The sequence below is a fragment of the Falco rusticolus genome, chromosome 1, assembly GCF_015220075.1.
Source record: "Falco rusticolus isolate bFalRus1 chromosome 1, bFalRus1.pri, whole genome shotgun sequence".
Taxonomy (NCBI): Eukaryota; Metazoa; Chordata; class Aves; order Falconiformes; family Falconidae; genus Falco; species Falco rusticolus.
The window spans coordinates 123,922,911-125,076,343 of record NC_051187.1 but is presented as its reverse complement, the minus strand read 5'-3'; the positions used below and the strand labels follow the sequence as shown (position 1 = coordinate 125,076,343).

At 36.0% G+C, this 1,153,433-nt stretch overlaps 1 long non-coding RNA gene across 1 annotated transcript; it reads left to right on the top strand.

The window, feature by feature from the left end:
• Positions 1 to 381,125: 381,125 nt before the first annotated feature.
• On the top strand, positions 381,126 to 941,058 carry LOC119153207. The gene is made up of 6 exons (XR_005106089.1): positions 381,126 to 381,191; positions 441,064 to 441,180; positions 585,499 to 585,551; positions 737,183 to 737,248; positions 920,261 to 920,426; positions 940,983 to 941,058. It is a non-coding gene; the product is annotated as an uncharacterized LOC119153207 (long non-coding RNA).
• Positions 941,059 to 1,153,433: the final 212,375 nt, after the last annotated feature.

The window sequence follows — 1,153,433 nt, the reverse complement described above, 5'->3', positions numbered from 1 at the left end:
ACAATAAAGTTGTGCAGTTTGATCAAAACGTAACCCCTTGGCATGGTCGCCTTGATTTTTGCACTTTGAGATCATAGTAAATGAACCATCACGAGTCCACTGAGTGGACCGTGACAGATGGGACAGAAGAAATTTAGCATCTGGAATTATTTTTCTCTTTTGTATGAAAACACAACTGCACATGGTGGCTGACACTTTTGAAAGAATCCCACTCCTTTCAGTGAGGGTCGGTGAGCTTTGTGGCTGCTTAACCAGTATCAAAATGCCATAACTCTCTTGGGGGCAGCTAAAGACAGGGACACGCCACTCCTGACTCAGCGCAGTGTTGGCCTGAGCTGGCCACTCCACCTTCTGTGCCTGCCAGAATAGATTCAACTCAGTTCTGCATAAGCATGATGTGTCACTGGGGTGGAAAGAGTCCTGTCGTCTGCAAAGACATTTAAATCACATTTAAATGTAACAGGATAATGTATGCTGTATGGAGCTTTACAAAACTCCTTCACTCCTCATTCATATGTATTGATATTTTTGCACATTAAAATACATTAAGAAGAAACACTTTACCTTATTGTGTAATCCTGGAGTGGGGAGAGCCAAAACCATATTATCATTATCTTGCAGGTATTTCAGTCAATTTAAATACAATGCGTAGCACTTAGCCTAAAGTAGCTGGTTCTACCAGAGAACAGCTACATTTCAATCCTATACTCTCTGCTGAGAAAGTTTTCCTGTAAATTGAAAGTTTCAGAAGCAAACAGAAAAGGAAAACTAGTGGTTCCTGCCTGAGAGTAGGGAATCATTGATTCCTGCTACTGGGTTACCTCCCCAAAGCCCCTTAAATTGTATTGTATAAAGTTATGCAGCAGTTTAGTAGCTGTGCATTTGTTTCATGATTCAGTTGATTATGTTTCCACTTCTGGATCTCATTATCATTTGGGTGATCTTTACCATTTCTAGCTTGTTTCCATTTTTTCCATCATAATAAATTATTAAATATCCCCTCTGTGTCTTCATTAAACAGCTTCTATTCAAATTGGCCTCTATAGATTAATGAGGGCTCTAAATACGCTTCAAATGGACCTAGAGTTCATAGGTTGTTGATTTATTATTTTCCCATGACAGAACACTGCACTAAAAGCTATTTCCTTTCATTTATCTGATGTACTATGTTCACAGCCATTATGCAAAATACAGCAAGATGTAGTCTCTGAAATTAGAGATATTTCTTCATTTCCAACTACGCATGAATGTGCACATGTATTAAGAACACTATGGGATTCTATGGGATTAATTTTGAAGGTCTTAGAATCATGATGTATAGTGCTGAAACAGTCTGCAATCCCACAAGCTATTATTTCCATCGGAGATAAAGGCTTACAGCCATGAAAATTCTTGGGGCAAAAACTGACTATGGAAGTGAAATTTAAATTGTGCCACGATGGCATGTGCTGCACCTAAATGTCTGGACATCTTCAGTATAGTAGACAAAAAGATTATTAATTCAACAGGGAATAAAGTCTGCCAAAGCTTCTCTCTGCATTCATTGATTAAGACACAATCAATAAATTACATGTACCCCCTTTTAGAATGTATATTGGACTCTTTCTAAAAATAAGGTGTGCTCACCATTTCCCTCCAGAAGTATGACACAATTAAGGAGCTGAGACTGAAAGAAAAGATTTCTGAAATCTTAGATAGTTTAATTATAATATGCTATGGTTGTAATATTTTTTTACATTTAACAAACCACTCTTTATATTTTAGAGCTATTATTTGGATTTCCAATTACTAATCTTTCTTATCTTAAGCTTATATAATCTTACATAAGTATAACTTCTAGAGCCATCCATCTCTCTGTCTTTCCAAAATTGTTCTTCAAACTTTTCTATGTAAAATTTTGATATTTGTTTTCAGCAGCTTCAAGGCATTACGTACAGTCCTTGCTAAGGCTTTTCATGTCTGGTATGAGTGAAAATTTATTTGGTTGTGTGGGTTTGGGGTTTTTTTTGTTTTTTTTTTTTTTTTCTGTTATTGACTGTCTAACGTTTAGCTCTGGTTCTATAAGGGATCTGTAAGAGTATGTTTATATTTGCTTATACCCTTACAGTAACGAAAGGGACTAGTATTCTAACAAAATAAGCCAACTGAGAGGTCACTGGAACAAAATGAAACTATTTTAAGTTTCTGTTCAACATTTTCAGGGCAATCAGTATCTCCTTGCATATTGTAGATATATCCTAAAGATTCTGAAATCATAGCTGCTGCTGACATGTGTCGACAGACTTGGCTATAAGGGTTTGTAGGGCTTTTTTTTTTTTTTTTTAATTATTTATTTAAATGGGTGGTTAGGTTTTTTAGAACACACCAGTATTCCCAGCCTTAGTGATGACTCTACTTAAAACTGCAGCACAAACTCCTTTTTCATGTGTATCTGATTACCTCATATAAACTTTTTGGCACGAGTCATTCAAAGAAATATATTTTGTTCTACTGCTAAAGCAAAGAGTCTACATAGATGCACTTATTTCATGTGTTTACATGTTAAATTCTTAAATCACTTAAGAACTGAGGCTGAATGCTCTCTTAATGTCTGCATTTCAAATAATTTTCCTTAAGTATGCTTTTTCTCCAATACTCAGCGGAAAGAAGCCCAACTTTACAAAACAGCATAAGCCTGTACAGAATATCTAGATGTCTTCAGAGTACTTACAGCATGTAAGGCTTGAGACTTGCAAGCTATGAACGGTATTGGGGCAGAAGGATCCCCCCATATGAAGAGTTTCCTTCTCTTTTTCTTCTTTGCTTCATAATTTTCTTCTCAATTTTCGTCTGTTTCTGGAACAGCCACCCAATCCCTCATGCCAAGTGACTTTATTTTATTCTGGATCTCTCTTCTTTTCACTGTGTTCCTTTTCACTGATCTCCTTACCTCAATATCTGTAGCACGGGCTTGAGTATTCTGTACATCACATTTAGGGACATTTTCTTTGTCTGAACTCAGTGTACACATTTCTCACTGGTGGTAACTAGAAATAATGTTCCAGAAATAGGAAACAATGTTTTAGATGACCAAAAAAAAAAAAAAAAAAAAAAAGAGGACATGTATCAAGGAAAATAGGAAATTGATAAGTGTACTTCCTGTAAACTGCATCAATATGTTGATGCTAAGTAAGATAAAATATATGTGAAAAATAAAATTAAGAAATGAAAAGAGTGTTATTTCATGTATAGTGTCATATCTGGAGTCAAAGGTAACTTAGAAGGAGATAATACATAAAATTATTGCAATGTCATACATCTTTCCTCTTTTAAGCTTATCAGAAGATGGTGGGGTACCCAAGTGCAACTGAAAGAGTGTCTACTTGCTTTCTCAGCTTTAATTCTGCAAAGAGCTTGTCAAAGCCAAGCAAAAAGAAAAAAAAGGTTTGATAAGTAGCGGTCTTTTAGAATCTTCTAACTGTATTTTTTTTTTTCATCTGTATTATTTGTTCATGTCGTCATTCTGGTAATACAGCAACAATTTCAATTCACTTTCATAACCCATACAGTAGCAATATTTACGTGAACAATACTTTGCAAGAACTTAAACCCAGTTTTACATTCAATGCTGGATTTGTTTTTAATCAGGCACAGAAAAAACCCTGCATATTCACAATTAGGTTCAGACAGTTTGCAGAGCAAGATGTTGTTTATTCTTGACTGGTATTAACTCAAAGTTTCTTGAAAAATAAATTGTAGATTAAATGTAACAACCTTCTTAATCCTGGTCTCATTAGCAGACAAAAATTTTAAGAAGTCACCCTTTTTGTTTGTACTGCTCCTGCACAGCAAACCCTCACAGTAAGAAATCACCAAGTGTTTGAGGCAACCCTTTAAAATGATCTAATCTCTTCTCATTAGAGAGTGCTTTGATTTTTAAAGATGGCATTTTGTGCTAACGAAATTAGTGACCAGCTGTCATGCAGAGTGCAAAAACCAAATCAAACATTGTAATAGATAAATAATAGTATTTTTTTTTCATTAAAAACAATAAAATTCCTGGGTGTTGAGACAGAAATAGTGGACATATAAAAAAGGAATAACAACAACAACAAAAAAATCATGCACTTTTTGGTTGATCTGTATCTTTGTTACACTTCAAAGAAGCTTAAGGACAAAAATGTGTACTTGGTCCAGTAGAAACATTAATTTAAAAACTGTCACTGACTGTGATTTGGGTTTGGGTGGGTTTTTTGGTTTTGTTTTTGTGTTGGTTTTGCTTGTTTGGGGTTTTTTTCAGACAAAACTGCCTTTTATTTTTGCTATCAGTATTTTCCACCTCTTTTTAAGGAACAGATGCAGCAGTAGTTATAGCATTGTCTGTCAAGGCAACAGATGAATGATCTGTGTGAAACAGAACAAACTAATTTTGGTATGACAATGTTCAAAACAGTTAATAGCAAGCTGGATTTTAGGTGCAAAGTTGTTTCTATTCTCTAAAAGATTGGTTGGGGCTGGCAGGCAAGATACTTAAAGAAAGCCTGGCAAAAGATTGTTTTACTGGCAAGATCCAAGACCACACTTTCAAACAGCAACTCTGCTACTCTTTGTTCAAATGTATGATGTATTCCCTGTTTGTGATGGGCTAGCAGAAAAGTAGAAGGAAACCATGCAGTATTTCATTTTGCATAAAATTTACTTCATGCAGTTATCCTTTCCCTTCCCTGAACCTTATCTCGCCAATGAAGATGGTGGGTCAGAACACTCGTGCACTGCACAGGACATCTGTAACTGCACCTCGTCTCTCAGGAGGACAAAGCAAAATGATCGGGATAAAAAAAAACCTAAATAGGGCATAAGGAATTAGAGCTGCCAGTTAGAAAACAATTTGCACTAATGAAATCTTGCCCCTAAATCAGGGTTGCAGACAGATGTCTCTGCTCATCCAGCATTCAGAGCCTGTGTCCAATAGTGCCACTTTGGACCTGTGGTCTGCTTCCATCTTAAATGTCTAACACACTCATTTACAACCCAAATTATTGTTCAAGGTCCCTTTTCACTTAAGAGTACTACTGCTTCTTTTCTGTGAGGAGTCTTGACAGGACTTTCTGGCAGGCCGTGTGTGAGCCCTTCTTGCATATATATAAGCATCTTCTTCAGGACTGAGCCTACTGCTCCAGTTTTTCAGTAGTCTTCCACTGAAACTGTCAAAGCTGCAAGTGTTTGGTTTAGATTAGCTGTGTTTGGCTTTGACATATCCATATTCACCTACCACAGCTGGAAACCCTTGGAGGTAAAGAATACCCATACAGCCTTCTCCATACATTGAGTTTTGGTCTGTCTTTTTCAAAAACAGAAAACAGTAAGCAGTTTGGACCTTCACAGCAAACAGCAAGGACCAGTATGTGTTAAACAGAGAAGCTAATGAGAGCGGAAAGCTGCCAAAAAGACATCCACTTAACAGCTTTCTTAGCTGAGCTAACTTTGGTGAGGCAGCATACTAGGGAATTTTTTTTGCAGCAGAAGCAGCCTGCACAATGTGAGTCATGGCTTCCTGTTTGTCTGAATTTTCGTTTGCTAAATATACGTTCCCTAAATTGTTTTGATTACATTCCAAATTTATTTCTCATCTGAATAAGTTTATAGAAAAAAGTGTAAAATGCACATATTACCTCATCATACTAATTTTTATTTTTGCCATAAAAACAGATAGGAACCATACAGCAAAGTACCCCAGGAAACACTGTTACAATACAGAAGAAACTCATGTTTTGGACCACAGCCTATGATATAGCAAAGATAAATTGATTGAAACAGTACTTTTCAGGAAGATTAAATATTTCTGAGGTTGGTGCAGGTTTTTTAGCCAAGAATCTTCATACCACATGATTTCAGAAATTTAGATTCCAATAACCAAATTAAATGTTGATCGACACATCATTCACTGAGGCAGGTTTTACTAGGTTGTGTAAATATGGATATAAATAGTTTTTTTCTCATGGTGACTTGGTGATTTAGCCATCCCTGTTAATTTGGGGTTCATTTGCTGTTCTGTAATAGCTTCTAGTTTCATTACGTTTTCTTTAATAATAGATTTACAACAACATTTTGCAACACTGTCAGAGCAGACGCTTATTTGTTTTGACGTGACCCACAGTTTTTTCCAACTACAATATATGTAAATATGTTGTACAGTTTGCTTTTGCCATCATTACTGCTCTAATTTCTTTTCTGGAGTTAGCCAAAATTGTTTGGAAACCCCTAGGAGGACTCATCAGTCCTTGCATTACACATATAGTGCGTTGACACTTTCTCTGACAGCACAAGGAGCTGTCTGCAGTCGATGCATGGTTACTAGCCTCAGGCGAATATTATCCGCTTGTTGCTAATCTCCTAATTTGTGTTTTGCTGAGAAGGAGATGCTAAAGATTTTCATTAGTTGGATCCATGCTTAGGCATCACACTTCTCTGCTCTTAGCTGTTCACAGCTCCTGGAACTACAGATCCATTGTGATCCACTGAAAAAACCTGCCTCCTCCCCCACAGCTCAACTGCCTGGCTGTCTGTAGGACAATATGTTTCTGGTAATATTCCCCGCATTTTGCCTTTTTTTGAGAAATATTTACATCTAAAGAACTATGCGTTTGCCACACCTTTCACAGTGTCTGTATTTTCTTATGTTGGAATTCTTGGATCCTCTAACACTCAGAATCTTTTTTATGGGCAAGAGAAGTCCACCTTACAAGTAAAAATGAAGCCAAAGATTTATTGTTACCATAATGGAAATCTTAGCAGTCTACTTCAGGAATCATCACTAGTCTAGATATAATTGTTACAGAAAAACAAAGAATAATAATGCAGATAGAGTATTTATGTACAGAAAATTATTGCAATAATATCAATAATACAATTAAAATAGTAGCACATGAACTTACTTTCCCTTTTCTTGGTGTTATGCTTAGCCTTCCACTGCTCCTCTAGGTATGAAGGTCAGTGGCTTCATGCTGATGTTGCTGGTGGGGTGGGGTTATGAGAAGTCAGCATCTGGAGTCCCTTGCCAGGAAGAATATGATGTTCTTGTTAATGATTTCTTCACCTTTTTCCCCCCTTTCCACTTCATGTCATTTATATGTTTGCTAGCATGCAAACACATTACTCTTTCTTCAATGGCCCAGAGCTCCAAGTTGAACCTGAATTTATTATAAATGGTATGCTTTGCATACATTAGATACTATTTCTTTGTTCTCTTTCTCACCCCTAGAACCAGTTATGTCCAGCTCCATTTCTTTTGCACTGACCACTAGTGAGTCTAGTGGTCTCCAGCATCAAGCCTGTGTCCCACCTCTTACCAACCCCACATCTTTACTCATTCACACCACACCCTGGTCTTCTCAAGGCTCCCAGCATCATGCATTTCTACACTACATGGTAGTAAATATCCCACTCTACCTACAACAACCTTTGTTACTGCCATCTGTATAAAGTTACAGCTGTACCATACACAACTAAACAAGAGTAAAATAGATTAACCTTAGACACATGGTCAAGTAGAGAAATTGCTGTAACAGCTAAGCCAAGGAAAACGAAGCTCTGGGCAGGTCAAGAGAAGTTCAAACAGAACAAGCCCGACTAAAAAGAAAAGTCGTTTGCTTCTCATATTTCCTTATTTTTTATCCTCCACCCTGGTCTCCTGTAAAGGTGGATAAACAGTTCAGTTTGCAACCTCTGCCAAAGACCTTGATTCCGCACCAAGGAAAATTCTACAGGGCATTTCTTCTTTGCCTTTTTTTTCCTTTTTGTAAGAGAAATAAAATAGCTGCCCCAAAGATCATGAGAGTCACTGTTGAGCTACTCTACCCCCCCATCCCAAAGACATATGTTAAACATGCGTGACAGCCTGCATTTAAACTGACAATAGTGTTCAGGTTCTGCTCATAATATCAATTGACACCAGCCCAAACTCCTTTAAACTACCAAACACCCTTGTCTAATTTACTTACCAGTAATCGCAGTATGTTCCACATTATTAAATATTACAGGGTCAGTGGAAAACAGTTTCTGAAACAAGTCTAGATTTGTTTACTTCTTTATGATACACCACATTACAGCCACCAACCTCACTGGACATTTTAAATATTCAATATGTATATTTGTCAGCTAAGTTACCTTTGTGTGTTCTATCTTTATTTATCTTTTGAAGTGTAAACCAACATCTGAAGATTGACGTGACATTTTCATACCTCAGTATACTTTTGTTCCCTAGTATATATCAAAACAAAAACAACATTAAAAGAATGTCTGAATTACAAGTATGATTGCATCAGTCTTTGGAGCAATGTAGAATTTGCCACCAAACCCAGCTAACAGTATGGCACCTCTAATGAAATAGAAATAATTAGATAGTACCTTTGACAGTGAGCAATATACTTTTATGTTGAACTTCTGGTTTGAAAATTAAAAGCAGTAATATTAATAAATGTTATATAATTTAAAATTTATGTATAAAGTTTGTTTCCCTTCTCTTTTGTGTAAATGCAGCCTTCATAGGCATATTTAGATTTTAGTAATCTTAGAATCATGTGATCTAAAACCTGCATTACTGGTATGAAGCCAGGTTTTAAAACCAAAGTTCATGGCAAACTCCTGTTCAGGAAATATTTGCTAGTGTCTATAAAACATTAACTGTATTTTATTGCTCTGCTGTCTAGTTTACAATCAGGATCAAGTAAATTGTGTAAAGACAACCATATTTTCAGTAAACAAAATCAGATTGCTAATAGGTATTCAGTATTTGAATGTAAAGAAATGTAATCCATGGCACTGTTCCCATTAACTTTTGAATTGCCAGTAACAAGTTCACTTGCTGGTTAGGATATCAGTGATGCCATCCTATACATCAGGGCAGCCGCTTGCTTCTGCTCAAGCCTTCCTACTTGCATGATGATCTGATGAGTTCTCTGCTTTTTCAATACTTCTGTGATCAGATCCACCTGGAATTAAAGAGAACCATCTGACAAGTTTTACACAAATATTGTTATAATGAAGTATTCTTATGAATTCCAGTCTTACAATAGCATTGTTAGTCAATCATCTTGCATTATTTTTGGGAGGCTTGCTGCATTGTTCTTAGACCAGTAAGAAAGGCTACTTTGACAGATAATTTGCCACTTATCGAAAAGATAAGTTTCAGTCTTTTTAAACTAATTTATGGAACAAATTAGACCTTATCCTATACTAGTAGGTTTTGTAATTCAAAACATATTTTTATTTTAAAAATGTACAAACAAAGGTAAAATAAGCTTTAGGAAAAATACTTTGAAAAAGAATTTGTGCTTTTTGTGATTCATGACAAAATCACTTTTGGAATGCTTCTAATCCTGTTTTTCATTTGTCTTAAGGAAACAAGACAATAATATACCTCAGTGGTGTAAGGTGGGATGAAATATTAGTCATAGGAAATTGAGCATAGCATTATAAACTGCTCTTGTGGCTGATCAAAAAGCTGCTATTTTTTTTTGAAGTATTACAGAGAAACAGAGGATACAGATTGGGTTTTAGATGCACAGATTTTTCTTTCTAATTCATGCTCTGTAAAGAAATGAGTCTAGTGATAGTGACTGATATGATTGACAGATGTCTATAGAATATGCTGGGGTAGGAACAGTCCATTAAACTCTCACAGAATGGCTGTCTTTAAAGATGAAAAGATATTGGTAAACCTCAAAGCTCATTTAGTCTTTTGTTTTCGGCCCTGATCCCTCATTCTGTGAAATCAATGAACGTAACTCCACTGTATTTAACAGGCATGAATATTCTGTGAGCAATTAGCAACAACAAGCAATGGTGTGGCACGAGCCTTGTCAAGAGGAAGGCTGGAAACTCCTGTCCAACCATCTAATTCTTTTCCTAACTCACATCTGTAACTTATGTCACAGCACTAGCAAAACAGCCAACTGCAACAAGGCTTTTACCATCACATACCAGGTTAATTTCAACAAATAGATCCCACACCTTGCCCCAGCACAGCCACCAATCCCGCACAAGGTCTCAAAAGTTCATCTACCATATATGCTGTTTCTTCACCCTCCTCAGGCCAGTCCACCCTGTTTCTTGCCTCTCCTACATCCAGGGCACACTCTCTCTCTCTCTCCCCTCCCTTTGCTTCTTCCAGGTCTCTCTTCATCCAAAGCTCCTCCTCTGCCCCCTTAGAGCTATTTAACAACTTAGCAGGAACCAGCCACAGCTGCACCTCGACATCAGCCAACCCACCGCCCCTGAAGCCAGCCCACAGCTGTGTATTATCAATGTTAATTAACCTGCCTTCATTCCTCTACAATTCCTCTACAACCTGCTCATTCTGCTTCTTGAAGTCCTCAATACACACGTAAGAGCTTTTATCTTGCTGGTGCATATTTAGTGCAGTTATGATACACAATCAGTTACGCTTAAACTAAAACAAGTGAAAACCCAACACAACAAAAACACTTGTAAGTTACTTTCAACTTGGGAAAGATTTCAAAGCAGCATTTGTAAAGTGCTTAGTCTCTTGTTGGACCCTCTAAACTTTAATATAGATTTCTTCCCTGAATACCTTTTGTATCATTAATAGATCTTTTCCTGTATACTTTTTATATTGTTTACATTACTTTTCAATGCAGTTTAATATTGGAACCATCACATTTTATAGCCCCATAAAGTTATAAATGCTATACCAATTTCTAACATAATATTTTATATGGAAATAGCAAAGATTTTCTGTGAAGTCAGCCTTCCAAAAAGGCCTGTAGTGCTGCTCTCCACAGACAGTAATAATAGCAATGATATTTATTTAGCACTTTTCTTCTTAGATTGGCAAATACTTTGCATGAAGTCCTAAGTCTATCTTTCCCTCAGACTATGCCACTGCGTTTTGGCTCAGCAGGAGTATGAATGGTAAATAACAGCACTGCTTTTATAGATGCTATACCCATTACAAGAATAGAAATACTGCCCCCTTTGCCGAGTTTTAGTCATCAGTGGTATCAGGCATCTTCCCTCTCTCATTAAAAATAAAAGGGGAAAAAAAAAAAAAAAAAAGAGGGGAATGGCACTGAATACTGACAAACCACCCTTTACCTACAGTTCTTTTGGGACCCACATACATTTTCCCCCCAGTCATTTAAGTCTCCATTGTGCTGTAAGATAAATAGATATTTTTCTACTTTTCTGAGGAGAAACCGAATTACAAGAATTAAAGCGATCATGCAGGTTCATATAAGCAGTGAGGGAGGGTTTGAGGTAGAATATATTGTTCCAAATGAATATTCTTCATTTTAGTGATTTGATCAGTATCTCTAGAGTGTGAGTAATTTAACTTTGGTTCATATTGGAAAAGCATACATTCACCCAATTTGGTAACACTACATATAGTGTAATTTTTTTCTGTATGTAACAAGGAACTTGAAATAACCCTGTTATGAGAAAAAACAATTGACAAACACAAATAGCCTATCTTCTCTTAGAATGGCTTTCTAAAATGTCTCCACTGCCAGTTATTTGTTTATTTTTTTTTTCTCTTCCAATCAAATGAAAATGATTTACTTGTCAGGGACAACCCAATACTATCAGGTTTTTTGTGTTATGTTGGAATGCTTTGGTCAGAAGAGGTTATATTTTAGCAGCTTTAATTCTAGTGAGCCTTGATGATGTCCAATGTTTTTAGGATATAAAAGTGGAAAGAAATCTCACACAGTATTTGCAATTTCATTTTTTCCAGATAGCCCCAGCTTTTCTTGCAAGCCAAAAGCTTTAGATCTCCTGAACACAGTAAGAATGTTGTTACTGCCTTGCTATTGAGAGAATGTAATCCTTTTGTAGTGTGCAAATAGGAATGCAGTGCTGAAATATCCAGAAGAACCACTTCAAGCTGTTGTATTAGTAACATCAACTTATTACCACGGAAATGTCACTCTTCTGTGATTTAACTTTGAATATTAGAAATTATGGTCTGTTTTGTTAAAGAAAGCTGCTTTTTTAAGATTACTATTTTATATACTTAATATAGGTTAATTACAAATAAAACCAAAGACCAGTAAAATGATTGATGCGGTTCCAAATATATATTTGAGTTTTCCCCTCTCACTTAGTGTTTTCTTAGAAAATTGTACAGAATTTCTTTGAAAGGCATTTTTATTACTAGGGCTATTGTGTGAATACTTAGAAAATATTCAGTTTATTTCACTGAATGTCACAACTAGAGTGTGGTTGGTTTGGTTGTTGTTTTTTTATTTTTTTCTTTTAGTAAGAAAGCTAAAGATATGATTTGGACTCTTGCCAGCCTTCATTCAATAAATTGGTACCATCTCTTCACCATAGCAGCCAAGACCATTTTCCTCTTTACCTGATGTATCACTGCTTCATATTTTAGCCTCTGCTCGCTTGTTTGTTCTCCCACTGCAGCCTCGTAGCCTGGCAACTATAGCATTACCATCATTCGTAACTGGCCACTGGCTTTGTGCCAAGTTAACACTGCAGACTTCAAACCTGTCTGGACCTCCCTGGATAGTCTTTTAGCTTGTAATACCAGTTACTTAATGACCTATTATCTGTTCTGGTTTTGCTTTAGCTTAGTTTGGCACAGTTGTGCATCTACCGTTATGGATACTGTAGGTAATACAGTTATAACAAGTTACTAGCTGGAATCTATGGCCCTGGTATAAAAATCAGTGTAGAGAACTGTATGCATGGGAAGACAAATAAGGCCTTGAAAGTGCATGAACAGACGGATCATAGAGTCCACAGGGCTATAAACAACTCAGCTACGGTCAGTTACTGGTCATAAAATGACCACAACCTTGGGAGCTTGGTAAAATCACTGTTAGGGAGACTGAATGAAGGATAAGTATCCAACATTTGTAACACACATCTTATATAGTAAATTCAGACATAATGTGGACTTGTAGGAAAAGGAGGAAAACCAAAGTATAAAGCATGCTAGAAAACATAAGAAAATAGGGCCAAGAGGATCCTGGAGTCAGGACAAAGAAATGGTAAACATTAATACTTTACTTGTCTCACTGAAGGACTTGGTATGCTGATGGCTTGCTGTAAACCTCCCTCCTCATTTTGAAGGTGTTATCTTTAGGACCCAGAAGGCCAGTGGAAGGTTGACCATACCACCAGAGAAAGGGGTAGGTACTAGAAAGTTTGGGTATATGTAATTTTAAATGTATATAACCTGAACTAATAATAATTCTTCCATTGGACTGGTAGGGCTTTAATTAGAGTAACAGTAAAATACTGATGTTGCATATATGTTGTGTTCTTGTTTGTAATAAGTTCCTGATTGTAACAAACAAAGGAGAACTCAAGCAACCCAAGCAATGAATTGGTAATACCCGTCAGTGTAGTATTTCTACCCTTAAACTCCATCATTCCCTACTGTTCCTCCTTCTGTTCTCCTGTGTTGCCTTAGGCCTTTGAAATCCTACCATCTTATCACTCTCATCCACTTTTCAGGTTTTCTTTTGGACCACAAAACTCCTGATATAAACTCCCTCAGGTATTTATTATCACTTATTAATCTCTCTTCCTTAAAATCCTTCCTTATAAGCCATAGAAGATAGAACAGAATTAGCGGTGAGGTGGTAAGCAGTGGGAATCTGATCTTCTGGGTTTGTTTTCTAATTGCAAATAAATCAATTAAAATGATACTTTTTATGCCTTTCTACTTTCTGGATTGCCTGACAGTTAGTTATAAGAAAGGATACTACATTTGTCAGGGGATTCCTGCCAAAGCCTGCCGTGACGTTGCAATAACTGGAATGGCATCCTTCTACGTGCCATTGTGCATATAGACTCAGAGTTGTCCAGGCTTTTCTTGCCTGCTTTGTGCTCTCCTTTACAATGCCATGCAAGCTACTATACTTTTCACATTTCCATAATTACAAGAGTGTTTTTTCAGGCAGAAAATTCTAAATACATACAGAAATAAAGTGGGAAATCAGTTTGTGCCTTTGCCAGTCTACCTATTATAATGTACGTTTTTCAATAAAGGACTAAATCTGCATTATTGTACAGCAGTATGAGGACATAATCCTGATGGAAGCTTCTATTCTCTACAGTCTTTATGATTCGGACTTAAAGAACTAAACAGCTTTTACTCTTTTGCACTATTTTTTGACAATACATATAATTAAAAATATAAAGAAAAAAGAGAAAACCAGGAAAAAAAGGATTAATGCTCCTCTAAGATCATGGGACAGAAAGTGAATAAGAGTAAGTTCAGATTTATGGCATTGTTATACATTGGACTTTTTGCAGCTAAATATTGGTTGATCAGCTTGTGCATTTTCCATGTCTTTGCTTTGTATTATTCTTATTTGCTTTTGTCTTATAAATAGCTGTCTATTGCTTAAAAAAATTAAGATTTAATAAAGTTTAATGATACTACAATTTAAATAGCTGTGCATTTTTCTGTAAGGCTGCAGGCTACTGGCTAGACTAGCCTGTAGACTAGCAGCCACATTTTTTGTCGAATGTCTACGCACTTCACTACACAGCTATTACCTTTGATTTACGTTTGTTCAGTGGTGAAGTAGTTCCCATTACATTTCCTCATATCTCTGCAAGGTATTAGATTTCTGAAAATCCAGCCTCTATGTAGTAGTTTTATTGATTTAAGAAATGGCATCTGTTAATTCAAACCCAGAGGCTACAGTTGGTTGCTGAGCCTTCACAGAGATCTGGAGGAGAGCAGCAAGTAGTAAATACTCTGAATAGTTCATTGTCCATATGCTATCCCTTTCTAGGATAATACTATATATGCCCTTTAGAAAAAGAGGGACGCAGAGAGAAAGGATGTTTGTGTGGCTGAGGCACCGTGCAGGCTACAGAGATTCTGCATCCTCAGATCTGGGGTTCTTGTGCAAACCCCAGTGGGGAGAAAAGGTAGAAAAGAGTAATTGCTCCTTAGGGCAATCATAGAACCGTAGAATCATTTAGGTTGGAAAAGACCTTTGAGATCATCAAGTCCAGCTGTTAAGCCATGACTGCCAAGTCCATCACTAAACCATGTCCCTAAGCACCACGTCTATGCATTTTTTAAACACCTCAGGGATGGTGATTCCACCCCCTCCTTGGGCAGCCTGTTCCAATGCTACAACACCTTTTCAGCAAATAATTTTTCCCAATGTCCCCTGGCATAACTTAAGGCTATTTCCTCTTGTTCTGTCACTTGTTGTCTGGGAGAAGACACCCACCCCCACCTGTCTTCAGCCTCCTTTCAGGTAGTTCTAGAGGGCAATAAGGTCCCCTGTGAGTGTCCTCCTCTCCAGACTAAATAACTGGGGTTCCCTCAGCTGCTCCTCATAAGACTTGTGCTCCAGACCCTTCACCAACTTTGTTGCTCTTACTGGACATGCTCCAGCACCTCAACGTCCCTCTTGAAGTGAGGGGCCCAAAACTGAACACGGTGTTTGAGGTGCAGCCTCACCAGTGCCAAGTACAGGGGGATGATCACTGCCCTTGTCCTGCTGGCCACACTGTTTCTGACACAAGCCAGGATGCTGTTGGCCTTCCTGGCCACCTGGGCACACAGCTGGCTCATGCCCAGCCGGCTGCTGACCAGCGCCCCAGGCCCTTTCCCACCAGGCCCTTCCCAGCCGCTCTCCCCCAGCCTGTAGCGCTGTGTGGGGTTGCTGTGACCCAAGGGCAGGACCCAGCACTTCTCCTTGTTGAAACTCTTAAAGCTGGCCTTAGCCCATCAATACAGCCTGTCCAGATCCCACCACAAATCTTTCCTACCCTCAAGCAGATTAATGCTCCCCGGTCCTTGGTGTGATCTGTAAACTTACAATCATGGACACAACTTTGCAACTGACCGTTGTCGGGCTCATGCAACCTACAGTGACTCCAGCTGTGTTGAGTTGGTCTTGTCACCAACGAACAAAATAAACAAAATTTCTGATTTTGAACAGTCACGCTCTTCTGCAGTGGAGATGCCCCCTTCGAACTCTCGTTGCATGTGTGCCTGCAAATACCTATGTAGCTTCTGCCATTGCTTCAAAAAAGTCTTTCTCTCGTAACACATCTGAGCTTTAAACACTCTATGACATTCTGCACATTTAAACTTGCAATTCAGCCTTTATAATTAGCCCTGGTTTTTGAATAGGTGAAACTATCTTAAGTAATCTGCTTCAGGTGAATGTGTTAGTCTCATGAGAAATAGAAGAAGAGGAAGAGCTGAGAAGCAAATTATGGAAAAAATAAATCATATCATGCCACAGTGTCATCATCCTGCTCCTCAGCCATTTTTCACTATCTTCTAGTGTCATTGTAACCTTCCACACAAGGTTAAATGTCACAGTGTGGTTGTATTGCAATTGCAACATTTCTCACGTGAAAAATGTTACACCGTTGACTATACCGTATTTCCTGGAGGAAGATGTTACAAAGACATGCTAGCACAATAAAAAGAAAAACCGGACTGATTTCTACATTTGAATTAAGATGCGTCAATCATATGAAATTGCATAAATGTCAATGCACAGGCCAGAAATTATTTCCGTCAGTTTCCCAGGTTTCTTTGGGTTTTGCGTATGCTCCTGTACATAAATTTTTATCTTTTAAATGCCATCAAATTTAGTGTAGCAAGCCAAAAAATTAGAAATCAGATGATTTCACTTTGATTGACCTCAAAACAATACATATAAACAACAAAATAACTGCAGAGCTGATTAGTATGGAGAGCAGAGGGGACGAACGTCTCCAGGAAATGAGAATTGAAGGAGATGCTCAGAACGCGCAAGCAGATTGAATTGTTCAAAACAGCTAACAATATTTCCTAACAAACAAAGTAGTATTAATACCGGAAAGAGCTCGGGCATGTCTCAGATGTCAGTGAAGGTGCTCCCAAGCAGTCTTGCAAGACATGTCATACCAGACAGTGAAATGCAGGTAACATTGCCCTGTTTAACATCAGTATGTTACATACTTGCCTCCACACAGTCTTATTTCATGCCTGCTCTCTTTCTTTCTTACACAGAGCTGGCATTTTTTGTCACCATTATTTGCCTGATTTCTCTTCATAATCTTCTGTAACTCAGTACAGAAGCATCTAGACCTAGAAAAATCTTGAGTTTTTCATTTAATTTCCCTGGATGATGTGTCTTTAATCCATCTCTTTAGAGATTTTTATTTTAATGAAAACCTTCATTTTTTAATATTTTTTTTTCCAAATTTCTTTTCTTAGACCACCATGTTAGGATTTGATAGCAATATATATTTCTAGTATAGAAACTTCCAGGATAGTTTCAAAAACAGTTAAAAAGTGTGTTTTCTCTACTAAAATTTATACTTATTTGAAGCTATTTTAGAGACAAAGATACTAATAAAGTATACATCTTTCTTTAACAAATTTTATGTCCGGATAGGGAAGAGCTCTTCTTTGGAAATCCCACATTCTCAGCTGGGGCTAAAATTCTCTTTTCACAAGAGTGTTTTGCGCTTTTTCTCTTGTTCTCCCTGCTACAGTGCAGGAGTGAATACAGCTTTTCTCCTTCACTACCCCTCTAGCCAGTGTGGCCTTTCTCTGCCTGTATTTCTGGTTATTGAGTGCTCTATTCATCCGTTCTGTTATTTTTGTCCTTCATATATCTGTCCAGTTATTGATTTTAGCTAATACTTGCATGGATTGTTAAAACATGGAGAGCTGATTTATTTAGCCCTTTATAAAATGTTCCAGACAATGCAACCTGTACCACTTTTCCTCCAGATTATACCGGAATTGAGTTTTAGTCAGCAATCAAGAAAATAACAAAAAGCATGTTTTACTAGGAAATTCCATACTGCACAATTAATACAATTGTTTTCTGAATCTCCATTTTCATAGAATAACTCTTCTAACCAAAAGCATGCATAAAATCTACTAAACCTGAGACCTGTTTCCTGGTACCTAGTTTTCCAGTTTTTTCTTCTAATTTATTTGCTAAGTTGACCCAACTAAATTTATTGCTACCATTTCCTTCCTTCCTAAATCCTTTTTTGCCTTTGGAGTTTACAATCTGCTGTCATTTGGCCAAGGTGTACAGGAAGACATTTGTCTTACATTTGCTCTTCCTAAAATGTTTTTCCTCCTCTTTTTTTTTTTCTTCTTTTTTTTTTTTAAATGATTTTTTGCTGCTTTTTTATGAAACTCATCTCATTTGCTCATTTTCTTTTTTAGTAAACTAGTGCCCAGAACTGAATGCAATATTCCAGGCTTAGTTGCACGAGTGTTATGCTGTGAATGATTATTATTTCCTTGTTCTTTGACATCTCTTTGTATGAAACCCAAAAGCTCATTGGCCTCCCTTAATGCCATATCGCTCTATAGATTCATGCCTAATTTTCTACCCATTACCACCTCCATGGTTCTTTAAGCATTACTGCTTCCCAGGTTTCTCTCTCCTACTCCATAGCTATGTTTTGGACTATTTTTCTTCATATCTTATTAGATAGCCTTGTTCCAAATTGAATCTCATTTTGCCATTATGTCCATGTTTCTAATATTGCGTGGTCCCTTCCTATTATTTTTGTGCCATCACTGGTGTTTGCATCACCTCCCAATTTAGTATAATATGTGAATTTCATTAACTTGCTGTTTACTCCCACTTTCAAATCATTAATGAGTATGTCAAAAAACCCTGGAACTAACACTAGTCCCTTCAGTGCTACTAGACACCTCCCCCACAACTTGATACATTGCTGTGTATCGTTATCCCTTGTTAATGCCCCTTCAGTCACTTTTCAGTTCGTATGCCAGTGTCCTTATCCAAATGACTTTTAATTAATTTTGAGAGAGGGATTTTGACAGCTAATATGAAATTATATATATATATTTATTGTTTTGTTTTGTTTTGTTTAGTGCCTGAGACAAGATTCATGCAAAAATAGATTTTCCTTTTTTGTACTAAAATTAAAATTCTATCATCAACAACAAACCCATCTCTTTTTTTCCTGGCAAGTTCATGCTGCTCAGTCCTTATGATTCCATTATCTGCTAGCTATTCAGTGGACATTTTGCTCCTGATATTTATTTTCTTGCTTCATTCAAGTTGAATTTTAAGCCTGATATGTTCTGGATACATTCAGGATTGTTCATAATTCTACTGCTTGTTTGCTGTTTTATGAGTATTTCAGGAACTCTCAAGCTCTCCCTGAATCTGACAGCAAAATAATTATCAATCAGGCATTTTTTTTTCTCTGTTGTCTTTCTTCAAAATGCATACCTGCTACAATCAAGTTGCCTATTGCAATATTTCCAAGGTTTCCCTTACTGTCCCCCTTGTGGGTAACTTTGTGTACAAGTTATTTTGAAACTGCCCAGCTTCTTTTCTTTCTTAGTGGAAAAAAAAAATACATCTTTAATTTGTGTCACAGATTTCCCCAGCTATGTACTCAGAACCCTTATTGGGAGGGATGGTGGGGGGTGGCTTCTCCCAATCATTTTTGATTGCTTTCTCTGTAACCAATGTTTTTAAGCAGATTTCTTAGCACTTACAATTCCCTAGGAGTATAGATTCATAGATTATAAAGCTACAAGGGACCATTGTGATCATCTACTTTGACCTTCTGCACAGTACATAACAGCAGTGGTTAGGAGAACATTCAAAACACCTACTGTGAAAACAAAATGATACGTAAAATGTTTAGAGTAAAAATGTGCTCTTTCATCTCTGCTCTATTCAGGTTCCCCTATTATACTCATCACAGAAACATCTCCTGCAAGATTCAATGGAATGTCTGGTGGAACACTTCTAATATGATATATGCCTCTCTTTGGATCAGCTTAGTGGGGGTCATGGTTTATTAGAGCACTGCACCTATGCCCTTAGCTCTTAGAAAAAACACCACAAAAACCTACAAAAACATGGTGAGTTTACAGGAACATTTATAAAGATCAGGAAAACACTTCACTCTGGGGATCAAGAGGCTAAAAAGTTCTTTCTTTTTTTTTGCCAGCATAGAAATCATGTAATAGCTTGTGTTCTGTTTCAATGCTGAGTTCACACTGAGCTCCATCAAATATGTACAAAATTCCCTAGTTCTTTTAGGGTAAGCAAATATCAGCTAATGACAGTTAGAGATGAGAATGATGAAAGATCCAATTAAATTACTGATGCACTGCAAGATCTCACATCAGATCCTAAATTATATTTCCACTGGCAGTTTGGGTACTGGCTGTGGTGGTATGCCATAAAACCAGCACATTATGTCCTGATAACAGCACCATAAAAGAGATTCACTACTACTCTTACCCTCACTATTCACCAGAGTACATTTGTGGCAACCTTCCAACAAGATTGCAAACTTTTCTGCTTCTTTGCCAGTTTATGATGTTCATTTCAGGATTTTTTAAAATCATTGTTGTATAAATACATAAAATACTACAGATATATGGTGTCTACAGCTAGCTGCTTCTGTATCTGTATTTGTATGGGCAATCCAACAATTTACATTGGCCATGTTTTATTCCTTCTGTCTTAGAAGCTAAAGACCTAGGAAATAACCAACTGAAAGTAAAAAAAAATAATAAAAAAAATATATATCTTGCTATATATATATTACACTGCATTCTCATACACTGCTTGGGAAAGCAAAGGAAAAATAGAGAATATCCACATCTTGGCATTTTTTTCATGACTTGTTACAGTCAAAAAAAAGTTTTTGAATGATAATCAGGGCTGGAGCACAGTTTTCTGTGAAGTGTTTTTTATTGCTGTTTCAAAAAAAAAAAGTTGTATCCTCAGTATCTACAAAGCACAGACTTTCGAAGTTTTCAGGGAATATCCAGGGACCTAGCTGCTTCCCAAAAGAGTTTGACTGCACTTCTCACCGCATTTTTTGACTCAGTTAGGGAATCATCACTTGTCTCAGTACACCTTAGACTATGTCTCCCAACAATGCTGCCAAAATTTAGAAACTTAAAAATGACAAAAACACACACATCAAAAGAATTAGCTAAGACCTGTAACATATATATAAAATAAAATTTTTAAAAAATGTGGTTTCGTATCTATAGTCCATCATGTGTTACGCGTTTAGTGAAGAACATACATTCAATAAGACCACTATTCATCCAGCTGTCAATACCTTGTTTTGTTATATGCAGAGATGTATAGCATCTCTACAAAACTATTAAAATTATTTTTAAAAATTAGACTGCTCATAATAATAATACATTATTATATGGTGATCTTGGATGAACACTAGGTAAATAAATACCGATATAAACCAATTGAGATAGTATGTTTTCCTCGTTTTACCTTCCCTGCTTACTGAAAACATCAAACTGAATGAATCGCATAACTGTCAGCATGAAGATTGCCTGTTGTCTTTAATTTGGGATTAGAATACTAAATCCAATCACAGAAAGAAACTTGAAGAATATGTAGGAAACAATGAATAGTCACTTGGCATGAGACAACATTTCTGCCAGACAGGGATGAACTAGGAACAGGTCAGAGAATAAGTACTGGCAAACTAATATCAATCACCCAAAACCCTCCAAACATTTGAACCTGAAATAAAAGGAGGTTTGCATACATGCAGAGTGAGAAATCAAGTGATTAAAACAATTTAGTCCTATGTTCCCAGAGATGCCTCTCTGTCCTGAAAAAATACAGAGTAATCCACAGTGAGAGGAAAATGACACGGTACCTTTGAGTTGGAACAGCATCAAGATTATTACAACAGCTTTTAAATTCACTTGGAACCACAAACATTCCAAATAACCAATAAAAATGGAGCAGGAACAGTTGGATCTTGTGAGGAAAAGCCCCAAAATTTGAAGAGGAATCGTGCTTCTTTTTTCATACTGGTGAAGTGTGCATGCACCCAGAAGCCTGTCTGATTTTTGTGTCTGTAATATTTTGGCAAATACAAGTTACTATCTCTCCACGTCAACCCCTCCACCTTTAAGTATCTGTAAAAGTTTCAGATTAAATTCCAGTGAATCTGAGAAACTGTAATTATGGGTAGACATACTCAACATCACTTCATGATTACTTGGGTTAAAAATTTATATGTGTCTTGATATGGACTCCCAACCTTTACAGCAGCACCTGATCTTTTCTTGAACTTGGTTTTACTCTGGATTTATAGACCTATAATGAAGGACAGGAAAGGATTCAAAATCCAACTTTGAAACACACAAGTTCTAACTTGATGTCCTGTGATAAGATATCTTACTAAAATAACCTTAACATTATCAAAATGCTTATTAGATAAAAAATGCATTATAATGGGAACGAGCAGGCTAGTTGCCAAGAACCAATTAATAAAACACAGCAGATATTTCTAGTGGACTAAACTGAATCACAGTAGTGATAAAAAAAATAGTTAAAATGTTTCATGATTGAGATATTTATCCTTTCTTTGAACTGGAGAGGAAAAAATTGAAGAAATTACACTTTTGCAGTGACATGTATTAACAAATACAGCAGATTAAATTAAATAGGATTGGAATTGGGAAGGCATCGCAAGGAAGTAAGAGGGAAAGTAAATTTTAATCCCTTCAGCAGAAACTCTCACTCCCTAGCTTGCAGTCCTTATGCTTAAAGTGAATGCTAACTTAGCACTTGCATTGACCAGAACCTGGAAATGAAAAAGGAAACCACAACTGATCTTTTTCTAAGACAATCTTAACAACCTAGAGTTGCTGTGGTGTGTGGGGCTGCAGTACACTGCCTGGGGAGCTGCAGAATCTAGATGTCAAGTTTTTTAAAACTATTTGAAAACTAAGGTTTTTAAAGACTAGTTGATGGCTGTTCTGATGTATGGGTGATAGTTGTGCTTTAAGTAAGAGAGGGAGCTTGATGATCCCTGGTGGTCCCTTCCAAGCAGCAGTCCTATGATTGTGTCAAATTGCAGCATCTGACTTTATTATAGTTTCTTACATTATGTAAGTAGATAGAACATGAGAGTTTCAGAAGAGAAAAGGTAGTAAAAAAGCCATCTTGCTTTCTTCAGACTAAGTGGAGCAGATACCAGCATCATCTTCAAAAGGCAATTTTCCAAGGGATTTTACTTGTCACACTCAAAAGTCTCAGCCATAATACAGCTCTAACTACTCATTGCTTTCAACCGTGGTAGATTGCCAGATTCATGTAAAATCCCTTTGACTTAGGCAGATTCCACCCAGCTACAATCAAAGAAGTTTCAAATTTTCTGGGTGCCTGGGAGCAGCACATTGAGGAGACAGGACAGTCACATTGCAGTGCGCAGAGCAGCTCTCACTGAGCATCAGCGAACGGACAAGTGGTGAGTGTACGCAGTACACCTGGCCTCCTGTTGCGTACATGTGCTGCATTTTCACCTTCCCAGCAACTGCTTTTCCACATATCTAACAGCCCTAGACAAATGGTTTGGAAAAGAAAGGAAATGCCCTGTTTCATGGTTTTCCTCATGGACATAGGGCTGACTCATATGACACAGAAAAGCTCATGTGATATGGGAAGATGGTGACACCTGCGGTGACGGATCTTCAGGGGTTCTTATGAGCCTTGCCTGGTGGACTGAAGCCTCACTGCAGAATTGCCCATACACCAACACGGGTCCAGGACCAAGGGTTTGATGGTGATGGTAGCATGACTCCAAACCTTGCATTAATTCACAGTACTTTTTCAGAACTGACTGAACCAAGAAAGTAAAATCCTTACATTTTTCTGGGAAAAAAGAGGCTAAAAACAGCTCTTCAGGAGGGAAGACAAGCAGCTACAGATTTGGGGTTGCCTGGCATTCTGGACAAAACAGCAGACTAGAGATGCTAAAATTTGTTATGTCAGCTTTGGGATATCTAAATGACAATGGAGACGGCAGAGCAGCCCAGGGTTAAGAGAGAGCAAAACTCGCTTCCCTGTCTCTGGACTGAAAGTCCTCCCTCATACTACCAGTATCCCAAATATTTATCTCAAATCCAAGTGTTTAGAAACATGGAGCTGAAAGGTGAGTTCTGACATAAGCGCGTGCAGCAGTCACACATATGCGTATGTGTTATGGTACACACTATGCAACACAATTCTTAATGATCACTGCACAGTCATATTAGTCCCTTCATTTTCATTTCTCTGCCATCACACATCTTCCACACAATATTTTTGTGCTATGAACATTCAGTTTTCTTTCTTCGTTTGCTGCACATATTTTTCAGCTATAGTTTAGACACTGATGCTTTATGTGTGTCCTTTTGCCTTATTTCTCCCACCTTCATCTCTATTGCATCCAGCTTCATCAACCCAGTATAAAAAGGAAGGAAAATGTGCCAAATACTGCATGTTTGATATCTGAAGTGTACCTATTGACCTTTGACTGGGATGGATATTTTAATCCCACACTCGAAAATTACCCTTCAAAAGACTTAAATTCAAATTGCCAACATGATATGTCATCTTCTAATCTGATGTGACTGGAATGATAACATTTACTTTGATGTGCAATGTAATCCAGTGTGACTGATCAGATGCAACCTGCCATAACACTGCAAAGGGCAATGCAACATGCTCAGAAATTAAAACCATCTTATTTTCTGGAAGTTGTAGTAAAAAGATTCTACCTGAATTTTATATATAATGGTATTTTTCAGGAGCTTTTTAACCCAACAGTGACAAGTGCCTTAGCTAAATTATTAATTTTCAGTGTGTCTTGAGTCTGACTCTAGTTACTCTATAACATCTGCATTTTGGCTACTTTTCTGTCAAGAAATAGGCAAATTTCAAAACACTGAAGGATGTCTAATTGGATTTAAATTGTATTAGAATATTCTGCTTGGAAAAAATGCAGTTTGCAGCTTTTAAACTCACTGCCTCTCTAGCTGCTTGCAATAGTTGCTTCCATTACCAATGCAGAAAATACTTTTTTGGTCTGACGTGCAGCTCCAAGTGCAGGAGAAAGTAGCACCCAGCAGCACCAGAAATCAGCATTGAAATCAGCATGTTTATCTTTCCCCATCCATCATTTCAGATTAGAGCACTTTGCGGGAAGGTTTTACAGGATCCAGTGTCTCCCCACGTTATCTTGTCAGTTACTTGCAATCTGCAAGGCAAGTCTCAACCACACAATCAGGACAACTCTTTCTAGTCCTCTGAAAATGCCAGAAAACTCAAGTTATAAAGCAATGGAGGAACAGGTAAAACTTGTGAGATGATTACTTGGGTGAAGGAGGTGGAGCAAAACAAAAAGGGATCACCTTACTCATTAGCAACAGTCACAACCAATGAGTCTATGACATGTAATTTTTTGCATAATTAAAATGCTGTTGGAGTATTAACAGTTTCCTCTACCAACAGATTTGCAGTAAAGATCTGATGATATACAGAACAGTAATACTCAGTATTGCTCAAGATGCATCCAGCAGGCCAGGACATTGAGCAGAGGGAAGTAATACTGCGTAACCATGGAGGTAAAGGTGTGACACACTTATGTGTCCACTTGTAACATTTACCCACAGAGGTGAGTACCTCACACAAGAAGGATATTTCTTTCACTAATATATGGACACTTCATGTCAGCCCTTTTCTTGTTTTATTTTACTTAAGTCAAATAGGCTACCAAACATGGTTTCTTCTCTCTGAGTAGGAGGGCAATGTAGACAATCTGAAATAGAAAATGGCGAGTTTTAAAAATAGATGGCAATCAGAGACTTCTATTTCCATTACAGACTCAAATATTTAAACCTACTTCTTTGCTATCTGATGCAAGAGCCTTAAAGGAACATGCCAGTAGTTTTCCCATGTCCAGTTTGCTTCTTCTCCATTGGGGATAGAAATTCGGGAAGGGGAGTGTAGGGGTTATGCAAACACAATATTCTTGATATTGCAGAGCCAGGTGTTTAAAAGCATTTAAAATATTACTGTGGCTTTTGACACAATAGGAAATGCAACTGTATTTTCTGATGGGAGTGGTATGCAAAAAGATAATGAAATTATGGACAAAATAGTTCTGGTTTAAAGATTTTTATTAGAAAACTGAATTAAAACAAACAAACAAACAAACAAAACAACCCACAAACCAAAAAAACATTAAAAAAAAAAAGAAAGGAAAAAAAAAATCCAACCCTCATTTGATGACAGTCCCCTGACAGGCAAGTAATTCTGCAGCTTTTTAGAGTTAAAGGCATCATGCTGATACTAGACCACACGCAGAAAAAGTAGTCCGATTTGACAACTCACTTCCTATAAATGTAATCTCTAAAAATGGTCCTCCTTTTGATTCAAATTTCCAACATCATATGTCATTTTCTAATGTGAGGTGACTAGAAGAACACACGCACCGTGATGTGAAACACAGGCTTGTGTGATTGATCATATGCAATACGCCATAACATAGCACAGGGCAATGCATTTCTCTTGAAATTTTAACCTAAGCAGTTTTTCTGGGAAAACTGAAATGAAAGAGAAAACCTATATCTCACCTTGCTGAATTGCTGAAGGTTTTAGAGCTATTTTTTTTTCTATCACTTTTTTGGCAGAGCCTGCTGATGGGATAGGCACCTGTCTACCCATACCTCCAAGGAGGAAGCTATGTTCCTTTGTCCTAACATGTACAGAAAACCAAATTACAAATCTTTTTCCTCAGATGCCCTTTCCACAAAGTCATCCTTATAGGTGTATCCTTGCAGGATGGCATGCAACCTGCCTTCCCTCTTCAGTTCACTGTAATGCATCAATATTTTTCCTGACCATGTTGTACCTGCAACTGCAAGTGCAGTCACAATGCTGTGATTGTCACTGGACCAAGCAGTGGACACCGCAGTTGACCATGTGCATATGGAATGAGCATATTCTCACATCTATGTTGCACCCAGAATTTGGAACTGGCACTAATACTATCAGTGTTAATACAAAAACTCCAACATGTCAAACCACTTTCTACAAACATGTATTAATACCAGATGTCGAGGAACGGGAATTAAGAAGTTTACTCCATAATTCTCACTAGATTTCTGACAACTTTACCTTTCCACTTCTGTAGATCAGAAAAAAAGTATGAACAAAACCCCCACATACTTTGAGCCATTTCTACACATCCGATAAGATTTTGCTAAGAATATGTCTTCAAATTATCATTAACTTCTCCCCTTTTTTTCACAGAAAGGTCCATGCCTTCACATCTCTTTTGTATAGTGGGGAATAGAGAACACAGCCTACATGCCTTTTTTTTCATGAAATCTAAGCACTCCATGCATAATCCTCCACACTTTTCCCCAAAAAATATATATGTTTAGGAACTTTTCCAAAGCCTGTGAAAGGCCTTTAAATAATTCTCATTTTAATGACGTTGCAGTGGAACGTACTACAAACAATGCTAAAAGAAGAGCAACTACAGGATTTGAATGAACAGAGAATTTCTGAAATAAAGAAAATATAGGAAAAACAGGTGAAGTGTTCTGGAGTAGAAGAACCAGACTGAATTTCAACCTGGACTAAACTTGAAAGAATCTTTGAGTCAAAGAGAAGGCAGCTGTTTTGAGAAACAGAACTGACTGGAGTGGAATGAAAGCATAATATTATACAGCATGGTTTCTTACACATAGGTAAATGAAATTTTTGGAATAACCCCTTGCTTAGAAACCATACATAATAAATACAAATTTAGTGTAGAGAAGCAGTTTTAAATTCCTGTTGATTTGCTGAGCTGTGAACTTAGAAAAAATACTGTTCTAAAGAAATAAAAGATCTATTTTAATTTAAAAGCATCATTGAATTTAAAAATCTATCAATTTAGTTAAAGAAAAAAAAAGGTTTACGTCGTTTTAACAGAAGAATAAAAATGAAATAAATTACATGTTAATCCAAAACATTCTTTTCCTTTTTTTTTTAATTTTTATTTGACCAACAAACAGAAGAGGCTGTTAGTTGTCCAACCTTACTCATACAGACTGAAACTCAAAAAGCAAAAACAAGGAACAAAAAACAAATAGTTTTGCACTTTTCCACAAAATTACACACATTTATATTTCAAAAGAATCGCTGCCTTCTAATAATTCAAAGCACTGTTACAACTTTTCACTCTGCTGTAGATTGCTTCCCCTTAACGGCAAGCCTCATTTATCAATATTTTATTTTTTTTACTGTAGCAATACTACAGAATCTAAAAGAAGAAAGTCAAAGAAAAAGAGAAAGAAGAATAGACTGAGAGAGAATGAAAATCCTGACAACTGTATAATGGAAAGGAACATAATAGAAACAAATGGTGGACTGTTACACTGAAGTTGAAAATTCTTTTTTATTTTGAAGAATGATAAAAATATCAGCTAGCTTATTAAGGAATACAGTAAGATTTTTGTTTCCTTGGTTTGTACCTTATTAACTACCTATTTTGTGAAGAGTGATGGTGGAATTTAAATGCTAATAAAATCTTAGCTGAACTAATGCCATCACAACAGAAGTGATTTCATATCAGTACATGTAACTGGAAATGTAAGAAGTAATAATACTAACACAAGGCACCATGGTGCTAGGAACACCATACAAGCCTGTACAGAAGGAGGTCTTTTGTCACAGCAGTGACCTGTTGGCAAGAAGACGGGAAGAAAAGGACTTGTCCAGTTTTGAGCTTCTTTATAATCTTCCTGCTCCTAAAGGAACAAATGTTTTCTGAAGAAGTTCAAAGGAGAAATAATAGTAAATTGCTTTGCAATTTTGCCCAGTTTACTTTTTTTACGAGAGGAGTCTTGTTCCAAAACAGGAGTCCATGGCACAGAGCAAAAAAATTTCCATCCTGTTTAGTAGCACATAACAGTACTTACATGCACTATCAGTTATTTTCCTGAACATTCAGATTTTTTTTCAGCAAAATATGTTTCCTTACAAACTTTGGTTATGACACGAAATAGTTTCAACCATTCCCAGTGAAACGGGAAGCAGCCAAACAGACAAGAGGTGCTCTTAATATTGCAAATCTTCAATAGCTGGCAGGAAGAAGTTTTGTCAGACGTTCCTGCAAATACCTGTTTTATAAAAACTAAACAAAACAACAAGTTAGTTTGTTAGAAATGATATATTTTAAAAGCCCATCATATTTTTATAATGCTGCTTATTTTAAACTCTTACCATATGTGCTGCAAGTGCTGCAGGCATATGGTTCACATAACAATACCATATGTCTGATAATATTTTGCTGTATATTACAGCAACAACAAACATTTTTAATTTGTAGAGGGACTCAATTTAAATTATGTTTTCTCTTCATTTTTTCCATTTATAAATATTTCTGATGACATTTCTGAAGAAGCCTACAAACTCCCCAAATACCTTAATATTAAAACCTAAAGATTTAGGGAGTATCTTTTAGCTAAAACTATGCATTCAACACTGTTAAAAAGACTACTGTCCTTTGATAAAACGAGGAGAAAAAAACATGTAAAATAAAAGCAAAGATTCAAATTATAATGTACTTAAGCAGCTCTTTCTTTTTTAATACATATTTGCCACTCTTTCACCCCAAATACTGAGTTTCTAAAGTGTTTAGGGTGTTTTCATTTATTTTTTTCTATGATGCTTAGTTGTCTATTGAATCGACAAGAACATGAGAAATGAAATACAAACAAATGTGTTAAAGACTCATCTTCCTTGAGACAAGATTGCATCTGAAGAGACAAAAGGAGAATAATTTTTTATCTTCCTTTTTTTTTGCTTCTGCTATTGTACAGGGATCCTGGTCAGAGTCAAATACCACCATATTAAACATTCCCTCCTATGGGGTGCTGACCCTACATGCAGAAGTGAAAGTTGGAAGAATGGTTTAAAATAAATTCCTCAACACAAGCTTATGGAAGGAAAGAAAATGCAGTGGGTTTTTGGTTTGTTTTTTTGTTTTGGTTTGTTTTTTTTTCTTTGTAGTGGCATACTTGATGGCCAAACACTAGCAAAAAGATGGATGAATCTGCCCTCATTATTACAACAGAAAACCCAGTGACTTTGACAAGTACATGTGACATGATAAGAAATAAGGAAGAAAACCAGCTGTGTCTGTAAGGGCCTTTAACCATGGTAGATACAAAGAGGTTAGTCCTCCAAGACAGAACTGATGAAGCCTTTGCTGAGAAAGTTTTTGGCTTGTGCACAGCTAGAAGGTGATGAAGTAAGAAGAATTCATAAATGTGGTGATAAGTAGAATGTCCAATTATTCCAATAGACTCAGAAAATGAAAATGTAACTGATAACAAACTTAAATACCTCAGTGACACGGATAGTCATGTGGCTGTCAGTAGCCACTGTGATCTGAAATACACAAAAAGATTAAAAAGGGAGGATCAAGAATTCCTTTTTTTTTTTTTTTTTAAGGTACTTACAAAACATCCAGAAGAAAAAGGTGAAAAAATTGGTGTTCACAGAACAGAAGATGAACTGAAGCTGCCAGAAGTCTGAAAGCTCCATCTCTTTTTGCTGTGGAAAATGTTACTCTCCTCCTTCTCCTTCTGGAGCTCAGATGCTCCAGTTAACTCCTGCAGGAAGACTTCTTGTAGTCTCCTACTGTGATGACACAGCTCCTTGCACTTCCTACTGAGCATGCTATTTATCAAGTGCCATGTACTTCTAGCAAATGAAAAGAACAGCCTAGCTATTATAGAAGCAGTATGATCTAGATTAAAAAGGCACACCCCCCCATAAACCCCCAACCTCCTGTAACTTCAAGAAAGAAGCTGCATATAAAAAAGTGTTAACCGTTTCATTTACATGGGCAAATTAAAAACAAAACAAACAAACATCAACAACAAAACCCCACAAACCACAGCTAGCTGCATAGAGAAACTAAATGTTACTCTACTTACAGCTGCTTAATTGCAGTCAAACTAATTTCATGCCCCACCATCAAAGGGCAGGAGAATTTCACAGCAGTGAAAAGAAAATTCCCCCTTTCCATACATCTACTGCTTATTCTGTAGCTCTTATTCTTTCAACATCCTTTAAGTAAAATCAAAGCAGTGGAAAGCAAAATGGGTCCTTGATGCTGCAATTGTTTACATTAGCTGATAAATAACACTAATACTACCCAGTTCTTCAGGCTGGTGCTTAAACTGGTAATTGTCCCCTAAAAGCATCAGCATCAGTTTTGACATACAGCTATGCCTGCAGTCTGGGCAACTAGCCAATTTGGTGACTGAAGAGTGATAGAGATCTCCTTTTAAATCTTTTCGAGGTCACTGTGTTTTCAGTGGAACTCATAATCAAGATACAAAGGATGCAAAATTGAAATCTAGTGGCATCCTCAAGATATCTGACAAATTTCAGTGAGAATAGGCTGCAAAGCTCTGACTTCTGTGTGGCAGAGCACCACATGTGTAATATGACTCGTGAAATTATGATGTATTGTAAAGTGGTATTGTGGAAAATTGTCAGTAATAATACCTTTTCAGACGAGTCTTTTAAAAATTAACTTGTTTATAATGATTTTTAAGGCACATACACGTTTGTATTACCAGTGTGTTAGCTATAGCTGACTTTCTTGAAGGTTAGTGAAGTAGGCAAAATGTGGATACATAGGTTCCTGATCCAAATGACCTACGCTTTAAGACAGTGAGTATCTATTGCCACCAACCTGCACACAGAGCCCTTGATTTGAATGGTGTTGGGCCCCAGCATAAGTCTTTATTTTCATAGCACTGGCTAATACTATCTTAACATTTCTGTCCATAGATATTTTTGTGTGTGTGTGTTTTAAGTCTCTGCCAGTTTCTCTTGTTTTTCCCACTACATCCTGGGATTGATGTAACGAAAAGAAAATATTCTGTCTTGAGAAAAGACAAGGGTGCATTATGTCCCACAGCCAATAACCATAGCTAGGAAATCATCTCACAAATAACAAGCCAAGAAAAAAGCCAGTTGTCCCTTACAGATTTGTTATGCCCATAGATAAATTAAAACACAGCTTAGGAGTTCACAGAAATATAGTAAGCAATGCAATGTTTCTGAAGGAAGAAGAAGAACTTAACTCCTTAGTTTAAAACTCATTTTAATTGGGGACACTGCCTGTATCACAAGTAGATGAATAACTTATGTGGTAAACAAATACACTTTTCTCTTTTCCTTCACTTCCTTGAAAGACAGCTTAGATCATATTGCTCCCTTTCCTAGGCAGTTTTTATTCTTGGCCAGAAGTCAAAAAACTCCCCTCTCTCTCTTAGAGCAGTTCATGTTGAGATAAGATGGGAAAGTTGATATTCTAGCATTTCCTAGCATTTTCTCTGATCAGGACTTTCTCCATAGCCCTCTTGTTAAAGGAAAACTTCACATTTTCTTCTCTTCTTGAAAGGCTGATCACTTTCAGCAGGCTTTCTCATCTCTGATGAGACTAGATAGAACTGGATTCACATTCTTTTCACTCTGAGGCACAATGTACATGTCAGACATTGGTCAGCACCTATTATATCCCAAAGAAATGGGTGCAATTAGCTCACTGGAATAGTTTAAGAAATATTGGAAAACCTTATGAGTGCTTTCAGTAATCTTAACTAAATTTTCAGGTTTAACTCACACTTGCTCTGAAGGATAATCGAAGCCTTGTGCTTTTTCCTTGTCAGAACTGAACATATTACATATATATTCTAAAAAACAGTGCTGAAAAACATATTTCTGAATTGATCAGACTGAAAGAAGTTTTGTTTAAAATTTTCTAGAATGGGCAAGAGAAGTCAGAAAGGTCCTTGACTTTCTGAAATATTCATGGCAGTTATACAAAAGTAATGTGGCTTAAAAACATACACAGAAAGCGATGCTAATGCTGTGGTGGTTGTTTTTATCCTATATTGGCAATTGTTGCATAAGGCCATAAGACCTTTTCAGTGCTACGTAACACAGCGGAATCAGTCAACTTAGAACCCCTACAAATGGGGTTCTGAAGCAAAATGGAGAGGAATAAATGTGAGAAAATCTGTTTAATTCTTAGGCATCATGATTATTTACCTTCTTGTAGGAGACGTGCTATGATTTCTTTGACCTTTTCATTATTGTTATTTTTCTAAGTAACACCATAAAAATGACTGGTAGAATCCTTATCCAGGTAATTTTTTTATTAACTTCATACCCTTTTCCTTGAGTAACGAGTTCAGGCTGAAGACCAAAGAGTTCAAGTTATGTTGTTAAAAAGATGGCTTTGATCTGAAGAGACAGACTACTTAGTCATTGTCCGATTCATTAGCAGCAGTATTTTCATTCTAATACCCTACTTCAAGGTAGTAGTAAACCTTGCAAGGTTTATGTAATGTAATGTAACTTTTAAATGCTCAGTAATAGTGTGTCATCAGCTTTCAGTAACAGTCTGTAGCTCACACATCTACTAGTGACTTTTGCCATTTTAGTATTAAACTTATGTGTGTTTTCACAGATAAAGTACCTTGTTACTAAACATATTTAGAATAACTTTGCTGATCTTTAGTGATATAGCCTGCCTGGTTTTACATGCATTCGTGTTGAAAACGGTTTGCAGCAGCAAGAGATGTTTAATCATTAAGTTCAAAGTTTAATATAGTGACAGTATATGGAAACCTTTCCTAAGGATGCATTTTTAAAAGCCAGAAAATCCATCCAAAGTCACTAGAAGGGAAAACAAATACTGCTCTGCTTGCTTTTCAGGTTTCTGCTGGGCTAGTGTCTCTAACAGAGGATGCAGCTTGCTCTGAGGGTCCTTTGACTTGAACGGTTGAACTCCCTGAGCAACCGTGTTCACGTTCATGATCTACATTGAAGCTGCTTGGCCTTGAAGCAAACGTCCAGGAGAAATGTTTCCCTACAAATACGGAGAGCTGGTTATATTATTTCAGGGATGTTTTGTAATAAGTCATTTGATAAGTTTGTTGTTGATCTACTTTCTATAGCTTCTGTAGATGTTCATGACTGACTTTGCCATACCAAAATTTATGAACTTCCCACTAGAGAAGTTTGAGCACAACATACATACTGGGGTCATTGTTGCTTCAGGTGATTTTCCTGTTGGTCATAAGCTCTATATTCTCTGAGGCTGCTGGCTTCATAAGAACAACAATAAGATTTACTTTCAGCAAAGGATTTCCACAGTTCTGCGGAGGAACCTGTAATTCATACAGAATAATCTCTTGTGTTTAATACAATATTGATGATGAAGAACATAGACTGTTCTGGCTACTGCCCTTTACATTAGTGTTTCCTCTCATAAGTAAATGCTGTAGTCACTTCTGCAACAGATTTGCAACTACATTGCACCCCACACCCTCTCACCCTCTCGTCTCCTTAACATTTACAAGCTGCAAGTGAATGACCAGATTTGGGGGAGGGGAAAGAGCACATAGGTACACTGAACTTACTTCCTATGCACGTGGGAATATTGCTCTATAAGATGTGCCAGCCTCACTGAAATTTCTGCTGAATGTATCTGTACACTTACAATAAAAGGAATCCTACATTTTTAACAAAACATTAAGTACTACAAATTTCATACACAGTCAGCTTTCCTACAGCATGGACTTTCTGTTGGCTGTTTTATGGGTTTATTTTTTTTCAATAATTCAGTTGATGTTACTGTAAAATATGACTTAAAGGCAGATTTATGGTTTTAAACTATTGTGATGGGTTGATCTTGGCTGGCTACCAGACACCCATCCAGCTGCTCTCTCATCAGCCTCCATCCCCTCCAGGACAGGCTGAAAAAGCTAGTGCGTCAAGACAGAGACAGGGAGATTGCTTATCAGCTACTGTCACAGACAAAACAGACTTAATGTGGGGAAAATTAATTTAATTTATTGCCATTTAGAAATAGAGAAGGATGGTGAGAAACAAAGACAAAATTGGAAACACCTTTCCCCAACCTCTCCCTTCTTCCCAAGTTCAACTTCCTTCTTCACTCCCAACTTTTCTAACTCTTCCCTCCCCAAGCAGCTCAGGGTGGTTGTGGAGTCAGAGTCTGTGGCCAGTTCATAACACTTCGGCTTTGCTGCTTCTCCCTCCCTCACACTTTTCCCTTTCTCCGGTGTATGGTCTCTTCCATGCGATACAGACCCAAACTGTTCCGTGGTGGGTCCTTCCCATGGGTTGCATTTTTTCAAGATCTGCTTCAGCGTGGGTCCTCTCCACAAGGTACAGTCCATCAGGAAAAGGCTGTTCCAGTGTGGGTCTTCTACAGGCCACAGTTCCTGTGGCTCTCCATGGGCTGCAGCTTCCTTCAGAGCACATCCACATGTTCCATCATGGTGTCCTCCACAGGCTGCAGCGTGGGTATCTGCTCCATGGGCCACAGGGGAATAACTTCTCCATGATCTTCTCCACAGGATGCAGGGGAATTTCTGCTCTGGCACCTGAAGCACCTCATCCCCCTCCTTCTTCACTGACCTTGATGTCTGTATCACGTCTGCATGCATCTCACATTTCTCTCTCACAGCTGCTGCCTGGTGTTTTTTGTCCTTTCTTAAATATACCGTCACAGAAGTTCTACCAGCATCACTGACAGCCTCAGCTGTGCCTTGCGTGAGCTTGCTTTGGAGCCAGGTGGAACAGGTTGTGTCCAACACGGGGCAACCCTTGGTCTCTCCTTATGGGGGTCAGCTCTGCAGCCCTCCCTTGCTACCAAAACCTCACCATGTAAAATCCAACATGACTACTTTTGATTTTTACAGAAATTTCAAAATAATATAAATAAGCAAATAAATCTGAAAATGATTGTTCTATGGTCATCCAAATTACACAGGAAGCCAACGTACATTCACATGTATGGACAATGTACTTACAATTACCCTTTTTACCCCTCTGTCCTGTTAGGCGTCTTTTTTTCTACAATTCACCTCTTAACTAACCTTCATAAATACCTTCATAATTTACTCTATTTATTCAGAAATTTCGAATATTTTCTGGTTTTCATAACTATTCTGTTAAATTGAGATTTTTAGTTTGAAATTGGCCTTATCCTTTAGAGGTGTTGACATTCAAAGTATTTTAGTGCCAGCTACTTCATGAATAGTTTAGCTTGATGGTGGTGTAAAAGTGTATGCATATTTGCTTGTAAAAGTGTATGCATGTCTGCTCGTAAAACTGATTACTTATACATTCTTATTAATGACATATTAGGAAAGTAAAAAATCACTATATCCAGTGCCTATCTACAAAAGTTCAGTGATAAACTTATTCTCAACATTACACTTTCATTCTTGTCAACTATTATAAAAATATAGCTTCTCCATAAGAACGTTGACGAATTATAGATTATTTGCTGAAATTGTAGACAGAAATTTATTATTTTCTGAAAAATAAACCAGCAAGCAAAGTATCATGCTGATACTTTTTTTCAGTCAGTTGGGAAACATGTTTCTCTAAACCAAAAGGAATTTTAAAGGCAATATAACTGCAAAATCAAGAACCAAAATACTATACATTTTTCATACTTTCAGCTTTCATACCTAAGTCCTTTTAAGAGGAGTATTTTATTTAGTGCAGTTTGTACAGTTTGGAGCTGCTCCTCAGTTAGGATCATAACAAATTTTGCATGTGACTCATCCCCTCAATTCCAAAAATAAATCTTCCTTTTTCCTGCAATTTTGCATAATTGGTCTGTGGTAAGAGTAGAAGAATTATGCAAACATTTGATATACATTAAGGCAGCTGTTTAAGACACATGTGATTTCAAAAAATTACTTGGTTTTCACTTTTTAAAGAATTGTCATGATGTTTTTTTTAAAGGAAGGCTGAGCCTAGAAGCTCAGAACTTACTGTATTTAAAAGATATTACACAAAAATTGGTGTTGGGTACTGATACACTGTGTATTGAAAAAGAGAAATATTTCATTGAAGAGTTTTGGATTAAACTATATCTAAATAGAGTTATACTGAACTGTGTCAGAGGTACAAAAATGTAACTGCTTTGAAAAACAAAGATTTCCATCAAAACAGATACAAAGACTTCCACCAAAATTGCAAAGGATAGCACAGAAAAGAAATTTCAGTGCCAGACCAAAATAAAAAATATCCTTTCTTAAGGGGTTATAATATTACAGTGGGCAAAAATGCTTCATTTTGAAACTGCATTTTACTTGTATAGTTTCTCCAATTTAATTTAAATGTTAAAAAGCCAACAATAACATCAAATGTTTTGTTTCCTTTGATCCATTACATGTATTTATTCATTGTTTGGGCCAACAAACCGAAAAATCAATCTTTTGCACAGCTCTAGTTAATATAATATGCCTGCCCTGACCTTCCAAGGAAGCTGTGCATAAACAGGAAATACAAATTCAATTTATAACCACAATGATGAGATGAAAGAAGGCAATTCTTTAAAATGGACCTAAATAATTGTCCCTTGACCTCCTCTCACACTTCATACAACAGAAAGAGATAAAAAGCAACTTGTCTGATTACTTATTGCTAAACTCAGTGTGGATACAGAAGCAATCAGTAAAAAGCTGCTTCCCAATTTCAGCACTTCCGTAGTATTTGAATTGACATACATGTATGAGTTTTCAGTAATGTATATACGTGAAGAATTAAAGAATTCATGTCATACAAGACACACTTTATTAAAGCTTCCCAGAAACATTAGGATTTTTCTTAGAATTTTTTTCTTCCCTTCATATATAGTATGACTCAGACAGACCACACTATGTATAAATGACACTGTAGCATTTTGGGGGTTCCAGGGGTGTGTGTTTGCAATCACAGAATCATAGAATGGTTTGGGCTGGAAGGGACCTTAAAGGCCATCTAGCTCCAGCCCTGCTGCCACGGGCAGGGGCACCTTCCACCAGACCAGGCTGCTCCCAGCCCCATCCAGCCTGGCCTTCAACACTTCCAGGGATGGGGCACCCACAGCTTCCCTGGGCCGCCCATGCCAGTGTCTCACCATGCTCACAGTAAAGAATTTCTTCCTAATATCTGACCTAAATCTACCCTTTTAAAATTTAAAACCATTACCCCTTGCCCTGTTGCTACAGGCCCTGCTCAGAAGTCTGTCCCCATCTTTCTTATGAGCCCCCTTTAAGTATTGAAAGGCCACTATAAGGTCTCTCCAGGACCTTCTCTTCTCCAGGCTGAACAACCCCAACTCTCTCAGTCTTGCTTCACAGGAGAAGTGCTCCAGCCCTCTGATCATCTTCATGGCCCTTCTGTGGACTTGTTCCAACAGGTCCATGTACTTTTTATGTTTGAGGCTCCATAGCTGAGCACAGTGCTCCAGGTGGGGTCCAGAAAAGCAGAGCAAAGCGGGAGAATCACCTCTCTTTACCTGCTTACTGGCTTCCTCTGATACAGCCCAGGATATGGTTGGCTTTCTGGTCTCAAGCACATGCTGTTGAGCCATGTTGAGCTTTTCACCCACCAGCACCCCCAAGTCATTTTCCTCAGGGCTGCTCTCAATCCACTCTCTTCCCAGCCTGTATTGATACCGGGGGTTGCCCCAACCCACATGCAGGACCTTGCACTTGGCCTGATTGAACTTCATGAGGTTTGCATGGCCCCACCTCTCAAGCCTGTCAAGGTCCCTCAAGATGACATCCCTTACCTCCAGTGTGTCTACCACACCACACAGCTTGGTGTCATCAGCAAACTTGCTGAGGATGCACTCATTCCCACTGTCTATGTCACTGACAAAGATGTTGAACAGCATTTCTCCCAGTACAGACCCCTGAGGAATGCCACTCATTACTAGTCTCCAATAGGACACTGAGCCATTGACAGCTCTTTAAGTGTGACTGTCCAGCCAATCCCTTATCCACTTAGTGGTCCATCTATAAAATCCATGTCTCTCCAGATTAGAACAAGGTTGTCGTGGGACAGAATCAAAAGCTTTGCACAAGTCCAGGTAGATGGTATCAGTCGCTCTTCCCTCATCTGTCAACATAGTAACCCCATCATAGAAAGCCACCAAATTTGTCAGGCACAATTTGCCCTTAGTGAAGCCATGCTGGCTGTCACAAATCACCTCCTTATTTTCCATGTGCCTTAGCATAGTTTCCAGGAGGATCTGCTCCATGATCTTGCTGGGCATCAAGGTGAGACTGACTGGCCTGTAGTTTCCTGTGCCTTCCTTTTGTTGCCTTTTAAAAAAATGAGGGTTATGTTTCCCTTTCTGCAGTCCATGGGAGCTTCAGTGGACTGCCACAACTTCTCAAAAAATATGAGGGATGTTGGCTTAGCCACTTCATCCTCCAGTTCCCTCAGGACCCATGGATGCATGTCACCAGGTCCCATTGACTTACGCACCTTCAGGTTCTTTAGATGGTCTCAAACCCGATCTTCTCTTACAGCAGGCAGTTCTTCAGTATCCCAGTCCCGCCCTTTGCCTTCTTCAACTTGGGTTGTGTAGCTGGAGCACTTGTTGTAATAGTTCACCAGTTATCAAGTTCAAAGCATGAGTTTACCTAAAGATGGTCAAAGAAAAGGTCATTAACTTTTTTTCAGTGTGGGACAGCCAACAGATTTTTTTACTGGTATCATTCTTGGAAAGAGCTAAGCCATTATTATTTTGGCTGGCAAAATCCGAACAAATTCACTTTGCAACAAGCATTCAGCATGAAAAATTCCAGTCTGACTGGTTAGCTTGGCAAAGTCTTAGGTGCCTGAACACGGCTCCTTGATGACATACAGTCTCACAGAGTGTGACAGGAATAGACTCTCCATCTTTTTGATTTCATTTGCTTTTCCTCTAACTCTTCTGTTATTTTTAAATGCTGTTCCAAATAACACATTTTCTCTTTCCTTGAAGATATTGCCAGTCTAAAGAAGAGAAAAACCCAAATATATACCAGAACATATGTTGAATTTTAAATTATTTTGGTTTTTTTCTATTTTCAACCCAGTTTTCTCATACAGACTAATGGGCAGCCTATACAAAGAAACTTCACTTACTGATTTCACTTACTGAAGCATAATTTTACAAATGTTTATAAATTCTGTTAGGATTTTCCTTTTATTTATACTGAGAAAGGAAATACATTTTCCCCCTTTCTTCTCTCTTCCCCTTTCTTGTTGAAAATCCTTGCTAGAACTGTTCAAATGGATAAATACATATAGCAGCAGTAGGCAAAAATCTGCTGCTATCAAGTTCTCTATTACATGTCCTAGGTGTTCAAACTAACCTAGATTTGCATGTCTAGTAAAATAAATTACTCTTCTGGATGTGCATTCAGAATGCTTGAATTCTCAGATAATTCTTACTATTTATACTCCTAAGTTTCTAAATCCACATTTGCATTTGGCATTCAGGGCCCATTTATCCTATATGGTACAGACACATGCCATATTCAAAAAAGATTCAGAAGAGGAAACACTGTGCGCATGGTTGCAGATGGATAGCAGAAGGATGTTTCCCCCATATAGAAAGCCCCTGACTGTCCTGCAGCTGAGGAATCTGAACACTGTCCACTCCCTCCTCAACTCCATCAAACACCTGCACCCCCAAAACACTTAAGATATTACCTGTTGCAATATCCTGCCTGATCTGTTCCAAAGCATATGAGTGGAAGCTTTTAATTGAGCTTAAAACTGAATGTGAAAAAGCTCAGAACAGTCACCTTCTAATAAACGGCCTGACAAATCTCTAGAGACACAGCAGTGTTGCACTAGAAAATATATTTTCTTTTTGATGAAGTCCAAAATAGACTTCTCTTCTGTTGAACTTATCTACACTATAATATACTGAAGAATGTGTTTCTGTCATATCACTTCCCCATCACAAAAATATTACAAAAAGCACAAGCTGCTCATGGCAGCTTAGCATATTTCTTTTAGGAGTTTCACTTTTCAAACATGTCATGTAAATGGGAATGAAAAGAATACCTGCAAATTAGCAAGAATCAAGAGATGTCCCTGGTAATGGTTGTAGGAAACCCTTAAAACAGTCCTCAGGGACAAAATAATTGCCTTCACTTCAGGCTGAAGAAGTAATGGCCAGAGAAATATTAAACCCCTTCAGAATATACTTGAACGTGTTGAAAAGAAAACAGTGAGAGACCTGGCAAAAGTTTGCTAAAACCTTTAGAAAGGAAGAAGAGTTCATTAATTAAATTAAAGTACTCGATAGAGAAGCAAAGTAGTAAAACTGTAAATGTTATGAGCATCTGTATAGAAAAACAAGTGCAGTTTCAGTTGAGAAAATACCAGTTTACAAAAGAGTAGCCTATAACATAAGATCAAAACACATAAATAAAATAGAAAAAAAGCATCATCTTTGCATATAATTTAACAATAGTTTAAAAACTAGCTAAAAGAAACCAGATGCTAATGACAGAACTACACTGTTGATTTTTTTTCATGACTAACCTTATTAAGAAGTATTTGGGTGTGTTCATAGTACCCTTGGAAGCAAGATCATATTAAATCCCTTGGAAGACCCAAGATACTTCAGTCTGATTAGCCTGCGGTGTCAGCGTTGATGAACCCCTCTTTGGAAACACACATTTTGGACATGTGTGCCCTAAAACCAGGGATTGCGTACACATTCTGTGTATGAGAAAAGACTGATGACAACACAAGCTAATTTCAGCTCTTTTACAAGATCTTCTGAAGCCTGACATAAACAGCTTATACCTTGAAGTGGACTCTGTGCTATACTGTGACAGTCATATATGCATTGCAGAACCTCAAGATAAATATTATCACCAAATGCATTATCACAAGCCTGTTTAGATATTGTAACCTTATCTCAAATTTGCAATTATAAGAAGTAATTTTACTGGTGAAATGAATAAATTATTTCTCCCATGTGCCATTTTTTCTCTCCTTCCTAGAGGTACTTTTAGCATAGCCTTTAAAAAGAACTGTCCATTGATAACCATTCATAAATGCCCGTAACGTAAAATTTGTTTTAAGTGTGGTTAGATGACCATAACTGTCCAAGCTATCAGAGAGCTATCAGTTATAAACTTTGAGTCATGAAACAAGATGAAATTTGGCAGTGCCAATATAAGATTAAGTTTGGCAGAGTGTTATATAGCAAAGATAAATTTTGCGAGTTTTTCTAGGACACAAGGTAATGCCAGAATTGACTTAATTGGAATGAAAAAATGGTAATTAAGGTGACTGTACAGGTATAAATCAATTAATATCATCAGTGTTTAAACATACAATTGCTGTGGTTATGTGCTGGAGTTATTTCAGACTTCTGTGGCATACATACGTTTACATCTGCAATGAAAGCTTGCAGATATTTATTACCATATGAGCCCTATTATTAAATTCAAACGGGACCCAGATGTCTTCCATTTTCCTGAACAATTTTAATTGACTTTTTAGAAAAAAAAGTAACCCTGTCTCAATTTTCTTCTAGCGGTTTTATAAACAATTCAGTAAGAAAAATGAGTTTAACTGTTTTATGGAGGATAAACAGCCTGTTGCAGGAGTAGCTGTAATTAAAAGTAGCAATAGAAAAAGAGAGGCAAACACAGGAATCTGCTGTGGTGATATATACAAAAACTGTGGTGATACAACAAATTCTCTGTAAGTCCCCGGCCAAGTTAGACAGAGATAGCAATGAATGTGAAAGTGAAAACTATCATGACGAGGTAGATAAAGAGAGGCAAGCATCTGTTTCAAATAAAAATGTCTTCATCAGGGGGATGTCAGATGGAACAGGAACAGAATCCATCAACTCTGAACCTGAAGATCGAGATTGAGAAAGGCAGTTTCTGTTTGTTCAATTATACTCACCATTGGACTTCTTCGGGATTTCTTTTGTGTTGCTGAAAATGTTGAAGGCTGTATTAACCTTCATAGTATAAGGCTTTGTCTGGCAAGTAGGATGGTCAAAGAAGCTGCTTGATAATCTGTTGGTAGAAATAAAGGTTAGGAGAAATCATTCAGGGAGATCTATGGTCACATTTGGTTGCTTACACAGCCTGAATAACGATTACTGCCCACAGAGGGAGGAAAAGTATCCTAGTTTGGTTCAGAATTCTGGGGTTCATTCAACACGTATTGCTTGTATTTACAAAGATACAAGAAAAATCTGAAAGCCCACATTGGAAGCCCCACTTTTTTCTTCAAAAATCTTCATGTACATAACAAAGCAGTGTCGTTTGGGCTTTGGAGTCCCCATTCCTCAGAAATGTTTCTATGTTTTGCCATACCCAGCAGTTTGCTTTTCAGAAGTCTGTCTTAGAATCACGTTGCCCATAAACTGCTGAAGTTATAACGTAATATACCACCTCTAGGCATCTGTCCAGTACAGACCTAGGTTTGGAAAAAACTTACCTGTGGGATCTAAATAATCCAAACCCATATTTCTAGTTCAGGTACAGGAAAACAGACTCTATCTAGCGATTTAGGCTTAGAATGAACTCTGAAAGTTCATTCTAGGATAGCAACTGGTGCAAGCAATAGTTAGAAAATCTATTGTTCAATAAGCTGAGCATGTATAAAGCTGAATCTTTCACGGGCTTACTACAAACCAGAGGGAGGCAGGGTGGGTTTGAGTCTTTCTGTTCTAAGGGAAAAACCCCAACAATCTGAGATGTTAGAAAAGGCACAAAAAGGGGTCTCATATGACAACATTTTACACTGAAAATTTCATACCTCACATAATACCCCCTAAAAGACTGCATACTGTATTTCCTAATCTCTGCATCAAAAATATTTATATCAGTTTTTAATATGACTGAGCTTTATTTTTCTATCATCGTCCTAAACCAAATATTACAAGAAGGTTATGAAGAAACGTAGGCACCTTCTTCTTTATTTTCAGTGTTAAATATACCATTATTGCACAGCACAACTAGAAATAGATCTCAGCTTAGAGATTCCTGCACAAACATGCCTAATATATTATCTTCAAGAAGAAACTACTCTCTCGCCCAAGCACACTTAAACACCTGAAAGACCTGAAGCTGTGTAAAAACTAGCCTTGCTGATTGCTGTATATTAGTGCCTAATTAAATGAGGGAGAAACATTTCAAAATGAAGACATTAATATTCAAGAACAAGCAAAAGCCTGAAAAAAAGTGTGTTTACAAAATTCACTGAAAGCTTTTCTTACTTCTAGTAGAAAAAAATAATAAATTCCATATTTTGACTACTTACACTATTTCCCTTGTTATCAAATTCTGGCATATTGCTATTTTAAAATAGTGACTTCTTAATTTCCTTTATTCATCAACTTTAATTTTTGAGATCTGTGAGCTCTAAGAAGCTGTCATGATCCTCCTTATATTTGGCAGAAGGAAAGCTGATAAATGAATTTTGCCATATCTGTCTCTGAGATAAAGTTGTCATCATGTTCTCATTAGGTATCTTTGTACATCATAAAGAAAATTCAAAATATATGAAATTAGTGTTAATATTTCTTTTCAGGGGCAGCTTGCTTAATGCTCATAAATGAAGATGTAGTCCTTAATCACGGATAACCAGCATTTGTAGTTTATTTAGAATGGTGGTCTCAAACCTTGGCTGTCTAATGTGATAGGAAAAAAATGTTTTCCAGTTATTTCCTTTTTTTTTATTATTTTCCATTATAACACCAGAGCTTTAACCATTTTACAATTCCACAATACAGTGCATAATCTCCAGTTCCTTTGCAATATCAGATACAAACAAATTACCCACTTGTGTGTACCATCTACGGGATACGCAGTGAGGAGAACTGTAGGGAATTTTGAATGGCACCAGTATTGCAGAGTTTGATGGGACAAGGTCTAAGGTGCAGCAAACTACTAATACTAATACCAATACCAATAAATATTAATACTATTGTGAATGTGAATATGAATAATAGTGATAATATTTATGATAGTTATAATAGTGGTAATGATAATAGTGATAATAGTATTGATAGTAATAATATTTGTAATAGTGATGAAATGATAATAATGAAAAATAATAATAAAATAATTATAGCAATAATAATAATAATAATAATATATCAAATGTAATGATATTAGAATCACAATAGATCATGACTCTGACTAATCCCTGCTGAATCAAGGGACTACCATGCACCCTCAGTAGGCAACTTTCTTTCTTATGCAGTAGAGAAAACAGGTGCTGGTTAGCCACCAGGTGTATTCTGGACAAGAAATGGATTTATCAGGGAAATGAGCATGCCCTCCTCTTGTCAGACCCTGACTTCAGAGCCCTGCTTCCTGCACTCTCAATCTGACACCAGCAAGCTGGCTGCCATGCAGTGCCATGTTCCAACAATGCATAGTGACAAAGAAAAAGGTAAGTCCCATTGCTCCCTTTCGCATTCCACCCCATGACATGATGGCAACCTCACATGGTTGTAAGTGGTGTCGTTCAGTTTAGGGGGAAAATGTTTCTTCTCCCAGCTAAAGTGGGATTAGTATAAAGAAGAGTGCAGCTTTACATTGTTCATACTGTTACATATCTGTTAAAAATCTACATATATTAGAAATCCAGTTCAGATTTTAATATATTTGACATGTTTCATTTCTGGATTTCATTCAGCATGGACAATCAGGCTGACTGTATAGAACCTCTCTTGCTATTGTATACATGACACAATCCTGCAGCTGAATGCTTAAATAAATCAACACAAGAGTTTAAGTAAAAATAAGCATTTTCTAGTCACCTGACCACACACTGTGTTTTCTTCCTCTTTGAATACTCCTTTCATTTTTCTTACATACTTTTCAACAGTATATGAAAATACTTGATTATCAACTTCATGTGTAACATGATTACCAGTCAGCTCCCAGACTGTACTTTTTGGCAGCCAATTCAGAAGCTGAGCAGCCCTATGCATCCTAAAAACAACAACAACAAACAACAACAAACCCCCAAAAACCACAAAACCAAAAAAAACCCCAAACCCCCAAAACCTAAAATATCCTCTTCTCTCTTTATATTTTCTTTGCTCTTAAAAGTGGCTATCCCTCCCATTTTTTTAAGTCCACCTTTTTGAGGGACTCCGTGATGTAAATGGCTTGATCGAATCTTAAAGAATCTCCATATCTCACAGAACTGCTGAAATGCTGCCTGCCATAAAAACAATCATGAGGAGAGAAGAAAAAAGTGAGGAAGTTCCACAGACATCCTAATTATATCAATCTGCTATGATAATGCAGTTTTGTATAAAGATACTTATTTATCTGCTTCTTGTAGATTGAACTGCACTGTCTTGCCTAGATCCATAGCCTGTGGTCTTCGTTTGTATACTGGTTTTGTCACATGAATCGATCCTTGTTACACAGGCTTTTTTTTAATGATTTTTTTTCCACACATTATTTCAAGTATGAACAGACAAATAGGCAAATGTTGTTAATAGATTTAAGAGTAGAGATGCTACAATGAGCAGTTAGGAAAAAGATATATAATCAGGGAAAAAAAAAAAAAAAAATATTAAGCTTTTCCCCAGAAAAGAAAGCGTTAATAATGGCTTTCCAAACATATTCCCTCTTAATAGGGTCAAGTTATATGTTGCAGTGCATTCACAAAACCATCAAAGACTTGGAAAATAATGATCCACGCAGGTGAAAGGGATTTTTTTGCAAAATGAGGATTTTGAAAACAATGGTCTTCCTGAGGAAGAGGGGGCAGGTCAAAATAAGCATATTCATAAAGGAAGGTTGAGAGGATCTTACTAGTTATCTTCTTTAGTACTATTGTCACTTAATAGGAAAAGCAGCATAGAGGACATAATTCTGCCACTTTTTTTTTTTTTTTCTCAGACAAATTCCCTGATGAAAACAATCATAGTTTCATTAATTAAAAGTTTGCATTTAAGAAGAGAGGTTAAATATCTCTGGAAGAACAAATTTCAGGATGGATTTCAATCATGTAGACTACCTACCTATGATTATTTCTAGATAAAAAAGGTATATTGGGTGAGACAGTTTCACACCAGTCATATCCCAGTTTCTTTGTCTTGTTCTTAGGCACTAAAACTTAAATCAAAACATCATTTAGCTTAGAGCTCTTCCCTCCTCCTCCCACTTATTTCTTCCTTTCAGTTCTCTATTTTGACTGGAATGCTCTAAGAGCAGCACTTAAACTAATTGTAATTTTTGGTTTTGCTTCACCCACCCTTTTCACTTCATCACTTTGAATCTTCACATAAAAGGAAGGGTGACCTGCTTCCTCTGAAGGTGATGCTAATGCAGTTCAATAAACGGCAGAGAGAACAGGGTGACCTGAAACGGTGCAAGCCATATCAGAAAGGCATTTCATTTTTTTCTATTATGAAAACAAGATTTTCCTTTAAGTGTGTTTATTGAGCTGCAGTAACATAATGTAACATAGACTTAAGCAAGCTGACCTCATTCATCATCCTGGGGTCAGCTAAAGATGTTGGAAGCATTCTGAGCACTGCTTAAAGAAACACAATTTTTCATGGAAGAAATTTCATAATCCCTTTGGGATTGACTTTTTAAACTACAGCGTGCTGCTGAAGGAAGAGCAGAGACCATGTTGGCTCTCAGCATCCAGCCTTTGCGCAGCACCTGTGCAGGGAGACAGTTGTAGCCTGAAGAAATGTTAACCATGTTCAGCAGTATGAAGTGAGGCTTTACACCTGCTCTGCTCTCATCACTGGTAAGGAGGAGTAAAAGCAGGCATTGCGGCAGGCAGAAGAGGGGTTTAACCAGGCTTTGGATCAGGTCCATACGTTTTTGACTGGAGCACAGCTGCTTGGCTGCAATTCACTACATGCAAGTAATTTGAACGGCCTGAATTTTTACTTCTGCTATCCAAAATTATTCAAATGTCCTTAAGAATTGTGTTTAGAAGAAACTGATGGAGGGGAGGGGGGAATAGACGAGACAGCCAGTCGCTAACACGGAAACGTGCCCATGGGTTCAGAGCAAACAGTGCCTCTCACAACTGCTCCCTGCCTCCGACCATATGTTGTTCATCTGTTCATCTCCCCAACTATTCATTTGGACTAGGATGTTGAACTGTGCCAAATAAGCTTCCCAGGGAGTTTTCCCTCAAATCTACAGGGGTGAAGGCTTGTACTGTCTGAGCTGAGCCAACCCAACCTCTCCCCTCCAGGTGTTTTTGAGTAAAAACAGGATGAAAAACTTCAGCAAACGTCCTGTCTCAATCACCACCTCATCCAACCCCACCCCTCACCCAGACAGTTGTCTTCTACAGTCCCTTTAATTTTCTTCTCAAGGCTATTGTTTAACTACCCAAATACCTGAGTGCCGTTTCTCTTCGCAAATTTCCAGTTAGACAAAATTTTCCTGGTCTCCTCTAGTCCTGGAAAACCTGTTGGTCTGGGGCAGTCAGTTCATGGCTCCCTTCCATTGTATCAGACCAGACAGAGTTTTGTAGTTGTTACTCAGACAAAGATATCATTTCTAACAATAGTTCATAGTCAATTCTTTTTGGGAAGTTTCCAGATGTTGCTTTAATTCATTTTGTGGAGTCTCCTGGCTCGGTTTTAAGTCTTGTTTTAATTCCTTTTGGTCTTCTATCAATTCCTTTTGGCTATTTTTATATCTATAAGCATCTCCATTATTTATTGCATATTGATTCGACAGCAATATGAACACACAGTCTGCTTCGTTGGAAAAAAGGATCTCACTGCTAACACCAGTTTCATTGCTTCCTGTCCCAAGAAACTGAGTATTTTTGATCTAATGGATTGTCTTTCTTAGCTGGGAAAATTGATTCTGTTAGTGAAGTACGTCTTTGATGAAGTCTTAATAAAACAAAGAGTGAAAAGAGTTTGTACCCTTAACCGAAGGCACAAAAACCAGGAGGCATTTCTTGATATAAAGATCACTTTCTTTCTTTCTTTCTTCCCTTAGTTCAGTATCCCAAAGCAACTCCTTTTCTGCCCCAGCCTTTCCCCCTAAGGCCCAGCTCAGCACAGACAAGGAGAGCTCAGCGACCACGGGCCGCTGGCCGCAGGGCAGCCGGCTCATTCCTGGCCGCTGGCTCTCCGCAGTCTTTCCTCAGGCACCAGCTGCTGAGCCAGTGTCCAAAAAAAAAGATTTTAGTTTTTCCCTCCAGTGCTGAGACAAAGGCAGTTTCTTGGTTTCACGGCTTGGACTCTTTTTTCCTGTAGTACCAAAAGTAACGTATTAGCTTTATTTTGGGCCTTTGTACACTACTGCCTGACCTCAGTTTACACCATTTTACTGGCTGACGAGTAAAATTGTCTGCTGGACTAGTCCATTGCTTCTTCCTCACAGCTCATCTCCATACATTTCTTACTCTGAACAGTTTATTGTTATTATTGCTGTCAATATATTTATTATTTGAATGGAAATGTACTAACTAGTAGCAAAGTATCAAAAACCAGTTTGTCTTTTAGCACAGCCAGCTGAAAATCTTAGTGAAGAAAATGAGCAAGGGAAAAAAACCCAAAACACACAAAAAACCCCAACACACACCCCTCTCCCCAACCCACTCCCCCAAATAAAACAGGAAAAAGTAATTGGCATGTTCACAATCACAAGTGATGTTGTAGTCCTGATTTTCACCCAGCTGCACCTTTGCAAGGAACAGTAAAGAATCAACGAAGCTTAACAACCTCCAGGTTCAAATGGCAGGGGCTTTTTTTTTTTTTTTTTTTCTCTTTCAGGAATGAGTTGCACTTAAAACACCTGGAATGGCATAACCTCTGATTTTGTTTGCTAACTTCCACCATCCTGATTTTATTACCTTTCACTGACTTCCAGCTGATAGAAGAAACACAATGAAAATATAAGTAATTTCACTATATGAACTGCCACAATCAAAGATGCAGTTCTCCATGATAAATATATTTCAGGAACATAAGGACACAATCTCATTCTGAAATTTGAAATAGAAGAATTTTACATGGGTTTTGTTGAACTTCTTTTTTTTTTTTTTCCAAAGGAAATTAGTTTTGGTCCAAGAAGAGCTACAGCTAATCCCATATTATTTGACTTTATGGTCTTAAACACTAAGGAAAGTTTCTTTTTATTCCTTTTGGGGTTGTGCAAAGGGTATGAGAATTATTTTTGCCCCAGACATTAACAGTGGCACGTCCTTTAATACCAAAGCCTGCATATCTTTCCTTCTCTCCTTGTCTGTTTCTACCACATACTTTGTATCACAAGTCTAGCATCGCGTATCAGCTGGCAAGCCTGATGTGGGAAGCCAAACATGAAAAACTGGAAACCTTCCTCAGCCATTCTAGCTTTGCCCTGTGCCTTTCACGCCTGCCTTTTACCCCCACCCATGTGAAGTCCCATGTCCTGCCACCTCCCAGCTTTACTGACCACTGCTCTTGCATGACTGTTGCCAATGAGGACTGTGTTACAAGAAACACATCTCAAAGGATTTGTTTTCAAAACTGTGTAAATCCGTTACAATCAAATCCTTATCTTTCTTATATCTAAACATGGCAATTCTTCTCTTTTTCAGCCTATTCTAATTGCAAATGGTTTCACTTAACAATTGCAATATATATTCTGCTCCAGATCTGAATGCTGTCAAATGAAATTGTTCTGAATTTAAATGATATTATAACATTGTAGCATTTCAAATTTTAGTAGTTTAACATCTCTCTTATATTCTTAAATCTTCAATGGTTGGATCACTTGTTGAACATATTTTTCACATCTGCACACTTGGATGGAATTTAATGCATTTAACTATGACTCTTGTGCTGCAGAATGGAATATTAGCAGTAATATTTATTATTTATATTTATGTTACTGTCTACAAGTAAAATCAGGCTAAAGGCCTGACTGCATAAGTCAATATAAAAGTAGTTCCAGCTTGAACTCCAGAAACAGAATCATGTGTGTGCTTAACTAGACACATCGATACTTGATAAGGCCGATTATCAAACTCTATTTGATATCTTCCTTCTGTATCCATGTATTCCATTATGCACCCAGGCAAAACAGGGGAAGCGGAAGGAATTTTCTTTCAGTTTTGTCTTTTTAGAATATAAAGCCACTTTCTGCCTGCTGGCCAAGAAAACTTAGCAGGTTTTTCTGAATGTGTTTTTAATAGAGACTCAGCAGGAAGGCAGAATATGGTTTGGATGACACCAGCAGCCACGGTAGCAGAAATGAGCAAGGGACCACAGACTCTTGAGTGTGCTTAGTGCTGGCCCAAATTTGTCTTTCACTGTCCCTTCTCTTGCCTGACTCACAGAAACCTATAAAGAGCCCAGGTACCTTCCAGACGCTGTGGGAGATGAGCTCCCCAATGCACCCTGCAATCACCTGGAAACACCTCCACGCTTTTTCTTCCCCTCTCCCAGCCACATCCAAAAACTCAACTGCTCTCAGGTAGACTCTGGCTCTCCTTCAGCTGTCACTGATCCAAGAGCCTCTGGATCTCTCCTACCACCACCTATTCCATAAGCAGAGAATTCCTTTTATCAGAACAAGAGGTTTTCAGCACATACTCAGATAGATATTCAGTGTTCTCATTAACCTAAACATGCTACTGTCAAGCAAGCTAAGAGAATTTCCAAAAATCCCAAGCTATTTACCTCCCCTGCAAAATACTACCCTCACATAGGAACCTCATGCAGGTTTCAATATTCTTGGTGTTACCCTTGACTCTGCTTGAGGCAGACCATAAATGGAAGTTATATAAAATGATTTGCAGCTGTGCAAATTACTTCACTGCATAATTTTCATAAAGAATCATCCATGACATTCATTGAATATCACAGTAATAGTCATGTGAAGGTGAACACCCATATGCTTTCAGGATCTAGGCCTAAAAATACAGGTCTTGGCAAGGTATGGAGTCTCCAGGGGATTTGCAATCTAATTAAAACTGACAAAAGATTTCTGATCCTAAAACTGAATTAATTTTTGGTAAGATTTATTGAAAGCTACAATTGAGAAGGTGATATTTTTTTCCCTTTCCCTTTTCCCTTTCCCCTTTCCCTTTTCCCTTTTCCCTTTTCCTTTCCCTTCTTTTCTTTTCTTTTCTTTTCTTTTCTTTTCTTTTCTTTTCTTTTCTTTTCTTTTCTTTTCTTTTCTTTTCTTTTCTTTTCTTTTCTTTTCTTTTCTTTTCTTTTCTTTTCTTTTCTTTTCTTTTCTTTTCTTTTCTTTTCTTTTCTTTTCTTTTCCTTCTTTTCTTTACCATATTGCTTATACCTATTTGGGTGTCATCTGAAAGCAGCTAATTGTAACAAGACCAAGGTTTTCCCTTTCTTTCTGTCTCAAAAAAAATTTGTCACATACCTTATCTCTATCTTTACCATGAAGATTTCATACCATGTATATCAAAGGTATATGTATAGCTGCCATTGGACCACAATAAATCCCCATTTTTGTTCTGTTTTCTTAGATATGATTCCCCAAATTGCCCCTTTTCTGACTGATAAAATGCTTTTCTCTTATCATCACCCTTTCTATGATTTAAATAGAGCTTTTTCATTCATTCTTCAGAGCTATGTTGTATCACTAGTCATGAAGTGTCTTGGTGAGATGGAAAAACAAAACCAAGAGCCCAGTGCATAAAGTTAATAGTTATTTCTTAAATCTCTGAGCTTCATTTACGACTAGAAAGGCATAGACAGAGTCTCTGAATATTTATGCTGAACATTAGCCAGCTTCACATAAACAATAGGAAAAAAATCTTATATGACAGCTATTGATATGCAATGCATTCATAAGAAGATGATGTTTGTCCACAAGCCCACCTACTCTCACAGTGCCAGCCTCCATGCTCAGCTTTGCAAAATTGTCATCCACCTTTTCTGGCATATGATGTACAGTGAGCAAAAGTTCAATACACTTCAGGTTTGAAAGGGAGTATGAAGAAGTTAGGGGACAAATAGAAGTATCAGAATGCAGAATAAATATTGCTACATGTCACCAACCAAACAAGCAAGTGTACAGCAAGAAATTTATGACAACTCTGGAAGAAAGAGAATTTGTTGCCCCAACTGGAAATAAATCACTCAACAATATGAAGAAATCAGAAAAATAAGAATCAGGAAGCCGGATACAGCAGAACTCACCTTGTATCTACCGGGCATCGTGAAAAGCAGAGCTCCCAAAAGCCAGAGACAGCAGGAGGTGATGATTACTGTGACTCTACTTCACTAACAATATCTACCACAAATTGCTTGTTATGTATCCTTCCATACCAGCAAATGAAAAGTAAGATCTTCTGTTTGAAAACTCATGTGAGAATAGTGCAGGAACAGCTAACTGATATGGTGACAGCGTTCATGTTTTCTGTTTGTTCTTGTTGCAGGGGAACTGAGGTGGGGTGGCCACAAGAACAGAACCCCACCACCCAAGGACATGTTATCTCAAACCCACTCACAGAGCAGAATGGGCTCAGTGGGGGACAGCAATTGCAATTCTCTCATTTCTAGTCTGCCACACACGCACCACACTTTCATGGGAACAAGGTTCCTGCTACTCCACACCAGCTCAGGCAGGCACAGTAAGCCAGAGGACTGGGACCAGGACTGGGACCCTTGCTCCAGCCACTCCCTCCGCTCCAGCCATTGGGTCCCATCTGGTGGTCTGGCCGCAATGGGTCTTGGCTCCATTTTGGGCCCAACCTTCTGCATCCTCTTGGAGGACCACTGGTGTGTTCTCCACCCTCTCTGATCTAATAAAGAGGGCTACTATCTTATTTATTAATTTTGTTATAAAATGTTAGACATTAACAGCAGCAGTAGAACAAAATTAATCTATTCCTGCTTGGCTTTTTAGGTCATTATTAACCCAGTTAGCTAGAGCTGGGCAGATGCAGTCAACATCTCATTTGTCTGGGCTGTGCTTTCAGGTAGGCTTCACCCTGTGACAATTCTGTGTTATACACTGAGCTTCATGTAAAGATTTCTAGGATTTTTTTTTTACATTAATGTCAATATACCGGTGGGTACCATAAGGAGATTATCCAGCTAAATTTTCAGATGCCAATTTTTCCCATTGTCTGGTTTTTTTGGGGGGATGTGGGGGTGGTTTGTGTGTTTTACTTTCTCCAGTTATGCGATACCAAGGCTTGCTTATGGACTTCACCTCATGAAAAATGATACCAGCACTGACACTTTTACTTCTTTGGTGTACCCTCCTTTATATTAAAGTGATTGTAATTCCTACTAAGTGTAGGCAAGCTCTTTAAAAGCTTTAGCAAAGTGGCACCTGTGTAATCCTAAGTAATTAAAACAAACATTACCCGGTAACTTACTGGTACATACGCACAGACTGCATATATTTTTATATTACATGATAAATAAAACCCTTGTGTATCACAAAAACTCTCTGTGAATTCATCATAGAAGTAACAAATAGATTGTCCTCTTCATGAGGTTATTAATTATCTCAGTGGAACTGTTCTAATGAGAAAGGAGAGGCAGTTCATGAGTTGCACAGCATGACACCATGCTGATGGGTATGTAGCCATGTTACAGCTCTGCATTGGGTCCTTAGTTTAAATTGGTAGAGCTTCACTAAAGTCATTGGAAGTATGCCAGTTTATATTTGCTGTTGATTTGGCCTTCTGCTCATATGGTGAGATTAAACTTAAATAACTTGTCTTCCACTTTTTATGCAAGCTTATACAAGGTCAAGTTTCTAGTAAAGTCTGCCAAATTCTCCCTCAAGGTGCAGAACTATTGCAGTTTGCAGTTGATAAACAGATACTTTTAAAAACACTTTTTTTCTGAGCTATTAGTAAGTACAGGTAGATAAATTCATCTGATTTGATTTCAGATCCATAAAAGCGTCATAAGTTCAAGAAGTTAACTGAAGCACGGAAGTTAACAGATTCACATTGACTTGAAGACATCCATAGAAGAAAGCATAAAAAGAGGAGAGGAAGGAAAAACAGGATATATAAAACACAGAAATAAATGAAAATTACATAGAAGCAGAGAAGAAGAGACCAAAACAAAAATTGTTTTCTGTATTTGAAATTTATTTTGATTTTTTAAAATGGGCTTCTCTTCCAAATTATGTGAGATCAAATTGTCATCTATGTTAGTATTTCTTCAAGGTGCTGTGATATTAAAGATATTCTATAAGCTTTTAAAGGTTTTATTAGTGAAAGTGGGTTTTCACAATATGCTGGTAGACCTTAGGGTGATGGCAGCCCAGTTTATTTCTTCTTGGGCCAAAAGTATTGTGGGGAAGAAAAGGAAGTTGTGATTTATAATTCTGGCCGTTCATTTGCAATGCTTTTGTTAAAAGCCTGTATAGGAATCTAAAAACTCAAAATAATTTTGTATTACTGCCAAATATTCACATATGTTTTTCCTAATTCCAGGTAAATGGGTGTTCACATTCCCTCTACTTACAATTACGATCTTAAAGACTGAATAAAATGAAAAATAAAATGCTCTTTATGTTATGACTAGTGTTTGCATTTCATTCATCTCAGACAACTGCTATTTCACACTCCATGCTTAGCTTCAAATTGTATTCTCAGATGCTAACCCAACGCGGCATTTTCAGCCTGGCATTTCTCTGTTTGGATTTTTTCCCCCAAGTTTCACAGGGTTTGTCATTACCTTGGCTTCTGAAAGTCAGGCAGTTTACGTTCTTGCACTTCTCAGGCTTCTCGACACACAGGTCACTAGCACCCTTGCAAACACTCCCTGCTCTCCTGCTCTTCCTTCTGGCTATCTGACATAACCTGATGGCTTTGGCTGCTTCATGCTTTCCTTTTCATCACCTCAGATGCTTTGGATATTCTGCCATAAACCTTGACTACGCCACACACTCTTTGTTTAATTAGGCTGTGTTTTAAAAAGAAAAATCAATCTGGTTTAGCTTGCAACTGTGAATACTTTTTCTCAGTTTGTGGTTACACATAACCATCGATCACAATACTGTGCTACCTTGCCTCAAAGCAGCTATCCTCATTTTAGTCATAAAGCAACTGTTCCTGGTAACTATTCAAATCATGGGCTAATAACGTTTTAAGAAGGAATTCCCACAGATTTTCCTTTAACCAGAGATTAAACCTGTATCCAGAAGTGCATGAGTTTGGGGGCATGAAAGAACGAAGGCATGTGTCTGTTATAACTTCATTTAATGAAATTATAAGAAACTTTCTGTTCCCTTCTGGAAAGGAGAGGTGGGGGAGAAAAAAAGGAATAATCACTGAAACCCTTCTGTGATAAAAAACCTAAAGCAAACTAAAAAACTTAAAAAAAAAAAAACCCAAAAAACCCCAACGGTAGAAATCTGCCACACATGCTGCCATCATATCATTTGGCATCTGAGGGATTTTTCGCAGAACGATCCTTGCAGGAACAGAGGCAGGATGCTGAGCCGGATTCACTCGGCTTGGCTGCTATATTCTGGGTCGAACCGAGTGCCACATCTCATATCTGAGGTAAAGGATGAATCCAAGTCTCACACAGTCATAACCACTGGCATAATAAATGCCATCTCCTACCTTTGCAGCTTGGAGAGACCTGTCTTGAGGATTTTGTTTGTTGATTTCATTGCCCTCACAGGTGACACTATTCCATAGATTCAACATGAAGTGATTACTGCATTTGGAAGAACAAAACTGTATTTTCAAACAAATATGCCATTCATTTAAAAGAGAACCTTCAAATCTGGCTGCAAGGCTTACATTACATTTAGACTATCAGAACCCTTGAATTTCATGGGTTTTTGTTTACCTAAAAGCTATTTTTCCTTATTAAAGTGTATGATAAGACTTAGAAGAAGAAGGAATAGGTGACTTAGGTATAAGAAAACAAGGAAATCAAAGGAAAAAGACCTTACCAGAAAACTTTCAATCTATCTCTACTTTTTTTTCAGCATCTACTGGTGTTTCTCACTGTTAATTCATATTGCAAGGTGTAAGTCAATACACTGAATAAGAAAACAAAGAATCAAAATTAAATACTCCACTACTATAATAAAAACTCAGGAAATTGAAAGAACGGCAAAATGGTAATCTCTCAGAACAGCCATTTTAGCTTCAGCAGCATAGACATCTCTTGCTAATTGACCTTTTCTGATAAGGAAAAAGCTACATTGCTTTACTAAAATGACACTTTGGAGCATTTTGCAATGGGTAATTACAAGAATCCAGGCATCACTTCAATGAGGCTGACAATCTGTGACAAGGAGATGAAGACTTTTTTTTTTTTTTTTTTTTTAAGCTAGAAATCAAAATTCAAATGCTTGATTGATACATATGATACCTTTACAAAAGTAGATTAATTGAATTTTGATCACAGTGCAGATTAACAGTCCAGATGAATGATATCAGATGAACATCAAACATTTTTAGATCACTTATAGGAAAAAAGTTTCAGAAGAGACTAAGAAGGGTTTTTTTCTGCCATACACTTACAAAATATCATTTAATTCTTAAGGCTAAAGACAGCCTTGCTGTTTCAGTGACAAGGTATAACACTGGGCTTGCAGCAAATGATTGTCAAGCTGCTTCTAGTGTTTACTGTCAAATTCTGTAAAACACAAGTACATTGTGTCTTACAAGTCTTGAAAAGAAACAACTGTGAAATGTCCAGAAAAGGAAGAGGTTTTCCTTCTAGACTTACTAAACATCATCACTATGTGAAATTTTGTACTGAAACATACACATACTAAATTTCTCCATCTTCCCGCTAGATGTTAGGCTAAATAATTACAATAGTATGCTAAAATCCTTATTTAAGCTTTCCAGAACTGGCCAGAATTTTCAAGAGAAAAACATATAATGTATTTACAGACTATATAGATGCCCAAAGATGAAAAAGAGTATGTTTATTACTTTCCTATATATACTTCTAAATTTTATTACATAGTGACAATTGTTTTGAGTCCTTTCTTATAGAAATCTTTTGCATGTTCAAGCATAGCACAAGATGGATATCAAATATGAGTAGCTAAAAATATAGATACTTAAGGCCAGACTAAGTCTGAAGGTTTTCAGAGCAAGCAAAAGAAACCTATTTCCCTTTCCATTCTGGAAGAGCCAAAAAACCCAAACCAAACCAAACCAAAACTCACTTCTTTAAATTTCCTAGGTGTTATACACCTGGAATCTACATTTATTTCATCTAACTCATGTGTATAATTTCATAGTTATGGGATAAATATTGGTGAAAAAAATGCTATTGTCATTCAAAGTGAACAAAGTGACTTCACTGTATTATTGTTTGGGAAATAACAGCATCACATACTCGTTTTAACAGTATGATGCAAAATAAGATTTATTGCTTTGTTTTCTGGTAAGAGTAACTGCCCATATTTTTACTGAAATCACTGTAAATCTAGATGTTAAGGAAGCAACAGAAATCTGGGCAAAGGTAGAATTTAGTTAAGGGACTGTTATGGTGCCAAGTTCTCAAAGACAAAAATGTGGCAGCCACAGAGATTTTTTTTTTCATTCTTGAAGATAATTGAGGGAAATAATACAGCTCGTAAGAAGCTACAATAAACTCTAAAGTTCCATTTGTAACAATTATCTTGGTATCAAAGAAAATCTTGGAAGCTGTCATTCACTCTTTCTTTTCCTGCTCTTTCTGATGAAAAAAAAGTGTTAGAAAAAATAGTGCAAACATGCAGAAAATAACTACATTTCTTTTTTTACTGACAATCAATTGCACAGAAGATACTTATTTTCAAGGGGTATTTTTTTAAGGAATGTTTAGAAAACACATCTCAAACAGCAAAGGAAGGTGGTTTTTTCTTTTTCTAGTTATTAATGGATTTTGAGTATCACTAAGAGTGAGTCAACAGAAATATCACATTTCCAAGTGGCAAATTAATCTCATCTTTACAGAATAAATATAAAGCATCCATAAAAACTGTACATATAACACAATTCCATGAGAAAAAAGGAATACTAGATCCTCTTATGTTGTTAGAGATCAGATTAAACTTTGTTCTATCTGAAAATGTAACCTCTATGTGTCACACAAAATAACTGAAATAAATCAGTAAACTGAATGAAGATGAAGCCTCCACCACAAAGATAGGCTGACATCTTTGGTGAAACAACAGCAGGAAGGAATTTAACATAGAATTTCAATAAAAAAACCTTCCTTAACTAATCTTTTCCTAGCTTTGTATATTTAACAGAGTCAAACACAGTAAACAGGTTAATAGATAAATCTGTGGAAGCGCTAGCTAGTACTTTTGACCAAGTGGTAGTATTGCTTACACAATGTTAAAGACAAAGACATTTAAAAAGCAAAGACTTTTGCAAATTAAGCTATATAGAAAAAGCTTGGCAACAGCTGGCCTGGATCCACAGTTAGTATTAGCTAATGTGCCTATTCTAATTTACAGAAGCTGAAACTGGCTGATATTAAATTTACCTGTGCAGTGATTCTAAGGGCAACCTGATGTCTTGGTTTCCAAATGCAGAAGGCTGGATACTATGAAACACCCTTTTCATCCAGGAAAATTCCTATTCAGTCTATAGACCCGGACCTGGGACCTCAGAGGCTGTTTGGAAATATCCTCTCTATTCTGAACTACAGAAATCTCAGAATATTGTTACTTTTTGGACAAGGACCACATATATCATTTATGGCTGCCTTTTTAATATTTTACTTTTATGCCCAACACTTCAGAGGAATCTGCTACCAGTAAGTTTTCCTTAGTTTGTTACAGGCGATGTCATTGCCTTCCTTTAAATAATTTTTTTTTTTTAATCTTATCCTCAAAGTGTATTTTTGCACAAGCTAGAAATGTGTTATTAAGCTTGTTGATCCTTTAAAAAGTCATTATCCTGATGGTCTTTATCACAAATGAGAAATCTCACTCTGAAGTCTCCCTATAAAGTTTTAAAATACTGGATATGACAACAGCCTTATTTATTAAAATTTCTTCCCCTCTTCAGTGGGGCTCTGGGTGGATTCATGAACTAATCCACTCAAAATCAATTGCATAGCTAAAGCATAAGACAACACACAGTAAGAATGGAGGGAAATATTAAAATATAGACATACTTTACAGAAACAATATCTGTGTAGTAGATATAAATTATGATTCACAGGAACATTTTTTGGTTATTTCATGTATAATTTACAGGAGACAGACCAGATGAAAGGAAGTATTGAAAGTATCTTATCCAAGTTTCAGGCTCATGGATAAGAATGGGAAAAAAGTATTGTCTTTTGGTTTATCACTAATGAAACAGAAGAGTTGCAGCATACAATAATGAGTGTCAGAATCAGAGAAGTCAGAAGAGCAGATTTCTGAGGGATTAAAGCTTTTCATTGTTTATGTATAAAGTAAGCGATTTATTAAAAAGAGTTGCTGAAGAACAAAAGCATAAAAGACCCATTCTTTTGAAATGCATTTTCCCTAGCCTTCCTAAAAACATATTTGTAGACCTGTACAATAAATAGAAAGCTAAGCAAAGAATAACATTAGTATGTGCACTTATAAAAAAGAAAAGAAGTGCAAAAAAATCTGGCCAGCTGGTAAAAAAGTAGAATTAATGTGCCTTTGTGTATCAGATTTGCAAGAATGCAAATATTGCAGCTTTTGGTCAGCTGGTTTAAAGATTAATTTCAAACAAGTAATTTTTTTTTCCTTAAGGAAATGGACTAATAATAGACAGGTCATAAGTATGCAAACAGGGCTGACTCTGCCATAAAAGCAGAATAGGTTGCCAACTTGAGCAGCAAAATATTGAGGCCAGCAAAATTAATTGTGAACATGGTTTGTGTGTCTTCAGGTCTTTTTCTGCATTATCTTAAACAGCAAGACTTTTGTATTTGTACATAATTTTATCGGTCAACCAGTAGATCCAGTGAATTCTATTCAATTGGTGTTTTAAAACTATCGAAGTATACCTAAAAGCCCTTAGTATTATTATAAAATTTATTACAAGCAATGTAATCTTATTTTAAAATGCATCCTTACCTAACATACTACAGTTTTCTTTCACATTTCCCTAAATTTTTGCCTAAAAGAAGTGTTAAATACAAAACTGTCTATCTTCTTTTTTAAAAGAAGACTTCAGATGAAAAGAAAAGAAAGCAAAAACAAAGTAACACACACACACACACACACCCCCCAAAGAAGCAAACCAGATGATTTATCTTTGGATGCCTGCCTTCAAACATCTTAAAGGACTCAAGCTATCAGAGTTTTGATTGACAATATCTTGTCTTGATCAAAGTGCATTAGTTTATATCTGCCATTTACCACTTAGTATTGAGTTTGTTCTGCAACTCTTTGTAATTATTTTTACTTTTAATTTGATATCCTCAATAAACTTTCTTATCTCTAACTTGTCCCCTTTCTAGAATGTATCTCTTGAACCTTAAACCGATATGTGCTCCAATAGCTCAGCGTAAGTCTGAGTAGTATAAAACTTTATTTATGATGCAAGACTTGGAGTAAGAATCTCAGTGTAGGAAATACTGCAGCGGTATAGTTCAGACCATCAAAAGAAGTGTAAAAAGCAAAGTGATATAGAAAAGTGCAATACGTTCCGAGTTAAGGTAGTGGCACCCAGATTCCCGTTGTCTAAACTGAGGATGGAGCAGAAGGGCAAGCTTGGACTAGAAATGGACTCCAGATCTATGCATAAACAGCACTGTGGTTTAGCCATAGAAATAACTCCCTTTCCTTGTAGTTACAATATTTCATTTTCATCTGTTGCCATGAGTTAGTGACAAAAAGCCAGCACTAACCCAGATTTCCCAAGCTTTCTTGCTCTTTTTAGGTCTACGACCTTGAATTTTTCAGCTTTCATAATGGAAATACATCCTTTGATATCTCAAACGAGATGCTACTTTTGTCTGGCAACAAATTCAAATAAATTAACTGGACTTGAAATTAAAAGCTACTGTATTACAAATTAATCACTAGAAACTTTAAAATCACTATCAGCTCACATCATGAACCTTTTCTATTTCCATGTGTTATGACTCAGCCTTTCATAGGATGAGCCGTATCTACAACTTTGCAAACTGACCTGAAAAGCTTAAGGTTTACATGATTTAAAGACACACATTCTACTAAACACTAGGAGCTAAAAATCTTTGGAAAGAACATATATGGGATGTGAAGGAGAACAGTTGTATGCACATGCATTATTATTTGAGAAAACCAAAAGATGAAAGGGAGGAAGGAGGGAGGCAAAAAGTGGAGGGAAGGAAGGAAGGAAGGAAGGAAGGGAGGAAGGAAGGAAGGAAGGGAGGAAGGGAGGAAGGAAGGGAGGGAGGCAGGAAGGGAGGAAGGAAGGAAGGAAGGGAGGAAGGAAGGGAGGAAGGAAGGGAGGAAGGAAGGGAGGGAGGGAGGGAGAGAGGGAGGAAGGGAGAAAGGAAGGAAGGAAGGAAGGAAGGAAGGAAGGAAGGAAGGGAGGAAGGGAGGAAGGAAGGAAGGAAGGAAGGAAGGAAGGAAGGAAGGAAGGAAGGGAGGAAGGAAGGAAGGAAGGGAGGAAGGAAGGAAGGAAGGGAGGAAGGAAGGGAGGGAGGGAGGGAGGGAGGGAGGGAGGGAGGAAGGAAGGAAGGAAGGAAGGGAGGAAGGAAGGAAGGGAGGAAGGAAGGGAGGGAGGGAGGGAGGGAGGGAGGGAGGGAGGAAGGAAGGAAGGAAGGAAGGGAGGAAGGAAGGAAGGGAGGAAGGAAGGAAGGAAGGAAGGGAGGAAGGGAGGAAGGGAGGAAGGGAGGAAGGGAGGAAGGGAGGGAGGAAGTGATTTAATTTTGTATAGAAGGGGTCATATCATACACAAGGTATGAAACAGAAAATGATGCCTGGCTTAAGAAAGAAACTTCCCTACCTGCCAGAGAGAAATGATGACGAAAGGACTGCAGAATGAAAGCAAAAGCAACTGCAGAGCTGTGTTTTTTAAAAAAAATCTAGTGTTTACAGTTGTTACTGTGTGGTTTAAGTTGGCAGTGACATATTATTTTGGCACATTGTCATTTTTACTTTCATTATGGTTAAGACTCAGCAGAGATGTTATATCAGTGCTGTAAGGGACTATGTTTATTAAAGGAGCTCCAAGAGCACATTGTAGTGCTGCTGTATAACATGATTTATAAATGCTTTTACATCCATCAGTGTCATCTGGGGTTAGTATAAAACACAGGTTCTGGGATTTGGACAGTTTGGCATTGTACAGACAGTACACCATGACATGACAATACTAATTTGCTAATTAAATCAACTTTATCTGCTTTAGGTTGTAATCACCTTTCCAGACAATGTAGTTAGATGCACATTGTATTTCCAGTTCTATATGTAAATAAAATAAACAACTTCTGCATTTTCAAAGCCCATTTCATCTTTACATATCCACATACAATTTTCAGTGTCACACAGCATGAGTATTCAAAATAATAGAGACTCATAAAATCCATGTGAATATACATTTAGAGTGGCTACACAATCAAAGGTACTTTTAACTGCTAGCCTTCTTTTATAAGATGTAAACCACAATATTTATAAAGAAGGATATTTGAAGATTTATTCCTGGCTTTGATCAACTTGCAGCAGAGTACTTTTGTCTGTGAAGAGCCACAGCGGTACACATGTCAATACAACTAATGGTTATTAATACACATGACTTAGTTATTTCACTTGATGTCAATATAACTATGTATGTGTGTGTATAAAAGAATATATATTTATCTATAGATAAAAAAATCCTCACACCTGATCTGTATTTTACTATGTGAAGACTACATCTTTCTAATAACAGAAGAATTTATGATTTATTTTTTTTTAAATTAAAAAGTGGGTCTTTTTTTCCCCTGTTGTTTTTAATTATCCTATAAGCTAGCTTTTACTTTCCTCATCCAAAACTGGAAGTAAAATTGCTGGTAAAATTACTGCAGGAAAGAAATTTTCCAAAGTTTCTAACACAATTTTGATCTTTTGTCCCACAGGAAAAACAATTCACTTGATAGATGAAGCACATGACTGATACCAGTAAATAAATGTCAATAGAGTGTTCAGACCCTTCAGGAGTTGTTACTAACAAACATGAGTAAAATATATATGTTAAAACATCAGCTTCTAAGAGCAAGTAAAAATATTACTCCTGTGGCATGTTTTATTTCCTGATGCTTTTCCATGAGAAGAAGTTGTTGTAGTCCATCAAATTATTGCCAATCATTATATCTCTACTTTCATACTAACAACTTCATGCCTTGCCTATGAACAGGACGTGTATCCACTTCCCTCACTCTGCACAATTTGGACAAAAGTTATCCAATTATTATGGGCCCCAATGAAATGCATCCCCAAGTGCTGAGGGAGCTGCAGATGTTACTGCCAAGCTACTCTCCATCCTCTTGGAAAGGCCACAGAGAACAGAAAGGTGCCTGAGGGCTGGAGGAAAGCCAGTGTCACTCCAGTCTTCAAAAAAGGTAGGAAGGAGGACCAAGGAAACTACAGGCTGGTCAGCCTCACCTCCATCACTGGAAAGGTGATGGAACAGCTCATCCTGGAGGTCATCTCGAAGCTGGTGGTGGAAAAGAAGGTCACCAGGAACAGTCAAAATAGATTCGCGGAGGGGAGTTCATGCCTGACCAACCTGATAGCCTTCTATGATGGAATGACTGGACAGATAGACAAGGGGAGAGCAGTGGATGTTGTCTACTTTGACCTCAGCAAGGCTTTTGGCACCATCTCCCATAACACGCTCACAGGTAAGCTCAGGCAGCACGGGTTAGATGAGGGGACAGTGGGGTCATTGAGAACTGGCTGAACAGCAGGGCTCAGAGGGCCGTGATCAGGGGCACAGAGCCCAGCTGGGGGCCTGTAGCCAGCGGTGCTCCCCAGGGTCAGTGCTGGGTCCAGTCCTGGTCAGTCTACTCATCAGTGACCTGGATGAAGGGACAGAGTGTCCCCTCAGCCACTTTGAAGATGGTACAAAACTGGGAGAAGCGGCTGATACACCAGCCGGCTGCACTGCCGTTCAGCAAGACCTGGACAGGCCAGAGAGTTGGGTGGAGAGGAACCTCATGAAGTTCAACAAAGGAAAAGGTAAGGCCCTGCACTGGGAGGGACAACCTCACGCACCAGTACAGGCTGGGGCTGACCTGCTGGGAGGCAGCTCTGCAGAGAAGGACCTGGGGGTTCTGGTGGACAGCAAGTTGCCCATGAGCCAGCAGTGTGCCCTGGTGGCCAAGAAAGCCAAGGGGACCTGGGAGTGCATTTGGAGGAATGTGGCCAGTAGGTTGAGGGAGGGTATCCTCCCCCTCTACTCTGCCCTGCTGAGGCCACGTTTGGAGTGCTGTGACCAGTTCACGAGAGAGATAGGGAACTGCAGTAGAGGGTCCAGCAGAGGGCTATGAAGACGACAAGGAGACTGGAGCACATCCCTTATGAGTAAAGGCTGAGAGAGCTGGACCTGTTTAACCTGGAAAAGAGAAGACTGAGAGGGGATCTTACCAATATCTACAAATACCTTAAGGGTGAGTGCCAAGATGTTGGGGCCAGGTTCTTGTCCGTGGTGCCCAGCAGCAGGACCAAGAGGCAATGGGCACCAATGGCAACACAGTAAGTTCCATCTGAAAAGGTAAAAAAAACTTTTTTACATTAAGGGTGGCATATCACTGGGACAGGCTGCCCAGGGAGCTTGTGGAGTATCCTTCTCCCGAGGATATGACTCTGTGCAACCTGCTGTAAGTGAATCTCCTTTAGCAGGGGGTTGGACTAGACGATCTCCAGGGGGCCCATCCCACCCTGACCATTCTTTGATTCGGGCTTGTTCCCTGGCTGATCATTGTGTTTCTTGGGACTGAGCTGTTACTTCATGGTCTCTGATGCCTATTTTAGATTTCTGTGAGCTATACAAAAACTTGTCTTCCAAATCAGAGAAGAAATTTTTGCAAGATAGTTGCTTTGTATAGCTGTTGGGAGCAGTGCGCAGCTAAGCTTACAGCAGTGCGAAATGGCCACCCAAGTGCCAGAGGAGTTCATCACAACAGTGACTCAAGTCTTACTGTAGTGGGACAGCTCCCAGAGCCCATGTGTGATTTAGAGAGACGTAGAAGGTGAAAGAACAAAAGTTCACTGCTCTGGGGAAAAAAAAAAAAAAAAAAGAAAACAATCAGTGTGGAAGCAGATATTATTGATTTGGATGACATGATGCATGCTGCGATTTATTGCCCTGTACTGAGGGCAGAATGGCAGCCCAAGTTCTGTAATTGAAAACCAAGTGGTGGGAAAATTGCAGGGGTTTCTTCAGTGCAGAAGTGGTTGCTATCACTTTGGGAACTGACTGTCCCAGGCTTTTATAGTTTTATGTTCCAGTTTAACTGTCAAGACAACTGGTGAGATTCTTATGATGCTGCTTATCTCAATATCTCAAATGCATCTAAACTTGTAGCCGATTTTCATTGATTTGAGTTTTCAAATTGTGTTAAAAACAGTGACTTCTATAAGCTGACCTTCAGTCCTTTGTTGCTGAAAACCTTACAGAAAAATAGCACATACGGAAAGCAAGTGATATAAGAACTATTTTTCCCTACCAGTGTGTGAAATGACTAATGAAAAAAACCTTTTCTTTCACATAACATTGTAATGACAATGATGTGCATCACATGATTATCAATCAGTGCTGATATACATGATGTACATGGATGCACACAGATGTAAAGTGATCAATCAGGTGTGAATTTCATCGTGATCTTCTACATGAAACATTTAAGGACAAAATGGAGCAACATTACTAGATCCCATGAGTTTTGCACAAAATGTTTTGCAGGACGCTCCATAACACTGGTCTTTTGATCATTCAGATCAGGCACAGGACTAGAATATATTTTTCCTCCTTTCACTGATGAGCACAACCACTTTTCCTTAGTGAGAAAAGTGGAAAAAAATGCAGGGCAGGAGACGAGTCTAAGATGTATGGAAACAAGTCACTGACCCATGACTGGAAAGCTTGTCTGTATCCCACAGGTTAGACATAGTCATAGAAATTTGTCATCATTTTTAAAGAACAATCTTTCTGAATATGGATTGCCTTCTCCTTTGTTGCAGCTGCACAGACTTTAAAACCAGGTTCAACCACTGGAGAACTTTATCAAACTTGCAAACATGAAAAATTATTAACAAGAATGTGGTCAGATCTGCAGGCTGTAACCAATAAATAAATGAGAGGTTTTTAACAGAAGAACAGTGTGCCAGCCAAAGCCCTTCGTCAGACTATAATTACAACCTACTTTTAAAAAATCCAAATATGTGAAGTTAGAATGCAATTAGACCGGGGATAGGAACACCTGCTGATTAGCTCACTTGTCTTATCTTTTCAGTTCTATCACGCATGGTGTTACACAACAGTGATCTTGAGTGAGACACCTGGTTGGCACCCAGCATTCTGTAAACTTCTCAGCTTTTTCTGCTGTCTGCTTTGCAGCTCTCTGCAGAATTCAGGAGATGCTGGAGGAGCTGAGAAGTTACTCCCTTACTAAAGGAGGATGGATTTACATGTGCTGGACCTTTGCAATATACTACTTCGCAATGTTTGCATAAGCATTATAAGTATTTTCTGACTGCCCAAGGGCATCCCTCTACCTAGCCCTTTCTACAGGCACTTGCATTGCTGCCTGCCTGAACTCATAGTGGTTTCTGATCTTGATCCTCCCAGCTACGTGTTCGATGCAGCAAGAATTGAGTACAGTATATCTAGGTGCTTTAAATGTTATTTTTGTGCTTTTCACTGATCTGGGCATATGTAGGGGGGGTGAGGAGAAATTCAGTCTGCAATGGCATTCTTTGTTGTACTCTATAAAAACTCTCCCTGTTACGGACTGTAATCTTTCTTCAGGTGCAAGATGGAGGTATTGTGACTGGTCTTCTGATGGACCTCGCAGCAATATGTAAACACCTGTCTATTACACAGGTATGAAAAAATGGAAATGATGGGAAATGATAGAAGGTGTGGCTGTAAAACTCCTGAGGAAAAAACTGATCAACCTTTTCACAAACTGGTATTGGTCAATGGGATTGGTTTACCTCAGGAATGAATAATTACAGTCAACTTAGGCTTTCAGAACCTTCCCATATTAGTAGATGTCAGATGGCAGAACAGCCCAAATAATTTGTAAACGAATTAATAATCTTATTTTATTGAAACACTTCATTTACTTTTCTAATTCAAAGTGATCACATGGATCATAAAAATGTGTAAGGAAAAACATTTCAGTTTTGTGTAACTGAGGGATTCATATGATTATCTGATGCCAATCAAGATTGCAAAGACAAAATTACACAAAGTTTATTAAAGAATTTGAGATGCAAGAAATATTTTCAAAATGCCTTTTAGTTGGTGACCTTTATTTAAGAATGGGTCATGAGTAAGGGAGTAAGGAAAAGTAGTAAGGAAGAGGTTGGTGTGAGGCTCTGAAGCTGAAGTAATATTGAGAGAAAGGTAAAACCCTAATGTCATCCTCCACACCTGTTCCAATGGAGCAAGTCTGAGCTGTCCTGTTTCACACATAACAGCCACTTTAAATGCACCCCCTATCAGCTCTGTCTCGTGTTCTTCCACTTCTCTGTATGTCACATAGCGGCAGCGACACTCACTTCAGAAAAGCTGTTTGAGTTCCCCCAATGAAAACTCATGTGCATCGTGAATATCTGCGGTATAATCCACTTGCGTCCTATTTAATATTCCCTCAGTCTGTTCTCACCAATACAGTGGAAAGATAAGCGAGACAGCTATGCACAATTTCTCTGTAATATCTTCCAACATAATACGTTACATTTGTTTTGAATTTTACTACTGTGTTACATTAATTTTTCAAACCTTATGTTCCTCTTTTTCCTCTCTGCTTCCTTTTTGTCCTTATCCACAGCACCCCAAGAATGAAATTTTCATACCCATGTAATTTGGAAGTGCCATCTACAAAAAACAGTGCACATTAACTTTCTTACTTTACTTCTCAGTGGAAAAAAGAATTAGGAACCAATAGGAAATTCATACCAGGTTTACTATTTCCAAAATGTTTCTCTCTGATTTAACCATCTGTAGAAATAATAGTGTCCCTCTAGGTAGACCCAACAGGTTTTAAAGTTTCTTTCAAATCTTCATGCTGTAGAAAAACCATGATGAGATTACAAAGAGAAGTTCCACACAGAAGAACTTTGGTGCTGCCACTGTTCTTGCAATGCAGGAGTGGACTTATCTCAGGAATTGCTCTAATCTGTCCTTTATATACATACACAATATAAAAAATACGTTGATCTTTGTAAAGGATTTTGTGTTTAATACTTTTTCCCATTATTGTATCATCCATTCATTCACAATAGGTTGCCTTATTCATGTACTGGATTAAAGTGTGTGATGGCATAATTGTTATGCAGAAATAAAATACCAGTTTTTACTACAGTTGACAGCTTTCAGCTAGAATGATGCTTCACTGAATAAATTAAATCATTCAGGATGAATTAATCTTATCATAGTTTGCCTCGTTTCCTCTTTGGTGACCATAAATAGATATATCTACATGCATAAAAAAAAAAAGAAGAAACTACAACATACATACAATCTATGTGCAAAACATGAAGAGGTGCACAAGAAGCATTTTTTCCTTACACCTTCCACACAACTAATTAGTACACCAAACCCCAACTTTTCCTCTTTGCAATTAAGAAGACATTTAGATTAATCACCTCACTCTTTCCTGCTTGAGTAGGAACACAGAGAAAACAACAGTTGTGAAACAATCTTAGAAGATCTTTGCTAAATAGTTTCTTTGCAGTTTTTTTAAGGTCTCCACTTTAACGGCATAGAATAAAAATGATCCAATTGTATTTGTCTATTTAGAGAGGGACGATGAAGTTTAATTTTTCTCCAGGTCACTCATATAGGAAAATGGGTGGCTTACATTCTGACCTGAAGTGGGATAGATATACATTCAAATAGTTGAGTGATATCAACTAAAACTGCACTGAATCACAATTATTTTTGTCTTCCTGCCCATAGGAAATAAGTTTTCACCCTGAAAAGCCAGAGGAAAATCAAACATGAATGTTCAAATTTTTTGATGGTACCAATTTGGGGATATGCTTGATGTGATGTACAGAGACATACATCCTTTTACCCTCACAGGAACTTAAGATACCACCATATGACCGAAGCACAACATTCTTGTCTGTCTTGCTGAGCCACACTTAGACATTTGACTCAATTCAAAAACTGAATGGAAAGTAGTTCAGTGATAGCCAGGGGATTTCTGAGGAACTTAGGGCTTACTGAGGGCTTAGGTTTTGTTTTTGGGTTTTTTTTCGGGTTTTTTTCTTCTTTTACATTTTCTGAAGTTATATGTTATCAGTGAAAATAACAAACGAAAATGTGATTTCGCATGTTAAATTCCACAGTGTCCTTTGCTTCAAAATTTAAAATATGAGAGAGATTTAATTACTGTTAAGGGACATTTGTAACTTCTGTTGAGTATGTGGAGGAAAACAATAAAAAAGGTCTACAGATGAAGAAATCAAGAATAAAACCTACAGAAAACAGCTTTATATGTGCTAAATATATCTTGATCAAACAAGGGTGACCAGAACTGTCTTACTTCTTTGTCTTGTGATTAAGGTGTCAAAGACACATGTGGTAAAGGAGGCTATAAAGCAGTTAGATACTCTTGTTATCAAAGCAAAATGTTAAATAATAGTTTCATATATTGCACTGCAAAATAATAATTCTGATTCTATTGATCTAGTAAAAAACATTGTTAGTTTGCATTTTTCAAGCATATTTCAAAGTTACCAGCTTGTCATAAATTGTGAGGACTGATGGTGTACCTCAGAATCCTACAATGAACTCAATGTATGTGTTGCACTTCGTCATATTTTTGGACTGGTAAAGAAGTTTTTAGAGTTTGAAGACAAACACAGTGGACAGAAATTTGGGGAAGACATGGAAATGGCTGTAAGATGGAAGAATGAGAACAAAGATCCCTGCAAATACATGAGGTCTGGTGTCTATTTCTGCTTTACTCACAACTCTGCTTTCTTCAATTTTATGCACCTGTTTGTAGATACTTGAAAAAGAGTTAATTCTAAGCAAAAAAATCCAAAGGAAATCAAAGTATAAAAAATTTAAAAAAATTAATAATTTATATTAAAACCTGTTACAACTCATCAAAATGTTAACATTTATACCCACTTTGCATAGATACAGTTCAGATAAATATACAAAGCATTATGTATGTTGACATTTTTTATCTACTAAACAGTTATTTCTTCACTTATCAGAAACATGACCTGTACTTGTTTTTGGTAATAAATAAATAAATATTGTTTCAATTAATGCACTGTAGTGCCAGGCTTAACCTTTTTCAACAACTCCTTTTAGCAGTATTCTGCTCTCTCCCCCTTTACTTCCTCCGTGCTCTGGCCTCTGAAATCCTTAGATATTTTAAATCTCTACAACCCTAACTCATAACCTTGAAATAAAACTTCTCCCCTCCCCATCAAAAAAAGACAGAGATGGACACACCCACCCACCCTGTGCACCCTCCCACCCCCCAAAAAAACCCTGTTTGGTTAAACCCTTTCCCAGATCCTGATGAGACCCAGCAGCACACATCCACTCAAACTTTTGAACTCTGGATTTCAGCAAGGACCCCTTCCTCGTTCCTGCTCTTCCCCCGTTTCAACAGCACTGGCTCCAAGGAGCCCCCATGCCCCCAGACGCCCCCATCCACCCTCCGGTCTGCCCCCACCCTGCTCACCTGCCCTGCTCTAGCCGAGAGCTTCACACCATATCAAAGACACAGCTTAGACAGCTGCCCTGACGTGTGCCCCTTGCACAGCCCAGCTTGCTCTGCAGGCATAGAGAAGGTTTGAGGGGGAGGCGGACCACTTCCCAACATGTTGTGTGTGTGAAGCCCTCAGCAGCCTGTGCCTTTGGTCGCCCTGCCTCTGTCACCCACAGCTTCAAGAAAATGTCTTCTGGAATGCCAAAGCAGCTGGAACTTCCAGAGAGGTCAGACACAGGGGAAACAGAGAGGAAAGGTGGGGAGGGAGAAGGCAAAAGCTTTGCCTGGTTTTCTTTCAGGCTCTGCAGATTCATTCTGTATTTCCCAGAGGGCTCAACCTTCATTTGAAAATGGCTGTGTAATAGTATGTCTGCTGCTTTCTACAGGTCAGTGACACAGTATTAGCACTCAGATTAAAAAAAAAAATAATCCAAACCGATAGCTTTTTTCAAATTGCAAACAAGAGTTGTAGGAACCCAATGAGACCTGGTAGATTTCTTACTTTTAAACAAAAGCAATTTTAATTGAGACAGGAAAAATTCCAAACCTGTTTGAGTCACAACCTTACAATAAACATATTATAACAGCAAAGTGACAGCTGTTTTGTCAGCATTTATACTTAATACACTTTTTAATGTTTCTGTTAAAAGATTGCTATTTTAACAAAATTGCCACAGAATGAACATATGGTACCGCTCTGTATTCTGACCAAAATTGTTAGCCAAAACTTGGGGCCACATAGACGTAAATGTTAAAAAAGTGGCAGTTTCCTCAAAGGACAAATCAGAAAGGAAAAAAAAAATAATGTTTTCTTCTGCTCAGAGTTCCATTTGCTATTAGGAAAAAACTCAATCAACAGCTCACCTAAATCTCTTCTTTGCCTTTTTTCTGGTATGTTACCAATGGTTCCTCGTGTTACACCTGGTGCTCTCTCTTCAGTTTTGATCTACTCTACAGTTTGCAGTTCCATAGGATTTCCCCAAAAGAACTGGTGAAATAATTTCCCCCACATGTGCCTTGCCTTTACTTAAGCCCTGTTTTTTTCCAAATCATGGTGTCATGGTTTAATGCAAACTGGCAACTAAGCCCTACACAGCCCCTCGCTCGCTCCCCCCATAGAAGGATGGGGGAGAGAATTGGAAGAATAAAAGTGACAAATCTCGTGGGTTGAGATAAAGACAGTTTACTGGTAAAGCAAAAGCCGTGCACACAAGCAAAGCAAAGCGAGGAATTCACTCACCACGTCCCATGGGCAGGCAGGTGCTCAGCCATCCCCAGGGCAGCCGGGCTCCATCACACGTAACAGTGACTTGGGAAGAAAAACATCATCACTCCAAACATCCCCCCTCTTCCTCCCCCTTCCCCCAGTTTTATATGCTAAGCATATATAAAACACCGCTTCACCAAACCCCAGATTTCTCATTTTCAACAGCCTTTTCATGAGTTGGCCAGAAATTTAATGTCGTTACCAGGCTTCCTCCTCTACAGCTCAGGGGTAGGCTTTCTGGGATGTCACAGCTCCAAAGCAAGCCCCATAATCCATTAAAGATTCTATAATTTCCAGAACCTCAATACAATTGATGGTTCCTCTGAGTCAGACCCCTGACACCACACACCTAGCAAAGCTGCTAAAGAACTGCAAACCCCAGAGATACAACAATTGCTTCATACAACTGCCTTACCAAATTTCATCAGCAGATCCCCTTCCTACTTTCCCATTAACTTTTCTGTGACTATGAGAAAGGTTTCACCAGTCTAATAGCATAACCTTCAAATAAAAGCAGGTTAGCCTAAATATTGCCACTGCAGATGCCAGTGTAAATCCAAATTTGATTATGTCAGTAGATACCTTTTATGTGCACTCCTGTGCTAGTGAAGATTAGGGTTGAACTCTCTCTAACAAAGACAATCCATTTGTGCTTTTGAACATTTTCATTTCTAAATCCTTGCCATATTGCCTAATTCTAATTCTTCTGTGGACATGCATGTTGCACTTCTGCCACCCAGCTTTGATTGCAATTTTTCTTATCATTTGCCAAGTACAGCTCTGATTTCCACGTACAACCTTGCTTGGTCAGGACATTCAAGCCTGTTATTATTTCCATTTCAAAGCACCTTCAGCAAAGTAGCAGCAGCAGCAGCAATTCATCTCTGCACAGGATGCCATCTCTGTCTGTAATGACTGTTTCATCAATGTCCAGGACAGAACATCTATAACCCCGATCAGTGTTTTTCTTTCCTTCTTCCTTCACATTCTCCTGATCCCGAATTTTTACTTCCCACCTGAATTCATATTAAAGATACGGTTTTATTCTAAAGGTCTTCGCTTTGCTAAGATACAGAAACTTGCTTGTTTTAATTCAGCTTTCAATCAAATAGGGATGTTACACGTGATGTTTGGTACCAGTATGATATTTTTTAATCTGCTAAATGTCCAAACAAATGTTACTGCTTCAGTATATTTTTTCCCTGCGAAAGGTATGAACTCTGACACACCGTGCTGCTAATACAAAACAGGTACAAGCAAAAATTTCAGGTTCACTAAATGTAATATATATTTTTTTTGCTTTATTAGCTTGATGGCTTTCCTTGTAATACACTTTATTAAAATATTATCATGTTGTGATGATATTATATTTCGATAGCACACATTAATCATAAGAGGTTTTATTTATATCTATATTTACACGTATAATTTCTAATTTAATCAATAGGTGTTTTGCATATTATACACATACACTAACATATTATTTTAAATGCTATCATCACCACTGATTTGTACTTAGCTGGGGAAAATGCATTCACTGGTTCTGTCTTGCAAAAGTGATCTAACAGTTGAAATATTTTAAAAGATGTTCCACTGAATATGAATATCTAAAAGTGAAAGTACAATGACTGTGAATATATCCTATGATACAGTGGATACAGCAGTGAGGATTAGATCAACAAACTGTCTTTTATATTCTAAATCTAAATGCCTAAATATATTCTAGACAGGAAGATTCTTTATCAGGCGCTTGAGTTTAATGAAGTAAACACATCAATGACAATACCATAACAGTGTCAAGGGTCAGTTGTATGCTTATTGTCTTTTCTGAAACAGAAATGTTTCCTGCTACTTTGTTGGGGTGGGGTGGGGGGTGGGGGTGTTGGTGGTGGGGGAGGGACAGGATGGGACAGCTAGTTTCTAAGGATTTACAAGGTGCTGCGCTGGAAAGAATGAGAAAACAAGATTTAAGGAGACAAAGTGGGAGGGTCTCAGTCTGGTGAGGGTACAGATAAACCATGTTCACAAATATTTGTTCAGGGCAGCTATTTGATGCTAAAGGTACTACTTACAAACCACTTTCCTCATCAAATTGTCAGGCCTGCATTTGCAGATGTCACCTTGTGAGAATATCATGGTGTAGAATTCTTATGGGATAGTTAATCAACACATTTCAATGTAATTAGTCATTGTAATATGACATATTAATGTATATTTATAATTGAAGCACTTGAACTACTGTCAGGTCAATGCATGTCATCTACTATTTCTCAAACCATTCATAAGTCTCAAAAATGACAATAGAAAAATGTTACTGCCTAGTAGAAAAATTATGTTAATCAAGAAAAACTTTGTAAAGATCCAGAAAAAGTATAATATAATGTGATTTTTCAGGCTTTAAAACTATTCAGCAGCAGGTTTAAGTATTCATTGTCACAAATTTAATTGACTCTCCAAATTAAAGCATAACCAGAAGTTTTTCCCCGTGTGCTGGTTCTGGCTGGGACAGAGTTAATTTTTTTCACAGTAGCTAGTGTGGGGCTCTGGGTTCGGTTTGTGCTGGAAACAGAGCTGGTAACACAGGGATGTTCCCCTTATCGCTGATCAGCGCTTACCCCGAGCCGAGGCCGTTTCTGCCCCTCACCCCCCACCAGCGAGCAGGGGGGGGCACAAGGAGCTGGGGGGGCACAGCTGGACACAGCTGGCCCAAGGGGCAGCCGATGCTCAGCAGATACACCTGGGGCAGGAGAAGGAAGGAGATGGAAGGGGGGGATGTTTGGAGGTGATGGTATTTGTCCTCCCAAGTCACCAGGATGCATGGTGGAGCACCTGCCTGCCCATGGGCTTGGTGAGTTAATTCCTTGTTTTGCTTTCTTTGCAGAAGCAGTTTTTGCTTTACTATTAAACTCTCTTTACCTTAACCCACCAGTTTTGTCACTTTTGTTCTTCTGATTCTCTCCCGCACCGTGCTGTGGGGGGAGTGAGCAAGGGGCTGTGTAGGGCTTAGTTGCCAGCTGGTGCTAAGCCATGACACCCAGTCATTGCTGAAAAGGATAAAATAGTTAAGTAAAGAATCCATGCATGTAGTATTTTAGCATATTCATTGTAGGAGTTACTAATAAAACATCAGCATTTGCCAACAATTTTCACAGTTACCAAAGATACTTCAGTTATTTGTCATTCTAAATTAAATTAAATTAAATTAAATTAAAATAAAATAAAATAAAATAAAATAAAAGTCTTATAAGTGTTAGGAAATATTGACATCTTTATTGATGACTATGGACAAAATCTTACCCCTCTGAAGGTCAATAGAAATTACTCCTGTTAAGTTCAGTGAGGCCAGATTTTCACGCCACGTATGTGACATTTCATACAACAGACAAAATAAATTACTTCAGACTATAAAGTCTAAAACCTGAATAATATTTTTTGTGTGATGAATGAAACTTACAAACACATGAAATAGAAAATTGTTGACTAAAAAAAAAAATAAATAAAAAAATCACCAGTTTTAATATAGTACAACTACAAGGGAAGATTAGTACGTTGTGGGTAGTGAGAATTTACCATTAAACAGCCTCCAGGAAAGTAAGTACCCAGAAACTCATTTGATGATTCTGTAAACAAAACAAATCTTACTAGAATCACATGCTTGGGAATCTTTGAAGGAAAGATACAGGCATCATTTTTTGGAATTGTATCTTTTGATCAAGATACTATTTCTGTGTATCTCCTTGTTCTGTAGAGAAGAATAATATTTCACTCTATTTTTAACAATATTAGCATAAATTATACAGTCTGAATGTTTTTCAGTCATGCAACTGATCATAAAAAAACCTTTTTATTGGAATTTTTTTCTCTTTTACAGTTGTCTGTTTTTCTTTCTTGACTCCTTCTATTCAGAGCTATGTTGCTGGGACATACTTTCACTCAGTTTTTATGAAAATAAATATTGCTAATGTAATCTGTCCCTCAGAAAGAAAAAAAAAATCAGCATTATTTCCGTACAAGTCTCACTTGAACTTGGGGACTTGTATTACACACTTGGCAGCAGAACCGTAACAGATGCCATCTGTAAGGTCTTGAACCTCAAATTTTGGAATTTATGCCTTTCCAAAACAATAAAACATTTGGTTTGTCACTACAGTTTCATACGGACACTCTTTTTAGCCAGTTTTTCAAGCAATAAACTAGATATTCTTTTTTACTCTGACATCCATCATCTTCATGTAAATCCTCTGCAGTCTGTTCTTAAGTAGCTCTGTGCCGTAAATTTGAATCCACTTCAAGTTTGTATTGATCTTTTTACACATTTATTCCCCGGAACAATATTGAAACTCATGCTGGAACTTCATGCTACAGCACATAATAAATGTTTGAAAGGCCTCAGATCTCCTATCAATTCTTCAGTTTTAGGTCTACATGTTACTAACCTGCATTCTAGTGTGCTTCCTACTTTATGTGAACTTTGGAGATAGGCCACAGCACTAATTGAAACTGTAGTTTTACCATCTGGACATGATTTGTTTAGAAGTTTAGGCAAAATTAAGCTGTTAGGAGTATGAGACACAATCTCAAAGGTTAACCTGTGCCAAGCAGTAGAGGTTTGTCAAAGAGCTCACCAGCTGGAGCTGCCACTTCCCTACCTGTTTCATCCCTCTACCTCCAAGACCTAGTCTCAAATTCATTCACAGAGATAGAAATTTGCACAAGGTTAAAACACCCCTTTCATGACTTCTTCCCCCTATCTCCCGACAGTTTTATGGAAAATAGATGTCAAGTGTGTGGTCAGCTCTTATTCTGGAGTCCTCTACTATTAACAAATCATTTCTATTTCAGATCAAGCTGCTTGTTACCCAAGTCAAAATATAGCTATGCATATCTCAGGTTATGGTTCCAAACTCAGCAGACACACCATTAGAAATTTGTAAATCTGGTATTCAGTTTTTATCCTGTAAAGGCTGTATTTCAGGGCACAAGGTAATCTGTCATGAGTCCCAAGTAGTGGTGAGATTCCTCTAATTATGTTTCACTGGAACAGCTCAGCAAGCAGATGGTAGATCCTTACTGAGTCAGTAATGAAACACTCATTGACCTCAGTGGTGCAAGTAATGCACTAAATTAACTTTTAAAATCTATATATCCCTTGTAAGATTCTGCATCTTATGCAAAAAATGGTCCCAGTTTTGCAACATATTTTAGGACCCACAGATGTTCAATACTGATTATAGAACTGAAATGTATTCTGACAGCCAAGGGATTGCCATACAATGCATTTAGAAATACTACCAGCTCATGAACGTTGTCTATATCTGTAACTTTCCGAGGAGGTAAGGAATGTTTTCAGTGCAGAAGAACACTTGTGTAATGTAAAAAACCCTCTGTGTACTAGGTCATACTTAAATTATTCTATGTCTGCATCTAAGTGAAGGAGGGATCTATTTCTCTAAACAGACAAATGGCATGCTTTCTTTCATGGTTTCTGGAGCTACAGTGTTACAAAAGTGCTTTTGTTTTCACTTTTAAAAAATTCCTTTAAATGAAAAGGATCTACCTGATATCTGGCAAGATGGGTTTAATATCAGCATTTACTCCCAAGGGAACAGGTGAAGTAGAGAGATCATAATAGCCAATGTCTTTGTAGAAAGTGTAGCTTGAGCAATATTAACACAACCACTACTGTTCAGAGTGTATTTGATCTTGGCCTGTTATCCATCACGTGTTTCTGCTGTTTCAGCATCTAGTCTCAAACATATTGTAAGCAGAGTTTGAATGAATTGGATATATTTGCTTGAAGAGTAGTTTTGCCAGCTCATTTTCATACTGCAGCTGGGTCAAAATGTTTTGGCTTTCAAATAAGGGCTGAAGTATCAACAGATTCTTCAAACCACATCCAACACAAAGCAACAGCTGCTGAGTTTATCTACTAAACCATGGAGCAAGTGGCAATTAAACTACCAAATTCCTGCCATTCAGCTGGAAAGTTAATGCACCAAAACTATGTTAGTATCCAAGCAAAAGAGAATTATACTGGAAAGGACATTGATAACCTTGGCATGTTGAGTTTATCTGAAAGCAAAAAAAAATCACAAGAGGCTTCATATTTCAACAAGGGTGGTTTTACAAATAGGAAACACTGGTTGTTCATAGCTCTGCATATTTTCAGCTACATTATCCCTTTTATTATTCTCAATCACTAGTATTTTAAAAAGAACTCAGCATCAATATTCTCAGCCAGAATTTTCCTGGAATTTGTGTCTCCTTTTTAGCATCAGAATAAGTGGTCTTCAGCAAACTGGATGTCTAGCAATTTTGAGAAATCAGACCATAAAAATCTAGCCTATAATAGCATTGAATCATTTCAAAATATTTTCTCAGAGGATAAATCCAAGTAATTGAAAATCTGTCCCAACCATTTCAGAAGATACTTCTAACTATCTGGTGCTGACTTCTAGCATTACACTTCTACAATTAGGGTAATAGTACAGTAAAGGATGGAAGTGAAAAACCTAGGCGACCAAGATGTTTAGCTATTTTCTTAGTAGCTGGAGAAAAAAAAAAAAAAAAAAGAAAGATTGGAAATAAATATCTTTTAAGTTTGCCATACAGCTACTGAAGATGAGATTCATATCACTTAACTTTGTCTACCTTAGGGATACATATCTGGCTCCAGCTATAGGTGGTGAAGGGAGATCCACCATAGTATAAGTGCCTAACATAGAAAGGTGGTATAATGTATCTCTGAAAGTATTTTTTTCCCTGTCTTGATTATAGAAGGGTCCTAGACTCTGAGCTTCTATTTGACATTTAATTTTTGGATAGATGATGTCAGAGAAAATAAACTTGTATACACTGGTGAGCAGGTTGCCCCTGTGTTTTGTTCTTGTCTGTTCACAAAAGTGTCACGGATTTTTTTTAATTAATGTTTTTAAATGACTTAAGATTTTTACATGAAAGTTGTTAAATAGATTAGGAGGAGGAGGAGGAGGAGTACACAGCTATTACATAGTGTTGGTATTATTACACTAAATTTACATTAATGCAATGTTTTGCATCCCGCATTACACAAACAGGTCTGAGTTGCCTAGAGAAAGTCACTGAATTTGGGATACTATAATATGTGATAATGTACAGAGCTGAAAGACAAAAACCTGACGGCATTCTGCAGACATGTTTGTCCTCTGTCAAGTGAGATGGCTGCTGACCTTTCTGTACTACTGATTTTTTTCCTACTATGCTCTTTTGTAGGAAGTAGTTGCATATATATGAGCACTAATGAAAAATGGTGCCATTTCTGCTATTCTCTTTTCCTAATCCTCATTTGACAAATTCAGAGTCCTCCCATTCATTTTTTTCCCAAAGCTCAAACACAACGAGAAAATTATGGAGATTGGGGTATTTGAGTGGAATAGGTTCTAGTGGTGGTTAACAGAGAATAATGTGGAAATATAAGAGAAACTTTCTACATTTATACTCAATTTCTGAATATCTGTACTGACTTAAAATATATATATATTTTTTTACTTGTATCTTCTCCTTAAGATTCACTGTGCGTTGAAAACAGCATTGCTCTCACATCATTGCAACACCTCCACAGTCATGACTTAACACATTAAAAATTAAATGGAAAAGGGAAACTGGAAGTAAATGAGAGGAGTGCATTGTATACGTTCCCATTTCTTAGGGAAAATTTTAGCTAAGCCTTTTCAAGAAATCACATCCTCTTCTTAAAATGGAGGACTTTTCTATGCAAAGGAATCATTCTGCCAGAGGGAGATGTGCAATATTATACAACCTTTAGCTTCACTTGCTATGGTCAGCTGAAACTAAAAATTGCAAAAAGATAAAGTGCTCCATTAAATCCCTGTTTTATTGTGTAAGTGCCCTTATGAAATTGTATGACTATACAATAGCATTATATCAGGCTAGAATTAAGGCTTACAACAGACGTTAAACCACAGCATTACAGTGACCAGATGTAAGGCTTATTTAAACCTGATTTTAGAGTGAAATATTTATGAACTGATTTAAATACTAATGAACAGACACTCCTACAGCTGTCACAGTACCAGAATGATAAATGTGTTACATAGGAATCTCTATGTCATATAGCTGGCCGTTTTTCAATAGTCGTGGACACATGTTTCTTAATAATACAGACAGAAGACAGGCAATGAACTAGGCAAAAGGAAAAACAGTTAATCAATTGGAAAGTTTCCTTCCCTTTTCCTCAGTGATGTGGTAGGCTTTCTGAGGATTTTTCCACTGCTTTCTTATTCCACTCCTCTTTTTTGGCCTCTTTCAGAAACTCACAGTTCCATCTGCGGAGCTGTCAATATCGTCAATAGGACTTATCCCTGGGTTTGGTCAAGGCTGAAGTTTCCTTATCCACAGCGCATGTTAGTTCACTCACCATCTCCACTGGGACTTCTTCCCTCCAAGAGGAAACTGGCGCAGTGGACAGGAGAGCTGTCTACTAACTGCTACCATGATTTTTTGGTATTTCCAAGAGGGATAGTCCTCCGAAATCCCAGAAAATCTTGCACTTCTCCAGCAACATCATAACCCTTCATAGCACGCCCCACACTTCTCTATACATACCTAAGATTTCACCCTAAAAGCATTTCTCTGGACCGCCTCAATCCTACCTTACGGTTATTGCTGGCATTTAGTTCTAAGCCACTTGTAGACTAGTAATTATGCCTCAGGGTCCAGGGCAAGTCACCTGGGACACAGAACAGTCTCCAGTCTACATTTTATAAAGTTTTCAGGCAGCCAGTTTATGCTAGAGAGTGTTAGGGAATGAGACAGCCTGCCCCAGTTTTCCGTCAGACGCAGTGCACAAAGACAATATTGACATAGCAGTAGACCAGCAAGAACAGAAAGTCTAGTACAGCTGATCCAGCGGCTCTACTGTAAATCTCATCTTTGATTATGTTCCACTGTGGTAGGGGTAGGTCAATAAGGCCAAGTCTCCTTTGTCTTTTACTGGTTTTACTCTTAATCTTACTACTCTAAGTAAATATTAAGGTGATTTCTTTTCAGTTGTAAAAGTAAGCAAATACATAAAATGTAGTGTAAAGGATAACCTCTATGTGCTAAATTATTCAGGGAAAAATTTCAATTAAACTTATCATTTTTTCTGCTGTCACCTCTTCAACATTACCCATCTTCGCATCAAAGATCATTATTCTTGAATTATAAAATTAAAGTTTTTTCTTTCAAAATAATGGAATATAATTAAGGAATCAGCTAAATATTACAGCTGCTATTAAATGCTTCTTCAATTCTACGATGCATTCCACTAACAGAAACTAATGAATTGCTAAAAATAGCAAAGTAAGCAAAGAGTTTACAAAACATATGCATGATCTGTCAAAAGTGCTAGCAGACTAATTTAAAAATTTTAAGTCACACCTGGTGTCAATGACAATATACTTATGATTCAGAATAATTTATTTGTCATGTCCAGATCATTTCCATCGTAAAAATAGCTACTTTATTAAATAATGAATATATGTAGTTAAGAACATCATCATGAGGATAATTCTTAGTGATAGATATACTGGATAAAGACTGTTAAGGAACCCAAGTGCCTTCCTAAGAGGAAGGTAATATCCCTGCTTAAAGAAGGGTATAAAAATGTTTTAATTACTGGATTTGAAATATTGAGCAAGGTATTTTTATATTGATCGTCACAGAGATTTTGAAACAGATTTCCATAGTGCACAGCACTGCACGCAGACTGTGTGCAGGCTGAGAGCAATGTGACCTTTGAGCAGATGTAATACTAAAGTCAAAATCTCTAACAGGATGGTTTGTCTTCAGCACTCTCACTTATTAATCTTATGAAATTCAGTTTTATTGTTTAATAGAAGAGAGTGGCCTATGATCAATAAAGTGCTTGTTTCACTTTAATTGTTGAGTTTTCCAGGTTCCTATTAACTCAGCTAACAATCTCAGGACGAGTTTGACATGCCTTACCATTCTGCTAATAGCATAGGTTACATCAGTACCCTTACAACATACTTTGTTTAGACATTGCGGAAATGCTGCATTCTGTTGTCTCTCCTGAATATGGTATGAATGCACTTTCTTTATGCTAATGTTTTGCCTTTAACAGTTTTTTATCAGTCAGTAAGCAAACACATCTTTGCGCAATGCGCAAATGTCCATATGCAAACACTTTAATGGCATCGTGCAACCATTTGCATGGTTGCAAAATGGATGTGAAATAATATTGTTTAATATTATTTTGGCTATTCTGTTTACAGGTGTGAATGAGTATGCAAGGGGCTTAGAAACTCACAGACATAGAAATACCTACTTTTATAAATCTTGATTTTACAAACCAGGTTTATTTAATCTTTCTGATACCTGCATATTTAGTGAGTTCTTATTAATTTCAGGTTAACTTCTTTGATCTCATGAAGTGTTCTTGTAACCATTTCAAATCAAAACTGCACACAGACTTCTCTGAGCAAGTCAGTCCCTATCTCCTCTGCTAACTGCTAGAGTGAAAATAAATGTAGTGTTGGGAAGGAGACTTGTGAGTTTCTTTGCTTTTTAGGAAGAATGGTGATGCTTCCTTAAGTACTGTTATAGAGGAAGGGGATAAAGTACAGTGCACCTGTGTGAAATGGGTCTATCTGAACAACAAAGATGAGAGGATCCATCAGGAAGCTGAATGTCTCATCTAAAGGAATATGGGAAGGAGGAACCAGATCTTAGGATTGGAAAAGTTTGAAGGATGTAAGAAAGGACTAAAGGTAGAGAAATACGAGGAAAAATAGAAGTCACTACTGAAGAACTAGTTAACAGGACACTGAAGAAGCATGGAAAAAAGAAATGAGACATCCAGCTCCTGAAAGGTCAAGGGATGCTTCAGTGGAAGCCACTCAGGCTGAAGTGCTCCGTTGTATTTATATTGCTTTATCTGCAAAGTATCCCAAAGCTACTCATAGTGCGTGCTGAACAGTACATGTTTTGGCACTGACCCCCGTCAAAAACACCCATTTAGCACCCTCAAGGAAAACACCTCCTCTTGTACATGGGACATTGACATGCCTGTTTCTTTACCAGTCTTTGAGAAGAGCTGCCGTCCATCACCCACTTTGTCCCACAATGGATGTCAAGCTCATGTATGTGGTTGTGGTACAGCAAGAGGGACTTCGAGGAGCTTTCAACAGAGGAATGGGAAAACTTGTCACCGCTGAAGCAGGGTCTTGATGCTCACAGCAGAACTATCAGGCTGCCTTACATATTTTGCTGTACTCAGCCTCATGGCAGTCAATCAACAGCAGGCTGTGAATAAAGTGGAACTGCAGGCACAATCCTTTCCAAGATCAGGCACACTGCCACAATGGATTCGTATCACCATCCAGTGGTGGAATTACATTGTCATTCCATGTAGGGTGGCCAGCAGCTGGCCTACTTATTTCATGGCAGAAATGGGTATTTTTAGTTACGTGAGACCTACGTGGATGTTGGACACTTCAGGTAACCAGAGAAATGCAGCAAGTTTTCCGTTAACAAATCCGTGTTAGCCACTGGCTGTGAGAAGACACGAAGGGCTACATGTTAGCTGGCTCACTTGAGTCTGGTTGTCACCTAGGATGTCTGAACAACTTTCGCTGCTTTCCACAGAAATATTGCACCAAGCTGTGCAGAAATCATCGAAGTACACACACAGCATCCACTAGAGAGGTCCAGAACTGTTACAGGTTTAAGGGGCATGTAAGTTACCGGCAGTTATGAATGGGCAATTTATAGAGAGCAGCATTAACCCTGTGGCTTTTTCAAAGAATGAGATATGTTCTGAAAATTTATTCAGTTCCTTGTTCCATGCTGTCACCTAATTCTGATGCAGTGATAGATGGCTGTCAAGGCAATTCAGTGGAAGTGGATCTTGTAAAGGAACTGTCATATGTAAGGCCATCTGCAGCTACACTGTTACTATAACCTCCCTCTCCAGATCCAAAGCTATTTTCACCTATTCATGCTTATTAATGTGAATCTCAAATCCTCTTTACCACCTTTTTTACATCTCTTTCCCTCCCATTTCTATATACTACTCTGGTGTTCTATCTTCCTCTCCTTTCTAAATTTATTCTGCTTCTATAACTGTATGTCACAGTTTGGCCATTACGGCTCCTTTTGTCTGTCTTAAAGGTCTAATGTACACTCCATAGCTTAAGTGTCTGCATGGCCTAAAATCAAGTCCTACCGTGCTATTTCACTTACACACACACACACACACACACACACCCCTCCCAGCTTTGGGACATATGTTCAGTTGTTATTTTCTTTTCTGTAGGGACCAGGGGCAAATTTCAGATTTTGCAGCTGCTCCTTATCCAGGGAAAAAGACCTAGGCAAATCAAAATTCACATTCCAATAGAAAAGCTATTGCACTGCAGCAAGTTCTGCTGGTCAGGTGCTTCATATCTAGCCGTTTAACTATTTATCTGCTAAGCATATAAAAGTGTTGTAAGCATGTACAGGATTATGTCCAGGTCACTGGGGGATAAATCTTTATCTTTCACTAAGTTACTGCAACTGGCTTAGGATCACATTGCAGGGACGGCATATGCTGAAGTAATGCAAACAAGGAAGAAGTCAAAACATGCTGCCGCCTTATCTTAGCTGTAGTTCAATCTATCGCAGCCCAATATAATTAAAAGAAGTCTCCCATAAGCAGTTAAATATTTATGAACAAATTCTGGGAGCGTTACATTCTTGTTTTATTTGTGAATATTTCCAGACTTGAATTCATTGAGTAATTATCTTTATTAAAAAAACAAATATGTTTTGTTCATTATCTGTTTTTCTGGAAGTATACCTAAAGCTTAGAAAAGAAATTGTGTAAGTAATATACTATTATAAAATGGAAACATTGTAGTTTCCTTGCAAATCTTCTGTTATAAGTCAAACTAAGGTTCTCACTTAATTTTTCTGTCAGTGTCACACTATTTTTCTCACCTTATAACTTCTGGTATTTTTGAATGATGAATGCATCAAAACAAATCTGTGTTGGATAGAAATGAAATAATTTTCATAATTTTATGTGTCAATAGGTTTAAGGGCAAATGTCCTTTCTCATTTTTTTTTCAATTCCTAAATGCTAGTTCTTAAAGAATATTATTTAACTCAGCTTCTCTTATTACAGTTATTCCACTATTAACTGACTCCTTGAATTTAACACAAATTTAGCTCACTGCACAGCAGATCTGACAGTATCTAACTTGATCCCAGCTGAATTCAGTTCCATTTTTCTTCTCTGCTTCAGAAGAATTAGAATAACAGCTACTGCAACTTCTTTAGCATCTAAGATTTCTGTGAGTTAACAAAAACCTGACTCTGGAATCAACTCCATCAAAGAGAAATACATTGAGTACTTCACTGTTTCTCAGCTACTTGGTGAGCTGCCTCACCCATGAATACAAAAGGCTGTGGGACAGAAGACATACACTTCATGAAACAGAGATTACTAGGAATATCTAGTGAAAGGGAGAAATAAGTGACTTATTTAGTTTTCCAGATTAAGTTTTCAAAGATTATCGCAATGCTGAGTTGTATATCAATCACTTGATTATTTTTCAAGGAATGCATTTTAAAATGCGTTCTTTGACGTCTTGTTCACTGAATGTATATATCTCAAATATTCATGAATATATATGGCCTTTGGAAATATGTCATAAACTATCTATTTTTTTTCCCTCCATTTTATTCATTGACTACAAGCTGCTCTGCAATGTCATTGGAAATCTTATGATCGCCAAAAAATGACAGGTCATAATCTTTGAGTCTGAATTACATTCAGCAAAGGACTAGAAGATTGAAAGAGGCGAAGATCAGCAAAAATAACAGAACTCTCTAGGTCCCCCAAGCTACCAAGGAGTCTGTCACTCCTGCACAAAGCAGGGGAACCTCTGAAGCTGCTCTAGTTTTAGAAATCTGTAATCATTGGTTGTTGGGAGTCCACGGGGAATGCGGTGCTTCTGACACAGTATGCCCTCTTTACTAGGGAACCGTAAGGCACGGGTAGCGTGCAGCCCGTTGAAGATTTCAGCAGAGACACTGTTCCAGCACAGATGCCTTTTCTGGTCCTTTTGGGTTGGACTGCATCCTTTTACAGCAGTGCAAAAGAATCCTATCAGGATTAAAGACCTGCTTCATTCACTTTAGTGTGTCTTTATAGTTTACCACATTTCATCCTTCCCAAGCTAGTACAGGTGCCTAGGGCAGAAACTATATCTTTCTGCTCCATTATGTCATTTTCCTGTGCTTTCAGCTGTTCTGTGTTGTTGATATTGATTGCTGCCCCTGCCAGCTAATACTCTTTTTCTAGTTCTCTTAAATGGCTTTTTCTGTATACTAGTTGGTTTCCATTGACAGCTTAATTGAGAGTGGGTATCCTAGTTCTGTAGTGCCCATCCCAAATGTTTTGTTTCTGTTGTAGACACGGTGGTAATTTTTTAAAACTCTTCATTAGTGACTGGTATTTTCTATATGATGCTCAAAAAACTTTATTGATGCTTCTACCTGCAGTTGTCTCCTTTTGTCCTGAAACAGAAAACTTGCAAACATTGCACATCTCATACATTGGCACTGAGATAATATTTAGGGCATGTAATTTTTTTTTTTTTCCATTCCTAAAATCTCCATTGGCTAGCATGCTGCAGAACAGGTAGGTGAACTCTTCTGCTTTCTCTACTTTTTTTTTTTTCCTTCCACTGGGATATTGGTGCTTAATCTGCAAGTTGCAAGATCTGTTTCAACTTAAATGATTTAGAGCTTGCTTGGTCTGTTAGTCGTGTCAGATTGTCTTTGTTTACAACTTTTCAGGGATGTCACTTACTGGCGTAACGTTTTCTAGGCACTTGCCTTTGGCTTTGCCTTTCCTTTCTTCTTTGTTCTTCTTGTTTTTTAAAAGCCTACACTCATCTTCATTAGTCACTCTGACGGTTAAGGGTGACATAGTCCTATTAAAGATTTCTTTGTAACAATCTTACCAAATTTTTGTTGCTGTTATGGTTATGTCTACCTCAATTCTAGGTATTTGTTTTCAGTTTTAGGGTTTTAGTCACCTGATCCATGGTTTCCAGTACTGAAAATACACTGGTTTAATTGTGAAGGCCATAATTTTTTTTTTATATTTAGTTTTTTCTTATCACGTAGTTTTGTTTTCTTACTCCCTATATGCTTTCTCTAGTATTCACTTATTTTTTTTAACATTTGAAAGGCTTCCTTTTAGAAGAGAAGCATCTTTTCATATTTTGCACATTTACAGCTTAGCCTATTTTAATACACGTTGTTTTTCCTGTAGCCTGACTCCTATCAAGATACATGTTAAAAGTTATGTGTGTAATAACAGGATAATTGTTGGCTTTTCCTTAGCACCTTCTCCACTCCATAAAACACCTGCCTGTCTAATTAAGAAATTAACTAGAGCACAAGCGCAAAACAGAGTCTCTAAATAGTTTTCTGACCAGAGGTAGCATATATATTGCTTTATTTTTGGGTCTGGATGGAGTTAGCTGCCACCCTGTACAAGGTATCATGGGTTGGGTCTCTGAGGAGTATTTTGGCTTGTTTTTTTTTTTTTCTAATTTTAAACCAAGTTTCACCTTTATTGCTAAATAAAAAGAGAACACCCACCCCTGGTGGATGCTTACCATATCTATTTTGAGAAAAACACTGCAGTAAGTTGCTTAAAAGGTTATGACTACATAGTGATTTTACTGTGACTGCAGAATTTCATATGAAGAGCAGTAGACAATGGAAAAGTTTCACATACAATAAACGAGCTTTGGATCTACTCTTCAAATGGACTGAGTAAAATTATACTGACTTACTAAGAAGCTAAGGAATATAGCAATAAAATTAAGTACAATGTCCAGTTAAAAATTCATTAGGTACAATTTCTCACTTTTAAAAATTAAATTCTCTAAATTATCTGTGTTAAAGCTGGGGGTATGCCATAAACTGTATTTATGTAGATAGTAATAAAATTAGAATTATCAGTTTTCAAATGAAAGTAAAAAAACCCAAAACACCCAAACATCATTCAAAATATAAAACTTTCATTAAAGAACTCAGCAGGCTGGGCCTCTTTCATGTACAAGAAATCACATAAAGAAGCTTCTAACCATCCCAGTTATTTAATCTCACAAAAACACCTCAAATATTAAAAATTGGTTTTGATAAAAACACTTCTATGAGTAAATGCTTGTCCCTACGGGTTATACTTTGCTAGGGACGGGTTCAAAAAAATGGTTTTTTATTAAAGAACTTGTGACAAATACAAACTTTACATTGTTTTGTCTTTCTTACTGCTTTGCAAAGTGGAACTGATTAATTTGACTTTTACAAGCAGTTAAAAATAAAAAAAATAAATAGAATTTGTTGCAAAGCAGTAAACTGTTCATAACATAAAACTGCATTTAAAGAGCTTACAATAAGAATATCTTGAGTAATTCATTAAAAACAATATATCCTTTGAAATTGGCCTCTGAGTATGGTTGCAAATTTTTTACATATGAATATATTTATGCATATAATTTATTTGTGAACTCCCTGATGTATCAATTTATTCAAATGTTCATGATGCAGATTTTTTTTTTTCCCTTTGGTCATTTACAAACACCATTTCCTGTTGTCTTTTATTATTGTTGAACAGCATTATAATTTGACGTGCATTTTGGAAGATTCAGAATCAAACTGAATGAATCCATAAACCTCCTGTCTTATACATCAAGGAAATTACTTACCTTGTCTGGTTTGCTTATTTGCTTCTGTATTTTAAAATTAAAGATAATAAAACTTCTTTACTACGCAAGGTTTACTTATGACAGTGACAGAATGCCTGTATTATTTTTTAAAGAATAAAAATACTTTAACTATAGTTGGAGTGAAGATGCCAAAGAAATATGCTGCAGTCTTTTCTCTTTCATGAGAAGATGGGAAGTAATATAAAAAGATAGCTGTAATATGGCAAAAAATATACACACAAACATAAAAAAAAATAAATATCCTCAAACCCACAAGTGATGGGATTTCCTGGTATGTTTGCCATCAACGTTTACTTGTTGTTTGGAAATTGAAGGCTGTAAGAAAGAAAAAAGTATATACATGTCTTATGTATTCTATTTCTGTGAAACTTTCTTTCAGTTTCTTTTTGTAAGAGCAATACAGATTTGCACCACTTATGTGGCAGACAGCCGTTTGCTTTTGTTTCCATTTGTCCATTAATGTGAATATACAGTCTCGTGGCCAAGACGATAATGGAGCTACAGACTTTATTTTTTCTTACAAACTTCATGAATAGAAATGAATTTGATTTTTTTTTTCATTTTTTATACTTTCACTAACCTTTTGCCACAGTCATTCATCACATAAAGTTAAAGCATTACTGTTTGTGAAAGCTGTGCTTTCCTAGCCTTCTGAACATCCTTGACTGTCATACTACCAGCAAACAGGGAACTGGGACCTCGCTATGCTGTGTTGAGCAGTGACCAAACAGGATTTCAGATGCTGAGCATTCACTGAACTTCTGAAATTCTACTTTCTGTCAGTATTCTCTGTATTTTCTGTGAGTTACAAATTTTGGTTGTGTTACGGGTCTTAGTTGAAGAGTAATGTAATTCTTTGTTAAAAGCTGTCATCTAAGCATTCGAATTCATTATTTTCATATTTTCTAACATGGTATAGTCATGACATTGTGTGTCTCATTAAGCAATTAAGTTTCCAGGTTTATAAGAAACTTCTGATAAACATCATGTGTGACATATTTCATATTTCTACAAAACAACATTTCTTTAACCAATTTATCTTTGCATTTGCCAACATCGGTCAGTATTATGTCAAATTATCAACACAGTGGCTTCGTCTGTTTGTCCATTTGTTTTGTAGAACCATTGGATTTATAACACAATTAGCCTCTTTTAAGGGGTTCTGTCCCAGTTTTCACGATCATTCACAATGCAGGTATGCACTTGCTGCTGGATCATATACATTGTCCTGTTATTTGCAAGTCATCAGAGGAAAGACAAGAATAAAAAACTATTTATTTATGCCCTCGATAGACACTGTCAAGTCTCTGTGTTGCTGTGTGAGTACTGTATATATTGATGTTTATATTGTTTATATAATACTGCAGTTAACTAGATAATATTTTAAGAATTCAGGTCTTTCTTAGTACAAAAACTGAGTACAGAATGAATCCCAGTAAAAACCACTACTTAGTCTATACAATTGCTCTAGTCACTTTAGTGGAATCAGTCCCTCCAGAGATGGCCATATGGATGTCTCTGGTATGTGCATTGAATGAGCACTCTTTCCCTCCCTCATCATAAGTACATGGCTGAAATAGAGGTGAGATATACAACATACGTAAGATTTTGTGTATACTTTCATTATATCATACTACAACAGTTGCAATTTATTTCTGCCTGGCCTCTCTAACAAATGTGTGGTCTCCTCACCTTCTGTTCAGTACACTGCCGCCGCAACAGGTAACGAGAGCTCCCTGCCCTCCATGGTTAAAACTGCTGAACTCAAAAGAAATAACAGAATGTCATTTCCCAGCCACCACCTTTAAATTTTTGCTAGTGCTGGGATGTTTACAAGATATTCTTTGGGTTTTGGTTTGTTTCTATTTTATTGTATATTTTCCAAGATATTTGAAAAGTACTGTGTTCTTATCAGAGGATCTTGGGTCAGGTTAGAATTACCTACATTATGCTGATTTTAGGAATTGGAGCAGGCATAATGATTCCTGCATTCCTTCTTTATCTACACTTCCATTTATCTGATTTTAGTTTGCCTTCCTCCCTCCCCACTCTAACATGTTCACAATGACCTGGTGTCACAGTCACTCCAATCTAAATATTTAGATTTGTCCACAGTGTTTTCTAGCAACTGAACTGTATTCCTTACTGATGCACTTACTCTGCACAGGCATAAAATAAAATTTATAAAGTGTTTGGGTTTTTTTTTTTTTCTGTGAAAATAGCAATTTGAATCTTTTTCTATCTAGCAGTTTTTACTTAAAAGCAGAAAATAAATTTGGGAAATTAAACTACCCGGTGCTTCATGGAAGACTTTGATTTTATGGCCATCTAGCATTTTTTAACCTTTTTTGTTTGTTTGTTTGTTTTTCTTGCCAAGTCTTTCCCTGAGCCACAGATGCCATTTTCTATTCAGCTGTTGCTCTGTTTCTTGCAGACACCCTGCAGATCATATGGGTAACATTCCAAACCAAATTGGATCATTTGAGTAAGAAATAGCTTCTCAAAATCTGTTACTGTTTCCTTTGCATTCTTTACTTTATTCAGTTTGTTAGCTGTTTTGTTGGTTTTAGGGTTTTTTAACCTATAGTTCAGATCCTTAATACACACTAATAAATAAGTTTGATTTTAAAACTGTAGACTCAAAAATGTTGATGCATCTAAAATGATAACCAATATCCAGCCCAGCCCAGGCATTTCTGACTTTTATTGTTTCACGCATGATGCTATTGGAGTTGCTTATTGCTTTTGTTCATTGAAAATAAATAAATAAATAAGTAGAAATCTCAATATATTACTTCAGTGGTGATTTTTCCTTCTTAAACAAACTGAATATTACCACTGTAATGTTCATTGTAAAGGAAAATCTTTGAGCTTTTCCCCTTCACAGTACCTAGAATTTAGAATCAATAGCACCTTCTCATGTGGCCTGAAGACAATTTATTGGAACCTTTTAAAACTCTCAATGCTTTTTTCAATGCAAATAAATAATTCAGTGTGGTAGAAAGGAAGCGATTGAAATATTGCTGGCCAAGGGCTTCCAATTATCTTAGGGCAGGCTTGAAAACTGGACTTGTGCATACTACTTTATCAATGAATCTTTAAACCCAGCAAAGGTTGACGTAAATAAAAACACCTTAGGTCTTCATGATTTTGTTCATTTTACAGTGTTAAACAAGTTAGGAAAGAGATCTCCCGCAGTACACAATAAGGCCAAACATGGTGGTTTTGTCATTGTCTTTCACAAAAGCTGCTCCTTCCCCATCATGCACACATACTTTTTCACACATCGTTATTAGAAATATTCCCAGTGCTAGGTTGTATACTTAAACTTTAAACAAACATAAGCATATTTCTTATCTTATAAAAAAAAAGGTTTTTTTCTAGCCTCCCCTTCGATGATTTTGAGCCTGCCCACTTTTGTTGTCGGCTAGAAACCCTAGAGGGCCTCTAAAAGAGAACACGACAGAACTTTGGGGACCTGAGCAATCTGAAGATTTGTTTTCCCTTATTTTCTTGACTTTCCAAGAGCTTCTAAAGCAGTGAAGTTGTTCAAAGGCCCTACAGAAAATGCTGCATCTCAGAAGATTCCTGCTGTGCTTTAATGGCTTAAATTTACCACAACAGTGTCTGCAATTAGTGAACACAATCTAAAATGACCTAATTCCATAAAACTGTCTGATATATATAAATATTTTTCTAACAAACTGACCTCTGATCTGCAAAAATCATATTGCACTCCAGTATGACACATAATAAATGTTGTTTATACTCCTCGTTAGACTTTTAAGTACAGTATTTTAACTTGTGCACTTTTTACTTGTATGGACATGCACTTTAGATGAATGAATCCTTGTAGGTCATTTCAGCTTTCTGGTCACTGCTCTGTCACGTAGTATCCCTGGATTTCACCTATTTTCTATATCCTCCTTCTGGCTAGGGTTTTGTAAACTGGAGAATCCTTACTCTCATCTGCTCATTTCTTTGCTGTCATAACAATCCCACTTTATTTTGAAAATTGATCTACTCTGAAGCTTAAATATTGTTTTATGCTTTTTATGGTTTCTATATTCCAGGTGAAAACCAAGATTTATGATGCCCCGGAGAGACCACTTGGTTTCAGTCCTTCAAAGAGAAATGTTACATTAAAGACAGTGTTGGTACCCCTGCAGCGTATCAGGAATTTATTATGGAATATAAACTGCACAAGAAACAAGAGATAAGAGTGAACAGGGGCAAGAAACTGACATAGTGTATTTATTTTTTGTTTTAATGTGGAGTTATGAATATTTATTGCATTTGTGGAAATTGCCGTTTCTGAGCATAAAACTATTTTTAATAGTTGAGCTACTTTTGCCAAAAAGTAACCCTCCAACTCACATCAAGTTCTCGAAGCATCCTGTGTATATCACCATTCAGGAAGTTGCTAAATACCTCCAGGGTGTTCATCAGCTGTCTTGCAACAGAAAGATTTATCTTTTTTTTTTTATATATATAATGCTTTAATAAATTCCACTTAATAAAATGCAGCACATTTTTTAGCATCACTGTAAGCAAAAGCAGCAAAGATTTTAAATCAGTTGATACTGTGCAGTTTATCTTTCTCCAGCAAAGACAGCTGCTCATGAGCATTCTTTGATTAATATGAGAAATCCCTGATAGGGAGCTTTCATCTCTGGTATCTATTAAATTACAGGCCATGTAGTTGGAATTGTGTCTCGTCATCTGACGCTCAAATCTGGGCTCTCGGCACTGCATCTACAGATGGACAGTCAACAGGTGCACAAATAGAAAATATCAAAGCAAATGGAAAACAACGGCCAGGCCAGATCAAATTGGCAAGTGCATCTGAAAAGTAACATGTTAAAGTTTAGAGAACAGGACGGCTAGGCATCAGCAGAACAGCCACAAAGAGAACAATTGGACACATCCGTGTAACATTTTGGAAAGATCCGACATGGCACAGTCACAGCAAGAATCGCAGCTCAAAAATGTTGATGAGGACAGTCGGTGAAAATAGATGACTGACAAGAATAGGCCAAACTGTGTCTTTTATAATTATGTGAAATACTGATTCAGGCATATATGTAGGAAGATAACTGTCAATGAATTATGAAAATGAGCAATCTTTAAAAAAATACCACAACAGCAGTCTAGACAGCAGAGGATGTTGAAAGCCAGTGCTACAAGAAATAAAAAAAAGACATAAGGTAAACAGACATTGTTTTTAATAGTATGGGAAAGAATAAGAGGGGACTGTTTTGTAGATATAAGATTTTAAAAATCTTATTACACTACTAGCTCTGATTATAGTAAATTACTGTATTCAACTAAACCTGCGTCAGCACCGAAATACCCAAAAAGCTTTCTGGAATGTAATCATTGCAAGCTGGGTCTGTAAACTTCAGCACCCCCTGAGGCAGTCTTACAAAAAAAAGGGTGTGCGTAGTTTTGATCATCACTAAGAAAAGGTTATTTGTATATTTGACAATTGTTTCTTACATTTCATAGATATGTTTATGAAGTAATGATGACTTTCACATAAAAAAAGCTGAATAATGTAGCCTAATATGATGTGACCAAATAGTACCAGTCTGCCAGGATTCTTCACCTGTTATCCCCTTGCTATGCAGCTATAAAATGTATCTTAAATCAACATCACTTTTAACTAAGACATGGTTTTCCTACTAGCGTTATTTTATTTCTTTATTATAAGATTAGAACTCCACTGCTTTCAGATTCAGTCATAATGCTGTGAAGATGCTATACAAACAAACAATCGTTTGCCACAGTATGAAGAGATCCTCTGGCCTAAAGGGGTCCTCCAAAACCCACAATGAACTTTTCTGGTTGAACACTGATTAGGGCCTTTATATAAATGCAGTTATGCTCAGTGAATCAGAGTTCAATTAAAATAGCAGACAAAGGATTACTTTGCTACAGGAAGAATCTAAAGAGAGTGCCTTTTTTTTTTTTTTTTTTTTTTTTTTTTTTAGTCTGGTTTCTTCCAAAAGTATCTTTGTAAACCTGGACAAAATGGAGTGATGCTAAAGAATCTCAGTTCTGTTAAAATACCTCTGATTAGCAGCCTTACAAATCCCTTGCATAATGATAAACTTTCCCAAGATAATAACAAAATACCCTGATGGCATCTGGTCAGTCAGCTTTTACTCCCCGGATCTGTTCTGACTCACAGAGGCACTGTGAAAGTCTTCCTTTCTGCACTGGAGTGCAATTCTGGAACATGTTTCCATTATTGCAGAACGAATTCTGCACACACAGTGCCTGTAGCCAGGCTAATATTAGTATTTGTAGCAATTAATCACCATGATATTTAATGTCTCAAAATAAAGTGTTATTTAGTATCACCATCAAAAATACAAAAGGCAAAAATGAAGAAACCAGGCAAGATTGTCACAAGACTGTCCCCACACAACCTTGTATGGCTGCAACACGAAAGTGTTTTCTCACAAGAAAAAAACAGGACAGGACCTGGGTCAGGGTAATTCCCCTTTTTCCAAATGCTGGAAGCAATCCCCTGAAAAACTGACGTGGCCCTAGGACTTTCCTGTTTGTGTCCCTTCTGAGAAGATGCAGTACCTGAAGGGCGCAACAAAATCTCTAGAACTGGTTGAAACAAAGGTGCAGAGTAACAGTAGGAAATTTCAGTGGTTTTGCCACCTGCTGTCAATCAATAAAGCAAGCAGTAACACTTTCTTGTTTGAGTGATTACATGCCTCAGAATTCACCTTAAAATGTTCTGCTACTTTCGCGAACATGCTATTTGTTTCAGAGAATTTTAAAAAGCTGTATTTTTTTTGTTGTTGTTGCATGTTTGCAGAGTTTCCTTTAATTTCTCATCATGTTTAAATTCAGATACTACAGCAAGCACAGACATTTTGCTGTTTTGTATTATTCATATAGCCATTCAACTGTTTGAGATGATGCTATTTTGTATGACCTTACTACATCTCATGACTCAATACTGTCTTAAAAGCAGTTACAGGAATTTTCATTTAGTGAAGAAGTGCAGACTGTATTTCTTTTATTTGACTAAGCTGTTTCCTATTACTTATTGCACTCTCTTGACAGTAATAAATTTCATAATGGTTGCTAGATCTCAAATCAACTATTACACTATCTAGATGGAACAGTAAATCAATAATGGATGATTGATATACAAATCATATCTAATAGCTGGAACGGGGGGGGGGGGGTGGGGTGTTGCCTTAAGGTGTCACACTCAGTAATCACTAATATTTATTTTAAAATAGCAAAATGTTATAAAATCAATAATAAATTGGCTTGAATATATGAAGATATTTTCGTAAACAAAGAGAACAGATCTGGGAGGAGAAAATGTACTGTTGTTATGCATGCACTTACAGATCCTCTTGTTGAAAACCAGATTAATTATTGTGCTTTATCACAATTGTTTTCTACATTTCTTTTAAAGCTCCCACTTTTGAAACCAGATAAAACTGGATTACAACTTGGTGAAAATACTTCAACAATAGATGTCAACATTTGTGTTTCAATAGATCTGGCTTCTTCATAGTTTTGCTTAGGAGAAGTCTCTAATGTGATAATTTCTCATGTATTCATTTTTATATACGCAAAGAGAAATAACTGAACAGTAAACCTTGACATTATGGTCAACAAGACTAGAAAAATAAATATTGGCATAGACACAATAAAAAATAAAGCTCAATTCTGATTCTGTGCTTCATGCTGTGTTTCTTGTTCTCATTGGGTAAATAGCAGATTGGAATTTAAAAGTCTTGCATAATTAAGCCCTAGATTGCTTAATGAAAGATGATACCTAAGTATAACCCATTTTCACAAGTTCGTATAACCCTAGCTTGAATTTTACTGAAAAGTATTGAAAATGCAGCAACATCCTATGAGGTTCTGTAGTTAATTGAAGTTTTAGTAGTCAAATGTGTATCTTTTCTTTCCCTTTTTCTTTTCTTTTCTTATTTTCTTTTTAAAGGAATAATAGGTAGAGGTATAATACTTATTGCTTCATTTTCCACACATTTTGATCAAATAAATTTGGTAACAAAACCCACAAATCAATCAATCAGAAGTTAGTTGAGGTATCCATGAGGTATCCAGGGAATGAACAGAGAAATTTTTCATGTCCTTGAAATGTTTTCTTCTCATCTGGCTAAGGTTCTCCCAGCCTCCCAGATTAGTTAGCTGAACAAAATGAAATTAGGATGGATATAAAGCCTCAACAGCTTTCTGCTACTCTTCAAATCCCTGTTTCTCCACAAAGAAAGAAGGAAGAGGTGTGATGCGTATGTTTCTTTTTGTGTCTGGTCAGAAACGCCATAGAAGTCAATGAAAATCTCTCAGCACAACCTACAAGTTTGTTTTCTAAGTCACAGAAAAAAGGAGGGGATGTAATTTTTGCAAATCATGAACTGAAACATTTTCATTGGTATGTGTCTTGGAGAGGTATTGGTCTGTTTCAAGGAACCATCATTCTACCCTTGCTATTCTGTTCTAGAAGCCAGTGACTATTATCACATACTAGCATCAGGGAAATTAAAGCAGAAAAAGGCACCTGTGACTAAGCAAAGAGCAGAAAAAGTCTAATTGTGCATTAAATTGATTAAAATATATCTAATTTCCTCAAATATGAAATATGTGCAGAAATTTAGAAGTTCAATGACCAGTGATGACTTTGTGGGGTTTTTTTCTCCTTTAGGGAAAGTAGAATAAGTAGCTGCTAAATTGATTTTTAAAATTATACACCTATTATTGCACAAGATAAACAAATACCATTTCAAAGAGTTCTTACATCATTTGATTATTACCTTGTTAGTCCTTTCAAAATATTTTATATTGAAAAAATGTATGCAAAGTTCTGTGTATCATATTATACTTGATAAAGTCTCGGAAGTCTTTTTCTTTGAATAATCTTCTTTAGATTGCACAAATGAAAGCTGCGTCTCACCTGGCAAAGGAAGCTTTGAATCCTTAAGTATACATTTCTGTCCTACAAGTATCATAAAAAGAATCTGCTTTTGTAAATTGTTTGCTTCATGATATAATGTACCAAATGGCTTGCTGAAAAAATTGGACACATTCCAGTTGAACAGCCACTATTCAAACTGATAGTGACAGCTCATTCTGAAAAAAACCCCACGTTATTTTCAAATGATTGATATGAACTCAAAGGGGTGTGAAGAACTGTGGTGTTCATATTGCTCATGAGCTGTTGACAGTTTGGCACATCTCTAGCGCTGATTAGAAACAAGCCAGGACACCACAGTTTGCATTCCCATTAAGCTTACAGACCACATTAAATTATTTGATTCACAAGAACACTCAATATACTAAAATATGCCAAAAAATTCAAAATCAAAGGACCTTTGTATCGAGAATCGTAGTATCCATGAGGACAGTATTGAGTGATAAAAAGTTAGGAGAATATTAACAGATATTAATTAAACTCAGAAAGTAACTTGGTGATGATATTCAGTTCTAGTGAACTGCAGACATTTTCAGAGATACAATATGTTGAAAAATGCGTTTGAAAATGGAGTTTCCAAAAGCTTGTCTACATTCTTCACATCTGACCTGTAAATAGAGGAATTGGTACTTGAGAATGCTTTTCTGATGTTTATGTATTCCTTATTTCACCTGTGCAAATGTTAATGCTACTAGGATTATTTTTTTAAAAGCCCCTTGTCTGTCACCATCTCTCTGTGACAGTGCTGGCATAGGCAACGAAAAGGAAGTGTTAATGTAACTTCTTCATCAGGCCATTATTTCTCACGTGGGCTCTGCAAAATGTCATCGTCAGGAAAGGCAGCTCTCGCATCCACCCTACAAAAACTTCTAGGATTTCTGTGGCTGAAGGCCACTGTGACATATTCCTGTAAGATACCCGCTAGTTATTAACAGATCACTACCATTATTTCACATTGCCCATGCACCCCCCGAACTATGATGATCGCTTCCAACCTGCATCTGAATTCCAGGCTATTCCACTACTAACTCCATACCAAGAGAGGTTCAAAAATATTTATTTTTCTAGATGCCAGTTTTTCTAGTTCTCAGTCATACAGGAAAAGAAATACAGAGAAAATGAGATGTTTCCCTAGGCTGAGAAAGAGAAGAGAAGCAATCAGTAGATAGAAACTAGTCCCCAGGAGTTAGATGACAAGCACAGGACCCTGTTACCAGATGTTGATAAGAGTTCAGGAAGAGTATCTCTGTCTTGTCTTCTTAGATGCCAGGTGGTGAAGGTAGCCATCTTTCCATCTGTCAAACCTTCCAAAAAACCCCAAGTGTACTTCTGTGTCCAGAGAGACAATGAATGGAGTATACACTACAGGACAGCAAGCTTGCACACTTTCATTAAGTAACAAAAGTCAGTCTGATGCAGGAGAATGCAAGGGAAAGTGGACTTCCCTGCTTGAACAAGCCAGTATCACAACCATGTTCTGAATGTCCCCAGTGCAAAATGTGCACTGTATTCATTATCAGCTTCACATTTACCAGTAAAGGAAGGTTTGGTTTTGTTTGGTTGGTTTTACTTGTGTTATGGAGCATGAAACATGGACTGATCTCAGCGCTGGCAGACAAGGTTCAAGTTGAAACTGGCTCACAGATTCACCAAAAGGGGAAACTATTACAGAATAGGAATGCTCACTCACAGGTCAAAATCCAGAACTAACATTAAAAGGATAGCAGGCATGTTACATTGACCCAGGAGAAAGTTTAACCTGCATTTCCAGTTTTTATGCAGCAGGTAGCTCAAGCTCTCACTGACCCCGGCAGAATTACATGGGCGCTATGGGCACTAGGGTGAAGAGCCAGAGAGTATTTTTCAAAGTATGGTATTGTGGTTTCCTTTTCAACATTAGCTGTTCTATTGCTTCTCTGAATATTGTATAATTGAGTGAATTTATACATTTTGCCACTGCATACACAATGCGTGCACACACAATCATATCTTGGCTGAATTCCTTGACATAATGTCCCTCAGGTAGAATATAAAAGCAGTGGTGAGACACCGCAATTCCAGATCTTATTAGTACCCCTCTGTACTCCACTAGCAAAGAGGAGCTTTGAGTGTAAAGTGACCTTCTACACCAATACTTCTGTCTTGAAAGCTGACTTTATTAACTTTATTACATTAAGATTCAAAGTACATAGCGCTCTCTGCCACTTCAGTCTGAACAGTAGCTCCAGCTTTCAAGGATAGGTGAGTAGCAGTGCAGCTTTTGTGAATTTTGTGGTGCAATATCTTGAGAAGCAGGAACAAACTGTTAGGACAGGAGCAAAGAAATGGTAAGGCCAGACTGTTCCTATTTGATTCAGTGCCAACCACAATAAAGTCCATCAGAAAGATCTCACAGTAAGCATTACAAAATCATAGATTTATTTGTAAAGTGTTATCACTTCACAAGATGAGATCTAAATATTAAAAAAAAAAAGGTAGCTAAAGCCAATTTAAAATTCTCTCTTTTTCCTTCATTTAATAATTGCTATCATCTCTTTATGGCAACGGAAGATAAGTAGTGGTAACAGGCAGGTTACTTCTCTGAGAACGCCTTTGTGTTAGATCCAGGTGCCTAAATAAATGTTTGGCTCTCAGGTCCCACTGAACCTTCAGTTTAATAGGTGATCTGCGTGTGATGACATTCTGTAGCTATTGTCCACCTAGGCTGACCAGTGTATGTGGTGTACCACAATGCGTATGGTGGTCCTAAGTTGTGTAAACAAACTACTTTTGATACAAATTAACATCTAACATCTGCAACAAACTGCGACAGACTGCAACAAACTGACATCTGATATTGACGATTGGACATCTGATATTGATGATTGTTGTCATTTATGGCTCAATCAGATTTATGAGGGTAAGTTCCAAGAATAATTTATATAAGGCTTCTTGTGTATACAGAGAGTAAATGTACATTTGTATTTCAGCCTATTGCATCCTGAAAAAAATGTTACTTTTCCAATCAGGTGTGCTTATTCAAAAAAAAAATAAAATAATCCAGTTAACTTACACTTTGCAGGTAATACGAATTTATTTATTTATTTATTTATTTTGCCTCCTGCAGATTCTTTCATTTTTCAGTAAGAAATCACTCTACAGCTTTTTTCAAAACTGAATGAAAACACACAGAAGCTGTAAACACAGACTACAAGAATGGCTGATAGCTAAATATACCACAGCTGCTTTTATTTGTTGCTAAAAAAAAAAGAAAATAACAGAAGTCTTTTGACTGCCTTGAAGATATCTGATGTGTAAAAAAGCAAAATAGGTCATAAAAATGTGAGGTTTATGTTTTCTAATATTTTTCTCTCTTATTTCATAGGTAGTGGGAATATTTTCCACAATATTTTGTGCTGAAGAGTCCTCAGATAATATTTCATTCTAGTTTTTCTTTTTTTGCAATTTTTAATTACTTTTACTTATTATCAAAATATTTTTGGAGTGGCTGGGGAAAATAAGTATAGAAAAACACATATTCACAACTTTTTAATGTTTCTCAAGTTTTCCTAAAAAGAACACACCAAGAAACCTTGACATAACTTTTCCCTACTTTGGTTGTTTACTCCCTGCTTTCTACAGGTTAAAAAAAGAACAAACAATTTTTTTTAAAAAAAATAAAAATCAATCCCCCATACCTATTCCCTTAATTAAGGAGAATGACAATTTTTATTTCTGGTGGTTGTGTTTTTTTGTTTTTGTTTTTTTTTAGAAGTGTTTATTTATTTTATCATATTTCCTGGTAAGGGTTTTTATTTGTATTTTGTTTGTTTGTTTTGTCTGGTAATAAATTGTATTAACATTTTTTTTTAATTCGTGTTGAAAAACTAGTTGTTTCTTTTCAAAAAAGTGAAAAAAATAAGGCTTTCTATATTTATTTATATTTTTAACACAAAAGTAGATATAATTTTAATACAAAAAGAAAAATGGATTTCTTTTGCTGAAAAGAAAGCGGTTTTGCTGGAGAGAAGTATTTCAGTGGAGACTAGTTGTCTCCAGCTGACAGATTAAGATTGTTTCTGTGTTTGATTACTGTGGTGGTTTGACCTTGGCTGAGCGCCAGGTGCCCACCAAAGCCGCTCTGTCCTTCCCTTCAGCCAGCCCCTCGGGGGAGAGAAAATGTAACAAAAAACTCCTGGGTCAAGATAAGGAGAGGGAGATCACTCAGCAATTGCTGTCATGGGCAAAGCAGACTCAACTTGGGGAAATAATTAGTTTAATTTTTTACCATTCAAATCAGAGTAGGATAATGGGAAATGAAAGCAAACGTTAAAACACCTTCCCCCACCTCTCCCTTCTCACCAGGCCTCAGCTTCACCCCCAGTGTCTCTACCTCCTCCCTCCAGCAGCGCAGGGGATGGGGACGGGGCTGCCATCAGTCCCTCACACGCGGTCTCTGCCGCTCCTGCCCCCTCACGGGAGGGCTCCTCACACCCTGTCCCTGCTCCAGCGTGGGGTCTCTCCCACGGACACAGTTCTCCATGAACTTCTACAACACGAGTCCTTCCCATGGGCTGCAGTTCCTCACACACTGCTCCCGCCTGGGTGCCCCACAGGGACACAAGCCCTGACAGCAAACATGCTCCAGCGTGGGCTCCTCTCTCCATGGGGCCACAGGCCCTGCCAGGATCCTGCTCCAGCAGGGGCTTCCCACAGGGTCACAGCTTTCTTTGGGTGCATCCACCTGCTTTGCGGTCAAGGTCCTCCCCTGGCTGCAGGTGGGTACCTGCTCCAGCATTAACCCCCCCGGGCTGCAGGGGCACAGCCTGCCTCACCGTGGGCTTCACCACAGGCTGCGGGGGAATCTCTGCTCCGGCGCCTGGACACCTCCTGCCCCTCCTTCCTCACTGACCTGGCGGTCTGCAGGGCTGTGGCTCTCACACACGCTCACTCCTCTCCTCTGCTGCAATTTGTTTAGCAGATTTTTTTTCCCCCTTCTCAAATATGTTACCCCAGAGGTGCTACCGCTGTTGCTGATGGGCCCAGCCCTGGCCAGCAGCAGGTCCATCTCAGAGCCAGCTGGCATTGGCTCCATCAGACACAGGGGAAGCTTCTAGCAGCTTCTAACAGAAGCCACCCCTGTAGCCCAGTATAATGACATACAGTACATGGCAATATAATATTCCTTTAAATTATCACAAAATATTTATTGCAATCTGAATGCTTTTATACCCTGTTATTTCATCCAGAACTATCACAACTAAACATCTTAATTGTACATTTTTCTAGGAAGTTAAAACAAAAGAGTTTATAAATGATGACCAAAAAAAAAGTATGTTTGTAGATCAGATAAGAAAATTAATTTTTATAACACAACATGCAATTTCCTAAAAAGTTATCAAAAGATAGCCAGCTATACAGTGACTCTTCTGTGGTTCAGCATTTCATAGGAAAAAGAAGTGTAGCAGCTTTAAGGCAATATGAAACATTTTCTTTTCATTGTAATTCAGTTATGTATTACCTAGCACCTTACTCAAGCACTACTCTGCAGTGGCACTACTCTGCAGTGGGCGAAATGAAGAGGCAAATTGAGATGTCACTAATAGTTCCAATCACTGTTCTTTATGCTCTTCATTGTTGGGTTTATGTCTTGAAGTGTGTCTTTAAAGCTGGACTTATAATAATATGGGGGAGATATGCGTTTTCATTAACTAGAAGTCCAAACAGATTTACAAATATATTGCTACTTTTTTTTGAATTTACTGTACTTCAGAGTTCTCTATGCTTTAGAGTTTGTGTATATGATTTCAGGTGCTTTTATTTTGGGGATTCCAGCTTTAGACAATTTACCAATACATTAAAAAAAAAAAAGGAACATTCAAAATAGCAAGTTTGTTAGTATAAATGAATATATTAGCGCCATACTGTGCCTAGTGGTACCTGATCGAAACTCATGTCTTGAAATAATTGTAGTGGCAGATTTCTGGAGTGAAGGAAGATCCTCTCTTTTGTTGATGTCTTTCAGTCTGGAGACAGACAGAAATTCTTGGAGTCTCCAGAGCATGGGCTGCCCTAATTTCTGTACTTGTGGCAGAAACCATAAAACTCTAAAATACAGTAACAGCATTTTAACTTTTGTTGTAGGATGTACTATAGTCTTGACACAGAAGGATCCTCACTTCCTGAATCATGATTTCCCATCTTACATTTGGCTGTTGCTTTTAAAACTCCTCAGATGGAAGAAGATTTTTTTGATTGACTTCACCTTAATAACCAAAATTTTGACACCACTGGTGACTTTGAGCCAAGAATACGTGTACAAAAATAAGGACTAAATAAGATAGGCATAGTAACTGCTTCTCAATGGTGGTTACAACTAAGGGAAAAAAAAATAAAAATAAAAAAAAATGTAGTGGGACTTACCTAAATATGTATGGCAATAAAACATTGCTATTACATCAGTTTCAGAATTTTTCACTTTTATTTATTAATAGCTGGGATCATACTATGCATAAGACCTATCTTTCTTCATGATGGAGAAAAACTTATTATTTCTAATTTAATGCAGAATGAACCACTTTCTGCTTTCCACATTGTTCTTTCCCCTAGTTAATTATTTCCCAGGCACAATGAAATTACATCACCAAGCAAGATTTTTCTCACAGAAGTTGTGTCTAAATGACAGCTTGTCAGTTTTTCTGAGAAGGGTCAGACCACACCTTTGATGATAAGGTTTATAAAAAGTTTTCTAAACAGGTTTAGTATAAACTTATTGTATATAGGGTATCTAAGGTTACTTGACTGCTTCTGTAGTGCATCCTTAGTATGTTGTTAATGCCTCTACTCATTGCTTGTTCACTTCATCCACCCTCCTACCGAGAAACTCAGGCATAGCTTGGAAGGAAGCTGTTGCATTCTGCAGATGTGAGCTATGTGCGGCTATAGTTACTGAATGGTCTAAAGTGGAAAATGGAATTATTCAAATATTGTGAAAGCTAATATGCTTAATTGCAGTCATGTTACTTATTTACAAATAAATAAGAAATTTATAAAGAAATCTCAGCATACCCCTGCTACTGATTACCACACTACTATTAAGAAGTAGTTGGGACAAACTCTTGCTTTTTTAAATGTCCTTGAATACTGCTGAAGTCAAAGGGAATTAGGTATGTAACCCAATACCCCCAGAAAGGAGTTTACGTATGTTAAGAGCACTTTAACAAGAAAAGTTTATGGTCTTTAGGTTCACAAGGTCTGTAGTAGTTTCAAGCTTTGTCTAGTAATGCTTCTGAAGGACAGTATACAATGATCCCTTCCCTGTCTTAAAAGCACAGGTTTTGGAGAACTATGATTTCCAAAGTAGGCAGTCTTCTTTCTTTCCCTCTAAAAGTTTGATCTGTTAGACTGCTCTGAGAACAAATACAACATCCTAAAAGCACTGAACTCTGGACAAAACATGCAGCTAAAGATACTTGTACTGAAAAAAAAAAACATCCTAGGAGTAACTATGTGATTTCCCTCTTCTGGTTAGAGAATTTGACCTGGTAGGAGACAACCTAGATTCACTGTTTTCCTCAGCTTTGGACAGTACAGACTAACAGCTGCCATCTCCCCAGCTGCAATGCCTTCAGCTGCTCAGCCGTGGGGAACGTAGCTAACCTGCCTTCATCTAGCAGGGAGATCCTTGGCCCCAAACTCTAAGAGTCTCAGCTTTTGATTCTTCAAACAAATGTATTTTGGTCTTTTATCAAATGTATATTTGATGAAAAATCTCACAAACTAGCTTTGGGGAGAAATCCCAATCTAAATCTATCCTTCTCGCAGGTAAGCGTCCTACTCACTGAGCTAGAAAGTTATGGTCTGATGAGTCTTAAATTATTTCTGCACAGTGGCACATCTTTCAGAGGAAAATCACCTGAAGTCTAATCATTAAGTACTCTCCTAGGAATTGACAGACTGGTTTTTTAACATCCTAACACAGAGAAGGGCACTGAAGTGCATGTGAGAATGGCCTGACACGGTGTTCTGCAGAAGGGTAAGTTACACTACCATCCCTCAAAATCTTTGAAACAGTGACTTTCTGCTTTCCTGTGGAAGAAACAGATTTACATCAAGCCCCATGAAGCTGTATGAACTCTGAGCTAATCTAACAACTCTTTACAAGGTCTTGCAAGGCAATAAAGTCAGCCACAGGAAAGTGAAATTGAAAGCCTCCTCTGCCTAACACCTGTTCATATTTCCAGATAAGATAGCTTAGACTTTTAATGCACTGGATCTGAATAAGAATTGCCTTGTGAGGTCTCACAGTTCTCTGCATGAAGGTCTAGGACATTTGGAAACTTAACCTGGATGTAGAGATTCCTTTTTGGATAATGTTTGACTGAGAGTCAGCTGTATGCAGTGCTGAAGTAGGTAATTTAAAAATGTTGAGAGATGCTAATCTCAGATGACTCCTTTTTACAAAATCTGGTTCTTCATTTTCTAGGAAATATTTCCACTTGTTTTTGTAGTTCTTCTACCTTGAGTGGGACATGGTGTTTATTTAAACAAAAAATAATTTCAAGATAATGCTATTATATAATATTTTATTAGGCATCTTAGGTACTTACAATAGGTAAATGAATGTGTCCATAGATACATTTCAATTTCCTCTGACTATAAAGTACCAGGATGAAATTAGAGGCAGGAAGAGATCAAGTCTTTGATCTAGTAATGATTTAAGTGCTGTACTTTCAAATCACCGTGTGAGTTTTCTCATTTTTTTCCAAAGGTTACTGTGCATTTTATGTCTTGTTAAAGTAGGAGTATATTTCAAGGGAAACAGAATGTGAGTTAAAAATGTGCTTTTGGGAGAAGAAAATAAAGATCATTAACTACTGTATCGTTTGTTCTATCATATTTCCAGAATCTATTGCAACTAGGGAATTCATTTCTAGGAGGACAAAATCCTGCAAGAGGGTTGCCATATTGCTATATACTTGCAAAATATACATTTTGCCTTTTCCTTAGAAATAATGCATATTAATGTTCCTGATTATATGCATATGCAAAGACACACAGATCTATACAAAGAAAGAGACATTTCCTGAATAAAGGTTAAAACAAGGAAAACAAGATCAGAGTTCATTAGAGATAAACTGCTGCTGCCTGATTTAGGTCTTACTTTTATAGTTACAGCAATTGGATTATTTTAAAGCCTAAAATGGACCCACAACTTCTTTTTGCAGATTTCTTTAGTATTTATGCTCTTTGCATTTTCTTTTCTACTAAGAACCCTTCCCGGCTAAAGCCGGCAAAAAGATACTTTCTCACATACTCTATCATATGGGTATGGCCTCACACTTGCCCATGCCTCTAACATGAGTGTTATCTTGTTGCCTTTCACACCTCTTCAAAATAATATATAGTTGTACTGTTTGGAAAGTGTTCCTGCATTCAACTTTAAGAATGCTACATAAAGTGATGAAGTTCTCTCTTAATCATTTACCCTGAAAACTTTTTCATACAAAAGCTAACAAATAAAAAGCATTTTAAAATGTAAATTTACAAATTAGGAAATAGTTAGCCAGACCTAAGCCACACCAAAAAAAACAAAAACCAAAACCAAAAAGCAAAAAACGAACAAACGAAAGCAAACAAAAAACCCCAAAAAAAACAAACTAAAAACAAGGAAAAAGAAAACTGGTTTTATTCTGCTTACATCAAGATTTAATTTGAAAATATTTATTTTTCTTTCCTTTTTTTGTACCTTGCTGACAAACTGCACATGCTTGCCAAATGTAGAAGATAAGGTTTAGGTCTGGTGTATGTTCAAATTGTCCTCTATGTCAGATTCCATTTAAAGGAGGTAATTTTAGGCTAAACCCATATTTTAGACTGAAAACCACAGTAGGAAAGGCACTGCTGATTTTGTTCTTTTAATATAGTTACAACTTTGTATAATGGTTTCTGGTGATTCACTTAAATGCAAACACCTTCCTCCAGGATCATTAATCCTAACTTATCCAAGAAGCAGTTTTGACCTTTTCTTCTTGGTCTAGACATTATTGCGTTTACTACAATGTCTTTCCAGCTATGTGAAGTTATTTCTTGAGAGTCATTTAAATATTATGAAATTGTTAATCTGTTAAAATTTCAATATCATTTCATAACTATTAAGGCAACAGTCAGCTCTTAGCATGAAAACTTTCCCTATAATAAGTTTTAATTTTGAATAAACATAAATGGCTAGCAAACACATGAAATGTGCCTGCTGCTCATTACTGATTTGCAAATGATACAAGGTACAATGTCATAAACATCAACACAGATATCAGTCCTTTGTGGTAATGAAAGTCTAGAAGTCCCTGGAGATGTTCTGAACTGCAATAACTTTTCTTTGTAGTAAACATTTTTAATAAAGAGCAAGAGGATTTTACACCTGAGGAAATCAGATGCTATGCAAACATAAGTTAGACTATTACATATTTTTCAAAAGTCAATTTGAAAGAACATTGAAAGACAGAACAGAAAAAAAAAAAAAAAAAAAAAAGAGTTTAAATCTGTTTCCTTCCAGGGAGGGCCTATTTTTCAAGGCCTGGTTTTGGTTAACTTGTTGACTTTCTGAGTTTCAGAAAACTCCACAGAATCCTCCCTTGTTCTTAGGCACTTTTCTTTCCATCATAACTGAGGTCACTCTCTGACACAGTCTTCTCTTGGCAAGGATGCTGCATAAACTTCTGCTTCCAGCTCTGTACTCTGCCATCCTCACACCTATCAGTATTTTGAACCTTTTCTTTCCAAGAATATGCAGCTGCTCACGGCTGGAATTTCTCCCTCTTTCCACTTGACCTAATCAGTCTTCCTACTTTTCTTTTTCTATGTTCCCATAAGGGAAAAAAGAAATAAATACTGGTAGCAACCATCACAACAATACAGGGATACCATGAAATTGCCAAATCTGAAATCTAATCTAAGATCCATGTATTCTGTGACTAGAGAAATACAGATTGTGTTGCAGTAATAGAAAGTTAAATTTTTATTCTATGCTAAACCAATTTTTTTCACCATTTTTGTAGCTAAACACATGAAATTATACATTGCTTAGAAGATACATCTTAGGAAGTGTGTTATATTTTAATTTTGTTAATAAAATTTGCCTTAATACAATTCAGAGAATGTTTAAGTAACACATGTAGAGACAGAAGTAGTGAATATTATGGCACAGAGGAGGTGATACAAAAAAATTTTGGAACGAGGTGGTTTTGGTATCACCAAAACAATGTATGTTGTTTGCCTAGTGCAAGAATCCCCCTGAAAATATCTGATCCACTAGAAATATAGTGCTATAACAATTCTGTATTATAACACAAGAAGAAGACAGTATGTATTGTTCTTAGAAATGCCTATTCATCTTTGTATTTCCTTCTTACAACAGTCTTAGCTACATTTTATATACTCGAAAAGGAAAAAAAGAATAATTTCTTTATTCTCTGGTAAATGTTCAATCTGTAGTGTCACCCACTGTGTACAATGACTGGTAATTTCATGCGCTATTATTTGTAACAGTGTGGTGGCATAACAGTACAAAAAGTTTTTCAGCCAGTAGAACATCCTTAACACAAAATCCAAAACTTACTGTGAAGAATTCTTCTGTCTGTTTAGAATTCCATATTTCAGACCATACTAAAGTTTTACACAGCCTTCTAACACACTTATACTCATTTTCAGAGATACCTCTCCTGTGAACTTGCTACTGAAATGTTCCTGTGTATCTCATCCTTGACAAACTCCTGGCAAGCTTTCTGGAATGAGTATAAAACCATAGGAGTTGGGTAGATATAGGCAATATAAAACTGGGGTTTGAAGATACCTTGTGCAAATGTAGCTGCTTTGTCAAGGCAGCTAACACACAGATCATATACAGAGGTTACATGTCATTGCCAACCTTTTCCAGTAACATCTCCTCCCAGGAAATCCCAAATGGTGCCATTATTCAACTATAAAGACAACATAGGTACTGTTGGCTAACACAACTATTTTAATGATTATCTGAACATAATTTCATAACACTTTTAGGCACAATTACAGTTGAGAAGCCAGGAAGCACAAAACGCGTGCTTGTAGTAATGAATTAGGAAATACATCATCAGACTGTCTTCTGCTGCTCTGACAGGTGTCATGTAAGCTAAGAAACAGGCTATTTTGTAATATCTTACAAACAGCACATTTAAAGTGTATGGCATAGACAAGGTTGTAGTAGCATGGAAGGGGGGAATTGTAGTAGCATAAGGATATGGCAATGTGGAAGATCACGTGTTGTGACGGAAACATAGGAACTAAGCAGAAAACCGCCCACGAAGGGGCTGGCTCTGTTACTAGTATGGAAGTGCCTGTGTCTTTCAATAAACTGCCATTTTGCCTTCCTCTACCTGAGAGTCTGAGTGCTGATGGTCCCTCAGGTGCTGTGCTGAGGTTTGGACACGTCTTGAGCTACAACAAGTGGTGACCCCAACGTGAGCCTGGGAGGCAGCACGCTGGATGACGCTGGGCCTCCGGAGGGGTGATGAAGCCCGAAAAAAGATGTCGATGTTGATTTCGTGGTACAGGTATTGAAAAAATGGGTGAAGGAGGCGGGGGAAAAATGCCTGCAGAAAGATATAACAGAAATCATCCTATGGATGAGGGGCAGAGGGCTGATTGTTAACCTGCAAGATATTATGCGTTGTGAACTGTGGGAAAATTTTGAACAAGAAATTTGGGAATCTGAGAAAACGGGCACGATGGCATGGGGTTCAACCTGGGGTAAGATATGTCGTGTTATGAACAAAAAACGTGAAGGGGCTCAAATATGGGCTGCGGTGGGAGCATCTATGTTTGGTACAGAGTGTCTTTGGCTTCTGGGAATAAATCAGGAAGTACAGGTGGGCACTTCATTAGCAGGGGACTCTAAACCTTTTAGTCCTCCTCCTAGTCCACCGGGTAATTTACCAGACAGCCCACCGTCAGAAACAAAGGCGGAATGCTATCTGGTAGAAGATAAGAATGCAAAGCGGGATCAAAAGAACTTATACCTGACAGATGACCTGGCAAATTTACTGCGGAGATTAAAAGTTGAGGAACAAGAACTGCAGGAAAGGGATAAGGCAAAAGAAAGTAGTGTGAGGGAGGCTGTTAGGCAAGGTGAAGACAGATTGCACAGAATAGACAAAGCAGGGGACAACACCCAAACATGGCGCTGGCGAGAACAGCTGCCGAGTTATTCGGACGTGGCAACCCCCCCTTCATCTAGTTCAGATGAAGAGGAGGATTCAAAAAACTGTGATAACGCAGCCAGCAATGAACTACCTGACACAAACTGGTTGCCTAAATACATCAGCCCAAGGGGGGGAGGAAATTGTAGAACTGTACGGAACAGAGACAGTGGGTTGTTTTGACATTGATGTGCAGTTTTGGCCTTGCTTTGACGATGTGCAGCTGAGATCCTGCAGCAAAGAGTTAAATAACTTTAAGGGAGTGTGAGAAGAAACTAGGATGAGACAGAAACAAAGGAGGAATGTGATCTCACCTCTAGAAGATAAGGAAACAGCATGAACAGTAGAGAGTAGCCTAGAGTGAACAGCACTAAGGAAAGCATATGAATTTGACTGATCACTCAAACTGTATTCATAAGCAGCTTGCTGAGTCAAGAAAAAATGTACAGGCCATAAAGACTGCGAACGGGTTAACGGACTGGCTACAGAGTTTTGGAATTACTGGATGGTTAAAAGATTTGTTTCTGCACGGGATAACGGTACTAATTGCCATTGTAATCTTTTTAATGATATTGGGCTGTGTGTGGAATTGCTTTATGAGAATTATGAACAGAATAATAAAAGGGGTCTGGATCGCTCAAAAACAAAAAGGGGGATTTGTGGAATGGCTGGAAGTCAATGGGCATATTTTGAGCAATTCAGACCAAGTAACTTTGTTGTAATAGCAGGCTGAGCAGGCCAAAGGTGTAACAAGCTGCAGCTGTTATGAAGGACATATGCAAGGCCAAGGGAGACAAAGAAACTGTATTCGCAGAGAGATAAGAGAGTTGGACAGAAAGATGAGAAAAAACAGGATGCCTGCACAAGGGGGGAGCAGCGTGTGGGCACCACACCGGGACCAAGCACAGGGGAGGTGGAAGCGTGTGAATGAGTAGTTTTAACCTATCACCTTTTACATAACAAAGCCTGCATAGCGTGTGTATTTTTAGCTGGGGGTATAAATTGGTGTGAGTCTATTAATAAAGTGGCCCTAACTTGGGAAAAAAAAAAAAGGGAATGAAGGGAATGACCCCAGAGGCACGATTAAAGAAAGCATGTTATGTTTTGAACTTTCTGAAAATCTCTGCCGACCATGTGGTGCCTTCCATTGTGTGACATTTTGTGTCAATTGGTAACAAGGTGTCTTAGTACGCATGAAAGACCCTCATACTGGACATTGGCCGGGACCACATGAGTTGTTAACTTGGGGGAGAGGTTATGCTTATGTTTCTACAGATGAAGGTCCGCGATGGATGCCTGCTCGCTGTGTACGGCCTGAGCTTAGCGTCCCGGACCGTGGGAGCGCTGCTGCCAGCAGTCAACCCAACAACTAATGTGAGGCCTCCTTGCTGAACCAGTCCTTGTTTGGTGTGCCCTTCCTTGAAACTGACTTGCAGACATTGTCGCAAAAAAGTGAATGTATGCGGGGAATGAAGAATCTTACCGAAAGTCTTGATATTTTCGATAATTGATTACCTCTGTATAATGTTAACCCAAAAGAAGTCAATATTGTTTGCACTTTGAATGTCGATACCTTGTTTGTTAGGCAGTTAAGAATGTGAGTCAAATTTGCCACCATTATATACAAAACAGAACAACTATTGGTTTTTATTGTTGGCTCAAGAACATGGCTGTGAGAATTTTGATGGTATGTGCTGCATGGATTTTAGGCCCCCCATTGTGGCAACATGTTACCAAAATCTGAGAAAATGTCGGCCTTTTGGGGATCAATTCACTCAATTGGCAGTATTGCTTGTTTGCTATTGCCTTGGTTGCTGTCATGTTTGCAAGGGCCCTGCAGAACATGACAAACCTGGTACTAGCTGTTCAAAAAACAAAAAGGGGGAATTGTTGGGGTCTGCAGCGGGTCTGCAGACAAATTAGTTGACTTCAAAGAGCTTAGGAAAAACTACAGGGATATAATTTTCAAAAGCTCGAGAAATTGTGGCAATGTGTCCACACTGTCAAACATCACCACTCTGGCAAATGGGAGTCAACCCACGGGGATTGGCTCCACCAGCGGCTTGGCAAACAGATGTTACAGTCTATGAACCTTTTAAACGTAATTCTAATCTGTTTGTAACTATTGATACCTATAGTGGTGTCTTAGTTGTTACATCTAAGAGGAGAGCCCGTGCGAAAGAAACGATAACACATTGGCAGACAGCTATGATGTGGCTAGGAAAACCAGATAACGTCAAAACGGACAATGGACCAAATTTTGTGGCCCAATCTGTAAAAGAATGGGCAGATCGTTGGAATATCACTATCACACATGGTATCCCCTATAACACAACAGGTCAGGCGATTGTAGAGCGTGCTCACCGTACATTGAAAGAATCTTTAAATCGCATTATAGAAAAGAAAACACATGTCCCTTTAGATCAACAGGATGTTGTCTTAATGAAAGCGCTGTATCTCTGGACTCAATTTGATAGGCATGGAACAGATTGTACACCCATGAGAAAACACTATAATCTTCCCATGACTGATGTAAAAACAAAAGTGTTAGTGCGTTTTCCGGAAACAGATACATGGTTGCCTGGGTGGTCACTGGTAGTTTTTGGTCGGGGATACACAGCTGTATCTCATCCTGATGAGCCAGAAGTTAGGTGGGTCCCCGCGAAATGTATCAAACCTGACCTTAACCGTGATAATAATGCATGATTTTAGATCCTTTTACAGGGAGAAGGAAGTTTTTAGCACTGCTACTGGTTTTGGTGTCCTTGGTCAACACTGATTGCCCGTACAACGGGACACTGATACAACTTCAAGAATTGCGAATACCACAATCTATAGTGACTCTGGGTGCTCCCTCCTTCAATGTCATGGTCTGTCAGCTGATGGGCCCAGATCTACTGGACGGTTGGCGAGCCCTGAATTGTGCTGGTAACAGTAGCAGATGGGACACTGGGGGTGGGAATACATATAGATGCCCAAGTTCGAATCCCGGTAGAAGTTATTGTAATTCCCCTGGTTATTTTATTGTGCCTACTGGGGCTGCAAAACTATTGCCATAGCGTGGACCCCAAGTCAACCTGATAGATTTCTTATGGTAGCGTGGGGTCCCTTTGGCTGTAAGACCCCTTCTAAAACTGATGGTGGGACGGTACGGCACCGTGGGACTTGTAGGTACCTCTAGATAAACGTCACTAACCCGTCCGATCCAGCTTGGTTTATTGGCAAAACTTGGGAAGTAATGCTTGGGACATCAGGTACTGATAGGGGCACCCTTATTAAAATAATAAAAGAACGCCCACGGTACACTCCTCAACCTCAGCCCCTAGGCCCCAATGTAGTAATCTCAGGGCTTCTACCCCCACAGACCCACACCCCTGAAACAACTCCCGAAGCGACTAAAGGTACAATTCATGTCCCTCAAAGGACTCATACCAAAAGCCCTGACCCTTATCCCCTTTGGTCCGTAATGCAGATGATGTATTTGACCTTGAATGAATCTAATCCGAACTCACTAACCCCTGTTGGTTATGCTATGGCATCAAACCCCCGTTTTATGAAGGTATTGCTTGGAATGGCACCTATAATTTCTCTATGGTGGATAACCCCGGTTCATGTAAGTGGGAGAAGTCTAATATTGGCCTCACGATGTTAATGATCGGGGGCGGGGGGGCAAATGAGTCTGGGCCGGGTGAAAAGGAGCTGGGTCTCATTGTGTGCTTATAACGTCTCTCAACAGCCCTTTAGTGGAAATGTCAAATGGGTTATTCCCAAAGAATGAGGGTGATGGATTTGTTCCAGGAAGGGCCTCATACCGTGTGTATCACTTGAACCTTTTAATAACATCACTGATTTTTGTATCCAAGTCTTAGTTATGCCAAGGATTCTGTATCGTCCTTCGGAGGACATATATGCACACTGGGAAAAACAACCACCACCTGCCTGGGTCAAGAGGGAGCCGATAACGGCCATAACGGTCACAACCCTCATGGCACTTGGAATCACTGGAATGGCGACTGGCGTCACCTCCCTAGTTCGACAACGGAACGGCTGGACCTCTTTGCGCGCAGCAGTTGATGAGGATTTAGAAAGTCTTGAACGATCTATCTTGGCCCTAGAGAAATCCCTATCCTTGTTATCGGAGGTGGTCCTACAGAATAGGCAGGGCCTAGACCTTCTTTTCTTACAACAAGGAGGCCTCTGTGCAGCCCTGCAGGAAGAGTGCTGTTTTTATGCGGACCACATGGGCATAGTTAGAGATTCACTAACAAAATTGCATGAGGGTTTGTTACAGCATAAATGAGAACATGAGGCACAGCAAGCATGGTATGAATCCTGGTTTAACCAATCACCCTAGCTAACCACTTTATTATCTAGTCTTGCTGGTCCTCTTCTTATTCTAATGTTTCTTTTAGCTTTTGGACCTTGCATTTTTAATAGATTAGTAGCATTTATTAAGTCTCGCTTAGGCACAGTAGAGGGATAATATGTTTTGTTAGCTCACAGGACTGACCATCATCACCAATGCACTTAATGTTGTATCTTTCTTAGCATGGAAAGGGGGAATTGTAGTAGCATAGGGATGTGGTGATGCGGAAGATCACGTGTTGTGACAGAAACGTAGGAACTAAGTAGAAAACCACCCACGAAGGGGCTGGCTCTGTTACTAGTATGGAAGTGCCTGTGTCTTTCAATAGACTGCCATTTTGCCTTCCTCTACCTGAGAGTCTGAGTGCTGATGGTCCCTCAGGTGCTGTGCTGAGGTTTGGACATGTCATGAGCTACAACACAAGGTGCTGTATTCATTAATGATTATTAATCTAGTAAATGAAAATCTAATCTTTAGACAGTTCTATCATGGTAGATGCAACGTGCCTTGTCTCCTCTTGACTACTAAGATTGTTTCCCCTTTTAGATTTTTGTCCCTCTGTATCTTCAAAGCCAACAAAGCCCAAACATCTGAGTCTGTCTTGGGGTTAGAAGCTTTTACTTAAACCCCATGCTCGGAGTCATAGCTTACGAGAAAATAATTTTATTTGTCTCATCCTTCCTTAGTCGTGGGTTGTCTTCTGACCTGAAATAATTCTTCTTTTCAAACGGCTACCATATTGTCAGACTAACCTTCTCTGAGGAGCATGAACATACATGTATTTCATGTTTACAGTGTAGAGGTTTTCAGATACACAATATCAGAAGTTGCCTAATATTACATACATACTTAGAAAAATGAGATCTTATTACCTTTAAAAAAGAATCAAAGAATGAAAACATATTAAGGGATATGCTGATAAAATTAGGGAGTTCTGAAATATTTTTAAAATAATCAGAATTTTGCACAAAGTAGCATCCTCATGGTTAATATCTCTTCGTAGTGCATTACAGTGCTTGGATTTTAAGGCCACAGACTGAGCAAGCTGATGACTGACAGGGGAAAAGGAAACAAGTACACTATGTCATGTTCTGTGATAGCTGTCCACATGAACTTGTATACGTACATCAAAAATTCCTTAAAGGAGAAAAAAAAAAACATTTTAAAAGTTACTTTTATTCCCTAATGCCATCTCCTTTACTCAAAAATTTCAGTCTTTAAGAGTACCTATAAAGAAATGTGATCAAAAGACAGAAAACACAGATTTACTGGGTCTAGGAAAAGTAATAAATATAAAAAATGTGAAAAGAATAAATATACAATAGGTAGAAACTCAAGATGCAGTGAGCTCAGCTATGATGGATAGACTTTTTTGGAAGTCTTTTCCATCTGAAAAAAGCAGCTTTTTTTTTTTTTTTTAATAGGAGCATGCCAGATGGTTTAGCAGAACATCTATTAGTCAATCTGATAGCAGACTGTAATTTACTGCCTGTGATGCTAATGATAGTGCCTAGATCTATGAAAAAGGTCTGAATCATTTTTATGCAGAAGCTTGGTGGGCACTGATTCCAACACAAAGAGAGGAAGAAGTCTTGAGATTGATCGTGTGTACCATTCTGTTCTTTCAAGAGATAATATGACCAGTGTGGTCCCATTGTACTAGACTTAATAAACCAATTTATGAATTAAAAAGTTGAAGTGTGAAGAAGCAGTTATTAAATACAGTATGTGTTAATCAATGATTTAAGAAAACAGTTGTGCATGTGTAGAGTTCCATTCATAAAGAGCAAATCATTGAGGTTGAGTTGTCTGAAGGAAGAGATAAGTATCTTTACATCTGAGTATTCATCTTTTCTAAGATGCAGGAAGAAAATGCAAATGAATGTAGGTACACTCTGTCAAGCAAGTGATATTCAAATACCAAAATAAAGCGTGGTCTTGTTCTAGGAACTCCACAGTGTGGCATGGTAAAGTTGCCTACATGGTAATTGTTATGAAAGCTTCAGCCCCCATCTCCTCACTTTGATCAGTCTAACCTCAGGGCCAAAAAGCGAGGGAAGGTATAGATGCTGTCCCACCCCCGCTCGCAAAGGCCCATGACAGTGTCGGTTGGGGATTTGGTTAGACCCTTGTCTGTTTTAACAGCTGTACAGTAATAGCTATAAGAATACCTGCTGCGGAAAAAAAAAAAAAAAAAAAAAAAAAAAAAAATGGATAATTCTATTGAGTAATTATGAGAGTGGGAGACTTATCATATGACATACACCTTCCGCTACTCCCTAGGAAATGAAGGAATCTGTCCTGCCTTAAACATCACAAATAATATAATATAAACAAAGATCAGCTGTGCTTTAAAATATTTCAGTTCTTTGCAAAATTGGCAAATCATTGCAAAAAATCACAAATATTTTCTCCTACTCATCAGTATTAAGTCAAAGCTCTTTTTTTCTCAAAAGCTTAGTTCAACATTAAAGATAGCCATAAAGTGAAAAATAAAAATTAAAATCCCATGTCATCCATCTATTTCTACATATATGACTTCTGCTGAAGTGAATAAGCACTGTACTTACATAACTGATAAGGTAATTAAAATTCTGCGTGCTTTTTTTCTGCCTTTTCCCCCCCCCCCTCTGTCTGCTGGTTTATTCTAAGGTTAGTGTTCAGTTTCATTTTGAGCTTCGCACAGCATTCATGCTGTAGAGAAATTGTTGGAGTCCTAAACATTAAATCAATAGGTCTTCTGTCTTGTTCAAATAATCAAGTTTCCTTGGCGAGACCCATGCTGATCCCCAGTGTGAAAGCCATTATGTTTCCTTTGGACTAAAATATGACATGTTATCTAATAAATTATTAATATCACATATCATAAATACAAAGGCGTTTACTTAATGAAAGAACAGTTCAATTTTTTACTCCCTTAGAATCCAGTTATAGGTAAATATTAACTTAGGACAATGAAAGACATTTGTATTAAAAAAATAAAATAAAGTAAAAAATTAGAAAGACCAGATTGGATAATGGAAAGTGGCTTACAAGAAATATATGTAGAATTTAGATGTGAAGATAGTGGTTGTGCATGCAGATTAAAATATTCCTGTATGGAAAGCAGGTAGAAGAGAGAGAGGAATGGAAAAAATTACAGCTAGAGGCAAGCTCTCATGCTGAACTCCAAATCTGGCACAGACTGTCATGAGTAGTGCTTACTGCAATCAATAAATTTTGAAGAATCAGGCCCTAGCAGAGTAAATTATTACTTCAATTATGATTAAAATAGTACTCTAGGGAGAACAGACTAGATTCTTCACATTATTGCTCCAAGTTGGAATCCATTTGAAAGCCTGAATTTTGTCAGTACTGCTTGCTCTGAACTCTACTAAAACTGCACTATCACCCCTCAAGTTTTGACTTGAATATATTTATTTCTTCAAAGTGTGAAGTGAATAAGATAGTTTCATGGAGAGTTGAGGGTATAGAAGAGAAACTACCCACTAAAAATTGGGAAGATGGTTCAAGAAGAGAAGCCCTGCAGAGAGGTGATTATCAATCAGAAAATACATAACTGAAAAGTAAAGAAGCTTTGTGATGATATTTGGTATGGAAAGAAACCTTTTTTTTAGAGACTGCTCATAATGAAAATCTGTGTGAAACACTTCTACATCTTTTTCTGCTCTATTTAAGTAAATTGCAAAACAGAGAAAATTATCCATAGGGAACTATCAATTCCCTATGGAAAGAGAATCCTTTCCACAGGAAAGGATGTGCATCCTTAGCAAAGACTAAGGATAAAAGGAAATAGCTCACAGGAATCAGTGGGAGGTAAGGTCTTATCCTTTTACCGAAATCACTCAGATTTCTCATGCACCTTACAAAGTCTACAAGAATTCCTGCCCATGCTCGATTCTTAAATGTGTTACATATTCAAAACATCCAAGGAATTATATGCATATTTATCATTCCATCAAGGTAAAGTATATGAAAGGACAACAAAATATTGTTTTAGTTAAAATCAAAACTGTTAAGAGGCTGGATATTGTCAGTGAAGATCACCTTAAACAGCCACATATATGAACAGATTCCTCCAATGTTTTTCCATGTCTCCACCTACTAAGTACTAGCCCAACAGCTATGCCCTTCATTGTAGTCTCTGACATCCCTTCTAAATTAGTGACCACTCATTTTCATCCAAGAAGCCATTGTGAATGGATTTAAACTGTACTGTATATTTTCTAGTAGACACAAGTCTCACAGCCTTTTTCGTCCCCTTGTTTCCCTCCTCTTAAGTTAAAGACAATGATGGACAATTCAAAGTTGGGACTGATTTTCCAATTAAATGGAATTATTTTGTCTGAGTTTCAAAAAGAGAGTTGTTTGGTACAATATTAAGTGTGATACATGGTCTGTGATTTCTTTTGCACTTTATTTTTGTTTACCTTTAAAACAAAAATGAATGTAGTGTACAGTGTTTTGCTCTCACAGGAATGACTATAACATTTTCCGTATTACATAATGCCTAATGAATCCTGGGTTACATTGCAGATTTGATAATAAAACCCAGTTCTGCCAATTGCATGCATGAACAACCCTATTAAAGTCAATAAAATTATTTAGATTGAATTTATACAGAAATATTTGGAGAATGACAGCCATAGACTGCAAATCTTATTGAACAGAAATTTCACAAAGGTTTCCTTTTGCTTCTACCTTAATTGACTGCTGTCATCTTAAAAGTCAAGCTGGTAATACATACTACTGTATTTCAAATAATAAACAAAAGTCTTTGATGTTTTTACTTCTCCTCCATGAGCAAACCTCTAAAAAAGAAACAGTTCTGTCATAAGTTTTCCACTTTTCATTTAAAAAGAAACAGAAATTGTCTGAGATCAACATGAAGGTTGTATTTGCAAGCTGATACAGGTCTTTAAAGACCCAAATGATGTTGCCTATGCCAAGTCAAAATGCTGCCTTCAGCTTCTTGCAATTAAATCGTTATGATTCTTCCTCCCTGCTGATGTGTGACTTCTAATTGTTTTCTGTCCATTCTATGAAATACTATATTGGTATATGGAGATGCTGGTGATCATAATCGGACGTCAACCCAGTAAAGGCAGATGCTGGGTCCATAAGCTGCTTTTCGCCCACTCTGCTGACAGTGAAGGAATTGTTACTCCAATAAGATCTTGTGTGCATTCTCATAGCTTACTGCCTACAGGTCCTTGATGAAGTAGCAAAGGTAGTTGGTGTTAAAAAAAACAAACAACAAAAACAAAAAAACAAACCACCAAACAAAACAACAACAAAGATAAAACCAACTCTATAGTCACAGAGTCCCTTTAGAATATCTGTTGGTACCAAGCAGTAAGAAGGGGATAATTTATGGCCAGAACAGAAGAAAAACTATTTTCCTTTATATTGAAAGCTTTACTTCACTGTAATATTTTAGACCTTTTTTCCATACAATGAAAACTTGCCTTATCTCAAAATGGCAGTATTTCTTCATACCTTGATAAATATTTACAACTTTTACTATGATTTAATAGAGTGATTGGACTGGGATTACAGCTAGACTCTGATCAGGATTACATAGGATCAATAGTTCCATGTTGCAAAATAAAACATATTTCAGAATTCTACTCCATAACCTGATGAAATACTTCAGAAAGAATCACCTGTTCACTTTGATCTTTATTTTTTATTGTTTACATTAATTAAATTTCTTCACAGAAGCCATCTTTTAATATCAAGGCATTTTTAATTGGCTTTGAAAGTGTATTCTAATGGAATTTTCTCAGATAACCTTTAACAGTTTAAACAGGTTAAATTTTAATGTCATTTATGTTGGGAAGGTGTTCAAAATATTATACTATTAAATATTTAATGATATCATTACAGAAAATTTAGCTATTTCTAAACTAGACTCAGGAGGCCAGAGGTATCATTCCACACTAGTTCTTGAATTGTTAAACAGGTCTACTGAGATTTTCAAAATTTAATAATACGTTATATGTTGCTGCTAACTTTGCAAAATATAGTATTCTTGCACAGATGCAACTGTTAATTAAAAAGTCTCTTGTGAGTGTGAATGAGTTTCAGGGTGGTGTTTTTGTTCCTGTTTATATCATTCAGGAAAATTTTGAGTATTCAAGTATTTGTGTATTCATAAACATAATGTACATGAAAGACTACAGCCAGCTCTAAGTACTGCACAGAACTATAAGAAAATCATATTTACATGTAAGTGCCTTCAGTGGCTTATATCTACAATGTTGCCGTCACTAAAAAAATTAAACTGTGATTTGTGTCAATCAATTCAGTAATAACAGTTGTACTGTAACTCCAGTGAAGTACTCATTTTTTGAAATAGCTTCAGACTGTATCGGGTATCCCAAAGGGGGGGGGGGGGGGGGGGGGGGGGGGAAGTAGTTTATTTTGTGAGTGATCAAGAGTACTTTAAACAAACCTTCCCATTTTCAAAAGGGGGTGGAAATTGACACGCTGTTAGCAGAAATCAAAAGAACACAGCTATGTTATAAGCAACCCTCCATTTCCTTTGAAGTGAAGCAATATTAAGATATTTAAAATCATAATATAGGAATGTGAGTTAAACATGCATTGCCACCTTAAGTAATTATTGTAGAATACAGAAACACGTTTTATATGTTACAGTGATTGCTAAAGCAGAAGAGAGAGATGACACTAGTTTCTTACCTCATCACAATGTACTCTGAATTTTCCTCAAAATTTACTTCAAAAGAACAATTCATTCTCTAGGTCCCACACTACTATGTTGAAGCATAAATCAAATGTAATAATTGTAAGGCACATTCTAGTTTACTCCTTTCAGATTTCTCCCTTCAAAATTTATAGACAAAAGCACCGTAATAATAATACACTGTTTAAACTCATCTAGGTAAGTTCTCCAATGTATTGATCCTTTTAACTTGATCCACTGCCAAAAGATGTGATTTTCATTCCACTACTCTAAAAATAAAAATCCCCAAACACTATTTTAATCACTATTTAGGGAAGTATTGAAGTAATATAATGAAAACTATATAGAAGAAAATATAGAACTCATGGGACTAGGGAAATTTTAGCTATTTACAAACTCTCTTTTCCCCCTTTTGTATTTCTTCTTCTCTAAGTTGAACTGTAGATTTTAGAACAATTACACATAAACCAAGTTTGTAGATTTATATAAATAGTTAAATCAATAAAACATCTGTGCTTAATATGCTGCCAAGTAATATACACTAAATAATAATATATTATCAACTGCAAATACAAACAGAAGCCTGAGCAGTCTCTGAAAAAGTCAATTTATATCTGACAAATACTGGAACAAGGGAAATGAAAATTTTTCTGTAAGTTTTCTGTTAACCACCAGACTGATATTCCTATTGCTTATACTTTAGCATCACTTAGATTACTATTTTAAAAATATTTTTTATTATTTCCCCCACATAACCTTTGTGAGTCCAGAAATGAAACAACTTAACCTCGTCAGAAGAAAACATAATTGGAGATGTATTACTGATACTCGTTTTACTTTGATAACCACCATTGTGTCTACATATGTGGGAATATGTATAATTCAGGAATTGATGACATGGGCAAAAAATGCACATACCTGTCTGTAAAATTAGTGCACTATTTTCAGTGATGGAAATCTGATAATCCCATACCAATGGCCAAGATCAAAGAAAGAATATGCCATATACAAAAGGATGAAGTCTATCATCACAACCAATAAATTTATCAGATACATGTCTCAGCTAAAGCTGCAGTCCTGTGTTATAGAACCGATAAGCTGATGACAATCTGCAAAATTTTCTCATCTTTTTAGATTACCTTGCAAGGATTCCATCTGCAACACAGCTTCCTCTTCCTTGCTTCAGGACAATGATGTGTAGATCAGTACTTTTGCCTGAAAGATTTAGTTACAGGCCACAAAAAATTAAAACATTAGATATCTTACTACAGCCGTCAGATCCGAAAATCTGGTTCTGTTAGAATGTGTTACCAGTGGCAAAAGTTTTTCTTCTTGCATATATTTATATATATAATATATTTGATAAATTAATAGAAATCCCCAAAACAGAATAATTTGCAAGTAAAATATGCAATCATCCCTTCTTCAAGGACAAAAAATTAACAAAGACAATATTCCTGTGGGTTTATCAGTAATTAAGGTGTATTTGTTTGGCCTTTTGTTGCTTTTTTCTTTATATAAGTAACCAACACAAATGTCCATGCTAACTCATATATTTTATACCAAAATTATACCAGAGAGTAAATGAGAAATTTGGGGATTAACACAGAAAGAACATTTACCTTAGAAGCCTCAGTATCCTTTAATGTGTTAGGTGTCAGTTGTATAACTACATTAACAGTTTGATAAAATACATTTTAAAAAATTACCCTGAACAAGATGCTGGCAAAAGATAAAGCAGTCTTATTAGCCACAATGATTTGTTAGTCTTAGATTCATTAGACTCTTTAGAAGTACAGAAAATAGAAAAGACTAGAAATATCTTTCACTCTGATGTGCTTTCATATAATATTTTAAAATTTATTTTATTTTTAATCTATTTATCCACAATAGAGCTCTAATCTCCATTGAAAAGTGTTGATTTATGTCTCCCAAAGTGTTAAATCCAAGGCTGTATAAGCATTTGGTGGTGACAGTTCAAGATTTGACTATTCCTTTTTCTCTAATTCAGTTGATCACAAAATAACGGAATGAAAAAGATGAATAACCAATATTGCAATTGATCAGGAATACATGAAAAGTGTGGAACAATTTTGAAGTCTAGTGATAGTAAGAATACGGAATTGTAAGTTGGGGCAATCGATCAATAAATAAAGCAACCATACTATTTCAGACAAAATTAGCCAATGCAGACAACTACAAAACCACATGAGAACTAAAAGATGACGTTACTGATGTATAAAGCAGAAATATAGCTTTTGATTTGTAGTGCCTACAAAGGCAATTAAATGCTAAATGAGTGATCAAGGTTATACTTATGGAAATATGAGGGCAGATGTTAGACTGTTATTTACTATGCAAAAAAATACAATGTTTGCATGAAGCAGACCCAGAAATATGTAGGATTCCAGTTCATGTAGCACATTGAAAACTGCTGAAGAAAACTAAGCCATAGTCTCCGGAAAATAAAATTAAAGGTATAACTGAACTGGGGAAAACCTGGGAAGAAGTTTAAGACTGGGCAGGAGACTAGCTTCTAAAGAAACTCTCTCTGCCTTTTTGCCCTACTGCCCAAGAAGAAACACAGCAAGATAAAAATTTCTGCAGAGCAGTGTAAACAGAGTGTGTTAGACTGAGCCCACTGCATGATAACATTAAAATTTCAGTACTCTGCTACAGATTGTTTTATTTATAAAAAATATTTCTGAGATTTAAATTATTAAAAGCAGTAGAAACAAATTCAAAGGTATTTCCTTTTGACATTTTGGATAGATAGGAAAATTCTGCGGTTGCAAAGAAAGGTAATACAGTTTTTTGGATAGTGATTCTCAATTTTTTATCAAGTCTGCAGGGAAAACTACAATTGTTCCCAACCTATTCTTCAGATGTTGATATACACTGTAATGACTGCACAACTCTGGGCTAAAAGATAGGAAATGTATCAAAAGACTATCTCATCAGAACCCTTAAGCAAACAATTTCACCAAACTTTCACAATAACATTACCCAGTCCTAAAAAATTACTGACTAAATTTATGAGTTCGTTTGGACTTTTTTTTTTTTTTTTTTTTTTTTTTTGTTTAGTGAACTGGGTAATTCCATTTTCTATAAGTAACCATCGAGTAAAACAGTGCAATTTCTGCTATGTTCCAAATGTGTAACATTTTTTTAGCAATGGTGTTCCCAGGTGGTGAGGGTGAATGAAAGGACCAAAAGTCCTAACCCCAGTCCTTTCAGATAAAAGAACTGAAAGCTCTATCAGGACATAAAAGGCCAGTGTTAATACATTTTACTCAACACTGTACTAGAAGGAATAGCTCTAATGAGTTGACCAAAAACAGAGCAACAGAAATGTGCCATTTGTCCCTTGGCCGTCCTGTGTCGATGGTATTTCCCCACAACACACTTACTACATCTCATGGAGTGGCTAATACTTCACTGTGTGTCTGCACAGCTCCTCTAGTAAGTGCTAAGGGTTTTTTTTTCTGCCTCTGTCTTACTAGTTCAAGAGGCATTTTTTCTTCCAGGGTCAACCATCATCTCAAAAGGGCTAAAAGTCACTACCCCTGACATAGCTCGGTAAGAAGTCTCGCTTCCTGACCCTAAGTCTTTTTGATGTAACACTTCTCATTAACACTATCATAATTAAAGCCTAACTGTATTTCTCTTGTAAACCTTATTTCAATAATTTTATATAAATCTCCATTTACCATAATTATTTCTCTGAAGTAAGGTAATTTTCATTTCCTGTACCATCCAACAACTTGACTTTCCAACTTTCTCATATATTTCAGATAAAGTTCCAGCACTGTGTGCTAAAGCCGAGTATGTAATTTTAAGCCTAATTGAGTGAATTGTATATTAAAATCTATAGATCTTACTCCCTCATAACAGAAATTGGTTATATATAGCTAGCATATATTAGAAGGTACAATTACAGAGCAAGCTAAGATGCATTGCCACATATCAAGAGGCAAACGTTCTTAATCTGCTCTTGAATGTGGGCATAGATTTCCCCAAGAACTGTGAGAAAAAAAACATTGCCTCCACCTCACTATCCATCCAGGTATAGAGATACATAGTGGTCATTGGCTTAAATAAATGTTTATCACACATTTTTACCATTTTACAGACAACACCTTACCATTTTAAATCAGTTAGTTGAAAGAAAATTGGGAGGGAAATTCTTTTAGAATTTTAAATTATAGTTCCACACTGCTCCTCCCTTTAAGACAGATGTTAATTTCAACAATACTGCTTTTGTGGAGTTCATCTGCCATCAGTCAGTGGTGTATGATTATTTCTGCTTTTAGGTCATGCTCTTTTACTCGGCTCTCTCTACAGCTCAGTAAGACATTACAGACTTTCTGTTGCCATTCTTGCATCAAGGTTGTAAGACTGCATTGTAAATCCACACAGAGTCTAAAATTGGAGGTGAAGACATCCAACGTTTTAAACAGCTTCACACCATGTCACATTCATTTCTTAAATTACCACAGGGGTTTTTTTGTGAACATTGAGTATTTAGTATAGATTTAGGATGCTGTTAGGAGCTACACAAGTGTATATGTTTTGAGAGTTGCCTCTCTGAGACCTGTGTCTTTACCAGCATGATGCTTCTGGAGCTAACATCAGCAGAGTTGTCTAGAATAATCTGGGCAGAAAAGGCGTCTTACTAAGCCATTTGTTGGTAAAATCTTTATGCATAACACCATGCCACAAAACAGATTAAGAAAGTGAGTTCTGGGGACTACGTGTTACAAATTTCAAGTACCAGCATCACTGGCTAAAATATTCTACAAGGATAGTTTCTGCTGCCCTGTATTCACACTCCTCTGGAAAGACTGGATAAACTCCAGCATCCTAGCTTCAAATTCTACCATGTCCCATTACTTGGGCCCTGCCAAGAATTGGCAAAATAACAAACATAAATAACATGAAACAAAGCCAGCTTCCAGAACACAGCAATGTCTCCCAGCCAACCAGAACTGATAGAAAGCATTACTTTGGAGTGCTGCTTTGCCTTATGTAAACCTTAAATGAAATTAATGAGCTGCTCCTTGTGCTTTCCAAACAGGGTTTTAGGCCATTTCTGTAATTTTTCTTTCCTTTGTTTCCACTATAATCACTGTCTTGCTGGGTCAGTGCTTCAGTCTGCCATTCTTCATCAAGAAGAGCTTTTCAAGCACTTTTAACCATTCTTGTGATAGTGGCAGTCTTCTTGTGAGATAAAGACAAAGCAGAGTTATATGTTATCATTATAATGTGGGCACTTGACTGAATGTCACTTGAATAGTTCTTCTACTGCCTGCATGTAGACATTCAATACAACAGCCTAAAATCATCAGCCTAAAATCAGATCTCACTTCAGAGTCCTACAGAAGAGTCTAGTGGTAGTTTTGCAATTTCTCATACCTGCACTCTCCTCCCTCTAGGGAGGCAAAACTCACAGCACTCTGTAATATTTCCCAGGGTCTTGGACAGGGTCTGAGTCTTTCAATTACATCACAAGTACAGCTTGAACAAAATTGTAAAGCATAAATCATCTATGATCATCTAATATTGTGATATTATAGCATCTTGTATGCTTTAATAGAAATTTGTTATATATATAAATACATATATATTGAAATATATATAGAAAATATATATTTCAATAGAAATAAAAAGTTGATATTTTGTGGCAATTAGCCAAAACCAAATACCACATCCTTAATGTGCATATCAGTTTGTACTGGAAAGAAGGGTCAGAGGAAGAGGAAAACCACCATCCCTTTGGGTTGAACGAACAACTCTAAAAGAGGGAACGAAGCCGGTCTATTTGGTTTCCAGTTTAGGGAACTGAAACAGATCTTTGTCAAATCTTTTCCATTCTGTTCAGTGAAGTAGAAAGATCAGCACCAAAGATTCACTCAGCACCAAAAACTAGTAGTACAGTTTAACCCTATAGTTCACTGGCAGGTTTACTGAATGGCGAGGGAAATATTTGTAAGGTCTCAAGAAAAGTCATAGGAAAGGAATGTGCATGATTTCTTCACATTTCGCTACGTCTGTATCAACCTTTTTCCATTAGCTTGAATCCAAATATTACCCTTCTTTGTTCTGGAAGGCATAGCCAGCTGGCTTCTTGCATTTAAAAACCCAGTGTACAGAAAACAGAATAACGGCATAAAAATAATTTCTTGATTTGCAGTGTCACAATTCTGAAACGGCTCATCGTTTTACATAACAGTTCCTTCCTCACCACATGTTTTCGAATAGAAATCTGTTCCTCCTACAATAAACTGAGGGTCACTTCTTTTGTTTGAATTTATCTTTCTACAATCAGGAATAAGAATGGCTAATTTTAAATCCTCTCAAAATCAATTCAAATTGTCTGTTACTTGTTTCAGCTAGTCTGTATTAGCTACTTGCAGCAATATAAAAAGTGGATGAAAAACCAAGTCTGAGCAACAACATCTAAAATAATTTTTAAATATGAATGACATTTTATGTGATATACAGCATAATTACAGTATATGGTTACACAGTATTTTAAACCCCTACTTGCATTTACATTTTTTAAAATTTTACTGGAAACATCTATATTTACAAATTACAAAACCTACGGTACTAAACATGTGTTTAACACACATCATACAGAACACTTGTCAGTTTAAGGTTTGAAGCCAATTTAAAGCATGTAATGAATTTATATCTGGGGTACAAAATAGATATCTAAAGTGACATCCTGAGGCACAGTTAATGAGATTGTTTTATGTAAGGATATCTGGTAATATGATCATCTCTAATGACATTACTCTGAAGTAATCCCTTTACAAATTAAATTAATGAATGATACACTTTCACAGTGCAAGAATACAGAACTGAAATGTGCTCACAACATTTTAAGGTTAATATCAAAGGCTTTCTCTAACCATCTTAGGGCCAACTTACGTATGTAATAATGTATGTTGTTAAATCAGAGGAGGAAAAACCAAGAAGACACACAGAAAATTATTGCCAAGAATGATACACTATTTTTGTGCTTATGCATGTCTTTTGAAAATGATAACCAAATATCAAACAGAAAACAGCTCCTGCCTGGGTCCCAGTACTGGATACTGCAGGTACGAGAATCAACAGGAATACTAAAATTTAGTATTGAAACTGCTGAGCTGGAGAGGAAGGGCTAGGGAAAACGATTTCCCAGCCTGCTGAAAGGCAGGCACGCAAGTGCAAGAGAAAGCCTCAAGTAAGTACATTGTAATGAGAGGCTGCATTCAGCTCTATAAATCAGAAATGGAGGTAGGTGGGACCCTTAAAATGGAAGGTTAAATTGGAGGTAAGGGGAAATAGACGTAGGTTATTACTGATTTAAACCTTTTATCTACATGCTGTTTGCTGTTATGAAAAATAAGCCTGGCTATAAGTAGCTCCTTTCAGCCACTTGATTGTTGTGCTATTAGAAACTGTAGAAGATACCAGGCACGCCATGATAGGGATTTTGTGAAGATCTTGTGTTTATGTCATTGATAAACCCAAACAATCATTAGGGCACATAGCACAAAGCTTATCTCTTGTATGTTTTCTGTAATAGCATTCAGTGATGCATTTAATTGCCATAAAGGCAGAAGCCAGCACACTGTGAATAACCTGACTTGCCTCCAGTTTTGCCTTACTGGGACATGTTTGGTAGCAGTGTTGTTTTTCCATGAAGTAACTGCACAAGAGCATTTCTGCCTTGTTGGATAATGTTTATTCTCTGCCTGTTTCTCTCAGACTGATCCAAAAGTGCTTGGTACTAGAAAATGTTTTCCCCTAATGCTAGAGGCATTTACCCAGTGAGTAAATTAATTTTCCCTGAACTTGAATCATTTGAAATATCATTTAATCTGGCTTTGAAGAACTTAAACCTGAAGTGTTGAAGTGACCTGTATCATATAGCCAGATTCAGACATCTAACAATGTTTTGCTTCCTAGGGTACAGATCCCTCTTTCTTCTCCTCGTCTTCCTCCCGGCTACTGCAGAACCCGTGTTCTTCCCAATGCAGGTAGGAGCACCGATGACAAGCAGAAAGCCTTTTTTGCATCCCACTCAAGATGCATCCAAAAAGGATGATATTTTGCATCCCACTCAAGAGCCTCTATGTAGGTGTCATTGCCCTGCCTTTGAAATAACTTTATCTTACATCCTCTGGTGACTGCTTGATCAGAGAACATTGTTTGGTACTACAAAAAAATGGAACGTTTTAAAAATCTCCAAGTGAAAGAAAAAGTAGTTAATAAAAGCAGCCCAGGGTGACAGCAGAAAAGAATATATGGGGGATAGTACCTTTTTTACGTGCCAACTTCTATAGAATTTGATATGTTTAATCAGTCTAAAGGGCAGACAGAAAAGGCTAAAAGCAACACTGCAATTTGGGAAGCTGAAGATACTGTTCTCCACATGAAGTGAGAGATTACATGGAAGGAAAGTTGTGAAATCTGATGGTGACTCTGAGATGTAACTTATCCAATTGGGCAAGAGACTTTAAAGCCTTTGTCATTGTGGAATACCATCTGAAACCAGGCAGTAGGCAAAGAACATTGCTTTTTCACACATTGGCATTTGGTAAAAAGGATTCTAAAAGAATACTAAAAGCATCAGATTTTACCATGTAACTATGACACCAGAGAGGAAGCATTAAAGCCAGTAAAAGCATTATAGTGAAAATGGACTCAAATTAAATCAAACTAATGCCTGGCTGGTCCTGTGGATGGACTGCCTGTCAAAGCACATTAGATGTGCTCCTGAAACATTTCCTCAAGTCCAGTTTCTTCCCAGAAGAGTCTGGTGCATGTGCTCTCCGGCTTCTGGGTAAGGTGAGACAAAACACAGTACATGGGATGGTGGGGACAATTGCTTCGTAACTGCACTCCTAGTCTCAGCTAAAACATGAACAACCAGTTAGGTTACCTCCTTTTCTGATTTCAGTGTATTAGTAGAAAAGAAAAAAAGCACAGCATTACTCCTAGGAAGGGGAAGTGACTGACTATACTCCCCTGCAATTACAGAACTATTCTGAAGTCAGTTGTGCCTAAATGCTACATTAAGCAATTTTCAGACCTCTAAAGCTGACTCATAAACCAATTTTGTATATGATTTTTTTTTAAAAAAGAATCAGTCAACAGTATTAATTTCAATTAAAGAAGAAAGATTATAAGAACCAAGGCAGAATTTTTCATGCTTTTAAAAGGATGTTTAATATGACAGGGTGGAAACATCTCCCTGAATAGCAGGGGAAAGGACTAGGCACACGCTCTGTGTGTCTGCAGCCTATTAATAGTACTTGTCAGTCATGAGTCTGCAGATGATATTTGTATCAAGTGAACTCAGTAGTCAGTAGATTTTGTTCTTATTCAGTCCTAGGCAATAAGATACTGAGTAACGGATTCTGAAGGATGTGTTAGAAAATGATATGACCTCTCTGCTCAGCTTCCTTATTTACTGCCCATTCTATAACAGTAAAATCATGGCAGGCATGTAACAAGACTTCTTGTCTGAGAGCTTTCTCTATCCAAACTATTTCAGCTTGCCACAAAGCAGTTGCCCAAAACAATTATATTTTACTTCATTTATTTCCCCTTGCAACTACACAAAAAAATCTAATGAAAAGTGACTGTAAAACAAAAAATATCTGTGAATGGCAAAACAATAGATAAATGGCTCTAGGTAATAATCAAGAATCATCTACTTCTCTGAGAAAATCCAGGTCAAATCTGCATTACTGGGAACCACAAAAAATGTGGTCCATCCTGGTATCATACTGGGTTAAATAATTACAGATACCTTTGGTCATATTTATGGCTACTGACCATTGACGTAAGGATTCCTGCACTTAGAGAGTGGCCAGAAACAGGGCTGTATCTCAGTTCTCATTGACTGTTACAATAAAGCAGGCGTGATTAGAGAGCAAATGCACGTCCTATAGCAACTGGAGAGCCATTCAACAAGTTGGGCATCTTTTGAATAAACAGAAAGCAAATGGCATGCCTATGTTTCTTTAGAATGAACTAATGTTACACATTATAGGGGTTTAATCCCACTTGCAGACGTTTCTTCTCAGTAGAAACTGAAATCAGGAAAGAAGGGGTTTATTTCAGTGTGCAACTTGATGACTGGTGTCCCCAAATTTCTTGAATGTTCAAATGGTACAGCAGTCATCTAAACAAACACTTTACTGGCTCGTATATACCACTAGAAATTTGTATATCTGATAAATTTTCCATTGTTGTGCATACCAAAAACATTTACACTCATGGTTCTGCCCAAAACATCACTTGCCAATAATATTGGAATCATGGATGGAGTGATCAAAAAATATGACACTCAAAAATACAAGTTACATTAAAAGCAAAATGGAATAATATTGTTTTCTGCTATAGTTACAGGTAGCATTCATGCCTTTAATACATATTTGCTAGGTGTTCACCACTGTATGATGAATTTTGTCTCATTCTTGTGCCCACCGCTTTGGACAGGAACTTGCAAGCTGGTTTTGAATTGCTGTCCCCAGGAGGTGTCTGAGAATGCCATCATCAGACACAACAGAAACAGAAGGATTACGAGTACCCTCAACAGACTGAAGGTTGCAAAGCCTTTCTGTAGGATGTTGGTCATGCAGTGTGTTACCCAAAAAGGAAACCCCACTACAATTCTCCTTGCTCTCTAAATTTCCAGACCACTTCCATGCTGGATTATTGCCACAGCACTCTCCAAACTATCAAGCTGAAACAAGGTCTTCTACCACCACATACCAACATACTCTTCATACCAGTCCCTCTACTACCTTCTCCTCACCTCATCCAGGGCACATGTTCCCTCTTGTCTTGCTTCTTCCTCAGCTGCTCTCTCTTATTGGCTCTCAACCACTTAACTTAACCAGCCACAGCTGCACCTTATCTACATCGACCAACCCGCTGCCTCTGAAGCCAGCCCGCAGCTGTATATTATCAATGCTAATTAACCCAGCTTCATTCCTTTACAGATTATTCTCTTCAGTACTCTTGGAGAAGACTCTGTCTTCCAATGTCACAAGATTAAGCTCATTCTATAACTGTCTGGACACTATGTTGGGATCTTGGCTAGCTTCCTGCCATCCTGAAAGCAAGGTGAAAGCATCTGCTGTGCCATTACCCAGTCTTGGCATATGCATCGCTTAAGAAAGGATATTGTGACATAATCAGTGGAGCACAAAAGCCCTTACTGACTTAAGGACCCACAGGGTTATTGCCATCTGTTTATTAATTAGGTGCACTAGGTTGTGATCGTTACATATGGAATGAACAAAGCTGTTGGTGGCACAGTCCACCAGAATGCTGTGGTTAGAAGGAAAGGGTTTTCAAGAAATAGGAAATGAGTGTACTTCCTGAATACCATGTCTCCCAGTGTTTTAAATCCAAAAAGTTATTCCAATCCCTCTACTAAATACAGAGGGCTCAAATAAGCCCTCTGTTCCTGTCTTGCTGTAAAATCTATATTACATAAGGGACCACCACTATAAGGTAGATTGATAGGTTTCAACATTCTTCCTCATATTTTCATGTTTTTATTCACCATGACATGTTCATGGTTTTATTTTGTTTTAATCGGTTGAGGCCATCATTACTCCCTGTGCGGAATCTCCTATGAAAGCAATCATTCAGCAAGCGAAACATAAAAACTCCCTAAGAGCATCATTGGATATTTTAGTATATATCATTATATATTCTTTGTTTGTTGGAAAGACATGCCCAGCAAAGCCACAAACAATCTCTGTGTCTCTCCTGGAACACTGTAAAACTGGCAGTGTGATTATTGTTAGGCTGATTATTATCAAATTTTAATTCATTATATAAGAATATAATTCCCACAGTTCATAATATAGCCCCTTGGAATCTTACATCTTCTATCCTTTAGAAGAGGTGATCCTCTATTGAAAAGCATGTATCTTGACTTTTGAGTCTTTTTAGGAGCACCTTTTAGTACAACAAGCAGGTAGTGGGAATTTCCAGTTTGCTCTTCCTCTCCACCCCGCCAGATCAGACAAAACTTCCATGTTGCCAGAAGATAGATCATAGAATCATAAAAACATGGAATGCTTTTGGCTGTAAGGGACTTTGAAACACAATGTAGTCTGACCCCTGTGCCATGGACAAGGACATCTCTAGCTAGCTATTGAGTATACCTCTATTCTACAGCATAAACCTAAGAAATACCACATTTTTTTTAATACTTTAAATAGTACTTCCTTAACACACTTCACTAGATCATAAATAGATATGATCCTCAACTACAGTTGTTTAATTCCCAGGCATCAGCTTTTCCAGGAAAAATATTTCTACATCTGAAAAAATATAAGTAATATGTCAAATATCACAGAAAACATACATGTTACTGTAGAAATCCCTAGACAATTCCTTCAGAATGAAGGCAATTTTAACTATTTCAATGTAAAAGCATTCTGTCCTCTAAAAATGGGGTGGTTGATGACTCTTAAAGGTGTTTCTTAACTACCCCACTATATTATTTCAGGTAGGACAGGTTATTGAACAAACTGAACCATACTGCTACCTACAAAGGGGTTATTTTTTTTCAAGATCTAAAATAGTTCCATGGACCCTGGAGCAAAACAAAAGGAATTTTGCAATGCAGCAGGCTTGAACTTTTAAACCTCTATGGAAATGAATTATGCATATGGATTGTATGTACAGTTTAAAGCTTCAGAAATAGTCTTGTATACTGCTATTTATGATAGAGACACTGCTCCAAATCATTAATGTGAGTCAATATGAGTCTAAGGGAGTTAACATTGCTAAGGAAAAGGATGAGACAAATAACGGAAAACTGGTAATAGACAGGCATAAGTTTTATTCCTTGTAATTGGAATAGGAGATACGTGAAAATAAGGAGCTTTAAACAACATATCCTGCTCATTCATCAGCTGCTCAACATGAGCAGGGAAAAGTCTGAACTATCCAGTCAAAAGAAACAGTCAACATGCACTCTAATTTCGAAAAAATTATATTACCAATAAAGAAATAAAATACATGGGGTTTTTTTTCTGGAGATTTTTGCAGTGAGGGAGATAAAAGTATCCTCAACAGATTTGAATAATGCCTTTTGCTGTAAAATGGATGGAACTGAAATTTTTACTTTCTAGTAAAATATGAAAGCTTGTGTATTGTTGTCAGTACATTGAAATTTGAATAATAAATCCTTTCAGGATTAACTGTCAGCCTCTCATTGCTCTATTTAGCAGGTGAAAAGGATTTTTGTGCAGAGAAAGGTTGTTGTACAAACTGCTTGTTCAACAACTTCCTTGTCCTAGTATACATTTAGAAAAAAATACAAATGTTTGGTTTTTTGAATGTGAATCAATGCCTCTTTTAATCAATGTGAGACTTTTTATTTTGTAAAATAACTTTTGTTCAGGGACCAGGAGTGATTTTGTGCAAGGAATAAAGGCTAGGTGCCCACAGCGTACAAAAACAGTTGTCTCAGGACTGTGCATGTCAGTAAGAATGTGGCACTGATTTATTTTGTTATGATGTACCTGTAGATGTACCTGTAGACGATGTTTTCACTAGTCATACTTGATCATATACTTCCTATCTGTAACCTAACTACAAAAATCCATTAGTGCTCAAGATTTGTCCCCTGCCTTAGACCTTTTCCCAGACAACTGAAGATTGTTCTGTGTCAAAGAAACTTTCCATCTTCAAAGTACTTTTAAAGAAACATTCTTAATATCCAGCAATGATTACTAATTAAACAAAAAAGCCTTATATGGCCATGTCATGATATGTTTGAGTATAATGTTGTAAATTTAAAGGCATATTCTACACCATTGAATGCTTTAGGAAGACTTAAATTATTAATTTTACTTGTAACTATTTATGCATTTACACACATATATATATATGACCCCTTGCAGTTTTAAAGTAGATTATTTATAAAATGTTGCCACCTTAACACAAACTAATGATTCCAGAAAAGTACATTTGCAAACCTTCTGAATAAGGAAAGCAGTTTTAAAAAGTGTATTGATTTGTCTAAAGTGTTAAATGACATAATAACCATGCACTAAAGCATTGAATAATTTAAGTAAATCAATGTTTTCTGAATTTCATACAAGTACAAACTGTCTTGGGTGATAAAATAAATCAATATAATAAAAAAATTGAGTAGTATATAATGATGAATGTATGTGCTGATAATAACCAGAGGTAAAAACTAATTTTATCATTGTAACAAACAACTTCCAGTCATCTTTTCTCTATTATTCCCATCAGAAAATATGATACTTTATAGTCAATTGATTTTAGCTCTTTAAATAACTTTTCATTTGAAAGACACCTTACCGAAGTATAACTTTTTTCAAATTATCATCCTGGACATGGAAGAGTTATGCAGATTTACTGCTGTTAAAGTTATTACATACAGTTTATGGTTCCTAAACAATGGCTCATTCTGTAGACCTAAAAGAAGCATTGCTTCCATTCTTGAACGACTTTTTTTTATTATTGTTTTAAAGAAAATAACATTTTCTTTAACTAATGCCTGCAGGGCAGAAGGAAACTGTTTCAGATGTTATGACTTTTTAAAAGTTATAATTTTTTTTCCTTTTTTTTTTAATTAACAATACTTCTGGCTACCTTTCAGAAAGTTGAGTTACAAAACAAAGCATTAAAGCATACATTCTAAAACTGTTCATGACATTTAACATAAAAAGGTGCAATTAATTTCTAAAGTGAACAGAGATAGTATAACTGTAGAATACAGTTCACGGTGTTCGTTATAGCCGTAGTTATGAAACCTATTCTTGTTCAGTGGTAAAAACACTTAAAGGAAACTTCTAATTATAAATTGCATAATACTGTATTCACTCAGAGATTTGTGGATTCAAAAGTCTTCCAGAAATGTTATGATGAACGTATACACCTCTGAATACAGGTGGGCATGTTACCAGGATAAGCAGAGTATCTTGCCTTTAAGACCCACATCTGAAACCATGAGAAAAACTGAATATCTTATTCTGGGAAACCATATGAAGGAGAACGTTTAGTTCATTTGTTGGTTGTTTTTTTTAAAAACAGACTAAATAAAGAAATCTTCAGTATTAATAGTAGAAGTAAATATAATAGCTAATCAGCCGTATTTTATATATTTGCATCCCAAGCTGTATAGATGATATAAGAGGAATAGGTGGGGTTTTTTCCCCCAGTAAATTTTATTTTACAAAATTCTGATTCAAAATTGGTTTTACAAAAATCTAACTCATTCACAATAATTGAACATTACTTCTAAATACGGATCATACTTTCTGCATCTTCTGTCTGTTAATCTTACAGGATTCAGCAGTAGCTAGTCACATCAGTTTGAGGAAAGAGCTCAGTTTTGGCTTTGTTTGAAAGGAGGGGAAGAAGTACTATATAAACACGAGGTCTCTGCATTCAGAGAGAAGTTACATCAGTAAAGATGTTATGTAAGAGGCAAGATAATGATTCCGCTTGAAGGGCTTTGAAGTTTATGTTATATGAAATGCACTACCTATAAAAACACAATACCTGTATCTACCATTACTTTTATTAAAAAACACTTTTAAACAAAATACCAAAAAAGATAATGCTAACCATGTATGGCAAAGTGTTTTAATCTATAATCAACTTTCTATGAAGTATTATACAAAATTTTTATTGCCTTCTGAATAAGGAAATAACTCTATTTTTGAAGTTGAGGATAGTCAAAACACTGTTACAACCTTTCTGCTGAGAAAGATGAACAAAGTAGTATTAGTTACTTCTTGGTTTAAATTCTTCCTTTAGCTAAGTACATTATGCTATGTATGGCTTTGAGAGGTAGATGAACTTTTCCTATAGATACGTAATTGCAAACATATTGCTGAAGGATCCTATTATCTATTTTCCCTGAATGTCATCATATTTACTTGTAACTCTATAATATGATAAATTGTGAAAAGCATTTCTTGTTAGTTTTGGATTATTGCCAGCAAATTGCCATTCTTCCATTTTCTTAGCTAATTCTGTAGCCAAGTTCATGTAATTATATGGTGAATTTCATGCAGTTACCTCACAAGGATTTAACATATGTATGCAAATATGGAACTCCATTGAAGAAAAGGTAGAAAGTCTGTTCATTGGACCCAATTGGCAGCAGAATCAATATTACAATTGTCAAAAAAGTTACGTACTTCTTCTAAAAAGGCAGCAGAAAATCAAGGTGTTTCAGAAGTGACAGATTATAGATCCTACTTGCTTTACCTCATCATGTAATCCTTCATAATCTAGTGTTTCAAAATCAGTTTTTAACATGGATCTAACTGAAATTCGCTGTTTAAAATAAAATTTTAAAAATCTGTAAAAATCAAAACATCAGCATTTCCAAATTAGCACAGACAAATGGCTTCCCTGGAGACCCACTATTGTAGTCTTCAAAATATGTTTGTCCTCAACAATAGTGGGGCCAAACATTAAGATTAGTGACAGGACAGAAAAATGTGAACAGTAAAGATTGTTTCAAAGAAAAAATGAGCCATATTTCTTTGTCACTAATTTCCATACATTCTAATGTATATAGTTTATGGCTTTTTTTTTACTTTGCATGTATTTGTATTACAGCCTTAAAATGGAATTTAAGTTTACCTTTGTTAGAGAAATATCTAGATTAAGCAGCCGCAAATAGTAAGAAAGTCCATCAAAAACATCAGTTTGAAATAACCTAGAAGGACTCCATGCAAAGCAGAAATGTACTTGAGTTATTTGCTGAGAAATTCCCTTTTCAAGTGAAAGTACTTGGTAGTAGTAAATGAGTTAACATGGAAAAGCAATGTTAATAAGAGAACATAAAACCATTATATCTATTTTATATGCCTTAGATCTATTTTTATATGCCCAACTGCACAGATAAGAGTCAAATCTGTAAATATTTTTTATGAATATGACACAAATTGGACTAATAAATTTTACATTTATGATGTATGGGTAAAAAACAGGGATGCGAACTTTACCATTCTAAATGAAAGTGGCTACACAGGAGGTCTTGTCTTCATTGTCCGGCCTGTTCTACAGCTACTGACGAAGGCTGTGTATGCCTTGGACAGAACAGGGGAAGTACATTCTGACACAGATCATCTTTGGAATATTCTGCCTTGTTCTTTAATTAAACCAGCATAAAATTACCAGACTACTATATAAGATCTTCTTCACACTGAATGAAAGACATTCTGACTGGAGATATGCAAATGATGCTGGTGACAAAAATTCCTCTGAACATTCAGGGCAAAATTTTCAATGCACTATAAAAAGGAAGTGTGCAAACAGAAGTGAACCTTTCTGTGAGGTCACTTTCACTTAATGGAGTATCTAAATGCACAGAATGGTAGCCCTAATTTATTGCGTTAATGCAATTGCTTGATTTCATGAATACACCTCTTCACTCAAGGAGTAAACCTGTAGAGGTCAGTTAGTGTTTCCTATACTTAACTTTCTGTGCACAGGCTGAAAATTAGCACACCGTGTATATGTTCCTGCTCTGTGTTAGGGAAAATTTCCCCTTTGCATTTTCCTTCCACTTCCTAGGGCAAATGCCTTTCCTCCATGTTTCTCCTCAGCTTCACCAATATGTCCTAGTTCCCTGCATTTCGGTCCTGAACTAATCAGTGTAGAAACTGTTACCTTAGTAAGGGGATGCTGCTTTAATTCTGTCTCATTTCAGCCTCTTTCCTTGGTTCATGCTGGTACCTACTGGAACACAGTCTGTGTAAAGGACAGTCAAAACCATCCAGAATAAAAGGAACAAGCAGTACATGGCTGGCTTAGAAATACTCTGGAACTACGAGCGTAACTACAATAACATGAGTAAAGTTCTCAGTTCATATAAAGTTGTCTGAGTCCAGAGTCTTCCCACTAGGAATGCAAGTTCCGAAAGGATACTTTGAAAAAAATGAGATGTGGGCATATTTTAAAATGTAACCCCTAATAAGTATTCATTGACAGGCTTTGGTGAAAACACTGCCATATGTAATGATCTATAATTGCCAAATTTTTACTACTTTGTCATTTAGTTACCCTAACACTGAATTTTAGCATTTTCCTCTGATTGGCATGTAGACTTCCACCAGGAAAATCCAAATTATTTTGGTACCTTTTGATGTTTGACCCATAATTTTGGTATATGCTGTATGATACTAAAGTACTGTGCAACAATATTCCTTCAGTCTTCAGCTATATGTCGTTCTTCTATTAATGCTAGAGTTATTTTTGAAGTGGTACTTTGAATTTGAAACTTCTAAGTGGGGAACTCATAAGCCTCTGTTTCATGAAATTCCGAGTTTTGGAATCTTCAGTTTACCACGTCAATAATAAAATGTGTGCTAATTTGTGATTAGACCCTAAAATGACCACAGTGATTAAACCCTAAAATATTTTAAAATATTTCATTTTTCCTTTCTCATTTTTTTCTCCCAAGGTTAACCCAGTTCTCATATCCTGGGTTTGGGTCTCATAGTAGAACTACACTGAGTTACGGTCATGAATTTTCTCTAGAAGAAATCTATTGATTATTATATTCATTCATTACATGTTCAGGTGTGTCTAACCGAGGTGGTCTACGAACATGTGTTCACACAGCTCAAAATTGATCTAGGGAATAATTAAGTTGACTTCCCAGAGGCACCGGTGACATTGGGGGCTGACAATAAAAGTGGTGCTCAGTAGCAGCTTTGAATCTTTTAGTAGTTATTAAAACAGATGAACTATCAAAAGCTGCACTAATAGACAAAAAATTCTAAACCATATAAAACTAGGAATGGGCACAGTTGTAATTTTTTTTTTTTTAAATATACCAGTCCATGGATGAAAGAGGGATTTGTTGCCTGCAAAATGGAGATTTGCTTTTTTTTTTTTTTTTTCCTAGCCTTTTCCTAGTCCCTGATTGTCAATGAAGGTTGAGTATATAGGATATTAAAGCTACTGGAGGTTCAGGAGGGTGAGAATTGTTAAAAAGGAGTGACATAAAATTCAACCTTTGTAAATAAACCCAAGCCATAAGCAGCTGACAATGACAACAGGACAAATAGACCATGTTAGTGTTAAATATTCAAGAGGAAGTGTAAAGGAAATTCATATCCAAAATTGTAAATATATGCTCAATAGATCACAGCTATAAATCAACATTTGCTTACTCAAATGTCTTTTTTCTGTCACAGATTATAACCAACCATATCATTTACCATAAGTTTCTTTTCTTAGGAGTGGTAATGGCACGAGCAGTTGTCACATAGAAATGAGGAAATCCTGAACTGAAACTTGTATGAAAAGAAGTAAGGAGGTATGCAGGAAACAAAAGGAGTTCTCTCAAGAAAGCATAACAGTTATGGCCTGTTGCCAGTGGGAGTGTTGCCCATATTGTTCTGGTACTTTGATTAGGTTTAAAGAAAGACTGTAGAGAAATAGATGAATATTAAATTATCTAAGCACATTCATATCATTCAATTAAGGGAGACTTCTAATGATTCCCAAGCGAGCAATGAAGGAAATAAGTATACTTACGATTTTTCTTCAGTGAATAAAAGAAGACCAGTTTAGGGCAGGAACTTTTGTTGCTGCCTTAATCTTCAAAGAAATCCTTCAAAATATTCTCTGAATTTACCAGGTAGAAAAAATGCATATGGGGCATACCAAGAACACATTCAGTCCATAAAATGGCTTATATGAACATACACAGAGGTTAAACTATTTTTTTCTGGTTGTACTCAATGATATTATTACAATCCTCAAGAAAGGGATTCTGATTTTATTTTTTGGTGCCAGATTTTCATGAGAAAAAATAATTTATTTTACAATACATATAATTCCTAGTTTTTTTATAACCAAATCTATCAATATCATTTAAGGTAGGTTAAATATTTGGCAATATTACATCACAGAAGAAAATACACGCAATATTTTCCTGCACTGCCACAAAAAAACTTTAAAATTTGCATCGTTTAAAATATGATTACCAAATTGTTTGTAACATAACACAGCAAATTGAATCCCTGATGTCTGTCTCAAACTTTGCTGGAAAAGAGAGGTCAACGTCTTCTTTGGAAATATTGAAAAGATGCTAAGACATACTTAATTTTTCTGTCTTGCTTGGATTTTTAAGAACATTTGTCATTTGGCAAAAATTCTTTGATGACTAAGTTCTGAAAAGGTTAACATTTAATTAGCTCATTTAGTTTAAGAATAATAATATGTCATTAACAATATTGATTTCTTTCTCATTTTTCCATTTTTTTCACGTGGCACATACATTATGTTTTTCTAAAGAATTATGTAGGTACCACTGACTTTGTTATATGAGCTCTACAGTTATTGGATTCTTCAGATGCAAAATTACAGTGTTCCTTTATCTATACTAGATAAACTTGATAGCAATTCTGTCACAAAATTCCTGCATTCAAACCTAGACATACTTTCCTATAACTAGTCATCCATGTGACTTTGAAAGTTTGTTTCGGGCAGTACTCATGGATCTTGATCTGGTTGCACTGAAAGGTAAGATGTGATCATTTTATGATAATGAAACCAATTACAAAAATAATCATAGGACAATGTGAACAATGATGTAACATTTCATATAGAAATAAGAGAAAATATTTATGAGCCTTTATGCACCTGTGATGAACCCAGTATCTATTGCCTTTTAGAGAGTTTGCCATTTATTTTTCACAATCCCTTTTCTGGTACTTTTAAGTACAGAATCATTCATCAACTGATTTGACTTCTTATTATCTTGGATTTTCAATTCAGTCGCACATTCAAATATGTTATCCTAATATTTTTTTTTTTTTTAAACAGCCATTTTAACACAAATACTACCAAAATCTTTCGGCTTTGTTTTCCAAATTTAATCCCCTTAAATGCTTATCACATCTTCTTGTGCATATCTAAACTTTTTCTGCAGATGAACATGGAAACAAAAAAGGCTGCATGTTATGACCATAAAAGCTTTCTGGCTCCCTTTTTGTTTATTCTGTTATGCCTTCCCTACTTATTCTTTGACTCTTTACTGGGGTATTTTATGACTTAACATTATGAATATATATTATGAGTTAGAAAAAGGATTGTAAATTATGTTATTTACTTAATAGTTTTTCACTTCTCAGTTTTTTACATGAAAAGTTGAATGTGTCCTTTATGACTTTCTTTCCACAGATATTATTGTCAAGAGGATAAATATGCAAGAGCATACCTGGGTGCTTTTTAGGTGCCTTTTATGTTTATAGATTCCTATCTGTTGGTAGTCAAATGATAAAGACAAGCTAGGTGATTAATTTTTCCACTGTGGTAATCACATTGATTTAGTTCATATTCATGACATTTCATATTGTTAACAGTCAATGACCCCAAATTAATATAGCAACAGTTTTGGCAAACCAAAGCACAATCTGACAATGCATTTACAACTGTGATTGTGTTCTCACTGTGCTGAGACTGAGATGTCAATTATACTGGGAAAGAGGGAATAGTGCATGTATAAGAGAAAAAAAATTAACATATGTGATTATACCTGAAAGTTAAACTACTGTCACTGACAATCAGCCTTCTAATCATAGTGCATACAACCACTGAGAAGAACAAATAAATACTAAACACAGGTATTTTAGGAAAAGAGAGAGAGCATAGCACAAGTACAGAACACCTATCAAAAGCTGTAAAATTAACCTTAAAGAACTAATGAAGCAGGGTGCCATCACTTATCTGATGATTTGCAACCATAAATCACACTAATGATGGTGATAGTTCCACTGTTCAGAAATAATCTTTCTGTTGAAAGTTTTTGGAAGTTGAAAACTGAAATATTCAGTTTAGAAGTTTGGTTTTAGAGCAATGAGTCAATCCCTTTGCAACCAGCAACTGTAGAGCAGCTACACCTGATTTTTGTACATTCCACTGTGGCTGCTGGTTGAAGGCTGAAATAATGTACTTAGGTTTTGTGTGCATTACACACCCATCTGTTCCTCCATCTGGCAAAGAAGGAAAAAAAAAAGCAAGAAAAGAAAAAAAAAAGCATAGAAGTGCTTTATAAACTCTTTTCACCAATACACCAGTTGTTAGCTTCCTTCTGGTAGCCCTGGTATAGGCTTCATTGGGTAATTATTTCAAGCAGGAAACAACCAACCCACATGTTTAAAAGTAATTACTAGTTCAATTACTATCCATAAGCAGGTAAATTTTTTTCCTAGTATGCAGAAACAGAAGTATTATAATATTTGTTTATCTTTAATGTAAGTGTTAACATCTGTGCAATTTTATACCTGCACATATTTTTGTAGTTGAAACAAAAATTTGCTAATAGAAATGCTTTATAATAGATAATAAATCATGAATAATCACATGAACTTTCCTAGGTTCTTTTTATGTTGGGTCTAAGACTAGGTCATTGTTATTTAGCATTTTCATTAATGATTTGAAGATAAGCAAACATCAGAAATAAATTCACATAGGGAAGTACTGTATACTCAACTGAGGACAACAGCAGGGACACAAGCAGTCTGAGAGGCCCAGGCAGAAAATAACAAAATAGACATAGAAGAGCACAGGCTAATACATCTGGGGAAAAATAAACCAGAACCAGGACAGCTTGCTGGGGAGGAACTGTGAAAGCTGGCACACTGAAAGAGATTTAGGGGTAGTAGCGGACAGCAAACATGAAAACAAATCTGAGTCAGAGACAGAACTAATAAAGATGCACCTTATGAAGGGCTGCAGTAATCTACTTTCCTTCTTTGAACAGTTAATTCCCAGAAGATGCCAAGTTTCTCTCCATCTACTTATTTCTATTTTTTGCATATTACTCTGAAGGATAAAGTAGCATTATTAGCAGAATATATGTACCCATAAGGCCTTGTCTTGACTGATTCACACCATTTTAAATGGTGCAAGCTTCAGTTTGTGGAGTCTGCCCCAAACAGCAGGAGAATGAGCCAGATAATTGTACGGGGTCTGGCCGAGCCCCACAGCAGCCCTCCCAGTGCTGTGCTGGTGCTGGTGGCTAGAAAGGCGGTGACAACACAGCAGCGTTGCGATGCCGCTGAGCAGCGCTGGCACAGCATCACGGCTCTTTCCAACCTGCCCCCCCCTCACCTGTAGGCTGGGGGTGGGCAAGGTCTTGGCAGGGGACACAGCCAGGGCAGCTGACCCAGACTGACCGATGGGATGTTCCATACCGTATGGCATCTGCTCAGGTAGAGAAGCTGCGAGAACGGAGGAGGAAGGGGGGGGGGGGGGGGGGGCATTTGTTATTCACCATGTTTGTCTTCTGGAGCAAGCACTATGCATATGGAAGCCCTGCTTCCCGGGAATTGGCCAAACATCACCTGCTGATGGGAAGCAGAGAATAACATCTTTTGTTTTCCTTCATTTCTGCATGCCTGACTTTTGCTATTGCTTCATTAGACCGCCTTTATCTTGACCCACAAGTGGGTTTTTTCAACTTTTCTTCTTCCCCTGCTCCTGTTCTGCTGAGGAAGGGAGTAATAGAGCAGCTTGGTGGGCACCTGACACCCAGCCAAGGAAAACCCACCACAATAATTCATTCTAAGGAACAATGCGCTATCAATAGAGATGGTCTTATTAGCCTATCTCTGAAATCTACAGGTCTTCATTCAGCACTTCCCCGCTTCAGAAACCTGAAAATACTGTTCAAATTCATTTGCTTTGCTCAGATTTAAAATTACTTTCAGATTCTCAATCTCAGAAAAAAAACTTTTCTAACTTCTAATATATTATTTGGTTGAATAAATATAGAAAGACACTCCGATGTGATGCTGTATGTGGCACAGAGTCGAAAAAGTTTTGATCCTTGAGAGAATTTCCCTTTTCAAAGCTGTTTCTTTCTAATTACTATACAATTATTTAAGCCTTCCTATTCTGCACTTCAGCCAGCGAGCAGTCAGCACTTCAAAACACAGTTCCATGTCTTGGTATTTTTTGAACATTTAATTTCTGTGTGATTATATGTAATATATTCATTGACCTTACCTTCCTAATACTGTGTAAGATAGAAAGCAGCTGCTCCAGTTACAATATGCTTTTATGGTGCTCTATGCTGTCTATCAGGTAAACAGATTTAACAGTTGATACACACCAAACCAAACAGTATCCCATAGAACAACCTATTTTTTATTTTAATAGGTGAGCCAAAATATAGCTATGGGACATGATTTCAATGAGATTTGTTCTATGACATTAGGAGAAAGGAGTTTCTTCATACGTCTTCTAGTAATAGAGAAAGCTAGTAAATGTCTGAATAACAGATCTGGTGCAAGCTACCACAATCATCCTATATATTCTAAACCCTCTGAATGCAAGCAGCCTCTCATGCAGGAGGTGATTAGATTACAAGTATGTAACTGTGCCCATAATGGTAGATCATGTCTCCCTATAAATGATGAGAGATAGCTTACTATGGACTAAAATTCACTTCCTAGACATTTATAAGACTTGATTCACACCTTTCTCATGTGAACAAAGAATTTTATAGATAATTACACTAATGCTTCTATGAGCTGAACAAGTAAGTATCTGAAATCTCACTGCAGACATGCCTAAATGTTTGGCTGCAACATAATGTAGGAAAGTCCAAGTGGCTTCTAGTGTAGCAATTTAACTAATTTGGTTACTAGATGAAGTTTAGCTATAGGACTGCACAGATTCATGTGAGATATTCTAGTGAGAAAGAACAGAATTTCAGCTGTAACATCAATAGCTTATAACCCACAAGAAAAAAGATGAAGGTGAAAATGTCTTCTCAATTAATAAAAAAGTCCATGGTGGAATGAGAAGATGAAATTGTCATTATTAATTGGTATTTTAAAATTTGATTTTTAGCTCAGATATAAAATCTGAAATGGACCTTCTGGACTAATATCGATCCTGAATCAGAAAAAGAACCCTTTAATTTACTGATGCACCTTTCTTGCATTCTGAACCTTTCTAGAATGTGTATGCATGTGCGCATATGTGTTTAGAAAGACATGGGTTTACTTATATATTCATGTCCCTATTTTTCCATATATTTCTTACTCTGGGAAAAAGAAGTATGAATAAGAAAGGTGAAAACTAAAAAAAAAAAAATATCTTTCAGATAATAAGAGTTTCAAAGGGATTTTGAGAAGGTAGGCTTGGAGAGAGGGAACATTTGGAAACCAAATGCTAACCAAACACTTGCAATGGCTTTAAAACAGATCTAAGCTAAGGTTCCATTCTCTTGCTTTCCTTTCTCCACATACAGATTAAAAAACATTTTCATGTACGAGGAGAAGCAATACAATTTTTTGGTACATCCATCTTTATTTCTGGCTGAGGTATGCTACTACATCCTAATGTGAATTCTCATTTGAGAGGTGTGCTGTTCCAAGAACCTCTCTGTTTTTGCAGATTCATTTGTTTTTCCATAAATACTTCCCTTCTCATCATAAAAGCTTCCTTTAGAAATGGAATCTCTGATCTTAGGACTGAAGGTTTTTTTCTATTCTGTTCATTACTGAAACTAGGTTGTTAATAAAACATCTTTTGTTACTACTTTCACTGTCAATTTCTTTGCAAGACTTCACTATGGATTTATCTTTCCTGATGAGAAAAAATACTTTGTAAAAAATCTCACGTTGCAAGCCACAATCTAGCATGGGTTTTTTAGCTGATGAAGCCAAATTTGAATCTAAGTTACCATCTGATGCTTTTAGTGTTTTTTAATAATCTGTAGGTATAGCCCTGCTTTTTGCCCTGCTTTTCCAGTGGATCTGAAGACATAATTACTGATATTTCCAAAGTTGCATAGAATATGTATGTGTCTGTGTGTGCATGAGAGTGAGAGAGAGAGTGTGCATGTTTAATTTCAAGTTCATCCATTCATTTTTTGTTTCACTTGAAACAGGCAGGTCTTTGCAGAAATACAGAAGAAGGTAATGCTAGAGAAACCATTTTCATCATAATTCCTCCAAGAACAGACAATAAGGACAGCAAGTATATCCTGCTAATCTGTTCAATTAATCCAGGTTGAGATTTAGTTATTGTATAATAAAAATGGCAGCCACAGTGAGACATCATCCTTGGTTTAATAGGCTGGTTATGGCATGCACCACATTTTGGGGCCTGAATAAGCAGACTTGCTTTGCTCTGTTTCTTCTGAACTGCATATTGGGTTTCTCTGGCTGGTTTTGTCTGAGTCACCATGTATCTTGCAGCAGCAGACAGAACATATCCCTGCCATGATCTGTGCCCTGGGAAGAATTCAGTGTGACTGGACTAGATGCCATCTCCTGTCAGAGAACAGTTAGCTCTTGCCTGAGCATCAGCTTTTCCTCTCCTGTCCTTTCCCTTCACACCCAACTGGCTGTTCCGTTGCCAATTGATGATCAGATACAACATGAACCGGTGGCCAAATTCCGGTCTTCATATACAGGGCCCACAGGGTGAAATCTATAGCTTTGTAGAGGAACCTGAATGAGACCCTTGTGAACAACCTCAAAGAAAAGGCCCAAGACCAATTGGACTCAGAGGTTAGTCTTCCCTCTGCAGAGAAATTGGCCTCAGCTCTGGCTGAGGAGGGAGAAGGTTTCATTGTTAGTGCTATTGGACTTTATTTCTTACAATGTCATTCTTCTGACTTCAAGGAATTGATCTGAAGCTCATAGTGCCTTTTCAGAGTCAAGATTCTATGCATGGATTGAAACATGAAGAGGTTTAAAGTATAAAATAGTAACAATATGAAGAAGGAAAAGATACTTAACTTTTGAAAAGTGCCAATTACCTTCAGCTTCCTCTCATTTCACAGGGAACCTTGGGTCCCTGAGAAATTTCATCAAGGAGGCTTTGGCTTTGGTGCAGGAGATAACTGGTCAAAATAGACAATATTTTTAAATTTAAAGAAAAAAGGAAACGTATGCTCCCTATCAGTTGGTATCACTACAGTATCTGTTCAGTACTTCAGTTGCAATGCTCTTCCCTTTGCCAAATGCTACATATCATATGGTCCATCTTGATGAGGTCGAAACAGAACATCATAAAGAAAGTTTAGAATAGTGCACTGAAAAAAAGCATAACATTGTATAATTATGAAATTGCTTAAAAATTTGATTGTGTAATTGAGTAATTGAAATTTTATTTGTGACAAATTTCAAAGCATAAGTAGTGAAATTCATTGGCTTTTTATAAGGAAATTTATGAATGGTTGTTATTATATATGCTTTGTTGTGATGCCTGAAGTGTTAAATATTGCAGCTGGCAAGAACAGAATGTTTAAGAAGGCATTTAGAGAAGACTAAGTGCATTTAAAGTACTGTTTTAGCTTGACACTACTAGGAAGATGGCTTAACTGGAAAAAATTTTTTCCACTTTACAAAGCGTTTACAAATTCTATTCAATTGTACTGCTTTCTGTGCCTATCTTGCACAGAAAGATTACATTCTTTCTCACAGGCTTACAATTATTAGTGATATGTGAGTGAACTGCCAATGTGGTGAATATTCTAAAGGACACAGCTCCTGTTCCAAAGGACAAAAAATCTCAACATTGTATTGCACCTTTTAAATAAGCTCTCCGTGGAAAAATGTCTGAGTGCACACAGAAGCAAAGCAAACTGAGATGACAATGAGGGTCTGTGGAAGCAGCTCAGCTGGACCACAGTCCCTCAGCTGGAAAGATCATGCTTCAGATTTCTTCAGATCATGTGGAATGTTTCAAAGGAGCAACTGAGGACAATACTGCAGTCAGTTCTTCCACTGTTAAGGTGAATTTAAATAGTTTCTATAGTGCAGTCTGCTGTAAAACAATACATGTCTTGATCTTAGCTCACCGTTAGGAATGTACTTTTCACATCAAGGGTACTGCAGCAATGTCCAGGTTGCCCAAAGTCTGTGGAACCTCTGCACCTAGGAATTTTTCAACACTCATGTGCACAAAGGTCCAGTTGACCTGCCTGGTGTTGACAGTGCTCCCACTTCAGGAGTTAGTCTAGAATAGGAGACCCCAAAATGCGCCTTCCAAACATTTATGGGATACCATAATCCTTAAATACCTGCCTTCAGGGTAGGTGTGCTATTCCAAGAAGACTGAAATACATGAACCATTCTTTTTTTTTATTTCCTTTTAAGTAGGGGGAAAAGAGAAAAAAAAAAAAAAGAAAAGAAAAAAAGAAAAAAGTAGAACTATGTATTTGTCAAAAAATATAAAAATACAGATTGCTTTTACTTCAGTGTCTTTAGGAAAGTCCAAAATAGCATCCAAAGGAGAATTCTGACAAAAAATGTTGAATCAAAACAATATCTATTTTACAATCACAAAACAATTAACTCTTTCATTAGTGTTAGTAGTGCTTTATGATTTATTACAGTGAGACAGATACCTATTTTAATAATATTTCCTCTTTCTAACACCACTATTGTGGGAGTAAAAAAAGAGTCATACTTCTTCTGCCTACAAAGATTTTTTTTGAACACAGATAAATGCAATGTCTCCCTGACTGGACAGATGAACACACTGAAACTATAGTTCAAATGACTCTTTGAGCTATCTGAAAGGATTATCAAGTCTATTACTCTAAACCCTTGGACATAGCCATCTTAACTTGCATTGGCTGAAGTACATTTAATTGTGGAGAAAACAGGTGCAGATCCTATGAATCTGCCACTGTGCTAACTATGTGATCCATCCACTCTTTACTTTATGGAAAGGAAAAATATAATTTGACAACAAAGATTATAGCTACAACTGTAATTTCATTCTATATCAAAAGAGTAACCTTAAGGCCAGATTCTTCCTCCTACTCTCATACTCAAAATAAATAGATGTATACCCAATGGCATGCACAGTGATCTACATCTAGATGACACCCTTTACAGCATTACGTTAATGACAGCCTTAAGCAACTTTTTAAAAAGCAACTGTCAAATATATGATTTAAAAATAAAAGTATTTCTTTTTCTTCTTGTGTTTTTTTTTTTTTTATTTTTTAATTGTAGATTGATGGATCCATCTGGGTATATTAGAAGTTCACTGGACAAATAAAAGAAACTCTTTTAGATGAAGCTGAAAGTTTTGCATAATGTTACAAATTTCATTGGCAACGTGCAAGTTAGGGAAATAATTAACTCTACCTCTAGCCTAGTCTGGCAAATAATAATTTTATTCTTTGTAGTGTACTAATTTTATTTTAACTAATTAATTAGATTTAATATGAAATTTAGGACAGTAACATTCATGCACATGATCCACTGAATCTGGTAAGATTAACTATTTCTAATTTAAAATGCCTTCAAAAATCATGCTACCAACATGTCACTTTACTCTTTATTGCTCAGTAATAACAGACTGAAGAAACACCTTTTCATTTATAATTCTAAGGAGGCAACATTTAAAATTAGTATATTATTTGAAAGAATAAATTACAATTGAGAACACCTGGTAAATTAATGCAGGTGGATGTGATATGATAATAAGGTCAAAGTTATAGATTTTGCCATAAGTCCTTTATATCAAATAAATATAGCATTTATTTATATATAGTTTACGTATAGTTTAACCTATGACTAAAATTTACTGTATGTTAATACCTTTTGAACTTTGCAAGAAGGCTACCATGGTACAGGAGCAACTTTGAAAATAGTTATGCCAAACTTTGCATAACATTACAGACTGTATGATTTATCATGTACTATTGTAACTTGTCTTTCTATGCAACAAGTATAAACATTTAAAAAAGAAATCACTGGTCATCTCCATTTTTATCCAGAATTATTAGAATTCATAAAATGACTAACCAATAAGCTTAATTTATTATGATCCAATAATATGAACATTTGGCATACACTAGTAAGCTTTATAAATAAAACTTTGGGAATTAGCAGGAAAAATTGGTAATTAATTCTCAAACCTCAATATATTTTTTGTGCTAAACAAGAGCTGGTATTTGGTTGATTATGAGATCAAAACCACAGTTTTATGACAGCACAGGTGACCACGTTATGACCATACTTCACTGATGAAATTTTAGCATTAAATAAGAGGGGAAAAAACCCAAACACTTCATTACCACCTGCTGTTATTAATGTTTACCTAACAAAAAAACAGCCGTAGCTAAAAATAACTTTTACCTATCCAAAGCTATGTTATTTTTAAAGGTTAATTTTCATGGAAAAAAATCAATAAGTAGAAATATATTCAGCTGTGCTTGTTAGGTTCATGCTGTCACTTTTTGAGCAAACTGCTCAATAGGAAGTCCCTTCTTACAGAGATCATTATCAGCATGAGCTACATGTTGTTAGTGTTGTTAGCAAAAGGTTAAAGTAATCCTTAACCTTTTTGGTTATTTAAGTAAAAGTAAATATTTCATACAAAGACAAGGTTTCCACCAAAAAAAGTAAATCAACATACTTATACCAAAACCTAAAAAATATGCCATTCTGTTAAAATTCTATCCATTTACAAGATACCTAGGGGTTTCAATATTTTCAATGTACTGTTATGAGTAACGGTAAAGCATATGATTTTTAAATGATTTAGTAGGAATCCAGAGAGACAGGAAAAACAAAGGATGCAATTAGAGGTGGCAACTATTGATTAAAAATCTTTATCCAGTTCATTTAAGGAATGAAAAATGATAAATGACATGATCGTATCATTGGACAGAATGGCAAAAAAAGTTGTTGTTTCTCATATATCTCCAGTGCGAACTTCTCTGAAGAAGCTCGATAGGCTTTTTGATGTTTGAGAAGGAGGATAAATAATACCATTAGTGTTTCATAATGGAGGTGTGCAACAGTAATGTGAGATATAAAAAGAGAGGAAACTAAAGGCACAGTGAAAAATCCATCTGATTCTATGACCTTCTCTGTTGCGGCCCCTTAAATAATATTTAAAGAAATATAGTGGTGAAAAGATGGATTTTGCAAAGTTATTGCTAAATATTCATTATTTTATTCTATTTTACAATTTTACTAAGAAAGGTGTACAGTTCCAAGAACACAAATCTTAATAATTTATTTTCCTTGCCAAAATAAGAACTCAGGAGGCCAAATTAATCTCTGGCACAGCACTAATGAACACAGTGAAATCACACGAGGGGTGATTTTAGCTCATAATGTTTGATGGATTTCAAATTCTGGCAAAATAATTTCTCCCAAACCTCATTATTTAAACTGCAAAGTGGAAAAAAACCAAAAAACAGAACAACAACAATAAAAAACCAACCTCCAAAACCCCCACAAAAACAAGGGAATTAGGAAATGAACCAAACCTTTATTTTTTTGACTACATTAAAGCAAAACAAACAGAACAAAACACGAAGCAGACAAACTCCCCAATTCTAGCTTCTAAACAACAACAAAATGGTAAAAGAAAAGAAAATAAGGAAAAAAAATCAGGTAACTTTAAATAGAAGTCTCGATACAGTGATTCTCTACTCTAGACTACTGTTAATCATGAGCAACTGCTTTGCAGCCAAGCAATAAAACCAGTGTAGTGGGGCAATAATCCATAAAAGAGGTGAACTGTAAATCTCTTATGCATAAGTGAATCAGCTCCAGATTAAGACTGTCAAAATATTTCTCCATGTCTAGCTTATTAATAGTGAAGCAACCTTTTTCTGGTTTTTTTACGTACCTCTTCTGCATGACAAGGAACAATGCCAGAGTTAAAGCATAACCTGCTTCATTTCCACCTCATCTAGTGCCAAAAACCAGGCAGTCACTGGAACATACAACAATCCACTCTTCCTTGAAACCTCGGTTTGAAAAAACACAAAATAATATAAAAATAATCGTGGTCAAGACTTACGTAGAATGAAATAAGGTTTGTTGAGTGGATCAGCATTGGGTTGGAAACTAGATTTTGTATTTGCAGAGCAGCAGAGGAACCAGTTTTTCCATACTGTGCATCATTCTTTACATAGTTTATATCTACTTTCTTTTTTTTTTTTTCCTGATCCGGACCTTGATTCTGGAGACAATGTAATCTGACACCACAATCAATGCAACTCAGCACACTGATTTGAAAAATAGTTGTTAGTGGCACTGAAAAAGCTAATGGAGGACTCAAAAAATCTAATTTTAGTTTTATATTCTAGCAGGGGCTTATGTATCATTTCAGCAAAGTGTTGGTGTTTCTGTTATCCAATTGTAAAATGGAGATAATAATACTTCTTTGTGTCCTTAGAACATTATGCAAAATTCTGAAGTGCTACTACACTAAGGAAAGATATGTTAAACCAGTTGGGATTCCTGTTTTCAACAGGCATTGCTGTTAAGCAAATAATATGGGAGTCTGAATATTACTCAGCTGGGGCCAAACTTTTATCCTCCTTCCATCAGAATTCAGGAAAAGATAGAAACATCGATTTTCACCTGCTTTATATTTGCCCTTAAGAGATGTACCACTTCTTATACCCAAATCTGCTAAAACAGCCTCCTGGCATCTCTGTCTAAAATCAAGGCCTCAATATCCATGAAGTACAGTGACCACCAGAAGAGGAGTGAAATTTAGAAATCTTTCGTGTATACAATGTCAAAATGCATTATGTCCTTTTAACTCATGCCTAAACTACCCCTTTCCCCACTGACAGGGAGCAGAAAATCATCATAGCCCCTGTATTCAGGGATAAAATTGTGTGGCACTGTAACAGGCCCTAGAAAGAGAGCATATTAGGAACCAGTGTTCGTTGTACTTTCCAGAAGAATTTTCAACATGATCTAGTCAATGTTTTTAAGTGTATGAAAGTAGGTTTAAATGCATATAAGTGAAATGCTTATGGTAGAGTGAAAGTCAGTTTTGATCTTGCGTTTACCAAATTTAAAGTATTCGTAGTGCTTTTCAGGGAGAGGCTTCAACAAGAATAGGAATGAAATGGAAATATTTCAAAAAGGAGTAAGTTGCTATATTGAAACCTTGAAAAATATTTCCTCCTCGTTGTTATCTTTAGTACTTAACTAGGATCAGGAAGAGTTTTCAATGACTTAGAACAGAATAAAATTAAACTACTTTCATTATAGTTAGAAAAAAATATTTACAATATTTGGTACCTCTAAAAATATTTTTTTAAGTACTAGGCTATTTATTATAATAATCTATAAAATATGCCATGTGTGATGTAGTCATATAGTTACTACACCAGTTATGCTGCTCAGTAGGTTTTACAGTCAGATCCTTAAACCTCAAAACGTTGTCCACAGGCAAAGAAGCAGCACACTCTCTATGCGAGTAAAGGCCAAAATTTAGTTAGAATAACTGAAACCTGAAAAGTCTAATCATTATTAGCACAGATATAGTTGTAACAAGAAAGAATAATAATGCAGTTAAAATTGTTGTATGCATTTTTTTGAGTTTCTAGTCTTTTTCTTGGTGTTATGGACCCTGTGACTGTGCTCCTTCGTGCCAAGCCCTTGGACTCCTCAAGGCAACCGATATCGTACCAGGTCTGTTTGTCTCTACACTACATCGTTGCGTTAGAGCAGTAAATCCTTTGTTCTGCCTGCCACAACCGCTTGTTACTGCTGCCTGCACAAAACTAACTGCATACGCTGTTAACCATATAAAACCATGTACGGCTGTAACATACACAGCTAAAAAGTAAAGGAAATTAGCCTTGGACACCTGGCCAATTAGCGGAATTGCTGTCACAGCTAAACCAAGTAAAATGAAGCTGCAGGCAGGTCAAGAAAAGTTCACATGGAGCAAGACTAACAAATGCAGTCCTGAGGGCTTGCAAACTCCACAAAAACCTTACAAAAAACTTACCTTACATAGCTTATACCAAGCCATGGCAGCACTGTGTTACGTACGGCATCACATGGTTACACATTGCATATTTTTTCAGGGGCTATGTCTCTCTCTGTTCTTTACACTAGTTTATTAGAGAACTTCCATCACATCTCAAATGGTAAATTGATTTTTTAATTTTTTTTTTATTGTGTCCCCAAATACTGCAAAGTTGATTTGGGTTGGTTGTTGTTGATTTGGGTTGCTGATTGTTTTATTTAAAACATCAAAAGGAATGTATACACTTGTCTGTACACTTGCCTTTCGTGCCTATACAAGAAATCTTTATCCTCAGTCTCTGCTGATTTTAAGGCCCAGGCCAATAAGTTTAAAAGAGTCAAACAATCTTAAGAGTACCAGAGGCATCTTTGCTGAATCTAAAAAATAGCATGACCAGCACTGGAACATAAATGCTACTTAATTAAACTTTGAAAGGAAATTTTGCTGCCAGCAAGACTATTAACTGTTAATAAGAAAGGTGAAGGAGGAAGGCAGCCGTGAAATACTTCACAAAGATCTGCAAAATAATGTCCACTTTTGGAAAATTCAGGTTTTCTTAACTTGAATTAAATCTGCTTCATTAGTAACAATTCTTACTTGCAATGTGTAGGCTAGACAGTCATGCTGCTCTGTATTTCAGAAAGAGAAAAAACAGTCACAAATCATAAAACTCTGGAAAATTTGGTGAGTGCTTAAGTTCTAAAGAAAGCAGTTTCACCACACAGAATCAGAAAGATCTCTGCTAAACTGTCAATACAAAATGCAACCAAAAAAGTAACTTTTTCCTCTTTCTTCGCATAATTTCTTTTTTAAAATGAATTTATGATAAATAATCATTTAGTTTTGACTAATTTTTATGTGGGATCTTTATGCCCTATTATGTCACAAAAGAAATTATCTACCTGTAGTTTAACATGCCAGCCTTTCCCCTGCAATCAAAATTCTTTTTTGTTCTCATTCTTCTTCAAGCCTAGAAGACCAAGCAGAACATTGACGGCCATCCTTTTTTCCTGTCTAAAAAACTTATCTTTGAATTTCCTGTAGCACCTAATAAATTTTATTTTGGGCACCTTCCTCTTTCCCAATCTATCATCTGGTTATCACCTCTATTGCTAGCAGTTTATTTCAGAAAAACAAGCTAAAGAAAAGGACATATCTGCTAGTAAATTGAACATATTTTCTAATTTCAAAATATATACACAAGGTAATCTCAATATATGCTTTACTTCATCCAAGGATAAGAAGCAAAAACCATCTTGGAATAAGGAAATTAGCCTGGGAATATGTGCTAATATTGAGTCTTATTATATGTTTTTATTATTTCTATTCTCCCAGGTGTGCACTGCCTCTTTCAGATAGAAAAAAACTGACAGACCTCTGTCATTCAGAAGTTAGACTTTAAATTAAACATGGCAAAGTTTATACTGCATACTAGTGTTGAGAGAATCTATGGGGAAAAGGAACATGAAGGTTAAAGCAGTGATAAATTATGAGCTAAGAACTTAAAAATCATTCTCAGGAGTATATTGAAAAAAAATGGAAAAAGAGAGATCCTTTTTACTTCTATCATAATATAGTAAAATGTCCTAGGCATTAAAGAAGAGTAGAGGTTTCAAAGGACATATTGTAAATGTCGTATTCATAGGTTTTTAATAGTAATAACATTAATTTCTTAGTCTGGCTACTCGAAGATTCTCTGACAATGCAGTAAGGAAAAGGCTGGCAAAACTGGGTGGGCTCAGGTACAGCAGGCTGAAACTGAGGAATGCAGTGTCATGACACCTTCTGGTTTCTGATAGAGAATCCTCCCCAAGTCAAACAGATTTTCTATCAGGAATACTCCTTTCAGCTTATACAAAGTTTCTAAAGAACAGAAATCCAGATCAGCATGCACAGGATCTGAACACTGCTGTGCCGATCAAACTGAGCAGCCAATTTACAGAGGACGTCATGGCAATATAATAGGATCTCCTACAACAGGGCATCATTAAAGGTTATAAACTGGTATCTGCAACATTTGACTGCCTTTTTAGAACTCTCCAAGTAATTAATAAGAAGTAGTTTAATTAATGTGGTTCAGTGTTAGCAATTTATGTGTTTGCATTAAGGAATAATCTAAGATAATATATTAATGGTCCAAATTATCTTCTCAGGAGTATGTGTGGTTATGCTGGCATAAACCTGGAAGACCTTGATTGACCTGACAATTTAATAACTAATACTTGCTGAAGTATATTAAGTGCAGTTATAATTTTTGTTAATGTTTTCCTATGTCTACTTAGAGAATTCTCATGCATTCAGTCTTAGCTCTCTTTCACATAAAATCAAATGTCCCCAGTGTGACCAAAGGACGGGGGAAGAGGCCCCAGCTGAATACGAACTGGAAAGAATACAGCTACTCCATGCAAGTGTTTCTTCCATTGTGATGGCTTTGAGAAATTGTAAGAGAGCTTTTCACAAGAACACTTTAGGCCTCATTTTTATTGTCAAAGTTTATTATTGTCTTTTATTATTGTCTTAATTTGGAACTAATGTTACAGTGAAAGAGAAATTATGTATTTATGTCTAGAGATAGAAGTTGCTTTGGCCTATGCTTATTCTGGAAGGTACAACTCCACGTATCTATTCCTCTGTCTCATTCAGCATCTTTTTTTAATAACACTTAGCAAGCATCATGCAAACAGTCCGTCATCTGTATTGACTATAAACTAAATGAGTTTATTAACTAAATATAACACAACAGAATTTTAAAAAGGCATTAATGCCTCAGTGTTACCTGGAGCCCATTTGACAAGTAGCTTCATAAACAAAAGCCTCAGCTGTATTGATCTGAAACTCAGAAGAGGGGAAAAGAAAGGTAAACTTATAGGAGATTTCCGGTAAAAAGATGAAAAAGAAAGGCTAGCTAACCATTGGACAAGTATTAGTTAGATACATACAGCCTGAGCCTTTCCACAAACAGAGTTGTAACCTTTTCCAACCTTGACTGTAACAGAAGAGAAACAGAACGCTGGATCATCCTGCAGAGCAGCTTGCCATCCTTGGAAACGGGAGCACCCATTCTTTCAGTTTTAATAATACCTCCAGTACAAACTCCTCCGCTTTCCAAAGGCGACTTAAAAGGCTCCTAAAAGCTTGACTAGCTTGACTTCTTGCTATTAAATTTCTGTCTAGCTTGAATTTAAAAACTTGCAAACTAAATTATAACCTGAATAAATCTAGAGTATGAAAAATGTTTTGGTCAAATCCCTTTTTCAGAAGAAAGAAAAAGGTTTACAATGCTGAAAAATTATCTTATTTTGTTCTGATTTTCAGTTGTGTTTTATACGGGATTGATCAAGGAAAAGGAAAGAAAAAAGAAGAAAAAAATATGTTAGTGTCATTTAGGTTTTTTGGTTTAAAAAACATTTAAATGGGAAAATAATATATTTGGAGATTATTATCACACTAATAATTAAGTTAAATTATACAATTATACAATAAAACAAGAAGAATAAAATATAAATTGAAAATAATTAGATTAAAATATTATCATCAAAATTATCTAATGATTCTAAATATGAAAAAGTAAATGGGCTCTATAAAATATTTCATTCAGCTGCAGTCTATTTTACTAAGGAAAAAAAAAAATAAAGAAAATACTTTGGATTAGCCTGAAATGAATGTTTAAAAAGATTTGGAGCTATATTGAATGGAGTTCCACAAAAAACAGTAATAAAAATCTATATTTATGGAAGGTACTCCTCTAATCTGAAACATGAGAGCTATAGGAGGTACTGCTTCTGCACGTACTCTAATATAAAATCAACTATACTCTCAATCAAACTCTAAATTTGTCTTTGCATGTGTGTGGCTTCATCTGCCTGCCAGCTGTCTCTGTTATGCCTTTTCCTGCTAAATTAATGAATCTTATATTTCCTTTTATTATCACCTCTGAAAATATGTATGGATTGTAATTAAATAATTTCTTCACTTTGACAAGATAGATAACATGCTTTCAGTATCTCCAGATCCACCAAATTAATGTCTGTATGTCTTCTTATTTACCTCCATTTATTCTTTTAATGGTAATCATCACAAATACTTTTCAATATTGGCCTGATCAATACTATATAAATGTAGTAAGCCAATATATAGTAAATATTTATATATATAAAACCAGCTAACTGCCTTCCTGTTTATACACCCCAAGATTGTGTTAGGCCATACCTATGCAATGTGACACACAAACTGTTCTATGTCCTGGCTGACCCTTAATTTAAATTTATGTTATCTTCACCTCTAAAGTAGGACCACCATTTCTGTGCATCACAGCAGCTGTGCATTCATCTGCTTTAGACGTGCACTTGGGTTTGTTTGGTTCTTTAATCAAAAAGATGTCACATGAGAAGGCCCCTGACATTGCTGTGAATGTCATGTCCCAAATAAGGTTTTTGTCAACAAGCAGTCACAGCCCAAAAAATGGCAAACTGAAAAATTTCACAAACTGCTGCCTGACCAATTCTCCTCAGATTCTGAGAACAGAGTGTTAATCCCTGAAATGCCATGGTTGATAATCCAAAGGAGTTACAGACAAATACTTACACATCATCTGATTTGCAGGAAATTCACCATTACCAACGCAAACTCCCTTCTGAAGATTGCTTACTGACATAATTTGCTGACATTTAAAATTACAAGCATAATACAGAATTGTCACTCTTTTTCACCAAAAGATTTCAATTAGAAAATGCAGTAGGAGGGAGAGTGGAATCTCAGTACGAAGAGATAATATGTGCTGCAATGTCTCAGAACAATAGAATTCAGTCTGAATAGTCTTTATTTAGAACATTCTCCCTTTTGTGTGAGTGTCTTAAGAATGTTATTTAAATGTTCCTCCAAAAAAAAAATAATTAAAGAAAGCTAGATTGGGCCAAAGCCTATTTATTCTATTCACACAAGGATAGCTGTTCCTCTGGAAGCCAAGAAAACTCCTCAGATATGAATGCCGAATACAACATAGTCCATAATTAATTGATTTGTTTTATTATGGTCACCTTAGTGTGCAAAGAAGTATGTTTTGGATTTAAAAAAAAACAACAAACAAACCCCACAAAATTCAGTGTTGTTGCATAGCTGTAAATGCAGAAACCGCACTGAAGTCAAGGGTCTCCTCTGGGTTTTACTTAATGTAGTTCTGGACTGGTGTAACTGGCCTTCCATTTCCAAAAATGTTTGGTGGAAAATGGAAAGCATCAATGATAGAACTAGTGGAAGAAACAAAGAGAGCAACTGAGTAAACTTAATCCAGTAAATTGAAATTTCATTAAAATCTCTTTTTCATTACCTGAACACATAAAAAGTTCAATTTTCATTATTTTTTTTTTTTTTTTTAGGGAAATACTGGTACCTCTTTTATGGAGAAGCAGTTAAGTGACATCTACCTACGTAGGTAAAGCACCATTAACTGGAAATTATTGGCAGAACAAAACTTTCAGCCTGTTTCTCTAAAGCTGTGTCTCCAAGACCACTGGATGGTCACTGCAATACTGACAATTAGCTCTGTCTATATGGAGAGGGAGAAATAAATGTTGGGAACTGTGGCCTTTGTTTTTATTGAAACAATCTTTACTTCAAAACATTTCAAACTGTTCTAAAATATGGTAATTCACCTATTTAAATATGTAACTTCAGTAGGCCCTTCCACATTCTGTGTTCAGATTCTTCTTCATTTTTCTCTTTCCAGTGATAAATAAAACTATGTAACTTTGTATGTCAAAACTACGCTCTTTGTTATGTTTCTGTTTTTTCTCACAAATATTTTGCTATTTTATTCAGGAAGGACCTGTTGTCTCATGCTTGTTTCTTCAGAAGAAAAACCAGAATGAAGTTATGATGAAGGTGAGGCATGAGACCAAGAAGCATGGGACTAAATCTCACAACTGTTTCGCTGGAGAAATACTTTCTGAGCTTATGTGAATGGAATGTAACTGGGGAGGCAATGCAACACTTCAAAAAGTTTACATGATTTTGGCTGACTGTCTTTAAATAAAATTAGCAAGGAGTTATTTGATGCTTTTTAAAGTTTTATGAGCTTTTTCTGGGGAGAGGTGCAGTTATGGTTTTTTGGAAGGGTGTATAGAGTCCACTGAATCTATTTTAGCTGAATTTTTCAAACAGGTAAGATCCTGCAGAAAATCAGTTAAAAGCTCAACGGCTGACTTCTCTTTTTAAAGACTTTTGCAGATTTTTCATCACATGCTGATACTCACTGTTCTGCAAACACTTCAGCAAGTGATAATTACATCTTTGTTAGGTAGATCCTTTAAATATAGAAAAATAGGAATGCCCGCATCAGAGCAGAAGTTTACATGACCCATAATATTATGTTAGCCAATGGGTAATGCCTAGGAAAATGTGCAACAGGACAAGCATATAATTATATTCCCTCAGAATATTCTCTCAGCCTCCAGAAATTCACAGTTCATTGATTCCAAACAATGTCATCCTTTTTTTTTTCCTTGAGAGATTCTTCTTCCATAATTTTAAGCTCTGTAGACTGCTAGCATCCACATTGAGCAGCTTTACATTTCAATCACATGTTGTGTGAAGAACTCCCTCCTGTTGTTTATTTTGAACTTCTCCCTTGCTATTTGCATTGCCACATAGCTCCTGTATTGAAGAGTCAATAAACAGTACATCCCTGTTCTCTTTCTCCACAGCTTTCACGAGTTTCTAGCTTTCTATCACGCCCTCCCGTTAATCATCTTTCTCCATACTGAAGAGTCTAAACCTATCTATTCACTCCTCACAGAAAGGTCTCCACATTTGATCATTTTTATCTATTTCAGCACCTTTTTTTTTTTAAACTATTATTTCTGTTTTGTCTTTCTATATGGCACACATTAGTCAAGCTGCAAATGTACTATGAATTTATTCAGTGATATAATCTGTTTTCCTGTACTGCTCTCTATTTCCTTCAAGCCTTAATATTACATCAGCTTTTCAGCTACTATTAAAAGCCAAGCCTATGTTTTCAGCTTTGAATTGTATATTATTCTTCTGTCATGAAGCAGTTAGTGTTTTCTCACTTTTCTAATATTTGCTTCTCTTTCTCCATAATAAATTTAAATTAATCTCAAAAAAACAGAGGCTAAAATTTAGCTAAATGAAATCACAAAAATTGTCTCTTGTTAACCCTGAATAATCCTCATTTTAAAAAAGCCCTAAAATATAGTACTGAGCTAGAAAGTGCTACTTTAAAATTATGCATTTGGATTATTAGAAGAACACACCATGGTAATAGGTTTACTAAGTATGAAATTTTTTTTCTCATTAAGTTTGCTTTCAGATGTAAATGTCCAGAAGTTATGCAAATGGTTATTTATTGAAGATACTTCGTACAAACTTAGTTGAAAATACTTTTAGAAAGCCTTTTAAATTTTCAACATTATTTAATCACTACAAAAAGAAATGACAGTCTGTTTTATTTGATATGACAGTTATGGCACCTTAACTTAAAATTGTTGGTTTATTCCCAAGTGCGATCATTGTAAAGAAGGACAGAAGAAAATCCCACACAGAGAATAAACCACAGGCAAAACGTTTAATCTGATACCACTGGCTTCATCGTTAATTACCTCTCAAGGGGCTAGGATGTCAATAGATAGTGATCTGGTATCTTGGAGTCTTTGCTGTTAAATGCATGATCAATACTAAATAGAATTTTAACTGCCCATGATTTAATTAGAAGTGGTTCCTTTTATCCTGCATACAATACCAGAATCTCATTCAAAAAAGTACGAAGGAAAATTGCCACACTGGTTGTGTATGGATTCACTACAGTCTGGGACTTTGCAAAGAAATTGGGAAAGGAGACTGTGTTGTTACGAATTAGCAATTGGCCTATAAAACAGGAGGAGTCAGTCTTCCCTTCGATCTAAATTAATCTCGACTTTTGAAAGTACAAAAGACTGAGACCTACAGTTTTATATCCTTAATACTTTGCAGCCCCAAGGGAAAAAAAAGTAAATCAAGTGGTATTTTAGATGGTGATGAATTTTAAATGGAGATTAGATGCATTTTTAACTGGAAATAGCAGATGCCCTTGAATATCCACCCTGTTCCTCTGCCCAAATGGGCACTGGAAAAATAAAACCATATTACTAACTGTGGAACATCTTGTCTTCTACCCTGAGTAATACAAATACATCTAAATAAGTCATTTCTCTCATCCTGCCATATGACTTACCTAAATACCTAGACTGTTTCTGTATAAGGTAAATGCTACAACCAAGCAAAAAAGAAATGAACAAGAGTTACAAAAGGGAATGTTGTTATCACTTCAGAAAATTGATTAAGGGAGCACATGCTACCAAAAAGAAATCTATGGACTGGAGGACCATGGAAAACAGAGAGAAGTGTGTGAAGAATATGACAGCAAAAACATACTAACAAAGACTAATTGCTAGAACGTGATGGTAATGCAGTTAATGATGGAAGAAAATAGAAGAGTTCAATATATGTTTCTATTCTTTAATCAGAGGGAAACAGCGTGATGAATCCTCTTATCACACAAGGAAGATAAAGTACTTTCTAGTTCATTAGTAAGTAAAGAGGTATAAAACAATATCTAAAAATTGTAAAACATTTAATGACAATATAAATTTTTAATAAATCTTGGAATACCATGGAATTTCCCGCAAAGACCTATGGTATTATACAACAACTTAAAAAAGAAGGCAAGTGACCCAAGTAACTGCAGGCTGTTACTCTTCCATCAAGTCTAAGGTAAAATGATGAAAAAAATGGATCTGAGATTCAATTAACAAAGATTTAAGAATAATAACATTATTAATCTTATTCAACAATGATTTTTTTGGAAAACAGCTGAAGTGAAACAAAGCTAAATATGCAATAGACTGAGAATGCCACAATGCACCTAAAAACATTCTGATTTAAAAATAAGTACTGTATAGCATTTCCAGAACATTAAAAATGTAAAATCTGTTAAGAGCTTCTGACAAAACTTAACAATTTTTCACAGTTATTTCAATGAATTTATATCCTAAATCTTTTAAAATAAAATATAAAAAATCTAAACTGACTAAAACTATATTTTTTTTTTCATAAAAGTACCCACAATGTATTTTATTTTGAACAGAACAAAGAAAAATAATTTCTAAGAATCTAAATTTTTTTAGGTCTGGGGGTTTTTCTTAAGCTTTTAAGGTTTGAAAACTTTTCAGTATTTCGTGTTCTGTCAGTGAAGGTGGTACACAAGCAGCCGGGAGGGAGCAGAGCCAGGACAGCTGACCCAAACTAGCCAAAGGGATATTCCATACCATAGAATGTCATGCTCAGCATATACATTGGGGGCAATTAGTTGGAAAGTGTGGATTGCTACTTGGGGACTGGTTGGACATCAGTGAGCAAGTGTATTTTGCATCACAAGTTTTTCTTGAGTTTTATTCCTGTCTTTCTGTTTGTCAACTCCTTTTCCATTACTATTACTATTATTATTACTATTATTATTATTACTACTATTATTACTATTATTACTATTATTATTTTAGTTTACTTCAGTTCTTAAGCTGTTCTTGTCTCAACCCATGGATTTTACCTTTTTTGCCAATTCTTCTCCCCAGCCCACCAGGGGATGGGGGAGTGAGCAGCTGCGTGATTCTTAGTTGCCATCTGGGGTTAAACCAGTATGTTAGAACTTTATGTTAGAATAACTTCTGGAGGTTAAACAAAAAGTAAGAAAACAACAAACTTTGAGCTACAATGTGGCTCATGATTGATTAATGTTTTCTATACCTTTTCTGAACTACTGGAAAGCTTTTATTTTTGTATGATCCCTCAATGGAACGGCAATAGTTGAAACCTCTAGTTACAGTACACATGGAATATATTGTAGGGCTGCTATGAAGTTACACTTAACAGGATTAAGTTATACATAAAGGAAATTACTTTTTCAGATATCATTTTGATGCATACAGGAAAATCTGCAAACCTTTTAAAGGAGTACTGAATTTCTTGACACCTTGCAAAAATGAGAGATACAAAAATCACGAGTACTGTTTTTCTGCTACTCATCCTTTTACAGTTATGAGATAATTACTTCTGTAGTACAAGCAATTTTAAATACCTATTTCAGAATCAGATAAGTCACTTGGGATGTCTATTTTTTTCAATTAACTATAATGGAAGCCTAAGATAATTTAGTATCTGCAGAGGTCAAAAGAGAGTTAAGAGGACCCCTACCTGCTCTGCCTGCCTGAGGTGTAACCATTAGTGCTCCCTTATAATAGTACAGGAGTACACTGACTGTTAGAGACATACACTGCTCTTAAATTCTGCATACTGTCTCTCCATGTAAAATCCTGAAGTTATTTTTATTGGATGCTATTGAATATTAATAGGAAACAGCTGGTCTAATTCTATTGAGATTTTTCATGAGATTGTGTTCCTCACTTCATCTGTCACGTTCCCCACGGAGCCAAAACGCTACCAGCAAGCACTGAGCTCCACCTTGGTGGTTCTGGAGCACTAGGCACTATATTAATATTATTATTATGGTTTTAATAATATGAAGCACCTGGGAGTCCTAGTTATCACCACGTACTTCAAAACAGGAGAAGGAACTCCGTATTTCCAGCAGACAACTGCAGAGTTACTTCTTAGCTTTTTCCTAATTTGTCAGGGATCTGTGTGACCGCTGCCTACAAATTCTTATACATTTTCTAATTTCTTTGCAAACATTATAGAAACAAAAAACAAATCAAACCAAAATGACAACAACAACAACAGTGTCCTATGCTCTTTAGCATATTTTGAATTAAAATAAATAAATGATAATTTTAAAGAAATCACTAGCATTGTACACTTTTAAGAGAAGACAATGAAATTCTACTGTTTATCACCAAGACCTATAATCTTGTAAATTGGTTGATTCCAATATTAGGGACTGAATGAGAAAAAGGATGTAGATTGCTGCAATCTCTTCATGTGAAAACATGTTATTTCTGTGTAGGTCCTGGTATTTATCGTTTTTAGCAAAGCGTATTTGTTATTAATAAAAGGAAAATTTCTTTTTAATAAAGACTTTGAGAGGAGCTTGAGCCTGGAAATCACCATTATTGTTGCAAAATGATGCTATCTACTTCCAGAAGGTCACACCAGACCATTTTCTTTACAGATACATTAGCTGTCGGCCAGAAATATTATTCCTGTTAAGAAAGCAACACTGCATCCACATTAACAGCCTGCCCTCCAGATCACAGATACCAGACCAAACTCATGGACAATTTTAAACAAAGTCAAGAATTTACTGTTAGTCCAAGTCTAAACATTCTAATCATAGTTATTAGCAGTCTTGTTACAATTACATTAACATTTATACTTCGGATTGCCCAACTATTTGGCTCATTGCCAGTAGTGGCACAATGAAATGCACAGACTTTCTAACATTACCCCTTTCTCCAAGGTTTTCACCGTTCCTGCACTCCCGGGTCCCAGGAATGCTAGAAGGAAGGGCAACAAATCAAAGTCCCAAGTTCTTCTTTGAGGAGTTTGCAGTGAAATATGCTATGGCTCAGGTGGCCTCTTTGCCAGGAGGAATACGCTTTAATGTTAATGGTTTCTTCCTTCTCGCTCTTGAAGTCGGTGTCACTCAGTCTCATCTTTTGACAATGGCTACACAGATGGCATAATTGCTTTGACTTCATTAGTACATAATTCCATGTTGTATCTGAATTTTGTGTGGCATGGTTTACATTTCCTTCCTCTTTACATTATAAAAGACCCCAGCACTAACACCCCCACCCCTACTTCCCCTCCCAAAACAACCCAACCCCCCCAAACCCCCAACAAATCCAACAAACAAGCCAGCCTCCAGGGTTTTATTTCTGTAATGACACAGTACTGACCATTTTTGAGCTACTTATATCCTTGGGGCCCCTGACACTACCATGTGCTTGCACTTTTGTTTTGTGCTATCATTTAATGTTTGTACTTTTGGAGATCCTATTTGCAATGGCCTGGTTTTCTTCAACACCTTTTCAATCTGTGGTTTTCCAACAGCATAAATATTATTTTTTACTAGCACAGCCTCATCATACATGCATCCTTTCTCTGAAGCCATTAATAGCTCCCTCTACCAGAAATGGTGCACTACAAGACACCCATACATAAAACGAGCACATACAGACAAACTCACAGTGCTATCAGCATTTACTACCAAAATGTCCTGTTCTCAGTTATGTCTGTTATATGACCAAAATGGCTCGACACCGGTAATTATGACTATACACCCAATACTTATGACTCTATATCTAACGTGCAGAGCATAATGTTCAAGGCACTTTAAATGTTTCTCGGGTTTCATAGCTTTAAAGAAGATGCATACGGGAGGATGCTGACTACATCAATATAGAAGATCATACAAGATTCATAGCTATATATCTTTTACTGGCAGTCACCTCGAACCAACATACTGAAGTAAATCACATTTTCCATTGGTGGGGAAATTGTAAGTAGATTGTGAAGACTATTTGAGAAAACCTTATCAAATGAACAGTTTTAATGAAATGTACAAACTTCGTTTCTCATAGGAGATAAAATTAACTGCAACGTTACTCTTGCTGATTGCCAGAAATAAATTCTATATACTATAAGGACTGGCATTTCTCAGAGGAGGGCCTACTCAAAATGAACTCTCTCCATGGCAAATACAGTGCCAAACCCATTATAAATTTTATTATTTTATTATGGTCACACTCTTGAGTGAAAAAAAAAGTTTTGAAAAATAAAAATAATTTGAATTGACAACAGACTCATATGAAACAGAAAGAATTGCATACCAGTAATTTAAAAGCATGCATCATAGTGGGTTGTTGTTTTGGTTTTTATTTCAAAAGAAGTAGGATTATGTTTAAGAAAGTGAGAAAGAACAGAACAAAGTCCAGGAAGGAAATGCATGAGAACATAAGTTGAAGGTGAGAAAAAGAAAGCACAAGTGAAAAGCAAAACTTTGTGATTTGTCACATTTTGTTATTGAAAGTTTCGAAAACCGCTTCTGAGTACCAGATTAGCAAATTCTGTATGTAGCCTTGTGAAAAGACAAAGAGAAACCTGTAACTCTGTTTAAACTCTTATTTCTTCTGGGCGAAAAGAAAGAAAGAAGAAGCAAACAAAATTATTTATATTGAGGCATGGCTTGAAGGCTGAATGATTTTATCAGAGGAAAGTTATGATAAGATTTAACTAAAATAGAGATGAAGTATATACTGGAAGAAATAAATACAAGTTAAATAGAAGAAATCTTTATTGCTGATGTATATATGACTGTTTTTATAGTAATAAAACAATAAGTGCTCTGTAATAAGTGCTAAAGAAGCTTTAAAAAATACATTTTGAATGATGGTAAAAATTTCAATGATTTTTCCATTAAATTTGAAAGACCTTGGTGTTCTTAATGCCATTCATGATATTTGATGAAAATGACTCATCCTGCACACAGCATTTTGTAATATCATTATGCAGTAACCTCATTACACCTTTGTAGGGAAAAAAAAGCCTGTTAATTAATTAGGTAAGAGAAGTTGGAAATTTAAAGTGGAAACTATGGAGAATTTAATGAGCTTAATCTATTTGGGAATTCCATTGCAGCAGAAGCAAAAATCTGCTGAATAACTTCCACCTAAACAAACCTGATCAGGAAGAAGTCAATATATAATATGGCAACTTGGCTTTGAGAAAGTAGTGCTTATTATGGCAGCTAGCATAGTTTTTCTTTACCTATTCTCAAAATCTTCTTGGAAGATCTGTTATTAATACTTAAATTTGCAATAGATAGAACACATAAAACTATATATGCCTGCTTCCCAAGATTCTAACAGACTCTACTGATATTCCAGAATTTTCCCCTGGCTCTATATCTTAAGAACTAATTATGACTTTTATCTGTTTAATTAGTTCCCATCTTTATTACAAAATGAAATACCCACTTGAATTATTTTGTTCCATTCTCAATATATTTTCCAGTTCAGGATATCACAACTTCACTTTGCAATTTTGTTACTAATCAAAAGTCTAACAAGCCAAAATTCCAACTTCAGAAAAATATCCTCTGTTTAATTTCAGTCAACAGAAAAGATAATAACTTTTCTGGGTAATAGACTTACGTTTCAGTCTACCAATATCTCAATTCACTTAGCTCAAGGAAGCTTTTCAGAAATAGCAGCAGTGAATTGTGAAGGTTCAAAGTCAGTAGAACTCAGCAGCCTAAACATACTAACAATATTTATGCCCGTAGATGTGCTTACTTCCATTTTTCAGTACAGCCTGTTTTGTTAGCAAAACTTTCAAACACTGCTGCTGTTTAGAAAATGCATCTTCTGCTTGAAAGTACATGGAAAGGCAGCTTTCACTATCCTTCATAAGTTTTGGCTGGAAAGAAAGTTTTCTTAACTGCAGCTGGTTTTGAAAAACACTGATAATAAAAGCTTGCTTTACTTTTAATGGATTGTGCATCTGGTTTAACAGTCTGCCAGTCCCTTAATTCTTCAAGACAGAAGTGGTTTCAGTTTTTCCTCTAATTAGAATTCTCGCATTTTGCTGGTTTTACTGTGATGACAATGAAAGAAATACAAAGAATTCTTTGGAATAGGATCTACCCTGGCATAATATCTGTTATTCTATGAGTGTATTTCATCCAAAATTGAATTATAATAAATTAACCAAAGTTTAAGAATTATACTCTGGGAAAAAAAGTATAAAGTATGAAAATTTTTGTCAAGAATTACAGCCATGCCTATAGTGTCAAAAAATACCTCATTCATACTAAAAATTAACACATCTGTTAATGAACACAGTACAAGCAACTGACCGCTCTCTTACTGCACAAATAAGCCTGTAAACCCACTTCATTGTACAGTTTACAAAACAGATAGAAATAAACACACAAAATAAAAGTGGGAGAGAACATCATTAAACAGTACATTTAAGAAGTATGCATCACATCAGTATGTCACCTACTGTCTCACCTAACTTTATTTTTTAATACAGGCCAGTATTTGTGTAATTGCACAAGTAGAAGAATTCATGAAAAAAAGTGAGTTTACAGCGAGTTTAAGTGACAGTCCTCAAGAGGTTAAAGGGCAATTTAGTTACAGGGTTCACTGCTAGAGGTCTCTGTAGATGACAGGAAGGTGAGAATGGGTAAAAAGCTACAAAGATTACACAGACAAGTAAGAACCATACCGTAGAGCAGTGTACAACTTAGTGATTTTGAGAGCCTGAGGGTATTAGTATTTAACAGAAATTCAAGATGGTAAATATATTAAATGAGGCATGAGAAACCGGGTAGAATTCCCAAGAAAAAACACTGTTGTTTTCAACACCTACACCTATCATCACCAAAGCAGGAGCCTGTGACTGCTCTTTTTGCAGATGCAGAGAACAGAGCATATAGAACACAGGGGGTGACTGGACTGTCTCAGAGGGGTATGTAACAAAATTGGGAGAGGAATGCCTACAACAAAATGGAAAGCTTTTACTTTCAGGCCATCCAAAATACCAGGTTTATGTAAAAAGTTGTGTTTGACTGATTTACATATTTTCTAATAATTCCTTTTTTTGGTCAGTGTACATTTTGCAAGAGAAGTGCGCGCTACATCACAAAGCATATTGATGTGATGGGAATGGGAAAGACTGATGTAATGACAGGACACATTCTAAAAATGTTTTGTTCTTAAAAAAAGATTTTAATTCCCACAGCTTGTACCACATATAGATAGATAAATAGTATCATGATATATGGTAAGATATTTCAGAAATACGGAGAGAAAGGAAGATTTAAAGTACCTTAATTGCTTTATGCTCTTGTGTTTGAATACCTTCCATACAAAGGAAATAATTTACACAGTCATTTTCATGTGTAGAGTCTGAACTATACCCACAAAGTCTAAAAGTCCAAACACAAATCTACAGAAAGCATTATTTCTGCAGCCAATGATTTTTAGAGATAGCCAAATTTCCAGGAAAGCCTTTGCAAGTATTAAATCATAGAGGAAAAAAAGTTCCTGAAAGATATGAAAGACATTCTCTACAAATGAAATGCTTTTTCAAGATAGAATGACAGCTATTTAAGGAAAAAGAAATTAGTCTGAATGAGAAAGCAAATGAGGCTGTGCTATTTTAACAGAAGCTCAAACAGAAGTTGAAAATACAAAGAAAAATCAGATCTCTAAACTCAGTAAAGAATAGCTTCAATAGAATGGTAAATAGAAAGCTTCAAACTTCAAGAAAACAGTCTGGAAATACTGTGAAATGAAAACATTTAATGGAATGAGCTAATTCACTTCATATTAATGTATATATAGAAGATATTTCAAGATACATAAAAAGGTATGAAATCCCTGTGTAGATTTCTATGATGTTTTGCTCATCCTTCCAGACCTGTTTTCTGGACTTTCAGACCTACTTTCTGGTTCTAAAAGTTGATGGTCTAGGAAGGGGTTGTACAGTGAACTGTGAACATCCCAAGTCCTTCACCAAAGGAGTATCATGTCAATGGTATCTTCTTCCTCACTTTAGGACTACTTGGAGTTACTTTCATATTTTCGCTGATATGCTCTATGGCTTGCTTTTTTCCGTTTGTAAGTCTTTGTTGTATCCAAATTTATGTATGATGTATATGTATGTGTATGGTTGGGGGTGGTGGTGGTAATTTTTTTTTTTTTTTCTGACCTTACACAGCTCTTAACACTGCATCTCTTGGACGACTAGTAATGTCCATTGGTGAGGTCTTGGGTCCTCTGGTATTTTAAAGTTCCAGCAAAATCCCACCATGCCTGTACTACTCAATGCTGTATGGTACTCTAGCTTACACAGGTAAATACTTGCTATTACTGTCTGTTCATTACAAAATATATGTAACGAGTCATTACATCACAAAGTTATACCAAAGTAAGCAAAAGCTAAAAGCAAGTCTGCACTAATCACTTGGTCATTAGCTCATTGCTATTACAAGCTAAAACACAGCTCCAAGCTCGCCAAGACCAGTCCTGATGCATTTGAAGCCTGTGGTCTCAGTTCAACACAATCCTCTACGCTTGTTACAACTGTACCTCAATATTCCCTGGGTTACAAGGCCATGCCTGTGCTCTTGTCAAAATAGCAAAGGTCACTAACAGCAAAGGAGATAACAGGAACAAGAAGAGAAACATCAGCAAGCCTGCTTTCCTCAGGAATTAGCTCTCAGTAACAAAAGTCTCACCTAATGCTATACTGCATTACACTCAGAAACACGACTGCAACTGAACATGAAGAAATTTATTTCAGAAAAATAAAGGGAAAAATTCTGATAAAGTTGTTTCTCAGGCCAGCAAAACCTATAAACCAACAGGCAATATTTTTTTAAAAAATAAATTCACTGTCATATAGGCAAAACTATACCAGATGACTGACTGATAATAATGTTGCTACTTCATATATATATATATATATATATATATGCCTGAATTTTTTTTGGCTTTACGACACCATCACAGTAAACCTACTAAACTGACTTTTCAGTTGAAGTCATTTAAGACTTGCTTAAATCTAAAGTGGATCAAAACTTTGCGGTGAAAGTGAATAAATCATTACAAAGGTGCGTTGGAAGGATTTAGCCAGAAACTTAGAATTCCTAGAAAAAAAAAAATCTTAGAAAACTGGTTGAGTTTTTTGAACTCTGAGATAATTAATCTAACAGCAAAGACTGTATTATAATCTTAGTCTTACAAAGATAATTTACCTTTGAGAGTTTTATTACATCATCTAAAGAATACTAATCTCTCATATATTTACTCTCAAGATTATTTTTTTTTTGTCTGAGAATTTCAAAAGTGACCCTTCTGTTCATAGAAAAAGCATTTCCCACATATCCACTCAGTGTCTGTTCCATTCTGAACACACTTCCCTTTAGTCAGCTCACCAACCAACTCCTTTTAAGGTTAAATTTAATTTCATAAGAATGAACACCTTTCTTTGAAACTTTAATAATAACATTAGCTAAACACAGCTCCTTTCAGTGCTTTCTAGAAATGTATACAACTTTGCAAAGAACTGTCAACTTTGACATGTGAGTTTCCTTTCACTCCAACCAGTTTTAGGATGATTGGGAGTATTTTTTACAAAAATACTGCCCTTAGGTAAAAGCGTATTCTCCAAACCTTGTCGGTCATATTTTTCAAAGAGGCTGGGTGCCAGTGCCTTTCCCTGTATGCAGCATCTTCTGACTCTTCATATCAGAGTTGTGGGCAATGCTTCAGTGCTCTAGATACCCATAAACACTGTTCACAGTTCATAAGCCTGAAACAAGGCCACACTGGGAAATGACACAGTAGGGCTTTTCCATCTTTTACCTGTGCAGTTCATCACTTTTCTATCTGTCTTGTGTTGCTGTCTTAAGTCTAGTTTTGCCTTCTGCCTCATCTTAAGCCTCCTGAGTCTTTACTGGTGTTCAACTTAAATTTTAAAAGCCTGAATTTGTTAACACCGGAAACATATATAATTTCTTCAAATTTCTATACAATATTATCATATTTCCATACTCTAGGACATACAATGCCCCCATCATCCTCAACTGTATAACGCTGATCTTTCAAAGTTATTTCAAATGTATGTGTAATAATTTTCCTCTTACCCTAATAACTTGGTTATTCATACAATACCAAACCTTCAAAGACATACAGGCTGATTGAATGTATTGTGAATCATTTATAAATCCAAAGTGAAGCCAGAGTTGCAATGCAATACATATGAATGTTATCTCTGTGTGCACAGGACTCAAGCAATACATAAAAGCAAGAAACACCAAAGAAACAAAGACCTACAGTACGAAATAACATGGAGTTTCTGCCATAGCAACATTGACGATGTTGCTTTGTCAGAGCTGCCAACAGTTTAATGATAAAATGGTGACATTTCTGGTGGCAAACCTTTCCCCTCAAAACTCAGTTTTGTTGACTGCAGGACCACAGTCATGGTTAAGGGGAGGACAGACCAAAGTTAAAAGACAATAACAGCAACAGTAATTAAAATACACAAACACAATCCAGGGTAACTTTTGAAATAACAGTCAAAGGTTAAAAACCCCCATCAATATAAATGTTGAACTAAATGCAGCTTTAGCTCTGATAAAAAAATGTATTCACATGAGTATAAATTGAGCTTTATCTGACTCTAGCTAAACAGGATGCCTTGAATTTGGTGGGGTTCTCCACTAAATCAGAGTTCACTGTTGCATGATTTCACAAAAATATTTTCTACTGCTGAATTGTATCAACAGGAACTCAGAGGCATTCTTATCTCTAAAATCTGCTATCTTGCAACCACAGATGATGAAGTATGTTATAAGAATTTATAGAAGAATTCTATGAATCTAGAAATTAAATGCACAACTAGTATAAAATTGAAATTTGATAATAGCTGATGGGTTTATATTGCCTCTTTGGATTTTGATAAATACACTAACAACTTGAAAGACCTGTGATGTCTCTACACTCAGTGAGGAAATGAGCAGGAATCGCATTGCCTGAAGGGAAGTATCAGGAGTTATACTGCTGTAGCAAAGGGTATAGTTCCTAGGCCCTAAGAAAGTATGATGAGTTAGTGAGTTTTCTACTCTTTTTTAAAGAATATACTCAGGTCTTGCTATTTTAAAATAAGCCTTCCTCAATGCCCTTATTTCAACTTTCTAAAGCGTTACTTTGGAAACAATATACCTTGTAACACAGTTGGCCGGACATTTTTTCTTCTAGTCCTGTTCTCCTTTTGTCTCTACCTTGAATTCAGTTACAGCTCTTTCCTTCATGGGTGGGTGGAACACCAAGTACTTAAAAAATATCTAGACCTCTGCTTTGCACATATACACACACATAGACTCGTACACACATGTATACATAAGATGGGTTACACTAAGAAGCAACAAAGAATCATCCTTAAGTTGTATTAACAAAATGAGGAAAACCACAGGGTGCTTAAAACTGAACGGAACTGAAAATAAAGGTCTCAGCTGAAAAAGAGTGTCCATTGGAATGTATACTATTACAGGTTGTGCACCTGCTATATTATTTCAGTGATAAGCAAATGGCTATAACAACATCCCAGATGAACTTCAAATCTGGATCAAAGCTTTGACAAGGAAAACGTACAGTGTGGCACTTCATGTACTGCAAAAAGTTAGTCCCACCAACACAGAGGATTGTCCTTTGGCAAAACAGTAACATGTATGTCGCATGTATTTTCTGAAGAAAGGCAACAGAATTTGTCCATATAGGAATAAGCAACTGTCAAGCTGGCTATGTAAATTATGACTTTCATATTGTCTACCACCACATGAAAATAAATGCTGGTGGTTTTGGGGGGTTTTTTTGTTGTTGGGTAGGTTTTGTCATTTGCTTTTTTTTTTTTTTTTTTTTTTTTAATACTGTCATTAAAAAACCTTACCAGTCAGAACTTACATTTGATTTATAAAAGATCCCTGCTGGATAATAATTTGGTATCAACAGTACAAGAGAAAAAAAAATGAATGATGAATTCTGAAGTGTTTTGGGTGCTGAAAATGGATCCTCTTTTATGGTATTCAAAGATATAACTCATTTTTCTTTGAAATATTTGATTACAGCTTTTGCTTTTTGGCATTTTTTTTTCATAATGGTATATTTATGTGAAATTAATAACATGAGTTGTCATGGATAAACAAGCACCATCACATACGCTAAATGAACCAAGCTGCTCAAACGGATGGTAAATGAAAGTAAACGATGAATGAAAGGGAGAATCTTTGCAGGAGTTAAAAACAGATGATGTGAAAGCCTTTGGAAAGCAGTATAGCTCATATTTAGCAACCTGAAAATACTTTTGATCAAAAAGACCAGCACTAAGATATAGTCTATTATTAGGTGTTCTAAACTAGTTTCAGAATCGGATAGAAATTCAACATTCTGCTTATCTGTTTCTGGAGCATCTTCTTTCTTCATAAAAAAATGCTTTTAATCATTTGGCACACTTATCTCGAGTACCCAGTAAATGCAGAACAGAATGCAACTCAGACATATATCCTGTGCATGTGCTTGCACTACAATTCCACTTAAGTAAGTAAGATTAGTTCCATGATTTAGACCACATGTCTCAATAAAGGAGCAAAGCGGTTTGAAGCAAAGGACCATGATTCTTGAGTATCTAAACAGTATCCATTATGGAAGCTTTCGAAATATGTATAATGAGGCTAAAACATTTTTGGTGCAGTAGGTTACCATATAATTCAGACAAAGTCATCATTCTGTCATTCTGCAAGACATAAGCAGAAAAATACTGAAGGGAATTAATTGTATAGAAGATGTGTACATAATATACATTATACATTATGTACATAATATATATATATGTACATATATATGTATATATGTGTATATATATGCACATAATACATTATGTACATATAGTACATAATGAAGACACAAAAATATCTAATTTATTTACTTTTCAATACAGTAAGTTGTGCCCTATTTTATTTTAGAAAAAAACATAAACTAGCCCCAGCAAAAGAAAACAACCACCCATAGAGGCACAGAGGAAAAAGTCAGTGTTAGTGGAGCTTGACTCACAATGCTAGCAATGAAATTTGATATTAAAAAAACCATATGCATGTGAGATAAAAAATTCATCTAATGTGAAAAACCAACTCAAGTCTTTCAGGTTACCTACAGAAATATTAATCATAAATGGCTCAAAACGATTTTCAAAAAAGCCTATAATTTTTCATTAACTCTACAGCCATCATTTTTCCCCAAGGTCAGTCGTTCTTATGTTAATAATTTATTGTCAACCTCTAACCATGGAAACCAGAATTAGTGCTACTTAGTTATTTTTTCATGAGGGTAAAATAATAATAATAAAATAATATAACAACAACAATAATAATAATAATGTCCATTTGCTTTCAGTATAAACCAAGGCTCAAATATGAGTTTCTGAAAAAGGAAATGAATGTGCAGTAAGCAACATGATACCTATAAACTATTTATGAAAAGAAATTTAACCCACAAATGAAAAGCTAATGGGTCAAACATTGCTAAGCTTAGTCAGGTGAGTAATGTCATCTATTTCAGTATAACTCATATAAGTAGAGCTATACAATTTGCCTAAAATGAAATCTTAAGCAACATCCGTAACAGCACTAATGTGTGATAGATGCTCACCACAAGAGCAATTAAATACTCTGCAGATAATCTAGTACTCTGAATATCTGCTTTATGACTAGAAAACAAATGCGTTCATTTTTGTGGTCCATCTACTTTTTTTTTCCCCAATTGCTGACTCAATTGTAAAGGCTGCACTAGTGTGGTTAATTTGAGTACAAGTCATTTTCCCACTCTCTTCACCTCTGTAATTACTTTTCAGGATAGAAACCTTTTTGTGTGGCTCTAACATCAGTCCCGAATGGTTGCATGTTTGCCATCTTGTCCATGTTAGACGTGAGGTGTTAATTACAGACAGTTACCACTAGCACGTTTCTAGATATAAATCCAATCCTATTTTTGCCTAAAAAAACCCACCCTCCTTTGCTACTTTTCCCAGAGATTTTTCTGTGATTTAATTTTTTAGTGTCATTATAATTTCATTGTATTGTTTGATAAAAAATAGTATCAAGCACCTGACCAATAAACCTGTAGTCAAGCTTCTTCCTCTATCTGCTTTTGCTTAAAAATACAGGATAAAAACCTAATTTTGTTGCCAGTGTCACTCTTTTTACTGCTGAGTTAGACCCACTTTCCTGTTGAGCTCCTTATCTAATGGTTCTATTATACTTACTTAATTTCATTTTTGTTTATGTACAGTTCAGGAGTGTTTTGAGAAATATCGTGCTGGTTTAGTTTCAGTGAAATTAGTGGTTGAGGATTTTGAGAGCTCAACTGAAATTCTGGAAAAAAAGTTTTTAAAATAACTGCTAATTTCAAGTTTGCTTTTTTAGGAATCTTCAGGTCCGTGTACAATATTAGTTTAAAGATTGCCATCAAACTGTTCAGACGATATTATCCGGTCACTTTAAACCACAAGAACTGTTCTGCCCAGTCAGTTTCAACTGGATTTGTCATTAGTGAAGGTCCTCAGAACCTAACTGGCTACAATAATATTCTGATATGACAATTACTGTCCTTGATACATGACAAGTTTAAAGCAGTCACTCCTGTAAAAAAATGTGTAAAAGCAGATTGGAACTTCAGGCAGCGTGCACTAAATTTTGTAAACAAAACATAGGCTTGTAGCATGAGAGGTTGCATTGGTTGTCTAAAGGTTAGACGGACACATCTACATGGTTGTTCGTTGCCTCGATAAGCTGAATGTATCTATTACTACCCAAAGGTATAGTGTTTGAATAATCATCCTTTTTCTTTAGAGAAGCAAGAATCACATTCTATATATAAAACCAACAGCAATAATAATAATAGAAAAGATAACCACAAAAAAACCACCACAAACCCCCCAAACCCTAACAACACCACCCCCAACAAACAAACAAACAAACAAAACAAACAAACAACCCCAAACCACAAACCAAACCAAACCAAACCAAAAAAAAAAAAACAAACAAAACCCAAAAAAACCCCCCAGAAGCAAAATACCAAACTGTTAGTTTCTAATATATTTGGAGAATCAGCACTCCAGGACATATTTCACTTTTAACTGACCTTAGTGCTCACAGTGTCTCTTAAATAGCTTAAATATTACAGCGTCTAGCGCATCTTCTTTTCTTTATTTTCCTCATGGCTTTTATTTTCCTGATGACTTTTATCAAAACTATTCATTACTGCAATACAAACCAGAAATCTATACATAATAGCAAGTCAGACTCTCACATTAATGCAACAGCAAGATTTCAAGTGCTCTTGCTTGTGAATATTTTAAGATGTCTTTATTGTTTCCTCACTTTTTTGATAGTTTTTCACAGGTGGAAGGTACAACCTACAGTACACCACCATTTGTGCGTAAAACAAAACTTAAAAGATGAAACCCCCTGTAACAAGCCTAGATAGTTCTCTTTTTAAGTAAAGCTGTGACCTCTGAGAGATAAACATTAGTTCTACGAAGCAATTATTTCCTGACACCTCAGCCTGAGTGTTTTCAATTCCCTCTTCAGCCTGCATCTTTGTCAGTGCCAAGGTGTCTGCTGCAAAGCCAACTAAAAGTATGAGGTTTGTTCAGTTTCATGAAACTATATTGTCCTCTTATACAAACATTTTTTTAAATTGCATGTATTAAGACAATGCTGCCCTTTTCTTCATTTTAACAGATGCAACATTGTAGCCGATATCTAATATATACACATAACTACACATTCTGTGAAGTTTGATGGCTGTATTTCCCTAATATTGAAGTCAAATAGACAATTTTACTGCAATGAAAAATTATGACTTCTTGTTGTGAATTCAAAATATTGGCATCTTCTGCATTTGGTTTATCCATGCATGACTGTTTTTGATAAGATGGCTGTGGATATCAAGCTGACAGGTGCATAAATCTCAAAGTGCTGATTGAGACCACTCAGACACAGAGTAATTCAGAGGCAGCTTGCCCCCAGCTCACACGCAGTAAGAAGTCTGGGAACACAGGACATTGCAGGGAGAGGACTCAGAATTCTTTTTTCTGCACTTCTGCCTTAGACTTGTTCATCAGTGACACACCAGGTTTGTGCTGAGCTAAGCCTTTGAGACCTGGAGACACAATTACCCAAGTAAGACATCCCACAAGCATGTGATGCCCAAATATTTCCATTTAGTGGGCTTTAAAAAATTATTCAGAAATAACTTTATCAAGTAAGAGATTATGGAAACTACTTTGAGTTGCATTTCCGATCTTCCTACCTCAGGGCTCAGATACTTTTTGTTTAATAATGCAGTAAGAGTCTTCATGATCAAAGAATCAAAGAACGTCTAACTGCAATGAACAAAAAGGTTTTCAGTCTGATAACACTGAGTCATTTACAGTTTGGGATTCTAGAGGATCAGGAACTTAATGTCTGAACCAAAATTTTTGAGAAAACAGATTTCATGCGTCATCCAGATTCTTATACTTTTTTTTTTATTATTTTGTAAAACTAAGAAATACTTTTCAAAAATTTTCAATGTTGACTTACAGTGAGGCTTATTTATTTATTTATTTATAATCAGATTTTTAGGGTGGTGTTTTATTAGAACTTTTAGAGAAACAAGCATTTATTAGACTGTGGTATCCTGTTTAGTAGGCATAACTGATTTCCCAAGGTCAGAACATGTAATAACCACAGGCAGTATTCAGTGATGTCAAGAAATTGTCCTTTTAAAATGAATACTTATCACAAAGGATTAAAATTACCAAGATAAAACCTTCCTGCATAAACTAGAATGCTCTCCTTACACGTCAGTTGCTGCATTTTGTGTAATTCAACACAGAAGCGTTTTCTTACGCCGTGTCCCATAAACAAGAAAACGAGGAATAAGCAACAGGTAGTCACGGAGAGGGGGAAGGTTTGGGCAAAGTACAAAAAGATTCTAGTGGGACTTGAACCACAGGAAAAAACTTGGAGGGAAAAAGAAACCTATAATATTCAGAATATGAAAAATCTACTGCTATCGAGTTTACATAACAGTATAATAATTATGAGTAATCCTCTATAGATCGATATCAACATAATGCATTTATTTCATACCTACATTTCTGCAAGGCGAAAATAAATTTTTCTGGTGTTGCTGAGCTGCAGCTCTCCTTGGACCATAATTGGATTATTAAATGTATTCATTCATGAATGATTCGTCACAAGCTGAAATCACAGAGCTGAAACCCAGCTCCACAGCCACATGTAAAACCATTCTTATATTATTACTTTCAGACAAAACATTCAAAAGGTGTCAAGTGGTTGTAAATTTATATTTTATAGATATACATCTTATCACATATTTATGTTCCCCTTTGTACAAGATCTCACCATCTGAAGAAAAAAATAGATTAATATAAATATGATACATACGATAATGCTGTGCTTTTCACCATGAATTTTGGCCACTGGAGTTATTTCTGTTTCATGGAAAAAAGCCAGCCCTTTACTTCCTCTTCCTCATTTACTCTGTGTGTCTGTGAAAAATTTCAAAAGTCTTGTATTAATTTTTTTGTTTGTCATAACAGAATTTTATTACTTTAGCAGGACAGAATCTGAGAAGAGTAAACATAGAAAGGTTACTGTCACTCTTTTCAGAGAGATTCATAAATCTAATGTTGGTCTTTTAAATGAGTAATGAAAACTGCTTCTGAATGCAAATCGAGGTTCTTCTTTTCATTAGGAAAATGATTTAAAAATAGTGGTGAAATGTGTTGCTTTTCTTTGTATATAGTTTCATTATAGAAACAGTATCAGCATAGGATTTTTGTTTTATTAGTTTTACAAGGCATTTTACTCAAAATGATTTATTAAAATCTACAGTACAAAAAAAAGAAAAAAAAAAAAAAAGAAAAAGAGTGCAAGCTGTGACTTAAAGAGATAGAACGGAATGTGTCCTAATCTTTTCATTAGATGCTCAGAAAGTAGTTACTGAATGACTACAGCAGTCAGGAAGTTCAGTGTGAGCATTGTTAATGGAATCAATCTTCAAAGTATTCATGAACAAGTTAATTTAGGTGTCTGACAAATGAACAGACAGCCCCAAATCAGAGGTGGAATTTTATAGAGAGATCTGATCAGAAGGTATCTGAATTAACAGCATCACAAAATCTGATGCATGTTTGTGGTCATGGGTTACCAGTACTGAGTTCATGGTTTGCTCTTTTGGGCTTAGGTCAGGACTCACGCCCCTGCCACTACTAGGCACTACATTGTTGATTAGCGTCGCTTCTTGCACCGCAGCCACTGCAGTTCAGCTCATGAACTGTGACAAAAGGAAGTTAGGTCAGTCTTCTTGAAGACAAACAGAATTTCATTCCTGCTGTTTTCTTAATCTAGACAACAATTTCAGCTACCCAAGGAAACTGGCCCTTTAGAGGCTTGGGCTGAATTGAAATAAAGTGTTTTGACTGAGACACGGTTCATTGGTATGTGATGGAAGTGTGAGACTCTATACATCAAGTTGTGCAGACCAATGACAGTGGCTCTGTTGAGACAAACACAGTGCACATTTCAGGATTTTGTTTGCTTGTTGCTGGGCTTCATTTGTTTTAAATGAGCTATACTCATTGACTGCCTGCCCATTTGCAACCAGCGTGCAATGCGCCTTCTGGAGCACAACCCAGTTAAGTTTCACACAAGACATATCCAGTTCATATGTTTCAAGACTGTGCCATAACGTGTATCAAAGCACAGAAAGTGAGAAAAATCAGGAAATCTACTTGAAAAGTGCTCTCTGAACAGTAAAGACGCATCCTTCCCATTTAATGCAGACATCCTTCCTCCTTCACAAAGACATTTCTTTGCTGTATGCTAGGTTTACATTATATGACTAGAATGAGTTAGTAAGTACCAGCCCACAGTTCTCATTGCTAACTGCCTAAAACCAATACTGAGTTCATTACGGAAACAAAAGGAAAAGTCTATTCAGAAAGGAATCTGGCACTCTTATTTTTCAAAATACTTTTAGCATTATTTTCCAACTTTCTCAGCCCATAAAACATCCCTAAATGCCTGGCGCATTCAGATGTGTAAGAACTGGGCACATGAATTCTTTTGCCAAGGGCTGAAATGGAAATCTGTGCAGACTGTTACGACAGAATGGATACAAGTGCCAGAGTTGCACCAGTATCATAGAGACTGGTTTATTTTCAGATTAAAACAAAAACTTTGGCTGGAAGTTTGGTGCTCACTGAAAACAAACAAACATATGTAATCACTCCCTGACACATGCTAAATCCCACTGAAGAGTTTTGTCACCAAACTGCCTTTTAACCACAGAGAAAAAAGTGTCTCAAGACAATGGTTTAGGTCCAATGTTTTGGAGTGATATAAATACTTACAGCTTTTCTGGTTCTGGAAAGTAGCATGTTCTCATTGCATAAATTCTTACTGTTGCTGTTCTAGTGCTGCCTTTCACATCGTGCCTAAAGCTGATCTCTCTCTCCATTCTACTTTTCACCCTCCAGCACACGCTATTGCCCTTGCCCAAATCTCTCTCTGTTCAAATGTATTCCAAAATCTAGCTGTCTTCTCTTTTGTTCTCTGTATATTTTCTCTCAAGCACTTGTTTTTTAAACCCATCCACTGACCTCAAGGGTATAAAACAGCTGGTTCCCTCCCCAGACTTTTATTAGGAACTTTCCCCCTCCTCTTATAAGAAAGAGATTTGACATCAGGTCTAGTAATCAATATTAAGAAAAGCAAGTATGGTGAAGAACTGCAACATGCTCATTGTGCCTTCCCACCCCGCTCAATGAGACTCAAAATGCTTAGGAAATACGGGAATTGTACTGTACTCTAACACCTACTCCCAAAATCATAAAACATGCTTACATTTAAGTTGTGTTCCTAGCATGTTCTTTTCTGTTGCAGCGGGTGCCAAGAGAAAATACTGGTAAGTACTGAATCCCTCCTCCAAAATCTGAAGCTGCATGCTTTCAAAGAAAGATTTGCATACATACATACATACATACATACATACGCACACATATATTCCATTCATCATAACAATTTCCCTCTACCTCTTTCCCAGAGACAGAATAATCATTCAATACTATATCCTGTAAATAAAATGATTTATCCTACTTGGTAAAGACTACAGAATGAAATATTTACAGAAGTTTTAATGTTTGACAGCTAATTTACAAGATATATATATTTTTTTTTTTTTTATAATGCAGCAGTTGGATAACTTACACTACAGACAGAGCATAACCCCCAGCCCCTCTCAACCCCAGCGCCACTTCAGTGCAGCGCAGCCGGATGACCTTGGCCCAGCCTTAGCGAGAAGGTTGTTGTTAGCTTTGAGAACGCGCAAATGGGAGCCGCATGAAATAAGTAATAACACAGGCAGAAGAGAAATTGTTGCAATGACGATAGCTGGCAGCTCAGGGAATCACAAGAAAAAAACACAGACATTGAAAATGCAACACCTTACAGAAAAAGCAGGCAACTTGAACACGAGAAATCAGCAATATCAAAGGTCAGGCATTTCCACGATTATGGGAGGTGACGCTTTGCAGCTGACTGACCACTTACTGGCCAGCACAGATTGTTCAGGAGTCTCAGAACTGATAACTACATTAATGCTTAACCTGGTATCGTGTCTATCTACTATACGTATTAGACACACACACAACTGCTGTGTGTTTTTAAGCTGTGCATATCCTCCTTGCACAGGGCCTCTTTGGATGCAGTGGACAAAAGCTCATGAAGGCCTAGAGGAAAGTGTCTCAATGTGAAGGGCTACGGAACTGGTAGAGAAGGATTACAACTGCTTTGGGCTGAAAGCTCGAAAGTTCAGAAGTAGAATAATGCAACTTTAAGGAAATTCATGTTTTGGCAGCCTTCCTGCGCTTGTGCAGCATTATACAGCAATTTGCCTCTGTGAAATTACCAATCTCTATTGTCTTAAATCAAGACTTATTGGAGAAAGGGTACAAAGAAAAAAAAAATCAATGTAAATACAAGCTAAGCAGATTAAAACACGTCTGCTAGATGCTATAAGGATTTTTGCTAGAGAGGAAAAATAGCATAATCCTCCTGTGTTGACTAAAGCACAGTTTAAATTCTTGAATTTCAAACACCCTTTATCACATTCATGAAAGTGAGTCCCTCCAGATGCCAACAAGTCATTAGGCTGCCATGTTTTACCCTCTTGGATTAAGTATGGAAATTGCTGAACACTAATCCTCCTTTAATTTAAGTATCACTCACACAAATTATGCTCAAAAAATACTGAGTTTGATTTGTCACCATTCTTTTCAATCCTAATAGAGATTATCTTGCAATATTGTATTCTGTTCTTTGTACCAAGCTTTTTGCTGAGACATAGCCTTGCTTTGATAAGTGGTTATGGTTTCAACAAGACTGTTCTATCATTTTTGAAATGTCTAATCACTTCTGAAACACTAGTATACACAGTTACTTTAAAGAAAAAAACCAAAACCAAGCCTTTTTCTTCTTGTCTCCAAAAAGAATTGTGTTCCCCAGATTGCTGAAATAAGATATGCCTAGGCTAAATGGTTCATCAAACCCTGCCAGATCTTATACTCAGGGAACACTAATTAAGTTTTCACTGGGTATCTGCAGGTGAGAAAGAAAGATTCCTGTCCATCTAAGAATTCCCATTCTAACTTCTTCACCCTAAAAGTAAAAGTGCTTGTTATACAGGAATACTGGATAAACAGTTGGGAAATTAACCATTTAAGGCATATCTTTTCATGCATTTACAAACTGATTGCAGATTTTGCAATATCTGACACCAAGGTAGAAGTAATGAATTCAATAACAAAAAAGAGTTAGACATATTTTGTATTCTTTTTTTGATTAGGAAGTGAAATTTGGGAAACAAAAAAACCACCACAAGAGGTTGTTTTGTTTTGTTTTGTGGTTTTTTTAGCCTTTCTTAGAAAAGATAGGAGTTCCTTTGTTACAGAAACATAATTCTGTCCAACAGAATACACGGAGCCTCAGAATTTTACAGTTTCCACATAAAGTTTTACTAACTAGTGAAATAAAAATATGCACAAAAGTTCATTGTTTCTGTGCTAAACAAAACAAGGCTTTAAGAAAATTGCTTTCTGGCTTTACTAAATGAGAAGTCATTTACTTAAAGTTGTATAGGAAAAGGAAGTCTTATTGACTCCAATTTCTAGACTCTCCTACATGTTTTTCATGCTTCGGTTAGGAGATTTGTTAGTATAAAAGACATATTCAGTCTGGAAGCACGTTGGTAGTGCTTCTTACTGAAGAAAGCTGCAATACTATTAACAGTTACATAATAAAAATTCCCAATAATTAGTCCAAAACAATTAGGAGGCACTTAAGATTAACACTTACCTGGTCTGTATCTCCTCTTTTTAAATTTGGCTTTCTACCAGAACTAATGTGTTTGACAAACATGGACTAATTATTTAAATGGAGAAGTCCCCTACATAATGTGCCCTTTGGAAGTCAATTTAATTAATGCCAATTAAAACTCCTGACTGAAAGCTATAATAGTCCGCTTATTTTATTCCACCCTAATCACTAAAGCTTATGGCAGAAAATAAGCTGATGTTAAGCAGCTGCCTAATGCTTCTTGGCAAGTGCAGAACTATGGAAAGGACACAAGACCATTTCAGTATGTGTGTATCTGAAGTTTGTGTGGGTGCTTACATGTGTATGCACACATGTGCGTAACTGTGTATGAATGTATATATACATATACATGCACAAATATAAAGCATTTTGTCAGACTGAGAGTTCCTGTAAACCAGGACACTTGAAAGTACACAGTTCTTAAATCAAAGAGATCTTCATCATGCATACTTTCTTTCTTATTTTGTTAATATCATATTTTAACTATAAATGAATGATATTTGTCAGGAAGAATCACTATGTATCTGCTTTTGAATATTGTTCTTTTAGAGTGTTAAAAGGTTTAAACACCAGAAAGAAACTGTGGCAACATCGTTAGTTATAACCTTGTTTCCTCTGACCCAACTGACATTTACACAAGGTGAAGTGAGTTGAATGAGAGAGCTTATACGCAAAAATAAGGGTTTGAATCTCTGCTTTTTCACATCCCAGGTGAGACCTAACTATTAAACCATTGGCTGTTACCCAACAATTTAATGTTTACCAGGAAAAAAAATAAATACCTGGATAACCTTATTCTTCAATGATATTCAATAACCATCTATATAGTATATATAGAAACCTCACTGCTCTTAGCTATATATTATTCCATAAAAAAATTTCTTCTAACTCGTCATCCTTATTCTTGTTTATACAAATGCCACTTCAATTATTTTGGCTATTTAAAGCATACATGGAAATGCTTATATATTAAGCTTGTTCCATTTTAAAAATATCTTTTCCTTATAAGAGCTGTATAATTGTCCTTAATGGTGATGAGAAGTCAATCCCTATAAAAATGAATAGAATGAGAACTGGTTTAGCACAGACCCATAGACTGCAGGTTCATCACTAATTCATACAATTACTAAATACCTGATTTCCATAGTGCTTAATATTAAGCCACTTTAACTTTTTTCACTAGGTTATCCGGAGGTGGGGAGAGTGGGAGCCTATATTCATAAGAAAGATGATTGTGTATATTGACCCTCCAAACAGAGCTTTAGAGACACTGAGAACAAGTATCAAACATCAGCCAGCAAAAGTATCAGAAAATTTGTCCATGAGCTTAAATAATATTTGTCCATGGATTTAAATAATTGCATTTCTGCTTGATGTGGTAGCTATGTGTATCCACTGACAGGTGGGTGCCTTTAGCTCAGGTCTAACTTTTTGCTTGTCTTGAAAGCAAAGGAGTGAGTCAGCCATCCTGCCTACACAATTATCCAAGGCATCTAAATTAGGAAGAAAAGATACCATCAGCTCCATCCCCCTCTTTATTGGAAATAGATAAATATCTCTAATAGTTAGTAGAGATCTTAAATGGGCCTCGTTGTTCATGTATATATTCCATCCTTTTTCCATTAATTATACAAGAAGTAGGCTCTTAATTTAGGTTAGCTACATCAGAGTCCTAAAACTGAATGTAATGAATGAGGACCTAAGAGTCCCTTCACTACAGTGGAAGGAGTGACAAGCAGTTTCCTTAAAAACAAATCCATCTTGTAAAACACTTATAAACAAATGTGCTTCTTCTCAGTCTTGGTTTGCTCAGTGCCTTACATATATAGACATAAAAATGTCTACATGCATACATAACAATGTCTATGCTTTGTATCAAGTTATTAAACTTAAAGAAAAAAATATATAGGCAAAAATATACCTATTTCTTGTTCTAATTGGGGTGTTCCATTGTTTATGTTTTTATTTGAACATTACTTTTCTCTCAAATAAGACAAGTCTGAGATGTAAGAATATGGAAGTAAAGTTTTCTTCCCCACTCAGCACAAACATTAATGAGTTTGTCAAGTATTAGAAAGTAGGCAATTTTTTTCTGTAACAATGGTGTCTACTACATTTTTCTGTACAACCAAAAGAGGAAGCAATTATGCTTCATAATATGAAAAGCGTAATAAAAGCAGGTGAATGGATTCAATCTTAGGTCAAATAATATTATAAGCTTACATTGCTATTCCTGCTGCTATCTATTCAGTAGGACCTGATAAATTTTATAAATGTGCCCTTTTTTGTTCATCCTGTTCATTCTGTTAGGGTGGCCACTTTCTCTTCCCTTTCAATCCTTCGAGCGTTTCATTCTTGAATGTATTGGTTTTCAAGGCTCCCCTTCACTCATGCTCCCACTATTTCTCTGCTCCTTGAAACCCTGTTTGTCACCCAGTGTAGGGCTTAACGAGAACTCAAAGCAGTGCTGACGGGCAGGCCTCAAAACAATAATGGTGGCCAAGAGGTCACTGACTTCCTCTTTGTCTTCAAATTGTAAGGCCTGCTTAAACTTTAACTTATATCTAAGCAAGTGAACAAAATTAAATCACCATTTCCTACCTTTAAACTGCTTCTGAAGTGCAACATTTCAAAATGGAATAATTTAAAAGTAGAATTATAAATATATGATGATGTACAGAAATGCCTTACCCATAATTTTAAATGCAGTGATCAACTGATATTTTCTATCTTATGCTTTCTACCCAACACAGGAACAACACAAGGTTTGTCCTAACACAAAAGATGTTCCTTTTTGTTTCTATTTTTTAACTTAAAAAGTATTTTTTATAAGTGATCAGATATCTAAAGAACAAAAAGATTAATAATTAAAACATAAGAAGTTAATTAATTAAAAGACTTAAGACAAGCATGACTTAAAACGGTTTAATAAAGCTCAGCTTTTTGTAGATTGTCTGACACAAGGAAAATATAAGCCACAAGAAATAATATAATTGAAGTGATGGATTTCTTTTTATATGCACACTTCTGCAACACAACTATTACTGTTCTTGACTCTTCATGCCCTGCATTCTCTTATAACAGCATTAGTCATAGGCTTAGCTGCTCTCCTATTTTTTCCTTGACCTTCAAGCTGAACAAGCACTGTTGTCATTTCTTTATTACTGTCTGCTCCTAACTTTATCCCCTTGGCCAAGCCCTGGACAGCTTGCTCATTTTTATCACTGGCTTGTTTTCTTTCCTGGCTTTGGACACATCATTATAAATGGGATAATTCTATTTACACTCAATATGTAAGGAATTAAAAAAAGGTGGCAAAGCCCTCTAGATTCAGCTATAGGTAGTTCTTTCTTCATTTCCCTTCCTGTCCCTCAAAACACATGGATAAGAAACAAACACCTTAGCATCAGCTTGTAACAAGGATTGAATTCCAATCATCTTCTAGATAAAGCCAAGGCTGTGGTAAAAGAATAAAACTGTGGCTTCAACAAACAGAATTCTGAACAGTGCCATATCTTTCTTGGACAACATCCTGCATTCATGTTCCTCTGTAAAATGGAGATGACTTTTGTGTCTGGATCTTGTGACTTATTTCTGTAAATTAGTTCATGAGGTAGAAAGTGACAGCACCACATATGGTATGGAAAAGGCTTTATGAATGCCTGACGCAAAAACTGTGAATAATTCAAGAGTGGGCACTGGAACATGATAGGCAAATTTGGCTGGCAAGGACACCAGCAAATGAACATTTTTTCATTGGAAGGCAATAGAAACAGCATGAATAAGACCACACCAAAGCATCTGTGGCTGTGGTTATGCCTGTGCCACAGCAGGTATACCTGTGGAAGGACTGTGGCCCAAGAATAAGTCCACAGTGCAGAAGGTACATCATAATTTGAGTTGCATGTTATAGGAATTCCTATAGCAGGAACCCCTGGTTACTAGCCAGACTAGGAGCAAGGGGAGGGCTTCATTGCAATGTTAAACCCTATCATCTGGCCCAAAGGTCCCAGGGGTGGAGATTGTGATGGATACACCTTTAAATTGTTGTAACCTATGGTTTGAGTTGCATGTTGTGGGAATTCCTATCCCAGGAACCACCTGACCCAATGCAGGAGAAGACTTACAAGAAGCAGTGCAAGCGCAGCAGTGACCTGACCTGAGATGGCTTCGGTGCCCAGTAACTCTATAGAACACACCACCTGTCCTGTCCTGAGTGACCACCGTAACAGATGGACCCCAAAGTCATGGACCAAATGAACTCAGTGGACATTTTGTGGAGATTTGTGGGCATTTTACAGACATTTTACAAGGCCAGTCTGTAGACTAAGGGATTGATATCTGTGTATCATGTTAAATAATGGGAAGAGGGGGATGGTTAATCAGGTTGTATTGGATAGCGTGGTACCTGAGCATGACGTAAATGGCATGGAAAAAGGGTGGAAAATGTGCTGGGTTTGGCTGGGATAGAGCTAATTTCCTTCATAGTAGCTTGTATGGGGCTACGTTTTGGATTTGTGCTGGAAACAGTGTTGATAATGCGAAGATGTTTTTGTCATTTCTGAGCAGTGCTTACACATAGCCAAGGCTGCTTCTGCTCCTCATGCTACCCCACCAGTGAGTAGGCTGGTGATGCATGAGAAGTTAGGAGGAGACAGAGCTGGCATAGCTGACCCCAATTGACCAAAGGGATATTGCATACTATATGATGTCATGCTCAATGTATAAAGCTGGGTGAAGGAGAAATGGGGGGACAATTAGAGTGATGGCATTTGTCTTCCCAAGTAACTGTTATGTGTGATGGGACCCTCCTTTCCTGGGGATGGCTGAGCACCTGCCTGCCCATGGGAAGTGGTGAACGAAGTCCTCAGTTTGCTATGCTTGCATGCACAGCTTTTGCTTCACCTATTAAACTGTCTTTATCTCAACCCACGAGTTTTCTGTTTTACTCTTCCAATTCTCTCCTCTACACTACTAGGGATGGGAGGGAGTGAGCAGCTGTGTGGAATTTAGTTGCCAGCTGGGGCTAAACCACACCGATAAGGTAGAATGGATTTTCTGGCCTGTTTTCCAAGCATGAGTGTGGAAAAGGCCAATTAAGACCTAGATGAAGGAAGGGAAGAACACCTGAAGACTGAGATTGCCTGGTATGTTTCACAGTATACTACCCTGATTATTTGGACAATAAACTTTGGGCGCTTTTTTCCCCAAACTCCATCCTTTCTTTTTGACTTAGATGCAGCTGATGAAGATAGTCTACTAATGACAGCAGTATAGTGTCTCAGACACTAAATAATTAGAAAAATATTTTTTAGAAAAGTAGTAGAAGAAAAGCTTGACCCTAGATTGTAGCAATCAGGTATGCAAAACCTGGAATAATGAAGCAGGCATTCTTTATTAACATCTTAGCTTTCACCATCATAGAGATATGAATAATAATGACAAGCTATTTGACTTATTCCCTATGTAGGAACCATTTTTATATTGTAGGTGATGACCTCTGCAATGGATGTTACATTCTATGAAATTTCAGACATTCCAGGATGTGAAAAGTCTTTGTTCATGTCCTTGAAAGAGTATGGTAAATGAAGGCCGAAAAGATATAGGAATCTAACTGTCACTGAAAATTACTGATACTTTTTTTTTTTTTTTTCCTAATTCCTCATCATCATCACCTATGGTCTTATCTTTACTTTGCATAGCTGCATTCTTGATCTTTCCATGCAATAGTGTCTTCTTCGTTGTTTTAGAGAAGACAGACTTTTTTCTAGCCATATACTTTTTACTATGAAGTAAAATCCCAGAAACGGGGACCTGGCATCTCATCAGCAACATGTGATCTCTTGTTCAGACAGCACCAAAAACTACCAGCATGTCCACTGACTTTGCCATCTTTCTGCTCGATAGAATTCACTGTGGTGCTACTGGAATAGTTTTATTTATGTTTTATGCACAGCACCAAGCGATGCTTTCTTGCTACAGCAGAGGCTAGCCATTTATCAAATGTCAAGCTTGGTCTATGTCAATACTCCCCGAGTCTGCTGTTCCTGCAATTGTCAATAGGGTAAGTTTTGACAACCTCATTTTGCAAAAGTGCCATAACACAGTAGCGTTTCTGAGTGTGCTACAGTTGATTTTTTTATGAAAGAATATATAGATTTTGACTCCAACTGTCTTGCCTACAAAAAACAGAGTTTCTCAAACACTGCTGTGTTTTCGAATGTAAAATAGCGATATAGATGGTCCGTGGTAACTTTCAGGTAAGAAATTGTGTCTCTATTTTCAATGTTTTGGAAATCTCTTGGACATCTGATTCAGCAAGCTACAACAGCAGAGAGTCCTGCTGGCTATCATTTGTCACTTCTATTGCTTCTGTGAAGTTTAAAATTGGCTTTTACTACTTTTCTGCATGTTCCTTCTGATGACAGAGCTTTTGTGACTATACGAAGTCACCAGAAAACTTCATCACGTGTCTGTTTTCCATGGTATTTATAGTTTGCACTTTATGTATCAAATGGCTAATTTTATACACACACTAAGGTACATTTTTTTTTAATTATTTATTATTATTATTATTATTATTATTTAAACTAATTAAGAGCAAAGTTTGCTGAAATTTAATGAACACTCCCTTCTGTGACCTATTGTTGTCTACCAGAATTTGAGTTAGAATTAGTTAGAATTCATTTTGCCTTTATTTTACATGTCATTATTTAGGTTTCCACCTTCTACAGTGACACTAACCTCTGGAGCACTGTGCTTGCCTTAACTCCCTTTCAATTATTCAGGCAACAGCTGATTAACCAAGCCTCTGAAAGTACATCTTCCATAACACTGTGTCTACTTTGAGCTTAAGTTACATATCTATATCTAAAAACTCCACTAGCTAAATAGATATAACAACTATGTTTCTTATAGGAACTTACTTACCAGTTATAGCTCCTAAGCTCTTTCTTTTAGGTGACTTAAATCTGTTTCTGTCAGTTTAAATCAAATTAGAATTGTGCTACTTCAGCACTGAGCTAGAGCATCCAGGCTAACTTCTGCAGTGGTTTAAATAAACAGTTTACTTTCAATTCTTCATGGAAATGGGTGCAAATATTCTCATAGTCTTCAAGACAACTCAATAGATAAAGCTTTCAGGAGTTCAGGGCTCTAACAGCAGTCATGAGGAAGATTAAAAAACTCTGCTTTATATATTCCATAATTACTTCTTCCTTTTATATATATTATACCTTTTCCCTAATACTGCTTCCAAGGATTCCCAACTCATATTTTGAGCTTGATGCTGTTTGTCTATTAACTCCTGATGGATCTTGCTTGAACCCAGGTAAATATTTTGCAAGCTTACCGCACTTTGGCAAGAAGGTCTGTACGGCTATCACCTACTTGATGATAAACCACCTCCTTTTTCTAGTTTTGTGTATTATTATGATGGCACCTAGTTTTAGTGAATGGTTGCTCTGTAGCCTCTAACTCCACTAAAGCCCTGTTTTGTAAACAGCCATGATACCCTGTAAGTCATATCTGTTCCACATGGCAGAGTCTTAGCTTACTTTGTCAGCCCCTGTATGAAAACTCTTCCATTATTTTGTAGCCTCCCTTGGATCATTACTCTTTTCCAGATCTGTTATATATTCCCCAAGATAAGAGGAAAGAATAGTACAGAGTCCTAAAAGTGTAAGCAAGTCAAGAATCTGTGAGGAGGTGACATAAATACAGTTTGAATATGATTCAATAACATTAGGTATGTTGAGCCTTTATATTCTAAAAGCCTATTCTAAAGCCCCGTGAAAAAGTTATGACCAAAATGGTGACGCTGGTCATCTTCCTGTTAGTTTATCCCTGTTAATTTATAACAAAGGTATAAGTCAAACTTTACATTTCAGTATTTTATTTGTATTCCTCAATTTTCCTCATATGCCAGGAAGCTCAGGGTAGCATTTATATTTGTTGAATTTCATAAGCCCATTCCTCCAGCTCACCAAGGTTCTTGTTATGGATTGACTCCAGCTAGCACCTGCACAGCCATTCATCCACTTCTCCATCCCCAGAGGGATAGGGTAGAGAACAGGAAGACCAAAAGTAAGAAACCTCATAGGTGAAGAGAAAGACGGTTTAATAAGTGAAACAAAGAGGGAAAAAAGACCAAAACAAGCAAAACAAATAAAATGCCAACAAGACAAACAAACAGTAAAATCAAGCGATGCAAAAGCAAACACTCACTGTTTCCCACAAGCAGAATAATGGCCAGCCAGCCTCTGATCAATAGCTGCCCTGGAAGAAAGATCCTCCTTTACACATCTTCTTCCTCTACCCCCAGTTTTTATTAATCTACTTAATATCCTAAACAAACATCTAACCACTAGTCAGCCATTAAACTGTTGTTCAGTCCCTAAGCCCAGACACATAGCTAGCCTACACCCTACAGTCAAACCATCCAAGTCATCTCCCTAGTCTGTTATGTTTTGTATGTCCAGTATAACCCCCTAGTTACTGGAATGGTTTCAGCTATATGGCTAAACTCAAAGTAACATCCATCGCTCACCCTTTGCTTACAGGGCCAGTCATCCCAGGGACTGAAAAGCTGACACAGGCTATAGTTCCCTAGATAATCTTTCTTTCCCTTTTTCAAGAGGGGTGTGACATTTATGCCTTTTACTCTCAGTGACATTACAGATCCCTTTGATCTTTCAAAGTTAATATATTGAGAACAGCCTTACAATGACATCAACCATCTCCAACAGTCCCATTCCATCTGTTGTCTTGTGTATGTCCAGTTTGTTTAAGCTGTCCCTGAATCAATCTTTGCCTCTTTCCAACAGGTACTAAACCCAAAGTATTAGCATATTTCAACATGTTATTCCTCTGACTTTTGAAATGCTTCCTCCATCTCCAAGTAGTTTTGGAATTATTAATTGAGCAAAGTATAAAAACATTTTATACACCACAAATACACAAAAATCTTCCTGTAAGAAAATATTATATGGAACATCTCCATCATTCACTTCTAAATTGTATCAAGAACAATCTGTAGATGAAAACAGTTTTGTAAAACGAGAGCCCACTTGAAAATCAAATATAAACAAATGCTGATAACAGTACTAAATTCTTAGCTTCAAAACATATTTTCTTAGAGTAACTATGGTTTACAAATACAGTTCTGTTTACATTTAGGGAAACTTTACATTTTAATCTGTTTAAAAGCAAATAAAGATTCTAGCTGTGGACACCATTCTGAGAGCTACATGATTAGTCACTATATTGATTGCTAGAAATGGACACAGCATGGCAGCCTTTTTTTTCCCCTAAAAGCAGTTTATTAGACTTATGTTGCAGTAATGTACTATTGATAATTGTTGTCCAATCCAATTTTTCTTCTTTATTTCCTTTAAGTCAATAATTTTCATGATGTTTAAGAGTACAGTATATTTATCTTCACATGCAATCTTATTAACCAAAGTGCTAAACCTAATCATCATTACTTCTGTAGATCTCATTATAAATCTGTTTTGAACTTTTCAGCACCATTGCAGCCTGCAGCTACATCAGTGATATTTCACATCACAGCTTCCCCACTTCAAAGTAAACACTTGTAAGTGTAGGTAAAAATCCTCTATGAGAGCGCAAAGATCACTCTTTGGAAGAACATCATTACTTGGCAAATTGTCAGCGGACAAATTAAAAACTCAGAAGATGGAAAGCTAGGACACTGCTGACACTGAAGAGGAAGATGAAAAGTAAGGAGGATAACACAAAATTGTCACTTGGTAAAAGATGCCGGTAAGAAGCCTCAACATTGTTTAAACTGACTAGTTGGACTTCAGGAGCATACCTGTTGTGTCCATACGATTCCTGCGGCTAAGATGTCACAGGAAAAGCATGGACTATCTACATCCAGAGCACTAGATATGGAAAAATTTTTTTGATCTGTAAAAAGACTGAATCAGAAAAAAACACACAAAAAAACTTCCAAAACCAAAGCACTGCTTTCTAGTCTGCAGCACGGTATTTGTCCCTGACATAAAGAAAAAGGGGAAAGTTCATCTCTCTTTCAATTTGCATTCTGCCATCCTATTCTGCCTATATTTACTACAATCTTTTCTGTGAAGACTAGCAAGTAGAGATAAAACCATTGATAGATAGATAAATACATAAGTAGGAAGACAGAGAGAGAATGAGTAGCAAATACTGCAGAGTCAGGCGTGTGGTGCTTTTTGTCAATGCACAACTCCTGATATAGTTCCTCAGGAGTTCCAGAACAAAAGAACAAAACATCTTCACAAATCTTACTTTTGATGGAAACATCAGCGAAGGAGATGAGGAATGAAGTAATTTCACCCATCCTCCCCTCCCCCCCTTTTTTTTTTGGTTGGGGGGTGAGGGGGTGGGCGAGAACAGGAGGTAGAGGTAGGTGGTAGAGACCAGCTGTTCTGAGCTGGTTTGTATGGGATATCACTATATTACTCTTTTTGTGCTAAATCTATAGACAGGCAAGTTCTTGTCTTCTAGTCCTATGAGTGCAGCACAACTATGATGAACTGTATGCTCACATTTCATTTTGTAAAGCAGCATATAGAAAAGGATATGCACTACTTGTGTAAGGCGTATGTGACTCGAATTACGTTGGCCTGAAAAATCTAGACTGACTGATACCAGTGTTCACTTCTGTGTTTGCAGTTCCAACACCATATAGTAGGGTTATGCAAATAGTTCAGTTGGGACTGGTGCTAATAAAGGAGTAATCTTAATTCATGTTAGACTCAAGACACCTGTAATGCCACTGGAATTCCTGATTATGGAAATACCATTAAAACCTTTAGTAAACTCTATGTGAAACTTAGTTGCTTTATTTCTGAATGTACCTAATCCACATTTTAGGTCAAGTCAGGATTTTCGTTTTGATCATGTCCAAATGCCACATTGGCTGTGATTTTGCAGCACAGAAACAGATCTCTGGAATCTACACTGAAAGCTGTGCTCCAGGAGCTCTTAATATGCTTCAACTTGTGGAACTAAAATACAATTTAACCTGCAGAACTGAAATAGAACGAGCCCCAAGTATAGCTTCCCTTCTCTCCTCCAAAATACAGATATTGTGAATGGGAGTTCCTTGTCACCAAATTCTCTCTCCATAGATTTCATCCTGCTGCACTACCCTACATGCTAATGTAGATACAACCTCACTTGAAACAACTAACCAAAACCTTTCTGCCCTGATGTTTTAGGTTGTTCTTTCGCTGCTTTATCTTCCCACTGTCTGACTCCTTCTCTTGTGGTGCCCGGGGTTTGCCAGATAATGCTTTTTTCCAAGATTTTAGATGCTGATTGATATACGAACTAACTTCAAATATGCTGTCAGAACTCATAAAAAAAAATAGACACTACCTCCCCACTCCTGGCAACAGCAGAACCAGAAAAAGCTTTTTCACATATCAGCAAGTAATTTGAAAAAAAGACTCATGTTCATGTTTAAAACCAAGGAGATTATTAAAGATCCAAAACATTATAAACAATACGAATACACCAACTTTTGGAAAAATATGACAGCAGTGAAAAGGTAAAACATTTTCTTGTAGTTGATTGCAGTAAACTTAGTACATGATCAACTCCATTATGGCAGATGAAAGATGGTAACTTTCTGTTGAAACATCCATTATATTATGAAACAAAAAGATGAATCATATATTTAAAAATTCCAAGACAAATAGGAATGCCATACAATTTTTAAATGGAAGGAAAAGAAAGTAAGCATTATAAACTATCTACAGAAGCAGGAGTACCTGTGGAAAGCCTAAACTTCTGACAGAAATAAATGTTGCCAACATTATTCTGTAAGAGAATAAAACACTGTTTCTTGTGGCTTACGGTCAAATTACAACACTTACAAGGTATCAGCATTGCTTGGATTCTTTAAGTACTTAATTGTATAATTGTTCATAAATTACATAATTGCACATAAATTATCTTTAGGAAATGATAAGCAGATTTAGAATGTGGCAGGAGCAGTATAAAGGTAGCATCCATGAAGTGAGAGGGTAGGATCAGCAGAATTTTAATTTTGACACCCAGCAGGCCCTTATTCCATCAAAGCGTTTGTAAATTATATCAGTAACTTAAGCATGAGCCATACCTCTAAAAATCGATAGAACTATGCATGATCTTAAAAGTAAAGCTACTTAATTTTTTTACTGTGGATTATCCTAAACCTGAACTTTTCCATATCGAAGTTATTAATGCTAACCTTCTCTAAAACTCCTCTGAAACTGGGAGTGTAGTGGACCCACCAGGTAGTCTTGAAAATAGGTTTTAGCCTGTAATGACTTCAGCAGGAGGTGCTGAGTTCACAGAAGGCCCTGTGCAGCCCTTGCTAGCCCAGGTTATCACTGGAAAACTCTGAACTTCCATTGTGTAAATTCCCATGGGATGCATAAAAATACAGATGTGGGGGACAGGAAACGATCCGGCTATATACTCTGAGTGCCTTTCAGTACTCTTTCTACTTGACGATTATAGAGATTTGCAGCTATCAATTCTTGGACAAGAAAGGCTCCTGGAAGCGGTACACAAAGAATTTCCTCCCAAACTGAACACTGAATAAGCTTTTAGGATGTTTTTTGCTCCTGTTGAAGTTTTTTATTTGTTTTTCTCAATTTCTTCCCATATTGTCTAAACAGTCTAGCATTTAACCCTTTGTACTTTGTAACAGAATCAAGAGAATAACGTTTCTTAACCTGAACATTAGCCCCTCTATTTTTTTCTTATTGTAATTAAATAGAGAAATATTTTGCAGCCTGTAATTCTGAAGTAATTTGGTACTTTACATGCCAAAATCCAGTAAGAGTATTCCTTGATTTTGAATTGCTAACTTCCTTTTTCTTACATCCCTGTGATGGTTTTTGTGGAACCCTATTTTATGTTGAAAGTTACTGTAATTAAAAACAGATATTGTAAGATTTTTTTTTGATGCATTTATCCTACTGTTCCTGCATGCCTAAAAATTTGTAAATACTTATCAATTTATGTTAAGAAAAATAGGAAAAACTAATTATTTACAGTTACAGTTAAAACTGTGGGAATTAAATAATGGAATATAACAGCTTTGTACAGACTGGCCCCAGCAAGTAGAAAAAAACCCTGAGATACTACAGACATGAAGATTCACTTCATGTCATATGGCAGGATATCTCAGCAATCTAAAGATTAAATTATAGTTATGGAAAAAAATCCATAAGAAGACTCAAGAGTGTTATGCCGTACTTATAATGAATATATATGTACTACTAAAAATTAAGCCTCAAACCTCATGAAAGGAAATAAAGTTGTAGCTTTGACAAAGATTTAGCTCACATTATAAGGTGATACAGATCCATTGGTAACTAAGTTCTTTTTCATTGTATTTATGACTTTATGCAAGTTTGAGATCTACTGATTAGCTGCATATCTAACCACACTGAAAGAATAAATTTAACAAAATAATACAAGTTTGAAGGTAGTCAGAGAGACAGAATTAAAAAAAAAGATGCTGACTAAGAAAGGTTGAAGGTAAGGATAGCAACCAATAGTACACAGTGTCTAACCCAACCCAAATCTCTGACACCAAAATAGATCTAGGTGTAAGTGTGATGATACTTTTAGAGTCATTGAATATTAGGCATAGAAATGTAATAAGTTTTAAAGACTTTCAAAAAAATTACCCTATACCAATAGTAGAAACAATCTTGTTACTTAAACACATTTTAAAATATATATTGGCCTTTTTCTCCTAAAAGATGCAGCTCTCTAGGCAAACTTTCACCTGAGGATTTTATATTTTAAGAAGCAATGCAAGGAGCAGAAGACTTCCAGTGCCAGAAATCTATACAAAAATAGTTCTAAATCATTGATTTTCATTCAGAGATGCAACACTATTAAAAAAAAAATAAACAAAAAAACCCAAACAAACAAACAAAAAGTGTATGTATGTGTATATATATATATATATGTGTGTGTGTGTGTGTGATTTACCAAAACAGAGAGACTAGATTACTTTTTGCATCAGTATACATCAATGGTACACTGAGATCATGATAAAAGTTATTTTATGTCAATAATAGAGTGCTACCAGAATTGTCTACCAAACATGAAATCATGAGTAAGAAGGCGAAAAAACAGATTCCAAACATTGCACATTTTCCAGCTGTTTTTGATTTGACATACCCTGTCCCACGCTTTGTACACTGCAGATACCCTTTTATGAGGCATATAGCTTCTTATTAAATTTCTTCTCTCCTTTTTACTTGCTCCTTGTTTTCTTACACAATTCTTATTGCAAGAAAATTGCTCATTCGTGTTTAGATATAGTTGGATGCAACGTGTTCAGACATGTTCTGAACATACCTGTATAATTTTTCTCCCCTCCTCACCATTTTTTTAAAGGATTAGACCATGGTCAGCAGCATGAGCATGATGAAGGGCATGATGAAGGGCCTAGGTACAGTTTTCTTGCTGCTCAGAATTTTGTTTGGGGAAAAAAAAAAAAAAAAAAAGTAGAAGAGGTTCTGTGAAACCTGTCATTGGTAGAAGTCCAGTGAAGGAGATTTCAGGAAAGAATAATGCAGACAAAGTTTCTTTATTTTCCCATTGGGATGTTTGTTCTTTGTGATTCTCAGGATTATGATTCTGAAGATGTAGTTTGCTATTTGCATACCTAAAAGCTACACATATGACTTCTGAATGCTGAATAATTGAATGCTGAATAATAAAAAGTCTAGACACTAAATGGGGGATGGGATGGGATGGGATGGGATGGGAATCACTGTTCCAAAAAGACCAAAAAAAAACCCCCTTATCTTTATTGGATATTTGTGTAATGGGTTGTCATCTAAAGGTTTATTTGAAGATGCCTAAAACAGTCAGTTGTTGCTTGCTTTTCTCAGCAAGAAGAGCAGCAAAATCAGCAAAGAAGGTGAATTCATATTTGTGTAAGTGCAAGCAGCTTAGTCAGCTGAGATATCTATATTTTTTAGAATGGTGAACTTTGCCTAGTATCGTGCTATGGATCTTTTGGTAAAATACACTGCAGCACTGCAGCAGTAATGGCCAGCTATGAGTGGGAATATTATGACACTGAAGTGGTCTGAAGAAAAGTGGCAACACTAAAACAAATCCTTCAATGCAGTGTGAAGTAGTAATTGACAATCATCTCATTTGGGTGTTTCTTCTGCCACTGAGGTTATCTGTGTTTGTATTTCCCTCCCAAGACTAGAAAACCAAAAATGTTTTTATTTAAAGCTGTTTATGCCTCCAGTGTTTCATGCTTTAATCTTCTTGTCCAAAAGCTCACTCAGTGACAACATCTCTCCCACCCATGCTACTTCTTCACTACCCTTTCACAAGTCCTGTTTTTGTTAGCCTTTTTACACATGATTTTTCCATACATCGAACTGTTATATCAGTAAAATTTGATAATACTGATCATCAAGGTAGCTTTTTCCTTTGGGCTACAGCCTGAAAATTTGCTTGCAGAAATGCTGAGCTATTTGACATGCATTTGATCATGAACTCAAGGACAAAGAATTTCCAGGCGTACATCCAAAGTACATCCTGTTTGCAAGCAAACCGCATTTTGCTGCATGTCCTGTCATGGTCAACTGGAATTGATAGTCCACCTCTGATGCAAATATACTCAGCTTCTCAAACTGCCACTCAACATATTCAGTGAGATTATATTCTTGCACAATATGCACACAACTGCATGGCTAAGGCTATCCAAATGGCACACAGGTGGCATTGAAATATCTCACATTGAAATTTTGTTATGTTTTAAAATACTGATAAGTATACCATTTTCCTGAAAGATACTACAGATTATTTATTACTTTGTGTAAGCATCTTGCTTTCAAGGTCCCTCAAAATGTAGTGATTTCCACTGCCAGTAAAATCCCGACTGTTCTACAAAAGATGTATTGTGACTTTTTTTTTTCTTGATTTGTTAAATTATGAAATAATACAGGCAGATTAATGAGTCCTTTCCTAAACAAAGCCTAATGAAATATTCAAATCCTTCCTCAGTGCTTGGACTGGGACTGGTGATCAATAGAACTAATGCCTTGGGTGAGTTTTATCATGAAGATTACTGACAAATTGATTGTTAATCTACTGTTCTTATGCAAAAAGGAGACAAACACAAAAATATCTGGAAGCTAACTGCAGGAGATTATCTATCCCACCTATTATGCAGAATCAAATATATTTCTCAAAGATGTTTGCTAAATTCCAGCAAAAAATCATTGTTGAAAGACATTTCTCCACCTCCTTTGAAAGTCATAATGAATTGATCTCTTTTCTTATCAGACCTAACCATTTTTTTACTTTAAAAAACCCAAACCCAAATTCCAACATAAAACACACCCTTGCCCCAAAACACCCAACAAACTGACTTCCTCTTATTTCATTTTTAGGAAAAACAGTTAATCAGCCTCTCCAGAACTCTGAAGGAGTTATCACAGATCCTTCCCCAGACCTAACATTTAAAGAGAAAAAAAAAAAAAAATAATCCATTCTTTCTTCACACCTCATGGTTTAAAACGTTAAAATTAATTTCACACTTCTCTGGTGGAATCTCTGCAGCCTGTCTGCCTTACACCTCCAAACCAGGCAGTATTTCAGTAAAGGTCTAGCTCGCTCAATGAGTGGAATCTCCTCTGTCTTCTACACTAAACCCACCTTTCAGTGTGAAATGTCTCTCTCATGCAACTGCAAAATAACATTGACTCAAATTAAATGGCTTGCTATATTACCTCGCCTGCTGCCTTTTTAGCTTTTACTCATTTTACACCTGTGATTTTCATTATTTATATCTTTGGGGGATGTAGCATTTTGCATTTGTCCTTGCTGAGTTGTTGGGGTTTTTTAGCAAATTCTCCAGGTTCATTAAAACCACTTTAGTCAAATCACTTAATATTCTGTTCCACAGTGTTTGCCATTCATCCTTCTTTAGTGCAAGGACAGGTTTTATAAGCACAGTATCTATTCCATCTAGTTTTCCCTGTCCCAAGGTTTAGAAGTTGAAATATTTAAGATAAGGGCACCCAAGAAGAGTATGCTGAGGGGGTGTCATAGTGTCATGTAAATTATCTAACAGGAGCTATAATGTTGAGTCACTAAATCTATTGCTTTGCATTACTTAGCTCTCTTATGTGACGTTCCAAGGAAAGCTAGCTTTAAGCAACATTTATAAACTTCAGTATATGCTGAAGTTAAAGCAGTCCTTCGTTACAAGTCACTGCCAAAGCAGAAGCCAGCAGTCCTCTACCTTATATCAGTCACCCAGAATGCATTCATTTTCACTGAGTGAATCCAGATTCCATTTTTATTTCTGCTTAAGAGAATTTTAATGCTTTTTCCCAATCCACAAAGAGTTTCCTACCCAGTAGGTATGCTTTCAGAGTGCCAGAGGTAAAATAGTTGGGGAAATACTTGACAGGATTAGAGATGAGATCCAAAGTTCCTGGCCACACTATATCTGATGCACTTGTGGGCGTAATGAGGGGAAGATCATCAAAGCATCAAGATTTAATGTGGAACTCCAGACATCCAACGACTGACAATCTAAATTTTGCCTCTTATGAGGTCAAATTTCTGCAATGATCTGTTGACATATGCGTGTTTGGGTACCTGCTGCCTGGGATCCAAAGTCTATGTACCATTCTGTGTTACATGACCAACTGACATTATAGGTTCCTCCAATCATTCTGTGATCATGCCCATTAAATCGCATAAAACATAACTGGAATCCAAACTTCCAGGTGCTGAATATGCGCCTTATTAAGTAAGTAGTCAATATTCTCTTAGGGGAAGTGAATTTTGTTTGCAAGTTGCAATCCTTTCTAATTAGCTCTGAATCTAGGTCTCTAACAAATCTTTTGGCTTTTATTTGTGACTAAACTCAGTCAATACATGTAACAGGTTTTTGTTAGCTTATAGCGTACATTTTTTTAGCTTAGTATTATTATTAAAAATAGCAGTTCTTTAGAATGGATGCAGGCTTGCTTTGGGTTACTTTTAAAAAAATATAGTCATCTACATTTATTCAAATACAAAATAGAAGTTTCATTGAAATTAAAGATCACTCTAAGTGATCTTAAATGAAGATCACTGCAAGTCTGGTGTGTTCCTCTTTTCAGATGGCAGTGTTCTTTGATGAGTAAATAAAAATTTTCATATTTGAAATAAGAAAAATAATAATAATAATACATCTCATCACTAGAATACTAGGAAACCTGTCAGAGATCTTTAGGCAGACAAATGGTGTACAGAGAAAAGATAATTATATACATCTTATTCAGGATGGGAAACAAATCGTCTTCCCAACCCCCTGTATAGGTTCTTTTCCTTGCATCTCCAAAATGATGGAAAAGACATATGAGACCACAATGCAAAATAAATTCTATGTGATACAGTCCTTAGGCATATGTGGTCCTTCAATATGAAAAGATATATTGTCTAAAATGAAGAGCTTGCCATACTGCAAATATAATAAAGGAAAGGGATGCTGATGCAATATGATAGATTATTACATTTCCTTTTTCCCTAGAATTTCATCTTAAGTTTTTACTGATACACATACAAGTACCCTTGTAATGAAAAGGCATTACAGAAACTCAAGGTTCATCTTTTGCAATGTCCAAATAGAATGGACTCAGAGGTTCTCATATACTTTTTGGAAACAGAATGCCACACTGTTTATTATCAGAACAATAATATTTAATACACATAAAACACTAAAGTAGTGTTTGACATTCTCCAAGGAAGAGTAAAAAGAAAAGCTGTTAATCTGAAAGTCTGCTGACAGTGACATGGAAACTTCCCACTTTATTGCTGCTACTTAAAGCTCGCAAAGCACACTGAGTTATAACATAAAACACTGAGTTACAACATAAAACACCTTTGAACTTCAATGCAAACGTAGATACTTCCCCTCTTGCTCACCTCTAGCAATTTTTGTTTAGAGATAGGAGCTCAGCCTTTATGATGTTATACTTCAAAACAGTATGTCATTTAGCATCTTTGAACTTTCAGAAAAACTGGAATATACTCCAGAGCTCACAGTTACTTGTGAAAAAGCAACCCAAAACTTCTGTGTGAAATCATTCATACTGGCATCGGTATTTAAAATAAAAAGATAAATACAGTCTCAGGATCTCCATACAACACTGTCCCACCGCACTCCATGGGACGAAGGAAAGGGTATTTTTAATTCTTCATGCAGTAACAAGGAATAACTACAGTTACTCAGAGACTTAGTGTAATGCAATGACTTTTATGGGTCATTTTGCTTATTGCAATTGGTACACGGCAAAGAAGAGATTTGCAAACATGAATTCTTAAACATGGTATGAGAAAACAGAGTAACCAATAAACTTTAATTCTTTAACTGCAGACATAGGTATCTGTAAATTGAAATAAAATTGAAATTTTATATCTATTGTATGAGAAAATAGAGGGAGGGAGGGAGGGAGGGAGGGAGGGAAGAAAAAGTGTTCAGCACCTTTAGGTCCTGTGTTGTCTTGATTCACAGTCTTCTATGGATCATAGGGAGTGCTCTGATAAGGGACAAGCACCTGCGTCTACATGGGGTGTATTTGTATACCCTCGGTCCCTGCCCAGCTCCTCCTCTGAGGCAGGCCTGTGCGTATTGATGCACATGCACATTAGGCCTTGTGGAAAGTTCTCTAAATGAGTCAGGGGGTGATATTGGATCCAGGGTGGCTCCAAACCAGTGCCAGAAGACACCTTTGATTGACCTTGCCTTCAGAGCTCAGGCACTTTGCCTCTTAGCCGACATGACCCCTAGGCTAGGTTGTGGGCACAGAAAAGTGCCACCCCACCTACACAGTTACCTCAATGTACTTCTAAATTCTTAGTATGCTCAGGCAAGGCGGATATTTAAGACATTCTGAGAACTTTACCATGGTCAATTCTGAAGAGTCCCTCATAAACACTCCCTGTATCCAAGCACCACCTCTTCCTTTTACTCAATTTGATCTCTGATTTCTCTTTCGCAGAAACAAAATCCCCCTTTAAATCAGTCAGCTAACTACTTTCCTGAGTTTTTATGAAAACATAACACTTAACAGTTTCTTCCTTCTTGCACATAAAAACACAGTGGTCTACCAAATAGTCTCTTCATGGAAAGTAACTAAAGCTTTAATAGCAGTTCCCTTTGAGGAGAATGCTGTAGTTCTTGGAAGCAATCTGTTGATGCTACATAAATCAGTTACGATTCCTCTTTTTGTAATTTGCCCTCGGTTCTGATTGACTCAGATCTTAGAAGGTGGCTGAATGTAACTTGTTAGATAATTTCCTCACACTGAGGTTTTTTGTACAGTGTCAACTGTAGTTGAGCTATACTACTTCTAGGTGACTTGAGGTGTACACATGAATTGCTGTTCTGTACTCTATGCAAGTAAAAATACAGAGTAACTGCAATAAAACTAATATCCTGTTTTTTCACATGTTCCTTTGACTCAAATTCACACACTGTTTAGAAAGCATGTAGATCACAGGATGAATAAGATATTATTAGCCAGCCATTACTAAATGTTCATCTTTTTTAGATGCTTTTACAACTCTCAGGGTGCTCAGGTTTTGCCAATAAATTAAAGGCTTCCTAAACTCATTTTATTTTTCACAACTTCTGTTAGTAAAAATGGAAGAAGCAGTGGTTTCTGTTTACTTGCCCGTGAAGAAGATGTTCACCTACTTGTTTGGTTTTTGCCACCCACTATGTCAGACATTCCAAATTCAACATTACCAAAACAGCTGAGAATGTAAATTTGAGGAAAGGATGCAAGATTAATTTTTAAATACATTTACAATTTATTTAATTTGTCTACTGTGATATCTTCTATTTTAAAATTTTGATTAACTGAATGTGAGTTGGTAAATTCAGCCTTACTTACAATGTTTAGACTAGAAGCACATGGGAAGATAATTAGTAACCAAACCCAACCAGTTAGAAAGTTGTTCAGAATGAATTAGAACTTAAAATTCATATACTAAAGTTTGGTAATGATTTTTTACCATGTTTATACTTTAGTTTGCATACCATGAAGAAGTTTCAGAAATATTTCACAAGTAGTGCTTAAGTTGTTTTTTATTTTAAAAAATCATTTTGTTCTTAATTTTATAGGCTGAACTACAGATGTAGAGGTGGTTTTGCCTTCAAAGTTTTGGTTTTATACACTCCTTCACTGATAGAAACCAATGGGAGAATATTTTCATATTTTTCAATGTGGTAGAAGTCAGATTTCCTAAGGTTGCATATAATTGTGATTTCACTGATTCTCACTAGAGCAGAAAATATGAAGCCAACTTTTAAATATGTTTTCTTTTAACATGTACAGAACAACAACAGGAAAAAAAAAGGAAAATATCGATGAATTCTGGAAAAGAGGCTATGGACCTATAGAATGAGAAGTTATTTAAGGAAATCTGAAAGAGTAAAAAGGTGAAAAATGGAAAAACAGTTCTAGAAAAGGTCATATATATAATCCACAGGGCAGTGGTGTAGCATTTGTCTCCATTTACTTTGACAAGACTAATTAATTGGCTAAGTGTTAGGGGGATTATACTAAGGGAACGGTTCATCTCAACACTTAAAATGAGGCTAAACAGTGTCAATAATTGTTAGGGTTTGATAGTATTGTCTAAAATTAGAAATAGCTATATAGATTTCCACAAAAATATTGAGTCTGTATTTGATCAACAAGAGAATTAGTAAAGGAGATAACTGTTTTCTTCTTTTAGTAATTTACATTGCTCCTAAAAATAGTAAAGCCTGATTCATGTTTCAAAAATTTGAACATGAGCATTTCCTACTTTAAATTTAATCAAGTACTTGAAGAGTTGAGTTTAAAATTGCTACAAATTCAGTGAAATTCTACAAGAAGAATGCTGAGTACATATCTTACTCCAGTTATTGCAATCACCTATAAATGTTGAGGATTTAACTCAGATTATTTATGTACCAGATCATTACGGACCTAAAGCGTGAACAATTTCTGTGCAGTATGGTTTTCTGTGCTATTGTACTTCATTAGTGGAGTCTAAGCACTGATGTAAATTGTAGCTTTTAGCTTTTTACTTTGTAAAATCATTCACATTTTCTTACTATATGTGCTATCAAAAGGGTATGCAATAAAAAAAAAAAAAAAAAAAAAAAAAAAAAGGTATTCATACAGGCTACTCGGCAAGGATTTTATTTTCTGAAATCTTCCCAACATCTTGGTAAGATAACCAAATTAAAACCCAATAAATTTTGAAACTTTTGAAATGTGTTTCTTGCAGTCTCAACATTTCTATTTTACCTTACTTCACATTTATTCATACCATTTTGACACTAAACAAATGTACTACTGAAAAGCACTGCCAGTGAAAGGATAACGAAGTAAGCTGCTGTAGCAAAAGGTGGATTTCTCTGTTGGTTTTGGTTTGTATCCAAGTAACCTTTACAACGGTTTACTGTTTTGTGTTTGTTCCACAAAGTTGCCAGAAAGAGAAAAAAATCCAATACCAATGCCAAATCCTCCACTTCAGTCCAATGCTTCATATAAAATTTTTGCGGGTGGTCACTTGTGTCCCTTAAACTACCATAAAGAGAATCTGAGATATTTTCATTAAGTATGTCCTGGTAAAAAATGAAAGAAAGGATAAAAAACATACATGGATAAGAGTAGAAAGAAAAGAACACAAAATAATTTGATTAATTTACAATGCTATATGACTACACAAAACTGAAGCTTTTATTCATGGAATTATTCCCTTTAGCTTTTTTCTGTTTCTGCCCTTTCTAATATAATTAAGGACATTCATTTGAAGTTATGCTTATTGGACTATTTGTTTAAAAATCAATACCCTTTGAAAATAATATCTCTAGTTTCTGCATAGGTTTCTTTTGAATGAGCATTGCTATTTGTAATAGGAAGAATGAGGAATGGTCAAAAGGCTTACGTCAAATAATGGACACTTCTGTTTTTACAGACAGAAATGGCCAACCAAAAGAAAGGCGGTAGACAGTTTAAATGAGTGATTAAATGCTTCTTTATTTATCTTAATCCATAGTTTTGTTTGAACATGTTAACTCCAGAACATTTCTTTTAAAAATGCATTTTCCCTGCTACCTAGTATGTCTCAGTTTAAATTAAATGAGCTTACTCTATTTGATAAATTTATGTTTACAAGTGAAAACAAATATGCAGAATTTCATAAACCTAAGCAATTGATGATTTTTTTTAAGCTACTGTGTTAGAAAAGAACTATTTGGGGATGGTACAATTAATATAATCTTTCAAGTGAAGCATGTATTGATATTTGTACCTCCTAAAGAACACATAAATTTTTCTTAGTGTTATTCATTATTTCATACTCAAACAGGACTATTTACTCCCCAGGAATCATAAGATTACCTTTAAAATCCATGAGTCACAACCACAGAATAAAGAAGTAATTTATTCTTTGGTTTATTTCTGGTTTAGGACTGGTATCTAGTCTTCTCATTCTTGACATATTCCACTTAATTCAGACCACTTTATAAAGCTTTCCCAATCTATGTTACAAGTATTCATGTCTTTAATTTAGTTTTCAGAAAGAATAAAAAAAATGTATTCATTTTTCACCTAATTTTATGATTTCTGGAGAGGTGATTGGAAGATCATTTATGGAATCAGCTGTGGGTCTATTGAAGCAGTTCCCCTTCCCCAACAATTCCATACCTGTTAAGGTTTTATCCAGTTTTGAGACTCTGGATTGAAAATTGTGTTTTTAATATTTTTTCAGACTTTTTTTTTCTCATACTGACTTGTATGTATTAGGAAGTTCAATAATAGGTTTCCTGCCTCTTATAACAGCATCTTATTCCAATAAAAAAATGTAACTACAGGGTTTTCAGTACCAGTTTTTGAAATGTATTGAACATTGTAATTAATGATAAATAACAATATAATATTCAGTAAATAGAGCGTGTGTTCTGTCTTGTTTACTTGCACAGTTACACAACCTTCAAGCTAAATCATGGTCCTGAATAGAATTATCTATAGATATTGTAATGTGATATCAGTAGTTTAATAGCTTTCAATCGTTCTTGAGAAAAACACATTCCTAGCTGCAATCTCTAACTTTTAAATACTATGTGTCTGCAATTCAGTTACAGAAAACCTGTGACTGAAAGCAATAAGTAAACTACTGTAATACCTACTTTTTTAAAAGCAAAATCTGTTTCAGGTTTATAAGTACTTATCTTACTATCATAAGAATTACCAGGATAAAGATATTAAGAATTGGTAATATTTTAAAACAGTTTTCATTTTCAATATAAAATGTGTAGGTGTTTGGTTCTGAATGAAATGTATGGGGTGTAAGTCTGTATCATGAAGGTACTTACCCAAAATCATTGAAATACTGTGAAGTTTTTGGGCCAGCCAGGGCTAGCTTTTTTAAGTAGGTAGTTTTGTTTTTAAGAGAAAAACTGTATTAGACTTAATTAGAACAAGAAATACAACTTATAACTGTTAACGAACTATACATGAGTCAAATACTTCTGTTTGTAAATACTTCATTTTCTAGGTATTAATTTTAAGTCATCTTGAGGTGGACTTGTGGATGTTCAGAAATATTTGAAATATACAGTTTAGGGTTTTGAAAGTCTCTCTTACTAAGGCCTATCTCATTCAAAAGTGGCGTTCCAAAACCAAATATGGCCATTTTTTGACAGCTATAAATTTGAGGCAGAAATTCCAGGTTCTGTCATGTAACAAGAAGTCGTCTATTGAAATGTTTCTGTGATCTGAAGTCACTGAGGCTAAAATTCACTAGTACTGATTTGAATTACTTCTGAATAAAGTGATTTGTGCTCATAAGTGAGATATTTTGTCATGATTTTTATAGCATAAATGGTTTTACTGAAAATTATAGTAAATTGCCTGTTGTAAGTCTGCCTGTTGCTAATACAATGTCTTTTATTGGTTTGGAGGTTACTTAGGCTGGTCAGACAGTTGCATTACATCTTTTGCTCAAGGGATATGCTGAGTACGTCTTATTTCATAGATTATCACAAGCATGGGGTTATTATGAAGATGGCCTGTGGAAAGTTTAGCTACATTTGACTTCTGAAGCTATTTCATTTGTTGTTTAAGCAGGGCCATTTGCTGAGATCGTGCATCACAATCAGAGAAGGAAAGCATATATAAGACCACTTGACTTCTAGCTGAACAATTAATCTAAAAGAAAGTGAAAGAAAGTTGGAAGAGATGTCTGGTCTTGTCTTCTGCCAGTCAAAATAGAAATTATCACAGCTAATTTAAAGTGTCTTATTCATTTTTGATTTACAATCAATGGAAGAGCCAGACAATGACAACTCCATCCTAGTAACAATGGAAATATTCCTTCAACAGGAAATAAAAAAAAAAAAAAAACAGAGTAAAGGAGCACATCCAATTCTTCCCTTTGGGAGGAATTGGTTGTAGTTACAAGGCACCAGCAAATTGCTACTGCCTACTCCAGTCTGCTTACTACCGTTATTAACTCTATTTTTTAGCATCATGCTTCAGAATAGCATCCTGAGCTACGAAGACAACCTGCAGAACTCCAGATACAGTTACAATCCTCTCTCTGCTGTCCTCCATCACACTCTTCAACTAGAAACCTTTTTATCACAGAAGTCAGGGAAAATCTGTAAAGAACCTATCTGTTTTAAGTTGCAAGTATTTCTTACTACCATCAATGCAAGATTCCATCTGATCCTCTAGTTCCAGTCTTTGCGATACACATTGTAGTTATTTTGCTATTCTTATGAGTCTAGATTAAAAACCAACCAACCAAACAAACTTTTTCAAATTATTTTTCTATCAATACACTTCATAAACCAGTGGGGCCAAGGATAAGACGGGTCTTTCAGAAGGACCAGACATATGGGAACATCATCAAAGAAAAGATCACCACAGAAAGGAATCGGAGAAAATCAGTCCTTTTTGAGCTCGTCATAAAAAATGAAGTTTCTGCAGTACTGGAAGAGGTTTACCAACACCAGGAGAATATATCCTATTTAAGCCAGTGCTTCTCAAGATAATGAGAGGAACTGGATTATCTGGAGAACCAAGTGGCCCCCAAATCTATGGGGAATATTTAGTAATAAGCCTTAGTTACTTGTCCATCTTTATGACTCAAGAGAGGATTTGGAAAAGACTGTACATTATTGCTACAATGTACATTTCTCTCAGGTTCATAAATTTATTTATTGATCTGTATTGATTTTGGGTTCTCGCTATGTATTGCAGAAGTTGGCTTTGAGTTTCTGTTGTCATTATTTTTCTCAATACTTTTTCATGGTGGACTGAGCCTAAATGCATTAGTACATAAAAATATGTAATTTTAGTACTAAATTATAATCATAGTAGTGTTATTTTTAATGACTCTTTCACCAGAGTCTAATATGGAAAATTATACAAAACACAAAGTGACAAGATACTTTCTTTAAAAAAAAACCCCACAACTATACATTTTTTCTACAATTTCTCCTGTAACTTTTTTTATTTCTGCTGTCAGACTTTCTGAAGATTGCTCCACAGATCATGCCACTGTCTCATATGTTCTCTCTGTGGAATGAAGAATGCCTTATGTTAGTTTATAGACAGTTGCTTGATTACAAAAAACCTTAGTCCAGACAATGGGCAACTGTATTCCTTAAAATTCACAATAGACTTCCATAAATCAGTAACTTCCTTATAATCTTCCTGTAAGAAAATATACACAGAAATTATTTTATTGACATGTGAAATTAAAATCCTTTACACTTCTTAAAATCTCAAGAAAAAACAGATTCAATGTGTGGAATCTTGTTTGTTTTCAGAAATGTTGACTCATTAGCTGTCTAGGTATTCTGCTCAGGCACCCACAAGCCTGTATGAGGTCCCTCATTATTCATAAAAAAAAATAAGACAATCAGGCAGTTTTAGCAGCATGCAATCATCAGAAACCTAATTTCAAAAAGAATATTGATAGATAATTAATTGGAAATTATTTCTTTATTCTTCTCCCTTTAAAAAAAAATAATCAGAAGGGGAAGGTTAGATTGATTACTAATGAAAGTGACTGTGATTGATATATATACATCAATCATTTAACACAACTGTAAAGAACAATCATGTTTGACAGCTGAAGAAACATCAGCCAGAAAAACTTTTCCAAAATAACTTAAACCAATTGGTTTATGTTAAGAAATTCAAGGTGGGAAAATATAATCACTGACATTTAATATAAGTTTTATTAGTCATCTTAGAGCATATGGATTCTGACTAACTTCCAATAAATTGCAGTAATGGTAGTATATTGCCCTGTATCTGAATGGTATGAATCATATTTCCCTCCTTGTAATTATCACAATGGCATGTTACTGCTTTTCTTAATTTCAGCAAAAAACAACCTTCAAAATTGTTATGAATTTATAAAAGATCAGGTGGTACCTGCTACAAAAGGAAAAAGACAGTGTAAAATTTAAAAAGACAAAGAAAGAACACAGCTCAGCAAAATGTGGTAGTTTCATTTCCAAGAGGCCCTTGTAAAATTAAGCCAGATATACTAGTATTGCTGTATGCTCCAATAGTTCTTGAAAATTCTAGTGAAGGTTGATTTATCTGGCCAAAGTATACTAGAAAGTTACTATCATTTACTTTGGATTATAGCTTCATGAGTTTGTTAGCCCTGAATTTTCCTGACTTGGAGTTCAGAAGTTGAGAGAGTAGTTCACAATGGCCAAGTTCCATTCTGTTTGAGTCAAAGTACCTTTTACATAATTTAAATGAGAAACTATAAATCAGTGTTAGTGTACTAAGAAAATGGACCCAGAGTAACTATAAAGATTCCTGAAGCATAGAAAATGTTTTGAGTATGGTCCAGAGGGCCTTTACTAATGGCTCAAAGTGAATAGGCTACTCTGCTAACTTCAATTTGGTGTTGGGAAGGCCAAAGTCATTATATGGGTTTATCACACTAAACATCCTAGACCTGAAAATGCCACCTTGAAGATGATTGAATATTTGTCTGATAGGATTCAGGACACTGTTCAAATACTATGCACAACCTTTTTTTTCAGGACAAACCCAAGCGTGTTGGTGCCCCAAAGTTAACATTATTGTTGGAGCTAGGTTGCATTAGAGACTCACAGCTGCATCTCATTTATCTGCTTCTTAAAGTCAGGCATCAAGTAGAGTCATACATATAGGAAGTTCTGAACCAAAGAATTTTCAAAGATAAAAAGAGAAATCAGTGGAACAAATGACTACCATGAGATACTTATTTACTAACTAGCCTGGGTGATAGATATTTAGACACTTATAGCTGTGTAAGAGTAATATATTGTATAGATCCAACTAGTGACCACACGTTTGCCTTTCTTTTTCCAGCATGCAAAAAAAATCACTTAGCCTTTCTTTGTCTCCTTTCCAAACTTGTAAAATGGATATAATGATACTTCCCCTCTTTACAAGAGCTAAAAAATATGCAATATTGTGGCCATGGGACATTTATAACATTGATAAAAGTAACATAAAACTCATTAAAATATCTGTACTAGTATCTTTAGCCATAATCTTTCAAACGATTTATATGTTATGAAAAGTACTTCAGTATTTAACTTAGAATCATACTTGGAAAATGGCTTGCATGGGAAATGTTGTATAAAACTTTTTCTTTTTTTTTTTTTAATAATAAAAATGTGTTTCTGCTCAGTGTTCATTTTTTTCCTAATGTTCCATTTTTATAATGTTTCCACATTTTGAATTTCTGATCTCTGATGATTTCCAGCAGGAGAAGCAGGGATTTTTGGTTAAGAAGAACTGAAATATAATCATCAGAAAAAGCCCACAGTTTGCCTTGAAGTCTGTTCTCAGGTTTGTCTTTTGGTCTACATTTGAAATTCAAATTACTGTCAAAATGACCTCATGTTCTTATTTAGCAAAATCGTTTGTGCTAAGAAAGTGCTTCCTCTGCTTTACTGTAGGTTGCTAAAGCAACTGTTTCACAAGATATGGTATAACCATATTGGTTAATGGATGAAGATTAGGTTGTGACTGTTCTTTTCTTCCTTTTCATTGTTTTATTATTGAAAATCTGTCATGGCATTTAAATTTCCCATCTTCCTTGGCATGGAAAAGTTTGTGCTAATTAGTTTGTATAGGTAAGAGTCTTGGGTCCAATGGGTACTGTGTGATTCACACAGAAGAATGAGGGAGCAGAGACACATCCCTGACCACAAAGAGCCTTGGAATGCTAGTGATACTAGCGGACAGATTGCCAGAGCACAGAAGAGTCCCCTGTGACACACATTATTACATTTGGGGCCAAAAAATCTCCATACACCATTTGTAGAGCTGCAGTGATACAAAAAAGGCTGAAGCAAGGAGCAGGACAAGCGTTCAGGAAGCCTATAACATTCCTCAAAATGCTAGTAGATGGTATGTGAGAGCTTTAACATTCAGGTCATCAAAATACCTTTTGTGGTTATCACATGTACTCAAAATATAAATGTGCCTCCCCTGGCCTCTGTGTTCTTTGCTTTCCAACTGTTTTATGTGTTCTATGGAGGCACGTGGCATTATTCTTTTAACACAGTGAACAAGGGAATCAAGCATCCAATAATGATCCCTTGTCTACTTCTAATGATCTCCACAGACACAGTTGTGAAATTTCTGTTTTCCAGGTGAGAAGTCAGAGATAACTTGCTCACTAGACAGGATTTAAAGATCATAATATGTTTAGCAAGAAGCCCAGCTTCCTGGTAACAGGACTGTTACCAAACTAAAATGCAAAACACATTAGAATTATATATAACAATAAAAATCTTCACCTTTTTTGGTATGTCAGCTAACCTCTACTTCTCTTTTAGGTTAAGTTGGAATCTTTCTCTAGCAACTTAAGAAATGCCTTCCTCCACTGATTCTGTTGGCTAAAATGGTCATTGACTTTCCTCTTCCCGTCTTTTATAAGAGCAAAAGGTCGAACAGATCTGAGACTTTTCCTGTATCTAGCAAAATGTAGCTTCCTTCCTGGTGTGAAGACTTTCTTCCTTGATCCCTGTTTAGTTACTATGAGGCATCGTGGACTTCCAGGGAATTACATTTTACCTTTCACATCCACTGCTTTTATTGTATAACATGTTATAGTCCTGACTTTGAATTGCTTACCCCATTGCATTATCCCTACAATCCCTACTATCAGTACAGATGTATCGATAAAACATTTTATTTGACTTCTTGGATTCTTCCTCTCTGCTCGTCAAATAAAGAGAACACATGATTAACATATACACTGAAACCAGCAATAGGATAATAGCTTACTACTTCCTGGTGTAATCTTCACTTCACAGATTTGTTTGTTGTAGAAAACTGAAAGAAAAAAAACTCCTAACCTTGAAAACTGTTGGTAGAAATGTAACATGCACTAAATAAGTGCATATAGTTGTTTCAACTTTTTCCCCTACTAGAAAAAACTAGTGTGTGGTTTTCAGTTAACACCATCACCGATTTTAAAAACAAAATAAGAACACTTCTCAACTCCAAAGAATATACAGGCACTTTCATGACACTGATTTTCAAAAGTGATGTTAATGATCATTACTGGCTACAGTACTTTAAGTCAATGACAAGTGAAGAAGCATCAATGCTAAAAAACCAAGTCCTTAAATGTACAAGGAACATATTTTCAACAGCTTTATGCTAGACCAAAAAAATATTTTCCCAGTCTCCACTTTCTGAACATGCTGCTTCCAACTTTTTTTTTCGAAATCAGAAGTTAACAGAAGTATTATCCCATAAGAAAAAAGAATAAAAGTCCAGAAAAAGTCTAACAGCAGAACTTTGAACAATCTCAAGTTCAATTAACCAGGAAAAAAAGCAGGAAAGTAATAATTCCTTGTTTCACTTAAAAGGTAAACATAGCAGCTGAACATTTAATGCTAACAGCCAAGCGCTAGGCTGCCACCCCTCCATCCTCCTCCAGGATATAAATTCTCCCTATCTCAAAATTTAAGAACAATGAAACATTCAAATGAATAATTCCAAAGGAATTATAGCTTTGTGATCATAATTGGTAATTAATCTATGTCAAGTTTTGGCACTGAAACCTGTTAAGGCAAAGAAATATGAAAAAAAAAATAATGTTAAGATACTTATTTAGCATATCCAGAATAGTCAGATATGACATTTCCTGTAGTATTTTTGAAACAGATATTAAGCTACATATATAACTGGTAGATTAATATATAAGCATTTAATCCTGTCGGCCAATTTTACCCAAGTTATTCTCTGAAATAGCAGCTTCTGGTCATTATTAAAGATACGGAACTAGACAAGCTTCTAATCTGCTCAAGCATGGCACTAATCCTGTTCTTTTTTCTCATTGACTTAAAGATGGTATAAGATTCAAAAGAACTAATTGAAAAATCCTTTTAAACTACTCTCTCGAGTTAAACTTTCCAAAATTGTGTGGAGTATTACTCTTTCATACTAATCTACAATGATGTCAGTTTGCTTACATCTTCAAAGCCTATGCTTGCTTTTTTTGTTTTTGCCCTTTTCAAGGGCTTTCTTCTTTTAAGAGATATACGGTGAGAAGATCTGTCAATGTATCAAACACAATAAGTCTATGCAGAAAAATGTGTTTGAGCCTTAGTTCTCTGTGGTCTACATTGTTTATAAGGAAAGACAGCTCATATATTGCTTGTTATTAATATCCAAGAATGCTGAATAGCAAAGAAGGAAACTTTCCACTCACAGAAACCTTTTATCTTGACTCAGCTGAAAGTTAATATACTATAGTCTCAGTTAATAGATGATCAAAGACATAACCTAGTGCGAGGATTAAAGAGAGTTCTGCTGTGACCATCTTCATATATTCTGCACAGCAAGATATTAATGCAAGCAAAGATAAGTCCAAAAAGCCAATATTGATTTTTAAAATGAAACCATCTTTTCATCTAAAATAGGTGAATATGACCAAAATGTCACCATGCACTTGAGAAACAACAATGAAAAGATAACAGCAGGAAATTAATTAGTTTACAGAAAAACTGAGAATTTATTATATCTCAGGTTCTGATTTAGGAAGCCATTCCTAGTCAGCAAAATGCTTTAGTGTATGTTTAACTAGAAATATATTCATAAGTTCCATGAACTTTGATGGGCTATAACACATTCTTAAAGTTTAATATTAATCAGTGATTAATACACAATATTGTCCTTGCTAAACTCATATTTTTTGTTATGAACTTCAGAGAAAAAAGAATTATACTGCTTGATTCTTGCTTATTATTTCCTTTAGAAAGCTAGTGTGTTTCTACTGTTTATGCTTAGTCTTATTCTGTTATTATTTCTGTTATCTGGATAGGAAAATAAAGTATTACTGCAGTATTTTTTTATCTTTATTTATCTCTAGATATTAAGTTTCAAAAAATAAGAGCTGACAGGCATGTATGTAATCTTGAATGTGGAATGTATATATGGCTTGTTAGAAGATCCATGTTTTTAAATAACAGCCTAAAATTCTTCTAGTTCTAAGAATTATTTCCTCCTTTAGGTGTTTTGTAAAGTTTTCTTACCACTTTATTAATAAAACCAGGGAGGGGTGTTGGAATTAATTAGGCTATCAAATACTTTTGATGCACATATCAAGGACATATATTTGAATATGTATATTTTAGAGTAGTTGTACTGTGGATGTAATTATTGTAGAGAAACACTGCTGTGTATGGAAAGCAGAGAAGTCAGATTAGAATATTGAGGGCACAGCGCTATGAAAAAGTTCACATGAAGAAGTTAAACTGTGGATGGATTTACAAGTAGCACTGACTGTGCGTAATTATGTCATGGTGAATGAGACGTTCTTTGAGGCAGTGAATTCCTCACTGTAAGTGTAGTGTGCTGTCTTTCATTACTGAAGAAGATGAGCATATGGAAAGACAACTATTCTGAAGTAGCCAGTGTGCTGGAAATACTTACAAATATCAATCATATTTTCAATGACTTTGTCACAAACCCATCATCTAAGTATTGTATGTCAAAGATTAATACTCTAAAGAATGCAGGTCTTCCAGTCATATTCACGTGACTAATAAAAGTGTTCTGAACAAGTAGAACTTTGTAATTTTTTTCTTTTAATTTTAATGTTTATGCACATTGCATATACATATGTGTAGATATGTATTATGTAAATATTTATGGCTTATGTTGTATCATGATATTACAAAACATGAGTTTAAGCAAGTAGGAAAATCAAATAAAAACTGTAGAGGTACTTCTATTTGTGACTATATGTGTAATGGGCATTTCAGCATCAATATACAGCAGTGATAGATGGAATACACTAATCAAATAGACAAATTGAGTACACTGAAGAACACAGCCACAAAACAGCTATATCTTGGACCGCCTTTCTTTTTAAAAGCAAGAGAGGCTCAGATTGGTAGTAATATACTTTAAATTAATCATCCTTTGTACTTTGAATTTCTCAGTGATGTGGCAAAGCTTCAGAGAAGTGTAAAAGTTGCTGGAATTTTGCCAGAGAACAGCTATTGGAACAAGTTTAATGTGTATGAATTTCTTCCTCCACAAGACAGTGCAGTTGCTGGAGACTGCCAAAGGAAAGCAGTGTACAGAACACGCAAGGCTGCTTACAGACCTAAACCAGGACACCTGCTGACAGGAAAAGCACAGTATCTTTTAATTCCATCGGCATCCATACTGCTTTTGAATACAAAGGTACCTGGTAAAATTTTTTGCAAGAATTGATTCCTAACAAATACGACTAATTTTTCATTTGATATTGTCCCAGTTGGTTACTTTATTGTAGCCTCCATTTTCTATATCAAGCTTTGTGATTTCTATTATTTCTTTTCAGTTTTTCATTTCCCTTCTTTTACACACATTTACACAAATCATAACATGAATTAATGGGCTTAGATAATCACAGCAAGAAAATTAAGTATTCAGAAACATTTTTTGTCTTCTCTTTAGATAAATATTTGAGCTGTAAAATGCTAGGCCTCATATGTATTTCATCCTTTGTTCATTCTTCTGTTTTGATTGGAGACATGGGTTAAGATGATGAAGATTACGTGAGATATTTTAGTAAAATCATAGTAAAGCTGACTTCTGTTGCATATATGTTGACTGAGTCTTCCTAGGAGTCTCACAAAATTCACATCGTATAGAGAGGCTCTAGTATATGGTGTAATAAGCCTATTCTCTTATAAGACATGTTAAATCTATAATATACTATGTTATCATTCCAAGGAAAACTTACAGTTTTTACTCAGTTACTCAGTTTTGACTTGTTTTCTAATAAAGATTCATACACAGATGTTTGTTCTAGATTTAAATGGGGCAGCTTAAAAAGGATGGAGTCCAACTGCTAGTTGACCTGGAGAAAGCCCAAATTTAGTTAATTTTTACACTGAAATTGATAGAGATTATTCAAATAATTGGTTACTGTGGCTCAGCTGCTGAGAAAGAAATCTTGAATTTAAGTCATTACAGGTATTATCAAAATGATCTGCATCATATCTTAGATTTAAATTATTAAACATTGAAAATATTTTAAATACAGGTTTGTTCCTATACATATGTATATACACATACATATATATACACATATGCTGCTTGATTTTACTCATGAAACATTTTCACAATTCCCTACTAATTGTAGCTCTGGCCAATAAGATCCTTTCTGCATCAGAAAAATACGTTTAACATATCAGCAATGGAAATCCTGAAAGTTCTTCTATCTAACCTGGTAAGGTAACATATTGACAGCTTTTTCAGAAAAGTTAGATAATTGAACCCATCATATTCTGCCTGTGGAAATCGCCAAAGCACTAGGGAACTTCTTATAAGAAGAACTTACTTCAACCCAAGTTACACCATATGTGGTACTTAGTCTTTTACTGTAATTCTTCAACATAGTTTTCATGTTCCGATTAGAAGTCACAGACCACAAGGGCTTTTCATTTAGTAAATCTGTGAGAAAATAGCTGATGATATCAACACAAACATTGGGAGCCTATTCCCTTTTGTGTGCCATGACCCATGCCAAGCCTTATATAAATGAGATTTACTATAGAAGTCACAAAACTATCAAACTCAAGACAAGGAAAAGAACTATCTGTCATATTCCTTTAAAAACAGTATTGTCCCGCATGAACTACCACTTACTTAATATAATTCTGAAAGTGTGATTTCCATGCGAATAGCATGTCACAGACTATTTTCACAGCTTTTTAGTTAGGGTGCTTTTCTCTAAAAAAAAATCACCTGAAATTGCCCTTCTTTCCAACCAAGACTGTGAAACCTCCATTTAAAGTAATTGAATATAAAGGTTTCGTTTGTCATTTATGATACAATTAAATCACTGTATTGATACTGCGTACTGCCTTTCCATATTTCTAGGTACTTGCGATGTTCACAGAGTTCTGCAGACATTTTGGACCAACTTCTCTGTTGGCTGTGTACTAATGAAAATTAGAAGCAAAACCTGACCTCTCGGAATTATTGTGCTTCATAATCTACTGTCTATTCTGAAAATTACTGCAAAAATGAAAAGAATGAAGCTAAAGTTGTCAGAGTGTAATCAAGACTGTATGTGTGTTCTCTTGCACAGAATTTCTTTTTTGTTCCCCTTGTTTTCTTATTCTTTTGCCCTAAAATATGATTCTGACTAAGCCTGTTTCCTCTTTGTGTATATAAGAGCAAAGAAACATCAGCATGTGGCTGCATAATAGAGGTACTATAAAATAAAGAAATCCCATAAATAGTGTCAGAATAAAGAACTAATTGTTTGGATTCAAACAGAAAGAAAAATATCAGGTGACTATTTGCGGGAAATATGAACAACTAAAAATCAAAAAAATATGGCTATATGGGAGCTTTGGATTTTAAATGAATAATCCACCTCCTCAAAGCAGGCCTAGTAATTCCTAGATGACTACCAAGGAAGTTTAGCTAGTATGTAATTGAAAATTCTAATTATGTGATTTCAACAACAACGATAGCCTATCTAGTTCAGTGCTTAGAAGCATTTTCCCAATGTCCAGCCTGAATCTCTTTACAGGAATGCAAGATCATCATTTAATGTTCTTCCTATTTTGAATTAAAAATAAAGTTTTTTGCTTTCTCTTTGAAGACTGCTATCACATCTCTTCCCAATCTTCTCTTCTAGCCTAATATAGCTACAGAAAATTATAATTTTGCACAAATTATTTCAGAGATTCAGAGATTACAGGAAATATGCCTTTTTCAACCGTGATGCAAAAATCATACAGAATTTCAGGACTTAAATCCAAGCATATGCATAAAAGAACTTTGATAAAGATAGGCATTTTGAAAAGTCCCTGTATTGTGCTTGATATTAAGCAAACGCATAGATCTTTATATTACATAAACTGTATGACGGTAAATACAGAAAGAAAAAAGATTAAGTAACAACTTGTTGTTGAAATTAAAGATTATTATTAAGAATATAAAAGGGACTTCAACGTTTTCCATAAGCACACCAATGAAAATTATTGTATTTCTGTATATATTTTTATATTTTATTTAATAATGCCTATTTATTGATAAGTATTTACTTTTTTAACACTAAATGCAGTGTTGACAAGTTGTGCAAATAGGGGACAAGAAGACAAGTAATAAAAGCAGTCATACAAGACTGAGTCAAGGGTTATACGTATTTTATTTTCTACAAAGTGCCTTGGATTATCTCTCTCTATTTTATTGCATTTAGGTAATTTATGAAGATTGGGTTGGTGCTAGACTGCAACCTTCTTAGAGCAAATAACTTCTTTATAAGGCTGTTATTTCTCAGTCCTAGTCTTGCAGTACATTTTCCTTACTACTATGCATTATATTAAACACATGCATTTACCTTCACTTTGAATAACCATACATGTAAGTATTAATATATTAAAAATGTCTGCATAACTGTTCACCAGGTTTTATCTTCTGTTATCTTACTATGAGAACAATGATTTGTGTTCAGCTAGTCAAATACTACCTCATTCAGCCCCCATGTTCTCCAGGAGGCCCCTGAACTGAGTTATTGTAAATTAATCCTGTTATTTCACTTCAGGGTTTTTTTTTTATAATAAATAAAGCTTTTTAAAAATCACATACCAATAGTTCTTTAAAACAGTTCTTAAAGCAAGACATTAGAATAGCCAACTTAAAACATTCTTCCAATGCAAATTAGGAGCTTCATTTAAAAATTTTGGGCTTAAAATACTTAACATCTTTATTTGCTACCTAAGTTCTACTGTCATATTGCTATTGCAATATGTTGCTAAATAATAGGCATGGATACATTTTTATAAATTATTCACTGCCAATACAGAGTTATCAGATCTTATAATATTATGAACCAATAATTTTGCAGATATGAAATACAAGAAGAAAATATTCTGGCACATACTGTTGACAAATATTACTTCTCTGGAAAGGTGCTCACAAAAATTAGTATTAACTGACATAATTTTGGCTGATATTCAAAAGCTAATATTAAAAACTGAAACTTATATTTTTAAAATCTTAAATCCAGATACTAAATGTATACTAAATGAAACACATACTAAATGAAAATTTCTGTTGTAAAGACTGCATTGAGCGACTAAGAGTGAAATGATTTTCAATAATTTGGAGGTTATATATCTTGCCAGTTGCAAGAGATACCAATTCACTTGAGTCTTCTCTAGATTATGAGGGTACAACTGACTACCTCAAAATACTATTTGAATGTCCTCTCCATGACTGTAGATACTGATCATTTAGAAGCCTGCTGTATTTTCATAACTTGCACTAAAGTACCCATGGAATGATAAAAACAATTCCTGTTTTCTAGACACCTAACAAAGAAAGATATTTTCCACGTAATAACGAGTTTTAATTTAGGGATGAAAATGAGGTTAGAATTCAGACTACTGTTTTGCATTATCAACATAATTCCAAGATTGAGAGCATAGGGTGGACTTACACTGACATGTGACTGATGAGGTGGAAGTATGAGTGTGAGAGACATTGAACACCACAAATTTTCATAATATATCATCATTATGAAAACACCTGTGCTGAAGGACATTGTGCTGATACACAGAAAATCTCTTTTCTTTGGTTGTCAGAATTTTCATTTTGCCCCACAATGGTTAGAAAGAAGGACAGTAACATCTGTTATATAGAGTATTTGTAGACTACGTAAAAGCCTTCTACACTGATAAATCATTGCAGATTTTTCTGGCAAAAATGAAGCTGGAGGAAATCTTCCCCTTCTTTCAAGTCATTGAACTGAAAAAGAGCCACTTCAGCAGCTATTTTTGAATGACTTTGCAGTTCTAATCTTCTGCCTTTCTGAGAGATAAAAGGAGTGTAGGCATTAAAAAAAAGCTATTAATGATCTAGACGGGACAAAGTACATCCTGAGGAAGTTTGCAGATGATACAAAGCTGCAAAGGATAGTTGTGCTACCATTTGGAAGGACCTCAACAGGCTGGAGAGATGGCCACTAGGAACCTCGAAGTTTAACAAAGGGAAATTTGAAGCCTTGCATCAGGCTGGTAATAACCCCGTATGTGCACGGAGGCCACCTGACTGGAAAGCAGCTTTGTAGAAAAAGACCTGCTGGTACACTTGGACACCAAGTTAAACATGAGACAAATGTGCTCTTGCAGCAAACAAAACCAAGACAATCACCAGCAAGTTGATCCTTCCCCTGTACTCATCCCTGGTAGATCCAAATCTGAAGTGGCTTGTCTACTGCTGGGCTCCCCAGTACATGAAAGGCATGGACATATTAGAGCAAGTCTAGTGAAGGGCCACAAGTACGATTAAGGGATTGGAGCATCTCTGATACGGGGACAGGCTGAAAGCAGGGGAAAAGAAGGCTCTGGGAGGACTTTATCAACATATATAAGTTCCTGACGGGGGGGTAAAGACGACAGAGCCAGACCCTGGCTGTCCAATGACAGGACAAGAGGCAATAGGCAAAAACAGAAATAAAAGAAATTCAAACATAAGAAAAAACTTTTCTGTTTTCAGGGTGGTGGAGACACTGCAGCAGGTTGCCCAGAGAATTTGTGGATGCCCCCTCCATGGAAGCGTTCAAGGTCAGGCTGGACAGGGCTCTGAGTAACCTGATCTAGTTGAAGATGCCCTGCTCATTGTGGGGGGGGATTGGAACTATATGATCTTTAAGGTCTCTTCCAACCCAAACCATTCTATGATTCTGTGATTCTATGAAACACTGGCACATAATCCTGGGAAACCTTTTGTACCTGGCGCTGGTTTGAGCAGGTATATGGAGCTATAAAATCTCCAGAGGTCCCATCCAACTTCAATTATTTTATGATTCTGTGAAAAATAGCCTCACAGGCCAGCATTGACTGGTGCCATTGCCCTGTTTGGGTTCAATGCAGTACTTATGTGGACTTAAACAAACATTATCTACAGCTGTACATGTTGAGCCCTCTGTGTTGAAAAGACGACTATGAAGTATTCCGTTTTCTTCCAAAGTACATTCAACAAAAGGATCACAATTTAGGAAGCCAGGAAGAAAAGTAGAGACAGCAATATAAACACACATATCCATTCTTCAGTTTATGGCTGAACGTGCAAATCTATTCCCTATTTGGGTACTACAGTGATCAAGAAACTACATAGCTTCTTGGATATTCTGTTATTTGTAGTCCAGTATCTGTAGAGAGCACTGTAGTGAAGATCACCCACTGCTTTGACACTGTCATTGCTGGATACAATTATGTATTAAGTGAAAATATTGTCCTTTAGACTGAAAAAGTTGTGCTGGTGCTTCATAGAAGGCATCTCCTTTATCAGTCATCAGTAAAAAAGACATATCTTACTTTTGAGGTGTTCAGCAAATACTTTCCAAAAATAATTTCTTTCACAGACTGTGAAACGGATATAGAACACCCTATCCTGGATATCACAGTTTTATAGACCAGGAACTCCCAGCCATAGTACAAAAAGGACACTAGTTTAATTGCTGTTCTATTTTGTGTACCTACTATATTCAAGCAGTTTTGATTGATGAACTGGTCAGGAAAACACCAGAGTTATAAGGACAACAGAACAAAAATCCTCAAACAATTTCATATTTCATCACTGATAGTGCTTAGCTGTTAAGGATAGCTATAAAACTGGACTGAGGGGAATTAAAAGATTGCCTAGTTTAGCACTGCATGTGTATGCTGAAAGCAAGACAGTAATTGTATACAAGCTCAAAATATATTATGGGTACTTATCAAAAATATTAAAGGATTATAAAGCTTTGCAGTCTAGAATTTAAATGCCAACAGAGATACAGATGACTGTAAATATTCACCACAGTCCAGTACTTAATTAGACAGTGACAGACTTTTTATTGTTTCACCCAGTGCATAGCATGACTGGCTCTAGTTCTAGCAACAAGTATTTCATAGTTTTGCTTCTTTATGTTCAAGGTATAGCCCTATCAATGACAGATAGCTTAATTATTTGTTTCACTTAACTTGTTATGAATATAGAATTATTCACTTTTCGTGGTTTTTTTATCATGTCCATTGTCAAAGAACCCAATATTTCTTAAACTTCCCACCAGCTTGAGCTGACTATATAAAATTATCCCATCCTCAAAGCATAGATGTATTGAGGTTGTCTCTATAGAAGCAGGATCCTCATGTAAGACACCATAGATAATTTGTAAAATACTTAGCCATTTTGCTGTTCACAGCTTCCATATTTGCATCATAAGGAGAGGGAGGGGCACACTTCATTGCTATTTCTGACATACTTAGTGACATACGGACACTTTCAGAGGCAGCAATAAATTGCAGTTTCCTGCCAACAATCGGTACGAAGGTGAGAAACTGCCCCTGTTCAGTTTGTTCCATAGCTTGGTAAGTCCAAATACACAATTCCTCCTGGAAAGTCAGCCAGGTGTATTTGACTCCTTTCAATTTAAAATGGGCTTAGCAACCAGGTCCTTCCCTTCCCAGCTTAGTGCTCTAATGACTGAATGCTTGACAAAAGCTAGATTCTGGACTGCAGGAGCCTGCACCCTTGGTGGAAAGAGGTGCCTACTATTTTAACTGTGAGTCAAAAGTTTGTCCTTCAGGGGCTGTTTATAGGCCACCTGTACTTCTACATAGCTGCCAAATTAATATGGATACCTGAGGATCTTCCTCCTGATTGGTAGAGCTCCTTTAATTCACTGTAAATTACTCTATTGGGGCACTTTCTTCCCAGTTTGACTATTTAGGAAATTTAACCTCTTTCCTTTATTTGTCCTACTGGCATAAGTCATTGTGCCCCACGATTTACAAATGCCAGCAAAGTAATTCTGTAATTTTGTGTAAGCCAGTCCTTAATTGTACTACCTGGAACTTCTCTGAAATCAACATTCTGCTAAAGCAGAATCCATTGCTTTAGACAAACATATAGCATCATTCTTCCTGAAACATGGTCAGGAGTGAAGTTATTTTAAAAATAAAAGTTGTCAACATAACTGTATTTGGTGCTACCTGTTTTGCTGAAGCCATGCTGATTGATAGTTCCCCAATTGTGGTTTTTACAATTTAAATACCTCATTCACTCAGAATAGGTTTATAGGTTTAAGTGAAATGACTTTTTTTCCTGTGGCAGAGATCCAGCATATTTTACAACCAATTCACAATAAAAGCTCAGAACGCAGCTCACCCACATGCCACATTTCACAGTGTTTACCTCATTAGTGCCAGCAGACAAAGCCCAAGAGCCAAGGCATTTTCAATATACTACTTTTCAGTAACTTTACACAAACAGATATTTGACTAGTATAACATGTAGAATTAATGCATGTTGATAGCCAAAATATATCATTAATGATTTCCTAACTGTTCCTTCCTTATTATCCTAATGAGCTAACTTCTAGGTAGGTTGCTGACTTTCCTTGCCATCACACAAGCAATTCTAGCATCACAGATTTATATGATTCTCCAGCATGACAAGCTGATTCCATTGATAGGAAGAGAGAAGAAAGATCAATCATGTACCAAAAGATGTTGACAGAATCATTCCCACTTGGTATGAAGGTTATTTGAAAAATAGAATTATTTCTTGGCTGAGTCAACCTACTTCTTTTCAGTTTGTATCTGTAACAGTCAAGCCCAGCCCTGCTAAACACATGTTTTACTTCTCCTGACTTCAATGTTCAGCATGTTTCAGGATCAAAACACCAGGTAATAGAATTAAAGATTCAATCCAACACAAAGTTGCCTTTTTTCCCCCTTTTTCTATTTTGGGCTTTCAACAAGGATTTAAATCTGCTTGAACCCATTATTCATGTCATATTTTATATATTGGTATCTCTATCTAAATTAACCCCAGAGTGACATTTCTTAAACATGCATAGATAATAATGTAGATAAGTCCTTGCTGGCTAATACATTGAAATTGCAGTAGCTGAGGAGACCAAGCAAGAACACAAGTCACTCCTGATTTAGACAAATAGTTAAACAGTCATTCAGACAAAAGAAGACTTTTCATTGAAAAGGACTGTAATCTTCTAAATCATATCCATTGTGATAGTCTCAACCCAATTTCTCCTTTCAGCTATTTCAACCTTGTCAGCTGACTGAATTAAGCATGTGTCTCCAGGTAATTGACAATAATGACAATAAAAACTGGATAAAACTGCTAAAAACACAAAGAAATATGGATTTTTTTTCTGCCTGACATTAAATAATACCATATATATACTGAACACCTGCTTTATAGAATAATACTTTTAGCATATTACCTTTTACAGATAATTGAGTTTCCTTAGGTCCATGCTTTCTTAACTGAGGCCTCTGAAAATATAAATGATCACATTAATACAAAAATTCATGATTTTTTTAATTTAAACTACAAATCATTGTTAGCCATGTATCTTTTCATTTTTAAGGGAACTTTTTTATACTACACAGAGTCACTACAGAAAGTAGCATGGTATGCAATAAGAGCATCTTTGGGTGGTCTGGTTTTTATGCCACATCAGTAAAACAAAGAAAATGGAAAAAAACACACAATACCCTCCAGAATAATTGTTGTCAGTCATGAATAAATTAAAAAACTTTAACACTGTCCAGGGGAATATGAAAAAAAAAATAAAATAGAGCACTGAAGAGTATTTGGGGTTGTTCTACATGAAATCATACCTGAACAGTTAGTCATGTCTAGTCAACAAACTGGCAACATATCTCAGAGCTTATAAAGTCAGCAGAGAAAAATGTTTCTTTAAGCAGTTTTCATGATAGAGGAGACCCAGACTTCCTCTGTCTCTTTCTATCCTTTTTCACTTTTTATCTTCTAGTTTCAACATTTTCTTAACACACTTACTTTCTCTTTCTTCATCCTTTCCATAAAATCTGCAAAGAAATTTGAAATGGTTGAATATGACTCCGGTTTGTTGAGAATGTCTTTGAATTGCATCTTCAAAGATTAAATTTTCAAGTAAGGGATGCTGACTGCAGAGAATACTTAGTTCCATCAGATCTATGCTCCGTATAAAACCTCAGTGATGGAGGGCAGGGGCAAAGTTCTTCCATGAGCAAGCAAGATATTTTCAGAAGAGTTCATTCCATCTTCAGAAATAGCCACTGTCAGACTTCATAGATCACCAATATTAGTCAAGTTAGAAAGTCCTGAATTACACTTATGTGAATCAGTGTGCAAAACAAATGCAAAAATACTTTTGCTCAAGACCAGTCTCAATACATTATAAAAAAGGAATGTACATTCTAGCTCATGTACTATTTCTACTAACGCTAATTCAAGACTACGTGAATTTAAATGGCATCTCGTAGTGTTCTCTGAATTATTTAACAACACTGTTTGGCTGCAGAATGGCATGATTATTTAAGTAATATTGAAATAATGAAGAAATAAATAGCAACTTATTACATTTGGACCAATTAACTTAAATATGCATTCTTCTGTTATAGACTTCTGAATATTTTTTTTTCCGAGTGGTAATTTTCCTAATAATATATAAAATGCTGAAATAATTATGACTTCTTAGAGAAGCCAGACATAAATTTTCTTTCAATTTTTATTGCAATGTATAGAAATAATAGATTTCTAACAGCACTTAAGTATCAGTTACTTCTAAGGATACATAAAATTTCTCATAAGAACAGCAGCCAAATAGCAGTCATTAAGACAATTTTAAAAAGATGGGTTTGATAAAAGAATTTTAAAAAAAAGAAATTAAAGAGATTGTTTGTATAACTGTTAAACTCTGTTTTCAAAATATATATCCTCTCTGCAAAGCTCTTCAGATAGTGTATCATATGGGTCTGAGAACTTATCCACACAATTGCATTGTCGGACAAGGCCTCAAGGACAAGAGTCCAAGTACTGATAGCCCGATAAATAGAGACTTGTTAGAACTTGTAGGGCACAAGCCCTGGGAGCAAAGGAACAAGCTAACTGCAGACCCCTGAGCCGTTACAGTTGAGGAGGCAACCAGACGGACAGAGAAACAAGTAGCCAGATAAGGGAACGGATAGCGCTGATATGTAATTAAGAAAGCCGCGTAGAAAGAAACTCCCTAACCTTGGAATAGAAATTATTGCTAGGTCAAGATAAACTAGTAAGTATCTATTGTTCTAACGGTGTGCCTTAAAAATTAACCAATTAGTGTTTTTTACGCTTAAGATTTAACCAATCAGTGTGTAATATGTAGAAGGTAGAAACATATATAATTGTAAGAAAATCACTAATAAATGGACACTTGCTTGCATCAAGCTGCGTCCCGTCTCTTCATTCACCGCATTGCATGAAGCTGGGGAACTTTTATGAGAGAGCTACAAATATTATCTGTATTCTTGTGGACTTTACTGTATTGACTGTAGCATTTAATTAAAAAAAAAAAAATGCTGCTAAAAACCTGACTATATTTTCTAACAAAGGTTGCAATTTTTTAGAATAAATCAACCATGAGGTTTATTCTTTTCTCTTTTTGTTCAGATATTTTTTCCCTCTAGTTTACATGGCTAAGGAAGTATAGTCTTCTACTTCAAATGTAAGGTACAGTCCCTAAAAATGTAATACATCAAAGTAAATAATGTTTGGAATTTTCCCAGTACTCTACTAGCAGCATAGCTGTTGGAAGAAACCTAGAAAATTTGATAAAAATCATTCCATCTTTTCTCTTAATACTCAATCTTATGAAATCTTTCTTCTTTCTGGAAATAAAAATCATGCTAGTATTTTCCTTTTGTAGAATCCATTTTAAGCCTATAAATTTAATTTATTCCCTTTCTTCTCCCCAATATATTTCTATGGATACTGAAGCTAATCTGGAAGGAAATTATCTTTGCTTCAGAATTTTTATGGTTCCTAATACAGGTGCTATACAAGTAAGACAACCATTAAAATGAAGAAAACATTTACAATGCCTGTTGCACTTTTAGCATTATTTTTTTTTTAAACAGATGGGAGGGGACTCCTATGGATGTCCTGAAAGACATTATTTTCCAGTTTCCTAAAGCTCACACTCAAGTGCAGCCACAGAAGTAGCTCCTTGTCAATGTCATTCCATTGAAGATCTGATATTTGAGATTTCTTTATCTACCCATCTTTTTAACATTCCTTGTGGAAGCTACGAGCCATAAAACAGGTGTTCTAAGATTTGTCTGTGTTTGGACTTAAATGCTAGCATGATGCTATATGCATTATATTCTACTTGAAATCCTTCAGGCCTTGAGTATGGACTCTCAGCCCTGTAGAAGGGAGGAGAAACCTATCTGGATCTGTGAAATTATTACACAGATGCATGCAAATGTACACAGATTACATGTAAATAGCAGAACTTTATCTATAACTTCATGAGAAAGTTTGATTCTGATGTGATTGTGGTTTTGCAGAGCCAGGAGTTAGAGAAGGATTTTGTTCTGCTCAATAAAAATTTGGAATGGATTGTATATCAAGACCTTATTAAAGTCAAGAATCCTCATGTGGGTTTTGTTGATATCATTACTCTTCAGAGACTTACGAGTCAGTGACAGCGCAATCTCACTGTACCAAAACTCTGCTGCCTTTTCTGTGGGACTGGTGAATTAAACATTATATTCATCTCCTATAACAGTCTGGTTAGGTTAAGTCCAACAGCATTTCAGTAAATCACACTACAAACAAATTCACCTGGAATATTTGTGACTTTCCTTTGAATAGATGTTTGCACTGGAAGCAGAATAGCAGTAAGTTTCCAGTCTGACAACTGATCCACATCATTTTTGCTATCTTAATGGCACTGGTTATGGCTGAAACTTAATTTTATGCAAGCAGCATTTCAGTCTCTAATATATTACTAGTAAAATAAAAAATACTGTGCCTTAACAAATAAAAAGATATATCTACTAAATAATGGGTTTAAAACTGTGTATTAAGCTAAATATTAAAACTGGAGCGTATTACTACTCCAGATCTATCACTTTGTATACTGAATAAAACCAAAGAAAAAGAAAATATAAATTATGAAAAAAATTCAATAATAATTGGTTCGTTCATTTTTTGAAATCTGTGCAGGCTTGACAGATTAGTTCTCCAGTCCCAATTGCTGACGCTATGGAAAAGTTTTAACTGTTGGCTTTGCCTCAGGAAAAATACTTTAACAGATAAGGCTGTCGCAAAATTCATTTTTTTTCAGTTACCACTGACTATATATTTTTATAGTCATATAGGTAACACCAAAAAAAGGTTCAGACATTTAATGGTTAAAAGTTACTTTATAGCAGTAAATGAGCAGGAAGGTTCTTAAGCAGTGTTTACGCTAATAGAGCTCCTGGAAAGGTTGCAGTATGGTTCTTGCTGAAGAGGAATAAACACTGGAACCTATCTCTGCAGACTTAATGCTATTCCTTAGTATAAAACCCCACAGTGAGTTTCTCTAAACTTCTAATTAACTGTAATGAAACAGGATCAAGTTTCCTTACATTTGAATACAAAATACATTTGAATGTATTTTGAAAATTTTTAAGAAATACTACATTTTCAATGAGGACCATTTTTTTGGAGGTGTTCACTTTTCTCTTGTGCTTTTGGTTTGGGATTTTTTTTGTTTGCCCAAATGACTTTTTCATACAATTAAAACATACATTGGTCCCACTGCATAGGAAAAGTACTGAGTAATTCCTGATTTATTAAACAAATGCTATGAATTAAAGGGGTTTTATTTTTGCATTTTCATGCAACATCTGCACCATCTACTGCCCTATACTTAACCCTGAGTCATATGAATATGCCTATTAAGTTGTACAAAATTTTTCAGAAGTAGCAATTTAAGATTACAAAAGCACTTAAGATAATTCTTCCTGAAAATAGTTTAAAAAGGAAAAAACAATATTAAGAGACTAACATGTATATGTAGTTCTATTTATTCACTTCATAATTTTTGGACACTTTGCATAAGGCCAGTTTGTTTTTCTAAAAGCCTCAAGGCCACTATAATATGCACCTTAAATATTATTTCTGCTATGATACCTATCAACCACTTCATAACAATAAAATTATAAGCACACCAAGCCTTACTGAAAATTTATTTTTGCACTTTACACTCATCCTTCTACAATTTCTTCCCCTTCATTTTGCACCTCTCATGATATATTTAGATACAAGACCACCCACATACAGACAGTCTTTATTTTTTAATCCATATAACCAGTACAATGGAGTCAGCAGGACTAACTGAAATAATATAGGTAAACCAATAATCATCCCTTGCTGGTCCGTTGATTGCTTTCTTCTTTGAGAGAAAGTCATGTCTGTTTTGTAGGTGGTTGTTTGTTTTGTTCTGTTTTTTTTTAATCAAGCCCTTATTAGTTTTGCCTACTCTTAATAAATTTGCTATGTTTTAATCTGGGAATTTGAAAATTATAGAAACTGAAAATTGTCCCTTGAACTGATATGTTTGATTTTCTTTCTAAAGACTTATTTCCCACACTGCTTTTTACTGTTTTCACTGTCAAAAACTATATCACTGAGTTTGGCCCAGGAAACACAGAGGGTTTTGTCCCACTTTGTTGTCACTGCTGGAAAAAAGTCTTCATCTCTTGCCTGCTACAGCAATGCCAAAGCAACGGTAACAGCTTGGGAAAGACAGTGGCCATGTCACCAACACAGCAAACTCTTTCAGTGTAACTCTGGCAAGACACACACTCAGATTTCTTCTAGGCTTTCCAAGCTTAAAGCTTGCATTAGGAAACCCGCCTGATCAAAACTGGTGGTGAACAGTACCAGTGCCGGTCCTGGAAGCATACATACTCAGGCAGCACAAAGGTAATTATAACCATCTGCCTTGGAAATGTATCTCCATGCATGTACAGCTGCGGGACTGTGTTCAACAAAATTTGGAAAAAAAAAATAATATTTAAACGGGTTCAAGTTTTATGCAGCTACAGAATCCATTGAATTGTATTCATAAAACTTTCATTTTTCTAGGTATCTAAACTTCTACTGCTAGAGAAGCACCTTGGGGTCAATCTCAATGTTTCCTAAATCTGTAATGCAAGCATTTTTCCCCATTCTTAAAAGCAATGTGGAGGAATAGTCCTCCACCTCCTTCATATTCTTTCCATTCAGCGCTTCAAGTGGGTCTTACAATGACATTCGCTGATTCTGAGTCACAGCTAGATTGCTCACTTTCACACTGTTAGATAAGGCATATAGAAAGGATTAGATATAGATGGGTACCTCTAGGCTCCTCCATAGGTGACATTCACCTTTTCTTCAGTAGATGAATAAAGAACCAGGGTTCAGAAGAATGTGAACATCTTAGCAGATCTGTACTTTCTCCGCAAACAGGATCCATAGTAGCAGTTTTGGTCAACTCTCTTCTGAGACTGGTTTTTTTTTTTTTTTCTTCTCTTTTTTGGGTTTGGTGGTTGTCTTTTTTTTTCTGGTATGCTTCATTATGGACCAATAGCCTATGGAAGAAAATGAAAAACTGAAAACTCATGGAGCTATGACAGTTATATAAGTAAAGCAGTACTGAGTCCTTAATGTTTACATTCACTTGTATTTTTTCACAACATGAAATCATTAAAAAAGGATAAAAGCCTGCAAATAAATTTGTATTGTAAAATAGATTTAAATAATAAAATTTAACTGCATCTTTAAATTAGAAATAGATTTAGACTATAACATTTACATCATAAAAAAAATTGTGCTAGATCCTCAGTAGCTCTAATCCAGTGTAATTTCAGTACACTATAAGGGGACTATACTTAGATGATAAACAAATGACAGCTCTTAATTTCTTTAGTTAAGCACTTTCCACACTAAAACAGTAATAAGCATCATGGTACATACTGTCTTAAGAGGTGAGGATTTGTAATTAAAACTATGCAAGATGAATAGATCCACCTCTTCTTCAAGTGAGCACAAGTTTTACGTGTCCTTCCTATTACATGGTAATATGAGGATCCAGGTGCTAAGTCACAGAAATATTCTTCCAGCATCCACATCGCAACATCCAAAGGTTTCTAATGTACAGCCAGAGGGTACAGCAAAGAGCAATAATAGTTTATTTAGCTGTCCTTCTGTCATGTTAAGAGTCTGATGAAAGGCCAGATGGGGGCACAGACAGTTCCCTCATTAAGTCACGAAGTTTAGAGAGGATTGCCTTGCTTTCTAAACTCCTCAGAGAGCAGTCTATGTGTGGCTAGATCCATTCCTACTCTCAGACCTGGACAATGGGTTTAAGTCTAAAGGAGTATGTGTAATAGTTGCCTGTCAGAACCTAGTTTAAGGACTTACACTGAAACAGTTTCGCAAAGTTAAAAAAACAGATTATTTGTTAAGTTGACAGATAAAAATTCAGAATTGCCATTGATATGACTTACTGCAAAGATTGAACTTGAGTTAACAGTGCAGCACTTTTGTTAGTAATATTGTCCCAGGCAACAACCAATGTAGTTGGAGGTGCAAATCTTATCAAAGAGGCATCCCTGCATGGGGGGAGAGAGGTCCAGGCCCACTGAACCATCCTGTAGTTAGAATTTTTGCCCTTCGAGAGAAAAAAAAAAAATTCAAAAATACCAGATTTTATACTCTTGGCAAGGTGGGACTAAGTCAATTATGTGCTGATCAGGTGTTAACAAGGTGTCAGTTTGGGAAGGTCAGTTGGGCCTGATGGCTTAGCACAGAGTGAGGAGGACTTAGTACAGATACAGATTTACAGTTACAGATGTGAAGAAGCCTTCCTGGCCTTCACTGAAACAACATAAGTCTGTGAGCCCCCCCCACCTCGCCCCAGGCATCACTCAGTTGGTTTGCTTGTTAGACTACATCCATTACCTATTCTGTGAGATAGACATGCTGCTGAAGTCAAACCTCCAACTCCACTTTGAGCTGAAAACAGTTGTTCCTTGTTAGGTCAGGGTAGCAGGGGGAGGGTGGAGCACACCACCACACCTTCCTGACAATGATTCCATAGGTATACTTTTCTTCAATTTCAGAAAATTATCATAGAATCATAGAATGGTTTGAGTTGGAAGAAACCTTTCAAGATCATCTAGTCCAACTCCCAATTTCCTATTTTTACCTTCATCAATGAGAATAACATTTTGTTTCAGGTTATAGTAACATATACTAAAACCAGAACTGCAATTTTGTCTTTCTACCTGAATAAAATGTAGAGACATTCCTTTAGTACATCTCTAGATGAATATATTTCAGTACAACATATGAGAAATCCAAAGAAGAAAGATGTTCAGTGTTATGTTTTCTTTTTAAAGTTCATGCAATACTCCTTGAGACAGAGATAAAAATACTGTTTGTATCATTATGGGACAACACTCATTGTTTGCACCATAGCTGGCTAGGAAGAGAGATGTTTTCAATTTATCACAACTTTTAGGGTTTTATTCATATAGGAGAACATGAGGAATTATTTGTAAAATTAAAAAATATGCATAAAAATAAGGTAAGAATTTTTATATCCTCAGGTTATCTTCTGAATTAGAGAGAGAGAGAGAGAAATAACCGTAGCAGTTAACAAAAGGCTTTAGGAAATGAACAAAAGAAAGAAAAGATGAAGGAAGAGGTGAGAACAGAGTCTGAGAAGTGAAGAAATTAAGCAGTTAGTGCAATCAAAAAGGAAAAACTTAGCTGACTGAAATCCAGAAGTGGTGCATGAAACAGAAAACAAACACTTTCAAATGTACCTGCTTAGGTATCTCAACAGACAAAGAGTAGGATGATTAAAATACTGTGCCCCAAGCAGATGTCTTCCAAGATACAGCTCATTCTCTCTTTTCTCCCTCTTATCTATCCATCATCCATACACAAACATATCTCTATTCATCCCTATACAGCATTTTTCAAATTACTATGTGAATATTTTTTGCTTGTCTTTTGAAGTTAAAGTAATTAAATAATAGAGACTATAGTTTTAGAACGCCTTAGCATTCAGGAAGGGGTTAAAAGGGCAGAATCTGGTGCTATTTCTGGGAAGGTAAAAGAAGAGGGAGGAGACTTTGTCATCATTAGGAAACTGGGTGAGAATATTCTAAAGCATAGAATACCTGGAGAATTACACTGAAAAAAAAGTAAAATAATTTGGCAGAAAGTGAAACTACTAACATCTGCTTGGCAGTGTAGCCATAGTCTACTTCTAGTCCTTTAATTATTTAATTCTAAGCTTTATTCTATGAAAAAACCCACAAAACAAAAAAACCCACCAAAACAAAACAACTGTCTCAGTTTTTATTGAGACCAGCTAATACCTGGTCAAGGCAAGATTTCTTGTTAAATGTTATATTATTACACCTGCTTAGCACTAGAATTAGAATTTTTAAGGACTATTCTGTGGATGCTCTGCAGAACAGAATTATCACATCTGTATATTAAAAACACTGAAAATTCTGCAACCCTTATCTTGCAACCAGATAAAACCTATTTTACCACAGTATGTTTAGTGATGTATGGTATAGCTCAGTATAATCTCTTTTTGGTATAATATGTACTATTTTTATTTGCAGAGGTAATTATGTCAGAAACACAGTATCAGAGGGAAAGATATGACTTGGAGACCATCACAGTCCTGACAGACAAGACATGACAGGAAATCTACAAAGTAGATAAATTTCATAGTTCTTTGGTCTGTCTTTCTTAATGCTGACAAATTTCTTTGCAACATTTATTGTTTTCAGGGGATTAAGAACTCTACAAAGATGCAGACTCCACTTCATTGCATGCTGCTGCTAGGACTCCATAATGACATGAAATAATTAGCCATTGCTATACACACATTTTTGTATGTTTTGCTTCAGAACACCTGTTGCAGGCTACAGTACTGTACAGACATTAGACATTTAGAAATAGAATAAATGATAATAGCAATCCAAAAAAGGCTTTCCATATAACTGGATGATGCATGTTCTTTCCAAGAGTAGATAATACAGTAACACAGAATAGTTATACCCTTTTGAGGCAATGTCCTCTCAAGAAGCCCAAGGAATAAGCTCTGAAGCACCAATAAGCTTTGTGAAGTTAAGCAATCTAGATGACAGTCCGTAAGGGATCACATCACGGTGAAGACCCCTCCTGAAAGCACCCTGCTAGCATTCATTTGTCATTTAAGAAGACAAAGTAAATGGCTTGAAGTCACTCCATGGCATTTAGGAAAAACTAGTTTTATTTTTGCATTTATTTTAAATAATGCTTTTTAAAACCCTCAAACAACAACCCCTCCTATTTTTAATTCTCTAATAGGAAGCAAAGAAACCCCAAAACAAGATCATTTAGGCTTCCTGAATAAATACTCACTACTCATTGGGGGTGGGGTACATGACACAGCAACAAACAATACACAAAATTCACTTTCTGGAACACAGTCTAAGAGCTATTGCCGACTCCCTGTTCTGCATCTGTTTCAGAGCATGTCACAGACCAACAGTCATGGAGCTCCCACAGATCCTGCTGAAGGAAGGGATTTCAAGGCGTCTAGACTCCTTCCTGTCCTAGGCCAAGTCCTACAACCTGCAGGCTGTCAGGGAAGCAAAAATTTTGAAAGCTTGTTAATAGCATTAGCTACTTGTTTTAGTAGTATAAATAATAAAACGCTATAATTTCTAGTAGCATTAGTACCAGTGTACTGGTGAAGCTCACCTAAGTCTTGTTGAAAACTCCCTACAACCTATGAACATCTTATTGGCATTGTTTTCCCAAGCTTGACACAGGAATGAAAACCTGCTTTATCATTACTTTTTCTTGGCCAGTCTAGATGGTAGAGAAGAACGGAACCAAAAATCATTGTATTTCCAAATCATGCAAGAGAATTTTACAATATGTGATCCCTTGGATGCGAGTAGCTTAGAGTGCACTATGCAAAGAAGTGGCTTCAGATCTTAAAAATAGTATACTTACATTCATTCATATAGATTAGGACTTTCTGCATGTCAAAAGCATGTTAAAAACATCAAAAGCTACACATCAAAGGATGTTATTGTTACATAGAAGTAGGAGGAGACAGATTTAATCTAATGTTTATTAGTTTTAATTTGGACTGAGTTTATGTAACCTTTTTTTTAACCATTACAAAATATTAAGGTATTAAAAAAATGCTTCTGGTTCATCACTATTGGTACTAATTTTATAAAACATGTCATTGCTAATGTGTCTGCAAAATTCTGTGGAGGCTGTGAGTGACCAATAAACTGCTAAAATAGAAGAAGGCTCAGCTGAGATGGGCAAGGGTGACATGCCCCGTGGAGTTCAGAGAATAATGCAGTGTGACTGACCACAGCTGCTGCAAAGAGCTGACTATCTCAACACAGAGGGGACAGGAGGGTGGCCTTTGTTTTAGATAAACAGCTATGTCAGTCAAGTGGAGTAACTGACTATCTCATATCTGAGTGGATCAGCTCATGGTGTAAACACTTCTCCTTGAGTGAGGCCAGCTTATGGGGATAGGGGTGGTGAACGCATGGCTCAGCTGAACATAAGAGTATAAAATGTAAACAGCTAACAAGAATTTTGAAGAGAGCAACTGTCTTGAGCTTACTTCAACCCACATTATTTCTTCCTGGCAACTGTGCTGTGGCAGTTATCACATTAGAGACACCTGTAATGGGAATCATGTTGGTATTGTGATTAAACTGTGTATTGCAACTGCTGTATTTTGCTGTGTAACTTATATTTGCATTGCATTGTATTTTCAGTGTATTTTATATCTCTGCTAAATTGGAAATCCTATGTAACATCATCTATCACCAAATAAGTACAGAATCATAATACATATGATATGAAATATTATACCTTTCACACATAGAATATCTAGAAGAAGCTGGTCAGAGTATTAGACTGACAGAGGCATGTATCTATAGGCTTCTTTCAGAAATGCACCTACTGGCTACATCCAACCATTTGAAAACTACTGTGAAATTTCAAGTTATGTCATTCCTTGAGTGGCTATATTAACCAGACAAGGGAATGCCTACACTTTATCATGTTGCTCTATAGTCATGTTACTAAATAACATAGCACCACTCTATTTTCCTTCCAGAAAAAGCGGTTAAAGTAGCATGCATGTTTAGTGCCTTTTCATGGCTTGATACTATGGAGGAATATGAAGCTCTGCATGTAATCTTATTTTTATATTCTGAAACCAAGAAAGTGAAGTGAAAGCTGTATCACAAAGTTATAAATGGAGCTTCAGAATGATAGATCTCTCAAATCAAGAAAGAGTTCCATGCTCTTATTTATTGCAAAGGAATATAAAAAGCAAGATAAGTAAAAGGGGGTACTGAAGTTAAGAAATAGTTATTATTATTAGGCACACATTCACATATTATCAGACAAAGATAATCCTGTTAATTCACTTAATGATGTAATATTTTATTCTCATATTTTTGCCTCTTTTTATATTAATTATAGCAGAGCATCAGAAACAATATAATATTTATGCTTGGAATATTTATGAACAGTAGAGGTTGCCAGACAGTATGCAAAACCACTTCCTACAACTAATGATTTAAAGTGATGGAGAATGGATGTTAATGTAAAAATATTTCTCAGTTGCAGCTATGTTTCCTAAGGAAAGAAAAGAAGACTTAATTTTCTGTTTGCTATCTTTTAAATCTCTACAGCCAGCAAGTAAAACCGTCAGATTTTTAGGACATAGATTTCAGACATTTTTGGTGGCTGCATCACCACCTTTTTTTCCAGACATGTTATAGCATGACTGCTTTCTCTATTCTGTTGTAACACTAAGTACAGAAGTTACTAGGAACACATAATAATCTTACAACAATGGTTTGTTTCTGTGGAGAAAATACTGGATTCTATGAGAATTGCACTGTAGTCCCAACTGAGATTCTATTTATCTTGCTGTTCTTCCTGGAGATTTTTAAGTCATAAACCCCAATTTTAATACAGAGTTCAAATAGTGTGTGGAATAACTTTTTCTTCTGGAATTTTTAGCCATGCTGAAATCTCCAGGAATCAAGAAACAGAGACCTCTAGGTATTCTGAACTCAAAGCTTTTGGGACCCAAGCTATCCTAAGGGTAATGACTCAGCCTGTTCTAAATATGAACCCATGACCCATTCTAAATTTTTAAGCAATTCATATTATACAGGAGGAGTTCAAGTCAATTTGTAAGATTAAGTCCCACACTTCTCTCTGGCAGAGTAAATTTAGGATTCAAGTAACCTGTGCTGCATGAGAGATATTCAGACACTGTCAATGATACTCCCACAAAATAATTTCTTATTTGCTACGTATGCTGTATCTTTGCCTTTCCTACAACCACTCCTACTCAGTAATTTTATTTTTACAAGACCTACAGACAACTGCTGTATCTCAGCTCTCTACTTAAAATTTGAACATTAAAGGACATTTATTTCTGATTACATATAAACCTTACTTCTGAAGTAATAGTATGGATCCCTCTGTGTTGCTATATCACATGGAATGGAAAAACAGCATCCACATCTGCTTATTTTACAACCACAGCTATGACTATCTTTTCTAACAATCCTTCACCTTTCAGTGTAATTACACTTTACATGAAAGGTATAGGTGTAGAGGGTGCAGAAAACTGCTGGTGACTATTCCCAGAGTGAAATAGGTGAAAGAAGAAGGCAGGGTTAATTTTGTATTGCTATATATTTTAGCTCTAAATAATACAAATTAGATTCTCCATATTTGCCACACATTTTAGAAGAGAAAGGTCTGGAGGAGGACATAAAGAAAACATTGATTTGCAAAAAATTATCAGACTAGCTTAATGCACACAAATATACTATAGCAAATTTCTAAACAATCTGTAAGCATCTAGCAGACAATGAGATGATAAGAATCATTCAACAAACTTTAAAATTGTATTGACCTAATTTCTCTTTTTGTGAGGTTATTGGCTTATGGGAGCAGAGGAATAACAAATCTGATTAAAACAGCTTTGTTAACATCAGTGTAATACAATCTGACATAGAATTGCCATAAGAATGAATAAAAATGTGATCTAGATCAAATAACTTTTAAAAGGTTGAATGACTACATAAGAGCTGAAAATGCATTATTAGTAAATGTGTCTCAAACTATTAATAAATCAGTGGGACTACCACAAACTTTAGCCTTGGATTTGTAATATCCAAAATTATTTAATACATTTATAACAACGAAGTTGAAACCTGCATTTATAACATCAACAGATTCTGCTAAGCAATTTGGAGAGCAGTGTTTAATTCAGTTTCTTAATGAGCTTGTGAAATCATCAGAAAGAAAACTATATTATATAAAAAAACCACATCCTACTAAAATGCATTCTCTCAGAAACAAAAAATTTTTGGAGTAAAAAATGGGAAGTAACAGTTCAGTAGAAAGGTATCTAAGGGCACAGTTATACTGGATCACATATATTAAGAGTTGTATTACGCTAAAAGAAAAAACCCCAAAAAACAACAGATCATGGATTCTGCATCTTTATATACATGAAGATTAACATTTGAGTTTACTTTCCACATGAGGCTTTGGCAAAAGTATGTTGCAAACCTTCAGCCATAATTTAGAAATATACAGGCAATGTAAGGAAAATCCAGAGGAGAAAGAAAAAGCCAGTTAATCTGATCAGATTGATTCATCAGAAAATACACTTTTGAAAAGCAATTAATTTCTCTGAAGCACTGTAAACAATTATTGTTCTATGAAACTGTATGTAATTAACATAACTTCATTGAGAATTATTCAGAATAAAATGTTTAGATTTTACTTTAATGAATTGGTTTCTAAAAGGAATTTTCATAAATGGGTGAAACAATTTATTTCCCCGTTCCAATATCCATTTTTTGTCAATCATACAGCTGATGGAACTCTTGCAATGCAAATTCAGCTTCTTGTTCCCAGACATTCTGCAATAGTGAATAAGCTGTTGGAGGATTTTTTTAACTTTGTTCAACATTTATCATTATTGACTAATATTTTACTGAGACAAATGTCGGTCTACAATTGACACAGCTTCTGACTGATCTCAAGAACTATTCACTTTTAGGAGTAATTGAATATTTATTATGCATTATTTAGTTTAACAGTTTATTCTTCTAAAAACCTAGAAGTTTATTCTTCTCACTGGCTAGTTTTAATTTTAGTTCCAATAACTTTTTCTTTGCATATTTATTCATGAAATATACTTGCATACACAAATAAGTATGTCCTTTCATGTGTGAGTGACCTCCAAATATTTATGTAAATTAAGTCAAATTGAATTCAAATACTTGGAACCTAAATTTATTTTTAACTGATCTTTATTCTTCTTCTTGCCTTAAATATTTGTCATTATGTATTATTCCTATTGTTAACATGAATTAATGACAACTCCCTGCTATTCAACAAAATTTCATAGATAAGTGTCTATGCACATAAATGTACTTTAAAAGGTTAAAATAATTATAAGGATGGCCAGTTCTGTTATTTATCATATTGGAAACTGAGAATTATCATTTTCACTCTTACTGTTTGAGTTTACCTGTGCCTACTGTGATGGTAAAAGTACACTAAAAAAACCTGAAGCATACTGAAAGTATGCACATTTTTGCTGCATAATTGGCAGGCACAATATCACATTACTAGTACCACATGAATTTTGTACTTGCAAATTAGCTAGATACTATTTCTCACCACAGACATAGAACTATGCTACCAGTTACCCAAAGATCAGGGCAAAAGTCAGGGCAAATGTACGCTGCTTCTAACATGTTCTTTTGATTGCCATGCAGTCAGTCGTTACTTGTTTGAAGCCCATTATCCAAAGTTCATTCACACACACGCAGCCGTTCTCCCAAATGTTAGGAAAACGTGCTGTTACAACAACCCTGCTCCAGGTCTTATATTGATTCACATTCTTTCTATACACATTCACCTTTGTGAAAATCTCCACCCCCACCCCCTCCTACTTTTTTGACAAGTAAAGGGCTTAAAGGTAGAGAGGTAGCTCTCACAGCACGTACAGAAATGTGTACATGCTTGCAGCACAGTGTAAACCAAAAGGATTTAAGCCAGACACTTCTGCAGGAAGTTGTTTCTTCTGCAGGTGATGCATACTCCCAACCTCCATTATAATACAGGAACTGCATACATGCACTGATTAGTCTCCTATGAACTGGATGAGACAAGGAAATTAAACTCAAAAAATCTATACTTTTTTTTCCCCTCATTAATTCTAAAAATAATTGGGAGGCACTACAGTTAGCATTCTGTGCTCACCTGATTTGCTAGGGGTAGCCAAGACTGGAAAGAGACTTTTCCGAAGAGGTTTGGTTTTGTTATATTTAATCTGTTCCTTCAAGGAAAACTTCAAGAAAGGAAAATGACAAGAAACTCAAAGCTCTCTCCATAAAATTCAAGCAGTTCAGTCAAGCTTCAAAGTGTCAGCATGTTGACTATGCCAGCTGCATACCGGTGCAAATGAAGCTTGAAACCAGAAGTAAACATTCAAGGTGATAAACACAGCATCCTGGTTCATTGGCAAGTACACAAAGAGTGTACCACCTATGAGTGCTATTTTAACACTTAAGCACAATTCCTTTCTGATATGTAAAGACACCCTCTCTAGCATGGCTGATAAATCCCATGGAAGGCTTTCTTTTCTGAATGGAGAGACATTAAATTTACAAATGTATTAGAAATTTCTGTGATGAGATAATGCAAAAAAACCAGGGTGTACGGTTGCATCGTCTATTCTTACTTATCAATTTGAAGGTAACATGGATTTTTGCAATGCCTTTAATGAAACCTTACTCTTTAATCTTTGCTGGGGTTCTACAAATAGAAAGACCTGAAAAAATATGAAGACAAGTATTGAAATTATGAGAGCTTCTGTGTAAAAATAATTTGATACAGGGCAAGAGCTTGTACCATTTAAACTCATAATTACCCTTAACACAACAGTATGAATTGAACGCTATGTTCCGGAAGTAATGATAGATTTATTGCTACTTTAGTAAGCATTTTATCTGAGAAAGTTTACCTTCCCAAGCCTCCGCCCACACAGAAGTGCTGCCTTGCTTTTTAGTTCCTTCCAGACCAACATATTACATATTTAGTGAATAACTGGATTAAAATTTGCATCAGGGCATAATGACTGTAGTCATTTTGATATACTAAAACAATGAAGAGAGGAAAATGTCTGTTATTTGAACAATAACAAAATACTTGTTACGATTCTTTAGGAAGGTACTGCAGGAGAGGTGAGCTCAAACCAAAAATTCAGACTCTGATTCAGATATGTACCAGAACTTCTTCCAGTTATGGTAGCAGCTGAGCCTAAGATTGAGTTTGTCATCTTTACCAAAGATACACAAAAAATCCCAACAATATTCTTTAGACTAGAATGCTTTGTTGCCAGATTTTTGTTCCAGATATTTAAAAAGATCAGAAACCCCTCTTTACTGATATATTGACCAAAGAACAGCAGTTGGTGAGGAAGAGATATTTGGCAACTGTCTCAGCTTAGGGACTGAAAGGCCGTGTTTAAAAATTATCTCTGGAGACTTAAGCATTACCCATCAAAAAGGGCACATTTAAAGGTAATTCCTCTGACATTAGAAAAAGCTTAGCAAGAAACTGTATTATAAAGCTTTTCTGTACATTAACAGAAATCTAAAATTCCATGTATAGGACAGGAAAAAGAAAATGCTCCTTCTCTATAACCTTGTGCCAGTTTCAAGCTTTCAACTGAACAGTCTCAATATCTTTCCTGTCATTTGCTGAAGCTATGAATGAAAAAAGCTAATTAGTTAGGATATAATTACATTACTCCTGGGCTTTTGGAGGAGTTTCTTCTGTTTTGGATACAAAGTGGGATTAAAGACTACCTCCCTCCCTCCACCCAACTGCTTTTTTGGGAAGTACAAATGGACAATCTAATAAGTACTTTCTGTGGAAAATCTCTCTCACAATTCAGTTTTCATATGACTTCATTTCAGTGCTGAACAATGTGGACTTCTGGACTGAAGTCAATGGCATTATCTTTCAAGTTACATAATAGAGCAACAAGAAGTGCTGATGACTTATGTTCTCAACATACTGACCAGGATGTACTAGGTTTGGTGTGTGGCAGTGTACCCAAGCAGTCTAGAAAAATTGTTTAGCACCACAGCTGAAGAAACATACATAAATAATTCTAAAACTCTGGTTAATATATGGGTGATTTGAGACAGTCCGTTACAACCTACACTGAACTATTTTAACCAGGCAGAATAATAATTACTATTTTTAAAGTCAGATATGCCTGCATAGCATTGCAATGTATATAACATGCAAGATTTTTTTCTTAGTTGAAGTATGGAAGATATATTTTACTGAATTTGTGACTTTTATAAAAAGTTTTAATGATGAAATAGCGACATTAGCAGACAGCAATAAATTATATACAGTAGCGTTTTAAACGTTTCCTTCTATAGCAGCAGTAATTCAGATTACAGTGATTGTGCTTGTAATCAATTATTTAGAAATGTCTGCAAGGAAATTAGAACCTTTTGCTTTTGAAAGTCAAATCTTTGTGACACATTAGAGTATAGCATGGAAGTACTACCCTTTCTTGAGGAGGGAACAATGAAAGGTCCTGAATTAACAGGAGGAACAAGTAGAGATAGTGTGTAATACAGTTATCAGTTTCAAGAAAATATGTAGACTTTGCTAAACTACTTTGTGGAATTTATATTGTTTCCTATTTATGTAACATTGGATGACATATTTCCTATGTAGAGCGTAAATGTCAGCTTTTGTTTACTATTCATGTTTATAAAAAGCCTTTCATCACCCATTCACAAAAAAGTAATATCATGTGAATCAACTGATGCTAGTGCTGGTGTCTGCTATGTTCTTTTATCCCTCAGTCAATGACGGGGCATCAATTAATGTATCCTCAACAGATGCAGAACTTCTGAATGCTATTGAAAATTAAAACAGTTATCACTGTCTACACACTACATGCTGCTTTTATCTAGCTTTAACAAATCATTAAGATATTAGTATAATCACATGGCTTATTCAAATTATATGGCTTCCATATATTCTAGAATGCAGCTGTAAAAGTGTTTCTTCAGATTAAATTGTCACATTGGATAAATACATACACCAGATATAGTAACAAGCATCCAAAACATGGATATTTAAGTCAGTGAGTAGCAGTGTGCTAAAATCCGGTATGAGATCTGAATTTAGCGTCTCCAAATCATCATAATAATAAAAATGCTATTAGACCTGAATGGTTGTTAAGAAATTCTCATTGTTCAAGTTGAGAGAAATACGGAAGTTAAACAATCTTTAACTTACCTTTTAGAATACTTTCTTATTTACCATTGAGTAATATTTACAAGTTAGAAAAAACTATTACTAATGATGTTGCTTTTAAGAGTGCACAGTTATAAAAGTAACAGTATCCCTCACAGCAGGATAATTGTGAGCAGCAAAAATTCAGTTGACTTACACAGACCTATTCCATATCTTATTTAAAAAATACTGAAATTATACAACATCTCCTGGGTGGAATATCATTACATATCAGTGTTATTTCCAATTTTTTCATTTTCTTTACCTAGGAATATGTGATTAATCAACTATTTAGATTTAGCTTCTGTTATCCAAGTATAAAGCACAACAGAATGTGATGACCCTGATGTGTTTGCCATTTATTTGTCCATATTTGTTGTCCAAACCAGTGTCAGATTTGTTTTCCAGTGGGGTCTAGTTTTACACAATTGCTTTTATCAATTTCACAGCTGGGCTGGCTGAAGAACAAGGAGGTCAAACATCTTGTCAAAGCTTACAGTCTGTGGCTCAGTTAGGATTATAATTTGCTCCAGGCAACTGGTGCCTCTGTGGTTTGTACTAAATGTTAGATAATGGGCACCCAGATATTTTGAGATGCCTGGATATATTTCTGGATTGTAACAGGATACTTTTATGCTAACTACTTGCTACTATTGTACAGTAAGCAACTTTGTAGTTGGTCTAACTCCATTCCTACTGAGCTGTAATTTGTGCATACATGCATTGTTCACTGTGACTAAGATTCATGTCAGAACTTCAGTGTCTTCCAGACCAAATAAAAATGAAATTATTCTAGAAAAACATGTCATTTAATAAGAGATTAAAATCCTGCATAGACTACCCTTAGGGGAATAATTAGAAGAACTTATTTTTTCAGAATGTTAGTTTTTATTCCATGTTTGAGAAGTTTCTCAAATATTCAAATAAAAACATACTGCTGCTCAATCAATATTTATAGTTTGAAAACATTATTGTTACTTTTTTTTTTTAGGTCAATGAAAAATACCCACTTACAAAGGGAGTACATAATCAAGGGAAACAGAATGATACAATTTATTTCTACCACCAACTGAACTGTCCATAAGTAAGTAGTGTTAAGGTCATATCTCTCTACATAAGAAAAAGCTAGATTTGCCTGGACCATTGTTTCCTGTTGTGTATTTCATACACTGAAGTTTTTTTAAAACTGTCATTCTTGTGCATTTCTGTATTACACAAGTCCTAAACCTGGAACATGTATGTGAAGACTACTGCACAGACTTTATTACTCAAGTGGAATTGCATTCTGCAATTCCACTGAGTCTGCAGTTATGTATTGTATAAAAAGGTATTTATTCTGTTCTAAACCAGCTACTTTTCATATTACCTAATATCCTAGTTCTAGCAGTCTGAAAAATAGCAAATAATTATTCTCTATTTGGTCTCGTCATGCATTTCATGATTTTACAGATTTCTGTCACATCTTCTCTTAAAAGTACTATTGTATTTTTTCCAATAATGTAAATTAAAAGAGAAATGAAAAAATATTTTCTATTAAATTTAGCAGTTCCTTATACTGACACATGATTTTGGGAAAAAATCCTCAGACATATCTTTCATCAGTGGTTGAAACACCTTTTATCTCCTCTCATTAAGTCACAGAATTAATCTAACTTTTCTGGAATGACCTTACCGTTCTTGGATGAACTTTTTATGACACATTGAGACCTATTCACCACTCAGGCCAGCATTCAGCTTTCATAAATATTGCTAATATTTGAAATCTTAGCAAGCAACTCAACTCCTTTTTGATGTGCCCTGCTGAGACTAATTTTATCTTGCTTTATATTCCTTCTTCTCTTGTGCATATGTATCACAACACAGTCTTAAATAGCCACAAACTATTTTCCTCAGAAGGTCTCTACTTCATTCAGTTCGTCCTTCAGCCAGGCCAGTACCTATTCCTCTATACCACCTACAACAGCACGTGTAGTGATCAGCAGAAACTGCTTCTCAGTCCTCAATATATCTTTTGAACTTTTACTTGACTCTAAAGCAGCCAGAAAATGTCAAAAACCTGTTCAGTCCTTGACTGGAGTCATCCAGAGAAGAGCTGTTTCTTAGTTTGACAACTTCAAAGCAGTAAAGTCCAGAAACTCTACTAAGTAACATAATTTGACAAAACAAATGAACAGCAAAACTCGCACCCTTGGTAAACACACTTAATTTTTATTCAGTCCCTGAATGCCAAGTTTCAAATCCTTAATTTATAGTACCATGGCAGCAGTGTCTTTTAAAAAATGATTGCAAGGATTTAAGGTGGACTAAAAAATATTTTCTCTCATCAGGCTTTTCCTGAAAAAATAATATTTTGGTCAAACTTTGATAAAATGTATCTATCCAAATGATTAAATATCTGAAAATGTAAAAGCTGTTGAAAGCAGTTTCCTAAACTGGAAATACCAGACTAAATTTGTTACAGACCATAAAATAGTTTATACCTTGAACTGACATAAAATCATGTGTCCTTCATTCACAGACACAATAATCACCATTAAAAATAGAATAATCATGTACCTCTAACTGTGCTTTTATTGATTCACTTTGTCACTCACACTAACTGGATGAAGGCTAGGCTCTAGCTTCTTTGCTCAGTGATGTCAAAGTAGCAACAAATCTAAACAAAGAAGTGAAAGATAGCACAGAACTGCCACCATCTTCAAAATATACACTTTTTAACCCCCAAATTTTGCAGTATTGTAATTGGGAAAACTGAACTTTTCCTAGACTTTTAGGACAAATTCCGATGCTTGTTTATATCACATGGGGTATTTTGTTCTGTTTGGTTGGGTTTTTTTTTTTCTAATTTATTTTATTACTTACAGTGGATAATTCTTTCCTTTCTTGGGAGCTTCATCTGTGCTGAAATAGAACTTAAAATTCATATAGCTCTTTATGACTAATACCATTTGATGAAAGAGTACATAAGGAAAAAGGAGTATAGTTAAGCAGAGAATGGCATGGAAATAAACATATCAAAAGCTAGCTTTATTTAAGCTCATCTTCCAAAGTATTTGCTTTGTTGGAGTTATACCCAGAGAAGAGGGATCTGTTGTCTCATAAATCACTGATGAAATGCCAGAAAGACCAATGATATGCTGCATTAATATTGCAATATTAATCAACTCACTAGATTTGTATTTTTGAGTGTAATATGAATAAGTATTCTGTATGAGATGCAAATCAAGTGGATATTAAAGTTGCAGAAAAAAATAATCAGTACTTCTGAAAACAATTTGGAGATTTGCTTCAGGAATTCCATGAGCAAGATTTAATACATTATCAAGAATGGCTATTATAAATAGTTTAATTCCCTACAATTCTGTATATCAACATACAATTATCTATCAGAAATCCACTGTTCAATCATTTTGATTGAATACAGTCCCATTAAAAACTAAGGATCTGAATGCAGAGGTTGTATAAATCATCTCAATTCATCCTTTGCATAATTTAAGAGCTTTGAAAAGCTAAATATTGGATATTTACATAAGAATGAATCCCCCTACTCATCCCAGGAACAGTGATACCCTTCATGATGTTCAAATATTTCCTTACTTATTTTCTGATGTTTTGTTAAATTCCTTATTTCTGTAGGAAAAAAATTAGACTGGCAATGCAGTCAGCAACTCAAATCCCAAAAAATCATTGAAGGAAGTATCCTTGACTATTTGTTCTTTAAATTCAGTTTATCTTTTTATGATCACTTTCTGAAAGTACTCAATTGTTCATAGTTAACTGCATATACTTTTGGCTTGATTGCTGGAGTATTTGCTGAAAGTAAATTTTAAACTGAACATCTGATTATCAAATTTGTATTTTGCCTTCATGCTGGGTTGGTTAGTTACCATGAGTCATGTGATATCTGGATTTTGATTGCCTGGCATACATCGCTAACACCTATTATAATCAAACACAGTTGGAAATTCAAACTGAATTGCTTAAGTTAGTCAAAAACATGTGTTGCTGCACAGAAGTTAGAGCACAAACTGATTGTAATATTCATAATTCACAATTAAATGACACACCAAGATTTATTTGCTAAAGGAATTACTGAATCACTCTGAATAATGAATAAATTTGAGAAATGAATCACTCAGAGAAAGGTGGAATTCATCAAATTGTTTGCTCTGAATTGCTTTTAATTTTCAGTATTAAAACTTCATGATAATGATATAGGCCAATCAAATAAAGGGTAAAGGATTCGCTATACACTATGAAGATAATACTTTGAATACTCCAAAGTGCAAGAGCAGAAGGCAGGGGTTGACAGCAGAACCACAGCAAACCATAAACATGATTCCCTGAGCTACAATGTAGATGTTTCAGTAATTATCTATCCTGTAGTGGTACTTTTCAGTGGGGGATGGATGACATTTTGTAGTCTTGTATGCTTCCAAAAAAAAAGTATCCGGTGTGTAACTAGTTAGAAATACATGCGTTATGTAGTTTTACTTGATAACCTATAATGAGTGTGTAAATACTCCTTTTCCAGAATTGTCTCATGGAATAGACTAAAAACATGGTAAATACAATCATCAACTACTCGTTGTCTCATGTAATACACTACGTAGATACTTCATGCTATGTAAATATGTTTCAAAAGTATGTAATGGAGGACACAAGATCAGTTATGAATCTCATCATCCTTAATAAACTTTTTCTCAGTCGAACAGACTATCCTAAATTAGATTCCTTCTCTCCACTGCCTAACAGTCACCTACAAATCACTACTGAACTAAAAACCAGCAAATCTGCCATTCCTGTCTTCAACAGAACTGGATAAACTTTTATGATAGAGCATCTGAACAACTGGCAACTTGGCCAGAATCCATAGAAACCTGTGGGTCTGTCTTTCAAGTTTACAGATAGAGCCAATAGAAAGAAAAAATAATTCAGTCTGAATCCAACTGTTAGCTGACAATTTGATGGTTAATCAAAAATATAACACTTTAAAGCAATCCATGCCCATTCAACTTTATACTGAGGCTACACAGATGACAACTTCCTCATCAATAAAAATGATGTACAACATTCTGTGGAGTTATTCAATCAACAATTCCCAGAGATCATCTTTGCTATAAAGTAGGAAAGATCTGGGAATCCTTTTCCAGGATGTTAGGTTTTATGGAGCAGCACCAGCATATTTGTAAGTACTTGATATGAAAATGGTATTCCTTCAGACACGTCAGGGAGCATTTTCAGTGCAACACACTGAGATTTAGTTGCTTGATTCTCAGTAATGTTAATAGGAGTTGCATGGCTGCATCCCAGTGGACTTAACTAAAACGTTGCCCCTTCCAGTTCACATCTGCATACCACATGCCTATTCAGTGCAGTCTGACTATTCAACTAGTTCTTCACAGAAGATACAATACCAGGACCTTGCACTGCATTAAGTAATTGAACTGAGATAGAGCTCCCATGAAATGAAACGTTAAAAAAATCATTTAGCACATAAACCAAGAATAATGAAATGTAATAGAGACTTCTCCAAAAGATGTAGATAGTTGTACTTTAAACAAAAGTCATTATGTGACTCAGTGATTATGAGTGTATCTTGGCCACTGTGTACAGCAACACACTAGGGCTATTCCTAAGTCTGTGTGACTTGGGATAAATTGTTTCATTTTCTCTGCCCTGGTTTCCCAGTAGTGAAACAGGAACAGTGAAACTCACCTCTATTACATCGCTCATCAGACAACTCTGTAAAACAAGAATTGTTTATCCCTAACTTAACTGAATGGTTGTGTTCACTGATGTGGTAACCTATGACAAAAATTTAGATATATTTAACATTAAATATACAGAGTCATTGAAACCAAACTGCTTTCAAGTAAAATTCATACACAGTGGACACAAAGTTAGGTTTAAATACATGCTTTTAGCATATCAAACAATTTCTATTTTTAACACAGCACAAAATGAATGTCTCTACTAAAGTTGCACACATTCCTTAATTAAACTGTTTAAGGAGAGGCGAAGCACTTAAAAAGCTTAATTTGGCAAAAGTAATCTGGAAAAATCTAAAAATTGGAGAATTCAGAAACAGCACTAAGTATGTACAGTTCATGGTCTTGAACATATCAATGCCATGTTTGAATTTTTGTAACATTAGCAATGTTGTGTCAAGAATGAGTGCAAATGAACTTTAGACCACTGTCTATTCTTCACCATGTGACTTGAGCCTGCTCTGCAGTTACATCTTTCATTACACATGACCTATTATTTTGACTAAGAAACTACTGTCGGTTCTGTTGGGACTTCAGACTTTCAGCTGCAGCGTATTCTAATTCCTGTTGTCTGTAATAAGTGCCAATCACCATGCACAGTCTGATTCTTGAATATTAATTATTAATTTTTCAGCTTCAGGGAAATTAGGTATTTAGACAGCAATTCAAAATTACATTTATGGACTTACAGCAAGTCCTTCTAAAATAAGTACTGATTGTTCAAACACAGGTCTACCAAAACAAACGATCAAACAATTAAATCATTCATCATTAATCAAATCAATAATTCTGGAAAATACTTTGGGGTCCCTTCCCCCATTTTCTTGGAATACATGGGAAATCTTACAGGTTCTAGTTTATATTAATTTTGAATTAGTCATAGCTTACCATAAAAAAGCATTACCCAATTTGTTGTAACATGATTTTAATACTGGTGTTACCAAGCTTACTAAATCCTGCAGGAAACAGCTGAACTTGAACAGCTACACAATGAACAAACAGTGGGAGGCAGGTATACTTCTGATTAATGAAGAGAACAGAAGTGCCCCAGGAGTCTTTATGAAATGCTCTAAATCTACTGTAAAAAAAACTTCATGGGTTGAATAGGACTTTGACCTATCAGATCTCATTATTCCTCCTCAGTTAAACTGTTCTGACTTCTAACTTAATTTGCATCGATTTTCAACTGCTTTTGAACCTGTGCTGATGACCATAGCTGTTCCTCACATGAGAAATTTACAATAAGGATGCAACTATACTAAAATTATTCACAAAAAGCCATGTTTGCTAAATATGCTTTTTTTCCTCAAAAATAGGCAGATTCAGAAATTTAATTTTTCATTCATGCTGGTGTCACATACATAATATGCATTGTATGATATTTTTCCCTTTGCTGACTTGCTGCCTAGAATTCATTGATGAAGCTAAGCAACTATGATCTTCTTTTAGGAACAGAAGAATTTACTCCTGTCCAACTGTACAGGAAGCTCCTCCATCTCATATATCCCCAATTTCCATACACACACCACTTCATTAGTTCAATGGCAAGAGTTATTGTCCAGCATTTAGGTCTCCATTCAATTTCTTCCACTGCATGGGTTCATCCTCCCCTAGAATGCTACCTTGAGGCTGTTATTGTAGGGGCAGCTGCCGTAGTATTATATTTCCTTTTTCTTGTCTTCCACTTGCATTCTGCTTGTATTCATTGCATCTTGTTCATGCTCCCAAAACACCCATCAGCTGAAGCCTTCCATGTTCATGTGAATAAAGTAATACCTGCTTTTCTGATCAAACTTTGGCCTGAATGTAAAATAAAACTGCTCAGCTCAGCAATATCATTTCAGGACTGAAATGATTCTCACTTCTTGCCCAAAGAGGACATTAGACTCCTGTAGAATTCTAAATTTGAAAAATAGCACAGAATTACACCCTAGATTTAGTTGCCTGCATTCCACTATTTTTTGGGGGGGTTGGGTTGTTTTGGGTTTTTTTGTTTGGTTTTGGGTGGGTTTTTTTTGGGGGGGGGGTGCTTTTTGTTTGTGGGTTTTTTTTAATTTGGTATTATTTATCAGAGTAAGGTATCATTAGGATAGTTAGGATACGCTAAACCTTTCCTATTCCTTCTTGAAACCTCATTGCAAGGAAACGCAATCTATTTTAATACCTTACTTGATATTCAGGATAAAGTCTGGCTTATTGTGCCCATCCTTTAATTGTGCATGGAATGTATATGCTTTATAAAACAAACCTCAAAAAAGTTCTGTCTTGACAATAATCTGCCCATCACAGTCACCTTAATACAGTAAGGTGTTAAATAAAATTTTGCCTTTTAATATTGATGTGGACCTCCTACTGTCACATTAGCCCAAAAGACAATGAAGATTTTTGATCTGAAAAATCAAGATACAAAATCATGTGACATATTAACATGTACTCAACATTTAGAGACCTAAACTATTACCAAAATAGAAGTTACTTTTTCCAAATCATTGCTTTGGGAAGAGCATGACTGTTTTCATCAAGTTCAGGTGAATCAAGATATACCAAGAATTCTCCAAAGGATAGGTAAATGTCATATCAAAATATCTCTTCTATTTAATTTAAATGAAAACTATGAACACTAGATCTATAAGACAGTATGTTGGGGAACAGCAAACTATTTTGGCCCTGAGCTTGTACATATCATGCTGTGATGTCACTATAGTATTTTCCCTCCTCAATTTCCTCCTAGTTTAAAGATCTGATTACATTTTGGAGCAGTGTATTCATTTAAGGTCAAGAAAAGCCTTTTAACATGTTAATCAAAGTGCATACTTATTGTCACATCTAAATTCTGACATTTAGAGAAACTTCATGTAAATGAGATACATGACTGAATCACTAGAAAAAAACCTGTCAAATACTGAACACAGAAACACAATCAACCCCACTGTATTGACTGAAGTCCTTCATGTGCCTCCTCTAAAGTGCAAATTAGACTTAGATTTGTGAATTTTGAAGTTTAGGGACCCTTGGATATACATTCCTTTGTGCATACTGATGTCTATACTAAATCAAAATTTAAAGTGTATCATTAAACAAAATTTCCTGCTGTTGCAAGTCCTTTGCTTGTAGATTTGGAACTGAAGAGCTGGTAAGTTGAATGGAGTTGCTGATAACCCCAAAGATTGTCTTTTAAAAAAGAAAACATTATTTTGTGGTGGTTTCCTTTTTAATATTTGGCTTTACTACTTTCTTCTTATCTGATTTTGTTGAAAAATAACATTATTTAATTCACAGACCACTTTTTTCTATTATTGAAATAAATATTTTATCAAATATGGCAGCTAGCCTTCTCATTTCAGGAATGACTATGTACTGAAAATGTAAAAATAATATTTGTAGTAGCTAACAACGGGTGACATTAGTGGAGACATGTAGCGTTATACATTAATGAGCTAACTTTACACAATTTTCTTATTTTTAAACTCCAAGAAATTTGAAAGGCAGATGCAATTTGAATTTAGATGGACAACAAATATTACAACACACTCATATTGATTAGTTGCCAACAGCTGACCTCTCACTGTGTCTATCACGGGTTGCAGGCTTTCCCACTTGTCTTGGCTACGTTGGGTGCCAGTTGTTGTAGTCAGAGCCCAACTCAGGCAGCCTCACATGGGGCACCCATTGTTGCAGCACAAACTAGAGGCTGCAACAAGGCTTTTACTGTTGGTCAGATTCTACTGCCCATGCTGTTTCTCCTTCCTCAGAACACACTGCTCCCCCTCCATCCAACCACCCCTCCCACACTCCTTAGGTCTATTTAACTACTTAGCGGAAGGAGCTCCAGCTGCACATCATCCATGTCAATCAACCCACCGCCTTCGTGGCAAGGCCACAGCTGCATGTTATCAATGCTAATCAACCCACTGCCTGCATTCCTCTACAAAAGGCCATTCTAAATAGATGGAACTTTCAATTTTGATCCCATAGATATTTCATTTGTACAGATCAAATCTGCTGGATTTTTACAGATGCAATCAATCAGTTGACAAAGGGAGAGCTGTGTTTAGCGTCTACCTTAACTTCAATAAGGTTTTTGATGCTCTCTGCCATAGAGCCTTATAAAGAAGCTGAAAAAGTATGGCTTGGATGAGTGGATGAGCAGACAGTGAGGTGGATTTAAAACTGGCTAAATGACTGGGCCCAGATGATTATAATCAGTAGCATGATGTCTAGTTTGAGGCCAACCAGGTGCGGGGTACCACAGGGGTCAATACTGGGTCTAATCCTATTCAGCATCTTCATTACTGATGGGGTAAAGTGTACCCTCAGCAAGTTTGTGGAAGACACAAAACTGGGAGGACTGGCTGATACACCAGAGGGTCATGCTGCCATACAAAGCAACCTTGACAGACTGGATAAATTATCTGACAGGAACCTCGTGAGTTTCTAGGGCAAATGCAAAGACCTGCATCTCAGGAGGAATAACCCTATACACTAGTGCATGCTGGGGGCCAACCACCCAGAAACCAACCATGCAGAAAAGGACCTGATGCTCCTGGGGGACACAATTTGAACATTAGCCAGCAATGTGCCCTTGGGACAGAAAGGGTTAATGTTATCCTGGGCCGCATTAGGAGAAATGCTGTCAGCAGGATGAGGAAGGTGATCCTTCCCCTATACTCAGCACTGGTGAGGCCACACCTGGACACAGAGCTACTAGACAGAGTCCAACGAAAGACCACTAAGTTGGTTAAGGGACTGGAGCATGCCACAGATTAGGAGAGGCTGAGAGAGATGGGAAAGCTCAGTCTAGAGAAGAGAAGGCTCCAGGAGTTCTCATCAATGTGTATAAATACCTGAAGGGAGGGTGTAAAGAAGATGAAGCCAGGCCCTTTCCAGTGGTGTGTACTGACAGGAGAAAAGGCTATGGATGCAAAGGAAGGTTCCATCTGAACATCAGGAAACACTTTTTTGTTCGGAATAGGTTGCCCAGAAAGGTTGTGGAAGCTCCACCTTTGGAAATATTTAAAAGCTATCTAGACATGGTCCTGGAAACTTGCTCTGGGTGGTCCTGCTTGAACTAGATGAACTCCAGGGGTCCCTTCCAACCTCATCCATTCTGTGAGTGTGCGTGATTCTGTAACTGTGATCCTGTAATTCTGTTTTACACCACAACTAATGAAAGTAACAGCAATTAAGAACTACCTTGTAATGAACTACAAGTTAAACATAGTATGGTCTGAGACGTGGACAGTCAATTTAATGTCAAAGCCACATGCAGATTTGGTTCTAGATCAGGGAGCAGAGGAATCTAAGCCTGCATTTTGCAAGTCCTAGGTGAATTCTTTAAATTCTGGATTTAGGGTAAAAAGGTGGCAGTGACATTGCATTTGTCAGGTAAAAAGGCAGCAGTGACATTGTATTTGCTCTTTGATAAGATAAGACTGACCAAATTTCTGCTGTTAAAAGCTTACAAACTCCTGAATTGTCAGCAGGATTATTAATGATAATATTCCTGTATCTCCCTTTCTGTCATCTAATCTTGCAGAGTGCAGAAGACCTTGTGCTGAACGTTCCTGCCTTTCACAGGTGCCAGTGGTAGCTGATAGCTGCAGCAGTTCACAGACATGCACAGCGGCAGAAATACTTCACAGGTCCGGCTTCCAAGCCAATTTCAGACAAAACAGAAAAAAATACAAATCAAATAGTTACATATAATTATTTAGGCACCTACTGGAACATTTTCATAAATTAAAGATCCTTAATGCTACTAATGCTCAGGCCAATATATTCAAAGATCTACATTCCTTTGATATATAGACCCTTCTTTTTTGTGCTGCGTATGGACCAAAGAACTATACTGAAGACTTCCACATCAAACAGTTAATTTAACTGAGAACTAATAACTAAGTTCAAGTTTTCTTCAATCGTTACCTCTAATTAATTACATAAATTATTTACTTGTTCTGAAGGTTTTATTAACAGGTAATAATGAATGCCACTCTTTTCCTTAATTAAATTATGCTTTAATATACTTCAATATCAATTGTTGTTAACTATGGTCATATTACCAGTAGTAAATTAATTACAGCTAGGTTTTTGATAATAGTTTAACTTATTTACAAACAGTAGAAAATATCCAATAAAATTAGTGTCAGTTACATAAGAGTGTTTACTATAAAAATAGTTTTCTTTTTCCTTGAGGAATCACAGCTTTTAAATAGAAGACTTCTACTCCTTCAGGATTATAAAAACTTATTTATTAACAATATGGTTGTGACAGAATTAGAGCTAGCACACAAACAGAAGCAGACAGAAGTGAACCTGTAGGGCTAACAGAGGTCTCTGACTTAAAAGCTAACTCTTTCTTCAGTACACACTCACAATCTACACAGTTCAAGATTGTGAATGTGTATACACTGGGTTTTATCCTAAGTGAGTTATCCATATTTAATAGTTGTTGTTGAACCAAAGGAATTTATTTCTATTAAGATTTACACAAAAGTAATCTATTGTAAATTACAAAACCTATTTCACCAGTAAACACTTGAATTTCAACATGAAATAAATTAGGTTAACAAAGAAGGTTTTGGAAAAGCATTGCACTGAACACATAACCAACAGGAAAGTCATCAAAAACAGAGCTCCAGTATCATTAATAACAGATCTTTCTAGTAAAGCAAGCAAAAATATTTTTTAATATATTCAAAGAACACTAAAGCAATCTAATTTCTTACCAGTTTTACATAATCTAAGAGCAACAAGTATTATTATAGTCCTAATTGTAAAGGGGAAAAGATTTGTATAAGACGAGAGAAAAAGGCCATCACACACACACACAAAAAGTGAGAACATTCCCATGAGTCACTAATCTGCTTGCTTTTGATGAATCTGATTTGCTCATTTGTACATTTACAATACAAAAATGCTTCATATAAATTCATTAAAATATGGCTAGCAAGTTCCTAGTGTGGTTATCTTTTTTTCCATTCTTTTCAGCCAATAGTTTCAGGAACAGATAAAAGAATTGCAGAGGTGATGGGGGAAGTTAATTTAGAAGACAGAATCACTGGCAGAGACAGACTGAGACTTTAAGGCAATATTACACAGATGGCTGAACATTGCACCAGTATAGACATGTTCTCACCAACTCTGCAAATTGATAAACATGTTCATCACATAAAGATGATAGAAATCTGGGCCAGTATGCCTATTTCACTCAATATCTAGAATGACATAAAATCCTGGCTTTAATTAAGTATCTGAAGCATTCCATTACTAGCACCTTTTTCCTTTTGACTGCCAAGAGCCTCACATAACCTTAGTCATCATGATTTACAATTATAAGAGCTTTTTTTTGTAGATCATTCTGTGATTCTGTAAAAAGTATACATCTACAAAATGTAACATCATGATGTTTCTTGTAATAAAGGCAGAAAAAATCTAATGGTTTTAACTGGGTGTACTAGTTTTGGCTGACGCAGTTAATTTCCTTCATAGTAGCTTGTATGCTGCTGTGTTTTGGATTTAGGCTGAAAACAGTGTTGATAACTCAGGGATGCTTTAGCTGTTGCTGAGCAGTGTTTACACAGTGTCAAGGTCTTTTCTGCTTTTCACCCCACCCCACCAGCAAGCAGTCTGGGGGTGCCCAAGAAACTGGGACAGGACACAGCTGGGACAGCTGACCCTAACTGATCAAAGGGTTATTCCATACCATATGACATCACGCTCAACAATAAAAGCTGCAGGGAAAAAGGAGGAAGGGGACAGGGACATTTGCAGTTATGGAATTTGTTTTGCCAAGTAAACATTACATATGATGGAGCCCTGCTTTCCTGGAGATGGCTAAACATCTGCCCAGGAAACAGTGAAAGAATTCCTTATTTTGGTTTGCTTGCATTCACAGTTTTTGCTTTACCTATTAAACATTTTTTTTCTCAACTCAAGAGTTTTTGAACTTCTGCCCTTCTGATTCTCTCTGCCATCCCAATGGTAGGGAGTGAGTAAGCAGCTGTGTGGTGTTTAGTTGCTGGCTGAGGTTAAACCAGAACACCATAATAATTCTGGAGTTGTGGGTTATATATGTTTACATTTTTGTATGTGAAAGGTAATACAAGTTACGTTGGCAATAATCAGAAATATTCATAGCCTTCAAAATAGGAGGAAGGTCAGATTTGGTTCTACCAAACAGAAAAATTCTCATTTTTCATTAAATACTTTTAAAAAGTGAAGTCTATAAGAAGGAAAGCAATAATGAGCCAGATCACTAGTCATAAAACTGTATTCTCCATGCACACAGCTACCTGTGAAAATGACATATTGAAATGTTTTATAGTTCCACCTTTTAAAGTTAGGTATAGAACCTATATATATTTATATGTGAACAACTGTTTCATATAAACACTGGATAAATCAAAGACAATCTTACTAGATCCATTCAAGAAGAGGGGTGAAGTAAATGGCTTGCCAAAAAAAGCCCAGCTCCTGTTGCAGAGGGCTTTTAGTGTCTAGTAAACTGATCATTTAAAAAGAACTGAATTACCTTGGGAGTAACTGTTGACAAGGCAAGATTTAGCAGAAAGAGCATCATCTTTGAACTTGTGTTTCTTCATATTTCTGTTCCTCTGCAAAAGAAAATGATACTTCATCTAAGTAACAGATCTGATATCAGTACAATTTTACATCAATGATGAAAAACATTGCTGCCTCAGGAACCAAAGATACTTTTCTTAATTGCTACAAGGGACATGTGATATTCACCTCAAACATTTTCACATATTCCAAGATACTTAGGGGAACTTAGAACTGATTCAGCTGTTTCACTGCAAACACAAAGAATCAGCATTTTAGTCTAGAATATTTTTTCAGTACTAACTAGCAGCTGCCCTTCATGATTTAATAAAAAAAAACAACAAGTAAAAATGACAGAATCTATTATGTTTAATTAGTTGTGCACCATTGCTACTGTCATGTCATAATACAATTTTTGACAATTTATAGTATGACATGATTGTGGAAGAACACCATCAGCTAGATCAAATGCACTGCACAGAAAAATAAAGACAAAACAGCATCACATAATTCTTTAAATTTTTAAGACATAGTGTTATAGAAAGCAAAAAGCCATGATTTAAAAAAGAAATGCTTTCTGCGCAAATTTCAAAATAAAATGCATGGATTTTAAAATGTTGAACATTTTAATGGAAACAGAATTTTTCATGGGGAAAATCTCTAACTTTCTGACACACAAAACCCCCAAACTGCTCCATGAGAACCTCTTTAGGGTTGATATGTTGACTGCAATCAACAGAGTACATGTTGTTTTACACACAAGGTAACATGCATTAATTAGCTGATGTAATATTATGACTAACAGATGGGCTGCATAAAACAGTGCCAACAACACTTCAGCAGTTCTTATTTAATACATTCACCTTTAGGAAAGTCATGAAGATTCAAGGATAATGTCATTACCTTTTGCTTTTATGTCTTCAAATGCCCTGCTTTGATACTGATGTTTAACTCTGAGAATGATGTTATTCAGGACATTGCCTTCATTTCTTCAGTCTAGTTGGTAAATTATGCCTGCAGTATAAAAATATCAGTTATTCGGAACAAAAATAAGTGTGTTAATGTAATGCACTAATTTAAATTTATATCTTTCTAAGAACATTGCTTTCCTCTTCATTTCAATCATCAATGTCAGTATAGACTTCATATACAGAAAGGAGCCTGAACTGTGGAACTTTAATAGATGTCTGTGCTTAGTCTACTGCTCCTTGAAGAAGTTTCTGATATTTTTGAATCGAAAAATGCCATGTTTTTACTGGCAGCTATTGTTGCCTTACAGATGGTCAAGGACATGTGTGGGTAACAGAGAATGAAGTGAATTAACAGAAGAGATTAAAAGCTACAAATAAGTACTTTTCTCAAAAGCTGTAGGTAACAAGTAAGCTCCATGGATGATTTCCAAACGTGTTTATCACATAAAATATTTATTAAAATGGTTCATACAAACATTTGGATTTTAGAGAAGTAGAATTCTGAGAAAGTCTGCAAAATCTTGCAAACTATGATCTTACCCAGTGACTACTGGGAAAATCAAGCATATAAAATAAAACCTGGGAATGGAGATCAGATGTTTCCCTTCCAAACTGCAGCCCACAGACTAAATGCACGTTCTGACTGGGCTCCGTGTTCCAGCCCCAGTTTGCACATTGACAGAGCAGGGTGAATGGAATGCTCCTTTGTTTTCTTTTTGCTAACTGAGAAACTATGATAGTATCACCAGCCTCTTGTACCCGAATTACAGAATAGGCTGCTTGAGTTACCACTGACACGTTACATGCAGTCTTGCTTTCAATAGAAGGAATGCACATTTACCTGCAAAGGCACAAATTTATTGTCAGTCTAATTAAAGTCCTGGTAGCCTAATCAAAGAATTCTTATTAATTCTCTTGTAAGAATACTGACATTGATACTTTAAATTACACAGAGTTAAAATGACACAAACATAAACTATCTAGTGTCTACCCCTTCCTCTGATTATATCTTCTATCCCTACAGTATCCCGTTGGATTTTAAAGTAAATGACCAGTCTAGGGGAAACGGCTGTATAGCTTGTCATCAGCATCCTGATTCTACGAGATTACGTTATGAAAGATGGAACAATCTCTATTTCTTTTTAATAAGGTATTTTCTGCATCTAGATATCTTTGTTTCGGGAATCTACTCACATTTAGGTTTGAGCTAGGCACCTGTAACAGCTGTGGATATGCAAAAACGTTTCCAGGACACACAGAAATCTAATTACAAACAAGGATGAAGATATTTTCAGCAGCTGTCGAGTTTTGACTATTTCTTAAATCTTGTTTTAGGCAACTTTGCTTTTGTTGGATCTACTCACCAATAATTTCCTGTCCAAGATAGGGGTGTTAGATGCTGTATAAATGTGTTTAACTCATCCTGCATTTGAATAACAAGCTATAATCAATTGTAAAGATATTCTTAGAATGATAAAGCTTATTTTTTTATTGGTATCAACCGGTACTGCATCCATTTCCCTGGATTACTGCAATCCACAACCAACATTGTTCTACAAAGTTCTGCATGTTTCACTCTGATGTCCTTTTAACATGACAAAGCTATGTTCATTTAAAGATTTATGTGCTTTAGAAAATGTTTTTTCATAAAGACATGCCATAGAACTTCATGCATAAACTAGTTCCATTAAGCTGGTCTTGCACATCGACTTATTTTTTTAAAAACAAAAAGGTAAGGAAACAAACATTTGAGGTGATCAGTATAGTTTACAAATGTTCATTAAATTCTTAGCTTTTTGTAAACCAGCTTTTTGAGCATTTCACATTGTTTTTCAAATAGAGGCAAATTATTTCAACATAAGTACTGTATGAATGTTAGAATCAGTACTCCATTTCACTGAACAGCCTCTTGAAATACCATTTAGGAACTTTAAATTAGGTAGAATGTAATGAATTACATCATTTATATTGAGTTAAATAACTGCTTTATGTATACATTTGGTTTTTTATCCCTTTAATGCTTATCACATTAGTGAGGATAAAATAGCAGATCATTGGGAAAAAAAAAGAGAGGGAAGGTGTTATTTGTCCCTCTTAATGCTGAAGAATGTATGTATTTTAAAGTATAAACCATACTGTACAGCCATAATTTTGATTAATGATTTAGACAGTCTTGAGCAAGTTGAAAAAGTAAGTCAGATGATTAAAACATTTATTTAAGGCATATTTTATGCCTTTTTCTTAATTAAAAAATATATAATTGGATTAGAATGGAAGACAATACAAATCAATAGCTATCATATATTTCATGCAAGTCCCAGTTCAATTTTCTGTTATAACCTGAATCCTTATTTTAAAGGTCTGAGGTCACAGATCATTCCAATTAACCGCAATGTGCAGGACATTTCCCAGTTCTGGCTAAAATTTGCTTGTATCTTTGCAGGTTAAGCTTCTAGCACTGGTTCTATATGAGGGCAGCATTTGGCAATTTCATTGATTAATATGTGAAAAATAGGTCTGCACTTTCTATATACACTTCCTATATACAGGAAGAGAGCTTCAGATGGATGAAACCAATGGAGTTCACAATACGAACTTATAAACAACAAAGTCGGTGTTCTCTGTGCTATTACCAGTGAATACCTTGTTATCTAAAAATTTTATTTACATTCAAAATTATCACTTCTCAGAATTTACTTTAATGCCAATATCTTGCAAGGATTTCTGGATTCTGGTTGATAACTTCTTATTTTGTGCATTTGATTCCTTTCAGTTGTTATGATATCTAAAAAATAAACATATACTTCAGACACCTGAGATACAAAAGTATTTTCATTTTATAGATGCAAGAATGATGCACAGGGAAATTAATGACATGTCTAAAGACACATGGGAAGTATTTGCCAGACATCTGGGAAGCATTTCCCAGACTTCCTGAGCATCCTGCCACCAAAGTAAAATGGTTACTAAAAAATACAAAACAGCCTAGGAGAAGTCACCAGTAGCCTCAAGACCTGAACTTCAGTCCATGGAAAATGCAAGCTTTAGGACTATGTGTTTAGACCACATCATTCATGAAGTTCAGATCCAAAAAGATATAATTCTTTAAAACTGAATTTGAAGTTTTTAACATGCACCACTCCCCAAACAAGTTAAAAGTCTTTAAGGAGCTCTATTTTTGAAATGTGGTAAATACCTCAATGTTTGCTTCATCAGATACATCGATTTGCCACGTGAGACCTACTACGGGACCGAGATCCCAGAATCACATCTTCTTCGACCTTGAGAAAGGAGAGCCGGATCTGAGGGAGCATCAGTGAATGTGGCCCTGCACAAGCATGGCAGCTTCCAGGACACTTCCCCTCAGGAGGATGCCCTGAGGGAGTCCATTTTTTTTCTAACCCAGTTCATTTCCCCATAAATGCCCTCAGTTCTCTTGCTTGCCCAATGAATCTTCCTTATATTTATTTGTGTGGGGTTGTGGGTTTGTTTTGTTTGGGTTTTGTGGCACTGTGAGAATTAATGCAGGCCAGGGGTGAGTGAGAGCTAGTCAGCTCCCTTTGCTACTGGCCGCACAAGCACACACTTGATCTTTTTTTGCAAAGTCAACTACAGCACTTAAAAGATATTTTTTTTTTACCTCAGGAGATGCCTGAGACTTGGGAGTATCCAGGCAGAGTAGTGGGGCATGAAGCCAGGGGCAGCAGAAGCAGCGCTGCTCTCCGGGGCAGGTGTCCCTGAGGCAGCCAGGCCACCGCCTCCCCCTCAGGCAGGGTCCCGCAGCAGAGGCAGGCAGGCCGGGCACATGGCTGCTGGCAGCAGGGCCGATGAGCCTTGGGAAGGGCGGGAAGAGGCTACATCCATGATCAGTGCAGGAAATCAAACTGCCCAAGGACATGACTAGGGGCAGGCAGGCCTGAGGCACTGCTGGGAAGGAGCTGAAGGCCCTGTCTGGCCCAAGCTGGCGTCCTGGGCCTGCGGGTTTCAGAGCAGGCGCTGAGGGAGGCCATCCAATGCCATGGAGGCTGATTACTGCACTGAGGGTCCTGAGGCAAGAACAAAAGTCTTGCATGTTTATCTCTGCTGGTCCTACCAGAGAATTTATAAAAAGATACAAGGTCGAAGCATCATGGAGCCCATTTGCTCAGCTGGTAGGATTTCTCCTTTAGGTATATGTCTTTTTAACACAGATATTGTCAGTCAGACAATACAGCTTTTCTTCTTTTTTGTCACTCAAAAGATCATTTGCTGAAATAGGGACTTGCCTTACTTGCAAACAAAAACCTTAATTATTTTGAGAGAAATCTTCATTAGAAGTACATTAATGTATTTCCTTCAAAAAAGACTTTTAACAGTCTTACTATTACTTATCATTATCTTTAACTTCTTCGTTTAGTTTTTAGTTTAACAAGCCTATCTTGAAATATTTGTTTCCCAAGGAGTGTTAAGACTAAAATATTTGGCCATGAAAAGTAGCAGGATGAAAATGTTTGCATTTTTTTCACCAATAGAAATAACAAAATCACTGGAATGGAGACATGCAAATTTCACATCTGCTTTACTTTTATTTGAGTTCAGAGATATAGTGCAAATTTGAAGATCTTTAAGAATGCATGATTTTTAACTGTATATGTATTAGTGAGTTACTTGTAGATAAGATAAATTTGTAATATTTATTGCTTGTGTATGAAGATGACAAAGCAAATAAACTCCAATGAAATATTAGACCAAAATAAAAGCCATGTATTTTATCAGCCATAAAGAACAGAGCACAGGCAATATCCCATAGCACTGCAGAAAGGGGAAGGGTTAAAGTGTGGTTCTTAATTACACCACACTTCTGTTTTGAAAATCAACATATCAGTCTTTTGCAGAAGGGCCTGTATTCAAGAGTGCTTCTAAGAATTAGACAAGAACTATCATCACAGAGAGAGCTGCCAAAAGGGCTTGCTTGGGGTCTGTTGACTGAAGATACAAGTTGCAGAGGTTCCTGATTCATAGCTTTTGCTGAGGCTCCTGAAGAAAGCAGAATTTATATTCGCTACTGAACTTACTTAAACTGCTATCCTTACATTTCCACCCACCCACCACCACCCCAAATGCCAAGAAAAGGAGGTTTTAGAGCAGGATTTCAGGAAAGAAGACAAGTTTCTTGTTAATTAAACAGGCAGGTTTTGAAATACCATTTCCATGAGGGAATGTTTTAAATTAACAACACTGATTTTACTGGAACTCAGAACATCACCATGTCTTCACATTCCTATTTAAAATGATAAGTGGCTAATTGTATTTCTCTTTGACAAGGAAAACCTTTAAACATATGTATCTGAAGAAAAATATAATGAGTTAGAAAAATCAGTTACTCTAATTGGAAACATATTATTGGTACTTACTCAAATACAATTTTTCTTAATTGCCATATTTGTATTGTAATTTCAACTATTAAATCAGTCATCCAGATTTACAAACATCCCTTTCTGTGTTTGGTATATCCATAATTTATAGTCTCACTTGCTTCTGTCTTTATGCTATGCAATGCTTCTGTCTTTTTTTTTATAGCCTGAATCAAATGGGCTGACTCAACTATTAATCTAAGACATCCCACTCACCTGCAGAAGATGAATAGCTGTCGAAGCTTCTCCACATATTAAGGTTTAAACTTTGATCCTGGTTTAACAGCTCAACAACCAAACCAAGCCAAAAAAGCCTTGTGCACCAGTCTAGGAGGTATGACCCTATCTGTCAACAATTAATGATTATCCTAAATTCCTTCCTTTATCTTCCTAGCTTCAATATGTTCATATTCAGACCGTATGATGAACACTCTTGTCCCAGTTGTTTTACTTTACATGAAAAGTACTGCCTTACTAGTAGCCAGGAAAAATTCTGCACTGTGACATACAGTATACTTCTAAAAATGAAGATGTTACATACAAATTCTGTAATAAAATTGATTGCCAGTATTTTCATCTTCACACCTGAAGTACTGTGTTATATCTGGAATAATATGTCCAGTTCTGGACTCCCCGGTACAAAAAAAGATATGGAGAAAGAATTCAGCGAAAGACCGGTAATATAAGTAAGGGACTGGAGCCTCTGCCATAATCAGAGATAAATATATTGTACTAGTCTCTCACTTTGACAACTCTACAGTTAAGTGTCTCTCAGTGCCCTTCATTCTGAACACTGATGTGAGAAAACTATAATTCACATTAGGTTAAAAATCTAGCATTAAATTATTTCTACAAGAGATAAATTATTAAAAATATTATACAAACTACTGTATACTTTTAACAACAGGGAGGATAGCAAGGTGGCACCAATGTATTTTGACTCTAAACTATTAAGAAAATCTTGCAAGAACATGTATTTTATATATAATGTACTGTTTATATTAGCAATATATGCTATTAGACAAGTTCCTTTTGATTTTCTTAATGCTTCAGGGTCAAAGAGTTGGCAGGGTGCAATAGAGCTGCAGATCTAATTGTGTATTTTATCTACTAAAGGTACAGAATTGTTTTTACGTATCTGAGATTGATTTTTTTAAAAAATTCTAATTCTGTGGTAATTGTTCTTCATATACAGTATAAGTGTGTATGTACTGATAACTGCCCATTAAAATCTTCATTATCATGTTACAGTCTTTATCCGAGTGGCTTATTCTATACGACCAGTGTAGACAACCTTATGAAAACAGACAGATGTTTATCTGTATATGTATCGTCCAACTGCTTTTAAAGAGGACAATTAATTTGCATATATTCAAGAAAAATAGTAAGTGTGACAGAGAAATCAAGATAATTAACATTCTCTATCAAAGGAATAGAAAACCTTATGAGGCCTGGGAGTCTGGATTTCTTTTCTTTTTCTTTTTGTTTTTTTTAAGCAAAATTCAGACTGAGAGGGGCTATGACTGCTTTTTTAAATACATCATTGGGTAACCACTTAGGAGGAAAAAGAGCTGTAGAAGACAAAGCATATTGTTGGCATGAAAACAAATGTGTAAGCACTAACTAAGAATAAATTTATGCTGGAAATAAGGGAAAAAAATCTTTACTCATCAAGGAAGTGATTCTCTGGAACATTCCAAGAACAATACCTGGTGACCCAGCAGATCACTCCTCATCCTCAGTCTTCAGTTTTCATATGTTTAAAATGTTGTGGGCTGTGGTCTCCCAGCCCTCCCAAACAGCTGTGACTTCTTGCTACATTAGCTAAATGTCACTTTAAAGACTACAGAGAAAGACAAAGGGAAAAGAATTCATGCAGTACAAAAGCAAAATATATTTTTAAAATAACACTAAAGCTGAAAACTTCATTTTTATGGATTTCCAACTACAGTTTTTCAAGCTTTTTAAGTATTTTGCCAGTTTGTCAAAGGTAATGTTGTCCTTGAGGATTTGCCCTGCAGTTTTATAGCTACTAGCTTTTCTTATTTACAACTGCATTAAGCAGGTCACCTGATAGTAGCATAAATGGGTATGAAGCAGTGGTGATATTTAGTCATTCCTAATAAGAATGCTGGCTAGGAGATATGTGTTCCAAGGGGCCAAGAGAATACCGATGAATTACGTTATGGAATACAAAGCATGGAAAACCCAAGCTATCAATTAAATTCTCACCATTTCAGTGGAAAGAACTGTAGATTATCAACAGGATTAATTATTCTGAAATGCTAATGGTGAAGTCTCTGGTAGACTATTAGCTCTTGTCTGTGTTACAGACAAATTTACTGGGACAAGGAATATGTTTGTGGGAAAAGGAGATGTTTATCCTACACTAGGACTGGCTTTTAACAGGGATGCATAGCTGTTTATGCCTATGTATCAGTAGCTGACACACCAGTCTCCTCTTTATAAATAAGCATTACTGTTATTGTAATCACTACTATTTCTTTTCCGTGGTTTGGTTGCATATTTCTACATAAGAGGACACTTGAGCTCCAACAGGATGCTGAGAAGCAAAAAACCTGAAGATTGCCTGAGCTAAGGCAGCTGCACTGTAAGGGCACTGCAATGTCTCGGTCATTCCATCTGTCTAGGAAAACACCCACAAAAAATGACAGGAGTGGAGTTACAGAGCAACTCAGTGCAAATCCAAGAAGGACAAAGGCTGTGTGAAAGCACTTTTATGTTCCACCTACATACATTTCTGGCAAGAAACTCAAAAGGATGTTAGCATCACTAGCTTGTTCTAATGTACAGCATCCACAAATTTGACTCCCTGGGGTCATTGTCTTAAAGAATAGTTTCCCCACCACCCACCATGTACTTGTATTTTCAGATATAGAAATGTGCAATAAGCACTGTAGTTGCAATTCTTAATTGGCAGTCTTTCAAGTGCAATTATATCTAAAAGATTGGCCTTTAGTCTTGCTACACTGCTACTTAAAATGCCTGATTTTTTTTTAATACACTGACCATATTCACTCATTTTAAATATCACTCTGACAGCTCTATACAACAAAAATCACTGGGTTTGAGAAGTTCATTCAATAAATGATTTTAACATTTAGAGTAATACAAAGTAGATATTTTCCCTGTAAAAACTTAAATTATTTGGTTCTTTCACCTAATTAGCATGAAGTCAAGGAAAATAAAGAACTGAAAATATACTTTGTCCTTTATCTAGCTGACTTTTGAAAATAGCTATTTTATTTATTTTCAACTAACTTTATCATGATTACCTATTTCAGAGAAGACAGTTGCTGGAAAGATATCTCCTGTGTTTTTTTTTCCACTTGAGGGCAAGACAGATAAAATATGGCTGCTAGTCACAGTCTTGCAGTTGCTAGAAGATCTGTATCTTGGCCAGATAAATCATAAATACACTATCTCTATGTTTCTTGAGTAATATTTACATTGGACTTTCAGTTTTCTTTAAAAGGAAAAAGGACACCTGCAGCCCTGAGTTTGAAGATTTGTTTTCCACCCTAGAAAACATATTTGAAGTAAACAGCTGATTTCAACTGGAAGACAATAGCTTTAATGAAACCAAAATATTCACTTCCAATATTAAAAAAAAATAAGACTATAAATTGGGAAAAGAAAGCATTGCTACAGATCCAAAATACCCTTTAAACATTTTTCAAGTCAGGAGAAACAGTCTTATTTGGGTTTATTCATGAAAATATAAACAATTAAAATATTGCTGAAATTTCTAAAAAAATACAATTTCATTTTCTTTAACAGCTCAAAATAGTTTACATGACTAATGCTCGGCTATGTTTACAGAAAGATAAACCCCAGCAATTCTGCAAAGTGCAAACTGGCACACTTATGAGTATGTTAATTCCTTAACATATCAGAATTCTTCAACTTATTACAATGTATTACAGGCCTCCATAAAATTCCAATAAACAACCCAATAATGATAAAAAGAATAAAATGAAGACGAGTGACCTCCTTAAACAGCATGTTCATACCTCTCTGCCTTTGCAGGGTAGAGACAAACATGTACACCAGCAGCTGAGAAGAAAACTGGAAGTTCTTCAGAGATAGACAGATGCATGTCTGTGCAAGTAGTATGGTAAGTTTAATTTAACATTTCCAAATCTTCAGAAACTGAAAGAGAATTTATCTATTATCCACAAAGTTGTTGTGGTTTTGTGTTATCACCTTCGGTTCATTTTCTCTTTTCAGAGGCTTTATTCTGGCATTTTTGTCACACTATGCCCAGTGCAAGATTATTGTGACACCTGTGTTATTTTTAAGCATAGGGGGAATGATAATTTTAATGGACAGTATGCATGAAATAAGGGATCAGCAATGGTGGTTTGGTTTTGTGCTGGTTATTCTGCATAATCCAGGAAGTACTAAGAAATTCAGATTTAAAATGAAGAACCCTAACAGGGAATGGGGGAGAGAAGAAGAAAATAAATTCTATATTTTGAAAGAGCAGGATTATATAAGAATGAAAAGGAAAATACTCTTAATTTGGTAAAAGTGATTTATGAAGTTTTATGAGAATCATTAACAGCCTCCTAACATACTAATTTTGCCTTCCAAATAATGTGTACAATGATGAGCAAGATATGTGGAACCACTGGTTTTACTCCACATATTACCATTCTGTTTCTTCTTAAATCAAATTGTTTAGGGACATAATGAAACTGTGCTAATGGAGTGCCACAATTAAAAATGAAAATGCCACTTTGCAGTTCTACTTCACACATTATATTTTCTATGAAAGTCTTAAACTCTTACTTCTTGTAATCTTATTTATTTCTTTTCTGTGTTGCTTAAAATAATTTCTCCCAAGGCAGACTCTAGTCTGTTTCAAGAAGTCTGCTGTTAGAGATTTTGACAGGAAAGTGGGAAAACTTAAGAAATAATAAGAATCATTAAGCCTATCTGTTCATCTGAGAACTGGCAATACATGATTTTCCTGTGATCACGTATGCTTGTTCTCAGGAATTATGTCTCTCTTGAAAAGCCATAGTCTTTATTAAAAGCACTCGTCACTCTGTATTCTACAATTTAACCATATTTAGCCATATATTAGATATACAGAAACATTTCCTCATAATGATTCCAAATGTAATGCCATGTAATGCTATTATGATATCCTCTTGATCAAAGAATGAATTAGCCAAGAAGACAGGCTAGCTGACTTGTAAATATCTCCAGCTAAGTTTAATATAGAAGCTGTTCTTGAATAGTTTCCTAGAAAGTATCAAAATGTCCTTCTTTTAGAGAGTTAACCAGTCTAATACTGTTTTACTCTTTTTAATTGTCTTTCATTCTTTACTGTTCTTGTTGACATATCAGTAAGAACAGACCTCACATCCTGGATGACATGATGCAAGTAGTATGACATAATGCCTTCAAGGCTTTAAGTGCTCTTAGAGTTCATAAACTCAGGAACAGCAGCTTAAACTTGTCAATGGTGAACTGATTCAGAGAAAACAGAAAGGGTTTTATTTATCTGCAGTACAAAGAGTAAGATGTAAAATGTAATATTTTTATCTTCCTTTAAAAACAAGCAAACTGCACACTGTGATAACAAAAATCAATAAATGATTATAAGATGAAAAAGCATGCTGAGAACCAAAATAACTGGGCAATGTTGTCAGTCTGGGGCATTTCATTTCAAGTTTTCCAGTATTTGACATGTTTCATAAATGTTCGAATCCTGGAATCATGCTGTCATAAGAGTCTCTGTTCTTAAACTTTTTATTTATTGTAAAATAAGCTCTGAAGTTCTAATGATTGTGAAAACAAGCTTGAAAATAGGACCATGAAGGATTAATAATAGAAACTGCTTTGAAAAGAGATGGTAAATAAAAAAGATCTGGACTTTTTTATTGTTTTCAGTGCCATGAGAAGTAAAATGTTTTCAAGAATGCAGGGACTTGCCTTATGTGTTGAGCAACAAGTCAGTGATGTGAATACTAGTAAACTTCTTCCTACGTACCTCTTACAGATGGATAGGTTGGAGGTTCTGTTGAGCTTTTAGGAAACAAGACTGTCTGAAATATGTGGGTATATAAACAATCTCCCACCTCATCCCAGAGCTTCCTGGTCCGATATTTTGCTTCCCTCTTCATCTGTTCAGGAGGTAAATTCAGTAAACCCAGGGAAAGCTCAGAGGATGAGGCTCTACATAGGTTTTTCTAATCCTTCTCCATTTCATTAAACTTCTGAATGTAACAGCATCTAGAATATTGAAGAGACGTTAAAGTTGACTGTACTGAAGCTAACAGCAAAACCGATTGTTTACTGCAGAAGTGATTTCTCCTTGCTTTGCAATTATTAAGTAAGAAAAAGGGTATTTCACAGATTAAAAGATACTGTGATCACTTCACATATTATATTTTCCTGGACAGTGATGATGATGATGATAAAATGGCCTTAAATAGAGGATTTGCTTAGTATTATTTACAGAATACATTATTTAGATAGTACTGCAATTTGTCATAGAATAAGACATTCGCTTCTAATTAAAAAAAGTGTGGTCAGCTTGGAAACTGTTTGAGCACTTTTAATCTAATGGTGTATTTAAGAACAAGAGAAGGCACCACTGAATATTTTTATTGTCAAAGTATTCAACCTGTCACATTTAAAAACACTCAGACTCCAGAGAGCATTTTACATATGCAATAACTGCTGTCGTTGCTTCTGTTACCTTTTGATTTTTTTATCAATAATCCAACACAATATTTAGCTAGAATGTGAGTCCAAAGGTTACCCATAAAGAAACACAAGATTTTTGTAATAATTACTCACCAATTCAACAGAAGAGAAGAAATAATAAGTCTTTTAAAACCCTGAAAATTTCAATGATGTAATAAACCCAAGTTTATTAACAGTATACTTAATATGTTTTCTTCTATAGCTGCCAAAATTTCTTTTAGAAGTCACAGTACAGTATACTCTTAAAAAGTAAACCACCTGACCATAATCATACCTTTCTTGTCTTGGGAGATTCTTTTAATTAATTAATAATTACAATAATCCATGCTTCAATATTACTTTCCCTCTATGATTAATGAAGTGTTTCTTAGGCATTATTAAATTAAGTCTCCTAATACCCTGAGAGATGAGTAAATACTATTATTTCAGCTACAACATACAGAAGAGAAGTTAGGTATGGAAAGGTTAAATAACTTGCCTAGCACAGTGTGAATAAGGATAAACAGTAAGAAATTGGGAGTAATTCCCACCCCTAGAATTATGAAATGGGTTTAAAATCATGTGGATCATATTTCTTAATGTTATTTTTTAATTTGCTTTTGTTCTCCTGGATTTTAGCCTTCAGTTGTTTTTCTAATAGTTCTTTTTAAAGGTTCCTCCCTACAACCAAAGTCTAGAGACTTTTTTTTTCTTAAACTAGACAGAGAAAGAGATAGATAAAATTCTCACATAAAACTCATCCCCAGGGGCTTAGATTTCAAGCAGAGCAACAAATAATTTAAGATTGAAAGAAAAAAAAAGCAAACAAGAAAAAAATCCCAAGAATCCAGTGCAGCAGAACTGAAAACAAATAATTTCTTAATTTATTTTTTTTCTTGGATAGGTCCTAAAGGTGAGCTTTTATATCCACACTCAGGTGCCTACAGGAGCAACATCACTTTTGCCAGCTAATTATACACACAATAGTTTTCCTTGAGTTAATTAGAATTTAATTAAGGCTTAGAACAATTGCACACCCAGGCCATTTTTAGGTGTATAATTGAAGGGTTCTGGGCTGAACTTTAGGTTCCAGTTTCAAAAAAATCTTAACCTGTATCTACTGACTTTTACTCTTATCTTAATGGAACATTTTCCTTCCTCATATTTTTATTTATATTGCACTTGTCACCATAGCAGATTAGGGCAAATTAAATTCCACAATAATTCACCAAAAGCTGTGTGTTCTATTTTAAGATTAAGAGCAGTTGGTTCATTATAATACAATATTTCCATGTTAACTGCATAGTGTAGGAAATGATGAAATTATTTTACAACAAAATTAACACTTTTGACACCTATATCACAGAAACCATAAGTAAATGTGAAGTTAAATAATAAATGTTCTTCCTGAAGCTGTAGATTCTTTTTTATTTATTGCTTTTTCAGAATGTTCTCTAATTAAATTCACGGTTGTCTTCTGCAGTGTAAACAAAACACATGTAAATTCAGCAGGTTCATAATACCACCTTTGGCAGAATTGCTCAGCATGATGATGTCCTTTAGCCTCAGTATTCCCTTCAGCCATTCTAAGTTCTTGTGAAATGAGGAGCAGATAGCCTAATATTTTCGACCTCCAGCAAAAGTTTGAGTGGAAACTACATGAGCTCAGGCACAATTAAGGACTAATATAATTGTCTTCATATAGGAGAAATAAAGTGTCCTTTCATTGCAATACTTTTGTTTTATACTTGAGAGAAAGGCCAAAAGGAGATAAGGAATGATTGCTTCAATGGCCATATAGATCAAATATGAACTTTAGCATATAAGTAAGCACATATCTAAAGGATTGTGCTCTTTGATTTACTCCCGAACCTAGCACTGTCATAAATATAAGGTCAGTCTCCTTTTCAGTGTCTGAACCAGCCATTACTTCTTACTTTATGAACTGTATACTCCATCTCTGTACTGTACAGGACTAAACCTCATTTTTCTCTCTTTCCTAAATAATTGATACACAACCATTATCACAACAGAACTGTTCCACGAAAGTGTTTTCCAGTGTAGCCTCTCCACAAGCAATTTCACCTGCCCTTGCAAAATAGTGAGTGTAATCTACTGGGGCCCTTTTAAACTAAAATTACTTAAAGACAACATAATCCAGATGAAAAGCAGCAACATCTGGTGGTTAAAAAAAAAAAAAGTACATTATAAATACTTATAATTTCTTGAAATATATATATCTTAACTTGATTTCATTTGGGAAAACATGCTGTACATAATGACTGTAGAAATCAGAGCTGAATTCTTTTAATCACGATTTAAACAAACTTTATTTAGGGATATCATGATTATCTTCTAGAGTTTGGGGGGTGGGGGGAAAGGTTTGCATTTCAGGAACTTTTTGCAACTGGTTGATATTCCTAAACCATCTATTTGTTTCTTGAATGTATTTGTCAGTGGGGTTGAAGATCTTGCATTATTATAATTTTTTTTTGGTAGGGACTATGTGGCAGTGAATAGCAAACTGTAGGGGTAAACTCCACTGAAATCAAAAAGATTGCCAGCAGGCAACCTTTCAAATAAATAGGAAGACAATACACTTGAGTGAGTGGCACACATAGCACTCTCTTCTGATCTTTTCCCCTTCCCATGCAGTAACTATTGATTGTTTCTTCCTTTTTTTCTTCTTTCTCCACCTCTTTCCCGCATTGCTGTTGTTCCTTTGGTCATGCATTTCTTCCTCTGCATCATTCTGCAGAATTGTCTACTTCCTCCAAGCTTGGTGATTTACCAAAAGGAATAGTGAAATATCATTATACCTCCATTTTAGAAATTATTCTAATTTCACTGCATAAAGCTCAAACAGGCCTTCCTGTGATATTATAACATCACCATACAACTTGCAAAATCACCTACTACACTGGCATGCACATGTAAGCACAAAATATCTTTCCAAGATACAGAGATGCATGCTGCATAATGACCTCAGACAACAGAGTTAAACACTGTAACTTTAAGTTCTGTGAGTGCTACCATAAGGGAAATTTAAAAAGTGAAATATTTAAGTGTCTTTAAAAGTCCCTAAACCATGTTCTTACTATCCTGCTAAGAATTCAAATAATTATTCAGCTTTTAGCCATATATACATATATTTGGGTTTCTTGTTTATGTTAAAGTTTCTGCAGTAAAAATCCATGTGTGGAATGGTAATACATGTACAGCATCAATAACAATAACTCTTGCATTCTGCTAAAGGCCAAACCACTGTCAAAATGAGATTTCAAATTATGCTTTCGTCTTCTTTCAGATAAAAAAAATATCCATTTCATTTCTGTAGCACATTTATTGTCATTCGTTACAGCTCTACTGTATGTGCTACTGGTGCTGTTTAAGCATCATCTTTTACCTCATCAGCTAGAATGGGATATATGTACATATGCTCATAAACTATTTTACTGTGATTTAGCTATAATTTATTTCACCCAGCATAAGAGGAAAAGGTAGAATGTAGGACAATCTTATAGATGTATCAAAAGTCTGAACTAGATTTGAAGCTTATATATTTCTAAGGCTTTTCCTTAAAAACAAAAAAACCCAAAACTTTATATATAGCCCGATCTTCTCTACAGAGGGTAATATCTATTATTAACCATCAGTGTTTTTAGCATGGAGTTATGCACAGATGATTCAATCAAATTAGCAACCTCACTGTCTTGGATGTTGTGCAAATATACAGCGAAGATATACTTCAGTCCTATATAACATAAAACTGATCGTCTATAAACAGAAGGTGGAGAACAGGCAGTTTAGTTAAGCAAAACAGTTGGGATATAATGAATACAACCGGGATGTAATTAATAATTTTCAATGCATTTGTTTTCTTCTTTGCATAATTTATCCATTTATTTTGTTAACCCTTGATCAAGACTGATGGAGGAAAACTGGTAATTGTAATAACAGATGAGCACAGCAACAGCAGATACTGTGAAAAGAGGAAGGAGAGAACCAAGTCTGGCAGCTGGAACTGGTCTGTTGCTGTATATCATTCGAGTTGTAGTTTATATGCAGAGTAAATTTTTCTATTTTTATTATCATTGCTTTTCAGTGTTGCTAGATAAACTCAAATTCTTTGAGATTCTGCTTTAGTAATGTGGATAAAGACAAAATCTATTCCTAGGTTAACCAGCTTTTACCTTTCCCACAGTCTTAGTACACAGACAAATAAAGTTACCCTCCACAGTGTCTAGACAGCAAGGAAATGCTTTTCATGACTACCTACTGTCATTATGGAAGAAATCTGAGATACTTAAGACTTCATATAAACTACAAAGAGTGGTTTCAATGTGGTTTTTGCGGACAATGCAATTATTTCTTATTTTGACCAACTGTTGACATTAAGAGAAATAGCCCTCATCCTTTTCCATGTTATTAATATAAAAAAATTGCTATTTCTTTCTATGACCTACAGCAGATGCTCCTCACTTCGCAAACTTAATTAAGCTTCTTTCTAGTACCAGCATGCAACAAAAGCCATTCTGTGCAGCTCTTACAGTATACCAAGACAATGGCATAAAGGGATTATTTCAGAAGCACCAAACACAGCAATACTGGTCAGTTTAAATAAAATTATTAATCATCATATAAAGCCAGAAATGATATATAATCTGATGAGTCCTCATGGATTACATTAATTGTTTAAAACAAGAGGGGAAAAAAAACCCTCAAACTGAGAAGCAACACACAAATAAAAGCTAAAAAGCTTTGATGTGTATAGGTAAAGGTACATATAGGTGTGTATAGGTATAGGTACGTACAGGTGTGTATTGTCTTACTTTAAAAATATGCTTGAATTCACAGTGATAACTCAATCAGCCCATTCGGTGTCACAGAAACCAAGATAGACCAGGCAATCAAAGACCACATTTCATTATTAAAGCATGAACTGTAAAAATTAAAATAGGTTAGTTAGAATGTCTGCTTTTACATGTTGACTTTTATGTAGTGGACATCTTGGAAAATTGTTGGAAGGATATTAATGAGAGAATGTGATTCAAGGGAGAGAATTATGTAACAATAACAGACCATTTCACAGGAGTGTTAGACTAACACTGTCATCTAAAGATTTTTCTGAATTACTCCTATATAGTTTAACAGCATTTACCAGTCACGCAGAGAAATTAGATTGTTCAGTTGAAAACGGATCCAGAAGCAAGAAAACAATGGCAGCCTTGTAATTTTCTACCACAGCATTTTCAGAACATCTATCATGTTCACAAAAAACTTGTATCTCTTAACAATTCTAAGCTTTTCCAAGACATGGTGGATGTCTTGCACAAATCTATAACATCTGTCAATACTCTCTGTCAATATGGATAATATAATTTCCATATTAATATCTGACATCATGGCAGCATCATTACCTGTCTGAAATACTTGCAAAAGTAAGACCAACCCAACCTTCAGATTTTCAATCCAAACATACTGAAGCCAGTAGTCCAAAATTAACTCACAAATGTGCCATCACCAAGCAGTATTTTCTCTAAACAATCACAGCCGTGAACATAAAGATCGATTCATAATGTGACAGTATCTTCATGAGTTCCCTCAATAATTCCATATACCTCAGTACCAAAATTATTCTGTATGTAAGACACTTAGATGACATTTTCATGATCTGAACTTAAAATCTGGAATTTCTCAGTCCAGTAGAAGTTCAGTAATTATGATTTCCCTATGTAACTGTCTCTGGAGCACTCTTAAAATAATGTGACCTTTCAAAATATCCTAAGTCATATCAAAATGGGAACCTAAAAACTTAAATATATAGCAAAAGTATAAAATCATAGGCCAATAGACGAAATGCAAGATGAACAATGTCAGGAAAAAGAGTACTGTATACAGAAAACATACATCAAAATTGACTCTAAAGTAACTTTTTTGTCTGTGAAAACGTATTTTGGGATCACTGTGGACAGTTCTTTGAAAATGTCTCCTAAATAATCCAATTTGATATCTAATTTGATTGGTAAACTCCAATTTGAAGTGATGACAAAACCACCACCACCAAAACATCCACAAACGAAAGCTGTCTAGATTTGCTTAGCTGGTTTGTTTGATACTCTAGCTAAGAGCTTGCCATGAGTATTTCACAGAACATTTAGTGACATGGTTTTGCAGTTTAAGCATGACAATTTTCAGTTTGTATAATTTCTGTCACTCAGTAAGGTTTGTCCTGCCTTTGACATATATGAAGGAACTAGAATTTCTGCTGTAGTAATAGGCTGTCTTAATAGCTGACATTTAGTTTAGTTTTGTTCAGAATTCATGTCACCTTTTGTCACGACCCTGTCTACACACATATAGCTTACTGGTTCTGGCCCTGGCCAGCCTCCACCGTGGCTGCACCCACACCTTCTGTCCATGTACCCCGTGCCCCATTTCAGCTCAGCCCAGGGAAGGGCTGTCTCTGGTCTTGCCTCCTCAGTGGACCTCAGCCCTGTATTGTAGGTACTTGTCTCCTGGATGTTCTTGTCAGAAGTACATGGTAGCCTTGTCTCCAGCTCTGTCCTTGGCCCCATCTCCTTTTCCTCCTGGCAGGGAGCCCTGGACGTCCCATGGAGCTGTTTCACCACTTGCCATATCAAGGCCTGGGTCAACCTCAGCTCTTGGCTCACCTTCCTTGGAGAGCAGCCAGCCCTCAGGGCTCCCTGGCAGTGTCGGAAGACTGTCGACCAACTTGTATAGATGCCAGGATTCTTTTTCTAGGTGTAGAACCCAGGTATTGAAGAAAGATTTAACACAGTCTAAGAAGTATTTGTATTTATATTTTCAGTTTCATTCTAGTTCAGCTTATTAAACTAATCCTGGATTTATTCAACTTCTCTCTTGAAGCTGAAAAAATAAATCACTATCAAATAAATGGCCACTGAATCAGCAGCAGATTTATGTTCACCTGTATTTGTTTATTTTCAGTACAAATTCTCCAGAAGTCACTATGTTGACCTGAATGTATGCACTAATCATATGTACTTAATAATGCACAATATTTATATGTACTTAGTGTACTCTTATATGTGAATATTAAACTATCTAAAATTTCTGAGGAAAATGTTAAGCATGTAGATGAGTCTTTAGAGTGTTTCCTTGTGGACCATGATAAACCTAGAAGATTAATTACTTTAGTGTGCCCATATCCTAGAAAATCTTAATGTCAGCATTTTTCCCCCCGAGAATATTCCTTTTAAATTGTTATTGCATTTTTTATTCTGTCCTTTCTCCAAGATCCTTTAAAGTCTGCTTTTGTTTTACCAGTCTCTACTATTTCATCATCTTCTCTGCAGTTGATACTGACCCTTACAATTCTACACCTTGTAAGCAATATAAAATTTGTTTTATACAGATAATTGAGCTAAAGCTGAATGTACAGTTACACCTTTACACAGTTGGAAAAGCTGAGAGCAGGGAGGTGGAAAAATAGCTCTTCCATCATAGTTTTTCGTATCTCATGCCCTTCTCCAAAATATAATGTATTTCAATATTTTCAAAGTCAAATGTAAGCAAAGCCCTTTTGCAGTATCTTTCATGTAATTCAGTTTGTAGTGTGTTGCTAGGCAGGTAAATCAGTTTCCTCAGCCTTTACTTGGTCTAGTCCAACAGTAACAGCAGAATATTTTACCTCACCATCTTCATTACACATACCCTGAATTTAGTCCATTGTTCATCTTCCTAGTCTTTGTATATAATATACTTATCCCCATTAATATGTCCAGAAAGATTTCCTGTGCTTACAAAACATAAATTGAGCAAATTTCTCTCCATCCTCCAGATAATGCCATGAACCCAATTAACCCTCTGAGCAAAAAGGAGGGGGGAAAGAAATCTATCTGAACATTAAATATTATTTGAATTTGTTTCTGACTGGACACACTATTCTCATTAGTTTTCAACTGAAAGGCTTTGTTTAGTTTTAATTATGTAGATATCCAGTTCTACTAACAGCTACTGTATGAATGTTAAAAAAAATATATTTCATTTCACATTTTTATAGGTATTGTACTAATTCTCTTCATAGAAGAATGTTCCAGATTGCACCATTCTCTAAAGATGAGTCTTTTTCCTTTTAGTCTCCTTCCCACTCATTTTTCTATTCACCAGTCAGATGTCATATAATCTACTGCCAGGTTCTGGGGAGGGAAAAAAAAGTGGACTAATCTTTTGTTTGAATCATACTGGGAAATCATTATTGATACTAACAAATTTAATTATCTCTTCCCCAAATAGAATAATAGAAACATATTAAAAATTAGTTGCATACCAGTTATGATTGGAAACAAAGGAACACCAACAGGCCTATAGGCAGATATAATATAAATTATAAATATACTTCTGTAATTAAGGGATGGTCATGAGGTTACAGTTACTGGTCAGGTGGAAAACATGTGCCTTTCACACATCAGGGGAAATGGCTAGATGAATGGAATGCCTGTGCATGATCTACCACACAGCCTTCTTACTGCCTGCTGCCATCACTGACAACTTGGAAAAAGTCATCTTATTCTGTTTCTTCCTATCTTCTGTGACAGAATTTTATGTATTTCTGCAGACATTTTCAAGAATGCAATAGGAATATTTGATCTGCAGTTTTAAAATTAACAAAGCTTATGTTAAAATAAAAATACAGGGAAAAGGGAATGGTGGGCACAAAAAGAAAGTATAGAAAGACTTTTCACAGAGTAGCAGGGGAATGCCTAGAGCAGAAACAACGGACTGGGAAATGGACACAAGTCTGGCATATGTGACTACATCTGTGAATAAGGATGTTGTCTACACAGAATTCTGAAGGCCTTTGAAACAGTCCCCCACAATATCCTTCTCTCTAAATTAGAGAGCGATGGATTTGATGGGGGAACTGTTTGGTGGATGAGGATTTGATTGGATGGTCACATCCAGGGGGTAGTGGTAGCACGATTTCCAGATGGAGACTGGGGAGAAGTGGTGTCCCTGAGGGGTCCATACTGGGACCAATACTATTTAATATCTTCATCAATGAAATAGACAGTGGGATCGAGTGCACCCTCAACAAGTTTGCAGACATCAAGCTGAGTGGCGCAGTTGACATATCTGAGGGATAGGATACCATCCAGAGGGACCTGGACAAGCTCAAGAAGTGGACCCATGTGAACGTCATGCGGTTCAACAAGGGCAAAGAACAAGGTCCAGCATGTGGGTTGGGGCAACCTCTGTTACCAGTGCAGGCTGGGAGATGAAGGGATTGAAAGCAGCCCTGAGGAGAAGGACCTGGGGATACTGGTGGATGAAAAGCTGGACATGAGCTAGCAACGTACGCTCACAGCCCAGAAAGCCAATCATATCCTGGGCTCCATCAAAAGAAGTGCGGCCAGCATATCGAAAGAGGCGATTCTGCCCCTCTGCTCTGTTCTGGTGAGACTCCACCTGGAGCACTGCGTCCAGCTCTGGAGTGCTCAGTACAGGAAAGACATGGACATATTGAAGTGGGTCCAGAGGAGGGCCACAAAAATGGTTAGAGGCATGGAGCACCTTTGCTATGAAGAAAGACTGAGAGATGTGTCACTGTTCAGCCTGGACAATAAGGAAAACCTGATTGCGGCCTTTCATTACTTAAAGGGGGCTTATAGGAAAGATGGTGATAAAATTTTTAGCAGGGCCTGTTGCAGTAGGACAAGGGGTAATGACTTTAAGTTAAAAGACAGTAGATTTAGACTAGATATAAGGAAGTGTTTTAGAATGAGACTGGTGAAACGCTGCAACAGGCTGCCCAGAGGGGTGGTAGATGCCTCATCCCTGAGCAACCTGATCTAGTTGAAGACACCCCTGTTCACTGCAGGGGGCTTGGACTAGATGACCTTTAAAGGTCCCTTCCAACCCAAACCATTCTATGATTCTATGATTCTAAATGTTAGAGACCCCAAATGAATTGCCATCAGTATTATAGGTCCTGTTGAAATGCATCTAGCAGCTAGCATATCTAACAGCATTCACATTTAAATGGAATTACTTGCCTGAATGCTTAAGAACCTGGTTTTACTTGCATAAATGAGTAGAAGAAGTTTAAATTCTTTAGAAGCCTGGGCTTTTATATTTGTAAAAATGTATTCTAGTAATTATCAATGACTCAGACCTTATGAATAATAACCACTTCAGTTCAATGAAACCATTAATTATGTTTTAAAATTTGAAACAGTTTCATGGATTTGAATACTCCTATACTTTACCTAAAACTTTAAACTTTTGTTAAATTAAGCCACAAATTAAAAAAATCCTTAAAGTCAAACAAGCAAAGAATTGTTTTTAAAATATTTTTTCCAATTGATACAAATTTCTGATATTAATTGAAAAGTCACTTCCCTTAAAATCAGATTCACTTTCTAACAGCACTGCAACTGAGAATTGGTGACATTCCAGACTAAGATGTGTTTGCTGCTTTTTCTCAGCTCACTGTCTTTTGACAGGTTTTTGGTGTAGTTTCTTGCCTTATTTTCACTCACAATACATCGTACCAAATAAAGAGGGTTTTTTTGGTAAAGAGATCACCAGTACACTCCCACTAGAATTGTGCAGGGACATATGCTGTTTAGCATATTCATAAATTATCTAGGGAAGGAGATGAATTGCAAAGTAAGTTTGCTGATGCTAGAAAGTTACTGCAGGTAGTGAAAATGAAACCTGACTGAAATACTGCAGAGCATCTCATGCTATTGAGTGACCAAGCAAGAAATCCAGAGTTGATAAGTGATGAGCATGTGGAAGTAGCTGAAGCCCCCAGTTCTATATGCATAGAATCATAGAACTGTTGAGGTTGGAAGGGACCTTGGGAGGCACGTAGTTCAACCTCATGCTCAGAGCAAGGTCTGCTGTGGGATCAGAGGTCAGCTACAAGATCAGTCACTCAGAGTCACTACCCAGATCATCCAATCATTTGTCTTGCCTGTTAGATATTCAAGACAGGAATCACAGTTCTGTTGCTCCTCTTGGGATTCTAGGAGTGTGCTTCTTTTGTCGAACAATGTTGTGTTATTTGAAACTATTGTGTATGTTCTGTTGTCAAAAGGGTCTGACACAACATTGTAGGTTTAAAGTAGGTACATTGAAACTTTTCCAAATCTTAAATAGGATGTGTAGAATTTCCTGTAACTTTTTTCACATTTCCATTTGGATATTAGGGGGGTTGTCTCCCTTTTTTTAAAATTTCATCATGTATTCCATAGCATAAAGCACAATTTGCTACTCATTTATTTCAGTGAAACACTGACTACTAGTGCAAGCATTTCTTTTGAAAGCACATTTGAACCCAGTATGCACAGTGCCTAAATTCCTGTCAGGTCTCAAAAGTCAAAGTATTTTTTAGGAAATCTAACCACTTTAAATATCTGTAACTTAATATTCATAAAAACAGAAAACGTGACAAGGAGCTTCAATATGACACAAAGTGAAACTTCACTCATGTTGTTTCTGCTTTCACCAAACATCTTTTAGTTTCCAGCATCAATGCAATCTATGCCAGTCAATGCCATTGATAATCAGTTGTATTAAAATGTAAAAATGAAGGTCACATCAGTCTGTTTAAGAAAATAACTGAGTGATGTATGTCAAATGGAACGAACACTTCAAAACGTGGACTAAATGTTGCTTGGCAACAAAATGCTTGACTAATGCTGGGTGTCTATGAGACTTATGCAGTAGTTGAAACAGTGCTACTTAAAAACAGGAGGTAAAGCATGATAGTAACAGTAATGAACGCTTCAATAATTATTTAAACATCCCATACCTACCCATTACTACTGAAAAAACACAATAATTATGAAATTACAGCAACTTTAAATCACAGTCTATTTTCATTAAGATAGCAGCTGCATTCTTGGCAAGTATTAAGGTGGACATAATAAGAATTCTATTTTCTTTTATGTTTTAGATTAATTTGATTATTCAGTTTACAAAAATAACTCAAATAACCCACAAACATGAGCTCCATTCAGGTGCAATACAGGTAACTCACTTCTTATCCAAATGATCTAAAGATAAGAAACCTGTGAATAAATACAATATTCTGTCCAGCATTTTACATAAGATACATTTTTAGAGCACACACCCACAAGTTACATTTAATTTCCAGGCAGAGAAAAGAAATCAGGTCATTTTTAATGTCTTGAGCTGTTGGTATATTTGCTGAGAAGGTGCTGGGTCACCCATAACCAAAATGAACACTGAGTGAAGTTCTCCTGCAGGTCCAAATCCAAAGGAAAACATTTTTAATGGACAATTTAATTAATTTTAAATTGACTTAGCTCAAGAGATCAGAAAGAATTCACTACAATTTTTTGTAAGACATTTTATCTACCTTGCCTTCTAGAATTTAAGATAAAACTCTAGCCCTAGGGCACTGGGATAGCTGCCTGTGTAGAAATGCTAAAATTAGAATAGTTCTCCTAAAATGTATAATCTAAATTTATCTCCACAATAGTGAGTTTGTGTATCTCTAGCTGCCTGTCTTGAGATAACAAATTATGATCCAATTTAATAAGCTAAGAACATATTGAACAATTTCCCTCTTTAGAGTATTTTAATTTGGGTTAAAAAAAATCGAAGTTGCTTTTGAAATGAGATTGTGTGTGACTTCAGAGTAATGCTGTTCTATGGAGTCGTAAAATATATCAAAACACAATGTGTTCCTATAGATGGTAAAAATACGCTTTGTATACTGTGACACAAATTTCAGGGGGGTTACAGCCCCTGAGTTTATTTAGGGAAAATTGTTTTGCACTTCTTAATATCTCTTTAATATTTCTTCATACTTCTTTTATGTATGTCTTAATTAAGGAGAAAAAAAGCATCCAAATGCATTTCTGGAGAACCTAGCAATTCAGGGCTAAAATGGAAAAGCCATTCTTATCTAACGCTACATCATAAACTCTTCTACAGTGATACTTACCTTAGGTGAAGTATTGCAATACCTAGACACAGCAAGATCACTAAAACCTTAAATTTTGGTTTCAGCTCTGAACTTCTTACCTGTTATAGGTTTGTATTAGCCAGGGTTCAGAATTACTTTGATGTATTGTAGGTATTTTTGGTCCTTCAGTTGTTAAGTGACCATATGTAAGTGCATGTATATACAGCAGAACTATCCAGTCACAAATTACACACATCAGTCACTCCAACAGCTTCACTTCCAACATCAGTAGGGAAATGGAATCATCACAGGGAAAAGCAATAATCTGAGGTTACAGCAAATGTTCTACTCTAAATACAGAACTTTCTTGTCATACACACTAATCTCTTCTTTCATAGGAGAAGGAACGTTTTGCCTAGGTGTGTTACCCTCCTTGCTTGGGTCATTTTTCAGGCATTTCTAGCCCTGCACAAAGAGCATCTGCCAGCAAGATATATATAGCTTGAAAGTATAATGCACTTATTTATTGGCTGATGCACACAGAGATATCTAGGATTAAACAAGCTACTAGACTAAGTATTAATATACACTCTGGCATGATAAGACACTCAGAGCCTCCGCTGGCCAGGCAGGCACCAGCCTGGAGAGGAAGAGCCAGCTTCCATTGCCCCTGAAACAGATACTTTTTCACTGACTCTAGTTTTTTCCTTCAGGATTTTATACCATTTCATGCTGATGTTCTTCCTCTTGAAACCCTGAGCTACTAATGATCCAGTCCCCACAATCCTACTCTCTCTGCAGTTTTACCTTTCTTATCTTGCATACCTCTACTCTGCAGACTTCCTCGCAACTTAGCAGTTTCCTCAGAGGTCTGAGCCAAGGTTATGAAGCTGAGCCATATCCAATCTCGGTCGTCACAGGCAGCTGCACCCTGTGGAGAGTGTGGCCGCGGTTACAGAAGGGGTCACAGAGAAAGATGGGTATAGGTGCAATTCAGTTCATGACCAAAAACAGCAGGAAAAGTGGGCCTGACCTCAAAAAGCTGTTAAAACCACACAGTTTTCCAAAGCCTTCTGACTCCACTTTTATACCCTCCAAATCCTCAAAACAATCAATGCTATACAGCACTCCCCAACCTTGGTGTCATTTACCCCTGCACACACACTGAATCTCTTTCAAATGTGAGGAAACACCTTGCCCACAAGCCCAAACCTCAGGTTTCGGCATAGCTGATCTCTTACTGGATTATTGGATTCTATTATTTCTGTTTCAAATAGTGCTATGTGCACTACAGTACCAGAGATTAAAGTCCGTATGGGAAAACATGGTTTCATTCCTTTCCATTTAGAGAAGAAAAAGAGAAAATAATTATTTTTTTTTTCTCTACCCTCCATATGGCAAAGAAAGACAGTTTGGAAGTAATAAGATCTTTCATCCTTTCACCTTTTTCACCTCTTTCACCTTTAATAGGAGGCAGGGATAAGAACAAAAGGAAATTCTTTTTCTTTTGGCAGAGATGTCAGTCATCTCTGAGACGACTGCCTATGTGGAGTTGCTGCAAGCAGCATAAACATATCACTGTATTTCTTGCTAAAAATTTCTAGCTAGTGAAGGCCTGTCCAGCAGTTTATTTTCTCCTATTAAGTTCTGCAGTGCCCACCTTTGAAAACTCATAAGAGCTTGACCGTGAGGAGTTTAGCAGAGGGGAGGTAAGTTGATCGCATTCCCCAAAATACAGAGTTTAAAACAATCATATGAATTCCATCAGGTAGTTTTCATGCTGATTCACTGTAGTCAGTTCCGGTGCAAACAGAACACTGTGTCCCAGGTATACATGCCTGTCTGGGTTTGAGAGTCAGAATACAGTTTGGAGACTGAAGGAACTTTGTGCAGCTATTGTGCAGTTAAATTACCTTCATTAGATAGGAAGCAATTTTGCTTGTTTGTAGGAATATCTAAGACCACAAAAGAACTACAAAACAGACCAATTAATTTTCCATACCTTATCCCTTCCCAGTTTTAGCAAATGCCAGACACTTCAGACAAAGATAGTTGTACAGACAGTACTTTCCCAGAGGAAAACAGCAACTTTAGTTCATGTGTTTAGCTATTCTTATAGGCAATCAAATAATTATTGTATTACACTTTATTTTATGTCCATCCAATTAGGGTTGGTTTGGACATGAGTAAGTGTTTATTGACTAAATCAATAGTTTTAGCTATGTTACAGTGCACATAAAATAGTTACAAGACTAAAATCAGTTGTTACATTAACCACTTGCAAAAAATAGTCAGGCTAAGCTTTGAACTTAGATTGCTTCATTAGGTTATATTCAAATTAAGAAGTAGACAGGAACAAAAGGAAGTAATTTTTTTAAAAAAATTAGTCTTCCATTTCCTTTCCACACTTTAGATTAATTAGAAGTTGCCACTAAAAGAGCCAGACAGTACAATTAAGTTTTACAGCAACCATATTAAAGTTTTTAAAAATTGAGCTTCGACTTCCCCATAAATCCCAGGGGTACTTACAATTAAATTAGGCTTTGTCATTTGAAATAACAGAATGAGATACATAATATGCCACACACTCTCTGGTACGTGAACCCAGCTGATCAACAGAGCAACCTAGCATATTGCTACTTAAAAAATATAGCAGCAGAACAGCACTAGTCGTATATCTGGAATCACCACTCTACAGAGAATGTATGAATGTACAAGTTATTTCTTGTTCCTTCTCCCTGACACAGCACTGATCTACAGCAGAATGAATGATGTATGACAAATAAGTTATCAAACAGATTTTGCCTCTTTTCCTCTTCCAGTTGTGGCATATCAATGAAAGGATCCAGTTTCTTCCACAGGTATTAGGTGCTAAACAGAATGTGAACAAAACTCATTGCCAAAAGCCTGCATCGTATTTTTAGTTGACAGCTCTTCTCTTTATGGACACAACTGTTAGAATAATACTGTATTTCACAGACAATATCCACATTAATAACTTGTTAATGGAATCACTTTAGAAACTTGGTATGTCATTTGAGAATCTTTTGGGTCATTGACCAGACCAGAAGAGACAAATCTTCTTGCATCTGCTTTATACATAGTGGGCTATAACCTCTCTGAAATAAATTCATATGGATGCTGGAGTATATCTTGGCCTCTACAGCAGAAAATTAGTTATAGGAAAGGATCAAGCCAAAATGATGAGCCCAAGGAAACCAACACAAAGCACTCTAAATTCACATCAAATCCCACTCCCCTCTGGGAATTAGGTGACTTCACCTAGTGGTAGGAATCTTTGCATTTTCCTTCATAAAGACAGCAAGAAACATCAGATATTTCTTTCAAAATATGACCAGAAGATGACTGTGGGGATAGTGAAGCCCCAAATAGTATTTGTTGTTTCCAAAGGTTAAAGCTAGAGCTGCTTCTTTGTCTGATGAGATATTTCATACCTCACAGGAAAGTAATCTACCTTTCAGGCTAAATTATTCAGAAGTAAAGAGGTCTGAGATTAATACGCTCCTGTTATTCAATTAATGTTCTATTGATTAAGCTATTCAGTTAATATTAACTTAGGCATAGAGAGATATGAATGAGAGTTAAGCATGATATACCTGTGGTGACCTGATCATCACAAGCAAATCTAAGGTATGTCTCAGTGTGCCCAGAAATAAACCTTTAAGCTTCTGGACAAATGTAAAGAAATTGCACAGTGACTTCTGCAGTAAATTCTACAAACTTGAAACAAAGCAACAGTTCTGGATTTGAGAAAAGTAAACAGGACTTAGGAGAGACAATCTCCATCTTGAACAATTTCTAAGAAATCAGGAACTGGAAGTGCTAATTAGGTACTGTTTAAATACATTCTGATCTGGTTAGTTGGTTGGTCTTGGGTTGCTGGGGGTTTTGGGGGGTTTTGTTTGTTTGGGTTTGGTTGGGGTTTTTTTGGTGAGGGGAATGATTTTTGTTTGTCTGTGATGTTGTTTTGGTTGGTTTTTTTTTCTGAATCACTAACATTTATGCTTGTGATATTGGTCACGGAATATTTCTAGTGAATCATTTCCAAACTTTTGGCACTATGTAATTGCACATGTCGAGTGCTCATGTCCACAACCTCCACTCAGCTGCCTTTCTAGGCACTTTCCTTTTGTCTCCAGGTTATCAGGAAATAAGCACTCAAATCATGCATTCCTTGAGCATCACTCTGTTATGCATGCTTCAGAAACAACTATTTCCTGAAGTTGCTTTTGCTGCTAATGCAAAATAAATAACAACAGGGCACAGCAAAGGTAAGTTAGCTGCCTATGAGCTGTTAATATAAATTTCCCAAAAAGTTCTTACAAAAGGACATTTGCTTGCAATTTAGATGCTAAACATTTTAAAGACAGACGGTTGCAAAGAAAGTTTTCCAAAGCTGGCAGTGGGTGAGTGAAATGATAGCTAAAGACAGCAGAGATTCAGTGTGTTTGGTTCCTCACAATGGCATTATAGTCCACACAGATGCAGATACCTGATTGTTTTAAGTGGAAAATGAGAGATTTATTGCTATGTTACATATTTTTCCAATTCCATAACTTGGAGCACAAACAGTTTGACCTAGGCAGCTCTCATTCCCACAAAATATCAGCAGAAATCACTGATTATTGGTATTAAAATTTAAAGAAAAAAGTTATTGTGATCCCTTCTTCAACAAGAAAAATATAGAATATATGCATCTTTGTTTTCATTCATTTCAGTATGAATACTTGACACGTCACAGATTATGGATTTTTTAAAAACAGTTAATATCTATCACCCTTGAAATTATATTTATCTTATGGCATCTGACACATCTCTCATGCTTTTCAGTAGCTATTTTAATTTCTGTAGTCTCTGCGATGGATGGCAATATACGATCAGTAATACGGCACTTTCAAAAGAACCATAAACAGGCACTTAGGAACTCAATGAAAGATTATACCATTTTCTAGTGGACAGAGTGCTTAACTCCATTAGTGTCATAGGTTGATTAAATCATCCTACATCACATTTCAAATGCACTGCAACCAGTTAAGTCAGCCTCTGGTAGCTCACTACACCCTTACATTTGTATGGTCCTAAAGATGTGAAAAATTTTCTGAGCTAGCTAGCCTGTAAGTGAAATGAGTTATTGTGCTACAGTTATGCCTAACACAATTTGCTTAACACAATCTTCAATCAGGTGGACTTTGTATAGAAAATAACTGTGAAACAAGTCTTAATTGCACACTTCAGAGGGTTTTTCTGAACTATAGCAAGAAAGTAAAGGACTATGTGAACCAGCCAACTGGAACAGAGAAAGAAACAGGCTACACTCATTTTCATTCAGGTCTCTATTGTGGCCACATCTCCTTGTAACTTTAATATTTCACCCAAATGATAATATTGCCAAGAAGACACTGAAAAGGGTGAATTTGACCCCTAGTGTAACATCCAACTCAATCAATCTAGCCAGAACATTTCAAAAGCATTTCTGATTATTTGGTTGTTTGGTTTATTGCCACATTTCTAACACCACACAGATGCCACACTAGTATCAGAGAAATTACTGAATGCTTTCAGCAGTATCTCCAGGATTCAGCACATGCTCACAATGGCTGTTATTTATCACAGGTTCCTGACTGAAATAAAAAAGCAGGTCACATCTGTACACCCCAGACAGCAAAGATAGAAAGTTTGGCACTAAGAAATGTTAATTTTTCTGACAAAAAACCCCACCCAATTCTTACACTCAATAACCAAATTTTTATGTGGGCTAGAAATGTTTGGTCTCTCCACTCTCTCACCTCTTGCCATTTTGCAAGAATCTGTGAAGAATCAGCATCTAAGGCATATCAGGACACTATACCTCCCCTGCTCAAAACAGAAATAGAATAAATCCTGTCATTCCCCAGTCTGACTTGCATTTTCTTATCAGTCTTCCACCATTATCCCATTATTTTTTGAGGTCTTTGCAGTAGGATCGCTGGAATATACTGTATGCAGGCTTTTCATTCACAAAGTTCTTTAATCTTATTTTGACAGAAACTGGATGTTGCGATGGTTAAAATGCCATTGCTTGATTCACATAAATGCTTTTGTTACACCTTTGCTTTTTATAAGTAAAAGTTTGATAGATGCCAAGCATACTGGGTCTGGCTGGGATAGAGTTCATTTTCTTCATAGTAATCCATATGGTGCTTTTTATTTTACATTTGTGGCTATAACAGCACTGATAATACCCCAATGTCTTAACTGTTGCTGAACAGCACTCACACAGCATCAAGACCTCTGTTTCTCACTGTGCCCCCCCAGCAAGCAGGCTGCTGATGTGGAAGAGTTTGGGTGGGGACACATCTGGGAGAGCTGAGCTGAACTGGGCAAAGAGCTAGCCCATGCCATATAACATCTCTCCTAGGAATAAAACAGGGAGGGAGTGAGCAGCTCACAGGGGCTTAGCTGCAGACTGGGGTCAAACCAACTGCAAAACTCCTTAATCTTTGCACCATATTACATAGTTCTGTATTTTAGCAGAGATGTTTACTAGGAAGATCTTATCCTTGGATTACATCATACCCTACCCAAACCCATCACATTCTCAATTACATTGTGGTAGACATATCGTTTTACACATTAACAGCAGAAATGAAAAGGATGAGGAAATATACAGGAAAGTGAAATATGCATGGATTAGATCCCTGATACCGTCAAAGTGAAATGCTATCATCCTTAAAGTTAATGACAACATTCAAATGGAGTTGAATGAAGCCAATATTTCAGCTATGAAATTTCCCATCATTCCTATAATTCTATTCAAATATTATTAGAAGCAGACAAATAGGGGGAAATGTCATGTCTACTGATGCTAATTCCTGTGTCCTGGGTGAGAACAAGTAATCATCTCAATTTCCGAGATGCACAGTAGCTTGGGCAATATTGGGATTTAGTAATATGATATTGCCTGACACATTAGTGGACACAAAAAAGTATCCGATCAAAGTATCAGTAGTCAAGCAGAACTATCATCAGGAAAGGACATTTTCATGTTTTATTTAAGTACTATTGTGTCAGTAGTGTATAAGGAGGTCTTGGTGGAAGCTAAGAATTCTGGAAAGTGTGTTCTTTGTGGAGAAAGGGCTTTATTCAGCCTGCCCATTTTCCCCATGATTTTTCTGGTTTTATGACTGGATGTGCACAAATGAATGTGCTGCAAAGGTAGTGACAGTTTCAGGGCAAGACTTTTTTAGTTTATTATTTACAGTTTGCACTGTGGGCCAGGAGAGAGAAGGAAAGAGAACTTGCATACCAAAATCAATACAAATAATAATAGCCTCTTACAAGAGAAGCCTCAGGGGCTGAATATCTCTGGGTTCCTTTTTTTACATAAATGATCTCAGTGGATTATTGTTTCAATGTTTTGTGCTGTCAGTCACAGTCAGCTACGAGCTCTCTTTTTGTCCCATGGAAATCTTCTCACTTCTGTACGCCAAAATAAAACAAAATTACATAGCAGCAGGTAGCCCATGATGGCTTTCCTGAATGTCTTCAGCAGAAGAGTGTTACAACAGAAGCAGTAACCCATGGTGTTCATAGGCTCTTTTTCAGGCACACACTCTGTCAGTCAATGCTGAAGCGGCCAAATGTGTCCCTACATTATGTCTGAACTTTCTCATTCCAGAGCAATTTGGGATTGTAGCTAAATTATATGTCTCTCTTTTTTTCACTTATTTTTAGCAAGCAAAACAGATGGAAAAACCAAAAAGATATTAATTTGGGCCATAAGAACATTCATATTTAATAACATTACTGTCAGTTTAATAGGCATGTGCATTAGGATTCTAAATACCTTGATATTAGGTAAACCAAAGACATTCAGATATCTCTGTATTTTTAGCGTGTGCATATAATAACAATACTTAGTGCCTATATTTTTCCACAGACATTTTTTTTTTTGCCTGAGCAAACCACTTACTTTTGTTATTCTACTTACTATTGTACTATGTACAGAGGAATGACAATTTTTCATATTTTTTGGCGTTATCATAATAGTTTTTTCCTATTAGTCATCTTCATTTGTCTACAAAAATATCCAGTGAATATACAATAAATTAATTTAAATGTTTATAATTTTTATAATTGTACAATTTATTTAGAGGGTACAAAATCTTGCATAAAATAAATTACATCTTTTTTTAAAAAAATAGATTACCATAACCCTGTTTACTGATTTATTCAGTGCTTATAGAGAACATGTTACAGTCTCTGCATTTTTGCATTTTTATTTTACTATTTTACTAAAACAATAACAGTATTTTGCAAGTAGAAGCATATTTTCGTTGAATTCCTTTTGATTTTTTTGTTCCCTTTCATACTCAAATAATTTAGGAACATAGAAGGGAAATTAGTTATGATGTCTGCACTTTCTGGATCCTGAAAGAAGCTGAGAACTTGGCATTTTGACTCATTTTTGACAAGTAAAAAGGTGTTTTCTCTCCAGGGATCTTTTCATAATAACTATTCTGCTTATTGTGCAAGTTGTGGGTCATATGCAACAATGGCAGTCTTACAAACCTACCTTAACAGAAAACGGACAGAAGAATAGAGCTTTTGACAAAATCCAGAAATGTTGCTGCGAGACAATAAAATAAATAAAACAACGACTCTTACTGTATCACCCACCTGTACATACTCACACAGTGTTACTTCTTTAAGATCACATCAGCTGCAGAAACGAGGAGTTTACTGCCAGCAGCTACACAATCAAACTAAAAAGTAGGGAACAGACCAGCACATCAAAGAAATTTTGGTACTTTTGCCTAGCTCCTCAAAGCTATTTTAATACCTAATTTCCATTGCAAGCAGTACCTTAAAAACAAACCCAAAAATCTTAAAGCAACAGAGGTCCTGAATGTGTTTCAAGAACAAAGGTAGGAAACCAAAAGTTCTAGCCCTTAATGTTGCAGTGTTTAAAGATGAGTATTTTCCTTTCTTCCTTAAAAGGATCCTTGCTTAGTTCTAGGAAAAGAAAAAAACCCAAACCTTCTTATCATTGCTATGTGACAGACTATACTGATTGATGTTTACGTCAGTGTCTGCTTTGGCAGAACTGCACAGGACTTTTGAAACACATGATGCTTTTTCTGTCTACATTATCATTGTAGCTAATTACGGAAAATCTATTTTTTCTTGATATTCAATTCCTCTTCCACTTACTGAAATCTTTTTTGCATGCAGTGTATTTTGTGCTACATTCAGGAGTCATGACAGACTTTCTGTATTGTTTATAGTAATCAAAATTACTAATGTTGTCACAAACTTTTCCTCTGCAGCACAGTTTGTATTTTATGATTATATACTATTTCAAATTATTGATACTTATGTATTTGTTTACATTTATGAGAAATCCAGTTTGTCATGCTTTGTACAATATTATGGAAGTTGTATGTACAAATCAGTAAAAGGTAAATGTTTTTTTCTGACTTAATGACAATATTAAAAGTAGGAAGAATAGCATTAATTTAGAGACATGATTTTAGCCAAGCTAAAACTAATGACTGTTACTGTAACTTAATTGAAATATGAGCTAATGGCTTTACATTTAAAGCCTTTAGTTACATATTTAACACAATAAACACAATTTTCTTCCAGCACTTTAATTTTTAAACAAGAAGTGATACTAATTTACCTTATCCCAAGATCAGAATACAGAATGCCAAAACCTTATTTATTACAGTAATATTGCTTTTAAAATTTTTGTACTCTTACCAGTAAGTTAGTATAACTAGGTCATCTCATTTCCTAAATCTGTAACACTTCAGGTTTGTCAGATGGGAATTTAGGAGTAAGAGAGGCACAAGAACAGAACCACACCACTTACTGAGAAGTCGTTTTCGGATGCTGTAGCTGAAGTCCAGTTTCTAATGTATCACATGCACACACATATGATCTGTACAGAAACACACACTAGTCAAGGCCTCCACTATGTGACTGGCCCCATGAACTTCAGGGACATCTGCAGATGCATCTCAGCCCACTCAGGGTTATTGTTTTCATTACTTATTGTTTACAACTGAGATGGTTGCAATGAACTGCCAATAGCTTTGTCAGCCCTATCACCCCAGGACAGTACTATGATGTTTTCCACATTTCAAGCCAATTTACCTGTTGTTAAACTTAAATTAATATCACCTTCTGGCTTCCTGCCTCAAATGCATTATAGGGATGTACTTGTCAGAAGTTCATCTGTACTTCTTTGGTTTTCCCTGTGCATAACTAAACCAATAGAAATGAGCAGATGTAGTTGAGAGCTTTTGGACAATCCTCTACCATAACCACTGTATTTGGTTTGTTTTCCCAGTCCATCCTAGAATCACCTGATGAGTGAAGAGGTGGGCAGATGTAGTCAAGATACCACTTACCTGGTAGAAATTTTAGCTGGAGTTTGCCCCCTGCAAAGCCTTTGCCAAATCAAGGAACAATCTGAGTAGTTTGAACTTATAAAACTATTGGCCTTGGAATTTGAAATTTTTTGCTAATAATTTCTTTAGAAAGTTCTTTTTGTCTTAATTGTGGGTGTCCCAATCTGCACCTTTGAAAAATTAATCTTTACTCAAAGGTCTAGATCTAGACCAGGTCATATTTTATATACCTATGAAAGAAATAGTTATAACAAAGCATCACGGTTTATCAACTCTTAACCTCAAATATTTTGCAACACAGCTGAGTGTGGCACAGCCATCCTCCCTGGTGGCTGCGTGACTACACGCCAGGTTTCAGCTGTTATTTTGCATCTTCAGTCAGGGCTTTCTATGGGTGAAGAAACAGCTGCTCAGGAGATTATTTCAGTGAAGGTCACTTGTGCGGACTCTTCCTCCTGTTTTGCCTGATTTTGAGGTACCTGTGAAGCAAGATTTCCAGGGGAGGTCTCACCCGCAGACACTGACCAGAGATATCTACAAGGCACAGACTCTTCCTACAGCTCACTTCAACTAATACATTTTGTATTCAGCTGTGCTTAGCAGACAGATGCCTTTTGCTGCAAAGGCTCAACAAGTGGCCTGACACAGCTTGTTAAACGTATGAAGTAAAATGGAAACAGGTACCATGCTAATTACACTGACTGATGGCATTAGGCTTTTCTGAGTTCTGGGCTATTTAGGATACAGTCCGCCCTGTGTGGGCTCCGCCATCAGCACGTACACACTGACCTGCTGGCAGCTGGGGGTTCTGGGCCTGGTGTCCCCAAAGGCGACACACAAAGTCAGAGCTGCTGCCTAACAGTTACTGATGAAGTATGCACACACCAACGTTTGGGGGGAGGAAATGGGACGGACACAATATAATTGAAATTTTATATATTTTCTGCATCAACAACCTTTACTTTTCCATTTTCAGCACTCAATGAATGTAAAATACTTGTCGCTTAGGACCTTTCATACTCTTGGTGACAACACAAAAGCTAATAGTGTACCAATTTACACTCTACCAGAAGAAAGACTTCAGAAAGAGCACATTTTAATCTAAAGTAGGAAGAAAACCTTTTTTTCTGTCTCTTCAAGACTTTGAGGTTTATGTATTTGCATTTTTGACAAAGAAAGATAAACACAATGACTGGAACACTTTAAGAACAAGGCTACTTGGTAACCTCATGCAGCTAGTTCTCTGCTAAAGGTTTTAACTTTTAACATTTTTTGTGCAGTTTATACATGAATGGAACTGAAGATGGTAGCTGTCTCCTCAGCTCCCACTTGTTTCCTGATGTCTAAGAGATACTGAGTTCCTTACCACTAATAAAGTGGGTAACATTCTTATTTAGTCAATACCACGTATTTAGAAAGGTAAATAAATATTAGACAAACTGCCTCTATTAAGTTGTGTCTCTTAAGTAGCCTGCCTGCATGTTTTCCTCTTGGCTTACTGTCTGTCCTACTTTTACTCAGAGAGTTATTTCAGATAAGATTATAAACCCTTAGAGAAAACGTCTTCATTTCCACAAAACTAATACAATGAATCTCTAATCCTAACTACAGTTGTTTATTTATATATAACACAACAGTTTTAAGCTGAAACATGCAATTCAGCCACGGATGGCTTAGCACTATCTGTATATAGTATCTCTTTATTTTCACTCATTATTCTTAATTCTTAAAAGAGGTCTCGTGACATGTGGAAGCAAAGGTAAACAAGGAGAAAAAGTAAGGAAAGAAGCCTCACCTGAGCTATCCTAAGTTGACATTTATTATGATAGTTACATGTGATTACAGCCAGCCACCTGTAAATAGATACTTTGGTGTTATTATAATGTTTATTGTGGATGTACAATTCCAACTTAGTATTTGGGTACTCTTTGCTGGAGGAAATACTCTGTGCCTCAGAGATGACAGTGTCTGGCCCCAAACATGGGACAGATTCATACTTCCGTGTTGTGGCATACAAGAAGTTTAAGAAGTTTGTACACTTCACCCTTTCTTTTTTTTTTAAACACCATCCCTCCTAAACATTTTTTCTTTAAGATTTCCTCAGGATTTCCCATCAATTATCTACTGTTTTGTAATTTTCACTTTCATATTAAAATTTTCTTTCCAAACTTTAAAAGGGGTAATTAAAATTGCATAAATAACGAACACCTTTGTCTAAACATGATCTGTTATGGATGATTTAATACAAAAATATATTTAACAATAAAAAGTAAAATTAAAACTGAACAAATATGCTCTTCTGAGCAGAATAATAAGAAAACTGAACCTATAGAAATATGGTTGTAAGGTGGAATGACTGGATGTTTCTCCTTAAGGACATTGCAATGGGCTTGCCGTTTTTTGAATTACAAACAATTAACATATTATAGAAAGCAGTTTTCTTGCTGCACCACCTTATCTCCAAGTGTCAATAGGATCCATATCTAATTTGAACCAGTCTGTAAAGTTATACAGCGAATTCTTTCTAAATGATAAAATGTCACTTCTCATGACATTGGAAGGCTGCTAACAAAGAAACTGCATAACAGTTCTTTCTTATGCAGTTCTCAGCCTTTGTGGGTTGCTGAATTCAGAGGAAGATGAGTTCTAGAAGCAGGCACTGGAATTTGCAGATCTTTAAAAAAATAAATCAGCAATTCAAACAGTTGTTTAGATTTCTATACAATCTGCTGGCTCAGCCTTGCAAAGTTTGAAGTTCACCCAGGCTCCTGTTAGAAAGCTGCAGATATGCTATTGACAATTGCTTTTTTAAACCCCTACCAAGACATCATCAACACACTTTCATGATATCCTTCGTAACATTTTGAACTTAGAGAAAATATAATGAGAATAATAAACTATTTTATTTCCTGAATGCATTTTTTTCCTGTACTGTTATTTTTTCTTTAGCACAGTGTACTTGGTGTAAGTGCTACTCTTATTAGAGCATAAACTAAGTCACACAAAGCATATTCTTTTTTACAGGATAAAAATTCAAACTCAGTCATTTGTTGGAAAAAGTCTTGTAATGTATTTACTATTACCTCATTGTGACCATTTATAAACTGTGATCTAAAGTATTTCTTTCCATTTTAATTCAGACTATAATCGTAAGCATGAAAAGCATTGTAATACATCTCATTTAGCACAATCTTTACAGTGTATTAAGTCGCACTCTTAAGTCTAACAATCTTTTTTGGCTAACTCATTTGTGAGTATGGTTTCTGTAATCCCTACCCTTTCTGCCACTCAAATTACAGCAGGCAATATTTAGGTGTGTATAGATTTTCTTGAGAATTAAAGCATTGTGAAGTTCTAAGAAAATGCTCAAGCGTAATTAGCAGAGTTATATTTACCCCTAATAAAGACAATTTTAATTAAAAAGAAAACAGAATATTTGAAAAAAAAAAAAAAAAAAGAATAAATTATTAGAATGCAGTGGATATTGTACTTGAAAAGGCAAAAAAATAATTCCGTAGAATTTTTCACTATTTGTAACCATTTACCTTGAAGACAGGATGTCTACATTTCAAATGAAGATAGAATATCATTTTTTAAATGATTGTTTAAAAACAAGCATTTTTAAGTTCTGTGTTGTGTCCCTTCAAGCTCTCATCATAAAGGCTTCTGGTTCCTCTTTCAAAAATACCAGCACTAATGAATTAAGGAAAATTTTTGCTTAGGAAGCAGAGAGCTGGGCTAATAAATTGATATACTAGCTCATGTCCACAAGTCTTCTATGAGATCAGAAGCAGCACCTACGCAGCTTAAACATCTATCCTACTGTCAGATAAAACCCCCATTTTTCTCAAACCCATCTTCCCCACCACCTTTCCCACCACCTTTCTCAGGAAAACTAGAATTATATCACCAGTGATTACAAAAACAATTTCCTTGACTTTAAGAAGAAACTTTATTAAAATATCCAAACAATTTAAAAAAAAGTGGCTTTAAACACAGACTAATATTTTTTTTTATATTTTAGATTGAATATTGAATGAGTAGTCAGTATGAATACTGAATATTTAAATTACAAAACACTGTTGACAAGAAGGTGCCAAAAACATCTATTTTTTTTTTTAACTATTGTTTCTGAAAAGCTTCTTTCCTGATGAAATGGGAATTTTCAGGAAACCGGTTACCCATCCACAGTAAATCTGCTAAATCTCAACCGTGTCCACATATGGCATCTGTAATTACTAAGGCAACTCATTTCTTTATCACTTCATATGCAATGCCAAGAGTCCAAAATGCATCTGATATACAAGTAACTACATTTGTCAGATACGCTTTCAAATGAGCGTATTCACTACATACTAAGTATAAATTCAGTTTATCTATGCCCAAATTAAGTGAAAACAAAACATGCAATAGGTTACACACAGTACTAACTAGACTGCAAATGTGAAACTCAGAGATTGGGCATCATTGCAGATAAAACTGGAAACCTATGGGAAAAAGAGGATGATTGAACTATACCTGAATTTTAACCTTCTGTAATTCATACAGAAGCAAATTCAACATGTGCAAACTTCCACCCAAAAGAAAAAACAAGTGGAGGGTAGTGCAGATATCCGGCAAATGACTGTTGTTCTCAGCTTTCAGATGTATCACACGTTAGTTGTCTTTCTTACTTTCTCCCCAGAGCCATTTCTTTCCTATTCCCCCAGACCTAATCTTCCTTCAATTTTTACTCTTGTTATTTTCCTCAAATATTAATTCTGTACAATTAATTTAAAAGTAAATTTTGTCTGCTCTCTGTACTAAAAGTAGTTACAATTAACCTTTTTTCTGAAATACCTCCTTTTCCTTCACAAATTAAAGATGCAACATTCATCTACTTCAAATATATTAATGAACAAAACCTTATCCATTATGCCTGCCTGTATTTTATTATTTTTAAACTTGTAGTTATTTACGAAAGTACATTACTCAGGCAAAATGAAGGTAAGAGAAGGAAAGCTTGAATGCAGGCTGGGAAGAACTTTGGAAGAATGGTTGGTTAAAGTGATCTCATACAAGGTAAAGGTGACACCCAGAAGTTTCCCCACAAGACAAGAAATTAAATCCATCTTATATTTCTCATATTACAATAGTGTTCAACCTCTTGCACTCAGTTTTATGAATAAATGAATAGAGTACTTACAGATTCATATAGACATGGTGATTGGTTGAGAAAAAAGTTTCCGCACAATGCTTATGTAGCTTTCTTCCACAGTTCTGCTTATGTTCAGGAAGTGTCTCCACTGAGTGCTTACATACAACTGAAATGCGAAATATATCAATTCATGCAATTATTTCAAAGAAGTGAAGTTTTCCTAATTAATTCTGAAGATAATAAGTGTTCAGATATTGGAAATTTGTATTTTTAAAAATAATTTCCTATTTTAATCAATCTTTGCTACCAGAGGTTAAGATTTAGAATTCCAAATTCGCGGGGGACAGTTTAGAGAAAAGTAAGGGAACCAGAGAGTCTAGATCACCTTGATATAATAATGATTCAGTGGACAAATCATATTCTGAATTGCAATAGGAAAGAGTTTCTTGTTAGTCTCAGTTTTTCCATACATGTCTACTAGCAATATCAGACATTCTACCTGTTGCAAGAAAAGTTACAGTTAAATTTCATTGAGGAGCTGCAGTTCAAGAAAGATTTTAGATCAGAGACAAAAAGAATATAAAAGCATTACAAAATTTTTGGACTAATTATTTTATGTTCACAAAAAGGAATTTAATTTTTACTCAAAATGGAACAGGTGTTTTGTTTTAGACTCACTAGAAGAATTAAACAATAACTATGCATCATAGATATAATATATGGTTAATGTCATAATGCAGATTAAATATGAAATCAGAATGAGAAATTACTACAGCTGAAGCTTTGGCTACATTTGGAAAAAAAATCTTAGTTGTAAGGAAAGGAAGGCAGAGACCATATGAGGACACAGAGCCTTCATCTGCTGCAAGGGCAAGTCTCAGTACCTGTATCTGGAGTAAAATGAAAGCCAGACTTACACATTTCACATGATGAATCCTCTCATAAAGAGAAATTAGTAAGGCTACCCTTTTCTCAGCTCTTTTTAGTTTATCTAGGCTTACTAGATGTAGTAGTATCTTTTTTTCTTGACAAAATATGTTCCAAAGAGAAAGTATTTAATCCTTGCTGTTAACATTTAAAAAAATAAACGTTAAATCATACACATTTTCACATGATAAAGCTCAGGCTCGTGAAAATCTGTAAGACATACTAAAAGCCAAGGATCTTAACAGGTCAATAGTTTGATTTTGGTAAGTCATAAGCACCTAATTTTTTAGCCAGATATTTATACGTAAAATAATTTTATCCAATTGTATCCATCACCAAAAGATGACAAACTCTAAAGTAAAAGACAGCAGCTACTGCTCAGGATAACAGTGTATGAGATTTCAGAAAGGAAAAATCTTTTTTAAAAAATAGCCAAATGACAAACAATCAAATTTGCGTATAAACCACACTAATGAGGATAATATAAAAATTATACGAGACAAGTTAAATATAGGCCAAAAATATGTCATTTTTCAAATGCAACATTAATCAGGATTTCATGGCTAGAACTTCCAGTTTTTATTAAATGTTTCAAGTACTCTTACAACAAGAGGTCTTCTTGATTTCAGCTGGATAATCAAGCAGAAATCATCTTTAAGACCGTGTAATAGCATGCAAGCATAGTAACTCAGAAACGTTATTTTCTCATTGAAATTTCATTTCTTGAGACATTGTTCTTCTCTTGATTTTCTCTTGGTTTATTATGTTCTGTAAGCCTCTATTTGTATTTCCTTAATCAGTTTCTAGTTTGCAGAACAAAAGCCATTGTCAATACTAGATTTTTCTATACATTGTGCCATTTCTGTCTACTACTTAGATAAGCAAAATGAAGATAAATTGTCCCCATCTCAGGATAGCCTGAGATATAAGAAATTATCTTCTTTTTTTCTGGAATTTAGCTTTTGTTCATTTATTATTAATAAAATTCTCTGAACATTCTACAAATTATAAATGTGATCAATAAACCTTTACCGGTATTTTAGGAGAAAAGGTTAACTTTCCTTTATAGGCGTAAAACTTTAGGACATTGTTTGTAGCCTGTATTGGCAAAGGTAGCACAGGAGCCCGAGAGGACAAATGTAGCTTGGAGCATTGATGATGATTTTCAATGGTATTTTACTAAAAAGTTAGTGCATTAAAAGTTTATGGCAAGTAAGATTGCTTAGCGTATCAGGATACTGTATTATCCTTAATACATTCACGGAGGCTACTTGAAGGGCACTTTCAGTGCATGGACCTGTATACATAATACAGCTTTTTATTGTTGACAGAGTATAGAGCCCTGTGAGTATTTTTACAGTACATTATTTTTTAGAACCAATAAATTACTCATCTGAACTATCAAAGTATAAACATGATGACTTTTTGTCAGGCTTGACTATGATACTATTACAATGAATTATGGATTTTAGCGGTTATCTGGTTTTGATGTGGTGCAATAAATCATGATCACTTATGATTGGTTCTAAACTTCATATCAGTTTTTCATATAGTCTGTCCTGAATTTGTAAGGTTCCTCAGAGTTATAGTTTTAAAGATGTCAGACAATTTCAAGATAGCGTTGGACCAATTTACAATTTTTTGAAAAGCATAGACGATAAATAAATTTAAACATATTTTCAGACTTTCTTTCTATTCCATATACAATTATAAGAAACTCACAAATAGTGAACTCAAAATTTATACATTTTTGTTAAAGGACAGGAGAAAGTGAAATTTAAAAAATGAAGAAATAAAAATTGGCCTATATGCTTCAGTTACAGAGTAAATTGGCAGCTACTGGCGGATGATTAATCTAACAGCAGCCTCCAGAATTTTTAAAAAAAAACAACCAAAAAAACCCCCAAAACAAACCCAAAACAAATAAAAAAAAACACCACCAAAAAAAAAGGCTAGACATCTTTAGGCCATACGTGAGTATACCTATACTTCATATCACAAACATACCCCAGAGGGAAAAAAAATAAAAATCTCTTTATCTCACCTTCTTTACATCCAGTCTGTCGTCTTTTCCTATATCCTCTGTATTATGCAGAAATGGCATCACTGGATAAGGAGTTGAGCCAGTCCCCCAGTGGAACTAAGATTTTACCCTAATTCTCTTTCATCCTAATTAATTATTCTCCTGTTCTATTATCTACCACTGAATTTCTGGGGTTTTTTTTCTCTCCTGACCTTTTACATAACTTCTGTTTGGCAGGATGTATCTTTTTTTCTTTGCAATTCTTCTTCCTCATTTATCTGTCTTCTCTTGTGTTATACTGTACTTTGTTATGAATTGCTGCTGAGGCTAGGCCCTTCCTTCTCCACAGCGCTGAAGTTAGATTTAAGGGATACATCTGGTCACTACACTTGATGAAAGATTTTTTAAAAAAAATCTTATTTTAACAGTTAATTATTCATAATAAAAATAATTACTTAAAACCTTTTAAGAACAAAAATTGTAAAATTTTTCCCGCCCCACCCAAGGCTGAGATTGTATGTATTTAAAATCTTGTATGATAATCTTGTATAAACTTGTCCATATTTAAAGTTATACTGGACACATAGGACACAAAAAGAGTGACTTCTTTCCCTTAGGGAAGCATTTGTGCAGGCACAAAACAAAATAGTTGTCTGCTTGTCTGGCATCTCAGAATTTGCAAGAAAACTTGTGTTTTTACCAGCACCAGTAGTATCCATCTCAGGTGTTTTGATGCTTTTCTTTTCAAAGAGTACTGGCTGACTCAGTCACCATGACAGTCTCATTGCACGCATCTGTTCAACACAGCTAAATGCATTGAATGCAGATTAGCAGCTTCTCAGTTACAGTTTATTCCTGCTTTACTTCTACTGTACATTAGCATAAGCTATCCATGGAAACGTGTTACCTACAGGTTCTGCAAAGCACAATTCTTTAAGGAACTAAAAAAATAGGATTGAAGGAAACCAAGTAAAGGCCTAACTCAGTGAATAAGCCTCTTTCCTGTTTCCTTAATGTGATTGCTCTAATAATCAGAGATACGTTCTACACTCCAGAGAATGTGTAGGCTGTAGATATGCCTGGATCCTACATCAAAGGGAAAGGAGGGAAATAAAATTCTTCTTAATGCTTCTAATACACGTACAGGGTGGGGTTTTTCTACTGCTAAGTTTGAGTAGAAAGTTGTGTGTTGGTAACCTTTTGAATTTTGTTTCATGCATTTTGTTTCACAGTAACAGAATGACAGATCTGCAGTTTTCACTTCTCTTTAGTCATATATTTCAATAACCCTTATGAAAGAAGGGTTTAGTTTATTGAAGAATCTCAGGAAGAATCCTCTCTAAACAAGGCATTACATTAAAATTTACCCCAAGGATCCAACTAGGTCAGAAATAGATATTAACCAACAAATGCTTAATCTCCTTAGTTACGCATTAAATCTTATTTGTTAATATTCCATCATTACAATAGGAATGCTTCTCTGTGTTGTGTCTTACCTTAGTCTTCCTTACCTTTGTAAGGTAGTAACACTCCTTGCTTGACCACTGCCCTCCCTGCCCCTCACCCACCAAAAAACCCCACAACAAACACCCAAAAAACCAACCAGTCAAGCAAAGGACCACAGTCACAAGCAAGGAGAGGAATAGCACCGGTACCGGGAGAGGAACAGCACCAGTACCGTTATGTACCATTCTCAGCTGGGAGTTAGAGACAGTGCAAGAAGAAAAAACAACTAGTTTCTACCTGGAGCCTGTTTCCTGGCAGGATCAAGCATAGCAAAAGGACTAGCGCAGTTAAGCACATTCCCCGTTCTAACTCATTCCACTGTTGAATACTTAGCACAAAACCACTGAGAAAACAAAACATAGCAAAAGGAAAACTCATCCAAGCAGACCCCTGCCTCAGCAGAAAGCCAGTCCATATGACCATTGCCTCCAGCCTGCAACTGATACCCAACTACAATGTTAAGCTAAACCATCTGGCTGCAGGGAATAATCTCTGCCGAGAAATGGCTGAGGCTATGAGCTTCTGCCTCCTAGTGAGCCTGGTGTTTGCTCCTTCCCAGCTGGAACACGAGCCCTGCCAGAGACCCAGCTGCTGTATGTCAGGCACAGGCTAAGAAGGCAAGTCAAATGCTCAGTGGGAGTGGATGAGGCTACTGTAATTATTGGCAAGCTATTCAACCTCTCACCTGTGTAGGCTTGAAGTCTGTTAGTGGTTCAACAGCCCGAGATTCCAGCCTGAGGAATGCAATGATTCTTTTAAAGTGGTAAGTGCCTGAACAGTCATTGAGCACTTTGGTTGTGGTTTAGATTATTCTACAGTATTTTCTCACACAGAATCTGCAAAATATTGTTTTACCAGCTTGAATGGAACCAAGTAGGACCATTTGTTAACCGATAGCCCTTCTCAGTGTTTCCTTAATATGATTTAGCTCTGTCAATACTAATTTTAGCAGTCTCCAGGATTTAACTCTGCATTGTCAGGCAGATATATGTAGATGATTAGAAATGTATGTGATACTTACAAAGCATAATAAGCACTTTTTTATTCTCTTCACGATGCCATCAGACTTATTGCAATTTCTTGTAGTGAACTGATGGGTTTGCAAAGCATTAATTTCACAAAAATCTGAAGCTAGAAAGATAGTGGAATCCAAATTTAATTTTAAAAATCCTGTAAAACTGTTTACAGTACCCCTGTTTCTTCATCCATATAAAACAGACACTGCAACAATTTCCCCAAAGTAGCACTCAAACATGTGACTTGCTTTGGCTCATGATTTTATTAGATTAAATATTTAAAGCTGACAATAAGCTACTGTCAGTAATTCCTTAGAAAGCTCAGATTTTATATTATGGTTTGTATTACCAGGACCTCTGATTCCCAGCCTGAGCCTTCCTGACATCCATTGCCAAATAAACAGCACCTGTACCTCTAATAGCCTCCAACAAAGGTTACCAGCAAAAATTGCTTGCAGCTCACATCTAAGATCCAGTGTGAGTTAAGAAAAGAGCTGAAAGATTCTTTAGCATTCTGTTGGCACTTGCAAAATATAACACATCTAAATCGCTATATTCCCTTTGGAAGAAAACATGTAGATTATTTCACAGTTTTCAGTGGCTATTGCAATATCTCAAATTCGAGTATAAAACTAGGAAATCTCATGGCCATGGGCATTGTCACTTCACACACTGTTAAAAGATGTTTACTAGCTCTTAAATAAATACAAATAATGAGATTTGTATTATACATAACTTTTGTATGCTGCTCTGAATTTTGTTCTTATTTGCTAGCAGGTAGCCTAAGGAATGTGAGTGTGCCAAATCTACTTCATCTCCAGCTGATGGATGCTTCTACCAGCTTTTCTTTTTCTCTGACTGGAAATAAGTAAAAAAAAAAAAACCAAACAACGCAACAACAACACCCAAAACCAACCAACCAACCAAACAAAAAAACCAACCAAGCAAAGAAACAAACACATCAACATCTGAATCCCATATGGGGGCACAGAAAACATCACGATGATTACATAGTTATGGCACATATGGAAACAAATTTAATAATCCATGACTAAATTAACTACTGGGTCAACGTATCTTACGGCCATTAGGGGCCCTCTATGGCACTACAGACTCACATTAAGAGCCTGGGCCAAGATTTTAGTTCCTTTATGTGTCTGCAAAACTGATGCAGATGGGAAAGGTTGTTTTTCCTCCCCTTACAAAAGAGCTGCTCCTGCTTTTGGAAAAATGTCAAAACCTGAAAGCACACCTAATAAATATGAGCCAGAACAGCAGCAGCCTTGTCTTCTAAGAATCTATCAAATGTCAGTTTAGGCCTGTAATGTATGGCTACTTCTTCAACAGGTCCTGCTGATTTCAGAGATGTGCATACATTCCCAATTGTACCTGTTGTGGAAGCTTAATTTTTTCAGACTGCGGCCTGAAAATAAGCTTATTCTGTGTGCGGTAAAAAGATTATATCAGGCACATCCTGGAAATCATAGGGTGAAAAATATGCAATGCATATAGATAATAAAATCCACTCTTTTGTGTTGCTTTTATATATATTAAAAAAGTCAAGAGTGATACTATTTCTTTATATTGTGTATCCACATGTACAAAAGGTTAATAACTGAACAAGCTCTAAACTATTCTAGAACTGTAGATATAATAAACAAACTTTATTATAACTCTATAAGGACTTCAAAAGAAGTTTGGAAGCTCAAAGACATTGCAGAATGCATTAATCTCAGTTGTCAAAGGCATAAACATGAGTTTCCTGGCAAAGTATTTCCGACTCACTCATCAACACTTGCCACTACACAGACAAACAGCTTCTTGATGCTAAATTCAGCAGTGCTAAAGCTAAGAATAGATAGACTATGCTCTTTCCAAACCATCAGTGCTCAGAAGTTCTTGCTCAATTTGTACTCATCACCTCTCCTAGTCGTTTACATGGAAATTATTTCAAGTAGGGTGAGTAAAGACCCAACAACAAGTTCAGAATAATTAACATTTCTCCATACTGAATGGCAATGATACATTATGAAGAAGAGGAAATGCTCCTTCTCCATGAGTCCTTCACGGACTCATTAAATAGAAAATGTTTTGCAGATAAGCAGAGAACAATAATGCATGCAAGCACAGGAAGCAACAAGAAAGTACTGCATTAGAAAGTTTGAGAAAGGTTGCAGCATACCAGCAGCACAGCAAGCGAGGTTACAGTAATTCTGCTTTTTTTCTGTTACCAAAACCATGTTCTATCAGAACAGGATTCCATCTCCAAGCTATTCTTCATAAACAGAAAGCATTTCAGGACTTTTAGGGTTACAGTTATGGCAATGTGGACTGAAATCCTAGAGATATTAGACACACTGAATTCTCAGGGGTCAAGGTACATGCCTACCTAGCAATTTAGTACCTTAAACAATTTGCATCCAAGTTCATACAGGAGAAAACCAACAATGGCTTCCACATTTGTGGCCTTTTTCCTTCAGGAAATACATTGTAAAACCCCAAAAACAAACAACAAAAAAAACAACAAACCACCCCAAAAGCCCACCTCATAGAATAAGTAGGTAAATAAGACAGTACATTAACCATTAGTCATTTACAGGGTTTTTTTTAACTTGTCCTTTACACACACACCAGGAATCCACTGTGTTCTACTAACCATACATTTTAGCTGACAGCTGTTACATTTAGTCAAACTTGCTTGTGATTTATTAGTCATGTTCTCAAACACCCTCAGAGAAGCTCAAAGATTCATCTGAATGGTTGCTGAAATGACATTTGATAGTATAAGGAGTGTGTTGAACATATATAGATAAATCGGATGCTATGTTATTATAATGCTCTTACAAAACTTGTAAGATATTTTATTACTAGTAAGATGCATTTTATGCAGACAGTCATCAAACATAATTATCTTCGGAGGAAAAGGTAAAGGCCAAAGTATGACAGAGCAAGCTGATTTGCTGCAAAATCTGACTTAAAACATATTGCCCATGGAGGACTGGCAAGATGTTCTACAGCCCAAAGTCATAGGAAGCTGTCTTATCAATCAGAGTTAGTAAGTGATAGGGAAGGAAGCAACTCATATGAAACAAAACAAGCTGTTTATATTCAGTGCTTATAGTGTGAAGTGGTATGAAAAAGTTAATGTCATTTCTTTACTTGCTCTCCCTCTTTCAAGGCTTTTCTCTCTTTCTGTGAAATGTTTGTCTCTAGCCAGTAACTTCCATGGGTAGAATCTGTAAGAGTATCATGCATGTACAGAGTTGTATCTCATGTTTCTGTCCATACAAGCCTGTACAGAAGTGTAAGTCTGTATCATGCTTAAAGGGTAGGAATTGAAAATCTCTCTAAAAGACTGCAGAATTTTTTTAACTTTCACAGGCCTCAGGTCTCTAATATGTTCAATTTCTTCAATGCCCAGGATAATCTCTGTGTGTCCTCTTCCAAACATGCATGTCTGACCTTACTTATACATATAAAAGCCTTATTTCCTGTTAACATAGATATGGATAAGCATATGATTCAGTTCAATCTTTGAACAATTGTTCTCGTTATTACTTCCTGCATCTGCGGATGAATCATGGCCCTTGCTATTCCCTTGCATTGGACAATGAAGACTGGGAAGAGCTTTTAGTGTGGTTAATGGTCTAAGAATACAGAAAGAAGATAGAACTTCTGCATATTTGTGGATTTGAAATTTGCTGAATCATCACCTCGAATATGGCAAGGAAACGTGAGCAGTGAATACGATGGCAACCTAGGGGGTGCAGCATGAGAAATCACAGCATGCATTTTATGTAGATCTATTTCTTTAATTACATAGATTTAATAGTATTGCAAGATAATTATATATCAGCAAAGTAATAATGGTAAATTATATAAAATTGGCCTTTTTAATGTTATTGGCATGACATAACTGTAAGATTCAAGAAGACAAACTCTTCTTCAGCTACATATTTCAGTAACTTCATACTTGAAATTCTTTTTATTTTAGAAATTATTTTGGAAATATTCTAATTTTGAAGTTTAATGGGCAGCTGGGGTTTGGACTACATTTAGTTGGACTCAGCCTCCTTCTGAAGTTTGATCTGCTATAGCAGAACTGTTTTTAGCACTTTATAGACCCAACCTTTTCAAGCAGTTACCCAATAGATAACTGCATGAGGAGTATTTGCATGTATAATTATATATGCCTATCTACAATTGTATTTCTGTTTTGAGCACCAGTGTAGAAAAATTTAAAAAAAAAAAAAGTTTCTAAATACTTCAGGGAGAATTGTGCTCTTCTCCTATTGGAAATCTGTTCCGTGTAATTTCTTTACTCCCTGCTACCTCTTATATATCTCCATGTTCTCTGCTTGCAGCACAGGAAAGCTATTTTCATTTAGTTTAAAATTCATCTGTTAGCAGATAATCTTAATTCCCAGCAATATGGCTTACAGAAGCACTGTTGGATGTATACTTCTGTCAAGTCACGACCAGTTCTGCCCTGCTTCAGATCCCACCATTCAGAGCCAAAAAAGAAAAATAAGAAAATCTATGGTTCATGTGGATTCATAAATAAACCATCTTCAAAATAGTTTGGAAATCATCCTGTTCAAAATCAATTTAAATTTTAGTGTACAGAGCAAGGCTGCTAAACCCAGCTCTCCAAGATCAATATATCACTATTAATCAGCACTAGAACACATGCTCCAGAGGATGGAACATGTTTTGAGTGGTGCAATGTCTGCTGAGTAATGGTGAAACTGTAGGTGGATAATAGTAACTAGGTATCTTGGGACAATCCCTCCTCTTTATATTGTTAAAAGGAGAAAGGTGCAATAGAGTCATTAATCTGCACTAGCTATGGAGTCTCGCAATACCCGATCCATTACCAGAAAGGGTTTTTTTTTCACAACAATGATCTCTAATGCTACTAGCAACACTTCATTGTGTATCTCCAGACAAATGAATTATGAGCATACCATAATTGCACTAGTAATAAGAAACTCAACTGATAATCATACAATAGTCAAAATTACTTCTAAAGAAGCTTCATTTTAATTCAAAATTCATTAAGCTGACATAGATGGGCACTTTGTGTAAAGTACTTCTGCTTAATAATGAAAACAACTCCTGATTTTGACCAAGTCTTTTGCCAAGAGGGTTTTTTTTTTCAGAAATTACTGGTTTTCTTATACTGAACATGTTATTCAACAAGATGTTGTTAGTAAAGTGGTAGATATTTAGAACCTCAGATAGACATTTACAGAAAAAATCCTTGGAATTTTGCCAGAAAAATATTTATCTGAGAGAGGAGGATGGAAAACAGAAAAAATCTAGATTCTCTTTGGTCACACTCCATGCTAAACAGCATCCTAACAGAAAAACAATCATTAAAGGCACATAATTAAAAACAGTTTTGATATTACATTATGTTATGTTACATTACATTATGTTATGTTACATGTTTGCCTATGCAACCTATGCTACGTGCCCAGTAGAATAGAATTTATTTTTTTTAAGCTTGAGCTAAAAGCATAATCTTTAAAATAAGGAAACTATCTATAAACACATCTGGTTTTGCTGGCACAGGTATATTCCTTAATGGAAATATCTGCTCGCGAAAGGAGCGGCAGCAGTGAAAAATATATTACAAAGAGAGTTACTAGCCAAACAAATAATTTAGTAATCAAAATATCTAAACAAGTTAACTCTGACACATTGAATATAATTAATGATTCTGAAACTAGATAGGCAAATGTACAGATTATGTCTGGTTAGAAATTAAATTGCCTGAAACCCTTCTGGAAGCTAACAAGTCGTAAAGTGTTGCACACTTTTTGGTTTAATCAAGCAAGTAGAAGTAGCTGTCTGTAAGTATTTATGGAGAATATTATTACAATTTGCTCCGGAGACAGACTGAAAGTACAAGGATCAATTCTGTATTGATGCATTCAAACTATATCTAGTAACTACCCTTTCAATGGCAATATAACTATCTGCTTCTGTTGATAATAGTGTTTCTTTTAACCTTATAATGAAACTCAGCCTAAGCATGAGATTATAAACCTGGTTGCATCTGACTGTACTGTGTAAATTAAGCTTAGGAAATTATAATATCTTATATAAATGCAGAGGTGGAAATGTTTAAGCTTAGGCAGAAGCCTTCATGGTTAGCAGATTTTGGGCAGGGACGGATTTTTCCTGTTCCTGAGAAGTTCTGGAGGTAAAAAAGTCTTCTGAAAGTCAGGCTGACAAGACAAAGAAATATTTTATTAGGAATAGTAAAATAAAAAGAAAGTTTAAAAAATGGATAAAAACTAACTCTTTCCCACAAAACACTGTTTTTATTAATTTAAATCTCAATGTAAAAAATTCTGGACAGTTAGCACAAAATAGGCATTAAACTGTAAAACTTAAAACATTAACTTGTCTCTAGGTTCTTTTCTTAGAAAATATATTGGATTTACTTTGAACTTGTACTTAAGTCACTAATAATAGAAGTAAAATGTAATGGTAGCTGGGATATGAGAATGAACTGAAGACTGAAAAGTCAAACACCAGTGCAGTTAGTGGTTTATCATTTTGTACGGGGTCTGGCCGAGCCCCACAGCAGCCCTCCCAGTGCTGTGCTGGTGCTGGTGGCTAGAAAGGCGGTGACAACACAGCAGCGTTGCGATGCCGCTGAGCAGCGCTGGCACAGCATCACGGCTCTTTCCAACCTGCCCCCGCCTCACCTGTAGGCTGGGGGTGGGCAAGGTCTTGGCAGGGGACACAGCCAGGGCAGCTGACCCAGACTGACCGATGGGATGTTCCATACCGTATGGCATCTGCTCAGGTAGAGAAGCTGCAAGAACGGAGGAGGAAGGGGGGGGGGCATTTGTTATTCACCATGTTTGTCTTCTGGAGCAACTGCTACTTGTTCCGAAGCCCTGCTTCCCGGGAAGTGGCCAAACATCACCTGCTGATGGGAAGCAAAGAATAACATCTTTTGTTTTCCTTTGCTTCTGCATGCCTGACTTTTGCTATTGCTTCATTAGACTGCCTGTATCTTGACACACAAGTGTTTTTTTCCATCTTACTCTCTCCTCCGAATTCTGCTGAGTAGGGGAGTGATAGAGTGGTATGGTGGGCACCTGGTATCCAGCCAAGGTTAACCCACCACACATTTCTTTTTTCTAGATTTGTGAGGGAGTGATAGAGTGGTATGGTGGGCACCTGGTATCCAGCCAAGGTTAACCCACCACACATTTCTTTTTTCTAGATTTGTGATGATCTTTTTTTTTTACTGAAAACACTGTTGCCTAAATGAGATCCTTTGTTCACAGAATCACAGAATGGTTGAGGATGGGAGGGACCTCTGGAAGTTTTCTCGTCCAGCCCCTTGTTCAAGCAGAGTCATTTAGGACTAGTTGCCCAGGACCATGTCCAGTTGCTTTTTTAATATCTCCAAGGATGGAGACTCAACAACCTCTCTGGACAACCTGGTGCCAGTACTCTATTACCCTCACAATAAAAAGTGTTAGCTGATATTCAGGCAGACTCTCCGGTGTCTCAGTCTGTGCCCATTGCCTCTGGCCCTGTCACTTGGCACCATTAGTAAGATCCTGGCTCCATCTTTTGTATACCCTCTGTTCAGGTATTTGTACATATTGATGAGGTCCTCCCATAGCCTTCTTTTCTCCAGGCTGAACAGTCCCAGGTCTCTGAGCCTTTCCTCATAGGAGAGATGCTCCAGTCCCTTAATTATCTTACTGGCCTTTCACTGGATTCTCTCTTGTACTGAAGAGCCCAGAACTGGACATAGTAGTCCAGGTGTGGAGTTATTAATAGCAGTTTCATGAGATTTGACAACTTTCACAGGCATAAATGCTTCACAATATTATCTGATCATTGAGAAGATTCAGGCTTTTTACCATCAGTAGCTTACCCAGCAGTTGCAGATTTGTACCATTCCACCTTTTCCTGTTCAGAAATAAAATAGAAATGAACCAGTGCAGCAGTAGAGCTGAAGCATCTAGTGTTGGGCATGGATGCCAGAGGTGCAGTGCCAGAGTTGGTACAGCAGTGGTCTCATCACCTGCCTGACCAGCACAGCATATCTTATCTGCTCCTGAGGCTAGCTGACTGTACAACCAGATCTGAAAATATTTTTATGTTGGAAAGGTCACAAAGACACTTTCAGAGTCTATTGCATCAACCTGAAAAATCTGGAAGTATATTGATGGAGGCAGTCAAGGACACTAATCCTTTAAACTGGGAAGGTTTAAGTGTCTTTGGTTTACTATGGCAAGGAAACAAGAAGGCTTTCTTCCATATTATTTGGGGAAAAAAAAGGGGAAAAAATATTCAGGAGCAATGGAAATATACAGGAATTAGGATCACCAAACCTAGCTCCTGTTCCTGTTTGCAACCATGAAAAACATTTATTTCAGAAACTTAGCACTTTCTAAGATTAAACCTCATAAGTTTCTTCCCCTGGAAGATTACCGTAGAATGATTTTCAACTCATTTGTCATTAGTTTTAACTATTGCTTCACAGAAAGAAACTCCTTATACATTTTCTCAGGGTTCCTTAACTTGAAGAGTTGCCTCATCCCCAATGGATTATAAAAGATACCCTTCTGAACTCCTACCCTTTACTTTGTGAATGTAGTTGTGTTCTATTAGACCCTTCATATAAGATATATTTTCTATTCCTCTTGTCATCGTAGCAGCATCTATTGAAATTTGAACTTGAACATCAGTAATCACAATTTCTACTTGATATTGTAATTATCAGAATAGATAGGCCTGAAACTAGAGTGTTTGGGTAAGAAAATCTGAATTAAGCTTTTAATATGCATATAAGAATAGATGAACTATTCTGAAAAAAATCCGAAGCACCAGCTTTACAAACTGTGGATTACATTATTAGTTGTTCTCTCTTCAGCTATAGACAGCGTATGGAAAAGCTGTGACTAAGACCTAAGTAATTAGTGAGAGACAAATTAGATGGCAAAATGGTATCAAAGGAAAATCATGGCTGTAATAAAATCAACTTCCATAGGTTCAATAGTGCATAAATGTATCACATGATCATAAGAACAGTGAGGGCATCAGCACAGGATGGCACAAAATCTGTCAATAGCGCTAATGAGCTCAGCACAGGTGCTGTTAAGTTGCATATTGTTAAAGTGAAAAAAGGATAGTTAAAACTATTTAACTTTTTGACATTCAAGCTGTTAAAGATGATTAAATGTAATGTAGCAATAGATATAGGGCATGTAAAGATCATAAAAAGATGAAAGAGACATGGCGTGATAACCCAACAGTGCATCAGCAGTAATGGCAGAACAGTATTAGTCTACATATTCTTCATACAGCTCTCTTGCTGCTCAAAATCCTCTCTGTCATGGACTAGATTGATGAAACTGAGAAGAACTTTATAAAGGTAGCACTTTGCTGCTAAAAACTGTTAACTATTTAATCTTTCTGTGACACTAATCCTACTTTTTTACACTGTAAATTCTTGCCTGGAAAAATTCTTCATTTTCTGTGTACCTAGAGACCTTGGTTGTTATACATTGCTTATGCTGTTTACTTGGTAATTTTGTTTAATCCGAGCTACTTATTAATCTTTCAGTTGACATGAACATGAACACCTGCCCCACAAAAAAAAAAAACCAAAAACAACCACCAACCCCCCACAAAAGCAATGAACAACAACAAAAAAGCCACCATGAAACCAAAAACAACTGAAAAAAGACCATGCAAAGGAAAAGACACATAGGGCTGGATTCAGACATCTTTTTCCCTTTTAACCAGAAAGTTGCAGCCTGTTTCTGTGCACTGATTTGAATTTTCTGGACATCTATTTCCTCCTTAGAATTTATATTTGATTGAAAACACTATGTCCCTATTGAATTGCTTGAAACCGGTCCCCCAACATTTCTGCAAAAACTTAAAAACTTTAATGTTAGAAAATTATTTGCTCACAAAAGTTTAGTGGATGGCATACGTGAATTTCATAGATTTCTCCAAAATTAACCAGATCTTCTTTAAACATTATTAATTCTAATATGCCACTGTGGTAAACAGGTATTTTATAAATCTGTTAAAAGTCCTGTAATACTTCCTCAAAATCTATATATGTTCATGGACTCTGACATGAGTAGTCCATTTGACAACAACGGAATTAGTAGTGTAAAGGCACTCTCAAGAATCCAAGTTTTGCAGTGCCAGCCATAAATTCTTGTAATACTAAATCTCACTAAATACAGAAGGCATTTAAAGGATTGACCTTAAGAATAAAAATAGAGAACCAGAATTGTCTTCCATGAAGAACTGAATGTCAGCATTTTGTTTTCACTTAATTCTCTCTTAAAGCCAGAATCTTTTCTACCATTTTTTCTCTATGAAGATTATATCTGTTAGAAGCTTCTTCATTTCTTGTGTCCTGTTCAACCTCCTCTACCCCAGTATTTGACTTTCCTGTAAAAGCCCTGGTTACATACATATTTTCTTAGGGAAGCATGTCTGTTGTTTCCTCGTAAGGACTTGGCTGTACTGTAAATCACTGCCAATTTCAGCAAGTATTGTGATTCAGAGGGCACACTGCTGAAGGCTTGAAGGAACTCTGGTCTTCCACTAATTTGTCTGTGAGTCCTTGCCACATCTTCTTTCATCCACAATATTATTTTTCAGTACCTAATGGTACTATGCATGAAAGTGCTTTATTTTGCCAAGTCTAAGCAATGCATTACATCAGTGCTACCGGAACAAGAGACTGTCTTGTAGTTTCTGAGTTACCTATCCAGTTTAGCATGATAAACATAGATTACTGAGGGTTTCATTCAGGTTTTAGAAACAATGAATATTTTGAGTTCACAAATATATAGTAAATACATTCCCAAAATATGTTCTTAGAATTTCTTCTCAGAGGCCAGGGCCACTAAGACAAATCCTCCATTGCTGCCTGCACTTACAAGTCTTGAGACTGATAGAAATATCTACACAAAGAGGAAAAAAAGTCCCCAAGGAATATAGCAACATAGGAACAAGGACATGAAAATAGCTGTATGATACTTTGCACAATGATACACTGCATAAGGATTAAATAAACGTACAAAATTTAAGAGTATCCCTTTGGATAAAAATTCCAAGTTATTTACTTAGTCAATCTTACAGAAAAAAAGTCATTATAGGAACACTATTTCCATCATTTTTTGTTTCAGAAATTTATTACTGAGTACCACGCCTTTACTGTAGCTAAAGCAATAAGAGAGGGTTCTGGGAAATGGAAATGTATAAAACCATTACAGAAACATGGCCAAAGCATCTGGTCAGATAGGCCCTCTGATTGAGTCATGTCAGTCAACAGTGGTACAAAGGGTAAGTTATCTGAAAATCACAGCATTTACTCTAAAGTCAGTATGTATGAATAGCAAATGCATTTTACATTCCAGACCTAATTGTGTACACAACCATACAACTGTAAACACAAAAATGTAATTTCAAACTTAGAGTGGTTATTGATGTTTGCTTTTTATGAGAAATTAAATTTTCCACAAATGTTTAAATGTGTTGTACATGTTTGATTAGGTGAGTTTTATAGCTCCTGGGTGAAATTTCTGGATAAGAAATAATAGTACAACAGTATGATGTTTTAGCACACGAAATGCAGGAAATCCAAGTTTAAGTCTTTGTTCCAGATCCTGTAAACTCGGGACTCTTTCATATCTCAGAAAAGGTGTCTTTACCCAATAGGCTACTGCAGAATGGATTATGGTTTTGAGGGTGTAAAGGTATAACTATTTTGGAAAGATCTTGGATTTCACTTTGCTTTAAAATAAAAACAACCCCCCAAAAAAAATCTGAGGGCAAGTTTCACACACACAAAAAAAAAAATAATGCTTTTTTTCCCGAAAACACCTTCTTCCCACCACTACCCCATTCCAGCCAGTATTATTTACAATTCAGAAGAAATTAGTTTTGAAACACACGTGAGGGCAAGGTGCATATGCACAATTCTAAGAGATTAATCATTATTCATGCAAGTGAAGTTGGCATAATTACTTTCAGACTTGATTACTGCTCCTAGAAATCCACCGTTTGATACAGAAAAGGGTGGGAGGTTCATTAGTTTTCGTCCATTCCTAAAACTGTAGGAGTGCTTTGGGGTTGGCATAATATCCTTTCAATAGGCCATGATTAAAATATTACAGAAGCACAATACATGGGTAATTCTATATTTAAGATTGAGATGAGGTTTATGCTCAAGAAAGTATACAAGGACTTTCTTTAGTTATGAATGAAGCATATCCTTCCAAACATTGCATCTTTTATACTACAGTACACAACAATCTTTTTCCTGAGAAGTTACAAAATAAACCAGATAATTACTCTGAGTTAATAGAATTTAAAGAGATTCAGTACTATTTTGAATCATTTGTGGGTCCTACTGGTATTTATAATAGAATAACTCGATCTTTAAAAATAAATGTTTACTGAAAGTCTGTGCTATGGCAACCCCTTTCTCTTCCACTCCCCCATCCCCCATTCTCCCCATCTCTCTGCATTTATATTAAAATGACTGCTATTCCAAGCTTTACTTGGAATGAATGAAAGTTTTTTAAAGAATAGAGAGCAAACTGTAAAAAACAAACAAAAAAATAATTACAATTTTGCATCATTTTTAGAAAGTTATCAATAAAAACAGAAGGTTAGGAATTCACAGAGATCTTTTCTTCCTTCCAGAGATAACTATTTACAATCATTTGGAAATGAAGTAATGCTTTTCATCTGAGACTGAAACCTGAACTTCTGAAAATATCAGTATTTTAAATCAGTTTATTTTTGCCTTCTATTCTATATTCCATGTAATAAATTTCATTGTGAAGTAAACTGCAAAATGAACTTCTAGTTTAGTAAAAATCATATCTGAGCTTGCCAAGGTAAAGGCTATCAGCTGCAGAACGTGGAGGCTGGCCAGAACTAAATAGTAACTATCACTTTCATAATTTTTTCATGTTTCACAGGCTGTAATGCCACTGTTTTGCTTACAGCTCCAAAGTTACCACTTTGGTTACACTTTACTTTTTAGATTTACATTCTTATTAACTTTTAACATGAAAACCTGTAGTTTATGGTCTTTTCTAAGAACAATTCAAACAGTAGGTTAACAAACTAAAGGGATAAACAGAAGCTTGTTTGGACAGGGAAACTTACTATTGCTGTTGTGCTACATTTGCTTTGTTGCATTTTAACGTTAGGTGGCTAACAATGTGTAGCCATGAGATACTGTCCTGCATTTCAATTACATATGCTGAGCGGTATGAATCTGGATTATGTTTAGAAAGCCAGCCTCTAAGACTGGACCTACTTTCAGGCTTTATGTTTGAGAACAAATGTGCATATCATATGAAAAATTCAGAGCAGACCGTTACTATTTCATCAGCTGCCACAACAGTAAAGTATTACAGATATTTTACACGGGAGGACATGCTGCTGTTGTGCGCAAAGTGCTGAGTACAGTGAATTCTCCGTTTGTTTTATTTTGAGCGAAACCCATTTTTTGGTGTCAAAGTAGCCGTGTACGTGTTCACCTGAGGTGTTGGTTAGGCATTTCCATGCAAGAGTAAAACTACATTGTTACTACACATTCTAGGAGGGGGGAATTAAAATGCCATGAAATGTAAAGAGCTTGAAGAGTATGTGTTCCAGCTTCATTTGACAAGGGAGATTTGTCAAGCTGTCGATTGTACTGATTAACCGAATGACCACACAGTATCACTTTTTACCTTTGCTTTTGTAGACTTTTTTTTTCAGTAGTATTTTAAACCAATACTCACTGTTAAAGAGTTTGCACTGAAGTACATGAAAAAAACCCTCCAGATATTACTCAAGAACTGTTTACATGTATTTCTTGATGTTATTTTCCTTCAGAAATAAGAACTGTTTCACTTTGCACTTAAACTGCAGCAAGTGCACTCAGGGTAGCATACTGCGCAATTTAAGTATGAGATGCAGGAAGATAGAGAAAGGTGGTGTTTTCAAAATGGAAAACAGATAACACAGAGTTTATTTATATTAGGTAATTATGCTTCTTATTATCTCTTCCTTTTGGTGCCAGATTGGCTGTTACTCCACAGAGAATATAGGTAAGCACTGTATTTTCAGAATTACCAGTTTGTTATCAGGTTGAACGTCAAGATATGCAGAGCCTAAGCAAGGAATGTTATATTTCCATTGCTTAATAAATGAAATATCTTATTCCCGTTAGTCCTCCACACATTTATGCAAAAAAAAAATCGCTCTTTATTCCATAGCTATGGCTGCTGTCAGTTACCTCGGTGTTTAAGACTTTAGGAAAATTACAATTGCAATGAGCCAGCGGCTACCCAGAAGCTGTCTTCTAACAACCAGCTAACACACTTATGCCCGTATTAGCTAGTCATCCCACAGACCTAGCCGAGTACCCTTTTTAAGAATTTCTAATACCTATTTTTAGAGACGTAGCAGTGACAGACAATATAGGTCATTTCAGAATCCACGTCTGAAGTCATGTTGCTAGTGTTTTCAAATTTGATGACCTCAAAGCTGGTGGATGTTTCTGAACTAAAGTCAGCATTTCTTTTCCTTCTGGCCTTGCTTTCGTGCTGATACTCAGGCACGTTTCCTGCACGCTGGGAAACCTGCACTAAGACAAATTTTATAAATCTCTATAGCGGGTCATCATAGTTGTTACAGCCATAATGTGCAGCCACTCTTTGGTAACCCATGCACCCTTCAGCAATTAGAACAGTAATAATAAACAGAAAGGATTCACTTTTCTAAAGTCCCCAAAAGTTTTGACTTCTAGCATCATTAAATGGCTCAAAAAGATGGAAGAGGTCTGTAAAATAGAAGCTACAGGTCAGGAGCATCCAACCAGTGTACAGGTGTCTAACTAGTGTTCATTTCAAATTGAGTTAATTGCCTAAAGTGTTTTACAAGCATCTGGGAAAATTTTAGTTTCTTGCTGTTGTAGGCTACTTGATCTATGCTAGTTTATGAAGAGTCACTTGAGAGACACATCAGGTATGTGGATTAGAGAAATGAGAATTAGCTCAATTCTAATCAGTTCCAGTTTATCCCATCTCAAACTTAGTCAAAGTTTTAATAATATATTTTCATCCAGCACACTACAGAAGAAAACAATCATATAATTACTTAAAAGGTTATAGCTTCAAGGGGTCTCTCAGCCTCAAGGCCCCTTTGTGTCAGAGGCAACAAAATGCCTTCTAGTAAATATTTTACTAGCATGCTACGTGCAGTCTTATTTTTTGTCATGAACAAAGCACAACCTTAATTTCTCAAAAGGAATCATAATTCTCTTGTTTACATTTCTGTCACTCAAAGAAAAAGTTTTATCTTCCTGCTCTATTTTGTGTTAAGAACAAATTATAATAACAAATACAATTCCCCACTGACTTTTGCCCTCACTTTTTCCTCAATTCTTTCTTGCTTAAAATGCCTGTCAGTACTTTTAACAGTTCCTTCTATCTCCAACAAGACTGGCCTTAGGCTGTAGCTTGACAAAGGCACCCAGGATACCTCCATCACTTCATAGGTGGCAGCTGTCACCTTCCCAATGCTCCTTTTGTTAGGAAAGTGTGTTGCTATTTGGCCTCTTCTAGCTGTTGTAAAGTTGTATAACCAGGATGCTTCAACATGTTAGTATTAGATCATGCAGCCCTTTCACAGCTTAGAAATAACGTCAAGAGATGCTCTTAATATTATGTCAACTTTGTTACTTAGGTTTCTGGCACTTTTTATAAAAATGTTGAGTTTTAACTACACAATCATTAACGCAGGGTAAAATAAAAAAAGGTGCAAGATGTAGTGTTTAAAAGGAAATTATAAATGCCACTTATACCAATACTACCTCATTTTCCTCACAGCCACCCTTACCGTATATTTGCATTCTTGGAATGACTCACTATGTCATCAAACTTAAAAATAAACAACTCGAGGTCTTCCTGAAGATAAATTTAGTCTAACCACCTAATCCAGCATTAAGAATTCCAAAAACCCCATCCTAAATTATTGCAATTTCTCTAAGACAATGATCAATAATGCCTCATCAATGTTTTAAAAAAGAAATCTCAAAAAAAAAAAAAAAAAAAAAAAATTTGTGGAAAATATAATCATCCTTAGTAAAACAGTTTTCTAAATTAAAATAAGGCAGGTAATTTGAAAAAAGAATATATCCTTGTTTACATTTTTTTCCACTACTTGTGAGACAACCAAAGCTGGCAATGGTTGGAGACAGGATGTTGCCCTTAAAATAGTAGCACATAAGAAATCTCTATTTTCTCACTTTCCCACAGATACACTTAATTATGGGGATATTTAGCAGTATAATTCTTTGAGATACACTTCAGACTTCAAAACGTGATTAAGTTAATGATCCTTAGACTCCATCCAGAGCTGTTTTGTGGAAGAAGGTTCCTGTTATTTATACTTTTAATACTAGAAGCAGATTTATGGCTGCTTATGTTTTAAGGCCAGACAATTTTGTTTTATTATTTTATTGCAGATGTTTGTATTTGTCAACACAAACCTTAAAGGCAACCATATTATTGACAAATAGATGGCTTAAGCTCCTTGAGATCCATTCCATGAGGGTCTACAGACCAACCAAATGACTGTTTTGCCCATGCTACTCTAAACTACAAAAATCCTTACTGTTTCAGTTTAACTTTGAGTTCCACATTCTAATCACTTCCCCCCAAATTATTATTTTAATTGAAAATTAAAGCTGAAGCCCAGTCCTGTAAATCCTTCTGAGAGAATTCTGGCTACAAAGGCTCCTGCCTCCACTCCAGCTCCTCTGTATTCCAGATACAGTCAACTTATACCACTGTTTCTTCATTTAGTAACACTAAGGCATTACTCAAAAGTCAATAAAATCCACAAGGAGAAATCCATATTTGCCCATCTGTGCATTTGGTAAGCATGATGACAAACTTGTTGATTTGATACCATGGGGCAGGAGTGAAATCGGACTTGCCAGTGCAGTCTTTGTACATAACAGACTATGCTAATTATCTTGTAGGACCAAATTTAAATGTGAAGTAATAACTCTTCTTCATCCTAGGTGGGAAAGATGAAACCTTTTTGTAAAAAAAAGAAGCATAAATGAGTAGGTTCCACAGAACAGAAGCACTGGATTTGTAACACTTATTATGTGCTTACAGCTGTGCATCCTCAAGGGGCTGTATACGCCCACCTAACTGAAATAATTGTTTGATGACATCATTCTATAGGAAATGGTTTTCAATAGACACACTGTACTTCTGTGGATGTCATTATGGTATGATGCCATCAACACTGTGTGTTGCTGCAAAATCATACCCTCAGCTGTAATAAAAGCCTTAGAGAACCCCTCATTGCACAGCTTCAGGGTCTTTTTTCCCCCTTTCCAAACCATAATGAGTTACATGCCACATACAAGCTAAAAAATTCAATTCCCCTATTTCAAAAGCATAGGACACTATTACCTGAACTACCACATATTCTCATTTCCATCATGCTACTGGGATTTTAAACACAGAAAGTAGACACGATAGCAGGCACAATCTCTGGACCAGATCTTTGGCCTTCAGCTGTACGGGAGAGTTATTAAACTCACAGCAGTCTAGAACACCTCAAGCTTTGGCACATTGACATTTTCAGAGTCAGGAGATGAAAAGTAATGCCTTGTGGCTTCTGTCTTCTTTCTCCAGATCCTGTGTTTGCCAAATACTTGGATCATCTTAATTTACTGTCTTGTTTCTGTTAGCTTCTCCATTTAAGCCTTTCATTGGCTTTGGTCTTGAAACCCTGAAAAGCTCTTTAAAATCTGTTGTATCAGCCCTCTTTTTAGGTGTTTGGGGAAAAAAAAGAAAAAGAGGCTTAATTTGCTAGGCTCGTGAAGTATCTTGAGTGATTGAATGTGGCTTGATTTGTGGCAATACCTGTAGAATGGAAATAGCAAGGAGGAGAACAATGAGGGAAGGAAAAAGGAATATTCCTAAATTAAGTAATCAACTAAAAGACAAAGCTCTAGCTGTAAGGATGAGGGATTTTATGTGGTGTAGAAAAAGGGGACGTATCTTTACGGACTTGCAAAATTATGCATCAATATACTCCTCATTTACAAAACTTCTTTCAGCTGGCCTTGCTGACCTGCCCTATGGCTTTCATTTCTCATGCCATCTGTATAATATCTTTAATTAGATACACTGAGGCCAAAGCCTTACGCTTTTAAAGGATTAGACATTTATATAGATAATGACAACAACTGTAGTTGCATTAGGTAAGATTAAACACTTTTTCTGAAGAGACATAAGCTTCACATTTTATGGAACAAGAGAAGTTCAACTGACAGAAGGAAGAAAACTTCCCAAAAGGCAAATTATTCCATAATTGTTCACTAAGGGGATTCTCCTGCCTTCTTTAAAGTACGACGCTAGACTGCATCACAGATAAAATACCAGACTCCATGGATCTGTCTAAGTCTTTGATCCTATATTCCAAACACAAACAAGGACTATTTTAACTAACACTAACTTATTTCAGTACTTGATCTCTCAAAACTTTATGACTCTTCTTTTTTCTGCATTGCAGCTAATTAAGGCTGTAAGATCCATTGCCTGAAGCCTATTACTATTTCATTGCCTAACAGTGTTACACTGGTAGTAATAATTAAAAAGTATAATCATGATACTAAAGCCCCATAGATGGTATTTCTACCCATAAACACAGGTGCATAATTTGAGTTTTTAAATATATTTACCATAATAAAAGGTATTAGTAGTAATTGTAGTGCATTTAAAGTGGGATTAATGTAAATGTTAATTATGTTAGTCATGTTAATTTTTGGAAAAAATGGTAAAGGTCACCTCATTTTTCTCTTTCCACCTCTTCCTAAAAACTTTCTTTTGCCAGCATGTCATCAGCTGTTAGGTAGTTGCTTACTGCACTGATCAGGTGTAATTATTATATAGTGCTTACCTCTGTGGCTTTCTCACCTAGTATGTTCAGACTGGATCGGTATTATGAAGCACAGGACAGATCAGTTTACGGATCTGTAATCTGTACTGATCAGGGTTCCAGTACACGTTTTTTTTCTCCCAAATTTCAGGCACGTGGCCATGAAAACAATAAGAAAGCAATGTCTTACTGAGATCTACTTTTGATCTGAGATGCCAGATTGCATACAAGAGAGAAAATGATACATTTCTTGTCTTCAACAACAGGGAAATACATACATCTTGTTAAGTAAGCAAGTATTGGTTACCTGGACTCCAATTTCTCTTTATTTTAAAAAGTTCTGAACTCAAGAAAAAAAAAAAATATTGATAGAAATAGATCCTGCTTTCCAGGAAGAGAGATGTAGGAGGCTACAACATCCTTAAAAGACCAACTTTCCAAAATTTATGTGGAAATAAGCTGTCATGGTTTAGCCCCAGCTAGCAACGAAGTACCATGCTGTCACTTGCTCACTCCTCCTCCACTCCCACAGTGGGATGGGGAGGAGAACTGGGAAAAAGGCAAAACTTCTGGGCTGAGATAACAACAATTTAATAATTGAAATAAAATAATGATGATACAATAGTAACGATAATGATAAAAATAACAATAATGATGAAAAAGAGGGAGGAATAAAGCCCAAAGGGAAAAACAGTAACACAAGTGGTGCACAATACAACTGCTCACCACCCACTGACTGATGCCCAGCCAGTCCCTGAGCAGTGATCAGCATGCCCTGGCCAGTTCCCTCCCAGTTTATATACTGAGCATGACAACCTATGGTATGGAATATCCCTTTGGCTAGTTCAGGTCAGCTGTCCTGGCTCTGCTCCCTCCCGGCTGCTTGTGCCCCTGCTCACTGGCAGAGCATGGGAACCGAAACCCCTTGACTCAGAGTAAGCTCTACTTAGCAACAACTACACCAGAAGTGTGTAATCAACATTGTTCTCATACTAAATCCAAAGCACAGCGCTGTACGAGCTACTAGGAAGAAATTTAATTCTACCCCAGCTGAAACCAAGACATACGCTCACTGATAATCTTTTAAACTGAGTTCATCATGCTTTTTCGTGTACTGTTAAATTTAAGAACAGTGTTAGTGCCCAGAAAGATCCAGGGTTGGAACAATTCTCTGTAAGTTTTGTTCAAGGGGCGCAGCTGATTTTAACCGCCCAAGATGGGAGGTGAGCCTTCCCTTACACAGGCCTGAGAAGACAGATGGAGCGTAACTCAGTGGCAAACAGTTAGAGGCATAGCTGAGCTTTCACAAGATGGAGCCTTTAAAAATAACAGATACAAGTTAAGGTCTATGAACACAGTAGTTTTCAGCTTAGTTAAAGTAGAATATAAAAGTGTGGTTTTCATTTTATACAGTATTTATTTCCGTTCCAAGCTATACCATCTTTGTGGTAAAACCTGCTGCATTCAGGTTAACAGTTTCCAAGATCAAGGATACCAGACCAAATACCACATGCAATTTATTTCATCTGAAGAAACACACCTTCTACTCAAAGCCAATATTTCAGTTTCGGTCTTATTAAAATCTGAGCAATCTAACATTCATAATCCAAACTATCTAATTATTACAACTCATCACCAAAAATCGTACAGGCAAAACAGATATACACAAACTTGCTAGTATTTCTTCCCCTTTTTCTGGAGTTAATACTCACCCTTCCTGTGCTGCCTGGGTACTGAAATGGAGGGGAGAAAAGGGCATGTGTTGTGGATGGAGTCATGCATATCACTCATAGAATAGAAGCAGCAACCTACTTTATTGATATTAAAAAGTGAGTTAACAAAGTTTAATGGTAAACGCGACAGTGGTTTAACAAGATTCAATAGCAAGGTAAACTTGATTATTTACTGTGTGGAGGACGGGGTCAGACAAAACTGTCAGTGAGAGCCTCCCTGAGTCATGAGGTTCAGAAAGAACGCCCTTGCTTTCCAAACTCCTTCTCAGAGAGGAGTCTAGGTAAGGCTGGATCCAGTCCTACTCCCAGACATGGTCAACGCTTTATGTCTAAACGATTATACATGTGCAATCAATCCCTTAAGTCACTTAGCTAAGATGTCAAGTAGCATGCATTTAATCACTTAGCAAGAACCTGTTGTGGCAAGGAATCTCTCAGTCTCAAGCAGTAACCTGGAGAGGTGTCCCTACTCATGGGGGTATCGTGGCGTGCAGCAACCGGCCCTGGGCTACCCACTGTTTATGGAGTAAAATGATTGCCTTGTAGTCATATCTGCATACTAGCAAGACATCTGGGTCACCGTTTCAGACAGCCGATGGCTACCATGTTGCCACCCGTCCCCCAAAGTCCAGAGTAAGCTGGGTGCTGCAATAACAACCCCCACAAAGGGCAGGGGAGCACGAGGGAAGCGCACTGCCAGAGCATGACAAGTCACCAGCATCTCCAGTTCTTTGCAGGATGAGTACGATGATGTCATTGGTTTCTTCCTCCCACGTACTGGAATAATTCTTGTACATATCCTAACAGGCAGCGTACCCTGCTCTTTCTTCATAGGTTTACAACTCCACATTATAGTAGTGGGTGTAGGGGGACCTGTTGCAATGTCCTGTTAATTCTTCACTAGCCTTCAAGTTGTGGTTTTCTGATAACATAAGTAGTGTTTAAATAAATAGAACATCACATCCATGCATACATCCTTGTTCTAGGTCATTTAAATTTCAATGTACAAAACCAATAATCTCACAGAGGTATTAAGGCAACCTCTTGCCACCAATATCAGCTAGCTAAGCAGTATCAGTTACCAATATTATTTTGCAGAAGGACATTTTTTTATATAGAGAGAGTGGTCTAAAATAAGTGGAATACGGAGATAGCGACCTGGTTATGTTTCGATGCTCTCACAGAAATCTAGTGTCAGGGCACTGAGAGCATTTCTGTGTCACTGGGGAGGTTTGGCTGGCAGATCTCAGGCCCAACATGGAGATAAGTGAAGCCAGCAGCCTTGAAAGAAAGAGAAGCTTCAGTGGAGACTCCCCATGAACAGCGCTGCTAATAGCTGCTGTTAACTTAGGCTTTTGGGCTTGCTCCTTGCCTGAATGACATTGGAAGTGCACTGCAACCATGCCCATGCCTGGCCGCATATCCTGACTCAAACCTTAGAACTGATCCCCCAGCTTCACCTCAGAGCTGCGTTATCACTATGAACTTCCTCAGAAATCCGATCTTTTGGCTGAGCCTGAATACTTTTGCTTGATCCTGCTCTTCTCACGTTGCTCAGGTACCATCACCTCTGCTGATAAGACAACTGCCTCTGCCTACCTTGCTATGCTCAGCTCCCAGCACCCCTTACCTTTGGAGCAGCCTGCCCTTGCTGCCCCTTGGCAGCTAGGTGTGAAAAAAAACCCACAAGATTGCACAGTCTGATGTGTTTGGGGCACCTGCTTAATGAGCAATTTAGCAGATCCCTCTCCCAGCCCAATCTAACGCTTAAACTAAAATCTGCAAATCTTAACTGAAGGACTAAAACTTAGGTTCCCTTTTTATGCAACCGTACTTACCACAAGCTAGCAAGTTCATCCTTCTCCCCTTTCTCTCCTGTATCTCAGTACATCTTTAATTATTCTCTGTAAAGTAAAATGGTTGCAGAGAGCAAGGTTAAGACAGTCCTATAACGTTATTATAGGAGTTAGAATTGGCGTACAAGATAGGATTGGCAAATTCAGATCCCTTTAGGCAGGTATAAGAAACTACAAGTGAATTATCTACCTTTAGCTAAAATGGGAAGGCATTTATTCTGTCTCTTGGGATTAGTCTATTAGATGGTCTTTAAAAATACCTATTGGATTTGAGTTTGCAGGCAGGAAGCCCAGAGCTCTACTTCTATCTTCTTATATTCCTAGTAAGATGTGTTTTAATAGAGCCTGACAATGTTTCAGATTTACGTACTCATGGGCATGCATAGGACCAGAATTTCACTGGTTAGGCAACTTTATCAGTAAAAGAATACACAATAATGGGCTTACAGCATCTCCAGGGTTAGATAGTAACTGAAGAGGACTTGTGGATATTTCATACGTGGATTTTATTTTGCTAGGGAAATTGCTAGGGAAGGACAGAAATTAATTAATACACTTTATTTCTCATATACTTCGCAAAATTGCCCCGGATGACTGCTGAGATTTAAAAGACGTCTGCAGAAAGTAACTTTGTAACTGTAGAACTGTTTCAGGGTCTTACGAATTTTCTTGCCAATACCAAGTATTGAAAAAATATCAAGTTATGTCCTGCAAATCACAAGATTAAATTAAAATAATCAAAATTATACTATACCATTAGCTATTATAATGAGAATTCCTTTATTTCTTTCTTACCGTCTTTAAACTTTTCTGTGTATTTTTGTTATTTTATAGAGATACGAGGACAAAAAAGTTACTTTTTTCAAAAATAACCACTTTTTGAAAAGTGGCAAAACTAACAATGCAAGACTTCTGATTAAAAAAAAAAAACAACAACAATGAGTTGGAGAAATAAAACTATATTCATAAAAAATAATCACATTTCTAAAATGTGGGATATAAAAGTGTTTTATTTATTTTTGGTGACTAAGATGAAAGGTAGTACTACTGACAGAAATAGCACATGATATTTTTAGGTAGAATTTTATTACTGAAGCTGAGGTTTTGTCAGTTGAGCATACTTAGCACTAGTACAACTGCTAGTTACACAGCAAAGCTTCTTAACCAATTATGTTGCACTACACAACCCTATTTGCTTCTGCCAGAAGATCTCTGGTCCTTCAGGGCATGTGCTTTGAACAGCACAAACTAGATGTTTCTGTTCACAGTGGGAAAAAAGAGGTTTTAAGCAACTAGGTTGGGTTCTTGTTTTTTGGTTTTTTGGGGTTTTTTTTTTGGTTTTTTGTTTTTGGTTTTTTTTTTTAATAAAAGCAAAATAGAAGGATATCTCTCTATGGCCTTTTCAGCCCCTGGGAACTCTACAATCCTTGGATAGGTTCAGCCGAGTTTTGTCTTTGTATGGCAGTACACTGTTCCTGCTCCTTTTCCTTTCCTTGTTGCCTGTTATCCTGCACACCCACTCCAGCAACATGTATGGAGTTTTCTGTAACTCATAACGCTGGGTTTCTAAAAGGAAGAGGAATGGGGCTGAGGAGGAAGGTGCTTAAGTGCATTGAGTTTTGCTGAATTTTGGCTTGCTTCAGCACAAAAAGCTAGGTTTGAGGTTCGAAGAGATTACATACAATCAATCTCAAATTAAGGCCGTAAGGGTGCTAGGCAGAAAGCTGGAAGATTGGCAGGCTGAATGAAAGGGGGAATTAAATCAGCTTCTCAGTAAAAGTGAATTGCTACTTTGTGTTGAATAGTTAAGTAATAGAGAAGTGTGAAAGAAGATGAGGAAAAAGGTGAGCCCAGAGTTCAAAGATCATCCAGAGCTAGGGTCTCTCTTTCTCTCAGCTGATAGAAATACGTTGTCTCTGGTAGGCAGAGACTTCAGGCTCCTACCAGTCATCAATACAGTCCAAACTGGGAAACAAAAGCTGGCTTTTCTCACAGGTGAAAGATCAAAGCTCTGTCAGAGACAGGTTTCCCATTTTCCAAATAACTGACTTCCCCAGAAGATTAAATAAAGGGAAACTAGAAATTGAAAGGAACATATCAGATTCCCAGGCAAATACTTTTCACCCCTTCCTGCTCCATACCATGCAATATCCTAGGGTTTCCCTGTGAAAAAAAAGAGCTGTTCGTCCTTTACACTTCTCCCATCACAGTCTTTTTATGCTTAGTAGAACATTTTTCTGATTATACGTCTGCCTTTCATAGTGATCACAACACAGCAAATAGAGAACAGGTTTCTATTAGCAACTTCAAACACACACACACATCTTTTGTGGCAGAATCCAGGAGCCCTTCAAATACACTGCTAAAGACAAACCAACCCAAATTTCAGGGGAGTCTGATCTGTAATTCTGTTTTGGATTTCATATGAAACCAAAGCTTTTAGCAAGTCTTTGCATGTTAGCCTGTCAAGGGACCTGGTTTACAGTACTTTCAAGAATAATTTGCATCTATGAAGTCAGTACTATTTTCTTCAGCTGCAGGAATTGCCTTGGAGATTCCCCATCCAACTAGCAAGCAGATCCACATATTCAGTGTGTCTGAAACAGTAAAAGAATCTGTGTCAGCCAGCAGGGTCAGCCTCTCTTAACAAACAGCTAACCAATTTTAGCTAACCAACCTTTTGCAGTCCCATCTTTCCGAAGGCAGATACTGCCGTGATCAGCAATGTTCTATTGACCAGCTACAAGTGATGCTCCCTTTCATTTATGGAAGCTCACTGAAGAAAACTGCAGCACAGAAGTAAGTAGGAAGTGTTTAGAGACCGACATGGATTCTAGGGCGACTTTATAACTGAAATAGTGACATAACCCAGGAGGGACAAAATCAGCATCCCACAGTTCATGACTTTTCAGGTGACATTTGATAGAGCCTTCAATAAATGCTGCATATGTATATTAAAAAAACAAGGCCACTGTATTATTTTTACATCTAGTTTTATAAAAAAACCTCTTTTTAACATCCCTACCAAGCATTCTCCACATGCTCTTCCCGAAGAAGTGTCTTACATGAGTGAGTTAAATGCACTGAGCTATGCTGCTGTTAAACTCAGTGTTATAATTAGCCATTTAAAAATCGCTACTGTGTATGCATGTTTGGTCGTGATATACTTCTTTGTAAATATGTGCGCACACACATACAAAACCGATAATTATAAATAAAAAAGAGATAGAATCCTTTTTTTATGACATGCTGGAGAAAAGTAGACTGTGTGAATGACAAAGAAAAAGAAGAAAGAGAGAAGATAACTCTATTTTGGTATTTATTAAAACAGTTGTGCCTTTTAGTTGCCCCCTTGCACTTTACAAAACCGACATCCTTCTGTTTAGAAAAAAGAACACCAAAACCTGATTTGTGCTTGTTACCTGAGCTAGCCAAAATACATAACAAACTGAGATCACTGCTGTTCAAAGGAGATTAGGATAATAAATTCCAAATTCAAGATTGGAGTTTTGCTGATAAAATTCTGGGTTTTTTTTCTTTGAACGACCTGCCGGTCTCTGAACTGGTGTGCACTGGCAAGGTATTAGGGTGGTTCTGTGAGTCATCCTATTCCTTAAGGAAATCTTTCTGGCATGAATATAGAGGATCCAATTATCTTTCACCAAACATATATGTTATTACATCCAGAAAAGAGCAATTGTGATAAAAACCTAGAAACACTGTAGAGCCAAGTCAAAATAGTCACGCAGTGACAAGAATAAAGCTTTTGGTTAAAGCTGTATTTGTTCCCATTTAATGCACGCCATGTGACAAGGTTTTATGTTCACACACTGGTTATTCTGAACTGTCACAATGATCATGGGAGCTGGACCCCAGCCAGGAACACAGCACCATGACATAGCCTACATGTAACCACACTGGTGGTTTTTTCCCCACAAGATAACTGTTTCAGTGGGTTTTTTTATCCTGCCCTTTCCCTTGCTGATAATTTCGTATTTCTTTTAATGCCTAAGTCACTTAAAACCTCTTGTATTTGGTTTGTGTGGCAAGGTTTTGGTAGTGGGGGGGGCTACAGGGGTGGTTTCTGTGAGAAGCTGCTTGAAGTTTCACCTATTGTCCAATGGAGCCGATGCCAGCTGGCTCCGAGACAGACCCACCGCTGGCTGAAGCTGAGCCCATCAGCAATGGTGGTAGCACCTCTGGGATAACCTTTATTGGATGTGGCAGGCAACGTTGCCACAAGGGATGAGGAAAAGGCCGAGGTAATTAATGATTTCTTTGCCTCAGTCTTAAATAGCAAGACCAGCTTCTCTCTGGGTACTCAGCACCCTGAGCTGGAAGACAGGGACAAGGAGCAGAATGAAGTCTTCACAGTCCAGGAGGAAATGGTCAGGGACCTGCTGCTCCACTTAGACATGCACAGGTTTATGGGGCTGGATGGGATCCACCAGAAGGTACTGAGAGAGCTGGTGGAGGAGCTCGCTAAGCCACTTTCCATCATTTATCTGCAGTCCTGGCTAACTGGGGAGGTCCCAGAAGACTGAAGGTTGGCCAGTGTGACACATAACTACAACAAGGGCAGGAAGAAGGATCCAGGGAACTACAGGCCTGTCAGCCTGACCTCGGTGCTGGGGAAGGTTATGGAGCAGATCATCCTGAGCGCCATCACATGGCACGTGCAGGACAACTGGGAGATGACGCCCAGCCAACATGAGCATGGTAGTAAATGGAGTTACATCTGGCAGGCAACTGGTCACAAGTGCTGTTTCCCAGGGCTCAGTACTGGGCTCAGTCCTGTTTAATATCTTTATTGACTATTTGGATAAGGGGATCGAGCGCAACCTCAGTAAGCTTGCAGATAACATCTAGTTGTAGGAGGAGTGTTGATCTGCTTGAGGGCAGGAAGGCTCTACAGAGGGATCTGGACAGGCTGGATCAATGGGCCAAAGCCAATTGTATGAGGTTCAACAAGGAGAAGCGCTGGGTCCTGCACGTGGGTCACAACAATCCCATGCAACACTACAGGCTTGGGCAAGAAGAGTGGCTGGAAAGCTGCCTGGAGGAAAAGGAACTTCGCATGCTCATGGTCAGCTGAACATGAGCCAGCAGTGTACCCAGGTGACCAAGGTGGCCAACAGCATCCTGGCTTGTACCTGAAACAGTGTAGTCAGCAGGAAAAGGGGAGCGATCGTCCCCCTGTACTGGGCACTGGTGAGGCTGCACCTTGAATACTGTGTTCAGTTTTGGGGCCCTCACTTCAAGAGGGATGTTGAGGTGCTGGAGTGTGTCCAGCAAGGGCAACGCAGCTGGTGAGGGGTCTGGAGCACAAGTCTTATGAGGAGCAGCTGAAGGAACTGGGGTTGTTCAGCCTGCAGAGGAAGAGACTTAGAGAGGACCTTCTTGTTCTCTACAACTACCTGAAAGAAGGCTGTAGGCAGGCATGAGTAGGTCCCTTCTGCCAGATAACTAGCAACAGTACAACAGGAAACAGCCTCGAGTTATGGCAGGGGAGATTTAGATTGGATATTTTGGGAAAAAAATAATTTAAGGGGTGTTGAACCATTGGAACAGGCTGCCCAGGGAGATGGTGGAATCACCATCCCTTAAGGTATCTAAAAAATGGATAGATGCAGTGCTTAGCAACATGGTTTAGTGATGGACTTGGCAGTCCTGGGTTAACAGTTGGACTTGTTGATCTCAAAGGTCTTTTCCAACCTAAATGATTCTATGATAAGATATTTAAGAAGGAGAAAAAAACCCACCCTGCTGCACAACAAGAATAGCAGTAAGAGGAGTGAGAATGTGGGAAAGCAATCACTCTGCAGACACCAATGTCAGTGAAGGAGGAGGGGGAGGGGGAGGAGGTTTCCCTGCAGAGATTCCCGCACAGCCTGTGGTGAAGCCCATGGTGAGGCAGGCTGTGCCCTGCAGCCCGGGGGGGTTAATGGTGGAGCAGGTACCCGCCTGCAGCCAGGGGAGGACCCCACACCAGAGCAGGTGGATGCACCCAAAGAAAGCTGTGACCCTGTGGGAAGCCCCTGCTGGAGCAGGATCCTGGCAGAGAGGAGCCCACACCAGAGCAAGCTTGCTGTCAGGGCTTGTGAGCCCGTGGGAGACCCAGGCTGGAGCAGTGTGTTAAGAACTGCAGCCCATGGGAAGGACTCTTGTTGGAGAAGTCTGTGGAAGACTGTCTGCGGGAGGGACCCTATTTTGGAGCAGAGGAAGAGTGTGAGGAGCCTCGTCACCAAGGAGGAAGGAGCAGCAAAGACAGCATGTGATGAACTGACCACAGCTCCCGTTCCCTGTCCCCCTGTGCCACTGGGAGAGAGGAGGTAGAGAAAATCAGGAGTAAAGTTAAGTCCAGGAAAAATGGAGGGGGTGGGCGAAGGAGTTTTTAAAATTTGGTTTTATTTCTCATTATCCTACTCTGATTGTTTTGGTAATAAATTAATCTTTCCCCAAGTCGAGTCTGTTTTGTGCATAACAGTAACTGCTGAGTGATCTCCCCCTGTCCTTACCTGGACCCACATGCCTTTTGTTACGTTTTCTTTCCTCTGTCCAGCTCACGAAGAGGAGTGATAGAGCAGCTTTGGTGGGCACCTGACATCCAGCCAGGGTCAACCCACCACATCTCCCCTTCCTTTTCTGTTCCAAGAGTTGCCTTCATCATCTCTTCCTGTTGGACCCATGTATTTTTTTCGCAGTTTCCTCTTTTATCTACTGATACCCTTAGCTTTCACTCCTTGCTGCCCTCCTTTCACATAGCAGGAGAAGCCTTATAAACACAACTGGAACTATGCACCTCATTTTAGTCCCAACTTTGGTGCCAAAATGGTCTCCCAGTAGCAAGCAGATGGAGTGGGTTTTTACTTCTTTCCCTTTTTGTGGCTTCCTACTTGCATATGTTTGTTTGGTACAGAGAGAATCCTAACTGACTTCAGCGCGTCAGAGTCCTATTACTCTCCTTTGATGCACCGAGATTCAGGCAAGGGCATGTTTTCACAACAGTGGCAAAAGACATCATATGTGATTCAAAACCTGCAGACAATGGAGACGGTAAAGGTTCACAGCAAAACAGTTCTCAAATTTCATTACTATTTGATGTCTAGTTAAAGCAGTATTTCCCTATGATCCCTGGAAGCAAACAATGAGTCATTTTGGCAAATGAGGATGGTCTATATGGAATTTCCACGTAATTTCACCTTCATAGATTTTCATCTTCACTTTCTGAATGTTTCAGACCAAAGGTGTCAGGTAATGCAGAAAAACAACCAACTGAAAACATATTCTTATAAGGCTACGTTAACAAGCAACCTTGAAAGTAATCAATCAGTGCTTCTCCAGTCACCTTTGGTATCCCATATGTGCGGAGAATTTCCATGCAGAAGACAGCTTGGACCATCTGTCCTGATGTCCTTCTCTAATCCATCATTACTTTGCCGCTTATGTATAGTTTACAATATTATTTTCATGCCAATAAAATCTGTAGACCACATCATAAAGCTTTATTCTCTATATATTGATAGAGAAAGTGATAGCCGCTGGCAGACTTAAGCATTTTCATGATAATAATCCTTATTTCAGTCATAAACCTTTAACAAATTTTTTCATCCACTTTTCCTAGTGTAAACTAATAATCCTGAAAAATTCTCTCTACATTTTACTATTCATGAGCACGGAAGAATCTGAAACAATGGGCCCCTTCACTTCCAGAAAAAGTGAATTGCTGTCGACATGCAGAAGCCCAGCGAACAAGACTCTGTCTTGGTTCTGCTTAGTTAAAAACAGCTACTTGTGTTAACAGAATAGTCAAAATAGAACTAATGTTTACTTTTCACCAGACAACTATTGACCTTCCACAATATTTGATCTCTGATTACACATGTCTTCAATAGTAGAAAAGATAGCTAATAAAAAACCCATATATTGAAAACTGCTTGCCTGAAAAATATTTGCAAATTCCTACTGATGGAATAAAAAGTTAATTTAATTACTATATTACTCACTTTTATCCATGGTTCCACTTTTCGTTGTAATTTTCACTTCCATGGGTACTAAAACAATGCAAGAACACAGAAAAACAAAGTTAAATTATTTTTTTGTATTGATTAGAAGTCCTTTCCTGTCCCTTTCACTCTCTTAGTATTTATCTAATAATGAATCAATGAAATATTATGTAGTAGGGACTGTGATATTTATCAGTACGTTGCACATAAATAATTGAAATGAGGCTTCACGGGTTGTATTGGAAACAGCCTTCAGAAGTCAACAGCAAAACTTCTGTTGATTTTGATGGGAGCAAAACGGATCCCACGCTCAGCAACTTGCATCAGAAAGTTATCAAGATTGTACCACAACACTGCTACCTTGTGGCGTGACATAGAGCAAAATCATTATTGCTTTTGTGACACTCTTCTCACTTCAGGAACGGGGATGTCATATGTCACAAAATGCTAATGCCTCATCTTACACCTGAATGTATGATTCCCTTTCCATTGCAAGCCTTTACACGATAATTAGTGGAAAGCTATGCCCATTTTACTCATGTTAAGACTACAGAGTTTTAAAAAAGATGCCAAATTACTTTTCCGTTACCGTTCCAATTCATAATGTATTCATTCTTAGAGATGCTAATCATCTGGCAAAATTGTGTAATGCTGATGTTAGGAAAATGGATATAGTTTTCCATTAACGACCTGAACAAGTTTGGAACTAGTTTGTATACCGCAGATAAAAATACCCTTCCCTACTCCGTTATATTTATGTCTCATTAGTTTATGGACCTAAAGCCCTCCAGGGATTGTCACTCACAAATCCACCTAATGTTTATGAGCTCTAGATTTTGCATTTGGATCTCTAATTTAGCCAACAGATATGGAAAATCATATAGATAGAAAACTCCCTAGTGACGACAAAGCTCTAGGTTTTAATAGAGAGGGCAGAAATAGTATAAGCATAATGTTTAATATAAGCCTAATGCTTAGCACATTAGTGGTAAGCTAAACGTATCACCTAGGAGGAAAGACATTCACTGTATTTCTGATAAGTGCAACACTATTCCTTCCAGGACTGTTGGCTTCCAATGATACAGAGTTTAATATGGTTGTGTGTTGATCCCAGCCAGTCCCTGTTGAAGGTTTTTTAATGGAACATTTTCAACAAAAGCAAATGAGGATCAGCTATTTTCTAAAGTGGTAGCCCTAAACTTTGGGGACCAATGGGCCACTGTCATTTCTCCAAATTCTTAGAGGCCATCACACATTCTTTACCAACACTCTCTTTTTTTGCAAACCCTGTACAAAGAGCTCTACCATAAATTACAATAGGAGTGAAGCACACTACTCCAAAATTGAAAGCTGTGTAGGAGAGTGAAAATGCTGTACAGTTATTACTACTCTAGTCTCTGAAACTTCTATTAAACATACATAAATTTAACCGTTTCACTTTTCCACAGCATAACACATGGTGCAGTTGATGGATCCTAACACACGTAGAGAACTATCATCTTTCCTACTGGTACATATATAGCTTCAAAACAACTATTGAGGTACCTATGAAGTAAAATATAAAATCGGGTTTTTTCATCCGAAAAGAGAGCTATGTCCTAAAAGAATGCACATGCCTACAAAGTACAGTTTGGGAAACTGAACGGGAAACATGGGATTTTCCTAAGAGAAAAGATTTAGGAATGGGTAAAAAGATAAAAGACAGATATTTAGCAAGACTTTTTAAAACGATGGATAGTCAGCAGCATTATCATAACAGTAAATGCTAAATAAAAACCTCCCAATATATGCTACAATTCTGAAATTTGGCTAAACTAATAATGCAGTTTTATACTTAAATCAGCCTGTCCTGGCACGAGGAATTTAGTGAGATGGTACTGTCTCTACCTCATGATTACTTTGGCTTTAACTGTATATCAGATGTTTTTTCATGTCAAATAAAAAATTCAAACTAAATGGGAGGACCTCATAGAAACTGTTCTTTTAAGAGAGTATTATTTACTACAAAGGTGATATATGTTATGTTTGTATTCAGTAGTATTTAAAGATATTTTCCCAACTAAGGTCTCCTCTTCTTTGCTTAAGACCATAATGCCTTATTACCATCTCTTTACCCACCAAGACATAACTGAGTAGATATTTCCTGAGTGATTAAAGTTCATATTTTTAAAGGGCTTGAATTTTTACAGGGATTATTTTATTCACCTAGAAATTTTGAGGTAAAAAATGACATGCCTGGTAAACTGAAACGTATCACTTGTACTCTCACTTGAGGTCTGTGAACCAGTAAATAGATACTTACATTATTGTTCTGCCTGCTCTGTGTTAACAGGAACTCAAATATAGTATTACGACCATGATAAATATATTCTGAGTTGCATAACGTGCATAATATACACATCTGTACCATAATTCTTTGAACTAATACCAAAGCTATTGGATTAGGTATTTTATAAAAGTAGTATTTGTAATAAAACTTGCTGGCACTAGCAACCTAACAGCAGATGGGGTTTTATAGAGAGCACATAATGATGATTCATTGCAGTAAGTACTCATGGATCCCTCGGATCTTCTTTCAGTTTAGTTCTTCCTTTGGTTTGTACAGTGATTACCTGGCTACGTAATTATTTTAAAAAGCGAGTAAAAGTGATGTCAGCATTCTGCTAAATTATTAGTAGATATAAGCAAGCTTTATCTTTCGGAAGCAGAATTTTTCCTGTAATGCCACTTACTGATGTGAAATTAAATACCCACAGTTAAAATGTTTCACCAGATATGCTCTCTATTGTGAAGTCAGCAAGTGATCCTTGACTGATAAAATATATTTCAGAAATGTATCAGTGGGGAATAGAGGAAGACAATTTAATGATTAAAATACTGAATGGAGTTTGAAAATCTGGGACTGGTATTCACAAACTCCCTATGTGTCCCTAAGCATGCATATCTCTCTCTGTCTCAGTTGCTCCAACGAGGAGGTAAGTCCCATACAGCTCGATGTCACAGAAGTACTGTGAAAAAAAACACCAAAACAACCCAACATAAATAATTGATACTTTAACCTTCAATAAATTCTACTTCACTGTGTTGATCCCACTCCATCGCCTGATACAAATAAGTAAATCAGTTCCCTCTAATTAAATGCAATCACTTATCTCTAGAGGGGAAAAGTAGGAGGATTATATGAAAATGTTACAGTAAGCAAAAGTTCACTTGCACTCTGCATCCAGACCCTCTCATCCTTGAGACTCGCTTTTAACTTCTGAAGCAATGGAAAGTTTCCTGTTGAGCCTCGGCTCCATGAGTTCTGCGGTGGATGCTCTTCCAGACTGCTCCTCATCTACCCGAGTGCTCATCAGTTTTCAGCTCAATCAAACAGGCAGTTTCCCAAGGCAGCTTATACATCCCCAAAACATCTGAAGAAGTCACCTATACAAGACAAACTGTAACGGGAAGGACCGTCTCAAGCATATGTTGTTTTTCTGAAAGAAGTGGAAGACCTTAAATGTGGGGGGTTTGCAGATGCTTGTTTCACTTCAACAGATTTGTGTGCTACCTCTTGTGGGGCAGCGTTCATGGCATCTGTTTCTAGAGTGAAAATGTTCATAAACATATCTTTTTTTCCTCCAGATTAAACACCAGTACATTCTTTCTCTACTTCATTTTTACAAGCAGTTTTAATAGCATGTTTGAATTTATTAAACAGATCTTCCAGACTAAGCTTGTTTTACGTGTGAAAATAAACAATGGCAAGTATGAATAGCGCTTACCATTTTTCACATTTTATACACAAGGCATTAATCAAATTAAATGAAAAGGATTAAACTCGTTGCTAGCTTAAGAACACTGATGTCACCAGATTTAGAGGAAAAGGAGATTGCTCCCAAATTACTACAGTGGTATACTTTTCTGCTTCTGATTGATTCCCTGTATCTCGCTCTGTTTATCTCAGTATAGGAGCATATCACTGAATGAAATGGTAAGTCAATCACAGATTAAAGATTTTATCTGAAGACACAAGGAATGTTTGTGACTTTACCGTGAGAGTAATGTGTAAGAAGGAATACATCTATCCGGAGTCAAATACAAGAGGTTTACATAAATTTGCTCAAAATCATGACAGGTGTCATCCATATAAGATTCTTCAAGTTACAAACTTCTATCTGACTAAGAAAAGATTTTTATGAAATATATATATATTTAAGAAGTATTACAAGTTTAAGAAATAATGTTTTTTTTACTAACCAGCATCCTGCTCAGGTCAATAGGACCATCCATCTGAGGCATACGAAGCAACAGATAGGAGAACTGGAGCCAAAGTTAGATCAGGTTTGAGGGTTTAACATTATAGTTTTAAATCTGCAGGAAATCAGACATAAAAATAATTAAATTAAATATCTTCTGCTACTATCATACCTGAAAAAGCTTTTGAAATTCAACTGAAACCCCCTAAAAGAAAGATTTTCATCAAGAAGTAAGTCTGAGAAAAGAAGCCTATTAAAATTCTATCTACACCAACAGTTACTTCCCAAATATTCTAGATACAGCTGGTAGCGTTTCTTATTTTGAATCATAATTTTTCCTCCTGACTGATAAACAAACATAGTGTGATCACACGCTTCTGCTACCAAAGATTTTGCCACAAAGATTATCCCAACATCCCCATTTCATTTAATTCTTGATCTCACAATATATCCCCTTTTATTACAGCGTAACGAGCTCACTTAAGCTAGAAGTATTGCCAGTTTTCCAATGCAAAATAAACAGGGATGCACACATAATATCTACACCCCTAAATTACTTGCAGTTCAATGTACAGGATGCCCATAAAATGGTGCAGTACAAATCCCAACTAAAAGACTGTTCCTGTCTCACTTGAAAACTTCACAATCAAACCCACGTATACAGAGCTAACACAAAACCAGAGCTCACAAAGTGATTCCAGCACGACGGCTAAATCATCACGTTAATACCATATTAAAATATTCATATGTTTATTTTTGCATGAGTCCATTTCAGGAGGAACAGGAAAAGAAGTTAAGCTGAGGAGGGAGGAGAATAAATGATGAAGGCGGAGGATGAAACAGAAGTACATTATCTGTGGGGAGGGGAATGGGAGGCAACGGATCTGAGAAAGCAGCATCAGCTGGCACAGGGCACAGAAAATCTACTTAAAGCTGCTGAGAACTCTGAGCAAATCCTTCATAGGGTCCTCAGGACTGCTGCCTCCAGCTGACAGACCAGTTTCTGCTCAGAAGACTAAGTATCAACTGGCTCTAAAGCTCTTAAAACCTCTCCTATATATCTCTGGATCCGTAAACAGTGTGGCCAAGTGGAGAAAACATGGACCTGGAATACAAAGAGCAGCACTGTTATAGGTCACTGACTGCGTAAAGACTTTGACACGGCTCTTGGTAATAGCTCTCACTTACCTGCCTGTAAAGAGATCTGGTACTATGACTGGACTCATACAGGAAAAAGAAATAGAGTTAAATGTTATTACTATATATCAATAGGCAAAAGAAAAGGCAAAACAGTGCCTGAATTAAAAGGGAGAGACTAACGCAAAGAGGCTTTTTAGTGTTCTACATTAGAAAAAGGAAAAATAAAAAGTTGACCAGGTCGGATTAATTTACACAGTAATCTTCCAGGCACAGCTTCAGAACTCTTCTGCCTCATGGACTGAGCTTTAGGCCACAAGAGACTGACAAATATACAGCTGTGCTGCCAGAACACTGAGCATTCAAGGCATTAAAATTCTGAGGCTGACTTAAAAAAAATACTGGAATTAAAAAAAAAAAAAAAGTAAACCAGATACTTATGGGGAAAGGGGTTTAACTTACTTATTTTTAAGCAAGTATCTCACGTCCCTACAGAAATCCACATTAACTTCATTTGCTGATTGACTTCCTAAATACCTGGCAGCCACAAAGTCACAGAGAACTCAGTGCAGGCATGGGACTTACATTCCTGTAGGAACACAAATTATATCCAGCATGGGGTTGTGAGTAGTTGTCTATAAAAACAGTGTTCCGCTATTGTCATTAAAAAGTGCACAAATTAATTCTTCTTCCATGGTAAAGAAATTTTTGGAGTAGCGGCTCTATGGAGACAATCTACATCCTGGAACCTTTTTGCATCGATTCCCTATACATGAAAGATCCTGCATATGTGTTTGCAGAACTGCTTGCAAACAAGCATTAGCAGAATGTGGTTGTGATTTGTTTCTACCCTCTTAAGAGAAACCAGTGACAATATTACCAGAAGAGGAACAGGCCACCACACGTAAGTCCATGTGCTCTAGTGCACAAGTCTCAGCTGCCCACCCTCAGCCGGACAGTCCAGAGTGAATGGGTAATGTTCCTTAGAGAGGAATGCCAAAAGTGTGATGTTTTAAAATTCTCCAGGGAAATTCAGAACAATGCACATTTTTGCTCTCCAAAACAACTATGACTCCTATAATATTTTTTACAGATTATGTCTATTACACAGCTTTAATCTCCACCACCTTCAACTACAAGTTTTGCCTAAACCATCTCTCAATAAGTCTAATTAAAAAACATGAAGCTATGCAGTTAGAAAATGTATCTACAAGCAACCAGAGAAAAAGGGATTTCCCCATAAATGCATGGCATCATCTTTGTAACTAGTGTGAAAAGGCATTTGTTTCAGCAGCTCTGTAAGCTCCAGCAAAGTAATGGTTAAAGATCAAAGTCCGCATCACATGAAGTGATTGTATATTTAACATTATGTCTTACAATGTTTTACTTTGTGTTTTGGCATGGACTTGACACTTTATTTTCCTATAAGTGTTTTCTGTGAGGTAAGCCTATGGTAGTCTAGCTGTACACTACTATTTGTAGGAGCATTCCATTCTACCCTTACCTTAGAAAAACATAAGCACAGAGTATATGAAGTTTGATAATCAAATAGTAAACCCATAAGTTTCTTAAAACAAAAATGTGCGTAATTGCTTTTTATCAATTGCTATTTTGTTTCCAGATTGAAAATATAAAATGTAGAGTACACATACTTTTTATTCATATCATAAAATCTACAGAAACTACTTAAAAATTTTGCTTTCAATAAAATGTCTCTTTGTAGTAATAAACTTAAACCCCTTCTTTGTTCAGGCTACTTTGACTATTTTTAGTAGTAGGCCTTTTTTATTTACTAATAAGAAAATTTCCCGTACAAAGTACTAGTAGACTGATTACAGCTAAACACAGATTAAAAGTTTTACATGTAGAAGTATTTCAGGATGTAATAACAGCTTCTTTAAAACTGCCTCTGTATTTGGGAGTGATAAAAATGTTCCCATTTCCAGTTCTCCTGCACTTCATGGTAAGAAACTGGTGATGCATTCTGACTTGCTGCTTTGGACAATTCATGTGTACTGAGCACAATCCATCACTGCAGAGGGATATGGGAGGTTTTACATCCCTTTCAAACACCGAGTTTTGTGGTGTTCTGAGTAGCAATTGCAGCGCTCTCACTCTGTTTGGCTAATAGAGATGTGTTCTTTGCTGTACATAACAGCTGAGTTTAGAAACTGAAATATGAAATTTCAGTTTATGAGGAGATATGTTACAATTTCTGGCAGAAAAGTCAATGGTAGCAAAAAGATACCATCCTATTTCAAAAATTTATGTGTGTGGTATATAGAAGTCCATTAGAATGTTTGATTCTTCCTTTTTTTCGTTTTGACAGATGCAATTTTCATAGAGAAAATAATCCTCTGAAGAAAAGAGATGGAGATGAATCTAGTGATTCAAGAATGTTTAGGAAATGTCTTGTGCAATGGGAGTAATTCATATAGATAGGTCCTTAAGGAGAAATCCTTAGAAACATCCATATGTTTAGAAAGACGTTATAAACACCTGTTATAAGAAAAGTTGGAAACAGGATTTTTTTTTAAAGCTACAGCTTATATTCTTGTAAAGAGAATTCCAGATTGTTTCAGGTCAACTGCTGTCCTCTGTTGCCACATGTTTAGTGTCCACTCTCAGCCAGGCAATATGAGCAGGGAAATCTCTTTCTGCAGTTAAAGGAGAAAGCCTGATCTCCACAGGAGGGAATATTAGTGCACTTCAGTTTGGTGCTTTCCCCCCTTCATCTTAATGTGTAACCTTAGTCCCAGTTCAGTTAAGCTGTAAGGTCCAGATCAATCCCCTTGTGAATACAGATACACTATCTTACATATTTCAAAGCATCCGGTAGCTGAGATCCACAAGTGAGAAATACAGTATATGCTTGCATGGAACCTATGATTCAGGAGGAATCTAACTCCCACAGAGACCAATAAAAGTGAAGAATTTAAGTACTTTCTTTGCTTCAGATCCTGTGAGTTAAATCATGACTTAGCTGAAATCTTCAGGAATTTCAGCAAAAATGTTCTCTATCTAAGTAAAAGATAACCACTAACTTCTCCACTGAAAGCTAACCTGCTCTGCAGCAGCTTTCCTTCCTGAAATCATCTATATCAGGATATTTTAATGTCTGTTTTTAAGCAGAACATGAAATCAGGAGTGTTATACAGCTGAAAAACCAATGGACATGCAGACATTTCTTCAGCATGTTACGATTTTAACTTTTGTTTTATTATTACTCTTGCAAGAAAGTACTAGAGTACACTGTCTGTAAAGCAGAAAGAATTTTAGACACTGTAGTTCTTGTAAAAAAAGCCAAGTAAGACAAACATCTGTCAGGAACAAATTGGGTATGACTGACCTTGATTTGGAGGAGGATGAGAGATGCATCGACTGAATAGCCACTTGATGTCTCTACTCATTGTATTTTTCTATGATTTCTATGAGGAAAGAAAGTGAAGCAAACTTTAAGCAACTGCTTGCAGTCATAATAATACTTCTCTACATCTAAAAAGCAGCTGTTGTAGTATTTGAATTACCATCATAAGGCACATGGTTTCAAGAAAATGTAATAAAAAAGTCATCAAAAGTCACCCATAACACAAAGGTTTTCTCTGGGAAAACCTGTTCCCATTACTTAAGATGTATTACTCTTTAGTGTGTGTATATTAAGCTGTTTATATTCACTGAATGTGAAATCTTTTCTAATTCTGGGCCCAAAATACATTAAGAGAATGCTAGGCTTGCAAATACAACATAACTCTGCTTTCTTGAATACCTGCACACAAATATAGGACAAAGTTTGAATTTCTTACAAAGGGACATTCTTCTAATTTCCACAGAGACAGAGTAAGCCACTCAAGCAGAGACTGTAGGCAACTGTTCTGCATCCTTTATTATGTGTCATGTAGGGAAGAATAAAGCAATAGATAAATACCTATTATCTCTCAAAGTATTTCTAATGAATATTCACTTATAACAGCTTACTCACTGGAATGTTCTATTCTGTTTATAAGAGATGCTCACAATGTGATTTATCCCATTACACAATGAGTTTTCTTACCCAAACCCACAATTAAACCGTCAGTGGTGGTCTTGGACTGAAAGGTCTTGTTTGAAAAGTACGGCTAATGTTTGTCAGACTCTGAAAACCCCGTCTAGTAGTGAGGGATATTCAGGTTTTGAAGTTAATACCGAGTTTTTCAGCCACTCCATTTCTGGAGCAGTCTAGAAGTCGATATAAAATGCCAGTAAATGGTCAGAAGCTTTAAATCCGTGACCCCAGAGAATTAAGAACCTTGGGAGGAAAGAGACTGTGCTCACAGTACCCTTTTCTGTCCCTGGGGGATTCACGGGAAATAAAGGAGAAAGATCTCACCAGCTCTGCTCCGTGTGCCGAGGACTTTCAGCGCAGGTTAAACTCTAAGCAAATCAGTTCTCTGCCCAATTTCAAGCTTTTTATTTCTTCCAGAATCAGCAGTAGCCTGAGGGGATCTCACAAAAAGAAAATTAGAAGGCAGTGTCTTGTCAAGCATGCAGGACAGGAAGGGGGAAGAGGGAAAAGAGAAGGAGGAAAAGAAAAAGGTGAAGGGTGAAGGAAAAATGTTACCAACTAGCTCTGTGAATTGTACACTACATGATCAATGTGAAGTACGCAAATGCTTCGGGAAGATACATTTATCAATGCATTTTTAAGGCATTTTTTATTTTTATATTATAGCATAATTTATATTTTTCATACACATAATTTTATGGACTAGGTTTGCCTGTCTTAAACAGTTTATAAACAGAAATAAATTACCTAATATAAACTGAGATAAAATACTTGATCATAAAGTTGAAAATTGCCTGATAATTTCAGTGGAGAACAAAGTAATATATACCTTAACTTCCCATTTCTGCACTTTATACTCACCTTTCTATCAATATAGTTCTTAAACAGAAAGTCAGATTTTGCTTTAACTATTAGAGTAAATCACATAGTATGTCAGAGTAAATAAAAATCTCTATTTTTCTTTTATTACTAAAGTACACAAACAAAATTATATATGAACTATGAAATAAATGCTTACCAAAATACCAAAAAGGTGTAATTTAAAGGGACAAGCTATAAGGAAAAAGCTAAAGAAGACTAAAAACGGGTTCAGCATCTTTTGTGTTCCAGGATTTTCCAAAGCATACAGAAAATGGCTGCAATAGCTCTTTATAGTTTTTATAACTGTTCTGTATCTTGATAGACAGACTCAGCAACATGGACAGTAGTACAAAATGAAAAAAAAGTTTTGGGGTTTTTTTTTCACTATGTGAAACACTACATCTATGCTGTATATAGCATGAAACACCTTTCTTAGGATCTTTTTGGATCTTCCTTAGATTTCACTGCCTTCCTGCTGTCTAACATGCAGTTACCTTGCTAATATTCACTTTATTGTGCAGAAAACTTTCTAACATACAACACACTACAAAACATTAAAAAAATCACCATTGATAAACAGGTCTGAGTAAAATGTTTCACCTTGCCAGTAGACACTGTAAGAAGCTCTGCTGTTATAGATGTGGTAAGCAGTTCATGTTACAAAGACCGTAAAACCAGTAAGAGGTTCCCTTGGTTTAAATTTACTCCACAAAGATTTGATCTTTCATAATGCACTATAGTGAATGGCTATCTTAGTCATAAAAATAAATATATAAATAAGTAACATAGACTTCATTTGTCAAATGAATTGAAAACTGATCAATGAACAATAAGTAGAGTTGCTCTGGATTTTTCCCACATTATCCTGCAAACTTTTGGAAAACTTGGTAAAACGATAAGGTATCTCATGGTTGCTGTCCCATAGTGCTTGAAACTTTTCTATTCCTTCCATGGGCCCTGAAACACTCAGCGTGCCTCTAAGTAGGCACAAATGCAAACTTTGCAGATCACTAAGCAAGATTTTGTTACCATTGCCCTTGAAGATCATCACAAAATAAGACAGAGGTCTCTTGGCAGGCATTTACACCTCTGTGAACGCTACTAGTAATTTTCATTATAGCTTAAGTTAAATGTGCATTTACAAAAATAAAAGCTCAGTGAGGCTTACTACTTGACAAATACTAGCTTTTTACTTCAAGTTCTTTTTGGTGGTGTAGACTAAAAAAAAAAAAAAAAAGAAAAATGCTGCAAAACCTGTGTTACACTGTGAAAAGTCTTTTCCTTCACCTACATTGAACTGGAAATCATAAGAACTGCTGTTATGTCAAACGGCACCAGGGAGGGACAACAAACATCTTAATTTCTGAGCAAATGAGAGACAGACACAAATATTCCTAAAGATCAAATAATGGGACTAAAAACATGGACTTGAAAGTACCTTCTTTGGCAATGATGTGGTTTCAGATCTGATTTACAATACATCTTTTGATTATATTAAAATTCTTACTGAATGAAATTAGACGCTGCAGAGCACTGCATTATAGCAAAGTGATATACTTTATTTTATATATGTTAAATGAACGGAGCTCTGTTTTTGTAAGGAAGAATGAGTTCCATTCAGTTGTGCAGTATTTCAGGCTAATCCTCAGAAGCACTGATTAAGTAATTGCACTGTAAAAGAACTCATGTTCTGCTTCTGACTCCAAATGAAATTTTCTTCCTAGACTGAGAGAAAGTTTTTCGAAGAGCCTGAAACCTCTCCTAATCATTTTTTCCTCAGAGGTCATTTGAAAAGTTTTTGTCCTTGAAAAGTAACAAAGCCAATATTTTTCTTATTTAAAAAAAAATTGATTGTGCTCTCCAGCACTTTAGCTATCACTGGTTTTTGTGTCATGTTAAAAGGCTTTCATGGAAATTCTAATCCATCCAGTACAATATCACATAAGAATCGCATATAATCTATTATTTTTTTTGCCAAAGGGTATTTTGATTCTACTGAATGATGATGGTAGTCTTTTAAACATTTAGTGTCTTTCTGTATATATTTCACCACAAAGTGTAGACGGCGATTATAGAGAAGCTTAAAAATAGCACATAAATGAAATGGCAAAAAAAAACCCCCTCCATTAAATTCTTTTGTATGATTTTGAGGATAATGGGGAAAGCTAAAAGCCATAGCTATGTTTATGTTTTCCATACAGCCACAGGAAATGGCAGAAAGTCACACAGTCTCACTGAAGATTCCGAACAAAAGTGCCGAAATGGGGAGAAAGGAGCAGAGGAAACAATTTTGAAAGGCACAACACTCTAGATAACAATCACGGTAAAGTTAAGCAACTGTGAACCCCATTTTCAGGTGTTAGAACAGCTGAAAGCAACTATTGTTGCACCCCTGGTAAAGGCACTTCCATATATAGGCTCTTAATGCTTAATGGCAATTATTAGGATGGTAGATAGAGGAAAAGAAAGAACAAAAAATAATCAGTCCTTCAGCTACCTGCCCTTTAAGAAGCCACTGTTCTTCGGTGTGTTGATAATCAGAACGGCATTGCAGGGACATATTCCAACACAACAGGGCAGTCACCGCTAGAAGAAAAGTAATCAGAAACTGATTTGACTCAATAGACCAAATCCTTGCCCGATGTTCCTTCAAACCACTGGTCTTTTCAAAAAAACCCTCATTCGCTAGAAATGCATGTTCCCTCTGTCAAGTGAACATGGCCTACCTGCAGAAAGAATTTTCACAGGCTTATCTCAAAAATAATGAGGTACAAACATTTTGTTTTCCCAGAACAGAATTTTAGACGACTCTTTTCCCAGATGAAAAGAAATAAATGTCGTATAAAACGCGGGATGGGGAGGGAGGCGAAACCGCTGATAGGATTGCAAATGCTGTAATGAAGGGAACAGGACTTCTCTAAACTCAGACCAGAATCCTATTTAATCCCACAAGGCACTAACTAGGAACTAACTACCTGTGAGCTCTAACTTGTATTTTTACCTGCTAAACTGAACGTAAAGTTCTAATCCTTACATAATGGAAAATAACAGGGCAAGTGCAAACACCTGAGCCAGAGTAACTTGTCCGTTGCATGGATGGACAGAACTCATGCTTACATGTGAGCGTACACCGTAGCACCAGCCGGAATGAGACATGAGGAAGCGCTGCGTGTTTACTGGAAGATGACTTGAGTGCTCTAAGTCCGTGGGAGAAACAATCGATCCAAGTACTGCCAGATACTGCTCATGTTTTGCAATACATCAAAACTCTTCAGCTTCATTTAAAAAAAAAACAAGCAATGAGGAAAAAGCCAGTGCAGTCACAAAGCAGCACACTATTAACAGGATATAGAATATGTGGAACGTAAAGGCAGTTCTAGAGATTTCCAGTAACAAGGAAGGAAAGGGTTCTTTTAGATACACAGATGAAATACTTCATGCTCTTTAGCATTCTTCCTCTTAAAAAAAAAATATTAAATATATATATGCTATTTATTAATTTAGTTATATATTTAAAGCATACCTCTACGCTGTCTCTAAAAGCACGTATATATGTAAATACATATAGCTCTGTATGTGCAAATATATAAATGCATATGTATATATGTATATCAATTTAGTTATATATTCATATCCACCTTCATTTTGAATCCTCTGGGTTTTAACAGGTTTTTGCTTATTATTTCTTCTTATCCTTAAGTTACTGATATTCTTCACTAATTATAAAACTAGTTTAATCTAATCACTTGTGAATGGCAGGGGCTGGAGAATTTGAGAAAATTTTTCCTTGATAAATGATCTGCTCACAATGAATGCAGAACACAGTCAAAAGCATTACATTAGATAAAATATATATGCAAACAATGTATTCTTTTTTATGATGGATCAAATCTTACTTCAAATCATTGACCTATACCAGGATATTGTTCTAAATAGAAATGATTTAATAGAACATTCAGCTTAAGATTGAAAAATACTAGTGTGTTCATAATTACCATCATATAGAAAATCACCCATAAACCAAATTGTGACCATAAATACTATGAACATATAAAAAAAATCTTGCCATTCTCTGTATTTGTACACATGAAAGATTCTAATAAGATTTATTATACAAATTATTCTGCATACATTGTACACATCGTGTGGGAAAATATATTCAAGCTATTTACAGAAATCAGAGATTGATTTAGGCCATTGTGATTTTCCAAGGAAAATGTCTTCATTTAAATACATATATACATACATACATACACATATATATATATGAATAGTAGATTGCGAAACTGAATAATTCAGTCAAGTATTATTGTTCAGAGACAAATTCAGAGCTCTCTAAATGGTCTATATTATCAGCTGGCTGCTGACTGTTAATGCACTCCATCCACAAGGCAGCTTGTTTTTAAACTTAAATAATTTATTAAACTTATTGGTATTAAACATTTTTTTATAAAAAGACATGATAAAATTCATCATGAAAAGACCCCTTATAATACATTATATTTTACAGGAAAAAATAATTTTTCAATATTTTTTCAGCTGGTTGTAAGATTTATAAATAGGACAAATAGATGTGTGAAATATTTTGCTTCTGTCTTGCAGTTTTCTTGTGCAAAGTTCTAAACACAAAAGATTTGAATGACAGTAAGCAAATTCTGACCTATAACATTATCCAAGAATCTGAAAATTATGTAGAGGAATAAATGTCTTGAAAAGTATTGCATACTCAGTGTTTTAATTTACATCTTCAATTTTTGCCTATTTTATTCTCACCAAAAAAAGACAATGGTGATGATGCAATAAATAAGGAAAAATCTTACTCCCTTCTTGACTGAAAAAAAAAAAAAAAAAAAAAAAAAAAAGGTGAGTGATAAGAGGAAAAAACTGTCCTTTCCCAGCCCTTTGCCACATGTGGGTGTGCTCAGGGTTTTAGCTGGAGTTGACAAGTCACCATTCACTTTCCCTATCTCACTTCAAGACATCTCTGTTGGGGCAGACAAGCTTTGAAGCTTCTTTATTTTCCCAAGACGTGGTAGTCCAGGTTTGAAACAGGCTACTCCTGTCAAATTTTAAGCTTGCCACCCCTTGACTGGTAGCTATAATATTATGATAAGATACTAAAATAAATGTTTCATCTTTCTGTATTTAGTTAAAAGTAATACAGATTTTAATTTTTATTCAATTTTCAGACTTTAGCTTACTAGTAAGAGCAAATTTATCTCATGTTTCTTCCTGAAGTTATTATCACTTACTTATTTTGGACCCTTATTCATTAAGAACTGTCAAATGTAACTTATATTTTACAGACTGGTTCCTGGTTTTGATAGTCATTATTGATCCATTCCATCCATTATGAATTATTTTCCACCTCGTACTACAAATGTTTTCTGTGTGTTTTCATCATTTGCAATCCAAGAATTAACCATCATCTGCTTAGCTGAAGTATTCACCATTCATGGTTTGCAACTGGTCACTTAAGTTGCAGGGATTTGAACACCTTTCAGAATGAGTGAAACCTTTAAAACAAGACTAATGAAAAGGGAATAACAACAAATCAAACATTTGTGTTTACATGGAATATTATGTTTTAAGATCATTTGGTATATAGCCAAGGGAAAGATCACTGGCACCAAAGGTCACAGAAAGCTCGGTTAATATGCTGGACAAGTACCAGTATATTTTTTTCCTACTATGATATTTTCCCCTAGACCCTATCAGAAACAGGAGACTAGACTAAGTGGATTTGTGCTTTGCCTTTACAGGTATTTTTGTGTTACAATTATACCACCACCCGTTCCCAAATCTTTGTGTTGAACAAATGCCTATGAGATAAAATCTCTAAGTATTGCTGAATAGCAAGTAATGAGTAAACAAAGTAAAACTAAGCAACAGGTAAAAAATGAGTAATTAAAAAGCAAAATTTCTCTATGATTTTAAAGAGTTTTATCTCCTCCTTTGAATGTGAATTATTGTGGTACAAATTAAATAATGCTGTGATGTTCACGTGCTAGTTCACATGAACTATCCATGGAAGAAGAAGTGGAAAATATACTGATTTCAAATTATTAAAGATGCTAATTTAATAAGCTAGAAAACTGAATTTTCATATTGCAATGAGTTTTGTCTTTTTCTTAGATAAAATGTTTGTTATTATCCTCTGGGTGGCATTTCTGTAGCTTCTGTTTTGATATTGAAGTTATTAAACTTGCCTTTTCTATTCTCATTACCAGAATATTTTATGGGTAAATCCACTTAAGGAACCTATTGTGCTTTCTGATCAAAGTGGAAAACGAAGCCAGGTTATAATAAGCAATTTAATTTTTAATGAGCTGATTGAGGCCCAAGGTCATAACAAAGAGCACAAAACCAAAAAAATACAAACAGCAACAAAATTTCTAGCACAGAACACTAATGATAGCACCCTACACATGACCTGGGCAAAATAGTATTTGGCAGAGTGTATCTAAAAGCTATCCCAGTTGTATTTTTTATTTTCTTTCAGAACTCTGACTAAGTCTAAGTAAGGTGTAGCATATTAAATAATAGAGAAGCACATAAAAATGCATGAGACTTGTTTTCTGAAAAGAACTTAGCTAGGATGTTTACTGAATTTAAATTTCCCAAGCTCAAGTTTAAATGCTACAGCTACAAGCTGAGCATTTAACCCTCTAATATCTCTTATAAGAGCTCAGAAGGTAGTTAACTACCATTCTGGAGTGTAATTCTGCCAGAATCCTGCACGTAACTTCCACTGAAGTCCTTGGGATTTGGCCTTTCAGTCTTCAGAAACAATAAATCATATGTAAGTAGAATCTTTACATAAACATGGTGTCCTTGCTTTCTTTGCAGTTTGTAAATTAAGTCATGAAACTTTATTATTTTGGAATACAGCCTTGTTTAAGATCTTATTTAGCATATTCTTCCATTTTTACTGAGGGACTTTCTTACAGCTTTCTCTAGCAGCAGAAATATTTATGCCACTAAGCCCTCTAGGAAGCGCTTTATGTCCAAGACACACATCATTTTACCCTGACAAAACTGCTACATGCATTGCAAGTAATGCCCTTATGAAACACACTCTGTCTCATTAAAGGAATATAAAATTTAAAATTAAATTAGATATACCTTTATATCTAGCAGAATATAAGCAATAGAGGAGATGTTAATGAGTTCTGCAGGTTCTACAGGTAGTCCGTGGATCAAGTCCAGCCCACAGGATGCTTTCATCTGCTTTACTAGCTTTTCTCTAGGGAACAGAAGCAACTGTTTGAGCAGTTAATTGCTGCTGGCATAGCCAAACACTCCATCATGGTACTGTCACTGCCTCTACTCTCCCAATGAGAGAGGAAAGAAGCAAAGACGGCAGACGTACCTTTTGCGTTGTGCCAGCCAAAAGTGGTTGGCAGAATGCAAGCCTGACCCCATTCAAAGAGGAGAAAGGGTATTCCTGCAGAGCTCCAAAATAGCGGTTCTTCCTAAGTGGTGACATCATCAAACACAGAAGGAAGCACATGCTTATGCCGGTACCACCTCGCAGAGCTGTGAGTGGCAATTTTTACGACAGTCAGAGAGTCTGAATGCAAAAACTGAAGTCCAGCTCCCATGGGTGCTGCACAGACAGTGACCCTGCTTAGAGGTTTTGCATACATCCTCAAAACACTTATATGTGACAATAAAATGTATTCTAATCCCTCCCTTTCTTCCCATTAATAACAACATATGCCATTTCAGTTCCACCAATAATTGGAAAATACAACAAATATAAGAGCTGGCTACCTGGTAAAGTCTTATTAGACAAGTATCTAACGCGTCTCAGCTGCCCTTAGGTTAGGATTGGAGGGCAGGGGGACAGCACCGTTACGTGATAAAGAGGCTTTCTATGGACCCATGAAAAAACTGAGAACCACTGACTTGTGTGGTCACATCTCAATCATGTAAACACACGCTAATGTGGAAAGCATGAAAATAAACGTCATGTTGTATCCCATTTTTGTATTATGTCATCCATTTCAGGTGTGTTGCAGAAGTGCAATCCCACTTGTTAACTGTCCAGGAGCTAGACATGGCCCTTCTCTCTCCTGGTAACAAGAACAGCTTGTCATAGCGAGTGCGTACTCTGAATTTTATCAAAAGATGTTGTTTGCTATTTCTTTGGATGTTCCCCAACCCCCCGCCTCTCACCCCCCAGTTTCCTTTAAAAAAAACCTTGTGGGTCGGTGCCCCTGAGATTTTGTCTACAAAATTTCTTATTTCCACTAAAATTGAAGAAGTAGGAAAAAGAAGAAGGAGGAGGAGAAGGAGAAGGAGGAAGAAAGAAAGAGGAAAGGAAAAGGAGAGAGGGAAGATGAGAGAGAGATTGATTCTCAGTGAGGGTGCTTGGTCTGTGGAATCCAAAACAATGAGGGAAGTGGAAATGATAGAAAATATAAAAAGTAGATAACAGAAGACTGAGGACTCAGAGCATCTGGAGATAATAGCAAGTTAACCTATGCCTTTCTATGTTGTTTCACTAGGAAAGGTATTGCGCAAAGAGGTGTTGGGATATGATTTCAATATGATAAACATGCAGACTATCCATTACCTGCACAGTGCAAGCTTCTTTACTGTATTCTATCTATATGTTATTGTCATAATGTGTTACTCTGCTGCATCGGGAAGGGGCATCATCAGTAACTCACCAGCAATCCAATAACTGGATTGGAAGACTGCTTCAATTTCATTCTTCTGAAAGTGCACAGAGATGGACACTTTGCTTTATACCTTTTGGGGGAAAATAATATAGATCAGACGACTCCAATATAAAGCACAAATGCATTTGTTTTTGCCGAAGTGCTGTAAGAAAAGCTTTACAACAGCTTTACGCTTGCTGTTGCAAAAGCTTTGAAAAACTTTAAGAAAATCAGAACTGATCAGTTTTGAATTGATTAATATTTGAATCAACATATATGGATGATATGTATTTTTATTTACTTTTAATTTGTGCTACATATACTCTGATTTTTCGTTTGTTCATTTCAGCCTGAATTACATTTTGCTTTATTTTGGGGGACTTCAAAAGAAACTCCTTTCCCATTTTGTTTGGGTAGTTATGTAATTGTGGTAAAAGAACCCAGGCGGCTTCCTTAGTCTACAAACCTAAAAAGCAGTACACTGCTAGCTGATATTTTCCCCTCCGATACCTTTAACTTATCCTGAACACTGGTCAGTTTTCAGGAACTGTACCTCTCTTTTCAAGCCCTGTCATGAATTTTGGATTGTCAGCTGAAAACACAAGCAAAACCAGCAGCTGCAGGTAATAAGATTTGATAGTAGCACAAATTACGAACAGGACAGCTGCCCAAGACAGTACTGGACATGATGGAAGTAGATGTCCATTAACATAGAATGTAGTCACAAAATGGTATAAATACACTTTAAATTAACATAAAGACAACATAACTCCTGAAAGAACTCTGGAATGGCATTGAATCTAGAGAAATCAATACCATTTACTAGAGATAAGAAACTCAAAGCTCAACCTATATTTGTCATTATCAGCCTACTCAATGTAGTCTCTGTACACCATTATATACTTCTTGCATGAACAAGAGAGTGACAGCATGCATACCTCTCCACCTATTACAGCACGTAAACTCAATAAACTCAATAAAATATTTTGGCAAGAGAAGTGTAGAGAAAAAAATCCTTAGACACAGTCCTGGGAGTGACAGGTATCTGTCATAGCCTGAAATTTGTAGTCTCCTGTGTTCAAAATGCGAGAGGTGACTTGTTTAATTTTTCAGTTCAGAATGTTCATTCTTTTACAAAGTCTTGACATTGAATCAGTACACTCAGTGATGTACTGCCTTTGTACAATACAGGTATGGAAAAGATCTGATGGCAAATCACATTCAAAAAAGCAACACGAACACCACGTGCTTTTTTCAGACTATCTGAAAGCAAGAGTCAATTTCACAGCAATTCAGACACCAACGATATCTATTACAAATCATCATGATGCAAACTGTGATAATTATTGTGGCATTTCTCTTCTCTTATGCTAGGAAAACCCTAGCATACCTAAACTGAACAACTCAATTTCTGTTTTCTGTAATGTGTTTTACCAAAACTTCAGTGTGGAGTTATTAAGTAACACTACAGACATGACCCTTTACAAATAGTGTCAAGTCAAATTACAGTCTTTGCTTGCTGACCGTTGACCTAACTAAAGGTTTTGACAATGTAAATTATAAGGAACCCTTGAAGCTTTTGCAGACTTGTGAATGCCCTGCAAATTTTATTTCTGACATATTTAAGTCTTCTGTAATAAGATGATGGTTAGAGAGGTGGAAAATAGCAAGATCTCTTTCATATCATAAACGGTTCCCATACCCCTTTCCATTTTGTCTCTGTTGTTCAGATGGAAGCACTCTGTGCCATTGGCAGAGCTATATTTATTCAGTTTCTTACTGATGCAAGTTGTTCAGTCTGCAGACACGTGTGGCTGATTTCTTCATTAGTGAGCTTCTTTTTGCTGATGACTGTGAGTTGGTAGCTCAGTCAGTCAATAACATTCAATTTACTATTGATGACTTTCCTTGTGCATACTATCCCTTTACTTTTTCTGTGAACTTAAAAGACAATGGAAGCACCAAACCAACCAACACAGAGGCATGAGCACGTGTCACGTTTTTGCACTCATAAAAATTTTCGCAAGCCTTTTTTCGCAAGAATGCTTTTCTAGCTAGACATTCAGATACAGACATATCGTGAAACTGCTGCCACATTGCCAATTTTAACTCTTAATTTGAAATATTAGCATATAGACCATGTAGCCACAAGAAGATCAGTCCCCAAACATGCACTGGGCACTTGTTCTCAGAACACTCCAGCATGTTCGTAAGACACAGACAATTTACTCTTTCCACATGGGAAACTCCGTTTCAGAGGCAGTGCCTCTAGTGTGTCTGGAAAATTAAATGACTACATACTTCTAACAGCAGAATCCTTAAATAACAACAAATGTTGAAACCGATGTTCTGATCCCAAGAACTGGCCTAGGGCAACGATTAGACAATATGGCCCGACTCTCAAGTAGTCGTGATTACCTGCTGGTGCTGACTTCTGAGACAGTCAATGCAAACTGCAATATCCTTTGAAAGGTAACGAGAGCATGCGATGCAAAACCAAGCACAAGAAAGCAGTTTACCAAGCAAGAGATTCAGTATATTCTGGCTAAATCTAAGAGCCTATGCTGCCCTTCTGAAGTTTCATAATGATATTTTGTATCACAATGCCATAGACCTTCCCTTTTCCTCGAGTGGAATTGAATAAATTTTCCGTGCTCAGTGGGGTGACCAGAGCAAGGCAAGATCTTGCTGGCCTTTAGACAGCCTGGAGAAAAGTCCAATAATTCTTCCAAATGAAAAAGCTGCACAGAAGCCTGGACTGTGTCCTACTCCTGCAAGTACTTTCTCCTGCTATGATATCTTTCCCGTGACACTGATATGACTTGCAGACCAGGCCGTGGGGTTTTGTTTGGAAGTTCTGGGGTAGCCCAAAGGCTCCTAGTGACCAGCAGCCAGATGCCAAATCATATGTGAAAGTTCTAAGCCATACAGAAACGCAACACAATGTTCAGTAATTCCCTTGCAGCTTTTCTCCCTCCACAGATCAACCCCTAAGTAATAAACCTTTCTGCTAAGAACAACAGAGCTAATGAGCTTTACTACACCATATGTCCATCAGCTAGGCCGTAACTACCTCCCCTGTCTACTGCTATTAGTGGCTACAAAGCAAGAAGGAACATTATATTTTTTACAAGCTTGAAGATTTCATTTCCCCTGGAATAACTCAGCTAAAATCCATACACATCCTTCTGAGGTCTGTGAGAAAACTCCCATAGTTTAAATGAATAAAGTAATTGTTTTATAAGATCAGACCATTGACATTTCATGAGAAAGGATTTTTATCCAGGTTTATTTCCTAACACTTTTCCGAGTGATGTAATAACATCCATGTCTGATGGATCTCCTTTTTTTTTAAATTTTAAATAAGTTCCCTTTTATTAAATGACTTGTCACACCAACTTAGTGACTGACCGAAAAGCTAGATTTTTCTAGTAAGGAATCAGTTTGTCTGGCAGTACTTTTAACTATAACTTTACCCATTATTTTCAGTGAAGTAGAGCCACTTAGGAAAGCAATATTCCTTCACAGAAGATATTTCAGATGCCTGGAAATTCCTAAACAGAAATACATAGAGAAGTTGAAATTCCGAACATTAACATTGCCACATTTAGTACTGTATATTTCATCAACACCTGTTTGTTCAGACTTCAAGATCCAGTACTTGCTGGATACTTCTTAAGTCATTGCAATACCTTTGAATACTGTTTTATAACACTTGAAAATTTGCAAAACGCTACAAAAAATGAAATACCGTTAATGACGGAATTTATATCTTTCAAAAATTAGAAAGACTACAGCTTTCATTTCACAAACAGTCAATACAACCAGACGAGGAGCAGGTAAGGAGCAGGGCTGTACTCGCTGCAGAACAGAAGCATTATTCATGCGAAAACATGCAGGAAATCAATAGAAAATTCAGAAACAGAATTCTTAGTTCCTAGTTTCATGTCAGTGTTAAACACATTTTTGCAGTACGTTGAATAAAAGATAATTGTTACATTCTTTAACTTGTATTGACTTGTGTTGACCAGCTAAATAAGTGGACTACAAAAACATGTCAACTGATGGAAAAATAATTTATAAAAAAATTTCCTCCTATAAATCAACTTACTTTTTGCATTAAACAATGAAGAGAAAGACATTATTTAAGTTGTAATTTATAATATCCGTTTTTAGAACAGGCATTTTTCACTTTAATCGCTCTATTCTGTTAAAGACTGGTCAACACTTCTTGTCTGATCAGATTTATGACAGATCTTACTGATAGCAAAGATTTGAGTGTGTATTCATTATGACATGATTTATAAAAATGGCATGTTACTTAAAAGTGTTTATAGTAATATATATTCATATATTTCCTGTTTTGAAAAGAGATAACTATTTGGACTTCAAATGTACTGAGAAAATGCTTTCTGAATCTGAAGCTACACTTTGGGAAAAATTACTTACATGAGTTGAAACTGGTGTTTGTTAAGTATAAATGATCTTCAGAGGAAGCATAATCCTCATTTTTTTTGTGCACTAGAGAGTGTCACACAGACAATAAAAAATTGTAAAATATATACCAAAAAGAAAACGGAAGATATCTAAGGAGATGTTTTAGATGAACCTTTGGAAACAACATTCATTTTCCAGTTCTACTGTAATCATATTATTCCATCAACTCTCCAGAAGCAAACCCTAATATTTTCCCTAGTTTTTTGGAATATACTCCCACTTGGAAGCAGAAGAGAAAAAGCAAGGGAGAGGGAATTCCTTACTATGATTCCATTTCATAAACAGAAACTAAAACCAACAAGAGAAACTTCATAATTCTTCCTTTTGAACTCAGACACATGGTGAAATAATAGATTCACACAGATTTTCTTTTGTATTAATTTATATCTTTTCTTTAGAATTTTGTCCTCTGGCAATGTATTTTGGATTGGGGAAAATGTTTTCTTTTGCTAAAATATTCACTTTTTGCTTATTGTTCTTGCAGTCAAGACGTGACATTCCATTGAAGGAAAAACCAAATGACAAAAAAAAAAAAAAAAAAGAAGAAGAAATCAGGGAAAAATTCATTCCATCCCCAAGGTTAGTTTTCTTGTCCCCTTTAGCTTTATCAAAGGCATTTTCATTACAATTGAACATGCGATAAACATTTATTTCTGGATGACTCCCAGCCACAGCCAGATTCTCTGAAGATTTTTGAAATTTTATTTAAATTAACAGCTGTCTGTAAATTTCTGTGAAGATCTCTTTTTATAAGGAACAAAAGTTCAATCGGTAGTGCTTTGGAATGTTCTACCACTGCCTAGGGATGTTCAGAGAAAAAAAAAATCCTTCTGATTCTTTGATATTTTTCAGTAAGGAAGGAAGGGAATCAAATTGCGCAGGGGAATTTTTAAACAGACACTTGATAGTCAGGGACAAAAAAGAAAAAAAAAAAAACACCCCAAAACAACAAAAAACAAACAAAACCCAACACAAACTCCAAACCACATTAAAAAAAGAAAGCACTGAAAAAAGAATCCTACTGAATCAGAAACATAGAATCGAATAGTCTTTCTTACAATCTGCAAAGTGATGACATCAGAAAGCAGACAAGCAGTTAAAGAAACATAATCCTTCACATTGTGATGTAGAGATCTAAACCCAGCAGACAGTCTACAAGAAATTATCTGCTTCTAAAACATATATGTATATAGTAACTACTGCACCTTGAATAATCCCTCAAATCTAAGCACAGTTGTCTATTTTTTTTAAATTTTTTTCTATTTCATAAGTTACTGTATAACCTCTTTAATATTCTTCCCTTTTGGTAGGTGCTCCAAGATTTGAACTTTGAAAATGTCTTCTTTTCATTTCTTTCTGTTTTAATCAAACTGTTCTAAAGAATCTTTTATTCTTAGTCATTAAGAAAAACAAACAAACAAACAAACAAGGGCTCACTGAAAACGATATGGAGAAAGTAAGACATATATTAAATGTTAATAAAGAATTATAAACCTCTTTCTAATGAGCTCACATGCAGCTCTGTAGCTCCCCCTAGAGGCGGAGCTCCACCTAGGAGGAGGAGCAGTAAAAGAGGAGGAAGATGAAGGTGTCTTAACACCTGTAAGAACTTGCTTTAGATTGTCTTTTTTTTTTCTTCTTAGTGCGTGATACACTCTGTAGTGTTCCCTATTCTGTGAAGGGAAGAAATACGCTGAAAAACATCAATTCCAGTGGAGACAAAAAAAATAATCCCAGAAATCTTAAGTATGGTTTCTAAATTCTTAAATGTTCTTAATTATACGATACTTTGATACATTTTGAAAGACAAGTGTTGCAAATTTCGGTCTAAAATCTTATGTAAAAGTAAATTAAAAAGGTTTTAGTCAATAGCACTTTATCTGTTGATTTAGATTTGTATATGACTTTGCCCTTTAGCCACTTCTAAAATGGAAAATGTAATATGTAAAATATATACACTTGTTTTGACATGAAGATAAATTATCTTATTTCTGTAATCTATCTCAGCCTTGGACAGATGCAGAAAAAATTCCTGGGAGGCAGACACTGGGTCTTTGAGGCAATGTGCAACATTTTGAAAGTCAGAACACAAATAACCTTGATATAAGGAACAATAATGGTCTCTGCCAATTTATTAAATTGCATCCCTTTTCTACTCACATAACTTCATTGGTCTGGGTTAAGCTTGAAGTGGCTCTTCCCTCAAGTTCTCAATTCATTAGCACATTTGGTCATTTAGTGACAGCTTTGTCTCTTCTTTACAAGAAACACAGAGCTGGGTGTCAATATATACATTTAATATGAACCTCTTATTTTTGTTATCTTGGAGATGTCTGAAGGGTATTTTGAATTGGAAAATAGACAGGTTCAATCACCATGTGACAGCTTTTGAAAGGACTCACACTTCTTTTACCACCTTTAAAAAACAAAACAGAGAGCAATGAAAAAAAAAAAAGTGCATATGAAATATACTGAAAAGCAGTTATTTGAAGGACCAATGTGTAGGACAACGACCAACAACTAATGAATGTGGTAGCTTGAAAATGCTTATACATGTAATGATTTGAGAAAAATCTTGGGGTAAGCAAGAGTGTTTCATTATACTCTGCATGATCATCTGCAATAGTACATTTTTCAATATGTTTTTTTGATATATTTGAGTCGTCTTAACAATATGCCATACAGTACTCAGCAGCGCAATACTCCCATTGTTTCAGAGTACATCTCAGCTTTCAATTTTAATTTTTTGTTTCTCTTGCTGATGACAGATTTTTTCAGAGGCTTCAACACAGTGGAAAGGTGGCAAGGGAAGAAGGGGATAAAAGCAATTAACTTGCTGAAATAATATAATCAACATAATACCGAACCGCAAGGGGTTTCTTATGTAGCTGCGGCATTACCCGTACCTGAGTGAGGAACCTCTAAGCTATCTGTTGCCACATCGCCAAAGTACTGATTGTATTAAAGATGCATCCCAGATGCTTCGTGCTCCACTGATGCAAAGCAGTCAGATGGAACAGTGTACAGCAACTGGGAAAGACACATGAAAAGAGATCCCTCCGAGTGTATATATAAATTCCTGACCTGATAATAGCGGTAGGTGTAGAACAATCACAGCCATTGTAATTACTCCTAAATCCGAGCCTGCTCTTTTATTTCCATTACTGCCAGGATTTTGTTATATACTCATCGCAGTATATTTAGGTATTACCACAGGGCCTGCTTCTGTAGAACAATAGGAAGCAACAGGCATTGCCAGTGCACTGAAATTTTCGACTAGCTGATCTCAACAGCTTGTATGAATGTTAATAGGGGAAAAGCTTAACAATGTTGTGGGTGATGTACATGTGACACTCCTGCAATTTAAATATGACATATTTGTCTGATGGGTTTTGTAGTGAGACTGAGAAACCTGAACTGCATGTGGAGACTCGTAGTATAAATTTATTTGCACGTTAATACACTTTTATCCTATATGTTTGTTTCAATAGCAATACTATCGCATTGGATCCAGCCAAAAGCTTGGGTACATTTTAGATGAATTTTCTGCTTTGATCTCATTTGAAGTTCATTGCAAGAAAACAAATCAAAAAATCATCAGAAATATAAATATACATATACATATGTATTTCTACATGCATAAAAATATAAACATACATTTTAGAAAACCTTAAATCATTCTCATTCATAGAAAGATCTTACTGTACGAGTACAAACATTTCTGCAGAAAAATGATAGTACGTACCTAGAAAACGTAATTTGTATAAGCAAGTTCTGAATTACAAAATGCAATAAAATTAATTTACGCACAGATAATATCCATAAATAGTGCCAGCTTCTTGCACTTCTCTATGACTATTGAATGTTTGCCTTGGTATGAAAATATATATATTTTAAGCGGTTCATTAATTCAATTTAATATATCATATTCTATTCTATATGTTATGTTTCTTGATTCTAAAGAATATTTATCTATCTATCTATCTATCTATCTATCTATCTATCAATCTATCTATCTAAAGAATACATATTTCGTAAGGTCTACATGGCATAATACTTAAGTATGGACTAAACAATGTTGATATTTTCTAGAGCTAACATGATCATTAGCAGAATTTCCACTTTTCTCTGAACTTTACCAAAATGTTCTTTAATCCCTATTTTGCTGCACATCAAGCACTGTTCTACAGATGGAGATCAGCTCAATGGAAAAGACATATGTGCACAGGATTATAAAGAAATTGACCAAGGGGAGATGAAAAAGAAATTATTTCTATCCCACAAATGAGGAAAAGTTGTGATACTGCTGACTTTCAGGTGGTTTTCCTCACAAATAGGAGACCTACCTGAAACCCAACTTGCTATTGAAATAGCAAATATCTCACAAGATGTTCTTGTAACTGGCAGACATTTTTCATTTTAGGTTTTTTGAAGTTCTCTTAAAAAACTTTAAAATGTCAGTCCATATAATCTAAGGACAGTTGTGGAAGGATTAGATTTGCACACAAGCTCTTAGGGTACATTACAAACTTTAGAATAATGATACTATATGAATAATATGATTTTCTTAATGCAAGTAAAGATGAATTTACCACATTTTTACTCTTTTTCCAGTACAAAAATCCTGAAGTGAAGCTGACTTAACAAAGTGGGTGAAATCTGAAACAAAAATTCCTCTGATACCTCCTGGAAAAGTCATTTTAATAAGGATGTTCCACAGCCAGATACACACACACACATCTTAATCTAAAGTAAGTTTAGAAAATCACTGGATTTTTGGCAAGAATACCTTATTATTATAAATCAATGAATAAATATGCTGATCCATATGCTATAAGGCATAAATATACTATTTTCCTCTCTCAGTGACAGATACAATCTTTCTTCTGTATTATTCAATCCTTCTTCTCTAGGAAGGAGCATAATTTCTGGCAGGTTAAAAATGTAAGATGTAAATTAGAAGGACTCCAAAGCACACCATGAAAAGTGAGTAGCCAAAGACATAAACAGTTCTTGAAAACCTAAATAAAGGATAAAGGAAAGTTAAGAAAGAACTGGTGGAATGGCTGGATTTTAAAAGACCACAACATTCCCAGAAGCAGGTAAATGCTTTATTGTGTCACTTTTCTCCAGAAGACGGAAAAAGTAATGTACAAAGTTTCTGAACATTAGTGGTAAGAAAATACTGGAACAAACAGATAAATTGAAAAGCTGTACTTCATTAGGCCTGCATACGGTTATTCACGAGTTCTGCTGAAGCCTCGGAGTCATCTGGCTGAACTGCGAGCTCTAATGCAGTAGTTAACGGAAAAAGAAAAAGGCTGCAGGGTAGGAAGTCTAGTTATCCTGTGCTAGCTATGACTCCAAATTCATGGATACCAGCAGTCAGAAATGATTGCTTTAAAAGAAGATGATACAGAAAAATGTTAAAAACCATTTATGAATTTCTGTCTCGTTTGTACATGGTTAGTGCAACAGGAATATCTTCTACTAAGGAGAGCTAAAATACATACTTTCATAATATAAAATACAAAAATATATTATATTAAAATGTAATTGTTTATTTTCAAAATTTCTTAACAGTAAAACCTGGGAATGCTCATGGGACAAGAGGAAAAAACGTATCATGGAATAAGCCTTGGTTAACTGAAGAGTAGGAATAGAGAAATCAAATAAACTGTTTTAATTCTCTCCAGTGGTTAGCGCGTTAATTAGCATGTTATTTACTATATATTTAATCCTGTAAAGGGTCAAGCAGATACTGAAATTTGCAGGGGACATAGATTTGTACAAGCTGTAATGTCAGGATGGTAGGTGAGTGGAGAAAACAAAACCCAACAACTTACAATGCTCTTTGATGTCATTCTTCCCTCAGCACATGAACTTCAGAACTCATTATCCCATCTTGAAAAAGGTAGGCAACGAACAGAAGGGGATTAGAACTGAAGGTTGCATATTGAAACATTTTTCTTCAAGGAGACACGATAAAGACTGTTAGTACGAGGGCATACAATGAAACCCTACAGAATGACAGACACCACGCAGGCAGAGCAGCATTTCCAAAGACTGTAACCTTTTAAGTTTCATTTTCAAGTATCTAAGGAATTTCAAATGCAAGATTTAAGACTTCTAATTTTTTTTAGGTTCTCTGGCAAGTTATACACAAGAAATCAGGTGTTCTTTTCCAGAAAGAACATGGAAAGATTCACTGACATTTAAGGGCAACAAAATGAAAACACACAGAGCCATTTATATAAATACATTTATATTTACATACGTATGTGTCTAAACAAAATGCATAATTGACTTACGTGACTCAGTGTGTTAGAAATTCATGGTAGAAGAGTAGGAATATACATAAAAGAACAGGATAAACCCAGTAAGATGTAACTATGGATAATGATATTTGTCACAGTTACCGTAAGAAAGGAAAAATATTGCGTGTCAGCCTTGTAATCTATTTAGTGGTGAGCTTGCACAAGCAAGCTGAATCCTCTGGCAAGTAATACAGGCAGAAACTCAGCAGACGACAAAATCCTGTACGCTCAGGGAAGGAGAAAAGGCACCTTCCTCCCTCCTCAGCAAAACAGCTTGTTTCCCCTCAGAGGTCACTACCAGGAATTCCTTCAACCAAATGACACACTATTTCACATGGAACAAATTGGTGACATAACATTTAACATGGCAAGGGTTTCTTTTTGGTAGCAAAACCTCAGATTGCTAAGATTCATGGAAAATGTAAGTGGAAAATTAATGTTTAAGGCTTGGAAATTGACTATGTTGGATTAGAAAATGAAAAATAAAAATTCGAAGCATTGCAGGTTAGCCATGGGGGCTGGACGTCAGGGGTTATCTAGTTCAGTCAAGAAGACCGTCTAGGTAGAAACTCATTTTTTGCTGGTTATCTTAGACTGATTAGGACAGGTACAGTGCCCAGCTGGGTGGTATGAAGAGCAGAAATTTAGAAAATGCAGGGCAAAGATATATTAATAGGAATAAGAAAGAAATACAACTGAGGCAAAGCAAACCACAATTTCACACAGGGCTATGGGGGATCCTTGGCTGTTCATTAGTGAGGGCGAGGTATCAGCAGAATAAATAATGACCTTTATGGGGAACTTACTATGCAACTATCCAGTATGATATTTCTCACTAATGGAAAACGAGAGTGAAAAAAAATCTTATGATGATGATGATGATCTGATCTAATACTCTAATTTTTACTTTCATATTATTAAAAGGGAAATTATAATCCTCTAATACAAGTCCTTGCTCTAAAATTCCAAAATGTAATAAAGTACCTCTCAATTTAAAACTTTAACATATCTATAAAACAATTTAGTATCTATTCTAATGCAGAATATTTAGTACCTCTTTTAGTGTAATATTAGAATATATGGACATAACTTTGACCAGTTTTATACATACGAAAGGTTTAGAATCTTCTAAAATCTTTAACAATTAGGTAAGGGAATATTAGAAGCTGAAAGGAGAACATGAGGTGAAAATACTGGTAACATGCATATCAGTACAGGAAAAGTGTGTTACATGCAAATTTGGTGATAAATACCATGAGTTAACACCTTGTTCTACAAATCTGACTCACACAGCCTTATTCTAAAACAAATAAAATTGTTTACTTAAAAATCACATTGATCAAGGTACTTAGGGACAGAAAGAAAGAGGTATATCTTAAATCTATTATTTGGGTAAAGCATAATCTGCACCTCTTTTTATTTGAGTACCTGAGAGAATGCAGAATTTCTCATTTTTGGGGGGAGTTTGTTCTTACAGTTGATCTCATCATGAAAAATACATACTGTATTTACATTTTAAACAGTTCTGATGGCTATCTCCAGGAAGAAAGACTACAAAGTCTTCCTTCATTAGACTGGAAAATTCACCAGTATATAGTATTTTCCTCTCTTACCAGATAACTAATCTGTTTAAATACCCATTCTTAGACATTTTTTCCAGTTTCCAAGCACTTAGGGATCTTTTCTCTAAGCTTTCTACTTTTCAGTTTCATTTTATTGTCTGGGCACAAGAAGCTGATATAACATTCTCCTATCAGCTTTATCTGTACCGTACATGTGAGAAGTTAATCTCTTGTCTCCGTACCACTACTCATTTCTACATATAACAAATGAAGAGAAAAACCCTTTTACATGGAACATCGGGGCAGGGGGTGGGGGGGACAGGACAGGACAGGGACTTAACTATCTGTTATATGACCACTTAATTATTTTCAGCATAATTATTTTCAAGTGTACAATCCCAATTTTGAAAGTCTCACTTATGTATCTAATTTCTCAGCATACAACCATCCAGGCAGCTGTACAAAAGCACTTACTTTTATCAGCCAAACTTTTAACATTCTGAAAGAAAGAATTCACATTTGTTTGACAGGACTTTATCTTCCAAAAACCTTCTGCCTTGAATTCTAGCAGTAATGCTCTGTATTCAAAGCTTTTGATCAGTTATGTATAGAAACCCACCTCACCATTCTATTAGCTTCTCTTTTGCAGCATGGGTCACGTTGCTTGCTTTTTTTTTTTTTTTTTTAAGCTTTAATACTACATTCACTGCTTCCAGGAGTTTCTAGAGAATTCCAGGATTCCTCTAAAATGAATAAAGTATGTATCTACTTCTGAATTCAGTCCATATGAATCAGCTGCTTTCAAATATTCACCATAAAAATACTGCTTAATGTTTTCCTTAGAAACTAATTGCTTGGAAAATACTTCACCATCATTATGGAATATGAGTTTGGTCTCTTACTTCTTTCCAGAAAGAGAAAAGAAACAGATATTGAACATTTTATTTTCTGTCATTACTAGCAATTTGATTTTTTTAAACTTTTAATGGTGCCATTTATATATGTAAGGAGATATTCCTTTTCCCCCCTAATATAATGTAATACATGTTCTATTGTCCTTTGCTAAGCCAAGGATTGTTCCTTGGTCTCACTTCCACTGTACTTCACAGCTTCTAGTCCATATCAAATTATATTTGCCTTCCCACTTTTCACACTGTGATAGTATATATATATTTTTTTTCTAACTGGTGTCCTCATATTGTCTACGAAACAAAGCTGGGTTTTTAGATGCTGCTTTTTCCAATCGTGGTACAGTGGTTATGTGGCTAGTTACTAAGCTTCCTCTTCTTTAACTTACCTTTCGGTCACAATCTCATATCTATTTACACTATTATCTCCAAAGAACGTAATCCAGAACATGTTTAACTTTGAGAAATTAGCCTTTTTGAGGTATCAGCTCTCCATGTTGTTGCTAAGGTCCTTCCTCTGTTCACCAACAGTAAGTACAAGCAACGTAAAACCACTGGTCCCTAGGCAACTTTAAACTTCCATTACAATGATTAATTCATCTTTATCTAGCCCAATAAAGTACAAAATGGAATGAGTGCATGTAGAATATCTAGCTATCTATTTCCTAAATTGAATTCCCAGATAGCAATTCCACTTTTCTGAAAAAGGAAAGAAGTGAAGCAAGTAAATAAATAAATATTCTAACCATCTTTTTTCCCCCCATAGCTATAAATGAATTGTCTAAATATAAAATTTGAGGTTTAAAAGTTGAACATGTGCATAAATGTTTGCGGAGTGGGAAGTTCATGAGCAAGGGATTACTAGCAACTGAAAAACAAAGTTGTTCTGAATATCAGCATTATGCACATTACAGAATGTAGTTCCTCTCTGTGGTATTCCAGTTTTTTTAAAACTTCACTATATACATGGCTCCTGTGTGTATATATATATAATTCTGCAAACAGTTCATTTTAGCAGCTATTTGCCTACATACACTGGAGTAATACAGATACAGACCACAACTCTGTAAAACTTAGTAGTTTCATATCAAGAGTGCTGAATGTAAAAAGTGTAACAAGTGGTTCAATTCCTTGATACGAAGCCAACAGGTACAATAATTTCAGAAGGCAAACCAAAATAAACTCAAATGAAAATTATAACATCTACTTGAAAAGCAGTAGAAACCCAAATATTTTCTTTTCCACCTATAAATATCAAATATCTATCATTATATCAAAACTCCAGTTGTGACATATATTAATTCAGACAAATAATATTAGTAAAGCTCTCTTTCAGATATCTCTATTATATATGAGCTTTCATCTTTAAATTTTGCTTGTTAACATCAGTTCTTACTATTACAGTGACATTTTCCATTGCAACTTCTTGATTTCATAAGTTCATAACCCTATGAAGCCTTAAAGCTAACTTTTTATATTTATTTTTTTTCCTGAAGTGCGTATATTATTACAAAACACTCAGTAGGACCATTACAATGAAATAGTATCATTTACTCCAGTATGAGCTGTAGAAGAGGTTCCAACACCACGTAAGAGCAGACAGACTGGACCAAATCAAAGATGCCTCTCACCCAGTACCCCTCCCTGTCAGAAAGCTGTTGTCCATGTAATGGGATCTCTAAGCATATGCAAGTGCACAGTAATGATTTCCTTGAAAACTCTCCCAACACCTGGCACTACATGGCTGAAAAGAGCTCAAGTCAAAGATGTTGTCTATGTTTTTATACCCTTCACTGTATTCTTCTCCCTAAAAACATTTAAGCACCCTTAAGCTGTCGACATTCACCATGTCCTATTGCATTATATCGACTAAACTGGAACTTATAGCAAATGTCTTTCGCTTTTGGTTATTTCCCTATTCCAGAGAGTTAAAAAGGTTAACTTCATCTTCCCTTAGACCTTTATACCAATTAATCTTTCCAGGTGTGAGACGGTTTTTGTGCCTTGCTTAATAGAGTGTGAACCTTTATGTCAATATTTACATGGCCAGCAGGAAGTACCTGGGTGCCGATTAAAAAGTACCACCAGAAGAAGGCATGGTTGTTTGAACATCTATGGTACCAAATATTTTTAAAAAACAATGTATGGTGGAAAAGACTCAACTGGCAAGACACTGTATAAATATCTGCCCGCCATGCAGGACTGCCAAATCAGAGTCAAGTCATGACAGAAACTGCTGTTCTATTACAGAGAGGATTATAAGCATTAATTCACTCCAAATCAGGAAAAGCACGCTGCTCGGGATCAGCTGAACTTTTCTAATCCGGCTCACATCAGTTTCAGCTTCAGCACTTCAGACATGTTTTGCAGCATTAGACCACTCATCAACACGCTCATAAACACATCACTTTGGAAGTTTTTTGGTTCAGCTAAATAGCTCTGACCCAGGCAGCTGGACAAGTGCCAGAGAATCATGACAAATACAATGTATTGCCACAGTGAATGGTATTCAAGCATCCTCCACATATACATAAATGACTCTTTTCAAATCCCTTTATGAAATACAGCAAAATTTACCAATGCCTTTGACACAGATGAAGAAACTCTTCATGGCTGCTGAGGGACACAGGTGACATGGGGCCAGATGTGAATGTTTTAGTGTTGCAGTAATGATATATCTTCATGTTACATCTCTATCTTTCATAGAATAGAATCACAGACTATCTCAAGTTGGAAGGGACCCATAACGATCATCAAATCCCTGCTCCTCACAGGAGTACCTAAAAGCACATCGTATGACTAAGAGCATCATCCAGACACTCCTCGACCTCTGACAAGCTTGCTGCTGTGACCACTTCCCAGGGCAGCCTGTTCCAGTGACCGACCGCCTTCTTAGTGAATAACCTTTTCCTAATGTCCAACCTGAAACTCCCCTGATGCAGCTTCATTCCATTTCCCAGTGTCCTGTCGCTGGTCACCAGAGAGAGGAGATCAGCACCTCCCTCTCTGCTGCCCGCCTTGAGGAAGCTGTAGATTGCAATGAGTAGAAATAAGACTGTAAACAACTCCCACAGCCAAAGGCAGCTGCTCTTTCTCATTTTCTAGAAGCCACTGAACTCACCTGTGGTTGGATGTTTCCTTAGAAGAAATCATTTTCCCCTAACCAAATAGGAAAAGTAAGCAGTGGTCAGACCCAGACCTTACTATTACAATATATTCACATCACTTCAACTTAAGGGTTTAATTTAGGGGGAAGCAAATCATCTCTACTCCAACACAGTAGCCTGAGGGTATCAATATTTTCTTAAAAGGCTACAAAGTTTATTTCTATTTTCCAGTCTTTGTGATGGTTTTCCCCTCTTCCAGATCTGTTTATTGACATGCACTTCTTTTAAAATATGCAACATTAGCACACTTCTCCTAATCAGTTAAATATATTCACCTTTGGTTACAGAAACTAAAGAACAAGCCAAAGACTGAATTCTCTAGAAGCCCTTGGACCGGCTAAGGTAAATTCAGTGCTTTGTCTGTTGTGTCTGAAAAAGGGAAAATCCCTACCTTTTCTTGCTTTTGAAATGCTCACAGTAGTAAAATATTCCCAATTCTGGCTAGCTGAAAAACCTATTCATTAAATCTTCATAAGATTGTAATAATTAGGTAAGATTTCATAACATATTAAATGTTATCCACCCATAAATTTAACATGCCCTCATGGAGAACTCTTGATTCTTCATAATATTACACCAGCATATGATTTTTGACACAATTTAAAAACTCAAACTGCCTGATATATTCTTGCTAGTATACTCAGAGCTTTGCCTGACATATTTATAAATTGTGATCAAAAGCATTTCAGCTACCTGAAAAGAAATTGAAAAAGGACTGGAAACTTGCCTGTTCAGCTGTGGAAGAAAAATCCATCTTTTTTTTGTAAAAAGCCTCCTGCACAGATAAAATAGCTAGGGGTAGAAAACAATGTTTGTTTTGGAGAAACTTCTTACTGATGAGCTGTCTCTCTTGATACTTAAACAGAACTTGCTCAGGTTTGACTGATGCGAATATTTGAAAATATTAACACATGCATTTAATTTTCTGCTGAGATCATTAGATGCATTTCTGAAATACAACATACTGCACATGACGCGTATTAGCAGCTCCATGTAATATTAGCAGCTCTTTAAGCCCTTAGAAGCAGGATTTTAAGTGTGCAGGAAGAAAACGGGATGTTATATTAGAATAAAGCAAGCCAGTTGTAAGGTTGTATCGGTGTTGGTGGGTGGCAGTGGGGGCTGCATTTTTTTTTATTATTTATTTAGCAATCTCAATTTGAAACATTTAAAAACACCGAAATGCCAAGTGTGAGGTCACAGGGACTTAAGTTGCTGAAAGAAGCCAAATGAAGGCAAGTCAACAGTACCAGATGAAATTTTAGAAGACGTAGCTTTGCTTTTTCTTTCTTTTTCCTTTCTGTTTTTATGCCTTTTTTTACTCCTGATATTCTTAATTTCAGCTATTTATTTGTAGCTTTCTTGTATATTTTTCAGCTATGACTCCAGAACACGGAATGCTATTCTGCTTGCGTAACTATGGTGAACAGTCAATATACTAAGCAGCCACTAAATTCATTATTAGCTTGACGTAGTCATGTCCAAGTCCTGTTGAGGTGGATCCACTTGCCTAAGGTATTAATTTTGATGGTATGTGATCAGTTTTGTTAGGGGTTTTGCCTTTTTTAGGTAGAGCTTCCTTCTCTTAAAAATCCATATAGATAGATAGATAGATAGATAGATAAAAGAGAGTCTTAGTTTACTCATAAATATATTGCTTTTTAAGATCTGTGAAACAGTTGAGATTTCAAATTGTGTATTACAGTGTGTCAAAGTATTTTTAACTGAAAACGCTGAGGGTCTTCTCACTGCCTTTGACAAGTGGTTATAGGCCCATCATTAGTAAAGCAGTATCTTCATTAATCTTCCATATTTTGAAAATACAGTAGTTCATTCCAGTGGAAGACACTCTGTGCTCTTCTGAACAAATACTTGCCAAACACTCAAGAGTTTACAGATTAAAATAAGTCAGACAGTCAACTTTTAAATATTGCTCACAAAATGTTACTTCAAGTTGGCGGCACTCTTTCAGTCATGGAACACATCTGCCATTTGCATTTCATTGACCTTGAAGCTTACTGGTTAAAGATGAAACTTCACCTATTCAAAGTAAGCTGTTTAAAACATTAAAATAGATTTTTTTTAAAAAATATATTCCATTTTTAAATTTCCTACTGTTCTTCTTCCATTGAGAAAGCACTGTCTGAACCCAAAGGGATTTCCACATCTAGCTTTCATGCTTTTTGTTGCTCCATGGTAGTGACCGCTAGATTGGCAAATAAAATAATTGCCTTTGAGAGATTTCTTTAAGGACATTACGAGCATGAACTTCATTCTTTTTAAGTAGCTTCTTAAATAAATGCCTCAAAACAAAGTCAACTATTGATCCAATTCTTTGAATAAAAAGTTCTCCCCATTTGACAACAGGATTTACTACTGAAGACAAAACGTACATTAATCTTTCTAGTTTATCGTCTTCAGTTGACAAAGGTAGAATTACAGAGTTGCTGCACAAAGAGAGATTTGTGCCCTCTGTTTGAAATGACAAATCTACATAAATTCATTGACTGTCCTAGGATAAAAGCAATCTTTACATCTCTACGTCTTGTCACCTGAAGAGAAGTAAGGATATAATTTATGCTTTATTGCCCAGTAATATTGTTGAATAACTGTTTATTCTCTGAGCACATTTGTGATTTCCTTGTTTGTTTATTGTAGTGCTGTATTTTTTTCCCCCCTGGAAGCGAAAAAATTACCCAGAATGTCTATTTACTGTCAGGGTAGAAGGGTGGGAATTTTATCCAGGAAACAAACAAACAAACAAAGAAACAACACCCCCACCCCCCACCAGAGCATCTGGAAGAGTTGGTACCAACTTTACTGATTTTACGCTTCTGCCTTCTACCGCTGGGACATCTAATTCGAACCCTAATTTCTAAAGGGAGAAGGATGGGAGAGAAGACAGGAATGTCAATATTCTGTCTGTCACGTGTGTGTACAGCGGGATAAAAACAGCCACTGTGGGACAGAAACGTTTTTTTCCACTGACAGCTGCAGGGAGAAGCTGAGCTAGGACGGATACTGCAGGCACAGGGAAAGGGATCCTTCATGCAGGCTCACCTCCGCAGCTCGCACCTTACATTCCCTTTCCTTACGATAATGGTAGCGGTGTACTTGGCCCTAAGGAACGGACAGGTGAGACCTACTGTGTTGCTCGAGTTGCATGTGGATTTGGGGGACGGGGGACGAAACGGTCAATAAAAGCAGCAAACAAAGGTTCAGCGGCCGTTAAGACAGGTGAAATAAAGCTTGCTCTGCACCGCTCAAGCATAAGCTACACCGAAACGTAAAAGCGCTGCACACAAAGTACACTGCGGCTGGCGAGCCGGGAGTCTCCTTGAAAACATGCTCCGCGCAGCGTTACGGGAGACACACGTACGTAAACACGCATCACAGCGGCACTTACACACACCCGACCGTGCCCGGAGGCGCCCGCGGCCACAGCCGTACCCCCGGGGCGCGCCCCCCCGCCGCTGCCGGGCGCACCTTCCCGGCGCCGCCGCACCGCGGCCGCCAGGCTCCCCACGGGCGGGGGCCGCAGCCTCGCCGCAGCCGCCCGGTACGCGCCGGCCGCCCTCCGTCCCGGCCGCGGTCCCCGGGCGCCCCCCGCCCGGCTGCCCCGTCCCTGCGGCGGCCGGGGGCGAGGCGGGGGTTGCCCTCCCTGCCGCTCCCGCAGCCCGGCGCGGCGTCCGAGGCGTCCGGGGCCACCTCCGCCCGCTCCCCGCCTTCGCCCGCCCGCGGCGCGGCGGCTGCCCCGCTCCCGCCCGCCCCCGCTCCCGCCTCCCCGCGGCGCGCCCGCCCCTCGCCCGGCACCCGGCGCTGCCGCCGGCCGCAGAGCAGCCGCGGCCACGCTGCGCGGCGCGGAGGGACCGGGGCTGGCGGAGCGGCGTGCGGGCGGGGAGGGGAGGCCGGGGAGGGGGGAGGGAATGGGAAGTAGAAGGGAAGGGAAGGGGGGGGGTGCGTGCGGAGGGGGAGGGGGGGGAAATCAAATAAATAAATAACCTCCGCACCAATAAGAGAGGCAGCGGCTGCCGAGCAGGCTGGGATCGAATGGGAGAGGTCTTCCCTGGGCTGTATTTGTTTGTTTGTGACTGGAGCCGCAAAGTTCAGAGCCAAACGTGTTGCTTTCCGGCGGCGGCGGCGGCGACCGCCCCGCTTCACCTGCTCCGCTGACGGGGCGCCCGCCCGGCCGGGGCCGCCCCGCCGCTCTGCGGGCCCGCAGCCCGCCCGCCTCCCCCGCCGCCGCGGCCGCAGGACGGGAGAGCAGCGCGGGGCTGCGCCTCTCGCCCACCCGCCCGCCTTCCCCCCGCGGCTGCCGGGGGGCAACGGACAGGTGAGTCCCGCGTCCCGCACTCCTGCCTCACGCGGCGCGGAGGGTGCCCCCGCACCGGAGTCACCTGTCGCTGCGGGAGCCGCTCGTCTGTCAAACTTTGCCTCCCGTCGGCTCCCGCAGCCCGCGCCGCCGCCTTGCCTTCCGCGGGAAGGGAGCGCTCGGGGTGCATCGGTTTTGCGCAGCGGGATGCGGCGGGGGAGGCGGGGGGTCCCGCTCTGCGGAGCGCCGCTCAGCCCGTAGCGGGAGAGCGGGGTCACCGAGCCCCGTGTCCCCCCACCCCCCCGAGCCGCAGCGCGGCCGCGGAGGCGCCAAGTTCGGGTTCGCCCTGGTGGGAGGGGGCCCGTGGGGCCCGCGCAACAGGCGCCGTCCGGCGGGGGGCGGGCGGCGGGGGGCGCGTCGCCCGCCGGCGCGGGGGTCCCGGGCCCCCCCGTCGGACCGCTGCCCCTGCAGGTAACCCCGCTTGGTTCCCAGCGCCCCCGGGGGCGCGCCGGGCTGGGGACCGGTGTCGCGGCTGCTCGGGAGCGCCGGGCGGCGCGCTCCTCCTGCGGCGGAGAGAAACTTGCCGATCGGCGCGGGCGGCGGGCGAGGGGCTGCTGTCAGCCCCCTGCGCGGAAGGGGCGCGCCGGGGCGGCTGTGCGCGCGGCGGGGGCGCCCCCCGGGCGGGCGGCGGGGAGCGGGCTGCGCGGCGGGGCGCGGGCGCCCGGCAGGTGGAGCCGTGCGGAGCGGCGGCGGCGGCGGCCCCGGGTCTGTCTCGCCCCCGCGGCGCTGGCGGCCGAGCCCCGTGGGCGCGGTGCGAGGCGGCCCCGGTGTCCCCCCGCCGTGTCCCCCCGCCGCCGGAGCGGGGCCCCGGTGGGATGCGGCGGGCGGGTGCGGGAGCGGGCGGGGACGGCGGGCTGCCGTGTTGACATTGTCCCTGGTCACGCGTATTTTTCTGCCGGTGATCGTCTGCCCGTTCGTCACTCCGTGCCGGGAAACTGATGAGATTCTAGGGGTAGTCTGTCTTAATTATCACAGAATGTATAAAAGCGTAATTGCTAAAATTATTCAATAGCGGTTAACAATTAAAAGATTATCCCGGTACTCGGCAGCTAGCGAGGAGCAGACTGTACTAATTGGATAGTTAATGACATTTAAATAGGCAGGCTTTCTCAAAATAGGAAGTTCCACTCTTCCAGGGAACTGAACAGGGTGTATAGAATATTTAATAATTAGACGGCAAGGGTTGGAACGCTTCGGAAAGGGTTGTGGTAATTAAGTTGTTAGCTTGGCCGGCAGCACTGGGACAGACTTTGCACGGTTCTAGAGCGCTGGCTGAGGGAAGGCTGGATTTTCCTCACTTTTCCTTGGATAGGCACATTCAGCTTACACACCGGAGAAATTTGTGTGAAGCCAGATCGAAGGGGAGGCAACATTTTACATACCATCTGCTGAAATCTCCTTCTATCTCCTGCTGACGTAACTTGACCGAATTGATAACGGAACCTGAGTTTTAAGTCACTTTACCGCTGGCTACTCGAGTTTTATGTCACTTCATGCCACTTTACACTGGCTGGAAATAGTTACTGTTTAATATTGTGAAGGCTGCATCAGGGATGGTGTAACAACAAAGTCCTCCTTTAAAAAATAAACAGCTGAAGTAGTGCTTTATTTTATTTATTTTTTCTCCCAATAATAACATGCCGGTATAAACACTACTTCAATAACAGAAGTGATAAATAAATAAACTTCTGCAGGGTTTATTTTATAAACTTATTCTCCACACCTATCATGTTCCTCCCATAACTTGAAAACATTCTATGAGAAACTCAGGCGGTAACTGCATAAACTTGTTGCGTTTTGCTTTAGAAGTTTTCTCAGTGTTATGTGTAGTAAAGTTGACATAAGAGGCAGCACAATGTGATCTTCTGCTTGCTGTGTTTTTTTTTTTCCCAGTGAAGAATTGTTTCCCACTAGCTTAATCAAAGATGTATACTTAAGGAAAACGCCAGAGTTGGAATTAAATAAGAGAGTACATTAACAAATTAAATGGGATATTCCATTTTAAGACCTACTGTAAAGAATAACACATAATTAAAATTGCAAAGTGTGCATGGGCTCTTACATACCTATGCTTTACTCAATCAGTGTTAAGTTTTGTCATCAACATAGTTTTGTCTTCCTTTGAGGTAAAAAAAAAAAATTCCAGAAAGAAATAATCTGTAACACTGGTCTGCATACTGAAAGGGCTAGGAGCGTGTGTCTCCCAAGTCAAGTCAATGAAAATGCTGAGCTTCACAAAAGTTATATCCACAATTGTAAAACCGGTCTGTTTTCTTCTTGTGCTGGATGCCACAGTTCAAAATCTTTTTGTGTTATACCCCAGTCTTGCTCTTTTCACTATTACAGATATCTTTCTCCAACACTTCCTTTATTCTTGCATGCCAGATTATTCAAATGTTTATGAGCATTGCTGCTGACTTCTGAACCTGAATTCCATGCTAGGCTTTCCCAAATGAGGGTTTCTAAAAATCAGAATAATGGAGCTTATTTTTTTTTTCTCTGTATAATAAAAAAAAATCTGTATAAATAAAATCCTATGTCATGTAAAAATGTCAGCTTGAGTGAAGATGGAGTTTAATATTAAGGTTGGGTTTCCTCCAAAACAAAGTATGACTTTCCACACGGCTGATAAATAGATAGCTGAATGTGTTATCAAAGATTTACAAAACACTGATGTCTTGACATCTGGATTTGTGGAGTGTCTTTGATAAAAAATGGAGTGTGAGAAAATGCTGTAGAGGGTTTTTTGAGAAGAAAAAAACCCCAACCCCCAAATAGAAGTAATATTAAAAAAATGTTTTGCATGACATACTGGATTGTATAAAGCTGTTTTGGGGAGTTGTGTTTGTATATATTTTATTATAATGATACCAGCACAAGTTTTCCAATGAAATGAACTCTGCTTGAAAAATCCTTCTAATGAAATACAGATAACTTTTTTTCTGTAACATATACGTATTTTTTTTCCCGATCTTTCCTAACTCTTTAGTGGTAAATCTATGCAACAAGATTCCCCAGCATTAGGAAGCATACTCTTCTGTATTGCTTCCAAACTGTACTGCTTGAAGTCTTTCTTTCACCCTAACATTTGCAATACTAACGTTAAACTTAAATGTCCTTGCTGGGTTGAAAGTACCTTTCTGCTCTTCTGACATTTCCAAAAGATACATACCAATGTTTTACATGTCATCTATCTAGAAACGTTGTATTTACTAAACTCACAGCTCCATATGGATAAACTTAAAAACTTTCATCTCGGAAAATACAGTTGTAGTATTGGGGGTGGGGGGTGGGGCAGGGAGGGAAAGGAGTTTTAAAATCCTGTGTAATTACCATACTCATATTGCTTGTTAACTAAGGGAATGTCAACTTCTGGGCACATGCCTCGGTCATAACAGTAAAATACCCTATGGCTGACTTTGAGGCTTCAGCGTACATTGCAACTCATTTCAGGTAAAACAAATATTTAAGAAACGGATGCAAAATATTTGTTAAATCATTGAAGTGAACAGGCTATAAAATTCAGTATCTGAGAATATTTCCAGTGTAGCTAATAATAATTATGACCTGTGATAGATACCGGAATAAGACTTCTGGAAGCCAGTACTTCTGCTTTTTAAAAAATATGTTGGCTTCATAGAGGCTGAGGGATTTTTTGATGTTATAGTAGCATTTTACTGTATGAAAGATAGCAATTGAAGTTATAAAACAATGAATCCTATAGGCTTAGCAGAATCATGGTCTGCAAATTATCAGAATGACTAAAGCATTAAATTACACTTTTATTTGTGCAATAAAGATAATTTCATACAAGACTTGACTTGCAGTTCTGTTATGTTATGAATATGTTCTTTCTCCTGAAATTGCGTTCTTTCATTCTGCAGAGAAACTAAGTTTTGCTTGTGGACCTGTTACTTCTGAACTATGATGGATACTCTAGGACTAGGGTTTCTTGAGGACTAACATTTTATCAGACAGAGAAGACTGTTGTTGGTTTAGCACACACGCTGGCGCTGTTACGTATCCAAATGTGCCTATTTCCGTGTGAGAAGCAGTCTTTCATTTAACAAATCTTAGCAAGAGAGAGAATCTGTCTGCTTTACAAACTACTTAATTAAATTAACCAAGATTATCGAGATTTAATTTACCTAGTGCCTGGTATCCCAAACAATACATCTATTATGAAGTGAGATGGAATTTGCGAAGATTCTTTTAAAGCATGGACCTTGTTTTAACTGTAGCACGTAGAAAGATCAGCTTGAAGTATTTGCAAATACTTTTCCTCTGGATACAGCAACGAGTCAAAGATGATGTTAGTTTTGTTAATTCAAATTGCATCTGTGATCTTAAACTGTTGCACTAGAGGCAGTCTGCCTGTGAGCTCTGCTGAAATCTAGAACTCTTGAAAATGTCTCTTCTAATCACTGCTAAACGTTCCACTGTTAATTAAGAGGTAATGTAAGTGGAATCAAATGTTACAACAGTGTAATGGTGTCCTGTTGAATATAAGTTCCATGGCTAAGCTGACACACTTTCAGAAAACAAGCATATTTCAGCATTGTCTGTTCGATAGGAAGTGTTTCTGCAAAAGCCTTAAATAATCCCTCACAGATGAATCTGTTCATCATGTTTCTATTGTGGCAGTCTAATGAGAGCGGCATCACTTTCCTTTCATTAGTTGAATACGGGGATAGCTCACAGAAACCTGTAGGGTCACACACACGGTGGTTGTCTACTCCGGTTCTTGCCTGCATCAATACCCAAGACTTCTGCCAGCTGAAGCTTTTACTTGCTCTGAGGGGAAGAGAAAGCAGAAGTCAGCTGTATTCCAGGATGCGCCATCACGACCCATGGCTGTTCAACCGCTCAGATCTGCGGAGGGCAGCTCCCGGCCATCCCTTGTGTGCGATCCTGACCCGCAGGGAATATTTGGAGTAGGAGCATTGTGAACATAAAAAGGGATGAAGTCAAGCTGCTCTTCCCTTCTGATAGACACCTATGAAGTGACAGTTCTATTTATTCAGGAGTCATTCCATCTTTCAAGTAGTGTAAAAAAATCACATTGATTTAATCTCTGAAAAAATACGTGATAAATCATTCTGGCTGAATCACTGTTCCCACACTGGTCTCTACCTTTTTATTGTAAACCTGTTCTCCCTTGGGACAGGGTAACATCGCGATGTAGTCATAATGATGTTCAAAAGAACATGGGCCATTTCCAAGGGCCAGGGAGCAGGGCACCATCGGGGGAGGGCAGGCAGCCAGCAAGGATGGAGCTTGTATTTAGCCCCTTTCAGAGCAAGTGGGGTGAGGGAAGAAAGAAGGATGAAGCATGTGCTAATTGACAGTGCCCCTAGGTCACAGCAAGGGTGAAGCTTGTTGAAGTTTGGACTGAAATACCTCCAGTTTAGCTCTTGAGAGATGGTATTTTGGCAGCTACTTTCACTTTATGGTAGACTGGCCGTTATATGTAGAATTTCAGATGAAAGCATTTGAACTCTTAACAAAATTATCTGAAATTGCGCTGATTTATGCAGTGACAACCAGCTAATATTATGAGTGATAAAACCCATTTAAGCACTGTTCCTGCGGACACTACATACGTGTTTAATCTGACGACAAGTCCTGCTTGTATTTTTAGGACTACAACTTGATATAACAAGAGATATGAAGCATAAGCTTTTAACGGGAGCCAAGTCTGTTTAATACTTTTCTTTTTGGAAACTAAAAACTTTAATTTTGATGGATCTCTGGCAAAGCATCATACCTCAGCAAGTGTACTTAGTACTGTTGCAGTTATATGCTAACACCTGTAAATCATCAGAGTATAACTTGTTCTTGGACAGCAGAGATTGCTAAACCTATTCTTATGTTACACTGAAGTAAAAAACTACACTCAAAGAACATACAAGTCTTGCCACGGTGGTTTTTAAGTATTTCTGTTAGCTGCAGTGAAGGGGATAAACTACAGGGATGAGAATCAAAATGGACTAGCTGGTGGTCTAAGGGGAAATCAAGCTTTGGAGAGAAGAGGTGATAGTTAATACATTCATCTTTTTTTTTTATAATATATTAAATTTCAGTAAATACGCTGCTAATTTAGGGTATGGCACAGGATAGCTTGTGAATTAGATACCATGGGTAAGAAGGTACTGTCCAATGACTTAAAAGTGCCTATTAATTTAATTGGATTTTTAGCTGCGTTTCAGATTAAACTGCACATGTATTCCTAGTCCATTGCCGTAGGAAGTAAAATATGTGCCTTTGCAAATGCAAGACTAATTAATTTTGCTTCACTTTGCAGAAGATTTATTGTGGCTTATGTGTCCCCAGGAAAAGGAATTGTGGATTGTTGTAAAGTGCTCTAGAATGGAGATTTTATTTTTTTTTTCTTTTTTAATAAAGATTGACTAGTTAAGGCTTATTTCAGTGAAAGCTAGGATTAGCAACACTAAGGCACAGGTAGAATAAGGGTTAGATTTTACCACCATTCCTTAGACTCACTGCTAAATACTTCTAACTTAGTCTTTGCTCAGATACGCTTTTTGATTTCTCATGCTAAAAATGGGGAAGGAACTACAAAAAATGAGAGGAGACTGCATTGGACTGACTGGAAAACCAGCAACAGCTGTTACAGCAATCAAGGGGGGTGGCAAGTAGTTACTCTTTAGTAGGAACCAAAGGAGTGAGGAATGGATTTAACATAAAGAAGAAAAAGGGGTGATGAGAAGAGAGAACAGCTACAGGAAGCCTTAAAATACTGTCTTGTCAGAAGTTCCTGGGACAAAGAGGTTAGTCAACAAGGGGGGGAAATGATTTTTTTTTTTTTTTTTTGTAATTAAAAAAAGCCTTACTCTTTTTCTGGGTAAGAAGTTTGTCTCTTGAAGAGCTTGTAAGGTGCTGTAGGGGATATGGAGTGAGTGAACCTCAAACAGCACACAGATTCTTTGGGTTTAAGCCAGATGGGGAAGAACTATTCTCTATATGCACAGAGTTTACTCCATGCTGTGTGGACTCATGTTCTTGGAGGACAGGAAGAGCTTTCAGCAATTTCTAAAATTTTCTGCCCTTGTTTCCTTTATAATAGACTCTCATCCTACTGACTTTTCCTCTGTCTTTGTTTTCTTTACTTCTGTGATTGAAGAACATGAGGATCTGAAGATAAAATTGACCTAAACTGAAAACTTCCTGAACCAGTAGAATTGACTGGGGCTGTGATCACACTCAATTTCACACTGCTACTAGTGTCACGTAGAGTAATACTGTGAAGGATTCTGTCAATTTTTGGTTCAGCTGCTAGTTGTCATAATGGTAAAGAATCACAGAGAGAGCCACTATCGTCAGTCAGTGAATGAGAAACTTTATTAGAGAAAGGAAAACTGGTATTTTTTCTGAAGCTTTCTTTTTTTTTTTTTCCCCCTTATTATAAAGCTTCACATAGAATCTTTTCATTTCCTGACTGAATATCTGCAGCTGATTTTCAAAAACTGTACATGACATTTGAAGCCTTGGTTCCATACATATTTGTCCTGTTGGAAAAGTTAAATTGTTCCAACTCTTTGGCTATTCATTTCTATTCTCTAACAACCTTCTCGGCTGAATTATTTAGAGGGCTGCACACACAACCAATCTAAACTGAGTAATTCTGTGGTGCAAAGGGAAAAAAAAACCAAAGCAAAACCCCCAAGATTTCTTTAACCATATTGAGTCACCACGCTGCCCCCAAATAGTTTTGCTGGTGCCCATGTGGGTGCGGAGTAAGGACAGGATTTTCTCCTCGAGGGAGGAGGAGGAGGTGGGATCAGCTTTAGCCAGCATTGTCACAAGAAGGATTTGTAGAACTTCTGCCTTATGCTTGATATCCCCTATACTCTGTAATTAGAAGGTTTTGCAATGATTTCATTATCATCTTTAATATTCTGTGTTCTGCCATAACAACTACAGACCTACTTGAGATTGCAGGACAGGACTCTCTCATGCTAGGTGGCATGTGCATTTAATGAGTAGAGATTCTGTTCTGTCCTTGTAATGGGCATAAGGTTCCACTGTTTGTCAAGATATATGCACTTGTGTATGCAGCATATCTAATAAAACGTGTAAGAATATTTGTTCCTATTTAGGACTTAAGAAAATGTATCTAAACTTTAAGCTTACTCATGTTTGGTTTTGGTGGTGGGGTTTTTTTTGTTTGTTTTTCGCTAACTCATGGAACGTTCTGCCATCTGTTCTTCATGGGCAATTTATTGGCTTTCAGATCACAGACTGAAAGTGCTGTTTTCTATTTATGTATTAATAACTCCTGGTATAGCATAAGTAGTGTGCAGCTATCGATTGTAAATAATTCTTTGCTAAGGAAATCTTTTATTGCTGCTTTTCCTTAGTCAACTACAATGACAGTCTCCACCCACCCAGCAAGTCTTCCTTTTTGCTCTTCTATTTTGCCTCATCTGTTTCTCTGGTGTGCCTGCATTTCTGCTGTCATTGTAGTTACCTGCGTTTACAACTAGTCATTGAATTCGCTGTGCGCAGCCCTGAGTGCTGTATCCTGAGCTTTGTGAGCGGCTCTCCTTTCCTTTCAGTCTTTGACTGTCTCATTGCCCTTCACCTCCCCACAGAAATGCTGCGAAATTGATGCTTCGGAAGCCGAGTCTGAGTCTCAGAAAATCCTTTTTGTGAATAACCTGTAAGCCTGGAAAAAGATCGGTTGTGAAATCTGGGTATCGGCCCTTCTGCCGTATCTTTCTTGTAGAAAGAGGAAAGCATGAGGGAAAGATGCGGTAACGCGATGGTATTTTTAAGAATAAAAATACGATCTATTGCCCAAAATTATACCTTCATTAGTGCAGGTATTATGATCCACTTAAGAGTGCTCAGCGGTCACACCTGCTCAGAACAACACAAGGAGCATATCGCTTGGGTTTTTCTGAAGGCAGGTTGAAGCCAGCGAAAGGGAAGTGAAAAGCTTGCCAACTTACCCAGTGAAAAGCCATGCACTGGGTGCATTGCTATAAGGCTCGATTTGGGTCACTATTGTGGTAATCCATCTCAGTCTTGCTTTTGGGAGGCCGCTTCTGAGTTTAATGTCAATTTACATTTCAGTGAATACCTGGTTTCAATTCAGTTTCTTCGCTGCAGTGAAGGTAGCCTTACTTATTACATGACAGCGTTTCTGAAAATGCCTATCATGGTTGTAAAATGCTTGCAGTGACAAAACACACAGTAAAATATAAACTGTAGAAAATAATATTGCTCACTGAACTGCCAGTACATTCAGCCTCAGTAAAACAAAAGACGCTCCTGAAGTGATCCTACATTTCCCTAACACTCCTTCAGTACTCCAAGATGATGAATGAATGTCTCTATATGTTTAAAGCCTCCGGAGTCTAGACTCTGAGGGGACCCTCAGTAGAAGTTTAAATGTCAGTAGGAATTTTTTTGTTTAAATGCCCTCAATAACCTCAGTAGAAATGTTGCTTCATGGGGAGAAAAATGCATCTCATAAGCAAGATATTTCAGGAATTATGCATTCAAACCACTATCGTGAACTTCATTTTTACAAACCATAATTATTATTATAGTATTATACCTGCAGTTCCTTGAAATCAATAATCATTATGTTATCTAATATAATTTTTGCAAGGAAATATACAAGGACAGCGTGTGACACACTGCAAAGTAAAAATTGTACATACTTTGTTCTCTGCAATTTTGCTACTGCAGCTTGCTCTCTGTTCCTCAGAACTCTGACAAATGCTACCAAATATACTGCATATTATAAGTACAACAGTGATAGGTCCTCAATATTTTATTGTTATCACTGCTGTGGAAATAACTAAACACAAGTATGTTTTATGATAATTTTAGATCACTGATAACTTAAAGGTTTACATAATTCAAGGCTTTTCAGTGTGTACAATGTATGTACTTTGACTCTGGCTATGCCTGCTGATGGAAAAACTGTTGAAAACATCCTTTTCTTCACGTTTGACACGATTATCACATGCCCTGCTCTTCTCAGTTTCTTTCGCAGAACTACTCTTCATGAAACCATCTCTAGCTAAAAGAAACATCACATTTACTCCAGGTATATAATCCTTCCCTTCTAACGGTAGTTCATAATTAAACCAAAACAAACCCAGAAAACAAAAAAAGTCCATTTGTCTCTTAAAAAATTGTTTTTATCTGTATGTAAATATTTTCTTAGCATATTGGACCTGAAATCCACTATGAAAATGCTGAATACTAAACTACATCAGACTGGAAGCTAAAGTTTTAGTTTTCTGCTGGACCAGTATTTTTTCTTGGTTATTTTAATCTTGTCAACTTCTAGTTTTTCACATTTTTATCTGAAGTTATTCAAATGTAATTAAATAAAAGACTTGAAGATGTTCTTTAAGTGGAAGATTGCTAGAGATTTAATGCTTTCTTGTTGAAATTCACATAAGCTTTTCTGCACAGTTCTGTAAACTGTAATGTTTTTGTAAAATCAACTCCTAGTTGAACTGTATTAATTTAAAAATTAGCAACTGTGCAATACATCAGTTTCTTGCACATAAAGAATACTATTTTTGAAACAAAAATCTGCTGTTTCTAATTTTGTGGTTTACAAAATGGGCATTCTTCAATTCTACTTATTTATTTTGTATCACTTGTCAGTTTCAAGCTGGTTTAAAAAAAATACCCTAGGACCCAGTCTTGCTAATATTCGTGCATATTCAAGCTAGAGTTAAAAACATATAAATGAGAGTGTGCATAAAATAACTTTCAATGCTGTAGCTCCAATCTAAATCTAAAAATGCATAACTTTCAGACATCTGAAAAGATCAGGTATTTGAAAAAAATGGCATGATGCTAACACTTGTTTTCTTTTACATAGTACATTCTCACCTCTTTTGATAGTACCCATAATTTTGCTGTTAAAACTAAGATTATCATGTGGTTCCTTTGCATTGCAAAATATTTCTTACGACGCATTTGAATAAGTTTAGTTTTAAATCCTTCGTATTTATTTCTGGCTTTGAGTCTTATTGTGTCCATGCAGAATCACAGAAAGGCTTGAGTTGGAAGGGACTTTAAGGATCATCTAGTTCTAAGCCCCCTGGTATGTGCGGGGACACCTCCCACCAGACCAGGTTGCTCCCAGCCCCATCCAGCCTGGACTTGAACACTGCCAGGGATGGGGCATCCACAGCTGCTCTGGGCAACCTGTGCCCGTGTCTCACCACCCTCACAGTACAGAATTTCTTCCTCATATCTAGTAGAAATCTGCCCTTTTTCAGTTTAAAAATGGTAACTTGTTCTGTATCTGCAAGCAAATGAGGCAAACATTTTAAAATATTAGCTGGCAAATTGGAAAAAGTGTAAATTGCTCTCTACCTGAAGACCCTTTATATAAAGAGCAACATGGAAAAAAGTAATACTCTAGTTTTCCATTGAGAATTAGCTCTAAGGTGTGCACTACTAAGTAGATAATATAACCTGCTGAATACTAAAGGGTTATATCTCCATTCATTGCAACTAGAAAAAAATTATAAAATATATATGAGAACTTAAAATGCAGGAATAGCTGGTAAAACACTTAACTGAATTTCCTCATTTGTTAGCATGTGTTTTCTTAAATACTGAAGAGCTCGTTATTCTTATAAAATAACTTTGACATCTTAGCCTTGTCTGGTTCTTGTGAAGCATGTCTAGGTCCGATTTGGATTTAAATTCAAAACCTTTGTATAGTTTCAAGGTGATAAGTACATTGAAACCCGTTTTTTTGACTCAGTTGTGATTGTCTTATTGTCCCATTTATCCTCCATATTTTAATTTCCTATAATAAAGTTGGTAAAATTTTCAAGTAAATAATATATAACAGTCTTTAAATTGGGGAAGGATCTCTTTTTTTTTTTTTTTACTTTTATTTGAAATAATTTTATTTCTGATTTATTTTTGCAGTCAACTTAGCAGAAATTAGTGTATTAATTTCTTATTACTTCATTGAATTTTGCATTTACATTAACATTAAATCTTCATGCTTTAAAGTACATGTGGAGCTGATGAGAAACTTAATACTGTCAGTGAATTCCAGATTCAACTAATTTTATTTCCAGTGCACTTTTTTTTTTTTCTTTTAATTATCTTTTGGACAGAATGTGAAAAGCTATGGAAAAAGTTTTATCGTTACTTAATTTTCTTGCCATTGTTTGATTATCTGATATACAGGAGGCCAGTGGAAGCCTCATTCTCTTTTACTGTGGATTAAAAGAGCTAAATATAACCTTTGTCACTGGCTCTGGAGAGCTCTTGCACAAAGTAATATTCTACTAAATTGAAAGCTTCTCATAGTCAATAATCACTTTATGTAATAGGCATATATCTTATCTCCTAGCTCAATTATCATATAAAGGTGCTTTATTGGGAGGAATTTGCTTAGGTAGGCCGGTTATTTGGTTGAAATCCAGCAATGTGGTGAATTAATTTCTTGATAGCCACGTGCAAAGCTTGTAGACTGTAGTGACTGGCTCTGTAGCCCTCTCGGTCTGTCAATGATACTTACCTATGGATTAATGGTAAAAGCATTACTCCGTTGGTTTGGGAAGCTAATTTAACTTTGCAATCTGAATGGCTAGCCTAAACAAGGTCTCTTGTTTGCTAGGTACCCTTTATCCCTTTATAGTGCCACTTAATGCTGATTTATAACATATTTTTCTTCCTGTTTGTCTCTGCTGTCGGATACTATGCTGAATTCAACGTACAAATGAGCTGAAGATGCTCTTTCCTAATAAATACGTACTTGTCACTGGCTACCTTTGCTGTATATGGTCTGGATTGTTCTAGATATAGCAGGTACGGTCAGGCGCACAATTTAATTCAGGGAACTTTAACAGAATGATCTAGTCTGCCTGGTTAGAGCGCTTTGGCTCTCTGTGCTTCATGGAGAAACTGCCTTTTGAGGTACGGTCAGAGGAGTGCCTGCTCAGTGAGGGGCTGCGGTCAGCCGGCCAGTAGAAAATGCCAGGTGTCCAGTGCTTTGTGTGAAATCTCACATCTCTTCAGGGCTCGAAAGGCTGAAGCAGGGCTGTACATCAGGAGCCAGAAATCTGGAGTTCTTTTTATGGGAGTAAACACCTGAGTGCGAGGAACTTACTCGCTCTAGGAGGACAGCAACAGCCACCGCAGGCAGCTCTTGGTGCTTAGGGCACTTGCACAGACAGCGAGAACGCCAGTTCTTCGGGCTGCCTGCCATCTTTTGAAGGGACTTCAGTTAATAACTCCTGTGTCCTCCAGAAAACAGCAGGTTAGTTTATTACTGCGCAACAAGTAGTTCTGAGAGGAGTGGGAATAACCAAAGAACATTACTCTGAAATGCAGTGAGTGTGAGAGGAGAGAGGAGGTCTTGAGTGTGCCATTAGATTGCTTTTGCTTTTTTTTTTTTTTTTTTTTTTTCCATTACATAGTTATTGGGTAAACAGATGAAATCCTGTGAGCAGGAACTAGAATCTGGGTCTCAACTCTAAAGTTTTAAAGCTGCTGATTGCTAAGGTCATCGACGCACAGACATTCAGTGTCAGAACTGGATATAAAAGATCTGGCATTTAGGCATTGTTAGCGAATGTCAGCTATTGTAGATGGAGAATGAATAGCTTTAGAAGTAAGTTTACTGAAGTATATAAGCCACCTTTCTACTATCACAATATTCTTATGTGCTTTACAAAAGCAGAATGTCTTTTTTTATTTAATGTGTTAGAGGGTGTCACAGTTAAAATTTCAGCTAGCAGGGAACTTGAATGGAATTCCAGGATTCAAACTATGTAGATCAGATAACTGTATTGTACCAGATAAAACACTGGGGAAACATTTCTCTACTGTTTTACTGTCAAGCGATAATGTTTAGCAATTTGCTAACAAAAAGAAAATTAAGACTGTGTTTGGGAGCCTGTACAGTGGCAGTCCTAGCAAAGGCTTCTAAGTATTCAACAAAATCACTTTAAAGAAAAAACGCTGAAAAGAAGATGTAAGTCTAAACTCCATACCGCTAATATGTGTCCCCCCTACTAATGAACGCCTTCTGTATTTTGAAAATGTATATTTGGGGGTGAAAATATATCTCCAGTTAACTCTCAGTCATGGTGCATACAGTAGAGTGTCTTACCTGATTTAATATGATCATTTGTTCTGTTACTGCTCATATATTTTTATTAATCTTTAAAGTATTTAGGTCTTAAAAGCTCCTTGGCTTTCTGCATCTGTATACTGATTTTTCTTGTAGTGCCAACATAGTTGTTCTCAATATTATCCCAGTGATGAACAGATTAAATTAAATGGCCAGCTGTCGTCTTCTGTACATTTTTCCTTATTTAATATTCTTATGAATATTCATAGAACTCCTAGATTCATTCTTTATCCAACTGTTTAACCTGAAACTAAGAGTTCTTTAGTTCACTAAAAACTTATTTGTGTTTGTTATTTGATGAGAGAGGTGGTATGGCTAAAGATTGGAATGCTAATTGTGCTGCATTTCTTTGTGGTATAAATATCTAGACATTTCTATATGCTTAAGCTTCAGATATAAAGCAAGATGATCTAATTACGAAAACAAGAAAGAGGTTCAGCTCATAAGCCATAACAAAAATGCTAAGTACTGTTTATTTTTCTTTGTAACAATAACAGGCTGTATGCTGCTTTTAAGATGAAGGAGTGTAGTCTTCATAAAATTCATCTGTCATGCTACAGCTGAATGTGTGTAAAGTAAAATGACGACTTGTATTTGTGTAGGGTATTGTGTATTAAAGAAGGCTTTTGAGGCATCACTATGCTATAACCAGAATTATTAGTATTCGTAAGGACAGTGGAATCAGATTTGGAAGTCTAGAAAAGGGTTAGTGTTTCAGATCATGCTTTTTTCTTACATGAACATTACTCTTTGCATAAGGGTTTAGTTAAATGGGGGAAAAAAAAATACCCTGAAACACAGCCAGCCTTAAAGTGTTGCCACCAGAAGTGTGCCAGCCAGTTTACTAGAAGCTTATGTATGTTTTGCAAATGATGAGTGAGGACTGAAAATACAGTGATTATCGCTTATAATCAATAAAAGGATCAAATACAAAGTGTCCTGGGTATTAATGAGACTGTTTACTATCCAAAGCTCCCTGCTTCACGTATTTTTAAAAGTGGCTTTTTCAGGAGCATTTGGAGAGCGGTCCCTAGGTACTTCTGCTTCTGTCACGGGTTAGTTGTGGAATTTAATAAACAGGGAATATAAGGAAAATTCTGTTACGCTCTGTGAGGAAAACATCCAGTCTGTTGTAGGGTGGAATCCAAGTAACAGACTTATAGTTATGGGAAATTCTGATGTATTTGTAGGTACCTACTTTGGAATAGCCAGTGCATGTTCATGTGGAAAATCCACCATTATATTAAGTTCATCTTTCACAAAAATTTGTACCTCATGTAACTATTTGCAGTAAATAACTGAGGACATGAGGATCTAGAGCAAGAAAGTTTGTTGGTTCAATTGGAACTAAAAATATTTTACACTATCAGTTCTGTGTGTGGTGTTCAAGTGCATCTAAAAATATTTTACGCTATCAGTTCCATGTGTGGTGTTCAAGTGCCTAAATATAATAATATGTAATATTAATAGTTATAATTAATAACACATAGTATTATTGTGTATTGCATAGTTGGCATTTTGCATTTAAAATAGTTGAACATGGGCAGTTTTTTTTCTGAAAAGGTACGTTAGGATTGTTGGGTCAGGATTACGATATGGCACTTAAGCCTCCGGCTGTTTTGTTGCTTTGTAAAAGTATCCTAATAGCATTTATTGTGGATTTCTACTTTATTAGCAGAATCCCCAATGATGTTGGTATGTGCATTTGATTTTACTGTTTGGATGCAAGCTACTCGCAGTACCTCTGTAAATTGGTATAGTGTAAATACCTGCTTTATCTAGCGTCATGTGTATCATTTTGGGATCCTGTTCAGTACAGTGGTCTACAGCTCAGCAGATCTCAAGGAAATGACAAGCTGGGGCAGAAGAAGAAAGGACTGCACTTTCACTTGTTACGTTTTATGGTTCTAGGACAGCATATCTACATTCCATTTTGTGCGTCAGAGGTGAGCTTGTGTGTACTGCAGAACTGCAAGGCAAGATGAACTTGTACTAAAAAAATGTGCTAACTTGGTAATACAGGTGTACGAGAGGATCACCCTGTCCTTACACAGCTGGTAATGCTAAAAGATCAGGAAGACTGGAGAAGGAAACCTTGATGGATACCACTGGCTCCACTGACTCTCAAAGTGGTTTTGGGTGGGGAAATTGGCTGAAAATTTAGTGGTTCTGACTCAAGCATGTAGAATGAAACAAGGCTGGAGCATGCCGTGTTTCAACAGAGCTGAAAACTCAACATCCAAAGAAAGTGTTGCCAGATGATGATTATTATTTTTTTTAATCCAGCCTAGAGAAGAGGCTTAGATCCCAACAAAGGGGAGCTAGACACAGTCTTCCAATACCTGAAAGGTAAAGAGAATGGAGGCACTCTCCTGATGACGATGCATAGTTACAGGACAAGGCAACAGGTATCTAGTGCTTCAGGAAAAATTCTGTCTGGATACAAGACCATGAGAACAAACTCGGTAATAGGTTGCCCAGAGAATTGGTGGGATCCTTCTTACTGGATATGAAATCCAAGACTCAGCTCCGACCTTGGTAGGATTCTGCATAACCTAATCTAGGTTCTGCTTTCAACAGAAGGTTGCACCAGATGATCTCCAGAGGTCCTGTCCAACACCAGATTTTCTGGGATTCAAGACTGCAGTGAAAGCCTTATGTGTTCCTTCCAGATTTCTGCCTAAGGTGAATGAGGAAATTCCCTCCTTTCTCTAAGACAGAAAACACTGAACAGTAGCTAGAGTGTTGAATATTTTGTTTGCTGTTTGCAGTAATTCACGCTCATCTTTGACAAATCTAGATGTGACACAATGTTGGATCACGGTGAGCTCTAAAATAGATGTTGTGTGTAGTCGATCGTTCTGCAGTATATGCCAGTATCCTATCACATACACTTTATCATTATTTGGATACTCTTTATATGAGTATATTGAGGGGTGGGGGGAAAGGAGACAACCTTGATCACGTCATGTCCAGTTGCAGAACAGGAAGTGGAGACAGCAAATAGGCTTATAATCGGGTATTTTCTTATCCATAGAGCAAACTGTATATATTTATTTTATCCTATATCTCTGTTGCGGTTTACCCCCACCCAGCAACCAAGCACTATGCAGCCACCCACTGGTTCCCTGCCCCCCACAGAGGAAGGAATGTAAAACTGAATGGTTGAGATAAGAACAGTGTAATAATTGAAGTAAAATCAAAACCTGTAATAATTATAATGAAAAGGAGGAAGAGGGGGAAAGGAACAAAATCCAAAGGGAAGGGAGAAAAGTAAATAAGTGATGTGCAGTACAGTTACTCGGAACCCACTGACCGATGCCCAGCCAGTCCCTGAGCGACATAAGCGAGTATCGGTGGGCTCTGGCCAATTCATGTGTGTGTCCCTCCCCCAGCCCCCCCCCCCCCCCCCCCATGTATATAGTGAGCATGGTGTCCTATGGTATAGAATACCTTTTGGCCAGCTTGGGTCACCTGTCCTGGCCGTGCCTCCTCCCAATTTCCCATGCCCCACCCCAGCCCTCTCGCTGGCAGGGTCTGAGGAACTGGAAGGTCCTTGATTTAGCATAAACATCACCCAGCAGCAACCAAACCCCTCAGTGTGCCATCAACATTGTTCTCACACCAGATCCAAAAGACAGCACTGCACCAGCTACTATGAAGAAAATTAACTCTGTCCCAGCTGAAACCAGGACAATCTGGAAGAATTAAGCAACTGCATGTAGTGACTCGGAGTCAGTATATATAACATTTGGTCCAGGACTGATGGGTAACTCTCAGTTTAAAAGAAATGTATTCTGTATAGTTGTAAAGAGTACTGTTTACACAGTGTACTACTCTAAGGAAGGAACAAGGTCCCTGAGCAGACTGGTGTGTACTCATGTTCCTGTGACACAAGAAAAACATGATTTTTGGTGGGGGGTGGGTTGGTTTGTTTTGAGTAGCTCTGAGCTGTGGTTTTATGAGTGGGTTGTGGTATTTTGGGGAGTTTGGGTTGGTGTTTTTTGTTTGGTGGTTGTTCTGAAAAAGTGTCTGAGGGTGTTTGAAGGTGAAAGGACTGCAGAGACGGGCAGGATTCCATCTTGTGCTGGCTGCCTGGGGTGGTGTAGGCTCTGCTTGTGTGGTGTGCATAGTCACCGCCTGTCTACAGCGGACTTTGGAGGGATCTTTGTAATGGTGACTGCATTTCCTCTTAGAAGAGGCTAGAATAACCGGATTACCCTAAAATGAACTCCATATGAACATGAAGGTCATTTTCCCACACCTTATCATCACAGCAGACTTTTCCTTTGGCATCCTAAATTTCAAACGTACTAAAACTGTTATAGGTGCATGTTGCGTACTGTGGGAAGTAAACCCGGACTAACTGTTGAGGTCCAAGCGGTGTGAAGCTATGTGTGAACATCTGAAGAATTAGAGTAGGCCTGGTAAGTTATTTGTAGAAATGGTTTTTGGTTTTGTTATGTGTGTGGTTTTTGTTTTTTTTTTTTTTTTAAAAGAAACAGTATGTGTCGTTGCAAGGAATTAAAAATGAATGCGCTGATGAAACAAGCAAAAGATGGCTTCAAAATTATTGCTAGAATTAATCAAAGATCTTTTAAAGATCAGTACATTTATCTTTTAGGGGTTCAGATGATCAGCAATTCAATTTCCTTTTATCTGGTCTTTATTTCTTTTAATGAATGTTTTTTCTGAATTGGGGCACTTGGTTTTCTTTGTTTTCAGCCTCTGGAGAACTAGTGAAAGTGTGATTTATCCACTGTTTCTTGAATGGGTTAACTTAGGATGTGATTATGCATGATAATGTTCAGATGCATTATATGAGAAGGTATGGTCCTTTCATTTCCTTCCTCTGAAATTATTACCAAGTGGTTGACTGATATTATTAATGCATCTGCTGGTTATTTCTTATGTAAATGTCTTAGATCATCTTATATTAAGAAAGGCTTTAATATTTACTAGCCATGTTAATCTTGCTGCCTACTACAGCAGCGTTATATATGTACGCTTGTGTGTGTATATATATATACGCTAAAACTAAACCTACTATATACAGTTTTATATAATTTGTGATTATTCCTAAAAGATGTCAACAGTTTCTGCCAGCAGTCAAAACTAGTAAAATCATGCCATATGCTTTCAACAGCCTGTTCATAAATTCTGCCATTGAGAGCCTTTAGTCAGTAACAAGTGATATACTTCATGAACATATAATCAATGAGCATTGAATGGTTCTTGCATAAAGCCAACTTGAGTGATTCATGTGAAGAACTACCACTGTACGTGCCTGCATCAGAAGTCCGTTTTCTTCTGCTGCCTCTTACAATTTATTATCGTATATCTGTAAAGCAGAGTGGAGTGATCCGATGTCTTTTGTCTGATACCATGCAGCTTTGCTGGTCAAATTCAGGAGGATGATACTATAATTTCTTTCTGACAGAAACATCCTGAGGGTGCACACTTAATCCATTGCAGTGAGAAATTGGAGTAACTTTTTCCTGAGAGATTGTAATCTGTTTGGACTGCATTAATGTTCCTCAGTTCCTCCTTTTCTATGTCTTCGGGAACTCAGATATCTGTCAGGATTTTGACAGAGCTGTGTATTATGGTCATTGGAGGAAAGCCTGAAGAGGATAGGCTGCTCATCCAGTCCTGATTGACTTAGCAATTAAGAAGAAAAAAAAAATGTTCTTAAATAAATGAGGTAGATGCTTAGCTATGGTGGGATCCAAATTAATGGTAATTTCCCAGCTAGTTATTTAAAAGAAGGCGGTTGTAAATCTGCTGCTGTTTAGTGGTTGATAGTGTTGTAAGTTGTAGAAGAAGATGGTTTATAGGAAGGGTTGCTTATCTGGGGTAAAATAGAAACCCAAAAAAGTTAATTATGCATGAGAAGTATTTTTTTTTTAAACAAATAACCCTGAAACCCCAGAGACCAGTTTGAAAATATCCTTCTGAAGATACAGATTTTATGTTTCTTATAATATAATATGGAGGTATCATATGAAAAGGGAGACGAATTTGACCCCACTAGCTGTGGACATGCATTGATTTATTTAGCGATGGAAAATAATTGAAAATTTTGTTTAAACAATACTGTTTGAAATACAAAATAAGAACATAGCTTGGCAAATATACATGTGACTTGCTTCAATAATTTTACTGATCTTAGTTGGAATTCTGAAAAGCTTATCTGCTTGGTTATCTTTTCCTTTTAAATGTAGAAATTAGAAAAAGTGTAGTGTTGTTTTTGAGGGGACTTGTTGCCGGTTTTATTTTTTAAGCAAACAGGAGAAATTCTATAAGTACATCAGGAGCAATCTAGACTGGCAGGCAGATCTGAAGGGCTACTTCAAAGTTGATTGAAACACTACCTTCTTTGAAGAGTAACAGATAGTTACTGTTTATCTGTAACATCCGAGGGCTTGAAATGAAAAAAACTAGTGATACTTTTACGTAATTCTGGATTTAAATATAAGGAAGTTCTATTAAAAAAAAAAAAAAAAAAAAAAAAAGGTTTGCAACAGTACTGAAGAGACTACTCAATAAATCAGTTAATATAATAATTCTTTAGAATTGCTAATGTGACGTTTCTAGGTAACTGTGTGTGGAATTACTGCTTGATGAATCAACCAGATAGAACTCTAGTTAGGACTTGGCACCTGCGGTTCGTCCCACTGAATGTGGTGGTGGCTTCTAGCATCGTAGATAAAAGCAGTACATAAATATTTATAGAATAATCAGACACTTGTACAAAAGCTTTTTGATTATTAGCTTACTCTTACATGCAGAAGCTCTCTGAGAACTCTAAAACTTGCTCTCAGTTAAACTGCTCAGATGTCTGGTAGCCTGCACTGGAAAAAAAACCAGTTTAAACTTTGGCATATGCTAACAGTACTTATGCTTCAGTAACTCAGAAATTGCCAAGGATATGACTGTACTGACCTGGGTATCAGTTTAGTCGTTAGTGATCACTAATACCTTTTTTTTTTATTACTGCTCATAATGTCATGTGCCAGGATTTCAGGAAAAATGGTTAAATGTATGTGCAAGATTCTAGCCCCACTGAATTCCACAGGAAAATTCATAATAACTTCTTTGAAGTTGGACCCATGTATTAACTGTTTTTTCTCATATCTATTGTACTTTCACAAAGAATTCTCAAAATATGAAGATAGAAAATGCTGCAGTTACATAATGGACTTAATGTGGAGCACAGCTGGACTATTTTGATCTATTCATATTTAAGTTACAGCTGACTGCTAAATTGTAGGATGTTTGACTGTGGTAAGCTAAGTGGCAGTTACAGTGAATAATGTGCCTCTATCCTCCAAGTTCTCGTAGTTTCCTTCATCCTCTCTAGTTCTTCCTTTCCTTCCTTCCTTTTTCTTTACCAGAGGCTTGGCTTGCTCAAACAAATGACAATAATGTTAGGACAAATCAAAGGAAGTAATGTTGTCTGTTCATTAAATAATGTCAATCCAGACATCTGGGATAATTTTTCATGCTTTCAGGCAGAAAGATCAATCAGTAGTTGCAAGTTTTTGCTGCCATAGTTTTTCATTTCCCCTCCAGATTCTATTCTGCTAATAGCACAAATGTGTGTTATTGTTTTCCTTCTTTTGTTTGTAGGAAGAATAAAGTGTTTGGATTGCCATTGTAAGTTTCCTGAGAACTTGGAATTTTATTTTTTTTTTTTCCAAACAGAAGAGGTCTTTTGCCTAAACTTATTTATTATTTTTTGTACAAGTTAGCTGAGTAGGAAGATGTCTTATCCGTTTATCCATTAAAGTAGAAAAGATGACACTTATGACAAATGATGGATATTTTTGTCTAATAAAAGAGTTTAGGAAGCATACTGCAGTATTTTATATATATATATATCTTCTAGGACTAAATTTTTTCTCATTGAAGGAGAAAGACGGGTGACAAATTTGATCAGTCTTTTGTAGCTTTTTGTTCTGTAGAAAAGCACGGAAGGTGCCTAATGTTTTCAGTTTTTGATCTGAAGAGAGATGTTTGAGTTGTGAATTGACATCACTATTACAAGTATTCATCCTAGAATTGTCTGATACAAAATCAAGATTCAAATCCTATGAAGGGCCAGTGCTATCCAAAAAAAAAAAGACTGAAGAATGCAAAAATATGTAGTAGAAGAAACAACTGGAAAAACTAAATATTTTGTAAAATGTTACTCTAGGAAGCAAAATACTGAAGCCTTAATTGACTGTAAGGTCTGTCTCAAAGTTTGTATTGTTGCTTGTCAACAAAGCCAGACCTGCTGGGCGGATGGAATCCTCATTATCATGTACTAGTGACACCCCCACTTTTTTCCTATGTTCTGATTTTTTCACCTTTCCTGTACCTCTCTTCCTCACCCACACCCATTCTGTTACTAAATTCAGAAAACAGGAAGGAAAGGTAGAACTTTGCTATGAACATATTTATCGATTGTAATTGTAACAGTCATTCCTCCAGTAAGGCGTATCAAATACGCTTTCTCCCCCACTCAAAAAGCCAGCAATTGATGCACAAATACTTTGTTGTGGGTTTTTTGGTTTTTTTTTTTTTTTTCCTTCTGGTTTACCCTCGTGCAATTTTTTTTTATGATAGAGGCTTTAAACAAAACAAAAAGGCGGGGAAGAAATGTTCCTTGTATTCGTCTTTCTAACATTAAAGATAGGATTCTTTTCAGACTTGAACAAAACTTTAAACTCAAATACAGATATATCTGATTAGTCAATATTTACAGGATTAGAGATGAGTAAAGTGTGTGTGTGGGGGGAGTTGGGGGGAATTGATGGTAAATGCAAGTTTGACAATAATGAAACCCTTTCATGTTGCCTACATGAAACATGGTTGATAACACCAAATTAAATCTTCCTCGCAGGACAAATATGATAAGTCCAAAGTCTGAATTACTTTTGGGCAGCTTTGGTTTTATACCTGTTTTGTCTTGAATGTATTGCCCATGATTGTGATATATTTCTTTAGTGAATTGGGTTTTTTGCTTATTAATTGTACACAAAGGAACTTTGCTTAGTATTCACTTAATCTATTATACAAGATTATGTTGCTCATAAATGCAATCTTGTCTCTATGGAATTTTTACAAAATACATGCTGTGTAGTTTAGGAAGCTTTGTTCTTCTGCCTTTGGGAGTAAATTGGAGAGTTCAGCCAGCAGAGGTTACTTTCTCAGAGGACGTAACAGGCATTGATAAGGTACTGTAAACTGTAATTCTGTAGTGACATCAGACTGCAGACTGACAGCAGTCTCTTGGGTGCAAGTGCCAAGGTTGTAATGCTTTCTCAGTGCAGTGATGGATGTCTTTAGAAGGTGTGTTTGATTTCAAAGGACATTTTATGTTTCTTTAAAGATGAAAGCACTTTTTACTTTTCTAATTCAAAGTTACGGCTGTATAATAACCGTGAATAAAATTACTACTCTTTTATGAGATTTATTGTTTGAATGTAAAGTCCATCTTGATTTCAACCTAATTACTACATAATTAAATTGGGGTTTTGTAAAAGGAGGCTGCCTGTTTTCTATTAATAAGAATTGAGAGCAAAATTATAAAAATTTGTGTTAAAATATTCTTTTTATTGGGATTTTTTAATAAGCTTAAACTATTCTATAGGCAGCCTTTATTAAGAATTGAAAGACAAGTAAAATTTCAGTTAATGATTCATTATTATTTTAATTATTCTCTAAATGTAAGGGCTCTTGTATGTGGTACACACAAGGAAACATATTTAGTCACAAATACTGTTCTTGACTGTTACAATACACAACTGTTAATAACTAAACGATTCCAGAAATAGTTTCACAAGTAATTTTATTTGCAACTTGAAAAAAAAAATGCAGTGAATGACACGATTGGACTCATAGAAACTACATGATCAGATCTTAGTATTTGAGAAACCAAGGCCTTTTTTTAGTCCAGCTGAGACAAAGCAAAAGGTAAATGGGTTTTTCATAAACTTTCCAAGTATTTATTTGACCTTTACTGCCATAGTTCATGTTAGCACATTACAATAGCATTTCCTGTTTACAGAATGTTTGTTTTCAAGGGGAAAAAACCCCAAACCCAACACCTAGATTTCATTATCACTTCTTCTTAAACGACATTCTTCTTTATTTGGTACCTAGTTTCTATCATACTTGTTGAGTAATGTGACAGTTTGTGGGTTTGTCTGAGCAGCATCAGGCTTTATACCAGGTCTTGAGCAACTTTAGTTAGTCTTTGCTTAATATTAAATAAGTATTTGTTAAGATGTTTTAGAAAGTTGTTTTTCTTCCATAAGAAAATATCTGCATGTTCTGACTGCTTCAAAATTTTTCTTTTGTTTCCATATCTATTCTTCTCTATGGGGCTAAAAGACTTCAAAATGGACATCTGTTGGAATACATTAATCTCAGTTCTCTATACCCTTTCTCAACTGTTTTTTGACATTCATCATCAAGCTGAAGACAAAGCTTCTGTGTATCCCTTTGATATTTTCATCTCCACAGAGAAGAATAACCTGTGTCAGACCTATATATCCTCCTAGCTTTTTGTATTTCTGTGGTGGTTTTGGTTTTTTGTTTTTTTTTTTTTGTTTTTTTTTTTTTTTTTAAATAATTAAAATGATGAAAATCTGTGTGTTCTGGCTCGGTTTGTCCAAAGCTTGGTCATAAACTAATTTTTGTAATATTTACTGTAAACTTCTGCATGGCAACTGCTCAAAAAATGAATAGCAAAGCATAAAAGGAAAGCAGATGAAGAGAACAGATGAAAGATTTATTGAATAAACATTCATTGAAAGAAATCAGTGAATGTAGACTAGTAAGTACTGGTTGCAGTGTAAACAGCTAGAATGTAATACATTCAAATCTGAGGATGAGAAATCTATTTTCTGGTATTAATAACATTTGTCCTAATCTTCTAGAACCAGCTAGTCAATTAGTGTTACGTTTCTTTTTGCTACCCTGGAAATCAAAAATTCCTTGTTACAAATATATTGAGCTTCTCTGTTTCTCTGTATGTGAAAATCTTAAACAGAAATTATAGGGGCACAAGTGCTCTCTCTATGTAAAAGTCTTTAATCTAATTTTAAGATGGAGATATTTCTAGAACCAGAGAAGAAATCAAAAGATGTCTTCACTCTCTACATTTAAGGTGTTGTCCCTTTTTGTCTTAAAAGATGATTTTTCTTGACGGGCAGCTAAATGGGAATGTATACTATCTCCTCAGAAAGAAGAAAGCAATAGGGTCTTAATTTAAATACAAAAACACAGGGAAAAAATAATATGCTCAGACATTTAGGCTGACTGGTTTTCATGGTACAGATTGCTTTTCAGTGCTAGGAAAAATCTGAAGCTTACCAGTGACCAACATAATTGTTAATTGCTTATTTTTAAATAGAGGTGGATATTTTTTTGTTCCTGTCACTTGTCACTAAGTTTATTACTCTGTTATAAGAATAGAAGATCTTACTTTGGGCTCTAATCTTCAAGTTGATTGATTGTAGGTGCTTTGATTGATTTGCTGTCCATCCCTTAAAATTGTCTGTTTTCAATTAAAATGCCACTTTTCCTCCAGAAATTACAGAGAAAGCATTAAGAATACTCTGAAGTTCAGACTGGGCTGCTTTTCAGATCTCAGTGGTTCCACTACCAGAGTTAACTAACGTTTCTGGAGAGGGAAGAGCCAGTCGGTCCTGGAAGCTGCACCAGTGTACGTAATTGCACTGGTGGCAAACATTGTATTCTGGCAAGATTGTTTCTTCTGTCCCAGTCAAGTATCCTTCTGTTTTGCTTTGTAACTACAAGAAATGCATTAAAGGCAAGTTTCAGTAGTGTAGAAATCGGGACAAGTAAAAGGAAAGGTGCTTACTGATACTTCTCTGCAACAGTATTTGTAGTAAACTATTTCTATAATCTAGATCAGTTACCAGCAAGCAACTTTCCTTTTGCCTATCTTAATTCTTCATTCACTCTCCTCTTCTGCAGTTATAAAGAAGTTGTAATAGTTTCTCCTTCCATTCACAAAGATTATTTTTTTTCTCTAGGCATACATGTTGATTTATAGCCATCCTGTACTTAAATACACGCCCTGAACAATATTCCATATGCTTAGATTTTCAGAGATGCAGAGGTCCTTCTTCTGCTTTAGTTTTCATTTATTTCACTGATCTGCAATCATTTATCTCTGCAAGTTTATACAGACCATGTCAGCATTAGTCATTTCCAGAAGATTTGTACAGCAGTGTAATAAATACATGGAAGTTCAATAGTTTTCATCTAATTTGTTGAACATGGTGTTTTTTTCCTTCAGTTACTATGTTCAGAGCTGTATTTTCACTCTCAGCATCTCTAACATGTTTTTCAGAGGGAGGGGAAAAACTGAAACAGTGCCTGACTGTTTGAAACTAAAAAATCGTTAATGAATTGCAATCATGCACTTCAGAATTTTTTGAAGGAGGAGTGACATCCAAAACAGAATAAAAAGCTTAACATTTTTAATAGTAGGAAGCTATAAAACAGAAACCTATGCCGGAGAGGATATAGGAGATGCTCATTAAAAATAGGTAATTTATCTGTAAAGTTTATAGGGATCATGTTTTCTTGGTTTAAAAACTTGTATGTTTCTTAAATCTCCACATGGTAAGGTGTATAGAACATAGAGGCAGCTTTCAGGATATTAAGTACAGTCATAATGTATTAATGGGCTGTCATAGCTGGAGAGAAAAGTTTTTTCATCATAAGGTAAATGAGAAATCAGTTAAAATTTGTTTTATTGTTCCATGAAAGAGTAATCTATCAAGTCAATTTGCACTGCTTGTTGCATAACTTGACAGTAATTAGGATGATAAAGTAAAAATATCTTTGCGTTCTGCCAGTGATTATTAAATCATCTTACATTTTTTACTTTAAATGATTTAGGTTTGTTTACAGATGTATAATAAACATAATATAAACTCCAAGCAATTTTATACATGTGTGGCAATTTGGCAGCTTGAAAATGACTGTAGTTCTTAATGAGAGGTACGCTTGAAATTTCTTTTGAAGATAAAGAATTTGCAAAAGAGTTTGAGAATCTCAGGTGGAATAACCATAAAGATGCATTTCCTAATAGTATTTTAATTGATTCCTGAAGACTGGAAGAATCACTTTTTTGTAAGATTTCGAAGAAGGTCTGTAGTATAGCTACATCCGTTGGGATTTGTGCCAATTTTAGCATAATCTTGCCTCTCGGGGGACTTCTAAGGAGGGCTTTGAATGAAAAAATAGAGCAATCTTTGTCAGCTGGTGGGAGCACCTCAAACGAAAAGGGCAGCCTGGAAGGCTGCAGTACCTGGTCAATGCAAGGCGTGACTTTACTTTTCAAAATATGGAAGTGTGGGTTGATTATGAAAATGAAGTTTCTGTTAGATGCACTAGAGAGCCTGGCTGGAACGTTGGAGGGGATAACCATAAGCAAATGTAGAATAAAACAGAGCAGAATCGAGAGTTTTAGGAGATCTGATTTCCAACAAAAGTTTGTCAGGATATTTGAAAGAACCTAATAGCAAAGATATATGGAGACTGAGTAGTGGATTTTTTAAACATTCATAATAAATAGATCACTGAAGATGGTGAATAGAATGTTTTCAATAAATTGCATGGGACAGAAGACAAATCAGAAGTAGCTGAGGATCAGAATAAAGCCCTCTCTATAGTAATTGTAAACCTAATAATTTTAGCTATGAGAGGTAGATGGATTATTAAAATGGAAAGTAATTGAGATTAGGATTGCTTTTATTTTTTTTTTAAAGGCGATTTTACCTTTATGTGAATGGTGAGAAGAAGAATAAAAGGAAGGGCTAATTAAGGAAGACAAAGACAAGGTTTCTCACATAAATGACTGTAACTGTGTTTATAGCTTTTACTGGGACCTTTGAAATGGGGTATGTCTTGATCAAAAATCTTAACCAGTCACCATCTGATGGGTGTTAATGGGAGGAGTACCCTCCACAAGCATCCTCATGGAGGCTTTGTAAGATGAGTCAAGTGGTGTGAATCAGAGGTAATTGCTGAATAACAGACAGAACTTAGAGAAAATTCAAATAAATCTGTAAGTTGTTATGAATATTTGCCAGCAGTTAGTGATAATGGAGGAAATCTGATAGCTGAACTTAATTTCAGTATCTAAGTAAGTCACACTGTAGTGCTTCATCTTTAAAATTAACAGTGGCTCTCTGCTAGTGTTGGTGCACATGAACATTGTCTCTTTACACTTCTGGAAAATAAGCAAGTAGACTTGGTGAGGGACTTTGAACTTCAGTCACAGTTGAAGTGCCTTCAAGACGCTAAGTTTTGTTCCTTGGGTAGTCTGTGTTAGATCTCTTTTTATTTTTTTATTTTATTTTATTTTTGGATCCTGGACTTGGAAGGATGAGGTGAATTCCAGAAGCCTGGAATGATAAGTGTGAATGAATCTCAAATTATCACACGTCTGATTTTGAGCAGAAAGTGGTTCCTTAAGACTTGAAGTGAGCCCTCCTCTGCTAAATCCAGAAACCATTTTTACTAGCTGCTTCTCTAATGTGTTTAGAAATTTTAAGATCTTTTCTGAAGACAGTTGATGTACAGGAGGTCTAGGAATATAATTTAAATAGTATAATTGCATTAATACTTGTCCTTATATTTTAAATAATATATAATATTACACAAAGGAAGAGAAAAGGTGTACTATAAACAGTATAAACTGCCTCACATGCACAAATTGAGCTGAAAGATTCATGATGAAATGCTTGAGGGAATATTCATTTTCTCTGCATGCTTCTGTAAAACTCCCATTTTTCACTGGCAGTTCCATATAAACAGAATGGCACTTAACAGGATGGCACTTTTAGCCACTCTCCGTGCCTCCTCTCCCTGGCTCTTCTGGCTTTTGCAAATAAAAGGATTGCATCTGAGCCAGGCAGTTTGTAACACTGGGGCAAATGGAACCTGCAGAATTGGAGATAATGAATCAATAAATATACCAAGTAACAAAACTGTTGTCCTGCCAGTATTTTCATTGCTGTTTGCTTTCTGCCTGACAAGTGGCCACTTGGGTCCATTCCTGCTACATGATAGGGAATAATAAAAGTATCTCTAGAGGTATTAATGTGACAAATCCCAATACTGGATAAATAATGAGACACCCATATTAATCCTTTATGACCTTTTGTAATAAAGCTTCAGTGTATATCAATTGGCATTTTATGGTGTTTTCTCAGAAGATAAAGATCTTTTCTCACTGTGGCATTTTACAGCAGTGACAGAATCCAACCCATTCAGCACAGAATAAACATGTAGTAGTTTACACTATTAGAGCTTTGTTGGCAATTTTAATAGCACATACTAGATTGAAACACTTGCAAATAACTTCCAAGAAAAGGAATAACCTTGTACTGGTTCAGTCTGTATAACATAGGTCTCATGAAAATCAGGGAGTATCTAACATCTGGTTTTACATAGTATCTAACACAGCTGTAAGGTCAACCACTTTCTTTGCTCATTTGTTGACTCTTTAAATGGATGTCAGCCTTAGTACAAGTCTGGGGGGCATACTGGTCTTCCGCAATCCCTTTAGAGGAGAGCTAGAAGAAAATACGTAAAGATTATGACAGAGGAAAAGTGAGAAATGTTGTGTCCTGCCGTGACTTTCTGTTCTGAAATACAAAAAAGGCAGCCTGGCTGTGCTGCGTTGCTGTCCAGCAGGTGACTGTTTGCTGTTATATGTGTTTGCTTGTATGTGGTGAGTCATATTTGGTCTGTATCTCTCCCTGCCCTCCTTTCCCACTATGCTTAAGATGTGATGAAAATGGCAAGTGATGTTGTTTTTGAGCATATAAATACACTTACTAATAATAATAATAAAGAAGCGCCAATGAGGCATTCTGATATATTCTGACATAGTAGGATGTAGTGATTTGTACACCAGGACCTCTGAACAGTGTAACAGTGTAAAACTGTATATTCTTCAAGAATAATATTTCTTGAAGATGTAGTAACTTGATTTTTTTCTGGAGTAAGTTATGAGGACTGAATCAAATGTGTGGTATTTCATAGAGTATAAGTAACAATGTCTTCCCATATCATTTAAGGTTTTTTTAAGAGGGAGGGAGGCAAGAAAAGCTTTTAAAGAGTGATGATTCTTTTGTCACATGGTGACATGCCCAAGGACTCCGAATCTTACTGATTCTGTAGATTGTATTGGTTTATCTTTTTAAATATTTGTAATCTTTAAATGCTCTATATCAGAGAAGACACCAGTTTCAGACACTGTTATATTAGGCACACAAGAGTGTAGTGGGAATTATTGACTCTGTGATAGTGATCAAAATTTGTGAAAGTAATTTGCTGCTTTCACAACTGAAATGTAAATATATTTCAGGCACGACAACTGCTCTTAGTACACTTACTTGGTACACTGCAAAGATGATTGGGGGACTGGAGCATCTCTCTTATGAGGAAAGGCTGAGAGAGCTGGGCCTGTTCAGCCTGGAGAAGATAAGACTGTGATGGGATCTTATCCATGTATATAAGTATCTTAAAGGCAAGTGTCAAGAGGATGGGGCCAGGCTCTTGTCAGTGGTACCCAGCGACAGGACAAGGGTACTTGTCAGGACTGCAACACAGTAAGTTCCTTCTGAATATGAGGAAGAACTTCTTTACCCTGAGGGTGGCAGAACACTGGGACAGGCTGCCCAGGGTGTGGAGTCTCCTCTGGAAATGTTTAAAACCTGCCTTGATGTGACTCTTGTGCAACCTGCTGTAGGTGAACCTGCTTTAGCAGGGGCTTGGACTAGATGATCTCCAGAGGTCCCTTCCAGCACCAACCATTCTGTGATTATGTAGTGAAATACACATTTACCAATATATAAGGCCATCATGAAATGATGTAATCAATAATTAAAAAAAAAAATACAGTTTTGGGAGTTTCTGGAAGCTGTTGGGTTCCCTCAAATTTCAAAAATAATCTACAACATTAGTACTGCATGTTGATGTTAAGGCAATAAAATAGTTTAGTGAGGCACCTGCTGTATTTGGGAGTCTATTTCTGTTGAATGGAGGATACTGAATGTTCTAAATATCTTAATGCTTTTCTAGTGTTCCTGAAACGCTGTTTGTGTTGTGTTGTGCACAGTAAGGGGGGGGTTTCAAACTGAGGCTATTGAAACAAGCAGTTCCTGCAATAAAGAATCATAAAATGGTTTGGGCTGGAAGGGACCTTCAAAGGTCATCTAGTCCACCCCCCCTGCCATGGGCAGGGACACCTTCCACTAGATCAGGTTGCTCAGAGCTGCATCAAATCTGCCCTGGGGGCAGCTGCCACCTCTCTGGGCAACCTGTTCCAGTGATTCACCACCCTCACCGCAAAAAAAAAAAATGTTCCTTCTATCTAGACTAGATCTACCCTCTCTTAGTTTAAAACCATTATGCTTTGCCTTGCCACAACAGGCCCTACTAAAGTCTGTCTGCATCATTCTTACAAGCACCTTTTAAGTACTGAAAGGCTACAATAAATTCTCCCCGGAGCCTTCTCTTCTCTAGGCTGAACTACCCCAGCTCTCTCAGCCTTTTTTTCACAGGAGTGGTGTTACAGCCCTCTGGTCATTTTTGTGACCCTTCTCTGGACCATCCCTAACAGGTCCATGTCTTTCATGTGCTGAGCACTCCAGAGCTGGAAGCAGTGCTCCAGGTGGGGTCTCGCAAGAGCAGAGCTAGGGGGGCAGAATTACCTCCCTCAACCTGCTGGCCACGCTTCTTTTGATGGAGCCCAGGATACAGGTGGCTTTCTGGGCTGTGAGCACAGCTAGCTATGTCCAGCTTTTCATCCACTAGTATCCCCAAGTCCTATCTCTGCAGGGTTGTTCTTCACCTGAATCTCTTCACCTCCCAGGCTGTATTGATACCATGGATTGCCCCAACCTACATGCAGGACCTTGCCCTTGGCCTTGTTGAACCACCTGAGGTTCACATGGACTCACTTCTTGAGCTTGTCCAGGTCCCTCTGGATGGCATCCCATCCCTGGCATGTGTCAACTGCACCACTCAGCTTGGTGTTGTCTGCAAACTTGCTGCGGGTGCACTTGATCCCACTGTCTATGTCATTGATAAAAATATTAAACAATACTGGTACCAGTACGGACCACTGAGGGACACTGCTCATTACTGATTTCCATCTGGACATTGCACTGTTGACCACTACCCTCTAGATGTGACCATCCAACCAATTCCTTATCCATCAGAGGGTCCATCTATCAAATCCATAGCTCTGTAATTGAGAGGGAAGGATGTTGTGGGGGACTGTGTCGGAGCCCTCACAGAAGTCCAGATAGATGACATCTGTACCTCTTCCCGTATGCACAACAATATAGCTTTGTTTGCTCTCGTTCCAATAAATACTTAACAAATCTCATATAACGCATCCTATATAATACTTTATAGAAGTAAAACGGGGGGGGGGGGGGGGGCGGGGGGGAAGCTATCTAGTTAATTCTGTACTTGGTATTCAGAAGAAATTTAGATTTGACTGAAAATATGCCTACAAAGAATTGAAGACTTTCTGATGTTTATTTTAGTAGGTGGAATGATCCCAGTTGCAGTGTGATTGCCTTCCTAACCTCTTGCATGTTAAGGTTTTATAATAGCTAAACATAATGATCAACACAGGACAGAGATAGCGACCTGGAAATGAGTCTGGGGGACACACGCTGCAGTAGGGGATGAAACACAAAGATCTCCCTTCTCATGCTTAATATTACTGCAATTGCCAGGGTTTTGGTATAGATAGTCCTGTCATATTTCTGACTGTATCCAACTGCAGACTCCAAGACCATTTGGTTTGCAAACTTTATCTCTATTCCTATGTAATAAAATATATAGGAGAACGGAATACTTAGAAGTCAGATTTTTACCTTACCTTATTAAAGACATGTGTAGCAAAGATAGTAGCTGCTACACAAGTTAATATTTCATATGTCTTGGAACTCTAGCTAAAATTTCAGACAGCTCGGATATCTCATATTCAGCAGCAAAAGTATGCTTCTTACTGTACAAAACAAACAAATTCAACAGAACTGAGGTTTACCAGAGAGATCTTGAACTCTACCAAGACATCAATCTTTAGCAAAACCGGCACTACAGGTAATACAAAATTAAGTGAATAACCCCACAACACTCATTCTGCTGTCTTTGAAGGAGACTTACTGCACACAGAGCACATCTCTATTTGTCTTTAGCCTGTACAGAATAAAAGCAACATATAAATGATATATTGTCAAATTATAGTCTGCTAAGTTTCATAACCATTATGTTGTGTACTGTGTAAAGTCTTTCGTTTCTGCACATTTAGCATCATCCAAGGTTATTTATTTTATTATTATTTGGTGATAAACCTCAGGGCAAGCTGTGTCTCACTGATGACATGTACAGTGCAACGTTGAATACTCTAGTATTCTTGAAGCATGTTTGGTTCTGTCTGGTGATCAGACTCATAGGAATCTGGTAAAGGAATTAACCCAACTTAAACAGTCTGATCTGTTCAGGCTTTATAATACAATCTTCATGAAGTTGCTTGAGCAATTCTTCCAGGACGCACTTACAAGCAGGTTATGTTTTCTGTTTGTAAATAGTTCCCATGGTATTTTATAAGCCTGAATTCCAGGAATTTGATCTCGAAATACTCTAGTTCTTCATCTTTCTGATTTTCATAGATCTGAATCCAGACTTAAATTTTTCTGAAGTTAGCTAAACTTGTAGAGAAGTTGGAAAGGCATAATACACTACAGAGAAAATGTAAGCCTGAGGTCTGGGTTGTTTTTTTAAGAGTGGTGGTGGTGGTGGAGAGTTTTTGGTTTTTTTTTTAAGTACTACCAGTACTTAAAGAAGTACTTTTTACTTTAAGTGAGGTTTTGTCCACTGCTGTGTACCTATGTTGAATATGTTTGTTGCAAACAGAAACCAGAAAAGTCCATGTGAACCAATAAAATGCCAGTATCTAGGAAACTTTGATCATCCAAGACCTCTAATGAAATTTATAAATGTCAGTGGAAAGACTGCTTATTGACCCCTGTAGATTTTTATTGTTTGGGTTGAACAGTTTTCAAAATTGTACTATTTGATAAACAGTAACTGGTTTTATATGTCATAATATATAATTCCAGAATATTGTGCTGATATTCCAAATAGAACAATTATCTTCTTGGGTTTTGTTTAATGCTTCTGAGAATTGATATTTTTAGCTTCTTTATTTTCTTCTCATATTTTTTTTAGGTTGCTTTCTAATCTTTAATGAAATGTGCTTTATTATACATTCAACCTAAATGTTTATTCAAACAGATGTACATAATTATAAGTGAGAGCAAACAGCGGCATTTTGCTATGTTCTGACCCATTTGTGCTTTCAAATATAAGCTTTCTGTTGCATTTAGTTGATTGTTGATTTAAATATTGAAAGACATTAAAGTTTATTCACTATAGAGTACCGGTACTTTTAGTATAATAAACATTAAATAGTGTTCCCTGAATTTTTTAAGAGACAAACTGTAACACTGACAACTTTTTATTATTGCTTCTTGCCTAAAAAACCTCCCAGTTTATCCGATGTAGTTGATACATAAATACCCATACATTGCAATGTATTAAATGAAACATGATATTGCAATATACTTTCTGCTATTTACCATCTTGAAAAAAGCCCAACCCAACCCAAATGTATATAATATGCCTATCATCTACTGATAACGTTACTGGTTTATCTATTTCATTTCAGTTGTAGTTGTGGAAACATCTCAAAGAATGAGGTAGGGAAATAATTAGTGGGAAAAGAAGTATTTTGGACAGAATATGTAAAACTCCATAATGATTTTTGGGCCTAGGGGAGTGATCAGAAGTCCAGGAAAGTACATCAGTATAAAAAGAAAAACTGTTAGGGCATGGAAAGCAATTAGGAACTTGGATACAAATGTTGCAGCCTGGGGAAGAACATTTGTCTTTCATGGTGGATTAAAACAGCTTGAGCCATTCACGTACTTCCATGTTGTGTTCACGAGTGTGGAAAGTGACTGCATCTAACTCACGAAAAAAAATACCATGTTACTGAAATTAAATATTTAGGGTAGGCAGAAACAGAAATAATAGTAGTACACAGTATAATATAAAATATGAGATTCTTATAGTTGTTTTTGAGTGCCTTCTAATTTTTTTCTCCTATATCTACATTGTGAGAGTACACTTGCCTTTGTTACATTTATTCTGCAGGTAAAATAAGTCTTCCTTTATGGTATTATCTGTTTTTAAGTGCCTATTTTCAGCTTAGGTGGGTTTTTTGTTGTTGTTGTTTTGGGGGTTTTGTTGCTTGTTGTTTGTTTTTTTTTTTGGGGGGGTGTGTGTGTGTGTGTGTGTTGGTGATTAATCATAAAGTTCTTTTAAAATACCACCATGTGAATTGTGAGCATTTGTGCTTGCCAATTGGCATGCTTTGTCGAGTTTATTCAACTTCTTAAAAGAATTAACAATTTATTTTTTAAATTATGAAAATCTGTATAAAGTTGTGTCCTACAGTCGAAAACAAAACAAAAAAAAGGCCATAGAATTTTGTTAAAGAATTAGCATTAAGTTGCTTTAATACTTTGCTTTAAGGTCTGTTCCTAGAGACCCCATCCTGTTCCAAGGCACTGTCTGAACAAACAAAACAGATTTCAAAAGATATTTCCTCATTTGTGGACAGTGAATCTAACAGTGCAGTTGAAAGAATTCAGGTAATGGTTATGCTGTACTTCTAAGTATCATGAGTAAGACTCTAAGAAAATTGATACTAATAAAAAATTACAGCATTCTAAACTGATTTGCAGTGGAGAACTCTTATAGTCTGCTTCCTGAAAATTTTGTCTGCGTTATTTCAGCTTGAAACCAAAATCGATAATCAGTTTTAGAAACCATGCCTAAAGTTAAAAAAGAAAACCAAGATTTCAAGGCTCACAATACAGTTGGGGTTTAGGCAGAACTTTAGTGACATATCTTTCTCAATTTAGTAATGCTTCTGAAATTTGGAATTATATGTATATGCTAAATCCAAATGAGAACACTGTCTTAAAATGTAAATCTGATTTTATTACAGCATTTTGAGTGCAGTTGAGTCAAAACATAGCTGAAGTTATTTACTAGCAATGCTGTTATGCTGAAGTTGTTTTAAAAGCTGAATTATTTAATTATTTTAATACCCTAAATAAGCCACAGACTGATACAGGGAATGTGATTGTGTCTCCTTGTATTCTGTTATGTCACTTTGTTTTAATTTCTGCCATTACAGCATGCTAATAAACAATATCAAGAAGAATGCATTTAGTATTTTGTGACATTTTTTCAGATGTACCAGTAACGGAGTCTTTAAGACCTTTAGCTAAGACACTGAGACTTTTTTCTGCAGTATTTGTCAGTGTTTGTAATCTGAAGTGGAGAAAATGTTAAAAAAAATAAGAAGCATTAGAAATAGTGTAGTATGTGGGTAGTAAAACCACTTTTCTTCTGAAAAATAAAGTTAAAAATTTACTGATGCATCAGTACAGTGTTGTCTAGGTTAACATTCATCTCGGCTGCCTTAGTCATCTTAAGCTTGCATATCTAACAAGTTCTTCAATGGAAGGAGGCAGACACTTCTGAAAAGGCTATTTTTCTTACCTCGAGAAACAGTCGAAGGAATTCCAAAGTCACTTATCATTTGATGTTGGAGCTGTTGTTGGGAGTCTTAAGTTCTCCCCCAAGGTCTACACATGCCCTGAGGTCCAGTGGCGAGACTCTGGCCAGCTCCAGCATGGGTACAGCTGCCCATGAGCTGGCACAGCTGGCTTGGGTTAGGCAGTGTGAAACAGCTGTGTGGTGAGACAGCTGGGAGCTCAGACCCTCACCCTCCATCTTTTCCTAAGTTACGCTGTAGGTAGGACTGTGCGTAAGCCTTTGCCTTGCTCATCCTGACCTCACCTTGCTGACTTGATGTTAGATATGCCTCATTACTGCAGACTTGTCTACTGATCACAGGGCTGTGATTTTTATTCTGAATCCTTGCAATTTGGGATCACGATATACAAATGTCTGTTTGATTAATATCTTCTTATCTGCAATTCTGTACCTGATTAATGGATATTAAAATACTTGGTTTCTAGTCAAGATTAAGTTGGCCCCCGTCGTTATTACAAAACTATATGATTGTGCATTATAACACGCTATTTATTATTTTTTTTCTTAAATACTGAGACTAATACTAGTGTTGAGCTTAATGTCAAAAAACCCTATGAGTTTGCAACATACAGATCTTTAGTTTAAGTTCACTGGTATTTTTCAGATTCTTAAAGGAATGAATGAATAGTAAAGTGCTTTCTGGAACTTAAGCACCGCTATACAACTTTTTTATGTAACCATGGAAAGCTAGCAACCACAGATCCTTAATATCTTTATTCCTTCGGTGCAGTTGCTCTGTCTTGCACTGAGGATAAGTGATGGATGTCTGGTATGGTTATCTTCTGGTATGGTTATTGTCCCTTACGAGGGTGCTGTGTAGCAGAGTGCGTTCTTTTCTTTCTGTTGTGTATTTCTCGGAGGGAGGGGGAGGAGGCCTGTTCCTCTTAATTAGCAAGAACAGACAATACTTTCTATATACTATAACTTGGGAACAGAAAGAATCCATTTCATGTGAATGCTTTTTTTTTTTTTTAAGTGCTTTAGCTACCTTCAGTTATGTCAGGGTTTCTGCCAAAATTGCTATAGAGGAAGAAGGCTTTGAAATGCTGTAAGAATTCTGGTACTGCTTTTAATAAATGAAAATAGCTATCAGTAATGCATTATAGGACTTTCAAATCACTGCACCCAGGCTGTGATGAATCACAGTATGAAGTGAGGATAAATGTGCTGAAAAACACAGTGAGAGTCTGTTTGCTCCTGCCTTGTTAACTTCAATTGAAAATAGTGTTTTAGAAACTTGAAGTTCTTACCTTAATTTTCAAGATATACTATTGAAAGGGGGTTGTAAGTCACCTAATATAAAGCTTCATTGTAATGAGCAACTATATCCTCTGATACTGTTAAAAAATTCCCTTTATAGCTTTAATCCTGAAACCTTTGTGTTATGTGTACATGTATAAAGTGTCTTTCCACCTATAGATTAACTGTATGTACTACATATCTTTGTAGTTACAATATAGTAACGAGAGTGCTAGGAATTAATTCCTTTAGGTTGCAATGGCAATCAGCAAAGAGAGGAACTATGGAAGAGGATGCTTCCCTGTTGATGCTGGAATCCTATTACCTTTCAAGTTCATGGCAAACTCCATAGAAACAGAATTATGATATATTTTCTTCTTCATTTTAAGTCATTCATCTGAAGGGATTTGATTGATGCAGATTTGCGCATATTGAAATAAGCTCTCATATGGACAAAACACTTTATTTTGGACACTTGTGAAAAGAACTTGCCTGCAGAACACACTGCACACAAACTGTTATACATACCTGATTTTTCTGATATCAGAAGCCTGCTTAAATACTTGAAGTAGTAATTAAGAGGCATGATTGATAAATAACCAATAGCTTTGTGTCATCTATTGATATAACATACTACAGTACAGAAACATATTCATAGTGATTTCACTATGTCATGTTAGTGACCAGACCCTAAAAAAATAATTGTTCTATCCAGAATAACTAAAAATAAAATTACAAACTTAAAGTGGAATGTACATCCTGAAGTATAACTGATTATCTTCCTATTTCTCTGATTATTTAATGGAGGAAAGCCTTTTACTGAATTTGCTAAAGTAATTTATTAAAAGCAGACAAACTGCATTTTTTTAGGAATGCTGTCTCAATGATAATGTAGAGAGATCTGTACTAGCCCTAAGACTATGTCCGTGAAACAAAATATTCCACACTGAGCATATCATTAAACCTGGCTTGATCTTGTAGCCTGACTTGGACAATTTTTTTATTTGTGGACCAATTCATTCTAAACACAGAAGGTTAATACAATGAAGGGTGACATTAAAAGCAGTTCCATTGTTCTTGGCTTAATCATTATTGATTATACAAAAAGCAATCACAAGAAAGAAAAATAAAATCACTCTAGAAATTACTGGAGTTTAGATTATCAAAAGCTATGGTAACCCAAAGACATTCTTCTCAAACCCGAAGGGAAGGAAAAAAAACCCACAAACAAACAAATAGAGAAGCTGACAAGAAATTAAGGGTATGAAACCATTGTAAGGAATATGAATGTTGCAGATTACCCTGGGTTGTACCACTCTGTAAAACTGATTTTCATCTCCTTATCTCTAAGGATTTCAGGGGAAAAAAAAAAACAACCAAACCCAAAGAACAAACAACAACAAAGACTCCTGAGTTGTTTCTTTACTCTGAGGAATATAAAAATCCCTCTGACTGGGTAGTACCTTTTTTCCCAAACCCATACATTACAATCCCATCAGAAGAGTTAGACATCTGGTGTGCAAAATGTTCTTTCCTACTTAACCTGCCAACAGTGGCACATACTGTAGAAACGACTTGATTATGATGTCAAAGCAAAACCACTTTGATGTAAAGAACATTCAATTTATAATCTCCTTTTTCATTTTGCAAGATCTGCCAACTCTAAAAAAAAAAAAAAATAAATAAAAAATGCCTTTTTCAAAAAGGTTTGCTAATACTAGAAATATGAAATCTTGTAGTAACTCATTTTCTCTGTTAATGCAAATCAGTCCTCTTCCCAGGATATTTATGGTGCCATTCTTAGCTCAACATTGGTCTGACCAAAAGTACATGGGCTATTTTAGGTGCTGAAAGACGGACTGAGGGCAGAGAGATTTATTGCAGGTTCAAAGGTAGAAGACCAGGAAGTAACTTTAGAACAGATGAAATACCTGTTAAGTACAGCCAGTTCTCTGGCTTCAAACATCAATTAGCAATCTAATGTTTTCCCGAGAGATTGATGTAATCTTATTTCAGATGCATTGATCTACTGCAACTTTATATGATTAACTAATATTTGATTTGTAAACAGTTAAATATAGATATCTTTTATAATTTGTTCTATCTTCAGCAAATAAATAGGAAACACAGGTAAACATGACCTGTTAATTTAATATTTAGATTAATAAACAGTATAAAAATTAAAACAGTAAAATTTAGTTTTGAATGTTTAATATTTAGATTTCTAGTTTATCAAGAAGAAATAAATATGCTGGAACAAATATAAATACACCAAAAATGTGGACTAAGAAAGAAGTCATTAAAAATGTTTTTTAAAAAATTAGATTAAATTTTCCTAATGTTATAATTTTAAAAGTTATGATTCCCACAGAAAGTTAAGCTTCATTACAGAAAATAGTAAGTATTATCACGTGTGGGTCTTTTGTTTTTCAGAATGGAAATAAAATTCATACAAGTATCATCCAGCACTTTAGAATCAAATGTAAAATATGTGTGTCAGGCAATTGTATCTTTTTTGGCACTTGGGATCGTAACTAAAAATTTTCTATGTTTTAGGATTTGAGATGGAAGATTTGTAGTTGACATGGGATTTTTTCTTTAAAAATAATTTGTCACCATGTTCATACAATATTTATGCTTTAATTTGTTTTATATTTAATGTAGTGAAGTTCTCTAATAAAATGCATGTATGAATGTGTGTACTCTGAACTAAGGGGTTTTTTTTTAATATTGAGCAAATTGGTGGCTTATTAGTCTATCCTTTTAATTGCACATTGCTAAGAAGAAAGCCATTATCATATACCTAAGTTGCTTATCAATATGTTCACGCATTTACAGTCAGCTCATATACGTAGCTGTTTAATAAAATGATCCTAAATAAGAAATTATTGTATATAGATGAAAAAGATACAAGAAACATGCCATAGCTCCTCATTAAATGTATTCAAATGTTTCTTAAATAGATGTGAAATAGGAATTTATTATTGTGAATGACTGATTTTGGAGTAAGAATGAAGGATATAATTTCATCAAAGATTAGTTTCAGATCAATGAAATAACTTCAGTCTGAAATTTTCATTGTGCTATGACTATACTGTTTTCTTTACATGGATTGATTTACTTTACAGCTCCTAATGTTCATGCTGTGCACTGGCAAGAAGACTTAGACTTATCATTTCATATGAAGGAGTTGGACTATGAAGATTCTTTCCACAGCTTCTCCCAGCAGTCTGTTCTATTTTCACTTATAAGTAGGTTGTTGAGGTAGTGGTTTTCTTGGACCAATGTTTTGAAGATTTCTCTCTTGCACAAACTCATTTGAACACTGGCTTACTATCATGAGGAAGAGAACTCAGGGAACTGTACTGTTCAAGAAAATAGTTTATAATAATGCTGTTTGCCTTGGTAGAAAAAAATGCTTAAAGGAACTTACAAAATAGATTTGTTTAAAAATTACTTTAAGTTCCTTCAGTGCTCATCCTTGTACTATTAAGGACTGAAAAATTAAATTATTTCACTCGGGGATTTCATAAAACTTTGTTTTTCATTCAGCTTCTTGGAATCTTTATTTCAGTCTCACTGCTTTCTTTTTAATTAGAGAAGATACAGGGGGAAAATATTTTTAAAAGGTAGTCAGGCAATCAGTGTTTACACTGGTTAAGGCAAGATTCAGTTGTGATCTTCTCTATAGCTCTTGCAGATCAGCTTTTCTTATTTTTGCATGGATACTGTTAGTGGCACTGTCATAGGGGACTGTGACTATGGTTGCTAGTCACGGACAGAGATTTGCTGTATGCTCTGCTGTACTGATAGCTCTAAAGACTAAGGGGTCGGAATCTGGAAGAAAGGGTGTTAGACTTTTCACATTAAGATATTCTGTATGGCATCAGTATTTGTCTCAATTATGTTTGTTCACTTGAAAATCTTGTTTCCTGCAAAGCATTTTATCCCCTAACTGTGTGCGTGTGTTTACACTGGATAAAGTTCCTTCATGGAAAGGGCTGTCTAGCATTGGGACAGGCTGCCCAGGGAAGTGGTTGAGTCATCATCCCTGGGGTTATTGAAAAGATGTGTAGATGTGGTGCTTAGGGACATGGTTTAGTGGTGAACTTGGTCATGTTAGCTTTACAGTTGGACTCGATGACCTTAAGCATTTTTTCCCAACTGGATTGATTCTATGATTTTATGATTAAACTCCTGATTGAAATATAAGATCCCTCACTGAGAAAGAATGACTGTTGAAATCATAGAGCAATTAGACCAAAAACAGTCTGCAAAAAATAATGCTGCCAGTATTTTAATAAGTATACTGCCAAAAAAGTTATCCACAAATGCAACGAGAGCCTTGGTTCTTGGAGAAGTTACATTCTGTGAGATAAGCGATTGAAAGATATGTATGTGGTACTCATCAGTTGTAGTTGCACATTTCAGAAGAACAAAGGCTGTATTGTGATGTGACAGAGAAACCTGCATACTAAAAGGATTTTTTTTGGAACATTAATATTTTGCCTTTAGAAGACTATATTCAGCAGAAAGAGAAGTTGTGATCTGACAGCATGAAGTATCAATCAGCTTGAATACTTTGTGAGAAGTATTAGAAGTATCATACTAAGAAAGTACTCTGAACCACCTGAAATCTCATCATTTCCTGGGGCATTCCTTTAAGGACTGTATTAACAGATAGGAAATGAGTGTTTATTAAGGGAAGACATATATATATATATATATGGCTCATCTTTTTGAAGTATAAATAAGAATTTGTAATGTGTGTGTATACTGCTGTGTAAAAAATGTGTATATATGTTGGCAATGAGTACTTTTGGTACCCAAATCACAGGAAAGATATCAGAGGTGCTTGAGAGAATGAATGCAGAGAGCAGATAATGCCAGTAATGCCATACTATTCTCTTCTCTCCCCAACTCCTGTTCCAAGTGATTAAGTGCCAGGTTCTTAAGTACTCTTACATGGCTGAATAATGACAGAGAGAAAAACAACTTTATTTCTTGCATTTGAAAACCCATTGTGGTGAGAGGACACTCCAATATATTTACTCAAGTCACCACATGGGTAGAGACAAAGCTATTTCAGGTCGACAGGCACAGGAATCCGTTTTAGTAGACGGTGTATATGTCCTGGCAAAACATAGATTTTTCCCTGCCTACCTTTTCTAGTAATGCAGATTAATAGGATTAGACAATACATTTTTTAAAAGGAAATTATTTATTTAATCTTCAATTTATAAATTTATGGCTTTTTCCCATCAATTGTTTTATACTATCATAGAGTAAAAGACAAGGAAGAACTGATTCTCGTTTTGATGCTTAATAACCTGACTGGAGTGGACTGCTATGTTTCATATTAAGCAAAATTTACACCAAGTATGCATTATTTGGCTATCATCTGGGTATCTTTACTAGAAAATGTAAGGTTGCCTCAAATGTAGTTTTGATGCCGAATCCAGTTATCATAAATTCATGGTTGCCTCCTTTAAACTTTTAAGACTGGATGCTTTTATTATCGACATTAATGTTAAATTCTCTTGGGTTTTTTTCCCCCTCTAAACTACCTGCAAGTGCTACAGATTAAATAATTAAACTTGTAATTTCTCCTTTCTGTACTTTTTCTAACTCTGGTGTATTTTAGTGGAGGTAATAAATACTGTGTAGCAGATTCCAGAGAGGGTTGTATCCATGATCCGTAAGTGTGACACTTATGACATTATCTGTGTAATTTTTAATGTCATTCTTCATGCATTCTAATATGCTCATTGCTTTCTTAATCATATCCAAATACAGGAGAATTAACAGAACAATTTATATTATTGTCAGTTAATTTAGATGCCTTTTAAGTGTGTTAGTAGTCTAAACTTTTCCTGCATTAATTTTCGATAGACTTTGATTCAGTGTCTATGATTTTATCACAAAATATTCTTGAACTGGCATGATCAGATTGGGGGGAAATTCCAAAATCAGCATGCTGCCAAGCACGTGTTTGTCTTTCATATTGTATGATAAAATCCATTTAGGTTTTTAGCTTTTAAAATAAATAACATCCCTATTAAAAAAGAAGTATTGATATTCTTTCTTGGAATAATGAACTCATCTTGAGATCACTGTTGGTAAAATAATATGGTGCTAAATGTTCATTATTGCTTTTCATGTGGATTACCTATCTAAAACACACATAGCTATTGCATCATTTGGAAGTAATCACAGCCATCTGGCTTTTGTAGACCAATATATGGCATGTTTTTAAGATGTTAATGCTAGGACACCTGGGATCCATGTTAATAAGTAAAGATTTTTACATTTAGGTCTATTACACTATTTATTTTTCCTTCAGCAACAATGGTTCAGTTTTTTGGTACTAAGTCTTTCTCTTTTGTTCCCCGTCCCCCCATCCATGTCTGTCCCGTCCCCGTCCCCCCCCCCCCGCCCCAAAGTATTCAGTTAGCTGGTCTTCAAAAAGGGAATACTTACGAAAACAGTTTCTGCTGAACTATTTGTACAGTCAGTGTTCTTGCAGTGTTCCTGTATACAAGCCAATTGACTCCCTAATGTGAAACTGCATGAACTTGGATACATCTACTTCTTAGACAGTGAAAACATAAAAATAAAAACGTACATATAGAACTCTTAGTTATTTCAGCGTTACTTGCACATGAATTCAGTTTTATTGTGATTTCTGTTTTCTTTCCAGTGTTTATGTACCTGTATTTTTCCTCAGATTAATATGAAGATACCAATACAAAAAGTGTGAGCTTATGACTCAACAAATGATAATATTTTAGGCAAGAAGGCAATGCCTTGAGTAAAGATAGGGATTTTGTCATGGTATTAAACACTAATTGCCAAAATATATTTATTTTTAATTTTAGATTGATTGTGCATATTCAGACTTCCCTTGTGGCTATATATAGCCCAGTGTACATACGTTCCCTGCAGAATCCTGATTAGGCAACTAATATTTTAAAGGCAAAAATGGCCTGTCCTTAAAGAAGACTCTACCATTGAGACAACCAATTTTGCAGCTAATGTAAAAACTTCATAGGGATAGATTATAAAAAGAACAAAAATTCTTGCACTAATATATCACACTTGAAACTAATGATTAACTCCATACTTTATTGGATAATTTTAATGAATTTTAGTATAGCTTCAAGACATAACACATACAGTCATTTTCAGATTTCTCATTTTTATAGCCATCAGCAGACTATATCTTAATGGCATTTTGAAAAAGAATGATAAAGGAGTTATAAGAGTGGCTAAAATGGATTTCCTCATCCACATACTGTGGTATATGTGACTGGGAAATCTAAAGAACGTATAAAGCACAAACCAGGGTAAGTCAAACATCCATGAGTTAGTAATGCCCTATGTGATACAAGAACTCACATAATAAGATGGAATTGTACAGATACATGAGTTTGGCTATATAATGCCATTTAGCCTCAACAGGTTTTATTAACTGTAACAGATTATTTTGATTAGTAAAATATGAATAAACATGAGTATTTTTCTTCCAGTTGTGGAACTAGCATGGGTGTTCAAAGCATGTGCAGGTGACACCCACGTTCCATTGACCAGCCTTTAGCCTTTCTTTCTTCTTCTCACTGTAATATCTCCTCATCAGAATCTTGTAGACTTTCATCATCTGATCTTTACCTCTTACCACATCACAGTTTCAACTCTGAGCACAATGAGTCTGTGGGTTGGTTTTTTTGTTTGCTTGTTTGGGGGTTTTGTTTGTTTCTTGGTTTTTTCCCCACAGCAATTGAATTTTAGATTTTGGTAGAGATAATAAGCTGTCCTTCCCATTCTCATAATAGAGTATTAACGTGTTAATTTGTCACAATGAAAAAATTTAATTTGGTGCATTTCAATCATGTTTTAAAAAGCCTTATATGTGTATGCTGAGCTATTAAAATTAAGATAACTATTTAGAATGAACACTCATCTAAAAACTACCAAAACACTGGTCTGGTTCCCCCAAATTAACTGTGTTGGTAATTTTTAAAATAGATAAAACTTGGTAGTATGGGCATTTGAAGTAATGTTATTTATCACTCGGGAATAACATCTGTATTCTGCCTCTGATTCAATTTCTAGATTCAGTTTATGCAAGGGAGCTCAAAGAGTTTATGTCAACACAAACACAGCAGTGTATCTCTATTGGTACTTGGCCAAAACTGTCTGTTATGTTTTAATAAAAAAAGAAAACAACCTTTCTTTCATACACCACTAAAAGAAGTGATATTGATGGAGAAATATAATAATAACTAGAAGAAAATCTGTTATATTATTATTGATGTATTCTTTGAAGTAGAATAGACAAATCAGTGGGAAACAATTCACAGAAAGTTCATGTTGTGAATGATAAAGTGTGATTGAATAAATCAATTTTGCATTTTAAATAGAGTTGGGACAAAGGATTTTATATTCAGGTGGCTTTATATCCACCTGTTTTGATGTTATTCAAATGGTGCAAGGCTGCTAACTAAATTACTTCCTATCTTCCCCTCTAGTCTTACTACACCTTTTAAGTCTAAAAGAAAATGAGCTTGGGTGTTGCTCTTGGACAGCTGCAGTAGTATTGAACCATTCTACCCTGTTTTAATGTACTGGTCAATAAAACCTCACATTTTTGAATTAAGCTCTGTGAAACAGCTGGCATTGAGAGCAAGCTTGACTTGATTATGTTCTGAATTGAACAATGTTCAGGAAAATCTGCATTAGTTGTGTGACTTCTTTGTCCATCAAGGGAATAGCCACCATCCACTTTCTTACAGCTACTCTCAAAGATGGAAAAGAGAGAAGAGAAACATCCTCCTACCCTTTTTAAAAATGTATGAATATAAACTTGGTAGGAACTGGAAACTGAACAGGAAATCCCTGTTCTCTTCCCAGGCTGAGATCACCATAATGGGCACAGGGATAGTTTAAGAGTTCTACATTCTTTTCACAATATGAGGAGGTTATTCTTTTCTACTGTTCTCCTTGTTCAAAAGATTAGAGTGGTCTTCATGAGCTGGATTCAGAAACTAACCATTGCTGCCAAAAAGAGGTTAAGAACAGGCATTTTGCCAGCCTTCGTGAGACTACTTTCCTCATAGAAATCAATTTTTCTTCTTAATTCACAACTTTCACATTAGTGTATAAATGAAATTACATCAACATTTAGGAAAATTTAGGAAATATTGATATTATGAATTAGCATATGATTCCTCTATTACACATTGTATTTATTAGAATTAGAAATTAATTTAGTAATGGTTGTTTACTTGGTATCAACTTGTGTTAATATAGAAAAGCTGAAAAATGGATCAGGTGATTCCAAGTGAATGTGTGATAAAATGGTAGTTGAAATTAAAAAAAAAAAAATATAGGACAATAATTGAACTGGGGAGAAACAAACTATAATTTCAAATGCATAGTAAGAGGCTTTAAAGGTATTGACTGTTAGGAAGGTATCTTATAGTCTTTGTGAATAGATTTCTGACAATAGTAATTGAATGTTTAAGGTAGTTGTAGCCAGGCAGATAAAAAGTTCTGACTCATGGAAAAATGGAAAAATATCATCAACTACATATGCCAAGTATGGAATAGCATGTGCATTCCTGGTCACCCAATGTACAAACTGCAGTTCCCTTAGTACAAAAGAACGAAGGGAACTGCAGAGACTGTTCAATTAATTAAGACTGAAGTAGCAAAAGAGCTACATAACACATTTCTATTTACCTAAATGCAGCACTATCTGGATATCTTTTCTACATTTCTAAAAGCTTGGTTTATATTTGAACATCAGCTAAAAATTAACTATCAGTAAGGTGATGCTGAAGGATAGAGGAGGCAAGTGGACAACTCTTGTGTTGGTGAAATAATCTAAGAATACGGGAATAAATAAGGACAGAAACTATGTGGAAGCTTTACGTTATTTATGATAGACTGTTTCGTTACAGTATTGCAAAATTGGCTTTTTTCCTGTGTGTACACTAACTGCTGTGTGATCTTTGCTCTTTCATTTGGATTTTTTGCCGTATGTACGTGTGTGTGTGTGTGTATCCCATTGCAAAGGTCACATTCCTGCCATATTTGACAAATTGTTCGTAAAGAACTACATGACCTTAGCACATGATCCTTAAAAAAGCCCTATTTACCAGCTGCATGTGCGTGACATATCTGCACCTTTGCATAGCCTACAATAACTCTTTTTACAAAAAATGTATTTTTTTACATAGCTTGAATTGTGGCTAACCAGACCTCTCATAAACAATTATGATTAAATCTATGTTGTGCTTTTATAAAGCCAACATCTGTCTGTATCTTATTATTATGTATAAACTGGGGATATGCAATCAACCAGGATGACCTGTCTGTGAAGTATAGCTGAGCTGTGAGTTCAGAGGGCCAGGAGAAAATCCTGCTGTATATCTTCCCTGATGGACCACTGAAAGCAAACAGGTGTAGAACTTAAATTACAATTCTGCTTTCTTCCTGTGGTCTTAGAACACTTGATCTAGATACCTAAGAACCTGCCCCCCAGTTTGCACTCAGTTCTGGGATCCTGTTTCTGAACAGCATGAAGGATGAATACTCTCAGTGAGTTTACTGCTTGACTAATTCTCAGTTTAGCCTGGAGTGAAAAGGCCTTCTTTAAACAATGTTCTAACAGAATATCCTTGCCATATCTTCAAATGACCTTTGCCTACCTGTGAACTGCTCCTACCTTGCCATTCACTTACACCTTACACCCATCTCTACGCTCAATGGTGCCTATAATTTTGTAAGCACTGTCCCACTGTATTTCCAACAGTGGAAATCTCTGCTGCCACTTGATGCCTCTGCTGCTTTGTATGGTTGCTAGACATTTCCACTGCTGTCCTGTCTATCCTGTGTATGCATTTCTGGATATGTGCATGGGAGAAAGAAAGATGGTTATGGAAAGCAACTGTTGATTCAGCCTTAGCAATGCAGATCTTCAAGATACAAAAAGTGTGTCCAAGGAGGATGTGGCTAATTTGTGGCAGCTGCACAGTAGGGAGTGCCTTGTCACAGGCATCCCTAAAGTAAATTAATGTGAAGGATCTGTGGAGAAAAAACAGTGAAGATCAGTGACCCAAATGACCCTTCATACTTGCTTTCTATGCTTTACTCTGCCTGTTTCCACACATCCTCCAAGTTTCCTTTGCTGCCAATAGAAGTCAGTAATTTTTGAAATTTTGGGGTGTATTAAGATTAATGAAAGGGCAGAAGATCCAAGTGTGAAAATCGGTTGCTTACCCTGTTTATTCATAAGAAGTATGATAAGGGAGGAATTAGTTCCTTTGACCTCTTACAGTTTTGCTTCCCTTTGACCAGTATATCTCTATATCAGTCCTGTTGTCTGAAGGGCAAGAATCATATGTTTTGCCCTTACTTCACGCTTCATGCCATATTCATGACAGAAGACTTTCACAGCCTTCTATAATTTAATTGCATGGTACTTTCAATTTACATATATACACATGTAGGCCAAAAACTATAGTTCTGATCATCTAGATAACACAAGCTATAGAATCTTTCTGTTTGCACTAAATTCTTGATATTAACATTTGAACATGAACATTTGGGAAAATCTTAAATCAGAGAATCACAGAGTATCTCAAGTTGGAAGGGACCCCTAAGGATCATTGAGTCCAACTCCCCATCTTGACCTAAATCTTGATCTAAAAAATGGCAATACTGGATATGCTACCAGGTAGATTTGTATGCACCTGTCACTGTCTCTATCACTGTTCTCATTTATTTTTACACTATCTTGGATGCCATCCTCCCCATCTTAAACGGTCCAGTCCCTGTTTTCCTTATTTGGAACCAAGTACTTCTTTTGGTAATCCCTATTCTAGAATACTTATTGTCCAGTCTGAGTTGCCATAATCTCTTCAACACACTTGAAAACAGTCTTTTAAAATTGTTGGTGTACTTGTTTTATGGAGATGACACACACATTTTTTTTCCCTTTGCAAATAGTATATGATAAAAAAAATAAATTGAATAATATTTATTTTTCTTAGAAGTCAAAGCTGGATCTATGTGGAAAAAACAAACAGCAAACAATCCCGCCCCCTGTTTTTCCAGTTGTCTAAAGGGAGAATTTTTCTGTGCATCTCGTTTTGTAACTTCAAAATGGGTACATTCAACTGATGGGAAAATATAATTACTGTCCTTAAGATAATTTATCACCAAACTACATTTGTGACATCAGTCATTATGAGGTCTAATGCATGTAATTGGCAAATGTGTTTGCATCTCATACTTTATTCTAATTGACATCTACCATATTGCTGCTGACAGCTTTTCAGCCCAGATGAATGCTGTTTGCCAAGAGCTATTACTACTTTGCTGAGGTAGTCATACATGGATACGTTATAGTGAAGATACAGAGAAAAAAAAAAAAATCACTATGCTTTTTTACTGCTCAGGTGTCTAGGTTCACTAGTTCTGAATAGCAAGACTTTGACATGCATCGAGTAGATTCTTGACAGTTTGACGATGTGTCACTTCTGAGTCTTTGTACAGTACACCAAAAAGGACCATTGAAATACTGAAAGGTTACTATGTGCTTTGGAGCACTGAATATAATTCATGCAAGATGAAACTTTATAAATTAAATCACTGAAGAAAAAATGTTTTACTAAAGAAACTATCATTAGACATTTTCTCTCTTGTAATAGGATTACATTTTGTCATCAGTACTCATGCAAAAGGACAATGAAAGTTAATTTTATGAGTTAGTGAAGGCCATAAGAGACCTTGTAGAGACATTAAATAGTCAGCATATCTACTACAGTGACATCCTGTCAAATTATAAATAGTGGCCTGTCACTTCGTGGACTAAATCGCAATTGCTGTTGTTTGTATGTAAAGGACTTGGGTAATAAAGATAAAATAATTGTAGCTCTAGTGAGATCAAAATGTTTCTGTTTGGTATCTTGGCTGTAATTATTAACCCAAAAATTTTTAGAGGAAAAAAAAAAGTTAATGAAACACAGTATTACTGTATTAAAGTTGTTGCACAGTTCAGATATAATAAGTATATTGAAAGTGTAAATAACATTCAGTTGACACAATATAATCAACATTAAAACGTGAAAACTACATGTTTAGCCAGTTTATGTAGACATTTGTACCTAAAAACCAAATCTTTTGGTATGAACATTTGCAGTAATTCTTTTTTATTGTATATTAAGGCATATTTTTCCCTCTGCCAGAGGTCCTTAGAATTTCTTGAATATGAAAGACTACATATGGTACAATTGGACCAAATTTTAAAGTTAGATTAAAGCAAAGTCTGATTTCAGAATTTGAAGTGCTATTAGATTCAAGTGTATTTTAAGTTGCTGCTTTCTGTGTTCTTTGCTACTTCCAATAATCGAGAGCTTCACTTCTAAAAAATAAAATTTAATTTCATTTTAATACACCTTATACGTTCAGTAGCTAAAAGCCAGCCAAGAGCACTGTACTTGAAATATGTTGTTCACAGTAGATAAACTATTCTGAGTTCATGCAGATATATCTGGATTTTATTAAAAACCCTACAGTTTACAAGGGCATGAAATAACTAGAAACCTTCCAGCTTTTTTTCATAAAAGAAGAAATAATTTAGAATAACATTTTTAGTTGTAGTAAGCTTTAAGTGTTTACAAGTAAGTATTGTTCAAACTTCTTGGAGTGTTGGGTAGCAAGCCTTTTTTGCACATTCTTTTCTGATACCATGCTTATAATAAGATACTGATTAAATTGCTATTGCTTTAACTCATTCCCTTCCTAGACAGCATGAATTGCATTGTGAACTCTTCATGGCTTCATGACAGCTTACAACGTAATTATTGTTTAAAGAATTATCTATATAATACTTTCATAGTATCCAAGTGTGAGGTGTGTAGGCTTTCACAGATTACATGTAACTTATTAATAACATAAATATAAAACCTGGTGAAATTTCTTTCTTCCTTTTGGCAATTTCAAAGTCAAGTTTTTAAAACTTCTTGCTATCAAATCCACATTTTCAGGAAGCGTGACATCTAATTATGCAGCAGTGAAGACTTATGATTAAATTCTTCATAAATAAAGTGGTTTGATATTTTCAAACAATAAGCTTACACACTACTCTTCATCTCAAGCTGACTATTTTTTTCAATTTGATGCTTCTTCACTGTCATTTTCTCAAAGATCTTATTGGAAATAAGCTTCATATTTTTAAGATAGTAGTTGGACATAATTTTTCTACAAACTCTGTGTTTTCTGTAACATACACTTTACAAGAGATCTGTAATTATACTTATAGGAATTGAAATCATATCTTCCATACTTTAAAAGGCAAAAAATTATGCCAACAATAAATATGACAATCTCATTTATATAAAATTTTGAAAATGTGTTACTTACACTGTAAATAATAAATCCATAACCGAAGGGAATGCATTGAAGGTTGCTGTAATTATCTGCGTGGAAGATAACTGAAAAAAATGTGAGAAACCATCAAAGCAGATATTTCTAAGAAATCTAGGCAAATTTTTTTTTAGCATTGTGCTAGACAATATTTAGCAACCATTCTCGAACTTTAAATGACACATTTTCTTATACTTTGCACCATTCATCTATACCCTCTATGTGTCTGTTTCAAATAGCAATACCTATTTTTGAAAAGGAATTTAACTTTCCATATATTTTAAATACATGGTAAATAATCATGTTATATCATTTATTTATTTAAAAAAATCAGGTTTTCAAAAACTAACTCAGTAAACACACTGCAATTTTAGGTTTCATCAAAGAATTATTTTTTGTGTCAGGAAGGACATCTGGAGGCCATCTAGTCCAACATCCTGCTCAAAACAGGTATAATGACATCAGGATGGTTGTCAAGTCTTGAACATCCCCTTAATGGGTTCCACCACCTCTCTTGACAGCCTGTTGACTTATTTAAAAATCATCATGGTTATCACCCCTTCTCCCTGAGTATCTAATTGAAATTTCTCCTCTTCCCATTTGCGTCTGCTGCCTCTTTTCCTATCACTGTGCACTGCTGCTGGGAGTCTGGCATCATCTTCTCTGTCTCTTCGGATGAAGTAGCTGTACATAGCAATGGAGTCTCCCCTTAGCTTTCTGTTCCCCAAGCCCAGTTCTCTCAGCATCTCCTTGTGTACCATGCTTTCCAATACTCTGATCTTCTTGTTGGCCTTTTTCTGGAATCACTCTGTGTGCTGATATCCTTCATGTACTTGGGAGCCCAAACCTGGGCATAGTACTCCAGATGCGGTGTTACAAGTGTCAATAAAAGGGGAAGGATCACTTTTCTGGACGTGCTGCCTATACTCTGTCATACGTACTAGGGTGCAGTTGGCCTGCACTGCACAGGCACAACCACTGGTTTAGGTTAAACTTGTCCACCAGCACCCCTAGGGCCTTCTTTGTAGAGCTGCTTGCCAGAGAGGTGGCCCCCAGCCTGCTGCCCCTTGCTGCATAGGGTGTTTCTATCCCAGATGCAAGGCCTTGGCTCTTGCTCTTGTTGCACTCCATGAGCTGCTTCTGGTCAGCCCGTTTACCTGGCCTGTTCAGGTTCCTCTAACCTGCAGCCCTGCCATCCAGTATATTGACTCCCTCCTTCATTTCATGTCATCTGCAGGCTTGCTGAGAGCGCTCTCTGTCATCCAGGTTGTTGATGAAGACATTAAACTCAACTGGCTGCCAGCTGGACTTTGCAGCACTTATCACAGCCCTCTAAGCCTTGGTGGTCCAGCCAATTTTCCATCCACCTTTTGATCCACTTGTCCAGCCTGTTTCTCACCAGTTTCATGGTAAGGAGACTGTGCCAGAGGCCTTGCTACAAGGAAGATGCACAATATCCACTGCCTTCCCCGTGTCCACAGCGGCCAGTCACCTCACCACAGAGAGCGATGAGGTTGGTCAAGCTTGATCTGCTCAGGCAAGAAACCACTTCTAAGATCTGGTCCACAACTTTTCCAGGGACAGGGTTAAAGCTGACCAGCCTGTAGTTCCCTGGATCCTGCTTCTTGCTTGTATCGAAGAGGAGTGTGACAGCAACACCCTTCCAAGTCATCACAAACGTTTCAAAAAGGACAGGCAGCAGCCTCTCAGGTACCTCTGCCCGCCTCATGAACACCTCTGGGGATGTCTCCCACCTGGGCCCATGGACTTGGATATGTGCAAGTGGATTAAGTGATCCACTCCCCCTTCCTCTCCTTCATGCCCGCAGACTCTCTTAGGAGGCTCGGGGGCCTAGGAGGCTTGAGGAGAAGCCTTTACAGTGAAAACCAAAGGGAAGAAATGCATGGAGTACCTCAGCTTTTTGCCAGTTGCTTGTCGCTGGGCTGCCTGCCCCACAGAGCAGCGGTGACAGCCTCCCCAGAGCCACCTCCCTTGTCTGGCAGCAGCACTGGCAGCCTCCCCTCAGTAGCCTCCCCAGCGAGGACCGCAGCCCCGCCGCTTCTCGTGGGGCCAGGGGCCCGCCAAAACAGCGGGGGTGGCGGGCAGCCGCAGGCGGGCAGCGCGGCCTCCCAGCACCTGCCTGCTGGCAGAGCGCTGAGGACGCAGTGGCCCTATAAGTCCTGTGAAAAGTCTTGCCCTGGTTCCCCTCCAAGCAGAGGTTGGTGTCGCACACTGGGTGCCGCTGAGACCCGGAGCATCGACTGCTGTTAGTGCGCTTCATTTTATTTTCTTGCTGAGGTGTAGAGTGCTCTGAAGAAGTAGGGATGTTTTCAGAAGCATTTTATAGGCCCTGGAGCTGTTCTTTTTGCCCTTTAAAGGCTTTTTCTTTTCAGCCTTAAGCTGCATAGTTGTAAGAGAGGCAGCCGGTGGTTAGGCATAAATTGTGCATAAGGAATGAGAAGTTCATGAGGGCGCATGCGGAGGCAGCTGCCACCGTCGGGAGGAAGAGGAACCAGGCCGAGGGAGGCTGCAGAGCAAGATTAAGCTGATGTGAGAGGCGAGCCTTCAGCTTTCTCGCTGAAAGGGTTTTAGGAAATGTGTCTAGGCAGGTTACCATTTTGTCGTGGGAAGAGAAATAACAGAGTTTAAAAAGCCCAGCTTTGGAAAGGGAAAAGGGTGGGGCTTTATTTTGTTTTCAGCTTGTTTGTTTGTTGTTTTTTGCGTTAAGATTCTTTTATATATAATTTTATTTATTTATTTTATTTATCTATTATCTTTGTGAAGAATGTAGGGTAGAAGCCCAGGCACATGCTGCTTGAAGATAAGAAAAATAAGTGAAAAAGGAGACCAGAATGAACAGATGAATTTCTGGCACTGTTTTGATTGGTATTCCTCATCTGGGATGCTATTATTACAGAAGCAGTAGAATTACGGGGCTGAATGTTTTTTCTTTGAGTCATTTTATATGTTAAGGGTGGGATATTGAAGAATGGATAGGCCAAAGAAAATCTTATGAAAAAATTTAATCTAGTACTTAAAATGAGGTGCAGATGTTAACATAGTCTTCTTGCCAGGGATAGCTGATATTTGTCATTGTTTTTATATGCCAAAGAGATGACTATTCCAAAGCCTTGTTTAAGCAGGGTGCTGTGTGTGGGTTGGGGAGATGGACTTCGGTGCATTAGTGTTAGGCTTACCTTCTTGTGTGAAACTTGCCTTATGCAACGTGCTACACTTTTGCTCATAATCCTGCACTAGGTTTATATGGCACATATTAAGCTTTGTGGAAAGTTGTAGTCCCTAATTTCCATCCTGATATTAAAGAAAGCAAATTAAGCTGATAGACCAGAGAGGACCAAGTGTTGAGAAGGAAAAAGAAGGGTGAAACTGAGCCAGAGTACCAGAGAAGCTGAAAAAATACAGGTGAGAAAGGCATATAAAATCATTCATTTCTATGAACATGCAGTTCAATAATTTACTGAGAGGTAGCCAGATCAATGTCCACATCCTTCACCAGTTTCTGTGACAGCATAAAGGAACACTAAACAATGTGACACTCACTATTAAGCTCAATTTGTTAAGAAGATCAAGTGAGGGATAGGCTGTCAGGGAGATTTTTGTGCACACATGTACAAATGTGGTTAACTGAGACCTGCTTCTGTTAGCTCCCCTGGGAGCTGGCACAGGTGAACCTGGGGAAATGAGACACTTGCTGTGAGTGGTCTTGGTTTCATCTGGTTTTGTCTTTGTGCGAGGTAAGTAGTGTACAGGAAACAGTAAAAAATTCAGGGGGCAGTATTGGAATCTAGGACGAGCAACACCTTAGAATGCAATGATTTAGCTACTAAAAACAAATTAATTACACAGAAAGTTATGCCTTCTCATAGAAAAAAAAATCAGTACAAATTATCTAACTGCAAGGCTATCTATCTCAACTAGAAGCAAAGAACTGTCTTCGCTGAGGTCTTGATTTTGTGCAGAGACCACTGCCTATATGTCTGGTGGTTTGACCCTGGCTGAATGCCAGGTGCCCACCAAAACCGCTCTATCACCCCATCCTCAACTGAACAGGGGAGAGAAAATATAACAAAAGGCTCATGGTTCAAGATAAGGACAGGGAGATCACTCAGCAATTACTGTCATGGGCAAAACAGACTTGACTTTGGAAAAATTAGTTTAATTTATTAGTATTCAAATCAGAAAAACAACTTTCCCCCTCCTCTCCCCTGTCTTATTACTGGGTTTAGCTTAATTCCTGCTTTCTCTATGTCCTCCCCCTGAGCAGCCCAGGGGAATGGGAAATGAGCATTATGCTCAGTTGACCACATGTAATTTCTGGTGCTCCTTCCTCCTCCCCCTCTTACCCTGCTCCAGCGTGGGGTCCCTCCCACGGGAAACAGTTCTCTGTGAACTTCTCAAATGTGAGTCCCTCCCATGGGCTGCAGTTCCTCACAAACTGCTCCAGCTTGTGTCCCTTCCACAGGGTGCAATCCTTCAGGCACAGGCTGCTCCAGCCTGGGTCCCCCACGGGGTCACAAGCCCTGCCAGCAAACCTGCTCCAGCACAGGCTTCCCACAGGGTCACAGCCTCCTTCAGGTGCATCCACGTGCTCTGGCATGGGGTCCTCTCCAGGCTGCAGGTGGATATCTGCTCCAGTGTTACATCTCCCTGGGCTGCAGGGGCACAGCCTGCCTTACAAAGGTCTTCACAGGCTGCAGGGGAATCTGCAGGGAAACCTCCTCTCCCTCCTTCTTCACTGACGTTGGTGTCTGCAGAGTCCCCCCCGGCTACCGAAACCCACTACAAAACCATATGGAAACCCACTACAGTGTGATTTGTAAAACTGGAAGATATGCATGCATAGATAAACCCAAATATTTATGTGATGCATAGTAGCAATATATTTCAGAACTTAGGAACGATGAAATTTCAAAAGCTTAGAAAGTGACTGACAGTAAGACCTGAAGAAAGATCCAAAGAATTGTAGATAGTTCTCCTGACTGAATTTCCGTGAGGGGTCTTAAATTATCAAACAGTCCTTTCTAAGCATCTGTAAGAGATGGTTAGAATGAACAGCTAGCATAGATTCATAAAGAACAATTCAGACCTACCCTATCTCTTGAAAAAATACTGCAGCAGGCCTTAAGGGGAAGAAGAGTTACAATATAACTTGAATTTACTAAACTGCAGTTTTGGTATCTCACATAGCATTCTCTTAAGCAAGCTAGGGAACTGTGGTGTAGATAAGACTGGTCTAAAGTTAGCATACAACATTTTTGGGGAAGAAAAAAAGTTTTTTATTTATTCACAGTCCTTCTTTTCCTTAGTAACTAGGGGTGCAGGAGGACTGTAATACCATAAGAGTCTGTACTGGGTCTAAGGTTATTCCATAACTTTGTTGGTAGTTTCAGTCTTAGGTTAGATGGCACTCTTGCTGCAGTCATATTAGAAGGCAGAACTCAAGTTCAAAATAATCACAATAAATTCCAGAAACAATAGAAAATAATAGACATACAGTTTGGTAAGAACAAGTACAGACACTAAGCAGGAGTAATTAACTGTACAAATACAAGATGAGGAATCCCCTCTAATGCTTCAGGAAATAATATAGGGACAGTATATTCACCGTGCCATACCGTTATATGTGTAGTTGGTTCCGGATTTTTTGCTTTCTTACTGAAGTGTTTGCCCTCTCTTCGTATTGGTGATAGCAGAGCTCAAGGAATGTTGAAATGCCTGGTAGGTGTCCTTTGGCAGATCTGAAAACATGTAATGCCTCTATCACCCTTTATGAATTTGAGGCATGGCATACTACTTTCTACCTACCCGTTTACAGGGTTGATAGTCCGTGGCAAAGTAACAAAGGGTAGAATATCTGAAACTTCTAAACCACGATCAAGTAGAGCTCTTTCTCCACAGATCTTTCGGAGTGTAATGTGTAAGCATCCAGTAAAAAACCCCAAACTTGTAGGATCAAGTTATCTTAAATTTTCAAAAAGGACAAACAATACAATGTATCTAATTATTGATAGTTCATGAAATGATTAAAGAAGACTTAGAATTGGGTTTAATTAACCTAGGAAATGAGAAGAATGAGGATAGGTGTAGTGGAATGAAGCTGGGTGAATTACCATTGATAATATACAACTGTGGGCTGGCTTCAGGGGCAGCGAGTTGGCCGATATAGATAAGGTGCAGGTGTGGCTGGTTCTGTTAAGATGTTGGGCAGCCAATGAAAAGACAGCAGCTGAGGAAGAGAGGGGAGGAAGAAGCAGAGAGAAGAGAAAGAGTGAACCCTGGATGAGGAGAGACTAGGAGAAGGCAGCAGAGGGACTGGCATGAAGGGTATGCTGGTATGTGATGGTAAAAGACCTTGTTGCAGCTTGATAGTTTGGAGAGTGCTGTGACAGATATGTATATATAAAACTGAAAAAGGACATCAGCATAAACTGCTGTCTCTGGTTTAGATATGACAAGAAGTAGCAGGGTTTAATTTGCAGCAAAGCCTAGATGCAAAAGTTAAGAAAAAAAGGTATTAGAAAAGTGAAAATGGTTAACTCCTGGGGTAGATTTTTTTTATCTGGAGAATAGTCCAGCTTTGACTTAAGAGAAATTAAACTGGCACTTGTCAGTACTGTTTTAACTGTGAAGCAAGATACAGTTGAACCCTTCTTCCTATAAGTAACCTTATAAAGATCCTCTTTATGCCTTATTCCTATCACTTCAAAAGTCACTTTCTGCAGAGTATGCAAAATAGGAACCAGGAGAAGAAATAGAAGTGGCAGCTTCTATTTCTACTGAAAGAACAAATAAAGATTATTAATTAATTATACTGTTAAAGTAAACATATCTCTTTATTTCATGTATTCTGTATGGTACAGTTGTTCTGCATGCTGAATGGAAACCTGGTTGTGCTGTTTTGGAAGGCTGGACTGGTTCCCTCAGTGGTTGTTATGTTTCTTCTCTCAGGCCACCAGATGGCTGTTTAGGTGTAATGGTAACAGCTGTTTGATTCTACTTGCCAGCCTTGAAACTGAAGAACTCTGGAATCACTTGGGTACTACAGGATTAAACAAAGACAAAATTTAAGTGTTTGTCTTCTATAATGTGGTAATTGCATGATGATGACTAATGGTACAGATTTTGCAGTAAATTATCTCTCAACATATTCTTACTACTTATTTCTAATAATTTGGTTTATTTTCTATAGGTATTTGTACTTACTCTGTACTGGTCATTTCCTAGGTGTATCTACAGAAAGACAGAAAATTAATCAGAGGAACAGAACACTCTCTGGATTTTCTTCCGATGTGCAGACTACACTGATTGAAGTATTGAATCCATTTCCAGCACCGCCTTCCTGTAAGTAGGCTCAATCAGTGTGAAACACATGGTATAAAATTTTGTTGGGTTCCAGGGTGATTCAGTACTCTACAAGGAAATTTGCTAATTTAGTATTCTGTCAGAGAATCACTGCCATATATTTATGTCCACACATAAGAAAGAACAGTGGAGGCATATCTGTCAGAGGATGCTTAAAGCCATCACATTGTCTTTTCTGAAATTCAGGTTGAAAAAGGAAAGTCAAGAGTCACAGACACTATTATCCAGTTTTCAGAGATGATAACTCTGTACCCTATGGGAAATGTAGCAATGAATTTATAAGGCAGGAAATGCAAGAAATAGAGTTGCAATATGAAGGGGCTATAAGTGTAGCTGTATTTGCTTTGTTCTTATCACCACCTCTCTATGTTACTAACAACCAATCATAATATCTTCAAGCTTTTAGATTAGTATTATTTGGTAGCACAGCTTTACAACCTCAGCACTAACAGACATAGCATACACTTATTGCCCATGGTTACTCCTGGTTATGTGCCTCACAGTTAATATTGAGGGACACAGAAAGATAATTCTGAGATAGTCAGAATGACAGTCAATGAGTTTGTTATGATTAGTACATATTGCATATTTGTTCAGTTGCATTTTATCACACTGCTACAACCTGAGATATAAACCTCCTTATTGTTATGGGAGTTAATGGCTATTTTGAATTCACAAAGCATCCAGGTGTATAAATTTAGGTCTTCAGTTATTTGTAGCAAGTATTTGAGTCGGCATACTAGTTTTCTGGATTCAGAGTTATTAGATTTTACATACAAAATAACACCATGAAGGTTTTGTGATTAACTGGGGGGTGGGGGAAGAGAGAGACTGTTGTAATGGCTTATTTGATAGGTTGTCATTTTCTATGGCTGAGATGCATAGACTTGCAAATTCTTCTAGATGACAAAAACATACTGTATTGATTAGGGGATAATATACATATAATCTTTGTAAATTTGACTCCTTGAAATAATTGCAATGCAGACATTGATGCTAACTGGAATATTCAGTGCAAAGGAACTAAAATATGGGTCCAAAGTTATGAAACGAGAATTTTTATTGTATTGAGCATGTAACACTGTCAGGATCAAACAGCATAATTCCTGCAGTTTATTTTCTGTCGTATAATGATATCTGCATCTACTGAAAGGCTATTAAATATGCAGTAGTATTGTAAGTTGTTTTGTATGATTTTTTTGCTTGAAGTTGACTTTTTGCAGGGATCTAGGGATTGTAGCTTGCCATCTGTTGCTTAAATCTCTACATTTCCATTGCACTGAATGGATAGTCTTTTTAGCCTGGCTTCATGATTTAGCGATAGGAAGTGATGCTTATGATATCAGGCAGTGTAAGGTTATATTAGCGCTCATTTGTTTGTAACTGCACTCATTACGTTTGAACCTTCTGTGTGTGGCATTTTAAAAGATGGAAAGGTCTCGATACTATGTTTTCTAAAACTTACATGGAAATGCATGGCTGAGCAGAGGAGAGGGAGTCATGTCCTGACTGTCTATACTGTGAGTTCAAACATTACCTTTGTTGTGGGTGAAACTTCAGACAGAGTTTAACGCTTACAGACTAAAAGCATTCAAATACAGGTTGAAAATTTGTCAGAAACAAAGTATCGCATGTTTTCTTAGTGAAATTCCTTGCTTCCAACAGCTATGATAAGCAGTGTTTACAGAACTTTCAGCTTGGATACTCAAAACCTGATGCCCCCTGCAGAAGGCTGACGTTATTTATAAACACATGGAGATGTAGCTGAAGGAACTGAGCTCCATATAATGCCAGAGTACAGTCAAGTGAATTAAATGGTTACCTCTTGTTCTCAGCTTTCTGTTTGGTGTTTTAGGTATGTTTGTAATACTTCAGCATGCTTTTAATGGCAGAGCTGTTTTCCGGTGGTAACCATTTATGTATGCAATAATTGAAGTTCATACAAAAAAGCATAGTTCAATTTACCTGAACATGTAAATTGGCTCGTATTAGTTGCTTGTGTGTGACTGGTACAGCAGTATTCAACATGATAAGTTAGGAAGTGTACAGTAATTGACACATAATAATATTGAAACAAATTGTCTAATACATTAATTTCTTGGACAAAACTGGATCGATTTTAATTTGTCAAATTCTGTACTGCGCTCTCATTGAAGTGAAAGTATATTTATTAAAACAGCAGTGACTGTGAAGTCTGGTGTGTTAAAATTTGATAATTTCTTTTGTCAAAGAATCAAATCATGAGATTAACTCAGAAGTTGTTAAATTTAAAGTGCAAGGTAGTGGGAACACAAAAATGCTTTACGATGAGTTTTTGTCAATCTGTATAATTTTTCAGTTAAGCAGTCATAAATCAAGGAATATTGTATTTTTTGAGGCTCATTAAAGAGACATTATACATTAGAATAGTGAAGCAGTCAGCATAATGAAATGATGAATGCCTATAACTATCTGTATGTAAATGATGTGAGACAGATTTGCTGGTGCTACAGAGGAGAATAACAATCTATTTGACAGTTCCCTGTAGGTGCTACTTCTGGATACAAGTGACAGATGTTGAATGTAAACCTCTTCAACAGCAAGCACTTATTAGCACTCAGTGGGGAAAAAATGGCAATATAGAATAAGACAAATAGCAGATAATGCCATTTAAATAACTTTGTTCTTACAAAGCTTTATTGCCAATGCATTAAAATCTGGGAGGTCGGTTTTGTTGTTTGTTTTTCATTGACTGAGATTAGGTAAGAGAACATTTTGGAATTTAGAAATTTGTAATTTGAAACATTTAAGAAAATTAACTCAATATTATGGGAACTCTTGATGGAAAATATATGTATGTGCCCTTTCATCACCAAACTTTTTAATGAAAAGTTATTTGGTAAATATTTATCAAATCATTATTATCTGTGATAAATGTCAGTACTGTGTGTGTGCTGCCATTACTCGATTTACTAAATTACTTTTAACTGTTTCCTTCCCCCCCCCCCCCCTCTTTTCCCATGACAGAATGGAAAACTGTTTGTCTCTCAGATTTGTAACTTTAATGGATAAAGGGCAGAAGTAATTAATGAAACAAGGTTAACAATAGCAAATACTTTTTAGGATATCTTATGGTTTTATTTCTAGGCCGTTTGTCACAGTCCTAGCCTGAGATGCTACTCCTAGAAGTATAAAATATGTGAAATTCACAATTGGTAATAATCCAACTCTTCAACTGAGATCAGCATTAAAGTAGTTTAGAAGACTATAAAAAAACCCCACTTGATTTATTTCTTATCCTACTTTGTAATAGATTAGGTTAGGGATTTATATTTCTTTAAAGTATGAATCTAGACACATGGATTGATTTTTCAAATTGTCAAAGCTTACTTTAAAGCTTTTTCTTTTTTTGAGATAGCCTATCCTTAATATTTTATTTTCAATCTGCCAGCCAAACTACTGCTTGAAAGGTAGAGATCGCACCAATGCTGAGTGATGCAGTATCTACATGTTTAGATTTCATATGGCCTTATGTCTTCTAGTATGATGAAATCTGTGACACTATTTGTGCTTTTTCTTTGTTATCTCTTGTCAACTGTTAAAGCTACCTTGTGTTGCTTGCACTAAATCTCTTGGGAACTTGGTGTTTCATTGCACCACTGCAGATTTGTAATCCCCTTTCATGGTGTTAAATTATCAGTCACATATGCATTGTGTCTGACTTACTGGACATGTTTATTGTTCCCCTGGCTACTGTGCTTGCTAATTTGTTTCTTTATTGCTTTGCCTTGAGTTAGGGAATACTCACCCTCTGTCCTGTGAATTCTTAAAAAGAATAGCTAAAGTTCATTCCTATGTATTTTTTGCTATTAGTTCTCACTGTTGCAATTCAAATCCAGGTGATTTTCCTCATGTAGCTCTTGATCTATGTTCATGTAGAACAGCTGAGGTTCAATAATGTAGAATGTGAGTATCATCTCAATGGGGAGAGTAAAGACAGATTTTATGAGATGATATAAGCCATAATCTGTGATTGTAACATATTTCACACATAGAAGGACTTTTTTTGGAAGTAAAGAGAAGTTCATAAGTCCAGGAAATGTATTTTGATCCTATTAACCTAGCCTCTTTAAATGATCACAGGGCTTAAAACTATTGGTGAATTTTATCTCCTCTTTGCAACACAAGAGTTATAAATGGGAGGTACTTAGTCACATTTAGATAGAAGAGCTTCCTGTGCATCTACTGGCTCAACATTTACTCAGTTTCCTTCTATTCCTCTTCTGTTCTCAGCTGCCCTATAATCTCTCTTATGTGAGATACCACAAATTTTTTAAAAACTGTTTTGCCTATCTGGTTGAGCAGACCTCTGAAATATGTTGAAGAAAGTGAAAACATCTAACATCTATCTTTACATGACAAATCAACAGAATTGGTCCATGTGCTGTACCTTAAAAAAACCCATAAATCAGCAACAAGTGTTCTATAGAAACTTCCTAAAATTATTTTTAGTAATAGTATATTTTTAAATATTTGTAATTTAATAATTTAAAATAGTGTATATTTATGTAATATAAATACATAAAATACAAATTGTCTATAATTTAAAGAATAATAATAGCAAAAACTATAAACGTTAATAATAGTTTGAATATTCTTATAACCCAAAACAGAAGAACGAAAACGGCCTTTTTCTTTCAACAATTTAGAGCTTTCATGATGCCAAACACAGCAACTGGGTTCAGAGATCACTGCATCTGAAATTAAATTCTGTCTGTCCCTCTGAGATTGGTACTATATGATCCTGTACGTTCCTATATGACACAGTATACATTGTGAGAAATTATTCTTTTACTGGCATTTCTGGTGACAACATTTATTTGATGAGTCAATGCTTAAAAGTTATTAATCTGTTAACTATATTTTGGTATAAAATGTATTACTTATAGACTGTATAGACTATGCATAGTGTCTAAATATATGTAGGTATACACAGTATATACATACCTATAAATATAGACTGCAGAAATATTTATTATATTTTGATTTTTAGGAAAATAACTAAAGGTTAATTTACAGTATAATGTAACTGCTTGTAGTACTTTGACAAAATTACTTTGAAATTATTCATTGAACTTCTTTGGCTAATCAGAAAGCATACTGAAACATAAATGTTTCATTACCTCATTACCTTTGCTTAGTGTAAATAATAAATATAATACAATGACATTTATGTAAACTGCTGAAGAATGATGCATTTTTTTTTTTTCAAATGTAAGTCAAATCACCAAGGAAAAACCATAATAAAGAAAATTAAAATGAAAATACATGTATATGTTAGATTAAGACTTACTGCACTGCCATTGCATTTTAAAATTGATTTACTTCTCAGTTAAACTAGACTACTTGAGTAATTATTAACTAAGCTTAACATTAGATCTCATCAGCATTATTTCTTTTTATATTGGTTAAATCAGACTGGTAATCTACAAATAGTTAGAATTATAATTTCAAATCTAATGTCTTTGTCAGTTATATTTATCTGAATGTATGACTTCATTAATTGCAAAAAAATGAAAATCTCTTGGGTATTGTTTCCCTTGCTTAAAGAAATCCCTTTGCAGAATGTAATAAGGAAGTGCTACGATGCTCATCCAACTATTCAGCTATTTTTTGTTTGAGCTGGATAATAAATTTAAATGATATTGAATGATAGCTGTACGAGCTGAGTTCTGCTGTGTAAATGTGCCAGAAGAGTACAAAATTAAAATATAAACCCATGATACAATAATGTTTCATTAATGCCTACTTCAAGTAATCAAATAGTTAAACTATTTTTTGTAATCTGTAATTTTTGCTAGTGGCAATATTTTTACACAATAATACTTGGGGTTAACAGAACTGCTACAAACAAAGGGATTGTGGATTTGTCAAACATGAAAACAAAGAGGTTTCATGAGCCCATTCCAGAAGGCCTGGCCTCTCTTCAGGTTTTACAGAAAACGTGTAGAATTTTGCTTGGATAAGGGCATTCTGTTTGAACTGAAACCTCAATCTTCACAAGTGGTGTCAAAATAAAGAATAACAGTGCTCAAATGGGAAAAAGGGTGAGGGAAGGGGAAACCTGTCTTCAGGCAACCTGTTAAACAGTTGTATTGGATACATTTTCTTTATTTAATTGGTTCTATTACATATCATTACAATCCACAAATACAGACCTATGTATGGATCTGCTCATACATAGTGTCTGTGTTTGGGTTTTAATTTTTAGTTTTGAGATCAAACTGAAAAGAAAATCATACATATTCAGCAATAGATCCCAGTCATGCAGTGCTGTCCGGCTGCAGGGGGCCTACACATCAATCTAGACGAGAGTTCTCCTTGGACAGAAAGCTGAAAACTGTTCTTTGGTTGTCCCAACGTACAAGCTTAATTTTAGGGTAAAAATGAAAGGAGACTCATAGGGATTGGTTTGTTCACTGATGATTTCAAGATTTGATACCCCAGCAGCAGGAGTCACTGTAAATTGCCATTCTCTCCCATTTGTCAGTCTGTGCTTTGTCTTTTTAATGTGGGACACACTTTTAGAACTTCATTGCGATAGATGAAAGTTAGGAGAAGACTATGGAAAATAAGGATATGGAAATGAGTGTTAGTTTTATCTTAAGGCTTTTGGAGATTTCAAGAGTACAATGTATCTTTAGTAGTCCCAAAACAGTCTTTTGTTTTTCCATTTTGATATGTAGAAGAATTTTTGCCATAGTGGCTTTTTGTGGAGAGAAAATAGAAAGACAAAAAGATTTATGACTGTTACTGAAGATGCTGTGGGCTGAGCAATTGGATTGCAACATATTCTAGTTTCCTCTTTAGCCATTGTAAAAATTTTGACATTCAAAACTGAGGCTGAAGGTGAAGGACTGTGGGGAAGGCAAGAACTACAATTATAAGGAAATGCAAGAAAACAGTAGAAAAGAATAAACAATGGAGAAAGTATGACTTTGGACACCATTGAAGAGGATGAGATGAAAGGATGCTTGAAAGGGAGAAAGATAATGAGAGAGAACTTATTTTTTCCATCTTAATTTTAGAGGCTGCCATAACCTAAGGCAAACTGTTTGACATTGCAAAGCAGAAGCAATTATCTGTTTTACTGAAATGATTTTCACCTGAAAGGGATGGAAATTAGAAAATGAAAAGGTGAAAAAACTGGCATAAGAATACTGTACTAGAGAGTATATATTTAAGTGAATCCAAATGAGATACATAATTTGGTAGCAACAGTAGCAAAACTGACATAAATACTATTTTTCTAAAAATATCTTCAAATATAATTAATGATATAGATGTATCTATTTTATGTCCTTCTATATTTACCTGTCTATACATCCATTTTTATAGATTGGTGTGTACACATTAGTAACAGAGTTTCATTACCCTCATTCATCTTTCTCTGGGGAAAAAAAATCCAAAACTTTAACAAAGTTTTTTCTCTTCACAATTGCATTTTATCATTATATCTGAGTGATAAACCTGTCATAGTCCCCTTTGATGCCAAAACGGCACAGAGTAAGTGCTCAGAAACGAATTTTGTCTTTAAGCATCAAAGGTATTTATTTCGTGCAACGTTGGGGAGCTAGCTGGTTCGCATCAGACAAACTAGCTCCAAAGTTTTCAGTGAAAAGTTAGGTAATTTACACAGATTTCCTGAGATGTTATGACATCTTTATGTACATACTCATTTGATTTTGACACCTAATCATTCTGTTCACAATAGGTGCGATCTAGGTGGAGTAAACCTTTCAACCTTCTTTGTTCAACGATTTCCTGACTCTTGGTCTCCTTGTCTCCTTCAGGTGCCCACCTTATCTTTTCTAATTATGCAGAGCACCTTCCTTTAACATTGTCAGTGGTACATTCCTTTAACATCATCAGTGGAACCTTTTCTTATTCAAAGACCTATTCTTGTCATTCAGAGTATGTACCTTTAACATCATCAGTGGAACCTTTCCTAATTATTCAGAGTACATTCCTTTCTCAATACAGAGCATTGCCCAGAGCATTGTCCCAAACTCATCCTGACCAATCTTTTTAAGACCTTGTTCTGTTTCACCTTGCCACATGTTCCTGTAGTAGCCTAAATACCTCACTTTTCCTCCCTCTTATCTACTGCCCCAGACAAAGCTAGGTTGAATAAATACAGACTTTTAGATGTTTTGAAAATAATTTGAGAGGGTAGACAAGAAGACAAAATTAGCTTAAATTAAAATGAAAAATATAACCTTTTTATTTTTAAGAGGAGTAGAATTAGCCTCTTCGACTTATTGGAACATTAAAGAGTTTGCACAAATTATTTTAAGAAAAAGTAGTTTTAGATGACACAAGATTCTGGAGTGAGTAGTTTACATAAACTCCCTGCTAGCTATTTTTTATTGTAGTAGATTTATTTCTATAGTAATTGGCTGAAGAAAACTTCTGTTTTGTGTTTGAGAGGATTTAATTCTTCATTTTCCTCTAGAGTAACCATGTGGCTGCACTTTTTTTTCTGGATGAGGGTAGTAAAATTTTCCTAAATCCTGTATGTTTGCTACTCTATGGTTAAAGCTTAATTTTTTAATGGAGTATAATCAATAATAAATATTAATGCTGCTAGTAGTTAGTGTCCATATGTTATAATATCTCTATGTTAGTATCTACCAATTTTTGAAAGTGAAGACAAAAGCTTGGGAACAAAAACTGAATAGACTTTCCTAGGATGCCATTAGTTTAAAATGAAAGGTTAATTTCTGACCTTTCTTGGATTGTGTCTATTGAGGATAGAAGAACTGATAGGTCTTTGTTCCTCCTGCTGTGTAAAGCAATACAAACAGAATGAAAACACGACTCAGCATCATAAGTAACTACAAAAAAAAAAGAAAAAAAAAAAAACACACAAAAGATCTATTTCCTGATCTCCACCCTCATTCATTTAAGTCTTGAAAAATAATTTAACAGTGTGGTGATGGTCTTCCAAGGATAACAATAATCCTAGATAAATTTTCTCTCTGTCACTGCATTTCTCTATCTTTTCAGATCACTATTGTGTCATTTTTATTGCTAAGCGGATAATATATAAATATTTGAACAGGCTGCTCAGACCTACTGACTAAAAACCAGAGCTGAATATTTCTAGTTGTGGCAAAGGTTCCTTAGTCTCTTGTCCTGTTTCCTTACAGACAGGTTATAAGCATTATTACTATTTCAGTTTCACAAGTTCATTCGTGGAACTTCCTTTCCTAAACGTTCTGTTCCTTCTAAATATATATTTGCTTATAGGAAAGCTAGTAGAAAATGGAGATTTCTGCCTTACGGCCAACAAAATCTTGGATTAAATGGTTGGTAAAGGTATCTGTCAGAAATTGCTACTATCTACAGTCTGCTATATGAAGATTCTAAAGAAGAAGTCAGTATAATAAAAATGTATGACAGCTCTAATGATGTCTATCACTTGGGTTTCAGTAAAGACTTTACACCATAAAAGATCTGCAAGAGAGAAGGGAAAAGCAGTTAATATGACTAACATATTCATAAATGATTTTAAGAGCAAAACTTATTTCTTAACAGAGTTGGAAACATAAGAGGTAAGATCATGATAAGGAATAATTTGAAGTTTTATAAAGTAAACAAAAATACAAAAAGCTGTTAGGACCAATGGAATTTTGTGGATGTTAAAGTTGAGAACGCTGTGTTTTATAACATGGTATAGGTTAAACACTAATACAAACATTAATTTCATACTGTATATAGCGTGTATGTGTGTCCATATAGATTTAAAATCACTTTCTCTGTGGTGAGATTTGTTTTATGAGATAGGAAATAACACCAATCATGCAAGAAAATATTGAGGTAGTGAGTTGTATTACTGTTACTGCAACAGACAAAACCAGGAATAATTCAACCCCACAAGCTTCCCATAATTGATTTGATATCTTGAAGATAAAAATAAAATTTTTGAAAGTTCATTATCAGAAACTACATTAAAGAAAAAATTGGTTGGTTTTTGTTTTGATTTTCTGTTCTCCATATGTGCCTATCATTTTAATGAAAGACTTAGCTTAAGTTCCACAATCCTGTAGGGACATGGAAACTTATCAATATTTCTGATTTCACTTTGTATTATAACTGTTTTGTATAAACTACTTTGACATCTGACACTACCACTTCTCGAGCAGTTTTTCCAGTTGTTAGCAGCAAGATAGGAGCTCTCATCCTGTGTTAATGCTAAGCCATTTAATAAACAAAGTAGGTTCTCCTCTTGCATAGTCCTGTATGTTTCACTAGAAGGATAATTATTACTTTCATATTACTTTTTGGTGATGTAAGGATGAACACATATGTGTAGCGACATTGAGGCATGACAGTATGTATATGCACATGTGTACATGTAGGTACTGTTTCATTTGTTTTTCATTTAGAATGTAAATAGGGCATGAACAAAAAATAACATTATATCTCCAGCTAATTATGCCGTAAGTGGTGGAATCAGATTTTTTTCTTGTATGTATTTTGGGTTTTTTTTGTATTTTACTGCATTTTTTAACACATCTAATTAAAATCTAACTCTGATTTCATTGGGACCTGTTCACTTGAAAGTGTAAATCACACTGATTCATATGTACCTGTTTACATAACATAGTATGTATAATACTGTTTCTTAGAATTCAGTAAGACACTGTTATCTTGAACAATAATCAATTAACAGAGCTATACAACATGTATCACACATTGGCTCATCATGAGAGATATTGCTACAGCTTCTCACTACGCTTGGCTTAGTGCACCCATACAGTTTTTGTAAATTCTGTTAGTTTACAATTGTGTGTTTTAAGAGTCAGACCTAAGGCACTCTTACTATTTTCCCTTGATCATTGCACTTGAAAAACTGGTCTTGGTGAAGTCCTTGTCAAAATTAACTGTTTATAGACAGTTGTTTCTTAGTTCTTCAAAACAATTCCTTTTCTCCTCTTTCTCCTGCACTTCAAATTTGTGATGTTTTGAAGTTTTTAAATTTCTCAAGCATTAAGTTATTAAAATGCCTGTAAATGTTACATATTTCAAGTTGTAACAGAAAACTTCAAATGACTGCAGAATCTGTGGACAGTTATCAAATTTATTTGAATATAAAAAAATCACTATAATTGGCACTGCAAAATTTTTCTGGTAGTGCTGGCCTACTGGGATATACTACATAGCTTTCTCTTCTGCCTGATGATTGTCTGGGCAGGATAATGGACCAAATTAATTACTAAGATTTCCTCCAGACCCATTTTCTATGGTTCATTTTCATGGTCTTTTCAGGCAAGAATATAACCATTCAGAAAGTACCACTGAGTTGCAAAATCTAAAACTGACTATAAAATGGTTGATTTAATATAGATGGATAAAGCATTTGCATTTTATTAAAGAATAAATACTGCTGTAGTGCCATTTACTTTATAGTGTATACATTATTATCTATATTATATTAGTCAAACCAAAAATACCACATGCTTTAGGTCCTATTAGACCTCTTGGGAACAGGATAAGGGTTTTTGTCCAAATCAATGATTTGGAATTGTCAGTAAACTGAAGGGTAATAGCATTAGAATGCTAAGGAATAAGGAGGTGGTTAGATGGTACTGGCAGCCATTACTTCGGTGGCTTATTATTTGTAATTAAACACCACTTGCTCAGAAATTTGGAATTTTCAATCATTTCTTTCCCTTCAAGATTTGTTTTTTATGATAACAAGTGTTATTGTCTATTAAATTGTCAGCATTAATTATTAATCTGGTGACCTATAGATGCAACTTGTCAAAGTAGGAGATTGGAAAGACTGTATATAATTAAGTTACACATAATGTATTTCTACTTTTTTAATGTATTTGAGAGATTTCACACTTTTTTTTCTTCCTAATATTTTGTCAAAATAAGTCAATCACAATCTCATCCACACTCAGAACTGCCTGTACACAATGGTAGCAGAACAAATCTTAAAACCCACTCTCCATGGTTGTAACCCTTGCAAAATTTGGTTATCAGCCACTTATAGTGATTCTTTCTTGATGTATTTATACAAATTTTATACATAAATATATTATATAACTGTTCCAAAATGTGCTCATATAATACAGTCATATTTTCATGACATCATAAGGACTCTGATCCATCAAAAACCCCAACAGTATGTGTGGAATCAAGGCTTTAAAAATGAATCACCAGACAGGATATTTTAGTATACAAAAAATAGAGCATGGTAATAGTAGTAGCTGACCTACTGTTTTCTGTTTACATGCAGATCATAAGAATAAAATCAAATTGCATTGACAAGACATACATTTTACTTTTTCATGAGCTGAAAGTTCAAGTTTGTTTTCATTTTTGAGCATTTCAAATATTATCTATTTCTTCCTCAAATTAAATGTTCTTTGAAAGATGAGTTTAAATTTAAAAGATCTACATGTCTTGCTTTAAGTTTTTCCCAATATTTTATGACTAGAATTAAGATTTCAGATACTTTGGTAGAAGAGGCACAAAAGGAATCAATTAGCAGTATTAGACACAATTTCATAAAATTTTTTTCTTTATCCTTCTGTAACGCTAACCTTTATGTCCCAGTAGGGTACAATATGTTGTGTTTTCTAACCTGTCAGGATTAAACCATGCAGTCTACTTTTTGGAGAGAATTAGAAGTAGCTAAAGAACTGGGGGGGGGGGGGGGGCAGTTTGGTATAGACCAACAGAGTTTGTCCTTTTCGAGTGCTTCCCTGGCAAGTACCTACATTGAAAATTTTGAATTTTCATATTTTTGCAAGTGACATGCATTAAAATATACGTGCTCTAGGATATTAATCACTGCAGTGGTGATGTAAGGGTAGAACAAGCATTAGTGGGAAGAGGGAGTAATTAAAATCAGTCTTCTGTACTGGCATTTCATTACAAATAATCCACACATTTCTAATTTCAAAATTAGGATCTTCATCATTGTTTTGGACCTGTATGATAATGATGATACTGAAGTTGGCATTACCTACAACCTGTAGGAAAAGTTGTTAATCACAGTAGTATTTATAGACTTCCCTGCAACCGATATTTTACTTCCTATGGCATGGTATGTATGAGTCAAGTTCTGGGGCCTATCTGTGATGGCTCCCAATACAGCAAATAAGGATCAACAAAATAAAGTGTGTTACCCTCCCTGGAAAATTCAACAGACCTCTTTAAACCCTGTACAGCTTCTAAAGGGAGTTCCTCTTGTCTTATTGCTCAGGCTCCATTTTTTAGTTGAAACATATAACATATCTCTGTGTATGTATAAGATGAGGTAACTGTCTCTTTAGGGAGATTCTTCCAGCACAATGGAGTCTTACGATCTTCTCAAAGTGTGTCTGAGGAGGAAATGCAGGTTTAATGACAAGCAATTGCATCTTCAGGCTGTGCTTCATTATCTGTCACTTTTTCATCACTTCACATTAGATGATGACAGTTTGGGTGCAGTGCTATTATTGAAGGAGTTTCTTGGAGAGAATGTTTGATATTTGAATAATCAAAGAACTATACTGCAGCACCTTTTTTCTGAGAGATTGTGTGATTTTCATGTGAGGTGACCCAGTCCTTGATACTATGTTAGATCAAAATACATAATTTTTTTGATCTTTAAGATGAAAAAAGGCAATATTGTTTTGACGTTAGTATGTACTTATCCAATATCTTAAGTAAACATTGGTTATGATTATTTAGAAGCTGATAGCTCTAAGAAGAGAAATTAAATGTGAGATGTTTATAACTATATTTATACTGTATGGGGTTAATTAAATGAGAGGCAAAAAAGCCTTAAACTCAAGAATTTTAATACCTTAAAACTGGTCGTATTATGCTGTATATGCCATTTTAATCATGGAAAGCACATTATCATTTCATATGATTTGTATGTGCATATGCAATTTGTATAATTTCATGTGTGTACCTGTTTTTCACAGGCAGGATTAGACATAAAGTTTTAGCCTAGACACTGCTTCTTAAAAAGCAGAACCGTAGTTGACCTGACTGTACCTAACTAATGAGGTTAGGTGGTGATAGAACTTTCAGATACGTAGGCTGGCCCACGTATATCTTCACTTTACCTCTCTTGCTTGGTCAGAGGGGTCTAACTCATCTTGTCTCTAAAGAATTTATTTATGTTTCTTCTTTTTCTTTCAACTGTAAGTTTTAGTGTAAATACAGTTTTCTATGTGTATTTTAATAATGCAGCTTTATGTTTTCTACCACTAGGATTTGGTGATTTACAATAAAATATAACTAAATCTAAGTTAATGTTACCTAATGCTGCATCATCATGCTATTTAAAGTAGCACATATGACTATGGTAGAATTGGATGTTACTCCAGTTGGAATCTAATTGGAATAATAATTTTTGTAATTTGGAGGCTTGAGGAGTGAGGAGTAAAATTCCTGTTGTTGACCATCAGCCCTTACATGAGAGGTACAAGCATCATATTAACTACAGAAAATGTCTGGTTCTTTTCAGTGCTTCTAGGGTTATTTTTGGATCCTGCTTACGCAACATTCATATACATTGATGTTAAATATCAATTCCATTTGTCTTCTTTCAGTAACTATGTGTACTTCAAATATGGAAAGATTTGAAAGAAAATAAAGCATACAAATAAAATACTTATATTTCTGTCTTGGAAAAGAACACCATTCTGATCACACTAACATACTTAGCTGTTAAAGGCAGGGAATCAGCTCCAAGAGAAATGGGAATTCAAAACTGTAGTAAGTTCTGGGCTGTGTAGCTAGTATGTATGTATTTGGTGTACTTCAGCCTATTGTCTTTTTTTTTTTTTTTCCTTGTATCTGATTCGTCATACTTAATCATGTCTGGTAGCTTTCAGTGAAAATATGTCACTGTAGAAAACAACATTTCTGTTGCAGGATTGACTCAAAATTTATTATCAAATAAAAATACATATTTTTTCTTGACCTAAACCGTCTTACAATGCACGCAGTAAATGTAACAGTAGACTGTTATCAGAATAATTATAAAAGTGTCTCTTGTCCTAGTAACTTTCCTTAGTGATTGAAAGATTATCTTCTGCTTGACATGGCCCACTTGCACACAACAGTTGTGTGAGTGAAGGAAATATGTACAGCATGTGAAGCCTTTGATTTTAAACAAGTAAAAACTGCAAGTTGTTTTCCTCGTAATGTCATCTATACTACACCTTGTATATTGATATATAGATACATTGATCTATATAGTCAAATACAGTTAGATATATTTAATTTTTGATTTGCATTTCCAATTATGTAATCTTTCCAACATTTTCTTTCATTAGTATTCCAGGAAGTCCCACATCTGTCTCTATGACTTACCTTCCCTTTATACTTAACCTTCTTTAATCGTATTGATGCACTTCCTAGTAAAAAAAAAAAAAAAAAAAGAGGAGGATGGTTAGTGTCTTCTGTATGTTAATGCTTAGCTCTTTTTATTCTGATGACTTTTCACATGTTTTTGGGCCCATATGCCATCAGAATTTCCTTGCATCTTCTGCAGGCTGAGAAAAGTTTACTGACAGCATTCAGATTCTGGTTATACACCTGCTGCGAGCAGTATTTGCTGTCAGCTTGTGGTGTTGGTTATAGTATGACCAAGAGTTACGAGGTTTGAATAGTAACGACCTGCCACTGACTGTGTAGCTGTAGAGTTTTCTTGCTCATTTTCAGGAAACATGTACACTCCCCCTGATGTTTAGAGGTAGAGTAGCATTTTATATTTCATGGTTCAGCATGTAGCAGTTAGTCTTTGACTGTTTAAGCAGCACCACACCTCTTGAGATTCAGACTGCAATTCAGTCCCGGTGTTGTCAGTCAGAGAATGTGTTTCAAATATATCCTTAGCCCAGGGAGCTATATTCAGAAGATATCTGGATGAAATTCAAGAAATACAAGCAGGCCAGGAAAAATACCCACAACTGCAGTGCTATTTTAAGAGTTTCTTTACCTGACCATGAATTGTACTGGCAGGAAAGTAAATTACACTGATTATTTCTGTGTGCCACAAACTGGACTTCTCACTGTATTCAAATTAAAGGTAGCTAAGATGTCTGTATACTACATATGGGATATACATATGTACGCATGCTATTTGGTCATCTGGAGTCATTATAAAATTGAAGAATTAACAAAATATTTTTGTTGTAGTGCCATGAACGTTGTTCAGAGATAATACTGTGCAAAATCTTAATAAATGCAGTTTGAAGCAGAAAATATTATGGATACACTAAATGTGTGTATTCTATGCTTCAGTAGGGTAACAATACTGCACGGTTAACACTGCAGAATATTAAACCAACTGGTACTTAGACAATCCAGAAATGCAAATGTTCTTGTTGTTATTATGTATTTAATGGTTCCACAAAAAGATGAGTTTTCTAGTACTTTCAAATTTCTGAATAGTAATCAAGAAACATCCAGGAGACAGAAATTCCAGAAGAAGATACAAAACACAAAAGGAAATAGAAAGGTCCTGACACAGTTCACAGATCATAGGATGTATAAGTTATGTACCTGTACAGCTTTATAATCCTGTACTGTTACAAATACAGATTATATTTAAAAAGAAATTGCTTACATACAGAGCAAACCTGAAATTTGCTTAATTGTTCAGATTTTTGCATGTAGTAATTCCAAAATAGTCAAGAATTGATTTTACCTTTTTTTACCAGAACTACACTGTATTTTGTAATGATTACTGAGGTTCTGATTTAAAAGTAATTTTGAAGTAATAGACAAATCCTCTAGCTCCAAGGATAAACAGCAAACAATAATAATAGCAATAATATCAATAACAATAATGTAATTTGAAGCCCAGACAGATAATAACCTGTTGCCAGAAACTTTTAAAATACGTATCAGTCATCCTCAAGTATTAATGTGAACTAATCTATTTGAAATATCAGTGGATATTTATATTTGGTCTCAATTTTGTGGAGTTTGGTACATCTCACAGTATTGTAATAGTAACCTAGGCTATTTTTAGTTGGGCTGAGTAAAGTAATTAGACCAATATATCTTCTTGTCATTCTATGTTTGTTTTCTAATACCAAGTTCTAGTCAAATACTTACTTTTGTCACATGGAAGTATGATACATCTAGGTATCAATTTTTGTCCTGTCCCTGAACACCACTGGGCTGAAAGGAGCCTGAATTTGGTTTTTTGTACCTTCCCTTGAGATATTTGTGTTGAGTCTTCTGATTTTTCCTTTGTATTGTATAATGCTACGTATTGTAGAATATATTGTCAAATTTCATAAAGAATTTTCTAATCACAAAGAACATAGGAAAACTATATCTGTCTTTAATACTGAATTGGTCTCAATTTTGTTACAAGTGCTTTCTTGGCTTTTTTACATGTTTCAGGTGTTCTTGCTCATGATAATAAAACTGGAATTTATACTCAAATAATTAAAGGCAAGTAATAATTTCCTAAGTATAGTTAGTCATATCAGGATTCTAAGTCACTCATATACTGTTAAAAGACTTACTATGGCTCTCTTCATTTTAAGTACTTGTTAAAATAGATAGGAAATACATTTTAATTTAAAATAAGATTGGCTAATGATTCATTTCTAAATCTATTTTAAAGCTATCAAGGTAATTTAATTTTTTCATAACAATTCATTCAAATATAGACTGTGAATCAGGTGTTGTTTATGGTTCTGTTATTCAGGATTTTCATTATCTCATTATCATGGTGGCTCAAGTACTTAGATGCTTCAGAGACTACTTAAAATTCTAATCTTGCTGCAGTCCTGTCAGACATATGTCAAGGTCAAGATTCTATCCAAGCTAAGGTGATTGATCAGGCTTGTATGTTTAATAAATACCATAAGACAATGGAATAACTGGCATCATAACCAGTTGCACTTGATTACCCAGTGTTGATGACCAGCCTCAAGTTACAGCTGAGCAGAACCACAATCATCATTGGGAGGGAGGAAAGGTGTAGCCTGAGACTATGAGCTTTGATTTAGAACTGATCTGTTCTTATAACCCTTCAAAAAATAGGTAACCCCAGGATTTTTAGTCTGGCTCTTAAGGAAGCAGGGTTGATAAAACATGTTTCCTATTTTGTCTAGTAATTTTTGAACCCATTCAACCACATGTCAAAGTGAATCAGAAGTCTTAGTTATATTCCTTCAGGTTTCAAAAAGTTAATGGCTGCGCAGAAAGATTGGTCAGACATTTGGATCTGCCTGCCACACCACCTGCAGTCCAGTTTTACTCCAGAGCAGCTTGGTCTGAATACCTGGTAGCACTTGGAATGCATTTAGTGCTCTTCTCAAGGACACTTCCTGGTTTAATTTCATCCTGAAGGATTTGCATGCACCAAGACTTTTCTCTAAAGGAAGCCAAAGTGTAAGTAGTAGCTGTGATCAGGAGATGAGCTTCAAAAATGCACTCCTGATCAAAATTAAAATGCCAGTGTGGATGCACGTTAAATACGCTAGATGCCTGTGAGGCAATTTATTTATGTACATGAGAAACTAAAGGCTGGGAGCATAGGAAGATAAAAGTCATGAGCAGGAACTGACAGATTCTGGGGTAACAAGGAGATACAGAGGACCTCAGTATTTTGTGCACAATCTGAAGGAAAGAACAGAGTGTTAAAATAGAAGAGAAGGATGCTTGGAACGCAGGAATTCATAGAGCAAGCTATACATAGGGCAGTTATTTTCTCATAGAGTTTGTAGTGACATTTTCCTTTATACTTTCTCAGCTTCAGACAGCATTCCTTAACTTACCTGTTTGAACAAAGTTTTTCCAAGCTGGTCTTTGCCCAGGTTCAGTCATGCTTGCTTCCTGCTATCCTGAATGACTCTGCTTTTATTTTTTTATACACATTTATACATGCTCCTTCTATCTGAGGAATCTGTCTGACTGTAAAAGATGAAACGCTGACAATCTCGTTACCATTATGAGGTGGATAAAACTTGGATGTGGCCTTTCTTTCCTGTTAGTGTGAATGCTCTGCGGCACCTGCACGGTACAGAAGACGCAGTAGCTGTGAAAATTCTTTCCTGGTTTTAGTTATTAGTGTTGAAAAACGTGTGCATTTTATTTTGGAAAATACTGATGAAACTGAACTGTAGGTATTACTGATTCTGCCTCTAATATAGGATAAATCCAAGTTGTCTTAGTTAAGACTGAAAAAAAAAAAAAAGGAAAACCATCTGCTTTTTAAAAATAGATGTTTCCTGAGGTTAATTTCTTGTGTACACTTCAATTCTACTCATATTAATTGTCAGGCATTCCAAGGCAATGTCAAACGGTAGCGTTAGGAAAGTAGCAAATTCTGTATATTTTCCTTTAAGGCTGAAAATTGAATCGCAGTACTACAATGATTTCTAAATCTTTTGACTTGTCTGTCATGCTTTTATTGACTCTAAATATGCAAATGATCCAAATGTGTGGTGGCTTAACTTTATCACCTATTTATGTAGGTTCCTACCTGTGTTTGTTTAGAAATAGAGGTATAAATGTGTACATATACTATCAGTTTCTATATAAGAATTAATATCCAATTCATCTTTTAAGTTCTTCAGATAAAGCCTGTGATTTTTTTGAACCTAAACTTTCTTGTTGTTGTGGGTTTACTGATTACAAAATGGAGGCATAACTTTCTTGATTTGTTGGTATCAGCAAATGTTCCCACTGAGTTAAAGAACAGGTTTTAGGGTACATGAAAACTACATGAACGCTTTGTTTTTTCCCCTAATATTGAATTATTGTCAAGATCCAATAATGCAGTCATGTTCTTCTGTAGATATGGTGACTTGTGTATCTTACTGTATCACATCACATGTTTTTTTGTTTGTTTTTTTTTAAACTGATGTGGTTCTCTTTCTTTTTTCTTTCCCATAAGGGTTGTGAGGAGTTTTTGAAACACATTCAACACAGATTTTCCTGTTTATTTTATTCATGCAAGTATGTTTCCATGGAGACAATTCTGGGGTTCATTTCTGCTGCAGCTCTAGACAGTCATTTATCTGTAGAACACCACCACAAATCAACTTTTCTGCATGTTGTGACAGTCCTAAGGCGATTAGTTCACAGGCTATATCTAAAGTTGATTTCCATGTTTGCATTTACACACACAGGCATAGTGTGCTTCTCCTGGAAGAATAGTACAAAACCACCATTTGCTTCTGGCAAATTTAGACACAAGATTTGGGTGCAGTTACAGGTAGATCAATATTAGGGCATGTTGGAGTACTTCTGGTGAACAATCCTGGTCCCATGTTGTCACAGAGACCCAAGAGCCTAGGTTTTTCCTTCAATTCCTTGCTCCTTCCCTGACATCACAGCAAAAAGAAAACTGCAGCACTCCCAGCAGGTTCCATGCTATGGACCAATACTGTGAAGTTTGCTGCTGAGGGAACTTTGCCTCTGGCTGTAAGTACATCACTTTAGATTTTCAGCACAGATAGTGACTCATGGCCCTCGGGCAAAGTGGGGAAAAGTGGCCCAGGCTGCTTAGTCTTATCAAGAACAGATTGACCATATCCAATTTCACTATAGTTTTATCAATATTGTGTTTTGTAGTGTGCTGCTGAGAATATGTATTACTTGACATAAGCCATGTAGAGCATGTTTGAGGATATAAAGCTGGCTGAAGTAATATTGGTGTGCTGTACAGAATGCTACAAGTGGGTTCAGTAAAATGATCTGACAGGCACCCTCATATACCTTAGGTTAGGAACCTAAAGATTCCTGTGTGTTCAGTATAGTTCTGTAAACTCCATGGAGGGATTTATGTCCCCTGTTTTATCAGTATATTTTAATATAGTTACGATGTTTTGACTAAGTAACTTTTTTTAAAAAAGTATTGACTATTCACAGTTAAGTATACTTAATGGAACTGTGGATGTAATTTTGCTTGAACTAAGAAAAAAGAGTATTTCAGAAAAATTAAAGCTAAACATCAGAAGACCAAACACAGAACTGTAAAAGCGCAAGGAACTCTACCCGTTTGCATTTCTTTCTTCCAAATTAATTGAAATTCAGCAGAGATTAAAAAGTCATCCCTAGTAAAAGCCAGGGAGATAGCCAGAGCAATCACACTCTCAAACTTCCCTAAGAAATACCAAGTCAAAAAAAGACAAAACATTTTTGTTACACTTATTCATCAAATATTTTGCAAAATGAAGATATTTGCCAAAAACAGTAAATAGAAACCTAGACGGTAAATGAAACATCACAAAAAAGGAAAATAAAAAATTAATAAGGTGAATGCTGGTTATGAGATTGTTTCTTACCAGTGTTATTTAAGTATATTCTGGAAAACTTTTTGATGGGCAGATTTTAGTGGAACTCCTGTATACTGCTCGGCAACAATGAAAGCGTTGGGTTTTTTCACTTGTCGTTTCACTAACCAGCTGCTCCATGATTATTTTTAAGAGTGTAGTTTCCAAGCACTCTGGGAAGTGTGTTGTAAACTACAGAAAGAAATGATAAAGTTCTAAGAAAAATAGTTTTATTATCTTGCACTATTTGAAAATAAAATTTACACATGTGTAGTAAAAAAATAAGCTGCAAAGCTGAAGTGATATCTTTATGCTTACATTTTGTCTTCTGGATTTTCTGAATGTCTTATTTACTTTGTGAAATTTATGCTCATGCTACCTTGTAGCAGGAATAAAATACTTCATTTTGATTTTCTTAACCTGTCTCCAGTAAGCTTAGTTTGCAGATTTTTTTTTTTGGCTTCATCCATTAGTTTTTAGGCATTTTATAACTAAAACGTGTTATCTTTCTTTCCAATTTAAATGCTGAAAAGAAACTAGAAGGGTTTTGCAATCCATCTGTCTGTATAATTATTCTATGATTTAAATTGCTTGGTAATAGCAGTATTAGTAGTCTGCATTCCTTGAGGCACTGATAGAAAGCATAACCTGTCTTACTTGTGTAAAGTTGACCATATGTCATCATAATACATGTCACATTTTCCTTATAGTCTTTGGGAAATTGTTTTGAAGAAAGTAGAGATACTTGTGTTGCTTATTTTGTAAGGTTTAAATGAATATTCAGTATAGAATACCAAGTATTTTAATCCATTTTCAGATATTTGCTGTTTCTCTTAAAGTGTAATAATTGAATTCCATGCTTCATGGTTACAATTTTTCACTTTCTTTCTTGTTAATTCTCTCCAGACTGACAATGATCTTTGCACTTGTTAAAATGCAACACAAAATATATTTGGTATAAAATTAAGAGGAACAAAACATTTTATTCATTAATATATTTTACATTTGCATTATATTACTAGGATTACTTTTTTAAAACATAATTGGATAGTCCTGAGCTATTCATAAAGGTGATTCTTGCCTTACTTTAACTCTATGAAGATGAAAGGGTCTTACTGAAAAGGATGGTCATTGTTTTGTCATTAAAGCCTGAAGATGGAAAATTATTAGGTTATTCTAGACCAGTCTAGATGGGAGAAAACCAGGCCACAGTTTGCTAAACCCTGTGTCCTGGGAGCCCTAACAACGAATGATAATTGGGTAACTAAATTGGAAATAGATCGGGTTTGTAAGCTTACACAGTATCACAATATTTTCCGACTCATATGCATGGTCTTAACAGAACTAAAAAGATTTTACCATCTTTATAAGAGTTCTAAATATTTATACAGCTTACACTAGGAGGCACTTACAAGCGTTAAGAATTTTTAATTGGTTAGTATAATTTACAGAACAAACGACTGTTACATTGGTATCACTTGCTAAAAAAACCCACAATTTTTTGTTAGTTAGTATACAAACTTTGATTCTTCAACTAAAAGTTAATAATTGTTTTAGGCTTTATTGGAAGAAAGACGTATCACATGGCAAAAGGGAAGAGTATGGCGTATTTCCAAATACATATGTATTTAAAATTTAAAAAAAGGGAAATGAAACATAACACTGAAAGGCTATAGATTTAGTGGATTCTTTCTGATTTGTCACATTCTAAACATTCAGATTCCTGCAGTTTTGTGAAAGAAAGCAGTGATATATTGTTGGGTATAAATTACATATGGTTAATACTCTTATGAATTATGAGGTTTGTAAAGAAACTCAGTTATTAAGCATTTTTTCATAATCATGAAGTTAGACTGTACTAGAGTACTAAATTCTCTTGAAGGTAAAAGCTAAAGTAGAAAACCATAGACTAGCATACGAGACTGAAGTAGCTGATGTGAGTGTTGTAAATGCTGTGGTGGATGTGTAGAGAAGTGGTAGACACAGTATTGTCCTCTTTTCATTTTCTGTGCCTTTCACATGAGCTAAAAGCAGGTAAAATTTCACTGTCCACAAGCCACACTGAGACTTTCTTTACTATTGAATGCCATCTTACCATTTTTATACATTTAAACCTCCTCCAAAACAGTGATTTTTTTTCTTAAAGTATTTTTGACTGGGAATATATATTTTAACAAGGTTTTTTATAGATTGTTCTCAATAATTTTCTAGTATTGATGAGTATATTTACTAAAATTTGTGGACTAGCTTTGCCATTTAATATAGATAGCTCCAGTTTTGTATAATATTTTATTTCCATTTGGAGTAAAAAACAATTTTTTTTCTAATTAAGTGCTTATGGCGGTGGGGGAGCACTTTAACAGTGAGGACCTAGGCATAACACTGTCAAGAATTTCAGAATACAGTCTTAAGATAAAATGTCTGAGCAATGTATTGCAAGAGAGAACAGATTGAACTCATACTCGTTCAAGCCATTTCTTCAAGAATATTGAACACTGAGTAGGAGATCTAATGTATCTCGGTGTCTCATTACAATTCTTAAACAGATGTGTCATTTAGTCAGATCACTTTTAATGAGTGGATGTGGAAGTTTTCTAAAAAATTCCCTGCAGGGTGGTTTCATGGGTGTGCTGTTACTACTGGACCAAGTGAGACAAAATTCTGATTTTTTTTGCTGCAAGTATGTCATATTTTCATCACAAAACTAAACACAAACTATGAAGATAATGCCTAGTGACAGTTCATCCTGAAATTTCTTGAAGATGTCAAAGAGGTAGAAGCTAGATAACCAAGGAAGGAGTGAAAAATCAATGATAAAGCTTTTTTGTATCTGTGCTGTTAGAGTGGATGTTGCACCTGTGGCAACAAAGTGAGCATTATAATTTCATGCCATTGAAAAAAAATAAAATCTCACTGAAAGTCACTTACTGACTTTCATTTGCTTTATGAATTTTGGAAATGGGTATGTATCATGTGGGTACCCATTGTATTAATGTTAAAACAGGAAAAATGGTTGGGGTTTGGTAACATATTTTGAAAAATTATTAATGTCTTTTTGAGGAAGTAGGGAAAGGTATTGTTTTGAGATTAGGGGCAAACTGTTCATTTTTCTAACAGAGATGTTATTATTAACTGAGTGACATAATTCCAGAGAGCTCTTGTTATCTGCTTTTCTAGCTGTCATGAATCTGTATGGACTATCATGAATCTATGTAGGACTGCTGCTCACCCAGGGACAGCCAGGGCCTTGAGGGCATCAGAAAAGAATGGGTTTTCTATAGCATTGATGTTGTAGGTCAGCAGTATGGAACAGCAATCACTGTTCAGGTCTGGGCTCCGTGGGGCATTCCCTTCACAAGGAGAAGCCCCGAGTGAGAAATCAAGCCAGCCTCAGAATTGCCTTGCAGTCAGAATAGTTTAAAACACCTAAAGCACGATTTTTAATTGTACTTTCCGTTTTGTTATGTGCATGTCTAAGCAACAAATCACCGGTGCTACAGTGTCAGTGATGGCCTTGCATGTGTTGCTGACATGAGTGTACTAAGTGGGGTCAACTGATTAACTCAACGAGGGGTTCAAATCACATTTCTTCTGAATGCTGAAAACGGGTGGTTGCTCTGACAGTCTGAACCAAGCCTTCCTCTGTGTGTCAGAAAATGTCTCCATGGAAAGGGTATTAATTCTGTTAACTTTAATTGTGAAAGGGAAGACAAATTATCCAATTACTAAAGACAGACTTCCAGGCAATACGAAGTAACATGTTGATTAATCTAACCATATAGGGAGAAAACTTTTTTTTTATACTTCAGGAGACTGTTTTGAGAGAAGATGATCGAATCTGTCTAAATCACAGATTTTTTAAGCTAGCAATAAAGTAATAATGAAAAGTTACCTGCAATAAACTCAACTAGCTAACATACATTCAGCTTTAATATAGTATAAAAATAAAGTAACTCTTTTAAAAGCAATTTTTAAAGGAGCTTTCTTCTCATGTGTCTTGAGTCCACTTTTTCTTAAATCATCATTATGAACACAGCTTTTGATATACAGAAGGAAGGGAAATATGTTGCATAAAAATATATCAATCGCCAGAAGCAGATTTTGTAGTGTCAGGACCACACTGTTGTTTTTGAAAGTTCACATTGACTGTAAAAACTTCCCAGTGAGTGGAAAAAGGCAGATGTCAATCCCATCATCGTGAAGGGCAGGAAGGAGTATGGGAGAACTACAGGCTGGTCAGCCTCTCCTTGATTCCAGGAAGATAATGAAGGATGCCTGGGGTGATCACAAATTCTCTGGGAAGACATTTTCAGATACATCAAAGACAAGAAGATACCTGGAAACAAGCAGCAAAGATTCAGGAAGGGCAAATTATGCTTCAGCAATCTGACTGAATTTTGTGATTAGGAGGTAGGCACAGTGGACAAGGAGGATGAGGGAGCAATGGATGCCACTTACCTTGACTTAAACAGGCCTTTTGATATGGTATGCCATAGCTGTGGTTCCTTTTAGGCAAATGGGAAAGAGATGGAGTGGTTGGGTAAACTACACAAGATGTTGCTGCAAGGTGTGTGGCAATCAAGGTGTTTTCCAGTGCATTGCTCAGAGCTGTCTGCTGCAGCCAGTGTTATTTAACATCTTCATCAACAACCTTAAAGCTGGGATGCGCTGCAGCTGGAAGAACAGTGACAGATGATGCCAAACTGGGGGGGGGGGGGGGCTGCCATTCAAAACGATCTCATGAAGCTGGAGAAATGAATTGAGCTGCTGGAAACATTGTGAAGTCTGATAAGGGCAAATGGGAAATTAGGTACTTGGAATTAAATAATCTTATGCAACAGCACAGCCTGGGTTTGGACTGACAGGTTTGCAGAAACAGACCTGAGTATCCTCATGGACAACAGGTGTGAGTCGGCAGTGCACCTTTGTGCTTAGCTGCATACTGGTCTGCTGTGGGCGAGTGTAGCCAACAGATCCAGAGAACTGATGATTCTTATTGATTCTGCACTTGTGAGGCTGCATCTGGAGGAGTGTGCCCAGCTTTGGTCTCCCAGATGCCAAAAAGTGAGTCCTAATAAACTCCCATCAAGCAGTAGGAGATACATGGTATGCCATATATAATTCATTAAAAATTTAAAATTTTAATTTTTAGTGTCAAAATGCATCAGGTGGGTATATTACTGACAACACATTAAATGCAAAAATCTTACATCTTTGATACCTTTTTGATACATCTGTGACTTAGAATCTAAATGCAGGAAGATACACAGCTTTTTAAAGTTATAGGATTTTTCTCTCAACGTTGTGATACATTCTTATAGAAAAGTAACTTAGAATCAATTAAATAGAAATATATATAATTTTCTAACTAAATCCCTTGAAGTTAATTTTGAAATGCATTATAATTCCTTTTTTAATGAACACATTATGTCCTATTTTAGTAATACAGGTGTCTCTCACTTTACGTCTAACAATGCAATGTTAATATACAGATTTCAGAATTTACAAGTTCAAATAATTTAAAAGAATATTGTTGTATCTCCTTCTGGAAGGTGCTCAAAGAGTACATTGGATGGGTAGAGTAGGCTCTGAAGAAAAGAAAAATCTGTTGTTTTTTAATTAAATGTCTACTGCCAGATAATAGACGATCTCTCTATAGTACAACCACAGTTAAGAATACAAATTTCACTGGCTGTTTTTCATACTTTTCAGAAAGCAGTATTTGTAATTTGGTTGTATCTGTATACATCTTCTAGGTCAGTCTTTGTTATGTCTCCACTACATCAGTAGTTTCATATAGAGCTTGATTCTGGGTAGGAGCTAGTGATGAAGGACTTCATTGTTTTGGAGAATAAAGTAATGCAAGAAAAAACCGCAACTGTTTTCAGGGCATTTTTGTGCACTTTTGGCCTTGTTGAATGTGTATCGGAACACACATGACAAGAATTTTCTAATAATCTGTTTGTACTCTTGAACAGATACCTGTTACGAGCATGGACAAACAAATGTGCCTACCGTATGCAAGTAGAACAACAGTTTGGGGGCTCTACTAAAACAAGAGCATGTTTTTTATGTGATTTTATCAGTGTATGTTATGGTAAATGCAAGGCTACTTACCCACCTTTAGATATTAATTATGGGATCGTTCTGTTTGATGGCTATGGGCAGTTATTCCAAGTTGGTGGGCTTTGTTTTAGCTTCCAGTACTCAGTGTTATGTACTACTTTGTGTTGGGAGGTGTTCTGAAGAAGGCATATACATTACATCTAAAATTACATAGCACCCAAAGTGATGGAATAGTCTTTGGGAGAGCTGCATAGCATGCCAAATTAAAACCTGGAGATTGTGCTATCTAGATGCATGCTTATCTCCAGTGCGGATGGGTCAAGCCTGCTGACTTAAATAGTATAGTTACAGATTTGATTTCATAATGCCTTGTGGAGTTATCACATGACTAGCATTGGAAATAAATTTGGTTTTTGAAAAGGTCTAGAATCATGGAATACAAGGGACTCTGCCATTGCTAGGTGGCCCCAGCTTGAGAAATAGGGTTGCCACAAGCAAGCAGAGGCTATGGTCAGGAAATATGTTGTGTGTTAGCTTAGTCTTGGGCTAGTACTTCTGAACTCAGCCTAGAGGTCCAAAGCTGTACAGAACACAAGAATTCAGAGTCAAGATGTAGTTGTGTCCATGCTAATATGTAAACTTGCAGTATGTCTGAAACTCCATTGCTTTAAGTGTAATGTTCTGAATTTTACTGCTAGAACCTCTTCTTTTATTGTCATTTTATTCCTCTATTCCTTTTATAAATATTACTGAGTAGTGTCAGGCTTTACAAATGCTTCTAATGTTCACAAAGTAACCAGACTTCAAACTTTTCAGAATTTCTTATTTTGTAGGTTTTGTTATTAAATCGTATCTTGTTATCGTTATTTATTCACTCTTTGCAATTGTGATAGTGTGGAGATTGTCACTACAATTTTCTACGTAGTGAATTTCTATTTCAATAATTTCTATTTCTCCTCAAAGATACCTTTGCTTATAACCCTTTCTTGTATTAAGTTCCAAAACATACATAAGTTTTCATGTTTTAAGAAACAAGGGACTAAACTATTTACTGTGAAAAAAAAATTGTGGGAAACAGTCCAGACCTGGAAGAACACAATTAGATAGTACACTCTGAATTTATATTAGGAAAAATATAGAAAATATAGAAAAGATGAAAAACTACTCGTGCAAAATAGTTTGTCATAGTAATAATTACCATATTAGTTAGTATTTAAGGAATGTTCTTTCAATCCAGGTTGTGGCAACAATGACCTTCTTTGGAATGATTTGATGATGAAGCAGCATTTTTTAAAATATATATATATGCACTAGGATATGTCACAGGAATATTAAATGCTTATTCATGCTGACTGGGTTATTTAATCTGGGGATATTGTCTTCCTCTCCTGTTACTAGTGAGCTCTGGTGTGATGTTGCCACTTTGTTATCATTTTATCTTATTCCTGCTTTCAGTCACTGAAAATTGGCCTCTTTCCTTATGCAGCATCAGCATATCCTTTGTATGACCTTTGGAAAAAGGGTTTGCAGCTCAGCTAGCTAAAATAATGTGAAATGCAATGATAAAAAGAAAAAAAATAGGAAATAATATTATCTCACTCCTTAAACCTATAGCCTTTATTTTAAGTCTTTTGGCTTGCTTCCTTGAATGTAGTTACCAATAAATTCAAGAAGCAAGGATTTGTACAAATTAGGTACAAGTATATTCAAGTGCACAGTATATAATTTTAAGTGTTGTCTCTTATGTTATAACATAATATACCGGAAATAATTTTACAATTTTTGTGTTAGTATCTGAAAAGAACACAAACATTTTTATGTGTGCGTATTAAAACTTACATTTAGAAAATGAAATTATATATGAAATTTATGTAGGTACAGTCTGTTTTATGCCTTGTACACTCAAATGTGTTTATGTGCCTGTATGGAAGGTCTTATATGAAAGTTACCGTTATGCAAAGCACAAAATTGCAGTGGAGGAGCAAGAATGGTGCCCTGGTTATGTAGGTAAATTATCTTTTGAAAATTTTGCCCAGTTGAATGCTCCAGCTCCACTACTGTAGAGAAGTGCATACGTAACAGTTTTGTGCCATAAGCCTATTATATTCCAGTGATGGATTAGTGCTATGTTAGATTTTTGTTTGTGATTTTGAGTTTGTAGTGTGATTTTTCAAAATTGTGTGTGCTGTTTCACTTGAGAAATACCTAGGCTAGTGTTTCTGTAACATGAAAGTCTTAGAAATTGTTGCTCACTTGGAATTTATTTGGGATTGGATCCTTGTTTAACTGTTGAATTCCTAAAGCCAAATACATGTTAGAAATCATTGAGGAGAGGACAGGCAACAAACCACAAATCTGGGACAAAGATGGCAACACCACATTCACTAGATTGCAAGGCTGCAATTGTTTTGCTTACCCTGTTAAACCAATTACTTTGCTTGGGCTGTTAATCCTTTTCCTCACCTGACTTGTTCAGAGATCTTTTGAGCATTGGTTCCTAATACTGCACTGCATACATAGACAACAGAATAGTTACTCACTCCCTTCTAGGAAGTTTCAGATTGAAGGGGGTCAGGAGAAGACATCCTTGTGACTTCTGCAGTAACTGTCACTAAAGTAAGTACTGCTCAAGAGAGGATAAATGATCCTGTGACACCTTCGACACTTAAACTAATTTAAAGAGGAAAAAAAGTACACAGAAACCTTGATTGTTTAGAGAAAATTATTGCTACTTAGCTAAGAAAAAAAACCCCGCACCCTGTAATGAATTATAATGGCCTCAGTTGGGTGCGAACAGTGGTGTGCTAAAGTCTGTCACTTCCATCAATCTATGAAGCAATTTATTTCCAAGAGCATTAACTGTAGTATGTGCAAAGCATAACAAGTACCGTAAACTTTTGAAACGTATTATGAGATTCCATTTAGTTCAACACAACTGGACCTTGAGTAAGGCAGCAGTCACTCAAGTGTCATTAGATCACCTAATATGTAAGAGAAAAGCCATCGAAGAACTCTTTTGCTGTAATGTTTCTTTATGAAGTTTTTGTTAAAAATTTAGAATTATTTCATGGAACGCTTACTGAAATAGTGGTTTTGCTCCATGATCCCCAAATGATCTCAGCGAGGTTCTGTTATTTTGAAAAAAAATGAGTGCAGAAAGATCGCACTGAGAAAGAACACCAAACATCTGAACTTCTGGTTGTGCAATGCTGTTATTTGAAATTAACCGTCCATCTTTAAAATCATGCCTCATTTAAAGCCAGCATGGTCTAAACTGCCTTCATTCACAAAGTATTAAATATATTTATTATTGGAAAAATCCTAATGTACTGAGAATACAAGTTTCATAGGTACACTTATGAAAATTTTGAGGACATTACATACACAGTAGCAGGTATTTTGTAGTAGAAGTTTTTCTCTTCTGTTGGATGCATACCAATATAGTCTGGCCATTCAAATAATCTGTAGTACTCAAAAGAGTTTAGAAAAGTTCTACAAGTATGCAAGAAAAACAAGCTATGGAAGCAACAGTGAAGATCCACAGCACAAACCCAGAAAGTGGCACAGTCCTGGGTGGTGTCTGACAAAGAACTGTATCCAGAAGAGGAAATTTTATTTAACCACCATTGTTACTGATCTGTATAGATTGTTTTGTGCACATATGTACTTAAATGAAATAGGATTTTGAGAATCTGTATTGGTACTTATTATAGGGATTTTTGATTTTTTATTTATTTATCCTGTAACACTTCAGGACTGGACTTCATGTTTTGAATGTAAGTAACATCGTAAAATCATATATTTACTTGATAGTGAAATTGAATAGGAAATAGCTGTACTGAAACTGAAAATTCCACTGTTATTTAAGTTCATAATTTACTTTCTAATTCAAACAGAATTCTAGTTGTATATGCTTGTAATTATACTAAGAAATTTGGTAAAGGTAAGTAAGGCTAAAATTGCTTAGTGTGCAACGGATAATCATCCTGTAATACAGAACAGTTTTTAACTAGGAAAAGAAGAAAACTCAGTTGTGATTTTGATAGACTTTCAGTGATATTTCCTTTTAGCTTTTCTGTGCTTAGTGCTTAAGTTCATTGTAGACATTGCATCTCAGAGAGTGATAATTCAATGCAAAGTTTGCATTTTACTCTCCCAGTTGAGCTGACCTTCACTAACTGCTTGTATTGCACTTGCGTGGTTCATATCATAGTGTCAGCAGAATCCTTTGACTGAAATACAGACCTTAATTCAATTGAGGTCATCTGTGATCTTATATACTCATTTTCCTCTGTTGACTGCATATTATCAGGTGAAATCAATATTAATTGCAAATGAAACAATCAGAATTCAACTATATAAAAATGTGTGTATATGTTGGATATTAAAATTATCAAAAATTGTTTTAGTCTCAACATCATAGACACAACTTCAATTTAATTTTTTTTGACGAATGTTTTACACTCAAGTTTTTACATGCCCAAATTCTATGAATAAATTTGGTTTAATTGTTTAGGGCTTAATCCAAACTGCATTGTGGTAACAGTTTGTTGGTAACAGAGTTGATGAGGATAACGACTCAATATTTTTCCACATAAAATGTGTATATTTTCAGAATGTAAATACATGTACACCTGATAACTTTAACATTTGAGCAATATTTGCAGTTTAAGCCAGTTCAATGACCTTAGCCAATGAGGTCAAATATCAGCTTACACTTTATAGTAGTGCAATGTGCATATTCAGGTAGCTAAGTGGAAATGAACCAACCCAAAACCAAGGCTAAAATAATTTTATGCATATGTCACTGAATTAAATCTTTGCACGTAGGGTTTAGGTATATGAGGAGGCTAAGATGGTTGATTATCACATTTTCAAGTTTTGGTGTATGATATAATTGCTTAAGGGAAAAAGTTATCTACTAGTGTACAGTTAAGTTGCTTAGCAGAGGACAAAATTTCACATTGAAGTGTGGTTTCATAGATGTGTTATGATACAGTATAAAAACCAGATATTGACTGTGATCTTTCTTACTGTATATTTCTCCGTAATGATGATGATAAGAATAAAACCTTCAGTAGCTGCAAATACAAAATAGGTAACAAGTTCAAGATGTATACTAATAAAAATGCATGTGTATTTTGGTTCTTTTTCTAAGTTCTTAGGTAAAATCTTTTGCCACAGGGTCTGTATTTAGTTAGTACGCTCTGCTGTTGAATGGAAAAGATCTTTTTTAAAAGCACAGGCATTTTAATATTGCTAAGATACTTTCTTTAATAAAGAGTATGCCTATATCTTTTGGTTAGTTACTTCAGCTGCAGAGGACATCATGCAACTCTTTTTATCATACATATATACTATCAACAAAGGCTTAAGCTTGAGACTGACCTTTCTAGAGGCAGATCTTCAGGGGCGTCCCTCTACTTTGTGCATTTAAATACCAGATACTAATTCCGTCGTTTCCTTTTGTAATTTTCATAGTACCTTACCTTGTGGCTGAAAGCTTGTATTCAATTAGCTTTGAAACTACTGTTCTCATTGGCATAGTTGAATATACAGTATTAATACGTATTTCTTCTTGATAAAGTAACTTTCACTATTATGCTGTATTGAAACACTGCTGAAAATTTTATCTGTATTGGTTTTTTTAGCTGCTAAGCATATCTGATGATTTAACTACAAATCTGTCCTACAAAATCTTGGTTTTATTCCTCCTATGGGGACAAAAATTAGTATGTATGCAGTTCTAGATAATAAGCAATTCAGCCTTGTACAGTGATCTCTTCTTTTCTAGAAGCTGACCATTGCACTATGATGATTCATGGTTTATTCTAAGTAGTTACAGGATATGATACTGCTTTATCATGCATTCAAAGGACATGGAATGGAATAGAATAATTCACCATATGTAAATGCAGAGGATGTGTGAAGTCTAGTGTGACTATTGAGGCATGGATATACGCTTTTACAAACTTGAAAATTACATTCTGTCTCTCTGTCAGTGCTCAAATTTTAGGAAGCTGCAAATCTATCATCTTACATGCTCTTTGTTTACATAGTTCCCATTGGTTCTTTTTTATTTTGGTGGAGTTTTTTCTGTTTTCTTTCAGCCATGCATCATCTGCTCCTAAATTTTATGGGGAAAAGTAATAGTAACTAAAGAATACTGTGGGTTTTCATCATTGTTTATTACTGTTAATTCCTTATTGCAGCTTGCAGAATAAAACCATAGAATATTGTACAATCATCACTGAAGTACATCTCTTAAGTACTGCAGTGCATCATTTCTTACGTGTTCATCTCAGTTCCTCAGGAGATGAATGAAAATACAACTCTCTATTTGTTTTCTTGGGTTGGAGTACTTTTTGATACAAAATCCCAGTAGTAAAAGAAATTTGAAATTTACTGTCTCCTTTGCAGTTCACCTTCTCTTTTCCCAGTTGTGTGTTACCTTGGTCTTTGATTTTTAAACATTCATGGTAAAGCTGAAATTACATTAATCTTTTCATAGTTTATCTCTTGAAATCCATTCTGAAGTATAACATTATTTTCCTATACTAAAAGAATTCCAGGCAAAACAAATAAAACTTTTCACTAAGTTGCAATTTAGCTGTTGGTATATGCCAATAGGTTACGGGAAGTTATACTAAAGATAATATCCACTTCACCTTTGTGGCTAACAAGCTCTTAATTGCAGCAAACCTACTGCAATTTTTGAAGAAATTAATTGATTTTGTGCAAAACCTACTTTTGGAGTAGATTTCAAAGACAGAAGATTTTGATGCCACTAAGCATGGGACATGCATAGGAAAAGTATGCTTTCACGACAGCTGCTCAGTATATGGACTTTATTGTTATTATGCTTTTGTTCTTTTATCTTACTAATAGTATGTAAAGCTTTAATTTAAAATTAAATTTTCATTAAATTTTATTTTATTTTAAAAGGAAGCTAGAATCTATATTGAAAACAGATTTTTAAAGCTATTAGATGTGATGCATTGTTAAAATTGAATTTATGAGAAATACTAATAGCAAATAGCTTCATATTCAGCATTGCAGAACATGTGCTTTGCTTGTATCACCTGAATGCAGACATATAAGACTTCTGTATTTAAAATTATGCTACAGAGCTACAAAAAAAGTTGCTGACTTGAAAGCTTGCATGGAAGGAAGAACAGTAATTAAATCTGTTATCCTCCAGAAAAAGTTAAGAGGTAAGATGTGCATAATCCTTCTATTGTATATGGAATGGAGAAACATGGGCTTAAAGGAGATTAGAGAGTGAATGATGGGTAAATGGAATAACTAAAAGCAACAAGTACTATACTATAAGTGATAGTTTCTGTGCAAAAATGCACATACATTTGCATTTGAAAGTTGAGCTTGGAATTCTTTTACTTAGAAGAACATTGTGGGTTTTTAAGCATTCACATAGATGAAACTTTGAAAATTAAATGTTTATACTGCTTTTATGTAGAAAGGCGTCTTTGCATCTTTCCAGTTTTTAGCATATTTCTAGACCCGTTGTTTCATCTATTATTCATATTTAGTATTCATAATTACTATTATGAATTCATGTCTTTTTTGACTGTGAGATTTTGAATCACAGTAAAGGAAGGGTGTTTTTTATATTGATAACCATGTTTATGCTCTTATAAAACCAAATTGTCACTGCTGAAGGGAAAAGCTTTTGGTTTTGTTTTATAAACCAAAATAGCTTAAATAGCTTTATAGCTTAATCTTTAAACTATCGACCTTTTAATTTGAGCACATATAAGAAGGGTAGTACCAGATTTGACAACACATTTCATATAATGAAGAATATTGATATCTAATTCTTTTCAGAAAATTTCAAAGTTAATGTATTACGGTCCTTAGAAATACCTTGACGTAAACTGTAAATGCTGACTTTTCAAAAATGTTAAGATACATTTTAAAGGTATATAAGCCCATTCTACATGACTGTTATAGAAGTACAGTTAAAATAATTGAATAATTACTTAATGAAGGTTCTTTTATTCATTTCTGTAAAAATTGTTACATGTGAGTTCTGCATGCTAGAGGCTCAACATAATATTTGTTCTAAATCAGATTTGTCATCACAGGGACATTGCAACTGACTAGTTACTTGAGATTTTCCAAAAAGTGCATAAATACAGACAAGATGAGCAGTAGTTCTACCCTCTGTGGTATAGCAGATGTTGAGATGATCCTAGCTTGGCAGGTTGGGACACTTCACTGGAACACTGTTGGGTCCTCCAATTTGTCCATCGCCAGGCCAGGTTTAGGTGTAAGAGATGTAAACCTGTAGCTGAATGAATCTCCTTGAAGTTATCAAATGCATAGATCAGAGTTAAATGGGTCCTAGGTATACTGGAATTGCAGCATGTGTAGATTACCGATGTAGCCTGTGTGCAGGTCTGAAACATCTGACATGCCTAGGAACAGTGCCTGGTCTGTAATGCAAAGTAAAAATATATAAAATTGCAGTGAGTCTTTTCCAAAGTCCTCTATGCTAAAATTAAACCAGCACCCTAGTGACTCACAAATTCCAAAGAGATGTTCAAAATCTGGCATGCATTGTCTTGCTTTGAATGACTTTAGGACATGGTAAACAAAGCACTTTTCCTAGCAATTTCTTTAAATGCACTTTACCCCACTTTGGAGAAGAATACTAATGTTGGTTATGATGTATAATATACTGAAACAGCGTTTGTAAATGAAGGTGATTTGATAGTGTCCTGAGCCTCCGCCATCAAACAATCCAGAAAATCTTTCCAAACCAGTCTTTGAGATGATGTTGTATGGATGCTGAGATTAGTAATGTAAAGTGTTTATTTTTACTTTTGCTTGGTAGCATGAGTGCTTTATAGAAATATAAATACTAACATTTAAGACATATTTAATGCTGTCTCTCTCCTCTTAATGGAAAGGATGTCTTCTGTACTCTGATTTTTTGGTGCAAATATTTCTCCTTGAAGAAATTTTGAATTTTTTGAAATTTTTCTCCTTGAAGATTGCCTGCAGTTGTAGCATAATTTATATCATTTCCTATTTACCTGTGTAACATAATTGTATAAAGTCATTTCCTTATTACACTTCATACAGATATTCCCAGTGTACACCTAATGCTTAATTATCAGTATTAACACTGCTTTTTGACACACTTTCTCCATCTCTCGGTGCCTTTTCTATATGCAGATATGCAACATTCTCTTTAATACTTGTATGTTACATATGTCATTGTTTTCCCCGCCCCCACTCTTTCAAATGAGTATGTGAGTTCTACATCTTAATTTTTTTTTTGTATGAGATGAATACTGCTTCTGATAACTTCTGTTTGCACCTCAGGCATTCAGTACCCTCTGGCTAGTCTAGATATTTTTTTTTCCCTAGTGTCTAACTGTCTATCACATGTAATTTTGTATTTCTTTGCATTTGATGCCTTAAGAATGAATTCTTTGGCATGCACCCATGGTGGTGAGTTACTCACCATTTGTTACGCACATGTTCTCCACTTGTAGATAGATAATTAAGCTCTTAATTTTTTCTCACCAGAGCTTTTTTTCATAAAGAAGTCTCATCTCTCAAAAAAAGTAAACAGAACCCAACCTGCAAGCAGACACCTTCTCCTAGTTTTGATGTCAGAATTTTCTTTTCCAATAAGATTTTTGCTAATATTCTTTGGAAAAGAAAACTTGATTACACATTGAAAATTAGCTACACCATTCAGCTTAATCTAATTTTCTGCTATTTTTATTCCAGAATCTATTGGCATTGTATTCCTTGTATTTTTTTGCTCAAACACTGCATGGTTCATTTATCCTGCTTGATATTACTTTGGTGTTGATTTCAGTTGTTGATGGGAAGAGGGAACCACATAAAACAGTCAGTTAAACAGGTTTAGGTATTCAGACTTCTAAAATACACTTGATTCTCAGTAATTTGGCTCAGTACACATACCTGAATATACCCAGAGAAAGCCACAAAGAAATATATGTTCTTGAATTACTCCCAGTATCTCTATTAGAAAAACGGAGAAGAAATTACCCAGATGTATCATTCAGTGTAATGCAAAGGCTGACATGAACTCAAGTAACAGAATGTAACTGTAAATGTTTTTTTAGAAAAGGATAGAGGAAAGTCTTATTTCCTTTAAGGAACTGATGTTCTTAGAAGGTGGTAAGAAAAAATGGCATTCTGTATTGCAGGTGATGTGTGAGATAGACTGAGAGCATCTGGAAGGCAACGGACAACAATAAAAAAACATTTTAGATTGCAAATGTATTAATAAGGTACCGAGCATCTAGACAAAGTCAGGATGTGGCAAAGAGACCAGGTAGAAATATGGACAGAAGTAAATAAACTGCCATATTTAGATGCTGTAGGAGTCTGAATGCAGTGAGTATTTTCTAAACACAGTTTTCTTAATTTGTGTTCAGTCTGGTGTTAGCCAAAGCCCGCTGTGTTGAGAACCTTCAGAAAGGTTAATTACTTACATATAAATAAGCAGTACTACTGACATATTTTAACTTAGGTTTATTTTATGAAAGGAAAATATGTTAATGCGTATTTTTAATCTTATTTGAAAAACTGGAGGTACAGTTTTGAGTCTTAAAAAAAAAAGCTGAATTCAATTAATTGTAGAGTTATGCTGAAAATACTTAAGAAATTATCATTTTATCTGCACTAGAAGTTTGGCCGACTGGCAAGTAAGTAGTAGTTAGTTGATGTTAAAGTTTAAAAAATACATAGATATTAATTTTTCAGTTTTCTGGTGATACGTAATTAATTAATGTTAACATTATTTTAATTAAAAATTTTTTAAAAAATACTTCATTCATTAAAGATCCAAGGTTTTTCATAATAATTTTGAAATACATTGTAAATTTTGGTATGTTTGCAGTTTATCTTTTCTACAATACTTTAAGTAGATTATAAGATTAGAATTGCAAATTTGGAGAAAAAACACATAAATGAAAAAACTTTCTGATCCTAGATTTCTGATTAATTTTAATGTATTTAAGTAAATAATTTGGTACTCTGGTCATACATGTTTCTGTATACAAAAAAATATGATTTCAAGGGTCTTGATAACTTAGTAGATTTGAAAAATAAAATCTTCTGGAAAAATACTTTTATGTGGGATTACATTTTTGCAGCAGTATTTTATGTGAAGTAAATCTGCTTGCTATAAGCATAGAGGAATACAGCTGAATTCTGTGTCTATTGAATTAAAATGTGAATTTTAATATAAAGAATATTTTAAGACTTCCATTTGAAGCTAAAAAGTAAATAAATTTAAAAAACAAACCAACCACCAAAACCGTAACCAGATTGAATTACTGAATATTGCACTGATCTAATTTAAATCATTAAGAAACTGGAAAAAGTAACCTAGAAGGAGAAGAACAGTGAAAATAAGATCAGACGTTTAACAATTTTTAATGTAAAAAGTTGACACTGTTTATATAGTGTATGAGAACAAATACAGATTTTACAGAAATGATAGTGCATAAATACAGCTTTCTGAAAAAAGGATAGGCTTGTATTTTTTCTGCTATAGACTTCACATAACTTAAATATTCATGAAGCACAATAGTTTCACAACAAATCAAATTTAATTAAATGATGCATTTTCAGCACTTACAAAAGGTTTATTAAAGGTTTACTTGTTCATGCAAATTAAAGTGTTAGAGTAAAAATCCACATGAAACTTGGCCCTAACAATTAAAAAAAAAATAAAAAAATGGAAGATTTCTTGCCTCACTGCAGTACCTTGCCATGTTTAAACTGCTCAGCTTGTCATTTAGAATCTTTAATGAAACCAGGGAGGAGGCTATTTATTTGCATAATAGGACATAATTTGCTGTGGTGAGGTTTTAATTATTTATAGGCTGTCTAAAATATTTAAAATGGCATCACTAAGGAGCATGAAATGTTGGATAATGCTTTCATTTCAGGTTTCCTGCCGATTCTTTTATGGGTCAAGCATTTTATTTGTGATTAGCATATAAGCATAGTAGCTTTAGAAACACAAGGAAAACAAATTTGTTTGGGTATGTTTGCAACCCGAGCAATTCAAATCTGGCAAAGGTCGTTGGGAGCAATCAAAGGTACAGCACATGATAGAAAGGTGCAGCTAGAAGGGAAAAGATTGATCAGATGGGCAAAATAGACCTAATGTATAGTTCTACTGAAATACATCTTTATCACTACATGTTTACCTCTCCTCCTTTGTATTTAATTTTCTTCAGTATTTACCTCTGTTTCCTCATCATTTAGATGCAGTGTATTATTCCTGTAATGGATATAGCAAAGAAATATTTTTAAAAAAATAAGTTCTGTGTTGTTCCCGTTTGTAGCTTGTTTTAAATCACTCCAAAATATTGATGCATTTTGAGGGATTTCACTCATATAATACAGAAAACTGCCTGCTGTTGGAGTCGTCGTTATAAATTGTTGAAAGCAAGGACAAGAGGGAGGAATGGGAATTTCTGCTTTCAGGGAGATTAAATCATAATAGAGTTGATTTTCCCTGTGGTTTGAACATTCATGGAGATACATATAGACTATCAGGTGAAATTTAATCCAGTTTTAAAAAGTAACTGGACATGTTTCTCCATCAGAGATACATGCAGGAGGACATGAAGCCGGTATCCCAGACTGTGGGATAAATTGCATGGCTCAGAATTCTTCAAGAGAATTCAAGAGTTCTGTCCTTGGTATATATCATATGTTATAGTTGGCCCTTTCCTTTAGCCAGGTTAGAACCTTCTGGATGGTACCTTTGCCCTCAACCATATTGGTTGCTCCCCCAGTTTGGTGTTCTCTGTAAGCTTTTTGAGCAGACACTCTGTTGCCGCCTCTGCTAATAAAGATGTTAAGGAGGAGGTCCTACAATAACACTTGCTATATGCCACTCTTTGCTGTCCTCCAAGTAGTCTGACTCATGAAGCACCCTTTGAGCATGATCAGCCAGCCAGTATCATAACCACCTGCTTGTCATCCATCCAGACTTTAATGTTGTAACTTGGATACAACAATTTATTTAATCCTCCATAATTTAACCTCACCAGACATGCAGGGAATCCTGAGACTACAATTAAGACATTAATAATAGTTGCAAAAACCATAAAATTTTTCTTCAGAGAGCTACTTCAGGAAAAATAATTCAATACTTCCAATCTAATATATATATCTATATAAGATGAGAAAACTGTGAGGAGAACAGGTACACACTTATTTTGTGGAACTACTAACTATATGACATCATACAAGAATAAAATTAACATTTATGGAAGTATCATACAAGTGACTCAATTAGAGACAATCTATTATTAGAATGTTTATTTTCAAAGAAATTCTCTTGTTCTTCTGCAACTGCAGTCTCCAAGCAACTCCAGATTTTAAAATCTGAAACAAAGTTTTGATGTTTTCTGCCTTTATGTTTGAAGCCTTGTAGCGTGGCTTCCTGAATATCACATTTGGATCTTAAATTGTTTCACCTGAAAACTGTTCTTCTCCTTCTAGGTTACTTTTTCCAGTTTCTTAATGATTTAAATTAGATCAGTGCAATATTCAGTAATTCAATCTGGTTATGGTTTTGGTGGTTGGTTTGTTTTTTAAATTTATTTACTTTTTAGCTTCAAATGGAAGTCTTAAAATATTCTTTATATTAAAAGTTTTGTTTTCACATGTTATATGATCCTTTCAAGCTTATCAGCTTCAAGCTATTTTCTGATGGTTTTCTGCCATCTTATTAAAGTAGAAGCAGAAAACCATCTTTGAGTCAGCATCAATTTTATGTGAAGCTCTTTCAAAGTTCAGTTAAAGTTGTTACGTATTTAACAGACACCTCAGCAATTTTTGTAAGAGCTTCCGGGCTTTCTTTAATTACAGACTTGTCCTCAAAAATCCAGTTGTTTTATAGTTTAAGGTATGTGAACTTTTGATATTGGATTGCTCTAAGTATATGTACTCTCCTGTAGAAAAATGTGAGGCATATGTAAAAGTAACTTGTTGGGAGTCCATTTTCACCATTTTTTGAGAGGGTGTCGTCTGCTGAAGGAAGATGAGCTACTTGTGTAATTTCAAGGAAATTTTTGTCTGTCTTCATCCACAACCTCTCAGGTTGCCCAGAGAAGTTGTGGATACTCCATCACTGGAAATGTTCAAGGTCAGGTTGGAAGGAGCAACCTGATCTAGTGAAATGGTTGGACTAAATGACCCTTAAAGGTTCCTTCCAACCTGAACTATACTACGATTCTGCATCTGTGACTCTTTGGTGAGTTTTCTGGAAAAAAATGTGAGCAATTCTGTTAATTTTCATTATAAAGCTATACAATTCAATCTTGATCTCTCTAAAAGCTTAAAAAAAGCTTTTTTGAAAGAATTTTAAATGTTTAATTTTATTCATAATACACTCTTCCTTCAAAGACAGAATTTAGAATCGCAATAACCACAGATATGCAGCAAAAGTCAGATTTGGTTGTCCTGATTTCGAGAATTTTTTCTCTACAGAGTAACAAATTTTTCTCTGGGAAGGTCAAAGAACACAATAATTTCTGAAAAAATCTGGCATATAAATTTCCCTAGTTTGTTACTGGGTTTTATGTTTTGGTTTGGGTTTGGTTTATTGTTTTTAGTTAGCCATGAGAAACATGTCAGTTGTGGCAGATCATGGACAAAATAGCAACAGTAGGAAACCAGCTGTCTTACAGGAGATGAGAGACTCTTTGTTGTAGCTGGGCAACTGACCCCAGCTTCTAACTCCAGATCCTCCCCAGCAGTCAAGAAATGTTTCAGGGCCAATTTCATTCTTAACTTAATGGCAGCAGTAGTTTTGGCTAAATAATTACACAAATTTAAGAAAAAAGAATGTACCAGGCATCAAGTTTATTGCTATGTATTTTTATTCTCTTTAAGCATACTGATACATACCCCAAGTACTTTGAATATTTTTATCATTAGTCATAATTAAGGAAGTTGTGATTACCCTGTTAACAGATTTTTTTTTTTTATTTCAGCTCTGCCAACTTCTTTCTAATATTTACTTCTTTACAATAAATATGATTATTCCAACAGACTTCTATACAAACCATTGTTGTTGTGTTTCCTGGCAGAGGAACTCCTCTGATGGTTGGTTGTCTCTCCTTAACATGCTTTTTTGGCTTAAAGACCAACCTTTTTCCCACTCTAGAGAAAATGGAATATATCTATGGCAAATTTGGCATCACTCAAAAAAACCCCAAACAACCATAGCATATTGGCAATTAAAAAAAAAAAGTTTGGAGGCAGGAAATATTAGAATGCACATTTTCATTGTTATAAGTTTATTAAAAATTGCTATTGCTTAACTGAAGCCACTCTGAAACAATGTAGATGTTACTTAATATATTATGAAATTTTACCTTATTATTGTATCTACACTTTCTCTTGAAAACCGTTAGTACTTTCCATATGACTTTTCCTTTCTTTGTCATTACTCTGCTGTGGGCTGTCCCATTTTTTTTCTTTTTTTTTTGGTGTTTGCATTCCCATTCTAACTTTGAAATTACCCATATAAAATTCTGGAACATGTACCATTAATAGGTAAGTTATATCTCCCCTTTCCCCTTTTTTTCCTTTTCCAGTGAAGAGATAAACCTATTTTCTCCAGATCTGATAGGGAAAAAAAGTATTCTTTTGAAATGAGAATCTCAGTGAATAACTGTTTTTTTTCCTGGATACTTTTGCAAACAGATACAAACCCTTGCCATAGTAATAACTAACTAGGCACTTACAAATACTGTTGATCAATAAGAACCTTTCTTACTAAAGATTTTTTTTTTTTTTACTTCTATAGTTTGTCAAAGCGTAAGTTTTACATTTCTCATAAAGTGTAGAGGAATGCAGGCAGTGGGTTGATTAGCATTGATAACATGCAGCTGTGGCCTTGCCGCAAAGGCAGTGGATTGATTGACATGGATGATGTGCAGCTGGAGCTCCTTCCGCTAAGTAGTTAAATAGACTGTAAGGACTGTGGGAGAGGTGGTTGGATTGAGAAGGAGCAGTGTGGTTTGACCTCTGGAGGAAGGAGAAACAGTATGGACAGTAGAATCTGACTGATGGTGAAAGCCTTGTTGCAGCCTACTAGTTAGTGCTGCAACAATAAAGGATGTTGTCTTTTTTCTTATTCCAGTTATCACACAAAAATATTGTGTAGAATAGTTTTGACCAGCAGTATTATTGAATTTATGTAGTGTGAAATGGGTTGAATACCTTACACCTTACAGGAATAACAGAGCTTTGCACAATTTATTTTGCATTGCAGAAGTTGACAGTCATTCCATATTTGAAAATGCGAATGCTAACCCACACAGTTTAACTCTGTTGACACGGTGATGGTAACTTGCAGAAAAATTGAGCAGAATGGATACTTAGAAATATAAAAAATTCTAGGTTTAGTTCCAAAATTAGTTCACCTTACTTGACCAAAAACGTCTTCTCAAGTTGTATGGGAAGTGGAGCAAGAATTTTCAATGTGCTATTGCGCTATTTGCTTAACATTTAGGAAATCAGAGAACCAGGATGATAAACTGATATTCATTAACATATTCAGTATGAACGTAGCAAACATTTGCCTGCCTGGATTATTGTGACAGCACTTTCTCATTTATATTCCTGATTCATGTGACTTTTTTTTTCTTTATGGATTTAGAGATTTGTTACTATAAAGTGTCACCGTAATTAATATCTGATTAGGTGAATGTAAATCAGACACCTATGACAATTACAGTTTTCTGAAACCTTAGAGCATATGCCAAAATCAAGATCATGATGGCACAAACTAATACTATGGCTGTATAGAAAAGCATTAAAACACCAGCACTAGATAGTTATAAACTTACAATTAAGATAAATATTAAGGTTTTGTACTGTTAATTAAATGGAAGACATTATGCAGCTTTTAACTTCGTGGATTGATGTTCACAGGACTTTAAGTCCAGTGCATTTTTTCTTTTGAGATACATATCCAAAAAATTCACTCCTCTTTTCATTCTGTTATCACTTTGTTCAGAAGCACTATGTTGCTTTCCATTTGAGCCTTTGCAACAAGCTTTATTGTATTCTCTTTCCATTAAGGTAGCTTCATTTATATCAATTACTTCTTCTAAAAAAAAGGAAAAATGACATTTCATTCCTTTAGTTTTTCAGCTTATTCTGAAGACCAATTACTGCTCCTCCTTAAAACTTTGTCTGGAAAAAAACTTTCAAATGCGCTCATTTTTTATGCAAACCTCAAAATTGATATGTTAAAACTGTGTTTGTTCTGATCACATTTTGAGGTTAAACTTTTGCAAATGTAGGATTTTGTTTTATCTGAGCAGTACCATTAAAAAATCTGTTCTGTGTGAAAGTCCAGAAAGAGGGATTAACTACATCCTGAATTGTTTTGTTTTGATGAATCATAATTTGCCACATGTGAGAGGATTATAGATTAAAGGCTTTCTCTGTCTGGAGCTATTTCTGTTACTTGGTGAGGAAACAAATTACAGAAACAAAACCAATATGATATTACTTTGCATTCATATCCTTACTGAACATTGTACAGGGGCATAGAGATATCAACGATTAATTTTGATCGTATTTTGTAAGCAAGCTGCCTTTTGAATTACATAATTGCCAATTTAAAGAGCTTTCTGCAGTTCTTTCCCCTTATCTTCACTGTTTATATCAGTCATATGTAATCTGGTGATTCTGGGAGTTTTTCTCATTTTTAAATTGTTATATTTATCTCACCAATTCAGAAATTGTCTCTTCCTCTTCAAAGAAGAAAAGCAGGTAACTGTTGCAGAAGATTCACTAACCTACACTGATCCCATAGTGTAACATTTGATTGCAGAAAATATTTTATTAGAACTCAGTGAAGGAAATTTAACAGCAGCTTTTTTCCTGCCAAGAAATACACTCTATTGTCAAGGTAATACACTTATAAAGCGATCTATACCTATCTCACACTTCCAGTACAGTGTCAATATGCTTGTCCAAATGTTATGAACTATTTTTCCATTATTGTCTAAACATCTTTTAAGTAATGTTCTTTCCCTAAATTATTTAAAACAAGTTTCAATTTAGGGTTCTTAAAAAAATTAAATCCTTTCTAGTCTCTAATGATCGTATTTATTATAAAGGTCTAAAACTTGTTTCTGATGGCTTTATTACTATTTTATATTGTCATCTTTTCCCTGCCTCTTCAATTTTGTTTATCTAAAATTGTTTTGATTTGAATTTCTCTTCAAAGATTATTATAGCTTTGCTGTTCTGTGCTCACTGAACAGTAGTCATTGCTCCTCTGTGAAATCTCTGTGGACTTAATGTTGTAGGCAGATTTCCTACAGCAAGTCTTATCTTCTGTAGTTTCTTAATTATTTAAAGGCAATAACAGCAATGAAGAATACCATGAAGAAAGGAGATTACAGACACTGCACAGCGTTACTCTTAGTGGCTCTTTTGAAAGAAAGGTGGTACCCAAAATAATTGTACCTCCTGAATAAATCATAGAAATTAACTGTAAATAACACCAAGAAAAATACATGACTGCCAGTGTGACACATTCAGAAATCATGAGTCCACTCTAAATTTATTTTAATTTTGAAATTTAGTGTTATACATATATATGTATCTGTGTCTATATATATACAGGTAGTCTATATATACATACATATTTGTGTGCCTCTGTGTGAGACGGAGTATCTTTAGTTTATGCAAATTTTTATTTCCATTCTACTATTGAGAAAAAGAGGTACAGTTGATCCATGCTAGCAAGTATTTTTAATGAAAAGCTAATTTATATATCTTTATGGCTCTAAGGGTCTAGTCTTATCACAAATACGTTATCGGTATAGATATGTTTATCATTATCTGCTATCACTGTTACATGAACGAGAGGTTATTTTCTCATCTCTGTGTGGAGGAGAGTTTATTTGAATATTCTCTAGCAAAATCTACACTGTGTATCATTATTCTAAAGTTTCCTGGGCAGTGGAAGCACCTTACCGATTTATAAACTTATTTCTATAACCTGAATTCATATACCTCTGCTCCAGCGGTACAATGAAATATCAATTTAACTTTCCTGCAACAGGAAGGTGTTATACATCTGAGAGGAATTACTGTTCAGGGAAGGTGGCTTTTGGAGTTGGAGAAAGCCTCTGGCTGAAATGAATTCTAGTCTAAGTAGGTACTCCTGGTTGTACAGCGTGCATAGTGGATATAGTTGACATACCTTGTAGCCATCTTGTCATGTTCAGCTAGCAGCTAGCCCGTTGTTCTCTGCAGTGGATAAGCCCTTGTGGCTATTTATAGAAAATCTGTAGCATCTTTCTGTTGTTGTGGCTTTCACATGCCATCCTGATTTTGGCAAGCTGTGTCATGGGTATAGACAGGCATCAACTAACAGTGAGCAAGGAATGTAGGTGAGCTGGCTGTGTATCCCTGGTGGGCCATGCATGGTGGTTTTCCTTGGCTTTGGTGGGGCTCTTGTCCTTTAATTCACACCATTGCTGAACCTGGCCCTGGGTATAGAAGCTTAGTCCCTTTAATGCACCCTTGCAGTAGGTTTTGGTTACCCATGCTTCAGTGGTTTATAGCTACAGCTATAGATAAATACTGTCGTCCACTGGTGAGATGCGTACTGCTAACTTACCCGCTTGGAAGGCATAATTCTGCAGCCATAGTGTCACGGTCCATTTGGATCTCTCAAATTTACATAATGTACACTGTGAATTAAGCTTTATTTTATGAGCTTATTAAGAAATATAACAAACAATAGCAAACAAGGGCTTAATTCCCTTTACCCAGAGTAGTATCTCACACAAATTCACTTCCTGACCAATTAGCAAGGCTGTGTAACTTATAACCCATAACTCTTAATTCACGCACCTATGAGCGATAATTAGTTACCTAGCTGATGGTGAGTGTTCATCTTTCCTCCTCTGTCACGATGTGGGTGTCCCCTGTATCACACTGGGAAGCTGGAAAGCCTCAGCAGTCCAGCTACTGCTGGATCTGCTTCAAAAGCTTATTTGGGTAAAGCAATGCTTGACGCCTTCTGGCTGGGGAGTTTGGATTATACCATTTCTGTAAGTTAACAGATTCTGAGGAAACTGCCAGACAATCTATGCAAAGATGATTGCTTCAGGTGACAGCAACCTGCAGGTGAGAATGGCTCTTTCTGGCCGTGTGTCCTGCGTACACGCTGCTCTCACTTTGACGTAGTGGTGCTGCTCCCAGCATACATCAGGTCTTAGCACGAGCTGTGTTAGCAAGAATGCGAGCAGGTGTTGGAGTGAGCACTCGCTCAGTCATAGTTCCTTTTTCACTGATGTCAATGAAACAAAGCAATTCGGTGTCTTCAGCTCTTTGAATCAAGCATATAGTATCATTTCAGACACCTGGAATACCAAAGGAACCACACAGGGGTGGGGGAAGTGATGCCAGTTTATGGGAAATTAATACATTTCTGTGATCATCGTCATAAAAGGGTTCTACAGTAGAGTTTTAGTTAGGTTTTAGTTTACATTTTTTCTTCTGAAAAAGTGCTTTTAATTTTTCTTTGCCTTCAATTTCACTGATTAAAGCACTTAAACATGAGCCTACCTTTAAACATAGTTAAATACAGTGCTGCAGAAAATGTTAGCAACAAAATCTAGCAGTTTCTGTAACAATAGGAATCACAAAAACACTAAACTGAGAATTCCATATGCCAATTTGTTATTACTCAGTTCCTCTCCAAATCCCTTAAGCTGTTTCTGAGTACCTGAACTTTACTCCTTAGTTTCAATGTGCCCTATACGCACATAGCTGTAAAGCTTATACACCCATATGATATATATCATAAAAGCAAGAGGTATAGCTGTTAATCTAAATTTCTTTAAGGCTTCTTTTAAACAATGATTCTGTTTTTCTTATTTGCTAAATTTATATCCTGGCAAGCAAAGATATTTTGTCAAAATGTTAGTGCACTGCATCTTTCCAGTTAGATTGTTACGAAGTACAAAGTCTTTTTTTTTTCTACTGAAATGGAACTTGTTGCCATTTTTAATCTCATAAGATTGCATTAGTTATGTCAAAATAGCTCACACTTGGAACAAAATAAAGACTTAAATAAAAAGGTCTTTATGATCCATGGCACAGCTAAAGTGGTGGCATAAAAACACAGTCATGGTTCTCATAATCTCTGGAAAGTTTAATAAACATTAGAACTGCTGGAGTATAAATTAATGTAACAGCAAAGAGTGTGCATATATATGTATGTAAGTTTACAGAAAAAGAATTTACAGGATTAGTGTGACTAAATGAAATGGTGAATAAAATACTTGCATTCTTATTCTATTCAACTTTTACATATTTATCTTAATGCTCTCTCTGTGAAAGTGTAAAGAGATGTGGATGGCAATATTATGAGAAAGATCAAATTATCTTTATGTGTAAATGATTAAGGTCTTTTTATTTTACAGTTATTCAATTTGTATTATTCTGTGTCTTTTCAAATAGTCTTTGTTCTCAGTATTAGCTGATAATGTTTTTGCACTATGCTTAGAGGATAATGACGTATGGAAGCTTATTCAGAGTTCACTGGCTGATTTGTCAGAGAATTGTGGCTTATATGCCGACCTGTTAGAGTGGGTTTAGAGTGCTTAGCTAACTAAACAAAACATAAGTGACTTGCATTTATTTGAATTAAAGCTCCTTATCAGTGTAACTACTGCTGTGTAAGATCTTTATGTGATCATGACTAAAAGAAAAGCAAGAAAATGTGTGTTTTAACAATAATTAAACGAATAGGCAGATTTATATTTTCTATTACTTACTCACTGGAACAGTTACAGTGCAAAATTAAGCTTGCATTTAAGCTTATATATAATTAACCCTCTTGTCATTTCTTAGTGGTGGTTGTAAGGATTTAATTTAGATGCAATCCTGAGAAAATATTATTTTGACATAAAACTCTATCGTAATTTTCTTTGTGAAACGTGCAGAAACATGCAGGTAGTCCTTTCAAGTGTTAAAATCTTTCAAAGAAAAAATGCCAAATATTTTATATTTGTGGGGAAATTGCTAAGTCAGACAAGGAAATATAGGTGAAAACAGGTATTTTATACCTTTTTCAGGAATATGTACTGCTTTTGGGTAAGGGTCCGTTTTGGTTTTTTTCAATTACCTGTTACTTTTAAGCAGTATAACTTAAATGCATGGAAAACCCATTTTAGTGCCACCTTATTGACTGGGCTGAACATTCACTGTCATGGACTTAACAGTTCAGTGCCACAGCGTCAGCCCACGTAGGATGAAGAGTCTCAGGAAATGGGGCTCTAAAATCAATTTAGTAGGTAGACCTTTGGATAGATCACTCAATGTTTCATCCTTATTTTAGAACCTGAGTGGATCCGTACACTGTTATTGATATTAAAAATCAAAATGCTCTTGTTACTCAAGGTCAGGTTTTTGCTCCATTCTTACTTTCTTCCACAAATACAGTTTTGACAATAATGCTAAAATTTATAAAACCAGAACGTAGAAAGACTACTTATAGCAATAAAGTACAATATGAGAAGCGATGAATAGATAACTTTATAATTCATGAGCTGAGGTAAGAAAATCTGGTTTTCTGCTCTTTCCCTTGAAAAATTCCACGTTTTTAAGCCATTTATCTCTGGAGACTACAGCAGCTATGCAATAGAGATCTCTCTGTTCCAAAAGTTAGAAATGCTTTTCCTTTAGGTTTTGCAAGAGACCACTCCCCTAACAAGTTTTTGAAAATTCATTTTGTATGAGCAATGTTCACATTTTTAGTAAGTCAATACTGCTCATTGTAATTACCATTATGAAGAAAATAGGTATTTATTAATGCTTGCCATGATGTAATCTGTTAGATACTTTCTACTCTTTAAATATTGTAACAAGTTACTGAAGTTATTGAATAACAGAGAGATATATATACGATTCACACAAAGATTTCTAAATTCCATTCCTTACATGGGCAATATTGTACAGTTGGATAACATGACATAAAGCTGTGTTAATGTTAACATAATCTGAAACTGGTTTTGCCAGGTTTATTAATGCTTATTTTGACAGTTAGAATATGTTGCCCCCTTATCAAAGATGCCTCCAGAAATATTACTATCCTCTGTATAAATAGTTTTATTAAAATTTAGCTGGGCTGGGAAACTGCTAGAATTAAACTTATGAATACAATTATTTCAGCTCCTCTGTGCATGTGCATTAGGAAAGTTTTTAAATGCAATTTCTCTTTTTTTTTTTTTAAAACCAGGCATAAAACTTAATTTATGTATAAAATTACAATGTTTACTTCAGGAAAAAATATTCATTATTCAACTTTTGGTTTCCTTCATTGCTTACTCTGTGTCAACCTGTCATATTTATTGTGCATTATGTAAAGACTGCTCTGAATATGAAATGGTTGATTCCTTAATAGGGTAAGCGTGGCAGTTGTCATGCAAGTGCTGCAGTACTTCATGAACATTAATAACTCTGTAATACAGATAAACATTAATAAACACATTAGTTATGAGGCTAAGGTCTATTTTACGAATAAGGAACAAAGAAACAGGGAAATTAAATGCAAAACCATCCTCCAAATTTAGTTAATGAATTTGAACTGAACAGAATTTGCTTTTTTACATTACTTCATATATGTTTTCATTTGGTCATAGTGAAGCTTCTGTTGATTCTAGTTGTTCTTCTGTTGCATTGCTGTTTCTCAGAAATCAAAATCCCAAGTATCAAGTGCACTCTATGTGCCCTGAAGACAGGAAGTAATAAAAGAAATAATGGTATATATTAAGTCTTCACTGGTACAAACTGTGCCAATGAGGAGATGACTGTAGAGCTCACTGGTAATCATTTTCCCTGTCATGGGCAGCTATTGATAAAACTCATAACATCTCACTGATAGTTAATTTATTCAGTTAGCTAATGCTGTGAAAGAGGTGAAATTTCTAGTGAAAGATCTGGAAATGTTCGCTAGCAGGGAGAGACCAGGACTTTATTATGTGTGACTTCTTTTCTTCAATATTTTCTGTCTGGCACGTGATTTCAGCTACCATTAATGGCTGTGGTATCACACGCAGATAATCCAGTTCTCAAAAGTCAGTAGCTCAATGCTTATACTTGAGGACCCTCTCAAAACTGAATACAGTTGACAGTTATGACTGTGCGCAGTGGAGTTTTTGTATAATCCTGGAAAACACAAAAATTTGCTAAAGTCTTGGGATAATTCGAGCAGCTCAGTTTTAATCTTGCCAGTCTTGAAACTGTCATAAACTGTCTTGGAAACTGCCTTAGAATCCTCACTTTGAGCAGGGTATTAAAAATTAGGTGTTTTCCTATACCTTATGTTGCTTTGTATGTATTGGAAAAGTGTCACTAGACTTCAGTTTTTATTAACCCTGAACTTTATCTGTGGATTAAATTTTGATCTAAGAATATGACATATGACTTGTATTAAAAACAATTGAATTACACTTGCTTTCTTTGCTCAGAAATAAAACACTCTTTTAAATATGAATAAGAGATTGGATAAGAATTATGGTGATTGCTGTGTTTTGCATTGCCATGTAGGTGACTATATCCCCTCAATCAGTTTAATCAGAACTTAACACTAATGAATTTTCTTATGCTTTGTTTGTGGTTTTTATAACAGACTTTCAGAAAATACTGACTCTAAAGTGCCAGTAGAGTGCTACGATACATAATGATCTGCCACAGGCAAATAAAGAGTAATATTTATCTATCCTGAAGTTCAAAACTAAAAAAAGTAATAAAATAAAAAAAGATATAAAAATCATGTGCTATGTATATTTTAACAAGGATATTATGTCTTTTTTAGTGATTAGATAACCACTGAGGCATTTAAACTTAATTTTCCTTCCTTAGTTGATAAAACTTTTGATACAATTTTTAAAACATGTTCTATCACAGGATCTTCAGCCTCTTTATTTTTGTGTGCTTTATTCCAGAAGCTTTTTTTTTTGTCTGACTCTCTTAGAGTAGTTATTCTAGATCGCTCCTGTTCTACTCTTTACCATTTGTAGCCCTACGAAGAAAAGTCAGGCAAGAACTAAAAGATCAGACAACTGCTTAAAGGTGCTTAATTTTTATAACGTTTATGGTGTTTTACAAATTCCTTAATGGTTGCATTGCTCTGAAAGTGTATAATAATGCTAGTATTTATAAAGTACAATGTTACAAGCATCATATTCCTGATGCATGGCTATGACATTTGTGGTAACGAAACTTCAGTGCAGATACCTGCAAGAAATTACATGGGGTAAGCCAAAGCAGAGTTTTTTACATTGCAGTTAAGAGTATCGATTTTCATGCTACTGCATTAGGGAAAGAGTAAAAATATGTGTAGAGTTTTGAAATCTGAGATTTTGAAATATAAAGCCCATTCATACAGGAAACAGGAAATCTTTAGAACTAAATTGATTTCACTCTTCCAAACAGGAAGATTATATCAGATACTATGTGATAAGAGTATAATTTATGGTGAATAAAGTTATATTAGTTAAACCCAACAAATTGATGATAGTAACATGTACAAAACTATTTTAAGTGTTCTTATTTGTGTCACAAATTGTTTTTAAATAGTTTACTCAGCCAAATGTCCAAACTTTACATTTAGTTTCACTTCTGTGTTAATGGCTTCTTGAAAATCTGCAATATCAAGACATATTGTGCATTAATCATGTTAGTAATTTATAGTGCCATATTTATAATTTGCTGTGTAACATAATGTAAATCATTTAAAAAGCTCTGATGAGTGATTTATAGATAGTATCTTGGTCTTTGTGGCATAAATAGGTAGTTACATTAAAAAAAAAAGTTAAAAGAGCGTCAAACCCTCAAGTCAACCGTTTCAAAATTAGAAGATACTAAGACTGGAGCTGTTTTAGCAACTGTAGTTCAGCTTTCTGTGCTTCTCGGTTAGGGAGCATCTGTTGCTTTAGGAGATTCTCTACTTGTGAAGAGTGAAGGCTGGAGGGAAACGTACAGACCACTGAAAATCTAGTGAGAGCTGCCACCCATAGCAATCTGAGGTCATCTCAGCGACTGAGGCTGAGCATTTCAGTGCTGAAGAAAATAGACTAGCTTGACTAAATGCAGCAGTTATTAAAGATAATCTGTCAGAAACAGTGCCTCAACTGCAGAAGTGTGAAGTATTAGTGGGGGGCAGAAATGAACATGTATGTTCACATCATTTTTCAACATCTGTCTTTTAGCTCCTCAGGGAATGTAAGTTTTCATGTTAATTCACCCTTTACAAGATCCTTTCCTGAATAAAAAATAAGTTTCAAATAGACCATTTTAAGATGCCTGTATTACGCAATCTGACTGTTATTTTACAATGGTAATATTATTTCCAAAATGTATAGAGGCATTGCAGTGAAAATTACCAAGCGTCCATTCACTGTGGAAGTTCATATTTAAAGGATTAGAACATTATTTTTTTTAGTTATTCCTAATTTTATAGCACTTCATATTCAAAGCATCTTTTTAGGTGCAGTTGTAAATACTGAGAAAATGTAAACGCGCAATCCAAAAATCTTTTCAATGCATCTGCTCAGGTTCTACTCTTTTCCTCCTCAGTGCCTGTTCTTTCCATCTACCCCTGCTCTTTGGCCTTGTACTCTGCGTGTACTTTCAGCATTCCTTTAAGTCCTGTGAATCTAGCAAAGCATTGTCATCCACACCCCCAATGACCTGGTGGGTTTTGCCTTTCCTTATCCCTTCTCTAACATACTGCTTAGTTGCCAGAACACACAGGATTTTATGTTTCTGGTTTTAATCCCAGAGTCCAATGCCTTCTGAGTCACAAGAAGAAATGTCAGAAAAAGCGAGAGCTTTCCGTGCACATGTAGAAAGTAGCATGCTTACCTCTTTCATGAAGAAAGAGTGTATTTCATCCGCAGCAGGATCTGTAGAGAGTTTGACTGACTTCCCAATGGATAAAGTAATTGAAGAATGTAAGAACTTAGCCATAAGACTAACTTCAGCTGCCAGCTAGCACCTATGTAAACTGTGTCCTTGGTATCACCGCAACAATTGCATGCTCCAAAGCACTAGTGCTTCTCAGGTGAACAATTTGTTTGTTTGGTTGGTTTGTTTGGTTTTTTTTTATTTTTTCCTCCAGACATTGGAGAAAAACATTCTTTTCCCTTGGATGAACTGAATTTTCTGAATAATGCCAGCCTTTTCTAATGTCTTAGAAATTAATACAGTTACAGCAGTTCAGATAATGATTAATGAAAATTGAAGCTTGTAAAGAATCTTTTACACAAGGACAAGTAGTTTAAATAAATTCTCAGCAAAAGGAGATAGTTTCTTATGTTGCTAACATCATTTTATTCTCAGAACAACTGCTTGTATTCAGAATCTACCAAAAGGCATTATATTTTAACTAAACTTCAACAGGTTGTCAAATAACTTACAGTAATTAAGACTCCTAAAGTAATTTAAAATCAAATGGATCACTCAACAGTATTGGTTAGTCCCAACATAGAACTCCTTTGTCATGTCAGTCTCTGATATGTCTAATGGTTTTTAATCAGAGTGGTCCTCTACTTGGTCCTTGCACATCTGTTAAGCTCCTCTGATACAACTTGGTTCCCTACTTTTCCTATGACCTGTTGTGTATATAATTGAGATCTTTTCACCTTCTTTTTATGTTAAGTTTTAACAGTCTTGTTTACGCTGCCCACAAATCTGTTACTGTAGGACTGCAAGCACAGCCCACCCTTGGCAACCAGAGATGTTAAGACAAGGATGTGAGTGTTGAAGGGTATGTGTGAAGGGAACACCCAAAACTGTCTGAGGAGGTGTTTGCCTGAAACTGGTGATGTTAGAGTAAAACAAGCCTCAGATTGCTTAAATGGCAACCAGGGAACCATAACGATGTTTTTGAAATAAACAAGTCCACTTTAAAAGACATTTGTAAAAGGTGTAGCAGGTGGGAAGATACCTTGCAGTGGAAACAGTGGCAGTCAAACCTCTTCTGACACTGCTGGAAGTTTCCCATCACCGCAGTATGGGGTGTGACAAGTAGGGGCTCACACCTCGGGGGTGGGGGGTGAGGGGGTGGGGGGACTGACATGGGGTGCTTTTGCACTGGCATGTGGGTAAGCGACCTGTAGGGAGAGGCACAGCTTCACACAAAGCTAGAGCACTGCTCAGGCAGGGTTTGTGTGGGTAGGTAACCTGCCCTCCCAGGGGAGGGGGTTGTGCTTGTAACCCTGCCTGTGTCTGCAGTCCTGGAACTGCGGGTGTGGGTGCCCTTGGAACTCTGTGGGAGTGTTTAGAGAAGGGTATTTAAAAATTAGGTGGTGTTTATCAACATTTATGAAGTGTCTATTATTGTAGTTTATCTGTTGTATTGTTAATAATGAATATAAAATTCACTGATTGCTAGTTAATTATTTCTCATTAATAAATCAGAAAGCTGCTGATTTGCTCCTTTGAGCTATTATCAGCTATAAGCTGATTAGACCTATGTAAATTGAAGGGTTTTTCCTGCAACAGTTAGCGATTATTTTTTTTTTGCATTGAAATTACATCCTAGCAGTGGTTGCAATATGATTTGCTGTTTACGTCAGTCAAAGAAGCAAATCTTACTTGTCAAATGAAAACTTCTTAGTCAGTCTTAGCAGTCTAATCGGAGAATTATTAGCCCAGTTAAGTGATGTAACTTACAGTAAAAAATTACTCCATTTTTACAGCTTATTTTTGATAAAGCCAATTAACAATTTTCCAGTGTCTGCCCCATTTTTTGGGTTGTGCTTAGCATTCCACTGCCTTTTTAGGTCCTGAGGGCAGTGGCCCCGGGAGGTGGAGAGAGGGAAGAGAGTTGTTTACAAGGAGTCATTAACATTCTATAACTTTTAATTGTGATTGTTCTGGGGGATGTTGAAGTTTGTGTATTCTTCCTGTTCATTCTTCAATACACTTGGGGTCATTTTAATATGCTTAGTAACAATCTGGTTACTTGTTCTTTCGTTGTTGGTTGGTTCTTCGAGGTTATATCCAGAGTCACTGCATGCGGTATGTTTTATCTAAACTGGATACTTGCTTTTTATCTTTGTTGTCCTTAACACTGGCTTTGCCCAGCTCACGAGATTATCCTCCTTTGAGTGTAACTGACCACTGGCAAGTTGCTCATAGCCTTGGGGGGTGTGGTATATCATCCTGTGCTCACACATTTGTACACTGCACTTTTTTTCCCCAGCATCATAGATTATTCGCTGAATACAGAATAACTGCTCTTTATTACTTTCTGTTGGAAAACAGATGTGTTGGAATCAGCATTACAACACAATTGTTCTTATTTGTAGAAAATTGCTATAATAAGTAAAAAAAATGTCTAGGTGGGCCAAGACAAGTCTAAAATTCTTGAAGCTTCAGTTTTTCCCACAATACAAAGCCTTGTTAGAAGTGATGGTGACACCATACAGAAGAAACTGGACAGCGATCCTATATTGTCTTATGTGATTATCTTGTCATCGCTTTTGTAAAGAGTGAGGCAGAACTTCACAAAGTACTGTTATCGTTTGTGTCCAAACTTTTAAGCTGTAAATTTACACTATTTTTCACTTCGGCAGAAGGTTTATCCATGTAGCATTTGTTTAACATTTGTTTTTTTCTTCATGGTGTCTAAGAGGTTTCTGATAGTGATAGGATCAGCATTAATGGAGACATAGTCAGATAGCCTGATTCTGAACATTCTATGTCAACAAGCAATACTTCCATTTTTAAATGTCTTGTTCTGTGAGTTGCTACTGTCAAATAGGGATCTAAATCTGATCATTAATATTTTTCACCATTGATTAAATAATTTTGATACCATTTCCACAAAATTTGATTTGAAACATAGAATCAAATTATGCTTTCTTGGGGGGGAAAAATCAACTCATAAAAATAAAAGTTTTATAGTGTAGTCATATCATTAGCATAGCCAATGAAAGATTTTTATAGAGCAGCTACATAGTATTCTTCAGAAATGCCATGTCTGGACAATCAGAATAATCAATGACTAGCTGCTTCTCCTGAGTATATGCAAGCAGAACTATGTCAGTATCAGTCCATGTACGCATCGGTGCAACGGTTCCTTGAGCACACTTGTACTACAATAGAATGTGTATTACATTAGAACAGTCTTTTTTTCTAGCTTTTTTTACCTCTGTGTGTGGAGCCTTCTCTGGTTTTCTTCACACAGTTGTAGGCTATCAAACTACTTTATTATGCATGACTCTGTGATATTAAGTAAAATACAGCTATATTTTTTCAAATTCTTTTTCTAGCAGCTGCACTTGCCTCCATCAAAAAATAAAAATCTTTGAGCTTCTTCAAATAGATATTACATTTTCAGAGACTGGGCAGTGTCAAAATCTTCAGCAGCTCTCATGTTCTCCACCTTACTGTCCATTCCTATGCTCTTTTGTTGGGCATACTCCTGGTTTTACTTAGCATCTAGTATTGTGGAATATGTTTGGTGATATTTAGTGATAAATCTAGAGTGAAAGGTACATCGAAGTTGATTTTTTTTTTATTTTTTTTTTTTACCGCAACAACAGGCTGTTAGGAAAGAAAACTAGAATGTATGAAATTGAGAGATTCACACACCTTCCTCTGAGTTGGTAATAGCAAATGTTATGGTTTAACCCCAGCCGGCAACGAAGTCCCACACAGCTGCTGGCTCACTCCCCCTGCAGTGGCATGGGCGAGGAGAACTAGAAGGGTAAAGGTGAGAAAACCTGTGGGCTGAGACGAAGACAGTTTAAAAATTGAAATAAAATAAGAATTTTTATTACTATGTTATTATATATACATTACTAATAAAAAGGTAGTAAATTTTTCATTAAAAGGAAAATGCCTTGGATTTTATTTCTCTCAGTTAGGTGATGGAAATTAAAACAATTGCTCACCACCAACTGACCAGTGCCGCCAGTCCTGTGCAGCGGTCCCCTGGCCTCTTCTTCCTAGTTTTATTGCTGAGCAGATGTCATATGGTACGGAATACCTCTTGGTCAGTTGGGTTCAGCTGTCCCAGCTCCTTGTGCAGCCCCAGCCTACTCGCTGGTGGGGTGAGAAGCAGAAAAGGCCTTGACTCAGTGTAAGCGCTGCTCAGCAATAGCTAAAACATCCCTGCATTGTCAACACTGTTTCCAGCACAAATCCAGAACTTTGCCCCGTACGAGCGCCTATGAAGAACATTAACTCTACCCGACCCAAAATCAACACAGCAATTTAGTGTTGTGGTAGAACAGTCACTTCACCAGAATGTTTTTGAGAGCATTACCTTCATGCTGAACACCACTCAAGAGCAGCTAATCTACAAAATGAAACTGGAATTCAAACTCACAACAACAAACTACTAAAAAATCACATTCTCGCAGATTGTGAGGATCCATTCTCCCAGAAAACCATCTTCATAAAGAATTTTTGAATATTTGTTAATAGATATGTATTTTCTTGGCACTTTCTCAATCTGTTTGCCCGCTTAAAGTTTTTTTAGAATTGTCTAGCATTAAAATAGATTAGTAATAATATTACATATATGGCATATGCAAAACCAAAATATTAAATACAAAAATATAGTAATATTTTTTTTTTAGGCTCAGCTTGCAGGTACTTCCATTTTCAATTAATTTTATGTTATATTCTTTGAAAGGGAAATTTCTTGTGGGGTCTCTGCCATGTTTTTTATACCAACTCACTCAAAAATAAGAAAAATATAAAAATGTGTGCTTCTTGATTTTTGTCTAACACACTAGAAAGAATGAAATCATATTTCAGGCCTTCCAGTTACTTTTAAGAAAAGAACAGTTCAGATGAGTGGATTCACAAGGGAAAAGATTTTAGTATTTCCTTGACTCATTCAGCAAGACTCATAGTTGAATCCTAAATCTTTCTGAAAGATGACTTTCCACCATTTAGTGCTTTTTATTTCCTACTTAAGAACTGCTCAACTAAAAATTGCTCCAAGCACTAATAAAGCTGTATTAGAAAATGTGTTACGTATTTATTTATGAGAAACATGTTAATTTGGTTTGTATAACCTGGAATTGCAGCCAATTCTTTTATTCCTAAAAAATTTAAGGAGCTAGTAACAACTACAAGGACTAATAGGCAAATAAGCTAGCATAGAGAAGATGAATATGAGGTAGATTTCCACTGCTATATTTAGTTAATAAAAGGAGTAGTAACAAAATTTTCCAAATCTAACAGTCAATAATTACATTGGATCTCTGGCTTTATAACATAGTTGACAGTCTTCATCAATGTAGTATTGTCACATCATACATTTAATCTGTGAGCAGTAGCTGGCTGAAGTAATTAAATATTTTTTTTAGTAATGCATTTTTTATTAATTCCCTGTAAATACATAAGTCGTATAGTTCAGAAAGTTTGAGAATAACTGCCTAGGCAGTTGTGTTTTCTGAACTTCACTTTAAAGTTGTCAGTACCCTATGACTTGGGTAACTTATTTCACATCATAAGTTTATTTTCTGAATAGTTTGCCCTCACTAGGCTATAATTTGTCATCAACATGGGGTCATAACAAAGTCTGACATAATTTCAACACATCTTCTCAGATTGTCACATCATACAGATTTAAGAACTTTTTTTTTTTTTCCTGAGAATTTTACAGCAGCAACAGAAATACTCGGCTACTTAACCTGGACAGAGATAGATGTTGCCAAGTATATTTATTTATTTTTCCTTTAATTCAGATATGATCTTAATGGGTTTGGGTGTGTGGAAGTTGCTCAGCCTTCTTTGTCTTACCTTTCACAACATTGTTTTCTCTGTTTCACTCTTTCCTTTGAGCTTCCATGGGAAGAAGCTGCCACTCTCTGGGATATGCCCACACAGATATTTTCAAGTTCACTTGTCTAATACTTTGGGCAGAGAGTTCATTCTGCTTGTGCGCTGAGCCATGAAACCACATGGCTGCAATTAACCCAGCACTGAAATGAAGTATGGTATCTTAGGCTCTGCTATGGGATAACGCCATGTGGTTTCCTTTGGCTCAGAATACACTAGAAAAACTTTGTAAACGTTCCCTTAGATGAACTGTGTGGTGTAAGGTACTTAAATCCTCCACACCTGCTGGCCATGCAGAAATCAAAAGTACCCTGAAGGGGGAAAAAAATCAGAGCTGTACAGGACTGCATAACTGAAAACGGAGACGTTTTGGAAGCCCAGCAGATTGAACTGAACCAAACCGAACAAAAAGGAGGGGCAAGTTATCTAGATGCCTATAATCCATCTGCTTCTGGCAAAGAGGTAATAGGTGAATGGTAAAGAAAATAAATTTTCTTTAAACTTTCCGGTGCTGTTCTCTCTACTTTGTTTCTTGCTCTTTATATTCAGGGATTTGAAATAAATCCAACATCACTGCTCTCTATTGAAGGCAGTCATCTTTTACAGACTAATTATTTTTAGAAGCTATCCAAATATTTTATATGATTATGGAGTTTGTTATTTTGCTTTCAATTCAAAACAAAAAGGCTAACTTTGTCCTTTACCCAACTTGAATTAGTTTTATGATAAAAAAGATTTCTGTCAGTAAGTAAATACAAAACCCCATTCATTACCGAATATGTATTTCCTCTGTGCCCTCCTTTTGGTAGTAGAAATTGCCATCTTGAAGGCAACAATTTATTTAAAAAAGCATCTGGGATTTAGGTTTTAACTACTGATGAGAAAAAATACCTAGTAAAAGTATCACACATAGAAACCTATCTTTGCTGGGTACGCTACTGAGGTGTTTAGTAAACAGCTTCTATTAGAGATCAAAAGACAAATATGGTATTTTATTTGGTGGAGGGTGCATTCAGGTGTCTGATTACTTACCTGTTACTTACCTATATAGTTTCATGTTGTTATGACTACATAAAACGTGAAGCTTTTTGTCTTGTTTTATATGAGATTAAATAAAGCCACAGTTGATTACAGTTTATAAATTGACCACACACCAGTTATACTGAAGGTTTACAAAAGGTAATGAATAGCTCATTGACTGTGTCTGTTTACTGTGCACTCTGCATTGATTTCTGGTTTGTTAGAACATTTCACACATCAGCACTGGAACCACTAGACATAGTGTTCTCAGAGGAACCAGAGAGTGCTATGGGTCAATAACTGAGCCATATACCATACATACCCTACTTAGTTCAAATTAATCACTATGGACCAATTTCAGTCCTAGCATAAGTGGGTAGAACAGCAGGACTTGTTTTTGATAGAGCTTTATTGACATACTAGGATATCTTTTTAGAAATTGGTATCATATTTTTGTTTGAGTTTCTGAAAAATACAAAGCCTTTTTCTGTATTCCTTACATTCCAATATTAGTTGGGTCCTTCATTTCAATTGATAATTGGTGATTTTGCATTTACTGTCGGGTTCTAATGTCAAAATTTTGATGTACTGAAAGCTTCCTGGAGATTTTTGTACATGAAAGGCCACAAAAGTCTCTCATAGTCTGGAGTTCAAGTGTTAAAAGCCAAACCGATCACGCTGACCAAACTGGAACATAAAATATGACAAAAAACCCCGTTTCCTTCATACCATTGATAGGAGTTAATTCCTTGAGCTATTCAGCTGATTGTCAGGATTTCCTAATACTAAGCCTCTGTTTCTTTGGTCAGAATATGCACATCTGATACTGTTTTGATATATTCTTCTCATTCACACCTTTGTCGACTGTTATGCCGGTCACTTCCCTTATTTATGTATCCAGGGACAAATTTACTAATGGGAGGTAAAGCATTTTCACTTAGTGTCCCTCTGTTTCTGTCACATCCTCCCATTTAGGTAGGAACTGTATCTGTCTCCCTCGCTGGTAGGGTTTTGGATGCGTCCTTAATAGTGCTGGCTTTGTGCATTCCTACTATGTGTATATGTGCAAGTCTCTTACTGAATTCTTCTTAAAATCTTTCAGTGTGATCTTGCTTAGCTTTCCATCAGCCTGATTTGCAATAATATTTCCATTAGTAGTTATAGTATATTTTCCTAAGAAGTAATCTTTTTTTATTTTTTTTTTTTCTTGGAGGAGAAGAAAGGACTGTTTACTTTCTCAACTTTTTCACATGCAGTCACCCTAATTTCTTTTTTAATAGTAAAATAATAATCAAATCAAGTAAGTAAAGATATGTATAAGGTTGTTATCGCCAGCTTAAGAAAAGGCCTGAATTAATTAAGCTTTCTAAAGTTCCTGTGCAAAACTGAGGGTGTCAGAGGATATTCTTTATACCGATAACAAACCATACAACAAAGAGATACAGCCTCTTACAACTTTCAGCCTTTAAGTTTCAGAAGTTTGTTGAAAGCACTGATTGACTAGATTGTCATTCTTTCTGTTCCAGTTTGTAGTATGCTCATTTGGCGTTGAAAATGTCTGAAAGCTTTTTGTTTCTGTCATTTATTTTTGTGAGGCACATTCATAGCCTTCATTCAGTTTGGAGTTTACACTGGCAAGCCTCTGTTAGCATGTGGAGTTGCTGCGGTTGGCAGTAGTATTTTCATGCACTATGGAAGATTCCAGTCGGGTTTTTTGCCAAGTGAAGTGCCAAGTGAATCAGCAAGTGCGGGTGGCCATCACTCACCAGTAAGCTGGTCCTCATTCATGACGGGGGAGAGCTTTTAAATGACTCACTCGTTGTTCTTAAAGGAGGAGGCCAAGGGAATCCCTCTGCTGAGGGCAAGTAGTTTTTTTTATCACCATGGTGGTACAAAGGAAAGACAGAATAAGATGTCATGTCACAGAAAAAGCGATTGTAATACAAATTAGCTCTATAAATTTAACAAAAGGCAGAACGGTGTTTAGGTAAGATTTAAACAGACTTTATGTAGGTCCATGGGAAGGTCCTTCCCATATTTTTCTTGTGGAAGTCCTCATGATATTCCTTGATTTTATGCTGTTCCCTGATGATGTTAGGTGAGGACATTGTTTTTGGTGGTTGTTTGGGTTTCCTCCCCTCCCCCCCCCCCCCCACTTTCTTACTCTTTCCATCACTCTTAAAAATCTTAGGCACACTGCAGAAATAATTTCTTCTGTATAATGTAGGTCTTTGTGACATTTGTCACAGACAGACCCTCACTTCACCTTCCCTCCTACTTCTTGTAGTCTTCCAACTGCCAAAAACTATTTTCTACTGAGTTAAGTTTAATGCCAATAACGTATTTTATGTTACAGTGACAACTTTTCTCAATTTCTTGTTTACCAATTTATTTTGTCAAATGAGAATCAGGGTTTATAATACTACCTGAATAACAGAGTCTCTCACTGAATATGCAAAATGAATTTGTAATTTATGATGTGCTGCAAAACATGTTGAGGGATCTGCACTTACAGCATAATGGCATTCTAGTTGGGAACTTGGATTAATATGTTAATGTTTTCTTAGTTACTGATTGTACTTTTAAATTAACACTGACAATATGGAATGTACAGAAAAACAGAAATCTGGAAGATCTTCCTGGAATTGAAACTGAGAATTTTCTAACTCTTAGACATAGTCTAGAAAACATATGTAAAACACAAGGGTTTTTTCTGCTTTTTTGACCCAAGTCCACTTGATTTACTTGTAGATAATTTTTCTTCAGAGATTTTTCTTTCCATTTCTTACCCATAGAATATCACACCCATGTTGTAGCAGACCATACATTCTACAGAAGTGAGAACTGAGACATAAAGCTCAGGTATTTCCACTGTACAATACAGAATTGGACTGGCTATATGACAGACAAGTAAATAGACCAAGTAGTCTTGAAATACATTGTTGTGATTTAACCACTCATAATTTCTATCTTAGCTTGTTACCGTGTCTGTATGCAGCAAAGGATGGTGTTTTTAAGGCATCCCAACTTTCCCTCCTTAATCAGATATTTTATTTCTTCTTTTATATCTTGTTTCTTCAGGATCTTGATCTTTTTGTCTTTGAGTAGGTGAAAACTTGTATTTATAGACAGCATTTTGGACAATAATATTCCCAGTTAATCAGAGAGGTTTACATCTAGTTTTCGTCAGTATCTCTTAACAAACAATTTTCAGAAGGTAAGAATTATATGGAAGTGGGAAGAACACTGAGATAATCCTGCCTGTCTGTTAGTATAAAAATGGCTCATTCTCTTATTTCAAGAACAGCTCAGTGCAAATGCGGATGTAGTTCTGCCCTGTAGCTTCTCCTTTGGAGAAATAGTTGTTTCCTGCTCTATGCTTAGATCTGAGCCCAAAAACTTACTTTAATGCGATGAAAATATTAGTATTACATTATTTCCATGTAATTTCTCTTTTAATATAAATTTTCACATGAATTCCCCATATCAAATAGCAGTAGAAGTTTTTCTGAAATTACACATATGAAAAATATCACATGAAAAATCTGATCTCTTTAATTACCAATGAATGTTACTACAACATTTTATTCGGTGAAATTTATGAGGGAATCCAGGTGCATTTTCCTTAAATATTGCCATAACATCAGGTAACACAATATAAAAATTAAACAGCTTCCAATTTGGTCATTCATTGGGTATTTCTCTTCTAGTCAAGCCATTCTCATTTGTTGAAATGCCAGTTCCTAATGTATCTCATAATGTCTGCTGGAGGATGAAATTACTCACAAGAGAGGGCCCTCAGAGAAGGATCAATGTATTTCTATTAATGTAAATTACCACTGATTAATGAATGTTCTAACCAATAAGGAATTAAATCCTTACTGTAACCCTTTTCTGGCACCTAACCTTCCTGTCAATTTTGCAAGTTAGTAGTAAGATTAATTTATCAAGTACAGAAAGCAGGAATAGTAAAAGCCTAATCAATAGTCTCTTCTCCATAAAAAGAAGTACTATTTTGGAGCAGAAAGTAAAATGGAAGTTAAGGAATATACTTTAGTTTTTACAGAAGAATGCATGTAATAGTGCTTATCCAAATCAGTGGAATAAATAAGTATTTGTATTTATGAATGATTAGACTTCATATAAGATTTTCATCGGTACCTGTATATGAAACATTTATTGTGATGTTAGAACAGTGTGAGCTCATGGAAATAGTCATATAGTGTTTGACTGCTATGTGTACAATTTCAAAACCATAGAAAACTACAATTGTAGACACTGAAATAAAATGGTAAAAAACCCTCCACGTCTATATGTACCTGTGTGTCAGTTTGGTTTTCACAGAATTCTTCACCACCTGAACAAAGAAAAAACATGCGGGTGTTGGTGTGAGTATATGTGTACACCACTGCACTGACAAATGTGGTTGATGCTTGTGTACTTGGATTGAAATCACTTGGAAAATGCACAAGAACATATACTTCAGGAAGAACAAAGATGACAGAAACAAGTTGCAATACTGTGAAAAAGCATGGGAGAACAAAGACTTAGTGTCTGTCATGAAAGAAATAGTTTGACAACTGCTTTTTAGCCATCAGACTAGGAACGAAGTCCCAAAGCTTCAGAATGGAAATAACTCCTACTCATACTGTGGGTTTGGCAGAAGAGAGAATATGCAATGCACTCTCCTAAGGGTGTATTTCTGGGCCAAATGCAATATTATTCTGAAACCCTCAAAGTAACCCAGATAATGATCTCCTTATCTGATGTTTTTTTTCTTGATTAAAGCAGAGGAAGAGAACTGAGGTCTGTAGTGTTGAAACCATGATTATCTGAGTAAAATTCTGCATTTGAGGGTTCAAAAAATGCATATCCTTTGAGGGTCAGGCATGTATTCTGTAATACATACTCATCCATCATTTTCATTAACAAATTATTTTTGTCAGAATACTAAGTAGGTATGCATCGTGAAACACAGATAGGTAAAACTTCCTTTATCACGCTGTATAATATGGTGTATGTCAACAGTAAGTACCTTGGCAAAACACATTGCTTAATTCATCATAGGCATCATAGTCATTCTTTTCAGTTTATCAGTTTGAGAAACAGTATCTATTTGTTCATAAATACTCTGAGAAGACTTTCCTGTACAGCTTTTTGACTAGTTTTTATGTCAAGAGGGAATTTCACACATACACGTCTGAATTGTTCTGTTTGGTGTTGACAAAACCAATGCAAGTGGTGTGTGGTTTGAGCGTATATGGAAGTCAGATGCCTGCTTGGTATACTGGATTTCACTCATTTCAAAATGATTTTTGTGGAGATATAACCACGTGACTGTTTTGCACCCACAGTACATATGTGGGTGAATAAACACATTTATAAAGCTAAAAACTATAGAAACAATGAGAATTGTTTTAGCTTTCTGGGCTGTTACGTTATTATATACTATTAAAAAAACTTCCTGTGCACATGGCTGAGAGAACCCAGAAATCGGGAAATATCCCCAACAGATGCAAATAAAACTAATGGAATATAGCTGTAGTGTGATCTTTTCTACATATTCTTGTCTCAATTTAACAGTTGAATATATGATGCTTAGTTTGTATATAAATTTCACAGTATAATTAATGTGTCTAATAATGCAAATAAAATACTATTTCTTTTAAGGTGAAGGTTTGATCTTTATCTTACTGATACAACTTCTTGTCTTTTAGCCATTGAGCATCTAATGATACTTAAAACTTTCAGAACAATTGCAAAAATGTAAAATGTGGAAATGTTAAAAGATCGGTTTTATTAGTATGTGAATGAAAACCAGAGTGACACTTTTTTATTATTTTATTGATTAGACTGCTACAATTTCTGTCTAATCACATATTTAGCAAAATTATGAAATGGCCAACACTCTAGATAGCTAAAGGGCATTAGTTCGTACACGTGTTACGCATCTTACTAATTATGTGAACTGAGAAACATAAATAAGGAAGCAGAAGCTAAGATTTTTTGATGCCTTTCAAACGTACTAGGAAAGAGTCTGTAAGTAAGAAAAGCTCTGATCCTCAGTCACCCAGGGAAAAAGAAGCCATCTGACAAGGGAACTGATGAGCCATACGTTTTCCTTTCGGTAGTTACGATACTGCTTGCCAAAAATCTCATTAATGTTTTGTTAAATAAACCTTTGAATTTGCAGATGAGATCAATTCTGGTGTCTGGAAGCTGATTGGACTGAAATAAGGTGCAAAGGTGTTCAGAAATTCAGCTTTATTAATAGCTTAAGGCAAAGCCTCTTTTCCCATTTCATGTTTCAGTTGACTTCTCAGTAAAGGTCAGAGAAAGGCATTTTGAACCTTCTACTTCTTTTTGACACTTACATGGACTTGTTTTACTCCTGCTATTTCTTTATGTATTTATTAGTAGTATTGTCTGTGTCATTTAAACATGCTGCAGTGCCAGATTAGAAATTACTAAAGCAATACTCCCAGTGAAGACACAATTGTATTTTCTAATTTTTCATGGGAACACTTTCCTCTTTATTAGCCACAAACTGCATTTAAAATTTGCTTTATATTTGTTTAAACACTGCCAGATACTTTGACTGTTTTTTATTAAAGTTGTTAAGTTTGACTACTATCCCTGGCCTTAGGAACAGAAGGTGATTCTTAAAATTTCTGGAGCAATATTCCATATCCTTACCTGATAACTGTAACTGCAATGCACAGGGCATTAGCTTCTGGTGATGAGTGGTAAATGCAGCTTCAATTTGATGAGTTCGTAAAATTTCTGTTTACATTAGAGTCTCAGCCTTCATCACACGTTCACACCATGCATATGTGTAAAAGAAAATAAGCATACCCTGCAAGGCAAGCATTGAAATGGTTGATGGAGGAGAAACGGTTTAGTCTGTTGGTTCTTTCTGTGCGCACATCTCACCTGACTGAGACTGTGACTGACTCAAAATGAATTTTTCAGGTAATGTCCACTACAGTGCCTTTGACTTAATTTTCATCTACTGAAGGAATATAATTTCTCATGTCTTATATTATGCATTATTAATTTTTTTACCACTTTTTTCTCATACTTTCTCAAAGTAAAATCTATAGGAGTTAACATTTTAATAAGAAAAGAGCTTTTTGGGAAGCAAAACATTTTGACTCTTAATGAGCCTTCCACTTCTGTTTTTAGCTGTATAGTGATGAGTAGGTATAACACACATAATTTGTAATGCCAGGGATTCCAAATTACAATAGTCACTTTGGAAGCAATTCTTTCTGAAAGTGTGAAAAACAGGGAAGGCATCAAACACATGAAAATACATGTGTTATGTATTGCCCAAGAAACAAAGATACACTTATGTCTGTTTTCCATAAGAGGAATGTAACAAGGTTTAAGAATTTAAAGGTATATGTTTTGTGTGATATGTTAAGTCTGCAAACTACAGTGTAAGTTCCGATTTTGTACCTTTTATACTGCTAAATTCATTTTTTCATTTCTTATTGTAAAAATTTACTTTTGTCTGAACAGTGGGGTTTTTTTTGTCCATGTAGACAGAATCATTGAAAGCTGTAGTTCTTCAAGGGCATGAGAAGTAACCTATCACATCCAACAGCAAAATCAGTGGACCAAGGCAGTAGAAAGAAGTTCAAATTCATTCTATAGCTGAAATGAATGCCTCTTAAATATGAAAAGTGTCACTGTTTCATATGTCATTTTGACTAGAAGACCAAAAATCTTATAATCAGAAGTGCTGAGCATTTATAACTTAAACTACGTAATTAAATATGCAAACTGTCTAATTTAGTGATGATCAGTCTTTCTTTCTTTCTTTCTTTCTTTCTTTCGTTCTATGGTATTTTGGTTCTTCCGTTACCTGATGGATGGTTTTATCTGTAGTTAAAATCACAAGTATTAACTTAAGCCAGCGCTAGCCTGTTTTCTCATGTATGTCCGGATCTAAACTGACACAGATTCATAGGCTGTAACAGTATTTTTGCTCTGGGTAACACAACTCTCACAAGCCAATAAAATATACAAATCTACATGGAGAACTAGAATGGGTTGCCCAGAAAAGTGGTGAAATCTCCATCCTTGGAGATGCTCAAAAGCAGCCTGGATGTGGTCCTGGGCAACCTTCTCTAAGTGTCCCTCACTGAGTAGGGCTGTTGGACAGTAATGACCTCCAGAAGTCCCTCCTCAGTTACTCTGTGATTCTGTGGTTAAATATTTGTATCTGCTTAGCACTATTTTCTTTAACCACAGTAGTGAGGGTGAACCTATACCTCTAGTATGTTATCGTTTGATTTCAGAATCTTGTATCGTTTTATGAACTCCTTCAATATTTAGCACTCAGCCGCCTGTGCTTTATCTCACTGCCCCTTCTCCAGACTCACAGTCATGAAGTTTCCTGTGTGGTATGAAGGAATTTTTTAGGACAAAGCTGGGAGTTTCTCTCACTGGAGGAATTTGTCAACATTGCTGTGCTGCTCCACTATTTGACTGCTGTAAGCACCAAGCCTCAGTTGTGAGATTGGAAGTTAATCAAGAAGTTTTCACAGTGCTGATATTACTAGAAAAATATATATGATTCATATCCCAAATGGCTTAAAAGTTCCTGGGACGAGGCACAGGAACAAGAAAAAATAAAATTATGTAGAAATGGTATTTTAGATGTAGTACTAGAAAACCTTCAGTTTGTGCAAAATATGTGATCTACATCTGGGCCCTGAACTACTTGTTTACAGAGCAAGTCCTCTGCTTCAGCTCCTGGTCGTCTGAACATAAGTTTCTAAGCAAGCAAACTTCATAATTTTTTAAGCAACAGATTTCAATTTCTCCCCTACACGTGAAATTTTCTTGGGTTGTACAAATCTGGTATTGCACATGCAAGACAGTGTTTAAAAACAAGAAGAGTTGACATATCTCTTCGATCAAGAATGTAGGTTGGCTACTTGAAATCACCCCACTGCTGGGAGACGGCAGCTTCTGCTATGAAAGAGCCTAGTTATTGCTACACAACAATATGTCAATATCTATTCTAGCTATGTTTATTTAATGCCTGTAGTGGGAATATTTAGAGAAACCTTAAGCAGTCTATAAACATAAAGTGTACTTGCAAACTGAGGTTCTGCTGCAACAGTTACAAATAACTAAAAATTTATGGGATTTAGTGGAGCTACACACCCAGCCTTCTGCAGGTCCTTTGGTAGTGTGAAGACCCACAAATATTCTTATTTTCATTATTAAATAAAATCCAAGGGATTAAGGGTCTGAACCCAGTGCAGCTAGAGACTCTGGTAGTCCCTGGGAAAACAAACAGAACAAACAGCCGAGTATAGACAACATTTTAAGTTCAGATGAATGGCCTGACATTTTCTCGTAGACTTTGAGACAGTAGCTGGGCTTGAGTACTGGAGACTACATCCCATTCTAGAACGGAGACATCCAAAAGCACAGAGTTTGCATGTTCTGTTCTGCTTTCGTGTAACTTATGTATAGATTGATGTAATTTAGTTTCACATTAATTAATTTTGCCTATCATTCATCATTACAATACAAGAATTGTCATTATGTAGTAAAAGTCTAAAGATGACCGACATGCTTGTTCCAGGAATCTGAGCAAGCATATATAATTTTATTAGGTTGTATTTGTTATCCTGGGAAGTTGTTGGGCTGGCAAGAGGGGTGACAACAGTAAAACCTGTTTGAGCTCTCTGTACATGTAGCCTGTTATTTCAGTGCATTGACAGCGTCATTACTGGTTTTGTGTGTAATCTATGAAGGGTTTTCAGATACTATCAAGGAAGTCTGTTCTGTCTTGTAAGGTAGTATATCATTTTCTCCTGTTGCTCATACAGTTAATGAAGAAATCCATCCTTCCTCCAGTGAAAGTAATTTATCTTTTTTACATCCTAGTATAACTCATTTAGCTCATATCAAGCTAACTTCATTCAAGATTCCAGTCTCACTGGCATTGTGTCTCACCATAAATACTTTACATATTTTTATTTTTTTGTCTGTCATTACTAATTTCTGAGATTGTTTGCCAAGTTAAGTTCAGTACATGTATCAGATCCTAAACATCTTCCTCCTTTCCTCAAATTACTGGATAAAATCTACTGGCTTATCACTGTATACCAAGTCATGGAGAAAAAAAGGAGTAACAACACTACAAAAGACAGTACATTTTAATTGGCAATGTAGATTTTGTATAACTTTATAGCATAGAAATCTACCTTTCCTTCAGAGCAGGACATTAAATAAGCAGGAAATATTGAAGATTAAAAATAAAATAGCTAATATTATTTTTTAATAAATACTGCAATGGTCAAATTCCATGACAAGTAGCTAGTGTTGTATTAATAAAATAGAGATATAAGCTGAACTGTTAACTATATTGCTATGTGTAATGGTATGCATTTATTCTTACAGAATTACCAAGTGGGAAAATTTATTTTATTATTCACAAAAGAAATAGATTCAGTTTTCCAGAAGAAATGGCTGCTAAGCATCAGCATGTTACCAGTAAACATACTATCAATGTGAAGCTCTTGATTACCTATCACGGACATAAATCTGTTTCCAAAGACAAATGCTGAGGACTCTGAATGACTAAATAGTGAACACAGGTTGTCTAAAACATTGGATGTCTTTGTGCCAAAGGACATTTTGTCACTCTCCTAAGTACATATAATTGTATGTACTTTATTTCTGGAGGCCACATTTCTGGCACACTAATTAAAATACCCATTAATACTTCTTTTCATAAAGAATGGGTTATTATAAAGTCAGTTACAGAAATCCATCCAGACACCTCCAGATTTCAGAATTAATTTCAAAAATGCTTTTCATTTTGTGTAGATTTTTTTAAAAGAAGTCTTCCCCTCAAATATAAATAGAACACATTTCTCGTGTGTGTCTCTGTTAAAGCACTGCTTTAATTACTATGCACAAGTTAATAAACAAACCTACCATATGCTGCCAAATTAGTCAAATGCCAGGAAAAGCTAAATAAAAACAGGGAGACAAACTTTTAATTACACTCTCTGAAAACCTTTGGCAGTAAGTAATATTCTTTACTTGGCATTCTGCTTCAGTGTGAAAGGGCAGAAAATATGACCCAAGCTAATATATCAAATGGTAATCAGAGAACTTTCTAAGAATGAAGGAAAAAAATATTGAGATAGAGGGAAATTTGGAGCACAGAATGTTGTTTTTTATTTATCCTCAATTAAACATCTTTATAAATATGCAAATGAAATGGTTAGACTTTGAATGGTGTTTGCTGAGAAGACATTAATTCAGAACCTAAATGTAATAAAATCACTTTTTAATAAAAAAAACTATGAAACAAACCCCACACACAATTAAGCTGAAAAAAGTTTAGCTAATGTAAGTATTGGACTCAACGGAGCATCCAGCAGTGTGGGTACATTCATTGAGGGGGGGAAAAATCATGAAAAAAATAAAACATGGTAAAAGCATAGTTTCTTCTCCTCTCTTATGGCAGTAGAGGATACTCCTACACTATAAATAGTGTCAGTGAATTGAAGAGGACTGACCTAAGCCCACTGCTGCCTTCCTACTGAATCTGATTCCACAAGAAAAATGGACTATATACTTATTCCATAATGTCACTGTACCAGTAGTTAGGGTGGTCTTACAGCTGAAAGGAATGAAGTTCTGTCAGGTAAATGAAAGAACTGAAAGATTTCCCACAGTTGCTAGGTATTTGGACGATTATTGTATTACAGAGGATGTTGTGTCACTTTCTCATCTTTTTCCACATATCTAGAGGAAGACTCAATCCAGTATTAGCTAAATGTTTAAATCAGTCATCAGTGGGAATGATCTGCTTAACAGCCTACTCCCTTTTATTGTATTTATTTTTCATTTAATGTAAATGTCCTCCAAATGAAATTGACATTTAGAAAGAATATATGTTATATTGCATCCTATTCTACATCTAATGCAGTATTTTTCACTGCACAACATTGCTGTTTTAAACTAGTAAAATTTAAAGGCTGTTTATGCAATGAGAATGATGGGGGGAAAGCAACTGATATTATTCTGTTAGAAGGTAGCTGCATGCAGACTGTCTGTTGGGAATGGTTTTGAACCCATGTGACCCAGAACCATTCCCAGGAGTCAGTGGGAGAGTGGCTGTGTTTTTTTCAGAGTTCCAGTGCCTAGGAAAATTTACAGATGTAGCCTATGTGTTCATGAGTGTTGCTCATTATGTTAAAATTAGACTAAGAATGACATTCTTGATGTATTTACATCAATGACTTTATTCCTCTTGCATCAATAAAGCAAATATTTCAGACCACAAAGACAAACTGCAAAAAAAAAAAAAAGAAAAACAAGTCTCCTGATATAACAGGTTAATACAATTGCATGTGTTATCTTAGAAGTATTGCTTTGTACAGATACATAAGCTGCCTGCCAACACGATATTTAACAACTTAACACCTTTGAAAAATTCTCCCATGTAGAAATAACATCAGCTGTGAATTCTTAGTCCTTTAGAATACTTGGAGCCAAGTTCTGAAAAAAAATATTTTTATAATTTGTCCTAATACTAGTATTATGCAGAATCACTGAATGGTCAGAGTTGGAAGAGACCTGTGGAGATCATCTAGTCCAACCCCCTGCTAAAGCAGGTTCACCTACAGCAGGTTGCACAGAGTCATGTCCAGGCAGGTTTGGAATGTCTCCAGAGAAGGAGACTCCAGAGCCTGTCTGGGCAGCCTGTCCCAGTGCTCTGCCACCCTCAAGGTAAAGAAGTTCTTCCTCATATTCAGATGGAACTGCCTGTGCTGCAGGTGGTGCCTGTTCTCCTCGTCCTGTTGCTGGGCACCACTGACAAGATCCTGGTGTCCCATTCTTTTGGCACTCACCCTTAAGGTATTTGTAGACATTGACATGATCCGCTCTCAGTCTTCTCTTCTCCAGGCTACACAGCCCCAGCTCTCTCAGCCCCTCCTCATAAGGGAGATGCTCCAGGCCCCTCATCATCTCTGTAGCCCTGCACTGGACCCTGTCCAGTAGTTCCCAGTCTGTCTGGAACTGGGGAGCCCAGAACTGGACACAGAACTCCAGGTGTGACTTCACCAGGGCAGAGTAGAGGGGGAGGATCACCTCCCTGGACCTGCTGGCCACCCCTGGGTTCCATTGGCCTTCTTGGCCACCAGGGCACACTGCTGGCTCATGGGCAATTTGCTGTCCACCAGAACTCCCAGGTCCTTCTCTGCAGAGCTGCCTCCCAGCAGGTCAGCCCCGGCCTGTACTGGTGCATGGGGTTGTGCCTCCCTCCGTGCAGGGCCTTACACTTGCCTTGGTTGAACTTCATGAGGTTCCTCCCTGCCCAACTCTGCCCAACTGGCTGAATGGCAGTGCAGCCAGCTGCTGTTATCAGCCGCTTCTCCCAGTTTTGTACCATCTTCAAAGTGGCTGAGGGGACACTCCGTCCCTTCATCCAGGTCCCTGATGAATAGGCTGACCAGGACTGGACCCAGCACTGACCCTGGGGAGCACCGCTGGCTACAGGCCCCCAGCTGGGCTCTGCGCCCCTGATCACGGCCCTCTGAGCCCTGCTGTTCAGCCAGTTCTCAGTGACCCCACTGTCCCCTCATCTAACCCGTGCTGCCTGAGCTTACCTGTGAGGGTGTTGTGGGGGATGGTGTCAGGCTTGCTGAGGTCAAAGTACACAACATCCGCTGCTTTCCCCTTATCTATCTGGTCAGTCATTCCATCATAGACAACTATTAGGTTGGCCAGGCACGATTTCCCCTTGGTCAATCCATGTTGACCACTCCTGATAACCTTTTCCTCCACATGCTTTGAGATGACCTCCAGGATGAGCTGTTCCATCACATTCCCAGGGATGGAGGTGAGGCTGACCGGCCTGTAGTTTCCTGAGTGCTCCTTCTTGCCCTTTTTGAAGACTGGAGTGACACTGGCTTTCCTCCAGCCCTCAAGCACCTCTTCTGTTCTCCATGACCTTTCCAAGAGGATGGAGAGTAGCTTGGCAATATCTGCAGCTCCCTCAGCACTTGGGGATGCATCTCCTTGGGGCCATGAATTTGTGGGTGTCAAGTTTCCTTAAGTGATCTCTAACCCAGTCCTTCCCAACTAAGGGAAAGTAATCCTTTCTCCAGACTTTCTCTCTTGCCTCCAGGATTTGGGATACCTGAGGTCTGGCCTTGGCAGTAAAGTCGGAAGCAAGAAAGGCATTCAGTAACTCCACCTTCTCTGTATCTTTGGGCACCGGGGCACCTGGACACCAAGGACATGTCACTCCAACAAAAATTTGCATAGTTTTAAAGCTGAACTTTTTCCATGAAGAAAATGCTGTATTGAAAATCCTGTGGTTCTTACAAGTTATGCTTTGTTTATTCAGACAGATAATCAGTGAAAGAAGCACTCAGTTCAGTCTTGATTGCATTGTCAATAGAAACAGAAGTGGAATATTTCTCAAAATACTACCTAGGAAATGTGATTTGGTTACTCCACATAGATGTAACTTTAAGCTCTCAAATAATGGAGGAACTGTATTGTAAATAAACATCACTAGAAAAGTTAACACTTAAGACTGTGTTTTTAACATTATTTGATGAAACAAATACATGCAATGTCATCATTGTAATCTGAGATCTGTAAAAAAAGAATAACAGAATTGTAGTTTCCTTGAATGCAGTTCAGTTATTTCAATGCTACACTGTCTGAAATGGAACTAAATTATTGCTCCTTCATCGCTGTCTAAAAAACATTAAGATTATAAACAATACTGCAGCTGACTGGGCTATTATCTTAATAGGGTATTCATCAAAGTCTTTGCAGCTTCACAGTGTAATGTTTCTCAAACTGAAATCAGAGTACTATTATGTAAAATTTTAATTTAAATCATGTTTTATAAGAACTTTATTGAAAGCTGTGATGGTTTAACCCCAGCCAGTAACTAATTACCATGCAGCCAGTCATTCACTCCTCCCCTGCCTCGCCCCATAGGGATGCTGGGTAGAACCAGAAAAAGGTAAAATCCATGGGCTGAGATAACAGTTTAATGTAAAGTAAAAGATTATAATAATAACAGCACAGCAACAACAGCAAACAACAGAAAAAAAAAAAAAAACAAACCCAAAAAAGAGAGATAGAAAAGAATAATAGGAAAAAGAAAAGAAACTCAGGTGATGCACACTACAGTTGCTCACCACTGACTGATGCCCAGCCAGTCCCCAGGCAACGATACAGCTGCCCAGCCAGCTCTCCCCAGTTTATATATAAGCATGACAACCTATGGTATGGAATATCCCTTTGGCTAGTTCAGGTCAGCTGTCCTGGCTCTGCTCCCTCCCGGCTGCTTGTGCCCCTGCTCACTGGCAGAGCATGGGAACCGAAACCCCTTGACTCAGAGTAAGCTCTACTTAGCAACAACTACACCAGAAGTGTGTAATCAACATTGTTCTCATACTAAATCCAAAGCACAGCGCTGTACTGGCTAGTAGGAAGAAAATTAACTCTATCCCAACCAAAACCAGGACAAAAGCAGATCGTTACATTGATTTTTTTATTTGCTTTGTCAGGCTGATGACTTGGAGACACAACATACATGCGCTATATGCCTTTCCTGTGTATAATGTTACACACAGATGGAAATTATTGTGTATTTTTTCAACCGATGGAGAACATTTCATGTGACTGTAATATCCACAGATTGGTGGTTGCTATACATCCAGAGTTCTCTCTATTATGGTTTGATTACCGACTTCATTAGATTTACACTTAACATTTGTTTGGACTATGAGGAGATACCTTGAAATTATTTTCCAGTTGCAGATGTGAAAAGCTAAAAAAAAAAATACTTTATTCCCTAAGTGTATGGGATTTTGTAGGGGAGTCTGAAGTACTTGATCTATATATAGTTTATAAAAATGGATCAATCAAATTTGTGGGCAAAATTTCCTTGCTACATATATGTGTGTGATTCTTACTGATGACCAGGACAATTATTTACACAGGGAGAAGACTACCCTGAATCTGGAGTTTTCATAACACTTTTTTAATTATCACAGATGTATTTTATTATTTTTTTTTACATCATAAATGTTTTTGCTTTGGGGCAGATTTCCGCTTCAGCACAGTGTCTTAGAAAAACTTTTCCACATGCTGAAATTAATGACTTTTTTTTCTGACCAGTAGATTTTAGTGTTTTCTTAGCTATTATATGCAGAATAGATTTGAATGATACTAATTTATTTTGCATAAGATGTTTCTGATATCATATAGTCAGTAGTCACTAAGCAAAGAATATTGGCATAGTTTAGGCCCACTTAAAACAGCTTTACTGATCTACTTAGGAACAGAATCAAATCTGGGAGTCTCATTGTTCAGATCAATGTTTTTGCTTTCCTGTAGTTTAGTAGTCTATGGTTACAGTGTACTGTTTCTCTATGACAGCTATATTTATCTAATTTTTTTCTCAAATGACAGTTTTAAATGCAGGCTATGAATACTTTTGTTACCATTCTTAGCCTTATGAACAGTCTTTGTATCAGTGATACATTTGATACTATTATTAGGTTTCTGCTCCTATCCTATGTGTATTCATCTGTAAAGTATCATTTTTGCATCCTAAATTCTGCAAATCAGAATTCTCTAACTGGTAGTATGTAGAAGAGTTTTAGCAAACCTACATTGTCACACATAGTTTACTATTGTGCACATAAAGGTTTGAGATTATCTATTCAGATCTGAATATCTGAATTACAAAATGCAAAAATATCAATATAAAATTTTATATATAAATATATCTGAATATTTTTAATATATAAAATATCTGAATATCTGAATTATAAAATATAAAATATCTGAATCTGAAAAAGAACAGTTATTTTTTAGACATGTATGAAGTTTTGGTTTGTTGTTTTTTTTTTTTATTGGATAATTTAGAAAACCTATTCCTACATAATTGTGGTTAATATCCATTGCATGTATGTGCATGCCATATTGCACTATAGTGTTAACTGGAACCCTATGTCGCACAGCCGTGGAACAGGATCATAAACCCAAGTATATTCTGCACTGATACTGGCTTTTCACTGGTTGAAACTCTTTTACTAAACTCAACATGATTGTGTGTTTTCTTAGTATGACAATGTAAAACCAGGGTTTTGAATTTAACCACCCAACTTTTTGTTGTGGTGATGAACAATTCTCTCATCACTTTTTTGAAAACATAATACAAGCTTGATCCAAAAAAATCCTTTTCTAAGATTTCAAGTTGTTTACTCTCACTCCTACATAATCAAATCTTATGTACATAGCTAAATGATTAGTTGCTTTAACAAAAAAATGGCTGTGCTTATATGACAGTATAAGGAATATGTTTTAATATGTAATATTAATATGTAATATTGAAAAACTACAAAACCTCCTGCATGTAATTTAGCAGTTGCTTAAAATTATGAAACAGTTAGGACAGTAAGCAGATTAGTTTCAGTCATTCATAATTATTGTTCAGTATAAAGTGAAACGCATAATAAATACAAAACAAAAATGAATGCTGATCTGTGCTTTTAGATTTATAATATGTAAAATAGTTTGGACTCAATAAAAAAAATTCAGTACAGGTAGATGCTTTCAAGGGTGAAAATAGCTATATCTATTTCAGGACAGCTGCTTTATCCATATTTTAGGAAATTTTTATATTACATTTCTGAGAGGAATGTGGCTTGTAAAACTTCTTCAGACTTCTCAAGAAACTCCTTTCAATAAAAACGAATTTTAAAAATTCTCCTCTATGTTAAAGGCTCACCTTTTCCCAAGAATTGGTAGGTACGATTCAAGGTCACAATTGCATATGTGCAATTGTGTGTAAGAATCTATAGTTTATATGACATAGTAATATTAAGATTCTGATTTTTTTTTTTTTTAGTTTGTATTTAATTTTACTGTTCCTGTGCCAATGTTACAATTTTGGCTTGCTTAGCAATGCTAAGATGTTTCTTTTTGTCTGGGAGGCTGTGAGTTGCTATAAAAGTAAGGTTTTAAATATATATTGAAAAATGGCTCGATATTTAATAACCAGAAATCACTTATCTCACCTCTACACCGTGTAAAACCATCTGGTTATCAACTGTGCTTAGGGGTTCATAGTGTGAACACATAGAATAAAACTAGTTTCTATAGGAGGACAAGTATCCTTGTTGATTATCCTTATTCCTTATATCCTTATTCTGTGTTGAGGACAAGTATCTTTTTTTTTTTTCTCTCAAAGTGGGTATATTTTAAATCTTATCAAAGATTAATATTAGCCAGACAGATTACTTTTGATTTCTTTCCTGCCCCTTAATGAAAACAAGCTGGGTTGCTTTTTCCTGTGATGCATAAAGGAAGATTGTTTTCCCTACATACAATCACAATAAATACATTTAAACTGAATTTTATCATTTAACTTTTTGTTCATATTTTTAGCCCAGCACATCATTGCAATTTAATTTAAAATAAATTATAATTTTATTTAAATAATCTCTGTAAAATGAATGAATAACAACAATTATATATTACAGAATATCCAATTATTATTTCTTTCAGTATTAACTATGTTGCAAAATAAACTGATTGCATTAGCAATTCTTTAATGCAGAACAGGGTCAATGTGCTTCTTTTAATGCTGAAAAAACCATGTCAAAAATCACATATTAAAAAATCATTCAATACCTTCTCTGACTTGTAATTGCAGGAATCAATGATTTACTTCAAGCTGGAAAATATATGTATTATTCATCAGCATTCTATCTCTCCATCTTTGTTGAAAGATCTACCCTCATCAGGAAACTGGAATTAAAATTAATATGCTTACATTGATTTCTCTGTATTCGTTTTTCTTTTTTAAGACTGTGATACTGTATTAGACATAGAGGCTGGTTTTATTTCTAGATGGTAAGAACCAGTGACTTCCTAAGATGGATATAATATTAGACAAATATTTTAAGTACAATATCCATTTACTTTTTCTTAATTCTTTTGTTGTTCTGATACTGTGTATTTTGTATGATTTTTACAACAGGTCATGAGATCAGAGTGGAGCACTTCCGGTTTTTCTGTCATGTCTCTTATCCAGTTTTCTCCTTATATATTTTGATAAATCTTTTTTTTCTTCTTCATTTTTAACTTTTGTAAAAGAGGAGTGTCACTGTCTTTATCTTTTTGTCTTTAACACATTGGCTTACCAAGATACCCTGATAACGGTCATTGATTATTCCCATACACTGTAATTTGCAACAGGGCGACAAAACCTATTTTATTAGGAGAGCACTGGAAGGTAAATAGGGTGTCTTGGAATGAAACATACTGTGACATGTGACATGATATATAGTGTACCCAGGATGTACATGAACAGTAACGTTAGTGGCTTCATTCCAGAGCCATGGGAAGTCTAGCTGCAGCCTGCCTTTTGGTGTTGGAGCAGGGCGAGGGTAATGACCAAGTTTGTTTCTTTTTTCCTCCCCCTCTTTTCTTTTTTCTTTTTTTTTTTTTAGCTTTTTATAGCAGTCAGTGATACCAGTTCTCAGACTAACTTTTGCAGCCTCTAATATCTGGCGTCCTTGAGGTTTGTCATTTCCAGTGCAACTTGGATGGTCTATTGCAAGGAAGCCCTAGGTCTGTGAGATTAACGCAAGTCCGTATTACACTGGTGTGAACTGCAAATACATTTATTCTAGTAAACTGAACAGGAGAAGTTTGCGGCTGTAAAACTGGAGAGAGTGCTGTGAGAGAAAACCTTAAGTAAGAGGTTACAGACTTAAAATTTAGCTGACACTTGCTCTTAGCCCTGTCTGTCACTTGAGGGGTAATCCTCAGGCTCAATTGTTACTAAAGGAGCCAGAGGTTGGACTGCTTCAATGTGGGTGAGTCCTTAAACAGCAAACTGATCACTTTTATTCTAATTAGACATAAGGTTTGTCAGAATCTGTCTAGAGCATATTTAATCTTTAAAGCTCTACCAAAACTGCTTTGAACTACTTATGTTTGTAAAATTTAATTGTTGCCATGGATTGCATTTCGGCTATGTAAAAAGGCAAGTGAAATACTGTTCTTGATTGTTTGTAAAGCTCATCAAATGTACAGATCCTGTGATAGTTTGACCTGTCTCAGTAGAATTTTCTGTCCTTCATATGATACTAAATTGCTTACTTTTTTATGTTGGACAGTGTGACTAACATTGCAACATATTTTCTGGCTCGATTACAATTTACCGATTGCATATCACTTACAGTATTTCCTATGGTTTTAGTGAGAAGATGTATGAAAAGCAATTTTTTAGTCACTGAATTTACAGTGACTTTATAGCACTTAGACCACAGAGCAAAAACTATGCCAGTACTGCAAAAGAACGCACTCTGAACAGTTCAAAGGCATTTAAGAACAGTCTTTCTGGTTTTCCTTTGTTTGAGTGGTCTCTATATTATTATGACCACGAGTCATAATAATTTTACAAAACAAAATAATATTTTTTTTCATTTCAGCAGTACAAGAAGTGGATATGTTTTGTTCTGTGGGTCATATTAGAAATAGGACTTCTGTCCTTTGTAAACCAGGAGACAGTAATTTCTATTGGGCGTCCTCAAAAACCTCTGAATTGCATCAGTCTTACATGCCGTAAACCGCATTTAAGATCAGTGTCAACTGATTTTATTGATAAGACTACTTTTACGTTTTTCTCTTTTCTGGCAGAGAAGTTAGACAACTGGCAGCTATGTTAAATGAAAAAGAAGAATTAAGAGTACTTTTATTTCTGTACGTGTGATCTCTTTGAACTTCTGAAAGTGATTTCTGAGGTTAAGCAGTTCCCACAGATGATTGTTGCCGTGAGCTTTAAATATCCTCTGTTGAACAGATCGTGTTTTAAAGCAGAACTGGGCTGACAAAATATGTCAGTTTTGAAGAGCAGACATCAGAGTTCTTTTATTGTGAAACACTTAACCATTAAACTTTTTAAAGTAATTTTAAGTGAAAAGCAAAGATTGCCCCCCAAAAGTGCATCAGTAAAGGTTTCTCATACAAGGGGATTTTGTTAATTTCCAAACACTATATGCCAATAACACAAAGGTAAATTTGACATGCCGAAGCATTTAATGACGTCGCCTACACCTGTTTTCTGAACTGCATGTTTTCAGTTTTGCTTTCTCAAGCTTCCTCAACACAGTGCACACTTCTGCCAACCTTAGCAGGAGTTCTGACTTCACCTCAGCCAGCTTTCCCATTGTCTCTGCTAAAGATAGGGACAAACATCACAGTTCTGAACATTTCACCATGTAACCACAATCACTGAAGTGCAGCATTGTCATTAATGACACCTTATTTTTTGCAAACAGTGGTGTTTCACAGCTGGTTTTGAGATTTGAGAGGTGTATCATTAATACCTTTCTGCTCTGGCAATTCTTTGGTGGCTTCTGTCAACTCTGAACCACACCTTCTTTTTACATTTTTGAATCTGATCTTTTTTCTCAGTCATACAAGACTGCCTAGTAATCAAGGTCGCTGCTGCTGTGGTAGGTGTAGTTTTTCTGAGAAAACTGGATGGCAAAGGGGGTTGACTATTAGCAGCTGTAATGTGGAGTACTCAGGCATAGTCAAGGGATTTGAGATGTTATGGAAAACATGGTTAAGCAGCTTGTTTGGAGGACAGAAAGAGTTTTAAGAATTTCTGCTGCTTGTAGATGACAAGTGTGTGCTTTTCTAAAAAATTGTTTATCGTGCAATAAAATTTTATGGTAAGAAGTACGAATTTCCCCCTGAGTACTAATGCTGTTCTGGCACTACCTTCATATTCTTCCTAGATGCTTATGAAGTGTGCATATCAGAGAAGTAAATCCCAAAACCTTAATTTCCACACATTTAGCAACAATGTTGATTTGTATTTTTCTTTCATACTTAAACAAAATTAACTATAATTTATGTATGATAAACCTGGAACTAAGATTCTTGACAGAACATACATTTTTAGAATGAAGTTGCATGTACAAACAGCGTAGGCACCAGAAGAAAGGATGTGATTTCTGTAGTCCTTTGTGAATATGGAAAAGGTAACTGGTTAGGCATTATAGTACTACTGCTGCAATAATATTTTAGTGGTTTGTGGTAGTAGAACATTTGTTCTTGAGTTCCAGATAAGAAGCCTAGCTGGCTATCAGTGTCAGAATAATTGTATCGTTTGACTATGACTGCTGTTTTGCATAGTTTGCTAGGTATTAGTTTTGGTTTTTTTGTTGTTGTTGACTATATTCGTGTCAGCATTTTTAATGTTTGCTTTTGATGATACATGTTATGATCTATTACACAAGGTGTAAAATCTCAGTAGCATTTTTGATCCATTTTTTGGCTTCAGATTTCTGCTTTTCTGTGTATTTGTTGATTATAGGTTTGAGACAAAATAGTTTTGTCCTAATTGCCATCCTCTGTTGTTTTAAAATGCCTGGTAGCTACAAAGAACTCTTTGTTTAGTAAATAAAACCTTGAGATACAGACTTTTAAAGAGCACATGTTTGTTTACTTATATCATCCTTAGTGAATGTCCTTGGAATCTGGTGTATGTTTTTTTTCTTCTTTTTCCTGTTTGCTATCTGGTAAAGTCCTGACAGCCTCACATGCATTATCATTCTTTTTCCAACTCCTTGTAAATACTGAATTTCAGAAAGACATAAAAGCTTATTGTCTGTTTATTATGTTTTGAATCTGATGGGAGGGGAATGCACAGCTAACAATCTCTAGCAGAAGCCAGTTGTCACACCAGATTACATGAGAGGTCCAGCTCTGCAATGCTAATCATTATTAGTAAACAAGAACAAAATTATTGTCCAGCACTAGATTTTACATGGCTGATTGTGAAGCAGAATTTGATGTTTCATACAGAATCTTGTCAAGCTGAGGAGGCATGTTGCTTTTCTCATGAAAATTCATTCATTTTGTCCTAGTTATAAGCTGAAGAAAATCACAGGGACAGTTAGACTGATTTATACCCTGAAAATAACATAAAATAAGGAAAACATGCATGGAGTTGACCAGTTGTTCAACAGTAATAATAAGTGTTACCTTCTTGCCTCTTGATGAATGAGGTTTTATGCCCTTAGTAGAGAGGCAAATAGAAAATGTATATCCATTTTATGGAAGACTGTACAAAAGACAAGTTTCTTCAGGGCCTCTATTATGTATTGCTTTTATGTCCTACTGATAATTTCAATAGTATTAATAGCTCCATTTAACAATTATTTTTAATAACAAACTGAAACATGCATCTAGAAAGACAATTCTCCAGCCAAACAGTAGTGTATTAAGTAAAAAAAAAAAAAAAAAAAAAAAGCTACACTGCAGACGTAATGCTACTCTTTCCAGAGAGAAAATCTGCATATGTAAATTCAGGTTGTCAACAATAAATAGCACATTACTAAAATATTGAAGAAATTCTGCTAAGGGAAGCTTTTATAGAACACTATACCTAGGCCACAAAAACTACAGAACAATAATATGAAATCTATTCTACTGTACAGAAAAAATATATTCATAATACTAATTAGTATTAGTGCTTACAAAATATTCCTGATATCTCTTTTTTTCCCCCTCAAGTATTTCTTAGAGTATCTACTTTATTAGAATGTTAAAGAAATAGATAAATCAAGCAGTAATACATTAAGGAGCAATGCCAGAGGAACAAAATAAAAGATAAAAATAAACCCAACCACTATAATATTATGCCTATATTTCATTATAGTGGGCTTGGTATGACTTCAGAGTATTTAAGGTGTCTGCATGTATATTAGATTCCAGTTACTAACTGATTTCCTTCACCCTTACCTTTACAATTGCTTTCTGAATGTAAAGTTAGTTTGAAGTGTATTTCTTATGTAGTAGCGGTTTATAACAATTAAGTCTGTAAACTTGTTACTTTCTATTGTGTGTTAATGCCTTGATCAGATTTGCATACTAAGCTAGTCAATGAGCCTCAGCAATGGCTCCATTTTTTGTATTTCACCCCACTTACCTTAAAAGCATAATTGAGATATGTTTGGAATAAATACTCAGTTTTCCAATTTAGATATATTCACTAGAAAGATGATGTTTAAATTGGGAAAAAATAATTTTATAAACATGCAGTCCTGGAAGCACACCATGTAATTGTTTTTTATTTTTTAAATATTCTTAGCTTTGAATTTTGTGGAAATTGTCAATTTGAAGTGAGATTTTAAATTATTTTCACTTCAATTGCACTTTATGTATGAGCTCTAGACTAGTGTTTTCTTATTTTCCAAAAGAAAGTGGACTTCTATCGCTCCTTTATGTAGGATATATGCCAGTGGGAGAGAATTAAATTATTACATGTTCCTGTCATATTCCAAGCACAGCTGCCACTTTTATATTCATATTAAAAGTTTGTTCTGTGTGTGTTGTCTGAAAATTTATTTTCCATGAGCTTTCTACCTGTATTTATGTAGCCTTAAGTTTAAGGTGGATTAGATCTGAGGGGCACTAACTTAAGAAAGCACATGACAAATAAAGGCAAAGTTGCAAATAGTGATCAGATACCAAGAAATAGTTTGGGACTGTAAATGAATGAAAGAAATGTGCAAAGATTAGTAGACTAGAACAAGTGAAATGCAAAAATAAAATTAACCAAAAAGAAGCAGAGAAAGGAAGAAAGCGTTGTGCCTGCACAGAATATGTCAGCAGCATTATACAGTCTGGAGCACAGAAATTAAATCCAGCTGACATTACTCAAATCATAACTTCTCTCACTGCAGAAATGGAAAAGGGTGAGAAGGCTGTTGGGGAGTGAAATACAGAACCAACCTCATGTGACTAGGACCTGCAATTTTGCCAGCAGGTTAAAAACAGTCAAGAAGACTTATAATGAGAAGGTGGAATTTGTTGTCTTTACATACCTCTACAATTCTAATTTATTTGAATTAATACTGAACTTGCTTTTCCTTCTTTTTCCCTAGATAATAACTTCTCCAAAACCTGCTCAAATTCTTTTTTTCCCTCCAGATGTCAGAATTAGGTTCAGTCCTCTGCACAAAAATGCTCCTCACCTTTTCCCTGAACATTCCTTGGAAGCGTATCCTTAAGGGTTGATAATTTTATACCTTTTTTTTCATTCTCGCCTGTTTGTTGCTTTTTTTCGTACTGAACTCTGTCAATATAATCACACATAAATAATCTAGTAACCAGTTTATTAGACTCATAAATTGTAGAACAGGTGAAATCCTTCAGAACAGATTTTTTTTTCATTGAAAATAAGGTACTTAATCATTACAAAGTAAACCTTTATTCTAGTATTTAATCACTGGGCTGAGGCAGAAATTTTTAGAAGCTGTCTATCTGAAGTTTGTGAATAGCTTTTTCCTAGGGCCAGCTTTTCAAAACCATCAAACATACACGGTTGTAACTGATTCAACAAAAATTTTGATGTTGCCAATTACCAAACCTGGATACCCCAAAGCATATTACACAGAAATATAGACCAAACTGTTCCTTTAAATACCTTTAGTAATATTAGAAAACAGTGTATATATTTAAATTTTAAAAAGTCTTCAAGGTTGAAACTATTGTTTCTTGTGATTCTGTGATTATGTAGTGATTCTAGAAATGTCTGCTTCACTTGTGGTAAAAGTTCATAGTAAGAGACTGGTCAGTTGTGAGCTGTTCTTTGAAGTTTTATGTTTTAATAAACTCTGCTCAACAGTTTGTTCCCTAACAGTAGGAAATCAGTTGTGGAGGAGCCTTATTCACAATAACTGGATTGATGCAGAAGTGTTCTGCGGTTGTAATGTACATTGATGTGGTTTGAGTTAGCTGTATCAAGTGTAGTCCCTTTCCTGACGATCTGTTGCAAGTAATTTCAATTCTGTCCACCATTGCCTTAGTTTGACCCGGTGCACTTTGATATTCAGAAGATTCCTTTTGGACTTACTGAGCTATCTTCACAGCAGCAGTGGTTACGTCTCCTGAGAAGAGAGAGTGTCACTGAGAAAACCCCTGTGTTAGTTACCAGTGTACTTTAGAGATACTGTAGCCAATTTCAATGAAAAGATACGGAAAGGAGCACTCACTACTTACGTCTTGCATTACCTGCTCTTCTTACTATGAATTCCAATGCTTCAAATAATAGAGGTGACTGAAGAAATCTTTTTCATCGTGATTTTCTTCAGCTAAAGTTTGTGAAAAGTTCAAGATCATTTGTTGTGGTCAGTTGTGTGTGGAGGTACTAAGAAGCCAAAGTTTGGCTTTCTGAATGTAACAATGAGGCTGTCATGGAAGGACATCAAGAGAAGAGACTCTTGGTGTTCAGCTCTGATTCACACTGCAAGTTCTCATAGGTCTGATGACAAGGCTAATAGGCTGGGACTAGGGCCCTGCAAGTATAGTATAACATACAGTTCACATAAAGTCTTTGGCCTGTTACTACTAGTAATGGCAATACTATTTTTACTTAGGCCGTGAGGTACAAAAGCGCTTATTTTGGTTTCAAAATAATAATAAAGTTTATAGCGTAAAAGCTCAAATCTGAAAGTACTGCCACAGCAAGTGGCATAGAAAGTTCTGTCAGAAGTGGAATGGAGATGAGAAGGGCGAACGTTTACACCAAAATGGTAAGGACGAGATTCTGCTGAGAGGGGTGTGTGATACAGCCACTGAAGATGCAGCCAACATGTTGCAGTTAGCATCGGCAGCACAGACTGCTGTTACTATTGCTCTAGGTTTATTGCTGTATGGAAGTGTACTCATACACTTGGTTTCTTGGACACTTTATTATCTTTCAATACTGTTTTTTTTCTGGTTGTGAGCATCATACAGATTCAGCCAGGTTGTTGATAGCCTCTTCTCTGAATGTGTCCAAGACCTTCACAGAATCATCTGAGTAAGAAGGCAGACATCTTCATTTTATAAACGTAGACCTTACAGGGTGTACAAGGGTGACAGTGGGCAGTTGGGGTTGAAGGAAACATGTGGCTGACTGGAGGAGGTCAGTGGAGCCAGATGTGAGATACGCTGTGTTCCTACTGTGCATTATGTTCTAGTGCATTCCTAGGCTGTACGCGAAAGTCTTTATTTTGTTCATTCCAGAGAAAATTCCTCATCATACTAGTATTTTTCTAGTTGTGGCATTAGGATTCTGGTGTCAACCAAGAGACAGAGAAACAAGGTGCATGAGGCCTTAATGTAGTACTTTAGGGTTTAGCCCTCCTAATTTAACTTCTAACTACCTTTATGGTTACTGAATACATATACTATCTAAACCCAGAGTTTAGCAGGTAGCAAAAGAATACTTTATAAAGTCTACTATGGACGTCCAGTTTACAGAGAAACCATTTTAATACTATTGGGATGAATACTATATACATTTCTAAAAAAAGCTTTTTTACAATTAAAGTCCTTGATAATATGTTAATATGTCAATGTTAAACGGCTCTGCAGGAGCTGACAGGGAATATCATTTCGGAATAAACTTCAGTGATTGCTGTCCTAATCATTAAGAAAGAGAAAGGTATTTATTTTTAAGTTTAGTCACTGCAACTTGCATGTAGTATAACATTCTAACTAGATGCCTATCATAAATAAGTAATAAATATCATAATTTAAAGGACAATATTAAACAGAACCAATTAGTACTGAAATGTCTACCCTCTCATCTTAATATATAGTTCTTTATGTGACATTTAAAGTTTCTGTAACTTGATTCTCAATTATAATATGTTATGACCATTCTCATTAAAACCAGCTTTTCTTATAGCACTTACAAAGTTGGACTCCTACGGATAACCTAATGAGGGTAGAATGCATTTTGATTGAGTTACCACTAGGGAGAAATTTAATTTAATTAAACTGGTCTTCATTAAAGTATTAACGTTGAAGTAAAGTAATTATAAAGGCATGTACAGTATTAGAGAAATCGTGCTGTTTAAAAGATAGAGAAGGCTCATTTTAGAATGATCATAATTTTTTTTAAAAAAACCCCTTTGTTCCAAAAATTATCTCAAGACTTCTAAAGCATTCATACCCTGTAAAATCTGGTGATACATATATGCCATTTAAAGCTAATGCTATTCCATCTAGTTGTAATTTCTGCCAATCTGCCTTTGAAAACAAACTTCTGTAGCACCGTTCTGTTTTGTACAAATATCTTCTAAAACTTCAACATAAAAACGTGGATGTTGAATATATTTACATTTTGAAAAATAGATAAAAGCACAAGGAGATCTCAGGTTTTTGAAAGTGAATTAGTTTAGTCTTTGAAAATATACTGCAACACAAGTTCTCATAGGACACATTTTCTCTTATGCTTTCATTTTCCATAAATATAACACCCTATGCAGTTGTCAACCAACTAATGCATGCTCAAGGTACAAAGACAGCACATCTGTTTCCAGAAGTCCATAAGGAGGTTAGGGCAGTTTTCAGGTAAAGTGCAATGACATTCTTGCTCTTTTATTTTTATTTTTATTTTTATTTTCATTTTCTTAACCCCATTCACTGCTGTTGCTTTTTTGTTTCAGGGTAAATTTTCCCATTTGGTTGATTTCACTTTGTTTTGGCATTGTGGCTGTCAAATACATGGGCAACAGCATGGGCTGGATTTTGGACGGAGCATCTGCTCTGAGAGATAGCAATGACTTTCCCAAGCAGCTGTCTTAGCTTCTCATCATGGTGAAGGCAAGCTGAAGGTTATGGAGCAAAGTTCTGGTTGCTGGTGCAAACAAATTTGCCCACCAGCTCAGGTATCTCAGCTGTCACTTACTTCAGCGCAGAGTCCAGGTACGGTAGGCACCAATTGCAACTTTTGAGTGGTTACTTTTGCCCGAAAAAGGGTGATTATGGTCCACAGGAAACAGATTTGAGTTAGCTTGGGAAGAATTTGCTCTGGCCTTGCTGCCCTGCCTTACAATGCCTATCCTTGTGACCTGTTTGCATTGATTGATTTGATTTGCCTTTCTGTGTATGACTGTATGTATTGAGTTTGTGTGGCAAGGGATTGCTAGCTGGGGTACTAAGGGGTGGCTTATGTGAGAAGCTCCTAGAAGCTTTCATGTGCCTGATAGAGGTGATGCCCAGCCAGCTCCAAGATGGACCTGCTGCTGGCCAAGGCTGGGCCCATCAGCAACAGTGGTAGCACCTCTGGGGTAACATATTTAATAAAGGGAAAAAGCCCCACAAACCTGCACAAACAGATTGTAGCTGGAAGAAAGGGGTGAGTGTGTGAGAACAACAACCCTGCGGACACCAACATCAGCGAAGAAGGAAGGGGAGTAGGTGCTACAGGTGCTGGAGCAGAGATTCCCCTACAGCCCATAGTGAAGCCGATGGTGAGGCAGGCTGTGCCCCTGCAGCCCGTGGGGAGGTTAACGGTGGAGCAGGTACCCGCCTGCGGCCCAGGGGGGTTAATGGTGGAGCAGGTACCCGCCTGCAGCCCAGGGAGGACCCCAGGCCAGAGCAGGTGGGTGCCCTAAGGAGCCTGTGCTGAAATAGGCTTGCTGGGAAGACTTGTGTCCCTGTGGGGCACCCAGGCGGGAGCAGTGTGTGAGGAACTGCAGCCCATGGGAAGGACTCGTGTTGTAGAAGTTCATGGAGAACTGTGTCCCGTGGGAGAGACCCCACGCTGGAGCAGGGACAGGGTGTGAGGAGCCCTCCCGTGAGGGGGCAGGAGCGGCAGAGACCGCGTGTGAGGGACTGATGGCAGCCCCGTCCCCATCCCCTGCGCTGCTGGAGGGAGGAGGTAGAGACACTGGGGGTGAAGCTGAGGCCTGGTGAGAAGGGAGAGGTGGGGGAAGGTGTTTTAACGTTTGCTTTTATTTCCCATTATCCTACTCTGATTTGAATGGTAATAAGTTAAACTAATTATTTCCCCAAGTTGAGTCTGCTTTGCCTGTGACCATAATCACTGAGTGATCTATCCCTGTCCTTATCTCAACCCACAAGATTTTTGTCATATTTTCTGCCCTCTGTCCAATTGAAGATGGGTGTAATAAAGGAGCTTTGGTGGGCACTTGGCGTCCAGCCAGGGTCAAACCACCGCAATATAATATAGCCTTTAAATTCTTTGTCACCTGATACTGTCATTCTATTCAATTCAGACTTCTATGTTTTTCTTCAATACGTGGAATTTGAATAGAAGTGTATGTGTTTCTGAAGTGGAACCTCTTCTGTTCCATTTCCCTGAAGTCTTTATCTCATTTTGGCAATTAGATGTCCAACTGAATCAGCCTTCAACAATTAAAAAAAAAAAAATCATTAAATCCTCTTTGACAGATAGCTCCTGCATAGATATATGAGGTCTCCATAGAACACACATTAATACAAAAAATGAACAATATTCCTTTAGTCTTAAAAAAAAGATTAGGTCTCATTAGTATCTTTTGGTTTCCATTTTTTAATTATTCCTGTTACTCACTTTTTCCTTTACTTTTGTTTAACTTCTTTGCTTTCATTTTTTTATTTCCCTTTCTACTGAAATAGCATAGTAATTCCAAAATGCAAAAAATAGATAAGAAATTTTTCATACTTGGACCATGTAATAACATTTATTTCAACATGTAAGGTTTTTTTTTCCAGCATCCTGATATAAAAATCTGTTGAACACGATAAATCATATAAAGAGTGGCGTGGGTGGTAATTTGTCAACAAATCAGAGTTAGGTCCTACATCAGATGCTATCCTCTTAATGTGAAAGATGTGTAGCTGATATTTTTTCTACCTTATAAATTAAAGAAGATATAATTTAGAGTGGTTTTAATGTATATCTAGTTAAATGACCAGACTAACTTGACACTTCTTTCCCTTAGCATTTGAGGCAATTTTGCTTATTAGAAAAGTGCTGGCTCTGTAGCCTATTTTCAGAGAGAGATGAAACCTATTCCTTTACCTTTTCACAATGGCATTTTCAGCAAAATTGGAAATTAGGTGTCAAGATTGTTACAAATTTTGAGTCTTCAGGGTGATCTACAGGGGCTTTAATGAAGATTGAACTTTTGTTTATGAATTCCCCAAACAGAGAACTATATCAGTACTAAAACACAGGTTTGAAATGATGATTCAAAAGGTTATAAGCTAATGTCTCTCTCTACTGCGGTGACTGTTCCCTGTTTACATATATGTGTATGTGTATGCCTACTTGTGTTTATGTTTTTGCATGTGTTGGAAGAATTAATTTTAGAACTTGCTTTCTACCACTTTGGAATTTCTACTTTCTGCTAAATTTCTCATGATACTACTTTTAAAAAAAAAAAAAAAATAAAAAATTCCCATTCTTTTACAGTTTTAAGAAAATAAAACTTATGTGAAATTTTCCAAAAACCCCCTTAAAAAATGCTATTTAAAAAAAAAATAAGATCTTTGTACTCATTCATGTTAATTCAATACTAACATTTATCCTGTGGTGTCTGAATTTATCTTTTCAGTCAAATTTGGATTAATATAATCAGTTTCTCCCCGAAGATTAAAATGTGAATGCAAATCTGCACAATACTGATGTTTTAAATTATCAACTACTGAACTAACTTCTTTTGCTTATCTCAAAGTACATGCAGGTCAATTACACTAAATCCCTCTTTTAACTATTTGAACTATTTTAGCAAACCAGGGGCATGAAGGATGATAGAGAAGGTCCCTCTGGGCATAATGGATGTGCATTTGAGTGTAGTGTGGTTTCTTCTTCAGGGGAATGGAAAGCAGAGGCAAAGTTAGAAAACCCTGAGGAGAGCTTGCCAGAATATTTGGAATATGAAAATCCCTTAAAACTGCATTGTCTCTCATTTCACATCCATTCAACCCCAGCTGAAAGTGCAGGGACAAGCATGATGGTTCAATTAAGCACTTCTGTTGCCTTGTGGTATAATACAGGCCTGACCAGGTTTTTATTCTTTCAGAACATGGCCTTTAAATAAAAACAGACCTTGAAATATACAACCGTAGGCCTTTCCCTGGATTTTATTTTTAATGGAAGCTCCATTTTAACGTATTACATGAGCTGTCCAATACAGCGTATTGTATGTTTATTCCAACTATTTATATATAGGTCTGAGAATTTTTGTTCTCTTTTTTATTTGTTGTAACACCTCCTGCTTTTTGCACATCTTAAATATAATCCAGACTTCACAAAATTAAAGATAGAATTGGTACTACTGATCCTTGTCACATATTTGATCTTCCTGCTTAGCCTAATAGGATGGAGCTGGAGATTTTACTGTATAGTGATCATTCAAAATAACATATTTTGTCCTTTTGGCAATTTCTTGTATTTTATAGTCTACATAACTCTCAAATTGCCTGAAGGATTCACTGAATTCCTTAAATAAGGTAGTTTTAAAATATTTCCTGATTATGGATTTAGAGTCTGATTCTTCATTGTCTTACAGTCTCTGTAGTAATATTAAACACCCTGTGTAATTTTGTGAAGACAGGCTAGATATACAGTGTGATCAAGTCAGAATATGACCATAAGCTGTGGGCAATGAGACTGTGCCTGTATATAGCTGCTAAATTCTGACAACAGGGAGGCTACTGCTGAGCTGCTACCGGGGGTCCTCACAGCGACCCCTACTTCATCTTTGAAATTTCCTCTGTGTGATTATGTCTTTGTTAGTAAATTAAATAGTTCCAAGGAACGTTCCTGGGCACTGGAACTGTATCACATGTACTGCTGAAATGTTATTACGGCCTCTGAAGTATTTTGGGATTGTGGCCTTCATCTTGCACCCTCGCATTTGCTCCAGGTGCTGCATCACAGACGTACGGCTCTGACCCCTGGTTCTACCCAAGGGCTGGTGCTTGGTATCACTCAGGTCTGCCTGGTCACTGGCGCCCAGGATCTTGTGCTTCTGTTCTCTGGGCATGGATATAGGCCTTTGAAGGACGGATGGCTCCTCTGGTAGGCCTGGGAGGAGCCCAGCAGGGCATTATTTGGGCTGCCTCGACTTGTCATTGTCTCCCTGGGCTCATTTGTGGGCATGCAGCCTAGCTTTTACCACATAACCTAATGATATTCTTGAATGGTACATAGTTTTTGTTGTGTAAATTGCTTTGGACCAATACATGTTTGCAGTATATAATAGGTTGAAGGGACACACAAATTTATGTGAGCTTTTCATGAGTGTGAAAAGTAATCATTTTGAATCTAAGTAATCATACAAATTCATGTGACAGTCATTTGAGTGAAACGTGAACTAATTTATCAGTTTATTGTATCAATGGCTGACAACTTTACTAGATTCAAGATATAAACTCTTACATGCTGTGAATTTTTCTACTGAAAGTAGAAAATGACCTTCTGAACCCAGAGCTCTACAGCAGGCTTTCACACAGTCTAAAAAACCTCATGTCACACTTCTGCCAGTGGCAGATTCACAGTGGGGATTTGGTTAGAGTCTGAAAGTCCTACATCTGAACTATATACCCTGTTGGCTTCTCTGTAATAAGAACCTTTTCTTTTTGCTTTGTTATTAGAACCAGAGAAAAAAATACCCTGTTGCATGCACACTAATACACATACACAAACATTCATTCTCTCTGTCATACTAAAACTGCAAATTCCTTCTGAACTTTAAAAACCTTTCCTTTACTTATCCTTTTTTTTTTTTTTCCTTTCCTACAAGACTTTCTGGCAGTTTCACTTCTAGTGCGTATTTCCAAATATCTCTGCTGGTCAATATGAGTTGTATTTATGCTGACAGAAGCATAATTTTAGAGTCACAGATAGCACATGATGTTGAAGTCAGAGTTAAAATCATTGTGGTGGGTTGACTTGGCTGGATACCAGGTGCCCACCAAGCCGCTCTACCACTCCTCTACTCAGCAGAACAGGGGGGAGGAAATAAGATGAAAAAACTCACTTGCAGGTCAAGATAAAGTCAGATTAATTAAGAAATAGCAAAAGACAGGCATGCAGAAATGAAGGAAAACAAAAGATGTTATTCTCTGCTTCCCATCAGCAGGTGATGTTTGGCCAATTCCCGGGAAGCAGGGCTTCCATATGCATAGTGCTTGCTCCAGAAGACAAACATGGTGAATAACAAATGCCCCCCCCCCCCCCCCCTTCCTCCTCCGTTCTCGCAGCTTCTCTACCTGAGCAGATGCCATACGGTATGGAACATCCCATCGGTCAGTCTGGGTCAGCTGCCCTGGCTGTGTCCCCTGCCAAGACCTTGCCCACCCCCAGCCTACAGGTGAGGCGGGGGCAGGTTGGAAAGAGCCGTGATGCTGTGCCAGCGCTGCTCAGCGGCATCGCAACGCTGCTGTGTTGTCACCGCCTTTCTAGCCACCAGCACCAGCACAGCACTGGGAGGGCCAGACTCCGTACAATCGTTGAACTGACTAATAGAAACTCTTACAGAAGTTGTTTTAAGATCCCACTGTGATCACATAGTTAGTGTATGAACTTCATGGCTGAAAAAAAGTTAGCTCACATGATACAACTTTTAAATACAAACCAAAACAATGCGGGTGTAAGTGTAGGATCCTCTGAAGAAAAGTGCATACTACAAGCTTTTCTAGATGGAGATACGTGTGGGTCCTTGCCTTAGTACATTCCTGCTTTAGGGGAAGATGTTGCCATCTTCAGATGTAGGCATTCCTGAGAATTCTCAGTCCCTTTACACCAAAAATTCCATATTTTCACTTTTTCCTCTGATACTTGTGTTATCTGTGTTCAAACTAAACGCTGTTGGGAACATACTGAAACAAGCTGGAAAGGATATAGTGGTATCATTTTGCTAATACATAAAATTTGGCTGCCATCAAAGAACTGCTGATGCCTTGAATGGCTTCATTTAATGAACGTTTTCAGATGAGCATCTACTGGTTCCAGTGGAAGAAGCACTGTGTGACTTGTTGCCACTCTTGTGATTTGGTTTTTTGGTATTTTGTTGAAATCAAGTAGCATTTTGCCTATAGATAGCACATTTGCTGAAAGTTTAGATCTGATCTACTGTGGGTTTCTAAAATGATCAGATTATAGCTGAAAAGCACAACTAGACATATCTTAACTGAAATTTGATGCAAAATTGGTAAAATATTTTATATAAGAGATGCAAATTATTTCTGTGTGTGAGATGCACAAACTTGTAAGATTTTTGTAAAAATACACTATCTATATGGATTTGTTCAGGATCAGACAGGTGTCTGATATCCTACAACAAATTCATTAAAAATACAGATGTACCCCTACATTTCATACATAATTTAAAATTATAATTTTTGTTAAAGAAGGCTTATTTTCATTTTTAGTTTTTATGTAAAGAACCTTGAGACAGCTATCTTTTCTTAAAGTAGATTGGTGAAACAATAGTAATATGATTACTTCAATCACCTCAAATTACATGCTAGAAGATAATATAAGAAAGCATACAGAGTACTACACTATCGTTAGTACAACTTTACAGTTCTTAGTTGTTACTTATGCTGCAGCCTGCTTGTTCTCCAGGCAAAACAGAGCCATGGCCCTTCGTTCTTCCTGTTTCCAGAAAAGTAAAGGTCTCCCTGTGTCATACTGTTGTCTCTCATGCTAGCGAATGCAGGGATTACTTAATCCTTATTTATAACACTTCTGAAAATGTCGTACAACAAACCAAGCAAAGTACCAAAGTACAAAATAAGCACTGAATCTAAGAAAGATACTTCTGTAGTGCTTGGATCTAGCATATTAAGCCTACAGAGAAGAAGCAATTTTAAGGCTCGGTCTGGTCTCGAGTGGTTTAAACTATTGTTTCAGCTTGTTTCAGGGTATTGACCCTTTGTCATTTTGCATTGGACTTTCATGTCTGGCAACCTCCTGTTACTTGGTTGGGTTTGGGTTTGGATTTGGTTTTTCTGAGTGGCACCATGTTTTTCATTGGGTGCCTCAGTGGCTGCTTGGTTTTTTGTTTTGTTTTTGTTGTTGTTGTTTTTGTTTTGTTTTTTGTTTGGTTTTTTTTTTTTTTTTCCCATGCTGATGCAATCCAACTTGCATGTCTCTCAGCTTGTTGCTTCAATTAACTTCTCAGTGGACCCCCTGGCAACTTGCATTGTCTCCCACTGCTGTTTCCTATCTCCCCACTGCTTTTTATCACTTTGCTTGTATTTTAGTGATCACTAACCAGCTGCTTAGACTATTGTTTGAAGCACTAGTGATTCCCTGCTGCTTTTACCACTTATTCCCTAGAGATCTTCTCTTAAACTTAGATTTTGTTCTCTATCCGATTTTGATACTAGATTCTGGCTGTGGGACTGTATAACCCAAGTCCAAGGTACCTTTCCCAGAAACATTCAATCTGTTTAGAAGATAACTTATTTTTATTTGAATTTCAAATGTTAAAAGTGGTTTAAAAATCCAATTAAAAGAAATATGACTGACAACTATTCTTTTATTCTATGACTCTATTTTTTCTGTAGTTCATTTTTGTATTTAATTGCCTGTTGCTTGTAAATTATAACAATTTAAAAGTAAACAAGTAGATAGCACTGTATCACTTCTCTGTTTTACATTCAAGACACGTTAAGTATATGTCCCTGCTTGCAAACTTCACTTAATCCTTTACGACATTAATACCTTATTTTTTAGAGTATTTCGTATTTTCAAAAGTTTGCAGGAAACTTACGGTCTTAAGGGAAGGTCGGAATAATGCTATGCATAAGTCAGGAACCGGAATTGAATTGTATAGATCACAAATATTTTAACATTATTTATTTAAAACATTATTATAATTACTTTTTTTTAAATTAGTTTCAGCTGCTCTTCATCATAATGTACACGTTTTTGAAGCAGCTCCAACAAAGAATTCCTCAAACAAACAAAATATAGTGCCTGGTAAAATCTGTTAATTGAGCCATTGGAGGTCTTTTTTTCTTTGTGTTTTTAATAAGATTCAGCTTCCAGGTGATGTCTGGACAATGGCTAAGGAGGTACTTCTCGTGTAATCTAACAATAGATTGATGCAGCCAGTTTTCATCCAACCCTAACAGGATTGTATGTGAAGTTGTGCTCAGTTTAACAGGTTTACTGTCAGCTTAGGCTTCCATTAGCGCATTTAGCGCATTTATGTGGAGATACTCATACATCAGTAATGGTCCCTGATCTAAAACAGGTAGATGTCAATGTGTTTAAGACAGTATTTTTGAACATCTAGTTCTATCAACTATTCTTGTTGTTACTTACTTCTTACACTTCATTTTGATTTGAGTTTGTTTGAGAGTGGACTCTACAGTGGAGTATGCATATCCACAGCACTAAGGAGACTCGTAATTCAGACTCACAAAATTTCTCAGAACTTTGTTCAATTAAACCTTTTTTCCTACCTACATCCTATTTCTACCAGTGAAATATACTCCTTTGTGTAACTGAAGTTAATTCCCCATCATATCTAAGTGTTTCCTGCTTCATTTCTTCTCCTTGTTCCTCTCTGAACTTCTCTCAACATCCATATCGTTATTGGATGTTGGAAGAGAAGACATAAGTGGAGAACACTTGAAAGAAACAGAAGGCTCAAATAATGGGGGCTCAAAAAGTCTTGCACTTACGACCACTTGTTTAGTTAGAGGAGTGTTTGAGGTTTTATTGTTTGTATGTTTTCCTTGGAGCTGTGAAAACAGATATGACTTTAGCGTGAACTTCAGCGTGGGCTGAGTGTGTTAACACAGCTACAGCGATAATGGTTCTGATTTTGATTTCAAAATAATGACATATCTGGAGTGAATCCACTGAAACAAGTGAAATTAATATTGGTTTACACCATTGCTGAAGGTGAAGTTAGAATACTGATTCTATTATCAGTCAGGCTGCACATTAAATAAGAAGAATGTGGACGGAGAATTACTGATTTTCTCATTAGCTTAAATATGTCAACAGATATGTGATAGGACTTTCTTACCAATTACACTAATGCAATTGGTGTATCTTACATTGTACCTTGACTGTAACAAACAAACTTAAATTTCTGTATGTTTTTCTTTAAGATTAGCCATACAAGTATATACTTTATAGTAGTAATATTTGCATTAAAACGTGCTGGTTGCATATAGCAAGTCTCACTCATCATAAATAAGGCTTAACAGAATTCTGATACAGAACATCATATAGAACACAAATTATACCTTACATTGTACATCACATTTTTATGGCATGGTTTATAATGAACTGGGAGTAGGAAAGGGTTGTAATAGATACCTGTTTCAGCATGGATCCATTGAACTGTTGCACTGAATGCATTTTTTTTTTTAATTATGTAGTTTACATATATTAGTTAGACTGAACAAATGTTCATAAAGCAGCTTTTAAGAAGACATTCCAAAAAACAGATGTCATTATTCACTTCCTTATACTGAAGTATAGGAAAGAATTAAAAACCATAGTGATCATACATATAAACACTGTCTAGGCATGACAATGTGACTTGAAAACAATATGTTTATATATGTAAGGATAAGTAAATTGAATACTATGAATTAATTTTGAAATGGCTATAATTGCAGAAATAAATTGGTAATTCAATAAAAATGGGAAAGTTCCAGTTTGGAAGAAATAGAGGGCATATTTAGTCTTTCAATGTTGCTATTATTATATAAATGTTGCAGAGCTGCTGCCAGGAATGATAAGCTACAGCCACATTTTTATCATGGTTCTTCTGTCTTGCCCTAGAAAATACAGTTTTGTCATATAATAGCCATGCACTGCAGAACTGCAGATTATCCCCTATAGTTGCAAAACAAAAAACTAGGATTCTTACTCTGGTTTTCCAGAATAAGAATTTATCTGTTTTTTTCAGCAGAAGTATAGCTTATGCTGCAGGAAGAGGAACAGAAAGTGCAGACAGGTGCCACTCCTCTAAAGGAAAATAGAACCAAGCCATCCGGTCTCAAGTAAAATCACAAAAATCAGAACTTTTTTTTTTTTTTTTTCTTCTTTTTTTCCTTGTAGAATAAATGGAAAAAGAAACCTGCAGAACAAAGGCATGATAGTCAAGTTGTTACTTTGTTACTTTATTGCAGCAAGAGCAGATATTTGGATAACCCTAAGGAAAACTTACTTAGTCACTTTAAGAATTCTTTTGTCTGTGAAAGGGAACATGCAGAGAAGTTTTTGGTTCTCTCCTCCTTGAGCTTCAACTTCTGTCAATGTATCTCCATACATTAAGATAAAACTCAGCTCCCAACCAGTAAGAAACTTGTCTAGCTCAACAGCTAGGATTTTCCCTTTTTTTTTATTGAAAAGTGTTTTCTTGAGCACCATCTACTTTCCCAGTGTCATTACTCTGGAAAAAAACTCTACTGAATGAACATGGTACAAATGCCTCATCAGGACCAAGCTGAGCTGAAGATGCATGCAGCCTGCAACAGCCGAATTCTTTGTACTTATAAAGCAACAACCATTTCAAAGGATCTGTTTTTTGAAGATAGATGTATTTCTGGCTCAAATAAATTAGCTGAAAAAGAGCATATAAGAAAATCTGTATCAAATTACATACCTTTGCAGTTTCACGCAGATAGTGCTTTGATGGATGCTGTAGAAATATCTTTGAGTTTCATCAGAATAAAGTTGAGATAATGTATTTCATCTACACAAATTTTCATGATCAAAATTTTCTGTGGAACTGCATGATTCTTTTAGGTATGTGATTGCACAGTTATTTTCTATGTAAACGGTACTACAACATTCAGTTTAATGATTTTAATAGAATGCTATTTCCTTCTCAGTTTTGTATCTAGAAATTAAATAATCATAAACACTTCAGTATTTCATTTCACAGACATAGGTAGGGCATCAGCTTTAGATCTTTTCCTTTTTGTCATTCAGGTCACTCTGTCCAAAAGATGCTTCTCATTCCTACAGCTTGTATATGGACAGAAATAATCTTATGATCCTAAACTTTTAATAGCATACAGAGCATAACTGGTATTCTCTAAAACTTCGGGTCTAATGGTGGAATTTGCTAAGGGCAGATATCAGAAGATTCCAGCTGTTATTACAGAGAGTATTACCATACAAACAAGCCCTCCACCACTAGCAGCAACAGAAACAATTAAGAGACTGTTCCAAGGATGGATCAGGCTGCCATGTAGGCCTGGTGCATATTTCTACAGCTTTGATAGGTAAAATAAACCAATGTATTAGTGCTGTTCCTCTGTGGCAGCAGTCATGGAAGATAATCTAAGGATATAAGGGGAATCAAGAACTCAGACATGCATATTTTTACTCATATTTAATATGTTCTGAGAGTATATTTTACTAGAGTGGTTTCACATTTGTCTTGTGCACTTGTCTACTCTGTCCTCCAAGGTTTGGTGTTCCCTTTACAAAAGCTTGTGTTCCTGAACCCTAGCTAGCACATAGATAGGTTTATATAGCTGATGAAGGTGTTCATATGCTTAGGAAATGTAAATTTTATTTAAATTTCTTATAGATGATGGCTGAGACAACTTAGTGTGTTGGTGTATCTGTTTGACCCCTTGTCCTGGTTTCAGCTGGGACAGAGTTAATTTTCTTCTTAGCAGCTGGTGTAGTCCTGTGTTTTGGATTTGGGGTGAGAACAATGTTAATGGCACACTGATGGTTGTTGCACACTTTGGTTGTTGCTAAGTAGCATTTATACTAAGTCAAGGACTTTTCAGTTTCTCAGGCCCTGCCAGTGAGAGGGCTGGAGGGGCACAAGAAATTGGGAGGGGACACAGCTGGGACAGCTGACCCCAGCTGGTCAAAGTGATACTCCATATCATATGACAACATGCTAAGTATATATAAGCTGGGGGAAGAAAAGGAAGGTGGGGGACACATTTGGCATTATGGCGTTTGTCTTCCCAAGTAACCATCATGCGTGACGGAGCCCGGCTTTCCTGGGGATGGCTGAGCACCCACCTGCCCGTGGGAAGTAGTGAATGAATCTTTGTTTTGCTTTGCTTGCATGTGTGGCTTTTGTTTTACCTATTAAACTGTCTTTATCTCAACCCACAAGTTTTCTCACTTTTACTCTTCTGATTCTCTCCCCCATCCCATTGTGGGAGTAGTGAGCGAGAGGCTGCATGGGGCTTAGTCACCAGCTGGGGTTAAACCACGACACCTATACGTGTTTGAGAGTAAAGTAGCAAATTGCAGTAGTGGAGTACGTGGCACAGAAAATTCTCACATTCACCAAGATTCAACAAGTCATTTCATCAAAACTATTTTTCCAGCTTTTTGCCTTTTTTACCTTTGGCATGTTATGTGTGAAATGCTTTGACATTATCTGATAGAAATCATCATACTTTCATTGGAATCATTGTGGCTTTTAAATACTAAAGATTCAGTTTTTATTGTAATTAATGCTCAATAATTAGTTGTATAAGAACCAGTGCATGACTGACATCCTGGCTTAAGAAGAAAACAAAGACAACCTGTACAATTGACCAAGGAATCTTTTTACCACAAGTGGTTATAAACTGGCTGATGTGAATTATTAAATGTGAAGCTTAAAGACATTTTAAACCCCAGAGTGAGGAGTATAAATGTAGTAATATATTAGGAGCAACATTCATGGTTTGCTTTAGCCAATGACTAATTTGCAAGTCTCTGTCTCTTTTACTAGGTTCTTACAAATGTGTTAAAATGGAATCTGATTTTCTATCCATCTCATGAGGTCCTGTGGCTGGATGATTTCAAGTCCTACAGTCAAGTCATAGTAAAGATAAAGGCCAAATTAGTCATAAGAACAGAGAGGGAGAGAGGGAGTTCTGCATCAGAGAATGGTAATGAACAGTGTCGAGGTCCCTACTAACTTGTGAAGGGACAGCTCAGTTTATCTCCAGTAATTTGGTCATGGGAAAGTCTCTAGTCCCCACAGAAAACCCTCTCTTTGTTCTGAGTCTTAGTGGACCCAGTGAACATAAATCATACTTTTTATCTGTGTGTGTGAAAAAACAGTCACTGGGTCCACAACTCGGAAGAGAGACCAATTTTAAATTGAAGGAGAGTTGAAAGATAAAAAAACCCCACATATTTGATACATACGATAAAACCACTCCTGTCCTACTGTAGAGTGAAAATGACATATTGATAATAGCGAACTTGAAAGGTGGCCCTTCTAACAGGAGAGAAATGAATACCTCTTTTTAAGAGTTGGGAAAAATGCTCGGAGCGTGCAGATGTAATAAAATGCAAAGACTGAGGGAGATGATCAAAAGTAAATGGAATCTGTCACCTGGCTATTATTATTGTATAGTTAACACCATGTTAATCCTTTCACATGAAGTTTTATGAACAAAGTGTAATCCTAGTTACTAGTTGAATATATCCTTTAAAACATCTGGCAGATCATTGCTTTGATGAACAAAACCACAAATCATCTTTATTTAAACAACACAGTAGTAATAAGAACTTTTATTAGTATTTATCACAAATAAATATTATGTTTATTATTAGATAACCTTAAAATCATTGCAAATCATATAGATAGCTCACAGCAACCTACTGATGTTATTACAAATCCATTTGGCTTGTAGGTCTTTCCTGTGGTTCTAAATACAGATCTGGTGTAAACTTTATTAGGATCTTTGGAGAAGAATTAATGAAGAGGAGTGAGACCTGCCCCTGTGCATAGGGGCAGTTAGAAAACTCAATTAGGTGTTATTAGTTACGGAAAAAATAGAGAGCTGCTAGGGAGAGGAGAAAGAACTGGCTGCTCCAGGGACTGCTGTTCTACTTACACAGATCTCTGCTTTCGTTGAGAAAGGCAGTCACTGTTTTCTGCCTCTAAGTCTACCTCCAGTGGCAGGATTGGGCTGTCCGACCTGGTGGTCGTTCAGTCGGGTTTTCTAGCCAGGCTCTGCCCTTTTCCAGTTTGCTGATGTACCTAAAGCAGAAGCCTGGTGGTAGGGATGTGCCAAGTACGGAAGGGAAGAGAGTGGGAAGCTGAAGGAAGCACTGTGGCTTTGTGAGTACTGGGGAGGAATAGGCGAGGTATGATGGAACAATAGTAGGTGTGGACGGGAAAAGAGGAGTCCTCCAAAAGCTTCCCACATCCCCCATCATAATTACAGTTCCCAGTGTAATCAGCTTGATCTCCCTTAAGCCCCATTGTTCTGGAGTCCTCTCTCTACTTCCCTGGTTGCCCTTGTACCCTTTCTACATCTCTTAAACACCTCTTCTGTCACCCAGCTCCTCAACATGTGTTTTGAGGCTACTGTCAACCCAGGTTTCTCAAGATCTGGACGAATCACTCCTTTCAGCTGTCTTTCTTTTCCTTTACTCCTAGTAGTTATCCGTGCTTATTCTAATATATTGATTTTTGACTGCATGGGGCATGACCACAGAGATAAATCTGAGGCATTACTGGACCTGGCCGTCTTCTAAGTGCAGTCTGAAAAAAAAAAAAAAAAGAAGGCTTGTTAAAGCACTGATCAGATTTTCCCTTGTGACTTCCCAGATTTGCCCAGATTTGTACTTTTATTCTGTTGCTTTGTTGTTTTGCTTAAAATTGAAGTTTGTATCTGTAGGGTCATATGGTCATTTATCTGATTAGACTCAAAATCAAGTTTAAACAACAACAAAGAAATTTTCTTTCCTGGGAGCAGCTAAAAATTCACAGTGAAGGAAAGAAGGAAGACCGTTTTAAACACAGATACTATATTCATTGTTGTAAGAAAATGAGTATGATTCCAGTTCAGGCCCAACAGTTTATTCTAGCCTTGATGTTACACTGCAAGAAATTATGCATAGTAAAATGAAGAGTCTGTAACTCTCACAGGGCTCCTAGCAAAAATATTTGGTAAATAAATCAAGCATTCTGTCATCTCTAAAGGAGCACACACAGGATTCTAACGTTTTTAATGTAGAGGAGTGTAACTATTTTTACTAAGTTCACTTTCCTTGAGGAAGCTTGTAAAGAGAGCAGTTGTACCACTAGAAAAGTTAATTTTCCTAACTTCCTAGAGAAAGTTTTACAGTTGTTGAAAGTAATTTTTGCTGAATTGTTGCTGCCCATTAAGAAATACAACCAGGTTGTGAAAAATCTGCTTTCTAGATCTGTTATCTAGAGTCCAACAGAATGATAAACCAATTTTACAGGAATACACTATGTGATTCCAGAATAAGTACATTTGTGTTGCAACATAATTCACGGAGTATCAACAGAAAAGCTTGTAAGACTAATGTGTTAATGTCATATCTTCAGCAATAAACCTAAGTGTCAACATGAAAGACTATTCTAAAAATAATGATCTAAGTAACACATAATTGGTGTCTTAGCGCTACTGGCAATTGAAAATGATGCAGGAAAACAGTTTTCTGACAAACCTGGTTACATTTTTTGCATAGCATAGAATAATTCTTCCATATTTAGCAACAGGAACTCAAATTAATCTTAGCAATTATATTGTCTATGTACGTGCTGGTCTTCCATGTCACGGTTTTGGTAGTGGGGAGGAGATAAGGGGTGGCTTCTGCAATAATATGCCAGAAACTTCTAATATGTACAATGGAGCCATACCAGCTGGCTCCAAGATGGATGGACCAACTGCTGGTCAAGGCTGGGCCCATCAGCAAAGGTGGTAGCACCACTTGGGTAACATGTTTAAGAACTGGTGAAAAGAAACTGTGGCAGAACAGCAGCAGTGGATGAGAGGCGTGAGACTGTGTGAGAGCAGCAGCCCCGCAGACCCCCAGGTCAGTGAGGAAGGAGGGGCAGGAGGTGTCCAGGCGCCGGAGCAGAGATTCCCCCGCAGCCTGTGGTGAAGCCCACGGTGAGGCAGGCTGTGCCCCTGCAGCCCGGGGGGGTTAATGGTGGAGCAGGTACCCGCCTGCAGCCTGGGGAGAACCTTGATGGCGAAGCAGGTAGATGCACCCAAAGAAAGCTGTGACCCTGTGGGAAGCCCCTGCTGGAGCAGGATCCTGGCAGGGCCTGTGGCCCCATGGAGAGAGGAGCCCACGCTGGAGCATGTTTGCTGTCAGGGCTTGTGTCCCTGTGGGGCACCCAGGTGGGAGCAGTGTGTGAGGAACTGCAGCCCATGGGAAGGACTCGTGTTGTAGAAGTTCATGGAGAACTGTGTCCCGTAGGAGGGACCCCACGCTGGAGCAGGGACAGGGTGTGAGGAGCCCTCCCGTGAGGGGGCAGGAGCGGCAGAGACCGCGTGTGAGGGACTGATGGCAGCCCCGTCCCCATCCCCTGCGCTGCTGGAGGGAGGAGGTAGAGACACTGGGGGTGAAGCTGAGGCCTGGTGAGAAGGGAGAGGTGGGGGAAGGTGTTTTAACGTTTGCTTTCATTTCCCATTATCCTACTCTGATTTGAATGGTAATAAGTTAAACTAATTTCCTCAAGTCGAGTCTGTTTTGCCTGTGACCATAATTGCAGAGTCCTTACCTCAAACTACAAGCTTTTTGATCTGTTTTCCCTCCCCCGCATAGCTGAGAAGGGCAGTGACAGAGCAGCTTTGGTGGGCACCTGGCATCCTGCCAGGGTCAACCCACCACGATGTTTCTATACTGTTTATACGGCAGGAAACAAATGTGCATGTTTTGCTGAAGGAACATATTTTGTGTTGCTGAAATTCATGTTAAGATTCTTAACCTACCTGGTTTTTAAATTAGTTGAGATGTGTTTATGGTATTGGAGTTAAAATGATGCAGTTTATAGTTTGAAAGTGGATTTGTAATTTGAGTGTGTCACCTGCGATGCAGATTTGATTTGGAAAATGCTCTTTCTAGTTTGAAATTCTGCCCAGAAATTCACTTTTTGCTTTCATTTCTGGTCTTATACTTAACCTGTGTAACTATACAACCCACTCCTGATATCTGTGCTCTAATTCTCTGAATCCACATTTTTTTTCTGAATTTGCATTCAGGTCTGGAGAATAATGATTTTCTCTGTGAAGAGCACAGATTTTCCTTGTGCTTGAAAGGCTTTTTTTCAAAATGCGTTGTCAAGCTGTTTCTTCAAACTTTTCCTATGCCCTCAGCTTTTGTAGTTTTATACCTTCAGTTGCCATTTGTCTTGCATGCTTTGTCTTCAAATACGTTGCTTAGAGAGCCACAACCAATGTTAGTCGGATTCTACTGACTAAAATTTTACTTCTGTATTTTGATATATAATACAGTGGGATGTTAGTATGATTTTGTTGGAGTGTAGAAGGGAGGTGCAGAAACCTCTGTCAAATTATAATATTCATACTGTAATGGGCAACTAAAGATTTTAGGAAGCTGGAAAAGGGTGATGTAAAGCTCAAGATACAGCAACTGCAATGTTCAAGAAAGATTTCAAATCATCACTGGAACAATGTGATACATTTTAGAGCTTGAAAAAACTGTATGTTACAAAAAAATATATCAGAAATATATTTACATGTTGGTAGGATATAAGAAACTTATAATTGTCTTTAGATGATCTATGTCCAGAAATACTCTGTGAGCAGAACTAGAATCAGTCTTGATTGTGTATAAGCTATTTTAGTATCTCTGTTAATGAAATTTCAAATTTGTTAAATACATCAGGATGATTCCTCTCATTTCCATTTCTATTCCACTCAATACAGACATTATCAGATGCTTTATCAGACCCATTAGTTTTGAATTGAAATATGAATCAGCAGTTTTTATCAGTATGTCAAACTTTATTATCAAGACTGGTAATTATATCTTACCAATATCCGTCATGTCACCTATTAATGCTCTTAGTCATCCCTCAGATTACTTAATTTCTGTCTTGATTCCCCACCCCCACCCCCAGTGTGAGGAGTCCAATGAATTATCTTACTGCCTTATGTGAAAAGGTAGTGTTCGTGTTTTTTGGTTTTGCCTACAAAATTGTATACGGTAGCAATATACTTAAAAATCTGTATGGTTCATCTGTGACACTGTGTCTGCTGTAAAACTGGATGCAAATACTATGGAGCTCATTCTCAGAAGCATCTGAATATTTCAAGTTTACGTAACACGTATCTCTTGGCTGAGAAAGTATGGAGATATAGGTACTTTAATAGAATTTTAAAGCGTTGATGTGCAATTATGGTTTTGTCTTTTCACTTTCTTTTTGTAGTTTGTGTTTTTTTACACCATACTGCTTTCTTTTCAATAATTTCATCACTCCCTATGTGATAGATATTTATCAAAGTACAAAATTAATGTTACAAGTTGTGAGAACAACAAAAATGGATCATGACTATTATGTGTTTAACATTCTATTCTATTCTAAATTCAAACTTGTTTGCAAGCCCTTGCTGAGGAGAATAATTGTGTATCATTTCCAGGCCATCCACTCAACATACAGTTAACAACTATCAAGACCGGGGGGGGGGGGGCGGGAAAAAAGCACTTTGATTTTCAGTAATGGTCTTGCATTCTATAAGGGTACATGCTCTGACAGAAACGGTACAGGAAAGTAACTGTTCTCATGGAGTTTGACACCTTCTCTTAGCTAGGTCTATTAGATCCTGCTTTTCTAAATGCTGTGTACAAAGCAACAACACAGTAAACGTGTTAGAAATAGAAATGCTGCTTATTTTTCTCCACGGTCAATTCAGACATAGTAGTAAGTTACAGAAGTACAAAGTCAAAATGCAATAAAATTACCTCATTAGTTCTAGGCAAATATTTTTCAGTGAGTAACGTTTTGTTTGTTTTCACTAATGCTGTTGGTGAGATTGTTTTTACAAATACACATTTGTAAAGTTCTTTGTTCTTTTTTTGTTGTTGGAAATTTGATTTACTCATTTTTTCATATTTGAAATATATGTTGAATACAGACATTTTTAAGTTTTGATTTTTTTAAGGGGAGTTTTGGGTGGAGGAGAAATTAATTGTCCATTGTTTAAACATCATCATTTTCACCAGATTTTTTTAAATAATGCTGTAAACACTGAATGTTGATGCAAATACACCAAAAAATAGAAAAGAATGCACATGAACATGTGACACCACTTTTATTAAAAACGTTTGCTGTTTTTAAATCATCACTTTGCTAGCATGAGAATGAGATCTGTAACTCTTTGCCGCATTAGAGGTCAGGCATAGTGTTTCAGGGAAACAAAAAAAGGGGTTTTTTTATGATCCTTCTCATTTTATACTTGTAGAGAAGAACTGCTGTAATTTTTCTGGCATTAATATATAAAGCTAAACTGAAAGAAAATTTATGATTGAGAGAATCTTTGTACATGGATGTCTTCATCCATTCATCCATCCATTTTGTATTATTTTTATCCTTTCATTCTGTTTCTCACAAGTAGAACTACATAGCTTCTTGAGTTATGGTTTAACCCCAGCTGGCAGCTAAGTACCAGCCAGCTGCTTGCTTGCTGCCCACACCCCCAGTAGGATGGGGAGGAGAATCAGAAAAAGGTAAAACCCATGGATGAAGACAACAGTGGTTTAATAATTGAAATAAAATATAATAATGATAATTTTAATGAAAAGGGAGATAACAAAAAAAAAAAAAAAGGGAGGGGGGTGCTGGGGAGGTGAGGGGAAGTGATGTACAATATAATTGCTCACTACTTGCTGGCTAATACCCGGTCAGCCCCTGAGAAACAATCCACCCTCTGGCCAGTTTGCCCCAGTTTATATGCTGAGCATGATGTCATATGGTACGGAATGTTGCTTTGTCCAGCTGGGGTCAGCTGCCCCGCCTGTGTCCCAGCTGTGTCCCCTCCCAAGTTCTTATGCCCCCCCAGCCCTCTGGCTAGCAGGGCCTGAGAAGCTGAAAAGTCCTTGCCTAGTATAAATGCTACTTAGCAACAACTAAAATTACCAGTGTGTTATCAAATTTATACTGATATTAAATCCAGAACACAGCACCATACTAGCTACTAAGAAGAAAATGAACCCTATCCCAGCCAAACCAGGACAGCGAGTTCACACTTCACTGATTAAGTGTTGTCTATGACAATAATGTCCTTGTGGGTCCATATATATTCACGTAGTAGACAAATTAATTTCCTTAGATGAAATTTCATTACAGCAGTGGTTGTTGCCATATGAGAACCCCATGTTTATCTATGAATTTTCTGAACTTCGGTAACATGAATAAACTTTATGTTGGTATTTTGTATTTACTATGAGTTCTAAAGGTTGAGTGAGAGAGATCAATTGAGCAGGACGTTTCAAATGTTTAATCTATATTTATTCTTCCTGAACATTCTTTCTGCAGAGCTTTTTTTAAACTTAGTTCTGAGTTTTCTGTGAAGAATTGAAACACGTATGCAGGAAGAGTTTGGGTATCTAATGTTTTCCTAATGACTATTTAGAAATGCAGATAGTTAGATTTCAATTTCTGCTCAGTTTTGTGGCTACAAAAGAAGCGATCTTTTGTGCATTTATCTGTCATATCTCCATCACACCCAAACCTTCCTCTTGAGTAATTTTGACAGAGCAACTTTGGCTTTATAAATAGCTAAGATTCAATGTGCGTCAGCAGGGAAGTGATGACAGAAGTCTCATTTTCAGCAAGTATAGCCTTCACTTGGCAGCATGCTGAAAGGAGGTGAAGGAAGTTGCTGCTTCATCTTCATACATGTCTATCTACTCCTTCAAAGTGACCAAACCCAATAGCAAATTATTACAGGCATGTCTGAACGGCTAAAGAGCTTGATCAAGCTGGGAAATAGATCTATTCTTGCCCAAAACAGCTTTCTTCTAATTTGTTTTAAAATTAGATTGATAGACACAGAAGGCATTTTAAAAGTGCATTAGAGACTGATACTGTATACAGTGTCTGTTAATTGTTAGTCAGACCACCTTGCTGAACTGGCAATTAGTGTTTTTCTTCTGAGGTATCTGAATGTTTTATAGCAGCTGAAGTTGTATATAAACAACATAGCTGTATGTGAATTGCAGATATCTACAATAGTTTTGCCCAAATAAAGAATCATATAAGGGAAAATATGTTGGCTTTTCTTTTTCCACTACTAGGCTGTGAGGCAGCTCTTGTGCTATGAAGCTGAGATGGAATAACAAAACTGTCACTTGGAAAGGAAGCTTCTTTTGAACATGAAAGTGCTTCTGAGAACAATAATTGCAATTCTGGCCTTAAATCAGAATGCACTTACAGTAACTGCATTGAAACACAGTGTTTACCATGAAGGATTGGTTGAGCTGGGGCTTCAGCAGGTGGCACTATTCATTCAGGATAGTTTAGTAGGAAAGGGCACGCTTTTGAACCTTGTTTTCATTCAGCAAAACCACATATTGAAGTTCAATGCAGATTCTCAGCTGGTGAAGCCAGCACAGTGCCACTGACCAGGGCGGTGACACAAGGCAGACTGGTTAAGGGTCTGCTTGATATTTAAGTTTGGAAAATGGCTGAATTCCACACTAAAAAAAGTGCCAGTTCCTGTACTCCCCTCATGTTGAAACACCCTTCTTTCTTAGTGATAAGGAGAAAAAGGCATTTTAAGAAGAGAGAAATTTCTCTTAATAATGCACAGAATTTTTAAGTGTATGTCAATAGAAGAATTATTTTAGTTATCATTGAGTTTTCCACTGAAAATAGCATTAACTCCAAACATTTGAGGTTTTCTTCAGGAACTGCTGTTACAGCTACTATGTTTCTTTTCAAAGCATATGTCTTTTTAATAGTTAAATATTTTTATATGTATACATATTATAAGCATGTCTCTACACATCCCTTAGATATATATACATGTACACTGCAATTTTGAAGAGTCAGTGTTCATATACAGCCTGCTTTCACTGGTAAAAAAATAAATGAAATTATACAAGTTTGCCTACACGTAACAAAAAAGTGTGAAAATAGCATTTGCTTTATTCAAAAGGCCTTATTTTTTTATTTTTTAAAATAAATATAAAAGACTGGCTTTGGTGTGTGCTGTTGCACTTCCTGTATTTGTGCATCATGTCATAAAAAGATCTCTGCATACACTTAGTAACTTGTCTGAAGAAGAAGCTTAAAATACATTTCATTTTAGCTAAATCAACATGTATCAAAATAGAGGCATTTAGTACATTGACCTAATATTGAAATTTTGCAAGAGTGCTTCCCAAGTTAATATTTGCAATCTCTTTGTAATACATATGGCACTGTATTGATTCAGATCCCATCACTTGCGTCGTCAGGCACCTGAGCCTGCTATATAACAACACTGACATCTGCAGCAGGTAAAAACCATACGGAATGTGTTTCCTTCTAGCATCTCACTTCTTGATCACTAGTTGAGTTGTGTGCATTTCTGTATTGTCTTGGGACACCAAGGAATGTTTCAGCTGCAAAGTAGTTTTTGGAAACATGCTTTATTTGTATATATATATTAGTATTTATTCAGTCTGCTAGACGGAAGTGGTACTAAATACAGAAGTGGGTATTTTTTATTTAAGATACACTACGGAGAATAACTACTGAATTGTATTTAGTGCTTAAAATGCTGTATTATAGCATAAACAGTAAAATAGCCTAATCGTATTGTAAGGATTTTATGCATATCCAGTTCAGCTTTGCAATTAATTATATCAGGTGAAAAATTCACATTTATTAGTGTTTTAAAAGCTTTTTATCATTTTTATTACTTCCTTAGCACAATTAGATTCATGTTATCATTCTCACATGAAATTGTATTTTAATTGTATACAGTATATAGAATTATGATAGGGAGTTCAACATCACTTTGGCAACAAACTCTACTTATAAACGGGTAAAATATTTCTTTTTATGCCATGTTTTGTAGAACGCCAATGAAATAATTTTAAAGAAATACCTGGATTTGTGCCAGTGAATATTAGGGAAAATATGTTTATGTATCTAGAATCTAGAACATTCTGATAGAGATCCTATAGAAATTGAAGGAAAATAAAAATTGATGAGTTACTGCAGAACCTTTGAGTGGCATGCACTAGCACTCTTGTTGTTCAGTTCACTATCAGATATCATATGGTTAGGTTTAGTCAACTAGGTCTTCTATGGCACTTGATAAGGATCCTTCCAATGTGTTTGAAAAGTTTCTCAAGAACAGTTTGTAAAGTAATCTGAGCTGTATTGACCTGTGCAGATCCTATTTTGTTGCTCTTCTTTTTTTCTGAACTTCACTTACTGTAGCCAAATCAATAGTGAAAGAACTCAGTAATTTAGAATATATTTTAGAGAATAGGATGGTACTATAGCTGAAATTTTAAAATATGGGCAAAATTCTTTCCTTAACATTAAAATCTACCCAAATGTCAGAAGCTTATAAATAGATCTGTCTGTTTAGTGTCTGTTGAAGTATGTCTTAAAAGTAGCTTTTGAATATTTTTCAGCACAGTTGGATTTTCAGTCCAAAGTTGTCTTAAGTCAGTAAGAACTTTCATTCATAACATTCATTCCATTTACATGTTTATGATCAGTATTTTGTATCAACTTAGTTTACGGCCTTATGTGAACTATACTTAGTGAACACAGATTCTTCATGCTGAAATGTATGCAGAAAGTTCAGAGTCAAGAAATCACAGCTGAGTACAGTAAATGGCACCTGGTCTTCAACACTTCCACCTCCAGAGAAAAGATGATTATCCACAGTTAGGTGCGGAGAGTGCCAGAACTCAGGAAGGAATTAGGTTTGAGGAGACGGCATGAATCTTAACTGCCTCGGGTTTGAAGGAAACAAAAAGGAGTCTAGGAGAGAGTTGGCTACTTTGGGTAGAAATGGGAAACTTATGGGAAAATAGTCTTTGAGAGTGTGAGTCAGGAATTCAAGTAGGCTGGCCATATACTGGAGCAAGAGATAGCTGATCCTAAAATAAGTGTTGTAATGTATGGTCTTCTTTCATCACTGCATATTAACATCTGCTGTTACCCTTTTTGCAAGTTGTAAACAAACACCTGAATTTGCATTTGTGTTAAAAACAGTATCACGATAAATGGGCATTCGTTTCCCAGAGATCAGGGATCAGGAGTAAAACTGTCTGGAAAGTGGCTTGGGAGCACATATGAAACAAAGATCCTGAAGGAACGCTTACACTTCATGGAATACTGAAACTTCCCCTGATACATGGAGAATTTCTGCATCTTACTGCCATTCTTTTCATGGCAGCATGGTTATCCTGGGAGCTGTGATCACCCTGGGCTTTCTGCTGACAGATTGTCATGAAAATCTCCGTGACAGCAGTGCTCCATGGTAGGGAAAGGGATTACAGGAAAATTCCACCCAGTCTGAAATAGGAGGTGCCTTTCTGCTGGACTGAAAGTCTCTTCTTCCCAGGCTCTGTTTCTTAAAAAATGATGCAGACTTTGTCTTGTTAAATATGCTTCTTTATTTAAAAGCACTGGTATTTCAAGCTACTGTCGCTGCATGTATCAGCCATACATTATACTATAACTAATCAGATATTTTATAATAGGTTTTACAGTTGTCTGTAGTTAGCCAGCATATTCCCAAAAGCTGTTGCATTATTCTTATTGCCCTGAGAATATAAAATGTAACTCCTGAATATGTCTTTGGACTACAAATAGAGTCATAAAAGTAAGACTACGAAATAGTTAAAATAGCCTATGTAGGCTTGTTTACCTATCTTTCTTTCCTTCTTTGGTCCTTTTTCTCTTGCTTTCATACCAGTTGTAAGAGACAGGTAAACATGAGCTTTATGCTTAAGGATAACAGAAAAAACAGATGGCAGTTTAATATAGGATGATAAGAAATCTGAAGTTTTGATTCTTATTCCTTCCTTTCTCTTGGTCAACAGCATGCCAAGAACAAGTCATGGTTTCCCTGTGTCACACCTTACTGGGAACTCATATTATAGCTAGAATGTCTGCCTACTTAGCTAAATAAGTAGTATAAGTAATAACTACTGCCAAATAAGACACTTTTAAACTACTTAGAGATATGTAGAAAAAATGTATCAAAGTATGTTTTCATTTGCTTTTTTTTTCTGGACAAGTGATGAATTAAATTGATTTAATACGAAATACATTTTAAGTAATGCTAAATAATTATGGCTGAAGAAGAATGTAATAGTGTACATGCACAATCTTTAGGTATACGTTTACTGCAACAACAATTTCTATTGTCCTGTCACTCACAGAATGCGAATCAGGATCAAGACCTTAGAACTCATTAACTGCTATAAATAAACATGTTACCATTGCGTACTTTTCTTTTAAGGATGCAACTGCTTCCACCTGCTATAGGACAGAGACCTAAGGTCAGAAACCACATTCCTTTCCTTCTAATATAACTGACAGTCCTCTACTATACAATATCAATGTTTCCTGAAAACATAAGAGTATTGAAACTTTTGTGAAAATGAGCAGCTTGCCCCCCCAATAATCTGCTTTTTTTTTTTTTAGATTTTTACTAGTGTGATTTTTCCCTATATTTTATAAAGCTAGACACATATTCTAAAAAACCCTACTACTGCAGTTCACTTTAGATAGTATGAATCACAACACTGTTTTCTTCACTTATATTTAATAGATCAGTGTATTTAAAACAGCCTTCACTAATTATTTCCATGCAAATAATTTAAAAAAAAAATAAATAAACAACCTCAACAGGGACTGTACCCAAACATTTAGAATACAGTTCCCGCTCTCTACTGTTTTCCTTTTTTCTAAGCATTCAGAAAAGTAATATTCCTTCAGCCTTGTTAGATTCCCCCATTCTCTGCCCTCATATTAGGTAGTGGAAAAAAGCAAAATATTTTCCTCTGAGCTGTCAGTGTCTTTGGCACTGTTTGATATTCCTCTTCTTAGTCATGTTCTTTAGAAGGACTTTTGGAGCAAATAGGTTTTCTATCCTCTTTAAGAAATCCACTAAACCTGCTATACTGGGAAGACTTTATGAGATTTCTCTTTAGCCTTGATGGTTCTTCAGCTTTGAAGTGTGACATATACAATTGATTGTCTCTTCACTACTTTCAGCTGTATCTGGAATAGAACTGAAGTAAGAATAATTGAGGAGTCAAAGTGGGAGAAAACTGGGAAGAGAGAATTTTGTCTCAACCACCCTCCATAATCTTCTTTTGCCCCTCTAACCTTCGTGACACAAACCAGCTCTTCCCTCTCAGTCTTCCCAACCACCTAAATCTATGCAATTTCTCCAGTCTTCCTTTTGAAATATCTTCCTTCTTAAAATACTAATCTTATCTAACAGCTTTCACCTGAAAAGTTACGTATTGAGGATTTACTACAGGATCCTAACCATGTATCTTTATTGGGTCGACATTCTGCTAATACTTGTCCTGTAGTCTTAGTACTAGGTATTTGGAAGTAGTATTAACCCATAGTCCACTTCAAGGAAGCAAGACTCATTTCTTGTCATTTTCATACACTTTTTTTGGTAAATGCTCTGAAAATGTACTGTATGTCTGATCCTGTAAAGTCAGTCTTCTATCTAGATAATGTAAAAGTCATGTCTGCTAAAAAATTTAAAATAGGAATACATAGAATTGTGCATTTTGCGTGCTGTCAAAACCAAATCTTTTATGCAATAATTCATGTCATATCAATGCATTGCAGTACTACTATCATTTTAAAACACATAGTATTTGAAGAAGTATCACAATTTAAACTGGAGAGACAAACTGCTTGCTGCAAAACTGATTTATGGGGTAAGCGTATACTTTAAAATACTATTTTAAAAATAAATTTTATTGCTAACTTCAGTAGCTAACATTCCCAATAGCATAGCAATTCAATTTAATTAATGACTGACCCATATATTGCTCACATTTAGTTTGTGGGACATTACAATGACATCATATCCCTATATTTTACTATTGTTGATATCTCTGTATCTATTGAGTGCAAAGATATATCAATACTAAGTACTTGTATTAGACAACTTTTCCACAAGAACTAAACACAAAAGATACAAACAGCAGCTGTATTTAGCAAATGTATAATATTTATCTGAAAATAGTATTTTTACTTTCATGTAATCAATTAAGCTTATTCAAATTAATCAAAAAGAATGGATAACATTTTAAAAAGAGGTCACACCCTATGTATAACAGTAATCTACTCCTTTTGAAAGTATCATTTGCTGTTTCTGCTACAGAATTTATAAAACACTTGCTTTGTAAATATATTTGCAACACTTCACCTTGTGCCCTTCTGTGTCTTTAGAGAGAACGTTATGATATACGTCATAGTGGACGACAATTAAGTGTGCATGACACACATCCTTTCAGGTCAGCAGTTTCATGTTAGTCCATTTAGAGTATAAAGGTGAAGCTGAAGAATAAACATGGAGTGCTGTCCTCTCCAAGAAAGCAACACAGCTTTTCAGGTGGCACTACAAGATGAATAGAAATTAATACTTTCAAGGAAGAGCAACTGCTGATGTTAATAAAAATAACAGCAATGAAATTGCCAAATGAAATTAGTATGATCACAAATAAAGTATACAGAAGCCTAAATGACAAACATGTTTTGGTTTTTATTCATGTTAGAAAGCCAGAAGTCTCATGGTTTTATGCAGAGGTATTTGTCAATCTTTTATCATTCACTGAAGAATTTTTAAATTGCCTAGGGAATTAGCTCCATCATTTCAATTGCTTGGAATGCTGCTCTGCAGCACTTTAAATCAGTGGCATGTCTAAAGTATTATTTCTTTGAACTGTGTGTAATATACAAGAATTCCTGCCCACCCACCCCCAACCCCTTACCCCCACTGCAGTTTACTGTTTTATTAAGTAGGAGAAGTGTAAAAGGAATGGAGACATGGGATCAATTTAGTAAGTCACATCTATGGTAACACTGATGTGCTTCCTCATTCATACACTTTGGAGATGACAGCAAAATTTGGTACAGGATTCTCACCATATTATCAAACCAATTCAAGATATTGTTGCCCTGCTCTACTGCTCAAATTGAGTTCAGTAGCAAAACTTCACTATTCTGAGGAGCCCCAAGTGATCTTGCTGCCACAGAAGAGTCAGTTGACTAACTTTCCTGCTCCCTAATTTAAGTTATGAATAGAAGACCTGAGCAGAGGAGAAAGTTCTTGTCCTATACATAGTTTCTGATGTGTTCATTGCTAAGGATTCCTCAATTCCAATGTGTATAGCAGAAGATAGGTCTTTGACATCCTCTGTTATTAATAAAATTATGTATAACATCTATGTTAATTGGTAACAGAATCTTATTCAAACCCAAACCTATAAATCTGCCAGTGGTACACAAAAGGAGAAACTAGACAGTGACTGGGATGTGTTAAGCTTAGACTATGTTTCTTAGTCTTGCCACTTATTCCTTCTGAAATAAATAATGCAACAAGACATCAACTTTTGAATTTAACTCAACCATTTGCCTTTTCTCCTTGTGTACTTATTTTTGTCATGTCACATCAATTTTGATTTGAAACTAAGCCTGAGATGCTGAAAATACTAGAAAAGTGTTTGTTCCCTTTGGAGATCTCAGTTAAGTGTAGAAATTGAGGTCTGTACAGCAAGAATACCTTTTGTGTCTTCTAAAGTAAATACTAAAGCCATTAAAGTTGTGGACTTACTTTTTTGTTTGCTTGTTTTTTCATGGTACCTATATCGGTCTGATTAGGAGAAGAATGAATTCCCAACCGCCTGCAACCTATTTTTTTTTCCAGTTGTATTCATTTCAAACTGTCCTAACTATAGGAAAGAAAGAAACTGATGGTTTGAATTATATTAATTAATTAAATACCTACACTAAAATATGTCTTAAAAAGTATGTGTATGTGTGTTTCACACAGACCTGTAATCCCATAAGTATATTTTTCAGCAATCTTCCTTTTTAAAGCTTCTGGTTTGCTGAGAGGAGAAACTTGTAGCAATTAACAGTTTTGGGAAGAAACTGCAATCTGCTTTCGTTTCTCACAGCCCAGGACAAAACTGGCAAACTGGACCCTTTTTGTTACACTTCCTGGGAAACTGATGTTCTGCAGCAAGGCATTTCATCATCATAGCTTAAAATTAAAACAAACCACGATCTTGTGGATTTTACACTCTGTAAACTTGAATTCATTTTGGAATTGCACTGGGCTATTAAAGCAGTGCAAGTCACTCTTCTTTCTCTGATCATTGCAATTGTAGTGTAAGCTGCTACCTATCCTGCCCCAGTTTGTTAATAGGGCTCCAGACTACTACATCTTGCTTATGGGAAATGTATACAACAAAAAATTGTGACATAACCTGTAAACATTCCCATCTCAGGTAAAGCTTAAGTGGATATGAGCAAAGGGAGTCTTCTTCACTATCAACTGGCAGAAAACCAGACAAATTATTCCCAGCTTTCTTCAGAGCTTCCCTTTACTCCATTTGTAACTCTAGGTTATTAAGGAACAGGTTTCTCTGGGAAAAGTACTAGCAATGAACACCTGCCAGAAGGACAATCCCAAATTACCTTGTTAGACTCTAATTTCAACCTAAAATTAATTTAGAACTTAGACACTTAATAAATCTCTCTTTCAAACCATCTGTTTGTTGTTCCCAAACAACTAGGGGTATGCCTGCACTGCAAAAACAGAAGTCCCAAACTGTTTAACCTAGCACAGCTTTAGCCAGGAAGGTTTAGACAGAGCTATTCAGTTCTTTTCCTCCAAAGGTGGCAGCGGAATTCACTGAAAACTCTGGCTCACTGATATCGATCCTGAAACCAGTTGAAAATAAGGAGAGAAGAATGACTCGTATTTTCAAATATTTCAGTTCATATCTCAAATAATTCCTGTTTTCCGTTCCTTCTGCACTGCCCCACATCATGGAAGACTAGCTTATTTTTGGATACCACCATTACAGTTTCTGATTGCTGGGCAAACTTTCCTTTCTGTGTGAGTTTTAATCACCAGTGCTTTTCTAAACCTTTACCATCACCGATTTTTAAATTACGCTTTGAAGTGACTTACGTTGTCACCTTTAGGCCAGTATTTCAGGTATCACATTCCTTAACCCTGCCTTTGACAAGAATAGAGCACTTATTATTCCCTATGTATGTATACATATAAATGCACATATTTGAAGTATTTACATATCTATTCAAATATTTCAGATAGGAGTACGTGTGCAAAAATGTATGTTAAAATTGTATATGTATATGTACACTTTTTTTCACTCTTCCTTGTTGAAAGCTACTTTATCTAAATGGTCTGACCTCTTCCTTTATGGAGAGCAGAAATTGCAGCCAGAAAGTACCCTGTCATAAATCTCATCTGAGTACTCAATTCTCCTCTGCAGAAGAGAGCAATACATAACTTGGAACTGAGCATCCTCAGGGACTGCTGACATTTTTCCCAGGAGACAGATTGCTATATGACCTAGTGTTGTTTAGAACACAGCCTCAGCTTTCTTTTTGCAGCCAGATGTATGCATTTTTAATGTGAAGTTTCTTTGCCATTAAATAGCATAGTTCATAATTTTGCATCCCGTCCCTCATATTCTGTGAGAACCATAAGCAAATGTGATTCACTCTGAATTTCTTGTGCCCTAGCTGTTACATCTTGATTGTCGTTAGTCTTTTTGCAGCTCCTGACACTCAATTTTTTTAATCTGTGGTTCAAGCTACATGTGATTCCTTGTAAATATACCAGTTTTTGTTTCTTTCTTCTGTGCCTAACACTTACCTGCATCCTGATAGTATTTTTTTGCTGTACTAGAATAACATGCAGGTTTTAACTCAAAAACAAATGTTAATACTGGGCAACTGTACTGATGCTTATATCAGTACAACTTCACTGAAGTGAATAGATTTATACCAGATAACACAGCTGAAGTATGGTTCTATTTTTATTGCAATTAAGTAATGATTAGCAAGAACTCATCTAGGAAATAATTGAAGAATATTAGGTTGGATACAAAGCTGAAATAGTTGTTTCTTTGATGACTAGTTTGAAAATGCCTACATGTACTGTTCCAGTAATCTCAAAGCTTTGTTCTAATACTGTCTTTTTATAATAGAGAAAGGTGCAAGTTAATTGTAGCTGAAAGATTTACTGTTATTGTTATAGCAAAAGCTGAAAAATGAAAAGCTATCATTAAAAGGTGTCATTCCCCTTTATAGAAGCAGCCTGTAATATAATTAGGTTTTAGATTCTGTTAAAGGCTGAGAGCAAAAGTCAAAACATGTGCCTGCCCACTCTTGGCCTGGTAGTTCATGATACCTGTTTCATGTGAAGTGGAGCAGTTTCAAACTAAATAATGTTTTCACCTCTGGCTGTGGGAGTTCAGCTCAAGGTCTAAATATTTTATTAGACATTAACTGAACATTTTAAATCTGTTTTTAGGTAGGTTTTTTGCAAGATAAATTACTGCTTTCAATACTTCTTACTATGAAAATAAGTAATTTAATATTGAAAGAAGGCTTATTTCAGTATCAGGAAAAAATTGTCAGAAAACATTGCATAAAGATTTTTTTTTTCCCTCCATGGAAAGAAGAGGTGATAGTTTAAACTAAATAAACATTTTACATTTTGTTATTAATGTGGTTGTTTTTTAAACCACTAAATACTTTCAATTATGGTGCATCTGAAATGAATGTTTTAAGAGTAAAACATGAAAACTACAAGCAATAAAAATAATAAATGCAATCATAAAGCAATTTCCTTGAATCTAACTAACCTGCACTTCAGATTAGATTGGACTTCCTTGGGCCAATCATGTATACAAAAGTTATTTTTTCCTTTGTCAAATGTGTTTTAAAAATGTGGATGTTGGCAATCTTTGCATCCTCGTTCAGCATATCTATTTGACATAGATAATAACATACTAGGCCAAACCCAAAAAATCCGCCATGACTGGCAGATGTTAGTTTTCAGCACTGTCCATTTTGGAAAAGAGACTTGGTTTTAAAAAGGTTACCTGGGTGGAACCTGAATTGATTTCAAGTTGATAATGCTCTAAAGCACTTCATTTGATTTTGCCTTTCATCAACTTGTGAAACCTGTTTAGAATACAGCAGCAAATTGGGGAATGCTATAAATGTGGAAACAGCAACCTTTGAATAGTAAGTACTTAAACCCATAGTTGCAACAAAGAGTTTCTAAGTAGTACAGAGGTGAAATGGATTTGAATGAATTGTTTGCCAAGTCATTTTGAACAGGGTACACATTTGGGAATATCAAACATTTAGTGGTCAATTGATAAACAAAATAAAGAGACACATTCTAACAATTTGAATTCTGAGATGAAATTCTGAGCCATGAAAAATTTATGTTTGGCATCCTTGTTGAAAAAGTATCTTTTAAGTAAGAATTTCTAATGTTCAGAAACATATAAGTATGTGCTTTTCTAGTATACAGAACTTCTCTTACCAAGGATTTGTCTTAAAGTAATGTTTGCTAGCTTTTCTATAGCAGTGCTTGTGCATCATTCATTGTGTACATTAACCACATTTATATTTTACTTTTGTTTCACTTGCACTTTTTGACAGCATGAAATTTTTTACGGTATCTTGGAGTTTCATTAGGAAATGCCTGCAGGCTACAGACTGATAGTCATAAATAAGGGAATATCATTCTGACCTTATCAGACTGCTGTGGACAAATTTTCTTCTACAGCAGTACTTGATACCTTTAATCTGATGTCTTTTATATTGAAAATTAGAATATCTCCTGGAAAAAGCAAAGCTGTCTTGAAATAAGAAATGTTAAACTAAATAAAAATTTCTGTGTATTGTATGGTATGTGTTTAAGGGCTAGCAAGATAATAATTGAGATATCCTGAGTTGCCTTGCAAGTACTCTTTAACATTTTTAAGTTACTGATATACATTTTTTACTCTGGTAACCAACCATAATACCTGCAGTAGAAATGAGTCCTTTTCACAATGTTGTATGGCAATGCCTCAGTAGAAGGAAATGTATAAAACGTAACACGCTATGAACAGAAGGAAAACTGTATGGGAATGACTGTTACGAGGTGTACGGTTGCGAGAGCAAAGAAGTGGTTTTGTTTTACTAAAATTCTTTAAATAACTATGCAAGGGTTTGGGATTTTTTATTTAAAAAAACCCCACACACATGTAAGACCATTTAAGCTAATTTAAAGCTAATAGTAGTAATACATGGGTTTCTTTATGCTCATAATTCACTGTTGTTTCCTTTAAATTCACCACAATCAAATTAATTTCTAAGCTCTGCTGTTCAATTTTTTTTTGGTAACATTTATTAATATTCAAGCAGCAAATGCTTTGGAGGCAGTACACTGATTGTAATCATTCTGGTAGCAGTCTTGATAACAGGTACCTGGTTCAAGGCCATAGATATTTTAGATTTAATTGAGTAAGAAGCATGGAGCTTCTATAACTCATCCTATGTGTCATTTCCTTTATGCAACATCCCTTTCCCCCCGCTTCCTCCATGGTCATTAGGAAAAATTGCCAATAAATATTGTCATTACATAAACTAGGACTAGAAAGAGGAAGAAAAATATCATGTTACTGCTGCAGTTTTTAATGTGTAATTCTAGCCAAAATCTAAGATGCGAGTTGTACATTTGATTCTTTTTTTATGACTGGGCAAAATTTTGTGCATATAAGAAGCTTGAAAATGCATTTTATAGTCAGTGCAATGCCACTGGTTTCAGAAATACTGTACTGGTATGAAAGAGTGGTCTAAAACATTATTTGAGATAATAGATTTAACCTTTGATTAACTTTGGTGATGTCATAAAGATTAGTTTGTCATGACCAGTTCAGAATATCATATCTGTGATAAAATATATACCATATCTATATTTAAATGTCCATGGAGCTGATTCCAATTAAATTAAACCCCTGAAATATACAGGCAAACTATACAAAAGTTTTAAAAATAATCTTCAGTATTTTGGGTGACTTATGCCATGTTTTCCTAGGAAAATACTAAAAATTTAAAATCTTTAGCACTGCAAAACCAACAGTGGGCATAATCAAATTTCTCAGATTACTGTGAATTCCTTCCTTCAAATCTATAGTGAATGAATCTCATTTAATTATGTGCTGCATCACTATTACTTGGTGAAATGAAAGCATTTTTAATATCAAAATGTGCCATCTTCCTTGTAGGAATTTGATTTTCTTTGCAGTTTCCATGTGCTAGGGACAGTGAACAGAAAACTAAGTAGAAAATCTCAAAATATGATTCCACAAATATGATGTTTTAATAAATCTTTACCCAAGAATAAACTGTTATGTTTTTATCTATCACAATGAGTACCACAGTGTTTTGATGAAAAATATAAAAAGAATATAATTTACTTCATGTGTTATTAAACAAACATGGAAACTTATATAGGGCAGCATTAATTCAAAACAAAACTGAAAATGTAATAAAACAGGCTGATACAGGACAAAAAATAATGCAATGTGGCATTTACAATTTTTTTTTTTTTGTTTCTCCTGTACTGAAGAAAAAGAAGTCATTGATTCTTTTTGTACTTGTAATGAGCTTTTAAATTTTCCTTGGTTTTGGCACACTATCTGTATGTGACATATATAATGCCTTAGTTCTTCTAACACTGACAGCTTCTAAGACTAGTTTTGTGATATTCTGAAAGTCATGTTGCTGCAACAAGCTATGTGAAAGTGGATTATACTATAAAAAATAGTTCCATAACATATCTGTAATTAGCATAAAAGTACTTCAGTACTCCTTCAGTTCAGGAGACTTCTGCTTGTAAATCAGTTCAGTCCTGAATCTGTTGTATATACCTGATTTTCTAAGTTTTTTACTAGACAAATAGTATTTAGTCATACAAAACTGAAAATTAGTAGGAAAACTATCTCTGTTTGTTATCCCATATGAGTTACAATTTTTAGAAACTGTTTACATAAAAAGATTTTGAGTAAGGGAATTCAGGACAAAGAAACATTGTGCTGTGTTGCTGATGTAGTAGTGCATATGTATATAATGTGTATGGGCAAGTGTTTGTAGAACATGTCAATGCAAATGATGTATTTTGTCCAGTAGTCCACCATACGGCTGATCTATTTTGTATAAGTACATTCAAAAAAGAAGGGTAGTTGGTAACATTCATAAAAAATACAGGAAGCACATCAAAACTCTGTCACTCACATTGATCTTGATATTTGAATGGTGATGTCAGGCCACACACACAGAAGTTATGTTTTAAATACAGGTTATCATTTTTTAAAATAACTAATACCCATACTAGTAAGGAAAGAACTGTGAACCTTTTTAACATAATTATAGCAACCTGTGTTATAGCGTGATCTCTTAAATATATGTGGCTGGTCTGTAGTTTATTTTCCTGAGTAAAATTTTTACTTTTATTATTGTAATTATTGCCTCAGAATACTATCCATGAGAAAGTACAGCATTCTGAATTGATTAGCTTACAGGAAGACAGTGGTGCAGTTATATATACAAGGGACAGAGAGCAATCCTACAGCAACACATATCACAAGCAATACCATGTTTACCTTACCGTATTATATATTATCTTAAATTGATCTGTTTATCTTAAACTGCTAAGGATATGCTGTATCAGAAAAATTATGAATGAAATTGCATTACAGTGATGACTCCAGTGTTCTGTAGGGCGGTATTAACTTAAAAAATGCCTCTCCTCCAATACCTACCCTTTATTAACAAACCCCTTATTTTTCAATATATGATTTTGAAATAAAATATTTAGGCATTTTCTCTATCCAACATTCTCAGTGCCAGAACTTTAGTCTTTATAGTTTATTTCAACACTTCCACTGGATCTTTTTTCCATATTTCACGCACCACATTATATCTTTTCATGTCTCAACAGCTTTTTTACAAGTGCCAATTTTTAATTTAGGTTAGAATCATTCAGCTGCAGTACTGAAGATTTAAGTTCAAGACTTATCATTAGGCTAACTTTACATTAATATTTCTAATAATATTTCTGTCATTCAGAAATATATCAGGTCACCATTATCTGCTGCCACACAGGCATAAATTTTACATATTTTACATAAACTTCACAAAAAATGAAGTTAGAGGAAAGTCATTCTGCTGTGTGGAACTGTAACATTACACTCAATGTGCTATGTGAACTTCTAACAATGGTATTTCTCGTAATTATTAATAACACCTTTAAAAAACAGATGAAATGCTAAGGTGTTGAGATTGCATACATATTTTTCATGTCTTGTATCTGTAGTTATCTCCAAATAGCAGAATAACATAGATTAACTACAGAAGTTATAGAAGAAATTGGTTGCACTTAATGCATCTGTTGCTGTGTTGTTACTCTACACACAAATGTAAGAAGAGCAGCTAGCTCCAGTCGTACATCTTCGTCTCTCTGCTCACTGCCTTCCCTATATGCATTATAAATATTATCATCTATCCATGCTTTGTGTTGGTTTCTTCTCTAATCTTTCAATGCTCTAGTTAGCTAGTAACCCAATGAGGCTGAAGGGGAGCTCCGAAGGGTGATAGTTAGGGACTGTGTGTGTTTCTGTGTTTCTGTGGGGAATGCTTCCCTACTGGGGATGACATTCTAAGTCATCTGCACTAGAGCTGTAAAGGAAGGGAGTAATAATGCAGCCAGCCAGAGAGCAACAGCACTGTGGAAACTGTAACTACTGGTCCCATCCCTGAAAATAGAGGCTACATTTCCCATAGATTATATTTCAAAAGGTTTGTGTCTGCAAAAACTATCTGCTAGATTTAAGCTTCTTAGAAAACCTCATCCCTGGAGAAAAAGACAAACTTCATTGTTCGTGCATTTGATAGAACTAATATATCTTGTCAGGCTTATTCTTTTTAAACATTCTTTATCAGTCACCACCTGATTCCACTGATTCAACCAGATCAACACTATGAGAAGGGCAATGCAACCTTATTATCAGGAGACGAAGAACATTCATATGGTAGAAGCAGCAATTCTGGATCATCTGCTTAATGCTAGGCAGCCTCAGGTGCGGTATTGCCTATTTTTGTGTACTTTTTGTGATATTTGAAGATACACAGAAAAATTTATACTCTAGAGTATCCATAGATATTTTCCCATGTAATTGCTTTTGGGGTAGTTTTCATCAGTTTTGTAAGGTGATTTAAGACATGCATAGAATAACTGCACAGAGTGGAATAACAGCAGTTTAATAGCAATGAGATTATGACTACAAATATGGTTCTTAGAGTAATAGACTATTCTTGTTATCAGTTATGAATGAAAACTTGAGACCATCGTTGTTTGCACCATCTCCTTGCATAGCATCTCTCAAGGCAAACCTTATGATTAGGGAAGTCATGCTGCTGATTATGGCATTGGCAATTGTCTTTCATAACTGTGGGTAAGGAAGACTATATATATGTACGTTCCAATGACAGCATGAATCAATCATTCTGAAAATGTCCTTTCAGAAAGAGACACTTAGAACAACCAAATCAGCTCATCTCTGGGTGGTTTTGCTTTTTTTTTTGTGTGTGTGTTTTTTTTTAATTCAAATAATATGTTAATTTCCTAACCTTTTTTTTTGTTGTTGTTGTTAATGAGAAATTTAAGCTGAAAGATGCAGCTTTACTGTTGTGAAGTTGTGGTGCCTTAACCCTGGCCTGCCATTGAGCACCCACCAGCTGCTCGCTCACTCCAGCAATTTGGGGGAAAGAATTGGAAAGGGAGAAGTGTGAAAAAATTGTGGATCAAAATAGATACAGTTTAATAAGTGAAGGGAAAAAAAGAAAGTGATGCGAGGGCAGTTGCTCAATACTTCTGACCAGCAGACTGATGCTCATTTCTGTATCCTCTGCAAATAGTATAATATGTTAATCAACATGGCATCTTTCAGGATCTGCACTTTTAAAATGAACTCTGTGCCAACTTTCTCATTACATTTTAAGCTATTTATGTAAACCTTGTCTCATAAAATAACAGGTATTTAATTCCGGGCTCCACTGAACTACAGGGTGCTTGTATATGGTTTTGTTGCTTCTGGCTGATGTACTCAGACCTATCACTTCTAAATATCTAGTCTATACTAGATATAGTATAGACTCCCATGCTGCCTTTGTACTCTGCCTTAAATATCTTGCTTCTTAGTAAATTCAACATTTAAGTTATCAGTAAATTTCCTTCAGTCTGTTAGGCCACTTTTTATTTGAGCTCCATAGTAAGCTGAAAGCAAATAGTTGCCAATATGGAGATCATATGTGGAAAACTTTAAAATTCTTCAGTATCTGAAAAAAGGTACAATAGATGACTTCAATACAATATTTTCTCAGTTTTTGAATCAGGAGACTGTGATTTTGCACTTTTATTTCCACATATTCATTGTAAATTTTTTTGTTTGGTTGTTGTTGGTTTGTTTTGGTTTTTTTTTTTAAGGGAGATCTTGCAATCCAAACAAATGAATTAATAAACATCTGCATAACATTTACTGCCTTGTTAGTGCTGCTCTGCTTATCACCCTTTTACATATAATGACTGTTGTGAACTAGATATGAAATATTTCTTAGGTGCTTTTACACTTACTCTACTTTGCCTTCTCTAGCCATTCAAACAATGTCAGAGCACACGGTGAAGATTACACGGAGCCATAAGAAAGAGTGTGAAATCACATTGGCTCAAATTAGTTGAAGCATGAATAGGGTGAGAATAATTAGCTTGGTACCCTAGCTGTATTTTAAGAATCATATTAAAGCTGGCTTGTACTACCACACTAAATCTTTCCAGTGCAGAATTGCACTGTGCAAGAAAATTTCTTGGTAGAATAGGATGCTGTACTGCCTCTTAAACCTCCTGAATCCAGGCGTGTAAAGAAGAGTCTTGAATGAAGTTGTCTCAGCAGATCAAAATTTTAAGGATGCTAGATTGTCTATTTAAGGTAAAGAGCATTGTAAAAGATATTTCCAAAGCTACTTTACCAGCCAGTTCAAGCCTCTCTTACATTTAATTAGAATCCTACCCAACAATTTCAAAAGAACCAATTTCACCAGGTGGAAGCCAGGCATTTGATAATAACTCAGCAGGAATAGCAAAGGTCTCACAGCCATGGCAGAGCAACTGTCTTTGTTACCTTGCTTCAAAACACAGCCTAAGAATGATTTACTGACCTCATCATCTGTAAAAACTAATTGAGAGAAATAGGATTTTCTAATTTTTTTCCCCAAGATCAATAACAGTATTAAAACCAAGTATGTGATATGTGTCTAGATGCAGAACAGTTGCTCAGCTGATAATAGTTTCCAATAATAAAAATCCTTTTGTTTGAATTGTTTCAAAATTTATTTTAAGAAAGAAGTTTCCATTGTCAAATGCTGTAAAAAATAACCTGCTTAGTTTTGGCCTTTTTGGTTTTGCTGAATAGCAAGTTCCTGCGGCCTTTCGAAAAAAGTATGGAAAAGTGTTGAAAAAAACCATTTTCTACTACTTTATGAGAATAATAAGTGTGCAATAGGATGCATATTATTTTACAATGGTCAGAAGAAAAGCCCCACATCAGGTATCCATATCAAGACATTTCTAGAAATTTCCATCCTCAAAATTTGACATAAAAAGGTAATATTTAGAAAGCTAATGCAACCTTAAACTGTTCTGCTGCTAATAGAGCTGATATAGTCAGATCTTGGCCTAAATGGGATTAGAAGTGAGGTGATCTCAAAACTGTGATGGTAAATGGATCTGTGAATTTCCCAAGACCCTTCCCAGCTTTTAAAACTCTGTGGGCTTGGCTTTCTAAACTCTGTGAACGTCAGGAATTCTCCTTGTTCTGGGCACTTTTCAATCCATAATTCTTGGCTCTAATGATGTATTTTACATAGGAAGGAAAATCTAGTATAGGAAACTGAGGAAAACCACAGCACTGACAACTGGCTGATTCTTGAAGCCCATAGGTGGGGTCCTGGGCTTTGAATGCAGCTGGTGAATCTGATATTTCCATTAATTCCACTGATGCTGTGGAGATCACTTTTACAAATTCTCAATACCAAATAATGAAATAGTAGTTATTCTATGCTTACTTTCGTTGTGAGACAATGCATTTTAGACTTTATTCACCAGTTTCCACTTGAAACGAATACTTCATTCTTCTTATTTCATGTCTTGGATATCCTATTAGTTGATATCTGTAATTCCTGAGCACAAGTATATGCTCCAAAATTCGAAAGATTCATTTTCTGTTCAGGCTGATCACCTGCAGCTGTTGAACTAGATGATCTGTTTTGAGTCCTGATACGAGCAGTAGGGAGGGAATAACCATAATATAGCTGTAGCAAGGTTTGGGTTTGGGTTTGGTTTTTTTTAGATTTCCTTTAAATTTGAAGGCTCCCAATTAGAGCTTGCTGATATATTGCCAAGATGATTATTCAAGGTTGTTTTTTTTTTTTCTGAAATGTTTATGATAAACAGTATCAACTGTGGAGAATCCTTAGTGAATAAAAATGAGTTCCTGTGCTTAAAAAAACACAAAACATTCTTGTAAGACAGGAATAATTCTAAGGATCATAAAGTTTTAGTTTGGATGCTTTGGTTTTATTTGTTAGATGGCACCAGACATTTTCTATGTTCTGGTAAATTGTCAGCTCCAATTGTATTGGGTTTGCATGGCAAATTTCTGGTAGCAGGGGGCTACAGGGGTGGCTCCTGTGAGAAGCTGCTAGAAGCTTCCCCCATGTCGCATGGAGCCAATGCCAGCCGGCTCCAAGATGGACCCAGTGCTTGCCAAGGCTGGGCCCATGAGCAATGGTGGCAGTGTCTCTGGGATAGTACATTAATAAATAATTAAGAAGGAAAAAATAATCTGCACCAGCAAGAGAGTAAGAGCAGCAGCCCTGCAGACCGCCAGGTCAGTGAGGAAGGAGGGGCAGGAGGTGTCCAGGTGCTGGAGCAGAGATTCCCCCGCAGCCTGTGGTGAAGCCCACGGTGAGGGGCCCCTGCAGCCCGGGGGGGTTATTGGTGGAGCAGGTACCGGCCTGCAGCCTGGGGAGAACCTTGATGGCGAAGCAGGTAGATGCACCCGAAGAAAGCTGTGACCCTGGCAGGGCCTGTGGCCCCATGGAGAGAGGAGCCCACGCTGGAGCATGTTTGCTGTCAGGGCTTGTGTCCCTGTGGGGCACCCAGGCGGGAGCAGTGTGTGAGGAACTGCAGCCCATGGGAAGGACTCGTGTTGTAGAAGTTCATGGAGAACTGTGTCCCGTGGGAGAGACCCCACGCTGGAGCAGGGACAGGGTGTGAGGAGCCCTCCCGTGAGGGGGCAGGAGCGGCAGAGACCGCGTGTGAGGGACTGATGGCAGCCCCGTCCCCATCCCCTGCGCTGCTGGAGGGAGGAGGTAGAGACACTGGGGGTGAAGCTGAGGCCTGGTGAGAAGGGAGAGGTGGGGGAAGGTGTTTTAACGTTTGCTTTCATTTCCCATTATCCTACTCTGATTTGAATGGTAATAAGTTAAACTAATTTCCTCAAGTCGAGTCTGTTTTGCCCGTGACAGTAATTGTTGGGTGATCCCTCCCTGTCCTTACGTCAACCCACGGGCCTTTGGTTAAATTTTCTGTCCCTCACCCAGCCAAGGAGGGCAGTGACAGCATCCTGCCAGGGTTAACTCACTACAGTAGCTTTATATAATTCAAAAAATGTTGTTTAAATGATTTTACCTAAAACCCTTTTGTTTGTTAGGTAAATTGTTAATCTTCCTGTTATTTACAGCTATTTTAAGATTTCACCGAGTCTCAAAAGTGTAATTTTATTTTTTACACAGTCAAGTTTGCTAATAAACTAGCACCAGAATTAGTGTACTAGAAAATTCTAGTGCAAAAAATGCTATACCCTCATCAAGGAAAGATTAAAAATATTTCCTAGATTAGGAATATCCATCAGTGAATTATTTCAGAATAAGATAAAGAGTGATCAAATGTCTAATATATATATATACCTTGTAAAGCAGGAACCATATTTTAGTAACTAGGTATGTAACTGACTGGCGTGGTTCCAATGAGTGGCTTCACCAAGTTATTAGACTTTCATCAAAGCCATGGAAATCATGACTCTATTCCCAAGGTGATCACCAGTGACAGGATTACAACTGTGCTCTGTAAATTCCTCTCTGACACTTTAAGCAGTACACCAATGTTGGAAAGCTTCTACATAAAGGAGCCAAAGAACATAATTCCAAAATCCCCAGAATCTGATGCTTGGGATGTTAAAAAAATATTGGATTCATGTCTACTTCTTTCATGCAAGGCCCTGAAATCAGTTTCCCTTTCCTGGATTTTCCAAATAGCTGGGATTTCAGTGAGTTTCATATGTGTTTGGGCTGTAGTCCAGCCCGGACTAATAAAAATCCAATTATGTGGCAGGTGGAGCCAGCTTTTACTCTGGAATATCAGGTCGTGTCTGCCTGATTGTGACGGGAATATCCTGAGCTGTTTGTCGTGCCCTTGTGTTTAACCTACTGGTCTCGGGAATTGATTTGTCCGATGCTTCCAGGGTCGCTTTTTGTTCAGCCTCAGAAGAAATTGTATCAGCATTGTATCTTTTTCTCAGTCTTTAGGAAGATCTGAATAGAGTCTTCCTTCACACCACTGAAATTACACGTTAGTAGTCAGGTCTGGCTAGTAGTCAGGTCTGGCTATAGCTAGCTCTGAAGTCTACCATATCCTTAAGGTGCCTGCAGATCATGGGTTGAGTGCTTGAAAACTATGAACTGAAACAGCTTGTGGCAATGAAGCTTAACTGAAAGCAGGCATGCCCCTGCTGAGAAGCCCTAAGGGGTGTTTGTTTAAGACTATTTTTGGTGTTATCTTTTGACAAAGGTTAAGCAGCTCCCTGCTAAGAGTGTTGGCTATTACAGACCATAGTTTAGGCATTTTATTCTTTCTTTGCTAACATGACTGAAGAAGAGAACCACCTAGCTGCCTAAATTGGACATAATTATCTTGCCAGAGAGACAACAGAAAAATTAATACTCCTAGACAATCAGTGAACAGCAATTAAATCCAAAGTTTTAAGTTTTTAAATATGAGAGATTTTTCAGCACGCTTAGAAAGCTGCAGAGAACTTTCTGGTGATTAATATGAATGATATTTTAATTATCTTTATGGATATATCTATTTTTTAAATACAGCAGATGATGTTTTAACTATACAGTTAGCAGGAATGCTGCTCAATTTTTATAAAGCATTCTAATATTAGAAAAGCATTAAAAATCGCTAGCAATGTTGGTGAATTTAGATGCATCCCTAATGAGTTAATTAAAATGACAGTGTTTCAATTTTAGTAAGAATTCTGTTTCTGTGAAAGAGATGAAAGTATTTGGGCAGATTTTTAGCATCTTACCTCAATGCCCAGTGGACATAACAACAGAAATTAAGCCTAACTAGTTAATACTAACAGAAAAAAAAAAAAAAAATTGTTAAAAGCAATAATTGCCATCTGTTCTTGTCAGTATTATTAATGTGCATAGAATGGCCTTTATTACAAAATAGCTTACAACTGTAGTGTTGACAAAACTTGTTTCTTTCAAAGTAGCTGGACTTGCATTAAAGAAGTTAAGGTGGGCAAACAAATTCAAAATGTTAACACAGCCTAATAGCATTGGTGTATCAGCCAATTTATAATTAGTTGTAGTTTGCAAGGAATGCAGATCTCACTGGAATAAAACCACAGTATCTGATCCTTGTGGATAAGGTTCTGAACCATTTATGTATTATACTTCCATATTCTTTAACTGGTATTCTTAAGCTGGCAATGTAAATTTGATTTCTTGTATTTTGAGGGAAAATTATTTCTTGTTTCAGTTCCCATCCTATGTAAATGTTAGGTCTTATTAGGTTTGTAAATTTAGTATACTCTATATTGCAAGATTTTTGACTCATTTTTCTAGGCCTAGAAGGACCAATTTAATGCTGTTAACCAACGTGATATTTTAGAGTTAGCTATTATCACTTTATTTTTTTAATGTAGTTTCCTAAGGCTCATTTGTTTTCTCAGGTTATCGCTAGATCCCTGCTTCTCCTGAGTTGCTTTCAAACCCTAATTTATGCAAATCTGGCAGAGGAGTAGAGGTCTTTAAAACATTAGATTCTTACCAGATTCATAAAGATTGGGGTTTAGATAAAAAAAGAGGGATTTCGCCCATTATTCTTTGTAATAGAGAGGGAGGGTGTTCTGTGATCTGAGGCAGGACTTGTGTTTGGCAGCAGAGCGAGCGAGTTGCATATGGCCAGTGCTTGTAGCTCATGGTCCATCTCTTGTCCCGCCATAGAGAAACAAATGCTGTTAGTTCTGGGGCTCACTGAAGAATGTGTGCTGGAACATTTTTATTAGCACAAGATTTAAATAGACATCCCTATTCAGGATAGTATTTAGACAAATGTATAGCTTTAGGCAAATGTTTATACTGAGATTTTTCCCTTGCTGAAAAACGTTTGCAATACTTTCTGAATTGGGGCAATAGAAATTTGCCTCTTGAGGCAGTGAGCTCTGCAGCTTACCAAATTCATAGAGAGGTTCACAAAGCTATCGGTTTTGGCAATGAGATGGAGAGCCTTGGTGCTACGTCTGAACAAATAACAAAATCAGCCTTGTTGCTAGCTCTGCCCATTAACAACTTCTGTTTCAAATGTAAGGGAGTTTGGTCTGATTTGTATTTTTAGTGTGTGTCTGACTTGACTTCTATATGCCTGTTTTATTATCCTGGTCATACATTGCCATCAGTAATTAAAAGTTTCTTTTTTCAGCCTAAATTTTGTTTTAATGCCAACAGCTTAAAATAAATGCTTTTCAACAGTTAGATCTGTAACAGATCACCAAATGTGTCTTGAAATAAACTGCTCCTATACTCTCTTATATGTTTTCCTGTCTTAAACTTTTGGTTTTCTCATAGTACATTTAATATTAAATCCTTCAAATTGTTGAGCTTTGGGAGATTACCAACCACTTCAATACTTAGATAATAGATAATACTTCTTTTTTTCTATGATGATTCTCACAGGGCTATTCAATTGCTGTTCCTAAGGAGCAGTTTCAGGAACATTAAGTAGAACTATGGGATGTTCTTAGGTTTAATTCATCTCAAAAGTATTCCGGATTTAAGAACATATAGTTCAATATACAGAGAGACTGATGAGCACAGATGCTCCATGCTTCTATAAATACTTTCTCTTTGTATACCAATTTCAGCCAAACAAATAGAATTTCAAATTTCGTGACAGAAATAGCGATGTTTCTCTGTTCAGCATTCAGAATCTGTGGACATAAATATTTTCCTGATGACGACACAGAATTTATATATTCCTTTTGTATTTGTCATCTTGAAAGGCAGCACTAATCACTCACAGCAAAGTTTATAATTCTTAAAGCTCTGGTCTTAAAACTCTAACCAAGAACATTTATGTGATAAAAGATCTTAGAAAACTTTAGCTTATTGCACTGTTCTGTCTCCTTGCACTGGAATAAGAGGCTTTTCTTTTATTTGTGGTATCGAAATAGCAACTTAAGTTGTTTGATGTGGCTCTGTTGTATGTGTCTTGTAATTTCCATCTCACATAGTTCTTTTAAAACAAATAAGGTGCTTATTGGTCTTATTTATGATCTGTTTGGTTTTGATTATTTCCCATTCTGCATATAGTTGCCATACATAGGGTTTTGTGGGTTTTCTTTGACATGATTGACTTTCAGAAGGATTCCAGGACTTTGGGGGCTTTATTTGTGCCCTTTGAAGATTGTTACATTTTGTTACAGCTAAATTCATGATATAATTTATTTTCTGTGGGATCTTAATATTCTTATTGTCATCCTTTCTATAGAAGGTATGCATAAGTGTCAGGAAACAGCTGCTGACAAAGATGTTTTCAACACTCTTGTATTTGAATAGGGTTATTCAATTGCATATCAAGTTTTAAATGATGCTACCTCATCACAATTAACTGCTTGGAAACCAAAGACTAAGATACAAATAATAAGAATGCTCTTGTATACCTCAATAGTATTTAATATTTCATCTATCACAAATGAATGATTTTTATATTATTCTCAAGTATAAAAAAGTAATGGTTTATGACAAAAATGCTTGCTATGCCATCTTCGGGAGATTCACTTACACATTTTTGTGTCAATATACTTATATAGCTCATGGTTCTTGTCAACATTGATAAGAATCTGAAATAACAGAGATGCATTTTTAAGTAATTGTAAAATAATAATAATTAGAACATAGGAGTGTAATAAGAACAATATAATCCTGTTTTATGAACAGAATAGATGCTGAAACAAGATGCTATGTTTTACTTTTTAAGGACCTTCAGCCCCTGTTATGTATAAAATCCCAGAAACAACATGGTTGTCCTTGCCTGTAAAAGCTGACCAACCATTCTTCATTAGTAAATCACCATATTGACTTTCAAAAATTAATAGGGAAATAAAAAACCCTAAACAACTCCACACCCAAGAAAAGTGAAATGAAGAACAAATGCACTACTTTAACCACAAAATAGATGCTGATGGCATATTTGTTACGAAGTTACACACAGAGTAGATGTCAGTGTAGACTGATGGGTGTAACTGATCCTAATTATAATAGCATGTACGCAGGTTGTGCCCTCTACCTTAGGATAAAGCTTACCCCCACAGTAATTCTGTGCAGTAATTCTGTAATATGGTGCTATATTATTTTCTTAAAACCTACGGCATTTCTAAGTAGCTAGGCTTTATATGTTCATAAACCCATGTACTAAAACCAGCACAACTAAGAAGTCATGTGAGTTTAAGGCATACCCTGACTAGGGTCTTCCAAATAAGTGAAGATGTCTGTAAATGGAAATGCCCAGGTTTTCAGCTTGGAATTCCATTATAAAGTTCTTTGCCTAAAAGCTTTGTTCTCATGGTAAGTGTGACACAGAACCTTGGTTCTTTAGAGCAAAATTCTCTGCTTCTGTCTTGAAGACTAGGAATATCACTGGATGATCGCTAGATCTTGTAAGATCATCTTAGTTTTGATGCTCTTACAAGATGATCTAGTTTTTCTGGAAAGAAGTATGTCTGTAGAAGAAGTTTTTATCACTGGGCCAAATTCAAAATTAAGAGAGAAATATTGAATGTTTAACTTCTTAATGAATAACACATGTTAGACTAGATTTGTAAAAAATTATTATGCCATTTGTTGTCAGACCATACTTTTTGTTTCTTATACTTAGTATAAGTACAAAAATAATAAAAACACTTGCTTTTGTAACCTAAGCAGTCCCTTGTCTTCCCCAGGAAGCTCTCTGGTTGCTGGATGTTACTGACAAAAGTGAAAGAAAAATGATCAAGCTTTTTCTATTTAATAGGACATTAAAAAATAATTTAAAGTTTCTGTTTGGGCTTTTTTGTTCCTGCTGTCCTGAACTGGTCGATGGGGAAACACCCAGGAGGAGTCATCTCTGAAGACCAGAACAATTTTGTGTATTTTTAACTTATGCAGTTGTCCATTTAACATTAATTTTCTTTGTTATTCAAGTAACTTTCAAATTAATGTAATCAATAACATTAATGGCCTTTAAAACCCAAAGCAAGTAATGGCAATGGAAAATAAATATAGAAACCTTCTGTGTTTGGTATCAAGCTATCAAACTACAACTTTTTTGAAAAAGGTGGCCTCTAAGAGAGATATTAAATTCTTTAACCAAATATTGAAAAACTGTGTGTGGCAATAAAATAGAATTAATATTAATTTCCCTCTCTTACTTCCTTTTTGTTTCTCCCTATATACAAATTTATTTTCCCCTATTTTTTGTTGTGTATACAGATACAAACAACCCTTGATCATAATTTCTTGTGTAGTGTATGAAAATATTTGGCAGGTCCTGGACTTAAAATTATCACGTCAGCTGCCATTCAGACAGGCACAGGAATGCAATTTCATCAACACTATAAACCCTAATGCTTCCATTGTCTTTATGCAGCTGTCTTGAGCATCATATGTATGTGTAATTATAAATCTGGACTGAACATAAGAAATAGATCTTGGAGCAATTCCCGTATTTTTTGTTTTCTTCTTTTGAGTGTTGCAGTCACTTCATTTTTTCCCTGATAACTCTTTGTACAAACTAAAGTCAAGTAATATGACTTTTAGAGGGAGACATGGATGGAGGCATGATGTGATACTGAACCAAGACTGGAATATCGGTTACAAAAAAAACCCCAACAAAACCAAACACCACCCCCCCAAAAAAAAAAAAAAAAAACACACCGAAACCCAAAACATGTATTTACCTGTATATTTAGGTTTTTAAAACTATCCTTATTGTCTTATATTTCAATCATATGAGTAACAGTTTTAAAGGCTTCAGAAGGATACAAATAATAAAATTACAACACTTGCTGTAGCATAGAGAATGTGTCAAATTGTAGTGACCTGGCTTCCTACGAGATACCACCTTTACTCATTCCTCATCTCTAAGATATATTTTCTAGCTGCTAAAGTTTTCCATGCATTTTGACTAGGTTATAATATTTATCACTTGGCTGTCATATTTGTGCTATCAGTAATGTATAGATATATGTTCTTCTGTAAGTCTGATCCTCAGCATTTACATACTACTTTGTGTAATCTAAAAAACAAACAAAAAATCCCAAACAAACAAAACCAAAAAAACCACACCAAAACAACAAACCAAAGATGAAAAACCAGCATGACATTCAGAAAGGTTATTTTTCATTGTGTTGAGTAATGTTTTCTTTTTCCTGGTTTCTGTTGGAACTTGATGATTTTAAGTTTTATTTGAGATGAAAAATTAGGAGATGGGGAAAATGGCAAGAATTACTTCAATGGAAACCTTTTCAATTTACTGGTAAATTTATGGTAGTGTTAGTGTAAGGAGGGGTGGCTTTTTGTGTTTCCTTTGTTTTGAGACTTCTAACAGAAAGGGATTGAATATTAGTTATTGTATAATAGTGATGCAACTGCAAGTGTTATGATCATAAGGTTGGGTTTTTTCCGGAATTGCTATTTTTTTACCCTAAAGCTGCAGTATAAAGAAATTGTTTCCCATTATCTTAGCTTTTCAATAATTTAGACAGGTTCAGAAAACTTTGTATGATAGTATTTGCAAGTAGGCTTCTTGTAGTTTTTTTAAGGAAAAGCAGGGAATGGTTTATATGGTGTATTTATCATTCTTAAATTTTGTTTTCCATTTAATATGTAAACCATTTTCCAGGGGGAATTATAATTTAATTCCTTTGCTTTACACTTACTTCTTCATTTCAGTTGTAAGTCATCAGTGCATTTGGCAATTCTACAGCTAGTTTCTCTGTCTTGGTAATTTATGTAGATTAGAAGCAATAAAGATCTGAGAACTGACTCCCTTGTGACCCTTTTCAACACTTTACTTTCTAATCACTTTACTTTAATCAGTTCTTTATTTGTTCCCATGTTTAACCTGAATCTTTCCTGCTTTCAGCTTAAGATGAAGACTATCATTTGAGACATTATCAAAGGCTTTATGTAAATCCAAATTATGGTGCTTGTACTATCATTATCAATTTTATTCCTAATCTTCTCATAAATAAAAAATGGCTGGCTGTCAAGATCTTATTTTCTTTAAATGTCTTATGATGGTAAACTGTATTTGTTTAAAATTATTGACAGTTATTTAATGTTCATCATCTTTAAAAAAGTTATATGCTATTGTGTAAACTGAAATTTTAAGGTCAGTTCTCTCTGCTTGGTTCCTTTCTGTGCCACAATGTGTCATGCAGTGTGTGTGTATGTTCACACACATATATTGGCTGTAATGGGGCAAGCACAGCCATCAGTAGCAATTCTTCTGCAGTTTCAGTATATACAAAGCAAATTACCATAGAACTATTGAAGGTTGCAAGGGAGTTGTGTGGCTTTGGTCCTGACAGATCAGATGAGACTGATTATTTAGAAAGTTATAGAAAGAACTACAAAGCTTTTCTCCTCTGCTCACTGCATTTTAGGAAATGCATTTTTAAAAGCATGAACAAAACAAAACAAAAAACCCTGTCAGGTTTGGTTTTTTTGGTTGTTTTTGTTTGTGTTTTTTTTAAATTGCAGTACTTTTGCAGAAACTAAGGTAGCCCAAGAATAAAAATATTATTTTGTGTAGAATGGCCACTCTAGTAAGACTCTGTAAGAACTGAACAACTGTATCTACCAGTAGGAGACAGTTCTAGAGAGTGACCAATAGAATTCCTCTTCTTTCCTCCTGATTGAGGCATATGCATTTTATTTTTTTCTTAGGAAGATAATATTTTGAGATATTACTTATATTTACATGTATCATTTAATGACTGAAAAATTCTTTTTGCAACTACCACTGTATTTATTTGCCACTCTTCATTTTACAGAGGTATTAAGGTCATGCCAGATGTCCAATTTTTAGACTTTTTTAAATGAAAAAATCAATACCCTACTGAACTTTGAATATGAGTGATCTTCGGCTAAGCCTAAAACTGTTGCTAAAAGATATTAATATAATATGACCTATCGCTATTCATTTTTTTTCATTTCCAAATCATATTCTAGACAGTCATGTTTACAATAATATCTTTCTTACAGAATACCTGCATTTTTCATTTATAACTCAGAAAATTTAAGACAAAAAAATTAGAAAGCTAATGCAAAACCAGACAAAAAATTAAGAACTGAAATTAAATAGATATTCATAGTTTTCAGCCTAATGGTTAGTGTCTGATCTATCAGAAAAGATCCTTCTGTTGGCAGCTACTGAAACGGGTTGATTCTGATTAGTTCTGTCAGAAAGATTTGCCTCTTTAATCTCACCGTAAATATAAAAGAACTAGAATTAATATTCATCAAAATGCTGAAGAAGCTATGGATAAAATTTAAGATAATGGTTATTTTCTTATTTTGATTATGAGAAAATTAAATGCATGAATAGATATGTGTTAGATTCAGGATAGTCATGGAAGTCAGGATATTGTGCCACTTGTTTAAATGATTCTGATGAATCCAAAGCAAAAGAAAATGTAAAATGCAATAAAACGAATACAAGTTTATTCAAGCTCTAGGAATCATTAAGGAAACTATTAGCATTGTGGTATATACAATGTAAAGGCCAATATAGTTAGATACATGTGGACTTGAGGACACTGGCAGCATTCAAATTCTACTGTCTCACAGTCACCTTCCCTTACAGATCCTGTGATGCACTCTAACTATTAAATTAAATACTATTTAAATTGTTAAAGACTAACAATTAAAGAAATCCCACCAAACTGCATATTTAGTGGAGCTGTAGTTCAAAAACTGCCATTAAACAGAACAGATTCTTTCACATGTAGAGGTGCCTGATTTCCTGGTGTTTTAGTATGTCATCATAGAAAATCTGCATTCTGAAATACATTAGTATACTTTGCATTTCACAGTATGTAGAATGAATGCATTTGAGAAGAATAACATAGATTAACGGATTCTGAAATAACACTTCAAAAACTCATCAAAATATCTAAAGATGGAAGAACTTGGCAATGCTTTGGAAATGTCCTCTTGTCTACTCAGCTCTGATCTAGTTTATAGTGAGCAGCTATCATAGTAACATATCTAATTTAGCAATTTTCAGATCTACGCTGGCCCTCAATTCTATGAACATATTTTTCAATAGACCAATGTTAGAATAGGAACTTTGCTGCCCATCATTATACCTATTAATTGCCTTAGATAATACAAGGATGTGTTAAATTACTCTTTATTTACCTAGTAGCACACATTTGTATAATACATGTGCTCAAGTCTGGAACAGTCATATTTCCTTACAGTGAGAATGACAAAAGATTAGTCATCATTTACAATAAAAATATCCTTTCCTTTTGCTATAAAATAAACCCAAATAATACCCCAAAATGGAAGGACATCAATGACAGTACCAAATAGTAAAAGACACAGCAGGCAAAAAGTTAAAAAAATAAATGGAATTGACAGTGCTTTCAGTATGCCATTGAGCAAAAAGAGAATGTAGCTTTTATTAAAAAGACTTTCTTCCTTTTTAATAAATGCCCCAAAAAAGTGTTAATTTCCCAGGCTGTCTATTTTTCACCATATGCTTACATGATTTTCTATTTATTATCCTTCAGATTACAGTGTATTACTTTAGCATTCACTCTTTGTTTCCAACTGGGAGTATATGTAACTATCTATTCTGTGATCCCGTAAATAAGCAATTATCTACTCAGAAGCCATTTCAGATGATCATTGCTTGCACAAAAGGACTTGTAAGGCTAAAGGCAGACTGATTTTAATCAACAAACAAATGTATAGTATTTTTAAAAGTAATTTTTTTAAAATTCATGAAAAATGCGTGATCACTACATTTCCCATTGCTGTGTCAGAAAACATTTATTTTTGAAGGTTTGCAGGCAACAGAATACTTGTTGATCTAGAAGTACTTGCATGGTTGGCTTTTTGTTTCTTGATTGGCCTGGGATGACTGTGGAAATCTGCTTCGGAATGATGCCTCTAGAGCAAACTAAAATCTAACACTTGACTTCACTGTTTGTGCATATTTGAAGATTCAGCCCAATGTTTTCTTGTTATATTGGAGTGTTCAGTACCAGGTAAGTATGTTATGCCATGAATACTCCAAAGATAAGGAACAAAACCTATTTTAGGTAATGGGGAGGTATAATACTGAATGTCTTTCTGCCAAAATATGGTTCTTACGCTTTCTGAACCTTTCTCCCACCTGTCTGAGGTGGGAATTTGGGACATTTTTTTTTTCATGTCATTCCAATTAGTAATACAGTTTTTTATGTGAAACTAAATGGGTGTGTGTGTGTGTGTCATATTTTTCCTATATTTCTCAGCCTTTCCCATTATCAAGGCTGACATATTGACACAGAATAGTTTTGTAAATCTATCCCATTTTTACTACATTATAATTCCTGTATTAAAACGTTACTAACTTAATTTTAAAAGAAATTTTAAACATAAAATGTATTTAACTGCAATTTTCTTTGTTTTGTATGTATTTCTGAAGGCATCATGGTTTTTACAAGTAGTTTTAAATACTGTAGGGAAGAGTGAAAACCTTTACCTTATCTTTTCAAATAAGAATTTTTTTTCCTCACCTGTCCTTGTACTTTCCCTCTCAAGAACTTAGTGTTTTTTTCTGCAATGACACTTTGGGAACACTTTCAGTAAAAACTTTGTTAGTGGCAGAAATGAAACCAGCCTACTTTTTACCAACAGACTCCTGAAAATTATGCTTTCAGGACAGAGTGAAACATTGCTATCATAGACATATGCAATCTTGGGGGTATTAGTTCACATTTTCCAATCAAAGACAAAAGAAAGCTTCAGTTATCATTCCTGTACTTTTGCAGTGATGAAAATAAATGAAATACAATAGAAGCAGTGAAGTGAGACAGTAAATTTGATGTGCTCCTATCAAAAAGCTGCATTTATGAGACTTCCACTCTATCGGGATATACCTCCAAATGCTACAGCCTAACAGGAAATAAGGCGAGATTTCAAAGAAATATGTATTCTGTGATTATTTGAGTCATGAAAAGAATGAGAAATAAGTTGATTTTAGTCCTACAACTCTGGAAACTGTGTGGGTGGGGGTGGGGGTGGTGGTGGTGGTGGGTGTTTCCTGAGTTTGTAAATTAAACTTATTTGATGCAGACTTAATCTTTGTATGCACCAAACCATACTACCATATACTAAGTGGTATACAGTATTTATTTTGTCTGTTTATTGCCATAACACTGCCAAGTCAGAATTCGGTTGTCCAAGATATTGTTCAATTGGAGAAATAATAAGTGGCCTTGGAACTTAAAACATAAGTGCTAAACAAGAGGGAGTGCATGAATAGAAAAGGAATGAGATACGAGAAAATGCTGGACAATTTTCTTTGTAGGCATAGTCACTTGGATCCCAGAGGTTGTAGAAAAATCTGTAGGTACATACGTAAAACAAGTACTGATATATGCTCAGACTAATAAAGGTGGTTTGCCTATAAATACAAAAATAAGTAGATCAGCACTTAAGATCTACTTGAATCACATCGAGCATAATTATTTTAATTTTTTTGCAATTCTAAGAGCATATCACATTTTTCAAACCCTGAAGTTTCCTTGATAAAAATTATAGAAATACACTGAGGGGAACATAATTAACATTAATCTCTATATATTTAACCAATTAAGGTGATTTACTTTATCTGTGGATTCTGAGATATCACTAATAATACCTTACTTTCTTTACAACAGGTAAATATTCCATTTCAATAAATTGCCAAAAGGAACTGCAAAATACTTCAAAGGTAAGGACCTCCTTAAAAATAATGCTTCAAATGATCATTCTTTCTGGTTTATCAGTTAGAAAAGAAAATGGAGAATGTTAATTCTTTCTGACTATCTGGCTAATAGCAGAGAATTACAGATAGCATTAATTGGCATAAGCCTTGACTTCCTGTTTTTCTTTATACATTATATATATTATTATGTCTTTTATATATAAAAGAAAAAAAATCACTTTTCTTAGAAAGGATAAATATAATTATTTTGATAACTGTAGAAAAATGGTTTCATTTCTGGAAATAAAATAAATTAAAAATAAAATAAAAATAAATAAAAGGTTTACTTCAGTTCCAAACAAATAATTTTGAGAGCTCTTTTGTTTAGGAATACTTTTTGGTTTTACTTTCAGTTGGGGAGAATAACTCAGTGTCATACCATGCCCAGACTGTTCTTTGTGGTACTTCATTGTTCTTTAGCTACCTTTCCTGTAGCAATAGTTGATTTTTAAACTCTACTGTCCACCCTTATGGAGAATATTCTTTTCTTCCAAGGACACAGGTAATAGGATACAAGGTTTCACTGAAATTGTTATTTTTAAGTCATCAAGTTAGAGTGGGTAATACTGACATTGTGGTCTGACCTAAACTTGGATTTGGTAACCAAAAAGAAAGCAAGAGCAATAATTTATTTTTCTAGTCATTGTGTATGTGCCCACTTCATTTTAAAATGCTGGGGACTTTAAGAGCCTACCATGTGTCATTTATACATATGCTTTAATGCATACACTGACAAGGACAGGAGATCCTGTATTAAATAATAATTAGCCATACATTGCAATATTGTCTTAAAAAAAATTAAAATGTTCCAAAATTGCTTCAGCCTTCCAAAAGATAACTTCTGAATTACAGGATTTATTTCATATAGTTTTATTCCTGTGTGCTCATGGAAGAGAGGGAGAAGTTTTGAAAAAGTTCCACAAGTTTCTGGGAATTAGGCCAGATGTGATCCGAGTACTGGACTTTTTATGGAACAAAAACATGTAGGTGGAGATTTTCACAAGACAAAATCCTAGGGTTCAGGGTGGAGTATCTATTCTGAGTGCAAAAGTCAGAGGCTCGTCTCAGAACATGATGTATTCCTAGAAAGGGCTCTGATAGACCAAGGACTTTAAGCCTGGTCTTAGGTCCCAGAAGAATGCCTTGAAATAGTCAGCCTTTCGCTATTCTGGTTCTCGTAGTCTTATTATTTTTTTATGTTTTTTTTTTTTTTACTTTCTTTCAAAAACTCTTTTAGAAATCTATTTTTATTTCTTGGGTGAAATCCCAGAGTCTTGTGGGACGTGGGAAGCCATTCTTATTATACCTCAGTGTGCTACCTAACCTTCTCTGTGTTATTGCAATGCACCCGCAATCCTCAGATTCAGCAAAAACCCTCCAAATTTTCAGTGGTCTATTATACTTTGGAAATTATGAAGGAAATAATAATATTACAAAAAGCTGACTTTTTTGTGTGTGCAGATGTGTTGCCAAGTTTGTTCCATTTTTCACTTTTCCTTCTTAGGTCTTGTCTTTATATAGTAATATAATTGATGAAGTAATTTGTTACTTTTCCAAGTACCTCAGATAGACTTTGATCATGCCAAGGTTTAAATAGTGTTGCATAAGTGAAAATATTTCAGTGAAAGTAGAAAAAAAGAAAGAAGTAAAAAATATGGGACAGTTAGCAAAAAAAAATGTACTCAAGGAAAAAAAAAAAAAAAAAAAAAGACAACCAAAACTCTTAAAAGAGAAAAAAGAGAAGTTGCTGTACTCCATGGCCCTATTTGAATGCCGCAGAGGATGCCTAGGAGAAATATTACTAAAGGACATAAAGTTTCAGGATAAGAAAATACATGCCACATTTCTGACAGGTACAGCTAACTATAAAAAAAAGCAAACAAATCCTATTCAGCACAGGAGGTGAAGAGAAGAATAAAACTAATGACATTACAATCCTCTTGAGAAGTCTTGTTTTGTTTATTAAATAAGCCAGTCTAGTAAGATAAGTAAGAAGAACTGCTTAGTCTGGCAGTGTTAATTGATGCTGCCCTGGGAGTTTATTGTTATGTATTACTCTTTTTGTCCTTTTGGGCAAAGATGTCAGCACATTGTACCTGACAGGATGTATTGTATGTTACAAATTATTCTAAAAGGGATAGAAAAATTGCCATCAATTCTTGTCAGCCTGTATATCTAAGCATGACTGTAATTTATACATAACATTGATTCCCAAGTATCATGTTTATTGTAGGGTATACTTTAAATTAGTACTGTTTCTATGAAGCGGCCTCAGATGAAAAGTAGTTTTATTCCATCCAGTTAAGTTCTGACCCATATGGGTATATTTCTCCACACAAATACAGTGAAAAACGTGGATACAACATGTATGTAACAGGAAACAAGGACAAGAGATAAAAGGAATGGAGCATTTCAAGACTGACATGAGGTACTTAAAAAAAGAGTTAAGCACAATCTTGCACTCCTCCTTGAGCAGGACTAGTATTGACAGCAGTCCTATAAACCAAAGACAGGGACAGGAAAGGGCAAGTATCACTTTATTCTCTCTTCCCTATTATCTCCTGAGTGCATGGAATGCAAGGACAGGCACACTACACCTTGTAAATGTGGTTACAGCAACCTGGGTTTTACCCTTTCTTCTGTAATTCTGGGGCATGCAAAGTTTTGCAGAAATTTTAAAGCAAAATGAATAAATTTCATTGCAGTGAATTATTTCAGTGATGCTATTTTAATCCTAAGAGCAATTACTTCCAAAGAAGATAGCTCTCTATGCTTCTGAATTCCATTTGCATAGTGAGGCAATTTGTAGCCATTTCAGTGTATGAAACAGTTTGCAAAAGTTTGGTTGGTTTTTTGTTGGTTTTTTTTTCCTACTTTTTAAAAAATAATACTGGTAGAGAATTTTTCTGAATTTCAGAAAAGAACTGAAAAATAAAAATAAATACTATTTTTAATCCTGTTGTCTGTAGCACAACTGAGTAATCAAGTGTGTTCTGTTTTGGGTCAAACTGCTCTATATGGAACACTTCAAATACTGCTCTTCCTGGTAAAATGGGATGGAAGTGCTTTGAGGGCAAATATACTAAATATTTATTTATGACATGGCTTATTGCCTAAGTTTTTTCTCCCTAAAGGCACGTATATTAAGTACTACACCATTTCAGTTACTTGTTATTTACGGTCTATGCAATAGGAAGAATTATGATTTCAAGCAAGCGCCATCCATTTTGTTTAAAACCTCATTTGCCAAGCAGGTATGTTTGTATTTGGAAAAAAAAACAAACAAAACAAACTATGCTTCCCACCACTGCCATTTTCAGTTATGCGACTAATTCTCTTTCTTTAAGACAGAGATAGCTGTTGTGATGGGAAAGAGATAACGGGTCTGTGGTTTAGCGAATAATCTCTTGCCAGCCTTATATTGCGGTTTTCAAAGGACTGAAGTGACTTGGGAGCCTAGTTTCAAGAAAAATCAATGTGACTTAGGAGATGATGTCATTTAGCAGGCAAAATGACTTTGGGCAAGATCCATAAACACACTTAGGCATTGCAATGCCTAATATTCAAAACCAGCTGTAGGCACCTACATTCCTTATATATAGTGCACAATAAGAGTAAGCACCTGGGAATGACATCCACAGTCCAGAATGTATGGAGCAGAGGTTTACCTCTACTTAGTTGTTAGGAAATCCTGGGGTATAGTGAAAATGATAGTGAAATTACAGGACTTCTAATCCTCTCAGGGTTCAGGCTTAATGCTACGAAGAGATTCAGGTCACTAAACCTTGCTCTTGTTTCTTTTTTTATGAAATGGAACTCATTACCTTTTTAAAAATGTAATAGGTAATTTTTCCCTGAAGGACACAATTAATATGGATTCTATTTACTGTACTCCAGAATCTTATAACTGTCTGTATCAGGACCCTTGCAAGTTGTTTTAGTAACTCTCATATGTTTTTAAAATATTACAAAAGAAGATTCCTTTTTATATATTCCTTCATGAGCAGAGTATGTTATCTAATCAGGAATGTTGTAGGATTCAAGTTTGATTCCCTTTCTGTGTCCAAGAAAAGTAAATTCTTACTTTCTATCTAGTGAGAGCCATAATCATTAGCAGTGAATTATACTGGGCATCAGTAATTTTCTCCTGTCCTGTTGAATCAGAATTCCAGACTCAATAACTCAAAGAGAAAGGTCTGGTTTGGGCTCAGTGGTTAAATCTGGAGATTAGAGTTCGTTTTTACTGCCATGTGTATGAACCCAATATGTAGTTTACATGAAATATGCGCTAAAATACATAAACATTTACTGGTTAAAAGAGTCATATGGGACTTATTTTGACCTGCCTTTGAACACTCAATCCTGTTCTAAAAATCTAGATTTACAAAAGATCAATTACTTTCTGGTTTTGATGTCCTTACATGCAGACATTACTTGATTCAGAGTCATTAGTTCAAAATATTTACACTTAAATTGTTTTATCTTGACTCATGCAGAGAGGAGAAATACTCTGGTTTTGTTTGCTTTTGTTTTCTGAACTTCACACAGTCTAGCATCGTGCTAACACTGAGGACTGTATAAAAATTTGCAAATATTGTTTCATACCTTATCTATGAAATAAGGCTTCTTGGTGTGAAAATGACTTCTTCTTCTGAAATTTTATAAAATAAGAATAAATTCCAAATCTTCTCCTACGTTTCCTTTGGGGGGATTTCAGACTGTTTTTTTCAAGTGTAAACAGCTGCTTCTGACATGTTAAACTCCGCAGCTGGATTTACATGAACAAACCCTCTAATAGTCTCCTGCTACCCACAGTTGCCCAACAGCAAGAAAAGACAGGAATCTATCCTGCCTTTTCCCGTTAGCATTTGGCATGCCAGTTGAGAGATTAAAATTTAAGTTGCTACAATACATTGGGAGAAAACTAGTAGCAGTCTCTGTCAGTACACAACAATACATTACTGGTCTTTTCTTCTTGAGTTTTCCCATATTTCATCTCTCTCTGTATATTTATCACTACCAACCCTCCTGTCTTTGGGATTCAGGATGTATGCATTTGTACATAGTCTTGTCTGCATCTGGTTGTGCACCTGAGATCCAACAAGCATTATGGAGCAGACTGGTTTGGCAGTGGCTGTATGCTTCAGGGGAAAAAAAACAACCATGTGTAAGTCTCCTGGCCCTTCAGTTCTTTCTTAAGGGTTATCAAGCTCTGGAACAGGCTGCACAGGGAAGTGGTTGAGTCAGCGCCCCTGGAAGTATTTAAAAAGATGTGTAGATGTAGCACTTAGGGACATGGTTTAGTGGTGGACTTGGTAGCGTTAGGTTTACGGTTGGACTCAATGATCTTAAAAGTCTTTTCCAACCAAAGTGATTCTGTGATTCCTATTGGGTCCCACTGAAGCAGGAAACTCGGAAGAGAGCCTCTCCCAGAGGAACTGTACTCTAACCGCTCTCCGTTCTGCCCTCATCCCACCTCTTCTTTCCTCCCCAGTTGGAGGTAAAAGTTTTCAAATTTATTTGTCAGTACAGATTTCCCTCCCCTTCGCTCTTCTTTATCTTGTGCAGTGAGGGTTCCTCTTTGAAATGCTGTGCTATACTCAGGTATGGGCACGTCTTGGAGCTTTCTATTATTTCACAATTCAACCTTCTGGTACATAATTTTAAGATGCCATATAATAATTGCTAGCACAAAAGACTTGAGAAAATGACTGTCATATGTTTCAAATTATTACATGATTTGCAGACTGTAGCTGTCGGTAACCTAAGAACACACTCAAGAATATATCAGGAGTAAATGACAAGCCGTGCTTATTTTATGGCACATAATTTAACAGTTTAACTGTAGACTCATTTAAAGGTATTGCATCATTCTACCTGGAAAAAAAAGAGCAGTATTTATATTATTGCCAAATGCTGTGATCTAGTAAAAGTAATTTAAGGAGATAGAATAATATACCTAATTGGCAATGTTTAATTCTGGCACACTCAAAGATGGAGATCAGATTTCTTATTGCCAAAACAGCACTCTATGTAACTGGATGCTGCTTAATAACACAGGTAATGAAGCACCTGAAACTTAGCTGCATTTCAACACCTCTATATTTTCCAGTTTATTTCTTAAACGTCTTTTTGCAGAAGTGAACTCTTCCTTGCAGCCCCAGTTTTACTTTGGTAAACCAGCCAAGGGAAGTTTAATACGCATGCCTGAGCTCTTTTGTTGCAGGTTCTTGACTTATGCCTCGACTACCTTTCCTTATTCATTCTATCATGTATTTCAATTGAGCAAAACAAATTAAAGCTGAAAACAAGTTTGCTTTTCCCTCTCTTGTTGTTAGTACCTGGAGGTCCTCTTTTCAGAGTTGTGTGTCAGTTTCAGTTCACTGATTGTAGTAAGAACAACTTCAGGTTTTGCATACACACTGTGTAAGCTGTCAGGAGCATCTGTCAAGAAGAAGTGGAGCCATAGTGCATATCTAAACAGGAAATATAAAGCAAAGCAAAGCAAAACTTGGTTTTCTCTCTGAAGGGAGTTGCTTATTCCATACATAGGGTGGGATGAAAGTCCTCAACGTATTGCCTAAATATGAGGCTTAGGCTAGCATGGTCATGTGTCGTGTGCCCCCCCCTTCCCAGGATTCTAATTCTGTAACACACACACACAAAATAGTAATATCAATCATTCTAGCTTCTGAAGCAGTCTTTCATGCCTCCTGGTATCCCAGGCATATTGCTTTGAATCAATACTGGGGTTTGAGATTTGGTCATCAAAGTGTCTATTAATTTCTCATTTCATTATAATTTACTTCTGCCAAGAACTGCTTTCTGTTGATACATTGCATTGTGTTTCCTTCTAGTAACTAATGGAAAATGTTGTACAGAACATCAAAATTTTTGTGGTCTTGATATTTTAACAAGCATATTTTCATCTTATAATCATCGGGCTCTGCTAGCTTTTTATTAGTTTTTATAAAATTCTATTTTCATTGATATAATCTGATTATATCGCATGCATTGCATGCATAGCCTAAAGATCACTTCCTCTCAGCAGTCTGTAAAGGCACAGTTCACATTTTTTTGGTGATTGGTTTACTTCAGATTTTTTGTCATTTATGTTCTTGCCTCTTTAGCATTAAAAGCATGAGCCTCTCACAGCTGACACACTTCGCAGTTAGGTGGACACTTTTTCCCTCACTTCTATACTCAAGCTTTGTCCACAAGCTGATACTTCTTTCCTTCTAAAATGTGTCTTTGACGTCACAAGCAATTCGTCGTCTCCCAAGACTAGGCTGTGTGACTTCTCCATCAGACTTCTGCCCTATAAATGCTGCAGTTTGTGTGAGGCTGAAGGAGTACAACCTCTATGAAAAGCAGAGAATTTATTATCTGTTCAAGTTTTAATTTTTTTTCAAAGAATTGTTATTAGTCCATTTATGATGATAGCAATGGTTTTAGTATTAATTAATTTGCTTAAGACTAATAAACAAAACCTTTCTATTATCTACCTCTTTCTCGGTGCTACATTCACCCTTGCAGGGCTGCCCTGGCTCCTGAGCCCAGTGGCTTCAGGCTGAAAGGAAGAGGTTATGATGAGCTGTCATCATCCAAAGTCCTCCAGGAGGAGAAGGCTGATTTTCATATGGGGAAGTTCCTTCCCTGAAGGTGTTACAATTTATAGATTCTTCTCTTCATGGTCAGCTTGGGGGCATTATGTTTTCGTTAGCATACTCTGCACCTTGCTCTTTTGGCATGAGTTTGCAATATCCACTGAATGTATGTGCTGTGATTTAGATCCTTGGGCTCTTGCTCTTTCTTCTCCTTGTTACCCTTGAAACTGTTTTTCCTCTTTCCCAAGGTTTTGTTTCCTCGATAACCATTAATTGACTGTGGCTGAGTTGTCTGTAACCCTCTGGTATCAATCTGTGCCTCTACTTCAAGGCTTCTGCTAGTATCCTGTGTCTTGTACTCCTCAAGCTAACATTTTAATGAGGGGCCATAAACAGCTCTACACAGAACAAGTATTTGATATTATGATCTGTTAGTCACAAAACATAGCACCCTACTCACGTAACGCTAGGCATTGTGTGTTGCAATTGTGCAAAGCAAAGCAAAAGCTCAATCAAAGTAGGTAGCAGCCACTTGGTCATTAGATAATTTTGATTACAGCTAACAAGCTAACACAAGGTTATAGGCAGGCCAGGACAAGTCCAGGCAAAGCCTGACAAGGCCATGTGGTCAGCATATTGCAAAGCTTGCAGCCTGTTGTCAGAGCACTGTGTTTGTGGGACTACAAGATGACACTTTCTTACCTTATGCTTTGGTTGATGAGTATTTAATATATTGACCATAGTCCTTTTCTTTTTTTTTTTGTTTTTTTTTCTTTGTGTGTGTGATTTTATTGCATGTTATGTTCTGGTTTTACATTAGGGATTGAAAAATGTTTTCAAAGCATAATAATACAATTTCCCTGTTGTAGGATCTATGCAATTCTGCTGTGGCTAAATTTGATAGGCTGAACTGCTTCATAAAACTGGCATTTCCTCCGACCCTTTAGTTATGCGATTTTGACATTTTTTTTTTCTTTTACTGACACTTTTACACATTTCTAAATTATCATTTCTTTGAAACATGTTGCTGAGAAATGCAATTAAATAAAATCTGGTCATGCTTGTCTGGAAAATTCATGCTATCACAAGGCATTTAAGTTCTGTGTTAACAAAGGGATAATCTTTCCAGTTAAAAGTACATGACAGTTTATTACGGAAGCACTGCTGGGAGGGGAACGTGCTATTTTTTGCACTGTGGTAATTGCACTGTGAGATTTGGATTAGGCAGGATTCACTTTAAAAAAATGTTGCTTCAAACCGAATTCCTACATCTATATGGTGTGCCAGAATAACTGCACTTATATTTGGAACTGTTAAGAACTTGGTATCTCCTGCTGCAATCGGTGAAGGCTGCTGAATGTATTCTAGTAGTAACAGCAGCACTATTGCGATATGGAAGAATAACAGCATAGTGGTCTGGGCTTTAATCATTATTTAGACAGATATTTATAAGCATTAAAGAAATCACTGGTTTTTACCAATATCCTACTTTTAAAATAGAATCAATATTTACTACTCCCACCTTTAAATAGAAAGTCTGGAGAAGAAAAAATTTGAGAAAAAGAACTGTGTTTTGGCACAGGAACATATAGTACCTTTTTGGCTTCAGGACTCCATAAGGAATCAATGCTCTTTTTCTCAAATTTTAGTTCTCAAATTTACTTCTGATCAGGTTAGTTGGGTTTGGTTTCATTTTATTCCTTCCTTTCTCTTCCTTCCTCCCCTCCACTCATGTCTGTAATATTCTTTAATGGACCACAGTTCAATTATACCAGAAGATCAGCTAATTATGATGAGGGGATGGTGGTGGGTTTTTTTTCCACTCTAACAGGAATTTTAACATTTCAACTGTTCAGCTGTAGAAAAGAACATCTATGACTGAATGCTGTTTATAAAATGTTTTTAAAGAAATCTGATGTGTGTGTACTGAAAGTGATGATGATAAAGAAAAGTCACTTTGGTGAGTGCAAATTTTAAAAAAGTAAACTTGACTCTTAAAATTCAGTGTACAATGTTGATTCTCTTGGCATTTATCAAAATACTCTAATTTGTGAGTCTTTATCAGCATCATTTACCACCATCATCTGCAGCATAATTTTACTTTTAACCCTTTATCTGCACGCACTTTTGCCAGAGTTTTTTGACAGCTTGCCTGTTACGCAGCCTTTGAAATATATTTCACAGTGTAACTTACTTTTCAATAGAAACCATCATACAAAATTATTGATTGCCAACTTTGAAGTATAGTATTTTTTAGGTTTTACAATAGGAGCTGGAATCCATTATTGTAGATGTTTGAAGTCCTGAAGATAAGGGCCAAGAACTTGCTCTGGCTAGTTGAATGCCCTCAAGATCAGGTTAAAGAATCATGCCCTTTCTTGGGCTCTCTTTCTGGCCGACCATAAATTGAACACTGACAGCACTTCAAAAGCACAGGTATGTGAGATAAGCCTTAAAAATGCCTCTTATACTAATTCAGGAGAGACACAATTGTTTTCTGGACTTCCACAACATATCTAAGTGTATTTCTCCTCAGCCTCTGTAGTATCTTAGAAAATCAGCATTGCTATGGAATGATGTGTTTGAGGAACCATAACATTAAACAGAGGAGCGCTTTGGAGTCAATTGAAAACTGAAGTGTGATTTTTCAGGACACACCTACTAGGAAATATTGTTAAAGCTCTGTAGAATTCTTGTTTGGCTTTGGCCTTCCTTCTTTTTGGAGTCTTCATTCTGATTGATTGCATCTGGAAGCATTTGGCAAAAATAAAAAATGATAATCTGAGACACAAAATTGATTTGCTATTGTTTTGTGGTGGTCTTTGGGGGTTTTGTTTTGTGTTTGTTTGTGGGTTTTTTGTTGTGCGTTTTTTGGTTTTTTTTTTCGTTCAGGTGCACCTTTGTAAAAGGGCACCTTTGTAAAATGTTTGAGTATATACATGAAGGAAATGTCCTCCTGATTTTGCTTTTAAATTCCTGACTTGCCATTCTTTTTTCCTGCCCTTTCAAGGATTGTGTTGAGTTAATGTTTAAAAACTATTACATCACCGTATAAGGAAACTACCTACAGATGGGGATGTCTTCCCCCATCTGATGACTATTTTTAATTCAGGAAAGCTGCTATAATGCAGCTGAAGTTGAAAGTAGGGGGAAAAAGACCATCACTATTTTCTATCCAGTGCAATGGGAGGGAATGTAAAGCCTAGTATAACATTACTTTCTATGTTATTCTAAAGTACTGGAGAAGTTTAGCCTTTCTTCTTTTTGTTTAAATTTTAACCCATGCAGATGTAAGGGTCCATCATGTGCACCATAATACAGGTATGCTTTTAATGAGACAAAAGGTATCACGTCCAGATTTTCTACCAATTCACAGAATTAAAACATCACAGAACAATTGAGGTAAGAAGGGACCTCTTGAGATTGCCTACTCCAACCTCCTTCCTCAGAGGATCAACTAGAGCAGGTTGCTCAGGGTCATGTCTAGTCAGGTTTTAGATATTCCTGAGGATGGAAACTCCACAACTTCTCTTGGCAACCAATTCCAGTGTTTGATCAGCCGTCCAGTGAAAAAGCTTTTTGTTCTGTTTACATGGAATTTTCCGTGTTTCCATTTTTTACCGTTGTCTCCTGTATCAGGAGACAGTGTGGAAAGACTTGCTGAAGCATTGCTCAAGTTAAGACATCCACTGCTCCCCCCTTGCCTACTGAGCCACTAATGACATTGTAGCAAACTATCATGTTAATCAAAAGTGATTTCTTCTTCTTAAATACATGCTGGCTTGGATTTATTACTTTCATGTCCTTAATGTTTATGGTTCTAAGTGTTATTTCTTCCAAGACCACCTCATGAACTGAATTGAAGCTTACTAGTCCATGCTTCCCTGGATCATCCTTCTTGTCGTCCTTAAAGACAGGAGCGACATTTCTTTTCTCCCAGTCCTTGGGAACACCCTCCAATTGCCACGACTTTTCAAAGGTAATTGAAATTGCCCTTGCTGTGACATCAGCCAGATCTCTGCACACTGGTGGTAGCACACTGATAGAATCCATGGACTTGTGTATGCCCAGTAGTTTAAGTGTTCTCTAACATGATACTTCTCCTCTGGGAGTGAGTTGTCGTTACTCCAGACTTTCCCACTGGTCTCAGAAATTCATCCAAAGAACGTCCTTACCAGTAAATTCCAGAAAGAACATCTTGACCTTTTCCATGTCCTTTGTCAGCATCCTAATCTTTCAACAGTAATCCACATTTTCTTTAGTCTTTCTTTTGCTGCTGATATACCTGCAGAAGCCCAAATAGTTGCATTTCTTGTCCCTCACCAATTTCAACTCTAGGTGGGTTTTGGCTTTCCTGAGCCTATCCCTGCATGCTTGGACGGTGTTTCATCATTGCTCCTGGGTCACCTATCCCTTCTTCCAACTCTTGCATGCTGTTTTGAGTTTACTCAGAAGTTACTTGTTCATTCATGCAGGCTTTCTGCCACCATTGTTTGATTTCCTGCTCATCAGGATGAGCCATTCTTGAGCTGGGAGAAGGTGATACTTGAAAATCAACCAGCTCTCCTGGACTCCTCTCCAGGACTGTATCCCATGACATCCTCCCAAGTGGGTCCCTGAACAGGTCAAAGTCACCTGGAGTCCTGGGTTGCAATCCTACATTTTACCTTGTTCCCTTTTCTCAGGATCCTGAACTCCACCATCTGATGGTAACTGCAGGCAAGGCTGCACCTGACCATCATGTTCCTAACCACCTCTTCTATGTTTGTAATTATGAGGTCCAGCAGGATGCTTCCAATGTGGGTTATATGCATCAAGCTGAAATACAGAATTTTGGAGCCGATAAAGGTCTAAAATTCGAGATTCCAGACAATTTTATGGACATTTATGGTAAATCCTATTGAAAATAAAGTCAGATGAGAAAGGATTTAAGTACATGCCTTTTCTAGGAAATATTAATGGAGATAGAAATGTATTTTGATCATAGATCTGTAAGAGCAAAGCAGAGACCAAAGTATGGACTTATGAAAATTAAGAGATTTTGGTATAATAAATTCATATATAGATACTTACATCTGTTGGAAATGAGTATATATGAGTGGGTATGTATCTGAAAAAGATAAATTCACACGCTTAACAATAAAATCCTATGTGGTACTTTTTGAGTAAGCCAAAACCTTTTTTTACATTGTCTTGCAAGTGTATCACATTTTAAAATGATGGATGGTATTGTAAATTAAAGTTGTTCTTTTCTTATGGTGAAAGTCTGCCAAATTCTAAATATATTTTTTTAATCTGTCACTCGACCTCTAATAATTTTCTTCAAAAAAGCGGACAAACAAAGCCATACGTTTTTCAGACACTAATAAAATACACAATGCTTGATACTCGTCATGTTGGCTTTGCAGCAGCAGTTAATTAACAAATGCTATTCCCATGGCAAGTCTGCTATGTTTGATCTTCATGTGCTAAGATATTTGACAAGATAGGTGCTATACCTACATTGAAATATTTTTTTTTAATCAAAAACATCAATTTTAATGTCAGCTTACTCAAAACAAGGGTTGAGGAGAGTCTAATATTTGCTAAGTGGAAAAAGACAAAAAGGGTATTGGGAAAATGATTATTTTCACGCTTCTAGTTATATACTGCAATCAATGGAGGTTTAAAAAAAAATAAACAAGAGAGCTACTGAGACATCTGTGTCGAAATACACTAATGCTCCAAATTGGTATGGATTTCGCTAGGAAAATTTGTAAAGCTATTTCATACTCAGCTATGGTAAGTAAACTAGATCTGCTCCTCCCCCTTCCCCCAACACAAGCCTGAATATTCACTGCTGTGAGAGAATATTAGCTAGGAATGGAAGGACGATATGTCCGTGTATTTCCTCTGTTTCCAAATGGACCATTTAATTATGTTCTAATCCTCAGAAATTAGGTGGTCAGATAGTTGATTGGTACATAATAAGTGCTATCAGTTTTCAGGATGGAACATTTTGACCAGTGTTAAAGGTAAACTAGATGGGAAACATTTCAAGGAAATAGGTTGCTCCTTTTTATTTGAATTGTGATGTCTTCAGGCAAAAATGTATTTAGAGAAATTTTGCCATAATCTTTTACAATAGCAGCAAATAACATTGATAAGGGTATTACCCCTCAGCTTAACTTTAATATTTGCACTTAATATGATGGAAAGGATAACACCTGTTGCAAGAAGATCTTTCATGAGCAGAATTTACAACAGTAACCAAAAATTGTGAGCTCAACAATGGCCTAAAAAGCCAGTTTATTCATGCTGTTTCTGTATTCCTAGTTCATATTCCATTCTTTGGTTTTATGCTTTTAAGTTATTAATCTCTTTTTTCTTATGCAGCACTTACTAGTTACAGTAATAAGAAATATAGGAAGAAGTAGTCATGTTTGCATCTGTGTGTAATTTCAGAACATCGTTTGTAGGATCTGGGAATATTTTCAGTTACCCCGAGAAATTTTGGTTGGCTGGTCGGTTTTGGTTTTGTTTTAAACTCCAGTACTTGGATAAAAGAGCAAGATTCCTCAAATCTTATTCCTGTGAGGTATTTATTTATATGTCAGTCTAGATGCAAAATACATGTTTGTTTTTTAATTCACAAAAAGAATTCTGATTATTTTACAGATCTATTTACAAATATAAAACCATCACGGGCATGGTTAGAATATACAGGTCAGAGAGGTAATTCAAAATCATCTGCTGTGTAATGTCCAACATATTTAATTTATATCTTCAAAGGCGCACACCACAATTCTTGTTCCCTGGTTATCCAGGTTAGGACACCAATGATAACCACTCCCTCTGTCCTTGCTCCATGAGATAGATCTTGGTTCTTAATTTTTTGCAAGACATACCCTAAACCAGGTCTATCATAGGAATGCAGATTAGTAAATCTGCAAATGCAGATTAGTAAAAGGAGTTGTAATTGATTCAAACTGAAAGAAACCCAAAGAGGTACTCCCAACATTATCTTCTCTGTGTACCCATATCCTCAGAAACTAAGGAATATTTCTGGGAAGGAAATGGAGTGCACTTTGAATTTTATGGTCGAGACTGAGAAAGTTGATCATTTAAGTAGAATTGCTCAACAAATCCCCAATACATTACACAAAACAGTACACGGCCAAGGCCTTTTATCAGCCTGTTTTCCTAATGGAATGCCCTGACTATATTGATTCAACCAAACCCAAATGAACTGAAAGTAAGTCTGCCAAACTGCCCATTTAACATCGCACTCTTCTACATACTGAACAGCAAAATACAGTAAATATCTAAGAGAGACACCTAGTCTTTTTACTTTGACGTTTAAATGGATCTGCAGGCTTGTCAGCCTTTCAGCAGTTGTTTTGTGGGAGCTTAATGCCATAGCTGAGGAAGTGTCTCACATCTATATGATCTTCCAAATGGGCTATTGAAGTGAGTAAAAGCAACTGGGACCCAGGGCATTCTACACCTGTGAGTTTCACTTTCTATTTAAATATTCATGAATTTGATGAGCTACTATGTCTACAACTATTAGGTGGGGCATAGAAAATGCTTTGCTTGGAACAGGTCTGAATATCAGAGAATGGGGTGCACATTATTCTTACTTATCCCCTGTTTTAATCAAAATTGTTCACCAGGTAGCCAATATTTTGAGTAAATCACATTCCTATTTTTGTATTTATACTCACCAAATTTTCTTGCAGAAAGAAAATAATGTGTATATAAAGAAGTTAGCTTTGAAAGTGTCAGTAGTGTGTTAGTATGACAGGTAATGAGGCAATTTGGCAGAACATTAGAAACTAATTGAGCTCAGCTCACATCAATGCAGCTTTTTCAGCTGAGGCTGTCTTCTAAAATGAACAGTAGAATTACATAAGACAATACAACATGTACAATTTTAATTGGAAGCTCTAATTTAAAATATTTAAAGCATGTTTAGAATAATTTGTGAATCTACACAGACATATTCTTATCCAATTAATTAAGTCTCTTCAGTGGGTCATATAATGACTTAGTGTCAAACGTATAAATTATGAAAGTGTCTGCACATATAAATATTCAAGCAACTTTTAAAGAGAAGGGATTTAGCTTTAGAAAGAAGGTCTCACAACTGCATACTGGTATGTAAAATTAACATGGAATTTTCTAAGATAGCCATTAAAATCTTTTACTACTGTTAAAAATACTTTAATTTAGAAAGAGCTTGATTGTCACACAATAAAGGAAGATTGTAACACATAATTTCAAAACATTTCAAAGATCATTAAATGATTTTGTTAAGACTGATTTTTTAAATATTTAATATTAATCTCTGGGTGTATGGTGTGGTGTTAGCAGAACATTGCCATGCATGGTGTTTTTCTTTTAAACTAGGGTTGAAATTGAGAATCAGTTAAGATGAAGTTATAAAGCATAACTCTTTTTGATAAAATGGAATACTAAAAAAAAAAATCGACATAAAATTGTTGTTTAAATAATTTCCATTACGGTTCACTTGTGCTATTTTTAAGTTCCATATTCATTGATGAGTTGCTTTTTTGGAAACATATACATATAATAACATTTCCTTTCTGCCAAATTGTTCAAATTACAAATGAAAGTATGGATATACTTAAGAATATGTAGCATAATATATTAAAACACTGTAGTAAGAAGGCAAAATATTTTCTCTGGTTTTATGGGTAGCAAAGCAGTTGCTTAATAGACTGAATTGATTTTGCATCGAAGTCACCAGCAATGTCAGTGGTAACAATGGGAGCAGAAACAGGACTTCCTGACTTACAGGGTAGCATCCTCTTCAGTGCCTCAGATTCTTTCTCTCATTCTCCTTTTTCTTTTTTTTTACCATCTCTTTTAGGAGATAGGAATGACAAAATGTTTTTATTCTACTGTACAAGTGGTCTGAAGCAATAGGATTACTCGTGAAAAGCACCATGCTTCCCTAATACAAAAATAAGTCTTTCTTGGTAGTCTTTTGTATTTTGTAACATGACCGGTTTTGAAACAATGCTATTTCTTTAGTTCATTAAGGTAAAATGTCTGGGTTTCAAACAGTATGAGTTATTTCACAGATTTTTGTTTCTAAATGTAAATAAATACATTGTTTCCAAAGTAAAGGCATTTTAACAAATTGAATATCATGCAATAATTAGCTTAATCCCTTATTGGTATTACTAAACCTGCAGTATTTAAAATATTAACTCCATCCTAACTGGTATCTGCTGAAAATAAGTTCTTGATATCTATATGGAATCCTGGGTGCTTATGATATAAACTATGATATGTCAAGCTTATTCTTATAATTAATAATTCTGAAGTACAGAATAATCTTGTCTCACAACCGCACAACATTTTGAAACTGGGAAACCATAAGTGACTTTTTAATTACAGTTTCTGAATAGACTCAATTTAGAATGAAATTCAAAGGGAGTTGTCAGATATTTTTAACATTTTTGTACACTTCTTCATAATACCAGAGGAGTGCATCATTAATTATGTCTGGGTTTGATATTACCAACTTTTTCCCAAAAAAGAAGCATATATTTTAGCAAATTCAGGATATATAAAAGAAATTTATGACCACCTATTCACAGCACAGAGAATTGTGCTTTACTTGTTTTGATTAGCTTCTTTGACAATTTTTCAATAACTGTTTACTAGTGACTGCTGCTATGAATATCAATCCTCCTTTCACAAACCGACTCCAGCTAATTTCCATGATTGACTATGAGGGCTTGAATGGCATGGAAACTGGAAACCTGCCTAAAAACATTGACAACTTGAATGATTATCTTGCATCATTCATAGTAACTCTGTCAGGTTGTCTGAGAATAATTGTGAAAGAAACGCAGGTCATTACAGAATGAACATGATGTGTCCATAATGGTTCCCTTGAAGCTGTTGGAGTTTACTTGGTCAATAATCTGTCATGAAAAAAGTGATTCAATATATTTCACTGAAAGGCTGGATGAATAAAGTCTACTGTACTCCAGTATATTTTCAGAAATAGTATCTAGCTTCTTCTTTAAAATTCATTAAATTATTAAAAATTTAATAAAATTATGACATTCTGAGTTGATATTACTACTCTTCTGAATTGCCTTTTATCTTAAATGGACATACAATGATATATAAAGATGTTAAACATAACATTGTGTGATAATTTTTTTTACTTCCTGGTATGAGATTATTTGTCTTGATCCAGAATTTCATTTATTGTAATAAATGTATTCAGTGTCCCAGTGTTATTTACAAATGGAGTTTTGTCCATTGATTCTAAGAAGTGAATTTTTCAGCTTATTCTCTTTAGAAAATTTTCCCATGTTCTGGATCTAGTATTTGTAATTTTGTTTTTATTTTAAAGCTCTTTTTAAATTAGCAGTAATTTTAATAAAGAAATATTTTTCTCAACTCAAGACATACGTAATGATGACTGTCACCTCTTTGGCTTATTTTAGCTTACATATTGCTAAATATGTAGAGAAAACTTGTTATTGTTGCATTTTTTGATACTGCTTATCCATTTCACTACTAAATCTGAAAAGGCCTGTATATTTTTGACTTCTAAAATTAATTTGTATTAAGGAGAAATGTAATATTTTAAGTCAAACTACTCTCTAAATCCAATGCACCTGACACAAAGTAGCAAATAAGATGTGCTGAACTGTTAGAGTTCTGGTGATTCCAGTGTGATTTTATGATTTTAACTAAAGCATTTTAACTAGATAAGCACAATCTTATCATAAATGCTTAAAAATTTGTAGACCAGTACTGCAGATTAATGATACTTTGTAATATGAAAGCACTGGCTTTGCAGCTAAGTGATTTAATGTTAGAAACCATAAACTGTGTCCAGTGAAAGATGATTTGTGTCAGCTAAAATTGTAGCCTGAAGCAAAACTTGGTGGGTTATTACTTTAATCTAGTTATTGCAGCCTTGAACTGTATGTTAGTAAGCTGAGGGTAAAAATGTCAAAAGCACAGTTGAGACTGATCACTAACAGTTTCTCAGAACAACAGAAAATTGTCCCATGTATTATTCTTCTGAAGTTGGTCAACAGAAATTGAAGTCATGTTGACTGTGGGTTATTTTAAAATTATCAGTTATTTCTAGAAAATAATGCTTTTCTTACATGAAAACTTCCACAACCAGGAATTCACATGTAAAAAAGTTTATTGACATTCAAAGAATTGAAATGATGAAAAGTAAAATTTGCCACTGCCATCTGTTTATCAAATGAATGACAGTGTGCTGTGTTTATGGACTGGTAGTACAGCATATTATTAATTCTTTAGTACATTACTAATATATTAAACTATACTTAACGGGGGGTGGGGAAGGTAATTTTTTCAAAAGAGGTAATCACATCTCTGATTACTAATACCTGCACTGAACTGAACAAATTGATTTATACGACTTACACTATACAATGCTTGTCATTTAGAATGTATTACTTGCAATATGCTAAAAATAGGTGAAGTCTAGGTTTCCTTTATTTCACTTAACTGGAAATTGTAAAGAAGTTACCTCTGAAAGTATATTGATATATTCAGTGTTATCTTTATTTTCATTTTAGAAAAGTAAAAAAAAAACAACAATGGGGATTGGACTGAAATAAATGTTAAAGGTTTAGGAGGTAAAACTGAACATATAGGTATGTATATTTCTTAGATATGAAGGGTTTTCTAGTCTTGATTGCAGTGCCATTACAGACAATTTGTGGGAGGGGGTTTGTTATGGCTTTTAGAAGCTATTGTATCTAATAGCATATGTAAAGAGATAACATAATGTGAGAATTTTCAGTTTGAATTACTATAATAAGATACTGGATTTAATATGTTTCATGGGCTGCAATAATTCTATCTCATTCATATTTCAAAATAGTTATGTCAGTCTGCATAAATATCTATGTATTCTTCACATGTATGTTTATTCTAGACATGGTAATTATTCTGGCTAAATTGAAAACCTTTAGCTGTGTTCAAAATTCATAAGTACCTACTAATTTACTATATTTCATTGCTCTCTTTTTTAAAGGTAGTTGCAGCACTTTTTGCACATGTAGCCTGTGTTATTTTCTCACATGTATTTTTAAAAGGGGAAAAGAATGCATGTTTGCCTTGAACTGTCAGTGTCTCTTTTCTCCTGCTTTACATTTGAGATGTCTTCCTTCCTTCCATGGGTGAAGAACACTGTTGTGCTCCAAGAGATGATGCTTACTTAATCTGAACTTTCTACCACTAAATGTTGTGAGGCTGTAGTGGAACCTGGAAAATTTTATATTGCTCTATTGGTACTTCTAGTGACACATTTTTTAAATGGCATTCTTTCTGCATGATACTTCCTTAAAAGTATGAGGTGGAACCACAAATCCATTACATTTCCCGATAACTCACTGTTAATTGCCATGAAAGTCATTGCACTGCACGGTTCACGGAACTTACTGAATGTGGACATAAGCTTCTGGAATAGAACCTGAAAAGCACAAGCAGCAAATTATCAACAAACTGATTTTTTTTTCAGAATTTGGTGCTGAAAAAGCGCTCACACTACTGGAATATCTTTTCCACCCCGGAACACTGACCCTGATTTCAGAAGCGGTTGTACAATTTACTTGATGTGGCTCCATAAATTAATGAGTTCTTTATTGCATATGCTGTGAGATAGCTTGTCTAGAAATCTAAAAGCTGCTGATTGATATTGAATGTAGTATAGAAAAGTGAAATAGTACTTTATTCATGATACAAACAGTATGCCTTCTTCTACAGGCACATGCAAGCATCTTGTAAGGTTTGGTATTGTTGCTGTAAAATTTTTCTGGTTTAAAGTAGTAATACTGTAAAATAAAAATCTTAAATTGCACCATGTTATTAAATTTAAAAAGCAGAGCATGCACATGTCAGAGGATATTCCAGCCATGTAGATAATCCAGCCATGCTTCTTCAAAAAAAAATAAATATCTTGATTCACATAATTTTAAGCAACTTCTTACATACAGATTCATAATATGTTTTCATGAACATACAGATTCATGAATTAGTATTTATACAGTACATAAACTTCTTGTATGGCTTTGTATATCCTAAAAAAGAAATGCAAACTTTGAAGCACGTGGTTTGGTAGTGAGCACTTGGTGTTCTGCTGCTTATAACATTTGTGAACTTTTTTATCACATTCATAGTGATACTACAAGTTCATGGTATTACCGTTTCCTTCAGGCTCCAGTTACTGTTCTTTTTAGTTTCAATAATTGCATAGAAACATGAAATGTGATAGGTCACCTTCTAGCCAAGATTTCTAAATCTGCTATAAATATATATAGCTTGCAGAAATTACAGTTAAACTTCAGAAACTACTGTAAGATCAGGTGAAAATAAAAAGTGAAACTTGTGAAGGCTATATGAATGAATGAATGTAATAAAAGCAAGACGGTTCCAAAATCCATGGAAGGAAACTGAAAGATTTATATTGCTTTCTTGGGACTTTGCATTAGGATTCCTTTTCATCGTTATCAAGGTTGCCCTTACGTATTTCGTCTGTTACAGTTCCTAAGTTTAATTCCTTTCAATATCACAGACATGTAAACAGTACAGTCTCAACTGCAAAGTTACTTTATATACTGGACGGTTGAAGAATGTCTTTACAGCAATGGCAGTTTATTTCTCTGATTATCCTATAGTTCTTTTTCCCCAGGAGAAAAGAATATAAACTATTTTCATGTCATCCTTTTTCCCTCAGACCAAATAAATATGTATAATCCTCATGCATTTCCTCTCCTGGTGACCAGAAGAAAAGATGAGCCCTAATATGTAGACGTTCTAGGTCCACAGAAGGGGCAAGCCTAAAATGGAACTTCAGCTTTAACCTTTGTTCAGTACTCAACATCAAGTTAGGTGAGGACAGATTTTATTTTTTTTAAAGACAGGAGGGGCCATTTTGAGGGCGAGAAGTGGACATGATTGAGAGTGAACTTCTCTTTACTATTTCTAATACATAGGAGCTTTATAGGTTTGACATGTTTTGACAGTGGTCTGGAACTGAACATTGGAAACAGACCAGGACTCAGGTGAAGTAGTTCAAACCAAGCCCTTCTGGGGTTTTTTTGAATTCTGAAAAACATGCAGTTGTGAAAGATTACTGCTACAAAATAACGGTAGGGAGCATTTTTGGCAATGCATAATAAAAGGTAAATAAAAAAATGAAATGCATGTATTTCAGAATGACACGCAAAGTTTGTTTTTTTTTTTTTAGCTTGTAGCGGGAGAATTTAGTTATGAAGCAGTAATGGGTAGTAAGACATAAGGGAAAGCCTTACCATAACATGACCAAGATTATATGAAGGTCACCCTCAACTGAAAAAGCAACACGTACTTTAATGAAGTGCAGTAGAAACTGGCCACAGCTTTATTAGCTATAGCAAAACAAATTAAATAATTGAACAACTCCCTGAGATTCAAGTAACTAATTTTGTTATTTGAGTTCATCTGAGTGTCACCTTGGCGCAATCTTTTTTTCAGCACCACATCAACCTCCGTGAAATCTCATCATGCTAGCTACTGCTCAACTGGGAATTTTCAATTCCAGCTGAAAACCAGATAAAGCATCCTTAACAGGAATATTTCTTCTTCTTAAATAAATTTCACAATTAATTCTACAGCTAGAGTGTAAACAGCTTCATTTTGCCACTTGAATTATGGCATTAGAAGTAATCAACACTGGCACTGAACTACTGCACATAGAGACTGTGAAATAAAAGTCAAGTCCTCTTTTAAAATAGGTATGATGGTTTCTCATTCGTAGGTCTGAAACTGACCACACAATATTGTTAATAACTGAAGGCTGCCAAATAGGAGTGTGAGGATGAAAAGCAATGTTGGTAAATTCTTCTACAACCTCTCCAACGTGGTGATTCACTGTAATTCACACCTGCTCTTCATTTTTGCAAGTGGGGACTTCATCAAAAGTTGAGGATGACTTTACATTAGGGATAATTCCAGTTCATGAAGGTGAATAGTCATTATATATTTCAAAGTTTAAATTTTTAAAGTTTTAAAACTGATCATCAAAAATTAATCATTTTGGGTTGGATTTTTAGTTTATTAAGAACTATTACTTTCACAATAGTTCCAGTAGTATTTTTCATACTTCAATAACAGGAAAAAGGTTAAATCCACATTAGCATAGCCCACCTTCAAATGCAGAAAGATCCTTACCCACACATTTCAGTAAGGGTCTAAAGATCTTGAAAACAACATGAGAGAGTCAGCTGGTCAGCTGTAGAATGTTCAGGTAACTCTCATGAGGAGAGTTTTATTGCTCTGCCCAGTAATATGTTTCAAAAGGGAGACAGAATTTTCATCTGAAGGGGAGAAATCACCATTTATGCTAACATGGTATTCCCTAAATTTTCTGTTGCACTTTGTCCACTTTTATGAATAACTAAACTCCTAAAGTCATTTGTGAATCTCTGACAATATTATTCTTGGTCCTCGTACCCATTAACAGTGTTTTCTTTTTTGACTTCACAAGTGTGAAATTGTGTCCACAACAAAAATGTATCAAGGAATGCTTACTTCTGTGAGAAGTGGTTTGGAGATTTGTGATAAATTCAATATAATAAATATATTTCAAGTATGTAGTAATAGAATTTTGTTAGTATTCATACTGTTAAACAGATGGTGTGGAAGAAAATATTTAATTGGTCATCGTTTGTGTCATAATGAGTATTAAAACTAAATGGTTCGTGAGAACACTCAGAGTTATTAGATGTTGATAATAATCTGACAATCGTCCTCTTGTTCACTACTCTTTGGAGTTGTATTTTATAGAGTTCTAGCTTTCCTTTTTGAAGTCTAAAAGCTATTGTAAGTTACAACTATTTTATGTATGAATACATATTGTACATTAGTTTCCTTAAAGTACACAAAATCGGGGCGGGGAGGAAGGAGCACTATATTGTAAGGAGAGTTAACAATTGATTTTGAATGATAACTCTGGCAACCTGAGTCAAATAAGTCTGGAAGATTCCAGCCCTTCCCTCCCTATTTGTAATAAAGCAAAAACAATCCCAAAAGTTCTTGCGAAGCACAGCAGGTAAGCCTCCCCTCCAAAGCCAAGCAGAAGCAGCCCACTATGGCAAGGAGAGAGCACTAGAACCCCAGCATCAGTGGTTGTGTGTGCAAGGTGCATTTTAAGACTTTGTGGTGTGAGGAACCAAGTTTCAGAAGTGCCATGTAGTTTGTGAACTACATTTGGAAGACTGCCAACAGCTGCTCTGCAGAAACTAAAAGCCCCCAAATATCTGAAATATTTATCTGAATGAGAATCTGTCAAAGGCAGAACAAGACTGTTTACAACTGCAGCATTCATTCAGCCAAATTACATTTCCAAATTAGTGTTTTGAAGCTCTAGACCTAAAAATAAAATAAGTTAATGGATTGAAATAATTTTTACTAAGGAAAAATGTATCTATGCCAGCAGCTTGTATATGAAGTTACAGCCTGTTTCAGCCCAATGCGTTTTGAAATGACCGAGATATTAAACTCGCAAACAAGGTTGTCAGACAACAAATCAAGCTGCAAATTAGCCTTCTAATCTCATAATCTGGTTACAGCTGCCAAAGTACAACTGACAATTGATTTGCTGTTGGCTGTCCAGCACAAAATGTCATATATTCTTTTTGATGAGAGTCAATGAGTGCATTAAGTGTATAGCCCATGTCCTCCTGACTCCGTTGCAAATAGTCCTAAATTACTAGGGTTAATATCTGTATGAATGAACCTACTACTAGCAAAGTGCAAAGCAGGATTTATATGTGACTCCTCTGCACTTCTTCACTTGCACAAAATGTGTATTCCTTTTTCAGCTGGTATACAAAGTAGGTCTGCTTGAGGTCATTCAATGTGCTAGCTTTCATGACTGTTATTAAAGTACGTATTTTCGGTTATCTACTTTGGTAGAGTATCATGAATTATTAGAGTGGTGTGTTTACTTGTAGCATTACCTTTGGTAGTTATCCTTAATTTTCTATGCAGTACCTCTGGTATGAATTAAATTAAGTTTTCATAGAGGATATATGATTTTTTACTTGTTACAGACTATAAAACTTCTCGCTTAGAAGAGTCAGGACATTTACTTGTGTTGCGTGGAGCTTTTAAAAAAAGCAAGGAGGAAAAAATATGGAAGGAAAACATTTGCTGGTATAGTGACTGAAATGAAAGAATAGCACTAAAAACCTTAACACTTCAGTTAATGAAAATAATGTTATGTGTGGGAGTAGTTTGTCCTTCCTGTCCTGGAAAAAGGCTATTAGGAAAATACTTCTGGGTAGGACTGTGATAAACCTCTATCTACGCACAAAAGAAATGTTCTCAGCTGATGACAGTACAAATAGAGGAAAACATTTTTATTTTGTACTGTATGGGGACATTGGATAATTAGCTCTAGGGAGACTAGGTAGAAACCTGTGAAAATTCAGTATCTCACTGAACTTCTACCTTACTGACTTTTCTTTGAAATTTGACAGAATGTTCCTAATGGGAAAATTGTCAACAGAAGAATGTCTGTTAATAGAAACCTGATTAGAAAAAAATGAAATTGAAGCACAGTTGAAGTGTATGATTTATCAAAACAAAAAGGAGAAGACATAATAAATAGAAGAGCATTAAGAAATGTTGCCTGGATAAATCACTTAAAAAAAAATAAAATAATTGTTTTCTTTTCAAATATTCTAAGAATAAATTAATACTGCCAGACTAAATTCTTAGACTCTCTGTAGCTAGTTAACCATGGAATTTTGCTTGTTTCACTGGTTTTGTGGTTTTCTTTTATTTTTATTTAAAGTTATAAAACCTTAAAGGCAATGGTTTATGAAATGCTGACATAATTTTAGCTACTGCAGCATAAACGCTGTCACTATATTAATGGATTGCAGAACAACCAACTGTCTGACTAAGGAGATTTGGAAGGAATGGTATGGTATCAAATATAGTGTAGGAATAGAAACACATTCATCTATACACAGAAATATTTGCCTATTGTTTTTGCACCACTTTTTCCATATAAATGTATATAAATATTTAATTTCAAAGAAAAAGAGTAGCACACACTGTATATTCTCTAAAATATAATTGTTTCTTTGTTACTACTTTTCTACCAATACTCATGAATAATAAATATGTTCTGTTGGTGTTTGTAACTGCTTGCATCACTACTTGGCCATAAAGACTTTAAGACAGGTAAATACTTATGTTACTTTTAGAATAATTAGGGCATGAGTGAACGTATGGTCTGTTTGGTGGACAATTTTATAAGACTTTTACTAAGAATAAGAGCAAAGAAAAACAATTGCTCGTAAACTGAGCATCGGAGATTACATGCATTCTTCGATGCAGATAGACTTTTAGAAATACTTAGGAGAAAGGCTGCCAAAGGTCTAGAAGATAATCCAGATGGAAGATAAGAAACTGTACTTGGCATATGAAAAGCAAATAGTTGGAATCTAGTGGAGTAATAGAACAGAGATCACGGCAGTGAAATTCAAAAGAAATAGTAATATTAGGGCACAGTAAGTGGCAGAAAAGGAGTCGTGCTCATATGTGTAACCTTAATGCAATCATATGCTGCTTCAGTTAGCTCTAAACAAAAGATCACGGGAGAAAGAAATTTATATTTGCCCTTGAAATTTACAGCTCAGGCATATCTCTGGCTAATATTCACCAGTGTTAACAATGAAGTTAGGTTAGGGTCTATTCTTAATGCGCTCTATAATAGGATCTATGGTAGATCTGGCAAAAACTCATGATATACTGAAAAAGTTTTAAACTGCTAAGAACAGCAACTTGATTCTGAAGTATGTTAGTAGCTGGTTTTGTTTGCAGAGTGGTGTATAAAGAGCATTGTATCAAAGCTTGTGTGAAGTCTAGAGTTCCTTGTGAATCTATGTTCCCGGGAAACATTTCCTCTACTTTCACCTTCCCCTCAACAGGATTCCGAGGTTTTCTTTTTGATAGTAACATGGAAAGCTCAGTGGGCTTCTCTCTTCCTGCAGTTCTTTCTAGAGCTAATTTTTATTCTCATCTGTTGTACTTCAGAACACTACATTGTTTAAAAAGTCATTTTCATTTTTTTCTCCTCCCATTTATAACACTGAAAGTACAATAAAACAATGTTCATTGTTTTGAACTCTGACCCTCAATCATTAATTTACTATTCTCTGCATGAATACAGGCATTTTGCCTACATATAGAATGCATATGATCTTCGACATAAAGAAAGTAGTATTTTCTGTATTATTTTGTCTCTACCTCCTGTAAAGACTTAATTGAAGCCAGTCAGCCCAGGTTCTGCTTTCAAATTGAGAATAAATATGTACATATTTTACAAAATATCATTTCAAAACAATGTGATATATTTCCTTCTTCTAAACAATAGTAGCACAACCATTAATAAGAAGCTGTGGGATTATATTATGCTTTTTCTTTTTCTTTTTCTTTTTTCTTTTTCTTTTTCTTTTTTCTTTTTCTTTTTCTTTTTCTTTTTCTTTTTCTTTTTCTTTTTCTTTTTCTTTTTCTTTTTTTCTTTTTTTTTAAGAATCATCAAATTAATGTCACCTGCCACAGCAGAAAATTGTGACATATTTCTAGTAAAGAAATCTATCTAAAACAATAAAAGAAAAATTAAATAAGAAAAGGACCCTCTGTATTCAAGCGGCAAAATAAGTGTTTAATTGTATATACTGTATGATGTCGATGGTGGAAATTATGTCAATGTTTTGACTTATTTCAGTAAAGCCAGAATTTCACTGAATAGCATGACAGTCCTTTGACATAAAACCATCTTCCAGTTACTAGGTAATCAGTATAAGTAAAAAATCCTTTGTTTTGACTGATCAGTAGGAGTACTTAGCATTTACGTAGCAGTTCCAGTGTTCACAATGAAAGATTAGAGGTCAGAAAGTATGTCTTCCAATAAAGACATGAAAGACAATCTTACTTTAGGTAAGAGAAGATGTAAGGGACACAAATAGTTGTCAGATACCTGAAGACTTCCTTTAAGAAAAATAATAAATTTTTCTTTGTATTAGCGGTGAGATGAGAAATAATAATATAGAATTTAATTACAATTTTATCTAGGTAATAAAGAAAACCTTCTCTTTTTGTGGACTAACAAGGTCTGGAATAGTTTAGAATCGACAGTGTGGGATCTTTGAATGAAAAGTTCAGCTAAATATTCCTCTGAAGTATTTTAAGTTTGGCCAAATGGTGTGGTAATGGCAAAAAAAAAAAAAAATCAAGATACATTAAGACACATACAAATCCAAGTTCTTTTACTGCAGAAACTTTTCAGTCTCAATGACAAACAGGTGGATAAAAAGAAGCGGTAACAGGAATGGTGAAGGTATGATTAACCTTCTCTTTTTCTGTATTATTTCTCCATATTATTTTTTTTCCCTTTCACAGTCATGTCTAATGTCCCAACCTGAGTGTAAACCCAGTTCTCAGATCACTTTATTAAGGAGGGCACCGTGGTGTCAGTCATCTAACAGTCCTGCATCCAGTGACACCATTTGGTAGGGTGGTGGTGCATCCTACAAGCTTTGAACTTATGCACAGTTGATCTCACGAGAAAAATTGTTGAGAACCTCTGGTTTAACAGCAGTGACACAATGAGGAATAGCATCCAATAAAATGTGCATTTATCATGAAGTAATGTGTTTCAAGGAACAATGCAACAGAGCTGAAAAACAACAGATGTTGGCCCTTTTTATGTTTGATTTTTTATTAGAAACTTTACAACTCAGACTAATAAGGAAGGTAGGATAGTTTAAATGTACAGTACCATAAATAACAGGACCAAATATAATATATCGAAAAAATCTTTCTGCAATATGGATAGTATATTAATTTCTATAATCAGGCTTTTTGTTATTAAGAACTCTGTTCCTTTGACAGAATTATAACTGTATAAAAGAAAGGTTTCTTGAAAATATCTTGAAAGCAAAATTAGCTAGTAGTCCACAGCAAGAAAACACTGAAAATTGTTTGCAGTATTTATATTTCCATCTATTAAAATAGGTGTGAACAGCAAAATTTGAATACTGTCTTTTGAATAATAATTTTTAAAAGTTTGACCTTCACAGATAAAGATTACAAATTTCATAACCTGATGGTCCTCTCTATCTTTTTGTTACTGCTTGCAATACTGAGCAAGGCATAAAAAGAATTGTGATTAAACCATTTTTGTTGCCTTGGCATAATCTAGAAAGTGCCTACTGCTCTTGAACCTTCATGTCTGCTTCTCTTATGTTCGCTTTTTGCCTTCTAGAATAATTTTGAGTGAAGTGTTCATTGGAAACCGTACCACTCTTGTTTGTTTGTTTGGGTGTTTTGGGGTTTTTTTTTGTTGCTTTCCCACTTAGTTTATTTGCATTTTTAATTTAATTTTTGGCTACACTAGTGCTTGTGTTGTAATAGCAGCCTTATTCTGATGTAACAGCCTAGAAATATCAATGTACAAAAATGTTTCTTCTATGCTAAAAAGTTTTTTTAGTTCGGTACTCTAGTACAAACGTACACAACATAAGAGTAGAAAGCCATTGCATGTAGGCCAGAGGAAATGTCCAAAAAACCCTAAAACTTAAGGTGCTTTTTATGAATATAATCTATCAAACTATTTTATTCCTAGTTCTTTATCTTAAGCTCGCTGCACACTTTGCAGTCTGAGTCAAAAAAAACTTCTGAAGGGCTTGACATCTTTTTGTTTAGACCTTGGGTGTATTATAGCACTGCGTCTGTCCTGAAGCAGGCTGCACACACACACACACACGTACATTATATATATATATATATATATATGTATATATTTTCTAGGCTTGTAAGATGAATTGCCAATGAAACTCAAAGAAGGTATAAACATCTATACCTTTATAAAATACATTTTTTAACAAACTATGCAATATTTTCCATGGGAGATTTAAATGAAAGGTATTAAGCTAGTAACTTCTCCCGTACTGTTAGTTATGACAAAGTATTTTGAGATGGGCCTAGCAATGACCAAAGTGCTGTTTTCTGGAGGGAAAGGAAAAGGAGTAAAGACTGTTCTTAGAAGTACCAACCTGTGCTTCTCTTTGTCCTTCATCCTTTGCATTTCTCAGTAGGAATATGCCTTTCAAGAGAAAAGGAGAACTTTCCCTGATTGCATACCAAGTTTCAAAGGCAGGCTTAAGGACTTTAACAGCTTCAGATTCCCAACCTAAAAGAAGCCAGAATGCATACCTGAAGTTCTAGTAGCCAATTTTGTCATTGCTTTTCTGACCTGAATGTAGTTTTTGTTGAACCATCCAAACCCTCAAAAATTCAGGACTATACTATTTACTTAAATAAAACTGAGGAAAGGGATTACAAAAAACCAACCAACCAAAACAAAACAAAACAAAACAGTAAAGGATGATGAGATAGAGCATATATTTCTAGTTTAGATTGTTTTTCAATGAATGAAGGTTCTGTGACTGTTTTTGTCAATGGACTTTTTATTCAGCACTTTTAAGTTCAGATTTACATTCTGTAATTTATGACAGAATGTTGCCCAAGGAATGGGTGCGTTCCCTCAAACATAAATTTTGTTTCAGCCCAGTGAATAAGAATGATCTCACTCTCTATACTGTCTCAAACTTAAAGAGCTGGTAATGTTCTACTTATCGTAAAGGTTGATAATTATCCACGATGATTACTGAATACAGTAAATATGGATCTTCATAACATTAAGTAAGTCAACCTACTGAACAAAACTTGTCAGGCTTCCAATAACCATTTCAATTCAGACTGAGTAGTGGCTGCACTCTTATTTTTCAGGTGAATTTGATCTTGCATTTTAGTTTCAGCAGTATCAAGTAAGTATTGTCCTTACTCAATTTTTAATTTTATTGGTGTGCATATACAAATAAAAACAATCTTTGCAAAATTGCAGTCACTGTTTCATTTAGTGTCTTATGAATAGAGTGCTTTCTGCAATTTGTCATGTATTTGAATAATTAAAATGTAGTATAATGTGTGAATAGTTAATTTGAGAAATATGTAATATTTTATGGACAGTGCCATTACTTCTGTGCTATGATAGATCCCCTGCTTTTGCTATCTCTTGCTTGCAGTTTATCATGTGACCATAAATTTTATGCTGGGGGAACAAAACAGAAACTAAAGCTGAGGAAGAGGGAAAAATAAGTATGTGACCTGAAGCACCATCATTAGAAAGGATGCTGCTTTATAAACAGTGTTATTAAGAGGAAAATGTTATGAGTTTCAAAAATTGTATTAATAATCCATGGTATTAATGAAATATTATTTAACTTCTGGATATATTTTTTTTTATTAGTATGAAAATAAGGTAACCATATCCAGTATTCAATTTCTGGTTAAATGTTTGTCAAGATCTATAATTCCTCACAGAAAAAGTCCTTTTGAGGGTTTCAAGCCTGCTTTTAAAATGTGTTCCTGTTTTCAATGGTATTTCTAGAAAACTGTTCACCAAAATTTTCTGTTATCAACATTTCAAAATACAAATGCCGCTTTCAGAGGACAATTGGCCTTCCAAAGTCTTTGTTCTGCTCAGTCAGCTGTAGCTAAAATATCTGCCTTAGAGTACATCTTTTCTACTTGCTAAATGTGCATATTTACATGCAGAAATAAAGTAATTCTTAACAGTATATAGCAAAAGCATGCAAGTAATTATTTATTAGCTGAACCAGTCTCAAACTAGTTGTCTACAATGTTTCTTTCTTGTTTCTACTTGTTTTCAGGCTATGCCTGGGACTAAGGAGGTGGAACATTAGTGTTACATCATAGATAAATCTTAATGAGAATATTAGTAGTTATTGCCCACTTTTTCAAATAATGGGGTAGCTATTCTCGTCCAAGACATCTTCCTGCACTACAGTATTGGTTTGTTTCCCTCTTCTGGGGTCAATTCCAGAAACATTCAGCCTGCAGATGTGTGAGCATGAGTGTTTAGTTAGTTTTAATTTGGCTAGCACTTTTTACTGTTATATGACAGATAAATGGCATATTTTTAAACTACTCCCTTTCTAAGATAGACAACCTTGTAGTAACTTTCCAGAAAAAATAGTGGTTTTATTCCTAGGTGAATAAAATCACTTTTTTTTTTTTTTTTACTGCTATAGGTGGACAGAGACAGGGAGAATGGGAGACAATAGAGAAGAAGCTGGCTTCCTCTGCCATATGCAAGAAACCTGTTGTCTTTAATTCAGTATCTGTCCATGGTATATGGCTATTCAGCTTTTCACCTTTTTGTCCTACCAAGTCTGTGGGAAATAAGAAAGAAATAAGAGAAAACTGATATATTGACATAAATCGCACAGCATCAAAAGCATAGAGAGCTGGACTTTATTTCTACTGGTTTTGCAAACAGCTTCATAGTAATAATAATTACAATTAAATAATTCACCAAAGCCTGGCTCCATTTCCAGCTCTGCCAATGGACTTTGCATAATGAATGTTGCAGGACTTTTATCTCAGCTATTCCATCTATAATACCAGATAATGATATTCATCTTTTTACACTTCTTGAGTTGCTTAAAGTAGGAATTGTATAAATTCCTGAACATTATTATTTTATTTTATGTCATTATGCCTTATATAGATTTAAAACCAAAGTTGAAATCTTCCTTTGTTCAGCAAATGCAAAATTTCTTATCACTTGGTCACCATAAATCCTTAAATGCCAATTTTGTAGAATCACATTTCTGATCATTATCACTTCCAATGCATATGTTAAATTGTCTATCATGTAGAGCAGGAATAATTTAATTCATCCCAACATTGCTTTATGGTACTCAGAGTTCTCCAGCAGTATTGTTGGAATTTTTATTGCTTTAATTTCTACGTGTTTGGGGTTTTTTGGGTGTTGGGTTTTTTTGTTTTGTTGGGTTTTGGTTTTTTTTTTTTTTAGATAATGTATATTTACCACTTACTGACATGTCACAAGAAGAAAATGTAATTTTAAGTCAGTTCTTGTGGAAGTCTGGATAAAACTTGGACGCTTAATGTTAGGTTTTGGTGCACTTCGGTAGTTTCCTATACATAAATTCTAATAGCATAAAATTAAAGGTGAGCAAACAAGATGTTTTATGTGAAGCTACTGTTGTGACGTCTGAGCTGTCTCTTTTTAACTGCTTTGAACAAAATAAGTATTTTCTGTTCTGTTTAGAAAATTTATGGTAGCTTTTCCTTGAGTAGTACAGTCCTCTGCTCTTGAAGATGTGGTTAAGATTCCTGCCTTTTGATGGTTTTGTATCCTGTTACGTGAACCATTTGAAGTAAATTCTACCCATTCTTAGTGAAGGAGATAAAGTGTAGACTATCCGCTTTTTTAAAACTCTTCCTTGACAAAGAATCTGTTCCACTTGAGCAATCAATGATTGTACTACACACTGGATAGAAATAAGAACTCCACTACCCAGGAAGCATTAAGTAAAATTAAACCAAATAAAGGAAGGGTAACTGCAAAATAACAGTAGGCAGAAAGAGAATGGGATTGAAGTCGTTCTTGTCCATCTAAACCAAGTCCTATTGCAGATGCCCTGCAAGGTCATCCTCGCTAATACAGAACAGCAGCACCAACATGTTCTTGTGGATAGTATATCACACACAGAAGCAACAGGTGAGCCATAAGGTCTGAGTTTAGTTTTAATGGAATCGCTACCAAAGCAACAACTCAAACACACGATGGGATTCCTCTAAGTGAAGAGCTATATATATCTTCTCGCAAACACTTACGAAATGTCTAAAGAAGCATGTTTTTAATGGAGGAAAGAAAAATCTTGTAAGAGAAATGAATAGGAAAATAACAACTGATTTTTGAACTACAACAGTTGTACAGTTTTTTTTCCTAGGAAGAGGGTTTTAGTTCATCTGTAGTGAACTCCCTTGAGAACCTTCATTCACATGTTAAGACTTTCCAGGTAGCTACATCAGGTTTAATGTAATTTTTTGTGGTTAGCTGGCCTCACTTTGTCAAACAGCTGATTCTTTACCATCAGCTGTATCACCTACTTCATCACCTGCTTCCTGGCTGATAAATAAGTGTTTTGATACAAGATGTGTATCTTACTGCTTAACCTAGCTGCAATTATGGCAAATGGTCATGCAATCTAAGTAGCTTCGTGACAAATAGAACTTGTGTTGGCAGTGCTTGTGTAGCAGGGGCCCAAGCATGTACATGTGGTTTGTACTCAACTCCTGCAAGCCATTCTGTGTGACTTGGTTTTCGGTTGTTCATGGTGCTTTGGTTGTGTGGCTCCAACTTTAAAACCCTTTCACTTCTTCCTTCTGTCTTACTTTCTCATCTTTATTTATTATTATTTTTTAAATATTGTTTCTGCTGTGGTCATCCCAGTTTTCTAGGGCTAAACTTGTAATTTAATTTTAGAGGTTAAAAAAAAAGTTACCTTCATATGTCAGCCTTCCTAAAGATGTTTCTCCTCTCCAGAAAAGTATAACTCAGAATACTTGTGTTTTAAGCGACTTTGCTTTGCTGTCTATGAAGATTTACTGGACTCTATTTTAGTCTGTGAACTATAAATTCATATATTGCTGTTCCAAAGCTGCTTTCTTTTGTGATTTTGCTGAACTTTCTCATCTACCCTTAGAATCTGGCTTCAGGGAGGCTGTTTCTAACGTTTGCTTTGTTGTCATGAGAGCAAGTTTAAAGCCATTGTCACTAAGCTGAAGAGTAACTCTCCTAAGATGCTGTTCTTGATTTTCTTTCCCATTTCTCACTGTTTTTTTTTTTCTTGTTCAAATAAGCCAATACACTGATTTAACACTATCTGTGTATCTGTGTTACGTTTTCATGCTGTATTCCAATGTTTTACTCCTCCAGTATCACCTGTTTATGATCGTATGTTTCACGCATAACTGGATAGTAACAGTTGCTCTCCGTAGCACTGCATTTGTGTTTTCTACACCTCGTTGTCACTCCTGATCTTATGGTCACACCTTTAGTAACATTATTGCCTTGTCCCAGTAGAGTAGTGACAAGAAAGTCAGACAAATCTCAGCAATATTTATACAAGCAAACCTACCCTTTGACATTATGATAAAAAGCTGGACTGGCAAATGGAAAGATAAGGTATCTATTTCCATTACATGGTAGTCTTAAAATTACATTTCTAAATGTAGAATGTTATTCGTTAGTTAAATTATGGACAGCATCCATTATTAAATATTGATTTTTTTTTCTTGCAATTTCAGATTACTACGGGTAGTAAATTGTGGATGGTTTTTTTGGATTGGCTTATTGCTGCTGGCAGATGCCTTCTCTGTGTTCTTATCAACATTTAATTCTCACTTTTTAATGCAAAGTCATTGTTGGGCACTAATTATTTTTGCTAATGATGGATGTGCAATGATTTACTTTCAGAAATATTTTATTGGTGAATATGGACGCTTTTCCTTTTTACCCTTTCTTATAACTGACCCCTGAACCTTACACAATTTGAAGGTGGACATTTCTTAAGGCCCTTAAATGCAAAATGATCACACCAGAAGTCCATACACGGCAGAAAAGGTGACAATACAGGATATATAAGTACCTTTATAGCGTCTCATTACTTTTGCAACTCTGTTTTAATGCTTTGTTAAAGACAGGTTAATAGATGAAGATATCGCAAAACTGAAAATCACAGTTTTGGCAGAAATGATCAAACAACATCCTCTGGAATCAGCTGTATATTTGCCTGTCCAAAACAATCAGGAGTCCATTTTTTATGTATAAGAAAATCTATGTTGCAGTCAGAACTGACCACGCAGTACAAAAAGTATTGTGTAGGAAGAAACTCAGACCAAAAAAAAAATTCTGTGCTGTTTGTATTGTCCTTTCTGTGGAATCTAGGCAAATACAGGACGTTGGAAAGCACAGTAAGGAAGTTGTCTTAGCTCCACTGGTGACTTCGTTATTTGTCAGGTGATTAGCTTCTGGGCAGACGTGAGATTCACACCCATGCACATCTCTAATCTTACTGGGGAAGTACCATGGCTGTGACCATAGCCTGTGACATAAGAATGAATGGGGTTGTTGGCAATAGATTACTTATATTTAATGTACAGTGTTGTAAGGGCAGGTGGTATAGTTGCTTTCATAATTTCATTCATGCCAAACACTGAACGGAGCATAATAGCTTATTTTTGATGAAAGCATAACATGTTTGCCCTGATGTATTTTTCAGAGGGCTATCCCGTCGTGTTTTAAGTCCATGAAGAGGCAGAGAATCCAAGGGTTTTGGTAGTTTGATCCAATGGTCAAATATTCTACTTCTGAAATTCGTGCCTTACATTCATCTTTCAGCTGTCTGTAACTACATACCTTGGTTAGAATTATTTCTGCTTAAGCCTGGAAAGCTTTATTATTACAGGCACAGAGCCAGATAATCACAGTTTTGTTGCTTCCTAAACGAACTGGTATCTTTGAATATCGTTCAAAGAAGTGGAATTAGTGGCCAGCACTGTACAGAAACACATCAGCAGTTCCTGGGGGACATCATGTGGGCTCCTCTCTGACACGCAGACTCCAAGCTGGTGTCCCCAGAAGTTATCACATCTGCACCCCTTTCTTCTCTTCCAGTGAAGTCAGAACAGGACAGCAGTCACATCCCAACTGAAAAATTGTTCCCCCAAGAGCATTTGGAAGTGGCACTCTCTTACAGAAACTATTTTGGTTCTGATCACGCTGCTATTACAGCTAGCTGTATCTGTGCTTTCTGTGCAGGGTTCTCTAAGTGACTGAGGCTCTGCGTTATCAGGGCTTATGTTTCCAAGAAGACAATTTTACCTTAATTAGGTTAAAATGCTCTTTGGCATACAGGCGGTGTTTGTTTATGGGGGAAAAGCACCTCTGTGTTTCTTAATAAGCTGAGTTAGTCAGCCATTTAATGTTTCCTTTCTCTCACCCTAAAGCAGGTTTTTTCCATCCTTCAATTGCTTTTGTGAGTATTTTTACAGGTTATCTAGGTTTAAAATACTAATATTAAGTATGCATACAGCATTTCTGATTTACTGTCACAAATTTGTTATTTATTGATTAAGTCTAAGCATATCCGCTTTTTATATATTTTTTTAGGAAATAAACCTTTTACCTGCAGTTTTATGTACACTGATTTGCCTTTTGTCTGAGTCGAAAAAGATCACAGCCTTTCCAGAGCATGGGCATTTATACATAATACATATTCTTTCTGTTCTTTGGTAATCGTTTCTTCTTCATCATTCATTATTTCTTTTCTAGTCTGCTTCAAACATTGTATTTTACAACAAATTATTGATGATAAATGCATATAGCACTGCCTAGATCTGGTGGTTTAGTGAGGATTTAATCCCATGAAAGTGTGCTAAAGATGTTGCTCTTGGTGATGACGCCTCTGATTTGACATCTGTCGGTTCTGAATTCATTCCATGCTCACTGCTCAGTGTTGGTTTGTTTTCATGATTAATGTTATTAAGCTCTATCCCTACAAAGACCTATTGTATATAAATGGTTAGCTTCATCAGAAAGATCTGTAATTTTATTAAACAATTTGAAATAATCTTATTATATAATTATCTAATTAGGGATTATCTATAGAAAACCTTCTGTAGGCTGTCTCAGGACTTTGTGTAATGTGGGGAGCATTTATGAAATACAGCTTCGAGGACCATGAGACTGAGTATGATTTTCCTACTTTTAATTTTGTTTTTATCTGAGTTGCTTTTAAAAAATCAACATAACTTTAAAGAAAGGAAATAGAATTCAGATTTTGGAGTTTCTTTGATGCTCTTACTGGTGTATTGGTCTTATCTGCAGTATACAGTGAACCATTGATTCTTCCAAAACAGAAAGTTCACAGAAGATGAACTACAATGTTATTTCCATAAAAATATGTTCAAAATAAAATTGAAATCCACGGATATATTTTTGCTAGAAGTGCTTAAGCACTCATCCATGGGTGAGGTATCTTACACACAAAAAAAATAAATAAAAAAATAAATAAAAAAGCATCTTCTGCGCATAGGTCTTGAGGAGTTCCCTTCACGATCAATTTACAAGTTACAAGTATCACATACAGGAATTTGGCAAATGGTTCCAGCTAATGACTAAATCAGGGAAAATCATGATCTGCTTGTATATATTGTGAAAGTAGAAAAACTGGCTCAATTTTCTCAATAAATTATTCAAGTTACTCATTCATCACTAAAAAATGCTGTCTTCAAATTTTTCAACTATTTGGTGTTTCATATGCAAGAGAAAACTGATTTTACAATCTGTCATTCCTTCTGCTGTTCTAGAGAAAGACTCTAAAGAAAAGCCCTTATTCTCACAGGAAAAGGAATCCTCTGTCCTTCTATCCAACAAATAAAGAAAAATTATTCTAAATTTAATATACCCCAGATTTTTTTTTCGGAGGAAAAAGCAAATCCAGTGCAAAATCTGGCAATGGAAGACTAGAAACCAGGAAAGTATTTTGTAGCATACAGAAAATACTGGGGTGAGCATGTTGTCTCTCCCTGGTGTTTCAGCATATTTGTTCTCATTTAGTAACTCTTTGAAAATGCTGTTAGCTCTAGGAAAAGGATTTTGGAGCAGTTAACATATCTTCCTTACTGTGTGAATTTTCCCAACGTGGCTTTGAACAATATTTGAAGAAAAGTAGCAGGGAGAACTAGCAATTAAAGGACTGTCAGTGTTATCAGAGCCAGTTGAATGTTTGGAGCAGAGTGACAGTAAGGGCAATATAACTTTCATCAGAAGACAACTTCCAGGCTCAAGAAATCTGGAACTTCTCCAAAGGGATCAAATATAACTGAAAAAGTAGTTCACAGGAGCTGGTACATGTTATGTGTGCCACAGCCTCTGGGTGACTTACTAAACTGAGGGGGGAAAAGCCCACACATAATAAAACAGAGAGAAATAAACTCTTACTTGGAGCAGTTTACACATCTAACTGTGGAGACTGAACTGCTACAGGAAGCTAGTATGGTGGACAAGAAGTCCAGGAAAACATAATGTTGGCATAATTTTTTCTAGCATTCAGAAATAATCCAAGAACATTTTCTTAAAGCAAAAGAATTTACACGAAAACTTTTTCAAGGGTTGTTCTGTAACTAATGCTTGAACTGCAGAGGTATACTACGTGCAAATAGAGAACCTATGAATATTGCATAAATTAATCTCCTCAGTACTAAATAGCATGTGTGCTTTCATGCTGTCATTATGAAGCTTCCTGTGTTCATTTTGTTATGTCAAATTACTAATAAATCAGTGACAATTTTATGTGTCTCACAATAAAAAGGGACATTTATTTCTTTAAAATATACCACATTTCTAATTAAGATGATGTTTAAATGAGGCAACACAATGCATATCTTAATTCTAACTTGCGACAACAAAAATATCAAAGAAATTAAACAGTCCATTCCACATCTGAGTATGCCAATGGTAACATTTACCACTACCTGTTTTGCTAAATCAATAAAATTATTTAATTATTTCATACTATCTATTTGCTTATATGGATTTTTCTATTAAATACAAGAATCATCCCCCCCCCCCCCCCAACAAATAAATGGACTACTTTAATGAACATGGTATTCATTGGTTGGTGGTTTTTTTTACATTTTGGACATGTAGTGGTCCATTAAAACCTTGAACAACATCAGGGAGTTAAAGACTTCACAAGGTAAATAATTTAAAAACTAAAGATGTCTTCCCATTTACTGCCTAGAAAGATCATACTTACTGAGTGCCCTGCCAGTTCTTATTTGAACTAGGAAAATATTAAAATACCTTCATTTTCATAGTGGGACAGTTACTTTGAAGTAAGGATGTCTCAAGTTCCATATGATTTGAATATTAGTTTGGGTATTATATAGTCTAAGGCACATGTTAAGGATATAAATGGTAGAGAATCAGAAGGAAAACTGTTGCGTTGTTGTGTACAATGCAATGTTATTGCTTTATGGAAAAGTTTTAAGCTCTTTAAAAACTAGTAAAAAATGCTTCCATCATTAGCTTTCATGCATTTATTCTTTTTCCTACGCAGAGATAAGCTTGACTGATAGCTGCGTCCTTTTATGCATTATTTTTAAGTCTCAAGGTCAAAGCGAAGCAGTTAGGCTGAAATAAAAATTGGAAAGTTAGCTAGTAATAACTTTCAGGAACCTATATATTACAATAGAAGAAGATTGGAGTAGTTATGAGATACTGAAAGTAGTAACTGAAGGGCTTCATCTGAAGACTCATGAAACTGTATTCACAGTGTCAGAACCTGGGAATTTAGAAGATGTTTCTTCTCCATGGAAGGAGGGTAAGATGGTTCTGATTCCAAGTTTACACGTCTTTCCAAAATAGTCATAGAGCATAAATCATAGCTGAGTGGGACTAATGAGAGGAGAAGAGCTTATTATTCCGATTGTTCACCTGTCACTGCCCACCACTGCCTGATCATAGCAAGCACTGTAAAGGAGTAATTTCCTTAGGACGGTTTCTCCTTTTTCCTTCTGTTGTCTGTGTAGATATTGTTATGCTAAAGCTTTAATAATTTAAGATTTTATTGAAAAAGGAAGCTAAAATTAAAGTATATTAAAACTCTTGAAAAATTAATAACTAATGTTTTCTGATATAGTTTTTCATATCATCTGATACAAATTTGGTATAATCATTCAGATAAAATGTATCTCAGTTTATACTGAATATTTGGGAAATATTATTTTTTTGCCTAATTGTATATTCCTGTTTTGCTATGTAATAAATTAATTGATTTTGATCACCATATAATAATGATTTAGTCATAATGTTCTGCAATTTTTTGGAAAAAAAAAAAAAAAAAGACTAGTAACTTAAGTAACTTAGAAGTTACATGTCAAATAAAAGTCTTATTTTGGTCAGCTTTTCAAATCTAAAATATATGTAGCAATAAATATCTTAAGAGTGTCCAGCTTTGGAGATGTTCAAAACACAACTGCACAGAGCCCTGAGCATCCTGCTTCTGCTGACCTTACTTTGAGCAGGGAGGCTGGGCTGCTCAGATTTCAGCCCTTCCAGTCTCAATGATTCTGTGAATGTATGATTTAATATTTACATTTAATACTCAAAATGTTTGCTTTTAAAGATTTAAATAATTTTTAAACTATTTTCAAATATAGTTCAGTTTCCCTAATAACAGAATTTTAAAGAAACAGGGGAAAAAAAAGAGTTATTAAGCTTATTTTTTCCCCTCCAGAAATACAGTGACATGACAACGTGAGGTTGAGGACTGCTTTAAAGAAAAGCTATTTCTCAGATTTAGAATCAAATCCGTAACATTGTAATAATTAATGTGGTAATAATAGTGTGGTAATACAACCTTACACAAAATGCATGCTTATAATATCCTGACTGAAGTAAAAAAGTCTGCTTTTAATAACTGTAGTTTTTGCTTAAAGTGTAAAATATTGGGATTACTCTTAGTTATTTCATATTAAAAAGAAATATTTTGCACATCTGTGATTTCCCTCGATTTCCCTCTATCATTTCAAATATTTGCTATTGCTGTACTTCTAGAATTTCTTTCAGAATAACACTATAAATGCAAATCTTATTAGCATATAATATTAAATGACTATTAGGATGTAGTCACAGAAAAGCAATGGCCCTGTGCTGCATGATAAAGTGTGTGACTACAAATAGTTTCAGTTAGAGAAAAGCAACTGGAGAAAAGTACATTAGGAGCCTGAATAAAATAGCTGCTCACAATCAGTTACAGCTGAGTGCAACAAAAATTACTTTCTAGGGATCAAAGGAAATTAATGACTGACCAGTGTAACCAGAACATCCCACAGCATGTTAAATATTTAAAACCATGCTACTTGTGCCCAAAACAATCTGAGGTTTGGCATATATCCACCAAAATAACTCATCACTAATTAATTTGGCATGACATTTTGCATAAAATTAGTAATTAATACTAGTCAGCATGTACAATAGTGAACTTTTTTGAGTTAAAGATTCAATCTCAGTAGTTTCAAAAGCTTGATGAAATGGTCATTTTTCATTATTCTTAGAAGAGAACTTGCACACTGAAAAAGGTATTGCAGTCAGAAGGAAGGATATATCAAAGTTTATAGACCAAATTTATTTGAGGTTGTTCAAGGTCAATGAATTTTTTCTCTTCACTTCCTTGAAATTATGACTAATAGAATATGAATAACTGGTACTCCAGCTGAAATGAACTACAGTGATGTGTAACGCTATATTTAGCTGTCTTTTAAATAGTTGCAGTCTCATTTAACAGGCTCCAAATCGAACCTGCATTCTCCAGTGTTTTAGAGGCAACATTTACCCCGAGGTTTTGCAAATTGATTTGAAGAATCTCCAGTAATTATTACTCAAGATGCAGAAATAATGTGATCTTTGAAGAAGCACTTAGGTTAACCACTCTAAGCAGTAGTTTTGAATGATCAAAAAAGTTTGCTTTGTGAAATAAAAGATTGTTATATGAAAAAAGTGGGGATTTGAGGTAATTTTCCTAATATGTTTATTCCCCAAAAAATGAAGTTTTTACTGTAGTAAAATACAATTTATTCTGAGCAATTCTGCAGTCCCAAACCCCAGGCATTGAAATCCTATAGTTAAAAAGCCCAAATAATCATTGAAAGCTAACATTACTCTGTGAAGGTCCGCAATGAGCAGGAACAGCCTTGCAGCAGAGAAGTCAGAGACTGGAAGATCACTAGTAATTAAATTAATAGCAGTGAGCCCAAGGCCGTCTTTCTTCATCTTCTGTTTCTCATATTGCCTCTCATTTTTTCTGTGATACTCTTTTCATCTTTCTTATTCCTAATTAACCCTTGTTAACAGCTTTGGGTTTTGTTGGGTTTTTTTGTTTGTTTGTTTGTTTTTTGGTGTGTGTGTGTCCCCCTCCCCCCCCCCCCCCTTGTTGTCTTTGATTTTTTTAATTCTTTCATATAGTTTTGTTTTCATTCGTCTTTGTATGTGTGATTTTCCTCTTGTCTTACCTCTCTGTTCTTTTTCTCTGGTCCTTTCTTCTATTACCTTCCTCCCTTCACTGTTACCTTGTCTGTCTCCTTTTGCTTTCTGGTTCTTTTCATTCATTGTGCCACATGTCTAGCTTCTCCTTCCTTATTTGTATTGGTTTTCTGTCAAAAAGGACTCTTCCAGCACTTCTGATAATGTTTCTGTGTTCCATGTGACTCATTTTAGCAGTGGTATTCAAAGGAATGGGTTTTTTTTCTATCCTACCAAATATTTTCATATCCTTTTCAAAACTGTGTAGTTCAGTCTGCTCTAAGCACATTTCAGGATTGTAGCTGCAGTATAATGTCACAGCAGCAGCTTAAACGATGACAATAGTACCATATAAAATGTGACTGTTATACAGTGGATCTAAATCTCTTAGCGTAATTTAAGATCTTTTTACTAACTAGTCATCCACATGTGCATTCATCTGTGCTGAATTCTCCTCTTTAGAGGGGTTGATGCAATGTCATATAGTGATATGCAACAGTTTTACCAATTTAAATGTGTTACCATGGAAGCTCCCAATCTAATTTATTGGAGGTGGAATTGTTGTGGGTTTTTTTTCCGTGTTATCCCTCCAAGACAGGCAGCGCAGGCCAATGTGCTGAAAACTGGGTCTTCTCACAGAGACTGAGCTTACAGGACAAGGTTATCAGTCTGCCTTTGGATCATTCCTTTAAAAAAGACTAAGCAGACTCAGTCTTCTAGGGTTTCCCCACTCAAGGGAAATGTTGGCATGAGTAGGTCTCAACTTCTGCAAATAGTGACTGTAGCAGGAACTTTTCTGATGGGAAATTGGCATGTAGATGTTGTTCTGAGTGCTGGATGTGATTCTCAGGGTGTGAGTAAGCAGGATAGCCTGGTTTGAGAGCCATGGGGTAACATAACTTCTCTTACAGCTTTAATTTCAAGCAGATGGTTTTTTAAGGGAAAGTAAACTGTGATTCTCTAGGTTTACATATCAAGATTTGGACAGCAAGCAACGGAGGGAACATTTAATATTTCTTTCATTACGCTATTGTCAAATGTTTTGCACTGGAATTATGGTATGTAGTGGGTTTGCATGGCAAGGTTTTGTTAGTGGGGGGGCTACAGGGGGTGGCTTCTGTGAGAAGGTGCCAGAAGGTTCCCCCATGCCCAATGGAGCCAATGCCAGCCGGCTCCGAGATGAACCCAGCGCTGGCCAAGCCCAAGCCCACCAGCAACAGTGGTAGAACATCTGGGATAGCATGTGAACAAGGGGAAGTTGGGGTGGAAATCTGTGCCAGTGAAAGAGGGGAGTGAGAGTGTGTGAGAGCAGCAGCCCTGCAGACCCCCAGGTCAGTGAGGAAGGAGGGGCAGGAGGTGTCCAGGTGCCAGAGCAGAGATTCCCCCGCAGCCTGTGGTGAAGCCCACGGTGAGGCAGGCTGTGCCCCTGCAGCCCGTGGGGAGGTTAACGGTGGAGCAGGTACCCGCCTGCAGCCCGGGGGGGTTAATGGTGGAGCAGGTACCCGCCTGCAGCCCAGGGAGGACCCCAGGCCAGAGCAGGTGGGTGCCCTAAGGAGCCTGTGCTGAAATAGGCTTGCTGGGAAGACTTGTGTCCCTGTGGGGCACCCAGGCGGGAGCAGTGTGTGAGGAACTGCAGCCCATGGGAAGGACTCGTGTTGTAGAAGTTCATGGAGAACTGTGTCCCGTAGGAGGGACCCCACGCTGGAGCAGGGGAAGAGTGTGAGGAGGAAGAAGTGGCAGAAACAGCATGTGATGAACTGACCATAATGGCCATTCCCCATCCCTCTGTGCTGCTCGTGGGGAGGAAGTAGACAAATTGGGAATTAAGTTAAGCCCAGGAAGAAGGGAGGGGTGGGGGGAAGGTGGTTTTCTCATTTAAATGGTAAAAAGTTAAACTAATTTTCCCCATGTCAAGTATGTTTTGCCCATGATGGTAATTACTGAGTGATCTCCTTTTCCTTATCCTGACCCACAAGCCTTTCATTGTATTTTCTCTCCCCATCCAGTTTAGGAAGGGAGTGATAGAGTGGTTTTGGTGGGCATCTGGGATTCAGCCAGGGCCAAACCTCTACAGATACTGTGAACTGCAATGTTACACATTGAGGGATTAAGGAATTTCTGCTAGAACTTGTAATAAGCTTTATATTGTGAACTGCAATGTTACACATTGAGGGATTAAGGAATTTCTGCTAGAACTTGTAATAAGCTTTATATTTTGGGAATATAAAAGAAGAAAAGAAAGAAGAACCTGTCTTTATGAGTCAGAGGATATCAATAAACAGCTACAAAACAAAAAACAAAAAAAAAAAAAAGAAAAAGAGGAAAGAAAAATAATCACTGCATGAATTGAGAAGGTATTTCCATTAACAACAGAAAGAAATCCGTGCAATGAAGAGGAATATTTTTTTTAAAAAAATAAATTATTTTCAGTTTGAGAACAGAAATAAGTTTCTAATTTCTGAGGAGAGGGTTTAGAACTGCTTTCCATGAAGGCAGGGTAGCTAGAAATGAAGATGAACACATGAGTTCCATTTCTAAGCAAAGGTTGCTTATCACAGGCAATAAGCTAGTGATCTCTTCAGTGCTTCCTGTGGAACTAGTGTAGAGGTGGCCACTTACTAAGAAATATTCATATTTCCATCCTCATTATTCCCTGTTATTCACATTTTAGCTTACTTTTTAGAGTTCACATTTGGAGAAGGTCTCAGCTCTCTCCATTTTCTTGAAATCCCTGATACCCTGACATAAAATCAATGGACATAGATTCCCTTTAAACTTAATAGCACTCTTTACGACTTGGATAAGGTTAGTAAGAAGCAGTGTATTTTGTCCTGCTGCATCACTGAATGGTTTGTAACATTGCCTCCTAGTTCCTGATACTGCAGGGAAATAAAAAGCCAAATTCTCATATCTGTGTAATGTAGAGTTCACTCTACCACAGCTTGAATTGCCAGGACATGGGTGGTTTTTTTTCTTTGCAAAAGGAGACATTTTATTTTTTGAACTTTAGGTGATTAATTATATCATAGTACATTAAGACAGTGCTTTATTCCTGACTAAGCTTCATTTTCACTGAGGCGTTGTGATACACAGACAAGCTTGTCTTGACATAAAGTATGATTTAGATACTGTGACAATGTAACTATAGAAGGGAAAATACTTTCTGTAGCCTAAAAGTCAGTTTTCAAAAATTCATCAAGAAATAAACTTTTAAAGTCAACTTTACAAGTGAACAAATGCAGATATGGATTTATGCTGAGCTAGCAGAACAGTTTGCAATTTGGGATTAATTTAAATACTAGTAATAGTACTAAATGAATTTTTTTTTAATCCAAAGAAATAAACTCAATCAACTACTAATATAGATGCCACATAAACATGTTAATGAAAAGATATGAAAAAATGCCCATGTTAATTATTCACACACAATTGCTTTATAGAATTATAGATTCATGGAATCATTTAGGTTGGAAAAGACCTTTAAGATCTCTGAGTCCAACTGTAAACCTAACACTGCCAAGTCCACCACTAAACCATGTCCCTAAGTGCCACATCCACACATCTTTTTAAATACTTCCAGGGATGGTGACTCAACCACTTCCCTGGGCAGCCTGTTCCGATGCTTGACAAGCCTTTTGGTGAAGAGCCTTTTTCCTAATATCCAATATAAACCTCCCCTGGCGCAACTTGAGGCTGTTTCCTTCCATCCTGTCACTTGTTACTTGGGAGAAGAGACCAACACCCACCTCGCTACAACCTCCTTGCAGGTAGTTCTAGAGGGCAATTATCCCTGCCCCCACCCCACCCCCACCCCCCCTCTGCCTTGAGGCTCCTTTTCTCCAGCCTAAACAACCTCCATTCCCTCAACTGCTCTTGATAAGACTTGTTCTCTAGACCCTTCATGAGCTTTGTTGTTCCTCTTTGGACTTGCTCCAGCAACTTGATGCCTTTCTGGTAGGGAGGGGCCCAAAACTGAACACAGGATTCAAGATGTGGCCTCACCAGCGCTGAGTACAGGGGACAATCACTTCCCTTGTCCTGCTGGCCACACTGTTTCTGACACAAGCCAGGATGCTGTTGGCCTTCTTGGCCACCTGGGCACACTGCTGGCTCATGCCCAGCCGGCTGCTGACCAGCGCCCCAGGCCCTTTCCCACCAGGCCCTTCCCAGCCGCTCTCCCCCAGCCCATAGCACTGCGGGGGGTTGCTGTGACCCAAGGGCAGGACCCGGCACTGAGCCTTGTTGAATCACATACAGCTGGCCTCGACCCATCGGTCCAGACCCCTCTGCAGAGCCTTCCTGACCTCAGGCAGATCAACACTCCCCCCAAATTGGTGTTGCCTGCAAACTTTCGGAGGGTGCACTTGATCCCCTTGTCCAGATAGCCAATAAAGATATCCTGCAAGAGTGGGCCCAATACAGAGCCCTGGGGTGACACCACTTGTGACCAGCTACCATGTGTAATTAACTCCAGTCACTACAGCTCCTTGGCCCCAGGCATCCAGCCAGCTTTTTACCCAGCACAGATGCAGCCATCCAAGCCATGAGCAGCCCCTTTCCCCAGGACAACGCTGTGGGAGGTGGTGTCAAAGGCTTTACTAAGGTCCAGGCAGTAACATCCACAGCCTTTCCCTCATCCGCCAGGCAGATCATCTTTGCACAGAAGGAGCTCAGGTTAGTCAAGCAGGACCTGCCCTTCATGAACCCCTGCTGGCTGGGCCTGATCCCCTGGTTGTCCTGCACGTGCCATGTGAGGGCACTCAGGATGATCTGCTCCATAACCTTCCCCGGCACCGAGGTCAGGCTGACAGGCCTGTAGTTCCCTGGATCCTCCTTCCCGCTCTTCTTGTAGATGGGTGTTTAAATAGGTAGATAAGTGAAGATAAGAGAACGTTTGGGGCAAAATATTTTCCCAAATGTGTAAGTAAAAATTTCTAGAGAAAATATTGAAGAAACATTTATAAACATCTAATTCCAAAAGGTTATCATTCTTCAGAAAATTATTAGGATTTTAAAGCAGAATGTAATTGATCTGGTGAAACATGGTTATATTCCTTACCAGTCATTACAGGCTTTTTTTTTTTTTTTTTACTAAGTTCTGGAATGCTTGATAGGAATGACTCAAGATTAGAGCACCTGTCATGGCTATGAATCTTATATCCACTACTTCACCTTAATTTTATTATTGATGTACTAAACCCTGTTACTGTAGAAGTGTAGCATTTTCTTGTTTTTGGAGTAAGCTGATTGGTGTCCGTTTACTTAGAGTCTAAGGGGGCATTTTAAAATCACAACTGGATTTTCAGGTACCAAAATGCAATTATAGATTAAAATTCTATCTTTAAAATTCATTTTCATATTCACACTGATTCTTTTTTTTTCTTTTTTTTTTTTAAGAAAATTATCTTATTCTAATTATTGTATTCTCTTAGAAAGGAAGTGGAATATATCCATTCAAGAGCCCTGTCTTTTGCAACTTTAAAAGCAATCGAAATAAAAAACTAGGAAGCTATGACCAGAAATTAACTCTACTTCAATACTAAAAGGCTCTCTGATGTCTGACATGTCCTACGGTGTAATCCTGAAATATTTAAGTATACATACATGCAAAGTCATCTTCATATATAGAAAAAAAAACATAATTAGGGAAGTAGATTTTCTTCTATCATATTCTATTCTCCTAAAAAAAAATATGCATCCAATATTTTAAAAAAGCTCTTTGCCTGTATTAGTTCCACATGTTTCTTACTTTTCTTACCTTCCCTTGTATTCCAAATCAAACATACTCACATACTTCATTTGGTCTGCAGAATAATTTTGAAACAGGTATTAACGTAGCGAGAGACAAAACATACCAATTTTCCCAGCTTCTGTCTATAAGGTGGATCATACTTTTTGGTTTCTATTTTATTACTAATACAATAAAATCAACCATTAAGAATCCATGATACCATGAAAGTAACAGCATTATATAAAACCAACAAACTTTTTATTAGGAGGAGTTTTTCTTCCTGCACCTGAGTCTCTGGAGTATATTCAGTTTGTCTTTTCAGTCTTTTTCTTACAAGCATCTTTACTTGTTTATATTTTTGTAAAAATCAAGGTGACAGCTAGATCAAGGAGTGGTACTTGTGAGAAAGTAAGGCATTAGTACTTTTCTGATAAAATACGAAAGTTTACCACAGCGTTATAGCTTGTCATAATCAAATAACAAACAAAGAAGCAGCTATGAATAATATAATCAAAATATATTGGTTTGGCCTTAGATATTAATTGTGACAAAATATTTGGTGTCCTTTGCGTATGAGCGTGGAAGTAATAGATGACAAAACATTTCTGACCTCACTGCATCTGCTATTTCCACCAAGAAATTGGTGTTCTGAGGAATTAACTAGTAGGGAAAACATGCTTTGGCTCCTAATTTTGCTAACCTTTTCATAAATATTTTATTCTGTTAAATTTTAAGTGTAAGATAATTTATAGACAATAATTTAGTATCTTTCTCCATTTAGAGCCAAGATACAGCCTCATTGAATATGCAGTGTGAATCTTGGAATACATAAAAACATTATACACCAAGTATGTTATTTACTGTACTTTATAACAGAAGAACATTAATGAGTTTACTTCAGAGTATACTCACAGATAGTAAAAGTTTCACTCATGACTACTCTTCATCAAGGCAGTATAGACCAATTCACAAGCTTTTATTTTAGGAAGGAAGTCACATCAAAATGAAGGCACAAAAGCATAAAATAGGATTAATCAACACAGGCTCAACATAAAGGTCAAAAAACAAATAAAACCATGCACTGTACTGTTCTGTAAGGACAGAAATAGAGAAATTACAACAGAAGCATAATATAGGCATTATCAAGGTGTTTAAATGTTGTATATGTATTTGTATACGTATCTTTAAAGTTGTACATCCATACATATCTTTAAATCTTCTTAAAAGTCTGGCCCCTTTAAGAGCCAGTTTACAACCAGGCCTGCACACAAGAGAAGAGAGAACATTGTGTCCTTAATAATTCTCAGCACTGACACTTCCACTGGAAGAAGTTGAAGATTGTGCAAAACAGTCTCCTCTAGTGCGTTTACAGATCTTCTTCAGTGGCCTTGGCATGTGGAGAAGGTAGATGCTTTCCCTCCCCGTAGGTGTTTAATAGCACAGTTTATAAGCATGGTTTCCAAGAGAACTGTCTTGGGAAGTGTGTTGTACTGAACATTTTTACCTGAGACTAAAAAGGACAGCTAAATGGAGATTATAACTTTTGCACCATTCTTCTGCTATGCTATCAGGTTAGCAGGTGTTGCCTTTGCTTGTCTTTACTCCAAAGCAGTCTGCAGATTTAAAGCAATATTAACTAGTGTAAAAAACTAATTCTCCTTTCTTAGAGAAGGAAGACACAAAATAGATGCCCAATAATTGTGTTTTTTTATACAGTGCTCGAAATGGAAGACAAAATAATGAAAAATGAGCCTGTAGATAACTACAGCTAAACATAAGTAAGAATCTTGCTGAGCTCAGCGGGGGCACTAAGATAGGGACTCTTGCCTCACATCTACCATTTAGTTCGGAAACCTTCCCTCACCTGAGAGGCAGCAGTTTCCTCCCATAATTGCAAGTTTTCACTTAAAAACTCAGCAATATCTTGCTGCTATGACAGGAAAGACCTCTCAGCTTCCACATCTTGCTGAGTTGTGGGAGTTGGATGACCCTGGGAGATCAATCTTTCCTGAATGGCATGACCTCCAGGCTCCCCATGAGCTCAGAACTCAGACTGATCTTGCATTGTGCAATATTTTGCACTGGCAGTGGCAGCTGGATCACAGGTCAAGGAGGAAGATTTCTTCCTTTTTTGTTCTTCTTGGCTCCCATCTGCTGTTAGCAAGAAACGGTCAACTAATTTGAAGTAGCTTTCTCTTACTTCTGCGGCAAGCTTCAAAGCCATGCATGGCTCTTAGAGCGGTTGAGTGGAAGCAGAAATGCGGGAGAACAGAGTATGAGAGCACTTCTGCTTTTCGTGGAACTGGCATTTGTAGAATGTAGTGATATGGTGCAAAATAAGCAAGTGAAGCCCCAATTTTAATAGCGTGTATGTATGTATAATAAATCTCTTATTTTCCTCAGAGTCTCAGCTGTCCAAGACTTAAATCTGAATTATGGTGTTATTGTCTATATGCTAAATTTTGTAAAAAAAATGACAGTAAATGTTTAACAGACTGTTCATGGGGCCTTGATAACACCAAATTTGTTAACAAACCCATTTTTTGTGTTGTTCAAATGCAAACTCTCCATTAGGATTCCATGAGGGTTGTCTGTCTTACATTAAATTTCAATATTTGATCAAGAATTTAAAAGTTATTTCCTTCAAGGTACTGAATGTACATCACCTTAAATAGCAAAATTCTTTAACGTGCTAAAACTGACACATGCATTTACGCTTTTGGCTTTAATGGTGTGTTTCAATAACCTAAATCCAATATGCTATTGCCAGAGAACAATGAAGGGACACGTTGCAGTCATACTTTACGTCTAACTGAAGACTCATGAACATTGTTACCGTGCAATGAAAACAGCACGGCATAAGCAAAATTCAATACCAGATGTGTGTGGAGCTGGATTATCAGCTCGAATGCATCTCTCTAACTCTACTGACTTCAGAATAGTTTCGTAAGACAAATTAGTAAAAGATGCTTGATACATTGATACAGAAATAACTGTTCTCCAGTTTTAATCTGAAATAACATGATTTTTCTTTAAGGTTTTGTAGGTTGTTATTTTTAGTAAGTGTATTACATCACTGCAAGATAAATTCCTTTTCTCTTTATTTACTCTTTTTAAAGTGAGGCACCTTCCCTGAGAAATCACTAGTAAGAAAGAATTCTGTGTGCATTCTGAGTTCTTATATCACAAGAAATACATGGAATTAGTGGTAAATGACTTGTGCAATTTCCTTAGGATTTTTGTTGTAAAGATAGGACTTGAATACTCAGTCTTACTGCATGATTTCAATAAACGGATTAAAGTGTTTTACTAGTGTTATGTAATGGTGAAAAAACTAAAAACATGCTGAACTTGTTTCCTTTTTGCCTTTGATGTGCTTGAAATCAGACATTTTGGATAATTTGTGTAAGGCTTTTTTCTTTGTAGTTTTTAAGCGTGAGCTTGTAAAAGGGGGAAAAAAAATAAAAATTAAAAAAAAAAAAAGAAAGAAAGAAAGAAAAAGAAATCCCATTTTAATGGTTTCATGTAGGGTTCCGTGAATCAAAAGTAGGATGTTGAATGAAAAAAGAGAATTTGGTAGCACCTTAGCTCCTACCATGCTGTGCTATCCTTTAAAGCCAGGCAGAAAAACCTCCTCCCCCTTCTGTGTGCCACAATCAGGAAAGCCTTTCAGCCACCTAGGAGGAATTTGAATTTCTTTTAGGTTTACAATAAACATCTTTATTGTAAAGAGCTTTTCAGTGTTTGCTTAATATAAATTGTCTCAACATTTCTTTCAGAACTAAGGCTGTAAAACAGAGAAGATTTTGAATTGTGCTTTCAGAGTCATGAGAGGACTGGGTGTAATCTCTTAGGGAGAAAGAGCACGTAACATAAGAGGGATATGGATGAGAGCATGAGCCAACTAGAATGTGGTACGTCAGGAGTAAAGCTGTAAGGAAGATTTTAGATGTAAATATTGGCTGCAGATAAATGCATGTCCAAAACTGAGCATTAAGGCTCCTGAAGGGATATTGCCAATTTATTCCAAAGAAGGAAATCTGTTCTTAATTTATAACTTATTTTAATTTCTGTGTGCTTACTAAAGGAAACAAAAAATGAAAACATTCCTTCAAAATAACCAGTTGTTAATTAAAGCTCATATTTTATCTTCATACAAAAAACCCCTTTACATTACATGCTTGAGTTTCCCAGCATGCATGTTTCCTCTTTTTGATATTATCCTTAAAGTGCATTTTCATTATTCCATCCATTTTGTACAACATCAGAATTAACTAATTAGACTTAAGAAATTCCACAGAATATCTGAATTGCTGTTTAGGAAGCGTCTTTCAGAAGGTAGCCCTCTCTGGTCTTTTTTTCTTTTGAAACCTACCTGTTGCTGAAGAAGTCTGGTTTTAATTGAAATGAATACATGTATATGACATTTATTGAAATTATTCAGGTTTTCAAATACAGTATGAGAAATCCCATATTTGGTTATTATTATTATTAATTGATACCAGCCTCCCAGTTACTTGCTGTTTGTGAAATTGGGTTACTTTTTCCCTCCTCAAACATATAGTGTTGTAATACAGAAGTGCATGTTTATAACAAACTTCATTTAAAATTCTGGATTGCTTTATGCAATTAGTAAGGTACTGTTAAAAATTATCTTTGTCTCTTGTCTGCTAGTTTGAAGTGTTTTCAAGTCCATTGCACTTCTGTGAGACTTATTTTTCATGGTTACATACTTAGTATTTTTACAAGGTGTAGATTTTTGTTGCAGGGATTTATGTTTCATATTTATTTTGAGATGTTGTGTTTTACTACTTGCTCCACAGGAATTAGCATAAATAGCAGGGCTAACAGCCTGAAGTCATGGCAGAGAGTGTTCTTTGTTGGAGTTCCCTGTTTTCTCCGTGGCATACATCCAACTATCCTAACTTTTTTTTTTCTTTGCTTTTAGATCTCTTTTAGGACTAAAATTAGTAGTCTCCTAGAGTTGGTTTGTAAATGACAGAAATATAAGGAAATTATGTAGTTGTATCTGAAGTTTTTAGGGTATAACACTCACTTGAGATAAACACACTGAAGTTGTGTATCATGGAGGGCTTTTCATTGTTGCTCTGTGTCTTGGGTGTATTTGTACTTTCAATGAAAATAAAATTTTCAGCTTCCAGGAACTTTCCTACATCATTAGATGTAGATAAGCTACTTTCTCCAATAGGACTTGTATCTATGCATCAGTAAATAGTCAAGAACTGTATATATCTGAACAGCTTACAGCATCCTATGTGAATTAACTATTGGTGGAAAATATCATTCACATTCTGATTTGAATTTTCTTTGTTTTCTGTCAAAGCTGTAAATTATATTTCAGAAGAAAAAAATATATTACCGATTATGCCAGGATATTGTAGGCTAAAACCTTGTGGAACCCCACTGGCTTCAAACAATGTAGCTACTATTTGTTCAAGTTGTTAGAATTAAGAATTTGTATCTTAGGTATATGTCAGGCCTCCTATAGACCTATGACATTTAGAAGAAGTGTCTCGATGTAATGACTGCTAAAATAAAACCTGCGAGTGATAAATGAACAGATTGCTACTGTAAAAGTGTTTAAAGGTTTAGAACTCCTACTGATAAAACCACCAGAGAGAGTTTGTAGAAAATTACTCTTTTCTCACCTTTAATTGCATTATTTAAGTTGAACATTTTCTCTGCTGAATGGAGTGCAAATAATAAAAAAAAAATTCATTTATTATGCAAAGTCCTTCACAATCGAAGTATAGAGACTATAGGAGTTAGGCTTGCTTTCTTGCACTAAATAACTGACTATCTGAATATCTGCATAGAAGTTCATGGTAGAATGGAAAATTGCGAATTAACTAAACCAATGATATATTAGGACTTGATCAAATGGAGATGTTGCAAATATCTTCAGGAAGGTATTATTAACAAATTCCTTGTAATGCCAAAATAAGCATTTCCAGTGGAGAAGCAAAAGTCTGTCTTACAAAATGAATTGTCTAGAAATACTAGAAGATAGTTCGGCTGATGAAAAGACTGATATTCTTTAAGTCTTCTTTTCTACCTCGTGCTATTTCTCTCCAACAACTTTTTTAAAAAAAAGGTCAGCTTTTTGAGTTATAGAAACAACTTTTGACAGGAAAGATTGATTATGGAAAAATGTAAAATATTGTCAAGGAGAGCCGCACAGCAAAAGAAAAAGTATCATTCCTATACACTTATAACTTGCTAATAAACATAAACTGAGGGATACTTTCTAATTGATTCCAATTACTTCAGAAAAATAAGATTCAGTAATGACACTTTTAAATGTAGAGGAAACACATAAATTAACTTGGTTGTACATTGCATTTTTCAGATTTGCTCATATGTGAAACTCGTTCCATGAAAAACACTTGGGCACAGAAAAATAATAAGCCATGGATGGAAGGATGAAATATACCTTATATGTACAAATGTAGAAGTTCCTCTGAGATAAGGTCTATGAAAACACTCGTCACACACCTAGTCACAATAATGCTGTATATAGTCCAGAACATGGCTTACTTTTTTTTTTTCTTCCACCCATGGGTTCTGCCTATTTTGGTTTATTAACTTTGTTTAATCACTATTCAAGCTTAAGGTAAAACAAAATGGGGAAAAAATCAGAAACATTCTATTTGTTGGCTTTTTCTTTACTTTTTGTCAGTACTGTTTTTTGAATCTTGCAGGAGAAACTGATAGGAGAATACTTTGTGAGGAAACAGAAATTCTTATAGGACACAGAGGGGAGAAAACGATTGCAAATTGTAACAATATATCAAAAATTCTCCATAAATTGATTAGTCACACTTTTATGTGCCATATCTTGCACAGCACAGATTCAGTTTCATTGATTTCTCTGTAATTGACGTAAAATGGTACACTTATTCTTTCAAGTTATTGCTTCTCAACGTCACCATTTTTTTCCATTATGTGACGTACAATCGGTTCCATTTCATGACCAGATATTCTTTTTCTGATCATAAAAATAGGAGGAGATGATATTTTTGGAGTGAGATATGTTTTGCCATCTAGATAAATGAGGATAGTGTGAAAGTAGAGAATGCTGCAGAATTAAATATACTCAAAGAGAAATGTAGCATCAATCTCTTCTTACTATGAATAACAGCAGAAAAGGCCAATAACCCTGAAATCAAATGGGCAAGATCACATAGCTGTGAAGTGTAACCATTTTGTCTCTGATTTAGAAAATGGTTTAACATGGACTTTCTTGTCATATACTTGTTTTCTTTAGTTGAGAACTTGGTGCCTCCTCTCTTCAGCTACTAGCCCAGATCCTGGGGTCCTAAAAGTACTTAAAGTTACTAGGCTTTCTCAGAATTAAAAGCGTGCCGAATAGAACACTGCTTATTTTCAAAACTTGTGAGAAATCTATCTTCTAACAGAGCATGTATGATTTAGTTTCATTTTATTGTGCTATGTGATTTCACAACCTGGTATATATATTCCATTTATCAGTGAGCTGTGTCTGTCTCAGTATATCAAAATTACCCATTCCGTGTAAATTTGTCAGATACAGGTAGGAAGGGAACTCTGTGGTTTGGTTATAATTATATAACGGGATCAGCAGAATTAAAGGACTTGCATTTTGATGGTTTTCATTAGATTTTTTTCTTAGGACATGCAAAGATTTATGTTTTACATTCATTGAGAAAGGTGATGCTTCCTATATAGGAGTCATTGCATTCTAGCACACTAACAGTCATCTTGCTATATTTCTTCATTAGCCAACCAGGCACGACACTTGGGGCAGTCCGATGTATTTCTTGTGCCAGTAGGTGAATTTTATTTTCGCCTTTAGAAAGTTTACTCTGAAGACAGCTTGCCTCATAAGCCAAGATCCCAGGCGAAGGTACAAGTTCAGTAACAAGGCGGGTGGTGTGCCCTCTTCCCCCTGATCTCATCACCAGCTGATGAGCCAGATCATCTCAGATGATGGAGCTGTGTTAGTGGAAGCCTTGACTAAGAGTAAGCTTATTAATGCATGATACACATAGGTTGTTAGTTGTAGTTGAGGGTGGGTGTCTAAATATGCTGGCAAACCCTAATAGGTTTTATTTTCATTTTAATGTGATATTTCAATCTTGTAGTAAGTTAGTAATGCAACTGATATACTGATACGATTTTTCCTCCCACGCAAAGGTGGAATCACTGGTTATATACCAGTAGTAACTACGGAGTACCCAGAGCTACCAAGAGCAGTTCCTCATTTTCCAGGCTTCTGTGTGTGTTTACAGAATAAATAGCTACTTTTGTCATTGAAAGTTCCTGACAGAATGAACTATTTTTAACAAAGGTTCAAGATCTATCCAGCCAATAGTGTACAATGTATGAAGAAAGTAATCTTCCCCAGATGCATACGTTCTATGAAAGAAACACCCATTTATTTTATTCAGTAGTCTATTTTCAAAGAAGGCCATTTAAGCAAGTTATTGTACAACTAGAGGCTAAAGAATGGAAAGAGCCTGTAAATCTTCTCTAGTCACACAACTGTGGATTTTTCCTACTAAATTGGATAATATAAACAACCCCTTGAAAGCCGTCAAGGTTTCTGAACTTTTGCTGCTTGTGTCATGTCTGAATAAGGTAACTGGTCACCAGGATCCAAGATCTGAAGCTACCAATACTTTAATGCACAAGAAGTCACTGATAGCACATCATTCATTTCTTTCCATCACCTGCATTTACTTTCTCTTTCGGTATGACCTTTTGAGGCTCTCAGTAAGATAGTGAGTGCAGATAGCAAAGCTTCCAATCAGTGAGGGACGAAACTTATCTTAGCTTTAAGTTGTTCTGCTCCTTTACATTATGAAATTTTCTCTCATGAGGGAACCAGAAGGAATGTAAGACCATTTTATGCATGCTGATGTTATCACTCACGGGGGCTCTAACAAATCGTGTGATTTCTATAACTGAGTATTTCTGTATGATTCAGTGTAATTGACAGTGCCAGAAACTAGCCCTAAGCAAATGAAATGCAGCACAAAATCTGCTGTAAGCAAATTAATCACAGTCTAAGTGATAGAAAACCTAAACTTCATTTCTTTTCCAGGATACATTTGTAACGGAGAAATAATTCCTTTTTCTTTCAAAAGACTAGGAAGGCTGTCAGGCACTCTGGGGCAATGGAAATAAGTAGTTTATGCCTCCCATAAATAAAGATATGAAATGTTTGTATTTGTGAACAAAGGCCAGAGTAACCTCATAAATTTGATGTTCTAGGCTTTGACTCATGGGCTTAGACCACTGACAAATGGGTTACTGCCCCACCTGTCTGCCCCTGCGCTTCTCGCACAGGCACTTACCTTAATACCCTGTGCTATAATTTAAGGCTACCTCACTAGTAGCATTTTTGAAGACATCTGCTTAAAAGGTTGTTCCCTTCTTATTGCCTGGAAGCATATCTGCTTAATTAATTATCTGTGTTTCCCAAGATTTTTATTAAGAATGCAGTCTCTTGGACTTCGTACAGCAGTGCCCCTGGCCTTCTTGTTCAAGAAAGGAGTTTAGACATGTTTTTTTCTGGATATTTTACCAACCTCTGGATAGATATTTCATATCCTCATCAGTCCTTATTTAGTTGTCTTCTTCTAGTGCATCCTACAGATACACTTTGCACTTTAAATACCTTCCTTTAAATGATTGCAAAGGCAAATAATGGTTTTGTTAGCCTAATTTTATCCTGATGCTTTTTATCACAAAGCTGTTCAACACCTCTGGTCACTTTGATTGTTGGCTTGCTCTTTTCCTTCAGATAGAAACTTCATCTAAGGAGGTCATAAAAAATGTGGTTTCCAGTGAAAAACTCAGTAATCAGGCATGTGACAAATGGAAGTCTATGAAAACCATACTTTCCAAAAGTAATATTGACACTGCATACACCATGCATATCTTGCTAAGGATGCTGGTGGTAATCCCAAGAAGCATGTGACTTAAAAACAAAATAAAACAAAAAAACCCTTTGCAAACAGCCTATATTATCATATATTCCTCTTTGTAAGACAAGCAGCTTTTTCTGAGCGGCAAGCTCAGTTGAACTGTCATGCAAAGTCCAAGAGATTTTGTTCTTAGTTAAAAGCTTGAAACTTAGCTTTTCTAAAGGACATAGAAACTAGGATGGTTTTATATTTTTGCATTTTCCACAGCAAGTGTTCTCAGGCTCTTCTTCACTCAGATTAATTCCCTTCCTCTGCAACGACTTCATTTTTTGGATTAAACCAGTGGCTGGATAGACTTTAAATCAACATGGGTACACTTTTTCATTATACCATTACAAATCTTATCTTTTCCCATTCTCTGTTATCTAATTATTGTATGTCTTCAGAGGAGGTAAGGTCATAGTCCTAACTGTTTGCCTTTTAATATCTATTGCTTTCATTTGCAGGCTCTAATGTTGTTTCTGGTACCATAGCAGCTCAGGCACTAGTATCCAATGAAAAACCAGTAGATATAGCATTAGCTTTAAGACTGCTAGTATAAACACCTTTTATTGTGACCTCATCCTTTGCTCTCATGAGAAATTAATAAGAACTAGTCAAGCTGGTCGTCATGCCCCCCAGCCCCGCCCCCCACCCCCACCCCACCGTATTTGCAAACTGTTTACTGCCATTGTTTTATATCCAGAAGTGCAGCGTTGTTTTTCAGAGCAGATCTGTCATAAACTTCTGGATAGTTTCACATTTTTTTTCTGTATGTCCTCATCAAAAACATATTTTTCCTCTTTCTTGCTTGTGTAGGATACAGTAGTTCTCAAAAAATTATTCTTTGGTTTCATGTTTGACTCTGTGTCTAAGCTAATCAAATTACTTAGAACTATAAATGCATCAGAATCACTTGTTATAAAAAAGCAACTTTCTAAAGCATATCTTTCCTGATTGGTACACATTGCATGCAATTTTAAATCGAGGCATAGTTTGGATTTCATCCAGCTGTTTAGAGTGTTTAACCCTTTGGAGCGAAAAGCTTTTCCATTGTGCTACTCCTTACTTTTCTTATTCTTATTTCTTAATTAATTGTAGTGTGCTAATGCCTAGTATTCAGCGATTACTCCACAATTACAGAAAAATGGAGACCTGCTCCTTTCAGTGTCCCAGTTCCAATTTTTCCATTGCATGACTGACGGTTCATGTACATGCAGCCCTGGTCAGCCCTGTGCTGCGTGTACTCTGCAAGTCCGAGCAACCACAACAGGGGCTACAGGCTTGTCTTCAAGAATTGCTACAGAGCAGCAGTGCTACAGAGTGGCAAAAGTTCATTTGGACATTTGGTTTACTGTTATAGTATTTATTTTGATGTGGTTTCAGAGCTTTATTTTTAATGCTTTTCATTTGAAGTAATTTTTATGTCAGACTTGCCATAGTTGTTAGATAAAATATAGGTTTAATGATCAAGCTGTATGTATGTGTTCACCATGAGCCTCTTGAAATTGCTGATAGGAATCCACTAATTTCAGTTCTGGAGGAGTGTTTCTTTTTTAAACCCAGAAACAATCTCATATAATTGTAAAACCAAATTCACTAATCTTACTTTCCTTTTAAAACTGGAGTATGTATCAAATGGCAGAAGATTACAAATCAATGGGATATTCCAAACCAAAAGTTGGGAGATTGCTGCATTTATTTCTGAAGGTAGATCAGAATTCATGTTTTAATCAACTTCAAGATATAAGACAATAATAAAAGAAGCTGAAAGACTGGTATTTCCCAGTCCGCTGTCACACCCTGAATGAGGAGCTAATTAAATGTAGTATTTAACTCCTTCTTATCAGTTCAGGGATGGTCAGCAGGGTTTTTTTCATTGTATAAACACAATAAATCCTGCCTCTGCACTTTGGTAGCAGAAGAGCTTTGTAGGCAGCCCTGTGCAGGGTTCAGTGAGTAATCCAATCTCAGAGTGATAAAGGCAGAGCACTCAATCTGCAGGTCAGCACGCAACAGGAAAGGCTGGAGTTTAGCAAAAGTCTATAAATGATAAAAGCTCTCCTTGACCACAGGCTACTTCCATTGACCAAAATTCACTGTAGTCCCAGATATGTTAAAATAGTATAAAGATACAGTTTATTTGTAAACAAATTGAAGTATTACAAGTGATTAACTTTGTATATTAGATTTTTTTTAATAATTATTTTTATTTCTACAGCTTTGTCTCCTCTTTTTAACAAGGTGCTTTAATGTGAAGAAAGCGCCATAATTTGGGAACGGTCAGACAAAACAGAACTCAGATTTTTCTCTGAACAGTTGCTTCATCTTTCCTCTACCACCCCCCCACCCCCCCCGACCCCCCCACCCCCCCAAAGAGATAAAAAAAGGTAGGGGCAGGTTTTGCTACTGTACTGCCTTTTTACTCAAACCTTTTATTTGAAAGCTATTTTTAACCCTTTGGATTTCATATTTGGTATTTTTCCCAGTAATCTGGGATTAGTGGATGCTGTAATAAACTCATCAAAAAATAATTCCTTGAGGGAGACAGCAATAGTTCTTTTGCCTAGAGGTACCATAAAGAAAAAATTGATGCCATGATTGAATACTTTCACCGTTGCCCTTTAAAATTACCTTAATCTTAAAACATAATTTGACATCCTGACTACCTGAAATGAAGCTAACAATGGAATACTATATTCATTAAAAAAAAATAAAAAATATCCATGACTGATAGGAAATCATGATTCCTTTACTGAAATGATGTTGACAGATCTTGAAAGAGGCTCAGAAAAGTTTTCTTGCGGTTCTTGGAAGCAGTAAAGAAAAAGGCAGGTAGTAAATACAGGCTAAATCGGATCAAAACAGTAAACAGCAGTAAACGGAAAAAAAAACCAACCCACACACAACCCCTGTAACTTCAAACGTGATGTTGCAGCTGATATCTCCCTGCTATTATCCTTTTCCTCTGTCTAGCTATTTATTGCTCCTAGAACATAGTGTTGAAATACTTAAAATCTCTTGATAATGTCTTGAATTAGGGAGGCAGAGGAAAGGGGTGATGGGGATATGTATCGCATGAGGAAATCCAATATAGTTTTATTTTTTAAAACTTTCTTAACAGTTACTAACTTGCTCTGGATTGACATTAGTTTATTTTGCTAAAGTATTTTCTGTACCTGAGAATATGAACATCACAAAAGCCTCATGAAAATAGATTCATAGAACTGTATACAAGAAGTTGTATGTTTAAATCTTTATTACCTTCACTGTAGGTAAAGACGCATATTACAGAAATTCACAGGCAAAGAACAGAATCACAGCTATAAATGGCTGAGAGCACATAACCATAGTTACCAGTTCTTATTAAACATGGAGAAAAAATTGCTTTTATGAACTGTTACAGATGCTTAATCCTATCCATATAAACGGCAACTATTTGTCTATAGAATGAGCATAGACAAGAAAGAAGCTAACTGGATCACTAATACTGCAGCACGTAATTCAGTCTGCTGCACTCCTAAGGCTGAAATCAATGGCAGTCATGGCAGCCATACAAAGTCAAGCTTAGCATATGTAGAAAGCTGTTATTAATATACTGTGCTCCAGTGTGTTCACAAAATCTACAATTTCCCTTCTGGCATCATGCAACACAAACAGAGGAATTAGGCATTACTCATTCTCCAATATTTAACCATTGCATACGGATATCGCACTAACATTGCCAGAGCTATCTTCCCACCTTTGGAAGTTAGAGTAGTACAATCCTCTCCCACTTACTACTAACTTAGAGAAATATTCTACGTGTGTGCTCCGTTCAGGGTTACCCCCAAAGCTTGGCCCCAGACGGGCAGGCTGTCATGGTCAGCTCCTAAGCTCCGTTTGGTGGGCCCTGGGATACATATATGGTATATGCAATCCAGGCACACACAAGGTTCTTTTCCACAAATGGGGCAGTATGTACACCTAGGAGACTGCGGGTGTACTGGCAGGTAAACCTTACAGACACTTGTAACTAGGACTCAAGTAGGATATCTTGGTGTGGCCATATGGATGAGTTTGTAAAGATGAGAAGATGCTCACCTCCCTCTCCTAATACAAGATGGCTGTGGAGTAGGCAGAGGGAATTTAGTAAATTGTAAAAGGTTAACCATGTCAAGGTAAGAGGCAAAGTAACTTTCAGAGTGACTGGGAAGCAGAGAGAATTGTAAGTTAGCCACATCTTAGCCTCTTCCCAGGGAAATGAGCTAACATACCGTATTTCATCCTGGGCAGACTGAATAATCTGTGTAGTCATTGGCATGAAACAATAATATAATAGTAGACATCGCAGTAAGTCCTGCCTGAAAATTTCAAAGTATCTTCTATTGAGGATATAAATCTAAAGTAGCTATCTTTCTTTTCTAATGCCTTAGGTCTAAATATATTCTGTTTTCCATAGAGAGCATCTATAATTTAAATGATTTACTCTGTGCATAAAGAGTGTGAATTCTCCAAGTGTTCCTGCTTTTATTTCTCAAAGAAAGCCCTTGGAAAAAAAAACCTTAAATATACAATCATTCAAGATGTGAATTCAATCTCTGAAGTACTGCTTCACCTTAAAACTATCAACATAGAAACACATTTTGAAAACAACAAAGTGACTGCTGAGTATATGAACAATATTGAGATGGCAGCATAAGATCAGTCACTTTTCCCAGATCTTTAATATCAAACCAAAGACAGAGTTTGACTGAGATTAAGGTTACCACAAATAACAAGATACAAACATTTGTATTTGCAAGTGGTGACTAAATCAGCGTGTAAGGGTTATATTTTATATCCACACCATGTTGGAGCAGTATTTCCTTCTGGCATTGCACTGCACTCATTTCTCTTGTGACACAAGCTTTTTGGGGTATGTGCAAATGCCTCCCGTTATCTATGAATTCATAGAAAATCATAGAATTATCTATGAACAGAACATCACTAAGTGATGCAAAATATGTAGATGCTGTAAATTACTGACTTCCAGCAATAATTTCACTAGTAACTGGGGGGAGGGCTGGAATAAGGGAGCTAGAAGTAGAACTCTGCTAAATGCTTTTCATTGTATTGCATTTGCTTTTGTTCAAGTGGCTGTTGAGCTTTCCCCTCTCTCTTCTCTTTTCCCCTCTAAAATGGGACTGCAGTTTTCTGAGAGTGAATTACAACACTCCCATAAAAGAAAGATTGTTGCATCACTAATTACATACTAGGGTAACTTACTTTACAAAATGCATTTTTTTGTTATTTCTCCCATTCTTTTGGCTACACATTCATATCTTATTTGAATAGAATGTTCTGAGAATAAGCAGCTAAATATTTCAAAGCATTTTGGAAGAAGAGTCCTAAGGATATTGGATTAAAATGAACAGTGGCAGTAATTAAACCGTTAGGGCTTTCAGTAAAAGTGAAGACCAACTCCTCTCATGCTGGAAGTTTCAAACAGAATTCAGTGTGATCCAGACAAAACCTGCCCTAAACTGGAGACAGATTAACTCAAACGTAATTTAACCAAATCATTAAATCTAACCTAAGAGCCTTAGTATTATGAGAGAAGTCTATGTCCTTTTCCTCCTCGTTTACACCACCATGTAAAAAGGAACAGCTTGATTTCTAATGCCCAATGTTTCAATGGACTCGGTATTATTGTCCAAGTAAATTCTCATGTGTTTACCTGCTAGCTGTCAAGAGTTCCCTAGCATTTAGGGAACTTCCATTAACCACGATATAGCTGTTGCAATGCTCTTTTTAACTTCCCAAGAGGTAGCCCACTGTATGCACACTCTGTAGTGGATGTGTTGTTTTCTTCATCCCCTGTGGATCTCATATGTACAGGAAATCCATTCCTACTCAAATTGTTTCTAGAAAATTTCCTAAAAATCTGTGAATAGAGAAAACTATGCAGCTATGCATTCTGTATGTAGGTCTACATCTATGCAGTAGATGCGTTCTGTATTGAATGGAGTTCTATCTTTTGTCTCATTTCTTTTCTAATGGTGCACATGGGAATGCTTACCTTTGGACAGATTTACTCTCCATTTCTTGTACATATGGTATATAAATGAGCAAATGTGATAAAACTTATTTTCCGGTTTCTTTGTACCAAGCAGGGCTTGTAATTGGCTTTCTTTTAAGAGTAAAGTATCCAAAGCATACATTTGAAATGTACATGTACACTTTGCATTTGAACATGCAAAACAGAATATTGCTCAGGACACTATGGGAGCAACCAATGGCCTCAGGCAGGTATTTGAATTAATTAGCTATTTTTTATTTTTATTTTAACTTCTGAGGCTAAAATATATTTGCGTTATCTTTTTATTTAAAAGTAATCTGCATTTATTTTGTAGTTTTCCCAAGAGGTGATCTGTTAGAGTTATTTAAATAAAAATGAAGGCAATTAGGTGATATCCTAATGACTTCCACATAATTCAGAGCTAGTCTGTCATGTAAACGAGGGGCCTCCCTCACAGGTTAGGTCTTATGTACAAACCTGTGTCAAGGATCTTGCTCATTATTCAGTGTTCGCCTGTTTTCATTCATTCCTAGAACTAATTTATCTAAGCTTTTAGATTTTTAATTTTTGTGGGTCATATTTTGGCATTGCTTTTACTTTCCAAGTTATGAAGTGAAAAATTCGTTAGGAATTTTTATCTATTAAAGCATTTCTTTTTTTTTTTTTTTTTTTTTTTTTAACTTCACCTGTTCTTTCCTATGATTAATGGGCTCTAACTGGTTTTCTTTTAGTAATAAGATGAAATTTTCCTCTGCCATGGCTGTCTTATAAAATGAAGCACACCAAGTTATGCTTCATTCTCTTTCTAATCATTCATATTCAGCTATTGATATTTAAAGTCCAGATGGTTGACTTCCTGACTATCCTAATTCATTCTTCTGGATAGCAACAATTTGCAGATTTGTCATGTATTTTCTCCATGTGTAAACACTTTTGTTATTTATTTGCATTTACTGAATAAGATTACATATCTATGGCACTTGAAAAGATCTCTGACTTTTAAAAACATTTCTTTGGATGCAGTGGCAGGGTACCTGTGTAGGTATCCTATAAATTATTCCAGGATATCTCCAGAAAATCTGACTGGATGGTATACTATTTCCTCCATTTATTTACTTCAATAAAGCCATTTCAAATATAAAGTCTGATTAAAATCTGCAGAATCTAGTGAAAAAGCTGCTGATATTAGTGGACTTGAATTTTATATTGGCTTTATATGCCAAAGGAGATTAAAGAAAGACTATAATCATAATCTTTAGTTGCAATGAAACAATAATTGCATATTCATTCTTGCTATTAACTTATGGGTGGTTCTACCATAAGCTTACTTTATGTCTCAGTTTTTGTTTGGTTTTGTGTATTTTGCGATTTACATGATATTGTGCCTTTTATTGCACTGCCTTCATAAAGTACTCTAAGTACACCTTTAGCATGAAATGTGCCATGTAACTAAAGGTATTACTAGCTGGCATGATTTTACAGAGTATTTCTCTCCCCTCAGAGACAGAAGACTGAGTGTGACAGTAGAAAAATATATCTTATGATAGTAAATTCCTAATACTGTCAATCACAGCAGTTTCCTTTTATCTCATTGGTGAAAAACTTGATAATTGTCTTTAAAGTAATTTACTTAAGTGCTAAATCACAGTGTAGATGTTTACATAAGATACTTCAATAAATAATACAGAATTCATTCCATATTCTCTAATACGTTTCAGACTTTCTCACAATAGCTGTGCAGATGAGTGGGATTGCATTTTGGGAGTCCTACATCTGGGAACACTGTGTCAGAATATAATTATGGGTAAATGGAGCATTTTTGAGCTACCAAAGATATTCTTAGAATGAGGAAGAATAAAGAGATATCCTATATTTAGTTTCTTCAAATGAATATTCCGTCCTATAAAGTAAAATGATACTTTGAAATGATAGTTTTAAAGTGAATTGAAAATATCCTTGATTATGAATTCTGATTTTATTTAAAATTTCAGTGTCAAACAAGGATCTCGATATCTTTAAATTATAGTATATAAATATATATAAATTCTATTTTATATTTGTCAGCTGGGTATTACAGGATATATTGTAAACTTCAATTATAAAGCATCACAGAACTCAAATTTGTGAAAAGATATTTTAAAGGTAGCTTATTTTGTTTCTTAGTCTTTGGTTTGTTTTGCATGAGATTTCTAAAATGGTTTATGCTGCTTCCGCAAAGCTAGATATATTAAGTTTAATTCCCAAATGTAGAATTGTGTTTTCCTGACATCAAAGCCTCCAGATAGGATGTCCGTCATGAATGTGCATTTGTGTCAAAACAAAATTGGGAAAAATGAATTTATTCTCATGTTAAATTTTTATGGAAGTATTTGTTTTCACTAATTTACAAAACCTGAATAATATATTTATGGCAAATGTTTGTAGTGGTCCAAAATAATTTAAAAATACATAATAAATATTTTTGTAGTACATATTATGGATGCTAGCATATTATCTAATATTTTTTTTTAAATAATATAATAAGACTCAACAATTACACAGGGTTATGGCTATTTCCTGTGCCTTGGGGAAAAGGTTCTCCTCATAGCTAAGTTCTTGATATGTATGGGGAGTAGGGGAATTAGCATCATGGCTAAAGTTTTATGGTATATTTTACAAGCCATTTAAAGCAAAGTAGATAAGCCTTTAGATCAAAGACTATTACTAATGACTCTACCAACTATCTTACAAATATTTAAGTTTTTAAAACACAGTAAAAAGTGTAATTTACATGTGGTAGGGCTTTTAAAAGAGTAATATTTAAGTATTTGGGTCAAATAAGCATAAATCATTATTAAATAATATTTTCTGGGAAAAATGTCCTAAATTGCTGATGATCTGAGGTTCTTCAGTTGGTACAAGCGATACCAGTACTGATGGCAGGCATGGACATATTTGCAGAAATTTACAAGCTTGATCACTGAAGACAGTGAAACCAAGTGTCTGTAAGTCTTCAGTTACATGTTTGCAAAAGTGCTTTGAATGAGACTTTTCAGTAATTCTTGTATCCTTTACATAAAGCCTTGCCACGGTTTTAGAATGACAGTATCCTTTAGCAGGTTCACAGATCCCAGAGAGTGATGCCAAAAGCCTACAGCTAATGTGAAAATCTCATTTCCCATTTGTTTTTCAATCACTAAACATGCAGTCAAGCTACTGAATTATTTTCAAATGTTTACTGACCAGGAATCTATAGTTCAAGTAATATTTAAAGAGAGGATAACCAACTGTCTTGTTCAAGTTAATTTGATCATGATTTATTAACCATTTAAAAAAAATCATGAATGGAGAGTACCTTTTTTGTAAATTATATTAAAAAATATTAAATAAATAATCTTGTGAATTTATGCCTGGGAAAATTTTTGTATGAGGTGTTTTGTTTCCTTTCTCCGTCGAATTACAGTCTAACTGTATTAGCACAAAAACTAACATTTGTTTCGCTGACCTTTTTAATTCATTACATTCAGGTTTGTACTGTTTTTTTCTACAGTAAATACAGCATTGCAGTTACTAAAATCAGCAGTTTCAGTGGAAACACTAGTGAACTCATTAAGAGTGCTGCCAGGTGTTGACAACCCCAGGTGTCAGCCTACTGGATAGTGAGATATAAATAAGTCTTTATGGAAAAAACGCAATCTAACAAATTACCCATCTAAAGTAAAGCCAAACAGTATCCTGTGATTTGGTTTGTTACTGGCTGCTTACATGTAGGCCAAATGAGAGGAGCATACACCCCATCTTAGAAGATATAAAAAGAGATTAATGACTGCCTCATTACCAAAAGGCTGTTCCACAGGTATCCACGCAAAATAGAATTTAAGTGCAAGAATGCACTCCAACACTATCTTCCTATTTCTTTTTATTTATTTATTCCTTTCTATAACCAAGCTAATTACAAGAACTGGGATTCCTTGACTACTAAATTTTTACATCCTCTGGACTTTCTTTGTTACTTCCTGTGGGTTTGAAGGGGCGTCAAGGTGAGGAATGATTCAGAACAGCAACAGCAAAAACTTCACGTGCAGCAGCAACAACAAAGTGGGGGAAGAGAGGGTGAGAGAGAGAAGGTTTTACTCATCTCCCCTTTTTCTCATGAGTCAGTATTTAGAAACTCAAAAGTGTAGGAAAAAATTCTGTCAGCCGAGGAACTACAATTTTAATGCAATAAATTGCATTTGATAAGCTTTGCAAAACATTTTGAAAACTACAACTTTTACGAATTCTAATATTCTTTTATGTAGTACGTAATTTTTATTTACCACAAGCCCTTTATTTTTGCTTGGAGGTTAGAATTTATTTCCTATACTTGTATCTTTTTACAACTGAAGTCTAAATCTTACCTTGACTTGCACAGTCCTGCCTTAGATGTAATGTAAGAGCACTGAGTTTCAGGAAAATAACGTATTTTAAACGTACTCTGTGATAGATAAATGTGAATGTTCTCAGCAAGCATGATCTTGTAGCATAAAGAAGCATGAGCGGCAGTCCGTAGTGTTTTGAACATTGTAGAAAGGTGAAAGCGGCTATATTTCAACTAGGCAGATGATTCAGTTCAGTTATGAAACATCTGACATAATATTCTACAATTAAATATTCATACAGATTGGAGAGCTATCTCAACTCTATCCTGCCAAGGAAGCATACCTCCTTTAACAAAAAACATTCACGTGCACTTAGAGGACTGTGGTCACACTGAATGACAGGCCATGACAAATTATTTTTCCACAAGTTGTTTCTGAAGTTCTGTGGTATTAGCCTCTTTTCCAAATGAAATACGAGAGTTACAGATCTTCTTTAAGGACTGTAAGTGACTTAGACATGCAAAATGCTTGAGATAAGAAATTCTTAAGTGGGACAGGTCTGAAATGGATGCTGGTGTGGGCTTTGGCTTAGTGTAAACTCAGTAGGATTAACATAAGCTTGTTATGGCTGCAGCCTCGTTGTGGCTGCAATAAGCAGCTTTGGGACTATCGAGTAAGAGTTGAACCTCCAAAACAAGTGGCTACAAAGCAGATCTGATGTCAACAGTTTTGATGTAATAAGTAATAAAAGGCAAATTTACAAAGCATAAAAGGAGTAGTCTTGAAAAATCATGTCAGCAGAAATGTTGAAATAGCTACTTAGTGTTACACTCTCTTTGTATAAATTGCAATTAATACAGTACTACTACCATTCTTTGCACTCTCCTGTTGGCTTACTTCACACAGATCATAACTACTAGTTTTAGCACTTGTCTGAATTGTCATTCCCTGTGTTCATTTGGAGTTTTTGTCTTGGAAGATGCTTAACCATGTACTCTGCTAATTTTCAGTGATTCTTGTATGAGTGACACCATGGGCTGTTTTGCATTTAAGTTGTTTCAACATACAGAATCAAAGAATCACTGCGTGGTCAGGGTTGGAAGAGACCTGTGGAGATCATCTAGTCCAACCCCCTGCTAAAGCGGGTTCACCTACAGCAGGTTGCACAGTCACGTCCAGGCAGGTTTGGAATGTCTCCAGAGAAGGAGACTCCAGAGCCTGTCTGGGCAGCCTGTCCCAGTGCTCTGCCACCCTCAAGGTAAAGAAGTTCTTCCTCATATTCAGATGGAACTGCCTGTGCTGCAGGTGGTGCCCGTTGCCCCTTGTCCTGTCACTGGGCACTACTGAAAAAAGCCTGGTGTCCCATCCTCTTGGCATTCACCCTTAAGACACTTGTAGACATTGACATGATCCCCTCTCAGTCTTCTCTTCTCCAGGCTACACAGCCCCAGCTCTCTCAGCCCCTCCTCATAAGGGAGATGCTCCAGGCCCCTCATCATCTTTGTAGCCCTGCACTGGACCCTGTCCAGTAGTTCCCAGTCTGTCTGGATCTGGGGAGCCCAGAATGGGGCACAGCACTCCAGATGCAGCCTCACCACGGCAGGGTAGAGGGGGAGGATCTCCTCCCTCAATCTGCTGGCAATGCTCTTCCTCCTAATGCGCCCCAGGATACTATAGTAAAAATCTATTAGTCTTGTGGTAATTACAGTAATACCTGAAGGTTCAGGGCTGAACTTATACGTAATGTAAATGGGGAAAGAAACAGTTACAATACTACTTGCAGAATGTAGTTTTAATGTCATTATCATAGAATACCTGCAAAATATGCATGTTGGCATATTTTATATATATAGTTGGCAAACAGTTTCCACAGCATGATGGGGCAGTGAACAAAAATCTAGGGAATTCTGAGGTTTGAATTACACCTAGAATCATGAGTCATCTTACAAAACCCTTTTCCATTTGTCCATTGACTCATTATAAGGAAACTGAAGCTTTTCCCTATGTGAGAACTGGGATCAACCAATATGATCAATATCGTCAAAATGTTCAAAGTCTGTTACTTAAAATTGATAACATACTTGCTTTTACCATATATTGTCATTAACTAGTAAATGGAAGTAAAAATATATGTCTTTCACACTTCTACCTTAGGGTTAGCTTATCTTCTATATTGGCATTTAATCTCTGACATCTTGGCTTGTCTAAGCTTTCTAAATGTCTTAGAAACACGTTGGAAGTTCAGATACCTTTACCCTACCTCTTACTGAGACTAGTCCTCTTTAATGGCTGTTGCCTCCACCAAGAAAGCTGTGGAGCTCTAAATCCTTACATCTAATCCTTACTGTATCATCTTTTCTAAGAGTGATGTTCTGATTGCAAATAATGCTTGCTTCTTTCTTTCAAATTAGTTTCTGCCTGTTTCATCATGTTTCTATCAGCCATCCATCATTATCTTTATGAATGACCCAAACAGTGCTTGTTCACTGAAGCAATAACGAGCTTTCAAACAAATGAATCCAAAATAAATACTATCTATGTGGCGATAACGTGATATTTTTTTTTCCTCTTGGAATTTCAGTTGCAGTAATTTCTGATAAATGCTTCATTTGGCTTTCCATACATAATGTTTGATAGAAATTGCACAGTTTTGGTGTGTTTTTCAGTAAGTCTCATTCCAGATTTTAGCAGGGAAAAATTTTGTGTCTAAGATTTGAACTAGGTTTTTAACAAGTATGTCATGTTTAAGGATTAAACTGTGTAGCGAGTCATTAATTGAATATACATTTTCGGATTTATACACTGTTTCAGCATCATCACAGCCTTTGAAACTTTACTAAGAATACATGGGTTTTGATTATTCCAATTAGCACTGTTGTGTGAACTGTTTACACATTATTCAGTAAAATAGTTTCAAGTAACAGGTAGGCATGAAGAAAGATAATAACAGAGTGGAGGGGTGAAATAAACTTCCATATTTTCATATATGTAAAAAATTCTGCACTGTTTGGCTTGCAGACAGAGTGTCTCCTAAAACAAATAATGGAGACTAAAATTGGTAATTTGGGATCCCTGACTAGTTTCTGCAGCCTGTCTCAAAGTAACATACCAGAATACACAGAGAGACATATGAAGTCAGAAAATACTCAGTACGGGGATGTATCTGAATTGTTATACCTGAAAAGCATTTAGTGGCTCCTCTCATACAGAATCTGGAACCTGCAGTATGTTACTGGGGACAAGCAGCTGTGTGTATTCCTTGAAAGAACAAAGTAAATCTTACTGTTTTATTTTAAGAAGCAGCCATTATGACGGAGGTAATACTGATTTACATATTTGTTATATTTCAGTGATTCCAGCATTTATCTAGCATGTGGGAAACCCAGACTGAGCATCTTCTTAATCTTTAGGTTAAAATCCCTATCTTTCAGCGCTGTAGACATAGTATCTCTGTACTGAATATTGGTTGTTAGCAGATACTTAATTTAAGGTTGAAATAACCACATAACCAAAACATGGAAAATGTGTTTAATTTCTCTGTCAGAAGGTTACATTATAAGATAGTTAGTTTCCATAGGACTTAGGTAATTTTTAAAAGCTTACATGGTGAACTTCACGAAGTACAAAGAGAAGTTTTACTTATCAATCAGATTAGCAGTACTGGCAGGGATGATACAACAAGTAGCGTTATTTATTGACTTACAATGTGTGATGGACTTCACCTGGAGAAATTGAATTTTCATAACCCAGCAGGCTATTTTATTTTTCTCGTGCAGGAAATAATAGGTTGGTTACAGCAGAACTAGGCTGTGGCAGTAAAAGACCTACAGTACCTATAATGTCTACAGTTGTAGCTGTGACTATTGCAGAAATAGTTTAATAATTATTTTGGCCACAGCTAGATTTATTTGCTAAAAGTTCTAATAGTCTAATACCAATAGCAATAACTGTTTCATCCACTTGTAACTTTTTTAAAAAAATCATGAAATGTATTTAATTAGATTCATTCTTGTGAGCAAAATGAATGTAAGATTGAAGTTCACAAATTAGTAACTCAGTTTCGCCTGTCATCACTTGGTGTTATTGAAGATAGTATTAAAAATTAGCCTCAGTAACTCCGCTGTCTCTGAAAAACAGTGCGTTTGTGTTGCAGCTCAATCTTCACAATGTTGCTTTCAAGTAAATAAAAGGCACTAAAACTCAAAATATAGTTTGTTTGTATAGCTATGTAAGGTGTTATATACTGTGCTGATAAAATTGGTGATGTGTTGATAGTCTGACTTTTGTATTTTTAAACGCACACCAATTCCTTAATGAAAGATATTTCTTTTCTCGGTATGTTGGTTTTATTTCCATCCTTTTCTTTCTGCTTTGTGAATTCCTTTCCTTAGACGATTGATCCCTAGCTTGTTTAGATAGACAGCAAGAAGAGCTAAGATTAGAAGTATTGCAACATAGGTTTTTTCTGTCTTGAAATTATATTCTATCAGGTGGGGTTAGTCCACTCTGTCTTAGATGGGCTCATCCATTTCAGAGAAGCCCTGAAGAGACCTTTTCACCCAAAGAACACTTATACACTGTGTAGATTTAGTTTGTTGTTATAGAAATAAATAAGTTTAATATCTGTTTATAATGAGCTATGGTTCTTCCTCTTTCTTTAAATATACATGACTTTATAATCATGAATTTTTGAAATCTGCTTAAAAGGTTTAGGGCTAGTAAGTTTGTCCATAGGGCAACACATATTACTGCAGGGAAAAAGCCACAAACCTTTCCCTTCTTTTTTTTAAACTGCCTACAGACATCTCGGGGATGTACAGCAGTGTTCCCAAAATCAGCAAAGGCACCTCCTGTGTTTTGTTGTATGCTCTTCAGAGGGACAGCACCAGTCCCCATGCTGCTGAAGGGCAGTATGAACTTACGCCTCTCCTTAGCCTGGGCTTTACTAGTACGTCATGTAGAATTCGAAGTAGCTTTTATCCGAATTTTGGCATGAAAAAAAACACTGCTCACCATAATTGGTTATTACAATACAGCAATACAAAATATCTGAGCATTATGTATATCAGTTGCATTTAAATCAAAGTAGCCTTTCAAATCTTTAGACTGCTGTTTGTAGACACTACACAGTGTAGGTTGTGATAAGGCAATACCTCACCATGATGTTAAATATAAAGACTGGGAATATCTCAGCTGCCAGAAAAATGTCGATATCCTGATGTGACATTCACAGAGCAATGTCCTGTTTGAATCATTAAGCAGCTGTCTGGACTGTCAATGACACTGTTTAAAATATTTGATAATTATAACTTCAAGTCCTTAAAGAATTTAATGATGTACATGTACCTTATTTAGGAAGTTTGTGCTTGCACTAATGAAATAATGCATATATATATTTTAAATCCACCTCTCAAAATATTTGTGTCAGAAAGATATTATATGTATATATGCTTTTGGAAAAGATATCAAATATAAAAATATAATGTCACCCTTTATTGTTTAGCAAATTAATGGAGTAATATAAAGTGGTAAAACTGTAGTCCGTGTATTTTTATGCTAGTTTGACATTTTGTCTTGGCCACTGGTATTTTAGACCACGCCTGTCAAGTTCATTATTGAGCATTACTTTTGTTTTTCTGCAAATGACAGTATGGTTACACTTGTTCTGAATTAAATATTTTCTTACAGTACAACAGCAGATGTATTGCCTTCCCTGTTGAGGGAAATTTGTGTATTGGGTTTCCCCATGTTGATTTGCATCAATGTGTTTTGCTTTAATTTTTATTATAACAGCTTACAGTGCAACCACAAGACATGCTTGTAAAACACTTTAATCCTAATTTGAGACAGTCCAAATAATCTCAGCCAGTAAATAACACCACCGTGGCATGGACCACAGAATGTTGTGGGAAAATATTCACTGTGGTTTTCATATTTCGCTTACAAAAGTATCATGTAAATCTAAAAAAATAAAAAATAAAAAATGAACGAGCACTGTATCTTTGGACTGCAAAATGAGAATAACTTTACCATTCTACAGTTTTGAAATTAGCGGAATTTAATAAAAAGCTTTAACAAGCGTCTCAAATCTGCAGATCTAAGAACTCTGATCCTTCCACTTCAAAACCATGGGCCTGGAGCACTTGATACAAAGGGAGAGCTTGTTAGCTCTTGGCAGCAGAAGTTCTTTCCGAGCTGCAGATGGTCAGTAGAGGACAATTTATGCAGACGGGCATTATGCATAAGCCGAATGCCATTGAAGGCAATAGCAAAACACTGTTGTGACATTATGGTGATGAGCATAGGGCACAACATGATTCACAGAAGTGGTTGCTGAGCAATTATCTGTTTTCATGATTTTTTTCTGGCTTGTAAAATGAGACCATTTGAAGAGATGGTAATATCCTGTGTGTGAACTAAAACAAAACAAAACTATGTTTGAGCGAGCTAGAATATCATATCATATTAATGTGAATTTTCTTCATATTTAGACCTTACTTCAAGTAACTTTCTTATGTTTTAAGACAAACAAGTTTTCAGCCCAGACATAAATGTTGCCAGTACAGGATTCCTTTCTAGGTAAGTGCAGATGCTATTGTGGACAAGAACAGTCCTTCAGGCCTCATAAGCATAGTAGTTGGAGGTCTTGAATAACACAAAGAAACAATAACAACAATGTTAACACTTACCCTCTTATCAAAGGATATCCTTAAAGTCAAGGTGCAACTATTTATATCATCAGGTGCAAATGCAAACCTTGAATTTATATTGTCAGAGGTAATTAACACTTGTTTAAAACTGTTCATACATCTCCATTTGTAACTATTTACTGATAAAGCATCCAAACACTCTTCTGGGGTTTAGGCAAAGGCAATCAAGAATAGATAAACCCCTACAATTTCCTGTGAAAAGGTTACTTCTCTATGTATATTTACAAGCCATAATTGGTTTAACTCATGTTAGGAGGCTATGATTCACAGCCATATTTACTTGTTTTCTAAAACAAAAGCTTTAAAGCTTATTCAGCAAAAATACATAGAATAACAGGTTGGCATTTCAGGTTGTGTTTGCTAGTTTATCATTTTTTTTCCTTTAATAAAAAATAAATTTTATAGCTGCCAATTAATTTTTTGGGGTTTTGACAAAACGTGCTTTGAGAGTAAATGTCTTACTCTTATGTTGAGTTCTGTAGTTTTAAACGTGTAAGTAACAAGATATGAAGACAGAGCTTGCTTATTTAATTTGTCTCATAGCAGAAATTTATACATGAATGAAATTTTTAGTTTCTGAGGGTTTATTTATCTTTTATATAATTTTGCATTTCCATTTCAAAATTGTCCTTTTTATAATAATAAACTATTCATTGTGTTATCAGTGTTGCTTTTGGAATAGTGAAGCTCTTTTTGTTGAGAAGCCAATGGCAGGTTTGACTGCTGTTTTCATTACTTTTTGAAAATCAGTTTAAGAAATGAATGAAAGATGTCACAAGAGAATTGGAAATAATTTCAGTACCTATAATGTGAACTTACGTATTTTAACTTGAGTATATATTGAAACTTAAAAAACACAGGATATGTTGGACATACAATTGCTGAGAATGCTGTGTAGGTAAGAACAAGAAAAGCCAGCTGTCCTTGGTTCTGCCTGTTGAGTATATCTAACACAAACAGGGATCCAGTGGTCTGATAGTATTCAAGGTTTTCACAATCTAACAGGTTTAGAGTGATTGAAGTAGACTGGGATCAGTCCACAGATGGATCCTACTGCCTGGCTCCTGTAGGAGGGAACAGAGCCCCAGGGTCTGGCCCTGGGACAGTGGCTGGCAGTGGGGAGGGCTGGGAGCTGGGCTTTTCCAGGGACAGAACTGGGACAAAACAACTGCAGTGGAAGGGAGGCAACTGAAAGGGGAGCAGTCTTGTCTTATCCACCTTCCTGTGTTATTAAGTCAGAGATTCTTCTCAGTATGCTTTTTTGGTCACAACTTAAAATCTGAGCGTAAACTGCATGGGGACTGAGTATTCATGGTAGCTAGAAGACTGACAGGAGATACATAAACCGTGCAAATTGCTGGAGAATGATGCTTTTCATGAATCCCACTTGGACATGAAACTAGGCTGTAGCTTTGTATTAGACACATCTGTGAAATAAGTATTCATGGCCTGGAAACCTTTCTAGGATTCAGATGGAGATGGTCAAATCACTTTTTACTGCTTAAAATCTAATTCTATCCCTACTGATGCCAAATGCAGAAATCAACTGTCACAGGTGTCTTCAGATTCATGAGAGCAAAGAGGGAGCTAGACTATGTATCTTCCTGATTAGGATGAAAGCAAGAGTTTATGTGATTTGCATTGGAGAGAAACTGAATAAAAAGAGACAATAAGTATTGAGAACAAGTGCCAAAATAATTCTAGGGTTTGGACTCACTGTGCGGCTACAGTCATACTTCTTTCTCCTCCCCAGCCTATTTCTGCAGTTTCAGATCTTGTAAAGCATTACATAATTTTAATGGAAAATACAGGAAAATACTGTTTTCATAGATTTGTAGAATAATTGAGGCTGGAAAGGACCTCGTGAAGTTTAGTTCAAGTGCCTGCTTAGAGCAGATCTTAAAAAATTAGGTTTCTCAGGTCCAGGTCCACTTCAGTCTTAAACACTTTCAGGAAGACTCCAAAGCCACTCTGGGCAAATTGTTCTGCTATTTGACCCCCCTTAGTGGTATAACATTTTTTGCTAAAATCTAATTCAACTTAGATCTGTTGCCCCTGATTCTATCTCTGTGAGCAGACAAAAAAAAAAAAAAAAAAAAAAAAACAGAAAAAAAATCAGAAAAGCTTTAAGAAATACAGGAAATGTGTAACTTTAAAAATGAAGCTATAATTGGGCAAAGAAATGCAATTAGACGTGCGTGTGCCTGTGCATGCTGTTTTCATAGCTTAATACAGCTGGTATGGGGAAGAGCTAAGTTCTAGCTATAACCAGCGAGACACTTCTCTTTGCTCTTGATGGGAAAAGGAACGATTAGAAAAGCCTGAGACCAAGTTAAAATAATGAGGTTCTTAAGAACAACATGGATGTTCTGTAGCTTTGTCCCCACTAACACCCCGACCCCAAGCGAGGTCTTGGTTTGACTGGGATTATTTTCTCCTTACAGAGATGGTCTTTGGGTGACTCCTGAAGTTTCCCAAGCCAGGGAGAGATGCATGGAATGAGCAGAAGGCAGTTAAAACCTTGCAAAGCTATCAGCTTTCTGAGTACTCATTAAAACCACAAGAATGAACTGTAGATACTGCTAATTCAAAATTTACTTTCCGCTCACTTTATAGTATAACTCCTGATAATCCAATGATGCCAAACTAGGTTTAATTACTGTAGCCCCAGAATTGGTAGGCTAGAAGAATATCTTCCTTTAACAATGAACAAGAATGTGCATATTTGCAAAAATGTTTTAGAACAATAATTATTGTGTATTTTTTTTTACTTTTAAAATTGCTTATGAAGTATATTTCCTAATTACTTCAAAGTATTTCAAGTCTGCAAAAATTATGCATACAAAAAATTAGCTTTTCCAGAGGAATAATTCCCAAGCAGCCGTTTTTTTCCTGCAATGTACCAACGAAAATTTCTATTGCATTTCATTGATTGGATTTTTTTACAACTTACAACATGAAAATTCTGTTCATAGGTTTGAGTCCTCACATTCTTTTCTGAGGACAGGGAATCTTCATACAATCTATAGAAAGGCAAAAATTTGATGAGGGATTACTGCCACAATTTTATTTCAGGAAAGAAAATTCCAGTGGCCATCTGATAATAGCTCCTTAGTCAGAGGATAAGGCTTCTCTTTCCTTTGGCTTGTAGGTAACCCTCACCCCTAGGGCGAAGCAAATGTAGAGTGTTCAAACACCTGAGTCCATTCTCCAAGCCAAGTTCTAGGTTATTCAACCCTGCAGTGTATCCAGTCTGTCCAGACCCATGGAGAGAGGGGTAACATCCCACCCACCCCAGTGGGCAGTGGTGGCGGGTGGGTGGACTCACACCCACTCTGGAAACCAGGGTTCTGGGAGCAATGAAGCCACCCAAGTTAAATGCTGAGGAAGAGTAGTTCTTGCTGTTGTAGCTTTTAAACTAACGTACCTCGTTATTCCTCTATATAAAATACATAGAGACAGAACTTATCAGGAACTCTTTATATCACCTCAGTGTGACAAAAAAGATCTTAAGACGATACTTCAGTAGTGTGCTGTGCTGTATGTACAAGCAAAATTTGAAGGGTTCATAAACCACCACACCAGACACAGCTGATGCTTTCAAATCTGAGAACTAAAATGAATAAAAATTAATGCAAGCATTAAAAATATATATATTTTTTTATGTATTAACTATATTAGCTTTTTAAATATTTGCAATTAAAATCTGCTTTGGTCTAGGGATAACTTCCTGGTGAGGACTTGTAAGCTAAGGGAGAGAGGATGGGAATTAGCCGGCTGGAGAGGTTGTTCTTCTGGGAGTCAGGAAAGTTAACAAGGGCAACACACACCTCTTTTAGACAACTCTGGGCTTTTAAAACTATTAGGTGGACAGTGTGACACGTATTTTCAGATGAAAAGTTAAATATGTAATTAACTTTGTTCTATGTGATTCAGTTCAGAGTTAGACTTATTACCTGTTGTATATTTATTAGTACATCTAAGTTTAAAAGCTCCTGACATTATATTGCTTTTTTAATAACACGTTTCCGATGAAAACATCCGTTTATTTATTTATGTATGTATTTATTTATTTATTTAGTTAGTTAGTTATTTAGTTAGTTAGTTTATTTAGTTTATTTATTTATGTTATTACTGGTCAAATAGAATAGGGGAGACAGGTATCATCAGGTTGGGATATTTCCTTCTTTAACACCTGAAAAAATGTAAACTGGCACTGTCTGTGTAAGAGGGAAAACCAGAACAAAAGTGATTGCACGAGACCTTTCTGAAGTGAAAAGAAGCCAGTTACTACTCTACCTTGTGTATCTCCTGAGACACAGGAACTGACTGTGTGTACAGTCTTAAACAGAAGCAATACAACAGAAAAAAAGTAATTTTCTGTCCCTTAGTTGCTGTCTAAATTAACTGGATTTGCTTCTCATCTGCTGTGCAGACAGTTCCTTCAGCTCAGCTGATCTGTCATGTGTTGTTAAACCAGTAAATTATTTACATACCTAAGCCTGCAGGCTAATGTAGACCAGTGTAAGAGGAGTTGATTCTACCCAAGATGAATTTAATTACAAAATAATGTAAAGGTTTTGAATTCTTACCATAAGCCAGCTGATTCTGAGGCTGAGCTAACATTTAGAAGGCATAACAAGAGCGTGGGTGCAGATTATTAAAATAATCTTTTAGACTATTTCATAGTTTTGTAGAAGTGTGACTTGCATTTGAATTTAATTTCGTTACATGCCTGTAATTCCATTGTTCTTTCCAAAAAGATTTGTAGAGAGAAGGAAAGAGCAGAGTTTGATACTAATGTAAAAGTCTCCATATTCAAAGTACTTGTTCAATATCCTAGGTGTGTTGTGGGAGAAATCCCTCCTCATTTTCAGAAAGAGAAAAGATTTTAAATTATATTTAATTTAGAAATTATATTTCTATTAGAAATGGCACTGTACTTGATCAACTTTTAGAAAATTCATTACTATCAGAATAAATGCAGAATATTCACCAAGAAAAACACATGATCCAAGTCTTCATCTTACCTGTCAGGGTGTGTCTACCTGACTTCCAGACTTCTGTGGCAGCACCACAACTCTTTGTTCTGAATCTTGCAGGTTAATTCAGCATCTGAGAACACTAAAGAAGAGTCACCACATTTGTTTGTTTTTTTCCCTCCCGAGTAGTATGTGAGCATTATCAAAGCAAGCTCGAAGTAATATATCTGTTACATTTTGCCTTCCTGGAGAATATTTGTATCAGTGTATCAGCAACTGAACATAACCTTTTCCCCAGGCTATAAATTCCATCAACTTACAGATAGATAGATAGATAGATAGATAGATAGATAGATAGATAGATAGATAGATAGGTAGATAGATAGGTAGATAGATAGATAGGTAGATAGATAGGCAGATAGATAGATAATTTCCCACCATTTTTTTCATCAGGTCCTGGAAAGCTCAACTTAGCAAACTTACTTCAATTGGGGAAAAAAAAAAAAATTAACTGGAATCTAAAGAAGAAAACATTTCTAGCTTTGAGATAGCTGAAAACCAATTATATAGAAAAAAACCTAAAACAACATCTAGCTTAAAAAAATACATATATGTGGAAGAACTCTTCTTTGCTGATACAGTGGCCGGACGATGTTTCATTTTGCATTCTCAGATGAGATCAGTAAGCACAGATAGAAACAGGAAATTACCTGATTGGCTTGTGCAAATAAAAGCTCTTCCATGGCAAGCTAGTATACACATATATTTAGTTTAAAAATAGTATTGAAGTTCTGTCACCTTTTTTTTTCTCTTCAGTTATTTAAGCAACTGTTTTTGTACTGAGATAGGGGGAACAGAATTTCCCATCTAAATTCTCCATATTATAATTTTTTATCTTCTCATATTCTTACATGGTGTCTTTGATCTCTGATCGTCAGTGAGTTTTCAGCGTAGTTGGCAATTGTCCTCATCATTTTCTGAATTGTATAGTCTGATTATTGAAATTGAGAAACTGTAACTGCAAATGGTATTTTAAATTAAAGTTGAATATATATAATGGTATTGGAACGTACTCTCTATTATTCTCCATATTGTTTTGCACACATTTGTACATCTGATTTGCTTCTCTGGCTGGGCCTGCGTATTGAATTAAGATAATCATCAAACTCTTTGAAGTCTTTTCAGGTAATTTAAAACACTAGAAATATTTTGTATAGTTTATTTTCCTTTCACTTCTGAATTTATCAACTTTAAAGGTTATTTATTATTTACCTCATAATGCACCTTACGGTTTTGTGACACTGAAGTACTTTATGCTATGCTCCTCTTGAGTAATTAAAACTAGCAGTTACAAGAAACAGAGATTAAGAATAGTTGTTTATGGCTTTCTAGTTTTGTCTTTTCGTCATTTATGGCCAGTTGAAATCCATTTTCCTCAAAGACTGTACATCCAGTACCCTTTTTTTTTTTCCCAGTAATAACATAATTCTGTAAGAGTCTTCTCACAGTTTTGCACATAACTTTTGATTAGATAAACTGCTCTTCCCAAATACTGTGGTATGTCTTTAGGATTTATGTTTTCTGAATTCTGCTGAGTTTCCACATTTAGGCATTATTCCCATTCTTTATTTATTGCTAGCACTCTGTTTCCATTCTGCTTAAAACTAAAGCCATCTCCTCTGCATTAAAAAGAATAGGAAAGCGAAAAACTGTCACCGGCTGGTCTGATGGAACATACAAAATGGATGATTATCTGCAAACCCATCTTATTTATAGGGTAGCCTTTCTAAAAGAAGCTGGGAAGCCTTTGCAATAGAGCATTGTTCACCTGGTTTACCTAGTTCATTCCACATAGTGACTTGGCTAATGATCTTATCAAAAAACAAATAAGCCCCAACCTGCTGTTAGCATTATTAAAAACAGCTAAATGTTACTCTGAAGTTCTTCAGAAAAAAAATCGATGTATCTTCTCACAGAATGCAGACTCTTGATTACAAACTCAGTAGTTATCATTCTATGTCTAGTTCTTTTTAAAGCAATACGAATTATTATATTTTGACAGCTTTGTAAAGGATAAAAAAGATCTTTAAAAACAGCAACAACCGCAAAAAAAACAAAAACTTTCAAAGCAGAAAATCTCACTTTTCTAGATAGAAACTATTGTTGGAGGAAACATTGGATGTGACCATAAACTGTTGTTACTAGAACCTGATAGGAAAAATAAAAAAGCAGAACTTCACTAAAGTCTAATCAGTGTCTGTAACAGATCAAAGGTACGTGCAGCATCCTTGATGTATATTTCTTTCTGAATTCTACAAATTCAGTGGATTTATTCGCATTTGCTTTCATATTGTGAGATGTATACAACTCAGGGATAATTAGTAATAAAGAAACATTAAGTGCCAGAAATTAATCTCTGCAATGGATCCTGAATTTTTTTTTAGCCTGGAGGGTTAATTTTATGGCTTTAGAGCAATCATTATTTATCATCTCTTGGTTTACGGGAAAGAATTAGAGTTATTAGCTATTAAATTATCCATGAAAATTTGACACTATAGTAGACCAAACAAACCCTGGGGCTTGCTGATTTTCCCAGTATGAAACATCTGTGACTTCAGCTAGAGAGAACTTAACATTGTCTAATTAGATTTCTAAGATTTATAAGGCTCAAATACTCTATTATTAGAAACCTGAAAATTGGAGCAAAAGTTGAAACTTGCATTTACTGAAGAGTATTTAAAAACATTTTTAACAGCACTACATGTTGCTAAATATTACTAGCTTGTAATTGGTGAAGATTACCAAATAATGTATTATAGTCTGTAACAACAGGAGTTCAGGAGAAATATGCGCTCCCTACAATAGTAATAGGTTCCAGCTTTCAACTTCAGTAATTAAAAATACTTTATTGAAAATGCTGCATTAATTATATGTTTATTTTTATATTCTAATTTAAATACAATTTAGATTCTCTCATGCGGTCTGCTGAAGCAAAAAATCAAGTTGGCATATTTTCTGCTTTGCAATATTATCACTCATGGACAGTGAGTGATAATCATCACTCATGAGCATAGAAGTGGTTTTGTATTGGCTCTGATTTCAAGTCTGAGAGACAATGAATTAGCCGCTGTTCTATCTTTTTCCTTGGAATCTATGACTTTTTAACATGGTAATTAGATATTTCAGTGAATCTTCCATTATTGAATCTCAAATCGCTTCAGAAATTTCAATCTGTTAAAACAAAAATAGCATTATAATTGTAATTGCTATATTAAAAAAAATAAGAGAACATTATGTCTTCAAAACCCACAGAAGTTAGGAAGGCTAGGAATCAGAATAATTCCTCCAGTCTTAATTTGTACCTTTTGCATTTTGATTACAGTTTCCTTTAGTTACAGGATCCCTTTCTTATTAAGTACATAAAAAAAAATGCTGCTCAGCTAATAAGCAGCTTTTTAGTATTTTGTCTTCTCCTCATTGTTCATTGCATTGCCCTGTATATTATTTACTGTAAGGTATTCAGTTCCTGCTCTAAAGAAGAAATGATTAATTTCCTCAGGAGTTCTTCAGTGGTGCACATCACTATATTATCTGAGTTTTTTACAAACTCTAATTAATCTTCATAACATCCTTGTAGGTGAGGGGTGGAATTAACCCCAATTTGTAGAAAGGAAAGAGAATTACTGAGAGTATAAGGTCACAGATCTCTATAATGTGGGTAACATTTACTACTTAAGTTTCTTAGAGTCCTAAGTATTAGGTAAGGCTTTATTCATAGAAAATTTCCTCCACTTCCATTTCATTTGTGAGAAAGAAACATTTCTGCTACCTGGACCACATCATTGAATCAGGTAGTAAGCGGGGGGGAAAAAAATAAAGAATATGCAGTATTAATTAAGCATGAGATATCTGTTTTCCTCAATTACTGAAATCTCAGGAAGAAAAACTGTTTCCGTAGGTTAGAATTCAATAACGTGAGCCAGGAAGCCATCATTTTTCTCTCAGCAAGACTGTATTCTATTTATTATATAGTTCCCATTTCTGTAACAAGTCAGACAGTGAACAGCCTCGTTAATTACTGTGCTTTGATTCCATGGGAGGTCTATTCAGTGTCCTCCAAAAGTTGAAGTTCTTAAAAAATGGTGTATGTGATGTTGTAGTTAAGGAGTGCATTATAATTGGTCTGAGCAATGTAGGTTAGTTAATGTTGTGCTAGCAACCATGGCCTCAGCTCGAGTGCTTGGCTTCATGATTTCCACAACAGTCTTTCCACTGCTGACTTCTTTGTGTGTATACTTGGGGTTTTTATTGGTTTGGTTTTTTGTTTGGTTTTTTTTTGGCGGGGCGGTGGGGTACCAGGAATAAAGCAAACTCAAAAAAAAGCCGCAAAATTGTGACACAGGAATATTTTCTTCTGAAAGCGGGTATTTCATTGATATGATGGTAAACCAGAGATTCATGAACTGCTAGTATCACAAATTTCCAGTATCTAGCTCCTCCCTCAGTGAGAGTAGCTGGGAAAGACTGTCATGGGAGGGTTTCTTGCTAGACTGTTCCTCACCACTCTATGGGATTACTTGTGTTCGCTCTTGCTTGTCTATGGAAGGATTTGTGAGAGGTCTGAAAACACTGCAACAACAAACTCTTCTGAGATGTTAAATTAAATATTCCTATTTTTGAAAAGTAGTTTTATAAAAGTGTATGAGAGGTAAATTCTGTAAGAATTTTGCAGCCCAGATATGGGGGATTGACCTTGGCTCGATGTCATGTGCCGACCAAGCTGCTCTGTCACTCCCCTCCTCAACAGAATGGGAGGGGGAATAATAAGAAGAAAAACTTTGTGGAGCAAGATAAAGGCTTATTAATGAATCAATTGCAAAAGTCAAGCGTGCAGAAGTGAAGGAAAACAAAACATGTTGTTCTCTGCTTCCCATCAGCAGGCGATGTTCGGCCGCTTCCCGGGAAGCAGGGCTTCGGAACAAGTAGCAGTTGCTCCAGAAGAGAAACATGGTGAATAACAAATGCCCCCCCCCACCCCGCTTCCTCCTCCGTTCTCGCAGCTTCTCTACCTGAGCAGATGCCATACGGTATGGAACATCCCATCGGTCAGTCTGGGTCAGCTGCCCTGGCTGTGTCCCCTGCCAAGACCTTGCCCACCCCCAGCCTACAGGTGAGATGGGGGCAGGCTGGGGGCAGGCGTAATCAGATCTCATTCTAAAATTTCACCTTGCTGCTTCAACCAGCAAGCTATTTTTGCTTACAAAATAGTTTTGTAAAAGTACAATTCCCAAACAGATAATGTCCCATTTGGACCTTGTGCAGTTCCAGTGCTCTTTGTCTATCTATCTCCATCAGTTGCAAAAAGATCCTGATCTTTGAGTCCACCTGCATACAAGGTACATTCCATTTGACAGTGCCCTTTGACATTTGTGTCACATTTGTAGTGCGTGGATGTCTTTCCTGACCATGTTAGAGGCTACCTGAGAGTGCATAACACTCAGACCGGTGTATTCAGATCTGAATTCAGTTTCCAATAATGTCTCTAAGCTTGCAAGTAGGAAACAGCAAATATAAGCAATCTCTTTTGCTTTAAGTTTACTCCCACTTTCCGACAGCTTCCAACTTACAGAATTTCTTGAGATTGATGTGGTTTGACGGTAAGTAAATAAGGAGAACCTAATCTAGCCATTACAAAACCATTTGAATATTATCCATATTGGTCCGTGATTACTTCTTTGTATGCTAATGTTTTGCTATTATCTTCTAGGTTTATATACAAATATCTGTGAAATTATTTTATTGTTCTTCTTTTTTTAATATAAAATTAAATGGTACGATTCAACATAATTTCAAAATACTTTTGGAAGCCAGTAATGTAGTGTGGTCTACTCTAGGAAGGGGATTTTGAGTGGAAGCATTATTTTCCATAAAAAAAATTAATAGCACAAGTGCTAAAGCATTTTTCCAGTCTCACTTCTCTGCTCACTCTTGATACATCCAGCAGAAAATAACACATGTATGTGTGTTTGCTTGCATCACTGTCATTTGCTCTCAGACTCCGATGTATTACTATAAATCTATGCTGAGCCTGGTGTCTGATTTCCCAAATTTTACATCAATTTTCCTTCCAGGTGAAATATGCCACTTATGCTGCAGTTGAAGTTCTTGAAGTGATGAAGCAACAGTTATATTACGTGTTGATCTTAAAGAGATACATTAAAATTAACAGGTTATGCCCTCTGCGTGCTGGCATGCAACAGGGTAGGATAATAAATGCGAGAATACTAAGATTTTAAATTTGCTTTATAAATATGTTTTAAGAAAGTCTATCATCTAGAACATAATAACTTACATTTATTATTCAAAAAACTATTATTGAACACCTATTGCACATGATTCCAACAAAATAATCGTAAAATTATTTTAAATTAATTAGTATAACCCATTGCCCTTCATCCCTGTATCCGTTGAGGACCTGCTAGTTCAACTAATCATTTTTAAATTGCAAATGAAGTTTATTTTTAAGAGTAACTGATGTTCTGTTTGATTAGAACTGCTAATTATTAGCATCTTGATGCTGCCACCTTCAGGCGTAGAGGAAGACGATAAGAAGCAAAAACATCCTTAGTTAACTGAAGCTGAACTTCAGCTACACACAGTGGGGAAAAAAACCCTACACGCTACTAGTTACTAGATAAGAGGTGCTTCAGCAAGATCTCTAGTTTCATGGCTTATGTGTTTACAGAGTGTCTCGAGGAAACATGTATTCAGGCATATGCTCAACAAAAGAAGTGACAGCTAAGTTTTTGTTTACTGGGGAGATGGCCACAGCGTCTTTTTATCCATAGTGAAACGATTCCTGGGCTCTGCAGGGTGGGCCTGCTTGGGTATATAAACTTCCAGTAGTAAAAAAGCAACGGAAAAGTGTACATTAAAAGGAATCAACATTTTACCGGTTCAAATATTGTCTGTTTTACTCTTCAAAAACATGTAAGAACAGATAGGCCCTTAAGTAAGACCAGAAGTCAGTCTTGTCCGCTATCCTGTCCTGGGCAGTAACCGGTAGCAGTTGCCTAATGAAGAGGGCAATCACATAATGGTACTGCCCTAGGAGAATATCCCATTCTAAAGTGTTCGAGATGCAGGAGACAGAATGCTTAGCTGGAATAGATTTTTCTGTAAAACATTTGTCTTACTGCTTTCATGATTGTATAAACTTTTAGCATTTACCTTTCCAGCTCCTTGTGCTTTTCTAGCTGGTTCCGTACCTTGGCTCACCCTTGTTACTGCTCCATTTCTTTGCTGTTGAGTGCCTCCTCAGAACCAGCAGGAACACAAATTTAATAGCATTTGTGTGAATTTATGTGAAGGCATAGTAATCTTTTCTGTTTGATTCTCTATTTCTTCCCTAATAGCTCCTAACATTTTGAGTTATTTCTTTTTACTGAGTATTGAGAAATGTACAAAAACAATCTATAAAAATCTCAAGATCTCATTCTGGAGTAGTAATAGTCAATTGATGGCCTATGTTGGGTTTGTTCCTTTTTCCTCTTCTTATGTTGCATTGCATTTCTCTGCATTTAATCGGCTATGCCATTTTATTGTTTCAGTTACTCAGTGTTGTAAGGCTCTTAACAGAAAGTACTTATTATGATTCTGTGTAACTTCGTCACAGACTTCTCGCCTCACTAGTCACTCTGTGGGTCATTTGTGGTCTAAATCTCTTGAACAGCATACCTCTTATTCCTGACTCTTCTGCAGCTCAATCAGTAATCCTCTTCCCTGTGATAATTCACCATTACTCCATACTCTCTCTTTACTTTAATCAAATTACTGCTCTGTGTAGGAGACTTCTATAACAACAGCCCGATTTCTTTAATGGAATGTGGTTGATGGAACTTATCACACTTGATAAAAAATTTCAGGTAATCTGCAAGACATGTCTTGCCTCTCAAAAGCTGACTCTTGTCCGTAACATCTTATGTGTCTGTGTGCCTGCTCGTACTTTTCTTCAGAGTAATTTTCACTAGTTTGTTTGGTACAGATGTCAATTTAATGGTCTGCAGTTTTCTAGATCATTCTTGGACCCGTCCTAAAAATTCTTTACCAGGTTTATTATTCTTACTCTGGGGTGGAGACAGTGTTTTACATACCATCATTACTGGTTAAGATCTTTCATCGTTAAGTTCCTTTGAAACTCTTGGATAAATACTGTCTGGTGTTAGTGACTTGTGACTACTTATTTTGTCTGTTTATACCATGATCTCTTGCACTGATCCTTAGCTTCACTTTTCTACCTTCTAAGTCCTCTATAAAAGGACCCCCAGTATAGACAGCTCCCCAGACTGCTGGGCACCACGGATGCAGAACATTCATTTGGCTGTTTGTTCTTCTTTGATTCTTTAAGCCTTTGTTGCCCTTAAAGGCACTGTGATGAGCTTCATGTTTCTGATGTGCTTTAAAAGGATTTATTAGTGCTTTTTGTGCTTTTTTTTTTTACTTCTTCCTAAAACTTTTTAATGATCTGTTTTATTTGTATTTCTTAAAGTGCCAGAGCTTATGCTCTCCCCTGTTTTCCTCACTCAGACACAGCTTCACTTTTTTTTCTCATTTCTGATCATCATTTTAATCCTCAGTCTTTAGCCACACTGGTTTCTTTTTGGAGTTCCCTCATTCTGTGTGCTTTTGCATGTGTTCCGAGTCTGGAGAATTTTATCCTTGTACATTTTCTACAACATCTTTAAAGATTCAACTTCTAATTTGCATTTTTTCTTCTCCTGAATATGTTCTCAAATTTTACTATGGTACCCCTTTTGGAAATGAAGCGTAACCATAATGACGTTTTAATTATTATATACTTTTGGGGTCTTTTTTTTTTGCTCCTGCAAGGATATATTGAATGTGTGTACACTATGATTACTAATAAAGAACATCTGTTCAATAGTAACATCCTATTCTGTCTTCCCTATACACTGCATTGTAGTATTAATGTCCCACTGATTGTCATGCTTCCCTCCAACTTCTGATCTGATTATTATGTCAATAAGCTTATTTAAGAACAGGTTTTTTTCATTTCATCATTTTATTTCTCAGACTTCATGTGTATCATTTCTTCACTGTCCTCTGTTTCACTGTCAGTGTTTTCTGACAATCCTCTTTTGCTTCTTGCTTGAATATTTCCAACTTCTGTCCTATCCTTCACTTGAAGATACAGGGTATTTTGATTTTGTAATTGTCTGGTACATCATGAGCACAATGAACTTCAGCATATCTTTGTTGAAGGCATTCTACAACATATATTAGTGTCCCTCATTTTTAGCTTTAAAAATCTTGTACGAGCCTCTTGATATGAAAATCCAGCAGCCTGGATGGAGTAATATTTTAAGGGAACTCTGGACCTTCCTGCATGAGCTCCCTCCCTTCCAGAAAGGTGTCCTGTTTCTAATAATCTTTATATACCTCCTTTTTTTTTTTTTTTCCCCACTGTGAATCAAACATGTATTTTAAATTCAGCTCCCCAATAACCTTTCTGTCTTGTTTTCTGCACTCTGGAATCAGTTTTAAGAACACTAGTGGGGAGAGCCTGTTTTCAGCTTCTTACATAGCCTGATCCAATTTTGTTTCTGTAGTTTCTGGTTTACTTTTTCCTGTAATGTGGGATCACTGACCAGGACACCAGGATTTTCTGCAAACCTTTTCAAAATGTCTGTGTAGTCCTCTTGTTTTGCACCCACAGCTGTGTCATTGTGCATTTCTCTGTGAGATTGCAAACCAAACCAAATGTTTAAGAGCTGAATTATTCACCCTGGCAGCCAGCCTTCTTTCACATGGGTTCCAGGTTCAGCAGGGCTTTCCCTTGTACAAAAGGACACATGGTCATCTTTTGAGAAGGACCTGCCACCATTTCCCCTTCCACCAGATACATATTTCTATGTGACAAGACAAGGACTGCTGATTTGGAAATGGGACTTTTCTACAACACCTTGGAGAGACTCCCTTATTCCTATTATGTCTTCATTTATTTTGCTTGATGTAAGAGAGAAAGCAGTTGCATTATTTTGTCTTGTAGCTGCACTGATCTGTCGACTTTTGCTTTGCCAGTTTGTCCCTTCAGTGTCCCCCATAGCTGAACTTGCAGTATAGTCAGTCAGCTTTCCCTCTCTTTGCTGAGGGTCATGTCACCCAGGTCAAGGGCTTTGCTCACCTACTTAGCAGAAGCCTCAGGTCAGACTGTGATGAACAGTTCCAAGGAAGAAAGAAAAACATGTTCTCCCAGAAGCTTACAGACTACCTAAAATATATTTCTGAAAATTCTTTAACTTCTCAAGCACATACATAAATTGCAACAAAACCAGAGTGGAAATTGGCATCTAATGTTGGGGTAGCTGAAACAGAAGTAGGAAAATGAGTACTTTTGAACCTGTGTTTATGTCTTTAAACCACTAAACACTGCGAGGTGAAGGTATGAAAAGAGTATGTAAATAAAGGAGTGTACCATTCAGTTATCAGAAGATAACCACCTAATGCCATCTAAAATTCCTTGTATCTTGTCTGGCTTCTGATCCAGAGGCATTTCAAAATGCAATTGCTAAAGTTAGTTCCTGTTGACATGGAAACACCTGTAGCAGTTGTAACAACATCCCCTCCATCTTCCCACAAGTTAAGTATTTCAAGCCTTTACTTTATAAACCTCCTTAGAGTTTGGGTCATCATTACTGTTGGGACTTTTTTCTTGCTGCAAGGCTACCCTCAGCTTTTCATCTTCTTTTATGACAGTCTCAGTTTTTTCAATATTTAATCTACACCAAACATGTATGACAGCCTAGAAGAAGCAAATAGAAAACACTAAGAAGTATAATAGAGGTGGAATTTAAGCAGCTGGAGCATGCATTTCTAAACTTTCTCCATCTCACTTCATGTTTGAGAGATATAACCAATAAAAACTTGGAGCGTGATGGTTCTAATTTTCTAAACATCAGACTGTTTCTTTGAATGCTTCTACTTCAACCTATAGCATGATTATAGCAGTTGGTAAGTTGTGAGAAGAATTGCTGATGATCTAAGAAAAAAGCTCCTTAATGTTGCTTTACATTTTCTCTTCTTCATCTGCCATGCATGATGCATTCATTCGACTGCAACTGTGATGCTGTCTCTCACGTTTTAGAATAGGGAGTTTTGTTTGGCGAGTACCCACAAAATAAAGGTTTTAAGGACCAGTTTTAAGGACCAATATTAATTAATGAAGCTAAATGTAATAAATACTGAAGGTAATTATTTTTTTTTGGCTTGTGAATTTATTACCCACCATTGTTTCATCAATATGATTAAACAATAATAAACAATATGTTTTTTTCTAAACAGATATCATCAGTTCTTTTTGTTTAGATTAGGTGCATTAAGTAGATAAACTTCTTCCCTCCTTTGCACGTTCTAGTATTGCTGAATGGGTTTTGTCTTCCTTTCACCTTTTGCTTTTGTGTATTCATGCTGTATATATAATCCCTGTGGAGAAAAATGATAAATTGGTTGTTAACATAAAGTCATTTGTGATGTTGAACGCGGTTAGATACAGGTCATTTCAACATGTAGGAAGAATTTAATTAAAATGAAATTAAATTCTAAATTAAATTCAAGTAGTAAACGGATGTTATCCAATATAGTAAGAATTTAATAAGAAATTAACACTGTCCAGTAAACTGATTTTAGGTCTTGAGGCTAAGTTTTCTAAAAAAATAATTATATGACTACAGAATAAAGCAAACTAAGTTTACGAGTTTGTAGATACCTTTCTTTCAGGAGTGTAAATTGCCACAATATAGAAAATTTAAATTCTTCTCCCAGATTTTTGAAGACTTCTAAAATTCATTACTTCTTGTAAAATAAATTGTATTAAAAAATGTGGCTGTAGAGAAAAACACTGTCCATATTAGCAGACAGCTAAATTGGCATTCCATTTACAATGTTTTTGCTTCTTATAGACATCTCATTATATTTATTTCCAGTCATGATTTTGTGTAGAACTAGAAAGTAGCCTAAAATCTATAAAATATGAAGAATAAATAATATATTACGTATATTTTATCTGCATCCTTTTACTGTTAAAATAGCTAGGCAAGAGAGTAGTTGGATTCTAATGCTCTTAGGAATAGTGTAGGAAACTAAATTATTTCACGGTGGAAAAATATTAACTTTTTTGTCTTTTCATACATAAGAATTAGGAAGTAAAGATGGAAAAATAATGCATTTTCTAGAGCTTCTACTTGCTCTGAAGTCAGTAAGTGAGCTGTACTTAGAACAATGGCAGGCTAGTCTGATTTGTAACCAACTTGCTGAAAAGCTGCTTTAATCTGGAGGAATACATTTATTGCATTCTAGTTCTGTTCTGCAAGTAAGGACTTATTTACAGAGCATTATTTTATCCTTGAGAAAGGAGTGGAAATATCATTAGAAGACAATAACACTATGCATGTCAGTTTAATATCATCAGTGTGCTTTACTTCAGGCTGCAATGTGGAATTTTGTAGGTGGCAGAATGTTCAACTTAGATTTATTTCCTCTTAATGCAGTGGATTTTAAATTGCTATTTTCTTGTATGTGCTTTTTGGATAAATGATAACAGGACATAAAGTCTCATGTTCGTTATATGTTAAGCCATATTTTCTGTTATGTAAAACATGTTATACTTACCTCTTTACTTTTATATCATGGGAATTGTTCAGAGACACAATCACAGATCTTGCTCTAAACAAAGAAAGAATTACAGAGGAAAAGACTGGAAAAATTAGGTAGATTAGGTAAAACATTTTTTTTTTTCCTTTTGGGTCTCTAAATATTTTATATTGACTGACAAATCTGGATTATATTTCTCATGCTAACTGATAACATGTTAGGAATACATTCAAGTCTGTGAGAAATAGTTTCATATTTTGTGTAAATAACAGTCAAAATGTATGTGTGCTTTCCTAAGTAGTCCTCTGCAGAAATGTTTTCTCTCGTGATTTACCTATATATATAAATCTGCATTTTTTAATAAGCAGGTATTTGTTATTGTGCCTTGAGGGACCAAAATTGGGCTGTTAGACACTAAGAATAGGTGAATTCAAGTCAAGGACTTACACATCCACATTTAATAACAAAAAATCTGGAAAATTATATGAAATCATGAAGCTACCCCTCTCAACAGGAAAAAAATCACTAGTTCAAATGACTGTGACTAGTTTAACTAAAGCCTATCAAAATAAGGAAGGTGCACACTGAAAATATTACAAAAATTACACTACAGCAATGTGTTCCTTTTCGAAAGGGACCAGAGGATCCCATAGAATGCAAAAAAAGTCTTAGTTTTTGTTCTGAAGCCTTCCCCCCACTAAAGAAAAAGCACCAAACTAAGCAGTTGACATAAGTTGAGTGAATGCTTGCTTCCTCCAAAACACATTTTAAAGATAATGTATTTACTGCATCTTCTTCCAATGTGTTGGGTGTTTGTTGTTGTTTGTTTGTTGTTTGGTTTGTTTTTTTGTTTTTTTTTCCTGTTGTTTTGGTTGGGTTATTTTATGATTCAACTAGAACTGTGAAACTCCAGGCTATTTCTCTTAATCAAACAGTAAATGGGATCTGCTCAGTTTAGAATATTTACCAAAGATAACTTCATAGAATTGAGATCAGTCATCCAAAGACCAGCCCTTAAACTGACAGTTTAACTGAGCTCTTCACAGGAAGGAGGTTGAGGGATTTTATTCAGCTTCAAAACAACCATAAGGACAACAAAACCAACATACACTCAGATTTTTATTCTGCTAGAAAAGCTACTTTGGGGATGCAATTTTTATAGTAGTCTGCTTTAATTTGCGATAAATAATGTCAGCTGTATGTCTAAGACCTAACTGCTGATACCTAACTATATATCACTTGAACAACAGTCTGACTACAAAGTGTACTAAATACAGAATACCCACATTTTAACTGTATATGTCAGAACCAAGGCTATAATTCACTTTGTAACACAAAATTGATTGCTGAAAATTTCCAGTGCCTACAGATCTTGCTGACTTCATAGGCGTTGGTGACTGTGATATCTGCAGTCCTCTTTGTTGATAGTTAGGTCTTTAAATGTCTTAATGTCCTGGTTTCTGGTGGCAAAATACTTCTTCCTTTTCCAGATGTGTAACAGAAAAGAGGTTCCTTTGCAAACCAAAGAAAGGCACAAGCTTTCACAGAGAATGGTTTGCCATAATGATATTTAATTTCCGTGCAAGTGCAGGAAGTTATGTTTATGCCGGCAAGAAATGAAAGTGCATATGCATCTTAAGGGGACGAATGAAAAATAAAATTTGGTTGAGCATTATTAGTATGTTAAATTCATTGTGTTCACTGGTGATTGGTGCAACTACCTCTGATTTCAAAGACAAACTTTAGGTCACGTACAACTTACAAGTAAAAACTAAGCCTAAAAAGTGGTCTCTAAAAGATGAGAAAAGAGCTACCTTGTAACCAGAATGAACCTTAAATGAACCTTCATTAAGAATGTTAAGCCAGCTCCTAATAGACACTGGTATTGATCTAATTAACAGGAAGTATATAGCTGAGCTGAAAGGTCCAACAGAATAAATCCTTTCTTGTTGACACAGCGTTGGCACATTTAGGCAATGGGCAAATTCTCTCTCGTCTGTTCTTGCCACACCCTAATACTGTCATTTATGGTCAGATCAGCTGGGAATGCCTTTCAGCATACATACTGTACACTGTGCTTTCAATGCAGAGTAATTTAGAAGAAAGAAAAAAGAAAAAAAGAAAAAAAAATTATGGCATTTAGATTGCCTTATATTTTGAAAAGAAGAAGTCAAATATATTATTACAAACATTTTGTTATTTGATATACTTAACATCTTCTGAGTAACTGAAGCTCTAGCAGGCCAGTAATATTACTAAAAGCCAGAATGTAGGTGTACATGTAAATCTCCTTTATCCAGTTAGAGCTACATCAAGCGTTTTGAAGACTAAATACCTTGCTAAGGTTAGCAGGACTCAAGCTTTTTCTAACTTAAGCAGATTTGATCCTAAAGTTTGAACAGCTAATCCAAAGGAATTTTTAATAAGTGTGTATTTTCATCTTTACTTTTTACAGGTTTCTGTCTACTCTATTAACTTAAACCTGTTGTGATGATTACATTAAACAGCAAGCTGGACTGCAGCAGTTTAATCACAGTTAAGATAAAAATGGTCACTCTGGGGACAGTTTGAATGGTAAATAGGGAGAAAATTTCTGATAAAGAGAAGAAAAAACAATTTAAATACATATCTTGAAAGTAGGACTATATGAGATTATAATACCAGTCTTCTTTTGATGGAGCCATGGAAATTTTAGTTTTAGAGCATACAGTTACATTTTCACCTCAGTAAGTTGTATAATTAGAGAAGTACGCTAGCTGAGTATTTTGAGTTTTACCAAGTGTGTTTCCATTAGGTGAACAGAAAAATTAAATGCAAGTGCCACCAATTTTATACCATTTCAGAACAGTCTTAAGCTTTTCATAAATCCATATTTTATTCTTTTTATTTTTTAAAACATTTGCTAGCTCTTGAAAGAAAATGAATATAAAATATATTGTTTCCTGCACTGTAAGTATAAAAAATGAGGAAATGGCTAGATATTTCTGCTTGTGTAGATCATGGCAATGCCATCCATTTCAGTAAAAATGCACTAGTTCTGCTAAAGAGAACATTTGACCAAACAGCTTATTCATCTTGCAGCTAATAGACATTTTATTCATCTATCAGCCAATGTAAGGACTCAAGACTATAACATACTGCTTATAATATAGTACTACACTCCCGTTCATATTGATTGGTGACTGTCTATATTCTTACAAGGCAGAGGATTAAACAGCACTATTTTTTAAAACTATTACTTTTGTCATAGTAAGAAGGTGAAATGTTTATTTACTGGTTTTCTTTTTTTGACTTTCACATTCCTCTTTAGTTTTCCCATTTTATATGTAGTTTATATTGTTGCTGTAAGTAACAACAATCAAAGTGCGTGCTTTTTATATACCCACCTACCCACATGCACACACATATGTATACTATAGAATACAGGATACAGGGGAGACAGCCACAGAGGTGTGGAGTGTGTCTAGAACTCTGAAATCTGGATGAAAATGAGAACAAATTGCCTTCAGGTGACAAACAAAAGTAATTCCAAAATCTGTAGGACTATAAAATGCTTTCAAAGATTTTGGGAATTACTTCTTACAACAGAAAGTAATTCCTGCTTTTAATCTAAATGAGGTTTGCTCAGAAAAAAAAGTATTATGAAAAACCTGTAGCCTAATTGATGTAAAGAGATAAGACCCATCCCCTCCCTTTTTATTTTACTCAAACCCATCTGTGAACTCACAAGAAATAAAAATAAAGCATTGAGACAGTTTATGATGAGCATTTTGTTCTGTCAAGCCACCTACATTTCTGTTTATTTGTACCAAAAAGTTTCAAGGACAACCATTGTAACTGCGTGTCTCAATTAAATAATGTACTTGTGCATGCATTATTTTTGACTCCTGAATTAATAGCAAAAAAAAAAAAAAAAAATCACATAACAGTTTACAGGAAAATGCTTCAGAATTCATATGAAAGAACAAAAAAAAAAAAAAAAAAAAAAAAAAAGATGGATTCCTGTTAGTTTGCTGCATTGCAGTCCCAAAACTGCATTTTCTTTGGGATACATTTTATAGCTTTAATTTGCTAGCCTTCGCTACCTTTTTGGAGATATTTCCTCAAAGTTGTATATGCTCAATATTACTAGAATTTTCATCCAGGGTAGGTTTTGGATGATCTGAAGTGTAGATTACAGGTTTTCACAGATCAATTGTATTTCTCATTACATTATATAGTAAGAATGGATTTGCCAGTTTTCATCTTTGATTCCTAGTACTGATCAAGATCCTACTTTCACAAGTATAATTCCCTCCAGAGTGAGGTAATTCCAGCCTTCAGTGAATATTTTGTCACTTTGGTTTCTATCAAGAAGAGAAAAAGATATTTTGTTTTGTTATTTGTATGCATATTTTTGGCCATTCCACCGTTGCACATTGCTGATGTAGAATAGTGATAATAATTATGATAACACATTTGCAATAATTTTAATTTATTCATAGCTAGGCATTACTATCCACAAAGAAAACTTTCATGTCTAATGAACTCAGTTTGTTTACTCCCCCTTAGCAAACCTAATTTCAATCTCGTTTGAAAGTTAAGAATGCTCTTTCCATTATTATAGGAAAAATGTTGATTCATCGGTCTTCTCTACATTTCAGAATAAATAGGTTCATATCTACAAAGCAATGTGTCTTCATGCATAGCATTAAAGGATGATAATTTTTTAACATGATTTAGGCCTAGAGTATGAAATCTATGAGCTGCATATATAAAAGTATTTTATGGGTAGTTGTTTCCTGTAAAGTCAACAGATTTTCTTTTAGTATATGAAGATTTTCACTGAATGTATTAACTGTCTAATGACAAATGCAACCAAATTATGGTTACATAATTATATTCTTATTTCTGTCAAGTGAGTCAGTGGCCAACCTTTCTGTCTTGTTGAGAAGAACCTCCATCTAATGTATGTGAGGTATTTTTGTAGTTTATTAATCTGAGATAAAATTTTAAATCTCCTGAAGCCCAACTGTTTAAAATACAGCTTATAGCAGATTATTAGGGCAGTATATGGAAGCTTATGTTTCCTCTATGTGTCTGTAAATAGTTTGTAGATAAAGTGTCCATTGTAAACCTAGATGTTTTAAGGAGTACCCCATTTCTGGCAGGAGTAAGCACACAAATATGACCGATACAAAATCGTGATTTATGATACTGATATATCATTGATTGTGTATTTAAGACTATATCCAGTAAGAAAATGGTCAGTAAAAAACTAGCTTTTCTGTCTTAACAGCTATCCTAATATACTGAAAGACTCGTAACAGAATTTCCAAAGCTTTTTTTCTGAACTGTTACAATTGCTTTGAGTCACCTCCCTGGGTGATGCTGAACCAGTGTGAATGCTGTAAATAGATCAGTTATTTTTGCTGCGTGATGAAAATATATAGTGCATCTTCTGTTTGATTCATGATTTGTATAGCTCAGGAAAAAGGAGGATGGCAAGATTCAAATTTCCTCTCTGTTTCTGATGGGTGTACTGATCTTGAGTAGGCTCTGAAGATTACTCATATGTTAATTGCTTAGAACTTTCCTAGGGAAGTAGAAAATACAGGAGAGGGAACCTTCCAGTTTCTCCTTCAGAGGGATGCTAGTCAGGGGGACCTCTGGTACCCCTACCAGTTTCCACTTAAATCGTGGGTAGGTGTGCAGCTCACCTCCTGGGTATTTACGTTAATAAGCATAGTTTACCACTTAAATCTACCTCTTCCATCGCAGTAGAATCACAGAAACGTAGGATAGTTTAGGCTAGAAGGGTTTTTTGTCTGGGACACTACTCAGAGCCCAGCCCATGCAAATGTTTGGTCAAGTAACTCAGAGTCATTTCCAGAAAAGTTGGATTTGTCTCCAAGGGTGGAGATGGCAGAGCCTCTCAGGCACCCTGCTCATTCCGTGCTTAAGGACACTTAGGGGTGTATTTTGTTTTCTTATGTATAGTTAGAATTTCCCTTGGTCTTGAGCTGCAGAGGCTGAATTTCTGGACATCACTTTCAAGTTGCTTTTCTGAATTTTTAAGTAAAGGTGGTGAGGTTGGCTTTTCAAACCTCATAAAACATGAGACTGTTTCCTATTACAAACTGTATTCTTGCAGTATTTGCTTCTCAGATATTATCCTGTACTTTTCAGATATTATTTGACATTCGTGATTGAAACTACAAAATATTGCTTCTTATCTTGGTGTGTTCTACTTAATCTTTTTTCTCTAAATCATAACTCTGGGACCCTTCACCCTTCATGTAATACACTGGCAGCAGTTTTACACTGATCATAAAATAAATTCTGAGGGCAAGAACACACATAGGAATGAGGGAAAAACAAAACTATGTAAAAAAACACACATAGGTGTTATGTTAATGCAATCTATCCTAGTAATTGTGTCTATAGATAAGTAACCTGTATATCAGACAGAAATAACTTCTGAGAGAAATAACTGAGAGCTAAATCTAGTTGTGAAAGATCAAATTCATACACTGGAAAATTAAGAATGAATGTGAGTGTTCTATTTACGATCCAGGAAGACATTTGTTTTTCTTCTGTTTTTTACTGATTCATTTACTTATCAGAAATATTTCTGGCCAAGTCTGAGCCTTAGAGGGTTTTAAATTGTTATAAGCATAATAACTTTATAGATATAGGCTCTTTCTTGAACAGCACTAGTTCCAGGTATATTAGAAGCTGATTTTCCACTTTTCTAAGTACCGCTGTGCTTTTCCATTTAGATTCAGTGGGTCCTGAGTTTTCGGTAACACCTGATCTGGTACAGGCAGGAACATTCCTAGTCAAAGGAGCTAAATTGGCTTTTCAGAAGGAAAAATTATTTTTCAGAGAAAAAGAACCAGCTGGGAAAAGATAATACAGGACAATATTGCATGATCTGTCTTATGTCCTGAATCCTCAAGAACTACAGCTCATGTAAGTCAGTCCACTGGCAGGCTAAGGAACATATTGTATTGGTTTGAGAACTACACTGATTTAGGTTAAACTGATTAAAAAAGAGGATAGCTTAATGTCATGATGAAAATAATAAAATTTTGGAAAAAATCAAGTTTTTTATTTTTAGAAGCTGTACATCATTCTGACAGTAAATAATAGAAAAAGAAATATTGGTATAGGAACTAAAGTTTAATGAAAATCAAATGTTCACATGAAAGTTGTATAATTGTCTGGATGTGAAGCATTTGCAAACAGTTCTTACTACCTCGACCTTCATCTATCTCAAGAAGGGTAGTTCATACAAAACTAGGTGTTTCTGATCAGTTATAGCCTCCGTGAAAAGAAACCAAAACAAAGTCAATTTTCTTAATTTCTTGATAGCATCTTCAAGGTGGTTTCTTTTTCTAATGCTGAAAATTAGCTCCAGCTGGACTTGAGACACTTGAGTCATTGCTGAAACTGTGTATTTTGCTTCCTCATAGAGTGCAAAGAAGTCCTTAAAACTCTTCTTCTCTGGTTTTCCTTCAGTCGTTATTGGTCTCAATATCAAGCATCCCCTACAACATCTGATACACTTTGGTGAATTGGTGAAGCTGTTTCTGTACTTCCGCCTGAAACTGGATTACATGTATGAGATATCATCTGAGAATGAGATACCATATTTAATGTCTTAGGCACTTTTTGTATCCAACCCCTCTGCCACAGGTAGGCACATCTTTTACTAGATCAGGTTGCTCAAAGCCCCATCCAACCTGACCTTGAATGATTCCAGGAATGGGGCATCTACATCTTCACTGGGCAGTCCTTGACTTCCTACTCCAAAAAACTATACACTTGGTGAAAGATTTTAACTAAACTGAGAAATGCAGAGGAAGAATGTGAGCATAGCTATGCGATATCCTAGGTGTCATTCTTTCACCTTCCTTTGAAGAAAGGTATCTTCTGGAAGGAGAAGAGCAGTTGTGTGTGTGGCTATGCACACTCATTCATGTATTGCATGAGGATTTTAGCTGGATGTTTTGAAGCCTGTGTTTTAAAGGTCTGGTTTGAGAAATAGGCAAAATAGGGCATCTGGTTTTTCTGAAGAATTGAAATGGGACACATGTCAGGATTTTTTTGCTAGTTTAGTTTGATTTGAAACTGAAAAGGGGGGGGAAGGTGTTGTTCCGTTGCTTTTGACAAGTCAGAATTGAGCACGTCTGAGATGGTGGGGGGTTTACACACTCATCCTTGTCTAGCTAATGTTTGCTGCTTTCCATCCAGCCATCTTTAAAGATGAGAATCTCCCAAATCAGTTTTATGGAAATGTATTTAATTAATTTTTGACAATGTCTCAGTTATTTGTATTTTACATTGCTTTTCAAATTAATTCATTTGAAAACTTATAGGTGATAACCTCAGAAATTATCACTATGTACCTTAAAATCAGAAGGTGTATCATTTTTTTATTTATTTTTTTAATATACCTCATAGTAGCATTTGAGTATTGTGAAGAAATTGCTCAACAGACTGAGTTATTTGAAACGTATGGAATCCAACCAACCAGTATTTTTTAAGAGTGGCTTTCAACAGATGTTTTTTCACCTTTTACCTACAGGTAGAACCTGATAGCAGGTATTAGACTGTCAGCACATCTCTAAATTTACTTTGATGCAGGCTAGCAGAAGCAATAGGTACTGAAAAAGTAATCTTTCCAATAACATATGTCTCCTAGAAAGAGACAGGACTGTATGTATTAAAAATAGATTGACTGAAGGAAAAAATATATTGACTAGGATTTTCTTATCTGATATTTACTTTTATGTACTGGCAGCCTTTCTCTCTTCTTTAGTCCCATGAGGAATAAAAAGAGGCCTGTGCTACTAGTATCTACGTCTATATTTATCTTTTTATCTTTTTCATTTTTTTATTAATAGTGTAAGTAGTATCTTTAGAAAACGGAAGAAAATTTTTGGTTTTATTTTCCTCTTCCAGTGTTTTGGATCAAAAAGTGAGCTATACCTACTTTTGAAACAATCATACTTCTTTCTACCTCACTGTTGACTAGTATCTACCTCCAGAGTAATACGGTGAATAGTTCTGTAGAAGAACTATTTGAGTTACTGCACATGTGCCTTTTAATAAGCCTATAAAATATGTAGTTTATCTTCCAGATACTGTCCTATTCATTGGAGGTTTTTTTCTCATTTATTAATATGAATACAAAAATATTTTTGAGCCAATATTTTTAATAGGAAAAACTTGCTTATGTATATGTAGAGGAGGAATTTCTTAGATCAGTGGTTTTATTTTAATATCAGATTTGGCTTAACTAAAACTAAATTACAAATAAAATATTAATGAAAACGTAATTACGAGGACAAGTAAAATTTCGGATTGTTAGGAGGACAGCACAGTAATGTTTAGGAGTTATCCATTCAGTTATATTGTTGTGTTGCAGTGATCTAAATTGTAAGGAGGATGCTCTTGTATGAATGTTTCATGCCCAGATACAGATCTTTCAGGTTTCCCTACCACCCAGATGCCTGAACTGGCTGAATGGGAAGGCATCTGTCTCCTTGATAGTACTTCTGCTATATACAGGTTCCATCTCAGCTGTTAAAAACCTGGGATTCACTCAAAGCAGGCAGACAGCTGTCTGGCCTTCCCCCTGCAACTCTGCTTGTGTTTCCTCAAAAGTTCATCCAGCCTGATTGTATTTCTCTCTTTATCAAATGGCTGTCACCTGCCCCAGGTAAACCCACAGCTGAACAGCTGAGATTCCTATTCCCATCAAAGCAGAAAACATATTAACTACGTAAAATTGGCACTTAAGCCTTAAACGTTACTTCCAGAATTTGTTTATTTGCTTTTGTGCTTTCACATCTATTATATGTGCTGTAAATATTGCTAATGCAGTAGCTGGTCTTTCTGCTTTTTTTGCTCTGAAGCAGTATAATGGTGTTAGACAATGGCAGGCCACTCCAATTCAGTGACCACATTAATTCAACCTCTCAACATGTTTCTGAAGTAGCGAAATATTATTCACATATTTAGAGATTTCACCTCTCACAAGAGAGGTGAAATTACTTGTCATAACATTTGAAGCAGGAAAGAAACAAGCTCCTGTAATTTTTTTCTGCATTTGGTTGGCTGGGTTTTAAGCTCAGCTGTCCCCCTTCACCCTGAAGAAAGACGCCGGTTTTAAAGCCAGTGTCTGTCTGGCACAGACATCTGCTGTTTAACACTTTTGCCAGGTAATAGTATAGACACAAGATTGTTTCTCCATTCATGGTTTCTCCAAAGTAGATGGCTTCGCCAAACTAGAAATCCAACTCAAAGAGCATGTTGCCTCAGAGTTTAATACAAAATATGCCTTTTCCCCATCTTCTCTCTGCATCGCTATTTTAAAGGAAATAGTAAAAATATGAAAGAGCATCATTCATGCTTCAGAGTGAGTCTGGTTGAAAGTTGAGAGTAAAAGCCAACCCGGTTCTCAACTCTTAGCTCATGAGTATAATTTTCTTTAAATGTCACCTTTTTATCACAGTCAGTGAAAGTGTCAGTGTAAGTGATATTCCAAGGCCTGTACATAACTCAGGCCATCACAATGAATACTTCCCCTCTGACTCGGGCAGCCCTTCGCTGGAATGTCAGAAACAGGATCATATACCAGATACAAGCAGTATACAAAGTAGCTGCGTGGCTTGCAATCTGCTTAAACTCCTTACCTGGTTAATGTAGGAAAGAACAGACCCCGAAAACCTGAGAGTTATCAGAGGAACTGAGTCCACCCACATTTATATCCTTTCGTTCTCTAATTTATGCTGAAGTAAGGTACTGCCAAAAAGTGTCTTCCTCTTCCACTGGAAGTAGATGGAGGTAGCAGGAGATGTCAAGCTCTTGCCTCTCTCAGTTTAGACATCCTCTGAGACTGAGACAGGAGTTGTGTTCACTTATTTTTCATAATAACCTGGCAGCTGGAGCAGAATAACCTTGCATGGAGACCCGAGCTCTGAATGCTTCATAGCCCAAAGCAGACTGATTCCAAATTCCAGGGGAATACCAAAGAGTGTTCTGGTTATGAGCATTTCTGTTCTTTCACTGAATCTGAGGCAGGAAAGCAAATTTATGGGTCAGAGAAAGTACAAGCAGTTTGGAACCTGATCCTCACCTAACTCAGCTGGAAAGAGCACAGATATCTGTACACTCTTTAGAAGGGCTTGTTTGTTTGTGTGTAGCTGTTTGGTTTCCTTCAATGGTAGCGTAATGCAAAATTTACCAGAAAGCTGTGTCTGACGCTTCAAGTTTCGCTGATGTCCAAAAGACTCAGAAGTGTGACTGGGGCAGGACCCAGCCCTGCCCTACCCTGGGGTGCCCCTTTGCTAAGACATCTTTTACAGCAGCTGCCTCACTGGGGAGCAGCCACCAGCAGGGTCCCACCAGCAGCTGACCTCTCCCATGATGGAGATGCACAAGGACCTGATCCTGGAGATGCTGGCAGGTATTTATGTGAGGGGTTCAGCCTGAAGCTGGGCTCTGACAACAGGCAGCACACGGTTTGCTTTGCACAGGATCAGCCTAAAATCACTGGGTAATTCCTGAGGCTTATCTGACCTGTCCAGAATAATATCCTGGCTTAAATTTTAAGCCAGCAAGATACCGAACATGAGGAGGCACTTGCTGTAAGCGTGTCTCAGCTGTGGGACCAGCAGACTTTTAAGCCAGAATTGCTGTGATATGATCATCAGCCTGCTACATTTTGCCACACAAGAACCTGTTCCATTGTTATCATCACTCCTGGCAGCTGTATCATACTGGATGCAAAGGTCCAGGAGACGAGTCCCAAGTTGGAGAAGAGGGACATGGAGAAGCTTCAGCAGCTGGCCAGTGCTTAACTGTGTGCTAGGGATGCCATAATTCACTGAATCACAGTTTCCTGGAAATGGGAAATGGAGGAAGAGTAGCCATGGCTGGAGGTCAGAAATTATGTCCCAGATTCCTGGTAGAAAGAATGAAGACAACTGATGAGTACAAATTTGATCATTGTGTCTGCAACTTACGTGGGTTTTAGAAAATATGAGGTCTAGACAACAGGATAGGGTCAGTCACACTGTCATGAAGATTTTATCTTCACAAAGTCTTTTAGCAATACTGTTTGGTAGTATACAAAGCTGAGAAAGTTTAGGGTAGGTAAGCCCATTATCTTCTGAACACTGTGTTTTGGGATGAAGTTCAATGATTACGCCAAAAACTACCTGGACACTGTTCGCTTACAGTTTGTTAATGAAGTAGATTTTAGTGATTTGAATGTCAGGTGTGGATAAGGAATTCTTCACCAGAAGGAGTTCTCTGACATGCAGTAGGTACCTATAGGCAAGTAATTTTGCTTGAATATTTTTACTTGCTTCTTGGAGAGAAGAATTAGGGGATGAGCCCTACAACTTCAGTGAATGTTTAGGATCTTATAAAATAATTTGAGTAATTTAGTTTGTAAAATAAATTTTAGAGTGTTTCAAATATATTTGCTGTTATTAAATTAATATAAAAAACAAACACAGTTTTAATAGCATGAAAGTACTTTTTAACAAAAGAGAGTTGTACGTTCAGCTAGTTGAAAAACATCTATCTTGATACCTAGATTATATGCTTCATTCCTTTGTTATAGTCTGTATTAAAATGATACCTTCCATGCATGAATGCAGTTGGGAATCAGTCTATTTGGCAGTCTAGCGGAGATATATCACCATCTTCCTCACTGAGTTGTTCCTTATAACCCTCTAGTAGCAAAACTGAATACAATAGAGGCATGTTTATAAAATCACATAATGGAGTAAGGAAAATTTCTTATATTCAAGTGTCTTTTTTTTTTCAAGTCAGTTATTAACAACACGTTTTTGTTGCACTCAAACATTATTAATTTCTGTTATTCACAGTTTGTAAGCTATCTCCTCAGAAGGCAAGTATTAGTGTTTGCACAAAGCCGTTCTTACCTCATTACTTAGGCTACACTGAAAAATCTGGTTCTCCTACTTATCTCTCCCTCCTCTCCCTTCAGGAAGCTTTAGAGCATGTAAAAGGAACACTTTTATGGGTATTTTTTGGCTCAATTGGTACTGCAATATATTATTAGCTTAGTGTAACTCTCAAAATTTTATGAGGCTTCACAGAGTAGCTGAAGTGAACATAGGTTTTATGTTCCATACCTAACAGATCGTGCAAGTTTCTGTCATTATCAGTTAGGATATGCTTGATCAAGTTCAGAGAGTTCACAAATGATGGGGTGTTTTTTTCTTCTCTGGGTGATACATCTGAGAGTCGATAGAATATTAAGGAGACTGGTTCACAGTTTCAAAATACGGACTTATTATTGTTAACAAAGGTAGATGAAGTTAAATACTAGCAAAAATTATGCTTCCTTAGGTTTACTCACATCTGGGCAGCTGTTTCCTGTGTATATCTATGTGATCCTGTCTGATTGCTATGGATCAGTACATCCCCTTTCACAGAGCGATGATTATTTTTTATTTATTAATAGGAATGAAATCCTATCCTCCCAGAAAATCTTTATATCAACAAAAATTAGGGCAATTGAAGTGGTGTTTGGCAAAGGCATTTTTACTCTAACTGTATACATTTCTGTACTGTGTTTCCTTGTGAACCAAAGTATTAGTTTACAAGATAGTAATCTCTCCCGTTCTTCTTCTGTTCTGTAATTTCTGTCCCTTTATCAAAAGTATTTAACAAGATACTCAATTACCTGTTAGATATTAATATACTCACTGAATGGAGGGAAAGTAAGAGAATTTTGAAAAGTGCAGTAATCATGTAAATATTTTAGATGTATATAAAATATAGGTAGCTAAATAGATGATAAATAAGGTATAATGATTTGTCTGGAAAAAATTAACATATGGACAATGAATACTACTATAATTGAAGATTTTAGCAATTAAGAATTTAATCTTGCTAGATAATGTATAACCAGTTTTGAAACAATGCCACGCAGGTGCTCTTTGTGGGACTACTACTAGCATAATTATGTAAAGAAGTGGCGAATGTGGCTGAAAACAGGTTTTCCAGTTTATAGGTATTCTTTCACTCAGGATGAAAGCTTACTTTCTAACAAGGAATAAACCATGAAGCAAATCCCAACTATATTTTATTCTTGGCAAACAAATATTTTTAGCAGAAACATATGAAATGAAGAGACTAAAAACCCATTTGGAATAAAAAGCTATAAAATCTTACATAAAAATTTTAAATCAGAGGTAAAAAATAACATAAGGCTATAATTCTTTTAATTCCTTGAATCTTTTCCATGCAAACACCCAAAGGTAGGCAGCTGCAGTTAAGTTAGTTTCAGTGAAAAAGAATGTAACAATATTTCTTTGATCCTTATGCTTTTAAAGGTGTATTTAGTGTACAACGGCTTCCCAGGGAGACTCAGTATGTTTTAAAATACAGTTATTTTACTTTTCTAAAAGTATGTGTGCTACTGATAGCAATAAGCATATGAAGCCATTAAGGCAGCAGAATGTGTCTTTTTTTCTTCCAGTCTTTCTCCATTATGCATTTCTGAACTCATATTTCAGTTTTCCTATGAAAAGCATAGTAGAATCCCCATGATCAGTTTGAGTACACCAGAGAAATGACTGTAAGATATTGCCTTTGATTCTGAAGGAAATAAATTTGCAAAGAGTCACTATGCTTTATATCTACGCTGTTGTTTCCCCCTCCTCTGCCCAGCTGCACCATTGTTCCTAAGGCTGGTGTACCTGCTAATACCTAAGAATCATCATTTGAGAACTGAACGGGTGGCATGTTTCCCCTTCTTTATTAAAATGACTTTGCGCTTGGAATGTAACCAGAAATTTCACTGTAACATGATAACAGGAATAACTGCAAAATAAATGTATGCAAGTCAGTGTACAGAAAAAGTGAGAACATTTAATGAACAAATCCATTATTTAAATATATGCTATTCCAACTAGGACATGTTAAGTTATACATTAGTAAATTGCCTTTTCAAAAGGTTAGTATACAAATACATACACTTTGAAGAAACAAATGTTAAAAAAAGAACTTTAAAAGAAATACTGTGGTGACCATGAACGCAAAATCTAAGATAAGACTTCTAAAAGCAATGTGCAATATAGATATCTTGAGGGGGAAGCTGTAAATCTGTCCTGCACTACTTATACAATGCTTACTACTCCGTTGCTACCAGAAGTAGAGTACAGTGTCCAAAAGGTGGATTCACAGTTGCTGAATTTCAGCAGGATCCATCTTCAGTGTCTCTCATCTCTCCTAAGCTAATAGAAGCACTGCTTAATTAAACATTTTCAGAAAGGCTCCTAAAGGATTATTTACCAAACCCTTTCTTTCTTAGGTCATTAGGCTTCTTCCCTAGTTTTATGGAATAACCCATGTTCTTCCTCCTGGGCTGTCTTCCATTGTCCAGTTAACTATGGATGGGCTCAAAGTTCTGCAGAAGTGTTTCACACAACCCCAATGCCACGTTTTGCTTTTTGCTGGGGATAGTGGCTGAAAAAGGAAAGCAAGTGGAATCAGGAGCTCAGATGACAAATATTCAGGGAGGTACTAAAAAGCAAGTCACATGCAGCAAAACATCCTTAGCACATCCACTTCTCACATCTGGCAAGTATGGTGCCCTCAGAGCCAAGTTTTGAATCTTTACCTGTTCTGACTAACACTGTATAACTTAAAGGCTATGAGGTATGTTTTAAACAAACATGCTCATCATCTTTCCTATTATTTTCCTTATTTTTCCCTTAGAGCTTCTATCCTCAAAAGAGGCGGAATGGTATCACTGGAGCATAGAGGAGGAATCTTAAATGTAGGAAGTGAGCTTAGAGTAGAGTCTTCAAGAGAGAAAATTATGCAAAGAAGACAGGTCCTGATGTAATCATTCTGTTTATCATGAATCAGTGCATTTACTTTTTACTTCACAAAAATGTTTCTGATTCCTTGGTACCGTACATTGGCATTGGGATTTTGGGTAATAGCTCACCAGGGAATAAACGAATTCAGCCCTAGCCAAGCTTTAGCAAACTACCCTTCTGTACATACATCCTGCTTTGTGAGACCTGTAACTGTCAGGACAAAGTAGTTCATTCTCAGTGTCTGGTCTGTTCTAGAAGAAGAAATGGGGCGGGGTGTGTGTGTGTGTGTGTGTGTGATAGAAACTGGGAAAGTGATACATAGGGAATATTGGGTCATAAGCTGCTATTTGCATACTAAGATCTTAATTATAGGTAAGTGCACTTTCAAAAGTGATGTTAATTTCAATTATATGCTCCACTTGGTCCACTTAAGATCCCATTACTTTGTTCACTCAGTTATCACCATCATGAGGATAAAATTAGGTTGTCCTGTGTCATAGAAACAACTGTACCGCCCTCGTTTTGTGCGAGGCAATGCACAAATACTGGAGGAGACCCACTGCATCTTTTACCATGGAGGGTGCAACAGTAGCAGTGCTTTGTTCGGTGTTGGAAGTGGAAGTACTCAAATGTGCAACATGAATGACTGCTCAAACAGTTGTCTCTAATGTCTTTTTACTCTATAGCAACAGTTTCCACTAGTGTGTACGCTAAGGTGTGACTTGCTCACAGCACAGGTACTGTACAAGACAGGATGTTATTTACTAAGAGCAACTTTTACTTGTTGCCTATTTTTATATGCCTATTGTTAGTAATATAGGGAAAAAAAACCAAACTCCTTTTTTAAAATTTCCCTGAGGTCTAAATATGTAACAATACAATATGAATGAATATATTTAGATTAGTTGGATTGAAGGTAGAATTGTTATTTTTTCCAGTCCAGAGCCGGGTTTATACTGAAGTTCAACATAAATGACCTTCCCAAATGTATTAAATATCTGAAGGATGGAAAACAGAATTAATTGTGTCTTGAATATCTGACTATTTGCATGTCAATGGCAAACATATCTAAGGTGAGTTTATTATGAAAAAGGAAACCTTTATGCCCTTCAGCCAAGGCATCCTCCACCACATGCATTTACATGAAGTAAAACATCCCATGAGGCTTAGGAAACATCCAAGGTAATAATCTTAGTTGTCCTGTCCAATACATTATTTCTCGGTAAAATAGGAACATTTAGTTGAGATCTCTTAGTGAATAAAATGAACTCCCTTGTTTGCCTGCTAATGAATTGGCAAGCCATATTTAACTTTGTGAAGTACATAGGAATGATGCAGCAAACCTAAGGTAGAAATGAATTTTATTTTTTTAAATTATACATTTCCTAAACCTTTTAATCAAGACTAGACAATAAAACAATCTTAAAAATCCACTCCTACCTTTAGTGTTGTTTTTCTTTACTAATATTTCAACAAATATATTTTCACTGTAATAAATTATGGGCTTAAGAAGATCGCATTTACAATTTTACACATAAATGATAATCTCATCTCCCAGATAAGCAGTTAAATAGATAGCTTTCTTATTAATAGCACAATGATACAACCAAATGATGGGTAATCTCTATTATCTTTATAAATAGATATGAAGTATATAGATGTGAAAGAAGCATTGATGTGGAAAATGTTAAAATAACAAATCTTATTAGAAGAAAGAATTTAGAAATAACTTGTCAGGAGGGTAATGACCTCAATTTAATTTTATGTGAAATTATAATTGGCATATTTAATAAAGGAATGCTATTGCAAATTACATATTTGATATAATATTACAGGACATCTTATTTCCTCTGACTTGTATTTATATTAAATAAAAATCTTTGAGATAATCAAGGAAGATAGATAATTTAGAGTTTGGGTAATCTGCTGAGATGATAGGTTTACAATAGCTTTCAATTCAAAAGAGGGAAAGTGGGGAAAGTTATCTGAAAGTGTTCCTTTTGTTCTTTTGCCCCAAAAGATGCTGGTATTTAACATAGTGTGGTACATGTTCTTAGATGTAGTCCAGACTGTAGCATCTTCAAGATGTAGTCAAACGAGCTCTGTGGTTTTTTTAAGACATCTCGTCTGAGGCCAGAAAATTCATTGTGTGCAAACTGTCTGAGAAATACCTGAGAAAGTTCTAAAAATGACCCAGTTTTCATCTCTTGCACACACATATATAAGGAAAGTATAATGTCTGTCATTATCATTCTGTCATGTGCTTGTTTCTAATCCCAAACTAATATTAGACTAGTAACTTCAAAGTAGCTCTGCAAATAATATCAAAGTTTATGTTGGGGAGGAGGAGAGGGTGCCTGTGGAGTCCTCCAAAACATTGCTCAATATAAGGATTTAGTTACAATATATCCCAAATTCAACCTAGATACCCTTAATGACATGAGAATAGTGAAGATTTCAAATCTGGGACAAATATTACAAACAGAAAAGTAATCTGAAACCATCTCTCATTGTTTAATGTTTCTCCTGTGCTTGCATAAAATAGTACTAGAAGGGCTGCAATTCTAGACATAATAGTCTCACCAAGACAGGCTCACCAAGAAAAGTCACTATCACAAGTGACCTGTGAAATTGAATGTGAGTTATTTTGGAAACATTTCCAAAGAGGGAAGGAGAACTGTGGCCATGAGGAATCCCTCAGCATTTACTTTTTAAATTCTGAGCTGATACATAAATGTAAAAACAGATAAACTGATGTTGTTGAAAAAGAAATGCTTGTTCTTACATGGTGTCATTGAAATACTGTCATATGTATGTAGATATGTTCATAGACATGCTTGGGTTTTACTGTAACCTAAATACTAGATTCTGATATAGTTTTGAAGATGAAATGTTTTATGGATGGAGAGCAGAGTACTGCACCATCAAAGCACATTCCAAAAGACCACTCTGGGGAAGAGCCCCTATAGCTGTTTTGCAGATTAGTTGACATTTGGACATATAACACAAAAATCAACCCAGAAATCCTATGTCTCACCTAGCTTTGGAGATACCTAAATGGTTCTTATATCCACATTTTGGGCAACGGTTTTTAATTCATCTAAACTGAAGCTCCTTACAATCCTTGAGGATAATGCTTAGTTCTCATAAAACACCTTTGTGATCCATTATGATATTGAGAACTACCTAACTAGAACTAACTCTAGAGTGACCTTATACATGAAATAGTCATAGAAGAGTTAGTTGTAATCAGGATGAAACATACCAGCTGACCTTGCAACTGAGTATTCAGTTGGTTCACTTTTCTTCACACATGACATTGACATTTAATTATTTACTTAAAAAAATAATCACAATTCTCAAAATGTTAATGAAGGGATTAGGTTGTTTTAGCAACCCAGAGGTCTAAACTGATCACCACAGTCCACTGTACTTTCCAAGGACAGCACATTTTAAAAAGTTTTGCCAGATTTTGTTTCTTCTTTCTTCAAGATTGTCAATAGAGTGCCATTTGAAGTTTTCATTTATTCATAGAATAGAATCATAGACTCATAGAATAATTTCACTTGGGAAAGATGTTTAAGATCAACAAGTCCAACTGTTAACCCAAGACTGCCAAATCCATCCCTAGACCGTGACCCTAAGCACCACATCTGGGCAGTTTTTAAACACCTCCAAGGATGGTGATTCTCCAGTTTCCTTGTGCAGCCTGTTCCAATACTTGACCACCCTTTCAGTGAAGAAATTTTCCCTAATATCCAACCTAAACCTCCTATGGCACAACCTGAGGCTGTTTCCTCTTCTCCTGTCACTTATTATTTGGGAGAAAAGACCCACGCCCACCTGCCTGCAGCCTCCTTTCAGGTAGTTCTAGAGGGCAGTAACATCCCCCCTTGAGCCTCCTTTTCTCCAGACAGAACAACCCCAGTTCCCTCAGCTGCTCCTCAGAAGACTTGTGCTCCAGACCCTTCAGCACCCTCATTGCCCTTCTCTGGATATTCTCCAGCACCTCTGTGTCCCCCTTGAAGTGAGTGGCCCAAAACTGAAGACTGTTTGAGGTGTGGCCTCACCAGTGCTGCGTACAGCATTTGCCTTGTCCTGCTGGCCACACTGTTTCTGACACAAGCCAGGATGCTGTTGGCTGCCTTGGCCACCTGGGCACACTGCTGGCTCATGCCCAGCCGGCTGCTGACCAGCGCCCCAGGCCCTTTCCCCCAGGCCCTTCCCAGCCACTCTCCCCCAGCCCATAGCACTGCGGGGGGTTGCTGTGACCCAAGGGCAGGACCCGGCACTGAGCCTTGTTGAATCACATACAGCTGGCCTCGACCCATCGGTCCAGACCCCTCTGCAGAGCCTTCCTGACCTCAGGCAGATCAACAATCCCACCCAACTTGATATTGTCTGCAAACTTTCTGAGGGTGCACTTGATCCCCTTGTCCAGATGGTTGATAAAGGTATTAAACAGGAGTAAGCTCAATACTGAGCCCTGGGGTGACACCACTTGTGACCAGCTACCATGTGTAATTAACTCCAGTCACTACAGCTCCTTGGCCCCAGGCATCCAGCCAGCTTTTTACCCAGCACAGATGCAGCCATCCAAGCCATGAGCAGCCCCTTTCCCCAGGACAACGCTGTGGGAGGTGGTGTCAAAGGCTTTACTAAGGTCCAGGCAGTAACATCCACAGCCTTTCCCTCATCCGCCAGGCAGATCATCTTTGCACAGAAGGAGCTCAGGTTAGTCAAGCAGGACCTGCCCTTCATGAACCGCTGCTGGCTGGGCCTGATCCCCTGGTTGTCCTGCACGTGCCATGTGAGGGCACTCAGGATGATCTGCTCCATAACCTTCCCCGGCACCGAGGTCAGGCTGACAGGCCTGTAGTTCCCTGGATCTTCCTTCCCACACTTCTTGCAGTTATGTGTCACACTGGCCAACCTCCAGTCTTCTGGGACCTCCCCAGTTAGCCAGGATTGTTGATAAATGATGGAGAGTGGCTTGGCGAGCTCCTCCACCAGCTCCCTCAGTACCTTCAGGGTGGATCCCATCCGGCCCCATAGACTTGTGTCTAAGTGGAGCAGCAGGTCACTGACTGTTTCCTCCTGGACTGTGGGGACTTCATTCTGCTCCTCATCGCTGAATTCAATGCAGTGTTTGAGGTTAAAAGTAAACTTTTTACAGACCACATGTTTGACAAGTGTTTCTTTGCTGTATAAAATTTGCTGAACTTGCCTGGAACAAGCAATCTGTAGGAAGCAATGTTTCTGGAGAAAGGAGTGCTTGCGGTTGCAGGAAACTGAAATGAGTAGAGACACTTTGAAAGCTGTTCTGTTTCTTAGTGAAACTTTTCTTGTGTTTTCTGCATACTCACTCAGAACACTACATTACTGAGCAATATCTTTTAAATTAATGTATATTTTGCTATTAATTCAAACTTATACTGTGTTATATCAACAGTTTTTCAAATTTAAGATACCTTACGGCAATATTTTTTTTTTTTTTAATACTGAAAATACTGTTACTCAATATATGGCTAGGCAGGTGGTCACCAACAAAAGATGTATGTTATCCATGTCAGTCAATGTTTTTCTACTTAATTTATAGTACTATAAAAATCACTATTATATAAAATACCACAAGATAAATAGCAGCAATATTTATAGAATCATAAAATCATAGATTCATTTAGGTTGAAAAAGATGTTTAAGATCAACAAGTCTTTTTAAGATCAACAAGATGTTTAAGATCAACAACAGCCAGGACTGCAGTCCCTAAGCACACATCTATGTGTTTTTTAAACACTTCCAGGGATGGTGATTCCACTGCCTCCCTGTGCAGCCTGTTCCAATACTTGACCACCCTTTCAGTGAAGAAATTTTCCCTAATATCCAACCTAAACCTCCTATGGCACAACCTGAGGCCGTTTACATTTGTCCTGTCACTTGTTATCTAAGAAAAGATGCACCCCCACCTGCCTACAGCCTCCTTGCAGGTTGTTCTAGAGGGCAGTAACGTCCCCTCTGAGCCTCCTTTTCTCCAGACTAAACACCTCCAGTTCCCTCAGCTGCTCCTCATAAGTCTTGTCCTCCAGACCTTCAGCAGCCTCATTGCCCTTCTCTGGATACACTCCATCACCTCTGTGTCCACCTTGAAATTAGGGGCCCAAACTATTGTTAACTATTCTAATTTACACTTTGGGAAGTTATTTTGTATCTCAGTGCCTTATTTTTAGGTTTTAAAAATATTTTAAATATTGTTATAGATATGAAATTTGTAATAAAATTGCGTTTCTGCCCCTTCACATACCCATGATGATGCACTCATGGTCAAGCTCTGGAAGAACTGGGGGATGAAATCTTTTGGAAGGTATTTTGATTCACTATCACTACAGCCTACAAACAGCCTGTCAAGAGTACTTCTAGCACTGAGGCTGTGTTGAATTTGTCTTTGTCAGTGGAACTACCACTTTCTACTAGCCTAGTATGAGACTTATCAGATGTTTTTAGAGCTTGAAGCAATACATACTGCTATAAAAATTCTGACTGCCCAACAAAATCCTGAACAGAGGCTGCTATAACTTGGAAGCCCTGAATCTTCTAAATAGTACCTAAAACATTTTGAACTGACTAAAGGCCAAAAACTGGAGGACAGAAATGTAAATCAAGGATCTGAGTGTCCCCTCAGCAGGTTTGCTGATGATACCAAACTGGTAGGAGCCGACACACCAGAAGGCTGTGCTGCCATTCAGTGAAACCTGGACAGGCTGGAGAGCTGGGCAGGGAGGAACCTCATGAAGTTCAGCAAAGACAAGTGTAAGGTCCTGCACCAAGGGAGGGAAAACCCCACACACTAGTACAGCCTGGGGCTGACCTGCTAGAAGGCAGCTCTGCGGAGGACCTGGGACTTCTAGGTGACAGCAAGTTGCCCATGAGCCAGCAGCGTGCCTTGGTGGCCAAGATGGCCAAGGGGATTCTGAGGTGCATTAGGAGGAAGAGCGTGGTCAGCAGATCCAAGGAGGTGATCCTGTCCCTCTACCCTGCCCTGGTGAGGTCACATCTGGAGTGCTGTGTTCACCTCTGGGCTCTTCAGTTCAAGAGGAAGATGGTCCAGTGCAGCTACAAGGTAACTGGGGGACTGGAGCATCTCCCTTATGAGGAAAAGCTGAGAGAGCTGGGCCTGTTCAGCCTGGAGAAAAGAAGACTGAGAAGGGATCTTATTGACGTCTATAAATATCTTAAGGGCAAGCATCAAGAGGATGGGGCCAGGCTATTTTCAGTGGTGCCCAGCAACAGGACCAAAGGGAAACAGGCACCAACTCCAGCACAGGCAGTTCCATCTGAATATGAGGAAGAACTTCTTTACCTTGAGGGTGGCAGAACACTGGGACAGGCTGCCCAGAGAGGCTGTGGAGTCTCTTCTCTGGAGACATTCCAAACCTGCCTGGGCATGAACCTGCAACCTGTCAGGTGAGCCTGCTTTAGCAGGGGTTTAGACTAGATGACCTCCAGAGGTCCCTTCCAACCCTGACCGTTTGTTGGTGATTCTTTGATTCTGTAATCCACATATTATCCTTTGTTCATCATCAGATTTCAGTTATAACTTCCAGCATTGGGGTGGGGTGGGAGGGTGAGATGCCTTATGCAAGAATAGTAACATAATTGACCTCTGTTTACATGAATGAATTACTTCTGATTTCTAAGTGGCTAAACCCTGAGACCACAGGCTAAGTATTGCATTATGATAACATAAATTTGTTATGTCTTAGAACAACATTGTAGCAAAGATACCACTACACTTCTAAAACAAATGCATATATTTCAAAATAAACAAACCTTTCTTTCACACAAACATAAAAAGCCCAAGACCATTCACCTTTTCTGTGGTATCTGCAGTAGACCTGAAGTAGCTTGTAAACTCTAATTATCTCATGTCACCAGAGTGTAGACTTGAGGGAAGAGTGACTGACATCATCTGCTTGGACTTGTGCAAAGCTTTTGACGCTGTCCCACATGACAGCCTTGTCTCTAAACTGGAGAGATGGATTTTATGGTGGACCACTTGGTGGATAAGGAATTGGCTGGATGGTCACACTCAAAGAGTTGCGGTCCATGGCTCAATGTCCAGGTGGAGACCAGTGACGAGTGGCATTCCTTAAGGGTCTGTACTGGGACTGGGTGCTGCTTAGCATCTTTGTTGGCAACATGGACGGTGGGATTGAGTGCACTCTCATTAAGTTTGCTGATGACAACAAACTGTGTGGTGACACCAGAGGGAAGGGATGCCATCCAGAGGGACCTTGACAGGCTTGAGAAGTGGGCCTGTATGAACCTGGTGAAGTTCGACAAGGCCAAGTGCAAGGCCGCACCTGCGTGGGTGAAAACCCCAATATCAATACAGGCTAGGTAGATAATGGGTGTAGAGCAGCCCTGAGGAAAAGAACTTGGGGACACTGGTGGATGAAAACCTCAGCATGGCCTGACAATGTGCACTTGCAGCCCAGAAAGCCAATCAAATCCTGGGCTGTGTAAAAGGTGTCACCAGCACGTTGAAGGAGGTGATTCTTCCCCTCTGCTCTGCTCTGCTCTTGTGAGACCCCACCTAGAGTACTGCATTCAGCTCTGGAGCCCCAAAACATAAGAATGACATGGACCTGTGGGAACGAATCCAGAGGAGGACCATGAAGGTGATCAGGCAGCTGGAGCACCTCTCCTATGAAGCCAGGCTGAAAGAGTTGGGGTTGTTGAGCCTGGAGAAGGGAAGGCTCTGGGGAGACCTTACAGCAGCCTTCCAGTATCTAAACAGAACCTACAAGAGAACTGGAGAGGGATTTTTTTACAAGGGCATGTAGCGATAGGCCAAGGGGTAATGGTTTAAAACTGAAAGAGGGTAGATTTAGACTAGATATAAGGAATAAATCTTCCACCGTGAGGGTGGTGAGGCACTGGCACACTGGCACAGGCTACCCCGAGAAGCTGTGGGTGCCCCATCCCTGGAAGTTTTCAAGTCCAGGCTGGATGGGGCTTGGAGCAACCTGGTCTAGTGGAAGGTGCCCCATGGCAAGGGGGTTGGACCCAGATGATTTTTAAGGTCCCTTCCAAACCAAACCATTCTATGATTCTGTGATGATTCTATGAACCAAGAGTACATAAACTGATATACCTTGTTTCTGATACACCATCTCACCTAAATGAAATTTCATAAGAAAGAATGACTGCCCTGATATACTTATTTCCTGAAAATATAATATGAAATTGTAACCTGGGAGCCATCTTCTAAACAAAGGGCTTTGAGATAGTATGCTCATGGTCAAGCCATCAACAAGTATGCAATATGAAATAATTGACATGTTCCATTAAGTGTCTGCATGAAGTTTATAGATGCTCTTCAGTATTCATTACTATTTTAGGATTTTCCTTTTCTGTTCTTTCTAATTGCATGCTTAGGAATTATGTTTGGGGCTTTTTTTTTTTTTTTTTTTTTTTGTTGCTGGTTACTCAGAGGTTTTTTTTCCCATTTGCAAAGAAACTGCTAGCAGGATGTACACAGTGTCTAGCTAGGACTAATGAGCCTGCAGGATAAGCATCAATATGCTTGCCAACCCACATGTAAGACCTTATGTCTGTGTTTACTCAGACTGATCTTTGATGCTGCTGCCTTGTAACTCTTTCAGTTAACTTCAGGTTTTCATACCTTTCTCTAGCAGTATTTTTCTTCTTGAATTTTTGGGCAGCTATTCCTATCTCAACAGTCTAACCTCTGCTTGAAATATTAACTTTCTTACCATTTGTAGTTGTTTCCTGTGGACTTTGGCAAAGTTGTTCATAATTAAACAACTTTCTCTGAGCTGAGCTTTTGCAGCTGGACTGCATCAAAAAGACTTTGGAGTAGGCAGTGGAACCTTTTGGAGAACAGTTACAATAATACTTGTAAACAGACAGTACTTTGGAGGGGGTAGAAAAAGAAACACTAGTAAAAATAAGCAGAGTAATGCTTTATAATAAATTTAATGAAGTCATTAGGTGAGCTTCACCTAATTCTTGGTTGTAATTGAGAGCAGAACAAACATAACTTTTTATGAGACTGGATTCTTTAGTTAACACAGCAATATGGAGAGGACAGGGGGCCTGTAAAAAAAATTCATGTTCTTAGTTCTGTAAAAGTAAATGATCATTGTAGCTACCACAGATGAGAAAGAGAGAGGAAAATTTCTCTTGTGATGCTTAAGAACTTATAAAGAGAGAAGAGAATAAGTTTGCCATGGGGAAAACCCACAAACTTCATCTTTTGTTGTTGTTTCGTGATCCTCAGATTTGAAGAAGCTCATCTTAGAATTTAGGTTTATGCTAAACCAAGCTAAACCCCTGTTTTTCTTTACTAGGATTATATTTTCTGTTCAGTAAGTCATTTGCAAAAATATATCTTTGTCCCTCTGCTTTCTTATAATCTTGGCCAGTATACCTTTAAGTTGCTCATCCATCACAGTCAAAAGCTGTCTTCATGAATCACTTCTTGGTGTCAATGATTATCACTTATTTTGCAGGCAACAAGAAACGGGATACTTTTTCAAGGTAGATGTTTCATTAACAATTTATCCTTTGACAATCCAGATTATTCTCAACACTTTATAGAGAAAATTAAACATTTTTAAGAGAAATATTAACCTTAAAATAGCAAACTATTCTCTGCTACTTCATATAAAAGATCCATATATTTAAGTATAAACCTACTTGTAAAGGGTTTATAATTTGATTAGATTTATATTGCTCAATTAAAAGTAACAAAGTCCTACCAAATGTCATACTGAAGTTGTTTTCAAAGTAAACTCAGGATTAGGCAGAGCAGAGATGAGTGGGGAGAGTTGATTAGTTACACTGCATTATGATGCAAAGCTATAAAAAAATCATTTATAATATTGCTGTTTATATTCCAATAAAATCTAAAAGGTTCACATTAAGATCATCCCCCCGGCGCTAGACCTTGTACAATCAAAGAATAGTAATCAGTGTTTGCTAAAGAAGCTCTCAGTCCAAACAGATTAAAGTGTAGGAGGGAAAAGATTATTTAAATCTCTTCTCTCATAATTGTCTCTAGGATGATTGCTAAAGTATATTTCAGGTATGAGAAAAGTCAGTTTGATAAAGGGAGAGCATCATGTTATTATTATTAATTTCCCACATCCTATGTGAATATATCCTTTGGGCTACTCTTTAACAACTACCCTATTTTGTCTGCAAGTCATAAGCTGTGGTCTCAGATCTGGTCTGTGGTTCTTAAAAAAATGGTGTTAGTGAATCAGTCAGGATAGAAAGGACGCATGAAAGTATACTTTATATATAATCTGTCTTCAAAGTCTGACATAGCTGTCATTGGGTCTGTTGATAGACTCCCACTGTCAAATCAGTGTCTATAAATATAGTAAAAGAATTGGCAGTGCAAGTTTCTGTACTCTTAGTATTGTGTCCCAGTTTTTCAAAGATCACTTAAAAGAATGACTTAGTGGTTTAGTTTTCATCCTTATTCTTCCCTGTCTAATCGCTAAGGCTACTCATAAGGAAGAGATTTACTTATGCTTGCTCCTAGACTTTAGGAACTTAAACTGATATCATCATCTTTCACTTGAAATTCTGACCAACTATTAGAAATTTTATGTCTTTAGTGGGATGGGCTAGAATTGATGACTTCTATTCCTGCCACTGAAGAATAGTACTGAATAATCCTTCATACTGAATTGGTTTTCTCCTGCTCACGTCTTGTTTCACATTAGATGTGTTATGTGCAAATAAACACCAAATCCCAGAAAAATCAGGTTTTCAGTATGCAACATCTTACATACTGTGGGTGATTAAAAATGTCTAAAGAAAAAAAAAAAAAAAAAAAAAAAAAAGCCAAGCCACAACTAAGAAGTAAAAAGTGAAAAGTAAAGTATCCCTTTGGAAGTATGAATTGATAGGCCCTTATTCAGGGCCTATGGAGAAAGTATTTTATTCTGCTCAGTTGGTTCTGAAACTGGTGCAGGGATATCAAGAAAATGATCATATTCATAGCACCACACATGCTAGTGAGTTAGTGCTTATTCCACAGCAAAGCTGGGTTTCTCTGCCCACCCCCCAAAAAACAAAACACCAAAACCAAACCATTATTCTTTTTTTTTTAATAGGAGCAATGCTGCGATGTTTAGAAAAGTTTTCACAACTTAACTGGCAGAAGATGCTGACTTACGCAGAAACACGCACATATATTTCTTTTTAAACTTTGGCGTAAACCCATGGACTTGAATGAAACTACTCACATAAAACTGTGTTTAATACTTTGATGAATGAGGAACATAGTACTATTTTTATTTCTGCTGTGCCCTAAAGCTGAGCTTAAATTTAGAAAAGAGGGAGGATAAGAGTGTGAAAATAAAACCCCCCTTTTCTGTAGTCTCTATAGAAGCAAGAAAAAAATATAATAAATGGCTTATTGCTATTGTGTTTTTTCAAACTATTACATTTTAATTTATTGGCTGAATGAATCCAAGCTGGCATATTGTGTGAAGTATTTAAACAGAAGTAATATGAAGTGATCTGAACTTAAAGTGCTTCACTTGAAGTTATCAAAAAGTTCATCTGTATCTTTTTCAAAGTCTTGTTTGACTGTAGCATCTTCAAGATGCCCTGGTGAAAATTACCGTGTCCCTTGTTAATAGGTAATATCTTCAGACTTGCCATCCAGTCAAAGCTTTTTCATGTACTCTTGTTCTGAGTGGAAACTAGCCTACAATTCATAAATGGTTGTGAACCTGGACATAATCCCAGTTAGTAGGGGATTTTTGCATTGTGATCTGCATGATAATTTACAGAAGCTTACAATTCTAAATCAGATTTTGTTATGGATATTTTTTGTTAGAATATTTTTTTTTTAAGCTAGATGAGTAAACCCCATCTTCTCTGCTCTGATCAGTTTTCTGCATTTTAGTGCTATAGGCAGGAATTTATATGTATTATAGCAACTCTTAAAATAAGTGTTGCTTTTTTAAATATCCTAAAAGATCCATGAATTTTAAAATATGAATCATAAAGTAAGTATGTGTATATATATACACACACAGATGCATGAAATTGTACTTGCATGTTTTTCATTACTATGTTCTGTGATATTAACCAGTTGTATTGGTTTATGAACTGCCATAAACTCACTGAAATGTAAGACATGCAAAATACGGTTTTAAAATGAAAAAGAATAATGCTTTCAGCTATAGCTGGGTTTAGACCTGGAGACCCATCATTAAACTGCAATAACATGAAATTATGCACACATCTGTATACACAACATTTATTTGAACCAATTTCTAGATCATGCAAAAACGATAGATCTTATCAATCTGGTCTTCAACAAAGCCATACTGTAGCGATGCCTTACTGAATATGATGAAAGTGTCTGCTGATAGAAAATTAGCAAACATAGAAGTTAGAGTAACTGTAATGTCAATAAAGTCTTGAGCAAAAGAAAGGGTGAGACAACACTCCAGATTTTTCTCTTGCAGTGAAGAGAAGTTAACCAGCAGAGTTTCTAAAGACTTGGATGGTTGGTCAATATTTTCATGCAGGATGACACTAAACATAGAAGGAAGCTAGTAATGTTTTGTAATAGCCCAGGTTTGAGAGTCGTCCCTGATAAGGAACAGAATTAAAATGTTGTACAGGGAGAACTGAATGATCTGAGGAGTTGGATTAGTGTATATGAGTACACAATGGCATAGAGTGAACCTTCATGTATCTAGGGACTGAAAAGAGTTTCTGCAGTTAAATAGGTTTTCAACAGATACAATAAAGAAGAGAAAGTTGTGTATGTTAAATGTAGTCAATGAATGAATGCAATGAAAAAAATTACAGCAGACAACATACTCCTTGTACAAGTGGACAAATGGACAAATAACCAGTGTGCTTTATAACACATTGTCTGGAATATAAATTTCAGTTATAATAGATGTGAAGGTCTGAACCCGTTTTTCAGCAGAGGACAGGGAAATAAAAATTCTAGTTATACCTAAGGTAAAATTTGATATCAGGATTGCCTGAGGAGATGCCGTCTAGTCTTTTTTTTTTTCCCCTCTTATTCAACAGTAACTCCACGCTGCAAATTTGTTTTCTTAGCTGCAGTTAGAGGACTGCTATCAGTGTCTGACACCATCATCCCTGGTTCTCAGTCAAATACTGACTAGATGTTATTCTGAATCAGTGTGTCAAGAATAGACTGATAAAGGTTCAAATAAGTGTAAGTTACAGCTTGGGTACAAGTTACAGGGAGACTGGGAGGCAGATATACAATTGCAGCAGAAGGACCTTTTGGGTATCTGCTGCAAGAAAATTCCAGGTGAACTGGAAAGTTGGTGCTTGAAGCAGTGGGGAGGGGAGTACCATGAGTGTATAGGCACAGCTCTTAAGCAGCAATATTTAGATCAAAAGACATGTTCACATGTTCATGTTCACAGTAAAGAAAGAGGATTTATAAGCTAAAATACAACACTGCAGGCGTGCTGCTTCCAGACTGAAGCAGTGTGGTGACATGCTGCACTAACTGGGCCAGGGAGAACTCAAGGATCCGTGCCACACTCAAGTGGCATATTCACTTTTCATGAAAGTACAAAAAAAGAAATACTATGTTATGATTCCAGCTTCTATCATCTTCTTGTTACATTTTCAAACCATCACTTCCATGCTTTCTCGCACAGAACTTTCTATAAATATCCCCACTACTATTTACTTGACAGCTGCTAATGTCTTGAAAGCACTGACTAACATCATGTATATTATAAGAATACTAAATATTTCCTCACACTTTAGAGTGTTCCTTCACACTTTTCCTTGCCTTGTCATATAAAAATAATAATAAAACAATACAAGCCAGGTATTTTTTCCTCTATATTTGTTTACTGCTTGCCAAAATGGGTTTTAGTTCCATTACTTTACAATTAAAATGTGTGCTACTGGGTAAAAAGCATTCGTAAATATGCAGGTTATAAAATGTCTTTTGGAGGTTCTTCTGGATTTACTCTTCAGTTTAACACTTTTGTAATCTTTGCTACAGAATATTGCAAACTGCAGAATGTAAATTGAACATTCTTGCATAAATTCCCTTGCAGCTGGATAGAAAAAGGCTGGTCATTTAAGAACTGTGTTAGACAGAGGGGAAAAAATGTTCACTCTCTTAAAATGTTTGTAGTTTCTTCCTTCTGTATCTATTTTTCAGTTTCAGTACTTCCAGAATTTTTTTTAGACTTCTTCATTTTCTAAAATCTAATCTTATTTTACTAATTTAAGTTACATGTAGAAGAAAAAGACTTATATTTAAAAACTCATTGTGTACACTTGATGCCATAAATCTTGGAAACTCAATAGCTTCCAATAATCTTGGAGTCTCCTATATGTATGGTCTCTGTCAAATACATAATGTATTTAGTTTCTTTATTTCAAAACTTCAATATATATCTATGTTTTCCTTCCTGCTGCAAATGCCCAGAACAACTTATTTACTTGTTGACAGAACGTGCAACAGCTTATTTTTTGCTCACTCCTTTAGAAGTGAACTATCGAATAAAATTGGATCCTTTGCAAAGGACTGCACTTCGGGAGTGCAAAAGAATGTGCATCACTTAAGCCTCATCTAAGATTTAAAACCAATGATTTAAATAGATTTTTAGATGAGTCATAATTACTATACAAGCATTCTGCACGGAAGTGAATGTGATTTACCTGCATATTTTCACTCAGAATGTAATTACTTGCCAGTGTATTACCTCTCAGTTTTGATGAGTCTATTTTTAAAATTAAATCATTATGTGTGCTTCTCCTCTCACCACACGGAGGACCTGTGCTGGGATGTCTGTGCTGCTGAACTTCCAAAGCCAAGGCTCTTGGAGGAGTCCTCTGAAGTAAGATAAATTGCCCATAAGACAGGATTTAGAGTAACTGAAGTGATTTTATACACAAATCGTTTTATGAGAGATCCTGAGAAAGGGTGTTTTGGTTACCGGAAGTCATGTCGCTGGATTAAATATTAATTGTCTCTAATAGAAGCTTCCTTGGGAATCAACGTGCCAGAACGATGCAGCAGGCAGAACTTTATTTCAACTTTTAAGTACACGAGGGCCCTTGGCTATGAGGTGGCCCATCCCTGCCCTCATCTCAAGCTTTTTTTTGTACTAGAGAAATAAGCTAGTCCCATTCAGAGTGTCTAAACCCAGCATAACTTCCTAATTATTTTATTTGAGCTAATGAAATGTTAAAAAGATTTCACCTTTTCATCTTCACTGCCCTATTTCTCTCGCTGTGCTATTTCACATGCTCTTTTTGGGCCTCCTGAGCCTGACCTTCCTTTCCATTTCTGGCAGCAGCACCCTGACTGATTTTTATCTACAGAGCCAGAAGCCATCACTCCATTTCTGGACTTCTGCTGGGGGTCAGTGCTCTAATTAGCATGTTACTTATTCTCGTGTGTTTTTAATCAAGGTTAAGGGGTCTAGCTCCCCTTTAGGAGCTAGCTAGGAAAAATTTCTCGATTCCCGAGGTGCTCCTGAGCATTCGATAACATATCTATGACCTGGATTTCCCAAACCACCTTCTCTAAAATTCTCATCTTGTTCTCCCAACTGCTTTGTGCTTTGCATCTTTCTTTTTTTTTTTTTTTTTTTTTTTTCCTCTTTTTGTTTTTGTCTTTCCTGTGTTGCTATGGTCTTGTCTGCATCTGATTAATTCAGGCACAAAGAACAGTGTAAATAACTCCAGAAACTGACCTTAAATTGCCTTTACCTCATCAGGCTTACCATGAAATGTGTTATTTGCAGGGAAACTTGTCGAGTTTAATCTCAACATTGATTTCGTTAAAACAAGGAACCAGAGAATAAGGCATCATCAACTTTTTTGTATTTGTCATTCTAAGGATTGACAATATGAAGCAAAATATTTCTGTACTTCAGGAAAACATTCCAAGACACTTTCAGTAATGATTATAATGGAAATACAAATTTTCTGGAAAAAAAAAATATATTCTAATTTATGAAAAGAAACTGTATTGCAGTTTTAATACAAGGCCTCAGCTGTAACAGGTTTTTTTCTACTGACTTTATAATCTCAGCACTGAAGATAACTTTTTCCACCAATATAGAATATCTAAAGTGGACAGCCAGCCTGGTGCAATAACTCAGTGTCACTGCACTTGTGTAAAGCAATTCCCCTTGCCCCCTGCCCCATATTTCTAGATCTTAGTGAAAAAGTACCTGAAAAATTAAGTGCTTTCAATCCTTTATATATATGACAGAAAAGCTGGATAAAGAATGGGCTACAGACAGCAAATTATTTTACCATTGCTACGTAGGTCTATTACAGAAAAACAACTTTCCACTGGAAATACAACAGAAGGGCTTCTTTGATCCATAAATATACAGTCTAAGCTCATTTAACACAGCAAGTAACCCAACCTGATTTCTGATCTGGCACTAAATGCTAGACCAATGTACTCAGAAATGGTTTCTAAGGCTCCAGGTATGATGAAATAAACCACCAAGATGGAGATAGAGGGCCGTACTTTCCTGGGTATGGAGAAAAGAGCAGAGAAATCTGAATTGCTTTGTCACGAGAAAGGTTTCTGTTTGATTTTGTCCAGCAGTAATTATATTTTCCCACAATAACAAAATGTTCTTTGCTATAAACACATGCATTTGTCATTTGACCAACTTAGTTTCTCCACATGTGAAGACGTCTTAGGTATCAACATTTCTATTCCTCTGTTGTGCCACAAATAAAATGTTTACCATAGTCCTGTCTTCACACTGAGACCTTCTTCTTTCCCATACATTTCCAGATTATCCATTCCCAATCCTCCCATATTATTTCAGTGATACTATGTTTCGTTTTATTTTTACATCCAATTCAGAAATCACTTTTTCTTCTTTTTTTTTCCAGTTTCAGAAACTATATGAACTAGTACATTAACTTCAGCAATTTAACAAAAGGAAAACCCTTCATCTTGTCTAATTCTTCCATTCTGCTTTGAACCAGAAAAATACTACTATTTGTCAAAGCTTTAGTTTTCATTTGGGCAACTGCCTAAATATGACTGGCTAAAGCATGTTTATTTAATTTTACTGCAATGTACTATTCAGGATGTGCCCCAAACTGTTCCTTAGCATTGCCTTGAGGAGCAAAACTCCAAGTATCTGAAAGCTACTGATAACCTCTAGCCAAATGAATAAATGTATGTTTATGAATTTTCTCTGCAGATGAATTGCAAAAGGGACAGCACAGCAATTCCAGTTGCTGCTATAAATGAATAAAGTTAGTGAGTGAATTATTCCTAGTCTAGTAGGATAACCTGGAAAAGTCTTCATTAACTAATACTTTTCCCCAAGAGAATCACTTAAATTCTGTTTGGATTCTAGCATAATCAAAATGGATTCTGGTAGTGCCTGACTAGGCACGTACCTCGAAACATTTATTTTTCAGTATTTCAAAAATATGACAAGGGAAGGGGATATGCCAAGATGTATGCAAAGTGACTACATTCACCTCTGAGATTAAAATTACATTGAGTGTTATATTTTAATGTCAAGTGAACTTTGTCCTAGGAAGTGTTATGGTTGATGAAGGGAAAATAACAGATCTGAGAACTGGGTAGAACAGCTTAGAATTGTGAATTCTAAGTGTATTGGTCTTGCTAAGTGAGATTGTGGGGGTGTGTGTGGGTGTGGGTGTGTGGGTGTGGAGGGGTGTATGGGTGTGTGTGTGTGGGTGGGGGTGGGGTGTGTGGGGGTGTGTGGGGGTGTGTGGGGTGTGGGTGTGGGTGTGCGTGCGTGCGTGCGTGCGTGTGTGTGTGTATATATAACTGCTGTTTTGGAATACTAATTTAATGCATATTACTTTAACTTAGTTTTCTACTGGTATGGAGAGTTTGATTTCAGAACTTTTTCTCCCCTTTTGTGAGGCGCTAATGTGTGACAATGTTCTCTTGATTAGAAGGGTGACTGGATGTACTTCAGCAAGAAGCAGTGCTTTATTGGAGTGAAGAAATAATGATATATACCTCTGTCTTATAAAAGATAGTTTTGAAGAAGAGGGAGACTTATTTTCTGAAGCTGTGAAAGGTTTTGTTTCTCTTGAACGGGGCCCGATTGCTGGAAAAAACAAGGGCCAGCCATTCCGGTGCTGGTGGTTGCTTCTGTCTGGCAAGGCTGTGCCTTCCACCTTTTTTTAGTTGTGAATAACATGCACATTTGGAGTATGCTCTAAATTAATATTGCGTTTTGAAGACCCAAATATATCCTGCCAGAGGATTATAAGAAGCCATTCTGTGGGCTTTTTTGTCAGTGAAGTGACTTTAGAAGACCCAAAAAGCAGTCAAGGTTCCTTGGCTTTTATTTGCTTTGGTCCTTTACTTTTCCTTCCTTGTCACTATTCATAAGCCTTTAGGAGAAGTTCCCTGGCTACTTTCTGGCTCTGAAACTCTCCTTAATAAGAGCTCAGGGAATTCCTCACAGCTAACACAGTGAGCTACTGCAGTCGAGCTCAGTGCCACTGTGTGTTTCTGAGCTGGAGCTGCTCACATTGCTCTATGCCTGACAGTCCTGGAGCCACAAAATAAGTGCCACAATGTGGGGGCAGGGGAGGCTGCTTTACATTTGGCCAAATGACAACAGCTGCTAGTTGAGGTTTTGAAATGTGTTTTCATATTAGGACATGAACAGCATCCTTTGAATACACTGCAAATTTTGTGTGCGAATGCTGCTTTGCATTTGAGTCAAATATTTCTCATTTCTGAAACATGCAGTCTCCTTCTCACCTTATACCCTAGTATATATTTTTTCAAAGTCAGTTCATCTCCATTAATATTTTACCTTGAAAATGGCATGCTTTGTGATTTCCCTGTACATATACTAGATATAAGGAAGACACAAAGATTACAGTTCTCCTATTCTCATAACTCAGTGGCTGAAATCCTTTTCCTTCTGTCCACGGGAATGGATCTTACAATCAGTATCTGTATCCATTAGATTTTTAAAAAATAATACAGAGTAGTCTTTAGCTCTCTCTCTGAGTACTTACAGCTTCCATTTTTATTCTCTTTCATGGTGGTTTTCATACAGATGTTAATATTATGACACTAACAATAGTGTCAGGAAAAATATTTTGTGTGAATTGGATTTCCTTGTGAGTTTTCGATATACATTCATTTTTTCCATACATGCTATATGATATGAAAACAACTATTCTAAAAGATTCCAGACAAGGAAATTTTATATCAGCTATATTTAAATATTTCAAGAGGAGGCGATAGACTGGCTACACTTCCAGCTGTGTCCTTCTCTTTTACATCCTCTTACTTCAAAGTTTAATCTGCCTGGGTTTTCTGAATACTGCAAAGAAACTATATCATGTGAAACTGCCACTAAGAAAAATTACCTGAGGGCATTCTGACTTTCTGCTTAAGCTTTATTTTTTCATTTATTTATATTAACAATCATTAAGCAATTTAATAATTATAAGCCTCATTAGCATTTTAATGAGACTAGTGGCCATTGCTAAGTGTAATTAAATTAGTTTTATTGTATGGTATTTTGAAGCTGTGATTAAATTAAGTTTTACTGTGCTTTGAAGACTAAACCTATAGAGATCACTCTTCAGTAACAGTCTTGTTAACTTATGAGAAGTCTCTAAAATAGACATACCCAGAAAAAAAGGCAAAGTGTTCTCTACTGGAGTTAATCATAGAAATAGAAAAATCAAATGCTCCTGCTGCTACCAGCTCCAAGATTACCAATATATTCTTAGTGATAATATTAGCTTGTTAAATAGCATTCATTGTGTAGCTTTGTGTAATCTATTTTTAATTTTTCAAAATAGCATCTAGATGCTGTGGTGAATTGTTCTTTATAAATCAAGGAGAGAATCCCATAGTGCTTGCTCAGACAAAACTCCCATTGAGTTCAAATGGAATTTCACCACAGTAAGAACAGCAGGGTGTGTAAAAGCTAAGTATTATTAGTGGTTGTTGTTGTTATTATTATTATAGTTTTAAAAAGATAAATTGGGTAGTGAGGCAAGACAGTGAGAAGAGGAAAAGAGGTGCTACAATCAGAATTAGTTAAATTCCTACAATCTATCAGTTAATTTCCTATTAAAAGATGCACAAATGTAAGATTAGGCAGACCTCTGTCCATGTCCTACCTCTGTGAATTCTTTAGCAGAGTGCACCGTCCTAGAACAGGTTAAGCAGTGGGTAAATGTCCTCACCCATCTGCCAGGTAAGAACTGCTGTCTGTCTTCCACTAGCTAGTTCTTGTCTTCTCTTGTCATCACAATTGTACCTGAATGTGCTGCACCATTTATGTGGACTTCAACTAAGATAAAGTTTGTTAAGAAGGAAATTTCCATTTGCTTATTATATTTTGAAATGTTAAGTGTGTTTATGGATGCATAACTTTTTCTCCATTTTAAAACCATTCTGTCAATGCTTGTCAAAGTTGAGCTGTTTGAGATTACATTTTCCAATTGCAATTCCAACTGGAATATCTGGGGTTTTTTCTTTTAATCAAGATGCTCTGCAGTGAGACAAAAATGCACAGTTTCTCTATTAAACAACACAGCCATGTCCTGGTAAGGTTCATTCCTGAGTGTTTTGAAGCAGTGACTTCATTTTGGACAAGTTTCCTCATGAAATGTCCTCACGGTGTTGCAACATCATAAAAAATTCCAAATTCGTTCCAGTTTGGGAAAAGATCATTATATACGTATGTACAGTGCATCTTTGTTTCAGTTTGATTATTGCCAAAATTAATGTGTCCTGAGTGTGTTCTTCATAGCTTCAGTACTGTATCTTGTGTGTGCCACGTTTCTAGAGTGACATGGGCTTAGCAAGACCTGCAGTTTCTCCTAGCAACACTGTGATGTCAGCCCAGAAAGTAAAGGAGGAGAACTGGAGACAAAAGGCAGGGAGTTCAGGAAAAGCACATAGAGAACAAGAGCTGAAAGAAGTAAAAGGAAAAAAAAAAACCCAAACAAAAACCTCGGGAAATAGTAAAAGGCAGAGAGGAAGAATGGAACAGGCATGAGGGACAGGAAAGAATACAAAATTTGAGCAGGAAAGAGACAGAAGAGGACCACTCGCATACTAGAAGATCAATGAAAGCAGGAGGGAGAAGCATGGAGGGTAGGTACAGAGACAGAAACATGCAATCATAGAACGGTTTGGGTTGGAAGGGACCTTAAAGATCACCTAGTTCCAACCCCACTGCCATGGGCAGGGGCACCTTCCACCAGACCAGGTTGCTCCCAGCCCCATCCAGCCTGGCCTTCAATACCTGCAGGGATGGGGCATCCACAGCTGCTCTGGGCAACCTGTGCCCATGTCTCACCACACACACAGGAAAGATTTTTTTCCTAACATCTAATCTAAATCTGCCACACTCTTTTAGTTTTAAACCATTACCCCTTGTCCTGTCACTACATGCCCTTGTAAAAAGTCCTTCTCCAGCTTTCTTGTAGGCTCAGTTCAGATACTAGAAAGCCGCTATAAGGTGTCTCCAGAGCCTTCTCCAAGCTGAACAACCCCAACCCTCTCAACCTGTCTTCATAGGCTAAGACATCTTTTCAGGTTTTAGATTTGTTTGGGCAAAGATTATTGAAAGAGTGTAATTTTCAAATAGTACTGAAATGTAATGCTGAGACTCCAAAATCTTTGGAGCAGGAAAATCCCTTCATATCTATTCACAATATTTATTAACATGTTTATACTTATTTATTGCTCTTCATTGTTTTTATGCTATTCTTCCTTTTGTTATTACTCAGTGCAACGGGAATCATTCCCCTCTGTCTATGGTAACGGTAACTCAAACGAAAGGACACCCCCCGCCCCCATCCCACCAGATTCTCACATCTCAAAATTAAGAATTGCAGAGATCTGATTTATGTATATTAGTACAATTAAGTCAGTAACATTTAACAATTTTCCATCCACGCCCATCAAACATTGGAATGCTACTGAAGTGGTTAAGAAGCACTGTAGTGTAATAAGAGAAGGTTAATTTAAACTTGTAGGCATGACTTTAACACCTGAAGAGATGACAGTGGAAAAGTCAGTAAGAAAAACAAAAAGTAATGAACACAGAGTAGAGCAGAAATAGGTAATGGGCAGTGCCCATGGACAGGGTTTTTGAGAAACAAGTAGCCTGTAACTCATGAAGACCATTGCCTGTATAGGAACCAAATTCAGGATCCCCGCTAGTTTCATAATTTCAGGCATAACTGTGTTTCCTCTGCCAGTCATGTTTGGTTCATGTTTAAAAAAAAAAAAAAAAATTAAAAAAATCTTTGCAGTTTTATGTTAATATGTTAGTTCAGATAACAGCAGGCAGCGATGCAAATCTAAAGGTTCCAGTCTTCTTTATGATCAGTAATTGTTAAGTATAGTCAAAAGGTTACATTGCTTGGCCATTTCCTTATTTTTCTTATTCAATAATGAGCGTGTTATTTATTTTTGTGTGATTTTACAACTACAAAGCTGAGAAGGTAAAGGTTAGGAAGCTGCTAGGATTCAGGTAGCCCATATGCATATACATTAGCTGAGGCCAAGACAGCTCTTAGGATAGTGCAAGTCGGGGAATCCTGAAAAAAATTGTTGTTAAGATCAAATAACTGTAAGCTGTAGAAAAATGTGTCAGGAAAGCGACCAAAGCAAAACGGTGATAATTTGTAATATTGGGAAGTTGTTGCTATTTTCAACCTCAGATTTGCACTCCTAAATCAGGGGTAATACATATTTGCTTGTACTTTTACCTTATCTGTACTTTAAAGAAGGACTATTTAGCATCTGTAAAACTAATTACGCTGTGATAGCTGACAGAGTATAGACCACACAGGACTTCTGCCAGTAAGGCAGATGACTGACTAAATCACAGATCAACACTATTAGCAGCTACATTATGAGCTGGGAGAAAGTCTCCAGATTGGATATATGGGTTATACAAAAATACTTAACTTGTGACTAGTCTCATGTATTTAGAGGGTTTCATCCCAGCCTGGATGAAACATTTCTACAGCAAGCCGAATTCCTAATTCTTTTCCTGTCTCTCTTCTCATAATATGCCCTGAATCTAGTCAGGCTTGTACATTTAAGGACAGAAGTGCTTCTGCGTTCAGCTCACATGTTAAGGATAAAACATAGCACTCTATTTTTAGCGACATTGTAACTTTTGATGAACTGCAATTCATCAAAATTAGGAGTATTGCAGTGAGTAAGTCTTTTTATCGTCTCTAGACTGTTCCAGTAGTATTTATGTAATAAAGTAAAAGTTCATAGTACATAAAACCACTAAGAGTGTCCTTAGTGCCTGTGAGAATAATAGGAGAGAAGCAAAGATTTTACACTGAGAAAAAGCCCTCTATCATTTATTACTCATCTCTGACACTGTAAGCTTGTTCCCAGAAAGTTTTTTCTAGATCTTTCTGTGTTGTTTTAATAGCACTAAGAACCATCTTCTCTTCACTCAGGAGATGTTTCCGCAAAGTCATCAGTGCTGAGTGTGGAGGGAACTCCTCCCATTGCAAAGCCCAACCGTTCCCTCTAAAATTGTTTTTTTCTCTTTCTGTTAGTTACAGATAGAACAGGGTTTAGGAATTCTGTTCCTGTGATGTTTGTTTATTGTCTTCAGATACCTGAAGAGGGAACCATCACGTCTCCTGCTTGCTATTGTTTGCTCTTAGACCTCGTTTTAACTGATACTGCTGGTATTATGGAATGAAGTTTGGAAATACCCTCAAGAGCATAACAAGATAGTTGTGTTTTCTGATGAATGGCTTTACAGAGAATGTAATTATGCATTTTACAGGATAGCAATTTGTATACCACATAAAGCACATGTTTGCTTGTGGGAATTGTGTGGTTTTGCTGTAATTATTAGAGCCTATTGATTGTCTTCCATTATGTTAATGTTTCCAAATTAAGCAATATGAAACAATTTTCTGCCATGCTGTAACTCAGAAGCCTTAGGGATATTATCTGCAACTTTTACTGCAAGTCTAGAGGCCTCTGTGAATAAAACTTATAATTCACTTCATTGTAAGTTTTTCTCCTGATTGTAATCAATGAACCTTATACTGTGGAATATAAATGAGGTGACAAAGGAGGAAATAACCCTTCTGAGGTAGGAAAAGGGTGATGGTAAAAGGCACAATGAGCATTCAATTGACTTCTTAAACAAAAATACTTTTGCCCTTTCTTTTGAAGACTGGCTACTTTCGGATAATCATAAGCTGTTTGCAGCTATGACCATTTTAGAAAAGAAGAATAATTTTAATGATGAGTCATTACTGTAATTGCTTCAGCATTTCCTGCACTAGTTAAGATAGCTTATTTCTGGCCATATAGTACTTTATTGGCTTTTGAAATACTGTATCATCTGTTCAATTTGTGGAAAACTATCAAAGGAGAATAACTGAATGTTAGGGATGGAAGCACCAAAAGATTTCTGGCAATTATTTCCAAGATCAGCTGCAGTCAACTTGTCCTGATTTTACTTCTTTTAATCTTACTTTAAAAATACAGACATGTTCTCTTTTCATTTTTGGTTCTACAAATTTCTATTAGGATAATTCCTGCCACTAAGTATTCCTGGTTTATAGGTTTGTATTTTATTCTCACACTTTGTATTATTTAATTCGTTCTCAATTTTTGCACTTGATTCTTGACTTTTACTTCATTTCCTATTTTATGTATCTCTACTTTTATTTGTTTCTTCCTCTCTCTCCTTCCTAGATTTGTTCTCTTCCTTACCATCCTAGCTGTTTTATTTTTTTGCTTCTCGTTACTCTCTTTTATATTTTTCCCTTCCACTTTTGCATGCATTTCCTATTTTCTTTCATGTAGTACCTCATATAAGAAAGAGAGAAGCACAACCTGTAACATCACAGACATAATTATAAGGTGAAAAGGTGGTTTTTCTTTTCTGTGTGTCCCAATGTCCTTGGAAATTTAAGGAAATAGAAACATTCAAAGGTGTCTGTGTGTGTCATATGTTTTTGTAAATGAATGTGTAAACACATGCACCAATATTTGTATATTGCTTTTGAAAAGGGGAAGAATTGCCTCAACTTCTTCAAGTAGTCAGAGGATGAGAAATAAATGTATTGGTAAATTTATGGCCATACAAATCTGTAACTTCCCAACAGTTATTTTTTAAGAAAGGTAAAGGAAATAGTTGTGCATTCTGAGCCCTTCCTAGCAAGAATTTTAAATCTGGGAGTTTGCTGGTACATCAGGGAAAATATGATTTTTCTTTTTTTTTTTTTTTCCCAGAGTGATCATTACCACAGAGCAAAGTTTGTATGCAGAATCCAAAGGAGAATATCCACATCCTTTGTTTAGAAAATGTAGTAGTGTAGCAATGTATGAGTTAGCTAAATAGCAACTTCTCCCTTGGTTTCTTTTGTGAGGGGAATTGTGGTCATTTTGTTTTCTTTGGGTTTATTTTGCTAATAGATTTTTTACATCATCCTTTAGAGTGATTGACCTATTTGAACTGAAATGTTCTATCTCAGTCCAGTTCTAAATAAGCTAGCTTTGACAGAATGAACAACCACCAAACTGAAAGGAAAAGGCTGAATAATCATAGAGATTGACAGGAATATTTTCACTGAACCTGTGGATGACAACTTACATGCCTAGGATCAGTGGCTTGTTTCCCTTAGTTGCTTCTGTATTTGGGATGAAAAGATAGGCACTGTCAGAATGATTTAAAAAAAAAAAAAAAAAAAGCCAACAAAACCCAACAGGATAAAGAACAGGACCACTCATTCACAAGTTCTTGTGTTTGTACACAGAAGACTGTAACCTGTAGCCCACAAGAGGCCTGAACCCTGTTCAGAGTTTGCCTGGTTACAGAAAACATTCCCTGCCTGGAAAACATCCTCACAGTGAAATGAAAGAAGCTTGAGTACCACATAAATCTACACAAGAGATGGGATTCAGCCTCACGACTTACCCATTCTGGGATAGGTTTAATGGTGTGTGTTGCAAGGAAGCCACCACAGAGCCCATTGCTCTGTTCAGCCCTGTTTTCTGTTACAGAAAGAACACTAAAGTAGATTGCAGTGCTGCCTTTACACTTTTCAGGCATACGGAACTGAAAAAGTGAACACAACAGGATAATTATGTCTTAGGTCCATAGCACACCACAGGGTAGACGCAGGGCCACACCACCACAGCAGCTTGATCAAGCATTTTATTGCATGGATGTACCAGGCTGCCTTAGAGAAATAACCTTTAGCAATATGGACGTGAGCCAAACTGTATCACTCTACTGGAGCAAATGCATTGATCAGTGCAGACACAGCCTGTATTTACCAGGTCTCTCAGTCCTAAGCAAGACTTTGAATCCTACTGTCAGCATAGGAATGTTCTGAAGAAGCGCCAGGAGGCAGCTGAAATGTATTACTCTTTTGGAAACAAACATGACAATAACTGAACTTTCATGGGTATGGATAAACACTTCTGGACAGTAAAAGTTTTTGTTTATTTGTACTAAATCAAAATTAACTTTCTGTTTGTTGAGTCATTTCATCAGACTCGTTGCCTTTTATATTGCTTTATCATGCACTAAGAAGGAGTAAAACAGCATACAAGGTGACTGATGTTGGTTTGCTTTCATAAAAGCAATGAATATCAATGTTTCTAAGATGTGCTACTTATGATGAAATCTTCATAGAGGAAGCAGACTTAAGAGGACACTAGATTTATTACCAAGCAGATGGACACACCCTGACTCTGGGTTTTGTTATTCTTTTTTTAAAAAGGAACCCTTCCATTCCAGTTTGGACAATGAGGGGTAGTAATTTTTGTTTTAGTATAGTAGTATTTTTTTAACAAGTGCAACGGTAGGATATGGGAAGCATGTATCCCCCATTCTCACACTCAGGATGTTAGGAGAAGAACTGGGGTTTTTTTTGCTATCATAGAATCATAGAATAGTTTGGGTTGGAAGGGACCTTTTAGAGATCATCTTTCATTAGGTCAGGTTGCTCAAAGCTCCTGATCATACAGCTGTCTTCTTGGTACCTATCCTAAATAGATCTTTCACATTCAAATGAAAGAACTTATGTTGAGTCCTCTTACAATGATTAATTGGGAAGATTTGGAAATTTTGGAGGTTTTCCTGGAAATTGCAGAATATTTTGGTATCTCCTAAAGAAGAAACTCAGTGAACATAAACACAATCCTTCTCAGTATGGTTTTAATCCTGTACTAGTGACCGCGCTTGCACAGCATCCATATGTCAGATTCTCTAATCTGTGATAAGGATTCACCGACTAAGTGTCCTGAAGAGGTGTAGCCGTACACAAGCCCCGAGATTAAATAACCATTCATATGTCTGACATCTGGTAAGGGCACTCTTTGGGTTATAACTGACAGTGAGTGCATACATCCATTTCAGTGTGAAGGTCAAAGAGAGTAACTGAAAACACTGGTCAGTATGTTTCAGGTAGGCTACGGTAAGGAACAGAGTCTTAACCTGCCTTTCACCAGATTAATCCACTGCTGCTACACCTTGGTATAAATTCATGCTTCTGAGCATGGGGCATTTCAGTCCGCATGATGAGAAAAGGAATTAATTTTGTTGGTTTACCAGAATTCTTTCTGTTCCTTGGCAATACTAATGGTTCAGGTATGTACTAAGCTACTGATGTGGAAGCAGTTAGTTGATGTGTTGTGTCTAAATCCAGGATTAGATATGTAAATTAAACGACTCTCTAGACATGACCTCTGTTTTTAAGGTGGTGTTCACTAGAAAAGCTCCTGACAAACTCTCAGACTTTGAACACAGAAGTTCCTTTCAAGTTAATAATTAAGCCATTTAAAAATAAAGTAGTAGAATGCATTTGATCTAGCTTTTCATTCCTTCTGAGTATGATAAATAGAGTGCCTTGAACAGAGCTGCTTAATTCAAAAGGTTATATATAGGTGTGAAGTAAAATAGTGCCATCTGGTTTAGAGGAGGAATTCATGCAAGGGAATGCTCAGCCAGCGTTACTCAGAACCATTTACACCAAAAGATAGAGACTACATTAAGTATTGTTTAAATCATTTTTTAAAAATAAGCATACTTTTCAAAATTAAAGAAACTAGATTTTTTTTCTCGTAAAAGACATCAGCAATCTTCATTCATTCTTTTCTCCTAATATTTGGTACTATTTATTTAGAAATTACAGAAGGACAAATATGAGGGGAAAAGACTGAGAAAGCAAAAGGGATTCTAAGTTTAATTTAAAAATTATTCTTCTAAGTTTAAAAAAAATACATTTTTGCAGCAAAGCTTATATAACATTGTCAAAGGCAATTTTAATTTGCAGAATTTAAAAATCATTATTTATGTTTTGAATAAATGCAACTACAGCATTTAGGAAAATCACCTTTTCATTACTTCACTACCTCCAAAGCATACAATATAATTTCAAAATCCTGTTAAATAGGCAAAAGTTACCAAGTACTTTCCTAAAGTCCAGGTGTTAGAAATAAAATTTTTGGCATATTTTTTATTAAAACTCTGCACTGTGCCTTGAAATTTTCTCATTAAAATGGTCACTTCATGTATTTTTCACTTGCTTACCCAAGTATTTTTTCCGTTTTCTTTCTTTTCAGTCTCTCTCTAATACAGAAACTACATACTGGTTTTTAAAATCAAAATTATTATTTTTATGATACAGAAGAGACGTTGGTAAGAATGGAAATAGAGAATATTTCCATATAATAACAACAAAGTCCCTAGAATTGATTTTTCATGTTTCTCTATAAACAAAGCCCTCAACTAGTATCATTTAATTTCTGATCATACGATTGCATAGTGGCTATCAGCAGCTATGATAGACAATTAAGACATTTTTAAAACTCTTTTCAGTCTCAGAAAATACTAAAAGTAGCACATCTCTGAATACATTTTAACAGCTTAGTAGTAATATTTATTCAGTGTAACATTCTATTCATTGTCACATTCACTGTAAAGAAAGAATTCTGTGATAGATGTAGGAAGTGATGTTACTGTAGTTGCAATTACTAATCTTATCTCAAGCATTAAAAAATAATCTTAAGCATCCTGTATTCCATGAATGTAAACATCTTTGAACCATTGTACTAGTGGTGTTTAATTTTCAAAGGTAAATTCTCGCATTTTGTACAATCATAAAGGTTTTGAAATAGGTCCATGGGAAGTAGTATATAGAAACTAGGAAAAACCTAGAAAACACAATAGAACTGCAAAAAGATAAAAGTTATAGACCTGACCCTTCTACGTTACAGACGGTCAAAGTACGTAAGATGAAATATTGTACCTTACATAACAAAAAGTGAACTTTTACTGGCACTGATATTAAGAAACGTTCGCATAAACTACTTCAGAAAACATACCGAGATTTTTTTTTTTTTCATTAAATCTATTTGGAAGAGCAACCTATGTTGAATTTTCTGGTTCTAATGGGATATTATAAAGTTAGGTAAGATTAATTTCCTAGGAAATACATAATGTAGTCAAGTAAACAGAGCTGGATATGAACAAAGGAATAAGCATAGATTATGATAACCAATTTAAACCTCTTTCTAGTAGTGTGTCAATGCCAATGTGCGGATACAAAACCTGAGGTCACAAATTGAGGGAAAAGCAGAACCAGTAGCAGTTACATGTGCAAGCGTCATGAATCTAGAGATACTTAGAACTGCCTTTTCCTCATTTTTTCCTGTTCAAATACATGTCCATGTTCAGCCTAAGTATTTTTGGCATATATTTTATAAACTTCTATCATTGCTATCACTGTTACCTGCAAAGATAAAAAGCTTCCCGTGAACACTCAGAACTGCTTGAGCATTACGACAACTATTCTACAAAATGTAAAACCATTTGAACTGATTTTTTGTATCATACTGACATTTACAATTAGAGTTCTTTTCATCAAGATTAAAGCTTGAATAAATTCTGAACCCAAGCAATTTCTAGAAACTATTTTTTCATTTGACTTTTGAGCTCTGAGAGAGGAAAAACTAGGAATCCACTTTCTATAAATACTACAGAAAAAGGAAAGGTGCACACAGCTGCATATGTGACATTGTCAGGGAAGCAAAGCCTCAGCACTTTTTTTTTTTTTTCTTTTCATAACAATTAAAAGAAGTAGTTAAAACTTTATAGATTTGAATTGTTTTGAAACTAGAATTTTGTTTGGAGAAAGTGTGAATAGAAGTCAGTCAATTTCTTCTAATTTACAGGAATGTAGTATGTTTACATGAACGAATATGCGGTCTTGGAGGGAGTTTATATACATGAATAACCTATAACAACTCAAACCTTACATCATAAGCAGCTTTCCACAGTACTGAACGCACTTCCTTAGTGTTGTCTGTACATCAAGGTTCTCCTAATTCCACTATTGAGAACTCCAGTAACTGTCTGAAACCACAACCTTCCTACATCCAAAGTAAAAGAAACCATCTTTTTAATAATGTGATGAGCTATGCTGCAACTTTTCCTGTCATTACTGTAATTCTTTCCTAACAATATATTTTCACTTTGTTTAATGGTAAGCCATGCTTCACATTATTGTTTGCATTTTCTCAGGAAAGCATCTGGAGATAGATATGTAATGGTGTTACTCTGGTTATAACTGTGTTAAATGACTGCAGAAAAAGAGATAGTACAAAACTATTATTATAATTCTGCTGCTGTTGCACTTCAGTGAAGATCAGGGCTCCAGTTTGCTATATAACAAGATGCAAGGACTTAACAGTGTGAATACCCAGGTGAAAAAAGGGTTGCTAAAACCGAAAGTCATGGAGTGCTGACTTAAATATACCGTATTTTTTATTCCTTTTATTTTATTTTATAAATAGTTTAAGCAATACATAGAAAAAAACCACCAAACTAGGAAAAGCATGGTGAGAAGAGAAAGTAACAAAAAGATGCAAGGAGAAAAAAAGGAGAAAAGATGGGAAGCCTGGGCAGAAAGGATGTTCTGGAGCATTGTTCAAGGTTTACAGTCAGTGGTACATCTGAGCAAAAAAGTGTCTAAGACCATCCTGGTAATGCACAAGCAATCTCCACAGCTACTTCTGCTGGCTACACCCCGCAGCTGATGCCCCTAAGAGTACCTTTCCTAGTAGATTAGGAAAATTATTATTCTGCTACAGGAAACATGCTCACCATATTAAAATATTTATTATAACAGTGACAACATATTTTCTATATTAAGCCCTTGCAAAGCAAATCTAGCATGAAGCCTTACTTCACTTTATCTGTGGGGTCCATTTTTTTTTTCTGCGCAAAGTCTTAGAACCAGTGCACTTGAGCAGTGGTGTGGCATTTCAGCAAAGAGAAGGCTGGGTCGGGCAGGTGCGTTGCATTAGAGGTCAAGCTGGAAAGTTTGGAGCAGGGAAGGAGGAGCAAATGCAAGACCATGAGAGAGGGAGAGTAAGCAGGGGATACTAGTTAAGGCTGATTGAGCACACCTGGGAAGACCACTTCCCAGTACACCTTGGGAGACCACTGAGGGCTTGCTCTGAGGGAGGCACATGTCTGGGGTTTGTTGCTTTTATTAGTTAGAGGAATAAGGCTGTTTGAGTTACTTTGGAGAGTTTTGTTTCTAAATGAGGTCTGCTATATTCTGAAAACAAATGAAGTGCTGACCTTCTTTAGGAGAACAGGCAGATGACATGGTTACAGGCTGTCCATGATTTGTAGAGATGGCTGCAAAACGGGGAAGAAGCTGAACTAGCAGAGAAGAAAAAGGAGAAGTTTGGAAGAAGAGTCATTTGAAAGGAAGATGTAGATTGCACTGTAGTAATGAAAAAAACTGTAAGAGTAGGTATCTGTGATTGAGGGAAAAATCTCGATAAGCCTATGTGCTCCTCCTGTAAAGACAGCAAAAAGCACCAGGGCTGTGTTACTTGTGACTGAGCAGAAGATGGTATGTCAGCAGCAGAGTACTTGCAACTTGTGGAGCAAAACAAAAAGAGCCTGATGGATTTGGAACTAGGTAGGTAGGGGCCTGGATGATAAATCCAACTGCTTAAAAATAGTCTTATACCTTGCATGAAAAAAGGAGCTGATGCTGTGATGACTTGACTGAAGTGGTCCTATCTTTTGTTTTGTAAAACTTAGTATATAAATCCTGAAGAATTCTGGAGGAAATTTTTGCATCCTCATTTTACCCTGTGCCCCTGACTAGTCCTGTCAGAGGGGAAGACATTGCCTATCCAAACTGCAGAAGATCTTGACAGAAAGATGAGTATGCTGGCAAATGAAGCACACCAAATACAAACGATTCGGGACAGGAACAGTTTTAATAGTGTCTTAGTTGTGCTCAGTGTGAAGCAGGTGATGGTGATTGGCACTGAAATGCTGGGTATAGCAAAGAAGGGAAGTCCGTGTGGGGATGAAGGTAAGGTGTGTTAAGTTGTCCTGCTTTCCTCTATACTCTAGTAACTGTTTGCAAGACCATTCTGGTAAACTAACAAATGTTTTGGGAATAGCAAGGCAACTGTAAACAGGACCTGTCAGAGGTAGTTCTGACTGCTGGGTTAGTTACAGGAGATGAAGGTTAAAGGCCATGTTTCTTCAATGGGCTGAGCCACTCTGTGCAGTGTTCTTAAATTAATAAACATAGTTGTGAAGGAGTGATGTTGCAGGAGTCCTTCCCGGGCTAGGGTACTCTGTGGAACATTTCGCTTCCTCTGGTGTAGTGACCTCGGAGCCTTAACAAGTAGATAAAGCATATTGCTTGCTGCTTCAGGTACTATTCCTAGCATGCGCTCTTTTATTCTCGCACTGTATTTGCGCTGTGCCTTGTAACATTTGCCATTCTTTCCAGCCAAAGTCTAATCTAGTCCCTTTTCCATCCTGTTCCTTAACTCGTTCTTTCCCCTATATTTTTTAATTTACGTACTTTTTTGATGTTTTCCTCCTTGAGCACATTCTCATCACCATTCATTTTTACTTCCACCTCGCCTCCCAATTCCTTCTTTGTGTCATTTTCTTTCTACTCCCATTTTCCCACATCTCATCTTGTTCTCTTATCTCATTCTGTTCTTAATATTTATATATATATCAGGTTTCCTAAGGTAAGAAGAAAAAGAACTAAATACTTTCCCATTCCCTTCTAAAGGTCTTTCCTCTTATTACTAGCAAACCAGTTGTACTTGCTAAAACAAATTACCAAACCATGTTTTCTCCTGCGATTCGCTTGTACTTCATTTATGTATGTAATGTTAATGATGAGCTGGTTTACAACATACTCAGGCCTAAGTGAAGACATCTGTGTGAGAGCTTGCAAGAAGCCAGTATTTTTAACATTAAGTGATTTTTGGTGGGCACAATTTCTAATTGCAGGTGTCCATATGGAAACTGCAGAAAAGCCGATTCCTTAGTCTGATGACAGCCACTTGGCCAACAAATATTTGCCTGGTGGGAAGCAAACTGAAATATGTGAAACACCTGAAAGAGTGTGAATTAGGAAGTTACCTGTAAATAGTGTGGGTTTTTTTTCTTAAAAGGCAACTTCAGTGATAAAATTAGAGTAAATATCAATTCACTGTTATGTCTATGATTTTAAAAGTTATTAAAACCAACTGGCAACAATGGAAAGCTTGGTCACTTCAATTAGTCCTTCCTTATAAGAAAACTTGTTTCAGTCTCTCTTTAATAAAAAAAAAATCAACATTCTAAAGGTATAGAGACACTGTTGGAAATGTCAGATACATGAGAAGTGAAAGAGAAATTTCTTTATGTATTCTTTTTTGATGTTTTTAAAAAATGAACTTTCCTCTTCTCACTTCCCATTTCTTCCTGATTGTTGCTAACCATAACTCCGCTTCTTGTAACCCTATTTGAAATGACACACTATGGATCTCTAACCTATACAATAGAAAACTTTTTTTTTTAGAAGTATTATTTATGTAATCAATCCTTCCAAGTTTTCTAAATTAGTGGTGGGTTGTTTTCTTTAACACATTTATTGCACTGTATTTGGCTTGTGTGACAAGTTTTTGGTAGCAGGGGGCTACAGGGGTGGCTTCTGTGAGAAGCTGCTAGAAGCTTCCCCCATGTCACATGAGCCAATGCCAGCTGGCTCTGAGATGGACCCACCACTGGCCAAGGCTGAGTTAATCAGTGATGGTGGTAGCACCTATGGGCTAGCATATTTAAGGGGTGGGGAATGGTGAAACAAATTTCAGCAGAAGAAAGGAGTGAGACTATGTGACAGCAACAACTCTGCAGATGCTGAGGTCAATGTGAGACTATGTGACAGCAACAACTCTGCAGATGCTGAGGTCAATGTGAGACTATGTGACAGCAACAACTCTGCAGATGCTGAGGTCAATGTGAGACTATGTGACAGCAACAACTCTGCAGATGCTGAGGTCAATGTGAGACTATGTGACAGCAACAACTCTGCAGATGCTGAGGTCAATGTGAGACTATGTGACAGCAACAACTCTGCAGATGCTGAGGTCAATGTGAGACTATGTGACAGCAACAACTCTGCAGATGCTGAGGTCAATGCAGAAGGAGGGGGAGGAGGTTTCCCTGCACAAATTCCCCTACAGCCCATAGTGAAGCCAATGGTGAGGCAGGCTGTGCCCCTGCAGTGCAGGGAGGTTAACGGTGGAGCAGGTACCGGCCTGCAGCCCGTGGGGAGGTTAACGGTGGAGCAGGTACTGGCCTGCAGCCAGGGGAGGACCCCACACCAGAGCAGGTGGATGCCCGAAGGAGGCTGTGACCCCCTGGGAAGCCCCTGCTGCAGCATGTTTGCTGGCAGGCCTTGTGGCCCGGTGGGAGACCCACGGTGGAGCAGGGGCATAGCGTGAGGAGCCCTCCCGTGAGGGGGCAGGAGCGGCAGAGACAGCGTGTGAGGGACTGACCCCAGCCTGGAAGTTAGGCCTGGTAAGAAGGGAGGAATTGGGGGAAGGTGTTTTAAGATTTGGGTTTATTTTCTTATTATCGTACTCTGATTTGTTTGATAAGAAATTAATTGTTTCCCAAGTAGAGTCAGGCGAGCGATATCTCCTTGTCCCTCAACCCATGAGCTTTTTGTTGTATTTTCTCCCCTACCCAGCTTAGGAGGGGGGTCACAGAGCAGCTTTGGTGGGCACTGGGCATCCAGCCAGGGTCAACCCACCACATGCGCTTTGATGGCTGCCTACTTCAGGACTGAAGAGATTCTTTTCACTTACAATCCTTGAAGTGTTGCTGTCCTCCGAGGCCTCTTTTTCTTTCTCCCTTTGGGAAAGGAGCACTGGTGGAAATGTGAAAACCTGGGAAAATAAGCAATAAGCTTGGTCTTGATGGTAGGTAATGTGGTTTCAATAGCAAATTAATAAGCTGCAGATGTGATTTAGGGGAGAGGGAGGAAAAAAAACTGGGGGCACAAGGTGTTACTTATACCCATTAAAAAAAAAAAAAAAAAAAAAAAAAGAAAAACCACTAACCACCTCACCACAAGGCAAGGATATGTTGACACCATTCAGTGGAAGGTAGATGGGCATGTGAGCCTTTACTGTCCTGAGTTCCTGCACCTTGATGATCCTGTGCGGTATGATTATATTGCATGCTGATGATACACCTGCCTTACTGATGTGACGGATATGTAGTAATACAAACCTTGCCCCTGAAATGTAGGATTTGTTAGATCAGGTGCAGATCTATACTGAGATTTCTATGCTAATATATATCTTTGGATTTGGTAACGTCCAGGAGATGCATTTCTCTTCAGTACTCTACGTTGTACTGAAGATGTGCTTGCGGTTCCAAGCCCTTTTCTAGATAGTTTGGCTTAAAAAATTGTTTCTCTGTCATATTTACTTGGTTTTGTTTATCCATATTTAGTTGCTTCCATTTACCAATGTGTGTATTTTCAAAAATACCCAAGAAATTTCTACCCAGTCAGTTCAGCTTCTCACTACCCTTGTGTTTGAGCTTTTGTGAATTAATTTAACTGTGACTGAGGCACTGTATTAAATGAGTAGATGTAAAATATGACTGAAGCACAAGTGGGACCTGTATTGAAATAGAGTGAAGTTTTCCTTTCAGTGTCCTATCACGTAAGGACATACCTTTGTTCGGACAAATGTGATAAAAACTGCCTATGCATAATAAAAGTTTCACTTCTTTATGATTTACCATATAAAACTGATTTCTATAGAAGTTTTTTGCTGACCATTGCAGGCTTTTATTACTGCTTTTTAGATTTAGTTCATTGTCCCTTAAACCAGTATTTTTTCTGCCTTTGTTCTTCGTGTGTTTGTACAGTTGTCATGGAAGGGATCTCCCAAAAGTACTAAATATCTGTTAAGTTTTTATGAAGTGATAAATTAGTAATGTTTAATATTATAATAATTAGCAACTTCAAATGGATATGAACTAATTCTTATTCTGCATGATTTTTTGTGTATGTTTTCATATCCACAAGTTCAAGATTGGATACGTATTAACTTGATACCTTTTGACCAGCAACCTAGCAAGCTGCCTGCTGCAAAGTCCTGCCAGCAGCAGACATGAGGGAAGAAATTGTTTTTTCTATGGTTAACTCCTCCTTTTAAAGCACATTTTTATTGTGTTTCAAGCCTGTGTGAACAGCATGCTGTGTGCACCTTGGTATCTTAATACATATTATTATTATGTTATGTCTTAATACAAAAAAACTTGCTGTAATCTGCAGACTTACAGCTGCCCTAGGTGAGGAAAGTCTTGGTGTTCATGTGGCTGTGCAAGAGTACTTTTACGTAGGATTCAAAATAGACAAGCCAGTTACAAAGCTTAGAAAATGTAGAAATTAATAAATGGTTTTGATGGAGTTAGGCTGAAGTTCTGTTGAAAGCCTCATCTCCAGGGGTCCTGCTTTCCCTTTTGGGCAAGGGGCAATGAGGGATTTGACCCAATTTTCCTCTTCGGTCTGCTCAAACCTCACAGGCAGGTTCAGTCTTTCAGTTTAAGTTCTCTTTTTATATTGGTTTTTGTCCTGGAAATAGTCTGGCCATTTAGTTAAAGTAACCATTGTTTCAGTCTTACAAATGTGTGTATCTCTCTACTAGAGCAGTGCTATCAGCTCTACTTGGCCTGTCGGTAAATAGTGCCTTGCTGCATCTCTACCAGCAAGTTGCAAGTTTTACGTTGTGCTTTGCATTCCACATCAAGGTGTACGTGAGCAATTTGTCATACAAAGGTTCAAAAAGGGTAACTCATTACTAACTAGATATTGTGATAATTAATTACTTTGGAATACCTGATCGCCAGCTGGTTTCTTCAAAGCAGACCTTCAATATTAACATGTTTTTCTGTTGCACAGATTAGTTGTGAAAAGCAATTATTTTGGAGGATATGTATTGTAAAATTGGAAGTAAGTTCTTACAGTTCAGCTTCTAATTTTCTGTTTTGGCTTTTTTTTTAGTTGAGAACTTATTTACAGTGTATGTATCTTCTAAAAAAACCTGAGTGTGAACTTTTTTTTGGTTGTTTTACTTTATATGGTGGTTAATGAGTTAGTGATCAAATATATGTTTGGAATAAGAGTCCAGACATGGTCTCGGAGCAATTGATGGCTCTTTTTTTACTTACATGCTTGTGTGCATACTTCTGTTCAGAGGTGCACTGAAATGACCCGTGACAGCCACAAAGAGCAAACCAGAACTTCCATATCTTACAGAAACTAAAGTGGAAGAGTTGAAATGCAGTTGCAAAGGGTTTGGGAGATGAAGGAAGACAAATTAGAAATGTGCCAGTACTATCAATTTTACATAATTTAGACACTCATGAATTGCAGCTGGAGAGCTGTGAGGTTTGAGGATTTATTTTTACAGCTCTACATAGAACTCTCATGTGGTAACATGTCTTCATTTGGCAGAGGTGTGTTAAGTAATGACAAAATGGCCCATGTGATTATCAGAGGAGTACCCTGAGTAATTCCCACGTGAAGTTCTAGCACTGAGTTGAAGCTTAACTATGAGAAAAGATCTCATATTGATGTAAGTTCCAGATGGATGGAGTACCTTCTCAACAACTTGATCAAACACTCCGGTCGTTATTATCCTATTCTGTTGGATCCAGGTTTTAAACTTCATTTAACTTCTCTTTCTAGACATAAATGCTTTAAGCATATCAACAATATTAGTCATCTTTTCTTATGTTGCTATTATTTTTCTCATAATCTTATTGATAGGCAAAATAGATTGAGCTTCTATTAATGCACAGTGTGTCTCCTAGTCCTTGTGTACAATTGTGTTACTTTTAAGATTTTTTTTTTTACTCTTTTTTTTTTGTTATTTTTTTTATTATGGTGAAAAGGGGTAAATGTAACATGGCACACATTATACTTCTCTAATTCTACTTCAGCTGGGTGTATCTTGTAATCAGGCCCTTATACCACATGAAGTCAGTCCCAGGTAGATACAGCTTGGATGCTTTTAAAGTATGTTGGATTTGTATATTGTTTGTCACTTATATAGCTTATGGAATTCTTGGCTGTGAGCTATTTTTTATTATTATTCTGCTGTAATAAGGCAGCTATCTGTATGTTACAGTCCAAGTCTATAATGTAGTCCAAAAAGCAAAGTAACTATATGTACAGGTCCAGAATTTCACTAAGACAAGTAAACAAGGAAAGCTTTAGCAGTGGCTTTCTTGAATCAATAGAGTAGAAGATATTTGCAAATACCAGTCATATGGTTGCTTTGCTCTGACACCTGCTGCAGGTCTGAAGCTTGTCAGTGCAGGAGCGTAAGCAGAGATCCATTGTTCCAGCCACTGGGTTAGCAGGAGAAATGTTCGAAGTTATCAGGTTTGAACAAGTTGATTTCTGAGGTTAATGTTGAGCATGTCTTCTGGGATAAACATCTTTGAAAGGTAGCTTATTAATATTCCTATTCAAGGCAATAAACTGATGTTTAGCAGTTACTGCAAAGTGTTTTGATTTCCAAGCGTGATTTTTAACATCTGCTTAGCACAGTTTTGATGTCATGCTGCTCCTATTCAAGCAGAAAGCTTTTATTTGGAAATCAAGGTTTAAATAGAATAACAAACTTAATTGAAAACTGAAAACATTATTTTGCCAGTGGGTCAGGTCCAGCTTCTAGGCTGTATTGTTCTCCTTTTCTTAGTAAAGACTTGTTAATTTTGAATCTTGAAGAAGTAAGGAGGACGGTCAGCAGAACTGCTCCCCTGGACTTTTGAATAGCAGACTTCATCCTGTTCAGAAGCCTGGTTGGCAGAGTCCCATGGGAGGCAGTCCTGAACGGCCAAGGGGTCCAGGAAGGCTGGGCATTCTTCAAGAAGGAAACCTTAAATGCACAGCAGCAGGCTATTCCCATGTGTAGAAAGATGAGCCAGTGAGGAGGAAGACTGGCCTGGCGGAACAGAGAGCTTTGGCTGGAACTCAGGGAAGAGAGTTACCACATTTGGAAGAAGGGGCAGGCAGCTCAGCACAACTATAAGGATGTTGCGAGGTTATGTAGGGAGAAAATTAGAAAGACAAAAGCCCAGCTATAAAATGGGTTGGCCAGTGCTATAAAAGATAACAAAAAATGTTTTTACAAATACATTCGAAAAAAAAAAAAAAGGAGGGCCAAGAATAATCTCCATCCTTTATTGGATGTGTGGGGATACGTAGTGTCAAAGGATGAGGAAAAGGCTGAGGTACTTATTTATTTACCTCAGTCTTTAACAGCAAGACCAGCTCCTTCAGGGTACTCATGTCCCTGAGCTGGAAGACAGGGACAAGGAGCAGAATGAAGTCCCCACAGTGATTTCCCCCTATACTCTAAGGTATAAACACTAAGATTTGAGAGACAGAGGTTGTTTGGTTTTCATTCAGGCATCTTAACCCATACCACATCTCCTGTTATAATGACCTAGCAAATCTGGAAACAGTGATCTATTAATTGGCTGAATTGCATGATCTGAATGAATATCACTGAGTAATATTTGAAAAAAACACTGTGTATGATGTGAGTTATTACATATTATATGTTTTTTCAACATGTACAAGAAAATAAAAGATGACTTCACTTTTATGTTTTAGAAGCCTAATCCCTCAATACTCCTAGCATTTAAAATGGCCTTTCATTTTGCAAGCTGTTTCTAGGTTTTCTCATAGTGGAAAATGTTTAAAGAAAAAAAAAAAGAGAGAGAGAAGATTTTAATTTCACTGCTGAGCATGTTATGACTTTCATTTATTACTTCTTACTATGCACTTATCCTGACACTCGCCCAAAGTTCTGCTGGTCTATACTTGGTTGCAGTCTTTTATCCAAGCCTCTCCTAGTATAACTTACTGTTTTCTCCATTTTGATCTGGAGGCCAGATAGAACTTCATGTTTTCTTTCATCTCAGTTATATTCTTGATAAACCTTCCAATAAAGTGTTTCTTTTGCAGGATAACTGTATCTCACCTTTTGTATTCAATCTCAGCTTAAGTGTTATATAAAGTATGTAACATGCTGGTGAAGTTTAAAGCAAAACACTATTCTCTCTAAGTAATCCTAGAACTCTCACGAGGAGGCAGGAAAATGGAGTAACAATTGAGCTAAGATATCTTAATAGCTGTAAATACATACTTATTATTTTAGGTCTAAAAAAAAAAGATAGTTTTCGTCTAGAATTACAACTTACCTTTTCATTGGTTGTATAATTTTGGGGTCTTAATAGCTGAGGGCACATGGCCATGGATTTTTCATTCTGTTGGAGCATGTAAGGAGTCACTTTAAGAATTCAGAGGCACTTTATGCATTACAACAGTTATCTGTGGGCTTAACGGCTTTCAGGGATCTTCAAGGCCCGACTTGGTCAATGTGTAAAAAAAATCATGATGTTTGCTATTTCAGTTACCAGAAACTGATATTTCCATATAAAGAAGGGAAAATACAAGTAGGATTACCTGTACAATAAATGATACGAAATGCTTTTTCGTTTGCTTCTCTTTATTTTCTTTTTGCTTTAGCGATACCCTTTTTACGTCAAAACTGGAATATAACAATGGAAGAGAACCCATTTTTGCAGTATTTGATCACTAGCTTTACATGTAAGAACTGTTATTGGCAATCTGATCAGATTTATATTTTTCTCAGATACGATATGTTTGATAAGTCTAACGGAATAAGTGATGAACTGGTGGTACTGTGACCTTGATTTCAATGTTTTTAAACGTCACCAGAATTATGTCCAATGCATATCTTTATTATCTGGTCCTAATCTTTGAATTTTACTTTGCCAGGAATAAAAGAATGTGTCCTTACTGTAATAACTTGTGTCTACTACTGGAGTACTAGAATGAGTTAGAGCTTGTTTTTCATTTATTGGGGTTTTATTTGTTCACACTCTGAAATACTGTTATTTTTTTTCCTATGGTCCCAAGGCAGCATTTCTTAGCTCATTCTGTGACAGTGTCTCTATTAAGACATAATTTCCACTTGTCCTGCATTTGTGATTCTTAATTCATGAGGGGAGACAAAAATAAAAGGAAATATAGATCTTATTGTGGGTATATTTCTTATTTATAGTACAAAAAGATTCTTATTGCAATTAAAAGTTTATTTTATATTAAATTAACATATTCATGTTATTTTGACTTCTCAACAGGCAATAATTTGAATTCTAACTTCATGCTTTCATTGAGAACATAGATTCTACAGCAAGGAAGTAACGGTAAGTGTTTACATGTTATAACTTCTCTTCTTTTTTTTTTCTTGTGTGCGGTTTTGTTTGGTTTTTTTTTTAAATAAATACGTTTTTTAGAAGTCTTTGATGCTTACTCTAAGTGTGTCCTGGAAAACCATTATGACTACCAGCTACAGGCAATACGGAAATTCTACAAGTAGGGTGTCTGTTTCAGATGATTCTTCTTCAGAATATTCATTTATCTTTCAGGAAAAGGAAAACCAAATCGGAGTAAAGGCTTCTATTTCACTTGGCTGTGATTCTTAGTGCTTTCACTGAATACCATAATTGTATTTTTTATAAAATATTTTTTAAGTTATTAGAAAATAGTGGAAAAGTTTTACTATGTTTTAATGGGTAACAGGAAACCTGGAAAGAAGAAAGATGTTATGTTCGTAGTGTCAGTGTTCTGAAAGAGTAAACAAAGGTACAGAACTGGTTCATGATAAGTGATTTCCTGGTTATTGCATTTGTTTTTTGCAGCCAGGGTTAAAAATAACATTGGACACGTGCCATCAACTATCATTTTTAAGTCTTCATTCTCTTTCCTGAAAACACTATTCTTTTTAAGAGCTGTTAACAGTCTCCATTCAAAACAATGCACAGTGAAGTTACTGTGTATGTTAAGACTTTATATCCTTTGTAGATGAATTTTAAACACATACCTGTTGTACTATTGAACATAAAAGTAAATGCGTTCCGGTTGCTGTGTTTATCACCAAGGGATTGATTTGGGAAGTTTATCTTTTATTAGCTTCCATTTTGGCTTCAGATTTTATTAGACATCAAATAAGTATTGTTGGAGGGAAACAGGCAGTCTTGCACTGAGAAGCAGAGTGGGATGTTGCTAGTTGGTGTTTCTGGCCTAAGGACATCACAGCCTGGGGCAATGTCTGGACAAGATCATAAAAATAAGCCCTGTAGTATTTGGAGGGGTCTGTAACAATCAGTGTCATTACAGAACTGTACTATTCAGTCTATTTTTGGTGGTGGGTTTTGGTTTCTTGTTGTTGTTGGTTTTTTGGTGTTTTTTTTAACTTAATACTAAATCTCTACCTGTGAGGTATCAAAACCAATTATACTAATCATCCACCTCCATAAGTTGTGGTACGATGAGTTGAGATAAAAATCTAATTAAACTTTTTAAGGATGCTTAGTATATCTCTTTATTTAATAAAATTATCTCCAGCAATTTTGGTGTGTATATAAATTGATGTAGAATCAATGGTTCGCTGTTTTTTTAACGGAAGAGTCAGTGGTATTGGGAGTGGGGGACAGTGCATGGAGGGATCAGAAATCAGACTAATCTGCAACATGAAAATCTTGGACTGATGTAAGATGCAGCATTTTAGGAAAGGCTTCATAACCTTTCCCACATCAATTTCTTCTTATAGGGTGGTGGGTTTTTTTGAAGATTTATTATTTGTTGCTGATGGTCTGTTGTACTTGAAAGCAGCAGAGACCTTCTGAAGGATCTCTACAAATATTTACATAAAATGCAAACTGCATCTCTCCTGATCATCGCAAACTTGTTTAAACTGGCTTCCTGATGGCAGTGTGGTCTGTGCGGCGAGCAATGGTCTTTCTGCATGACATGATACTATTATTTTTTGTAAATATGCTGAGGGTGTTCAGGCTTTGTTTTCTAATTTGTGTAATTGAAATGAGATTGGGAGTGAGCGGGTGGGAGCACATAACCCTACCGTGACAGTGTTTATTGAAGTAGTTGAGTTTCTTCCAAAGAAAACCTGGGACTTGTCTTGCGGAGAAATCGATAGGAAGAATTAGGTTTTCATTTTAGAGCTTTGTGGTACCTTTTTTTTTTTTTTTTTTTCTTCCTTGATACTAGCTTTTATTTTTAACGGGGAAATATGTTTGTCACCAAATGTTATGGCATGATTGAGCCAAGGCATACCACTTGTCTGTAAGCAGTGAAGAAATACTAAAGATGAAAACATCTGCTAGATGTAGAGGTGATATTTTGTTCCAACATGGGGACAAATGCATTTTCAGGGTTCATAGGAGTTGCTTAACAGACAATATTTGATCTTGGGTATGAAGATCCATATTCTGCTTAATGGCTTACAGGTCTATCCCTTGAATATTTTTGGATAAAAAGGGAGGACTCTGTTGCTTTCCTACAACATGATACTGAAATATTCTTGCCTCACTACCAGTAAAGAAATCTTGTTTTGTGGCAATGTCTAATGCATAGACTAAAAAAAAAAAAAAAAAAAAAAAAAGGAAGAAATGATAGCAAAGCAATTCTGTCCCCTTCTTTCCCCGATTCTTAAAACATCTAGAGGCCCAGTTATAGTTTATCCTGAAAACTCAGCAATTCTAATCCATTTTGTTTAAAGAGACCCTTTGAGGATTGCTCCAGTAACTAAGGTTAACTTTTATTTGTTTTCTGCATTCAGTTATATTTTTTGCCTGTGTAAAATACCCTATGACTTGAAGGAGATGAACAGCAGGGAACCCATTATCTAGCTGTCTCTTTAGATTACTATTCTTATGCATACTCATTGTTTAACTAAAGAAAGTTGAATACTAGAAGGGATATTGCATTTTCAGTATGTTACGCAATACTGTAGATGGTTGGCTTTCATTGAATCAGTAGCCTTATATTCAGAAATAAAGAGAAAGCAACAGATTATACTGTAATCAAAACCTCAAAAAATCAGTGGGTTTGGATGCCGCCTTGGAAGTTTTCTCAGTGGGAGTATAATTGAAAAAACAGTTTTAAATACTTGAATGGGCAAATTCACTGTATCCCCTGGAAAAGGAAACATGAAATTTTGGTAGAAATGTCAGAAAAGGATACCATCCACCATTACTGCATTACGCTAGTAAAATTACTCAAACTTTTTTCAGTTTTTGTATCTTCCATGTTTTAAAGTTCTATAAATTCTGATCTTTCTAATGCCTGGTTTTGGTGGTTTTTTTGGTTTTTGTTTTTGTGTGTGTTTGTGCGTTGTTGTTTTGGTTTTTGGGTTTGGTTTTGTTGGGTTTTTTTATTATTTATTTTTGGTATGTACATCTCTCAGTTCTATTTGTGTGGTGTTTCAGGTATTTTTCCTCTCCAGTAATTTGCTATATTATCTTTGGTAAAATGTGTAAAGAATTCTCTGTAGTTCTCAGCTCACCCTGAATCAGAGCCAGGGGAAGGGGTGGGAATAATTCATGTGAGATTTTTGTTCCTTTTTTTAATAGTACAGATTTAGCTACCAATAAAAAAATTAGAAAGATTGTTATCTCAAGGTTGAAGAGTCACAGTGTGGACATGAAAGTGCTTCTCCCTTGATTTTTGCATCTCTAAAATGTGAGGAAACTGGGTAATCCATTTTGTTTCTACAGAATGCATTTTACTTCTGTCTGCCCATGTAACCCATCTATTTCTGGTGCTTGCACAGTTCAAAACCCTGTTGTTACATGTAAGCCCAGTGTACGGAAGCACAGGCCCCTTAAAAGGAACACTACAATAATTATAGAAAGTTTATTATTTAAATATAGTAATGTCAGTCATTTTGGGGACATTGCTTTTATTTTACTTAAAAATGTAAAATAGTGTATTCCAATTCACTTAGGTGAGACTTTTGTAGAGCAATAACTGATAAAAAGATCCTGTGATACTATTGAACCAGATGAGCTTTGAGATGAGTGCATGATGCGTGTGGATTGGGGGGGGGGGGGATTAGCTTTTTTGCATAAAAGAAGCATTGTTAGCATGGAATCAAAATTATGGCAATAGTCTGGAAGATATGCTTTCAAGGGTTACTTTCACAAATGAGGGTCATAACTAAAAGGCTCTTCAACTAGCACAGAACACATTAAACTGGAAGAACAAACAAAAAGCTGGTGTTGGCAGATCAAAGAAAATGAAAACATAAAAGATACTCTTAGAAGATCAGTTGGCCTTAATATCAGAATTGTAGTAATATCTTTTCTGTCTTATTCTCTTCTGGTTTACCACTTTCATGTATACCTTGATTATTTTAGCCACTGGTATAGTTTCCTTCAAAACGTTGTCTGTTTGCTGCCTGGAATTTAATGGGATAGTGAGCTTCAAACTTATGAGAAGATACTTGCATTCTTGTTTGAGAACAAAGTGTTATCAGTCTTAGGAGAATTAATTAAGTTCATGTTCTAACGGGAATAAAATTTTTGGCTGATTCTCTTTTACTTTGTTCAATTAACTCTAGCAAAGGTAAACCAAACATTGAGGAGTGTATCCAGCACATATAAAATGTACTTCTCTGTATATATGTAACTATACGCACAGGGACTTTAGCACATGATAGCTGTAGAAAGTGAGGTGATACCTGGCTGTTTACTAATAGTGCATTTGTTCAGATCAGTCACAACATGCATTTCTGTACAATCAGTAATTTAAAAGGTTTCAGGTGTAGGTGCTTCTAGACTAATAAGGACCATCTATGGTCTGAAGATAAAATTGAATCTGTCAACCCACAGACCATTCTTTACCTCTCTCCTTTTCTTTTTCTGTTTTTTCAACTGAAATTCTTTCAAATAGATAGTGAATGAGAGGCCAGAGTAACTGTTCTTGCTGTTTGTTTTTTTTTTTCTTAAGGCTTTTTCACTCATTCATTTGACTGAAAATAGGTCCACGCTATAAACAAGATAGTCCAATGTGTAAGCACTTTGTATCTTTTGACATTCTGATGAACTTACTACTCATGCAACTGGCTTTCTGCATGTGACTTGGGCTAGGTGCCAGCCTCTACGTTAAGCACAAATGTCTTGTGTAAGAGGGTTGGCCTAAGCTTTGATAATTACAGCTGCGATTCTGGTCACGCAGGAGTTGAGGGGTCAGGCTTGAGATTGTAAAATGCCTCTGTGAGACTGTAGCCTATGTCCTGACTAAAGCTGGGCAGACGGTCACTCTTCTAGCAAGGGAACTTTTTCCTAATTAGGGGGCAATGAGCTGCTCCATTACAGGGAAATCTGTGTCAAAAAGACTGAAATGAAATATAATTAATTTATCTTTCTATCTTGAATTAAGATGGCATTAAGCTACCACAGAGCTTCTACATAGCAAATAGAAAAAAGCACCCACGCAAACAAACCCCCACCTTGGGCGGTCCCCAGATTTTTAGGAGAGAGATAGTAGGGAAAAGCGCTGGTCCAAAAACCATATATGTAAATAGTAATAAACTCGTATAGTGAATGTTCTTGCTCATAGTTTATGCATGTAAAAGTACATTTTTGCTATTACAAATAAAGTCACTCTTGTTTAGCACAAAATATTTTCCTCTTGTCATCGAAATGTAGACTGGAACATATATATCAGTGAAAATTTTCAAAAGATGTTGTTGTCGGGAGCACTGCTTGTTGTACCATAAAAGCCGCTGCTGGCTGCAAAACTGAATGGGACACAAATGTATTACTCAAAATATTACCTATACAATTTAAAATTAACATCAATTTCTGCTTCCATTAACATGTACAGATTAGCATAAAATAAACTTTGCCTTAAGAACTGTGAGGTAATTAACACAAAAAACCAAAACAAAAAAGATTTCCATCTTGGGAAAGGCTCTAAATGAAGATGGCTGGTGGCAAAGCAGTAAAGCAAGCATGATATATATTTTGTTATGCACTTTCCAGGCATCTACTTTGGGCCAATTTTTCTTTTTTTTTTTTTTTTTTTTTTTTTTTTTTTGGATGGGGGAGAGGACCATTTGCTGGGCAAGGCAGGCCTTTGATTTGCTGCATATGAATATCACCGCAGAAAAAAAATTAAAAAAGCATTATTTCAGATTGCTGTAGTAAAAATACATTTTAATTGCTGCCTCCCTTCTGCAAGCCTTTTGTTACAGAGTGGCAATTATGGGAATCATGCTACAGTGTGTGTTAGTTGTCACTTTTAATGCTTAGCCATTAGCTACAATGTCAAGTTAAATTATGAGATTTTGATATTTTTCAGATCATCTGACACTGCTTTTCCTCAAACATCAAATAGGTTCACTATTGCAGAATACCCAGAACAGTCTACAATTTTCCTCTTTTTTCTAAGTGGGGAATATTTTTACGACCGTATTCTGGTGGAGTGCACTTTCCTGTTTAGTGCAGAAGGGTTTTTTTGGTGTCAAATGGATAGAGAATCCTATCAAATCAAGGGATCATAAAAGCTAGTTACTTGACACTGTAGTATAAAGTATAAGATGGGAAGTACAAAACAGTGGCTTTGCCTGGAGAGCTCCTAGCACCTCTCCTGTACCAAGGTCCTGAACTTCACCAGGAAGCATGAATAAATCCCCTGCAGTCACTAGAGACAGATTTATTTATTTCTTCAACAAATTAGTCCAACAGCTGGACATTTTAGAAACTATTATACCTTTCTCTCCTGTTAGTAACAGGAAATACTGCTTGTGTGGCATTCAAATGTGTGGGTTTGCCTTGTTCATAGTATGTAGCCTAATAATTTTAAAGATAACCTCAGCAAATATCCAATATGCAGTTCCAATGATTAGTATTACATACAGTATATTTTAAAATGAATCAGTATAACGCTGCATCAGCATTTCAAAGACTCCTCATGATTACTAGGGCCACAGAGGGGAGAATAAAGTGTGGAGAAGGTAATTAGAATGACCTTGCATTACTGAGCTGGTGAGTGGTACTGGATCTTTGTCCGCAGGTAATGCAGTTTTTCTGTAAGACGCTGCTTATCAACAGCGTATGCATACAGATATCAATGAAAGGTAGTGTGAATACCTACTTGTGAATATAAATAACCAAGTATTGCTTATATTTTCCAAAAGATTTACAGTTTAACTGAGCTATTAATGAAGTATTTTTTTCTTATCCTTATTTTTGTTTTCAGCATATTCTTTAATTATTACTGTGTTAACAAGATTTTTACGTTAGTGGTGCTTTAAATTGGGCAGTGTGCCTTCTCTAACAGTTAATAGCAGAATTCAGGTTACAATTCACTACTATGTGTTTAGGTTAATAATGGTTTATAACTTACCATGCTTGAAAATTTCTATAGAGGTAACACTAGATCTTGGTTATCTTTAAAATAGATTATTAATATACATAATCTACAAATGCTTTTTTGCTTCTTAGTTTGCATTTTGTTTTTAGAGTTAGGGAAATGCTAACATTTGTCTTAAGTGACTTGTTTAAAAGTAGCCTACAGAATGCTGGCAGCCTTCTAAAATACATGTAAAGGAACACTAATTTTAGTTGGGCATTGAGTTGTATTTTCTCTTCCCAGTATTTTTTGCCGTTTACTTGTATTGTAACCATGGTAAGCTATGCGGAACTCACTGTGAAGTGGTCTACTCAGAATGTGCCAGGTTGTCTGTAAGCAGCCTTGGGACACGAACGTTTGCTTTGCGACTACATAATTGCTGCACCAACATTTATTTACCCAGGATACGAAGTGATGTAATAATAGTGTTAAGTTGATTGATAATTCTGAAACTGTAAGGTTTATCTGTTGACCATTCATTAAATTTTTTTTTGTTTGTTTTTTTCTTTTGGTTTCAGGTTTTGTTGGGTTTTGGTCTGGTGTTTGTTGGGGTTTTTTGTGATTTTCTTTTTTTTTTTTTTTTTTAACTTCTGATCGCTGTTTGTATATTGACTCAGTTTTGAATACATTAATCTTCTAAAGAACAATTGGACTTTTTGTCTAAAGTACATTGTTTAAGATAATTGTCTAAACCAAACCTGATGTGGCCTCTGGTATGGGATTTTGAAAATTAAACCTTGTAGAATGGATTAAATAGAAAAAAATTCCCACTTTTCTTTCTCTTCATGCAAGTGGATTTATGTTAGCCCACTTCCTACCCATATTTCACAGTCTTGGCAGAAATGAAGTATCAGCAATGCAATGCCTAACACATGTTTTTATGCATTTGTTATTTTTTATATATTCTATAAATGCATATTTATATATAATGTATTCTGTATATCATGTAACTCACGGATATAAAGCTGTCTGCTTTATATCCGTGAGTTTTCAATGCTTTGTACATTGAAGATCCATGTATACCAAATAACTTAAAAATATTACCTGCATAGGAAAACTACTAACAAACTCCCAAAGTATTTCAATACATAACAACAGCAGTTACCAAGAACAAGAAGGTGCTTCAGCTCCACAGAAGGAAAAACTAATTGTCAGGTAGAGGGGAAAAGGTCTTAGGAGACAAATACATTGCTAAGGGCAGAATTTTCACCTCAAGTCTATGGAATTCTATGGAGGATTAATGTATGTCCCAGTTTCAACAAGCTCCTCTGGAATTAAAAAAAAAAAAAAAAAAAACCAACACAAAGGAAATATTATAGGTTCTTTGGAAGAAGAACTAAGCTAAATATGAAATCTACTGAAATATGAGGTCCCTGTCACAGGGTGATTTCATCCTATGAGCTGGTGCAGTTTACAGGGAAGGGAAAAGATCGACAAACTGCCTAGCTTTTCATTTGCAAATAGTTATTGAGAAAATGCATCATTTTGACAGTCTTCTGATTTTATGCTAAATGAAATGTTCACTTGGGATTTATCATCCAGTTTAAAAGATTTAAAGGCTTACTGGAATAAAAACGAAACCAAACAAACCCCACTTAACTGTAGAATTAAATTAGTTTCAAATAAAGCAAAAAGTAATGTTGTGGGTATTTAATTTTGACTATTACAAGTTCCATTACACATGCACTGGAGTTATCTTTGTTTTGTGTATCTCACTGGTCAGTTGGTGTGCTGAATAGGAAAATTTATCATTTGTAAATCTCTAATTTAAAATCTATTTATGAGGAGACCAGTGTTTACAATACAACAAATATAAGCCTCTTCTCAAAGTTGTCAAGTAACTATTGTAAAGGGGTTTTTTTACCACAATTTAAGTGGACATGTCTAGGCTTGCAAACGATGTATAGAGCAATCCATTTCTCTTTCCTTATGGCAAACAAGGTGGCATTATGGTTTGGCAAGGCACTGTACGCATAGAGGTAAAGACCATCTCGAGGTGACAGTAACAACTGAAGAGGAGCCACTCCTGTTAGTGGTTGTAACCTTTTAACGGGGACTTGTCCTCGTTGTCATATTTGTTCTTTTAGCTGGTACTGTCCAGTACTACTTATTGCACCAACTCACACAATTGTGGAGCTCGAGCAGCAAAATAGTCCTTCAATTGCTTCAGCTGTGATTTGAACCCCTGTTGAAATGTTCCTGAGTACGTTTCCCTGCTTCCTGATCTCATGTGTTGGGCATTACAGGAAGACTAGATTCAGATTCACACCAAGTCTTGTGGATTAATTATGAGATTTGTGAGAAAGAAATGTCAGAGTTTAAATAGATTTTATTTAATTAGATTTTTGCAGAAAATATATACACAAATTAATTCCCCAAAACAACAAATTTGGTTCTTTTCTTCAGTGTATATAGACTTCTAGTTTTACTCAAAACTGAGAAACTACACAAGTTATTTGCTTCTACTGTTTAGATGTTGGCTTTCTTTAAAGCAAAGTTGGAAGAAAAACAGTGACTGAAATCTAAATTTTCTCTAAAAGTATTTCAAATGTCAAGGCTGTTGGGGTTCTAGTACGTAAAAAACCTATAATAGGATGTATGGGTATTAATTAGTGCGAGCCAAGCTACAAAATCAGGTACCTGCACCTGTAACACAAAAAAGAAATGTTTTCCCCTAAATTCAAAATACTGTAAGGCAAGTATTATAAAGCTTAGTATAAATGCAACATAGATCTCTACCAGGTGTTTTATTAAAAAGACACCTCCTAGACTATACTAATCCATTGTCTGAACTGCAATCTTGAGGTCTTTTCTTCTAAAACCAGGAAACCACTTTTTTCTTTCTTGAGACTTAATCTTTAAAAATCATCATGCTAGGGTACTCCTGAGTTCATGTTTGTTACACAACTTTAAGTGCATTCTTTTGTAATCCTTCACTTGACACATTCAAGAATTTCCAACAATCAATTCACTATACTACACTTAAAAGCATGTCTTGTAATGTAGCATATTCCAACAGGCATTAGAAGAAATGTTTTCCAGGACAATTCAAAACTACATTCAGATGAGAAAACTAAGAGGTATAATATAGTGTAGTGTTATTTTTCATGGCTGGAGATATTTTTTTATTATTTTTTTTTATTTATCAGCTGAAGTGTTCTGGGAATCTTAGAGTAACTATGTACTAGTAGAAATGATTCGAGGAACAATGAGGCACATACTCATAATTGCTGTCCTAGTTTTAAATTATTTCACAAGAATTCCCCAAGGACTCATATTGCTTTTCATAGTTTTAATATGGAAGTGGTCCTTCCTAAGGAAAAACTTGTAAGTATAGACAAATTAAACTCCTGTTCTCTATTACTAGCTTGTTTTGCATCCACGATTTTAACTTTTTTTTAATCATCTTGAAAAATTCCAAACTTGCATGACACAAAGACAACTTTTGTGAATTAATGCTTTGTATGGTACCTTAGTTTTCTCTTCTTTGCATTTATTCTCTCTTTGATATGTGGTGAACTCCATAAAAATGTGATCTATAGGTGAATTAGCAGGGGGGAGGAAGTAATAATTTTAAAATCCTACAGCTTCTTTCTGATGGCTCTAAGAAATACAAGAGGAACTGGCAACAACCCTATGATCTGAAAAAGCATTTTATCAGCAGTTTGACGTGGATCTATGTAAAGAATTAGCATTAAAGCAAAGTCTGGCTTTCTCCTCTAAGAAATCAATTACGTTCTTTGGCCACAGCTGTGTAACGGCTAGAGATGAGTATGGCAGTGTTGCAACCTGGTTAGTTTGAAAGGGACGAGAAATCAGGATATAGATTTACTCAGTGTCTTTTATTGGGTAGCAGTTCTGCCACTGGTCTTCTGTCCATCACTGTTCAGAATTCACTGAAGTCTTTGGCTTCACTAGCTCCCCCTTTTCACTCTTTGGTGGCTTCAGACTGTAGATTACTCCAGGACTTAGGGTGAATATCTCAACCCAGCCCCAAGGTTTCCTGTTCCACTTATGTCTTTCAGCTATGTGGCTAACTCTGCTTAAGAACTTCTGGGACCTACAGAAGGGTAGTAATTTCCATTGTAGAAATTGCACTCATGAAAACCTGAAATATGAAAACACTCCGTATTTCATATCCAGTGAGGAAGATTTTCAGAGGTTTTGAATTCTGAAAACAAAGCAGACGCAACATACTGGAGATTAGTCATTACACAAGCTAGAATGACTTTTGGAAATATATTAAAAGCTTGCAGGACCATATTATATTTTCAAATTTGTGATGCTTTACAAGCCTAGGTAAGCTTGGGAATTCTGTTTATTACAGTATGCTCCCTTTACACAATTTGCTTAATAATAGATTGTGCAGATTTTCAGATCACTTTCTTAAAACCTGGAATTGAAACTGATTCCACTAAATATGACTTAAATGTGTTTTAAGTTTGTTAAAGTAAGAATATAAAAGTAGGAGCACGGAGGTCTTGCTAAACTCCAGGTGCTCAAAGTGAGAACAACCAATATGTAAATTATTGAGTTTTCAGGTCAAATGAAGCTGAGTATGTTTCTTGAAGCAATTCGCATGCAGATTGTTACAGAAGGCACAGATTCTGAATTAGCAAAAATCAGGATCTCAAGTTAGCACTCTATTACTCTTCAAAATCAAAGAAACAATAAGAACTATTTTTTAATAACTCTAGCTGTGTAGAAGGAGTGTTAGGTGGTTCTCTTTTTTTAACAATGCAAGTTCTAAAGAGACACGTTAAATAATATGTTCATACTTTTCATATTTGGTTTCATATTTCTTCTCATTGTTAACCTACATGGATATAATTCTTAATGGTTTTACATACTGCAGTAATATTGGTTCTGCAAAGTAGACCAGAAAAGAACCTTGTTGACCTTTCTTTTTGATGAGGAAGTTAATAGTTAATAACTTTGACAAGTTCTATCTAAGTGTACATGAATACTTCATAGAGCTGAATGCAGCTCTTAATCTTAGAGCTATTGTGCCAAACTTTCTGCAGAGCAACTTCTATATTTTTTTAAGGATTTTGTCAATGTGAAGACTGAGTCTAAAAACAAACGACAAGTGAGGTGACTTTAAAAATATTCTATATTTTTTTAATACTTGTGAGTTGCTAGTGTTGCATACTGATTCATACAGATTGCTTCAGAATTCTGCTAATAAAAGATTAGGGGTGACTATTTTTGATGTAACAGCGTGTAACACTTCTGTAACATGTATCATCCTTTGGAGGGTGGGGAGAAGTCTTACTTTCATGAAATACAAATACTGAAAATATCCTAGGTAATGCTAAACTGAGGTCTGACTCAACATCTGTGGGTAACGAGTATTTGCACTAATGCAGTATGCATTGCTTAATGTACAATGGAGTTGATCTAGACATACAATATTATTCCTTAAAACTGTCATTTTTACAATTGCTGTTTCTGATTTTCTTTCAGTTGTTTGCCATGCAGTTCCCAAATGTATGCTGTCATATCCCATTTTCTTTAGCAAGTGAGGGATTTGAGGTTTTATGAGTTTATTGATCTCTGATACAAAACTATACTTTTAAACCAAAAAATCCCAATATTTTTTTTCTATTCAAGGCTATGTCCATGCTTTGTGTGTTATCTGATAGGCACTTAGTAAGGTTTTTCACTTAAGAGGTAGGGAGAATCCTTCAAGGAGCCATATATTCCATGTCTGAAGAAAATTGATTTGGTATAAAAGCAGGTCCTCACTGAAAACAAGCTAAATAACTGGCACTGAATATTCTGGTTTGTGTGAACTTGTTAGCAGTTTTTGTTTGTGTACTGTTCAAGTTTTTCAAACCAACCTAACCCCTGCCCACCCCACCCCAAATACAGTAAGGATTTTATGCAGTACTTCAAAAAGAGTTGTGTGATTACCTTTTCTGTTTTTTTTCCCCCTCCCTCAATTCCCCACTTTCCCAAGTCAAAGAAAATATTAATTCACCTTTAATAGGTAACAGTAATCTCTTTTTAGAGACATAGATCTATATTTATCACTATGGATGCAGACACATGATCAAACTATAACAGCTTAATGAGCTGCGAGGCTTAGGCAACTGTGGTAGGTGTTGTGGACGTGCCTAAGAGAGGTTTCTGATGGACAGAAAGGGACATTTCAGAACACACACAGTCAGAAATGTCTGCTCCCTGCTAAGTTTCAACTAAGCCAGTTCTTGTTATGCTGTGAAACTGATGGTGTTGTATCAAATTCTTGTGTTTTGCTGTTGGTCTTGCTTTGGGCGAACCCCTACTGCTCTGTGTTTGTTTGCCTGTGTAAAAACCCACATCTGTTTACTTTGAATTGTTAGGAATTGTTAGTATAGGGTTTTCTTTGAAGGTTCAAACTCTTCTGGAGCAGGATGCATCCCTTAAGAATGCAACCACCCTTTTCCTACTCTGTTATATGCAGCCTGGCCTTTTAGGGCAGTAAGGGATGCTTGGGAGCATCAAAAGCTCCCTTTTATTTTTAATTTTTAAAAATTTTTATGTTTTTTTTTAAATATTTTTTATTTTTTAAAAGAGCCTTTTATCAAAAGCACTGCATGGCAACACCTGAATTCAACCTGCAGCTCTCAAAACATGACAAGGCAAGGAAATGCTTTTTGGATACACTGGTCATAGGATGTAGAGACTTCTGCGCAGGGGCAATCTATTATTTTGGGAAACTTGCCTGATGTTAGTTTTACAGGGGATACTAGTAATTGCTCACAAAGCAACTGTGACTTTGGGGGCTGTTATGGCCAACAGAATAGAGTGCTGGAATCAAGTAACAGAAACAAGACAAGTTAAATGGGAGCCTGTTAGCTGTGTTTTGGGGAAAAAAACGTCAGAATCCAAATTTAGATCACTTTATTTAAAATGGCTACTGGGACACTTATTAAACTGCTCTTACTTTATACATGCTTTTTTTCAGGGATCCTGTTTCATGTGCATGCACAAGGATGTATGCAAAATGTGCTTATTCTAAGTTTAATATTGAAGTACTGTATTTGGGGTGGTATTATCTATATTAATTGAAAAGTTAACACCCACAAAATGTATCATTTTATAGCTAGAGAAGACTAAATTTGTTTTCTCACTGTGATATTACTCATTATTCCCTTAATCTGTGATTCTCAGATGAATTAATAGGGTTTTATTTTAAGAATGGGAGCATAGACCTCTGAACAGGGGCCCTGGGATAACTGAGTCTTGGACTTGGTTTTCTCTGCATATTTTCACTGATTTAAAGTTCAAGTATAGTTCTAAAATACAATCAGATTCCTCAGGAGATATGTACTCCTACCCTTTGAAAAGGGGTTTGTACTTTTGAAATGAAGTGGTATAAAAAACAGGCATTTCTTTCTAGTATATGCAAGACAATCTTATTCATAGCTTTATAAGTGAACCCGTGAAATGTAAAGAAGGAATTCTCCAGCCTTGTTAGTTTTGTAACCTCCTTTAAAAAGGAAAGGGTCTTTTCCTTTTAGATAAGCATGCCGCCCTAGTAGTTTGGTTTGGGTTTGTGTAGTGAAAAGCAACTTTTATTTTTGGAGGTGTAATAAATGTTAATTTGTTTACTGTTTTCTTAGCTCTGCAGAAATTGAGGCTAAACTTCCAGGGTAGGTTGGGTATATTGCTGTAGCTCAAGGAAGCCAAGCAATAAAACAATTGTATACACTCCTTACCTGTGAAATTACTGGCAGTGTGCTTTACATTAGCACAAATTAAGAGCCACAAGAAGTAAGTTATTGCTCCTACTCCAAGTCTTTCCTTTCTGTGCAGTTCAGCCTCCGTGGAGGGCAGGCAGAACAGCTGGGTGTCTGCAAATGGGCTCAACAGGAGCAATCTGTGGCTCAGCGCGGTGCTGCAAGCGTGGTGTGCTGTGCCGAGGCCAAGGTTCAACAGCAGGCTGAGTCTGGCTTTAGGGCTCCCACTCTAATCAAGAATGTTGCAGCTACGTGATGATAAGCACTGATCCAGTACAAACATATTCTGCTAACTCGACGGTTTTCTGGGAATTTTGACAAGTTAATGTTATTGTCAGGCTTTATGCCAGATTGACTATTATCTGTTCTACTATAGCTGTCGTGTAACCAGTGTAGAGAATAAAGCTATCACAGACTATATTGTCTGCACCATCTAATTTGAGGGGAAAAATGCCGTTGTGTTCTCATGTCTAACACAAATCAAATCTGTTCTGCTTTGCACAGATCCAGTATTAATGGTTATGGAACTGTAGCTTGAGAACATTTTTTTTTGACTGTGTTCTGGCTAGGTATAGGCAGGATGAACCTGTCCTTGCAAAATACCTTCAGTGCAGTGTGAACGTACATATGCACATAATACAAAAGCATGGGGATGACATAACATTCTGCACGTTTGAGTGGGGACAGAATGAGTAGTGTGGCATTCATTGTAATTCACTGCCTTTAATCCTGGGGGGCTTTTTTGTGTGTTCATCGTACGTAGCATACGTGTGTAGTCACAAAAAATATAATGTTTGGTAGGTAAAAATCAGAATGAAAATATGCTCATTCATCTCAACAGTTTAGAAATTAATACTTTAAAAGCATTGGGTTCCCTATACTAGTAAAGAAGTACTGGGAGGGGAAAGGCAACTTTTATGTTGCAAGAGATATTTTTTTTATATATATCAATGCAGCATAACAATATTTAGATAATACTGTGGGGATCAGTAAAATAGAAAATTCTTACCTTTAGTTGCAATTTGTTATGTTTGATCTAAAGGATAGTACACTTTCCCTTCTGTTTACATTCAATTATGCTTGTGTTGCAGACTACAGCTATAATGCAATGTTGTGTTTACCGTCCAAAATGATACATAACCGTATAACATGTCACGCTGAGTCTTTTAAAGTATCAAATTGAGTCAAACATGAACAATCTATTTTTCCTCAGGTAGTAATGAGATTTACAGTGCAATGTAAGTTACAGAATGGTGGAATTTTCTTCTTAATCTGTACACAAAGAAGCTAATAGCTATGACTGAACTGAAAGTATGTAAAGGTTGTAAAGAAGATTCCTCTAAGCAAAAATTATGTGATGGTAAGCCAATGAATGTTGCATTTTTTGTAAATATTTTATGGAAAGCTCTATTAAAATGTAGATACGTAATTTCTTGTGAGTACAACATGCTAAGAAGTGATGCCCCGATCTTAAGGATGAATAAGGGCTTTATTTTCTCCATCTCTCCCTAGCAATTTTGAGACATCAGATACGATTTCAGCTTTAATAATTTCATTCCTCCCCCCCCCCCCCCCCCCCCGTCTCCTCTCTTCTTGCAAGAAAAGGCCTCAATGAAATCTGGTTTCTGATGTCACTTTTCCACTTCTTCTCTCCCCTTCCTTCCCTCTGTAGTATAACCATGGCTTACTTGCAGTTTAATCTTTTTTCTTTCCATGATTTGCTTTATTCTACCTTGGGGGACAGGGATGTAAGAAGAATGGCAGCATGATGGGGAACTGAACTGGTAGGACACCTCCTGAATCGCCTGTGGAAGTTACAGACTACTGCAGCCTTGTAGCAGTCTAATCTGTTCTCCTGGTGCTCCTGCCTTGAATTTTTCTAGACTGAAATAGGAACAACAAATTTAAACACTGTAAAATGATATGCAAGTGTAAAACCACACTTGCATAAACCCATGCATGTATATATATACACACACATGTGTGTATATATATATTTATTTTCTTCCCATGTCTGGAAAACCATTGTTATCATCATTTATTTGTTTTAGCATTGGTAAGCATGCAAATCATAAAATCACTGGATTTGTTTTTCTCATCCCATCAAAACTTAGTGTTTTTTTTTTTGTTGTTGTTATTTATAATATCTAATAAACTCTTTTAGTTTACTATTTTTTTTTCCCCAAAATTCATAGCTAGGCATTATGCACAGCCATGTCTTGGCAGAGGAAAATATTTCATAATGGTTTTATGTGACAGGTACAACTATTTTCTGTTGGTTAAAAGTTGGAAACATATCAGCATCCATTCTGTATACTTGGAATAGAAACTCTTGTGTTTTGACTGAAAGGCAAAAGACTAGCATATGTATTTCTAGTTTCCCTAGTGTACTTTGTCTGCAAAACAAGAGTGGTCTTTAAAATTGCCACAGTTAAGGTTTCATGACTAAGTATGGGAGCTTCCAAAAGCTGTGATGTACATTTCATCATAACGTGATATAAAAGACTAAAGAAAAAAACCCAAAGGTTAGTTAAGAGCAGCTGATTTTTTTTTTTTTTATTTAATTGGCAAACTATGAATTAAATAGGGATTTGTTTTCAGAAACATTTTATCTCTTGCTGTGAAAATGTTTTCATCTTAAGTATCTGTAACATGCTCTTTGGTTGAAAGATTTACAGTAGATATCAGGGTCACATATTTCAATTTGTGCCAGAGGTCACAAACATATGGAGTGAGGGTATACTTTCAGTGGCTGGGGTTTTGATATATACATAGAACTCCATGATGATTTTTTCTATTGCAGTGCCCCCCTTACAAAGCCAGGAGAAAAAAACATATTTTGGCAAGTACTAAGAAACTTATTTATAGTAAATTGTGAGGTAACTATATCCTTCAAGAAGTAATCATGAGTACTTTTCAAAGTGGGTAACATTCTTATTTAGATACAAGAGGAAAATACTATTAAACAAAAGAAGAAAAAGGCTTCCACTGAATCAAAGGTAATGCATTCATAAATATTTGTATTTCTTTAAGGAACAATCTCTATATATAATTTCTCAATCTATAGTAGTACAGGGGTAGACAAAAATACATGGAAAAATCCTGGACACAGACCTTTGAAAATAATAAAAAGTGTAATCTGACCATTTCTTTGTTGTAATATAACTACAGCAAGCCAACATATGCATTAATGTCTTGTGCTTTTAATGAAAGAAAAAAGAGATTGGGAGAAATAAATGATAAAACAGCATGTATCAGTATTCAACATAATGTTTTACAGCATCAATAAGTGAGAAAAGTCTTGAGGCTTTCTGATATTGCAAGCATGCCTACATCCACCTATCAGCAACCTTTACAGTCAAACCACATCACAGCTGTTTCAAATAATTTCTAATATGACCAATATAAAAAATTCTTTTGCATGTAACTTCACAATTTATTTGTACAGTAGATGCATCCTAGCATTCTTAATTGAGTTTTGAATGGTAACCGTGTTTAGATGTGATGTCTCCAAGGCACTCAAATTTCTCATCTATAGCTTTTCTTGTCAAATATATATCTTCTGTAAATTCAAAACCTGAGCATCTGTAATGTTTTATAAAACCTTTGTGAGGAATTTTAAGCACAGGGTGTCACTTACACTGAGCCTTATTATCTAATGAGCTTTACATTAATAGAAGCTATGTTGATAGGAACATTATTGTTGAAAATTGTGTTCCTCCTGATTTCTGCATAAATAGCTACAGTGAACAGATAGGTAGTATTTTGATGAAATGCTTCCCCTGCACAGTGCGTTATGTTGTTTCATTGTTGCTGTTGAATAAACAGAAGTTGTAACATGGCCAAACTACTTATGAACTGAACCATATCGACAATGGCAAATTTTAAGAACACTGGTAGCTCAAGACTGATTAGGAAAGGTGGTATGCCATAACTATTATTATGAAATTAGTCATATATGAAGATATCTGATACTAGTAGTAGTAGAAGAATCTAAGTGACTCTTAACCCATTGGTTTCCCAAGTTTTCTTCCAAATATGCCATTTAAGGATGTGTTTAAATATATATGTATATATCTTTGAAGCTTTTTTTATAATGCAGCTATCACTGTCATCTCAACTGGAGGGTTCTTTCACTAAATGCCAGCTCTTACATAGGAGTACTTCAAGTTGAGAAAAAGTGCTAGTGTTTCTGAAGTATTGTTTTACCTTCAGAAAAATGTCTTCAGATTTGTTTTTCTGTTATTGTGTGTATTGAACCTGATGTGATGCGAGTCAGATGAGTGTAAAATATATTAGAAATGAATAAACTATAGCCACAGAATTCAAAATGTTTTTTAAAAGTGTATGGGTAAGACAGCTTTTACTGCAGTTGTATTTATTTTTTCCTGAAACAGTTGCATTTTAGACTTAGCTTTATGAAAAACAGTACTGCTTTATATTCACAAAATTCAGAAATGTTATCAAAATTGCTTTTTGTAATCCTCTACAACACTGATGCTTTTACTAAAACACCCCGTCTATTTGTTTACTGGAGATTCATCAGACCAGCTACAGATGCTAGTTCTACAAGATCTTCCCTAGAGTAGAGTTTTAATTAAAACAACTGTTTTTACCCCAGCTGTCAGTGCAACCCATATAAAAAGCAGGAAGCTTATTTTTAGAGAAGAGTTTGAATGCTTAGCTTGTCCTAAAGTCTATAACCACACATAAAATGAGGCATTGAATTTTCTACTTCTCCGAATTCGTTTTTTCCTTAGCAGTTTGCAGTAACTTTGTTTTGCAGAAGTTGTTTTAACCCTTTTTAAAGCTTGCTTGCTTCGTAAACAGGAGTTCACAACACACATGCATTCCATTCAACTGGAAAATAGTTTGCAGGAAGACTCTAAACCTATCTTACAGATGGCAGGAGTTGTACAGCACCTTGTGCAACAATTTTTAACCCCTTGTCACTTTCATATGAAGTAGTATTTCAAAGATTCGCATCCTTATAGAGTCAAACCATCCTTCAAGCTGGAAGTTAGTTGAATGACAACTTAAAAATGCAGGACAGAGTGGAAAGTAGCTTGGGGGGTGGTGGTGGTGGAGGGGGGAATATCATTTACCTGCTTATGAGAAGACCTGAGTTGAAATGAGTCACGTGATCTGAACCAAACCTAGGTAGCCTAATTCCTAAAATCCTTCAATCCCAAAATCCCTTCTGATCTTCCACCCCTCCCTCTAATGCCAGCCTTCTGCTTGCTCAGCCCCAGCAGTTGCTAAGCGCCACAGGTGAGCTTGTCTTCAAAAGTATTTACCACAAAAATGAATTACTATAATGGTACTGAATACCTGTATTCTCTGACATCTTTCAACTGCTTTTACAGAGTTTGGCGTCAGTTCTAAAAAACCTGCATGAGAAAATTTCTAGTTATTTTGTCATTATTTTACAGCCATTTCAGAAGTTAAGAACTTTAAATAATTTCTCCTTTGCTATTAGTTTTTAATCTTTGACCATAGAGTATGGGTCTACCCAGACTCTTTTTGGTTCTGGGTTTTGGGGTTTTTTTTGTGGTGTTTTTTTGTTTGTTTGTTTTTTGGTGGTTTGTTTTTTTGGTTTTTTGTTTTGTTTTTTTTGGGGGGTGGGGTGGTGAAGTTAGCTTAAAGGATCATTCTCTCATACGTTTCATCCTATTCTTCTTCAACCACATATGCCTGTTCTGCTGTTTTAGCAATAGATCTGTAGTTCCTTTGTAACGACTGCTCCGTGACAGCCTACGTGACTGATGTATGTCTGCCTTCAGTCTTCTTACCGGAGATGAATGGGAGTTGTGTGTCATCTATAAATGGTTTTCTACCCCTGTCCTTGGTCTCAGCTGCTTTAAGGCAGATATCTTAATCCATGCTAAGGAGGTTTTTAAATTATTACCTCTATCTGTAACAGCTGTGCTGACATAGCATGTACTTAGGAACTAGTAAGTCCTAATATAAAGGAGGAAGAGAGGGAAAGATAGTAAGGCAGAACATTTACACTGGCTTAGACTGCCGTAGAACTACACCACTTGTACAGAGCCATGTTTTAAAATCAATCAGTAATCTGGTTCAAAATACAGTGTTGTGGGGGTTTTGTGGATTGGTTAGCTTTTTAATTTGAGCACGTTGTAAGCTGGATAGCAAAATAAACTTGTGTATAGTTGTAGCATCTTGAGATTATGATAAACTGGTTCTGAAGACTGGTTTACAGTATCTGGAAGCCAAAATATTGTGGAAAAAACTGACTTTCTTTTGAAAAGGAAGGCAAAGAAGTTTGAATGACAGACTTCACACTTCTCAATGAACCAAGGCTTTTTGTGGTACCTATTGCTTTGAAAACCTGCTCAATATTTGACCCTACAAATGTTCTCTCAGAGTTCAAATCCTCTCTCTAGAAGACACCTGTAAAAGTTGGGTCTGTCCTTTGATGGTAAAGGATATTCTAAGTGTACACTATTCAGAAGCCAGGCTGTTTTACAAAAAGATAAAGATATTCATAGTCCTAGAAAGAGCGTGACTTGTCACCTAAATGTGAAGGTGCTCCTTTGTGTTAGAGGAGATGGATTTCAGTCCTTGCTTTCAACATATGCACTTCACCCAATAATTCAAACTAAAAATGTGTTTGCAAATTGTTAAAGACAACTAAAGCATTGTCTTTGTGTCCACTAGACCAGAGGCAGTGCCGGCACAGCAAACACTAAGGTACAAGATCTTACATGATTGTTGTCCTTCAGTTCTGGGTCTGTTCTTTAGAGAAACTTTGGGTGGGGGGGAGGGGTGGGAATAGTAATTTCAGTTGGGTTTGGGACAGGAATTCTTGATAGCAGAACTAGGAATATATGGAATTACTTTTAATGTGTTTTGGTTGTCCAGTGACTTCAGGGACAAATTTTACCTTCAACATCTATTTTGGCATGATTAAAGTACTATATTATTGAAGGCTACTCTTTCTCTTTGGGTTACGTGCAGAAGCATATGCTGCAATAAGCCCAGATCCTTTCTACATCTCTCAAACTCCTTAGACTTCTCTCTTTCACAGTACCTTCGGGGTCCTACCCCTGCACTTTGTAAACTCCTGACAGTGTGTTTAGCTACTTCGCTTACGCCTTCACGACCAGATGGATGAGGGGAAAGTGTATTCTTAAGCTGCTTTGGGACCCTTCATGGACCAACCAGCAACTAAAGCACCAGAGCTAACTTTCAAGCTGTTCCTCAATAGGGACTGCCTCTTCAGCTGGTGATGTGAGAAACTTGATATCATAAATATTCAGTAATTATTAAAAATATGCAAAAGGTTCCAGACAGTTGTGGAGGGATTAAAATAAAATGATTGCAGAAGCCTTACTTCCACAGGATATAAATCCCAGCTTTCAAGCAGTATAAAACAAGGCCTATATTTTCCAACACAAGTACAGCTAGTTCCTCTTTATAAAATTAAGGTGGTCATTAAAATATACTTTTAAATACATATTTATCTTCTGTTGGAATCGCTAAGTTGTCTCTAAAACACATGTAAGTTTCTACTTTGAGGAAGGACCATGAAAGCCATTAATAGACTGGAATCTCTGGCTTGCTGTAGTGAATATCCCATTTTGGGGCTATTTCAGAGTCGCACCAGAACTCCTAGTATGAAATCCAATTTGTTGTGTAAAGGTCGGTAGGCAAATTCAGGCATTTTAGGGGAAAAGAGGAAAAATTCATTTCTAAGTTGTAAAATGAAGAAGCACACGCAGTGGGTTAGCTGAGTAAATTCTTAAGTATCGGTGCTTTCTAGACTTAATGTATTGCTACTAATGATACCTATATTTTTTTTCTAAATCCTGGCTATACAAAGTTTTCAAATGTTGCAGAAATTAGACAAATCAACCTGAAAGGCACTTTTTTAAAGTTTTCACACTAATTCTTAGTTTACGCTATTCTTTTAGTTTGGTTGTGTTTCTTAGCTACCTGCTTATCTTTGTGGAGCAGAGGACAGGCAGGGTAATTTGCATGATAAATATGGATAACAGCATTTCTAGACTAGTCAGTACTAGTCTATTATATGGATACAGCATTTCTAGTATGTTGTGCTTAAAGGTTGCTAGAAATGCTTAGTAAGATCTGCCCAAGGGATTTTCAGGGTTTAAAGTAACTTAGGGTTACCAAGAATACGCTTATGTCATGTTTTAGTAGTTTTTAGCGATAATACTTATACAAAGCTGTCCTAAAAAATTTTTGATTTTGACTTGAAAATTTATTAACACAAACCATGAAATAGCTAGGTATTTAGAGAACTGAAAGATTTTTTTAATAGCAATGATCCTGTTTTAAGTGGTTGCTAATGGATAAAGAGACGTACTGTGGGAAAGATTTCACTAATTCATAGCCATTTTTACACTTATACCTTTAGATATTTTGTAATTTAAATGCAACATTCAAAGTAACTTTATTATCCTTTAACTATATGAATGCAAATTTTGTTTTAGTGCAGAGAACAGAACATTTGTATCTAAGCTCCTTTTAAGTAGGACAGTAGTACTCAGTTCAAGATCAATGTAGAGGAGACAGTCATGATATAGCAAAATACAAAAACATGAACGTTATGTAAAAGAGTTGGTAAAAACTGAGAATATAAGAGTTCTGATAATTTCATTACTAAGCTGCCTGTTTAATATTTTTTTTTTACACCTTCAGTTTATCTGAATATTACAAGAGGATTTTTTCATATGTTTGCTTTATGTCCTTAGTTTTGCTTTCTAGGCAAATTTTGTTTGTGTTTTTTTGTACGGTTTTGGGTGGGTTTTCAGACCTTGTTGTGTGGTGCTTTTTTTCGTTTTATTAGCTTGTTTTATATATTTTGATATTTTTTAATGTAATAAATTTTTTCTAATGGAATTTTTCTTGGTTTCTGCATATCATAGCATCATTTAGCTTGATTAGCTATGCTAGTTTGTGTCGTAAGATTACTTCACATGATTATCTTTATCATCATTTAGAGAATCTGATAATAACTATTTATGGAGACATAAACTGAAACTTCTAAATGTGGGGATCTAAGGCTAGGTCTATGGGCCTATCTACATCAGCATTTTCATTCAGGTGGGATGTGTGCTTGTGAATCTGCTCGCTTAAGACACATCAGTCTGTATCCTGGAACAGTCTTGGAGACCTTGCAAATGAAAGTGAGCCAGAAGGTGCCTTCCAGGGGCAGAGGAAATGTGCTCCAGCCTCTGCTGGGCATTCACACACAGAACCAGGCTCGGATGGTCTGGGGTAAACCCTTGTGAAATGCACGCAGTGGAGGCAGGGTTTCTTCAGCACCAGCTGTGAATGCATTGACCTGGTGTCCTGCTAGGTATAGAAAGAGGAGGCGTTTTCCCTCCCTCAGTTACAGACGTCTCCTAGGAAGGCTACTCTCTTAGTTAAAACAAGTGTTTCTGAATATTATCTCTTAAAAGCACCTGTAGCTATGGAGAAAATTGATTTATTTATTATTTTTTTTAAAGAATCTGGATTTAAACACGTGTATGTCTTTTGAAATGTTTTGCAGTATCTTACTGTACTGCTGTCAGTGGCCACTGGTAGAAAGTTGGCAACAGAACCATTACTAACTTCCTTTAGCATATTCTCCTTTGGCTTGTCTTTAGGCGGGGTGTAGAGCAGGATCAGTTATTGGGGGAAGCAGACAGCAGTGTTGCCCAGGAACACAGATCTTTAAATGGGATTCATTTAAATCAGTAGCTGGATCAGGTGGCACATGTCTCTTCTATGAGTTTGGTTGCTGTCTCATTGGCTGCTTAATACAAAACTCATGACTAACTCCACGTGCAAGGGAATGGATCACAGGTAGATATTATTTTTTCTTCCTTACCTAGCACATATCAGCTTTACATCACCATGGCACAACTTTGAAGAGAGAATTGTGATCTACAGCGATTGCCTTTCCTAAAATTAGCCTCAAGCACGGTTAGGATTAGAGAAAGGAACTCAAACCTCCACAGTAGTAGGGAACTGCACCAGAAGCACTGTATGAAAATTGATTGTCAAAGCTGATAACTATTAAAAGAAGGAAACAACAATTTATTGGGAGTGGTTTTAAAGCAAACTGATAGCAGCTGAGCAGACCTGCCATCTAAGTCCTTGAAGACTGTATAAATTTAAGTGAACAAGGAACTGGGTCACCTCAGTTTTGTCTGCATATTCAGGCCCACTCAAAGTACCTGAACATTCTGAGATGGGTTGTTTTAATGTCTGCCACTGATATTGTTCAGGAAATGGTTTGCTGGGTCACTGGAAACTGGCATCAGCTCTAAGTTGGAATGCCTCAATGGAGAGCATGGGACACTGGCACCTACCAGATTTCTGTCAGGCTGCAGTGGAACTAAAACCTAAGTCTAATTTTTAGGTGCCAAAGTCATTTATGGATGTGTGTGTCTGTCAGGTGGAGTGTTGTAGAGAGAAAAAAACTGTAAATGCAACTGCAATGTCCTCCCACCCCTAACCCTCCCCAAAACCTCTAAAACTTCTCAATTCACATGGTTTCCATCAAATGGGTACTGAAGATTGTAATGCCACAAAAGTGCAACTTCCCATGACAACCAGCCGCCCCCCCCCCCCAGTGGTGTGCACCTTCTTTCCTCACAAACACACCACCCTTTCTGATTTGATGTTTCTTTTATTTATACATGCCTCATGTTGGAGATAAGTATTTTTTGTGTGCCTGTGCTGTCCCTGAAATCCATGTGCTGATGAGAAAACACCCAAACCTCCACATGTACAGACCGTGGTGGGGGGTGTGTGTGTGTACCTACATATTGCACAGTGTGTGTCACTCCAGCTGCCGGAGGCTCTCCCAGTGCCTGGCAGGGAAGGTGCACCGAAGTGGACATGGCAAGGTCGGTGCTTTCTGCTCTGACAGGATTCGAACCAGGCTTTGTCCTCTACTTGTTTTTCTTCGTTGTCCCTTCCATTACAAATATTTATTATTCCTTTTGGTTTTTTTGGAGATGACTTTAAAACCTCTTTGTAGACTCCTGGTTAGTTTTTAATCTGACCAAGGGTTGTAGTCTTCTCTAGCACTATAATTTTTGGTCAACTGCACTCACAGACAGTTCTGGACGTTCCTTTCACACACTTTTTACACTTGCACCCTTGCCATATCAGCTGCTATTATCCAAACCGTGTGGGTATCCCCACAGTGAACTGAATTTTTTGTTTTCTCCATGTGTTATATTCAGGAAGAAGATAACTTTGAGAATTTAATTACGTAAATATCAGGGAATTGACTGAACTGTATGGATAGTGGTGAGGGTAGATGAGCAAGAAGGCAGAAAAAGACCTCTGTATTGCAGTAGTAGAGACATTTTGGATCTTTCAATTCTTTTTTTTTTTTTCTTACCATACTGAGCCCTGATACCCAAGTCACCTTTCTGTCTCAGTTTTATATACCGCTGTCTACATTTCCAGTTTGTTTTTAGAGGGTTTTTAGGGTGGTTTCTTTCCTTGCAACATACTAAGTCTAGCCATTTTTCTTCCTTAGAGCTATTTGTTCACATCATACATAAAACAGCTGCAAGGATTCTTCTTGCCTTTTAAGGGGCATTTGCATATACTCCTTCCTTTCAGTTTTCTAGTAGGCTCTTGCTTGACCGGTTAGTCTCTTTTTTTTTTTTTTTTCTTTTCTTTTTTTTTAATACAAAAATATCTGCATTCTTTTGTTAAATAGGCAACAACAACAACAAAAGCCACCCAAAAAACCCCAAACCTCCACACCACCAAAAAAAGCAACCCAAAACACCCTAACCCTCTAAACAAAACGATGCATAATATTAATTTCATTAAAATGGAAACATGTAATAAGTCTTAATGTTTTAACAGTAAGCTTCTAAGGGTCTAGGCATTTTGGGGGGAGATAGGGGAGAAGACAACAGTCTGGTTGCATAGAAATAAATGACTGAGTTATGTTAGAAGTTAATTTAACTCTATAGTGGACCTTATTATTTTTTAATGTTTATAACCTGTTAGAGTATTCCAAAGACTGAAATCCTCAAGGTCTCAGCTGGTAGTTACCTAATTTCTGTGTGTCTTCATGCACACACCTGTTTTTATGTTGCTATCTCTCTGTCAGGAAATGGAAGAGAATCAACCCCAAATATATAGGTTTTCTCATGGACAACCATTGGAATGTATATCAAGGTACCCTGAGCTGTTAACATTATAGAGAAGACATTCCTGTTCACTTTAGAGCCTTAAGCAACAATGTTAACTAGAAATGTTGGTCCATGGAGGAGGAAAGAAGATGACTGAGTTCTCTCTACACTATTGTTGGTCCCTAAGCTGTCTTCTCACATCTGAGCTGAAATAATTGGTTGAGAGGTTTTACCTTTCTTTTTCATTTGAGTTGAAACTTGCTTTCAAAAATATACATTCTAGCAACTATACCCCCCAAAATGGGAAAAATAATTCCTCTCTCTTCTTTACCATCTTTGTTTGAGGCTGTACTCTTACAATTTCCATGTTGGGCTACCTTCAGAAAATCAGTAAAATAACTCACCAGTACTGCATACAACTGCTTGTAATTTGGGGAATTCTTTGAGCCACTCTACCAAGTGAAATCAGCTCATGGAAGAGATTCAGTTAGTGCTAGAAAAAGCACGAAGAATGGAACAAGGTTAGGTACGGCAAAGAAGGAAGAAAAGAATAGCAGTATAGGAGTGGGAGGAGGAAAGAGGGATGAAAACTGCTTCTTTTCACAATATTAAATTGCATGTTTGTTACATATGTACTAAGGTTTCAGGGACCTGAAATCAGTTCAAGGAAGGTTTCAGCGGGGCTATCATAAGGCAGACTTGTGTGGCCCAAAGAAGAGATGAGAGGAAGTAACTGAGGTGCTATCCTTTCAGTATGGTTGGGCTGCTGTCAGAAGCACCATATTCTTGCTTTCTCCATCAAGAAGAGTATAGCATAGATTTGCCTTAAATTTTTTCAGTATTAGCACTTATATCAAAATTATTCAAAACTTCATGGAGTAGATAGCAGACACTATGCACATGACCTAGAGTAGATTAATCAAAAACAATCCCTCCAAAAAGTCAAATGCAACTTGAAGTCTGTATTTGTAAAGGACAGTATCTGCTTCCTCTTGCAGAGTTCATTTCTGCAATTCTCTCAATTTTCCCTTAAAGAACTAGCTTACTAAAGAGCAGTGATTTAACTCACCCTGACTATGTCTTTGAGGACATGGTCACTGTTTTCTTTAAGGCTACAGTCCTAATGCTGCCACCTTCAAGGTTTTTGTGTCCCTTGTACCAATGAAATATGAAGTTGCAATGCAAACATGTCATGCCATTCCCTCAGCCCTGCAGAGACAATGAAAGTAAGGATAGTCTGTTGTGTTTGATGAACGGAGGACTAAATGTACTCTTTTTATTAAGATGTAAGATTAAAAGTAAGTAGACTTTAAAAATAGTTCAGTTCCATATCCTGCATATATTGGTCTTCATCTTCCCTCTCAATTCACCAAGTATTTGGAACATGGAAAAACTAAGAACAGTTTTATATAGCGTTTATGACTGAGTAGCAACAAGCTTAATACAAAGTGTTTGGAGAAATTGTCAACCCTTATACCTCTGTATGCGGAATCTGAAGTTTTTTCAGGGCTGTCAAAGGAAGATGGACTGTATTTAATTTTTTTTTCTTTCAGTTTTGTATGAAGTTCAAGCAAACCTGTCTAATCGCAAAGCAAGTAGTCACCCCACTGTCCTTTTAAGAGATTGTTCAATCACTGTATTTAAGTAATAAACCATTGCTTTCCTCCCCACAGCTAAATATTTCTGCAAATGGCCTAGACTTTTTTTATTTTCTTCAGAAGTGTGTGAAGGCAGATAGTAGCATACAAAACTTTAAGATGAAAGATTAAAATTTGACAAAGTTTTGTAAGCACCTGGGGGGGGTGGTGGTGGGGGGGGGAAGGGAGGGAGGAGGCAAACCCCAAATTTGTCTGCTTTTGAAGCAGAAAGCGGGCAATAAATGAAATAGTAACACAATCTTCTAGGAGTTACATGTATGCACAAAACCATAATTCATAAAAAACCAGAAAATAAGAGGGCTGAATTAAAAAGTAGTTCTAAATTGTCTAGTGAAATTTGTTTATTTAGGAAATTAGTTGTATCTTTCAGTAGGTGGCATTATAAATTGTAACTTCTTTACTAAGTAGAAAACACTTATTTGAATGTATTTTAATAAGTAAACCTAGACTTGACAACAAAATATTTAAGCAAAAAATACTAGTAAACTATGTCTGGCAATGACTAAGGTGGCTTGAAAGTTTTCCAATTCCTATTTTTGCTCTGACGTGTCTGTAAACGTGAGTTCTTATTTATCTAATCCTGTCTCACTTTAATATTTTTTTTCAGTATGGCTTCAGAATTCGTTCACAAAACCATCAATTTTGTAAAGGGTCTGGAGGACATGCATTGTTGTTGTTGTTTCTGTGAGATTGTGATACTGGTTTATATAAATCATAGCTGATATGCACAACCTTGAATATTTAACTGATTAAAGTGCTGATTTTTTTGGTTTTATTCCTTTTGTTTTGCAATGCAAGTAACAATAAAAAACCATGAAAGTATCTACCTAGCCTTCTTCAGGCACTTCAAGTGACTTTTTATATTTACTGTTCCTTGTAAGCTTCATTAAGACATTTTTGGTCCCAACACCCCCGTTCTACTTCAGGGACTTAGTCTAGTATTTTAAAATGCTTTGAGTTTTTCCACTTCTGTATAATTTCTGGTTATTCATTGAAGACAAGTGGAGTCATATTGCCCTCAGCAGGGAAAGTGCAGAACATAATTTTATTCCTCTATACCAAGCCCAAAACACAGTGCTGGATTCAAGGAATGTGCATTAGCAGAGCAATTTTTCAGGAATATATAAGTGTAGTATATAAACAACCAGTCTAAATTTAACATGTTTTAATAACAAAATTTATTTTTTCCTTATCTTCCTGAAACTTGTAGCTTGTTTCGGTACACAGAGCAGTAGTTCACATAGAGGAAAAAAATTAACTTTGCTTTCTAAAATGTGTTTTCAAGACTGGTTAATACATTTTTCAGGTTTGTTTGTTGTTTTTGGTTTGTTTTTTTTTAAAAAAAGGATCTAGCTTGACAATCCTTTGTTGTGGTTTAACCCCAGCTGGCAACTAAGTATCACTTGCTCACTTCCCTGCCCCAGTAGGATGGGAAGAAGAATCTAGAAAAAGGTAAAACTTGTGGGCTGAGAGAAGTTTAGTAGTTGAAATAAAATATAATAATAACAACAATTTTAATGGAGAAGGATGGAGGAGAGCAGCAAAACACAAAAGGAAAAAAAAAAAAAGTGATGCAAAATACAGTTGCTTATTGTCTGCTTGACGGATGCTCAGCCGGTCCCCAAGCAATGATCAGCCAGCCCCAGCCAGCCCCCACCCCAGTTTATATACTGGGCATGACATTCTATGGTATGGAATATCCCTTTGGCTAGTCCAGGTCAGCTGTCCTGGCTGTGTCCTCCCAATTTCTTGTGCCCCTCCAGCTTTCTCTCACTGGCAGGGCCTGAGAAACTGAGAAGTCCTTTGCTTAGTATAAATATTACTTAACTTTTTTTTTCTTAGTTGTTGCTATCAATATTATTCTCATACTAAATCCAGAACACAGCATTGGACCAGCTACTGAAAAGCAAATTAACTCTATCCCTGCCAAAACCAGGACACCCTTCCATAAGTATATACAAAATTCCTTTTTGTCATAGTAACTAGAGTCTTTTCAATAGAATAAAAAAGATAGAACAAAGTACACAATGAGGTGGTTCTTTTTATAAAGGAAAGATTTTTTTTTTCCATTTAGGAGGCAAAAATCTCCTTCTTGGGTATAATTTATTGAAGAATTGTAGATATAATTGTTTTAGTTCACTTACAATTTTTATTAATGCTGATTATACTGTTTTGTGTGTAAAAATTCTATATCTCTGGTCATTACGTTCTATAGCCCTGTTGACTTCATTCTGTACTAGAATCCTATTCAGCATTCCTGTGTCATGATTAAAAAGCTTCTTTATATAAAACATATGAAACATGGCATGATTTTTTTCCTTACCTTGAGTAAGATAATCTTTTGATACAATCTTTTCAACATTTTTCTGAAACTGGTAAAATAAAGAAAAGTTCACATTGATAAGTCCTCTGACATATCACTTGATAAAATGGGATAGAACTTACTTCTGTTAAACCTCAAAAAACCTCTTCGTTGCCACATAACAAAGAATGTTACTTTAAATTACAAGTTTCATTGGACCTTGTGTACCTTCTTTGGACTTTAATATAGTTAGAATACTTGATGTCTGATAAGATACTCAAGATTAAACATTTCTTTCTATTAACATTAAAGTAGCTGCATCTGTAAGACTTTTAAACTTTTCTTGGGTAACCTTCTAGATCTAAAAGCTTATTTAAGTATAGGTGGTTGGACAGAACACTTGCTGTGCTTGATGGCAGGCTCAGGTTGATTTTCATCTTGTTTGTGTTAACAGAGACGAATAGCTTAGTTATTTCTGAGAGTGTAGCTGAAGACAACTGCTGATTTTGTATGTTTAAAAAAATCTGATGGCACTTTGTGACTGTGGTCACTGAGATTTAGTAGGTACTTAAAAGTGAGCACAGTGCTGGGATTTGTGCCAGGCTGCGTGTCTTGCCATTTTGTTGCTATAAGCCTTGGGAAACAAAATCATAGTTTGAACGTGCTCTGTTGGCATGCCGGTGGGACAGTGATGGGACTGAAAACTGCTGGTAACTGAAAGTACTTGTAAATCCTACTGCTGAATGGTTTTTCCACGTGCTCTTCCATTCTATCATAGCATGTGGTCAGCCAGACTATGTGCTAACCTCAAACACCTGCTTTTTCCCTGAAAAAAGGCAAATCCACATTGTGTTTGTTAAGGGTTTTTATGCTGGGCAGCATGTTCAAGAAGCAGAAGTAATAACTGGGACTGTCTCTCTCAAGATCTCGTAGCTTTTTTAGCTCTTGTCAAAATAAAGAACTTGAATTGTTTCATGCAAGAGTTAAGGGAAAATGCATTGGGAAGTATGTTAAACTGGAATGGACTGTTTTGGTGGTTAATCCAAGAGAATGATTCATTGCAAAGGTTAGAATGAGTTGTCAAATTACACTGCAACAAGTGTGGGAAAATATGGGAATTGGGTCATTTTCAAGTCATGATTTGTTGTTCAGCGTTTGGCACATGGGAACAATTGAATGACAAGGCTGTAGTATAGTCTGCAAAATAATCACCAAGGAACTCTGTTTCTGTAATTGTCTTGTTTTTCAAAAAATAAATACTGCGGAGGGGTGGATAAAATTGTGACCTAATTGCCCCTTACACTTGGTATTCCCAGTACGAGTACCTGAACTTACATGTTTTTCTAGTGCTCCTTTTAACTTGTTTTATGAAATAGTAAGAATAGAGCTTTAAAAGAGAAAAATGTTATTATAGAAAAGAATACTGTGTCCACTTACACAGATACCCACACAGGGAGATAAATACAATTTAAATACATGTGTACCCTCTCTCCGTGGTTGTAGTGCTTGAACTCAGACTGTCGAGGGCTCATCTACACATGACTTAAATGAGCTTGGTTGCTGAGATAAGACACACAGATTTCTCTGTTTATAAACAGCCACAAGGGGCCAAGTTACACACACACTATTACAGTTAGGTGCAACTTACTTTAAAACTAATTTTCTATAGTTACTGACTAAGCAAAAATTTCAAGGACATTTAACTACAGACAATTTAAAACTGCAGATACAAATTGCTTCTGCGCAAATGCAATAAGCAAAAAAATATTAGAGCCTGGAACTGCAAATTGGAAAATTTTTAGTCTAGTGCTTCTCTGAGATTTTTTTTTAATAGCACCTGGGAATGATAGAAAAATTGAAAAAGCCTCAACAATTTAGTTGTATTTTACTGATTTATACATGCTAAAAGAAAAGCAGAATACCCAATGTCAATTGTGATATTTTTCTGTCCTCCTAAATAGCTGGACAAAATAAACCTAAATAAAATAAACCTATATAAGCCTAATAAATAGACTAAATAGATACACTGTGCTGAACAGCCTTTCTATTTGAGCTCGGTCATTGCAAGTCAATTATTTGAGCAGAGATGATTGCTGAAAGACAGAAAATCTTATTTCATAATCCATTTCTAAAGGATAGTAAGAGATTAATTTCAGAGCAAAAAGGAAGGGGAGGGAATCACTCTATATACTCCGTAATATTTTAAATAAGTTGCATAAAACTACAGAAAAAGTTAATATCCACTGACAAGATGTTAGTATAGAAAATGTAGATTCCTGAAGATGAAAGCAGTGTGAAGTGTTTTACGCAGAAGCATAATCACTGAATTGTAGTGAGGTGCAATGGGTAAAGTCTCTCACATCAGGTTTTTGAGACACTGAAATATAGAAGAAAAACAAGAGTTAGTGGCATGCTGACTTATTGAATATTAAGAAGCAGTTATTGGTTCTAATTTGGTTGCAACAAGAAAAAAAAAAAAAAACAAAACAAAAACAAAACAGAAAGCTCAAAAATATTACGGTTCTGAAGATTATTGTCATGCATAAGAAAAGAGAATTGTTGGGAATGTGTTTATCCTGAATTAGGACAAGGTACAGTCGATTTCTGTCTCAGCATCTTCTTTGTAAATATGATTGCAAAAGTGCAATAGCTGTTGTTTGATCCTGCAAAGGCTGGTTTCTTTGAACTTTGTACATTGTTCAGAACTGACACAGAATAAAATTTTAGGAGATACTGAGTTAGGCTGACAACCCAGGTCAGATTTTGCATGCAGTTTTTACCCATTCTATTGAAATCCAGCACCTGATGCTTCATGAGTTTTTTTCAGCTGTGCATTTGTTGTGGTACTTTAACACTTTGTTTAGAAATGTCCTAAAGTGAGAGGTAATGCAAGTAAGTGTACTTAAATTCTCAAAGTGTGCAGAGCCTTAACATCTCCAGCAACAATCATCTACTACTATTCACACTTATTAAAATATGTTTTAAGATAATTTTGATAATTTACTCATTTTGGAAAACTAGTAATTGGACCAGAACACGTTTTCATTAAACTTTGGACATGTACCACTTACATATAAAAAACTTCAACACTATTGTACATAGACAGGATGAAATTCACACTTCTATATAGTACTTGAAAGAGTAATGACTATACAAGACAGTCTCCTGTACCTTCTAGATTGGCTCCTTCTATTACATTCCTTAGCAACTACTCTGCAACTCCTTGCATCTTTGAAATGTTAAGAAAAACGACCCCCAAAACAACCAAAAAGCAATAAATCTCAAACCCTATGAAAATTTTAGATACTCCATATTTTTAAAAGCATTTTTAAAAAAAAAAAAAAAAAACAAAACAGTACTCTCAAGCATATATTTTTTTAACTGCAAATCACCAATAATAAGTGTGTGTGGGAAATATCTTAAATTTCCTCTCCTGTCCATTCCCTCAAGCAAGCACGTTTTGAAAAGCAGAATAGTTTTCTTAATTTGTATCTAATTTCTTGACATTTACCTGGAACTATAGGTTCTAAATGCTACATTTAGAATATTTCTAAGTCCTTAAGGGCTTAATTTAATGGAGAAGGATTTTAAAGTTTCATGGATATCATAACAATATTCACAGATAACACTTAATATACTGTCCAGCTTTATTTGAATAGGATAAATGGAGAAAATATTGCTGGTGGGAGAGACCTATTTTAAATACATCACGAGCATCAGCATACAATGTTAGCCTGACATTCACCACTCACTTTAAAAATACAGATTTAATTTAAACAGTGGGTTGAACAGTAATTATTGTATATTAAAATGCCCAAGTTTAACTGTATGTAATCATATGTTTTCCTAAATATTTTTTTATTTTATTTTTATTTTCTTCCCTTCCTTTCCTGACACTCTTCACTCCTCCAGTATTTTTTATTCGCTAACCCTTCCTGGTAATGATTAGGACATAAATAGGTACTTCTAAATATATATATATTTTTTTTTAAAAGCTCTTTACTGGATCTTAGCAGAAAAGGGACAGTTTTGTTATAATTAGGGAACAGAAGCAAAACTTGATTTACTTAAATTGGCAATTAAACCACGTTGGTCTCAATCAATTCTCATTTTTATTTGGCTCAGGACAATGAGAATACCCTGTGGAGGAAGCTGTGTTTGTCAGTCCTCTGCAACCAGTAGAAAACTCCTCACGACACACAGAGCTCATGGGAGTAATGTGGTTATGGTGGGAGAATATAAAATGAAGGGCACGTTGTTGCTGAATTCAGCAAGCAAAATATCATCATATCAAAACACAGTGTTATTCAACATTAAATTAGTTCACTCACAGGGATAAACTGAAACTTTGGGTTTGTTTTTTAGTTATCTAGATGTGGAGGAAGAGAATTATACAGGTATATTTTAATAAGCATTTAATACAGGTAGTGAATTAGACACTACATTCAAGCCCACGTTCTGTTTTCTTAGGTAGTGAAAAAAACTATGTAGGGAAAATTTTCATCCTGAGGATGGATACCCCAAAGTAGTACCTTTTTCCTGGTAACCTTAATAAATGTATAAATGCTTGCCAAATGGCAGAGTTGGCTCCTTCAGCACATTAGTACTTTTGTATGTCCTGGGTGGTTTGTTGTTTTTTTTTTTCTTGTAACCAAGCAAGTCAGTATCTTTCTTTTCTAAACTTTTAACTTTAAAAAGTTGATAGTTTGCTTTTACTAAATTTTTGAAATATTGTTTAAAGATGGAGCTAAATCCTTTATATCGTAACAGATCTTTTCCTTAATAATCATATTTTGCATGCTATTTTAAATTACTCAAGTAGAATATCAGTTAAAAAAAAAACCATAAAAGATTTGTTAGCTTCTTTTCCACTAACGGTATTTCACAGCAGTGGTGATTTGCCTGATTAAGAGATTAGTCTCTCAGAAGAGCATATTTGAATGAGAATGAACTCCAAATGCTCAGTGGTACCAAGAAGATTATTTTCCACATGATGGAGGTGGTTCTAATTATTTGCACTCACTTTGATTGCTATATTGTGTATTCCTATTTGGGTTACTGTATTATTGACATAAAAAGTACTGCTGCGGTGGCAAAAATATTATTTTTTGATACAGAGAAGCGCGGAGATACAGATGAAATGGAGAGGTATTATAGGGGTTTTAAAGGAACATATGAGTTACATGCTAGTTCCTGAAAGTCTACAGACTTGGTGACAGCATATACATTGAGAATTATAAATCATCTTGAAAAATGCCATCAAATCTATAACAAAAATTCAGTTTGTTTATTTTTATTTTTTTTTTTAGCACATGAAACTTTATACAACTTCATTATTTTCCACCGTCAGTCTCTAGGTCCTTTTTTACATTCTCAGTTGTTTGTTTTCTTACAACCAAAGAGAATTCTGCCTTGGCGGGGTGTTTTTAATTCATGTTTTTGATGCAACAATATTGTTCACAGTGGACAGCGTGTGTCCACAATAGCTCAGGGAAACCTGGAGAGTGCTCTGTAGCCTGCACTGCAGAGCTCCTAGGTCTCTGGACCAAAACTAGACTATTAGTATCCAGGCTACAAGCTTCACTAATACTGTGTGGCATCAAATTAGTAACCGTAATCTATATTTATGTCTCACTTGCCCTAGGAGGAGCTCTGTTAGAATTTATTTAAACCTGCATGATCTTTTATTTCCTAGGGGTAAAATATGAAAAGAAAACAGCTCTTTTTCCTTTCATAATAACTTTGGAGTTAAAAAAGATGTAACTTACTACAGGGAAGCATTCTCTCTTTTTCTTAGATCTTCTGTGTGGTGGGAACTTCTGAAGGAAAAATCTCTTTTTTTATAACACCCCTTCAGTTTAAACTCTTAAGAGCAACCAAACAGAAGTTACCTTCTGATTTATGTAATAGCATGGAGTAGAATGTCCTGTGCAAGCACAATTTATATGAAACAAGTTAACACTAAATCAGTATTTTACAGACTGTGAGTGTGTGGTTAAGGGATAGAAACAGCATGAGAAGTATTTCTTAAGTTATTAACTGTCTCCCAGAACCAAAACCAAATAGCTGTGTCAGCACAGGCCTATGCCGACACTAATTACAAATAGAGATATGCTTTCAGAAGTGATATGGGAAGAGAATGCAGAGAAAAGCAGCTTGGGAAGTGCAGCATTAATAATATCAGACCATAGAATGTTGCCTGAGTAAAAATCCTTGCTGAATCTATCGGTCATACTGTAATACAGTCTCTATAGAGTAGTCTGAAACCTTCAGGTGTTGCAAGAGATGTAGATCCCCAACTAATGTTCTTGTCAAGTGTGGAGAAGTAAGGTGTTACTACATTACAATATGCAAACCCACTGGAAAAGAGTATCCAGTCTCTCCAAACCATTTGGTCTATATGACTTTTCCTAGGTGCAGGAAAGCTTTATAACATAGAGCTGTGGGAAAATGCATTGATGTTCTCAGGCTACAGGCCAAAGGTCCCAGGATCACCCAGCGACTGCCCAGCTTTGTACAGAACAGGGGTGGGGGTGCTTGCTCATCTAGCTATCTGCATGACTTGAGGCATTTGTCTGTCCTTCCTTTGTCCGTGACTTTTTTCATTGTTAGTGTAGTGTACTGTGTATAATGGGTGAAGGTATTATTTTTTAATATATTAGTATATTAGTATTCTATATCAAACTGTTTACAAAAGAATATACTGAGATTTAATGTCTAATCTAATTAGCTGAAACTTAATCTTAGAAGCTAGATGAAGTGGCCATGTTTTTCTAGTGTTGTCTGTGCAGTTCTGCATTTTAAAAATGCTTTTTATTACTGCCCTTCTCAGATTTTCTCTCCCTTTTTTTTTTTCCTCAAAGCAAAAAAACCCAATGATTATTTTAAGGGCTTTAAAAATAGCAGAAAATATATGGCTATGTATTACTTGCTGTGCTCATGTTTCTGCTTTTGCATGGTTACAACATGGCAAGATTATTGAAGTGTAAGTCAATGTACACACCAACACAATTTTCCATGCATAAAAGGAATCTAAATTAAAATGGAAGCTTTTAAACTCAATATGGCATGTGACAAGTTGACAAATAGTAAATAAAGCCTAGTAATAAAACCCAGTTAATTTTAAGTCTGCAAATGTATTGAAGTAGTTGATCTGGTAAACAAAGTTATTGTCTCATCCTCAGAAAATGAGAAATTAATCTGAGAATTGCCCAGATAAAAACTGGTGTCTCTGATCAATTTATAGAAAAAAGAATGTGCATACTGTTACTCTGAGAACTGTTTTATGTATCTGAACACGCAAAGTTTTTCAGAGAGTTTGAGATTAAAAAATAATCAAGCCTTTCTTAATTGACTCGGGATGAATACTTATAGTTGCTAGCTAATCCTCCATCCTTTGAAATTAATTCTTAAATCTGAAGAATAATGTCTAGACCTTCATGTTCATTAAGGCATAGTAATAAGCTCTTAAAATCAAACTCCTTTTCTTTAAACAGTAAATGCTTACATATGTGCTCTGTAACCGCTTAGATTTATTTTCTGTTTTGAACTTCAGTTTGTTTGTTTGGCGGAGCACAGGCACACCACAAGTACAGTCTGCAAAGCACTCTTCCTGCTTATTACTGTAGCTGACTTGGCAACTGTTTTTCTTTTTAGGAATTATTCAAAGTGTTGTAAATACTTACTCAAAGAGTGATCTCATCTGTGTCACAGCTTTCTGTGGACATATTCACAACATTAAGAACTGATGTCTCTTCTTTTCAAAATGCAATATACAACTTGAAAATTACCTTAGGAGGGGAGAGGGGAAGACCCTGCACCTTTCAGAAATAGGTGGATTATTGCTGAAATATTGAAATATTAATTTGTTGAAAACCTACTTGTGTATTTTTTAGAATATTAACAAAGCAAGAATATGCCTATATTTTGTGAGCAATAGCACCTGAAAAATTCTGTGTTTGTGTTTCAATGTATAAACCTTTTAATCCATATAAATACAATACTTGATGATTCATACCAATAAAGAAAAAGCTAGCTCAATAATGCGGACTGGTTGCAGATATTAAGCCATGTTGTATTACTGCTGGCAGTTAGTAGTCTTAGAAATGTTCTTCCTTAAAGATTTTCTTAAATATTATATAACAGCTTCTGACTTGATGAACCCCTATGTGTAAGAATATCAGGCAAGCATTATACTTTCAGTGTAGATGTGATTTACATTTAGTGCTTTTTTATAGTTTAAAAAATTATGGGGTTTGTACATGTCAAGCAGACTGATTTTTCTAAAAGCCCTTTTTAGTCTTAAACTGCCCTAAGTAACAAAGGTTATGGAGGATAAGAATAGCTACAGGAAAGACTGAAAAATTCTACACTACTTAAAAAGAAAAAAAACCCAAAAACAAACAAAACAAAAAACCCCACAAAAAAAAACAAACGACCAAACCCAACAAATCCAACAAACAAAAATCCACATCAAAAACTACACATGAACAAATCCCCAGATATGTAATGTTTATACAGTGGTGCATCACAGTAAGGAATACTAATGTATATGATGCTTATAGTAAATTCATTAAAACTTTGAAGTGTGTTTTTTTAGTTTCACTTTGTCTTCAAATCTAAAATTGGAGGGGGGTGCGGGTGGTGACAAATACATGTTAGTGGTTGGATGATTAGCTGGCTAAGGTTTGCGAATAAATACATCATCTGAAGTTATTACAACAATTCACAAATTCATCATGTTAAGGTGCTATATGACCACGTGCTTTGGATTTTATGCATCTTATACATTTTTCTCCTTTCCTGTTACTGAGAAATGTTAATGAGGGGTAGACCCCAAAAGGGTAAAACTTGATGTACAATTATCAAGGAACAATCCTATTTTACAGGATATGCTTTAATATGATGACCAGTGCTCCCCTTTAGTTTGCTATTAGGTATTGTGATACTAATGCTGTTATTCAGTGAAATAAAGAAGTATGTATTTTATCTGATGCCGTTCAGAATTACGAAGTGCTTAAACATCCACATAAGCTGTAGCTGTAAGAAAGGGATTGTGTTAGTCTTAGTTTTAACCCTGATTCAAATAGTTATCTTCTACATCTTGTCTGGCCTTCTCCCTTTTACTTTAATTTTGAGTTTGGGAGTTTGTCTGCTGTTCGAGACTCCCACCACCGTTCTGTGTCCAGAAGCAAAGCGATTCCAACGAGGCATGAGACATAGTTTCATTAAGTAGAAAAGTGCTGTGCTAGAAATAACACCAGCCCGTTTCATATGCTTTTCTTGTAAATTAAACATTTTAAACAACTGCCCTGGGAGGGGGAAAAAAAATGCAAGCTATTCGTCCATGTTTCAACAAGAGAATAAGATACGGCAAGCATAAAGTGAAGCCACGAATTCCTGACGCTGCCTTGCTCTGCTATCTTTGTGTGTGTCAGCAGGTGGTGCTGAAATGCAGTGCTGTAGCTGAAAGTCACATACACACGGTCTTCATCGCAGCATCTTTTAAGTCAGGTTATAAAACTATTTTTATTTCTAAATGTTAGCAAATTGTGTAAACTGCAGTGCGTTTTTCTGTTGCAGCTGGCCATACGGAAGTAGTCTTGTGAAATGCAAATCACTGTCAAACGCGTGCTGGTTTTGTGACATCTGTGACAACAAAGGACACATAGGCAACCTGGGTGAAAGATGAGAGGGGTGTATGGGTTCGTGAACGGAATAGTTAAAAGCAATAGGGACAGTGAACTCATTCCCATGATGCTTGCCACAGACCCATTAAGAAATTGTGCGGAAAACCCACCATCGCTATTCTGTCCCAGACTAAGGAAGGCTTCGGATGGTAAAAATACAGAGGACCGGTCTATCTGGGGATTCATTTTCATAGTGCTCTGTCACCACTCCTTTGAGTGGGGGCAGCACCTGAAAAGTGAGCAGTGCTTTTAAAGTCTTTTTGCCAATAAGTGACACTCCTGCCTTATGTGTAGCTCCCGAATGTACATATTGAAAAGTATCAGTTCCATTTAGGAAAGGAGGTACTTAATTTCTTCGGAATTGTGTCTTTATTTTCTCTCTCTCTCTCTCTCCATTTTTTTTTTTTTTTTTTTTTTTTTTTTTTTTTTTGGCCAGAAGCAGCTCAAGAAGTAACTAACTAGAAGCAGTGGAGTTTGGGACGTTGTTGGCAAAACGGCACGTGCTGTTGATACAATAGTTAATTGCACCATTCAGTAGCATTTTCCCTTGTCTCATTCAATACGCTGGATGATTTAATAGGAATATCAGCTTTCTAGTGTATCTTTTACTGCCATTGCATTGTAAACCTTGAGCAGAAACTCTTCCCAGCTGTGGTCCCACGCTCCAAACTTAGTATGGGATTACTGGCAATTAATCAAATAAGAGAAAAAGAGGTAAAGCATTTCCTCTTCTTGCCACTCCACATTTTTATATGATCAATGGTATTACATGTGAGTGTTTTGTTCAGTGGCAAGACAGTGATTTTAATACATTGAGAAATGTGAACATAGAGGCTAAAGTCGAGTGATGCTTGAGGTTTATTGGCAGGACCGTGAATGTATGTATCATTAGGGTTTGGTTTGGTTTTTGTCCAGATAAAATTATAAATGGAACTATAAGATTTATTATCCTAGGTAGTATAAAACATAGGCAATTTATACAATTTATGATTGGCATAAATTAATACCTGAAAAATTCTATTTCTTTCCTGATACTGAGTTTCATTACATTTTGCTATAGTTGTTACATGCTTTGTTTGCTGTAAGTGCATTGCTTACAAATGAGCAGGTATGATTCTTGTAGAGGTTGTGGCTTGCCCGCTGGCCAATTCAAGACTGACAATGCATGTGTTTACAGACTTTTGTCTCCTGTTTTTCAAATAGTGGCAGTCTAGAGTGATAGAAGGCAACAGGTGGCATATACTAAGAATTAGCGGTGATTTTTGTGTTATGTAGTTTGGATGGGTCTGATTTTTGGTCTCACTCAAGCTACCTTAGGTGTTGGCTTTTGGAGGGTGACAGTCAACAGACATCAAATTGCCAACGTTTTCCAGAAGGAAAGGAGTTCCCCAGAAATGAAGATGAGAGTTCATGCAGCATGATGAAGCGGAGGCCACGTACATGTGCTTCCCGGACAGGCTGTACTATTGCTAAACTATTTATTCCCACCACAGATTAACACTCCTGGTAATGTGTTACTTTTCTTCCGCTGCTTTGTGTCTCCTTTGTCCTCAGCAATCATTCCTCCATGCACTTCATTTTCCCCCAATAAGAAGAACTCTATGTTCTACTTACCTGGGATGAAATACAATAAAGAAACTATAAATTCTAAATAGTATTTAAAATTTGTTTCCTTTCTTCTGAAGTAATTTCTTGCAGAGCATTTCCAGGCTTGTATCAGGAGTCAGCAGCTGGCCAAACTCCTGTTGAATAAAAGTAGATGGCCACAGCCTGATATTTCATGTCACTTGTTTTGATAAGAAATCCTGTGTGTTACTTGTGAATACATGCATGTTGCAAACCATTGGAGAAACAAATAGAGAAATAAGCTCTTTTTCAAATATTTTCTTTTTTTTTTTTTTTTTTTTGGACAGTTGGAGTGCTGTGAACCATCTAAGATAAATGTCTATGTAGAAATCAAAACGTTATTTGAAGAGATGTGAATATGAGGAAGATATTAAGTGGAGATGAAGAAAGATTAGATGCCTATAATATAAATAAAATAATGCAGACTTTAAAAGAAGTTCTGTCATTTGCAGTTCTTCAGCAAAAAAAGAATCATAAAATTGTTATATGCAAGCTTTTTGTACTCAGGGATTAATTCTAGTAAATAGTTTAAGGACTGTATCAACTCTCAAATCAACTCATATCAATTACTATGTCATGTTTTGAAAGGAACTAAACACCCCAATGACAGAAGAATTCTTACCCCATATTTCATACTTTAAAGAATTGTTAAAAATCCAGCTGCACATTAACCACGCTTCTCATGAAACACGTGTTATCTACTTTACCACTCTTGACCTTATCATATGGTAATTTTCTAGCTTTTAAGATGTAATTTTTGAGATTTTTTCAGAGGTACTCCCGGTTTCTTCCTAAGGTGCTTTTGCTGTCTTAAGTAGTCTTTAAATGATTTACTTCTAGTACTTTCACTTTATATTTCATGTGTTGATTGCTTGCTGAACTTTTGCCTTGATGTATGAATAGTAAACGAAGCTGTAAAAAGCTTTAAATTTAATTTGCATCAGCTTCTGAAGTCAGATTATTTCATATTGTGACAATGTGTTTCCTTGTCTTTACTATATAAACTATACAGAAGGTTTAATAAAATTAAAAATAACTCAAATACTTTACTACTTAAAAACCATATGTTGAAAAGTCTTTGGTTTACTAATGTTTTCTTTGAAAAAATACTCTTCTGTTTACTTGGATGATTTATGTATAAACATTTTCCTAGAAAGGAGGAAAAGAACTGTGTTTCTTTTTCAAGGTTTTCAGGAAATTTGAAGAAGGCATCTCAGCCTTTAAAAAATTAAAACATAACAAACAGCAGCAAAACCTTAATTGAGCTGATACGTATTTAGGATTTTAACATATACTAAATTTCTTGTTACTGCTTTCTTGAAAATCTTCCTATGTAAGGCTTACAACTTGAATTCTCCCAATGGACAGCAAAAGTTTTGATAAGCCCAGTTAGTTGTGTGGCAACGTTTTCAGTGAGCCCAGTTAGAACCATAGAATCATAAAATCATATAGGTTGGAAGGGACCTATGGTCGTCACGTAGTCTAACCTTCTGCTGATGGAGGGCCAGTTGTGGCAGGTTGCTCACGGATCTGCAGAACTGGATTTTCAGATAACTCCAAGGGTGAATGTCACACAATCTTCTTTTAGCTCCTGTTCCAAGACTAACTGCCCTCACTGTGTGAATAAGCTGTTTTCCTTTATGTAGAGTTAAAATTTCCCACGTTCTCTTGTCTGTTTTAGCTTGTGCTCTTGCATCTCTGAGAAGTGCTTGGCTTAATCTTCTCTATGTAGTTGCAAACATTAACAAGTTTTCCTCTTAACTTTAAGTCTGAACAAATTTATTTCTCAGCTTCTTGTATGTTGTGCCCCTGGCCAGCTTGGTAGCTTTGGCTTGGACTTCCTTCAGTATGCCTGTGTTGTTTTCTGTTTTCTTAATTTCTCCTCAATTACTACTTAAACTATCACTATCTAGTCTGTTCCTGGGCCAGTTCATTGGGACTGCTTTGAGTTCCTCCATCCAGAATACATCCTAGTCCCCAATTATTTTTTTTTTTTCTGAATACTATGTCCTTTCTATCTATGTAGTTGAATTGCCCATAGGGAATGGAAGCTTTAACGTCTCGGAAGCTAGATGATCATGGGTATGGCAAACATGATTTTAGCCCTGCAGATAGCCCTTCAAAATGCTGTATTCTTCTAGCCAGCTGTTTAACTGGCTTCTACTTGGAGCTAATCCCCCTTTCATGATCATTCACATTATGAAACCAGCATGCACAAATGATTGTTACTTTTTGGGTTTTTTTAGACAAGTACTTTAAGGCATTTTCTCATGCAACCTGTCCCCTTGGGAAGAGTTTTATGTAAACATATAAACATCCTTAGCAGATCCATTGCTCTTCTTTAAATCCCTCCTTAAAAAGTTGTTTCTGGGATGCTTAAAGAAACATGATAGCTGTTAGCTGTGTGTCTGCTAAAACCCGTCCAACATTATAAGTGAAATGCTCTCAGTGGGAAGTGGCTAGAGGTTACTCATACCTCTAGCTCTTGGTCTGGATTTCCTGCTCATTTTTCTGACCCAAGAGCTAAACATCCTAAATGACAGCAGAGACAGAGTACTTAAAGTGTCTAGTTGCTTCATGGGATTGGAGTTTTGGACAGAAAGGCTACTCCACAAAGAATAATTTGAGAAGAGCTACATTCATCCTTCTTTGGAGGAAGTGTATCTTTTCCCTATTGACTGTACAGGAAGTCAAAGCAAAACACCTCCCCGAATGGGATGCTAAAGGTATTATGATGTGTTCTCCAGGGTTGGTACTAATCTTTATAATGTTTTATTAATGATCTCCTAACATTATACCATAAAGTTTTTGAGCCAAAAATGGGCTTGTTTTGAATTTATTTACGAACAGTGCTTACATAACCTTATCAACTTATTGGCTGTTTTTATAAAACATAAGTATTTCTAAATTCAGTCAGTTATTACAGTGTGACAGGGAGAAATTCTGCACATCTGATTTAGTTTGTCTTATTGAAGTTTAGAGACAATTCTGTAGAATAGCCTAGACCATGGTGTAAAGCTATATACAGGAAAAGTTTCTTAGTCCTAGATGGTCTAAGAAACATCAGTGAAAAGCAGAACAGAAAAAAAAAATGAGCCTGTAAGAAGTGATTATAGGGGCCTTCAGAGCAACCAACAGAGACCACTTACAAAGAGTTAAAAACAAAAACCCCAAAACCAAGTATGAAAGATACCAGACACTCGAAACATGGAGTAATAAGCATCAAGAAGAAACTTCATTTCTTCAAAATAGTGTGAAACTGCTATATCTAAGTGTTCTTTTATTTGTGTAGTCTCAAAGAATAGAAGCAAATGAACTGTAAAATTATATGCTTTCTTTTAATCCAATATATGCCAAGGGTTGTAAGGGTTGATGTCAAAGTATAAATCAAGGTAAATACATAGGGTTATTTTTGCTTCTCTTAAATTTTGAAGGGACATTTGTATTTAATATTATTTTATAATGCTAAGGGCTTAACAGAACTTGATCGAAGGAATTCACTAAAGGTATGGTCTCTCTTAATGCTGCATCCTGTGGACCATAAAAGCCCAAGAAGCAGGTAGTAAGTCCCATGTGTCTTGTAGGTACCATTTGAAAAATTCTTCAGTGTAGTCTGTTAGTTTTTTTGAGATTGGGTGTTAACCCCACTGCAGTGGCTGCAGGAGATTAAAAATAATAACATTTCCCCTTGGAGACACTGGCTGCTAAATGCCCCATATGTAAAGATTGCTGTTTTGTTACAAAATATCTTTTAATTGTTTTGAAGGTTTTTTTTGAAGTTATATTTCAAAGAAAAATGTCTGAGTAATAGTTTGGATAAGAAATATTATCTTATGCCCTGCAGATCCTTGAATCACCACTATGAGCATGAATAAGTGTTTTCTGTTTTGGATTTTTGTTTCATATTTAAATGTATCATTTATTTACTTTCAGAACAAAGGAAAAAAAACCAAGCCCCACAATTACCACATTTAGCCAACCACAGTAAAAGATAATTCAATTGCATTTATTATGGGGACTTCTAGACAAATGCTATGCCACAATAGATCAAAAGGAATATGCAAATTTTGTTTCTGTCAATTGAAGTAAACATCACTTTTACTGTATGAATTGTCATCATTTGTACCAGTTAAAATATGCAAAGGTTGCACCAGAAAGTATTTAAAACAATATATTTAGAAGTTTAAAACAGTAATGAACAGTCCACTTTTTTTTTTTTTTTAGTTCACTACAATTTGTCAACTTATAATTTAGCTAAACACTTCTGAAATTAACTTGTCATACAGCAAGGAGTAAAATATCTGTGTAACAATAACAAAAGCATGGTTTCCTTTACTATGTCTACTAAATCTGGTCTTGATCAGTTCTTCCAAAGCAGTTCCAGCTACTAGGTTACCATTATGCATTCCCAGTTTTTCAGCATTCATACAAAGTTCTTAAACTCATTCTGGACACAGATGTGCAATTACTGAAAGTACCTCAGGCCCTTCAAGTCTTGTTTTGCTTATGAATTTCTAACTGGCTTGTTCTTTTTGTATTGATGTTGCTCTCCTGACATACAGAAATATTTATATTTATATAATTCTTTGTTGCTAATCATCAGTTTTACTTTTCTACAATTCATACATCACTGATGTGCAAGACCACATGCTGTTTTGTGTGATCAGCAGGGCCGTGATGTAGCCTGACTTCAAGTATCTCTATTTCTACTGTAACTGTATTTCCAGGAAGTAAATACAGTAAAGCAGGCACTAAAATAATTTTTTATCCATAATTTTATAGCTGAATAGTTCCCCTTTCTATAATAGATGGCTGTTTGTGTGGAGCTGAGACATCTACTTTGTAATCATAAGAAAGGGAAAGGAACAGCTTTCAGGTCAGTGCAAGGTCACGTCCCTGGGCCTGGTAAAACCCTCTGGAGCCACTCAGCCAAATGCCACTTCACGGCCCAGTTTGGCTCCTCACTGTAACGAGAAGTTCCTTTTGCCCTGCACTGTTTCTAGAGCAAGATTTGTCCTTCTGCTTTCCCCTTCTACAGCTTCTTCACCCCTTCCTTAAATACAATTTAAAAATATTTTTAGGAGTGACAGCTGTAACATATCCTCATGCTGGTTTTAGGAACAACACCTATAGAATAGAAACATCAACTCATTCTGACAGGAGTCTCATCTGAGGTTTCCAGCGAATAGACACACACACACAAGAAACTAATTACTGCAATAATTAGGCTGGACCACTTCAAAATACTGCAAACCTTTGGTGTTGTGCAGCAAATGTGCTAGAAATCCCTGGGGTTTCAGCAGGAAAGAAAATTTAGACAGAATACTGTTGCAAGATATTTTGGCAAATAAGGTATTCCAAGAATTAGTTATTATTAACCATTAAATAATAATAGACCTATCACACTTCTTCACCTAACTTTTTTTTCAGTTAGACAAGAATTTCATAAAACATTGAGTAGTATTTCTGAGAAAATGCAAATCCCTAGCTACTGTTGCAGAGTTAAGAAGAAAGGGAAAAGGCTGGTGCGCCCTAAACAGTGGCTTACAAGAGCAGCAGAATCGTTGGTGATTTTATTTCTTTTCAAAAGGAAAAATGTTATTTCCTGACCAACTCTTAACAGGAATTTTATAGAAGAAGCAGAACCATTGTGCATGTCCACTGGTAGTTCACTTATAAAACCAGCGTGTTTTGTAGTCCCTTGTTACCGTATTGTTATCGTCCATAGAAGTCCCTGACAGCCACTCACTCAGAAAGCGTCACAATACAAAGGAGAAAATAAAGAAAGAAATAACTGTATTAAATTTGTCTACCCTTTAAATAAAGTTGCCATTTTCCCCACAATCTGTCACAATATAATTGTTTTGCTATCTAGCTGTAGCAAATTTTATCAGCAAGAAACTCATTATTAAAAGGGCTTTTAAATTTCACATTTTATCTCATTCAACAGTAATCTTTCAAATTCTGTTCCTTTATTCTGCTAATACCACTGACTAAATTGCTAGCAACATATGATTTCTCATTTGGGTTGATGTTCAATGCTGAAGAAAGCTGTAGTCCAACATGCCCTTGTTCTTGATTTTGTGGCATTTTTAGCACAATATTCTTGAATACTTTTCACATACACTTAACTCCTTAAGGCAATTTGCCTGTGAGGGAAGGAGAGAACAAAAAGTCTACTTCTTTAGGTATGGGGCTATGTTGAAAAGCTAACTTTCCTGCACTAAAGTTTGAATTTTTTGATTGATTTTTTTTATTATTTTTTTTTTAACCTATGCATACTTTACCTGGGAAGTCTGCATTGCTCTGGAATGAATCTGGAAATGTGTGGGTGTGGGTGGGTGGTGCACAGCTGAGGCAACAGGCTAGGTTCTTCCTTCAGGTCATGGTAAGACAATAATGACCATTAAACCTGACTGTTTGTACTTTCCAATTCTAAAATAAATACTGATTTTATGACACATATACAGTGTTCTAAGTGTTTACGTGCATCTGGAAAAAAATAGATTAAATTAAGTTATAATTTAATGTGTGGGAATTTTTATAGCACTGAAAAGCACAAATACCACCCTTTGATCTTGTATAATTATTTGTCAATACCTTCTGTAATATTTTATGCATTTATGAAAAAAGCACATACCCACTTGTACATCTCTCTTGTATTCTGCCTATTTTGGTGTAGTTTATAATCAATGTGTCTTAGAAAAAATAATTCCCTCATTTCTATGTTAAGTCTGAGAATTATTAGAATTATATTGTTTTAAGTAAATGACACTTAGTGCTTGGAAAGTTTTCTGAACAGCTGCTTCTAGCTTCTGCTGAGAATGAATAATTCTTTTTATCAAACTGTAAGATTTTGGGCACATTTTTATATACCATTCTATATATATATTATTTACAAAGCAATTAACCCCATAATATCCTAACATGTTTCCTACTGAACATTCATATGACTAAAGATATTATATAATTAAACTTTGCTATTTTTTATTATTTGATGCAGTTACACATATCTTTATTTTTTATGTCATCGGTATGCCTTCATAACAAATATAAAAACCTGTTAGAGCCATTAAATTTTTATTAAAGCATCTTGTACCATGGTTAAGTGTTAGAAAGATTAGGGGGTTTTATTAGATGTTGGGGGCTTTTCTCATTATTAGGTATGGGTTACTGTCTCAATAAAAAGGTTTCAGCCTTCTCTACTTCCTCCCTGCTGGCAATGAAGAAATCCTTTTAAATACTTGGTATTAGTTCCCTGAAGACTTGAGTAAGTTTCTGGAATGTGCTGCTTGCAAGCGTGTAAAGGCATTTTGCAGCTGCATAAGTCCAAAGGGAACGTGTGGAGCTCAGTCCATTGGAGTTACTTTCATTCTCCTAGGTGAAATAAAAATCTGATCTGAGACGGTTTAGGTGGGGATTTCTGTATTGATTTTTTTCCTGAGAAAAATATATTTTAAACAAATAACCTAGTGTTATTCTCAGAATGGGTTGACTTACCAGACCAAGGCTTGGGGGGGGGTGGGGGGTGGCGGGGAGGTGGGGAAGGGGGGCAGGTAAGAACCAGCAAAATGCTGGAATAACATTTATGCCCAAAATGGGAGGACAAATTAACATTCTAGGAAAATATCATTTTGAGGTTTAAAGCTATTAATCAAAAGTGATAACCTTGTACCTTTTCTTCTTGGATCGGGAAGTTAATCCATACACTGTAGCCTTTGTATGGCAAATGAGATACAGATGCCTTTTGCTGAAAGGAAACAGTTTTTATCCACATTTATCTAAACCATCTGCAGGAGTTTGTCAACTTAATTGAAGAAGAAACAAATTATCAATAAGATATAATTTACTTAGCACCTAACTTTGCTCAGAGGTACGTTCTGGTAGGGTTTAGCTGCTCTATTAGGTGAGATTATATATAGATAGATACGTATATATATTTTGTATAGTTTTTGCTTAGGCAGTATGTATTTTCAACATGCATGTGTAATGTAGCTACAAAACCATAGGCAAAATATGCTGCAGAATCAGCCCTTCAAGGTGACTTTCTTTCACGCTTTGGTGCTTCTTGCATTTCCATTCGTCTATGTGCCATATCTTGCTTCATATCCAGCTGGATTACACAGAAATTGATCGTGATTTTTAAGATAGAGCCAGAACTCCCAGGAGATCGTCTTTATGCAAATCACATTCTCTAGAGGAGTGAATAGATGCTTAGAATAAAGGAAAAGTGGATAATTACCTGTTGGGTGGTAAATAATCATATGCCTAAAAGAAGACAAAAAAATAAGCACTCTGTGTGTTTGATATCTTTCCCTTTGATATAATTTAGAATTCTTGGTATAGTACTTAATATTTAGAGACAAAATGTCATTTTACAGACAGAAGAATTTAATCCGATTATATTTTCTCGCTCTATTGCACATCCTTAATTTGTTTTCCCAATCTGTATATTAATCTCTGTAAATGTGCTTTTTTGTTGGTTTGTTTTGGGGAGGGTGTTCTTGTTTCACTTTTTTAAGAAAAATAGATGTATTCCAAATTTAAAGCAGTTTGAGACTGGAAAATCCTGCCTATCAGACAAGAGTTGTCCTAGTTTGGGTTTCTGGTTTTTTGTCTGTTGTTTTGTTTGTTTCTTTATAAGAGGCAAAGCCATTTACAAAAGATTTCATTTTGAAAGATTAAGAAAAAAATAATTATCAAATTATAAATACTTTACACACTGACTCTACTTCTAATGACAAAGTACTAAAGATTAAAATGGCTTCTTAAATTTCTACTCTATTACAAAGGGATTATAAGGGGGTTTGTATACGTAAATTGTATATGTAATACTTGAAAGAATTGATAATCTGAGGTACAGTTTCAGATAGATACTTTAGAGGATTTATGTAAATTTTAGCTTCAAAGGAAACAGTGTCGCTCTTTCCACTGACCGTTCCTCAAGTACAATGTGCATGTGTGTGAAGAGTACCGCTATTACAGAGTGCAAATAGAAGTGAGAGGTATGAGATGAGTTTACTGATTTTTAGCAGTTGCACTGAAAAACTTAGGTCCAAGTTCTGAAAAATTTTATCAGTTGCTTAACACGTATCCATATCTCTCTATGTAGGCCTAATACCTGTATGTATGCATACATATATTCCTGGTTTGATTACTTTGATTTTAGGAAGATTATTCCTATGCTTCAAATTAAGCAAATATATAATTCTTTTCAGGACCGGAAATCTGTCTATTTCTTATAGGAGCTTATTAATAAAATATCTATGAAAACAAATTCTACAAATCTGTATAAATTCTGAACAAATCTTTGAAGTTGCAAGAATTGTACTGTTGGGTTTTACTATTTGTTTTTATGCTACTATTCCTAGTTGCTTTTTGTTTCTTTTGATTACTCAATGACAACTACAGAGACCCAGCTAGTGTAAATTCATGCTTAAGCCAGTTCTACAGATTTTTCTTGTGAAATATGACTAGGTACACATGAAAAGGGTAAAACAGATACCATAAATAAAGGTAAAATTATAATTATTTTTTTAGAGGAAATGGCAAAAGATTATTTTTCCCCCATGAAATAATTATCAATCTCTGCTGGTAATGAGTAAACTCTGATTTCCATGGTAGATAAATTTCCTCATGACAGGTTTCACAAACCCACTACTAATTAAGTAAATGATTTTTTTTGGTTCTTAGATGAACAAACTCACCGTTTTCATTTGTAAAGATAGTATTACAGAATCACAGAAGGTCAGTGTCGGCAGAGACCTCTGGAAGTCATCTGGTTCTATGCCCCAGCTCAAGCAGAGCCACCTGGAGCAGATTGCTCAGGCTCATGTCCAGACAGCTTTAGAACATCTCCCGTGATGGAGACTCCACAACCCTTATGCTGAGCAATTTGTTCCAGTACTAAGTCACGCTCACAGTTAAAAAGTGTTTCCTGAAGGACCTCCTCTGTGCTGCAGTCTGTGCCCATTGCCTCTTGTCCTGTCACTGGGCACCACTGAAAAGAGCCTGGCCCTGCCCTCTTGACACCCTCCCTTCAAGTTATTTATATACGCTGATCTGATCTCCCCCAGCCTTCACTTCTCAAGGCTGAAGTCCCAGCTCTCTCAACCTTTCCTTGTAGGAGAAGTACCATTAATCAACTTGGGAGTCTATGAGAGTCCTTTAATCATTTTAGTGGCCCTTTGCTGGACACTTTGCGGTAGTTCCATATCCCTCTTGTGCTGGGGAGCCCAGAACTGGACCCAGCACTTGAGACTTCACTTCTGCAGTGCTGAGTGGAAGGATCACCTCTCTCAACCTCCTGGCAGTATCTAGCCCACTGCAGCCTGGGACATCATCTGCTGCCTTTGAGGCAAGGGCACATAGCTGGCTTGGGGTCAGTCTGTCCACCAGGAACCCCCTAGTATGTATCTACAACTTTAAAATTTAAGTGGACTTAAATTTCCTAGATATTTTTTTTCTAAACCATTGATGGGACTTAACTGTAATTTTTCTTTAAAAAGAAAAAAAAATAATTAATGAAATTGGTAGTTAGTTAAGAACTGTCTGGTTGTATTTTTTGGTATTTGTAACTTTGCTGTTATGTTTTGCCTTTTCAATTATTCTGCTTCTGTACTGAAATACTTCCTAGGTTATTGTGTCAGGCATGATACAAAATTTAGGTTGTTTTTCATATAAATTATTTTCAAAGAATATTAAACGCAGTACGGTCTTTATTTTGCAAGATATCAGAAATGGTGTTTATTATTGTGTTAGAATAGTTCCCAGAGCGCAAAGAGTAGGTACAGCTACAGTAAAAATTGAGCAGATTGCTTTCTGTAAATCAGCTTGTGGAACTCTTGCTCATATTGATAAACACTTCACAGATAATTACATTCTACTAATCTGCTATTCAATGTGAAGAGACTAACAAGGCATGACCCCCCAAACTTCCAGTGCTTTTGGAACCATTGAAACGGATGTTAACAGGTATCTCAGTGATAAAATTCTTGACAGACAAGAAAATTACAAATATGTTATGATAGGTAGCTACTTCAATCCTCAGTGTAATGTGGCTGTAATTAAATGAGCTGTGTAGGAATATTATTAATTTATTCTTTATAAATATTCACCAAACATTAAAGATAACAATATTTAATAAAGGGAACTTCACCCCACACTATGTGACTTAAATATATCCCAGGACCACCTTCTCCGACATACGGCTGGAATCGCACGGGTCTGGGTCAGTCAGTTAACCCCACTGTTGACATGTACTGTATAATTTTTCACAAGTTCTTTGAGCACTAGTCAAAAAAACAGTGATTGGTCCTTGTTTCTCCAATTTCATCCCCACCTTCTGATAACTTATGTGTTCTGTACATACCTCTTACCAACATTCAGGGCCTCTCTCTATAGGATTCTGAGTAAGTTTTCTACATTCTAATCCTGTAGCCTTACAGACATTTTTACTGGGGGAAACACGGGAGTTAAAAAATAAGGAAAACATGGTTCCTCTTTTCTGGATCTCCATCGACTGATCTAAAAGGGTGCAGCCTTGAAATCTGTCTGCAGCTTGTTTTTCTTTTCTACAGTAGTTATCGCTTCGTTTCCTATGAGGGAGCAAAGATATGATAAGATAAAAGAAATGAAGCTTTAAGTTATCTTTTTAATCCTCATTCCTGAGATTACTTTTAAAGAAGGCGTTTTCTCCTATCTCAAGGGATGCTCCAGTGTAACTCCTGCTAAAATTTATTTTCGAAAACATATTTTTTGTAGAGATTGTGAAAAATAAGACTAAGAAAAAAATTCATATCATAGTTGAGAGTTATGCAGAATAATACAAATGTTATATATTGTAGTCAAAGCTTGGTTCTTTAAAAGGGAAAAAGCAAAATATCTCCACCATTTTTTCCTAACAATTTCTTATGTAAACTTTGTCTTTATACCCTTCTATCTTAAGATTCAGCTAAAGTAATATTTTGCCACTAAAAAGGTCATCTGTTAGGCCATCAGTTATCTTGTTAGAAGCAGCATTAAGCTTATCCTATGTTTTTTAATATTTCATAGGAATTTCATGGGCAGCTTATCTACTCATTTGAAGTAGTAACCAAAAAGGGCCATTTTATAATGGGAAAGGTTAGGATCCCAGGCATCAGATTTGTGGATCGGTGTCTTTAGCTTTAGACTGGAAAAGGTTGGATTAGACAGTTGATATACAGCACAGCTGTACTTTCTATAGGAAGGTCTTATAATATACAGAAAAAAAATCAAGGTAAAAGCTGGCAGAAATATGGCATTAAGGGACAAATAGGCATTCAAAAACCCTAAGTAAAGAAACTCAATATCTGGAGTCAAACTCTGCCCAGTTGGAGACTTTACAGTTATTTTCTTTCTTGAAAGTAACTAATAAAAATAACTGGGTTTCTATTATGTTAAAATGAGCTATGCTTTAGGCACTTCTACAAGCATAAAGACATTTGATGCATTGTTCTTATCAAACTCACATGCTGTCAAATTCTGTGCAACTATTTCAAAGCATAATTTACTACTTTGAATGATAGAGTTCAACCATGATTTATCAGGTTTGTCTTGTTACTTGAATAAGCTTTCACATCTGAAAAAAATTACAGGCATGTCTTCTTTTTTTTTTTTTTTTTTTTTTTAAATCAGGAAGATTTGCCTAAGGCTGCTAATGTTAAATCTTACCTCTTACCCTTTCAAAATTTATAACTTCCCTCTTAAACAATTCCAACTGAACTATCACAAAGCTATGAAATTCTTTTGCTATAAAATTTATTCTTTTGTAAGAAGCCATCTACCAGTTAGTTGTAATAACATTTCTTTTTATTATTTATGCTATATCTTATATTAAAAATATACAAATACAGCAGGTCATTTCTTTTATGGATGAATAGTTTTTCTTTGCAGCAATTTCCTAAAATACCTTCAGTCTTCTTAACTAAATAGAAACCTGTTCTTTATCAAAAAGGAGTATCATGATATGGCAACATGTGTGACTGAAAATTTAAACAGTGTCAGAAAAATTCTAAGAAGTGTTATTGGAAGGAAAGTACCATATTACAATGCAGGAAAAAAAAACACATAAAGGAATTCAGAATTCCTAGGAAAACTGATCATTAACTATTTCAGAAATGACCAAGAACATCACCGTTATTTTATAATATTTTATCCATAAAAACCTTTCTTTTATGTTCCAAAAATTAGTCTGTAATGTTTGTGAAGAAATTGCAAATGTAAACTTTATCCGAAATTTAGAGCTTGAGAAATTTGGTTTTGTCTTCTGTTTGGTTCTTCATTAAGGCACAGTACTTGCTTTATACTTTCTTGTCTCAACTGCACCATCATCCTTCTGTAAAGAAAGGTTATCTTTAATCATAATAAGATTATGTACAATTTTAGAATAATGCTTATTTTTAAGTTCTAGTTCTTTTTAGTTTTCTTTCATTATTTGTTTTGCAACCTTCTTTCCTACTTCTTGTGGACTTTGCACTTAATCCTGTATACAAAATGAAGTTTTTTATTACCTTTTATTTGTTTCCCTTTTAAAAATGTGTTTGTGTTTTTATGAAACATCTTTAGACAGAAAAAATTAGAAGACTGGGTATAAATAAAGTCAGCTTCTGCAGGGCATTTTTTATTTTTTTTTAAATCATTTCTCTCACTTCTACAACAGTCTAGAATGCTCATTTATAAGCATGTTGGGAAAACTGGGGGCAGCTTGGATGTGTCTTGTGTGCCCGGAGGAAGTAATCCTTACCCAATGTAATAAATTCAGCGCCTCTTAGCTAGAATCATTTCTGTAGTCTGACTAGTCGGTATGTGAAGACAGAACAGCTCAACAGGTAAACCTGATGCTGGTCTTAAAAGGAAAAGCAGGCAGAAAGGAAGCGGGGGTGGGGGAGCACTAGAGATGCAATCAGAGGTAGCAAAAAAGCTCATCATTGCCCTGTTTTCTGTAGTACCATGGTGGAGCTGATCCTTGCTGAAAGAGGCATCACCAGTGCTGTGAATGTTCTTGTGATTGCTTGTATCAAATGGTGAGCAAGAGTTCTGAAGGTTTCTTCTGAGGGGTGTTGTGTTTTTTCCTTCCTGCTAACACACTGACCAAGCCAGCTTATTAATGATCCTTCCCTTTATGGTGAGTTCAAAAGTGAAAGGAATATGCAAGATGTATTTGGATGCTAGAGAACAAACACAACTCCCGTATGCACAATATAAGCAGCAAGCAGGTTTTGTCTTTCAATATGCACATGCTATTAAACACCAGCTGGTTTTGTTATTTTGAAATGATTTTAGAAATCCTTGCAAAGTCTTGTCTGAGATTTCCTTTGTGTTATGAAACAAGCATCCCTCCCAGGTAATCGTGTCCAGCATCTTAAAACTTTGACTGTTGTTACAAGAGGTCACAAGGATTTTATAGCTGCCTTAGAAATCCATGAGAGAGACTAAAGCAGCAACCTGTGAGTGGAAGTGCCTTGGGTTTGTATTAGTAAATTACAAATTGTCACCAGACCTAATAAAGGTTTAGCAAAACTGGCAAAATATTGACTGTAGGGAAGTACTGTATTTTGTAATTATAGAGTACATGAGATAGTCTTTTAAGAGGGTTTGGTGAGAGGCTGTGAGCTGTATTGTTAGCTGATGATGCTTGGGTGTTGGGTTAAAAAGTCAGGAGGCCACTGGACTCCCTTAAGAAAGCAGTCATATACAGTTTCAAATGTAAAAAGAAATTACTTTTAACCTGTTCACTGAAGTACCCTGAGTTTAAAATGTAAAACTGCTGTATTTAGCTAAATACGTCTTGTATATGAAATATTTCTGACACTGCTTTCCACTTGTGTCCGAATTTGTGGCTCCTAACCCAAGTAATATAGACAAATTGTTCACGTAGGTTTGACAAGTGCATTTTCTGGCAAGCTTTCTGATCAGTGCATGGGATAGATTTCAGTCTGAAATTTGTATTTTTAGATGTGTTCAGCATCTTTTTTAGATTCTCTGTTTTTCGTTGGTTGTTGAGCGTGTAATTTGAAACATTGCGTTTAGTATAGAATATGTTTGTTGCCCCCCTGTATTTGGAGAAGTCTGTCTTTATTTGTTAGGTCTGTCTTTTTTTAAGCTTATCTTGATTCCAGAGACTAAATGGAAGACTGAATTGATTCAATAGAATAAGTTTTGGCATGCAGAAATCATTAATAAATCATGTAGTATTGTAGTAAGTAAAGGGCCTGAGAGCATAGGTTGAACCAGGAGGCCCACCATGTAACAACCTGTTAGATTAATTCAGTTAAAATGTGTATATATATGCATATATATTTGGTAGTTTTCTTATTATGAGGTTTAATCCTTCCTAGAGGAAAAGCTGTATCAGGGAATACTGTGTGTTGCATTGTTTTTAAAAGCTGATGGGAGAAAATGGAACTAAATATTTTTAAAAGCTTTGGGTTTCCAAGACTGTTACTTTAAAAATGATTATATTGTTCTTGGAAACCTTATTATAACATCTTCGTTAATTCACAAGAAATCTCAAGTTTCCTATCTGTTACCTCTTTACCTTCCTTTCCTTATTGACAATGAAACAGTAAATAACCAGTGAGAGATGTCAAATTCAGAGGAAAAAAAAAACCAAATTGGTCTTTGAATAACAAATTCCTTCATATAGACATATAGTTACTACTTTTTCAGTCTTAGGGGGCAGTTTCATTTAAAGTATAATCATAACAAATATGTGGAATAGATTGCTTTCACCTCTACAGTAGCTAATAAGCCCCCTTAACACCATGACAGCACTTAAATCTAGAATAGGTTTGAAAGAAGAAAATAAATTTGTGGGTTTTCCACCATGGGAGATTTGGATAGGCTTTAGAAGTTCCCAACAGATGAATGTGTTTTTCTGTTGATTGTTTTGTGCTTATTTTGCTGCTGTGAATAATGCTGTGTTCTAATAGATATTTGGGGTCAAACCCCTGCAGGCAAAAAACACGATGAAACTCTCAGCAAGTAGTAAATTCAGTTGCTGAGTTACCATGTTACTGTACTACTACATATGTCTTGATTTCATCTGAGCAGTTGTGTTTTGCTGTATTTAGTGGTGTAAATATACTTTTACTTCACTACATTTAGCGTTGTAAATATACTTGATGTTCTGTATAGGATGTTCTTTGCATGTGCCAAAAACATGGAACTGTATAGAGAGTACCCTGTTAATTTCTGCAGATTTGGGATGAAACCTCTAGATACTACAGTACCTTGAAGTTTCTTTTCTAGCACTTCCATTTGTGAGCATTAGCATTTGGTATCTATTCTGTTCCTTGTGGACAGCAACACAAAACCCCCAAATTACCTTTTTAAAAATATATTTATATATATATATATGTAATGTAAACTGAGAAAAATCTTGTTACATACTAGTTTTTTTTTTTAAAAAAAAAAACACCTGTGTTTTGAGCAGATCCTTACTTATTTGAATATTATTAGCTAGAAAGTGTGAATTCTAATTTTGTTTTGCCACTTTTTGGTGAGGCTGATCACAGCACTGTTTTTTCTTTAAAAAAAAAAGTGAATTGATAGTCCATAATCAGTGCTTATTGATTTCTGATAACTACAACGTTTATATCCAGCTGGTACAGCAGACTTTCTATCATTATCTGTATATATTCTCGGCCAAAACCTGTTGTGTTTCATCTTAAGATGTAAATGACTGAAACAGCAAGCTCAATTACTAATTAATATTAGTAATTAACAATATACAAACAGTATACATTGCTCTTGGCAAACAACTGGGAATGCAAAGCCCCTGCCTAGAAGAACTTACAGCTAACAAAATACAAAATGGGTATGATCTGTATACCAAAAAAAAAAAAAAAAAGAAAAGACATATTTATAAATAGGTGTGTCAGCATGGGTCTAAAATGTGTGCAACTCTAGATGTATAAAAAACTTGGCATTCTTTTCATAATCTTGTAAAAATTTTAATTTTGGCCTAACTACTTGTACGTATTGACTAGTAACAAGAGTTTTCATTATTGTATTTATAATCATGTTTGTGGCTGGAGCAGAGTTTGTCCCAAGGAATATTAGATGAATAAGTGTAGAAGTAGAAACAACTATCTTGAATGTGACAGTTCTCCTTGTGACACACAAAAAGGGCACATGTATATATATATATATGTTTCCTTCAAATGCATTTTCACATGCAGTCAACATGCTTTTCTTTTTGAATAGTTTTGCCTTTCAGCCTTTTTCCCTACCCTCTAGATCTTTGCATTTAGCCATGCATATGCTTGCATGTGCTATATTTAGTTTTCCAGTGTATACAGTGGCATTTATAGTCATTATGTGATGAAGTGTCATATGCAAAGTTAAGTAGCAACTGTCTTGGAAGTTTGATTTGCAAGCTTGAGTTTGCCATTTATGGTTCCATGCTTTCTGTACAAATGTTTTAAACCTTAAATTCAGTTATTCCAATTAGTGGATAAAGATTTTGAAAGATTCTTATTTGGACAGTTCCATTAGAGTTGTGGCCTTTGTCTCAGCCTTACTTCAAGCCACCACAATTCTTTCCCTTCCCCCTCTCCCCCCTGCCCTTGCAGCTCTGACTCATTTATCTCCTTCATTCCATGCCAAATGAGTTGTGCACCTTCAGAATGAATTCTCCATGCAGTCTTCCCAATTTCTAAATTAATACAGCCATGTATATAAAGTGGTAGGACCCAATTAAAAAACTATTAACTCTGAAACATTATCTTTACATCATTTTGTCCCCATATGTTTAGTTTTCTCTTCTGTTTCATTTCCTCTATTCTTTGAAGTCTTCTTGCAGTAACAAGAATTAACTCTTTCTTATGCCTTTGAGTTTTTACAGTCCCCACCCATATAATCTATGGGGCTGGAGCCTCAATGGCAACAGACTTCTTTAGTTCCATGTGCTTGTGACAAGTTGTAGTCGTTACTCAGAGTTACTATAACTTGGCAAAGCCTCCACCAGTGACCTACACGTCACAACACCTGTCTAGAGAACTGCATACACTCTGGTCTCATCCTGAGCTACCTGAAAATCTGGGGATATGGGCACTGCCTGTCTCCTGCGCTCCGCTGTACCCTGCACAAAATCTCTACAAGAGAAATCTGACAGGCTGCCTTTCTCCCAGGAAATCAGTACACGGCAATAACTGTACGAATTGCATCTCAAATCACAAAATACTGCATTTAGTGTATCCCATCAGCCACAGCTTCTAGTATCTCTAATGTACCGGAGGGTTTCTTCAGGGGGAGGCTCTGCTTCCCAATCAAATTGGTGTGTCAGAATTAAAGCTAGTTGCTACATTGGAGACAAAGATGCTCCATGAACCATACAGACTCACAGAACAGGCAATAAATATCAGCTATATGACGGTACCTTGGGACTTTTCTGTCATTTAAGAAATGTCCTTTGGTCTTTCTTCCTACCATGCATAGCTGCTTTAGCCGCTGCTTTGCCTCCCTGGATGAGAGTAGTTTTACATTAGTGTTTCCAAAGGCTTTTTACTGTTGTTTGTTTTTTTTTCCCCTCTTAATCTGGACAAAGTAATTATTGTGATCTCATCACTTTCTTTTTTCTTCCTTTTTTTTTTTTTTTTCACTATTTATGAAAGAAATTTTCCACTTTTAAATTTGTGACTTTTTACAGTGTCTTAATTAAGGAAAGCAGCTGACCAAGATCAGTGCTGCAGCAAGAAAGCTTACCAGCCAATGGTTTGATATACTGTATTAAACCCTGGAGCAGCACAATTCATTAACTCTCTCTCTTTTCAATACTGCCATCTTGTAGTACTGTCTTTAAGTCAGTTAATTTCAGTGATTATGGTTTCTCCGATTGGTGCAAGGTCTTTAGACATGTTGACATTACAATTCTATAGTGTTGCCAGAAATATCAGCAGGTTTTGCGTAGAGAGCTAAGCAACAGAGGTTTAGGTAGGACTGACCCTATCTCTACAGGGAGAGGGATTTCTGAGTCCAAAACTACGCAAGTATGTGAAGAGGTGGTACAACTGCTGGACACGGGTGGTTTGGTTCTCAAGAGAAAGGCAGCCGGTCTTGGGAGTGCTGCTTGCAGGAGGCTGCTTTGAACAGTCCAGTCAAGAACTGTCTAGGTTTTTACTAGCTGCATTTAATGAATTGAACAAAACAACTTCAAACACAACCTCAATTTTAAGGGCAGTCTGTTGCAGATAAAGGTGCCTTAAGGTTGAATGGAAAAATTCAGCATTCAGTAGCAGGTTGAAGGATAAATTGATTTAATCTCTGTACTTCAGAAGTGAAATGTTACAGCAGTCAGGATCAGGATGGCCTCAGATTAGACATTTCTGCAGGCAAGTCCAAATTGCGCTCTATCCACACAAGTTTTATCTCTGATTCCATTAAGAATCACCTTGCTCTCTTCAGCCCACCGCTCACTTGCTGTTGGTTTGTGGCGGTGATGTTCATTTCTCCACAAATGCCTTTGCTCTGCTTCAAGGCTACCCTGAGGCATCCTGCTTCCCGCCCCTGTCGTGGCACCATGACACGGCTTCAAAGTGGAAGTCTTGAGGCATCCTGGAGCACAGCAAAAAGAGCTGTACCTGGCTGAATGAAACAAACACACTTCAAATTTCCCAAACTTCGGTGCCCTGGGCAAACACCCTGTTCGCTTTTCCATCATTCCCCTTCAGGGCCAGCTTTGAAGGAAACAGTGCTGTGCTAGGCATCGACCTAGGAGGAGCAATGGTACTGCATGTTGTGGCAGATCTGAAGGTTTTTTCAGTGATTAGAGGATTGATCTTGACCTTAGTGTTTCAAGGGCTGAGCATGTACATAAATCAGCGAAGGCCTTTGCAATTGAGGAAATAACAGTAATTTGGAGTCATGCATTTGTTTTAATGCCAGTTGAATGATAGAGGCAGTAGGTAAATATTTTATCTTCACCACTGACCAAAATGTAGACCTTAGTACCTGGAGCATGGTTTTGTATATTTTATTTTTTTTTAACCTGAACAATCCAATAATAAAATAAAGATATTCTAAAATATCCAAAATAAAAGTCATCAAAAGCCAAAACAACAAAAAATTCCCCCTGTACTTTGCGAGTTGCAGTATGTGGAGCTAAAAGTGTCTGCACATTGCTATAACCACAGTAAAGTTATGATTCAAATGACAATGTAGTTAATTAAAAATTATTTACAGTCATTTGCCCAGCTACAGAATTACAGAATTCATCATAAGCTGCAAAATCCAGCTAAGAAACGGTACATATTTGGATAGTTAACCCATCTCAAGTCTATGTTTAATTACATTGCTGACTTGAACTTGAAAGAGCAGAGGCAGAACTGACATACCCCTAAGCTGATTAAGTTGCTAACAGCTGCTAAAACATGTTACGCTGCCATTCCACTCCTGCCTGCAGCTTAATGCTTTTCTTGCACTGACTCACGCTGCATCCATGTTAGCCAAATCAGAAAGTAAAATCAACACAAAAAAATCAAAACAAGAAAGAAAGAAAATGACAATAGATAAAGGGAAAAAGACGGAACAGGGGAATATTTTTTATTGCTTTAGATTCCTGAAGTGGGACTACTTCAGGAAAGAAACCAGTGCTGGTGCAGAGGAGGGAAACATGGGGAAAAAAAAAATAAATCTACTGAGATTGACTTTAGAATAACAGCTTGCATGCGTACCAGCATAGCTGTTGTATGAATTGTACTCTAGATTGTTTTAACAGTGCTGGGTGTGCTTACAGCATAGCCACGGTGCTGGCTGCAGCGGACACACACAGGGGAAAAGCTCAGGCTTCACCGCAGTTCATTTTCCAGCACTTTTTTTAAAGAGCCCACTTCTTTTACTGGAAAGTGACTTGAATTGACAATGCTCTAGGTTTACGTTTACAACGCTTAACACCCATGAATTCTTCATCTCTGCTGCCCTGAAAAAGAAAATATGTTTTGCCATTGTCACTAAGCACTGTAACACTGACATGCCCAGAAAGAAGCTGAATTTTCTTCTGTGAATTACAAAGTCTGCAAAGGGTTTTGTTTCATTCCAAGTAAATGGTACATAGGGTTGTGCAGTTTAAACAGTAACCTTGAGTGCTATTAGATATCACAGCAAAAGATTTCTTGAGAGTACAAGAAATCTTATGAATGATCTAATGTACGTTGCAAATACTCGATTCCCTGCTAAGCTGGAGTAAACAGAAAGGGTGTAAAAACAACTGCAGAAGAGATCTCAGTATGAAAGACAGCCATAGCATTTCATCAGAATCACCCTTTACTTTCAGCATTAAGGACCACAGTAGGTAAACTTACCATCTTTAAAATAAAAGCTAATCTATGGAAAAATGTGGTTAAGGGGCATGAATTCTTTATTTGCATTACTAAATGAAGGAAGCAGAGGAGAATAAATTGCACACCAGATATTCTAGAAGGAAATACGTTTTATTCTCATCCCATTTTATCAGTCATACTTTTTTCCCCAAATAAAGTTGATTTTACTAGTCAAGGCTTTGTACTGAATAATGCAAACATGGTCCCATGGTTTTTCAGAACTGTTTATTATCTAAAGCTCCTATGGACTTTGACTGGACCTATGCGTGTTTAGCACTCTAGAAATCAGGTCTGTAATAGCTGCACCCCTCTCTACTGCTCATATTATTTTAAAAACACTTAGAGAGAGACTGTCTGAAAGGAAATTACAAATTCAAACACTTTTCTGAGAAAAATGCCACCAATTATAATTCTTTCTCACTCTGTAATAAAAGTCACAGCAATATTTTCATTTGCTGCATTTTGTATACACACACACGTATGAAAATATATACAAAGATGCATGACTCAAGCTGTGCAAATAATGGATTTTTGGTCCAGCTCGCAAACAATGTAAAAGACCCAAAGATTTATTCTTACTGAGCCCAATTTTTTCTTTCCAAATTCATAATGAATAGATAAGTTGAAAAAAAGGTCTTGTGTGAAAAGAAGCCTCTCAAATTAAAAAATAATGTATGTGAGGGAAGTGTTAGTTGTCTATAATTTAGAGACGATGGATAGCATTCCTGAAAGTAACAGAATGGTATTAAAAGTGAGAAAGGTTTTAAAAGTGAGAAAAATGCAATTACAAATCAGTCAGTTTTAATGAAATAAATAATTGGGAAAAAACCTCAACTGTTGTACATTGTTAGAAAACGGAGACATGAATAACAGCTGGAATAGCTTTATCAAAAATAATTCATACTCAAGCAATTGATGTTGAATTTGTTACAGAATAATGAGCTTTGTGGATTGAAACGTACCGCTGGATGTCACATAGCTTAAATTTATTGAAGTTGTTGATACTGTCTCAGATGAGATTCCTATAAGCAAGCTGGGAGATGATAGTTTAGATAAACCCCTGGTAAGGTAGGTGCAAAACCGTTCAGCAAACAAGGTGTTTTCAGAAAGGTTAGATAGTACCTGCCTTCTGGTTAGATAGTATCTGACTTAAGAAGGGACATAGGCTACCAGATTGACTTCTTATAATCCCTTTTGGTCCAATTTTCCATTTGCGTATGGTCTTGTCATTTGTTGATGACATTTCTAATACGCACACATACACCCGTAAAGACATATTTAAATGACTAAAGATATTCCAGTATTCTCTGGCAGCTCAAGAGAATGGGAAGTTACATTTTTGTTTGCAGTTCTAAGGGTAAATCTAATCATAGTTAATCAAATTGTAACCTCTCTTCATCTTCTACCTGTGCTGTAATTAGGTTCTCTGGCTGTTATTGCAGTTTAAGTTTTTTCTCTGTAAGGCTAATGCTGTAGAAAGATAGGTCAAACATCACTAAATTGAAGGAGAAACACAAACAAAAAAAGCTAACAGAAAAATACTATTTTCCATTTTGCCAATGATAAATAAATCTCAATATAAAAGGCAATAGATAAACTTGGTAGACTGTCTTAAATCTATACATACAGTTTCCTAAATAAACATTATTTCAGTAAGTTTAAACTTAGTGTCTTTTTTCCTCAGCTTCTGATACAGTTAATATTTTTGGTAATTAATTGTGTGATTAACTGTTTGACACCTTTACCCTCCAGACATGTTTGACAGTGTGGAAGTTGTAAGATATTTAGCTATGGCCTTTCATTTTCTCTGTATTCTTTCATTTCCTTAGTATTTGATAATTAGTATTCTTTCTGTATATGTACATTCCCAAACACAGTGTATTTCGGTATTAGAGAAAGCAACTTTAATTTACCTTTACAGCTAGATTATTTTTTGTTTCTTCTATATATTCTCTTGTATTGTAATGTGTCATTCAGTAATGAGACTTATCAAATCTAATGGAAATTCACAAATCGTGTTAAATTTTCTGAAGAATTTACAGGAATTCTTCATAAGGCAGTATTTTTTGTATTGCAGTAGGGCAAGAAGAGGCATGCATTGCACAGTGCTGGTTTTTAATTGAGAACATTGTTAATTTAGGTCTTTCATTATTCAGTACTTGTTTTAATAATGGTATTACATCCTTCATAGTTTTTTTCTAAATATCATAGTTTTTAAAGCAGGGCATATATTATAAATATTGAATTGCTTGCCTGGATATGTCAATAGTCTTTTAGACTGTAGTCCTGGCTATGAAATAAGTGTCTAAACCAGTAAACTATATGAGGAGGTGGGGTGGGAAACAATGGAAAAGCAATTATTTGCTCTCAAAACTTCATAATGTCAGGGCTAGCATGTTGCACCTTTTGGCTCCTGACTCACTCTCCTCTCTTGTCCAGGAAACATTAAAAAGAAATCTAGATGAGCACCAGTATTTAATTTTCCCCATGCTAAGTTTCAGACTTCTTCACAAAGCGGTTCAGCTGCTGAGAGTAAGAAGGGAATATTAGATTTTTGATTGTCTGTTCCAAACACCGGAGGCCCAGGATTCCATTTAGTGACCCTTCTGAACCTTCCTCACGCAAAAAGTGTTCAAGCTTTCCCTCACGGCTGAAATGCACTTTTCACTAGGCTCGGAGTTTATTTTCAGGATTTTAATAGAGCAAGTGCCAGACATGGGATTGTTTTCCAGACCTATTTTATTTCAAATTAATTTGTCCAGTTATAGGTGAATATCTCTTCCTTTACACGAGCAGGTGGAACTGCTGCATACCATCATCGGCTGTTTGATGATTTGCAGTTTGCACTCCGAAACTGAAGTCCTACAAACTTTCTAAAAGGACGTGTACTTAGGGATTCCATTTAGACTTCATTTATGGCCGCTACAGGGTAAGCTGTAGGCTTTTATCCTTAGTAATTGCTGCTTTCCTTATCAATGTCTTTACATTTCTACCTCTTTGGTTCCTAAATTATGTACAAAGAATTCTTATAGCCCTTTTCAGTGGGTCCCAATTCCCCTCAAAACAGTTAAACTTTTTTATAATGATAATTTTCTGTTCCAGAGATGGAGACCCTGAAACCAATAATGTGATTCTCACACAGAATAAAATATTTAGGATGCATTTTAATGTAGTACTACGTGTTTTTCCAACATCTAAAAAATAACTAATGACTTGACTTTTGCAATTTATTTATTTAGTGACTGCTACTATTTTATACCTCTAAATCAAGAATGAGAATTAATCTTGAAACTTTCAGTCATGGAAAATATCCCTTTGTTGCTAACTCTGTGTCATCAGTAAACAAAATTTCAGTGTTGGCTTTTCAAACTAAAAGGCCATGACTAAATCTGTGAGAAAAAATATCAGAAGGTCCTTTATGTCCTGTGGCAGTGTGAAATTCCATCCTACAAGCTGTTCAAATTAAAACATCTCTAAATCCATATTTGACCATTCTAGAATAAATATGCATAATCAACCCAACTTTGTAAGTACTATTATTTGTCTGTTGTTATTGCTACTTGTTTTGCTTGAAAGAAACACTTCCTACAGTTAATTGGATGTCAGAGCAAAAAATATATGTCCTGAAGTCTGTGTAATCTCTCAAAGTATTTAGGTAGGACTTACCTCATCTTAGGTCGATACTCTAAACATCACCTTCATATGTCTCGTAAGTGAAATATATTTAATTTGTATCATTACAGAGTAGTGCTGGTTACTTTGAGAGGAGTAGTCGTCCATGAATTTTTACATACAATCCATGCAGGGGTCCAGAATCATAAAACAATCTCACATCTTTCTCAGCAGGAAAGCTTTTCTGGTTGAAAATGGTGTTTTAATTCTTGACAGTAGGCTCTATTAATGTTTTAGCATGTAATAATCTTAGACTCCTGTATTTTAAGACATTCTGAACTTTGTACTTTGAGTAGCATTTTAATTTTGTTATCACAATTGTTATGCAGCAAGTTTTTTCATCTTCCAATAGTGAATCAATCAAGTTAGATACTGAGACACTGCTTTGTAGGGTGGGCTAAACATGCAGAAATTGTATAAATCAAACTGCTTAAGTGCAGAATTCTGACATGCTAACATGAACTGTTATAGTAAGTCTGTTCATTTACCTTAACGAAAAATTTACCAAGCTTTTGTGAGGTATTTAGGCTGTCAGTAATAGGTCTACAGGGGTGTTTGTGTGAAATGAGGAAGTTTGCTGTATGCAGGTCTCATAAGCAATACGTATTCAGATGGGTTCCTCTCTTCATATATATGTAATAGAGGTTGCTGTTCATGAAAGAGGGCTTCAGGCATCAATCCAGGAAACTTGTAAAACTGTCGTGCAAAGATGCAAAATGATATTTCATACGAACTGAAACTGTGTTCTGCTGAATCAGAAATTCCAATGGGTTAAATGTCTGGCTGTCATTTTTCCCTTTGAAGGGCACTGTAAAGCCAAGAGAACTTTTTTTTGGAGCATCTAATCCTTGAAGGTTAAAGATTTGTTGTACTCTGTTCATATGCAACACACAAGACAGAGCTTCAGTCCTGAAGGATTTGTTATGCTAAATGTAATATTGAAAAAAAATCCTTCCTCTGATAAGATATTCTGAATGCATTGTTGCATTTTAGATAAATAATTAAGACTGTCTGTTCTGCTATTATGAAAATGATGATCTGAGTGGAAAACCATTCTGCAAAAATAAATATATATATTGCCAAACCTAACATGAAGAACATTGCATTCTTACTGAGGGATTTTATCAACATAATCAATATGCTTGCTTTCATTTCTATCTATTTCCAGTGTCCACTAAACTTGTTGTTATGGCTAAGCAGCAAAGGTTTAGTTTGCTGGTAGTTCCTGTAGCATTAAAACTCTGAAACCCAGTTAATCACTGGTTTCCCAACTAAAGCCTGAAGTCTGAAAGGTAACAGTAAATCTGGATGATGAGTGAACGTGAGTGAACCTGATCTTACTGGGACAGATTTCAGAAGGCAATATTATTATTTTTTTTTTTTTTTCTGATATGACATAGCTGTTTTTGCTTTCTGCTGTGGCGTTTTCAAGAAATTTCAGTATAATGGCTCTTACAGCTGGTGAAGAATACAAAAGGGAGGAGAAGGATGTGATATCCAGCTGTGCAGGCAGAGAATCGATTTGCCATTTAGGGAAGTTCTTTTGACCTTACTGTCGATTGTCATGTGCAAAAATTAAGCTCATACATACAACTTCATAATATCAGCCTTATGCATTGACAGCCATATTGAAGCCTTTTCGTTTCTGGGGCAGGGTATCAGGATTTCGCCCTCCCTGGTGCATGCAGGGAAAGAGGTAAATAAGGTGTATTTTTCTCTGTTCCTACTCACCATAGTTGCCTGCTTAGGTGTTGACCTTACAGTGCAGTGGATTCTGTTCCCAGAATAAATGGGATTAGTGATAGAAAAGTAAAGGCGATTTTCTTTGCTGTCCTCTCTTTAGGCTTTAAGATCTCTAAACCAAAAATCTTTATTGTTCTGCTATTGCTTATGGAATTTATTTCATATCATGAAGTCTGTGTGTGCTAGCACTATGTAAATCCAGTCGTTTGAGGAAGTATGTAGAAATATGTGAAAGGACATAACAAAGAAATGCCTTAGAATAACAGCTGTTACAATAGAAGTAGCTGGGTAGCTCCTTTATCTGGTTACAAAGCTAATGCATATTATTTTTTTATTTACCATTACTTGCCATTAAGGTAGAAAAGAAATAAATTTCTCTGTTCTTCTCCCTTCACCCTCTCATTAATAGAGAAAATTAAGAGATGAGGGCACTGCACATGCCTTTTTTTTGAGGTCTATTACTCTTACTAAGGAATTAGAAGCGTACCCTTACAGACAGAAAACCTGATCACAGTGCAAACTACTCAATACCACGTTAAAATTAGTATCTTACAGCTGTACTCTGGGGAAAAAATATAGATTCTGTACCTGAGGGCTACATGCCCTTTCCACAGTGCACTTCACTGTGGGTTTTGTCTTTTTTTACATTCTCCTGTTGCGTAGTTCAAGACAAAATCCCCCCCCCCCCCTTGATTTCTTTCCCTAAGGCTAAAGAAACCCAGTTCTCTCAGCTTCTCCTAGTACATTGTGCTCCAGTCATCTAATCATCGTGGTGGTTTTCTGCTGGATGGAATGTACAGAGGGCAAGCAGAAAACCAGAGGCTACTGACAGTAGAAAGCAGAAAAATAGATAATCTTTTTGTAGGTAAACTCAATAAGAACCTTTTCATGTTGCACACTGGGGCAAATAGAATTACCTGTTGAATGCCTGAATGCATTTTCTGTAAAACCTCAGAAATCTGAATGGACGTGCATTACAATTATCTTGGGGAAAGTCTCATACAAATTGCCTAAATCCTGTATATTAATCATCTCAAAAAATAATCAATTTTTATGCACAGAATTAATCAATTTTTCAGACTTCAGATTGTAATAGACTGTTTAAATAAAGTCCATTCTAAAGTTATGCAGAGCAGTTTGTCTTACTCGTAGCTAAAAGGTCATTCTCATCATCTATTTGTCACATCATTTGCAGGGTATCTGAGATACCCAGCAAGGAAAGCAGCGTACAGTGCAGTACATAAGGAGAGTGCATACAGTACCAGCTTCACATACAAGAGCTATAATGGGGAAAATTTATAGTTACTCAGTATATTGTTACTTAACACTGAACCCATATAATTCATGGCATTTATCAAATGCAGAGATTCTGCAAGTCATGAGTCAGCACAGGTACACTGAAGTCTGTATCTACACTCTTGATTCTTCCTCAGCCTAAATCAATCTTGAGGGAAAAACAGTGTTAGCAAAAGAGTTTTTTAAATACTTATATACTTCTACTATTTTAGTCTTTTAATTTCTTTCCATTTTTATTTTCTGTGTAGATTAATCCACACAATTGTACTAATGATTGCCTATCCAAGAACACTGAGGATATTTGAGTTAAAATTATTATGTTTATTGAAGCCGAAGGGGGAGAAGAGGGGATGGAAGAGTTTTCTGAATTATTGCCTAGTAAAGTAGCACAAGGTAATCAGTTTAATGATAGTGGAAATTAATATGGTGAATTCTGATTCATAAGGTAAGCATAGTATTTTCCACTGGGAAAGTATAAAAAAAACACCCACAAACAAGAAGCTTTTAGACAAATGGATATAGACCTGGATAAAAATAGGTTGCAATATGGCTTCATATGCAAATTTGTAAAGTTAAACTATTCTGTCCTTTATTCATATGCTTTTTATCTGATGTTAATAAACACCTAGTAGCTAAAAGCAGATTGTGAACTGGTGTATTTCATATTTAGCAGTAACTTAAAAAGTGATTACTATCAGAAATATTATTTCTTCTTATATACCTACAGGAGTCTAATGAATAGAAGTATCTCAGAGGGGACAGTTTGGGTCTCATTATTGTGTTTCACCTTTATCAACATTCTAATGCTCACAACCTGAACTAAGCCTTGTGCACCTCAAAGAGACGGCTCTCCACCTTCAAAGGGTGATTATTTCTTATTTGAGCCTTCTATTTTCATATTATCAGTCATTCTATCTGAATGAAGATCAGCATGTAGGCTTGGTTTGAGTAATTTAAAAAACAGCTACTGTTAAAATTAACAAAAGAATCTGACTTTATCACCTTTAAGCTAACTTGAAACAAACTTTATGTATTAACTGAAACGCTAGCAGAATTGTAAGTGTTCTATTCCTATTCAGCCTATAATTTGAGACAGTAGTTTAGTAAATCTGATCCGTTTAGAAGATTCAGTTTAATGACAGATAATCAACATTTTTCATTGATACTAGCTGGTTTTTATTTATTGTATTATTTAATATTGTTATCTATATATATAATAATATGTGTTATATTATATATATTACATATAATACATAATAATTCAATATCATTGTATTATTTAAATACATTAATACATTGCATTTAAAATTCAATATAATTGTGTATTAATATGATTAATGCATAATTACATTGTGGAAATTTTAATATGCTACTTGTTTGGAAAGTTCTTTTTCAGTACTCAAGATCAGCCCTCAGTCTTGTGAAGGAAGGTGCCTGTTTCTCTTCAGATGGTTATTGTACATTACCTCATAATTCAAGAGGAATTTATGAATGCTTGCGTTTACACTAATAAACAGTATTTACTGACATGACTTTGAATGTTGTCAGAAAATGAATTTATGATTTTTTCCATAACATTGGTCTCTTGAACTATATACTTTTGCATCATCTGTAACAGTGGATGATTTTTGGTTTTGTGTCAGCTGCATATTTTTTTGTCTCTAAAAGGGTTGGTTTTAATAACTCGTTCCCTTCGACAGGTAGCTGACAGCCTTTGAAAGACGTACAACATGCAGTAGGTTATGTTGAAGAGTGAGTTTTTGCTTAGGAAGTTGGTTTGGTAGGATCTAGAGATATAGGTTCAAGACACACTAGATTACATTTTCAGTAAACGTCAAGTTAGCAGTTAAAACTGCTGTCAGGGTTACCTTGATAAAATAATTTGAATATGTATTAGTGATATATGACTGCATATAGAATAATATCTATACAATAATGTTTGTTCTTGTAAAGCACTAAGTACTCTCAGGTTCCATTATAATCAGCTTTGCAGAACTCAGAAGTGTAACTAGAGAAGAAAAATGTATTTCCTCTTCTTGCTTAAGTATGGTAAGAAAATACTTTTTAAATTCTATGTTTTGCTTCAGAGATAGAATTGCTGCAAGTGAATTTATCTAAAAAAAATCTTAGTTAATATCTTTTTGCTAATGAAAAAGGTTTCATGTTATTTCAATTTAAATAATGATACAGAGACCTTTCAATAAGAAATTTTGGAAAAAACATAAATGAGAAATAGGTTTGTGCCTAGAAGTATGTAGAACATTAGTTCTTGTGCCAACAAATGTTAAATCAGAAGTTTGTTTAAAAAAAAGAAAAAAGAAAAAAGAAAAGCCTATTGGTAGCTAGGGAACGCGCGTAAGCAGAAAACAGCATCCCGACCAGTACCTTCAAGTATGGCAGAAGTAGATATAAAATTGAGCTGAAGAATACTTTATGATTAAATATTTATCCTATAGAATATATGCTGTATTTAGATTCTGTATTGGAGAATATCTTTCTCAGCTTGGTTTATTTATTGCTGAAATTAATAGATCTTCTTTTATATCTTAGAAGTAACAGCTGAAAAAATTTTGTCCTGAAAAACATAGGATAAGATAGAAAGTGTAAGGAGCCAGCCATTTGATTGGAGGAAAATTGAAAAAAGATTGTAAAAGACAAAACTGGAACTTCATATATGATTTACTCATCCTCGTTAGTGAGGCTCAGAAATTATCTCATTTTATAGTCTAGTGAGACAGCAGAGCAATATTCAGAATTTCTGATATAAGCGTAGGACCAAAAATGTATTTGCTTTAAAGCAAGCCCGCTGGATGGGAATAGCCATTACAGTCAACAATGAGGCAATGAATCTGTGCCTAAAGCAGTGTAGCAAGGCTTTTCATAACTTCTTGTATGCATAGGAAAGAGTAAATTTGCTGGAGCATCCACAGAGAGTTAAATTAATTTCAGAAAGAAAATTATTACATTAATTTGTTTTCTACAAATATAATTTTGAATTAGTTATTCAGTATGGTTTTCCCAGTTGCCTTTAATAAAATGATAGAGATGGGCTTATGGGGAGAATCTTAATTGTTCAGCTTTCCATTTCTGTTTGAGTCATTTTCAAACTTAGTTATTAGTGGGAAATAGCTGAAGTAAATGAGTGTTTGTGAACTGTAGTGCCTGACTACAAGCTTTTGGTTGGGCTTGTTAGAAGGTTAGTAGATGTTTAAGAACACATTTTAAGAACATTAAGAACACAGAACATTTTAGTTTCTCTCGAAGTAGTGTTCTCCATGGAGCTCTGTTTAAGAAAGAATTTCACTTTAGGAAGAAATTCCCTGTGTAATGTCGCATAGTCAGAGTTTAAAGTGAAGTTTATAATTCTTTTGACGTTAAGAGCAAAGTGTGATAATTTAAAACTGAATATTGCAGCTCATGTTACTGTGACTCAGTTATGAGCAACAGCGGTTAATATTTTTGCATAGTATTTCTCTATTATAGCATTTAAACTGTGCAGGGCTTATGGTGCAGAGGAGAGTAAATGAGGAATACTCAGCTGTCAAATACAAAGGAAGAATCAGAATGATTATAAAGAGATTATTTTTCATTAGTAATTTTCACCTGAAGGACATAATTATACAGACCACTGATAGGATAATTTCTCATCTCTTCAACAGATTAAAAGTTGTTTATTCATTTGCTTTATGAAGAAACTGTGTTTCTGTAAAGGTTAGGTTTGTACAGTTGGACATAGGGAAAATCAAACTGTGAATCCAGAACATTATGGTATCAACATGATACAACACTATTGCTTAAGATGAGAAAAGGGTCTTCTAGAGCTATCACTGTAATTCTGCCTGTGAATTCAATTTTATAGGTATAGAATAAAAATGTAATGATTACCTTATTACTCATATGATTATTATTCCTAATGCTACTGATTTGCCATAAAAAAGTTACAGGTAGTTTATTCCAAACTGAAAACTCAGAGGATTTACTAATCATGTTTTATAACAGAAGTTATAATAACAATAATTTATAAATAGCCTTTTATTTTATCTTTCTTTCCTGACATGACTGTTCGGAACAGCACTGAACACTTTCAGCTTGCTGCAAACTGTGTATAGTTTGTCAGTTAAGGTTTGCATTAGTCAGACGACATAGAAGCGTTTGAGGTCATTAATCTCATTTGAGTAACTGAATAGAAATCAAACAAGTGGCAATACAGTAATTATACAAGGGGTTTTCTGTAGGATATTGTAGGTTGGACGTATAAAAAATACCTTTGATTGCCTGCAAGAAACAGCAAAGGCACCATAACCTGTAAGTTGGACATCAGCATGAATAAGGTCGTGTGCAGTTTAAAATCGCTTACTTTTTTTTTTTTTGTTTAAGTGCACTTCCTGTATCTGCTATTCCATTTTCATACTGTAGTGCAAATGAGAGGTATGTAGTATGAGTGCTGAATAAAATTTACTTCTACTTGTGTACCATTCTAGGTGGACAGCACACATGTGCATACGGCTAGAGATTACCGTATGCAGAGATGTTCTGCTGATTATGATCTATGACATACTTCTTATAGTATTTGAGATGCCAACCTATCGAAAATGATGAAAATCCCATGTATTAATACATATTGCTTTTGTACTGTTGCACTCTATATTTCTGGAATTCTAAGTTTTGGAAGGAGAGACTGTCTATGTGATTTTTTTAGTTTGAGATTTTTTTTTCCCGATTATTTCAAAGCATCTTAGAAACATTGGCTGCCAGGGATCTCAGAATGCAGGTCGTTCTGTCCAGCCTCATACTGGGAGTGGGACTATTGCCAGCACTATGGCAGACTAGCTATGCTTTTGTCTAATCAAGTCTATAAAACCTTTACAGGTTGGAGATTCCACAACCTCCAGCACTATGACACCTTCCTAGCGAAAAGTCATGTCGTAGAAGAAAACTTTCCTAATTTCCTTTATGAATCTCCAAGCTGCTGGGGCTGTTGTCCTTTATTTTCTGTTGCTGTTATGAAGAGCTTAGCTTTGTCTCCTCCTCCAGTTCATATTTACTCAACTACCAAATGAGAATGCTTTTGTCATATCATCAAAAGTTTTGCTAAACTTGAGGCATATTACTTATGTGGCTCTCCTACCATCCCTACGGCCGATCATTTCACCCCAGAAGGCAGTCAGGCTGGTGACGTGTGATGTTCCTTTGGTTAAGTACGTGTTGGCTGTTCCCAATTTTCTTCTTGTCCTTCATGCCTTTAGAAATGGATTCCAATAAAATGTGCTTCATAATCTTTCCAGGGACTAATTGCTTTGTTCAAAGCTGATGATAAACACTTCAGTAGACCAGTCGTTCTCAAAATTAATATGTAGTACCTTGAAAATCTGCGTCCCATCATAGTATTAGTATATATTATATTGCTTGTAGTAAATTAGCCACCTTTGTGCTGGTGACTGGTGGCATAATAGCGGGAGGGTATGTTTAGCTTTTCAAGGAAAGATCTAATTGTTTAGTTCCAGCCTCTGTATAGTTGGGACTGATAAAGCTTAATTTCTCCCTTATATCTAAGGCAGATTTTCAGATGAAAGTCTTTACACAAATAGGAAATAAAAATTCCAAGAAAGGGGAATAAAACCATGATCATAGTAAAGGTTAATATTGCTCTAATTATAATTCATATTCAATAATGAACACCTTGTTCAATAATATTTAATTGAAATCATGATGCTGAATATAGAATTACATATTGAGAGAATTCATTAGAAGTTTTTTAAGTAAGCTGAATAAATGTGCCTCAGAGAATGTATTTGATGAATCTGTAAAAGTATTTAAATTAGATCTGTAAAGTATTATTAAGAATCCACAAGGGATGCACAATTAGGTGAATAAGCTGTTCAGGGCCAGGAGCTATTGTGTATTTATTGTACAGTGTTCTCTCGTATACTGTTTATGCAAAACAGGTGAATGGCAAAAAAGTAACACTATGCAAAGTTTAAAAGAAACTAAGCGGAGGTGAGGGCTTGAATAATAATAATTAAAAAACAAACAAACAGCTACCTTGTGTAGGCAAAGACTGGAAAACTAATTACATTATTGCTGTAGCACTGAACTAATTAAATGTAGGATAAATTATTAACTTAATGTATGCACATTTTGTAAAACATATAATTTACTGGCCTTTTGAGTTAGCCCATTCATAAGCTGGTTGTCTTTTCCTAAACATATATACTGGCCTTTCTGAATCAACAAATATATATATATATATATATGATGGTTGTAATACCTTTATTGAAAGCATTGCTATCTGTAAATATACACCATTTTAAGAAGGCTATTTTAATTCTTGCACACTTTGTGTGGTATTTATTATTTGTGTGCAAGAGATATATTTGCAGTAGTTGACCAAGTATGATGCGTATATAGTATTTGTCTTTTCTCAGGGTTTTAGTGGATGTTATGAGACTTGCTGTCTTATTCTCTCCTACGCTTTCTTGATAGGTTTGCAACTCAAGATAAGTATCTGTAAAGTGAGTATGCTGTGGTAGCATGAGTGGGCACAATCAAGCTAACCATATGGTAGTTAACTCATGCCACGAAGGCTACAGCACAGGGTTTCAGCTGTCGTTCAATACTGAGCATCCTTGCTAGAAGTGTGCCATATCATGTGCTGCTGCTTTTTCTCAGTCTTTGCTACCAAGCTAACTAGCAAAAGGCCAGTTTTTATGCCTACCTACATGCAGTCATACCTACTAACTCTTGTAGCGACACAGCTTGAGAGCTTTCCTCTGATTTTTGTTCACAACTGTCCATCTTTTATTTTCCATGGTGCATACTACGTCATTACGGCTCAGGGACTATGAGTAATTACATCAGTCGTAGTGTTCATGGGTCTAGTTATTTTTCAAGTGCAGAATGGCTGAAAATATATTAAACTGTGAAGGCCTATGTTTAGATGTTATTTTTTGCTCCTGCAACCAGATTTTTGTAATTATTTTTTTAGTAAGAGGTATGTATTTTTCCAGTGGCTATTACCTAATTGTCTGTGTGAGCAGACTTAAAAGCAAACCCAGCAAAGTGTGTAGTGTAAAATCTGTTGCTAGAGATTAGTCACTATTAATAGATTATCAACAAAATGCATCTGAAGAATTTCTCCAGGCAAGGCTGTACCTATGCTTCTTGGGTAGGAATGGTTGTTTCTAATCCTAAAATCCTGTTGTTCCCTAGGGAGCCACTCCTACTCCCTTTCATGCAGCAGAAGTGACAATCCACCTGCCTCAGTGAATCAGCAGTATCCACTTAACCTCTTCTCAGCAGGATAAGCACCTGCTAACAGCATGGGGTATTGCTGGGAAAATTATGAGCCTGCTAGCTTATATGTTAACAGTGATTAATATTTGGTATTACTGTTTCAATATGTAGGAGGCATTACTGCTATTGAAAAACTGCCTTAACTCCAGCTGCTATTCCTACAGAGATCACTCTCATTTAGAAGATGCAGTTATGGAATGCTTCGACCAAGAAAGGAACCAGAAACCTCTGTCAGGGCTTAGAAAACAGAGACACTGTTAAAATACTAAGTGTTACAGGTAAAAAAAAAAAAAAAAAAACAAAAAAAAAACCAACAGAAAAAGACAGGGTTTGAATGTCTTTATGAAACATTGAAAGGAAGGACTTGGTGTCTTCTAAAGTGTGGTGGTGGAGGGGGCATTAATACTTGTCTACTTCTGTAGTTTGAACTTTTTTGGTAGTCTATGGAAATACTTGTTTTAGTTTCAAGAATATAAGCACACTAAGATCATGAGAAGCCAGTAGTGTTCCCTATTTTCATCATAACCACCCATCTTCCTTCACTAAAAATAGTATTGCCATTTCCTTAAATACTATGTTGTATGTAAATGCACCAGGTGCCCAGACAGTCATGGTCATTTTTTTTAATAAATTGGTTGCATATTGCAGCTAATCCACCCAGTTCCTATGTACAATTAGTTTGACTGGACAGTTTCTCAACTACATAGAGCAAATAGAAGTCATGAAAATATGTCAAAGATTTGTGTTTTCTTTAACTTTAAGGATAATGCTATGAGCCCTTCAACTGGGATTTTAATATCTGCACTAGCAAATATCAAAATTTACAGGAAAACTGCAAAACTTGAATTGTATCTGTCCTTATTATATCTACAAAAAGAAAAAGTTATGATTTAACCAAGTTTCAAAATGATTTTGTTAATTTGACGTACATGCCTTAAAAGGGCTTTAGTTCAAATGGAAATAAAACATTACATGTTTATTGTTGTAGCAAACTTCTACTGATTCTTTTCTAAACCTTTTTCCCTCTGTTTTATAAGTGCAACTCCATTTGTATCTGGGTGGGTTTTTTTGTACATGTGATTGCTTCAAACACACACCAGAATGCATTCATTCATTTCTTCACACACACCCCCACCACACACCCCCTCCCCCTGCTTTTTTGGTGTTTCTTTAATTTCCATAGTGCTAGGCAGTCTTTATCACCTCCTGTCATCCTTCCCTTAGTCTTCATTGACTTCATATTTTGGTAACATAATAATTAGTAATACAGAGTTAGCATTACCTTGAATATTCTGTAAGCACTAAAAAAAAAAAAAAAAAAAAAAAAAGGCATGATTTAATGAATATAGACATACTTAAAATTATACAAAAATCTTCTGTAGTCCAGTTCTTACTTTCTTGTTATAAAACCACTCTATATCCATGTTAATTGGCTAGACCATTTTAAAATAGTACTACATTTATTTAAAAGGCCATCATGCTCCAGCTTTCAAATATGCCAGGCTGATTTTGTTTTCTCCATGAATCTCCATTCCAGATTTGGTTGGCTACCAGAGGCAGAATTATCTCAACATATGGACGTTTTCCTGATACTTCTGGTTTCTTTGTCAGTCTAGAAGTATGCCCAGCCTTTTAATGGGATTTGTGTATAGATTGCAGTGATTGGCGGAGTTGCAATGTGAAGAAACACCGCCAAAATATATCATAGTTGTAATACATGAAAACTGGCAGTAACATTTTTAATGATTAGAGGAGCTGAGGGCAAAATTGTATTTGGAATGCCAATCAACCTGACCGTATCCTCTGAGGAGTACAGGGCAGGTAACGGATGCTGTGCTGATTTCAGCTTAGTTGAAGCGCCCTGGCTCCTTGATCTTACGTGACTTTGCTTTAAGCCCGTGCTTCTGGGAAATGTCCACACTTTGGAATTGGTTTCTTTCTCTCTTCGTAATGTACTCCATGGAAGAACTAACAAATTAGGAATGTACTGACAATATACACATATGTGATTTATCAGCTGATAAAATTCTGGCAGCCCTGCAGCTTCTAAATGTAAGTAAGATGTAAAACCTAGAGAATTTCTAAGTATTTATCTAAGAGGAAAAGTAATAGTGCAAGAGACAGTGCAATTTTCGCACTTTGACATCTGGAAGAAAACATTATATAGCCCTTCATTGCAATTTTATAAACCAGTGAACAGGAAGAAAGACTGGGGGGAAGAAAAAAAAAAAAAAAGCCAAAAAACCCAACTCCCAAACCCCTGCTAATAGTGCTAACATCAATACTTGGCAAAGGAATATAGTTTGTCAGAGTGGCTGGGAAAAGAAATAGATTTTATTCATTATTAGTTTTTAGAGCATAAATTCAGCATGTGCTTGTATGTTGTTTGATGGGGTGATTTCTAACAAAACCTGCTGTCTAGTTAGGAATAGAGCAGCTACTGGGGAGAGGAGGGAAGTGTATACTCTTGGATACTTTATAGATAATTAAATACATAACAGAGAAAGAGTCCAGTTGTGCCTTAGCTTGTTATGACCTTTCTTTGAATTCTTTGCATAAAAACCCTTTAATATTTTGTTATTTCAGAACTGAATTATTTTCAAAGGTACAGTTCATTTATAATGATATAGAAAACTTATAAAATCACAAAAGTGTATCTTTTTGGATCAAAAGTTATTAAAAATTAAGCTGCTGAAGTAAAATACCATCGCTGCCCACAATACACTACCCACACCCTCATATTAAAGTTTATTTGCTTCCAAACTTACTGCTAGTGAATAAGTCAGAGTATCAGTAAGGTCCTCTAGTTCAGTTCTTTGGCTTCTTTCTGTTGGTGTCACTTCCATGGAACTTCTGTGTGTCTTCCAGAAATATTTAAAGAACTCTTTTATGTGGAGTTTACTAAAAGGGGTTAAGGTATTATCTTTTCAAACAGTTTTGGGTTTTTTTTTTCAGAGAAGAAACTTGGGATAAATAAATGCCGATCTTAGTGGCTCCCTATGTAAAACAGGTGTTCATCACTGTGTAATTTCCCTTGGTGATACGTAATATTGCTACAATAAATACGGAATATATACATACTCATAAGCACTATTTGCTGGCACACTGCTAATTAATTTCTTATGCATAGATGGAGCACTCTTGAAACATGCTCTAGGAATTGTCTTTTGTGACTTTTGTCATCCTATTGTGTCTAAATATTTTGCATATTTTGTCATTATATGGAGTATGCATTCCTCAAGCAGAACTGTCAGGCAGCTGCAAACTTAAAATGCACGTAGCTTCTAGCCAAGAGCAATGAAATTCAATTATTATTCATACTAAGATGGATAATCTTAAAAGGCAACACTTTTTTCTTAAATAGGAAGGACTGCGTTTTAATTGTAAAGTTACTGCTTGGTGATGTATATATGTATCTTATGAGCAAAACTCAGGTACATCATTTTATAAAATATGTGATTCTGCTCAGTTTACCTCCAGCACTTTATTGTGAATGTACACAGACTTCATTTGGATGCTCACATTGGTACAGTTTATACTAATCTAGCTCTATTAAATGAATTACTGGGAAAAAGCATCTTCTCTTTAAACCTGTGTTGTCTTTTGAAAAATGCAAGCTGTTTGTACATACAGTGAAACGTGATTTTGGTTCACATTAACACTTGTACCCTAGCTTCTTTTATTTATTTTTAGCTAAGCTGGAAAGCAGTTTTTCCTTGTCTTAGTATTGTCCCCTTTTTTAAATCGTTAATAAGACATAAGTTTTTATTTCTTATTAACATTATAAGGTTGCAAATATTTGTCTTATATAGTGAAACATAGAACTCTCTGTATGTTAGCACCCATTAATAAGGTTACTGATCTTTCTTGCTCATCTGTCTAAATCCTGACATTAGGGCACTCATCGACAGATTGTGAACATGTCAGGTTGCGTCAGTTCAATACAGTTTTGGATAAATCATAATTGTTTTCAGCTAGAATACACTTGTTTACAATAAGATGATCCTAGAAAGTTTAGAATGGATGACAGTTGTACTCAAAAAGAGCTCACTTTATGTTTCATCTTACTGAATTAGTACTAAAGAAGCATAAAAAGGCTTCCTCTTGTTAAAGAGAGCGCAACGTGTCAGGGAGCCTTTAACACATACTGTTCCTTTTCTCAGTTATAGAGTAGTTCATATGTCATGGCACCAAGGAAAAAAGTACAAAATAGTGCCACTGTGAAAGTGGGTGATTACCTCTTGCCGTTTGTTAGCCCTGTCAAAATAGGGTATAATACATTTTTTACATCACAATTTTGAAGTTTTCTAACCATACAACTGGTAAGGATAATATAGTTTCTTTACTATTTATAGCAAAAGATTCGTGTTAGACATGACATGGAGATTAGATTCAAAATACTGCTATTTAGCAATTTGCAGGCATCAAGATGAGGAACCTATTTACCAGCAAAGTCTAATTAGAAATGTTCTCGGACAATCCAGAACAAAGCACGAAGACAAAACTAGGGCAGTGGACACAACCACACCTACCCAGTCTTTCACCTTCCTTTTATAAGAGATGTGAAACCTTGGCTCTTTCTCAAATACATAGGGATAATCACAGAATGAAGAAGGTCTAAGTAATATATAGTTTATTTGTAGTGGCATTCCCAGACGGTTAAACTTGCAAGCTCATTCCAATGTGAGCAGGAGGATATGAGCTGCACGAGGACATTACAGCAGTACAACTAAATGTCTGACACTGTGGGCTAAATGATTTTTTAGCTTGATGGGAAATACACATCTAATCATTACATTGGGGAAACTTGTATTGGGCCAAGAAAAAAGAAAGTGTGCAAGCCTATTAAAATATCTGCAACAATAAGAAGCTAAAGGCATGTAACCACTATTAGATTTGAAATAGAAGTCTTGAAGACATTAATGTGATGAAACTATTGCAACTAGGTTTGGGTTTTGTTTTGTTGGCTCTTTGTTGTTTTGTTTTGTTTTAATTTATCAGGCATTGAAATAAGAATCCGCAGCCTTCTCTTCAATTTGAACTGTTTGGATTTTGTAAAAAAAAATTGACACTGCTATCACATATTTTTCTCAGCTGAGGTTTAAAAGAATAAAAATATGTAGATCTTATTTTACATAGCTGTTTGAATGAATTCATTCCTTGTAAAACTGGAAAAAACAACCTTTAACTAAAGGTCAGGTAGATGGCATAATATTGGGACTTTATGACTTTCTTGTGCAATCCAAACACCATCTGATTGGAAATAATAAAATTTACATGCCTATTTAACTCCTGATAACTTCGAGTTAGCAACAGAAGCCGCACTTAATTACAGGTTTGCTAACAATCTCTGTAGCACTGATGTGGATCCACATACTTTACTCTCCATGAATTCAAATCAGCATGGACGATAAAACATTTCATGATTGTTCAGTCTGTCAGGAGCCAGTGCTAGAAACAACCCTTTCTTCATATATAAAGACTTGTCCTTAATAACAATAAGCATCACTCAGTTTCGAGTATTTGCTACAGAAGCAGAACTAAGGGTCACTGCAGCTAGGTGGACACCCAGAACTGGCACTTGCTTAGGGATATAGCTCCAAATCCATATATGAGGTAAAGAGAGGAAAACAAAATGATATTAGTCCTCAATTATATTATTTATAGCTGACCATACTTCATTGCAACATAATAAAGCCTACTAATCCAGAAAACCGTTTCTTCTCCGCTAGAAAACAGAATCTGTGACAAATATCTTTAGAAACCATGGTAAATAAATTAGTTATCTCTATTTAGCAGTTACAACAGGTGTGTGTGTGTTCTGATAAACAGGCGGTGCATAGCACGTTTATTGTGGATGCAGGTCTGGCGGATGCTGATTAGATGGTAATGGATAAAATACATTTTAGCATTGTGTGATGCCTATGCAGTGTAGCCCATAACGTAGCAGCATATTCCTGCATGCTAGAATCCATTGCTTGTTGAAGGTGCCAAGACTCAAAATCCACTTTTTTCTCTCAGCTTAAAAATACAAATAAGTAAAAGTTGTTGGCGGGTAAAAGAGCATGAAGTGGCATCTGTGCTTTAAAACTTCACAAAATTCAAGTAGTGTAGCCTTATCCTGAGTATATAGGACCTGCGAAGCCATAGAACAGTTAGGTGGATCAGAAACAATTTCCCTAGCCAGTGTTATCAAACCAAGTGCTATGACAGGTTTCGCACGGAGCCAGCTTTGAATATCCAACTCCAATGACCATTGAGCGGTGGATCAAAAGGCAGTCACCATCTGTGCGAACTCAGGAAAAAGCGATGAAGTGAAATCTCGCAGTCTTGAGCGTGACTCTGAGCCTACCTGTTACTGTGCAGGGGCAATCTGCTCACAGGAGGTGCGGTGTGGAATCCAAAGATGTGGCCACTCACCCAGAAGCACCGAAAGTCTGCAGCGAGTGCCTGGAAGTGTGTTTGTCCTTCAAAACAAAGGAAAAAAGCCAAACAATTGCCACATGTTCAAGGAAGGTCACAGATACCAGTGTTTCTAGGTGGCTTTGCACTTCATCCAGTACCCTTTAATGGGTACTGTCTAGCCTTTAAGGAGAGTCAGGTTTTTTGTCTATTGTTGAGAAAGAAAAGAAGCAAAATTGGAAGAAGCTTCAAATTTGTTTTAATATATGACAACACTGTGTGGTTGGGGACACGGACAAATTGGTTTCTAATAGTTTTTCCTCTTTTCCCCAAACACAGTTTATGCTTTAAAAGTATTTGAAACTAACTTGGAAGGAAATTGCTGACCAGCAGTTTTACGACCTGATTTGTTTTAAAGCCTAAATGGCTTAAGGAAATGTTTTACAGAAGATATAATCCATCCACGTGGAATAAAGCCTGGAAAATTAGGTGGCATAAACCTAAAACACAAAATATATTCTCATGACTTTGCACTTAAGCTATTGCTTACTGAACTAATTTAACTGTGGCTATGTACTGTTTATTGCCTGTAATGACACTTTCTGGAAGTTGGATGATATTTTAAAAGTGCTTTAGTCAAAACCCTTTATTAATAAAGTCTTTGATCTAGTTGTTAGAATGTCTGTCTGACATACGACTTTGATCAGCATGTGGAATACTTGCAAAGCCAGTAACAGTGCTACTCTCTGTCTTCATGTAGCGACTTCGTCAGCAGTGCTGTAAAATTATATTTCTGTGTCCTGTTGATTCCTCATTTTATAAATTGATTCTAAATTACTTCCTGCCTTTGTCATCTTGCCCTCAGACACAGAAACCTATACACATCTAGGCAAGGGAGGATATTTTGGAGTGCTTTGTAACCTTTTGTTTTTCACAGTTTTGTGTATATTTTTAAAAGTGGACCTGCTAATTAAGCAGTTACCAATACAGCTTTTTGCAGACTTCAAAGCTCCTAAAACTGAACAAAGGCAGTGTTGATTTTTCGTCAACAATGCATATTTACAAACTGAGTCCTTTGAGTTATAGATGTACATCTATATATATATATGTAACCACCATTTTTTACATACTGATATACTTAGTGTCAGAATGATGCTGGGGAAAAATATTAAGTGTGGAGAAGTGATGACTTATCTGAAAGCAGCGTTAAACAGTTGCTTGCATCTGTGTTGACACATCCTCTGATACCGAAGTTTTTTGAAATGGTCCGCTAGATGTGTTTCTAGATTTGGTATTTAGTTGATTTCAAAGGGGGCTAGGATGATTATTAGTAGATAATCAAGTGCTGATAAGGCAGGTGAGGGTGGTCAGTTCCCCAGCTGCGTCTTTCACAGAAAGACAGCTAGAACATGGTGGGACAGCAGGCAGCAGAACTTACAAAACCTGGACCAATTGAGGTATTTGATTATTTGCCTTGCATATTTAGTTGGGCTATTTGTCTTACTGATTTTCTTTTGTAAAAATGAATATAACCATTTAAAATAATTTGAATGGGCTAGTGTACAATTGTGTAATTTAATTACATTGCAAAGCGTCATGGATTTGTATTAAAAAAATGGATATTTATATTGCTTTGTGTTGATAGGAAGACTGATGCATTTCTTATGTGTTTTCAGTACTATACCTGTGGACAAAAGAAGTTGGTTTTGCATAAGCCCAACTGCACTAATTATTGACAATTAACAAAGAAAACCTGTTCTATTACAAACACTTAGTGCTCTATATGTGTTATTGAGCAATACATATTTAATGTGCATAAATTTCTTAATTATTTTAGTGGTTAACTTGTTACAAATCCAGGGAGCATCTTAGAGATATTGTCATGGTTTTACCCCAGCCAGCAACTCAGCCCCACACAGCCACTTGCTCGCTCCCTCATCCCAGTGGAATGGGAGAGAGAATCAGAAAAGTGAGAAAAATCGTGGGTTGAGATAAAAACAGTTTAATTAATAAAAAGACACAATAGTAATAATAATAAATTCTAAGGAAATGGGGAGGGGGGGGAGGGGAAATAATGGAGAGGAAAATAAAACCCAGGAACAGACAAGTGATGCAAAAGAATAATCGCTCACCACCCACCGATGCCCAGCCAGTCCGCAGGCAGTGGCTCCCTGGCCAACTTCCCCCGGGTTTATCTGCTGAGCACCAGGCCATGTGGCGTGGGCTGCCCCTTGGGCCAGCTGTGTCCAGCTGTGCCCCCCCAGCTCCTTGTGCCCCCCCCCTGCTCGCTGGTGGGGGGTGAGGCGCAGAAACGGCCTCGGCTCGGGGTAAGCGCTGATCAGCGATAAGGGGAACATCCCTGTGTTACCAGCTCTGTTTCCAGCACAAACCGAACCCAGAGCCCCATACTAGCTACTGTGAAGAAAATTAACTCTGTCCCAGCCCAAACCAGTACAAGTGTCTATCAAAAGCTGCCTTAAAGCCTGTGATCAAAAAACAAACCCTACCAACAAGTGAGGTGTTTGTGCTGCCTATGACCAAGTCCTTTTGGAAGGACTGACTGCAATGCTCCTAAAGCTCAACCTCAATTAATCAGGTTCTGGTTTTAAGTGAGTTACAAACAGTGGTTGAAAGTAAATTCAGAAAGCTTAAACTTGAATCTATTAGCTGCCTTTCTTATTTAGAAGACAAGTTGTTTGGGGGTTTCTTAGAACATGCATAAGCACTGATGTTAGTAGCTTCTAAGAAACACATATCACTGCATTGCCAAGTCAGTATATCATAAGGCATGGAGCTGGTTTCTTTTAATTCTTTGATTACAATTGACTTCCTTTGAATATAAAATGGTTATTTAGTATTTGTTCAAATAGGATTATTTTGTTCAATTTTTGTAACTATATCCTGAAGGAGATCACACTCTGTATCAGTATAGCCCTCTCGTTCCAAGTGTTTTATTTTTGACTCTGGTTTGTTTTATCCTGAGCTTTAAAAACTGCTTTAGCTCAGATGTGCAGTTTTCTTAGTGTGTCACAAATGGGTGACATGGGTATTTCAGTAGTAAGTTCTGGACTATTTGAGGTCCAAATATTTTAAAACAATTAATAAAGAAATACATAAAAGCTCAAAAAAATCTGGGATACATTACACTTTGTCCATCGTCTTTATTTTAAATGTGCAGGGGCTGTTGTCAAATTAACTAGAGAGGAAGATGACTAGTTATCTGTAATAAAAATAGAAGGCGTATTAATGTGCACAAGCAACACGTCAACATTAAATAACCCTGTAAAAACTATTTGGTTATAGTCATTAGGATTACCTTGAAAAATGAGTAATATATACCCTAGCTATTTAGAGCACAAAATTTCTCATGAAAGAGTGACGTCAAATATATAATTGTGTATTTTTAAAAATAGATATGTTGAGAAAAGCAGCGCTGTTTGTAACTAGATGTTTATATTCTTGTTATCTCATTGTTATTTAAAATCAATGTAACAAGTTGCTTTTTGCTTACGTATCACTTGCCTTTTTCGGATGTGTATATAAATGTATATATGCAGACGGTTAAATTTCGAGACGATTTCGCAATTACAGCAATTTCCACGAGGTGGTGCTCAAGCAATAAATTTCAAACTGACAGTGTAATAACTAGGACTTAACAAGCTGATTTTGAAAATATGGCTGTCAAACAGATGTTCTCTTTGATGCTACATCTAACTTAAGGAGGGAGTGATGAGGTCGGGAAGGCTAATTGATTTATGGGCTGGAAAAGTTGTTACTTCTTGCCCAAAAGACAGAAACAATGTGATTTTTTTTTTTTTTTTAATGGCATAACACTAGGCGTTTGTGTCCTTTTTGACATGGAATTCTCCTAATCCTTTTCATAGCTCATAGTTTTGTTATTCTTTATATGCTGTCCACTTCTGGTTATAAGTAAAGGAACTAGCATTCATAAAGAGGTTATAGCAGGTGCTCTAAGCAAAATGTTAAGAGTTCAATATATTTAAATAAATCTGTCATAGAAAAATACGCTGGATGCCGATTCACTGATCATTCAGTAGTAAATAAAGAATGTAGACAGTGCAATAATGCAAGGAGGCAGATGATGTGAGAGAATGGCAATGACTATAAACAAAGCAGACAGTTTGGTGTAAGTGTTTTTCCCACTTTGATCAAATAGAGCATCCGTAGTTGTTTTGCTTGCTAAAGTGCTACATTTAGGTTTGAACATCCTCTGCAAACCCCTTATTCATCTCCTTCTTCAATTTATACAGACCATTTATAATTTAAAGTTCACTGTGACTACCTCTGAAGAAGAGTCAATAATTAACGTTGCAGGCTTTGCTGTTGTTTCATTCTTAACCATTGATATGGCAAGAACCCTATCTGCAGTGAAAGCTTGTTTCTGCCTTCCACTTTTGTTTCTCTTCTTTTGGCTGGTTGGTTTGTTGCTTGCTTTTTTCTTTTAACTTGTGGCCTTTGTTGTTGTTGTTGTCTTTTAACTTAACTGATCAGCACAAATGGCCTTACCTGTACAGCAAACATTGGTCTTGGCCAGCTGGTATGCTCATCTTAATGTAATAGCCACAATTCTAGTAGATTTTTTCTTTGTAACAATAGTAACATATTTAGAATACAGTCTACTTTCCTTTTTGTTGATTGCTTCTAATGCTTTCTAATAGAAAACTATTTTTAAAGAGCAAACAGGTCTCTCCTAGTTATTTTACTTTGACAGCTGATAGAGCAGTAATCATCCTATTTGAAAAAAACTTGAAGGGTCTGTGAATAAGGAAGACTCATAACACTTCGATATGCAGCCAGTTGGGAGTAAAGTGATGACAGATCCATGAAAAACAAATCAACCTTCCCCTTCTACTTTTATTTAGATACTGCACACGGAGGCCGCCTGCTCCTGCAAGGTATTTAGTCACCAAACTCCTACGCACATGTGTTTGAGGATCTGAGTCCAAGTTCATTGATGGTCCGTTTTACAGATATTTGGTTCAGCCAACTAGAAGAAATAAAATCATTTGCAAGACTTCCATCTCATTCAGATGTTGAGCAATTTCATTGCTGGGATCAATTTGCATCCCATATGTAGGTTTTACCTTTATTACCATATTATGTCTGTTCATTCACTGGATCTTTGTACAGGTACATTCAGTAACTCGTTTTGGCTGGAAAAATCACTTCTGGTAGTGACTAAACTTAAATATTTAGCTTGCTTTCTTTTCATTATTTTCTAACTTATATTTACAGCGAGTAACTCCTGACAGACAACATTGATTAATTGTTTAGCTACTGATCAATAAATGCAAAAAGGAACAGAGCAAAAGTTATACCTTAATATCTTTGTAATCCATTGTGAATATAGTATAAACATCCATTATAAGTATAATGCTTCCTGGCTTGCCCATAACATTTAAGAACAGCTAGAACTTGTTCTTTCTTGTTGAGTCCCGTTTGGGAGTCTGATTAATATTTGTCATTCTGAAGCTCTGTGATTCCTTTTGTCTTTGAGAAATGGTAGGTAAAGAAAAAGGTTTTATAAATGCACTTTGATTATAATTAATTAAATTTGAGGGTCTCTTGTCTTTACATTTTTTTCATGACCATTTTTGTTAATCTTTGACAGTGCTGTAAATGTGCACTCTTGTGGATGAAAGAACAATATGGACTGTCTGTGAGTAAATTAATTTCATCAGGACTCATCTCTTTAGAACTTGCTTGTTCTGTCTTCTAATTCCACAGTCACTGTACAAAGGTAGAATTACAGTTTTCCCACTGGTACTGTTAAATTGCTTCATTACAGGCTCCTTTGTATCTTTCAATGTTTTAACAGCTCAAAAAATGGTTTCATTCACTTATTATCTTATGCTCTGCATTAACTGCCTACACATTTGGTTTTGACCATTTTAGGTTTGTGTATTTGTATTTCTTTCATCCTTTTCCAGTTCTTGTGGGCATCTGCCTTCACTATCATGCCAATTGAAAACTAATTAAAATGCCTAGTTGAAGTATATGCAAAGTTGACTTGGCCACTGTCCCCTGGGAGTTCACAAAGGCTGTATGTGTATATAGGTTTTGAACACAACCGAGCAAGAACTTGAGCCCCTCCTTCAAAAATCTCAAATAACTGTGGTAGAAGGCCAATAGTTCTGACTGAGCACTGAACTATTGCACTGAGTAAGTGAACAGCCAGCTCAGAATCAGTTTAAAGTCGTGGCTTAATTGCAAGTGAGAAAAGGTTAAAGGGCATTAAATATAAATATATATATATAAAAAAATAAATAATCAGTGATTTATTCTTAAGATGGGAGAAAATAGCCAAAGAAAAATGAGTGCAGAAACTTCCTAATTTTACAAATTTTACACGGTGGTCTGTAATTCTTTTTGATTCACAAGAGGTGAATTTTGAAAGCAGGTGGAATAGAAAAAAATTCTCAATATAAACATTGAGAACTGTCCTTTTGTTTTCTAAAATCACTTTAGTACTTGTATTTCAACTAATGAAAAGTTATACTTATTTTCATTACATTTAGCTCTTTTTTTTCAGTTATCAAAAAAGAATAAGGAAAGAGTCGATATAGTAGAGATCCATGAGAGGATATATCTTTGTAACAGGTAATTGGAAAATTTGTTAAGTGAATGCTGACATAAATGAAGTACATGCTTTGAGTATTTATCACTGATGTGAGAGTGCAATATTTTTTGATGCAATTTGACTTTCTCAGAAGAGCCTGGATAAAATCAGTGTCATTAACACCACAGCTCCTGAAAGCCAGGATGCACTAAAGGATAACTAATAGGGCCAGTAAGGCTTACACAGAGCTTTGAGTGCCCAGCATGGCAGAGGAGTGGGTTACTCATTCAAGGTATTCACCTCCTAGTGAGCTGATATTAATTCTTCTAAAGGAAACAGAGGGACACCTTTCTGTTTTTACCTTCTAATGAACAAGTGAATGTGAATTTATTATGGGTGTGTGGGTGGGAAGGTTCATTCCAGTTCCTGGTATATCTCCTGAAATTCTTGACAGCCATTGGTATCGTTTACTTACTGCAAAAGCAGTTGCTGAAGTCTTTAATTAGGTAGCAATTCAGGAAAACTAGCAGAGTCAAGGCAGCCTGAGGAAAAGTTTCCCATGTTTTCTCCACCTGATAGTTTTCCACTGTTCACAAGAGTGAAAATGTGTCAAGAGCTTTAAATGACACGTTGCCTTGAGAGCATCCCCTTGTGCAAGTATCAGTGTCTTCTCACTGTTAGTCCTTTTGTCTACTGCTTTACATTTTTTGCAAGAAGAATTACAAAAATTATTTCTTAAAATACTTGTTTCTGTGGTTTAGCATCTTTTGATTCCCTATACTGATTTAACAGGAACTAGCTTTGACTACTGATCATATCCTACCATATTTTCAAATGTATGTAGATGTATAGATATGTGTAAAAGCTATGCGAATTTGAATGTAAGCAATTGCATTTTAGTCTTCTACAGTAGGCTTCTTCCCGGCGGGTTTAGCAGAAAGCTTTTAACACTGCTTTGTTTTAAAGTGTTTAAAATAAATTAAAAAAACCCAACGTTTTGCAGATCAAATGTGAGGCCCTTATAAGAAACAAGCCTCTTGTCTCGGGAGTTTGAAGCTTCCTTGGCTTCAGGTGGAGAGGGAACAATTCACCCACTGACACTGCACCCGTTGTACAGGCTGGTAACAGAAGCTCCATATCTCTTATTTGTACACAGACAGTTGACTGAAAGGGCTTGCAGGTTCAAGAATGGGTCAACCATGCTGTTAATTCCTCTCTCTAAATCTTGTGAGCCCAGTGGAACTTTTTAAGACCGGATTAGTTTGAATTGTTTACCAAACAGAAGCCTGTTTTCTTCAATGTTCCTGACCCAAATATGTCATGATAACAAATATATCATATAAAGACATAGCGAATCACAATCATTAAGTGGTGTGCGAGGCTCGAATAATTTTTCCTTTTAACAATTCAAAGACATCTCTACTTTAGTATGAAAAATAAACTAGCTGAAACTGTCGGTTGTCATATTGACAGATTGATCGTTACTGTTGTCATTTTTAATCTGTACGTTAACAATTTTCTTAGACAAAAGTTGTGCCTTGTTTTAAATTTACCTTTTACTTTCATGTTTTCTCTCTTCTTCTTAATCATTCTACTAATCCTCAGAAATGACACAAAATTATAGTCTCCTAAATGCTTCTGTGACAGCCGCCTCTGAGTCAAGCCTTTCAAAAGCACCCAGAGCTTTACTGCAGCACCCCACTGACGGAAAGTCAGGTAGCTTTTCTATGTCTCCCCTTCCCTTTTACACAGAGCTTCATTTTGGTCATGAGTTAGTAATATAAAAATCTCTTTGCTAAAGCCATCATTCACAGGAGACTCTATGATGTAAAATGTGTAAACATTACAGAAAGCCAGTTCAATGATTCAGGCACAGTCCTTCGGGCTCAAAAAGTCCCGTGTTCACTTTCGTCCTTCTGCAGATGTAATTTGGAAACCAAACCCAAAATTTTAAATATGTGGAAGGCCAGTGTCCCCAGATGCAGTCTGTTAGTCTTTGTTGTTCATGTGTTTAATTGCTGCCTTAACTCTTCATCAGTTTCTTTGTTTGAGGTTTGTTAGAACTTTAAGCCACTGAAATAGTGTAAACATTAGCGTTCTGTACTGTATTATACATGGGAGAAAAAAAGATCATGAAAAACATCTATCTTTTCTACTTAAAAGATGAATCATATCTATGGAATAATTTTTGCTTATGTTCATTTTTACTTTGTAAATGTTAGAATGGCATATAAGTACCTCTTTCTAAATTAAAACTAAACCACATGTATTTCCTCAAAATGTCAATAAGTAAATCTCCTGCTCATCTAACTATGCTCTTTACCTCTGAAAATCATGCACGAGGCTATGCATGTGGAGTCAGCTGAAAACCATCTCTTGTGCCTAAATAATCACTTTAAAAGGAAAAACTTTGCATTCTTTCTAGCAAAGCATAATTATATTCCTTCTAGGAGGAAGATTAGAATGGTAATTCTATAAGTAGGTAGTCATTACTTTATCATTTACTATTAGCTATAATAATGTTAGTCGTGATGAACTAATATGGTATTAATATGGATTTCATATGTACTCTCTTAGGAATGTGTAATTGCAATTTACCATTTTATTCATGTTCAGATTTTCTAAGTGTTACTGAATTAGCAGATCCACTTAGCTTTAATCACTACTCACCTTATTTTATATCAATAACAACTTTTTCTTATGAAGACCTTGTACCACTGATAAAACTGGAGTGGAACCAAGAGATTCCAAGTATTTAAAACCAGAAAACAAACTAATAGTTGGGAAAAACATAGTTGATTTTTCTAGCGCTTTTGCTGGGATGGAGTTAAAAGGTAGCTGCTTTGCAAAGAACAGCTAAACTTAGAGTGATCATTAGCCTAAGGAGAGTCTCAGACACTCTAAATGTAGCTGTAAATCAGGAAGGAATGACTGAAATGAGGAGCAGCTTAAGTAACGTGAGAAATATGAACCTTGTTTCCTTACACCACTGCAGGGAACCCCCTATTTTTTCTATTGTCTGAATCTCTTCTAGTTTGGTTTTGGTATTAGATTTTGGGGGTTTTTTGCCTTTCCATAAATGTAATCTGTTTCAAGCTATGGGTGTTTTCGTAGTTCAAACTTTTAAAGCTTTGCAAGATGTATGCATAAACAATTTACTTTTTTTAAAGCACTTCAGGACACATCTAATAAATATATAAGTAGGTGCCGAGATAGCTGATGTTATGCATCTGGTACTACCTATCAAATTGCTGGATTAAGAGTCTAGATTGGTTCTATAATGGATAATTAGAAATTAAAAGGATGAAAAATCTCCAGGTTGAGTAAAGAGCCTTCAAGAGCTACTGAGTACGAAATGTTTTGACTTGGGGACTGTAGCAGAAGTTCAAAGTTACCTTTGACGTGAACGAATCCTAGGTCCATATTCTTCTTTATTTTGCCACTTGTTTGATGTCCACTGTTCATAGTCAACACTTAACAGAGCCTTGCAGCTATTCATTCCAATAAATTAACAATGCATTTCAAATTATTTTTTTCTCCTTTGGAAACCTAACAAGATACTAAGGATTATCAGGAGTATTAAGTTCTTTCTGGACTGTATTAGGTTTTGTTCTACAGTGGTGCATCCAATGTTACTGAGTGTTAATAGCAAGCTATAATTTGCCTAAAAAAACCCTGAGTCAATCTACCTGCAGGCTCTTGATATCTCAGTATTATTTCAGTAGCCAACATACTGCTCAGAATCAGATTCCTTTATATAATTTTGCATATTTTACAAATACATTATGCTGAGACCAAACTACATTATGAACAAGATGTATAGGCTCTCTTTATTTTAAGAATACAGTTTATTTTGAGCTACACCAGTTTGAGTTCAAATGCTTTAAAAGGAAACATTCTGTAGCATTTGGGTATGGTTACACAAATTCTGGCTGTATCCACTCTAGCAGACTTACTATAAAATTATTGAAGGAATATCATGATTCAGCTTTGTACTATGAAACTTTGGCAGCATCTGTTATTTTACTTTAAAATGCAATTTCTGCTATTCCATAAAAGTTCAGCACTTTTGGGGGTGATTTTGTTTCTCTCTCACTCTTTTATTATTAAAAAAGGATTAGGAAAAAACAAGCCTTTGAATGCAGCAGGAATTACTTTGTGATTTTATTCTAACAGCTACCAATAATAAGATTTTGAACTAACAATCTTATCCTTTATACTACTTACAAGGAGAAAGGATTGTAAGGGAGCTCATTATTAGCTGTAGAGATGAAAAACATAGTTCATAATGTCAAATCCTATCGTGGCTGGACATTAGCTAAATATAGCAGAATAGTATGTGATACGTTAACTGGAGCAAGGCACTTAGATACTATATCTTATCAGCAAAATGAGAAATATAAACTAGCTGCTACTAGAATAAGCAACCAGTTTCCTTTGTAAAAGCACAGGCAACTTAACACCAAAATTTATTTTGTCATGTGAAACCAGTTTCAAGTGATTTGTACCATTTTAGTGGCTATTTTGCTGTTTTCCTCCTAATTATATGTTTAGCTTTAAAAAAAAAAAAATCACAATAAAGCCACGAAACTAACCTCAGGCTTATGACACATCTGCAAATATTTTATAATGCTTAATTGTTTACATTCAAAAGAAATTTTTCTTTTAGTTTTATTGTTAGAAAAGACTATAGAATAAGCTATTGGCACATTTTATTAGTTGAATTAGGTTTTCATCAATGTCTTTTTCCATGCACAGCTTCAATAGGAACAACATCTGGCTCTTTTCCCATAATCAATATCATCTCTGGAGTTCAGTTTCAAAATCAGCTGCAGAGCGTAACAATTAGAGGGTAGTAGACTTGATAGGTTTTATAAGAAGCAATTATGTCATTAACAAATTATCAGGTTATCAAGCTGTCTCGGAGATAATATAGGAAAAGCTGAAAGCTGCTGATTGTACAGAAAAAGCGATGTGTCTGTGATAGGAAGAACATGTTATTAATTGAAGTGAGCCACACAGAGTTAACCTTTAAAGCTGGGAGTCAGGTGTTACATCTGCTGATGTATTTTAAAAGCAAATCATAGTGATCCTATTTTGTTACCTAAAACTAAAGAGTTTAGTTGGACAAGGGGAACCTAAATCTTCCATTTATGTGATGAAAACCCCTAGATTGCTATTGCCCGTCATTATTATTTACAAGCTTCTCTGGCATAGAGTCAGGAGGTACCTTCTGTGGAAAGCTGTAGGTTGTGAGCTGTGGGCTGCCTGTCTGTGCTACATGAAACAGAGCTCAGACAGACTTGATCCTTGAATTCTGCATGGCCGATGGAGCATGAGATGTCTTAGTTTTACATTCATGCCAGTATAGTGACTCTTGAGGGACTTGGGAAAGCTAGTTGTCCTGGGGGAGGAGAGTCACTCAGCGGCATGTTTCAGCTGGGATCTTAGTAGTTTTTTCCTCTTCTGTTTCTCAATTACCCGTAAATCTGTCCCTAACTATCTGAAAACCTGGATAAGATGCCCTCCAAGGAAATAGAATCTCTGGATTTAAACCTTTCAGTTACAGCAACGATCTGAACTTTCTCTTCCACTTTGAATAATGCTCCAGCTGCTATTCTAAAGGTCAGCACCTCAACTACAAGTACCCACATTGTAAATGAGGAAAAAAAGCCCTGTTCATTTCTTTAAAAGATGAGAGTGCAGGTATGGAAACATTGGAGAGTTTAGAACCCAGGTGGTTGACTATGTCTCCCTAAAATGCTGAAGAACTGTTCAAAACCAGTTGTGGATAGCTGCTTTCCCCAGAACTACCCTCTGGGCTAGTTCTTGGAGACTCTTCTTCAAATGGCTCTTTCGCTGCTCATTCTGCATGTTGTTCTCTTGTATTCTGTGCAAAAGTGTCTGGTTTACCAGCTTGCAAATGAACAGAGGTACTTTGCTAAAATTTTGGGTTACATCTCTAGTCAGGTGTCTACAAGACTAAGGATGTCTTATGTTAATGCACCCCAAATTGTACCATTAGATCTGTTTCCTGATGTAATTATTAACAGGTGGGGCTTTTTTTAAGAAACTGAACAAAGGGAATCACCATTGTATTTTCTATCCTACAGATGAGCTAGAAGAGCCAAGCTGACTTCTCAGCTCATTAATTTCTGCCTTCTCTCCCACTATTTTTTTCATTTTTCAAAAAACACAAACAAAACTTCCAGTCGTATCCTCCCCTTGAGATACTGATAACTATTTAGATACAGGAGAATCCCCCTGCATGGTACTATTTAGTATTTGATCTTTCTAACTAGTTTGCTCCCTTCTCTTTGAGAAATATGACAAGTTTTCTCCCCTAAACTTTTTTGGTCAGCAGATTGTTTATGCCACTAATGAATTAACAGACAAAGCAATATTATATTAAAACAAAACAGGCTGCACATTTTTATATAAGAAAATGCACTTTTTTTTCCAAATTTGAGGGTGTAAACAGCAAAGCTATGGAAAATTATTTAACAAGTTATCTAAAATCATTGCAAAAAATCTGAAAAAAACGTTTAAAAGTTACTTATGCTACTTACCTTGTAAAGAGGTATGATGTAACATTCAGATACTTGAGATTCTTTTCTGAATACCTAGCGAGTGATTTAAAATGGGCATAGGACTAGGGTGGGTCCTTATAATTTACTACACGCAAAGAAAAATGATCAAAAAAATCAAAATTTTGGTACCATATAAAGCAAAAGTCAGAAAGGAACATAAGATTACAAAAGTAGAAGAGAAGGGCGATTTTAACTTGACTGTTTTGGAGTAAGATATTTGGTATGACTAAGCCACCTGAGCAGAATTGACTAAAACTGCTTGTGTGTATTCAGTCTACGAATTCATACACTTTAATGAGCACTGCAGGGATCTTCAGTCCCTATGAACCGTAGAGGTAAACTTTTCAGATAGTATGGAAAAATAAATCATGTATATGTCATACTTTCTGTTATATCCCAAGATATGTATGTCACGTCATTAAAAAAAAATAAAATATCTAAAATCAGAACCGTGTTAAGCTTTGTAAGAGAAGTCATATGTAGCTTTAAGGATAGAGAGAAAAGGAAATGACACAGATATCATCCGTATCATGGGATATTCCCATTCCTAGCTCAGGACTGTACACAAAGCAGAGGTAGGAGAAATAGGGAATTCCATTTAAGGTATAAAAGGAAAAAGGTGTTGAAAATGGCAAACATCTAAGCAACTGAAGCAGGAAAGTTTTTTCCTTAAGAATTTTATAGTTTCTGTCAAAAGTTGGGTAAATCACAGGGGCAAACTAGAGACTGCCTGAGCTGCTAATTCTTGCAGCTAAGTATAATTTAAAAAAAAATATGCATTTGGTCACTTTATCCTTTTGAAATTTTGTTTCATTATCAAAGGTTATGTTATTCGTGGATGCGGCAGAAAATTAATTATATTATTGTTCCTATGGATGTGGCAGTACTTATAATTCAGGTTCTGAGGAGCTGAAGCAGACTGCTGAGCTCTGAAAGACTAAAGATATCAACAGAACAACTGGATGCTCCTCTATTAATCTTTATTGTTCTTAATTCTAAGAGCAGGTAAAGCAATCACTAAGTTTAGAAGTAATGGCTTAAATGAGACTATCGTAGGGTAATTCTTCAGTGTACTGGAGAACAGTGTATTTCTTGTGCAGAACCCAGATTATCTATAAGTGAATACTGCTTTGCAGCTCATTATTTCCATCTCTCTTTCTGATTTCTAATTCTACTTAATCACATAACACTATACATGAGACCTTACAGATGTTTTTTTCTAATCACTGTTTGTTTGTTGTTTTTTTTATTATTTGTACTTAATTGCTTTTTTTCTCCTTACTTTTAGAAATTTTATTCTTCTAATTTTAATACAACAAAACTACTAAAAATTTTCAAGTAATGCTTTACTTGTGTTCTCTAAGTATTGCAAATGATTCATTCAAGCCAAATATATGCTGCAGCTAACATGCATTATAATTACAAGCTTTTATATAACTTTGAAGAGTGTTAAGGATACTTAATCTTTGAGTGACATCAATATGGACCCAATTAGCACAGTTTTCAGCCACTTCATAATTCAGAAGAATGTGATCACTCAGCTGGAAGCATATTTGACAGAAACTCCATAGTCATGAAGGTAAAAGCTTGCAAGATCACCCAGTAGGATGGAGAAGCTGTCATTCTTTCATCAGTGCTGTTGAATACTAATGTCAAGGTCAGAAGAGTGTAATTTTAGGCTGCTGAAATATTGTTGGATTTGATCTGCTAGCAATGTTTAAAAGAAAGTAACAAAATAAAAATTTATATACAACTTTGATATGACAGCTACAAAGTTTCAGGTGCTCCCCCACTGTAAATATTCTGAATCATTTACTGCTTTGATTGGCACTTTTGTATGTATTTTTTCTAATTCTAATATTTGCTTTAAATATCATCCTCCTTGTGTAACATAAAAATTGCAACTGTATATGTATTTTACAAATTCTGCATGTTATTTTAAATGCTGATGTGGGTGGCTTTGTCTTCAAAATATTTCACAACTATAGTAAAGACTTGGATGTAAAAATATCTGAATGCTTAATTTAGACATACCAAATTGGCGTGTATAATAAAATGACAGTTTTGTCTTTACTCACACTTTTCATTTACATAGCATGATCATGCTAAGCCGGGATTCTTACTGCACTTTCCACCTACCTAATAAGCACGTATAGACAAGAGAGATCCAGGCTGTTCCCAGAGTATCTTCTGAATCATGAAAGGATGAGAGGCAGTGACCACAGCTTTCAGGAAGGCAAATTCCTACTAAATACCAGGGAAAACAATGTCACAGGGAGGATGGTCAAGCATTGCAGCAGGCTGTCCGGAGAGGCTGTTAAGCTTTTATCCTTGGAGACAGATGCTCAGAACCCAGTTGAGTGGTTACCCGCAAGGTGTCCTGAGCAACCCGACCCAAGTTGTCTCTGCTTTGTGTGGGTAGGCTGGACAAGATGAGCTCCAGAATTCCCTTTTTCCTTCCAACCTCCAGTATTCCATGATTCGGTCATTTACATTTTGATAAAGCAGTTGTTTATGTAATTGATATAACATTTTAAAAGGTTATCAAGTAGGAGTATGTTTTTGAAAATAATTAGAGCCTTTTTTAATCCTTAGGTTATGAGAGATATTTAGAAACTAGAAAGTTACCCCTTTTGTGAAAGAGTAAACCTCTTCCATGTCACCCTTCAGGAAGTTTGCCTTTAATTCTCAAGTTCACGGTACGTCTTTGCTGCTACCCATATCTACTCTTTCTTAATAAGCTTCACTTACTCCTCTACCCAAATAGAAGGGTTCCCAAATGAAGTTAATGGAGTTAAATCTACAAACGGATACCACTGTAGTAGTTTAAATCTTTACATAATTATACCATGTTTGATTACTCAACTTTCTCAACATGGAAGTTCTAGAAAAACAAACTGACACCTTGTATTTTCATATCAAGTAGGTAGCTATTTTTTGTTCAGTTTAGGGTTTATATTTAAGTGCTCTTCGGTTTTGATTGATTTTTACATTACATGAATATGTCAATGAGCAGTGGCAAACAATACCTCAGTAGGATTGCTTTTCAGATCCAGATACATCTTTGAAAGATGTCTAAAATGACATGTTTGCAGTAAAATATACATGGCCGGGTGAACTTTTCTGGTCTTATCTTGCGCCTCAGTAATTTTAAAACAGAAACCAAAGCCTTTGTTCTGATAAATTAGACATTCTCCTAAAATATATTTATTAAAATGAAATATTCAAAGATTCCAAGGAGCAAGTATACATACAGCAAATGTGTTATTCTCCTCCTGTGCATGGTTAACTTTCATTCATATTAATGGGGTTATGAACATGCTTCAAGCAGAGAAGACTATAATTTTTAAAACCTGTCTATTGAATATTTGGTTTGGTTAAATTTATGTTGTCTGTTTACTACAGTAGGGAAAAATAGTTCCTGGAAGGTAATCCTTCTTTTGAGTTTAAGTCTTTTATGAATATCCTTGTTTCTGAATTTATTAGTGCATGTTTTGAGAAAGATTTCAGAGCCTTGAGAATATTTGAGAAAAAGATAACTATATGGCATTTTTATAATTAAAATCTTTTCTACTCCAGAAACTCCACTATCTGACACTTTTTGCTTGTTTTTTTCTTCCTCCTAGTCAGACGAGTTCTTTTCTCCAAAAAGAACGAGCAAAGTTTATGCAAATCTAAACCAAGTATGCTGATCCCCAGTACCTTTAAGAGATATTGACACCAAATTAAGAATATTTCAAGAATATTTCATTATTTTTTTTTTTATAAAGGAGAGTTATTAAGGAAAAAAAAATACAAACCCATACCTAGTCAGCTGTGAATAAGGACTGAAAAAAGACTGATGCAATTTGAGACTTCAGTCAGAAGCTGAGGTTGCTTACATGTTGAAAAGAAACAGTTACAGAGGTTGGCAAAAATATGTGTCTTCTCTACATTGTCTAATCATGTTCATAATGCAAGCCTAATATCTAAAGTCACAGTCTTCAAAATAGTTCTTCTGTTTAAAAAGCTGTTTAGCCAAAAGATCATTATGACTGGTGTCCATAGTTTATTTGAAATAAAACTTGTTAGTTTTATTAAGTGCTGAGCCATTTGCTGTGTTGCTGAACAACAGACCGTGCATGTTTGTTTCTTATTGCTTTCCTGTCTAATTGAGATCAAATTCAACAAATCTTTAGGTTTTACGTGTAGTTGAAAGACATCTGGAATCATATGATTCGTGTTTTAGGTTTATTCCTTAAACTGTATAGTTTAGGGTATGAATGTTGATATTTTATTGGTATTATTCTGAATGTTGGATAAGCACCAAGGTAATTGTCAGTGACAAACACACTATCAGAAAGACAAATTCTCGAGTGATTTGTGAGACAGTCTCAAAAGGGTGTCTTGGTAACAGCCAATGCATGTGTGATACTGCTTTCAAATGCAGTTACGTGTTTAAATGAGTTGAGGGAAAAGAAAACTGACTCAAAGGACTTTATTTTATTGAAAATGTAGTGGAATTGTTATATCTATATCTTTTCAATTCACAGTATCTTAATAGGATTCTATAATTACTCTTAATACTGTATCTTCTGCAGTGAGCTCCTCTGTACAAAGAAGTGACTTCATACAAGTCTGACACCATGCAGTGGACATTTTTTTAGTTCAGTATCCCTAGCTGATCTCAGAAATGATGATACTCTAAATAGTTTATTATTATAATTTAGAAGTGTTCATCATTCTTATGAATTCAGTGTTTCCATAGTTAAAGTGGTTATCAATCAATTAATCTCTGTGCTAAATACAGAATAATGAAGAAATATACCTCAATTGCAGTGTAAATTCTGAAATTTTCCAGGAGTTTTCATGCAATTTTGGCACTCTGTAAATGGAACACTTTTACAGAACCGTTGCTAGCAACCTGCTTGTACATTTTAATGGTTAAAAACATGCCCTTGAACTCTATGGTGCATGTCTGAAATCAATGGCACACATGCATTTCTTTTATGCATCTATGTAGGGATACACATATGTATTTTTAATGTTTGTATAAATGCGCTTAGTTTTAAGAGTTCACATATATTTTCATATATTCAGCTTTCCTTTCCATTCCCTTTGGAAAGAAGTATGATTTCTGGTTTTATTCTAGTTTTAAAGATTACACTTATTGAAAAGATTACAATAATTTTAGTTAGTTTTATGTAATTAAAGCTCACTGTTACCTCTCTGAAAATCTGAGGTGGTTAAACATACAGCATGGATGATACACACACGACCCTTTGGCACAGTACATCCGATAGTAGCTGTTTATATGTGCAATAAAATCCTGATCAATCTCTGACACTTACTACAGACTTCCTGCTGCTTAGAAATGTGTACTGTAATAGCATTTGTATGTTTTCTTTTCCCCTAAGAGTTCAGTATGCTGCTTCACAGGAGCAAAGAAAATTAGAAATAACATCACAGGACCCGTGGATAGAAATAAATAAAGCAGCAATTTGTAAACTCTCCCAGACCGAGCTTTCCATATGAATGTAGGAGTCTGTCTCTGTGTATAGGTATAATGTGAATATAACTTAAGTAGGGATTAGATTTATATTTGTGTTTATAAACACAGTTATTTCATTTTACACGTTACTGTTTACATTGTAAGAACCTGACCTTTTTCTGTCTTACCAATAACTAGACCACAAGAGACACCACTTAGTACACCACTTGAAGATGAAATGAATATCTTAAAATTTTAGAAGGTTTTTTGTTTTTGGGGGTTTTTTTAAGGGTTTAGGTTGAAAGAATAAAAATCATTAATCATTTGGTGAAAGATAATATGCTGAATTTTAATAGGACAAAAATGAACAAAAATTTTCAGTTTGTCATTGATTTTACCTTCCTAGTGTGACAGGCAGGTAGTACAGTTTTCTGGTATATGTGAACATACAGAAAATAAATATAGAGAACATAAAACCATTTAACCGGTTTAGAATAATACAAATTAACTTGTAGGAAAAAGAGTAAATCAAGGGAAGGGATGGGGAAAATAACTTTGGAAATATAAAAAAAAAACAAAAAAAACCCAAAAAACCACCATGTTCTAGTATCAGTACAAATTCAAGTAGAAGAACCATGTGTAAGTTTATCCCATCCCATATAGCATCAACTGCTTTTTCTGACTTTTCACTAATACAAAGATGATTATATGCACCATAGAAAAATATATAATTCATTAATCAAATATTTTAAATAGAATTATTAATTTCCATTCTTACTAATAAGTTATGTCTGAAATCCTGATGAAATTGAAGTTACTGAAAGCTTCAGTATTGTTTTTAATGGGTAGAGGGTTTATTTCTGTGAAATATAAAGTGAGTATTCAAGGAATATCTAATGATCCTATCTGGCTTCGTATCCAGTCTGAAATCTGTGGATGACAGAGAATTTTATGTTCATGTTGCAGATGAAGAGCTGCTACAATGCTCTACAGTGTTTATTCGTATAGTTTTGTCCCATAATTTCCTTTTTATTTTTTATTTTTTATAAAAATGTTCTTTAAAAATTGTATCTGTTTAAAACCAGAGAAAATTTAAAGCATGTGTACAAAATACCATCGCAAGGAATTATGCCAGGTATTTTTTTATCATAAAGAAATATTAAGCTGAAAAGTTAGCTGCTATAATTAGCTGTGATAAATATACATACAATTTGAAACAGATCAAGCTTTTAAAGTATATACAATATCCCTGTACTAAATCCTTCATGCAATTTATTTCAGTTAAAGTATGCTGGGCTCCAGTATGGTTTAAGAAGAGCCATTTAGGGAAATATTTGATTCTTTCCCCATCCTAATAGTGTGATTTCCATGTAACTGAGGTTTAAAAGACTGCTTATTTCCAGTGCTAAAAAGGGAATTTTGTACAGGGAGTCTCTTCGGTTTATCTTTTTTCATCTCCCTTAGACTGCCATGCTTCAAAACCCTGCCTAATAATCATGATCTCTAATTTAAAAATTAAATATGAAGTAATATCTAACTTTTGTTAACATGCCTTTTGGCTGTATGAATCCAATCCACATGAAGATCACTGTGCAATATTTCAGTACTTCTCTCTAGTATACTCTAAGGCTCATTTACAAATAAGAAATAAACAAAACCTGATATAACATAATCTAATATTTTTGGTTTTCCCGAAAAGAATACATTTGATTAAACTTTCACAAGTAGGATCAGCTTTCTAGAATTATGGCTTGCAGTGGGAAAAGCTGCATTTCTACTCTAGGCTATTGCTGTTACTACAGGTTATTGCTACTGCTAAAGACCCAGCTGCATGGCACACTTTAAAGTAATGTGAAACAGTTATAGTTAGTCTACCCCAGACGTTTGATTTAAAAATACTCGTGGATTTAATATGGTAATCTTTACTACAGTACTTTTAACACTGGATGTGGTATCAACTTTGGTCGGTTAAACAATGTATGTGTAGCAAACAGGCACAATTTTGTATATTTTTGGGAACTATTGTACAAATCCCAGCCTTTTATTTCCCAAATTCCCACATTTTTTTTTTCTCAATGAGTCACTTGTAGAGATTGTTGGTTCCTTGCCCTTGCACAAGAGAAACAACACAGGGTAACACTGTAATAAAGCAAGCTGGAATATTTTACTACAAAATCTTTATGAAGTGTTTAAGTTCCTTTGGGGCTTTTTTATTTTTTATTTTTTTATTCCCAGCATTTAAGTGTCACTTTTCATTGGTTACAGGAATCTGTTCTGTGGTTTCTTTCTGTGCTATAATTTAGTTTTACCATTTTATTGCACTTTGCAAGGCTGTTTTCCACTCTCTTTTTTAATACAAAGTTTAAAAGAAAGTGCTTATGTACTGGAAAAGGCTTCTCTGAACACTGAGTTTCTGTCGTTTGATACCAATCAGGTCTTCTTTATTTGGGAGTGTGTTGGGTTTTTGTTTGTTTTAAATCTTCTGGTAAGTGTCTTCAAATTCTGAGTGATGCTGATGAAGGAGAATCCAGAGGAAAACACTACCAAAACATGTAGACAAAAAATGCACGTGTAGAATGTATGTTTGCAACCACTACTAGGAATTTTATCAAGGCTTTAAATATTACTTTATCAGCACGTGAATTAGAAGAAAACTAAAAAAAAACCCAAATAAACTATGTTCTAATATTTGCTTTACTAAAGGAAGCAAATGCCTGCACCTTCAATATCAGATCTATACAGCCTGTGGGCAGTAATTTTATTATTCATATGGGAGTCATACTCATTCCTCGTTCCTAGCTATTTGGAGTACTCCCTAACTCTTCCTGTTTTCCATTCATGCTTTATGAGCAAGTGGAAGTTGCCTTTTTGTGATATAAGCCTAATTATTGTCATTCCTGATTGATCATGTTGTATTCTTACTAAAGTATTATAATGCATTCTGCAAAGGCTATAATGAAACAGCCATACATTATCGTGTTCTGTTAGTTTTATTTATTAAGTAGCATTTTACAAAGTGCCTTGTCCCATTGCACTTTAGTATGCACTGGCTTACGGGGTGCTAGAGAATGGGAGGTTGCCTGTGATCAACAAAGCATTAAGTAACGTAGTATTTGGCTGTTGAGACCTTTCGTTGTTTAAAATAATTTATAGTCACTGTGAGTGGCGACAGAAACTAAAGGTGCTAAAATAATGTTATCAAATAAAATGTGCACATCTCTTAATACCTTTTACCTACAACTGTTTCCAGAAGCACATTCTTTAAAACTCTAATCTGCACTTGCTAGCAGTTTGAAATTGATTCTAGTTGAATGTACTAGACATAAATATGTGATTACAGTTACTTTAAAACCAGTATATTTAGATGAAAATAACAGAATCATTAAATCCGCAATTATTTTATGAACTGAATTCATAAAAATGAATCGGGCCTATTTCATTCAATGAAAAAGCTATTAAAATAATCAGCTCACGTGTCAAAAGGGAGGGCAAATCTCACTTGAACCTGCATCTTCTCTCCTTTCCTGCAAGTACCTTGATCATAACACCTTCAGACATTTTCTTTGTTGATAAATTTCCAGTGTATATGCCATATATACATATTCATTAGCATAGTAATTAGAACTTGGGTTTCCCATGTAAATTGCTTCAACGGATGGAATAGAATAATTTTTACTGTCGCTGGCTCATTGAGTATAGGAATATTTATTAAAAGTAGTAAAAAGTTTCATCAGAAGAGACAGAAACATACTTATCAACAAACTCCCTATAGTATTATAGTTGAGAGAGTTTCTGGGAAATAGAGATTAAATAACATTCAGGTGGAGCTGAAATGTAAAGGTGAGATCTCCATATAATTGGTGCTTGTTTGAAGAACCATGTTATTAATCAAAAAGCGAGGGACACATTAGTGGTATCTTTTTTCCCTTGTTCCTGTGAATGGTATCTATGTTGAAGTTTACCATGTCAATGAAAGGAATGGGGGGGGGGGAAGAAAAGTTCATTTGATTTTCTTTGAGCCATAGCTCACTGATGAAATATGTAGAAACTCATTTGCACAGTTCCCTAATCTCATTTCATTTTTGCCAATAAGATATTTGCTTCCCCTGTTCTTTGTAGGGAGTATTTCTGTACACAGTAAAAAACACAGAATATATTAAGCTGGAAAACTTCAGGTAACAGGTAACAGAAGGCATCTTATATCCTGCTGCAGCATTAGAAATGAGTATCACAACCTTTTAAACATCATTTATCTTAACATAATGGATGTCCTCTCTAAAGTAGGGATCATTATCAGACCATTTTTTACTCTAGTCTCATACTACATTATTTAATATTGTTTAGACCAGTTATACTGGCAGAAAAAGTACAGCAATTTTGTTTTTTTAAAGCTTTTTAGACCGAGGCAAGATGAGGAATATGGGAGTGGTTGACGGTATTCTGGACCCTTGCAATTTTTGGTTTAAGTTATAAATGGAACCCAGTGTAGCCCTTTGAAGATTTGGAAAAAAACCCCACATACAACAAGTATATTCTTAATCAACAAACAACAGATAGAGGAAACTCAAAGATGGAAAAAGAAAACAGAACAAGAGGATTTTGTATTTGTGACTATAGGTATTATACCTTTTTCTTTTATATATGTATGTAAATCGGAAAGGTAACTTCTGATAGTTCATGGTCGTGATATTGAGAGAGAGATATATATATATATATGTATATACCCGAAGACCTGCAGCTAAGTCACAGATCTGGCAGGATCTTTCACATTGACAGAAATGACACATTTTACCCTTAAAAATAAAATAAAATAAATTTGAAAATATGAGTAATTACAGAGGAACAGTCAAAAGCACTGTTAAATCCTAGGGGAGAAAGAAATTCTTTAAAGATGATTAATGGTTATCAGCCATAAAAATAAGTGTTTTTAAGCTCTGTCAACTTTGCTTTTCTAATGAGGACTTATCTGCTCCTAAAGTAAAGCCTTTATCCAAGCTGTGTTTTGTATTTCATTTAATCAATGCTTTGTATAGACACAGCTACTGTCATCATAACTTTTCAGTTCTTGTGTTTTGGCATCGCAGAGATTTTGTATGCAAGTTTGAGGCTCAAGGGAAGCAAATTTAGCTGAAATGTCCAAGTACAATTTAATGTGTGATGTGGAGCCATAGAACTCCTCTCAGACTTGCTTATTGTTGCAAAGAGAGCCTTTGTAATTACCAGGGGATTATGGCAGAATATGAACGACCTTGAAAGCAGCTTTCTTGCAGATCAGGAATGTTCTGCACAAACCCTGAAACAATCAGCTAGACTAGTGAAGCAGAAGTATATTAAAATGTGAAGAGTTCACTGAAAAGGTCCCGATAGAAATTCCTAATTAAAGAAATAAAAACCGACGTTAAAGATTGTGAAAGATTCTCTCCTCAGTAAAAAAAGGGGTCTTGTGAGGACTGTAAATGAGATGACAACAGAAATACAGTGGATCATTCCTTTTTTTTTTTTCTTAGCAACAAAAGTAATGAAAATTGAGTTTAATGATACATAAATAAAAATAATTAAATGGAAGCTAGTTGTAGTGGTACATTACCTGAATTAATATACAAGATTAAAAGACCAATAACCCAGAAACAATTTAGTTACTTTTCTGTTGTTATATAAAGTAGTGAACAATTTTGGACAAAAGTATGGTGCAATGTAGGACCAAGCTACTTATCATATAAACTTTCACTTCTTAATTATTTTTCTCTAATTATTTTTTAGTCACTAAAATTCACTGTATTGTTTCTGAAGTAATTTCTACCAAGAAAAGGTTGCATATTGTCATACTGAGCCATAAACTTTTGTGTTGTCCTTTCCTATTTCAAAATTCAAAGCCGACAAAAGCAGTAGAGTATTTTATTGTGTTAAGTGATGAAACTAGTCTGCATCAGTGTTGTAGATGTGATTTCTGTTGTGTGTGGGTTTCTTTGGTTGGGTTTTTTTTTGTTGTTGTTGTTTCTGATAAACTCATGCACCCAATCCTGATCGTAGAGGATTTAATGATAAAATTCCTCTTCTATGATGGAAGCTGCATTGGCCTGCATTTAGTTTTCCATTAGTGCTTCCTTCTCTGTGATGGTGAAATTAAAGCACTTTAAGGTGAATTAGCATTCAGTAGTGAGCAGGCAGGAAAATCATATGGTGCTTTTGGAAAATTACATTTCTAAATTTAACTAATACAAATCCAAATATTTTTTTTTCATGAAAGTAGTAAGTGAAACTTGAATCTTTTTCCATTTTGCCTATCTATTGAATGCACTAACATATTATCATTTTATGAGTATTTCTGAATAACATCATAAGAAATGGTTTTTTAGGATTTTTTTTCTATGCTTTAATCAATAACAAAAAAATAGTTTCAGCCCATTAGGCCATATTTTTCTTTTCTGAAATATTTGTCATATAGTTCACAGGCAAAATTCTACAAATGTGTCAGGTTATTGTTTATGTGAAAGCACCTCTAGATCACTGTGTGTTTATCGGTAGTCAGTGACCTGTTACAATAACCTTTAAAACCTAAATAACAGACTCCACTGTTATTGATACTGACACTTGCTCCATCTGTTTGTCATATGAGGATGAACTTCCCCATAGTTCCAACTGGTTTTCATTGAATATTTACCCCATGAACGTATTTGAGATACAAACAACATAAATTTTATTAGTATACACCATTTAGCAATAATTCTTCATTTTCCATTACAGATCTTAAATATTCATATCAAAGCAGAATAGTATTAAGGTGACTGTGTTTTTATTGGAGTCAATTAAAAATTAGGAATTTCCTGCACTAAAACATTCTTTTTCCTCCCCTGAGAAATTTGAATTGAAAAACGCATGAACTTCCTTAACTGGAAAAGAAGTTTAACTTTTTTGGGAATGTTGGTGGGAGAACGGAACATGGAAAGCATAAAATATTAGATTTCCCATGATAAAAAAAAAAAATAATATGCAAATAAGCATGTTCATTTGCAAAAAGCTAGACTGGAAAAAGTAATTTACCCATGTTATTAGCAGGCAAAATGGAAGATTGTACTGGTTTTGCATGCACTCATATTTTGAAAAAATAAGGAAAACCAAGCACTATATGAAAGCAGCAGCATGTTCTGACATTCTTTTTAAGAACTGAATAGTGAATGTGTGTGCTATATAGAGGCAGAGACCAGCAGGCAATAATACTATATAACAGTGGCCTAAGAATGATTACTTAACGTTTATATAATAAGCAAATCAGAAATTATTGAAGTAACATTATTAAGCTGAAAACACTCCTTTATCCAAAGTCATGCTGTATTTCTAGCTTAACATTTCAGATTTACCAGCCTTTTGCTGTTTAAACCCACTTTCTGTTTGAAAGATTTACATCCAGTTAACTTGTCATTGATATCCCTGGAGCTTCTGAATGCTGTCAGAAAAAAAAAAACCTTGAATGTTTTAGGAGTGAAATAGTGACAATGAAAGAAAAAAAAAAAAACACATTTAAATACCGTAAGTGATTTTTTTTTTGTTTAAATTTAGACAGCAACAAAAGATAATCTGTATTTAATCTTCAGGAAATCAAATGAATTCACAGGTCAGTGCTGGGCAAGTAGTAGGGAACTCAGGTACACTTTTCTGTTATTCAGTACAGTGATATTTTTTTCATAAAACAGACTTGGTGTGTTTGGAGGCAACACATAATAAATGAAATATAAAGTACTGCATTAGAATAGGAGGCTTACAATGATAAGATCATAGAAATCCAAGCTAATATTGCCAGATGAACTATACTGACTTCTTTATGTCCAAAGACGATCTCCAAAAATGAAAGTGTGACCATTCCTTTCTCGTTTACTAAAAAGTATGATGAATATACCCTGCACAATTTGAAATGTTAAGTTGATAGAGCTGCTGTAATATCTCCCTTTTGCCCCATGAGTTCTGAGAACGTAATCTGTAAAATAGTTCTTAAATGGCAGTCAATCCTAGCTCCACAAGGGTTAGTAGTGTATATTACAAACATATATTAACAGAAAGTTCAAATTCATGAGCCAAAAAAAAAAAAAAAAAAGGGGAGGGGGGGATGGGGAAGCAGCTTAATATATGCAAAAGAATTTAATCCAATTTTTAATTGCCAGTCTAATCTGAACCTGCATGGAAGACCAAGTGCTTTCACATCAAATATCTGAATATATTTCTGGTAAAGAAATTGATAATTAAAACTTAAAGAAATTGTCAATCTAATTTTTTTCAAAATTCAAACTGAATTAGAATGACTTTAGTTTTTCTTTTTGTAAGAGGGAATAGATTCACAAAGCTAGCAGTGAGGGGATGACAACAGTTTCTCCTCATTGTCTTCCTCTTTCCAACCCACTCACTTCTACCCACACAAAGCTGAGGAACTCACCATACGTTTTTTTACGCCGTAACCGCTATATATATAAGACTAGGTTTCAACTCCTTCCCCCTGACTGGGATTTAAACCCTTATTTTCTACCTTCTAGGGAAATCACCTAACCACCAGCTATGCTGCAGCGCTGTGCCCTCACCTGAGCTATCTGAACTGCTTCTTTGACCTAGCTGTGTGCCTCCCAAGTGAACGCTTTAACCACCAGACCAAAGAGTCATTCTCTCTCTTTGACTTAGTATTTAAATAATCCATGCAGAACAGCTTTTTTCCATGGGGATCAAGAGAAGCCAATTATAGATTTCTCACTGGTTTAAGAATTCTTCTGGGAAAGTGAAAATGTGGGTTCAAGAACATGCAGACAAAGAGGGTCTTGAACCTGATTGTCCCACATTGTGTATCAGATGAGGCCCTAACCGCAGAGCTATTGAATACATGAAGGGGGGGTGTGTGTGTGTGTCTATTTCCATGAATGATTTACAAAGAGTGTGTAAACCTAATCTTTCATTTCCAGTTACTTATGTGTGTGTTTAAATAGCTTCTGCAGGGTTGCCTATGTCTCTGGCAAGTGTATTAATGATTGGACAATGACACTAATTTTAGGAGTAGTGAAGGGTAATTCTTCTCCACAGTTTTTTTTCCTAAATATTTCCTGAATATTTCTGTCAGTCGCAAATGAAATCAAAGTATGGTTTTCTTTGGTTGTAAATGCAAAATTTTAGTTAAATTGGGGTGTGGGAGTGGCAGAGGAGGAAGACGACTGACTTATAATACCCCTTTAAAATCAAACTGGAAAAATTATTAATACACAAAGCCCTGCTGCATATGCTTCCGTGTTTCCTAACACTTCTTAATTCAAGAACCTGCACTGAACTAGCATGCTTTCATTAAGAAGGTCTAGTAGAACTTGCTAGCCACGAGAGTGCTCATTTAAATTCAGAGACAAAGACCAATACAAAACCAACAGTGCCTGTTTATGAATAGTGAGTCGTATTTCTCTACCGCTTACACTGCCAAAGAATGTGAGGAAAAGCCAAAATAAAGTATAGATTAAAATTTTGATAAGGAAGGGGAAAAAAAGCCAACAAAGTATTTCGGGCAAAGGTCACCTATTGATCACTTGCAGGAAAATGTCTCAGTAGTGTGTAGATACAGAACAAGTTGTTAAATATTGCAAACCTGCCCGGAGTCACACAGCAGATTTGCTGATACCAGTTGTGAAACCCAGAGTTCCTGAGTCTTAATTCAGTGAATGGTCATCCCTTCCTTTAGGGCTGTAGTAAAGGAATAAGAATAGTAGTGTGCCATCCCCTAACTATAAAGAGAGCTTGGGTTTAATCTTTATTTCCCAACCTATCTTTTGCTTTAAATCAGTGAACAGATGGTCAAGAACATAACGTATTTTCATCTCCAGGAGATAAACAAGTGAAAGATCAAGACATAATCCAAAGAGCTTACTAAAACTTCATAAATTTGTTTTTTCAGCTCTCAGTTTCAGAATTTTACCTGGGAAAATGAAGAAGTTCTTTTCTGATTACATGTATTCACAGAGATCCGCTGTGCATTTCATGGGGGAAGGGAACAGTCTTTGCACATTTAGCGTCCTAGATACCCAGATCTGCTGTGGAGGGCAGATATACCATAGCAGGCATTTAGGCAGCTCTGGTGCTCTCACTTTAAATTGCAAGATTTTTATGAAGTATCTAACAGATCTGTTGTGTTGCTGGTGCTTTTTTTTATTAAATGCTATTTATATGAAAATGTTTTCTGAACTACAGGGGTGAAAACAATCATAAAATGCAAATAATCAATCTTTATTTCTTTCCTCCAACTCCCACCCCCTTAGAATTGAACAGCATATAAGAAAAATGGTAATAAAACCGTGTAATAATAATTCTTAGACATGTTCTGTATGTTGTTTCTTATGTAAGAATCTTACCTTTATAGATTTCACAAAATGAGAAAAAAACCCCCACGTAGTTAGCAGTATACAAAATAAGCACCCAAGATATAAATCTCTAAGGTGAATATCCATTCTTATAAACTAAATCCAGATATGAAGCATTGGTACATGGGCAACTTCTGAACAGACTTCAGGGTTTGAAGAAACCTGTAACATGTCTGAAACCAGCAGGGCACGCGAACAGGGGTGTGTTTCTTCTGTAGTGCCTATCCAGCACAGCTGGGGAGCTAACTGGCAGCAGCAACCAGACGCAAAGTTAACAGGAACAGAGCAGGAGAAGGTGCTGGAAGGATCAAAAAGTGAATTGTTGCAGTGATTTTTTTTTTTTTTTTTTTTAGAAAATGTCTTTCAGGATATCCCTCAGTTATCTCAGCATGTCTCTTTCAGGATTTCCCATGGTTAACTCCCTCCTGGTACACAGTATGTATTCTGTATCAAATCTGCTTCCCTCAACTTAAATACTGTGCTATCATTGAGATAAAATCTTCAACAACGCTTGCCCCCTGAAATTGTTTTCTTTATTTTACCTGGTATCAGAAGACTAAAATTAATATTTGGAAAAATCTGAGAAAGAAAGAAAAAAAAAATAAAACAATCCCACAACCACCCAAAAAACCCAAAACTGAAACTTGCAAACATGTGACCCTGTCCTGGCTTATTTTCCTCAAAAACAAGCAAAATTTAAGAATGTAAACTAAGAAATATTTTATTTAAATTAACCTAATTAACATAAAGCCTGCTTTCTTCACAATGCATTTATGTTGAGCACATATGAAATTGCAGTTCTTTATGTTCTTCATTAGTAAGCAAGCTTTTAAACATGTGGTGGTTGACTTAGTATGTATTAGATGATCAGATGCCTCGAGCTTTCTGCTTCAGGGCCTCTGTCTTCTTGAGTCAAGCCTGTACTGAAGCCTTAGTTATTTTTCTGCCTGTCTTTATGTTATTTAGTAGATATAGTTAATCACCAATTACATGAACGATGCTTTGCAAAATGATTTTCAAAATCCGTAAATATTTACCAATTGGAATAATAATGCTCAGTGCTTAAGGTTTCAGATATGGACTACTGAAGTACATATTTATTTTGTGTGAAATTATGCTTACAGTCTATGGGATGTCCCTTCATTCACAAAAAATAATTAGAAAGTCTGGGTTTATGTTCTTGCTCAAACAGTAAATTATTTAGGTCCCAAACAAGGAACTGGAAATATATGACAAGTGCAACTTTTAATAAAATATTTCTAATGATGTTTTAATTTGGTTTATACAAGGCAGACAAATGTTCACTCTTTGTAGAATTGATATACTGCAGTTAAAATCATGGGGGTTTTTTTCTTTTCTTTTTAAATTATTTTTACTTTTCCTATAAAAATCCACAATCTCCTGAAGCATAGCTATGTAGAGTAGAACTGAATCTTTCTACTACATATCCCCCGCCTGGGTGTCACACCAAGGCCACTTAAGTCACTTCAGCACCAGAGATGTTTCGAAACACTTCCTCTGAGTACTTTAATTGTTCATCAAGATCTAACCCTTTGAACATTGCTTTAAGGCATTTTGCCTCTGCTCTGAGTCACCGAAGCAAAATTGGAGCATCTGGATGCAGTGTCAAAATAGCCCAGGCAGCTTCAGTGCAGCACCCAAGTGGATAATCTCAACACAGAGTACAAACACTGCATTAGCGATTGCCGGGAGGCTACAGTTCATCTTCCTCTGAAATACAATACAAGAAAGTACAAGAAAAGTTAAAGGACGATACTTTTTTTTCTTCATCTCTTCTGTTGTGTGAACAAAGAATCAAGCTGTGTTTCGATGCTTTGTCAAGTGTTTGGCAGGATTTTCAATCCTCGTTTGCCCTACTAATTCACTGATTTTTCTCTTTGGACAAAGCAGTGAATGATTTCTAGCTACAGGTTATGCTGTATTAGATATGTCAATGCAAAAGAGGCAAGAAGGTATCTAGTAGATGATCTTACCTCTGAATCAAAGTAGTTGAAGAAAAAGTATGATAATATTTTAGTTGTCTATTAGTAAAATAACATCTAATTATACTCTGTGAAGTTGTACATAAAATTTCCATAATTCTGTGGGTTATGTGAAATTATGTTCATTTTGCTTTGTTTGCTTTCACAGCTGGCAGCAAAATTTTATTCCCTTGATTGAAATGTGCATTGTAAGTAACTCTCTTTGTTTCTCCCGTTGAATTAAGATTCACATTTTATTCTTCCGAATCTGCTAAAATCTTATGGATAAAACTAGGTTATTTCTTGAAAACTGGTGCACAATTAATACTCTATAAGAGCCCATGAGACATCTGGCATGTGGCTACAGGTACAATCCCCAAGACAGATTTCTTTTGCCATAGGCAAGAATAGTTTATGTAAGGCTTAGGCCAACAGGTCAAGAAATATAAATGCAGAAGCATGCTAAACATACCACCTGACATCAGGCTCTGCCTGGAAATACTGTATTCCAAGTCTCTTACATGGTTGATCTGTAGAGTGCATACCAGAATGAATACTGGAGAGCAGAACTGGGGCACAGCAGCATATATAGTCTGTTTCCCAGCTACTTAGTTTTCTGACTATACGTTTAGGATTTTATATTTTATATGTATATACAGTGGAACTAAATGCAAACAGAAACATCAGACTGATTTGAAGCCTTGTTATTTTTATGCAATTGAGGTAATACATGTATTTTGTGTATATTTATAAGAAAACAACATACAAAAAAATCATTAGTTTTTCAATGATACTAAAAAAAACTCTGCTAAACACACTGCTTCACATTGCTATTAAAACTATTCACACTACTCTTACAAATGCAGTACCCAAATATATTACACTTGGAACATGTCAAGTAAATGGGTGACACTTTTTCTAACGTGTCTAACTTCTATTAATTTAGTTAGTATTCATTGTAATTACACTGATCATAATGAATTAATTTAGTGTTAGTGTGAACATTATACATCTTTTTAGGAACACCATTATAATTCAGCAATAATTAATGTACATATTAAATGGAGCCTTACTACTCAATGATTTTATAAAGCCATGTTGTTTCATTTGGAAAGCTTTAAAGCAAGTTGTGTTTAATCTGATTGGTATTCTGATTGTTGCCAAGAGGTATTCAGCAATGGCAAAGGGCAGTTCGCATTGAAAGACTTGTTAACTTTTCAGAGAGATTCCACGTTTGCACTTGTCTACTGATCCACTTATAATTTAGCATTTGAGGCAAGATACTTCGTGGCCATGATGGTGCAAAAAAACTGTCTAACTATCCCAAACCATGAAAAATTTCTGATGCTTCAGATCTTATCTGATAAAGAAGACCTGTGTGAAGCACTGTAGAACCTATGTTTTATGATTTTTCTTCCATTCTACCCTCCAAGACTAATCCAAAACTGAGAACCAAGTATTTTCCATATATCACACATCAACACAATTAGGTGACTCAAAGGCATCTGTGCCTGCTTCAGGGAGCTACATAAAAATAGTGAGTAGAGGAAACATAGCAGAAGAAAAATAGCCATATTGGATTAGGATAAGAATTGTCTGTCTGGTGTCCTGTCTCTGGACAGAGATTATTAATGCCCACAGAAAGGTAGGAATAAGATGATAAGTTTCCAAACATTCCCCAGCCACCAACAGTTTTAGCCAAAGATATTTCGTCACACGTATATGGTTTCCAACGATTAAGATTTTATTGGCTTTCTCTTCCCTTAATCTAGTCCCATAAACCTATTTAAACCCTAGAATAGTGCGCTTTAACAATGATTCTGCATGGGTCTGCTACCCTGTTCATTTTATGCATTAAGAACTAATCTTTTATTTATTTTTATTGTGACTTCTTTTAGCTTCATTTGAGTCAGTATTGCATTGGATTTGATTGAGCTGGAAAAACAGTAAACAGTTAACACTTATCCATTCCCTCTTTGCCACCAATTGAGAGTCTCATCTACATCCTTCTTTGAAGATCTTATTTTCAAGTTAAGTATCCTACTCTGCTACTGTACAGAAGCTGTTGATCATCTTTGATACCCCTTTTTGGGTTTTGCAGTTTTCAAAGTATGAAAGGTTCCTAGGTTTATACTGTTTCAAAATTATTCCCACAGATTTTCTTCTCAGTTTCTTACTGAATACTGACATTGAACAGTTATGCAACTATTGGCTCATTTCTCCACAAATTGTCAGCTCCCAGCCCACTATGTTATATGCAATGTTAAGTTCCCCACCTCCATCTCTCTCCCTCCCCCGCCCTTCCCTTGTGCATCACTTTACATTTATTTACAGGGCATTTAATCTGCCATGGTACTGCCTTGTCACTCAGTCTTGTAAGTAATTTCTGGAATTCTACATTGTCTGTCTTTTTCCTGACTATCCCATATAATTCTGATCAGGAACATTCTTCGCCAACTCTCATGCTGTTTCCTAGATCATTTATGAATGTTGAACAGCACAAGCCATAGAAAAGGTCTTTGCAAAAAGTCTGAAGGCAATGTCTCTCAATTTGCAGGAACTAGATATTTACTCCTAACTTGCTACTACTTGGCCTTTAAAGTATGTTATACATGCCTGCCTTCTTATCCAGTTACTTTTTTTAGTAGACCTTTTTTTAATGGTTTTGTTGAGAAACCTAAGCAAAAGCCTTTTGTAAATCCAGGATAGACTCCAACTAAGCAGCTCCAGGCAACCAAATCATTAGTATTCATGTGTCTGTTCAGCAACACAAAGTACTTCATTAGGTCTGCAAAGTAGGAATTTCCTTTCCAAAAGCCATCTTTACCCTTCCAAAGTATAGCATATTTATCCAAGGTCCACTCCAGTTTTCTATTACAGTTTCTACTAACTTGCCTAATATGGACTTAGTCACACAGACTGTCTTTGTTTACAACTGCTATTTAACTTTTTAATCAAATTTATTTTCACTGCATTTTACATTTTCTAGCTCTCAGTACCTTCGCAATTTTAGGTGAGAGAGAATGCAACATCAATAGTCAATAAGTTGTTTCACCTGTAAATTCTCTAATAAATCTTGAGTGAATACTATCTTACCTAGTGATTTGTTACTATTAATTTTCTCATTGCTTCCCTTCTCCTTCAAGTGGATATTCCCACTGAGAGTTATTAGGCTACATACATTATTACACAGCAAGCAATCTTTACCTGTAGTTTTACTAAATATGTCAATGCAATGTTAATTAATAAGAAGTCAGTTGATCTACGAACTTCTGACTTCTGTTCTACTGATATATATGACATTGGGCAAATCACTTAACCTCTGCACTTCTTTATTGTTTCCCTTCCTAAAATGGAAATAACAGAATTAGTGTTCCCTTTAAAACTGTTGAGCTTTACAGATTACGTTGTCTAAGTATTCTTATTTATTTTTCACACTAAAATTAATTAAAATTTGGAATATGATAGTGGGTAAAATAGAATAAATTTTAACAGTTATGAAATAGATACCCCTATGAAAGAGAGAATCAGAAACTAACTGGAACTGCCCTAGAATTAAAAAAAATAAGAAAGTTCTTTGGTTACTTCAGAAAAATAAAAGATGAAAACAAATGGTTTTTTACACTACATGCTGAATTTCCCTACTTACATTTATAAATGTCCTGTTTTGGAGTGATGCATTAAGGTATTAATTCTCCTCCTAAATCTTTATTGTGGTTTTATGTCATATAGACGTATACATAGAAAATCAAGATGTATCCTGTCTTAATTACTCAGAAATATTGAAAATACTTGTTGATATAGTGGAATAAAGTAGATAGACCAGCGCACTTGCTGCAAGTGTTGCTTCTTATTGAACTCCGCAGCTGCCACATGTGAAGTGTTGATGAAATTTTTATCCTCCTCTTGTATTAGAATCTTCTCTGTCTTTCCAGTTTTGAAGTATCCTTCTCCCTTTCTCAGGCAAAATTAGTTCATCCAGTAGCTAGCTTACTGCTTCTATATATAGGAGACTGCAGCATTAAACTTCAAATAGATCCAAATCAAATCTAGTTACGTTCAATATGTAATGTTTGAATGTGTGTGTTGAAAGCTTGGTTTTGTAAAGTAAATCAGACAAGCATGTTCTCAGTACTGCTGTTCCAATTGCGGTATGCCATCCAGCTTTCAGTGTCATCAAGCGCTTTTCTGTTCAGATCTGATCTTAGACTCTATGGGAGTCTTCTACTAATTCTTTCTTATAGTCTAGTGATGGTTAAGAACAGTCCTGTCTACCTTAATGTTGTTCCATATCGTGCTATTGGATTTTTTATTTTTTTTAATAAATAACAATTTAAAAAATCATTAAGATTTTAATCATTAAGATGCATTTAGCTCCAGTTACCATTAGTGACTCACACCTGTTTGCAGAGGTACTGAACTCTTAACACCTATGGCTGAAATGCAAAGGAGATGTTGATTCAAAGTACCTGTAGGAATAAGATTGCTAACACACAGAGCTGCTTAATGTTTTCTAAAAATTGTATATCTTTTATTCTAGTTTTAAATTTTATTAAATATATGATTTGCTATTTCTGTGAAATACTATTTTGTTCTTACTTGAGAAGGATAAACTGTTTCTTTCTGTCTTCAGAGGTGACAAAAATATTTAAAAAGTTCAATGACAAAATTAGTGACATTTGAATTTTTTTGTTGAAAAAATGCCAATATGTAGGAACAATTTAATTTATTGTTTTCCATGCATGCTTTGGAGACACACTTGATGTGATTTTTACTCATGCTTATTTGGTGGCCCTAATGAAAGTGTGGATTAGGCTCACTCCTACCTATCTGGTTTGGCCTGGTTTGGATAGATAGTAGGTTATTCTTCCTTTTTAATCTGATACATTAATCTATAGTTTCCAGGCAATTATACTGTCTCTTTTCTTTTAAAAAGATACTCCACATTCTTCCATCTTGTTTCCATACATCTTCATTTTGGATCTGACTCTATTAGCATTTGTTCTTTTGTTTCCTTTTTCTTTCAACTCCTTTGTCACTTTTTAAAGGCCTTTTTTCTGACTCACAGTTTTTCCTTTCCTGACCAGTCCTGATGTTTACCTTTTTAAGTACCTGTATGATAGCTGTTGTGGAGCTGTTCTTTGGAAATGCAAATATTTCAGTTTCATCAGTCTCTCAGTAGTGTATCTAGTTCTTTTACAATAGCATAAAGGAAAGATGGAGAAATGACTATGTGGGAATACTCATGTTTTCTCATGGAAATACATGAAACCAGATATTAATCCAAATATAAATTGTCTTTAAACTGTGCTTGTCTTGAATCAATTTAATTAAAAGGAATTTAAAGGAACCAGGAGATTTTTTTCTTTCTGACTGGGAATCCAAGCAAGGAGGCTCAGATTGCAAGTTAGGTGTTGTGTGCCCTGCACCGAGCACTCTTAGGGATTCTGTTCCATTGCTTTCACCGAAGCTTTGCTTTTAAAGGTGATGATTAGGACCTATCTCAGTATAGGAATTCAAAGAAATAAATACCTAAATGCATGCTGTCTAAAAAATACATAATACACCATGTTTTGGCTCAGGGCCCCTTTCTATAGTGTTATGTAAGCACCCAGAAAAATGGTATTCGCAATGAAAACCTTTAAAAATCTTTTCCCATGCTTGCTTGCATGCACTGATTTAATGCTAATGTGACAGCTAAGATTTTGGTGAGAGACATTTTTATTTCCTTGATAAGAGAAGTGTTACACGTTCTGAAAACCAGACAGATTTTTCTGGCCAGTGTCTCCTCATGTTTGTGCCAGTAGGGATTTGCTGACTACTCAAACTATCTTTCACAGGTTAACACGTGTCTATCTTATACAGAAATGTTTATCTTCCTTTCTGACATTTCTCTAAATGGTCTTACTTTTTAAAAAATGAAAACAGACTTTGTTGTTGTTAATAAGTGGCTACCTAATGCTCCCCCCCAAAAAACTGCTAGACTTTTATAATGCAAGACATCAATTTAGGATGAGCTTGCATTCTAGCAAATAAAATTATATTTCTTACACAACATATTCACAATTTGTAGTAGACTCTTTTCCAAAAATAACAATGAAAAGACAATATTATAATCTTGATAATGTTTATAATATTAGAAAAAGGTTTTGATACATTAAATTGAGCTCCACTGTATTTCAACTGTGATTCTGGATGAAAAGTCCTTTATTTTTTATTTGTTCTAGCAAGGCCCATTTATACATTGATACTAACCACAAAACATATTATTTAATCTTTCCTGTGGTCATTCAGAAATTGTTGTCTATCACACCAGATCCATATTTTATATATCGTGTATTCTAATGCATATATTCAAATCTCTGTGCCACCTTAATATTTTTCATTTGTATGTAATTTTGTGGTTTTGAAATTTATAATTGAATTTATTTCATGCCTTTGCCAAGTTTTTTAACCTTTGTGGCAGGACTTTCATATAATGGTAATTGCAGTTTAGGGGAAATCTTGAAGAATCTGAATGGAGGAAAGATAATACCACTCTCTCTCTACCTTTTTTGAACAGGAAGTTTGGATTTGCTTCTCAGTTTGTGTGTTTCAAAGGTGATGTATTTGGACCAAAGCAGAAATTCCTAGCAGTAATTTCTAGGTTTGGGCCCAAAAGTTTAATACTTCTCTATGTTTCACTCCAACATTTAAGTCCTTAATTGAGTAAAATGAACTTCTGAACTTACTATATGCTGATAGATCCAGCAATTGTATTAACATGTTTCTACTAAAAGTGATCACTTCATTCTGATATTTAGATGTCAAACAGAATTCAGTTACAGGCCCACAGAAATATATGGAACTTTATAGTTAAATATCCCTAGATATTTACAGATAGAGCAACTGATTATTATGAATTAAAATCTATTAATATTTTCAAAGTTCTTACAACTGTAAGAGCTATAGATTGGATTTCCCTTTTTGAATGAAAACTGAGAATTGGAAGACCGGTTGTACTTCAGCTAAAAAGAACTCCTCAGTTAGGCAGTGATTTGTGTATGAGGCTTCTTCTCTAGTATGACTTTGCATTGTTTTTCAGAAAACAATAAAAAACAATAAAACCCAGAAAACAATTAGTCATTTTGGTCAGGTAGACAGAGTATTCCTACAATTGTCACCGATATCATCCCGTATGACATTTTCATTTCTCAATGCAGCGTCTAAAGCCAGTAATCCTGAAAAGTGTGATGAAGTACTCTTATCTGTAATGATTCTGAATCAAAAGAAACATGTTTTCTGTGTGTTTAACCACTGTGCCAGTTTTCCTAGTTTGAAATCTTAAGAATTGTTTTATAAATGTATGGTTTGTTCAGATAAACATTTTCAATAGGGGTAATGATAGAAGTGATCCATTGATCTGGAAATGGCCATGGTTCTTTCCCAGTTTCTGTTGCTTCTCACCACAAGAGACTGTGAGAGCAAATATTTCACTTGGTATCAAATTCCCCCATTCAGTTCACTATACTGTTAGAACAGTACTAATTCAATCCCCAGGTCATTATCAAGCTGTTAGTGTTACCTTGATGAGATAAGGTGTCCTGAACTGTGGATACCATGGAGTTCATACTGGTATTACAGCTTGCTTCCATTACCTGAAAGGCATTTTCTTATGCTTAAGTTTAGCTAAACAAGTATTATATTTTGGAAATAAAAAGTATCACAAATTTTAGACTATGAAACAAGTGCAGCATTTACATGTATGAACAAGAAAATACCAGCAGCTTCCTCAGGTTAGCAGTAGTCATACATGCTCACTGTTTTGTGTTTCAGGTAATGCATTTGCATCTGAACCTATTTCTTATTTGAATTCACGTGAAAGAGATATTTCAGATGTGTCTGGAGTATCATCTACTACATTAGATGTTACTCTACTAGTCCTTTCTTAATACATAGTTACGTGTTTAAGCATTTAAATGTACTGTGGAGTTGGATCTACCCTGTCGTTTGTCTTAGTCGTTAGTCTTCAAACAGCCTCTGCCTCAGACCATGGTACAAAGCAAGTGGTTGGAGTTACAGTATCGTTTTCCTTTGAAGCCTTCAGCCTAACATGATATTTTTATCTTCTTCCATGTGCCAAAGTAGAGGTATTTATCAGATTTTTGCAGAAAAAAAAGATTCTGACATATGTCATTCTTTTGTGCTTTGATGAGACTGCCTTAAACAGTTTCATTTCAACTTCCACACAAATTCACAACATAATTAATTAGACCAAGAAGCTCACTGGCCAAGCAAAGTCTATTTTAAATGAAATCAGAACTACCAAAGGAGAAAACTAAAGCATTTCAGAAAAGGATACTGTGTTTGCAACAAATTTCTTCTGGAGGAAAAAAGCACTTCCCAGTTAACTGTGGCTTTGTTATAGTTCAAATGGCTTTCTTACTGAATTAAATATGCTTTAGACAAACTGAAGATCTCTTAAGAGGGAATGTATACGGTTAGCACAGTGTAATAACTTAGACTGTTTTCTGCATTGCCCTCTAAGCCAGATGTCAGAGGATAAGAAGAAAAAGGTTTAAATTTCATGACCATCACTGAAATACTTTCTTTTCTTCTGAGAGGCAGGAAATAAGCAATTAGATTTAACAAGTGAGAGAGCTTCTGTTATATCTGGTTATAGTTATTCAGTCTCTCTCTATATATTCATTACCGTATATATTTATTTAGTAACTAAAATGTGAGGCTATTAATACAATAACTGACCACATAATCAAAGTAAAATGCCCTACTTTCATAAAGTTTTGCAATTTCAGTTTATTTTTTTAAAAATATAGTTACATTAAAAATTATGCAAAATGTGTATGTATATTTGTATGTATAAAAGAACAGTTTTCTAGTTCTCCCCTTTTTTGGTGGGAAGGGATTCTAAATTCTGTTCATACTTCTGTACAGTGGTAATAGAAAAGACAAATAGTCTGAAATTTATTTCTTGCAAAGTTAAATACATTAGTTACATAAGTTACTTTAGCCACAGGGAGCATTTGACCTGCTTCATCTTATTCTTAATGAATAAAGCTACTAGTGATGAAAGGATCTGAAAAAAACCCCAAATAATAATATCTAGAAGGATGATTTTCTATACAGTGTTCTTTTTTTGTCCAAAAAAATTTCCAAATATTGTCTAAGGCTCTTTTCCTGCATGTTCCTGAAGATAAATTACTATACCACAAATTGCTGTAATCTACATCCAAAGATAACTGATCTGTTAAAATTCCTTAAATGTTGCCAACAGTACCAAAAAAATAACTTCTAACTGAATATTGTGGACAGCGACACAAACTGAGTGCAGTATTTCTTGCTCTCCTACAGCATCTGAGATGTAATAACGCACATTGCTGAGAGTACACCTTCACATAGACTATGTTTCTACTCTATTAAGCCTGTTCTCATTAACCTGCAAGGGTTAATTTGCATGCATTTAACTCAATACATGCCAGTCCACGTTTTTTAAAATGCCTAATTAATTGTGAAGAAAGCTTGTCTTCAATATTATCCCTTAAAAATAACTCCAGTGAACTGTGACTGAAAATGATGTTATAGGCTATTAGGTATAATGTGGAAAAATAAGCGCTTAATCTGTATTATTATATTACTCTAAGTGCCGATGGCTGAAAGACTTTTCTACAGTGCCAGTATTCTTACATTTGTTGACAGTTTATGTGCACAAGCTGTGTAGGTGAAAGGGAAAATTTCAGCACCTCTTATAATCTGGTATATGTTTAAATTTCAGTAGAAAGGCTGTACAGCTATGATTATTTTTTTACGTGTTACTTTAATTACATGTAAATCTGCTTGAGCATCTGCTTTACCAAATTTGGAGGACAAATGTTAGAACAACTATTAGGCCCATCTTATCCCACACATAGGTAGACTCATGCCCTTATATACTGATCTGTACAAAGCAACTCTTTCCCTATCAATGACTTGAAAGTGTAATGCTAAGCAAGTTTTATTTGACCTTAGTTTTGATTTCCACAACTTTACCTCCTGTCCTTTCTTTGTCTTCATCTTGAGCAGCAAAGGTAATTTACAACAAATTGTTCTTGAGAGCAGAAGCAAATTAATTTTCTAAAGCATTGTCAGCACCACTGCAAATCTCTGCCAGTACTAAACTTGGTAGGGATGCTAATAGTTCATAATTTCTGATCTAGATATCATAATCTGAGGGTCTACAAAACGTATTTCCTAGTTTGTATATTAAATTCTTCATTATGCTCAGCTCATTTGTCTAAGACTGCAACTTTACCTCTGTTTTTTTTGGTTTTGGGTTTGTTTTTGTTGTTGTTGTTTTGATCAATTTATTTAGACCTCAATTCAAAGCAAAACTTCATAATCTGCATATAGACACTTGTAATTTGATCTCAAGCCGTTCCTGATGCAGATGATAGTCACAAAACTTTTCACATATTGCATCTTATTATAATTGCTCAACACTTGTATTAGCATAGCACACACTACTTTGTAGTCAAAAATACAGAGAAAACTCACTATCCAGAGTCACTTCCAGTAAAGTCTAAGACATAAACTTAATCTATAATTTACCATGTGTGATGGTTAAGGGAAAGATTATGGTCAACGGCTTCAAGACAACTGCTCAGTCTTCAAGTAAACAATTTTTCAAATAGCAAGAATCTATATTCTAGTTAGTTATTAGAGCTCTTAAGGCTTAGTGCCTATATTCCCTTCTACCAAAACCCAGTCCAACCTTACAAGCCAAGTTCTGTTAGCCATGTGTCTTTCTAGAGCACTCAGTAATGACCTTCTGTCCAACTGCTCTTGGTTCTCACTAGATTTGGATGCAGCTGAGGTAGATATTTGTCGTTCTCTTCTACCATTGATTCTGGGCCAGCAGAAGAGCCATATGTCTGTAGGGTATTAGAGGACTGCTTTTCAGTGGGAAACCACGTTGGTGAAATTTTTAGCTCTACTCTACCACAGTATGATTATGTGTCACTAGTGAATTAACTGGAAATGCAGTCCTGAGCAAAAGAGTGTGGATAACCCGATTCATGTTCCTACATGCTGCTCTTGTAAAATACTGTGGTACATAAAGAAAATTGATAAGTGAATGTAAGTAGCAATTTAGAAAACAACTACTATGAAAAAGGAGTCAAATCATAGATCCATTAAAGTAAACAGTGTAACTCCCACTGATTTCATCCGAAAGAGTCACCTGATAGAACAGCACTGGTATATACTGTCCTAAGATACTGGTTTTTACAGCTTATTGTTGATGCTGCTGCCATTTTTAGAATAGGTGAAGCTTTACAATTGTGTTATTTTTTCATACATCTTAAAGTGTTTTTGCATAAAGATCCTGAATAGTAGGTAGCGTATTTTCTCCATTATACATATTTGCAAATAAACTAAAGAAGAATTAACAAAACCATTACACTCGGTTCATATATTCTTTAAGAATTGTCTGAATTAATTAACTCAGTATGAGAAGATTTTTATTTTCTTTTTCCACTTACAAAAAAAAAAGTATAAAGTGCAACACTACAGAATAATAATAGCAACATTTTCTCTCAATATTTAGCTCTGTCAGCATTAAGAATTGTGCTAAAACTAAGGCCACTTTTATACCGCTACCTTCTTGCACAGTTACAGATTTTCAGGTAAAATGCACTAGATGAGACTTCCTCGATAGAGGAGCAGTTTTAGTGTTGTCAGCTGCAGTTTTCAGAATCCAATGGGAGATTGACCAAAACTTTTCTGGTACTGAAAAATGACATTGCAGTATAGATGTATCTGTCTGCGTGTGCATGTACGCATGTAGGCACGTGTGACAGTCAGTGCTGCTGTCTTGTCTAAATGCATTAAGAACTGCAAATTTTTTTTTGTTACAAAAGCGCTGTCATCCTCCTCGTCCTCCCGCACTTTGCTCAGCAATTATTCCCATCATCCGAATTCCAAATCAGTCTAGTCTGCTCCACCTCCACATGAGTTCTGCCCTTCCCCAACTCACGTCTAGGCCTACCAACAGTCCTCATGTCTGGCTTGCTATGTCTGAATTCCCCTTCCCTTCTGTCACTACCAGCTTCTTTCCTGGCTATGGTGCAACAGCAGCTTGCTGGCTGAGTTATTACCCTTCCTTTTCCATTTGTTGTTCCCTCCTGTGCAAGGTGCCCAGGAGGAAGCTGGGGTACTGGTCCATTGTTCACCAGGAGGCGAGGAAGAGGGCGGGCTGTACTAAGCAGTTTTCACAGCTTTAACGTGGAAGAAAAGTAGACTGAAGGAGCAGGGACAACGCCATGCCTGCTTCCTGCGCTACTGAGAAGATGGAAGGTGGATAACTGGACAATGTTTACTCAGGCAGGGCTAAAATTCATCAGATTACCTTAGCTCCCTTTGTGGCACACTAAAAACTTAGTGGTTGTGGTTTGGGTTTTTTTGTTGTTGTTTTTTTGTTTGTTTGTTTGTTTGTTGGGTTTTTTAATATTAAAATTAGTGTCTTTATAAGAGACTTTTTCTACTGGTATTAGTTATACAGGTCACCTGTGAGGAGAAGAGATTTTTGCCATGAAGTGCTCAAAAATTTCCAGTCAGTTTCCATTGTAATCGAAATATTTGCTACCTAAAGCCAGTTTTAATTAATCTGCAGGTATAAGACATCCTTATTATTCCTTCTTACTTCCCATTGTGTAGTTTCTGACTTAAATCTATCAAAAAATGTCCTTTATGTTTTCAGTATACAAATTCTCAAAATGTATCATCAACAATATCAGAAATGCATTGTGTTGCAGTAAAAAGGCTCAGTATGTAATAAACATTGCAACTCTTTCACATGAGCCACAGGAAAAGAAGAGGCTAACTGCTACTGTACTTTATAATTTCCAAGCAGGATATAAACTCCAGCCCTGCAGAGTTGTTAAATCTCACTTATCTTGTTTATTATATGGTATTAGAATAGTAGATGGTTCTACCTTCAGATATCCCCTGCAGGAAAATTCTCTTATTTCCACTAAAATCTAAAAACTTTGACAATGTAGGAAAATAATTCTTATTAGAGCAGAACATTTTTTTTATTATATCCTAATGTAATATACCGCTCTATGTTATTAGAGCATTTAAATTCATTTAGAGTTGCTACTGCTATTTTGTGCTTGTTGTCATAGGTGGTCTTTTTTTTTACTGTCATTGTGAAAAAAAAAGGAACATACAGAGAAGTCAATAGGGTAATACAGAAAAAGTCTGAATCTGTAAGTGATCCTTGCTTCTTTTTACTTCTTGGAGCAAAGCACTGCATAATACAGTTAAGTCTAAACCTTTGCCCTTTAGTCTAGTATAACGGAATTTTCCAAATGGTGAAAAAAATAAAAAGGAATCCTTAAAGAAATGCAAACCAAAATCTAGAAATTAACTAGCAGCACTGTATATTTTTTAAAAAAATAAAAATAATAACATTTCAACAAAACAAACACCACACACATATATCTTCACACTTTTGATAACCAAAACATACAGTTATCTCAAAGTTTGGTGCGTCTGTTGGGGCTGCTTCAATACATCTGTTTTTTTGTGTTTAAAATATTGTGTACGGAAATGTTTGAGCCTGCAGAGTTTACTTGTTTCTCAGAAGAAGGGCTCTGCAGGAAAGAGTTTCTGTCCTGTGGAGATTATATACTCTGCAGGATCTTTTGCTCAGTGACCCTAGTTTATCCACAATTCATTTGTGTGAGTGAATCTTATGTCTCCCAGACAAACAAGTTTCAGATCATTAAGGTTGTACTCTCCTTGTTAGCAAGAATATATTATTGGCCAGAGGAATGCTATAAATTCCTTTTCAAAAACAGGGAAATAATGATTATAGAATTTGTTTTCGGTTTCGTTTACAACTTACTTATGAGTTGCTCCTTCTCCCGACTCAAGAATAAATTATTGATGAGGTTTCCCATCTCTGGACACAATTTTTTGGTATTCTCTTTGATCTTAAAGAATTTGCAGGCTTTTATGCAACATGGGGTAAATTTGGATGTCAACTTAACCTTCATAAGAGAAGACATAAAAGATAGCAGCAGTATCTATATAACTGTGAAATCATAATGATTTAGAAATAACCCCCCCACACATATAAAACAGGAGATGTCTTCTATCTAATATATTGTGTGACTAATGTATAAAGTTTACAGACTGGAAATAATACAAGAAACTAAAAAGAAAGCTTTGTGGTTGAGAAAAAAACACAACACTACTTTTTTTTTTTTTTTTTTAGATCTTTGGCATATAATATCAGAAAGGCATTTTGTTTTAAATTGCTCAGATTTACAATTTATCTTTGCCCATATTAATTAAAAAAATTTATTAAATTCTAAAAAACAGGTTGTCTAGTAATGCATCATGTCAAATACACATTAAAGCCATATATCTCAAAAGAAGTGTATGACTATTAACGTTATGGAATACTGAACAGCAGCAATTTTTGAAAAGACTATTTTTAACAAGTAAACTGTCCGATGAGTGTGTCAGTGTAATACATACTGTGCATACTCATAATAGTTTTGCAGTCAGTATTATGTATTCATTAACAAGTAATGTAATTTGTTTCATATTGAATATATCTCCTGTGCAGAAAACATAAAACTGGATTAGTTTGATTACTAAATATAATGTGTGAATTTAAATTCTGTTATTGTCATTCCTCCTATAATATGAGACCTAAAGCGAAGACATACTGATTTTGTTACTCATTGTATTTTAAAATTTTTGTAGTTTTCTGTACAGTGAGCAGCAAAGAGAATCACCTGCTTCAATAATCAGATTTTTAAATTCACCTATTCTTATAAAATATGTGAAAGACAATCAAATCACTATGAAAGCAAAGATACTCTCCAGAAAGATTTCACTGTTACTGATATTCGGCTTGATTAGGCATACTCTCTCTGTTTACCCTAGTTCAGAAGACTGGGTTCAGCTTGAGTATACCAAATCTAGTTGTTTTAAGAAATGTCTATAACTAGAATTACATGCGTGAGAATTAAATGACTGTAAATAAATAACCATTTGCTTCTATTTAAAATGGTCATGCATGCATATGACACCACTGGCCAAAATGCAAGCCTTCAAAATATATGGTGTTCTGTGATTAAGAAGAGCGAAGGAGTATAGGAGATAAATCTGTAGTGTAAGATTTCATCTCATGTTGCTGGTGTTATTTAGATCTCAGATTTCACCATGTATTTGGAATGATACAGAAAAGGAAATTTTCAGAGGTGCGATTTATTGTCTTTGTATGATCATTCTATTTTTCATTCGCTGTAATTTTTTTCTTGATTTGTCCCACTTCATCAGTGACTCTTTATTTTGACCAGTACTATATAATAGCAATTAGGGCTTATATACTGCTGTATTTTCTGAAATTCTTAAAAGAATTCTCATTTCTGACTTTTGCTCACCTTTTTGTTCTCCATTTCTTGCAATGCAGTATTGCAAATACAATTTAAATGTCAATCATCTTTTGTCCTTCCATTCTTTCACATCATGTCTTTGAAGATAAAAAACCTCACAGTGACTTTAGACTTGCCAGGATTAGCTCCTTGGTGTTTCTGGAAAGCAAAACAAAGAGGCTGGGGAGGGAAAAAAATGGAATAAGATTTTCTAATGCAAGAGTATAATAGTCATATAGTAGATTGTCTCTTGACTTTCTGAGCTCTTTTTTTTTTTTCCTTTCTTCCTTTTTTTTTTTTTTTTTTACTTTGTCTACAAATATCTCTAACTTTTTTATGTGCTTCATATACATGTTGTTGCCCAGCAGATGCTTTTCTCAGTTTCCAAATGGCATTTTCAACTTCAGGGAAGTCAAATTCCAGTGAAGTGCCACTCTTTTGTATGCAGGTGCTCATTCATCAGAAATGAAATACTTCAAGGAGGCATGTCAGTTCCTATACATTTCTGCCAAAAGGTAGAAAATTTCAAGTGGCAACCTGTCTGGTTCCCTGTCATCTTACACAGCAGTGGCCGCCCTGGTCAGCTTGAGCACCCCGAGTACCTGACTGCTTACGGCGGTATGACAGGGAGTGCCCTGTAGCTTAAGACCTGGGGCTTCCTCCTATTTTTTTCAGTAAAAGAATATGTTTGTGGTCTACTAAGCCCCCAGCTAAAACCCTTCAAGCCTGGAGTCAGTGAAACACTGTTAGGGATGCCGAAGGTTTAAGGTCTCCTCAGTTCTCAGGAGGCTCTGTGTGTGTCCCCTGGCCATTACCCTCAGCACCACGTGGCCTCTCCCACCCTAGAGGGGTCTCGGCCAGGTCCCCCCACAGCTAGAGGATTGGGTAATGAATACCCAGCTCTGATTGGCTGAAATTCCCACCACACCTGGTGGCTGGTGCTTGCTGTGAGGGCTCTCTCCGCTCACCCGCTCACCCTTCTGGAAAGTTCCCCATGCACCAGCCATAGTGGAGCTATTTGCAGGTGAGCGATATAAGGGTAAAAAATATTTTAACCAGTCTCAACTCTGCCCCAAACTGCCACCCCATCCACCCTCTATCCCATACAGAGTCCTGTAACTGTTCACGTAGATTGGTTTATCTGTTACATTCCAAAACTTCATGTATGTTCATTATAAACTCAGTGCCTCATCCCTGCGGACAAGACAATAGGAATTAATATCCTTACTACATTTCACAAACTTCACCCTTCTCCCTTGAGAAATAAATTATTAGGGTTAACATTATACATATTTTGAAGGAAGTGTAATTAAAAGAATTCTTACTTTCAACAACTGCTATTTTATGGCATGGTGATTCAGTCTTGATAAAGTTTATAGTGGCAAATAAAGAGCATTTTGAGTGGCTTTTAACATAGGCTTAATCAAATTACTAAAAGGTGAAAATTGATGAAAAATTTTCTAGGGTTTATTCTGAAACTAACTCGATTTGTTTCCAAGAATTAAAGGCACAGCAGAAGTCTTTTTATGCAGTCCTTTGTGTGGCAATTCTTCTCATGTCCTTTTCATGTGAGCCTGCACAGATGTACGTTCTTTAACTGAAAAAGGAAGGATTGCTTAGTGAAGTTTGACAAGAAGTAACATGTGCTACCATATGTGTTAAAAAAATTGATAGTGTCTGGATTATGAATAAACAGGTATTTAAGTGCATAAATCAGTAAATTGATAACACAATGATTTTGAGGTTGTATTGTGCACGTAGGGCACATCCTATATTACCTACAATTTAGTAGTCAAATATTCTGTCACTGTTTATAGACATTTTCAAGACATGAAAGATGAATATTTATTCATAATTAATATACCATTCTCTTATAATAGTAATAATATTATAATAGTCATACTATGGTTATAATACCATTCTCTTATAATAGTAATAATAAAGCCAAATTGCATGAATCATCTTCAGGTTTTTTTCTCTTTACAGTTAGATATTTCTAGAAACTAACAGAATAAGATGTATTTTATATCTCATGTGTGTTCATGTGAATACATGTACAGATACATACTGCATGTTCTTCACGTCATGTAAACATTTTTACAGAGAGACACATGTTCATGCCTCAAAGCTTGAAACAAGGAAGATTTCCCTTGCAGTATCCACAGAGGACTTTTTCTGACGTGCTCTGTCTGACTACTCAGGGTTTGGCATACAATATGGAAACACCACCACATTGCAGCTCCTATTTTATTGTTTGCCTTTCCTGCTGAGACAGAGCCCTTCTGCTTCTGTTGTACCTTGCTGTTCAGCTACCTTTCCTTCCTCCTTGGCATTCGGTGACTTCACTAAAGGCCTTTTCGGCCCTATGCTATCTGGGACAATCGCATCCCATTTCAACCTATATGGCAGGTGTTTGTGCTGCCTCAGAGTGCCATGGCCAAAATCCTGCCTGTGGTGCAAGCCTCAGGCAAGATGAGCAGGCAGCCAGGCTCTAGAGCTTTTTCCTTTAGCAGCCACAGAGCTCTCTTCTGACATCAGAGCCAAACAGCTGCTCTACGTCAGCCAAACTGCATTGATCTTTAAGGCATTGATGACTCAGAACTGTAGGAACTACCAGAACTGTAGGAAAAAGATCATTTCTGATTAGGTGCCTACATTGTTTCTTCTCTTCCCTGTATCATGCTGTAAGACCTGAGCTTTCCTGGGCCATGCAGTCCCCGTGATGAATGAGGCGATCCTCTTGACACCATTGCATCGAAGTCGAAGCTAAAGAGTCGCATCATCCTGAGAGACAGAATTATCACCTGAAGACTGCTTTGGCACTGTTCTCTGTAGCATTAGTTGTGTCTTTTCTTCTGTTCTTGATACAGTCATAGATTAGCTTTTGTTAGCTGGGCCTATACTCAATTATAGTGTTCTATCAATTCCATCATTCATGCTATGTACTGGGAACAAAGATTTCACTGTCAAACTTCTCTATCTTGTAAATAGTGATACTGGCTACTGGAATAGGCCTGATACGCAGATACTGCACATCAATATATTTGATTCTTGGGTCAGATGAAAGAGAAATGTAATCTCTGTTTGACCCGTATTCTAGAACCAGGAATGAACATGGACCAAGTTGCATAGATGATCAGAAGGGCTTTTAAGACCCTACTTAGAAGTGCCTGTCAGGACATTTAAGTCCATCCTCTTCAGAGAAGTGCCTGAAATTTATCACAGGTTTATGGATATCCTCCACTGTTTTATTTCCCCTAAAGTTTCTCTTCCTATCAGGGGAGTCTCCTTGGAGTGAGTGCATCCGGTGTTGCAATTGCAGTCATCACCTTAACGAGTAGCAAAGGTGGTGGGCCACAGGAAGATGGACTCACATGGGCTCCATTGTCTTTTTCCATGAGCACCTACCATCTTTCTTCGTTGCAGCTGAGGGCCAGAAATATGCTGCTTTTCAGAATGAGAAGAGTTGGGGGGTTGGGTGTTTCATTAAATTAATGCGTTGTTTGGTTGTGTTGTTTATTTTTTTTTCTAATTGAAATTTTACGTGCTTTTTCTCTCTCAGAATTCACATCATCTTCCTGTCAAATGACCCCTCTCAAATCTCATGTCTTTCCTTGTTCCCTCTTAGCTGGTTTTATTACTTAAAGAGAACTAATAATCTACACACAACTTAATAATACAAGGTATAAGCAAAGTGTCATTACTGTATTGCTTACACAACAAGGCAGAAGTCTGAGTGTAAGGAGGAGTAGCTGAAATTTTCATTGCAAAATGAGTGACCTATAAGAAGCTTTTTGTCTTCTAAAACCAATGTATTTAAATCCACCAGTGAAATATGTGTTGCTGACGCCAATGTCTAGGCTGTTTTCTAAACTAATTAAGCAATATTAAATCTTGTAGACATAGACACACACAGGTAGGCATTGAAGTAAGGAGCTGTAAATTGAAATAAAACTCTCTCAGTTCTGAAGTATTTGCTTCAGTCTGCAGAATACATCAGGATGGGACAGAACAGTGGCTCTTAAAATTTTTAAAGAGGTCAAAACTTGGATTAAAGGGGATGTTTTGAGTGAATAGAGTTGGAATCACCAGAAACTCGATTTGATTTGCTATTACAGTTAGAGAGAAGAAATTTGGCTATCATAGTGGGATATAGAATAATGAGAAGCCATATTAAGTCCTTGTTGCCTGTCATAAGGAACAATGATTCTTCCCCCTTTTACCACTTCTTTTCTAAACCTACAACCTATGGGAAACAGAGCAAAGGCTCTGCTTTGTTAAAATTCTCTCTTTAGAGCTATCCAAAACCCAGCAGTTTTCTTTCTTAGTACTTTGCATCTGATGTAGTCTTTGCACCTCAGGCAGAAGCAGTATCTTTCCTGTTCCTATTTCTCCTTCATAAATTCTAATTCAGTGTTTTAAGTCTCTTTGCTTTTAAACATTTGGGGACTCTTTTTATGCTGAAACATATTTTAAGACTTTGAAAAAAGTTAGTGCTTTTTCTGGTTAGTTTAGCTACTGTTACTTGTCTGGGAGGTAACCCTAAAATTCTTTACTTGCACTGGGAAACATTTACTCTTGTACTGTGGAAACATAAGATGAAACAATTGATGTAGCTATGTAGATTACCTCAGCAAATATTGATATTACTTTCCTACTTTTTAGACTAAATTAAAATCCCCTTTTTAGTCATTACAAATGTGTCTGATGATCTGTCTTCGTTTCACAAGAGGTTCTAAAATGGAATATGTAATTCTAAAACAGTATTACATATACAAATCATTTCAATCTCCATTATTATTGATTTTATAATTTATAAATAATGAGTAGTCACCTAAGCATATCTTTTGTGAAGTAAAATGAAGACAGAAATTCTAACACGTTGGAAAAAAAACAGTAATTACTATAATTAGCCATTTTTCTTGGTTTGTTTTGCTTTCATTTTTTTTTCTGCTGAAGTAACATTCAAATCAAAGTGAAATAACTTTGTTGACCTTAATATTATAAAGCTAAGTTGCAATTTGGAAGTAGGGTCAGCAATAACGTATCGTTTCTTTTCAGTTTCTGGCATACACTTGGTTGTGCTTTTGGTTGCACTAGACTTGCTATTTCCAAGTCTTCTTTTAATTGTATGGACTACATCAAGTATATATTGAAGAATTATCTTAAGAGATAATTTATGGGAAAGCCGTTTATTTCCCATGTGGGTAAAATCAAGCCTGAAACAAGGGTGCAAAAAATGTGATCCAAAACATACTTAATATCATTCATAAGGAGATATGTCTATTTTAGCAGTAACTAATTGGAAGAGTGCTTTACTTATGCATTAAGATGGCCCCGATTTAATGTTTTGTTTACTTAAGGAACTCAGGTTTAAATTTGTGTTAAATATTTAGAAATATAAGTATGTTGATTATAGATTATTAATTACATTTGTTGCCCTGAAAATAACTATATTAGATTGATGTTAGTTGTACTAGTAACATAAAATTGAAATTAAATTATAATTTTGTTATTCAGATAATTAGTTCACTATTTTATTCCCTGTGTATTCAAAGTGCCTATTTAAAGTAATAAATTAAGGTACTTTTCAATAGATAAGCTTATGTGCAGTCATCTTTTTCTCTCTAGGACATATCTCTCCTTATGAAGGGTCTAGTGGCCAACCCTACAAATGCATACCCAAATTAATTTCTGTTTTGTGGTCTTTTACAGCATAGGCATGTTAATCTAAGTGCAATTTCAAGTGATCTTTCATCCTATTTGTATTGAAATATTTAACTTTTTTCCTCCAAAATGATGTTGTTGCTTTTAAGACACAGTTAAATATAAGTGGTATCAGAAAAATTATGGAACCTACATTTCTGAAAGTTTTGAACATGTGTGTTATTCAGAATTATTACATCACCTCAGATATTTACCGTGCCCTGCCCTCTGGTGTATTCCTTATTGCTATGAAACACAATTTTCTCAATCATTCACAGACTATGAACAAGAAAATGACAATGTAGAATAGTGTTCACCTGGGTTGTAGTTCCTTCTCTGAAACAGTGAGACTGTCTAATGAGACCTCAACTTAGAGCAGGGGTCCTCAAACTATGGCCTGTGGGCCGGATACGGCCCCCCAGCGTCCTCAATCTGGCCCCCGGTATTTACAGACCCCCCACCCCATCCTGCTGGGGGTTGGGGGGGGAAACCAAGCTGCCGCAGATGACCTCCTGCCACTTCATCCACGCTCCGGCCCCCTGTTTAAAAAGTTTGAGGACCCCTGATTAAAGATACAAGAAATAACTAGAATGATAATAGAGAAAAATAAGATGAATGGAATCAGATTTTCTCTGTATTGTTTGGACACTTGAAATAAATTTGTGGCTTAGCTACATTTTTTCAATTTTCTTTCATTTCAGCTTTTCACAAAAGTATTGATAATATAAAAAATAAATAAATAATATTTCCACTTAGGATAGAAAGAGCATTTTTCTGTGCTTTCTGAGTTTTGACAGTTTTTTAGTGAGAAAGGGGTGGTTATAACATGCTTATTTATGTACTTGTTTTACATCATATATAGAAACACGCATGCATAGGTGCACAAGTTATGATGCAAAGAAAAAAGCTTGTACAAAGCTACCCAGTATCACCGTAAACCAAAGGCACTATTTAAAGTAAGTCAGATAATTTGATGAGTTCCTTTTTGGCACTTTTATTTTCAGTGTTTTCCCACTATTTATGTTAGAACTGGAATTTATTACTAGATAAAATATAATAATTATGTCCTCAATTTCTTTTTTCATTTAGCAATTTTCTTCTCTTGAAAAATGACTACTTAAATACATTTTCCTGATTCTCCCAATAATTTTTAGTATTAAGTTTGAGAAAAGGAGCTATATATAATATCTTAAGTTTTAAAATTAAAAAACAAGCACAAAGTAGTGTTTGATTGAGAGATGTGTCTGGGAGGACTCATGATGCAAATTCAGTCTATTTGGAATCTCAGAATTTGGGAATTCTGATGATTTATTTGGACCAGATTAAATTCTGCTCCTTTTATTTATAATACTTTCCCAAATCAAGAGTAAATTCTGTGCTAAGTGTGGACTACATTCTGTGCTGATGGTAAAATTGTTGTTGGCTTTTATAATAAGGGATGGATCTATGAATAAACATTCAATGTCAGAGCAAAATTGTCCCTCATTTAATTGTGCAGAATCAATTCATGTTCAAAAGAAAAAAAATCATCTAGAAATCTAACAAAACAATCTTGAAAATTCTAGTTAAAAAAACCCAAACAAACCTTTTTTTAATGTAAAAATTGACTATTGAATAATTGCATTATATAAAAATTAGTAACAGAGAAAGCAATGGGCATTTATTCGGAATAAATACTGTTTCGAATGACTCTAGGATGGCAATTAAATTAATTATATATAGCACTTAATACCCATGTGCCATTTTCCCTCAGTTAATATAGTTTGTTTTTCCTACTTTGTTCATAGATTGTTTGTGATCTAGTTTGAAAGAAAAGCCAGAGGAGGGGAATTACAGCAAGTATACTGCAGAGATGACAAATGCTGTTGGATCAGTTGCAGGCTTTGGTAAGGCTGTGCTGTAGGGAACCTGCAGAGGTATCACAGCCTTTTTCTAATCAGAGGATAGGTCTTATGCTGAGAACGTTTTGTCGCTGAGTGAAAGAAGGAAGAAAGGAATGGAAAGGGAAGTGATTTAATTTCTACACAGAATCTTATAAGTAAAATACTTTGGATAGACCTCAGAACCTTTGGAGAGCATTCCTATTCACTGTATATGATTTTAAATTTTATGTACACAATGAAACTTTCCCTATTTTTCTACATCTTTGGGTTTTTTAATCAGGTTTATTGTCTATTTTTGCAATCTCTTACTGCTCCTGCATGGTTATAATGATAATTTAGTAAAGTATTGTCTTTCTAAAGATGTGGAGAGAACCTTTATTTTTTATAAGAATTGCACAGGAAATTACTATGGCTGGTAGCAAGTTGGTAAAATACAATCCTTTTATTTAATATAGTAAAAGAATAACAGTTAATTTACCTTCTAAATTAAATTGCTGATAACTACACCCAAGCTATTATTTTTTAAATAGTGTTTCTCTTCCATATATCAAATCCTGATACAACAGAACTAGATTCCCCCAAAGACCACTATAAATGTAAATATAGCATATTAAAAAAAAAAACACCCAAAGAACAAGCTGACGGGATGGCTATCTTTTCTCCAGTAATTTGGTTTCAACAGCATAACATGATTAAGTAGTTATTTATAATTCATTATATTTAAGGTGACAGAATTTGCAAGAGATTTTAAAGAACATATGCTAAGTTGCCAACGTAAGGAGTAAAAGAAAGTGTGCTATGAATGGTTTAAAATTCAATCAGCCTAAGCAGCAGTGTTTATTCAGACTCAGAAATAAGAATAGGTAGAGCACAATTTGTTCACAAGTATGCCGAGTTTTAGTTCAACCTATATTGTAGCAAGACTTTTCTAAACTGTCTAACACTGTAATAGAAACAGTAATAGAAATCTCCAGATTGTCAAAATGATCTAAAGTTATATCATGCAAATTTTCTCAAAAGAAAACTCTGAGAAGATCATTGATTTTGGTTTGAGGGTCGAGGTTCTGAATGATTGTACTAGGCTTAATTCTCTGTCCTGCAGTTACAAGCAGGTTTCATCTCCCAGCACTTCTGTTAACTCACATAGAGAACATATATAATTGAATTCTTTACTAATGTAGAATTAATATTCTAAGAAAAATTAAAAATAAGGACAAACCGGTATACTACTTAGAATTACTTATATTAGCAACCCTGAGTAAATAAGATAGAAAGGAAGTGAAAAATGGTGATGAAAGCTCCATGAGAGATTGATGACTGTGTTACAAGAGAGCTTGAGAGTCTGTTACCTCGCAGTTTAAGCAAATCAGATTCCTGAAATAAGATGGACATTGCTGTTTTAGAGTCTAATAAGATAATGAAACACCTACAATCCTCAGCATTAACAGGTTTTGAGCAGAATGATTAAATCTTTCAATCTTCTGAATAGGTATGGAATTATTCAGTTAAAAGAGGTAACAGAATGAAAGCCTTGGCACAGTCACTGAATTGATTGCACAGGACAGTACACTCATAGTTTGCAAGGTAGTTTTATTATTAGTGTGGTTAAAAATTATATTCAAAATGTATTTACTCAAATGTGTTAAAAAAGTAATGAATGTGAAACAACTCTTAGGGGAACTAAAAAAATACATTATTACAGAACAGCTACTGACAATGCCCCTCATAGTTTTCATAATTATATTTAGGAAAGCCTAGATTTCTAACAATTATTCGAAACAGGAGTTTCTGTACAAGTAGTATAGCTGCTGGCAGTGGGGAAGACGCAGGTTATTTTTCTACCCTTTGAAAGATATTTTGGTCCCAGCACTTCTGAAGTTTTCATTTCCTCATCTGTATGCAGACAAAGATGTTGCTATGTACTCACTGGTCCTTCTATGCCAAAGGCAGTGCAGAACAGAATATGAAAAGATCCTGAAGGGCAACATTTTTGTATTTTATGTATTAGTTTATACTGTTGGTGATCTGTCTCATAACTGTTGTCCATAACTGTAGTGTCTGACAGAGTAATTCTAAAAACTGAATTACTTCATGTATGATGGAATGTTGATGGGAGTTTCCCAGAGAATTTGCTGGTACAAAAATGAATATTCATGATTCAGCAAATGTCATCCTTCCATCTGGGTCAATATTGAACTAGTTATGTGCCCATGACTTTGGGTCACAATGTTGCTGAAGATAGATCTGAGATAAGATACAAAGCTAAAGACTTTGTATTGATTATTTGATTTTCAACCTTGAGGTGAAGGCACGGAGGGAGCCAGTGTAATCTTTACAGAATGTTTCTCTGTCCCTGTTCTGTGTCCAGTCATCTGATGTTTGGCCACAGCTACCAAATGTTTTGACTCACTGAAAAATAAAATGGAATAAAAAATTACTTCAAGAATTAAAAAGAAATAGTAATATTATGATATCAGTAATCTCAGGTTCAAAAAATAATATAATTTAGCTATGTTCCAATAATTCAAGGTTAAATTTGTTTCTATATTCTTTTAATTTAATCTAAATTGGAGCGTCAAATTGACTGATTGAACAACCTTAGCAAAAGACAGAAGTTTATCGTAAATTTAGGTTGAACAGTAGGTTCTGTCAACTACTTTAGCAAACACTGGGGATATGTGCTGTGTTTCATATTTTCAACAGTTACAAGTTTCATAGCAAAAACCTACAGGATTTGTACTATTTCGTTTGACTTTTTTTTTTTTTTCCCCTAAACCAGTTGTAACAATTTTTTAAAACACCTCCTAAATTATATGTTTTAAAAAGAGATAAAACTATAGTATATTATAAAGTAGGTATTAGCATGTAGCAAGATATTTTGCTGACCTTCAGGCACAGAATATTTTTACAAATTCTTTCATTAGAAAGCTCAGGTTCCTTGCACTAAATCTTCTAGAAATTATCAAAATCCACTGAGGTAAAATCTATTTTGTTTATTCCTCTAATCCAGCCCCTAGAGGCACTGTTTTATGGATGTCTTACCCACTACATTAAGAAGCCCATTCTTGTTGTTTCATGTGTGCTGTGTTTAGGCCATCAACAATGAACATGGAAATGGTGTTTTGTAGCCCTCCAGGGAAGTGGAGACTTGCTAAGTACCCACCCAGTGCACTTATTTCAAGTGATAAATTAAAACAGAAGTAGAAAAACACAGAAGCCACAAAATGATACTGTCAGTCTGAAAATCCACACTGAGTTGAAAATGCTAGGTGACAAGAAACCTGATCAGCAGACTCATCTTAGGCCTCTTGGGCTCAATTTGGAAATGAAAAAGAGGAGCAGAGAAGATATCTTGCATTAAAGCAATATCTGCTAGCAGTGCGATGTATGGTGTTGGCATTTCCATTAAAAAGCAGTATCTTCAGGGAGGTTCCCAGGTCTCAGTCTGACCCAGAATGGTGGGATTTTTTATATTTATTTTCTGGTTTTGCTTGGTTGATTCGGATTTTTTTTTGTATTTGCAAGACAAGGAAAAATATTGCTTGCATTTTTTAAGCTGTAAAGAATCATTAGAGTGTACAGTTTAGGTTTAGGTGTTGTTCTGGTTCACCACTGAATTGAAGGACTGGCTTTGCAGGCATTTGATCTTTTGTGTAAATTCGCAAGATTACATATCTATTGCTAAATGAACATTAAGCTAATTCTGTTTTAGTTTCTTTAGCATTTGATTTCTTTATTTCATTAAGTAATGTAATATTAAGGTTTGTAAAATGAGATATTTTAATACTGAGCCATTTAAGAACTATAACAGAGATCTGTACCACAGATAGCTACACAAATATTTTTGCTGGCTGCCCTCTGATTCCATCTTCAGTGAAATGACCTGTGCATTCCATACTATTTTAAAGTGGCCACTATCAAAAGTGGCTACTGATCTTTTGTGCTTTTGATTTCTTCTGTGCCTCAGCTTAAAAAGATACAAACATGTATGTTTATGGAGTCACAGTTTGGAAAATCTGTTTTACATGACATTACCAAAAAACGGGAACAAAAAAAACCCCAACAAAAACTGAAGTGCAGCAGGAGAAACAGATTGGCTTAATTATTTTACAATATTAAAAATACAGTATAATTAGTAATATCATTAATTTCCCATCCTGGCATAGTAGGTGATATTTAGCAAAATAACATTTAAACTTGTATAATACATGAGCATGAAAATAATATGCAGCTCTGTTTATTTTTCATATATGTATGTGTATGTATGAATATATTTGCAAGAGAACATCTTCAGAATTCAGTGTCTAAAAGAAAAGAAAATGCTGTTTGAGCAGTTATGACAATCCAACACAGCAGCAACAGCAGCATCCGAATATAAAGGAATCTCCAAAACTCACAGCATAACTGCCTGTGGAGTCTGTCATGGAACCACATGCTGCTACTCGAAAAATACCTTCTACCTTGCTGAAAAGTGGTGAGATGAAGTAGCAATTAAGAATAGCAGGATAGTTTTGTTCACCTGCATGCCTGGGCATTTTCAATATTTTTTTACTGTGTGGGTGCATAGAAAATGCCCATAAAATGAGCTGAGGATGGTCCTTTCCTTTCAGTGATGATTCTGGTTAGTTCTCAGTGCCCTTTAATAAGATTAAGTGTATTTTTCAGTCTTATTTTTAGGGACTTGCTGTCTTTGTCTTACATTTTTATTTTTCATACCAATTTGGGAAGACTGGAATTAATTATATGGTGTTTTCTAGGTGATCATCCAGGGCAATGTGAAGTTAACAAAACCACTCTTTAACTGCAACAAATGCAGGCTTCTCATCAGCAGAATACAAAATCTGCCATCTTGTTATTATATTTTTAGTGTTGCAAACACAAACAAGGATAGAAGTAGAATATTCCGGTGTGTATTTAATATATAGTTATTATCTCTGGCTTAGAGGACATTCCTCATATACAGGTCACCATTTCCCGTGGAGGGTAGGACCATGAAGCTTTGCTTTATACGTGCCCTGGTTTTATGCTACTCTCTAGACACATCACTGGCCACTGCTGGAGACAGGATACTGGCTATATAAACCTTTGATGTGATACACCCACCTTTATATTTCATAGAATTCTGTAGTTTGAATTCAGTTGATTGACAAAATTAAATCTTAATGACTTGAGCAGCTTCTACAGTAGTGGAACTTGTCCTTTCGGTTTCTCTGTGTCCTGGAATACTGTGCAGTATTCCGTTTTACATCCTAGCTCTTGGTGATTTTTTAAAAAAACTAGTTGGGAACTCTTTCATTATAAACATCATTACATTGATTTTAACTCAATTTTCCAAAAGTACTTGGTTGAATTGAAATTTTCTCTTCAAAAGCATATTGTTAAGGAGTTACTGCTGCTAGCTTATAAACACCTAGTGGATTACATGGCATTTTTTGCTACCACACGTAATTACAGGAGTTTCCCTTCATTTGTCACAGGTCCTTTTGACTGCATGTGTCGGAGCACTCAAAATGACTCATTTCAGTGGCCAGTCTCTCTTTCATATGTCCACAAATCTTAAGCCTTTTTTTGCACATGGATATATTTTGGCCCAGGCCTTTGTGCATAACACATACCATGTGAAAGTTAAGGGATGCTGCGTTATCGGAATTTAAACCAGCATTCAAATATAGTTTCTAATTTTTGGTAGCCAGCAAATTGTAGTGGATTTTTTTTCATACACTGTGAGTAATAACTTTTATAGAAATTAATGGTGTCCATTAAAAGTATTGTCTGTAACACATGTGCATTAAAGGATAATCATTAAGGAAAATGCACAGAGTGCAAAAGGTATTTTAGCAAATAATTTTCAAAGTCTTACTCTCTACACTGACACCATGTGAATATTTCAACTTTCTTTGTGTTCTTTTTCTTCTGAGTTTTTCTTTCATCTTTTGATCTGTTTTTTTCTTTTATTTTTTTCTTTATGATTCATTACACATTTTTCCCAAGGTTAGCATCTGTTCATTTTTAGCATGAGTGTGCTTTAGCAGTCAACTAAGTAGAACTTTCTAATCCCCAGTAGGTAAGGTTTTATCTCAAGTACAACATATCTGTAGTATCTAAGCTATAAGTTACCTACAATAGGTGTATCTCGGGTTTGTTCATTCTTATTTTACAGTAAAAATTCCCCAAAACTGGGTTTGTGATTCTGTTTTAAAAATTCGGTCTTTAAAAACCATACCTTTTATTTACTATCCAGGGTATGATAGAGTATCGCTGACTATTCTTTTTAATAAGGCAGTGTTATAATTTGTGTACTATGACCTAATTAATCTCTCTGATATTGAGGTATTTTCTAGGTTTCCATCACAATACAATACTTCTGTGTCAGTCCAGTTTCACTTTGAGTCATTTTGAATTGTTTATATTTCATTTGCTTTAAGACCATCCTGTCCAGGAGTTTTCCTGTTACACACTCTGGTGATAGAGAAGAAATGTTTTAGTTCCTCACTAAGAACCCAGATGGTTATTCTGATTGTCGCTAGGTCAGAAAGCATGGCCTTGATTTCCTTCTCTTGATTTTTAATGGAAACATATTATTAATACACTCGGGAGGATTCAGTTATTAAAAGATGTTGGAATGAACCAAACCAGAAGTGATGACCAAATCCTATTTTTACATGTGTGCACTCTGATATTTGAGAGAGAGGGATCATTCATTCCTCTTCAGCCATGTATTTTCAGCATTAGCTAGAAACAAAAGGCTGATTTTGGGTATCACGAGAGAAAAGATAGACAGGTTGGTGAACATGGGCTTGTGATGTGGGAGAAAAAAGTGTCAATAAGTAGATTATCTGCCAAAACCTATGCAAGTAACAAATGCTTCATTTTTCTTCCCACAATGCTTTCTGTTTGGAGGCAGGTGGTATTCAGTTTTGCAGCTCAAGCAAGTTCAAGCATTGCATTATTTTAAATACATAGGCATAGAGGTCTAGTGGAACATTTTATTAACCCAGACCCCTGTTACCTATCCTTGCAAACAGTAGCATGTCATTTCTTGCAGAAACAGGCCACACACCCCCACTAAAACTAATTGTGCTTATTTCTGCACTATGACTAAGAGGTTGTAACAAGAATACGTGAATCAGCTGTTCAGAAGTTTTCTCATTTCCAACATCAGCATGTTAGTGGTCTGTTTATAATCATTATTGCTTTGTTTCTATCAGTGCTTCTTATACTTTTTCCTTACAGTATTCTTAAATATAGTAAATAGACAAGATGGCTTTAACTTTTCTTCATCGGTTTTTGGACAATTTAACCTTTTGAGTCTTTACCCTAGAACTTTTTTTAAAAAAAATTCTGGAATACATACACTATATTACATAATTACAAATATATATGTTTGAGTATTTATATTTTAATATATATCTGTTTACACACACTCACCCCTGGTCCGAAAACACTTACTAATGAAAAGTAAATTCAATAACTTCTGTTAATATTCAGGCTAGATTTGGGAAATAGTTTTCTTGTGTATACTGAGAGAAACCTGCCCGTTTGTGTGCGTAATAAGCTACTTGATCATTTTCTTTCTTCCTTCAAAAAAACAAAGGTTTTGGGAGCTGCTTTTTTGTACGTCTTTATTTGCATACAACAGGTATAAGATCTCATCCTCATTATTGTTAGATGATGGAATGTGTACACTGTATTGCTAAGCAGAATAAAAGAGTTCAGTAAGTGCAGAGCTTCTTCAACTCAACAAAATTTAAACTATCTTGAAGATGCAAAATAAAACAATTCTCATCTCCTAATAGCCTGCTTATTTTCTTCTGTTAAGTTACAGATTAAAGGTATTTCAGTTTGTGTGTGTGTGCGTTTCTTGTATGTTACGGAATATAGATAATGAACTGTAATCCACATGAACTGCAAAAAAAGTACTCATTGTAGAACTGCAGAAGAGCTCTTGGTTATTACAACATGATTCCTCTGTTTGCTTCAAGTAAGCTAACTCTAAAAACAAGCGAGCAGAAAATGAAGTAGCTGCTTGCATATGAATTCCCAAAAAGTACTATAGAAGTTACAGATGGCAAAAACTTATACGGTCATTTTGCCAATCCTCCTGCCTGTAGGAGATTGTTCCCTGTGGTACATTAAGAGTTTTATAACTTTCCACAAGATTTCCTGGGTTCCCCAGGGAGAGGATTTTGGTCTGTCAGGAGTGGTAGATGAAGAGTTCTTTTACTGTATTTTACAGCTGGAAAACCTATCTTTTACTGACAATTGGCATTGACACTAGTCTGAGGACCACAGTATGTTCCTGTAGATGTGAGAGTTTGGCAGAAGCATTAGAGTGACTGAAGTTTGATTTAAAACAAGGGAAGCTGGAGTCAGAGATTTTTCTCTGTAGCTTCAGTTAACTATATTAATCTTATCTTATTGATGCACAGAAATATTTTTTTTAACAAATCCCAGGTGTAGGAAGAGCCACTTTAAATGGTCCCAACATGCAGCATGAAGAATGCAGGGGATTAAGTATTTCTGTAGTCATATCTCCAGAACCTATACTAACAAAAGTAAATATTATAAAAGCTACTTCTCATTTGGAACGGATTGATTTATATCCCTGTATAAATGCACAACAAAGATGAATATGTATTTAAATTTTGAGAAGGCTTAGTCTCTCTGAGTGTAAGGGATTACTCACTTGAATGAGGGTGAGCAGGTAAAGAGGTCTGCAGGATCGGTGCCAAACTTACCAATTTATTACAGGTCTGCAAATAATTTTGCAGTATAAACTTAAAAGTATTTCACCCACTTTCTAAGAAGGACAGTGAGTGAAAGATGTCCTCATTTTGTGATATTTTTTCTACATATATATTTTATTAATATTCAATATATTTAAATAAAATATAGAAGTTGAAATGGATATGGCACTGAAACAACCCAAACCTGTATGGCAGTTTATGCACAGCACCCTTCTTTTGCATTCTTTTGGCAGATCCTCGGTAGCACAGTTCCAATACAGCAATGAAGTCAGATACTTTCTTACCCGAAAGCTGTTCTATGAGTGAGAGTTGGAAGTTTTTCTGGCTAAATAACAGTTAAAGATATGGAGTACATCAGAGTGCATCTGCCAACTACTTGCTTTAATCAGTTTTCAATACTTTCTAAAACTGTCCATAGAAATTCTAGAGAAACTTTACATCTGGAGGTAGAGTTTATGCTACAGAGGTATCTCTTCATGTGGGGTTACAGAGTTTGCTCAGGGCCAATAAAATTGTCTTATCTGATTTTGGGGGGAACGTGTACTGACTGCTTACAAGCATCAACTTGGGCAATTTGGCCTGGGGTATGAACTTTTAACCTAATGTTTTTCAGGAGTATTCAGCTTTTAAATACAGTGGTGATTTATGATAAGTTTTTAACTTTGCAGCTTCCTGTGAAAGGGTAAATATGCAGACTCTTATATTCCTTTCACCAGAGAGAAAAGAGAAAAAATAATTATAAAAAGAAAAGGAAGAGTGGAATATCTTTCACATCTCAGACCAAGATAAAACAGTAATAGGAATTTCTTGCATATTCTCTCCTTTGATTGTGTTCCCTTTGGCTGTTGCCTTTCAAACTTTCCTTCGGGTAGCTAACAGAACTAATCTAAAATTAGTTTAGTGTTGGTCTAGAATAAGGTCCTGTTACTCATTTTTGTGAAGTGGATTCCTACTAAATATCTTGCTCTAAGGTCTCAAAATTTTAATCACTTTGAACATCCCTGCAATTAGTTTTTGTTGTCAGCTATGATATTAGTGACAAAACTATGTCAAAACTGAGGAGACATGAAGTATAATCCATTGTATTCTGTTTGAAAAAAAAGTTCCTGTTCATTTCTACCTACCTTCTTATACCTAGCCTGTACACAGTAAATTCTTCCTTTAGAAGCTTTAAAAGTTTACCCGTTTAATCCTTAAGAGAAATGACTGTGTTTATACTTTCATCCTTAATTAGTAGAATGCAATATAAGTTCTCTTTTTGCCTCATGAAACACTCCTATCACCATAACAATGCCAATCATCCATAGTAAACTGGAATATCTTTGTCACAAACCAGTGTTATTTTCATCTGTGTCAGTATTTTTCATCATGGACTTCCCTGCTATTAAATGTGCTATAAATATTCCAAATTAAATTTCTTTTAACTTTTTATACTTTAGACTCAAAATTCAAAGTCCCATTTTCAGAGAAATAATTATCTGTGTATGTGCCTTGTCAAACTGGATGTTTTTAATAAGAGTTATATTTTTAGTGATATCTGGCTTCTTATGGTTGTTTTTTTTCTTTATAGACAAAAATCTAGATTAGCTGTGTTAATGGAATGATGAACCATCCAATAAAATTAGCAATACTAAACTTTCAGACTTCATATTTCAATTTTACATCAATGTTATTTTAAAAAATGTGTTTAGTAAACATATTTTGTTAACCAAAATACAGAATATATTTCTTTTACACATGAATTATTCTATAAGTAGTTCTGTAATGGACTAATGAGGAAATAAACTGCCTGAAAGTAATCGTCAGCATATCATAGCTATTGTTGTGGTTTGAATTTGCCATTATAAGCTAGCACTGTTGATGGAGTCTGGGGATTTTTTTGGTTTTGGGGTTTTTTGAGAGAGAAAAATGTGTAGGACATTGAAGTGTTCAAGTAGGACAATCTTATTTCTAGGTGGAAAAGGTTTGGAGATGTTCCATTCGTTTCACTGGATGTACGCACATGAAAAAGTGAATTCAGTTCTCTTGGAAATTAGTGGTTCTTGTTTAGGATAAAGAATGTCTCTATTATTTCACTTTTCTTGCTGCTTATGTATTGTGCTGAATTTTTTTCAAACATGTTATTTGACAGGTTTATAACATACTATGAGGAAAAGATTAATTTTACATAGTTTTGATGATGCTAAAACTGTAAGTGCTACTTTACTAAGGTTCTGTAAGTGCCTCATGGGTTACTCTGTTGTAATAGCCTTCAAAAATTTAATGTTTCTGGAATAAAGCCAAAAACCTAGATATAACCTGAAGCTCATGAAGTTTGTCCCCAGATATGGTATGCTTGTTTGGACCATTCAAATTTACACGCTTTTTCAAAGCTAGATTATGTAGAGTCTTCAATGGTTTACCTTCTACAAGTGGTACACATTTCTGTATAACATCAATATTTTGATTGCATCAATTAGAAAGGAGATTTGGTTAGAGACTGAAGGTGTCTGAATACATCACAAGGAATTAATTGAGGAAATTTTTGTTCATAAACCTAAGAAATATGTAGAGATCATGCTGAAACAACCACAGTGGCATGCTACCTTCTTTGATGTTTGCCACCGAATGCCTTACAAAGGCACATTGTTATTATTCATCAACTGTTACTATGTACTTCACACAAGAAAATTATTTCTAGAAACAATGCATACTATCACACTCTTCCAGGCCAATGAAAATCAGATTTTCAGTACTTAATATGAAACTTCTTTTAACAGGGTTATCAATTATTATTTATGGTAATTAATGCTTTCCTTCTCTAGATCTTCCTTTTGTGTAACACCTATCCACTACCCCTCCCGTTACATTAGAAGTCAGGTATGTTCATTGCACTCTTAGGGTCATGTTAATTTTCTTGGTATACCTAGATAGGATTCCATTTGAAAATATATTTAATTTCTCAAAAATAACACAGCAATTAAAATTAATAAAATATGCAGATGTGCAATATATGTACTACCTATTGTCCTTGTAAATCCTTGAGCAACTGTTTATTGGGAAAATAATATGAGTACCTGGGTAAAGACTTTCAGGCATATCAATATTTTGAATAAGTCCCAAGTCAACTATCACAAATCATCTTGGTTCAAGGCTGATTTACTAAAACAATCTCAAAACACATGCTAAGCAAGTGAAATCCATAGTGTCTGATAATCACATAACAAATTAAAGATTATTCTGCTTTCCTCTGAGTTCATAAGTTGTCCTTCTAGGGGCATATCCTTTTGATTATTTTTATTTAGGCAATCTCGCTGTGGAATGCAAGGATTGATTCAAGTCTTTTCAGATCAGAACTCATTAAGAAATTTGTTGTTAATCTCTTGCTACATTAAAAGAGGCCTTCAGTTCCTGAATAAATATTTTTCTGAGGAAGGCCTTTATAATATTAATGGGCTTCTAGCTTGAATTTTCAGGAAGAGTAGTATGTACTGATACAATATAAGTTCCTGTAGAAACTGCAGAATTTTAAGAAACCCAGTTTGTATCAAAAGATATATTAATATGCTTGACTGTGGAAGTGACACGGGTACAAGCACACAGTATAAAGTTTGCCTTTAAGCATCATGACTGACTCAACAAATTGCATAATGTGTTTTATTTAAAAAAATTTGAGCATAATTCCTACCAGCAATTCAGCGGAATTTAGTAGGACTACTCACATATAAAGAGTCAAGCATATAGCAGAGTGTTTTGCTGTATAGTGGACACAAGTTCCTAACAATAGAGTATATCAAATGCTTAGTATGCTGAATATTCATAGTTGGTGAAAAGTAGTAGTGAGTCCAAATTCTACATATTAGATGATGATTGCAATACATATGCATGTATTATAAGCCAGCTCTGGTTGACAGCACAGAGGTCTTAATGTATTCTCAGCATGGCAGACCTCGACACGTTAACTGTAGTGTCCCTCTGTGTGTTTTCTGTGAATTTTACACAGGAAAAGCACATCATACTTTGGATGTGAGTATTCACCACTGTTGCAGAATGTATGCAAGTCTGACACATACTGTGCTATCACACCGGCACTCCCCAGTATGTTCTCAATTTTTTTTTTCTAATACTATGATATTGATACAAATTATAATTACAGGGTTGTCTACCCTTTAGAATATCTAATGAAACAAAAATAGGTATGCATTTTACAAGATCTTTTTCTTTATAATTATGTAACTATTATAGTAACACAGTATTTGTTATAGCATAATGACTAGCCTTTTAGTAAGTTAATATTAGATATTATTGAACTGACCATAAGAATTTTTGTTTTGATTAGTATTGTAGAACATAGATTCCTGACTTTTTTTTTGTTCCAAATTACCTGCTACCTCTGCACCTTTATTATTAAATATTATTGCCATCTTTAGATAATTTTGCTATTCTCACCATCCTTTATTTTGTGGTCATCACCTGGGTTTTCTTTTACACCTTTCCTAAATATTATTATTCCAAACACTTGATTTATATTTCTGTCTAACCTTATCTTCCTATGGTATCACTCTCGTTTTCCACATATGTCGACACCTCCTTGGCTTTATGAAAATCCTAAATATGATAACATTTTTTAGAGGCTTTGTTGTACTGGTGATGTCACACAGTTAGCAGTAACTCTTTAAACTTTTACTAATAGCTCAACTGCTGCACAGCAGTGTGGAGAAAATGCTGTCCAAGTGTGACTTTCACAATTTTGAAGGAACAATTTTTTTTGTAACGCAAAGCCAGTAGTGAAAATATTTTTAAAAACCTGGGTCGTTCTCCTTTGTTATTTCTATTTTGCTGCCAAAAAGTGAGCTGAAGATGTTCTTGTTGGGAATAGATTTATTTCACTTCATTAGGTTTGTTTTAGAAAGGCTTCCAACACAAAAAATTAGACTTTAAAAAGAAGGTTGAGAGTGAGAAGGATGAAATTTTAAAGTTGTAACGTCAATCTGGAACTGTTTTGCAGTATTTAATGGCTGACGGTGTGGTGTTATTAACCTCTGTTATCTTACTAAGAAAGTAGACACTGCATTTCATGACTACCTTGAAGCTTAATAAAAGGTTTCTTTGTTACTGTTGGAAGATTCCTTCATCCTAAATTCTTGTGCGGGTGATTCAGAATTCAAATAAGTATTACCCTTGGTAGGTGACCTCATGAAAACTTCATTGTTGATTTTTGGAGGATTTGCATAATTTCTTATGGTGTTCACTAGTTCAGTATGGGCCTTTCACGCATGTAAATGCAACTTTACTGCTCATAGCAGCACTGGTGGTAGTATAACTCACTTAACAAACAAGTATTTGGAATAGTTTCATAAACTCAGTTCTCACAAAGCAAACTATAGGTGATGTAACTTAAACGGTATCAGGAAATTCTGCTGGCATGACTATATTTGGTTCGAAATTGTGAGAAGTATGTGATGCAGACCACTTTTCCTTTCCTGCAGGGAGGGAATGGAGTATTATTCTGCACAATTTCCTGTCACTGGGAGAATGGAAGAACACCCTAGATGGGGTCATCCCTGAAATGTGGCACTGCTGAATGTGGTCTATTGTTTTCCCATATTTCACAATACCGTATCAGTAGGATTAAGTAGGACAACTGCACAGTTCTTTTAAAGTGAAGTACAAGTAACCAGTCTGAGAAAATTGCTAATAGCAAATAGAGCAGCTGGGCAGTTTAAAGGCTGCTTTGTTTTCCAGGCTGTTCTCTGAGCTTCCAGCCTCATCTGTCACCCCTTTCACACAAAGAAAATTATTAACTATTATTATGGTTTTTAAATAACTATGAAGAAAAAGCCAGCCTGGTTCTTCAAATGCTACTAACACTTACAGCTATGCTAGAAAGAAGTCATAGGTTTATTTGGAAAATACTTCCTGACTGGAAGATCAGCCCAGTAGATGTTAAAAGGAAGAAAAACGCTGCTTTCCCTGGCAGCTAAGCTAGCTTAGACTCAGCTTTCAAAAATCCCTTAAAAATGGCAAGCAAAACCAAAAATGACTGTATTTTCTGTCTTCTTTTCCAATCCGCTGAGACATTAGATATACCACTAGCAGACTTTAAACAGCAAACTGATCTGATAGATCAGAGTAGATATTCTGTGTAATTTTACAATGATGTTTCATTAGACTTTAAGCTGCATTTAAAAATTGACAGCTGTAGCTGAAACACAACAAATAAATAGTTAAAATGCAGTGAATATTGTTGTTTTCCAGTTAGGAAACGAAAGCTGCATTTGATTATTTTGATCAGTCAGTATAGATTTTTAAATGTACAGACATTTCTTTTTCAAGTGAAGCCATTTTACACGGTTGAAACCACACACTACGTGCTAGAAAAGCTGGTGTGAATTAACCCTGTCGTTACAAATGTATACATCTAGGGAGAAGGAAAGGTGGGTTAAGGGAGTTAGCAGTGACACTCCTGCTTAAAATTTGCTTCCAACTTTTCACTATCTTGTGGGTCATATTAAAAGTAGAAAGTTGATATTGGAGTTACCATTTTGTGTAGATGGTATCTTTCATGAGGTCAGTTTTCTCCATAACTTTTTTCCTGTCAAATCAATTTCAATGTAGTAATTGTGTGTTAAGGTTATGTAAAGGAAGTTTGTGTGTGAAGTGATCATTTTATTGCTCTCTTATTAACAATATTTTCCCTAAATCCATTTTTTTGTCTTCCAAAAGACACAGGTGTTCTACTAGGGTTGTGGGACATATTATGTGACAAATAGTCTAACACTTTGAAAACCAAAAGTCTAATTATGGCTCAGGAAGAAAAACTAGAACTTGAAGATACCAATAATTTCAATTCTGTCTTGAAAAGCTTTGCTTGCCTAGTTGATTTTTTGAAAGTGCCATCTACCATCAGTCATAGTAAGGCAATACTGTTGACTTTAATGGATTTACTCCCATTAGTAAAATATCAACCATAAACTTCTTTCTTGTTATGGTGTGAAAGTACTCCCTGCTCCTGTCCGCGGTAATAGATGAGATTTCTGTTGGCATCACAGGAAGTGCGACAGTAAGCTACACAAATACTGGTGTTTACTGAAGCAACAGTCAGTAGGAAATGTAGACTTATATTAATTTAATAACTTAGCAATTTTTAAGGTAAATTGATGTTTTGTATAGTATATGCAAAATTAAGTTTTTTTTTCAAAAATCTCAATATCTCAGTCTCAAAAATATTAACTTTTTATGCAAGAAGAAAAATAGGGTATATTCAGTTTGATTAAAACACCCCTTAGTCCGATGCCCTGTCTCTAATGGTAGCCAGTCAAAAATGGCAATAAAAAATAAGAACAGATCAAGCCTAACATGAAACTTTCCGGCATGTGGCAGTCCACAGCTTAAGGATTTTCCAAGCTGAAGGATATATTGTGAAGGCTTCATTCCATGTATTTCTGATAGGTTTTCAAATCTATCAGTAAAGTTTTGACTTCCAGAACATACAGCTACAGTGATTTTCTCAGTTTAACTGTGACGTGTTTACACTAGTACATATTTATTTTTATTTTTTGGCTTTTATGTGATAATGTTATCTGAAAAAAATGGTGAATATCATTATTGACTTCCCAGAGGTCAGTTATCACCTCAGTTACCATTCTTCTGGGCAGAAGGGTCCTAAACTACTGAGTTGGCTCTCCTGCAGAAGTGTTATCTCCTCAGTGACATTTTGATGATCCTGTGTTTTTTCTTTTTCTTTTTTTTTTTTTTTTTTCAAATGGCACAGCTACTATCTATTTAGTCTTTGTTATGAGGGTAATTTTCAACAGATTTTAAAATCTGTATTCCTAGCGTAAAAGGGTTTCATGCAACCAGTTAAGTGCTTTTAAAAGGACACAACAATTTGACAAAAGCCTTGGGACAATGTGTTGGCGTTTAGCATGAAATGGTGAATATTCTTGCTACATATGGTAGGATGGGCAGAGATTTGGGCCAAAGACCCCGAAGGCAGAGGAGCTTATGAAAATTTAATCTTTCATTTTCTAAAACAGAAAGGTCTTGGATTTTGTGGATGAAAACTATACTGAAAAAATTATTTTGTGTGCTATACAGATAAAAAGTGAGTGAGTGTACCCTGGGTGAGGAGAAGGTAGCAGAGGGACTGGCATGAAGGGTATGCTGGTATGTGATGGTAAAAGACCTTGTTGCAGCTGGCTAGTTTGGAGAGTGCTGTGACAGCCAGGGGGTTAGGAAAGCTTTATAATTATCCTGGGATTCTTGGAGTTGGAAGTATTTTAACAACTTAAGTCTTAAAATATTTCCCTGAGGAACAGAATCTTTTGCTACAATTTACTCAAGGTATGTGAATTTATTATGACAAGTTTTGGGAACTTAAAGTGTAAAATCACAATGTGAAACGTGGTTTTGATTGATTTGAGATAGACACTGTGACTTTGAGAGGCAACTCAGATACACACTCTTGCAAAGTTTCATATACCAGATGAAGTGTAACGGTACAGTTTTGCTGCATTTTTAAATGGTTCTGCATCTCTAAATATTAATATTGTCCTTGTTTCATAATTTTACATATTTCTAGAAAGATTTTATCTTACAGCAGGAGCCAGAATGTTCCTCAGTGGTTTGGAAACTGCATAACTGTTGCCATTAACAGTGAGAAAGTTCTGCATAGCCTTTGTAATCATAGGTCAAAACTCTCTAACAATAATTAGGAAAGATACTGTTTATTTTAAAATTAGCTGTTTTAAATGCTCTCAAATTTGTACATTTTTTTTTTCTTTTAGGTTAGGAGACCCAGGCTCAATCCTTTTTATAAAAAAAAATAATCTTGAATTAAATAAAGAGTATGTACTCCCTAAGAAAATGAAAATCTGCCTTTAATGTAATAGCACCAATGGATTCACAGAATCATTTAGGTTAGAAAGGACCTTGAAGATCATAGACTCCAACCGTTAAACTAGCACTGCCAAGTCCACCACTAAAACAGGTCCCTAAGCACTAGGTTCACACAGCTTTTAAATACCTCTAGGGATGGTGACTCAGCCACTCCCCTGGTCAGCCTGTTCCAATGCTTGACAAAAGTTTTTAAGTTAAAAAAAATAAAAAGAGAGAGAAAAAATAAGTAACCTTACTGAGGAACACAAGTACGTTACTATTTCTGGAACCTCTGAATGCATGTGAAATGCTAAAAGAAAAAAGACAAGCATAACAAAGTTTGCCTACTGTTTCTGCTGAATTTCTTTTGTAAAACAGATGATTTAAATGCTCATAGCTTAGTAAATAACTAGACGTGTACTTGAACAATACAAAAATTGTACCTTTAAAAATACCACACAAGTAACCTGTAGTATATTTTTAATTTTTGCCAATCATGTTGGTGAACCACATTAGGACTTTTTTCACCAGAAAAAAAGTTTAATAATGATTTCTCTGTTAAAATATTTGTTTCCCATTATCAGAGCTTTTAGTATAAGAACCCCACAAACCAGTCTTTGTTTCCGCTTCAATTTCTCCTACAGCTTCTGTCATTGCATTGTTTAAAAATGGTTCTTTGGTGACATGTGTTTCCTTTTAGTGGAAAAAGAGAACTTTTTTTTTTTCTTTTATGCAATGTTAGGATTATTGTTTATTTTAAATTTGGGTTTACTAGCTTTGTTAGTAACAGTAGATTTCTGAAGGTGAAAACCAGACCCCAAAAGTTTCAGTACACATCAAGACCCAGTTTTCTAAGTTTTGTTGAACAGTAAAAGGTATTTTTGGATAGACTAAAAAAAAGAGTGACTAAATTTGCTTTTCCTTTTCTGTAAAGGTAGATGTACTACCAGGAAAGAGGCTGAAATTAACGGAGTTCAGTAATAATTAATTCTCAAAGATAGCACAAGACCACAAATAGCAAATATTAAAAGTAAATGTATTCAGAAAAGTAGGGGCAGTGATGACAAGTTATCTCTTCTCTCCCCACCTCCCCCTGCCCAAATTATGCTGGATTATTTTTTTATATTAATCATTATTTTACATAAGCAGTTAGCCGATTGAAATACAGTTATAAAAACTGGATGAAACTTAAGGAATATATGGCCCTCATATCAAATAACATAGTCTTAGAAAGTAAAGTACTGAAACTTCACACTGTCACCTATTCAGCTTTAGTAGTCCTTTTACAGACCCTTAAGTCTTACTGTGTTTTATCAGTTGTAAAACTTCCTTCTGACTGTATTCTTTTTGCTCTCTCTGAAGAACTGTCTTCCAAACATGTATTTATGGAGTATGCTGTTTCCTGTATTTCTGAAGAGCTTAGTTGTTTGTGGTTTCTTTTCAAAGCACGTTTCAATTATAGATTTCTATGAAAATAATGATAATATGTACTGGTTGTCTTAGTGGTAGGCAGTCTGTGGACTTCTTGAGTGGCTGAGTGGAGATGTCACCATTGTCCTCTCCTAGATAATTCATCCAAGGCATATATCAGTAATCCGTTGCCCAGTATCTATTGCTGTGTCATGCTGGATATTTTAAATTATTATTTTTTCTCTTCCTTGGCTCATATGTTTTGTTATGTTATTATATATAAGCAAACTTACAAATTTCTAGCTCCAAAATCTGAAATATGACGAAGTTCAGAAAGATTAGTTTTTGGTTTTGCCTGATTTTATTTTTCTTCTGGGTTATCCTATAATATCTTTGAAACATTGTTGAGACTCTCACAGAACAAAAAAATCATCACGATAGTATGATAGTAACGGAAAGGCTGTATAAGCATCATGAACATAACCTCATGGGGTTTGATCCCCTCTAGCGGTTTGTAATCTTCCACTTCTTGGGTTTAATGCGAGTTGTTTGTACCTGCTGCTCACTGGCTGCCTCTCCCTGTGCTGAGTCAGCATCTGAAGAAGCAGGGCAGCCTTTGTCTCCTGGGCCCTCAGCATCCCTGCCCTGAAAGGCACAGAAATGTGGGCTAAAGGAAGAAGAATTAGTGGAAATAAAAAATGCAGGGAGAAACAGCAATATCTGGAAGCTACTATTGTGAAAAGAAGACTCAGTATTATATACTATATATTATATTTTCATTAATTTTACTTAGAATTTTATTTAATTAATAAAATAGAAATAAAATATATTTATATTTAATTATACACTACTATTTATCAAATATATACTACTTGATACAGAATCGTGCAAGAATCCAAACACTAGTAAAATACAAAGTACAAATTTTTTATATCGTGGAGGCCAGAGGGTGAAATAGTTTACAAACCATTTAAATTCCTTGGTCCCCTAGAGCTTCACAGTTTCATACACTGTGACACCTCTCAATGACTGTTGTACAAGTTGCTTAGCTTTTCTGTCTCTCATTCTTCATGTATAAAACGAGGATTATCTTGTTATAGATACAACAGGATTATATATATATTATACTACATATATAATCGTAAATTCTATATAAATATCTCAAATTCTCTAGAACTAAGTGGGGCAGAGCTGATAGAGAAGATAGCCGTCTTCTGAGTTAGGATCATTCTCCAAATCATCCTCTCGAGTCTAGATCTTCACAGAACTTGGAAGATTACCTTGCCTCATCTCTCCTCTCCATCCAAAGGGCTGAGATTAGCCTTTGTGAAACTTGTGCCCCTGAAATAATGTTTTCAAATTTCTATTAAGATATTTTCATATAACAGCAGTAGTGGAATTTATTTCCATATGACAGCATTTATTTTTAAGATCGCCTTCACAATGTTGATCTAGATGAATTCATGGTTGACTCTGATGAGCAGGGGTGTGGCAGCAACTCAGGTGTGTGTTCACACAACTTAGTCACGATCGGCCAGATGCAGCCTGGAAGCCTGACAAACCTTAATATTCGGTTACAGAAGAGCCAACATAAGTTTATTGTGACCTTTTAGTTCCTGTGGGAAGTGTAAGTGGTAGTAATTTTCTAGTGTAAGTGTTCTTAGCATTTTGGTAGACATGGTGGTAGGATTTCCACCACTGTGTGTTGAGGAAAATAAGTGCAGGTTTCAGAATTAGGCTATCTTTGATTGAACATGAAAAAGAACACACACTGGATTTCTCATCCACCGTTTCAGGACACTTACCATAGATAAAAGTACATAGAATATAAAACATGAGTAATATCTGTTTGGTGAGGCTTGAAATCACCCTGCTAGGAGAGAGCAGAAGACGAGGGGGGTGTGAGTGGAAAAAGAATGAACACAATCATTGTAAAATCTGTCCACAAAACACACTTTTCACTGAACACAAAATAAAACAGAAATTTTTTAGTGGGTCTGAGCAGTCTGCCCTTTTATAGTCTTGGTTGAAAAGGATATTCCCGAGAGCAGTATTACTGATGAAAGTAAGTGGATAAAAAGGTATATATTTTCTCAGATTGAAGCTTAAAGATAAGAAGTGTAATAAAATTATACATAGTTTCCATTTTATTGTTGTTCCTCTGTAAAAAACAAATGCTAAGTAATAACTGAAAAATTTTCCTAAACTGAGGAAAAGCCCCTATTATTTCCTAAGTTCCTGTTCTGTGTTTGACTGTTCTTATCTCTGTTGATTCAATAAAAAAGAATCGGTTTTATTTTCAAAAAGGTCAAATGACCTGCAATCTCAACATCAATACAAAAGCTGTCATGGTCCTAAGGTTAGTGAGATTAAAGCTGACATCTTCATATTCTGACTGTTTATGGTAAATAATTTTAAAAGTAGAATGGTAAAACAGTCTGTAATAGAAAAAAAAATAATCTAATTCTTCAAGCTAATTTGCTTTAAAATACAATTTCACATGCTAAAAGATGTTAAAATAACTAGATATGTAACCTGTTTGCGTTTGCATGTCAAATGTAACCAACATTAAAAATATTAATACCAAAACACCAATGAAATGTAGATTTGAATAATTTAGCTCAAGATTATCTAAACAGAAACAAATGTATTTCCTTCTCATTCAGTACTGAACATGCCAGCTTAAGCATTCTTCCTCTAACTTTGAGGTCTGGGAGAGATGTGTTAGAAAAAGTTTGTCTCGCCCAAAAACCAAAACAACAGGAAGGCTGGTGTCATTTACTATTTGGACTTGCCACCACCTCAAACCAGAACTACTACATTATTGTACAAGATGCTATTGTTCTGAGATTTCAACTAAAGATTTGCATGGAAGGAGTCAAACTATTCATAATTTTTAATGCCTATTTTTGTGGTTTTTGAAAAATTAATGAATTATAAGTGGAAGAACCATTACTTGATTAAGAGGGAACTTTGTCAAATATGGTGAAATGAGAGCAAGGAGGCAGATACAGGAGAGGATAAAGAGAATTACAGGGTTGAGGAAGGAAAGGTAATAGTCAATGACAGTTCGTGAAGTGAGGAAAAATGTCTGAGTTCAATACTTTGAGTGCTAACATAAAGAAATTATAATGATTCTTCCTGGGTATTACTGTTTTTTATTTGAAGTGGTTCGGGAAAGATTCCATTTGAAAAAAGTGTCGGTGACACAGGAAGATGCTGATTTTTCCTCAAATTTGGAGTTACCTTTGCTTCTTTGAAGGATCTCCAAGAGCCCAGTATTAAAGCAGGGTTTCTAAAAATCCCACCAAATTTTAATGCTGCGTTCCATGCGAAACTTGAAGATATCACTGTCTCCAAGTTTAGGCTCAGGGCATCATATTTAGCACAAAATAAATGAAAAAGGAAAAATGAAAAAGGAAAAAGGAAAAAGACTTTTCATGCTTTACGTAAGTCAGGTGGTTAAGGAGCTCAGAGCAGATGACTTGGGAATGAGACTGAGAGAGCTGGCTTTTTTTTTGATTTGGTGAAAAGGAAGCGAAGGGGCAATCTAACAAAAGCTTGGAGCTGTTTGATGGGCAGCTTCAGAGCTGGTGATGCCAGACTACTTACTCCCTGTAGTGCTTGACTATGAGGTATTATGATCACTGTTGGCTCGTTGGGAGATTCAGAATAGGTCAGTAGGAAATATCTCTCCCTCACAAAGGGTAGTGTCACACCGCAATAGGTTATCTTCTGAATTTTTCAAGATTTGACTAGATAAATCACTAGATGAGGTGATAGATATCAGTATTTCTGCTCTAAGCAATAGATAGGAGTAGGTGACCTGCACGGATCCCTTGCAACCAACATTTCTGTAATTCTGTGGTAGTCTTCTCCTGCTTCTACTGAAGTCTTGTATAGTTTTTTTTCCTTTACTATGGTTAGAGTAAGTTGCCACTGTCAAAGATTTGGGGCACAGACTCTCCCTGTCACCATGCATACTGAGCATTTTGAAAAATACAGCCATGAGGCATAAAATATGCAAAGAGGCATCTTTGAGTTCACCACAGAAGACCTTAAAAAAAATGGTGATTTGCTTTTCATTAGTAGCATGTACAAGAAGCAAGCAAAGTAGAATAGTGATCATCTGAAAGATTGTGCTAAATAGTTACAGTAGTAGAAAAGGCATTAGTATTCTGTCCACACATCTAGGGTTAACTGTTTTCTGCATCCTTAAAAAAGGGTGAGAATATTAGCTACACATTTCCTGACACACAGTTGTTTCCTCTGTTAGATTCGTGAGCTAACAATAATTATATTCACACATTTTCAACCCTAGGAATCGTTTAGATTTTTCAGATTTTTAAGGTGTTTAGAAAGAGCAGTGTAGTTTTTGTGTGCTTCAGTGTGTGTCTGCAAAGCATGTGGATACTAATAATTTCCAATATTCAGAATGGTCGCTATTTGAAAAATATCAGAAAAAAGACTGCAATAGGGCATTTTTTTCCTGACTATCTGACACTGTTGAACTTTCTGATTCTTAAACTAAGAAACATAGTTATCTATTTAACATATTAGAAAATGTAAATGTAATTTAACTATGGTCTCTGTTTTGGACACATGCCTAAACTTTCCATAACTGAAAACCAACAGTGAGCAAAATTCCCCAGGATTCATGCAGGTGTGTTCTAAAACAGTAGTTTATTTTGAACCGGGGCAAAATGTCAGACCAAAATAGTATGAAATTGTCTCCAGACAGCTACATAGAACCATAAAATCATTTAGATTGGAATGGACCTTTAATATCATCAAGTCCAACTGTAACCTAACACTACGAAGTCCACCACAAAACCATGTCCCTAAGTGCCACATCTACACATCTTTTAAATATCTCCAGGGATGGTGACTCAACAACTTCCCTGGGCAGCCTGTCCCAATGCTTGACAACCCTTTTTGGTGAAAAAATTTTTCCTAATAGCCAATCTAAGCCTCCCCTTCTGTGACTCTTATTCTATCACTTGTTACTTGGGAGAAGACCAATACCCACCTCGCTACAACCTCCTTTCAGGTAGTTGTCGATAGTTATAAGGTCTACCAGAGCCTCCTTTTCTCCAAGCTAAACTACTTCAGTTCCCTTAACTGCTACTCCTAAAACTTATTCTCTAGACCCTTCACCAGCTTCGCTGCCCTTCTCAGGACATGCTCCAGCACCTCAATGTCCTTCTGGTAGGGAGGGGCCCAAAGCTGAACACAGGATTCAAGGTGCAGCCTCACCAGTGCCAAGTACAGGGGGACAATCACTTTCTTAGTCCTGCTGGCCACGTTGTTTCTGACACAAGCCAGGATGATACTGGCCTTGGCCACCTGGGTACAACAGTGGCTCATGTTCAGCCAGCTGCTGAGAAACACCCTCAGGTCCTTTTGTATCAGGCAACCTTCCACCCACTCTTCCCCAAGCCTGTAGCTTTGTCTGGGGTTGTTGTGGCCCATGTACAGGACACAGTATAGCAGCAATATTATTATTAGTAATAATAATAATAATAGTAATATCAACATAAGAAGGAACCAGCCTCTATGGAGAGGAGGTTATTTTGTCAAAGATGGAGAAAAATATTCTGTTCTTAGTGTTATACTTTCATAAAGATCAAATCATTGTAATAATCAAAAATATCTTCTTTAAGTTACCAAAAAAATGTGGTTTTGATTTATCTGTATTTATATTATGAAGCTTCGGCAAGCCACATAGATCAACTTGTCCAGCATTAAGAAGTAGCTGGGGCAGAAAACCTGAGAGTTTGTTTGCATATAGTGTTCTGTAAAAGCGAACTTATGGTTGTACTTGCAGCAAATAGCTTGGGAACTTCATTGTAACAGGCTGAGACAAAAATAAAAATGTCTATAAGCTCAGGCAGTGCTTATTTTTTTCCATTTCTTTGCTTTTCAGCCTGTATTTTTCAACGGATCTTAAATTTTCTGCATTTCTTTGTCCCTCTAGAATTCATTAACTCTAGTTCTAGAGCATAAAGGAGACAATTTAAACGTAGCAATGTTTGTGTTATTTTCATTTTGAAAGAAGTCGTCCAATCAACACCTGCAGACTGTGTATGTATTAGTTTACTCTGCATGCTGCCTAAAAGTGTAGTCTAATGAAGTTTTTGATAGAGTAAACATTTGGAAATGAAATTTTTATTGTATATATTTTCAGTGTTGTATTAATAAAGCAAATTAATCACCCTGGCACCTCTTTTCTTGTGAAATTAACTTATTCTGAATTTCATTTCTCTTTCACTCTATATTTAGATCTCTTGCTATTCAGACTGCTCAGTCACATATGCATTTATAGGTAATATGGATTATTTGTCATGGTATTTTAGCTTTAAAGCACTTATTTCTAAAAAACCACTTTCATCTAAATATATTGTCATGGCATTGTCCCTATTAATGTAAGCAGTGATATTTATGAACATTGTACATAGCAAAGATTATAAGAGTGTTCTCACCAGGAATGTGTTATAGATTTTTTTTAAAAAAATGTTACAAAAAAAACCCCCATTCTGTTAGATAAAACCATTTCAAACTTCTTTCGTTACTTGGAAGACGTAACATTGTCTTTACAGATCTTTTGAAGTTAGGATTTTTTTAGATGGTTGAAAAAATTCGTCCAATATTTGAAAAGATCAACTTAAAGAGATGGCTGGTCATAGAACTTCAGGGCAAACCCCAAGAGGGTTTTGATCCACGATCCCTTAAGGTGCTGTACATTTGTGTTTTCATTCATACCACTGCCTTCAAATACTTGACAAGTTTGAAAAATACATGTCTTTGTTTTATTTCACACGAAAGGTTTCATTCAGAGAGGCACTGTAAAATAGTATATCCTCTTTATGTTGCTCTTCTTGGGAGTCAAGGAATAGTATGGCCTAATGAGGTACAACATAGGTTATCAACAGCATTATATGATGGACTTCAATAGCTTTACATCAGAAGCAAACTTAAAGGCTTATAAGGAAAAAAAATTAAGTGAAGAGTTAGTGCCCCGTGATACCATTTTCCAGGAAGAGAAAGTTCAATAATAATACCAAATAAAAAATACCAATTAACAAAACCAAATTCTTAATGAGATACTGTGTTTGTTCTGATTTGGTTATGATTGCTGAATAAATAATTCCATGAATTAAATATTTAAATATTTCTGTAATCTTCAGAGCTAACACGTATTTTTTAGAAACTTCAAAATAATTTATTTGAAGTAGTTTAAGTGACAATTTTCAGAAGAGCTAAGGAAAATGGTATCATTTATGAAAAGCAATAAACACAGTTAAAGTTTTACAGCACTTGAAATGTGAACATACTATATTAATAGAACCAAAACTGATTACCTGACACATATATTGTTTATTGTCATTCGGCATATTCCCCGTAGTTATTATTTTATTTCTGAAGAATGCTTATGTCATTATTTGTGCTTATTTGAGCTAGAATTTTATGATTTAAATGTGGTGGGTCTAGAATGCTGGAATATAGGGATTTTGCTGCTTTTAATTGGTCTTTTACTCTGTATATCCTTAGATGGCATATGAACATAGGACTGAGCTTAGTCTGGTAGTTCTGATTCAGCTGTGATCTTTCCTTTTTGAAATGAATCTATAGTTATGTGCAGAATGAAGTAACAAGGATGAATAAATCATAAGCTTCCTCTTAATGATAAAATTAAACCTAATCACTCATAGCTTTTAGACCTAATACTTTATGAAGTCTTACATTGTTAAATATATATTGAGGCAGTTTGGTTTACTATTAAATATCTGAGACAATATAATGAGATTTGATATGTTAATGTGTAATTTTCACCAAGTCCCTGTTGTCTCTTGCCTGGAACTGCTAGTACAAACAAATAGATTTTTTTTTAAAAAAATAATAATTATGAAATGGAGTATCATTATAATATTCTTTTTGATCGTTATCCATGGCTGGCATGCAAATGAAGGTAATGGAACAATGTAACCAGTGTAAGGGTATTCAGACATTCTTGGACTACAAGATAAAGCTTATTTACTTAAGAAACCAGAAATGTGAATTGGAAAATTTGCACTGGGTTATGTTTGATGTCAGGAAAAAATGGATTCTGAGTATCCAGTTTAGGCCAAATCTGTTGTTTAACTCTGCTCAAATGCTGCATCTGAAAATACAGCTAAAATAAAGTGGTTCAGTAAAAAATGTTCTTGCATTCTGTCAGGATCCCACCAGAACTGTGCCTCCCCTGGTATATCTTTGCAGTTTAGCTATAGGAAAAACTGAGTTACAGCATAAACACATGAAAAAAACTTACAGTACTGAGATCAGATCAAAGCTCTGTCTTGCACAATATTGTGTTTGATCAATTATGAGTACCTAGGGAATACTATGAAAACAGGGCAAGTATATATTGATAGCTCCCAGCCTACTTCCGCATAGGTGTATGAATCTGCTTCCAAATCCACCGCCATCCAGTTTTCCCTGAATGGTTCTAATTCATTCACAGCTTAATTATTTGTGTGAGAAGAAATACCATCTTTGTTTTGAGCCTGTCACCTGTGGCTTCATTTAATATCCCCTAGTTTTTGTATTAGAAAAGATAAGGAATTGGTTATTGCCAGATTACTTTCTCTATACCACATGTGAATTTCTAGATACCTGTGAAAGGGATTCCACGTTTAGATTTTCCAGGCTGATGAGTTCTGGCAAACTTAGTGTGTCTGGTGCATTGCGCTTGCAGGGAATATAGAATGATAGTATCATAGAATCACAGAATGGCTTGGGTTGGAAGGGACCTTAAAGATCACCTAGATCCAACATCCCTCCCATGGGCAGGGACACCTTCCACTAGACCTGGTTGCTCAAAAGGCCATCCAACCTCGCTTTGAACACTGCCAGAGATGGCGCACCCACAACTTCTCTGGGCAACCTGTGCCAGTGCCTCACCACCCTCACAGTAAATAATTTCTACCTTATCTGATCTAAATCTACCACTTTCTGGTTTAAAGGAATTGCTCCTTGGCCTGTCACTGCATGTCCATGTAAAAAGTCCCTCTCCAGCTTTCCTGTAGGCTCTGTTTAGATACTGGAAGGCTGCCTTCTCCTCTCCAGGCTAAACAACCCCAACTCTCTCAGCCTGTCTCCAGCCCTTTGACCGTTTCTGTGGCCCTCCTCTGGACCCACTCCAACAGGTCCATGTCTTTCCTGTGCTGAGAGCTTCAGACCTGGACACACTGCTCCAGGTGGGGTCTCACAAGAGCAGAGTAAAGGGGCAGAATCACCTCCCTTCTCCTGCTGGTTATGCTTCTTTTGATGCGGCCCAGGATTCAGTTTGCTTTCAGGTCATGTTGAGCTTCTTGTCCACCAACACCCCCAATTCTTTATCTTCAAGACTGGTCTTAATTCATTCTCTTCCCAGCCTGTATTTGTGCTTGGGATTGCCCCAGACCACATGCAGGACTTTGCACTTGAGATTCACATGGACTCACCTTTCAAGCCTGTCAACATCCATGGGGATGGCATCCCTTCCCTCCAGCATGTCGACCATACCACTCAGTTTGGTGTCATTGGCAAACTTGATGAGAGTGCACTCATTCCTACTGTCCATGTCACTGACAAAGATGTTAAAACAGTGCTGGTCCCAACAGCAACCCCTGAGGAATGCCACTTGTCACTGGTCTCCGTTTGGACATCAAGCTGTTGACCGCAACTCTTTAAGTACGACCATCAAGCCAATTCCTTATCCACAGAGTGGTTCATCCATCAGATCCATGTCTCTCTTGTTTAGAGACAAGGATGTCGTGTGGGACACTGTCAAAAGCTTTGCACAAGTCCAAGTAGATGACGTCAGTTGTTATTCCCTCATTCGTCAATGATGTAACCTTGTCATAGGAGGCCACCAAATTTGTCAGGCATGATTTGCCCTTAGTGAAGCCATTCGGCTATCACCAGTCACCTCCTTATTTTCCATGTACCTTAGCATAGTTTCCAGAAGGATCTGCTCCATGATCTTACCAGGCACAGAGGTGAGACTGACTGGCCTGTAGTTTCCCAGGTCTTGCTTTTTTTCCCATTTTTAAAAATGGGGGTTACATCTCCCCTTTTCCAGCCCATGGGAACTTCACTGGACTGCCACAACTTCTCAGATATGGTGGACAGTGACTTAGCCACTTCATCTGGCAGTTCCCTCAGGACCCACAGATGCATCTCATCACGTCCCATGGACTTGTGCATCTTCAAGTTTCTTAAATGGTCTTGGACCTGATCTTCTCCTATACTGCGTGGCTCTTCATTTTCCCAGTTCCTGCCTTTGCCTTCTGCAACTTGGGCAGGGCGGCTGGAGCAGTTGCAAGTGAAGACTGAGGCAAAAAATGTATTGATTATCTCAGCCTTCTCCATGTCGCAGGTAACCAGGTCTGCCATTTCCTTCCAGAAAGGGACCACATTTTCCCTTGCTTTTATCACTGACGTACCTATAGAAGCTTTTCTTCTTGCCCTTGACATCCCTGGCCAGATTTAATTCTATCAGGGCTTTAGCTTTCCTAACCTGATCCCTGGCTGATCGGTCAATTTCTCTGCATGCCTCCCAGGCTACCGGTCCTTGCTTCCACCCTCCGGAGGCTTCCTTTTTGTGTTTGCGTTTGTCCAGGATGTCCTTGTTCATCCATGCAGGCCTCCTGGAGTTTCTGCCTGACTTCTTCTCTGCTGGGATGCATCACTCCTGAGCTTGGAGGAGGTGATCCTTGAATATTAGCCAGCTTCTTGGGCCCTTCTTCCCTCCAGGGCTTTTTCCCATGGTACTCTACCAAGCAGATGTCTGAATAGGCCAGAATCAGCTCTCCTAAAGTCTGGAGCAGTGATCTAGCTGTGCATCTGAATTTCAAATAGCATATGATGGTGGCTGAGGCCATAAAGACTAACTTTTAAGTGTTCGACAAATTGTAGAGTCATAGAATAGTTTGAGTTTGAAGGGACCTTTAAAGGTCATCTAGTCCAACCCCACTGCAATGAGCAGGGAGTCCTATTGAGTAATTCCTTGAAGAGGTGGAGGTTTGCTTTCCTAAAAATCAGGGCCCTAACTTTACTCTTCGCCTGACCCATGTCCCTCAGGATTGAGAACTCCACCACCTCAGCCAGGCTGCCTCCAATCTTGACATTACGAATTAGCACACTTGTGTTCATGACCAACAGGTCCAGTGTTGAATCCCCTCTGGTAGCGCTGTCTATTACGTGGTTTAAGAAGTTATCCTCAATGCATTCCAGGAGTCTCCTGGATTGCCTAAAACTTGCTGTGCTACTTTTCCAGCAGATGACGGAGTGGTTGGAGTCCCCTAGCAAGGCAAAAGCCTGCAAGTGCAGTGCCTCCTGTAACTGGAAGTGAGAAGGTTTCATTAGTATAGGGTGGCCTGCAGTACACACCAACCACAAGGTTCCCTTTATTGCTTGGGTCTCTAGTTCTTGCCCAATATGACATTCTGATTTGGATCCATTCCTTCCGCAAATATTTCACCTTGATTGCATTCACATCTAATAAGGATTAAAGGAAATTACTCAAAATATTGATCTCCTGTGAAAGATTTTTTTTTTTTTTTGAAACCATATTCTGCCGAGAATAAAAGAGATAATTTGGATAATTTTGAACTGGTTCTAGACATGAGGAAGACAACAGAGACATTTCTCTTTCTTAACTGTACTGCATCGCTAAAATCCAGATGCACAGGCACTGTCGTATTTATCATCAAGAACTATGGCAGGATCACTCAAGCTGGGCTGAGTTTTGAGTAAAGAGTTATATTCAAAAGAATTATTGGAATTTTACATGTGTCTATAAATAAATCTGTGTATATTTCTATCCATAGACAAAATACATATAAAAATATAAGTTGGGTGTAAAATTTATTTTGTAATTACCCTTAGAAATTCACCTTTTGCTTAAAAAAGACCATTTCTCACCTACTTGTAAAAAGATATTTTTGTATTTTGTTTTATAGTTTTCTGACTTTTAAACTTGATATCATGTTTGGAAAGCACATGCAATATCATGGTTTATCACTTTTTAGATTTACCGCTTCCATGGCTCTCATAAAGCTTTTCAGAACATTTTATATTTCTTCTACATAACTGTTTTAAATCTAATGATGTATTTAAAGATTAATGTCATTCACTATTAGAAAAATGCATGTATTTTTAGTTTAAAATATTATGTGATAGTATTTAGGAATGTATTTCATAAATTGCATTCAGAGTAAATGATAATACTAAAATAGTGAATTTAATAACTTTTATATATGTTTAAATTTTAGGAAAAGGTCATTAGAGCTGTTGCATGTCTGTCTGTGTTTACCTTAGTGAATAAGGAATTTAAGTTTAAAAGTACATATTGGAATGTGTTTTGATTCCATTTCAGTGCAACTGTATATTTTGGAAGAAACTGCTCCTGAGGTGATGTGGGATAGGTTACGTTGCTAATCTCACAGCTGTCCTCTAGCTATCAGTACTCATAAATCACACAGTCTGTAGTAAAAAGAGTAAGTTGAAGAGGTTAGAAATCCAGAGAAGACTTTGACAGAGGTGATAGATTATATGAAATTACTGCAATCTGAAGATTTTGTATGAAAGGGAATATCTTACATTTGAAATATATGCTTGTGTTTGTTGCCCTTAGGGGTCATGTACCATATGCTAGGTACACGGAGTATTTTTTAATTGTTATCTGATAATTTTTATAATCTTGTAATAGAAAATTATGAAAGTTCTCCTAAATCTCATGGATCGCATTCTTAGGTTAATTCCCACTTATAGGAAAAGATTGCTTGGTTTATTTTTTAAATCCCAGTTCATCAATAAGGGGGGGGAAGAATCCCAATACCTGATGTGGTAACATGGTTACAAATGCTTTTATATTTGCTGAAAGAACTCATGGCTGATCTCAGTCAGTGAGTAAACTGTGAGTTCATTCCTTAAACACCTTATGAAGCCATGAGAAGTGATTCTGCACCCATCTATTGCATATTAAATGTGTGTGATACAGCACCATATTTACTAAACAAAACTCAAGAGATAGTTTGAAAATTCTCATCTTCTGAAAACACTAGAAAATAAGTTTTTGCTTTTTTTTCATACAAGAAATAGTTATATATGTAGCTGGCTGAATAATTTACAATGTTCTATTGTAATTTCATAATTAGTGTCCACAGCATGTTTAAGAGGGTCTGAATGGTCTTGCATGCACAGATTATTCATTTTTTTTCTTAATTTCTGCAAATAATTCTTTATTTGTATCTTACTTGCATTTGTCTCCCAAATACTGAGCTTTCATTCTGAACTAGGTTATAACTGTCCTGATTCAATGTATGTAAACAGTTTCTCATTCTTCATTTAAGTTTAAGGACATAGAATATTATAAAGCTTCTATGCATCGATTACTTATTTTATTAAAATAAGAAAATATTTTTCATGGCTATTATGTAAAATCTAAAATCCACAAAACATAGTTCAATCAACTGTATAAAATTAAGAATATTAATATAAATTTTGCAGGTTTTGCCTAATTATAGAAATGTACATATGAATGACCTACAGAAAAATTCAGCTGTATGTATGGTATGAAATTCAACTTTATCATTATGTGGAATAGATTATAGAGACTTTTTTCTGTATTTTCAGAATTTTTTTTCTATAATTTGTTCTTAACAGTGCACCTTGATAACTTATAAGCTACCCATTACATTGAAATAGTACACTGTGCCAATTTCTTCTTTGGTTGAGGCCTATGATGTATATTCAAGCTGCCAGGAGAAGCAAAAATTAATATAAAATTTATGAGACAGATTGAGACATTGCAATGTTTTGAGCCTCAAACTGTCTAAGCACAGATACAGTATACACTTCTGTAAAACTGTCTTTAAAAATCTTTGATTAAAATTGGATTCAGTTCTGTATGTGCTGAAATAAAATACTGTGATGAATCTGACCATTTAAGTGCACACACATCATAGAGGAAAAGGATGTTTTCTTGCAAGTGATTTTTTAATTGTAAAACCTTCAGCAAAAGGAAACATTTCTAACATAGATATATGCCTCAATTGAACAAGGAACTTTTCTACCTTCAAAATCAGAGCTGTAGTTATTAGACATACTTTTAGTTTACTTACATATGTGGCTATCTAGCAGTCTTTTTTCGCTGTCTTGTTTTCTACTTTTTTTTCTTTCTCTGAAAAAGACAAGCATGTATTACTAGTTTAGGAAGGATTTTCTTGGCCTGAAATTGTATCGAAAGACATTTCAACATCAGCTATGAAATGGAGACAGGGATATCAGGTAGTTAGTAGCTAAAATGCAAGGCATGAAGAAAATAAAACAGTAGAATATTACGGCTCTAGCATATATAGGTTTATGTACTTGCTATTATTTATTATTTGTGACATTAAAGTATTGGAATACTTGAACCATGGTCTCTGATTCTTGCATTGGCTATAATAAATAAATAAATAAAAGCTCAATTGAGCTCATTCAAAACTACCACTGATCTCAGTTAGAGCTCTGTGTGTAAGCAGCGGCTGAACAGAGTGTTTCAAAAATATAACACTTTGTGTTGAAATATTTTTTTTTAATAATCCCTACTGTTGGATCCTGAATAGGAAGGGATATCATCTTTCAGCTGTCTCTAATTCAGGAAAGACAATTTAAACCAGCACAGACTACTTTAAAATACACTTTATAGTCAGTTTAATAATGAGGTGTTAGTCTTCAAATACATGTTAGTCAAAAGAACAGATGTTGAAAATTAGTGGCTCATTTTTTGGTTCAAAACTTGTAATTTTTCAGTAATTTCTTATCACATGTAATGACCTCTTCCATTGGATATTGCTGGGGTTAATGAGAACGTTTAACTGAGAGTTAGCAATTTCTCCTTTGCACTTTTTTGAAAGGGAATAAATCAGCTCAGATTAATGCAACTATTATGATTTAGTGTTTTAACAACAAAACAATTTTAAATGTAGGAAGATTACCTGTCAATAATAGTTATAAGCTGCTGAAAGATGGGGTGCAGTTTCTAGTCTTAGGACACCTAGCTAGCTGCCTAAATATAAGCGTTTTCTTAGTAAAAAAACACGGCCATTATATCCTGGCAAAAATCTTTGAGGTTGACAAAGTTGTTTAGTAGTTTGAATTGCACTTGCTTTCAGTGTGACTAAGCTCTTTCAAGAATTTTGGGTTTGGTGTGGAGACAAAGACATAGGGTACATGGAACACTGCGCAGAGCCTTAGCGCTACAAGGATCTGCTTCTGGAGCCTGAAGCAGTATAGCTGCAGTGATGGGCTGCAGCCCTATTACGGGGAATTTCCTTCGCTAAGAGCCCACACTGATTGGCCTCTGTACAGCGCTAGGTTAAAATGATGGGAAATGAAAGCTGATGACTACAGTGAGCATGCACTCTGCCATGTAGGTGTACCAGCTCTTGGAGAGCTGACTTTGGAAGCTTGAACACAGCAAGCAGTCTGTTACGTCGTGTAGACAAGCCCTGAGTAATTCAATGAATAATGATCTAAATTGGTATTATAGATTCTTCAGCGTTTTTATGGTGGCTTTATTTTGATACCTGTAGCTTTTAGAAGTGCTTACTTTTGGTTCACCCAGTTAATGGCAATATCAAAATGCTTTCAACACTTAGAAAGGAAAGTAGAAAAAAACTGAGTATTTTTTGGTAGTAGTTTTTTACAGGTAGTGTGAATGCCCCAATTTTTTCTTTTAGAAGTTAATGATCACAGTGTAAGTGTTCTGCAACATAACCCTATTATCAATGGAGCCATGAAATTCTTGAATGAAAAGAACAATATGAGTTAATTAAGGATACTACTATCTCTGTAGTTACTAAAACGTCTTTGTATTCTGTAAATAATTCACAGAGTTGTTCTGTTCTGTGTTCAGGGACTGAAATTTCTCATATGCTTACATTACGTGCATATAGTAAGTGGATGAATACTTATTATTTATACCACCGTGGAGTTGCTCTAACATTTAGAGTAAGTAGCGGTAGTGCTATCACTCAGGTATTATAACTGAAATATTTAACTTTAAGTAAATCAGTATCAAAAGGCTAATGACATCATGTAGCAGCTGTGCTGCTTTCTAATTCAAATACTTCAAGTATGAGGTATTTCTAGTCAGAAATCATTTATTTTTTATCAAGCCTAGTTCTTCTAGGCTCCTGAGCTATACATAACTAATTATTTTTTCAACTAAGACAAAAACAAATAGTACTATAAATATTTTATACTATCTACAGTACAACAAAGATGACTACAGAATGTATTTGCAGTCGTTTGTTCACATGGGGTTTGCATTGTTTTTCAGAAAGTGCTGGGGAATATGAATGAAAAACTCTACATGTATAGATCCAAATAGTCATTTGGAGTTTTACATAAAATGACCTGCTCTCTAGACATGGCTCAGTAGAATATTTCAGGTGTACTTTTAATTATTATTTCCTTATAGTCTACATATAATTACTGCCACAGAGGTGGTACTAACTAATCACTCTTCCTCTCTAAAACCAGTGCATATTTTCCCAGCTGGAGATTAATGCATATTAGGACACTTTACTGATATTTTGCCATTGGAATAATAGCTATTTATCTGAATTAGCATCACTAGCATATTGATTCCTTAGCTTGGAGCATTTGTAGTCCCATGCAGTTATGAAGCATGAGAAATAACAATACTAAACCCTCAGTGAGAACCCTCGCTACCTTCAGGTTTCTGTTTTCAAGAATACACATAAACCATTTTAAACTAACCTTTGATATATGTATTAGGTTTTGCATAATCTTATAAACATTTCAGATTATTAGACCCAACAATTAAAATCACAATGGGCATTTAACTCTGAAAAATATTTGAAGAATTCATTCTTTTGTGTCCATACAGTCTGAAGTCCCAGGAAAAACCCACGACAGTGAGCCACCAGAGACGTAGCAGACTGGGGACTCTGGAATTCCATCTCAGATATTATGAACATGTACAGGGATGAAATATTGAAGTTCAGATAATAGTTTTATAATCAGTAACTAAGTATAGTCCTGACTGTTCCCTGCCTGTTAACACGGTCACCAGATTAGGGTCATGGTCTGACTTTACCCAGGTATGCTTTCCTAGGCAAATAAGTCTCAGTAACTATCAGTACTTTCATACTACCTAGTTTACAATGGAAAGCATCGGTCTTCCTGGAGCAGCAGTCAAACTAATCAGAAGGAAAAAAAAAAACAAAGCAAACCAAACCCCCAAAAGCAACACCCTAATTTCTCTTAAATGGAAGTTTAGGAAAGGGATTTGATATCTGTAGAAGCAAGTGACTGAACATGATAGTCCTAAAATCCTGCTTTGTATTCTTTTGATTCTGGATCCCATAATAAGAACTGGACTGAGGAAACAGGACAGTGTATTAGAGAGACTGATAATCACAGGTTCTAATTCCAGTAGTTCAGAGTAAGGAAGTGGTTTTCTGGCTTTATGTGGCTTTAGAGGTTTAGCATGGTGAGATGAAGATGGAAAATGAGCAAAGAATAGATTCTGACAACATTTTAATGCTGTTATTTTGGAATAAGTAAATTATTCCAGTTTTCCGTAGTTCACAGAGATTAATTATTAGTGAGGTTTGTTTACCTTTATATTGTATAAAATAATAAATTGCAATAGTTTCTTAAGTAAAGTAAAATTAAGAAATGTGGACAATTGACAGCAGGTTTCTTAGGATCCTAGTCTATCCTCTTTGATGCCCTTTCCTCCTAATAGCCCTTCCACGACTTATGAAGCTGAAAAAATGGTCATGTAATCTGCTAGTGCAAAGTATTTACTCACTAGAATGAGGAAGAGACTATGTACTAGTTGGATTTAAAATTACCTTCTCTTTGGTCTGCTCTTGGAATAGAATGACACACATTACATCTTACACAAGACAATCACTTGAAAATTTCAGGATCTAGGTAAATTTCAGGAAAATCTTGTCATCAACCTTCACTGGTATGTTGGATTTTACCTTACTCATTAAGGTATTATATAAGATCAACCTAATTTAAAAATTAAAAAACAAAAAGAAACAAATTTTCCTTCAGACTCTAGTCAGATTCTTCTCTATATCATAATTCATCTCTGCACTCACATCTTCTTCTTAATGTCCTGTGGAGCCAATGTGAAATGCTTTAACAAGATACAGGTAATTCAAATTAGCACATTTTTTTTTAAAAAAACAACTATTTAGCTTACTTTAAAACTATCAGATTGCCATCACATAGTCTATGAAAATGTCTTTTTTTTTTTTTTCTTTTTTCTTTTACCAAGTCTTTAAATCTTCTTTGCTTCAATATTCGCTAAGGTCTTGTTTATTCCATAATTTTATCCTAATACCATAGGAAAAAATACAGCAGATTTCTTAATATGTTACAGTTATGGAGGTACATACTGAATTACTGTTCACACAAGTAGCTTCTCAATGTTTTTGTTTCATGATCCCTAGTACATCTGCTGATTTCAGAAAAACAAAAGTAAGTACTGTAGTTCATAATCATAAAGATCTGATGAATTGTACTTAGATTTAATATGCTTTATTTAGAAAGTTATTTCAGGTTTTGTACAATTTATAGAATAGAAAGTATTTTGAAGGAGTGGAATTTGCATAAAAACAACATGCAAATCACAGGAATGTGTGGCAGAAGCTGAGCTGAGGTTCTGAGGGTAGTCCTCACACTCACTGTTACCTGTGCAATGCACACTGAGTCCGGAAGGCTCTATTGAACATCCAGTCTGATTCCATTCATCACAGGTCACAGAACTCTCCAAACCTTACAAGAAAGTTTTGACTAAATACCTCACTGTAGGATGTTTGTTTTCCAGTTATCACATAGAGCACAGCATGCAGTTATGACAAGCATATTACATTTATAACATGTCAATAGATTATACTTACTGCCAGAAAACTGAGCATATGCATACCTAAAACAAAATGGCAAACTGAAATGAAAACAAAATGAATGCCAAAATAATGCCCATGAGCATCTCTACCATATGTGAACCTGAGCAAGTTATATTATGGAAATAATATCAAAAATTAAAATGATTAGTAAAAATACTGACAAGTAATTTTCTTTATGTGAATAACAGCTTAATATTGTCATCTTGAATCTTTTTTTGGAACCCTAGAGATGCTAATGAATTAAAAAATACGTGGGAACAAACCACCCCAATTGGTACATTGAAAGTCATTTAAATCGCAAGAGGATTCTTCGTTATTGCATTGATATAGCAAATAAGTTGTTTCATGAAATGGCAAGCACGCTCTCAGTGAAACATACTCATGCTAACCAATGTTGTGTGTGTTTAGATGTAGACAAAATTCATACGGGACAATAGAAGTGGTAAGACAAACTGTATTTACCTTGTGCTGTGATCAGTTTCAACTTGTGCTTGTAACTAATCCACCCGTACTGCAGCCAGTCTAACCTTCAGTGTCTAAGCAGCTCATTTAAAGTAAAATCTGTTCTGTCATGCCAAGCCCCTAAATAATATAATGGAATTGCAGAGTTTTGATGAGCAGTTACAAAGACATAGTTATGCTCTGCGTTTACTCCACAGGTGGAACTTAAAACTTATTTTCAAGGTTCAGAAATTCTCTTTCACTAGAAAATGAAGATGTTGGTTTGAAATCAAAAAGAGTATCCAGAGAGATAAAAGAAACAAATTTTAAGAAACCTAATTGTACAGGAGATAATATTACCAATATATATCCTATGAGTTTAAAAGATCTAAGGTATTAAACTTGCCATTCTCAAAAAAAGAGAGAAAGTGTATAGATGTCATTGTTGCGTTATACAGCAAGTCAAGATTAGTACATATGAATTTTTTTCTTTGTTGATTCTCTGGGGCTAACAAGTTTTTTTAAGGAAGTTTCTAAATAGCTGGCATTTGCTTAAATTAATGACTCTAGGAATTCAAGAAATGAGAATACTTACAGTGTAGTAACTCCAGGTAACGTGAAAATACTTATTTTTAGGAACTGACATCCAACTTCTGTAAAGTAAGAGATTACAATGACACTGCTTTAAGAAATTGTATCACTAAAAACACTGTATGAGCTATCCATGTTACGTTAATTGAAAATAAGAACTTCACAAATTCTGAATTCAAATGTAAAATATTACAAGCTTTAATTTACCACATACAGCAGTTCTTTATGCTGATGTATTATTGAATACAAATATTAGCATTACGGTATATAATGTGATCATTTCAAAAGGTGTTTCATTTTCTCTAAATTTCCTTCAAACTTAATTCTGTCTGCAAAGATATTTCAGAATTCAATTTTTTTTATTGTGGCTGTGTTTACATGAACTTGTAACATAGCATTCTAACACTATGCAATAATCAACAACATAAATTTCTGTCCTGGTATAAAGTGTTTGCTTATCATAGCTATGTTGGTTCCCTGTTCTGTTCTTCAGCACTGAATCTGACAGACGCACTCTGTGCCATCAGTGGCTTACACTGAACTGTTGTAAGGAGGAAGCTGCCAGAGCATTTTGTTTCAAAAACCTTCTAAATTGACTTCAAAAGTATCAGAATATATCCAGGGAAAAAGATAAAGAAATCATGAACTTCAAAAACTACACTGGTTGCTAATATTTATTAAAGAGAACAAACAAAAAAATATATGTAATATATTTGATGTGTCTGTATATTCCTTCTCTGTAAGCTGTTTTTCCATTTTGCCATATTGTGACTATGAGAATTAATAACAGCGTAGAGACTCAGTGTGTGAGAACCTTTCACTATTGATTTTTATCATTTGAAGAACATTTGTATCAAAAGGGTAGATTTCAGCTTCCCTGTAAGGTGCCGCCTGAGCTAATTGGGCCTCATACAGAAAAACCCTTGAAAATCCTGCAGGTGACATGGGAAGGGGCCGTTCTCACCCCGTTCGCCATCTCAGGTGCAGCACAACACCTTTTTTGGTGTTTTTCTTAAAAAAAAATAACTCTTTGTTTTTCTTCACCCTTTTTGAAGGTTTTCTGTCCCAACAGACTGACAATATTTTAAGTATAATAAATAATCCTATCATCTAACATTACGAAGAGCTGGAAATTATTTATTAACAAAGTAGATTTTCTTCCTGACAAATGCAGCAGAGACTTACCTGTCAGGCTACTCTGCTTTCACACCCAGAGTACCGTTCCCGTCACTGAAGTGATACAGGCTGCTTTTGCCTCAACAGAAGCGCTAGTTATTGTCAAAGCTCTGCAAGGATCTGACAGCTGTTAGCTTTCAGGAACAGTGCAGAATGAGACAATGTAGAATACATGGATTTTAGCAAAACATGGAGCAAAGAAATTTAGCAATAGGAGGAATTAGGGGCCACATAGCTCTAATACAGGTGATAAGGAAGTATTAGTGTATTCAAGAGAGAATAGCAACCCAAAGAAAGCAGCAAATACAGCACAATATTATGGAAATGAGTTACTTTGACACAGGCTTACCTTCTTCTGTCAAGTGTTATCAATTCCTTTCTTCCCTTTTGTGGCAAAAAGGGCATCAGACTTTCTGTACTCTATAATATGCACCTGCTCATGATGGTATGCTCGCTTATGGGATCCTCTAAAAAATCATCAGAAAGATTTCACTCAGATTTTATTCATATCATTAGTAGTTACTTTCAATATTGTACTTTTACATCCTGACAGAATAACAAGAAAAGTATTTTTTTCCTTTCCTACTCTAATCTTGTTTCTAAGACATTAGGCCTAATAGCTGGATTAAGTGCATGATAATTAAACAAGGGTCTATTTTACTGATTCTCTATTGTCCTCATTGCCATCTGCTAATATCTCAATTCAGATAAATGGTAAAGCAAAACTTTTGAGTACTTCAGATAATTTCTAATATTTCATGTTTGGGGGGAGGATCATAGTGCCTACCTCCAAGGGGGGGGGGGGGGGGGGGTTGGAGGGGAGAAAAAGCAATGTGAAATAGTTCTTGAAACATTTTTTATTTTGTGATTACTACCCCATATGGAACACTAAATTTGGTACTGATGTGAGTAATTGAACTGTTTATAAGGTTAAGCATATCTTTTTAATGTTTTAATTGAATCTACACAGCTTGTCATATGGTAGCAAACTTCACTAAGGGGTTCCTTCCTCTGTCCCCCCATGGTTCTGGTTTAATCTCTGATTTAAATCTATCATTTAATGTCATGGTTTGTTGTAATTACAGAATATAGAACCTAACAGCGCGTGAAAAAGCCATGAATCTGTATTAATCTAAATACTCTAGACACAGGTATATTAAGGAGGAACATTTCAGTCACCAAAATTTTAGAATTCTGATGTACGCTAACTTTGTACAGTATATATCTTAGGAAATGGAAATTAGGCTATTTTGGAAAAGAGAGCGAGCAGCTGAGATATTATGCCTTGCTGTTATACTTCTCATTGAACTCATAATTTGGGTTTACATTCGCTTACTCCCTCTTCTGCCATCTTCTGAAATAGCAGTACCTTATATCAAATAATTGAGGCAACATCTGCCAACAGTTTTGTCTACAGAACGTTGAACTACTGGATCAAAACTACACCTTGGAGAGTTTTAGTATAGGTATCCTAATTTTCTAGCCAAGTTAGATATTCGTTTTATGGCATATAAGATGTAGGTGTTTATAAGCAGTAAGTGTCTTTTGATGCAATAAATTACTTGCATTAACCTCTTATGTGACAATGGTGCAAAAAGAGATTTATTTATTTTTTCTCTGCCAAGAAAGGTGTCTGAGATCCTCAAGATATGTAAGAATGTGCAATATGGCTGTATAACTGTCATAGTATCAGCATATGAGTGGAAACAGACATTGGATAATTTTTAATTTATTACAGCTCTTAAAATAATTTTAGGTTGGAGGGGAGAGGGGAATTAATCTGAATTTATCATATTGTAAATGTGTTCTCAAATGTTATAGAAATTATTTCAGCTGCTGCTGCTTAGGAAAAAGAAATCAATAAAGGAAGTCAGACATGACAAATGAGAATTTCAGGCCCAGTGACAGTAGACAGAGACCTGGGTGCCTTATATCCGCACACCTTTCAATCAAGTAAGATGTGTACTGCAGTGGAATAAACTGAAGACACTCTGGCAGCCAAGTAGACTTTGATCACTTTTGTTCATAGATGTGACTCATATTTCAGTAGCCTCTTTTTTTCTAAGCTACTGATCTTCCCTAAACTTTGCAGTGAGCGCTCAGTGAACTTAAAGAAACCTTTACTCATTCTGCAAACAGACTTTAAATACTCATGCTGGGCCACACTGTTTTTTTCTTAAAATATCAGATGTAGTCTCTTTGTTACAGTTTTTCGTCCAATGTCCTTCACATTCTACAGGGCAAAGTATTGCGAAAGACAAGTTACTTTTTATAATCCAGTGCTCTCATTATTTCAGTTTTATAGCAGAAATTAAGTTTGAAAATACTCATTTGCCTACATTTATTTTATGGGGGTTTGTTGATTCATGTTTTTTGTTGATTATGCTTATGTTTTTTGTTGATTTCATGGCACATTAAGAGACACAATTAAAAACAAAGATGATAAATATGCTTTCATAAATCACCCTAGTATGTCTGAGGGGAAGACTAAGAAGAGTTCATTTTTTCCCAGTAAGGATACAGGGGTATAGAAGGTATAGTGGGGACTGCTTCATTCTTTTGGTTGGTTTTAATGGTAGACTGCACCCTGGAAAGCAACACACTGGTAGGAACATATGATGTAGGTTTTGGTTCTGCTGTTCTTGTGCCAAAGTGCCAAACCTGGTGCACTGTTCTCTGTATTACCTGTTCACTATGGCCTCTGGAACGGGCTGTGCCCTGTACTGTACAAATTTTAACTTTGAAGGCCAAAAAAACAAAAACAAAACAAAAAAAAAAAAAGAAAAAAGAAAAAGAAAAAAGAAGGAAAAAAAAAAGAAAGAACCTAAGAAAGAAATAATGCCTGAGTTGCAGATCTATGACTTGATAGTGTAATCAGAGCCTTGCTTTGCTCTTACTAGATCTACTTTGGCATTGCCTTTTCCAGTGGTGCCAAGTCTTTCTACCTCTCTACCCATGACAGCAATTGTTGACCTGCTGCAGAACACACACTGCGCTCTCCCTGCCCAAGAATGAAAAGCAGCAATGTTAGCTACGTTGTCTCAGGTCTCCCAGAGGCATTGTAACTATCAGAAGTAGAGTGCTACCCAGAAGTTCTGGGAGTAGTGCTGCCTTGCTACACCTTTCTTTTTTTAATGCTGCAAGAGTCATAAATAACTTTCCTTAAACCATCTCAATATCCGGTCTCTCTAGGGAAAAACCCTAAAAAAAGTACATGTGATACGGTCATTTATAGCCAGAAGTACCAGTTTAAGAACACAGCATGGGAAAAAACAGGTGAAAACTGAAGCTTTTTGCTTTCAATAAAGAGGGATGGTGAACGTTATCCTAAAAGAGATATACAAAAATATTTGGTTTAGATTTTGAGCTCTCTAGGAAGCCACCTTGGAGATGACTTTCTGAAACACTGTCTTGTCTTCTACTGCCCTTTAGTTAATGTTGTGTGATAATCCCTGGTATTCAAATCCAGAGAGAGAGTTTATCATTCCTTTTATATTAATTTGAAATTATTCATTATATTCACACTTGCTCATTCCTTGGCAATATCAAAAATAACTATTAGAAGTAATCATTACAATGGTTTACAGCAATAGTGATCAAAGAAAATCAGCATTCTATGCATCATTAGATTCAAAAAAATTTGCAGTTTTGCAGTGATTTGGATAAAAGAAAGAAGCTTGCCAAGAAAATACAAATTCTTCAATAAATACTTTAATTTTTTAGGGGCTATATAAATAATGATTTTGAGAAACTAAGTATACTTTCTGCTTTGTTCATATTTTAGTAGTATACTCCTTTTTGCTGTTTCTGTAATTAAGTCTTATGACATTCCAGAAAGCATAAATCCTGCTGAGATGTTTAAGTTTGGAGCAACCTCTTGATGTACAAACAAAATAAATAAATTAAAAAAGACACCCAGGATCTTAACAAGCTGTTTCGCTTTTACCTTTGAAACAAAATTGAATGGTAAAGCAATATGGCCTACTGAAACTGTTCTAGTGTCGTTGTTAACTAGAACCTTCTTTTGAAATTCATTGCCTTCAATTACATTTTTTAAAGAATTTTAATTATGTGCCTGAAAAGAATAAAGATGCTTCAGGCTCCATTTGTTTATCATGGAAGGCCTAAAAAAAATGAGGACAGAGCTTCCCAGCTCATGCAGAGGTTGCAGAGAGAAAGAGAAGACTTTTAATTCGACAAGTTCAGAGAGATTTCTTAGTTTGACGTGCACAGCAGGGGGTCTTTGAGTGCCTGGCAATACTTCAGCATTCTGAGCTTTGAAAGTCTTTCCCTGCAGCAGAAATTGTATCAAAAGCCAATGATAATATTCCCTGCAAGGTAAAGGACCCTATTGAAGATTTCTAGAGCTGTTTATTTATTCATCACAGTTTTTTCTTTTAGGATGTATCAGCCATATAGGTAATAATTCACACAGATGCTAGGAAAATGAAATAAATAAATACATAAGTAGGAATCCTTCATTAATCCTTCACCTTTCCCTTTAGTTTTCTATGGGCCACGTTCACCTATAGCTGTGTTCACCTATAAAATTTCTTGTTATTCCCTGCCATGTATTCTGCAATGTTCACTTCAAATCTCAGCTTTTCCTTATTTTTAACAGAATTGTAATTTCTGTCTGCCTTCTACCACCAGCTGAGTACATAACATGTTTATGGCCATTTCTTTCCACTAAACCCTCAAAGTGATTGATTAATTTTACAGGAGGATATTCAATTTCTTAGTGGTCTTTTCAAATCATTTTTAAAGTAGATTTGAGGTAACTGTTTCAAAGCCAAGATTAAAGTGCTATTTATATTCTAGACATTGGAGTTTTAATGTTTCAGCATTACTTTTGTTTGAAAAGTATACACATATTTTTTCATTCTGTTTTTGTTTTGTTTCTGCAGTAGAGCTGGGACTGTGAGACTACGACAACCTTTCCCTTGAGTAATGTCAATATCGGCTATCACTTTGGCAGAATCAGCCAGCTCAGTGAAGACAGAAAAACCCTCCTTCCCTCCTGTTTTTTCATCTGCTGGTGGCATTCAAAGTGACCTTCCTTTATAAATATTGGTGAGTGACCACATGGGGAAAGCAGTTCCTTGGTGCAAAGAAACTTGTTTCAAAAATCTGTGTTGACCTGAGGGGTTTCCTTTTTTTTTTTTTTTTTTTTGTCTTTTTTAAGCATAACCACACACACACACACACACGTGCAGGTGTTTGGGATTTGAGGGGTTTTTTGTTTGCTTGGTTTTTTTGAGGTATTTAACAACACTTTTTATTTTAGATTTATAAGCCTTTATAGAACACTAGCATGTGCTACCTATTCAAACTATATGAAACAATCATCCAAAATACTAATTTAGAGAGAGAGAGATACTTCCTGACAGCAAAGAAGGACCTCTCCCCTCTTCCTGCTACTTTGTGTTGGCTAAATGGTGTGGAATGGTATAAATTTGTCATAACGCCCCAAATATGGCAAGACAAAACTTTCCCAAGTGTAGGAGTTAACTAGAGGCTGTATTCTAGGACTCTCTGGTATAGGAAGCATGCCTAGGGTGAAATCATAACACTGCAGAAATTCTGATACCCACAGGGCAGTCCAGGAATGATGTAGTAACTGTAGCAGTTCTATAAGGCTGTCTAAATTACATAGTTTGTTACTGGAAAAGTTTTCAGGTCATTTAAGACTATATCAGCCGATTTATCCTGCTTGAGATATCCAGTATGCCTAAAGAAATTTTCAGTGTTGAAAACAGGTGTGAAGATAGTGAAATAGCCAGCCACCCATGGCTCAGGAATATTTACGGTACTGTAACACAGAACATTACAAAGTACATACCCAGATACAAAACATACTTAGCCTGGCTGGGAACACTTTGGAAGCTGTAAATGTAAATATGTACAGGATCTAAGGCTGGAAATTATTTAAGGATTACATGTATTTAATCTAAAGATGTTGCCATAAAGAGTCACTTAGCCAGCTGCCATTCAGTATTAACCACATTATTGCAATTATCTCCTATTCAGACTACAGTCAGACAACTGTGATGTATGATTTATGACTATATGATAAGTAATGTTTGATTATTTTTTAATTATTTTTCTCAACCATATGTGTACTTGAAGTATGTCAGTTTAAAGGACCAAAGAAGCTTCAAAAGAAATATTAATAGGAGCATTATCATGGCACCAGCCTAACAAAATAATGCCTTTTCATCAAAGGAACCCTTCCAGCAAGAGGAAAGGCTGGTATATGTTGTGTATGTATATCTTGCTTAAAGAATGAGTAGGTGTGCCATTTAGACATTCCTCAGGTATGTGTTAGCATTGTCACTGATTTCCTTGGCTACTAGTAATCAGGGGACAGAGCAGAGAAGAGAAGGAAGAGGGCAAAAATTCAGCAGATTTGCGTAAATGGCTATGCTCTATCAACGTTCTTTCCTTCTGTATCAACTATGTGACAGTCTTAGTAATTTTGGGGGTAACATTTGAGTATACAGGTAAATTAGTATCAGGCTGGGTTTTGAGGGTTTGGGTGAATCTCTTAGAACAGAATTAAGTGTTCATCTTGGTCTGGGATCACAGTAATAATTTCAAAAAATGAAGGAATAAATGCATTGGATGAATACCTTTACTGCACCTTTTCATCTAGTAACATTGTGGTAGTCATAACCACATACTGCAACATTTAGTTCAGTGATGTATGATGGTAAGGTTGCATTTAAACCGTGAGGGCAGGGTAGACTTTCAAACCATTCATCTTTTGAGAAACCACTTTAACTGTGTTTCAATTCTAAGGTTGTCTGTCAACTCATTTTTATATCTTTCAAGGATAGTGCGTAGCTTTACAGTAGCTGTATGGAATAACTTGCTGTTTGATCATATATTTTGTGCATGTAGCTGCTTTCCTTTAAAATGGATAGGGCAGAACTTTAGACAGTCCAACAGTTAAAGACTCAGGATTTCTTGTTTTCCATGCAAGATTCCAAGTACAGGCATACAGATCAAACTCATTGTTTTAAGTTATGATGATATTTTTTTGAAATCTTGCAAGAGCAGCTGGTATACTAATAACAGGTGATTGGATGATCATAAGCTCTGTTGGGACCACAGCAACTGCTCTGTCCTCAATAAGAGAGTGTAGCAATTTTGTAGAAGTTAGGATGTGACCAGAGATGATCAGATACAATGGTTACCATTTCTCAGTGCTTCTCTGGTAGCTCAAAAAATGGTGGATTTTTTACTTTTGCCTACATCCAGTTTTAGAAAGACGTGACAAAGCATGCCAGTAATTTGTGATATTGTTTTCCTGTTTTAATTTCTCTTTGATACAGCCATGCCTTCACTGTCATCTGCCAGATGGTTCTATACTCAGTAATATACTGTTTCCATTTCATTTTGCATGTATTCGGTATTTTGTTCAATTCTGACATTTTACAAAGTGGAAGGGGACTTAAATCAAGAAAATTGAGAAGCGTAAATTGATAAATAAATATAGTAAATGTTGTATGTATATGCTTATAAATCTTCTCTCTACGTGAAGGTGAGATTGAACGCAATCTTGGTTTTAGCCTATTGTGTCACAGTGGGATTAATCCACCTCTGAGTGTTTTATTGGGGTTTTTTTAAAGCCTCAACTATTTTTCAGGAGTTTCGTGAAAAATCCAGTGTAAACTCTAACACAGAAAGCCTTAAAGGCCAGTTTACCCCTCTGAAGCCTGTAGCTCTGAACTAGACACAAAGGCTATAGGGGGACACTTCCTTGCAGCTTTGTTCAAAAGTTGATTGATTGTGTACATGGCATTAACTTCCAGAAGTATAAACTATCATTAAACAGTGTTGCTCTCAGCTAAGTAAAGGACTTTGCTCTAAAAGAATTTATATTTTTTCTTTGTATTTATAAGTTGTCCCTTCATTTTTATTTCATTTTCTTCTTTCTAAACTCAAGAGCATGCTGAAAATAGAATCTTGGATTGTAAATAAAAAAGTCACACAAACTGCCAACTAGCAGAAACTTGATGTTTCAGGAGCTAGAACTAATAAAGCCAGCTTTCCTTTGGAAATCTTGGGGGTTTTGTACTGTAAGATCACCAATTTCAGCTGCAACCCCAATTTCCCTATTTCTCTTGTCTTCTGTTACCCTCTTTGGCTGAGACACGAGAGCTATGCTTAGTCTGCAGCTCCATGAATGCTGAGTAGCCCAGCCAGCTCCTTTCAGAATGCTTGGATTCTACCCACATTCTTCTCCCTGGGGGTATTAATTTGGTTCTCCATCCCTGAAACTTGTAGGGTCTTAATTATCTTTTAGACTTGCTTTTTTTTTCTGATTTGGTTAACCAAATCAGTGGAGAGAGATACAGGACACACATACAGACTGGGATTTTAGCCTTAGGTAAGGCTAAAATGTTCAGACATAATAAAAAAGATCCAAGAAGTAACTGGAATCCCCATGCTGCCATTGGTACTAAGAGAAAACTCAACAAAAAAAAGTTTACAGAAATGTTTTTCTTAATTAAAAAGCAAATTTTTGTGAACCGTATTTATGACTCTTAATGACTTATTTGATCTTTTGCTTGGTAAAAAGCAGTTAAAACAAAACAATTCCCCCTGCCCGATGTTTTTAACTTAGAAAATACATAAAAGTGATTTGCTGATGTTGAGATTTTACATTGATTATTTAGCTACATCATCTCAACTGCTCACGTGTAAGTCTAACCAATTAAAATAGAGAACACTAGTCAGTGATGGTTTACATAAAATATTCAGAGCTCAAAGATACTCACAGATAATTCTCAGTAATCAAAATATTCATATAAAAATCTCAAAAATGCTGGTAAATACTTGAATAACATCTGCAATTTATCAGATGTGACATTAAAATTGTTAGCACACTGCAAACAGAAATGGAAAAAATAAAATTATATATATACATGTAAATCATGAAGGTAATTTATTCCTTTTCAAAGGGAAATATAATTTTGATAATATTATTTGTTTGAATACTTTAAAATACTGAACTACTTTAAAATATGAATGGTGGTACTACTTCCTCTACTAAACTATGGGGCAATCTAAGCTTAAGTGTGGAAAGCTGCTGTGGAAAGGAAGTAAATGAGAGGGCTCTGAAGAGGTGTCAAAGCCTTTTGAGTGACAACATTTAGGAAGCACTAGCTATTCATGTGGCAATATTTTCAGGTAACTAAGTAGCCGTCTTGTCTACTATTCAAACATCTAGGTCAAAGTTATGCATATATTCTTGTTACTTTATTACAGTTATGCAGCAAAGTTGAAATAAAGTTGGCGTTATTATTTTGCAGATATCTTATAGCAAGAGGAAGGAGGAAAAGATATTTCAGAAATTTATTTTCATTTCTATTGTTCTGTTTCTCTTTCTTTGCTTTCTAATTTTACAATTTTGTAGTGACTGTAATAAGGGACTTCTGTGCAAGCACCACAGAGTACAATATCACTTAGCTTTCAAGCATCTAATACTTGGACTGGCATCCAACTCTTTTACGTACTGAGAACTAAGTGATGTATTTCAGCATAAGATGCTGAAAGGAGTCAGGTGAACTGGTTAGTAGAAAGTGTGGCATTAAGACAGATGCCACAAATCTCATGTTCCTGGCCTAGGAAGATGCATCTTTGTCAGAGTAGGAGTTGCAGCTGAGTAAGAGTGAGAACATTAGCAGGGTGAAGGTGTCCAGATTCATAGCTAAGGCTGATCTGTAGCTCACTAACCGTTCCTAATCTCAGATTTCTGGCCCGTGCTGTGTTACTCTGCGTGTCCCTGGCTGCAGGCACAGGCCTTTCCATCATGAGGATTGTGAGGGAAGCAAGCTTCCAAATGAACTCCATAGAGATGCACAGTCTAGTCATCATTGTTACACAAGTCTCCTGTATTTATCACTAATGTTGAGAAACTTTAGAATATGAAAGGCGATAGAAGGATCAGGAAAAGCTCAACCCTAGCCTCATGGTTAGTATAGGCTCCACGGAGAAGAAAGGAGAAACCCCAATGTCAGTTTTAAGGACAGCTGCTGAATTTTTTACTGAATAGTCATTGGTAAAACACCTTTCAACTTAGGAGTTTAACTTCTTGTAACAAAGAAGATGCTGACTTAATGAAAGTTACTGAAAATTCACATAAAATAGAATTCATGTTATTTGGTTTTGTATGTTATAGATACAAGTCTTTGGAAGCAAATAGTCTTTTTCAATATTTTTTCCCAGCAGGTGGGGGAGGGGGGAAGGTATCTTATATATCCAATATACTTTGCTTCATATTCTTCCGTTGGGATTTCAGAGACAGCATTTCTTCAGTACTTCTCTTTCTGTCAGGTGTACAGGTTTTCTGTGTATGCTTTTGTGATTGTTTTGCAAAAGCATGTTTAAAAGGCATTCTGGACCCTTGACTACATAAGATAGTTAAAGAAACCTAGCATGCATTTTATCAGAGTGCACTGTCAATAGTCAGATTTGCTGTGAAGTAGGTCCTGTGACTCTGGCACAAATGTTATCCTGAGTTTGAATGTATGCTAGTAAGCTATACCGAACCAGCACAAATATACAAATGAATGGAATGCAATTACTGAGGTTTAAAAAAAAGGGAATTTAAGGCCAAGGAGATTATTTTCTTTTTCATTACCAGCTTGTTGCTTTTATTCCTGGTAAATATGTTCTGACCCACGCTGCCATTGCGTTACTGTTAAAGAAACCAAAATGAATAGAGCATCAGTCTGCACTTGCAAATCGTCAACAAGCTGTAACCAATTGACAACAAACAGCAACCAAACTGAAGGTTTGCCAGCCAGGAAGATGTACATCAATTAGTTTCTTGCACAGCTAAATATTCAAGTAGTCCAAAGCCGGTATCAGAGATTAAGGTAATTTAAAAGAATTATATTCCTCTTTAGCCACTTTCAAAGGTTTTGTGATTTACAGCTTTATTCATCTCTGTGTCTGTTACACTGTTCCTTACTACATTTTTTCAGGAACTGACCGCAGGACGCACTAAGGCAACTTTAGTCCTTGCAGACATAATGGGCTCAATCAAAAAGGTCTTCCTCCCTTCTGTGTCCACAGCAATATATGCCAACAAATGACTTCTCCACTAATTTAAAGCATGAATTTGAACATAACTGGCAATCTGATTTTCCTTCAAGTAAGGTTCTCCATTCTCCTGGTGCTAGATTTATCTCCAGTATAATCCAGTATGTGTCCAGATTTTGTGAGCCAGTATCAAAGGCAAATCGAGACAGACACCACAGGAGGTAAATTTTTTTCTTCAGGGCCAAGTGCATGATCTTGTAGGTGCTGCCCTGGCAGTGTGGTAGGGTTTCTGGCACAAAGGTTAAGTTATTTATGCTAAATAAGCAAATATTAATTCTATAATGGAGAATAATAAATTTCTACACTTTAGGAAAAAGATAGAAAATGGACATTTCTCTTTCAGTTAATATTTAAACATACTCACGTGCCAGGCACAGAAAAATGTAAAATGCATTCATACTAAAGGTATTTATATATTATCAAAGAAAATTCATGCTTCTGCTTCAGCTTGTGGGGTCTGATCTACTCATCAGAAACTTCTATGGTTATAGATATTCTTTATGCCTTATTATTTTCTTGTGCCAATATTAATATTGATTTTTAATGCATAATTGATTTGTCTGCCAGCATGAAATTCTGAAACTAAATGTACTTAGTTTTCAGTTGAAAAAAGTTTCAACAATAGAAAAATTAGATGGAGAAATTTAGGTCTTTAGGACTAAATGAGCTACAAGTCTCGTTTAAAACTTTCAAAATTATACATACTTAGTTTGAATATGAATATGATTTTAGACATATTTAGACATGTGGAGTCTATAGTTTGTTTTCAGATTTAAAAAGTCACCTAGCTTTTTTGTAAAGTTCCAAAAATATTATCAAGGTTTTTTTTCCATACGATATGTTAGTGAATGTTACATTCATAGCAAACTGAGATCCAAATCCTGAAGCTATCCTAATTCCTTAAAGACTTTCATGCAGGTAAAGTAATTTTCAAGATGTGGATGGTTATAAAGGCGAGGCCTTTGCTCTATTGTGAAGTGCCCTTACTGTGTTAGGGCAGAACTGTACCAGGAGAATACTGAGGTCAAACTAGCTTCAGGCATTGATAAATGCTAAGTTACCAGGAGCTGAACACTGGGAGGACGTATTTTCCCATCCAAGTATTCTTTACTCTCTAACAAGAGAGGTGAAGCTGGATTCAAATGAATGCACACTTTTATTTATTAAAAAAAAAAAAGCCAACAAAAAAAAAAAAAAAAAACAAACCCAAAACCAAAAAAAACCCCAATAGCTCACCCACCCAGCCAAAAATAAAAACCTCACCCCCCCCATTCTTCATCTGAAAAATTTGGTAAGTGTTTTATTTAACTGACTGCTTCCTACAATCTCCTTTAAAAAAGAAATTAGCTGTTAACATCATGGGAAATATTTGTGTTAAAGGTCATATTAAACAAAAGTCAAATCTAGACTATCTGAGGAGTCTGGAGAAGATGTTTAATGCAGATTTTTTTTGAAAAAAAGATATGTGTCACTGCAGGTCATCTCTGAATATTCTTGTTGGGGTTTCTCTGTTGGATATGCAATCTCAGCTAAATGTTTTGAAGAGGAGGAATCAAATAAATTGCCCTATTTTGGGTCTTTCTCATCTGTATACAGTTGTGCAGCTCTAGTAGACCTGAAAATTGCCCAAAGACAAACTTTTAAAAAATAGAGTGCTTCTGAGGCAGAAAATTGCTTTTCTGCAGCATGGTTTAAGGGACAGGATGTGACAGGAGGACCAGGAGTTGTCACTGTGTAGTGATATTATAAAGCATATCTTACATAACAAAAAGGATCATTTGTTTCTTTTTCCTTTCATTTTAAACTACAAGAGATTTAATTGCAACAGCTGAAGGTATGCCCTAAATCAAGAAAAAGCCATTATAATTTACAATTAAAACCGAAAGTTCCTCCCTTAACCCACCTGTAATAGCTATTCATTGCAGAGTGCATGTGGTATGGGTGTGTGCCTTATTCTCAAAAGGAAGAGTGAAAAAACCCCAAAAGCTCATTGTACATGCATGTCAAATATTAGCATGATTCTTGTAGTATAATAAGAAAAGAAAGTGGTTTGTGCTTTTGATTATCCTCTTGATGTTTCAGAGTAGTTTTGCATAGCTTAATTTTCATTTTTATGGCAGTCTGTACATATAAAACAAAATGAGGAAAGGAATAGAGGGGGAAAGAAATGTGCCATTTATATACTAAGGATATGAGGCCTCCTTTGGGCCCATTATACATTAATGGGTCAGCTGAGATTTATTAGGATATGTATATTAATCTTTATACACATTCACATACTGTAATTGTTCCTTTGGTACTATAATGTGATTAGCTGTGAATTTGTGCAATATTAACAATAATATGGATTTCCATATTACAGAACAGTAATAACAAATGCTTATTAAAAATGCATGTAAAGTATGGGATGTGAAAACACTTCCGAACTCACAGTAATCCGATTATGTTCTGTTGTTTTTAAATACCAAAATGGTTAAGTCTTTACTGTAAAGTAAAATCTTGTATGAGAAAAGCAAGAATTTAACATTCCACAGTACTGAATGAATGAGTCTGAAACTGAAAAAAAAATTAGTGTCTGATCCTCATGAAGAGCTAAGGTGTGGATTTTTGCATTACTATTATTTAAAAATATAGCAAAAAATAGAATATCAAAGGTAACGATAATGTTCGATTGTAATGTTTCCCTAGTAGGTTGCTCTTGTATATAGGAATGAGGTGCAGTGTGGAAGGAACTGTCTAGGATCCCTGCTCCTTCCCAGACAGCAAGTTCAGCATTGATCCTCCACACTGCAACACTGAGATCAGTTTTCCTCCCGTGTCTGGAATGGTATGAAAACATTTCCACCCATAAGGCAATTGTTGTGTGATACACAGATATAGTACAGTAGGAATATAGAAAGGCAAAACTATTAGTTTTAATCTTGTGAAGCTGTTTGTTTGTTGTTTGTGGGTTTGGGTTTTTTTTTTCTCCTTAAATGGTGTAATATAGAGAAGCCACTTTGAGTTCAGATTTCAGTTTGCAGCAGTAGTAGCTCTATATGGGACGGGGTTGTACACCCTTCTCTGTTACTCTGTGTCTGCTTTCTGATCAGAAGTGACAGGCGTCCCTGAACTTGGCTTATAGAGAGACAAACAACTTCAAAACCTTTTTATATTTTTCTTACAGGATACATACGCCATCCTTAAAACATTGGGAGCTTTTCTCTCAAATTATTTTCATAAGGTAGTGATGTTTGTTTAATGAAAACTAGTTTACCTTCCCTTCATGACCCCATAGTTGGAGGGTGTCTTTGACCCCTCTTTCCTGAATTTTCCTGTTTCCTGTGTTCACCTTTTGTACATTTGGGGTAATAGAAGGAATTTCTTTATTGTACCTTCTACCATTTGCCACATAGGCTTAAGATTATTTTTTTATTATTTATTTCCAAAGCTCTTACTAGCATCACAGTTCCAGCTTTTCATTCATCTGATCTGAGAAAGTTTCAAGATTTATGAATAGATCACATACTGTAAAACCTGACCATAATGGAGGAAGGCAATCACTCATTTTTGGCTTCATCTTCTAGAAATACCAACTTTAGTATTTTTTGGTCCTATAGGCCCCTGTTCTTCTGATAGGATGTGGCCTCGATATGCACAAGGTAAAACCAGGACTATTTTTTGTTACACATTTAAAAGGTGTTCCTTAGACTTTCTTTGTCCTGTATATTGTGTCATTATATGGAATCCAATAACCTGGTAATCTCAAACCTGAGTAAGTTTTCATGGACTGGAAAAGGCTACTCGCTGACTTTGTGAATGCTATTTTCCTGTATTTCCATTATCTGCTTCAACATTCAAAAGTCTTACAAAATAAACAATGTTAAGTAACTTCAGTGTAGGGTTTCTAGCTGGTTCATTGTTATACAAACTGTAGAAAAAAGACACCTACCTTATCCCTACTCATGGCAATATGCAATTTAAGTAGAGGTACTTTTGTCATGCATTTTACATGAAGCTGATGAGCATTCCATTGTATTCAGATGCTTGTGGAATTGCTGTAAAATGACATACAGCAGGTGGGCCAGTGTCATTTCTGGAAAGTCTCTCCGAGTTGCCACTTGAGCTGCTGATGTCTCTCATTGACATACCATACTGCTGCAAGGCAACTACTCTTTGCTTGCTTATCTATTGCGTTTTATTTTGGTGGAAATTGGTTCCTTACAGTCAATTCAAATTTGGCCTGCCATTTGCTTCTGCTTATTAATTTGTGGCTGCAAAAGAGAATAAGTAAAAGGCAATCATTAAAAGCACAGTTCTGTGCAGTATAGTTTTAACAGCAAGGTGGTATAGTCCAAGGCCTGTGTTAAAAGTGCCTTCTCTCATGGCTGATTGGACTTGAAGGATGTTTCTTTGAAGTTTGTGGCAACCTATCTAAATATTTTGTGCATTTTAGCTATGTCAGATTCTCCTGACAGCTGTTGTGAAGTCTTCTTCACTATTTTACAGTACTTCCTCATAATTTTACTGACATCTTCGGGAATGTGTATAGCCAGACAATGTATTGATATGGATACTTACATACCATTATGGGTTTAACACTAATAATATAAATTAATCTCAACTTAAAGTGTGCATACGTATTAACAAATGCATTGGAGAAACAGATTAAGAGCATTTTGAGCTGTTTACAGAACTGACATAATTAACACTGTAGAAAAAACATTATGGATAATGAAGTTACCTAATATCTGCTTTATTTTGGACAAATTTTCATTATCTTTTTAATTTAGATTTTCAGTTATCTAATCTAGAGAAGACCATTTTATAATCACAAAAATATTGGTTTAAATAAAATTAAGTAGAAGATTAAAACTCCTCATGTTAGAATATTGATTACTCCATCACATTCCTGTCATGCTCTTCTCTTCAACTATGGAATCTTAAAATAAATTATTCTTTCAGAAACTTCATGGAAGTTACATTTCCAGAAGCTATAACAGGATATTTTCAACTATCTATGGTACTTTTGCTGATTCAACCTCATGAAAACACTTGGGTTGGATTCCCTTGTTTGCTATCTATAAATATTTAATAATATTTATGGAATTATAAAGCCAGTCAAAATACGCCTGAAATTAAGCCATTTTGTTTTCCCTGGAAGGGAACACACTGAATACTTTGCAAGCAGTGCAGGAGGTCTTGAGCTTAGATCTTCAGTGGAACTCCACTGCTTCATATCTTACCCTTATACAGCAATTTCAGTTCACAGGCAAGGTCAGGAATGGTTTTTCTTGATTCAGCTTTGATTTTGAAAAGTTTATGAATCCAAACTTTTATTATATTAAATAAGAATTATGTATAATAATAATAATAAAAACTAATAATAACAACAACAACAATAATAATAATAGCACTGACATATTTTGAAAATATCTTTTGTCTGCTGACAAATTTATTCCCCAGTGCTCCAGCAGGCTTTTGTCTGTTGAGTTGCCATTTCTTAGTGAAAGGAAGTGACATTTCTGGATGATCCAGAGAAATTGTGTTTAGAAATATTTGTTAAATGTTAGAGATCATACTTTCAACCAATTCTACTTAAAGTGTAGTTCACAGTCTTACAGTGTGGTTAGTATGCCATGACATTCTTCTTCAGGGGTAATTTTCGAGGCAGCGGGGTACTCATTGGGGTACATCCTTCTTCGACACACGCTACAGACCTCTGTTAATTATCTAATATAGGCTAGAGTAATCCTTAAGGTTTCTCGAGCTGCGTCCCATGCTGCTGCAGCCCATCAGAAAATGTGAATCCAGAAGATTGGGGTTGAATGTATCCTTAGCTGCCATAGCCCAGAAGGAAGCTTCAGGTGCCATCAGTGAGGTTAGAGATACTCCAGTTTCTTATGATCTCAGAACATTCTGGCACATCACTTGCACCTGGTAAACAGACCTCATGTTCTGATGTTACTCGCTGTGTGTGAGAACTGAATACATTATATTTATAACCTCTGGCACAGCCCAGCCGTGTTCAATTACTACTAAAATTCACAGCAGTCACTTACTGATGCTTGTGAAGCATAATTTATACAATGATCACCTTTTAAAATGTGTGAACTTTCCTCGATGACAAAATTACAGTTTCTCAGTATTCTTAACAATACTGTGAATAGGCAGATAGTGTTATCTAAAGTATAGCAGGAAAATTCTCGTACGTTATTTGTATAGTAGTGTAATTTGAAAATGAGAATTCTCTGTTTTGTATAATAATGTTTTTTTAAAAATTTTTAGAACTCACTGCAGATGTTAATGTGTCTGATAGAGTTCAAAACAGGTTAAAATTAGGCCACACACTGAAAACTAATAATGTTTATCTCTGACATTTAGATCTGCAGGTGTGACTGTATTCAGCAAATTAATCAAACTGCAGCAGCTTTGCTACAGAACATAGTTTTGATACTTTTACAGCTTCGGTAGAAAGGACAGAGGAAGAATAAAAATTCAGAGTACTGAGTGCATAGACATTTCCATTGGGCAAATCTGATGTACTGCATCTTACAACTAAGAAGGTACCTTGCTGCAGTGCTGCTCAGAAAAGTACTTCTTGTTTTCTTTACCTGCCCTGCTTCTTACTCTTTCTTCACTTCTTTTTTCTTTTTTTTTTTTTTTTTTTTCTTATTTTGGCTTTAACTACTTTGTTTTAAAAACACTGACGGTTTCTGACCTCTACAGAAATAGGAAGAAGACAGTTCTGTGCTACTGGTGGACCAGATTTTCTGAATCAGTGACCTATTCCAGTATACAATGCAGATTTAGGAAATTACTTTTCAGGAGACATATGCACTATCAAAGTAACAATAAAATAATCAGTGCATTTCATGTGACAAGGTGCATTAACTTATTTCCAGCAGAAGTAATTTGAGATCTGTATCAAGTCAGCTTTATAATTATATTTTCCTGTATATGTTTGGTCATTTGTCATGCTTCTAACTAGTTAGCAGGTAACGTCTTCTACTTGCCATTAAAACAAGATTACTTCATGACTGAAAACTAAATGATACATCTTTCCATACTTCTTGCATCTATAAATTATTTCTTTGGCAATAGGGGCGTAAGCACAGATACATTTGACTTTTAAGTTATTTTCAGACTTCTCCAAATACTATAATTTATTCTTTTTCTTTTAGCCTCTTGTGGTCTTGTAGCCTAATTTAATTATTTTTTTACAACATTTATATTATTTATAGCAAGGAACAGACTGTAATGTTTTTAGCAGAGAACTGTAGGCTCTCAGGGTGAACAAAAGAAAGATAAAATGTCTTTGGATTTCTCAACTCTTTTCTATCAGAATAAAATTTGACTCAGTGTGGAGACAACCTACACGCAGCCTTTCTCCACCTGACAACCAGCCCAATGGAACTTTCTTTTGACTCAGCTGGATATTGCTGCTGCTTTCATATACAGAATGATCATCTTTGATTTTGTACTATATTACTGGATAAAGAGCAGGGAGGGAGAGGTGAGGCACACAGTAACTATATTGTTGTCACAGTTACAGTTTGACCATGGTCTTGTGGATACAATCAAGGGTTTGCTTACTATTAAAGAAAAAAACCAAACCAAACCAAAACACTTTACATCTACATTCTATTGAGTGATACTAAAGATTCTAGAGTATTTAATCTAAAGAATCTGCATCTGAAGTGTGATTTCAAACTGGTCAGAATCTCAATTGACCTTCGCTTCAGAAAAGAAGGATTTGGCTCTGCCCTTACTAATGGAGAGAAGTAGTTCAGGCTTTCTCTGTTGGTGATCTCCTTTGTCAATTACATAATCTTTGCAAGACTCAGTTTCCTTTATGCTATATGTGATCTATGTTCCCTGGGTGCTTTTAGCAATACAGTGCTGCTATAAGCTGTAGTACCTCAATATAAGTACTTAAATAATTCAGCTTCCATAAAAATATAATTTAATTTTATACCGTTTTTTGTTTTTCTTGTTGCCTGGCCAGCAGAAATGTGAAGGTGGTGCTCCATGCAGCCTCTCCAATATTTGGACATGAGAATATCCATGGACAAATACGGTTTCCTCCTGTAGTGAAATGAGGAATGTCCAGTTTCTCTAGGAACACATAGACTGTTGACTCCTTAGGTCCATGTCTTCCCCAACAGAGGTCCCTGGAATATTATAAGAAGCATGTACCCTCATATTCTTGAGGTAACAGTGGACTCAACTTACCAGAGATATCAAAGAGAAAGTCTCTCAAATGAGGCTGGTCTCACATATCTCTCTTTTGTCTCTAATTTGTGAGCCTTTTGGGCAGAGCTTTTTTAACATGGGCATGTAACACCTTTAAATAGCAACAGAAGTAGTAATGATACACACGTGACAGACAGGAGTTCTTTTAATCCATAGCAGAGCAGTTCTTTATGCAACTCTTTTTCAGTGAAAGTGAAAGTCACCCATTGTGCCTTGTGCTAAAGACAACAAAGAAAATGCAACCACCTTGTTAGAAAGAAAAGGTTTGATGTTTTACTATCACCGTTCTGATGAGATTTAAAGAAAATAGCAAATAAAATTAAAATCTACCAGAGGAGAAATTGGCTATTTCAGTTATTGTCCACAGTTGTGTGTTTTTCAATTATTTAATTTCTTTCATTTACCCAATCCACCTGCAAAAGTGAACAGAAAAAGGGAAATGTTTATTTTTTTTCTGATCTCTGTGCAGAAGGACCAAGCTTCATGTAATTTCAGTGATTGAAAAGAGAGGAAAGAAAACTCATTTTTCACCTAAATGTTTCTGTAATGTTATAGAAAGGAAATAATCCTTATGATATGAGTCTTTTCTGCAAGCAAAAAAAATTATTACTATTGAGATTTAATTTAATACAATTTAATTTAAAACTGTTTTTGGAGTTTATACATTTTCTTTTACAAATGGGCTTTAAGTCACAGTTTTTCTGGCTTTCCTTGGAAGCTGTGTAAGTGAAAACAACAAACGATATTAACCATATTAAACTTGCACAGAGAGGTGCCATTACCAATGGAAAAAACGTTCTTTTACAAAACAGGCACCTCTCTGACTTCATTCTCATCGTCTTGATGGACCCACACACGAATTTCATATCACAACAGTGGGAACTGTAATTCACTTATTTACCATACACTAAAAATCACAGATGTGGATATTTGGTTGTTTCTAAGACATAATATATATTTTCACTTCCTTACAGACTTTTACAAGGGAAGCTGCCAGTCCGTTTATTGCATGTCCTACTACCTCTATCCCTTGCGAGTGTTTTTCTCTGTAGTACCAGTTCCAACTTCTGTCAAATCTTCTAATCAGTTATGATACTGAAGTTAAATTCATCCATTTAGGTCCATACTTAAAGTTTTCTTTTCTGTCTCGGAACTGAAAAATGCTCTGTGCCCAAAAGCCTGTAGTTAATGGCATGACACAGAAACGGGCTGAGGTCTAAGCGGTTCCTTTGTCACCTGACTTCAGGGCATTCGGTCTCTTTCGAGATAAGACCATGAAGGAGACAAAGTCTGTGATGTCAATGAGGAGGAGTATTTCTACAGTTACTGCTGTTAGGATTTTAGATTTAATGTTCATAAGATCATACACCGACTGACTTCACAGAAACTTGCAACTACAGTTTCAATGGAGCTGCTACAGAATTAGAACAAGCATTGTTTGAAGAACCAGCAAGGCAGGGTTTCCTTTGGGAATTTCAAGTGCTGTAGCAATTAATATATATGCACCAAACTGAACTCCGTTAAATGAAGGTCTGTAAGTATATATACTTTATTGCAGTTCTACCCTGCAGTACAAGAGTGTTATAAATAGCAAGAGCATCAGAAATGGAGTGATTGTCCCATTACTGCAATACAAAATAAAACCTAAAATCTAAATATAAACCAAATATAATAGGAAAAATTACCTTCAGGAGTTATTAACATTCACCAGACAAAAAATAACCTGTTTTCCAGACAGCTGTAGGCACAATTTGTGCATCACAAGCTTTGTCAGAGACGTTCCATATCTTGTAGTACCAGTAGTAATGTTTCGGCATTTCTTTTTCTATTTTTCCCTAATACCTTCTACATAACTCTTCTCTAATCAAAGAATAGCTCTGAATTGATACATTTTAAATCACATAAATCTCTTTAAACGTGAGACTTTGATACAGTTTTAAATAAAAGTAGGCTACCTCTTTTAATCCCTTATTATATGAATTCATAATTTAGTGGTAGTAAATTAGAAGTCTTTGAAACTAAAACCAGGCTCTGTAGTGCTCTATATCATGTTGTTTACCACTTCCTTTAGAAATAATTCTGTCTTAGTTGCATTTTTCCTGCAAAGTTGCTGTGACCTTGAGGAAGTCACTTAGCTTCACTCTGCTTTCACTATGTATTAAAAAGGATAATTTTTATTAAAACAACCCACATTATTAATGAAAAAATACAATGCAAATAATATGTATTCCGTTTTCTTACTAACATATGCATTGGTTGATATTCCATGTTGTAATCGGTGCGTTCAGAATTCAGCCTTAGGCGAAAGAAAAGATGTAATGAATTCCTTGTCACACCATTGTCATTGACCTTGGTTTTGTGTCAACTTTTCACAACTCCACTCATCAAGTTGTACTTCAAAATGCCACATCCACAACGCAGCACAAAACTGGTTCAGCCCAGTCTACCACGTGCCTTCCATTTCAAATTAGCTATGATTTGTCTGAATGAGCTGCATTAGTACTTATGAATGTAGTATAGACACTGGTTTTATGTAGCTTTTGAAAATTATTTTTAAAAGTTCTATGAAGAGCATATTAGTCATTGCAAACACTTGCCTTCTTACAGTCTTTTTGTAAACACACTGTAAACTAGTTATGTCACTGATATCTGTTGTTTAAATGCTGTATATAGTTTGTTGGTTTGTTTTTTTTTTTTTTCTTTTAACAGGCTACTCAATGGGAGCATTGTTTTAGCACATTTTGAGAAGTTTAGCTAATGTCTCAGCAGTGTTTATTTGTTTTGGAATGTGGTCTTAAATACTTGTCACTTCCAGGAACACACAGATACGCGTAATGTTGCGAAGAAAATCTGTTCAGTCTTTACAATCTAACTTACAATTATGATTTGCTAAGTGTTATTATGACAAACTGTTGATGTGGCATGTGAAGGAAAGGAAGGAAATCTTAAAATCAGACTTTTGGAAAGATGGCTTTAAAAATGTGATTAGTTAAGGCAAAATGTGGGAATAGTTCTGAAGGAAACAACTGTGATGACAAATACGCAACATTCTTTTTTCAAATTCAAAAGTCCTTTTGTTTGCTTATGCTGGACTCCGGGTAGTAATGTGCTAGTTGTGTGATGGAGTTTTTATGTAAGCTGTATCCATGAGGGAACTCTTCGAAGCCATGTCCCTTTGCACACTGTCCACATAGTGAACAGAACTCGTTTAATCATAATTCCTTTCATTGCTTGGCCAGATCAGAGCTTTTCTTCTCGATGTTCTTGAAGTCTGCTGTAGTCCACTGTATCTTTGTAGCACATTCATGATTCTGCATTAGCTACCTGCTTTTCCTTCCAAGTCTTGCACGTTTCTTTTCCTATCTTTGCTTTTAAACCAAACTGAATTCCTAGCTTCATACACATGCCTTTGATGCTGTTTGACTCTTTGAAGCCCTCCCCCCCAAACCCTGCTCCAGTTTCTTTGAAGGAATCAGGGAAACTAATAGTGTCTCTTGACCTGTTCTCTTAACTTTGTCATGCCATCTTTAGAACAGGACATGAAGAGATGTTGGCATCTGAGCCACTTCAAAAGCCACAAAAAACTCCTCAGTTAAGTTACTGGCACGTGGGAAGAAGAAACAGCATCAGGTATTAAACTCAGTTTCCTTTAGTAGCAGTACACCCTTGTAGTTCTGAGACCACAAAATTCCTCCAATGGAAATCTCAGAATATAGCCCCACTGTGTACAAGTTATAGTCCCCCTGTATGCACGCGCAAATATTTATCATTCATCTGTCAGTATGTCACTGTCTAAAAATTCAGCAGTGCTGATTCATTGAGTACCCTGGCATCCTCCTTCAGACTCCTTAGCTGCTTATGAGGATGCTGCTCGTTCATCAACTGCTAAACTGTTTGAGCACATCTGATGTGGAAATGGAGTGGAGGGTCTTGTTCCCTATGCTTTTTCCCTCCTCTAACTGTATGTCTTGGAGAAGAGCAGACTGCCAGTGCCGGGAACCCTGTGGAACTCGGGTCTCAAATACAGGAAAACTACAAGCCCTTACAGGAACGGGAGAGTTGTTTCTTCCTTAAGCTTTGCTTGGAATCATCTCACTTGTTAATGGATATTTTCTACCACTTAATTTTCCTTTAAAGGTAAGACCATTACTCTGAAGACAGAAATATTGATGCTCTCCAGGATGCTGTATGGGTCATTTTGTAAAGCTCAGTTTCTTGTGGGGCTAGATCTCAAAGAATAGATAGACTAAGCCAGGAGAAAATACATGCATTTTCTTTCTTCATTTTCTACAGTAAGCTCCTGCTGCAGGAAGAAGTTAAGCTGACCTATTTCTTTCAGGTCATCTAAACAAATTAATATTTTTCTAATGTATATTTCCATTTCACTTCGATTAATTTCAATTCCATACTGGAAAAGGGTTTGCTAATTACAGAAATAAAAGTTACTATTCCAAATAAGTTCTTCTCAGATCTCATCCTACCAGTTTTTAGGCAATATTTTGATTTTGTCTTACTTTAAAGTAAATTTGTCTCTAGGATCCTGCTTCAGAGTATAGTTGGTGCCTTTGACACCCCTGGGTCGTCAATAGTGGCAGCAGTGCCCTGAGAAGACACTTCCTCAGAATATGCTATTCTCTGTAAAAAGTCTCCTCTTTCATGTTAAACATCCATTTAACACACAGCAGGTCTGTGTTCAGCAACAGTCTCTACCTGAAGATCTTATGCTGTGTTTCCACCAAGAATCGTTTCTCCTTACATTATATCTATATGGGCTATTGCTCTTCTGATATAAATTCTGCTCAGACAAAGCAATCGGAATCCCATTGTTCGTTAACTAAGGGTTGGTGGTGAGTGTCCCTGGGACCTACACTATTAGCACTACAAACTTTGCCTTCAATTTATAAAATGTGTAAAAGTACACTGGAGAAACTTCTCCCTCTTACAGCAAGCACCGTTATACTCTCTTTTTCTAGTGTTCTTCGCGTTTGCCGGTCAAAATTGCACCACCTGTGAAAGCCTAACATACCAGACAAACAGGCGTTGTACGCTGTATGCAAACAGCTGTAGAGTCCAGTTTCTGGCATATTGTTCTCTAGTGCTCGCTCCGAGTCTTTTCTCACAATATACTTCAGTACAGGTACAATCTGAACTGTATTTAGAGACTATATAACCAAACCCCTTAAGAGATAAAAGGAGTTTTAAGACAACAGCCCTGTATAAATTTACCAAAAGTGATTCATGCTGAATACTTATTTAAAATAGAAGAGTCTAAATGCTTAAACTAAAGTTCAGTAACCCCTTCGCTTCGACATTGGATGTTGCTTTGCAGCTCTCGCTGCAGGACTTTTCATCGCTCGGTTTTCACATCAGAAATCCCTGCAAATCATGCTAGGCTACTAATAGTTGGCCTGTTGTCAGAAAAGAGCAATTCCTGTCCTTTATCTTCTTATGTGACATCCTTTTGAATCTTTTGAATGCCGTCTTCTGCATTTATCTGTGAAAATAGTCTTTACAATCTCTTCTCTACAACAAAGATAGCTGAAATTCAAGCTCTTGCAGTTAATTCCTTTGCACTGTTTTCCATAAGGACAAGTGGTAGGATCCGTCTGAAGCTTTTACCTAAAGAGAATTCTGATTTTCATGTAGTGAAGGTAGTTAACTTGCCTGTATTCCTTCTTAAACTTCACACTTCTGTGGAAACAAATCTCCAAAAATTAGATGTTACAATGACCTTACAAGAACAGATTATTTTTTATCAGAAGCTGAAAGACCCAAGGAACTGCCAGTCTTCTCTCAAAGGCATTTTGTGTGTAAAAGAACACTACCAAAATCACTGTTTTTCTTATTAAAGGTCCACTTGGCTGCAATTCAAGCAGAATCAATGGCTTTCCCATGAACTTTCTCATATTTGATATTTGCCGTACAACCACCTGGAGCCTCTTTTCCCACTTTTGCTAAATATTATGCACTTCCTGAAGTGTCTAGAAAATCTACAGTCTCTGAGAAGTCCAACTACAAGTCTTAACTAGAGACTGTAGAAGAACTCCTTCAGGTTTTTTGCAAGGGATACTACTTGGAGTTGTTACTGTGCAAGTTTGCAAAGGAAAAGGTATTGAGAAAGTCATATTACCTCTTTGTAGACAAAACAGGTATATAGGTACTTCCCTTACATTAGCAGAATTTCATAGCCCTCCATCTGTCCATGGCATAGGTCAGGTTACAGTCCTCAAAGTATTAAACCAAAAACGTTTTTAAATGTTTGGTGTTTTCACCCACTAGGTAGATGTTAAAGGTGGCCTGTCATTTTCAATAAGAGATTTACATCCCAGACCCATATTATTTCCCCATCAACAGTCCTCAAAGCAGGTAAATATATTTTACTTATTGTATTTTAATGGTTCTACTGATCTATAGTTCAGATTTAAACATCAAGTGAAATACAGAATTAGCTCCATTGCTCATAATCCAAGATCGTACTTCTGACATACATTTCCAGCATCAGACACTTCAAAGTATTGTGTAATACACATTCAGAGTGATGTGTAAGACTGCTAAATTTGAGAGGAATCAGTTAACTTCGGATACAAATCTCTGTCAAATTCTAATTTGTGGTACTTGATATGTGTTGAAATATTTAAGATGGTTTTCGGGTTGGGGTTGGGTTTTTTTTTAATGTTTGCTGTGGAAGGCAGGGAAGAAATTTTTTTTTTTTTTTTTTTTTTGCTTTTCTAAAGAAACAGATACTTGAATTTATAGTCAGTGAACAGAGTGAACAGTCACAATAGGAGAGCATTATCGCTGCCTGATCCACTACAGACCCCACTGCTCTTCATTGATTAGTATAGTAGAAGTGATTAGTTGATTAGTGGTGTAGAAGTCAGGTCTAATTCCTCCATTAACATCAAGCCATTGAGAATTTCACTAGAGGAATTACATTCTCAGTTATTTCTCTCCAGGACCCCTCTATTTTGTGTTGCCTGGATAGGATAGGATGCACAGATGTGTATAATCTGAGAATATCATTTACTGTAGAATTTATTCTTTGCTCTCATCTTCTTTGGTAGCTCTTCTAAAATGCTCCATGGCTATGACTATCACAGGTTCATAATAACAAATGTGAGAAAGGTTGATGGTTATAAGCGTTACAGTTAAAAGTACTACGTCTGTAATCAAAGTTTCTCTGTGTTCTTGAACTGAAGGAATGAATATGTTTGCTTGATTTTTATTCTTTATTTTGTATCCTTTGATAACATCCTGTCATTTCTCTTAATGCTAAAGCCAGTATTGCTTTTATTTCAGTGGTTTTTGTCTCTCCAGGTTTGTCACCTAGGTCTAAAACATTTCTTTTTCTGAGCTGAGATGTTCATTATAGAACACAATTACAAATAGCAATGCACAAATATTTTTTTATGTGTTTCTTTTTTTTTCCTTGTTTTATGTGTTGGTTTGACAGTTACTGTTTGATTGAAGACATTTTTACAAGAACATTTCTTTGTAAGAAGTTACAGTTGGCTTTAAATTGAGCAGAGAGTGATTAAATCCTGTTCTTTTTTTCCATTTACATTAATCTGGAAACGAGGGGTTGGGATGTGGTTTCACAACTGAGTTTCATCTGGCGTAACATTATTTATTTGCATAGATTTGTTACAGAATTTTGAAATTCCTTACCATCTTCTCTGGCTGCAATATAAGCAGTTGTACAAAAATTTAAAACAGGTCACAATTTGCCGGCATAGTCTCATAGGACTTGAAGACCTTATCTCACAGATCTCAAAGCATCTATTTCAACCTGATTTTCCTATACTGAAAGACAAAACAGTGCCTCATGCTTTTTAAAATCAGCAAATTGTGTCCAGGTGATTCTAGTGGTTCTATCATTCTGCATCCAGTGTAGGAAAATTTCTTTTCATCCCTAAGTCTCACAATCTAAAGAGGCGAGAAAGGTATCATAAGAAAGCAGATTTACCGTACTAATTTTAAGCACATCTATCTTAACCGGTACTATGGTTCTAGTTCTAATGCCAATGTATCATGATGGTTTGTCTGTCTCCTTAACAAAGATGGCATCTTGCTACACGTAATTTAATTACATCTCCAGAATTACAATTTGTGTTACATTCAGCAGGATGCCTTTGACCTGCATGATGTGTTTAGTGTTTTCCTGTCGTATCGTTGATTAATATTTTTGTCTTACAGTAGTGGTGCTTTCCAGCTCCCGAAATGTCATATGTTAAAATACAAATTCAATAGATTTCAATTGAATTGTATCTCCTATGAATACTTAATTTGTGCCATTTTTTATTTACACAAAGTAGATATAAACAGGACATTGAAATCCAGAAAACTCATTTTTAAGTCAGTGGTTACTACTTCATTGTTCATCAAAGTGAGTCAAATGGTGAATTCACTGAAATTGGAGGACAAAATTTTAATAATAGAAATTATTATCTGTTATTTGCAAGAATTATAAGGGTATTTAAATCATTGCTTCAAAACGTTTTTCACAGATATCTTCCAAAGCTGAAATAACACATGATTACATATTACAGACACAGAACAGTTTGTGTTTAGGGGTCAACTTTTAGTTCATAAGCTAAAGCTTTAAAAAAAGTCTCTATGCTTTTTTGTGTAGGTTTCATGGATTTAGATTCCCACTTACTAAATGGAATTATTTAACCCTGAATTTAATTTTAATAGTTACCTCCTTTCTTTCCTTTTTTTTTTTTTTTTTTTTTTTGGGGGGGGGGGGGGGTTGTTGCTTAAGGGTATGCATATTTTTCTGTAATTCCTCCACAGTGTGTGTGTTAGAAACTACAAGATAAATCTGGATAATTATATTATATTATTTTTTCTTATCGTCTCCTGACACATACAAAAACTGAATTACAAACTTGCCTCTGAATTGCCAGAACCAATGACCTTGTTTAATATGCTTATTGCTGAATATCCCTAGTATTCTTATTTGCTTCTGACTCAGATCTAGTCAAGAACAGCACCTCTGCTAGTGTTGCAAGTCATCCATGGATTATCACAAATATGAGGAAGTGCTAATATTTTTTTTCCCTCACCATGTTGCTGTTTTCATTCAAAGATGGTGAAACATTCTTTCTCGTGGTTTATATGCAAAGAGCAAAACCTCCTTTAATATTTAAACTTCTGACATTACTGTACTTTCACTGGGAAAATATGTAAAGCCTTCTGCATGTATCTGTTCATTTTCTTGGTGATCATAAATAGCTTCTGTATGACTTGACAGCTTGGATATTCCCTCCTGAATTAAGTTCAGGCCATTTGTTGGGTAGCAAGGGGAAACTCATATGACAGATGCCTACACTGGCAAGCCTAGAAAAGTTCTAACAGCATAAGTTACTCTTCAGGAATTATTTCTCTGGTAACAAAAACCCATTTCCCCCTAGATAATTAAAAGAGCATTATTCTAGTTCCAAAGTTATTTTTAGATAAGTTGTAATGCAAAAGCTGTCCAAACAGACTTGCATTTTAAAATATTTAAAATATTTAAATTTTTCTATAGGTTTAAGTATTTGAAAAAATACTATACTTTTATGGCACACATTCAAAAATGCAATATTAAAAAGCACAAGCCTACATTACTGCTTATTGATACAAAATTGTACACACTTCTGCTATTGCCCATAGCTTCAGACATTTATTTTCCAATAAAATATAAACCCCTCATCTCAAACAATCTATAAGAATAATCTTTATCTGGACTGTCTCCAAAACTGAATATGTATGTTAAACAACAGCAAAAGGTTTCTGCCAGAATGTAAAAGTCTTCTTGACTGTAAGTGGCCTTTTAAAGTTTGACAGTATTGTCCATCTCAAATATCGTTTCCCAATTAAAGTGAAAATGTAAGCAGTTAAAAATAAGTTTGTAGGAAAAATGCAAATGCCTGCACAAAATTCTTACATGCTTACTTTCACAGGAATAGAAAATAATTTACATAGGCTCTTCATTCCTTCTATCATACAACTGAATGGCAAAATTAATAAATGCTCTTCCCCTGTGAGGACTCAATTACCAGTGTATCAGCTGAAACAACGTTCTTCCCGTGTGTGTGTCTGCAGTGCTCCCTGACTACATTATTAACATGCTGGAGACTAGATTGCACTTTGAGACTAGAGCCACCTGGTAAAAGAACAGACTGCAAAATGGCTACAGCTCTAAAGAAACTAAAACTTTAAAAAGAGTGGAGGGTGGACTAGGTCAGATGAGTCGTTTTGTGAAATACCAACCTGCCTGTGAGACACAGAGAGGAAGGTTCAGCAACAGAAGGAAAAAAGGCATAAAGCAAGTAAGATTTGCTCATATGCATTCACAATGCCTACCTCCAAGTACAACTTTAAATTCAGATAGCCAATGTGTTTGATTGTATTCTTGTTATAGATATATTTATTTATTTTACATACACATATATATATGTATTTCTATATATAAAATATACTTTGAACTAGAGGACCAGGAACTACTACTGTCACTTTTATATATATGTGTGTGTGTGTGTGTATACATATAGATCAGTATCATATATATCATATATACATATCTATCAGTATGCATGCTTCGGTGGTACCTAGAAACTCATCTGTTCTGCACTCATTTTTCTGACAGTGTTCATCTAGTACAAATGAAATAGCTCCTGTATAATTTTTTCCCTATGAATTGATGACATCTTCCTGAGCATCAGAAAATCTGTATCACTAAGTTTTCAGTGAATAGACAGATTGCACGTGCATATTTTATTTTTTTTTCAGTAACACTGGCCTATCTTGACATCTTTCCCACTGATTCTTGTTTCACAAAGAAAACAGGAGAAAGGACAGTTCATCTTTTCCATGCCACTCATCCGAAAGCTGTGATGTCAGACCCTGCTCTGGGGAATATAAAAAGATAACTCTTTCAACTTAAATTTTCTGTGTTGTTTTACAATAAACTATTAATATATTCTAAATATTCTGTCAGCATTGTTTGGTTTTGGGAGGGAGGGTGTAGAATAATGTGTTTCTTCGATAGCTTCTGATCACTTATTAAGGCTCCAGCATGTTGTCTCGCTCACTAGCCCTCTTCTGTGCCACCTCATTTTTTCATTCTTTTAACCTTAAATTCTTTGAGGACACTCACAAAAGCAGAAATAAGTTAATTTTTATCAGCATCTTTGATGGACTGTTTTGACAAACTTCTGAAGAACTGATGAGGTTTAAATTTGCTGTCCTGAAATACAAGGCATTTATGTACATACAGTAGAAACCTGTTCCAAAGAGTGAGCTGTGTAGGTAGCCCCTAAAAGAGTAAAGAAGAGCTAAAATATACTCACACGCATTCATCTATTGCTATTGTAATTAAAGATATATTGTTCAAGTAATATAGCAGAGATTTTGCTGTTGCTGCTTTCAGACATAAACATTCAGATAAAAGGCAACACAGGATCATTTTGAGACAGTCAAGTTGAAATCAAAGAGAATTTTCAACAGGTTGGCTATCCTTGCATCTAACTAAAACCAAAAGCTCTGGTCTGATGTAATTTGGATAAAGAAGTGTTTGAGGCTTTTCTTGACAAAAAAGCGAGACTAAAGCTTTCTTGTCATATGAATAAAAAGGTTTCTGTAGCTCAGTAAATAACGTGGTAATACTTCCTTCTCACCCCAGCTCCTCCCCCAGCCCCCAATCATGGGTGAAAATTGATTTTAAGAATTTGGTGATCTTGAAGGTGGTCTAGTACACAGGAATTTAAAAGAGAGAAAACCAGTGATTTTACTACAGGCGTTTCTACCTAAGTAAGTAGCAAGAGATGCAGCCAGATGATCACAGTTAATTCAGCATTTGTCACAGTCGTCCTTCCCTACTGTTGGTGAGACCCACACCTGAGGTAGTGGAGGGTCTGAATCGACTCTCCAAATTAGAGAGAAGCTTTGCCTCTGCATGAGTATTAGTGGCATATTTTGCAGTGCATTATGGGGAAGCTCCTTTGTAGCTCTTTGTATCAGGCGTAGGTTGTGAATAAATGGAACGTCAGTTTTCCAGCTTTTACCTGGTTGAAGTAATATAAAAATATGTCAGTTGTGATACAACAGAGGCTGGCTTTTAATAGCAGAAATTGTGTGTGTGTGCACCTGGTTTTTTTGCTTGCTACATGTGATCTCAGCATTACCGTGAATTCTGTGTGTTGCCTTCACGTGGGAAAAAATGCAAATCTTCAGTATTTAGCTATGGGTGTGTCTTTTCCCATACAGATTTTTATTGAAATCTACTAAACATTCCTTCATATTTTTAAAGGCACATCCTTTTTACCTGTAGTAATTCAGTGCCGTATATTTTAGAGACAAGACTAAGAGTCACAATTTCATGTGGGTTTTTTTTCCCCTGTTAATTTCAGTCTTTCTTGGAAATGGGAAGTGTTACCCCTGTTATTGAATTGCTGAATATCGCTGAGCCAGGCATCTAGTCAGAAAAGCGCTTAATTTTATTTATCATGTCCAAATGCAACTTAAAACAGAGCAGTTGTACACTGGTGAATAAACTTGATGTATTGAGGAGTACCCACAAAACAATCCAATGTAGTATTTGGACTGTGAACCAACAAATCAAATAATCAACATCCACACTTAGTTCAGCAGTAGCAATGTTTTACATTTATGGTAATTTCAGAAATATCAAATGGAACTTGCCAGCTTACTGATAAAGAAAAAGCAAAAGGAGAAAAAAATAGCGTGTTCAGAAAGATCATTTTTTCAGAGTTTTCCACATTTTCAGTCTTCAGAATTATTTTGAGAGGAAACACTTCAGCTAAACAGATCAGCTACAATATAATCCATTATGGAAGCACATAAAGATCATTACTGTTTTTCAGCTGACTGGCTGACCAGTGCTGAGGTTTTTGCTTCATCACAGGCAGGCTATTGTGTCACTGTCAGCAGCATTAGTAAAAATAGTAGCCCATGGCCATAGCCTTACCTTGTGGTTTTTAACAGAAATTTGTTTCTACAGGCCTAGTTCATGCACACTGCCTTTAAAAAATGAAAACAGGGTATGCTGTGATATCCAGCTTGAGAGACGAGAAAACCATCTAACTAATAAGAAGTAGAAAATCCAGGCTAGATTGAATAGAACAAAATGTCTGCTGGACTTAACTTTGATTTCTGTATTAATTCAAAATAATAAGATTAAATAATTGCCTCATTGGGGACCCCTGCACAACTCCTGGAATTTTCAGGTGCCAGGAGTTTATTTCAGGTGAATAATTAAATTCCGGAATTTATATTTCAGGTGAATAATTAAATTCCTGAATTTAGAAATGAAAGCTGAAAAGAACATATTTTTTCACCAAGATTAGTATTTCTGCTTATATGTGGAAACCAGCTGACCAACTTTGCTTACTCATTTACAAGTTTCAGCTTCAGCCTCAAGAGTGGAGGGACTTCATACAGGAGTATGTATCTTCATGCTGTTGTGTGTACATTGTGTGCAGCTTCATATACTGTTATACTCGAGTCTGCACGGTGAGGGAACTGCCTTCCGTGTAGGGAAATTCTGTTACCTCTGTGAAACCATCTTTTCTAAATTCAGACTAAGGAAATGTATTTTCACGGCATCTGTGCAGGGCAGCAGTTTTGATAATGGAGGTTGTAGTGCTCAAAACTGTGAGGCACTCATCTTCAGAAAGGGTAATTTTCTCAAGCAGTAAGATTGTCCTTCAAATTCTTTCGCTGTTAGAGAGAAATCCCTAGGATGTCCAACACAATGGAGTCTTGCAAGAAGGGAAATAAGCCCACCTCATTTGGAAGCTCATAGGTAGAGTGGATCCCTGGACTTTAACAAAATAACATGTTCAGGAGCTTTCTAAATCTCAGAGACTTCAGAGAAAAAGAATAACTGAGCTATTATGAGGTATTTTGAACTACCAGAAATTAAACAGCAGAAATATTCCTTTCACTGTTTCCAAAAGACATTCCCTAGTTTTGACCTGGTTTAGTTTTGATAGCTTAGCTTCTCATAGGCAGCCTTGCTTCATCCCTTGAGTTTAATTTTACTTGACAAGTTGAGATCTTAATATTTGTTAATTAACAGTTCATTGTCTCATCAAAACTGCAGAGCTCCCAGATGATTGGCTAGTATGTCCCTAAAGTTGTGCCAGACATAATTGTTGCACCTGTTACAGTCTTAGGGCCCTGCAAGTCCATGGGATTTTGTTCATTCTGAAGTTCAATATATTAGTGCTTTATTTTTCTCTGTTTAATAAATTCTTAGCCTTGATATTCCATAAGTCATTCCTCTGCATCTCAGTTGTCATATGCCAGTGACAATTTTCTGACAGAACTAACTGAATTGTTACACCGTAAAGAAGTCTATCGTCCTTAATTAATAAATTAGAGTAGTACTATAATCTTGTTATTCAACTCTGATGATTTTGAAGATGTCATTTATTTTTGCCATGTTCCTCAATCTGTTTTCATAGATATTAATGGTGATATTGAAAAAAATATTTATTCTTTCTACATGTTTGTGTGTGCAAGATTTCCATCAATTTTCAATTGCAGAAATGTAGTTACAGAAAGGCAATTATATTGTGTCAAATTATGCAGTAGCATTTCTATCTGACCATCCAAATTAAACATTATAAATGAACAAGGACCTTACCTGAATTTGAAAATGAGATATTGGTTAGGATATGTATGAAGGAATAAATGAAGACTCTCAAGTTGATTTAACTGGCAGCTTGTAATTTAATTAACCATTAACCAGGACAGTATAGACTCCCTCCAAGTTACCTCCCAGGTTTTTAACCAGCTCCATTTAGAAACATCTAGAGAAAAGAACAAAAAACTAAATCCCCGTGAGAGAGGTGAACTTCATTTGATTTATGCCCATTTATAGCACAGGTATGGTTTTGATTTTGTTCTTTTTGGTTGCAGAATGATGCCTTCATCTTTGGTCTGACACATACTTAGTAGATGGGTTATACCTGTATGAGATCCCATTGCTCTTTTTTCTGGAAGCAATACATTCTGCAGTCGATCCAGCTGAGACAAGGGTGGGAACAAATTTGTACTAGTTAGCAGAAAAAATTAATAGTCTCAAAAAATGAAGGAAAAGAGTTTTTGGAAGTTACTCTAAATGCTTATAGCTACAATCTCTATTCACTGTGATCACTGCAATTGCTGTTATCAGGCAGTGAGATGCATATAATTAAATTTGAGAAGTGTGTGATTCAGAATTTGTGACTCACAAAGATGTTTTTCTAACAAACAAGCCACAGAAAAAGTAAGAAGACATGGTAGCAACATCTCTGAGATTCACAAAAGGTACATGTGTACTGAAGCACCTGTCATTTAAAAAATAAGGATTTCTTAAGGGTTTTTTCTAGATTTGTCATTGAGGAAAACTGAACTGTTGAAACTACAGGCAATAGGATGCCTTAGGCAGCCAAGCATGTCAAAATATGGTGCATGGGGTGACTTTTACTATGTCTGCTATTTTAAGTCCTATTTTCATGAGCTTATTAGTGACTAGTAATCCCTAAGGAAAAATACAATTAAGACTTAATCATACCAAAAGCTGAGGTTCTTCTGATTCAGCGAACTTGTAATCTTTTGCATTTAGTAGTTTACTTGTAAATGCCTTAGTACTAAGAATCCAAGATGCATAAATTAACTTCAGTTTGCAATAATTCTGCTCCTCCAAACTCAGATGGCAGATTTTGTCTATGTGTCTGAATACTTCAAGGGATTCTGACTGGCAGCAATATTTTATTTTTTTTTTACATCAGAGAAGAACTTTTATTCCTTGAAAAATCATATTGCACAGCCTCCCTATACATAGTTCTGTTCTCCACAGACCATTGAGGCATTTAAGAAAAGGTAAGTGTGAAGAATACAAACAACATTTAAAGAGAGTCTGTGCACACAGTTGTGAAAATAACTGGTTGTTGTGGCTTTATTTTTTTCCCCCTGAACTGAAAACTAAGTGAAAATTATTTGAAACAGATTTTTTAAAAAGTTTTAATCTCTAGATGAAATCCAAAATGGTGAAAAATATTTGAGGAAATTAGATTTTTCATTTAAAAACATGGAAGTCAAATATTTCTACTGGAAAAAATATCATAGTTCAGTCAGTTCAATGTAAGTACTTTCATTAATGTTTTTATATTTTTTGCACTCAGAAAGTTTTTGCAGAAAGCTATTTCACACATCTCTTCTGCGGTATGACTAAATTGTAGAATGATTGTAAATGTACAGAACTTTGCAACATTACTGTGTTACGATACAGGACACATCCCCTTTTCCTATGTTGGCTCTTTCCAGCCAACCTCTGAATAGAACCTTGGGCAAACCCTACTCCTGCTATTGCTTTGATTACTCAGTAAATTAAAAAAACAAAAAACACATACAATGAATAACACTGTATTTCAGTTCTCTTGTGTGCAATACAGAATTTTTTGTCTCTTGGATTAAGAGAAAAGCAGTTGCACAAGTCATAGCATTCTAATCTGAACCTTTGAACTTCTGACTAATTGCACTAGACTAAGTTAATTATGTAGTTGTCACTTACAACTGCTTAAATTAAGAAAAGAAATTTAAAAATTGAGAAAGTTATTTCACTTACTGTGAAATGTTCTTGTTTCAAACAAAGAAGCTTTTTTACAGTGATTTACAAGATTTTTGACTAATTGGAATAGGAATAGGAATCTGAGGTCTCTATTTACTTTCTCTACCACTTTTCCTTAAATTCTGGCCTGTTTGCTTCACATTTAGATTTCCATGTTCAGTCTCAATAATGAGCAAGCATAAACAGTTATTTTCAGAAGCTAAACATCTTCTTCACTTACTCTTTTTAAGATAAAATTCTGACAGGCCATTTTTCAAGGTACAAACTGTTCACAAGACCAAAATTCCAGTAGAGTCTGATTTTGTTCATCAAGGGAGTCATGAGCTTTATAAAACCTAGAATTTTTAAAATGGGGAAAATAGTTCAAAGAAAAAAATATTTATTATTATTTTTCATAGTGGGAGTTTATAACAGCATCCTTACTAGCCACACTCTAGGAAGAAATACAATTAAAAGACTCAGAGAGAGTCTTTTACCTTTAGTAATTTTAATCAGTGATACATTTCCATAAACACATTTTTTTCTGTAAACAATTTGCAAGGGAATGTATTTCATGCTGTTTTAACATGCTGAGACCAACTTTATTCTGATACATTCAGGTCTTTTAAAACAACTGAAATAGGACCCATTCTGTGCTTGCTGGAGGGCACCATGTCACGAAGATTATAAAACTATAAACTGCATTCTCCCTATGACTGGCCTTGAGACATCTAAAATTAGTTATTATTAGACAGTTTGCAAATAACCCTTTCAAATTTTTCACCTCATTAAAACCGTACATTGTTGGTTACCATACCAGCTGTACCCTACAGTTTATCCTGTCTTAAAGAACTGTCTGATTTTTTCCACTGGTATGACAAGACAGTTCTTTTAACTCTCCTGAAAGTCAAAACAGCTTCGCCACCCTGTGTGTGGTCTAGTCCTGAAGTTCAGGTGTAGGATCATAGAGATCATGATGTCAGAGATGTTCTGACATACATGAAAATCTGGTTTTCCCTAATCAGTAGACTCATTCCCCCTAGCTAAAAGAGAACAGAAGGGATGTTCTTACTTATAAAAAGACCCTTCTATCAAGACTTATCTGATCTTCATCAGAGATATTCATAGTTATTCATCAAGGTATTTAGTAACACTGTTTCCTGGCAAAGCCATTTGATACCTAGAAATTCCATATAGTAAAGGAAGGAAGAACTTTTTAAAATCCAGGGAAATCATGTTCTTTCATTCAAAAAAGTGTGTCTGTATGAAGAATTTCAGCTCTAGTGATGGTAGGAAAGAGTTCTTTTGAACTGGTTTGGAATTGCCTGTTCTGTTCAGCATTCAGACCTTCAACTATGAGTTTAAATATTGGCTTTGCAATTTCTGTTAGGTGATATGTCCCCTAAAAGAGTATCTACAAAACAGATACGCTTTCACAAACTTATATGCGGTTAGTTTCGTATTATTCTTGTATCAGCCATGCCTGCTTTTCTTTAATCTTTGATTAAATCCTAAAGCACTGTTCTATCATAATAGGTATCATGTAAGTTACGCTCTGGCAGTCAGAAACAATTTGTACCTCCCAGACACAGGCAAATAAAGAGAGCAAGAAGTGGGACTAAGCTGCTAAATCCATCTGGTGACTCAAGATTTCCAAGACTTCTTTCAGGTGCAAGGAACAACCCAGTTTCTTTATAGTATTAGCATTTTTCTATTCTCCTTGTATCACACAAGCATCAGGGAGGGGAAGGGAGGAATTCAGAGACCACTAGCAATATAGGTAAATGATCTGATAGCCCAAGTGCACAGAGCAGCAATATCCTTTCTGTATAAAAAAACACAAAGAAACATCAACCCTCATTACGAGACACACTGTTTCCTGGGTTACATTAACTAGCAATAAGAGTGGAACGTGCTAATGATTGTCACTTTACCAAGCTCCTTTACCAAGAAGTTTCAATTTCTTATTCAAAGACAGTTTAACAGGATTACATCTTCTTTTTTCTGTCTCCCATTTATATTAGACTTAAGTGTCCCATGACTTCTAATTGCTGGAATTTACAGCCTTTAATTTATTTTTACTCCTTTTTTTTTTTTTTTTTTTTTTTTTTTTTTTTTTTTTTTTGATATGGCTTTGTTTAGGCTGTGGTGATGACCTGTTGGTTATAATGTCTTACTGTTCTGGCTTCCACTAAAGTACCAGCACACTGTTTTATCTGTCTCATTCTGGTTTGTGTGTGTATCATCTCCCTCATCCTATTATATTAAAGGACCATTTACAAATCAGCAGAATTCCTGCTTTTTCCATCAAACCCACCAGTTTAAACACCTGCATCTCCCTTCATTGTCCCATAGGTTACCACACATCCAAACATACATACACAGACATGTGTATATGTACACATATACGTATAAAGGATACTCTGGAGAATATCTGGTTTTGTATGTAGCAGTGTAGCAAGTGGATCAGTGAATGTTTTCAAACAGAGTAGAAACAAAAATAAAGGTTTTTTTAAAACTAACAATTGTTAGTTTCTATACCTTTTCTGTTGTCATCTCTATAAATATCCACAGAATATTTACAAAAGTAAATATGTTTTTAATGTAAAGGTTCTAAAGATGAGTCAATTTAACAAAACCTTTTCTTTCACAGGCTTATCCTGTGCCAAAATATTATGCTAGGAGGTGTGTGGGGGGTCATTGTTTTGTTTCTTTATTCTTATGACTAATTATATTTTGTATCAAGTTTGACATTTTGCCTTGCATTTTGTCTGTCTGTGACTGCACAGAAAATGAATGTGCTAGTATTAATACTGTAGTGTTACATACTTTGTAAAGTAATGCAGGAATGAATGACAGGACAAGATTTAAGACAAAGGAAAATCAAGAAATATCATAGTGTCAGTTGTAGTTCCATGTCAATGTATACAAGCAAGGGTGGCAGTGAGGGGTATTTTTAATAATAAATTCTGGTCCATTGCCATGTTTGTTGAACAGTAGAGAAGAATCAGTAACTAGCAACAGTCATCAAATAAAATAACTTGGAAATCAACTTTTTTTTTAATGATTTTTATTAAATTAGTGACTCAGTCATTGTCGTGGCACTGACTAGGCTCAACTAGGGCACAAGCTATTTCACTTCCAAACAACCTGATTGGAAGGATTTCTTTTGTTATACTAGTAGATGTGACCTTGTGTCCCAGCGGCTCGTTATGTTCTGTGTGAGTGACTTCCTCCCTCTCCCTTTGTGCACGTGTGCATAGTTAGTGATTCTGTCTATTAGACCAACCAAGTAAACATTGTTTGCCTTTTGGGAGCAGAAATGTGACACTGGCAGTGGTCTACAGTTGCTCCCTGACACTGGTTTTTGGGGGGTTGGTTTTTTTCCTGGTTTGCTTACTAAAGTTTTTGTTTGATGAAGGAAAACATTTTTTACCTGGGATAAGATATAATAAGGCAACAGCTATACCATCTGTTTTTATATATTTTAATTAGGATCAGAATTACAAAATTCAGATTAAAAATTATTCAAAAGATGTTTTTAGCTTAGTAGTTAAATTTTCATTCAGTAAAGACCCTGAAAAAAGAACTTTACTATCTTTTTCTATATGTGAATACTAAATTTTCTTGAAAACTATAGGCATGTCATGAGGTTTTTTTGAACCTTAGGTACTTAGGTGTGTACTTCTTGCCAGGGGATTTTTCTGTATGTCATGGGTGGCTGGAAAACTCCTCTTGTGGTCCACATCCTGGTGATTTTAACTCTAAAGGAGTACATGAGGCTGCTGTGGTGACTTCTGAATGCCACAGAAGTGTGTTTTGAATTCAGATGTTTGCTAAGACTTTTACTGTTCTATAGTCTGTTAGGTGAGAAACACAAAAAGATAAAATAAAATTAATTCCTGGGAGTGTGCTTAACAATAAACATTATTCCTTGCCGTTAATTAACCTAAAATGTCCTATTAACTTAAGCTTGAATTCTTTGCCTAAGATATTTCTTCCTTTTACTTCACCTCTAATTGTTTACCCCCACCCTCCTCTGAAGGGAAGATAAGGGCAAAAGGGGCTAAAGACCCTTCTCTGCTGTTCTCATGCATCAGTCGTGTTTATTCCCTTCATGAAAACATTCCCTCTTATTGTCTGTCTTTTGATACCCAGCACCAATTTTGTGGAGGTGAACAGTACCCTTCTACTCACTTCTCCCCTTCTTCTTAAGATCTGGTAACCAATATTTCATTTGAATGTCTACATTCCTCCCCCTCCTCCTCACGTTAAGGCTGCTTGTCCCTCTAGAGGCTCCTGAATGTGTAGTCTTCATACCAGATTTAGACCAAATCTTATTCTATAAGCATTATTGAAAGACAAAATATGCCTTTACAAATGGGGAAGGTAGAAATGCAGTGTCTAATGAGAGTTTTTCATCTGCACTCTTGATTTTCCTGTTCTCTTTTCAGATGCTATACTGCAGTACGGTGATAAAGCTTTCCCATGAAATCTAAATCACTCTCTGTACCTTGATTTTCCATCATTTGATTCAAGGTCATTTCCTGTGGTCTTTATCTGTCCAATTTGTCTTCTGTTATTCCATATGCATTTTAAAAAGCTCGTCTTTTCCACATAGCTTTCATGTGTGTTTTTTAATGTACCACATTTCTGTAAGTCAGTTAAATTCATTAATAAATACATTATTGTTCATTAAGTGAAAGCTTCTTTATTGCTATCCTACTGCTTATATATTTGAGAAGCCCACCAAGGACTGAAACACAACCAGTCTACATTGCAATGCAATTCTACTGTTCAAAATGGTAGCTTTAAAAAAAATATATATAAAAACATAGATATTTTTTTTAAATTGCACATTTACCTTTGGTAAACATTGTGCTTATTTACATTTAAATACCAAATAATATTTTTTTTAAATAAAGAAAAAGACAACAAAACTTTCAAAAACACTGGCTGTTTTTGTGGAGACAGATCCTGTCAAACAATAATTGATTATTTATTTTAAGAAAGGTATATATTTACTCATTAAGAAAATAAGGAAGGTCAATTTGCTTGGCTCCTGACTCTTGCAGTGAGGTATCTTATTCATGTTTACTATAGTACAAATAGTATTTAAATCACATGCACTGCACATTAATACAATAAATATCTTTTTATTTGTATATGTGTACATATTGACCAACAGAGAACTCTTAAGGTGCTCCTATATACACACCTGTAAAGTGGGCAGTTCGACTGTTTAAATAAGTGAATGAATGTTCCTTTGTAAATAGCTTTGATATTGACCAGCTCCTAATTTTTTTTTGTTTGTTTCTAAATAGTTAAAGCTTTGTGTGTCAGCTATCTTTTCAATAGTAGGGGTAGGGAAGTGTTATATCCTACATAGCAAGGAATCTTGTACAACAGGTGGAAGGAAAGCAAACACAGTACTTTTAGATTGCACATATGAGCAGTTTAACAGTAGATTTTCTGCTTGCCCATACTGTGCAAATATACGTTAGGAAATTGGCGTGCCATGCTAAAGTATGTAAAGTAGAATTATTGCCAAAAATAAGTTAAAATATGCCAGAGTTAAAACTGCATAGAATAAAAAACAGACTGATGACAAGATCCATGTGATTTAAAAATAATTTTGAGTCTAAAGCATCAAAATCAGGATAATTTTTTCACCTCCTTTTAATAAAACCTTTCCAAAATGTGGAGCTGTTTCCATTAGAAAATATACAACTTTAAAAAAAAGAAAAAATAATTTCCTTGTATTTGCTCTTGCTGTTTTCAACCAAAATTCTGATTTGTCTTTTCTAGTCACTTTGTGGTCTTTTCTCCCAAAACTGTATAATGAGAAAAAACGTATTGCTGTTTATTAAGACCAGAACAATTACAGACAAAATAAAAATAATGCTGCAAACTTCATTAGAATTTGAATACTTTGGATAATTTGTCTAACTGACCTGTAATAGACAAAAGAAGAAAACACTGATAAATATCTGAGGAACATTTTAGTGCTAAGCATGGACTAATAGATTTCTACCCCACTCCATGAGGTTAAAGCAGTAGTAGTTCGGCAGGAATTAAAAATAAGTATTTAGATTTGTGCAAGATGGGAGATTGTTTTTTTCCTAAGTTATGAGGGATATATTGTTCATCTTGCTTCAGGATATGAAATAATTGCCTTGCCACCAAAGACTGAGAGGGAATTCTGTCCTACTCTCGTGGTACAGCAGTCTAGGTACATGGTGGGCTTTTCTATCTTCTTAGGAGACACCAGGTAGAAGCCTCTGCCTGAAGAAAGGTAACAACTGGAATTGATAGGCCATCATAATTTTCAGTAATTTGCTCTGATTTAGCACAGAAGTATTATCTCAAATGAAGAAAGATCATAGTAATCCATCTATCGGTTATTTTCTATTTAAATCATTTAAGTTCTTTAACTTTACTAGAAAAATTTTGTTTCTCAAACTGGCTTTTGAACTGAAAGAAAGGAAATGGAACAATGCAAAATAAAGCTGCTAAATGTAAATCTGTCCAACCTTCTACTATATTAGCACTTTTACTCAGAGTTTGAATGGCAGTAAAATCAAGGGACTGGCTACAAAGAAAGCACGTTATCCATTGCTATGCGTGTATTCCCAGTGTCCCATTAAGAGAACTGCCTTTTGTCTCCTGAGACACATGTAAGGCAGCTCTATGTATGATCTGTACCTTGAGAGGACAAATCTGTCTTCTTGAATTTTTCTTTCCAGAATTTGGTCTTGCATTGTAACTGCACTGAAACTCCCTACATCCAGGCAGATTGGTTCCTGTCTTCTACCTGAGGTCCATAATAATTCCTGCTTCTCATAATAATGGCAGAAAGATGATCTAGTGGAAATCATAGCAATTTATAATTTGTAAAACTTTTTTTTTTTTTTTTTTTTTTATAATTTCATAACTGGTTTTGTGAAGACAAATCCTTTAAGAAACAGCAGGAATGGCCTGGAAGGTACTATTTATTGCTTTATATGGTACCTAGTCACTACTTATTAAACAACACTGCTATTATCACTTTTACCTTTCTTCCTCTGCAGCTTATTCCCCAGCATTAAAGCATTAAAGGTATGAGGGTTACATGAAAATGAAGACGAATTTTGTGGTTGTCTGGATTTGATAAGAAGAAAGAAAATAAAGTTGGACTTTTTCTTTATAATCTATTTTTGGTAGAGTATAGCAGTTGCTGTACTATACTGAGTCTATTCCATCATCCTTTCAAATGCTGCACACATAAATATATATTAATGGCATCAAACTGTGAATATAGGAAAGAATCTCCTAAAAAATCAGCATACTTGTTTACACTACCTGTAAATAATCCCTGATTCTAGACATGTTTATTACAAGATCATTAATTCCACATAAAACATTTATCAGTAGGTCTAGCGGTCCTGTATAGAGAATGTCGATGTCATTTACTCAATAATCTGTACATATTTAGTGACAGCAGGTGTATTTTAGGATTCAGTACTTACTGTGGTCTTGACTTTTGAGAAGGAGCTGCTGATTTATAGATCATATATACAATCACCAAAAAGCATCTACTTTTTTCCCTTTTGCTATCACATAATCTTAGAAAATTTTATCCGTATTACTGCATTAATCTTGCTCCAGACTAATTAGTGGCTGAAACAATTGAAAAGAGATGCTGTGCTTCTGAACCAAAGAATAAGTTTTCTGTTGTGCTAGAAGCAGTGGTTATTTTCCTACTTTTTTCCTTTTCTGTTTCTTTTCTGTCTCTTCTATCTACAGTTTTCTGGAGTAATGGTGCATGGTTTCTAACATGCTATCTTACATTCTTTATTCTTGTGCCTGCTGGTACATAACTTTTAATTGCCATCCAGTCAAAACATATATAAGCTTACTGGTTAGTATGAATTTGTTTTCTTGAAGAAAGCATTTTAATTGTACGTAAGTTAGGGTTTTTTTTTTATATGAGAATTGGTGAATCAACTCTCCAGAGTATACTTACTTAGGAAGAAGGATTTGATATGGGATGGATTTTTCTAAGCATGCTTAAATGTCTTTATGATTTTAACACTGTTAGAAAATTATAAAGAAGCTAGTTAATTGCCAGGTGAATGGTTTTTTAAAACATGAGAATTGAGGGAGCCACACATAATTTTAGACTGTTGGGAAAACACTCAATATGCATACCTTCCTTTAGAAGACTTTAACTTGTTTAAAACTTTCATTGTTACTAATGAAGCTGATTTTGAGCAGTTTTAGAGGAAGAAATTAGGCCAGTCTCTAGAAACATCAGTGCCACTATGTGGAAATATCGTAGTTTTTTGTAGTCAGTTAATGGCAGAGGTTAAGAGAGCTCAACTGAATGATTTCTTTCCATCCCTTATAAAACAAAGAATGCTAATATTGCCCTAATAAGTATATCAAAAGCCAAGCATATAATAACAAATTAGATTCATAACTTTCTTTAGATTCACAGATTTTTTTCTTTAGATTCATAGTTGTTGGTGTATTTAATATGCAGTATGAAAGGAAATTATTATTTTTCTGGGTTTACGATAGAAGTTGGTACTGCCACACTGCAAATCTAGAGTTTATGCTTTTCAACAAATGCTGCAGCTTTGTCTTGTGCACTTTTGAACACTCGTTCCCTTTTAATTAATTAAGCAAATTTTAATTTCCTTACCTTTTCTAAATAAGAAACTCCAGGGAGCACTTTCAGCAAATTTCATTTACTACATATTCCCTGTTACCAACCCCATTCAGACTGAATAAAAGGCAGAGTATGCAGTTTGGATTTCATTACTTTGTATAACCTAGATTGTTAGGTTCCATATAATGGAAGCTGTTCTGTTGACTATGTTTGCTAAAACACTATTTCAATCCTATTTATAAACCACATTCTGTATTGTGTGTCCTCCTTCTCAAATCAGTTTATTTCAACGATCTCTATTGTCTCTGTCGATGTGCACTGTGCTGTCATGCCCTCTTTTCCCTCTCAGATCCACTCTGCTTGAGCAGGGCACTTGGCCAAGATGACCTCCAGAGGTCCCTTCCAACCTCAAGCATTCTATGATTCTATGATCTTGACAGTCAGTGTAAAGCAGTAAGGGGGAGGCTGGAACCTTCTATTGGAGTTCCCAGCTTTACACTTTTAATTCATTTATATGAATGCTCTTGATTCAATATGATTTACTTGATGTTGTGGAGTTAGATTATGGATACATCCTGCCATGAACACCGATCACAAACATAAGGGATGGAAAGAAATCATTCAGTTGAGCTCTCTTAACCTCTGCCATTAACTGACTACAAAAAACTACGATATTTCCACATAGTGGCACTGATGTTTCTAGAGACTGGCCTAATTTCTTCCTCTAAAACTGCTCAAAATCAGCTTCATTAGTAACAATGAAAGTTTTAAACAAGTTAAAGTCTTCTAAAGGAAGGTATGCATATTGAGTGTTTTCCCAACAGTCTAAAATTATGTGTGGCTCCCTCAATTCTCATGTTTTAAAAAACCATTCACCTGGCAATTAAATGGCTTCTTTATAATTTGCTAACAGTGTTAAAATGTTAGGCTGCTTCCATGTCCTCTAATTCGCTTGGGATAATATCTGGGAGCTAGGCTGTTATTAAACAGTGCCTTAAATTTGGGGGTTTGGGTTTATCATACCCTTGGGTAAGTGCCATTGTCTTCAGATTAATTTTTAGTCAAAGCAGACAATATATTCATTTACAGTGATCCAGATGGATGGTGCAATTAAAATGTTTGTGAAAAATAAAGAAAACCACAATGAATCTAGTTGCATCCAAGAGACTTCTGTCCTCATGGCCATGGAGAAACTACATATGCTTTTTTGATTCAGTTGCCAGGAATTTAGTCTTAGTGCGCGCTTTTTATCTCAGGTTACATACCTGAGAGGTAGGAGCTCTCTGTCTTGGAATATAACCACTCAAGGAATCCTATAGGATTACAATCAGCTTGAATTCACTTTGCTCGTCTCCCTTTCCCCCTGCTAAAGTATTATTTCACTTCTAATTCATGTAGAAAGTAGTCTTAATAGGCTGCTTTTGAAGATCCAAAAGTTAGTTTGCCAAACGAGTTTCATTTCTTGTACTCCATATAACGATTTGATTTAACAACAGGTTAAACTCCTCACTAAACTGAATCAGTGTGTAGCTTTTAAGAGTCTCTATGTACTCAGCGATGTATCTCTTACCTAGCTGTACATCAGCAAACATGCCTGATGAAGTCTCTAATTGTGATTAATAGTTGTAATTCATTATGACTAAAACTGGATATGATGGCCTCTGGTGGAAAATGGTTAGGAAATTATGAGGTATTATATTCCAAAAATCCATCATTTGAAGATGTTAGCTTCACCATTTAGCAAGCAGTGTATTCAGACTGTTTGGCCAGGTGGCCATTGGCAACAACAGGTACATATTGGTCTTTGAAAGGTTTTGGGGTGTCTGGAAGAAGGACATGAGGCAACCTAAAAAAATGTGTATTCCTAGTAATAAAGTCGGAGTTAGAGCAACCATAACACATGCCTTAGGAATGTCAGAAAAGGGAATGAAAAACAAACCCACCAAAAACAGCTGGATGATTTACAAAAAGTATTTGCTTGGCCACACTCCTGACTAAGTCTAACTGGTTATTCCCAGGAAGCATGGCATATGATAGCTAAGTCATACGAGATGCAGCATGCTTTATGCAGCATTTGAAAAGACAAAAATCAACAGGAAAACCAATGGCAGAGCTTATGGTAGAGTAAAAATGCATTGACGTAAAAATACCAATTAATGCACACTAGCAAATAAGTAGTTGTGTTCACAGGCACACTGAAGAATAAAACTCACTAAGAAATCAGGGAAATAAAGTGGACTGCAGAAGTCCACAAGTTGTGAGCGCTCTTCTTGGTAAGGGGTGTTTTAGTTTGATTACACCTAACATCATTGTTGTTACCCATAGGCTTTCATATACTAATTTTTGAAAGTCACCTAGCAATTTGGTTCCATCAGCCTTCATTTTTGCTAGCTTCTAAATTTGGAGGCATTTTTATACCTTACATGCATGCAACAATACAGTACCTGACAAACATGAACATCCAGATGTGTTGACTGCAATAAGGTACCATTTGAAAATACTTAATAGAAAACAAACAAACAAAAACAAAAGCAAAAAAAACCCAAACAACAAAACAAAACTCACAAACAACTTGAAATTCAGAAATAATCCTGGAGCAGGCTAGAAACATCAGGGAATGTCAGTACTTGTAGACTGACAGATGCTTCAGATTATGACAGAAACAATTCTGTAGACTTGATACCACTGTATGTGTGATGTGTGTACAGTGTTATTTTTTTCTTTCTCTAGTACCCTCTGTTACTGTCTGTGTACCACTGACTTCTCAGGATGTTTCATAAGTCTACTTGAACATATTCAGACACAAATGAAAAAGTGATTGGTGTGCCTGCACAGTTTTCTATTTTTAAAAGCCAGATTTCTTTAAAGTCTTTTGCAAAAGCAACAACTGAGAATACTCACCCTTTCCTTTATGCTCAATCAGGTTTTGAACAAAGACAAAATAATCTTTTCATAGGCTCTACTGGGCAAACATCTTGTTCTAGTTGCACTCCACCATGGGTAGTTAGAAAAAGAGTGTAAGAACAGAACTATTGTCCTCAGCTTCCAGAAATCTATAGCTTAGGGAAAATTGTGAGATAGAAGTTGTGTGTTTGAATTTACTAGCCCCTCATCAATTTTTCTTCCATTAATTTGCCTAAGTAAGCTCATCTGTCCTCAGTATTTTCCATGCTGTGGCATGCACATTTAGAGTGTAGTAATGGAGGTTACTTTCGATCTTACTGTTTTTGTGGACTTACTTTTAGTATTTATGCTGTAATCACAGTTACAGTTCCTGGTTTAGTGCACATGTATAAACTACTGTACTTTTTATTTTGAAGTAAAATGGGAGCAAAAAGAACTGTTAGCATCTGGCAACCACACCTTGATTCATTCTAGCCCCCAGAGTCTTGGTATGGTGCATTAATTTTTCAGTTTGTAATTTGCCAGCTGCATTTAATGGAACCAATTTTCATTACATCTGTTCTATGGTTCAAAGAGCTCTTTTAGTTGCCAAAGGGGGCCAGCTTCACACAGATTCAGAGAGGGTGCTAATATACTGTATCTTGAAGTATTAGATAACTAGGGATGGTTTTGTAGCAAACAGATTATTTTTTATAGAGGCAAATTCTATATTCATGACTTGCCAATATTAGAATTCAAGTCCAAAGTGCTTAAGTTTCTTCCTCAGGAACATGATATTGATTTTCATGTAATTTTCTTCATAATGCTCTCTGATTACTTGTCTTTTCAATCAATGATATATTTCTGTTTATTGGTGAAAGAAGACATACATGAGTAAACCCTGGTTTTAAACAAAAAATTGGGAAAAGTTTTCTAATGAAATACTAAAAGATGTGAGGGATAACTGTGATTTTCAGCACTAAGACAAGGCATTTTTTTATGCTGAAACAAACTCACATTACCTGGACAACTGCACACATTGTGCATAATTTTAATCTTCATAAAATGTGTAGCAGTTGTATGTTATTAAATTCAAGATTCCAGTTGACAGCAACTTTCAATGAAAAGGTTTTTCCTCATGGGCTGAGGAAAATTTGAAATGTTCTACTACACTTTGAAGTTCTAAAGCATCAGCCATATGAGAATTATAAAGCATTAATCCTGAAGAGTTTCCACCTGACAGTCATGAAATAGCATACCTATGTGAAAAGTGACTCAGTTTTACTTCCTCAGGCAATACTTTCCTTTTTTTCTGCTGCTTCAGAAATATCATGCATCATGTCATAGTGAGAAGATGGCCTTGGAATGACTGGATCCTTTAGAAATCATTGAAGTCTACTGTATCACTCTATTTATCTGAGACATTTCAATGACATTTATAAAAGTTGTTTATACTAGGAGTTTTATTCTAGTTTGATGAGCCATATGAAAGTTGCTCAAAAAAGTAATCAAGAAGTTATGTGCACTCTGTGCTTTTAAACAGTTGTTTGTAAGGCTAAAAAAAAAATTATAGAAGGAGCAAATGTATTAGTAAGAGTTTATTTGCAATTTAAGAACATTACAGATAACATAATGTATGCACAATACTGCCTTTTGCACTAGTTCGTTTGCTTCTTTGATACCATTGGGATTATCTCCTGGTGATTTCAGTCAGAATCAGGGCCTAAGATAACAGGTTTTAATTTCAGGAAAAAAATATTTTTTTGTCTGTGAAGTATTTCTTTTATGGTTTGTTTGTTTTGGGGTTTTTTTTGAAGGACAAAAGCACACATGTGCTGTGCCCCTTTGACTTTAGTAATACACCTGTTCTGCTTCAAAAAATGGTATTTGAAGACTCCTGTTTTTTTCTCTCTATTGCAATAATACATTGTATATATTTCTTTTTGCAAGACAGCATTCTAAGAAAAGTCTTGCAATTTGATCTGTATCAATTTCATTCAGATCCTAGTCTGAAATAAAGCTGTAAACACGTATTCATGATTGTACTGTAATGGAATGAGTCCTGACATGGGAAGTTACGTCTATATTGTTTCAGCAATAAGCTGAAAGCAACGAGACCTTTCTCACAGCGCAAGCAAGATCAATCACAAGCTTGCCATGTGGCCTCCGTTTGGCCTTTATATGGTCGTTTTGTAAGGTCCACGTTTTAGCCTTTGGGTTGCTTTTTCCAGGTAAGAGTTGAAAAAAACCCAAGAAACAGTCCTCCAAGAATTATCATCTTTCATCTTTTCTTATTACATGGAAGCATAACAAAAGGGTTCTTAGTGTTTATTATGCACTGTGGCAAACAGCAGGACAATGATGCAGCCCCCTTCCTGTCTCCCCCAGTTTATTTTATATAATTGGCTAATGATCACATTTACATTTTGCAAAAGTAAAACCAAATCCTTGCAGTGGCTGGTGGCATTTTCTGTCACTGAAACAGACTGAATGGGGGTTTAAATACGAATTACCCATTATGAAGTAACATTACAAAAATGCTTGGAAGAAGGAAGGGACTTAGGGGAGGGGTGAAGGACACTCACTCCAGGTCTGTATTTCAACTGCAAGATTTGATGTCACAGAATTTATACACCAGGAAGCACAGAGAGTGAGCAAGAACAGCCTCAGAAGGGAAATTAAGGCTTCTCAAGTGGTTTTGTGTTGCATTAATTGGTACAGAGGAATGCTTCATACTCACTTTAGATTAAAATTCACTACAAAAGCAACAGCTGGAGGTGTCTGTTACCCCATGCATTGTGACAGCTGGAGACTAACAGAATAGGAAAAGATTATAAAATGTAGTTATGTAAAATGAAGTTTACTAGGTTTCATTGAACAATTTGAGTTTTCCTGTACACAGATGGAGTCTAATTCCTTCCCACATTACTGTACCTTCTATTTCCATTTCCTAATGGTTTGTTATATTTAGATGTATATGGAATTAGCTGTTTATATACAATAAGCGTCAAAATATTTCCATTTGAAAGACACAAAAATACCTGCATGTGTAAGTTATATGGTCATTTGTAAATGTCTTTTTTTTTTTTTTTTTATGAAAAAGCCTGAGTATTTGATAGCATTAAAATTCTGACACCCCACCTTTTCTTGAGATCTGATTTTACTGTCAAAAAGGTCAACATATGAAGGCCTTTCCAATCTTCCACTGATTTTCTTTAATTTCCTATCTCAGAACTGCTTTTGCTTCAAGTACTCAGAAGATGCCAACTCAGCTTTTTCCTTGAATCCATAACAGCTGCTAAAAAAAAAAATAAATATCAGGTTTTAGCCAGAAAGCAACGGATAGGAACGACAGCAGGACAACCTCAGTCATCCTAACATTGAGTAGATGCATGACTAGTGAAAAGGAAAGCAGAGGGACCAGAATTAAGGGATTCTCAGTACATTAAAATCGACAGATTCCCGTCCATAGATTCAGTTTCACCTAATGTCACATCCTGGGAAAATAAGATTTTAAGGATAAAAAATCCCTTGAAGGATATCTTGTCAAATAAAAATTCAATCTAAAACATTTTTTCACATAAATTTACCTAATAGTATTCAATTAGCATTCAGCTATTTTCCTCCATTTTATATAACTAGGGGTGACATTTGATGCACAACATACTAGATATTAAGTTAAACATTCAGTGTACTGATAAATAAATATTTATTTTGGACTCATGCTGAGAAACCATGAAAGGAATAGAAAGGTATGGATATGTGCTCTAGATTGGACTACTTACTGCTAGGAATAATCAGGTGTTCAAGATGAATAAATGAACAGAGAGACTAAGGGCTGTAAATACTGTTAAGAGACTAGTAGAGCACATGAGCTCTCCTTGCTTTTGTTTACTGTTTTGTCTTCTGTTCTTTTAATAGGTTGACTAGTTTGTCTATAGAAATATTCCTTGATAATTCATGAGGGAAAGTCAAGTCATCTAGAAAGGGCTTCTCTAGCCCTGTAGAGAGCACACTTTGCTCAGTGTGCATTTGTGATGGCATGCCTCCTTAGGTGCTTCGTCACTTTTCCAAAGCACATAACTTCTAAATACACATAGTATTCCAAAATGCAATGCTTTGTTCTCTACAGTAGAGACACTTCTGTGCTGAGTATGGCTTAGCCCACATACCCACATACTGACTTTCCACAGCCTGTCTTTTAATTATAATTGAACTCTTGTGATTTAGATACAAAACAAGGGTGATGTTCTGTCAAAATCAACATGGTGAAAGGTGAAAGAAATAAGTAAAAAGAACTTATATTGTTATCTGATGCTACTTATTCATCAAAAACCTGCAACGGTTTCTTACCAATGGATGCAGTAAATTTAATATCCCTTTATTATTAACTGGACTCAGTGACATAATGAAAGGTACTAGATGCAACCAAGGACTTGGGAACCTATGATGCAGAACCTGAACTTTAGGTTCCCCTTCCTCCATTCTAGAGAAGTCAATGCTAACTTCTAACCTACAGCATCGTGTTTCCTCCTGTTTCTATCTTTACTTTCTGGCTCCATCCACCATTCCACTTCCCAACCTGTAGATAGCTTTGATGGCAGTGGCAGGGCTACGGAAAAGCGCATTTGAGATTAAACTTTTAGGCTCTAAATTAAACATCAGAACTATCACATCTTGATTAGTACACTAGGCTGTCTGTAGATGATGTGAGGAAGAAGGGTAGGGGTGGACATGAGGAAGCACTGTCCATGTCTTTGCGACATACCTTAAAAGTGACCATCAAATTTGTTCATTTTCTCTGTTTTAAACAGTCCACTGATTTCAGATCTTTAAAGAATGACCTACATTTTTAATTCAGTCATGATAAGTCACAAATTAAGTACAGAGGTCTTCTAGAGAGGGTTTTCTCTAGGCATGTATAAATAAATGCACACCACAGAGCTGCAGAGAATTTGGGCACTTTTGTGCATACACAGTATCTCTGAGGACATTTTAACTACTCTGGTTTTCTACTAAAATGCAGAAATTACAACCCTCATCCTTCCTGGGGTGCCTAAGGTTCTTCATGTTGCCCAAGCTTAATATGTTGTCATTGTAGAGATTAAAAAAATGCTGAAAAGTGAATGTTATATAGTAAAAAAGATAGCACCTATACTGTACATTTTATAAGAATGGACAGTCAGATCTGTTGTAGGTTGGTAGTAAAAAATGTAATCCAACCAGCATTTTGGCTCAGATTTTTTGAATATATGTTAGTGATAAAAAATGTACATGTTAAATGACCCACATATCTGTCAATTATGATTGTGACCAGGAGTATGCATAGTTACAGAAGTTTCTTTGTTTCTTTTCAGCCCTTCCTTAGCATTGGTCTTTATTTTCTTCTAAGAAGCTGTGAGCACTTTCAGTTTGGAAACATACAGGAATTTAGGTAGTGTCGTGTGTCTACCTTTTGCTTGGAAAGAACCGGTGTGCTAGCAAAGAGTCAATGCTGTCATTGAGCACAGAGCTGTGAAACAGAAGCTTCATGAACTTCTAATTTTTTAGCTAGAAACAAAATGTTTAATCACTAATCTCTGTGGATTTTAGTCTACTATGTGTTCAGATCATCCTTTTTTTTTTTTTACTTGCATATTTCTGTATCAGATATATGACATTATGCCATCTGATTCTGATTTTGAACTTACACAATTCCATTGGGAAGATTGTCTTACATGCATCACCAAAATCAAACTCCAAACCTTTCTAGGTTTATTTTATTTAACAAAAAAAAAAGTATCTTGAGAAAAAAATTGAATTAGTTTTTGCATAATCTGTAACACATAAACCAGTATCACAATATTTTCACTTTTGTCTGGATCAATCTTAAAAACGTTTAATTATCCAAGCAATTTCCAAGACACTGGAAGCAAATTAACATTCCTAAATTGTATTTGCTTATTTTTCCCCAGCAGTACATACCTTCATTTACCATTTAGTCTTCTGTTACTTCATGTAACTGATAACCATTTGGATACTGCTGCTGCTGTTCTTTTTTAGCACAAAAGGCTGAATTTGTGTCTGCTGGTTTGAATACATTGAAGTTGTCTAAATAGTCTTTAAGGTACTGTCTTTCCCAAGGCTTTCTCATCACTCCTTTCTTCACGTTTTGCCATTATTAAAATCTGTTTTCCATTATGATTTTCAGTCCAGACTGAAACAGAAGCTCTCTTTTGCAAATCTTTCTTCCAAAAGTGACCTTCCATTTAGTGATTTACTTTCCTGATGTCGTCTTATCTTTCATTGTGCTCCCCTTGCTCTATGTGTGCCTGAATGCAGCCTGTGCCTTTTTGATATCTTTTGGAATACACCCTTTTGTGCCTTATTTGACACAACAGTTGTTTTTTGTTAAAGAGTGTGGTCTTAAAATACTCTTTAGTTATCTGTGTTTCTTTCCTAACTTTTAATTTCTCTAACATTTCAAGTCAGTCTACCAGCGCAGAGTAAGATGCAGAAGAAAGACCAAAGAATAATGTCTTTAAGGCAAGATTTTTCCCTGATTTATGTCTAGAAAGTATATCACCAGTGCTACCATAACTAGTTGCTGTTCTTGTTTCCTTTGTGCATATGGAATAAAACTAATTTTTCAGCAATGTCCAAGATACCTGACAAATTTACTACTATGAATGTCTGTCCTGTTAGCTTTTTATAAAAAAATATAAATTGTACATTAACATTTTAAAATGGCAGTGCTAGCAGGCATCTTTCTATATTCTTATTACTAGTATGGTTGCATATAAACAACTACAATAATTATGACCAAATATGCAACAAATCTGTTTCTGCATAGTAATACCCTGAGCATCCCATTGACTTCAGGGAGTTAAAGTTGTATTACAACCCAGAATCGGACCAATTAAAAATGAATTAGATTACTTTTAATATAGTTGAATAATGTTGCATATAAGGAATGCTGAAATAACAAAAAATCATTTATTTGAATTATTATATTATGTTTAAAAAAATTAAATTCCTCCCTACTTTGATGGTGCAGTATGTAATGGTGTTGCTCTGCAATATTTTAGTTCAGTTAAATATCTCATTAAGAAAAATCAACTTGCTGATTTATCATTGCTTTGCAGAGTAAATTTTAATGAGTGAAATTTCACTAATGAGTAAAATCCATTTTCCAAAGAATAATTTTTCTTTTATGGAGGCTGAGTGCATTTGTAATAGGCATGTTTAGGTTTAAAATTATTATTGCTCCTACATCGGTTACTATTCAGCGTATATAAGAAGACTCTTTCAAGGAAATTTAAAAAAAAATACTCTTTATTTTAAATTACTTAATTATGTTATATATTTGAAGTATTTATAAAACTGTTGAACTGCTACCTTCCAGAAGTAAATAGGTTTTATGTATATTTTAGTGAAATAATCCACATTTATATATTTATGTCAACTGAAAATTACCAAGTTATTTGGACTTGACATGATACTAAAAAAAAGCCTCACAACCTTTTCCATACTGACACAAGGCATTTGGATATTTAGTTTGAGATTTATTCTTAACATGAGATATCACACTCTTTTTTGTGCACACAGGGAAATACATTTCTCTAATTTGACAGAACAACGCCCCTCTCATTGGAGCAATGTATTCTGCAATAGAGAACAAGGAGGTGTGCAAAGGAAAAATTTCCCCCACCATTTAAAAAAGAGGAATATTCAGTTCCGCAGCCTAAAAAAAAAGATAATTTCCCACATGTTTCTGTTTTCATTGTAAATGGGACTGTTTTTAAGACTCATACAGAAGAGAAACATGGTAAGAATCCGTTGTTAATTCACGTTTGTGTTACTGTCAAGATGAGTTTTTAATTATAGGTAGACCACATAGCATTACAGTTGTCTCCAGTTGCTTTAGTTTCATTTCCTTGTAACTTATGACAGTTGTGAATTGTTCATGCAAAAGTTGTCTATTCCAATCAGTTTGAATCAAAGGACAGATAATAAATGCTTGAGAAAGACCAAACGGTTTATTGGATGGCTGTCTATTCTCTGAATGAAGTAGATATCCAAGTTGCAAATTGTCATGTAATTTCAAATGCATTTGGTTTTTTTCAGTAGTTTAAATGCATGAATAAGTATTTAAAGTTTAGTCTTAATTTTGGAGATTTGCAGTTGTGAATGCTTTGACCATCAATATGTTAATCCTAGATAAATCTTGCTTTTGGTTTCTATTTTTCTGATGTAGTATGTTGTTTTATACTGGCATCGTAACACACTAAGGGATTGGACAATACATAATATAGAGAGAGACAAAAAGCAGGGTAATTTTATGCAGAAACACAAATGCGGGTAATAAGAGAACTGAAACATATCTTGCTAATTCTGGTCTATTTTCCACTAACATATCTACTTATGTATCCATCTGCTAATTTTACTCACATGAGGAAGATACATATTAAATAGATACAAATACTGGGGTACATTAATGGGAACAAGAGAAAAAAAGGAGCAACGGGAGCATCAAAGACAGATGCACACCTTAGGTTGAGAGGTAAAGAGGGAAGAAGAATATGACATGATACGACAAGGCATCACCAAAAAAAGTGGGAGAGCAAGTGGCGTGGGAAAGAGGATGAGGGGAACACTGCTCTGTAAGCCCTAGGTATTCCCTACCTGTCAGCACCTTGGTTCTGAGACTCATGAGACAGAAAGGTCTGCTCTACAGTGCTAAAGCATGGGTTCCTCTTACAGCAGCACAGCAACAAGGTTCAGGAGCTCATGGAAGAAGTGTTCAGGAAAGCAACGGGGTAGTCTTGAAAATGCCCAGATGAGAGCCTGTAAATTATAAATCCTCAATCACTAATATTTAGCATTTCTACAAATAGTTGTGACGAGTTTCCACCAGCTGAAGGTTGCTCTGAGTTGTTTAATGCTGGTGAGGTCGGTTGCTGGTGAGGGCTCGCAGGTTTTGTTGATCATCTGCTTTAAATCCTGCAGCTCATGTGCCCGCAAGAGATAAACTGTAAGGAGTCTCTAGTTTTATTTGGGTAGATCTGTTCTGTTGCCATTGTAGGTGATAGGTCAACTACCTGTCAATATCAGTGACAGAAACTTATTGATATGAAATTTATCTTTAAGTATCTGGCCCTTAAAGCACATGTAGCTCTTTATCAGTCTTATAAATTCAATACCAAAATCTCCACAGTGCCGTTTTTCTCAAAAGATGCTATACCTGTTATATTTTCTTCAACATAGTATTCAACACCATTTGAAAGACATTGTCATTCTCAAGGATTTCTTTCAATTAAACATGGAGAAAAACCATGAACAAATCTTCAAAAATGGATCAATTTTAGGCATTTTGCATGAAAAATTAGATTTATTTTTTTTTCTCTCTTCAGAAATAGATTTTCTTTATTTAAGAGACTATAGATAGCAGTTACTTTAGAAGAACACATTTAGACTATCTAGTTTGCAAAATTCAGGACAAAACATTGGAATTTTGTAAAAATCATGATAGTAAAAGGAGGAGTCTCATTTTGAAGGCCATATGATAATGATACCTGTATGGAGTTTCCTAGTCATTAAGAGCATAATGGCTACTCACATTTCCCAAATGCAGTCGTCCAATGTTTACAAAAATCTTTATTAAGAAAATGACCAGACATAAAAAGTTCTTCTCTTGTAAGTGTAGGCACTTAATTGACTGCTCTGATCATTAAAATAAATTAGACTACATTCTCCACAACTCCCCATGGAACTTTTACCTCAAGAGAGAATTGTAAAACAATTCACTGTTGCGACGCAAAACAGAAAACCGTTTCTATACAGTGACTGTGCCCACGTATGTGCATTTCTTTTTTCCCTTGTCTTTGCTCTGTCTTCCCTTAAACCAGATTACTTAAGGTACGTTTGCTTCCTTTCTCTCTCTCTCTCTTCTCCACAAGACAGAGTTAAATGTCTGCTTCAGTCTTGTAAGTTTATTTTTGAAGTTTCAATGAAATATATTTACCAAGATAGTTTTAACTTTTTCATGTGGTGTAAGAGCTGTACTTGGGGTAGCAATTCTAGTAAGTATTGCTTCCAAGATGTTGTGGTTTAACCCCAACTAGCAGCCATTTCAAAAAGAGACAGAAAAAATATAGTATCACCATATTATCAGATTTCTTAAAGAACTCTGAATATCAAGCATCAACTTATTGTTTTTCCTTTTCATTATCGCTCCACTTGTTTCTTTCAAGGTTCATTAATTTACACTTTGAAATGCAGCTAGTAACTTTCTTACATTTCATACAAATATAATATATAATTGTATTGCTACAAATTAATTACAAAAGGAATTAGACAGGTAATATGCAAAGGAAAAAAAAACAGATGTAGATGCTAATGTAGAAATGGTTAGTCACAGGAAGAGAAAAATATGCCTTTTCAATGGCACAGTTATATTCTCTGTTGATCAAAGTATCTTTTAAGACTTGTCATATGCTGAGGAGGTGAATGAATAGATATAAGGTATCACCTTCCCTCCCTTCATGAATTTCATCTCCTTACAAAGGTCTCAATTAGAGGTTGATTTTTTCATTTTCACCAGTGTCATGGTTTAACCCCAACTGGCAACTCAGCCCCGCGCAGCCGCTCGCTCACCGCCCCCCACAGTGGGATGGGGGATTGAATTGGAAGGATAAAAGTGAGAAAACTCGTGGGTTGAGATAAAGACAGGTTAACGGGTAAAGCAAAAGCCGCACACACAAGCAAAGCAAAACAAGGAATTCACTCACCACGTCCCGTGGGCAGGCTCATGGTGCTCAGCCATCCCCAGGAAAGCCAGGCTCCATTATGTGTAATGGTGATTTAGGAAGACAAACGCCATCACTCCGAAAATCCTCCCCTTCTTCCTTCTTCCACCAGATTATATGCTCAGTATGACATTATATGGTATGGAATATCCCTTTGGCTAGTTCTGGTCAGCTGTCCTGGCCATGTCCCCTCCTAATTTCCCGTGCCCCCCAGCCCTCTTGATGGTAGAGCCCAAGAAACTGAAAAGTCCTTGACTTAGCATAAACATCACCCAGCAACAACTTCAAATATCAGTGTTACCAACATTGTTCTCACACCAAACCTAAGCCACAACACTGCACCAGCTACTAAGAAGAAAATGAACTCTATCCCAGGTGAAACCAGGACAATCAGGAAAGAAAGAATAACACGTCTTAGATGCTTTAAGACTATAACATTATATTTAAGTATCATCTGAGCTTTTAAATAATGGTGTCAGGTGTGGGTTTTTGTGATGACCGAAAGTAAGTTGTAATTCAAAACAAGTTGTTATGTTCTTGGCTGTGACCAGTTCTCAATTTAAAATAATTCATTGCTTCTCCCAAATGCAAGCTCTTCCAGGCTAGTGTAAACCAATGAGGAGAGAAAAGTAAAGCTATTTTTAGAAAAATAAGCTAGGGTGCTTATTCATATGAAAACTCTTGAAGTTCTTCAGGCTGTATTCAGCTGGACTAAGGCGTGAGTGATTTTGAACTGTTTACTTTGGCCTTATCAACATGAGGTTCCAGATTTAGAATATGACATTTTGGGGGTGGATCTTGCGTGTAACTCCTCAAATTCAACAGATTTTTCCCTGGAGACTTGCTTAGTAGCCTGCAACTAGTAGAAATGCAGTTATTTCAATAGTGGGTTTGTTTGAAAAACCTAATATTGTTTAAATATAATTAAGTCTTCATTACAGAACTTAAATAAACTGGTGCTTACCAGAACTTAAGAGAAATGCATGTGATGCAAGTGCCTGTGTTTTTTCCTAGCTACAGGTTCTCTCTCTCACCAAAGACAGGAGGGATTATTCTCTTTTTTCTTCTTTCTGCTCTCCCTCACTTCGTGTTCCCATCCCCCATCCCCAGCCCCTGTATCCTTTCTGTGCCTTTTCATTAGCTGTAGTATTTCTATAATCCTTCTCTGAGCCATTGAACACTTTTAAAAGGCAGAAAATCATCAAGGTTGAGTTTTACTGCCATTTTAGTGAATTACATTTGCCTTCCGAGGGGTGCAATGCTAACATGGTAATGTGGAGGGTGGAATAAATGAACAAGAACTCCCATTTTTAATGACTGTGAGGTGTCCAGTTGGTTCTGTGGCTCTCTTGGAGCCATAGTCTCACTAAGATGAATAAAAATTCTGCTTGTCTCTGCAAATCCTGTTTTCCTTATCTCCACAAACAATCATGTCTTCAAAATGCTGATTGGCAAAAAGGCAACTTTTATCTAACCTGTAAATCACTCATTCCTAATATATACTAATCATGATTTACTTTGTTGTTGTCACAAACAAGATAATTTAATCAAATAATCAAATAGGAAAAGTCTTCAGCTGCAAATAATGATTTAGCAGTAGAAAATGCACGATATTGTTCTTTGTGCAATCTTTTCTGGAAATCAAAGGAGATGCAGTCTTTGAATATCTCTACACAAACGTGCAGTTTGCAATACCAAAGCAGACATAGCTAAAATGTGCATTTCATTCACAAGGTATGACTAAAATTAATGTAAGAGGAGATTGTCTAGTTAATTAGCGAGCACAATTACACTCCAAGAGCACAGGAAGGAGAGACTTCAGCAGTTAGAAGGATGATTGTTTTCACTTTGCATGTTTAGAAAAGCACACAAAATAACACGGTTTTGCGTGTTTTGGCAATGAAGAATTTTTTTTTTCCCCCGATAGTGGAGATTGGCAATGGGGGGGAGGGGCGTGTTCACATTTTTTCCTTTTGGTGGAGCTTTTCCATTTCCATTTTTGGGTTGTTTAGGGTTTTTTTTTTCCCTTTTCCCTTTTATTTCCTCTGTTCTTCAGTTGTTCAAGACTTTTTGTTTACTTAGGCATTTTTGTGGGTTTTTTTGTAGGTATTTGTGAGGCTGTTGTTCTTGCTCTGGTTTTTCTATTTGTTCTGATTATTATTATTTCATTGTTAACCTAAATTTCTGGTTTTAGTTGCTTCTGGTGCTTTCTAAGGGCCTCTGCAGCTAAGATTTTATTTTAAGCACCTGATACATGTAAAATTGTGACATCCCTTTTCAGAACGTAGGCATCACGCTTAAATTTAATGGCAGATGACTGTTGATAACTGTTCTGTAATCACACTCTCAAGGAATTGCAACATAGTAAGCAATTGCCACATCATACGTCTGACATATCAAGAGTAATGGTAAAGGTGATAATTACTTATCATTGTAACCATTCAACTTCCAGCAGAACAAGTGTTGTGTTTAAATGGCATTTGTAACTGATACTGGTATACCGCATGTTACCGTGGTGGCAAAATGGTCATTTTGGCCTGCCACTAAAAACATATAAGTTGTTTGGTTCCCAAAATAACTCCAAATAAAGCTCAAAACCAGCCAGACTGCCAGACTGCCAGACTGGAATGTAAAATAAGGTATTACAGACCAGCAGCTGGGTTGTTTTATTAACCTATAGCAACCTTCTCTAAAAATGAAACCTTTTTTAAGAAATGCAAATATATAATATAAATCTGTAGATATTACTATATAGGACTAATTTAAGTGGTTATTCATCAAAACGTATTTCTTTCAAATGGCCGTCGTCTATCCTGCAATAACAATTATCGTTCTTCACCAAACATCAAAGCCATAAAGCACAGAATACAAGCACTGTAGATCAAAGAGGGGAAAAAGTATGTTTCAAAATAAGCACTTGACAGAAATAATGAATATTTGAACTTGAAGACTGAATTAAGAATATTGAGCTAACTTGATGGCAACTGTCTTGCATTGTTATATAAGACTGAGATTTTGTAGTTGTTTAAAAATCCTATACACTTAGACACTGCTAGAGTTGCCATAAAAATGGTACTCTCCATCACCAAAAATTAGCTGATATTATTCACAGAATTTCTTTTCTCATAAAAAGCAACATGAATTCATGAAGATAGGGGTGAGAAATTACTTTTGCTCTGGGAAAAATTGCAGTTTAAGAGGTAGTGGAAAAACTCAAGACTTCACTTAAAATAAATCAGCAACCTGAGTTTATGGCTCAGAGCAGTGAAAACTTCCCGTGATACATTTCATATCATAGCAATAGATTTATTTTGCTTTCCAAACAGATATTTCAGACCTGTCTAAAAAGTGGTCACAGGGGAACTTGCACATATGATCAGCTGCGTAAGTTGGATGAATCAGAACACTCCACATTTGTACAGAATTTTTCTTGTGTGATGTGACCACAAGGTAAAAAAACCCTGTAATTCTGGACTATATATATAGATATACCTATGATATTTAAATTTATGAAACCTGAAACATCATAGCTATCGTTCATGCTGGAGTTGAATCTGTTCAGGGATGTCAAACGCAATGAGAAGGGCTTCTATAGGCACATAGGCGTCAAAAGACTGTAGAAAACACAAGCCTGCTGCTGACTGGGGCAGGGGTGCTGGTGACACAAAGCATGAAAAAGGCTGAGGTACTGAATGCCTCCTTTGCCTCAGCCTTTACTAGTAAAAACTGCCTTCAGAAATCCCTGCTGAAAACCATGGAGTAAGCCTGGATCAAGGAGGATGTACCCTTGGTGAAAGAGTGTCAAGTCAGGGAATACTTAAGTGAACTGGACGTAAGTCCATGGGCCGTGATGGGATGCAACTGGTAAAGCTGAGGGGGGTGGCTGATGTCATTGCAAGTCAGCATTAATTCACAAGGGGAAGTCAGGCATTACCAGCTCGGTAACTTTCTGTGATGAAGTGACAGGCTTGGTGGCTGAGGGGAGAGCAGTAGATATTGTCTACTTTGGGTTCAGCAAGGCTTTCAGCACTGCAACCAGTAACATTTTCATAGAGAAGCTGTTGGAGTGTGGGCTGGAGGAGCAGACAGCCAAGTGGACTTAATGGCTGAGTGGCCAAGCACAGAGGGTTGTGATCAGTGTCACGAGGACTAGTTGGAGGCCAGTAACTAGTGATGTAGCCCAGGGGACAACACTGGCTCCAATCCTATTCAACATCTTCATTAATGGTCTGGATGATCGGTGAACTGCAAATGCACAGTAAAATTCTTTCTTTTAGTTTAAAAGTGATATTGTTGAAGTTTATTTTGTTTGGACAATACTGGTTTGCGCTCAGTTAGCTTTCTGATTCAATGGATGCCATAACGTTAAGAAAACTATAGTTTATTGTCTTTTGATTCAGATGTCTTCTGTTATTTATGCAGATTGAGCCTGGAAAGCAAACATACCTGACAAACTCTTTCCAGATAACAAAAGCAAAGGAAATCTTGGCTGCTACTTAAAACATCAGGGATTATTTTTAGGCTTTCAAGATTCATTTTCATTTTTATAATTATCAGGTTTTCCCTTCCCAATTCTTTTCCTCTTTCCTTTCCCTTTCCTTTCGTTTCTTTATTTTGTGCTTGTACAGTGTTTGTGCTTGAGCTGGTAATGAAGCACTTTTGATCAACACTAAAAAGGTCTACTGGTTCAGTCCTTAAATGCAAAACTTCTGATGAGAATAAACTTCAAGGTCTTAGAATGCACTTATCAGATCTACTGTATGAATAAGTGTCAGGTCCCAGAGCAGATTGCATAAATCTTTTTCGTTGAACTTGGTGAGTGCAAAGCTTAATACCCACAGGCTTGCAATCTTTTTGAAGGTGATTATAATTCAGCACCAGCTTTACATCCTGGATAAAGGTTCCCCTTGAACACAAAGTATGTTACATGCTTGTGTGCTAGTGATCAAAATACCCAGAAGGTTGTTGCTCTTGCAGTTCTTAAACCTCCAAACTGATGTTAAAGTGCTATATCCAATCAACTACGCTGTAAATGAAATTATTGTAGATTTAAGGTGTAGTTCTACCTCATATGCCAAAAACTATTTTCAGTCATAGTATTTGTTACCATACTCCATGGTGTAGCATAACTGAGGAGATGTACTGAAAGTTTATAAATGTTCAAGATTTTGTAACAGTTGGGTTTTGACTCTTCATTTAAGTAGCTGTCCCAAGATCATCAATTTGACAATTCTACTAAAAGATTTCTATTGTGATTTTTTTTTATTTTACTGTGAGAACTGTATATTTTTAATATCATTTGCCTCCAACTTCTCACTAGCAAAATACCGAAGAGATTAGTGCTTATTGTCGTAGCAATCTATTAAAAAATACTTTCTGAAACTGTACTCTACATTTTTAACCTCATTAAAAAGATTTTGTTTGTTAAACTGAGGATATGTGTGATCTCAAATTTTATAGGATATACTACTGAAAATTTCCTACTTTCATCATAAGGCATAAATTGAAATATAGCTAAAAATAAATTCACAACATACTATTAGTAATTCTTTATCCTTGTTTTTTCTTTTTATTACAAAGTAACAAATGAATTTGCAAAATTCAGTAATTCACATGAAGTCTCATCATCGTGAAAATCTGTGGGATTTAGCTGACCTTTAAACCTTACCGTTCTGTTTTTAAATTCAAAGGCTTCTGTAATTAAGAGTGTAGTAAAATACTGTACAACATTCCTCTCTTATTAGTTGTTGGCCAGCTGATGAGATAGAGAGTCAAAAGGAAATTTGTATTTTAGTGTAATACTGTCTTTTGTCACATATCTTGCAATCAGCTTCCAAACCTTGATCAAACCTAACTTAAACCCAGTTTAACCAAACAGTTTCATCTCCTCTTGGAAGTAAATTCTTAAGATCATTTCCTTTCAACCTAACTACTTTCCTAGAAAAGGAATATAAGCCTCTTCGCTTGGGAAAGAAGCACATTTGACATCCCTGTACACTCTTGGGAGGTACTACAGAAAACTTTCCTGGGTTTGTAGTCACATCCAAATATTGACTATAAGGTTAAATGAAGAGCAAAGTGTGCTATAAATACGTAGACTAAAACTGGTTTCTTGGAGTTGACTCACACCAAAAACAAATAAAATGTTCTTAAGAGTTGTAAGCTATAGAGACACTTTTGGAAAAGTATACTGATATGAGCTACAATGACTCCTAGCATGTAGTTGTATCAGTAGTTATGCCATACTTCTATGTCTTGGTTTTAATTTTATGTTGATTTCAATGAAGCTATACATTTGCTGTAAATGTATGATTAATAATGTGTGACTGTACCATATCTAACACACGAGTGTTACATGGATTTTAGGTCCTGTAATTTAGATAAATAGCGCCAGAAAGGATCTTATCCATCACAACAGCATGATCATAAACACCTAGGTTACACATAGGTGTCTTAATATTAACTGATACTTACATTCTTATGGTTTCCTGTTTATCTCTCTCTCCACATACAGATAAACCTGTACATACACACAAATATTAAATTATATGCATAATGTGTGTGTGTGTGTTCATGTATGCACAAACATGCTGATGTCTTATTAAATGTTCCTTGGCAATTTTACCTTTTCTGTTGACACGTAGAGTTTGACCAGAGGCTAAGAAAATTCATCACTGAAGATGAGTCGTCTCTTCTTCTTCAACCTATCCATCAAACTTATGTACAGTAGAAAATTTTAGTGGCTTAGCTGTAGTCATAACCGTATTTATATTTTAATTCCATTTGGGATGCTGTGAGGAAGTTCCACTGAAGTTTTCTTAGTTTTCACTCTTATGTTTATACTTAAATCAGTAAAAATAATTTTTATACTGATATAACACCAGTTAAAGTAGGGTCTTTATTATTAATTTATTATTAGGGTCATCATGCATTAAGATCACCATTTTCTTAAAAATAAACACCTATTACAGTGTCTGTTAGAACAGCAAAATTTCTTAAGTCCTGATACCACTCTGGAGGTCATGTTGTCTTGCTACTGAGAAGATTTGGATTTCAGCCTAACCATCAGTATTGAATCAATTAATACTCATAAAAATCTTTCACTAGCCATCAATTCCTAGTCTTCTGAGGTTATGCTGAAAACCAGAAGGATCTTTTCCTGGCCAGGTAAATTTTGTACAGCTATGGGAAAACTATGATCTGTACAAAAGAAGTAGGATGTTTTGAGCTGGGGGGGGAAAAGTTGAGTTTTCAAAAAAAAAAACCAAACTCAAATGAGTTTTCACTTTCAGAATAAAGGATTTTAAAAGTTCTTCTGTGTGCTAAAATGAAACTCTGCCTCTCTCAAATGTGAGGAAACCATTTTGCAGAGTTACCAGTACTGCCAACTATGTGAAATTAGGATCTGGGAAACAGAAGGGATTGCCGTTCTTGTGTGCAAATCTTCATATTCTGCTGGGCTTTTAAAATTACTCTTATTATATATGATAGCATAGCTCAAGGAGAAACATAAAACTGTACCACAGATTTTAAAAAAAAATAAATAATAACATTTCCCATTATAAGAAGGAAAAGAGGAAAACAAAGGAAAAAACAGGATCAGAGAAATACTTTCACGTATCAGCCAGTTCTAAAAAAAATTGGAACAATACCCTAGTCTCCTGAGTCCACTGCAATGCTGGCTCTACAGCAAAGTTCAAGAATAATTATGGGGAAAACACTGAAATCCTTTTTTAGATAGTTCTTCCTCCTTTCACCTTTCTTTTATATGCTAAAAGCATAACCATTTTGTGGAGTAAGCTCAAGCAATGAGGGCACCTTTCCATGGAAATAAGATCCTCACTTGACAGTGGTCCTTAGAAATGTGAACTGAGATGCTCCACTCTGGTAAACCAGTAGTAACAAAGGGCACACAGTGCAGCAGAACTGTAGGTGCTTGCTGTCCCTGAACTGTCTAAGGAATGAGGTGAATAGCTGTCTTGGCTCTGAATATGGAAATTCTACCTTAATAACACTTTGTTTTCCCAAATAGTTGTCTCAGTCTCTCATCTAGTCAGTTAATGAGCCCAGAGTCTTGTTTATTTCCCTAAGATCTGTATCCCACTATGGTATTGCTTCCTCTGATGTGACTTTGGGTGCTATTGTTTGTGATAAAGCTTCGTATCAGTTTTATCACTATGTTCTGCAGGGCCTGTCAAAATGTTAGGAAAAGAAACAGGAGCAATATGCTCTGACACTGCGTTCCCTTTTGAAACACTTGGCACTTCACCTCAGAAAGCTAGTAGTGTTGTTTATTTATTTTATAAGTATTTTTAAAACGCCTCATCCTTTGAGAATGGCCATCAGTATATTTTTTTCCCCAGCTGGAAGTGGTGTCAGTAAAAGCATGCCACATTTACAGCTAGTGACAAGTTCTTGACTGACTGTAGCCAGCGAGGGGTGCTTACGAATGCAACAGTCAAACTCTTTTTCCTGAGAGACCGCTTTTTCTTTACGAGGTCCAGCTTCTACTGACTTCGTGATCAATTTGATATCTTGTTTCAAACTCACTGTTTTGAGCAGGTACATTAGACGACATCAAACTAGCCCCTCCAAGAAAGCTTGTTATCTATGAATATCCTTGACCTTATCTGAGATGTTATGGATGTGGTTCAGGTAGCATTTTTGTCGTGTTGCGAGGGGCAAAATTGTAGTTGAACTTAGAACTCCTGCTGGTTTTTAGAGCATAGGTAATGTATTGCTACTGAGAAAAAGGCAGAGGGGAAGACAAATGGGAATAAATCCCACTGCTTGTAGCTCCTGGGTCCTTAAAGCATTCAGATTGGGTTGTTTTGTTTGGTTGGTGGTTGTTTTTTTTTATTTTTTTCAAATAAATGGAGCACTTATGTTTTACAACATCTTCATTCAGAAAAAAAAATCCTGTTTTTTTACTTCTTTTTAACTGATAACTTTTTTGACTAGTGTTTGTCTTTACAATAATTGAAGCTAACAGTTCAAAGAATAAAATCAACAGAGTGCATAGGAAGAAAATCCCTGCTAACATTTTTTTTACCAAATTAACATTTGTTCGTCATAGTCCTTCACCACAGTTACCTCATATCTGGCCATGTACTTCCTCCAGTTGCTATCTCTGATAATTTGTCTGACTCTTCAAGCTACTAAACAGCACACCCTTAATAATATCAGTGATTTAAGCTGGAATGCTTATCTCAAAAGACACGTGCCCATTTGTGTGGGGCATTTAAAAAAAGGATACGTTTAGTCATCCTGATGCTTATACTAAGACTGCATTTTTAAAATAGGAACCAGAATTACTGTATGGCTTAATACAAATATACCAAGAACAGTGTTTCCTTACAATATTAGTGGTAACACACATTTTTCAAAATTTATAAATAAATAAGACAAATTTGTTCAGCTATACTCTTAAGTCTGATCTGCTGGTATGTACACATATGGATATACATTTCTATGGCAGTCCTGCCCTGCTGTTTTTGGTGGACTGAAGATGGCAGTTTAGGTAAACGTGATAAGAATAGAACAATCAGAACAGGATCCTGAATATCTGTGTTAATGCAGAATCCTTAGTGACTATAGTAAATATTTTTTCATGTCATTAAACTGAAGTATTTTTATGTGGCTGTTAGTTAAATTCAAATGGAAATGTTACTGCAAATTGCATAACGGTTTCTTATGACAGTATTTTGTGATAGTGGAAAAAAATCCCTGCAGAGACTCACGTGTCTGGTCCACATCAAAACAAGGCAGCTTACACAAATAATCAGTGTGACTGCAAATACTGGTTCATGTCTATATTAATTCTTAACATAATTTACTATAATTGCATTGGTTTAAATGAAAACCAGTGTTTTCCAAGAGTTGATTTTTTTTAAAATAAGGAAAATTATAGAGCTTTTGACAGTTAAGACACAATGATGGACACTATCTATATGACCAAGACTTGGATTTGAAAATAATTGAAGGACATGCAGATGAGGGTAGTGGAAGTGTTCAGTATTATTTTGTTTTTTAAAATATAAGTAAGGCATGATGAATTTCGAAGCAAGACAGAAATACATTCTGCCCCTTCTCCTTGGCTTCAAAATTATGGATACTGGTAAGGGCATAGCAAAAATGGGTTGGAACGAGACAGACAGCAGTTCTAATAGCCATGTGAGTCTAAGCGTTCCTACAAGTAGATTTCTTTTGACAAGTTAAAAACATGACTTAACACGGCAGACCTTCGTGGTATCAAGAACACAGACTGTAAATGCGATTGTTGTGAACAGTTTCACATACTTCTGCAGCAATACTGAAACAGCAGGCATCAAGGAATGTTCAGTATAATTAATGTATCAACCTGAAGGATCTTTCACATGTGTCTGTGCTGCTTATTATCCAAAATTGAGCATCCTCTACTGTATCCTCTGTGATTACTCAAAGTGATTAATTTCCCACAGATTCAGAGTGAGCTCCAATTCTGAATTTATTAGTGTATCTATACATATGTGTTGTCTACCCCAAAAAAAAAAAAAAGTCTTTTGGTCAAAAATTACAGGAGTCCTGAAGTCTTCCTCTAACATGAAATGAGTAGCTAGTGTGTTTTTAGTCACCCAAAACCACAGATGGAGCAAGAAAATGCCTAATACAATCTGAAGTTCTGAGCGTTTGGGCTTCAGTGAAAGTACAGGCAACATAAAGTCCAGGGCTAAGGATCTACAGCTGAGAATATTTTAACACTAACCACAGAATTCAAGTTGTCATAATTAAAGTTGACACAGTAAACGTGATCTCACCCCTTCCTGTCCTATTTCTATTTTTGAGGTATGTAAACTTCAATGGCAGTAAAGAATATTTTCCTTCGATTACAGGAGCGGTATCTTCCTCTGCAGCACATGACAATTTTAGGCTTTTAATGGGAAATATGGGAAAAGGCAGAGGAAAGCATTCTGCGTATGGCTGTAGGAACAAGGAACCACTTGCCATGTGTTTGGTCTTTGGCAGACTAACACTGACTCCTTTAGACTGTCACATCTGTACCTGAGCAGCATCCAGACCTTTGTCTGTACATTCTGGTCCAAAAGCATATTATGGTTTCTGGCTTTGGAATCGTAGGCTTTAAATCTCTGTCCTCTTTGGGAAAGGCATGAGTACTCTGCTGGAAAAATATAGGTATATCTATATATATATATATCAATATAGTAATCTAATTGTCAAAATAGCATTTCAGTCATTATTATTTCCTAATTTCTATGCTATTCCATGTATCAAGTTGAAACATTGAAATAGTAGTCAAGATGTTTTGAGATACATTGTGAAACCTTCCTATTATTATTTCAATTTGTAAAAATATAGAATATAAAATAAATAATAATAATTAACACCATCATCAATACTCCCTTCCCCCAATTAATGAATGTTCATTGGTTTTTCAAATCCCTGAATAGTATACTATACTTTTAACCTCTACTTCAAGCATAAAATATAACTCAATTTTAATTTATAAAAGGAGGTATTGGAGGCAAGTATAGGAAGCATGTGCACTGCAAAGCAGATTCTTTTCAGCCTTAATCTTGCAATACACTTACTCAGGTGTACTGCAAGAATTTGTCTCCCATTGTATCCGGCAAGATCTCAACATGCTGAAGAGCTCTCAGTAGATTGTAGGACCTCACTAGATAAGTCTCATAAATATGAGAAAAAAAAATGGCAAACTAGTATGGGCAATACCCACCAAAAGACTCCTACAAAATTATTGGTAAGAAGATTTAGAATAGCCATTAATGGATTGTGACAAAAAGTAATACATTTAGCAATTTTTTAATAACAGCAGTTGATTTTGCAAAGAAACAGAAAGGTCTCCATCTGTGGAACACACTGTCTGTACTGAATACTTCAAAGGAATAATTATAAATTCATATTAAGAAAAATATTTCTGTGGTTAGGAGCCACATTAATTCCATGTAAATATATATTTCAGTTTCCTTTCATAACTGGGAGATGTGCTGATGTTTAAATAAGAGTAATGTCATTTAACTCTCAGGCAAGATTTTGCACTGATGAAAAGTTTTATTCATATAAATCTTTTTGCTTGTCCTGGGCTAAAGTATGTATGATTTCTTTTCAAATAGTTTTAAAAAAAATCAGAGGAAAATTTGAAAGCATACTTGACAAGATTTCATGTCTCTGCACTACAATATGATTATGAACAAAAGTAAATGCTAGAGCTTGCAAGGCCATAACCTTATTACATCTTCTCTCCTAGCTCGGAGAGTATGTATTGATTGTTTCCACATTAGCAACTCTAACTCCAAGACCATTAAAGGATTAATTTATATTCTTAAAATTGTATATTCCATTATATCCAAGCAACAAACACAGGCACTCTAGACAGAGTAACTAAGGGTGATACAGAAGATTTCAGTCAATAAACTGCAAAATTTTACGCCATCATTGGATTTTATCCTTCAAGAATCACTCAAACATTCTTGAAATAGTTGATTTAGAAGTACACACATTTATTAGATTCCTGCTATACCATGGTCCCCAGGCAAAGATTTCATGGGAGAAAGAATTTTCCTTGGAAGTGGGCAATTAGCTAAAGAAAAAAGATTCAATTTCTTATCACTTGGCCAGAGTCATAGAAGTTACTGCAATCTCTCATATCTATTTTTCATTTAAGGCTCCAAGTTATTTGCTAAGCATGAAAGGAAGAAAAAAGGAAAGAAACTTAAATCCACTGGGTGTCATATGTCAAAGAGAAAGTTTCCACTTGCTGAAAAAACAGGATTAGTACCTCTAAAGAAAAAAAAAAACAACACCAAAATCCAACCTGTCTGCTAAATGAAGGACCACTGCTATCCAAATAAAGAATAACATTTACATTAAACATCTGAAATGATCACAAAATTGACTGATTTTACTTAAGGAGATGATGGGCATGGGTTTAATATTTTGGGAACGATACATTTACTGTCATGTGTTACGTATGTGTGTTTGTGAGTACAAATGCACATATATAGCAGTAAGATACAATGCAACAAGTAATTAGAACCATCAGAACTGTTTTGGTTAGTAATGCAGGTTTGGTACAATTGACTCATAACACTATTATTTTAAAGAAAAACTTAGTCTTCACTAAATCAGTTGAAGCAATATGCCTTACACTATGATTCTGCAAGCTGCAATAATGCTAGTAATCTCTTACCCCTGCAAAGAAATGCATCAAGTAATTTATTATATTGCAGCCAGGTCATGTAAGCTATCCAGAGCTATTTTATAAACACTATTTCACAGAACCCCGAAACACAAAATATATTTCTATTTTGTAGTAATGTAATAATTATTTTCTACTGTGGTACCATTCTGCATTTAGTTCAAAGTAGTTTGATTTGTGTAGCAGAGTATGAACTGTGGAAACACATACATATGCCATATATTTTTTAGAAACTGTCCTAAGTACAGTTCTTTTGAGTAATGAGGATAAGTAGTAAGTACCTCAGGATATCATTTCAGTAACGTACCCTGCTTAAAATTAGAAGTTTTCAAAGTAGAAGTCAACATAATAACGATTTGGGATACACCAGAGTACACTCAGGCCAACGTTAGGATTTGGCACTGAAACACTTGTATTTTGGGGAAAAATTAACAGAGAAAAAGATTATGTACAGTAAATCGCATTATGAGTGGACTGAAAGAGATGTATTTAGCTTCATAAGAATTTCTGTTTAAAATAGTAGTCTAAATGGTTTTCTTATGTAAGAACCATTTTTATAATAAAGTAGTCACATTAAAAATTTTCTAATATCTCACAGTAGAGATAAATTGTATGTATATTTTGTTGTATTAAGCTTCAGATACTGGGTTTCAATTTAAACATAAATTATTAATCATATCAAACAAATTACAGAATTTTCTGGCGTCATTAGAAATAATATCAAAAATGTTAGGGGACAAAACCAAGAAATATTCTCCAAATGAAACTATATAGTTCTATTCCAGTCACTATATATTTTCATGCAGAATAGAGTTTGGAGAAGCGTTTGCTAATTTATTATTGGAAAAGCCCTTGCTGGTTTAGTCAAGCAAGAAAATTATCCCCAAAGCCCACAAGATTTATAATGCTTAGAAAACAAAAAGAAAAAAAAACTGCAACAAAAGAAAAGGGCAATTCAAAACCTAATGAGACATTTTAGGCCTCATTTACATCTCTAACCTGATGCATTTCTTCAAAACGTTTTTTCTTACTAATTTGCATACTAAAAGCTTATTCTTCCCTAACCAAAATGATGATGAGATTTCCCCCACTATACTGAAGTAGTTTAAAAGCTATTTATAGTCACTTTTAGAAGATGACTCGTGTTCCATTCTTAAATTCACACTTCTATTAGAGCTGGTAGTGCAACCAAATACTTTTTTTTTAAAAAAATATGATGCCTGTAAATTTAAAACAGGAGTTCTAGAGATCATTACTACAAAATACATTAATTTTTTTAACTGAATAGGCTGTTTTGCTAGACAAGTCTAATTTAATTTTTTAATTAAATTTGAATTTTAAAAAAATCCAAGTATGTGGATAAGTGTCTTTTGATTGGGTAAGCCTAATCTGTTTGATAGTGCATACATGGATTTCCAAAAGGCTTTCAATGAAAACCCCTTCTCAAAGGGTTTTAGGGAAATTAAGCAGCCATGACATAAGGAAGGTCCTTGCATGGATAACTAATTGATAGAAAGAAACATGCCAGGCATATGCTCCCTGTAATCATTAAAGCATTTTGAAAAACTAAGGCTCCCTTCACCAAAGTATACCCATCCTATGGCCTACATATGTCCTTGCAAATATACAGTTAAAGGATCGGTCTTCTGCTTATATTTTGATTTTCCAATTGCAGTTTCACTTTGAATTGAAATTTAAAGAAGAAAGGAGTCCCCTGTGAAAATAATCACCTGGTATTTTCAGAAGTGGAATAAATGCTATTGTTAAAATAGTAAGGGATAAATTAATATCAATTTATTCTTCTTGACTGCATATGCATTTTTAATCCGGTTCAAAGGTTAGAATATTTCCTTTTAGAAATATAGGATTGAGGTGAGTAAAGGAAATACTTAATGCACAAGATAAATAATTGAAAATATGGAATATTTTATAATGTGTTCAAGCAGACACAAGATAAGTGTTAGTAGAAAGGGGGGTTGATGAAATTTACATGTTCTGTAATAAAAAACTGTATTTGAATTGGCAAAAAAATCTCACTAATAAAAATCTCACAGCAAAATGACAATTTACACAATTTCTGTAACAGCAGTTTATCTATAATAAATCCTACTTCTTTGCACTAAATAACACAAAAGTAAAGTTTTAATGACCTGAATAACAAAATGGCTGTACTTTTAACAAAGTTTAGGTGCAAATAACAACCATGAGTGTTATCAAATGTTATAAAATGATGAAAGTTATAAAATGTATACATGACATGGACCTAAAATTCCTGCCACAGCATAGTCTTTGCAGAGGAAAGTGCTTTTTAGGATAAATGCTTACCTAAGAATTGGTAAATTTTTCATGCACAGCCCTGAAGCGAGAAATCTGTCACCTGAAATTATCTTATGCTTTGTGTGTTTTCACACTTTTGTTAACAGTGAACTGTTAATTGATATGCTTGGGAGACCCTGAATAAAGCAAGATTTTGGATAGCTTGCTCCCACTTTATGAATTAAAACCCACAAGGCTTCCTCCAATAAGTAATAATAAGTAACTTTTAGTTTTAAGTTAGCTTTTTACATCATGCTCATGCTTGGAATATATTAAAACTGTTGACCAGTTTTAGACAAAGAGAGGAATGGAAGTCTGAAAGAATTTTCCCAAAATGCCCCTGAACATAGATATTTGAGCAGAGGGAAGAGATCCAAATTAATGGCCAGTTACACAGATGGAGTAAAATGAGCTTAACTATATTATTGAAATTCCTTAGATATTAGGCAGCTGGAACGAAAGCCATAGAAAACTTTGATTTTTATAAATGTGCAGCTTATGGAAGCATGTGTTTCCTAAACAAGTGAGATATTACGATTTTTTTAAAAAAATGCCTACTGAGTAGTATACGCTAATGTGAGGACCTTAGAAACCTTTGCAAGCTTAACTGAGCCCTTTGACAGATGTCATTATTATCCTAGGGGGGTGTGGTATAAATAGGAGAATAGATAATTTTGTCTAACACTTCCTGAGGCATATCTCTTATCTATGCCATATTAAAAGTATTAGACCAAGGTCCGGAGAAAGGGACCCAAAATGTTCATTAGAAAAAATTTAAGCCCCTGTGTCTAATATGTATTTCTGAAAATCCTTTCCTAGTTACCGCGTGACTCTGGAGGCACCTTAACTCCAAATACACTGGATTTTGCCTACAGTTTAAAGTAACTAAAGTTCATGTTCCTTTGCACAAAAATAAATGCTTTGGTCTAATGCAATGGAGCAACTTTGTATCTAGCTCGTTCCTAGGCATTTTTAGGGAGCCTGTGGTTTTATTCAAGTCCAAGAAGGCAGTAAGTCCAGCGAAGCTTGTAGGGTTAGGTCTGCCTTCTTATAGACATCTAGCCTCACAGGCACTAGATGTCACATGCTGTCTCTGGATTGAAACAACAATTAAAAAATCTTCATCTCATCCTAAAATTATGCACTGCACAGAACAGAAGGCAAGGTTCCTTGGGTCAGCAAAATAGCAAAAATACAAGTTTAAATTCGTAGCCCAAAGCCAAAAACAGTTAGCAAGGAACAAATAAGCTTGGCTTTCAGCACTCTTCTTTTCTGTGCAATAGCTATAAATAAATATATAAATATATATATAAATAAAGGTAGTACAGGTCAGCTCCTTTGTAGTCCCTGTTTCCTCCCTGTCCGCAGGGCAATTCCCCTGAATAAACAGACACATGTCTTTCTTCCAAGAATGTATATTACATAGAAGAGGAGTGCATCCTCCTGAAATAGCACTATGAGGGGGGAAAAAAAGGAACTGTCCTCTTCATCATTTTGGGGAGAAAAAAAAAAGACTTACAGCCTCAAGTTTTAAAGATGTTCTTAGATTCAAGATCCCAAGTTGAAGGAGGAACCTCATTATATTCCTGTGCCCTGAGATTTCAAGCCTCTAAAAGAAGTTTCAAACAGCCTGTCGTAGCAGTTCCCCATCACCTAGCCTTAGATACCTGCACATAGACTGGGTTTCCCCCAGGTGACCCCCAGCTCAGTCTTTGATTTGTATTGTGCTTTGTTTTGAAGAACCAGACCTCCCCCATCCCGCATCAGAAGCCTTTGTTTCTCATAAGAGGGTCTGTATTCCATACTGCGGACCAGTTGACTAAACATTACCTGTTACAGTATTTAACTTTCAGCCTTCTAAGTCCCTTCTAGCTATTTTGTTGATTTATGATCATTGTGAAAAAATTAGACAGATTTCTCATCAGTACTACTAAGAACCCTGCCCACTGCAAATTTTCTAAGCTCTTGCGGAGTGCAACCACACCCTCTGTAGGGATTTCAAAATCTTAACTGGCTGCCCTTCAGTGCCAGTGACCTTTTGTGATTCTCATGCTTTATAAACCTCTCTGTCATAGTTATTTTCAGTGCTTCTTACCCTTCTGTTTCTTTCCTCACCCGACTACATTCATGTTGGCGTACAGAACTCATGTTATTTTCTGCCCATATGGTCTTGGTGAGTTAATCCATTTCTAGATTGTTGTACGTCAGTGCTGAGCACTCAAATATTTTCTTGTGCGTTTCCATCTGGAAGTCAACATCTCACCTCCTGTCTTTCTAATATCTTTTCGTAGCAATTTCATAGATTCCTCAGAGCACAGGGAAAATTGAAATTGCCCCTTTTTACATTCTCTTTCTTTTGCTCTGCCTCGTTCTGCAGCACTGGTAACTGTTGTGTTATCATCCCAGATACTTCATTTTATTTGAATTGTATGTGTTAATCAGTGACAATAATATTTCAAAAAAGTAAAAAAATAGGCCTGCAGATGTGTTTTCCTTTAAAAATTAGTTTTATAATTGCTAGGGGTTGGATGACTGAGAAAAGACAAACCTGTATATAGGAATCTCTGTTTATATTCCAAATAGAAACATTTCTCATTTATTAATAATAATATAGTCTTTACAGTTCAGTCTCCATTGCTTTTGGCAGTAATCATTGCATAATTTGCTAATTTAAATGAAATAATTATTTGTAAAATTGCAATATTTTAATTGTATTTTACTTTGCAATACCACAGAACAAAGCTGTTACACTTTCCCCCTTTAAAGAAATCTGACAGAATCCATAATTTCAAGATTGCAGTTGTGCTCTTTTCAGAGATTCTGAAACACTTTACACTTCATTTTTTTTTTATGCTTTCTTTATTCTTTATTTTAAGAAAATATATTTGATGTCCTGAATTTTTTACAATAAATTGAACATCAGCTTAAGCATCAACAACCTAAGAATCCCTATGGAATTTTTTATTTATTTTGATGTGTAACAAAACTTCCTTAGAGACCTTTGTGGCAATGACATGCATTAATCATGGTCTTGTAAAACTTGCATTGGTTATTCTCATTATAACTGTTTTGTTACCTTTCTCTTTCTTTTTTATAAAGGATTAACTTTTAAATACACAGTTTGAAGTTCTTGTCTTATCCAAATCAAGAAAACATGAAAATATCTGAGGAAGTTATTCATAATAAAGGACAGAGATTCATCTATCACTTTGTTTGCTTATTGACATTTAAACATTAATTAAATGTGTTTACATAAATGTATCTTTTGTATTTCTTTTTCATTGTTACCATGCTAACATGGTAAGTCAGAGAAATAGTACAGTGATAAATTCTCAAGAGCAGAGCTAATGCCTCATGCCTTATCACTTGTCCATTATGGCTGTGAAACCAGAGCAGCTAACCCAGAAGTGCGGCTGCTTTTTTTGTCAGCAGAGAGTGTCTTGTCATAAACAGCTGTGGTTTACGGGACTGTACAGGTATCCCGTTGTGTGACAAAGTGTGTACACTGCTTCCACTGCAATGGAAAGTTTGCCTCACCCCTCCCTACCCCCTCACCAACCCCCCACCCCTGATATATCAATGCCTAATCGAAAGTCTGAAGGTATTTTTAAGTATTTCCTTCAGCCCGACAAAGGTTGGAGTTAAAGATTTCTTACGTGCTTCTGATCTATGGATGCTATACTGACCTGTGAAATCTGGTAGCAGCCATCATAAACTGAGTACTCTGCAGCCTGCCATAAATTATACTAGAACCACAGCAGGGTCGGTACTGGGGAAATGCAAAGATCGCAGTTACTCATATCCATGTTCCTTAGCCACAGATGAAGGTTTTCTCATATTTGCTTTCATAACCTTTGTTAAACCTTTTGATTTTGAGAATTATTTTAAAAATTTTCTAACACAAACCAATTGTAGATAATAAATAAATGTATACTCTATGTGTGTTATAAATTGTATGGACATGATTCCTCAAAATTACACTTTGAAGCTTTTTCCAAGCTGTTTCTATGGATTTGTTTTTTGCATGTCAAATGTGTATTCTACATAATACAAAAACAAGCTAGACTTAAACTGAAATACAGCAAGCTTTTGTGTACTCCATATCAAGTTATAGCATGTCTACTATTGCTTAGTGTTACTAAGAAGGCTACTTAGAAATTTGTCATTCCCTTATGAAAAATAAAATCTTCTAGGTAGATTTATGGCTTTGCATCAAATTCTTTAAAAGAAGGTAAACAGCATAATAATTGATAAGTAAGCTAAACAATAAGCAGTACAAATCAAAAGAGAGACCAAATACCTCACAACCTGTAATCGCTATGATACAGAAAATAATCCTGAAATTTTTGTTCCTCCCAGTTCTAGCAATTACCTCCACTCTGGTAAAGCATAAGCCTCTAACGGTAATACAGAAATTTCAGAAAACAGGAGCAAAGTGAGGATGCACCAAACATCGCTATAAGAGGTTTGCATCTTCAGGTCTTGCTACTAAAAAAATCATGCCTGTTATGATAAGATTAGTAAATAGGACAACTTAGCAGGAAGTTATACTTGATAAAATTAGTGCTTAGAAAAAGAAGGGTCTGGAGTATCTGCTGCATGACTGAAAATAACAAGTAGAAGGCCCAGTTTGTAATCTTTCCTGGAATATACATTTCTGTATCTTCTGTCCTAATTAACTTTTATAAATTTTCCCTTCCTTTCCCCTAGCACACTGAACAATTTGTAGATGCTATGGAAGATACTTCTGCTACAGAACTATGAAGTTGCTATGATAACTCACTTAAGTGACTAGTAGAAACATTATTATTATTATAAAGTCATATAAATTCTGTCAGTGAAACAGAAAGAAAAAAACAAGAATTATTAATGCCGCAAAGGCACATTTTCAACTCTGTTTTCCTTGTATTAAATCTAAATTAATGAACCAGTGCTGGATGGAAAAGGTGATATCAAAAGAGCCTAGTAATCTTTGTGAACTAACTTAATTAGAGCTTTTATGCAGAATGCCCAAGATTTAATATATAACCGTCACCACCCCTGCAAAGCAAAACTCAGAAGTATATATATAATGTAAAGTGATTTCTGGAGGATGGGAGGAGAAGAAGTGTGAATATTGTTTACTAGAATTCTGGACCTCCTCAGAAAACTACCTGTACATGGTGCCAGGGGCAACTGGGTGTCAGATAGCCCTGGAGCATGTCCAGTAAACACCCTGCATCCCTTGCTACCTGCTGGTCCTGAGGCAAGGATTTCTATGACTGCTCCCACATCCTGAGATGTAGGTTGTTACATCTGGCTCTGCTATTTAAATGTACACACGATGGATGTTATAAATATCATCTTCTGTAGTGCAAAATAAAAGTTTTATGGACAGTTGCAAGCCATATGTTCTCGAAACGAACTCTTTTCCAGATGAACTTGTGAAGTCAGTTTGGCTTTTCCTCAAAATTAGTATGTAGCTGCCAAATTTTACATGGTATTCATCATTCATTTTTGTCACATCTCTAATTCTATTTCGTATGAATCCTAACGATACTAAGTTTGAGCAAAACATGAATTCTGAGTCCTGTTTTGTTAGCATTTTTCTATTAGTCAAATGGCATTCCAAAAAAGCATATCTTTACCTTTTATATTTTATTACACTTAGCTCAATGAAATGGACACGTAAATTTACTTAGCACAGAGTTACAGATATGAAGATCTGGGTTGCTTGAATAGGCAGAGTAGCATTTTGGAATCAATCATTTATCATAATTTAATGAATTTGGTTTAGAGGATAACCATTTACTATTATTCTTTACCTCATTCAGTGACCCAGACTGACGTCTGCTTGCTAATTGGTGCTTATTAGGAGGGAGGTTGTGATGTTTTGATGACTTCACAAGGCATTAGATTGAGAAACCTCCAATTTATTTATCATCTTCTGCTAAACAGCTGTCAGATGGCCAAATCTTTTTGTAACTCGATTTGGCTATGTATTTGCTTACTGTATATATGTGAACAGTTGCTAGAATACTACATAGGCACGCAAAGTTCAAGCGCTAAAATAACTGTTTGCAAAATTAAGGCTTTAGCAGTGGAAACTTCTGTCTGCCATTGCTTCAACAGACCCTGTGCTGTGTAGTGAAAACTGCATTATGGTGGGCAGAATCACGTAGACCCTAATGGAATTGTTGTTACAAAGGAACAGTATCCAACAGTGTGATTTGCATCATGCTGTGTGAGCCGCCTACACTTTTCAGCAGTTGGTTCTGTGTCTGTAATTTATTGCTCTAGAAACCATTATAATAATACAAGAAATACTGCAGCAAGTGTAGAGGAAAGAACACATCGCAGTCAGACTGTAATGACTATTTAGACTATTTAAACTCACTCAGCTTGTTTTACATTAGAAAAACAAGTCCTTTTGAATTACTTATTTTATGCATTCTATTTGGCTTTCTGGTCTTATTGTGGTTGAGATTAAATACACTATTATGCATTTTAAGACAGTTCATGATCATAACTGCTCAAAAATGCAAAACATGGCCCAAACAGAAAATGGTAAAATCAAAAATTTCCACGTTGAAGAAAAATGATGACAGCTATGCTATTTCCTGCATAAGAAATGGTCTGATTTTCATGTAGGTACTCCACAATATATGGTGGAAGTATGCTGAAATCTCTCTGTACATCAGCTGTACAATTCATTGTGTTAGTCTTTTTAGTATGTGACCATTATGGGCTTCTTCCTCATTAAGTAGGAGGGACATAGCCAGGATGGCTTCTTGTTGCTCAATCTTTCACTGGTATAGTGATCACTGCAAGGGGCAATAGGAGAAAGAAATGCCCTGAGGCTGCTAAGAATCCATCAACAGACCAAACTGGGACTTCCAGCTGGTGGCTCGATATAACCTTTTCAGTCTTGATTTGAGCACAGGACATGGCCCATAATTTTTATCCTCTGGAATTTTTCTCCTACTTTTCTCAGCAAACAGCTTGCTTTTGTGTTTCTACTGTCCTGCAGAATGGAGAACAATTTTTGTCAAAATTGCCCTTTTATCTTCTGCAGGATAAACCCGACCATTTGTAACTGCATACTTCTTCCTCAGGTATCCAAACACGTTATGAAGAAGTTACTTTAAGCATTGTTGTAATATTCTGGTTTCATTCCTTTTCTTCTCCCTTTCTAATGACTCAGCCAATTCTCTCTCTTTTTTTTTTTTTCATTAAAATTTTCTTAATTTTCTGAGACTTGTAAGCTGAAGTATAGCTGAAAATTTTGGTTCTAGAATCCCTTAAACTTTTTCTCGTGTAGATTGCTATACTGCCCTTTCCCAAAGTTTTCTTTCCTGTCTGTCACTCACCAGTTCCACTCCAGTGAACATTCCTTTTCTCTTTTGGCAGAGCTCATTTACAAACCCTAAATGTTCCTCTCTGTCAGTTTACCTCTTTGTCTCTTCTATTACTGTTGTTCTTCATTCCCAGAGCTCTTTTCTGTCACATCCTTTGCTTCTAGACTGTTACTACCTTTCCCTAAGCTATTTCTGCGTTTCATTCATATTTAATGTCTCCACAGTTCTAACATAAGTATAGTCACTTCCTTAACCTCCCAGCATAAGTAATTTCTTCTGCCTGAAATACTCTTTTTGAAACCACATATTGCTTTGCTGCCATATGCTTACCCTTTTCTTGGGGATGTTTAGCAGCCAATGTACATTTGCTTCCTTATCCCTTACCTGTCATGTGAATTTTTAGAAAGCTTCATGTTTTCTTAGCATTCTGTACAAAAACTAGACAGACAAAAGCCTGATGTACCACACAGGATTGTATTGTAGCAAAAACCCCATATGGAAGATAACTGCATGTTTATTAGGATGCTGTGTTTGATTATATTTTTTTCCCCTGGCCTGTTTCCAATATAATAGTACACAGCAATGTGGCAGATAGGAAGGAGTAACTGCTAGCACCAGGCCTAATTTAATTTTCACTGATATAACCCGAAGGAAGCAAAATACTTAAATGTTAAAGGATTTTTACCAACTCAGTAAGGATCTCTTCAGAAAAATAGATACTGACATCAAGGTACTGACCAACTAGAAGCTCCAAGGGCAATATTATGTTTTCATCCTCTCATGTATTTGGTGCTTTGTTTATCTCTGAATTGTTCCCTGTGGCCTGGATATTTTTTATTTTTTTTTTTTCTGGATAAAATGCATTGAATAGTCTATTTTAAGCCCTTGAGTGCATATGTGAAATTTGAACACAAAGTATCAGCAAATTGGAAATACAATTAAATTTAACATTTAGAGAAAAACATCGGTGTAGTGATGGTTTTTGGTCTGATAGAAAATAGGAAATTTAAATCATTATTATCTAACTTAGGAGAAAGTTCAGAACATTACTTATGGGTATGTTGTATTCCTTATCAGAGTCTGACTGCATATGAAGTATTTTTCCTTTGAGCAGAGCACAATTTAGAAGCAGTTTTGTCACATTTTCTAGAACTACTGGAAAAGTTCAAGAAGCTATAAACTATAGAAAAAAGCAATAAAACAGTAATAAAATTGTTAACGTTATCTATATTTAAACAGAATAACAGCCCACTTTTATATTTGTTTTGTGGTTTTTTTTTTTCACCAGTGCATTTACCATTTATTTAGGAAAATACAACTAACTATTATAGCAAGATAGTGCTAAGATATTTTAATGACTTTAGAGGTTTGGGCTTTTTTTTTTCCTCTGTATGTTAATTTTTTTATGACTCTTATAATTTACTTTTGGTTTTTCTTAAAAAGTGTCACTGGAAATTTTTTCTTGCCTTCTTTAAATTATTTACATATGCTCCATAAGCAGGTGCTCCAGGCAAGCCTGTAATTTTTCCAAATTGTTGTTTAGTCAAATGCATTACTTGAGCAGAGATGGGCTATTGCATTTCTCTCCGTTAAATTATTAAAATCTTATTTTTATGAACTTGTTAAAATTAAAATACTTGGTTTTCAGCAGTGACACCTGGCTTAGGGTTCATCTCTGGTGTTCTGCTTCTATCCACACCAGGCACTATGCTTTTTGCTTCTGCAGTGTGATCAAGTAACATGCAAAATAATTCATATTGAAATTAGAAAGAAGGCTGCTTTGAGTGTAAAAACACTTGCACAGATCTGGCCTTCACTAGCCATTTTCCCAAACTGTTATGAATCAACCCATGAACTTTTCTTACACATCAAAGCTTGTTTCCAACTGGGCATTAAAATCATCTTAAGCCATAACAGGTCCTGCCTGATGCAGGGCACCATCTGCACCATTTCTAGTACTTTATTGAACTTCTTTTCCATTCCTTTATCGGTAATTTATGAATGTATGTGATATGAAATACAAGCATTTGAATTTCCCACCCAACTTTTACAGGCCACAAAAGATAAAGTTTGACTACATAACTGATTGTCTATTATTGCTATGTCTGTTGCGAGGAAATATGTTTTTTTGATTGTGTAGTCCACAGCATTTTGGAAATCTTGGGAATTTATTCTACTACTTCAGAACATTTTCTGCATTTTGCCTGATTAGTTTTCTTACTTCCTTTCCTGACTTAGTCACATTAGCTCAGCTGTTCTTCCCTCTTGGTCATTACTTTGATCCAGTGATTTGTGCTGCAGCTGCAGACATCTCCAGCACAATGACAGATAGCGACACCATCTCTTCATTTACATAACCCTTACCGCTTAACCTTGAGTGTGAGCCGCACTATACAGAGCTTATGAACAGGAAGGAATTATGGCATCAGATATCGCTATGCTTAAGATCAACAGGTGACATTAGAGCTGTAGGATAGAGACAGGAGGCAGGCACCTGCTGTGCATGCTATCTGTGATTAAAGGACGGTCCCTTTTAAAGGCAGCTGACTTTCAGTAACCTGTGTTCATAGTCCTGCCTGAGATGCTAAATGCTATATAATAGAGACTGTCTATCTAACAGTTTAATCAATGAGCCAAAAAAACCCAAAACAAACCTGTAGTCCCATCCAGCAGTTGCATTGAGGATATAAACAGTTTATGAAGGAGTTTGTGTAAATTGAAATGTATTTCTAATTTAAGGTAAGTGACTCACCATTTTCACAGATGGATAATCACCTTAATGGCAAAATGATATAATGATACAAGGCCACAGAGGCCACTGCATCCAACCTTATCAGAATATTTTCATCTCAACCCAAAACTTTAATTGCAAACATTTATCCCCATCTGTGCACTGATGCTTTTTTTTTTAATCCATTTTATGACAATCAGTAAACACTTTTTAAAAATTAATGGTGAACTCAGTGCAGGTCAGCTGGCTTTTGGCTGACCCTGAAATGACTGACAAGTGGCAGCATATGTTGTGTTTGTAGGTCTAGCAGGAGGAGAAAGTGAATGTTTAATTTCCATCATGATTTGTGGGGCTCAGATTTTTTCAGGCATTCATTTGACAGAAATTGTCAAATATATGAGCATTAAAGAATTTTGATTAACTTTTTTTAGGATTTTATGAAATACAGTAATATGGCAGTGTCTTTTACAGTATACCCCTTTGGGAGTGTAAGTTTAGCTGTAACTGTATTGTCAACTTCTTTATACTTCATTTTTTTCTTTTGGTAGAAGGCTCTTTTTTTCCTTTTTTTTTTTTTTTTTCTGACTCATTTATAATGACTAAAATGAAATAGTTGTTAGTTACTTGTACCTACAAATGTCATTCTTGTCTCCAAGGACTAATAATTGCTATGTCCTTATGTAGCCTGCATCTATCTTAACATCTTCTCCTCACCTTGTGAGCCATGCTGATATTGTTAGGTTTTGTAATGCAGAGGTGTTTAGTGATCACTGTAAGTTTCAGAGCTCTTTTGTGGTGAATTCTCCAAACTCAAAGACAGTCCATACACCAGAAAGCTTAAACACATGCTAAAAACACATCCAACAGGCAGAGCCAAAGATCACAGCAGAGAGGATAACTTGTGAAAATACCACCTTATTTTTATTATTCAAATAGAATGTGACCAGTTCCCAGCTTGCCCTTTCTCTTCTGGTAATTTTCCATGATCGTTGTAGAAAGTGGGTTCTGAGCAGGAGTTTTATTTACTGCACAGCAATAAGTGCATGGGCTGTTTCTGTAAGGATGCCTTTTATATAGGGGATTCTGTAGAAACAAAGATACAAATGGTGAAATTGAAATGGACAATCAGGTAATGAAACAAGGGTAAGTAAGACCAAAATTAAAAACCAAAAGAGAATTTTTAGTGGTGATCAGAAATAAGGAATTGTGACTTGGAGAGAATGATGAAACAGGTCTTAGTAATGTGGTTTTGATTGACTCAAGTTACTCAGTGAAACGGAGTTTGCAACTAAAAAAGAGCTGAGGAATTAGATCAGACAGATAAGAAACTTCAAATGTAAATAAGGTGAGAGGGGAATATAAGGAAGAAGAAAGGAAGAAAAAAATAACAATTTCTTTCATTTTGGGGAAGGCAAACACACAAAGTGTGTACAGTAAAATGAAGTACTTATTGCTCTGAGGAAATGTGAACTTTTTAACAGTGTGAAAGAAAGGAGTGACTGTCTGCTTTGGAATATGCCAAATTTGGAAATGAAAAATACCGGTTTAAGATTACAGGATATTTCAGGTAGAAAGGGATCTTAGGAGGCCTTAGTCCAACCTGAAGCTCAAAGCAGGGTCAGTTATAATTTCAGATTATTATTCACATTAAAATTATTTATAAAATAGTTTCTAATAATCCAATATCAGAAGATGAGACATAGTACTATTCCTGTCACAGTCTAGAGAGTCTATCATTATATATGTGGTGTTTCTCTGGATGTGCTTGCATGTAACAGCTAGCGCATATTACACTGATCTTTTCATTATTAATTTTTCTTGTATAAATGAGACAGGATCTCACAGGCAACTTCTTTAAGTCAGACTGGATTGTTGTGTATCAAGGTATGCCAGATTCTTGAGCTCCAAAAGAAACTCATCGAGGTATCAGACTCTGACTCCAGTTTATCTGTTGGGTTCAGCAGCTGTAATAGAAGCAGGAAATGGTGTGTCATGTCCTGTCCTCTGCCTTCCTTCTGTATCTACTTAATGTCTAAATGGCTTCAAAGTTGTTAGATTGTATACCGAGCAAGACACGATGGAGAGAGAGCTGGAAACACGGTAAAGTTCAAGGAACAAGTGAGGCATGCTAGTCAAAGGAAGATGGAGTCAGGTGGGTGGCAAAGTTCAAGGGAACAATGAGGTACCTTTGGTCGATGTGATAGGAATTAGCCTCAGACAGCTGCAACCTAGCGATTGTCTAGGGGGGAGGGCTGGGTGGGGTGTTTATCATGGAATGTGGAAAAGAAATACTTGTAAACAGGATTTTTGAAGGACAAAATGGTATCTACACAGTACATGGCAGACAACAGAGTGGGAAGAGGCTATGTCAAAGTTTTACTGATTTGTAGAAAGAACCCTGCAAGGAACTCGCTTGTCCACATAACTAAAACTCTTAACTCAGTCTCTTTTCACTGAAACTTTTCAATGGACCCTGCCACAGCAAACACAGCAAACCTTCAGTGACTCTCTTTCCTACCCTTTCTAGTGTACCTGGTGTATTAAAAAGATACCTCTTCCCAATTCCGGTGAAGTCACACGCTGTTTAAAGACAACGTCTGTTTTAATTTGGTGAAAATCTTTCCATTGGGCAACTCCTTGGATGTTACTCAGTTAGTTTTGATTGTGTATATATGTCTTACCTATCTTTGAGGAATATTTCCACAGTTATTTGTTTTATGAACTAAACCATATAGCATCCGTTATCATGATGTTTTGATAGAATAATTCTGTATTTTTTTTTAACAGTATATCCCACGTGTAGAGCCAACCACTGCTTATCCTGCCAGAGTGTTATACAAATGACAACTCAAGGAAAAAAAATGTGCCTCTGTAAATGGGTGACTAGTGCACCACCCTCTTACTTGAGGAAAATTCTTTCGTAGATAAATCCTCACCAGCTCTTCAAAGTAATCTTGCTATAGGTTGTCATTCTTTTTTGTAGACATAGATCTAAAACCCCTGCAGTTACAGCTTAATTCTCCTTATTGTTACAACTGTAGCAATTAGTTGCACATTCATACAGGCCTGAATTTCCCAGTCTTGTTGATGATTTTAAAGGTCTTGTCACATTAGCAGGTAGATTTGCTGAGTAAATGAGAGCGTGTTCATGAGTAGGTTGTTTTGCCTAGTGAAAGAACAAAAGGCGTGACAGCAGCTCATGACATTTAAAAACCAACTTCTCCCACAAATAACCAACCAAAGAGAAAAGGGGCTTTTCAGTTAAGCGTCCGTACTAAGATCTAAAGCTTTGTTTCCAATAAATAATTACATTTAAGGAGAAATCAGATGACTTTAAAATGCTGTAACACTAAAAATGTATGTTTTTATGCAGTTTATCTTTATTAGAGTAATCATCCAACAGAATTACAGAAAGATTTGTTTTCTGGTTTTAGCTCAGCATCCAAATACCTTGTAAACCTCTTTACACTCCTATGTATCTCGGCTTCCCTATGTTTAAAATAGAAAGATAGTTCTTACTTGGCTGTGAGACACTTGTAAGGTTCATCACTGTTTGTCAGATGGGTTTGATGACAATCACCATAACATAGCACAATCAAAATTCATGTGAAATTTTAAAATATGCAGCTTTTGGTTGAAGAGAACACTTGACAAAATGGGGAATGTCCCTGCCACATGGCACTGGTCTCCTATTACTTGAATACATATTTAGGTATAAAAAGGATAGATTGCAACCATTATCTAAATGATTGATTAATGCTTCTAAAAGGAAAATTAGTTTTGCTTTTAACTAATGACTGTAAGTCTCTTACACCAAAGAATGATTCATTTGAAATGTCATGGTGTAAAAATTCAAACAATATATTCAACTATAAATGAAATTTTCAGTTGAAAGTCTACATGCTTTTCTGCTGATGGTGAAAAGAAACAGCTTTTTATGTGAATAGCAGTCAATAACAATGAACTTTTGCTTTATTTGATCTTTGCCAGAGCAACTGTAGTTTTTTTCCGTGTGTTTCACTCCTGGGTTTTGTGCTTTGGGTTTGGTTTTGCTATTTTTAATGGGATTACAAAGAGTCTTTATTTGATGGTCTGCATATAATAAAGCAATACACCAAATTACCACCACAGACTATATAAAATATTTCTTCATGTGATAGTGCAATTTAGGATGGGAGATGACTTGGGGACCAATGACTAAAAGCATAAAATCCGAAGAATTCTGAAAGAATATTTTTTCTTGATGCTTAGAAGATGGCTGTAGAATATTTTTTTTGCCATTGAGGCATATTTGAGATGTGAGAAATGTTAACAATGAGGAGGGCTTTAGGTCAGGATCACTCTGCATCATAGATGGCATTATCTGCTGATTTAGCTGAGCTGAAAAGTGCTGAAAAATAATCCTTTTTGTGCCCTTGTCAGTGGCTTTGGCCTAGAGTAATAGAAAATCAGCTTTACCTGAGTCAGATAATCATTACAAAATGAATTTTGTTCTTGACTCACAGAAATAATTTGGAGAAAAATATATTTTATAGCTGCGATGAATATTATTTTAAGGTAATGCTTACTGAGATGTATAAAATACTAAGTGCTGCTGGTAATTGAGCAACTGTAAATTAGCTGCTTGAATTGAAAATAGATGATTACTGAAAGCACTTTTTCCCCCTGGAAAACTTGCCGTTCTCCTTTTCCTTAGCATTCGCAAGGGGTGTTCAGTTAATCATACTGAGGTCTCTCCCTTGGTGCTGCAGTAGCTGATTACCCAGCAGGAGGTGCAGTTCCAGCAGGGTAAGTCAGAATGGTGTTGGTCGTTCCCTGGGGAGGGACATCCTGTAAAAACACCAAGGTTGAGAACTGTCATATTCACAGCAGTAGGTGCATTTTTCTCAGAAATTAATGGAGCAAGCTGGGCAAAAATGTTTTTAAACTACATCTTCCCTAGAGTAAGATGCAAATTCAAAGCTCTTTTGAAGCATTGGAATGAAAGTTGAAGATAAGACTTTTTAGTTTTTGACATTGATGATATAGGCAACACTAGCACTACGAATATTAAATTGAAATGGAGGATAAGTGGGGCAGATGTTATTCAAGCAGCTCCCAAATGCAGTCCTACCTATTTCAGAGCTAGTTTAATGTGCTTGTAATTACGGTTGTTATTATTGCAGAATATCTGTCATAGATTTCCTTCCTTCCATTTTATTAACTGGTTGGCAATGCTAGATTTTTTTCCTAAAACAAGGGGCTTAAAAGTCATCTTGCCAACTAGACTCCCATCCAACAAAAGAGGGTCTGAAAAAGGAGAGAAGCTTTGAGATGGAGTTTTTTTTCAGCGGCTGTCTGTGTGCTGTTCAGCAGTACGCAGCGATTCTAGGCTGCTTTCCCTATTGTCGGCAATGCAGCACAAAGTGATTGTGATCTGTTTACAGAAAAATTTTATAGAAACATTAAGCACCTTGTTTGCTCTGTCCTATTGAACAAAGGCGTAAGAGGGGTCTTTTTATAATACACAGTTTCTACAGATTTCTTTCTGATAGAGCAAGATAAATCCTCAAGGATTGTCTCTAACAGATTATGTAAGTCCTGTACAACCTGGTCACAAGTTCCCTCCCAAAAGTTTTCAGCCCCTACGGTCTTGCCCTCTTTTCTTTGCTCCAGCTCGGTGTTGCCATTTTGGTCCTTCTGTTTTGATTCCTGTGTAAGCTCTTACGCTGTGTCTGTTACCACTGTGTGTACAAGAACATGAATGGCCATACCTGAAATCCACCCAGCCTGACGCACTCTCTCTGGGTGGCTACCTAAAACAGAATTTAAAATGTCGCTCAAAATGTGCAGAGACACAAAGCTTGCAAGGCTTTGTTTGGTTTTCATTTATGCAGATTTTTATTTCATCTGTACAGTAATTACTCTCAAGGAAATAATATTACAAGGTCAAATCTATAGTTAAACCAATGACCTTTAAAGTAATTCTGGTATACTCTATAAATTATTAACTATCATAAAATGTTACCCCCAATTTTACTTGTCACCATATCTGTAGAAACATTTCCATCAGTCTTTTTATTTAATGCATACATGTATCTGATAGCCCATAAATGAAGCCCTCAGTATTAGATATATTTTTAAAATAGCTTTTATTTCCTATTTCTGCTTGATGTACCTAATATGTTTTCATATCCATAAGTAAAACATAGTCTGATATTTCTAGGAAAGGGAGACAGCATATGAGATGATAAATGTGAAAGGTGACGTCAATTAGGAGTTCTGTGTCACCAAACAGTATACAAATACTGGTGTCATATCTCCGAAAGCCAAGTGACAAGGCCTTCATTGTTCTTTAATAGGACCCAGTTGTTATGAACATATGGGAAGCTAGCTTATTAATAAAATTTTTCTTCCCTAGTCATCTCAATTCTGCCAGATTGTAAATTATGCAGCCAGAGTGAATTAGAGTTAACTCACTATTTCCAGACATTCTGAGAGATTTGTTCGGTAAAGAAATTAACCTAGGAGGTTTCTAGCTTCTCTCTGGACATTTTCTTAGGCAAATTTATTGCGTACTTCTAGCAATGTGCTTAAGGATAAATATACTTTAAAACCCAGTGTGAATAAACAGGAGATTGATATGTTGAAACAAAAAGGGTCTTAGTAGGCAGGAGATCTCAAGTATCTAATCAGCCTACTCACACAGGGAGACGGGTCCAAGTCAAAACTCTAGACTGAAAATTCCCTGCTGCATTTTGCAATGCAGACCTGAGCCAAATTTTGCAGTCTGACATAATCTCTTTTAACACTTTCCAATTAAATCTAATTTCAGTTGTAAAATAAATGTTGTGTGGAAGTCTGCACACACTTTAAATATGCACGCTGATTCACATGGTAAAGGAGCATAGCCTCCCTGACAGCAACGCCCTTTAATATATTGCGGTGTTTAAATTTAGATGTTTGAGGCTCCCACTAGACAACAAGTTATTAAAACATCTGCCTTTCCATAAGCCATTCTGTTCTCTGCCATTCCACATGTCCTTTTCTACTTCACCAGGCAAAATTGCCCAATCTAAATTTCAGCTCAAGTGTTTGATGGCTTTCACGCTGAGCTCAAACTGTTAGTGCTTCCCTGAGAGAATAGAATTGAAACGGGATTTAATCTAAAATAACAAAATAGAATAAAGGTTTTACATATAAATAAGTAATGCCCCGTATATTTTTATGCACACTTTTCTTTTCTGGATTTTGCATGCAGTGAAGGTAAATGTTAAAATGCATAGATAACCCAAAGCTGACAGAAAAAGAATGTCAGTGCATGTTGCCTCTGTGCTCAATTAATGCCTATACTAAAGTATATTTTAATTCAAATCTGTAATAACTGTTACTACAAAATACATTGCAGAAATTGTATTTCTGTTGCTAGCTTTTTCTCAGACTGCTAGGTACTTGTTTACTTTTTCTTAAAAAAATAAAAAATAAAAAACACCAAAACAAACGTGGATTTTCAAATAGCATTCCAAAGGCATTACAAGCATGCTGTCTAGTATTTTCAGCAACAATATTTGGGGTTTTATCTGCTCACTGTTCATGGAAGATTCATATTTAGAGCTAGGTATTTTGCACAGAATATGAGCAATTCACTTTATAATAATAAAATAATAATTAAAAAAAATATGAACTACCTGTTAGCAATTGATATTTCAATATTTAATGATGGGATACTAAAAAAAAAATATCTGGATTTCTGCAGTAAAAATTATGGGATTGATTCCTATAAGTAATTAAAATCATATGCTTGATAAATGAAACAAAGCAGGGTTAAGCTCTTGTCTCTTACCTTGCCATTTTTTTTCCACATTGAGATAACTGACCATTAATTACAGCTTCTCAGATAACAAAGTTTTTAATTTTAACACCCTGGTGGCAACGAAGGCTTACCACATAGCGGGGAACAGCATAACCAGCAGGCTGAGGGAAGTGATTATCCTCCTGTATGCAGGACTAGTGTCCAGTTCTGTCCCCCAGCTCCAAGGGAGAAAAACAAAGTATGATCTACAAAAGGAAGCGGAGGAAAATGTGTTTCTTCAGCTTGCAGAAGAGGAAGCTAAGAGAGAAGCTAATTACTGTTTTGAACTGTATCATAGTGAAGAAGAACATGGAGATGCATCTCAGAGATGCATAGTAAAAGGACAAGAGGTAGTACTCAGCAGTAAAATGAAGTTCCAACTGGTGTAAAGGATTTAGTTTCACCAGGCAGGAAGGGCTAATCTGTGGAACAGGGTGCCTCAGATATTCTAAACTGGACTGGATAAAGCCCTGGGAAACATGTTATAACTTTGGAGTAGGGGGTTGACCTAGATGACTTCCAGAAATCCCTTCCAACCTGAACTATTCTGAGATTCTATTTTGCGATGCATCCCACAAAGAAATTGCTAAGAAAAGTCTTTGAAACCCAAATTTTTCAGTCCAGAATTCACACCATTAAGAATGTCCTCAGTTTTTGATTCCCTTTTTTAACATCACGCTTCTGTTCTGCAGTCTACACGTGTAAACAATCCATCATCATGGTCTTTAGATTGTACAGGTCTAATTGCGTGATTTGACACCCAGGTGTTATGAATGTTATACAGTCATACAAAGGCAAACTTCAAACGTCCCACAAGGCAGTCTTTTTTCCTGGTAATAAGTATGGGCATAATTTTAGGAGAACAAATGTTTGCCTATGCCCGATATGACCTGATGGCTGTGTGTATAGAGGTCCAAACTAATGACTGCTAAACTTACTACAATTATATGTTTCCCATACTACTTGGATAGACATGAGCTGAAACTTGTTTGTTGAATAGCCGATCTTCTGTTTTAACCAGATGAATTAAAGATCTGGCATTCCAAACAGCTATAAATTTAGGAAGAATAACAAAAATAAAATTTTCACTTTAATTTCATTGTTCCATAAGACAGGATAAAATCATAAATTCTTCACCATGCAAAGTGGCAGAGCATTTTCACAAGAGGCTGAGACTTGCTAACAAGCTGATCATGAACTGCAATTAAACTTTAAACTGTGCAAGGCTAAGATTCAAATCTGAAATGAAATTTGCTGTCTGAAAGAAGTGTCACATTTCACCATAAGACTGTTTTAAAAATCTTCTGTTTTAACTTAAAACACCGATCAGTTGTCAATGTACGAACCTATAGCATTGTCATTTCATTAGTTGCTAGATAATCAGACTGTTTAACCATACTTCTTTAATTGAAAGCAAATTTTACAGAACACAAATTAATTATCTCAAACACAACAACTGTGCCTCAGATATTTCTGTAAGTTCCTAACTTCACCTAAATTCCAGAACTGGAAATGTGAAGTCATTTGCAGTTTAGAGAGTACAATCCAAGTTATGCCATGCATTACTTCTGTGAATTTGAACAGGAAGCCATTTATTTCGTCAGTCACTAATATTTTCCACTTACCCTCGCACAAGCAAACACCCATGAGGAGAGATGGTGCTCCTAGCCTTAAGGAGTAAGCAAGGGAGCCAGAGGAGCAGAATCCCAGCAAGGAATATCTTGTCATGCCCGCTGGGGTACAACATGAAGGTGGAAAGCTGTTATGATAAGGCCTCCTTATGAGACAAAAAGAGCAATTATAAAAATACTCATCATCTGTTCTACCATATTTACTACACATAGCAATACACTATACATGCTGTAGGTGGTATAAAGATACCATCTTTTCTAATCTGGAAAGTTTCATGAGTCATTTTTTCTTATCTACTTGGTGGCTTTTTGCAGCTTGGCCCATGCATCCCACTTGTGCAAAACTCCAGACTTCAGTGTAACATCATTTCCTTCGTAGTCAGTAATTTAACATTCCAGTGGGCGGGCGAGATGAGCATTTCAGAGAATGGTCTGATTTTCCTAATGTGAAATGTCTACGTAGGGCAAATATAGTAAATTACTTGCTACCTTTGGTTACCGTGCTCAGCTGATGAAGCTGAGCTGAAGTATTATTATCTTTCTTGATGACACAAAGTCATTAAAACACTTCTCTGTGGTTTGAGATATAATTTCAACACTTGTAGGAAATAAGAGTTTTAGAAAGTGTGGTGCTGTCAGCTTGTATATTATCAGGCACACAACATATACCTGCATGTTGTAAGGCATGAACAAATCGAAAACCCCATAAAATGTGTTCTGAAAAAAAGAAACAAAACCATAACTGTAGTAAAGATTCAGGTGGCATAATTACTTTTTTGGTAGAAATTAGAATAATGGACATTATTCTTGAAGGAGGATAATTGTTTACCCCTTCATTTTTTTCTAGTTTAAAGTTGATGTTTCACATCTGTCAAGCACAAAATCACAAAAACTATCATTCATTTCCTTAATCTGTGCCCTTTCTTAGCCTACATGACAATATTATTTTTTTTATTTATTTTTCAATCAACTTTTTATAAATCTACTAAGTTAGCTGTATTAATGAAGAATAAAGTGTCAAAAATTAGACAATGTTTTCATTAACTTTTTAAGGATATCTTAAGACTAATATAATTTTTAGTTCCATATACTGAAATAATGTAAGCAGGTGAGTAGAAAGCTCATAATAATTGTATGTGTGACCCTCAATATAGGCCTTTTTTGATATTTCCTTTTCTGTGTAACCTAGCATATTGCCCATTTCCCCAATTTTATTAATATCCCGTGGATACAGTGCTTGTTTGAAGCTGAATGAAAGTCCACAAACTCCCAATTATTTTCAATTTTGCACTTGTTTGATTAGAGTGCTATTGTCTGTAATTTTTACCTTTTTTTTAATCTTCAAAGTGCATGATTCATGCCTTGAAAATGGGTTGTTTTGTGTTTCCCAGCACTGCTTTTTTTTTATCCCTGCCAGTTATAACCTGATAACCTGATTTCATACTGTGCTTTAGCACAACAATACAGTCATCAAACTAAAGCAACACAGTAAGTGGGCACATTAGCCATCATTTTACTTGATCACTTGGGAGAGATTAAATTTACTCATTTTCAGAACAGATAATGAAATATTTAAAACATGTTAGAGTAAACGGTGGCAGCATTTTGAAGCTCTAACATGCTCTTTGCCAAAGCAGTATACTATATACTGTGCATGTAAGACTCTTGTGCAGATGTTTGGGAAATTTCTGCAGCTTTTGTTGTCGTGTTTTTTTCCATAGACTCATTTGCATTTAGTTTATCTAAAGTGAAATCCATTCAATTTTATTGAACTGTAATTCTGGTAATTTACAATATTTACATGCTGTGGTTAGATTGAAATCAGTCCTTAATTCAAATTCAATCTAAATTTACAGCATAGTAATTAGGGCTTTGTAACTGACACTAGGGGCCTATTGATTTAATGAAAAACTTAACCTTACAGTAAGTGTTTAATTAGTTGCTGCAGTAGATTCTATGCTGTCCTAAATTGTGGACTTCAGAGAATTAGGTACTAATTTAAATTACATTCCTATATAAAGATCAGAACTATTTTTTTAAAAGAGCATGTAGCCTGACAGATGAATTAATTTCTCAGTCTTTGAAAACGATAACAGAAAAAGGCAATAATGAAAGCAATTGCCTAACCCTGCCTGAAATTCAGGTAAAGCCGTGCTAGGTATTCTGGAAATTACTACCTACATTGGTAAAATATTGATTTAAAGAGTAAAAAAACAACAATAAAAAAAACCTCAGTGAGATTTTCTTCTTAGATGTTTCCCCCAGGAGATAAAATTTGAAATTATATATATTGAAGGTGTCCTCTTCAAGCTGAGATAAAGAAAAAATCTAACTATAAAAACCAATATGTTTGTGTTCATAACTGAAGAGATATATGACAGAAAATGTGTAAACATCCATTTTAAAAACAGAAAATGATATTTTCATTTACAAAATACTCAGATGTAGTAAGCAGATATTGTGTATTTCTCCAGTTCCATAAAATGTCTCAACCTGGATCAATACCATAAGTCTGCATTTTCAGAAAGCATGAATTACCAGTAACACCAGGTGTTCCTTTCTTCCTATTTCTCCCCATTTTTGTTATCATGGCTGGGTATGGCATAGACACCCAGTCACAAACTGGAGGTAACATTTTGGCATGATGTATAGCCACTGGAACAAATTACAATTCATCAGCAACATGTCAGTACACACGTGTCTCAAAGCCCTTGCTAATAAGTTTTCCACTCTTTTACTGGTTAGCAAACCATCCAGAAGCCACATTGGCATTATAGTTTTTCGCCTTGCTGCCTATGTGTGTGCTTCTGGCCCCTGGTAAACATGAAGTATTTTGTAGTAGGTACTCATAATATGCAAATTTTTATTGAGTCATAAATTTTATATTCCTAGAGGATCACCTAGACGGCCATCATGGATTTCAGTAATTATGATTCTACTTTTTATTTGCCTAATCAACCTGAATTCATCACCCATTTGCACCCTACGCTTTACTTTTTGGAGAAAGCAGAAGAGATCATTCAGCCAAGCACTACTATACTATATTGTATGTACATAAAGACCAAACTAATGTTAAACAAGGGCCTGTAAATCTGGCATTCCATGGCTTTTTTTTTTTTTAAGGAGGCCCTTAAAAGGCCTTTTCTTAGGGGACTGGAGAATTTCCAGACGTGAGAAACTGAGCCAGTAATCCTGCTTCTTCAATCACATCCTTCTCAGTTCCTACAACAAGAGGACAGATGCGTTTGCTGGTACTGCCTGCTCTGCCCAAGAACTGCGCACTCAGGGGACAGGGGAGGTGTAGGTAAAAAGAGATAATATAAGGTGAAGGCAACTGAAGATCAGGAGCTAGCCTAAACTCCCTCCAGTCCCTCTCTGTTTGCTGTGCGTGCAGTGAAATATCATTAGGACCTACCTCAGTCAGCAGTGATGCTATGGGAGCTATTGCAGGAGGAATGAAAAAAAGAGCTGTAATAGTTTGCAAAATTGTATGTTTTCTGGGATAAAAAAAAAAAAAGAGTAGGAAGGTAATCTGAAAGACCTATCTTTACAGAAAATTACACTCTTTTCTAACACTTGGTAACAAGACAATGATCATACAATGAATTTTTGCAAAGTAATGGTCTGAAATATGTTTTATAATAATAAAGTGAAGCAAGATAAATATAGCAATAACTTAATACTCACAGCACAGCCATGAAGTTTTCTGCAGGTATCATACTGAGGCACAGAGAGTTAGTATTTTTTTTTCCCGTTTCACAGGCAGTCTGTAGCAATCTGAAGCATGTAACTTTTCTAACTGATTTCATAGAATGTGACACAAAAGAAGCAGTGAGGCTGGCAGAGATGTAAAATCCCTATTTTTGTCCTCTTCCAGGAACTACGCTTCTCTATGATAAGACCTTTTAACAATTCTGTTTGGATGACATCTCTGCTGAGCTGCCAATGTGCTGAGCAAGGCCTGGTATGCAATTAAATTTCAATATATATCTGAAAGACTAATAGAATTCAACTAAACTCCATGTCTTTTATTAAAACTTACAATATTTTCACTTAATTTCCAAGATACTGTTTGGTGTCTAACCTAAGGGGTCATAGATTTTCATGTTCCTAAGTCTGGATTTAGGACTAAGGAGTAAGTCTGGACATAGTAATATTCACATGTGAGATTTTTACACAAAAGCCGTGGAGCTGAGTAATCTCCTAATACACTGTTGGGGTATTTTTTCTGTTCTAGTAAGGAGGGGAGAAAAAATTTATTTTATCATTGCCTTTTTTCCCTGCTGGTGAAGAAAGGCATAAAAAAACCACAGGTACAAAAGAACAGGTATTGACCTACCTCAACATTTATTGTAAAAATAAATAAGACCTAATCTTACTTTATTCTTTTAATCAGCAGCTAGCCATCAAAATACACAGAAACAATTGACTTTCCTGTAGTCGTAAAGCAAGACTAGAAAGTCGCCGTTTTGGGCCTGGTCTTGGTCATTATAGGCTAAGCTACACTGCTTCTCTTGATCTTTATCATTTTATGAATAGGTCTGCACAGTGTCACACTGAACACTTTCTATATTCAGAAATGATAAATGGCTTCTGCCTGAATTAGCATTACAACAGGGTGACATACATCACCATCAAAAACAGTTCTTAAAGCTAGAAGTCAATGTGCAGTTTATTGGGCAGGTAAAAATCGCAACTGTAACAAGCAGATTAGTTTCAAATCTTGCCATTTCAAGGAAAAGGTCTTCGTCTTTTTTTCTCCTTTTTTTTTTTTTTTTTTTTTTTTTTCCCCAAAGTAAGGAAAAGGAATACAGCAACTGAAGAATTTAAACCCATCTCAAGTAAGTGTACTGTGCTACATGTGAAAAGAAGTAACGGCAGGGAAGGGAAAGGAGATACTGTGTCTGTAACCTGGTACACAAAATTGCAAAATAAAAAGATGAAGCAGCACTGTAAAAACCCAAATAATGTAGTGAAACTTTAAAGAATTATGTGCATGGAGACTAACATCAGAAAAGTCACCAGCTCCATCTTAAAACATCTCAGCCATGTTTTCCCAGTAGTAGTCATCTGTGATACATTTTTTTCTAGAGGGTTATTTAGGCAGAAGGCATTTGAAGAGTCCTAGAAGCAGCTTCCACCAACACTGCTTTTGCCAAGCTTTGCTACTTTTGATGAGCCAGCACAGTATATCAGCAAAAGCAGCTTCATTAGTCAGTACGTTAGGTATGATTTCAACATGGAAACTCACCGTATTTGTTACTCTGTCATTGTTTTACCCTTTAGTAAGTTAAAACATAGTGAAGTACTATATAATGTTGTGGGTAATGCCTAGCAGTTTGCAGCAGTAGACTCAGCACACTCATCCAATTTTGGCTTTCCTGAATAAAACTGCCAAATTAGAAGCCACATTACCAAAATCTCCATAGGTTGATCTGGTGAATATTCCCAAGAAAAATAACTTAACTGTAGAATTTCTGTGTCCTGATGATCCATAACTTCTGGAATATGCTTTTTTAGGAAACACTGGCAGTTGGAGATAACATTTGTTAATCACAAGGTGCTCAAAATTTGGCAGATGGTCGAAGTGATAGTTTGGCCTTCAGGACAAGGGAAGAGGTTGTTTAAAAGCATTTTTTGTTTCTTCAGTCTCCAGGTTTACTGGAATGGTGAATACAGATGCCTTTGTTAGGGTACACAATAAATAATTTTTGAAACAACAGATCATTCTGTTAAAAATTACTTAGAAACTACGAAAACAACTTATTCTTCCATAAACAAAATAGCCTTGTTTCTTTTGAGAGACTTTCAAACATGTAGCGCACCATTCACAAAAACAGCAAGGAAAAGGAAGGCACTCTGGTTTAGTGCATTTTCTTTCCTGTGAGGTCTGATCATCAGGTTGCTCACTCACATTCTGGAAAACCAAGTCATTTCCTTTTCTTCCAACTCAGAAGAGATCTGAATAGATATCTACTCATTCCAGATGAACGCTTTTGACTCCAGAGTTTGCTGGTGTTGGTTGCTGTTGACCTTCAACTATTGCTTTTGTTCCTGGTGCTGAATGAATGTAGATTGCAGATGAGTGCTCTAGCTACAGGCTTCACTATGTGTCGATGAATGCATGCAGGTGTTCTACAGAAAATTAAAAATAATTAAATATGCAAAATCAAGGAACCTCATCCCAAACCTCTTGTAAAATTTCAGGCTAGGTATGAGCAGCCACCAAAGGTACACTGAATTTTCACAGGTGAGACAGTGTAGTTTACGCCATTCCTATATTATTGGTGTACCAGGAGGATTTCTTGGTGTGGTCCAGCTAATTTACATACCCTAGATGCTGTAGGAGTACAACACTGTGGAAAGAATAAGGAAAAAATAGCCCTTTTGGACACTGCTGTGTTACGGTTTTCAAAGCTTTTAGATCACCAGGCACTCAAGATGCGAGCACTGTTCAGCTTGGATTTGAGCTACATTTTTATAAACTTTTGTCCAGTTTTATTTGAACCTTTTCATGGAATGAAAGTATGCAAATTTAAAATTGGGATTTTCTTTTTTCTAAAAAAAATACTTCTCTGTGTTCTACAACTTAGAAGTGTTCTAATAGGTTGTCCTGCAGCAACCTTCATGTGCTAGCCTCAAAAATATACAGGTTTATGACGCAAGCTTTGGGGATTTTTTTCTTTTTTTGTGACTTAGAATCTTATTGTTGTCTGAAGCGAAGTGCCCTTGATGTCATATTGTTGGAGTTCTCAAGAACTTCTCTGTGACTGGAAAAAGGTGATTTTTTTCTTTATAAATGGATCATTTTTTTTGTCATAAAATATCATTAAAGTAGCAAACATTATAATAAATCTAACATGCTTTTCTGCTACTGCCAGTCCCTCCCACAAAAGTACACATCAGTGTGATAGAAGAATGAAAGCAAATGTGATATGGTAGTTTAAGAGAACTTCAATATATAATTCCTTGATTGTAATAGTTTTCATCTAAGATTAGGCAATTTCTTTCTTTTCTAATACAAGAATTTTCCACTTCTATTTGCATGCAGCAAGTCAAAGACAAGGAGAGTGTAACAGTTTCTCTATCTTAAAACATAATAGATTTTTCCCCAACACTTATATTAAGTTAAATAGTATAAAGCTTTCCACAAGATCATGGGATTTCTACTTCAATGGCACCAGAAATAAATGTGATCAAATGATGAGTGTTTTACCCTACATTTTTAAATTTGTGCCATTCCTGCCAAAGGCAGAATCAGCACACTTGAAAGTTCAATTCGCGTAATAGCAAAAAAGAAATATTGCAGAGCAGCTAGCTGTACAGTTTATGATAATAGTCAGTTGCTCTTGAACATCTTTTGCATTTTCCATAAATTTCCACCAGATATATATACACGCACATACATATATATGTATATTTATATATACCCATAAATTTCCAGCAAACATTGCTCTTATAGTGGCATAATGGCTAAAAAGACATTGTCTTATTTAAAATTTAATGAAGATTTTTAGTTCACAGTGATATTCTAAGAACTTATTTTTACAATAAAGCACTGCTGAAATCGTTCCTCCCAGGACAGTGGTAAAATACAGTCTAGATATGCTTTCAATAAACGTGGTGTAAAAACAATTAGTAATCTATTATTATCCACTGTCTTTATGTCAAACATCCAAACTCTGTGCAAAAGGTCTTTTTTCTTGTTCTTTCATCAACTCTTCAGTTGTATAATACTTTCTAATTAACATAGTACAGGGTAGTGGGGGTGGAAATAATATGTAATAACTTTTACAAACTCTACAGTTTACCTGCTTTTCAACTTTGTCTCACTTGATTTGCATAAGGTGAAGCTAGTTAAACTTTTGAAAACAGTAACAGGATTTTTTTATTAATCATCGATGCTTTTTGTCTGACTTTAATTTTTACAGTCTGTTTTATGGCAAGTCAGAATAGTCACTAGTTCCCTGGTCAAGATTGTAATCTTCCTATTTGCAAATCATTTAACACAGCATGGGGTAATATTAAAACATTGAAATATTCCTCCTGCCACACTTATTACTATTATTTTAGTTGGATATAATTTTTTTCTATTAAGGGCTTCATAATAGGTCTAACATCTTCAAGTGATTTTTTCTGAAATTATTATTTTATTAAAGAACCATCTATAACCACTTCACCTGTTGAAAGGGACCTGTATTTTGCAGAGCTGGACAAGTAGGTCACTAAACTACAGAACAATTGCAGATCCTAGGGATAACTGATGTACACCTCACATATTTATTTGTTTCCCTAAGAAAAACTATTCCGGCTTGAGGTCAGGTCCAGTCTGAAAACCAGTTTTTCTCCTAGCGGTAGAGGAGATACACACGTGCTCTAGTTCTCAAGGCCAGAGAGCTGCGGGATTCTCCAGCTGCTTGCCTGACCATCCAGATGTGTAAGGCTCCTGATCCACACTGGTAGGTGCAGCCATAGGCGTTCTGTTCACAAGTCGCATGCAACTTGCCTGGCCAGCCAGGCAGCCGGGGAAGAGGTTCATGCCTGCTAATTAAGCGTGGAAACACATTGCCTTCCACACTCTGATTAGTGTATTTCTTTCTGTGGAAAGGCTGGCTTTCCACTCTTTGTAAAGATAATAGGATTTCCTGTGCGCAAGAGAAAAAAACCTTTCTTGTACTCATATGTGGTTTTTGTCTGCTTTCCCAGTTTTCTGGCAAATCAATCTGTGCCTTTTTCTAGTATTTGGGAAGAGGGATTTCAGAGTTCATGGGGGTTGCGGAGAGAGATAGGAAGAAAGAGAACAAGTTTCTTGTAAGGAGTAAGGTAAGAAGAAAGATTTAGATACCAGTATAGTATTACAGCAGAGGGCAAGGATATTGCAACAGTAAGACAGAGCTGAATGACAGTGGGTAACAGAAACCCTGAACATTATAGACCAGTGTCAACTCTTGTGAAAATTGTCCTGTTTGACAATATTGAAATTCTGTCTTCATGGAAACTCATTTTTGAACAGGGAATAGACTATTTTCATCATTACTTTGGAAATGTTCCCTCTCCATTTGTGTTCTAATTGCATCTAGTAGTTGTTTGTACTGCCAAGATACTGCACTGTTCAAAATCTACACGAATCTGAGAAGAAATCTGGAACTGTTCATTTGGTCTCCAATGGGAAAAAAAACTTGACAGCACTGTATGCTGTACTTAATTACATAAAAACTGTGGGTTCTTTTTGCTATTTATACTAGGTTTATGTTCTGTCACTGTCTGTTTGAAAACTTTTTAGTGAAGTATTGCCACAGATGTACAGTATAACTCCAAGCAAGTACTTTTTATCTCATAGTGCCTTAGTCTTTCATCTGATAAATGGGGTTATTTCTCTTTGCTTCTTCTTGCTGTTTGACCTTCCCGTTTTCTGTATTCAGATTTGGATTTTTAGCACTGATAGGAACAGCGCCTAACTACAGGAAAGTGCAATATGCATAAAGTAGAGCCCTTCGTGCTGTTGATAAAGCTGGGTGCTAATGCAGTGCAAATACCTAAACTTTCTTAGGCATTTTGTGATTATATAAACAGTTTTTCCACAGTTCAAAATACATGTTGTTTACCAGGTTTAATTAAGCAGAGATTAGAAGCAAACAGTGGACCTAAGTTGAAAACTCTTTGAGTTTTTATTGTACCTGTGCTGATTTGAGTCTCTGCGTGGCATGCTGACCATACACCTAAAATGGTTATTTTATGGTTCAGGTTAAGGAGCAGCAAAAATTTCATGAGCATAATCATACTTGAAAAGTGTCGTCTATGCATGGCAGGATTCTCCTAACAGCTGAGCCTGGAAGATTTCTGCCATTGAAGAATCCAATTTCTTGATGCACCTTTCTCCAAAGATCTCAAATCCAGTATCTTTTTCATGTAGAATACATTGTGCACTCCCAAAGCTATGCAATTCTTAAAACCTCAGAGGTTTCTGATAAACATTCAGATAACAATAAGCTTGCTAAATTCATTTTATAATCTCATTAATCTGTGACCATCTTTCCATTTCAGTTTGGAGAATGGCTGAGAGTATCACTGTGCCTTATTGCTTAAATATTAGTACCATGTTTGCTTTACTTCTTGATGTGAAGAACTGTCAGTATCTGTAAGGTTTTATATTTTGTACAGATTTCCTGTTTTGGAAAGTTCATATTTTGATCACTCAAGATTCTGAGAAGTCAAGATATTTTTACTTGTACATTCTTTCATTTATTAATTAGGAAAGAGAAAAAAAAAAAAGTAGAAATCCTTTCAGTAAAAAAGATTTCAGTAAATCTTTTGTACAAAATGAATCAAAAGTCCTATATATCACAACTTTATTTATTACACAGCTCTTGCTCCTTTTCAGAGTGCTGTACATCCTGTGTGTTGAAGATGTGCATCTGTTGCATATATTATGCTTGGAGCATGCTTCTGCTCTGTCCCAAACCCTTTTCACATCTACATTGTAGAAATATTATCCTGTCACTCAGGCAAGAACTTTAAGCAAACTCATTAGCACACCAAATTTACGCCTGCACCAACATTCGTCATCTGTTTGCAGTGTAGGCGAGTCCAAGCCATCTGCACACTGTAACAAGGATGTCCCGTATACCCTGGCAAAGAAATTCAAAGCTATTTTGAGACAGACAAGAAAGGACACTGCTACAAAGGAAATGTGGATTTATAGTAATGGTGAGGGCACACAAAACAGGTCTGCACATATCCTATATTCTGGCAGCATCAGAAGCTAGTTGGGAAGCAGCGTGAAAACACTTGCAGGATTAGGGATTGTAGTCCTCCATCCAGCCCACTTGGCACAATGTGGTTTATGCGGAGATAATGAGTCCTTCCGATTCCTCTCTATGCCAGACTGTTTCCTTAGCTTTTTCCCTCCCTCTCCAAGAACTAATGAGACAGTTTTACTTCACACCTGGTCCTAGAACAACCTTAACTCATTAGAAAAGCAACCAACCATACAGAAGGTCTTGTCCAGCTCTTACAATGTAGGATTACAACATTCTTGGTCTATATGGTCTTCAGATGATTCAGCTGCTAAATTCTGAGCAGGTCTCTAGTCAGTTTATGCAAACTGAAATTCCCAGAGAATAGTAATGTCCAAACCTGTGCTGTTTTCAATAGGTTAATGGCAAAAATTTGCTGGCACACCCCTTAAGATTTCAGTTGTCTCCTTCAGAGAACAGAAGGTGTCTGACAAACCTAATTATACGTATTGCTGCTTAATGATGATGTGAAATACGGCTGTCTATTTTGGGGGGGGTGGGAAGGATCTTAAACAATGGGAAAGTGCTAGCTTGTTAAAATGATCTTTTCTCAAAAGCCATTAAGAAAATGATGACTGAAAGTTTTGAAGTGAAGAAGATCAGAACTCAGTCATTGTTCAAATAAGGTAATGTCAAATAGAAAAACATATAGTTAGACCTCAAGACATATTCTTTACCTCCAGGATATTAATGACTAGTGGTGAAGGTTCAGAAATCATACATTTCCGTTTACAGTATGTTCATCATTCTGGCTGTGTCGAAGAAATTGAGGGGAGGCAAATACTTATTAACTTTAATCGGTACTGCATGACCAGACACTCCTGATTTGTGGTTCTGTTGATGTGTCTGTCTCCATTCTTAAAATAGTTTTATTCATTGGGCCTTCCTTGGCAATCGAATCTCAGAAAAGTCTTGCATGTCAGCAGTGAGAGTCTAGTAGACACTATTTCTTTGAAGTAATTACAAAATTTTTTTACAGCATTCTGCATCCCCTGAGTCACCCAGTAGCATAAAAATGGTATACGGTGTTGTATACATTTCAATAATGTTCTTTAGCTTTCACCTAAAATACAAAAGAAAAATTATAAACTTATTGTGGGAAACATTAGTTGAAAATGTGAGAAGTGCATTTTAAATATATTGCACAGCAGATAGTAGTAGTGAGATAAAAAATTGAATCAGTGGGACCTCTTCTCCAATTGTTTTTCAACCTGAGTTAGGATACTTGAAATGGTTTCTTTTGTCACAGTTCTCAAAAGTGACTAATTTGGGGTACCTTGATTTTGATTCCTGAGACAGAAGAAGGTCTGGAAGTGGAGGAAACATTAATCTTGCGTCTCTCAAAAATTAATGCAAGCCCTCTGAGACAACCAAAAAATAGTGGCGCCAAAACATTTTAGACATTTTCCAGTAAGCATATGCCTATTAGATATGCATTGACTTAGTTTACCTGTACTTTAATATAAGAATAGTATTTACAAATTGCTGTTGATATTACCTTTAACAGTAATTATACCTGGGCATTCTAAATACAGATTTTTATTGTTTTGCGTGCTATTTTTAGGAATGACTACCAAATTTCCCAGAAGTGTGATGCCAGACATCATAGTAGTCCTGTATTCCTTTAATTTAAAGAAATTACTTGAAAGATCCCTGGTTATACTACGCACAGGCCATAAGAAGTGTTTAAAGTTCATCAGGACAGGCTGCCCAGGGGAGTGGTTGGGTCACCATCCCTGGAGGTATTTGAAAGATGTGTAGATGTGGTGGTTAGGGATATGGTTTAGTGGTGGACTTGGCAGTGCTAGTTTAACGGTTGGAGTCTATGATCTTCAAGGTCCTTTCTAACCTAAATGATTCTGTGATTCATCTTAGGAAATGGTTTGAAGCAGGGACTCCTTTGTCCCACCTGAGACTCCCTTAATTTCCGTGGAAACAAGAATATCTGAAGATTGTTACTAGATAGCTAAGGAAATAAGTCAGGAAGTTTCTATATTATAACTACTATTACGTTTTGTTGGAATGATGAATTTTCCAGTTGGGAGTGTTTTATCTAGGACAAGCTTCCGAGCTTGAATTGTTGCACCACCCATGTTTTCAATCTTGCATGTGACATAAAGAGGAATTTCTCAGCACCTGATGGTTCTTGGGAGCGGTGCTGATATATAAGTGAAGGAGACAGTTCCATTGGCACAAACACAGACATTCTCCGTACGCGCCGCTGTAGTCACTGAGTGCAGGAAGAGCAAGGACAGATACAGACATTGCTGCTATAAAGCTGAAGCAGGTAACATGACAACCAATGGCCACAGTCCTTTTCATGTAAGCCAAAGATGTTGACAGGCAGTTTAATTGAAAATATTCCTAGGATATGTGGCATTAAGAGGTTACTGAAGTTCTATCGTGTTCAGAGTTTATTGCCTCAGAACAAGTTACTGCAGAGCTTCACTACCATATGATCCCTTGGTCACTTTTATGCGTTAGATTGACATCCGTGGTGATAGTAATTATTATAAGAGCTTGTGCTTGCATATGCCATGTATAAAGTGTGCTGGGGGAAAGACCCTTAACAAAAAGTGTGGTAGGCTAAAAAAAGAACTGAAAGAGAGAGAAACCATTTCAATTCAAGACATCAATTAACACTGATTTGCACTGGAGTGCATTTGAAAGTACATGCAATATTCACGTGCCAAATGAATTCATTAAAGACCAGTGTGATTACAGTGAATGTCAAATGAATTAATAACAATGGGACCTTTAAGTGTTACCATTAATTTCACAGTGTGTTGCTGTTTTATACTTATGGGCTCTGAAGCTAAATGACACTCTACAGTTGCCCTAGTAGATTAATTGTGCATTAATAATCTATGGGTGGGCCAGCAATCTGGTGGGCACTTACATTTCATTGACACTTGGATACTAAAGCTCATCTTCATTTCCAGATTTCAGTCGGGAAAGTAATTTTAGCTTTAAAATAGGCTCACGCCATTTCTTCTATATTTGATTAGAGTTCTTAAACCAGCATTAAGTTTTTGTATTCTAGGTCCACATTCAACATTAAGCTTAATTAAAAAATTAAACCCTTCTTTGGTTTTTTTTCTGTACATAGCTCTCTATCTGGGAAATATGCCAATGATTTCTGCTTGCTAGTAGAGGTCCTGGTCCATTCAAGGCATTTATTTTGCTGCTAGAATTATCTCTGCAAGTCTGATTGTTTCAGTTTTCCTCTTTCTTTTTTTCCATTCATATCTCAGAAAGTGCATACCAGTTTATTTACCCAATATTTTTATATGCCCTGTCTTGAGAGGAATAGAGCCTAACTTAAGTGAAAGGCTGTTGTGGTTAACCCCATTCCATTCAGCAACAAAACTACCACGCAGCTGCTGGCTCACATCTCCCCCCTAACCACACCCAACCACCACCAAGTGTGATGGGGAGGAGAATCAGAGAAAAGGTAAAACTTGTCGGTTGAGATAAGAACAATTTAGTAACTGAAATAAAATAAAATGTAATAGTAGCAGCAGTAGTAGTAATATTAATAATAATAATTGTAATGAAAAAGAGAGAGGGATAAAACGCAAAGGAAAGAAAAACCAAAACAACAAGGGATGCACAATACAATTGCAAATGACCTGCTGACTCATGCCCAACCAACCCCAGAGCATCAATGGGCCCCTCCTGGCCACTTCTCCCCAGTTTATATGCTGAGCATGACAACCTATGGTATGGAATATCCCTTTGGCTAGTACAGTTCAGCTGTCCTGGCTGTGCTCCCTCCCAGCTTCTTGTGCACCTGCTCACTGGGCGAGCATGGGAAACCTGAAGAGCCCTTGATTAGGGGTAAGCATTATTTAGCAAAAACTAAATCATCAGTGTGTTCAGATCTTAGTGTAGCAGAACTGATTTTATGGTCGTTAGGCCATTACATTTTGAAAGAAAAGTTAAATCGACAAATTATTTTGTCTTTTTGTTCTTCTTAAATGACACACTAGTATTGTAAGCTGTTGTAAACAAGTAGACCTCAGGAGCCATGTGAAGATCCATTGAAATTAAATGATCAACAGTGTAAGTCAAGATTTTGAAAGAGAGACAAAGGCAGAGACAGAAAATGAAATTTTGTTACATCCACAAGTTCCCAATAAAAGCATGTTTGATCAAAATTTTATCTCATTTTTCAACTTTGGTCACTTCTTCCAATATAAGATATTATCCTTCTTTACGAACCTTGCCTAAAGTTTTAGATCTTCATTCCTGCAATAAAACTGAATACTATAGCATTTGAATCTGGACAGAGTTTGCAAAACGGTTGTACAGGCAAATGTTGCTACATACTGAAAACATCTCTCTCAGAGAGATATAAACATACAGATAATCTGATTGTCACATGGTGAACAGGAAATATCTAAAAACAATGAAATCTAACTCAGTTTTGGGGGATTTTTTTGTTTGCTTGCTTGGTTTTGAAGCCAACAGAAAGTTAATTGATCTCAAACCTACTTAGGAATAGATATGACTGCAAAAACTCACTCTATCGGGCATCACCCTTGTACAGATGTCTAAAGACTCTTTTGGATACTCTCATACAAAGGCAATTTAATTACTCAGTAGTTCAAGTTTACCAAACTAGAATGGCACATTCCCACTTCATTTGTACATTTGTTAACAGGCCAGTATGTGCTACAAGTGGTTTAAATGAAACAGCAGTGAGTATTATAGTAGCCTTCAGGAAAATTTATTGTAACACCTTAAGTGCCAAAAACATAATCGTAAGATCTATGTATGTAATATAAGTCACTAATCAATTTTACTAATTGTCTAGGTATTGCATTTCTTTCTACCTCAGTTTTGTAGGCTAAGACTCAAGCTCAGGATATATACACACATATAAACACTGAGATATTCTATTTGTATCTTAACAGGAGTTGATAAATGGCCCATCAATCACATATTTTTAAATTTAATCTATTAAATATTTCCCATGACACATACTTAAAGAAGAGATAGGAAATCACTTAAGAGTATTTTGAGTTTAAAATTAGAGAAAATATTGTAATCCTGAAGCTGCTTCTAATTCTAGAAATGTTCCACTTGTTAAACACACTGGTCTGACTCAGAAACATTCCTGCATGTTATGCAAGCTCCTACGTAACGGTGAGCAGATACTGCCAGTTTGTGATGATGTCACACAGAATATACACACTTACACACACACAGATACACATGCAGAGTTTGGGCTGCATGTTCTGAGACCATATGTGTGGGTGTAGGAAAGGGAAGACAGATCATCAATCAAAACTTTTTATGTTTGAGATATTTATGATATATTAATCATTGCTATTTCCATTGTGTAAATCAAATATTTACCACACAATCATAAGCCACAGGAAAAAACATATAGTCATGTTTTGCAGTTGCTGAAATGAAATATACATTCACAAATTCCCTATTCTTAACCTGCTGATGCCTTTTATTCACCTAAGTATTTACATTTAATGTTTGATGTAATGAATGGAGGTTGCCACTTGTTCAAGTTCATTCCAGAAAAAGCTACTAACAAAAAATGCATTTCAGTTTCCAGGTTTTCCTGTATATGTTTGTGTGTTTGTATATATATAAATATATATATATATATGAATGGCATGAGTTCAGATTTGTACATGAACCCTAAGTTGACTTTAGATTTTATGAACACAGCTATATAGCTTTAATTTTCTAACAGCAGTCACAAACAGGAGAGAAAGAAGGAAGGTGTGGGAACTCCTTCACTGCACAAGCCAAGGAATGAGACAGCAGATCCCAGCCCAGACAGGAGCAGCGCCCCATCCACAGCTTTGTGGAGGCTTCTGAGCCCCACCCCCCCCGAAAGGAACACTAATCTCAGCAGGGCTGCCCACATTGCAGCGTAGCCACAGATAGAGATGTTATTTTCTCCATAAGCCAGATCTCCTTCCCATGCCCATCTTAAGGGAAGCTCTCCTTACCTCCCTCTACCTCAGCAGCACTGCTTGAACTGTCTTGTTATGGAAAGGAATATATTAAACAAGATTTGTAGGCTGTGGTAAACTGACTGGGTTTATTAGACCCAGTAACAAAACAGTCAATACAGGGAGTTAACAAAATATTGTCCTTAAAGCATTCTTATTAGAATTTTAACAGCTTCAAGGTATGAAACAGGCCTAAAATCTTTTTTTTCTCAAAAAGGCTATCAGAGCAGCTAAATGAAAAATACTTACATTTGGCAGCTGTCATTTCAGGTAATCTAGGCATTCAAAATTGATACTGAGAACCTCAGGTGGTGTTTTTGTTTGTATGACTTGATTGTTATAGGACTTCATTGAAAACCCTTTCTTTTTAACATCTCTGACACTGCTCCAGAGCCCTTCATCCATAAGATTGCACCAACAGTTCTCCCACAGAAGTTGAGTGGAAGCAATAAAAGCCTTTATTAATCTTATTTTTACATATAGTATCTACTATAAGTTTTCTTGATCAATTATAGATCTATTCATAGTGCTTCCAGCCTAATTTTGTGGTAGTTGACTGATGGCTATCACTTCCCTTGGGAAAGCTCCTTCCTCTTGGCAGAGGAATCTGAAAGTCCAGTCTTAGGACTATCTGTATGGTATTTCATGTATCTGTTAAATAGAAACGTGTTTCACCTTGCCACAGAGATGCAGGATAATGTTTTGATGGGAAGGGGTTGGGGAAGTGAGCTTTTCACCTATTCTATTATTTCATACTACTTTTTTTTTAACATTTGGATACCATCCACCTCCAAACCTGCCTGTTCATTAGCAACAGCTGCGTGCCCACGCGGTCCCTGCACCACTGACAGAGTGACAGGCTCTTTGGAAACTAAATATTGCTCTATGCTTGCTGACAGTCTAAGAAGCAGTAGCAGTGGCATCTCTCTTCCTCTGCAGCTGATAGCAGTGGGGGAGTTCAGCCTACCCGAGTTAAAGGCAGGCAGAAGTACATCTCCAGTTTTGCCCTTAAAACCGAGCACAGTCTTTTCTGTTAGTCATCTGTTCCTTCTCCTCTGGCAGGTCAGTTACCTCAGGATCCCTGTCCTATCACGTAAAACACCAAAATAATGAGCAAACCTAGCATATGCTTAGGGGTTTTCCTCTGAAGCAGCTCTGAAGTGTCTCGTATCGTCTAGACAGCTAGCAAAGATCTGTTAGAGTTCACCTGTTCGCGGGGTGTTTCACTTTTGAAGAAGATCAGCTGTATCCTCTGTATATAAGTGTAAGCTACATATTTATATTGCATAATCTGGCTTTCTGGGGGTGGGTGGGAGGACAATTTCTGATATGAAACATGCTGCATCAGAAGTACCTGTATATCCTGATCAGGGAGTTCAGAAGCACTCTGAAGTCACTAATTTTAGGCAAATTTTTAGTTGTGAATGCTTTTTCAGAGGCAGGGCTACAGTGCTGTAGAGTTTTTTGGAGCTGTGGCCATGAGTCATTATTCCTTCTGCATGCAATGTGCTTGTTAAAGAGAAAAAAAAATATAAAATAATTAAAAAAAAAAAAAAAGAGGCATCTCTTCCCTTGCAGCCAAGAATATCACCCCCAGAAAATTCAGGGTTTATTTTTTTTTCTTTTCTTTTTTTTCTACATCACCATTTTCAATTTTATTTTTCCTAGTAAAGTCTTCAATCAATGTTTACTATTTGGATTTTTGCCCTCACTGCTCCTTAACTTAAAATAGATAAGACTTCCGTTGAGGTAAATGGTAAAAGAGACATAAATGGAAGAAAATCCTGGCTAAGAATACTGGGAAATGATGATAAAATTAACTGAAACACAACCAAGTCCAAAATACTTTTTTTTTAAATTTCACGAAGAATTGAGAAAATCCTCAAACTTTTTAGCTTGAGCTGTATGAGATTTTTCAGCACATTGAACTGCTAGATCCTAGCAGAATAGAAAAACTCCCTGCAATGTACATATGTTTTTGTCTGAATTTAAAATAAAACCAGTCCTCAGTTATTGGGGGGAGGGAGTGGATTGGCATGAAATCTTCTGCTGAAGAGAGTAGGATATACAGAAGAAGCTTGCATTTTTTATTTTTAAGTGACTGAATGAACTAGAGAAAGAGGAACCCAAATAGGAAAAACTTGCATCTCTTACAGTCCCAAGAACAGCCATGTGCAGCTCTGTTAGAATCTGGATACTCACCAGGGATCTTACTGGCTCCATGCATCAAGAAGAAATGTCTGTCAAGCTCCTACAAACTTTACTTTCCCAAACAACTGCCATATGCCAGAACTAACAGCTTAAAGACGCTATGAATCAAGCCCCAACATTGTGAGATTTAAAGGTGTTTGTAGATTTTGTAAAAGTTTCCATTAAACCTTTTCTCCATTAAACATTTCCTCAGTTTCCCGGGCAGATCACAACAGCGGAGTGCTCAGTAATGCAAGATTTAATCCTTTAGTCTTTTGGTTTGATGATGTTTTGCCATTAGAGGAAGTTCAGCCGGATTCTGATGAATCACAACACTTTATCCTATTATATATATAAATATATAAATCAAGCAGACTGACACAGGGCTCCACGCTGCCACAGTGCATCCTTACTGCAAGTGTTGATTCCAAAACTAAAAACAGTTTCCTGCCTGCAAAGCAACTATCGTCATTAAAAAGGAACTGAAACAAGCTGTCTCCCTCTCTCTCTCTTCACTAAATGTCTTAATGATATGAGCCTAACAGGTCTTTGGGATTGCTTTCAGCCGTAGGGTGGAAGAGCGCATTATTCACCCCCTAGCCTTGTCAGACTTCACTTCCCACAGGCATCAGCTACACCCTCTTTGTGAGCCTGCGCACCCGGCAATCCGTACGGAAGAACTGTGTCAAATGGTTAAATAAATAAATAATGTGCAGCAGGCCTGGAGCCAAAATACTCTCCCTTTGCACCAGTGAGAGAGGTAATAAGCAAGGAAGCTTGTGCTCTGATGTTACTACAACTAATGGAAAAGGTAAAGGCAGCAAGCTCGGCATGTTTGTCACCTAATATCACATCACAGCGGCTTATGATGTGGTGTTAAATATGTCTGCAATCTCCCTATTTTTCTGAGCCTATTTAGCATTGCTTCCCAACACAGATGGAACCCTTTCTTCCTGCACATATTAATTCATTTGTTATTTATGCACTTCTGATCTTTGTGACATTTTGTCCTTTGGCCTGCTACCAAGTCATTTTTTATACATGTTGTGAGAAATGGTGGCCCTTGCCCTGCAGTGAGCCTCACAAATCCCTGACACACACATATGCATTTTTTATTGTTCTCACATGTTGCTTAACAGTCTGCATGATTCCTGCTTTACAGCATAGCAGATGGGTTCCTGCATAGCAGTGAAACAGATGAGATGTTCAAATCGATTGTTTTATCAACAATCAGTTGTAGATAAAAATCATTTTAATGAGAGAAATTAATGGTGTTTGCAAACATGATGTTAATTAAAGAACATAGCTTGGGCTTTTTTCCCTCCTTTTTTCCCCTTGCACACAATTTTTGTTACCCATGACATCTTTCATTATTGACTCATGCCCCAAAGAAAAGGCGATTAAAATCTGCTTTTGTTTGATGTAGCTTTTATTGAAGAAAGAAATAGATCTTTCTGAAGCTTCCTGGTGAGATGAAAGTCTAATTATCTCCACAAATGAAAGGAAAAGCTTTAATTAGGCCTGTGCTGAATCTGCGCACTGTGAATTTGTGCATTGTGATGGATGGAGCCCACATCTCCTCAGTGACTGCAGTTGAAATAATGAAGAAGGAGAAGAGGTAACCTGCTCCCATGATTCAGCTGGCAGAGCAGACTTGGAGGTACACCTGTGTTGTGAGAGCGTGCCCAGAGCAGCTGCCACAGGCCATGTTTCTGTGCAGAGCATTCGGCTGTTTTACAGCCTCCTCCTGAGCTTTGATCTCTTTTCAGACAGCAGGGGTCCTAACAAATCAAGCTTTTCATGTTTCACTCAGTTTCACTCTCTTTTGCTTCACCATTCATACTTGAACTCCAAAGAGGACGGGTAAAATATTGTCTTTTTCTGAAGCAATTAATGATCAGCAGCGGACATGACTGAAGTGGGGCGTTTTGCCTTTTGCAAGGTGTTTTAAAGTTGACTGTGGGGTAAAGGCTGCAAAAGAATCAGAAATCACATTTATTTATTTTGCCATATAATTAATTCACTATGCTTTTAACAACCTTTGCGCGTAACAATTCATCTGCTACGCGCTTTGTTTTTGCAGTGCTGTAGTGTCTACCCAGTTAGGAAAGGTGACATTCTAGGGTAGTGTTAGACTGATTATGGCCCCCAGGGAGAAATCTGAATTATAATAATGCACTATCCCAGATTTTATAACATTTCCAATCTATTTTTTCCATGTTGCATGCAGCTTACTCTGTCTTCATGTAGTCCACCTGATATCAGGAAGGTCAAACCACTACTTATTCACATCACTTGCAGCCAGCAGATTCTTCTTTGTGAGTCATAAAGCACCTCTGACATCAAGGGCAGTCAAGGAGATTACCTCCACACCTTTCTGAACAGGAGAGCACTAAAAAAAAAGGAAGATATAATTGAAGACAAAGTTAAATCAGCATCAGCAATCTAATCTTTTATTCTTTTTGTCAGTATATTCCGTGTTGTTTCAAATGTATTGCTTTAATTGTGTACCAGCGTCTGGAACCGAGGAGCTTAGCAGTCAACTGGAAACATGCAGAAATAGAAGGATATGGGATAAATGGGAATGCATCCCCTGTTGACTTGTTTATTTAAGGAAAGGAGGCACCTGAAAAAAACAGCAATGCTGTCTTTCAAAGCAAACACTCTGGGAAGTCTTTTCATAGTAGATATACAGCATCTATAAAGCCTGAAATTGGTGAAAGCAAATGGTGCTGATTCTGAGTAATTCAACAAAGTGATAATATAGATTTTAATTTAGCCTGTGTGAAACAAATCTCTGCTTGACAGTTCTCTTTATAAACACAGCTTTACGTACTGCTGTTTTAAAATTTTATACATTAACAAGTTACTCACTAGCTGAAACCTTACTATGTATGTTTTCTCATTTGTTTAGAGACCTTTAAGGTAGCTGGCACTTTTCTTATTATAAAATACCTTGATTTGTTCTTTCCACTCTCCCCCCGCCCCTTCCATTTCACAGTTTCTTTGTGTAGATTTGTCTCCTTTGTTTATGCCTTTGTAAGTACCTCCCTATTGTTAGCACTGAGTTCACAGAGCTGAAGTCAAAAAAACCTGCCTTATACAATATTCTAAACCTTAGGCCATCAGGGCCAACATCCAAGTCTTGTGCCCTGGAATTACAGGGATGATGGTAAACATATAAAGGTCCCAAAGCTCAGTATAGGAGAAAAAAGCCGGGGGGGATGCTGTTACACTGGAGCGCAGGTCTGAGCTAGGGGGCACAGCCAGGGGGGAAATGAGGAGGCAGTGGAATTCTTGTTAGACTGCTGTGCAGAGATGAGGAGCAGATAGTAAATTAGGAAGGAGCACTGCAAGAACACATCTGAATCAGACCCTCCAATTAACTGTTCTCTTTCCTTCTTTCAAGTTTGATTTCCTTTTAACCTTTTATTTTATTCTTTTGATCTCAGCATCTTTTTCTTCTTGTTCAAGTGAAGAGCAGTGGTGCAATAATTTTTGTTGAGGAGGTGTTTTCATTGTCAGCTTCTCTTTCCAAGCACAGCAAGTGATGAACAAACACTGGAAAAATTCACGTATGCTATCACTCAGAATATGAGCCTGACCAAAATTTGAGACCTCTGTGTGTGTGTTTATATGTGCATGCACACAAATACATGTATAGAGCAATGGAAGTTTATGAAAGAAAATATTGTACAAAGAAGGAGCAGTAGTATTCAGCAGTTATATGCTGGAAAACAGGAAAACTGGCCATTACTATGTAAAGAACCTTGTTACTTCCTTTTACACATCTCTCATTTGGGCTATGTCCAAATTCACTGCATGATGATCTCTGAGAGCTTGGGGATAGGCAGGAAAATCCCTGTGAGAATCCTGTAACGCACTTCAGCATTAGTAACGTTGGTACAGTTTCTATATATCTCCTATAGAAAGCTGTAGCAGCTCCGTCCTTCTCTAAGGTAAGAGCCACCCCAGCCTTGTGAAGTACCTTGAGGAGCTAAATCGTTGCCAATCTTGTCAATATTAAGAGAACTATTGTCTTTGTTCTGAGGCACCCCTCTCTGCACTTCCAGAGGACTGTAGAAAGAAAAATACATTACAGAGGTATTCTTCTATTAACCTGTCTTCTGCAAAGTCTGGAAGAGCTGTGAATTCCCGTGATGAGGCATGCAGAGCGCACAAGGTTTGGGCTTGTGTTTTGGTGGTGGTTTTTTTCTGACAATGTTACTGGCTGGCTGCTGCATGTTAAGGCACACACATGGTACTCTGAAATTATTCAATATTTATGATTTTGAAGTTTCCAAATTAAGAAAAACACAGACATGTTCAATTCACTGTGAACACCTGCTGATTTTTAGTTCTGGAATATCTAAATGGGTATTTGTCCTTCTACCTGTATCTTACAGAATCGAAGAATGGTTGAGGTTGGAAAGGACCTCTAAAGGTCATCTTGTCCACCCCTTTGCTCAAGCAGGATCAACTAGAGCAGGTTGTCTAGGACCACGTCTAGCTGGCTTTTGAATAACTCCGTGATGGAGCCCCCACAACCTCTCTGGGTACCCTGTTCCAGCAGTCAGTCACTTTCACAGTAAAAAAGTGTTTTCCTATGTTCAGATGGAACATCCTGTGTTTTAGTTTGTGCCCTTTTCCCTTGTCCTCTCACTGAGTACCACTGGAAAGAGCCTGGCTCCATCTTTGTACCATTGCTTCAGATATTTATATACATTGATGAGATCCCTCCCCCAAACCTCTTCTCTCAACCTTTCCTCATATGAGAGATAGTCCAGTCCCTACTTGTCACAGCACTCTCCAAACTAACAAGCTGCAACAAGGTCTTTTACCATCTCATAACCAGCACACTCTTCATGCCACTCCCTCTGCTGCCTTCATCTCATCCAGGGCCCACACTCTCTTCTCTTGCTTCTTTCTCAGCTGCCCTCTCTCCATTGCCTCTCAACCCCTTAACAGAACCAGCCACACCTGCACCTTATCTACATCGGCCAACTCGCTGCCCCTGAAGCCAGCCCACAGTTGTATATTATCAATGGTAATTACACCCAGTTTCATTCCTCTACACCTGGTCATCTTTGTGGCCCTTCATTGGACTCTGTCCAGTATATCCATGTCTCTCATGCAATGACTAGACATACTCCCAGAACCGGACACAGTACTCCAAGTGTGGCCTCTACAGTGCCATCCCACTCTCTACTCATCCAGCCCACAGTTCAACAACTTTTCTATGAGGATCTTATGGGAGAAAGCATTAAAAGCCTTACTGAAGTCCAGGTAAACAATATCCACTGTTCTCTCCTCAGCTGCCAGGCCAGTCGGTTTCATCAGAGAAGGTTATCAAGTTGGTCAAGTTTGACTTCCCTTGGTGAAGCTATATTGATAACTTCCAGTGATTTTCTTGTCATACATGTGCCTGGAAGTGATTTCCAGGATCAGGTGCTCTATCACCTCTTCAGGGATTGAGGAGAAGCTGCTTGACCTGTAGTTCCCTGGGTCTCCCTTCTTGGCCTTCCTGAACATAGGAATGACATTTACTTTCCTCCAGTCTTCACACACTCTTCCTAATCTCAGTGATCAATTAAATATTATTGAGAGTGGTCTTGCAATGACATCTACCATATCCCTCAGCACTTAGAGGTGCATCCCATCAGGCCCCCCATCCGGTTTGCTTAACTATTGCCTGACCTGATCCTCTTCTACCAAGGGTGCATCTTCCTTGATCCCAATTTTTGTCCTAGTGTTTGGGGCCTGGGATTCTTAAAGGATGGTCTCACTTGTAAAGACTGAGACAAAGAAGGCATTTCATACCTCAGCCTCTTCCACGCGCCATGTAACCCTGAGCAGTGGGCCCACATTTTCCTTGGGCTTCCTTTCGTTACCTGTGTACTTATAGAAGCCCTTCTTGTTGTCTTTGACATTCCTGGCCAGATTCAATTCCATTTGGAACTACTATATACTACTAAGATTGTATATGCTAGGAAATCATACAGAGTAATTTTATTTACTGGAGTGAAGAAGAAACAATGAAGCATAACCAAGGTAAAACACATTGGTGCTTTTAAAAGGGCAGGGGCAGGGACAGCTATGATCTTAGGGACTTAGCATCGACCTGAAGTGTTTACAATTGTCATAATTTTCTTGAAACAAGTGAATATTGTAGAATCTGTTGTTTTGAAGTGTCTTTGGTCTGATAACTGTAAGATTAAAAGAACTGCAAAGTAATACAGCAATTTTTCTTTGCTTCTCCAGCAAATTATTAGTTTACTTTGCCATTCTCTGAATATTATATTACAGACAAGTCAATATTATTCTGGAGTTTATAATTCTATATTAATATATTATATAAATAATTTAGGACATATTTAGTTATAGGCCATATTTAATTACAAGACTTCCATGCAAGATGGAATGTTATGAAGCTATTCCTTTCATAAAGAAAAAAAAAAAAAGAAAAATTAAATTGAAACTGTAGAGAAAAACAAAGCCAAATTCTCTATGTATTCTTCCTTCAGGTTGTTGTCCCATTTACACTTTATGCTCTGGCATTTTCCACATTGCCACACAGGTAGGCATATAAAAGTATGGCTCCAGAACTGCCAAGATTTAAATATGTTGTTGAGCTAAATCTAAGCAGTAGGAAACACACCATATTGAAGTTTCTAGAGATTTTGTACTTCTGATAGTCATACTTCAAAGCACTCTTAGTTCAGGGTTTTCTAAAGAAGCAGAAGGTACCCAATCTGGAATGAAAATTACTTCTTGCTGAATTCCAAATAAATGCTGTTGATGTTCACCTCACATTACCCTGATATTTTGGTTCTACTGTCAACATTCTAACATGCTGTTGTGCTTGATCTACTTAGTGGGGAATTAGGCAAACTTTTTGATTTGTTTTGTTCACATTGTCATTACAGGAGGAACACTGGACCTCAGTGAAAAATGAGGTAACTCTATTAGAGAGCCATAAAACTATGTTCTAACTAGAAGTATTATCTTTATTAAGCAGACCGAGTAAGGAGGTAGTTTCTTCACTGTACCATTCATACAGTGACAGAAAACCTTTAACCAGATGTCATTGTTCTCACAAGAATAACAGGTTTCATAGGCCTTGAAATCTTGGTATTCAAAAGTTCACTGAAGTCCCAATGTATGTAGGATTGGAAAACAAATCTTGAAGCCAACCCAAAGTTCCATTTTCCTGGGAACAATTGCCTCTCAAATTCAAAAAACAGCATAGGGATCTTCCATTTGTTATTAAAATTTTATATAACCCTTTTTTCTTCAGCTAGATATTTTATCACAAATGGGTTTTTGATAAGAAAGAATACCCAACACAGAACACACGGTGCCCCGTTAGTTTCAGCAGTCTTTAGGAGGAACACATACAACCCACACCATTCCTCATGGCACTGTGATATTACAGAGAACTGATTTCTTTCTCACAACCACCAGCTGCTGTATGAGAGCTGAAGGGCTTCTCAGAATCCCTTAACCTTATGTTTCCTTATCTGCAGTTCGGTTTCATGCCCGATTTCCCAGAATTTGCTTAACATTTTCAGAAGAACGTCATTCTCCCACTACTTGTAGCTGGATTTGGATTCATAACTCTTCTGAAAAGAGAAAGTGGTGAGATTCTCCATACCCACCAACGCATGATTTAGTCAGATGATAATTTTCTTCTCATCAAAATACGACGGAGGAACTGAGTCCTCCCATCCACCAGAAAACTCTTAACCAGATTAAGGATGAACATTCTGGATGCTCTTTCACAAAGATAAAAAATGGGGCTAGCCATCTGGCAGCTCTTGAGGCTCTTTAAACACAGAGACTTTTTTCTGGAGAAAGCATAGCTGTCTTCTGGTCTTCTAAGGATCTGATTAGGTTTTTTTGGTTTTGTTTTGGGAATTTTTGGCTTTGTTTGGTTTTTAAAGGATTTATTCTATATCTCTGTATTTTAAATTAGTTGCTTTATTCTGAATGCCAGCTGATACTTACTGAAGGTTTCTACTTTACAAGATCCTTGATTAAGCAACTAGCTCCATATTGCAGAGAGGCATTCAGCAAAGGCTCAGTTGCACTCGTTATTGCCTCCCCAACTGCAGCCTATACATGTAGGGACTGGATTCATGCTGGGATCCCTAGCATCTGCCCTGTGCTGGGAATGGTTGTACTCTTTTTGTATGAGGCACCAGCTTTCACCTCTTGTATCTAGCAAGAACCGATTAGTGGTAATGTCTGGGTTCATGTTCAGTTGTTGGTTAAGAATTCAGTGGGAGACAGTGCTTCATTCAGGGGAATGTCTTAGGAAAATGAAAGTTTCTGCTGTGTGGGGGATTTGAAACCATGCCCCCATCCCTTTTGTTGCACTGTTGCAGAGTTTAAGAGTCATAATTGTAAAATAAGCTGAACCGACTATTACAAACTTTTTTTTTTTATTCACACTGAAGCTGAAAAAAAAGGCCCTTTTTTGTTTCATGCTTTCTTGCAAATGAGAATATTATTACATCTTTAAGGCTGGACAAACAGTGTATGTACAGTACTTATGGATAATCCTCATTAGAACTAAGAATATTTGTAAGCCTGTGACTGAGCAGGCTCTACATAAGTACAGAAATTACACTTGTCATAGCAAGTGGTTCGTGCTAACCAGGAGCTGATGGAGGTCATATTTGAGATGTTATGCAAATTCTAAACTCACAAATACAGACTATGAAATAATAATTAATTACATTTGCACTTTAATTAAAGATTAAATCTCATTTTTTAAAAAAGAGGTGTTTTTATATTACCTGATATAGAGAGGTACTCTCCTAGATGGCCAAACTTAGAACTGCCTAGTATGTCCTAGCAAACCTGTGGGAAAGCCTGACATGTGTTAGCAATCGTGGGTTTGTGTTCATCAGAAAAAATCATTTTAAAACAATGTGGGAGGGGCAGTCCTTATCTTTAAGGCAACTGTTGGATAATTGACCTCCTTTAGCATTTAATTTCTCAAGCCTCTAGGAAGCTTAATTTTCAACATCAAAGAGGTACCTGTGGAAGAAACTGTTCCAGACTGGTGAGTAAACAAATTAGAGTTAATAGGGTCATTAGCTTTTGTGGTAAAATTTCAAACTGGGTATTCCTCACTAAGGAATGTAAATGTCAATGTTTTTAAGTCTTCTAAAATATAATTAGACATGCAACTTGAATACAAATGTTACATATCCTATTAACAAACAATGTTTTCCATTCTCTGGGCATTATTTTATTAACATTAGGGAATCTGTTTTTCTGGTCCTATGCATTGCTAGCCAGACAATTAGAACAGAAAAAAAGTGCAAAGCTGCTTGGTTGATAATACACTGTAAACATTAAGGATGCTGTATGTTCCCTGTAATATAGAACATGCTAGCTAGCTACCTTTAGAGTAAGAGCTGTAGCTCTGTTTAACCCTTAGATCTCTATGTAGGAGTATAAGAGCTTGAAAAAAAACAGAAACATACACACACACACAAAAAAAAAACAACCCTCAACACACCCACCACAAAAAAAGCAGTTTACATTTCCTCATTTGGATGATGGATGATCTTCTCATCTCTACTTTCTCTTGGTTCTATGGCTACATAAAGGGATAATTGCTGATTGAATTTGGAACAGAGAATGCAGCAAATTTAATTCCTACATCCTCTTATTTCACTTCTTGCACAATACTGAAGTCTTTTATTCAATTATCCTTGCATATGGTAATAGAAATACTGTTCCGTTTCTTCCACCAAACTCTGACAAGTTGCTAGTCCACCCACATTTCCACACCTTTTCCCACATACCTACCTGCAGGCTATGCACTCTCTTATGTCCATTTCCCCTGAAATTCTTGCTGCTAACCCTTCCCAGCAGCTGCAATCTCCTGGAACTGAGGGTTATCAGATCAAGTTCCCTTTTCACTTTGTAATGCCAAGAAATTTTAAACTGTGGGGTTTATTCTGTCTCTAGGAGGTCAGTACTCAGCAATTGCTTCTTTTTAATCCAGTAAATTGACTGCTGCTGCAAGTGTCATAATTTAAACAAGTACAGAGGAAAATTTTGTCCTTAAGTAGTGACATCAGATCAGTATAACAGTTTGTGGAATACAGACTGATGAACTAACTGGCAACACCACAAATGCATTTAGCATAGAAGGAAATGAAATGTTTGCTAGAATTGTCAAAGGAGAATTGCAGAAAATTTTTAGACTGGAAAACTGCAGATGGGCAAGCACATCCAGTGGTAAACCACCTCCTCCCTGTGAAAACTGATTTGTACCAGCAGGGTCTGAGTAAGTGCTACAGTGAATTCTACCAAAAAAAAAAAAAAAAAAAAAGGCAGGGGTGGTGGGGAGGAATTTTAAATAATTGATCATAGCTGTATCTGTGATTATAAGCATTGAATTTTTAAGTCATTAGCCTGACAGAGCAAAGACTTTAGGAAATATCAACTCTCCTCACTATATATATAGTAATGAAGTTTAAGAAAAAAAGATATTTTTTCTCATTTGGCTATCATAAATCATTTTGTTGTGATAATCTTGTTTAGTGGGCTGACTTAATCTTTTAATCTCCCATTCTCCCTCTATAGCAACAATTTCTTTTTGCTTAAATAACACCAATAAAAGTAAAAAAACCCAAACCTCAAATGCTTTTTATGTAATGTGCATCATGTTTAAGTGATGCTTAGAAAAAATCCTTGTCTGTCAGAAGGAAGCTTTTTGCACTAGGCAAGTTGTTATGACTGAGTTTTTTGCAAAGTGATTCTAGTTGCAGGTTATTATTGGTCTTTAACAATGTGCTTCAAATAAGAATTTTTAGTTTGCCTCCACGATAGTATCTCATAGAGTTTTAGAAGCCTTCATTTTTAAATAACCATTAGTTTTATTTCAACCTCCTACAGTGTTTTTGATAGAATGTTACCATTTTCACACAATATTAATTTATTTCCCACTGTAATCCAGGTAATAGATGAGTATTACCATCCCTATTTCACTGACTTAACTGATTTTACTCTTGGAGACACAATATCGAATCAAGAATCATGTAATATGTCTATCACAAATTTGGGATCATATGCAGATCTCATGATCTAACTTTCTATGGATATTGAAGGGTAAGACTCATTTAATCTCACTTAAGCCACACAAATGTTAGGCATCTCGTCCTCCTGCTATAGTCAAGGCTGAGACAAGCACCTCCAGAGGACAAGTCATTCTGTCACAAAATATCAATAAGTGAAGCTTTGCAAGAGAAATAATGGTAAAAGATTATTTACCCTTCCACCAGCCTAGGCAGCTGAGGAGGTAAACACTTCTGCACTGCTCTATGAAAATGTTTCATGCTCCAGTATGGTTTGCCCATGAATGTAGTAAGGGAATGAGACCATTGCTTCTAGTATACTGATTTTTTTACTTTTTGACTGAAATATTGACTGTGAAGTATTCTAAAAAGATTCTTCCCTTCCTTCTTTTAGGATTGTTGAAACTACACTACCTCTCTGGATATAATGGCAAAGCTACTTTCAAAGCTTCAAGTAAAAGCAAATAGAATAAACAGTGTGATTTGCATCTTGGATGGGTGAAAAAGTAAATTTCTAAGATTTTTGTTAATTTGGAAATAAGGCATTTGTTTAAACACCTTTGGCACCATTTTAATTATTAAGGAGTAAAAGAGTAGGCACAAGCAAATACTGATTTTTTCAAAATTAAGTATAAAACTATTTAATACACAGAAGGACCCCTTTTCATTCAACTTGTTACAAAATGCAGAGTTCAATAACAAGCTGGAAAGTTTTAATCATACATATATGGGTCAAACAAAGTTATGAAGAATGTGACTTTCTATTGCAATTTTTAACCTATTCCCAAATACATATCATGGCTTTTTCTTTCCCATATCTGTTCTTGATCCCTATCTAAGGGGTTATGTCAGACCAGACTAGAAAGGTCTGACACCAGAGGGTGCAGAGGTGCTATTCCATGTCTTCAGCACATCATCTGTAGGGTATCCTGACACATATTATCAGGAGAGGTGGTCTGGCATTAACCTTTTCCACTCTTGGAGGATAAAATGATAATGAAACAACAAAAACAGATAATGAGACAAGGGAGCCCAGCTCTTGTGATGATGGCTAGGGAGGTGGGGGGATGGGGTGGATGTGGAACAACTTAGAGCCGACTTTCAGTCAAGCATTACCAATTCAAATAATAAATGGAGTAGATGTAAGTAGATGTAAACCCAGACAGGCACCTGAAGGTAACACCTAGAACAGGAGTCTGTTAAGGACAGGAGTTGGTTAAGTTTGTTTTTATGACTGGCTACCACTTGACAGACAAACAACTTTCCCCCAAGAATATTCAAAATGTAATGATTTGTTGACTTGATTAATTTGACATCCTTAGGGAGAATCATTCAGTGAAGCAAGTGAAACTCCAGAATCTAACAGTTGTAAACAGCTACAAGATTTTGTGTTTTGCTTAATGCTGTCTCTGCTGAAGCATGGTGCGTCTAACAGCAGCCTACAAACCTGATGTTATGTGGTGGTAGCAAAAAGGAAAAATGCTTGTTCACTTTCTTCCATGGCTTTATGATCTGGGGGGTTTGCCACATTTCTACCATTAAGAAACTCCTCCACAACAGCTTTACAACTCCTAGTAATAAGGCAAAATGTGAAGATCATGTATTTGGTGGAATGACAAAGCAGATAGCTCAAAAGGCACAGATAAAGAAGCAGCCACAACTAAATTTGTACATAACAAATGCAAAGCGAATGAAATACTGGGTACAATGGAATTCATCCCTTGAAAGAAGTGATGGTGTTGGCTAGCTCAAAAAAGCAAAGATAAGAGTAAAGCAAAATTGCTCAGGCAAAAGTCTCAAAAGCTGTGTGTAGCAAAAATGATATAACGTTAATAGCTTTCCTTTGTTTTGTCACATTGACAATTTGGGCACATCAAAGGTTGCATTTATGCTGAACTTATGTCCATGCATTTTGCACACCAAAGCCCTGGGCATCTCAGAAAGTTTTCAAGTTTGGTTTGGTTTTTTGTTTGGGGTTTGTTGTTTTTTTTTTTGATCTGAATAGAAGTTGCACTGTAAATTGTGCTGCGTGTGTTGCCATGTTTTACTCATGTCTCTCTGGAGTTCTTAACAGCTCAAAAAATAGGCTTCTTCAATGGGAAGCGTATGCCACCAGGGCCTTTTATCTGAATGCTTCAGATTCAATCAAAAGGCACAATCTGAGCAGCCATGGGCCAAGGTGAGATTCAGCTGTTTAAGTCTCTGAGCCTGGTGATACACTGCTTGAGTGCCTCTACAGCACTCAGGCTATGTCTGGTAGGACTTAATGTGAAATACACTCATGCACACCAGCTTCTTTCGTGCCAAGTGGGTTCCAGGGTTTTTTCTATTATTCCCTTGTATGAAAATTGTAACAGCATGTCGAGTTACTACTTTCTGCAACAGTGTCATAAATACTTTTAGTATTTACTACACCACCCAAACCATGTATATATTGCTTCACCACCCAAACCATGTATATACTGCTTCATTGTACGTAACTAGTTTGAAATTGCTTTATTTTAATACTTCCAAATACTTAATTCAAAAGGAAGGAAACCTGTATGACAACACACATAATGAAAGGAAACAAAGGCTGCACAGAGTCTTTTTGTTCTTCAGAAAAAAAACTGGCACATGAAAAATGAGTACAAAATTCTTGATATTCATAAACTGTATTGTACTGTAAAACCAGATTTTAAAAACTGAAATAGTCGCACTACTCTTTTCAGGCTTAATTATATTTCTTCCTATGAATAACTGATATGGAGAGCTCTATAGGATGCCCACTCAGAATGTCACACAGGCTGAATAGCCTGTGTAAAAGTATAATGTGTTCGGCATTCACTCAACTGCTCTGTTCAGATCTCATCATGTTGAGCCTGTGTGTTTTAAGGTACACTGGAACTCTGGAGACTCTAGTCACCAGTTTGGAGGTTTTCCTTCTCTGGCCAACTGACTGGCATAGATGTACTCTGTCTGATGTGATACGAGATGCTGCAAAGCTGGGTTTTTTCTGAAATCTGGGTGCAATGCAGCCTTCTGTAGCACTTCCTGCGTAACTTAACAGAGACTTTCCAGAGCTAACAAGCTTTGTGATCACGCTGATTTTATAGCTCGCTTCTTCAGACATGTCAGTGAAAAGAGGAAGAGCTTTGAGCTTTGAGTAAAAGTTCAAGAAAACTTATTAAAACTTGTTTCGCTTTAGTTCATATAACCAATAAAGACACATCATGAAATTAATGAACACCTAATAGTAAATACCTTCCTACTCAGGTTTCCTTCTTTTCTTAAGAATTTTACATTTAAATTCATATTCCTTTAAGGAATTAAGTAATTTTTCTTTCTTCCACTTTGCTTCTCCAAACATAAGCCCTATCCAAATTGATGATTTCCATTGTCTTTTGTCTAGTGATTCCCTAAACGGTTTAATTCGATAATCAAAGCTTGTGTTTATCACATTCGCATTTAAAATCCATTGATAGGTCAACCCAACAAAAGAATAATTGCTTTGCCCATGCTCTGCATGGTATCCTTTTTATTCCTGGTACAAAAACATTGAAACAACATGACATTGCTATGATTACCAGAGATGTTACTTTCCATTTTTAAAAAGTTGGTGGAAAGAAGCTAACCCCATAGATGACAATTTTATAAGATTAAATAGGCAAATTGAGTCACAGATATTGCTTCTTAGAAGTAAAAATTGAGCTCTGTCAAATTCCTCATGCAGCATAGGTCTATGCCAGTTCTCTTCCCTGCAGGATACTGTTCACTCTTCAATGTATTAGAGAAATGGGGAGGGGTGGGATGATTACTTTTTAACTTAAGCAGTGATTGTGATTTTACATCAATATGTGTCCTGTGAAATCTACAGTAATAAAGATGAGCACATTTCTAGCCTGCAAACATAAACTATGATACCATACTCATTCAGCTTCTTATGTTCAAATATGCAGTTACTACTGTGTAGTCATAGGATGACAAACATCTGTGGTAACCCTTTTGAAAGACAGATGAGGCAAACTCTTGATAGTATCCCTCTGTATGAGCATGAATTCCCTTACAAACCTTGACAAATCTAGGCTTTTAGTGACCTTTGGCTTCAAAAAGCAGCCAGCTTGACTAGTAACACTGCCTCAAAACTACATCTGACCATGAGGTTCCAAAAGGCTGGATTCAGTTCGTATACTTAAAACCATCTATATTCTTTAACTTCTGAAAAAAATATTTAACTGTTCCCCCAAAACATTGTGCTCATTATCAGAATTGTAAAAGTGTGGCATTTATTCAAACTACCAGTTTATACTCGCACGCCTGTTAATAACTGGAGGAAAATTAAAACCTAGTCAGACTGGAATAAACCACTTTGATTTTGGATTGTGGAAAAGCTGCAGCTGTGGCTGTTCAGTCCTAGGTCTTCATTGCAAGATGAAGACTGAAGAACAATTGAATGAGTGGAGCAAAGCAAAGAAAAAAATATAATTTGGGCATTGATAACACTACAAATATTCAAAAGTATGCCTAATAAATGAAACTCAGTAAGTTGCCTTAGTGACAGCAATGACTAAGTCTTTTCAAGTGTGAGGCATCGCTGTAAATTTCTTTTGATATTTATTTTTATTCTCAAACTTACATTTGTAAAAGGATGAATCACCTTTATGATTTATATAGTATGTTTCATCCAATAAGTCTACAAGGTAGGTATTTTCACAACCTTGTCTCATTTTGATAGTAACAATATAATTTCTTCACGTAAATAAATTTTCACTCCAAGCTAAACTATAGGCCAAATTGCCAACCTATTTATTGTTTTACAAAACTATGTTTTTATGGTAAAATATTTTTACCTCATGAGGACAGTAGGCCACAAGCTTTCAGCTCACCAGCTTCAAGGTGACAATAAACCCCCTGATTTACAGTATATAAAATGAATTAGTGATGCTGGTATTCCCAGAACTCCCACTCTGCTAATGTCAGTATCACAAAACCACTACCAGAGGTGCCCCCATGCTAGAAATCAAGAAACTTGTTTGGACCTTGACTAACTGGACTACAGAGACAGACCTCTTCAGCTTATAAAAGTAGTCCCTTCAGGTGGAGAACACGTTGGTTTAATATTGCATAATTTGCACTAGCCCTATTCATCTTTTGAAAGAATTATTTCAATCTCAAAGCTGTCAATTTGGCATTTTCATAAGAACTAAATCAGGTTTTAAAAACTCAGAAAGTTGCTTTCTCTGTTTCTCTTCTTTTGATTGATTATCTATGGTTCCACAGCATATTACTTGATCACAGCAATGTTCTTTGGAGATATAATCATCAAAGAGCATTACTCAGCTGGGGAAGTACATGTGAGGGGTGTAAATAATGAAACAGAACAGGGGGCCATTAAATATATTTTTTTTTGTTTTCTGTGCTTGGAGGCTTGTTTACAAGGTAGGGGGTATGCTGCTTAAAAAAAAAAAAAAAGAAAGAAAAAAAATACCCAGCAAGCAAGACTTAAATTGTACCAACGAATCCATCTGTTCACATTGGGAGCCCTGCAGACCTGGCAAACCTTGAAGGTTTATCAGTATTCATTTTGGCTTTCAGACATGCGCATATTCCCAGTATTCCCAGTGGCTCAGAGAGCTTTAGTTTATATGTTAGGAAGTATATTCCCAAAGCAGGTGTTTAATTTTTTAAAATTATATGGCCCTTGTAATCCAAGTTATATAGTGCAGGATATTTTATGAAGCCTATTTGTGTGTAGCACATCAAATATAAAAGTTTGGAACTGTTAATTAAAGTCTTCAAACATGTATGCCCATGGCTTGTAGAAGAGTTGAAAAGTAACTGATTTTGTATGGATAATTGCCATGACTCAGTTTGGCAGACCCCTATTGTTATCAAAGTTGCAAGGCTGCCCCCTAAACTGTTCAAACATGGATCTCCAACATTCATGTCAAGAAAGGCCAGCTGCTCTGTTAACATTCATTGCCTGTTTGTTTAAAAATACGTATCTTCTTTCTGTGTCAGTATTCCTGGGATTTTTTAAATAATATAGTTCCACAATTTTCTTTCAAATGCAAGCTTCTGTCACTAATCTGAAGTGTCTGATACAGGGTCACCTGATAATGATCTTCCTTTTACATATCTGTGTAAAATAAGCATCATTAGGAGTAATCCCTACAGAAGTCTATGATTCTTATTTACACTACAGCTCTCTCTCATTCTTTCCGTGTAAAGGAACTTTGTGTACAAATTGTTTACAAATAAAATGAACTTGACCTATGTGAAATAAGGGGATTTCAAGAGTGAAAATTAGGCTCATTAGAGTTGAATAGTAAAAACATTGCAAGTGAGATCAGAATAAAGGTTACTGTTTGGATCACTGCTGTTAATATTCACATCATTTAGAAAACCAGAAAGGTGTGAAGCCTTTGAGGAGATCTGAAAGCAAAATTCATAGAATTCAATGCTTTTTGTCCTTAATAAAAATATTAAGAGACAGGAATAATAGTATGTGTATGTCTGAATCTAGCTATGGGGATGTTTGACTGGATTACTGCTACTATCATACCCTAAAAAAAAACCCATAAAGTTGGTAAACCAGATTGTATTTACCAGCCTTTGCTGACTGAGATTATATCAGCTGAGATAGATATGTAAAGAAGTTTCATTGTGGACCATCAATCTCAACTTTTGACTTTTTTTTGTTGTTGTTGTTACATAGTTGTAGGGTTTTATATGATGTTGGAATTCTGTGTATGTGAAAAAGGGGTTTAAAATTCTTCAACTGAATTTGGTATGATTTCACATCAATTTTTATAGTTGCTTATTGAAACACTAATGACTAAAAATACCAGGTAATAACAACTCTGATCTTGATATGGACCATGTAATAGTTTTTTTGACACACTGAAAAATGGTACCTTGGACAGAGTGAGTTTAATTCATGTTTTCAGATGAATAGGTACACAGATTTTTTACACATGTACCGTTTTTATTACTGACATGACATTAAATTGAACTTTTATTTTGAAAACAACAAGTTTCATGTACAGTAGGGAAGTGATTCTAAATAACAAATTAAACCACACATCCTACCAACCAAGAGGCAGGAGTGCAAGGCATAAGAAACCTTCTAATTTAGCATAGAGCAGTCTCTCATGCATAACTGCTGTCCTCTGATTAAACCATGCTTTTTAATCTCAAACAAGGAGGGGGGGGTGGGGGGGTGGAACCTTGGTAAAAATTACAGCTAAGAACATCCTTTAATGGAGGTGGCAATGACGATATAGAGCTAAAAGAAAACCAAAAAGTAGTAGGCATTTTTTGAGCTACTACAGGTTAAACTGTGCAGCTCAAAAGTACGCAAACTGTGTTCTATTCTGAAAGAATACAGGAAGATCTGCTAACTGGGACAAATACAAAAAGATAATTTTGCGTCTGTCTGTGAGAAGAGCCACATGTGTAGTACTTGTTAGATCGAAACATTTTCTGAAGAAGTATACTCTTTCTGCTCCTCTAATCTTAGCAGATGTGGATGTGAAATTTACCCATACTGATATACTGTAAAAAGTCCCAGCCTTCTTTTTTATAGTAAATGTAAGTTATAACTCACAGTGCTGATGGTATCAAACTGAAAGATGATTAAACCAACAGATAGGCCAACAGTATAGGACGTTTTACTATAAATATTTAAATCTCTTTGTAGACGAGTGAGAAAAATATTTTATCTGTATTGTCCTTGCTGTGGCTTCAAATATTAAAGTCCAGACTAGTATTTGACTGGTTCAAGGCCCTCCTACCAAGGTTAGAGGTGCAGGCTAAGGACCTGTGTTACTAGACAGGGTAGAGTCACAGTCAACTTTCCTTAAAAATGGTATTTTACAACTATTTCTTTTTAGTCTAATACTAGTTTTGTATGCCAAGTATAAAGATGAGAAAAGTGGGTTTATATGATATTAATCTTCTTCCTGGGGTAGAAGCCAGGGGTGAAATGGCATTCCTCTTACCTTGAAGTTAAAGCAGCAAAATGAGTAAATTTTGTTCATGCAGCATTTCTGTATGGACTCTGACATCTTTCATTTCCTGATGGCTAACTAATCCAGTGGGAGACCCAACAGCTATAAAAATCTGGCAAATCACCTAAAGGATTGAAGATCAAACTTTTAAGAGTTTAAAGTACTGTAACTGAAAGAACTGTACTCATCTAGTCTTCCTAGTACATTAAGCATCTTTAGTAGTTCTCAAACCTCAGCAAGTTGTATAAAACATTGCGTGTAGTTGTTTCCTTAATTTGTTCAGTGGATAGGAAATAAATAATGATATATTTTTTTTTAATGCTGCATCCTAAATATGAAGCTAAAGTGTATTAAACTATTATTTCTTTTTGTGTGCCCAGAGAAACATACTTCTTTAAGGACAGCAGAATGACTAAATGACCCTACACATATTAGGTAATAAATAAGACGGATGAATAATTGAAATCTTGTACTATGTGGGCATCAATAGATTAATTTTTACTAGGGAACTTATTTCCAGTAATGATCTTGGGAAGTAATCTCTCATCAGCGAGCTGTCACAGTGAAGGAGAGGATTTGGACTTTTGCTTAAAGTTGTACTAACTGTGCTGTGTTCTTGTGTGCTCTGTATAATTTTCTCCTTCAGTTACATACAAAGCCAAACAAGCAATACTTAGGAGCTATGAAAAGCCCCTTTTAAAACCTGGCAGTTTGATAGTTCAAACAACAGCTAATACATTTTGAGATAGCACCAAACTTTTAAAACGTCTTTTTATGCTCCTTTTAATAGAAAAAAGAAAAGCATTTCAGTGTAATCATAGCTTTTCATAACATGAATGAGAAATTGATCTTTGGTGTCTGTTGATGCAAAGAGGAAAAGTTTGTCTTGAAATGCAATATTCTTTGGAAGAATTCAGTTATAAGGCCTTCCTGGAAAACTTGAACACTAAATGAAAAGGCCATGAAGTCACTGGAAAATAGTTCACTTGAAAATATGTAGATAAATTGTTACATTTTGGGCCCTGGTTCCTTAATCTGGATCCAGTATACTGAGTGTTCCTATATTGCTCTTTCTTTCAATGTCTTTGACTATCATTCTCGTTTGAAAACCGTCGCCTCTTCCAGATGCATAGACATATACAGGGATAAGGTTTAGCCTACTGCAGTCTGGATTAGCTCCTTCCTATTAAGATCTCATAGAATCCATTTTTTGTGTATGGAACAAGAAATAAATAAGCATACATTAAGTATCATAAAAACACAGAAGTTCAGCTGGCCTATTATATGGATTAGAGCATTATATAGATTAGAGCATGAAGACTGATTGCAGAGACTAATTGTTAAGTTTAAAAAACCCTAGAGAAATAATTGCCACTGTCTGCAGGTCAAAAATTTGAAGTTGAAACTTATAACATTTACCTAAACCCCAGCTAATTAGATCAGAAGTAGATCCCCTTCAAAATCTGAGGTGATAATATACACAACAGAGCTGTTAACTTCAGAAAACTGAGAGCTGAAATAATCAAATGAGGAAGCTGGGTTTTTTTCATCTGTATTTCAAGAAAGATTCAGATCAATATGTTGTTCTAGTTGATTCTCACATTTTTACAGGTAGGGTAGCCAACTCCATAAAGTAATACCCACCTCCACTATAAATCTTTGAAAAGTTCAGCCTTGTCCAGTCTTTTCTGGGTGCTATAAGGAATTGACTAACTTTTAAAATTAATTTTCAATTTCATATGTTTTTAAAATTTTCTAGTTTTGAGTAAATTGTTCAGAAATCACATTTCCACCACTTTAGATCTAGTGTTAAGAAGTCATGTATTCCCCCTCTCAGGCTGTATTTGCACCTGGTTTTAATGTTGTTATTACAGAATTACAGAACTGCTTTTAAGAGAGCCAGAAGAGTCTCTGTCATGCAAAGGTGTTCACTATAATGTACACATCATTTGGCTATTGAAACCACTCACAAGCAAGATTCCTAGGGAGAAACATCCATACCACTAGGAGAGCAAAAGTCAGTGATAATTAGAAACATTGTTGGAACTTCAGTGCAGTAACAGTCACTAGCTGAAGTATCCCCTCAGTCTTAAACGCGTTCCCTCCCCTACATAAGAAATGAGCTGCTTTATTGTATGTGTATAATAGTATGTGAAAGACTCAACTGCTCTTGTACCTGCCCATTCGCAGTTTGATAATTCCGTTCTCCGTTTCTGACTAAGCAGATACATTACACCCCATTCTGTGAAACTTGCTGAAGCTATTTTGAACTTACTGGACTAACCATTTCCAAAGAACTCTTGCTTTATAGCTCTTTTCTGATATATTTTGTTGCAGGTTAGAGAGTCTATTAAGGGAGCTGAAATTTCTCCATAATTTTTCCTCACAACTTGCATTGAGTTTATGACTGGGCTCTCATGTTTGTTTTGCCCAAGACCAACAAAATTCAGAGACCATAATCATCAACTTCTTCCTGGTAATTGCTGATTTCCTCCAACTCAGCATGGTAAAGGAGAAAGATTTTATACACTGTGGAATGTTTTAACAATCTTAAACGTGTGCGTGCAGGCAAGAGCACACTTGAGTAGTACCCACTGATTCTTTGGTACAGTTTCCTGTCCAGATCTCTGCATTTGGTGTCTTCTTAAATTGCTGTTTATATGCAGAAGATATGCTAAATTAGCCAAATCTGTAGAGTCCTGACCACAGAAATGTTGAGTATGCCATCTATACTATTGTATCAGAACATTTATGCATTTGGATAAAGTATGCTTGAGGCAGAAAAGGTTAATGGTGAAAGTCTCTTCAAAAGAGATAATAAATATCATTAGTCCTTGGTTTTATTCAGGTACTGCAATTAATGCAGTATGGTCTATTGCAGAAGAAAAATCCAAGTATTTTATGGAAATCTCTACAATAATTAATGTACATATTCCATACTACTGGTATTAACTGCACTTAATTATTCTTTGTATGCTATCATCAACAGGCATACAATAAGGTTAATAGAAATTATCAAAAAGTGACAGATAAGAGCTAAACACTGTTTACTATTCCAGACATGATTTGAAATTGATTTTGAAACGAAGGAGCTGAAATTATCAACAGCTACCAACAGAAACGAGAAAGGCAAACCTCATTACCACTATGTGTGGGTCCTTTTTTCAACCACCCAAGCTCGCTTTAAATTGTTCTTCCATTAACTCACTGTGCTGCCTGCTTCTAGCCCTTGCTGAGCAAACTTCAAGAGCTGCACCCAGCATGTATCCTGTAGCTCAGAACAGGAAGCACTTTGGTAGTCTGTATTCATAGGGAGAAATAGGAGGAGGGAGAAAGTCCATGGGAAAAAAAAGAAAGAAAGAAAAAAATCTAATGCATAGGTTACTAATAGCTGTTCTTTATTAAACTGAACACAAAAATGAATCATTTGACTTACTATTTAGATGGGATAGATTTATTTCCTTCACAATCGGTTACTTATTTCTGTACTGTTGGCACTGTTCTGGATACATTAACTAGCTAATGGTTAACACAATACCAAATTCAAATACAAAATAGCTTTTTCTTTGTATGCACTTGGTGACGCATGAAAAATTTAGATCAAACTGTTGCTCATCGGAAAAGTATGGAACGCTTCTTTTGAGTGCAGCAGCAGCTTTGCTTTGACCAATTTACCTTTATTTCCCATGCATGGCCAATTATATTTATTTTGCTTTCAGCACTGAGCCCAAATTTCCAGTCTTCCTTGTACTCAGCTGTGTAATTCTTCCTGAACAGATATTTGACCATTCTCTATTTCTTCATTGGCTATATAGATGATGTAACTTTTGTGAAAGACACTAACTCCTCACAACTCATACATGCAAATGAAAATATAAAATATTTATCTCTATACACATCGTATTAATTTACAAGAAAGCATAGCTTTATAGAAAAAAACTACAGTCAGTCAGATGGAGGGAAACAGAACTGACAAATGTTTTTAGTCTTATTCCTTCCTCAGTAAGAATATGAACATTTAAATGTATGCAGCAGAAGCAGATGAAATTGCATTCTCTGACACTTTATAACTCTGAAACAGATACGTGATTGATTGCAAGGTGGCGTAGCTGCTGGCATTTTTTGTCGGCACATTTTGATTATACAGATTCTTAGGTGAACTTCAAGTACATCAGTGACACATACAATGTTTTAGACACTTTGAGTGATTTCAAAGCTAATAATTTATGAGAGCTTTTGGAGCTAGTTATTAGGTTTGTCTCAGGAGAGATCGATATTTTTTTTAATTTTTATTTTTTTTATTCCTCAGTTCCTCACTGTATGTTCTGTTTTTCTCATCTTATTTTGCTAGAAAATAAATACATAGAACTTTAATTCAGGAATGCCTGTTCTTACTATGTGTCATCACCTTAACAAGGTTTCTTATATGGGATGCTTGGACTTCAGAATGCCCATGCAGCAGATGAGTCTAGAAAATGGTGAAGAATATCTGGAATGAAGTACCACAGATAAACTTAATTTTAAAATAGCAAAAAACATAAAAGAAAAGGCTTTAACAAGTTTAATACCTTATGTGTGAGACTGTTAGGCTCAGTATGATAATACTGTCTGGCAGACCAAATCTTCTCATATCTACATCAATGTAAATCAGAAAAAAATGGCACTAAAATTGGCTGCCTTTATCTAGCCTGTCCATAGTTTTCTTCAGGAGTTCAGGAGTTGATATCAAATCAACTACAGTGGTGGGAACACTCCAGACAAGTATTAGCTGATAAAAAGCTGAAGGTCTTTCTCTTCCAAAATCCAATTTGTATCCAATATTGAATTACTTGACTGGAGAATTCTGAAATATAACTGAAGGAACAGTAATGGAAGGAAGACAAGAAAATTGATGAATTGCTACTGTAGATTGTGTTTGATCACAATGTGATATATTTATTTCAAATTATTTTAGAAATATGGAAGAACATAATTAATGACTCTGGAATACAAAAATTCCACTGCATACATAAAATTTCTGTTTGCTAAGTTTTGCCACTGGAATTATTGCAAAAGAATCATGTTTTATGTCCTTATATTCCTAGACAACTGAATTGGAATTCAATTTCTACTCAAAATGGTCAAATTGAATGAATCAGGCTGTAAAGCTTTATTTTAAACTAGTCATTTCCTTATAACAACACTAACATGTAGATCTGCATTATCTTTTATGCATTTCCTTAAGAACCCAAGTGTACTCATTGGAGTGGCAGCTTTTCGATTAGCCAAGAAGAGTAGCATCTCTTCATAAGACATGAACATGTTGAAGGTATTTAAGACAGGTTTAACAGCCATGCTTCATGTGGCTGGAAAATAGTGGAAGACATGAGATTAGCACTATGCAATTGACTTCAACGATTTTGCTGCAAGCAGAAAAGTTATAAATAAAGGATGACTAGCACGTTGTATCATTATTTCAAACAATAATTGAGTACTTGTAATAACATTGTTGTATTATTCACACACTTAAAGTGTCAGATTTGCATTTGGCCTAAATGCAGTGATAGCATTAAAGCTGCTCCAGGGATGAATTTGGCCCACTGCATTTTGATTCCAGGTATTCCCAAGAATTTCACACATAATTACTACACTTAGGATTGAGACCTCTAAACAATGTGTAAGAGAATTAATCCCACAAGAAATCAAGCTAGATAATGAGAAAAAATGGATTATCAGACTTTGTATGACTGCTAGAAGATGGATTACTGTGTGGCAATGAGCCTCTGTGGAAAAGCAGGTGACAGATGAATTGCCTAGGAGTTGCAGTGAAATATGCCCATTTTTCATCTCTGTAGTCCCAAAATACAAACCTCATGGCCACTTGTTTTGTTCTGTAAAAAAATGAGCTTTCTTCTCATAGTTTTGCCTATAAAGTAATTATAATGTTTTCAAAATATTGGTAGAATGCTTTCAAAGTATTCACTAGAATTACTGGCTTTTAAAAGAAGTTAGACTTATTTTCACTGTCAAGAAATAATGCTCAGTTATTCTTCTGGTAGATTTTAAATATATCTTCAGAATCTATGAAAGTGAGCTCTCCTAGAAATTACAACAAAATCCTTTGCAGCTGACCCACCGCTTGAGTTGCAGAAGATCCCTCACTTTTTTACCACAAAATCTGCAAATACATGCAGCTGAATGTGTTAGTGCTTGTGAATTTTCAAATACAATATGTGAGCTTACATATTAGTATTGAAACTGTGTAATTAAAAAAAAAAAATGTCAGCAAGGTGAAAACACCAGCAAAAATACTGAACAAAGTAAGTGTTGTGAAAATAAGGCTCAACTTTGAAATTTTTGAATTTGTAAAATATAGATGAGAAATATACACACAGTGCTTAACATTAGCTAGCACTCAGTTCTTCCTAGTAACATTCTTTTTGATCATACTAATAATACACTATGAAGCATCACTCTGTGGGATGCAGTTAAAGCCTATTTAAGCCAAAGAAACTATTCTCACTCTCCCAGGGGAAAATATCGGAACATTTTTATTTTTACCTCAATCACTCCAGAAAACTTCATGAGGGGTAGTCTTAACCAGTGTTACAGGGAAATTGCTGCCACCAGTATGCCTGGAAAAATGGGAGAGAATGAAAGAGTAAATATGGTGCTGAAAAATTCTGAATAAGATAATTCAGAATTAAATGCTTAAGGCTTAGTTGAGCTTCAGTTGTGGAAGGTTTATGCAAATTAGGCAGTTAATAGATATTCTTGTCAGTGATCTTTGTAGAAAATGCAGATAAAAAAATCCCACTCTACCTCCTCTCCCCATTCTCTTCCTCAGCTCCCAAGAGCTAGTTTTCTGCCACACAGGCTACAAATTTAGCTCTCATTTTTTCAGTATTTCTGTTCTCATAAAAAAATAATTTAATAGCACTTCATGTAGAAAGCTGCTTCATTTTATTTTATTTTGGCTTTTTAAAAGTTGTGACATTTAACTGTCTGTGGGGTTTGAGGTTCTTTGGTTTTTTTCCAAAAGAAAAACAATACTAGAAATAGCCTACATATTAACGGTTAGTAGATGTATTCATAAGTAATATGCTTAGAGTCTGGGATTTTCCCATTCTGGGTAAATAAATCAGGTTGAAAAGTCTTCCCTTATGCAATATCTTTACATCTAGAGGGAGAAAAAAATGTGGAACTAATACTGTTAGCAAAACAGATTCTTGTTTAGGCACTAAGAGACAAATCAAGCAAAGAACCAAAGCACTAATATAATGAGCTTTGCTATACTGAACTTTTAGTCCTGAGCAGAGCAATTAGATGAAACAGAAAAATACGATAGAAAATGTATCTCTTTGTTCACTGGAGCCAATTTCTGTTACTCAGTATAATTGTTTAACTTTCATAGACAGATCAGACTCCATCTTAATGGGAACTGGCTTCTGAGTGCTTTATTTTTCTTCACCCTACTATTGCTATTGCGAGGCTGTTCCAGATCTTCATTGCTATCTGATCATTAAGAATACTTTTACCCTCCAGCCTAATTTTATTCATGGACAATTTACAACATTTTTCTTCTGCCAACAGTGCCCTTTAGTTTAAGTACTCCTCCTTTCATGGCATATAATTCTTTTCCAAACATAATTATTTACAGAAAGTGATTATATGTCTTCTTAACCACTATATGTCTTCTTAGCCATTATTTTGCTAACTTAAAGAGGATAACCGCTTTTATTCATCCTTTGTATGATAGGTACTCTATTACTCTGATCCTCTTTTCAGCACCTGTTCAAGCTTGGTTTCCCCTCTGTTATGTTTGACTGGATTGTATATTCCCTGGGATTCACAAATCTTGAATGGAAAGCCAACAGAAGGAATGCAAAATGGTGATCTACCTTTGGAAACCAGCTAATAAATTCTAACGTTTGTGGATCTCAATTGGAAGCATGTGTCATAATTCTTATTATGCTGAAGTAGTCATTGTACAGGACTCTAGACATTGTATTTGTAGATAGGAGACTGTTAAGAATTCACAGCCCTGGAGTTTGCCTTTGCAGGTTAGTGTCTGTGACCATTCTTTCAAAAAATTAACAACTCTAATTTATCTTAAAAAATACTATTAGGCAGGGGATAGTTTTAAATCAGTTAAGAGACTGTGAATGTAATATTTCTCTTTAAATGATGTATGAAGTTTTATGACCATCTTTAGAAGGCTGTAATAGGGGAAGCCAGCCTTAGGTAGGATAAATTAAACAGTTTGGTAGAAATGTTAATTAAGCAGCTTCAAGGAAGAAGAGAAGAATTATGTCTTAATCCTCCACAGTAACCTGTGATATTTCAGTGCTCTATTACAAGCAATGAACATGGAAGCAAAGTATTGCAAAGGAGCAAGTAAACAAGTTCACATCATTCTGTCAGGCTAGAAAAAGTGGAGGTGGCTCAGAGTGGCTATTTTGGTTGCTCTGGTTGCCATTTTTAACAGTAAGAGCACAAAAATATTACTTTAAGAACACTTCAAGGTTTGTAAATTTGGAGGAGTTTTCAGAGACTAATTATGTGGTCACAAAGTCTAAAATCCAGCTGAGATGCATGAGCAGCCAAGGTATATCTTTATTCCTTAGGTTACTGTTTATAATGAATGCATGCTGTTATTTTAAGTCAATAGCATTCTTCCCATTATTTGAAGGTAAGCATATTCTCATATTCTCAAATCTTTTATAGTGGTGAAATTGAGTCTGAGTAATTTGGTTCATGCCGAACGCTCTGTGCCTTTGGGTCACTATTTAAAGGGGAACTAACAAATTTCCAGTCTCCTCTGAAGTATGAGGGCCTCATCATAGGCGGACTTTAAGAATTGCTAGATTTTGTAGAATTATTTTTCTGAACTCTATTCTGAGCTTCCAATAAGGGAGAGGGAGAGCTGCAATTGGAAATTACTCCAAGTTTCTGCTAAAGCCTTGCATAACCTTCTGCATACAAACTCAATTATCAGAAAATGTCCTGAGGAGATGATAGACGGAGGTGTGAGCATTCCACTTGCTGAGCAGTGCTCTAAGTACCAGCCTATGAAATACCCTAAGATAGGAATGCTCCCATTGTCTTGTCTCAGATACTCTACTTTGCTTGAAATAATTAAATATTAATTAGCTCAGAGAGAATGCAGGAACATAAGCAAAATGAGGATGGAAAAGAAAAGAGAACAGAAATATAATTTTGTCAACAACTTGAAAATAAGAATGGAAATACTTAAACTACTTTTTTGTTAAAGGTAACAAATAACTTAAAGGAATAATATGAATGACAGGATTAAGATCACTTTAAGAACAGTAATTTGGTTGAGTAAAATGAGAAATGTTGACTAGGACAAGAAAAGAAAAGAAAAGTGGAGTCAAAGAATCAAAGAAAGAGAAAAATACAGTACTGAGAATGACACTGAAGTTATAAGTTTAACAGATCAATAGAAACAGAAAATGCCAATTTGTCAAACACAAATTAGTTACTGAGACAAGGTCTCTTTTGACACATTTCCAGATCTGAAATCTTTAAACACTCCTGTGTGCTGACAGCTCAAGCCCTCCATTTCATACTAGCAATGCAGCATTCGAAGGGGCAGCAATACAGCCTTCACAGATCCTTTGAGCTCAAAAAGTAACCACAGTTATGTTGTAGAACCACAGGAACAGGACATGGGACCCCAAAGTGGTTCAGGAGCGCAAGCTTTTTGGTTGTAGGTAGGCTATGCTAATGAGGCCCAGAGTCTAAGATTGCTCATGGGACCCGTTTAATTTATCGGTGTAGGCAGTCTCTGATATTTCAAAGACTTGGTTAGATACAGCCTTAGGACTTATTCCAAAGTGGCAATGATTTCCTAAGGTGTCCTGCTGTTGAAAAGTGTAAGTCTTCAATGACTTCTTGGGTTCTGGACACATATGAGATGGTTCAGGTTTTGAATTAACATCTGGGGAAAAAATGTATGAAAGATCAGTTCCGTAAGTGCTTCATAGGAGCAACAGTCAAATATGAAAATCTTTTTCTTGACACTGAATACGACTGTAGAGCCAAAAATATGTCAAGATACACTGTCTTGAAAACAGAGCAGAAGCAGAATATAGATTTGGGCTTGCAAGGGATGAAATGAGCAGCTGTTCTGTCAACAAAGTGATCACTGTACAACAAATTTTAATACAAATGTAACCAAGACATTTACAACATTTTTACACGATAGTTTTCCTTCAAGCTGTAGCTGAGACTATTTTCATGAGTATAATTTTGTTAAACACAGAAAATAAAAAAAAAAAAGAGAAAAAACATCAGATCTATTTTAATTCTAAATTTTAAGTTTTATTTAGAAGCAATGAGGTTTTCTTCTGCAGTCTGCCTTCTACTGCTGAGTTAGGTAAACAAGTTATTTTTATACTTGGTAGATACGCTGTCATCAAGTAAAGGCCTGATCAAAAATTCTCCAAAGTCTATAGGAGTTAAGGGGATTGTGGAGATCAAGAAGTATAGTTTGGGCCCTTTATGCTAACTTTTGAAACTGTTAGTTCTGTGGGCCTGTAGTAAAGCCTTTGACACTGTCTCCCACAGCATTCTCCTGGAGCAATTGGCTACTCACGGCTTGGACGGGTATAATTTATGCTGGGTAAAAAGCTGGCTGGATGGCCAAGCATAGTCACAGTAAATGGAGTTACATCCAACTGGTAGCTGGTCACAAGTGGTGTCCCCCAGGGCTCAGTATTGGGGCCCACTCCTGTTTATTATCTTTATCAACGATCTGGACAAGGGGATCAAGTGCACCCTCCGAAAGTTTGCAGATGTCACCAGGTTGGGCAGGATTGTTGATCTGCCTGAGGTCAGGAAGGCTCTTTAGGGGGATCTGGACAAGCTGGACCGATGGGCCGAGGCCACTTGTATGAGGTTGAACACGGGTCAGTGCCGGGTCCTGCCCGTGGGTGACACCAGCCCCCCGCAGCGCTACAGGCTGGGGGAGAGCGGCTGGGAAGGGCCTGGGGGAAAGGGCCTGGGGCGCTGGTCAGCAGCCGGCTGGGCATGAGCCAACTGTGTGCCCAGGTGGCCAAGAAGGCCAACAGCATCCTGGCTTGTATCAGAAATACTGTGGCCAGCAGGACTAGGAAAGTGATTGTCCCCCTGTACTTGGCACTGGTGAGGCTGCACCTTGAATCCTGTGTCCGGTTTTGGGACTCTCACCTCAAGAGGGACATAGAGTGGCTGGTGCATGTCCAGAAAAGGGCAACGTGAAGGCTCTAGATGACAAGTCATATGAGGAGCATCTGAGGGAACTGGTATTGTTTAGCCTGGAGAAAAGGAGACTCAAGGGAGACCTTACCACACTCTGCAGCTACCTGAAAGGAGGCTGTAGGCAGGCGGGTGTAGGTCTTTTCTCCCAAGTAACAAGCAATAGGACAAGAGGAAATGGCCTCAAGTTGCACCAGGGGAGGTTTAGATTGGATATTAGGAAAAATGTATTCACTGAAAGGATGCTGAAACATTGGAACAGACTTCCCAGGAGGTGGTAGAATCACCATTCCGGGAGGTATTTTAAGAATTCGTGGATGTGGTGCTTAGGGACATGGTTTAGTGATGGACTTGGCAGTCCTGTGTTAATGGTTGGACTTGATGTTCTTAAAGGTCTTTTCAAACCTAAATGATTCCATGATTCTATGATTCTAAATCCACCACAGCACTCTGTACCTTGGGAGGAATCATTTCAGTCTCCCACTAAATTTTGTATCTTCTGCCTTAGGTATTCAATATGAATATGCATAGGACTAGCTGCAGGATTTTAAAGAGGCTCAGTATGATTCCACAAGGCTTTTTTACAGTATTAGCTCTTTTTGTTAAAAAAAAAAAAAAAAAAAAAAAAAAGGAAGCTATTTGGATTATGACAGGTAACTGCCTCTAAAGAAGGATTCAGGGAATTTTTATCTGAACACAGAGGATTCACTGAGCATAACCCACACACGCAATGCCTAAGTGGACTTTTCTTTTAATGTTAAATCATCAGCATCTTTTCTTTTAGTTACTTTTTTGAAGTCCAGAATAGACAGTCTTGTGTGTTATTTTCCAGTCTTCTTCATGGGTGGACATAGAAAATACATGGATCATCCAGTCTGTCTCAAAAAGAAAATTAACCAATGTTTTTGACCAAAATTCAAATGAATCGCTTTAGCTGCCTAATTAACACAATGACACAATTAAACTTGGCACCAATCAAATTAAGTATCTCAGCTATTCACACAGTGAATATAAAATATTAGACACTTCTGTTGCATGAGTAGATAGCCTGCATGCCAAGCAATATACCTAGAGATATCCAACAGAGAATATACCAGGGCATCCAAGGACTTCTTGGTCTGTATTCTAGTATGTCTTTGAGAAATTTCACACCTTCTTGAAGTTGATTGCCTATGTAACCAAAAATAGAAAATTTCTAGGATTATTATATCTATTATTTAGGTACAAGTTAGATAAAGGTCTAAATTTACATTGCCAAAAAACAGTAAAGCTATTGAAAAGAAAAGCTGCACACACAGGTAAAGATGCCAACTCTACTCAGAAGTAGTGTAAATCATGTAAGAAGATTTTTACATCTTTACAGTGGTGGACATTAAAAATCAGCATGACATAGTTTTTCATTAGAAAGTACTTCTTTATCTTTGAATCCAAAAAACCACAAAATTAATATCTATTAAATCTTATTAAACATTAACTTTGTGATAGTAGACAGTAATTAATACTTCATAGCTGTAGTAAAAAGGTTTATTATTACACAGATGTCTTGAGAACTTATGGTCACATTTAAACAATAATTTTAAAGAACTATGCATTTAGTTATTTTTATAAACTGTCATCCAGAATGTTACTTATTCACAGGAAATTATGCGCTTCATTCTCAGCACATATTGTAAATGCTCTCTGAGTCTTGTATCTTGACCAGGATTTTTTTAAACATGTAGGTAGTGATATTTTTAGAGCACTTCCTCTTTAAAAATTTTGGGTACTCAGAAGTTATTATAATACTTACTTAAAGTAACAATATTTTAATTGTACTATATATTGTAATATATAACATATTTTTTTTCCTTCATATTCTTGTGGTTCTTATTTGCTATTTGTAGAAACATTGTGGCATGGTGTGAACAATCAGTGTGTTGACAGCCATAAAAGCTTATCAAAATGAACATCATTACAGTACAAAACCAAAAGTCTTGTAGAAAATATTCTCTTTGAAACAGTCAGAGATCTGGCCTTTTATATAAAACTGCCAGTGCATGAAAGGTGGAGCTCTGGCAGTGCTGCTTGCTGTATTTTTGTGTTGGAATCAAGGGATGCTAGAGCTGGGAAGGGAGTGCAAAGGAAAATTTTCTGTGCACTGACTTTATGAATATACTTTAAAAGAATGTTTTCCTTGACATTTCCATATCATTTTAAGAGTCAGTTTAGGTAATGTTGCCAGGTAGGCTGTCCTTCAAATTTGAGTTGTAGCTACATTTTTTTAAAAAGCTAATTCACTCAACTTTCCCTTTTGTATGAGGTAGCTTTTCACATAAACCAGGAACATACCCAGACCTGAGAAAGCCTGGTATCTATTTCTGTATAGGGAGCATGTCAACTACAAAAAGGAGCTAATGACTGCTAACGCTTTAAGTGAAGATTTCTGGGGAACAGATTTTTTTTAAGTTTTTGTAGCTGTATAAACAAGTTTGAGAAAAGCTGGAGGAAGTTTGGTTACATGTTAGTCTTATACTTTGATGAATTGGTGCTGTAATATTTTCTTGTTGTTATGCTTATAGCTAATTCCCCATCACGTGCTTGCTATAGCAGCATGAGGATAAAAAACAGCAGGAAGAAGGAAGCTGAGGATTTTTATCTGTCATTCATGATATAAACACGTAAGCCATGCATGCACTGCTTGAATACAAACGCAGAGCAGCAGTAAGGCGATCAGTGATACTCTATCCTTTAGCACATTTAGAAACAATAGTCAGAAACAGATATTCAAGGATGTGTGCATAAATGAGAGGTGTTAAAATAAATAAAAAATATAGCAAAATATGCATATATCAGATTGAAACCTTGAGTCAACGACAGTTCTGAAATGGGAGAGTTCCAATGCCCCACATACACACTTTTTTTTTTTACAGTGGGCACACAAAAAAAGCCTCCAGAAAGCTTCTGTTTGTCTTTTATTAAAACATCCAAACAGCTAGTTAGTGAGAATCCAGGCTCCCTGCAGGCCAGGCCCTTTCCCGCCAAGGCAGGCCCTTTTCCTCACTGGGCAGCGCTGCCGCCTCAGGGCCCGCGAGGGGTCCCTGCAGCCACCTCCTCCCGCCCAGGGCTCCCCAGGTGTGGCACTGGGCTCATCGGGGGGTATCCCAAGCTCCCAGTGCTGCCTTCCCGCCCAGGGCTTCCCAGGTGTGGCACTGGGCTCATCCAGGGCTATCCCAAGCTCCCAGCGCTGCCCTCCTGCCCCAGCAGCTGTCAGGGACAGCCGCCCGCTTCCTCCCCAGAAAAAGCCACCAGGAGGTAAGGAGATGATTTTCCCTTTCAGCTTCTGGGCTGGGCCTGTGGCAAAACAGCCAGGGACTGATGAAGTTTATACAGTAAAGCGCCAACAATATTTTCTCTCAGACACACAGCAGTGAGGCCTAGTGTCATGGGCCTCTCCTGGCCTGTGGTGGAGGGGTCATGGGGCAGCTGTGGAGGAGCAGGTCACATTCCAGCTGCTCTGGTCACAGAAGATCTTAACCAGACTCTGAAAAGTGTTTTGTACACTGAACAGAGAAAAGTAGAAGTTTATTACGAGTGTATGCAGTAGGGAATTTGCATTAGAGTATTGAAAGTTTGGAAAAGGAAGTCTTTACCCCTTGGATAAGGTAGGGAGATGGGCACGTGTGTCTAAGAAAAGGTCATTAAAGAAACACTATCTTATTTCTGGTTGAAAGTTTGAGGCTTTAGTGAAATGAATTCAGTAAAAAATTAACCAAAATCATAGCATGTTTCAGTCTAGCTTCCACTGAGCCTTAGAGCTTTAGCAACCCCAAACTTAATTCACAGATTTAGTTCTGTATTCTAGTAAGTCATTCGTTATATATGATCCCACAATGTTACTTTTTCATTTCTATTTCTGTTCAAATGCAGAATATTAAATAATTGTCCTATTAAGTTAGCACTGAAAATGCTGTAAAATTAAGGAATTTTATATAGTCAGTTAAACACATCTTGATAGAGTAAGTTAGAGCTCTTTGGAAAAGTTCAAAGTTTGAACTATTACATCTACCATGTCTTTACGTGACCATTTTATTTTGTTCATGAACACGGCCTAGAACTCAGTAGCTATTATTTTATTCAGCAGGAAACAATAAGCAAATATAAATGCTCACACCCATATTTCCACTTCTTCTTTTCCATGGGAGTGGAAAACTTACAAAAGGAAAGTCAACCAAAAATTTATTTGAAAGTGACAACCATAATGATGAGCCACTCTAATGCAAGCCACAGCTAGGTACTGGTGGAAAAAAATGCAGTGTTGTGGATGAGGCCAAAAAATCTCTGACCAATGATGGTTTTAAAGTGAAGGCATTTATTATTTCTGCATTTTTTAAATATTAATTTATTTTCTTTCAAATGTTTATCCAGTAGTTTGCATAATTACTGTTTAATTAGTTAGCATCATACCTGAAAAAAGCATCATAAAAGTTGAATAAATGGAAAACTTTATTAATTTGCAGTAGAGACAGCTTTTTATAACAATGTCCTATATGAGGATCAGGACAGTGATATAGCAATGAACTTGCTCCTATTTTTTACCCCTTATGTCTTGTTCATCATTATTACTCATTTGAAAAAAAAAGCTGATCTGCAAGCAGTAATGCATCCAGCTTCTGCAAGGAGCTAGAAAAGCAGCTAGCTAGCTTTTCCTTTTTCTGATATAATTTTAATCTTTGATATCTGGCTGTTGCCTCTGAATTCAGATTAGATGCTATTGCACTGTAGTTTGGCAACTCCCAAGTGAAGGTAACATGAGCTGCTGTATTCCAAGACCAATTTTCACCCATTTAAACTTCCAAGGGGGAGGAAATGCACACTTAAGTTGTTATTTCTCATTCTTAGTCTTAGATCAATGGTGGGTTATTTTGGAAAGGTCGAAGAAAATAACAGGAATCATTTTTGAGTGATTATATTGTGAAAAATTTACATGTTCCAGTTTTATGGAAGTGGTGTGACCTTTTTTTGCTCTCCCATATCTCAAAAGAGTTTGGTGTTAAAAGTTCAAGCTTGTCATGCAGTTAATCCTTGATGAGAACAAGTGCATGTGGCATGTCTGAACAGATCTGATTTAGAAACAGAAAAGTTACTTTTAGTCCTAATTTTTTAACCCTTTCATCTTCACCAATCCAGAATGGAAGTTAAACAAGCAGTTCCAGATGCCTGCATGTGACATCTTTAGCAGGCATGAACATTTTCCTTCATCCTTACCAATAATTCTGTCCTGTCTTACTCTGAGTATAAATTAAAAGAGGAGGGAAAGAGGGTTGCACTTCATGTTGTGTCATTTCTCAAATAATTTAGTCATATTTTACACATTTGATTATTGAAATATATTCTAATTATAACATAAATTTACCAGAATACTTCTAGTTATATTTATGAGGGCAGAACTACAACTACACCAAACCAAAATGTGCCTCCTTAAAGCATACTTTGAGGTATGACACCTAAAACTCTGCCTTAACATAGAACTGTGTGAAAGAATTGATTAGTCTTTGAACCTGGAGCAGGACAGTGGATCTACTCAAACCACATGTGTTAGCACAGTTCTTCAAAAGTACTTATTTCTTATGACACTTATTGCATATAGCCCTGCATTTAAAAAAAAAATATCAAAAATTGTATTTTAAATTATGTCCAATACTGAATCTTGGAGAGGTGATGGAGTTATTTATACAGACTTAAATAAGATTTTAGTATTTTCAACTTTCTAGCATGAAGCTTTCTTGCTGTGAAAAATTAAACTCTAGGATTAAACCCTAGCAAACTTTTCTCAAAGCATCCAGATTTATTTGAGGTACTCTGATTTGGGACTTGGTCCCAGAGAATATCAGGCATGACATTTCCAGATTCTCAGAGATGGAGCTGGCTTTTTTTCCTGTCTTGTTATAGCTAAGCAGTTTTGCTCCTATGACTGTGGGGTACTTGGTTCCACACCTTTCTCACAAATCACATAATGACTGGACATGAAGAAATGGATGGAGTTTCTTCTTGTATCCATTTACAGGTTAGGGTGCAAACACAGAGATTTTGTATGAGACCTGTAAATGGGTCCAAACAAAAAGGTTTTTTTCTGAAGTTAGAAATAATTATTCAAGTTCATTTTATTTTTGCTGGCAGACTTCTAAGTATACAAGATAACACATATCTTTTAGTGTATTTATTTTTCTGTTAGATGACAACTTGTTCTTTGGTGACATTTCATTCACTTAAGTCAGTGATAGAAGTCAACTTAACTGTCAACTTCATGGATTCCCATAGAACCATGCTGGTGGGAGTGTAACTGTTTTGTCCACATTTGCACTCCAGTTTCACATCTTTTCCTTCCAAACCCGTTGCCCCCAGTGCAGTGTCGTAACAGAGCTATTGTTTTTCCTCACTGATTTCCTTGGGAAGAAAAAAAAAAAAGACAGGTTGCATGACTGACCTACAGTGATCTTCCAACAGATAGGAGAAAAAAGAATCCAAAGCATCAGGAATCCTTGGAATCCTACAATTCATATCATAGTATAGTCTTACCTAGTAGATTCTTCGTCTGGACAATTAGAGTATATGTTTAGAATGAATATTGGGTAGTACACTGACTGTTTACAGCCTATAATGAAAAGTGTCTGAAAATCAAAAAGCGGCCATAGTTCCTTCTACTGATCAGCATTGCTCCTATTTATTTGTATGGATTACTTTTATATGAATAAAAATTTTTTCTGCAGTATCAATAGGTATTCCTAAATACTCAAGTGTGCAATAAATGTAACCATCTCTTTTATATTTAAATTAGGTATTTGATATAAATCAACAAAGCTCAGTGGTAAAAGCTGACAACTCCATGCATAATGCTGTAAAGAGAATGATTTCTGAAATATTTAGTGCATCTATAATTTTTTACATGCTGGCAGAAAAAATACCAATTGAGTATCCCATACATGTATATTTTATCTATTTTTTAATTTGTGTCATTTTAATCCTCATCGTACCTCACTTTTTCTTCCAGTAGACTAAATAAGAAATCTATGATTACTTACAGAGCCCTTAACAATGGGAGACTCTATTAAGCATGCAGAGAAAACAAATGCAGCCCATGAATTTAATTCTAGTTTTCATTATCTTTTATTTGTGTATCACACCCTAAAGCTGTCGATTCTATTCTCATATTCATCTTTTTAGTAGAATGTTTGGAGGCAGAGGGGAATTCACTGAACAACTAAGTTGTTGATTCATTTTAAGTGAGAAGAAATCCCTGTATTTTAAAAACAATAATGTCTTAAGTTACTAATGTATTTTTACAATATTTGTCACTGTGGAAGGGTACTAATTCCTGACTGTAAATTAGTAAATTGTTGTCAAAATACCATCAATATTTTATGCAGGATAAATTACCATTAAACTGAGAAATCTTGATAGCTAATGATCCTATTATAATATAACATCTCAAATTCTGTTAAGAAATGTTCTGTCAGTATGGTGGTGTATTTTGCCTCTGTTCAACCTCTTGAAAACCATTAAGAACACTCTTTATCCCTCCTTTATATAGTCCGCTTTTTACACTTTTTTTTCCCTCAGTTTGTTTACCCAAGAGATAGCTTGACATAGATGCAGCATCTGGCTTCACTGAGGTCCTGCTTTTTTGCGTTTTTAAGCTGCATTGACTGAAGCAAAGGGAAGCTGAATGATTTGCCCGAGGTTGGCTCAGTGGGGATTAGAACCGAGAATCCTCTCGCCCACAGCCGTTTGCTCTGAACAGGAAACCTACCTGCCTTCATATAACCCCAGAAAACCAGAGGGGCATAGCTCACATTTAGTTTATTTTATGAATTATATCTAATAGTTTAAATTCCCTTTTCTCATTCAGCTTTTCAGAGATTTTATTTTTTCTAGTCCAGTCTTTTTTGGAGATAGAACACAAATCCTTTTTTTGGTTCATATTTCAGTTAGGGTTTATCTTTTCAGGGAATGTGGTACATAATGACATTAATAAACCAGTCTTGTTTTAGTATATCTTCATATTTAGGCATGGATAATTTCTTCAGTGCTCAGCTCTTAGAAGGAATTTCCAAATAGATGTATGAAAAAAGAACACCCAAGAAATGTGGGGTTTTTTTATTACTTGTGACACTTAGAAGTAAATAATAGTAGTAAATACTGTACAAATGTAGACTTAAATGCACATATTTATACGTATGCCTTTACACATGTGCATTTATGTACAGTGCTGTTCTTCAAAACTTAAGTTTTAGATAATGGCCAATGATTATGACATTTTTTAGGAGGAAAGTCTCCAATATAACATTTCTATTTCCCCAGTACCAAGACATAAGGCTTACAGCCGATGGAAGGATCCCTAGGAGTTCTAGGCTGTCTAGCAATGAGTTACAGAGTTTCCAATAATTCCCTGTAACAGAGTCTTCCCCCTTCCTAACAAAATCCCCAGAGCCAGGAGTGTACTTGTGAAATTTTATAGGTTGGAACTGTTAGAATTTAGAGCCAAAGCTATGGCAGAGCAAATTTTTCTCATAGATCTTTTATGCCATATTCTTACCAGTAATGTTATAGTCACAGTTGTTTTTCCAATTCTGAATGCATAATTCAAGTGCAGTTTTCAGATCTGGTTGTAGAAGACACACTGGCCTTGAGGGATTGGTAATTATGAAGAGATTCCTAATCTATTATACATGACAGTAGGAAGAGGCAAAAATAAGGAGCAAAAGCTAAAGGACATCAACCTAAAGTCATCTGGGAACAGACAGGGAAGTACACAAGGTCAGTCTGTAGTATGCAAAATTTCTCTGCCAAGTCAAACAAAAATACCTTAAGTGGAATATGGAATAAAGCAGGAAGGCTTTTCTACTTTACTTCTTTCCTCTCTCCCCATAAATGCAGAAGAGCTTCTGTTCTGAGAAGACTTATTCTCCTGGGCAAAAAAAGAAAAGCATGTGTCATGTGACATATTTTAGTCACATTTTTTTTATGCATTCAAGTGGAAAACATGCTATAGAACCTAAACAAAGCAGAAGATCTGTGTTCTCTTGATAGGAAAAGAGAGCAAAACTATATTTTTAATGATTTTGGAGGTGAAACTCTCTGTAACCCTGAAAATTTACTTTCCTCAGTGCCTGCTCGTTACTAAATCTAGAAGCACCTTACATTTCTTTGGACCTGACAAGTTGCCCAGCCATATCTCGTTTCCATATCAAATAAGACCAATGGGCTGAGTTTTTGATCCGTGAGCTTTTTTTACATAAAAATGACAGCCAGATTCACAGGCTAGGTGGAAGCTGAAATTCACTTTCATAGTTCCCTCCATCAGAATCATAAAGGACATATTCTTCAAGAGCATCACACTGCAGTGAGTCAGGTGATCCCCACAGAGCCTCCAAGACTTGTTTTAAATGTTATAAAAGATTCCCAAGGATTGTTTAGGTCACTAGGAAATTTCTTAACAAACTGAAGCAAGGAAACCAAGTAAGAACATGCCTAATTTGTAAATAATGTAGAAAATTAGCATCATTCTGACCAATTCAAGTCTACTCCAGCTTGTGAGGCTTAAGGGAGACCAGATGGTGGTAGTGCATTGGAAGGTATCCAAAATTGCTTTTGAGTTAATTGATATAGTGGAGGGGAGATCTCTGGAGAAGTATATTTCCCCAGATAGTTGATTGCTTTGGAATTCCAGCAGAGAAGAAATGTGTCAAAAATGAGGAAGGAAACATAAGCTATTGAGTGGTTTATAACTTAGACTTGGCCCAGTTAGTTTCTAGCCAAACATATATTAAAAAAAAAAAAACCACAAGAATTTTGCTAAAGAGAAAAGTGGTCGCTGCAGAACTAGAAGGAAGTGACAGAATAGCCTGTTTACCTTCAGCATTTCATGTATTTACACTTTATTTTGATTGTGTTAGTGCTTAGAAGTAGAAGACTTATTTTTAATTTGAACCTCTAACTTTTAGTCAGAATGGCAATGGTGTAGCTGCTCACCATATGTCGTTACATACTGCTAAATGAAAGTGTCCATGTACTAAATTGGAACTCTCACCGGAGGTTGTTTAAAATCTCTATAAAATAGATCAAATGAAACTGGAAAAGTAATTGATAGCTACAGTGAAACTGAAAGTGAATATAGAATTTAAAATCGCAGAGAAATCAGGACTTACATGGTGAACATTCATTCTCTGAGGCTTCCTAATTGAACACCTTCACTCAGCCCGCTTGATAAGCAAAGAATCTACTTCTACCATATATTCAACATCATGATGAATACTTAACAGACATTGAGCATCATCTTTGGTAGCTTGGGCTAGTTTTATTTTTTCATTTTTTTTCATTATTTTTCCTTTCCTTCTCATTTTCTTTCTTTCTGTTTCCCTTTTTCCTTTCTCTTTTCCAAATATTTGTAATTACATTTATTTAGTTTTTAACAATTAGATAAATCTTCAAACATTTTTATTAATTTCATTTTGGAAATGTTTCATCAGGAGACTCAGCATTTTCTGTGCTTTCTTTCACATGATCTCTTTCAATCTTTTTAGTGTGCATAACATTAGAAGAGCAGTCAATGTGACCTTTTTTTATGGGGCTGATAAAGAATGCACAGTTTCATAAGCTTGATTCAATTTCCTTTATGTGAGCATGCTGAATAAGTGACCATTATAGTATTTGTCTGGTTTTCTGTGCTTCAGTGTGCAGTTACCGACCTCTTATATGAATGACCACATCTGGTGTGCATTTGGCCACGTAAGGTGAGACAAAAGCAAAATAGATTTTCCTTAGCATTAAATCAAATTTCCACACAATGTACTCTCTAATATGGATCTAAAATGTATCAGGTCATACATTATTTATCTGCATCGCATTTTGTGCTTTGTTTAATTCCATCCCACATTCCCAGTTTTAATAAATGCATGAGTAAATGCAATATTTGAGCTTTATATCTTAGAAATTCAACACTTTCAACAGATTCTTCAGACTTCAAAAAATTTAATATTAGCATCATAAAAGGTCTTTTGAAGAATAATACTGGAACATAAGAAAAATTACTGCATGAGTGTGCCCCTATCATTTTGAAAGTGTTTTATTGCTTTAATTTCCTGTCTTAGTAAGGTAACAAGCGGCATAATAGAAGATATACTGTAACAGAGTTTGCAATTTATTAGAAGTCTTGAGCTGGCTGAAGACTTTATGTGATGCGAAAAAGAAAACCTCTATTTAGCTGAAAAATGGAGACAAGCTACAACATTAATGTTGCAGCAGTTTTAAATGGAGTACTGTCTCTGACTGATAAGTTGCTTCTACAAGCCCAGTATGTTTGGATAGGATAAATCTATAAGTATAGGCCTCACTGAGTGGTTGTTGTGTGTAGATAGGCTCCAGGAAATGTAATGTTGTTTCATCCATGTGGTGTATATGAGATGATGTTGATATTTGGAATCCACAGAACAAAAGTGCTGTTACAGCTATATTGATCCATAAGACGTCTTTTCATTTATATTTTTCACATATACTTCCACTAAATTTAATTCTGGACTTTAGCAATCTAGTGTAGTGAAATTCTAAGCTTTGCTAAGTTTTTAAAGTAAGTTTTACCTACTTTTAACTCACCCTTTATAACATGAATGCTGGAATTCATCCCACACAAAAGTTAAAAATTCGTTTTTTAAAAGTGTAGAATGAAAGGTGTGATAGTAACTAACCTGTAAACATACAATGCAAGATTACTTAATCAGTAGAAGCAGTAATTTCCCTAGAAGAAGCAATAGACTATCTAGTTGCTTTTTACAGTGTGTGTAGCAAGATACGCAAGCATGAATCTGTATGCTTCTGATGGAAGTTGCATGTTTATCAGTGCAAAGCAAGAAGTACAAGAATCACAGGGGCTTCTTAATCCCACCACTGTTCTGCCACTGAAGGATTACAAAACAGCTGGTTGTAACAGATTGCTTGGTATTTCCAGAAAACAAAACAAAACAAAAATTTGTAATACCATGTAGCCAATCACTTCAAAACAACAACAAAAAAAATGCTTTAGCTGGAGATATTATTGATAATACTGTTTTTAGTGGGTTGCAGACAGTGTGAATTGTTTTGAGTAATTTTATTCCTATTTTTTTTATATTTGGTAGACTGTTGAACAATACTGCTTGGGTTTTTTCAGTTGAGACACTCCAAACTATATCTTAAGGAGGGTAAATAGTGTAAATCATATAATAGAAATCTAACTTTAAAAGTTCATGTATTTAGGACTCCTAGGGGCTCGAGTACAGCAAAAGTCCAAATATTACTGGTATCCTCAGTTATCTATGTTAGTCTTTGAAAGAATAATGATTTGCAAGGCTTATTGCTAACTGAAGCACAAAAGATTTCCTCTGGGCTTGCCACAGACAATCCTCAGGCACATTAGAGGAGTCAGCTAGAGTTAGTTCAAAGTGAATTGCTCCATTTTAATCATGGTGACTTTACCCTTTCAGTCAATATGCTGTAATGGCACATTGTCAGAATTTTTTTCCTTTTAAATGACAAGTTTGGTCACTTTATTTTAAAGCATATTTTAGAGTGTTTGTGAGATTTATAGATTCAAGAGCTCTTCAAAGAGACTTTCTGTCTTGCTTTACAACCCTGAAATTTTGTATTGCTGCTATTTCATCACCTTGAGGCAGTTCTTAGTTAAAATATGTGGAGATGTTTTACAACTGAATGAGTTCTTAGTATGATATATAACCAATTATATAGCTATAATGAGTCCAAATTTTAAAATCCAAATAAAAAATGTTGCACTAAGGATTACTAAAGACTAACATTACCCACTCTTCATTTATTTGCAAATAGGAAACAGGTATGTAACCACAGTACTCACAAATATTACTGTCATTAAATTAAAAAAAATCAGCAATTTGATTACTTTAATACTTTAGTTAATTAACTCCGAAACCTTGGAGGTTTTTATGCATTTTCTAAATTCAGTGCCAATTTCATATACACTAAGATCACTTCCTAAACTGCTAAGTTGTTCAGGATACCAAATAGTAATTAATGAACAGAAAACATGAATCTGATCTTCTATCTTTTTTTTTTTTTCCAACACATCTGAGACAGGTTGCTGCTGGGATGTTTGTCTTCTTTATAGTGTAGCTTATTAACACTCACTGAATCTTCCAGGGAAGATGTAACTTCTTTGTAATAATTTTCAAGAGTTTTAAGAACCATCCTTATGACATGAGGGACCAAACACCAAACGCTTCCCTCCCATTTGTGGACTTGAGTCTGAGTTTTGTAGAGTAAAGGAATAGGCTCTATAGTTACACAATCACTTCTGTATTTTTTTGTTAATACAGGTTATAGAACTAGTGATGATGATAGTCTTTCCCCTTAGCCCTTCCTGTATATATGTCTCTGGTCCAATAACCAGAGGGGTCATAGAGGTGCATTTTATCTTCATTTTAGCCCTCTTGATATTGTTTTAGCCCAAAGGGGAAATCAAATGAGATACAGAAGATGCTAAACTTGCACAACTCTCAGGTCATTAGCAACTAATTGGAAACAGCTTATGGATCTCAACGATCCTTTAGGTAAAATGTGAGAGAGGAGTCAGAGGACATTTAACATCTTCACTTCCTTATTCTTTCCAGGCACCGACCAAGTATATGACAGGAGTTGCTGACTTATTTTCTGTTGTTGCTTTTTCTACAATTTGAATATGTATTTTGCAGTGACAGAGTAGGTGAAGTGCCAGAATATACTGAGATATTCACAGAATTAATCTAAACAGTAGGTCTTTCCACTATGATTTCATTTAATATTACTTACATGTTAAGATTCGCTAAATAGATAAAACCCCAAAATGTACCTAAAATACAGCTTATGTCATGTATAGATGTATATTAAAAGAAAAACTGTTGTACTATGGAAAACTTGAAGGATAAAAATTAGTAATAAACACACTGTTAATATTAACAGTTATTTATTAGATGTTATTCAACCCTAGGGTTAGAATGCTAAAGTCTATGAAGTTTGTGACTCTTAGGATAATCTCTGCTGTTACATCTTAGGGTTGTAATGTGAAATAGCTTCCTTTTTGGTGAGCATGGATGGTTTTGTGGTAATGGAATGATCACAGATCTACAGTTGTGTGTTTTGCCTCTTGAAGGTGCCAGGAGCCGCACTGGGATCTAGGTCACTCCATAGGTATTCTTGCCTAAAGCCTGGCTAGCATTTCATATATCCAGCAGATTTGCAGGGGCTAAGCTGTAATTTCTTTCATATAAAGTCTTTCTACCTTTGAGATGCAAGAGGTACTTGCCTTCTCCCTACTCCCAAAACCACACAGTCTCTTGTGCTTGAGAATGTCTGTGAGGAAAACTGCTGACTACAGATGTCACTCACTGACATGCAAACTTAGTAGTTTGATCTGTCCATCTGAAGAAAGCTGACAGTAAAACTAACAATAAACAGTTTTATTTTGGACAAAGTTGTCCTTTATTTAGCACAACACCATTTTGAAATGTACATGTATTCATAATAAATCGAGCTGGGACCCAAAAAGTGGAATTAGTCTCCTGTGGAGAAAACTGACCTTTGATATTCCAGCTGGCCAGTCCCACATCTTAGGGAGCCACAGAACAGTTCATACTCCAAGTTCTGTCAGTCACTAGACCTAAAATTCTTTAATTAACTGTTGATAGTACTGAGATAAGGAGCTTGGCAAAAATAAATAAATAAATAAATAAATCACTCTGGTGTCTTCTCCTATATTTAAGTAAATGTTAGATTTTCATGCCTCTGTTTCTTCTGTTGACTGATGAGAATTTCTGGAGTATCCCTGATCTTTCTTTCATTCATTTCAATCATTATTTGTCTTTCTCTTCCATGAATTGACCTTTGCCTAAAGAAGATATCTTTTATAAAATCATGCAATTTTTTACTCAATTTTATCCTCAAAAGCCCTATGCTAGTTTATATATCACCCTTTCTCTTCCTGAAAATGTTCTGTATCTCCAGAAACTCCTTTCTTTCCAACCAACCTTGACACAGCTAGTTTCCTTCCTAGGATGCTTTTTAGCATGGTTATTGTTTGGTTGTTTAGAAACCAGTTACTAAGGTTAACAGTTCCCTGATGCATTTAGACTGAAAAATACATGTTGCAACCTGTCAGGAAACAGTTGATCCACATCAAGAAAGGACTTCGGACTTAAATATTTTTACAGGCTGCATGTAGACTGATTCCCTAAATCATCCTAAGTTTTTTAATGCATTTGTCATTAAGAATTAATGGATTGTCATACTGAGGTGCATGTCATCCTGTACTCTCTCTCCACCAATGAAAAGCCTCAGAGGTGTTACAGAATGACAAACACGCAATCATTTAGCAATTATAAACAACTTTTACTGGTTGTTTTCATTGTATTTTACATTCATTAATGTATTTGGTGGATCTTCTCATCCACCTTTATTGTGACTTATGCAAATATACAAAACAATAGGTTAAATCCAACTATCTTAAGGTTGTCTATAAAGGGACACTATAGAAAGATTGTTTAAATTAATTTTAAAAATTAATTATAAAAATAATTTTCAAAGTAAAGAAAGCTTCATCCCAATACTTTCCTGTACTATTAATGGTGCCAAGTATGAGGTGACAGCAAACAAAAGTTTAATATGTATCATTTGGGGAAGCTGAGCAAATCCCTCATGCACAATAGTGAAAGAACAAGAACAATATGGAAGGAAATAGCAGCTCCATTACAAGGATTTTTGATGAATCTATTGAACTGTATGTCATACAATACCATTGGAGACCAGTAAATATTTCAGTCACAGTTTCCATTATCTGAATTAGTGCTGGGCTGGAATGCCCCAGATAATGAAAGAGCATATTTCTGGCCACCAGCTTGGTGTTTTCTGGCCAGCACATCCCATACATAGCATCCTTGCATATGAAAGTTTGTTATTTTGAGTATGGCTTAAAGGCTTCCTAGTTTAAGCATAGCATGGAACTAATGCAGAGTCAAATGCAATATTCCTGTGTTCTTGTTTCCTTAAAAAAATAAGCATGGGAAAGTATGAAGGGGCAGTCCAGAGGAATCTTGGCAACACAATGCAGATGTACCTGAATGGACTCTGCATAAAGCTGGTACAGTCCAGCAAAGATCATCAGTTTGTGCCTATTTACCATGCAGCTTTAACTACACCACAGCTAGTACAAAGTATAGCTAAATTTGCATAGATTTGTTCAGCTGTCACTGACTCCACAAACTGGGTAGTCTGAAAACTCAAGTCATGGATAATAAAAATAATTACTTACACCTATATTTAAGAAGGTTAAGGAAAAGGAGAAATTACTTTACCTGGGAAACTTTAAAGAATAAGGAAGTGCAGTTCAAGCATGCATGCATGCAATTGAGGATGGGATAAAATGTGATGTGGCTTTAATCTAAAAACCCTTTGCCAGATTTTTTTTTTTCTCCCAAGAGACCTGTTTTGTGTTTGGTTGGATGGTTGGTTTGGAGGTTATTGGTTGGGTTGTTTTGTTTTGGTTTTTCCATAAGGAAAATGTGATAGATATGATCTGTAGGGACTTCAGCATATTTGATGTATTGCCTCATAGGAAACTATTAGTGAAGATGGAGACGATGGGGATCAGTACAAAACCAATAAGCTGGTAAAGAGCTGGCTAAAGAGAACTGTCATTTGTGCTGAAAAGCAGAAGTATGAGTTTGCAGGGAGATTACTAATGTATTTTTTTTAGAATTAATGACACTGTATGGATATTGTTATTCCTCAGCCTAATCTGTCCTTCCTGTATAGTTCATAACTAGGTATTACATTACACTACTACTAATTTTTGTTATTCCATCATATTCCCAAAATGCCTTTTATGTGTAGGTTCCCTTTGTTTCCCAGCGCTCTAGGTCATTTCTATGCTATTAGGCTTTTTTCTTTCATGTGTGAGAGAACATATGTATATGATTTTATCTTTTCACAGAAATTTTAATTTGTTTTTGTTTTATTTGGTACCTTTTTTAGTGATTATGTGTGTGTGATTAGCTATGACATCTATGTGAACCCCTATGTGATTAGCTGGACATCCAAGAGCTGTTTTGGACTCAGGTCAAACAAAATGTTTCTTTCCTTCTCTAGCTTCCTCTGGCCCTCTGCTTCCATTTACCAGCAGCTAAAATCGAGGAGGTGCAAATAGGTCAGGAAAGACAGGAAGAAGTAGGAAGTAGGGAATCTGGAGTTTTCAGAGGTTAGTAAATAATGATAAATTAATGGTAGTCGCTGCAGGCCTAAGACATACTGACATGATTGGATTCACAGACAGACACAGCCACTTCTACTGAAACAGACACTAGGAAGCAGGAGTCAGATGAGTACTTCCTCTTCAGCCTGGCAGAACAGTAATTCATTACAGCCCTTACTTCAGATGGGAGGACCACCTGGATCAGAGTTCTTAAGCTGGCAAGCTGAATGAAATACTCAAAGAACTTTCTTCTTCTGCTGTGTCCCTGTAGAAAAAAATAATTCATGATTACTGTGTCAGAGAGAGAGGGAGCATGAGTTAGGAGTTCTGTAAAATAATAATTGGGAGACGAAAAAGGAGGAGTCCTGGGTTTCCAATCCTTGTAAGTCATCCAGTGATTACTTAATATAAAATGAAGAAATAATTCTGAGAACACAGGAAAACAAACAGGGAATTACTCAAATTAATTGTCTCCAAAATCATACATACCATCCTTTTTCTTCCTCTTTTGTTTTGCCATTTCCTATAATATGAGAAAAAGCATGCCCCATAACGATTTGGTATTCTTCAAGGGAAAAACATGATTTTGAGATCAGGCTAAAATGTAGTCTCACCATATTTTGGTGAGTGCTTTGGTTGTCAGTCAGTTGGGTTAGGTGGGGAGATAGGAGAAAGAGAAAGGGAATATTAATACTATAATTTGCTCCTCTTCTGGGGGTATTTTAAATAAGTGAACCTTGTTCTGCTCCCGAGAGGACTGATTTATGTCTCTAATTTGAGGGCAGCATCCTTGATTGCAAATTTTACTCTGCCACATGCACAAACACTTAAAGCTCCAAGAGTGGTTTTAGAGTTGTCTGTCTGTTACCTTTCTGAGGTGTTTCTGTTTACATTTTTTACAAGATCTTAGAAACTTCATTTAGACCCACAAATTTTACTAACCAAGTAATAAAAGCCTAACAGTGGCTGTCACGATCCAAAAGGAGACGTTCAGGATGACCTTCTTTCCCTTGGGACTAATGACCAAGTTTGTGACCCTCTTGAACTGAATTGAGGTGAAACGATACCAGCCAACAAATGTTATGATTTATTAATACACAACACAAGGCCTATAGGTAGACAGAATAACTCAATGGCAATTACTTAACTGGATAAGCAAATCCCATGCCATGCATTTCTGAGAAGAGAGGAGGAGAGAGAGATAAAGGAAAGAGATATCACCACCCGTGAATCCAGTGGCATCCCATCAGTCCTCTTCACTGTGAGTGTTTTGGTTGTAGGTGTCCCGCCTGAGCTTCTGGTGGTACCATTTTTACAAAGTACAAGTCCCAAAATAACTGGTTCCAAGAAACTTCATGCATATGCACAGTGGGTGTGATGCTATGTGAGGGTAAGTGTGCTCTGGTTCTGCGCAGGCTCAGTGTATCCCAGGTGGTTGCAGGGGGAATAATTTGGGGTCACATCAGATAAGACCCTCCCCAAGATCGACAACCTAGTACCCTGCACATGTGCAGTTAGCTGTTTACAGGCACCAAAACCACGGGATGAGAGGGCGGAAAAAATATTCTCTCAGTCCTGCATCTGCAGGGTCAGAAACCAGTGTCTAGTTCTTTCCTGTAGTTTCAACACCTGCTACGTGCCTGAGTCAGCAAAGCTCACACCTTTTTGTACCAAGAACACATTTAAGGCAAATGTCCATTCATCCATCCACCGCAAGTGGCACGCAGGATTTTTATCTCTGGGCCTTTTTGTCTTTTGGAAGATCTTATGATGATACTCATTTTTTAAAGCTTATATCTAATGCCTAGAAATACCTGCCTCAAATCATTGGTTGGTCTTCACACATACTATGAAGTACTCACATTTATTGAATTAGCTTCCTTGTTTTCTGCTGTTGGTCATATATAATTTCAAATAACACACCTTGTAGAGACCTACCTTTCTCACAAACAGCTACTCACTGTCCTGGATCATGGCCCCTAATAGTTGTGATAGAAGGTTCTAAGACAGGAATTTTGACTTGGATACAAATGCATTCTTTCTCAAGAGAATAACAAACGCTAGACCTTCACTAGATACATCCAGGGTCAAACTAAGTTGATATACTGTTAAAAGACATTAACTCATTGAAAATTAGACATTGTAAAAGAAAAAATAAAATATCTTTCGACAAGAAAAATTAATTTAGTTTGATCTCCAAGCTGGTAAGATACTGTCATGTTAAAGTGACTTGAAATTTAGGTTTGCTGGAAAACATAGCTTTTAAAATAGTTTTTGGGAAAGGCAGGATCAACTGATTAGATTGTAGATATAAAAGCACTGCTGTAAAAACAGTTTCGCTTTGTTTTGTTTTGTTTATCTATAACATCTGTCAATACAGGTAGTGTACTTCTATGTCTATTCTGAATTTTCCTTCATATGTTTCACAGGTTGCAGTTATTTATGTGAAGATTATTCATTGCATTTGAGAGTATGGATTTCCATTACTGAGTAACTAGTTCATGCTCTTTGTTAAGATATAATTTTTACATATCAAAGGAGAGCAGTGTATGTTGAGGTCTGAATGACTGCCATGGGGCATAATAACGCCCTATGTTAAAAGCTGCCACATGCTGCCTATAATCCTCAAGTTTACCAAAATGGGCCCGAGTCATGTTTGAAGAACTTTCTTTTGAGAGGAATATTTTTGTTTGTTTTGTTATGAAATTAACAAATCTTTACAGGATTTTACATATCCAGGCATTTTACTTCTTTATTGAAAAAGTAGCAGCCTCACAATAGCTTATCTGAAGGATCCTACTTTGCAGAATCTGTACCTTATTCCTAATAGGAATAACTAATAATAATAGTAATGATAGAAATAAATTCTACATAGTATTCCATGAAACCAGGAACACTATATCCAAACAATAAGCCATATAAGCAACAATGCAAACAGATTAATCATTTATTGTTCAGATAATTTCTCCATCTTCCTGTCCCAGGCTTTATTCACAGACACTTTTCTTGTATCTCAAGGACACAGAGGACATTTCTGTCTGGATTTATGCTGATCTTTTTTCAGTCTTTCAAACTCAGCATCACCCAAAAATTTTCTATTTCCTTTTCAAATTTAGTGGAGATTCCACCCATTTCATCATTCTCTTCCTCTTTTGCAACTGCCATCCTTATGTGATGCTCACCAGTTTTAGGAATTTGCATTTAAACCAATAACATCATTTTCATTTTCGCATTAAGACAGCTTTTCTCATGACAGTTGCTTTACTGTCATTATAATTTACCACTGTTGAGAGTTTTTATAAAGATGAAATTACTTGTAAATTCCATTCTACATTTCTTCCAAATACGGCTTCATATTATCATTTGAGTCAGCTTATCTGTCCCAGCATTATCCCTGAAGTCACATTAATTTCAGGTATGGAAGCCTTAGAAAGATAAAATGATTCATCTGTGGTTTTCTACCTACGTAAAATAACACCACAATGATTTTCCTCTAGGTTTTTTATTTACATTGCAGGTTGATAAAAAAGGCCTGCTCCTATTAGAAGCCATAAAAATCTCATAATGGTCATAATGTTGTAGCAAGTTAACATACGATGTAGCTTAATTGGAGCTTCCTAACATCAGACCATACTCAGAGCTCAGATTTAGCAATCTCTGTCAAAACCTTCCCTTTGTGTAACAGCTATAAAGCTGTCACATATGATGTTCGCGCTTCTGTCTATCACTACTACCTAGTTATTCACATATTATTCGGACGTCCTCTTTGGTACATGTGTTGGACTGCCTTTTAGTAGACTTGCACTAGTTCTGACAAATGCTTTCTGACAGCAATAGGAGACATTACAATTCAAAAGAAAAAGAGAAGCAAGATACCCCTTGTAACTCAGTTTTATGGGACATGTCTGTGTTTACTTTGTAACCTGTTCTCCCTTCCATGCTGCTGTCAGTTTTTTATCAATGTAAACTGAAAGGTTCAAAGAAGCTGGGGATCTGTTAATCCTCTGTACCTATACACGTTTTGGTGCAGAATAATGCCTTACATCAACAGTAAGCATGAACAACAAACAGATGCTGCAACTTAAAGTATTTTAATCTTGTATGGGTGCACTACAGAAGTGGAATGTATGTATAGGCATTCTATATCAAACATTTTCAGCTGTAAGGTCAGTAAATGAATAAGGGAAAAAAAAAGACTAAGACCCAGTTAGAGGGTAACTGAATTCCAGCATGATGCAGCTGTGAAATGGATAAAACAACTCTTAAGATCTCTTAGCAAGATATTTTTCAATAAAGGTAGGGAGCTATCATTGCATGTTTCAAATTTCTGATGTTGTGTGCAGGTACAGACACATGTAAAAAGAAAGAGATCCAGAGGAAAGAATACCTATTTTTAAAATAGAGTTTTTAAAAGCTCAGCTTGTTTAACCTATGTAAATAGAGACTTAAAGGGAGTATATTTCTTTACTGACATGTGTTGAGGGTGAGTAAGTACCAAGACAGGATGAAAATCAGTTGGATGAAGGGATAAAATTGTTAAAAAAGCAAGAGATGTAAAACTTGCCATGAGTAAGTTTAGATCCAGAATTAGAAGGTTTGCAGCCATCTAAAGAGTGAAGTCTGAAGTTCCTATAATCCTCCAATGGAGCAATAGGTGCAAGATACCAAAACTGTTTTAGATAGAGTCTAAAAAGCATGTAGAAGGGATTATGGAGCTAAGTAGGAGAATTCTCAGAGATATAATTTTACACCCACACTGTGAGCTGGGATTTCTAAGGTATTCATACATCCAAAGGCGGTTGACTAGAGACTGCATTATTTGTTTGTATTATTTTCACGTGGGTAGGGCTTTTGGGTAAGAAAAGAATTGGGACCATATTTTCTTGCCTCTGAAGCATGGACTTGTCCACAGCCAAAAAACTCCCATATATAGGCTGTCCTGTTGCTCCTACTGAATCCTAAATGTAATTGAATACCTTGCCGATATGGTCTGTTCGGGTTTAAAGCAGTTACTGGACTTGACTTGCAAGGGTTGAGCGTTTTTCCCCCAAGTACCTGTGTTTTAAAGCCTCATCTTTTTTAAGATGTACAATATGCAATATTCCGTAGAGTCATCCAGGAGGTTTGTTTCAGAGATTTTTAACTCTTGCAGTAAATTTCTACATTAGCAATGTTCTGAATCCTTCCTGCTCTCCTTTTGTGTCATAGGGTGTTTGTAGGTTTTAGTCTTTCCTGCAGGTCTTGCATTTAGTACAGGGTGTTGAGAAAGACCCATGGACTCTGGAGTGGTGTAGAAAAAATGTGTTTACACAGAAAAAGAATCAGGGAATCATAGAATGGTTTGGGTTGGAAGGGACCTTAAAGATCACCTAGTTCAAAACCCTCTGCCATGGGCAGGGGCACCTTCCACCAGACCAGGTTGCTCCCAGCCCCATCCAGCCTGGACTTGAACACTGCCAGGGATGGGGCATCCACAGCTGCTCTGGGCAACCTGTGCCAGTGCCTCACCACCCTCACAGTAGAGAATTTCTTCTACTGAGTGGTTCATCTGTCAAATCCATGCCTTTCCCATTTAGAGACAAGGATGTCGTGTGGGAAAGTGTCAAAAGCTTTGCACAAGTCCAAGTAGATGACGTCAGTTGTTATTCCCTCATTCGTCAATGATGTAACCTTGTCATAGGAGGCCACCAAATATGTCAGGCACGATTTGCCCTTAGTGAAGCCATTCGGCTATCACCAGTCACCTCCTTATTTTCCATGTACCTTAGCATAGTTTCCAGAAGGATCTGCTCCATGATCTTACCAGGCACAGAGGTGAGACTGACTGGCCTGTAGTTTCCCAGGTCTTGCTTTTTTTCCCATTTTTAAAAATGGGGGTTACATCTCCCCTTTTCCAGCCCATGGGAACTTCACTGGACTGCCACAACTTCTCAGATATGGTGGACAGTGACTTAGCCACTTCATCTGGCAGTTCCCTCAGGACCCACAGATGCATCTCATCACGTCCCATGGACTTGTGCATCTTCAAGTTTCTTAAATGGTCTTGGACCTGATCTTCTCCTATACTGCGTGGCTCTTCATTTTCCCAGTTCCTGCCTTTGCCTTCTGCAACTTGGGCAGGGCGGCTGGAGCAGTTGCAAGTGAAGACTGAGGCAAAAAATGTATTGATTATCTCAGCCTTCTCCATGTTGCAGGTAACCAGGTCTGCCATTTCCTTCCAGAAAGGGACCACATTTTCCCTTGCTTTTATCACTGACGTACCTATAGAAGCTTTTCTTCTTGCCCTTGACATCCCTGGCCAGATTTAATTCTATCAGGGCTTTAGCTTTCCTAACCTGATCCCTGGCTGATCGGTCAATTTCTCTGCATGCCTCCCAGGCTACCGGTCCTTGCTTCCACCCTCCGGAGGCTTCCTTTTTGTGTTTGCGTTTGTCCAGGATGTCCTTGTTCATCCATGCAGGCCTCCTGGAGTTTCTGCCTGACTTCTTCTCTGCTGGGATGCATCACTCCTGAGCTTGGAGGAGGTGATCCTTGAATATTAGCCAGCTTTTGTGGGCCCCTCTTCCCTCCAGGGCTTTTTCCCATGGTACTCTACCAAGCAGATCCCTGAAGAGGCCAGTGTCTGCTCTCCTGAAGTCCAGAGTAGTGAGCTTGCTGTGCACCCTCCTCACTGCCTTGAGGGTCTTGAATGCCACCATTTCATGGTTGCTGCAGCCAAGGCTGCCCTTGAGCTTCACATTCCCCACCAGCCCCTCCTTGTTGGTGAGAACAAGGTCCAGCATAGCACCTCTCCTTGTTGGCTCCCCTATCACTTGGAGAAAGAAGTTATCAATGCATTCCAGGAACCCCCTGGGTTGCTTATGCCCTGCTGTGCTGTCCCTCCAACAGGTATTGGGGTGATTGAAGTCCCCCCGAGGACCAGGGCTTGTGAACATGAGGCTGCTCCTATCTTGTCTGTAGAGGGCCTCATCTGCTCAGTCTTTCTGGTTGGGTGGCCTGTAGCAGACCGCCACTACAATGTCACCTGGCCCTGCCCTACATTTAATCCTGACCTGTAAACTCTCGGTTGGCTCCTCATCCATCCCCAGGTGGAGCTCTATGCAATCCAGTTGGTCATTGACATAGAAGGTGACATCCCCTCTCATCACCCTGCCTATTGTTCCTAAAGAGCCTGTATCCTTCCTCCCCAAGACTCCAGTAAGAGGAGCCATCCCACCACCACCAATTAATTGCTCACTACCCGCTGACCGATGCGCAGCCAGTCCCCAAGCAAGAATCAGCCTGCCCCAGCCAGCTGCCCCAGTTTATACACTGAGCATGACGTGCCACGGTATGGAATAGTCCTTGGCTAGTCTGGGTCAGCTGTCCTGCCTATGTCTCCTCCCGATTTCTTGTGCCCCTCCAGCCCTCTTGCTGGCAGGGCCTGAAAAACTAAAAAGTCCTTGACTTACTATAAACATTACCTAGGAACACCTAAAAACATCAGTGTGTTATGAACGTTGTTCTCACACCACCAAAGCCAAAATACAGTGCTGTACTAGCTACTAATAAGAAAATTTACTCTATCCCAGATAAAACCAGGACAAACCTAGAGAACTAGCCTAGCTACCTGAGTGATCCATATTGCTGCTGTTTTTCTACCACTCACTGCCAAGCAAACTGAAGTTTCCTTCAGGAAATTTAAACTGCCACAGATACTATCCACTCTTTCCAAATCCCCAGAATACATAATTCCAAGGTAAATACTACCTTCTTTAATAATCTAAAATTTTTACAACCTCCTTGTGATTTACTTATGCCCTTGGCATCTGGATTCAATATAAAGTTCAGCAAACTGAGGGCAATTAGCTGCATATCTTGGTGATAAAAAGCTTTTAATGTGGCCTCCATAATCTCATGGTCCTTAAGATCTAGTGATTTTTCTTGGAAATAACTCAACAGGGTTTTCTATACCTGTTTCTATATGTACATCATACAGTCCAGGTTATTACAGTGGTTTTCTGTGTAAATTTTAAAATGCAGTACATAAGAGTGAAAAAAGATACCCTATAGAAGGAAATCATATGTGATCAGTTTTCTTTGATATTTTATATTAACATTTCTGTTGTCTTAAATCTGAAGAAATACAGGTTTTAATTTTATTTCATAGGAAACCATGAAATGTTCTTCTTTCAGTCGTAGGTTAATGTACAGAAAAGCTGACCTTCTCTAGTAAAAGACATACATCTTACATTAATATTACAGTAATGTTTTAATTTGGATGCTTACCTGATGAATTTTATTAAAGTAGTATCATTTGATTGTCAGAGAACAATGCAGTTATGGTAGTTCCAGTCCTCTGATTAATATAACTGTTTTGATTTTTTGCTTTAAATCAATTTTGCTTAGCTGATTAAGCCATTTAAAAGCAAGCATTTATTATTAAATATTAACCATAGTTAGCCTTATATCTGTGGGAAGAAAACTAGAACATTATGAGCAGAACAGTAGGTAAGAGGAAAACAGGACAATGTTATTTTTCAAAGCATCACAAAAATACCTGCAATGTTATAGGCATACAAAACAGCCAGTGTCTTGTATCTCATCTTCTCCATTAGTGGTATCTCAAAACACTTTAAGGAATTAAATACATTTAAGAGCAGAGGAAGAGACAGAGATCCTTAAATGCAGGAAGCTATTTTTTCCCCTTGCAAATTTGTGCTGTTAAATTGAAGCTTCATAACTACATAAGAGTTATCTCTGTAATGTAAGGGTTTATTTTCCGGTTGATACAAGTAAGGTTTTCCACAGGTAAGCCACAGGATCAGTGCTGGGTCATGATGCATCTGCTTAAAGCTCCTGACACATCAAGAGGAAGATAGATGCCTGTTGTTGGAAGGAAACATGTTAGACAACTGCTCCCTAAGGCTCTAGTGTTCATAGTAATTGTTAAATCATTTACATCATACATTATCAGGAGCAATATAGCTACAGTAAATGACTCACACGTATCTGCCTTTTTGTATTTACAGTGGAGAGATGGTAACTGCCAAGTTTCATAGGTGCTGATAAAAGCAATACACTGGTTTAAATAATCTTGTGCTACTTCACAATGTCCAGATCTAGTAGAGATTCTCAGAAAAATACTGTAAAATCCACTTAAGAATTAACTCTGCTTTAGTATCATTGGCATGAAAATACAATCTTTTAAGTGAATGCTGTAACACCTCTCTCTCTACTTAAATTCTAATTTCAGTAGTTTAGATTTATTTTATAGTCTATTCATTCTTTAGAAACACAATAGGGACACAATTCATGTTTCATAATATGTACAAGGTTACAATTTCTAATCAGTGTCTTCAGAGCTTTTTCTGGAGAACAGGTAATAGATTTGTGAGAAAACAGAGAAATTAACTACCATGATAATGGTGCCAGGTGTAAAAACTATATATATATTAGCAACTGGCTTTAATTTTGATTGATGCAAGTTTTCTTTCATGAAAATATGGTACTTCAGTACAATTATGAAATGCTGCTTTGTGGTGCTATTCTACCTCTCGAGCATTTGTTTTAAATATTTCAATTTTGCTTACCTACATTGAATAATATAAGTATGGAGAAATTCTCCAATTTCTGCCTTTACTCTCTTACTGATAATTAGACCCAAGGGATGTAGGAGCAATGCAAAAGCAAAGTAGCCTGCTTCTCATGGAAAGAGTCCCACATAATGTTAGGCAGGAACAAAAGATCTGGAGAAAACTAGGCTGATGCTACCTGCCTGGAAAGAAGATAGCTGCAATGCGAGGTTTAGGGTCAGAGATGACTAAAATAAAGAATTCAAAATTCCCCTTAGAGGACCTCTATTAGGGAAACGGGGTGCAGAAGTCATAATGCTGTCCCATGTTAATACAAAGTGAATGTAATGGTTTTGAATGAGGTAAACTGGAATGCAAAGGGTTGGCTTGTTGTGGGGTTTTTTTGTTGGTTTTTTTTTGTTTGTTTTTTTTTTTTTTTTACATTGGAAACTCACAGTAACCAAAGGCTTTAACTGTGACCTTGAAACCATAAATCCAACTCCTAATCAAAGGTGTGATGTAAAGGAAGTAATGCAGTTTATCATGTACATTTCCACCCCTCCTTGATTTCTGCAATAGAACTTTCTTTCTGGTAACAAAGCATTACACTTTTTGCCCTGTGGTTTCTAAGAATTCAGAACATCAAACTGCAAAATTCCATGTATTCCTCTTGTCTGTGTTGACAGGAGAGGACACTCAGTAACTTACAGGAAAAGTTCTTACTGAGCTATTATGTCTAAGTAATAATACGCTAACGCCTTTGTTGAAGTTACAATCATTTGTTTAGGTGCAGAGTTCCAGTACTTCAAGTAACTTTATATGAGTACAGGCATCTGTTTTCATAGTCATTTCCAGGATGATATCCAGGAACTATTGAATCATGGCTTAAGAAACACTGGTAGCTGGTGCATTTGTAATAAATGCTAACTGTGTTTTCAACACTTTGCAAAACAAAGACAAAAGCCAGCTCCTAGTCCTGAAACTGTCCTTGTGTGTTTCTATTTATGGTGCTTCTCTCTTTGTAGCATCTAGATACTTTTCCTATCCTGAGCTATGATCTCCCAGTATAGATGGCAGAATAATAAGTGGATAAAAAGGGTTTTACTTGTATACAATTTCCAAACCATGTTCTAAACATTCTGAAAGGTTTTGTATAATAGATATATGAATAACCTAACAGAGACAATACCATTCCAAGTCTGATAAGCTGAAAACAAATAGACAATTCTTATTTTTCTGAAGGAACTGTTTGAAGTCTGCATATGGCCATTTAAAATCATTATTGGCAATCATTATCGGCCATTGTAAATCCTAAAACAGAGCTATGGCCATCCACACCTAGAAAGCTGAAACAATAGTATAACTGATGCCTGAATCTGAATTAAAAATACAAAATAAACTAAGGGGTTTTTTATTTATTTATATTATTGATTACAAAATAAACACAATTATTTTTCATGTGAACAGAAATTACTTTGCTCTTCCTAGGAAAATGCTAATCTTGGGAGTTTTGATTTTCAAAAATAAAAATAAATCACTTTGTGGATGGAAAGGATAAAAGTATAACTTTCAAAGTAATGTGTCAGCAAGGTAAGGAATAATAGGTTTCTTTTGCATATGTTTCAGTATTTCTGTAATATTCTGAAGTTAATGCAGCATTTAAAGATCTTGAAAATTATCCTTGGACTACAGAAAATAGGCTACATTTCAGGAAGACCTAAGGAACATTTCCTGATCATTTTCTGCTACTTAACAAGAAGTACAATGTTTAATTGCTGATTTGATTTAGTCTTTTTCACAACAAAATTGTTTTCCAATCAGAATATGCATGCCAGTTCATATTACTGAATGACATGCCTGACTGGAAAAGGTCAAACAATTTATAAGTTGCTTTTAAAAAGTGAAATGAAAAAAAAGCTGTCAAAAGCAGAAGGTGAAGTGAGTTGATTCTTCACCTGCCAAGGTTGAATGCATTGAATTTTAAGCAGAGTTTTAATCTTATATTAAGAGCTGTTCTCTGTTCTTAGTTTATTACAGGCTGCAAGCTGTTATGCTTTTATTCTTCTTGAAAATGTTAGTCATAAGATAACATAGGCTTGGCCTTCTGGCCTCATCCTTTGCCTTCTTTACAGATTCATCCTGTATAGCACCAGCTAAAAGGGCAGATGTATAGTCTGGGAAGTTTTCCAGATTCAAGCTACTTAACACTGAATGCATACAAAGTATGCATTGTGGGATCTTGTTAGTCTTGTCATAAAAATGCACCAAGGCTGAACAGGTATTCTGCTTCTACCAATGCTTGTATGCATCTTGGCCTGCTACTTTATTTGCTCCTAATCTAATGAGAGGTTCCTTTTTTTTTTACAGAAATACAGATTTAGAATTTGGGTTTCATAGGAGTAGTGATAGGAGGTTTAAGTTTTATTGACAAAATGATGCAAATATTCTATTAAAAATTCCTATGGCTGAGGGGACTTCATGTGGAATTATTAGATCCTGTTGTATGCTGAAAGTATTGCCAGAACTGGTGCTCTCTGTCTTTCTACCTAATGATCTAGCATCTTAATTAGACTTAGAAAATTATTTGAGAAAGTATCCCTCAAATCACATGAATGGCCTGAAACTATTCTTCTGCTTCTTCAGAAGGGAGGGTGATTCAAACGCATCAGGTTCTGGATAACAGAAAATATTTTGTCACTGATTCATTAACCTAAATGAGAAAATTAGCAAGCAGTAATGAACTACATATAACCACTGATTTTACAAATAGGATTTAGGGGGTTTTAAGTAGCACTCTTCATCTTCACCACAGAAATACATTAATATGCTATTTTTTGAATTCTTCAGACAATTTAATGAAATCTTCTAGGGGTTGTGGTTGTTTTTTTTTTTTATTTTGTGCTGTTGAGAGCAATTTCTCAGTGGATATGAATACAGGAAGAGGCTGTGTACGAAGTCCTGTTAACACCAGATTTAAAGACAATAAAGATTTGGTTTTAAACGTGCTGTGAAGACAGGCTGAAGAATTTACTTTTGTTAAGCCTGGAGAATGATGACTTTGGGGAGACCTAGTAGCAGCCTGTCCATACCTGCAGGATGGTCAGTGAGAAACTGAGCCAGGCTGCCCACAGCAGTGTGTGGGGGGATGATGAGACAACAGTCATAAACTGAAGCAGGACCATTTTTGACTAGCTAAAAATTTCCTTCACAATAATAATTCAGTATTGGATTATCATATCAGGCCCGTGAGAGCTCTGGCCCAAGTAGAGAAAGCCCTGAGCAACCTCTGTGAAGTCAGTGTGGGTCCTTTTCAACCTGAATAATTTGTGATCATACGATATACAAAAGGCTTGGAAGAGGAGAGAAGCAAGAAGTGTAATAGTCTAACATTTAGAGATATCCTATGTGTAGACATTACTGTTTTGTAAACACAGGAATTTGAAAATTATGAGGAACTATTTTTAATAGAAGAACGGCAAAGCCAATTCTACTGCCTAATGCAAGAGAAAAAAAATAAAGGATTTGGCGTAGAATTATTACCTTCTGAACATGACACAAATATTATCCTATTTTGTTTTGCATGATATAGTATAGATCTTTAATTAAATTTGATTCATCTTGGTAGTTTCCTTCAATATGATGATTGGCCTAAAGCGTGATGAGAGTTTGTTAGATTTGGCCTAGGTCAGCAATCAAAATCATCATTTAAAATCACTGAAATTGACTTAAATTGAAATGTAAAAAGCAAAAGGCCTGGTGAAATGACTGAATCCACTTTTTGTCTTTTTTAAGAATTAAGGCTTTCTAGAAGAATGGCACCTGCAATTACACTAATAGAATAAAATGGGACAACTTTACAAGGCCTTTCAGTCCTTAGGTTTCAGAATAATGACTGGGAGTTTTCTAGTAGAAGCTTTTAATAATGCTCTATTTATAGATACTTAGGGATATTATACTTTTGTGGCATTTTTTAGAAAATACTAGAAAGAAATCTGGAGTAGATGTCCCAGTATGAAATACATCAAACTCAGCATTTCACACATTTCTTGGTCTCTGGTGTGCTACAAGAACATCTGAAATTAACTCATTTTCCTAATTCTGTAACTGGCTATCCAAGATTGCATTAGGAGTTACAGATTCATAAAAGCCTAAATTATTATCACCATAGGAGTTTCTCATCTTTCATTTTCATGTTCTCTGAGACCTTTCTCTACTGTAGGATATGTTCTATTCTTCTGTTGTGTCTTGGGGAAAGAAAAAGCAAAGGCTTTATTTATGTAGCTTCCCTAGCCTTCCCCATCACCACTACATCTATGTAAAATGCACCAAACATTTTTATATGTCCTTTCTGCTTCAGTTTTCATACATTACATACATTATTAATTTTGATTTCTGTATGGTACAAGGCCTGATTTTTCTTTTACATTTGTAAAGTACCTAGCACACAGCAAAATACAGGCAAGCAACATAAGAGAACAGCATCTAAAAATGTTATATCAATCATTTCCATTATGCAACATTTTCATAGTGGCATATGTTTTCTTATTTTTTTTCATATGCTATTTTATTAATGTATTGGAGAGTAAAATAAGGTGAGAGATGTAAGGGGTTTAATTAAGGATAAAAAGTTTGGCCTTCAGACAGGATACTTCTAATGCAATTTTTTTATACTAAAATACCACCACAGGTTTTACTATATAGCATTGTCCATTTATAAAAATATGAAAATAATGTGTTAGAATCTAGGAAATTATTCTTATTATTGGTTACCAGCATTTTTATGTAATCCAGTACATAGTTCCAGTTATAATTGCTATCAGCATTCCTTTAATTGATACATAACTCCTGACTCATTTTGATTAACATAATTACAGTCTCTTATTGTGTTAGATTTTGAGACTAGGAGGGGGAAAGGTAAGGGTTTATATTAAAATTACTATCAGAGGTTCGATGCTATGCAAATAATTGAAATTTTATGATATCCTGTTTGTTTACTGCTTCCAAGTGAAACCTATTTCACAAGGATGCAAAACGAATTCCAAGCAGAAAAAATCTTTGCAAGTAAATATATGCAAATAAATATGTTGTTCCAGAAAAGAGAAACATGAGTTTGTTCAAAAAAAAAAGAATTAATAGTCATATTGTCTTCAGGTAACTCTTTTATTTTTAACATTAGATTTTAATAATTTTTTGTGATATCCTCCAGGATGTTTGGGGTTAGTACCTAAAAAAAAATTAAATAAACCTAAACAAATTAATTATTGCACAAGACTTCTTTGCTTTATGTTACACAAACATAAGATATCTTCTACTTAATAAAATCTTCATCCTTTATTTTAGCTTCTAATCTCTTTTTGTTGTTTTCCCCCCACTGCACATATATTAAACTATCCTGAGGTAAACATATGGAATTTTAAGTATTTTAAGCATATCAGTTACATTTTGAGTGGAAAGCTGTTATCATTTTGACAGGTTGGGCTTGTCTCCGCACAGAGAATTTTTTCCAAACCATGAAGTGTTGCAATCAACTACCTTGTATAGAATAATATTTTACTCCTGTTGCTCTGTTTAACCATGGCCATGCATTTTTTGCTTTTTATGTGATTGGTGTTTCTATTTAAATGAGACACTGTACTGGGAGAGTAAATTAATAGTTTGAGATTTTTTGTATCTCTTGGGTTATAACCTGTCACTGTTGATATGAAACATCAGAGGATTACAATAAGGTACTGAATCCCTCCTGTAAAATGAAAGATGGACATACGGTATAGGCAAGCACATGAGCATTTTTAGAAAATCATTGTGAAGTAAATGAATTTTCCCAATGACTTAGAAGGGATTATTAATATGGAAATGTATTTCTAAGATTGTGTTTTCACCTATTATTTCCTATTATTGCTACAGTTTAAAACTTTTATCTATTTTTTTCTGTTTCTAAAGATTTTTCTTCTTCATCTTGCAGTTACCTTGACCATATCCATAGATCTTCCTTAAAGCTGCCCCTACGTCTGCTCTACAGTTCCTGTTATGTTTCTTAGTAGTAGATTCTACAAGGCATGGGAAAAATTTTGTAAATGCTTTTTAATCATAATAACGATTAAATAATAATTAAAATAAATCAAAATAATTTAATTTCAATCAATAAAGGGAGATCTGTCTCACTGCCTTTAGTGAGGCAAGCCAAGATTGAAATTCCTGGATAAATTCCAAAGAGCTCCAAATCAAATTTCTGTCGTCACTCATATAACCAGTATGCATGCACTGAGATGAAGTACAGGATATATGGGATAGAATTATGGTCTTTAGCTGCTCTTCAAATGGCAGCTTGTGCCTTCTCAAGTTTTGTGTAGGCTTATGAGCACTTCAGTCCTGAATCTGAATCAGTGATCATATTTTCTAATGTTCCAGCTATTAGAAGCTACCTGGTCTTTCAAATTATTTATTAGGACTGTAGACAAATGCATTCTATCCTTTAACAATCCTGAAGGTTAAAATAAACTGCTTGACTGTCTTAGCAGAGGAAAAGCTGTAATCAGAGAAGACTGTAATACAAATGGAAACAATATGATACAAATTGCTGCTTATTGACACTGGTTGATTTACAGCATAATAGGCACATAAAAAATTAATTTTAACTTTTCATACATTTTACATCTGGTTTTCTCAGTCTTCATTGTGTAAGTTGTGTTAGCAATCTGTTCAAGCTCAGTAGTGAAAACAATAGGTTTCAGTAATAAGAATTCAAACGACTGTGTGAGGCTGCTTGATTTTCGACGATGCTTAGATCACGGTGCTTATTATAGGCACTGCATGAAGAACACAGTAATTGCATGGGAAGTTCATGAAGGCCAAAGGAAAGTTTCAGATTCTCTGAGACACATTCAGAAAATGTGTCACAGGAGATTGTAAGGGCATGCAAGCAGGGAAAACTCAAGTTTTCAGTTCATTTGCAATGAAAAGTTTGTTTTCAAATCACTATAAGCTTTCCTTTAAGAAGTGGGTGGATGGCATCTACATGGCCCAAAATTTTTAAATTTACCTAAAGATAAAAATATTGATACTTATAAATCAAGGCCAGAAATTACTCTTTTTTTAGTAGTTTTGAATTCTCTCATTTATAAATATTTTATATTGTCCTAGAAAATGTCACAATGAAACACAGGTAGAAATAAAGATCTTATCTCTTCCCCAGTTCTCAAAAACAGTAGTAAGCTCCTATGAAATACTCTTTCTTGACAAAGTTACATGTTCAATTTTTTGCATTTTGGGGGGTTTTTTGGTTGTTGGGGGTTTTTTTGTTGGTTGTTTTTTTTTTTTCCAGTGGAGGTTGACTAAAATAATTTGTAATTGAATATAGGGAGAACATTCATACTTCCAGAACATTGAGCTCGAAGACATACCATATTTCCCAGGCACTGCATATTCAATAAAGCCTGTATCTGGAAGTGATGTCCACTGTCAGCTTTTTTTATAAGAACCCAATATAGCTCATGATTTCTGTTCGGCTATGGAAATAACAGATATACAGAGATGAACTAGTGGAATTGTACCACCATTTCCATATTGAAGTTTAACATCATCTAATTGTGAAACATGTAAATTTCTCAGGGGAAGGAGTGCCTTCCTACTTCTATCTAGACCCAACTCTAGAGGAACATCAGGAAGTTTTCTCAGTTCCATTCAGAGGCAACTGAAGCAATGCTCACCAACTTGGATCATCTTGTAATTGTACCATGTCAGGCACAGAAGTTAGAATAACAAGATATAAAGAAAGCCAGATTTATTTATTTATTTATTTATTTATTTATTTATTTTTACAAGATTAATTTGAATACTTTAAGTTGGAGGCTGTATTGCACATACATTTTTAACTTGGGAGTTTCTAGAGATTGCTTAGGTTTTGAGCCAGTGTGAGCAGCCTGGATAATACAGGTGGCTTTTGCTTTTGGAGGAGACAGTTCTTGAGAGGTCACACTTCTGTGCTCTGCCAGACTGTAATTTTCATGTGTTTAATAGAGTTAGAGGTCGATTTAAAGATATACCTGAACAAATAGCTTTTGTAGGCAGAACTTTATAGTTTTTGTGCTGCTGTAATTAAAGGAATAATACTAGAATGATTGCTAGCTATTAGAGGCTGTAGAAAAACACATTTCAACCTGTGACTTGCTGTTAAGATTTTTTTTCAGGTTAGTCAGTAATGCATTAAATTGCAAGTTGACATCAAATCAAAGTATTCCTCCTATAAAAATTACGTTGAAAAAAATTCTTTGCTTTTACATCGCCACCAATGACCAGAGACAGATGTATGCTGTATTTTTATTAATGCGTTTCCTAGTAATTTGGTTAAGCTTTAAGCATAATGCCAGTTGGTGATCACTTTCCAAACAGCAATGCAAAATGTTCAAGGGAAAACAAAGCCATTGTGAGATTATTTTAAAAAATTAAGCCAATGTTCTAGAAACATGCTTCTAACTTCTGGCTCTAATTGGAAACATTCTAATCCAATGCTGCAGAGCAAAGCTGATTGCAGAGTTAATTGCTCTTATGTAACAACTAATATCTGTCAGTAACACACACTAGATAACACTGGCAGGTTTTGAAAACAGTTTGGTGCCTTTGCCCCTTCTTTCTTTGTTGTTCTGTTTACTGTGCCCGGTTAATGTGCTCTTGTGCCATAATAATCTCTAGTTAAATGGTAATTGCTCTATTGACAGCACTACTGTACATTTTTGACACATCATTATTCATACTTAACCACTTGACCTGGAATAAATGTTAAAGCAATTACTACTGAGAGCTTTTCTATGAGAAAATTGAGGCAAAGTTTAAAGATAATCAAAATGCAAAGCTGATCATGATAGCAACTGGAAAAATGGCAAATCCTATTAAACAGATTTTTATTAGCCAAGTTGATGCCAGTAGATATTATCTGGTAATTTAGTCTTATTAAAAAGAAAATAAAGCAGCTAATTGTTTACTATTCTGGAACTTATTCCAGCTTGCAATTTGCAACTCAAATTAAGCTTTATGTGGCTCATCTATTTTGTCACATTGAAATATGAAAATCCTTTGGTACAAAAACACATCTGCTCAGTCCTTTCCATTTTACTGGCAAATCCTCATTCAGTGTGTTTTATACCTGTTGAGGCATCAAATTCATACATACAGCATCAATATTTTAGATATTTGTCTCATACAAACCTTGTATCTTCAGCTCTTAAAACTCTTACTTAATATTTTTTCTCCATTATACATAAATTTTACAACCACAAAAAATGTGTGAGTATAATCTGTTGTTGGCTCAGAGACTCTAGAGGGATTTTGGAAGTGGAGAGGGACAGAGTTATTGCTATGCAATTGTGTGAAAATTGTCCAAATCTCCCAGACCAGCATTTTATTTTGATAGTTAATTGCATATTTGCTGTAGTTGTGTTTGTGTTCTAAAAGGAAAGTAAATGTTCTCCAGTTTAGTTGTTTAAAAGGTGGCATTTACACTAATCTCAAATCATTTCACAGGACTCAATTGCAGCACAATGCCTTCAGTACAGTGCTTACAGTAAAGGCTGTAATTATAAAAGAATGCCAAAAGACATCAAGAAAGCCTTAAAGGGATAGCATAAGCTTTTACTGCCCCCGTCTGAACTATGAGGCTTGCTTGAAAACCACCATTAGGATGCAGAATACTGATTGTTGATATGTCACAATTGCTGTCATGGGACAACTGTTGTAAAGGCCAGAAAGTTACAGTGGTTTCTATATTAATGAAGCTTTTCCACACTTAATGAAAGCAAAGAAAGATTGGAGGTTTTTAATTAATAAAATATTTTTTAAAGGGCAGGAAATCTCTTTTCATGCCAATCCACATTCAGAACAGCAACAAGAAATTCTGCAGAAGTGATTTATCAGACAGATAAATCCTTTTTTTAAAAAAAAAAACCTCAACTCTCGATTAACTACTTCAGTATACTGCATGCCTATCAAGCTGATAAAAGATTGTTCAGAGGGCATTTAATAGCTTAATTCTTAAACTTTTCATTCACATTATCATTTCTAATTACTGTGTTCTTCACCACCATGAATTTTCTAACGAATTTTCAAAAAATGGTAGGCAGAGTAAACTCATCTACTCATCTAGTTCTCTCCTATTGCTGCTGTGATTCTTATTTATAGCTGAGAAAAGTTTTAATGATATATTGTCTGGAGCATTATCAAGTATGTATTTACTGTTAACATTAATAATTTTTATAAGTTGCCAGCCTTCTAGTGTTAAGGCACTTAGGAACTAGTTCCATGTTTGACTTCTCATTTTTTTATCGAGCTTCTTACCTCTGTGTGCATCAGAATTTAAGCACTGCAAAGCATTTCCACCAGATAAAACCTTTTGTTTGGCTGATTTTTGCACCTAATTTTCCATGATTTTAATTCCTATTTTGTGTCCTTTCCCATTTGTTTTATATGCATAATATTTTAAGCCTTGCTTACTTTATAGCCATGGATACAGAGATCAAAAGTCCTGTTGTGTGCTTCTGCTTTCTTCTTTTTTTGTAGAACAAGCATCTTTTTATCTCAACAAACACTGATTCAGGCTTCTAATGCATGCCTTTTATGGTAATGAGTGATTATGTCATAATTTCCAAATTGCATTTTCATTAATTCAGATAATACTTCATAAGGGCTACTTTTTGCTGTTAACTGAAAGACCACCCATCCTATAGAACAGCAAACAATTATCAGCTTTATTTCAGCAAAGAGGGTTGTACACAGTAATTTCAATCAGGCCATATCAATTTCTATACTTTTAATAGAATTCTTCTCACTCCTTTTCTTCTTACCAAACTGAATGGAGCATAGTATTTAATATGTGTTCCTCAGATACAGTAAAAGACAACTACCACAACCAATATACTGTTGTTCCCTTGTAGCAGAGAGGACTGAACTGGTAAAGTGACTAATTTCTGTTCTTAGGCTTCACTGGTTTGGAGAAGAAATAATACGATTGCTCATTAACATCCTGAGATTTTTGTACAAAATTTGTTGTATTTTCCAGCCTTTGAGTCTTTATTGTTATATTTGTTATATTTTATATTTTTATATATTGTTATATATTGTTATATTTTCAACTCCTTATCCTGAAGTAGGTGTGCCAAAAAACACATTAACCTTTTGGAGTTTTTGTCTAGAGTTTTCTGAGGATAAAGGGAGTAGGAGGAAAGGATCGTAAGGCTGAAACTGTCACGTGAATTGAGATTTTTAGGGATTTAAGGAAATCAGCAAGATTCACCAAACTAACTATACATTTGTAACAATTACTGACATTGGAAATAGCCCCAGTTCTAAAATATTACTCTTGTTGAAACACTGTAACCATCCCCAAAAGAGTTCAGATTTTTCGTAGTAATGTGTAGCTAGTACCTAACTTGGCTTGGCAGATTCATATGGGATTTTTCAGTACAGTTTTGGGGAAAATCTGTACTATCTGAGACTTTGCTACAATATTAGAATGGCAAGAAAAGAGGTAATTTCTCAATCTTACAGAAGATTTTGTGGAAACACATTAACACTACTGTGTTAACAGGGATCCTGCTGCTTTTAAAAATGATTGCTTGGAAGACAGTAGGAGAGAATCAAGAAGACAGGGAAATCAGGTTCCCTTCAGAAGAGGACTGAAGCATGACATGGTGTAGCTAACACAGCTTAACACTCCTACCTTTTATTGAGTCCCTCCCTGCAAAAGATGTTGCAAATTTCCAAATAACATTTTTTAAAATTCAATAAAATAATTTGCTGGTATATTTACAGGCTTGGAAATCACATGTGAATAAGAAAGCAAGTGTAAATAAATTATCTTATGTAAGCTATAGATTAAACTGTAAGAACTATGAGACAAAGAAAGGTGATTGCTTGCTCATGCAGCTTGCTTTTTATTGTGAGGTATGAGGATTCTTGGGTATGTCTTTCTCCAGCTCAGGTATTTGGCTGAATTTTTACTTGGGTGAACTGTAAATCTCCATGTGTATTTTATAAGGGTATTTCTGAATCAGATCTGTTCCAGGTGTCAGGAAATGTTCTAGGTGTCAGTGAACAGAGCCCTGATGGTTCAATAAATAAATAAAACTAGAAGAAGGAAAATAAGTCGCAGATGTGGGTCCCTGCTCCTTGTATAGCAGAGGTATATCCTGAAGCACTTCTGGTGTTGTGAGAGTATCAAAGCCCTCAGCAGCACTCTTTCAATGTTTTTCAGCATAGCAGCCATCGCTTTTGTCCATCTTCCAAACATATTTTTGTCACACTGAAAAAAACCACCCCAACAAACAAGTGTTGATAGTGGGACACCATCAAATCAAAAGCTGGATAAGGATGGGAGTGTGGCAGAAAGTGGAAGGGAAAACCACAGGGTGCTGTGTCCTGGCTAGAGGGAACCCTTGGGTAAAGGTGGAATGGACGTTTTGTTCACAGAACTAAAGACAGCAAGAGAGTGCGGAACAAATAGAGCCCCTGATTTTAGGGAGATGATAGGGGAACATGCACATGTCAGACAAAGCCTTGTGTTGGCTGTTGTGGGTTGGGTGAATAAGCAACTCTGGACTTTGCTAGAAGGTAGGCAGTATGGAATCCCTCAAGGTGGATAGACTAGCATCTCTGGTTGGATTGGTTAGACACATGGCTTTCAGAAAACCTACAGAAGACAGATCCAGGCAAAGATCTCATATATGCAGTGCACACTGCTGCCTCGTTTAACTGGATGATTATACATACGCACAGAGCTTTGGTTTAGAAAAATAAGTCTCTGAAAGAGAGTGTAACTAGTTGATTTGACTGTATCATCTGCAATGTGATTTGGTGCTGTTGTCTCACCAGCTTCACTAGAAATGGAAAAACTTTGAGGTGTAACTAGTCTTCTCCAAGATGGACGAAGTAGATGTACTTCCCCCACCCCCCCACCCCCACCCCCCGACTGAAATTTTCAACCCATGTTCTCCTATCATAAAGATTGCTGGGCCGGTGTTATTTAGAGGAATGCCATATGGATCTAGTCTAGACCAATCTTTAAAATGCTTTAATCCTCTGAAACGTTTTCAGCAAGAGTACAAATAAAATTCTCCTCCTAATCCACATGCCTCATGCTGTTTAAAGGTTTATATGTGCTGGCTTTTTTCATAACAACTAGATATAATTTCATAAGAGGGGCAGCACTTTTCAGCAACAATACAGTTAATATTACATACATAATCATTTTACTCTTTATTCTGTCTTACAAAAATGAAGATTATTCTAGGATAAGAAAACTAGATTTTCATTTTATTAATGTTTGAAAGTGTTGCTAGGTGGGTAGGCTGCATTCATTGGCTCCCTAGATCATGCATAACGTGGTTTAATTGGAGTGATATCAAAATGCTGATTGGGTGCCATAGTCAAAAAAACAAGTATACAGCAAAACTCTCATTTCACTGACATGAATGCAGCAAAACATTGTCTTTCCTACAGTTACCATAGGACACTGCAAAAGAACTTAATAATCTTACCAATGTAACTAACTTTGAAGAACTCACTAATGCATTACAATCTTTGAGATTATTTGTTACGATGTCTTCTAACAGTATAATTACAAATGTGCTTCAGAAAATGCTGTTCTCAATTATCTAGGCTAGACTCTGAAAATCAAGCTGGAAAACTACCAAATATCTTGCTGTGCAATTGGCATCCAGAATAAGGCACCTTGAACCAATAGCACATTTTTAAATTTAGATACTGGGTAAGTGATTGGCTGAACACTGAAGATGGCAGATCTGGAAGCCTCCAGATGTGCACATCAAGTTCTGCATGAGTAGATTTCCATTGCTTTGCTTGCTTGCAGAGAGGTGCCAAAAACTTGTAGAGGTACCTGCAGATTGCCATAACAGACCTTGAGCCCTTTAATGTTTAAGGGCATTAGCAACAAGAAATGTATCTTATTAATGAAAAAAAAAAAAAACCAAACACAACAGTTTGGGGGTTTTTTGTTGTTTTTTTATTATTATTTTTTTAACCTATAAAATATGTGGAAGGCTGAAAGCTTTCATATTAAGAGCTGATATATGAGTGTTTCAATTTCAAGTAAATTGACTGAATTTTTACATTTATACTATTTGGATGAATGAAGCATTGAACACTTGGAGTTAATGAGCAAGCATCTTTATTGAGTATACATGAATACTTATATGAAGGTTGGGGTGCATGTTCCTAAGTTTTATCTTTCAATTTCAGCACGTTGGCAGCAACTGAAGAAAGCAGCCAATCTGTTGCCATGTTTTATTTCCTGATAGTTCAAGACTAGTAGTGCCCCAAACTACAAAATGATACTGATATGTTAATCCCCTCTGAAAAGGAAAGAGATCTAAAATGTAATTTAAGAACCATGTACTTTAGTCCCATCTTGAATTGGTTGATCCTGTTGTTCTTATCACAAACAACAACAAGTGTTAAAAGTATATAGAATTTGTGTAGAGATAAATTAATCAGGATACATTTTCTTTCTGTGAAATACCAGAAATGCTTAAGAAAGTGCCTTGCTTTGTTACAGTGCTAGTATTGTTTTCAGCAGAAATATAGGATGAAGATATTAATTGGTGTTCATTTTAGAACATTAAATACTGCATGTGCTACTTCAGCTTTCAGCACTGATTTAGAAATAGAAACACAACAGAGAGGCCAGGACAGAAAAGCTACACCTTATTTGTCTGTTGTGTCATCTGGTGTAGATCAGGAGTAGTTTCTATAGTGTTTCTGAAGTCTCACCAGTTTAAAAGACAATATAAATGAGATGAGGACTAGCTCCATTGTATGTAAAGTAAGAAAGGCAAAGAATTTAAATGATAGTTTTATGCCAGAGCTGCCCTAGGGCAAATAAGAAGTACATTAATAATGCAGTGTTTATTTTGAAATAATATGATTTTCCTAAAAATATCCAAATAGGGGGAAAAATAGCCAATAGTACACATGTTCAGCATTTAGGACATTTTTGCAATAAGATTCTTGGCAGACTGTATGACTGTATCATTTCTTTTAGTACTTCACCTGTGACACTATAAATAATACATATTTGTTTAAGTAGAGCTATTATACATACTATTTCTGTCGTACATAATTTATAGACAACGATCTCCTAACATGTGTAGGTAATGTTCTCTATGAAAATAAATGTTCAGAATAAAATAACTTTAAAGGAATGAAGCAGTTACTTAAACTAAATTGAATCGAGAGCTGCATTTTGAAGGCACGAATTGATAACTGTTTTTTTAAAGAACAGTATTAACTTCATTTTCAGCCTGTGAACTTTAGCGTTACAATAATTTTCTTTTAAAAATTGGTGTGAATCATCAAATGACAACAGAAAATATAAGTGCTTATATCAGAAGTATGATTACCACTGAAACTTCAGAGATACTACATGTATCCCAGATGATGTCAAGGTGTTTAATTGGAAATGCATCAGTACAGAATTTCTGTATATTTTTATGCAAGTTAAATGGAACCGTGCCCATAATACACTGAGATTGTAAGATCATCATTGCATCCATGACTAAATGCAGATAGGAAATTGTCTGGGAGTTCTACATTCATGTTTCCTTGGGGGAGAATGGTATTAAGAGTATTTTAGCTACTGTACTGCCTGTAATAGCTGTATTTATTGAAATCCAAAAAGACAGTGATTTCCTCTTGAGAAAGCAGAATAGTCTTTATATTGTAAATCTGTTCTAACTTTTGCATCTCATGTGTGGACACATTCCTGTGTGCCTTACCTTTTCCAGGACAGTTTGGAAAATTACTTGTATCAGGAATAAAATTCCACGTTCCCTATAGAAATGTCTTTATGCATAGTTGTCTGTTCCATGGTCTTTTTTTACTATTCCAGCCTGATGTTTACCATATTTTTTTTAGAAGTATATGGATTGTGCTGGGAGAAACATGTTGGGCAAAGTACATCAGAAAGGAACAGTAACGTTTTAAAGTTTAATCAGTATTTTTTACCTCACCTACAGGTACCCTGTTTTTAATAAGCTCCGGTGTACTGTGTATTGGTAGCTATGTTTTCTGAAGTCTGGAACAGGTTACATGGTAAATGTCATTGTGAAGCAGCAGCTATGTTTTGCCAGGTTAGGCACCAGAATAGCATTGCATTCTGTATGCAATCTTTTTCTCTTTGGCAGGGCTGAACTCTGTGTTACGTATTAAAGGACCAATCCAAAGTTCTCTAAAGTCGAGTGGAAGTTTCCTATTGACTTTTTCAGTTTTGGCTCAGGCTCCAATGTCTGTTCTGTATCCTTTCATTAGGAGGATTAAAATGTAGTCTTTCATTAGTTAAGTGCAAACTGAATTTCAAACAAGTCAGAATATATTGAAAGTAAAACTGTCAAAACATTGGTATTGATTTAGACACTGTTAAACAAGGGGCGGTGCTAACACACAAGGGTTTATTCTTTGTTACGACTTGCTTATAACCCCCATTGATGATAATGGGAATTACAGGCATGTCCAGAAGGGAATGCGCCCTTTGTAAATTCCCTATAAGCCTTAGATTATGGAGCTGCAGTTCTGTGAGAGTTCAAAAAGTTCTTGTGTGCAGGCAAAACTATGTGAGCTCTCCTGTGTCCTTCCTTAGCAGTTCTTGGAAGGTAGACCTTTCAGAAAGAAATGTATCCCAGAGCTGTTGTCTTGCCTTTCCTTATCTGACAGGGAAGATGCCAGGAGATAGAGACACTTTTGTCTGAAGTGTGTGGCAAGAAAAATTAACACAGTTTGTACAGGTCCCTGACTGGTAATACAAATTGGTAACGTTGTAACAAGGAAAGGTTGTGCAAAACTGGTGGTAAATAAAACATGTAAGTTTAAGTTTTGTATTTTTTTTTTTTTATACTAGGGTGTACACATCGGAGACTAAAGGGATAGTCAGAATAGGGTATAAGTAAAATATTGTAATAATTTCTGTTAATAATCATATTTTCACTGCAGTTATTGAGGATGCTCACCTTAGCCTTTCTGAAGTAACACACTGCCTTTGCTTGGTATAGCATTATACAAACCATTTCATTCCCCAGCTACTGTCCTTGATATCCAGATCAAAGGCTGTTTGGTTCTTGTATTTCCAAGCATTTTCAGTTCACACATCATCGTGCAAAGCAGAAATGGGCCTGGGGCCAGGGGGAGAAAGGAGGGCAGGGAGGAAGAAGATAGGTAAGGGTGGCAAAAAGGAGCTTAGTATTGCTTCTAGGAGTTTACAGCCTAAATCAGACATACACAAAGAGGTGTAAAATAAAATAACCACAAATAAAATATACCTGATACATTAGCAGAACCTTTCTTTAGCAGATACATGTATTCATCTTGCTGAATAAGTTGTTTACAAATACAAATGCAGATTATCCAGTGTTCCCAAGTATGTTTGTATCTCTACCAAAAAGATACTGTTTTAACTACAAGACAGCATTGGCTATGTGCAAGGTAGATAGAAACTAACTGACACCCTGGTGAGTCCTCATAGGTCTCCAAATCAAGCTCATTTTCCTACCTGTCCCAAAAACCACTTACATGGCAAGCATGATGGCACACAAACGTACCTTTTCATTAGTTTCATAGTTTATGGTTTCCAAATCATTACGTCTAATAACAGTAATACATGTATTTAATTTAAATTTGATGTAAATTTGTCCATCACGATTTGTATGTAGTGATCTGCTGATGACAGACATTAGGCAACTCTCTGTTTTTAAAACTCTATGACTGTAAAGAAAGAGAGAAAAAGAGAAAAAGAGAAAAAGAGAAAGAAAGAAAGAAAGAAAGAAAGAAAAAGAAAGAAAAGAAAAGGAAAAAGAAAAGAAAAGAAAAAAGAAAAGAAAAGAAAAAGAAAAGAAAAGAAAAGAAAAGAAAAGAAAAAAGAAAAGAAAAGAAAAGAAAAGAAAAGAAAAGAAAAGAAAAGAAAAGAAAAGAAAAGAAAAGAAAAGAAAAGAAAAGAAAAAAGAAAAGAAAAGAAAAGAAAGGATGGAGACACACACAGAGGCATACACACCCCACACCAAAAAACAGCTTTGGGCAAGATATACAACTGTAAAACTGCTGATTCCTCCCTATTGACACTGCTGCCTCAGAAGTGCACCTGTAGCCCTTACAGTGCCAGAACTAGGTATTGCTTTTGTGTTTGTTCTGCTAATCTTAGGATGAAGGAAGTTTTGAATTCACACCCCCTATCTCTTGGGTCAGTGCTGTAACAAATAAGTCATACCAAATGGTACCCTAACCTCTTTTTTGTACTTTTAAGAACATCTTTCTGTCAGGGCTCTGTGGGCACTAACCAGCCTTACTGTCCCTGGCCAGCCTCCCCAACCCTGCTAACAGGCCCAGGGTGCGATTTCACCCATCCAGGACCCTTGCCTTTGCTGCAACGGTGCCACAGGCCTGCTTGCCCCTCATCCTGTCCCTGGGAACTTTGATTTCCCACACCAGTCTTTGACACAGCTTATTGCCTTGTCCTGGCTGACACTGGCCGGCCCCCCTGCCACCACCTGAGTGCCCTGGCCACTGGCCTCCAGCTATGGGGCCATGCCAGTGCGTGAGGTGATGGTCTGGCTGCCTTGCAGCCACCTGCCGTGGGAATGCAGCCCCACTCCTGCTGCCCCCTGACACTTTCCATCCTGCTGCATTCTCTGCCAGATCTCCTGCTTGAGCTTTGGGTCTTGATCTGTAGGACAAACTTCCTAGTCATGCCCCAGATCTGTCATCAAAGCCTGTCTTGATCTCCAATACACCCAGAGGGTTAGCAGCTTTCTCCTTACCTCCTCTTCATGTTGCTCAAGAGGGTGATTGCTGAAATTTCTAATACTCCCTCAGTGCTGAGCTTTTTGAATCTTTCTTGGAAGCTAGACAATAAAAGCCACGCATCTGCATCCTCTCCTGAGTCTAGATATTTGTTCCAGATCCTATTTGAAGAAATCTGTCTTCAAGAAAGCAAAACCATGTAGATGAGCTAGTCCAATGCAGTCTGTTCTATAATGGTACAACCTTGCAGACTTGGCTCTCCCTGTACCCCTCCCCAGTCTGTCACTCTCTATGAGTGAAAATGCTACCAAGAGCTATTCTTTGGAGATTTCAGACTACTGAAATAAATAACGTATAAACATATTTATTAAAAACAAAACTTGTTTCAATTATTATCCCTTGTATATATGGTCCCATTAAAGAATGTCCCACCAGACCAGATACAAACAATATGACGTTTGACAACTGCAGGTTTGGAAAATCATGTACTTTGTCAGAAAGTAAAAAAAAAAAAAAAAACCAAAAAAAACTTCAATTTCCTATAGGACTTTAAAATTGAGAAATGCATAAGGGATTGGATCAGAGGCAGGTCAAATGTGTAGCACGCTTGCAGGCGATGGATAGCTCTTGTACTTCGTTTATCAGTTGGCATTAGTTTGTAAAACCAAAAAAAACCTACTTCTTTAGCAGAGCTCTAAGATTGTTTGTCTGCTTGAAAAAAGATTTATCTCTGTTAAAATTGTACTAAAAGGTCTTGTGTTAAAACAAAGGAACTACTCCTTTGCTACATTTGCTTCAGTGCAATGCTGATCTCCAACACATAAACAAAGAGTAACTCCGTTGGCTTGACTGAAAAGAGTGTCTGTGTGATTAGAATCTGACACCTTGCTATTGTACAAACCTTGGAATTTGAATGATGATTTTAAAAAAATACTTACAGATTTTTTTAATACATGAATTATGTTTCATATTTTGAGGAAGACCTAGTAGGCATTGGGGCAAATGTATATCTGTCTGCATCATGTAGACTTGCAAATACTAAAGTAGTGCAAGGGGGGATCTTATCCTCCATTTTCTTTACTCACCTGGATGCTTTGCAGATTTGGGGGAATTTTTTCTGGAAATCATGTTATATATGTTTTATTACACTGAAGTTTGAACATTTTTTATTCCTTAAAAATAGGATTAATATCTTATAATTAAATTCATCCACTATAAAAAAAAAAGCAAAAAACAAAACAAGTGACTGAAACAAATGTTGGTGTTCACAAAATGTATGGAAGTTGATGAATCCAATATCAGTGTTCAAGAAGTGTAATGTATCTGTGAATGTATCAAGAAGTTCAAGAGGTGAAATGTATCTGTGAGAATGTAACTTTCAGCATTTTGTGATCATACCACCTATGCTAATTTAAAACCACTATTTTTTAATAAATTCAATTGTTTTCTTCAGAAGGATTTGATTTTTTTTAATTTATTTTTTTTTAGGTTAAACATGTCATACAAAAGACAATTGAAATCCTATAAACATTTCCCCATCTGTTGGAGAGTCTTTCACAAATGCGGTTTAGCTTTTAAAATATAGTTTCAAGAGAATTGCTACCATTTATCTGACTTGTCATGACATTTTAGTGACTGAGATTTTTTGTTTCGGAAACAAATGAAAATCAACCAAGTAAAACCACTTTGCATATTCTTCTGAGTCACTCTGCCCTTTGCTGTGTGAGGGCAAACTAGTTTTGCTGTCCTGTGCCGCCTCAGTACAATGAAGTCTACTTTACAAACAAGCTTTTGAACTTAGTTGAGTCCAAGTGGTGAAATGACTCAAATACCAATAAGCATTATGCAGAAATGTTGGCAGCCCAGCTCCAAATGACCAGCATTGTTCTGCTAAAACTTTTCCCATTAAGTTTTTGAACTTTCCAATGCCACTCTGATTTTTTTTTTACCGAAGTAAGTGTGTATACGAAGAACTTTTTTTCCCCTCTTTCTAGTTTACATATAATTGAAGCATATCTGTTTGGACTTCTTATAATGTGGAAGATTCTTTAGATTTCAAACATACTACATCATCTAATTTGTCAAGGAATTTCTTTGGCAAGACCTCCCATATGACATCTTACTCCACCAAAAAGAAAAAAGAAGTATGCTGCCAACATAATTATCCTTTATTTCCTGATGCAATAATTTTTAAAAAAGAGATGACATATTCTGCAAGCTTTCTGTAGGGAAAATAATGATTTCACCCACTTAAAATGATATCCTCATTTGAGTTCTTATTAATTGACATCTCTATGGCAGGAGGAAGAATACTCTAATACAGCAAGTGGAACTAGTATTAATATACTCGCAACAAATCTATAAATAATAATTTGTATGATTTCTGAGGTTTTAAATTCACTTAGGTTTGTTTTTTTTTTCTTTACTGCATTGTTTTTTTCTTAACATAGCAAATACATTCATGTTTTTTAGAAGTATGTTACTCAATTCCACATTCAGATACTCGCAAAAATGATGTTTATTTCCCTCCATGCTCCTTGATTAAGTGACTAAACACCAAACATGATTTCAGTAGTAATGACAAAATGTATAACCCTCACAGAATAAATATTCACATAGATTTCAATATTTTCAAAGGAAAATTATGACTTTACAGAGTGAAATAAGAAAAGATAATAGAAAACCTCATAAAATTTATCAAAAGCTAAAAAATATTAGTTAGAAAATAAGCTGCTCAGACTTCTGCTTCTGTACCATCAGCAAAAAAGTGAAAGTGAAATATAAACCAAAAACGTGTGTATTAAAAAAATAATATGTAGGAGGAGAAAAGAAATGTAGTAATTTGATATAAAACTAGAATTCGTAAGGGTTTTTATTTATTAGTATAGGTTGAATTTATGCCGGATATTAAAGGTTCAAATTCATAAATTTTGGAAAGCTTTAAGCATATAACACCTGTTGATTGTGCCTGGAATTCATAGAAAGCCAGTGAGGAAATGAAGGTCCTCATTTCTTATTAGCTTTCTGAAAAGTGATATGTACGTTACTCGGTTAGTCAGACACACTAAAGCTCTTGATTCCCGTATCAGTTCCAGGGAGGCTAGTCCTAACGTTACACAAGTTATGTTACTGGTAGGATAAAGATGGAAGAATTTCCTACATCACTTTTCCTTTACAATAAAATTAATCAGTTCCTACTACTGATAACTAATTTTATTTCACTACAAATAAATGTTTGTTGAATGCTTACACTATTTTTAATAAAGAAAACAATATATCTAAAAGTGCAGGGTTTTCTCCTTCACTAGCAAGATTTTGTTCTTTCTGATCCCTTATTTACTCTTCCTAAAATTCCCCTAGATTCTTTTGAATTAAAAGAATAATAATAAAATTCTTCAAGACAACAATTTGTCCCTGTTTTCTGATCCCCTCATTTCAAAACAAATTATATCGGGTAAGGGCCAGGACTTTCACTGAGAGTGTCACTGGTGGTCTGTCTTTTATACGAACATGAAGTGATCAGATAATTTCATCCTGTGGAAGGACCAAACAGGCAGCCACAGATTTACCAGCCAAATGGCAGAGATCTCACAAGCTGGGTCACAGTGTCTGACTCTTCTGTGCAGCTTGTCTTTACGGTGCAAATAATACAAGTAAAATTCCAGGACTTTTTTTCAAGTGGATGATAGAAATCCAAAACCTTCTTTTCTCTCTTCATGTTACTGAAATCCCCCAAAGTAAAATTATTTTCTCCTGAGAGAAACCAAATGATATGCTGTATCCACTGGAAAAAAAAAAAAAAAAAAAAAAAAAAAAGCAGCTTGTTCAGAACCAGTGCTTAGGGGTTTGCTTATAGGTGTCATTGTGTCTCACATCCCTGCTGTGAAAATCAGCTTGCATTTGAATGTGCATCTTGACCCATAAATGTCACCCTGGTCCACTGAGCATCTTGACTTCAACATTTCCTGTTGTAAAATGGACAATGGGATAACACTTCTTTTTCTGAAGGAGGGACCTGTGACAATGTGTGCATGTGTGCAGTCAGGAGAAACTGCAGCACTTGGGATTTAAAAGCATGTCACCAGCCACTGAGCGGGAGATCACAGGAGAACGAAGTTGGCGGACAGTTTTTGAAAAACACAAGGATTATCATTTCTTTTTCCAAGCCACTTCTCCTTTTCACAGCCCTGAATCCTTCTTGGCCTCCCTCCTCAATGGCTCAACGATGTGCCCCATAGTAGAGTATGTCCAGCTGTGTGGTAGAACAAGCTGCCTTTGAACAATGAAATAAGAATGCTGCTGCTCCTGCACACATGTTGTTTATGTTGCTAGCCATTTCTTAATCACACGTATTTTCTGCTATAAAACATCTTAACATTATGCTCAGAAACTGAAATTTGCACTGAGAATGCACTGAAGGTTCATCTAGAACTAAAGAAGTTCCGGCTTTAACATCTTTTGATGATTGTTTAACAGCTGCACATTTTTTTTAAGAAAAAACATATTTTCACTTTTAATTCCTCGCCTTTTCTGTTCCAGAAGATATTTAAAAGTCAAGTTATGTTCTTCAGGACATTGCTTCAACACCAGAAATAAGCACGTTTCTATCAGATTGTCAACCTCAGTCCTTCATATTAAAACAAAAATGCATAATTCTGTTACTGTAGAGACAGATCTTCTTGCATACCTACTTGGAATGTAAGACTTCAGAATTGTAAAAATATTATATTTTTATAATAGTATTTTTAGACATTCCTGAAGACATGGACAGAGTACACTGGTTCTAAAAATGTTCATGACTATGCTTTTAGAAACTACATGTGGCTCTTATAAGTTAAATTACACAAAAAAATTAGATTGTATTTTCAAGATGATTTAGAATTATTAAACAGTCACTTAAATATTTCCATTGCTCAAATATCAATTTTCACCCCACTGTATCAAAGTAATCTAGATTACATTTTTTATATACTTAAAACCATGGGGTCGGGGTTTTTTCCTTTTTCAATTTTAAAAATACCAAAAGGTGTCTCCATTTTTTGCATGTCTTCATATATAGAGATACCAACCTGCATGTTACCACATCTTTTCTTGTACTCAAGTTTAAATGATTTTGAGTGATCTTTTCACAATGATCAATATCATTAACTAGAGAGGTTTTAAATACAAGCACAGGGAAAGATGTTTATTATTAAAAATACGAATCATAAGAACAATATCTAGTGTTTACACAGATGTCTGTATTGGGACAGCAAGACTAGAACCTTGATGAGATGCAGAAGAACCTGGTAGAAGCCCAAATATTGATGCCTCTCTTATCAGAATCTGAAATTTTCTGATTAACACTGGTACTTCATGCACTGAGACATTTCTACAGATATTCTCAAATGCAGCATTGAAGTGTTTGATAGATCTCATCAGAGCACTTTGATGTCTCCATTCTTTATATTCAGAAGGTAAAAAACTCAGATTACGATAAAGTTGGTCAGATGGATATAGAAGAGCATATTAGGGGGAAAATGGTATTGCTTATGGCTAGTTACAAAAAAAACATTCAATAATGAATCAGAGAGATGTAATTGAACTATATGCAAGGTTTTAAACTGCTATTTGTATTTCTAAGAATACTTTGATAACATGTATGAGTATATTTGGCTATATACATACCCTTTTAAAAAATATTGCTCATTCAGATTCAGAGAAATTAATCAGAAAAAGGAAGACAAAATATCCTTGAAAGAGAAAGGAAATAAATTACCAGTAAATCATAGAACAGTGCTAACATGAATGACAGAAAAGGTACTAAAACTTGTGATTCATGTGTTGTATAAAACCCAGCCTTTTGTGGATTGACAGTTAGAGGAATAAGAGATAAAATATTAGGCATAGCATAAAATAGTGTTGTTTTGCCATTGGTTTTTATCTGATTAACTCTAAGAACTTAATTAAAGAGGCAAGAGAGGACTGCAGGACTTTTTTTTTTTTATGTAACGATTTGTACTTTTAAAATCCTTTCAAAAGAAATTATATCACATGCTCATTCCTTTTAATTCTGCTTATTGCATAAAAGCTATACACTCCTAATAGCACGTTTCTTTCCTTTCCTTGAGGTTTTGCCTGTAGATTAGTTACATCCTAAATGCAATCACTGCAATACAGAATCTGAAAAACAGATGCCAAATTATTAAAAAAAATACTTGTATATGTCACAATTATTTTGACAAGTAAAACTAAAGTTCCTTTTTAACAGTGAACATAAATGCAAGTCTCCAAAACTTGTACAGTTTGTAAGTAAGCTATAGGTGCCTACAGCGGTGTCTTAAAAAAATACCAATATTTGTGCGGCAGGTAACTGATGTAGAAATTATGGATTCTAAGCTATTGAGCCTTAATAAAGACAACATGTTTCATAAATTTGACTGTTAAAATCTTTATAAACTATTAGTTGCACTTTTATTTTTCCATGCTGATATAATAGGATGGGTGTACTGTCTTAGATATAATATTACAGGAGATCATTTATAACCAAAATGTTGTCTATCAGAATAAAAGCCTTCTGATCCATTGTAGCTATGGAATAATAAATAGGAATAGTGTACTTCTAAAAAAAAATCTACATGCACATTTTATGTGCAATTTAGTGTACTTGGTACTCCAAGCTCAATTCATTCTCTTTAAAGTTTTACTTCAAAACAACTTCATTGTTTTAAGTGACTAAATTAAAGCTTTTTAGTGTTTCCTGCAATCTCCCAAAGCAGAAATAAAATCAGTTTTAATTTATTTTATTTGCTAACACTGTGGATATAATTATTGCTGCAGAGTCTTTTTAATTGTTTTCAACTAGGTGCTTGTCTGTAAGTTGCAATAGACTTCTAATTCTACATTGTTGATATTCCCCTGTTAATTTTGACAAACCATCATAAATCCAGGTATTTAGGCTTATTGAATTTTGAAATTAGGTGATTAGTTGGAACATGGATGAATGAACTGATGCAAAGCAAAATGAATTTTATGATTTACTGTCATTTACAAGTTCCTTTGGAACCATTATGTGCAAATTGTAAAATGTATTAAGAGGTAAGATATCACAGTTATAATCGACAATGTAAAATTTTCTCAAAAAAAAGTATTCAAGCAGTCCTCCAAAAAGAGTAATTGTTGAATAAGTGTTTGTTATACGCAGTTAGTTCTTAATATAGATCATGCTTTTCCATTTTAACATTTCAGTATGCAAAAAGGTATCTTAATAGACTTTTAGTAGCAGTCAGTAATGTGGAAGTTCCAAAACTGTTACCATTATAATTTGCTTTCAAATATTCATGTACTTTAGAAGAGGCATATTTAAGATTAAATAGTCCATTTATCAGTTTTTACTTAAAGTTTATAATGGTTATTAGCTAGAGGTAACAGAAAACTACAGTAATGTGTGCCCTTGTTATCTGGTCATTGGTATTTCTAGTAGTCTGGTGAATTTGTGGGGTTTTTTTCACTAGGTTTGAAAGGAAAGTGACTTCAATAATTTTACCTGCGTAGTACAAAGTGCTAATACACGTGCAAGTATGAACTAAAACATGGATGTGTTGGGCTTTTATTTCCAATTAAATACATTCCTGAATTTAGTTATTAGAAAAGAGAGATAACCTAGATGTACACTCAGAAACTGAAGTTTAAAAGTCAGAGAGCTTGAACTTCACAGCTTTGTAGCTGCTTATGTTTTATTTTAATTTTAGGCACAATCTGAACATAAAGGACTTACAGAACCCCAAGAGCTGTTTCTCTCCATTTGAATTAAAATTCAAAGACCAAAACTTTCCCTGAAATTTGAATGAGTTGCTGCAGGCCTTTAGAAAGGCAAATTATGAGACACGCATGTAGCAGTTCACCTGTGCTGGTGCAGGAAAACATAAAACCAAGCTGTGCCTGTTCTTCTGATTACTGGGTTCCTATCTGCCCTAAGGTGGGAAGTGCAACAGCTACATGCTTTCTTGCTTCCAACATCGAAGTTTGGGTATATCATTCCAAATTTGCCGTCTGCCTTTTTTTCCTAAAAGCCAAATAAATCTAGATGAAATTTTATAGAGTAAAACTACTTTTTAATCTAGTTAAACAGTAAAAAACTCAGAATCTTAATGTGCAGCATTTGCTAATGAGCTTCTCCAGACATTTTATAAGCATTATAAGAAGTCTTCTATTTTATATTTTATTCTTTTTGTTGAAGTCCCATATAACCATTTGACTTTTCACAGTAAATTTGGTGCGTATAGAAAGACATAAAAGTTTCTGTACAAAAGTAAAAGTAAAATTTTGTTATTTGATATGCTAGTTTTCATGTCTTATGAAAAAAACAACCCACAATTAAATTTGTTCTCTTGCCATATGTGATGTTTTTAATTCTGCATTTGCTTTCTTTTATTTTTTTTTTGTTTGTTTAGCTCTTTGTAAAACTGTCTTGATAAATCTGCCATACAATATACAAAAGTAACATACAACAGTAACTGGATGCAGAGCAAACTCTGGATGTAGCACATTCAAAGTTCTAGCGTGCCGGATAATTACTATGTGATCTTCCTACCTAAAAACCATAATACCTACTTTTAGTTCTTTTCTCTGCTACTGAAAGCAATACTTAGCAATTCCAAATGGCCCCGTCTCTTGTCCTTGAGATTAACGGAAACAAATTCTTCAGTTCTGTATGGGATGGGACCAGTACTACAGCCTCAGATCTGTAACTTTCATATATGCTATTTAATTAATTATGCTGTAAATATTACTGCCTTGGAATCTGTGCCACTCGTACTCCTGTTCTGGTAATTTGTGGAGACATTACAGACAATGGCAGGATTGTTCCTCTTTGCAGAGTAGGAGGAATCATGAGGGAATAGTACAAACAAGGAATGTGGGGGGTTTATATGGCAAGGAGTTTTACTCTGTGTACATTTTTGCCTCGATTTTGTCCTGCATTTTATGTGCAATGTGAACTTCACTGAACCTGAAGTATATTTATATTGATTCTGGTAGAACAAACCCAGAAGTTTATATGCACCTTTGCAGCAGTGTTCCATTGGAAATGGCCATTCACATACTTTGCATTCTTGCATTTGTGGTGTTATGCCTTCACAGTTCTATATTTAATAAAAAATTTGTGGAGGGAGAGTTATTTTGTCAGTTTAAGAAAGGTGATGGAATCTCTGCCTGATGAAATGATCAGACATAATTCTCACAGGGAACAAAGATGTGTTAACAGGTGTGAAAGCAATTATGAATACTCTTGAAACTGATTTTTGTTTGTTTTGTTTTTCCTGCAGTCTGTGTTGATGTTTTGTCAGTCAACTGTAACTTCAAGGACTGTTTTCAAGCTTCCATTCTGAGTTTCATTTGGTCACATTTACCTACACTAATGGGTAGCTAATGTCAGTCAATACTCACATTAACAGAGAATGTGTTTAACCCTGCTAGATATTTACTGGAAGCTTAGCTCACATTTACACAGCTTCGCTACAGGCAGTCTGGTGCTAGTTCAGCGACACTAAAGTTACTCTCAAAACTTCAGGGCTTATAATAACACCATGCACCTTTACAGCAAAGTGCAGGATGCTGAACCACTCTGCTGTTTTTGGATGAAAACGAGATGTACACACTCCAGCTACTGAGTAATGATCTAGTGGTCAGCTGGGTACACAGTTCCTTCAAAGCTGGACTCTTTGGCTTATCCAAATTTAGACCCTTCATTACCTATGTGCAAGGAAAACCTACTCTGATAAGAGTTCCAAGGTTGTATTTTAAACACCTTGACAGAAAACATGGCATTTTTTGGTGTTTTATTCAACCTTTGTTTCAGAGGTGAAAACTGTATCATTATATTTAATTGGCTACCTGCAGTTCATTAGTGGCAGCATCATTAAGTAATACTGGAACATTTGTAGTGGCTAATCTTTCAAGCATTAAGCATTCACGATGACCTCATTAAAAGTAACAAAGGTCAGGCTTCAGTTCAACAGAGTCGCCTGTTCACCAAGGAGGCTGGCATGGTAAAGTAATCTCCGTGTGTCACTTTTCATTAATCATGCTACTTTCCTCTTCATGAAATTCCAGCAGATAATTGTTACTAAATGCGATTTGCAACACCCTATGCTGTGGTTGAAGGACCAGAAATAGGCAAACAGATAAAAACATTGTTTAGCTTGCAGGCAGCAAGTGTTTGCTATTCAAAGGTACATCATGCATAAACATTGATTTAGCCATGAGCTGACACTTATAAAGCTTTTGCTGTTTCCAGAAAGCCCTGTGGTCAGGCTAAGTAATAGCCAAGGGCAAGTACTTTTACCTGTGTAGCAAGGTTAGATGCTATTTAAATTGTCTGATCCTGAAATAAATCAGTTTTCATAATGTTAAGTTGCTTCAGTATTGCCATAGGTCACAACAAAGTACACTAAATGAAACACTTCTGTGTGGTAGGAAATGTATTCCCACGTAAGTTCACCTATGATGATATTGAATAAATATTTCAGTAAGAACATAGTTAAGAAATAATTTACTGGGTTTCCTCTATCTCAGAACTTCTTTGCGTGAGTCTTCTCTATGTTGTGAAATTTCTAGCATGAATTTATCTTTGTTTCCATCTGCACTTTGTAAACTTTCATGAAAGCTGAACAGTTTATAGAAGCATGCCTGTGGAACTCCATAGGAAGAGATGTTTACATTTTTGTCACATGGCCCAAGGATGCAACTTATTCAAAACCTGGCCAAATTCTGTCCTGTAAAAAATGTAGCTGACAGAATTTTTAGACTTTGCTTTGGTGTTCCTCAGCAAAATGCAGGATTTGATTGCTACTAATGAAATGGAATTGCAAAATGGTATTTGTGCAAAATCTTAATCTTACTGACCTGCTTGTTCAGAAAATTAAAGTCAACAGCAAAGTAAACTATAGTTTTAGTGTGCATGTTTTAGCTCTATCACCTGCATCATGAAACAACTGGCAGTAAAAATGTTTTTATTCATGCGTTCATCATATAGGTTTAACTTTTGACTTATAGGAAATAAATTAATGCAAAGTCAAACAAAATTCAGGACTCAAGCCTACATGTGTAGCAAGTATGAATTTACTTCAGTACAATATCTCCAAGATACGATTTTCAAAGGTGACTGGAAATGCCTACATTTCTTTTGAAATAAGAAAAACATTTTTATTCTTGGGCTTCTTATGTTTAGATATAAGTTACAGTAGTCAATTCTTGATTATTCAAGGTAATAGTACAGCGTAATTCAGATAAAGCAAAAGTATTGACAGTGGAAAAACATTTAAACTAAACTCAAAGAACATGTAATGAGGGGATGGAAAAATACTTTATGTATGTGAAGAACTGACATGATAAATTATTATGAAAACATCCTCATTTAAATGAAACAGTATGTACAGTGTGATCATTTATGATCATTTCTATTATAAATGGTGAATAATGGTACCAGACTGTACATTCTCCAGGTATATACCACATTTGACTTGAGTCTTATTTAATCGAGCAATCAGAATCGGCAATAGTGCTTGACATTAATAACTGAAACATAAAATAGCTTTCTAGGAGTGCACAGTACGGTTTATACTATATCTATATGGCATTTCTAAGCATGGTGACAGTATTTTGGTTTGAGGTTATTTTGTTGACGTTCTCTAAGTGCCTTGTTTTCTGAAAATTCTATCCTTTTTCTAGCATTGGGCCATGACAAAATTTACCTTTCCAGTCTTCTGGAGCCAGATGTGTCTGTTTTGCATTTAGTAACCCTCACCTACATGCTAATTTTAAATGTTGAACACGATGCCTGCTAGCTTCATTTGATATCCTCTATTTTTTTCTATTAGAAAAGAAATTGGACAATTAATCTCTATCCATGCCTATGAACTTCTATCACATTTCCCACTCAGTCATTTCTTTTCCAGCCTGAGAAGTCCTGGCTTACTTAGTCATTTCTTGTATAGAAGCATTCATTCTTGAATGGTGTCCAAATGTGATACTGTTGCAGTATTTAATTCCAACTTAAGTACCATCTGCTAGTAGAATATTCTGTGCCAACATTTCTCTCCACCACTTCACAAGAAAGTTAGTACTATCTAAAAACGAAGAATAGGTTGTCAGGTAGTTTGTAGCATGTGTCTCTTGGCTTCTCCAGCAACTGGTAAATTCAGTATTATCCAAAGGGTCTGTGTTTTCCTTTTATTTCAGGGACTGGCATTTAAAGGTTTATCTTTTGCAGCAAAGAACATTTTCTATGAACATTCATGAACTGTTTCTGTTTTCAACCTATGGTCAAGCAGCACAAGTGGCTTTAAATAGAACGCCATATTTCTAAGAGGAAGAAAATGAACAACAATCTTATGTAGTACAAAAGAAAAGGGTGAGAAGAGTTGGGAGAGTTTGGATTTTCGTTTGATTTTACATATTAAATTTTGAAGGTCTGGCAATTCTCACCTGCTATTCTTCAGAAGTAGTCGAGGTTAAAATAATTCAGCTGAATAGACAACTACGCAATAGCTGGCTGAATAGCTCTGTTATTCATTTATTGCTTTTGACTTTATGGTATGTGGAAGAATGAAGGTCAGAGGTGAACTAGAAAGTGCTTTCTTTCATAAATGGATTGAAGAATAGATTTCCTAAGGCTAATTTAAGGCATCTTAATCTAAATTGAAATGTTTATATGACTAAGGTCTGCCCACATCAGCCCAGCCCAGTATGCTATTTGCAGTTTACATATATCTGTATACATGCATACAGTTCTGCAGAGCTGAACTTTTTCCCAGATATACACCCCAATTACAAATTACAAAAGTATAGTGTCTTTTACTAGTATAATACAGAAGATCAATTCTAAATTATGTGGAACTTCTTACCTTGGACTATTTTAGATACTCAAATTTTATATAGTTCAAGAAAACCGCTGGACAGATTTGAGAAAGAAAGGTATCAACATTTAGGGAAATCACTGAGTTATAACTTGCACAAGGCTAAGATCATATTATAAGATAGTGGTGTTCCCTGACCACAGAAGCAGGTTTTATCTGAGAAGACTGAAAGGAGCAATATATAAAATATAAGTAATGTTAAGATTTTGGGAAGGTGGAGAATGGGCATGAGAAGAGATTATGCATAAGATCTGGAGGGTGCTAAGTGTCAAATATGTGCTCAGCCAGAAGTGCATGGCAGAATTTTCAGCTTAACAGAAGTGGTGGGTTTCATGGAACCTTTTTTTCATTTTCAGGATGGCAATGATACTACATATCCAGGTGAATATTTAAATTTGATAGAGATAATGTGAAGTTTTATTTGTATCTTCAGGATTTATTAAATAGTTATTTACATTTTTAGCCATTTATATTGGGAGATACACGCTTATCGGTAGGAACTACATCTGTGCAGTATTTTGGTTCTCTCTCTATCCTTATAAGGTGAATCTTTCCTGAGAAGGTAAATCTTTCTCAGAAAACCATAACAAGAAATCTTCAACAGAGACAGCTTGACATTTGCACAAGGTGAAACTAAGTAGCTGAATGTCCGTGGTGATATAGTAGTGTCAGAGATACCGTTCAGGAACCCCCCATGACGCAGAACTGAAATCCTAGGTTTCCTGTTACTAATTGTACTGCTGTAACCCTGTCTAGGCTGATGGCCCTGAAGAAGAGAGGTAGGCTGTAAATACATTGATATAATCTTGTTCATTGTACTTATGCAAATTAGTAAATGTAGACAAATCATTAAAAGGCTATTACAGAGTTAATTAAGATTTGTAAGTAACAGGATCAAATTAAAACTCATTTTTAAACACAAAAGGCTCCTCATTCCTTTAATAAAGGTAACACAAATTTGAACTGAATTGTCAAGGGCCTAGAAGATAAATCCTTGGACTACAACCTTTTGTGGCTCAGCTGAAAGAAAGGAACTGAAGAAGTCAATGCAGTTTCTATCAAGACTTCTGTGTTTGAACACATTTTGAATAGAAATTCAGTTTGCTATTCTCCAAGTGAGGAATTTTAAAGGTATCATCTGGAGAAGGAAACAATGGCCACAGCATTGATGAAAATAGGTAGACAGAAAATTATATTTCAAGCTTTATATGTTTTTAAGCTTTTGATTCAGTAATTCCAAGGCAGAAATCCTTTTCTGATTGTTAAATAGTACCTGTTAAAAAAAAAAAAATAACCAACAAAAAAACAAACACACTTATCTCCTAGATTTTCTAAAATACTTTCTAAAAAACAAATATTTTTTTCTATCAAATTTTAATAGCTACATCTGTTTTAAAGGGGAACAATATGTGAAATAGTCTATTCTTATTCTCATTAGATGCTACAATCAACAATTTTAACAAGTATTTAGAGAAGCGTTGAAATTTTAATACAAGAACTAACAAAGAGAATGAAGCCTTTCCATAGGGACATTGAAAAAAGACTGATGATCTTATTTGTTTATTCTATATTTTTGTTGCCCTCTCGGCAACCCAAATAACAGCAGGTATCTTCATTTTTAGGATAATACAGTTGGATACTGTAGAAGTTCCTCTATAAAACTCTCACTGTTCACTTATCATGTGGAATTTTATGCTTTCAGAAGTATAATGGTCCTCAATGACAAAGCAATATACACTGGCAGCCCAAGGCCATATCAGCTGTATTGTTGCAGCAGTTCCCCAGGGCTAGGACAATACTGAAACCTTTTATTTATTCTAGTTTGATAAGTATTAGAAACATAAACTTTTAATAACAAGCTGTATTATTGTCAGACACTGAAAACCTCTATACCTTGGCTTATCTCTAAAAATATTACTTATTTCACTGCAATCATATACGGATGTGTTTCATGTTAAGGACATATTTACTTAGTAAAAAAAAAAATATCCAGGTTTGTGTTGGTTGCAGGGATAGAGTCATTTCAGAAAAGGTAAATTAAAGATGAAAATTACTTTACGACATAAGCACATACTACATTACTTTTTGTGATTAAAAAGCAAACACAAAGTAGTGCATCAAGGGAGAAGTTACCTATGTGATTTAAAAATTAAGAACAGAAAGCCATGGATTTCTGTAAAAGTAATACCTAAAAATTTAAGTATTTTTGCACATGCATGTGGAAAAATGCATTAGTATTACTATACCAAAGAAATATCCACTAAGCCTGTACCTGGGTACATTATTTTTTTAGAATATTTATTGATGTCCTTTGCAAACTAATTTGTGGGTTTGCTTCTCTTGAAAATTACAAGGTTATCAATAGCTTGTAAAAATAAATAATGTCTCCCATCAGTTCACTGGATAGCTATTATTTATCCCAGACCTCACTTCAGCTGTGGAACTATAAAAGGTATACTACTGCAACAACTACAATAATTACTTTAATTATACAGTAAATAAAACAGAACTTACATATCCAGGGTGGGGTTTTTTTCAGATTCCTCTAAGGGCTATAATGGTTTAGGGAGCTTTCACTGTAATGTAGTGGCAAAGTATATTTTATTCATTTAAGCCTATTAAAAAGACAACTGCAGCAGTATAAACATCAGATTTATACAGTATAATAATATTATATAAAATGTTCTTTTCCCCAAAAATAAAATCTATTTTTCTATAGTGTTTCTTTCAGTTTCAGATCATTAACACACATTCTTCCTAACTTTGGTGTATAAACAGACTTGGCTTGTTTAGCCATTTCTGATACTGCGACTTAGAGCTTTGATTTGATTCTGATCCCTCAACACATCATGTGTTCAGGGATGTGTAAATTTGAATCTGGAGGTTGCCTGCTGACTTCTAAGTAAATAGGAATTTATGCAGGCACCAGAATTCTTATAATTATTTTGTTGGCTGTCTTGCTGGCTCACATATAAGAAGCACAAGAATAATCTAAGAAGTAAGGATATATGCAAATATGTTAACATAGACAACTGTTTTGCTTTTATCTCTGTAAACTGTAGATTATAAAAAAGGTTTCATTATTTCAGTGGTTGTGGTAACAGCTTTGGCTAGGACGCTAAAAGCCTATAAAAGTTTTCTTTGTAGAAGTGTTAAAAGACAACTCAGAGGACTCTGGAACTTTCACCCTGTGTGTGACGTTGCTTTCAGATTCTCCCCTTAAGTTATGAAGGTCGTATGTTAATAATAGTCAATCTTATCTCTGAAATCTGCAGGGATTACAACTTTTTGGTTTCTGGTTCCTCCATAGTTTTTCAAAGTTCTTTCAGTTCAGTCTGCCTTCTTCCATACTAGAATCTGTTTTTAGAGAGTTTGTTTACCCCTGAAGCAATATAAAGTGTTGTCCAAAAAGGACAGTGGAATTTGGATGCTCCCTTCACCCCAGCTGATCATCCCATTCTCCCTGCCAACACCACTTTCTTTTGTGCAACCCACTCTCTGAGGTTCAAAGGAAAATGCTCGTCTTTTTAATGTTATCCTCATCTCTTCTGTGCATCCTGGCTGTCTCTTAATAGAAAGATACATGTTGTCTATGCGAGCTACCTAAGCGGAAGAAAAAAATCTTTATAGCCATCTCCAGAAATCTTTACTACAGGTCCTCTAATGTTCACATATTACTTCTAGTACGTATTTCCAAAAATTCCAGGCTTACCTGCATAAATTCATTACCTGGTGTCTCTGCAGTTGTTAGAACATTACATAAACCTGGAAACATAATTTTAGACAACTACTGGACTGTAACAACACTAAGTTGCTTTAAGGTTTTTCCACTTGCAATTGCTTTTCGAACCACTCTATCATCAAAAGAGCAGAAATCCTACCTTCTTCTATCACAGCTCCTACGCACAGAGAAGCAAAAAACAGGTATGTCCTTCATAGCTTGTCCTACATTACTATGGTGTTTCCTTTCCTAAAGGGATTTCCCTAAATCCTAAAGGGATTTTTCTTTTAGGTAGATTTAAGTCACTTATGTGTCACAGACTTAGGCCAAAATTGCTTTAGGAGATGCTTTCTGCCAAAAAATTGAGAATTCATTAACTAATTTTTTTTTTTTTTAAACAACCTCAAGAGCTCTAATGACTTTGGTATATAAATAGTCCACTGATATAACTAGCTTCTGTCATCTTGTTCATGACAATTAAAGACCTGCCACAGCTAATGTGGCAGTGTACAGCTTTTTTGTTTCTTCTTTACCTGGATAGAATTATTTAAGAGAAACTTACTATTGTATTCTTTATTTAAACATGCTACTGGAACATGTATTTTCAGATAACCAAAACCCACTATATGAAGAACAGTCTTATTTTATTATATGCAGATATGGAGCTTTGCAGAAGGTGAGAAAGTTTGAACTTAATGTGGATGTGTTCAACATTTTCTTTATTTCTCTCTCTCATTCCACCTTAAAACATTTTTTTTCTTAGAGGACACTTGAAGAAAATAAGATTCTTACTATGTCAAAAGATCCTAGCAATGTTCTCTCTCATTGGTATAATTATAACCCTATGCAAGGGGAAGAATGTTAATGCACAACAGTTTATCACAAGAGACATCAACCAACTAATTCATATTAGGACATGAGTAAATTAGCCCTGTGCATTCCATATGAATAGTGCTGTCACAGGATATAAATATAAACTAGAAATAAATGTGATATGCACTGAAATCTTACCAGGCTCAAACAAGTATTCTAATGGTGCAAGTAAGAACAACTGCTGTAACAAGGGGCCTTGGTGCCTGCAGGCAAGTCTTTGATTCTGTACCTTTCCGTCTTGTAACGTTCTGCACTGAATATCCTTGTAGTCTTTCTCAGCACAACTTAAAAGACCTCTAATAATTAAAAAAGACAAGAAGAGTATCACCTTAGCTACAATTGTAGAACAGATTCTATTACTGTGGATATCACTTAAGCTGAAAAATTAGGTGGACAATACTAACGTAGTCACTCTTGCAAATTTAACTGAACATACTTAAAGATCAGAATATATAATGGCTACCAAAACAGCGTTTTGGTAAATAGATCTGGTCTTTGATAAATTATATAGATTTATTTACAAATTAGATATGATCAAAGCTAAACATAACATATTTGATTGCCCTTAATCAAATGACAGTAAGTGGCTTCCTGATTTCATCTCAGCCAATACAGCCAGAACATCTGTTATGGTTGAACCCCAGCTGGTAATTAAGCACCACGCAGCCGCTCGTTCACTCCCCCCTCAGCCAGAGGGATGGGGAGGAGAGTTGGAAAGGAATGTCAAACTCAAGGGTTGAGATAACAACAATTTAATAATTTAAATAGAATGAAAGCACAGTAACAATGATGACAATAACAGATATAATGAAAAGGTAAAGTGAAAAAATAATATCCAGAGGGAAAGGAAGAAAGGAATGTGTGGTGCACAATGCAGCTGCTCAGCACCTGCTGACTGATGCCCCGGCCAACCTCTCAGATATATACACCAGACATGACATCCCATGGTATGGAATACCTCGTTGGCTACTTCAGGCTGGCAGACCTGGCTGTGTCCCCTCCCAATTCCTTTTGCCCCTCCAGACTTTTTGCTAACAAGGCCTGAGGAACTGAAAAGTTTCATATCAAAGCCAAAACACAGCATCGCACTAGCTCCTAAGAAGATAATTAACTCCGTCCCAGCTGAAACCAGGACAACATCCAATACAAAAACCAGTCTGCAGGCTGAATTTGAATATGAGCAGCACTGTTCAATGTTCTTTGAACTACTCTCTTTGCAAGGGCAAGACTACATATATTCATTATTCCTTGATAGCTTGGTGGTGTGAAGAGCAAGAAGGGAACCCTGACAGAACCCTGATTTCTTCATTAATTTTTAGCCAGCATACCAGGTTAGTTCCAAAGTACTTAAGTATTATGTCCCTTTCAAAAATAAGATATCAGCATTTTGAACAACAAATAACTCTTAAATCTTCATGATATCCAGTTTTATTCAGTGATGCCAACCAGATGCCATACAACTCCATAAGCATGTAAGCATGTATCAGCTCAAGTGGGATCTGACATAACAGATTTGAACTACACTGACTAGTGAGTAAAAGCCTGTTTGACTGATACAGCACTACTGCCATTTCTCAAGGTTATAAATTATTCTAAATATTTTTTTCTTCTTTTCCAATACGCAGCTTTTCAGAACACAGAAAGGGCCAAGGATTTCTCTTTCTTTTTGTGTAGCTTTAGTTGGAGACCTGGAACCTGCAGGGATATGTAAAGGGTTGTACCCAGGGTAAATGAAAACAGCTAAATATTACTTATGATTCTTCTTGCAACTTCTGCTAGCTGATTGTGGACCAAGGAGTATGCTATATAATTTAAATGGCAGCTGGAGAGCAAGTAAGGGCTGTCTGTGAGACATGACACCACAGCACTGTCCACTACTGCTTCTGAAATACTGTAAGTCCTCCCTGTTGTCTTCTACAGGTGACATCCTGAAACCTCAAGGACAGGCTCGCTTAGGACAGCATACACTGATTAACATGGCTGGTTCTTTGTTGCATTCATTCCTATTTTATACATCTTTTATGCAGGGTGTTTAACTGCACATTTGCCTTTATTTTGTTTTAGGTGCATCCGATATGTCACCTCTTGTTTCTCTTGCAAACACAATGTAATTTCTGTCTTTTAACATTTAACATGTAACATCATAAAGGTACACAGTATTTTCAAAAGCTACAAATTCTAATGTTTCTATACTGCATAGATCACATGCTAAAGGCAGCTCTGCAAGAGCTAGATATCCCCCAGGCACCTTCGTAGTCATAGCAGAATGCTGGGTGCTATAGCAGACAAACAACATAGTTGTGTAAAATTCTGTCTTGTACAAGCAGGTACAAGAAAAGCATTAAATGTCAGGTAAATCAAGGGAAACTTTTTTTCCCCAGAAAATATCTTATGCTTCTCCTGATATTGCTGCTATTATAATTTTTTTGGGGGGAGAAAAAAAAACCAAACCCTCTAGTTCAGATTATTCACAGCAAACAGTAAAATTTTTATTACTTTTTACCCAGCTGCTGTGTTTCCACATGTCATTTGTGCTTTCCCTCTTTTTCATTATAATCTAAAAAGTAGAAGTCATTATTTTGTTAAGAAAAGGAGCAACCAGAAATAAAACATTTCTTTGTGCAACTTAATTTTATATAATAATGAAGAGTGTCTATCCAAATTTGCATCCCCAAGACTAAAAAAAATCAGTGCCAAGAATGAAATTAGCAGTTGCTGTAGGTCCCTGCGTCACATAGTTATGAAGTATGAGTAGTATTGCACAAACATTTTGCAAATTTGTTGTAATATTTATTCATATGTGGGTTTATTTGGAATGTAAATGTCCTTGCATCTAGATCCAATCCCTGAAATACAGATGTAGTATTCTTACTCTGCTGAAACTATATATTTGATTATAAAATATTTTTAAACCGTGTCTTTTTGCTTGTCATCTTGTGTTCCATTTCTTGCATTCCGAAAGATAATTTCAGTGTACTGATTATTTCAGGATTTTTTAATTTATTTTTTTTTATCCAAGAGGTTGGTTTGTTTGCTTAAGTACACAGCAAAACATTAATAATATCTTTCCATTTCCTTCTTCTACTTGCATCTCTTGCCTTCTCTCAGTATGAACAGCAGTGGAAAAAAAAACCAGTGCACTAGGGAACAGCTCTTCTTCAGGCTTCAGTTATTTATTATGTTGCTTAAATATATACATAAATTGACCTTGCAGTATTGAGAAGTCCCATGAAAAAAGCTGTTGCAGTACCCTTTCCTGTAAAGCTGCTGTATACCATCTAGTAAAGTTCTCTGTATTTTTTTTAAACCTATTAGATAAAAATAGTCAACAAAAGAACTTTCATGTTTCAAAATCAAGTGATGAGGAGTTACAAATACTAGAATCAAGTTTTTCCATGTAAGTTTTAGCTAGATGCTTACTGCATATCATATGCTACAGTCTTTAGCTGCACGATTCCTTGCTATTTTTTCCAGATCTTTCCTTATTTAGACCACAGGAGCAGTCTGGGATGACTGAGCAGCTTTCTGGTATTTAGTTGAATCATCCTGGCACTAAGAGTGGCCCAAGGCATTTTTGACTTTCAGAGTTCTGAGTCTGTACTCAGTGTAGTTATTACTTTCTGCCAGAGTACTTACCACTATTGTATGAGTTTCACACATTACTATTAATTTAATTTCAAAACCCACCTATGGGATAGAAGGTTATTGCCCTTATTTTTCATAGGAGTCAGTACAGATGGATGGGGCTGGGTGAGACTTGGCGGGGGCAAAGAGAAGGATTCACAATGCATCCTGGTATAGATTCTTCACACTTACTCCAAAAACTGCAGTGCTTAAAAGTCAGGTTTCCTACAGTTTAATGAATAAGGTCTTCTCAGTGCCCATGTGGACAAGTATGTGTGCCACAACTTTGATTCTGGTGCCATTGCATGGAAACTGGCCCAGTAAGACCCTGACATTTCAGTAGCCAGCTCTTGCTTTTCTGATGGCAGCACATATACTTTGTCCTGATCTATAGATCAGTGTTAAGAGCCTGTCTATCCACAGGCAAACTAGTGAAAAGGTATTGCTTCCCTTTTACCTACCTCACAGATAAAAATTTTCATCTGAGAACTTTAAGCACCTAGCTTGGGGTTAAAAACTTCAGCGAGAGTCAGAAATCCAAGAAGTTATTTATATTATTACAAGGGTAAGCCTAAAATCTATAGTGTCAATCAAGCATAGAGAATAAAGTAAAAGAATCCACTGATCTGAGTACACAGTTTAAGATGCTGACCCCTATTGGAGGGGGGTGGGGGGGGTAATCAGCATCTTATAGGTCTTTTTATACTCATGATACAGCTTACTATTACAGCCACTTCAATGTTTGAAGTTGCAAATGTTCATCATTCTTCAAATAGATGACAAAGTCTCAAGCCAGCTCCATGGCCCCAGAAACAGCGAATACACTACTTGGTACCAGCTCTAAGAAACAGATTTTAGGGGATGTGCAGTATCCCCTAGGAAGTCTATGATAGGATCTACAATCCATGTCTACATAGCAATAGTTTAATTAATTGAAAAAGCCCTTCTGATAACATCCGCTTTCCTTATTACACATTTCACAACTTCTGCCAGAAATATGAAAGGGGTCTAATAAGTGACAGCACCCTTCACTAAGTGATCCCTGTTCACGCCCAGAGCACAATCCTTGCTCAGTGAGGCAGAAGAGCTGTGGGAAAATGGTATATAATCATGCAAATATAGAATATATCAAAATGCAGATGCTCACGAATCAAAAACCTCATTTCTCAGAGCTTGCTTTTACAACTGCAATAATACTCCGAAAATTTTTGGTTTGGTTTGAGCTTTTCCTGTTCATACAAGAGAGAGAAGTGAGTGGAGGTGGTTAGGGGTTGGGAAAATTCTTAGGTTTATTTTTTTTTCCCTGCCCTTATCCTTTCCTGGTGGAAAGGGGCAGCAAGTAAAGAACAGCTTGGTTTCACTTCTCAGAGTTTCAGTAAAAGATACAGGATGACATAATGTCATAGTCATGCTTTATTTCACTCTAGCTGTCAGAAAAATCTCTTTGAACTATATTGGGATTTATGCCCTGTTTCAACGTGTTGCTGTGCTTTGGTTAGATTAGAAACAGTGACCAGTAAATTACCATTGCCATTTTAAGTCAGCTAAAGACTACAGAAAACAAATGTTAAAACAATAGTATTTAATAATAATTACATAAAAGTGAATTTTGTAATGAACTTAGTTTCTGCTGACTTGCTAGCTAACCATATGGTTAACTTCAGAATCAATCAAGAATTTCCTTGGGCTTTACTTAATTGGGTGACATATGATTTAAGTACATGAAGTGTGATAAATACAAGCTGTCTTGATGAAGATCACTCTGTTGACTTAGATAGTGATTGAATAAGGGAGACTGTAATAACAATATGCGCATAGACATTTTTAAGTAGAAGTCAAGCCAGCCTATTAGAATTAGCAACAGAAAGTTTAATATGGGTATCACTCCTCAGTTATGTACAGTGGGCAGAAGCACTATCATGCACGCAGAAAGACATTATCACACTTGCTATGAGCCACAGAGTATAGGCAATGAAAGATAAATTTTCCTTACTTCATTACTTTTTACACTATTAACTGATGCAAATAAAAAGCTGAATGTTGCATGCATTTAGTCTATTTTTTAGTTTACTCTTCTGATATACAAGGCTGTTTCTGTTGCTTTGTTTTAGTGAGACTGAACACCCTATTAGGCTATTTTTATTTTGATTCTCTGGGAAGGCAGTTTACAGACTTGACTCCAATGATGAGAAGGAGCAGATACTCTTGCAGATCATTGCTTGGCTAAAAGAACAATTTCACCATCATCATTCAGATCATTTTGTTTTAAATCTGTAGTGTGACCTAGATGTTCTACTACATTGTCTAGACACAAAGAGATACAGAAACAGCATACAGAAGAGAAAAATTGACTTTCTAATTAATATTTTGTGCCTACATGACTACTTTGCAACAGTGGTGTGATCCTTAATCATGACTCATAAAGCTGGGGTAGCCTCTGAACCAGAACTGTGGTACTTGATCGGCAACAACTGAGATACAGCTATAAAAATAACTGCTATGTTCAATTTGAAGACTTTTGCAAGGTTAGGTTGACAACAATTTTGTCTGCTTTTCCAAGCCTTTAGAAAACTTTCCCACTAAGCACTGATGCTACAAAGACATACAGTTAACAAGTTCCACTTTTACTTTGGGCTGTGAGCAAGTTTACCAACTATAGGTAGTAAACAAAGCATATTTCTGGTTATTGAAGTAATTTAATAAATAACAAAATCCCTTTAAATTTGCTACTAGTTTGTCAATGAAACACTACTGCCAAGCTTTGTGGCATTAACATGCATGAGTAGAGGACTGTAGCAACAACTTTCCTCAAATGTTTCAGGTTTCACTATTGCTGGGGAAAGGGAATATGTTGTGGTTCATTGAAGGATACTTCTACAACCAGAGGAGGACACGGTACTGCTGGAAGGCTGTGTGCCAATGTATTCAAGTTCCTGCAGTACTCAGCTCAAGCAGATTGGGGGGGGGGGGGGGGGGGGGGGGGGGGGCGGGGGGGGAGGGTGTGTGTGTGTGTGTAAATCCTAAAATTAATTCTGCTAAAGTATTTCAACTAAAGTATTTTTTAAAATCAAGGGGGATTTAATCAGCATTTTCTAGACTAATCATAAAGGCTGGCAGTAAAAGTGCTATGTACAACTCTGCACATTATGAAAATACAGAATTTTCCCTCAGGTTCAACATTCAGGTGAAAAATTGCTAAAATAAGTACAAACTTCTTTATTACTCTGGATGAATTTTTAAAAGTTCAACTTTTTTTTTCAATTTCTGAAAATGAATTTATTGCCATTAATCATTTTTCTGTTTATAGTTCTCCACAAACTGTAATATAGATCTTGTAATGAGCTACTCTTTCTTAGCGATGTATCAGGTTGCTCAAAAATCCACAGGAATTAGTAAAGGCTTGTCTGGCTTTTAATTCTCCCAGCTGGTATAGACAAGCAACAGTTTAATTTTTCCCAACTGAACATGATTTATAGCACCCATTACAGTTATACATTAATACTACATTTCTAAATCATTACAGGCTGGTGCAATCACAGTACTACAGTATCAGGAATATTGCTGCTGTGCCCTGCTCTTTATCACATGGTTTTGCCCCAGTCTGTATTCAATCATGCCACCATCCAGACCTGCTACTTAACTAGCTTGTCTCTTTGCAGCAGGGGGGAGAGGAGCAGGACAGTTTCTTCCTGGCTTCCCCCAGAGGGTAGAACAAACCTACTAAAACAAACAAAAAGTAATAGAAGAAAGGAGGCAGAATGTCCATAGATCCCACATAGAGAATACAAAAGGGAGAAATCAGTCACAGAAAGGGAGGTAGGTATATGCTCCCAAGGATGCTGAGAGATCTGGAACCCTGAATTACAGCCTGCAACTTGGGAAGAAATCTCCTATAGGCAGGTTCATTCTTCAAACAAGTTAAATTAGCTGGCAAGTGCGAGAAAAAGATGCTCATATCTTCCCCAACATCCCAATGTCCAGAGGGATATCATTACACTGCAGAAAGCAGCTCTACTGCAAAGTCTGAGGTTTTTTTGGGTTTTTTTACTCTCCAAAAAGACTCCAAGGGTATTACCCTGGCCTGACTTGTATTTGCTGGTGAAGAAAAGTGACTTCAACAAGGTCTTTATTTTCCTCCCCTTAATACCTCAGCCAGCCAACCCAAGTAGGGAAGTGCTAATTTATTACTCTTTTCTGCCTTGCTGTTAAGGCAATGCTTCAACACCAGGTGAAATGATTCAAGGATGCTAAATAGTAACACAGAAAAGCTGTGGTGGCCAGGTTTAATGCCTTTGCTCATTTAGATTACATCCTTAAAACTAAGGGGTGGATTTATGTTTGAAGATATTGCGTTTGTTTTGAAGGTTTGCTCATCTGTTAGAAGATCATTTCTAATAAGGTGCTCTTTTTGTCTGTGAGAGCTACTGAAGGTAAGTAGCAGAAAGTCACCTTTATTATGTGAAGCAGAACAGCAAAGGGTAGGCTGAGAATGGCAATTGGCTGCCATGTTATTAAGCTCTGTGTGTTACAGCCCACAAAAAGATGGTGTTACAGAGGAGATGTATTCAATGTGCAAGGTTTATTAGGGAAAAAACAGATAGCCATAGAAAGAACCACGCTTTTTTTGAGGTTTAAAGTTGAGGCTGTAGCAACCTTACAACTGTAGACAGAACTGCTGCCACAGGAGCTTTCTGTAGTTAAGCAGAGTTAATGTAGAAAACTGGTAACAGGCAGATCTTTCTCAGAGTAGCAAATGTGTCCTGTCACTCATATTCTACATATGGAAAGTTAAAAGGATTTTGAGGCTCTCAGCAAAGCCATCACAATGGGGTGGGGGGGGGGAAGGAACTGGGTTTAATTCCAGTGCTGGTTTCACTTGCACACACGGTAGACTATTAATGTGGTACATAATATGTCTCCAGCTACCTGTCTCCTTCTCAAAAAAGGAATTATACCTGTTGTTTCTTTTCCCATTGAGACATACACAGAGCATGCCAAGGGTGCACTATATTAAAGACTGTTCAGAGACAGAAGTAAAAAAAAAAAAAAGATTATTCAGATTTCTGAATAATCATCTTTTAATAGCTTTTGTGTCTACAGCAGAAGGAGCTGGATAGAATGAGGCTACATCTCAATCCAGATCTTGTTCTTTCAGCTGAAATTTAGGTTTTGTCCCACACATAATCCCATGATCAGCTGGATTCACATATATATTCTGAATTGCAAAGTTTAAGTACATACCTTGCCAGCAAGGAAGAGGATAGATGATGGGGTGATTTTTTGTTTGTTTGGTTTTGTGAACTTGCTACTTGCAGGGTAGATTATTATTTTTCTAACAATACGACTTGTTGATATATGGTGATGTAACTAGCTTCTGCTTTAAATAACTTCTGTAAGAAGGAATAAAATAACCAGGCAGTGAAAACTGGATCACTGCTTTCAGTACCAGCCTGCCTTTGCCACAGCTGCTGTATCTAGCATTTTGAAATGTCACTTGTTTTTGTTTTTTAATGTTGTGTATCATCACTGATAAATCAGTAGTACAAAAATACTCTTAATATTCTTCCTACAGCTTCTGCCTGAACATTTACTGTGACACCGCTTTTAACTACAGGACACAAACTATTTCTTACCAAATCAATGTGTTTTTAAGCACTCTTTGTAACATTAAATAAATGTGTAGCATCTATTCAGGACAGTATAAAGTACTTCTCCAGATGGCTTGATCATGACAGATAACCTTATTTATTGTTCAGACAGTACAGGGGCAAGCTGCACCTGTGGTCTCTTCCCCAGTCTGTCTTGCAGGCTTGTCTTTCAAGCGGCAGACCTTACCAACACTTCTGCAGGATTGAATCCAGCAGCTGACCTAACTTTAGACTGTATTCCTGCACTCAAATTCTTGCCCCAGTTTCATGCCAGTCGGTGCCTTATTCATCCTTTACAAGTGCTTCTTCAGATAGTGTGCCACTATTTCCTCTTTTATTTTACTGTTCTTAGTCTTGATCTTAGGACACTGCTCGCTTCTTTGATAAGGTGAACCTTGCGAGCCCAACTGTAAATTTTGATGTTGTCTCAATGACACATTTCTGTAAGGTTTTGTGACAAAGATCAAAGTTACAAAGAGTATCTTCCTATAAAGACATGTGTTATCCATTCCCTGTGGAAATACATCACAAGTACAGAAAAGGTTGAAGATTGTAATAGGTTCTTTTGCCCAGGTCAGTGGAAAATGGCAGCATGACCGTGTACAAGTAAGCACGACATGTTGCTTAAAACATACTATTTTTATATGGGACCTGTGGGAGCGAGTCCAGAGGAGGGCCACAAAGATGATCAGAGGGCTGGAGCACTTCTCCTGTGAAGCCAGGCTGAAAGAGTTGGGGTTTTCAGCCTGGAGAAGGGAAGGCTCTGGGGAGACCTTATAGCAGCCTTCCAGTATCTAAAGAGAGCCTACAAGAAAGCTGGAGAGGGACTTCTTACGAGGGCATGTAGCAACAGAACACAAGGGAACGGCTTTAAACAGAAAAAGGATATATTTAGATTAGAGATAAGGAAGAAATCCTTTCCTGGGAGTGTGGTGAGGCACTGAGGCACGGGCACAGGTTGCCCAGAGCAGCTGTGGTTGCCCCATCCCTGGCAGTGTTCCAGACCAGGCTGGATGGGGCTGGGAGCAACCTGGTCTGGTGGAAGGTGCCCCTGCCCATGGCAGGGGGTTTGGAACTAGGTGGTCTTTAAGGTCCCTTCCAACCCAAGCCATTCTATGATTCTGTGAATCTAGCTGAAATCAGACAGACAGAAATTTCTCAATTAGTAGTTCTAATTTTCTCTTAATAAGTCTTGGTATTGTTGTATTATATCTCATTTGAGATAATTGGTTTTGCTAGCAAAACTTTATCCATCAAGCCAGAATTATATCAGACTGAAGAATACGAAGTATTTATAAAATGTTATGGATATCTACTTTGTCCCCCACAAATTAATTATAAATTTTATATTACAATGATATATAAGAATAATACCATAATGTTCTTAACTTCTTCAATTGTTAACAATATAATAATTAAAACAAAAAAAATCCCAATCTATAATAAAGAAAGTACAAATTTGTGATATTTCTTTTGTCATGTTTCTGCTGTGATCCTATGAACTAACACAGAAACTGAGATTAGGAAAGTTAAGAAAAAATTGACATAGAAAGACTAATTGGGTAGCAAAACAAGGCAGCAAAATGCTGAAACCAGAGTTATCACATACAGGTGCATCCTAATTTAAAACAAACTCTTCTGGTATTCATTAAAGTCAGCAGTGGTGGTTGTCTTGACAGTAGAAAACATTGTAGTACTGCTGTCTGATTAATAACTCCATTTGCAATCTGGGTGTTGCTGACTACAATAGAATCATTTTCAAAGTGACTCCAATGCTATATGACAAATGGATGGATTTCAGGAAGAGGGCTTGATCCATAGACAATGCTGGCCATGGAGAAATAGCTGTGTACGGTTTTGCTATTACTGAATTTTGTTTAAATTTACATTCATTTTTCTTTATACTTTTATTTTGCAGTGTCTTATTATACAACTCTGTACAGTTCTTGCATAAATACTTACCTGACATCACTAGCATTTCAGCAGAAACTACTGAAGATTACAAATGTTAATAGGGGTTAAAAGCTACATACTCTCTTTATTGGCTTATCTCCACCCTGTGAGTATATTGATATTTAGCTTTAATTTTAGATTCTTACAGTGCTTTTCAAGAGTAATCAGTTTGAGGTGTCATCAGTTTACAAAGAATGGACTATGATCCTCAAATACCAAATACATAGTCTGTTTCTAGATTGAATGGCAAGCATGTATGCCATAGACTCCTCTTCTCTGATCACACACGAAACTATACTTCTTATAGGAAACTATCAGAAATTTTATTGAACTGCTAGTTTAACCAGAGCAAATAACATATGGATGGTGGGAAATGGATCAAAATTTTATCATTGCTCTGGTGTCTTTTTGAGGAAAGAAAAAAAAAAAGTAGGATAAAATTAACCCAAATACAGTAATTATGTTTTTTCCCCAAAAAGAGTAAAGTCCTATGAAACTATATGAAAGATGATAAATACACTGAATTATAAATAGAGAAACATTTATAGTTCTTTTGTGTTACAAATTTTGCATTTGGGAACAGGAAAGGCACTGATCAGTAGCAATGGGAATCAGGAGCTCCTCACAATACTGTCCGTCAACATTTGGCTAGTGTTAGAAAAGTTGGGAAGAAGATGGAACACTATCTCCTGTTAAACAATTGTCTGCAAATTTAGATGTTAACGTTACACAGAAATTTAATTACTAGGTATCTCTGAAGATCAGACTGTAGGATGTAGATTAATTGCAAGTAAATACTAAGTACTCACCAACGTGCCAAAGTTATGAACCTTCGTGCTCAATGCTCCCACAATAAGAAGTAGAAAGACAGAAGCTCTTGTAAGCCTGGATTGATCTCTGGAGATGCCTTTCCATTCCTCTGTTGACCACAGAGGAAATTTGGGACAAGATTTCAAACTTTCAACCTTCAATAAAGTGTTCAAAGCTGGCCAGAAGAGTGCCTACAGTGATTTTAGTCTTGTTCCTCTTTCTGATTGTCTGTGCAATATAATTTTTTTTAATTGCTATATCATGCTTTTCATTGTTAAGAAACATTTTGGAATAGCTATTTCTTAATTCCCTTTTCATGTGAATTCCTCTAGCCTTAGAAGTTATTTTAATGATAATACATGATACCATGTGGTTTTCAGCAAGTTTTGTGTCAAATATTTAGTACAACTGTGTTGACGTTCTGCCAGGCTCTTGGTGAGAGCTGCTTGTAAAAGTCTTGTTGTTGAATCTGATTCAGTTTAAGGTAGGTCGCAAATCTCGGTCACAGTTCAGCAGATCATCCAGATTTTATTGTCTGAGTTAGCCTCTTTTATGGCTGGCTTCCAAAGCAGCATACTGGAGTGTGAGTTCAGAAGAGGCAAGCTAGGAAACATGAAGTAAAAGACTGAGAAGGCACCATGCTGCTAACATGCAATCCATACTTTGCTAGCAGTCCTCTGGTTCAGTTCTTGACACTGTCCCTTGTGAATAACAGCAAATTAAACTGTAATAAAATTCATATCATTCTTTAGGGGAACAAAGATTGTCTGTCTGTTCTGGAGTTTAGTGTGTCTATTATCTCTGCCATCCTCTTAATCAAGAGAAGCAGCTGACGAGAAATGTGCTAAATATGACTAGCAGGAGACTGCAGATAACAAGAGTCAGTACTTTGCTTCAGGTCAGAGAATACAAGTGACAAACTTTGGATAAATCCCTTTCCATTTAAAAATACCTACCCATGGTACCAGCCAATATTAAACATGACCTTTCCTGATATCTATCATCATGTGAAAAATAACTAAGGTCTACAGAGTAGATATCAGATTTAGTAATATATATATATCCATAGCAGTAAGTTATATTCTATTTTGCACTATAATACCTCAGCTTTTATTCTGTGATTTGTTACTGAACTCTTAAAAAGCAAGTTTTAGTACTTGCATGCTCAAGGGCATATTGGTGTGTACTGCCAATACTACATATTTGATGGTCTGAATTTACTCACTGAAATCTTCTAGTAAAGACAGTAATACTCCTAGTCAGTAAATTCTGGGGAGTGCTTCTATATCTATTGTCTAGCAAAAAATTCCTGGCTGAAAAAATTTGGGAGAAAGCATTTTGGCAAGAATTATTAGAAATATTTATTAATGACATTAACATAAATATTCTGAATTACATTAACATAAATTATTGTCCACATTTTTCTGATTTTTTTAAAAAGATTGATTGCACCCTAGCTATAGTATTGTTTTCTTCTAAATAACAGCGTGTGAGGAAACTAAACAATCTACTGGCAATTGCTACAGCTTTTTTTTTTGTTGTATTTGCTGCTAGATTTCATTACCCCTCAGATATATTGATTAGGTGGGAAATTAATAGCATGTGTTTCTCAAACAAGTGTTTGAGAAAAATATCTGTCTCTTAAAGGTATTTATAAATACCTTAGTAAAAGACAATAGAATGTATTAGCAATTAAGAAGGTCATAACACTGGTATTATAAGATGCATAGTAAATCTTTTCCTTTTGATGTGCCTCCCTATTCTGCTGTTTTTCTGTGCAATAACCTTTATAAATATTATTAATTATATAATGTATCTGTAAGCTTCATCCTTCACTAAACTACACTATTTGTAACACTTAAATCCCATTTTTATACTTCTCGATTTCCATATTGGAGCTTGATTATTTTTTTCTTTGCCTTGTCTAATCCTTCCTAGATCAGTCTGTGGTGTTTGGGGTTTTTTTCTTAGTTCATTATAATTCTTATTTCAGCCATTGACAGAGAAGTTGTTTTTTGTTCTCTAGAACGTTAACTTACTTCTTCTCTAAATTTTACCCCTTTTCACGCCTGAGTTGTTAGCTGACATGTTTATTTTCCAGACCAGCTTTTAAAATTTGTTTTCCTTCCTTTAATTTATAAATGATATAATCCATTATTTATACATTATTTCCCTAGTGAGTCCTAGGCAGAATATTTGATTGTCCTCAGATAAGTCATGCCACAAGCAAAGCACTCTCGGGCAGCTGACACCAGTTAGCCCATCTAGTTTTTAACCCTCCTGAGCCTTGAGATGTCTGAGGCCAGCTAACAACTGCCTGCACACTGTATCGCTCTGTGAATGAAACTGATGCATTGTATGAGCCCGATCATCCCCCTTTTGCTTACCTGGCATTGTTTTGCCTGTTGCATATGCAGTTGGAAGGTAGCCTGGGCAAAACAACTGTCTGTAAGTGAGAAATCCAATCTAACTTCAGCTGTGTAACAGCCTTCCCTCCGCATCACCTCAGAATCAAAAATTTGATGCGAGTCTAATAATCACATTGGCATTCACATGACCTGGCTGAGATCTGAGTGGTATCCACACAGGACTACAGAACTTGTCCATTTTTTCCAGGCAGACTTACGTACACAAAAATACATATGTATTCTGGATTTAGGTACAAGCAAAAGAATCGTGCTCTTTGCATTGTTACTAACAATGTCCCATAGCTGTTCATTTCTTAAGTAAAGAACTAGTTTTATAAGTAGATGACATACTGTCTTCTAGACTCTAATTAAAACTTATCTTTGGTCCTTAGGTGTAATGACTGCTCTTCTGAGATGAGCTCATAATTAATGCACAGAGATCCTGAAAGTCCCACCTCTCAACAGTAATGATTGACATCCAAGGATACATAAATTACACTAATTGAGCTTTCCATTTATACATTTTTCTGCAGCCAACTCATCAGAAAAGGTAGGAGAACAGACCAGCATAAGAACAATTATTTTGCTGTCATCTGCTTTTTTTCCCTGAGGGGGGGGGAAATCTTGCAGAACTATTGAACATTTATTACCAGGGGTGTCAACTCTCTCTTCAGGTTTTAGATGTAACAGTTGCTTTACTATGAAAATTAGCATTTTTAATTCAGTGATATACAGTTGAATAATGAATGACAGTATTCACTATTCAAAAACAAGAATGGCTTCCAAGTCAGTGGGCAATGCTTTGGATTGCAGATAATGTTACATAGCAGTCTATACATTCTGAACAGAAGTTATTTGGTATTAAAACAATCTATTTCACTGTGAGTAGTGTTTTGTTTGTAAGTGTTCTCTTAATTTTGACCTACAGTCAGAAGAAAAGATTTTACAGTGTTTGTTAAGCAATCGTTTATTTCTAGGATTCAATTTAGTACTTCAATAATAAACTTTACTTTGCATTTAATTTAACCGTCTTATTCTGGAGTCAGTTAAGTAGAAGTCACTGAAGTCATTGAATAAAGTCCAGCATTCTCATCTGAGCTGAAGTCCTTTGAAACAAACAAACAAAAAAAGTACTGATAAGAACATGGTGGATGGAAAGGAACAAAAGGCACTGGCATGTATCGGAGAGATATTTGGCAGAGGAATCACATTACAAATGGTATATAGGAAGTACTAGAAGCAGGCAAGGAAAAAAAGCCTGCAAATGAGGCCAAACAGATGCCTGCATGAAGATTTATCTGTATTTTAAACAGTAATCCAGGGTACAATAATAACTACTTGATCTCAAAAATAAGCTTTTGTGTGACCATGTTTTTGGCTGTCAAGATAAGTTACAACAAGTTAAGATGAACTTATTTGATCCTTATTTATACCTTTAATTTCTGGTGACTTATAACAAATTTCAGTGAAAATGGGTCTTTTGAAATAGGCATCAGACTTTTATTTAAAAAATTATCCAGTTTCAGTGTTTGTGTGTTATGGTTACCTGCTATCTATACTCTTTTCTAGAAATGGGAAGCATTCAAGCTATGGGGAAAAACCCAAGCTGAACATATTTCAGAGATGATATTTTAGGATTCTAAAAATGAGCCAATGGTTTAATTGGCAGTGTTAAGCTTGAGGGATAGAGGAATTACACTTCCTTGGGGAATATCCATATTGGGGAAGATTAAAATATGAATACTTATTGACTTATACTTAAATCTGGAATCTAAACAGATCTAGCTGTTTGTATCTAGATGAAAAGTGAATTGATATATGGAAAAAATGTAAACATATATGTGTGTGGATTGGGCACTGTTCAAAGTCTGAGATGTTTTACTCCTCAGCTGCAGCATAAAGGCTATAGAGAAAGGCTTTAAAAGGAAAACTAAAACCAGGATTGCATAAGGCAGGTGCTGGACAGAGAGGTCTCATCAAAGCAGTGCACTGACTTTGCAATATCCCCTTTGTGTACACAAGGTTATAAAAATGTGTATTTCCTGTGCAAGACTACAGAAAAAAGCTGGCTGGGAGTAGGGGAGCAGAATGACCTGGAGTATTTCTTTCAGTAAAAATATGAGGACAAAATGAAACAAAACTTTAAATTTAGAGTTAAGAGTATGGAGATAGTAGAGATGACTAGGGGAAAAAAATGGGGAATAAAGAATAAAGTATAAGAAAATTGGCTATTCCAAATGCCCTTCATATCTAGAATAACTTAGTACTCTTTGGATTAGGGCAAAAGTATTAGTAGATCTTCCATGAGAATGTAGTTTCATCTTCTTTGGTATAACTCTCTGTCCAAAGTAACCCATCGCAAACTTTTATATTTACCTATAATTTGTATTATTACTGTGATTTCCATAGTGCGTGTATGAAGACATAACATCTAGGTATTACGTAAATTTTTATTTTTATTGCTGGGCACATGGAAAGAATGTGCATTCCAATTTGGCTACTTGGAGAAGGCTGAATTGTTTAAAATCTGATCAGTTTGTTAGAACCAAAATGTTTTAACTTAAGAATGAAGATGCTTCTGTATAACATAATACAGCTACTACTCTGTCAAGGTCTAACTTTATTATCATGCCTTCAGAATATGTGTATTTTTCTACTTATGAAATGGTAGATGCTCAGTGTAAGTTTCACTAGACTGAATATATGTGGAAATCTCTATTAACAGGAAACATACGTTCAGAGTGTTGACAGCTATTTTAAACTGTAGTTAAAATGTATTTTGTGCTAATTCACAGTAATAGTTCTAGCTACAGCACTAGCTTTAAAGATCTTAGCAAATGTCAGATCAACTGAGACCAATATATGCCTCTTGCTGATGGTAATCAATTAAACATTAATAATAGGTGTTTCATTTTGAATAGCTGCAACAATAAATTATTCTCAGGGCTAAATGGTGGAGCAGCCTAGTTCCCATTGGCTTTTGGAACCAGTAAAATAACAGAATATCAGTCAAGTTAGTAAAGTGTACCATTATTACACATTCTGCATCTGTACATAAGCTGCCAGCATATGATCAAAGACTGCAGCTGTTTCAGTTATATCACAGTCACATCATAGACATGTCATAGTCACGGCAGAGACATGGTTCCAGGGACAACCCAGTCACCTTGCAGAATACAGAGTTCAGTGGAATCTCATTAAATTGCACCTCAATATTATATGAAACTGGTAGCGCATCTATTGGTTATAAGAGATATATACTTTCGTTTCAAAAATTGTTATTTTATAAATTGTTATTCCTAAAATGCATTTCCTGTATGTCCTCTCAAGAAACTGAGGCTTTTGTTCACACAAAACTTCGGTCCCATGTTTGCATATTTTAATTTTAAATTGGTAGTTCTCAAAAGTAAAGAATTATTAATATTCAAATGGATGTGTTGTATTGCACACATTCAGGCCATGTGAAGGCATTCATAAAATATCTAATGTTAATTAAAATAATTATAATGTAAGCTGGAATATTAAAGTATGTTTTCATAGCTGTTGACACATTTTTCCATTTCACCTCATGGACGAATGTTTCACTTAATTCAATGAGTTTTGCCACTGACTTTTACAAAAGTAGAATTTCACCTAGTCAATTTTTAGTAATAATCATATGTGTTTTAATAACTGATTAGCTCTTTTGTATTATCAGGTTTCATTGTGAGAAACATCAGTGAGGGAGAGATCTTAATAAGAAAGTGATTGGAGGAGTTATTTCTGAAAATAAGTTTTAAGAATTACTTAAGGTTGAACACAGAATAGCTAACTGCTATATTGCAACAAAATTAAACTGGGAACATCTTTGTCTGGAATTTTAAAGACACTGTAACCTCAGCCTGGTTGGTTTAGTTCCACATTAGAATTCACTAAAACAGTATAAATTTACCATTTAGGTAGCTAAGCAATACAACAAAATAGAGGCAGCCAGCTAATCCAGTATATCTTAGTATTTCTGCAGGAATAAATTGCTGAAGCAAAGCGAAACAAAAAAGCCCAAGTTTATTTAAGGAATAGCTATAACAAAAAATACAACCTTCTGTTCTTAGCTACTCTTCCTAAACCTATTTTTCACACTTTACAGTTAAAGAAACATATGTGTATTTTTTCTGGTAACTTTCAGTGTATATACAAAAAAGAATAGGTTGTAAAACTAAAATATGTTAGGTGGGATAATAATCTATTATGGTAACAGTCAAATTGCTTGTCATGTCATGAAGGGTTATGCTTTAATTAAGCAATAAGGCATGACAGGGTGTGAATTGCAGTGTAATAATTCTTGTCTAGTGTATTGTTAGGCAAGAGGCCAAAGGCCTAGTGCCACTGAATGCTGCAGGAATGAATTACTATGCTGTAATTTAAACAATGCAATATCAGATTGCAATAATTGTAAAATATTACATTTTAAATGAAAAGATACAAATTATAATTTTGCTATACCTAATTACTCCCACAATAAACTCTTTTGCTGCCAATGCTATAATAGAAAAGAGAGATTTTCTATTTAATATTTTTAGATGTCAATTAAACTTTTAAAAAGAAATGTTTCTGGGAGATATGAAGGATGCTATTGTGATAGCATTTTTCCTGAAATAAACAGAAGACATACAGCTCTGAGGAACAAGTGTTCCCTACGTTTTTTCTTCTCATTGGGCAAAACAAGTGTACAACCATTAAAGAGTTTTGTGAAACTCCTCTTACCTAGGAACCTTGCATTTAGCGGAGCTTTGTTATTACCTTTACCTTTTAAAAGCACAATTTTTCTTCTTCCCATTCGTCCTTATTGACAACTTCTCAGAAGAAACCTCATTTATAAAACCCTCCATATTCAACTTTCAGATTATTTTTACTAAACTGTGTTTTCTATGACTTATTCCTGGTAATCAAAGGAGAGGTCAATAAGAAGAATGCAAAAACACAGGATTGAGAGCCTCTATTGTATTTCTGTGCTACAAAGCATAAAATCAAAGACACTGTAAATAGTTAGAAATGTTGAACAAAGTGACGAGTTCTGACTGTTTTCTGCATTTTCATCTCTTATATGATATAGGTAGCAAAACCCACATAGTTAAGTCTTACAATGCATGATGTTTACCACTGCTAGGAAATCATACCTTATTGTCCATTTTGTCAAGTTATTTCACAGTTTACATGTCTGACTGGAAAAGGTTCAGCAGGTTCCATGCCTTAATTGAGATGTGTGTGCAGTTTCCTTCTTGAGAGAAATTGGAAGCCTCATCCATTGATACATTTGTTTGTAATAGGGCAACATCAGTCAGGTTAGTGGTCTCAAAAAAAAAAAAAAAGGCAAAAAAACCCCCCACAAACCACCAAACCAACCTATTTCTTCTCAGTTGCAAGATTCGATAGAACTGGACTAAAATGTGGAGGTTTTCTATTACTTCACATTGCATTTGTGCCAGTGATGTAAATCAAGACATCTTCCAGAAGTCACAGGTCTGCTGTACAGTATCACTCCAATCTAAATCTCTCTGTCTTTCACTTGTATGTCACTTTAATTTTCGTGTTCAATATGACCCTGGCTATTTTCTGATGCACTACTAAAATTCAGATATGAGACCAATTTGCAAGTTGCTGTTTGGCTCCTTAGTTTGTTGTCCTCAAGTAAAGCCATAATTTGCCAGTTGAGTTAATCTTATTACAATTAATATACTTCTTTTCAGTGTTGCACTATTTCCTATGGTAATACCATTACTAGGTAATACTGGGGGTTTTATCATCACTTCTGTACTGTACTGTAGCTGTAATAGTAAAAACAGACCTCATGTAAGAAGAGAGTTAGTGTTTAGGTTGGTACATGAACAAAGAGACAATTATTTTTTTTCCACAACACTTGAATTACAATCAGATTTACCTTCAAAGGAATCTTTGTATGCTAAGAAAATCTGTCACTATGACAGAGTTCGCAGGAGGAAACAATTGGTTTAATTTTCACAACAGTTGAGTAGCTTCCTCTTCTTCCTAAGCACAATTCATCAGAAATAAAATATATTGCACTTCTGATAGGGTTTACCACAGCCAGCTGACAAATTTGCTTTTGGTTTCACAGTGATTAGGAGGGTATTTCTACCTGTTAGCTTTCAGCAAACAGTTGTCTTTTATCTAGACTGCAGTCTTGGGTTAAAGTTCATAGTGATCATTCATCACTAGAACATGTTTGATGCCTTTAACTCCTATAAACTGATGCTTTGACTGACTTTCTCCATTTTTGTAAAGTACAAATTTGTGTAAATACTCCATAACTTTAACAGAAAAGTAAAACGGCAACAGAAAATGTTCAGGGCAAAGGATAATGAACTGCCAGTTGAAGCTTCTGTTTTGCCAAATAATAATGCTTTTGAGATTTGATTAGCAATGACAGATTATATGACAAAAGAAGAAAAAGGATTTAGAAATGGAAACTAAAAATAGTCATGTGGTAATTTAATAACCTGGCAGATTTTATTCCATCTGCTAGGAAGAGTTTGAAAGCCATTTCCTGCTGCCACTCACACCGCAGAAGCTTCAGAGTTCAGAGATGGAATCAAATACCTGATGTGAAAATCTGCTATTATGATTCATATCCAAAGATTCATATCAATATCCTTGCCTAGAATATTATGTAGGGTTATTTAAAAAAAGAAAAAGTGAATCTAAAAGTTTAGGATTATTATTTAGCTCATTGTTAATACCACACCTTGTGGCAGAAAAGGACCAAAAATATTCATCCCTTTCAATTTATGAAATTTGTTGAAACTATTTCACCTGACTGGACAGCTCAGGAAAGCAGTTTTCTCAGGTATGTGTTCCAGTATTCAAATTCCATGAACTTACTTTCAGAGTGACAGCACAATATTATATTGATCTGTCGTTTATTGCCATCCAGAATCGATAAGCAAACTGGTGGAAGAGAACATCATGTCAAATTATGTGGACAGAAGGTATGAAGGAGAACACATGTAGTGTAAACCTGTAGCTGATGAGCTGGCCTTCCACGCCACCATAAATAAGTACTGACATGCACAGTGTGCTGGTGATGGGTTAGCTGCAGCAACCCACGTGTAGCTGTATACAGCTGATTAGGTACTATAATTGGTTATTTCTAGATGATACTTCATAGGTGTTTGATTGATATGAGAAAACATAAATTACTTTTTGTCTGTCATGACAGAAAATCTGTAACACTCCTGGTAATGTTAATCTTGTCACTGGGAAAGAAAGAACATAAGTTAGAACTGAACACGGGCAAGTGGTACAAGCCACTGTAAGCACTATTTCACTTTTTACACAGAAAAATGTCTTTTACATTTGGTTGCTCAGGAAGAGAATTAGCAGGAGCATTGAAACTTCGCTGGCAACTTGACCTTTTCTTTTTCTTTTTTTTTTTTTTTTTTCTAAGCTGGCCAGAAGAAACAGATAAGTGTTTTTATATCAGAAAATGTAAAAATAATCTACTTTCCTGTTAGATAAAGTTTTCATGAAAAATTAAAGCCCTTATGTAATGCACTTTCTACCCATTCACACATTTCCATGCTTTTTGCAAGTCTTAAAATGCTCTGGCCCAAGATTGTTTTACTTCACCTCAAATAACTTCTTAAAAAAGAAAATGAAATAATCACAATACAAAGGAATACTGACAATTGTAGCTGTGGGGATTTTTTCATTGTCTTTTTAAAAAAGTCATTCCTAATTTCTAGGAATCTTTTCAGGTGTATGATGGAAGTGGCATGATTACTTATTAAGTTCTGAGCCCTATATGAGAGGCCAGTTAACATCATATTGAGTTCTACAGGATGGGCATTTGCTTAGATACTTCTAGAACTGGGCTACAACAGGGATATAAGGATATAAATCCTTGTGCTACGTTATTGATCCACCAAGCCATCAGCTCTGTCAGGATATACTTCTTTCCTGCCTGGTTCATGCAAAAAAAATGTGATATTTACAAATGCAGATCAATCGAAATAACACTGGCATTAATGATTTTCACAAGCATTAAAATCTCTCATTGTAAATTGTTTCATGCTAACAGCTTTTATCAGGCCTAAGATTAACCTGCTGGAGTAATTAAAGCATCGTAATAGGAGATTATGTTGCTAAAGCTAAACTCACAGCTTATTATTACTTGGGTTAATATGTTTTCATGTGATGTTGAAAAAGATATATATTTTTTTTTTGTCCCAGTGACTAGACCTTAGATGTAATACAACCAGCTCAAGCAAAGAGATTTCTTAATGTGCAAAATGTGATTTGTCTGTGTTAGCTGGGCTTCTGGAGAAGGATGCATAACGAGCTGTAAGCAAAAGGTCTGGAAGAACTGGCCTGTGTGCCCTTCAGACTTTAAGTAGAATACAGACTGCAGTCTCAAAAAATGCATTCTTAAAACTAGCATGAAGATGCAGTTTTCCGTGTGGAACAGCAATATTCATACGGTTTCATTATATAGATCAGGCATATAAGCCTTCCTCCTATAAATCAGATCCAATTAATTAAAACTTCTTAAGTTTAACCTTTCCTTTGTACAAAACTTATTCTGAGTGTTCCTCCCCTCACCCTTTGACCCAGCATTAACATTTGGACAGGTATACCATGGGGTAGAATATTTACCTTTGTCACTTGATTTTGGCATAAACAAATGGCTCCCAAATGTGACTCTTTCACATGCATGTCCACATTAGCACAGTGACTGCTAGAAAGAAGCAACAAGAAATTCAGAATCTAAGTATGTATTTATACCTGAAATAGATAAAAATTAATCTTGAAGAAAAGTATATAATTAAGTATTGCTAATGAAGTAAAATATATGACAATTAAAAAATTCTCGGGCATTGCGTTAATATTATTTATCTAATCTTTCTAGCTCCTTTCAGCTGTGTATTAGATCATTGATTGGCTCAAACCAGATTTTTGCCTTTTCATTTATAAAGCAAGGATTTTTTAGATCTATAACTGTGTGTTGTGCACCCCAAGGTGGCTTGAACAGCCAATAGGAGTAACAGGGGTGATTAAACCTTGTCACAGGAGGTTAGATGTGGTGCTTTCTTCCTACATGACAGGCTGTGACAGTCAAACAGCAATGAAGCAGAACAAACGACAGTGGCAGTTTGCTGCAAGCAGTGCTACTGTCACAACTCCCACTAGAAAGCTAAATGCTAGGTATTCAGCTCAGAGAAGTTTCAAACGGACCATGCAAATTCTGGTTTCAAAAATTTCCTTGCAAATAAGTAGTGACATGCATTAACTGCAAGTGATTCTGTTGTTAGGTGAGTGATTGTCCACTGCCTGATGCTGGCCATGATCGTAGTTTAAGAGCGACACTGTTGATCCGTTAACATTTGTGCATAGCTGTTCCGGTTATGGGAAATCTGCCTTCATTTGAGAGAGCTGGCCTACTCATGTAATTAGAATAAAGGTTATCGTTGCTCTTTAATGACTGCACGTGTTTGTTGCTGATTAATTGTGTACAGGATGCCACAAAAACAGTGTACCTAACTGAGCCCATAAAATCACATATATTCAGACATACAAGCTTTCGTTCCTGATATAAACAGACTGACTTCATGAAAACAATGGAAGATTGACCTTTGAATTTTAAACAATTCTTTAAAAGGCAAAAGCTAACCAAGAAACGTGCCCCAAAATTCAGTCTTTTCAAGTGTAGAGTTCCAGGCTTTTGTAACACAACAAGAGAAACAGATTTAACAGAAGGACAAAATTAAGCTTCTTGCTAGTCTGCATAAGGGAGTTGCATACTATGAATATTTTGTTTTCTCATTTTAACCTTAATTTAGACAGTGTTCCAAACACAGAAGAAAAGCAGTGCTGTGAATCTACATACATATATATTTAAATCTATGAAGATGGGTAGAAGGGATTTGGAAAAAGTTCAAGAGCTTCTACAAAGTCAATATACGTAAGAATGTTTTCATTATTTCAGGGTACACTTTTTCTAACTAAAGAGATCTTTTCTAACTAAGGAAGTGTTATACTTAGATTTCTTACTGCTTTACATAAACTTAAGTAATTCTGAATAAATTCTGGCTTGACACTTTCAAGTTGCTGTTTGTTGCTGTTAGCAATAAGATTAGATGAAATTTTCTCACTTAGCTGTGGATGGTTAAGAAATCAAAGGTTACAGCAGTGAAGTTGAGCTTGCATTGAAAATGTCCCTTCTAGAAGGACTAAACACCTCCTTTTGTACTTCCTTAAAATTAATCCAAAATTTTACCATCTCTGTGAAGAGGATATTTTAATCTTGGAAAATGTGTTTTTCTAATACTACTAGTCTTTGCTATGAAGATGGTTAGCAATTAGTTTTTAAACATTCATTTTTTCAGCACATTTTGTTTTTTTTATTTCTGCTAGCTATAGATATTAAATGTGTAAAGCTTTGCATGTGTAGTCCCATTTTCACGTATATTCACATCATGACTGCACAAACAGTAGCCTTTTTTCAATTTTTATAATAAATTATGAAAAATTCTATCTTAGTAGGGTGAGAATCACCAAAACGTATCTTGGATCTGGTCATGTGCATCCATTCTTCAGTGTGCTTCCCTTGCAATGCTGGGCTTGTTGCCTTCTGGCAACTTCTGAGCTCTGCTTCTCCATTATACCCAAAGCAGTAACAGCTGTGATATTTACTGGTTGAAATACTGATATGACACTCCCCTTTTTCAATATAGGGCATCTTTTTCACTCTGTTCTCTTTCTGGCAAATTAGATAATATTTTGCACAGAAGAGATCCATGCTGAAGTATGAGTTCAGTTTCTTGGACATACCTGTCCTTTCATCAGCCCTTTAATGCCCTTGTTCCTGATAGGAATTGAGACATGCTGGGAGGGAAGGATTTGTAGGCAAAAATGCCTGAGAAACTATATAGGGAGCATTGTTTCCATCTGGTGAACATTGTGTGGTTCGCCAGAGAAAAACTCCGACCCATCTGTCTTTTCTGGGTATGTCAGAAGAGGTTGCTCTCTAATAAATATTATCAGTGTTCTGGAGAGCATTGGGAGTGGTTATGAGACGAAGCAGGACTTTCACCAAGCAGTAGTAAATTAGAAGTCTCCTTTCAGAACACCTTTTCAGCTGCTGGTGTGTTTTCTTCTCACTTCTCTTCCCAGATTTTTGCAGAGCCTCAAAGACTTGGTCAGGGGGTGTCATACTCCAGTTAGTATATGTCACTGAGCTAGGACTTCGTGCTCATTCATTAGAATGGGGACTTACAAGACAGGAGGAAGTGTGTTGTTGCCTCAAAAATTACATTCAATTTTTTTTTAAAAGTATTAATGCCAACCTCAACCACGTTAATTTGTCTGCTTTATCATTTCTGTCCATGAAATTATTACCTAAAATGTGAGGTTAGACATTTGAGAGACATTCTGAAAAAACAGATGTAAGCATTCTGTTGGAGTAAAAGAAGCCTCTTCTGCTCAAATAACAATCAAGAGTATTTTCACAGACCACTATAATTTCTTTTAAAAGCTGCAGGTTTTCAGCAAAAAGGCTGCGGAGGCTGTCAAAATCAATATTAATTGTTTTTTAATTGCTAAAATTAAGTTAATAAAATTGAAAGCAGTTGAGTACAGAGTAATCATGTTTAGAAAGCTACTCAGCAGTTTGTTTAAAATAAGTCATTAAAGTCATGATTTAGATGTTCTGTCTTGCTTACCACCACACAAGTAGTTAATACAAAACATTCCATTTTATGGTTATGAAAGAAAAAAATTTTTTTTTAAAAAAAAGAGCTGTAAATTGGGTTGTGCTGGAAGCATCCATTTTCTTGCCTCCATCACTGCCAACTCCCACTGTTTTCTTTGATATATGATTTGCAGACTACTATTATTATTTATGTGTTTTACAATTACTGCGAATGACACCTCCCCTTCCTCAGCCCTAAACCACAAATCTGAAATGAATAAATGCTGTTTATTGTGACAGTCTGCCTTTTGTCTGTGGAACAATGACAAACTACACCACTGACAGCCAGTTGCTGTTTTTAGCTACTGCTCTCGAGCTCAGTCTTCAAGTGTTCTTCAGAACACGACAACAGACAGTCTGGAATAAAATAAGTTAAAATGTATTGCATTTGTTTAGCATGCCGTGACACCATTGTCCAATACATTGAGTAAACAAGAAGAATAAATTACATAAGTGTGATAGGTTTTAGTTCTCTACATTTCATTGAGAATTGTACAACTGTGGTCATATCAAAATTAATATATTAAATGTGTTTTAGTATTAACATTTTGATATTCATCTAGAGAATTGCCTTCTGACTAGAATGAAGTGAGGGAGGAGAAATAAAGAGAGCACTTTTAATAATCTGTGAAATCTAAGAACATTTTTATTCACTCTGCCTAAGCTCTTCAACAGAGTTAAGGTACCATGGAATGACTTTATCTCTATGAATTTTGTGAATGTCTTCTGACCTGCAGCTAGTCAGTATTTATGAAATATTAGAATGACCTGTTTAATATCTAACTGCACCTAGCAGCAGTGTTAGTAAGTAAATCAGTTCATATATTTTGACTTGACCCTGGCTTCTGTCTAATTGCAGACTTGTAAATGTGCCAGGTATTTATTTGATGTCATTTTCTTTAAATTAGCATTTGCACATAAATGTAGCATTTTGCCTTGAAACTAGATTTATCCCTTTGTTTATGGTTCTTCCTCCCCTTACCGCACCTGGTGCTTGTGTGTGCATGTGCACATGCATGTGTGCAAGCATATGACAATGCTAGCGTACAGTCCTTTTTTTACGTATTTAGGTATGTTTGTATATACATGAGTACTGCACAGGGTTGTTTTGCTTAACTGTCCAAACACAAAAACATCATAAAGGATTTTCTGGCATTAGTAGTATTGTCATAGAATGCTGTGATACTTTTAATAATGGAAAAGCAATGCCTAGTGTTTTAAATCTTTATTCAGTGCATAATGTTACGTGTGTCCAGTATTTCATGAAAAAGGACTTTTTTCTGAGTTACATGTAATATACTGATCAATATAGATATTTTAAAATTCCTCAGTTTGTGGTGTTTAAATTGTTTTTTTCCTTTTCTCAAATCAAAGATAACGGAGAGAATATAAGCAAATTCCAAATCTGCATTGGTACTGCCAGCTTGTAGAAAACATGTTTCTAATTAAAAAGACATAATCTATAGTCTTGCTTGGAACTTCCCATAATTTCGTACATTAAAATCTGCACTTAATTTTTTAATGCAAAACTCAGATGAATAATTTGCCTTTTCCTCTTCAACTACCTGTATCTCCTTTCTTTCTTTTTTTTTTTTTTTCTTCTTTGCTTTTCTCTTTGATGTCCCCTGTACCTGTTTTATTTCTTTGACTTCCTATCTTCTGCCTTATGGAAACACCTGGATACATTCTTTATGTAGTTTTATGTCTGTTAGAGAGGGATTTTTTTATTATTTTTATTAAAAAAAAAAAATACAAACAAAACCCATGAAGTAGGAAGCAGGGTAACTTAAGAGTTCACAGAATCTTGTCCTTGCAACAGTCATTCCTCCAGGATTGCAATTTTTATACTAATACCCAAAGAAAATCCTTGAAGTAATATAGAGAGTTATATATCTTTGCATACTGATTAATAGATGATATAAATTGCTACTCAGTTCATCTGTGGGTCCAGCAAAGAGAAATAATATCCTTGTATGTTTGAAGGAACTGTTTTGTGAAAAATTTTCTGAGGGTAAAATATGTTAAAGTAAATTATAATATAGCGTAGCAATATAAGCATGAAAATATTCAACTGGTAGGAAGGTATGTGTGTTTTATGGGCAAGAAGTCAGAGCTGCAATTAGATTCCCTTCCCAAAGTGTCAATCCACACTAAACTCTAAAGGAAAACTCTCTTATTTCCAGTCTTTCTATCTTAGTATTTTTTTATGGGCTTGGACAGCATGAAATTTATGAGTAAATAATACAGGACAACAATACAAGAGATAAAGAACAGGCATACATACATTTAGTAAGGAAAGCTGTTTTGACATTCTTTGCTGGGTACTCTAGTCCCATAGAGAACACTTCATCCTCTTGTGTTGCCTCCTGGCTGCCAAACACATTCCCATTTGAATAAACCATGTTGTGCTCATTCATAGAGCTTAAGTATCCTTCCTAAAGACATAAAGTGTGGTTTAGCTATTTCAGATAATATCTAAGTTATGGCCATTATCTAGCTATAATAAGCTACTTGCCATCAGTAGAGCTATCCAAACATTGAGTTCCTTTCCATTCTGGAATTAGTTAGGCTTACAGGTCAGTTTTTCACAGCTGTATATTGATTTATTTATTGTTTACTTTCGCTACAAATTTTACTAAGATGATTTCAGAAAGTCTTCTCATTAGTCATTTCCTGTGTATTGTAAATGAAACAGTTATTGATAGTTTAAAAACACCAGAAAAAATGTTTACACAAGGACAATGGATTATCTCTCAAAACATCAACACAAAGATATAGTAACCACAGCTTGTGATATTTCAGATGAAAATCTGTCAAACACATGTTCAAAATTAAATCTGTGTTGACTGGTGTTTGAATGTATGCGGAGAGAGGGATAAATACTAGTAGAAAGGTCAATAACGCATATGCAGCAGGTACTTTACTGATCTAACAGAGAGATAAGGCTTCTTGCTTGCTGGCTACTTCTGTTATCAATTTAAAAAACTCCAGAAAAGTAGTTTGGCCTGCAATATAAACTGCCCAAACTTAATCTTTTGTCAGGAGTGTAACAATGAATTCTAATTATCAGGCTTTAGGTTCCTAATGTGATTTTACACATTACAAGCTATGTAGAAATAAATGACAGTTTCACATGAATGTAAAAATCCATTTGAGTAATAGTGATCTGATTATCTTTGCTGCAATTTCTCAAACCTATAGAGAATGTGCAGTTTCACATATATGGAATAGCTGTAAAGTAGCTTGAAACAAGCTACGATAGCAAAGCTACTATTCAACAGAAATCTTTCTCATGCTTGTGAAACTGTTTAGTTGGGGTAGATGTAGTCACTTCCGGAGTAACAGTCCAAGGGGATCTTTCTTTAAAAGCAGAAATGTTGAGGTCCCTTCATTATAAAAGCCATGGCTCTTCCCCAGTACTCTTGCCCAATCATTCCAGCTGCAAAAGCCAGAGCTATTGGTATTCAGCCCTCCTCAGCTTTTCCTTTCCCCTCGCTGGTTTAATTCATTGCAGAGCTGGACAGCATGGGATCAATGAATGAATCCTCTTTCAAGTGACAATATATTAATTTAGAAATAGGAACATACAGCCATTTTGACAATCTAGATTGGATATTCTAATCTAATAGAAAAGCTTTCACGCACTTTACATTGCCTCTTGGCAGCCTAAACAAATCTCCATCTGTGAAAATAGCGCTATGTCGATCATATGACTATGCTGTTTACACTTTAATTTGAATACATAAAGCAAGTTTTCAATTATAAATGTATTTCTCTTCCTTAAGCTTCCTTGGGCCCTGGGGTCACTAGAGATACAAACCAGGAGCAGTAACAAGGAAACTGTGAGAGGACCAAAAAAAGAGACCATTAGTTCAGACCAATAACCATAAAACCATTTTCCTAAGCCAGTCACTTGAAACACCCGCACAGGTAGACTACATTAGTATTTGCCATTGCAATTTTTACTCAGCATTTTTTTACCCATCTTTTTTCATCTGTTACTATGAGTATTCTGTAAATGCTACTCTAAACCTCACGTTCATAGAGTTTACTGGATCTTTAGCACGCAAATCAATAACCAAGAAAAACAGAAGAAATGCAGACATAGGATTTGACTTGTGACTTCCAGGCAGTCTAATTTTGCTGCAAAGCTGCCTTTCGGTAATAAATCAAGAGCTCGCAAAACAACATAGCAAACACCTTCTGAACTGAATGTGACTATAATTAATACAGTTACCGAAATGGCATAAGAATAATTATCTCTCAGACCATTTCAGTTTAATTCCTGATCTTAATCTGTGAAGAAACTACTACATCACGTCCAAATTAACACAGCAAAACAAACCTGAGACAAGCTGCCATTTTATAGCCTGAAAGCAAAATGAAATTAAAATCTCAGAAGCCTTATAAAGTTTGCCAGAGTTTTCTTGTTAACTTTCTATACAGAATATCAGAAACCATTGTGAAAAGGAATCCATGCTTCTGGTGAAATTCATGAATTGTCTAATTTGATAATACATTGAGTGTATGCAATGTGCATTAACTTCAGCTGTAATGGGGCACTATAGTTTATGTTTCTCAAAAGGATGTCATAGAGCTAAACACCTGAATTCTATTGATGTCAGTGGAGACTACTAAATATTCTCAAAGACTTGCAAATGTTTTTTTCTGTGTGGTCAAGTCAGTGCTTCCTGTGCCTTCACTAGTAAGGAAAATTACAAAACCTAGGTCTGTGTGGTCAATAAGAAATGCACCTCAAAAAATGTCATATAAGGAAATGTAATAAGAAATAAAATGTTTATCTACAGATGTTCTTTCTTTGATTATTTTTTCATCAGCACAAGAAGCCACAAAATGTGTAAAACTTGGTTTTGCGTTCCCGTGCTATCTTCAGAATGCTAGGGTGTTCTCCAAGCACCAGAGCAGTGTAGAATTTCCAGTGCAAAGATATTTACAGATAAAAAAATGAGGGATAAGAAGATTATAACAAAAATATGTGCCATTTTTGTAGAATATGTAATTAAATCCCTGTTAATATGTAGCCTTGAATATGAAGCTTCAGCATGGGTCTCAGACTTTGCAGAGGATCTTTTTGGAGTAATTACATAAATATGCAAAGGAAATCTCTTTAATTGCTCATGTTATCTGCTAGAAACTTACTAAAAATAGCAAAAGAAATAAAACTCTGGAAGAAAGCTAAGAATTGCTTTTCTCCAGAATACGCATTGCAACTGCTGCTGCTAAAAACCTAGAGGAGCGAGCAGCTCAGTGAGGAGGAAATATTTGCCAGTGATGAAAGTTTATATGGATTATTGAAGACTAAGGAGAATTGTGAGGAACACCAAAAGAACCTGAAGCACCTAGAGAAAATAAGTTCAATGGTGGCTGTTGAAATTCATCCTCCCTAAGTGGGAAACAGCACACACTGCAGTGAACGAATTACAGTGTCCTTCATGTACTGAGGGACTCTGAATTAGACATAGCCTCTCAGGGAAAAGATCTAGGCATCACTGTAGCAGCTCAACGAAGATACCTGCTTAAAATGTATCAGAGGTCAAAAAAGTGAATAATATTTAGGCTGTGTAGGGAATATTATGGAAAATATTACAATGTTACATAAATTGATGTACATCCCTACCTTGACTGTTAAATTCCATTTTGGTCAACGCTTTTGTGAAAATTATATGGAGAGGAATAGTGAAGGTTATACAAGGGCATATATACTTTGCTCCTGCTTAGAAGGGAGAAAAATAGAGAGATATAAAATTCTGAATAGTAATCAAAATCTCAACTGGATGTTTCCCTTTGTTCAATCTTAATAAAGACATCAACTAGAGACATGTGCTTTTATAAATGTATGGTTGGTCTTTAGTACTTAGTATCTTTTCTTTCTTTCAATTTAAGATTTGTGATAGTGTTTAATTAAATGCTACATGTCTGGGAATAAGAATTGAGTGTTTAATACTGGCAGAAAAATACAGATTAAAAAAAAAAAAAACTGAGAAAATTCATGTTTTAAAACACGATACTATCATCTATTGTGTCCTAGAACCGCATCGTTTCTGTGTGGTTTTAGCCAGAGAGTTAGGTATTTTTCGTAAATAACCACCATTATCTTCCACCTCTAAACTCTTGTCTGTTGTTTCCTCTCTTCCCAAA